The 1,015,452-nt window shown below is 57.3% G+C and overlaps 387 protein-coding genes and 5 non-coding genes across 392 annotated transcripts in view; 197 read left to right on the top strand and 195 right to left on the bottom strand.

The window, feature by feature from the left end:
- The window catches only part of MKK02DRAFT_28685 (uncharacterized protein), a gene marked incomplete at both ends in the record, with an annotated part of 3,162 nt that extends 1,390 nt beyond the window's left edge, over positions 1-1,772 (top strand). Inside the window, one exon of the mRNA XM_053087624.1 lies at positions 1-1,772. This exon is cut by the window's left edge and continues 679 nt beyond it. Coding sequence (XP_052943719.1) covers positions 1-1,772 — 1,772 coding nt within the window.
- Positions 1,773-2,550: 778 nt separating this feature from the next.
- Positions 2,551-3,444, top strand: MKK02DRAFT_38612 (ribonuclease H2, subunit B; the record flags this gene model as incomplete). Its single annotated transcript, XM_053090186.1, has 4 exons — positions 2,551-2,749; positions 2,810-3,040; positions 3,099-3,316; positions 3,370-3,444. The coding sequence occupies 4 exons, from the start codon at positions 2,551-2,553 to the stop codon at positions 3,442-3,444; spliced, it is 723 nt and encodes a 240-aa protein (XP_052943718.1).
- A 926-nt stretch (positions 3,445-4,370) lies between these two features.
- MKK02DRAFT_28683 (uncharacterized protein) lies at positions 4,371-5,997 on the bottom strand (the record flags this gene model as incomplete). Its single annotated transcript, XM_053087623.1, has 7 exons — positions 4,371-4,473; positions 4,525-5,212; positions 5,258-5,336; positions 5,381-5,482; positions 5,527-5,661; positions 5,712-5,885; positions 5,932-5,997. The coding sequence occupies 7 exons, from the start codon at positions 5,995-5,997 to the stop codon at positions 4,371-4,373; spliced, it is 1,347 nt and encodes a 448-aa protein (XP_052943717.1).
- Positions 5,998-7,436: 1,439 nt separating this feature from the next.
- On the bottom strand, positions 7,437-10,816 carry MKK02DRAFT_38609 (WD40-repeat-containing domain protein; the record flags this gene model as incomplete). The annotated part of the gene is made up of 12 exons (XM_053090185.1): positions 7,437-7,694; positions 7,744-7,827; positions 7,875-7,979; positions 8,042-8,184; positions 8,249-8,449; positions 8,505-8,561; positions 8,613-8,714; positions 8,779-8,938; positions 8,998-9,236; positions 9,324-9,419; positions 9,474-9,583; positions 9,645-10,816. The coding sequence occupies 12 exons, from the start codon at positions 10,814-10,816 to the stop codon at positions 7,437-7,439; spliced, it is 2,727 nt and encodes a 908-aa protein (XP_052943716.1).
- Positions 10,817-11,473: 657 nt separating this feature from the next.
- Positions 11,474-12,473, bottom strand: MKK02DRAFT_28681 (chaperone for protein-folding within the ER, fungal-domain-containing protein; the record flags this gene model as incomplete). The annotated part of the gene is made up of 6 exons (XM_053087622.1): positions 11,474-11,632; positions 11,701-11,760; positions 11,809-11,901; positions 11,959-12,175; positions 12,223-12,287; positions 12,339-12,473. 6 exons carry the CDS (start codon positions 12,471-12,473, stop codon positions 11,474-11,476), a joined length of 729 nt encoding a protein of 242 aa, XP_052943715.1.
- An 803-nt stretch (positions 12,474-13,276) lies between these two features.
- MKK02DRAFT_34657 (regulator of chromosome condensation 1/beta-lactamase-inhibitor protein II) lies at positions 13,277-14,629 on the top strand (the record flags this gene model as incomplete). The annotated part of the gene is made up of 1 exon (XM_053088988.1): positions 13,277-14,629. One exon carries the CDS (start codon positions 13,277-13,279, stop codon positions 14,627-14,629), a length of 1,353 nt encoding a protein of 450 aa, XP_052943714.1.
- A 640-nt stretch (positions 14,630-15,269) lies between these two features.
- MKK02DRAFT_38606 (uncharacterized protein) lies at positions 15,270-18,745 on the top strand (the record flags this gene model as incomplete). The annotated part of the gene is made up of 2 exons (XM_053090184.1): positions 15,270-16,787; positions 16,838-18,745. 2 exons carry the CDS (start codon positions 15,270-15,272, stop codon positions 18,743-18,745), a joined length of 3,426 nt encoding a protein of 1,141 aa, XP_052943713.1.
- Positions 18,746-19,448: 703 nt separating this feature from the next.
- MKK02DRAFT_28679 (uncharacterized protein) lies at positions 19,449-20,369 on the top strand (the record flags this gene model as incomplete). The annotated part of the gene is made up of 3 exons (XM_053087621.1): positions 19,449-19,836; positions 19,892-20,229; positions 20,274-20,369. 3 exons carry the CDS (start codon positions 19,449-19,451, stop codon positions 20,367-20,369), a joined length of 822 nt encoding a protein of 273 aa, XP_052943712.1.
- Positions 20,370-21,144: 775 nt separating this feature from the next.
- On the top strand, positions 21,145-22,359 carry MKK02DRAFT_28678 (uncharacterized protein; the record flags this gene model as incomplete). The annotated part of the gene is made up of 1 exon (XM_053087620.1): positions 21,145-22,359. One exon carries the CDS (start codon positions 21,145-21,147, stop codon positions 22,357-22,359), a length of 1,215 nt encoding a protein of 404 aa, XP_052943711.1.
- A 680-nt stretch (positions 22,360-23,039) lies between these two features.
- On the top strand, positions 23,040-23,985 carry MKK02DRAFT_34656 (cytoplasm protein; the record flags this gene model as incomplete). Its single annotated transcript, XM_053088987.1, has 5 exons — positions 23,040-23,062; positions 23,090-23,215; positions 23,265-23,560; positions 23,723-23,883; positions 23,938-23,985. The coding sequence occupies 5 exons, from the start codon at positions 23,040-23,042 to the stop codon at positions 23,983-23,985; spliced, it is 654 nt and encodes a 217-aa protein (XP_052943710.1).
- Positions 23,986-24,695: 710 nt separating this feature from the next.
- MKK02DRAFT_38604 (uncharacterized protein) lies at positions 24,696-26,190 on the top strand (the record flags this gene model as incomplete). Its single annotated transcript, XM_053090183.1, has 4 exons — positions 24,696-24,743; positions 24,791-24,825; positions 24,973-25,696; positions 25,741-26,190. The coding sequence occupies 4 exons, from the start codon at positions 24,696-24,698 to the stop codon at positions 26,188-26,190; spliced, it is 1,257 nt and encodes a 418-aa protein (XP_052943709.1).
- A 29-nt stretch (positions 26,191-26,219) lies between these two features.
- On the bottom strand, positions 26,220-29,367 carry MKK02DRAFT_38603 (uncharacterized protein; the record flags this gene model as incomplete). Its single annotated transcript, XM_053090182.1, has 3 exons — positions 26,220-28,239; positions 28,294-28,433; positions 28,480-29,367. The coding sequence occupies 3 exons, from the start codon at positions 29,365-29,367 to the stop codon at positions 26,220-26,222; spliced, it is 3,048 nt and encodes a 1,015-aa protein (XP_052943708.1).
- A 223-nt stretch (positions 29,368-29,590) lies between these two features.
- On the top strand, positions 29,591-31,677 carry MKK02DRAFT_38602 (uncharacterized protein; the record flags this gene model as incomplete). The annotated part of the gene is made up of 2 exons (XM_053090181.1): positions 29,591-30,002; positions 30,053-31,677. The coding sequence occupies 2 exons, from the start codon at positions 29,591-29,593 to the stop codon at positions 31,675-31,677; spliced, it is 2,037 nt and encodes a 678-aa protein (XP_052943707.1).
- Positions 31,678-32,027: 350 nt separating this feature from the next.
- MKK02DRAFT_38601 (uncharacterized protein) lies at positions 32,028-32,561 on the top strand (the record flags this gene model as incomplete). The annotated part of the gene is made up of 1 exon (XM_053090180.1): positions 32,028-32,561. The coding sequence occupies one exon, from the start codon at positions 32,028-32,030 to the stop codon at positions 32,559-32,561; it is 534 nt and encodes a 177-aa protein (XP_052943706.1).
- A 115-nt stretch (positions 32,562-32,676) lies between these two features.
- MKK02DRAFT_38600 (uncharacterized protein) lies at positions 32,677-37,125 on the bottom strand (the record flags this gene model as incomplete). The annotated part of the gene is made up of 8 exons (XM_053090179.1): positions 32,677-32,823; positions 32,946-33,975; positions 34,032-34,392; positions 34,447-34,968; positions 35,023-35,082; positions 35,131-35,352; positions 35,400-36,301; positions 36,347-37,125. The coding sequence occupies 8 exons, from the start codon at positions 37,123-37,125 to the stop codon at positions 32,677-32,679; spliced, it is 4,023 nt and encodes a 1,340-aa protein (XP_052943705.1).
- A 479-nt stretch (positions 37,126-37,604) lies between these two features.
- Positions 37,605-39,068, bottom strand: MKK02DRAFT_38599 (uncharacterized protein; the record flags this gene model as incomplete). Its single annotated transcript, XM_053090178.1, has 5 exons — positions 37,605-38,529; positions 38,620-38,672; positions 38,747-38,873; positions 38,927-39,015; positions 39,063-39,068. The coding sequence occupies 5 exons, from the start codon at positions 39,066-39,068 to the stop codon at positions 37,605-37,607; spliced, it is 1,200 nt and encodes a 399-aa protein (XP_052943704.1).
- Positions 39,069-39,980: 912 nt separating this feature from the next.
- Positions 39,981-41,582, top strand: MKK02DRAFT_38598 (lectin; the record flags this gene model as incomplete). Its single annotated transcript, XM_053090177.1, has 11 exons — positions 39,981-40,085; positions 40,148-40,212; positions 40,263-40,290; positions 40,362-40,566; positions 40,636-40,669; positions 40,728-40,845; positions 40,902-40,970; positions 41,017-41,138; positions 41,189-41,390; positions 41,448-41,492; positions 41,541-41,582. 11 exons carry the CDS (start codon positions 39,981-39,983, stop codon positions 41,580-41,582), a joined length of 1,035 nt encoding a protein of 344 aa, XP_052943703.1.
- A 513-nt stretch (positions 41,583-42,095) lies between these two features.
- On the bottom strand, positions 42,096-43,151 carry MKK02DRAFT_38597 (uncharacterized protein; the record flags this gene model as incomplete). Its single annotated transcript, XM_053090176.1, has 1 exon — positions 42,096-43,151. The coding sequence occupies one exon, from the start codon at positions 43,149-43,151 to the stop codon at positions 42,096-42,098; it is 1,056 nt and encodes a 351-aa protein (XP_052943702.1).
- A 575-nt stretch (positions 43,152-43,726) lies between these two features.
- Positions 43,727-45,757, bottom strand: MKK02DRAFT_38596 (uncharacterized protein; the record flags this gene model as incomplete). The annotated part of the gene is made up of 3 exons (XM_053090175.1): positions 43,727-44,793; positions 44,845-44,999; positions 45,051-45,757. The coding sequence occupies 3 exons, from the start codon at positions 45,755-45,757 to the stop codon at positions 43,727-43,729; spliced, it is 1,929 nt and encodes a 642-aa protein (XP_052943701.1).
- Positions 45,758-46,033: 276 nt separating this feature from the next.
- On the top strand, positions 46,034-48,310 carry MKK02DRAFT_17754 (putative iron hydrogenase; the record flags this gene model as incomplete). The annotated part of the gene is made up of 6 exons (XM_053085836.1): positions 46,034-46,054; positions 46,113-46,208; positions 46,288-46,436; positions 46,501-47,052; positions 47,107-47,854; positions 47,909-48,310. The coding sequence occupies 6 exons, from the start codon at positions 46,034-46,036 to the stop codon at positions 48,308-48,310; spliced, it is 1,968 nt and encodes a 655-aa protein (XP_052943700.1).
- Positions 48,311-48,621: 311 nt separating this feature from the next.
- MKK02DRAFT_38594 (uncharacterized protein) lies at positions 48,622-49,479 on the top strand (the record flags this gene model as incomplete). The annotated part of the gene is made up of 2 exons (XM_053090174.1): positions 48,622-48,850; positions 48,935-49,479. The coding sequence occupies 2 exons, from the start codon at positions 48,622-48,624 to the stop codon at positions 49,477-49,479; spliced, it is 774 nt and encodes a 257-aa protein (XP_052943699.1).
- A 2,959-nt stretch (positions 49,480-52,438) lies between these two features.
- MKK02DRAFT_28669 (uncharacterized protein) lies at positions 52,439-53,550 on the bottom strand (the record flags this gene model as incomplete). The annotated part of the gene is made up of 2 exons (XM_053087619.1): positions 52,439-52,812; positions 52,863-53,550. The coding sequence occupies 2 exons, from the start codon at positions 53,548-53,550 to the stop codon at positions 52,439-52,441; spliced, it is 1,062 nt and encodes a 353-aa protein (XP_052943698.1).
- An 850-nt stretch (positions 53,551-54,400) lies between these two features.
- Positions 54,401-56,277, bottom strand: MKK02DRAFT_28668 (uncharacterized protein; the record flags this gene model as incomplete). The annotated part of the gene is made up of 2 exons (XM_053087618.1): positions 54,401-54,708; positions 54,762-56,277. 2 exons carry the CDS (start codon positions 56,275-56,277, stop codon positions 54,401-54,403), a joined length of 1,824 nt encoding a protein of 607 aa, XP_052943697.1.
- A 525-nt stretch (positions 56,278-56,802) lies between these two features.
- Positions 56,803-57,615, top strand: MKK02DRAFT_13619 (uncharacterized protein; the record flags this gene model as incomplete). Its single annotated transcript, XM_053085532.1, has 4 exons — positions 56,803-56,966; positions 57,034-57,184; positions 57,256-57,391; positions 57,455-57,615. Coding segments are annotated over 4 exons (612 nt in total), but the record flags the coding sequence as incomplete, so codon positions are not given.
- Positions 57,616-58,180: 565 nt separating this feature from the next.
- MKK02DRAFT_28666 (ribosomal protein L18e/L15P) lies at positions 58,181-59,077 on the bottom strand (the record flags this gene model as incomplete). Its single annotated transcript, XM_053087617.1, has 4 exons — positions 58,181-58,263; positions 58,324-58,676; positions 58,734-58,897; positions 58,943-59,077. 4 exons carry the CDS (start codon positions 59,075-59,077, stop codon positions 58,181-58,183), a joined length of 735 nt encoding a protein of 244 aa, XP_052943695.1.
- A 213-nt stretch (positions 59,078-59,290) lies between these two features.
- Positions 59,291-61,486, top strand: MKK02DRAFT_17482 (uncharacterized protein; the record flags this gene model as incomplete). The annotated part of the gene is made up of 7 exons (XM_053085796.1): positions 59,291-59,481; positions 59,528-59,657; positions 59,710-59,877; positions 59,929-60,035; positions 60,081-60,390; positions 60,434-60,931; positions 60,980-61,486. The coding sequence occupies 7 exons, from the start codon at positions 59,291-59,293 to the stop codon at positions 61,484-61,486; spliced, it is 1,911 nt and encodes a 636-aa protein (XP_052943694.1).
- An 831-nt stretch (positions 61,487-62,317) lies between these two features.
- Positions 62,318-64,478, top strand: MKK02DRAFT_28664 (uncharacterized protein; the record flags this gene model as incomplete). Its single annotated transcript, XM_053087616.1, has 2 exons — positions 62,318-63,272; positions 63,922-64,478. The coding sequence occupies 2 exons, from the start codon at positions 62,318-62,320 to the stop codon at positions 64,476-64,478; spliced, it is 1,512 nt and encodes a 503-aa protein (XP_052943693.1).
- A 659-nt stretch (positions 64,479-65,137) lies between these two features.
- Positions 65,138-65,953, top strand: MKK02DRAFT_28663 (uncharacterized protein; the record flags this gene model as incomplete). Its single annotated transcript, XM_053087615.1, has 1 exon — positions 65,138-65,953. The coding sequence occupies one exon, from the start codon at positions 65,138-65,140 to the stop codon at positions 65,951-65,953; it is 816 nt and encodes a 271-aa protein (XP_052943692.1).
- Positions 65,954-66,167: 214 nt separating this feature from the next.
- On the bottom strand, positions 66,168-70,099 carry MKK02DRAFT_34652 (Oxysterol-binding protein-domain-containing protein; the record flags this gene model as incomplete). Its single annotated transcript, XM_053088986.1, has 14 exons — positions 66,168-66,500; positions 66,553-66,713; positions 66,748-66,876; positions 66,930-67,009; positions 67,057-67,268; positions 67,314-67,528; positions 67,562-67,657; positions 67,690-69,063; positions 69,095-69,235; positions 69,270-69,403; positions 69,437-69,620; positions 69,653-69,760; positions 69,793-69,909; positions 69,943-70,099. The coding sequence occupies 14 exons, from the start codon at positions 70,097-70,099 to the stop codon at positions 66,168-66,170; spliced, it is 3,441 nt and encodes a 1,146-aa protein (XP_052943691.1).
- A 253-nt stretch (positions 70,100-70,352) lies between these two features.
- Positions 70,353-73,513, top strand: MKK02DRAFT_38585 (uncharacterized protein; the record flags this gene model as incomplete). The annotated part of the gene is made up of 2 exons (XM_053090173.1): positions 70,353-71,353; positions 71,386-73,513. 2 exons carry the CDS (start codon positions 70,353-70,355, stop codon positions 73,511-73,513), a joined length of 3,129 nt encoding a protein of 1,042 aa, XP_052943690.1.
- A 1,472-nt stretch (positions 73,514-74,985) lies between these two features.
- MKK02DRAFT_28660 (uncharacterized protein) lies at positions 74,986-75,472 on the bottom strand (the record flags this gene model as incomplete). The annotated part of the gene is made up of 3 exons (XM_053087614.1): positions 74,986-75,218; positions 75,270-75,390; positions 75,425-75,472. 3 exons carry the CDS (start codon positions 75,470-75,472, stop codon positions 74,986-74,988), a joined length of 402 nt encoding a protein of 133 aa, XP_052943689.1.
- Positions 75,473-76,674: 1,202 nt separating this feature from the next.
- Positions 76,675-78,034, bottom strand: MKK02DRAFT_38583 (putative Methylthioribose-1-phosphate isomerase; the record flags this gene model as incomplete). Its single annotated transcript, XM_053090172.1, has 6 exons — positions 76,675-76,751; positions 76,797-76,969; positions 77,011-77,114; positions 77,147-77,788; positions 77,819-77,885; positions 77,928-78,034. The coding sequence occupies 6 exons, from the start codon at positions 78,032-78,034 to the stop codon at positions 76,675-76,677; spliced, it is 1,170 nt and encodes a 389-aa protein (XP_052943688.1).
- A 287-nt stretch (positions 78,035-78,321) lies between these two features.
- On the bottom strand, positions 78,322-78,423 carry MKK02DRAFT_t9. Its single transcript has one exon. It is a non-coding gene; the product is annotated as a tRNA-Leu (tRNA).
- Positions 78,424-78,760: 337 nt separating this feature from the next.
- Positions 78,761-79,562, bottom strand: MKK02DRAFT_38582 (uncharacterized protein; the record flags this gene model as incomplete). The annotated part of the gene is made up of 4 exons (XM_053090171.1): positions 78,761-78,959; positions 78,992-79,211; positions 79,246-79,307; positions 79,339-79,562. 4 exons carry the CDS (start codon positions 79,560-79,562, stop codon positions 78,761-78,763), a joined length of 705 nt encoding a protein of 234 aa, XP_052943687.1.
- Positions 79,563-79,900: 338 nt separating this feature from the next.
- MKK02DRAFT_38581 (uncharacterized protein) lies at positions 79,901-81,360 on the bottom strand (the record flags this gene model as incomplete). The annotated part of the gene is made up of 6 exons (XM_053090170.1): positions 79,901-79,957; positions 80,003-80,484; positions 80,532-80,616; positions 80,958-81,053; positions 81,087-81,140; positions 81,211-81,360. 6 exons carry the CDS (start codon positions 81,358-81,360, stop codon positions 79,901-79,903), a joined length of 924 nt encoding a protein of 307 aa, XP_052943686.1.
- Positions 81,361-81,564: 204 nt separating this feature from the next.
- Positions 81,565-83,107, bottom strand: MKK02DRAFT_38580 (uncharacterized protein; the record flags this gene model as incomplete). Its single annotated transcript, XM_053090169.1, has 4 exons — positions 81,565-82,152; positions 82,187-82,294; positions 82,334-82,569; positions 82,672-83,107. 4 exons carry the CDS (start codon positions 83,105-83,107, stop codon positions 81,565-81,567), a joined length of 1,368 nt encoding a protein of 455 aa, XP_052943685.1.
- Positions 83,108-83,352: 245 nt separating this feature from the next.
- Positions 83,353-84,914, bottom strand: MKK02DRAFT_38579 (WD40-repeat-containing domain protein; the record flags this gene model as incomplete). The annotated part of the gene is made up of 6 exons (XM_053090168.1): positions 83,353-83,769; positions 83,802-83,895; positions 83,929-84,005; positions 84,048-84,315; positions 84,347-84,804; positions 84,849-84,914. 6 exons carry the CDS (start codon positions 84,912-84,914, stop codon positions 83,353-83,355), a joined length of 1,380 nt encoding a protein of 459 aa, XP_052943684.1.
- A 282-nt stretch (positions 84,915-85,196) lies between these two features.
- On the top strand, positions 85,197-88,955 carry MKK02DRAFT_38578 (P-loop containing nucleoside triphosphate hydrolase protein; the record flags this gene model as incomplete). The annotated part of the gene is made up of 5 exons (XM_053090167.1): positions 85,197-85,508; positions 85,562-87,002; positions 87,081-87,268; positions 87,302-87,616; positions 87,651-88,955. 5 exons carry the CDS (start codon positions 85,197-85,199, stop codon positions 88,953-88,955), a joined length of 3,561 nt encoding a protein of 1,186 aa, XP_052943683.1.
- Positions 88,956-90,483: 1,528 nt separating this feature from the next.
- MKK02DRAFT_38576 (major facilitator superfamily domain-containing protein) lies at positions 90,484-92,590 on the top strand (the record flags this gene model as incomplete). Its single annotated transcript, XM_053090166.1, has 11 exons — positions 90,484-90,802; positions 90,848-90,919; positions 90,966-91,045; positions 91,093-91,325; positions 91,359-91,541; positions 91,570-91,601; positions 91,649-91,831; positions 91,882-92,072; positions 92,122-92,166; positions 92,220-92,486; positions 92,561-92,590. The coding sequence occupies 11 exons, from the start codon at positions 90,484-90,486 to the stop codon at positions 92,588-92,590; spliced, it is 1,635 nt and encodes a 544-aa protein (XP_052943682.1).
- A 322-nt stretch (positions 92,591-92,912) lies between these two features.
- MKK02DRAFT_17996 (Pkinase-domain-containing protein) lies at positions 92,913-94,174 on the bottom strand (the record flags this gene model as incomplete). Its single annotated transcript, XM_053085878.1, has 3 exons — positions 92,913-93,333; positions 93,400-93,748; positions 93,814-94,174. The coding sequence occupies 3 exons, from the start codon at positions 94,172-94,174 to the stop codon at positions 92,913-92,915; spliced, it is 1,131 nt and encodes a 376-aa protein (XP_052943681.1).
- A 2,541-nt stretch (positions 94,175-96,715) lies between these two features.
- On the top strand, positions 96,716-102,149 carry MKK02DRAFT_38574 (CNH domain-containing protein; the record flags this gene model as incomplete). The annotated part of the gene is made up of 12 exons (XM_053090165.1): positions 96,716-97,126; positions 97,172-97,721; positions 97,755-97,893; positions 97,941-99,030; positions 99,074-99,511; positions 99,610-99,879; positions 99,985-100,158; positions 100,205-100,586; positions 100,726-101,153; positions 101,206-101,425; positions 101,478-101,561; positions 101,614-102,149. The coding sequence occupies 12 exons, from the start codon at positions 96,716-96,718 to the stop codon at positions 102,147-102,149; spliced, it is 4,722 nt and encodes a 1,573-aa protein (XP_052943680.1).
- A 1,475-nt stretch (positions 102,150-103,624) lies between these two features.
- Positions 103,625-104,281, top strand: MKK02DRAFT_28651 (uncharacterized protein; the record flags this gene model as incomplete). The annotated part of the gene is made up of 3 exons (XM_053087613.1): positions 103,625-103,979; positions 104,047-104,175; positions 104,226-104,281. The coding sequence occupies 3 exons, from the start codon at positions 103,625-103,627 to the stop codon at positions 104,279-104,281; spliced, it is 540 nt and encodes a 179-aa protein (XP_052943679.1).
- A 332-nt stretch (positions 104,282-104,613) lies between these two features.
- Positions 104,614-107,254, top strand: MKK02DRAFT_18139 (WD40-repeat-containing domain protein; the record flags this gene model as incomplete). Its single annotated transcript, XM_053085899.1, has 10 exons — positions 104,614-104,765; positions 104,812-104,877; positions 104,930-105,190; positions 105,241-105,484; positions 105,539-105,745; positions 105,798-106,280; positions 106,394-106,653; positions 106,729-106,859; positions 106,950-106,975; positions 107,033-107,254. 10 exons carry the CDS (start codon positions 104,614-104,616, stop codon positions 107,252-107,254), a joined length of 2,052 nt encoding a protein of 683 aa, XP_052943678.1.
- A 1,869-nt stretch (positions 107,255-109,123) lies between these two features.
- MKK02DRAFT_38570 (uncharacterized protein) lies at positions 109,124-110,321 on the top strand (the record flags this gene model as incomplete). Its single annotated transcript, XM_053090164.1, has 7 exons — positions 109,124-109,231; positions 109,278-109,434; positions 109,481-109,637; positions 109,687-109,823; positions 109,873-109,997; positions 110,046-110,122; positions 110,171-110,321. The coding sequence occupies 7 exons, from the start codon at positions 109,124-109,126 to the stop codon at positions 110,319-110,321; spliced, it is 912 nt and encodes a 303-aa protein (XP_052943677.1).
- A 387-nt stretch (positions 110,322-110,708) lies between these two features.
- Positions 110,709-112,517, bottom strand: MKK02DRAFT_38569 (WD40-repeat-containing domain protein; the record flags this gene model as incomplete). Its single annotated transcript, XM_053090163.1, has 7 exons — positions 110,709-111,122; positions 111,164-111,257; positions 111,290-111,366; positions 111,399-111,663; positions 111,697-112,187; positions 112,231-112,426; positions 112,477-112,517. 7 exons carry the CDS (start codon positions 112,515-112,517, stop codon positions 110,709-110,711), a joined length of 1,578 nt encoding a protein of 525 aa, XP_052943676.1.
- A 310-nt stretch (positions 112,518-112,827) lies between these two features.
- MKK02DRAFT_17363 (uncharacterized protein) lies at positions 112,828-114,177 on the top strand (the record flags this gene model as incomplete). Its single annotated transcript, XM_053085776.1, has 3 exons — positions 112,828-113,853; positions 113,905-113,961; positions 113,995-114,177. 3 exons carry the CDS (start codon positions 112,828-112,830, stop codon positions 114,175-114,177), a joined length of 1,266 nt encoding a protein of 421 aa, XP_052943675.1.
- Positions 114,178-114,269: 92 nt separating this feature from the next.
- MKK02DRAFT_28646 (Aldo/keto reductase family-domain-containing protein) lies at positions 114,270-115,607 on the bottom strand (the record flags this gene model as incomplete). Its single annotated transcript, XM_053087612.1, has 3 exons — positions 114,270-114,997; positions 115,053-115,425; positions 115,485-115,607. 3 exons carry the CDS (start codon positions 115,605-115,607, stop codon positions 114,270-114,272), a joined length of 1,224 nt encoding a protein of 407 aa, XP_052943674.1.
- Positions 115,608-116,003: 396 nt separating this feature from the next.
- On the bottom strand, positions 116,004-116,606 carry MKK02DRAFT_38566 (uncharacterized protein; the record flags this gene model as incomplete). The annotated part of the gene is made up of 1 exon (XM_053090162.1): positions 116,004-116,606. One exon carries the CDS (start codon positions 116,604-116,606, stop codon positions 116,004-116,006), a length of 603 nt encoding a protein of 200 aa, XP_052943673.1.
- A 1,012-nt stretch (positions 116,607-117,618) lies between these two features.
- On the bottom strand, positions 117,619-118,322 carry MKK02DRAFT_38565 (uncharacterized protein; the record flags this gene model as incomplete). Its single annotated transcript, XM_053090161.1, has 3 exons — positions 117,619-117,789; positions 117,843-118,175; positions 118,230-118,322. The coding sequence occupies 3 exons, from the start codon at positions 118,320-118,322 to the stop codon at positions 117,619-117,621; spliced, it is 597 nt and encodes a 198-aa protein (XP_052943672.1).
- Positions 118,323-118,483: 161 nt separating this feature from the next.
- MKK02DRAFT_34646 (Nrap protein) lies at positions 118,484-122,363 on the top strand (the record flags this gene model as incomplete). Its single annotated transcript, XM_053088985.1, has 7 exons — positions 118,484-118,549; positions 118,596-119,216; positions 119,250-119,430; positions 119,463-120,171; positions 120,205-121,807; positions 121,860-122,066; positions 122,124-122,363. The coding sequence occupies 7 exons, from the start codon at positions 118,484-118,486 to the stop codon at positions 122,361-122,363; spliced, it is 3,627 nt and encodes a 1,208-aa protein (XP_052943671.1).
- Positions 122,364-123,817: 1,454 nt separating this feature from the next.
- Positions 123,818-125,163, top strand: MKK02DRAFT_38563 (Alpha/Beta hydrolase protein; the record flags this gene model as incomplete). The annotated part of the gene is made up of 3 exons (XM_053090160.1): positions 123,818-124,403; positions 124,486-125,024; positions 125,071-125,163. 3 exons carry the CDS (start codon positions 123,818-123,820, stop codon positions 125,161-125,163), a joined length of 1,218 nt encoding a protein of 405 aa, XP_052943670.1.
- Positions 125,164-125,390: 227 nt separating this feature from the next.
- MKK02DRAFT_38562 (uncharacterized protein) lies at positions 125,391-129,434 on the bottom strand (the record flags this gene model as incomplete). The annotated part of the gene is made up of 24 exons (XM_053090159.1): positions 125,391-125,460; positions 125,515-125,761; positions 125,815-125,899; positions 125,932-126,149; positions 126,199-126,292; positions 126,347-126,423; positions 126,477-126,551; positions 126,586-126,686; positions 126,741-126,927; positions 126,977-127,113; positions 127,149-127,212; positions 127,265-127,608; positions 127,650-127,899; positions 127,934-127,955; positions 127,988-128,152; positions 128,224-128,258; positions 128,292-128,346; positions 128,392-128,475; positions 128,536-128,585; positions 128,620-128,670; positions 128,733-128,801; positions 128,855-128,947; positions 129,009-129,209; positions 129,401-129,434. 24 exons carry the CDS (start codon positions 129,432-129,434, stop codon positions 125,391-125,393), a joined length of 2,808 nt encoding a protein of 935 aa, XP_052943669.1.
- A 338-nt stretch (positions 129,435-129,772) lies between these two features.
- Positions 129,773-131,816, bottom strand: MKK02DRAFT_28640 (uncharacterized protein; the record flags this gene model as incomplete). Its single annotated transcript, XM_053087611.1, has 2 exons — positions 129,773-130,485; positions 130,574-131,816. 2 exons carry the CDS (start codon positions 131,814-131,816, stop codon positions 129,773-129,775), a joined length of 1,956 nt encoding a protein of 651 aa, XP_052943668.1.
- Positions 131,817-132,184: 368 nt separating this feature from the next.
- MKK02DRAFT_38560 (uncharacterized protein) lies at positions 132,185-132,917 on the top strand (the record flags this gene model as incomplete). Its single annotated transcript, XM_053090158.1, has 3 exons — positions 132,185-132,372; positions 132,425-132,747; positions 132,802-132,917. The coding sequence occupies 3 exons, from the start codon at positions 132,185-132,187 to the stop codon at positions 132,915-132,917; spliced, it is 627 nt and encodes a 208-aa protein (XP_052943667.1).
- Positions 132,918-133,073: 156 nt separating this feature from the next.
- MKK02DRAFT_18098 (uncharacterized protein) lies at positions 133,074-134,122 on the bottom strand (the record flags this gene model as incomplete). Its single annotated transcript, XM_053085892.1, has 2 exons — positions 133,074-133,323; positions 133,398-134,122. The coding sequence occupies 2 exons, from the start codon at positions 134,120-134,122 to the stop codon at positions 133,074-133,076; spliced, it is 975 nt and encodes a 324-aa protein (XP_052943666.1).
- A 387-nt stretch (positions 134,123-134,509) lies between these two features.
- Positions 134,510-136,516, top strand: MKK02DRAFT_17098 (uncharacterized protein; the record flags this gene model as incomplete). The annotated part of the gene is made up of 6 exons (XM_053085733.1): positions 134,510-134,599; positions 134,681-134,903; positions 134,953-134,981; positions 135,249-135,389; positions 135,417-135,575; positions 135,626-136,516. The coding sequence occupies 6 exons, from the start codon at positions 134,510-134,512 to the stop codon at positions 136,514-136,516; spliced, it is 1,533 nt and encodes a 510-aa protein (XP_052943665.1).
- A 427-nt stretch (positions 136,517-136,943) lies between these two features.
- Positions 136,944-138,152, top strand: MKK02DRAFT_38557 (uncharacterized protein; the record flags this gene model as incomplete). Its single annotated transcript, XM_053090157.1, has 5 exons — positions 136,944-136,970; positions 137,014-137,244; positions 137,351-137,407; positions 137,549-137,743; positions 137,856-138,152. The coding sequence occupies 5 exons, from the start codon at positions 136,944-136,946 to the stop codon at positions 138,150-138,152; spliced, it is 807 nt and encodes a 268-aa protein (XP_052943664.1).
- Positions 138,153-138,355: 203 nt separating this feature from the next.
- Positions 138,356-139,374, bottom strand: MKK02DRAFT_38556 (putative GTPase inhibitor; the record flags this gene model as incomplete). Its single annotated transcript, XM_053090156.1, has 4 exons — positions 138,356-138,796; positions 138,888-138,963; positions 139,120-139,320; positions 139,370-139,374. 4 exons carry the CDS (start codon positions 139,372-139,374, stop codon positions 138,356-138,358), a joined length of 723 nt encoding a protein of 240 aa, XP_052943663.1.
- A 1,272-nt stretch (positions 139,375-140,646) lies between these two features.
- Positions 140,647-141,193, top strand: MKK02DRAFT_28635 (uncharacterized protein; the record flags this gene model as incomplete). Its single annotated transcript, XM_053087610.1, has 2 exons — positions 140,647-140,746; positions 140,814-141,193. 2 exons carry the CDS (start codon positions 140,647-140,649, stop codon positions 141,191-141,193), a joined length of 480 nt encoding a protein of 159 aa, XP_052943662.1.
- A 965-nt stretch (positions 141,194-142,158) lies between these two features.
- MKK02DRAFT_28634 (putative tartrate transporter) lies at positions 142,159-143,908 on the top strand (the record flags this gene model as incomplete). Its single annotated transcript, XM_053087609.1, has 6 exons — positions 142,159-142,336; positions 142,379-142,563; positions 142,607-142,738; positions 142,790-142,943; positions 142,993-143,515; positions 143,563-143,908. 6 exons carry the CDS (start codon positions 142,159-142,161, stop codon positions 143,906-143,908), a joined length of 1,518 nt encoding a protein of 505 aa, XP_052943661.1.
- A 932-nt stretch (positions 143,909-144,840) lies between these two features.
- On the bottom strand, positions 144,841-146,253 carry MKK02DRAFT_38553 (proteasome regulatory subunit 12; the record flags this gene model as incomplete). The annotated part of the gene is made up of 7 exons (XM_053090155.1): positions 144,841-145,004; positions 145,064-145,481; positions 145,544-145,734; positions 145,814-145,914; positions 145,973-146,101; positions 146,154-146,179; positions 146,230-146,253. The coding sequence occupies 7 exons, from the start codon at positions 146,251-146,253 to the stop codon at positions 144,841-144,843; spliced, it is 1,053 nt and encodes a 350-aa protein (XP_052943660.1).
- A 932-nt stretch (positions 146,254-147,185) lies between these two features.
- On the top strand, positions 147,186-148,936 carry MKK02DRAFT_28633 (uncharacterized protein; the record flags this gene model as incomplete). Its single annotated transcript, XM_053087608.1, has 5 exons — positions 147,186-147,802; positions 147,982-147,994; positions 148,078-148,166; positions 148,282-148,413; positions 148,477-148,936. 5 exons carry the CDS (start codon positions 147,186-147,188, stop codon positions 148,934-148,936), a joined length of 1,311 nt encoding a protein of 436 aa, XP_052943659.1.
- Positions 148,937-149,165: 229 nt separating this feature from the next.
- MKK02DRAFT_38550 (uncharacterized protein) lies at positions 149,166-150,209 on the bottom strand (the record flags this gene model as incomplete). The annotated part of the gene is made up of 4 exons (XM_053090154.1): positions 149,166-149,474; positions 149,542-149,864; positions 149,941-150,153; positions 150,203-150,209. 4 exons carry the CDS (start codon positions 150,207-150,209, stop codon positions 149,166-149,168), a joined length of 852 nt encoding a protein of 283 aa, XP_052943658.1.
- Positions 150,210-150,545: 336 nt separating this feature from the next.
- MKK02DRAFT_38549 (uncharacterized protein) lies at positions 150,546-151,865 on the top strand (the record flags this gene model as incomplete). The annotated part of the gene is made up of 4 exons (XM_053090153.1): positions 150,546-150,986; positions 151,091-151,414; positions 151,560-151,765; positions 151,823-151,865. The coding sequence occupies 4 exons, from the start codon at positions 150,546-150,548 to the stop codon at positions 151,863-151,865; spliced, it is 1,014 nt and encodes a 337-aa protein (XP_052943657.1).
- Positions 151,866-153,773: 1,908 nt separating this feature from the next.
- MKK02DRAFT_38547 (mitochondrial branched-chain alpha-ketoacid dehydrogenase kinase-domain-containing protein) lies at positions 153,774-155,774 on the top strand (the record flags this gene model as incomplete). Its single annotated transcript, XM_053090152.1, has 12 exons — positions 153,774-153,846; positions 153,900-154,093; positions 154,219-154,289; positions 154,348-154,506; positions 154,558-154,802; positions 154,858-154,919; positions 154,966-155,102; positions 155,153-155,338; positions 155,395-155,503; positions 155,562-155,619; positions 155,676-155,709; positions 155,756-155,774. The coding sequence occupies 12 exons, from the start codon at positions 153,774-153,776 to the stop codon at positions 155,772-155,774; spliced, it is 1,347 nt and encodes a 448-aa protein (XP_052943656.1).
- A 199-nt stretch (positions 155,775-155,973) lies between these two features.
- Positions 155,974-156,719, bottom strand: MKK02DRAFT_28628 (uncharacterized protein; the record flags this gene model as incomplete). The annotated part of the gene is made up of 2 exons (XM_053087607.1): positions 155,974-156,124; positions 156,148-156,719. 2 exons carry the CDS (start codon positions 156,717-156,719, stop codon positions 155,974-155,976), a joined length of 723 nt encoding a protein of 240 aa, XP_052943655.1.
- A 395-nt stretch (positions 156,720-157,114) lies between these two features.
- MKK02DRAFT_28627 (uncharacterized protein) lies at positions 157,115-157,645 on the bottom strand (the record flags this gene model as incomplete). The annotated part of the gene is made up of 1 exon (XM_053087606.1): positions 157,115-157,645. One exon carries the CDS (start codon positions 157,643-157,645, stop codon positions 157,115-157,117), a length of 531 nt encoding a protein of 176 aa, XP_052943654.1.
- A 466-nt stretch (positions 157,646-158,111) lies between these two features.
- MKK02DRAFT_28626 (uncharacterized protein) lies at positions 158,112-159,113 on the top strand (the record flags this gene model as incomplete). Its single annotated transcript, XM_053087605.1, has 4 exons — positions 158,112-158,226; positions 158,315-158,839; positions 158,880-158,961; positions 159,008-159,113. 4 exons carry the CDS (start codon positions 158,112-158,114, stop codon positions 159,111-159,113), a joined length of 828 nt encoding a protein of 275 aa, XP_052943653.1.
- Positions 159,114-159,522: 409 nt separating this feature from the next.
- On the bottom strand, positions 159,523-163,813 carry MKK02DRAFT_38543 (uncharacterized protein; the record flags this gene model as incomplete). Its single annotated transcript, XM_053090151.1, has 7 exons — positions 159,523-160,001; positions 160,056-160,462; positions 160,513-161,327; positions 161,379-161,459; positions 161,517-163,259; positions 163,309-163,562; positions 163,792-163,813. The coding sequence occupies 7 exons, from the start codon at positions 163,811-163,813 to the stop codon at positions 159,523-159,525; spliced, it is 3,801 nt and encodes a 1,266-aa protein (XP_052943652.1).
- Positions 163,814-164,300: 487 nt separating this feature from the next.
- MKK02DRAFT_17392 (putative Serine/threonine kinase) lies at positions 164,301-166,168 on the bottom strand (the record flags this gene model as incomplete). Its single annotated transcript, XM_053085780.1, has 4 exons — positions 164,301-164,461; positions 164,509-165,472; positions 165,539-165,744; positions 165,790-166,168. The coding sequence occupies 4 exons, from the start codon at positions 166,166-166,168 to the stop codon at positions 164,301-164,303; spliced, it is 1,710 nt and encodes a 569-aa protein (XP_052943651.1).
- Positions 166,169-167,609: 1,441 nt separating this feature from the next.
- On the bottom strand, positions 167,610-168,446 carry MKK02DRAFT_38541 (uncharacterized protein; the record flags this gene model as incomplete). The annotated part of the gene is made up of 3 exons (XM_053090150.1): positions 167,610-167,647; positions 167,703-167,904; positions 167,955-168,446. 3 exons carry the CDS (start codon positions 168,444-168,446, stop codon positions 167,610-167,612), a joined length of 732 nt encoding a protein of 243 aa, XP_052943650.1.
- A 1,276-nt stretch (positions 168,447-169,722) lies between these two features.
- On the bottom strand, positions 169,723-173,114 carry MKK02DRAFT_38540 (putative transcription corepressor; the record flags this gene model as incomplete). Its single annotated transcript, XM_053090149.1, has 14 exons — positions 169,723-169,793; positions 169,859-169,941; positions 169,999-170,598; positions 170,643-171,587; positions 171,644-171,819; positions 171,872-172,007; positions 172,053-172,162; positions 172,210-172,292; positions 172,346-172,438; positions 172,484-172,569; positions 172,625-172,715; positions 172,768-172,869; positions 172,941-173,021; positions 173,078-173,114. 14 exons carry the CDS (start codon positions 173,112-173,114, stop codon positions 169,723-169,725), a joined length of 2,694 nt encoding a protein of 897 aa, XP_052943649.1.
- Positions 173,115-173,497: 383 nt separating this feature from the next.
- MKK02DRAFT_38539 (uncharacterized protein) lies at positions 173,498-174,951 on the top strand (the record flags this gene model as incomplete). Its single annotated transcript, XM_053090148.1, has 6 exons — positions 173,498-173,719; positions 173,783-173,929; positions 174,028-174,144; positions 174,207-174,317; positions 174,401-174,521; positions 174,608-174,951. 6 exons carry the CDS (start codon positions 173,498-173,500, stop codon positions 174,949-174,951), a joined length of 1,062 nt encoding a protein of 353 aa, XP_052943648.1.
- A 293-nt stretch (positions 174,952-175,244) lies between these two features.
- MKK02DRAFT_38538 (uncharacterized protein) lies at positions 175,245-178,277 on the bottom strand (the record flags this gene model as incomplete). Its single annotated transcript, XM_053090147.1, has 7 exons — positions 175,245-176,398; positions 176,451-176,585; positions 176,632-176,685; positions 176,733-177,116; positions 177,169-177,495; positions 177,542-177,680; positions 177,723-178,277. 7 exons carry the CDS (start codon positions 178,275-178,277, stop codon positions 175,245-175,247), a joined length of 2,748 nt encoding a protein of 915 aa, XP_052943647.1.
- Positions 178,278-178,881: 604 nt separating this feature from the next.
- Positions 178,882-179,985, top strand: MKK02DRAFT_38537 (uncharacterized protein; the record flags this gene model as incomplete). Its single annotated transcript, XM_053090146.1, has 3 exons — positions 178,882-179,319; positions 179,374-179,584; positions 179,672-179,985. The coding sequence occupies 3 exons, from the start codon at positions 178,882-178,884 to the stop codon at positions 179,983-179,985; spliced, it is 963 nt and encodes a 320-aa protein (XP_052943646.1).
- Positions 179,986-180,426: 441 nt separating this feature from the next.
- MKK02DRAFT_38536 (uncharacterized protein) lies at positions 180,427-181,503 on the top strand (the record flags this gene model as incomplete). The annotated part of the gene is made up of 1 exon (XM_053090145.1): positions 180,427-181,503. One exon carries the CDS (start codon positions 180,427-180,429, stop codon positions 181,501-181,503), a length of 1,077 nt encoding a protein of 358 aa, XP_052943645.1.
- A 183-nt stretch (positions 181,504-181,686) lies between these two features.
- MKK02DRAFT_17908 (putative nuclear mRNA splicing, via spliceosome-related protein) lies at positions 181,687-183,114 on the bottom strand (the record flags this gene model as incomplete). Its single annotated transcript, XM_053085860.1, has 6 exons — positions 181,687-181,865; positions 181,944-182,167; positions 182,287-182,605; positions 182,696-182,853; positions 182,904-182,955; positions 183,003-183,114. 6 exons carry the CDS (start codon positions 183,112-183,114, stop codon positions 181,687-181,689), a joined length of 1,044 nt encoding a protein of 347 aa, XP_052943644.1.
- A 208-nt stretch (positions 183,115-183,322) lies between these two features.
- MKK02DRAFT_38534 (NUC185 domain-containing protein) lies at positions 183,323-188,223 on the top strand (the record flags this gene model as incomplete). The annotated part of the gene is made up of 20 exons (XM_053090144.1): positions 183,323-183,552; positions 183,599-184,127; positions 184,186-184,281; positions 184,332-184,364; positions 184,415-184,513; positions 184,647-184,739; positions 184,791-184,895; positions 184,948-185,054; positions 185,112-185,240; positions 185,295-185,815; positions 185,869-185,964; positions 186,018-186,259; positions 186,321-186,509; positions 186,566-186,751; positions 186,804-186,933; positions 186,979-187,343; positions 187,387-187,566; positions 187,610-187,897; positions 187,971-188,159; positions 188,215-188,223. 20 exons carry the CDS (start codon positions 183,323-183,325, stop codon positions 188,221-188,223), a joined length of 3,816 nt encoding a protein of 1,271 aa, XP_052943643.1.
- A 1,261-nt stretch (positions 188,224-189,484) lies between these two features.
- Positions 189,485-191,382, top strand: MKK02DRAFT_28617 (ribonuclease T2-like protein; the record flags this gene model as incomplete). The annotated part of the gene is made up of 7 exons (XM_053087604.1): positions 189,485-189,821; positions 189,879-189,957; positions 190,001-190,091; positions 190,200-190,268; positions 190,315-190,595; positions 190,643-190,806; positions 191,072-191,382. The coding sequence occupies 7 exons, from the start codon at positions 189,485-189,487 to the stop codon at positions 191,380-191,382; spliced, it is 1,332 nt and encodes a 443-aa protein (XP_052943642.1).
- Positions 191,383-191,993: 611 nt separating this feature from the next.
- On the bottom strand, positions 191,994-192,477 carry MKK02DRAFT_38532 (heat shock protein 9/12-domain-containing protein; the record flags this gene model as incomplete). The annotated part of the gene is made up of 4 exons (XM_053090143.1): positions 191,994-192,095; positions 192,151-192,245; positions 192,303-192,356; positions 192,444-192,477. The coding sequence occupies 4 exons, from the start codon at positions 192,475-192,477 to the stop codon at positions 191,994-191,996; spliced, it is 285 nt and encodes a 94-aa protein (XP_052943641.1).
- A 473-nt stretch (positions 192,478-192,950) lies between these two features.
- MKK02DRAFT_38531 (glycosyltransferase family 1 protein) lies at positions 192,951-196,551 on the top strand (the record flags this gene model as incomplete). The annotated part of the gene is made up of 15 exons (XM_053090142.1): positions 192,951-193,167; positions 193,246-193,458; positions 193,503-193,718; positions 193,763-193,984; positions 194,029-194,140; positions 194,190-194,362; positions 194,408-194,548; positions 194,616-194,723; positions 194,770-194,905; positions 194,961-195,176; positions 195,250-195,377; positions 195,423-195,581; positions 195,648-195,844; positions 195,891-195,927; positions 195,983-196,551. The coding sequence occupies 15 exons, from the start codon at positions 192,951-192,953 to the stop codon at positions 196,549-196,551; spliced, it is 2,844 nt and encodes a 947-aa protein (XP_052943640.1).
- A 1,274-nt stretch (positions 196,552-197,825) lies between these two features.
- Positions 197,826-199,842, top strand: MKK02DRAFT_38530 (uncharacterized protein; the record flags this gene model as incomplete). Its single annotated transcript, XM_053090141.1, has 4 exons — positions 197,826-198,317; positions 198,362-198,786; positions 198,829-199,164; positions 199,209-199,842. 4 exons carry the CDS (start codon positions 197,826-197,828, stop codon positions 199,840-199,842), a joined length of 1,887 nt encoding a protein of 628 aa, XP_052943639.1.
- A 1,042-nt stretch (positions 199,843-200,884) lies between these two features.
- Positions 200,885-206,161, bottom strand: MKK02DRAFT_28615 (uncharacterized protein; the record flags this gene model as incomplete). The annotated part of the gene is made up of 7 exons (XM_053087603.1): positions 200,885-201,822; positions 201,869-202,151; positions 202,330-203,193; positions 203,243-204,063; positions 204,113-204,388; positions 204,468-205,284; positions 205,343-206,161. The coding sequence occupies 7 exons, from the start codon at positions 206,159-206,161 to the stop codon at positions 200,885-200,887; spliced, it is 4,818 nt and encodes a 1,605-aa protein (XP_052943638.1).
- Positions 206,162-206,697: 536 nt separating this feature from the next.
- MKK02DRAFT_28614 (uncharacterized protein) lies at positions 206,698-209,075 on the bottom strand (the record flags this gene model as incomplete). The annotated part of the gene is made up of 5 exons (XM_053087602.1): positions 206,698-206,937; positions 206,966-207,293; positions 207,392-207,933; positions 207,980-208,830; positions 208,889-209,075. 5 exons carry the CDS (start codon positions 209,073-209,075, stop codon positions 206,698-206,700), a joined length of 2,148 nt encoding a protein of 715 aa, XP_052943637.1.
- A 491-nt stretch (positions 209,076-209,566) lies between these two features.
- Positions 209,567-211,616, top strand: MKK02DRAFT_17205 (MFS general substrate transporter; the record flags this gene model as incomplete). The annotated part of the gene is made up of 9 exons (XM_053085756.1): positions 209,567-209,807; positions 209,853-209,994; positions 210,069-210,203; positions 210,267-210,372; positions 210,429-210,462; positions 210,508-210,677; positions 210,722-211,280; positions 211,332-211,512; positions 211,559-211,616. 9 exons carry the CDS (start codon positions 209,567-209,569, stop codon positions 211,614-211,616), a joined length of 1,626 nt encoding a protein of 541 aa, XP_052943636.1.
- Positions 211,617-212,422: 806 nt separating this feature from the next.
- Positions 212,423-213,471, top strand: MKK02DRAFT_7059 (DHS-like NAD/FAD-binding domain-containing protein; the record flags this gene model as incomplete). Its single annotated transcript, XM_053093690.1, has 4 exons — positions 212,423-212,584; positions 212,632-212,676; positions 212,722-213,036; positions 213,091-213,471. Coding segments are annotated over 4 exons (903 nt in total), but the record flags the coding sequence as incomplete, so codon positions are not given.
- A 463-nt stretch (positions 213,472-213,934) lies between these two features.
- On the bottom strand, positions 213,935-214,767 carry MKK02DRAFT_17867 (P-loop containing nucleoside triphosphate hydrolase protein; the record flags this gene model as incomplete). The annotated part of the gene is made up of 4 exons (XM_053085852.1): positions 213,935-214,225; positions 214,337-214,543; positions 214,590-214,642; positions 214,692-214,767. 4 exons carry the CDS (start codon positions 214,765-214,767, stop codon positions 213,935-213,937), a joined length of 627 nt encoding a protein of 208 aa, XP_052943634.1.
- A 270-nt stretch (positions 214,768-215,037) lies between these two features.
- On the top strand, positions 215,038-216,656 carry MKK02DRAFT_38522 (uncharacterized protein; the record flags this gene model as incomplete). The annotated part of the gene is made up of 5 exons (XM_053090140.1): positions 215,038-215,355; positions 215,427-215,618; positions 215,666-215,831; positions 215,885-216,279; positions 216,324-216,656. The coding sequence occupies 5 exons, from the start codon at positions 215,038-215,040 to the stop codon at positions 216,654-216,656; spliced, it is 1,404 nt and encodes a 467-aa protein (XP_052943633.1).
- A 1,836-nt stretch (positions 216,657-218,492) lies between these two features.
- MKK02DRAFT_38520 (DHS-like NAD/FAD-binding domain-containing protein) lies at positions 218,493-220,076 on the bottom strand (the record flags this gene model as incomplete). The annotated part of the gene is made up of 9 exons (XM_053090139.1): positions 218,493-218,592; positions 218,641-218,856; positions 218,915-218,949; positions 219,005-219,112; positions 219,165-219,422; positions 219,478-219,573; positions 219,642-219,664; positions 219,727-219,788; positions 219,859-220,076. The coding sequence occupies 9 exons, from the start codon at positions 220,074-220,076 to the stop codon at positions 218,493-218,495; spliced, it is 1,116 nt and encodes a 371-aa protein (XP_052943632.1).
- Positions 220,077-220,442: 366 nt separating this feature from the next.
- MKK02DRAFT_38519 (inhibitor of apoptosis-promoting Bax1-domain-containing protein) lies at positions 220,443-221,739 on the bottom strand (the record flags this gene model as incomplete). The annotated part of the gene is made up of 5 exons (XM_053090138.1): positions 220,443-220,466; positions 220,524-220,569; positions 220,621-220,832; positions 220,881-220,949; positions 221,224-221,739. 5 exons carry the CDS (start codon positions 221,737-221,739, stop codon positions 220,443-220,445), a joined length of 867 nt encoding a protein of 288 aa, XP_052943631.1.
- Positions 221,740-222,068: 329 nt separating this feature from the next.
- Positions 222,069-223,257, top strand: MKK02DRAFT_38518 (ornithine decarboxylase antizyme-domain-containing protein; the record flags this gene model as incomplete). Its single annotated transcript, XM_053090137.1, has 3 exons — positions 222,069-222,115; positions 222,162-222,340; positions 222,440-223,257. The coding sequence occupies 3 exons, from the start codon at positions 222,069-222,071 to the stop codon at positions 223,255-223,257; spliced, it is 1,044 nt and encodes a 347-aa protein (XP_052943630.1).
- Positions 223,258-230,513: 7,256 nt separating this feature from the next.
- On the top strand, positions 230,514-231,853 carry MKK02DRAFT_17530 (aspartic peptidase domain-containing protein; the record flags this gene model as incomplete). Its single annotated transcript, XM_053085803.1, has 7 exons — positions 230,514-230,603; positions 230,671-230,754; positions 230,821-230,956; positions 231,000-231,154; positions 231,179-231,325; positions 231,420-231,643; positions 231,709-231,853. 7 exons carry the CDS (start codon positions 230,514-230,516, stop codon positions 231,851-231,853), a joined length of 981 nt encoding a protein of 326 aa, XP_052943629.1.
- Positions 231,854-232,714: 861 nt separating this feature from the next.
- MKK02DRAFT_28607 (uncharacterized protein) lies at positions 232,715-234,058 on the bottom strand (the record flags this gene model as incomplete). Its single annotated transcript, XM_053087601.1, has 1 exon — positions 232,715-234,058. One exon carries the CDS (start codon positions 234,056-234,058, stop codon positions 232,715-232,717), a length of 1,344 nt encoding a protein of 447 aa, XP_052943628.1.
- A 742-nt stretch (positions 234,059-234,800) lies between these two features.
- On the top strand, positions 234,801-235,906 carry MKK02DRAFT_38514 (S-adenosyl-L-methionine-dependent methyltransferase; the record flags this gene model as incomplete). Its single annotated transcript, XM_053090136.1, has 6 exons — positions 234,801-234,819; positions 234,875-234,893; positions 235,111-235,240; positions 235,290-235,375; positions 235,461-235,586; positions 235,636-235,906. 6 exons carry the CDS (start codon positions 234,801-234,803, stop codon positions 235,904-235,906), a joined length of 651 nt encoding a protein of 216 aa, XP_052943627.1.
- A 370-nt stretch (positions 235,907-236,276) lies between these two features.
- Positions 236,277-239,210, top strand: MKK02DRAFT_17630 (putative cytoplasm protein; the record flags this gene model as incomplete). The annotated part of the gene is made up of 13 exons (XM_053085815.1): positions 236,277-236,612; positions 236,662-236,775; positions 236,837-236,860; positions 236,913-236,989; positions 237,047-237,152; positions 237,206-237,350; positions 237,401-237,480; positions 237,531-237,600; positions 237,653-237,772; positions 237,821-237,969; positions 238,022-238,161; positions 238,236-238,591; positions 238,648-239,210. The coding sequence occupies 13 exons, from the start codon at positions 236,277-236,279 to the stop codon at positions 239,208-239,210; spliced, it is 2,280 nt and encodes a 759-aa protein (XP_052943626.1).
- Positions 239,211-240,147: 937 nt separating this feature from the next.
- On the top strand, positions 240,148-241,427 carry MKK02DRAFT_38512 (uncharacterized protein; the record flags this gene model as incomplete). The annotated part of the gene is made up of 4 exons (XM_053090135.1): positions 240,148-240,619; positions 240,769-240,989; positions 241,042-241,116; positions 241,173-241,427. 4 exons carry the CDS (start codon positions 240,148-240,150, stop codon positions 241,425-241,427), a joined length of 1,023 nt encoding a protein of 340 aa, XP_052943625.1.
- Positions 241,428-241,980: 553 nt separating this feature from the next.
- On the top strand, positions 241,981-242,879 carry MKK02DRAFT_17452 (uncharacterized protein; the record flags this gene model as incomplete). The annotated part of the gene is made up of 3 exons (XM_053085788.1): positions 241,981-242,219; positions 242,315-242,610; positions 242,758-242,879. The coding sequence occupies 3 exons, from the start codon at positions 241,981-241,983 to the stop codon at positions 242,877-242,879; spliced, it is 657 nt and encodes a 218-aa protein (XP_052943624.1).
- Positions 242,880-243,756: 877 nt separating this feature from the next.
- On the bottom strand, positions 243,757-244,499 carry MKK02DRAFT_34634 (40s ribosomal protein s23; the record flags this gene model as incomplete). The annotated part of the gene is made up of 4 exons (XM_053088984.1): positions 243,757-243,775; positions 243,825-243,991; positions 244,040-244,123; positions 244,332-244,499. 4 exons carry the CDS (start codon positions 244,497-244,499, stop codon positions 243,757-243,759), a joined length of 438 nt encoding a protein of 145 aa, XP_052943623.1.
- A 391-nt stretch (positions 244,500-244,890) lies between these two features.
- MKK02DRAFT_28603 (putative lincomycin-condensing protein lmbA) lies at positions 244,891-247,264 on the top strand (the record flags this gene model as incomplete). Its single annotated transcript, XM_053087600.1, has 14 exons — positions 244,891-245,017; positions 245,056-245,100; positions 245,153-245,221; positions 245,269-245,390; positions 245,439-245,606; positions 245,653-245,702; positions 245,755-245,773; positions 245,821-245,929; positions 245,977-246,116; positions 246,165-246,321; positions 246,368-246,580; positions 246,629-246,827; positions 246,875-247,062; positions 247,110-247,264. The coding sequence occupies 14 exons, from the start codon at positions 244,891-244,893 to the stop codon at positions 247,262-247,264; spliced, it is 1,761 nt and encodes a 586-aa protein (XP_052943622.1).
- A 140-nt stretch (positions 247,265-247,404) lies between these two features.
- MKK02DRAFT_17527 (protein kinase) lies at positions 247,405-251,566 on the bottom strand (the record flags this gene model as incomplete). The annotated part of the gene is made up of 7 exons (XM_053085802.1): positions 247,405-247,620; positions 247,669-248,982; positions 249,067-249,938; positions 249,982-250,402; positions 250,452-250,929; positions 250,975-251,229; positions 251,274-251,566. The coding sequence occupies 7 exons, from the start codon at positions 251,564-251,566 to the stop codon at positions 247,405-247,407; spliced, it is 3,849 nt and encodes a 1,282-aa protein (XP_052943621.1).
- Positions 251,567-252,146: 580 nt separating this feature from the next.
- MKK02DRAFT_28601 (uncharacterized protein) lies at positions 252,147-252,926 on the top strand (the record flags this gene model as incomplete). Its single annotated transcript, XM_053087599.1, has 1 exon — positions 252,147-252,926. One exon carries the CDS (start codon positions 252,147-252,149, stop codon positions 252,924-252,926), a length of 780 nt encoding a protein of 259 aa, XP_052943620.1.
- A 1,100-nt stretch (positions 252,927-254,026) lies between these two features.
- MKK02DRAFT_38506 (phospholipid methyltransferase-domain-containing protein) lies at positions 254,027-258,083 on the bottom strand (the record flags this gene model as incomplete). Its single annotated transcript, XM_053090134.1, has 14 exons — positions 254,027-254,580; positions 254,637-255,055; positions 255,112-255,187; positions 255,237-255,442; positions 255,503-255,710; positions 255,769-255,829; positions 255,883-255,971; positions 256,020-256,360; positions 256,419-256,671; positions 256,717-256,896; positions 256,948-257,031; positions 257,086-257,372; positions 257,432-257,882; positions 257,918-258,083. 14 exons carry the CDS (start codon positions 258,081-258,083, stop codon positions 254,027-254,029), a joined length of 3,375 nt encoding a protein of 1,124 aa, XP_052943619.1.
- Positions 258,084-258,429: 346 nt separating this feature from the next.
- MKK02DRAFT_38505 (putative ubiquitin-protein ligase) lies at positions 258,430-261,341 on the top strand (the record flags this gene model as incomplete). Its single annotated transcript, XM_053090133.1, has 10 exons — positions 258,430-258,586; positions 258,635-258,927; positions 258,977-259,481; positions 259,531-259,646; positions 259,696-260,017; positions 260,067-260,282; positions 260,335-260,395; positions 260,441-260,808; positions 260,860-261,242; positions 261,291-261,341. 10 exons carry the CDS (start codon positions 258,430-258,432, stop codon positions 261,339-261,341), a joined length of 2,472 nt encoding a protein of 823 aa, XP_052943618.1.
- Positions 261,342-261,763: 422 nt separating this feature from the next.
- MKK02DRAFT_38504 (uncharacterized protein) lies at positions 261,764-263,011 on the bottom strand (the record flags this gene model as incomplete). Its single annotated transcript, XM_053090132.1, has 2 exons — positions 261,764-262,801; positions 262,853-263,011. The coding sequence occupies 2 exons, from the start codon at positions 263,009-263,011 to the stop codon at positions 261,764-261,766; spliced, it is 1,197 nt and encodes a 398-aa protein (XP_052943617.1).
- Positions 263,012-263,368: 357 nt separating this feature from the next.
- MKK02DRAFT_38503 (uncharacterized protein) lies at positions 263,369-264,588 on the bottom strand (the record flags this gene model as incomplete). The annotated part of the gene is made up of 2 exons (XM_053090131.1): positions 263,369-264,376; positions 264,424-264,588. The coding sequence occupies 2 exons, from the start codon at positions 264,586-264,588 to the stop codon at positions 263,369-263,371; spliced, it is 1,173 nt and encodes a 390-aa protein (XP_052943616.1).
- Positions 264,589-266,447: 1,859 nt separating this feature from the next.
- On the bottom strand, positions 266,448-270,021 carry MKK02DRAFT_34629 (DIL domain-containing protein; the record flags this gene model as incomplete). The annotated part of the gene is made up of 9 exons (XM_053088983.1): positions 266,448-266,621; positions 266,843-268,047; positions 268,168-268,374; positions 268,420-268,570; positions 268,615-268,848; positions 268,893-269,386; positions 269,433-269,601; positions 269,648-269,867; positions 269,918-270,021. The coding sequence occupies 9 exons, from the start codon at positions 270,019-270,021 to the stop codon at positions 266,448-266,450; spliced, it is 2,958 nt and encodes a 985-aa protein (XP_052943615.1).
- A 1,007-nt stretch (positions 270,022-271,028) lies between these two features.
- Positions 271,029-273,167, top strand: MKK02DRAFT_38500 (uncharacterized protein; the record flags this gene model as incomplete). The annotated part of the gene is made up of 7 exons (XM_053090130.1): positions 271,029-271,241; positions 271,302-271,375; positions 271,424-271,654; positions 271,702-271,807; positions 271,857-272,160; positions 272,207-272,313; positions 272,361-273,167. 7 exons carry the CDS (start codon positions 271,029-271,031, stop codon positions 273,165-273,167), a joined length of 1,842 nt encoding a protein of 613 aa, XP_052943614.1.
- A 680-nt stretch (positions 273,168-273,847) lies between these two features.
- MKK02DRAFT_38499 (uncharacterized protein) lies at positions 273,848-275,894 on the top strand (the record flags this gene model as incomplete). The annotated part of the gene is made up of 8 exons (XM_053090129.1): positions 273,848-273,883; positions 273,936-274,130; positions 274,204-274,351; positions 274,397-274,516; positions 274,566-274,606; positions 274,654-274,704; positions 274,760-275,149; positions 275,214-275,894. 8 exons carry the CDS (start codon positions 273,848-273,850, stop codon positions 275,892-275,894), a joined length of 1,662 nt encoding a protein of 553 aa, XP_052943613.1.
- Positions 275,895-276,378: 484 nt separating this feature from the next.
- Positions 276,379-279,585, bottom strand: MKK02DRAFT_17480 (uncharacterized protein; the record flags this gene model as incomplete). The annotated part of the gene is made up of 3 exons (XM_053085795.1): positions 276,379-276,745; positions 276,796-277,302; positions 277,340-279,585. The coding sequence occupies 3 exons, from the start codon at positions 279,583-279,585 to the stop codon at positions 276,379-276,381; spliced, it is 3,120 nt and encodes a 1,039-aa protein (XP_052943612.1).
- A 913-nt stretch (positions 279,586-280,498) lies between these two features.
- MKK02DRAFT_38497 (uncharacterized protein) lies at positions 280,499-281,225 on the bottom strand (the record flags this gene model as incomplete). Its single annotated transcript, XM_053090128.1, has 3 exons — positions 280,499-280,563; positions 280,613-280,852; positions 281,069-281,225. 3 exons carry the CDS (start codon positions 281,223-281,225, stop codon positions 280,499-280,501), a joined length of 462 nt encoding a protein of 153 aa, XP_052943611.1.
- A 453-nt stretch (positions 281,226-281,678) lies between these two features.
- MKK02DRAFT_38496 (uncharacterized protein) lies at positions 281,679-282,422 on the top strand (the record flags this gene model as incomplete). Its single annotated transcript, XM_053090127.1, has 3 exons — positions 281,679-281,826; positions 281,908-282,062; positions 282,123-282,422. 3 exons carry the CDS (start codon positions 281,679-281,681, stop codon positions 282,420-282,422), a joined length of 603 nt encoding a protein of 200 aa, XP_052943610.1.
- Positions 282,423-285,414: 2,992 nt separating this feature from the next.
- Positions 285,415-287,294, top strand: MKK02DRAFT_28590 (uncharacterized protein; the record flags this gene model as incomplete). The annotated part of the gene is made up of 5 exons (XM_053087598.1): positions 285,415-285,621; positions 285,666-285,948; positions 286,165-286,593; positions 286,754-286,814; positions 286,955-287,294. 5 exons carry the CDS (start codon positions 285,415-285,417, stop codon positions 287,292-287,294), a joined length of 1,320 nt encoding a protein of 439 aa, XP_052943609.1.
- A 2,407-nt stretch (positions 287,295-289,701) lies between these two features.
- Positions 289,702-290,493, top strand: MKK02DRAFT_38492 (uncharacterized protein; the record flags this gene model as incomplete). The annotated part of the gene is made up of 1 exon (XM_053090126.1): positions 289,702-290,493. The coding sequence occupies one exon, from the start codon at positions 289,702-289,704 to the stop codon at positions 290,491-290,493; it is 792 nt and encodes a 263-aa protein (XP_052943608.1).
- A 731-nt stretch (positions 290,494-291,224) lies between these two features.
- Positions 291,225-294,395, top strand: MKK02DRAFT_17949 (putative histone-lysine N-methyltransferase; the record flags this gene model as incomplete). The annotated part of the gene is made up of 12 exons (XM_053085866.1): positions 291,225-291,471; positions 291,593-291,704; positions 291,754-291,840; positions 291,893-292,016; positions 292,068-292,243; positions 292,292-292,481; positions 292,534-292,641; positions 292,688-292,795; positions 292,842-292,967; positions 293,017-293,646; positions 293,700-294,074; positions 294,210-294,395. 12 exons carry the CDS (start codon positions 291,225-291,227, stop codon positions 294,393-294,395), a joined length of 2,469 nt encoding a protein of 822 aa, XP_052943607.1.
- A 900-nt stretch (positions 294,396-295,295) lies between these two features.
- Positions 295,296-299,361, bottom strand: MKK02DRAFT_17076 (uncharacterized protein; the record flags this gene model as incomplete). The annotated part of the gene is made up of 8 exons (XM_053085730.1): positions 295,296-295,412; positions 295,469-297,019; positions 297,061-297,258; positions 297,303-297,721; positions 297,769-298,544; positions 298,593-298,911; positions 298,959-299,169; positions 299,203-299,361. Coding segments are annotated over 8 exons (3,750 nt in total), but the record flags the coding sequence as incomplete, so codon positions are not given.
- Positions 299,362-299,909: 548 nt separating this feature from the next.
- Positions 299,910-301,482, top strand: MKK02DRAFT_38489 (phosphotransferase enzyme family-domain-containing protein; the record flags this gene model as incomplete). The annotated part of the gene is made up of 3 exons (XM_053090125.1): positions 299,910-300,218; positions 300,266-300,420; positions 300,471-301,482. 3 exons carry the CDS (start codon positions 299,910-299,912, stop codon positions 301,480-301,482), a joined length of 1,476 nt encoding a protein of 491 aa, XP_052943605.1.
- Positions 301,483-302,632: 1,150 nt separating this feature from the next.
- Positions 302,633-303,664, top strand: MKK02DRAFT_12434 (phosphatidylethanolamine-binding protein; the record flags this gene model as incomplete). Its single annotated transcript, XM_053085521.1, has 1 exon — positions 302,633-303,664. A coding segment is annotated over one exon (1,032 nt), but the record flags the coding sequence as incomplete, so codon positions are not given.
- Positions 303,665-303,925: 261 nt separating this feature from the next.
- On the bottom strand, positions 303,926-306,016 carry MKK02DRAFT_28586 (uncharacterized protein; the record flags this gene model as incomplete). The annotated part of the gene is made up of 1 exon (XM_053087597.1): positions 303,926-306,016. The coding sequence occupies one exon, from the start codon at positions 306,014-306,016 to the stop codon at positions 303,926-303,928; it is 2,091 nt and encodes a 696-aa protein (XP_052943603.1).
- A 203-nt stretch (positions 306,017-306,219) lies between these two features.
- MKK02DRAFT_17613 (Cullin) lies at positions 306,220-309,479 on the top strand (the record flags this gene model as incomplete). Its single annotated transcript, XM_053085813.1, has 13 exons — positions 306,220-306,264; positions 306,315-306,329; positions 306,402-306,537; positions 306,655-306,908; positions 306,959-307,321; positions 307,396-307,947; positions 307,994-308,083; positions 308,158-308,336; positions 308,394-308,493; positions 308,542-308,838; positions 308,885-309,148; positions 309,221-309,358; positions 309,426-309,479. The coding sequence occupies 13 exons, from the start codon at positions 306,220-306,222 to the stop codon at positions 309,477-309,479; spliced, it is 2,487 nt and encodes an 828-aa protein (XP_052943602.1).
- Positions 309,480-309,687: 208 nt separating this feature from the next.
- MKK02DRAFT_28584 (uncharacterized protein) lies at positions 309,688-310,500 on the bottom strand (the record flags this gene model as incomplete). Its single annotated transcript, XM_053087596.1, has 3 exons — positions 309,688-310,135; positions 310,196-310,324; positions 310,400-310,500. 3 exons carry the CDS (start codon positions 310,498-310,500, stop codon positions 309,688-309,690), a joined length of 678 nt encoding a protein of 225 aa, XP_052943601.1.
- A 276-nt stretch (positions 310,501-310,776) lies between these two features.
- On the top strand, positions 310,777-311,672 carry MKK02DRAFT_38484 (uncharacterized protein; the record flags this gene model as incomplete). Its single annotated transcript, XM_053090124.1, has 4 exons — positions 310,777-311,002; positions 311,061-311,303; positions 311,383-311,501; positions 311,559-311,672. 4 exons carry the CDS (start codon positions 310,777-310,779, stop codon positions 311,670-311,672), a joined length of 702 nt encoding a protein of 233 aa, XP_052943600.1.
- A 174-nt stretch (positions 311,673-311,846) lies between these two features.
- On the top strand, positions 311,847-313,727 carry MKK02DRAFT_38483 (uncharacterized protein; the record flags this gene model as incomplete). The annotated part of the gene is made up of 3 exons (XM_053090123.1): positions 311,847-311,997; positions 312,044-313,125; positions 313,170-313,727. The coding sequence occupies 3 exons, from the start codon at positions 311,847-311,849 to the stop codon at positions 313,725-313,727; spliced, it is 1,791 nt and encodes a 596-aa protein (XP_052943599.1).
- Positions 313,728-314,151: 424 nt separating this feature from the next.
- On the top strand, positions 314,152-316,022 carry MKK02DRAFT_38482 (uncharacterized protein; the record flags this gene model as incomplete). Its single annotated transcript, XM_053090122.1, has 4 exons — positions 314,152-314,356; positions 314,443-314,893; positions 314,948-315,296; positions 315,375-316,022. The coding sequence occupies 4 exons, from the start codon at positions 314,152-314,154 to the stop codon at positions 316,020-316,022; spliced, it is 1,653 nt and encodes a 550-aa protein (XP_052943598.1).
- Positions 316,023-316,429: 407 nt separating this feature from the next.
- MKK02DRAFT_38481 (uncharacterized protein) lies at positions 316,430-318,408 on the top strand (the record flags this gene model as incomplete). The annotated part of the gene is made up of 6 exons (XM_053090121.1): positions 316,430-316,601; positions 316,647-316,670; positions 316,727-316,888; positions 317,387-317,568; positions 317,619-318,321; positions 318,386-318,408. 6 exons carry the CDS (start codon positions 316,430-316,432, stop codon positions 318,406-318,408), a joined length of 1,266 nt encoding a protein of 421 aa, XP_052943597.1.
- Positions 318,409-318,508: 100 nt separating this feature from the next.
- Positions 318,509-319,821, bottom strand: MKK02DRAFT_38480 (uncharacterized protein; the record flags this gene model as incomplete). The annotated part of the gene is made up of 3 exons (XM_053090120.1): positions 318,509-318,649; positions 318,693-319,079; positions 319,126-319,821. 3 exons carry the CDS (start codon positions 319,819-319,821, stop codon positions 318,509-318,511), a joined length of 1,224 nt encoding a protein of 407 aa, XP_052943596.1.
- A 221-nt stretch (positions 319,822-320,042) lies between these two features.
- MKK02DRAFT_18061 (putative Protoporphyrinogen oxidase) lies at positions 320,043-321,716 on the top strand (the record flags this gene model as incomplete). The annotated part of the gene is made up of 3 exons (XM_053085884.1): positions 320,043-320,309; positions 320,353-320,959; positions 321,001-321,716. 3 exons carry the CDS (start codon positions 320,043-320,045, stop codon positions 321,714-321,716), a joined length of 1,590 nt encoding a protein of 529 aa, XP_052943595.1.
- Positions 321,717-322,894: 1,178 nt separating this feature from the next.
- MKK02DRAFT_28580 (uncharacterized protein) lies at positions 322,895-326,248 on the bottom strand (the record flags this gene model as incomplete). The annotated part of the gene is made up of 6 exons (XM_053087595.1): positions 322,895-323,689; positions 323,750-324,121; positions 324,338-324,761; positions 324,815-325,407; positions 325,707-325,910; positions 325,985-326,248. 6 exons carry the CDS (start codon positions 326,246-326,248, stop codon positions 322,895-322,897), a joined length of 2,652 nt encoding a protein of 883 aa, XP_052943594.1.
- A 209-nt stretch (positions 326,249-326,457) lies between these two features.
- On the bottom strand, positions 326,458-332,749 carry MKK02DRAFT_38475 (uncharacterized protein; the record flags this gene model as incomplete). Its single annotated transcript, XM_053090119.1, has 11 exons — positions 326,458-326,749; positions 326,891-326,974; positions 327,018-327,199; positions 327,255-327,384; positions 327,438-327,837; positions 328,764-328,864; positions 328,912-329,405; positions 329,460-329,702; positions 330,728-331,280; positions 331,331-332,430; positions 332,480-332,749. 11 exons carry the CDS (start codon positions 332,747-332,749, stop codon positions 326,458-326,460), a joined length of 3,849 nt encoding a protein of 1,282 aa, XP_052943593.1.
- A 254-nt stretch (positions 332,750-333,003) lies between these two features.
- Positions 333,004-334,788, bottom strand: MKK02DRAFT_28577 (uncharacterized protein; the record flags this gene model as incomplete). The annotated part of the gene is made up of 3 exons (XM_053087594.1): positions 333,004-333,406; positions 333,460-334,445; positions 334,501-334,788. The coding sequence occupies 3 exons, from the start codon at positions 334,786-334,788 to the stop codon at positions 333,004-333,006; spliced, it is 1,677 nt and encodes a 558-aa protein (XP_052943592.1).
- A 473-nt stretch (positions 334,789-335,261) lies between these two features.
- Positions 335,262-337,040, bottom strand: MKK02DRAFT_38473 (uncharacterized protein; the record flags this gene model as incomplete). The annotated part of the gene is made up of 3 exons (XM_053090118.1): positions 335,262-335,664; positions 335,717-336,690; positions 336,753-337,040. The coding sequence occupies 3 exons, from the start codon at positions 337,038-337,040 to the stop codon at positions 335,262-335,264; spliced, it is 1,665 nt and encodes a 554-aa protein (XP_052943591.1).
- A 463-nt stretch (positions 337,041-337,503) lies between these two features.
- Positions 337,504-339,286, bottom strand: MKK02DRAFT_38472 (uncharacterized protein; the record flags this gene model as incomplete). The annotated part of the gene is made up of 3 exons (XM_053090117.1): positions 337,504-337,906; positions 337,959-338,932; positions 338,996-339,286. The coding sequence occupies 3 exons, from the start codon at positions 339,284-339,286 to the stop codon at positions 337,504-337,506; spliced, it is 1,668 nt and encodes a 555-aa protein (XP_052943590.1).
- Positions 339,287-339,628: 342 nt separating this feature from the next.
- MKK02DRAFT_38471 (uncharacterized protein) lies at positions 339,629-343,991 on the bottom strand (the record flags this gene model as incomplete). Its single annotated transcript, XM_053090116.1, has 4 exons — positions 339,629-340,719; positions 340,767-343,231; positions 343,282-343,519; positions 343,577-343,991. 4 exons carry the CDS (start codon positions 343,989-343,991, stop codon positions 339,629-339,631), a joined length of 4,209 nt encoding a protein of 1,402 aa, XP_052943589.1.
- A 470-nt stretch (positions 343,992-344,461) lies between these two features.
- Positions 344,462-346,004, top strand: MKK02DRAFT_38470 (uncharacterized protein; the record flags this gene model as incomplete). Its single annotated transcript, XM_053090115.1, has 5 exons — positions 344,462-344,625; positions 344,657-344,762; positions 344,813-345,093; positions 345,138-345,682; positions 345,715-346,004. 5 exons carry the CDS (start codon positions 344,462-344,464, stop codon positions 346,002-346,004), a joined length of 1,386 nt encoding a protein of 461 aa, XP_052943588.1.
- A 213-nt stretch (positions 346,005-346,217) lies between these two features.
- MKK02DRAFT_28574 (Clavaminate synthase-like protein) lies at positions 346,218-347,509 on the bottom strand (the record flags this gene model as incomplete). The annotated part of the gene is made up of 7 exons (XM_053087593.1): positions 346,218-346,279; positions 346,313-346,600; positions 346,634-346,732; positions 346,764-346,869; positions 346,940-347,050; positions 347,084-347,388; positions 347,422-347,509. The coding sequence occupies 7 exons, from the start codon at positions 347,507-347,509 to the stop codon at positions 346,218-346,220; spliced, it is 1,059 nt and encodes a 352-aa protein (XP_052943587.1).
- Positions 347,510-347,964: 455 nt separating this feature from the next.
- On the top strand, positions 347,965-348,372 carry MKK02DRAFT_38467 (uncharacterized protein; the record flags this gene model as incomplete). The annotated part of the gene is made up of 4 exons (XM_053090114.1): positions 347,965-348,025; positions 348,058-348,172; positions 348,222-348,278; positions 348,312-348,372. The coding sequence occupies 4 exons, from the start codon at positions 347,965-347,967 to the stop codon at positions 348,370-348,372; spliced, it is 294 nt and encodes a 97-aa protein (XP_052943586.1).
- A 155-nt stretch (positions 348,373-348,527) lies between these two features.
- On the top strand, positions 348,528-349,900 carry MKK02DRAFT_38466 (major facilitator superfamily domain-containing protein; the record flags this gene model as incomplete). The annotated part of the gene is made up of 7 exons (XM_053090113.1): positions 348,528-348,713; positions 348,749-349,019; positions 349,050-349,122; positions 349,171-349,351; positions 349,472-349,550; positions 349,593-349,616; positions 349,650-349,900. 7 exons carry the CDS (start codon positions 348,528-348,530, stop codon positions 349,898-349,900), a joined length of 1,065 nt encoding a protein of 354 aa, XP_052943585.1.
- Positions 349,901-350,352: 452 nt separating this feature from the next.
- On the top strand, positions 350,353-352,311 carry MKK02DRAFT_38465 (uncharacterized protein; the record flags this gene model as incomplete). The annotated part of the gene is made up of 6 exons (XM_053090112.1): positions 350,353-350,433; positions 350,491-350,673; positions 350,752-350,827; positions 350,903-351,108; positions 351,179-351,804; positions 351,867-352,311. 6 exons carry the CDS (start codon positions 350,353-350,355, stop codon positions 352,309-352,311), a joined length of 1,617 nt encoding a protein of 538 aa, XP_052943584.1.
- A 371-nt stretch (positions 352,312-352,682) lies between these two features.
- On the top strand, positions 352,683-354,612 carry MKK02DRAFT_38464 (uncharacterized protein; the record flags this gene model as incomplete). Its single annotated transcript, XM_053090111.1, has 4 exons — positions 352,683-352,859; positions 352,993-353,496; positions 353,546-354,111; positions 354,165-354,612. The coding sequence occupies 4 exons, from the start codon at positions 352,683-352,685 to the stop codon at positions 354,610-354,612; spliced, it is 1,695 nt and encodes a 564-aa protein (XP_052943583.1).
- A 185-nt stretch (positions 354,613-354,797) lies between these two features.
- MKK02DRAFT_17099 (orotidine monophosphate pyrophosphorylase) lies at positions 354,798-355,509 on the bottom strand (the record flags this gene model as incomplete). Its single annotated transcript, XM_053085734.1, has 2 exons — positions 354,798-355,136; positions 355,183-355,509. 2 exons carry the CDS (start codon positions 355,507-355,509, stop codon positions 354,798-354,800), a joined length of 666 nt encoding a protein of 221 aa, XP_052943582.1.
- Positions 355,510-355,782: 273 nt separating this feature from the next.
- On the top strand, positions 355,783-357,021 carry MKK02DRAFT_28570 (uncharacterized protein; the record flags this gene model as incomplete). Its single annotated transcript, XM_053087592.1, has 1 exon — positions 355,783-357,021. One exon carries the CDS (start codon positions 355,783-355,785, stop codon positions 357,019-357,021), a length of 1,239 nt encoding a protein of 412 aa, XP_052943581.1.
- Positions 357,022-357,112: 91 nt separating this feature from the next.
- Positions 357,113-359,342, bottom strand: MKK02DRAFT_17894 (origin recognition complex subunit 4 C-terminus-domain-containing protein; the record flags this gene model as incomplete). The annotated part of the gene is made up of 9 exons (XM_053085856.1): positions 357,113-357,301; positions 357,365-357,652; positions 357,709-357,795; positions 357,859-358,092; positions 358,152-358,234; positions 358,292-358,424; positions 358,472-358,666; positions 358,719-358,933; positions 358,985-359,342. 9 exons carry the CDS (start codon positions 359,340-359,342, stop codon positions 357,113-357,115), a joined length of 1,782 nt encoding a protein of 593 aa, XP_052943580.1.
- Positions 359,343-360,105: 763 nt separating this feature from the next.
- On the top strand, positions 360,106-361,468 carry MKK02DRAFT_28568 (uncharacterized protein; the record flags this gene model as incomplete). The annotated part of the gene is made up of 7 exons (XM_053087591.1): positions 360,106-360,228; positions 360,275-360,478; positions 360,524-360,571; positions 360,884-360,986; positions 361,039-361,234; positions 361,284-361,392; positions 361,445-361,468. 7 exons carry the CDS (start codon positions 360,106-360,108, stop codon positions 361,466-361,468), a joined length of 807 nt encoding a protein of 268 aa, XP_052943579.1.
- Positions 361,469-362,096: 628 nt separating this feature from the next.
- Positions 362,097-364,488, top strand: MKK02DRAFT_28567 (WD40-repeat-containing domain protein; the record flags this gene model as incomplete). The annotated part of the gene is made up of 6 exons (XM_053087590.1): positions 362,097-362,323; positions 362,439-362,569; positions 362,641-363,350; positions 363,401-363,586; positions 363,643-364,125; positions 364,180-364,488. The coding sequence occupies 6 exons, from the start codon at positions 362,097-362,099 to the stop codon at positions 364,486-364,488; spliced, it is 2,046 nt and encodes a 681-aa protein (XP_052943578.1).
- Positions 364,489-365,303: 815 nt separating this feature from the next.
- MKK02DRAFT_28566 (uncharacterized protein) lies at positions 365,304-368,081 on the bottom strand (the record flags this gene model as incomplete). The annotated part of the gene is made up of 3 exons (XM_053087589.1): positions 365,304-367,388; positions 367,431-367,784; positions 367,836-368,081. The coding sequence occupies 3 exons, from the start codon at positions 368,079-368,081 to the stop codon at positions 365,304-365,306; spliced, it is 2,685 nt and encodes an 894-aa protein (XP_052943577.1).
- A 1,351-nt stretch (positions 368,082-369,432) lies between these two features.
- On the bottom strand, positions 369,433-370,659 carry MKK02DRAFT_28565 (uncharacterized protein; the record flags this gene model as incomplete). Its single annotated transcript, XM_053087588.1, has 7 exons — positions 369,433-369,548; positions 369,603-369,879; positions 369,932-370,168; positions 370,204-370,286; positions 370,342-370,398; positions 370,473-370,533; positions 370,582-370,659. The coding sequence occupies 7 exons, from the start codon at positions 370,657-370,659 to the stop codon at positions 369,433-369,435; spliced, it is 909 nt and encodes a 302-aa protein (XP_052943576.1).
- A 454-nt stretch (positions 370,660-371,113) lies between these two features.
- On the top strand, positions 371,114-372,812 carry MKK02DRAFT_28564 (Saccharopine dehydrogenase-domain-containing protein; the record flags this gene model as incomplete). Its single annotated transcript, XM_053087587.1, has 8 exons — positions 371,114-371,360; positions 371,413-371,449; positions 371,502-371,648; positions 371,708-371,898; positions 371,945-372,279; positions 372,331-372,386; positions 372,433-372,548; positions 372,610-372,812. 8 exons carry the CDS (start codon positions 371,114-371,116, stop codon positions 372,810-372,812), a joined length of 1,332 nt encoding a protein of 443 aa, XP_052943575.1.
- Positions 372,813-373,084: 272 nt separating this feature from the next.
- Positions 373,085-373,862, bottom strand: MKK02DRAFT_28563 (uncharacterized protein; the record flags this gene model as incomplete). Its single annotated transcript, XM_053087586.1, has 5 exons — positions 373,085-373,222; positions 373,254-373,261; positions 373,323-373,393; positions 373,417-373,592; positions 373,653-373,862. 5 exons carry the CDS (start codon positions 373,860-373,862, stop codon positions 373,085-373,087), a joined length of 603 nt encoding a protein of 200 aa, XP_052943574.1.
- A 1,024-nt stretch (positions 373,863-374,886) lies between these two features.
- Positions 374,887-375,749, top strand: MKK02DRAFT_18266 (putative 40S ribosomal protein S8; the record flags this gene model as incomplete). Its single annotated transcript, XM_053085918.1, has 4 exons — positions 374,887-374,948; positions 374,997-375,180; positions 375,323-375,427; positions 375,477-375,749. 4 exons carry the CDS (start codon positions 374,887-374,889, stop codon positions 375,747-375,749), a joined length of 624 nt encoding a protein of 207 aa, XP_052943573.1.
- A 333-nt stretch (positions 375,750-376,082) lies between these two features.
- Positions 376,083-376,921, bottom strand: MKK02DRAFT_38454 (uncharacterized protein; the record flags this gene model as incomplete). Its single annotated transcript, XM_053090110.1, has 5 exons — positions 376,083-376,218; positions 376,280-376,361; positions 376,417-376,557; positions 376,643-376,813; positions 376,873-376,921. The coding sequence occupies 5 exons, from the start codon at positions 376,919-376,921 to the stop codon at positions 376,083-376,085; spliced, it is 579 nt and encodes a 192-aa protein (XP_052943572.1).
- A 310-nt stretch (positions 376,922-377,231) lies between these two features.
- MKK02DRAFT_38453 (uncharacterized protein) lies at positions 377,232-379,185 on the bottom strand (the record flags this gene model as incomplete). Its single annotated transcript, XM_053090109.1, has 4 exons — positions 377,232-377,250; positions 377,344-377,739; positions 377,805-378,844; positions 378,904-379,185. The coding sequence occupies 4 exons, from the start codon at positions 379,183-379,185 to the stop codon at positions 377,232-377,234; spliced, it is 1,737 nt and encodes a 578-aa protein (XP_052943571.1).
- A 379-nt stretch (positions 379,186-379,564) lies between these two features.
- MKK02DRAFT_38452 (uncharacterized protein) lies at positions 379,565-381,451 on the bottom strand (the record flags this gene model as incomplete). The annotated part of the gene is made up of 3 exons (XM_053090108.1): positions 379,565-379,982; positions 380,044-381,128; positions 381,176-381,451. The coding sequence occupies 3 exons, from the start codon at positions 381,449-381,451 to the stop codon at positions 379,565-379,567; spliced, it is 1,779 nt and encodes a 592-aa protein (XP_052943570.1).
- A 502-nt stretch (positions 381,452-381,953) lies between these two features.
- MKK02DRAFT_38451 (uncharacterized protein) lies at positions 381,954-383,687 on the bottom strand (the record flags this gene model as incomplete). Its single annotated transcript, XM_053090107.1, has 3 exons — positions 381,954-382,203; positions 382,255-383,333; positions 383,388-383,687. 3 exons carry the CDS (start codon positions 383,685-383,687, stop codon positions 381,954-381,956), a joined length of 1,629 nt encoding a protein of 542 aa, XP_052943569.1.
- Positions 383,688-384,697: 1,010 nt separating this feature from the next.
- On the bottom strand, positions 384,698-387,242 carry MKK02DRAFT_28559 (uncharacterized protein; the record flags this gene model as incomplete). The annotated part of the gene is made up of 6 exons (XM_053087585.1): positions 384,698-384,947; positions 385,075-385,295; positions 385,339-385,552; positions 385,602-386,716; positions 386,774-386,923; positions 387,105-387,242. The coding sequence occupies 6 exons, from the start codon at positions 387,240-387,242 to the stop codon at positions 384,698-384,700; spliced, it is 2,088 nt and encodes a 695-aa protein (XP_052943568.1).
- A 229-nt stretch (positions 387,243-387,471) lies between these two features.
- Positions 387,472-390,397, top strand: MKK02DRAFT_34617 (putative WD repeat protein; the record flags this gene model as incomplete). Its single annotated transcript, XM_053088982.1, has 6 exons — positions 387,472-387,602; positions 387,677-387,771; positions 387,820-388,066; positions 388,120-388,255; positions 388,302-390,229; positions 390,283-390,397. 6 exons carry the CDS (start codon positions 387,472-387,474, stop codon positions 390,395-390,397), a joined length of 2,652 nt encoding a protein of 883 aa, XP_052943567.1.
- Positions 390,398-390,575: 178 nt separating this feature from the next.
- MKK02DRAFT_17893 (adenylate cyclase) lies at positions 390,576-397,433 on the bottom strand (the record flags this gene model as incomplete). Its single annotated transcript, XM_053085855.1, has 9 exons — positions 390,576-390,695; positions 390,743-390,896; positions 390,972-391,161; positions 391,203-393,082; positions 393,125-394,728; positions 394,772-394,935; positions 394,980-395,145; positions 395,191-396,470; positions 396,539-397,433. The coding sequence occupies 9 exons, from the start codon at positions 397,431-397,433 to the stop codon at positions 390,576-390,578; spliced, it is 6,453 nt and encodes a 2,150-aa protein (XP_052943566.1).
- Positions 397,434-398,561: 1,128 nt separating this feature from the next.
- Positions 398,562-401,126, bottom strand: MKK02DRAFT_28556 (magnesium transporter NIPA-domain-containing protein; the record flags this gene model as incomplete). The annotated part of the gene is made up of 13 exons (XM_053087584.1): positions 398,562-399,128; positions 399,178-399,311; positions 399,367-399,764; positions 399,808-399,877; positions 399,933-399,964; positions 400,011-400,032; positions 400,081-400,112; positions 400,168-400,182; positions 400,232-400,524; positions 400,578-400,680; positions 400,727-400,772; positions 400,823-400,923; positions 400,999-401,126. The coding sequence occupies 13 exons, from the start codon at positions 401,124-401,126 to the stop codon at positions 398,562-398,564; spliced, it is 1,941 nt and encodes a 646-aa protein (XP_052943565.1).
- A 553-nt stretch (positions 401,127-401,679) lies between these two features.
- On the top strand, positions 401,680-403,307 carry MKK02DRAFT_17785 (uncharacterized protein; the record flags this gene model as incomplete). The annotated part of the gene is made up of 3 exons (XM_053085841.1): positions 401,680-402,141; positions 402,195-402,648; positions 402,724-403,307. The coding sequence occupies 3 exons, from the start codon at positions 401,680-401,682 to the stop codon at positions 403,305-403,307; spliced, it is 1,500 nt and encodes a 499-aa protein (XP_052943564.1).
- A 107-nt stretch (positions 403,308-403,414) lies between these two features.
- Positions 403,415-405,254, bottom strand: MKK02DRAFT_38444 (uncharacterized protein; the record flags this gene model as incomplete). Its single annotated transcript, XM_053090106.1, has 5 exons — positions 403,415-403,629; positions 403,686-403,800; positions 403,852-404,481; positions 404,532-405,035; positions 405,096-405,254. 5 exons carry the CDS (start codon positions 405,252-405,254, stop codon positions 403,415-403,417), a joined length of 1,623 nt encoding a protein of 540 aa, XP_052943563.1.
- A 343-nt stretch (positions 405,255-405,597) lies between these two features.
- MKK02DRAFT_38443 (histone-fold-containing protein) lies at positions 405,598-407,134 on the top strand (the record flags this gene model as incomplete). Its single annotated transcript, XM_053090105.1, has 7 exons — positions 405,598-405,805; positions 405,877-406,046; positions 406,113-406,197; positions 406,263-406,304; positions 406,534-406,590; positions 406,672-406,919; positions 406,982-407,134. 7 exons carry the CDS (start codon positions 405,598-405,600, stop codon positions 407,132-407,134), a joined length of 963 nt encoding a protein of 320 aa, XP_052943562.1.
- A 289-nt stretch (positions 407,135-407,423) lies between these two features.
- Positions 407,424-409,328, bottom strand: MKK02DRAFT_38442 (SCA7, zinc-binding domain-containing protein; the record flags this gene model as incomplete). Its single annotated transcript, XM_053090104.1, has 4 exons — positions 407,424-408,532; positions 408,579-408,821; positions 408,892-408,999; positions 409,061-409,328. 4 exons carry the CDS (start codon positions 409,326-409,328, stop codon positions 407,424-407,426), a joined length of 1,728 nt encoding a protein of 575 aa, XP_052943561.1.
- Positions 409,329-410,749: 1,421 nt separating this feature from the next.
- MKK02DRAFT_28551 (uncharacterized protein) lies at positions 410,750-411,727 on the top strand (the record flags this gene model as incomplete). The annotated part of the gene is made up of 3 exons (XM_053087583.1): positions 410,750-410,931; positions 411,060-411,681; positions 411,719-411,727. The coding sequence occupies 3 exons, from the start codon at positions 410,750-410,752 to the stop codon at positions 411,725-411,727; spliced, it is 813 nt and encodes a 270-aa protein (XP_052943560.1).
- Positions 411,728-412,055: 328 nt separating this feature from the next.
- MKK02DRAFT_38440 (uncharacterized protein) lies at positions 412,056-413,287 on the bottom strand (the record flags this gene model as incomplete). The annotated part of the gene is made up of 2 exons (XM_053090103.1): positions 412,056-413,062; positions 413,161-413,287. The coding sequence occupies 2 exons, from the start codon at positions 413,285-413,287 to the stop codon at positions 412,056-412,058; spliced, it is 1,134 nt and encodes a 377-aa protein (XP_052943559.1).
- A 473-nt stretch (positions 413,288-413,760) lies between these two features.
- Positions 413,761-416,237, bottom strand: MKK02DRAFT_38439 (putative component of the CCR4-NOT transcriptional complex; the record flags this gene model as incomplete). Its single annotated transcript, XM_053090102.1, has 4 exons — positions 413,761-413,824; positions 413,873-414,559; positions 414,603-415,684; positions 415,731-416,237. 4 exons carry the CDS (start codon positions 416,235-416,237, stop codon positions 413,761-413,763), a joined length of 2,340 nt encoding a protein of 779 aa, XP_052943558.1.
- A 519-nt stretch (positions 416,238-416,756) lies between these two features.
- Positions 416,757-417,834, top strand: MKK02DRAFT_28549 (uncharacterized protein; the record flags this gene model as incomplete). The annotated part of the gene is made up of 4 exons (XM_053087582.1): positions 416,757-416,976; positions 417,136-417,365; positions 417,432-417,632; positions 417,676-417,834. 4 exons carry the CDS (start codon positions 416,757-416,759, stop codon positions 417,832-417,834), a joined length of 810 nt encoding a protein of 269 aa, XP_052943557.1.
- A 598-nt stretch (positions 417,835-418,432) lies between these two features.
- MKK02DRAFT_34614 (uncharacterized protein) lies at positions 418,433-421,594 on the bottom strand (the record flags this gene model as incomplete). Its single annotated transcript, XM_053088981.1, has 3 exons — positions 418,433-420,750; positions 420,798-421,483; positions 421,530-421,594. The coding sequence occupies 3 exons, from the start codon at positions 421,592-421,594 to the stop codon at positions 418,433-418,435; spliced, it is 3,069 nt and encodes a 1,022-aa protein (XP_052943556.1).
- A 418-nt stretch (positions 421,595-422,012) lies between these two features.
- MKK02DRAFT_17861 (Oligosaccharyl transferase STT3 subunit-domain-containing protein) lies at positions 422,013-424,957 on the top strand (the record flags this gene model as incomplete). The annotated part of the gene is made up of 9 exons (XM_053085850.1): positions 422,013-422,359; positions 422,473-422,509; positions 422,554-422,753; positions 422,809-423,062; positions 423,115-423,489; positions 423,538-424,348; positions 424,396-424,512; positions 424,573-424,709; positions 424,794-424,957. 9 exons carry the CDS (start codon positions 422,013-422,015, stop codon positions 424,955-424,957), a joined length of 2,442 nt encoding a protein of 813 aa, XP_052943555.1.
- Positions 424,958-425,190: 233 nt separating this feature from the next.
- MKK02DRAFT_38436 (uncharacterized protein) lies at positions 425,191-426,125 on the bottom strand (the record flags this gene model as incomplete). The annotated part of the gene is made up of 6 exons (XM_053090101.1): positions 425,191-425,297; positions 425,345-425,473; positions 425,523-425,561; positions 425,611-425,692; positions 425,765-425,915; positions 425,950-426,125. 6 exons carry the CDS (start codon positions 426,123-426,125, stop codon positions 425,191-425,193), a joined length of 684 nt encoding a protein of 227 aa, XP_052943554.1.
- Positions 426,126-426,424: 299 nt separating this feature from the next.
- On the top strand, positions 426,425-428,530 carry MKK02DRAFT_34612 (glycoside hydrolase superfamily; the record flags this gene model as incomplete). Its single annotated transcript, XM_053088980.1, has 2 exons — positions 426,425-426,470; positions 426,756-428,530. 2 exons carry the CDS (start codon positions 426,425-426,427, stop codon positions 428,528-428,530), a joined length of 1,821 nt encoding a protein of 606 aa, XP_052943553.1.
- Positions 428,531-428,658: 128 nt separating this feature from the next.
- MKK02DRAFT_38434 (uncharacterized protein) lies at positions 428,659-430,261 on the bottom strand (the record flags this gene model as incomplete). The annotated part of the gene is made up of 10 exons (XM_053090100.1): positions 428,659-428,901; positions 428,962-429,027; positions 429,082-429,306; positions 429,356-429,486; positions 429,538-429,683; positions 429,740-429,853; positions 429,909-430,010; positions 430,061-430,081; positions 430,130-430,182; positions 430,232-430,261. 10 exons carry the CDS (start codon positions 430,259-430,261, stop codon positions 428,659-428,661), a joined length of 1,131 nt encoding a protein of 376 aa, XP_052943552.1.
- Positions 430,262-430,776: 515 nt separating this feature from the next.
- Positions 430,777-431,367, top strand: MKK02DRAFT_38433 (vacuolar protein sorting 55; the record flags this gene model as incomplete). The annotated part of the gene is made up of 3 exons (XM_053090099.1): positions 430,777-430,912; positions 430,987-431,111; positions 431,215-431,367. The coding sequence occupies 3 exons, from the start codon at positions 430,777-430,779 to the stop codon at positions 431,365-431,367; spliced, it is 414 nt and encodes a 137-aa protein (XP_052943551.1).
- Positions 431,368-431,988: 621 nt separating this feature from the next.
- Positions 431,989-434,829, top strand: MKK02DRAFT_17870 (major facilitator superfamily domain-containing protein; the record flags this gene model as incomplete). Its single annotated transcript, XM_053085853.1, has 7 exons — positions 431,989-432,958; positions 433,008-433,125; positions 433,174-433,431; positions 433,477-433,951; positions 433,998-434,057; positions 434,104-434,171; positions 434,337-434,829. 7 exons carry the CDS (start codon positions 431,989-431,991, stop codon positions 434,827-434,829), a joined length of 2,442 nt encoding a protein of 813 aa, XP_052943550.1.
- An 880-nt stretch (positions 434,830-435,709) lies between these two features.
- MKK02DRAFT_17943 (putative alpha-1,3-glucan synthase) lies at positions 435,710-443,923 on the top strand (the record flags this gene model as incomplete). The annotated part of the gene is made up of 17 exons (XM_053085864.1): positions 435,710-435,863; positions 435,962-436,038; positions 436,098-436,329; positions 436,375-436,525; positions 436,571-436,683; positions 436,726-436,852; positions 436,895-440,795; positions 440,831-441,679; positions 441,726-441,879; positions 441,923-442,000; positions 442,088-442,281; positions 442,331-442,485; positions 442,533-442,750; positions 442,799-442,956; positions 443,004-443,226; positions 443,277-443,565; positions 443,614-443,923. 17 exons carry the CDS (start codon positions 435,710-435,712, stop codon positions 443,921-443,923), a joined length of 7,383 nt encoding a protein of 2,460 aa, XP_052943549.1.
- A 332-nt stretch (positions 443,924-444,255) lies between these two features.
- MKK02DRAFT_28542 (uncharacterized protein) lies at positions 444,256-447,125 on the bottom strand (the record flags this gene model as incomplete). Its single annotated transcript, XM_053087581.1, has 4 exons — positions 444,256-445,539; positions 445,593-446,606; positions 446,676-446,982; positions 447,058-447,125. The coding sequence occupies 4 exons, from the start codon at positions 447,123-447,125 to the stop codon at positions 444,256-444,258; spliced, it is 2,673 nt and encodes an 890-aa protein (XP_052943548.1).
- Positions 447,126-447,706: 581 nt separating this feature from the next.
- Positions 447,707-449,663, top strand: MKK02DRAFT_17700 (Bestrophin, RFP-TM, chloride channel-domain-containing protein; the record flags this gene model as incomplete). The annotated part of the gene is made up of 6 exons (XM_053085826.1): positions 447,707-447,889; positions 447,954-448,083; positions 448,271-448,421; positions 448,515-449,163; positions 449,211-449,272; positions 449,399-449,663. The coding sequence occupies 6 exons, from the start codon at positions 447,707-447,709 to the stop codon at positions 449,661-449,663; spliced, it is 1,440 nt and encodes a 479-aa protein (XP_052943547.1).
- A 1,614-nt stretch (positions 449,664-451,277) lies between these two features.
- On the bottom strand, positions 451,278-457,182 carry MKK02DRAFT_38428 (uncharacterized protein; the record flags this gene model as incomplete). The annotated part of the gene is made up of 12 exons (XM_053090098.1): positions 451,278-451,911; positions 451,966-452,244; positions 452,301-452,476; positions 452,527-453,477; positions 453,522-453,910; positions 453,963-454,153; positions 454,203-454,949; positions 455,008-455,645; positions 456,332-456,445; positions 456,499-456,757; positions 456,873-457,044; positions 457,137-457,182. 12 exons carry the CDS (start codon positions 457,180-457,182, stop codon positions 451,278-451,280), a joined length of 4,596 nt encoding a protein of 1,531 aa, XP_052943546.1.
- An 841-nt stretch (positions 457,183-458,023) lies between these two features.
- Positions 458,024-459,507, bottom strand: MKK02DRAFT_38427 (ADP-ribosylation factor family-domain-containing protein; the record flags this gene model as incomplete). The annotated part of the gene is made up of 7 exons (XM_053090097.1): positions 458,024-458,099; positions 458,159-458,234; positions 458,531-458,669; positions 458,729-458,788; positions 459,048-459,151; positions 459,340-459,405; positions 459,480-459,507. 7 exons carry the CDS (start codon positions 459,505-459,507, stop codon positions 458,024-458,026), a joined length of 549 nt encoding a protein of 182 aa, XP_052943545.1.
- Positions 459,508-460,101: 594 nt separating this feature from the next.
- On the top strand, positions 460,102-461,788 carry MKK02DRAFT_38426 (uncharacterized protein; the record flags this gene model as incomplete). The annotated part of the gene is made up of 4 exons (XM_053090096.1): positions 460,102-460,130; positions 460,182-460,363; positions 460,411-461,055; positions 461,112-461,788. The coding sequence occupies 4 exons, from the start codon at positions 460,102-460,104 to the stop codon at positions 461,786-461,788; spliced, it is 1,533 nt and encodes a 510-aa protein (XP_052943544.1).
- A 1,553-nt stretch (positions 461,789-463,341) lies between these two features.
- MKK02DRAFT_28536 (uncharacterized protein) lies at positions 463,342-463,962 on the top strand (the record flags this gene model as incomplete). The annotated part of the gene is made up of 1 exon (XM_053087580.1): positions 463,342-463,962. The coding sequence occupies one exon, from the start codon at positions 463,342-463,344 to the stop codon at positions 463,960-463,962; it is 621 nt and encodes a 206-aa protein (XP_052943543.1).
- Positions 463,963-466,873: 2,911 nt separating this feature from the next.
- On the top strand, positions 466,874-468,431 carry MKK02DRAFT_34607 (Six-hairpin glycosidase-like protein; the record flags this gene model as incomplete). The annotated part of the gene is made up of 5 exons (XM_053088979.1): positions 466,874-466,992; positions 467,049-467,400; positions 467,455-467,838; positions 467,889-467,977; positions 468,089-468,431. 5 exons carry the CDS (start codon positions 466,874-466,876, stop codon positions 468,429-468,431), a joined length of 1,287 nt encoding a protein of 428 aa, XP_052943542.1.
- Positions 468,432-468,561: 130 nt separating this feature from the next.
- On the bottom strand, positions 468,562-469,855 carry MKK02DRAFT_28534 (uncharacterized protein; the record flags this gene model as incomplete). Its single annotated transcript, XM_053087579.1, has 2 exons — positions 468,562-469,413; positions 469,463-469,855. 2 exons carry the CDS (start codon positions 469,853-469,855, stop codon positions 468,562-468,564), a joined length of 1,245 nt encoding a protein of 414 aa, XP_052943541.1.
- A 366-nt stretch (positions 469,856-470,221) lies between these two features.
- On the top strand, positions 470,222-471,066 carry MKK02DRAFT_17157 (uncharacterized protein; the record flags this gene model as incomplete). The annotated part of the gene is made up of 3 exons (XM_053085742.1): positions 470,222-470,448; positions 470,645-470,716; positions 470,769-471,066. 3 exons carry the CDS (start codon positions 470,222-470,224, stop codon positions 471,064-471,066), a joined length of 597 nt encoding a protein of 198 aa, XP_052943540.1.
- A 324-nt stretch (positions 471,067-471,390) lies between these two features.
- MKK02DRAFT_38421 (SCP2 sterol-binding domain-containing protein) lies at positions 471,391-472,420 on the top strand (the record flags this gene model as incomplete). The annotated part of the gene is made up of 9 exons (XM_053090095.1): positions 471,391-471,420; positions 471,488-471,505; positions 471,620-471,679; positions 471,726-471,784; positions 471,924-471,976; positions 472,063-472,086; positions 472,176-472,267; positions 472,322-472,345; positions 472,400-472,420. 9 exons carry the CDS (start codon positions 471,391-471,393, stop codon positions 472,418-472,420), a joined length of 381 nt encoding a protein of 126 aa, XP_052943539.1.
- Positions 472,421-472,858: 438 nt separating this feature from the next.
- MKK02DRAFT_38420 (uncharacterized protein) lies at positions 472,859-473,644 on the bottom strand (the record flags this gene model as incomplete). Its single annotated transcript, XM_053090094.1, has 4 exons — positions 472,859-472,899; positions 472,967-473,049; positions 473,224-473,467; positions 473,596-473,644. The coding sequence occupies 4 exons, from the start codon at positions 473,642-473,644 to the stop codon at positions 472,859-472,861; spliced, it is 417 nt and encodes a 138-aa protein (XP_052943538.1).
- Positions 473,645-474,044: 400 nt separating this feature from the next.
- Positions 474,045-475,703, top strand: MKK02DRAFT_38419 (apoptosis-antagonizing transcription factor; the record flags this gene model as incomplete). Its single annotated transcript, XM_053090093.1, has 4 exons — positions 474,045-474,608; positions 474,662-474,966; positions 475,014-475,182; positions 475,302-475,703. The coding sequence occupies 4 exons, from the start codon at positions 474,045-474,047 to the stop codon at positions 475,701-475,703; spliced, it is 1,440 nt and encodes a 479-aa protein (XP_052943537.1).
- Positions 475,704-475,791: 88 nt separating this feature from the next.
- MKK02DRAFT_38418 (putative 3-hydroxybutyryl-CoA dehydrogenase) lies at positions 475,792-477,074 on the bottom strand (the record flags this gene model as incomplete). The annotated part of the gene is made up of 6 exons (XM_053090092.1): positions 475,792-476,028; positions 476,093-476,181; positions 476,238-476,323; positions 476,380-476,600; positions 476,660-476,888; positions 477,007-477,074. 6 exons carry the CDS (start codon positions 477,072-477,074, stop codon positions 475,792-475,794), a joined length of 930 nt encoding a protein of 309 aa, XP_052943536.1.
- A 289-nt stretch (positions 477,075-477,363) lies between these two features.
- MKK02DRAFT_28530 (uncharacterized protein) lies at positions 477,364-482,840 on the top strand (the record flags this gene model as incomplete). Its single annotated transcript, XM_053087578.1, has 12 exons — positions 477,364-477,444; positions 477,597-478,549; positions 478,673-478,736; positions 478,971-479,038; positions 479,168-479,337; positions 479,472-479,837; positions 479,866-480,917; positions 480,981-481,111; positions 481,189-481,249; positions 481,355-481,438; positions 481,579-482,637; positions 482,697-482,840. 12 exons carry the CDS (start codon positions 477,364-477,366, stop codon positions 482,838-482,840), a joined length of 4,233 nt encoding a protein of 1,410 aa, XP_052943535.1.
- A 390-nt stretch (positions 482,841-483,230) lies between these two features.
- Positions 483,231-485,352, top strand: MKK02DRAFT_38413 (Tubulin/FtsZ, GTPase domain-containing protein; the record flags this gene model as incomplete). The annotated part of the gene is made up of 15 exons (XM_053090091.1): positions 483,231-483,258; positions 483,322-483,330; positions 483,415-483,458; positions 483,503-483,563; positions 483,617-483,889; positions 483,942-484,079; positions 484,126-484,184; positions 484,232-484,347; positions 484,398-484,444; positions 484,500-484,573; positions 484,625-484,757; positions 484,816-484,871; positions 484,925-485,042; positions 485,077-485,223; positions 485,270-485,352. 15 exons carry the CDS (start codon positions 483,231-483,233, stop codon positions 485,350-485,352), a joined length of 1,386 nt encoding a protein of 461 aa, XP_052943534.1.
- Positions 485,353-487,391: 2,039 nt separating this feature from the next.
- Positions 487,392-490,099, top strand: MKK02DRAFT_28528 (uncharacterized protein; the record flags this gene model as incomplete). Its single annotated transcript, XM_053087577.1, has 6 exons — positions 487,392-487,789; positions 487,838-488,764; positions 488,809-488,946; positions 488,992-489,369; positions 489,416-489,578; positions 489,626-490,099. The coding sequence occupies 6 exons, from the start codon at positions 487,392-487,394 to the stop codon at positions 490,097-490,099; spliced, it is 2,478 nt and encodes an 825-aa protein (XP_052943533.1).
- Positions 490,100-490,382: 283 nt separating this feature from the next.
- MKK02DRAFT_28527 (uncharacterized protein) lies at positions 490,383-491,634 on the bottom strand (the record flags this gene model as incomplete). Its single annotated transcript, XM_053087576.1, has 2 exons — positions 490,383-491,522; positions 491,569-491,634. The coding sequence occupies 2 exons, from the start codon at positions 491,632-491,634 to the stop codon at positions 490,383-490,385; spliced, it is 1,206 nt and encodes a 401-aa protein (XP_052943532.1).
- A 248-nt stretch (positions 491,635-491,882) lies between these two features.
- On the top strand, positions 491,883-497,717 carry MKK02DRAFT_38410 (RNA helicase; the record flags this gene model as incomplete). Its single annotated transcript, XM_053090090.1, has 13 exons — positions 491,883-491,998; positions 492,043-492,294; positions 492,338-492,524; positions 492,580-492,786; positions 492,836-492,952; positions 493,001-493,108; positions 493,152-493,244; positions 493,294-493,617; positions 493,662-494,267; positions 494,314-494,671; positions 494,719-494,943; positions 494,992-495,140; positions 495,189-497,717. 13 exons carry the CDS (start codon positions 491,883-491,885, stop codon positions 497,715-497,717), a joined length of 5,271 nt encoding a protein of 1,756 aa, XP_052943531.1.
- A 104-nt stretch (positions 497,718-497,821) lies between these two features.
- Positions 497,822-499,017, bottom strand: MKK02DRAFT_38409 (uncharacterized protein; the record flags this gene model as incomplete). Its single annotated transcript, XM_053090089.1, has 5 exons — positions 497,822-498,277; positions 498,325-498,450; positions 498,513-498,591; positions 498,800-498,892; positions 498,947-499,017. The coding sequence occupies 5 exons, from the start codon at positions 499,015-499,017 to the stop codon at positions 497,822-497,824; spliced, it is 825 nt and encodes a 274-aa protein (XP_052943530.1).
- Positions 499,018-499,656: 639 nt separating this feature from the next.
- Positions 499,657-501,473, top strand: MKK02DRAFT_38408 (putative MFS transporter; the record flags this gene model as incomplete). The annotated part of the gene is made up of 7 exons (XM_053090088.1): positions 499,657-499,769; positions 499,837-499,886; positions 499,941-500,086; positions 500,138-500,656; positions 500,699-500,895; positions 500,947-501,159; positions 501,206-501,473. 7 exons carry the CDS (start codon positions 499,657-499,659, stop codon positions 501,471-501,473), a joined length of 1,506 nt encoding a protein of 501 aa, XP_052943529.1.
- A 168-nt stretch (positions 501,474-501,641) lies between these two features.
- MKK02DRAFT_38407 (uncharacterized protein) lies at positions 501,642-502,255 on the bottom strand (the record flags this gene model as incomplete). Its single annotated transcript, XM_053090087.1, has 2 exons — positions 501,642-501,824; positions 501,899-502,255. The coding sequence occupies 2 exons, from the start codon at positions 502,253-502,255 to the stop codon at positions 501,642-501,644; spliced, it is 540 nt and encodes a 179-aa protein (XP_052943528.1).
- A 700-nt stretch (positions 502,256-502,955) lies between these two features.
- MKK02DRAFT_28523 (uncharacterized protein) lies at positions 502,956-505,804 on the bottom strand (the record flags this gene model as incomplete). The annotated part of the gene is made up of 6 exons (XM_053087575.1): positions 502,956-502,996; positions 503,112-503,958; positions 504,098-504,278; positions 504,489-504,619; positions 504,641-505,597; positions 505,724-505,804. 6 exons carry the CDS (start codon positions 505,802-505,804, stop codon positions 502,956-502,958), a joined length of 2,238 nt encoding a protein of 745 aa, XP_052943527.1.
- Positions 505,805-506,984: 1,180 nt separating this feature from the next.
- On the bottom strand, positions 506,985-507,985 carry MKK02DRAFT_34602 (putative ER to Golgi transport-related protein; the record flags this gene model as incomplete). The annotated part of the gene is made up of 7 exons (XM_053088978.1): positions 506,985-507,124; positions 507,215-507,286; positions 507,343-507,413; positions 507,525-507,598; positions 507,675-507,725; positions 507,807-507,845; positions 507,941-507,985. The coding sequence occupies 7 exons, from the start codon at positions 507,983-507,985 to the stop codon at positions 506,985-506,987; spliced, it is 492 nt and encodes a 163-aa protein (XP_052943526.1).
- A 245-nt stretch (positions 507,986-508,230) lies between these two features.
- MKK02DRAFT_38403 (uncharacterized protein) lies at positions 508,231-509,721 on the top strand (the record flags this gene model as incomplete). Its single annotated transcript, XM_053090086.1, has 2 exons — positions 508,231-508,466; positions 509,193-509,721. 2 exons carry the CDS (start codon positions 508,231-508,233, stop codon positions 509,719-509,721), a joined length of 765 nt encoding a protein of 254 aa, XP_052943525.1.
- A 209-nt stretch (positions 509,722-509,930) lies between these two features.
- MKK02DRAFT_28520 (uncharacterized protein) lies at positions 509,931-510,710 on the bottom strand (the record flags this gene model as incomplete). The annotated part of the gene is made up of 1 exon (XM_053087574.1): positions 509,931-510,710. One exon carries the CDS (start codon positions 510,708-510,710, stop codon positions 509,931-509,933), a length of 780 nt encoding a protein of 259 aa, XP_052943524.1.
- A 335-nt stretch (positions 510,711-511,045) lies between these two features.
- Positions 511,046-513,345, bottom strand: MKK02DRAFT_28519 (uncharacterized protein; the record flags this gene model as incomplete). Its single annotated transcript, XM_053087573.1, has 7 exons — positions 511,046-511,159; positions 511,208-512,095; positions 512,156-512,253; positions 512,306-512,391; positions 512,439-512,716; positions 512,752-512,907; positions 512,968-513,345. 7 exons carry the CDS (start codon positions 513,343-513,345, stop codon positions 511,046-511,048), a joined length of 1,998 nt encoding a protein of 665 aa, XP_052943523.1.
- A 631-nt stretch (positions 513,346-513,976) lies between these two features.
- Positions 513,977-516,680, top strand: MKK02DRAFT_38401 (uncharacterized protein; the record flags this gene model as incomplete). Its single annotated transcript, XM_053090085.1, has 7 exons — positions 513,977-515,206; positions 515,253-515,758; positions 515,808-515,908; positions 515,973-516,165; positions 516,215-516,280; positions 516,339-516,407; positions 516,464-516,680. The coding sequence occupies 7 exons, from the start codon at positions 513,977-513,979 to the stop codon at positions 516,678-516,680; spliced, it is 2,382 nt and encodes a 793-aa protein (XP_052943522.1).
- A 391-nt stretch (positions 516,681-517,071) lies between these two features.
- Positions 517,072-519,934, top strand: MKK02DRAFT_34601 (putative ATP-dependent RNA helicase; the record flags this gene model as incomplete). The annotated part of the gene is made up of 10 exons (XM_053088977.1): positions 517,072-517,256; positions 518,027-518,297; positions 518,347-518,420; positions 518,470-518,562; positions 518,607-518,709; positions 518,754-519,043; positions 519,088-519,325; positions 519,378-519,645; positions 519,697-519,851; positions 519,902-519,934. 10 exons carry the CDS (start codon positions 517,072-517,074, stop codon positions 519,932-519,934), a joined length of 1,710 nt encoding a protein of 569 aa, XP_052943521.1.
- A 460-nt stretch (positions 519,935-520,394) lies between these two features.
- Positions 520,395-521,885, top strand: MKK02DRAFT_28517 (uncharacterized protein; the record flags this gene model as incomplete). Its single annotated transcript, XM_053087572.1, has 1 exon — positions 520,395-521,885. The coding sequence occupies one exon, from the start codon at positions 520,395-520,397 to the stop codon at positions 521,883-521,885; it is 1,491 nt and encodes a 496-aa protein (XP_052943520.1).
- A 584-nt stretch (positions 521,886-522,469) lies between these two features.
- Positions 522,470-523,508, top strand: MKK02DRAFT_38399 (Manganese/iron superoxide dismutase; the record flags this gene model as incomplete). The annotated part of the gene is made up of 6 exons (XM_053090084.1): positions 522,470-522,589; positions 522,658-522,836; positions 522,888-522,897; positions 522,989-523,217; positions 523,310-523,383; positions 523,440-523,508. 6 exons carry the CDS (start codon positions 522,470-522,472, stop codon positions 523,506-523,508), a joined length of 681 nt encoding a protein of 226 aa, XP_052943519.1.
- A 389-nt stretch (positions 523,509-523,897) lies between these two features.
- Positions 523,898-524,856, top strand: MKK02DRAFT_38398 (thioredoxin-like U5 snRNP-specific pre-mRNA splicing factor; the record flags this gene model as incomplete). The annotated part of the gene is made up of 7 exons (XM_053090083.1): positions 523,898-523,917; positions 523,977-524,137; positions 524,388-524,463; positions 524,535-524,582; positions 524,633-524,660; positions 524,710-524,779; positions 524,831-524,856. 7 exons carry the CDS (start codon positions 523,898-523,900, stop codon positions 524,854-524,856), a joined length of 429 nt encoding a protein of 142 aa, XP_052943518.1.
- A 184-nt stretch (positions 524,857-525,040) lies between these two features.
- On the bottom strand, positions 525,041-526,866 carry MKK02DRAFT_34598 (Ssl1-like-domain-containing protein; the record flags this gene model as incomplete). Its single annotated transcript, XM_053088976.1, has 9 exons — positions 525,041-525,128; positions 525,175-525,245; positions 525,297-525,411; positions 525,462-526,001; positions 526,055-526,160; positions 526,215-526,339; positions 526,392-526,496; positions 526,550-526,668; positions 526,732-526,866. The coding sequence occupies 9 exons, from the start codon at positions 526,864-526,866 to the stop codon at positions 525,041-525,043; spliced, it is 1,404 nt and encodes a 467-aa protein (XP_052943517.1).
- Positions 526,867-527,330: 464 nt separating this feature from the next.
- Positions 527,331-528,499, bottom strand: MKK02DRAFT_38396 (acetyltransferase; the record flags this gene model as incomplete). Its single annotated transcript, XM_053090082.1, has 5 exons — positions 527,331-527,433; positions 527,530-527,772; positions 527,892-527,994; positions 528,110-528,215; positions 528,323-528,499. 5 exons carry the CDS (start codon positions 528,497-528,499, stop codon positions 527,331-527,333), a joined length of 732 nt encoding a protein of 243 aa, XP_052943516.1.
- Positions 528,500-528,669: 170 nt separating this feature from the next.
- MKK02DRAFT_38395 (peptidyl-tRNA hydrolase PTH2-domain-containing protein) lies at positions 528,670-529,573 on the top strand (the record flags this gene model as incomplete). Its single annotated transcript, XM_053090081.1, has 6 exons — positions 528,670-528,700; positions 528,748-529,139; positions 529,188-529,213; positions 529,267-529,368; positions 529,420-529,470; positions 529,522-529,573. 6 exons carry the CDS (start codon positions 528,670-528,672, stop codon positions 529,571-529,573), a joined length of 654 nt encoding a protein of 217 aa, XP_052943515.1.
- A 245-nt stretch (positions 529,574-529,818) lies between these two features.
- Positions 529,819-530,724, bottom strand: MKK02DRAFT_38394 (uncharacterized protein; the record flags this gene model as incomplete). Its single annotated transcript, XM_053090080.1, has 1 exon — positions 529,819-530,724. The coding sequence occupies one exon, from the start codon at positions 530,722-530,724 to the stop codon at positions 529,819-529,821; it is 906 nt and encodes a 301-aa protein (XP_052943514.1).
- Positions 530,725-531,501: 777 nt separating this feature from the next.
- Positions 531,502-533,100, bottom strand: MKK02DRAFT_38393 (uncharacterized protein; the record flags this gene model as incomplete). The annotated part of the gene is made up of 1 exon (XM_053090079.1): positions 531,502-533,100. One exon carries the CDS (start codon positions 533,098-533,100, stop codon positions 531,502-531,504), a length of 1,599 nt encoding a protein of 532 aa, XP_052943513.1.
- A 2,879-nt stretch (positions 533,101-535,979) lies between these two features.
- On the bottom strand, positions 535,980-541,092 carry MKK02DRAFT_17665 (uncharacterized protein; the record flags this gene model as incomplete). The annotated part of the gene is made up of 9 exons (XM_053085820.1): positions 535,980-536,572; positions 536,619-536,761; positions 536,809-536,899; positions 536,945-537,023; positions 537,068-537,295; positions 537,345-537,700; positions 537,746-538,844; positions 538,888-539,301; positions 539,431-541,092. 9 exons carry the CDS (start codon positions 541,090-541,092, stop codon positions 535,980-535,982), a joined length of 4,665 nt encoding a protein of 1,554 aa, XP_052943512.1.
- Positions 541,093-544,011: 2,919 nt separating this feature from the next.
- On the top strand, positions 544,012-548,121 carry MKK02DRAFT_38391 (uncharacterized protein; the record flags this gene model as incomplete). The annotated part of the gene is made up of 4 exons (XM_053090078.1): positions 544,012-544,867; positions 544,920-546,745; positions 546,798-547,907; positions 547,966-548,121. 4 exons carry the CDS (start codon positions 544,012-544,014, stop codon positions 548,119-548,121), a joined length of 3,948 nt encoding a protein of 1,315 aa, XP_052943511.1.
- A 308-nt stretch (positions 548,122-548,429) lies between these two features.
- Positions 548,430-549,278, bottom strand: MKK02DRAFT_38390 (putative 37S ribosomal protein S10, mitochondrial; the record flags this gene model as incomplete). Its single annotated transcript, XM_053090077.1, has 2 exons — positions 548,430-549,135; positions 549,187-549,278. 2 exons carry the CDS (start codon positions 549,276-549,278, stop codon positions 548,430-548,432), a joined length of 798 nt encoding a protein of 265 aa, XP_052943510.1.
- A 383-nt stretch (positions 549,279-549,661) lies between these two features.
- MKK02DRAFT_17105 (uncharacterized protein) lies at positions 549,662-553,684 on the top strand (the record flags this gene model as incomplete). Its single annotated transcript, XM_053085735.1, has 10 exons — positions 549,662-549,773; positions 549,827-549,911; positions 549,959-550,673; positions 550,721-551,080; positions 551,123-551,242; positions 551,378-551,975; positions 552,023-552,130; positions 552,188-552,499; positions 552,671-553,495; positions 553,557-553,684. The coding sequence occupies 10 exons, from the start codon at positions 549,662-549,664 to the stop codon at positions 553,682-553,684; spliced, it is 3,363 nt and encodes a 1,120-aa protein (XP_052943509.1).
- A 329-nt stretch (positions 553,685-554,013) lies between these two features.
- Positions 554,014-555,272, bottom strand: MKK02DRAFT_17814 (soluble NSF attachment protein; the record flags this gene model as incomplete). The annotated part of the gene is made up of 7 exons (XM_053085844.1): positions 554,014-554,253; positions 554,307-554,481; positions 554,534-554,631; positions 554,674-554,756; positions 554,838-554,932; positions 554,990-555,048; positions 555,153-555,272. 7 exons carry the CDS (start codon positions 555,270-555,272, stop codon positions 554,014-554,016), a joined length of 870 nt encoding a protein of 289 aa, XP_052943508.1.
- A 336-nt stretch (positions 555,273-555,608) lies between these two features.
- Positions 555,609-556,682, top strand: MKK02DRAFT_38387 (putative U2 snRNP auxiliary factor small subunit; the record flags this gene model as incomplete). The annotated part of the gene is made up of 4 exons (XM_053090076.1): positions 555,609-555,634; positions 555,755-556,010; positions 556,214-556,413; positions 556,499-556,682. The coding sequence occupies 4 exons, from the start codon at positions 555,609-555,611 to the stop codon at positions 556,680-556,682; spliced, it is 666 nt and encodes a 221-aa protein (XP_052943507.1).
- Positions 556,683-557,025: 343 nt separating this feature from the next.
- Positions 557,026-559,239, bottom strand: MKK02DRAFT_28507 (uncharacterized protein; the record flags this gene model as incomplete). Its single annotated transcript, XM_053087571.1, has 7 exons — positions 557,026-557,090; positions 557,195-557,914; positions 558,072-558,112; positions 558,166-558,271; positions 558,333-558,508; positions 558,572-559,022; positions 559,182-559,239. 7 exons carry the CDS (start codon positions 559,237-559,239, stop codon positions 557,026-557,028), a joined length of 1,617 nt encoding a protein of 538 aa, XP_052943506.1.
- A 425-nt stretch (positions 559,240-559,664) lies between these two features.
- On the top strand, positions 559,665-562,968 carry MKK02DRAFT_38385 (Rec8 like protein-domain-containing protein; the record flags this gene model as incomplete). Its single annotated transcript, XM_053090075.1, has 21 exons — positions 559,665-559,705; positions 559,780-559,794; positions 559,845-560,000; positions 560,058-560,091; positions 560,214-560,332; positions 560,389-560,461; positions 560,526-560,682; positions 560,739-560,961; positions 561,013-561,220; positions 561,273-561,429; positions 561,473-561,717; positions 561,768-561,782; positions 561,836-561,895; positions 561,953-562,009; positions 562,064-562,094; positions 562,147-562,222; positions 562,279-562,433; positions 562,490-562,610; positions 562,668-562,767; positions 562,825-562,837; positions 562,892-562,968. The coding sequence occupies 21 exons, from the start codon at positions 559,665-559,667 to the stop codon at positions 562,966-562,968; spliced, it is 2,133 nt and encodes a 710-aa protein (XP_052943505.1).
- A 325-nt stretch (positions 562,969-563,293) lies between these two features.
- Positions 563,294-564,898, bottom strand: MKK02DRAFT_17136 (cyclin-dependent protein kinase regulator; the record flags this gene model as incomplete). Its single annotated transcript, XM_053085738.1, has 6 exons — positions 563,294-563,414; positions 563,520-563,699; positions 563,756-564,126; positions 564,171-564,363; positions 564,416-564,642; positions 564,698-564,898. 6 exons carry the CDS (start codon positions 564,896-564,898, stop codon positions 563,294-563,296), a joined length of 1,293 nt encoding a protein of 430 aa, XP_052943504.1.
- A 548-nt stretch (positions 564,899-565,446) lies between these two features.
- On the bottom strand, positions 565,447-568,968 carry MKK02DRAFT_34592 (dynein intermediate chain; the record flags this gene model as incomplete). Its single annotated transcript, XM_053088975.1, has 11 exons — positions 565,447-565,512; positions 566,417-566,590; positions 566,632-567,189; positions 567,237-567,494; positions 567,553-567,675; positions 567,725-567,824; positions 567,874-568,018; positions 568,069-568,327; positions 568,377-568,455; positions 568,501-568,784; positions 568,840-568,968. The coding sequence occupies 11 exons, from the start codon at positions 568,966-568,968 to the stop codon at positions 565,447-565,449; spliced, it is 2,175 nt and encodes a 724-aa protein (XP_052943503.1).
- A 309-nt stretch (positions 568,969-569,277) lies between these two features.
- Positions 569,278-570,129, bottom strand: MKK02DRAFT_38381 (putative O-acetyl transferase; the record flags this gene model as incomplete). Its single annotated transcript, XM_053090074.1, has 5 exons — positions 569,278-569,393; positions 569,448-569,645; positions 569,695-569,764; positions 569,824-569,830; positions 569,876-570,129. The coding sequence occupies 5 exons, from the start codon at positions 570,127-570,129 to the stop codon at positions 569,278-569,280; spliced, it is 645 nt and encodes a 214-aa protein (XP_052943502.1).
- A 375-nt stretch (positions 570,130-570,504) lies between these two features.
- MKK02DRAFT_17474 (uncharacterized protein) lies at positions 570,505-572,787 on the top strand (the record flags this gene model as incomplete). The annotated part of the gene is made up of 3 exons (XM_053085793.1): positions 570,505-571,472; positions 571,505-571,961; positions 571,993-572,787. 3 exons carry the CDS (start codon positions 570,505-570,507, stop codon positions 572,785-572,787), a joined length of 2,220 nt encoding a protein of 739 aa, XP_052943501.1.
- A 56-nt stretch (positions 572,788-572,843) lies between these two features.
- Positions 572,844-573,701, bottom strand: MKK02DRAFT_17109 (uncharacterized protein; the record flags this gene model as incomplete). Its single annotated transcript, XM_053085736.1, has 1 exon — positions 572,844-573,701. A coding segment is annotated over one exon (858 nt), but the record flags the coding sequence as incomplete, so codon positions are not given.
- Positions 573,702-574,301: 600 nt separating this feature from the next.
- On the bottom strand, positions 574,302-576,225 carry MKK02DRAFT_34591 (transmembrane amino acid transporter protein-domain-containing protein; the record flags this gene model as incomplete). Its single annotated transcript, XM_053088974.1, has 12 exons — positions 574,302-574,338; positions 574,386-574,565; positions 574,611-574,803; positions 574,840-574,984; positions 575,022-575,148; positions 575,197-575,466; positions 575,514-575,563; positions 575,614-575,671; positions 575,718-575,778; positions 575,828-575,852; positions 575,896-575,967; positions 576,013-576,225. The coding sequence occupies 12 exons, from the start codon at positions 576,223-576,225 to the stop codon at positions 574,302-574,304; spliced, it is 1,431 nt and encodes a 476-aa protein (XP_052943499.1).
- Positions 576,226-576,679: 454 nt separating this feature from the next.
- MKK02DRAFT_38378 (vacuolar ATP synthase) lies at positions 576,680-579,297 on the bottom strand (the record flags this gene model as incomplete). Its single annotated transcript, XM_053090073.1, has 21 exons — positions 576,680-576,795; positions 576,844-577,045; positions 577,098-577,152; positions 577,216-577,287; positions 577,338-577,362; positions 577,422-577,443; positions 577,491-577,514; positions 577,560-577,635; positions 577,681-577,743; positions 577,790-577,897; positions 577,946-578,010; positions 578,057-578,188; positions 578,239-578,324; positions 578,370-578,413; positions 578,461-578,508; positions 578,555-578,594; positions 578,640-578,733; positions 578,785-578,805; positions 578,876-578,981; positions 579,131-579,146; positions 579,207-579,297. The coding sequence occupies 21 exons, from the start codon at positions 579,295-579,297 to the stop codon at positions 576,680-576,682; spliced, it is 1,506 nt and encodes a 501-aa protein (XP_052943498.1).
- A 228-nt stretch (positions 579,298-579,525) lies between these two features.
- MKK02DRAFT_38377 (uncharacterized protein) lies at positions 579,526-581,574 on the bottom strand (the record flags this gene model as incomplete). The annotated part of the gene is made up of 6 exons (XM_053090072.1): positions 579,526-579,764; positions 579,799-580,095; positions 580,140-580,886; positions 580,919-581,065; positions 581,110-581,403; positions 581,445-581,574. The coding sequence occupies 6 exons, from the start codon at positions 581,572-581,574 to the stop codon at positions 579,526-579,528; spliced, it is 1,854 nt and encodes a 617-aa protein (XP_052943497.1).
- Positions 581,575-581,765: 191 nt separating this feature from the next.
- Positions 581,766-592,217, top strand: MKK02DRAFT_38376 (uncharacterized protein; the record flags this gene model as incomplete). The annotated part of the gene is made up of 12 exons (XM_053090071.1): positions 581,766-582,101; positions 582,134-582,614; positions 582,648-584,495; positions 584,530-584,721; positions 584,755-587,302; positions 587,344-587,404; positions 587,446-587,556; positions 587,598-587,827; positions 587,861-591,198; positions 591,241-591,697; positions 591,742-592,027; positions 592,077-592,217. 12 exons carry the CDS (start codon positions 581,766-581,768, stop codon positions 592,215-592,217), a joined length of 10,029 nt encoding a protein of 3,342 aa, XP_052943496.1.
- A 344-nt stretch (positions 592,218-592,561) lies between these two features.
- Positions 592,562-593,251, top strand: MKK02DRAFT_38375 (uncharacterized protein; the record flags this gene model as incomplete). Its single annotated transcript, XM_053090070.1, has 3 exons — positions 592,562-592,921; positions 592,998-593,156; positions 593,207-593,251. 3 exons carry the CDS (start codon positions 592,562-592,564, stop codon positions 593,249-593,251), a joined length of 564 nt encoding a protein of 187 aa, XP_052943495.1.
- A 117-nt stretch (positions 593,252-593,368) lies between these two features.
- Positions 593,369-594,563, bottom strand: MKK02DRAFT_17805 (WD40-repeat-containing domain protein; the record flags this gene model as incomplete). Its single annotated transcript, XM_053085843.1, has 5 exons — positions 593,369-593,602; positions 593,666-594,054; positions 594,107-594,294; positions 594,342-594,460; positions 594,513-594,563. 5 exons carry the CDS (start codon positions 594,561-594,563, stop codon positions 593,369-593,371), a joined length of 981 nt encoding a protein of 326 aa, XP_052943494.1.
- Positions 594,564-594,891: 328 nt separating this feature from the next.
- MKK02DRAFT_38373 (uncharacterized protein) lies at positions 594,892-596,564 on the top strand (the record flags this gene model as incomplete). Its single annotated transcript, XM_053090069.1, has 4 exons — positions 594,892-594,949; positions 594,997-595,055; positions 595,103-595,272; positions 595,325-596,564. The coding sequence occupies 4 exons, from the start codon at positions 594,892-594,894 to the stop codon at positions 596,562-596,564; spliced, it is 1,527 nt and encodes a 508-aa protein (XP_052943493.1).
- A 970-nt stretch (positions 596,565-597,534) lies between these two features.
- On the bottom strand, positions 597,535-599,657 carry MKK02DRAFT_38372 (Alpha/Beta hydrolase protein; the record flags this gene model as incomplete). The annotated part of the gene is made up of 4 exons (XM_053090068.1): positions 597,535-598,871; positions 598,919-599,180; positions 599,231-599,482; positions 599,541-599,657. 4 exons carry the CDS (start codon positions 599,655-599,657, stop codon positions 597,535-597,537), a joined length of 1,968 nt encoding a protein of 655 aa, XP_052943492.1.
- Positions 599,658-600,023: 366 nt separating this feature from the next.
- Positions 600,024-601,245, bottom strand: MKK02DRAFT_38371 (uncharacterized protein; the record flags this gene model as incomplete). The annotated part of the gene is made up of 2 exons (XM_053090067.1): positions 600,024-600,421; positions 600,474-601,245. 2 exons carry the CDS (start codon positions 601,243-601,245, stop codon positions 600,024-600,026), a joined length of 1,170 nt encoding a protein of 389 aa, XP_052943491.1.
- Positions 601,246-602,236: 991 nt separating this feature from the next.
- Positions 602,237-603,967, top strand: MKK02DRAFT_17983 (choline kinase; the record flags this gene model as incomplete). Its single annotated transcript, XM_053085874.1, has 5 exons — positions 602,237-602,593; positions 602,638-603,307; positions 603,342-603,415; positions 603,458-603,835; positions 603,890-603,967. The coding sequence occupies 5 exons, from the start codon at positions 602,237-602,239 to the stop codon at positions 603,965-603,967; spliced, it is 1,557 nt and encodes a 518-aa protein (XP_052943490.1).
- A 496-nt stretch (positions 603,968-604,463) lies between these two features.
- MKK02DRAFT_17252 (specific RNA polymerase II transcription factor) lies at positions 604,464-607,826 on the top strand (the record flags this gene model as incomplete). The annotated part of the gene is made up of 13 exons (XM_053085760.1): positions 604,464-604,555; positions 604,606-604,642; positions 604,690-604,842; positions 605,017-605,595; positions 605,628-605,783; positions 605,827-606,077; positions 606,102-606,160; positions 606,193-606,475; positions 606,509-606,665; positions 606,710-607,038; positions 607,082-607,211; positions 607,242-607,757; positions 607,800-607,826. The coding sequence occupies 13 exons, from the start codon at positions 604,464-604,466 to the stop codon at positions 607,824-607,826; spliced, it is 2,769 nt and encodes a 922-aa protein (XP_052943489.1).
- A 30-nt stretch (positions 607,827-607,856) lies between these two features.
- On the bottom strand, positions 607,857-608,775 carry MKK02DRAFT_38369 (uncharacterized protein; the record flags this gene model as incomplete). Its single annotated transcript, XM_053090066.1, has 4 exons — positions 607,857-608,335; positions 608,369-608,435; positions 608,488-608,607; positions 608,656-608,775. 4 exons carry the CDS (start codon positions 608,773-608,775, stop codon positions 607,857-607,859), a joined length of 786 nt encoding a protein of 261 aa, XP_052943488.1.
- A 321-nt stretch (positions 608,776-609,096) lies between these two features.
- MKK02DRAFT_38368 (uncharacterized protein) lies at positions 609,097-610,039 on the top strand (the record flags this gene model as incomplete). Its single annotated transcript, XM_053090065.1, has 4 exons — positions 609,097-609,247; positions 609,292-609,510; positions 609,548-609,969; positions 610,016-610,039. The coding sequence occupies 4 exons, from the start codon at positions 609,097-609,099 to the stop codon at positions 610,037-610,039; spliced, it is 816 nt and encodes a 271-aa protein (XP_052943487.1).
- A 102-nt stretch (positions 610,040-610,141) lies between these two features.
- Positions 610,142-611,202, bottom strand: MKK02DRAFT_17968 (uncharacterized protein; the record flags this gene model as incomplete). Its single annotated transcript, XM_053085871.1, has 5 exons — positions 610,142-610,380; positions 610,425-610,521; positions 610,558-610,854; positions 610,906-611,002; positions 611,048-611,202. 5 exons carry the CDS (start codon positions 611,200-611,202, stop codon positions 610,142-610,144), a joined length of 885 nt encoding a protein of 294 aa, XP_052943486.1.
- Positions 611,203-611,237: 35 nt separating this feature from the next.
- MKK02DRAFT_17647 (WD40-repeat-containing domain protein) lies at positions 611,238-612,774 on the bottom strand (the record flags this gene model as incomplete). The annotated part of the gene is made up of 6 exons (XM_053085817.1): positions 611,238-611,442; positions 611,478-611,569; positions 611,604-612,123; positions 612,157-612,254; positions 612,287-612,368; positions 612,401-612,774. 6 exons carry the CDS (start codon positions 612,772-612,774, stop codon positions 611,238-611,240), a joined length of 1,371 nt encoding a protein of 456 aa, XP_052943485.1.
- A 118-nt stretch (positions 612,775-612,892) lies between these two features.
- On the top strand, positions 612,893-615,704 carry MKK02DRAFT_38365 (uncharacterized protein; the record flags this gene model as incomplete). Its single annotated transcript, XM_053090064.1, has 12 exons — positions 612,893-613,621; positions 613,654-613,830; positions 613,863-613,990; positions 614,024-614,514; positions 614,547-614,638; positions 614,687-614,783; positions 614,818-615,182; positions 615,215-615,299; positions 615,332-615,385; positions 615,433-615,443; positions 615,477-615,585; positions 615,619-615,704. The coding sequence occupies 12 exons, from the start codon at positions 612,893-612,895 to the stop codon at positions 615,702-615,704; spliced, it is 2,424 nt and encodes an 807-aa protein (XP_052943484.1).
- A 476-nt stretch (positions 615,705-616,180) lies between these two features.
- MKK02DRAFT_38364 (uncharacterized protein) lies at positions 616,181-617,585 on the top strand (the record flags this gene model as incomplete). The annotated part of the gene is made up of 4 exons (XM_053090063.1): positions 616,181-616,239; positions 616,283-616,505; positions 616,549-616,892; positions 616,934-617,585. The coding sequence occupies 4 exons, from the start codon at positions 616,181-616,183 to the stop codon at positions 617,583-617,585; spliced, it is 1,278 nt and encodes a 425-aa protein (XP_052943483.1).
- Positions 617,586-617,876: 291 nt separating this feature from the next.
- On the top strand, positions 617,877-619,160 carry MKK02DRAFT_17466 (uncharacterized protein; the record flags this gene model as incomplete). The annotated part of the gene is made up of 4 exons (XM_053085792.1): positions 617,877-617,939; positions 618,001-618,225; positions 618,273-618,400; positions 618,434-619,160. The coding sequence occupies 4 exons, from the start codon at positions 617,877-617,879 to the stop codon at positions 619,158-619,160; spliced, it is 1,143 nt and encodes a 380-aa protein (XP_052943482.1).
- Positions 619,161-619,580: 420 nt separating this feature from the next.
- Positions 619,581-620,487, bottom strand: MKK02DRAFT_18248 (putative ras-related protein ypt1; the record flags this gene model as incomplete). The annotated part of the gene is made up of 7 exons (XM_053085915.1): positions 619,581-619,680; positions 619,730-619,833; positions 619,878-620,008; positions 620,065-620,161; positions 620,197-620,253; positions 620,304-620,399; positions 620,452-620,487. The coding sequence occupies 7 exons, from the start codon at positions 620,485-620,487 to the stop codon at positions 619,581-619,583; spliced, it is 621 nt and encodes a 206-aa protein (XP_052943481.1).
- Positions 620,488-621,934: 1,447 nt separating this feature from the next.
- Positions 621,935-624,295, bottom strand: MKK02DRAFT_38361 (oligomeric golgi complex component, COG2-domain-containing protein; the record flags this gene model as incomplete). The annotated part of the gene is made up of 8 exons (XM_053090062.1): positions 621,935-622,461; positions 622,494-622,659; positions 622,703-623,011; positions 623,044-623,334; positions 623,369-623,545; positions 623,579-623,764; positions 623,798-623,878; positions 623,912-624,295. The coding sequence occupies 8 exons, from the start codon at positions 624,293-624,295 to the stop codon at positions 621,935-621,937; spliced, it is 2,121 nt and encodes a 706-aa protein (XP_052943480.1).
- Positions 624,296-625,159: 864 nt separating this feature from the next.
- MKK02DRAFT_18150 (uncharacterized protein) lies at positions 625,160-628,995 on the top strand (the record flags this gene model as incomplete). Its single annotated transcript, XM_053085902.1, has 5 exons — positions 625,160-626,406; positions 626,440-628,177; positions 628,218-628,321; positions 628,411-628,695; positions 628,746-628,995. 5 exons carry the CDS (start codon positions 625,160-625,162, stop codon positions 628,993-628,995), a joined length of 3,624 nt encoding a protein of 1,207 aa, XP_052943479.1.
- A 1,462-nt stretch (positions 628,996-630,457) lies between these two features.
- On the top strand, positions 630,458-633,449 carry MKK02DRAFT_17553 (uncharacterized protein; the record flags this gene model as incomplete). The annotated part of the gene is made up of 5 exons (XM_053085807.1): positions 630,458-630,722; positions 630,767-631,349; positions 631,390-632,858; positions 632,902-632,951; positions 633,075-633,449. 5 exons carry the CDS (start codon positions 630,458-630,460, stop codon positions 633,447-633,449), a joined length of 2,742 nt encoding a protein of 913 aa, XP_052943478.1.
- A 246-nt stretch (positions 633,450-633,695) lies between these two features.
- Positions 633,696-635,933, top strand: MKK02DRAFT_38358 (uncharacterized protein; the record flags this gene model as incomplete). The annotated part of the gene is made up of 7 exons (XM_053090061.1): positions 633,696-634,033; positions 634,078-634,355; positions 634,391-634,738; positions 634,827-635,004; positions 635,048-635,329; positions 635,369-635,700; positions 635,749-635,933. The coding sequence occupies 7 exons, from the start codon at positions 633,696-633,698 to the stop codon at positions 635,931-635,933; spliced, it is 1,941 nt and encodes a 646-aa protein (XP_052943477.1).
- A 319-nt stretch (positions 635,934-636,252) lies between these two features.
- On the bottom strand, positions 636,253-638,197 carry MKK02DRAFT_38357 (uncharacterized protein; the record flags this gene model as incomplete). Its single annotated transcript, XM_053090060.1, has 3 exons — positions 636,253-637,026; positions 637,079-637,728; positions 637,780-638,197. The coding sequence occupies 3 exons, from the start codon at positions 638,195-638,197 to the stop codon at positions 636,253-636,255; spliced, it is 1,842 nt and encodes a 613-aa protein (XP_052943476.1).
- Positions 638,198-638,610: 413 nt separating this feature from the next.
- On the bottom strand, positions 638,611-642,608 carry MKK02DRAFT_38356 (uncharacterized protein; the record flags this gene model as incomplete). The annotated part of the gene is made up of 10 exons (XM_053090059.1): positions 638,611-638,712; positions 638,777-638,843; positions 638,906-639,134; positions 639,320-639,446; positions 640,056-640,566; positions 640,618-640,759; positions 640,807-640,895; positions 640,993-641,169; positions 641,214-641,617; positions 641,664-642,608. The coding sequence occupies 10 exons, from the start codon at positions 642,606-642,608 to the stop codon at positions 638,611-638,613; spliced, it is 2,793 nt and encodes a 930-aa protein (XP_052943475.1).
- A 538-nt stretch (positions 642,609-643,146) lies between these two features.
- MKK02DRAFT_t8 lies at positions 643,147-643,235 on the bottom strand. The gene has a single exon. It is a non-coding gene; the product is annotated as a tRNA-Arg (tRNA).
- Positions 643,236-643,634: 399 nt separating this feature from the next.
- Positions 643,635-645,456, bottom strand: MKK02DRAFT_38355 (triose-phosphate transporter family-domain-containing protein; the record flags this gene model as incomplete). The annotated part of the gene is made up of 13 exons (XM_053090058.1): positions 643,635-643,732; positions 643,778-643,910; positions 643,954-644,057; positions 644,102-644,165; positions 644,207-644,395; positions 644,438-644,524; positions 644,566-644,684; positions 644,729-644,780; positions 644,823-644,936; positions 644,982-645,086; positions 645,121-645,186; positions 645,233-645,240; positions 645,285-645,456. The coding sequence occupies 13 exons, from the start codon at positions 645,454-645,456 to the stop codon at positions 643,635-643,637; spliced, it is 1,311 nt and encodes a 436-aa protein (XP_052943474.1).
- A 642-nt stretch (positions 645,457-646,098) lies between these two features.
- MKK02DRAFT_28482 (uncharacterized protein) lies at positions 646,099-650,313 on the top strand (the record flags this gene model as incomplete). The annotated part of the gene is made up of 4 exons (XM_053087570.1): positions 646,099-646,403; positions 646,445-646,678; positions 646,719-647,691; positions 647,725-650,313. 4 exons carry the CDS (start codon positions 646,099-646,101, stop codon positions 650,311-650,313), a joined length of 4,101 nt encoding a protein of 1,366 aa, XP_052943473.1.
- Positions 650,314-651,071: 758 nt separating this feature from the next.
- Positions 651,072-651,795, bottom strand: MKK02DRAFT_38353 (uncharacterized protein; the record flags this gene model as incomplete). Its single annotated transcript, XM_053090057.1, has 3 exons — positions 651,072-651,161; positions 651,210-651,353; positions 651,400-651,795. The coding sequence occupies 3 exons, from the start codon at positions 651,793-651,795 to the stop codon at positions 651,072-651,074; spliced, it is 630 nt and encodes a 209-aa protein (XP_052943472.1).
- Positions 651,796-652,661: 866 nt separating this feature from the next.
- MKK02DRAFT_38352 (60s ribosomal protein l34-b) lies at positions 652,662-653,542 on the top strand (the record flags this gene model as incomplete). Its single annotated transcript, XM_053090056.1, has 5 exons — positions 652,662-652,778; positions 653,092-653,133; positions 653,179-653,203; positions 653,258-653,336; positions 653,458-653,542. The coding sequence occupies 5 exons, from the start codon at positions 652,662-652,664 to the stop codon at positions 653,540-653,542; spliced, it is 348 nt and encodes a 115-aa protein (XP_052943471.1).
- A 1,241-nt stretch (positions 653,543-654,783) lies between these two features.
- MKK02DRAFT_28479 (uncharacterized protein) lies at positions 654,784-657,906 on the top strand (the record flags this gene model as incomplete). Its single annotated transcript, XM_053087569.1, has 7 exons — positions 654,784-654,967; positions 655,048-656,749; positions 656,799-656,896; positions 656,945-657,011; positions 657,072-657,213; positions 657,269-657,503; positions 657,596-657,906. 7 exons carry the CDS (start codon positions 654,784-654,786, stop codon positions 657,904-657,906), a joined length of 2,739 nt encoding a protein of 912 aa, XP_052943470.1.
- A 298-nt stretch (positions 657,907-658,204) lies between these two features.
- MKK02DRAFT_38350 (Prephenate dehydratase-domain-containing protein) lies at positions 658,205-659,424 on the bottom strand (the record flags this gene model as incomplete). The annotated part of the gene is made up of 5 exons (XM_053090055.1): positions 658,205-658,557; positions 658,630-658,840; positions 658,907-659,133; positions 659,185-659,260; positions 659,326-659,424. 5 exons carry the CDS (start codon positions 659,422-659,424, stop codon positions 658,205-658,207), a joined length of 966 nt encoding a protein of 321 aa, XP_052943469.1.
- A 241-nt stretch (positions 659,425-659,665) lies between these two features.
- MKK02DRAFT_38349 (ribosomal protein S30-domain-containing protein) lies at positions 659,666-661,081 on the top strand (the record flags this gene model as incomplete). Its single annotated transcript, XM_053090054.1, has 5 exons — positions 659,666-659,716; positions 659,880-659,931; positions 660,165-660,181; positions 660,261-660,310; positions 660,907-661,081. 5 exons carry the CDS (start codon positions 659,666-659,668, stop codon positions 661,079-661,081), a joined length of 345 nt encoding a protein of 114 aa, XP_052943468.1.
- A 99-nt stretch (positions 661,082-661,180) lies between these two features.
- MKK02DRAFT_38348 (uncharacterized protein) lies at positions 661,181-663,593 on the bottom strand (the record flags this gene model as incomplete). Its single annotated transcript, XM_053090053.1, has 7 exons — positions 661,181-661,393; positions 661,440-661,528; positions 661,586-661,662; positions 661,708-661,813; positions 661,863-662,447; positions 662,482-662,834; positions 662,878-663,593. 7 exons carry the CDS (start codon positions 663,591-663,593, stop codon positions 661,181-661,183), a joined length of 2,139 nt encoding a protein of 712 aa, XP_052943467.1.
- A 979-nt stretch (positions 663,594-664,572) lies between these two features.
- On the top strand, positions 664,573-666,006 carry MKK02DRAFT_28476 (uncharacterized protein; the record flags this gene model as incomplete). Its single annotated transcript, XM_053087568.1, has 7 exons — positions 664,573-664,657; positions 664,751-664,817; positions 664,864-664,931; positions 664,980-664,987; positions 665,032-665,346; positions 665,390-665,727; positions 665,772-666,006. The coding sequence occupies 7 exons, from the start codon at positions 664,573-664,575 to the stop codon at positions 666,004-666,006; spliced, it is 1,116 nt and encodes a 371-aa protein (XP_052943466.1).
- A 190-nt stretch (positions 666,007-666,196) lies between these two features.
- MKK02DRAFT_38346 (uncharacterized protein) lies at positions 666,197-668,144 on the bottom strand (the record flags this gene model as incomplete). Its single annotated transcript, XM_053090052.1, has 9 exons — positions 666,197-666,321; positions 666,366-666,436; positions 666,471-666,545; positions 666,591-666,732; positions 666,767-666,794; positions 666,836-667,200; positions 667,233-667,586; positions 667,619-667,650; positions 667,699-668,144. 9 exons carry the CDS (start codon positions 668,142-668,144, stop codon positions 666,197-666,199), a joined length of 1,638 nt encoding a protein of 545 aa, XP_052943465.1.
- A 312-nt stretch (positions 668,145-668,456) lies between these two features.
- Positions 668,457-669,614, bottom strand: MKK02DRAFT_38345 (uncharacterized protein; the record flags this gene model as incomplete). The annotated part of the gene is made up of 2 exons (XM_053090051.1): positions 668,457-668,779; positions 668,813-669,614. 2 exons carry the CDS (start codon positions 669,612-669,614, stop codon positions 668,457-668,459), a joined length of 1,125 nt encoding a protein of 374 aa, XP_052943464.1.
- Positions 669,615-670,342: 728 nt separating this feature from the next.
- MKK02DRAFT_38344 (uncharacterized protein) lies at positions 670,343-671,859 on the top strand (the record flags this gene model as incomplete). Its single annotated transcript, XM_053090050.1, has 9 exons — positions 670,343-670,449; positions 670,483-670,514; positions 670,547-670,846; positions 670,878-671,257; positions 671,291-671,318; positions 671,350-671,491; positions 671,527-671,601; positions 671,636-671,706; positions 671,741-671,859. The coding sequence occupies 9 exons, from the start codon at positions 670,343-670,345 to the stop codon at positions 671,857-671,859; spliced, it is 1,254 nt and encodes a 417-aa protein (XP_052943463.1).
- Positions 671,860-672,168: 309 nt separating this feature from the next.
- On the top strand, positions 672,169-673,618 carry MKK02DRAFT_18057 (putative phosphatidylserine decarboxylase; the record flags this gene model as incomplete). Its single annotated transcript, XM_053085883.1, has 5 exons — positions 672,169-672,219; positions 672,252-672,422; positions 672,452-672,682; positions 672,715-673,463; positions 673,495-673,618. The coding sequence occupies 5 exons, from the start codon at positions 672,169-672,171 to the stop codon at positions 673,616-673,618; spliced, it is 1,326 nt and encodes a 441-aa protein (XP_052943462.1).
- Positions 673,619-673,944: 326 nt separating this feature from the next.
- Positions 673,945-676,478, bottom strand: MKK02DRAFT_28473 (uncharacterized protein; the record flags this gene model as incomplete). The annotated part of the gene is made up of 11 exons (XM_053087567.1): positions 673,945-674,070; positions 674,105-674,132; positions 674,174-674,244; positions 674,279-674,455; positions 674,496-674,681; positions 674,773-674,844; positions 674,955-675,078; positions 675,128-675,209; positions 675,251-675,724; positions 675,758-676,208; positions 676,272-676,478. The coding sequence occupies 11 exons, from the start codon at positions 676,476-676,478 to the stop codon at positions 673,945-673,947; spliced, it is 1,998 nt and encodes a 665-aa protein (XP_052943461.1).
- A 527-nt stretch (positions 676,479-677,005) lies between these two features.
- MKK02DRAFT_28472 (uncharacterized protein) lies at positions 677,006-678,303 on the bottom strand (the record flags this gene model as incomplete). The annotated part of the gene is made up of 5 exons (XM_053087566.1): positions 677,006-677,520; positions 677,571-677,725; positions 677,889-677,989; positions 678,039-678,076; positions 678,147-678,303. The coding sequence occupies 5 exons, from the start codon at positions 678,301-678,303 to the stop codon at positions 677,006-677,008; spliced, it is 966 nt and encodes a 321-aa protein (XP_052943460.1).
- Positions 678,304-678,687: 384 nt separating this feature from the next.
- Positions 678,688-680,033, bottom strand: MKK02DRAFT_38339 (uncharacterized protein; the record flags this gene model as incomplete). Its single annotated transcript, XM_053090049.1, has 4 exons — positions 678,688-679,336; positions 679,387-679,496; positions 679,546-679,613; positions 679,850-680,033. 4 exons carry the CDS (start codon positions 680,031-680,033, stop codon positions 678,688-678,690), a joined length of 1,011 nt encoding a protein of 336 aa, XP_052943459.1.
- Positions 680,034-680,326: 293 nt separating this feature from the next.
- On the top strand, positions 680,327-684,841 carry MKK02DRAFT_28470 (uncharacterized protein; the record flags this gene model as incomplete). Its single annotated transcript, XM_053087565.1, has 13 exons — positions 680,327-680,423; positions 680,481-680,530; positions 680,578-680,782; positions 680,829-681,055; positions 681,090-681,529; positions 681,572-681,716; positions 681,758-682,465; positions 682,508-682,660; positions 682,707-683,093; positions 683,139-683,327; positions 683,373-683,559; positions 683,607-683,854; positions 683,897-684,841. 13 exons carry the CDS (start codon positions 680,327-680,329, stop codon positions 684,839-684,841), a joined length of 3,981 nt encoding a protein of 1,326 aa, XP_052943458.1.
- A 578-nt stretch (positions 684,842-685,419) lies between these two features.
- Positions 685,420-687,365, bottom strand: MKK02DRAFT_38337 (uncharacterized protein; the record flags this gene model as incomplete). Its single annotated transcript, XM_053090048.1, has 9 exons — positions 685,420-685,523; positions 685,572-685,642; positions 685,690-685,764; positions 685,814-685,955; positions 686,003-686,030; positions 686,074-686,450; positions 686,484-686,861; positions 686,894-686,925; positions 686,971-687,365. The coding sequence occupies 9 exons, from the start codon at positions 687,363-687,365 to the stop codon at positions 685,420-685,422; spliced, it is 1,602 nt and encodes a 533-aa protein (XP_052943457.1).
- Positions 687,366-689,179: 1,814 nt separating this feature from the next.
- MKK02DRAFT_28468 (uncharacterized protein) lies at positions 689,180-692,259 on the top strand (the record flags this gene model as incomplete). The annotated part of the gene is made up of 3 exons (XM_053087564.1): positions 689,180-691,143; positions 691,179-691,865; positions 691,890-692,259. The coding sequence occupies 3 exons, from the start codon at positions 689,180-689,182 to the stop codon at positions 692,257-692,259; spliced, it is 3,021 nt and encodes a 1,006-aa protein (XP_052943456.1).
- Positions 692,260-693,049: 790 nt separating this feature from the next.
- On the top strand, positions 693,050-693,664 carry MKK02DRAFT_17454 (ribosomal protein L31e-domain-containing protein; the record flags this gene model as incomplete). Its single annotated transcript, XM_053085790.1, has 3 exons — positions 693,050-693,182; positions 693,231-693,457; positions 693,629-693,664. The coding sequence occupies 3 exons, from the start codon at positions 693,050-693,052 to the stop codon at positions 693,662-693,664; spliced, it is 396 nt and encodes a 131-aa protein (XP_052943455.1).
- Positions 693,665-693,995: 331 nt separating this feature from the next.
- On the bottom strand, positions 693,996-695,576 carry MKK02DRAFT_28466 (uncharacterized protein; the record flags this gene model as incomplete). Its single annotated transcript, XM_053087563.1, has 4 exons — positions 693,996-694,802; positions 694,834-695,030; positions 695,065-695,494; positions 695,547-695,576. 4 exons carry the CDS (start codon positions 695,574-695,576, stop codon positions 693,996-693,998), a joined length of 1,464 nt encoding a protein of 487 aa, XP_052943454.1.
- Positions 695,577-696,079: 503 nt separating this feature from the next.
- Positions 696,080-700,052, bottom strand: MKK02DRAFT_28465 (uncharacterized protein; the record flags this gene model as incomplete). The annotated part of the gene is made up of 10 exons (XM_053087562.1): positions 696,080-696,231; positions 696,269-696,585; positions 696,619-696,745; positions 696,793-696,984; positions 697,017-697,206; positions 697,240-697,484; positions 697,517-697,780; positions 697,813-698,774; positions 698,944-699,223; positions 699,269-700,052. The coding sequence occupies 10 exons, from the start codon at positions 700,050-700,052 to the stop codon at positions 696,080-696,082; spliced, it is 3,513 nt and encodes a 1,170-aa protein (XP_052943453.1).
- A 711-nt stretch (positions 700,053-700,763) lies between these two features.
- On the top strand, positions 700,764-702,832 carry MKK02DRAFT_38333 (CAS3p; the record flags this gene model as incomplete). Its single annotated transcript, XM_053090047.1, has 14 exons — positions 700,764-701,026; positions 701,073-701,107; positions 701,141-701,221; positions 701,256-701,456; positions 701,490-701,561; positions 701,607-701,622; positions 701,662-701,745; positions 701,788-701,833; positions 701,877-702,035; positions 702,067-702,216; positions 702,250-702,362; positions 702,409-702,433; positions 702,478-702,668; positions 702,715-702,832. The coding sequence occupies 14 exons, from the start codon at positions 700,764-700,766 to the stop codon at positions 702,830-702,832; spliced, it is 1,554 nt and encodes a 517-aa protein (XP_052943452.1).
- A 293-nt stretch (positions 702,833-703,125) lies between these two features.
- Positions 703,126-704,447, top strand: MKK02DRAFT_38332 (uncharacterized protein; the record flags this gene model as incomplete). Its single annotated transcript, XM_053090046.1, has 9 exons — positions 703,126-703,135; positions 703,184-703,322; positions 703,357-703,415; positions 703,459-703,616; positions 703,659-703,835; positions 703,871-703,928; positions 703,962-704,173; positions 704,209-704,348; positions 704,393-704,447. 9 exons carry the CDS (start codon positions 703,126-703,128, stop codon positions 704,445-704,447), a joined length of 1,008 nt encoding a protein of 335 aa, XP_052943451.1.
- Positions 704,448-704,617: 170 nt separating this feature from the next.
- MKK02DRAFT_28463 (uncharacterized protein) lies at positions 704,618-706,405 on the bottom strand (the record flags this gene model as incomplete). Its single annotated transcript, XM_053087561.1, is given in 6 exon segments — positions 704,618-704,636; positions 704,656-704,739; positions 704,780-705,500; positions 705,532-706,035; positions 706,079-706,227; positions 706,263-706,405. 6 exon segments carry the CDS (start codon positions 706,403-706,405, stop codon positions 704,618-704,620), a joined length of 1,620 nt encoding a protein of 539 aa, XP_052943450.1.
- An 816-nt stretch (positions 706,406-707,221) lies between these two features.
- MKK02DRAFT_28462 (uncharacterized protein) lies at positions 707,222-708,886 on the top strand (the record flags this gene model as incomplete). Its single annotated transcript, XM_053087560.1, has 8 exons — positions 707,222-707,529; positions 707,574-707,586; positions 707,636-707,654; positions 707,697-708,080; positions 708,126-708,502; positions 708,550-708,577; positions 708,620-708,761; positions 708,805-708,886. 8 exons carry the CDS (start codon positions 707,222-707,224, stop codon positions 708,884-708,886), a joined length of 1,353 nt encoding a protein of 450 aa, XP_052943449.1.
- A 754-nt stretch (positions 708,887-709,640) lies between these two features.
- Positions 709,641-710,818, top strand: MKK02DRAFT_17531 (uncharacterized protein; the record flags this gene model as incomplete). The annotated part of the gene is made up of 5 exons (XM_053085804.1): positions 709,641-709,676; positions 709,723-710,126; positions 710,171-710,408; positions 710,472-710,614; positions 710,659-710,818. Coding segments are annotated over 5 exons (981 nt in total), but the record flags the coding sequence as incomplete, so codon positions are not given.
- A 264-nt stretch (positions 710,819-711,082) lies between these two features.
- MKK02DRAFT_17056 (uncharacterized protein) lies at positions 711,083-712,899 on the bottom strand (the record flags this gene model as incomplete). Its single annotated transcript, XM_053085726.1, has 4 exons — positions 711,083-711,194; positions 711,241-711,729; positions 711,774-712,592; positions 712,637-712,899. The coding sequence occupies 4 exons, from the start codon at positions 712,897-712,899 to the stop codon at positions 711,083-711,085; spliced, it is 1,683 nt and encodes a 560-aa protein (XP_052943447.1).
- Positions 712,900-713,849: 950 nt separating this feature from the next.
- MKK02DRAFT_38327 (uncharacterized protein) lies at positions 713,850-715,353 on the bottom strand (the record flags this gene model as incomplete). Its single annotated transcript, XM_053090045.1, has 2 exons — positions 713,850-714,797; positions 714,841-715,353. The coding sequence occupies 2 exons, from the start codon at positions 715,351-715,353 to the stop codon at positions 713,850-713,852; spliced, it is 1,461 nt and encodes a 486-aa protein (XP_052943446.1).
- A 565-nt stretch (positions 715,354-715,918) lies between these two features.
- MKK02DRAFT_17595 (N2227-like protein-domain-containing protein) lies at positions 715,919-717,632 on the bottom strand (the record flags this gene model as incomplete). The annotated part of the gene is made up of 9 exons (XM_053085810.1): positions 715,919-715,954; positions 716,007-716,072; positions 716,131-716,249; positions 716,312-716,384; positions 716,443-716,680; positions 716,724-716,790; positions 716,843-717,333; positions 717,386-717,504; positions 717,558-717,632. The coding sequence occupies 9 exons, from the start codon at positions 717,630-717,632 to the stop codon at positions 715,919-715,921; spliced, it is 1,284 nt and encodes a 427-aa protein (XP_052943445.1).
- Positions 717,633-717,843: 211 nt separating this feature from the next.
- On the top strand, positions 717,844-721,385 carry MKK02DRAFT_38325 (putative methyltransferase-domain-containing protein; the record flags this gene model as incomplete). The annotated part of the gene is made up of 9 exons (XM_053090044.1): positions 717,844-718,315; positions 718,379-718,495; positions 718,541-718,959; positions 719,005-719,384; positions 720,230-720,419; positions 720,537-720,688; positions 720,809-720,980; positions 721,038-721,145; positions 721,254-721,385. 9 exons carry the CDS (start codon positions 717,844-717,846, stop codon positions 721,383-721,385), a joined length of 2,142 nt encoding a protein of 713 aa, XP_052943444.1.
- A 257-nt stretch (positions 721,386-721,642) lies between these two features.
- On the bottom strand, positions 721,643-723,171 carry MKK02DRAFT_38324 (chitin synthase III catalytic subunit-domain-containing protein; the record flags this gene model as incomplete). The annotated part of the gene is made up of 10 exons (XM_053090043.1): positions 721,643-721,699; positions 721,759-721,842; positions 721,895-721,971; positions 722,020-722,090; positions 722,140-722,322; positions 722,367-722,469; positions 722,559-722,616; positions 722,663-722,772; positions 722,846-722,966; positions 723,019-723,171. The coding sequence occupies 10 exons, from the start codon at positions 723,169-723,171 to the stop codon at positions 721,643-721,645; spliced, it is 1,017 nt and encodes a 338-aa protein (XP_052943443.1).
- Positions 723,172-724,667: 1,496 nt separating this feature from the next.
- Positions 724,668-726,888, top strand: MKK02DRAFT_17266 (glycoside hydrolase superfamily; the record flags this gene model as incomplete). Its single annotated transcript, XM_053085765.1, has 6 exons — positions 724,668-724,975; positions 725,020-725,214; positions 725,265-726,025; positions 726,068-726,257; positions 726,300-726,373; positions 726,416-726,888. 6 exons carry the CDS (start codon positions 724,668-724,670, stop codon positions 726,886-726,888), a joined length of 2,001 nt encoding a protein of 666 aa, XP_052943442.1.
- A 1,252-nt stretch (positions 726,889-728,140) lies between these two features.
- Positions 728,141-728,641, bottom strand: MKK02DRAFT_28456 (uncharacterized protein; the record flags this gene model as incomplete). Its single annotated transcript, XM_053087559.1, has 1 exon — positions 728,141-728,641. The coding sequence occupies one exon, from the start codon at positions 728,639-728,641 to the stop codon at positions 728,141-728,143; it is 501 nt and encodes a 166-aa protein (XP_052943441.1).
- Positions 728,642-729,414: 773 nt separating this feature from the next.
- Positions 729,415-730,561, top strand: MKK02DRAFT_28455 (uncharacterized protein; the record flags this gene model as incomplete). Its single annotated transcript, XM_053087558.1, has 6 exons — positions 729,415-729,543; positions 729,591-729,941; positions 729,988-730,015; positions 730,061-730,110; positions 730,157-730,420; positions 730,472-730,561. 6 exons carry the CDS (start codon positions 729,415-729,417, stop codon positions 730,559-730,561), a joined length of 912 nt encoding a protein of 303 aa, XP_052943440.1.
- Positions 730,562-732,795: 2,234 nt separating this feature from the next.
- Positions 732,796-733,866, bottom strand: MKK02DRAFT_28454 (uncharacterized protein; the record flags this gene model as incomplete). The annotated part of the gene is made up of 1 exon (XM_053087557.1): positions 732,796-733,866. One exon carries the CDS (start codon positions 733,864-733,866, stop codon positions 732,796-732,798), a length of 1,071 nt encoding a protein of 356 aa, XP_052943439.1.
- Positions 733,867-736,400: 2,534 nt separating this feature from the next.
- Positions 736,401-738,280, top strand: MKK02DRAFT_17177 (kinase-like domain-containing protein; the record flags this gene model as incomplete). The annotated part of the gene is made up of 8 exons (XM_053085747.1): positions 736,401-736,742; positions 736,786-736,799; positions 736,846-737,436; positions 737,482-737,498; positions 737,553-737,618; positions 737,664-737,730; positions 737,787-738,037; positions 738,093-738,280. The coding sequence occupies 8 exons, from the start codon at positions 736,401-736,403 to the stop codon at positions 738,278-738,280; spliced, it is 1,536 nt and encodes a 511-aa protein (XP_052943438.1).
- A 643-nt stretch (positions 738,281-738,923) lies between these two features.
- Positions 738,924-740,421, bottom strand: MKK02DRAFT_6876 (uncharacterized protein; the record flags this gene model as incomplete). The annotated part of the gene is made up of 5 exons (XM_053093687.1): positions 738,924-738,967; positions 739,024-739,471; positions 739,533-739,826; positions 739,877-739,958; positions 740,039-740,421. Coding segments are annotated over 5 exons (1,251 nt in total), but the record flags the coding sequence as incomplete, so codon positions are not given.
- A 1,757-nt stretch (positions 740,422-742,178) lies between these two features.
- On the bottom strand, positions 742,179-743,527 carry MKK02DRAFT_28450 (uncharacterized protein; the record flags this gene model as incomplete). The annotated part of the gene is made up of 4 exons (XM_053087556.1): positions 742,179-742,270; positions 742,321-742,598; positions 742,650-742,917; positions 742,963-743,527. 4 exons carry the CDS (start codon positions 743,525-743,527, stop codon positions 742,179-742,181), a joined length of 1,203 nt encoding a protein of 400 aa, XP_052943436.1.
- Positions 743,528-743,829: 302 nt separating this feature from the next.
- On the top strand, positions 743,830-745,112 carry MKK02DRAFT_38317 (ribosomal protein S5 domain 2-type protein; the record flags this gene model as incomplete). Its single annotated transcript, XM_053090042.1, has 6 exons — positions 743,830-744,031; positions 744,091-744,210; positions 744,274-744,379; positions 744,471-744,613; positions 744,683-744,803; positions 744,896-745,112. The coding sequence occupies 6 exons, from the start codon at positions 743,830-743,832 to the stop codon at positions 745,110-745,112; spliced, it is 909 nt and encodes a 302-aa protein (XP_052943435.1).
- A 349-nt stretch (positions 745,113-745,461) lies between these two features.
- Positions 745,462-746,933, top strand: MKK02DRAFT_38316 (establishment of cell polarity protein; the record flags this gene model as incomplete). Its single annotated transcript, XM_053090041.1, has 5 exons — positions 745,462-745,581; positions 745,631-745,714; positions 745,765-746,241; positions 746,287-746,612; positions 746,660-746,933. The coding sequence occupies 5 exons, from the start codon at positions 745,462-745,464 to the stop codon at positions 746,931-746,933; spliced, it is 1,281 nt and encodes a 426-aa protein (XP_052943434.1).
- A 190-nt stretch (positions 746,934-747,123) lies between these two features.
- MKK02DRAFT_38315 (uncharacterized protein) lies at positions 747,124-749,061 on the bottom strand (the record flags this gene model as incomplete). The annotated part of the gene is made up of 1 exon (XM_053090040.1): positions 747,124-749,061. The coding sequence occupies one exon, from the start codon at positions 749,059-749,061 to the stop codon at positions 747,124-747,126; it is 1,938 nt and encodes a 645-aa protein (XP_052943433.1).
- A 651-nt stretch (positions 749,062-749,712) lies between these two features.
- On the top strand, positions 749,713-750,876 carry MKK02DRAFT_38314 (uncharacterized protein; the record flags this gene model as incomplete). Its single annotated transcript, XM_053090039.1, has 4 exons — positions 749,713-749,807; positions 749,855-750,064; positions 750,130-750,384; positions 750,420-750,876. 4 exons carry the CDS (start codon positions 749,713-749,715, stop codon positions 750,874-750,876), a joined length of 1,017 nt encoding a protein of 338 aa, XP_052943432.1.
- Positions 750,877-750,961: 85 nt separating this feature from the next.
- On the bottom strand, positions 750,962-752,244 carry MKK02DRAFT_38313 (putative GTPase activating protein for Arf-domain-containing protein; the record flags this gene model as incomplete). Its single annotated transcript, XM_053090038.1, has 3 exons — positions 750,962-751,979; positions 752,026-752,143; positions 752,190-752,244. The coding sequence occupies 3 exons, from the start codon at positions 752,242-752,244 to the stop codon at positions 750,962-750,964; spliced, it is 1,191 nt and encodes a 396-aa protein (XP_052943431.1).
- Positions 752,245-752,918: 674 nt separating this feature from the next.
- MKK02DRAFT_28446 (C-8 sterol isomerase) lies at positions 752,919-753,891 on the bottom strand (the record flags this gene model as incomplete). Its single annotated transcript, XM_053087555.1, has 4 exons — positions 752,919-753,052; positions 753,114-753,334; positions 753,409-753,665; positions 753,775-753,891. 4 exons carry the CDS (start codon positions 753,889-753,891, stop codon positions 752,919-752,921), a joined length of 729 nt encoding a protein of 242 aa, XP_052943430.1.
- A 358-nt stretch (positions 753,892-754,249) lies between these two features.
- On the bottom strand, positions 754,250-756,267 carry MKK02DRAFT_28445 (P-loop containing nucleoside triphosphate hydrolase protein; the record flags this gene model as incomplete). The annotated part of the gene is made up of 10 exons (XM_053087554.1): positions 754,250-754,260; positions 754,307-754,490; positions 754,544-754,652; positions 754,697-754,806; positions 754,852-754,983; positions 755,026-755,186; positions 755,515-755,816; positions 755,858-755,966; positions 756,010-756,077; positions 756,125-756,267. The coding sequence occupies 10 exons, from the start codon at positions 756,265-756,267 to the stop codon at positions 754,250-754,252; spliced, it is 1,329 nt and encodes a 442-aa protein (XP_052943429.1).
- Positions 756,268-757,038: 771 nt separating this feature from the next.
- MKK02DRAFT_38309 (uncharacterized protein) lies at positions 757,039-761,216 on the top strand (the record flags this gene model as incomplete). The annotated part of the gene is made up of 6 exons (XM_053090037.1): positions 757,039-758,996; positions 759,029-759,144; positions 759,177-759,637; positions 759,670-759,794; positions 759,836-761,062; positions 761,105-761,216. The coding sequence occupies 6 exons, from the start codon at positions 757,039-757,041 to the stop codon at positions 761,214-761,216; spliced, it is 3,999 nt and encodes a 1,332-aa protein (XP_052943428.1).
- Positions 761,217-761,442: 226 nt separating this feature from the next.
- Positions 761,443-762,732, top strand: MKK02DRAFT_38308 (uncharacterized protein; the record flags this gene model as incomplete). Its single annotated transcript, XM_053090036.1, has 3 exons — positions 761,443-762,090; positions 762,165-762,488; positions 762,535-762,732. 3 exons carry the CDS (start codon positions 761,443-761,445, stop codon positions 762,730-762,732), a joined length of 1,170 nt encoding a protein of 389 aa, XP_052943427.1.
- Positions 762,733-763,253: 521 nt separating this feature from the next.
- Positions 763,254-764,423, bottom strand: MKK02DRAFT_38307 (uncharacterized protein; the record flags this gene model as incomplete). Its single annotated transcript, XM_053090035.1, has 1 exon — positions 763,254-764,423. One exon carries the CDS (start codon positions 764,421-764,423, stop codon positions 763,254-763,256), a length of 1,170 nt encoding a protein of 389 aa, XP_052943426.1.
- A 377-nt stretch (positions 764,424-764,800) lies between these two features.
- Positions 764,801-766,204, bottom strand: MKK02DRAFT_38306 (uncharacterized protein; the record flags this gene model as incomplete). The annotated part of the gene is made up of 1 exon (XM_053090034.1): positions 764,801-766,204. One exon carries the CDS (start codon positions 766,202-766,204, stop codon positions 764,801-764,803), a length of 1,404 nt encoding a protein of 467 aa, XP_052943425.1.
- Positions 766,205-766,685: 481 nt separating this feature from the next.
- On the bottom strand, positions 766,686-768,118 carry MKK02DRAFT_38305 (putative galactose metabolism-related protein; the record flags this gene model as incomplete). Its single annotated transcript, XM_053090033.1, has 7 exons — positions 766,686-766,830; positions 766,863-767,093; positions 767,126-767,266; positions 767,308-767,528; positions 767,561-767,762; positions 767,862-768,019; positions 768,095-768,118. The coding sequence occupies 7 exons, from the start codon at positions 768,116-768,118 to the stop codon at positions 766,686-766,688; spliced, it is 1,122 nt and encodes a 373-aa protein (XP_052943424.1).
- A 437-nt stretch (positions 768,119-768,555) lies between these two features.
- MKK02DRAFT_34569 (mitochondrial carrier domain-containing protein) lies at positions 768,556-770,051 on the bottom strand (the record flags this gene model as incomplete). Its single annotated transcript, XM_053088973.1, has 12 exons — positions 768,556-768,637; positions 768,682-768,750; positions 768,794-768,881; positions 768,926-769,026; positions 769,071-769,099; positions 769,143-769,246; positions 769,291-769,332; positions 769,383-769,472; positions 769,645-769,752; positions 769,816-769,893; positions 769,926-769,967; positions 770,018-770,051. The coding sequence occupies 12 exons, from the start codon at positions 770,049-770,051 to the stop codon at positions 768,556-768,558; spliced, it is 867 nt and encodes a 288-aa protein (XP_052943423.1).
- A 2,091-nt stretch (positions 770,052-772,142) lies between these two features.
- Positions 772,143-773,489, top strand: MKK02DRAFT_28441 (uncharacterized protein; the record flags this gene model as incomplete). The annotated part of the gene is made up of 3 exons (XM_053087553.1): positions 772,143-772,245; positions 772,342-772,769; positions 772,797-773,489. The coding sequence occupies 3 exons, from the start codon at positions 772,143-772,145 to the stop codon at positions 773,487-773,489; spliced, it is 1,224 nt and encodes a 407-aa protein (XP_052943422.1).
- Positions 773,490-774,067: 578 nt separating this feature from the next.
- MKK02DRAFT_34568 (serine C-palmitoyltransferase) lies at positions 774,068-776,156 on the bottom strand (the record flags this gene model as incomplete). The annotated part of the gene is made up of 8 exons (XM_053088972.1): positions 774,068-774,078; positions 774,132-774,678; positions 774,733-774,828; positions 774,871-774,978; positions 775,022-775,368; positions 775,419-775,548; positions 775,600-775,743; positions 775,875-776,156. 8 exons carry the CDS (start codon positions 776,154-776,156, stop codon positions 774,068-774,070), a joined length of 1,665 nt encoding a protein of 554 aa, XP_052943421.1.
- A 354-nt stretch (positions 776,157-776,510) lies between these two features.
- Positions 776,511-778,918, bottom strand: MKK02DRAFT_38301 (putative capsular associated protein; the record flags this gene model as incomplete). The annotated part of the gene is made up of 9 exons (XM_053090032.1): positions 776,511-776,523; positions 776,572-776,633; positions 776,683-776,911; positions 776,960-777,478; positions 777,525-777,704; positions 777,747-777,966; positions 778,014-778,283; positions 778,335-778,406; positions 778,504-778,918. The coding sequence occupies 9 exons, from the start codon at positions 778,916-778,918 to the stop codon at positions 776,511-776,513; spliced, it is 1,980 nt and encodes a 659-aa protein (XP_052943420.1).
- A 300-nt stretch (positions 778,919-779,218) lies between these two features.
- On the bottom strand, positions 779,219-781,105 carry MKK02DRAFT_38300 (uncharacterized protein; the record flags this gene model as incomplete). The annotated part of the gene is made up of 10 exons (XM_053090031.1): positions 779,219-779,309; positions 779,368-779,488; positions 779,542-779,638; positions 779,688-779,804; positions 779,849-779,957; positions 780,005-780,442; positions 780,528-780,627; positions 780,697-780,769; positions 780,871-780,939; positions 781,067-781,105. 10 exons carry the CDS (start codon positions 781,103-781,105, stop codon positions 779,219-779,221), a joined length of 1,254 nt encoding a protein of 417 aa, XP_052943419.1.
- Positions 781,106-781,390: 285 nt separating this feature from the next.
- Positions 781,391-782,757, top strand: MKK02DRAFT_34565 (dihydroorotase; the record flags this gene model as incomplete). Its single annotated transcript, XM_053088971.1, has 6 exons — positions 781,391-781,422; positions 781,505-781,592; positions 781,670-781,829; positions 781,885-782,030; positions 782,073-782,192; positions 782,242-782,757. 6 exons carry the CDS (start codon positions 781,391-781,393, stop codon positions 782,755-782,757), a joined length of 1,062 nt encoding a protein of 353 aa, XP_052943418.1.
- Positions 782,758-783,565: 808 nt separating this feature from the next.
- MKK02DRAFT_18220 (uncharacterized protein) lies at positions 783,566-786,883 on the top strand (the record flags this gene model as incomplete). Its single annotated transcript, XM_053085912.1, has 3 exons — positions 783,566-783,883; positions 784,263-785,480; positions 785,513-786,883. The coding sequence occupies 3 exons, from the start codon at positions 783,566-783,568 to the stop codon at positions 786,881-786,883; spliced, it is 2,907 nt and encodes a 968-aa protein (XP_052943417.1).
- A 370-nt stretch (positions 786,884-787,253) lies between these two features.
- MKK02DRAFT_17950 (exocyst complex component Sec5-domain-containing protein) lies at positions 787,254-790,432 on the bottom strand (the record flags this gene model as incomplete). Its single annotated transcript, XM_053085867.1, has 14 exons — positions 787,254-787,502; positions 787,547-787,725; positions 787,769-788,027; positions 788,075-788,382; positions 788,418-788,873; positions 788,989-789,102; positions 789,144-789,262; positions 789,307-789,545; positions 789,581-789,726; positions 789,765-789,845; positions 789,893-790,090; positions 790,132-790,157; positions 790,207-790,360; positions 790,402-790,432. 14 exons carry the CDS (start codon positions 790,430-790,432, stop codon positions 787,254-787,256), a joined length of 2,559 nt encoding a protein of 852 aa, XP_052943416.1.
- Positions 790,433-790,599: 167 nt separating this feature from the next.
- On the bottom strand, positions 790,600-792,590 carry MKK02DRAFT_34562 (imidazoleglycerol phosphate synthase; the record flags this gene model as incomplete). The annotated part of the gene is made up of 3 exons (XM_053088970.1): positions 790,600-792,231; positions 792,272-792,347; positions 792,484-792,590. 3 exons carry the CDS (start codon positions 792,588-792,590, stop codon positions 790,600-790,602), a joined length of 1,815 nt encoding a protein of 604 aa, XP_052943415.1.
- Positions 792,591-792,823: 233 nt separating this feature from the next.
- On the bottom strand, positions 792,824-795,059 carry MKK02DRAFT_28436 (uncharacterized protein; the record flags this gene model as incomplete). Its single annotated transcript, XM_053087552.1, has 3 exons — positions 792,824-793,550; positions 793,583-794,756; positions 794,789-795,059. The coding sequence occupies 3 exons, from the start codon at positions 795,057-795,059 to the stop codon at positions 792,824-792,826; spliced, it is 2,172 nt and encodes a 723-aa protein (XP_052943414.1).
- A 766-nt stretch (positions 795,060-795,825) lies between these two features.
- On the bottom strand, positions 795,826-800,715 carry MKK02DRAFT_18118 (putative multidrug resistance protein 1; the record flags this gene model as incomplete). The annotated part of the gene is made up of 13 exons (XM_053085896.1): positions 795,826-795,867; positions 795,911-796,249; positions 796,283-796,390; positions 796,424-796,846; positions 797,124-797,271; positions 797,304-797,532; positions 797,564-797,699; positions 797,733-797,895; positions 797,927-798,815; positions 798,847-799,307; positions 799,339-799,381; positions 799,414-799,757; positions 799,790-800,715. 13 exons carry the CDS (start codon positions 800,713-800,715, stop codon positions 795,826-795,828), a joined length of 4,251 nt encoding a protein of 1,416 aa, XP_052943413.1.
- Positions 800,716-801,274: 559 nt separating this feature from the next.
- MKK02DRAFT_34560 (uncharacterized protein) lies at positions 801,275-803,543 on the bottom strand (the record flags this gene model as incomplete). The annotated part of the gene is made up of 8 exons (XM_053088969.1): positions 801,275-801,436; positions 801,474-801,721; positions 801,755-802,523; positions 802,555-802,736; positions 802,780-802,820; positions 802,856-803,002; positions 803,035-803,238; positions 803,281-803,543. The coding sequence occupies 8 exons, from the start codon at positions 803,541-803,543 to the stop codon at positions 801,275-801,277; spliced, it is 2,016 nt and encodes a 671-aa protein (XP_052943412.1).
- Positions 803,544-804,093: 550 nt separating this feature from the next.
- On the top strand, positions 804,094-806,029 carry MKK02DRAFT_34559 (uncharacterized protein; the record flags this gene model as incomplete). The annotated part of the gene is made up of 5 exons (XM_053088968.1): positions 804,094-804,207; positions 804,242-804,401; positions 804,435-805,294; positions 805,337-805,716; positions 805,759-806,029. The coding sequence occupies 5 exons, from the start codon at positions 804,094-804,096 to the stop codon at positions 806,027-806,029; spliced, it is 1,785 nt and encodes a 594-aa protein (XP_052943411.1).
- Positions 806,030-806,510: 481 nt separating this feature from the next.
- MKK02DRAFT_17386 (Aldehyde/histidinol dehydrogenase) lies at positions 806,511-808,780 on the top strand (the record flags this gene model as incomplete). Its single annotated transcript, XM_053085779.1, has 12 exons — positions 806,511-806,741; positions 806,785-806,985; positions 807,044-807,055; positions 807,178-807,259; positions 807,359-807,408; positions 807,455-807,671; positions 807,721-807,788; positions 807,837-807,937; positions 807,981-808,307; positions 808,353-808,409; positions 808,454-808,622; positions 808,664-808,780. 12 exons carry the CDS (start codon positions 806,511-806,513, stop codon positions 808,778-808,780), a joined length of 1,632 nt encoding a protein of 543 aa, XP_052943410.1.
- A 476-nt stretch (positions 808,781-809,256) lies between these two features.
- On the bottom strand, positions 809,257-809,342 carry MKK02DRAFT_t7. Its single transcript has one exon. It is a non-coding gene; the product is annotated as a tRNA-Asn (tRNA).
- Positions 809,343-811,778: 2,436 nt separating this feature from the next.
- Positions 811,779-814,762, top strand: MKK02DRAFT_17948 (ATP-dependent RNA helicase prh1; the record flags this gene model as incomplete). Its single annotated transcript, XM_053085865.1, has 12 exons — positions 811,779-812,094; positions 812,294-812,340; positions 812,392-812,654; positions 812,699-812,992; positions 813,037-813,194; positions 813,243-813,316; positions 813,370-813,565; positions 813,608-813,681; positions 813,727-813,898; positions 813,922-814,490; positions 814,527-814,595; positions 814,655-814,762. 12 exons carry the CDS (start codon positions 811,779-811,781, stop codon positions 814,760-814,762), a joined length of 2,340 nt encoding a protein of 779 aa, XP_052943409.1.
- A 49-nt stretch (positions 814,763-814,811) lies between these two features.
- MKK02DRAFT_38289 (uncharacterized protein) lies at positions 814,812-816,264 on the bottom strand (the record flags this gene model as incomplete). Its single annotated transcript, XM_053090030.1, has 3 exons — positions 814,812-815,042; positions 815,091-815,946; positions 815,993-816,264. The coding sequence occupies 3 exons, from the start codon at positions 816,262-816,264 to the stop codon at positions 814,812-814,814; spliced, it is 1,359 nt and encodes a 452-aa protein (XP_052943408.1).
- A 419-nt stretch (positions 816,265-816,683) lies between these two features.
- Positions 816,684-820,936, top strand: MKK02DRAFT_17181 (alpha-mannosidase; the record flags this gene model as incomplete). The annotated part of the gene is made up of 15 exons (XM_053085748.1): positions 816,684-816,759; positions 816,809-816,855; positions 816,900-817,206; positions 817,238-817,688; positions 817,720-818,063; positions 818,108-818,344; positions 818,551-818,912; positions 818,954-819,329; positions 819,362-819,458; positions 819,502-819,570; positions 819,606-819,744; positions 819,777-819,982; positions 820,025-820,285; positions 820,321-820,509; positions 820,720-820,936. 15 exons carry the CDS (start codon positions 816,684-816,686, stop codon positions 820,934-820,936), a joined length of 3,378 nt encoding a protein of 1,125 aa, XP_052943407.1.
- Positions 820,937-821,125: 189 nt separating this feature from the next.
- On the bottom strand, positions 821,126-822,787 carry MKK02DRAFT_17399 (ribosomal large subunit assembly and maintenance-related protein; the record flags this gene model as incomplete). Its single annotated transcript, XM_053085782.1, has 6 exons — positions 821,126-821,383; positions 821,430-821,914; positions 821,957-822,029; positions 822,078-822,451; positions 822,499-822,622; positions 822,656-822,787. 6 exons carry the CDS (start codon positions 822,785-822,787, stop codon positions 821,126-821,128), a joined length of 1,446 nt encoding a protein of 481 aa, XP_052943406.1.
- A 402-nt stretch (positions 822,788-823,189) lies between these two features.
- On the bottom strand, positions 823,190-829,601 carry MKK02DRAFT_18092 (ABC-2 type transporter-domain-containing protein; the record flags this gene model as incomplete). Its single annotated transcript, XM_053085889.1, has 33 exons — positions 823,190-823,261; positions 823,310-823,497; positions 823,546-823,645; positions 823,690-823,756; positions 823,814-823,830; positions 823,881-823,922; positions 823,967-824,014; positions 824,076-824,144; positions 824,190-824,273; positions 824,360-824,445; positions 824,567-824,623; positions 824,676-824,747; positions 824,792-824,864; positions 824,999-825,163; positions 825,211-825,535; positions 825,570-825,732; positions 825,766-825,900; positions 825,945-826,281; positions 826,314-826,502; positions 826,537-826,569; positions 826,619-826,716; positions 826,765-826,787; positions 826,825-826,905; positions 826,971-827,045; positions 827,098-827,191; positions 827,263-827,275; positions 827,352-827,403; positions 827,514-827,590; positions 827,638-827,766; positions 827,811-828,527; positions 828,558-828,597; positions 828,631-828,771; positions 828,814-829,601. The coding sequence occupies 33 exons, from the start codon at positions 829,599-829,601 to the stop codon at positions 823,190-823,192; spliced, it is 4,650 nt and encodes a 1,549-aa protein (XP_052943405.1).
- Positions 829,602-830,056: 455 nt separating this feature from the next.
- Positions 830,057-831,599, bottom strand: MKK02DRAFT_38285 (cation efflux family-domain-containing protein; the record flags this gene model as incomplete). Its single annotated transcript, XM_053090029.1, has 7 exons — positions 830,057-830,235; positions 830,270-830,544; positions 830,577-830,899; positions 830,932-830,969; positions 831,013-831,052; positions 831,095-831,169; positions 831,231-831,599. The coding sequence occupies 7 exons, from the start codon at positions 831,597-831,599 to the stop codon at positions 830,057-830,059; spliced, it is 1,299 nt and encodes a 432-aa protein (XP_052943404.1).
- Positions 831,600-831,948: 349 nt separating this feature from the next.
- Positions 831,949-833,978, bottom strand: MKK02DRAFT_17775 (major facilitator superfamily domain-containing protein; the record flags this gene model as incomplete). The annotated part of the gene is made up of 10 exons (XM_053085839.1): positions 831,949-832,326; positions 832,360-832,460; positions 832,503-832,534; positions 832,574-832,709; positions 832,747-832,860; positions 832,905-832,977; positions 833,022-833,061; positions 833,090-833,415; positions 833,459-833,817; positions 833,852-833,978. The coding sequence occupies 10 exons, from the start codon at positions 833,976-833,978 to the stop codon at positions 831,949-831,951; spliced, it is 1,686 nt and encodes a 561-aa protein (XP_052943403.1).
- A 2,545-nt stretch (positions 833,979-836,523) lies between these two features.
- On the top strand, positions 836,524-839,026 carry MKK02DRAFT_17987 (uncharacterized protein; the record flags this gene model as incomplete). Its single annotated transcript, XM_053085875.1, has 2 exons — positions 836,524-837,014; positions 837,046-839,026. The coding sequence occupies 2 exons, from the start codon at positions 836,524-836,526 to the stop codon at positions 839,024-839,026; spliced, it is 2,472 nt and encodes an 823-aa protein (XP_052943402.1).
- Positions 839,027-839,816: 790 nt separating this feature from the next.
- MKK02DRAFT_38282 (uncharacterized protein) lies at positions 839,817-846,411 on the top strand (the record flags this gene model as incomplete). The annotated part of the gene is made up of 12 exons (XM_053090028.1): positions 839,817-839,870; positions 840,057-840,124; positions 840,171-840,270; positions 840,325-840,356; positions 840,698-840,893; positions 840,938-840,950; positions 840,992-841,597; positions 841,640-844,596; positions 844,628-844,904; positions 845,199-845,951; positions 845,983-846,099; positions 846,311-846,411. The coding sequence occupies 12 exons, from the start codon at positions 839,817-839,819 to the stop codon at positions 846,409-846,411; spliced, it is 5,274 nt and encodes a 1,757-aa protein (XP_052943401.1).
- Positions 846,412-846,757: 346 nt separating this feature from the next.
- Positions 846,758-849,529, bottom strand: MKK02DRAFT_28426 (uncharacterized protein; the record flags this gene model as incomplete). Its single annotated transcript, XM_053087551.1, has 6 exons — positions 846,758-847,660; positions 847,693-848,702; positions 848,738-848,949; positions 848,981-849,209; positions 849,242-849,425; positions 849,458-849,529. The coding sequence occupies 6 exons, from the start codon at positions 849,527-849,529 to the stop codon at positions 846,758-846,760; spliced, it is 2,610 nt and encodes an 869-aa protein (XP_052943400.1).
- Positions 849,530-850,504: 975 nt separating this feature from the next.
- On the top strand, positions 850,505-851,575 carry MKK02DRAFT_28425 (uncharacterized protein; the record flags this gene model as incomplete). The annotated part of the gene is made up of 1 exon (XM_053087550.1): positions 850,505-851,575. One exon carries the CDS (start codon positions 850,505-850,507, stop codon positions 851,573-851,575), a length of 1,071 nt encoding a protein of 356 aa, XP_052943399.1.
- Positions 851,576-851,690: 115 nt separating this feature from the next.
- On the bottom strand, positions 851,691-855,309 carry MKK02DRAFT_38279 (uncharacterized protein; the record flags this gene model as incomplete). The annotated part of the gene is made up of 13 exons (XM_053090027.1): positions 851,691-851,715; positions 851,759-851,778; positions 851,819-851,901; positions 851,933-852,228; positions 852,260-852,387; positions 852,418-852,705; positions 852,737-852,870; positions 852,902-852,969; positions 853,000-853,509; positions 853,560-853,856; positions 853,888-854,886; positions 854,918-854,985; positions 855,016-855,309. 13 exons carry the CDS (start codon positions 855,307-855,309, stop codon positions 851,691-851,693), a joined length of 3,210 nt encoding a protein of 1,069 aa, XP_052943398.1.
- A 148-nt stretch (positions 855,310-855,457) lies between these two features.
- Positions 855,458-856,274, top strand: MKK02DRAFT_38278 (uncharacterized protein; the record flags this gene model as incomplete). The annotated part of the gene is made up of 5 exons (XM_053090026.1): positions 855,458-855,571; positions 855,603-855,707; positions 855,739-855,785; positions 855,816-855,927; positions 855,960-856,274. 5 exons carry the CDS (start codon positions 855,458-855,460, stop codon positions 856,272-856,274), a joined length of 693 nt encoding a protein of 230 aa, XP_052943397.1.
- A 170-nt stretch (positions 856,275-856,444) lies between these two features.
- On the bottom strand, positions 856,445-858,082 carry MKK02DRAFT_38277 (uncharacterized protein; the record flags this gene model as incomplete). The annotated part of the gene is made up of 4 exons (XM_053090025.1): positions 856,445-857,273; positions 857,302-857,541; positions 857,572-857,949; positions 857,982-858,082. The coding sequence occupies 4 exons, from the start codon at positions 858,080-858,082 to the stop codon at positions 856,445-856,447; spliced, it is 1,548 nt and encodes a 515-aa protein (XP_052943396.1).
- Positions 858,083-858,276: 194 nt separating this feature from the next.
- MKK02DRAFT_38276 (P-loop containing nucleoside triphosphate hydrolase protein) lies at positions 858,277-860,359 on the top strand (the record flags this gene model as incomplete). Its single annotated transcript, XM_053090024.1, has 7 exons — positions 858,277-858,467; positions 858,497-859,236; positions 859,266-859,658; positions 859,690-859,759; positions 859,854-860,111; positions 860,144-860,271; positions 860,325-860,359. 7 exons carry the CDS (start codon positions 858,277-858,279, stop codon positions 860,357-860,359), a joined length of 1,815 nt encoding a protein of 604 aa, XP_052943395.1.
- Positions 860,360-860,539: 180 nt separating this feature from the next.
- Positions 860,540-861,936, top strand: MKK02DRAFT_38275 (uncharacterized protein; the record flags this gene model as incomplete). The annotated part of the gene is made up of 4 exons (XM_053090023.1): positions 860,540-860,774; positions 860,837-861,072; positions 861,124-861,675; positions 861,727-861,936. The coding sequence occupies 4 exons, from the start codon at positions 860,540-860,542 to the stop codon at positions 861,934-861,936; spliced, it is 1,233 nt and encodes a 410-aa protein (XP_052943394.1).
- A 1,107-nt stretch (positions 861,937-863,043) lies between these two features.
- Positions 863,044-863,891, bottom strand: MKK02DRAFT_38274 (nicotinamidase; the record flags this gene model as incomplete). The annotated part of the gene is made up of 4 exons (XM_053090022.1): positions 863,044-863,233; positions 863,267-863,448; positions 863,480-863,692; positions 863,724-863,891. The coding sequence occupies 4 exons, from the start codon at positions 863,889-863,891 to the stop codon at positions 863,044-863,046; spliced, it is 753 nt and encodes a 250-aa protein (XP_052943393.1).
- Positions 863,892-864,020: 129 nt separating this feature from the next.
- On the top strand, positions 864,021-864,762 carry MKK02DRAFT_38273 (calcineurin-binding protein; the record flags this gene model as incomplete). The annotated part of the gene is made up of 2 exons (XM_053090021.1): positions 864,021-864,346; positions 864,378-864,762. The coding sequence occupies 2 exons, from the start codon at positions 864,021-864,023 to the stop codon at positions 864,760-864,762; spliced, it is 711 nt and encodes a 236-aa protein (XP_052943392.1).
- A 28-nt stretch (positions 864,763-864,790) lies between these two features.
- MKK02DRAFT_38272 (Sodium/calcium exchanger protein-domain-containing protein) lies at positions 864,791-867,165 on the bottom strand (the record flags this gene model as incomplete). The annotated part of the gene is made up of 6 exons (XM_053090020.1): positions 864,791-865,057; positions 865,089-865,177; positions 865,209-865,257; positions 865,288-866,675; positions 866,707-867,010; positions 867,040-867,165. The coding sequence occupies 6 exons, from the start codon at positions 867,163-867,165 to the stop codon at positions 864,791-864,793; spliced, it is 2,223 nt and encodes a 740-aa protein (XP_052943391.1).
- Positions 867,166-867,531: 366 nt separating this feature from the next.
- On the top strand, positions 867,532-870,270 carry MKK02DRAFT_34550 (P-loop containing nucleoside triphosphate hydrolase protein; the record flags this gene model as incomplete). The annotated part of the gene is made up of 5 exons (XM_053088967.1): positions 867,532-867,678; positions 867,711-868,179; positions 868,210-868,970; positions 869,261-869,623; positions 869,656-870,270. The coding sequence occupies 5 exons, from the start codon at positions 867,532-867,534 to the stop codon at positions 870,268-870,270; spliced, it is 2,355 nt and encodes a 784-aa protein (XP_052943390.1).
- Positions 870,271-871,455: 1,185 nt separating this feature from the next.
- Positions 871,456-871,538, top strand: MKK02DRAFT_t12. The gene has a single exon. It is a non-coding gene; the product is annotated as a tRNA-Lys (tRNA).
- Positions 871,539-874,591: 3,053 nt separating this feature from the next.
- Positions 874,592-876,798, top strand: MKK02DRAFT_17147 (putative anion transporter; the record flags this gene model as incomplete). The annotated part of the gene is made up of 11 exons (XM_053085739.1): positions 874,592-874,735; positions 874,780-874,833; positions 874,884-874,928; positions 874,971-875,034; positions 875,069-875,348; positions 875,384-875,539; positions 875,586-875,757; positions 875,790-876,347; positions 876,390-876,569; positions 876,603-876,731; positions 876,769-876,798. 11 exons carry the CDS (start codon positions 874,592-874,594, stop codon positions 876,796-876,798), a joined length of 1,812 nt encoding a protein of 603 aa, XP_052943389.1.
- A 505-nt stretch (positions 876,799-877,303) lies between these two features.
- On the top strand, positions 877,304-879,185 carry MKK02DRAFT_17905 (capsular associated protein; the record flags this gene model as incomplete). The annotated part of the gene is made up of 3 exons (XM_053085859.1): positions 877,304-878,241; positions 878,273-878,745; positions 878,812-879,185. The coding sequence occupies 3 exons, from the start codon at positions 877,304-877,306 to the stop codon at positions 879,183-879,185; spliced, it is 1,785 nt and encodes a 594-aa protein (XP_052943388.1).
- Positions 879,186-879,404: 219 nt separating this feature from the next.
- MKK02DRAFT_28418 (uncharacterized protein) lies at positions 879,405-879,906 on the bottom strand (the record flags this gene model as incomplete). Its single annotated transcript, XM_053087549.1, has 4 exons — positions 879,405-879,504; positions 879,561-879,621; positions 879,687-879,766; positions 879,818-879,906. 4 exons carry the CDS (start codon positions 879,904-879,906, stop codon positions 879,405-879,407), a joined length of 330 nt encoding a protein of 109 aa, XP_052943387.1.
- Positions 879,907-880,690: 784 nt separating this feature from the next.
- Positions 880,691-882,695, bottom strand: MKK02DRAFT_38268 (ATP-dependent RNA helicase DED1; the record flags this gene model as incomplete). The annotated part of the gene is made up of 4 exons (XM_053090019.1): positions 880,691-880,997; positions 881,042-882,216; positions 882,249-882,592; positions 882,626-882,695. The coding sequence occupies 4 exons, from the start codon at positions 882,693-882,695 to the stop codon at positions 880,691-880,693; spliced, it is 1,896 nt and encodes a 631-aa protein (XP_052943386.1).
- A 235-nt stretch (positions 882,696-882,930) lies between these two features.
- On the top strand, positions 882,931-883,895 carry MKK02DRAFT_28416 (uncharacterized protein; the record flags this gene model as incomplete). Its single annotated transcript, XM_053087548.1, has 7 exons — positions 882,931-882,942; positions 882,989-883,120; positions 883,166-883,178; positions 883,245-883,388; positions 883,511-883,591; positions 883,633-883,777; positions 883,844-883,895. The coding sequence occupies 7 exons, from the start codon at positions 882,931-882,933 to the stop codon at positions 883,893-883,895; spliced, it is 579 nt and encodes a 192-aa protein (XP_052943385.1).
- Positions 883,896-886,809: 2,914 nt separating this feature from the next.
- Positions 886,810-888,215, top strand: MKK02DRAFT_38266 (uncharacterized protein; the record flags this gene model as incomplete). The annotated part of the gene is made up of 2 exons (XM_053090018.1): positions 886,810-887,684; positions 887,726-888,215. 2 exons carry the CDS (start codon positions 886,810-886,812, stop codon positions 888,213-888,215), a joined length of 1,365 nt encoding a protein of 454 aa, XP_052943384.1.
- A 336-nt stretch (positions 888,216-888,551) lies between these two features.
- Positions 888,552-890,343, top strand: MKK02DRAFT_38265 (uncharacterized protein; the record flags this gene model as incomplete). Its single annotated transcript, XM_053090017.1, has 4 exons — positions 888,552-888,857; positions 888,900-888,955; positions 889,000-889,099; positions 889,147-890,343. The coding sequence occupies 4 exons, from the start codon at positions 888,552-888,554 to the stop codon at positions 890,341-890,343; spliced, it is 1,659 nt and encodes a 552-aa protein (XP_052943383.1).
- A 220-nt stretch (positions 890,344-890,563) lies between these two features.
- MKK02DRAFT_38264 (Gtr1/RagA G protein conserved region-domain-containing protein) lies at positions 890,564-892,097 on the bottom strand (the record flags this gene model as incomplete). The annotated part of the gene is made up of 8 exons (XM_053090016.1): positions 890,564-890,757; positions 890,811-890,926; positions 890,976-891,241; positions 891,303-891,710; positions 891,771-891,861; positions 891,914-891,947; positions 891,997-892,018; positions 892,071-892,097. 8 exons carry the CDS (start codon positions 892,095-892,097, stop codon positions 890,564-890,566), a joined length of 1,158 nt encoding a protein of 385 aa, XP_052943382.1.
- Positions 892,098-892,347: 250 nt separating this feature from the next.
- On the top strand, positions 892,348-893,977 carry MKK02DRAFT_28411 (uncharacterized protein; the record flags this gene model as incomplete). The annotated part of the gene is made up of 6 exons (XM_053087547.1): positions 892,348-893,020; positions 893,069-893,187; positions 893,237-893,323; positions 893,366-893,769; positions 893,815-893,898; positions 893,947-893,977. 6 exons carry the CDS (start codon positions 892,348-892,350, stop codon positions 893,975-893,977), a joined length of 1,398 nt encoding a protein of 465 aa, XP_052943381.1.
- Positions 893,978-894,130: 153 nt separating this feature from the next.
- MKK02DRAFT_28410 (phospholipid metabolism-related protein) lies at positions 894,131-895,637 on the bottom strand (the record flags this gene model as incomplete). The annotated part of the gene is made up of 8 exons (XM_053087546.1): positions 894,131-894,324; positions 894,377-894,527; positions 894,574-894,650; positions 894,704-894,728; positions 894,780-894,920; positions 895,009-895,159; positions 895,210-895,317; positions 895,372-895,637. The coding sequence occupies 8 exons, from the start codon at positions 895,635-895,637 to the stop codon at positions 894,131-894,133; spliced, it is 1,113 nt and encodes a 370-aa protein (XP_052943380.1).
- A 1,389-nt stretch (positions 895,638-897,026) lies between these two features.
- Positions 897,027-899,215, top strand: MKK02DRAFT_38261 (pyridine nucleotide-disulfide oxidoreductase-domain-containing protein; the record flags this gene model as incomplete). Its single annotated transcript, XM_053090015.1, has 10 exons — positions 897,027-897,045; positions 897,101-897,303; positions 897,358-897,451; positions 897,495-897,815; positions 897,862-898,032; positions 898,085-898,209; positions 898,256-898,855; positions 898,918-899,031; positions 899,080-899,150; positions 899,197-899,215. The coding sequence occupies 10 exons, from the start codon at positions 897,027-897,029 to the stop codon at positions 899,213-899,215; spliced, it is 1,737 nt and encodes a 578-aa protein (XP_052943379.1).
- Positions 899,216-899,430: 215 nt separating this feature from the next.
- On the bottom strand, positions 899,431-905,703 carry MKK02DRAFT_38260 (uncharacterized protein; the record flags this gene model as incomplete). The annotated part of the gene is made up of 28 exons (XM_053090014.1): positions 899,431-899,550; positions 899,601-900,133; positions 900,185-900,212; positions 900,260-900,772; positions 900,819-900,957; positions 901,007-901,023; positions 901,077-901,115; positions 901,165-901,328; positions 901,384-901,481; positions 901,530-901,652; positions 901,698-901,857; positions 901,906-901,962; positions 902,005-902,413; positions 902,461-902,628; positions 902,672-903,261; positions 903,310-903,376; positions 903,421-903,523; positions 903,567-903,642; positions 903,687-903,762; positions 903,812-903,980; positions 904,027-904,120; positions 904,178-904,337; positions 904,380-904,448; positions 904,493-904,577; positions 904,635-904,924; positions 904,970-905,230; positions 905,277-905,636; positions 905,683-905,703. 28 exons carry the CDS (start codon positions 905,701-905,703, stop codon positions 899,431-899,433), a joined length of 4,989 nt encoding a protein of 1,662 aa, XP_052943378.1.
- Positions 905,704-907,104: 1,401 nt separating this feature from the next.
- Positions 907,105-908,116, top strand: MKK02DRAFT_17464 (DNA-directed RNA polymerases ii 24 kda polypeptide; the record flags this gene model as incomplete). Its single annotated transcript, XM_053085791.1, has 7 exons — positions 907,105-907,179; positions 907,301-907,380; positions 907,433-907,540; positions 907,586-907,667; positions 907,720-907,859; positions 907,914-908,030; positions 908,089-908,116. 7 exons carry the CDS (start codon positions 907,105-907,107, stop codon positions 908,114-908,116), a joined length of 630 nt encoding a protein of 209 aa, XP_052943377.1.
- Positions 908,117-908,401: 285 nt separating this feature from the next.
- MKK02DRAFT_28406 (uncharacterized protein) lies at positions 908,402-909,687 on the bottom strand (the record flags this gene model as incomplete). Its single annotated transcript, XM_053087545.1, has 3 exons — positions 908,402-908,566; positions 908,699-908,894; positions 909,008-909,687. The coding sequence occupies 3 exons, from the start codon at positions 909,685-909,687 to the stop codon at positions 908,402-908,404; spliced, it is 1,041 nt and encodes a 346-aa protein (XP_052943376.1).
- A 347-nt stretch (positions 909,688-910,034) lies between these two features.
- MKK02DRAFT_28405 (uncharacterized protein) lies at positions 910,035-911,388 on the bottom strand (the record flags this gene model as incomplete). The annotated part of the gene is made up of 7 exons (XM_053087544.1): positions 910,035-910,090; positions 910,148-910,534; positions 910,583-910,627; positions 910,675-910,764; positions 910,812-910,897; positions 910,955-911,125; positions 911,177-911,388. 7 exons carry the CDS (start codon positions 911,386-911,388, stop codon positions 910,035-910,037), a joined length of 1,047 nt encoding a protein of 348 aa, XP_052943375.1.
- Positions 911,389-912,783: 1,395 nt separating this feature from the next.
- Positions 912,784-914,262, top strand: MKK02DRAFT_34542 (uncharacterized protein; the record flags this gene model as incomplete). The annotated part of the gene is made up of 9 exons (XM_053088966.1): positions 912,784-912,807; positions 912,862-912,896; positions 912,977-913,028; positions 913,084-913,238; positions 913,295-913,374; positions 913,430-913,631; positions 913,687-913,828; positions 913,881-914,004; positions 914,066-914,262. 9 exons carry the CDS (start codon positions 912,784-912,786, stop codon positions 914,260-914,262), a joined length of 1,011 nt encoding a protein of 336 aa, XP_052943374.1.
- Positions 914,263-914,358: 96 nt separating this feature from the next.
- Positions 914,359-915,987, bottom strand: MKK02DRAFT_38254 (putative uracil DNA N-glycosylase; the record flags this gene model as incomplete). The annotated part of the gene is made up of 8 exons (XM_053090013.1): positions 914,359-914,526; positions 914,582-914,749; positions 914,816-914,885; positions 914,936-915,042; positions 915,158-915,174; positions 915,222-915,336; positions 915,391-915,593; positions 915,645-915,987. 8 exons carry the CDS (start codon positions 915,985-915,987, stop codon positions 914,359-914,361), a joined length of 1,191 nt encoding a protein of 396 aa, XP_052943373.1.
- Positions 915,988-916,274: 287 nt separating this feature from the next.
- Positions 916,275-919,604, bottom strand: MKK02DRAFT_18132 (cation transport protein-domain-containing protein; the record flags this gene model as incomplete). Its single annotated transcript, XM_053085898.1, has 14 exons — positions 916,275-916,504; positions 916,554-916,657; positions 916,728-916,849; positions 916,895-916,964; positions 917,018-917,191; positions 917,240-917,356; positions 917,408-917,452; positions 917,500-917,663; positions 917,825-918,064; positions 918,120-918,524; positions 918,636-918,944; positions 919,003-919,206; positions 919,259-919,441; positions 919,506-919,604. The coding sequence occupies 14 exons, from the start codon at positions 919,602-919,604 to the stop codon at positions 916,275-916,277; spliced, it is 2,466 nt and encodes an 821-aa protein (XP_052943372.1).
- A 1,352-nt stretch (positions 919,605-920,956) lies between these two features.
- Positions 920,957-924,460, top strand: MKK02DRAFT_17253 (uncharacterized protein; the record flags this gene model as incomplete). The annotated part of the gene is made up of 10 exons (XM_053085761.1): positions 920,957-921,093; positions 921,147-921,226; positions 921,276-921,422; positions 921,476-921,576; positions 921,643-922,758; positions 922,840-923,011; positions 923,063-923,331; positions 923,374-923,489; positions 923,534-924,329; positions 924,377-924,460. The coding sequence occupies 10 exons, from the start codon at positions 920,957-920,959 to the stop codon at positions 924,458-924,460; spliced, it is 3,018 nt and encodes a 1,005-aa protein (XP_052943371.1).
- Positions 924,461-924,987: 527 nt separating this feature from the next.
- MKK02DRAFT_38251 (uncharacterized protein) lies at positions 924,988-928,392 on the top strand (the record flags this gene model as incomplete). The annotated part of the gene is made up of 9 exons (XM_053090012.1): positions 924,988-925,088; positions 925,141-925,220; positions 925,268-925,414; positions 925,459-925,559; positions 925,624-926,716; positions 926,761-927,257; positions 927,302-927,417; positions 927,461-928,262; positions 928,315-928,392. 9 exons carry the CDS (start codon positions 924,988-924,990, stop codon positions 928,390-928,392), a joined length of 3,015 nt encoding a protein of 1,004 aa, XP_052943370.1.
- Positions 928,393-928,510: 118 nt separating this feature from the next.
- MKK02DRAFT_17192 (hexose transporter) lies at positions 928,511-930,312 on the bottom strand (the record flags this gene model as incomplete). The annotated part of the gene is made up of 6 exons (XM_053085753.1): positions 928,511-928,706; positions 928,753-929,287; positions 929,332-929,639; positions 929,687-929,973; positions 930,020-930,198; positions 930,243-930,312. 6 exons carry the CDS (start codon positions 930,310-930,312, stop codon positions 928,511-928,513), a joined length of 1,575 nt encoding a protein of 524 aa, XP_052943369.1.
- Positions 930,313-931,031: 719 nt separating this feature from the next.
- Positions 931,032-932,900, bottom strand: MKK02DRAFT_17837 (putative diphthamide synthesis protein-domain-containing protein; the record flags this gene model as incomplete). The annotated part of the gene is made up of 7 exons (XM_053085846.1): positions 931,032-931,394; positions 931,439-931,511; positions 931,575-931,739; positions 931,785-932,283; positions 932,333-932,454; positions 932,513-932,648; positions 932,726-932,900. The coding sequence occupies 7 exons, from the start codon at positions 932,898-932,900 to the stop codon at positions 931,032-931,034; spliced, it is 1,533 nt and encodes a 510-aa protein (XP_052943368.1).
- Positions 932,901-933,120: 220 nt separating this feature from the next.
- MKK02DRAFT_38248 (cwf18 pre-mRNA splicing factor-domain-containing protein) lies at positions 933,121-934,004 on the top strand (the record flags this gene model as incomplete). The annotated part of the gene is made up of 4 exons (XM_053090011.1): positions 933,121-933,230; positions 933,284-933,443; positions 933,640-933,751; positions 933,871-934,004. The coding sequence occupies 4 exons, from the start codon at positions 933,121-933,123 to the stop codon at positions 934,002-934,004; spliced, it is 516 nt and encodes a 171-aa protein (XP_052943367.1).
- A 269-nt stretch (positions 934,005-934,273) lies between these two features.
- Positions 934,274-936,450, bottom strand: MKK02DRAFT_17377 (methylenetetrahydrofolate reductase-domain-containing protein; the record flags this gene model as incomplete). The annotated part of the gene is made up of 7 exons (XM_053085778.1): positions 934,274-934,558; positions 934,610-934,993; positions 935,036-935,296; positions 935,342-935,572; positions 935,620-935,744; positions 935,787-936,114; positions 936,160-936,450. The coding sequence occupies 7 exons, from the start codon at positions 936,448-936,450 to the stop codon at positions 934,274-934,276; spliced, it is 1,905 nt and encodes a 634-aa protein (XP_052943366.1).
- Positions 936,451-936,688: 238 nt separating this feature from the next.
- On the top strand, positions 936,689-938,744 carry MKK02DRAFT_34536 (uncharacterized protein; the record flags this gene model as incomplete). Its single annotated transcript, XM_053088965.1, has 12 exons — positions 936,689-936,776; positions 936,839-936,949; positions 937,001-937,254; positions 937,320-937,395; positions 937,449-937,547; positions 937,607-937,761; positions 937,812-937,828; positions 937,880-938,049; positions 938,107-938,162; positions 938,213-938,338; positions 938,382-938,655; positions 938,719-938,744. The coding sequence occupies 12 exons, from the start codon at positions 936,689-936,691 to the stop codon at positions 938,742-938,744; spliced, it is 1,452 nt and encodes a 483-aa protein (XP_052943365.1).
- Positions 938,745-939,210: 466 nt separating this feature from the next.
- MKK02DRAFT_38245 (uncharacterized protein) lies at positions 939,211-940,372 on the top strand (the record flags this gene model as incomplete). The annotated part of the gene is made up of 6 exons (XM_053090010.1): positions 939,211-939,285; positions 939,416-939,495; positions 939,654-939,805; positions 939,892-939,994; positions 940,069-940,099; positions 940,214-940,372. The coding sequence occupies 6 exons, from the start codon at positions 939,211-939,213 to the stop codon at positions 940,370-940,372; spliced, it is 600 nt and encodes a 199-aa protein (XP_052943364.1).
- A 557-nt stretch (positions 940,373-940,929) lies between these two features.
- MKK02DRAFT_28396 (uncharacterized protein) lies at positions 940,930-942,241 on the top strand (the record flags this gene model as incomplete). The annotated part of the gene is made up of 2 exons (XM_053087543.1): positions 940,930-941,639; positions 941,689-942,241. 2 exons carry the CDS (start codon positions 940,930-940,932, stop codon positions 942,239-942,241), a joined length of 1,263 nt encoding a protein of 420 aa, XP_052943363.1.
- A 230-nt stretch (positions 942,242-942,471) lies between these two features.
- On the bottom strand, positions 942,472-944,247 carry MKK02DRAFT_38243 (uncharacterized protein; the record flags this gene model as incomplete). The annotated part of the gene is made up of 5 exons (XM_053090009.1): positions 942,472-942,494; positions 942,549-943,584; positions 943,632-943,754; positions 943,798-944,128; positions 944,174-944,247. 5 exons carry the CDS (start codon positions 944,245-944,247, stop codon positions 942,472-942,474), a joined length of 1,587 nt encoding a protein of 528 aa, XP_052943362.1.
- Positions 944,248-944,530: 283 nt separating this feature from the next.
- Positions 944,531-946,265, top strand: MKK02DRAFT_34531 (57.7 kda trp-asp repeat-containing protein; the record flags this gene model as incomplete). Its single annotated transcript, XM_053088963.1, has 5 exons — positions 944,531-944,898; positions 944,932-945,466; positions 945,512-945,829; positions 945,874-946,054; positions 946,096-946,265. 5 exons carry the CDS (start codon positions 944,531-944,533, stop codon positions 946,263-946,265), a joined length of 1,572 nt encoding a protein of 523 aa, XP_052943361.1.
- Positions 946,266-946,643: 378 nt separating this feature from the next.
- Positions 946,644-950,558, bottom strand: MKK02DRAFT_28393 (uncharacterized protein; the record flags this gene model as incomplete). Its single annotated transcript, XM_053087542.1, has 9 exons — positions 946,644-946,669; positions 946,854-946,958; positions 946,979-947,091; positions 947,262-947,661; positions 947,832-947,960; positions 948,011-948,209; positions 948,416-949,268; positions 949,570-949,686; positions 949,840-950,558. The coding sequence occupies 9 exons, from the start codon at positions 950,556-950,558 to the stop codon at positions 946,644-946,646; spliced, it is 2,661 nt and encodes an 886-aa protein (XP_052943360.1).
- A 305-nt stretch (positions 950,559-950,863) lies between these two features.
- Positions 950,864-950,965, bottom strand: MKK02DRAFT_t6. Its single transcript has one exon. It is a non-coding gene; the product is annotated as a tRNA-Leu (tRNA).
- A 173-nt stretch (positions 950,966-951,138) lies between these two features.
- Positions 951,139-954,737, top strand: MKK02DRAFT_38239 (putative DNA mismatch repair protein MSH2; the record flags this gene model as incomplete). The annotated part of the gene is made up of 18 exons (XM_053090008.1): positions 951,139-951,193; positions 951,227-951,276; positions 951,311-951,346; positions 951,378-951,851; positions 951,883-952,012; positions 952,047-952,121; positions 952,164-952,460; positions 952,505-952,674; positions 952,718-952,810; positions 952,853-953,113; positions 953,158-953,393; positions 953,443-953,504; positions 953,550-953,645; positions 953,693-953,925; positions 953,969-954,060; positions 954,110-954,300; positions 954,344-954,451; positions 954,496-954,737. 18 exons carry the CDS (start codon positions 951,139-951,141, stop codon positions 954,735-954,737), a joined length of 2,901 nt encoding a protein of 966 aa, XP_052943359.1.
- A 36-nt stretch (positions 954,738-954,773) lies between these two features.
- MKK02DRAFT_38238 (complex I intermediate-associated protein 30-domain-containing protein) lies at positions 954,774-955,982 on the bottom strand (the record flags this gene model as incomplete). Its single annotated transcript, XM_053090007.1, has 3 exons — positions 954,774-955,383; positions 955,441-955,858; positions 955,913-955,982. The coding sequence occupies 3 exons, from the start codon at positions 955,980-955,982 to the stop codon at positions 954,774-954,776; spliced, it is 1,098 nt and encodes a 365-aa protein (XP_052943358.1).
- An 867-nt stretch (positions 955,983-956,849) lies between these two features.
- Positions 956,850-959,059, top strand: MKK02DRAFT_18141 (putative MAP kinase; the record flags this gene model as incomplete). Its single annotated transcript, XM_053085901.1, has 7 exons — positions 956,850-957,332; positions 957,380-957,780; positions 957,831-958,020; positions 958,066-958,390; positions 958,437-958,561; positions 958,609-958,835; positions 958,894-959,059. 7 exons carry the CDS (start codon positions 956,850-956,852, stop codon positions 959,057-959,059), a joined length of 1,917 nt encoding a protein of 638 aa, XP_052943357.1.
- Positions 959,060-959,596: 537 nt separating this feature from the next.
- On the bottom strand, positions 959,597-960,412 carry MKK02DRAFT_34528 (putative 60s ribosomal protein l27; the record flags this gene model as incomplete). Its single annotated transcript, XM_053088962.1, has 4 exons — positions 959,597-959,619; positions 959,670-959,914; positions 959,963-960,095; positions 960,403-960,412. 4 exons carry the CDS (start codon positions 960,410-960,412, stop codon positions 959,597-959,599), a joined length of 411 nt encoding a protein of 136 aa, XP_052943356.1.
- Positions 960,413-962,003: 1,591 nt separating this feature from the next.
- On the top strand, positions 962,004-965,318 carry MKK02DRAFT_17639 (autophagy-related protein 13-domain-containing protein; the record flags this gene model as incomplete). The annotated part of the gene is made up of 4 exons (XM_053085816.1): positions 962,004-962,174; positions 962,223-962,512; positions 962,555-964,871; positions 964,914-965,318. The coding sequence occupies 4 exons, from the start codon at positions 962,004-962,006 to the stop codon at positions 965,316-965,318; spliced, it is 3,183 nt and encodes a 1,060-aa protein (XP_052943355.1).
- Positions 965,319-966,397: 1,079 nt separating this feature from the next.
- Positions 966,398-967,084, top strand: MKK02DRAFT_38234 (uncharacterized protein; the record flags this gene model as incomplete). Its single annotated transcript, XM_053090006.1, has 4 exons — positions 966,398-966,653; positions 966,700-966,810; positions 966,859-966,989; positions 967,040-967,084. 4 exons carry the CDS (start codon positions 966,398-966,400, stop codon positions 967,082-967,084), a joined length of 543 nt encoding a protein of 180 aa, XP_052943354.1.
- Positions 967,085-967,173: 89 nt separating this feature from the next.
- Positions 967,174-972,807, bottom strand: MKK02DRAFT_38233 (guanine nucleotide exchange factor in Golgi transport N-terminal-domain-containing protein; the record flags this gene model as incomplete). Its single annotated transcript, XM_053090005.1, has 12 exons — positions 967,174-967,505; positions 967,553-967,638; positions 967,691-970,870; positions 970,913-971,227; positions 971,271-971,542; positions 971,587-971,961; positions 972,008-972,142; positions 972,232-972,350; positions 972,398-972,458; positions 972,512-972,586; positions 972,641-972,729; positions 972,801-972,807. The coding sequence occupies 12 exons, from the start codon at positions 972,805-972,807 to the stop codon at positions 967,174-967,176; spliced, it is 5,046 nt and encodes a 1,681-aa protein (XP_052943353.1).
- A 203-nt stretch (positions 972,808-973,010) lies between these two features.
- On the top strand, positions 973,011-975,011 carry MKK02DRAFT_38232 (kinase-like domain-containing protein; the record flags this gene model as incomplete). The annotated part of the gene is made up of 7 exons (XM_053090004.1): positions 973,011-973,062; positions 973,107-973,293; positions 973,347-973,623; positions 973,670-973,789; positions 973,843-973,927; positions 973,977-974,252; positions 974,296-975,011. The coding sequence occupies 7 exons, from the start codon at positions 973,011-973,013 to the stop codon at positions 975,009-975,011; spliced, it is 1,713 nt and encodes a 570-aa protein (XP_052943352.1).
- Positions 975,012-975,179: 168 nt separating this feature from the next.
- MKK02DRAFT_38231 (Sm-like protein) lies at positions 975,180-975,720 on the bottom strand (the record flags this gene model as incomplete). The annotated part of the gene is made up of 5 exons (XM_053090003.1): positions 975,180-975,197; positions 975,252-975,305; positions 975,376-975,471; positions 975,544-975,595; positions 975,656-975,720. The coding sequence occupies 5 exons, from the start codon at positions 975,718-975,720 to the stop codon at positions 975,180-975,182; spliced, it is 285 nt and encodes a 94-aa protein (XP_052943351.1).
- Positions 975,721-975,930: 210 nt separating this feature from the next.
- On the top strand, positions 975,931-977,416 carry MKK02DRAFT_38230 (uncharacterized protein; the record flags this gene model as incomplete). Its single annotated transcript, XM_053090002.1, has 5 exons — positions 975,931-975,983; positions 976,040-976,423; positions 976,475-976,688; positions 976,731-977,084; positions 977,135-977,416. 5 exons carry the CDS (start codon positions 975,931-975,933, stop codon positions 977,414-977,416), a joined length of 1,287 nt encoding a protein of 428 aa, XP_052943350.1.
- Positions 977,417-978,331: 915 nt separating this feature from the next.
- MKK02DRAFT_38228 (putative 60S ribosomal protein L35) lies at positions 978,332-979,298 on the bottom strand (the record flags this gene model as incomplete). The annotated part of the gene is made up of 5 exons (XM_053090001.1): positions 978,332-978,351; positions 978,412-978,531; positions 978,709-978,800; positions 979,081-979,185; positions 979,255-979,298. The coding sequence occupies 5 exons, from the start codon at positions 979,296-979,298 to the stop codon at positions 978,332-978,334; spliced, it is 381 nt and encodes a 126-aa protein (XP_052943349.1).
- Positions 979,299-979,759: 461 nt separating this feature from the next.
- MKK02DRAFT_38227 (putative uv excision repair protein rhp23) lies at positions 979,760-981,557 on the top strand (the record flags this gene model as incomplete). Its single annotated transcript, XM_053090000.1, has 11 exons — positions 979,760-979,795; positions 979,853-979,885; positions 979,947-980,019; positions 980,071-980,150; positions 980,200-980,422; positions 980,471-980,598; positions 980,656-980,733; positions 980,786-980,899; positions 980,951-981,118; positions 981,169-981,390; positions 981,444-981,557. 11 exons carry the CDS (start codon positions 979,760-979,762, stop codon positions 981,555-981,557), a joined length of 1,269 nt encoding a protein of 422 aa, XP_052943348.1.
- A 576-nt stretch (positions 981,558-982,133) lies between these two features.
- On the top strand, positions 982,134-984,731 carry MKK02DRAFT_38226 (uncharacterized protein; the record flags this gene model as incomplete). The annotated part of the gene is made up of 6 exons (XM_053089999.1): positions 982,134-982,236; positions 982,299-982,493; positions 982,555-982,749; positions 982,793-982,882; positions 982,938-983,392; positions 983,442-984,731. The coding sequence occupies 6 exons, from the start codon at positions 982,134-982,136 to the stop codon at positions 984,729-984,731; spliced, it is 2,328 nt and encodes a 775-aa protein (XP_052943347.1).
- Positions 984,732-984,840: 109 nt separating this feature from the next.
- On the bottom strand, positions 984,841-985,859 carry MKK02DRAFT_38225 (uncharacterized protein; the record flags this gene model as incomplete). Its single annotated transcript, XM_053089998.1, has 4 exons — positions 984,841-985,002; positions 985,055-985,441; positions 985,495-985,659; positions 985,710-985,859. The coding sequence occupies 4 exons, from the start codon at positions 985,857-985,859 to the stop codon at positions 984,841-984,843; spliced, it is 864 nt and encodes a 287-aa protein (XP_052943346.1).
- A 382-nt stretch (positions 985,860-986,241) lies between these two features.
- On the top strand, positions 986,242-987,917 carry MKK02DRAFT_28380 (P-loop containing nucleoside triphosphate hydrolase protein; the record flags this gene model as incomplete). The annotated part of the gene is made up of 7 exons (XM_053087541.1): positions 986,242-986,249; positions 986,486-986,563; positions 986,611-986,791; positions 986,846-987,311; positions 987,355-987,644; positions 987,689-987,822; positions 987,869-987,917. The coding sequence occupies 7 exons, from the start codon at positions 986,242-986,244 to the stop codon at positions 987,915-987,917; spliced, it is 1,206 nt and encodes a 401-aa protein (XP_052943345.1).
- Positions 987,918-988,382: 465 nt separating this feature from the next.
- Positions 988,383-989,077, bottom strand: MKK02DRAFT_38223 (uncharacterized protein; the record flags this gene model as incomplete). The annotated part of the gene is made up of 5 exons (XM_053089997.1): positions 988,383-988,688; positions 988,740-988,778; positions 988,852-988,873; positions 988,934-989,006; positions 989,062-989,077. 5 exons carry the CDS (start codon positions 989,075-989,077, stop codon positions 988,383-988,385), a joined length of 456 nt encoding a protein of 151 aa, XP_052943344.1.
- A 513-nt stretch (positions 989,078-989,590) lies between these two features.
- MKK02DRAFT_38222 (P-loop containing nucleoside triphosphate hydrolase protein) lies at positions 989,591-990,913 on the top strand (the record flags this gene model as incomplete). The annotated part of the gene is made up of 5 exons (XM_053089996.1): positions 989,591-989,761; positions 989,815-990,283; positions 990,332-990,621; positions 990,673-990,806; positions 990,862-990,913. The coding sequence occupies 5 exons, from the start codon at positions 989,591-989,593 to the stop codon at positions 990,911-990,913; spliced, it is 1,116 nt and encodes a 371-aa protein (XP_052943343.1).
- A 378-nt stretch (positions 990,914-991,291) lies between these two features.
- MKK02DRAFT_38221 (P-loop containing nucleoside triphosphate hydrolase protein) lies at positions 991,292-992,626 on the top strand (the record flags this gene model as incomplete). Its single annotated transcript, XM_053089995.1, has 5 exons — positions 991,292-991,462; positions 991,514-992,015; positions 992,063-992,358; positions 992,407-992,540; positions 992,587-992,626. The coding sequence occupies 5 exons, from the start codon at positions 991,292-991,294 to the stop codon at positions 992,624-992,626; spliced, it is 1,143 nt and encodes a 380-aa protein (XP_052943342.1).
- Positions 992,627-993,049: 423 nt separating this feature from the next.
- On the top strand, positions 993,050-995,688 carry MKK02DRAFT_38220 (uncharacterized protein; the record flags this gene model as incomplete). Its single annotated transcript, XM_053089994.1, has 4 exons — positions 993,050-993,057; positions 993,113-993,453; positions 993,508-995,367; positions 995,411-995,688. 4 exons carry the CDS (start codon positions 993,050-993,052, stop codon positions 995,686-995,688), a joined length of 2,487 nt encoding a protein of 828 aa, XP_052943341.1.
- A 387-nt stretch (positions 995,689-996,075) lies between these two features.
- MKK02DRAFT_38219 (uncharacterized protein) lies at positions 996,076-996,789 on the top strand (the record flags this gene model as incomplete). The annotated part of the gene is made up of 1 exon (XM_053089993.1): positions 996,076-996,789. The coding sequence occupies one exon, from the start codon at positions 996,076-996,078 to the stop codon at positions 996,787-996,789; it is 714 nt and encodes a 237-aa protein (XP_052943340.1).
- Positions 996,790-998,330: 1,541 nt separating this feature from the next.
- On the top strand, positions 998,331-998,818 carry MKK02DRAFT_17374 (uncharacterized protein; the record flags this gene model as incomplete). The annotated part of the gene is made up of 2 exons (XM_053085777.1): positions 998,331-998,579; positions 998,630-998,818. Coding segments are annotated over 2 exons (438 nt in total), but the record flags the coding sequence as incomplete, so codon positions are not given.
- Positions 998,819-998,900: 82 nt separating this feature from the next.
- Positions 998,901-999,630, bottom strand: MKK02DRAFT_38217 (uncharacterized protein; the record flags this gene model as incomplete). The annotated part of the gene is made up of 5 exons (XM_053089992.1): positions 998,901-998,930; positions 998,969-999,187; positions 999,244-999,356; positions 999,409-999,484; positions 999,556-999,630. The coding sequence occupies 5 exons, from the start codon at positions 999,628-999,630 to the stop codon at positions 998,901-998,903; spliced, it is 513 nt and encodes a 170-aa protein (XP_052943338.1).
- A 266-nt stretch (positions 999,631-999,896) lies between these two features.
- On the top strand, positions 999,897-1,001,735 carry MKK02DRAFT_17326 (uncharacterized protein; the record flags this gene model as incomplete). The annotated part of the gene is made up of 4 exons (XM_053085772.1): positions 999,897-1,000,050; positions 1,000,135-1,000,371; positions 1,000,418-1,000,564; positions 1,000,609-1,001,735. 4 exons carry the CDS (start codon positions 999,897-999,899, stop codon positions 1,001,733-1,001,735), a joined length of 1,665 nt encoding a protein of 554 aa, XP_052943337.1.
- Positions 1,001,736-1,001,773: 38 nt separating this feature from the next.
- On the bottom strand, positions 1,001,774-1,004,047 carry MKK02DRAFT_38215 (TAFII55 protein conserved region-domain-containing protein; the record flags this gene model as incomplete). Its single annotated transcript, XM_053089991.1, has 6 exons — positions 1,001,774-1,002,454; positions 1,002,506-1,002,758; positions 1,002,804-1,002,993; positions 1,003,029-1,003,248; positions 1,003,292-1,003,422; positions 1,003,474-1,004,047. 6 exons carry the CDS (start codon positions 1,004,045-1,004,047, stop codon positions 1,001,774-1,001,776), a joined length of 2,049 nt encoding a protein of 682 aa, XP_052943336.1.
- Positions 1,004,048-1,004,942: 895 nt separating this feature from the next.
- On the top strand, positions 1,004,943-1,008,221 carry MKK02DRAFT_34525 (uncharacterized protein; the record flags this gene model as incomplete). Its single annotated transcript, XM_053088961.1, has 6 exons — positions 1,004,943-1,005,212; positions 1,005,245-1,005,824; positions 1,005,869-1,007,270; positions 1,007,318-1,007,814; positions 1,007,858-1,007,950; positions 1,007,995-1,008,221. The coding sequence occupies 6 exons, from the start codon at positions 1,004,943-1,004,945 to the stop codon at positions 1,008,219-1,008,221; spliced, it is 3,069 nt and encodes a 1,022-aa protein (XP_052943335.1).
- A 1,604-nt stretch (positions 1,008,222-1,009,825) lies between these two features.
- Positions 1,009,826-1,011,201, bottom strand: MKK02DRAFT_28374 (uncharacterized protein; the record flags this gene model as incomplete). The annotated part of the gene is made up of 2 exons (XM_053087540.1): positions 1,009,826-1,010,936; positions 1,010,990-1,011,201. 2 exons carry the CDS (start codon positions 1,011,199-1,011,201, stop codon positions 1,009,826-1,009,828), a joined length of 1,323 nt encoding a protein of 440 aa, XP_052943334.1.
- Positions 1,011,202-1,011,521: 320 nt separating this feature from the next.
- Positions 1,011,522-1,012,645, top strand: MKK02DRAFT_34532 (ATP-binding protein; the record flags this gene model as incomplete). Its single annotated transcript, XM_053088964.1, has 4 exons — positions 1,011,522-1,011,561; positions 1,011,614-1,011,846; positions 1,011,881-1,012,507; positions 1,012,562-1,012,645. 4 exons carry the CDS (start codon positions 1,011,522-1,011,524, stop codon positions 1,012,643-1,012,645), a joined length of 984 nt encoding a protein of 327 aa, XP_052943333.1.
- Between the last annotated feature and the right edge of the window lie 2,807 nt (positions 1,012,646-1,015,452).

Below are 1,015,452 nucleotides of genomic sequence, written 5' to 3'. Positions count from 1 at the left end.
GCTCATCGTCTGGCTCAGGCTCGGCTGACTCGGGCTCAAACTCCGGCTCTGCCCCAGCTGCTGGCTCCTCCCCTCGTCCCGCCAACTCCATGCACGTCCCCATTGTCGTCATCCCTTCGTCGACCGACGCGGCATCATCAGCCCAACCGACCGCTTCTGGCAACCAGGAACCCACTGCGCCGAGCGCGTCTGCCGTACCGGTGGACTCGGGATCAGAGTCGGCCTCCTCTGCCGCCCCTACGGCTGCACCCGTTCCATCAGCTTTGGACAGCGGAAAAGCCGGTGACCCACCACGCATGACCTCCACGTCCGACTCCGTCCCCACTCCCTCGCAGACTGAGGGCGCAACGCACGACTACCCACCCTGGGCCAGCCACCCCGTCAGCAACGAGACCGTGTCATCTACGGTCTCGGCGGACGGAGCGGCGCCGACCAACGGGACTGACGGCGGGGCCACCCATGACTACCCCCCTTGGGCCAGTCACCCGGTCAGCAATGAGACGGTCTCGTCGACTATCTCCTCGGACATGCCTATGCCCACCAACGGCACGTCCGTCGGAAATGGAACGGCCGGAGACACGCACAACTACCCGCCTTGGGCGAGCCACCCGGTGTCTAACGAGACGGCGACCATGACCGCATCGGCTGTACTCCCGGGGGCGACCAACGTCACTCTCCCCGCAAACAGCACCCTGCCTGCCAACGCTACTCTCCCGGCGAACGCTACTTTGCCTGCCAACGCAACTCTGCCCGCCAATGAGACCGCGACGTCGTCCATCGCGGTAGGATCGGAAGCGGCTTCGACATTCGTCCCCTTTGAGCCTATCACCTCGTCCACCGCGGCTGCAGCCAACGCCACCGCGTCAGCCTCGGCTCCATCGGTTAACAGCACCGCCGTCGCCACTCCTACCCCTTCTTCCTCTGCTGAGGTCACCGCCGTCCCCACCGCGTCCGCATCGGCTAGCTCGGTCGAATCCTCCTCCTCGTCCGTCGCCGCCCCTTCCGCAAACGCCACGGAGACCATCTCCTCCGCCCCCGCCTCCTCGTCCGTCGTACCCACCTCGAGCTCCACTGTCATCAGCGAGAGCTCGGTGATTCCTGCTCCGCAGCCGACTACTGCTCCGGTAGTAGAAGGCGTCAGCACAAATGATAACGGGATCGCCACGGAGATGATGACCAGCACGGTGGTCTTCAATGTGACTATGACCCTCCCCCAGGCATCGGCTACCGCCAATGCAACGGTCAGCGCTTCGTCGGTAGTCCCCTCGGCTACGTCTACGTCGGTGGCCGCTGATGTCAGCTCGTCAGCTGTCTCCGCTAGCGCCGACGCCAGGTCTACCGCGGCAGCCAGCTCGGACATGGTCTCTGCGTCTGCCTCCGCGTCGGCCTCGGCCTCAGCCTCGGCCTCGTCCAGCACGGCCAGCATAGATCACACCAGCATCCTTGGCGGGAACTACCATGCGACCCCCGGTCTCGTCGCACCCTCCAGTACCTCCTCTTCCGCTGATTCATCGAGCGCCGCTCCCTCCCCCAGCGCCTCAACTGAGTCATCATCTTCTTCCTCTTCGTCCTCCTCCGCCACACCCATCGCGTCATCCACCTCAACCACCCCCTCTTCTACCGAAATACCCCTCCCTGCCCCGACGGGGGCAGACGAGGACTGCCTCGACGTCACAGCCCGTAGTCTCGGCCTAGACGAGGATGGGCAAGAATGGGAAGAGGTCTGGGTGGACGAGGCGGAGATTCAGCCGGGGTGGATCGTGTTGGAGTAGAACCTTTTCATGGACTTTTTAGTTTGGACATTATAGGTTGTTAGAGACGTATAATGCATCGCGCTGGTCGCTTACTTGTAGAGCTCACCTTACTGGCGGATGTGCGGTTGCGGGAGCGCTACTGCAACCCGCTCGCTTGCCCGCAGAACCAAAAGACGCACGGACATGGATGGACGCGACTTGCTTCGCTTCGAACGCGTCCGAGGACACCTCCTCTTCTCTTCTTCATCGATTCATCACCTAATCTTTTCTTATAGCTCACCATCATCATGCAGTACATCTCACTCATTAAAGGCGGTGAGCTTGCCGGCTTGCACCGAAGGTATGCGCTCGTAAGCTGACGGACCGACAGATCTTGACCTATCTACTCAACCGCACCGGTATCTCCGCCTGCCTCATCCTCGAACAGGTCAGCTTCTTCATGCTCATAGTCGGAAGCAGCCCAGCAGCTGACTGGCGTAGGCTTACCTCAACTGTATCTCACCTATATCTCCGAAGGCCGGGATCGCATACTCGAAGCTAGCAAGATTTCTTGCGGGTCCAGACGGACTTGGTTCGTTGGCGATTCCCAAATCGACAGTGAGTTGTCTGTCCACTTGTCGAGCTGGGCCATGCTGATATCTCTCTTCTCAGCTGGGACTATTTTGGTACATCATCCTGTTGATCCACTGTTTCTTGTCATACCTATAATAACTACTCTTCTTGATCAGGTCAGCTGTCTCACGCATCCAGGCGATTGAGCACGAGATCAAGCTGATCAAAGCAGACTTCTACCTCTATGGTACCTTTTCAACCGCTCTCTGACCTCATCACCAATGCCGCCTCCTTATCAGCTTTCGCCCTCCCCGAGGCGTTCTCGCGTGCCACAAACGGCAAGACTGAGCCCGCCAAATCGGAAGGGATGAACGAGGATATCGCTCGTCTTCTCGCGCTCAAGTCTGTGCGCAAAGTCTTTCGACTATGCTGCGAGCGCAAAGGTGAGCTTCCCATGGCTCGCTGGAGTTTCGGTCCAAAGGGCAAAAGCTCACTCGATGTAGTCATCCCGCTCGCTCCGCCCTCGCCGCCAGAAAACGGCGGGTCAGGCTCAGTACCCAAAGCAGCCAAACAGGTATACTATCGGCCAAGCCTGGAAAGGGTCGTCGCTCTTCTCCAGACCAAAGTGGACTACTTCTCCGCAGTAGAGCGATTCGAACAGTTCGATCATCTTGTCCGTGGGCTCAGCCGGGATGGGCTGCTCAGTAGCGACGGTGCCTCGGAACTGACTGAGGGTGAGCTGCGCGAGTACCTGATTCGCGAGAATCCAGTAAGGCGGAGCTGATTCAACAGCCGCCCGGCGCAAGATGACATGCGACCACCTCGGCCAGTGGCTCCCCGCACCTATCCTGGCCTCTCTCATCGCCTCTCACGACTTTGCTGCCCTATCGGAATATCTCGCCAATAGGACAGCGGCGACTCTGGCGGCTCAAGCTCCGGTTGTCACTGTCAAGAAGGACAATAAGGCGGATGCGAAGCGGAAAGCGCCAGCGGGGTCTAGGGGTGTCGAGGTGAGTTAGAGACTCCCTGGATTGGGTGCAGGAACTGAAAGCTCACCTGCTAGGCTCTCAAAAAGGTCAATACGGCTTCAATGAGCAAGTTGACCAATTTCTTCCGGCCAAAAGAGGGGAAGAAATGAGATTAGACGAGAGGCTGGACTGAGCCAGAACGTCGCGTCGGTCCGGATGGTCTCGAGCGCAGCTGGGTGTGCTTCATCGTAAGCTGTCCGCAGGTTTCGACGCTAAGCGCAGCGAGCTGATCTTTCAGATATGAGGCAGTAAGCGACATCCAGGACAAAAGATTGGGCCTATACAGGCTGCCATGGGGCTGCAGGTTGATCTCTGGGCTACTACGAGGACCCGCAAAGCCGTGATGATCCTATACATGCCATGTCAGATCGCCCGCCCGTCCAGCGAGCGCAACTCCTTCCTGCTATGCTACAATCGAGGACCAGTCCCATGGCTCCTCCTCCCTGCAGATCGTATACTGAGAAATCCATTCGATACCGCCCGGCTCAGTCCTGTACGATCAGCTATCAGCTACACACATGCGCTGCCAGCGCGAGATCTCGCCCAACTCACGGTTCATAGATCTTGCCCCTTGAGTCTGATCCATCGGATCGCCTCTTTCCTCTGGCGTCCTCGGCATCCCCATCGGCTCGCCCACGATCCCCCCTACACCACCTATCGTGTTCGCGTCCCTTCGTGCCCGTCTATGGCTGATATCATTCAACGCCCAAATATGCGTCCGGGAGCTGCTCGGCCCGAGGGAGACGCTGCTACCTGGGCCAGAATGCGGCGGGACGAGGCTATGGCCCCGGCCAGTAACGCTCGAGGAGACGGATCGCTGGGATATTGGGATTGCAGATACGGCTGTGCCAGATTGAGCTTGTGCGTCCGTTGTTTGTCCGCGAGCGCGGGAAGGGGCGGGCTCGGTCCGTATTTGCGAGGCAGAGCGGGGAATGGGGTTGGAGGTCGGGGCGGATGTCATGCCGAATGAGCGACGATGGCGTGGAGTGCCCGGTCGGTCGATCATCACCTCTTAATCAGTCGGCTTACTGCCCCTTCAATCGAAGAGGCAAAGCAACTCACGCAGTCGTATGGTGTTGACTATAGCTCGTAATGCGCCGACCTCCTCCAAGATGCGCAGCGACTCAGTCATGGTCCGCCTGGGATGGTCAGCTATCGCTCGAATCATCGATTAACACCAGCTAGCTCACACTTCATTACGCCGCTCCATAGTATCCAGGCCCGACGCGAGCTGCAGCACCACCCGCCTCAGCCTCGATACCGCCACTTCCAGCGCCGCCAAAGTCGATGGCATCGGATCGGAGAGGTGATGGAACGCCCAGTCCGCGTAGGACTGGCGCGAGCCGAATGAGGGAGAAAAGAGGGAACGAGGAGCGGCAAAGTCTGCGGCGGCGCGAGCTGTGATTCCGGCTGGAGGGGGACTTGCTGTATTCTGCGGTCCCGTAGTAGACGCTACAGTCTCCGACGGGTGATCCAGCGTGTCCGAGGGCGATAGTCCGGAGTCAGCGGCATCTCCAGGACGTGTAGCCCTAGCGTCGCTCCGAGCCGTCTCTCCAGCAAGCATCGGCTCGCCCCTCAGATCCAGGTACCGCCCCTCCGACACCCTCCATCCATTCGTCCCCGCCAATGCCCGTTCCGCCTGTAATCCCGACCGCAGCATCGCCACCTCTTTCACGAGTACCTCCTGCCGCTCCTCCATAGCCTGAAATCGCGCATCGTTGGCGATGAAGAAGGCTGGCATGGCTTCGAATGGACAGAGCTTGAGGTGGGCGTCGAGTTCGGAGCGGGGAATGATGGCGGGGCACCCGCGGGTTGTGTGTGTACAAGGAACTCGGGCGGAGGGGCAGGCCCATTGATGAAGCGTGGGGCTGGTATCGTCTGCTCCTTCAGCTGAGCCTAGTCACAGGGTTTGGGAAGACTTACACTTCTCTCCGCAGGCTTCGCAGGGGTTATGGTCGACATGGGGTCCGCTCCGAGATGCGCAAGGCTTCAGATGGCGAGGCTGGGGAGTCAGCCGGAACTTGAATGATGACTAGAGGCACTTACGGTTTGATCCTTGAAGGTGAGGAATACGCCGCACCGCTCGCACTCCATTTTGCGCTGAAAGCACTCGTACGCCCGGTGCTCCGAGACACGCTGCTTTGGCATCTGACGATGAGTGAATGACCTTATGAACATTCATCGAGACGTACCTTCAAACCGCACTCTCCATCCTCGCACATCGTGACAGCCATAGGACACGTTCTTAGATGCGCCAAGAGCAATCCCCGCTGCATGACCACCCCGCACCCATCTGCTGCGCATCGTACCTTCAGCTCATCCAGCATCTGGTCCATCAGTTGCTGGATGCTCCAAGAGGGAGAAGAGGTCCGCTCACCAGCTTTACGAGCTGTTCCGTCTCTCTCAGACTGTGCGTCGTGAGGGCAGATCGGTCGATAGGACACTGCGGATTGACCGCTATTGCTCGCTCGATGCAGTCTCTGCAGAACGTATGTTTGCACGAGGTGGTAGTGACCGGGTCGACTAAAGCTGATTGACATATCGCGCAGACCTTACTGATCAGCTTGTATATTCGCGAAGATCGTAGGGCAGCTCACCAAGTTCGCGTCGAGCTCTTCGACATAATCATACACCACCTCCGGCATGAATCTGTGAGGCGCCATTTCTTCGCGAGATGGGTCGTCTATCCGTTCGGTATAGTCTGCAGAAGCCGCAGAGGTAGATGATAAATGTCAAAGGTGGCCGTTACATGGAACATACGGGGTCAGAGTGGTGTTGCGAAGTGACAGACACAGCGCTTCCTCCTCCCTTTGCGTCAAAGCGCGACAGACAGGCCCGAGCGATCGGGTGCCTGAATGAGAACTGAGGAATGTGGAGCCCCGCTTGTTTCAGCTTAACATGGCTGAGAGCACTGAGGTAGTGGCGCCGAAGCGGGGGATGGGACCATGAGTAGGCTGGCCAGGTAGTCGAGCAGGTCTTGATACTGAGCCACTATTCTGTGATCGACCTGTGGGTGCAACTTACAACGCGTTCAGAAAGCAGCTCGTAATGGGTCGCTTAGCGACTCCGTGACAAATGTGCCACACTTGCGCAAGTAGGATTGCCAGCGCCACACTCGTCCCAAGTTCCACGTGTACAGTGCCACAGTGCACAAAGGGCGATGGTACTGGGGCTAGCAATGAAAGGTCGCGCGCTTCTACCTGCAGGCAAATGACCATTTTTTACTTTTTTGTGTCAGATATTGTAGCCCCGTCGCAGACCGCCCTCAAAAAGGCGATCCCCTCGCCACTTTGATCCAGACTCCATACTTCCTCCTCTGTTCCACGATCTGACTGAAGCATTCTCACACCCTAGGATCCCGCTTCTGTATCACAGCGCAGGTAAGTCACGCTTCAGAGCGCACTGACAACCCTTTAGCCCCCCCTCAATACACAAATCACATCATGTCTACGACTTTCGTATACTCCATCGAGCACGTCTCGGACACCTTCAAATGGTACACTCAGCTCCGAGGATACAGCGCAGCAAACTGCCAGGAGATACGCACCGGCACCGATCCCGCTTGGGATGGGACACGCAACGACATTGCGCTATTCAGAGACCGACTCAACGAGGTGCACATCAGGGAGGTATGCCTGACTGGCGACCCCGTTCTGAATGCTACGCAGAAACACAATTGGCGAGAGCAAGCAGTGGGGGTGATGATGAATGAGTACAGAGGGTGAGTTCGCGGTAGCATGAATGGAGCACCAGGCACCATCATCGCTAACGAGACTTCCCCCATGAGGACGGGCCCGGGCAGGTGCTGACCTGTGACATTTCAGCGCCTGTAACTATTACCAAGCCACCCCAGATCAGATCGATGAGAACGCTGCCTCCGCTACTGCGACGAATCTCATGGAGGAGGTCTACACCGATAATTCCGAGCCCGGTGTTGCGTAGAGCAGCTCTCGCTTCCACCCCTGCTAGACCCCTGCTCAGCGCACCGTCTGGACCCCAACGTTCCCTCCCCTTTGACGTGATGAACATGACCACTGATATCGATGCATACTTTGAATGAACTTCTCTCTTAAAATTTTTCCGTACATACCAAGTCAGCATACTATGCCCTAGCAACCATCCCCGCCCCATCCACCCCCTCCCTCCACCTCGGCTCCACCAGATACACAACTCCCAGCCCACTCGCCGTCCCCGCCGCCAACATCCCCGCCCGTGCTATTCCCGACCCCTCATTCCACGATACCCTATGTACCCCGACCTCCACATCCCAATTCCCCGCTTTCAGACCCTTGATGTCGTCGTCAACGGTCTTGACGCTCTTTTTGGGTCGACGGCCATTAGCTAGCTCCAGAGGTATCGTCTACTCTATCAGCTCCGCTGTAGCCCGACTGAAGAGAGAGGAGACGTACCTCCCCGCTGAAGTCGTCGGCGAGGCGATAGTGTCCGGTGACTTTATCATAGTCCATCTCGAGCATCCTCCAGACGAACATCGGCTGTCACGATCAGCTATGTCCTTTCGTGCAGAGCGACAACAACTGACAGCCCTCTTTGACTTGTAGTACCCGCTCTGCGCCGAACCGATGATGACGGACCCATCAGCACTCGCGGACGCCACCATCGTATGATACTCGCTCGTCGCGATATCCTATACCCTGTCAGCTCCTGCTTTTCATGAACTCAGAGAAGTGAGTATGTAGGGAGACTTACCCAGATAGGACCCCTGTGCGGCGTGATCTGCGCCTCCCGCTGCGTTGGTATACCCCGGACTTTGAATAGCTTGGCATTATAGTCGTTATCTGACATCATGGCGGATTGATTCTGAACGGACCAGCCGACAGTCAGGCTCGGCACTGATGGTCAGCCACTCCCTTCTTCGAATCGCCGCGCATCTCGCGTCGAGAGGCCAGTACGTACACCTTTGTCGTTGTAACAAGACGGGATGTCCCGGATCGCGCACATCCAACAACGTCGCCGTGCCGTCCCAAGACCCAACAACGAGGAAGCGGGGATCTTGGTCGTATACCGGCTCACCGGCCGAGTCGGCAGGCGGGACACGCCCTGTCGCTAGAGATGAGACGCAGGACTGGGCTATGCTTAGGTACATATGCGGCAGGACTGAAGCATTAGCTGCGCTCCGGGCCTGAGCGGAATAGCAGAGGTATTAACTTACGTTCTTCTTTCTGTTTGGTGAGGAGGGCGTCGGCGATGTCCCATACCCCTACTGACCCTTATGGATCAGCTGGGGCTCTCCACGATCTACACGAAAGTATGGACTCACCGTCAGAGAACCCTACAGCCAACTTCGAGCTCGTCATCCAGTCGACACAAGACGCAGCCGCATCAACCACCTCAATCCTTACTGAAGGCTCATGGCATTTCACTAGCTCATCAGCTCTCCACCAACATCAATATCAAAACCCGACTCTGACCACAAGGTCACTCACCAAACAATGGCTTTGCCGAGTCTTCCGCAGAATCTCCCTTCAGATGCCTCACAGCGAGCGGATGCGGCACAGCATGAACCCCAACCGAACCATCAAGCTGCACCACTGCTAATATACCCAATTTTGGTATCCTGCCCTGATCAAGCTTGCCCGGGTCGCACTGCTCTGTCAGCTACCATCTCCTCTATCTGAGCGGCAGGACCCGAGAACGAAGCTCACATCGTCCCATGCACCCAAAGGCATCCACTTGCACCCCATCCCCGCTCCGCCTTGAATACACAGAACCATCTCGCATCCCATTCCTCCTGCTTCGCCTGCGGAGGCGGAGGAGTTGGGAAGGGAAACGGACCAAATCTGAATGGCCGCCTTGTCGCCGCGGGGATGTTTGTGGCCGATGGTGGGGGAAGCGGTGAGGTCGGGAAGGGCAGTGATCGCCAGGAATTGGGAGTTGCCGTAGTCTGCCAAATCAGCTCTGGTCCCGTGAGAGCTCGCAATGATGCAGTCAAGGGAGATATTTCGGCGAGATGTATGGAGGAAGAACGTACGTGCTGCTTGAGATTCTGGGAGAGGACACCAATCCAGACCCCATATAGGTCCCCCAGCGGAAAAGATAAAGCCCTCTCTCAGGTCCGTATGTAGCGCTACTCGCGTCAGCTGCCATATCCCCTGTCCACTCAGGGGACGTGGATACGTACAGACATCGTACTGCTCAAACATCCGCATCTTGACGGGCTTCTGCTGGTCGTGCGGTCCAAGATGTACAGTGATACCTTCTTGTGGATTGGGCAAATACTTGGCCGCTTCCCTGTCTCATCAGCTCTTCTCCTCTCCTCCTCCCTGATAAATAGCGACCATGGCAGACCTACTTCTCATCCACAGATTCCAGCTCGTCCATCCCTCCCCGGGCCACATCGTCCAGCCCTATCCTCACTTCATGCCGCAACGTCCACCCCGTCAAGCGCTGCGATCCCCCACTTCCGCCAGCTTTTCGTTTCCCTGCCGCTTTCGACCCCTCGCCTACCTTCCCCAGTATCCCATCGCTAGCACCGTCACCGGTGTACATCTCAGGCCACCACCCCTCCCCCTCCCACGCCTCTCGCGGCACACCCCCCAGAATCCCCTTATCCACCGCCACAGCCCTCTTCCGCCTCGTCACCTGATCTTCCGCCTTCTCCACCACGACCTCCCACTTCCCACTCCCCTCCTCTCCATCCACCTCCATCCCTCCAGCCCCACCCCTCCTGACCAGGCGCGTCGTAAATGGCAATCCACTCCCAGCTGGGAACCCGTCCAGCTCCGCCCGTCTCGTCTTGTCCGCAACGAACGCCTTTGCCTGGGTCGGCTTCACCATGCCCTCCGCGGACGTCTTGATGAGCGCGCGGTAAGCCGGAGGAACGAGGTTGATGTCACTCTGCGCATAGACGGGAGGGGCAGCGAGGGGCTGGTGTGGATTCCGGTCGGATCGAGGTGGGACGCGCCGGGAGTTGGTCTTTGGACCTTTACCGGGTGTCTTGGACTTGGGTGGACCGGTGGCCTTGCCCGTTCCCTTGCCTTTACCTTTTCCTCTGGGAAGATCGTCCTCTTCCAAATCATCGTCCCCGTCAAGATCCATCCCCGACCCCTCTTCATCATCCTCATCACTCCCCAACTCCCTCAATTCGCTCTCACTTCCCGAACTCCCCATCCCCGCCCCCGCCCCTGCGCCTCTCTTCTTCATGTCCAGCCGACCTGTAGCAGGTCCCTTCCCCATCTTTTTCTTTCGTCCGCCCTCGGACGGTGCAAACTCGCTCGAATCCCCCGAGCTTACACCCTCATCATCTGAATCCTTTCCGACCGCGCCGACCGCTTTGGAAGGTCCGACCGAGACACTTCGCGCTGTGGATTCGGAGATCCGACGCCGTCTGATCTGCGAGACGGCCTTGGAGCCTGAACCAGACGCTTCGGGCTCAGCATCAGAGTGTGAGTCGGAGAGGTTCTCGAGCCCCTGGGGAATGTTGGAGTAGGACGGGCGGGCCGTTCGCTCGCGCAGCGAGACCATGCTCGGCAGCCTAGAGAATCAGCTACATTACTCCGTCCCGAGTCTACTAGCTCACTATTAGAGCAGGCCTGAGCCTGTGGTAAAGTGCAGGATGATCAAGATGAAGTGGAGTTACAAAGGTTTGGACGCCCTCCACCTTGTTCTTGTTGACTCCGCATTCCTCGACGCTGCTCTTCTAGCCCTACAGCCAGCTCCCCAAGCGATAAGGCGTCGATGACGCAAAGGTATAGTGTGCATGTACAGCCCAGTCTGTCGAAGGAGACTCAACCAGGTCTAAGCTCAAATGTCCATTGTGGGGGGTATAACGCGCGTGTAATGTAGTCGTGACGGTCTCCTGTTCTCTCCTCTCCTCTCCTCTCCTCTCCTCTCCTCTCCTCTCCTCTCCTCTCCTCTCCTCTCCTCTCCTCTCCTCTCCTCTCCTCTTCCTACGCCCCTCCTCTTCTCCTCCTGCGACCTCCACTCGACGCGAAACATAGGATACAGTACGCTCGTCCCGCCGACGCGTGTTTCTAGATCGTCCCCTCTGACCTTCCCCCATCCCCCTCGCTCTCATCTCTCCCTGCTCCCTTCACCTCATCTCCTCCCGCGCACATCCTCTGTCAACCCGACCCGCCCGACATGCCCGACCCGCAGATTCCCGCTCGCTCGATGGGTCCTTCATAACATCCCCAATCCCAATCCCGCGGCGCTGACCGCCAATCCTAGCAAACCCGCCAGCGCGCCGACATCCGAGCCGATATATGCCCGTGCGGGCGCTGAAGAGCGCTTGAACAGGTCGGCGACGTTTCGTCTTCTGGTGACGGTCTGGCCGGAGGCCTGAGGTGTCAGCTGGTCCCACAAAAACTGCGGCTATGCGCAAGGTCGAACTCGGGGGCAGAGCTTACGTTGGTACCGGTGAGGATCTGGGTGGGCATCATGTTTGGCGGCTTGGCCTGGAGGTACATCTGTCCCGTCAGCTTTGTCTTGACCTCTACGAGCACCGCACAACTCACATAGGGCATCTTGGCACCGTCGAATCGGTTCATCTTAAGCACATAACGTCCGCTGGTAATATCCACCGTGATTCCCCAATCAGCATAGATTGTCTGTCCATCAGCCCATACCCTTTTCGCCCCTTTTCCCCAGATGGGCCAAGGACGTACCTGCTGGTTGTAATACGTGATGATATTCGTCACTGCCGCGCACGGATCCTGCACCTGGATCCGCCCGTCCGGACCAAAGGGGTACATGGTGATCGAGCCATTGTTGTTGAGGCGGTACGTCCCATGTTGCCAGAAGATGGTGGCTTGGATACAGGCCGGGTTGGACGCGTTGGAATTGTAGCGGTATTGTGCTTCTTCGAAGTAGCCTGTGTTGGTGCTGGATATCAGCTAGTCTTCACTGATGAAAAGGGCGGAAGGACTGACAAGGAGTAAGAAATACCCGTGTTATTGGGGTATGTGAACCGCATTTCAGCAGGTACACAGAAATCCTGATCACGTCAATACAGTCAAACATGCCGCCCAGTATGGTAATCACTCACCCGTCCAGTCTGTACGGAAGGGTTACTGCTCCATGTCCCCTCCAGATCCGTCACGTTGTTTGCCGCTGACAGGTCGCCCTGCGCGCGGACGTTGGAAAGGAGGCATAGTGCCAGCGTGAGCGCGTATTTCAGCATCGTACTGATCTATACGTAGGAGAGGAGATTGACGGGAGTCGGCGAGTTGGATCGACAAGGGCCGGTAAAGATTGTTTTGGCAAGGTTGCGATACGTAGATATGGCGTGTATTGACGCGCCCGAGCGGAAAGGAAAGGAGCGGCGGCGATTCTTTTACGAGTCTAATTTGGTCGAAAGTCTAAGCGGAAGCTGGTGATACCGGATCGATAGGTGTCTGTGGAGTGGAGAAGTGTAGATTGTAGGTATTGCTAGACTTGATTGATGAAGGAAAGACAAAGACAACAAGGAGATACAAGGCGAGACAAGTGAAGCGGTGCGCGGTTTGGTTGGCTCAGCGGCGAACCAGGCCAGCCAGGAAAAAGGTTAAAATTACCTTACCACATTTCCTATTGGAATTGCCTGATCGGGAACATTTAAAGCTAGTGACCCCTATGTCATTAGGAAAGAGACCCTGAATTCAAAGGCAAAGCTGCACTTGGCTCGCGTCACTGACAAGATCCATCACGCACCTTTCTTCTGAAGTTCTGAGAGTCTTGACTCTTCGGTCCAGGCGTGCACCATAGCTTTCGACCGCTCGGCACTTATCTCATCGCAGGAGGTCCCGTCTCTCTGACTGCCTCTGCATGCTGATTGCATCGCTCGATGCTCTGAGTGGGATCTGTAGCGTGTGAGCGTAAACAAATCTAGGTCCGTGTATCATTGACGTAACATTCCTCACAGCTCTTCGATCCACTTCGTCATGCGAACAGCCTCACATTGTGCTTTCTTTGACTGAACCTCACTCCACTACGAGGCGAGACAGGATGAAGCTCTACGCAGCCGGATCGAATGGCTCCGGACAACTTGCTTTCGGCCACCTGGACGATGTCTCCACATTCACCCCCACCCGCTTCTCCTCATCCCTCGACTCCATCCTCCCCCACTCGACCATCATCGACTTGGTCTCGTCCTCAACCCACGCCCTCCTCCTCATACATTACAAGTCGGACACATCTGTTCCCGGGCGAAACATCCTGGTGGGTGCAGGAACAAACACCCTCGGTCAGCTCGGTCCGAAATGTCAGCTCTGGAGCGACGTCAAGCCGGACACCGAGTGGAAAGTCGTCAATGCCCTGCCTCGAGGACTGGGCGGGAACGACGAGTGGGAGGCAATGAAGGTAGCGGCGACATGGACGACTAGCTTTGTGGTCTATCGGCGGAATCCGGTCGGCGGCGTGGATCGGGAGAAGGAGATGGAGGAGATGGTGGTTTCGTTCGGCTCCAATGACTTTGGGGAGCTCGGCCGACAGGCGGGCGATGATGAAGAGGAAGAGGAGGATGATGTGGGACTTCCAGCGGTAGTTGAGTTGGGACTCGGTAAAGGCGACACGGTGGAAATGCTACGAGGGGGACAGAGGCATGTTCTGGCTGTCGTCAAGGGGAGAGAGGGCCAGAGGTTGATAGGATGGGGCGCGAACAGGAAAGGCGAGCTCGAAGTCTCGACCCTCGACAGAGCCACTGTCGGGCAGACAGAAGAGAGCTACCTCGGAGATACCGCCAAAGGAAAGGGCAAGGGGAAAGGGAAGAGCAACGCCCGACCGCCCTTCCTCCCTCCGACGACACTCGCCCTTCCCCTTCCTCCCGGCACACGTATCATCGATATTCGTCTTGGCGCATCTCACTCTCTCGCTCTGCTAGACACAGGCGCTATCCTGGCGTGGGGTTCCGACGCCAAAGGACAGATCGCCGGTCTATCCTCCATCGCCGGCGCGACAGGCATCGCCGCGACCTGGGGAGGGAACTATGTCCTCCAACGTACCTCTCGCGATACCGGGCTGCTCTCGCAAGGAGCGAACACGTACTCGCAGCTCCTCCGTCCTAGTACGGCTGGGCAGAGGGGGCCGCACAAGGTAGATAAGCCGGAAGCGAGGGAGATCAGGACGATAGTGGCGGGCTCAGAACATCTTCTGGTGCATCTCACTCGCCCAGATGGCGGAGAGAAGCTGGATGAGCTGTGGGTAGGAGGGTGGAACGAGCATGGGAATCTGGGACTAGGGGACCAGGTGGACAGAGCTGCCCTTACGAGGGTAGATCTGAGTGGAGAGGGGGCCCGGCTACGGATTGGTGGCATATGGGGCGGATGTGGGTCCAGCTGGGTTTGGGTATTGGAGGACTAGCCGATATCCAGGCTCTGATCGGTCCCTTCCGGAGAGGCATGAAGAGGGACCATGGACGAGGGCGGGGGAAGTGGGGTGTGGGGACCCCATGGACCAAAGGAGGGGTCACCGAGGAATGTGTGTGTGGAAGATCACTCAACCCGTTCCTCCCCTCGAACAATAGACCTTCGTCTCGTTTCAACATCTGGTATGTCCCCCTCTTGTTCCCTTATGGGCCTGACTGACGCCTCAGTGGCCCCCTCTTTTGGGCGAAAGAAGCCGACATGCACACCCTTTTCGACCTCGCGATCACCTTGGCTCATCCGATGCCCGCCCTTGCGTCCTTATATCTACACACACATCTCCACACGTCTCGCTTCGCATCGCTTCTTTCCGCAAAATCTTCCAACTCGGCCGGCACCACCCGGGACCCAGTCAGCCAGGCGTATTTCGGGACACCCACCTACCTTTACGACTTGCCCACACCGCTGCGCGTGCTGGAGGGGCGTTTGAGACGTGTCTGTTCAATAGAAAGAGGACGAGAGCGTAGAAGGTAGAAGATTGGATAGATAGTAAGCTATCATCCTCCCTTCACTTACTCACCTATTGAGCTGACCCTCAGACTAGACGATCAGCTAAGCATACACAAATACAAAATATCATGGCCCATCCCAGCGCGCCCGCTCGAGCTCCTGTACCCCTTCCCTCCTCCCAGACTCAGCCTTCAGCCTACATATACCCCCAAACGCATACGCCGACCCCATCTCAATCCCCTTCATCGTTCGAGGCGTGGCGGAACAGGCCAAAACGGACACAAAACTGGTCTCAGGCCCTCCCGCCGCCCAGAGACCCAGGCGAGCAGAGCTGGGGTAAGGGCGTAGGGGTCGGATCGGCTGAGTGGAGCGGGACGACAGCGGCGAGTAGTCAGCGGATAAGGGAGGCGGAGGTGCGGGCGAAGATGCAGCGGATGGCGGAGGAGCGGGATGCGCTAGCGCGAGCAGGACCTGATGTTGGGCCGGGATTGGATAAGACGGACGGAGGGACGGAACCTACCACTTTCAAGAATGGTCGGTTTGCGGCGGTGGAGAAGGAAGAGAGGGCGGGCGAGGTGGTCAGGGAACAGAGGAGGCTGGGGTCGCAAGGAAGCAATGCGAGTCGGAGTGTGGTCAATCTCCCTCAACAGCCAGGTCGAGCTTCTGCACTCGTTAAACCAAATCTTACAATACCGATCCGACCCCCCGGCGGTTCTGTCGTCCTCCCCGCTCGTATCGATCCTCGACCACCTCCTACTCCCTTCCTCGCGCTCCCGTCCCCCGACCCCGCCCGGCTCCCCTCACCTTCTCATACCCCAAAACGACAGCCCCCGGCATCACACCTCGGAACTCGTCCCGTTCCTATCCGCTCGATAGGCTCGGACCATTCTGCCCATTCTGGCACATCGGCCAGATCACAGCGAGACGCGTTCATCGAGTCGGCGCTGCATCTACCGATCGAGCTGCTTAGTGCTGTTCAGGCTGAGCAGCCCAATTCTCGGGCGCCTGCCGAGCCGGTACGTAAGTCCAAGTCGAATGTTAGTCAACGCAAGGGCAAGGAGGCGGAAGCGCGGAATGTGGGACGCGGAGATGGGGAGGCCGACACAGTAGGCGGGTCGGCGATTGCGAAGGGGAATAAGGGCGAGGGAAAAGGAAGAGCAGGAGGAGCGCCACTCGAGCCGGTCAAGACCTGGCCGAGGGAGACTCCGCGGTCTACTACTAAGGCGGAGATCGGTCATCTCCAGATCCCCTCGGCCCGTACACTCCGGTCAGCGCCAGCTCAGGCGCAGGGACAGTCTGGTCTACCGGCTCGGTCTTCGTCTATGAACGTCCCGCACCATGTCTACGCTCAGAGTGGTCCAATCGCCTCACCGCGACTCGCCGTCCCCGCCCTACCAGCCCCAAAACGTACTCCTTCACCCATCCATATCCCACCTCCCTCGGCATCTCACCTCCTCCTTCCCAAACACACGCCAAATCTGCGTCCTGCTCTTTCTCGCGGCGGGTCGGCCGATGCTCTCGGCCGGAGACAGCGGGATCCGAGCCTCACCAACTTGCTTCAGACGCGCTTTGAGCCGAGTACGTACCCGCTCCCGCCGAGCAGCGTGGAAATGAGTCCGGTGCGACCAGATCGGCATGACCAGCAGGTGAGCTTGCAGCTGCGGACAGTGTGAAAAGTGAGCTGACATAGAGATAGCCTCCAGTGCGAGCTTTGGGCAGTGCCGCTTCGCACAAGGCCATAATGCCGATTCGTGTCGAGGACGACCATTCGCTCACTCCCGGATCATCGTTCGACCACAATCACCGGAATCCCGGTTCGACCTCGCCACTGCCTCGCCCGGGCCATCGGTCCATCGTCATCGACCCTCCATCATCCGATGCCCATCTCAAGTTCTCCCAGCCACGGTCGTCCCAGTCATCACGTCCCGGCGCGCAAGATCCCACGGGGAATGAGGGAGACCGGATTTCCTTCGAGATTCCCTCCGGCACGCGCGGGAGGCTACGAGTCTCTCTCGCTTGGTTCCGAGATTCGCCGAGGAGGTGGAAAGACCGAGTCAGGTCGCCGAGGAGTGAAGAGCCGCCTCCGCTGCCAACGAAAGAGGGGCGATGGGCGAGAGAGGATCGGATACCGGTCTCACCACGACCCCGAACAAGGTCGCCCGGGGATGATCGCTCCCCGCCCCGCTCACGACCGCACTCGCCGCCCTACCCTCCCGCCAGGTCCAAGGAGCATCTCGCTCCTCCGGAACGAGACCGGGTCCGTTTCTCTCCTAATCCACCGGACGTCCGCTCGCCACCTCCTTGGCACGTTCTGCCCTCCAACCCATACCTTCATCCCGGAACGCCCTTCATTGGCTCGCCCGTCGCCTACCCGCCCCGTCCCGGTCCGCCGATTATGCCATACCCGCAGCCTGCCCCGGGCTGGCAAGGCATGCCGTACCCTACTCCCGGTCGTTTCCCGCCACCGGCGCCCCCGTCTCCCCGACCCAGCGTGGATCCGTCCTCGGATGGCTCGCCACCTGCTCTCAGGCGGCAATTCCCATTACCGCCTCCTTTAGCTGGATACCCGGGCGGTAGGAACGGTTTCGGAGCGCCGTCGCAATTCCCGTATGAACCCAGCATCGTCGGGCGTGGCCGTGGGCAAAGACAAGGACAGGGGCAGGGGCAAGAGGGTCTACCGTGGTCCGGAAGGCAGACTATGTGGCAGCGCATGTTTAGGCCGCAGAGGGATGACGAGCATTGGAGAAATGGGCAGAGGCAAGGCCGAGATGGGAAAGAGGGGTTGATACGGAACTGGAGAAGAGAGGTCCCGCCTGAGAAGGCCGGTACGACTTTCATCGGTGGAGAAAGCGGGTACGAGGGGAACAGACGGAGGCCGATCTGGCCATTCGGAACCGCCAGAGCCGGTCCATCTCAGACTCAGGCTGGATACCCCTCGACGTATCCACCACCGCCTCGAACTACCGCCGCGCGGACCAACATCTTCTCCCGCGCCCCTCGTCCCTTCAATCGCTCGGCCATACCCGGTCGAGCCGGCTCACCCATCCGCGTATCGGCGGAAGACGTTAAAGCTGCGCGTCGGGCCGAAAGGAAAGATCGTCGGGATCGTCGGAATGCGATGCAGGGGGTAGAGGATGGGCGGACGACACTGCATCCGTTTGACTCGGTCACGAGGGCAGGGGAAGGCAGGCGGTCGCCAGTCCTTCCTGCTCGAATGCGCCAGCAGCCTCCCCAACAGCAGGAGCAGCGGGGACAGAGGGGGCAGCAGCAAAGACAGCTGAACCCGATGGGGACGGGAAGGGCGGGCGGGATGGTCCGGGATTGGGTGAAGCGGGTCTCGATGCAGCCACAGCCTGGTGTGCGGACAGGAGGGTCCAATAGAGCGGGAGGGGCGTGGAAAGATCGCTTAAAAGCCCGAGGGGAAAGAGGAGGTATGGCTGGAGGTGGCGCTGGAGTCGGCATCGGAGCAGGAGCAGGAGCCAAGCTGCGCAGGGGAGACAGTGGACGTCAAAAGCAGACAGCTGGGAAAGGGAGTGGAGGGGTGAGAGGAGATAAGGGAGGGATGGGGAGGATGGGAGGGATCTTGCGGATGAAGAAGGTGTAGAGGGATCTCGAGAGTCGAAAGTGAAAAGGACGGTGGAGATGTATCTGTCGGTAATTGTCTGACGCACTGACGTTCCGACGATCAATTACGCAGGTATAGGTGCGTATGTACGCGTAGCCTCAACCACTGATGCATCTGACATTTCTCACCTGGTACATACGGCCTGAGTAAGGAGGTTATCGCATTCGGGTCCACATGATCCGAGTGCTTGCACCCCTGTGATGCCGACCACCACGTCCTCATGCTCGCTCAAATGATGTCCAGCAGAGAGACAGCCCTAGCGTATCGCCGCGGTCGCGACGCCAGGTGCGATTTCAAGCACGTGTGTCTACCGCGATCATACGTCTGCTGATAGAGGCTGCTCCTTTGGTTTCGGTGAAACGCAAGTCCTGCACAGCTTTTCCAGTGCATAGATCACAGAACAGAGGATCGCGTGCCGAGTTGGGGAGATCCCGGCCTGACTGCGATCGAGATCTGACTGGATAAAGTGCGATAGGGGTTCAAAGGAATGTTGTACAAACGCGTAGCATACACTCATTATAAGCTGATATCCTTATCTGCTTGCAGGGGGTACATAAGCGTCGCCAGCTCTACGGGGTTTTCTTATCGCTTCTCATCCTCCCCTGATCTTTCAGCTTCACTCGCTGGACGTCCCCATTTCCGACCTGCAGCCAATCCTCCCTACCGCGCCATGCACTCCACCATGCCACACCGTCATGACCACACTCTGCATGATCGAAGTCATCAGAACTCGAGCAACCCCGCCTCAGCTCGCACCAGTCGGCAACACACAGGCCGTTCGAGTCGTTCAAGCGCAAAGGATACGTCGGTGTCGGTTTCGTTCAACGTTGTGCCCGAAGGGGGTAACCGATGTCTCCTCGAAGAGGGCGCCCTGGCTTGGCACACTTTGGACGCACAATTGAGGTATGAGGACGAACAACGACGACGTGAATCACTGCAGGCGAGCGAGCGGCGGGGTCATCGCCGCAAGAACAAACGGCACAGTCGACATGGTCAGGCTCGGGAGAGAGGATCATCGCCTGATGGGCGGAACTACGGGTCAAAGAGCGGCGCATCTCGCGGGACACAAGGTGAGCGTCTGTCTTGAAGCAATGGTCCAAGCTGATGAGCTCGCTAATGAAGTAGCCGGACCGCACTCGAATACCGTTTCAACGGCTACGAGGACCCTATCTGCCCCCAGCACCCGCACTGAAGTTGACCCATCTATCGCGACAGGACAGCAGTACCTGACATACGGATACGAATCGCCGCAAAATGCTCAGCCGGAACCTTATCAGATGTCCATCGCTTGGCCTGGGAGTTACGGTCCTCCGCAAACCGCAACAGAGCAGCACGAGGGAGTGCCGATGTACGACCCCTCCCAGGATGGAGGCGGCCAGTCCATGCAGCTGCAGCCATACTGGCCGGCGGGCGCAATTCAGGGTGTCGGCGTGCCCATTGATGACGGGACCGAGGAGTATTGGGTGGAGTAGTGCATGATCTGTGCCATGCCAAGACTTCAGTGCAGGGCCGGAAATTCCCTGGTTCTGCCCCTGCGCGTATGATTCCGGCTGTGAATGCGAATGTGGCTGCCAGTCTGTCTATAAGAGGATCTGATGTATGAGTCCAGTGGATTGCTAGTATACCAGCGTGTACTGACCCAACGAGGAGGGGGTCTCAGGTCTTTCGAACATGACATGTCGGGCAGCGCCTGCTGTGCGTATGCTCTGACAAGCCTTCCAGTCTCCTGCAGCATCTCGGTCGAATTCTTTCGCGATCGCTGAGTGCACGTGGCCTTGAAGCTCATTGACGTCTTCGAAGGCGTTTTCCCGTCACGATAAGTGGCGTCAAAGTGGCAGACTGCTGTGCAAAAAGGCTGTGCAGGTTGAGCGCCGATGCTAGAGACACAGCGGTGGCCACAAAGGATACTTCATGACACTTTAGCTCATCCTTTGACTTTGAGCTACCCTGAGGATTCAGCACCCAGCTATCGGCACTGGGTACTGGGTACTGCACTGTCTGACTTCCACATGCAACACGCCTGCTGTATAGTCGGCGAATTCCTGTTCTACGTATATCTGAGCACCAGGTGTAGGTATCACGGCTATAGCCGGCGTGGCCAGAGGCGGAGGGTCCGCTTGACAGATGTGCAGTCAGTCAGGAGACTGATTGCCATGGCGTAAGGCGCCATATATCCCCAAGTGGCAATGAGTTCTGAAAGGATCGAGCAAGAAAGGTGGCCTGTAATTGCGCGTTTCACCTTGGGAAAGCACACCGCTGCAAGCGATACATAGGCACATCGCTCATCCCCCTCCCTCCCCCCTGTCCCACTACATGCCTCCTTCCTCTCTTCTTCTTCTCGCCTCATCCCCATTTTGATCTGTCCGAATTCACGCACGATGGCATACCCATACCAGTACTATGTTCCCAACGGGTTCTATTACCCTCCTATTCCCACGCCTACCCCCAATGCCACGTCGTATTTCTCCGCTCGTCACGGCCCCTCGACCCTACCGTCAGCTCGTCATTCAGGTCCCCCCCACCGGACGCCGAGAGACTCGCAAAAAGGTCGTGAACCTTCCATCCCGGCGGCGACGACCTACACCGGTACCACCATGCCATCGGCTCGCCATCTGGCAGTGGCGCCTTCTCGAAACCGAAGACCTCCTATGGCCCAAGGTGGCTATGCGTTCAAGCCGTCATCGCGTGATCCACAGACGCAGAACACGACGCGCAGGTCACGACGGCAGAGCGCAGCGGGTCAGTATCACCCGCAGCACGATTGGGAGCATGACGAGTGCCCTGCCCCCTCCGACGAGCTACCGATTGAGACCGAACACTACAGCATACCGGGACGCCGGGTCGGCCGATCCAAGACCACGGGGCCGGCCTCGCAACCACCGGGGAGCATGCCATCTGTTCGGGAACTTCTGTCACACGACCCATCATCGGATCCCCGTCGACGTCGTTTCTTGGCTCGACTCAACAAGGACATCGTCGAGCTCAGGGAGTCTCATTCCTGCCTTTTCGCAGAGTATCAAAGGCCTCAGAATGTGCGAAAACGTGTCGACCTTTTCACGGAACGCCTCATCGACTGGATGAGCGATACCATCAAAACAGCCGAGCTCAGTCCCCCTGTCCCATTCGACGCGTTGATAAACTGGGGACCCGAAGAGAACCGTCAGTTCTGCGAGTCAGTCGCCTTGACGCAGGAGAGTCGCCCGTTGCAGAAAGAGATCGTCGAGGCGTACACTGCCTTGGCGAACTTCGGCATGTCCGAGGATCAACGTCTGGACGCTACGAGTCCTTTCCACGTGATGGAGCTCGCAGCGAGGAGTGGCAAGCATGAGACCGAGCAGGCAATGAGCGCCTCCTCAAAGAAGAGAACTTCGAGAAGCGGGCCCAGCGGTGTTCCGCTTTCCAAGATCCTCTTCATGTGGGACGATCTGCTGGGCCAGATTGCGCGTGCCCGGGTCGCGCTGGATCTTCCATCCGCATCGCGAGAGTCTTACGTGTCCGAAGACGATGGGGATGAAGCGGAGGGAGGTGATTTCTGGGTTGACGGAGGCACTGATGACATTCCCGGAGAAGAGAGCGATTACGAAATTTGGTGAGCAGTCGCGCGAGCTTGCATGCGTCATGAGAACGCTGGGAGATTTGGTACGATTTCGTTACACGTGTGTATAAATACTCGACTGTGATCATGATCTTTGCATGCTACGTCTACACATGACTCGGATCACTTCTGAATCGAGGGGCTTTGCCCAATGCCTTATATGTCGTCAGATATAGGGTGATCAGGTGTTACTCCGAAGCCTAACGACGGCCAGCGACACATTCCTCAAAATGCGATGAATGCCGTCACAAGTTTCAGCCCCTCAAGTTTCAGCTGCTTTTAGTAGCTTTTAGTCAATATTGATGCCCCGTAAGCTCCCGTATGTTCACATCTCCTTGTCACAACCCTCGGCTGCTGCCTACCTTGCGGCCCAGCCAGACGCTATTGGCCGATAGAGGATTGTCCGGGAGCGTCAAAGGGACGCCTTCGGAGGCGCTACGCTGACTGATTCATCTGCGCTTAAACTGTTAAACAATTAACCTTAAAACCGTTTATCTCCGTCGGATGCTTTGTCATAACAGTCAGCAACGTGATCAATCAGCTAAGGTATTCAAGCGGAGAGTTCAGCAGCATGCGTGCATGAGGTATAAAGAGGCTGAGCAAGCCCCTTTTCCCCATTCCCACACCTACTTATAGCCTCTTTTGCAATAAGTATACGAAAAGCAACGAAGTCACACAATGTCAGTCCGGATCCCCTTCACGTCTCGTCCGTCGTGCTGACTCTGCAGGTCGACTTCCACCAAGCCCGTCATCGCCGTCGCGTTCTACTCCACCTATGGCCATATCGAGACTCTCGCCGAGGCCATCATCGAGGGCGCCAGGTCCGCCGGAGCAGAGGTCAGGCCGTACTTCATGTGAGTGGTCAGAACATCAAGCCCCACGCACGCAGCTGATGATGTCCAGCCGTGAGACCCTGCCCAAGGAGGTCCTCGATAAGATGTACGCCGGCTCCTCTCTTTCACCGAAGTACCCTGTCCTCACCCCCAACGACCTCAAGGAGGTAGACGGCCTCATCCTCGGCGCTCCGACTCGGTACGGCCGGGTACCCGCGCAAGTCTCGGCGTTCTTCGACGAGTGTGGTGGTCTTTGGGCATCGGGAGGGCTGGTCGGCAAGTTTGCTGCTACCTTTACTTCTTCAGGCGGTCAGCATGGTGGACAGGAGACTACTGCTTTGACGACCATGCCGTTCTTTACGCACCGTGAGTGTTGATCAGTTCGAGATTCGGGATGTAGCTGATAAGGACAGAGGGCAGTAAGTTTTCGTCTCTCCTCCAAGCCATACTCTTTGTCCTCTGGGCCGCTTCGGAGCTGGCCTTCGCGCTCTGCCTTTCTTCCAGACGGATCATCTGCTGACCCATCAGTGATGTACGTCCCCCTCGGCTATACCCACCCCTACGTCAACGACTACGCCAAGAATGAGATCCATGGTGGCTCTCCATGGGGCGTCTCGACCGTCGTCGGGTCCACCGGTGAACGTTCTGTGCTTCCCGAGGAGCTCGAGCTCGCGCGTCACCAGGGCAAGGTGGGCTCTCTCGTCTTGGACGGACCCCGATTTGATGATGAGCTGACATGCTAGTCCTTCGCCGAGACCGTCGGGACATTCGTCAGGGGTAAGACTGCGTGAGTATTGCTGGAAGCAGAATCAAGGGATCGGGCGGCTCGCCAGTACAAGTGAAGAGGCGGTATATAGCTCTTTTGCATCTTGTACGCGATGTCCCTGGTCCCCGAAAGTCTGCGTCCCTGCCTGGTAGCTACCTTCTCCCATGAGCCCAGGCTGATCTGGTCAGTATTGCTAGGGAGCGTACCCAAGGTCAAGGCAACGCCAGCGTCGCATCCCCTACTGCGGACGCTCACCGAGCCGTCCCGGCAAAGACCACCAGCAACACCGCGGTCAAGGGTGCGTACCTCAACCTCAACTTGAAGGCGGAGTCATCTTGCTGACGTCCAATAGATGAAGGTTTCGCGGTACCGCCGACCGCATCAGCCGAGCCGGCAGTGCCCAAGCCCGCTCAGAGTCCCACTCCCGCCGCCCCAACCGCTGGAGCACCTGTCAAGCCAACTCAGCCCAAAGCCAAGGGCGGGTTCTTCTCGTGCTGTGGGGCGAAGGGGATCGATCCTTAGATCTCATAGCTGGTGATAGTCGGCATATAGATGGACAGATACAAGATGTAAACAGCTATGCGTCTTCGGTATACCGGTGTCTCATGACGTCAGCGAGTCAATTCGAAGCTCGAAGTCGACGCGACCCAAAAGTGCACACCGGCTCTCACTCATCCATCTTCACCTCTATCACAACGTCTGCCCTCGGCCCCGAAGGAGTATGATCCGCCCAGCATGGGCTCTGCAGCAGATAGTGCCTCCTCTGGGTCTGACGTACTTTTTGTGAGCCTTAGATTGAGCGAGAGCCGCGGGATAGGGCTGATAGGCAGCACCGCCTGGAGAGTGTGCACCTTCGACCTAGGCCGTGAGCCTCACTTACCTTTGGCGGACTTGAATAGATACTGACTGGTCTGTAGCTCGCTATATCACCTCGCTCACAGGCCATAGTTATGCGGGTCGTAAGTCGTTTCGAACATTTTATGACCTTCCACGACACCGAGTTGATCATTAGCGTAGATGCCTACTCTGTTTTTGCTACTCTCTCCATCGGGTGCATCTCGATGCTCTACCTTCGACTATACTTCCTCCCTCGAGACCAGTCACGACCGCCCTTCAATCCACCCGCAGCTATACAGGCCAATGAGGTGATGTACGAATGTCTCTCTCCCGCCGAGGCTGCGGCGGTACGTCTCGCCCAGCGCAATTCCGCATCCGAACCCGCAACGGAGGTCACTCCGATGGTACCTGGTACTTCAGGGGAGGCGTTCTCAGCCCCGCTTGTCAATAGATGCTATCGCGATCAATGTGCTGGCCGGTGGAAACCCCCTCGGACGAGGCACTGCTCCCTCTGTAGAACATGCCGGAGCGGATTCGACCACCACTGTGCCATATTCGCCAACTGCCTTACTGCGCCACATATCCCCTCGTTCCTCTCGCTCCTCCTCTGTACACCGCCGACTGTCGGGCTCCTCATCTCGCCCATGATGTTGCCCTTGCTTCGGCGGACGAGGAAGGCATGGGCCATCGCATGCGTGGACGAGGGAATCCGGGTGAGGTGGTGGAATTGGAAGCCTAGCTGGGTGATTGCGGCCGGGCCGATGGGACGATGGGCAGGCGGACTGATACTGGGTTGGAAAGCCCTGGATAGGGTAGACGGTGGAGGGGCATATGGAGAGGTCAGGCTGAAGATTGGGGTGTTGGTATTCTTGGGCCTCCTCCTCTCCGCGGTTTGCCTGGTATGTCCTCTTCTTTCCAGGCAGACGCTTCCATTGACCATCAGGCGCTAGCATACGCGACGATCCAAGTCATCCTAGACGGCCACCTCACCGTCGACCGTGAACGCGCCCGGACTCATTCTCGCGCTCGAGCTTCGGTCCTCGCTCTACAGCAACAAGGACGTCCCGTCCCGTCTGGTCTCATGGAACAGATGGAGCGCTATGCGGAGCGGCGATGGTTCTTCGTCCCTGTCACACATGGTCCCAGTGACGGAGTGATCGTACCGACGTTACCTATAGACCGGGCCTACGATCTGGGCAGGAAAAGGAACTGGGCGCTCATTATGGGGAAGGGGTGGGGCTGGGTTTTGCCCTGGAATGCGGTGAGGCGGGGAATGGACATGCGGGCGGTGTGTCAGTGGCCGATCGCGGGGGGCACAGAGATATGGCTGCGTTTAAACGCAGAGAGGACAATCATAATCTCCGCCGCAGAATGGGCTTCAGAGAGTGAATGACATCTTCCGGGGTCTATGCATAGTTGATTCTACAAGTTGTCGAAGAATGATAGATCCTGCGCAGATAGTCCGCCTTTCCCTCCAGGCGCGCTATTTCCAGCAGGCCCACCAGTCCCTGGTTGAGCCGATCCTAGCCCAGAAGGCGTGGAGCTCCGTGGTGGCGTACTTGCCATCCCCGACATCCCCATACCCATCGCCATATCCATACCCATAAAGCCCTGCGGTGCCCTAGTGACATTTGCGGGACTCATCAGCCCCTGGGCTCCACCTTGTCCCTGCACGCTGGATCCGCTGACAGGCGAGTCCAGCGTCTCCTCTCCACCCAGAATGTCCACTCTGCCCGACCTAGAGCCTGGCCGCGGAGGCGGTGGCGGACTGAGGAACGGGAATCCCGCGCCAAATGACATGTTACTGCCACCTTGGCCCGATGGCGGTGGAGGTGGGAGGTTCGGGACGTCCGGCGAGGGCGGAGCAGGCCACCTCTTCCCCCGCGTTGCAGAAGCGTCATTGACAAGATTGAGGGTAGGCGTGTGATCCAGGCTCTGACGGGGTTTATGCGTCTGGATGGAGGGTGTGGAGAGGGATGATAGACGTGGGAAAGGTGCCGGCGAGAGGTGTGAGGAAGGTTGCGCAGGGGTGAAGAGGAACGGGATGCGCTGGGATGGGACAGCCACGGTACTGGGCGCAGGGGCAGTAGGAATGGGGGCGGGCGGGGTCGATTCGAATGCTGAGAAGTCACCGAAATCGTCGAATGTGCCCGAAGAGGTGAAGCTAGGCGTGGCGTTTTGAGGGTCTCCAAAGTCGTCAAAGTCGGAGGATGAGGAGGTGTGTTGCGGGATGGTGGGGCGGGTGGGTGCTGCCGGTGCAGGAGAGGGCGAAAGGAAAGATGCTGGATTTGGCTGCGGTGTAGGTGTCCTGAAAGTAGAACTGGACTTCGGAGGCGCAGGTGTGGGTCCTAAGAAGTCATCCCATCCGATGGGATCCCTGCTACTTCCTCCTGCCGCTATGGCACCCTCCGCTTGCCCTCCTGAATCCCCATCATCATCATACAGCCCCGACAACAAGTCCATGTCATTCCTCTTCTTCTGCACTCCTCGCCCAGCTCCACCCCCGCTGTTCTGGCGTGAATATACAGGCGCCGAGAATGCCGGCGGAGGAGCCAGGGGGGCAGGTAGCGGGGTCGGTCTGGACGCAATCATATTCTCCAGATTGGCCATCTCGTGCGTTCTTGGAACGTGCTGATCCAGCAGATCAGGGGGAGCGAGGGAGGGGACCTGATTGAGGAATGAAAAGTCGTCCTCGCCTAGTTCCAGGTCTTTGGCGTTATCTTCCGACTCGGGTAGAGGGCCGGAGGAGGGGTTCCGCCGCAGTCGGCCAAAGAAGCGTGAGACCGCCGAAGGAGCTGGCGCCGGTGCGAGCGCAGGTGCAGCCACGGGGGGTGCGGGATGTGCAGTAGCTGTCGGAAAGGCTGTAGTGGAGGACAGTGGGGAGGTAACGACGGAGACAGGGTTTGGACCTGTCACGTCCACCGGTGCTTCGAAGAGCGATGTCCGCCTCGACCCGCTTGGCGATTGCCCAAATGACGACCGAGCAGGAGTCATACCCGCCGACTGCTCACTCGCCGACTTGCGCAGGTCCGCCGAGCTCGGTCCAGCTGACAAACCTGCACTCATCCCTGCAGATCCTGGCGCTGCCTTCTCCAGCACCCCACCGCCGGATGTCGTCAACTGCCTCTCGGGCTGCGGTCTTCTGCCCCAGAACGCCCACCGACTCTTGCCCTCCTGCTCTGCTGGCGCAGCCTCGACGGCTACCGCCTCTGGCTCACCTAGTCTGGAGCGGCTGAGCCAGGCTGTATTTTGAGCTTGTTCGTCTTGTGTCTCGGTGCGCCGGGGCCGTTTCGTGCTGTTGATGAGCAGCGAGGTGGATGGTGCGGGGTTTGGCCGCGATAGGGAGGTGAGGTATGTGGTGTGGGTAGTCATCGAGGATAAGATTGGTGGGTAGGTATTGATGTCCGATGGGATGGACCCGAGGGATCGGAGGGTGTCGTCTCTGCTTGTCAGCGCTGCGATTGGATGTTCAAGCAGTCGCAAATCTGAGGCCTACCTGTCACTTTCCAGCTTCCTCATAGCCGTGCTGATACTCTCAATCTCTTCCTCACTCGGCATCGGCAGCTTGTGCAGTCCAATGACCGCATCGGCGACCTCCTTCCAGCCCGTCTTTAGTCTTTCCAGCTTATCGTGCGGCTGCGAGATCAGCTGAAGTCCCACACTTACCCATGAATGTACTCACCACCAGACTCTCCTGCATCTGGATCTTTCGCTGCGCCGCCTCCCAGTCCTGCTCCATTGCCCTCGGTTCCTGCACCTCGACGGAAGCAGGACGAGCGTATCCCCAACCCTCTCCGCTTTCCTCTTCCTCCCCATCAACCCTCTCCTCTGCCCTCAGCTCGGCGTGAGCATCGCCTCCCCATCCAGTCTCCACCTTTCCGCCCCAAGGATCCCCCAGACCGCTAGAGAACCCGCCAAAGTCGCCCTCGCCAAACGAGGGCGATTTAGGCATCTCGAACTTGGGCAAGTCTGATACGGACGTGTTCCGCGGTAAAGCAGCCGCAAAGGCCGCTTCTGGATCTTCCTCATCCGCGATGATGTTGGAGATGATGGGCGTCATCGACCGAGCTGGGGAGTGGTATGACAGAGGAGATCGAGGGGAGGAAAAGGACGGTAAGGCGGAAAAGGGTTTGGGCGGAGTGTGATGAGGCGAGCTGTGTGATGGGGCTGCCTCGAAAGACAGTCGAGGAGGAGGAGAGGTAGGCATGTCGAGGACTGTGCCTCCCCAGCTTGGCATGTCGTCTGCCTGTCCCAGAGCGGACGCGTTTGGTAAAGGGGAGGGAGATTCCGGTGGTCTGGGCACAGATGCCTTTGCACCTCCCCAGCCCGACTCTTGTCCCCATCCCGGGGTCTCTGGAGGCGCTTCCGACCTCTCCGGCGAACCTTGCGCAAAGCTAGGTCTGGACAAAGCGGTCGCGGCCGTAACTGCAGCCGGGGCACCCCATGGGTCCGACACGTCGAACGATCCCGGCTGTTCTGGCGGGGGCGTCATCCCCGTCCTTTTCGGTGGGGACGACGATGAAGGCTTGGCTGGAGTAGACCATGATGGAGCGGCCCATGGATCGTCCATATCGCTCCTTAGGTCGAGTGAATCTGAGCTGAGGGTGATCAAGGTGAAGTTGAGTGTCGTGTAAGGTATTTGGCTGTGAATCTGTGATCCGCAAAAGGCTTCCGTCGGAAGGACGTTTACGTTATTTCGGTGTCCAGGCACGGGGCAGCTGTCATGTCAACAGATGCAGGCGACCAACTTGAAACCATCATCCACCCATCATTGATCTATTATCGGGGTAAAGATGACGCAAGAGCGTGAGGCACCACCATTTTCCACACCGAATTCCGCTCGGATCAGGCATACTCCTGGATCCAGCTCGAAGACCCCACAACTCGCACAAGGGTCACCATCAAAGAGATCAACCCCCATCAAGCCCGAAAGCCCACCCTCGCGTACGCCAGGTAGCGCTCGGGCCGGGCCCGTCGACACGCCAGAGCAGAGCCGGCGAGCGCTCGCGATAGCCGCGTCTGAGGCATCACGTCGGCTGGCTCCAGCTCTCTTTCCACCGCGGTCGGAAAGTGCCCAGAGCACGACAGGGGAAAGGGAAGAAGGCGGGAAGAGTCTGAGAGCGAGGAAGGCGGTGAATTACAAGGAGATACCGCCGGAGCCATTTCCTCCTGCAGACAGGCTGCACTTGGTTCCTCGGGCGGAAAGTGAGTTTGACTACAGACACTAATAGACTATAACGAGCTGACTCTAGCAGAGACACCCGGTGCAGAAGCGAAGAAGAAAGCCCGACCCGCTGCTACAGCTACCTCCACAGACCTCACCTCTTTGACTGCCGATGACGCGCCTCCAAAGCGTCGGAGCGGGCCTAAGAGTACTTCGACCGACCCCAAGGTACTGGCGGCCAATAAGGTCAAGCGAGAGCGGTATGCTGCAGAAAAAGCAGCGAAAGCAGCAGCGGCGGCCGCATCCGGGACGGATACAGCGGAGCAGATGGCAGAAGGGAGTGCCAGTCGGGCGGGAAGCAGCTCTGGGGGAGGTGGCGGTGAAGGTCGTCCAGAGCTGGCTCAGGCGGGATCAAGCGAGACAAGCGCTGCGAAGGGACCAAAGTCGGCCCCGGCCCCTCGCCCTCGGCCGACAAAATCCAAATCTGCTGCATCGGCGGCCACGAGCCGGTCTGTCCCTCCCAGCGATGGACCGGCGGATACGACATCCCAGCTGCCGGTACCCGGCTCGGAGATGCAAGGGTCCCCCTCCTCCTTCGCCACGGCACGTACCAGCGCGACCATCCCCGCACCCAGCGACCCCAAGGGGAAGCGCAAAGCATCCGACTCTGCCTCAGCCGCACCCGCGGACGGAGAAGAGGCATCCCGGGCCTTTAAGCGGATGCGCTCCAACGGGCTTGCGTCCCCTGCTCTCGGACTGGAAAGCTCCATCCCATCCCTACCCGTTCTCACCCCTTCCTCTACCGCTGTGAGCCTCCCTCCACCGGTCCCGCCCTCTCCTCTCCCACGGCGTCAACCACCCGGCAGACAAGGCAGCTCTGCTCTCCCTGGCCGGACTGTGTCGCAGCAGCTCGAGGTATACTCTGCCTCGGCGCTGGGATACCAACCTCGGCATCCGCTCAGAAGCACCAGCGGAACGTCCGAGCCGAGCGCGACAACGGCGCCTGGCACTTCTCTGCATGTACACTCGGCCGGCGACGAGGGCAGATACAAGCCCATTCCCAATCCCATGACCCTCGCATTTGCCCGCGCGTCCCTCCTCGACCCCTCGTCGGCCGATCACCTCCCGCTGGACATGCAGCACTATAAACTCCTCGAGGACATGTTCACGTCAGACCAAGCGCGCTTCGCGGGCACGCATCAACTCGTGCAAGACTGGGCGGCGGAGTTTCTCCGGATCGTCGCTACGCGGCAACATGTGGCGAGCGGGGAAGAGGCGATGGCTCTCCGGATCATCGAGCTCGAGGCCGGAGATGCGGACAGGGAGGAACGGAAGGCTTTTACGACGCATCAGGCGAAGCAAGTGTCTGAGCTGTCTGAGCGGGTGAAGGCGATGGAGGCGAGGGCGGCCAAGCAACAAGCGGAGGAGAAGCAGAGGAGGGATGCGGAAGCCAGGAGAGGAACGGAATTGGCGGACCTGCGGAAAGAAGTGGAGAAGGCGCATAAGGATAGGGATGAGGTGCGGGATGCGGCCAAAGAGGTTGTGACGAGATTGGAGGAGAAGCAGGCAGAGTTGGAAGAAGCGAGGGAGATGTCAAGAGAGTATCTCAAGACGAGAGATGATGAGATTGATAAGAAAGAGGAGGTGGCTAGGGAGAGAGATGCGCTGAGAGCGAGGGTACAGGAGTTGGAGGGGACGGGGGCGAGGAAGCGGTAGACCGAGTTGCTGTGCATTCTTGGGCGTGGAGGAGACAGAATGGGGCAGTGTACATAGGGACATAGCTCTTATGATCTAGTATCTTGTATTGCATATATGCTCCTGCTCTTAGCTTGGTCAAGCGGCCATAGGTGGCAGGTCTCCAGCTAAGAGCGCACATCTGACGAGGACGACGCACGGACGAGGCATCTGCACCCACGAACTCCTGTGACCCTTGGGATGTGTGGTTGAGTCATTGACCTCTTGCACCTCAATCCCAGGCGGAAACATCTACTCCGACCACTCCCTTCAGGTCAGAAGTGGGAGGACCAGAGACCAGCCTATATTCCTCCCGAGAGATGCTCTCGCCAATGTCGAAATCCGCCCTAAAACTCCCCTCCCTCTCCTCCCCCTCCGAACCCCCCGTCTCGCCCCACACCCGCCAATCATCCCTCAATATCGCCCGCTCCCCACTCATCTCCCCCTCTACTTCACACTCATCCATAATGCCGCCCTCCGGACCCATCCTGTCCCCCGGTATAACAGGCACCCACTCGCGCAAGGGCTCCTACGTCCCGTCGAGCGGGATGGACCGGACATCCGAGGAGCTTCCCGGAATGCGGAAGGCGTACGCCTATGGATCGAGGGAAGAAGGTTTGGATGACAGTGTGGGAGATGGAGAAGCAGGGGAATTGATGAGAGATCCAGAGGCGTTCGATATGTTGCTGGATATGGATGGGAATGGGCAGGTCGAGAGACGGGGCGGCGCCAGTGAGGTGCGATATGAGGGACCCTTCCAGCCTCCGGTGGGGAAAGAGATGGTCGTGATTATTGCGAGTTTGGTCGGGGTGCTGGTATTGGCGGTAGCGGCGGGGTTTACGACGGTGTATGACTGGGTGCTGTAGTCAGTACGACGGTGGAACTGGAGGGTACGTCACGCATAGCTCATACGTGTATACTGTATGTATGGCATCGCTAATAATTCAGATTCAACACTTCCAAGATACACTACAGCTATAGCTACAATCTGGACTGGCCCTCCTGCTCGACATCCAAGTCCGCCCCTCGGATACGCCGATCCGTCGCCCGGGCATACAGCTTGGCTTCAATCTTGTCCTTGACGAATTTACCCGTCCGCGCGATTTTCAGCTGGAAGATGCCTTTATGCTGGGGTGTCAGCGGACTGAAGCGAGGTGTGGCGCTAGTCAGGGGCGGAAAGAGCAGAGATCATGATAGGGAGCATGGAGACTTAGACTGGGATAGCATACGATAGAGAGGACTCGACTCACGCGTTTATGCAGAGCCTTCTGGTGCGCTCGACTTTTACTCATGAATCCCTCATCGCTATCCTCATCGCCCACACTTCTCGCACTCATAGCACTCGCCCCAGCGACACTCCTCCCGCTCGGTGTCCTCTTGACCCTTCTCTCAGCTCCCTCATCCTCACCATCACTATCCGTCTCCTCCCCACTACTCCCCTCATCCTCTTCATCTATCCTCGCCGTATCTCGTCCCACACCCAGCTCTTTCCGGACATCCCTATCCGCCTCCCACGCTTCGTACACCTTATTGAACCGCATATCCTTCTTTGCCAACTTCCTGTGCGCCCTACTTACCCCTGGCCTCAGCGCCAGACCGAGCGAAACAAAGCCCAGAATGGGCACCTCTCTCGTTGGCGCCCTGACGAGCGGGACCCCATCCTTGTTGGCTTGGACCTCGGCGTACGCCTGTCCCGCTACGATCGCGTCCTTGACGGACGACGTCGCGAAGATGGGTACTGTCCGCATAAGGTCCGTATTGTCCTCCACCTCGTTCAAGCGGACACTGGCGAGCCCGACAACGCGCTTCTTGCGCATGACGCCATGCCGGGTGATGAATGACACGAGGACCGAGCAGGAATGGCGATACTCCACCGCCAAGCGGATGGGGCGGGTGATATCCCACTCCATCTCGCCATCTTCTGCTGCTGCGCCATCAATACCAGGCGAGGGTGGACCGGCAGATCCGGGTCCGAAACCAGGCGAGCGGGGAGAGGAGGTTGACGGGCGCGAAGGGGAAAGGGCGAGCGAGTTCCGATTACTGGTGGGCGTATCCGACGTATCTGACCCCAAGACGAACTTGTCTGCCTCCGTCTCGAGCAGGACCGAGATGCCCTTCTTGTCCGCTAGGTGCGACAGGTCCGTTGCGGCCAACGACTTGATCTCGAGGGTGGCAATCTCGAATGCGGAGACCCGGGGTGGTAGGTGGATGTCGATAGGTTTCCAGAGCAGGGAGATGCGGATTCGGCCCCACCCTAGTCCGCCCACGAGGGGGTACCACCTGCTCATCAGCTTCCTTCCCCTCCCCTCCGGTGGTTGCTCTATAGGTATACTCACCTGGTGAACTGGCTGCGCTCCTTGAAAGCCTCCTCCAGCCTCAACGTGACGATACCTAGAATAGGATCATGCTCCCGATCTCTCTCGTCCCTTACCACGAACACCAATTTCGCCGACCGCCAATCACGCAAGAACCGCTCGCTCACTGCATTAAAGTACGGGAGGGGCGTGACTTGTTTCGTTCGGGTACGGAAGACCATCCGGTCGTTGAGATGTACTTCGACGTACGAGGATGGCGGATCGGGGTTTTCGGCGGCAGTACGATCGGTGAGGTCCGCGAGAGCCGGTCGGCCCCCTGCAGCCGACTTTCGCGCCGAGGAAGAGGCCGAGTACGTCCCGTCTATACTTTCCACCTCCAGATCTGGTTAATGAGCTTCGTCATTTTTGTGTACCATATGTGAGAAGCTGAACTCACCGACACATTGATGTATATGGAACTGTAGCACCCCACTCCGATACCCCTCCGCCGGCTTATCCATGACCTCCATCTCATCCTTCTCCCTCTCGCCCAAAAACCACTTGGCCGTCTCTTTATTCCGCTCAGACCGCTCGCCGACCCATTCAGGCTTCTCTCCCACAACTCGCTCCACCCAGTCAAACCACCAGGGCGCCGCCTCATCGCAGTCTCCTTTTCTTTTGCCTAGCTTTCGATGCTCTTCGACGCGCCGCCGAGCCTCTTCTGGCGGGAGATGCCAGAGCGGCGCGAAGCGGACCGACCAGGTCAGGGAGCCAGAGACGCGCATACCGGGCTTGTCGGACTTGAGGGCGTCATTGCGACGGATGGGGTCGGAATGGGGCGAGGAAGAAGCGATATCGAGAAGGTCGGCGAGCTCGACCTCTACGATACCGACGGCATCATCGGCAGAGAAGCGGTCGGCGTCGCAAATGCGCAAACGGAGGCTCTCGCCTGACTCGACCTCGTCGGATGTGACCAGCACTGGAAGGTCAGGATGACATCATTACTCGTCGATACGCGAGCCGTTCAGCTCACCGAATGCAGGCTCTTCCCATGTTGGGTTCTGATTATCGATGATTGTCCGCGTGCTGAACACTGACCATCAGTATTCTGCGTATAACAAGTATACAGGCAAAAGCTTACTTGGCTTGTGGTACTTGGCAAACCCGACGGCGACATACGGATCGCACGTGCCCATTGTGTCCACCTTTGGCAACCCCTCCGCCGAGTGGATGATGATATGCAGGACCCCAATACTGGTCGTCCTGAATGCTGCTTCTCGACCGAGAAGTAGCCGATCCACGTCGAGCGTGTAGGACTCCGGCCGTACAAACGTGCGAGCGACATCCGCTATGGACGCTTGTACTGCATGGTCAGGTTCGCCGCCCCTCCAAGAATTTGAACAGACTCACCATAAGGCTTCATCCCCGGCAGACTCATCGCGTTAAACGTCGACCTTGTAAGCGGTTTCGCCGAGATATCGAACTCCGGCAATCTCGGGAAGCTGATCGTCGCCGTGCTCGCAAAGGGCGGAGTAGCGGATAGTAGGATCCGAACATTGATCGTCCCCTTGATCGCCAGCATATCGATATAGACTGGCAATTCCGTCCTCCCGAGGCCCTTGACGCCGATCCCAAAGTAGCCCAGGACGTGCAGACCATACCCCTTTCGGTGCTTGGTCGATTCGGGCCGAGCGTACGAGAAGCCGATTTGGAAGTTGACGTATTGGCCTGCTTCTTGCGGATCTTCCTCCTCGTCCGCGTCGATGTCATCGTCATGGTGCAAGGGAGATATGAGAGTGGGGGAGTCCGGACTATCGCCGGTGGGGTGGTCCTTGAACGTCCTCTTGACACGCCGCAGGACTCGATCCCGCCGCCTCCGCTTATCCGCCTCGTGCCGACCATCCCCTACATCCACTGCGCTCGTCAGACTGCTTCCAGATGCGCTCCTCGATCTCCCCATCCCTTCTGAAGGCCCAGCCGCAACCCCGTCGCTCTTCCCTCTCCTACTGCCCTTCAACATGTCCCCCAAATGCCGCCCGCTCACGCTCTTTCGGTGTGCTTTGACTTCCGGTGTACCGGCTGCAGTCTTGGAAGATGGGCCAGGCTTCGAGACGGATGCGAACCACTCCTCGTCGCTCATGGCTCGAAGAGAAGTGAGAAGGAGGGGCTGGCTGCCTAGTGCGGGAGCCTCGAGCCGGACTGAGGTGACGATAGGGGGAATCTGCTGGATAAGGGCATCTTCGAGGAGGTCGATAAAGGGAGTGAGGACGTCGGTGGAGATGAGCGGAAAGAGAGCGTAGAGAAGGTGATTTCTATTAGGTGTCAGGGGCGTTTCATGCAACGCTGAAGTCACTCACACCCATCCCACAGCATGCTTCATATCCGCCCTATCTTTCCCCAATACCCGCACATCCTCCTCATTCTCCACTTTCACTGTCGCAGCCTGAACCGTCGCCCCTGCCCCACCCACGCCCAGCAGGATCAGCCAGAGCGGCACTATCCTGAAGTAGGCCAGAATGACCACACCGACCGTGACCGCGATCCAGGTTGTCACGGGTGGCAGACTCTCGGGGATCGCCAGGGGGACCACGAGCGGAGAGTCGGCGGCTTTTGTAGGTCGGCGAGGGAGAGGCGGGGGTACGGAAGAAGCTGCGGGTGGTGGGGAAGAGGGGATTGTAAGATATGGGGGAGCGGTATGGGGAGGTTCGGGCAGCTCCTCCCGAATAGGCGGACCGGGCAGAGTGGCCGTAGCTGGTGGTTCGGGCACTGTATAGTCGATCTCTCGCGCTACCGTGACGGAAGCAGCTGTGACAGTGGTGGACGGAGGTGTCACCGGCGAAAGGATCTGTGGTGTCGCCGGGGTGATCTCCACCGATATTGGCCGTGGGGCGATGTGCGGTGCTGCCTTCGTCTCGGTCTGGAGTGGCAGCGCGGCTTGAAAAGCCAACGGTGGAGCGAGAGGCGAAGAGGCGATCTGCCTAGGCCCTCGAGGTGGGAGTGGAGGTGGTGTAGACATCGCCGAGTCCGAGTCCTCACCGTCGGATGGTAAGGTGCTGGAGATTGGCTCTTGTGGCTGCTGCAGTGCCGACGGCTTGCGTGGGGGCAGAGCTGGAGGGAGAACTTCGTTTGTCGACATTGTTGAGGATACAGGTAGATATGGAGGTCTGAACAAGAGGGGATGCCATAGGCGGAGCTGAGCAGCCAAGGAGACTAGCAGGGTGAAAGGAAGGTCGCCAAGAACCGAACAGCTCTGCTGAGGACAGCAGTCTTCCCTCCACTATCCCCTTTCTGTAAGGTTTTCCGAGGACGAGGTACTACCCGGATCCGATGTGAGGTGTAGTGGAGAGACTGAGAGGCGAGTATAGCAGACGGTAGATGTGCGCTAGACTTGGGCGCTGCACCGCTCACTGCAGCTGCGGCGGGCGGCCTTAATTTCAGGCACCGAAACGGATGACGCAATCGCCTATTCTGAAACCAGGTCCGTGTGTCACATTCCTCGTGTGTTCGGGCTGAGGTTGGGGCTTAGCCCTCGGACATCAACGTCGGAGTGTGTACAGCTACAGTCCATGCCATCGAGCGAGTCCTACTATACACTCTCGTCTATCATCTACATCATCACAGTAACGCCCACCCGCCAAGCATTACTGCTAATGTCACTACCACCGCCATTCCGCCACCCATGCCGGGTCCCGCCTCTACACCCCAAATCACCTTACTTCCATAACTCTCGCTCCCATTCCCAGTCCCATTCGTCCCATTCTTCACTCCGCCGGGCACCGTCATATTCCCGCCTCCCGCACCACTTCCTGAGGGCTTCGGAGCGGCCGATGCGCCCGAGACGCCGCTGACCGAGCCGGACGCGCTAGGGTTGGTGATGAGGTTGGTACCCGAGACGTTCACTGGCTGGACACCCGTCAATGCGCCGTTGGAGGGCGCTCCAGACGGCGCGACGGCCGAGGACGACGACGCAGTAGGACCAGCGCCACCTGGACCGCCAATTACGGTAGGTGTCCAGGTAGTGAAGCAGCACTGACCATTACTGGTGGTCGTCGTTTCGTCCCTCTTCAGTATCAAGCCGGCTCCGCCACCTCCGCCACCTCCGCCACCTCCACCACCACTTGAGCCGCTCGATGATGAGGAGGGCGGAGCGGAGATGGACGAGGGCTTGTCAACCTCGACAGCTGCGAGAGCCCCGCTACCGAGCTGCGTCATACCCTGCTGGATGGTCCCGCCCGCCGAAGCCGAGCTCGAAGGACACGGTATACAGGTGGGAAACCCGACCCAGCTAGTGGACGGCGATGCAGCCGGAGGAACGCTGGAAGCCGAACCTTGAGGCTGGGGTGGTGAGTGGTCCCCATCGTGACCGCCATTACTGGGAATGGAGCCGGTCTTGCAGTCTTTCCATTCGGGCGCCTTGTCGCCTTGTTGAGCCGGGGGGAGACCGTCATCCGATGTACATGATTGGAAAGTCCCGCTTGCTCCGACACCTTCTGACAGGAGGACGTAGCAGCCCTTGTCGGCGAAGTTGGTAGGACAGTATCTGGACATCAGGGCTGACTCCCATATCGTCGGCCCACCACCAAAGCAGACTGTACGCGAGGAGGAACAGGTCACGGGGACGGGCACTCACGCTTTGTCGCCAAAGCAAGCCCGGAAGCAGAACGTATCAGGCGATATCATAGTCTGTATCATCAGCTTGCCTCACAGCATAGGTATTGCTCGTCATGGTCTCATGGGAAAAAGGGAAGATTACGCACCACCCAGCTAGATGCCTCCTTCTTGTCCGCCCCGCCAAACACCTTCGCCCCATCCGGGTGATGTTCGGCCGAGTCAAATTGACCGCCCCAGTCCCCTGGCTTGACGTTGATCTTTGTGAGGTCACCCCTAGACTGATCAGCTCTGGGCCACCAAACAAAGCTGGCAGGGACTAAGCTCACATGCCCGAGACTTGAACCCAATTCTGCGCCTTCATATACGTCACCCCCGTCACCGCACCGTGTGGTATCACCCTCGTCCCGTGTCCTGCCTATGTAATATCAGCGTCGTGTCACCTAATATGATCAGAAGCGGGACTGACATTGCTGCACCAGCTGACCACGTCGTCGTCGCTCTGCCACAATGGGCTACCTGGCGACTTTGGGGCGTAAAGGCAAAAGTCCTCATGGCTGGCTATGAAGACTTCTCGACTATTGGAGTTCTGTGCCTACTGGTCAGATATTACTCCATAAAAAGTCTGGGAATGAACGCACGTCATCTCGCCTTGATGGTGCTCCAGTGGCAGGGATATACTGCGCACTAGCCGGTTGCAGCTGTGACAACAAGGGCAGTATGGCAATGAGGATTGAAAGAGATGTTGTCCAAGCATGTGATCTGAACATCGTGGAGGACTGAATCTGACAGCCTTGGCTGGACGTGTTGGTCAGCCTGTGAGTTACGGTCTCGCAGAGTGTCAGCGTAGGAAGTAGCCGTGTAGTCCGTCGCTATAGCTATCGTTGACAGTGGGGAGCGCAACAAAGCCCCCTCTGATGCATGTCTCGTCCGTTCCCTCGCCACTTTAGGGAGATCGACGAGAAAGGATATGATTGTCGCGAGTAAGGGGTTTCGAGGGGAAGATAAAGGAGCAAAAGGTCAGTGCTTTAGGGGCTGCGTTGGATCATGAGGAGCGCCCGAGCTCACTCGTTCGCCTAAATCTGGAGGACGACAGGAAGCTGGATCAGCAGCCATACACGTTGCTCCTGCCTCATTTTGAGGCGGCTGGCTGGCTTGAGGACATGCAGGGCGAGAAGGGAGGAGGTACGATTACAAGAAGAACAGAGGCCTCTGTCTGACGGTTGTCAGGCTAATCGATCGGCCGCAGTAGTCGGATAACGATTAGCGGGATCAAATAAACGCGTTTCTTTTGAGGAATGTGGAGCTGAGCGCTGCACCTACGCATCTGAGCTCTGAGCGATGTACTCATTGCCTTCCAGCCCTCGCATCTTTTAGACCAGCATGAGGCCATTCGCAACGCTTGCGCTGACGCTGGCACTCGTCCGCGATGTACTGGCGGGAGGTGACGATGCCTCGGCGGACAGCTTCTCGCACATGATCGAGAAGGTGCGTCTCGCCTCATGTGCCCCGGACCGCTCGGTTGGTGCGGCGACGAGGCTGACAGCCAGGTCAACAATCTGAGGACCCATTCGCTAGCTCCTCCTTATGTGGATAGTGATCTTCAGAACCGATGGTAAGCTGAGTGTGGTGTCGAGCACGACCGGGAGCGAGCTGACAGGCTAGGTGGGACTTTGGCGCAGACACCATCATAGTACGCCTATCCCTGGGTCGACATGGCGCCTGACCGATATGGTCTAGCATAAGATCAGACTGACTCTGTAGAATACCAACAAACACGTCCGACTGGTACAGGACAAACCCTCTCAAAATGGCTACCTCTGGTCCCGAATGCCTTTGTCGGTCATGAACTGGCAGATCGAGTTCGAGTTCAAGGTGGATGGGTCCGCTCACAACATATACGGGGATGGCTTTGCTTTATGGATATCGAAGGACAGAGCGAAAGTGGGCCCGGTATTTGGAAGCGTCGGTAGGTCTCCCTGGCGTCTTACAGCTCGTGAGAATGAGGCATTCGATCGAATCAGGAGCTAATGAGCAGACTATTTCACTGGACTGGGCATCTTCTTTGACACGTGCGTCATCCACTAGTCCTATCTTTCGCGATGGAAAGAGTGCCAGCTCATCAGATAGCTACGCAAATTCACGACATTCGTATTCTTGGCCCCGGATATCAGCTATGATGGGGGATGGGAAAACCAAGTATGACCACGACAACGATAATGCAGACAACGAGATCGGTGGATGCTCGGTTTGTCTTCCACATTTGTACCGTCCGGCAGGGTCTTGCAGATGCTGACAGATCAGGAACACTTCAGAAGACGAGACTTCCCGACTAAGGCTCGTTTGACTTACCTGAAGTCTAGCTTGCTGCAGGTCAGTGCGTGTGCAGCAAGTGAGTGGATTAGGCTGACCTCAACAGCTGCAGGTCATGACCCGGCATCACGACGAGTGGTCTACATGTTTCGAGATTGAGGCGAAATTGCCGGACCAGCCGTATATCGGCTTCACAGCCGCCACTGGGGACGTCTCAGATGATCACGAGTACGTCGCACCTTTTCCTACATTCAACGCGGCGATTGCTGAATTTGTAGTATCATCACCGTCACTACCAACTCCATCACGCTCACTCCCGAACACCGCCCCCACTCCAGCAACTCCGCCAGCGGCCAAAAAGTCGGCGGTGCAGTCCAGGCGCCAATGGCCGTTCCGACGGATGCTGCGGGTAAGAAGGTCAAGCGGAAGACGAAGTCTGGGAGTGGAGGAGCGGCAAATGCCTTCTTGTTTGTGTTGAAGGTGAGTAATGGCTCTTGAGTGCGGGGAAGGGAAAGAGGATGTGTGCTGAATTGATAGATGATCGGGGTATTGGCGTTTATCGCTTTTGCTTGGGCTGCACTGGTGAGTCCACTGCAAATGACCGGAAGGATAACGAGCTGAGATCCTCAGCGCACATATAACGCGCAGCAGAAGTCGAAGCGGACTTGGTAGTGATCTCTCCCGAAGCACTATGTGCCTGTTAATCAAAAAATTTCTCACTGTCGGTGAAACTCACAGCTGCTAACGAGCTTTTGTTCTGCTCACGATTTCACGTTCTCGTGTGGTTGAGTAACAAGCAAGTAAGCGTACTGGAGCACTGACGAACCCACTGAGCCAGATACGCGGGAAGAGACGTTACTGAAAGGGGAGAAGGTGTAGGTGGGAGGGGAGAGGGACATGGGATCTCACCGGGCAGGTGTGCAGTACAGCAGTAACATCCCCCTGCAGCGTTCGTCATGGTCGTACGCCTCTAGATGCGGTCATCGGTCATCGTGTTACGCCAGAATGTTTGCATGTGCACAGTCGTTCCTCACTTCTGACCCGATATTAAGCCCGAGAAGTACCTTGCCGCCTTTAAGCACCCAAAAACGCCCGACGGTCTCACAAAATGACGATATTCTCACAAACCCGGAAGGAGCCATCACAACCCCGCTGCCAGTGCCCGGTCAGATCGTGGTAGAGGAGCTATATTCTGAAACCAGTGGATACCAATGCTGGGATGACCTGCTCCGCGCGACCGCGGTCAGTCGCGTAGACCCCGCTGTAGATCGTTTCGCGGTTGAACGGGTCAAGAAGTGACCCTCCGCCTGGTTCCTCTGCGTCTAGGCTGGCCTTGAGAGGAGGAGTCAGGTGCTCGCGCAGTGATGCTAGGTCTGTCCGGATCACCTTGTCTTTGGCGGCGGCAATCATGCTGAAGTGTTCCGCATCATCTGACCGAACAATCAAGGGCTCATCGAAATTCGGCGTAGGCACGGGAGCTCGAGTGAGGGTCAGGAGGTAGTTTAGGCCAGCCTGGTGATGCTGATGCTGCGCAGTGCCGCCTGTAGGAGTCAAGGTAATGACTGGGAAGATGTTGTAGCTCTGGATCGGATGGTTCCTCTTTGTCTTGATTGACACATACCTCCCGAACCCCAGATAAGCCGTGGCCTGGGAAGGAAAGGCCCAGAGCACCGGCTCTTCGCAATGCGGATCATATTCGTCATCAATGGGCTTGGGTTCGTCGATGGCTCTCCATGCACCAGATGCACCCGAACTCCGGCTAACCTCAGCCCACCGCAAAGAGACGCTTTGGAGTGTATCGACGAAGCTAGCAAGAGGGTATTCAAGGCCCGGCTCAAAGCTCGTGCTCATTCGGCCAATCATGTCGGCGTCAGGGTGATCTCCCGGAAAGAGGCTGTTGATGGGTATGTTGATTTGCGTGTCGAGTGACTTTCTGACCTCTGGCGAGAGTCTCACCCCGTCAGAGCCGGCCCTGATCTTCGACCGGATCTCATTCCTCTCTGGGGCATAACGGGGCGGTATTCGAAGGCATGTTTGAGCGCGAAGCTGGGACTTGGACCGCTCCGATTGCAGCTGGTACGCTTGCGTGGTACTCAGGTAAAGTATGAGCGGCTCTGTGCCCGTTGCGGCGTCTGTGACTGTAGCAGTCGACCCGTACTCTGTGTTCTGGAGTGTTGTGGCTGAAAAGATCGACGCCGAGTCATCATTCTCAGTTGATATTTGTGGAGTGTAGGAAGACATATTCGCGCGGATTCTCAAGGTGTGAGTGGGTGAGGGAGACAGTGATCACGGTGAGCGAGTAAGTTATGTAGCAAGATGGTATGCTCGGAGGGCCCAAGTGCTGTTGCAATAGTTGAGGCAAAAAGCAAGGAGTTTCGGCTGGTACGGGCTGTAAGCTGTAGGTATGTGATATGTACGGACGGAGGGGATAGCCCACTCTGCACCGCTCTATATAGGCAGACAGGAGAGGCTCGGACACCTGTCCTCCTTTCTCCCCCTGTATGACGTGCGAGCACGATCGCATTCTAGCTATAAAATCCTTTGTCCCTTATCATCTACCGAAAAAGAACAGCGCACGTGCTTTAGTGATCCTACTTAGGCTGAGAACATTCTAGTGTCGGTCAGTCGCAAGCGCATGACCACCCGGAACGATTGAGGGATCTGTAAGTAGTATGTGTAAGAACCATTGCTATAATAGCTCAGCGCTCAGCCTCCAAGCCCGTAGTAAGTCGCATACCATCTACCTAGACCCAGAACCCCCAAACCACAACCCTCTGAGACCCCTCACAAACTGTGATAGTCATCAGCCCTCCCCACTAGTGCCGCCATGTCGACGTAATCTCATTCGCCAGCTTCTCCAGCTCCTCCGTCATCCTCGTAGTCTCCTCCTCGTCCATCATCCCCCCTTGCGCGTCCCCATGCAACATCGCCCCTTCCCCCTCACCTCCTCCTCCCTGATGCGCCCCGCCCGCATGCCCATGTCCATCACTATTGTCAAGAAGCAGCCTGGCAGTAGCCGTAGCCGCAACAGCGGCACGGAGCATATCGGCGTGGGAAGGCTCGATATGCGGGACAGGAAGCGAGGATGTGGGTGTACTGAGGCTGGGATCGATCATTGCCATATCAGAGCCGAGGAGGTCCGACGAGGTGCCAGCAGGGAGATGACCGACTTGGGATGCGGTGTCGACGGGACCGATGGAAGCCGAGGGACCGCCGAGGTGATGTAAGGAGTCGTCGAGATCCGCAAAGTTGAACTCTTCCGCGAGGTACAGTTGTTGATCCGTTCCCGCCTCCACGCCGCTTTGACCCTCATGTGCCGCCTCGGCGTCGGACATGAGATCACCCAAGACCACCTCCTCCCCTCCCGCCTCCTCTGCCTGAGCAGCCTTGCCCTTCCCCTTCGCCCGCTTAGGCCTCGATGCCTTCGCTCCTCCCGCCTTGCCATTTCCCGGTCCCTCCTCGGCCGCAAGCCCGTCCCCATCCTCGTCATCCTGCTGGACCTTCCTCTTCCTCCCCTTCTTCGTCGCCACCTTCTCCGCACCCTCGACTAATGGCGTCGACGCCCCGCTCCCACTCCCGCCCGCTTCCGCCTTCTTGCGCCGCAATGGCGGCCCGACCTTCCGATATCGGTTGTACAGGTCCGGGTACTTGATGTTTAGTCCGTAAGCCATGATCGGCGGGAGATCCTCGTCTTCGTCCGCGACCGGTTCGCCGGCTGCGAGTGCCTCGGCCCGTCGGATCCGCTCTGCCTTGACGTCCTCCTTGACGTTGAGGAGAGCGAGGATATCATGAGGTTCCTTGCCTTTGTTGAATTGAGTGACGAGCCAGTCGTTGACGGGTTGGGGAAGGCGATAGGTCTCAGCTTCGTTATCCGCGAATGGGTCTGTAGTATAAGCTTGGAGTCCTCCGTGAAAGTGAAGAGCTCGGAGCTCACCGTGCCCATTGTGCTTCCACCAGAACGCGACCTTGATCTCCCCATCTTCCATCTCGTTCATCACGACCCGGCTCATACAGCCACATTTGACCGATACCTTCGTGTTCATCCGCTGACGCTCTTGAGGCAAGTCGCTGTTGTGCTGGGACTCGTACCTGATGATCAGCTCGTCTCGGGCCAGGTATGACTGGAGGCCGAAGACCTACTTTCCAGCGTGATGGCATGTATAGGTGATCTTGTGCACCACAGCGGAAGTCCGACTTCGATTCCGTTTCTTCAGCGGGGGTTCTCGAGCTGCTTCTTCCGGGGTCATCGCTATCCTGATCAGCCGTAGTCCTCCAGGAAACTTGGATATGACCTCACCCGCTAGCTTCCGCTCATGCGCTCTATCCCTCGCCTTGGCACGCTCATCCGCCCTCTTTTCCGGATTAGTGATCCTCCGCTGGACATAATGACACCAGCTACTTTCGGCCGCCATCCACACGTCAAACTCCGCCTTCGTCGGGAACACGTGCTCCTCCGGATAAGGCGTATTGTCGTCTCTTTGAGGCCGCACCAGGGGGTAATGTAGATTCGGCTGGGGCGGCAGGGTGGAGGGTCCCGCTACTGGCTTGGCAGCCTCGTCCAGCTGCTCCGCGTCCCCTTCCGGCTCGGGATCCAGTAGCGACGGGTCAATGACGCTGTCCGAGTTGAGAGCAGCCTCGGCAACAGCCTCAGCTACAACTGCCTCTGCTGCCTGCGCCTCGGCTTCAGCTTCGGCCGCAGCGGCCGCGTGAGCCTGGGCAGCGTTCCGGATGGACGCATTGATGATTTCCGCGGTAGCCGCGTCGATATCTTCTTGTGCGAGTGCTGGGTCTAGGAAGGCTTGATGATTGTGGGCTGCTACTGCGCTTGCGAGGGTCGAGTGGTCCATGTTGGTGGAGGTTGATAGGGGGGAGGAAGAAGTAAGGGAGGGAGAAGAGAGAAGGATAGCCAGCTAAAAGGGGGGGATGTTTCCATTACATACGACGTCCGCGACTTCCGCTTCAAGTAATTTCCAGACAGCACGGAGTGTGGCCTATCTCCGAGGTTTAACCGAGATCACCAGTAGGCGAGTGGCGAGGGCCCGATTAGAAAAGTCCAAGACCACTTCTGCAGACTTCTCCATGAACATTTAAACCTATACTCTAAGTCGAAAGAAGAGCCCAGTATGGCGTTCTCGGGCGCTCTGGTGAGAGTCTGATGACTATCTGGCCTGCGCGCGAGAAAGAATCCAGCTGATAGGGCAGACGATCACTGATTTGGACGATTTCTTGACTCCCTCTCAGGCGTGTATCATCCCTGTACGCAATGGTAAGGCTCAGTCGGACATGACAGATGGCTCGGTATGTCGTTCTCAGCTACAGCGGAGGCTTCAGATGGCTCTTACCGCATCGCAAGTCTGAGCTTAGCTCATTCCCGCAGACCGAGATCCATATTGACAGCGATAACAACTACTATGAGGTATCGACCTATTCTACGGCCGTAGCTGGGCCGTCAAACCCCAAAGCAGCTCTAGAGAAGAAGGCCCTGGAAAGGGCAGAGATTAACCTGAATGACTGTCTAGCGTGCAGGTGAGCTTTCTGGTGCGCTTCACTCGTGCAGGAGGTCGTCGCGAAGCAGAGCTGACAAATCAAGCGGTTGTATCACCTCCACCGAGTCCCTCCTCATCACCCTTCAGTCCCATCTAGAAGTACTCACGTACATCAACTCTATCTCGTCTCCCTCCATCGACGAAGCTACCCCACCCGAGACTCGCCGGCCATTTCTCTCTATATCCCCTCAAACGCTCGCCTCGCTCTCAGCATACCACTCCGCCCTTACCTCTCGTCCCCCACTCCCTCTCGGTCTCCTTCTCCGCCGTATTCGGCACTTCCTTTCCGCAAAAGAGCGCGGAAGTTGGACAGTCGGCGATACGACATTCGCGCGGCACCTCTCACTCCGAGAAAGCGTACAGGAATTCGAGGAGCGTCGGGCGTACGCCAAGGGGAAATGGGTGGATCGGACAGGTGGCCAAGGGGGATATACGCCCGGCCCGTTCCCTGTTTTGGCGAGCGCATGTCCGGGATGGGTGTGCTATGCCGAGAAGGCGCAGGGGGATTTGTTGCCCCTGATGAGCTCGGTGAGGAGTAGTCAGGGCGTCGCGGGTGCGTTGGTCAAGCAGTACTGGGGTGAAAAGGCGGGACTGAAGTGAGTCATCTCGCTGGCTGGACACGCTCGTGTCGGCCTCTAGCTGACGTGTAGACCGAACGAGATCTATCACGTCACTGCCATGCCGTGCTACGATAAGAAGCTCGAGGCGTCCCGCTCAGACTTCTACTCTGAAGCACACACCACGCGGGATGTCGACTGCGTCCTCACCACAGGGGAGCTCGACCTGCTTCTCCAGGACCTCGGTTTCAATCCATACGCCCCTACGCCACTCGATCATTTCTCACCTTCCTCCTCGGCATCAGCCACAGCACCATGGCCAGACCTTCTCACTCCCGCTGGAACATCCTCTGGCTCATACCTCCACACCCTCCTCGCACACATTTCCGCCTCCCATCCACGACCTTCCGCGCTCCATACCCGAAAATTACGCGATTCGGCCGACAACGAAGAATACATCCTGTACGACCCAGACACCAACGAAGTCTTGTTCAAGGGAGCGAAGGTGTATGGATTCCGGAATTTGCAGAATCTGGTACGGCGAGTCGGGAAGGAGACTGGTTTAGGAAGAGGAAAGGGCGCAGGAAAGCTCGGTGCGGCTGTCGCCGCCCGGCGAAAGAAGGCTCGGGCGGGAGCCGAGAGCTCGGCGTCTACGCCAGGGACCGGAGCGACCACTCCTGCCAGCGGGACCGGAGCGGACGGCGTCGAGGTGGGCGCGGAGCTGGAGAGGCTAAAGAGATGGGAAGAGAAGAAAATGGACTATGTGGAGGTGATGGCGTGCCCGTCCGGATGTGTCAACGGCGGAGGTCAAATGAAGCCTGTCACCCCGGCGGCGGCGGCTGTGGCTGCTGCGGTGGCCAAGGAGGGGATTGAGCTGGTCGTTGTCGGGAACAAGGGAATGGAGGTGGATGAAGAGGGATACCCCCGACCCATGCCCGATCCGGGCACAGATACTGCCAAGCCCAAGCTGGGGAAAGAGGGCGGGGAGGATGGCGAAGAGGGATGGAGGTGGTCTACGAAGGAATGGGTGCAGAGGGTGGAGGAGCTGTATTGGGTCGGCGAGGGAGGGTTGTTGACGCCTCCGGGATCGCCGGGATTGACGGGTGGCGTGGAGAAGGCGAGAGAGGGGGAGGCGGAGGTGAAGGCAGATGAACTGGCGGAGAGGATATGTCGGGATGTGGAGGACACCTTGGGTCCGCAGGGGAGGTGGGAGTTCCTTCGGACACGCTTCAGGAAGGTTGAGGGGGACGTCCTAGGTGGGGAAGGTGGAGTGACCCTTGAGGCTGTCACGTGGTAGTACCCCATCTGTAGCTGCTGGATCTACGGGATGATGTACATGTAGCAATTCGTCCTGTCCAAGCTGTGCCACATGGAGCGCTGTACCAAGCACGATGCGGTGGATGCCACACTCAGACGGCGGGCGCCACTCTCGCTTCCAACACCTCATTCCTCGTTTTGCCACCCGCCCAGGTGGGTTCGTCTGCTACCGAAGTCTCGTTTGATTCCGTTACAACCTTGTTGTATCCTCCTTCTTCTGTCTCTATTATTCGACTCCACCCCACCCCACTCAACCCGCTACCAACGGGCCCCTCAGAGCAAATCTCGACCATGCCTCCCGCCCGCGCCGCAATATGGGACCACTTCCACAACATCCGGGAGGACATCCAATTGCCCGAGCTCGGCATCGCGCTCAAAGCAAAGAAGAACGCGTCGTATGATAATGCGTGGTGCAGGGCTTGCGTGGACAAGATGTTGGAGATGCCGGAGTATGGGCTGTGGATGCCTGGTGGGGGAGGGTATGAGGAGGGGGCAATAGAGACCATGAGGCAGTATCGAGGTGAGTACATTGTCAGAGCAGAGCATTAGGTCGTGCGGATGGGGAAGACGAGCAGAGGGGAAGGAAAGAGGCTGATGCGATTAGTCTTCGCAGCTACAGAAGCGATCAGGGGGCAGCCCAAGAACATGGAGCGCCATATCCGGCGATGTCAGTATACGACTGTCGTCCTTCCTCCATTACCGCCCCCGGTGTCCAACAGCAAGAAGAAGGCAGCATCGGCAGTCCCCCCCGAGCCTGTCGATCCGGCCTTATCAATTGCACGCGCAGGTCTGGCCGGTCCATCCACGTCAACCCTCACCTCCCTCCCCACCCTCGATTCCTCAGTACCAGCTCCGGCTCCAGGCACGTCCACATCCACGCCCACAACGCTGCCCATACTACCTGCCGCGACGTCCATACCTCCCGGTGCACCCGCCACTCCCTCCCACACCCAACAACGACCAACCTCTGGCTCCGGATCCGGCCCCACACCCCGTCTGACGAGAGAACGCCAGGCGGAGCTCGATGCGGATATCTATAATCTGTTTTTGAGCCTCGGGGTGCCGTTTGACGCGAGGACGTGTCTCGTCTTTGGGCAGTTTGTGGGGAGGTGGATACCGGGGACGAGCTGGGGGGAGGATCAGCAATAGGACATGAGGTGGAGGCTGTGAGGTCGATAACCAAGATGGCCAAGACCGCGAACATCTGGTACGTCGCGGTTCTCGTTTTTGCATCCTCCTCCTTGCTGGTTGCTACTACATCAACTGACGCTGAACAGAAGGGCTCAGCTGTGGTCTGATTGGGTCGGAAACTACAGTACTCTGACGGCACTCCTTTCCGATAACTGTCCCAGCCAAACGGTCTCCACTTCCTAGATGTGGCTCTCACTCGGTAGCCGGGCTGCAGCAGCACAGGGGCAGATAGCTATCTTATGTTTGGTATCAATCGTACGCGCACAATGCTGCGCTAGTCAAGGCTGATATTTCCCCATTCATTACTCATCAGTATTCTTTGACCGGCATTGATCTGACAGTATGTTCTGACTTATACTCTGGTGATCAGCTCGAAGTTGCCGCCGCTCCAGCTCGATAGGTGCATAGCCGCAGGCGAGTGCTTAGACCAGGATATGGCGAGTTCTGCTCACAATGTACTCGAAACCTCAGCCCCGCGAAGCCATCAGATGATCAGCGGCTGGGCACATCGATTTTGGTCATACCATATCAGGAGGTGCTGTGCTCGTGGCACGCGACACATCACTTCGCCCGTACACCACCCATTTGTGTCTCAAAACATCGCTTTAGGGGTGACTGTGGACTTACTTTACCTCATATCATTGCCTACGAAGAGTAACGAGTCCTATCGGATGGAATTCTCTTTGCAAGGGCCAAACAAGGCGCCGACTGAGGAAACCGAGGCCGGGTGTGCCCCTGACGGCTTGGCCTGCTGTAGACGCTGGAAGTGATCTCTATAACCACAATGGTCCGCCGCGCGGTTCTGGTGTCCATGAAGCCAGTCATCCAAGATAATGCACCCGAAGCTAGCTCTATACATATCATCAGCAACGAAATAGCAACTCCCCTACAGCCGACTACCGCGGACCTCACACTCCCGCCAAGTCGGAAACCCATGGAAGATCGGCTAATGCTGCTTGAAACCACGTCATGTCCACTAAGTCAACACCGGAAGGGTCGTCTTCGGCTGCCTGCTCGATGATCCAGTCGAAATGGCGCCGCACATATCGAGATTGTCCGTCAAGTCCTGATGCTCATCGTCGGACAGCCCCCGGATCGACTTCACGCTGTCCCGCTCAAGATACCACGGCAGCACCTTCCGCGGTCTGTCGCCTGGGCGACTAGTTGGAACTCTAGAGTCCGGTAGACCCCAGGGCCAAAGTTTGCCCGTTGTCCGACACGCCTCGATGCCAGCCTTCGACACTGCGTAGCACGCAGAGCCTGACTCCCTAGTCGCCGCCCTCTGTCTCAACGTCTTCGCGACTTTCTCTCCATCGGGGTAGCTCTGTGATATCTTCCCACGACGCTCGATATGATCTGCCTCCTCCTGCCCATGACTTGCGAGGTACGTATCTTGCCATGACTTATGAAAGTCCAAGTCCTGCGCACGCCAGGTCGCAATCGCCACAGCCTCCTCCGTCCTGTAACGCCACATTGCATCATGGCGTCGCCTGTGATTGTCGTGCGCATCCTGTATGATAGGGTGATCAGACTTGTAGACTGCCCTCAGGCGGTCCATGAGCTCATTCCTGTCATACGGAAACCTGCCGAGCTTCGCAATCGCCGCGCTGTCAGCAGAGGTTTGAGCGAGCTCGGTGATGTAGGATACTTGTTCCGGAGCCGTGCGCTTCAGCACCTCACGACTGATCGCCAGCAACCGCTCTGTGGGCTTTTTGACCATGTCTGACCGTGCGAAGACACTTGCGAGTTTGGCATTGCTGAGATCGGAGGCCGCCAGAGTTCGGTAATGCTCGGGGGCGGTAGAGGTGGTGGGCGTGGACATGTTTCACTGAATGGAAGTCAAGAGGATTTGAACAATGACCGATCAACAGGTGATCACTGACCTGATCTCGAAAGAGGTTGGGCGATTTGCGGATTGTAGAGCAGTATTGATTCGCGGCGAGACGAGGAAATACGTTTTCTAGAGGGAAGTATACTTGTAACGCGAGCGATCGCCGCGTTCCGATCAACGAATGTATGTATACCAGGGCCCCTATGGAGTTGAAGTGTCGGAGCTTGATTTTCGCCAACCCTTTCGAGTCAGCATATGTGCGAACAAGTCGAGGAGAGAGAGTGGTAGGCGCACCAACATCCTAGAAGGTGTCAGTCGACTGATAGAGATGAGCTTGACAAGAGGCTATGAGTAGCGAATACGGGTGGCGACCTCGGGTGGCAAGTTCGCCATTATACCACTCCTTCTTCACCTCGACCTTCGATACCTCCTGCCTGGAGACGGCAGCTGGCTCTGCCTTCTTGGGAACCGCCGCCAAGTCGTAGCGAGGACTAGAAAACAGGGCTAGAAAACGTCGCTAGCGGACGGCGCTGGCACGTTGCTGCGACGGCTCGACGGCGCATAGGGCGGCTGCGGGACGGGCAAGTATGGCCAAGGCCCCGTTGCCAAGCACATCTACCCGTAATATGCCTATGAGACGGAATCAGAGGACTCAGGATGCGCAGAGAAAGTGATGGGCCGCCAGTATCATAAAAAGAGGAGCCTTGCAGGGTCCAATTGCATGTGATACACAAGAATGACTGCAGGATACCATGCCCCGTCGTGTCAAGCTGGCTTTTGATACTCTATTGACCTCGCCAGCCTCTCGATCTCTTCCGCTGACGTACATTACTGACAGAATTTGGAATCTTATCAGTCGAAGCCTCCGGAATGAGACATTGCAAGCCGGGCTGCCTGTCTCCTGGGACGCTGGCGATCATAGATGACGATAACATATAAACACTGGTCAAGATCCCACCTCCCTACTTCACACGCGACGAACGAATATTGACAGACCCATGTATACCAAATTCATATTCTTTGTTCCTGAGCAACATTGCGGTTATGCACTTCCTTCTGCGGTCGCGACAAGGTCGCCTGCTGGCATCACGTTGATAAGTTCAAAAAGCTTCTCTCCAGGAACGCGTCGAAGTCGGAATCGGAATCGACATCGTCAATGTCAAAGGTGGCCTCGGCCTCCTCATCGCCGAGATCCACGCTGTCGTCCGCTGAGCGATTCGGCTGCCCGGCCAGTCCTTGATCCGGAAGAGGCACCAGGGAGCCGGATTGGTGAGATTGCTGATCGTATGCCAAGCCTCCGGTACCACGACTGTACTCAGGTGACGATGGACCTATCCCAGCCTCCCAGTCTTGCAACATTGCCCCTGAAATGAAACCCGTGGGAAGTCTCGGAACGTCAGGCGGACTCCACCCGGAAGTCTGCTGCGGAATGGAATTGTGCGAAGTAGGCTCATTTGGGTCTGCAAGTAGCTGTTAGCAACCTTCCCGTCCAGTAAAGCAATGCACTCACTCTCAAAGTCCTCGCTGGTGTCCATAGGTGAAGCAGAGCCATCAATGGCGCGCTGTTTTTGCTCCTGACGGTATACCTCGAGCTTGGCTTCGCATTCTTCCAGCAGATCAAGGATGGTTTTGCCGTCGTCTGTTATGCTCCTGATTCCCCGGCCTCTGCGCTTCATACCAGGCATCGTCATCACGACGTCACGCTTCATGAACCAGGGCCGCTTCTCTGCCCACGGCCACTCGGTGGTACCGTCCCGGTAGGCCATCAATCCCCAGAATGCAGTATTGGTAAAAATGGCCCGCTGGTAATCCCTCACTTGTCGGTTCCTTTTGGCATCACCTTCGGGATTTGCCTTTCCTGAAGTCTGCTCCTGCTCATCCTCATCGCCTGAAATTGTAGGACAATATTGCGCCAACCATTGATCGACTGTGCTGTCTTCCAGGAGCGACAGTGCCGCCACATTCGGGTTCATGAAGTGATGAACGATATCACGCAGCGCCACGCTTCTCGACTGACCATCCGTGTCTTCTGCAAACGCAGATGCAAACCTTGAATCCGCTGCTTGAAACAACCCCCTTACGAAGTCTTGGCGGCTTGCCTGATCCGGGAGGGATGTGACTTGCTGGCTGATATCTTTCCAAGCTTTGGGGATGTGAGGAGCTGCATTGCGCCGTTCCGCAAAGTTTGCGTCGACCATCGATGCGGCGCTTCGATCCCTCGATGAGGCGATGAGTCGTGATGATCGAGTGATAGGTATGGAAGAGGACGAGCCGGGTGGCAAAACCCCCCTTTTGTAGTCGAGAATGGGGGGTCCGGCATGTGACTCGAGCGCAATTCAGATCATCCCTTGTCCATACTGCACAGCTTTGGTTGATACGAAACTCGTAATCTTCGCTCCCTTTCAAGTCTATCCCCATCCACCACTCAGGCAAGGGAAAGTGGCAGGCCGTTGCCAGCCCTACTCGAGCGATGTGGCACTTTGGCAAGCCAATTTGCCACCCGATAGCAAGGAGGCGCCACCCCTAGCCACGTGGCTGGGCCCTGATATAGACCTCACGTCCCTGCTTCCAATGTCGCGACGAAGACAGAGGGTGCGCCGAAGATATAAAGAGTCGATACGAGCCAGGAATTGCGAGATGAGCAAAGCTCAGGGGCGCGACTGACCTGTAGCTTCTATCATCAACGCGAGATCCTCTTGAGTCAGCCAGCAGACTAGAGGTGATACAAGGGGAGAGGCCAGACGTAAGGCTAACTGCACCGGTACTCTAGAAAATACTGGGAGGCTTGAATCACAACGGTCAGTACGCCATCGATACGGATTGAGGTAGGAACGACGACATGACTTTTATACACATGGTATCCGCTCTGATCGATCTCTCTATGTGCACCTCGCTGCGAACGCATGTACAAATCGTATGCACTGCCTTGGGCCTCTACACCGCTACGTTCCACCCTGCCGTGAAGCCTCCGCATCCGTACCGTCGTTGCCAATAGGTTCCTCACAACAAAGGATCCTCCCTTCCGCGGAGTTTGTCTGGCATTCATTCTCATAGACCCGAGCTCGGAGGTGGGCCCAGGCCGAGTCCTGCGAAGGTACCCTCGGGAAAGTCATCCTCAGTGAATCCTCCGTAGAGGAGGCCAGTGTCGCTGCGGCATGCGCTGCCCCCTTCGCTGGCCCTGTCGGAAAACGCGGGCGACGTCCTCCCACTGTTGATGCTCGCTGATCCATACCCCTCTCCCTCAAGCAGTACACCGCTCCCTGGTATGGTGTCGGCCCATGATATGAGAATATTAGGGACCTCTTGCTGAACCGTGTCATGGGTGATCGGCAGGTCTTCGTTCGGGGGTATCGGGCCTGACATACATCAGCTATCTGCGCTTGGCCTGTGCACAGCACTTCAAACATACCTGATTCCCCGCTCGCTTGGTTCTGTTCAGTGGTATGGTAGCCAGGAAGAAGGTGACGCCCGGGTATCCTGCTGATCTCCTGGGGATCATTCCACCAATGACCCACACAGTCCCCCTGCGAACATGCCTCACAGTATGGAGCGCGATGTTGGTACTGCTCGCCGATAAGGGCAATACTTCGGGTGAGGATTGCGGCAAAGAGCCGCTCGTCCGAAGTTCTCTGAGCAGCCATTCTCTGTGCCTCCAAGTGAGCACGTGTTGCTCGCGGTGCCCGAACGCTGCGCCTCCCTTCCGTGTCACCTCTGGACGATCTACCGCGCTCCCTGGATCTGGCTCGAGAACGAGCCCTGGCTTGCAGTCCTCCACTGGTAGACTGGGTCGAGGATGCTGCCTCTTCCTGCTGCGTGTGTCGCCATTCGTCGATTCTCTCTCCAGATCCGGTGAGGATTCCGATAGCATAAAACCTCCGACGGTCCCACTCAGCTGCCAATACTGTATGGCTCCCCATTCCTCCTCTCTTTCTGTGCCAAGCGGCGTCCGACACGCGCAGATGCTCTCGCATGGTCTCGCCCCTCTCTTCCGCAGTGCTTGAATCGTATCTGATAGCCTCAGTAAGGTGGCCCAGTGGAATATGGGCACCTCCGTTTGCGCGACCGGCAAGCTCGATCTTGGCAGCGGCCAGTTCAAGACTTCGTTCGTCGGTATACTGCACTCCGTACAGTGGCGACTGTCTCGTGGCTGACTGTTCGTCTGCAGGGGGTCTGCCAGCGGCTGCGGATGCTATCAGCGCGGCGATCTGGCTTCTCTGTACTGCGCCGGTGCTCAACATCAAGGTGTACAATTCCGTCCACGTGGCTTCGTCGATGTCGCGTGCTCCGTACTTGCACCCTTTGGGATTGACGTACCAAGGGAGAACGTCCTCGTCGTACCCCGGGAGCCACCAAGGAAACTCCGAATCCTGTTTTTGTAACGCGGTATGGGCCAGGTTGATTGCCGTCTCCTGTATGTAGCCTTCTTCCACCCGTCTTCCCGCGAGCCTCCACTTCTCTTCCTGTGCCTGGTACTTCTTCTTCTCCTCTTTGGTTAAGCTACCGAAGTATTTCGGATGATCCTCTTCCCTCTGCTGCCGGTGAGCTGTCTCTTCGACAGAGACACGCGTCTTCCCCTGCCAGTCGCGATGAATGCGAGACCTGTGAGACCTGCCGCGACTTGCGATTCCTGTCGCCTGTCGCAGCCGTGCACGATACAACTTCTTGATATCTGCCTGGAGGGCCTCGCCCACTGTCGATGCCGTCATGGCTTCCGCAAGATCGACTTCGTGATTCAATCTCGCCATGAGCTCATCACAGCCCGCCTCGTCCAGCGTGTACATCTCGCGCGTGATCTCGACGAGATCAGGGTTGGCCTTCTTCACTCTCGTGTCGGGGTCCAGTTGCCTGATAATTTCGGTGGTCGAATATTCCTCGGGCGTACTCGACATGAGCTCATCATACCTTTCATCTGTGACGGTACTCATTCTGATGTTTGGGTGTCGATTCAGTAAGGGAACGGCTGGTATCCGGGATGGGCAAGTGACAAGTATGAAAGAGGATGAAATGGGTGGCGGATACCCCCTTTTGTAGTCGAAAAAATGGGGGCGTCTGCGTCTGTCTGCGTGTCTCTCGAGCGCAATTTGAACCATCCCTTGACCCAGGTGCACAGCTTTGCTTGAAATGAAACCCAAGGCTGTCGCTCCCTTTCATGCCCATACCCCGCGCCCACTCAGGCAAGGCAGTGTGGCAGGCTCACACTACTTGAAGACCAGCTCGAGCGGTGTGGCACAGCAGTGTGGCAAAGTGGCACACACATTCGCCACCCAGAGGCTCAGGCGCCACTTTCCTCTACGTGGTCGGCCCCGGGACAGAGTCCGTGCGTCCCATACCTCGCGTCCGCCCAGAACTCGCTTTGAGCCCTTTACTTTTGTCCATTGACCAGCGTAACAGCATGAAGTAAGCACGCCCACTTTTTACCCCTCGAGGTGGAGCCATCCAGAAGCTGACCTCTCAGCTCGATCCAAGAAATCAACCGGATCAACCAGCGCGAGCTAGAGCTCGGCCTCACAGGCAAGGGATCATGGCACCATCAGTACAGCGATTCGGCGTATGTCCACGTTGGTGGGCTGAGCTTTGAGATGACGGAGGGGGATGTGCTGGCGGTGATGTCTCAGTGAGTTTCTCTAGACTTCAAAGCGCTCCTCGAAGGGGTCAACTGAGGGAGTCGAGCTAATTCGTAGATGGGGTGAAATTATGGACATCAACATGCCCCGGGACAAGGAGACGGGCAAGCCCCGGGGTTTCGCTTTCATCATGTATGAAGACCAACGGAGTACTGTGCTGGCGGTGGATAATATGAATGGGGCGTTGGTATTGGGACGGATGTTGAAGGTGAGTCTGTTGCCTATGCGTGTTGCTGCTCGAGCAGACTGGAAGAATTTGGAGACGAGCTGATGCTGTAGGTGGACCATGTACACAAGTACGAGCAGCCAGGGAAGCGGGACGAGGAGGGCAAATATCAAAAACCGGAGGAACCGACGTATAACGCCGTGCCGCCAGAACTTTCCGGTGAGTCTTCTCGTCTACTTCGGAGAGAAGGTGTAGCTGGGCTAGAGCTGATGGATGTAGGCTCGGACGACTCATCCGGCTCGGAATCGGAAGAAGATCCCAACTTTGACGCCGACGACCCAATGGCCGCTTTCCTCCGAGAAGAGCGGAGGAAAAATAAGCCAAAGAAGCTCAAGGATGGGGATAGCAAGGAGGCGAAGCGGCGCCGGAAGGAGGAGCGGAGGCGGAAGCGGGAGGAGAAGGAGCGGAAGAGGCTAGTCAAAGAGTTGAGAGCGAAGGAGAAGGGCAAGGGAGTGAAGCGGGAGAGGGAGGATGAGGGGGAGGGAAGCAGGGCGAGGACGAAGAGTCCGAGGAGGGAAAGAGAGAGAAGTCCGGGGAGGCGGCGAGGTGGTGATGAGGCGGAAGGGCGGGATGTGAGAGAAGGAAGGAGAGAAGAAAGACCTCGGTCTAGAGATAGACGAGATGATGGAGGAGGAAGAAGCAGGGATCGGTCAGAGAGGCGGGAGGAGAAGGCGATGTCACCGCCCAGAGTCGCTAGGCAGCGTTTCATCCATCCAGATCGGATGGCTCAGCAGGCGCCAGCTCCCCGCAGCAATGGTGAGCGCTTCGAGCCAGGCGGAAGAGACAGCAGAGGCGGGCCACCCGAGAGAGCCGATGGGAGGAACGGACATGGATACAGGGAGGAAGGGAGAGATGGGAGAGATCGCGACGACAGGGAGGGGCGGTATGACGATCGAAGACGAAACGGAGACGAGTACGATAGACGAGATCGCAGATGAGTATATCGTCACATAGTGCAATATGTTATACATTGTATGCCTATGATGGTGGAGACTCGGCAGAAGCAGGCTGCGCAGCACCAGGTGCGAGATAGCCATGCTTCTTGGGGTTGGAGTAATATCCTGAGAGGGATCAGCTGAGTTCGCTTCTCTCAGACCGTCCGGTACAGCTACGACACTCACTGATATCCGCCTTTCTGACTGGCAGCGCATCCTTCCCCTCCACCTTCTCCGGCCATACCTCCTTCCGCAACGCCAGCCTGTTCTTGTACACCGCCAACACCTCCCCTCCTGCCGCCTTGACCACCTCGGCCGCCGATTTCGAGAACCGCGATAATTCCAGCTTTAATGGCGGGAGCGGTAATGCCGGGTCATGTGGACCGAGAAGCTTCACCCCTGAGAAGCCAGAGATACCGTGTATGATATTGGAGCGGACGATGGAGCCGATCGTTATTGTTTCGGAGGGGTCGAGCTTGCCTTCCATGAGGTAGGTCTGGAGGCGGGATAGAGGGAGGGGAGCGTATTCGCGAGCGGTACTACAATGTGTCAGCTAACGTGATCGGTTGCCAAGCGTCATCCGCCTGCCAGCTCACAAGTTGACGAAGCCCTTCTTGGGGACTAGACGGTGCATGGGAGTCTGACCTCCCTCGAATCCAGGTGTGGGCTTTCCATTCCCTGACCGAGCTTTCTGGCCCTTATGACCTCTTCCTGATGTTCCGCCCTTCGTCGTCCCTTGTCCACGACCATAACGAATAGCCTAGCAAGTCAGCTGAGCTCAGTCACAGCGAGTCAAGCAGCGCACATCTTTCGTGGACCCCTTGATTGGCGCGAGGTCCCCTAGCGATGCTCCGGCCGCTGAGTGCGCCGAGCGAGACGTCGATGGACCGGCAGCCATCACGCGCGACCATAGACGGGATGACGAGGCTGCGATGGACATTGTACTTGGAGTATGGTTGAAGTATAGAGCTTTGAGGCATAGCTTGAAATAGTTGGTGCTCAGCGAAGATCGTATCAATCCTGGTGCGGGGCGGGTGTTGTAACGGCCTGGAATGCCACGTCATGATTTCGCCCATAACCCCCGCCTCAGCCACCAATTTCCCCGCTATCTCGACTCGCTCTCATCAAGCTCAAACCTCTCTACATACATTGCATGCTCAGAGCCTTCAGTAGAGCTCTAGCCGTTTCAAGTACATCCAGATACGCTCCCAGCTCGCGTAGCTTTCCATCGATACCCAATTCTCCCGCACAGCGCCTACCGCTCGTCCGCACATTCAAGATGTCCGCTCCGGCCGAAGCCAATCTTCACAAGGATGAAGTCACCGGCGAGATGATCTCCAAGGGGTACGCAGAGATATTTCAGGAATGAAGGATCACTGCTGATGACTAGAGAGCTCAAGCGTCGGCAGAAGGACCGGGCAAAGGAGGCTGCCAAGGCTGAGAAGGCGGCCAAGCAGCCCGCTCCTGTCCAGAAGGCCAAGAAGGACGAGGCGGAGCCAGAGGCAGAGCTGGATGCCAATGTGAGCTATTGAGGTCTGTCATATCCACCCAGATCTGAGCTTATGCTTCCAGGCTTTCTACGACTGGCGGTACAACCAGATCAAGACGTTGAGGGAGACCAAGAAGCCGGACCCATACCCGCACAAATTCCATGTGTCGCAGAGCATCCCATCGTATGTTAGGGAATGGGGTGTCGAGGGGAAGGTGCCAAATGGGGAGACTATCAAGGACTCCAAGCCTGTGGGTGGCAGTCAACCTGAAGGCCACAAAGGAGGCAAGCTGAAGCTATAGATCTCGCTTGCTGGACGTGTGATGAGCATCCGCGAGTCGAGTGTCAAGCTCCGTTTCTACGACTTGAAGGCCGACGGGCAAAAGGTTCAGATCATGGCCAACGCTGCGTGAGATATCCAGCTCTCACCCACGATGATCTAGCTGACAATCAGAAACTCCGCATCACCCGAAGACTTCCAATCCACCCACACCCTCATCCGCCGTGGAGACATCATCGGTGTCACCGGCATCCCCAGCCGAACCAAGATGGGCGAGCTCTCCCTTCAAATCACCCACATCCAGCTCCTCTCGCCATGTCTGCACCAGCTTCCCGGTCGGGAGGGCGTGACGGACCAGGAGACACGATACAGAAAGCGATACCTCGACTTGATCGTCAACCCGTCAACCCGGGACATCTTCATCACTCGGAGTCGGGTCATCAACTACATTCGCAAGTTCCTCGACAATCAGGGATTCATCGAGGTGAGCAAGGTCTTGTGCACGTATAGACCAGTGCTGATTGCAGGTCGAAACACCCATGATGTCCATGATTGCCGGCGGAGCCACCGCCAAGCCCTTCGTCACACATCACAACGACCTCAAGCTCGACCTCTTCATGCGGATAGCGCCCGAGCTATACCTCAAGGAACTCGTCGTCGGCGGTCTCGACCGTGTCTTTGAAATCGGACGCGTATTCCGGAACGAGCAGATCGACATGACGCACAACCCCGAGTTCTCCATCTGCGAGTTCTATATGGCGTACGCGGACATGTACGATCTCATGGACCTCACCGAGTCGTTGGTGGAGGGGATGGTGCAGCACCTGTATGGCAAGACGGCCATCACGTTCCACCCGCAAGGGAAGGGAGAGGGCAAGCCATCCTACGAGATTGACTTCAAGGCGCCATGGAAGAAATTTGACATGATCGAGGAATTGGAGAAGCAGATGGGGTGCACGTTCCCACCAGGAGAGACGCTGCATGATGAGAATGCCAACAAGTTCTTGAGGGATTTGTGCACCAAGGTGAGCACCTAGCGTAATATGCGGACTAGACGCGAGCTGACATCTCAGCACAACGTCGATTGCAGCGAACCCAAGACCAACGCCCGGATGCTCGACAAGCTCGTCGGTGAATTCATCGAGAACCAATGTATCAACCCCTCCTTCATCGTTGGCCACCCCCAAGTCATGTCCCCCCTCGCCAAATACCACCGCTCCCGTCCCGGACTGTGCGAGCGGTTCGAGGCATTCGTCGCTACCAAGGAAATCTGCAATGCCTATACCGAGCTGAACGACCCGTTCGACCAGCGCGAGCGGTTCGAGGAGCAGACCAAGCAGAAGAATGCGGGAGACGACGAGGCGCAGGGCGTAGATGAGACGTTTATCAATGCGCTCGAGTATGGTCTGCCGCCGACGGGTGGGTGGGGTTTGGGGATTGATAGGCTCGTCATGTTCCTCACGGACTCGGCGAATATCAAGGAGGTGCTGCTCTTCCCGGCGATGAGGCCCGTGGTGGCGAATAGCGTGGAGGCGGTGGCGCCGGCGGTGACGGCGACGGAGGCGGCCAAGGCGGCTTAAGCCTGCTTACATGTAACGGTTCCAGGACGAGGGCCCGGTAGACGTTGACGAGATCTGCTATGGCATACTCTTTCTGCTTTCTGCTGATACCGCTGACACGTTGAACTTTGACACTGATGCGATGATCACTGTCCATACGATCCTCCCCGAGACTATAATTGGTTGCAGTGCGAAACCTCACATATATTACTGACGTGGTATTTTGACATCAAGTGCTATGTCAGCGAATGCTGTGCTCCGTTGTGGGGAAAGCGCAGGCTTGACACAATTCCGCCACACAACGAGGAATGAGGAGGTCCGTGCGCAGCACACTTGCGAGGCTGACGAGAGCCATGGATGGCTAAGCGTTGGATAGATCGTCAATCACCGTACATAGCACTAGCCACATACATGTTCATGTAGCTCTTGCTCTGTCTCACCTACAGCTTGGCCATTCGACACTCGGTGCTACTCCCATCGACATCTATACGGCTCGGCACACTCCTCGTATCCCTCTCATACCCCTCTCCTGTGCGCCAGTCCTCCCTGGTTCACCTCGATCTCCTCTCTTTCGCTTGCCATCGATCCGGCTACCACCCTTTTTCACCACACCGTCCATACGATCATTGGGCTGATACGCGAAACACCGTTGAGAGTCAGAAGAGTGAAAGGGGTGAAAGGGGATCAAAGGGACGGTACGACTGGTTAGTAGCGCGCCAGCACCGTGCTGTTGGATTTCTGCCAGTGGCTCTTTTCCCTCTCCTCCATTCATCATATATCTCATCAAGCCGGCCATCCCATTCACTCTGCCTCTCTCTCACACAAACACTCAGCCAATCTCTGCCAGACGCCATGTCATCGATCCCACAAGACACCGATGTATCCAGCGTGACCACGGGCTCCGACTTCATTTCGCCCCACTCGTGTCCAGCCCCGGACACCGACGACGACGGGGAAGTCTGGTACCATTGTACAGCTGGATGCCCTCAACAGCCGTCTGAACTCACGAACGACGGCCAATACACCAGAGGGATGGGCAGTTGCTACAGCCCCACAACACGCGCCGAGATGTTGGAGCAACGGTACCATCGAGTTCTTGACACTGTCTCGGCCCGGCTCGAGGTTGAAGGGAAAGGTCTCTTACTGCCCCGGCTACAGGCAGCTCTCACCGCACTCAAAGCCTCAGCGAAGGATCTGACATTCACCACCATCGGAGAGAAGCTGTCGGAAATGATCGAAGGTCGCATCGTTTCGTTGCAGGACCCCGGAACGCGGCCATGCCGTTCCGCCTACAAGTCGATCAGGTTCAGCGACGGCTGGGATGAGCTCCTCACCCGGGATCTCGCCAAGGCGATCATCGCCACAAAAGACACACTCAGCATCCAGCAGGTTCTCACCGACGCGTACTGTCTTCTCGCCGAACCGTACCGGTGTGCCGAGGAATACAAGGACGCTTGGCCATCACTGAAGTACGAGGTCGAGAGGCTTGTGAAGCTCCGAGGGACTCATGTCGACGAGGCCATGGAAGCCGAACGTCAGGCAGAGCGATGGGCTCCAGTCATCAGCACTGAACTGGAGGAATACTGTGACGTAGAAGGCTGCGACAGCGCTACGACTGCGATTGGGGCGGAAATGTCCGAGAATCAAGGCCTCGTCCAGGTCAAGCATCACGATGAGTGGTCGGCGTTGGGGAAAGAGCGCTGGGACTGTGTGCTGCACTTCTCAAAGATCATTGATCGGGTCAAGATGGCTATGAGTGCGCTCCCCGACCCCCCCTCGCAGGAGACGCAGGAGATGGACATGGGGCGTGGGTATGAGGAATCTGAAAGTCCGAGGTCCGACTGATCGATTGCATGTGGTCGCACGTACTGATAATCATATACACCTCTTACTGGATACCGACTGTACTGCATAATGATGTCTCATCTGCCTTGTTATCCTGTGGCTACTGACTTGTCCTGTCTAATCGAACAGGCTGATGATGGAGGGCAGCATTGTACTGATTCGACTCCGGCACGACGAGAGCGACGGTTGTGCCAGATAGCATGGCCTGTGACCGTGGTTGACCACCTGCCTCACGCGCATACCATCGCTCGTTGAGCGCGTCATGCTGAAGCGTTTCAGGGGACTGAGTCACTGAAAGGACCAGGCTCTGCAAAGGAGAGCTCTTGCGCACTGCCCTCCGACCGAGAGGGCCTTGGCGTCCCAGAGGGGCCTCCATGGTGATGGCCCCATCTTTCCTGCGTCTTTCTCATACTTTCGACCACACCTTCGAACACTCCTGAATATTGCTCTCTAGCATCCTCGGCTAATCAGACCTTCGCCAACCGGCCGACAACATACTCAGCACGATCGGTTTGCGATGCCTGCTTCACAAGGCGAGACGTTGTCCTTGAGAACGTCCTCACGGGCCCGGGGCTCTGTATTTATGTCTGAGTCTGATATTGATGAGGGAGGTTCTCAAGTCTCTCTCGACAGCGCAGCCTGCACAACTCGAAATTTGATCGAGGATACAGTGATACCTCTAGTGATCGCTCACGCCACATGCTTACACTCGCTACGAGACGAGTTGGGCCAACTCCGGTCTCATCCAACCCGCAGGACCCACGGCCACGACCCCGACGATCCCCGCGATCTCGCAATGGACAAGCTCTTGGACCTGCTGCAAGACAACATTGATATCATTAAGCGTGATGTCTTGGCTTATGCACGCGGAGGAATCTCCCTTGTCGACCTCGAGGATCCTGATGTGTGGTCCGAGGAAGACGCCTGTACCTTCGCGCGGGCTATCATTGAGACAGCCGGTACCGACGCGCACGGCTCGATTACGGCCGCATACTACCTCCTTCGCAATCCCTCGATATACGATGACAACGACAAAGACATCCTGCCCGGGCTGACTGCAGATAGCGCGCAGGTGAAACAACAAGCAGAGCCTCATGAGCCTTTGGAGACGCAGCATGTCGCGCCGACATCGGAGGCGTCTCAGAATATCGTGGAAGACGGAGCATAGGAAGTAGCGGCAAGGCAGGAGGGATGGGTCCACACGAGCGAATACCTGAACAGCATGGGGCTGTGCGAGCTGTTGGAGAAAGCGCCTTGATCACTCGCTGAGCGCAGCGGTATCTAGGGAGAGGATGAGAGGGTATGCACAGTGAATTGACGGGGTAGGTAGTCCTTCGGGCTCAATATTGTCCAATATACGATGTGCTGCTAAGATACTGGTTCGCCACACTGTAAAAGCCACGTTCTCCACTCAGAGTTACTGCGACACACAGGCCTGAGGGGTGAAGGGGCGCTCGTCCTATCGCTGTCGCGACTATCCATGATCAGCAGAGATAACAAATTGAAAGGAGGTGCGACAAGCCCGTGCCTCTCGTGATCGATAAGCGGGATCCCAAACCCCAAACACGTTTGAACGTCGCAATCAGTGACGATGAGCACGCAAGAGAGGCCTTCGCTGACTACACATCCCTTGACAAACGTCCACCCTGCGATAACGTGCATACTTGAGTCGGGCGGCGAATTCGAGGCGAGAGAGACTAGCTGCACTCTGTATCTCACCTGGAGACCTGTGTCCCGCTCAATTCCCCTTATCATCACCGCTTACCTTCCGACCTCGTCTTAGCCGTTTCTCACCTACACAAGTACGCATACACCCCCTCATCCACCATGAAGAATACGCGCGCGATGCAGTCGACCACCCTGGCTCTGGCGGGAACAACGATGCCCAGCATCAGGTCCAGTGCCAGCCGATCATCCATCGCGCTTAGGCGGGAAGCCCTGACCCCGTCCCTTCAGCCCTTCGCTTTTCCTGTCCACGAGGGCGGCAACAGGATCCAAGACACCTCTGTCAACATGAGCATCGGCGACACGCACATCACCTACCAGTATCCCAGCCGTGGGATCCCTGAGCTGAAGTACGGTACGTGTGACATCGCTGTCGAGCTCGACAAGCTACGCAGGAGTCAGGCAGTGCTCCAGAAGACCCGTCTCCAATCGACGGAGGACAGCGACAAAGGGACCAAGGAGAGGGCCGCACTCGATGGCATGCTTGAGTACTACGCGGATGCGATCTCGTCGGTACAGAAGACCTTCCTGCCATACAGCAAGTTCGCTGAGGAGGGATGGCAATTCATTGAGCTGCACGATGCCATCAAACAGGCGGAGCCGGACGTGCGAGACATCCTCACCCAAGCGATGGAGGTCTTGACCAACACCATGCGAGATGTGAAAGAGGCTCAGACGGCGTACAACATCCTGCAGGGTCATCACGCCAAGTGGAGCGCGGGCAGGACTGCTGCAGAGTGCAGCGATGAGAGTCTCGCATGTCCTCCGTCAAGCATGCAGCTTTCTACGTCTGACGATGCCAAGTCGAGGATGATCGCGCGCATCCAAACGAGGAGCAAACGATTGTCGTCCATGGCGATCGAAGACGAGTCGGCTGCTGGGGGGGTTCTCGCTGCTATCGCCAGCTTGTGTCCGTGATTGCAAGGCGGAGGATTGGGATCCCGTAGCATGAGGTGGAGTTGCGGGGGTGTGTCGTTCGGGACTTGTAGATAACATATGCATCAGTGGGTCAGGGCCAAGCTCTACGCCGCTCAAGGTCCGTCAGAATGTCAGTGAATACGGATCAACAGTATTATATTTGTGTATCTTCCTGTTAATAATCGGCCATGAGCTGCATCCCTCATTCCGCCGCCTAGTCCTCCACGAAGATATGATCGACCCCCTCCCAGCTCTCCGGCGCCCTCTCCCGCTCACTCCAAAACAACACCTCCCCATTCTGAGCCCTCCTCGGCTCCCACATCCGCTCCCCCGAATCCGGATCCACCGAACTGCTAAACCACCTCGGCTCATGCGGCGGCAACTTCCCTTGCGCACGTGCGGCCCGGGTAGAGCGCTGTCGTTCTTCGTTGGCCGTCTTGAGTTCCTGTGCGCGCTCATAGTTGGCGTTCTCGAAGGCGCGTTGGTCGGTCCGGAGACGGCAGTCGGTGGGTGCGAGATAGGGCTCAAGACCGAAGGGGATATCATTCTGATGATCAGTTAGAACCCTGATGACTTTGGTCGCAGGAGGGCAGACTCACAAGGGTGACAGCGAATGGAGTGAGGTTGAACGGCGCAACAGGCTTCTCGCTATTCCGCCAAAGCAAGAGGTACTCCTTCTGAGCCGGCTCAAAGTGTGTATCAACGTCAAGAGGAGCGGACCGGGCACTAGCAGCCCGAGCGATCAATTGTGTATCCCAACCTGAACATCAGCTATAAACAACGGCGAAACTCACGTCCTGCAATATCCCAAGCTGTCTTGCCGGCAGAATCCTGAACTTGTCCCTTGATCTCGAAAGCGTCTTTGCCGCGCCATGTGCGTGGCTTGAAAGTGAGGGTACATGTCTCGCCGGTACGGTGATTGGCTACGACATTAGCTAGATTCCACAACAGTGAAGTGGAGTGCCCAGCTACTCACTGACGACAAGATCTCCATAGTGGTCGATGATAGGGTTGCCCATGATGAAGTTCGACACGTTCGTCACCACCTTCTTCCACCTGCTCATCAGCTCAAGCCCCTCGATCAGAGCGAGAGCAAGACGCACGAGTAATGCTCCACGACATATCCCTCCTCATACTCCGGCCCAGCATCCGGATACTCAAGACCCGCCTTGACCCATTTCCGGGGAATGATGAGATCGGCATGTGCCACACCCGTAGGCTTGATCTCGAAGCTCCGTCCCTGGAACTTGTTCTGGGCGTCGACCTCGCCATAGTACTTCCATGTCGGAGCTTCGGAGTAGCAAGCAGAGATAGGCTATACGTCAGCTGCATCCCAGCCGGAAGATTGGGAACGACTGACGGGATGATGCGAGACCTGCTCCGAGATGTAGCGATACCTGTTCGGAATGGCGTATTCGAAGCTCTGGCTCAAGAGGGGGTTGAAGGGCTTGGCGATCCGCCCAATCGTTGAGCTGTAGTTGGACATGGCGAATGCTCCGACAAAGGCGATACGGCGGAGAGAGTCCTCTTCGGACGCAGCAACCGTCAAGCAGGCATCGTACTCCATGTCCTCGGCTGAAGATTAGCTATGTCCACGATTGAACTTACCCATTCGCTGAAGCATCGAGGTACACTCGTTGAAGCTGACGGGGAAGGAGATCTTGGTGAGATCTTTGCCAACCGAGCTCTTGAGGATACCCCACACTATCGTCAGCTTAGCCGAAAGTTCCACTCACAGCTGACGGAAGGACGCTTATCGTCATCGATAGGCAGCTTGTTCCGGACACCGTTGTACGGCTGCAAACTCTCCCGCCCGAGGTACTCCTTGATGGTACCTGCCGACTGCAATGAAGTCGCCGCTGCCTTTTGCTGCGGCAGCTCCAGCTTCTTCTCGACGTTGCCGACCGCAGATGGCGTCCCGGGCCTAGCTCCGTCGGGATTGGCGATCGACTCGTACTGCTTCATATTCGGAATGATGCCCGTCTCGATCGCGTCAAAGAACTCGTCCTCGTCCTCGTCATCTGAGTCCGCCTCGGCCAGAGCAGCCTTGACCTCCTCCAGATTACTGATGGACAGACTGGCCCCTCGCGTCCGAGCGGTATTGTACGAGTCGGCGGTGACGAAGCTGGCCGCGGTCGAAGCGGTAGGAGGAACCGGTAGGGGCTTGGCCGGAGCGGAATACGATTCGTCAAGACCAGGAGTTGGTGGCAGGCTCCCAGCTGATATTTCACCCAGCACGCCCCTGGCCTGCTTGAGCGCCCGCTTCTTGCGCTCATTCTGCCTCGACGCCTCGGTCAACTGCCGATCCATCTCCTCCTGCTGCTTTGCCACCGTCAACATGTTCTCCTCCCATAGCTTTCGCGCCTCGATCTCCCGGTCGATCCGGCCGAGCAGGTACCGTTCCCGATCCTGCGTCATGACCTGCAGCTGGCTGACCAGGGTGGCGAGAGTGGAGAGGGAAGATCTGAGTGCCTCCTTGATTGCCTGTTGGCGGGAAGGCGTGCGCTGCATAGCGACGCCCCGCTCGGGCGAGCCCGGTCCGAGGTAGAGCGAGTCGACGAGCTGCTGGGTCAACTCGAGCTGCGCCTTGATGTTGATAACACCCATGTCGAAGGTGGTCTCGTGGGGGATACCGGTCGCCTTGTCGTCGACCGTGAGGATACTCCGGTCATCCGCCGCTTCCAGTATGGAGATATTGTCCGCGTCAGCGGTAGCTTTGGTGGGCGAGCCCCGGCTGGCAGGGAGTTGAGCGATACTCGCCCCGCTGAGACCCGTCGTGGAGCGGATGAGACCGGGATTGAGGAAGTTGTCGGTAGGAGGTAGGGCGCCGAGGGTGCCGCTGATGCCCTCCGCGGTTCCGCTGCGGGGGAGAGCTCGGGACATGGAGGGCTGCCTGCCGGTCTTGGCATAGTATTCGATATTGAGCCGGATAACCTGGACCCAGCGAGCGATCTCACCGCGATGTGCGGATTTGACCATGATCTTGGGTACGGATGAGGAGGCCTTGGAGTGGAGCTCGAATCGAGAGTTGTCGGATGAAGGGGTGACGACAGCAACGGCCATAGCGATGGATCCACGGCAGGCGACAGGCTCGTCCTCTCTTTGACGGTCTACATCAGCTTGGCTGTAGGTAATACTCACAATAGCTTAGGACCCCATTCTCAAGGACAAACCACCTAGTCCGCCAGCCACTCTTGTAGTTGGTCCACTTGCTAAGGTACCCCTTGAGATCTGGCGGCGTACCGTCGCTCCTCGATTGCACAACGCCCTCCTGGTTTGAGACTGGCCATAAGCTATGTCCACTTCGATCACTCACACTGCCGCAAGAATGCCTTGATACGATCATCGGGTGATTTCTCGCCTTCCAAGACCCGTTTACCCTTCTTGTCCCGCAGAAACACGTCCGCACCCTTCTTGACGGCTTGCTCGACAAGGCGGATATCACGACGACTGAGGTCAGCATCGACTATCAACTTGACTTACCGAGCAGCTTCGTGCAGTAGACTGGTTCCGCTCTTCTCGTCCAAGGTATTGAGGTTAAGGATCTCGGCGCGCGGATTGTCAAGGAATGTGGACATGGTGTTGCTTTCATCGGGGTTGCTGAGCGGACTGGCAATGTATGCGGCCAAACGGTGAAGATAGAGGCCTTGGAGTCTGGTCCGAGATTCTGCAATTAGCACGGAACAGATGTCGGCGTACCTTCTACGAGTGTGGCGACCTCGGGCGTACCCGCAGCCTCCAGGACGGTCCGTCCGTGCTCATCTCGAATTGTGTCGTTGATCTTGGGCTGAGCAAGCAGAAGCAGGACTGGAATCAGCTCTGTTTCAGTCTTGGCCTACCTGCATCGGTCCGCCCGCTGTCTGCAGCTGTATGGAGCGCCGTGATCTTGGTCCCCTCGGAGATAGGCGCGTTGATATTGATGTTGGGCAACGCAAGAATGGACTGGATGATGGGTACTACCGTTAGGTGGTTCTCCGGTGTGGACTCACGAGTTCCTACTCTGACAGCCATGCCTAGTAGGGCACCTGTCTGAGCTGGACCGGCGCTCGCAGCTTCGTCCAAGAATGGCTGGACCTGCGCGGGATCGTCGGACCTGAGCGCCGCCAACAGGCGGAAGTTGTACAGAACGCTCGGTGTGGACGCCATCTCGGAAGTGAATCACTTGAAGGCTGATAAGTGCCCGTCTGAGCTGTATGGACGAGGTAGCTATCTGTATGTAGAGGACAAAGGAGATGTATGGTACACTGATAGCACCATATCATCGTGCATCAGCTGTAGCGCGCGCGCCAAACAGCTCCAGCCACCTCGTTACGTAACGAATTCGAGCCAAATACAAAATCCGCGGTCGATGACGTCGAGTTCAACTTTCAAGGTGCTTCGCAGCACTATACATCTACCCATGTCGCACCCAGCTCGCCTGTCCCTGCGAGCCCCGCCTCATCTCCCCTTCGTACAAGGTTTTCCAGGGATTCCCGGCGGAAAAGACCGGAAACAAGCGGCTCTCTGCGGAACCGTCGAAGTCCGGGTCGGTGCGCAGCCCATCAAGGCGAAATGGGTTCGGGTGGAATGTCGGAAACACGAGTCGCTCCCGGCTGGCTTCCCGGCGCAGGCGCAAACGGACAGCTGGGAGCTCGTCGGAGAGATAATCACGCTCTGGCAAGCGCAGGGGAAGGAATTCGATACTCTCCAAACGGCCGACTTCAAATTCTTCCTCCCCCTGCCAGAGACGCTGCCGCCAACGGTGGAGATGGCAAAGGGAACGGGTGTGTGGTATGAGCTGGTCGCGGCTCTGAGCTACAGGAAGAAGGGAGGGATCTTCAAGTCGGACTCGGCAACGATCATGAAGATTACGGAGCCTATCCGGGTCACCAAGCACGAGCTGCACGCGGTCTGGCCGGTCTACAACCACCCGGATCAAAAGTCGGTCGCGGGACAGGACCTCACCATGACGATACAACGGCCAGGCGTCGCTTTCGGTCCCGCCGACCGGATCCTCCTTACCGCTTCCCTCAAATCCGCGCGAGCTCTTCCCTTCAAGCTCCGCGGCTTTGAGTGCACCCTCCTCGAGGTCGTCTCCTACATCCCCGAACCTCTCATCCCGTCGAAAGATGGCAAGCGCAAGCCTAAGGGTTCTTCTCAGCCCGTCGTCAAATCTCGGCCAATATCCCAGGCGAGATGCGCGGTGGACGAGAGCGTATTCTCTGGCGGGGAGCGGTCGGCGAGGATAGATATGGCGGTCCCGGCGGATGTGCTGGTCACGGTGCGGGACGCCAAGACGCTGGAGGTGGGGTATGAGCTGCAGGTCAAGGCGGTCTGCGATGGGTTCGAGGGACCGGTCGTCCCGGGGATCAAGTATGTGGTGGGGCAGTATAGCAGGTCCTCGGCGCAGCAAGCCATGAGGTGAGTTTTGGTTCTGGCAGAGCTGACGGTAGTGATATTGGTCATATCGATCAACTATGTGGTGGACCGCCAAGATCCGCACGACCTCAATCGTCTATCTTCACAGTCAATACGCCACCCCTTAGCGCGAACGGCTCTCCTGCACCGCAGGGGTTCGTCGCTCCGGACCCCCGGCGCGTCTCCACTTCCACCATCACTACAGTCACCACCGCCGAGCGCGCCGGCGATTTCTCTCCCACTCCCTCCACTCGTCCCTACTCTACCGTCCCCAATCGCCAAACTCTCACCTTCCCCATCGCTCAACCCACCCCCATGCCACTGCCCGGCAGCCCCGCTCCGGGATCTATCAGCGAGTTCTCGCACTCCCAGATGGACGCGACAAGCGATACCGGACATACCAACCGCTACTCCACCATGACCACCGGAACTTTCGGAAAGTGGGATCAGACCCTCCGCAGCAACATGCAGGCGGCGCTCACACCGCCCATCACGCCGGATCTCAGCTCGGCTTCCAAACCCACCTGGGACTCGGCTGAGCGGGAGAAAATGGACCTTTACACTCGGGCAAGGCAGAGTGCAGCGTCTACTCAGCACTCCGGCGGAGCCGCGCTGGATCAACTCGGGCTGGCGGACATACCGGACATCGACGTGGCTCCGCCAGAGTACGCGCCACCCGTCCCTGCGCTGCCGGGCGGAAAGTATCAGCCTCCCGTACGGCCCGTCTCGGCCTACACGTCCCCGGATCCCAGCACGTCAAGTGCGGTGCCCTCGCCTGAGCTGGATGGGCCGTCATCTCCGATACTCTTCACGGCGGGACCAAATGGCTCAGGCGGTATTGCACGAACGGAGAATGCGGGGTCACCGAATGCGGCGGACGTCAGATCGACCCTACCAGCCGCCGTCGGAGCTGCAGGCGCGGCTGGGACTTCCGAGAGCCCGGCGCGTGCCGATCTGGCGTCTGGATTGAGCGAGAAGGAGCAGATGAGGCGGTATTATGAGGCGAAGGACAGGGTGAAGAATCGGGGCGAGGGATCATCGGCCTATGTGCCGGCAGGTCCATCGCCCGCGCCCACTCCGGTGCTGAGCGAAAGGGAGCAGATGAGGCGATACTACGAGGCAAAGGACAAGGTGGACAACAGGGGTGAGGGGTCGTCGGCGGCCGCGTCTACGTCCGCACCAGCTTTCGCCGGCTCTTCACCAGCACCAGTACCTACTCCCGTCCTCAGCGAGAAGGAGCAGATGCGGCGGTATTACGAGGCGAGAGAACGGGTGGAACAATCTCAGCAGGGAACAGCGTCGGGGTCAGGGATCGCGCCGTCAGGGTCAGCACCCCCAGCTGGACCGGTGGCATCCGGATCTGGCTCTGGCTTTGCACCAAACGGGTCACACGCCTATCCTTCAGCGACGGACGAGAAGGACGCGATGCGGAGGCGGTACGAGGACGCGACTACTCGGGTTTCGCGAGGCGGAACAGCCAGCCCGGCCATCATGGACTCGCCCACAACCTACTTCCCCCCAAGCACATCCACCCAACCACCGCCCTTCTCACCATCAACTACCACCGGCTCCTCCGACCGCGCACCTATTCCAACATCATCTTACCCCTCTGCGACGGACGAGAAAGAGCGCATGCGTCGTTTGTACGAAGATGCCAACCAGCGCGCTTCTCGAGCACGGGCTTCGCTTAGTCCCCCGCCAGAAGCCCCGCCTCGATTCTCTGCACCTCCTGCTGTCCCTCCATCACCCATTCCTGGTCCGAACGGCGTATCCAGCTCCATCATGCCGATCGCACCGCCCACCCCATCCTCCAACCCACTTGGCTTCTCGTCATCCTTGGACGCTGGGCCAAGCTCATCTGCCGCTCCGTCCACCACTCCGGCATACCCATCGGCGGAGCAGGAGAAGGAGAGTATGCGGAGGCGGTACGACGATGCCAGCTCGGCAGTCTCGCGCGCTAGGGTCGCGTCGGGAGGCGGAGGATCTGAAGGGATGGCGAGGGGGAAGATGGGGAGCGGAGAGAGCGCTAGGGAAGGATCAGGCGGGGCAGGAGAGGAAGATACTGGGGCGCCACCGCCGCCGTTGCCGTCTAGGCCGCCGGCGGAGTATATCAACCTTTTGAGTCCAGTGGGGGAGTCTGCGCCTTGGGGAAGGGATAGGTAGGACATCTAGGAGGTTCATCTTGTAAGTAGTGAAAATGTATACATCTACTGAGTACAGTCACTGACTGAACTGATCTAGGCTTTATTGTCTCCGGCGGAGTGCTGGCCCAGCTAAAGACCAGGCTTCCTGACTTCTCCCACCCAACGAGTTATCCCACTCATCCGTCAAAACATTCATCAAAAGATACAAGTATATACACACTTGGGCGAGACCTCCCAGATACCGCCACTTTAGCCCCCTTTTTCGCACCTGATCACGGATCCTCGTACTTGCCCTTAGGCGGGATGCATTGCACGCCAGGCTTACTGGTATCGTGCTGATAGGATTGGCGACCGAATCCCATGATAACGTTCCCAATACGAGTGTTGCACGGCCCAACCTCACATCGTCTGCACTTGCGATTCCCGCGGTAAACAAAATACCGAGTCCAAAAGATGATGATAGCTATGGCGAGGATCGCGCCGACGGCTAGTCCTTAACCGGGGTCAGCCTGTATCCCAAGTTCTCCACTTGACATTGAGGCACTTTCGCCAAGGCATGATTTGACTTACCGATACACGGACCCAACTTGGCACTTCCGTTCGCGTTGGTCCAAAATGATCCTTCATCCCCCGAGGCATCGCCCGCCGCAGCCTCCGCTCGCTGTTGGATATATGGCATCTTTCGGAGGGTATTTGAAAGTGTCGAGAACGTCTGATGCTACGCTGATGTTCGAGAGACAGTTTGCTGGTCACAAGGTAGTGGCGCGAATGTCAGTTAATAATCATTCCAAATGGCAGCAGGCCACCCATCATACTGTCAAAACCAGTCTCCTTTGAACCTCGTCCCTTTCCAGCTCCTGGACCTAGGGGAATCTTATGATAAGAAACCTCTTTTGACAGCTCGCTGACCCTTTCAGCTTTGACTCCTTCGTATAGATTCGCCCCCTTCGCAATTTAGGAGGCGGGAAAAGGTGTGAGTGACACGGACACCATGTTTGATCCCTGCCTTGAGTCAGCCGGGGTACGAGCATACGGACAGGTTATCAAGGCATCAAAATACAGTATGGGTTGATTCGTGATTCATATCCTGAATGATGTACATATTCGGAGATATCGCATGGAGATCGCATAGCTGACGGCTATGCGCGGCCGTAACATGGGATGTGCAGTGTCGAATGTAGAAACATGTAAGCCATCAGTCGTCGGGCGTTCACCGGACCGCAATGAACACCGTTCTCCGTTCTACTTGGGAAACTGAACGTCTGACATTTCACGGATCCACGGATCCACAGATCCACGGATCCACGGAGGCCCACCTCTCAGCCAAAAGACAGTCCTTGACTTTCTGCCGTATGCTTACCCGGTGTCCCGGACTTTGGATCGGACGTTAGGGACCTCTGGGCGACATAGCCAGGGCCCAGAGGCCTAGAGTCTCTCACTTTACACATGGCACAAGTGTGATTCACAAGTACAAGTCGCATTCCTACGTGATCACCTGACTGCCTTGGGAGCTTCGTCCGCCTCTGCCTTTGTAAGGCACTTCCCCCCGAGGTGCTGATAGATATTCCGCCCATACCCTGTGATGCGGCCGCGCACCAGCTCGAAGCCGCATCCCGAGTTTGACTTTACGCCGCAGAGTCTGCATTTCACTGTTCCGCGATAGTATTTCCAGCGTCCGATACAGATGATGAGAGATAGAGCGAAGATCCCGATGATGGTCAGGCCTACGTATCAGCACATGAAGCTCTAAGTAGCCTGCAGGGGCGGCCACTTACCAATAATCAGTCCCACATTGTAAGTACCGTTTGGGTTGCGCATGCCTCTTTTCACTACCACTTCGCCAGCCCAGACTTGCCGCTGCTGGAGGTAAGGCATGTTCAGTAGAGCTTGAGGGGGCTGATTTCGTGCTCTGTGCTGAATCTTGAAGCACGCAGAATGCTAATGCGTTGACACTTGACCGATACCGGATGATTGTCATGTCGGGACACTCGTGGTCAATGGCCGTACAATCCAGCGGCTCCAGGGTGATGCCTTGTCCACCCAGAGATCCTTTACCATGTCACCCTCACGATCCCCTGGAAGAGAACGGACACTTGATAATGGGATGTGCTTCTGAAATACTCCGGCGGACCTTTCATAGCCGACCCTTGGTGGTCTCAGCGGGCCCCTCGCAATCACACATAGTGAGACCAGATAGGCGTGAGTGATGTATGATACTCGTCTCCAGCTTTCCCCTCCGGGAAGCCTAGGCTAGGCAGGATGATGCTACTGATCAGATGTCATGACGAGCCTATCAGGTAAGTCTGTCAGGTACTGCACGCTCGACAAGGATTAAAGGTTCGGCTTCAGACATGAGCTATGCTAGCTGGATCTCTCGAGGCCGGCACTGAGTCTGCCTCTGCGTTCTGCCCCTTCATCCGGTCCTCATGATCTACACATCTCGCACAGTAATAGCCACGCCTTCCAAAGCCTCGCAACAGTCCCCTCGGCTGCCTCATCCCTTCGTAGAGCATCTCATACGATTTCTCTGGAGTCTCGCACCAAGCATGTGAGCAAGTGATTTGGTTGCGGTAGTGATGCCAGCGATAGGCGAAGACGAGGAGGAGAAGGATAACGATACCGCCCCTGATGATGCCTGAGATCAGGTCAGTATGTCAGTGACGTCGTCGCGGTGCTGGCAGAACGGCCTCGACTCGCCTGTAATCAGACCGATGTCGGTGCTGCGGCCGACTTTTTCGACTTGTAAGCCCTCTTCGGTGACATCGTCGTTCGGTTGCTCTTGTCGTCGTTGCAAAATATAGGTCATCGTGAGCCAGCGAGGTGAGTGTCTGAACCGTCGTCACTTGGTATAATGATCAGTGTCCCCATGCACCTGACCGTAGTTCACATCCTTTCTTCTGTTAGTGAACAAGGGAGGAGTCGAGGGGCGGCCAGTCAAAGGTGGAACATCGCGTGAATGAGCTGAGGCTGCGGACCTTTGTGTCAGGGCCTGATGTGGTTATGGAGGGCCCGTCAGCAGCGCCGTAGGCAGCCAGTCGCTTGGAGTTCTGCCCATTAGTATAAACACGCCTCGAGATATGAGCACATCAGGCTAGTCCCAGCATGGTCATCCAGAGCACCAGCACTACCTCGCCCACCGAGTATTCCCGATGTCCTTCGCTCATATTGCGATATCATCGATCAGCACACTGAGGCCACATCTATGCTGTCTTGTCCTTCCTTGCGCTCCGCCACGCCCTTCTCGGTCACCACGCAACCTGAGTCTCAGCTACAACCCTCGCCCAAAATAAGCTGAAACTCACTGATGAGGTCAGCCGGTGTTACGTCAAAGCTTGGATTGTATACACCCTGCCATCGCTCCTTCCCCGATCCGACCCCTTCTGGTGTTATGCGCACCACCGACATCTCGCCCGTCTCAATGTTACGTCCGCGGACGAGGGTGGCTTCTACGGGTGGTCGTTGTTCGATGTGGATTCTGGCTGTCAGCTGAGAAGCACAGGTGTAGATAGAGCTTACTCTGCGCCGGTGCTGAGAGATAGATCTACCGTGGTGACAGGGGCGACAACCATGAATGGGACATTATGCCGCTTTGCAAGAACAGCAGCCTGGTATGTCCCGATCTGACATCAGCCCAATCTATATAAGAACCGACCTTATTGGCGGTATCTCCATTCTTCACCACCCTATCGGCACCAACAATTACCCCGTCAATGTCTTCCAGCTGCATCAAGCTCCCCAGCATCGTGTCGCAAATCATCGTTGCGGGTATCTCCAGCGTCGTCAGCTCGAGCGATGTCAAGCGGGAACCTTGGTGATATGGTGTTGTCTGGGCATAGTAGGCGGTATCGAGGTGGTCGTGCTCGAATAGCGCAGTGATGACCCCGATGGCGGTACCGTAGCCGGAGGTAGCGAGTGATCCGGTGTTGCAGACAGTGATGACCTTGAGGCCCTTCTTGTCTGACCCCGCGCGCCGTTTGGACCATAGCCATTCAGCTCCGAGACGCCCCATCTCCATGTTCCGCTTGAGATCCTCTTCGTGTACCGCCCCGCAGAGGGTCTTGACCTTCTCGACCAGGTCCTCCGCGCTGACATCTGTAGAGCTCTTCAGGAGAGCACGGATACGATTCATGGCTTCGCTCAGGTTGACTGCGGTCGGGCGGGAGGATTGGAGGTGGTCGAGGATGGGGTTGAGGTGGGAGATTACATCGGAGGTGGAGGAGAAGGCGGATGCGGAGGATAGGTATGACCGGATGGAGAGGGCTGCAAGGGAGGCGATAGCGGGTGCGCCGCGAATCTATATCAGCTATGCAAGAGCTTGACTCACCTTCATCGACTTGATGGCATCATACGCCTCGTCAGGAGTGGACACCTTCTCCCAGGTCACAGTATGGCTGGAGGTCAGCTCCGAATTGATCATGGAGTGAGGAGCTCACGGAAGCAGCAGCTGGTCGATGATCTCCACCTGTCCGCTCTGGTCTATCCTGATGGAGGTCATCATGTCGGGCAGCGGCTTCTTGCCGGAGGGCGCTTGTGCTACCATAGTGGCTTGAGAATGCTGGAGGTGATGTGGTAGATGACGAACGTGGACCGAGCAAAATTCTGAAACCTGATTCCATATTGGAGATCAAACATTTTGCAGCATCTTAGGAGGCTCAGTTCAGAGCAATGTAGGCGGCTACATGTCAAGCTCGCGGTTGAGGGCTTCGCTCATCGGGCACCCATACATACGAGTACTGTTCGATTTGCTCGCCCATTTTAGGCGGTCACACGCGGGACGGAAGGGCCGGTGCAAAAAAGGACACGTCTGGTGACAAAAAGAAGTGCTTTTGATTGGAGTGGGATTCGAACCCACGCCCTTTCGGACTGCGGTTTTGGGGGGTTTTAATTCACCTCCTTAACACAGCACCTTAACCGCTCGGTCATCCAACCATGAACAGTCTCTAAAATCCCTTTGCAAACGCGGTATATCAGCACGAAATGACAATAAAACGGACATGAGCGAATGAAGCCTTCCGGACGCTTCCATCCCAGCGAGCACAGTCATTCGCGGTGGTGCATGCATGAACACAGCTCATTGCAGAGATGCAGAGTGACAGACCAGGATGGTTGATCAGACTCACTTGGCTATCTCCTACGAAGAGTTTGCGAGACCTCATTTGAGTGCTCAAGCATCGACCTGCATGCCACATGCGATCCTATCCGCCCTACCACGTCTGCCCCAGACATCTGGGTGAACGGTAGGATCGGCACCTCGTATCCCGCTTCCTCAGTTCCGGCTCCATGGGTTCCAGCTCATCATGAAACCTCCCTTCTTCACCTCTTCTTCCGGCTGTTCCTTTTTCGCCCTCTTGTTCTGCGTCACCTCCTTCTCCTCCTCCTCCGCCCGCCGTGTCTTCCGCTCCCGCCACATGACGTACTCCGCTACGATCACCCATATGACACTGAAGACACTTGCTACAGTGGACCTGCAATCAGCTGGGCAGGTGTCTTCACTCACAACCAGAATGACCCCTGCGTCTCGACCGTCTCGACATCATCCGCTGCGCCTATGCTCGCCCGGACTGCAAAGTCCGCTATGAGGGCGCTGAGCATGAACAGGAGGAGGAAAGCAGGCGGGAGGAGGAGAGTCAGATATGATACTGTCAGAGAGCTACGATCTTGTGGACGGAGGACAAGCACGGCTTGGGTCATGGCTGTAGCAAGGAAGATGACGGCCACTTCGTTGTCAGCAGCGCTACGCACGTAACGTACCTGCGAGATGCCAGATCAGACACCCCTGGACTGCTCTACCATGTGGTGCGACGGCTGTACAGCTACCGTCAGCGCGATCAAAGGTCCACTCACGTCTTGTTCTCATCGCAAGCTCCGAGTCCTCCTAGAGACCACTTCGCGCCAGCCTCACCAGGCTTGGCATCCGCTTTGAGGACGATCTTGAGCCAGTAGTACTTGGTTCCAGGACCAGATACCGCGCTAAAAATCAGGAAGATGAGTATGAGAAAGACGAGGAAAAAGTAGAAGCCGTGTAGGGCGAATCGAGGGTGAGCCATTAGGCCCTTCAGCTTTTCCATTTTTGGATACTGCGGAGGTCATATATACTGACTGCGGTATGATGTTGCAGCGCAAAAGCGAGACAGGCCTGAGCGAGCCGAGTGAGGAGCGTTAGCTGAAAGGATATCTCAAAGCTCGGGGAAAGCGGGATCAGATGACCTCGAGCAAACTCCTCATTCCTCGTGCATCGTGCCTGATGACGTGATGGGCTGTCGTCCTACGCGCTTCTGTGGCTGGTCTTAGTCCAGTCAACAGCGACCAGCCACTTCGACGCTCCTTCTCTATCAACCATAAAAGTTCATTTGTGCTGAATAGTGAGATGTGAGGTAATGATAGTATGGATAACCTAGCTAATAGATCACTTCTTCCCCTTCGCTCCCGGCACCGGCCGCCTGCCCGCCATCGTCTTTCTCGCCTGATCCAAGTCCTACTTTGCGAGCCATTCCGGCTTCTTGCTCACCATAATCGCCGCGTACACTCGTTCCGCATCCTCTAGATCCTTCAATACGTCTTTGTGCTGCCGTTTCTCCCTCTTCGCCTTCAGCCCAAACCAGCGGGGCTGCAGGGATATGACGTTCACCTCTTCTCGAGGATCCCCCTGCCTGCGGGGACAAAATCTCCGATCCTTCAGGGCATCCAGCTGTGACCTCGCTCTCCAACCGGCGGTGATCTCCGCGTATTGCTGATTTTGAGCCCGTTCTGGTCCCGACCAGCTTTGTATGCGGGCGTCGTTCCAATCAATGGGACCGACGTGCCGTTCGGTAATATTGACGAGCGGCGAGATCCCAGGGCTGCCGGCGGAAGAGGATGATGGGGAGATCCAGGAGGTGTAAAGCTGATCGAGCGCATCGGTTGGTATGGGGTAGGATGTCCGGTCGTCCTCGGTACCGATTTGGACGAACGGAACGTTGTGGTGCAAAAGGGTGGAAGCCGGATCGATGGCTAGCGAAAGAGAGGAGATCGAGGTGAACCAGGGAGGACTGGCGCACAGGAGAGGGGTATGAGAGGGATACGAGGAGTGTGCCGAGCCGTATAGATGTCGATGGGAATAGCACCGAGTGTCGATAGGTCAAGCTGCAGGTGGACAGAGCAAGAGCTACATGAACATGTATGTGGCTAGTGCTATGTACGGTGCTTGACGATCTCCCTACCAGCTAAGCCATCCTTGGCTCTAGTCAGCCTCGCCTGTGTGCTGCGCACGGACATCCGCATTCCTCACTCTGTGTGACTCCTTTGGTACTGAACCTGCGCTTTCCCCACAACGTTGAGCTGTTCTTCTGGTATGTATGACCCCGACTCCGTATAGTAGCTGCCAAAATGATGCTCTTGTGGTGACATGAAGCGAGGGAGGGAAATGCGACACCTCGATGCCTGTAGATAAGCGATTGCAAGACGGAGCAGAGGAACAGGCTGACCTTCTCGTCATGGGCCTCCATTATAGTCTCAAAGCGCCGATCACCGATAGTCATGACGCCAATGTATATGGGGAAGAAGATGGGGTAGCATGCGAGCTACAATCAGCTTGCCTTCTTGGCTGGACTCACCATAATCTCCTTCCACCGGCTTTCATCAACGTCCGTCACATCCCCGACATCTTCCTACTGGGCCGCTGTTTGGATGTCCGGAAATGAGGACAGCTTCAGCGTGCAGTCGGTGAGCGGCCCTGACGGGGACCAGGAGGAAAGGGGCGGCGGTGATTTTGGGTGATTGCGAAGGGGTGAAGGTAGACTTCGCACGCTTGACCGGATTGTGCAGTGGGAAGGGGGAGCGCTGTAGTCCCACTTGCGCTGAGCCAGTGATAGCTGCCGACCGTATCATAGTGGCTGATGAGATGAGGTGGAACAGACTTGCCGGCAACTGGTTTCAGGACAAGCTTATCTCGGACGCGACGAAGGGGGATTTCGTGTCAGCTTGTTTTATGCGCACGGACCATAATCTACCCTACAGGGCAGTACTCCTGAGGTGGCATTTTGTCTCCACATCACCATGTGCCCCTCCGGTTTTACCCTAGATGCATCCTGATCACTTCTTTCCCTCTTCCACTACCCGCTTCGCCTCTTCCCACTCGACCAACCACGTCGGCTTCAACCCGAGCAGCTCCGCCTTCGTCTTCTCCACATCCTCCTCCATCTTCTTCTTGATCTCACTCATCGGTCGCGGCTGTGCCCCAACGTCCCCTTCAATTTTGATTAGCGCCTGAGGGTCCGCGCCATCTCCCAGCTGCGACTTGAGCTGCGCAATCCCATCGAGTACGCCCAGGCTCTTCCATACTTCCTGCGCCTTGTCGTAGTATTCGTAATTCTGGTCTCGCTCGACGCCGGACCAGGATTGGATGCGTGGGTCATCCCAGTTGATGGGATCGGTGATGTCCACGAGGGGAGATGGGGCTATTGAGGTAGAGGAGGACGGAGCTGGGGAGAGCCAGGAGGTGTAGGCTCGATTGAGGGAATTGGGGGACATGGGGGGCCCGGCGACGGTGGGGCGGACGAAGGGCATGATGAGGTGCGCCTCAGGGATGAAGGGCGCGGGGTTGACAAAGTAATTGTTCATGAAGCGGCCAGTCTCCAAGACCTCTTCAGGAGGCGGCCATGATGCCCTGCATTGACTGATCTCTCCGTCAGCTATGATCCATACGCAGACTCACGTCACTGTCATGAGCATCCATGATGACGGGATAGCGCCTGTCTCCCTCTGGCCGCTTCTGCTCGAACTCGGCGACGTAGATCGGCATGTAGATGGGATAGCAAGCGATCTGAAATAAGCGATAATCCCATGCTTAGGGGGAACGCACCATATGCTCCTTCCACCTGGTCTCATCGATCGCCAGCTGTTCGAATGTCGCTCGCTTGCCCACGACACGCCTAAGCTTGTCTACGACCGCAAAGGGCGAGACTGCGAAAGGGACCGGGACGATCTCAAATCCCTCGCCCAGCTGCGTCAGGTGCTCTTTCGGGTCGTATTCCGGCAACCCATCCGGTAGTGGTGGGACCGCGAAAGAGAGGTACGATAATGGAGCCCACGCATTGCCTGCTCATCAGCATATGTGAGATGAATAGGGGAAGGCGCAGCTAGCTACTGCTGCAGATCAAGAAAGCGACCAGGCAGACAACCCGAATCGTCGCAACTCACCAGGTATATACGCCTCTTGTACCGCCATGTACGCCTTCAAGCCAGGCCCCTCCTTGCCCTTACTCTCCACCGATCCTTCAAGGAGCGCATCCACCCGCCAGACAGGCCAATATACCGCCTTCATATTCCGCATCTCTACACTATCACCCAATCCAAATTGCTTTGCAATGGCTCCGACACCCGGCCCGAACAGCTTCAACAGGGCGGCGAGGAAGAGATTCGACCCCTTGGCAGAAGCAATGAGGGCATTCATGTGCAGCTTGTGCGCCGCGGCGGCGGGATCGAGGAGGAATGGTGCGGCACAAATCTTGGGGGATTGAGATTGGGATGACGGGGATTGGCCGGTAGATTGATAGCGCCGTATTGGGCGGAGGTGGCGTAGCGGACACCGCAGCGCATGGCGCGAGGGACCTGCGAGGGCTTCGACTGCAAGCATCTTTTCTAGAGCTAGACTGAGGTTGAAAGAAAACGTCAGAGAGGCTTTCTGAACGAACGCCTTGAGCTTGCTGACGATTTAGAACGCACGGACGTCACTCTCTCTCTGCGCTCCTCAATTTAAGGCCTGTATCGCCAGCGCGATGGAGAGTCTGGTACCTGCGCCCTATACAAAAGCTAGATCCAGCAGTAGTGCTACATTAATCGATAGAGTATACAACTTATCCTCCTTGCGCTTTGCAACCTCTACCTCAGCCCTGCCAGCATTCGCGCCCGTTCGGCATCCCCCTTCCAATTGGTCTTCTTCTTCTTCGGCACCTCCCACAGCTTCCACAACCTCAGAGTCTCATCGCACGATATAGTTGCCACCGTGCACCCGTCCGGGCTGCTGACCGACGATAGTACACGCTCGCTGTGTGCCGGCTTGTCGTAGACCTTTCTCAGGCCGGGGTAGCTCCACATGGACAGGTAGTTGTGGGGCGAGCCGTGAGTCGACAGCAGCTCCTGCCTATGTGGCGAGAAGAGGAGGGAGGAGACTTGCGACCCAGCATAGACCGACTTGGTGAGGGCGCCGGTGGACGCAGACCATAGCTTGATCGTTCGGTCGGTGATTCCACCGCCAGAGGCTAGGAGGTTGTTTTGCCACGGACACCATGCCAGCGCCTGATATAAGCTGGAGCAAGCAGGAAACTAACCTTGACGGCGCTCTTGTGACCACGTGCCGCCCAATTTGCACTGGCTTTCGGTATTCCGTCCGTCGATTCCAGAACGGAAGCGCGCGCGCGTGCACTGCCGTCAGCTCTCATTCGGCTCGTTACTCACTCCCAGCATCGAACAACATCGTCGTTCCCTCCACTAGCCAGAAATCCGCCATCCGGCCGCCATTTGAGACCGCATACCTGATCATTAATACAGCGCCGCCAAGCATGAAAACGACGCACCTCAAGAGTATGTCCCTGCAATTCCATGACCTTGTGCTTCTCCATCCGCACGTCATGATGCCATATACTCCCGTCTTTACATCCCGACGACAAGGTATGCTTGGACCAGCTCAAGCTCGGTACTCGAGCAGAGTGACCGCCCATCGTTCGTATCCGCTTCCCCACGCAAATGTCCCAAACCTCGACATCGCCTGTATCCAGACCGACCGCGAGAGAGCTGTCCGCTGCGAATGAGACCGACGTGAAGGGTGTTCTCACCGTGCTCGGCCTGGTATCAGCGTAGCCGGAAAAGAACTCACATCAAGCTTGGCTGGGTCAAGGGGTTGACTTTTTTGGCGGTTGCATCATAAATGTAGATACCGTGGTAATCCAGAGCAATCGCAATGTGATTGCTCGGGCCCCAGTCGACAAGATTGAGGTAAAAGTCGTCCGGGATGCCTGGCGCATCAAGGACCCTATCGGCGTGATAGGGCGCTTTCCGCTTCTTTCTCTGCGCCTGAGTAGCAACATAAGGAGCGACGACAGATGTCGCAGCCTCGCTATTGCGCTGATACTCGAGATGATACGGTGCGTGACGAGGTGGAGGGGTGCGAAAGGTGAGCGACCGGCGCTTGGCGGGAGGGATACCGAGGGAGGTGGACAAATCGGCGTAAGGCGTAGTTGGCGTTGGCTGGTTCATGTTTCTGAGTGACAGGACTGGCGTAGAGCATGAAGCGTCCGTGTTGGGCCGAATGGGAATGAAGCGGTCCATCTCGACCTAGATGTCAGCCACTTCGCACACGGGAAACAAATCTGACCCACCTCCCTCGCCTTCCCCTTATCCACTCGCGGCGTTCCATGCTGAGCGATGAGATCAGTGGCGCCCATCTATCCCTCAGCCTCTTCGCGATGACCGAGTCAGCCTACAGCTCTTCTGTGTCTTTCTGTGTACGGTCCAAGAATAAACAGTCGGAAGCTTCGCCTGTGAACTGGTGTTGACAAGACACGCGCCGAGGAATGTTGCTGATGTCATCGTCATGACTCACGCGGCTGTACGTAAATTCCGGGCTCTTTTCCCCGGATTAACCGGAACCCACGAGCAGCTTCGAAGGGCCAAGCGCGAGAGGCTTTCCACTTGTACTCACTCTCATCATCACAGCACAGCGCAGGATGTACAGGATACAGCACAGCTTACGAGCTGTCGTCGAGCCTATCCCTCCGATACTCGCCAAGAGACTGGAGCAGCCTTCAAGCTCAAAGCGGCCGGCCGAACAAGCTGCGTACGCTTCGAAAGAGCTATACGCTGCGCTCGTCTCTGCGCGTCAGAAGCAGCGTAACACGGCTAAAAGAAACGGGCATGATGATACGGAGGAAGAGTATGTGGGCGTTGCTGTGAGCTGGCCGAGGGAGAGGAGGCTGGAAGGGAAAGGAAAAGGCAGGGAAGGGAGTTTGGTGATATGGGTGGTGCCTGTCTTTGACGACGTCAGTTTTCATACGCTTCATCCCACTCAGTAGTGCTCTAGCTGATAATCCAGGTCATCACGGAGGGAAGAGTTCTATATGTTCCGCAGCAATTGCTGCCACACTGCGCAACACCGCCCTTAACGGTCTCGATACACCTCCACCAACCAATCCCTCTCACCTCGGTCATCCTCCAGCCTGTCGCCGAGTCGCAAGCTACTGCAGCACTTTACTCGGATGGCGATGGGGACCTCGATACTATACGACATCACATGCTTGATGGTCCAGGACCCAAGCACCATATCAATGGCAATGGCAACGGTCACCATCCCCGGCCGAGCCGTATTATCCGGGAAGGCGAAATGCTGGACCCCTCAGATGGCCCGGGCTACCGCATCCTCATGCTGGAGCCTGTCCGCCAAGGCGTATTCTCGCCCGATACACGCCTAATCATCTCCACGACACCTTACGTCCGGTCGGCGCAAAGCAACGGCTATGACATCGACGACCATCATTCCGAATCATCCCACCCTCGTACCCATCTCTCGCTAGACGACTTTGATCCGGACGCCTTCCTATCTGCCTCTCTATCCCTTCCCCAACCCATCGATATCCCGGATGGCGAATCCCTCCCCTCGGCTTCGCTCGGCTCTCTGACAAACGGGTCAAATACCAGCGGGTCACTCACGCCTCGTCCAGGCGACCCCCAGAGTCCCGTCATCCCCGTCTTGGGGCCGCGAGACGAGGAGGATACGAACGGAAACGGCCTAGAGACCGGTATCCGCTTCTCTGCTGTGCGATCAGCAGGTCCAGGCGAAGGAGGGGACGAGGTCTGCTGGGTCGGCGTGGGCGGATTGGGCCGAGCTGGGATCTTCGAGGGAGACTGGGTGTATATGGCCGGTAAGGGGGAGGGGCGGCTGGTCAAGGTGCTAGCGTGGGAACGTCTCGACCTATACGACCCGGACCTACCTTCAGATCCCATCCTCATCCCACCTGACCTCTTCCGCTCGCTCTTCCCTGACCCGTCAAGCTCATCTACGGACATCACCATCTCGCCCACTCCATTCGGCGCGCGAACTCCCACTCTACCTACAGCAAAGACGATCACGCTCGCGCGGATAGCCACAACCGAGGGCGTCGATAAGCGGTATGAGCGGTCTTGGCTAAAAGGGCTCCGGAGGCATTTCGCCAAGGCGTCAGGGGAAGAGGGGAGACTGGTGAGGAGAGGGGATGTGCTGGCGGTGCCGACATGGCAAGATCGGCCCATGTCGGAGGAGGAAGGTGTGTCGGATGAAGAGTCAGACGAGGAGGGAGCAGCAGCGGTGAGAACGCTCGCGACTGCTGTTGCCTACTTCCAGGTCACGTCCCTGTCATTCGATCCGCTCGTCCCCCTCGACGAGGACTTCCGGTCCTCGCTCTCGTCAAAAGCTCGGGCCGGAGAACTAGGGGTATGGGCGGATGTGGGGGGAAATACTCGGATGGTGCTGACCGGTGTGGAAAGGGGCAGGGTTGTGGGTCGGTCGGGAGATCTGGCTTGGTGGAATATCGGCAAGTTCATCTCTGCAGAAGCATGGGACTTAAACTGATGGACAGCACCTCCGCCTACTCCAGCATCACTCGTCGCCACCGCCAAGCTGCGTGACCTACTATCATCCTGTATCTCTCGTCCAGGTATGGGCGCCCTCCTCCAGCTCTCGATATTGCTGCAAGGCGCGAGGGGATCCGGGAAGATCAGCCTGATACGGTCTCTTGCCGATGAGCTCGGCTTCAATGTCATACAAGTAAGCTCTATTGTCGGATACCGCTGACGCCAGGTTGACTGCTTTGACATCATTGGCGATACCCAACAGAATCTGCAAGGAACGCTCCAGGCTCGCGTCGACAAGGCCAAATCTACCGCCCCATCCATCATTGTCTTGCACCATATCGAGGCTCTCGCCAAAAAGTCCGACTCTGCCGCTACTGGTCGTCCACCTACTATCGTCAAGGTGGTTGAAGATGCGGTGGATGCGTTGAGGGCGGCAGCAAAGGAGACTGGCTGGCCGTGTGTCTTGATGGGGACCGTGGTGGATCCAGATGTCGTCCCTGGAGAGCTGTTGGGGGTGTTCAAGCAGGATATCGCCATTAGTGTGAGTGTCGAATTGTGGTCTCAGCTGATACCAGGCCCCAACCGAGGTCGAGCGAAGAAATATTGCAGAGAACATCTTGTCCGAGTCTCATCTCGCCCCGGACGTCACCTCATCTGTCATCTCGAGCCAGACCGCTGCGCTCCACGCGGGTGATCTGCGCGCCCTGATCGCGAAAGCGGAGAACCTTGCCATTGTCCGCGGCACCACTACCTCCTCCCGCCCCGCTCTGGACGTACGGCTCGCCGGCCTCAGTCTTACTTCCGCCGATATTACATCTGCTCTCTCATCCGCCCGCTCCGCCTACTCGGACAGTATCGGCGCCCCCAAGATCCCCAACGTCTCCTGGGACGATATCGGCGGTCTCGCCGGCGTCAAGGATGAGATCTTGGAAACCATTCAACTCCCCCTTGACCACCCTGAGCTCTTCGCTTCCGGTCTCAAAAAGCGGTCCGGTATCCTCCTCTACGGTCCGCCCGGAACAGGCAAGACCCTACTCGCCAAAGCAGTCGCTACCTCCTGCTCCCTCAACTTCTTCTCCGTCAAGGGCCCCGAATTGCTCAACATGTATATCGGCGAGTCCGAGGCGAACGTGCGTCGGGTGTTTCAGCGGGCTCGCGATGCGGCGCCCTGCGTGGTGTTTATGGATGAGCTGGACAGTGTCGCTCCGAAGAGAGGGAACCAGGGGGATTCGGGTGGAGTGATGGACCGGATCGTGTCCCAGCTGCTCGCGGAGCTGGATGGGATGGGATCGAGCGGAGGCGGAGACGTTTTCGTCATGGGCGCAACAAACCGGCCGGATCTGCTCGACAGCGCGCTCCTCCGGCCCGGTCGATTCGATCGGATGGTCTACCTCTCGCCACCCCAAACGAGGGGCGAGCAGCTGAGCATCCTCCGCGCTCTGACCAGGAAGTTTGCGCTGCACCCTGACCTGGATCTCGGGGCGGTGGTGGAGCGCTGCGGGTACAATCTGACCGGGGCGGACTTTTACGCGCTCGCGAGCGATGCGATGTTGGGCGCGATGACGGGGGCGGCGGAACGTGTGGACGGAAGGATACGGGAGTTGGAAGCGGGGAGGAAGGGGATGAATGGAGATGCCGCGGGGCATAATGGGGAGGGTATGGCTTGGCCGTCCCCCTTGACACCGCAGTACTACTTGGACAGGATGGCTACGCCGGAGGAGGTGCAGGTGGTGGTCGGCCAGGAGGACTTCTTCGGGGCGCTGGCGAGGCTGCGGCCGAGTGTGAGCGACGAGGAGATGAAGCATTACGAGAGGGTGCAGGGGGAGTTCAGGGGTATGAGTATGGGGAATGGGCTCAAGGCGGGGAGCGGGCATGATTAGAAGTTCTTGATCTTGATAAACTCTTAGGCTCGCCGTCGTCGGTGGTTGACGCAAGGAACGTGATGCTTACTGACATGACATTTGATCCAGCTGGCCTCACACGAGATCTCCTTAAGTATTCGGCTCACAGATACTGATCATCCAGTCGCCACTCGTGATCTGTTCGGATCAAAGCGACCGATCGCGGCCTGGATCAGCAGCTGTTAGGCTCGGCTCACTTGGCCTTTTCTTAGTGTGATAGCTGATCTGCTCCTGACAAGTACCCTCGTTTTGGTAACGGTAAACGTAGATATGCATACAGTGAAACAGTCGTATCCTTATCCCGCATGCGTCTAGAACCCCAAACGTCCCGCGAGAGCAGAAAGCCCGTCGATCAGGGGTTGGGCGACGGACCGCGTGGGGTCGTACTTGGCTCTCAACTTTACAGCCGTGGCAGGATCGTCATAGAAGAGTCGGCTCGCCTCCCCTTCGCAAATGTCGTGCTCTTTGTCGTGAGTCTCACATTGAGAGGAGTCGGTCCCATTGTTTCTCGCGTCCGAGCGGCACTGGAAGATTCTGGTGTGAGCAGTCCCTGACCTCATGAACCGCATCTCCTCGTCCTCGGAACCCTTCGTGCTTGACAATCGCTCGTCCTTCTGGATCAGTTTGACGAGTGCGCAGCGGCTTCGTTGGAGTGTGAGGTCCAGGCCCGTGAGGTTTCCGTTCTTCAAAGTCTCGTCAAACTCGCTGATGAGGTCTGCCAGATCGCCCTTGTTCGCCCTGATTCTTGCCAGATGGGTAATGAGGTCATGGAGTGGAACACATGGACTAAGGCTTGCCAGCTGCTTCTTGGAGTGCCCGCAGGTATCGATGAAGCAGGCAGAGTCTGCGTATGATCTCGCAGGATTGTTGGCGGCAGACGAGGTAGACATGTCGGGTCAGCTGTGAGTGCGGCTAGGAGGGGATGAGTGATGGGTTGAGTATTGATGACGGAGTGACGGAAGATGTTTGACTTCAGGATGTTGTATAAAGCCAAGAACGAGGGCAAGGCCGGTCCTTTATATAGGAAAATCGGATCGGTGGGGATGAGTGACCTGCGTCACTCTGCCCTCAAACGGTCTGCCCCGCCCAGCTCTACGATCAGCACAAAGGTTTGCGCTATAGTGCTGCTCTCGCTGGATTGAGGCAAGGAGCTCGTATGAAAGGATCTCTGCCCTGGCGCACGCAGTCGCGCGCAGTCCTCGAGGTTGACCTGGTCAACTGCTCTGTGCTCGGCTTAAGAGCAGGCGAGTGAGCCTTGCGGTGTCCGTCGGCCGAGGCTGCGAGCTGTGAGCAAGGTTACGTTCGGGTCCGAGGACCCGAAGTCCGATCCGAACTTCGGAGGCAAAAACGCTATCAGATAATGACCCTCTTATCCCCCTGCCTGTTAAAAAGCATCCTCTTGTCGCGCTTCTTCTCCCCATTCCCATTCCCCTTCAACTCTCCATCACCTCACAGAATGAGTCAGACTCATCCGCAGGATCGCGCATACTCGGCTCGAGACGCCGCCATGGCCTCCGACGAGAAGACCAGCCACACCCGAACCGCAAGCGGGAAAAGCAGCGAGGACGAAAACTACCAGGCGGACGTTACACCGATCTTACCTCGTCAAGCCGTCGTCAATGAGCACAGTGGCTTATCAGAAGAGAAAGACCTCGACAATCTCACCGATGAGGCTGGTCAGAGGGCGGTACCTCTGCGCCACATCCCTCGCAAGTACCAGATCATGGCGTTCTGCATGATCATTTTCTTCAATACTAGCTCGTCCTTCTCCGAGAGTACTTTGAGCCCGCTCAAGTCTACCATCAGGTCCGAGATGAAGATCACCAGTGAGTCAGAGGAGACCTTCAGGTAGCGCAACGCTGATGCAATAGATGCTCAGTACGGGGTCATCTCTTCCGCGTCCAGTCTCGCCAATACAATTTTACCCGTGCTCGGTGGGATCGGTAAGCACTTTTTGAATGACATAGAGATCAGTTTACTGAGCTACAGGTATTGACTACTGGGGATCCACCTATGCCGCCATCATCTGCTCGTCCTTCATCATGGTTGGCGCCATCATCTCTGCTGCGGTAAGTGATCCTGCTCTTACATCGCCGCGTGTGTAGCTGACAGGCAGGGCGCGAGCACCATGCAATTCGGTCTCATCGTCGCCGGTCGTATCATCCTCGGCTTCGGCTCGATGGTCATCGAGTCCGCCCAGATCAAGCTCTACGCCCACTGGTTCCAAGGCTCTCACTTAGCTTTGGTCATTGGTCTCGACTTGGCTTGGAGCCGAGTCATCAGCGTCATTGCTCGGACCTCGGCAGTACCCATGTCGATGGTCGATGGATGGTGGGGATGGGCGCTATGGTGAGCATCAGAGAGGATCCGACTGATGCTCAGGATACCTGCGTTCTCGACGGTCGCGAATCTGCTCATTTGCCTGGCTTACTGGGCTTTCGAGCGGCGTTTGCCCCAAGCGTACCGCCCACCTCTGGGTAAGAATGCGCACATCGTCGAGGGGACACTGAAGAAGTCTATCAACTTCAACACCCTTCGCAGGCTGCGAGTCCCGAATCATCAGACGTGTGCTCAGGCCTCAGCTGATAGTCAGGCCGGTCTTCTTCTGGATCTTTGCTGGAACCCGTGGGTCACTCTCACTTGCCCTTGACCCTATCACTGATCTGTCCAAGAGCTCTTCCAAACGTCGTGCATCGGAGTGTACAGCATCAACCTCGCCGATATCCAGACCCAGACAAGAGGCACATCGGCTCTCGCAGCAGGGTACAACTCGTCCCTTCAGAGCGTGGTGCCAATCGTCTTGATCCCGCTCATCGGGGCCGTCTTTGACCGATGGGGCATGAGGATGTTCTTCAGTGAGTCCAGCACATCGGATTTGCCCCATTCATACACCGCTGATGCATAGTCTCCTGGACTGCCCTCCTCTATGTTATCGTCTTCGCGCTCATCGGCCTGACCAAAGTCCACCCTATCGGACCGATCCTGCTCAGCTCGTTCGCCTTGTCGACCTACGCCATCCCGCTGTCGGCTTCGATACCTGTCATGATCGGCGATGATGCGCTTCTGGGAACAGCTATCGGGGTCTGGAAAGCTTTCGTGAGTGATTGCCTGGACGTGTAAAAAAGGGCCTAGGCTGATAGCCAAGGGTAACGGCGGCATCATCGTCTTCGACATCCTGGCTGGCGCTATCGTGAGTCTTCTCGCCCTCTGAGAGTAGGAACAGTGGTCAGCTGACCCCATCAGCAAGACCGGTCCGGCAACAATTCGTACACGAATGTCATCATCCTCTTGATGTGTTACAAGGGCCTGCAAATCTTCCTCCCATTCGGCTATGACTGGCTTGACGGCAAATGGCTCGGACACTCGCTCCGGAAGGGCGAGAAGGAGCGAGTTGCGCTACGCGATAAGGTACTGGCGGAAGGGATCGAGATGAGGGGGTGGAGGCCGTCCAAGTGGGGCATGATCATCGTCATGAGCGAGTTAACAGCGTTGACAGTGGCTGCCTGGGCGGTAAGTCTCACTTATCTAGCCCTAGTTGGCAGTAAACCATTTCAGCTTTGGTATTAGAAGCTGATGGATGTCAGGTGTACATTGTCTTCTCCCTGGGCAAGTAGCAGGAAGAGGGTGAGAGATCTACATATGCTCAACTAGGGATGGCTCGGGGAAGGCTCTGCTGTCGGATGCATTCAATAAGTGGTCCTTCACATAGAGTGGAGATATTCAAGTCATGCGTCTCAGGGTGAGAGTGGTAGTATGCAGGAGACGTGATTCACCGAGGGTAAAATCAGTGATCAGTACTCATCAAGGGTCTCAGTGTGCCATCGCGCCGCACTTTGGTCCGGCCTAACATACAGTGGTTGCAACAATACATACCTCCCTCCTTTATCCCAACATCTCCTTCGACATCGCCTGCACCCTGTCCTCACAGCTCGTCTCTCATCGCCCCGCACTTTCCCCCGCCGCCTCCCTCTTCTTCCTCCTCGTAGCTTTCGCATCCATCTCATGCCACTCCCCATGTTCCCCCAGATCCGGCTTCTCCATCCCTGGCTCCTCTTCCGTAAAATACCGGCTCTTTAGCGCATCCGCCGCACTGACCCGCTTGGCCGGATCATACGCCAAAAGCTGCTCCGCCAGGTCCAAACCCGCATCTGTAAGGTACTTCCCGCGGAAGCCTTCCCGGAACCGGTTAGGAAGGGTGGATTTGGGCCGGACGAGCTCGTACCATGGTAGTTCAACCATGGTGGGCCAGGCGGAGAGGGAAGGGGTACCAAAGATTTCGTATATGGTTTCCAGCTGGTGGATCTCGTCTCGGCCTTGAAAGATGGGTTTGCCGGTAGAGAGCTCGAGCATGATACAGCTGTAGAGTCAGCGTCTGTCTTGGGCATACCGGATAATACGACGCGGGGGGAAAGATGAGACTCACCCAGCAGACCAGATATCCACCTCCGGGCCATACACCGTCTCCCCCAACAACAGCTCCGGACCCCTATACCACAGCGTAATGACGCGATTTGTATAGTCGTCTTTCCGCCGTTTGCTGTAGAACCTGGCCAGCCCAAAGTCCGCGAGCTTCAGGGTACCTCGGCCGTCCAGGAGGATATTGGAGCCTTTGAGATCTCGATGCAGGATGGAGTGGGCGTGGAGGTATGCCAGTCCGTCGAGCATTTGGTAGTTGAGAGATTTCTTCTGGGCGGGGGAGAGCGTCAAGTCGGGCTTGGCGAGGAGACCGGTGAGGTCGTGCTCCATGTATTCGAATATCATATAGACGAAGCCTAGGGGTCAGCTATGGCCCATACTCAGTATCTGAAGGCGTAAGTAGGGGGAAGGTATAGCTCACCTTTCGAGACCATCATCTCGACCAGCCCAATAACATTCTCATGCTTCAACCCCTGCAACAGCTTGATCTCCCGCATGGCCGTGACCGGGAATCCGTCCTTCTCCCCTTCCATCCGTATTCGCTTCATTGCCACTACCGAACCATCCTCCGCATTCCGCGCCTTGTAGACTTTGCCGTATGTCCCCTCGCCGACGCACGCGAGGCGCTCGTATACCTCGCCCGGAGGTAGGGTCGGGCGGACCTCGACGACCGGAGGTGGCGCGGGCGGCGGAGACGCGGGAATAGCCACGTGCTTGACTGGAGCGATGGGGGAGGCGGAGCGACGAGGTATAGAGTTCCGCTCAGCGAGGAGCGATTGCATCTGCGCCACTTCATCCCCGTTGGGCGTACGCCGGAGGTGCATGCCGAGAAACTCGAGGAGACCGGGTGACATTCTGTCTTTGATCCACTCATTGAAGGCCGTACGGATGTACGGAGCGATGGAGGTCCGGTCATCGCTATATGAATTACGCTGATCCGGGCGTGCAGGAGAGGGAGATCGTTGTCGCGGGGGCTGGACATGGGGAAGTTGTGGTGGGAAAGGTGGAAGCTGTGGAGGGGGAGGAGGCTGGTGCGCCGGAGGGGGAGGAGGGGGAGGTCCCGGCCGTTGAGCATGACCATTGCTGTAGCCGTTGCCGTTCCCGTTCCAGTTCTGCCGAGGCGGAGAGGACCGGATGCTAGCTGTGGTAGGGGTGGAGGGGGTGGACTTGTCGTCAAAGAGGTGCTGAACGGCCGACTTCTGCACTGGGGCGCGAGCAATCGCGACGTCGATCTTGAGTCCGGACGAGCGAGAATCATGGGAGAGTCCAACATTCGACATGTACGCGGGAGCAGAGGGGGAAGGTACTGGAGGAGGGATGTAGTGCTGCTGGGGGTACTGTGATTGTGGCCTGTCTGGAGGGAGAGGGCGGTATGTCGATTCAGGTGATGGCGCAGCCGGACGTGAGATGGACTGGCGTTGGTCTTGGAAATCCGATGGTACCGGCTCTCCATTCCCACCCCGGCCTTTAGCCACCCCCTCGGCCCACCTATCCCGCGTTGGAGCTTGCCAAGCTTGCCTGTTGTCAACTGCTGGTCCTTGCGGCGGCGGCGGCGGTGGCGGCGGACCGTTGCTGAACACGGCACTCTGATCTGGCAGTGCCTGCCTCCCCCATCCTCTCGAAGGAGAGGTATGACGGGGACCCCTGGGAGCGGAGGGAGGGAAAGGTTGGCGTCCGGGACCTGGACCTGGACCCGGACCTGGGCCGGGCGGAGGTGGCTGCCTGGTATGTGAATCGGCAGAGGGGTGGTACTCGCGAGGTGGAGGTCGGGGCGATGGTGAGCGCCGGCGAGGAGGTCGGGCATCTGTCTGAGGGGGTTCGACAGGATGTGACCGGCTGGGATAGCTAGCGGATGCGGTTCGGGACTGGTGAGGCGAAGTGGACGGTGAGGATGACGCCGAGGAATGACGACGTCTTCGATGAGGTGAGGGAGAGCGGGAGGAGGATGGCGAGCGCTCGCGGGCCCGTTTTGCCGCAGGCAGAGAGGGAGGTGAGCGGTCTCGATGGCTAGAGCGGGTGTGCGACGAGTCTCGATGGGAAGAATGTTGCCTACGGATCAGCTATCATCTCCAGCTCAGACTAAAACACTCACTGTTCTTCCGCGTCCCTCGATCGTCCCCGACGATGGTCACTATCGGATCGTTCTGCCCTTCCGCCGACACCATAGTCTGGACTCGCCCTTCCATTCCGCTGGTCGTTCCTGGGTGGCATTCTCGTCCTGTCCGGTACTTGTTGTACCGGCTGAGCCGCTGCGCCCCACGACCTCCTCGGCTCTCCAGGTCTGAACGAGCTCGTCGTCTGCCCTCTCCCTACCATAGCCTCCGGTCCTCTGCTGGAGTCCGCCCAAACATCCTCTTCCCTCTCCGCCCTCCTTCTTCCGTTCCTGTCGACTCCTGCAGGTGGCGCGACCCCTCGCCCATCGCTCGACGGTTGCCCTTGCTGGCTCCGCGTCGCCCACGATCTGTCGTTCCCCCCGATTCCGCCGCCGGCACTCCGAGGCGCCTCCAGCCGGTTATACCGATTCCCACTCCCAATCTTGAAATTCCGCCTCTCCGTCTCCGCTGACGAAGGGGGACTTTGCCCCCTTGGTCCTCGAGACGATCCAGACGGCGTGTCCCAGCTTGGACCAGTCCGATCCCCTCCGCCCTGGTCACGAGGCGTCCAGCTGCTTTGAGCATTTCTCCCTTGGGGACCGCCAGCCGGACGCCAGCTCTCCTTCTTGATCGGTATAGCGCCGTGGCCTGTTCCCGTCTGGAAGTTCTGCCGGGCTGCCGAACCAGGTGGAGAAGGAGACATGGCCCATGGATTCTCGGCCCCGTTCGACCGGGACATTGTGTATGAGAGTGAGAGGAGGAAGGATGGAGAGGGTAGATGTATGCAGGCGGAGAGAGCTTCAAAGGCAAGCCAATAGAGGTCAACTATTTGATACCGCTAATGATCGCCGACGCGTGAAATTCACATTAGCAATCTTCCCCACCACTTGCCACTCGCTATGTATGCTGCTCTTCCTACGTAGAGGTGTCCATACAGTGCATGGTACCATAGGTGCTTCCTTGAGGTGAAAGTAAAGTGATATATGCATGCACGATCCCACCAGCTATGGGTTTGTGCGCGATTTGCGGTGGCCGAGGAACGCGTTTCGTTTGTCTCCTTGCGGGAGCAACTGCGTCCCTTTGGAGTTGCCTCGCAACATTCACTTCATCCACCTATCCCACCTCGCAGTAGCTGCCTCGCCTTCACACTGCACCTTACGCCAACTCGATGAGCACGATACAGCTCTTCACGCGCATAACGACCTAACGACCGAAATCTTCTTATCCACTATGCCGCCCTCAGGCCCCAGGTCGCGCGCCAATCAACCACCCGCGCCAGCTCGGACCGCCAACGTGCGGAATGAGGCCTTTGAGAGCATCTTTGGTCGGCCGGCGGGAGGCCATCATATGGCTGGCGCACCGCCTCCTCAACAGCAGCAGCAGCCTCAGCCGGGCTACCCTCCGCAGACGCAGCAGGGGCCGTACGGGTATCAGCCGCGTCCGGCTCCGCCGTCGGGATACCTTCATCCCGCGCAACCAGCATACCCACCTGCACAATACCGCGGGGCGCCGGGATTCCCACCACAGCCGCCTCAGCAGCAATATGCTCCCAGACCGGACTTTGGGGTCCCGCCTCCCCCGCCATCACAGCAGCAGCCTCTGCAGCAGGACGGATATAGGTCGTATTCTTCCCACCCAAATGTGAGCCTTCCCCTCCTGTGGGAAAGGGTGCCTGCTGACACCTAGTCTGACTATCTCGACCGGCGCGCATCACTAGCCCCATCGACATACTCCAACTCCTCCGCATCCTTCTATTCGCCTACACCCGACGCTGTCTCCCCACCCACCCAGACTGCTCGTCGAATGCCAAGCCAGACCTTCCCTGCCCCTTCACACCGCATAGATCCACCACCCCGATCTACAAATGGATCTCTCGCGCCAACTCCCGCGCAGGCATATCAGGCAGGCTACGCACCCTCGCCCACATCATCCGTCTTCCCCTCCCGACCCTTCCCGACCCCAGTCGCTGGCCCCTCCAGGGAATCGTCCATGTCCAGCTCGCGCGGCACGCCGGCCCCTGGAGCGAGCTCGCAGATGTCCAGACCAGTCTTGGATGTGGATACGAGGCATCAGTCACCGACGGCGGGGATGTATGAGGATTTCAAGGCGATGGGTTTTGATGGAGCTGGTGGCGGACCGTTGGATGTGGTTCCGGGGATACCGAAGAAGGGGACAGAATCGCCTGTAGCTGCGGAATTTGGGAAGCTCGCAGAGCGATATTCGGGAGATTATGATAGTGAGTACGTATAAGAGATTAGGCTGACGGTAGACCAATACACCCATCGGAGAACAGATACGAGCGCGTCGAGATCCAGCAATGGAGCGCCGGGAATGCACAGGCGGATGGCGTCGGATTCGAGCATGAGCAGTGGGGGATATACGTTGACGGGGATAGGAAGGTCTATGGCGTGAGTCAGAATCTCGCTTTATATTGAGGGCCAGCTGAGCAGCATAGACCCCTATCTCAGATCGACTCGCCCACTTCACCTGAAACACCCACGGACGGATACAGTTTCGCTGCACAAGCGAACGCTCGGAAATCAGTCGACTCGACGCGGTCAGACGGCCTTCCTCCTGGTGCTGGGGTGGGCTACGACCGCTCCACCTCCTTCTCTGGCTCCTCTACCACTCGAAAAGAGGCGACCGCCGCCACACGCTCAGGCTCGGTCGGACATGGCGCCACTACCCGCCGTCCTGTCCCCGGCCCTTCAGCTTACGCCTTTCCCACTCCCATCCCCTCCAACCGGTCCCTCCACGACACCCTTCAACGCTCAACATCTTCCCCACGCACCGTCGCCATCTCCTCTCTTACCATCCCCAACATCTACCCTGCGCTCCTCTCGCGCGTTGCCGAGGTGTTCAAGCAGCTCGTCTCCCTCACAGAGCACGTCAAGGACGGCATCACGTACAAAGACGCCTTTGACGGTCGTACCGCCGTCAGCATTATTGGCGATATCATCAAAACGCCAGATCGGAATCTCGCACTTTTGCTTGGTCGGGCGCTCGACGCGCAAAAGATGTTTCATGACGTCACGTATGACCATCGACTCCGGGACAATCCGCACGAGGTGTATCAGTTCAAAGAGCGGCTGTCCGCGCCGTTCATGCCTGGCGCGATGCCAGCGGATTCGCCCATGTCGCTGTCGGACCACCAGCAGGGGTTGGCGCGGACGACTAGTTCCGGATCCACGTCCATCATGCGCCGACCGGGACCGCATCCTACGCCCCAGACACCCGAGTCGTCCTCACTCCAGATGAGCGACAGTCAGGCTAGTCTGCCCACTACGGCGGCTACGAGCCAGGCGAGTCTTCAGACCCCACCCGTCGTCAAGGCTGGAGCGGGACCCGAGGATGAGGATGGAGAGGAGGACCTGCCAGTCGGAGTGTTTACGCTTCTCACGGATTGTTACTCCCCTACTTGTTCTCGAGAGAGTCTGTGTTACTCCATCAACTGTCCTCGGCGCCTGGAGCAAATGAAGCGGTTGAACATGAAGCCGACGGGGCTGAGTCGCAAGTTGTCGGAAGAGAGCATACACGATGTCAAGGTATGTCCTTTCCTCTCGCAGCTGTGGCCGAGCTGACGTCCAGGAAACCGGGACGCTCTGGGTCCACTCTGTCTCTCAAGAAATCCTCGATAGCGTCGACGACCGCGAAAAGTCGCGTCAGGAAGCCATCAACGAAGTCATCTACACGGAGCGTGATTTCGTCCGGGACCTCGAATACCTCAAAGAGAACTGGGTCAAGCCTCTCCTGTCAAACGACATTATCCCCGCGGCGCGCCGGGAAGACTTTGTGCGGCAAGTCTTCTGGAACGTCCATGATGTTTGGAATGTCAACCATATCCTCGCCGAACGGTTGACGAAGCGGCAGAAACAGCAGCCGGTGGTACAGAGCCTGGGTGATCTGTTTTTGGAGCGAGTGCCCCTGTTTGAGCCGTTTGTGGCGTACGGGGCGCATCAGCTGTTTGGGAAGTACGAGTTTGAGAAGGAGAAGGGGGCGAATCCGGCTTTTCAAAAGTTTGTGGATGTGAGTGCTTCTCCAGGCTTTGGCTGCTGTTCTCCTTTTGTCCGTACGATAGGAAGGCAGAGAAGATCCGGTACGAAAGGAACAGAGCTGACCCCCAGGAAACCGAACGCCGTCCCGAATCCCGTAAACTCGAATTGAACGGTTATCTCACAAAACCCACTACCCGTCTAGGTCGATATCCCCTCCTCCTCGCTGCCGTCCTCAAATACACGCCCGACGATCATCCAGATAAGGTCGACTTGGCGGAAGCGATCAAGCTCATCCGGGCTTTGTTGACCAAAGTGAACATCGAGAGTGGGAAGAGCGAGAATGTGTTTGAGCTGGCGCAGTTGGAGACGCAGCTGGTGTGGCGGCCGAGCGAGACCATTGTGAGTTCAATCCTTCTTTGTCGAAGAAGGAAAGGGCGGTAGTGATGGAGTGGCGATGAGGGCGTGGAGGCGATCAGAACGTCGGGGAACATAGCTGATAAACAGGACCTGAGACTGCGCGATAAGAGCAGAGAGATGGTACATAAAGGTCCGCTCAAGCGGAGAGGAGGTAACAGGGACGAGATTGCGGATCTGCTGGGGTTCTTGTTTGATCATGCGTTCCTTCTGGCCAAGCCAAAGCATGTCAACAAGGCGGAGCAGCTTCGAGTTTATCGACGAGTAAGCTTTATTTCAACCTTTCTGCTGGATTCTAGCTGACTCCTAGCCAATCCCCCTCGAGCTCCTAGTCGTCATCACCCCTGACGAGACCTACAACGCCAAGCTCTCGGGCGGGACCGCCGCCTCCGCCGCCGCGGGCGCGCGAGGCCGACTCGTACCCCGCCCGTCAGCCGGAAAGTCGGCTGCGGCACACGTCCCTCCCAAGCCTGAGAGCAAGCACGGCTACTCGATAACGATTGTCCATCTCGGCAAGAAGGGGTACTCGATGCAGTTGTGGGTGGATACGTATGTGAGCCGAAAGAAGTGGCTGGAGGCGATCGATAAGCAGCAGACGGTGCTGAGGGAGCGGAGCTGCGTTTTTGTGCCGGAGACGATTACGGAGGGGTGGTTTGTCGGGTTGAGGAGGATACACTGCGTTTCACCTTATGGTAAGTTCTGCTTTAATCTTGAAGAACGGAACGGAGCGAGGATGAGGAGGTGGTCAGAGTCGGGATAGCTGGGAGGCAGGGCATTCGCAGATGGGGAGGGCGAAGACCATACCTTCATCAAGCTTTGGCTGACCCGCAGACAACGGCAACCGAATGATCTACGGAACCGACGACGGCGTTTACTTTTCCAACCTCCGCGACCCCAAACTACGAGAACCCGTCAAAGTCATCAACCTCCTCGACGTGACACAAGTAGACGTCATCGAGGAGTTCCAGCTCCTCATCGTCCTGCACGAACGCAGCGTCACTACATTCCCTCTCGACTGCCTCGACCCCAACGATCCCAACGCGGCCATGAAGCGCGGCAAGCGGATAGCGAGCCATACCTCCTTTTTCAAATCGGGGTTGTGCCTCGGCAAGATGCTCGTCGCGGTAGTCAAGAGCTCGACGTTGAGTTCGACGATCAAGGTGCTGGAGCCGGTGGATCCGATGAGGGGTGGGAAGAAGGTGCAGGGGGGATTTATGAAGCGGTTGAATGGTGGGAATGAGGCTTTGAAGCTGTTCAAGGTGAGTCTGGCCTGATGACCGAAGAAGTGGGAGGGTGCAGCTGATACTTCAGGAATTCTATATTCCTACAGAATCGTCCTCGGTTCATTTCCTCAAGACCAAGCTCTGTGTCGGGTGCACGAAGGGATTCGAGATTGTCGATCTCGAGACGCTCGACATGCAGGGTCTGCTTGATCCCAGCGATCAGAGTCTGGACTTTGTGCTCAAGCGGGATAATGTGCGACCTATTGCTATTTACCGGATCGAGGAGGACTTCTTGCTGTGCTATGACGGTCGGTCTCCCGCTGCTCAGTTCACTGGGAGAATGCTGAGCTGATTAATCAGAATTCGCTTTCTATGTAAACAAGAACGGGTGGCGGAGTCGGCCAAAGTGGGCTATTATCTGGGAAGGCGTCCCTACCGCTTTTGGTGTGTCTTCTTTGGTTCGGAGAGGTAATCCGAGCGGCTGCTAACCTATCAGCCCTGCAGTTCCCCTACGTCATCGCGTTCGAGCCGACCTTTGTCGAAGTCCGCTCCGTCCACACAGGCGATCTCGTCCAAATCATTCCCGGCAACAACATCACCTGCCTCTTCGCCGATACCCCTCCTTCCCGTATCAATGCCGCTCCTGTCCAGCCCAATCGTCAAATGATGTTTCCCCCTTCCTCCCAATCCGGTCCACCTGGATCGTATCGACCGCCCAATGGGCCCCAGGGGTATCCCCAGGGTTTCCCCGCTCCTCAACCATATGCGAACGGCTTCCGCCCTCCACCGGGAGCAGGACAGCAGGGGTATATGCCCCCTCCGCCAGCGCCACCAGGGGGTCCGGGACGATTTGTCAGGGATCAGATCATCTTTACGAGCGAGGAGGGACATGTGCAGTTCCTGAAATTGCCGCCGCCGGGACAGAGGGGCAGCTTTGCGTCAAACACGTCGGCGGCGACGAGTACGACCACGCTAGTGAATTTGTCGGGTGCACCGAGTGGGCGGCTGGATTCGATCAGGGGGTCGAGGTAGGGATTATGAGGTTGGGCGAGAGGATTAACGAGCTGCGGATCGAGCTGCGGACGTATCATAACCTTATCAAACTTTAGCTGTACCTTCCCGGTCTCCCCTCACGCTAGACAGTCAGATATACACGCCATTAGTCATGTCTGATAGTTCTGTATAGCTTTCAGTGTTGTAGTTCTAGAGCTTCGATGATGGTCACGGGGATGTGATTACTGCATTAGATGTTGCCTGCCTGCCTGCCTGCTTGCGACCGTCTGTTCAAGCCTCGGTCCTGCTCGAAGTCCCCTGTTAACTCTTATGGTGTCGATGTCATCTGCCCCCTCCTCCGTTATATGACCTCACGCCGCCCCTTCCTATCAGTCTCGCGCCGCTCTTGTCGTCCAGCCCCGACAAGCCCATCTGAGGGGCCATGATTTTGATATTGCGCTGAAAGTCTGATAATGCAGAGTTCAGCTGGCCCTGTTAGGTCAGCTTTGATCCTAACAGCAGTCATGGTAGTGCAGCCTGATGGGATGCCGCCGATAGCCCGCGAGTGGAACTCACGATATCTGATACGAGGCGAAGACGATCTATGTCCGATCGGAGCCAATTCAAGGTCTCGCGTCTCGTCTGCGGATCCGGCAGAGCTACAAGAGAATCAGCTTGGCTTCTGATGGTGACTTCAATTGTATGGCTATTTCCAGTCTGTACTCACGCCTAGTGGCTCGGACCGCACCACGATATGCCTGCAAGAAGGAGGATTGGAGGACGAACTGCAGCTGTCAGCTGAGGCCTTCTCCCATCACGGCCCGCCCTGGCCCGCGATCGAACTGATCCTTCGAGGTGCGGATATCACTGACATGCTGCAGGCCTAGTACGGGGCCGGTCGGCAAGACTCTAGGCATGCTGAGAGCTACATGCAGTGAGATCGTCTTCCCCATGCAACTCTTGAGCGAGAGCGGTAGATCGGCAACATGGAGTTCCGCCAATGCCCGCTTTACCATAACGTAAGCGAGAAATCTCCCAAAGTAGCAGTGAAACCAGGTGAAACGTCCCCATATCACACACAAGGATTGCGGAGTGGAACTGGTTCCAGCGGGGTGGAACAAGATGAGCTGAGATAGAAGTCTGGGCAAAGAAGTCTCAACTCCCCTACCATACACGGCCACGATAACGACCTGTCCGAGTCTACTAGGATGAGACGGCTCTAAAGACACATCTCCGCTCCGCTCCGGGGTAAGAGGTCTCCCGGCTCCCAGCCAGTCAGGGGGGCGGTGAGTCATCAAGAGTTTTAGAGCTCTTATCGGTACATCTTGCGAAGCACATAAGCTGAGGCGAGTCCAAGGATTGAATCTTCCATCCTGCCTTTGAATTCCCTCACACTCTTGATCATCCTCTCCTCTCCTCCCTGTCCTATCCTCGCTCTTGCCTCGAACAACGCCGCCCGCGCCCTGACCCCACAACCCCTCCCTCACCCACCTCTTTCTCGCTCCACCCCCAAAATGCGGTTCTCGTCCTGCTTCCTCGCTCTCATCGGCACTATCTCCTCGGTCCAGGCCATCCCTCAACACATCTACGGCCGCTCTCTGGAGCGCGGGGCCGGTCCGGTCGCACCTCGGGGCTTCGCCCTCAAGCAGGCGACTCGGTCCCAGATCGTTGACTGGGCCGCTCACCCGCGCGACCTTCGTCCACGATCCAGTCCACTCCCAGTATTGACTTGCCCTGGGTTCGTCCAGACGGGCACCGTCCCCTACGCCCGGTTCAGCGGTGTCGACTACAATGCGCCCATGGATGCGGAGTTCTTCAGTATGGTCGACACGAGGGAGTTATGTACCAAGATGTGCGAGCTTGATAGCTGTAAGTCTGCCTTTCTTGTGCCTCGTCCTATGCAAGTGCACGATTGAGTGGCGGCTGATCAGATTAGCCTGTATCGGCTCTACCTACAATGCGGGCATTGACGGCTGCTTCAAGGTCAGGACCAGCGGGGTGTTCTTCGAAGCCGCATTCGACGTGACCCTCAAGGGGACCACATGCGAAGCCAGCGGGGCTGATCGTGAGTGCTTACTGCCTTTGACCAGTGGTATTTCAACGCTGATGTGACAGTATCTCAATTCCCTGGGTCGTCTTGCTGCACCGAATATCGAGCCGCCACTCCCTAGACTCTCCCTATCAGCTACATCGGGGCGTCCGCTGCGGTGTCTGGAATTCAGTTTTGGGTTACTGCAGGCGTTGGGTCAAGGAGGTCACTTTTTGGGATATTTGCGAGGTCAAGCTCGATCAAAGTACTTTTATGGACAATACTTTAGATGGACATACATAGCTACTCTTCTGCCGCATTGTGACGCGTCGGCCTGTCTGCTTCATCCCCGTCTCGCGGGACGCTTGCCTGTAGCTTGCAACTCCACATTCCTCAACTCGGCGACCCCCGATTACGGACCTGTACCAGATTCAGCCGTTGGCGATCGCTGACTATCCTCGGTGTCACCCCACTATGCCTCGGAGAACATTACAGCCCATACCTCGGTCACTTGCGTCCAACAGAGACTCCACGTTTAGGCGGCAGAACGTCCTTTTTGACCAAGGGGTCTGGGAGCGCTTGGATCAAGTCCAGGAACTCGGTACGGAGACCGAGGGACATGGAGGGTAGGCCTCTCCGTATCTCATTTGGAACCAGCTGACTCAGGCGAAGCTGTGTGAATGCCCTCAGCTGGTCCGATGATGGCTCGACCCTCCTCTCCGGCTCAGATGACAGGCGGTACGTATCCGTAGCCGCTCATCGACGAAGCTCATCACTAGCTGATGGGTAGAATCTGTATCTGGGGCCCAGACACCAACTCTTCCGCCTCTTCAATTTCAAGCCCTCATCCTCTGAAGCTCATCGAGACGATCGCCACCGGTCATCGCGCCAACATCTTCTCGGCAAGATACCTCCCCAACACATCGACACCAACGATCGTCACCTGCGCAGGGGACAAGCAGGTCCGGGTGTTCGATGTGGAACGGCTGTCGAGGCATGAGACCGGTGTAGCTGGCGGAAGCACTGATCTTTATGGCGTTACTGGACCGGGGTGAGCATTTTCCGACGTTGCGCTGGAGAGCTGGTAAGCTAACGAAGCAGAGTCACGGTCCTGCGATGCCATCACGATCGGACCAAACGGATCGCCACGGAGAACTCGCCTTTCCTCTTCCTTACCGTATCGGAAGATGGTACGGTCCGGCAACATGACCTTCGCCGACCACATCAGTGCAAGTCGGAGTGTCCAGAACCGCTCTTTCACGCGCCGAGGGGGGTGGACTTGTACTCGCTCAGCGTCAGTACGGTTACGCCTCATATCTTCGCGGTCGCAGGTCGGACTGATTGTGTGAGCTAGACATCTTGCTCGCTGTCTATTGGTGACTTTCAGCTGACATCTCAGGCGTTTATCTGCGATCGTCGTATGCCCGAACATCACTCCCCTTCATGGGGCAACAACATGAAGTCCTCTGGTCAAGTACATTGCGTCCGCCGACTGGGATTACCAAATTACGAGTGGGAGTCAGTCGAGCGGACTCCAGAGGGGAGGATGAGGCGGCAAGATAGGCATATTACCTGCGTCAAGATGAGTCAGGACAAGGCGGATGAAGTAAGTCTGATATTGCCTGCTGCGGGATACCGGACTCTAGCTGACTCGACAGGTGATCTGTGCGTTCGCCGGCCATTCGACCGCTCTGTTCTCGATACACGACGACCCCTCTTCCACTTGCGCACGAGTGCCGTCTCCATCTCCTATCGCTACCAGCTCCAGACCGAAAGTCTCGGGTCATACCGCTGCGGATTTTCTGCGCACGCCGCTGTCCCTCCCGCCGCCAAGCATGCCGACTATCGCTGAAGCTGGACCTTCCAGGCTGCCTGCGACCGCTGCACAGAGCTCGTCTAGCAGTCCGAGCAGGCGGAGACAGAGGAGCGCATCTTCAGATCCCGAGGATGGGTCAGGGAGGTCAAGCAGGCTCAGATTGGGGGGCGACGAAGAGGACGATCGGCGAGAGATGGCCATGGAGGCGGACAGTGAGTATCCCATCACAGACGACAGCTGTAAGAGAGCTGATTCCCAGACACGGACGACGAGCTTCAGCGGCTCATGGCTGGCTTCCATGACAACACGGCAAGTGATCCACCCGGTTCGACTCCGCCTGGTTCGGCTCCAACAGGTCGGCCACCATCAGCTTTGCTTCCGACACTAGAATCGCGGCATCGTCGGCCTGGCAGTGATGACGGGTCTGACGGACTCGAGATGTATGTGACAGGCGGACGCGGTCCCGAATATCTCGACCTGGATATGCCGATGGATGACGACTCTGACGACGTGAGCGAAGACGATGACGATGAAGACGACGATATGGACGAGGGTGTAGACGAGGAAGACGAAGATGAATACGGCGGGATGGACGTGGACCCCTTGAGCGATACGGGCGAGTTTGGGGATGTGGAGAAGATTATGCCGAGGCGCTGCTACAAGGGAGCGAGAAACGTCAGGACCGTCAAAGACTGTGAGTGATCTCTGTAGTGTTACTTGCCTTATTCAGCTGCAATTCCAGCTATGACCAGCAAGGGCAACCGAGCTGACAGTTCAGGCAACTTCCTCGGTGCCATGTCGGACAAGGTGGCTTCTGGGAGCGATGACGGGAACTTTTTCGTTTGGGACAAGATCAGCGGTAGGCTGGAGGGGATCTGGGAGGGAGATGGGGATACGGTGAATGGTGAGCCTCAATGTCTTGGTTCGCACGTGTTACGGACTGATGCTGACGGAGCAGTCATGGAGCAGCACCCTACCTTACCTCTCGTGGCAGTCAGCGGTATCGACAATACTATCAAGGTGAGATACCACGGTTTCGGTCTCAATCCTACGGAGATTTCGATCTAATCAACGCAGATGTTTGGTCCATTATCCACTCCACTCCCGGCCACCAGGTCCATGATCCGGACTTCCGACCAGGACGCCATCGTCCAGAGAAACCTCGAGCCGCGGCGCGCCGCTCAACCTATGTATAGCGCCGCGATGTTGCAGACGCTGGCGAATAGCGGGATCATGTTCCGGCATCGCGGAGGCGCAGACGCTGAGGAGGAAGGTGCGCCCCAGTGCGCGACGCAGTAAGAGATATGCTGTAGGCTATGCAGCCATTAGCGGTCAGCATGCTATACGGGACCCCGTCGAAAACAGAGCATCACCTTGCCGACCGTGTCAATGGCCATGCCAAATCATACACTGACGGCATTGCATCGTCAATATTGGTAGGCTTGCCCTGATGATATAGTGAAGCGCCCAGTGAGAATCGAACGGTGTATTGCATCGGTAAATTGCGCAGGTCCAACGGGCCAGCTAGCTTTTACCCCAAAGCGTCTTCCAGTTCCGCTTGAAGGAAGACTGATCGTACAGTGCAGCCATTTCCCGCTGCTTCTGATGGGCCTCTGCCCACGATTCGCAGCTGGAGACCGTGATCGGGCCCCAGTCCTCCATCTTGGTGCCCATGATGGTCCCAACCAGCTTCGGGAGCTTCGCCTCCCAGTCCTCCACCAAGGTCCGCAACAGGACTTCGCACATTGAAGGCTCCTCGGACCAGCTCGCTCCGACCGTCTCTTTCTCCATCTTCTCCTCGATATCCACAACCTGCTTCGCCGCCTCTGCCCGGCTCAGCTTGTCTTTGAATTTCGGCGGACCGCCAGTGGACATGGCTCGGTACACCTGTTCGGGTAGGCGGGACTTGGGATTGACTGTGCTGGGGTAGATGACGAGATCGAGCGACCCCTTTCGGGTGGCTGTGGATGTCGTAGTGTTCTGCGATCCGGACCGTTTCGAGAGGAACGCAGACCACCCAACTCCCACTCGTCACTGTAGGGCGTCGAGGCGGTAGATCTTCCGGGAACTTTGTGCTGGCCTGTGTGTTGTCAGATGTGCTCCGTGATTGCTTGTCCATGGTGAGGGTGTCGTGAAGGTGGTATATGAGTGGGCACAGGTGAGGTATGTATGACATGTACGTTCAAGATGTCGGGACTGCGTTTGACTCTCGTTTGCGGCTGTGCTGCACCTCAGTCTACCGACACCGCACTCTATTGGCCCCCAGGGCCGATTTTTCAAAGGATGAAGCAATTGTGACGCGTTCGGACCGGCCTCCCGGGAGGTGTGAATGCAGCATGTATGATGGTGGAGCAGTACAGGTCTACAGTGAAACTTCTATCATGTATGTTTTAGGGTTGTGGGGAATGGTCAGCTCGTGTCTGAAGGGTATGCAGTGCTAAGAGGCAACAAATCGTTTTGCCGGAATGCCTGCTTGCAGGCGAGCGTAGAGTACAATGATGGCCACTGCGGGGTACCGGATGAGCCGGCGGGCGGCTGAAACATCCTGAAACTCGCCTGAAACGCTATCAAGGATGTCATCATGTATTGGATGACACCGTGCCTGTGCCTGAACTTACCGGGAATTCTCCGAAGACGATGACTCATGACGAGCTTTTTTTCATCTGCTGCCTCTTCCACATTCGCTACCACTTTGATCACCCTCGCCATGCGACTGGCGTAATGCAGTCAAGGTACAGCCCAATGCGGCAGACAGAAGACTCGCCTTTGAACTAGAATTGACGCTTGTTCCTTGCGCAAACGCCGCAAGGAATGGATGAAGTGGATGAAGCTGAAGGCGCTCGCTGTATCGCTGTGGAGCCGTTGTCGGCGCCGGGAGGAGAGCGGCTTTGTACCCTTTAGCGCCTCCGAGCGATGCGGCGCGGTTTTATGGGAATCAAAGCTGACCTGGGCCCGCCGGATCGCCGAGGAATGGAACGCTACTCGCGCGTCATCATTGTCTTACAGTTTGTCTTGCCGCAAGGGCATCACAGCTGAATATGGAGAATTTTCGAAGTGGGCCAAGACAGACCGATTCTTATCATCACGACGATCTCTCTCGCCCGGTCCCTTATCGCACTTTGCTTCTCTACCTCACCTCTCGTTCCCACCTGTCACTCCAAGCACAACATGAGCGAAACCAACGTCAACACCAACATCAACTCGGTCGTCGACAACTTCAACGGCGGATCCGTTGGACGTGATGACCTGGCTCCAGCCATTGTCTTCGCTGTGGCGGTAGGTTCAGTCCTTCTCTCCTGCACTAGCTTCGCTGATCATGTAGCTCGCGCTCACTGTGCCCCTCATGATCTGGCGCTTCATTAGCAAGAAGCACTCGTCCAAGATCTTGATCAACGCGGTCGCATTCTTCGTCATCCGACTCGCCTCTCTTATCATCCGGGCGTACATGGCTCGTAGGGCCTACAACACAGGAACACTGAGTGAGCCAACCCGCCTGATGACAGGACCCTCCGCTGACTGTTCCAGTTGCCCAAGCCGTCCTCACCTCTATCGGTTACCTCCCTCTTCTCAACGCGTTGATCGACCTCTGGCAGGTCAGGGCGGAGAAGGGCGACCAGAACGACCAGTCCTTTGATGCAGTACACCGGGCGAAGAAGATCAAATGGGTCAAATACGTTGGATGGTCAGTCCCGCGCCGTCTTCATGGCTTTGGCGACAATGCTGACGCCCAGGTTCCTCCGCTTCCTCCTCCTTGCCTCGCTCGCTACCGCTATTGCTGCCGGTATTGTGCTCAGCCGCAATTATGACAATGAGCGTCAGGCCAACATCATCCGCAACTTGCTCAAGGCCAGCTATATCGTGTCTCTGGGTGAGTCTCGCAATTCCCTTGTGACAGAACAGTATACTGACTCCTGCAGCCGTCACCGTCATTGGCATGTTGCTCAAGGCTACCAGCACGATCATGAACCACGAGCCCAAGCGCAAGACTGCTTTGCTCTACGCCTACTCCATTCCCCTTCTCATTGTCAGCATTTACCGTGTCGTGAGTCATTCTATGCTCTCAACTCTTGGCACCTTGCTGAAATACCAGATTGAAGTCTTTTCCGGCTACCGCGCTACTCCAAATGCCCTTGTCGCCTTCTTCGTGGCGATGATCCTCTTCGAATTGTGAGCCCATTCTTCCGCCTCCAATGTGAAACGCAGCTGACCCGACAGTATTGCATACGCTGTCCTCCTCGCTATGAACATCAACAAGATGGTCAACAAGTTCCACCACCGTCACGACGATGACGCAGAGAAGAGGGGTATGCGATCAGCAGAGTCTGACGCTGCCACCCCTCGGGAGTCCATGGCGACCCGTCATTGAGCTCCTGGCTCGGGATGTTGAAGGGGAGTAGAGGCAGGGGGGAAGAGGGAGCAGCTCCAACGCGAAATGTGTACCTGGGTGCACGTAATTACTGTATCAATAGAACGTAGACTTAAGCTAGACCGACATGTATTTTTCTCAACCTGTTGCCGTCCCGACTTTCTGTTGATTAGCTCGGTGCCGCGGCGTCGCGCCCTCCCAGAATGTCAATCATAGTCCACAGACAAGGGGTCCCACTGCAGGCCAGCAGGCAATAGTCGTGCCTTGAAAGCAGGGTACAATACATGGTATACAAGCTCTCCGCAATGTCCATATCATCCCTTCGGCGGCACTCCGCGTCACCTCCCCTCCGACAACGTCTCGCCTCTCCGGCTCCATGCCAATCATCTACCTCAGACCCGCCGTCATCTTCCCCCGCCCCTCCCCACTATCCTGTCCCTTCTTGCCCTGCGGTACCTCCCATATCTTCCAGAATTTGAGATTCTCATCACTCGCCGCCGTCGCCACCGTACACCCATCCGGACTGATCGCCGAACACAGCACCCTCGCATCGTGCGCTGGCACATCATACACCCTCGCCAGGCCCGGATACGTCCACACGGTGATATTGTTATCGGGATACCCGTGCGTCGAGAGTAACTCCTTTGCGTGCGGGGAGAAGACGAGCGAGGTGACTTGCGAGCCGACCTTGAGGGAGTTGGTACGTGCTCCGGTCGTGCTGGACCAGAAGTGGATGTGCTGGTCTGCTGATCCACCACCGGTGGCGAGGAGGGAGTTTTGCCAGGGACACCATGCGAGAGCCTAATAGTCAGCGGGGCCAGAGGCTGGGAAGAGGGACAGACCTTGACAGCAGCGGTATGGTTCCGTTTTGTCCACTTTGCGGTGGCTTTGGGTACCCCATCATCCGTCTGCAATACTGACGCGCCGATACGACCACTATCGTCAGCTCCGCTTATGCCTTGACTCACTCCCAGCAATTGACGACATTGTCGTTCCCTCCACTGGCAAGCAACCCTCCATCCGCTCGCCATGTCAGGCCACATACCTGACGTCAGCTTCGTCCATGCTGAGACATACTTCTCCAGTATGACCCGACAGCTCCATGACCTTATGCCTCGCCACTCGGACATCATGGTGCCATATACTGCCATCCTTGCACCCACTCGACAAGGTATGTCCGAACCAGCTCATACTCGGTACTCTTGCAGAGTGACCCGTCATCGTCCGCATCTTCTTGCCTTCTTCCACATCCCAGATCTCCACGTCTCCCGTATCGAGTCCGACAGCGAGGTAGCACCCATCGGTAGACCACGAGACGGATGTTATTGGTATTTGAGCGGATCTGTATTTAGCTGTGCCCAGGGATAGGACTTACGTTCCCTCTCCGAGGGAGGTGACACTCCCGGTCTCCGCATCCCACACATACGCCATATCCCCCAGCGCGATCGCCACGCGATTGGCAGAGCTCCAATCGATGAGGTTGAGGTAGTAATCATCCTGGAAGCCAGGGGCATCGAGGACCCGGTCCGGAATATATGGTGGACTCCGCTTCTTTCCGCTCGCGCCTGGACCGGTGGTTGTTGTGCCGCGAGACGCGGACGCTGAGGAGTGGAGGAGGTAGTTGCGTTGATAGTCGAGGTGAGAGGTTGCGTGTGAGGCTCGAGGTGGAGCTGCGCGGAAAGAGAGGATCCGGCGCTGTCCGGTAGGGATACCGAGGGAGGCGGATATTGACGCGGATGAGACGTCGTGTGCTGATTGGTCGTTAATCGATACGTCAGGCGTGTCGAGCGCGAGAGTGGGGAGAGTGATCGAGGAGTGTGATGAGTGATGGATAGATGGTGGACGCGATGGGACAAATCGGTCCAGCTGCTCATCAGTTGGGCCGATGTTAATGGTGAACAGAACTCACATCCCGCCCGCGTCCGCCGTCTTTCCCCTTCTTATCCTCCCCAGCCATCCCACCTCCACTAGATGTCGCGATGTCCATCCGGCCCAGCCCCTCGCGCAGAGCAGCCATAGGATCATCGTGATTCTCTCTGTCCCTGTCCCGGCTCGCCGGACGAGACTTGGTCGGAGAGAGGCATTTCGCCATGAAGGGGTTCGTCCTGCTTGTCAGATCTCGCTCAACTCTGCGGAAAAAGGGGAATCAGCCTACATGTCGGCGGAGATGTTCTGCGTATCGCGGTCATTGAGCATTGTGTAGATCGTCCAGGGAGTACTTGTTGGATAGATGAAGAGGGTTGACTGACTTGTTATTGCTTGGGCGGGAAAGGAAAAGCAGCCGCGCGGAGATTTGATCCCGAAATTGAACCAAAGGCTGCTGCATGATAATGCCGCCATTCTCCGTCCCATACGTACACTTCGAGTCCGAGGCTCACCGGACTGCGAATGACGTCACGCGATCGACATGCAGCGCGCAGCTTGAACTCGATTGACTTTATCGTTCACCTGTTACAGCAGTGCTACAGCCCTACCCGCTACAGCCATCATGACCGCAGCCTCGCTCATGCTCAAGGCAGCGCAGCCACTACTGCCGCACTTACATCGCCTTCCAACCCCCCTGCTCACCCTCCCTCCAACTCTGCTGCTGCACCTGGGATCGACCACCTCCCCCTCGCCCCTCTCCCTCCTGCGTGACCCGCTCGCACATCCTCTACACCTCCCTCTCATCGCACTCGGAATCTGCATCCCCGTGACCTACCTCCTCGGACATCTCACCAACAAGGTATCATGGGTCGACAAGCCCTGGCCATTCTACCCGCCCTTCTTCGCCTCGCTCCTCTTCGCATGGGTTGCCTTGAACCCCCAGGCGGGTGTTTACGGGCACAACCTCCCGCGCCTGGTGCTCATGTTCACCATGCAAATGGTCTGGTGTATCCGTCTCTCGTCGCATGCTCTTCGGCGCGGCTTTTTTGAGCTGCACGAGGAGGACTACCGGTATACAGTCGTGCGTCGGCTTGCGCCATGGCCAGTCTGGGCAGCTATCCACCTCTTCGCTGTTGCGATCTTCCAGCCGGCCCTCCTCCTCGCGCTCACTCTACCCATGCACGCCGTCCTCGTCCTCCCTCCGGCGGAACTCTCATCCGGACCACTCAACCTCTCCATCCCCTTCAGCTGGGTCAAACCCCTCCTCCCCTCCTCCTTCCACTCCGCGGCGGACTCTACTCCCGTCCTCAACGCCGGCGACCTCTTCGTCACCCTCTTCGCCCTCGCTATGGTCTACCTCGAGTATCGTGCGGACAATGACCACTTTGCGTTCCAGCAGGCCAAGCACGACGCGCCCAAATCGGTCAAGGTGATCAAGCCGAGACATACCAATCCCCCCAACTACCCTCCGGCAGGAGAGTATCCGGAATCTCACCACCCTGGCTTCATCACGAGCGGGATGTGGCGGTGGTCGAGACATCCCAACTTTGCGGGGGAGCAGCTGTTCTGGGTCAGCCAGGCGCTGTTTGTGGCGGTGGCGGCGGAGACGAGCAAGGTGACGAGGAGCCGATGGGTCGGAGGGGATGTGTGGGGGCCACCGTTAGCTGTAAGCTCTGCATATCTCATCGGTTTTCCCTGGTCATAGCTGACAACTCAGCTGAGTTTGCTCTTTTGTGGAAGTACCCTTCTGACCGAGTGGATCACACAGCAAAAGGTAAGCTCGGGCTTTTATGTCAACTGATATCAGTACCCGCTCTACAAGGAGTACAAGAACCTGGTCGGACAGTTCCTTCCGCAAGAGACGGTGCTCGTCTATCTCTGGGGCACGATCCGAGGGACGCGCAAGGCATCGAATGAGAAAATTTACAAACCTTTGAAGGCGGCAGGGGCGGAATATGGGTCGACCGGGACTACCGCACCGCGGAGCTGAGTTTGTACACGATGTATCTGCTGTCGCAAGTCAGAGGATGTCCCACATATCCGAGTTTACATTTGGCTACAATGCCCTGAGCACGTCCGATCCTATGGGTTGTTCCAGCTCCAATTCCGTACCCCTCTCTCCTCCATCAAAGCCACTACCCTTTCTCCCACCTCCCTCTCCCTCTTCCCGTCTTCCCCATTCGCCCGTTTGAAGCTCCTCAAGTTCGCATGGATCTCCTCAAGAGTCTTGCACCCCACCACAGCGGGCACTTTCCGCCCGTCCCGCATCCTCAGCTCCTTATATCCAAAGTCCGTCGCCACATCTTCTATCGCCACGCCATCCTTATCGCACAGCTCTACCGCCTCCCTGGTCACGCCGAACAGATCCGTCTTCCTCGCAGGATGCCACTCTGGTCCCCCGCCTTTCGTCAACAGACCCATAGCGAGTGGTCCTGCATTGGTCACCGTCCCGACCTGAGCATCCTCGAAAGCAGCCAAGAACCCCTCGGATAGGATATGGTTCGCGAGTGTCTGATGCGCGTACGTCTGTACCACATCTATCGGCCTCCCAGTGGTATGAAGTACCAGCCGCGCAAAGCGGAGTAAGGTTGGCAAGGGGTATCCGGCGATCCCGACGTGTAGGACTTTCCCCTCGGCCTGGAGGAGGCGTAGTTCCTCGATCGCACCGAGGATCTCGAGGTCGCCGTCACCTTCGGGCGAGAGCTGATCTGGGGCAAGTCCGTACTCGCTCGCATGGGCGGGCTGGAGGGCGCGGAGATGCTTTCCGGCTGGACAGGGGAGGGAGGACCGGAACTCCACATCGTGAAGATCTGATATCAGCCTATCCCTCTCCACCTTTGCCTTATTCTTGCGTGAAGAGCTCACAAACGACATCCAGGTGATCTGTCCCAAGCCTCTTCAAGCTCCGTTCTACACACCGCCTCACTGACCCCCTCTCAAAAGTATGCATCCACCCCTCCGGCCCATACTTGCCCACCTTGGTGATAAGCTTATAGCCCTCCCTCGGCCATTCTTCCTTGAGCACCCTCAGACAATTGCCCAAGACTATCTCGGAAGGATGATAGTGTGGCGCCGTATCGAATGCGGTTATTCCGCTAGAGAGGGCGAGGCGGACTATCCGGAGTGGGAGGTCTGAACGGACAGAGGTAGGGGTGGTGTATATGTTATAGCCGAAAGTGGCGCAGCCGAGCATGAGGTCTGGGAGAACGAGGGAATCCGGGGATGGGGAAGGCGGGGCCTGAGTTGTCAGTATTGAGGATTGGAGTGAGAGTGAGTGGGGGGAGGCAAGGGACAAACAAGTAGTATTTCAGACGAGACGACCTGGTCCTCTGCCTCGAGAGGGGGAAGGGAATCGTACCCCGGGATATCCTCCTCGGGGCCGGCAGGATGGTTGGGCGGTAGCTTGGACGAGGTGTTCATGATCCTTGCAGGTGGGTCACCATGTATTCACAGTGCAAGTTGTAAGTCGTGCAGCGGCTGGAGTGGGGAGATCGATCGACACAGAGGAGCTTATTTCTCCGACATTCATCCGGGGTGGGGGTGCTGAAAGTGGCGAGATGGTCATTGGTGGAGAATGCCAGATCTGGGTAGGTGGGTTCTCGAAGCAAGGATACCGTATGCAATAATGACACGATGGATATACCCAGTGTGAGGTCTCGTTATTCGAAACCTGGCGCGTACTAGGGGGATATATACATGCATGAGAGCTGAAAGAAGTTATGGACAGCTTGAAGAGCCTGATGCCAATACGAGAAAGCGAGACGAGTACGAGTATGGAATGCAGCAAGGTCACGTGTAGAGATGAGGGTCGCCGCTTCAGTCTTTGGGCTTCTTCTTCCCGCCGAGAAGCCCAGCGAAGCTGAAGCGCGATTTCTTGGTGCCCTGGCTGGAAGTCGCGGAGGTGAAGGTTTGCCCATGAGTCGGAATGGGGCCGCGATATGCGGTGACTCGGAGCGCAGAGGGATCAGTGACGGGGGTCTCGCGGCTGGTCGATGTCTGTGTGGACTTGTGCTTGGCTTCCAGGTCGCATGTATGCTCATGCCACGCAAATGCGTGGGGGTAATCGGCAATGTCATCGAAGTTCCAATCGAGATTCAAGTGACCGTACGCGTTCCGGACTGCGGACTCGAAGATGCGCTTCCTGAACGCAGTCATCTGGTCGTCGTGTTCCTCCATGGCCGCAAGTCCAGCCTCACCGATGTGTTCCACCTCCTCGTCATGGCTGGCCTGGATGAAGTCCCAAAGGGTGGCGTCGGCCTTGGAAACCTCCTCTTCTGACACAGAAGGCTTGCAGATTGTCACTGACACACGGGTCTGAACCGTATCAGTCTTGTGGTCAAGCCACTGGCCCGCATGGAACAATGCGTGTGAGCAGTCGGGCTGAGGGATATGTTTGGGTTCAGAGTTGAGTGAGGACATGATGAGGACTGGTGGGATCAAAGGATGATATTGTGGTGCTCACTGCTCGTATAAGAGTATAAATATATGTGAGTGGCGAAAATGATGTTCGATATGGGAAAAAGAGGGGGAAGCTAGGAAAGAGCGCCCCCTTATATCGTCGAGCGTCTCGCGCAGATCTGGATGAGGCGGTGCAACCTCCATTGATACGATGTGTATCTGAGATCTCAAACGCGGATGTCCAAGGGGAGCTGAGATCAAAGGTATATATATTGCCCGATGGGGAATTTCCTGCTTTCTATCCCTTGTATTAGCGAGAGTCATGATCTTGATTGCGTTTGAAGAGGCGAACCCTTGTGGAGGATCCCCGCAATAATTGGACTGCGATCTCGATTGATGCTCTTGGTGGCGCTGCCGATGAACACACTGATCACTTTGGCCGTGGCGGCGCATAAGACGATAACAAATGAGCAAAGCTTGTGCACATAGCCAGCGTCACATCATGAGTCAGAACTCCTGGGCTAATTCAGACTCACTTCAACTGTAAATCAGCTGTGTGAGAAGCATGTCACGGCGAGGCATACCGGCCACATGGTCAATTGTACGTGGCCATGTACAGATTGAGCCGGCCGACCAGATCTCTCGGTCTTTCAGCTCCTCACGCAGCCAGACCCTGCATCCTCGCCCTGGAAGATCTGCGATGTTAGAAGCGGCGTTCAGGCCGAGTGTCAGGGGAGGCGTGAATCTTGCGCTCAGCGTGTGGGTAATTTTTGCGATGAAAGGACGGTTGTCTGGGAAGACAGCGGCGTGCGTTGCTCCTGAACCGCGTGTATTAGCACCTCCTACGGGATTGCAGCATTTAAGAGACAGTCGAGTGACCTTCGGTCATTAAATTCCGAGTGTCAGTCGACTGGACGCGCCAGCATTGACAGCTGTAACAGAGTGTTTGTACACTATATGACCTTCGATGGGTCAGAGCTTCGGGATCAGCGATTAGTAACGCTTGCAAGGTATATGAAACCGATCGGCCATCTTATACTTCCCGATCCTGATCTCCCTTATGCTCCTCGAACCGCTTGACCCAATCCTCCACGCCCGCCAGTTCCTCCTTCTCAACCGGATTCTCTCGCGGTTGCAGCGCTTCTGCCAAGACAGGCATCTTGACTTGCAGCTCTTCTCGCATCTTGCTCGTGAACTCGTTCATCTACTCTATCAGCTCCTATGATTACACTCATATATCCAGGCAAGATGACCCACATCCTTCACACCTAGCAGCTTGGCTACCACCCAAGCCCCCAGACCCGCACTCCCAAAGACCACCGCCGTAGCTATACCCAATGCCTGTGCTCCCAGCCAGGGCGACACCTGTTCCATCTCTCCCTCCAGAGATCCATAGAGCTCCCTCTCCTCTTTATCGTTGAACCTCTTTGCTCTCGCGGCTGCAGCAGGCATCTCCGATTGAGCCGGGAGAGCGTGCAGGTCTTTACGGGCGATATATCGATTCGAGAGGAATTGAGGGGCGGACGTCATTCTTGCCGCTTGACGGACGTAAGGGAGGATGAGGAGGGTGAGGCCGGTCGTTATGGCAAACTATAGCATCAGCCGGTTCTCGAGCAGAGAGCTGGCGGAAGGGGTGGAATGTACCGTAGCTCCGGCCACGTAGACCGCTACCTTGGGCAGCTTTTTCGGGTTCCCATTCTCATCTCTGGGCGGACCCCCCAGGAGCAATGAGGCCATGTCCTCTAGGTTGTACCGAGCATAGAAGATTGTATAGTGTCAGTTGAGTGGGGCAAAGTTGGACAGGCAAGGTGGAGGCGGAACCAAAATTTTGGCTCAGAAAGTGGAGGTCATGTTGATTTTGGGTGTACCTCTTACCTCTATACATCTATCATTCCACTATGGCAGGGACAAAGACAGCAAAGAGGAAGGCAGAAGGCTCAGGAGGGAGCTCGGTATCGAAAAAGGTCCGTTAAAATCGCGAGAATACGCGGTGTGGAGCTGATAGTCCAGGGGAAACAGCCAAGTTCGCCCGAGATGGACGCAGCTGCTGCACTGTACGAGGACCCTATGATCGACCCTACCGACTCTTCAGGTTCTGAGGAGGACGGCGAGGAAGAGGATGGGGATGATGTCGAGGACTTTGACGGAGAGGGACTGCTAGAAGAGGACGACGAGCCAAACGAGTTCGCTCCGTCCGCTCAGGCGGGCCCATCCCGACCTCGCCCAAAGAGCCTGTACGCTCCACCAACAGCCCAGGAAATGGATCGTCTCCGCTCTGCCGCTGAGAACGGGAACACCTTCACTCTCCAGCTCGAAGCCCTGCTTTCGTCCACGCTACTACCTACCACTCCCGCACCACGGCTCAAGGCAATCCTCTCCCGCATACACGACCTCATCCTCTCGCTACCCTCGTTACCGGCTCTGTCGGTGCGGGAAGCTGTCAAGCGCACCAAGGAGATACCCTTTCCTGGAGGAGATATTTGGTCGCCTTTGAAGCAGGATGTCAAATGGACATTAGGTTGGGAGAAGCCGGCGGAGGTGTTCGTGGGTGGGAGCTGGTCGGTGTGTGGAGGGTACAAGAAGGGGAAGGGCGTCATGGGAGATGTGGACTTGGTCGTTGTCATGCCAGAGGTGAGTCAGTCGATAGACTAAGGCTGATCTTAGGATATGTTCACCCCGAAAGATAGGATGAACTACCGTTACTTCCACAAACGGGCTCACTACCTCGCAGTGGTCAAGGCGGCAGTCGAGAAGGCTATGCTTGGGGATGAGGAGCTCAAGGATCTGGAGGTGATATGGGGAGGGGATGATAGGCGTCCGATCATACTGCTGAGGGCTGGAAAGGGTGAGCGAAAAGATGACTGGAGCTGAACCCAGGCCAAGGACTGAAGCACGCCGTCGAGATCAAGATTCACGCTTCTCTTCCACCCAATACCTTCCCTCCTAATACCATCTCTCCTGCCAAGACCCTTCTCCGAGTCAACGACGAAACCACCCCTACTCCTCTCTACGCCACATCCCTCGCGCACGACACCACTCAGAAAGCGCACCTTTTGCATCTGCACCACCTATCCCAGAGCTTGCCGGATCGCCAGGTCGACTTCTTCCTCGCTCTTTGGCGGATATGGGCATCTCGCCGAGGCATCTCGAAAGGTGCGAGCGGCTGGTTCGCCGGTATGCTGCTCGGCTGGGTGGTCGAAGGCGGGGAGCAAGGCGGACAAGGCGGCGTGAGGGAGCGAATTAAGGTCTCGCGCGGATTAGGGCGAGGGCTAGGGTATTGGGGAGCGTTGAGAGCTGCGTGGGAGTTTTTGGCACATACGGACTTCACCAAGACCCCTATCTTCATGGGGAGCGGGGATGAGGCAGTCATCACGCCGACGGAGTTCTGCCGGGCATCATCAAACGTCTTTGTCGACCCAACGCGCTCGGTCAATATTCTGGCCGACTGGGAGGCGGGTGAGGTGGACCTGCTTAGGCATCACGCGAGAGAGACGTTGGCAATGCTGGAGGACAGCAAGGTTGACCGATTCGCGGAGGTGTTCTTGCGGAATGTTGGCGGGATGAGCGTGTTTGACGAATTTATCAGGTGAGCTATTCTAGGCGGCTGTGCTGACTTCAGGTTGGATATGAGCCAGTCAAATCATACTGCTTCGGCGATGGAGCAATCGGAACAGCCATCTCGGATGCACCTCCTCGCCCACGCTGTTGCCCAGACTCTCCGGCGTGGTCTGGCCGACCGGGCCAAGCTGGTGCATCTTCAACCTCGGGGCGAGCACCTCGACATCGGTATCGTCTATGACTCGCAGTACGCTACCCGCGTCATGGACATGGGCCCTTCGCCCGACCAACCCACTGCGGGCGACGCGTTCCGGTCTTTATGGGGCGAAAAGGCAGAGCTCAGGCGGTTTAAGGACGGGAGCATAGCCGAGTCTGTCGTCTGGGACCTGTCACGACCAGAAGACGCCGCACTCATCCCGGGCTGGATCGTCGACTGGCTCTTACGCCGTCATTTCGGCGTTACCTCGGCGGACCACCTCTCTTCGGACCCCACTTGGCTATCCACTATCCAGACGCCTCCCTCCGCCCGGAACGCCATCGCAGTTGCTGGCTCAGAGAAGCTCGGCTTTTCACCCGTCATGAAGGCTTATGACGAGCTGTATAAGCTTCTCAAATCCATCGACCCGGAACTACCGCTCGCCATCCTCAACGTCACCCCATCTGACGAGATGCTGCGGTATTCCAGCACCTTCATTCCCCCCCCCATCGACACGCACCGATACCCCTCCGCCCCCGACTGCCTCAAGCACACACCCTCGGCGGAAGTCATCGTCCAATTCGAATCGTCCGCCAAGTGGCCAGATGACCTGTCTGCGATCCAGAAGGTCAAGCTCGCTCTGCTGGAGAAGCTGGCGCGGATTGTCAATCTCCAAATGAAAGGTGCGCGGGCGGAGATTATGTTTGATGGGGAGAAGAGCGAGATTGAGGATCAGTCGGGTCTGGAAATCCTCCTTCCTGCAGGAGTGGCGTTCACGCTTCGGATCCACCACGAGAAGGAGCGCGTACACCTCGAGCGGATCCTCACCGAGGACGCACCCGTCTTTGGAACATCCCTCCCTCGTCCGTCTCGGCGGCTCGCTCAGCCAGCGCTTGAATCGTACATGCGCCGCTTCGTCTATCGCCCAACACACCACGCGGCTCTTGCACCGATGCACCACCGATATCCTTCCTACTCATCCGCCACTCGGCTCTTGAAACGGTGGTTCGCAGCACATATGCTCTCCCTGCAAGTCCGCTCGGAAGCTATCGAGCTCCTCATGGCAGCGGTGTACCTCGACCCCCTCGCCCTCTCCACTGCGTCAAGCGCTACAGTCGGCTTCGTGCGCGCCATCGAGCGTCTGGCGAGCTGGGACTGGAAGGCGGAACCTATCTTTGTTCCCGTCTTTACTGCTTCGCGGGAAGCTGCAACGCGCTCGGAGCGGACCCGACTCAGGTTCCCAGCGGACGCAAGGGAGGAGGCGACTCGCCTGTTTGGGCAAATGAGGGCGAAAGATCCGGAAGTGAAGCATGGGGCATGGGGGATCGTGACGGAGGAAGATGTGGATGGGTGGAGGTGGACCCAGGAAGGGCCGAGTAGGGTTGTAGCGGGAAGAGTGACCGGTCTGGCAAGGGCGACCGCGGAGGCCATAACGCAGGCGAACGAGGGTGCAGGCCTGAATGTCAGGGTGAGCTAAACCTCCGGCATCGTTCCCGCTGGGTCGAAGCTGACAATAGCAGAGTCTGTTCAAGACGCCTCTACACCAATACGACATCCTGCTGCACCTTCGACCGGCCTTCCTCCCGCGCTACGCCCAGTCTGTCGATCCCTCATCGCGCGAATGGGACGACAAGCTCAAGTTCCGGAATCTGCAAGATGGGGGATTGTACGGCTCAGAGGTCAAGGTGGACTTTGACCCTGCCTGGTCATTCGCCACTGATATCCAAGTAAGCTACAGATTTCCCACTGCTCTCGCGGCTCATAGGATGCAGCTGACATTGTAGCGCCTGTATGGCGACGCCCTTCTGGTCTTCTATGATCGCCAAGGTGGACCCACCATCGGTCTTCTGTTCAACCCGACCCGCAAAGCGTCCAGAGGTTTCAAGCCTTTTTTGGGCTACTCGACGAAGCCGGTGCAGTCCGATTCGGCTTTGGTTGAGCTGAATACGGAAGGGGTGGTGGCGGAGATTACGAGGGTGGGCGAGGGGCTTGTTGAGAAGGTGGAGAGGGGAATGGGGATCTAGACTAACTCTTTCGGATGCAGTGGAATGCGACGGAACAGCTGACACTCGATACTGCCCCTCACGATCTAACTAGACTAACGGTACGGAAAAGCTGGCAGCTTGATGTCTTGCTCACTTAGTTGCACATGCTGGCATGTTCCAGATCTCACATGGACAATCGGGATCGGGAGACAATCCTTTGATCATGGTGCCCTTGCTAGCGTATTCCTGTGCACCCTGCCCCTGGAGATAGTGAAGGGAGGCTCGCTCTACGCCTCCTGCCTCGCTCGCCGAGACACTGATTTGGATATATGGTTTCTTCCCTCAATTCCTCCCCCACCTCTTCTTCCCTATCAATCCTCTTTATCCTCTTCGCCACCTCCTCGCTCAATCACAACAGTATCTACGGCTCAGCGAGATCGAACAAGCCTTCGTCCATGAGACACATCGCGAGCATGCAGATCAAGACCCCCTCGAGTGCCGACACCGATCCCTCCTGGAGTCGCGCTTCGTCCGGGCCGCAGCATGCTTTCAAGCTGCACATCGGCCTCGCGAGAGATCCCTCGTAAGATCCTACCGCCAGTCACAGGATCGATACGCTGGCGGTGAGTACATCCCTTACGGGACCCATGTCGGCTGAGGAGAACGCGAAACGAAGGGAAGACTTCCTATCCGCCTTTGAAGAGAACATCGCCGGCACAGCCAGGTCTACCGGGGTCTCCCCCACGACGCTCTCCCACCAACGGCCGGTGAACATTTTGGCTCTCCAGCTTGCCGCCCGTCAGGTTTACGGTGATCTGCCGGATATGCAATGGCTGCCACCCCACGTCGATGAGTACGGATCAGAAGCGGCCTGGCACAGCTATTTGAGGGATGAGGGGGTCATTACATCCATTCCTATACCCAGCCCGGACTCAACCAGATGGTCGGGGCCGCAGACAGCAGACGACGAGGGCAGCTACTATGATCAGGAGGATTGTGACTCCTATGACGACGACGACGACTGGGAATCTTTTCACTCATCCCCGGAGGGCACGGCATATTGGTAGGACTGAGGTGTCAGGACTATGAGGCAGAGGCATTGAGGATAGGACCTACTGTTCTGGCGAACACCGAATACATGCCTGAGCTCGGAAAATCATGACTGGGGTTTGGTAAGAGTGTTCATGGTGCGGTATGCAGTGTATGCCCAGCAGTTCCGCAGCTTTAGCCAAACTATACCCGTACTCGTTGGAAAGGTGAAACATGTCGCGCACGGACCAGTGTTTCAGCTCGGCAAGGTCCGGGCCGGAGCAAGGTCGGGAACCTTTGATGCAGCATTCCTTGGTTAACTCTCCGCCTATTTACCGAGCAGTAAGAAGGGAGAAGAGAGGGCCGCAGGGGCGCAGAGGGCTTCGATCCGCCTCGGCCATTATCTCTCTCACCTTCCTCACCATATCACTATCTACTCAGCGCGACCGAGAGGATCGATCAACATGACTTCAACGCCCCATCTGCGATCAGCACCCTCACCAGCTACCCCCGCCTCCACCTCACCACTGCTCTTCAGCATCCTCAATACCCTTACCTATCCCCACATCCTCTTCATCGGCGTGCCCTCTCTCGCCTACTCCACCCTCAAGTATCTGCTCTCCCCCCGACCCTTCGCCAGCTGGTCCCTCTCCGAAGCACTCTTCATCAGGTACAAGAAGGTCCAGAACGGTCCTTCATCCTTCGTCCTCCCTCCTCTCCCGCCCTACTCCGAAGAATGGACCGTACCCGCTACACAATTCAACACGGTGAGCCAAGATGAGCTGAAGCGGATCGACATCGAGGTGGTCAGCGTTCCGCCTGTCCCTGCGGGGATGCAGACGGGGATAGCGCTCTGTCCGGGGGTGGAATCGGTTCTCAGGCCGGGTTTTTGGTTGACACCTGATACCTCCAAAGGCCGGGCGGACGAGAAGGCCAAAGAGGGGGAGAAGGTGGTCCTGCACCTCCATGGCGGAGGATACGTTAGAGGACACCCGCTCTGGATCGATTGCCCGCACGGGATCGCCCTGACCCTGGACCAGCGTCTGTTCTGTGAGTCTCTTTAGCTCGCCCTCATCGCTGCGGTACCGGTGGGATTTGCTATCGAGCAGCTGTTCATAAGCTGACATTTCAGCGATGAACTACCGCAAGTGCCTATCTGACTCCACCGCCTTCCCCGCACCCCTCCTCGACGCCCTCGCAGGCTACATCTACCTCACACGCACCCTCTCCTTCCCACCCGAAGCCATCACACTCATCGGCGAGTCCGCTGGCGCCCACCTCTGCCTCATTCTCTCCCGCTATCTATCAGACCTCTCCCTCCCGCAGCCAGGCCGACTGGTCCTCATATCCCCTTGGGCGGACTTTATGATGAACCCTGCCGATCTACGAGGGACATATGCTTCTTACGCTGATTACGACTTTCTCCTCCCCGATCGGCTCGCGATGGGCGCACGGTCGGCGACGAGGCACTATACGCCGGAGATGGTTAGAGGGGCGTACTTTTCGCCTGCGCTTGCGAGGGCGGGAGAGTACACCTATCTCGGAGATTGGGACGATGCGAAGCGGACGAGGGTGATGTTGGTCTATGGGACGAAGGAGGTGTTTGAGGATGAGGACAAGGCGGTCGTGGCGGGTATGATTCGGGATAGGGTGGATGTGGCGGTGTACACCGTGAGCTGAAGACCACCTCATGGTGCTAGTAGAAGCTGACTAGCAGGATATCGACGGGTGGCATACCAAGGTCTCAGGCGAACCGGTCGCGAACAAGAAGTTCAGGCAGGGACTGCTTGAGTGGAGCAGTGCGGCCTGAAGGAGGGCACGGATGGTTTTGTACATATAGATTGCATGGCTACACAGGGCATATACACGGCTTAAACGCCTATCTACTGATCTATTGATAACGATTCGAGACAATTCTAGTATGAGATGATTCTTTGTGCACTGAGTCGTCAGCTGACACCCTCGCCGTTGGTATGACTGCGGGGAGGCAGGCAGCTCACCGGTACTACCCATTCGGTCTGAACCACTGCCGCTCGCTCATCTGCAGAGACTCTCGTACTGTTTCGCGAGCTCGGTATACAAGCCCCCAAACTCGAATTCCCTCTCACTGCTTTATCAGCTTGGACCCCTCGTGCTCATTCTGGGGGCAGCTTAGACTCACTTGAACAGCTCAATCCCCTTGTTGTGGCAGAAAGCATACAGCCACTGCACCTCATCCGGCGGATATCGCCTCCCGCTCTCGCGTACCACCTCCAGTGCCCGCTTGAGCGCCGTGTACTGCTCCGGAATCATCTCGGGCTGAGACTCGAGGAGATCGATCGAGAGATGAGCATGAGTGGCGTATCGGTCGACTGCGGCGGGATCGGCGGAGAGAAGACCAAGGGCAATTTCCACGAGGCGGATAAGGGCTAAAGACCTCAGCTTTGATCTCGATCACAGGGTCATGCAAAGGGGAGCTCACTTGGCACTGGAGTTCCGGGAACGGCATTGAGCCCATCGACTATAGCTTCGAGCATCCGGACATCGGCGTACTTCTGCCTCATACCCTGATCTCAGCTCCAGTATGGCCTGAACATACCTCGACGATCCGGTCCAGCTCGTGCCAATTCTCCATCTGACTCAACGCCTCAACTTTGGCAGCCTCCAGCGAGATCTGGATTCCCTGAACCATCTCCGCGGTCGCTTCGATCGCTTCGGCGGTGGCGACTCGGTCTTGACAGATCGGAATAAAGTCGTAAATCACGGCGAAGGCGTCAAACTTCTCCCTCGGATCGCTGACCTCCCGAGCGATGAAGACTATGTAACGGTCAGCTCGATGCAGGTAGAACAGCTCGCCGAAGCTCACGTTTGCAGCACAGGCAGGCGTACATCGCCGTGGCAATCCGGCCGGATAGAAGCGGGTCTGGGTCGGCCTCGTGTGGCAGGTAGAGCTGCATGAGCTTTTACATCAGCCCATAGCCTTAGCTATCTGAAGAGAGAATAGGAGAACGTACCGCACTAGCAGAATTGTACAAGTCTGCAAGGACAGTATTACCGAGGGTCTCCATCCCGCTATTGGCCGTGTTGAGCACTGAGCGGTCAGTTCTGGATCAAGCATTATCCGTGCCTCATCTGCGAGCTCACTGGTCTTCCACAGCCAAGCCACGATCTTCAGGTCTGCCATGACCAGCACCTCGTCACTGGAAAGAATGTCCACCACTGATATCAGCTTCCTCATCTGCAGCTGACCTACCCTTCCCGCAGTCGGCAGCCAAAGTAGAAGCGGCCTCGGTCCACTGCGGACTACCCTCATCAGACAGCTCTAGGAGCTTCACATCCGCCTGTATCAGGTATCTGCTTGAGTCAGCTTTGCCGGACGTCAACTCCGAAGCTGCTGCAGCTGCTCACCTCGACACAGGCAACACTGCCTTCCTGAGCCCTTCATCTCCCGCCATAACCAGAAACTCCATCATCCCCCTGACCGCATGCTGCACCACCGTATCACCCGCCTTCTCCAGCGCTAGCGACGCCATGAGCTGAAGAATCTGGCTCGAGACATCTGGACAATCAAGAATTGCTTTGATCGCGTTGATGGCTGAAGGATCAGCTTCTTTCACAAACTTTGATTCTGCCAAAACACGTACCGCCAGTTTCCCGCTTCTGCTCGACGGCAACGAGAAAGAGGAGGTACTGCGTCGCAGCTTCGGTGGGGTTGCAACCATCGAGCATATCTTGCGCTTTGAGGAAGTCACCGCCTGTGATGTATGCCAAGGCAGCTTTTCTAGCTATCAGCTGAGGAGTGCTCTGCAAACGCACCTTCTGCAGATACTAAAGCTGGGACCGGCGGGTGGAGACAGGACTGTATGGGTAGCAAGGTGAACTAAGTTGTCAGCTTGTGATACGCTAGAAGGGTCAACGGAAGCTGGATATACAGATCTGCCCCGCGAGATTCCACTCTGCCAGCTTCTGCTGCGCCTCGGCTAGCTGCCATAGCATACTCCCGCATGCTGCGATCCCGTCGACTTCGGTCGGAGCGTATGCGGGGCAGGAAGCTACGATCTCTAGCGCCTGCGTCACTTCCTTCAGCATGATCTCGACGGTTGACCCGGTCTTCTTGATCATACTGAAAAGAATCGAAGGGATGTGCGAATGACCGGCAGGTTCGGCGAGAGCGGTATCGAGGAGGTGCCTATACGCATCAAGTCTTGAGGTAGATCTGATCAGCTCATCCGTGCGGACAACGCACTCCTTCATCCCATTGATAAGGTTTAGAACCCTCAAGTCAGCTCAACTTCTCCACCAGACGGCAGTACTCACTCGTGCACTCCCTCTTCCGTCCAGTCCATCGAGCCTATCAGCTCCTCGACGAGGACCTCCATCCGCTCTTGATCCCCAGCGGGCATACACCTGATCTGAAGAATCTTGATTTGCCGCAATTCTTGAGGTGTGGGCGCGTACGTAGCATCGTCAGGGTCCGCGTGAGGGGTGATCATCTCGATGAGTTGATTTAGGACTTCGCTCGCGCTCGCTTGGAGAACTGGGTCGGGGCTTGAGAGATATGCATGGGCTGGATTCAGTCTTGGGTGGGGGAGGGAACATACCGAGATCTTGAAGCAGCGCGCTCTATCATTAGCTCTGCCACTCCAGGAACTCACCCTCAGCGCTCGTTTGCCTGCATCCCCGACGACGGGGAACCGGCGTGAGCAACGGTCAAGTACCTGTAGTCCAGCTTCGAACCAGGCTGTACCGTCTCCAGAGGCGTCAGGAAGGCAGTCGAGGAGGCGACCGGTCTGGCGGCACTGGGAAGCGAGCGAAAGAAGCTGAGACATCAGCTCAGTTGCTGAAAACTCCTTGATGGCCGTCATGATGAAGCGAGGAATTTAAGATGTACATCATGGTACCCGACACCTTCTTGTCCGCCAAGGTCTGGCCATGAGCACTGACACAGCCATGCCTTACCGAGCGCCTTTGAGAGATGCATCTTTGCCAGCAGCCCATTCTTGTCCTCCATAGACTGCTGTCAGCTCACTTCTCGCCTTATGAGAGTGGAGAAACGTACAATATCGATCTGGGCAGTGTAGTACCGCAAAAGGGCGTCGGTAGCCTTGGGGTCATCCTGGAGCGTTTTGACACGATGCTCAAACTATGAAATCAGCTTTATCCCATGCATGAGCTGAAAATGATAGCCAGCCGGGAAGCTCACCTCAACAGCTTCTCCGAGTACAGTAACGGCGATATCGTTCTTCCCCGCTTCTTCCAGTTAGTTGTGAGGCCAAGCTAGACCTACTGATCATGTAGAGAGCCGTCTCTGAGCTGAGAACGAGCATTCTCGTCACCCCTGCGTATCAGCTTTACTCTGTCCAGTCCGGCTCACAGCAAGTAGGAAATACAAGAACTTACATCTTGGACGGAGCTCGGGAGAGATTGCTGGCTCAGTAGCTTGGATGATACGGGTAGCAGCCAGACGAACTACCAGTAAGCTCTAGATACAAATAGCGGGTGGTCATGGCATCACAACTTACGCATAGCAGCCAAAAGAGGGTCCTCCTTCTGATCATCTACGCCGTCCACTGTCGCCCTCGTTGAGTGTGACGCCACATTCCAGAGACTCGTGCCTTTCGGTCAGCTCTGCAACATGTCCGAGGATCCCACCTGAGGAAGGACGAAGCAGCTCACCCTGCGCGTCCAGCCATGCTGCCTCAGCCAACACGTCTTCCTTCCTCCCTCTCAACCCCGCTCGGCGAAGATCAGTGATGTACACTTGTGTGGTTTTCCGAAGGACTTCGACAGCTCGCTTGAGCTTCGAGCGGGACTCGGGCGGATCCGCGAGTCTGATTGGGAGGGTGGCGAGGCGAGGGAGGAGATCGGTATGCGCCGCTGCAATCTCAGCTGGATCCCGAGGGCGAATGGAGCTTGATCTGTACGGTGCCGAGCTGAAGGTAGTCATCCAGGAAGAGAAGCGCCCACATTGCCTGGGTACCGCACTCTACGGGATACCATTCGTACACTGCTAGGAAGAAGAGAGAGAAGGGCAAAGCCGCCGGAGAAGGAAGGACCGATAGACATACCCTTTAGCGCGAGAAACTGCTTCCTCTCGCTCATCTCGTCTCAAGGTTCTCAGGTGGGCGCTGCCTCTTGTTGGGAGGCAGACGGATAGGATAACAGCGCTGATCGGTGCCGTAGGCAAGGATGATGTTGTTGTTGAATAAAATGTACGAAACGAAGAGGGTCGTCAACCGACCCAAGGCGAAGCGAACCTCCACCCCGCACGTCCACCATCCATTCCGGGGGCGATTACCGAAAGAGGAAATTCGGCCATGTTTCATGCTCGATACGATATCAAGTGCCTTGCAAAAGGCTCGGCCATTGGGGCAACCAGGCAGCGACTCTAGCCACCGGCCATACCTATCATGTCTCAGGAGTAAGCGCTACAAATCCTCTCATTTCCTCGCCCTCATCCTGTCGGTCCATTTATTACCGCCTCCACCTCCACTCCCCATCGACCCACTAGCAACACTATCCACCCTTCCCCCTGTGCCCCTCAGAGAACCCGCATTCCCACCTATCGGAGGCCGCGCAGTCGGCCACCCATGATCTATCCCCAGATCCTTGCTCACCACAGCGGGGACCACCATTCCCCATCCATGCGTTATCCCACCGCCACTTGCCTTTGTCACTACTGGCGAGGCGGTCTTCTTCTTGCCTGGCGGTGCGGGCGCCAAACCGCCTTTAGGGATCGTAGGCCGATCTTTCGTTGCCTTGACGGGAACGCTTTGAGGCTGGGCGCCTCCTGACCCATCTGCGCCCTTACTTCCGCCAGTACCGCCCAGTAGTCCTCCGATCCCAGTGGCATGCCGGACAGGCTTCGGCTTCGTGCCCAACAGCCCATGTATCTCCGTCCCTAGTTCGCCCTTCCCTTCGTGCGCTCCATAGGTGGAAGACGAAGGAGGGGGCCAAACGGCATCGACCGTCTTGCCTCGGGCGGGCATGCGGACTCTTGCTGGTGGGGGGATTTGCAGTCCGCCCTGGGAGCTGGCGGAGCCTTGGCGCCGGGGTGTGGGGAGGGGGTAGGAGGATTGGCGAGCGGGAGTGTGTCGAGAAGAGGAGGAAGTGGACGAGGGCGGGCGGTTCGAGGGGGGTATGAGGAGTTGTTCTGCCAGTCAGCTCTGCACTGCTCTACATTCCCTATCCCGTACGTCTACTTGGCTTGGATGCACCAAGCGATACCGAAGAGGACTCACGACTATCTCCCGACCCCATCCTCCCTTTCCCCCTCCGCTCCTCTTCCAACTCCCTCTTCAACCTCTCCAACTCCCGTTCCTTCTCCAGCGCCAACCACGCCACCTCCTTCTCAATCTCCCGATTCGCCTCTTTCACTTTCGCCTGCCTAATCGCTTCGATCCGCTCCTCATCCTCCAATTGCTTTTTGAGCTTTTCAGTCATCTCGGCCTGTTTTAAGCGCACAGCCGCCGATTTCATACTTTGATATGTCGAAAAGACGCTGTCTCGGAATGACTTTCTTTTGCCCGTAGCGTCCCGGGCTCGAGGTGTTGGTGACGGCGAGGGCGAGGGAGAGCGGGGTCGTCGATCTCGATCTCGATCTCGATTCCGGCGGGATGACCGAGCACGCGACTCCCCATGATACGAGAAATCGCTCTCGTCCGAAGAGTAATAGTCCCTCTCCCTATCCCTTCCTCGACGGCGCTTCCACCTCCCCCTTTCTCTCCGTCTCGGTCTTCTCCTGGGCCGGATCGTCCCACCGTCCGAAAAAGAATCATAATCGTCCTCGCTATCCCACTCACTATCCTCTGCACTCTCGCCTCCGCCCCCCTTTCTGCCCTTCCCCATCCCTGTCGCGGCCTTATCCACGTCACCCTCGGTGGCCTTCCCGGCAGTACTGGCGCCAAGCTCGGCCTTCTCCTCCTTTTCTAGCGCCTCGACCTCTTTCCTCCTCTCCTCATCTTCCCGCTTCTTCCGCCTCTGCCTGAAAACCGCCCATACCCCTACTCCAATACACAGTAGCCCCGCGATAGCCACACAGATGAGCTGCCACCATGACAAGTTTGAATTCGCCACTGCCCGACTCAAGATGTTTCCGTCATCTTGGCCTGCGGCCGCTTTACCGGTAGACGTAGACTTGGGTACAGTGCTCGACGAGGGCCGACGTGTCGTTATGTAGATAGTTCCCGGTGCTTCTGATGCGTCGGCGGCCGCTGGGGACTCGGACGCCACGACGGGAATCTCGCCAGGCGGTGCGTTCATAGGCTTGACATTCGGTGTTGAGGCTTTCGGGGCGGTGGTGCCCATGGATGGTGTGATGGCTGATGCTGCTGTCGCTCCGCCACCTCCTGCGCCCGAAGCGGTAGCGGCGGGGGTGGGAGCGGCACCAGCGGGCGTGCCGATGTCCAGCAAGAGCTGTCTTCGCCAGGCCATGGCTGGATCGTGTTGTCGTTGATTGTCATCGGGGCGGATGGGGAGGATCATGCCATCCTTCCTGTCTTTAGCACGGGTGATTGCTCCAACGAGCTGTCAGTATTGTGAGGTAGGGTGAGCAAGCAATGATCTGATGATAGTGCTTCGTACAGCGATGAAGAGAAGTGGATCGATGCGGCCTCGTGCCCTCGTGCTCAACGCTACGCTGCCCTCAACAAGAGCAAGGGGCGATACATCAGCTGAAACACGCACGAGGTCGAGCAGAAAGGAGGCGATCAGACGAAGGACGTCCCGACCCCTCCCGTGTACCAGCGATAAAGACCAGACAGCACTGTCACCCCGATGTCCATCCGCCACCTGCCTTGCTATCGACGACCCATCTCCGCCTCAGACCCGCAGCAGCAGCGGCGTCCCGCACGATGCTCATAACGCAGCGACCTCACGGGCCAGCGCATCAGTCCCCCTTCTCCCCCCTCTCCCCCTCCCTCCTCATCTCCAACCTTCCCCCACACGTCCAGCCCAAACATCTCACCCACATCCTCTCTTCTCGTCCCAGGCTGCAGAGACAAGTCGGGGACACGACCCGAGGGGAGCATGGGATCTGCTTGTGAGTCATCGGTCGGGTACGAGATCCCGGTTGAGTGAGTACTGATGAGCAGTATCCGGATCTATACCAAGCCGAAACGAAAGCCAAGGCCGGCATTCTTCACTCGGCTCTTCTCGGACCTGTCCATCAGTCCCCGCGCTAATGTCGCTCTTGCTGAAAAGCCCGCTCTGCCCGCCCGAAAGACCTCGTCTACTTCGGACGCCGAGCCTGCGCCACCCACTCTTCCCTCTGACGCAGCCGCTCTGCGGACAAGAAGCAGAGTCGAAGAAGTCGTCCCTGATTCTCCTCGGCCCATATCGACGAGACACAATCCTAAGCAGGAAGACGAAGACGAAGTAACCATCGCCGAGTTACGCTTCAGTACCGAGTACCACCGTACGTATCGCTCCTGCCAAACATTCCGGAATGGCTCGAGTGGCTGATCCCCAGGATACGCCGCCGCGCAGCTACTAAACCGATCGACGATTGACGGGCGGAAGGTCGGACTGAAAATGAAAGAGTGGGATGGCGCGGCTTTGAGACGGCTGTGGCGGCGGATGACCTGATCTATGATTGTTGCTGATGACTGTGATAGACAACCTAGACATTGGATGTTAGACGTTAGTTGGCAGGACGGGTATGATACAACAACCTATATATGAGCTATCGACTGATATGGCTTACAAATAACAAGCTCCTCTATATGCCGCGCCCCGTGCCTGCTATTCGTCGTCACTCCCCTCCTCTTGTGCCCCTCCCTCCTCATCGCTCCCATCCCCGCCTTCACCGCCGAAAACGATTCCCCCATCTCCCTCTCCGCCTTCCTCCCCGCTTCCCTCCCTCGCTTCCCTCTTCCTCTTATTCTTCGCCTCCATCTTCGCCAGAATCTTCTCGGCCTTGGAGAAGGTACCGTTCGTGGCTGCCCCACATGCGTAGCATTTAGGGGATTTGATGAACCGCGTGACTGCGCAACTGTCTTTGTCAGCCTGATTCCTATGTGAATCTCCCTTACGCCCAGGCCCCAGGCAGACAGGCATATCACTCACTTCATGCAAAAGTAGTGCCCACACTTGGTGACCACCGGCTCCGTGAACGGCTTTCTGCAAATCAAGCACGCAAACGGTACCTCCTCCTCTTCATCCTCTACCGCCTGCTGTTGCTGCCCCATATCCACCTTATCCATCTGCCATCCCGCCAAATAATCCCCTCTGTCATGCATAAACTTGCACGAATCCCCATACCCACAGAACCCCGTCTCCTTGTAATCCTTGCACACATCCGGCTGGTAATCTACCAGCGTGATGGTCCGGATATTCGCCGTAGCCCGTATTGGCGCCGTCTTCATCTTAGAATCGGTCTGTTCCCGCGTTTTGTTGATGGTGGGGAGATAGCCGTTCAGACCGCGATATAGCCCATCGTCTATATCGCCATCTTCGTTCAGCCGGACCCGGTCTGTCGTGGAACGCTTTTCGGGCGGAGGGGCCGATTCCAGGTCCCAGTCGCTTGCACGCGTGGCGTAGGTGTCCCCTTTTGAGAGAGACGAGTCGTCCGCCCGGTAGTCGAGCTCTTCGAGTCCACCGGGACCTTCCGAGTCATCCACGTCCCGCCGACGCTTGGTGCCTTGGATGAGGGGGTTGATGAGGGACTTTTTGGTGGGACGGACGACGGAGGTGGAGGGGCCTTCAGTATCGAGGGAGGGGGATGTGGAGCGTTTGCGAGTGGTATTTGGCCGACGGGGCGCCTTCTTGAAGGATACGAGGGGAGCGGACATGTTGTCTGATGTAGGTGAGTGATTGGTAAGGGAGCTGTAGAGAGCTTATAGGTCGGTGTGCTTGAGCTTGATCGTTGCCACCAACAGTCAAGAGCGCACGGACTGCTGTTTTCCCACGATTGCCCGTCTCTTTCCGGAGCTCGCCGCCTCCCGCCCCAACAAGCCAAAGTTGCCCCAAGCAGCAATTCCCCTGGTGACCCTCCAGCGCCACAGCGGACTTTTGGCCTCGGCGGTATAAAGGGTGAGCAGAATAGCCACTCTTCCCCTCCTTCTTGTCAACTCCGCTTTCTCCGCCTGCGCTCCTACTGCCACAACGGCGTTACCTCCTACTTCTCCAGCTACACAGACCTCCACCTCCAAGGTCCACCCTCGGCTACTCGGTCAAGCATGGATACCCTCAACACACAAGCTCAACAACAAGCAGATAATGACGCACTCGCTACTGCAGTCGGCGTCGCAGCTCAGGAACTCGGCATGGTCGATGAGGATATCAATCTCAATCTCGACGGCAGCGTCGGGCTCGGTGATGGCGATGGCGACGGCGACGGGGTAGATGAGGCGACACTCAATGTGTTCCATCATGAGCTTCAACAGCCAGACTTTGGGCAGCATACTCACGAGTCGGAGAATGGCGAGAAGGAAGAAGGGGAAGAGGTGGATGTTAGTGCCCTGAACCTCCCGGGGGATGAGGATATGGGAAGTGACCTGGGGCTCAACCTGGATGATATCGACGGTGGGGAGGATAGGCCATTGTTCTCGAGGCCGCCCAGTATCCGCAAGGGTGAGTCCAAGTGTGGTCAGAAGCGTAAGATCAACAGCTGATACTATAGCATGCGACCTTTGTCATGCGGCCAAGCAGGTAAGTTGTACCCCAAGCATACCTTGTCATCTATGTCGACCATATTCCTTTTAATCACTTCACCTTCAACATCCATTACTCTTCTTCCCCTCCCCTGTGTCTCCTCTGTCATTCGCAATCAATCATCCCCCGAGACAATCATCCTTCGCCGCTTCTGTGCAGCCCCTTCTGTCACCTTCACACATCCACACCGCTACCTCCCACTTACCACCTCTGTCCTACCTCTGTCCTACTCCGTCATCACCATCGGACTTGGCTGACCTCCAGAAATGCAGTGGCGACCGCCCCACCTGCACCCGCTGCGCCGCCGGCGGCTGGCAATGCAACTACGCGCCCCGTCAACGCCGACGTACCGTCCCAAAGTCTGAGCGTACCGCATCGGTCCCAGCGCCGGTGGGGCAGGAGATCGTCCGTGTGCCCGAGGTCCCCCGCGAGCTCCCACCGCCACCACCTGCCAAGAAGCGCAAGATCGAAGCGCGCCAGTCGGTCGCGTTTGAGAGCACGATCGATCTCAAGGCGGCGATGGCGGCGCTGGATATGGGCTTCGGGGAGGAGGAGGGGGAAGAGATGTTGGGGTTGTCGGACGACCAGATGGTGAGTCTTCTCCAAAGGTGATGGGGTCGGACCAAATGCTGACTGTCCAGCTGGAATCTATCGCTATTGACGGGTACCTCGCGGACCTGCCTCTTTCGACGTTCGTCAATAACCTCCCATACACTGGACCGGATGGCAACCACTTCAACGGGGACGATCTTAACGGTGACGGTTTCCCGGCGGATATCGACCAGCATACCACCTCGGCCCTTCGGGATGCCATCTTCTCGCTCAACGAGAGCACCAAGCATGCGCACACGGACGCGGACGAGAGTACCGAGGAGGTCGACCCTCACGTCGCTCTCCTGGACCTGTCTCACCCGGAGCAGCACGACCCTTCCCACCCCCATCATCAGCACACCAACCAGCACGACCCGCACGACCTCCTCGAGCTCAACTTGGGGTGCAGTCACCCTCCCCTCGTCCCCCACATCCTCGCCCTGCTTACGCAACACGGCCTCGAGCCCAAAGCGGGCTTCTCCACTCCTCTGACTCTATCCGTCTTCGCACCCCTCGCCCGATCTTTGCGGTTATTCCAACTCATCACCGACTGCCCTACCTGCTCTACCTCCCCACAACAGACACTCCCCCAACTCGCCCTCCTCAGTCGAACCACCACCATCCTCACCTTCCCGTTCCCCCCGTGCAACTCGTCCGCCATCGGCGGGTCCGCCCAGATTACCATCCATGGTGCCCGGCTCGCCGGGACGGGCATCAGCGAGGCGATCGAGCAGCACATCGTGGGTGTGGTGTGGGACAGTTGGCGCGCGAGTATCAGGGAGATCTTTGCGCTGTTGGATCGCAAGGCGCAGGATGTGATTCAGGCGAGTAGTACGGGTGAGGGGTTGCCGACTACGAGTGCGGAGACGCAGAGGGCGGGGCTCTTCTTCCAGGCCATGGGGAGGTTGGTTACTGCTATGGATGAGGTGGAGGGGGCGTAGGCGGATAGGGAGCGGGGTGACTGGGCGAGTCGGGCGGAGGATATGGTGGAGAAAATGTATAGGAAGGTGAAATGATTGACGCGAAGGACAGGGGGAGGGTGTACAAATAAAAACAGGCGACCGCTTCTTCTTTTGGGTACATCAAGTTTGTATCAGTCTCCATGTAGAGCAGAGCTGGGTAGAGCTGGTAGTAAGAGAAAAGCGTATGTGATTGTTAGTAGCTCGCTAGCGGCTTGTGGCTTCCCGCTCTAGTCTCGCCCAGGAAAGCTGGAAGGGCAAGGGGAGGTCTTATCTTTGGCCGGATCCGAGCTCCGAAGCGACCTCGCTTCGTGTCCGGCGCACCCTTTGACGTCGTCTATAGCTTCGTCGTCTCTCCCTTCCTCTGACGGCCACGCTGCATCGTCATGCCAACCTCGATCTCATTATCATGGACGCGATCAATCAGATAGAACTTGTGCGCTCGCGTCCTCATCTCATCGGTGGAAGCTAATGAGCAGACCCTCCCAATCGACCAAATCAAGCCCGTGCTCTCCGCCCTCATCCTCTCGATCCTCTTCCAGCGCACCCTGGACCCGTCCGAGCCGCAGACGATAGAGGTCCTGGGTCGACATGTGGCCATACCTGGTACGACCGGCACGGGTGCTGCAGGGGTAGAGGGGGAGGTAAGCGGGAGGGTGGAGGAGTTTATGGGGAGGTATTATGCTAGTGGGAGGCAGGAGAGCGGGCAGGTGAGAGCTTCTCTCTGACCAGAAGGTGGAAGGGATAGGTCTGGGATTCTCCGGGGTCGAAGTGGATAGGGAGAGAAAGGGTACCACAGACTGGGCTGATAGGCAGATCGCGGTGATTTTTACGCAGAAGAAATCTAGGAAGGGTTGGTTTGGGATAACAGAGGTGAGCGCTCCCCCTCCTTCCCCCGCCGCCGTTCAAAGCTACAGCTGGCTGGGCCATATCCAGCTCACTCGCCTGGGCCTGGGCATATCTCTGGCCTTTTTGTCCATCAGCCGGAGCAAGATCACGAACTAACAGGCGTAGGAGATCGTCCCGTGGGAAGCCCACTTTATAACCATCCATCCCGACTCTACAGCGCGCCATTCCGCCCGATCTCCAAATTCAGCGGCTACGTCAGGCCTGTACGACGCATTGATGCGGACCATCACGTTCTGCGCGGCCCGGGCGGACGCTATGCCGTCTGCTACGCCCGGAGAGGCTGATCGGCTCGCTCATCAGGTATGTCCCTTCCTCCCAGCCTTACTTCTCACCTATCGCATCACCTATCGCAAAGAGCTGCCTAGCTACATCCGCGCCGAAAGGGTACATGACACACAGCTGACTCCCACAGATCATAGTATCCCCTCCACCCCCATCAGACCTCTTCGCCCCCTCCCCACCGACCGCCCGATCCCCGCTCACTCCGCGCGTCCCACTCGCCCTCCCCGCCGCTCTGACACTGGGCACCGCATCCTCCTCCCCTTCTTCCAGAGCTCGGCGGGGGAGCTCGCCCGGGCGCGCGCCGGGTAATGAGCAGAGGGAAGTCCAGGTGGGGTATTTGGAGCAGGCGAAGGATGTGTTACGGGCGACGGGGGCGAGGGCGGGTGCTGTTGCTGGATGGACGGCGGGAAGGGGAAGGGGGACTTGACCCGGAAGGGGCGCAGGGGCGCGAGAAGGCCCGGAGGTTTCTGGCATCAGAACTTGGTCGTCAGTCGTCAGTAGAGATTTGGTAGAAGAGAAAGTTCAGTTGTACAACAGGGTTTACTGATATGGATCCCCATGTATCCAGATCTAGCGCCGATACCTACCGAGAGCAGTAGCGACCGCGCCTCGGCGTCGTCTTTCCGCCCTTCAGTCCCACTCATCCGCATCTCTCGTCCCACTGGCCAACCCATCCCTTATCCCCGTCTTCCCCCTTCTCAATCCGTTCCCTCTCGAATTCCCCGCCCGTCCCCCTTCTTCCCCGTCATCATCTTCCTCGTCCTCCCCCTCGTTTCCACCACCCCTACTCCCAGCTCCGCCGCCCAACAGCTTCTGGTCCAAATGCCCAGCTAGCGTAATCTTCCCACTAACCAAAGCCCCACTCTCCTTCAGGCGCACCTCTAATGCCCGGGCCGAGAACCCATCATCGTGTCCTAGATCCTCGAAGCCTATTAATCTGTCGACACACCGGCCGTCGACGAAGATGAGGACGCAGGGAAGGACCTGAATGGAGAATTTGGAGACGAGGAAGGGGGCCGAGGAGACGGAGGTGGAGAGGAAGAGGGTGTGGGGGTATTTGGGGGCGAGTTCCTACAGGGTCAGCTTGGTGGGACGGGCATATGGCCAGAGGGCCCGGCCGGATGAAGGAGAAGGAGCGGGTTTGTAGACTCAGTTGACATACGTCTAGTCTTTTGTCCATGATCCGACAGCGGTGAAAGTCTGGATGTATGAAGTTCAGGAGGCAGTATTTCTCCTTTCTGAAGTATCAGCTCAAAGTCCATACTGGAGCATTTCACGACCTCGCTAAAGCTGCCATGACTGCAGCTCATATCTCAGGTGAGGCGCTGTAGCCAGCCGGATATATGAGGTACAGCCATGCGGCAAGGACCCCGGAAAACCGGGACATCACTCACGCCATCCGCTCAATCAACTTCTTCTCCTCCCCATACGTCACCACCCGCCCATACTCGCTCGTCTGCAACGTCTGCACCTTCTTGATCTCTCTCTGGAGCTCTTCGAGTCGCCGTTCGCGGTGCGCAGAAAGGTCGAATCGGGGGTCGTCCTCTAATGAATCGAGGAGAGCCGAGTCGGAGAGGGTGGGTGAAGGGGGTGCGCTGCCAATTAGCTCTAAGAATCAGGTTGGTCAACAGGGAAAAGATATACCTCATGGTCAGCCGGCTGGCTGCAGGTGGGCTAGACGAGGGAAAATGACCTGGCTTGTGGAGAAGGACGACGTTGGTTGGACGCGATTTGCGCTTGGACGCGAAATTCCGAAACTTGGCTTGGCTTGAGGAATGTGGAGTTGGCCGGAGAGTGGCGCCGCAGGGTCCCAGTCGAGACAAGAGGTGGCGAGTGACCGCCACACGGCCGCATGCGGGCCTTGGGCAGTCTACGCCGGATCACAGTGGTATTGACCGCAATATGACCCAGCCAAGCTCGCCTACCTTTGAGTCTAGGCCCCGAACGCAGCCTGTCTCAGGGTTTCTACCTCCCTTCACCTTCAGCTCCGGGTGCGCGGGTAAGGGAGGGCGAGGCAATAGGTAGGGATGGATGATAGGCAGGGACTGCAGCTATCATAACTAGGTATCATCAGATGACGGAACGAACCGGAAACACACCTCCCAGCGAACCAGCCCAGAACCCCATTTTTGGGAAATATACCTGGCTGCCTCTCGTGCTGTGTGCGTATATCATATCTCTTGCATCTCATGGTACTGCTACAACTACAAAGAGAAGGCTGATGCTAGGTAGACGCGGTCATTGCCATATTAGCTATCGGCGTCATACTCTGGCTGTTCAAGCTTTGGAGGCAGGGGCGATGGTGGCACCAAGACCGTTGTGATAAATGCTATCACGTGTACAAGAAGAGTGAGATGGATGCGGAAAGTGGGAATGTGCGCAAGAGTGCCGAGCATCCTGAGGACTGCCAGCGGACGCCAAAGGTGTGGCATGGGGGCGCGTGGTGTGGCGGCCAGATGTCAGCTAGCAAGCAGGACAGAAGCGAGCATAGTTGATAAATACATTGATAATGATCTTGTGCACCATCTGGCTGGCTTGGGTACTTTAGGACCTCTCTATCTCGCAAGAGGTACAGGGGTCCCAGCTGGGAGCTTGTATGAAGACACTTACCCCTGATACGCTGCTGTGAATCATTTCCTTGACTTACCCCTCGACGCCGGCTCGCGGTACTTAGACTGCATTATGGTCTCCTTTCATTCGCCTCCCCCTGTGGCTGAGCAGACCATTTGCCCCGTCTTGATCCCTGATAACTGCATCCGATGACGCTCCTCTCCGCTTCCAGCCCCTTCAAACAGGAGCGAGGCCTGTCTGACAATGGGAACAAGGAGTAGATGGCAATAAGAGGCAGTGTGAACGCAACTCTTCCAGCTGTATCTGTACCTCATTGTGCAATCAGCGTATCGTGATGACACACTACAAAGATGGACAACACCAAGGTATCAGGCTCAGACACGGCGGATGCGGGCATAGTAGACCGGGCGAAAGACTTCTGGCATGGTCTCAGCGTGGGTGGCCAAGTCGGTAAGTACTGGTGATCGTCTCTGTCTGGTCTATATAGCTGGAGCGCGGAGCTGCACTGACAACCCAGGTGTCCTAGTCGGCTCTGTCGCAGCAGCAATCATCCTCATCTTCTTGATCGTCGTCATGTACATATACGGCTACTACCCCTTCGCTCACAAGTGCTGGAACTGCAGGAAGCGAGTCCGCAGCAAGGACACGGTCTGGGTACCTCGAGTGGTACCGAAACAGACTGGAGCTTTAAAGAAGGACGATCCCAAGAGGGTTTGGGATTGGACTAAGAGGGCCATTGAGACGGACAATGAGGGCAACAGCAAGATCTACATGTGCTCGCCGGCGAAGGGGTGCGATGGTAGAAATCTCCTAGGCATGTTGTTCGGCCGAAAGAGTAAGATGCCAGAGGACCCTGACGAGAGGTTCATCAGGGATAGGGTCATACCCCATAGATAGGAGGCTCAAAGTACGCTCGTATCGTCGAGGAACAACCTGCGGCAGGCAGACCCTCGCAGCAGGCAGATGTAGGTAGTCTATATCCGAGTAGAAGTATCTAGTGTGTAGGCGATGTAACAGTGGTGACCTAAATAGGGCATTTGCGCAGCAGTACTCAAGCGAAGGACGCCTCGCAGATAACACTGCTGACGCCGGCGGAGTCCTGTACTTGACATCAATTCTCGCCTTCTCCTCCGATGGAGCTGGTCGAGGCCGGCAGTGGTGCTGACGGCTGCAAGCTCGTGTACACCTGGGATCCCTAGGCTTGTTCCTCCACCGGGTTCGGCCCTGACGTACGCGCCGTACGCGCCCATAGCGTACGTCAGGGTGGGATTAGTCAGTCAGAGGACATCTTTAACCACAGGCCATAGCCAGGTACCACGTGTAGCTTATGAGACACCGCACAGCGGCCGTGGACGCTCCGACTTACCAGTAGTCTGCCCGAATGGTCTGCCTGGGGCATTCTAGTAGGCTTGAATCAAGGTTCATTTGGCAGTTCGCCACCCGCTGCCACACTGCCACGTTCACATCACACATGCAAGCTGCACGCGCCTTGCCGTCATTTCAGGGACGGAACACCTCGCTTGACCCGAAACCGCACTTGCCGCCGGCCTAATCAAAGTCCGAAATTTCGAATCTCCCCACACGACTCGTCTTCTTTTTTCGAACTCTGCACCTAAACACTGTGGAGAACCGCATATCTCTCACGAAATCTCCACTCTCTCCACCACCTCCAGTCCGACATCACCCGCGTCGCCCCTTCCACAGGGTCAAGCCAGTTCTAAAAGAGGGGCAACAGAGGGGCTTGGCTTCGGGCGTCCGGGACGATGTGAAAAAGCTCGTCCGAGAGAGAGGGGGTCCGAGGGGCATATAAGGGGGAGACAGCGCCCCCTTCTCTTCCCCCATTTCCCCCCTCTCCCCTCAACATGTCGAATCTGCAAGACGACCGCGCGTCGATCAAAGCGCCCTCGACGATGGCCGCGGAGGCGGACCCCAAGCTTGAGATGGCCGCGGTCCAGGATGAGCGCCGAGCGGTCGTGGAGAAGAGCTTGAAGCGCAAGCTGGATCTGCGGTGCTCACTCTTCGTCCTGATCTACATCATGAGTGAGTACTGCCGCAGGAAGGTAGGACGATGCTGATAGACAGACTACCTTGACCGCAACAACATCTCGGCGGCGCGTCTCCGAGGTCTCCAGGAGGATCTCAAGCTCAACGACCAAGAGTACTCGACCTGCCTCTCTATCCTCTACGTCGGTTACATTCTCATGCAGGTCCCATCCAACATGATCATCAACAAGATCTCCCGGCCTAGTATCTATATCGGTGTCGCCGTAAGTCTAGCCTCTCAGTTGAAATGGCCGAGCTGACCCACAGATGCTCATTTGGGGCGCTATCTCCGTTCTGTCCGGTATCACCACCAACTTTGGCGGTATGGTCGCCACCCGCTTCTTCCTCGGTTTCGTCGAGGCCGCATTCCTTCCCGGAGCTCTCCTCATCCTCTCCAAGGTCAGTCGCAGTCTATATCCCTGCAGCTTGAAATCACAGCTGATATGGCAGTGGTACACCCGTCGCGAGCTCACCACCCGTAACGCCATTCTCTTTGGCGGTAACCTCATCTCGAACGCTTTCGCTTCGCTCATCGCCGCTGGGATTCTGTCAAACATGCAGGGTGTGCTCGGTCACGCTGCTTGGCGTTGGATGTTCTTCATCGGTACGTTTCTCGTCCTTTCCATCCCTCAGGATCTTAGCTGATCAGACAGAGGGAGCAGCCACCATGCTCATCGCCCTTATCGCGATGGTCATGCTTCCCGACCTGCCCACCAACTCTCGCGGCTTCACCGCCGAGGAGCTCCAGGTCGCACAGCTCCGTCTCGTCGAGGACGTCGGAGAGGCAGACGAGGACGACGTCAACGCCGGCGCATTCGACGGTCTCAAGATGGCCGTCAAGGACACCAAGATCTACCTCATGATGTTCACCCTCACCGCCTATGTCGTTGGGCTCAGCTTCAACGCCTTCTTCCCCTCCCTCACCGGTACCCTCGGTTTCGGATACGTTCCGACTCTCCTCATGTCCGCCCCGCCATGGGTCTTCGCCGTCATCGTCTCGCTCGCGAACGCTTGGCACGCCGACCGGACGCAAGAGAAGTTCTGGCACATTGTCGTGCCAATCTGCTTTGGACTGGTCGGGTTCATCATTTCCATGTCGACTCTCAACACGGCTGGTCGATATGTCGCCTTGTTCCTCCAGGCTGGATCGTATGCCGGCTTCATCGTCTTCTTCAGGTAAGCTCTCTCTTCTCAAGCCCGAAGCATCATCGCTAACGATACAGTTGGATCTCCTCCTCCTTCCCCCGTCCGCCGGCAAAGCGCGCAGTCGCCATCGCAATGATCAACGCTTTCTCCCAACTCGGCAACATTGCCGGATCCTACGTCTGGAACCTCAAGGATAACGGCTACCGCTCGTCCTACGGGATCGTCACTGCCATGTTTGGGATCACCATCGTCGGCGTCATCGCGTTCCGTCAGATTCTAGTGGGGCTCAACAAGCGGCTGGATGCGGGCGAGGCGGCGTGGGAGCCTACGCAGGCAGCGCAGGACAAGACCAAGGCGGTGCAGCATCTGGAGAGCGATGATGAGGCCCTCAGGATGCGCAAGGGGTTCAGGTATCTCGTTTAGAGGGTTCCAGCTAGATTTGGGTAGACTATAATGCATAAGGTATCTGCATCAAGACGCCACTTCCCCAGGCGTTTGGGCCCTCGACCGCTTGATGATTCTGCGCATTCAGCTGATCCTATGGTATGAGACCGAAAGACTCACGGTGACCTAGAAGAAGAAGGGGATGAGGAGGCTCACAGCACACTGAGCCATGCACGTCCCCTGAGACGCAGAGCACAGTGGAGCTGCGGCTGACGTGATCAGCTATAGCGCGGCTTGAATCGCAGAGGAGGACTCACCGACGGCTACTGGTCCCATAGGCATACCTGCTGCCGCCCTAACACAGGTAACGAAGCCGGTGTTGCATGCGGTCTGACATGCGCTGTAAGTCGATGTATCGGCTGATCTGACGGCGGCGAGCGAAAGGAGAGCCAGGGCAGTGAAGAGCTTCATGATGAGGTGATGAGGCGATGAGTTGGGAGTTTGACGTGTAGACTGGCTGAGTAGTGGCTTGGTATGGCTGACGGGATGTGGTGAGATCGTAGATATTGACTGGAGGGGGAAGAAGAGGATCCGCGAAGTTTATATACCCCTCATCCCGACGGGCAAGTGACATCGTACTGTGAGGCTCTTGGATGCCCGCGTCAGAGATGCGCCGTCCCAGAAGTTAGCTGTTCCTGGGTCACACGCCCCCGTTCCTTGTTCCTGTACCAGCGCGTCCTTGCTGCTCAAACCATCCCCGGCAATTTAGGCACGACCGGCATGAGGGGCGATAGGAGGGTGTTACCGAAACTGACGATTGATGAGCAGAGGAGATTTCATCTAAGCACGATCAGAAGTCAGCTGCGCGCCTGAGCGGACCACGGCATCACGCCACCGCATCATGAGCCGATACAGACTGCATAAATGCCAGTCCGACCCTCCACGCTTACAATCCTTCCATATCGACCCCCTTACTTCTTTGCCTTCTTCTCATCCTCGTCCTTCTTCTCCTTCCTTGCCTTCTCTACATCCTCCGCCTTGACTCCCGCCGCCTCCGCCGCAGCTTCGGCCTTTTTCTGTTCTGGCGTCTTGGCATCGTCCAGCTCCTGCTGTGCCATCGAGATTCGGTTGTCGACTATACGTATCAGCTTTTCTGCATCTAGCACATCGGCGGGAGAGATGCGGATAACTCACTCAATTCGTGCAGGGCTAACACGGTCCTCACCAGCGCGCTCAGATAGACCACCATACTGCTATCATTCACACCCACTCTGAACGCCTTGCCCAACTCCGCATCTCCGCCCAATTGCGGCAACAGCCCCACCACCTCCTGCACCTGACTGATCACCTGATGATTGATAGGCATCTTGCCAGCACGGACGCGGTCGAGGTACTCGCCGATATCGGCAAGGCGGGCGTGCAGACCCCGGAGGGCCGAGAGCTGGGTGGTGACTCGCGTAGAGAGGGATTGAGTGGTGAGGAGCGAAGAGGAGGGTGCGCCAGAAGAGGATGAGACGTCTCGCAGGAGATGCTCGACACCGATCTCCTCGGCTTCTTCGGCTTCGATGGTGGTGGGCACATGGGTGAAGGTGCGCTGTGTGGCGGTTCCGTCCTTGGTCATCAGCTGCAAGCCCGGTCATGGAGAATTTGCCAGCTGAGGGCAGGTGGACATACGTCTCTAATCTCCTCGACGGCAAAGTACGCGTCTGTTGGTATACCCGTCTCTCCCCTTCCACCCGTACTCCGCACATCCACGATCACCATCACTGGCCGATCGCAGAATCGGCGGATTAGATCGCTGATTTCGAGGTCGGATGACCGGAGCCGAGGTCCAGAGTGATAGAAGCCTACAGGCCGTTCCTTAGCTATGAAGTCAGCTATTATCCGAACAGCCAAGTGGGCGTCGAAAGGGTAGGCAATCAAGGTAGTGGGGGAGAGACCTACCGTTAACTTTCCGGAACATCCTCCACATCTCCTCAACATAGTCCAGATCCAGGAAGAACGTCTTGGGATCCCGGTCATCCTCCTCGAATGGAACAGCGAACCTACCTTTGTCAGCTACGCTCTATATACATCCCGGTGGTTGCAGCAGGAGGAGCTTACGAATTCGCGACATTGATTATTCCGCCATTGTCCTGTCCGAGAAGTATGCCTAGCACACGTTTATTGCGTGAGAGAGGGACTCGAGAGGCGTGGTCGACGACCGAGAGGAGGACGAGAGGGTGAATCACCCTACCTGAGTCAGCCCGAGCTCGGGGAAGAGGGAAGGGTTAGGGGCTCTTACACGTTGGTCGAGGAAAGAGCGGTGACCTGACTTATTAGCTCAGCTATCGGGGATATACAGGATCTCGGTAGCTCACCTGAGCTGTGGTGAGTCCGGGCATCGTGCTGTATGGCTGTATGGAGTACTGGACTTCTGGTGATAAAGGTGAGAGCTTGGGTGATAGAGGTGATGCAGGTTGAGGCCTAAGGAATGTGGTGTTCACCGCGCAAGCGCAAGCGGGCCCATAGCGGCGATCGCCGCCAGCAAGGCATCCTATGAGGAAGCGCGCGTCTTCTTCATCTCATCTGTGTGTTCTACCTAAGCTAGCCTACAAGCTGGAAGCGACCACTTCGGCTCCGGCCGTATAGCCGAGGAGTTTCCATCGACAGACGCCTCAAGCGGGAGAACCGTTCTCCTCCAAACGGCCGAGTGACGGCTGGTTGGCCTGACCAACTCCAATGATCTGGGCATGTGTCAGCCTTGTTCTATTGGGATGAGCGGGGCGCAAAGACTTGATCTCCTTTCATGTAGTAATACGCGTATGAGCTAATAGCCGTACTCCAGTCCTTCCTGTCAAGCCACTTACTCCGAATTGTCACTCCGGTCGCACGTCCTCAGAGTCAGCGGACATCTTCAACTGCCAACGCGAAAAGCGCCCTCTTCCGCTTGGCTTCTGGCGCTGCCCTGCTATTGCGACGCAAGAGCCCGTGTTGTCACGGCGCAAGAGCCGGCCGTTACTTACACATACTCACTCCATGACCATTCGTGCTTCTCATCTGCAGTTGAAAGATCGCGTCTCATGATGGAGTGAAAGGAGGTATAGGCGCCGTCAATCCAGCGCGGGCTGAATACTGAGACACGCAGAGTAGGCATCCTTACACGTTCTCACCCATTACTGATGGACTGGTCGACTTAACAACCTTTATAGACTCCGCTTATTGCGCCTCATTAGGTATAAGAGTGGACTGCGATCTGCTGTTAGCTCTAGGCCCCACTTTCCCAGCTTCACCGGCACCCCATTCCATCTACTCTCAGAAGCACATCGACAGCAGAATGCCTTGCGATATTGGCATTGCGGAAGTTCCTGACAGTGTCAAGACCTCAGAGTACAGGAAGACGGTTGTGGCGAGTATCTGGAACACCGGTCTCTTCCCCGCGCTAACGGACCTGATGGAACATACAAGGTCGACCTTGCGCCCATCGAACACGACGTACGACTCCACCGGCAAGGAAGAAGATTTCACCGATGCTGAGGTGATCGAAGAACTCCTGGGCCGAGGACGGGTTACCAAGGGTGATGTCTCTGGAGTCAGGATGCTCGTTGCAATTCAGAATGGCGATCTCACCGCAGACCCACGGGGAGTCGTGCTGTTTGACGACGTTGCTCCGGGCGGGAACATCCACAGGGCCGTCAGCATGCTCCACGTCGAAAATACAGATCGGGATCTGTTCCGAAGGCTGCTGAGGAGGGTCTCAGGACTCGAGAGTGGAGACGAGGAGAAGACCAACGTTGTGCCCAAGCCTGCGACGGTTCTGGTCACGTTCGGGTCTCTGGCAGACGCCTCCTACTCCCAGTGTCTGACTCAGGCAGGCTTCACCGTTCTCTCGTCTTCGGGCGCAGATTCCGACGGCACGCCTGGTCGGACGATATGGAGCCTGGGTGTCGAACAGTGAAACCTTACGATACGTGTTCAAGGACGATACTTGTTCAAGGTGGCGGCGAGGGGATAGCTTGTGCCAGTATATGAGCGATCTTGGTGGTGGGAGGGGTCTGCGTGTCTGGCGCCGAATGGATTATATGCCCCGATCAGCCATGCCGATTCTACTGATGTCCAAGCTGATCAGGCAGGCCGTTCCAGAGCGTCAGCAGGAAGACTGCCACATGGCACGCCAAGTGGCGAATATTTGGCGTAACCATCCATTCAAGTGCCACACTTGCCTTTAGCTCACAATCCTTTGCAGTGCACGGGACGCGCACATGACCGTGCGGTGCCTCTCCAGGGCGTGGAGCCTTAGATTCGTCAGGACTCGTCTGTCAGTCTTGCTATTATACCTCAACATCAGCAATTCAGTGCAGACAGCAATCTCCCAGCCCATCCTATCAGGATCCAGCCACATCAACGAGAATGTCTGTCGCGACTGACCCAAGTGGTCTCAGCACAGGGGACGACTCTGGAACCCAGTCAACCGCCTCCAACGCCATCATCATCGAAGAGATCACTCACGGTTCCAGCTTCATCTCGAAGCTGAAGCAGATCGACGAGATCTTCGCGGCGAACAAGTAGCGATTCCCCGTTCTCAGCGAGCGAAAGGAAATGTGCGGCCGGAAGTTGTTCCTTCACAGATGTTTCACGGGAAGCTTCAATTCTTTCTGGGATGTCCAGATCGATTTCAACCCCAGCATGGCGGCTGTGCTCGCAACTGAGGATCCCAAGAAAAATCCTATCCGTGTGCTGTTTGCCAGCACACCATCGACAGTCCACGCGGAAGAGATTGAACCGGAGGGCACTGTGGCTTTCTACGACATGGAGACGGCGAACGGCAGCGGGAGGACGGTGTTATTCCTTCATGCGCGGAACAGCAATGCCGAAGATTGGCTCGTGAGAGCGATGATTGGGCAAGCGGACGACGCCTACAAGGTCAAGCCGTACCCCTCATCGGTGGATTTCAGGTACGACTGGAGCGCGAACGAGGAGGACGGCGATTCCCCGAGTGAGGAGGAGGACGAAGAAGGCTCGGACATGGACGTTGATCTCGATCCCAAGTCCTCTGGATCGGGTGATGCTAAGGGTGATGATGAGTGATGCATGAGGGCGATGACGAGGGCGATATTGAGGGCAACAGCAACGAGGCGTGTCAGTGTGATATCAAAACGTTACGGTTTTATGCTCTATCTCTCATGCTTCTCAGACGCAAGTCAGGTGATCAAGTGTCTCGGATCACAGGATGGATCTGTTCAGCGATCAGTATTCCTGAGACTTCACGTCAGCTATCGGGCCGTACCCAGCAGGAGCTATACATATGCGTGCCCGCTCATAATACCCTCCCACCCCATTGAACCAGCCCCTCTGCCATATCCGCCAGCCCCTCCCCCAATCTCTTTACAGTCCCCTCCAGCGTTTCCTGTCTCCTCACCTCCAGGACCATATCCTTCCCGTTCCTTCCTCGTCCATACGGCATCGCCCATCTCCAGAGCTGACACCATGACGGCGTAAGCGTTACGCTAAGATGTGTATGCGGAAGAGGGAGAGTGGTCGTAGGTGCGTCAGGTGCGGTATGCCTGGGCTTGACGAGAGTAATGGGAATGTAAACCGGTAGGAGGTCTTCGATTCGGGCAACGGGCTGTATCGTCAGCTTGCGCTCGTGTTGATTCTGGCACTAGAGACACGTCGCGCTAGCTGAGACTCACCTGGAAGCGGGAGAAGATCTCCTGCGCTGCTCCACTTTCCTCACTGAGCGAGCTCTCGACCGACCGCAGTTCCTCGCCGACCCTAATGGCGATCCATCGATCAAAGACCGCCGTTTCTCGGGACCGACCAGCAAGTACCGACCCAGTCTTCCCGGTCGATGCCGGAGTTACTGGACCATCTTCTTTACTGTCAGACGCAGGAGTAATTGCAGAGTCAAAGTACGACGGGTGGGAGTCGTGGGGATACGCGTCGGAGGAGTAGCCCGGCTGGATTAGGTTGAGGTACGGCGGGTGATACGTCGTACGGAGGATTGATGTCGATACTAGTACCATCAGCAAGGTCTACAGACGTCACCTATAGGCCATAGTACTGTTCAGACGTTCCGCAGGAAGGCTCACCTAGCCAGAAACTCCGGCAGACTCCTCTGAGTGCGATAAATAGTCCCCATATCCGCCTCACCTTCTCCTCCTCCAGGTCCGTGATCCACCTATTTGGTGTAGCGCGTGGGTCCAGCGTGTAGCTGATGATCTTGAAGATAATCGGCAGAGGTAGAGCTGAAAGGTCCGAGGGCTTGATTAGAGGTTGCGATGGGGTATAAGGTGGGGGCGGGACTGGAATCAGCGGGAGGAGTTGGCGAGATTGGTTTCGAGGAGAACTCACGAGGCATTTCGGCCGAGAAAAGCGGACGCTTCGGGGGCCAATCAGTATAGTTAGCAATAGATATGCTCGGATGAAGATGAGATACAGTCAGTAGAGTCTGTGCATGAGGGACAACAAAGTATATCACCTGCTTCTGCTGCTGCTGCACCGCTTAAGCTTGGCTTCTTATAGGTGGACGGGCAGAGGATCAATCTCCGTGCGACGGTGACGTCATGATGGATGACCCCGGCTCGACCTTGCCGATCCTCGCCCATGGCCTGGACCATGCACCTCTCATCTATCCATCACCCACAGTACCACTCACAAACTCCTCTTCCATCAAAGCACAACCAAGCACAGCACAATGTTCACACGCATCACACCCACTCTCCGCGCGCTTCCCCTCCGTTCGGCCTCGCGCCCGATCTCCACCTCCCTCCCCCGATTTTCGGGCAACCACCCCCTCTCCCCCGGGCCTACCACCCCGCCCCAGAACCCCGCGACTACCCAAGGTCACGCGTCCGACAAGAAGGTCCAGAAGGACATCCAGAGCCAGGCTGTCCAGGAAGGCAAGAACCAGCATGCTCAGGGCGATAAGAGCGCAGCGGGCGAGGGCGAGTCTCAGCCGTTCGACGCGGCGAGGATGAGCGGGGGAGAGAGCAAGTCGGCAGAGGGGACTGGACCGTGGAAGGACCAAGTGGGCGGTCAGGCGGGTGGCAAGCAGGGAGGAGGAAGTATGGGGGAGAAGGTGGATGCGAGCGGGGAGAGTAACACTGCCAAGGTCACCAAGGCTTTGGGCTTGAAGGTGAGTCGGTGGTCCCCATCCATACACTGTATACGATGTGGTTTCCCCTCCCTCCTTGACTTCACTATTTTAGTCCGTCTCTTAGGTGCTCAGCTGACCTCCAGTCCTCCCGCAAATTCTCCACATCCGCCCGCGCCTTCCTCCCCGCCTCCCCCGGCGGATCAGGCAACACCATCCCCGGCGCGCGCGACACGCACGAGGACGCTTCCAAGCTCCACGGCGAGCAGAACGAGCACCTCAAGCACCAGTCTGGCGGCAAGGACCACGCCGACCGCAAGGGGAACGCAGCGGACGAGCCGCACCTCCCGAGCAAGTCCAAGTCGGCCAGCCCGTCGGGAACGAAGCGGTTCCACACTTCGGCGAGGGTCGGTGTGGAGGGCAAGAAGTATGCCGGGACGCAGGAGGGTGAGGCGAAGAAGGCGGGGTATGTAAGTTAGGTTTCCTTATTGTATGAACGAGAGAAGAAGTACATGTCGATTCAACCTGGAAGCGATGGAGACGATCGAGGCGCAGACGGACATAACGTCCCCCTGATATAACTCACTTGCTGTGGACACCATACTGACTCTCCAGAGCGTCCCCTCCGAGGCCCTCCCACAAGGCATCTCCTCCGCCTACGCGCCATCCGAGGCCGCGCCAACCGCGCCAGCAGGAATGAAGCCTAGCTCAGAGGTTGAATTCTCGAGCTCGGCTCAGGACCCGCCGAATGATGTGCTCAAGCAGAAGGTGCTTAGTGGGGATATGCCGACGAAGAACCCGCAGCCGAGTGGGGAAGTTGGGTGAGTTATGCCGAGGCGCAGTCTATCGAGAGAAAGGGGTTGAGCTGATGTGGATAGTAAGCAGGGATTGAAGGAGGGGTGGAAGAACCGCAAAGCATGAGAAACGAACAGAAGAACCGCAGCAGTGTGAGACGTATGTGTACCTTATGTGACTAATGAACCTGCCGGAAGAGAAGCAGTCGCCATTCCTGCATGACGCCGGACAGAGCACTAGCGCTGACTATGCTAATATGATGGAAACGGCACTTCAAGACGAGCAGGACCCTACATTTTGGATGCTCTCAGAGATACCTGCGCCGCGTGCCAAATGCTAACTCAATATCAGATCTGGCAATTCTCCTGGGCAGTGATCGCGAAACACGTTCCAGCTCAGTGTTCCTTTGGGCAACCCCAGCTCATTTACGCCTTTAGGCACAACGCCTGCAGGTGGCTGTACTGAAAGGATCCGGTGCGAGACGAGTGCGAGATTGAGTGATATATACTAGCGCCTGCCAGGACTCCCCTTCTGTGACACATCCACCTCATTCAACCAGGTCTCGTCCCTCTCCATCGATGCGCGCGTACGCGTCACTCACCATGTCGGACACATGCACAGAGCGGATCGTCGACAAGGCGTACGCGAACCTCGACATCCTCTGGGCTGACTCGACAGACCTGCCCGATTTGCCACTCGATCAGCGTCTTTTCATCATTGTCACCAGCCCAGATTCCACACCATCCGAGATCAAGACAGAGCTGACCGGGGACGGCAGCGTCGCCAGGGTCCAAAAGCTGGACGCCTACCTCTCCACCGTGATCGCCGACATTGTGACCAAATACCCCGAGTACCTCTTAGATTCAGACGCATTGGTTGAAAGATGCTTGAGCGATGGCATCGTTAAGGCCGGTGGTACGGACGCCTTTGGCGGGCTTGAGGTCAGGTGGTATCCGGAGGTCTGGTCTAAGATGGACATGGACACTGCTCGGCAGCACGCGGTGGAGTTGAGGGCCGCTGGATGGGTGGCAAAATCAACATACAACGGGTCCAGGAGCGAAAGCCGGATGCCCTTCTTTTCTGCCGCTCGAACCTTCCTTCAGCGAACCATCTTGTGCGGTTGGACCGTTGATCGCGCCTAGACCTGTCTTTCTCATGCATTTCTGTTTCTTTACCTCTCAGCTGGGCAGACTGCCTGTTCAGCTTGATTGCATTCGATCGGAAAGTCGATATGCCGGTCCAGCGTGCGAGGGAGCGATAGATGTCGCTGCTTTGTCGTTCCTCTTTCAACTAGACACGCAGATCAGCATTAGTCATTCCGGGCCGAAGGGGTAGGTCATGCAGCCCCCTCAACATAGTTGAGAATTGACATGTTTCGATCCCCGTAAGCGACGCGGAACTCAGAGCCCTTCCCGAGCAGACTTGGACAAGAATACCACTCAGTCCATGCTAATAATGCTGTTTGATAACACTCCATATATAGGCCATGTCTATCGCGAATGAAGGTCGAGCTTGAAGCTTCAAAGCAGTCCATCCAGACTTTGTCCAGACTCATCGCCCAGACCTGCCTCACCTGTACACTTCGCGTATGACGATAGCCGGGCTAGTAAGCGGTTTACCGGTGCTCCAGGCGGGAGTTGCCGGCGGAATGAGTCGGATCTCGATCAGCTCGAAATTGGCAGCATACAACCAGCTATAGACACTCTGCGTTATACATCTACCTATATCATACACACCTTGACACTACCTTGCATCGGCAGCTCCTCGAGCGAAAGACAGAACATCCAATCACCAGGAGAGATCTCAAAGGAATCAGCGCTCTACGTCCGCCACAAAGTCAAATACACCTCGCGGAAGGCTGGTCCAGGTCGTTCTGCAACCGCTTACACAGGGGTATTCTTGCCCAACAAACCTCTCGGATCTGCTGCCAACATTGCGGACCTTCATTTCGCCATTGGATCCTATACGGCAAATCACCTTACCCGCCAGCGGGCCCTGCCGGTCGCTCATCGTCTGCGTTAGATTGGACGCGCCATGTCCCGCTTCAAGATCTCCTCGGCCCTGTGGGACCGTATAAACCACTTCGCCTCCTTCCCACAGACAGGTGGTATGTCTCAATAGCCTTCCGAAGCGCCTATACAGCCGGAGCTAACGCCTCAGTCTCCCTCCAGCAAATGGTGCTCTTTGGCCAACATCCCTCACAAGGCACCCTCCTCAAAGCCTCCCAGTTCCTCTCCGAAGAGCTTCCTATACGGCTCAGTCATCGCGTGGTCGAGCTGGAGAGTCTGCCTGATGGACTGAGCAAGATGCCAAGCATAGAGAAGGTCAAGGAGTGGTATGCGCAGAGCTTCGAGGTCAGTCTTGAACAGATTTGCAGGCGAGGATGGGCACGGGGCAGAGCATTGGCGTGGACGAAGAGCCTTCCAGGTGGAACGGGGAAGATGGCACCCATTGCTGGTAGCAATTAGCTGACAGTCAGGAACTGATCACCTTCCCAAAACCCAAGCTGTCCAAAGAGGTGGAAGAGCTTCTCCGCGCCCGCGCACCAGAGTGAGTTTCGCTTACCGTTACTTTCTTGCTGGACGATGCATCCGCTGACGCCTGGTAGACATTTCCCACCTGCAACACCCAATCCCTCTCTCGATCCGCGGATGCACGAAGGACCGGCCGGCAGTGGACTGGCTTCGGACAGGGCCATATGGGCGGGTAGAGAAACGGTGATTGCGAACGGATCGGCCCCTAGGCTCAGGATACCGATTGAGCGGAGGTGAGCATTTAAGCCTTTCCCTTTGGACTCGCGTTCCAAGCTGATCTTCAGATACTTCTCACCACCTCCCGCCTCCACCCTCTATCCACCCGACGTCCACACCTACAACGAATCCTTCACCGGTCTCCTCCAAAACATTAAAAAGCGGCACGATCCCACCGTGACCAGCGTGGCGCAGGGTGTGCTTGAGTGGAAGCGGAAGAACAAGCAGGCGGGGCCGGTGGGGCAGAACATTCAAGAATGGCTGGATAGGTTTTATCTGAGTCGGATAGGGATCAGATTCTTGATTGGACAGCGTGAGTTATGATTCAGCTTTCCGTGTGGTTGAAGGGTAAGCCGCTGACGCCTCAGATGTCGCTCTGAATACGCTAGCGCCACATCCAGACTATGTGGGGATCATATGCACGAGAGCGGTAAGTCCAGCTGGCAGGCTCTGGGGCGGCCAAGCTGATCGTCCAGAACGTGCACGACATTTGCCACGAGGCCATCGAGAACGCCCGATTCGTCTGCGAGGACCATTATGCCCTATTCAAGGGCCCGCCTATTCAGCTCCTTTGCCCGAAAGATCTCACTTTCGCCTACGTACCCGGACACTTGTAAGCTTCATTGGACCCTGCCTCAGCAGAGCCATAAGCTGACCTTTCAGGTCACACATCCTCTTTGAGTTGCTCAAGAACTCCCTCCGAGCGGTAGTCGAGCGCTTTGGCGTCGACAATGAGGACTCGTTCCCGCCTATCAAGGTGGTAGTTGTCGAGGGGAGTGAGGATATCACAATCAAGATTAGTGATGAGGGAGGAGGGATTCCAAGATCGGCCATCCCGCTCATTTGGACGTGAGTCGTCTTGAAAGGCCTGGGTGTCACCAAGTCGAACTCAAGCTGACGTCCAGATATCTCTATACCACGATGAGTGATGAAGGGCTCGAAGCGAACATTGAGAGCTCGGACTTCAAGGCACCGATGGCTGGATTCGGGTATGGGTTACCACTGTCGAGGCTTGTGGGTTCCTGATGCAATGATTGGGGTCAGATGAGCCAGTATGAGCTGACATTAGTAGTATGCTCGATTCTTCGGCGGAGATCTGCGGTTGATATCGATGGATGGTTATGGGACAGGTATGTGCACTGCTCGCTATCGCCGTAACTCGGTCAGACAAAGGCTTATGCGGCAGATGTGTATATTTCGCTGAATAAGCTGTCTTCGAGGTGAGTTCTCCCTTCCCCGGTTTGAATCAAGTTACTCATGATACAGTCGGGAACCACTGCAATGAAAGCTGGAATGCTGTGGTGGAAGTGCCGCCTCCAGTCTTGGCGCGGACGTTTGTATCTGCCGTACTAAGGCTTGTACTGATGTATCCGCATGAGCTTCCGTTCGCTTGGTGCAGTCTGGGCCGGAAGCGACCAATGGTTTCATTAATCCACACTGAATAATCGGCACATGCTGAAACCATTCATACCCGGTCTGCGATCTCACAACGCATCAACCCTGACTCCACGCTTCAACGTCGTCATCCCGTCACCGACGTATCTCGTATCGTTACCATCATATCGCACTCCAAAGCCTTCCGCTGACTCCGGTTCCGGCCTGAACCACGTCAAGATGAGACTCTGTTGCGCGTCCCTGACCACGTGCTGATGACCGACCCGTTCTCTTCGATGACCTCTCTAGTCTTAAGGAAGCCCATCTTCTCGAAGAGCTCTGCAGCACCCTCCGCTTTGCTCGACACACCTTCAACGTCAAGGGTGTCACCAGTGTCCCCCATGTGAACAGCGCCCAGGACCTCCTCACCGAGGAAGAGCCCAATGTATTGCCGCCTGGCGCTCTCTGAGACAAAAAACGAGTTGAGCATGCACGCGGTGGATCCTGGCTTGTCAATCTGACTTCGAGGTGCAATCGTGTAGGTGACGAAGCCGATTGGCGCGCGGCTTGTACCCGTCTTCGCGACGAATCCCCGCAGGTTTCTGGCTTGGATTCTGCTCGCGATAGCGGTCTTCTCAATGGACTTGCGCCTGCTCATGGAGGCCAAAGTCTCCTCGGCTCGTGTTTCATGGGTCTCAGCATGCTGAGGAGCCACTCCGGGGAAGAGTACCGTGTCTGTCGCGATGGTGTCGATTATCCACTGGACATCGTCTTCGTTTGTCAGCGGGTAAAAGTACACCTTGGAGCCATCGGCAAGGGTAGGCGAGAAGTCGATCGAGGGCAGTGAATGTGACATAGAGTAGTGCTCGGATCGGCAGGAGTTCGGTCACTCGGAAAGCTTGAAGGCGACCGGGATGATGTGTGATGGATGAGTAGAATGGGCTTCATCGAGCTTTATGTGTAGGGCGAAGCGGGGTCTCACCGTGCTGCGCGCTGAAGCAGAGGAGAATGGTGTCAAAGGGAAGTGCTCAGACTGGACTGCATGGCTCGGCTTTACTCGGCATATGCAGCCACTTCATGAGGGTACTGATTTCGTGCTACAATAAGCAATTGGTCTGCACCGATCATGTCCAGCTGCGTACAACGCGTTAACTGCCTCTATCATCCAGTTCGATGCGTGCACCTGACCCTGGTCAACTGTCAACCGTCCATCGTCAGTCGCCAATCGTCAATCTCGGCTCCTACAGTCTTTCAGAACGTCCGAGACCACTGCGTCGCCATCGCCGCACCCGTATACAGACTCGTACCTGTCACGACGAAGCCCAGCCGCTCCAGCCACTTCGCACTTCCCCGCGTATGGTCGGTCCTGCCGATGACATGAAGATTGAGCCGGCCTTCCGGGATCGATTGCCTGGCATGATTGAGCACCTGATTTATCAAGGCGGTTCCGATCCCCTGACCGAATGCGGATATGGGGACAGCCACAGAGTTGACCGTACATGCGGTCACATCTGCTGCAGTCTTGTGAGTTCTGTAAGTCAGCGAGCCGAGAACTTCGGTGCCGACTGCTTCTCTCGCCACGATGGCGTGGATGTTCTTGGACTCGCAAGCGGCCTGGACAGTCCCGCCTTCAAGACACGCGTACAGATCGGGGAAGATCTCGGAGTGAGGGTACACCTCGTTGCTGATCCAGTCAAAGTCTTCGCCTGTCGCGGTCTTGAAGTTGACTGTGATTCCGTTCGGTAGGACAGTAGTGAGCACGGTAGGGGTGATCTCGGTCATAGTGAACTGACTGGAAGCGGTTCCTTTGAGCGATACGGGTAACGGTGAGGTGTATGAGGGCCTCTCGCATCCAAAACCGTCTCAGCTATATAACAAGACCGTGAGTGCTCCCCTCGTGAAAGGGAGGTCAGCGACGAGAAGAAGGCAGCAATGACGACACCCCGAAGGCCTATGGTGTGACGACGGGAGGCTCACGTCATGACCGAGTAGTAATGGAACGAAGGGGGCGCCATCGAGCCCTGCAAGGCGTATCTCGAGAGGAAGACCCGAGTGTCCCTGGGCTGTGGCGACCCCGAATCTTGCTCGACTGGGCGTTTCTCGCCGTGCTGACCTTACTCAAAAGCTCGTAGTGCCGCCGAAGTTTGCTATTGCCCCCGACCAGAAATCTTGATATATCGTGGTGACCCAATCAGCACGGTATCTGTAGCTCTCGTTGAAGAGGGGAGTCCTCCACGGATCCACGTCCATGGTGCACCACAAAGCGGCAACGTCCGCTACGAGGAATGAGGAGTTGCAAATCTGGTCGACCAAAGCAGCACAGGAGTCAGCGGGGGAGACGACCACTGGACCGTACCTCACTTGTGTCCACTAGGTAGAATAGTGGGCACTGGTGACTGGAACGCAAACACCATACATGCCCGATCGCTGCACCAGCGCCTCAACGGACAGTCACCTCATACGAGAAGATCCGTTTACTGTCTCTGCCACCCGCTGACCATCACCCCATCAACTCCCTTCCTCGGCGGCAACACTTCCTCAAGCCCACAGTCGAACAAAACACCCCTGCTCAGCATATCGCCCTCCATGCTCATCCCCCACAGACTCGCAGTCACTACCGGTCCCTGCTCAGAGCGTCGGACGATGTCGTTCACCAGTCTGACACCGAGCTGCCGGCTCTGGGCCGCGTTCGCGCCCGGAACGAAGATCGAGTTGATGATGCGCCTGAGCACACCCTGCGTCTCTTGTGCGATCGTCACCGTCACCGAGCCGACGATGGTACCCGCTGGGTTGGTGGCGATCAGCGCGAAGAATCGACCGTTTCGCGCGTGGATCTTGGTTGTGGCAGAGAGGGTGTGGATGTCCCCGTTGGACTCAGTGAGGCAGGTCTTGAGGTCTGGGTAGCGGGAGGCATCGGTACTGGAGAGGACGTTGGAGCTGATCCAGTCAAGAGCCGGGCCAGTGGCGACGCTGATTGTGGGCTGTACGATGGATGTGGGAGCTGATGATGGGGCAGTGTTGATGGAGATGGACATGTTGAAGATGATTGAGATCTTCTGGCGACACGATGAGCGGCGAGCGGGTCGCAGAATTGTCTGGTGAGTGTATGTGGAAAGTAGCTAGTGCGTCCTGATTGAACACCAGCTTATATGCCGCTCGTCGCCTCACTAGTCTCGTGACGACATGCAGCATCCGGCCCTCCAGAAGGCCATCGACACACGTTCGTGCTAGCATTACTAGTCAGGTCTAGGACAACACGCCGCACTCCTTTCGCCCATAAGTATGCGACCTGTCCTGTATAGTGGCGCAGAAACTCCGGTCAACCTTCGTATGACTCATCAGCGCGCGATGGACCTTCCATCGAAGGCCAGCAATGTCCACCATTCAGGCACGTTGTCGTAAAAGAATACATAGAGGGGTATACAGACTCGCAAAGATACACACAGAAAGTTGTCGATTGAGGTGGGGTATATACAATGATGGTGTTTAGAAAGGTACAAACTGGGAAGGAGACAGAAGCAATATACACAACACAATCCCTGAAGCAAGAACCTCGCAAACCCCCCTTATCCCTAACTTCGCCAGCCGCATGATATCCCCTTCACTTTCTTCTCTGCGTCCCTTGAACCTCTCGACGTCCGGGCCGGTGGTGCCTCCGCCTACTCCGCCAGCTGCATGAGACCCGCAATGGTCCCCACACTCCCCAGCGCCGCGCCGAGGACAATCAGCCCCAGCGCCGAGCCGACCGCCTTGAACCGCTTCGCCGCCGGAAGAGGAGAGACCGGCTTGGCCACGACGGCGTTGTACTTGGGCGGCGAGTCGGACCCAACCGCGGTCGTACTACTGCCGCTAGGCGACATGTTGAGGATAGTGATAGGCTCGTCCAGACCTGCCTGGTCGAAAGACCGCTTGAGAGGTCGGAGGCGGTACTTGGGGGTGACGGGTCCATCGGACGAGTCGCTAGCGCTTCCAGAGGCAACGACGTGGCTGCGCTCAATCTCAGGGATGGGAGCCGGTGGAGGGACCGAGGAGGGGCCGGTGCCGGAAGTGTTGGAGGGACCGGCGACACCGGTGATGAAGCGCGAGATGGACGTCATGTTCTGCCATCGGGCCTGGCGGTCGTTGATGGTCATTCGTTCTACTTGATCAGCTTCTGTTCTCCACTAAGAGACATCGACGAAATGGAACTCACTGATGACAGCCCGGTCCACCGCTGGCTTCTCGCTCTGATCCTTCCGCTTCCTGTCCCTCCTCTTCTTGTGCTTGTTCTGATTCTTGAGCGAGCCTTGCCCGGGGGCCTTCTCCTTGCCCTTGCCTTTGTCATTACTGAGGTATTCGCGCGAGACTTCGTCCGCGTCGGCCTCTGCGTCGATCTCAGCGACGGCGTTGGCGATGTAGGCCATCTCTGCGTTGTCGGATGAAGGCTGAGAGGTGACAGAGGCGGGACCGAGCGAGCCGGCAGCTCCGGCGGTCTGTCCCAGAGTGAGGCCGAGGGAAGAAGGCTCGACCGACGCGGGGACGACGGGCTTCTCGGCGATGCTGCTGGATACCATACTGGCTGGCTGAACTTCTTGATCGACAGCGGGAACATCGCTAGATCTATGAGAGTCAGCTTCATCCATCTCGAACACGGCAAAAGAAGAACTTACGCATCAGCGGCTTCCTGCTCGTCTCGTACATCCCCGTCTTCCTCGTCTTCTTCCGCCTCCGAAGCATACTGCACGATCGGCATAGCTGGAGCCCTCTCATGGGCTGGCCATTGCTCCTTCTCCTCCTCGGCCGGTCCATCCTCCTGCATAGCCCACCGCTCCGCAAGGACTGACTGGGCGATGCTAAGTGTCCGGCTTCGCTCTTCCACTGCGGTGTCTGGCTCGGGCACCGGCTGAGCCTCGAGGTCGCCGTCGCGCTCGACATGTTCGATGGGCGTGATGCCGGCCTCGACAGGGGCTACCGCCTCGTCCTCGTCGGCCTCGACATGACCGTCCTCCCCCACCTCACCCTCTTCCAGCTCCTCCACCTCCACTTCCGCCTCCTGGTCCAGCTCAACGCCCTGATCCTGGAAGCCCTCATCATCATCCTTCTCATCCTCATAGTACACCTCCTCCCCAACCTCTCCCATCCCATCATCCTCCTCGACATCCTCATCTTCTCCATCGAGGAACTCGTCGTCGATCCAGTTCGAAGCAGGCTGGTCTTGGTTTCCCTCTCCCCCCTCACTCTCCTCCTCGTCCTCCTCATTGTCTTCCTGCTCCTGCTGGACGTGAGCCGCCTGCTCGGCCTCCTCGCCCATGTCGATCTCTTCCGAGGACGGGACGGGGATATAGTGTCGCCTGGGCGAGCTGTCCGGGAAGCTCGACTCGCGGAGGATATCCCGGGTGTTCGTCCACGCGGTCATGGCGGCCCGACAAAGTCGGCGAGCCTTGAGGGATTCGAGGGTCGCGCGGCGGAGCTGGAGCTCAGTCATCTGATCGCAAGTCAGCTCTCAATCTCGTGCCCAAAGTAGAAGGTAGCTCACCTCATCCTTGAGGTACTCTCGTCGCTCATCTTCCTCCACGTGGACCGGAGCGTAATCGCTTGACTCGGGGAACCGCTCCTCCTGATAAGTCAGCCCAAATCCAAGCACTCGTGGATAGGCGGGGCTTACATGACTCACGGTCTCGGTAGAAGCACGAGCATCCCGCTGCTTACCCTGCATCCGCCCAATCCCGCCCTCAACATCCGCGGCCTCGTCCTCGGCCCACACAAGGTCGGAAGTGAATTTCCCCTTCTTCTGCTCCACCTTCTCCTCCGCCTCTTCTCCACCTCGAATGTAGTCCCGCCAGTGCCCAGGAAACGCGTACATCTTGGGCGACTCGACAGGGCTAGCTGGCTGATAGGCCGGCGAAGACGGCTGGACCCGGACTTCAGGCTCAGGCGAGCCGGAGGGAGAAGAGTTGATCTCCCTGGGGTCGATCTCGCCGTGCTCGAGGGGCTCAAGGTCTGGATCGTCGGCGTCTTCGTCCTCGTTCTGAACCTGGACTTCCGGGGCGATCCAGCGGTCCGGCACGTAATCGACTCCCCCGTCCGAGTGCGTGCCTTCCGACTCGGCGTACGAATACCAAACTCGGTGATAGGCGTCCTGCCTGCCGGCTTCGGGCTCGAGCTCCGCCAGCAGGTCGTGCGGGTCCGAGGAGGCGAAGGGGTCGACGGGAGCGGCGGGTGGAGAGGGCGGGTAGTAATCCTCCTCGTGGCGCTCGTCCTCAATCCATGCCCCCTCGGGGAGGACGACCGCCTCCTCCTTGTCCTCCTCGTGATCCGCCGCCTCATCGGCATCCTCGTCCTCCGACCCGGGATAGTAGCCGAGCTCCATCCCGGAAGGACGCTCGTTCGAGCCGTCGTCCGACCCGTGGACTGAAGTGGCGAGCTCGTCCTCCTCGTCCGGATACACCCGAGCGTTTTCTACCGCGCCCTCGTCTTCTTCCTCCTCGCCGTACAGCTGGTCCAGCGGCGAAGCCTCCCTTCGAGCCGCCGCCACCCTCTGTGCCACCACCTCATCCTGGAATGCCTGCCAGTCCTCCCGACCCGCATCCGAATCGGAGGGGATGAGCATGATGTCGTTAGGCGGAATGCGGCCCTTGTGGAGAGGAGGAATGCCAGGCGAGGCGGACGATGAGCGAGGGAGGGGCTCATCGTCATCATCCGTCTGGTATAGGATGGACGTGGGGACGCCGTATTTCCCGCTGGAGGAAGGCTGGGGTCGAGCAGGGGAATCGCCATCGGAGGACACCGAGACCGCGCGCACGGGGCGACTGGGGCGGGTAGGGCGCGACATGGGTACGTTAAGAAGGGAGTCGTCGTCCGAATCGTCGATTTCGATGGGTCGCTCCTGCCTTCGGACGGGGTAGACTTCCGGCATGTCATCGTCATCATCCCCGTCCGAAATCTCGATGAGTTCGCCCGCTGACACTCTGAGACGAGCTGCCAACATATCCGCCGCCGTACACGTCTTGATTATCTGCAGGACCTGGTCCAAATCCTGACCGCGAACCATGTCCGCCTTGATCCGGTACGCCGGCAGCGCTATGGCCTGGCCTGAGGCGCTAGGCTGACCGAAAGAGGGGTACCGGAACCGGACGGTGAGGCTTAGCGGCTCATGCTGCTCGTCCCCGGTAGCGACGTGCTTGCCAAAGGTGATGACGTCGCAGTCGAAAAGGCGGACGGGAACTTGGGGCTTGAGGGTGATGAACAGGGGACCAGTGGGTGTTGTGGTCCTGAGCCGAGCGGCGGGGGAGGTGAAGAATGGGCCCGAGCTGACGGTGGTACCGTGGGACGAGCCGAGGTCGGTGATGTAGAGATGACCCTGGACGGTGACATTTAACGCGCAGTGGACCTTGGAAACGACGGCGTTATTGAGTCGCTGGAAATCAGCGGTAACTTTGACTCCTGTAGCAGGAAAGATGGCTTACGTTGACTGGCTTATCGTCCTTCCCGCGACCGAGGACCAACCCGTAGTCCACAAACAACTCGGGCCGATCATCCCCCTCGATGTAGTCGGCATACTTGGAGGAGGGCTGACGAATCCTTTCGAGGTGCTCGAGGACGGCCGGATCGATGGGCCCCATCAAGTTCGAAAGGGTGACGAGTTTCACTTTCCGGTCTTGGGTGAGGGGGAGATAGCGGGATTGGGCAGGGACAGGGTAGTCGAGGGAGATATACCAGTCTGAGGGGTCAGTCATGGTTCGTAATGAACTGTAGGGGATATGAGGATAAGAGAAGCAAAGGAAGAGGAATGTAGGCAGAGGGAAAGAAAGAGAAACGGCAAACAACGGGGCTATGCGCGCCACCCCAGGCAGTACACACCGCGGAAGTGAAGGTGGATAGGAGAACTTGAGCAGTGAAAGAGGGCGATAATGCGATAGAGAGGGATGGAAGATGAGATGTGAACATACCATCATCAAGAGGGTCGGGCATGATGGGCAAAGGAAGCTGCCTGAGCCTCCTTATCAGGCTCGCTGAAGGCGACGGCGGAGTGGCGATACTTCCGCTATGGGTGTTGTCCAGCTCTTCTATCTGATGCGCAACTACAGTACTTGGTACAGTATATAAGGACTACTGGCAGAGTTTGTAGTATGAGGTATGAGATGTATAGATGATGGAGAAAGAGAGAGAGAAAGGAAGGTGTGAATGGGCAGGAAAGGAGGCTGGGTCCGAGTGGACATCCTAACCGGACTTCCCCGCGACCGAAGCTGCGGGGTCTCCAGACAGAGGAATGTGTGGCAGGTGGCAGTGTGGCACCAATTGACGTTCATCGTATGGCGAGAAGAATAGACATGAACATGTTACAAGATGAAATACTCTCAGCCTGGATCAGATGATCAATCGCCGACTCAACCGCTCTTCCCACCACAAACTCGCCCTGAAACTTGCCGCTCGCATCCCCTTGCCCGCGTCCCCGCACCTATAAATCCCCCTCATTCCCATCCCGTCCTCCTCCCGGGAACTCAAACTCTGTGAATGCCGCCGCATACTGATCATTCTCCGGCTCATAGTGCTGCCCGAATATCCCGGGGAGCTCGTGAGGTCTTGGAGGGGGATATCGCTGGAAATTTTGGGAGTCGCCTGGGAGTCAGCATAGAAAAGAGCCGAGTAACCAGGCCTGGACTAACCGGTACTCGTGACCCTCGGTACGATCGGCGCGCCAATCTCTTTCCGCTCCAAACTCCCCCAATCCACACCCGCAAACCACGCATGCCCCATCACGTCCTTCGCCCCACCTCTCAGATTTCCCAACCGCTTACTCCTATCCGCCGTCAACAGCCCCCTGATCAAATCCTTCGCATACGGATCAATATGGCTCGGGAAGGCAATCTCATTCCGGAGAATCTTCTCGTATATCCCCAGGGTATGATCATCAAAGAATGGCGGGTACCCCGCTAGCATCTCGAATGCCAAGATACCGAGCGCCCACCAGTCCACGGCTTTTCCGTGCCCCTGCGACTGGATGATTTCCGGTGCGAGGTACTCGGGCGTACCGCACAGAGTGTACGTCCGGTCCTCGATGAGTTTGGCGAACCCGAAATCCGCGATCCGGAGGTACCCCTGCCGATCTAGGAGGAGATTCTCGGGTTTGAGGTCCCGGTAGATGATATTGCTGCCGTGCAGGTACTCGATGGCTAGGACGATACTGGCAAGGTAGAACCGAGTGACGTCCGCCGAGAACCGGCCGGCTCGACGGAGGTGCGAGAAGAGCTCTCCGCCGGGAATGTAGGAGAGGAGCATATATACGTTCAGGGAGTCCTGATATGTCGCGTATAGCTCCACGACGAACGGATGACGGACGCGATCGAGGATGGCGCGTTCCGAGTTGATATGCTCCACTTGCTTAAGGCGGACGATTTCGGACTTTTTCAGCACCTTCATGGCGAAGTGGGGGAGCTGACCGTCTGCCGCTTGTGTGGAGGAGGGGGATGGGGAGAGGGGGTCAAGGGATTGAAAGAGGTGTGGGAAGATGGGGTGGTAGGATGTCGGCCGGTAGTTTGGGCGTTGACGGACGAGGAGGACGCGTCCGAATGTCCCTGTGCCTAGAGTTTCGACAATCTCCCAGTCCTCCAGACGCGCTTTCCCGCCCGACTGGTGTGCCTGAGCCGAGCCGCCGCCTGTACCGAAGGTATAACCCCCAGATTGTGGGGGAGGGACGTGCTGATGAGACTGTTGTCGACGTGCCCATTCCCGAGCAGCAGTGACGGACGATGGCTCGGTCGGCTGGCCAGAGGATGACGAGACCGACATGGCGTCCCATGATGCCGGTGGGGTAGAGACAATGGATGGAGGAGGGGAGAGGGGGAGATTTTGGCTGATTGTCACAGGAGGAGGTGGAGGTGGCATATAATGATGTTGTTGCGCTATCCATCAGCCAACATCCCCACCGGTCTCGATGAAAAACTCACTCTCAGACCGCTGTCTTCCGCTCTGATCGCCCATACTGCTCGTCTGCCGCGTACTCTTCCCCACCGCCGGGCCAGTATTCGTATTCCGCACACTTGCCTCCCACGCCTGATGTCCCGAGCCCGAGTAGAATCCAGCGCCCTCCCCTTCCCCACCCTGCTGCTGCCTGTGCTGCTGTTGCTCCTGAGCGCGCTGCTGCTGCTTCTGCTGCTCCCTCAATGCCCGCTGCTGCTCTTTTTGCTGCTGCTGATACGCCTCGCGCTCGTGTGGGAGGAGCAAAGACATGGGGTCGAGCTTGAATTTGCTGGTGGATGGTTTCGGGGTGGATGAGGCGGAGGTTGAAGAGGAGGCAGAGGAAGGAACGAGGTGATCGATGTCCATTTTGGCTGGAGGATGGGTGAGAGAAGGAGGGCGAAGATGATAATCGTTGTTGTTGCAAGGGGAGAGGGGTGTTGAGGAAGGGGAACCAAGGGGTATTAAGCGCAGGAGGGGTACCTCGACGATCGACGACCGTAACCGCAGTGACCGAGCTCACGGGCTGTCCTTTGGCCTCACCGTGGTTGTGTCCGAGCGAGCGAGCGAGCGAGTGTGGAGCTCGTGCAAGCTAGGAGCTGCGAGGGGATGTTGTCGAGTCGTCAACGTTCCCCGCGCGCAATCTATGCGTGAAGGGAGAGATGCGCCAAGGGGTTCGATGAATAGAGCGAGAGGGGGAGCGGGGCGAAACCGACGGAGGGAGGTTGATACAGGGCTGTCAAAGGGGGAGGAAGGGGAGGGAGTATAAGGGTGCGTGCGGTATGTTTCACCTTGGCCCCCTTCCTTTGATTGATCGCTGCTTGGGTGATCTGTGATCGCCAGTGCCGCCGCTCTGGGTATGGACTGTGGACGCGGCTCCTCCCCGAGATGAAGCCAGAAGTGTCGATCTATCGAGATCTATTGCGCTAACCCCGCTAACCTCTGGTCTAGTGCAGCTGGTGTCGATCGTAGAGTAATAATAATCGCAAAGACAGTAAAGTCAAAAGCGGTGGCCGAGTAATGACGGGAAGGTGACGAGATGGGGCCCTCTGAAGGCTCTTGATATGGCTCTCGGCTCTCGTCTGGCCTTCTTGGGTGCAGAGACAGCTTGTGAGGATGGTGGGTGAATGGCAGAGCTAGCTGAATGTGAATGAGCTGTTTCTATGCATACTTGCTGCTGTTCCTGCTGGCTGTTGTTGTTCTTTGTGCTTCCGAGCGCAGCGGCCGAGAGAAGAATCTGAGATCGAGGCAGAAATTACCCAATCCGGTGAGTGCCTGAACCGGCCCCACACGTGTACGGCATCCCTGCTGATGTGGCACCTGGTTACCTGCCTCCGAGGAGTCGCGCTCTCTTCGCCGCCGTACATCGTTGAATGGCCTTATGCAACAGACATCGGTCGCCGTCGCCCAAAGTTCGTATATAGGTGAATGGCGCAAAAGTGATAAGCTCGTGCACCGACCTGCCGGAACGCTATAAGAAGAATTTGCCTGGTCATGGCCGTGCTTGTGGCCGTGTCGCCGGCCAGCACTGACGACTGTCTGTGTACCGGCGGCGGTCAAAGCTCTGTCAAGTGCTCCCGGAACGACACTGGAGCACCGAAAGGACTACTCACGCCTCTCTGACGTGCTGAGCCCTTATTGAGCACCCTGACTTTACAAACAGGCCAGAAACTTGAAAAGGCAGATAGCTAGATGACAGAGCAGAAATACATTCATCGCGGCTCATCTACTGTATACGGTGTCCTTGAATTTTTATTACTACAATACTTTAAACTCTGCGCAACTTCTATATCCCCGCTTCAATTCCAACCTAGAGAGACTGGGTAGTGCAGGAGCTGGGGGCGATACCTGATACGATCAGCTCGATCTCCGGATCTCCCAGTAGACAAGTAATACTACTCACCGTACTGCGCACACGTGCCGAGGACGGCCGACTGATAGTCCGTCTGACTCTGACTCCCGTCCACGATGGCGTTGAAAAGGTAGCATGTCCTGGGAGGGCGCTGAGTCGCACCGGCCAGGTCGAACTGGTTGCAGTCCCTGGTCCGGTCGCAGGCGGCGCCGCACTGAGCCAGAGTCTGGTTGGCAATGCTACCAAGAGCGACCTGAACTGTCAGCGTACTCCTGAGACCGAAATCTGAAAAGGTAGACATACGATGTTGATGCCGAGACCTGTGTACACCCTGCCAGTGAGGACGGCGTAACTGCGACGAGCGACAGTCTGCCGCTCCGTCAAGCCCCGCTCCATCTCCAGCTTTGCCCTGCGCTCCGCCCGGCGGGCCTTGCGCGCCTCGCTCCGAGAGAGGATCTCCGTCCGAGATGTTTGACGGAGCGGGGCCGGCTGAGCGTCCCAAACCTCCGCCTTGAGGTCCGCCTTGGCCGCCTCGGCGTCGTCCAGCGTCTCGGAGTTGAGTTGGCGCTTGGACCAGGGGAGGACCTCGACGTTCCGACGGGAGTTGGGGGTGCCGGCGAACATAGCCGCCACCGAGTCGGCGACGGCGGCGTCGGAGCCGCTGGGGGATGACGCGGAAGAAGAGGAGGAAGGGGTGGCGTCGTACGGGCTCGTGCCGTCAGAGGGGACAGCAGCTCGAGTGGGGTAGATGGAGGAAAGGAGGAGGAAGGTAGCGAGGAGGGTGGGGCGCATCATCTTGACGACTCTTGGTTGTTTTTGTTGGGTAGTTGTTGTGGGGGAGGTGAAGTGGCTTGTCAGTGAAAGAGATGCGAGAGGTTGGAGAAGTGTGAGATGTCGACTCCCAAGCCTCCTCGGCCCCCCTTATATCCTCTCTGCTGTCCATCGCTCTCCACATCCACCTATCGTCAGCTGAGACCTATCGCATCACCGCCCACAGCGCTTGGCGACGCTAGCACCACCAATATCCTCTGAAGCCGAGTCAGCAACGCCCTCGACAGGTGGGACACCGCCCTGCGGGAGACCTAAGTCAACCACCGCGTCCTAGGTGAACAGATGGATGAGACGACTCAACATGCTTACCAGGGATGGCAATAGCGACTGAGCGTAGGCTCGATGTTTCTCCATCCCTGGCGAGGGATGAGTAGCGGGATGTGCCGCGTCCCGCAGGAGCGGGCAGAAGCCTGGTTTTGGAGTCGGATATCAGGTCGTTGATGCGAAGGGGAGCAGCAAGGTGCGTAAACACGCGTGTCTCACCTCATTCATCAGCTGAAACATGCGCCGGTCCCGTCTCTTCTGGACCAGCTGTTCCAGGCGCAACGTCCCTGAGGTGAGACATCCGAGACATCAGGTCATCAGCTTATCAGGGCCTTCAGAAAATTCTAGCGCCGGGACCTGTGCTCCAGCCAGTCGAGGTGGAGGTGGAGGTGCGAGATCGTGCCGCCGGCGACAGAGGTGTTTCAGGTAAGAGTAAACACGTCATCCTTAATCCGATCATCCGGCCGAGCAGCTAAGGGTCAGTCAGTTTCGGTGATGCATGCACAATCCTAGCACTTGACAAGTTGACAGCAGGACTGGGCGCGCGATGCGGTGCTGAGCATGACGGATCGATCGAAGGTCCTTCAAGTGACGAGGATCCCCTCTGTGTTCGTACTCTGATCGACTGCATCGACGCGCACCAGAACGCAGCGAATCGCAAAAGAGGACAGACGTACAGCACACCTGCCGTACGCCAGCGCTAGCATGTACAGATGCTGCATCTCATTAGATTGCTCAGTCCACTGGATCTTCGTCTCCATTCCCATCCGCCGCGCCTCTTTCCCCGGTCCTCCTACCCGCCCGCCGAGCTTGAGGTTTGAGATCTCGCAATCGTTTCTTGTAGTAGTAAGACGGATGACCCGATTAGACGGTTAGGCGATCAGTCGATCAGTCGAGCATCTCGTGCTTGAGCTGGATCTTCATATCGACCTGCACCATCCGATGCCATCGGGAAGTATCAGCTCAACTTGTTCCTTCATCCTGATTGAACCAAGCGGATGATAGAATCGTACTTGGCCGCCAGACTCGCGAGATTTTCACTTTGCGCTGTTCCGTTAGCTCCATCAAGTTGGGCCTGCGCTGCATTCTCCACTGGTCATACGAAAACTTACCCAGAATATCCACAACTTGTCTCGCTGCGCTTCTCTTCGTCACCCCGTCCACTTCTGACCTCCATTCGTTCGTCGCCGCACTTCTGCTCGATCAGCTATGTTCTTCACCACATAAGGTCAGAGAGGATCGAATAACATACATTCCCAGCGGCCCCATCAACTCTTTGATCATCTCTTCCGCCCGTCCCTCGAAGCCTTCTTTACCCACATATCGGGCGTATTCTTTCACCCAATGCACCCACTCTTCCCCGCTTCCCAGGGCTTCAGCGCCCTTGATACGCATCTCCAAATGACCGAGCGTCAAAGCTTCATCCCACCATTCCGGCCGTTCAGTGCGGGGAACACTGGCCAGCTGGGCTGCATCCCGAAGATTCTTCTCGATCCGCGCGAGAGGTCCACGTGGGCCTAGCGGGCCGGCTGAGCCGGAGATGGGTGAGCCGGTAACTTGGAAGGGGGTGATAAGGGGGATCCAGGACGTGGAGAAGGGGTCGAGCGCGTACGCGGCTGGCTCAGATGTCTGGATGACGACCGCGCCGGTAGGATGGACATCGAAGTGTATGATCTCGAAGGGAGTGGCGGTGGAGCTGTCGAGGAGGTGTCCGCATGATGTAGGCGTGCAGAGGGTCTTGCCAGTCTTGGCCGAATAGACGCGAACATTGCAGTCGTCCGTGAGAATCGCGACATGGTGGCCCGAAATGGAGATTTCGACGGGCATATGAGGTATCCGGAGGTTGAGAAGACTAAGAGATCAGCTTGATTCAGCTTGTAGACCAGATCAACCTACTGTCGTCCCGCTGAAGAGTATACCACAACCTGCCCGTTCTCACACCCTACCGCGGCACACCGCCCTCCTACCGCGAGCGCCACCGCCGGACTCGGCAGATAATCGACCCAAACATCCTCCTCGCCCACCGTATACGATAGCATATTCTTCTCTCCCGCCCGGCCCGCATTTCTCGCCTCCAACATCATAGCGCCGTCTGCAGCCGCGCCTCCTTTGCCCTCTCTGGGCTTTGCCCGCAGCGTCGCCTGGATGACCGGAGTTGGTAATCTCTGCTGGGTCCCGCCCGCACCTTCTGCCTGAGGTATCCTCGCCGCCCGGATCTCCCTGACATCCGCCTCCCGCCTGACCCCTCCGCCCATCATCCTCCCCTTGGGCGCGCGGTCATCATACAACGCATCGGCCCTCCTCTTGCCACCTGTCTTGCTGGGCGACACAGCTCGGCCTTGCCCAAACGCCGACCCTGCATCCCGGAACATCCGCGCCGTGGACGCCTGGGCCTGGGAGGGGCTCGCAAATTGTTCGATCGGTGCGTCAAACACGGAAGGCTCATTATCTTGCCCTTCGCCGTGGGACGGTCCGTTAAGTCTCGGTCGCGCCAGCGGGGCTCGGGATGGTCCGGCAAGGGCGTTGGACGTGACATTGGGGTCGGCGCTAGAAGAGGAATTGGGGAGATTGATGCGACGACGCTGATCCCCTGGCTTGGCCTTTCGCGCTTGAATGACGTTGACCACACCAGATGCAGCGGCGGAGGCGCCTCCGAAACCATTAGAGACAACCGAAGGAGGAGGGGCGATCCTCCGCTGCTGAGGGACATAATCGTACTCCGCGAGGATCAATTCCGTTTGTGCGGGCGTACCGAGGTCCGGGATCTCTTCGTCGTCGAAGGAAATGGCGCAGACCGTGCCGTCCTCGGAGCAGCCGTAGAGATGGTGACCGTCATTTGACCTAACGAGTCAGCTTGACTTGTACATGCTTCAGCGCAGGACATGACATGAGCTCACCAGCATAGATCGAGCAGGGAATGTTCGAACAGGTTGTTCAGAACGACCAGTGGCACATGCGCGGTATTCCTCCAGATGGAGATACTGAAGTCGTCCGCGCCCAACGCGAGCATGCACGAGGCGGTCCCTCGAGTCGCCGCTTGGCCTGGTGGGAAGAACAGCCTGGGATTGAAGGACTGATCCCGTCAGCACATTGCCCCACGACGCAAGAGGCAGATTGCTACTCACGGCAACCTGTATGGTGTTGGCGTGCCCGACAAACGAGATAGGGTGGGTCCATTCGTCCCTGAAAATGCATGTTGCGACGAAGACGGGCCCGTTCTTGGCGTTCGAAGCGGCGATGAAGGCGCCATCAGGCGACCAGCTGGCAAGTCAGCGCTGGACTTCGTACGAAAGGGTGATAGCATACCTCAGCCGTCGGAAGAAGGTAGCATGGCCGGAGCCGGCGAAGGGCTCAGCGACGCTCTGGACCAGCTCCCAAGTGTCGGTATTCCAGATCTTGACGGTCTTATCGTCGGACTTCTCGTCAGCTACCGCTAGCGCACTATCCATGACGTGAAGCTCACCTGGGTAGCGAGGAAGTTCCCGACCGGATCCCAGCAGACTCCCTTGACGAAGCCCTCGTGCTTGTCCAGCTTCTTGATCCGATCTGAAGCGTAAGCTGCGGTCACATGCGGCAAATCCGTCGTTTATACAACTCACCAAAAGTCCGCCCATCCCAGATCCACACGGTGCTGTCCAGACCGACTGAAGCAAGCATGGAGTCATCTCTTGACCACGCCATGTCGATGATATCTGAAAGTGAGCTTGACACCTGTTAATGAGCATGGTCTAGCTCACCAGCAACATGGGCGACAAGCCTTGTAAGCGGCTTCCACTTTTCGACGTTGACTTCGTCCGATCCCCAAAGCCTTCCTCCTCCGTCTCTGAGTTGAGTCAGCTTCTGTCAAGCAAGTTCACCATCAGTGAAGCTTGGCTTACGGGTCTAGTCCCCAGATCATCCCTACTTGATCATCAGACCCACTGGCCAGAAACCGACCATGATGCGCCCATCTCACAGCCAGAACAGAGCCTGGAGAGTCAGCGTGTCTATATACGATGCGGTACTGCTCGCGAAGACTGACCTGTATGCTCTGACATCGTGCAGAGGAGTTTGTGGTTCTCCTCAACCTTCTCCGCCTCCGGGTCCAGGATAGGCAAAGTCGACCAGATCTTGATCTTCCGGTCTGATTGATTCAGCTCGCAGCCCAAGCAAAGCCGGCGGATCATGTCCGCAGCTATACGAGATCAAACTCACCCATCCCTCCAGTAGCCAGCCGCGTTCCGTCCGGGTGGACCGACATGGAGTATACGGGACATTTCGCCTTCTTCTCCCCGCCTGACATGTGTCAGCTTCGGCATCTGCGTAGATCCAACGTGTAACACATAGCCCACCAGTATGCTCGACCCAGTTGGGCTTGATGACCCTCATTGTATGTCTGCTTGCTGCAGCTATGCGCTGTAAGCGGGAGGGGACAACCGCCGGATTGTTCGCTTGAGCGCGGACCTCCGCTTCCCGAGCCCAGTTGAGCTTCTACTCTGGAGCTGGTACTTTGAGTCAAAGGCACAGGGAACGAGATGTCCTATGGGCGAAGAAGGAAAGGCCTGCGTAGCGTAAGCAGGATAAAGTGCGAAGGCAGAAGAGCATCTGGCGCCTGGCTTCGGTCGACAGTCGCGCGCAGCGCGGGGTGTATATTGTATGCCGTAAGGCACGTGATCAAATCTACTTGTCAACAACACCTCAGCTCGAAAGCTCAACGCTGGTGTGCATCGTGCATCTTCTACCCTTCACCATATAACTACTCTCCTTCTAGTATGCCGCCCCGCAAATCACTGTCGCGCGCCTCGGCTCGAGCCGAATCATCTACAGCTGGATTCTCCAAATCCGCACAGCCACAGCCGCACGCCGGTCCAAGCCGCCCCTTGAAGCGTCTACCCCCGCTGTCCATGCCCGAAAGCGTCACGCCCGCATTCAAGCGACAACGTACGGAAGGAAGAGAGCTGGACGATGAAGAAAGGGGGATACTGATACATGAGGTCAGCTTGCATCGGGTCTTGCGGCTCAAAGAGCGACAAGAAAGGCGTTAGCTGATTGTGTAGTTGGTCGGATTCTATCCCCGGAAGTTGTGTGATCTAATCATGGAGGCCGCTCGGCAGAACGTGTACGATACGGTCGGGCTCATTGAGGCGTGGGGACAGAGTAAGACGGGAGGAATGGGGGACGAGTATAGGATGGAGCTGGATATAGTGAGTGAGAGTCATCATATCGCTCGGGAGAGGGAATGCAACGGTGGAGACAGGAGTGAAGGCGGACTGGACTTTGGGTGGCAGCTGACATCCTGTAGGGTCTGCACTCACTCGAAACACTACTCGAGCAACATGTCGACAAAGCCTTTGACAAGTTTACCGCTTGGGCGTTGCGGAACCCGTTCGACGCGCCTCCAGATCTTGAGCTCGTACTCGTAAGTCCCTTTTAGCAGGTCATATCCCATACCACTTGCTCGATACGTACTGACATATTCAGCCATGGCACAAAGACCTCGACTTTGAGCGCGGGCAACATATAGCCTCTCTCCCACAAGGCGAAGCCTCGATCCTGTCCGAGCTAGACGACCTCCGTCGTAAAGTTGAGCAGGTCAATGGCTTTCTTCTTCCTCCGCCCAAGCGCCTTTTTGGCGGCTGGTCGACGTGAGATGTGCACCTTGCTGACGCTCTCAGTCGCGCTATCTCTCTCAACAACTCGAACGCGCCGAAAAAGCCCTGGACCGTCGACTCGAAATAGCGTCGCAGCGAAAAGCAGAAGTGGGGTTCATATCGGATACTATAACAGCTGCAAAATGTACGTGCCCAATCACCTGTCAACGTCCATCTCCTTTACACTTTTCGCCTCCTCGAGGTTAACGGGAGACACGCGCTGATCTCCAGTACATCCCCTCGCACCCAAATCCGACTCTTACCGCACCTCCCTCCTCGCACTCAACTCACTCCTCGCACCGATGGAAGATCCGCACCCATCGCTTCCTCCCGCCACTGGCTCTGGTGCTAGCAATCTCAAGGCGTGGGAGTTGGGCCGTCAGGCGTACTTGTCATGGGCGGTAGGTAGGGCTGTGGGGCAACATCAGCTCGAAGTTGGGTCTTCGACCGGCGGAGGAGTGCCCGGTGCAGTCGGGGCGGCCGGGGCGGAGGAACTGGATGTTGTGGAAAGGGAAGCAGGGGAAGTCGGGGGTACTGAAGGAGTAGAGGGGCTGTTGAAGGCGATAGCGAGATGAGGTTTTGAGATCAGCTAGCTCGACTGGAGTTGGACCCATATCCGGATCCCATGTTTTCACAGACGGCCCGTGTCACACGCAGGTGCTTGTCCAGGCTTTCAAGCTTCCGACAAATTCATTTCCTTCTGATCGTTCTAATTAGGCAACAAACGCTATCTGTCATTTTGGATATCTCATGTCCTCCCTGCTCTCTCTCCCTCTTCACCTTTCCTCCCTTCCCGCCTGATAGAGATGGTCTCCGAGCCTTATGCTTCTACCCAATCAGCTCTGAGCCCGCCTCATTCAGCGCTCTATCACTTACCCCCATGCTTCATCTTCTCCCCAGCCTTCACTTTGGCATCATCATGGCTCATCTTCCCACTCAAAATCTTCACCTCTCCCTTCAACTTCTTCATGAACCCAACCTTCTTGCCGGGCGTTCCGGAGCCCGTGCTTCCCGTCCGACCGTGAGCTGGGCTCTGGCCCTGAGTCTCCATACTCTTCCGGGCGGGGGTAGTGGGTGTGGCAGCAGTGGAGGACTTGGTGGGTGTCGCGGTGGGAACCGCCTTGGCTGCCGAGGGCGAAGAAGCGGCTGCGGCTCCGACTACCGGCGTGCTCGACGTCTCCGTAGCGTGACCAGAAGTGGACGTGGCGCCGGTCTCGGCCGTCGAAGCGGGTGCGGTACTGCTAGCGACCGACTCGGACGCATAGCTCTCTTCCCTCCCGTGGGAGCCGTGCCCCGCAGCAGCAGCGGCGCCAACAGCAGCAGCACCTGCCGCTGCGGCAGGGTATGTGCCCGGCGTGCGGCTCGTACCTTCCTTATCCCTCGAGCTGGGGTGTCCAACACCATCCTCCTCCGCACCCGGAGAAAGGCTGGAGGTGTGGTTCGGTCCTGTGCCCCGGGTGGTGCTCTTCAGTCCCTCATCGCCATTGACCCCAACAATGGAGGACGCAGACTCGGGCTGAGCAGCGAGAGGCGAGACATCCGCCGAGTGATCCCGGTCACCGGCGGTGCCGTGCCGGATCGCAGTGACCGAGGCCAAGCTGGCCGTCCGGTCGTTGGGCTGCCGACCGGGCGCCACAGCGGGGAGGAGCGAGTCGGTAGGGCTGGACTGCGCAGCAGAGGCGGCAGAGCTAGGTGCGGTAGTAGCGGGAGCAGACGAGGTCTGGACGCCCGGGGTGGCTTCGAGGTTGGTCGCACCGTGAGCGGCACCGGTACCGAGGACCGTGGCGGGAAGGGCGGGTGCGAGACCGCCATACGAGCTGCCGGTGGTGCCAGCGGTCTTGCTGAGATCAGGCAGAGCGGAACGGGATGCGTCGGAAGCGTTGGCCGAGTGAGCGTTGATGTCGGAGGCGCCACCTTGCTTGGAATCACCAACAAGCGCGGCGACCATGGCGCCTGCACCAGCGCCGACGCCAGCTCCGGTGAGGGCGGCCTTACTCGAATCGTGTGAAGCAGATGGGGCGGCTGGATAATTAGCGCTTGGTCAAAAGATCCCTCGAGAAGGGTGGAAACCTACACTTCGAAGCCACAGACTCGTCGACGGGGATTCCCGCTGCGCTCAGCTTGCGGAGCAAGTTGTCCGCACCCGCAACCTCTCCCGGACGGGCTCCCTGGTTTTCTATGGAAGTGACAGAAGGACCGGAAACCGAAGCTAGTCATTAGCTATTGTCCTCATCGCTTGACGGCGGGAGACATACCTCGAGGTCCACCAGCAGCGATACCTGTTCCGAAAGCATAGCGACCGGCAGGAGCTATCTCATCAGCTTGATCCAACCTGAGAATGAACCTGCAAGCTTACCAGCAAAAGTGGTGTTCTCGGGCGAATCACCGGGAGCTTGGAAAGCATCGTGAATGAATCCCTTGACTTGGTTGATCACACCGCCCTCGGTGTTGGCACTGGAGTTGAGCGTCTGCTGCACATCCGTGCTCAGTCGCTTGGCCTGCTGCGTCACGCTGTCGATAATGGAGGGCCTCCGAGCGGCCGCCGAGTTTGGCTCGAGAGCCGCTCCTTGCGCCGACAAGTGAGGAACGCGCGGATCCTTCAGTCCTGAGGTGGTTCCGCCAGGAGCGGCGGCCGTTCCAGGCTGTGCGGGGTTCTCGAAGTCCGCGACGATGGCGTGCTGGATGTTTTGGACTGTTGTCGCCAGGCTCGCGGCCTGGGCCTTGACGGTGTCAATGAGGCCTGGAGGTCAGCACCAAGTCAAATGTTGACTTCGGGAGAAGTAGTAGCTTACCAGCGGCAGAGCCTCGGCGAGCGCTGATGGTACTGCTCGGCTGGGCTGAGAATCCCTGGGGCTCCCCAACAACCACAGGGACCGCGACCACGACCGGGACGGCCTTGACAGGGGACGAGCTTGGCTCAGCCAGAGCGCCCTGGACCGAAAGAGGCGGTACGCGCGGGTCCTTGAGGCCGGAGGTGGAGGGCGCGGTTGTAGCGGTCCCGGCAGCACGGTTCGCCTCAACAGGGCCAGGCGAGTTGAAGTCTTCGACGATAGCGTGCTGGATAGACTGAACTGTAGTCGCCAGATTGGCGGCCTGGGCTTTGACGTTGTCGAAAAGAGCTACCAATCAGCTCAGTCTTTGAAGGTAGCAATTGATCTCGCTCACCAGCAGCAGAACCACGACGGGGCTTGATAGCGCTCCCCTCGACGCCCTTGCCCTTTGGCTCAGCAAAGAGATCCTTGACGGCTACGGGGACAGCTTCATAGGCCTTTTGTCCGAGACGCGTGACATTCTTTTCAATGTCCTGCCAATCAGCTCGGCTCCGTATTCAAAAGGGAATGCTTACCTCGACGATGGAGCCCTTCAGGGGGTTGGGCGAAGCGGGCACACCTAGTCCTCCACCAACGAGCTGAGCAGCCGCCTGCTGCCTGCCTGAAAGATCATGGACATCTCCGCTCCCACCTTCCAGCAACCCTGCGCCCCTCGACTTGATAGAGTCGAGCTCCGCGCGAGTGAGGCCAGCCGTATGGGGCAGACCGGTCGTCGCATCGATAGAAGAGCCCGGAGCAGGCACATTCGGCGCCGTCCCCAGACCGCTCATGAGACCGGAAGACTGCGCGCCGCCTGCCGAGGCAGCTTTGCGAGCTTCGAGCTCAGCCCGAGTGATTCCGGCCGTATGAGGGAGACCGGTGCTGGGGTCGATACTTGATCCCGGAGCGGGTACGTTGGGAGAGGAAGCGAGCCCTCCACCGTAGCCACCGAAGCCGGAGGAGAGGGAAGGGTTGGATACTGCGGACGGGGCGGAAGAGGAGGAAGTTGCGCCTGGGACGGCGCCGGTGCCGATTCGACCGGAAGGGTTGAGGTCGGCCAGGACGGCGTTGACGGAAGCTACGGGTAGCATCTTGTTGTGCGGTTCTTATTGGTGTGCAGTATAGGGAAGGGGCGATAGCTCTAGTGGATCTAGGAGGGAATATGACCTGTAGATACTTGAAAATAGATGTAGTTACAAACCAATACATTCTCAGCTGCCCAGCAGAGCCATGGGTCTTTCTGGGGCCGAAGTTACGGTAAGGATCTCCCCCTGACGTCATCCCAGTCCTTAGCGCCCTTTTTAGCTTGTTTCGGCAATATCCGGCTGCAGATCTGCCAAAGTGGCAAGAAGTGGCACCTTGCCAGAGGGTGCCACCTGGTGCCACACTCAGAAGTGAAGGCTAGCCAGTATATAGGCAGCATAGCAGGATGATAGAGGTAGACTTAGTAGGGATGGGATGGAGGCTAAACAAGCGGAGCGGACGACCCCTTTGAAGATAACCTTTTTGCTGGAGCTCCGCCGCCGGCCCCTATCCCCTTAGCCGCCGAGGGCTCCTTCCTTTGGTACCTGCAAGGGTGAATTACAAAGCAGGGCGAGCCTGAGTGGGCTTGGAAAGGCGGGGTGTGGCTATACAAGCAGCGTCTAGGCTCAGCACGAGAGCCACTTTCTCGAGACAGAGTGCATCATCGCCAATATGTCAAAAACCGTACGTCCCACTTCGATGCTGTACCGCCGCCCCTCGCAAGAAGCCCTCCTCCCCCGACCGCTATCGACATCAGCGGCTCCAGGATGGGGATCGAGCAGTACGGTAGACACCATCCACCTTGAAGACAGTATGGAGACGCTTGTCTCGGCCCCGCTAAAGTCGAATGAGGAGTCTCGTCAGTCGTACGAGCAGGACCAGCTAGACTTCAGCAGAGCCCGGAACAGCGTCGGCGGAGAGGTGTATGGTCGACCGTACTCCGCTGCAGTGGGGTGGAACTCAAGCACGACTCTTCGAGCGAGCTCATCTTTCGGATCCTTGAAAGCAAAGGTGGAGCAGTCGGACTATCCAGGGGGCGGTCTGGCGGAAGGTGGCGGACCGTACAAACAGCCAGACACGAGAGCCATACGGATCAGGTATGCCTTGATGGTGAGCATCGTATCACTATGGTCTCTACGACATGAGCCGCTGACCCACCGCTAGTTCTGGCACGCCACAATCTTGGTCGCCAAGCTCACTCTGACCATCTATATCCGCGATTCTCTCATGGTGATCCTGCTCGCGATGGTTACTGTCGCGTTCATCATCTACATTCCTACAGCCTTCGGACTCAGTCTCGGAAGAAAGGGAAGCCATTTCGATCATGCAGGCGGTGAAGTGGCGTACCTTGTCGTTCAGGCTGTTCTTTGGCTTGGTGAGTTACCTGCTTCTTCTGATATCCACCACATCATATTGTAGCTTCAGCTTGACTCGTCATTTTCTGGGAAGAACTGACAGCCAGCATCGGCTTACTGGGCATTCGACTATATCGCCGGTACAGACTGCCATCAGACCCGAGACTGGTTTCAAGGAGGCGAGTACGCCGGGACATGGGACGATATGGCGATGTGCAAGTGCCAGGGCGCATCTGGCGTCTTGTCGCTCGTGCATACGATGCTGATGTTGGGATGGGCGGGCTGGGTGGTGTTCATTGTTGTGAAGAGGGGAAAGGCTGAACCGGGACACCACGGGGTGAGGAGGTGTTTCCAAATATCGACCCATTGGTTGATGCGAGGATGGGCGGTGACGGGTGGCGTATCTGGCCCTCCATATTGATTGCATCTGTACTATTCAACACTGCGATATAAGATCTGTCGGTCCCCCTGGAAGACCCACAAGCAAGGACATCCTTATGTCGACCCACCTCATTACTCTGTCTGCCTCTCAAAGCTCAGAGCTAGCCTCTTACAGGATTGTAGAATCCCATTGATTACCAGACCCCCGACAGATGTCCGTGTGTCAAGTCCGAAGAAATGTGTCTTAGGTCGACACACCTTTCGCGTCTCCCGCCCTCGCTACGACATAGAGGTGTATCATTACGTCAAAGGATGCAGCACAGCCCCGCCAAGCGGCTGTCTCTTGCGTCTCCATATAAGTCTGAGCAGCTGCCACTCCCCCCCTCCACCCCAGTCTCCACCCGCTTATCCCCTTTCAACGATCCTGCTTACATTCCCATTCCCTTACATCTTCCTTCCACCTCCCCCTCAGTTCCTCGCGATGTCCAGCCAGCACCAAGGTCGGGCATACTTCAGACTGAACGCCCCCATCGACGCCTCCTCAGAACCCACCATCGGGATCGTCGCGACGCGTCTACTCGATCCCATCGGGTCCTTCGGCCAGACTGAAGACACACACAGAAAACAGCTCCAGTCCCTCATACAGAATCACCTTCACACACTGACTCACAATTCTGCTGACCAGGACCGCACACTTGTGGCAGTTGCCAAATCCCTCATGAGGATGACATGTGCCGCGACGATAAGTGTTCCCACCGGTACCTGCCCTGATGATACCGAGACGGTGAACTGGGAGCTCGCCGCTATTGACCTGAGCGTGGGAGGCGAGACATACGCGACCGTTCATCGTGTCCCTGAGTCTCCTTCGATCCTGCAGACAACATACAAGCCGCTTTCCGGAGACCAACCTGCATCTGCTCTTCAGACCCCTTCGTCCACGCACACAAGCCCCCAGCCGGCCCCGCAGACCTCGGCCCCAATCAACGTCGCTCTCCACATCGGCGTGATCAAGCCTGGTATCATTGACGGAGTCGTTCAAGACATGTACCGTATCCAGTCTGAGAGATATACGGTGAGAGGGACAGAGGGGGACGACGAATCGAGGCTCAGTGTCCTCAATGGATCTCTCGCAAAAAGTGTTCAGCGAGCGAATGGATCGCGCACGAAGGATCTCACGATATCCTGCGACGCGGCCAAGAAGATGTGCTACGCTGCAGGGATGCGCGCGTTATGGAAGGGATATGGCGATCTGACTGAGGATAGGAACGTCGTCGTCCAAGTGTGCGACACCGCGGAGGATTGGGAGACTCACAAGCAGCACGCCCTCAGCGTGTACCAGGAGGCATGGGGTTCCGCTGCCACCGGAGAGACCCCTTCTCCTTCCAATCAGATTGATGAAGCTGGTGGGGGAACCGCCGCGGCCGAATGTCAAAACGATGAGTCCGTCAGAACCAGCGGGTGCAGCCGTCTGACCAAGGTCGCTGGCATTGTGGCGGTGACTGGCGCCGTTGCTTCGGCTTTGTACTACAGTCTGCGCGATACTTTGAGTGATGAGTAGTTGAGCTGGGCTGAATGTATCAGTATGACATACACGAGGTCTCATCAGCTTGTGATGATGACGTGGATCGAGAATGCTGTAGAGTCGCTGTCAATTGACCATCGCACAGTGAGGCTTAAAAGGGACGACGATTAGAAGCGAGTAAGACCGTCAGTCCAGATCTCATGACCATACATTTCCTACCTAGTCGCTATCATCTCCACTCCCATACCCGCCCAACAACGCCATCCCCACCGGCGCTGCCTTCTTCTTCTTCGCCGCACCCGCCGCACTCGCCCGACTCTCCTCTGCCTGCTTTTTCGCCATCTCGGCATAGTACCGCAGGTTCTCCATCGCTTCTCCGCTCAGTAAACCCCCTCCTCCTCCGCCACCGCCACCATTCGTTATCCGCCTCTTCTCCCTGCCGTCTACTCCATCATCCTCATTGCCATTCCGTGGACGTTTTGAATTTGCCGAGGGACGAGGAGGGGAAGGCGGTGGGGATGGCGCGGACGCCTCGATAGGGTAGAAGTCCTCCTCGTCCCCATCTTCCAGCGCACGGATGGTCTGCGCGGCCTCGACGAGTCCCTCGTCCAGCATGCCTTTGATGGCTTCTTGGCCGAGGACTTTGATGCGTTGGGCTTCGGAGCGGATGGCTTCAGGATTGGGGTCGTCGGTCGCCCATCTGTCAAGTCAGCGCTGGCCCCCATGACGAGGTCCCCTGTCCTACTCATACCATACCAGACACCACCCTTCTCTCTGCACTAGTCCCCCAACCGAGACCCTAATCTTCTGCTGACTCACCTAACATTCAGAATCTCCTCCAAGTCCATACTCTGATTCGCCATCGCCTCCTTCGCAAACTGCGCCGCCAGCTCGCTTTCATATGTCACGAACGCGATCCCCCTATTATACAGGATGTTCCACTTGGCAATTTTCCCCCACTCGCCGAAATGCCGCAGGAGCGTCTCCTCCGTTTGCTTCTTGTCGGGACTTTCGGCCATACGGGCGATATAGAGTGTTCGGTTGACGCGGTTGAAAGAGCCGACACCGCCCATGTCGTCTCTGTACTCGCCGTGCTTTTCGCGTCCGAAGCAGTCGCGCGAGTTGTCGGGGAGTTGGTCTGAAAGTTCAGCCAAGGCTCAGTCCTACGGGATATCGGCGTGACCTGTCTCCACGCGTATACCCCGGTCAGAGACTCCGGCAGACGTACGATTTGGCAGTGGCAGCCGATGCAGGAAGTTGCACTCATGTCCATATGGACAGCATCCCCTTGCAAAGAACAGGCAGCAATACTTGTTGTTGGTCATATCCGCGCGAGTGTACCCCGCATCCCGGATAATCACACAGCGGGACTGGGATAGTGTCTTGCTGCACCGGATCAGCTAATTCCCTTCTTTGAGCTCTGCAGCTGTACTCACTTTGACAGAGGGTCCTCTTTATCTCCTCCCGCCCATTTGTTATACCAGACGTCTATAGCTATCAGCGATATCTCGGGGCAAGAGCCGAGAAGGACGCACTGTATTCCTTGCCAGCTTGCGGTCCTTCCGTCTTGTCAATCTCGCCCGGCGCTACTTGCTTTCGGGCAGGCCGAAGCTTGCGCTTTGCAGGTACTACTGAGCTCTCCGACATGCTGCTTGAGTGGTCCTTCCGGTCAAAGTTGATACAGGTAAGATGGCGAGATGATTTGGGTGGTGCGACGCCGCGGGTGATTTGGTGCGGGCGGTCTCGTTACGTAATACACCCATCGATGATGCAGCGAAAGCGAGATTTCTGGGCAAGTTGACGATACTCTACACTTCACACCTCATCTTTCTATATCATATAGAGCTTGGACATCATGACCGGCTCGATGGTCAACGGAAGCGGAGCTAGCGGACAGTTGGACAAAAAGCTGCTGCGGACGATCAGCGACCCATCCTCCAGTGATGCCATACCTCCGGCGGACCTCGCTCGATCGATGGGTATAGGCGGACTGCCCTCCAAAGAAGAGGCTATCAAAGCTTTGGAAGCCGAAGTTCTGGCACCGGTGAAGGATCTGAGTGGCCCAGAGCTCTGGAGGTGGCAGACGTGAGTCTTCCCTTCTCCGCTGACGAGCGTTGGCTGACGGGACCAGCCAAGCGCCGATCGAGCTCCCTCTTCCCCGCATGACCCTCACTCCCCTACCTCCGACACATCAGATCCTCCCTACCACTCGCGGCATTAACGGCGTCTTTACACACTGGCGTTCGGCTCTCGCTCCTCGTCCGCCCGCTCATCCTGCACTATCGAGCTCAACGAACCGAGCCTTTGGAGACAGCAAGAACTTTGTTCGGGGGAAGGGGTCGTACGCGCCTTTCCTGCCTGGCGGTCTCGAGCCAGAGACGATCACCCACGACGAAGATGAGAAGGAGGAAGAGGACGAGGAGGAGGGCTGGAAGACCCGAGCCCCAGCGTTGAGGAGGGGTGCGAAGTTGGAAGGAGCGGATGAGTTCTTGGCGGAGATGCTTGGCCAGCAGGGTTTGGGCGGGAAAGCAAAGCGAAGACGGACGGACGGGAAAGAGGAAGCGGTGCTGGAGATTAAGAGGATGGGTGATGAAGACGGGGAGAAGAAGGAGAATGGGTTTGGAGGGGTGAGGAAGGTGGATGATCTGCTGCCGATCGGGGTACGCTTTCTGGTCCCTCTGCTCACGCGCAGTACAGGGTCAGAGCTGATGATGGTAGCGTCTCCCTGCTCCACCTACCTCCAGGAAGCAATACCGAGCTCCGACGAGGAAAGAGTGGGCCCATGTTGTCGATGTCGGACAAGAACTCACGAACGTGAGCCGCACCTCAGTGTACGTGTCACGGGGCAGATACTGATGATGCAGTTCGACGAGCTCGTGCCTGAAATGGCGAGGGAGGTAAGTCAGAAAGCCCCGTTCTGGGCCGAACTGCAGCTGATAACGTCCAGTACCCCTTCACTTTGGACAACTTCCAAAAAGAAGCAGTCTACCGACTCGAGATGGGCGATTCTGTCTTCGTCGCTGCGCACACTTCGGCCGGAAAGACTGTCGTTGCCGAATACGCTATCGCGCTCGCCGCGAAACACATGACGAGGCGAGCTGAGCTTCACTCCTAGCACGGGGTCGAGCTGACAACCCAGGGCGATTTACACCTCGCCTATTAAAGCGCTCTCGAACCAGAAGTTCCGGGACTTTAAGCAATCATTCGATCCTTCGACCGTTGGTATCCTGACGGGAGATGTCCAGATCAACCCAGAAGGGAGCTGCCTGATTGTGAGCAACCCAGGGCTCGTGCGTCTGCAGGACATAGAGCTGACAAGACAGATGACGACAGAGATCTTGCGGAGTATGCTTTACAAAGGTGCTGATCTTATTCGAGATGTCGAATTTGTAATCTTCGATGAAGTACACTATGTCAACGACGCCGAGGTGAGCTCTCCGAATAGGGCGAATAGTATCTAGCGCAAAGCTGACATGTCAGCGAGGTGTTGTCTGGGAGGAAGTTATCATTATGCTTCCCGAGCACGTCAATATCATCCTCTTGTCCGCTACCGTGCCGAATACCAGGGAGTTTGCAGATTGGGTTGGGTGAGCTCTCAGCTTCGCATTTTCCGGTTGTCCAGCAGAGCCCAGCTCACACTTCAGTCGAACGAAGAAGAAGGACATCTACGTTATCTCAACTCCCATGCGTCCAGTACCGCTTGAGCATTTCTTGTGGGCCGGAAAGGAGCTGCACAAAATTGTCGATTCCAAGTCCCGCTTCGTGGGTGAAGGGTGAGCTCACATCCCCTCAAATGTGTCAAGCGAGAACGGCAGCTGACCAAGCAGATACAAAGCTGCCACAGAGTCTACCCGTCGAAAGCAGGACAAGGAGCGAGAAGCGGCCGGCCTTCCCCCTGTCCAGCGTACAGGCGGGCGCGGGATGCCACCCACTCGAGCCAAAGACCTCCCTACCGGTCGAGGGGCGCCTTTTACACACATCGGCGCAGGTCGAGCTCACGTCAACCGGAATGGAGGGAATGGAGCTCCCGGTGGTGCACCTCCACGCGGAGGCGGGGGTGGTCGAGGTGGCGGGGGTGGAGGTGGAGGCGGTTTCCGCGGCGGTGGTGGTGGCGGTGGAGGAGGAAGAGGTGGCGCACCCCGACCTGGACATATTCTCGATACGAACGTCTGGACACATCTCATTAATCACCTCAAAAAGGCACACCTCCTTCCGGTTGTTAACTTCGTCTTCAGCAAGAAGCGGTGCGAGGAGTATGCGAACAATTTGGGGAAGATGGATCTATGTGATGCCAAGGAGAAGAGCGAGGTGCATGTGACGTGGGAGAGGGCTCTGAATCGCTTGAAGGGTGAGCTGTTTGGATCTTCGGGCAAGTATAGGTGACAAAAGCTGACATCGCAGCGGAGGACAGGCAGCTGCCGCAGATCACGCGGATGAGGGAGCTTCTCGGTCGAGGTATCGGGATCCATCACGGTGGTCTTCTCCCCCTCGTCAAAGGTAAGCTATACAGCGCGTATGTGTCCCTCGAGCTATAGCTAACGTCCTCATAGAAGTCGTCGAGATCCTGTTCTCCCGCGGAGTCGTCAAGGTTCTATTCGCCACCGAGACCTTCGCCATGGGTGTCAACATGCCCGCCAAGTGTGTAGTCTTCTCTGGAATCAGGAAGCATGACGGGACGTCCTTCCGGAACCTGTTGCCCGGAGAGTATACCCAGATGGCGGGACGAGCGGGAAGAAGAGGTCTGGATACGACGGGTACGGTCATCATTCTCAGTGGAGACGAGTTGCCGACTGTAAGTTCCCGTTTCTGGGGATTTGCCGAGCCTGAGCAAAGACAAAGAGCTGACAAGATAGCAAATTGAGCTACAAGAGATGATGCTCGGCGTCCCGAATCGCCTTTCCTCCCAATTCCGCCTGACGTACAATATGATTCTCAACTTGCTCCGTGTCGAAGCGCTTCGAGTGGAGGAGATGATCAAGCGGTCATTCTCGGAGAACGCGACTCAGAAGATGGCGCCGGAGCAACAACGCCAGATTGCGCATGTACGTCCCTCAGCTGAGGGAATCGTGGAAAAGATGCGCGACAGCTGATCTTCTAGACCGAGAAGCAACTCGCCAAACTCCCCAAAGTCAGCTGTGACCTCTGCAATACCGACATTCAACCTTTTTACGACCTCTCGGCCGAAGTCGTACGGCTGAACCGGGAATTGTTGAAGGTTGCGAGCTGGACGGCTGCAGCTTCGAAGATCTTCTCGCCAGGTCGAGTCGTGATATTGCGGAATGGGGTGAGCTCATATTTTGCCAGGTTTGTGCTAGTGGACTAAGCTGACAAAGCAGCACTATCCTGGAAACCTGGCTATACTGCTCCGGAATGCGCCTGCTTTGATCAGCGGGACCGAGAAGAGCGATGGCAAAGCATTCCACGTGCTTGTTTTGCTCACTCCGGACCAAAAATCTGGTGAAGACGGTGAGTTCCACGACCGATATGACTTGATCATCAGCTGACACGTAGACGTCAAAGCGTCCGAGCTCCCTCCTCTTTGGCCCGCTAGACTCCCCTCCGGCTCCCTGCCCAACGCGACATACGAGCTCGCCGCTGTCGACACTACCTCCTTCTCTCTTATCCTCAACCGCAGCATCAAGACAGACCCTTCCGGTATTCTCGACAAAAAGTCGACCGAGGTGGCCGAGAAGGCCGCCCATGATCTGTCGATTATGCATGAGGAGTATGGTGGACTGGGCTGGGGCGAGATGCCCGAGGTGGACTGGGCGCGAGTCAAGCAGTTCGAGTTCCAGGATCAGCTCAGGCAGCGGGCGGTGTTGATGGATCGGGTGGTCAAGTTTGGGTGTCAGCTTTGCCCTGACTTTGACGATCATGTAAGTCGATTTGTGCTTGACAGGAGCATAACTGACGGAGTAGTACGCGATCATGCACCAGACCAAGGTGGTCGAAGCCAGCTTGACTCAACTCAAGCTCAAATTGTCGGACCAAAACCTCGAGCTGTTACCGGACTACGAGAGTCGGGTAGAGGTGCTCAAGCAGCTCAAGTTTATCGATGACAACTCGACTGTCCTTCTCAAGGGCCGAGTCGCGTGCGAGGTGAGATACATTCTGAAAACCCCCGAATCAAGCTGACACATAGATCAACTCGGCACATGAGCTTATCCTCACCGAGCTTATCCTGGACAACATCCTTGCGGACTATACCGCCCAAGAAGCCGTCGCCCTCCTCTCCGTCTTTGTCTTTGTCGAGAAGACCGACTCGCAGCCTCAGATCCCCAGCAAGCTCGCCGATGGCTTGGACGTCATCTATAAGATTGCCGAAGATGTCGAGGCGGTCCAGATCAGGTGCTCGGTGGCGCATGATGAGTTTAGGGAAAAGTTCAAGCCGGGGCTGGTAGAGGTTGTGTTTGAGTGGGCTGGGGGAATGGTGAGTCCTTTGCATGATCTTGCTCGGGCGAGGGGAACGCAGCATGGCAGAGGATGGGAGCTGACCTGATCAGCCATTCCAGCAGATCACGGAAATCACCGATATTCAAGAGGGTACTATCGTGCGCGTCATCACTCGTCTGGATGAGACGTGTAGGGAAGTCCGGGACGCGGCACGGGTTATTGGTGATACTGAGCTGTTCAACAAGATGGAAGAGGCGCAGTCGCTCATTCGGAGGGACATTGTGTTTGCTGCTAGCTTGGTGAGTCGACGCATTTGCTTCGAGCCACTGATGGGAGCAACGCTGATAGACACAGTATCTATAGTCTCGTCATCGTACAAAAGGGAAGGAAGGCATGAGGAGGCGCTTCGCCTACGGGAAGTAGTGCTTCCTTCTGCACAAACTCATGCATTGAAGGCAGCATGTCATCGTCATCCTCCCAGGTCATTCCCGGGTGGAAGTGCTCACCAGTGATACGGCAAGGCGCCAAGTCCGGCGAGGGGGCTCTGCACGGCAACTTTCTCTCCATGCTGCCAGGAATCGGCCCAATCCTGCCGAGTCCGAACAGGTCCGAACGGCAGAGGATCTTCGGCGCCGTGTCTGAGTGCCTATAGTCACAGGCACGCTGGACGATCGACATGCTTTGTCATGCCAAGCTACTGCATTTGGCACCACATGTTGGGTGTAACACGTGCGTACGGCCAGCTGAAACCGGAGTAACTGCTCGCTTGCGACTGATAGTCTATACGGTCCGTTGAGCAGCTATTCTGAAGCCTTCCTTGGGGCTCCATATACTCGAATGTCTGCTCGTTGCGCGAGGTCTCCCTGCACCAGACCGGGAGCTGTAGCAGCCTGGCACTGGTTCTGCCACTCTCTCAAGCTCTGCCACAATGAGAGGCTCCAACCTGAAACCGACGCACGGGCATGGAAGATTGCTCGCCTGGCACGTTCCTTCGGCCCCTCCCCTGATCGACGTTTTATCTTATCTTTGCCAGAACGTGTAGCTCAACTCTCCCTTCCATGCGGACCTCTTTCACATCCTAGTCCAGGGCTGGTCGGCCAGCGGGAAGGGATGACCGAACGGCGGCCAGGAAAAGGGAGAGGAAGACCCTCACCGCTCGGCGGAGGAATGGGCCGTCCGCTAACCACCTCCTCACCGTTCCTCACTGCGCCCTTAGGTCTCTCCACCTTCCCTCGTCAGCCCTCATCTCAAGCTGCCTGACCCTGCCCCGGACTTCGGCATCGGCCTTCGGAACGGCGCGCTCTCGTCAGTCTCGGAGGTAAGGCCAGGTCCAATGACACGGCCTGCCGGGCCTTGGCAGTGTTCTCTCGTCAGTATCTACTCCACCGAGGCACGGCCACCATTTCTATGGTTCGAGGGGTGCACGAGATGGGAAAGAGGGTCAGAGCTAGAGGAGCTGGAAGGGAGATGTCTCACAGCATGAACGTGGGTGCATGGGGGTGCTAGCGGAAGACAGGGCGGAGGAGCTATAAGAACGGTCGTCGTGAGTCCCATTTCCCACCATCTCTTCCCGCTCATCTTCCCGCCTCTCCCCTAATCTACCGCTCACAAATCCCAGTCCACCATGCTCGCTCTCACCCTCCTCTCCCTCCTCCCTCTTCTTGTCCCCGCCTCGGCGCTCACCGTGAGGACCCGCGCCGCCGACCCGGTCCCGGCCGACCTTACGCACCTCTCCAATGGCGCCCGTATGGCTCGTGGTCTTCCCCTTCGCAAGCCTATCGCCCGTGACGAAGGTGCTCGTCTCCGCGCTCGTCAAGCCACTCCGTCTGGTACCGTCGGCACCCTCTCCGTCTGCGGCAATTACCAGGCCAGCGACTTTGGACAGAGCTGCACAGCTGCCGCCAACCCCGCCGGTCCCGGTGGGACCTGCTGCACGGACTCGCCAGGTGGTCTCATGCTGCGTAAGTCTTCTCTAGTCCAGGCAAATAGGCGTGGCGAGGGGCTATACTGACGACCAGTCACCCAGTTTTGGGACGCTGGAGCTGCATCGGCCGGCCCCGCCAACTCGTGGACCCTCCACGGTCTCTGGCCCGACAAGTGAGTCTGGGTCCAACACTGTGGGTTCGTGCTGATCAAACAGCTGTGACTCCACTTACGAGGAGTACTGTGACCCCAGCAGGGAGCGCTCTGCCATCCGCTCGATCCTGACCAACAACGGCCAGACCGCTCTCGTGAGCTACATGGACACCTACTGGAAGAGCAACAACAACAACGACGAGTCCTTCTGGGCACATGTGAGATTATTCTTCCCGTCTGTGATGAACCTCGCTGATGATCAGGAATGGAACAAGCACGGAACGTGCATCTCTTCGCTCGACAAGGCATGCTACACTGCCCCTCGCGAGAACGTATGTCCCTCTTTCTCCTCCACTCAAGGTCCCAACTAATGCTCAGGGGGAGCTCATCACCTACTTCCAGCGCTCCGTCTCCACCTTCCAGTCCCTCCCATCGTACGACTGGCTCGCAGCGGACGGCATCATCCCTACCAACAACGCCACATACACCAGCGCCCAAATCCTCTCGGCCCTCACAAAGTCGTATGGCTTCACTCCTGTCATCAGGTGCCAGTCTGGCTCGCTCAGCGAGGTTTGGTACTTTTACAACTCCAAGGGTGGTATCGTCGACGGGTCTTTGGTCAAGACTGGTGCCGTCGGGGACTCTAGCAACTGCCCTGCGTGAGTCCGCACCCACCTCGATGCTCGGAACCAAGCTGATCATACAGTACCGGCATCCGCTACCTGCCCAAGTACACGGTCAACCCCAACCCACCTTCCACCGTCCCGGCGATCATCGGCGCTCCTCCCTCTGCCGCCGGTGTTCGAGGCTTTGTCTACCCTACTTACAGCGATGGCAGTCGGGAGGACCGAGCTTGTCTCATCCGAGTCGGTACGTGCTGTCCCCTGCCGATCCACTTCTGTTCCCCTTCATCTTCCCCTCCCCACTTCTGTATCTTCCCCACTCCACGCATAGTACCCTATTTATCCCCTCTGCCCCCTTCCCTCCCGTCTACTTTCGAACTACCCCTCCCTCCGTTGCCCCTTTACAAGTCACGGACCTCACCACTTCACTCTATTTTTGTTTGGCTCACCACTCTCCGCGCTCTCATCGTTTCCGTATGGTCCCTCACGATGCGACTCAGCTGACATCATAGGCGTCTGGTTCAAGGGCACCTGTGCTGGCTACACCTCCGTCACCCCTCCCGCTGGCTCCCCCGCTGGATCCTTCCAGCTCCAAACCGGCGGTGGTCTCTGCGGGATTCTCGCCGCCGACAACCGCTTCAGCTGTGCCGCTAGCTTCACCGCGGCCACCGCCGCCGTCTTCCAATTCAACGCGGAGGGCGAGATGAGCATCATGGGCCAGGAGGCATTCGGCAGTACCAAGGTACCGGGGACGGACCAGGTGCCTGTGTATCTGGGCCCGGCTCAGGCCGTGGACTATTCTCTGGTCTTTGTGCCGCAGTGATCAGCTTGGGTCGTTGTGGAATAGGATGCTTAGTCTTGTTTACTTTGGGACTCATATTGGGAGTGGACTGCTTATAATGCATCGCAGTCCTTGTACCACAGCTTGCAACATCCACCTGCCTACAGACCCAGCCGTCCATATTACAGACCATTGGCGCCTGGACGTGGAGCTCACTAGCGTCCCCAGCGCCTCAACAGCTGCGCCGGGTGGCAGGGAAGAGCACTGTAGATCCCAGCTTCCTGCAAGCCTCTTGAGTCGGAGAAGAGGAGGTACGAGTAATGTAGGCGCCTTGCAAGACGGAAGAGAGTTACATGTACAGCTGAGCGTAGAAAGCAGAGGAATCGCGATTGCGAACAAGAACGCGTGCCCTTCTTTCAGGCACTCCGCTCAACGCGTTGGTGCAGTACTGGAAGTGAATCACACAGGATGCCAATCGTAGGCGATGTTCACCGTATCGACGCGAAGGCGAGGTGAAGGAAATGGCAGAGAGGGAGACATACACCTTGAGGGCACCTGCCAATTTGATGTAGACTTCTTCATCTGTTTGCATGCTTCTTTCGTTCGCTACAAAAACTAAAATACTCGCCAACCATCAAGCGCTGTTAGGCAACTCAAAGGTTCTTGGTGTTGGAGCCGGCGGCGTTGTTGTTGTTCATGCCGAGGGCGTTCTTGGCAGAGTCGAGGAGCGAGCCGGAGTTCTCGTTCTGGTTGCCCTGAGAAGTCAGCTCGCGTCCACTGGAGCATGGAGGGGCAGATGGGAGAACTTACCGAGATGGCGTCACCAGCCTGCTGGGTGAAGGACTTCTGGGACTCGGGCTGGCCGGAAGAGGCGGCGGAGTCGGCCTTGCCCTTGATGGTGTCGGCTGAGGGAGTCAGCGAGGTGTGTGGAAATGAGATGAGATGGGGAGAGGGGCACTTACTGGCCTGCTCGAGGTACGACTTCTGCGAGTCGGGCTTGAGGGCGGCTCCGGCCTCTGGGTGATGTCAGCCATGTTCACGTCAACGAGGTATGAAGTGGCGACGAGGAACGCGAAGGGGAGGTATGGGAAGCAAACACTCACTGTCCCCAAGCGATTGACGGCCCATGTCAGACATTGTTGATGATTTGTTTGTTTGGTGGTAGGTTGGTAGATGGTAGAGTGTGGTGTGTGTTGGATTGATGTGGATGGAGGAAAGAGAAAGAGATTGGGGTCCGGTTCTCACACTATATAGCTGCGAGTTGGGTGCGGTATCGACGTGGCATGATATGATGTCATGCCCGGCAAGGCCTCGTCACATTGCCGACTAGTTTGCTACTTGCAGTAATTTCACAAGTACCTATGACGCGTACATTCAGTAGATCTGGGGCTCCTCAGCTGGTGGCGCAAGAGGAATGACAGCTGCAGGAGGCCCGAACTCGGTGTGGAAGCCAGGCGCGAAAGAGGCTGAAAGACGGCAAGCTAAGGACAGACCAAAGGACGCGTACTAGCTATATAGCAACCGTTTCATCAGGTGGCAAAGAGCAATATCAATTATTCAAGCGCCACTCATCCGCCACGCCGCACCAAATCCCCTCGCAGTCGGCCACCATGACCGCCGCAGACAAGCCCGTGCCCTACCATATGCGAGATGACTCGGACGTTGAGGACGCGAATGAAGCTGCCACTGCCGACGACAAGCAGTCGACCAGTCAGAATGCAAAGGAGAAGCGGCAGAAGGACGTCGCGGAAATTACAGGCGGGCTGAAGCAGCTGTTCGGAGGCAAGAAGCCACGGTTGGGCAATGTCGAGGTGGATCCAAATATCGGTATGTCCCCTGTGCTCTCCAAAGCCCGACCGGGACCTCTTGGTCCGAGAGGACTGATGAACGTAAGCTAACCCCTAGACTATGCGGACTGGACGAAGGAGGGACCTACCCTCACTTCCCGCGCCAAGATGGAGGCGGACGGGATGATCAATATCTGGGTAGACCTCAAGAAGGCCCTTCCTGATCTACCCAAAGACTACGCTCGGCCAGTCAAGGAATGGGCGGTGGATCCAGTGGGAGCGAAGGATTGTCCGCCTATGAACATTGTCATCTTCATTGTCGGATCAAGAGGTGAGCTGTTCCACCATTGAAGGGGGAGGGAAGCTGATCTACAGGGGACGTCCAGCCATACCTCTCCCTCGCGCTCCGGCTCATCATCTCCCATGCGCACCGAATCCGAATAGCCACCCACCCCGACTTCAAGGACTTTGTTCTTTCCGCCAATAAGCGGCTCAAGGGGAAGAAGACGAGGGGTATCGACCTGGAGGGGAGGCTGGAGTACTATGATGTCGGTGGGGACCCGAAGGAGCTCATGGCGTACATGGTGAAGAGTGCGTACATCACCCTCGCTATCCGGCACCACACTGACTCGCAGACCCCGGCCTCCTTCCCGCCTGGGAGACAATCAAGTCCGGCGAGATCGGCAAGAAGCGCGAGATGACCCAGAACCTCCTCCAGGGGTTCTATCACTCGTGCTTTGAGCCAGACGGACCAACGGGCAAGGCATTCGGCGCAGACGCGATCATCAGTAACCCGCCTGCATTCGCGCATGTCCATGTGGCGGAAGCTTTGGGCTTGCCGCTGTTGATGAGCTTCAGTAAGCTGCCTCAATCCGATGTCAGAGATGAAGCTGACAATCAGCCATGCCCTGGACATCAACAACGGCGTTCAAGCACCCACTTGTCAATATCGCGTCGTCTAACGCTCAGGCGGGACTGACCAACTACTTCAGTTACGGTATGGCCGAGATGCTGTATGTCCACCTCCTTCTCACTGGCTTGAGCTGTTCGCTGACGAAGCAGCCAATGGCAAGGTCTCGGGGACGTCATCAACCACTTCCGGACCGCTACGCTCGGTATTGAACCCCTCATCTCCCGTCATGGCGCCGGAGCGGTCGAGCGGCTCAAGGTGCCCTGGACGTACTGCTGGAGTGAGGGACTCATCGAGAAGCCTGAAGATTGGAAAGAGCATATCGGTGAGTCCTCTCTACTTTCACCACCATATTGTGCTGACAAGGCAGACATCTCCGGATTCTACTTCTACGAGGCCGACTCTGACTTCGAACCCGATGCGGACCTATCGGCGTTCCTCGAAGCTGGCGAGCCGCCAATCTATGTCGGATTCGGTTCGGTCGTCGTGGAGGACGCTGCGGCGATGACGAGTGAGCCCCTTCTTGAAGATGCCTCGTCCACATTCCTCCGGGAAGGAGAAATAGCTGATCCAGACAGAGACTATCTTTGACGCGGTAGAGAAGGCAGGCGCGAGGGCTTTGGTCAGCGCCGGCTGGGGCGGGTTGGGCGGAGCCGATATCCCGGAGAGCGTCTTCATTTTGAAGGGTAGGTCTGCTTGGCCGTACACAGCGAGTGGGGAACTGATCGAAAGGAAACATCCCGCACGACTGGCTCTTCGCCGACGGCCGAGTCTCCGCAGTTTGTCACCACGGTGGAGCGGGTACAACCGCTATCGGACTACGAAACGGGCTACCGACCATTGTGGTCCCTTTCTTTGGTGATCAGAAGTAAGTCTCGACCCGAGCCCCTTTACTCGTGCGCGGAGGATGAGCTGATCCCGAGGTTCTGGGGAGATATGATCCACCGCGCCAATGCCGGACCCGCACCCATCCCCCAAAAGAAGCTGAACCCCGACAATCTCGCCGAGGCCATCAAGGTCGCGCTTAGTCCAGAAGCCAAGACGGCAGCCGGGAAGATGGGGGAGCAAATCCGGAAAGAGAAGGGAGAGGAGAAGGGGGTGGAGAGTTTCCATCGGCACTTGCCTTTGAAGAATATGAGGTGGGTCGGGTCTCGAGGAATGCGGCGAGGGAGAAGAAGGGGTGGTCAGATAAGAGTTAGAGCTGATGGGCAGGTGCGATATCGACCCGACCAAAGTGGCGGTGTGGTACTCCGAGGAGCTCTTCTTGAGACTTTCTGGCGAGGCCGCGGGTGTACTGGCCGCCGAGGCCAAGTTGGACTTGCGAAAGCTCAAGCCGTTGCGTGAGTCCGGCGAGCCGCTCAGGAAGGTGTGAAGCTGACTTCTAGGCGCAAGGGAATACGCCACTCGTCTCAAGGCTCGCGACCCCATCTCGGGCGGCTCACTGGCCGTGATGCACATTGTGCAAAACCACTATGCCTCCGTCGCTCAGATCTTCTATGATCCACCCAAGGGGGTTCTCAACACCATGTTCAGCGTACCGCAGGGTGAGTCTCATCTACGGCCTCTTCACTGCGCCGGCGCCGGAGGGGATGGCGGGAGCTGACGATCAGGTATCCTCGACCTGGTCATTGCGATGTATGAAGGCTTTGATGCTCTGCCTAAAGCGATGGGATCGGAGATCCGGCAGAAGGGACCAGTGGACGATTTCCAGTCTGGGATGCGGGAGGGCGGGAAGGGGCTGTTCTTTGGGTGGTGGGATGGGATTACGGGGCTGGTGACTGAGCCAGTAGCGGGTGGGAAGAAGGAGGTAGGTCTCGCTACTTTGTGTCAGGTCGGGCTGTGCTGATGCACAGGGCGCATTGGGAGTTATCAAGGGCATGGGACGGAGCTGTGAGTCTAGGAGTTGAGACGAAGTCAAGGGGCAGGAATAGTTGCTGACAGACAGACGTGAATGTCACCGCCCGACCCGCTGCGGGGATCCTCGGCGTAATGGCCCTTCCCATCTCTGGCGCCTGGAAGTCCATCCGCCGCGCCGTCGGCGGCGCACCGACCAAGGCACTCGCGACTGCCCGTCGGGGCATGAGCGAGGATATGGCCTCCAAGGTCTCTCCGGAAGGGAAGAAGGAGATCCTGGCGAAGTTTAGGGAGTTGGAGAAGGGGACGGCGGAACGAAAGGAGAAGATGCAGCGGAAGGCCAAGTTGTTCATGACGGGCGACGAGAAGGCGTTTGAGGAGGAGATGGGGGAAGAGGGTGGGTTGGGTACGACGAGTAAGGATGAGGAGGGGGCGGCAGGCAAGGGGATGGAGGGGAAGCAAGGAGAGAAGGGGGAGAAGGATAAGGTGATACAGTCCAACTCGGAGATGATGCGCGGGGAGATCATGCAAGGGGTGCAGGCGCAGATCGCGGCGGAGCCGGAGAAGGGGGATGAGCTGGAGGAGGCTGAGAAGAGGGGATATGAACGGGCGCTGGCGGAGTTTAAGAAGCAGCAGCAGGCGGAGGGGCAGGGTAAGTAGGCTCACGAGGATCTGTCTGTATTACGGCTGTAGTATACTATCATGACGGCTTGTACTTGTATTTAGGCGTACCGGTGGTGCTGGACACATGCGAATGCGACTGTACAATGATCAGCATTCCGGGGGGAATCGTACTTGTGCGCCTTGCTGGGCGGTGGAACGAGTACTGGCTATGAATGATATCAGTTGTCAGTTTGGACTCCGACAATCGTGCACAGTCATAGCTCCATCCAATGCATCTGGATGTCCCATGAAAGTGGAGCGGCGGAGTTACTGCAAGATCCATGCACCAGCACGTGCCTGTCGTGCCGATCATTCGACGCCCACTTGCCGGATCCAGCCTGTACCGAGTCCTCGGATGGCGCCGAGAAGAAGACCGAGAGCGCAGGCGCACGAGCAGAGGCCGCGCCGCCGACCCCGCGGAATACCTTACTCGCACCGCCCGAAAGATCCGAAGATGGCCACTTTGGCTCGAGATGGCGGCCGAGCAGCTGTGCATGTCAGGTGTCGAGGGGGACATCGGATAGCTTGCAGGAGTCCATGCAACCTCCCAGCTGCGTCTGTGCTACATACCTCCCACCCTATAGCATAGCTCTGCCCGAAGCAAAGCGACAACGACAAGGTTAACATCCCCGATCACCTTACTCCGCGTTACATACAGCTTGCCCTGAATGTGAAACCGCCCGTGACAGCAGAGTCAGACGCAGCTTCATCTATCTATCCACTTCAGTCACTAGTCAACGCTCTCAGCATACACACCTACAGCAATAGCTGGGCCTTCAGCCGACAAGCACGACTTCGCAGGCAGCTCCGCATACCCCTTATCGCCATCGCTATCCCTTTCACCGATACCCCTGCCCCGCCTGTCCCATCGCCTCCACCCTCGAATAACGGTCTCGCCGGAGAGCGGTTTCAAAGGAGTGATTCACCTCACTTCGCGTGGCTGGAGAGTTTGCGCGGGAAGGGGGAGGCGCTAGCTTGGGTACTGGGATATACCTTCACTAGCCACCACCATCGCTATAGGCTTTCAAAGCACAAGGTTGCCTGTACTCGGACCCTTGGCACTCCGACGATCTATCCTCGCATCGCCCGCCACCTTTCGGCGCTCGGTCCATATCGTCCCTTGGGCACACACAACAGAAGACGCATCACTCCTTCAATTGGCGCTAGTCTCACATCGCCCTCCCGCCCCCTCACATCCACTCATCTCTTGCAACTTCCCTTCTTCCCTTCCTCATTCCTACCTACATCTACCTTCAACCATACCATCGACCATGTCGACTACTACTCTCCGCCCAGCAGCGACCGCCTCGCCGGCGTACCAACCTCGTACCTTCCGCCCAGTCTCCCCCTTCCCTCCGACAAGCACAACAGTGGGCGGCAATGCGGCGCCCATCCCAGCCCCTCGCAACCCCACTGTCGTTCCCAAGCTCGACTACCCTCTTCCTTCCCGCCCTATCACCCCTATGCCTCCTTCCCAGCCCGCTCGGCTGGGCGCTGACCGAATCGGTGCCGTCGCGCCTGCCGGTCTGCCCATGCCAGCCCCCACAGATGAGCGGCTACACCACCATCGGAGCGGCAGTTCGCTCCGGAATGAAGTCAAGCCAGGCGCATCGGCAGAGAAGCGGCGACACCAGCCATGGGGCCGGCCATCATCGACCGAGAGGCGGGATGGAGACAGGGCAAAGGCATCTCAGGAAGTGGAAGATGGAGAAGTGCGCGAGGTGACGGCGGCGATGGAGAAGAATGCACACCAAGTCCTCCAGGTGAGCCTCCTTCCTCTGCTACTTGGACAATGCTGACCTCTCAGATGCTCGCGGCGCTTCCAGCTCCCCTGCCCGAGATGCTTCCTCCTACCTTCCTGCCTACGCCGAGCTCTACTCCATCGCCTCCATCCGGCTCGTTCACCAGCTTTGCTCGAATGATGTCCGCGTCAACCTCTCCCCGCTCATCCGCCGGCTCATCTAGCCTGGGCAAACGACGCCGGTCCTCGTCGGGCGGCCCGCCCCTTGTCGGTCTGGGTCTGAGCGGCGCCGAGTCATCCACAAGTAAGAAGGCTCGAGGAAAGGGTGGGGTCTCGATGACGCCCACAACATCGACTTTCGGGTTCGGCGGAAAGACCATATCCCCCGAGATGCGCCGAGCTTTGTCAGGCGGTGCGACGGGTATCAAGGCGCCGTTCATCGAAGGCAAGGATACCTGGACGAAAGGCAAATGGACCTCAGCTTCCTCCTCGTATGTCCTTTCTACTCAAGCGTGAACTCGGCTAATGAACAGTTATAAAGCTCGAGCGATACTCCTCAAGCGGCACGGTGATGCCCATCTCCGACTCGCTGGCGCCAAGCCTCAATTCCTCCATCTCGCCGCGGACACCCTCATGGGCCTGCTGTCCTTGACAGATGCTGTCCTCCTCTGGCTTTATGCCTATTGGTGTGACGAGCAAGCCGAAGGCCGAGTCTCAACGAAGCCATACAAAGAGTCGCAGGCGCTGCGGGATTACGTTAAGGTCGAGTGGGAGAAATGGGTCAGGAAAGGATGGAGCGAGTATGCCGGTGTGGAGGAGCATGAGCGAGAAGGGTTGAGGGAGATGGGGAAGGGGATGATTGGGTTGATGTGAGTTCTGTCCTCGTGTTTCGGGGACAATAGCTGATTGGCAGGTACCTCATCGAAGCTGTAGTGTATTACCATCTTTCCGCAGAGCAGCTGCACCATCTGAATCGCCGATCAGCGCAGATCAACGCCCTCGCGCCGTCCGCTATGGCCCCGACCACCTCCATCCCAGGGATCGCCGGTCCCACACCAACTCTTTCATCCAGCTCCACTCTCCCATTACAGAACGCACCCGGCGCCCATACCTCCCCAAACTCCGAGTCCCCATCACAGTCTGTGGGGCCTTCGCCCCACTCGGCGTCGTCCTCTAGCCACCCCGAGATCCCAACCGAGATCATGGGCCTCATCGCTACGTCGACTACCCAGTCTTCGCGCGCGGCCTCCAACCTTCTGCACTCGCGACACCACCTTCCGCTCTCCCTTCTCCGATCGCGCTTCCCCGGGACATATGACCTCGCTGTCAACTCGGAGCTGGCGGACGAGAGCTTGCCGCCCCCTAACGATCCCCTCGGGGCGGCGCGGAAGGTGGATATCGATACCCTCGAGCGCTTCGTCTGGCCCATCGAGCTGGGTATGTGTGCGCCCATGGCGCACATGACGATTTTTGGGCGGGCGCTCGTACGGGAGATGGCGGAAACGGCTGGGAGGGAGTGGGATACCGAGATCGGGGTCGTGCCATAGCGAAGGCGGAAGAGAGGGAGAAGAAGGGCGAGAGGCAAGGCCTGAAGATGCGGTGAAAAGATTAGCGAAACGCTGAGGGGATAAGGGGCGCTGTGTGCTATGTGGGATTTGGGTTGCTCTGCGTCATCATCGTTTTGTACATACTTCTCTTTCTTTCACCCATCCCCGCATTCATTATGTTGTCGCTATCTGCTAGTATAATTTGTATTTCTCTGTACGGTCTGGTATGCACGTCGTTGCGTTCCCCCTCCAGCTGTAGTAGGCATACAGCATGCATAGGTGACCAGCTCACAACTAATCATAGTCCGGCCCCGAGGCGATGCCCAGCCCATAGTGATCGTACATCTCCTGCGCATACTCGGTGTTCCCATCGCCCATGGGATCATCGCTGTCGTAGTCATCGTAGCCGTCTGCCTCGTTCCCATACGGATCATAATAATCATCGTCGTCCTCATCTTCTGGTTCCTCCTCAGACTCGTCTGCCGAATCCGGCAAACTGCCCTCGTCCGCGCTTGCGTCGCTGACCGCGTCTTCTTCCTCCGCCTCTCTCCCTGCATGGGCTCGCCACTCCCTCAGAATGGCCCAGGGTTCGTTCCCCTCGCCCAACGATAAGGCCCGCCCGCCCTCGAGGAAGTCTGGCGATTCCCCGATTGCTTCATACACCGCCGATAATACCTCACGGGGCACGGTCATTCCATCGAATTGGGTCCAGTCCTGCCATTGACGCCGGATTCCCACGTAAGAGGAAATGTAAGAATGGGGTATCGTCCGCGATAACGTGCGCAAGTGCCATAACGTCGGTTCTCCGGTCCGCGTGTATTCCCGGATCACCGCGCCGCGCAGTCCGTCCTGGACCCAGGAGTGGGGCAGCACGAAGAAGTCGTGGGCGACGTGGTGCGAGTCGAACAGGGAGGGACAAATGTCTTCGGCGAACATGAGCTGTATGGTGGACAGGGAGGGTGTGCGGTCGAAGTGACGAAGAGCAGCGGGATGAATACGACGGATAGGTTCGGGAGTGTGGCCGACAGGGAGAGCCGCGTACTCAGCCATCGAGGGGCTCCGGCCGGTGATGATTGTGAGATGGGTCAGATCGGTCGAACGAGGCAGGTATAGTCGCTGCATCATCAGGTTGATGCTCTGGCATATGAACAGAGCTGAAAGTCACCTCAAAACGGAGCTCGTACACCTCTCTCCAGTCCGGTATCTCCACCACCGCTTGTTTGACCTTGAGCGGCAAGCGCCTCGTGCCAAACTCCGAAAAGTCTATACCACCCTCGTTAGGCGGCTCCCTATAAGCGAACAGCTGCAACGAATCCAGCTTTCCTTCTCTTCTCAACAAGCGTAGCGCCGCATCCTCGCTCTGTGGGATCCAGCCGCCTCGGAGCCGTAGTTCCGCCAGATTTGGAGCCAGCCGCAGCAGAATTGCGAGCAAGCGAAGGCTTTGGTCGTTCTCCTCGTGCGATAGATGATCAAAGGTGAGCCGATTGAGAAGGGGGAATGGGCGCCTCATGGCACGCGGGCCGAGGCTCCAAGGGTCGCCCTCGAAAGAGCCGCAGGAGGACCCAAACTCGAGCGATTGCAGCATCGGTAAGTCCATCTTCCAGGGCAGGATCACCTCTGCGATGTCGTAGTCCGCCCCGACAGCGAGCTTGAGATGGGTGAGACGAGGAAGACGGACCGAGTGGCAGGCGGCGGTGAATTTTGAGTGAGCATATGTACGACTTTCCGTGGCGCCTGGTAGGGGTATGATGTCGAGCCGCCTGAGACGGGGAGCGACCCAGCGCAGGAGCCTGGCGAGCGAAGCCAACATTGCCGCGGGGACTCCGTCCGAAGGCTCGACCCGGAGTTCCTTGACGTACTGTTTCCGAACGGGGTATGCCTTCAACGCCTCGAATACGCGCGAGAGCTTCCGCTCGACTATGGCGGTCCGTTCGCGACGCGACATGATGCCTTCATCGCTATAAGCTTTGACTGCTTCGTCTGATGTCATCAGAGAAGCTCCCTGCCTGGAATGCAGATCACTCACCATTCCAGCCGCTGGTCACATCGACATGCTCCCACACCTTGACTTCTCCCGCATCCCGCAAAGATTTGCAGGTCCGGCTGAGATTCCGTGCCGAGCCGAGATCGAGGTGTTGGGCGAGCTCGATCAGGACGTCTTGAGGGATATGGATCATCTCCCGCGGAGTGATGCAGGCCGTACTGCCGTTCTTGCTGATATCGACGCGATATGACAACGGCAAAACGAAGGAAAGGGCAGGGATTTGAGGCGTCTCGCGCAGCCAACTCCACATTCCTCGTAGGATCGTCTCACACAGTGCAAAGCTCTCCTCCTGCCGACCCTGTCACCGACGACTAGCCTTCAACATCGCCCTACTTCTTGATATAAGCAAACCAAGATCCATCGCTCTAAGTACTCATCTGCACCCAGACCAAGAAATCTCGCTCTCAAAACCCATCGTCGCTATCTAGCTGTCCCCCAGGTACCCCCAGCCCGAAGTAGGCATACATGTCCTGCGAGTGCTCATCCATCCCGCTCCCCATGTTTGCCCACGGATCATCCTCGTCGTATCCATCGTACTCATCCTCGTACGCGTACGCGTCGCAACCCGGCTCGGGATCCTCCTCCTCCTCCTCCTCCTCCTCCTCCTCCTCCGCCTCCTCCTCCTCGAGTTCCTCGTCCTCCGCGCTCGGCTCATCCGCCGACTCGTCTCCTGATTCCGCCGAAATTGACTCTTCCGCGCTCGCCACGCTAACATCGTCCGCAATTTCCGTCTCGGCCTCCGCACCGGTCCGCCACAGCCGCAGGATGGACCAAGCCGCATCCCCCTCGCCTAGAGGCAACTCCCGACCTCCCTCGATGAAGTCCGCCGCTTCGCCTATCGCTTCATACACCGCCGACAGCACCTCGCGCGGTACAGTCATGCCGTCGAACTGTGTGAAATCTTGATAGTGCCGCTGTACGCTGACCAACGCATTGATGTAGTCATGGTGGAGGGTCCTCGATAGCGTACGTATGTGCCATAACTCCCTCTCGCCTCCAGCTTCGGTATATTGTCTGATGACTGCACCGCGTAGACCCTCGGTTACCCACCGCTGAGGCGGCACGAAGAAGTTTGGTATTGCGGGATCGACGGAGTATATGGAGGGGACGAGGTCGTCGGAATGCATGAGCTGTATGGCAGCCAGCGAAGGGGTGCGACGAAGGTGGCGGATTAATTGGGGATGGATGCGACAAGTGTCGATTGGGGTGGGGCCGATCGACAACGCTCGATATTGCTCCGGGGTCACTCTACGGCTGGTACAGATCGTGAGGTGTTGAAGATCAGGTGCTCGAGGCAATTTGATTTTCTATCAAGTCAGCTTGCCCAACACGCAATAGGCAAGGCAAACGGCTCACCTCGAATCGCAATTCGGTTGGCTCCGTCCAAGTTCTCATCTCCACTACCGCCTCCTTGACCTTCAATCCACTCTTTCCGAACTTGTCAAATTCCATACCCAATACCCAACTCATATCAGGACATTCCAGCAGCTGCAACGATCTGAGACCATCTGCTCTCCCGATCAAACGCAGCGCTGCATCCTTGATCTGAGGGCGCCATTCGCCCCGCAGACTTAGCTCCGCGAGGTTCGGAGCCAGCCGGAGAAGGACCGCCAGCAGTCGAAGGCTTAGATCATCCTCTTGGTGCGATACACCGTCGAAAGTGAGCCGCTTGAGGTGGGGGAATAGACGCCGCTCCGATCGGGGACCGAGGTGGTGTTGAGATCCCATGAAGGTCCCATCGTTGGATGCGATTTCCAGCCTCTCCAGCAGGGGTAGATCCATTTTCCAAGGGAGGATGATATCCTTACTCTTACACTCGTTGCCGAAGCCGATTTTGAGATGGACGAGCCGAGGGAAGTGCAATTTCGTGTGACATTGCGCCGCAAAGTCCGAGAGCGAGTCATGGGCGGAAGGAGGATATGAATATGGCAAGGGGAGGATATCGAGTCGGTGGAGTTGGGGTCCAATTTCCCGAAGCAGTCTGACGAAAGAAGAGCATCGGACAGAGCGCTCTCCATCCGACGGCTCGATCCTGACGCCGACGATGTACCGCTGCCTGGGACTGTAGGTCCGTATGGCAGCGAAGACGCGCGATAGCTTGGCATCGACGATCCGGCCGCGTTCCGCGCGTGAGGGGGCACTAGGCTTGCAAGCCTCGGATTCCAGACGAGCTACCTCTGAGCACGTCAGCGATGTTCGCTATCCCAAGGAAGTGACACCACTCACCGTCCCAGCCACTGGTGATATCCACCAAACGCCATACCCTCATCTCGCCCGCATCCCGTAAAGATTTGCAGCTCCTACTGAGATTTTGCGCTGATGGCAGATCCAAGTACTCTGCGATCTCGGCTAGCACCTCATGAGGTATATGAGGCAGAGGCCGCGGGCTGAGTGCTGCTGCGTGGTGGATTTGGCTCATACTGATGTGGTAGGACAAAAGCAAGCAAAAGAGATGAGTCAACCAAAGCTCCGCAGCCACCAGCACCACATTCCTCGCCACATCTGTCATTGGAAATTGCCATATGCGTCGATATCCCAAGCTCCATCATCCGAAGCTGCATAGGGTGCCCTCAGTACAGACCGTACTCCTCCTCGTCATCATCCACCCCATATGTATCGTACCCATAGTACGGCTCGTGCGCCTCGTACTCGTCCTCATCATCATATACCCCATCGTCGTCCGCGTACGTCCCGTCTGCTGTGAGATGTGGCCCCATCATGAACAGTCCGTCCGGGTCTCCTCCCTCCTCACTGACGATGCTAGCGTCGTCCTGATCCTCCGCTATCAGATCATCATCCTCGTCTTTGCCGCCCACGCTCACCCACCAATCCCTCAATAACGTCCATCCGGCATCGTCTTCTCCGAGCTGTAGATTCCTCCCGCCGTCCAGGAACTCCATTTCACAGCCTGACGCCTCGTAAACCTGCTGTAGGGTCGCCTGAGGAACCGCCAAGCCCCTATACCGGGTCACGTCCTGCCAGGTCCGCCGAAGGGAGACGTAGGCGTGCCCCGAAGGGTGGATGAGGGATCTCGAGAGCGTACGGACATGCCATAGCTCCTCCTCCGTCTCGTCGTATCCCATCGACCGACGGTAGTGCCGAATGACAGCGCCCCGGTGCCCCTCCTCGACCCAACGATGAGGAGGCACGAAGTACTCGGGATCGGAGTCGTGATATTCCTGGTATGGGTCCGGCTGGAATGGATGCTCGATGTAAAGGAGGATGAAGGTGATGAGGGCAGGGACGCGGCGTAGGGTGTAGATGGAAGCGGCCACCAAGAGCGCTCGGTCTGATGTGTTTTGACCGATTGACAGGGACATGTAGTCGGCGTTGCTTGGGCGAGGGGGTGTAATGATGGCGAGGCGTTGAAGCGTGACTGAGCGCGGGAGCTCCGTGTTCTGCTGTATCAGCGTTCGCCATCATTATCGCGCGTAAGCCAGGAAGATGTCAACTCACATGTAGGTATAGTTCGTTCGTCTCATCCCATCCTGGCGGCTGTATGATAGCTTCCTCATACTTCATCTCCAGCCGCCCAAAGTTCCGAAATCGAAGCGTGTCCTCAATCATGACCTGGGGCTCCTCGTACATCCATTCCGCCTGAGACACCATGATAGTCCGAAGTCGCTTTGCCCGGCTGATCGCCTGCAATGCTGCATCAGACCGCCTGGCGCTCCACGTCCCCTTGATACGAAGGGTAGTCAGGTTTGGCGCGTTGTTGATCAAAGCCGAAAGGACGTTGGTCCGGGTACCCCCACGATGGACGTTGAGGTCGCCGACGGTGATGGTCTGGAGTAGGGGAAAGTGATCTGCTCGCTGTAGATTGACTACCGCGGAGCCCGTTTCCTGCAGCGTGAAGACCTCGAGCTCCCGTAAGCTTGCCATACGCTCCAGCCAGTTGTCCAACCAGCTGATGTCCAGTTCCACACCGCATCCGTATTTGAGGTTGGACAGGTTGGAAAAGCTGAGATTGCTCTCGTTCAGCTTCTCCAAGAAGTGCTCGGACGAGTAATTGTGCCGTTCGCCTTCGTTCAATAGGCGACTGAGAGGGCGCGGGAGGATCTCGAGCCGGCGGACCTGCGGTTCGAGGGTGATGAGGAGCTCGATGAGGGATTGCGCCCGGTGGCACTTGGGTCCGTCCGAGGGCTCCAATCGGATAGCAGTGATGCAGCTACGACGGAAAGGGTACGACGCCAGGGCGTTCTGCGCATGGGATAGCTTTGAGTCCACCCGATCTGCGCAGAGCTTGAAATCTGAACGCTCCATGACCGGGGACATGGACCGCCCTGCAATAGATCAGCCACGACTCGGAAAGCCCGAAGGTCGTCAGACATCATTGACTAGCTCACCAGATGTCAAGTCCAGTGTACACCATACACCTAGTTCCCCAGTATTTCTCAAAGCCTTGCATGTCAGGGCAAGATTGCGAGCTGACTGCAAATCGAGAAATGGCCGAATGGCATAGCTGATCTCGAGCGGGATGTACGGGAAGGCCTTGGTTGTCTTCGAGGCGCAGCTGCTTGCCTCTCGACTCCGCACAGGTGAGAGTTGAGGCGAAACAACCATGTTCGAGTAGGTCACTCATATGAGAGAGAAAGTGCAACTGAGAGAGCTTTCCAGGCGGCGAGCACTCGATAGTGGTCGGCAATCCGTGCGGTCAGATCGCATGATTTGTGCGCCATGCCCAGGGCCGATAGGTAGGCCTCTAATCATGAATACCATTTGGTGGGGCGGCTGACTAGCGCCGACTGGATGAGCCGGGGACATGGCCATCACATTACGGTGCATAGCGGTAGCCTCAATCTACCCTTGTATCACTCATCGTCAGACAGGAGGTCATCATCTTCCGTCCCGTCCAGCACGAAGTTGTCCTCCTCATCCGTCTCGTCCCCTACAGTCCCTCTCCACTCCCTAAAAATCTCCCACGCCCCGACCCCATCCCCCAGCCGCAGCCCTCTACCGCCTTCTTCGAAGCTTGACGCCATACCCGCCTCCTTGTATACCGCCTCCAGAACATGCCGAGGAACCCGCCGACCCTGGTAATGGGTCTGGTCCTGCCAGTATCGCTGTATTCCGACGTACGATACTCCCCGCTTTGACCGCCTCGCCCGGGACAGGATGCGTATATGCCAAAATTCCTCTGGCGGTTCCATGCCTCGTGGGCTTTCGTACTCGCGGATGACGTGACCTTGATGGCCCTCGCGAGCCCAACGGAGGGAGTTGATGAAGTATGTCTGTTCGGTGGGGTTGGCACAATATACTGAAGGGAACGGCTCTTCGATGTGGAGATAGAGGATGGAAGCAAGAAGGGGCGATCGACGTAGTTGATGCATGGATCTGCGCGGTAGATGCGTTGTGGCGAGTGGAGTTGGTGCGACACCGTCCCCATGGCCCTAGGGCTCCTGCTCGTCTATCAGATCGTCATCTTCGGCCCCGTTCAGGAAGAAGTGATCTTCCGCATCTGTATCGTCCGCCACCTCTCCTCTCCATGCCTCCAGTACGTCCCACGCCGCATGACCAGGCCCCAACTCCATATCCCTGCCACCCTCATCAAAGTCCGATTCCATCCCCGCCGCCCTATACACCGTCTGGAGCACATCCCGCGGTACTCGGCGACCCTGGTACTCCGTCATATCCCTCCAGCATCTCTGAGTCCCGACATACGCCACTCCCCGCTTCGACTCCCTCGCTCGCGATAGTATCCGGACGTGCCAGAAGTCCTTCTGTCCTTGAACGCCTGCCGGACTTTGATACGACCGGATGACGCAGCCTCGATGTCCCTCGCTGACCCATCTAGAGGAGTCGACAAAGTATGCCTGTTCGGCCGGACGTGGATTGTAGGTGGAGGGGAAGGGCGTCTCGAGGTACAGGTAGAGGATAGATGCGAGGTGAGGGGTACGACGTAGTTGATGGAGGAACCTTCTGGGGATATGCGATGTTGCTGCAGGCGTGGGCGCCAAGCCGAGAGCGACGTACTCGGACAGCGAGGGTCGCGGTGACGAGAAGAGTGTCATACGCCGAAGCGCGGGGGCTTGTGGAAGTCTCAAGTCCTGCCTTATGAGCTCGACGACGTGCAAGCATAAATGTGACGCTTACATATAGATGACCATCTCTGCGCTCGTCTAGTTCGTCAAACTTGGCCGCCAGCTCCTCGACGACCAAGTCGCCCTCCCCCATCCCTAATCTGGACATTGTAATGCCCATGAGTTCGTCGTCAGATGGGTCCGCCTCCGCCGCCTCGAAATCCACCAGGATTATCGTCTTCAGCTTGTGCAGTGTCTCCATGCTCTGCAACGCGTAATCACGACGTTGAGGGTCCCATTCTCCTCTCACACGTAGGACCTCCAGCTCTGGCGCGATCTCAAGGAGGGAGTGGAGTACCCCGTCGTTGGGCGCGTATAGTCTATCATCCTGGTGATCGACCGATATCCGCCGAAGATTGGGTAGATCGACCTGGGTCCCGACGAACGGTCTGCTAATCCGGTAGCTGCCGATCGAGGAGCAGAAGTCTATCTCCTCGAGGCTCGACATCCGCATCAACCAGTCACCGACCGGTATGGCCGCTTGGGGTGGATAGGCGTATTTGAGGTGTTTGATACGGGGGAATGCCAATACCGGTCCGGTAGTGGCCGCCATGAAGCGAAAGAAGAGGGTACATCCGGTCTTGTCGTACCCGACCACGGTCCTGGCTGGATCCATGGGCTGCGGTAGGATGTCGAGGCGCCGGACTCGGTGTGAGACCTGCGTTAAGACCTCGATGAGCTGGTGCGCAGTCTCGCCGATTGCGCCATCGAAAGGCTCAAGCCTGACAGTGGAAACGTATTCCACGCGATGGGGAGATGCCGCGAGGGAGACCATTAACCGGTCGACCTTGGTGGTGACGATGGCTAATCGCGCCTCCAAAGTTGTGAGATCAAGGGGAGAGTATGGATTGGGTTCCGCTTCCTCTGCATTGTTAGCGGAATGCTGGCGGATGAAGGCGTCCTTCATTCAGACTGGACTGACCACCCCATGAACCTGTCATGTCCAGTGTCTCGTAGACCCTCATCTCACCCGCCTCCCTCAAAGCCTTGCAGACGCGTGCCAATCTCAGAGCGGATTGTAGGTCGAGATGGGAGGCAATCTCTCTCGACAACTCTTCGGGGATGTACTCCATGGTGCGAGACTCTGGGGGAGGCTGAGACTCAGACATGATGTGCCAAACTAGTGTGTGGGGTCGACGAGTACAGGAGTAGAAGAACGGCTTGGACGCGACGCGTCTGGAGGAAGCAAACAAGGAAAGGCGGACCAATTGATTTGAAGGGTGAGCTCGGGAAAAACTTTGCTCAACTCCGCATTCCTTATTACGTTGTTCTTGCTGCACGTTCCATGATTCAAAGACTTGCATGTGCAATTGACCCCGAGTGTGCGCCGCTCCGTATGCGCGTCACTCAACGATTAATATGCCTCTCATGCGACTTCAAGACGCTCGTGGAGCTCAGTCATGTTCTCCCACGCGGAAAATCTGCAAAGATCGTGGCAGAATGGTTGAGCTGCGCTCATATGAACGACGCACGTGCGCCGCCCTTACACCCGGATTTCCTCCGCCCAGCATGGTTTTCGCGACTCACATGGATCGACGCGCTCTCAGTTCCGCTTCTCCCGTCCGCTCAGCTTCCTTTCATCTCGCACGCGATCTCGACCATGTCAGACGACCACAAGACCGATCTTCAAGAGAAGCCAACCTCGCTCGTTCCGCGTCAACAAGATGATAGCGAGTCGCTCCGCTCGGAAATGTACACCCAGGCCAAGCGGGAGGGAGTCAAGCCTGCCTTCCTGGCCAAGGTGCATCTGATCAACGAGGCGATAGCTGAGACTGGGATGGGGAGGTATCAGTGGGAGCTGTTCTTTACGAGCGGCTTTGGGTGGATGGCGGATAACCTTTGTGAGTCCATCAGTCCCGCGCACGGTCCATAGCTGACTCTGCGAGGGCTACAGTCTATTGCCATCGTCATGCCGGCTGTGGCCAACGAGTTCAAGCCGTACCCATATGTGCGGCTCTCTACGCTCGCTCTCTACGCGGGAATGATCGTTGGGGCTACGTTCTGGGGAATGAGCTGCGACGTTATTGGGTCAGTCCACCCCCCTGTGACAATACTACCTCCCGGCACTTCTCCGGCTATCTGAGGTGGGCTGATCAAGTCAGCCGGAGACTAGCATTCAACTCCACTTTGTTCCTCTCCGCAATATTCGGTATTGCAGTCGGCGCCTCTCCAGACTACGTAACCTTCAACGTCCTCATCGCACTACTTGGCTTCGCTGCTGGTGGGAATCTGCCGGTGTGAGTGTTCTTCAGGCTTTGTAGATGCTATGTAGAGATCGAGGACAGCATTCACCAGATCAGCGACGGTACCATGTTCCTCGAATTCATTCCCGGAAGCAAGCAGTACCTTCTCACTTTCCTCTCGGTGTGGTGGGCTATCGGGCAGGCAGTCGGCTCGCTGATTTCGGTGAGCCTCCAATTCCTCATACCTTCGCGAGTGAGGGATTGCAGCTGACATGACAGTGGGGGTTCCTCGCCAACTACGGGTGTCAGACGCGTACGTATCACTGCACGTGCCATTGATCCCCAGCTGAAGTCGCAGCTGCGGCGGGAACATTCTGCTCCAAGGAATCCAATATGGGCTGGCGATACACCTACTACACCCTCGGCGCCTTCATACTCTTCCTCTGGGTCGTTCGGTTCTTTGTGTTCCCGGTGCACGAAAGCCCCAAATTCCTCGCGAGCATTGGTCGCGATGATGAAGCGGTGGAGGTGAGCTATCACTCACGCGGAGGAGTGTCCGAGCTGACGTTCAGGTCATCCATAAAGTGGCCAAGCGGAACGGCATCACCATCAACCTCACAGCAGACGATCTCCGCCGAGCAGCCGCACCCTACCTCTCCAAAGAAGAGACCGCCGCCATCGCTGACGCCGACCAAAGCACCAAGATGACTACACTCGAGCTCATCAAGCACTCCTTCTCTCAATGGTCCTTCGTCCACATCACCGCCCTGTTCTCCACCCCACGCCTCGCCTACTCCTCCTCACTCATCATCTTCTGCTATGCCGCGCTCGGACTCGGCTATCCCCTCTTCAACGGCTTCCTCGGCGGATACCTCGCGACCAAGAATGCTAGCCTGGGGGTCATGGATCTCGACGCGACATACGCGGCGTACACGTACCAGGCGGCATGCGGTATCCCGGGCTCGTTGGCGGCGGCTTTGCTTGTCAATTGGAGCAGGGGCGGAAGGAAGTTTGCGATGGCCTTCTTTACGGTCGTATCAGGCGTGGTGCTCTTTGGATTGACGCAATCAAAGACAACGATTCAGGTTAACGCTCTGATCAGTATCGCCAGCTTTTTCCAAAACGCTTTCTGTGAGTAACACTATCTACCTCTTCGCTTTGGGGATCGAGCTGACAAGTCAGACGGTTGCCTATACGGCTACGCCCCGGAAGTCTTCCCGGCCCCGCACAGAGGGACAGGCGACGCCCTCGTCTCAGCCGCTTCACGTATCACCGGTATCTTCGCACCCGTCATTGCAGTCTACAGTCCAGCTGCCAACTCGCCCGAAGCGCCCGTCTTTGCCGCAGCTTCAATATTCGTCGTGTGGGTCTGTTAGTGCTATATATCAAGAAGCGAAGCTGATTACCAGGACTGGGCTCGTCATGCTGTTGCTGCCAATCGAGACGTACGGCAAGACTGCGATCTAGGCGGGTGCCGACAATGACAGCGTAGGCGGCGAGGGAGGGGTCTCTTGGTATGAGGGCAAGCTCAACCAGTCGTAATTACGTATGGTTAGCGTTACGTATCGTCCCCTTTGGACCCTTATAGAAGTTTTTAGCCATACCTTGTAGTCTTCTCTTTGTACCTCTAGAACATAGATAGATGTGCTGAGTAGACTCCAGGTACGTATGCATACCTCTAAAACATAGATAGATGTGCTGAGTAGACTCCAGCACTCTAGAGAGTACCCATATCAGACACTACAATCTGTCTCAACCTTGTCCGCTTTGTTATCGTTGGGTCTAGTGATTTATAGTGGTATCTTTGTCTTGGGTGACCGGAGCGTTACATTTAGGTAGTGTCGGGCGCATAGCTTACAGCTGATGTCAACTCTGCAAATAGCTGGTTCGGCTGGATCCTGCAGGCTCGTCCCAAGGGCCATGGCCACACCGCATTCCTCAGGTCGGCTTTGTGGTGCCCCGCACTGGCAGCTGGATCGGGTTCGTGCTTCTTTTTGGTGATGTGTAGTCACCGCTTCTCATTCACCCATACTCTTGCTTGCACTGACTTCGAGCACACTGGCTTGACTCTTACACCTCTGCAGCTCGCCTTCGCCATCTTACCATGTCATCGTCACCCGCTCCAAAACCTGCGGGCTCGGTCGCCGAGCGGGGGACGAGGAGAGATTTGCCGCTCAAGCTTATCGCTGAGCGAATCAAGTCCAACAAGGGTGAGCTACCTCACCTACTCTGAGGTCGCACAAGGAGACAAGGAGAAGCTGAGCCGAAGGGCAGCCAAGAACATCGTCGTCCTCACAGGAGCGGGTATTTCCACCTCAGCCGGAATACCAGACTTCCGATCGCCCGAGACTGGGCTGTATGCCAACCTTGAGAGGTTGAACTTGCCTTTCCCAGAAGCCGTATTCGAGCTTGGATATTTCAAGAAGAACCCTGTGGTAAGCTATTCGACCCAGCTTTGCCGAGAACGAGGCTGATAGGATAGCCGTTTTGGACGCTGGCGAAGGACCTATACCCTGGCAAATATCTGGTATGTCAATCCTGAACGACCTGTGACCAAGCTGATATCTCACAGCCTACGCCTACACATTACTTTCTCACTCTTTTACACCGCCGCTCCGTCCTCCTCCGCACTTTCACCCAGAACATCGATACGCTCGAGACACTGGCCAGCCTACCTCCCGAGAAGATCATTGAGGCGCACGGGTCTTTCGCTTCTGCGCATTGCCTCTCATGCGAGAAGGAAGTGTCCCGAGAGTATGTCCTGGAGGCGGGAGTGAGGGATGGCAAGGTGGTCAAGTGCGATGAGGAGGGTTGTCGGGGACTAGTCAAGCCGGATATTGTCTTCTTTGGGGAGGGTCTACCAGAGCGTTTCTTCGAGCATATGGGAGTGAGTTGAATGGCCTACTCGGACCGGATAGTTTCCATCAGCTGATCATCTCAGGACCTAAAGAAAGCCGACCTCGTCATCGTCATCGGCACCTCCCTGCAGGTCCAGCCCTTCGCCTCTCTCGCACAGTATTGCCGTCCAGGTACCCCTCGGCTCCTGATCAACCGCGAAGCTGTCGGACCATTCGCACCGCCCCGACGCAAGACGGGCAAAGAGAGCCTCGGGACGCTGCTCAGCCAGCTTGGCATCAGCGAGAGCGACGTCCCTGAGCTGGAGAGTAGCGACGACGAGGCGGCTGGCGGGTACGATTACAGCTTTTGGAAGGGTGATTCGGATGAGGGGATCAGGAGGTTGGCGAAGGAGCTGGGGTGGGAGGAGGAACTGGATGAGATGATCAAAGAGGGACATGAGGCGCTGAGAGCCAAGTGGAGGGAGGCGGATCCGGTCGGACAGATTGAGGACGGGAGGGGCGAGAATAGGGATTTTGCAGCAGAGGCGGAGAAGCTGGCCAAGGATGTGGAGGCATCGAGTGAGCAGAGGGATGATGTTGACCCAGAGCTTGATAAGGCGAACGGCAGAAGCAGTGACGAGGACGATGAGGACGACAGCAAGGTGCCAGACGACGAGATCAAGGATATGGGTAGGATGCTTGCGGAGTACATGAAGAAGGGGGCGGAAGCGAGAGGGCGTGAATGAGCGAGATCAGGATGCCGATAGGACGAAGATATCTGTAGCATAATGTCCAAATTCGAAAGGGTATATGATTGCGAAAGTCTCGCTACTGCACAACTGCGACGCCGTCCGCTACTGGCGCGAATATGATCCCCAAACCCTTATCCCTCCCTTGTCCCCACCCTACCTCCCATCTCACTCTTCTTGAACATGATCGCCTTCACTTTCACAACACCACGCATTTCTTCCCGCGGACCCCCCTCCCCTTCTTCCGCAGACTCTCCCTGACCGCCCCGTCGAATACCTCCCGGACTCCCCTACCCATCTTGGCCGAGCATTCCAGATACCGCCTTGCGCCTATCTCTTTCGCGACCTTCTCGCCTTCCAGTGCGGTGATAGGGCTTGTACCCTGAGCGGCCATGAGAGAGGTGGTGGTGGGGTCGTCGCGGAGGTCGATCTTGGTACAGATAAGGAGGAGGGGGACGGATTCGCAGAAATGTGCCATTTCGGGATACCACTGGCAGATCAGCATAGCTCAGAGCTGCATCATTCATCTAAGGTCGCCAGGACGCGCAGAATGTCAACTCATGACGTGCGCGCGCCGCTCTCGCTTGGAAGCGGGACTAACCTTATCTTGAACGTTCATCAAGCTTGGTCGGTGGTTGCACGCAAACACCACCAGTATGACGTCCGTATCGTTGTATGATAATGGTCTCAGCCGATCAAAGTCCTCCTGGCCGGCCGTATCCCATAACGCGAGCTCGATGATTTTGGTAGGATCCGTAGGTGAAGGTATGCGCGTAACCAGGTTCTCGAATACTGTTGGTACGTATTCCTGTCAGATAAGCTATTGCAGGGCGAGGCAGAATCGCTGGACGTACCTCTGGGAAGCGATTCTCCGCATAGACTGTCAACAGGCATGTCTTCCCACAACCTGGTCATCAGCACACCATTCAGAGAAAGGAATGGCGGACCAAGCGTACCTCCGTCCCCAACTACCACCAGTTTCCGGTTCATATCTGGCCTTCTGGCCGGTCCTGACGGTTCGAAGCCTGACATCCTGGGCTATATGCGCTGTGTGAGAGGTGCACGGAGTGAGTGATAGAGCTGTGAAGTGCAAAGTATGATAAGTGGTTCCCGCTCGAAAGGCAGTCAGAGATCAAACGCGTCTCAGCTCCACGTGGGAATGAATATCCGGGCGGAATTCTGGACTTTCCGGAAATGGTTTGTTTGGTCCCGGACACATTACAGCCCGAACAGCTAATTAATCCGACCACCAACCAAGATTTTCACTTTGATACATCTATCTCGCGCAATACCTTGATCGTCATGCTCACCCTACAACGCTCAGCGACGGCTGGACCGTCAGCTATAGCGGGTCCGTCCCGCCTTCCTACTCAGCCGCCAATATTGGCGCCGACGCCCAAGCGGGCAAGGTCTAAAATCCGGTCGCCATCTTTCTCACCCTTCGAATCGAGCTCTTGCTCAGTACCTCCTGCGACGCCAGTCCGTCCCCGTGCGACCACTACGCCGTCCAGACCACCCTCGAGGACGGAACGGAGATATCAATGTATTCATGCGGGGTGCGATAAGGCGTACTTCAAGCCGTCCAGGCTGAAGGAGCACGAGCTGACCCATACTGGCGAGGTGAGCTGACTCTTCTGGTCGACTCGTGCGACTTGGCGGCCTGGGTGTAGAGACGCAGCTGACATATTTAGCGACCGCACGCATGTCCACATTGCGATCAGACCTACCTTCGAGCCTCCCACCTCACCGCGCACATGCGGACGCATCTACCGTCCTCCGCTCGAAGCTTTGAGTGCAGCTACGATGGCTGTGACAAGGCGTTCTGGACCGCTACGCATCTCAAGCGGCACCAGGAGATGCACGAGAAGGTGGAAGTATACCCAGTGAGTCCCGGTCTGGACTGAAGCTCTCAACTTGGCTGACGTGATAGTGTCCGCATTGTTCGGCTTCCTTTCACAAGGCCAATCAGCTGCGTGATCATCACGCTATGGCACACATGCCAGCCGGGACAAGGTCGTTCATATGCCCACATGAAGATTGCTCAGCATCTTTCGCGATGCGCCAACAGCTCAAAGCGCACGAGAAGACCCATGATGGTGAGTTTTGTCCCTGTCAAATTCTGCGCAAGGGTGTGCAACTAACGGTATAGCCTCGCGCTATACCTGCTCCCATCCATCACACCAGTCCCACCCTACCTTCCCTACCTGGTCCGCTCTCCAAACACACCTCCATACCGATCACCCCCCGCAATGCCCCCATCCGGAATGCGGTGGCAAGATCTTCAAAAGCGCTCAACGGCTGAAGGATCATCTGAAGGTGCATGCTCTGCGAGCGGAGGACGCGGTATTACGGATGGAGTCGGGCGAGGAGGATGATAGGGCCGACGCGGCAGTGCTTGCTGCGGGGCGGAAGAGGCGGCGGAGCTCAGCAGCTGGGCTTGACGGTGATAAGGGGAAGAAGAGGGTCAGGCTTGCGAAGGTCGACGAGGCTATCGAGAAGGAGTTTGGGTGCGAGGAGGAAGATTGCGACCGCATTCTCGCCTCAGTACGTACTGTTCTAGTTACTCTGAGCACAAGCTGATCTACCAGAAATCCTCACTTAAGAAACACCGGCAATCCGTTCATGCTCAGGCCTCGCGAAGCGTTCCTCAGCAATTTTCCACGTCGGCCACCAAGCCTGCCTCGGGCAACGTCGACATCCTGACAGGACCAGTCTCCGCCAAATCTCTGGGAGATACGAGGCGATACGGCTGCCCTATCAATCGTCTTCCCGATGCCGCATCGGATATCGGTGTGCCCACTCGCCTGCACTGCTACTCTCGGTTCTGGCGGGTGTACGATGTTAGGCGGCATTTGAAGGCGGAGCATGGGCTTGAGTTGGATGATGAGGAAGTACGGGAACTGCTTGTGGAGAAGCCATGAGCTCTGGACCGGATTGCCCGATCTTTTCTGGCAGGCCTCGCTTGTGCGTCCTTCAACGTCTTCGCTTAAGAATGCATCTCTCAATCTCTCATTCTCTGCCAGAGCGGTCAAGTTGAGAGAATCTCAGCGAGCAGGATAAGGGCGTGGCCAATAGAGGATTGTCCCATATAACGCTCAAGGTAGCCTGGACAAGGTTGAGGACCGGCTTCTTGATCAGGCCAAGGACGAGGTCGGCAAGGTGAAGCTCAGCGACTTGGTCGAGGTAGAGGCCGGGATAAGTCAGGGACATAGTTAGCTCGTAATTGAAGCTGGAAGAGAGAGGTCGAACGGCTTGAGCCTATATTTCTGCTTTCTTCATGTCCGACTTCTACTTCCTTTGTTTCCTTATGCTGTGCCATGATAAGTCATGCGTACTGAGGCGGAGAGTGAAATATTCCCTATGGCCCACTGCCTGTATGCTAGCAAGACATATCATATTACAGCCGACCAGGATTCTTTTGCGCGAACTTCCTGATGATCTGATCTGACGAATTTGGGGATGTTCCCTGTTCCCGGGTGACCTCACCTACAAACACCCTCTGCATGAGACAGCACAAGAGTAAGACCAAGGTGTTCTTCACCGCACTACTAGATCGTAGCCCGCAACTCTCTTTACATCTGTCAATTCAGTGCTACGTAGCTCCCGTGACTGTGTCTTGCGACTCGTCCGAGTCGTTCCCGGAATTATCCTCGTACCTCAGAAAGGCACTGTACTCCGGCGGGGCGTAGACGCGCCAGGTCGGACGCTCCTGAGCCGAGGGCTTCGTATAGGTATCTGCCTTTGCGATGAGGCTGAGCGCCGCCAGGCGCGTGTCGTCACCCTCCTCCCTCGTGATTGAGTCATCACGCTGCTCGAAGTCGAACGATATCCTGACATCCAGGTTGTCGCTGGCGTCAACTTCGACATCTCGGAGGTTCAGAGTGGTGATGATCGCGTAGTCAATGCCCGACAAGGCAGCTGTCCAGACTGGTACCAGCTCGCTGAGAGCATCTTGGACTTGCGAATGGAGCCACTGCGCCGCAGCCTCCGCGGCTGCTTCAGTCGGGACGTCTGGGTGAGCTGCGTCCTGGAGCGCACCTGCAACGATGTTGAAGAAAAAGCCGTCCTTGCCGCTCTGCTTGTCGATCGCGTTGAAGACTAGGTCGATGAGTAGTTCGCGCAGGACAGGAGACGCAGATGTCGGGACGGCCATGGGGACTGTTGTGGTCTTGCAGGGTTGGGATTCTTTTCTGTCGTGGTCGGTGAAGCGAGCTGCGAAAGTCGTGATAAGTACAAAACATACTCTATGTATCCATTTTGTAGGAGTTCCCGACCGTCGAGAGGCATGGCCGGACGGAGAAAGGATGGGCGTGGGCCGGACGCCTGAGTTTCAAATTCAGGCTCCTCCTTAAATTCGGTTGTATGCTGCATAAATGCTCTCGAGACTGGTGAGCGTCCGTCCGGTCCTAACCCGCAAGTTTGAAACCACACTCTACCTTCACTCTCAGTTACTGTCAGTGAGCTGGCATGTTGAAGGCGGGGGGCCGATCGATGATGAGTCCACGTATCGTCGACGCTTTCAAGTGGTGATCAGCTGTCGAAACTCTGCCCCTGGCCAACCTGTACTCGACGGGTTGACCCTCTACTCCAGGTTTAGCTTGCTTCCAGTCTAGATAGCTTCGAACTGTGAGGAACCCATCGACACGACGATCCGAACGAGGAGGACAGGTACAAGTCCGTCTTAGTCTCCTGCAATGAGTAGTGGCTCAAGGATGCAGAGTGTATCCTTTACTCTCTGTTGCCCTCCGCTTCATGTACTATCCCTCTGCTCGTGGACCTTCGACTTCAGGTGGAGGCGTCACAATCCCCATATCCAAACACCGCCTGATCGCCTCGACCTCAGGTCCCGTATTTGTCCTGCTCCATCAGCCGTGCGCCCAATGGACTTTCAGCACATTCACTCACTTGACCAGCTCGTCAAGATATGCCCTCAAAACATCCCCTGCCCGCTTATCCATCTTGTCCACCTTGTCCAGCTTATCCGCCCGGGTGGGACCAGTGGTGATCATCAGGACAGGCTTTTCTTCCTCCACGGCTTGTTTCACGAGCCGGTAGGCGGAGTAGGTGGCGAGGGAAGTACCGAGGACGAGAAGCTGAGAGGCATTGGCAATAAGGTCGAGGCTGGACGTCAGCTATACCCTACCGGTTGTAGCCAAGTCGACGGGGGATCATGGCTCACGATTCATCCTTGACTTTCGGATTGAGTGTCTCTCCCTGACATACGGTCAGCCATTTTCAGAAGGCCTGATGATACTGATACGGCACGTACGAAGAACACCACATTTGGCTTGACGACTCGCTCCTTCCGCCCCTCACCCTCGCAAATCGTACAAGGCGGAACAGTAAAGCTCGAGAAGTCTACCCCGGAAAGCTCCACCTGAATACATCAGCTCGGCTCCTCTGAAGACTGTAGAATGAGGCTAGCTCACATCACCATCCGGGTTCGTCCTTGGCCTCACGCCCGTCCGTTCCGCCTCGAGCGCCATCTCCTCCCATACTGGATTCATCTTGGCCAACTGCGCCTGATACTCGTCTCGCGGCTGCTCGTGCTTGGCGTGCAGGCAGTGCACTTTGGCTAGCGTGCCGTGCAGCTCAACGATGGGGGGCACTGTATGTGGGCGCCGGCCGCCGTTGCGGGGAATCGACTCAAGAAGGAGTGAGCGGGCTTTGGGGTGGAGATTATCGACCTGTGATCGTGAGCTCAGGATCACTCTTCAAACGAGAACAGTCCAAAAGACTTACATTCTGAGTGATTAAGTTGGGAGCGAGTCCGAGCAGCTGGAGTGCGGCGACGTAGACATGAGTCGGATTTGGTCTAGCATCTCGTACAGGCGGATACTACAGTATCAGCACGGTACCTAGGCTGCCGGTCTATAGTCCCTGCTGAGGGGTCCAGCTGGACTTACACCTAAGAAAGATCTTGCCCAATCTATACAGCTTGTATCAGTAAGCTGGCGCCGATACCAGAAGTTGCACAAGCAATAGACGTACATCTCTTCCTGAACATCTCGCCGCGAGGTGTCTCCTCGACTAGCTCATGGTACAGGATTGGTCTGCCCGTCAGCTCCATAGCTTGACCTCTCTCCCAGCCCCCGCCAAGTCGCAGTGACTGATGATACTCACTTGTAATTGGGATTACTATAGTGCCCCTCTTTACCTCGGTAGGCCCTAATTCCACTATCCACGCTGACTCCCGCTCCAGACAGAATCACCGTCTTCCCCTTGCCCTTAACGAGGAAGGTGTTGAGGTACGCTGCTGCCTCTTTGAGCGGGAGCTTGGTCAAGGCCGATGGAGGTAGCGGAGGCGTCAGAGGTAGTGTGGGGATGGATATCCTGACCATGGCGAGAGGAGTGAAGCAGGATAGATACAGTAGCTGGAGACAGCGAGCAAAAGTTGGCAGTAGCGATCGCGAGGATCGGCGCACGAGCAACGAGTTCCGTTGGAAGCGATATAAGGAATGCTGACGTCACAGACGTCTATAGAGTTCTGCCTCTCGCACTCACCTTACCAGCTCTGAAGACAGAAGACAAGAGTTGTGCGATGGCTTCTCATACACCCTGAAACAATGCCCCGGATATTCCTAGCTTGGACGTACATCATACATAGCGTCTACAGGTATCACAACTAGAGATACTTCACACCAAACTAGACAGCGCAGCACTCGAGAAGTGCTGCCTGCCGTCCTGCTACTTCCCCCTTCCGTCTATTAACGGTCATTCGTGTTGTTTAGCTGTCCAGTCAGCATATAATTCTGTGTACAGCAGAAGTCAGGTCATGCTCGACTCACAACGCGAAGCACGCTCAGGAACAGGTTGATGGCGTCGAGGTAAAGACTGAGGAGTTAGCCAGATCCTCCAGCGCATTCAAAATCTTGGGCTACTCACCTCAGCGCGCCCAGCACGTACTCGTCCACCGACAAACGCTTCATGATCTGCTGGGTGTCGTAGAGCACGAAAGCGGAGAAGAGGAGGACCGAACCACCGGCGAGAACTAGGTCAAAGTTTGCGTTGAAGGGGAGGAAGATGGAAACGACGGAGGCGGTGATAAGGCCCCAGATGCCCGCGAAGAGGAAGGGTGCAAAGGAGGAGAAGTCGTACTGCGCCATCAGCTCAGTATCTCGCATGAGAGCGGCAGACGAACTCACCTTGGTTTGGAAAGTAAACAGGGTCAGGCCTGTAAAGACCCCGAGAGTAATAAAGAGGGCTTGGAGGACCTGCCTGTCAGCTCCCAGCTATTGTCTCTCGTTTATTCCGCATCATCTTCCGTCCTCTCCCAAGCCCGATCCCCTTCGGACACATCTCTCTGTAGGCCCTTTTGGATCTATGTCCCTTCGGAGCTCCCTTCATTTCCCTCGATGCCCCTTTTCTTCATCACTACCATCCCTTCCGCTGCATTCAGGCCCGAGATAGCCAGCACCTTCGGGCGTCACGGCGGCCGGAAGGTGCAGCTCGGAACGGTAGCATGATCAAACATGGGAGCACACTCACTATTCTGCTCTCGTAGTAGCTCGTCACCGACCCAATCATCACCGCCTCCAGGAGCGTGAACAGCCCCACAAGAACGAGGTTGAGCGGGTGCTCATGCCTCTTCCAGTACACCCCAAAGAGCGCCACCAGACTCCCGAGCATCGGAACCCACATGGTCCATGGGTTCGCGTGCGTAAACTCGATCGCCGCCGGTAGACTCATGGCGAGCGCCACAAGCGACGTAGCGAGGAGCTGGACAAAGAGGATCGAGTAGACCTTGCGGATGAAGGCAACGCGAATCTCGACATCGCAGTCAATGACGGTGACGCCGACTTTGAAGTCATCAGGCAGGTCATCGTCGGCTGCTTGGTCCATCCAGGCGTTCCGGCTTGCTCCGGCCGCCATGGATGATTGAGCGAGGAGGGGCGCGGTGGACGGGACATCGCTGGGTGCGGTGGCGCCGTATTTAGACTTGGAGCCCTTGGAGGAAGGAGGAGAAGCGGGTGCTTGGTCGCTGTACTGGGGTGGGGCGGACATGCTGTCCATGACTAGTGAGATGTAAAGATTGAATGACGATGATATAAAGGAGATGGAGATCTCTTCTTCGCTCGTACTCAAGGCGCTGCAGCTGCAGTCAAGGTGAGTGGCGAATATTACGTCACACGGCCAAATTTGATTCCGGGTGACGACAGCGAGGCCTGGAACGTCCCAGAGCACTCTTTCGACGTTCATCTCCATCTATCACTCGATCTCACAGCACATTCAGCCAATCTCACGCTACAGCCAACGCACAACAGTGCTACTCCAGCCCGCTTCATACAGCACCCCTCTTGCCACTGGGCTAGAACGACCATACTCCAGCGATCATGTACGCCTCCCAGATGACCATGTTCTCGAGAAATATACAGCCCGTGTAGGTCTATGAACGCTCCACAATAGAGTCCCAGCTGACAGTCTAGCGGTACCCTGGGCAGTGCCGACGCGGGGCCACCCCTCCCATTCGCTCAGCACCATCATGATGTTGAGAATCCCTTCTCGCCTGTTCTCGCTATCGCGAGGGTCGGCGGCGAGGGCGGACCGGTGTACGTCTACTCGGAGGAGCAGGGATCTGGGTCTGGAGCTACGTGGGCGGGCGGTGGTAGGCGGTGGTTTTGAGGAAGGCAGGAGGGGGTTTGTCGTGAGTCTGTCCTTCATCTGCACAAGGACCCATAGGCTGATCACCAGAATCATGACGCAGAGAGCCAGAGAGCCTCTCCGACCCCCTACCTGTTCGACTCATCTCTCCCGGCCCTCTCCCGGTCTTTCTCCCCCGGCTCAGATACTTCAGTCACGGCTACCGGCTCTATCGCTATCGGCAATAATCACCTCCGCAGTGCGCTCCTCACCCCCTCCTCGTCCATTTCGGGCGACACCTACATTGCGCAGTCTTCCTCTACCACTTCCTCGTCCACCCTGTACGGCTCTATGCCCAGTTGGTCGAATGGCTCTACCATTCCCAAACCCTCTTTTACGACCACACCTGTATCAATAACACCTCGGAACCAGCCGGCGGCGCTCACCATCCTCCTCTCCTCCCTCTTCCCGCACAACCACCAAGCGATTCTCGCAGCTTGCCACGCGCTCGAGATCGTCACGCCTCCCTCGCACACTCTACATGGGTTCCTCATCGACACCTCATCCGCTCGCACAGCCTTCATTCACCTCCCTCCCCCGCACTCGTCTTCGTCTCGCCCAGAACACCTCTCGGCCAACTTCTCCGAGGTGCTCCGTCCACACGATCCACAAAGGCTGCCCAGACCTTCCGCTCTGTCGTCACTGGCGGATGGTCTGGACATCCGGGAAAGTCTGACAGCTCTGCTGGACCTGGCCGCGGACAGCCTGGAGGCGAGCAGGATGGTGCTGATCTTGGACAAGAGGGAGCGCGGGGAGGAGGGCGTTCGGGAACTGGTCCACAGCCTGATGTACGCTGGAGGACAGGTCATCAGGCCGGGTGGGATAGAGGAGGGCTGGGTCTGGGATCCGGCGAGGTGGGCTATGGTGGGGATGGAAGTCTAGGCATAGTCTGAAGCCGTTTGTAAAACAAGTAGTGTACCAGTATTTGCCCCGCTTATGACAATTGATTTGAACTGCGCGAAGACACACGCGCCGCATTCCCAGAGCTGCATCCGACTAGTCTACTGGCCCTGGCTCATAATGAGCAGGGCCGCAACGGCAACCTGCTCCTTGTCCTCCACGCTCTCGGCCACCTCCTCCAAGCACACGGAGAGGGCGTCTGCATCTTGTCAGATTGATTTCACCCTCGTTCTGTCAGACATTCCTGGACATACCATCTTCATCCTCGAGCCCCTGCTCTCCTTCCTCCCGGACCAGGACCCAGTGGAGCCGGCCGAGCTTTCCCGGGTTGGGCTGTTCATCGACCGTACAGGTCGACGAGGAGGGGGCCCTGTTTCGTCAGCACCCGGCAGAAACGTAGAGTGAGTCCACTTGCATGACCATACTGGATGAGGCGGAGGACATGTTGATTTATTTTTTTTTCGTTTTTTTGTTTTCTGGGAGGGTTGCGGGGACGGTGGTGGCGAGGCCGAGGATGTTCTGAGAGGTTGTGATGAGAGGAGAAGAGGAGAACAGGACGTACCGTCTTATATGGCTGCCATCTGAGACGACCTCAAGAGACCTCTCCACGTCAGTCGATGCGGGCCATTCAAGCAAGCGAGTAGTCGCCCGTGAATCAGTTACATCGCCCGTAGGATACCTCAAAGACCGATGAAACGATGATTGAAGGGCCTAGATCGACTCGAGAGCGCGAGTTGTTGGGACGAGGAGTTTAGAGCGTGACCGGAGGTATAGCGGGGAGATTCATTTTCGTATCTATCTTCTCGAGTACTGCTCGTTCGTCCACGAATCAAATTCGTACATGTTGCCACGGCTCGTCGGAGTCGAGAGGTACCGGCAGGTGCATAGGTCGCTTGTACGGTCGTGCCGCTGTCGAAGAAAACGGTATCCAGAGCGTGACGAGCGAGGGGGGTCTCACTTATCGCGTCGGTTCCGCGGGTATCCACCTTGCCGGAGATTCGCCCGCATAGGTTTCACTATGCCTGGCGATAGTCCTTCGTACGATGGAGGGTCGTTAGACATGCTGACCGATGACTCGAAGGTGGCCTAGGCCATGTATGACGTCTTCGGCTGCTTGCCAGCTCTCGATATGGTGCGTCATTCGCGACAGCGCAGCGAGCAGGAGCTGCTAAGGCCAGACTCGCTGGTGTTGTTTTGCTTTCGCCCGTATTGACGGTATTGACCGGTCATACCCGGACGGTCTCCCATGTAATCGATGATACATCCGTATACATGTGCCGGACAGCTCGATCGATGTCCGGATGAGCGGCGTAGATGCTGCCATGAGCAAGAGCCGGTGCTATCTGCCCCGAGCATGCCGATGCTATCGCATCGTGCATCGTCATCGCTGCGGCGCTGCGGACGTAATCGACGTTTCGGATCCGACAAGTCCGCTCTGGTTTCGTACGCGCTGTTCGCCTTGGATTTGACTTGATAGGTGAAGCGATACCAGCGGATGTAGATGGTGGTCGCCCAATGGAGACATAGCCGTCGTACCAGTAAAGAGCGTAGCGATATCCTTTGCTGATATGCGTGCCTTATGAAGAAGCGGAGGTTTGCGTCGGTGCGCTCGGAGAGGTCCACCTCGGTGAGCTGGGGCTGTGGTCGGCCCAAGCGAGTTGCTGTTGCTGACTGGTATGATGGCGCAAGCGGCGTGGCTGTTGCAGAGGCTGCTTGGATGATGTAAAAGAGATCAGTCTTGAGTAAGCATCAGCTGGGCGTTATCGTGCTCAGCGGTGGACGTGCAGGAGACCCGAGCGGGGCCAGGAAGAAGCTTTCACGTGTCCGTGCCTGAGTCACGATATGGCTGTCTTCTTGAGTCTGTGTGGCTGCGTTGTGGCATCGGAGTACCTGTCTCCGAGGCGTACCGGCGTGACATATACATGAGTCAGTCGCCCAGCATTAGCATCTCCTGTGCGGGTGGTATCAAGTGATTCACAAGGGCCTCGTACCTAGCGAACAGATGAAGTGTGAGCAGTACAGGATCAGTGGATCAGCGCTTCTTGAGCATCAGTAGCACAGCTGCGACAAGTGCGTCGCGGTGACATGTCAGCGAGGGTAGCAGCACCTAGGCGATGGAGAGAGGCGTCCTGAGCTGCATCAACCTGATGCATACCCAGGCCTGGGACATGCATCCCTGTTTTCTTGTCCTGGGATATCTAAAGTCGGATATCGAGACCGCTGCGCACCAGCTCACAAGGACATGGCCTTTACCTCGTCGGCAACCTCGAAGTGGCACACCCGCCGTGATGAAACGCCTCCGCCACATTCCTCGCACAGCACTGGAACCTGCCGTCATCCCATCCCTTCGACCCTCCTTTGCCGATATACATCGAATCAGGCAGCTAAGGGGGTACTTACTAATGGGCTGACGCGAGTCGTCAAGCGTAGAGAGGAGTGAGGGCGGTGCTCAGTGGGCAGGCGGGGTGCGGGGGCCAGTTGAGGAAAGGGTTGGGTGATGTTCTACGCCGTCAGCGCATCTCGAGGCGGACATCAAGGTTATCGATTCCCAACTCATGAAGGTTACCGATTTTACTCACTCCACGTTGAAGTCACGACGGAGGATAGCATGTACGAAGAGGTTGTCCAGCAGGCCTTGTGGTAGCCCGGATAGAGGTAAGGTTGATTGATCGCATATGGGCGGCTACGCCTTTGCGGGTCTGGCGCATGGTGCCGGCCTAGTGATAAGACTGATCAGGCTACTTGGCGATCAGCACTGACAGGAAGTGGATGACTGAGCAGTAGCAACGCTAGGCGGATAGCAGGGACAAGCTGTGAAATAAAATCAGCGATCTTGTCAGCCAGGAAGTTTTCGGTATTTAATCAGTAAGGGTGAGTACTGGCCGCGCAGGCTACCCTGTTACTCCACTTATACCTGTGCCGAAACTCATGATACCCAGGCGGGTCATCCAGGCAGCTGACGTCCTCATCTCACCGACCCTCGACTGAAATACCCACCAGGATTTGAGGTCCGTGCGTGAGTATACGATTACTTGACGCGCAGGGCGAGCTGGCAGGACTCGGCCGTCCCTCCGAGATGCGAGGACGAGGCAGAGGGAGTATAAAGTGATGCCCGACGAGGGGTCCAGATGCGAGGTTCGTCCGTTCAGGGGTTCGAAGGTCGCCGCGCGGTCCGATGCCCTTCCGTATCTCTGACCCCACTGACCCCTGCGCTCATGCTCGCCTACCGGTTCCCGCCCCGCAGTACTACCACGTTCGCCCGACCCCTCGAGAGGCCTTGCTAGCCGACCCATGCAAGCCTTGACCTTTCCCGCAGCCGCAAGCAAGCAGCGAGCAACTCATCCCAGAACTTCGTCTCCCGCCCAATGTCGTCCGTCTCCCTTCTGTGGCGCCAATGTGGCTTCAACTTCTACACCCTGCCACCGCCACGGCCTCTATACCCAGCCACAATGACCTCACTGCCAGCAGCAACGCGCTCGGTCTGAAGAAGACGCCCTCGCGTGTCTCATCCGCCCTTTCCCCTCTCGCTCTCTCCCCCTAAGTCCGGCATAGCTCCAGTGTCCCCACCTACTGATGAGGCACTGCATCGATACCTTTGCTCATGTGGGGCTCGGCCTCGCCTGCCTGGAGATCGGGTGTCGGTCGTAGTGTGGAGAGCGAAGGAGGCTGTCGGATCAGAGGGGTGGAGAGGAAGGGGAGACGACTTTGGGCGCTCGATGATGGGTACGCTCGATCGGGCGCCACTGGTACCTGCAATGATCAGCTGCTGCGCTCCTGACCCTCACCAACCTCCCGAGACATGCTGACGAGTCACGGCTCCGCCTGAATGAAGGGCTTCTCCCGCCCCCTTTATCTCGACTCCAGCTGTGTCCTCGACCTCCTATCGACTCCTGGCTGATCTATACGCACATAGTTTGCTCGTGAAGAGCTATGATATAGGTATAAGGTGCATACTGATCAAGCCAGGATGTTTACTGCTTGTAGCACAGCCACCTGATACGTGGGTATCGACTCAGCATGCGGCGATGCCCGCAGCCGGATATGAATTGGGCCGAGGTGGAGGTGGTCCACCTGTAAAACTGTTGCGGCATGAGACATTCACTCGTCACCAAGGCTCAAGACCTCCAACTCGGGGTCCAGATTGTGTCTAAGCGAGTCATACCAGACCCGACTGGCGCAAAAGAACCCAGCTTCATGGATATAAGAGTGCCGGACGACGGGAGTGACCGGCAAAGATCCGGGATGAAAATCCATAGAGAAGGCTCCCGGACAAGCTCAATGTATGACTCAGCGGACCGACCCGAGGCTGAGTGCTTGAGCTCCGGCAGATCTGATTCTCCGGAATATGTAGAGTTGTCCAAAGCTGTGATGGCGGATCCCCCAGGTGTAGGGGCCGTTGGCCAGAGATGAGCAAGAACAAGATCACAGTGGACGATAAAGCGCCGATCCTCCGTGATGCACTTGGACCACTCAAGGCACTAAATAACAAGCTGCGGCAGGTCGTTCTACTGGAGACCTGTCCGGACCTTACAAAAAAGCTGGAAGCCGTGTCCGATCAATCGAGTGGCGAGGGGGCACATGTACAACTGGGGAATCGCTGCCTGAACCAAAACGTCATTGATGAGTCGATAGCGGGGTTTCCTGCAGACCGAGACAGCTATGGGGACCGTGATTCCGGCCCTCTTTCCGGTAGAGTTCATACCCGCGTCAGTCACAGGGTCATTCGCGGGGCTGTGCAGAACGCGGGGCAGTGCACGCGGAGCAAAGCGTCATAGTGAGACAGCACCAATATACCCTGATATTAGCCGCGGGAGTTCAAAACATGATGAAAGGTGTCCGAATCAATGGCGATTTGAATTGCCATCACTCATGAGCGCTTTCGGCCCTTGTCAGTCTGGCGGATGGGTGTGCGCTGCCCAGCTGCAGCTGTTCGCTATCCTCAGCAGCACCTCTGATGGGTGGCGAAACGATGCCGTAAACGTCGCGAACCCGCCTCGCCGTCGCGGGCTCGTACTGTAGCATGGAGAAACGCTGAAGTGTGTATGCTATAGTCGTTGACATGTACTCGAGAGCTGGACACGATATGGCTGAAGGGAGGTTTGTGGCCCAACGAGGGTTGAGAAGCGTTTCCTCCTCTTTGACCCGAGGCTGCCACACTCTCCGTGTTCGGCTTTTGCCGAGTAACGCCGAGCTCTGCCAATAGCAGCAGCAAGGATCATCTTGCTTCCCCTCCAGGTATCTTCCATTATGAGCAGAGACGAACTTGAAGGCATAGCTTCTGACCCTCCCTTGGAGACTGATCTCAGCCTAGCCCTGTCCGGCACGAGCTGCCGAAACTCACGCGACTCAAACTAACGCTTGCATTCCTCACTACTGTTTCAGACTGCGATCCCCCATCAAACACGACCGGATGCGCCGCGGTACACCTGAGGGCCAGCCAGAAACCTGGTCACATGCCTGTCGAGGCCTCTGGGCCCCGGCGCTTTGGATGCTATCTCCATCTAGTCTCTCGCATGCGCTATCCTTCTTTCCCCCCTTCCTCTCCTTTTCTCGGACCCCCTCTTTTGTTTTTACGTTAGGTCAAGCTGGTCTTGCCCGTTCCGCTCCTTCTCCCCTTCCCTCCCTTACCACAGCCCTGCGGGCCCAACTCCTCGTCCGGTACGATGCGTCTCTCCTCCCTCTTCGCCCTCCTCCCTCTCCTTCCGGCCTTTATCGCCTCGCCCCTCCCTCGACCGGTATGCAACGGACGACCGCTCGCTGCCAACCCCGACTTGCAGCCTCCGTCGGACGTTCCAAAGCTGCTGGATATCAGCCTCGACCTCAACATTGGTCTCAACCCAGGAGCGGATCGATACCAAGGGCTCGACGTCCTTCACCCAGACTACGACATTGCGTCCTACAACACTACGGCGGAACAGGCACCCTTCAGCCTGCTCAACATTCGAGCGCGGCCGCTGAGGCGGCACTTGGCGATTGAGGAGCTGGGGGCTGAGATGAAGGCGACAGTCGGCAAAGTTGGCGGGGGCGAAGGAGCATGGAGCAAGCGGCAGGAGGAGGAGACGGCGCCACCGCCATGGACGGAACCACCGGCGGAAACGGCGCCAGCGGAGGATGCACCACCTCCAGAGCCAGAGCCCACGCCCGAGACCACTCCGGAGCCCGCGCCGGAACCTGCACCCGAGCCAATCCCAGAACCCGCTCCAGAACCCGCGCCGGAACCCGCTCCAGAACCGGAGGCACCCCCCTCACCTCCACCCTCTCCCGATGCGCCGTCCCCGGAAGCTCCCACGGCGTCGACCGAGACGCCCGAACCTCCCGCCGCAACCCCTGACACACCCTCCACCTCTACTCAGACGCCAGACACCCCATCTACATCCACCGAGGCGCCAGCGGCGCCATCTACCCAAGCGCCAGACGCGCCCGCCCCATCCACTGAGGCTCCAGCCGCTCCTTCGACGCAAGCACCCGAGGCGCCGACTTCTACGCAAGCACCTGATGCACCCTCCACGCAAGCTCCGGATGCGCCCAGTACCGCCGCTCCTTCCGCTCCATCCACCGAAGCTCCATCTGCCCCATCCACTGCCGCTCCCGACACCCCTACAGCCTCTACCCAAGCACCCGACGCACCATCCACTCCCACAGCTCCCTCGGCTCCTTCATCTACTCCGCGACACAAGGGTGTACCGGTCTTTTCGGAATCTGCCGCCCAGCTCATCCAGGCCGAGCTGCAGTACGTCCGCACAAAGTACGCCAACGCAATGAAGGTGCTGTACAATGCGCCTCTCGCCGCGGTGGACGTTGTGGTCGATGGAGGGCAGCCGGTGGAGGGTGTAGACGGCGGAGAGGTGGGAGCGAGGGTGACGCTCGTACCGGGGAAGGAGGTGCTCGAGCCACAGGCGACAAGCACGCAGCGACTCGAGGGCGGGGAAGAGCAGCCAGCACAGACCGCTACGACTAAGTCGGGGGAGGTCAAGGAAACGGGCATCCCAGGAGGGGAGGCCGGCGCGAGGACGGGCTTGGTGGAGGCTGGGGACGCGGTGGAGGCAGCCGCGGCGCACGCGATGCAGGTCGCTTGGTCTAGCCGCAAGACTAGGCGTGGAGCGCCTCCTATCAAGCCCGCTCGGAGAGCGATTCCGCCTCAAGCTCAGCGGAAACGGCTACACCAGCAAACTCCAGCGGCGAGGAAGCGGACAGTCAACTCGCCGGCTGTACCTCTTACCGATTACATCCAGGGGAGTATGGACGTGCTGTACTATGGGGAGGTCGGGATCGGGTCACCAGAGCAGACAATGACGGTGGACTTTGACACTGGTTCCGCGGATCTCTGGGTGAGCTACTATCCTGCCGCTTTTGGCCAGTGATGTTCGAGGGCTGATATTGCAGATACCCTCGCAGTGCAGCTCGTGCAAGTCTAGTCAATTCAACAGCCCGCGGAGTAGTACCTACCGGGATACCGGCAAGCCTTTCAGCGTGGAATATGTGAGCTACCCTGCCCCTTTCATTCTCCCCGCTGGAGGAGCAATGTCCGCAAAGCTGACAAACCAGGGGTCCGGATCCGTCTCTGGCCATCTCGCCCAGGATGTCGTCCGCCTTGGTAATACCGCCGTCAAGTCCCAGTACTTTGGCGCAGTCAACGAAGAGTCCGAGGACTTTACAGACAGTCCCCATTCTGGCGTCATGGGTGAGTTGCTCTCCTTCCCCCTCGGGTTTTCAACGCTGACCAGCAGGGATGGCCTTCTCCAGCATAGCCTCTTCTGGCCAGAAAACCTACTTTGAGAACCTGATCGACCAAGGTTCCGTCAAGGTCCCTATTTTCAGCTTCCACCTTGCCCGACACCAAGAGCATGGATCTCAGGTACGTTCCTCCTTCGGGCTTCCCGTTGTATTTGTGCTGATTCTTTAGCTCTGTATTGGCTGCTATGACTCGTCCAAGTTCACCGGCGCCTTCACCTGGCTTCCCCTCGTCAGTAAGACCTACTGGTCGGTCAGTATGACCGGTTTCTCCGCCAAAGGAGCGAGCATGAACGCTCTGTCCCAGACTCTTATCGGCGTGAGTAGCATCTCAGCTCAACTCCTCCTTTCCCCTCCTTCCCTCTCTTCCCTGTTCCTGTTCTTGCCAGACTGGACTGGAGTTGACACCGCAGGCAATCGACACAGGTACAACCCTCATCTACGTTCCCCCCCGGATCGCCTCGCAATTCTACGCCCAAATTCCCGGTTCCGAGCCCGCATCGCAATACGGCGAAGGCTTCTTCCAATACCCTTGCAAAGCAGATGCGGAGCTGAAATTGCGGATTGGGTTCAACAATAAAGGGTTTGATTGGAATGTCAAGGATTTCAATTTGGGCCGGACGGGGAAGGGGAGCCAGTGAGTCTAGTCCCAGCTCTGACAGTGTGGAGGCGCATTAGGGAAGAACAGAGCTGATCTGCTAGCATGTGCGTTGGTGCGATTCTGGGCGTGAATGATGGGTTCCCGGATGATCTTGCTATCATCGGGGATGTCTTCCTCAAGTCTTGTGAGCTCCATCATCCCCTCCCTTCATTTGGTACGAGAGAGAATGTTGAGCTGACGATCTAGGGTACTCGGTGTATGACCAGTCTCAGCGCGCCCGCGTTGGTTTCGCATCGAGTAGCAATAACGCGCCTCCCCCCAAAAGATGATCCGAGGGAGCTAGTCCGGCGCGATCCTCTCGGCGTGATCTTCAGAGGATGCGCCAGGTCGAGGTAGTACGTACTCGTAGTAAAAGCGCTAGCCATGCATTGGCGAATGGAGCAATGAGCCAATAAGTGCGTATAGTCATACGGTATACATCATCAACGTGACTACTTGACTGACAAGGGACCGAGTGGGCCGAGATTACGATAGATCAAAGCCCCATACAAATTATAGAAAAACATGGACTGGGAAGGACTAGACAACAGTGAGATCCAAAACATGAAAAGAAGGAGAACTAGGGCTCGGCTTACAGCCCTGTTTACAATGATGATGAAGACGAAATGTGAAGGTGAAGGGGATGAATATGGTGATGATCAATGATCGGATCCGGGGCGCGCGGGGTGGCTGTAGCGAGGATAGTAGATGCTCGACCCGCGGGTCATGAATGCTGGCTGATGCGAATGGCGGGGAGCCTCCGGGGATGGGCAGAAGTGATGTGTGGGATGGACGGGTCATCGTCGTCCGATGCGTAATCGCGCCGATGGCCGGTAGGGGTGAATGAAGAGTAGATGGGTAACCGGGGCAAGGGAGATGGGGTCGGGGGCGATTGCGGAGTTGATGGGATTGGTGAGGATGGTTGAGGAGATGATCGATTATGGCGAGACCTTGGTGTCCGGGATCTCCTCGTGGTGTTCTTGTCGTGAGCGCTTTCATTTATCTGACGTATCAGCTTGATCAGACACGCAGGGATTGAACAATGACTTACCGTATATATGCTGCTGATCATACCATTGTGCTCGTCCGTGTCTCGTAGTCCCTCAGCGCCCTAGGAAGGTTGACCTCGCGTCTACTTCTCATCGTGACACCGCCCTCGCTTCCCTGGCTCCCCGTACTATCCCTCCTATTCCCAGCTGGCTCGCCCGCCGCTGATACCACCCTGCGCATACTTGTAGCGCCCGTACTAGAAGGCTCTAGCCCTGCCGAGGCGGTAGCAAGAGCGACACTGGATGCTCTGTTGCTCTGCCGAGTGGGAGCGACTCCGGGGGCAAGACGACTGGTAGCAAGGGGATGGGGCTTGGCGTCCGGGAGTGGCTTGTTCTTATTGTTATTGGGCGAAGTAGACTTCTTCCGACCTCCAGCCTTGGACGGACCCGCCTTGTCAACGGGTGGCTCGTGTGTCCTGGACCGCTTGACTCGGCGGTCAGCCCCGTCCTCGATATCGGCCGCGTCGTCATTAGGACCCGTGACTGCCTTGAGTGGCGATCCGACTCCCAGATTGCCCGTCCCGAGCGCGTTGGCGAGCGTGGTACCGACGGCCGAGATCCCGGCGGACCGAGTCCGCTTCAGCGAGCGCGCCGCGGGTGTGATAAGGGGGCTGGACTCGGCCGACGCCGGCTGATGGACGATCGTGGGGAGTACCTCCCTGCTGAGCCCACTTCCGCCGAGCCCGAGCAGGCCACGAACCTCATTGGAAGGGCTGGGACTCCGACCGGCCGCGTCCTTCTTGTACGCCTTTGGACCCGGACGCTTGTTTTTCCGCTTGGCGGCTATGGCCGCACGGGCCACCGCGATCGAGTCCTTCTTGACCTGCGCCTTCTCGTGGCTGGTGCGCTGGGCACGGAGGAGCTCGCGGGGGGATGGATTGGGAGAGCGGTCGTTACCGAGGTCGGTGCGGCGGGAGTAGGGGTGAATGTGGGATTGTGGGGGGGCTGACTGGGATTTGGAGCTGGTAGCCTTCCGAGGGGAGATGGTCACGGTGGTAGCGGGGTTCGAGGCGAGTACGCACCGCTCGATGATGGCCGAGACGAGGGGAGTGAGGGTGACGAATCGCCCAGAATTGTCATTGGCGGCAGGGGAGCGGTGGGCGACTCCCTTGCGCCGCGCCGAGGCGGAGGGGCCGGATGATGAAGAGGAAGAGCCGGATGATGCGCCTGGTAGGGGTGCGGCGGGGATAGTGGACATGGGAGGAGGGGAAGGAGGATCGAGTTGAGCAGGAGCGTCCTCGGACGATGTATGCGGTTTAGGCTCAGCGATAGAGTAGTACATGGGCTTCTTGCCGCCAGTATAGCCGATTGGGGGATTATGATGGGAGACCCGGCTGGAGAACTTGAGCGGGATGGGAGGCATGATGGCAGTGTGTGATGCTGTAGGGTATGCAGGAATGGAGGATGGGAGTGATGGGTGGATGGATGTCTGGCGAGTCAGCTCATACCCCGCGCAGCCTGATAGACCCCTCCCCGCCTTTCAGTCTCGGTAAAACCTGCTCCTTTCTGATACGACCCCACGTCGCCCCCGGGTGATGCCGACAGCGCGTCCACAAGATCCATAGAGCCAGTAAGAGAGAATCAGGACTTACAAGCTCTCTGGGCTGGGTGCTCACGTAGCCACTGCTAAAAGAAGCCGGGCCCAAGCTGATAGGAGGGGTGATTATTTTTGATCCAGCGAAAAGTGTGAGGGGGTTGAAGCTGTAGCTGAGGGAAAAGGGCAAGATACCGTCTGCTATAGCAGATAATGGTGTAGTATAGCAAGATGGTGACTGAGGGATAAGTAGGGAGGATGAGTTGAAGCTGTTGGATGCTGACAAGAGGTGAGAAGACTGAGGGGAAGCTCGGTGGACCATATCGGCTGTGTCGGAGTTGGCTGCACGGGAGAACGGTCATCGCTCGCGGCTGCCATGCCGGCATCTCGACACGTGGTTGGTCCTGCTTTCTTCCGGAGTTCTGCCGAGACGCGTCGAGATCTTGACGTCAGCGGCAGAGACGCGTCGCTGAAGGCAGGATCGCTGGACCCAAGGCTGGACCTGCGATGAATCTCACAGCCTCATCTCTCTGCTACAGTCAGCAGCCTATAGCACTCAAGGCAGGCCAGGATGTCATCAGGAGCTTCAGGTAGGCTAACCTGTTGAGTGGAATCCCGATCTGAGGAAACGCAGCTCACGAGCAGAACCATGGGAGGAGAAATGGTACGTGCAGTCTCGCCAGTACTGTACACCATCCCACATGGCCTGTTTCGTCAAGACCCGCACCCAATGCGGATCAAGGGCAAGCAACGAAGTCTTGGTCCAGATGATCTCGGACCATTTCTCCCGACAAGTCCACAACGGACAGCGCTGGACGGCTGATCCACCGGACTGTTCCAACTGATGATCGTTAACACTCACCCCAAGCTGACGAATGCAGGGCCGCGGGCCGCACGGGGTGGGACCAGGGTCAGCCGCATACTCCCCTCGTCCGCTTCCTCAAATCGGAGAAAGCGGCCGAGTTGGAAATCCCAAAGGAAGGCAGAGCGCTTGTACCTGGATGCGGCTTGGTAGGTTTGCCTATATTGGACTGTTATATGGTTCTCGGCTGAAGCCCAGGGATACGATGTGCTCTTATTCGCTCAGAGAGGACTAGATGCGACTGGCCTGGACATCTCGCCGACTGGCGCGGCAGCAGCGAGGAAGTAGGTATACATGTCAAGCACTCCCGGGGTCGGGGGAATGTCTAAGTCGCACGACCGATTCCGGGTCTTAGGCTGACTCTGGCAGATGGCTGGAAGGCCAGAGTTCTGATGACTCCGCTGTGCGAAGTCGTGTCCGCGTCACACTGGCCAACTTCTTCGAGTACCATCCCAAAACACCAGAAGAGCAGTTTGACCTGATATACGACTACACGTACGACCTTCCTCGCACCTCCGTTCTGAAGCCAAGCTGACCAGTCCAGATTCCTATGCGCCCTAGACCCATCACTAAGAGAAGGATGGGCCAAGCAAATGACCGCCCTTGCCAGACCCGGCCCATCATCCCGCCTCATCACCCTAATGTTCCCCTTGAATGGCAAAGACGGTGGTCCGCCTTACAGCCTTTCGGAGGAGATCTACCACCAGCTTCTGGATGGCAGGTGGGAGCTGATGTGGAGCGAGGATGTCCCTCAAAGGGAAAGGCGGCCTGGGATGCTGGGTGGGGAGAAGCTGGCGGTGTGGCGGTTGAGGTAGCGACGGCGAGACTGAGGGGGTCTGATGGGTTCTGGGGCGGAGAGTGGATCGGTCTTGGCTATGCAGAGAAATCAGTCTCTTCTGGACCCTCTTCAGCTGTAGTACCTCGTCCGCCGGCCGTGCAGCACTCAGAGATGCATGATGACTGGGCCAGCAACTCTGCCACAACAGAGTTTCGGACTTATCGCGCGCGATCCGAGCGCAGAAGCTTGTTGTGATTCCCCTCGACCTCTCACAACCACACTACAGCCCAGCACTTCTGCCCTTGACTCTGCACATCCTCCCTACTTAAATGGCCTCCATGCAGCCCGCCGATCCCCTGTCTGGCTCATTGAGGCCCTTCAATGGCTTGAGCACGCGGCCTCTCTCCATGTCCAGCGAGAACGGCTTCGACGACCTCTCCCTCTCCGACAATGACGAGCCCGTGGCACCAGCTCCGAAGACCAAGCTCGCCCCCCTCGCAGCTGTACCTACCGTCGAGGACGACGAGGAGCCAGTTTACGTCCCAGACGAGCCCAGTCCGGACCCATGGCGCTCCCCAGACCCGTACCCTGCCGCCTCTCTGACAAGCCGACAGCCTTCCGACGAGAAAGAAGCAGCTGCAAGCCCGCTCGGGGCGCCTTCGAGGGGGAAGCAGAGGGCAGAAGCCAGGACAGGGGACGTGCCTATCATACTGGGCGTAGCTGTAGTGGACTTCAACCACCTGGTGAGCTGAAAGCTGCTTGTGTCGAAAGCAGACTGAGCTGATATGGCAGATCGGCCCAACAGTCGAATTTGCGTACCCTCCCTCCCTGGAAGCAGCTATCGAGGATGATCAAGACTTGTCGAGGCTGCTACCCTTCCTCGCTTTACCTGATGGTGCCCACTTGGTATGTTCCTCCTTCTGAGCTCGGACGAGGCAGACCGCAGAGGCCCAAGCTGATGTCCCAGAGCGAAGAAGACTACTCTTATTTCGTACGTCTGCTTACAAATGACCTCTCGCTTCCGGGACGCTCTGACGTCTCAGCACTGCCTTTACTCACCTTCTACCGGCGCGTCCAGCTCGAGCACCGTACCCTCAAATACCACACTCTTTGGCATATCGTACGTCCAGCTACCATCGCCGCAACGGCTCATTGACACATAGCTGATCCCACTCAGATGTAATCGCCAACTCGCCTCCAAAGAGCTCCTATACCGTCCCGAAGACGTCACGCGAACGACAGTCCAGAAGGCTGTGGTCGTCATGGCCTCCCAGCCGGTCTTTGTATGTCCTTTGTTCAGCTAGCGCGCGATCCGGAGCGGTAGCTGACCCCTCAGGGCCCGATACGGGACAAGCTCGGCGTGGTTACTCGGGCATTCTTCGCTCAGCGGGACTTCTCACAGACGGGGATCTTGAAGGAGTTTTACGACAGCTTGGAGGAGGGATTGATAGGGAAAGATAACGAAACGTTCATTGCTATGGGTGAGCTGAGCCGCTCCTTCCCGTGAGCGGAGTATAGCTAACATCGCCAGGGACGAGCTTGAGAGAGCTCATACATAAGTTCAGACATCGGACCTTGATCATGCTCAAGATGCTCATGCTGCAAAAGCGGGTGAGTTCTCATTTCCCCTATGGCGAGGGGACATCAGCTGACCGGTATAGATCATGCTGTTTGGGTATCCGGTGGAGAAGCTGTGTACATATCAGTACTCGTTGCTATCGCTCATGCCCGGTAAGCTTCGGCTTCAAAATTGCTCTCCCGACCTTGTCAGCTGACCCCTCAGGACTGCTGCTCGAGCTCCAAGATTCAGGCTCACCGGACCTGGACATCCGGCCTCGCAGACCCAGACCGACCTCTTTCAAGTCTAGCGATCGCAGAAGCTTGCTGCGGTATATGGGTCTTCGTAAGCTTCCCTTTCAAGATACACCAGGGTATAGCTTACCCTACGCAGCTCTCCACCTCTTCGGCAAAGATGCCTTTTTTCAGCCTTACCTACCCCTTCAGCAGGTCGACATGCTATACGCCAAAACCTGGTTGACGGGCACGACGAATCAGATCGTCACGCAGCAAAAGGACTGCAAGTATGATTTGCTCGTCAATGTCAGTTGCCCAATCCTCAGTGTACCCCAGAGGAGGCGGAACTGACGGTCAGATCGATACGATGACGTTTGAGTTTGCGGATCCAAAGTTGGAGCGGATCGTAGCATTGACAGCGGCGGACAGGAGGTGGATGGACGATGTGGTCAGGACGGTGGAGGAGACGTGGGACCTGCCGGATGTGGAGAGATCGTCGTGAGTGGATTTCTCAGCTAGGATAATGCGCCTGACGACGGCTCGTCGTGCGATGCCACAGCTGAGACCAGCAGGTTCCGGGGAAGCGACGATGACCTCCGAGCTCGATTCGAAGAGTACATCTGCGCCGCTTTGGCTTCTCTGAAGCTGGAAGACTTTGTCCGGAAGGGCAAGCAGGGAGATACGGCTATCGTCGGTATCGGTCAGTTTATGTCCCACCATTTTTTGAGACCACGACCTGACAAGACAGGAGCAGAACAAAACGTCCTCGCGCCATTCTCGGAAGCATGGCTCAAGGAGTTCAAGCTTACTTCGGCATACGAGACATGGGATGCTTGTACCGATCCAGTCTTATTCGATATCTGCGAACCCAAGCATCCGTGCGAGGTGCCAGTGAATGTGGTGTCGGATCTGGGGTTACGCTTGACCGGTGCGTAGCTACCAACCGCCCTCCTGACATCTGGACGCCGTCGCTAACAAGTATAGAGGGCATGCACGACCTCAAACTCGACCAACATCTCGCTACAGGCCGAGATGCCGTCGCATCAGCCTTTGTCGCTGGTTCTTCATCCCTCTTCAAAGCCTTCGACGGGGTCCGTACAGAAGTCTCCTCCCGCCTCAAGGAACGCGAAGCAGCTGCGGCCGCCCTGGCTGCCGCCTCCCCACCTCCATCCGCCGCCCATGACGCTGGTCGTCGGGGCAGCCAAAGCACCCTCGCATCCTCCGATACAGCCATCTCATCCTCCACCCTCCCCGTACAGCACATCTCCAAAATCACTTCGTCCTCTTCTTCGTCCACTCCTGCCGCGTCGAGGATACCGATCCAGGCGCCGCAGATTGCGGATGTGCGAGCGACGTTGGGGAATATAGGAAGTGGGATAGGAAGCTTCTTTGGGAGTCGAGTAGCGAGCTTCCGGGCACCAGCTGTAGGGGCGACGCCACCGGCGGGAGGGGTGGAGGCGGTCAAGCAGAATGGACTGAGGCCGATGAGTCTGTCAGGGAGGAGTCTGAGTGATAGAGCGAGACAGGGCGGAGTAGACAAGGGCTGATGCTGACATGCGATATAGACATCTTTGGGAAGGGTGATCCTGCCTCCGGGATGTTGCGATTCGACTGAGACGGGGTGTCAAGCCCAGTCGCTTTCCGCATCTTGCTCACACATGCTGATTGTGATCTTCCTCTCGATCTGCAAGTCTTCCTTCTATGAAGTGCTGATTCTGGCCGCGTCCCCAAGGCGGATGGACAGCTGTTCTCTCGTCGATCTTCGTTTGGGTGGCAGACCGGAACAGTCTCGCTACGCTATCAGATGATCTGCAGTCTTCAGAGGTAGAACTCCTTGCTCCGAGCACGCGAGGGGCGGCACCTCGCCCACGACTCGCCCAAGCTCAGAGCTCAGGGCGAATTGCCCGCGGTGACGGAGCAAGACGGAGCGGGAGGTCATCTGAGACCTTCTGGGACACATGAGGACGATGGCGAATCGCCGGAAGTAGCGAATTTCGACAGGCACATCCATAGTGAGTAAGCACTTGCGAAATTGTCCTTGCCGGCTGCTTATAACAGGGGTGTCTTTTGCCCGCTGCTTATACCAGGGGTGATGAAAGCTGATGTGGCAGATCTGACCCACACTCGACCCACTCATCTGCTTCCTTGGGCGAACAGGGGCTTCTGTAGCCACTCATTCCTCACCCCGTGATGCCGTGATTGTCAAACCTTGATCTAACCTACCCATGTCTACACAGATCTACACACTGTTCACACACACAACGACTCCCCGAGCCCCTCGCTCCGTGTCCGCCAGATGCGTGCTTTACACACTGATGTCGGCGTGGGGGCTTCGGTCGCGCCCGCTCATTGTCCGAGCGCAGAGGATCGCGTACGTTAGGGGTAGCAGCCGGGCGACATCCCCACAGCGCCCCTTCTCCTGTCACGATATGTGTGACTTTTGGGCTCTCTCACTTGTACCTATCCCCAGTACTTCATCGCAGCATGCTGGCCTTCCTCCGACTCACCACCCTGGTACTGACCGCACTCGGCCTACTTCTTGCTGCAGATGCAACGAAGAAACGTACTCCCTCGGACTCCTCCTGCAAAACCAACGCCGAATGCATCCGCGCTGGTCAGCCTCTCCTCCGTCCTCGAGTCCGATTCGCCGACACCATCCTTCACGAAAGGCGCCAGAACACAGGCCAGGCCTTTGTACCAGTACAGACCTCGTCCTGCGGTACCGCTCAAGAGGTCTTTCTGCCGACCGGGACGTACCAGGTGCAGCTGAACGGCGCTGCAGGGGGTGGAGATGGAAGCGGGATATACAAGAATCGAGGAGGTCTGGGAGCGACAAGTCCGGCGGAGTTCTTCGTCAGTCGCAACATCACGATCGGATACTTTGTGGGATGCGCAGGCAGACAGAACGCTGGATCGGGAGGTGGGGGTGGTTCCTTCGTGTACTATCTTGGTCCAGGTGAGTGGCAACCCCACGGATCCCGACCAATCACTTTATACCTCTTATTCTTCTTGCTCGATCATGGCGACGAGACCGGTTCAATAGATCATCTCCGCCAGTGCGGGCCTTTGTTTAGTTGCGTGCGGTGCAGTCGCTGACTCCCTCAGAGCAAGCCTACATCATGATTGCAGGGGGTGGAGGTGGTGCCGGCTACAACCCGAACTCACCAGGTGCCGACGCCGGTTTCTACGAAGGGCAAGCGACCGTTCCCCCCGGTCAGAGCGGCTACGGTGCCCAGGGCGGAAGGGGCGGACTGGCTGGCGGTGTAAAAGGTGGAGCTGGTGGGGGTGGCTTCGTCTCCGCCGGGGGCAATGTGGGAACCACCGCGGTAAGTCGTTCCCTCGTAAACGCATATCTGGCACAGTCATTGATGTATCCAGTATGGAGGTAGCCAGTCAATCAACTACGGCGGGACTTTTGCAGGCGGTGTATGGAATTCGCAGTATGTATCCAACGTGAGCCTTAATGTCCAGCTTTCTCGTTGCTTGTTTTCACGAGCTTACACTTACAGCAAGCAAGCGGTGGAGCAGGGGGCGGAGGTTCAGGAGCGGGCTTTGCCGGCGGAACGGGCGGTGGCGGTGGTGGTGGATACTCAGGAGGCCAAGGAGGGATAGCCACCTCTTACGAGAGAGGAGGAGAGGGTGGCGGAGGGGGCGGCTCCAACGTCCAGATCAACCCATATGAGGGCGCCATAAAGGTGTCGTCCGATCTGAGGAACCCGGCAAGCGCAGGCATGGGGTCTCTGACCATAATCAAGGTGGCATAGGTATCGCGGAGTTGGTAAAGGTGTCTTGGGTGGGACTGTAATGTGCTTGTCGGACGTTGGGTTTTACGGTTGCGTGTGACTAAGATTGTCATGCATGATACTTCCGAGATGAGACCTCTTCCGAGTGGCCGAAAGGTTCCCCAGCCCAGATGCCTCATGCGACATTTATGTGAGTCAGTAAACCGCTGCCCCACCTTGCCACCTCGAGGTGCCACAACCGTGCCTGACGCGTTTCATCTTGTCGATCGATATCTCGATGCCGTAATGAGCAAACTCTCCCTTTCGGCGCATCGCCTTGCATCAATTCTGCTTATAACCTCTTAAGTTCTCCTCAATCCTGTTAAATCCTCTAGCCTCTCGTCCCTTCCTCTCTTCGCGCCGCCGCAGTCGATCCGTACGGCTGGAATCACCCTCCACGAATCAACGAAACAAGCCACAACGCTTCTTAAACCCTACGCGTCCTCCCTTCCTTCTAACCCCCTCACGGCCGACCATCCCTCTTCCCCCTCGAAAAGTCACGCTCTGACACGCTTCCATCGCCTGACATCTCATCATGTCCTCCTCAGCATCCGCTTCCGCTTCGGCATCCGCCTCGGGGTCTCAATCAGGCTCTCAATCGGGCTCCCAATCAGGCTCAGCGTCGGGAAACGCCACTCGTTCGGTCTCTATCCCAGCTACCGCGGCTGCTGGGGGTATCACCATCACCCAACCCCCATCGACAGCTTCCGCGAGCTATTACAAGATCGCGGAGCACGAGTATATCACTTTTGGGTGGAATTTGACTTCGCTATAGTGAGTGCTCCTCCTCCTCGGTGCCTTGTCAGCATCGGCTTCATGGACGACACCCGTTTGTGGTCAAGTCAAAATCGACTTTGGCTGATTCCCAGCGTCCAACCCCAATCCCTCACCGTCATCGCCTCCTGCGCCGCCAACGGCAACACCTACGCCGTCGGCCCTACAAACGGAACCCGCAATACCATCTCTGGTAATGCGACCCAGGTCGTCTGGAACCCCTGGCAATGGGAACAGTCGCCCGGCGCGACACCGTTCGCACAAGCGACGTATGTGCTGAAGGTGTGGGATGAGCGAGGGCCGACGGCGACTGTCAGAGGAGGGTATCTGAGCCCGTATGCCGGAGGGCAGTTTGCTATGTATCGGCCGGCATCGTATACGCCATTGAGTGGTGAGTCTGAGCTCTTTGCATCGCGTCTGCAAGGTGGGGAGAGGCGCTGGTCAAAGAGTGGAGGAAGGGGCAAGGGCTTAAAGGCGAGGCAGAGAACGGCATAAGGGATGGAGGAAGCGGTCGCAGGAAGAACCTAGACTGACCCAGCAGACTGGAAATGTACCACCTGCTCAGCGGCCATGTCGACACTAGGCGAACCAGCGGGTATCGCAATCTTCACGAGTCTCATGATTACGCTCTTTACGATGTGGAACGTCCTGCGGCGGTGATGAGGGGCAGGCGGGAGATAATGGTAATGAGCACGACATGCGGGGGCAGTGAGGAAGGCGTAGAGGCGATTTGACATGGACATTATACGTAGCTTTTGCTAGACGACTTGTTTGACGTAGATTCTTCACGCTGTACAGATCCTTTTAGACTTCTGCGAGAGATGATCGGCACCGGTATTGATAGATATCTAAATATCGTCTACCCCGCTTCCCCCTCGATGGCCAGACAGGCTCAGACCTCCGTGTCGCATACGCTACCACTGATCTTTCGTCCTGTTCAGGTAGAGATGCGGCATGGGAGAGGACTAGTGATCGATCCTGCCTATGATGTACCTGCGCGAGTCTGTAGTCAGAGCAGGACAGAGAACGTTCAGTGCTGAGTTGAGTCTGTCGAGCCCGAGGTAGCAGTCGCACGCGATGGTCACTTGACACGCTCAGGCACTGGGAGCAGCTGGGAAAGACACGACGACCCTGGCAGGGTATGCGCACGTCTCCCTCCGCTTTCTGTTCCGCCATCATCCGCCGCCCCTCAGGCGACCGACCCAAAACATTGCTCCTCGTCCCGTCCACCCAAACATCCCCATCTCAAGACGACGTGGGTCCGCAACCCCCGCATCTCCCTGCGCACGATCGCGATGCACCGACATCCCGAGTTTCCTCGATGCCGTATCCTCCAGCCCTTGCTGCGAAGCCCGCGCCCACTTCGCCCTTCAAAAGTCAACGAGATCTGCTCGTGGACCACCTATTCCATCACCCCGTCACCCATGTCAGCTCGTCAGTCGTTACTACTCGGTGGCCCATAGCAGACGCCATCCCGACCGATCCTCCTTCCCGAGTGCGCATGAAGGAATCGAAGAATACATGCAGTATCCAATCTCTACGACCGAGGCTTCTCCCTAATTTTGTCAGCAACTACCCTTTGACAACTCGAACAGCACGACTCACTTCTTCTCCTTCCAGAGAGCCAAAAGACCGACACCCGAAACCTTGACCACCTTGAACCGCACACCTGGGATATCTCCCTTTGCCTTTCCTCGACGACCGAAACCGGAAATCAGGACCTCGTCGTTCTCGTCGGTGAAGTTGAGACAACCGTCATTGGGGACGAAGGCCTGTATGTCAGCTTTGTATAGAGGGTGCGCGCAGACGTATACACTTACAGTGACCTTCTTGCCGTTCTTGATCAACTGGACACGGACACACTTCCGGATGGCAGAGTTGGGCTGCTTGGCCTCAACACCGACCTGTCTGTCAGCGATTGCCCTCCTGAATCGTCCGCACCACCAGCCGCTGCGCGCCTCCTCTTGTATCCTGTGCTCATGCCGCCTATCCGCCATATCGTCGATAGTCCCTTGCGCGCGTCCTCATCCTCCATCCCGCAACGCCCCTGACATTTCCCCTTCTCTCATCTCCACATCCCCCGTCCTGACCGCATACGCCATCACAACTCACCTTCTCCAGCACAATCCCCTTGGCGTGCGAAGATCCACCAGTAGGCGAAGTCTTGTAGAACTTGCCGAGCGCCCTCTTCTTGTAGTTCTTGTCGGCCCATCGGTTTGCTCGACGGTCGGTTCGGAGCTTACGCGCGGCCTGGAGACCTCTGGGCTTGCAGGAACCCATGATGTATGTCGATTGTCGAAATTAGGATTAGGTGGATAGAAAAGCAGCTAGCTAGCCTTGACTTGACCTTGGTGCGCAAAGATCCCACCAGCCAAAACGGCAGCACCAAGCGAGAGCGGAAGCAAAAGAAAGGCGGCGCTCGCCGATCAGCCGGGATTAAGACGCTTGGCTGAGGGAAAGAAGCGTGTGGCGCATCGAATCGGCGTTATTCTTACGACCGATGTTGCCGCTGATGTATCGGCCAAGTCCGATACCGGCAAGAATAGCCGAGATCTGTTTGGTCGGCCTCCACTCCGCCTTTATCGTGGGCCGTGGTCAACAGCAGATAAGAGCAGAGCTACATGATCTCGTGTGTCCTCTACAGCTTGTAACATATCGTACCGCGTATACAATGTCTCCCATCGACCACAGCCGGCTGCACCCTTCTTACGACCCAAAATATGCCCACTTTGCGTCAAGGCGGTCGACCGTCTTCTCCGCAAAGGGAGCGGTTGTGACCTCACAACCTCTTGGCAAGTGTCTGCCCCATCTTGGACTTTATTTGCTGACGTCTCAGCGTGCAATGCAGGGATAGAGATTCTCAACAAGGGAGGGAATGCTGGTGAGATCAATAGAGGCCCAACTTGGCCAGACGGCCAGCTGACGCTGCGTAGCCGACGCCGCTATCGCTGTTGCGGCAGCTATGAACGTGACTGAGCCGGTCATGACTGGACTTGGAGGCGGTGTGCTCTTTTCTCGCCTGGAAACAAGGCTATAGCTGAGGTTGCAGACATCTTCTGCTTGTTCTGGGATGCCAAGGCAAAGAAGGTCCGTGGGATCAACGGGTCCGGACGCGCCCCCAAAGCCTTGAACCTGGAGCTCCTCCGCTCGCAAGGCGTGCAGGGCGATGAGGTGAGTAGTATTGGTCGATGGCCACGACGAGTTGAGCTGAAGTTACAGATCCCCTTGAACAACCTCAACTCAGTAACGGTGCCTTGCGCGGCGGCAGGCTGGATCAAGACGGTCGAGGAGTTCGGGTCTGGCAAGTTGACCATGGCCGAGATCCTCGAGCCGGCTATCCGGATGGCGAGGGAGGGCGTGCCTGTGCATGAGATCACTAGTGATGCTGTGAGTACACTTCCCTCGATGACCGAGCTGAGACTGACGGTCTCAGTGGCAGGGCGCCGAGGCATTGCTGAAGCGAGCTTCGCCCAACTCCGCCGAGTACGTGTATACCCCCTGTCAGAATTGCCAGAGGCTGGCTGACGACCATCAGGATGCTGATGCCGAATGGAGTAAGCCTTGCTCTTCTCACGCTGGCCAGCAGATGCTGACATGACAGAAAGCACCGCTGCCCTCGCACATCATGACCCACCCAGAACTAGCCGATTCGCTCGAAGCGATCGCTAAGGACGGTCACAAGGGGTACTACACTGGCCGTATCGCTCAAGGTGAGTTTTCCACCTTGGCAATGGAGAGCGCAAGCTGACAATGTCAGCTATTGTCGACCTGGTCAAATCTGGTGGAGGGGTTATGACTATGGAGGATGTCGCAGAGTGTGATGCGGAAGTGATCCAGCCTATCAAATACGACTTCAAGGTCGGCGAGGGCGGAGATAAGGGTGTTTCGCTGTGGGAGGTACGTCTCCAAAACCCCTCACGGCTTAGGGCAGAGCTGATCCAACAGTGCCCCCCGAATGGACAGGGTCTGACTGCGCTGGTCGCGCTGGGTATCGTCGAAGCCGTAGAGACGCAACACGGCGTCGACGTGCTTGACCTGGAGCACAACTCGGCGACGTATCTTCACATCCTGATCGAGGCTATGCGTCTAGCATTTGCTGACAGTGCGTTAGCCTATGTCTGCGATGTGGGTAAAGCTGATCCCTATAGCTCGATACTATGTTGCTGATCCCAAATCCGGCAATGTCCCCGTCGATGAGCTACTCAGCAAGTCCTACCTCGCCTCCCGCGCCGCCCTCATCAACCTCAAAAAGGCCACTCCGGTCCAGCGGGGTCAGCCCGTCAAGTCAAGCGACACCATCTATCTGGCGACATCCGATAAGGACGGGAACTCTTGCTCGTTCATTGCGTCCAACTATGCGGGTGCGCAGACCCTCGTCTACATATGCAGTCCAAGCTGACACGAGGCAGGCTTCGGAACTGGCGCCATCCCGAAAGGTTGCGGCTTCACCCTTCAAAACCGTGGGACCGGCTTCACCCTAGCAGAGGGCCACCCCAATTGCGTCCAAGGCGGCAAGAGGCCATATCACACCATCATCCCCGCCATGGCTACGATTGGAGACGAGCTCCTGATGAGCTTCGGAGTGATGGGCGGGTTCATGCAGCCCCAGTAGGTGTACCTATTGGCCAGCAGCAGAGTGAAGCTGACAGTATTAGGGGACACGTCCAAGTCCTACTCAATAAGCTCCGAGGCTTCTCAGCTCAGGCATGCCTTGACGCACCTCGATTCTGTATCTCCGCTGGTCTGCCAGAAACAGGTGCCGCACCCAGTACGGCCGGGAATATGGACTCGGAAATCTGGTTCGAGGAGGGTATCCCTACAGAGGTCATCGAGGAACTGCGAGGTCAGTAGACTCGGCAATTTAGCGGAATTCAGGGCTGACGAGATCAGGAATGGGACACAACTGCGAGGTGGCCACCGGCTTCAAGCGCGGAACGCTCGGCAAGGGGCAGATCATGCAGCAGATCAACGACCCGTCTGGTCGGCGCGTCTGGGCGTGTGGATCCGACTTGCGTGGAGATGGAGCGGCGATGGGTCAGATCTGAGCTTGTGTCAGCGTTGTCAGATGAGAGCCGCAAGGTGTCAGATAGTAGCAGCAAACCCTCTAGAAAATGCATCAGAATGTCCATCCCTAGCCCGGCGTAAGATCCCCAACGACCCACGACCTCATATCCACACTCCACTGCTATACCCTCCGACCCGCCAACGCCGCACTCTCAATCTTTTTCAACATCGCCTTGAGATTCTTGCCGTTCTTCTGGCAATTCTCCTCCAGCCACGTCTCGAATTTGGTCCGGATAGCGCCGAGTTCCGACGTGATAGGGAGAGATCGGTCCGAGCGGACAGTGGTCGAGTTGAGCAAGGTATCGAACAGCTCCGTCCATATCTCAGTCTGCCAGTACTAAAGCGTCAGCTATATTCTCTGGCTCTTTACAGATGATTAACTTACCCGCTTGAGCGGAGTGGTGATCTTGCATCGATCTCCAACAACCTCCGTCTGGATATACTTCCCAAACAAGAGGCAATACGCCACACTCGCCAGACCCGCATAGTCCGTCTGGTAGCTCCATGCCTTGCCCTCCCTCATCTCCCTACAGTCCCTCTGGTCATGCGGCCAGTCCGCAACGAAGGTCTGCTTCTCGCCCGCTGGGAAAAGGGTCATGTCCACCCCTCTTCCAAAGTCAATGAGCTTCACCCCCTTCTTGCTCCACCCGCTCTCCCCGCTCGCAGAGTACTGCATGGACCACGTCTCTCCGGGGGCGGTCGCGTCGAGCCGGACGAGGCAGTTGTCGATTTTGAGATCGCCGTGGATGAAGCCGGAGGAGTGGAGGGACTCGACGAGCCGCAGGAGCTCAATTATGAAGAAGATAGCGAGGAGCTCATCCACTGCCGCTGGGGCGCCCGCGGTGGCTGGGGCGATAGACAGCTGGGTCGCCTTGTTGACGAGGTCAAGTAGTGTGCCCTGGGACGAGTACTCGAGGAGGAGGTAAGACTCGTCCGCGAAAGCGTAGAGCTCCTTGGTGCGGACGATACCGGCGCGCAGGGAGGGTGGTAGGCGAGTGTGGATCCGGTCAACGATGACGGCTTCCCAGATGGAGGGGGGCGATTCGACCTTGATCGCGAGCATGAATCCCTCTTCATCCTCTTCGTCCTCGTCATCTGACCTAGCGTCTGCCTCTTCTCGCTTCGCCAGGTCGATAGCGAGGAAGACCGCCCCGAATCCGCCCTCTCCTATTTTATCGACAACCTCGAAGCTCCGACCCGCGAGCTCCAGGTCGAGGCAGTCGTCTCCTCCCGCCGTGGACGACCGGCTCGTCTGGCTCGCGCGACGCAGCTTGGCCTTGCTGTGCTTCTGAAGCAGTGCGAGCTTCCCGAAGGTCTCCGAGCGCCGATCGACGAAACCCGGTAGTGATGCCAGAGGCGGCTCAATCCGGGCAAGGAGGGTCTTGACAACCTGCTCGTCACCCGGATTGCAGGGATTCGGGAGGTCGCCGGCATTGCCGATATCAGGCAGACCAGCTGTGGCGGTGACGAAGGGGCCCGTCTCCTCGCTATCCGCCTCCTCAGCCAGGACGGCAGGAGACAGACCGCGCGAGAGCCTCCCGGTCTCTGGCCGGTCGGTGATGGCCATGGACCGATCAAAGTTCTCGGTCGCCCCGTGGATAGTGAAGCCTTCCGGCATCTTGAACGGTGGGTCGACCGAGACCGACCGGTCAAACTCGTTCTGCACCGGCGAGGTGGTATCGACGTAGCCCATCGTTGGCTCGTATGATGCCGAAGAGCTCCGATCTGGCCGTCCCTCCTCGGCTACCTCATCCACCATATGGAGAGCGGCGATCTCTGCCACGGGTGGCGCATTCTCGTCCTGCTCCGAGATGGGCTGGTCGAGCGCGGTACTGGTCCGACGAGTAGACTGACCTAGGACGCTACCGGAGAGAGAGGAGAACTGGGTATGTGAGGTATACTCGCACGTCCGTTCCGTAATGGGCGTCATGAGTGCGAAGTTCGGTATCCGCCCTCCTCTCCGCCTTGGCACGTCTTCTTCAGCCTCCTCCTCCTCTCCTATCCGCTCCTGGGTGTACTCCTCCTCTGCTGCAGGTAGCACCTGCTCCTCCTCCGCTACCTCCGCCTCTTCCGCCTCATCAGCCTCGTGGATCGTCGAAACCAGCATCTGCCTCGCTGGACCAGGCCGGCCCGTAGCGGGCGTGGCGAACGGGTTGGAGTGCTGACGGCTAGCTGAAGGCGTCTCAGTGACACCCCCAGCATCCTCATCCGAGAAGATCCCGAATCCCCCTCGTTTCGCCGACCCCTCGGGAGCCGGACGAGCAGAAAGAGGGGTCCGGGCTGGTGTCTCGGCAAAGACGTTGATCTTGCCCGGCTTGATAGCTGAACCAGGGACGTTGTTCTCGTCCGCAAAGATATTGAGACGGCCGTTTGTGGGTGCGTGCGAGGCGGGAGTAGGTGTTGGAGGTACGGCCGAGTGTAGGGGGGTAGGCATAGAGACCGGCCGACTTGGCGGGAGAGGCGTAGGCCCTACGGCAACGGGCTGAGCCCCCTCCTCGTCCGAGTCAGAATCGCTTGACTCGGAGTCAGAGTCGCGTACTTTCCCGCCATGGATGGTCTGGTCGAACATGGCTGCAATTTCCCGATTCGCCAGCTTCGTGTTGACGGTCGGAGACGGTGGTCTGGCCTTCTTTTCTGCCTTTTTCGGTGTAGTTGCTAATCGTTAGCTGGTCCAGAGGGTGTTGGATTACGAGCTCACCTCCAGGCGCATGCCAAGTGCGCTCCCAAGCCTGTACCTCCCCCCTCCACTCCTTGCCCAATACACCCCTCTGCCTCGCCCGTACCTCCTCAAAGCTCCACTCCTCCCCATTCTTATACACCTGATCCCAGTCAAACACCCTGCGCTCCTTCACCCTGCCCTTTGAGTCCTTGGTTTCTGGCCCGTCCGTTGGAAACTCCCAGGTGGTAGGTCGGAACCCGGAACCTGATGGTTTTGGGCGAGGTGCTTTGCGAGCGGAGGGAGGTGGGGGCATGGATGGCGCGGGAGTATCGGCAGGGACGGAAGCGAGATTATAGTACCGCAGCGGATCGGACTTGATGAGCTCGGCTTCGGTCGGTGGTTGTCGAGACCGGCTGAAGATGTTGTGTGCGGGTCGGATGGCTGCGTTATCCACATCAGTCTGCCTAGTCAGCTTCGTGCCTAAGAGAGCGCGGGTCTCAGCTCACCACTTCCTTGAAGACCTCAATCTTTGGTGTCCTCGGCGCTATTCGCAGCTTCGCCGCACTCTGAGGCATCGTCTCTCCCTTCCATGGCGTCGCCTCCACAACATTCTCTTTCCGCCTACTATCCCTCGTTCCAAAGTCCGCCCATTCTCCCGAATCAGCAGGCTCAGCCGGCCGACCATCATCCGAAAAGATGGCCATCCTCGAGCCGTTGTTCTTGGTAGACTCCCGTAGACTGGGGGCAAGCTGCACCGCACCGGCGATACTGCTAGACGGTCCGCCGGTTGCTGATTGCCCAAGGATGGCTCGACCGGGAGTGCGGGAAGCTGCTGATGCTGAGAGCTGAACGGGTTCGTCCTCTGGTATGACGCCGTTGACGGCCATGATGCGCTCGAGGAAGGATGCATGACGCGCTTTGAGCTTCTCGAGTGGTTGAGCTTTCCGGGCTATACCGAGCTTGAACACCTCGTCGGCCTTCTTCTTCCTGCCTGATCAGCTCGCCCCAATCAGCGAATGAGCCCCGACCTACCTGCCCAATGACTCCAGAGCCATCGCCCACTCTTCATAGAACAGCGAGTGCTTAGTCCCAATGTCCCGCGACTCGAGAAACGCCCAAACCTCCTCCCTTCGCTCAATCAGGCGAACATACTGTACCCATAGCTTCAGATGTCGTAGGTCCTGGTTGTACCGGTCATCCGCTACAAACTTCCTCGTCGTATTCTCCAGTAGCGGTATGAGATGATTAGAGGATGTCGGATGATGTTCGACATTGAAGGCGACATATCTAGCTCATCAGCCCAAGCTCAGACTCCAAGGTGGGAAGCTCACCGATTGTGCACGTCCAGCACGTCCAGTACTCCATCCTCCATATCCTCTCCTTCCAGCTCCCTTCTTTCCGCCTCAGCTATTTGTCGTCGGAAGCGCTCATGCCCTTCTTGTATGCGCTGATCCGCTACCGCATCCTTGTCCAACAGGGTGGAGAGGGTCGCAGCGGACCTACCTGCCGGTGTTGGGCGGATGTTCTCCTTTTGCGCTTCGATCACGTCAAAGTCTGTGGTGGGAGCGTTTGGAGGTGTCGTGGAGCGTAGTGCTGTTGGGAGGGGGGAGAAGAGGGACTCCATGCTAGGTAGATGTTGCTCATGCACAGAGGTTTGTTGTTGCAAAAGAAGTCGCGTGGATCGCGTGTTTACCATGCCATAGGAGCAAGCGGGGTCAGTTACGTAATGAACTTTTAGAGTGGCGGTTTTACCATGCAAGTGCTGGTTCCCGCCACATGCAGCTGGCTGAGCTGTACAGGCTGCCACATTCATGGTCTGTCTTTCCCTCATCTGAACAGATGGCGAGGCGGTGTACCTTTCGATTCGCACACGTTTGAGCGCCTCCAACCCTTCATGTGACGATCATAACACGCTAGAAAATGCCAGGGAACACCGCTCCCTTCCCGATTGCTCTGTCACAAGCTCATACAAGTTGCATCGCTTCATCCTTTCACGACCACATGTCTTGGCGTTTCAGCAGATGTAAGGAGCTTGGAGCGCAGCAGATTGGTGGACCTATAAGACAGGTTATCCAATACCCCCCTGTCTCTCGACTCACACATATCCCCGCAAGACATCCCCTCCGCCTACTTCTCACCAGTCACATCTTATTCTCGAGCATCTCTTCACAAGTCCCTCACCCGTCTCTCACGAATCACACGCAATGGCTCGCCGGAACCAGCCATCAAGCGCCAGTGGCACGAAGTCCACGACGGGCCGGTCGACTATGGGCCTCCTCGGCAAGGTCGCTCTCGCCACCGGTGCCGGTGTAGGCGGTTATCTCCTCTACAACGCTTATGAGCAGGATCCCGCGGCGTACAACGAGGCAGCTTACCAGGCTTACACCTCCGCCTGGGATGGTGCGAACGCCGCCCGGGACACAGTCCAGCCGTACCTCTCCACTGCCCAGCCCTACCTCTCCACTGCCCAGTCGTACCTCTCCACTGCCGCCAACACCGCACGCGAGTACGGAACGTCTGTCTGGTCACGCGTCTCTGAGTACGCTCCCATATCCAAATACGCCTCTTCCGTCGGGCAGAGTGTGGCTTCCGGATGGTGCCCTGAAGCTACCTTGGGTGCGGTCGGATTGGGCGGTGCGGGTGTGTTGTATTCCCTGTGGCCGACCGGGGGTGGCCATTCTGGAAAGGCGAGCTCTCAAGGCCAGTATTCCGGGTCGGAGACGGATACTCAATCAGCACTCGCCGCTCACTCAGCTCAGAGTACGGGGACCTTCCGGTTGCGGACGAAGCCGGAGGGGGATCAACAAGTCGAGAGGACGAGGGACCAGCGTCAGAGCCGCGCGGGAAGACTACCAGGGACAAGAAGCCACCAGACGGGGAGGACGGCAACGGCCCGGGCAGCTGCTGTCAGGGGTTACCCGGTCCCCTTGGGCAAGTCGGCGCACATACAGTACTGTCGCCCGCGCAGAGAGGGAGCGAGGTGAAGGGGGAAGCGAGCAAGACTACGTGTTGTAGAAATCCAGATCGACATGTACGGTACGCGTATGAGCTGACGGGTGGCGGATGAATCATCACCCCGGCCGGTGTTCAATTTAGTAGTCAGGATCCCACTCGGCACCAAGTCCAACAGGATCATGAGCTGCTGAGAAGGTGACACATTGACTGCGAACAACAGTATCCTCATACGCTCTCTGATCCCAGCACTGCCACAGATGATGACTCATGGCAGGTCGAAGCCTACTACTTCTCATGCTGTGCTCGGACGATGGTAGCGCGTTCTAATACAGTCAGTCATGCCCTCGTCTGTTCCGTCTGCTCTGACTGGACGTCGAATGATATTCCTTCCAGGCCTTGGATGCAATCACCAATCCTCCTTTCCTTTCATCCAGATGTCCTTGCCTCAGAGGCTTGGAGTTTCACAGTACTGTAGCAGTGTAGGTGTTGGCCTAGAAAGTCCGCTTAGTCATGGCCGATCCGAAGCCGAAGCCCGCTCTTCCTTTCCCCATCATACTAAGTTACCCCCACTGTGCCCTTCCGGGCCCCAGCCAACGGCACAAGCACCCTCCCCCCTCACATTTGGACGATTGCCATATATCTCACCATATCTGAAATGGACATATCATTCACCGAAGCCTTGCGCACCAAATGTCAGTCATTTTTGACTTGACCACATCCAATAAATGTCCATGCGTCAAGTGGACCGTCCAGGTCGACGCCACCAGGGTGCTGAGCGCTGACTGCGGTGTGTGTCCGAATCGCAGCGAACAGGATCGCCTCGCCTTACATCCTTGAGATGAGGCTCTGTACAACCCTCAGCGCCTGTCGGTAAACGCGTCCGATACGTCAGTCACCGTAAACGGACCGGCCCGCGCGTCTCCACAATTAACGGCTGCAGAGTGCTTGAGAAGGGGGCCAAGAGCGCTAAATGTCCAGAGACCGCTAGCAGGACTGTATTAGTATCCAGCCGATCACCGCGTTCCACTTCATGCATTTCTTCTACTCCGCCCCTCAGTGATTCAGATAAATCAGTTCGACTGAGCCTTCCCCGCCCTTCCGCTCACCCGTTCTCATCTATCGGCCTTGGTCAGCACTCCGCGCGCACCCCTTTCCCCGCCAAGCTCCTCGCCCCCAAGATCCTCTGCACCAACGCCCCCACATTCGCATCCGCCACCACCACGTCCGCGCTCAGCTCCACCCCAAACGCGTGTTCGCATAGCCCCACGATCCGCCTGGCTTGCTGTTCGTCCATGATGATAAAGTCATCTGGGTCGCCTTCGGGGGACGAGCTTGGGCTCGGGGACTCGTCTTCGTCGGGTTCAACGCCGAGGGTTGCCTCAGGTGGGACTTGAGAGGACGCCGAGCCGGCCTTGTCACTAAAAGGGGCAGCCTTGTTGCTCATCCCGCCGTTGGCAGCGTCGATCCCATTCGACTCGATCGGACTGGCCGAGATGACGCTTGAGGCGATGACGCCCAGTCTCGGCCCCGGAACTGTGCCTCCTGTGTCCTCCCGACAGATAGTCGATACCCGGCGCTTGGTACAGTGGGGCACGAGCTTAGGGTCTGAGTCGAGCGAGAGGGTAACGATATCGAGGAGGGTCTCCCTGACTGCGCGATACGAGTCATTCTCCGGTTTGTTGACTGCTTCATCAGCTTTTGTCCTCCCAAAACCGCGCAGGGGGCTCCATTAAGCTCACCATAGATATCCACCGGCGCAACACGGGACATCACATTATGTTTCCCATCATGGTGATACCGCACCTCGTACTTTCCCGGAGCCCAGGGCAGCTGGTTCCCCTTGAAAACAACCGTCCCCGCATCCTTCTTCTCCGTCTGCTCGGTCGCCGGCGGGCTGATCTGCGTGTCCCCATCGTACTCTTCCTCGTATATCGGCATCCACTTGCCGACGGACGAGAGGCGAGTGACAAGCTGAGACTTGCACGAGCCGAGACGATAGATCCCGATCCAGTCTTTCCGGGAGTGGTTGGACGGGGCGGTCCAGGAGAGCCGGATGGGCTGGCCGACGTGGTAGCGTGGGGTCTGGGTACTGGAGGAGGTGGCGAGGTGGAGAGAGTAGCGGGAGGTATCGTAGGAGGAGATGTCGTGGGCAACTCGCCTGGAGTATGAGCTTTGTGACCTTGTCATGCTTTAGCCAGTCTATAACCAGCTCACGTGATGATCATGCGCTCTCGGGACTGCTGCAACAAGATCTTGGTGTCGTTTACCATATCCGAGAACATGGGTCGGGCTGGACCATCAGCTCCCTTCCACACGCTTGAGCATGGACTATAACTGACCATGCTCCAAAAAGTCCTCGACAGCCTCAGTGACCTTCTCTTCGACCTTCTCAATACTCCCCTTGACCTCCTTGACCATCCTCTGGATATCGGGCGCATGACGCGCAGCCTTTGACCCGAGCGTCTTGCCAGCGACCGACTTGAGCGTTTTGGTCAGGCCGCCGTCTTTCCTGAGCCGGTCGCCATAGAGGCGGTTCATGTGAGGTCTGCTTAGTCAGCTCTTATACCTTATCTCATCAAGCTCGAAAGAGGGGCTGGCACCTCACCGTTCAACGCAAGAGAGAAACCACCAGTGACTGAGATGACTGATGATCGCAAGCGCTAGAACGAGCTTCGAATAGCTGATGAGCCAAAGTCCAAAGAAGGCCGCTCCGCCCATAGATCGCTCGGGGTTGTTGAGGAAGCGGTAGATCCCGGTATAGGCCAGTCGGGCGGGGATTTGCTCAATGAGGAAGAAGTCCGAGTAGAGCCATCCTAAGTGGTCAGCTTTCATCCTTGGGCAGCTTCCGCTGGCGCGATAGTGTAAACTCACCGAAGTCGCCAAGGGCTTCGTACGTGGATGAAGCAGCCCAGACGTGTAGAGCAATCAGGAGCTGAGGGTCAGCTGTTTGATCCCCGTGCATAAGCAGCGGATAGCTGAACATACCGAGCCGAGCACATGCCGCAGGATCGTACCGCTAACAGTCCAATCCGAGGGCAGATGATACGTCTTCCAGACAAGACCAGCAAAGGACACTAAAAGTCAGCTACAGACCCAGTCATCAATAAGGCCGATCAGCTCACCGTATGTCATGACAAGACTGATGTTATAGCCGACCTGCCAGTTCCCGAACGCCTCCTCCGTCGCCCTTTTGACCACACTCTCCCTCTCCTCGGTCTCTTCCCCAGCGACGTTCCCCGCTGCAGATGAGCTGCCATGATAATGGTAGTGCTTGAGGTAGTGCCGAACGAGCCATTTCGACTTGCTCTGAGCCCGAAGAAGGAGACCGAGCCCGTACGAGTGGAACAGGCGCCAAGAGAGGGCGTGGAGGAAGTGGGCGGTCAGTGCAAGTCGGGGTGGCAGCGGCGGTACCAGGGTGGTCAGGGCGTATAGGACGAGAACGACTAGAGCAAAGTCGGTCGCTCTTGGACGGTCAGCTTTTACGGTCCCAAACCGACTTGGAACCTTGTACTGAAGCTCACCGGAAAACGTCGATCCGCGAGAAAACAATCACCGGCTTCCGGAAGAACCGGTTCGTCAGGTCGTGCATGGTGAGCGTCCTCGCGCGCTTCCGCTGCGGCCTGGCCTGTCCTTTCGGGAGGTCGAGCACCTCTCCGGGCGAATCAGAGATCATGCTGTAGGACGAGTCGGACCGGGGCTTTTGACCCCGCAGCTCGATGACGGGCTCGTCCAGGTCGGGCGTCTCCGGCAGGTCGCCCTCAGTCTCGGTTTCGCCTGACGCGTCAGCAGAGTTCGAAGTAGGTTGTCAGGCAGACTCACCATCGGTCACTGCTGGAGTCGCAGTGTATGTGGTCGGGACATCTTCAAGTGGAGATGAGAGCTGCTCGACGGGGGTCTCAGCGGCCGGCGCGCGTGCCGTCCGACCGACCGCCTCTCCCCAGTCGAGAGGGACTCGCGAGGCCAGAGGCTTCTTGGCTCCGCCGTATGTGCGTTCGATATCTACGGTATCAGCTTCTTCGCCCGGCGTTATCTCCGCTCGCGGGAGCTCACGAGGGTTCTCGAACCAGAGCAAGAAGGCAAATTGGGCAGCATGAGCAGCAAGGGAGACGAAGAGCACCGAGTAGCTTCCGACAACTAGGACTGTCAGCTGAGGGCTCACGTACAGTTTTCGCGCGTTTGTAAGCTCACCCATTGACAATCCGTAATATCCGGCATACCCCACACTGTACATCGGGTGCGGCGCAATCTCATACACCCCATCAAACACCAAGTCATTCTGCATGACCAACATCCAGAAGGCATCTCCCCAGTACCACGCATAGTCCTTGACGACGCGGTGGGCGTCCATCTTCACCCAAAGGTTGAAGAAGATGAGGGTCCATCCGCCTATCCACCGGGCGATGTGGAGGGCGACCGAGTAGTTAGGGGGGAAGTGGAGGTTGGACCAGGCGAAGCAGGTATAAGAGACAAAGTCGCTATACCATTAGCTCAGGGTTCCAACAGCCTAGCCTGGTGATGGGTTTCGACAGCTCACTTGAGAAGTACGATATCGACGAGCTGTCGGAACATCAACCACGAGTTGAACTCGGCGGGGACGTCCTCCCACTTGTATCCCTCGCCCATTTTCATCTCCAGCTCCTTCTTCCACCACTTGGCCCATTCCTTGCCTTCCTGGTTCTCCTTTTCCTTCTGGCCAAGATTATCGCCGCTACCCTGCAGCCATCCCCACTCCCGGAGGAGCCGGACAACCCAGCGCCGCTCGCTCTGCTGCCGCAGGACCCAGGCGAAACCAAAGTCGTACGCGCCGCGCCAGAAGATGAAGTAGATCAGGAAAAAGGTTGACCGCAGTGTGGGAGAGTTTCGAAGATACCAGAACAGCATAGGCTGCGCGATGAGCGAGAGGAAGGTCCAGCGGGTGAGAGATGACCGGTGCAGGGTGGACAGCAGGGTAGTGACGAAAGAAGTGGTCTGCGGGACTTTGAAGACTGCCTGTCAGCTCCTTTGTCGACCATGGACGTACCTAAGCCAGCTGGTGTCTTTCCGAAGCTTGCCTCCTCTTTGATCAAATCATCGCTGTCCTGAGCGGGGACAGGCTCGACAGGCTCGGACTTGAGCACGGGCCTCCGCTGCCGAAGCAAAGAGTCGCTACCGAGATTCGCTAGAGTCGGTGTCACGCTCGGAGACATCGGAGCAGATTGACCAGTGATCAGATCAGGCTCCGGTATGGGCTGTGTAGTCATGCCAGAGCTATATGAGCTCGATAAGGAGCAGGGAGAACGTCAAAGAAGTTCCAGCGATACGGCGAGCTTTGGGGAGCTAATGCAATTAACGCGGAGCTCCTAGCTTAGCGGGCAATACGCACGGGCATGCGGAGGTTCCGAGCGATCTCCGTGGCCATATCGGCGATGTCCGAGCGGGGTCTCCAGCGGCGTCGCGGATGGTGCTAACAAGACTTGCTGACATCGACTGTACTTCAGCTATAGTCTTCTACACTACCCGCGCGCACTATACAACCTCGCTTATACGCCTGGAATGTCGCTCGTATTCCCTCCTGGAACCACACAGGACCTTTTCACCAACTACAAACCGTCCACAAACGCCCATGTCGACTTCTTATCGGAGGGGTCCGCGAGTGGATCGGGCTCGAGCCAGAAGGAAGGAGTCAAGACTGTCAAGCTTGCGCTGAGAGGTGAGCTTTCCAGTACCGATACTGCGGAATTACGAGCTAACCCTGCAGTGCGGCCAGTGCAGCCAACATCAAAGGAGCTGCTTGACACTCTCCTACCGGCGATCCCTCTGATCCTATCCGGAAAGCCGACAGCGTCTTCCTTCCATGCTCTCTCGTCAGCATGCCACCGGCTCGTCCTTCCACCGCACAATCTGGGTCCCACGATTTATACGAAGGTCACAGAGGAGCTGGAGAAGAGCGTACAAGGTCTGGCGAGGGAATGGAGAGGATCGATCATGGGTCGTGAGGCTGGATGGCTGGACCGACTCAGCCAGGGGTGGAGGGAATGGGAGAGCAAAGTAGTGAGCTGTCATAAGCCTTGTGGAAGGAACCACCAGCTGACGAGGATAGGGGATGCTTTCGGCTGTATTTGTCTACCTCGACAGGGTCTACTCGAACGGGACGACCGGAATCGCATCGATCCGAGAGCTGGCGATCTCCACCTTCCAGAAGGGGATCTGGGGAAATGAGCTTCTCTTCCAGAAGACTCGGGATGACTTTTTGGCCTGGGCAGCTGCGGAGAGGGAGGAAGGTAAGCCGGACGAAGGCGCTCGACCGACCATCATCGCCATCACTGCTCTCTCGAAGCTTCTTGATCGATACACCTCCATCCTCACCCCGTATCAGAACGACGCTATCGGATACTACACTGCTCAGGCCGAGGTCAACATCGGGGCCGCAGCTTCGAAAGACCAAAGCATGTCCCCGACACGATACGTCGAGTGGGCGATGGAGAAGGTCGAAGAAGAGCGGGAACGGGTGGCGACCTGTCTCGGTCCCGACTCGACAGACAGGCTGGTACTGGGACTGAGGGTGGTCTTAGGCGGTCAAGTCAAGGACAAGATCGTCGGACGAGGTAAGTCTACTCAGATCTGAAGCGAACGCCTCCGCTGATTCTGCTCTAGCTCTCGACGAGGCCATGAATCTAGCAGACGCGCAAGCCCTGGCTCGACTGTACAAGTTTAGCGTGGACGCCTTGTTCTTTCCCGACTTCTCACTTGCTTTGCGTGCCTACATCGAAGTAAGCTGATTGTCGCATAGCGTTCAGCGGTCAATAGCTGACACTTCAGAACCGCCTTCGGACGCTCATCCAAGACCCCAACAACGACCCGCACATGATCGAGGAAACGCTCAAGCTCAAGCGCTTCACAGACAAGTCCATTGCTGCGCTCTTCGCCTCGCCCAAAGCCGCCCCTGCCGAGAAGCTGCCCTCAGCGGCTGACCAGGACGAAGAGATGGACCTGGACGAAGACGAGGCGGAGGAAGCAGAGGATGACGCAGTGATCGTCTCGGGTCCGATGCGGGAGAAGCAGCTGGATCTACAAGATGCTGTCAGGACTGGATTCAAGGCCGGGATGGGGTCCAGGCAGAATGCTCCGGCAGAATGGATCGGTGAGCTTATTCAGCTCGTCCTTTCCTGTGGCAATAGCTCAAAATCTAGCCAAGCATCTTGACCAGGTCATGCGCCGCGGACAAGGATCCGGGACGGAGGCTGCCTTCAACGCTCAGCTCGACGAGATCATCGCTCTCATCGGATTCACTCGGGACAAGGACGTCTTCAAGGCATTCTACTCGTCCCAGCTGGCGAAGCGATTACTGTTGAACAAGAGCGCGAGTGATGATATGGAGCGAAACATGATCATCAAGTTGCAGAAGGGTGAGCAGCTTGTCCAAGACGCGCTGCGTATCGATCAAAGCTGATTCATCAGAGATGGGGGAGGAGTTTACTACAGGAGACGTCATGATGAAGGATCTTGCCCTCTCCGAGACGTGAGGCAGCTCCTCCAAATGATCCGGATTGAAGCTGACTCCTAGCCTCGTCAAGACTTACCTGACCCACCTCGCCAAGTCCGCCGACGCCTCTGCGGACCCCACCGCCCTCTCCGCCAACGTCCTCACCGAGTCCGCCTGGCCTGCCTACCCTCTGCTCAAGGACGGCTGGGCCTTCAAGCTTACGCCCGAACTGCAGAGCTCCGTCGACGAGTTCACAAAGTGGTATGCCACCCAACACAAGAACCGGCAACTGTCTTGGCGATGGCAGCTGGCGACGGTGACGCTTACTGGACGATTCGGGACGGGGCGGTACGAGATTGGCGTGAGCTTGTTCCAGGCGGTGGTTCTCATGGGATTCAATGAGGAGGATGAGCTGGATTTCAAGACGATCAAGGACCGGACGGGTATCGGTCAGTTCTCAACTTGTTCGTGTTGTCAACGAGATAGCTGACGGGAGTCAGAATCTACCGAGCTCGTCCGGACCCTCCAGTCCCTCTCTCTCGGCCGGAAAGGTACCCGCGTGCTCCTCAAGAAGCCAGCCACGAAAGAAGTCAATCCGACCGATACGTTCCGGTACAACAAAGCCTTCACGTCCGACCGGATCAAGTTTAGGATCAACCAGATCCAGCAGGACATGTCCGCCGAAGAGAGCAAGAAGACGAATGAGCAAGTAGCGGTGGATAGGGTGTCGGTGCTCGAGGCGACAATTGTACGGATTATGAAGGGGCGTAAGAAGGCTTTGATGGGGCAGTTGATTGATGGGGTGGTGGGCGATGTGAGCAAGCGGTTCCCGCCCGATGTGAAGGAGATCAAGAAGAGGGTGGAGAGTCTGATTGAGAGAGAGGTGAGTTGACTCTGGTGCTTGGTGTGGGGAGCGAAGCTGATAATGCAGTTTTTGATGCGAGATGAAGGGGACAGGAATCTGCTTCATTATCTCGCCTGAAACTGTATTTGCAGCAGAGTCCTTTCCAGCGCATACAATGTATACCATACTCAAGCTCAAGCTTAAGCTCGGCATCCGCCTCGCAGCATCGTGCCATACGCGCCGTTCAGTCCAGGCTGACTAGCACTGCACCACCCCTGACGGAACAGTCATACATACGCGACTGACACACGGGGGAACCCGACCTTGCTATACACACTGCTCCCTCTCGACAGCTGAAGGGGTCCCATCCCTCCCCGATCTTCACTCTGAACACCCCGCCCTTCTCGTATCCACCCCCTTGTAGGATCCACCTCCTTATCACATCCACCTCCTTTTCATATCCACCTCCTCCCAGGCAATTGCTCATCCCTTATGGCCCTCCATATACGCCGCCTCATTTCTCCTACGCGAACAAAGCGGGCCGGAGCGGGCCGGAGCAGCTAAGCTGGTACCCCCGACCCGCATGCTGGGCAAAGGGGAGTGTCCGCCGAGGGAAAGAAGCGGACCGAATTTCCTATCAACGGCTGAAGTCCGTCCCGCCCGACGTACGCTTTTTCCAGCACTGGCCCGAGCGCTGTCGCCATGCTCCTCTGCTTTTCGACGGATTGATGTTGGCCGCTGGGGATGCTGTCATGATGGGAGCAGAGGTCGAGGCTGCGAAGATAGAATGGAAAAACGGGGCCCCTTGCCCATCCGCTCGAGGAGCAGTAGATCTCCATGTCCACTGCGTCCGACCTGGTCGCAGTCCCTCCAGTCTGTTCGTGGAGGATACGTGCGAGTATCTGCCTGGCCAGAGACGTGCTCAGGGTCGCCAAGGTGCTTGCCCAATTCTCCGTTGACGAGATGTCGCTGACGTATCGCATCGGCGAGCCGAATATGATGGGAAGCTGATCGATGTCCTTGTTGAAATGGACGATTGAGAGGATGCCGCGGTGAAGTGAGCCGGCGGAAGAGGCCAATTGGAGAGGGGATGTTGAAAGAGGACCGTGGACCTCCCGATTACAATAGTGCTTGGCTCCAGTATTGGAGAGGAACGCCTCGCATTCCGCCGCACAAAGATCGAGGATAGTCTTGTCATCCCCGAGGTACTTGGCGAACCGGCGCCAGAGGTCCGACTCGGTCCCGTATATCGATCCGATGGCGACCGTTTCCAGCTTTGGAAACACCTCCTTTGCGCCCGCCTTATTCAGCTGTTGGAGGAGCCATCCGAGATGATCCGCCTCCACTTCACAACTCTGCATGGCCAAGGCCTCCGGTACCTTGTCCATACCGATGTACGACCATGCGATGTGTCCTCCGTGCCTCAATAGGTCGTACAGCGGGAGGTCGCCACGCTGTACGGAGTACTCGATCTTGAGGCTTTTGGTGTAAGAGAAGCGGGGATGCATAGCTGGATCGATGATGTCTTCGAGGAGGAGGTGAAGGGCATCGGTCACGATATGGGTATAGAGGAGGGGATATCCGATATTTGCAAAGTCCTGCCTATGTCAGCTTCCAGACCACCGCAAGTGAAGTCACCTTGTGCTCACCTTGCATACCAGCATAAAAAGGCAAATATCTCCCTGACCAAAGACTGATCGAGAGGGTTTGGAGAGGGGAAGGGGCGCTGGCCTTTGGAGATGAGGGGCGATCAATGACCAGATCAGGAAGGGTAGGGTGCTTGGGGCGGGCGTCGAAGGTGTGTTCATTGCTGTGTGAGAAGCAAGCGATGTCACTTAGAGGTAGGTCAGGTGGAAAGGAGGGAAATGTGAAGAAGGAAGGACGATGTGGAGAAGGAAGTTGGATCAGCCGGCAAGGGATAGAATTCGATGGCGTTTCAGTTTGGTTCCGAGGCCAATCAAGGCGAACGCACAACCTGTCCATCCTCTATCCATAGCAGCACCTCCCTCGACAGCACGTGGCAAGCGCCTGACCATCCTAATCAGGCCTCTGTGTTAATCCGCGCCATCGCCTCCCTTCCCGAAGTCCTATGATCGCCTCCTCTCCGCAGCTTCATCGACTCCTCCCCTACTTCCCTAGCGCCACCCCACGAGAGTGACCTGTGCCTACTCCGGAGGCCCCATCCCGCATGCGGGACAGATAGGAGTGTCGACCGAGGGATGACACCGAATGCTGTCCGCCAGCCGGCTTTCCTCCTTGAACGTCTTGGTGATCGCCTGACTCATCTTATCCGTCATCCGCCGTTGCTCCGCCACCGTGAGAGCGGTCTTCTTGGATCCGCCGCCGGTGAGCTGCGAGGCCCACTGCCGAGCGATGGGATTGGCAGTCTGAGAGGGATAGGTCGCCGTCGAGCAGTAAAGGTCGATATCGGCAGTATCCGGGCAGAACCCATGCCTCTCCCTACTCTCCTGCCGACTACTAGCCGTACTCAGAACTTGCTTCCCCAACGCCCCGAGTACGTCCACCCACGGCGTCGTGGTTGGGGCGTCGCACGCCCAGACCATGGGTCTGCCGCACACGATGACGAGCTGATGGACCGCCGCCGAAAAGTGGCACGTGAGCCCGAAATTGACGCTCATTGGGTCCCGTTCCGACTCGTTGAGGATAGGAGAGATTGACAGTGGCCCTTCCGAGTTTCGAAGGCCTACGTGCCGAAGTTTACCGGCCGCGATGAATGTATTGAACTGGACCATCCCGTACATACCAGCCGTGACGGTCTCCCGGCCGTACGCGTAGCGATGCCAGAGGTCCGGTTCCCGGCCATAGACGGACGCGACGGCGATCGTTTCGAGCCGAGGGAAGATCCGCCCGACACCCATCCGGCTGATGGGAGATAGGACGGCGAGGATTGCCTGTGCCTCCGTCTCGCATTCCTCCATCTCGACCTTTTCCACCTGCTTTGCGTCCATCCCCACCTTCAGCCATCCCTTCCCCGTCTCCACTAGCTTTTGGTAACTGGTATCGAGACCCTTTGGGCAGTACTCGATGTACAGGCTTTTAGTCTTCGCGAATCGCCGATACATCGCGGGTCTGCGTGCCTCGTGGAGGAGAAGGGGGAGTTGATCCGTGTAGATCCGGGAGTACAGGAGCGGCTCGCATAGTGATGCGAAAAGCTGCAATGTCAGTAAGACTGTACCATCAGGCCTCAGTACGAATGCACCTTGCACGTCCTCGAGACTGCTACCAGATCTGGCTGTTGGAGGGCAGACCTCGGCGGGCTCGAGAGGGGCTTGGGAAAGGGTCTCTGGAGATGGCGGAAGATGAGGCTCCACACGTCGCCGGGCGCTTTCCGACTGCCAGAGGCAGCCTCGGGTTGCGACTCCATTTCTGTTGATTGGTTTGTGGCGGAGAGGGTATTGGTGACCGTATAGTAGAGGAGTAGCGCGTCAACTCTGTCAACAGTTTGGCTGAGATGGCATCAGATGGCGGTCAATCATCATGGTTGCATGGCCCTGGATTACGGCAGACGTTTCAGATTGATCCTGTTGGGTGTGGCAGCAGCGGTATGGCGGAGTGTGGCAGAGTCTTGAGCAGAGCTCGGCGAGCTCGGCGCTTGTTGGTGAGATCACTTGAGCCAGGGAGTCCCAGCGGAAATTCTTGCTCGTTAGTGGACGTCGTATAACATCGGGAGGAGGATGTTCAGACGGGTCTCCTTAGAGCCACCCTTTGCACTGATGAGGCCTGTACTCCTTTCACTTGTCGACCCTCCTCCATACACGTCGTGAACAAGGTCAACCTTTCACGATACACAGCCCAGCTATGCTCTGGCTCTCGACGGTATCTTCTAGTGCACCCGTCCTCCTCGCTATCGTATTTCGCACTTCTTATCCCTCCCAACTGCTAAGAACCACAACTCTATAGATCCTTCCAAATCCCACTTTCGCCTCGCCCTTCTTACTACACTACCCAAATTCCTCGTCCAGCTGAGTCGCTACTCAGCTCATTGTGTGACTTCCTCACATCCCATCATGGTCAATCAGGATCATTCGATCTCGCAGGAGTTGTCCTTCTTTCGGCATCCCGATTATTTGGGGTACCCCTCCTATCTTGACTCGACAATTGTGTACGAGAACGACGAATTTCACACACCTTACTTCGCACATTCCTTCGATGCAGGAGGAGGCAGTATAGCCACAGAATACGAACGTGTCCCCTCTGCCCCGGCGACCACCGAAGGCAGCGGATGGGTGCAGCCTTTCCTCATTGGGGCCGCACTCGCCGCTGGGGGGTTGTACTTCTCGACCAGAGGGAGTACGGCTGCTTTCACCGCTGCCTCAGAAGCCCTTCCTGGAGGAGCCACCTTCTCGCCCACTGCCTTGGGCGGGTCGAGCTGGTGGCCGTCCATGGGGGTAGGAACGGTCATCAAGGGCGGCTTGGGCTTGGCCTTCTTCAACGAAGTGGGGAAGCAAGTCCAGGAGGGTCTGGCCGGGAAGTCGACTGTGGGGGAGACGGCGGAGGAGAGTACAACAGTAACAGGGCGAGGCAAGCTGCTGAAGAGACGCAAGGCCAAGTAGCAGCGATTCTGATTCGGGTTCTGTACTATTTGTTCCATACTGTAGATGCATCGGCTGCGTTCACTTGTACTTGCTGACCACTCAAAGACTTTGCCTCGAACGCTTTGGGCTTATAAACGCCCTCACTAGTCACCGAGCTCAATTCGATCGGGTGTATAGAAGACAGGAGCGAGACTGAGAGCTCTGAGGATCTTCGCCGTGTACGTCCTCGGGGAAAGCAACCCTGGCTAACAGCCCCTTTTGTGAAGAGGGTCGAGGAAGAAACACAGCGCCAGCTGTTCGGTGGAGCTGCCCCATCATCGATAACGCACCTGCTGGCTGGTCGCTTCAGTGGGCGACAGTGATTAAGTAAAGGCGACTGGCGTCTCATCTCTTCCTGTCTCAATCCCAACACGGGCATCGTCGCTGTTCTGTCTGCCATCAAACCCGAAACCCAATCAGGTCTTAGCTAGCTAGCTGTAACACAATATGTCCTTGCATATATACGGCCAGAAGCTCCATATAGCTACAGAGCAATGCTACAAGATGAGCTTTCCCCCTCCACAAGATCTAAAAGATCCCCGACCGCTTCAATGTTTCTGGGCTCTTCGGCCCCAAGATCCCCTTCCCTCCCAGCGTAATCGCACTCGCCTTCCTCCTCAATATCCCCTTCACACTCCCGCCTCCTTCCTCACTCCCATCTCTGTCGGAATTCCCGGACCCCTCTTTCCTGTTCACCTTCCACCACTTCTTCTTGCCACTCTCGGACGCCGGGGAGGCGATACTCGAGGGGCTCATGAGCGGAGCGGAGCGCTTCGAGTCTGTCGGCGACGGTGGTGTCTCCGAGCGTGCGCCGTTCTCCCCGCTGCCGGTATCCACCGACTCTGATCGGCTCTCAGGGTACAGCGGCCGAGAGGGATGACGGGATGGGACACGCGGAGACCCGGGCGGAGATACGAGGCGGGAGGTAGAATTCGACGCCGTCGATCTGGTCTCGTCCGATGCCTCATGGACGGAGTGGACGGCGCGCCGGAGTCGTATCTCATACGAGTCGGACCGGAACTGCGGGGCCGGCTGAGATGGGACTTGCGCCTGATCCGGAAGCTGGTTGACCAACGGCGAGGTGCGGATACCGGGGGAGGGGAGAAGGGACGAATGGAGAGTGGAAGAGATTGATACCGGCCGGATGGGAGGAGGCCCGAAGGATCCATTCTCTTGCACAGAGGGGAGCTTCGGACTCGCCATCGACGAGCGGGACGAGTGTATAGCCACCTGATCGCTCTGCCCCAGAGGTAGGTCCAGCGCCGCCGGCATGACCGCGGACGACATCGACGCCGGTGTCCTGACCGATTGAGCCGGGTGACGTCTCCCCGCCTCTTGCGCCTTGAGCCAGGCGAAAAAGTCATCTGGAATCCGCCTGAGCTTGTCCCGCGAAGGGAGGGTGTACTCGAACCGACGGGTCGAGGAGAAGCTCGTCCGGCTCGCTGACCTGTCATCCGAGAGGAAAGGGGAGGACGCGGTAAAGTTGGTGTATATCGCCTCCTGCGCTGGCGTGGCGATGAGGTAATTTGGATCGTCCGGGAGCTGGAAGGGCAGCATGAACCGGCTATCGAGAAGCTCGCCGTAGCTCTCCGGCCCGGACGACGGAACAAAGTCCGCTAGGCTGACCGACCCGTCAAAGAGCGCATCGACTGACGTTCCGGGTCGGCCGACCTCCTTCCCACCCTCCTGCTCCGCCTTCAACGCCTTGACGCTCGTCTGGACCCGCCTATTCTCCCAGTCCTTCTGGATCTGCCCCATATACGCCACGCACTCGTCATCCATCCTTCCCTCCGACACCTCAAACTTGTAGTCCCGCACCGCCCGGCGCATCTGCAGCGGGTTCAGCCGGCGCAGACCTTGCACCGTCCCGATGAGGTCATCGAATGCGTGGATATTCGACTGGGTCTGTAGCCATTGCAGCAGCTGCAGCACCGGCTCAAAGTGCTGTACCGCTGTCTTGGCGGGAAGACCATGTAGCCGTACCCAGTCGTCCAGCGCCGTGATGTTCATCCGGATCTGGACGGCTTTCGAGCGGCAGAGATACTTTTTACGACTGAGGATACGGTTGAAGAGCTCCGCCGCGATCCAGAAGAAGACTTGCGAAAAGGCCTGAGCGGTGATGGCGGGGTTGACGTCGTATAGGTGGAGGACAACGAGTACGCTGGTGAGGATATCGGTGACTTGGGTAGGGGAGTTGGGATTGGGTTTCGAAAGGCCGGGGGAAGAGGGAGGGGGCATGGATATGGAGTCTGTGGATGCCCTTGCGAGTTCCTGGACGGACTGCTGTCGCTGGGGTGTGGTAGGCGCCTTGAATGGTGATTTGCCTCGAAGCGAGTTGAAGATGGCGCCCGGTGTACCGTGCTCCCCGCCATTGGTTGCCGCGCTGACCGCGTCGTTGAAGACTTGGCTAGCTTTGGGGAGGATAGATGCCCGCTGCTTCTTGGTCCCAAATGTCCGGAAGAGTGTCCACTCGCCCTCGAAGCGAACGTCGTCAAAGTCTTCGAGGGTCTCAAAGTCGAGTATGGCTCCATCAAGGACTTGGTCGATCCGGCGCTCAGCAACACGAATGACGAAGACTGCTGGTCAGTCTCTACTCTTTGAAGCACGATCATCCCACTCACCATGTATGGCATTGATCAGCTCCTCCACCATCCCCAGCAGCCCTAGCTCATCGCACGGCGTCCGTAGCTCATCGTCCGAGACCAGCAGATACAGCAGTAGAGTTGTGTTGTACGCCCAGAATGCGAGATACGCCAGATCCTCTATGCTTCCCTGACCGTCAGCTGGACCCTAATCGTTGCTCAACCCTGACTCACATAAACGCCCTTCTCAATCCTGTCTACTGCTCCTTCGAGCAGTTCCTCCAGCCAGGTCACACTACACTGCTTGACCGCGAAGCGGGCGTAAAGATAGATCATATTGGCCGGTAATGCTCGGCGGGAGAGCGGCTGGCATACGGGCTGATAGGAGGTGATAATCGTGTCAAAGATGGCGGGTAGATTGGCAGGTGCAAATACGAGCTCATCGGTTGGGTCTGCGCTTGGACGGCCCTGCGCTATCAGCCAGTCCCCAAGCTCGTGATGAAGGCACGTACAGATGAAGCAGGTGTGCCGCTCTCTTCCGCATCCGAGTCATCCGAGTCCGCAGTCATATCTATGCCCGAATCTCGCGAACTCGCCGACGTGTTCTCTGGTCCTGGTGGGAACAAGATTCCAGGGTCGATTCCGATGATTTCCACCTTTTCCCGCACCCATCTTTCCCTCTCGGCCTCTCGCTTCTTACGCCTTTCTCTCTCTTCCTGTCTGGATGACTCCCTCCCCGCTCTATCCCTTCGACGACGCAGGAGCCGCTGCCGGCCCTCACTCAGCTTGGCGTACGCCGGGACCAGCGCTGAGGCTGACGTACCCTGGTTGGACGCCTGCTCGAGTAGGGCGGAGATATGCATCCGGTCGGGCATGCCCGCGACGAGGTCGAGAGGGGTGAGGCCACGATTGGTCATGTCGTTGGGAGATGCGCCGCGAGTGAGCAGGAAGGAGATGAGGGGTGGTGTCGAGATGAGCGCGGATAGGTGAAGAGGGGTCCAGCCAGCTATACCATCAGTTCTGTGCTCCTCCTCAATCCAGAGAATACTCACTTCGATCTCTGCCTCCTCTCGGTCCGCATTGTATACCCCATCTCCCGACAGCAACACGGACTAGCTCCTCCTTGTCCTGACGACCGCAACTGGCCTGAACAGCCATCCCAATCAAACCCCAGCCTTCCTCATCCTCCATGATCGCTACCTCCGCGTCCAGTACAGAGCCCTGACTGTCAGCTTGCATCTAATCACAGCATGTAGGATATACATACCCATCGTCCAGTCAGCTCCGCAAGCCAATCAACGAGCTCCACATCTCCATGCTCGATGCCCCATTGAAGAGCATGTCGGAGCACCAAGGGTCCTCGCGAGGACTTGTCCGTCGGTGCTTCCCGTTGATCTCGCTCCTCTTCTTCCTGCAGAAGCGATAGGATAATCTCTGGCGAGGGCCGACCTGCAATTGTCGGCAGGAAAGTAGGAGGAGTCAGAGCGCTGCCACCGTTAGCTGATTATTCGTCGCGCTTAGTTGAGCTAAATCTCACTGGGCGAGAGATGAGCTTGATGCTTCTCCCCGGAGCTCTGGGCTGACGAAAGTGTCGACGATGAGGGGAGAGTCCGGAAAGTCGTGGTGATTGAGGTGAGCCATGTTTGTTCGTCGGGACGACGAAAACACGGGCCTGGGGCGCTCAACTGCCTGACGGCCGTCTCCCGCTTGGCGACTTTGCTAAGGGCGCTGGTGAGGCCGCTGCTGCCCCTCCGTACAGGTACAGGCGGCACAAGGAGCAGCACAGATGGACGACGAAGTATTGAGTATGTGTGAGGAACGCAACCAGTTGTTGTCTTGATCAAGCGCTCGTGTGATTTCTGATTACAGTACAAGCACAATTGCCTCTTTCGGACGATTTGAGTAGGTTAAGGGTTACGGCATCACCGGTTTCATCGACAGCTTCTGCGCTTCTGCTTCACTGACAGTCCTTGAACATGAAAGGAGGGAAGCGGTTATCTCAGCGCAGATCGGGGACCAGTATACGAAGAGGACATAGCACTTGTATTATATGGTCATGCAGCTTCATGCAGGATCCAAACTCGCTCCGTACAGCGCTGAGTTTGAGTTCTTGAAGATGAAACCGGCGGTTCCGAGGAATTGCCGGCATGAGTGATCGACGTTTTCTTGTGCAGTGGCGCAAGTGGCTGATCCGCCTTGTCTCACTCATCGAGCTGGACCAGTTGATGCAGTTTCCATTTATCCCAATCCGGCCTTCCTGCGATACCATCAGCCAGCATCACGCTCAAAGAGTCTAGACAAACGCTGTAATTTCGGACTAATTGTTAACAAGCTTGCTAGAAGAAGGTCGTCGTATCTTCGATGGGAATCTCCGAAATTTCGCTTCGGCGCTTCGGCGACGCCGCCTGACTCACATGCTGGAAGAAGACGGCTTTGCGGAGAATAGGCGACACGAAGGGCGTCATTGCCTGACAGCCTGTTCGCGTTAGGTATCCCTTTGCTGTCGAGAGGTCGACAAGTAGATCTCAACTATCGACTTCAACTCCACCAGACTCGATGTCGCGCTCATAGCAGGTCTATCTACTCAAAGGCACTCCATACCTCGACGCAGTCCCTACTCACAACATATACACACAGCACCACTCGCAATGCAGACGACACAAGAGATGGTCCGGCGGGCCTGCACGGGCATCGAAGCCGTCTCACTGGCCGTCAATGTTTTCATCCTCGGCACGAGCTTATGGGTTCGGACAGTCCCAACGGCGAAGCACCATACGCAACGGGTGTCCTACACCATCATTATGTGGGCAGTAGCGATGCAAATGGGGTACGATATAGATCGCCTCATACTATATTCTGGCGTAAGTCTTCCCTCTCGGACAGTGCGTGCGGAATCTGAGCAATTGCTGACAGCCTTATAGGACGATAGCCGCTTCAATGTCCGCCCCGCCTCCTGCGCGACTGGGATGTACTTCTTCCTCTCCCAACTTCATATGTGAGTCATAGTCCGCGTGGCCTGCAGACGACTACTCTGATAGCCCAGTACCAATTTTTTGATCACATGTATTGCCGTCAACCTGATGCTCATCGTGTGCTTCGGAGTCAACCCCATCGAGAAGAGTGAGTACCACTCTGGCCACACTGTAGGCCTCTCCTTACGCTTCGCAGAGCTACTGAGGTGGTATGTTGGGGTATCTATCGCTCTAGGCGCCTTCATCCCTATTATCCCAGCCGCTTTGGGTCACTTCGGTCCGGACCCGCTTTATCGTCTATGGTGAGTCTGATTTCTTTTCGACTCGTCAGCTCAAACTGACCAAGCAGCTACCTCACACCTCTGGAACCGACCGAGCGAATGAGGGTGGTCGTACTGGATGTGGTATTATGGGAACTGCTCGCCATTGTGGTCGCCAGCCTGTCAATGATCGCCGTACGTCAGCCCCGTCTTTGCCCTTGTTCGAACTGAACTGAATCTGCAGGTGCTCATCACATTGTTCCGGTCCGGCCGCTCTACCGCGCGAGCCCTCATCCGAGGCAATCCCATGAACGCCCAACTCAGTACCTCGTCCGGATCTGCCCCCAGCGGCAAGAGCGTGCGGCGCGGATCCAGCTCAACGTGGCGAAGCCTGGGCGTCTGCTTTGGTCGATCCCGCAAGGAAGAGACAGAGAGTGGGCTGCAGCCGCTGCAGTCGATGCACACGCTTCAAGACCAGTTCTTGGGCATCGCGCTCAAGATCAGCCTCTATCCCATCTTCCTCATCATCGCCAACGTCATCATCTCTGGTGAGCCTGGAGTCCAGGTGCTGCAAGGATTAGGCTGATGCGATAGTTGCCGATCTCTACTTCAACTATACACTCCGGAACGGCGTGACCTCAGTAGCGTTCTTGGCTGTGTATCAGATCCTCTACGCAGGGCGGGGATTCTGCTTTGCAATCGTACGTCCCTTTCTCAGCCTGATGAAAGATCGCACCTGACATCCCAGCTGTGCATCTTTGTCGACCCCTCATTCCAAGCAGGTGTCAAAGCCGCCTGGTATGCTCAGCGCGACGAGCGGATGCACGCGCTTGGGCGACCACCAATGGCCGTCCTCGGCGGAGCTGTCCCGGACCACATGTCGTTCGGCCAATTCCTCAGCTCGGTGCCTGAAACATCCAGCGATGCGCTCAATCCACCCGCAGACGGTAGCCGGCGCGGATCCGCAGCGACCGTCGATCTCTCCTCCGCTCTGGCCTCTCTACCCTACACCGCCGAGCACGGCGTGCCTCCACTCGACACACCCCCAGATGAGTCCGTCTCGGCCTACCTCCGGATGCCTAAATCTCCCACACGGTCCCAGCACTTCACACGGTCTTTTGCCGGCGTAACGAGCGGATCGCTCCCCACTGGCCTATCGGACGACGTGGACGTGGATCTCAGATTGTCGTACGCCCCCTCGCCGACGCGGTCTACGTTCTCGCCCACAAGGTCGACGTTCTCGCCGACGAGGTCTACCTTCTCGCGGGATACTGGGCCCCTGGCGGAAGGCGTGAGCGAGCTGGACGAGAGCATGCTGGATGAGAAGACGGATGCGGAGGTGGCGACCGAGGCGGCGACCGAGGCGGAGGTGCAGGCACAGGGACACGCAGCGCATGCTCTTTTGCAGGCAAGGCGGTCCAGTGAGATGCTGCAACCTGGGAGGAGGGGGGAAGTACGGGCTAGCGCGGAGGTACGGCCAGCGAGACACAGGGAGGGCTGGTCATCGGGCGTCGATGCGAAGAGGCGGTTTGAAGAGCTCGGCAGACAATTGTAACGGATTATATAGGTCAGGTTCACGAGTCGTTCAGACATGTATTTCGGGTCACGAGTCAGCGTCTTGCGTGGTGCTTCGCTTGAGCACTGAGCGTTACCCTGTCTCGCTGTGTGGCTCTTGACTTCCCCGCAGACCACTTCGTACACGGCGGGTATGAAGCGATGACGACCTCCACCGAAAGCGGAATTGTGCCTGCCGACCGAGCCTAATCCGCTCAAATAGCTCACCTTGGCGACCCACCTTGCCTTTTCCATTCACTCCGTCTGGTCCAGTGGTCGAGACCTTCTCGCTGATCAAGTTCGCGGTGGCAGACCAGGCCCGTCGATCGTACGGACCCCTTTGACATGTGCTGATCGTACTGACAGATTGGCTTGCCTGACCCCGGCTTTCGGTACTGGTAGGATGTCTCATTCGCTTGTCCTTCGATCTGAGACATGCACGGGTACCTGGCCGCTACAAGCGGAGATCACGAGCACAGATTTAGGCACTTGAGTACTATCAGCCGCGCCCTGGCCCATCAGAGTCATGGTCACAAGCACAGGTCACAGCAGGCAGCCGACCCACCGCACGACCTTATCTACAGGTACTACGCCGCGCCCACCCCCTCGCTTTGGACTCTTAGCGAGCTTCAGCGAGCTCCTCATCCGACATCTCCTCATACGGTCTACTAGTACCGACAAATGGGTACCTTCGTCTTCACCGATGAGCTGGACTATGTGAGTCTTTCACCAGCTCCCAGCCCGGGCTAAGAGCTGATCCCATCCTCAGGCAGCTCAGATGGCCTCGGTAGCAGCCGCATCCGTCTCGCTAGCTATCAGCCTCTTTGTCTGTCTCGCCTCACTATGGATCTACGCAACCCCTTCAGCGCGACATCATCTCGATCGAGTCTCTTTCCGACTACTGCTATGTTCGATGATCGTCGAGGTGGTTTATGACACCGTGTACATCTTTCTCTATAGCGATGTGAGTCTATCTACAGAGCTATCCTCTCCTCCCTTGCCTCCCTTGCCCTTTGTAGGGTGCAGCTGACAAACAGCCTGTCCCGCGCACTGCAAACTCCGTGTCGTGCAGTACGGCGGTCTACCTCCTCCTGGCGACGATGGGCGTCGCGAACTGGCTCTGTACCTTTATTGGGGTCAATCTCATGCTTGCCATCTGCTTTGGTATCAATCCTGTCCGAGCGCGTAAGTTCCCCGTTGACAGGACTATAAGCTAGCCTGACGTGAAAGGTCTGGAACGGTGGTACATCCTCATATCGCTTTTCATGGGCTTTGGGATTGCACTCGTCCCGGCCGGTCTCGGACATTTCGGGGTAGACGAGGTATATCAGGCGTGCTATTTCACTCAGAGTGCGCTCGGCCTGTTCATGCCTTGGGTCGGAGAGCGCTGACAGGGTAGCGGACCCAGCATTGCGGATCCGGGACTTTATGACCGACCTAGTGAGCTTGCTCGCTCTTCATCTGACGGAACCTAGCTGATGGTGCAGTACGCCTGGCAGATTCTCTCCAGCCTCGTCGCGGCCGCTAGTGTTCTAGCTGTATGTGCCTTCCACTCCTTGGTCACCCAATACAAGCCCTCTGTCTGACATACAGGTACTCGTCACCCTCCTCCGTCAATCCCGAGCGACCCAACGGGCTCTATATCGGGGCAACGACCTGAACATAACCTCCCACGACCTTCATACCATCGCCTCCACATCCATGTCCCACTCCCCCTCAGATGCGCCTCGACCGTGGTTTGCCCGGCTCATCCGCTCGAGGCCTAGGCAGGGTACTTCAAGCCTCCACCGGCTCGAAGACAAATTCATCACTATCGCTCTCAAGATCTCACTCTATCCTCTCGCGCTGATCGTCATCAACGCCTTCATCACCGGCGAAGACCTGGCATATACGGGCAGGGGCGGGGTGGAGTCGCAAGGCGAGTATGCGGTGTACTGTATCTACTACTTCCTGTATGGAGGACGGGGTTTGTTCTTTGGTCTGGTCAGTCCCCCCGCTATTATTGGTCACCATAGACAGTCCATAGGAGTACAAGCTGACGGAGAAGATCGGGATACTGGTCGATCCATGCATCCGCAGAGGCCTCCCAGCGGCTTATCAAGCGACATTTCGGCCTTCCCGCCTGGGCGACACACCCATCACCACCCTTGCGTCCGGCTACGACGTCGAGAAGGGTGCCACTGTCTCGCACGACGTTGAAGCCGAGGCAGCCGCAGAGACTATCACCGACTTCTTGGCCTCTGCGCCTGGACCTGAGCCGTCTCTGTCCGATCTGCCAGCGGGACGGCAAGGCCTCCTGGGGCTCTTCGAGAAGCGCCAAGACCTTGCAGGGGCGGAAGAGAGGAGGAGGCCGAGCTTGCAGGTCGTGTATACTCGTCCTTCCACACCGGTGACCGTACTCAATCCGCCGTCCGATCCCCTCACACCAGCTGCACCTACTCCGACAGACGTCATAACCCCTTTATCCCCGGCCCATATCGTCCTGGCCTCTCCCAAGACCCCCTCTCATACCGAACATCCACCCCTCACCCCCGTTGCTCCATCCACCCCGCGCAGATCCCGCCAGAGCTGGCTCGAACCACTCGCCACCGCCGTCCTGGCGCGGCATGACTCACCACTTGGTCCTCGCCGGTCCTCTGATCCTGCTCTGGGCGATACAGCTCGGCGGCGGAGGGAGCTCCGGGTCGCCGCAGAAAAGATGTACGCAGAGGTACAGGCGCAGATGTAAACGATCCAGATCATCAGCACGTCAGGATCAAGTTGTATCAGTATATCAGGATCAGTAGACACCTATGTCAGATGTCGTCAGTACCAGAGCGACTCGACCGATCAGCACCGCGCATGACAAGCCGATCCTCAGACCGCGCCAAGACTACATACACATAGTACACACAAGAAAAGACATAATACAGCTATATAGCAAACTAGGAAATCTATAAGCAGGTCAGGCAATACAGCCAAGAAGCGGAGCCACCCCTTCCTCCAATCCGTCACGTTCCCTCTCCTCCATTTTCGTCGAGATGGCGCCGAACCCGCTGATGTACACGTCTTGTTGGGGCGAAGGGGGCAAGATACAAGCGCGGTAGTGTTTCGGCGGGTCGTCGAATTGTCGTGTCGTTTGTCGTTATGCGTGATCGTCCCCTCCCCTCTTCCCCTTAGTGTATACACAAAACACCCATCTCCCCCGCCCCCTTCCTCAGGCACAAGCACCCTCATCCCTCCAACATCTCCACGTCCCCTTCCTCGCCTACCGTCCCCATCCCCATCCCCATCCCCGCCTCCGTATTGATCGCATACCCAAAGCCACCCAATACACCGCTCAACCACCCCTTACTCTCCGGCGCGAGGGCCGCCCCGCCCGTCCTCGCCCTTCCGATCACCGGGTGATCCACGACATTCTGGCTCGTCGGTCTCCGATGCGGATCAGCGGCCATACAGCTCGTAATAAGGTCCGCGAGCGCCGGGGAGAGGGGGGAGAGATCGACGACGGTAAAGTCGTCTGTGCGTAACGAGTGCCATGCGGGTCCGCCATCGGGGACGCAGATATTGGTGGAGACTTCGAGGACGACCAGGCCAAAGCTAATTATCAGCTATGTTCTCCAGGCAATGCCAAGGTGGGGGAAGCTCACCTGAAGATATCCGCAGGCATGTCAAACACCCCCCTCAGCATCTCTGGAGGCATATACACCCTATCCCCCTCCCTCTCAATCTTCTCCCATCCCCCACCCGACGCTGCACTCTCACCCGCCATCCCGCCCAACCCCGACCCCTTGAGGATCTCATCAGGCGTGACTCTCAGGACGCGGGACGCCATCCCAAAGTCCCCAATCTTGAGCGTTCCCGCATCTGAAATGAGGATATTGGCGGGTTTGAGGTCAAAGTGCACGACGCCGGCAGAGTGGATATGGTGGATCCCGTCCGAGAGCTCGCGGATGATCTTCCAGACCCGGGCTTCGTCGAGCCGTTCGACGACTTGTCCGTATTCTTCTAGGAAGAAGGCGAGGGTACCGAGGCAGAGCTCGGTTTGGATGAATAGTTGCCGGTTTTGTTCCCAGGCGGAGGCGAAGCGGATGACATGGGGTGAAGGGGGGAGGGAGAGGTGCCGGAGGATATCAACTTCTTCGAGGTGTCGAAGTCTGGTCGTCAGCTTTCACTCGGCAGAATCCCGCTCACCTGTCGCGAACACCATCAAACACTCCTCGCGCCTTCTTGACCGCATACAGCCCGTCCCCATGCCTGTCCTGTACTTTGAACACCGTACTGAACGCCCCTTTCCCGAGCGTCTCGAGCGTGATGAACCGGGTCTCAAAGATATCCTCCTCCTCCTGGACATCTTGCGGTTTGGTGGCGGGGTGAGACTGGCGGTGATGGAGTGTACGGTGGATCTTGGGGTTGGGGAATGCGGGAAGGGACATGCGCGGGTAGATCCCGCTCGAGGATGATGTGTGAAGCGGGACGGGGTGGGCGTGTGCGGGCGGTTTCGAGGGTGTAAGGCTGAGGTCTGGTCGGCCGGCTGGAATGTCAGCGGAAAACCTATGCGTTGTGCCATAAAAGGGCTCACCTGCTAAAGCGACCTTCTCTCCTCCGCCCTTGGTCGGCGTTCCATCACTCTCGCTCCCGCTATTGGTCCGTAACAATCCCACCCTTGTCTTCTCCGCCGTCATCATGACCCCCTCGCGCTGAGCAACCCTGACGGTCGGACTCGAGCATTCCGCCTCTGGACTACTCGATCCCGGTCCCGCCCCATTCAGCGTCAGATGAGGGACCATGCCCATCATCGTCCCCATCGTCCCCGACTTCTTCCTCATCGTCGGCGGCGGGACCTTCCCCTTTCCTTTCCCTTCTCCGACCAGGACCGGCGCAGGCTCCCCCATCATGACATCCTCTACCGCCCCTCCTGATCTTGAGCCGCTCCCCAGACTTGGCTGACTGGAGCTGTGGCCCATGCCCCGCCTCCCACCCCCATTGAAGTGATTCCGCTTGACTGGCGTTCCTGGCATTTCAGGCTTCTCCTCCTCCTTCTCCCGGAGCATGACGGGTAACCCGGCTGCACCGAGAAAGTTGAACGCGGCGACGCCAGGCCAGCCACTGTGCTGCGCGGGCTCGATGGGAGTTTCGAGAGGCCGATCCCTCTCGCGCTCGTCCCCCATGGACGACGTCCGCTTGAGCATGGGTGGGCGCCTGGGTCGAGACGCCGCCGACGGCCGGAGAACCGACATGGGCGGGATCTTGAGCCGGTCATCCTCGCCATTTCCCACGCTGACGCCTGAATCTCTTGGCTTGAACTTTCGGAGCGCGGTCGATGGCTGCTCGAATGCCTCTTGGAGAGGCTTGACGTCCTCGAATATGGGCGGTTCGGCGGGTGAAAAGGTGGATGCGGGGGGTGTCATGTTGGTGGTGGAAAGGGAGGAAAGGGAAGAGTTGGAGTGGCTGAAATCAGGGAGACCGCCGAGGGAGAGGGCGAGTCCCGACTTGTGTCCTGTCGACCGAGACATGGACGCCTGGACTGTATTGCTTTGGTCGCCCGAGTTGATCCGCTTGTGCCGATTGGCCCCGACTTGACCTTTGGACATCCGCCTGGCATGGCCTAGGGCAGCAGCAGGCGCAGCGATAGACCCAAACGCCTCGTCCTTGTCCACCATGGCCGCCTGGATCCGGTCCAGCGAGATTGCCTTTTTCTGACCCAGGATGCTCTTCTCGTGGTCCATCTGACTCCCGGTCGACGCGCGCGCACGCAGGGGGTGCGACGCGGACAATCGGGGAATCTTGGACTCCTCGGCGCCGACTCGCATGGATTTGGAGGGCGCAAAGATGGACCCGCTAGCTCGAGACCGGAGTTCTTGAGAGTGGGACCGAGGAAGGGGGAAGAGGGGTTGAGGGGGTGGTCGGCCGTCCCCCATCATAGGCGTCGAGGGGGATGCTTCGCCGTCAGAAAGCGGGATATTGTTGAGGTTGTTTGTAGCGAATTTGAGTGGGCTTGGTGGTGGCATCCCCATTCTCCCTTCTGACGCTCGCGCCATCCCCATCCCGCTTGTCCGCCTGATGGGACTATCATCATCCGCCAGCTTCAGCCTCGCCGCCGCGTTCGCCATCCCGCACGCCGGAGTAGGACTGTCCTCGATGGGGCTGGACGACATGTCTGTCATGCGGCGTGATTTGGGCGATACCTGAGGATGGGACGGGTGGACGGGGGAGATCATGACAAAGTCCTCGTCCCCGCCTTTACTGGGTGAAGGCGAGGGGGAGAGCCGATGTTTGGGGTTCCGAGCGACCGAGAATGGCGCTGCGAATGGGTTTCCTGGCGATGCGGCAAATTGGCCAGTCCCGCCGAGCGTGGAGTGAGAGTGGATGCTCGAGATGGATTGATTGGAGCCGGACGAGGAGGATGAGGAGGTGAGGCCGAGGGGAGTATGGCGCATCTGCATATTGTCGGCGGGAGGGGCAGTAGATGGTCCGGCCGAGAAACAGGTGGTGGGGCGCGGGAGTGCCTTGGTGCGAGGCATCTTGAACCCGTTGGCGGTTCCGTCGTGCGCTGATGATTTGGCGGGATGAACGGCAGAAGAGGGCATGGTGGATGAGATGGGAGTAGAGATGTTCGTTTGGGAAGGGGGCGAGTCGAGACGATGTGGCAAGATGTTCCGGCCGAGTCGAGTCGGGTCCGGTGGACCTTGGCGATAGGTAGAGATCGTGCTTGGTGCTCGCTCTTTCCGACAGAGCACGTAAATACAGGTACACAGATGTATGTGGGTCCCTTCGCGTCGACTAGGGGAGCGACACGTTGGTAGATATTCTACGATCAGCACGGCCTATCCTTGTTAGAAGAAACGCACAAGGTCGAGTGGAGTCCAGCGTCAGAGCACCAGGCAGAGAGGCAAGAGAGAGTGTACCCGCTGGGGGTAGTTGTTGTTTGGTAGTATGAGAGACAAGGAGAGACAATGCACAGAGGACGCGTTTGACTTCTCTTTCCCCCCTCGAGCGCCCACATCCCCGCCACCCGTTTCATAAACAAAGCCTGCAGCTTAAATTGCTTCCGGTGGAGCGTCCAGCCCGAGATGCCGTAAGCGATCGAGAACTACAGGCGGCAAAGGCCGCTTGCCTCGCCTGGTCACTGGACCATCATACGCCTTGCACCATGCGATATACACTCGATAATGGTATATATTGACGCACGCAGTTGCCTCTGGAGCAGATCGGTGACAGGTCCGCCGTCTCGCTGAGACGACTGAGCCGAAAATCGCAGTTGAAACGTCGAAAACACCCCCAACCGCGTTTTTTTCGTTATTTTTATAACTGCATGCTGTTCTCTTCTTCCCCAAGTCCCCCAATGACCGCCTAGTGCTTCTTGGCAGCAGCGGACTGCGCTTTTGCTTCGTCCATCTTCGCAATTATGTCTGCCTCTGATGACCCGTTAGCTCGGCTCAGAGGCTTGTGAAGGTGGACACTCACCCTCGTCAACGATCTTCTTGTCGACCTTGGCACCCCTGGACGGCTCGTTACCGTGCGACCGAGCGATGGCGGTAGGGTCCTCCTTGGCCTCGGCCGCCTCCTCCTCAGCCTTCTTCTCGAGCTTCTCTACGCGGGCGGCATCGGTGATGTTCTCTTTGAACGAGCGCTCGTCCTTGCCGTCGAGACGCTTGTGGGCATCCTGGGGGGCGTGCTCGTGGGCCTCACCGGTCTGGGGGTTGCCTAAGAGTCATCAGTATTTCTGCGGCGTCAAGGGGGGGCGTAAGATGAAGGGAACGTCTGATGAGGTGTGAAGCGGGTAAGTGTGGGCCGAAAGGGAAAGGGGAAGAAAGAAGGGCGACCTTGTCCAGCTGAGTCGCCCAGCTGAGGCAAAGGCCAGCGAGCATGTCCCGGCTGTCTTGACACGGGGTCGAAGGTAAGACCAGAGTCATGACTTACCGGAAGTACCAGTGGCGGGGTTGATAGCACCGTCGTTTGCCTCGGACATTTTGGTTTTGGTTGGTAGGTTGGGTTTGGTGGTGAGAGGGGTAGAGGGGTCTTGAGAAGTCAGTTTCTTGCCCTCCTCTTGCTGGTTCTTGACTTCTTGCTTGGTCATGTTGGGCATCAGTTGGCTTACTTGTTTGTTGGCTGATGCGGGATGTAGAGAGGAAACAGAGAGATGAAGCAGTTTCGCGCTATAAGGGGGTTGGGGTTGCTAGGCGGGGTTAGTGACGTCATGATGGACAGCGGAGTAGCCGGCATTTGTTTTATAGAGGTTTCTGGACTTTATCCGGTAGTCCGTGCGTCGCGGCAGAGGTCGGGCGAGATTTCGGTCCAGCAGCACCAGCGACGATGTGCTGCACTCTCTCTCCGTGATATCTCTAATACGACCCTCTCATCAACGCCCAAGAAGGCGACATTGAGCTACAGCATCGCAGCAGACAATCCTGACTTTTATCCACCGACGTTCGAGCTACATCGACAGAATAGACCGGTCTATTGCCTCCCAGATCTGATCCAGCTCTGACCATCTTGAATTCGCCTCCAGTCCAGATCTCGTCTCGGTGCCATGGTCAGTACCGATTTCAGCTTATGCGGTCAGAGAAGCAAGCTGATATGGTGGCAGTCTATCACACGAGTCATCGCCGAGCTGGTTCTCACCGGCGCAAGGGTATTCGGAAAGGCGACTGCTGCTGCCGGCGCACAAGCTGTACGGAGTGAGTCTGCCTTCGGTCAAGCTAGCACCCTCGCGAAAGACTATCAGAGGCAAAGGCGTGGGCATCAGCTGATACACCCAGACTTCAAGCACAAGCCTGATGGAGCACCCTCCAACGCACCAATAGGGACCGGCGGCTCCAAATCGCAAATAACAAATCAGCTCAACATGTCGCTGGACGAGGCACATTTGATCTTGAATGTGAAGAAGGAAGATCCATTAGAGGTCATTGAAAAGGTCAGCTACTCGTTTCCCTGCGACCACTTGTAGTCTCAGAGGCAAAACTGACTCTAGCAGAGTTATGACCGAATCTTCGCCGCCAACTCCCCTCCCGCTCCCCCATCGACCACCCCACCCGCAGCCGGTGCACCTGGCGCCGCAGGAGCTCGTCCAACTCCAACACTCACACCGGCGCAAGCGGCAGCAGCGAGAAGAGCGGCAAAGGTGCCGACACATTCACATTACTTGCAGAGTAAGGTGTATAGGGCGTTGGAGCGGATAAAGGCGGAGAGGGAGACTGGGGCCACACCACCAGCAGGACCAGCGGCGGGCGAGGCTGGGGCGGCAGGAAAGGGAGAAGCTGGGTCATCATCATGAGGGAGTAGGGGTGATGTTGGCCGATTTGGGCTCTGAAACGGATACGGACTGGCAGGCGTGCGGTGGGCCTGGAGACTATAATGTCGGATATCACATCTCCACCACCGCTGCTGATCCCATCTCGATCTCACGCCTTGATCTGACCGGCTGGAGGGCATCGGGTGATGTTCACGCTCACGCCCCTGACGTCCTCTTGTCGACTTTCGTCGGGATGCCCACCAACCAGTACAGGGAAACCACCAGAATGCACGACCGTGAGGCTGGCTCATCCTTTCTGTTCGCCCTCCTTCCTTCCGGATGATCCTACACGTGACCGCATTCAATCCTTTATATCACCTTTTCGTTCGACATGATCGCTGGGAGCTGTGCAAGAGTCGGTACATACATAATTCTAGGCCTTTCCAGACTGCTCGCTCTCTTCCCCACCTCCATCCCGCACTTCAAGTCCCCTCCTTTACCAAAGCACACTCTACCCTGTCCTCAGCGACCACCACTCATACGCCGCAGACACCCCTCACATCTCACACATATCTCACTCTCATACCTCTCACAAGCCACTCACTCCAACACAACCACCATGGGCAGCTCCAAAACCACCAACGAGTCGGGCTATACGGTGACTGCGGTGAATGCGGTCTGGGACAAATTGTCATCCTACTGTGCCTCTGACGCCACCGGCACCCCTGATGCGTCAAGCTGGTGGCCCAGCAGCCACGCCGAGCCGTCGTCCGGCGGCGATTGGGGCAGTACGCTATCGGCCTATGCGGCCGGGGCGGCGGTCGCAGTCGCCTCTGCGGCTTTCTTTGCTGCCTGTTCATATGTCTCGGGGGCGAGCGCGCTGGACCTGGAGGGTACACCGAGTGATGAAGATGACGAGTCTCGGAAGTTTTACAATGAGGACCGGACGATGCGGCTCGGTCGCGTTCTTCCCGAGAACATTCCAGATCCGGACAATCCAGGGCGTACGGTTGTGGAGATTGAGTGGCAGTGGGACGCTGACTTGGCGAGAAAGGGATATCCCGGATACGATCGCTACGACCCGGTGTGGAGAGCTTGACCTCGTCGGCTTATCCGATTGCTCCGTACCCCGCTGGTATATTCATGTGCGAGCTTACACTGTTACTCGGCCACACCACGGGGCTGCGATACATGAACATTATCTTACCGGAGTCCCTGACCATGGACCACGTCGACACGGTGCCCAGCAGTCTGACACGGCTAATTACATCATACCGACGCCCTGTCTGACCGCAGCATCGAGTGACAGTGTGATCACAACCTCCAAGATTCAGCTGCAATCTGATTGCATATACTAGCGGGAGATCAAACTTCAGTCTCAGATTATCCTCGCTCAAAGCGCCACATCGGAGCTCGCAAACTATTCATGCTTCAGCGAGGATAGGTAGTGAGGCTAGTGAGGTGCTAGGGCGGAACGTGTCGGGTTACGGCTGCCCTCACCCGGCCCGTACGTGGGCAACCCATCCTTTGTGACCGTTCATCCTCATGCCAGACCGACGCGACACGTCTGAACGAATGATCCTTTACATTGAGATCCCCGGATGTCGGGCTTCAGCTCGTTTGCTGTGCACTCGCTCCTGGATACCTGTCACATTGAGAAACCCTCACCACCAATCAATCCATCCTGACCACCACGTACTGGCTGTCTCCCATACCCCCTCGCCAATATCTACATGGGTTCACCGCTTTCTCCCAGCAGGTCCGACAAACGTACCCACTCCATTGGTCATTCCATCAATATGGGCGAAACAATAGACCTTCCTCCCGCCTAGGAGAGCGTTGCCGAAACAGCAGGAGCCAGCACGATAATGCAAAGCCCCACAACTCCGCTGCTCTCCCTCAGGCCTCGTCCGACCCTCACTCTGCTCAGCAATCCCGGGGATGGGCATTACCCATCGGCCTCGGCTTCGCAATCGGCGTCGGGATGTCTTAAGCTTTCCACTCGTTATACTGCTCCGCGAAGGAGTCTGCCATCGCTTCCGCATCCACTTACTGGATCAGTCACCCTCCGTCCTCCTCTGCCAGGTTTGTTGGGGGTACAGTCTTAGCCTGCGCCATCTTGGCTTTGGCGGCGGGTGCAGTACTCGAGATTCGCCACAAGGTCAGGGATGTCTGCGAGAACACTACTGGGGGTATTGCGTGGCATGGCTGCAACACCAGTTACACATACACCGACCGGAGGGGGAAGAGAACAGAGGTGACTGCGTGGCACCTTCCAGGCGTTTCTACAAGGAGCGGGTATCAGAGCAGACGTTGATCGATCATGTAGGGCGGACTATGTGAGACAAGTGGGGTCATTGACACGAGCTTGGCTTCGAATCATGCAATTATTTGCGTCCCTGATCGCGATGGTAAACCCTGGCATCAGTTTGTGACAGCACACTGAGCACCTATATGTTCGTATCATACTATCTGGCGCGCCAAACGTGAGCAGCGTAACCGAAACACGTCAATTCACGTTTGCTGCGCCGTTGCTACAGAGTGTCATTTGCTTGACCTTGTTGGTCATTGGACGTCTTTCGCCTCAGAATGTAGGGCGGACCTGTGGGAGTCAGTAAGGAGCCATACCAGTGAGTGTTGCACGAGTACCCTCAATATACACAGTGCCCTCATCCTGGCTCACACGGACTCCTGCATCGCCAGGGTAAACGCCACGTCACCTTCACTGCCACACCAAAGTATGTACGGCACCCACAGAGCTAGTGCAACTCATTCCTCATCTCGGAGGCAAAGTTTTGGCCAGTTAGTTTTCCCTGTGACCCTGTCGTCCCTGTCCCTGCGTAGACGCTCACAACTCACTACTGTATCCGCCGCTAGTGATTCGTCAATCGCCTTCGGTCACTTATCGTCTCCCACATCATCTCACCTATCACTACATCTTAAGGTCAGTAGCTGGTCACGACTCAGTCGCCACAGGAAAGACACCGCCGGTCCGCCGCTCCTCCATCGCTCCGCACGTACGGGCAGAGCAAGCATGCCTCCTAAGCGCCGCCCTCCTCCCAAGGCGAAAGTTCCTCCCAAGGAGAAAGCTCGGCGAAAGCCTCCGACTCAAAGCGTACCCTCGGACATCTGGCATCTCATCTTGCCGTATCTCAGAAACCCTACTCCAGCTCCTCTGTCCCGGCCGCCGCGGTCCCAGATGTGTCAACCAGACCTCTGTTCTGCTTCCCTCACATGCCGCGTGAGTCGAGATCTAGGCTACAATCTGCCTCAGCTGATAAGTAGCTATTCGCAGAGATTGTGAACCCTCTCCTCTACACCCATATCACGACCGACCAATTCGCCCTCCTCTTCCGCGACATCAATAACCCCACCTTTTACCGGCGGTTCAGGCAAACAAGAAGTCTTCTGATCGAGTATATGCCGACGGGTGAGGACGCCGACTATGGTGATTTGATGGCGGACGAGGGGCGAAGGTGGTCAAAGCTGGGCCGAACGGAGGAGGAGATGGATGCGGCGACATTCAAGGAATGCGGGGATGAGGCGGAGGGGATCATTGCCGCTCTGGGTACGGCCAATCGCATCGGCATGGCGAGGGCTCTCCCTCGGCTCGAGAGAATCGCTATCGGATCCATCTACGGAAAGCAACACAGCGCCTTTTTGAAATGAGAGGACACGATCCAGAGGGCGGGGGATGAGACCACTCAGACCCCGTCGTATCTCGGAGCGCTCGCGTTTCGGAAGTTCCTCTCGTCGGGTGGCCTTAAACATCTCTGCCAGAGAGGCGACTTCCATCCCCTCGGAGTCTTCCCCTTCTCGTCCGCCAAGGACCCAAGGACACCCACCGTCAACTACACTCGGACCTGTCACATGGCGCCCAAGACCAGCAATCTCTCTATCTCACTCGGCCTCCCCATGAGGTGGGCTAGCGACTACGCAGGCGAAGAGCACTGGGACGAGATGGCAAAAATCGCTTCGGATTGCGTCGGCCAAGTCGCCGGTGCGCGGGCGAGGTTCAAGGACGTGCCGGATTACAAGGCGGAAGTGGTGGATCTCGAAGTCTGTTGCACGACAAGACCGCCAGCGGATGGTTGGGGTGTAAAGCCTATCGGGGAACGCCTGCAAGCGCGATTGAGAGCGACGGGACATCCGGAAGATAGAGTGCGGTGGTACCCATCAAGCGAGACGCCCATCTGCGAGGCGTGCGGGTCGGGTGTGCCGCTTGAGTAGGGAGGCGTACTGGCGTGAGACGGGGTAGGCCATAAAGGGGGAGAGAGAATCTGTCGTTGTCGGAGAAGGGGCGAGGCGATGATATCAGGAGGTACGAGTAGGTGCAGAGATCCGCCTAAATCGAGGCTGTGCTGACCGTTCAGTCATACGAGCCATCTCTCAGATGTATAGGTCCTATGCGGCGCATTGCGCCGAGGCTATGAGGTGCGCGCAAAAGACCTCTTCGCATTCTGTCGGCGAGCTTTCAAGAGCTTGCTGTTAGATCCACGTGAAAATTCTCGTTTGCGCTCAGGTGTAGGCTGTAGGCTCGGAGCCAGTATAGACCGGCTCAGGCAGATGGACAGCTCAATGCGCGTATATGAACGCAAGCTTGAGCGCTTGAGCAGTGTTGGCCAAAGAGTGCCACCTAATAACGGACGGTCGCGAACTCCCGTCATGGCCAGGGTCAGGGGACTATGTATCGGTTCCGGCGGAAGCAGGTCTTCCGCGCCCGATGCTGAGAGCTCAAAGTGGCGCTCTGAGTCCGTTTGGCTGCAGGCCATGATTCTTAGGTCGATGAAAGGAGGAACTCTAGCTATAAAACAGGCTGCCTTGTCCAAGCCCGAGATAAATTGTCCCTTGACGCCTCATCCACTGATCAGCGTTGATCAAGCCGCTATCGACCCACCTCTGCCTTGCCTGTGACTTGCGTCTAAAGCGGCGGCTGACGGATTGACCGGCCTCTGGTCGTCCGCCTCGACACGCCTCACGCCTGACCAGCCCAGATCACATGCTGTGTGCGAGGAGTATGTCATGACGAGATCGCTTGAGGGGGGTCACGGACATGTAGCGACTATTATTAATCGGTTGCAGAGCTCATGATGAGATGGGTGGCGACAACCTCGCTACAGGCGGTCTGTGTAACATGTTTCATAGTTGACGGAATGGTGTGTTTGCCTCTTATCTTCTGTCTTCGAGGGCTGGATGCCGCTGCAAAGACCTTGCTTGTATGCGCGAACATGCCAAGCGTGGCTGGCGAATAGTCTACTCGCGTCAGCCTTTTCTCTCTTGTCTTTCGTCTCTGTAACCACTAGCCTGGTCGAGTAGCCTAGCGATCTACATTGCCCCTGGACAGATAGCCACTTGATACGTTCGCCCTTTGACTCGCTATTCCTCTTCTTGCACATCGCTCGCACTCTCGTCCCTCGTTCCTCGACGCCATGTCAGGACCCAGATCACCACCTCCCCATTAGGTCCTGTCATCCCTCGCACGCCAATCCCAGCGAGGACCATTCAGGACCCACTCCATTCTCGTACGATCCAGTCAACCTCGTATGATCCCATACTGCCTCGTACGATCTCATACTGCCTCGGACGATCCCATACGGTCCTATACGGTCCTATACGGCTCCCAGGCGGTACTATGGGAGTGAGGTTGCCCAGGGGTATAAAAGGCGGGATATTTCGCCTTGGATTGCTTCTTCTCTTAGAATTGATCTTTCATAAGCTACCTAGTCAAGATCTACCTAGCTCTTACCTTAGCTCAATATATGTCTTGCCTTGCACACCTTCAAAGCCTCGAAATACCTCAGAATCCTCCTCATCCCCATTCGCCGATACTCGCATACCTCCCCGTCTAATACAAGTCCAGAGACTAGACTCCTACCCCCTCCGTCTAGTTCAAGCTAGCCTCCCTACGACCCGCCACCGTCCGCGCCGTTTCCGGTCCCAGATCTCTGGGTACGGGTCGTAAGACGCCATCCTCGCTTCGCCTTCTTTCCCCACACACCTCCGTCCCCGTCCCCATCTCATATGCTGCACGTCTCTTCTCCTCGCCACAATCTCCCGCACGACAATTTCTGATACTCCGGGATATTCGGTCAGGCACAGCATTCACGCATCTAGTTCTCATGTTTTTCAGATCTTGTGATTCTAGGCGTTCTGAATGCATGGAGTGGTCCTACTGCAGGATTATCAATCTACCACTCCTCAGAATAAGGTGAAAAGCGCAAGTGTTAGTTTCTCGCCTCATCGCCGTAGCCGTAAACACTCCCGTCCGCGTAAGACCAGCCGAGAACAGCCAGGTAGGATTGCGACGCAGTCATGTGCCTGCAGTGAGCGGCAGACTAGATTGACGTGGTGTCGGTCAGATCATCAACGTGCCCCTGAATCTTCATACAGTTCTACATGAGGTCCTACCGAGCATGCTAGCTCGCGGTGAGGGGAGTATGCAGTTAGCCGTACTTGTGAGATTGGCCGGGTTGACCGGTGGAGGCCGGCTGAAACGCATGCATGCAAATGTGAAACACGCGCACGGACTTTTTCGAACCGCGTCATCGCGTTTTCAACCTCACCTGGCCAAAACGCATTCCCTACATCTCGACATTCTACTATGCACAAGAGATCCCTGAAAAACCTGGAAGGTGGTTATGAATCTATCGAGTCCATAGGCACCTTAACATCGAAATTTCGAGCGATATTGGGCAAGCAAGGTGCGATCATAGTTTGAAATATCAGCAGCAAGGTACCAGGGTAAACCCTGGCCATGTGCGCACGGGCATCGCTTGGCTCGAGCTAAGCTACAAGTATACAAACTCCTAATCTGAGCTCGATTCGTCCATCATCGTTGATATCATCTTACACTACTCTTCCTCTCAACCTCCTAGAGCTCAGCTCGCAGTCAGGCTAGTATGCCTTCGAAAGCGCTCGAGAAACTCGGACCTGAGATATGGTATCTCGTCCTTCCCTACCTTCGCAACCCAGTTCCCCTCCCCTTATCGCATCCCCCTCGAACACAGATGCGCCAGCAGGATCTTTGTTCTGCTGCTTTGACTTGCCGAGTAGGTCCACTGAAATCACGAGCCAGTACAAGGCTCACGATTCAGCTATTCGCAGATATCTGCTCCCCTCTGCTCTACACACACATCACGACCGACTCGTCCCCGCCCTTTTCATACATATCAACAAACCTGAGTTTCATCGGCGATTTCGTCGCACCAAGAGCCTGCGTATCGAATACGCAGAGCAAGGCAACGAAGCGACGTACGCGCAGCTTATCGGACTAGGCGGTCGGATGTGGAGGTTGGCGGGACGCTCCGCGGATGAGCAGGAGATGGACGCGGGCAGCATCCTGGGGTTCGAGATGGAGATGGAGGCCATCAACCATGCTTTGACAACGGTCAATCGGGTCGGTATGGCGAGGACGCTACCTTGCCTCGAGACAATCGCTGTCGCATCCGTTTACGGCGGGAATCATTCCGCTGCATGGTCCCGGAGGGTACGCGAGATGCAGGAGAATAGAGAACATCTTCTCTTCATCAACGGGATGTTTGAGTTTGATGTCTTTCTCGCCTCTGGCAATCTCAAACATCTCTGCGTGCGAGGTGAACTTCATCCGTTGGGGATCTCACCCGTCTCGTCGACCAGCGACGAAAATATACCGGACGTCCGTTATTCGCGCACCATTCACTTCGTACCAGGCGTTGACAATCTCGCGATTCCCGTCGGACCTCCCATCAGATGGGTGGGGGATTCTCCCGCTAGGGAGAATTGGGCGGACTCGATGGTGCCAGTGTCGGAGTCAATAAAGAGATACATCAGGATGCGGTCGAGTTCTGTGCGCGAGGAGCTAGACTATCGCCTGGAGCCGGTCGGGGTCGAAATCTACTCGTCCACTCGGACCTTTTCGCCGCCCAGCATCGGAATCGGTTCTGAGACATCGGGGACGCCCGATCAACAGGATATTTCGGTGGCGTCGCAGAGGGGGAGATGTGCCATCATGGGCGAGAACTCCCAGGCCGAGCTCAGGAGGACTGGCCGCCCGGACGATTGGGTGAGGTGGTATCCCTCGGTCGATACGCCTGTTTGTATGGCGTGCGGGTCAGGCGTGCCGGACCAGTCGTAGCAGATGTCGAGGGCTGGGGAGCTGCTTGCGAGAATGGGATGAGGGCGGGTAATCGGGACGGAGGGGATGGCTGGCCAATCGTCGAGCGAACTTATCAGAGTATGTCACGTTCCCTGGATGCCCATGCCTACTTCTATCCCACGCAATCGAGATCATGCTGATTTTGACAGTCGTGATATTCTCAGACCTGCGAGGCACCGGTCTAGCGCGTCGCCCCACCCAGTCGTCCCTGACAATGCAGGCCGAGGTCATTTGTTCCAACATCTCAGCATCTCTGACCGCGTACTGACCCGTTCCGTCCAGCTCTGCGCATGCCAGGGTCGCTATACGCTGCGCTTGATGAGCAGGCCCGGTTACTGAGGTCCTTGCTGAGGTCGGGTGCCACTTTAACCTTTTGCCACCCAATTAGCGGGATCAATATTTGTGTGTTGTGTTATGGCCGTGCAAAGAGTATCTTTCGTTTGTACATCCTCTTATACCATAGCTATACCTCTCGTGTAGCACCCCAGAGAGCACCCTCAGCATAGCTGTGATGCCTATATAGCATGTCCGACGCGAAAACCGAAGTGGACTCGTCCAGTTCCCGCTCGGCGGAGCTCGCTACCCCCGAGCTGCCCGGTACTTCCACTGCGATGGACACGGGATTCTGGGATGCGCTGCACGCCGAGGCCGATGCGGACGAGAGCGGACCATCAACACCTCGGCCAGATACCCCGCCATTGTCTGCCGGGATGACCTCTCGCAGCCAGTCGGTCGGTAGAGGCGGAAAGGACGACGAGGAGACGCCGCGCAGAAACGGCAAGGCCAAGAAGGAGAAGGAGATCTTCGCACCGCCGCTCATTGCGGACCTGCCTAGCGCATGGGATGAGGCGCACGAGAGCTTTGCGGTGCTGGAGAAGTGTGTGTACGAGTCAAAGAGGATGGGAGCGAGCAAGGAGCAGGATGAGATGATGGTTTGCGATTGTGTATATGACCGGAGTAAGCTCTCTTCCTGGCTAGACTCGTATAAGGCTCGGACGGCTTGCCAGAAGGAGGTTGTACAGACCGGAGGGAGATGCGGTCCTCCGGACTTGTTGCGGGAAGAGGCTGACGCGAGCAGGAAATCCGGACAGTGAGCAGTGCGGATCTCACTCGGACTGTGTCAATCGGGCTATCTTCATCGAATGCATCGCAGACCAGTGCAGGGCGAAGGGGCAATGTAGGAATCAACGGTGAGCATACGCTACCCTGACAGCATGGAGGGAAGAGCTGATTTGTCAGCTTTAACAAGCGGGAGTTTGCCGACCTCGAGATCGTCAAGACGGAGTTGAAGGGATTTGGCTTACGAGCTGGTTCGGACATCCCAGCGTGAGCCCATCTTAGCCCACAGATTCATCGATGATCAGCACTGAGCACGTAGTGGTGACCTCATCTACGAGTATATAGGAGAAGTCGTCGGCGAGACTACCTTTCGAAAGCGGATGGCGAGCTATGGGGAGGAAGGGATTAAGCACTTCTACTTTATGATGCTGCAGAAGGAGGAGGTGAGCTTAGCATATGCCTGCAGTCGCAGCAACGCAAGCTGACTTGTTCAGTACATCGATGCCACGAAGAAGGGTGGGATCGGCCGATTTGCAAATCACTCGTGTAACCCCAACTGTGAAGTCCAGAAATGGGTTGTAGGGCGGCGGCTGCGGATGGGTATCTTCGCCAAGAGGGATATACATCACAATGAGGAGATCACCTTTAACTACAACGTGGATCGATATGGGTGAGTTCAGAAAGCTATCTTTGGCCCGAATTGAGCTGACTAATCCAGCCACGAAGCACAGATATGCTACTGTGGCGAGCCAGGCTGCGTTGGCTATATCGGCGGCAAGACTCAGACGGACATTGGTGGTATCAATGATCTTTTCCTGGATGCTCTGGGTATCACGGATCAGGTCGAGGCGGAGGGGATGAAAGGGTCCAAGAAGAAGAAGGCTAGACATCTGGATGAGGACTTTACCGTCAGTCGACATGGCTATCTGATATCCGGATGGCTAAAGCTGACACTCTCAGCCTGTGCTGAATCCGATCATCGAGCCCGAGGTGCAGAAGGTCGCCGCGGCAATACGGCAGAGTATGGAAAATCAGCGGATGATGCGGATGCTGCTCGAGCGGGTTGCGGTGAGTATTCCAGCAAGCCTTCCATGATCTCCCGCTGACCCGATAGATGACAGAGGATTACGCCATACATCGACAACTCGTTCGGATGCACGGTCTCAGTTTGATGTTCATGATCCTGACGGAGCTAGGGGAAAATCGAGAGCTGGTCCTATTGGTGAGTCATCGAGATCGGTAACAGCGCCAGCTACGCTGACAGCCAGGCACTGCAAAGTATGACGAGGTGGAAGCTACAATTGCGGAACAAGATCGAGGACTCGAACATTGAGGAGCCGGTCAAGCGCTTGCAGGGGGGAAATGACGCGGAGCTGAGCACTCTGGCGCAATTTGTGAGTCATCAGGCCTATCGATATGACTTGGTCAAAGCTGACTAAGTAGCTCCTGGATCAGTGGGCCACTCTTGAGCTTTCCTACAAGATCGCTCGGGTGTCCAAGATCGCCTCTCTGGACGCCGAGGACGATGCCAATACCCAGACGTTGGCCGAGGCTCAGCCCTTCACCTACAGTACCGAGCATCGCAAACCACACGCGTGGGAGAACACGAACACCGTCGAGTTCACCGTCGCGCCTATCAAGTATCGCCCACCTCCACCATCCTTCGCTCGTCCACCCCTTCCCCCTAGCACGCCGTCAAACACAAAGCCCAATCCAACCGTCGCCCGAGACCGCTCAAAGCTTGACGCCATCATCGCGCTGGCACAGCAGCAAGCGGCTGCAGCTGCCGCGGCTACTCCAGCCCCTCAATCCGCTGGCGTCGACAGCCCAGCGGAGAGCTCGCGCTCCTCTGCTCGTCGCGATGAGGATACGCCGGATCGAGCCAAGCGGGCCAAGATCAGTCATGCGGATGATGATCTTGGCTCGTACGGCGGCGAGGCCGACATCAAGCAGAAGGCGGAGGAGCGCAAGGAGAAGCGAATGGCCAAGCTCATTGGCGAGGTGGTGGTGAGTAGCATGAGCAAGTATAGGGATGTCTTTGAGAAGGAAACGTTCAAGAAGTACGCCCGTGATGTGAGTCTTCTTATTCAGCTGGATGGCCTGGAAAATCTGAGCTGATCTTGCAGTGCGCAAACGTCCTCCTCGAAAAGGAGAAGCGGCATACCAGCTATATCAACCACCGCAAACCTACCCTTTCAGATGACAAGAAGGCCAAGATCAAAGCCTTTACCAAAGAGTTCACCCATAAACTCATGAAGCGCTTGAAGGAGAAGGGCAAATTGAAGCCCGTCCCATCTGCTTCGGAATCGCGGCACCGCTCGAAACACGCCTCATCCTCTGTCGCTTCAACTCCTTCCGCTATGGCAGCCACACCGTCCACCTCGGCGGGTACGGTGCTGGAGACGCCACGGACGAGTGCCGAGGCGGATGAGCTGGACGACATCTTCGGCGTGGACGATCCAGAGGAGGCTGGCGATGATGCGGAGGAGAGCATGATGGATGTTGACGTCGATGCGGAGCTGGCGGGGATGGATATGGCGCCATTGAAGCCAGCGGGAGATGCGGCGGGAGGACCAAAGGGGCGGCTAAAATTCCTGCAAGAGGCACGGCAGCGGCGGGAGGATGCGGATGACGAGGAGGATCAACCTGTCAAGGCGGTCCGGCCCATAACACCACCCTTACCCCCGTCCATCTCGATGACCAAGGTGGATACGTGGACGGTGGGCGCGGCGAAGAAGCAGAACGGAGCGAGCAAGGTATATGTCCCACCCAAGCAGGATGAGGGGAAGGACACTCCGATCAGAACGCCAAATAGCACATGATAACATAGCTCAACGTGTACAATAGATGCGACAATGCATGTTGTTGTCTTGGTCTTTTCTTCCGCGCGATGGGATTGCCAGAAGACTGCATGAACTATATACAAGACTGATGTGAGGCATAAGATACCTTTCCACTGGACCGGATGGTCTTTTACTCCCTGCCGCAGGATACTATACTAGATACACTCCTCCCTACTGGGCTTACTCCTTCTTCTCCCCTCCCGCCGACAAGTCCTCTCCCGCATCCACCTCCGTTCCATCGACCTGCATCCCCTCATCCTCCTTCTCCGGTGCGATCACACCGTACTCCTCTCCCAATCCACTCTCAACCTTCTCCCCGGTCTTCTTTCCCATCATGACTTCCAGCGAGTCCACCTCGGACACAGTGTCTGTCACATCCGCCGCAGCAAGCGCCTCGGTCGCCGGATGCTCCGCGACCGGTCCACGGAACTGCGCCTGAGTGGCCGCCCGCAGATTGTCGTAATTCATCCCGTCATCGGACGCTGGCGGACTGGGGAGACTGCTGTTGAGATCTGTACCGAACGAGAAGCGTGCAGGCCCCGCCTGGCTCGAAGATACGCCCCACTGAGTTTCGCCGTATGGCATGCCCGAGGTGACAAAGTTTTGAGTGGTGAACTTTTTGTTGGTCTGGAGCTCCTCGTCGCTCGAGTCGACGTTGAGATGCAACGTCGTATTGTCTCCAGAGCGGTTGAAAGACGTGGGCGGACTGTGCGTCCCTCGCTGAGAGTAGCTGGGAAGCCGGCCGTCGTCGGAGGTCATGGGGGACGAAGACCCCCGAGAGTCGGCGGGTGATGAAGAGGACTGGGCAGGCTCAAAGCTGCTTCGAAGATTGGAGGGGAAGGGGTGCGGCGGCCGCGCCATGACAGGCGATGAAGGTGCTGGCGAGACGGCGCGGGATGGGTTGCGTGAGAGTGCCTCTTCGGCTTTGATGCGAGAGATACCGCCGATGGGGCGGACGGTCCGCCGACGGTAGAACAGCAAGTAGGCCGCGCGCGTCTATATGATCAGCTGCGATCCTACTTTGCTTGGCTTTTGCGCATGACCCAGCTCACCTGTATTCCGCTCACGCTCGCCGGGGACACTCGCGAGTCGTCATAGTTGTACCACTCGCCATCCTCCTTATTCTTGCAGAACGCAGTGTAGTGACCCCCGCCCAGACCACCAAAGTGATTATCCACTCCGTAGAGATCATACACCCAACTCTCCTCGTCATCCCCCTCCATCCCAAACTCCTTCGCCTCCGCCGCAGACAGCTTCATCTCCTTGGCAATCTTCCGCTCGCCGATCCGCTCCTCCAAATCCAGACCCTCAATGGGGAAGTTGACCAGATTATCCAGCTTGTCCGAGAGTCGACGGGACGATCCAAACCGCTTGATGCAGATGACGAGAATGTCGGGCGCCTTGTAGATCTCGAGCCGCTTGGTCGCCGCCTGGTGCTTCTTGCAGACGGGGCAGAACCAGAGATCGTCCGCGCCGAGTGTCTCCTGCTTGGAGAACTCATCCAGGCAGTCCTCGATCGAGATCGACTTGCCCTCCTTCTTCTTTGCCCGCTCCTTCTCGATCGCCGGATCGACGAACTCCTCTTCCGGCCGGAGGCCACCCTGGAGATACTCCTGGTATGCTGGGATGGACCACTCGCAAAAGATCGCCTCGCCGGGACGAACGACGAGAGCGGACGACGCGCCTTCCTTCTCCTTCTCCTTCTCCTTGGTACCGTTTGCAGCAGACGCTTCGGCGTCCTCGCCCGAGCTCCCTCCCACGATGGACGAGATCCCGCTCGTGAACCTCCCCAGGAGATTCTTCTTTGCCTTCCGCCTAGCTTCGAGCAACGACCAGCTGTTGGATGCCTGCCTGGGACTACCGCCTTTGTAGACGGGGACGACGGTGTCTTTGGACTTGAACAGCCCCAGGCTGGAACCACCCTCGCCAGTCGACGCGTCGGCGACGTGTACCTTGTACAGATCACCTCGAGGGACAATCTTGCCGGATTTGACGGACGCGAGGGTGGAGAGCGAAGCCGAGGACGCGTTGTTCCGGATCAACGTGGTGTGGATTTCGTTGAGCGGTGAGGCCGGCCGAGAGCCAAGCTCGGATCCTTCGCTTGGTACGGGGATCTCGGCAACCTTGGTCTCGTCACCGTTTCCGTTGACGTGTTCTTCCGGTCCCGCTGCGACCCCGTTCGATGCACCCTCCCCTTCTTCCTGCACGGATGGCACGCCAGCATGCTTGGACCCGCTCGGTACCCACATACCAGCGTACGCCTCCTCCTCGATGAAGCGCGCATACCCCTTGGCGATGGCCTCACGGACAGCGCTAGCGTCGGCCGCCTCGGCGCGTGAGAGCGTGATGAAGAATGGCATGATATCGCCCTGGTCGGGTATGTCGCCAGCTCGGCCGCGGTATCCCTCCTGGATCCGGAAGGTGAAGACGGGGACAGTGATCGAGCCGTCTGTAGGAAGGATCCCGGTGGACTTGCGCGTAGTGGATGTGGGGACGCCAACGTCCTGGAAGACGGGAACATCGTGATCTTTCGCCTCACCGTTATGGTCGGAGTCGTTGTACCAGGCATATATGCCGTTTTTCCACAGGTCGAAGCCGAGGAGCTGGTGGTCAGCGATATTCCTGGGATGTGGGAAGGACGTACATGATTGGGGTTGCATTTCATCAGGACAGAAAGCTTCTCCTTGACCTGAGAGAAGGAGGCGTTGGCGGGGATGAGGAGCTTGCCCTTGACGATCGGCTTTTCCGGGTCCCGGGAGAGGTATTCGTACTTGAGCTCGCGATGTTGAGCGATCGGCAGAGGGACAGTGAGGTACATGAACGGGTCCATCGTGATCGATTCCTGCCAAGTCAGCCTGTCCGACCTCCCGCCGCGGGTAAACTGACCTTGTGGCATTCTGGGCAAACTAGTGTGCTCATCAACTGCCCCTGGAACAGATCGACAATGACCGAGTCATTCCGCTTCTTGTACCCGCCCCAGCACTCCTTGCCCAGCTCCGCCAACTCTTTATTGCCTCCACCCGCCTTCCAGTCCGGCTTCTCGACATACGGCTTCTTCTGGATCCGGTTGAGATCCTCGTGCAGACCATCCAGGAGGAAAGCGATGAATTCTTGGGTGTCGTGTTGGCCGTACCCGGCGAATTGGGGTGCAAATCGGGATGTCGTCCCCTTGAGCTGACGGGGCGAGAAGGAGGATGAAGGGTTTGGCGACCAGAGGGACTCGACGACGCCGCCAAAGGCTTCGGCGACTTGACCGTGCATCCCAAGAGGGTTGTCCCGGTTGAGCTCTTCGCGGTAGACTCCGGCTGAGATGTCAGCTATGTCCCTTCCGTACAGGAAGTGCACAACTCACAAAGGAAGTAGTCACAGAGTTCGACGGTGTTGCTCAAACACTGAGTCGCCGAGTTCATAAAGCAGGTATTACCCAGATTGACCAGTCCCACCAGACCCCTGGTCTTGGCCACCTTCTTCGTCTGCGCCCGGGTCGTCATCCCAAACATCCCCGTTGACGAGCTCTCGCCGGCCGTGGATGTGGTGGGAGCACTACCGGGGAATTTGGCAGGCTGCGAGAAGAGTGGCGATGGAGCGGTAGGAACAGGCGGCATGCTGATGGTAGGCTTTACGACCGCCTCTCCCTTCATACTGACGTCCATGACCCAGTCTGTCTGGTCTCCGCCGAGCTTCTTGCCGAACTCGAGGATGAACGAATCACCGTCCTCAAAGTTACGGCTGGCACAGGTTTCCGCCGAGTCCGTCTCGCCCGAGGAAGCGACCATTTTGCCCGCCAGTCCTGGAATGAGCGCCGGCGCGATCGTGCTAGACTTCAACGCGGCCTTGGCGGCGGGGTCGTTGTTGTCGAACGCCATGAGCGTCTCGAATGCCCAGACACGGTAGGCGGCGCTCTTGTCGACTGTGGCTGTCTCGGCGACGAGGGAGCGGAGGAGGCGGACAAAGATAGGGATGAGGGTTTCGGTGGGGCAGGTAAAGCGGATAGGCGCAGCCGTAGGAATGGGTGCGGGACCGCCGGGAGCTTGTACCTGGTAGAGGGTGTAAATGGGGAGAGTAAGCTGGATGCGGTTGCCGGATATAGCGAAGCGCGACAGAGAAGGGCCACTCTCGGCTCCCAGCCTATATAGTCAGCTTCTGCGGCAATAAATCATGCACATCTGAACTCACGCCGTAGCAAGCGTCTTCCAGCCCGATGTACTGATGTACACAAAGTCCTCGTCCTCCTGCAGACCCATCTTCAAGCTCCATATCCTTTCCTTTGTGCCCTTCGGCGCCAATGAGGTCGTCCCGTCCGAGTTCTTCTGGTTGTCGATAACATAGACCTCTTCCCCCTCGAGGTCGGCCAGCAGGGGCGCCATGTCCAGCTTGACCGCGCTGCTAGCGGACTCGGCCTCATCGCTGAAGGCGGCGGATTTGAGGTCGTCTCGGAGCTTGGCGGGGATGATGTAGTACCGGTTGAATGCGTAGAAAGGCGGGGGCGATGATCCTGGCCATAAGCCAAGGTCACAAAAATATCGATAGGGAAAAACTCACCTAGCAGCTCGTTGTACAGCTCAACGTACTTCTCCTTTCCCAGCCGCTTAGCTCTTTCCCCGCCGTCGGCACCTTCCCCTTTGCTGCCACCATCCAGATGAACATCTTCCGTCATTTTCACCCACTCTCCTCCATCCCCATCCACGTCCGTGCGCGCTGCATCCTTCCCCACAGCCTCGCCCGCGTGATCCTCAATGCCTGTCATGGATTCCTCCACCAGCGTCGAGTTTGCCAGCGGGGAGACCTCGAGCCGTACCGAGCCTTCCAGTGCGGGTACGGGAGAGCCGTTCGTGTCCTCCGACGCGGCCTTTTTGGAGCTGGAAGAGCCGGTAGGCGAGGGTGGGTTGGAGGAGGAGCGAGGTCGCTTAAGGGTCGGGAGGACGGGGAGGGTGGGGTCGGGCATTCCGACGCCCGGCAACCGGGTACGTGGGCTGTATGAGCGTTATAAGGACTGGCTGAGCTAGCTTTGGCGTGTGTTGTAGCTGTATTTTGGGTGTTGTTGATGGTGGGTGTAAGAGGAGAGTGAAGGAGAGAGGTGGTTGGGTGAAAGATTCGCGTCGTAAGCGATTACGGCATAAATAGTGTGGCGGGACGGAATGTGGCACCAAGCTGTAAGCCGGCTCCGCCAGAGCGGAGAGAGAGGGAGTTGGAGCGAGCGAGAAGGGGGAGAGGCGGGTAGAGGGTCTTAAAGGATGGAGGTATAGTGAATGGGGCGAAGTGGGATCGCGTCATTGATCACGGCTCGTACACGAATCATGAACAGGCTATGGCCGGATCCGACCGCAAACGGGGCTGGTACAACCGACTCGTACCGCGTTGACGAGCTATAAAGAGGGCCGGAGTTGCCTTCTCCCTCCTGTCATCATCCCTACCCATACCTCCTTCCCTTACCTCCACAAATCTACCCACAGCCTCACATCATCACAGCAAATATCCTCCGGCTCGCACAGAATGGCCGATTCCACATCCCCTTCGATAGCTCCAACCTCCGGCCTCAAGTGGGTAAAGAGATTCAGCTACGGATACGACCCGCAGTGGTCCATCGAGCCGGAACACTCCGCCATTGAGCTCATAGCCCGCAAGACCTTCCCCATCCCTCCGGACGCCGACCTCTCGGTCACATTCTTCAAGGAAGGCGCGCTAAACAAGCTATACAAGGTGAATGTCGGTGAGGCCAGCTACATCATTCGTGTAGCTCTGCCCTTCGATCCCGCCAGGACGATGAGCGAGGTGACTACTATGCGGCTCATCCGAGACAAGGTAAGCTCCCCTTTATTGATTGGGTTGTGCCGTCGCTGACCACCTAGACGAGTATACCCATTCCTCGCGTTCTCTCCTACGACGCCACGAGCCACAACGAGCTCCGGCTCTCATGGGTATCGATGGAGATCGTCCCAGGTCGACGACTATCTGAGGCTTGGCGAAAGATGCCGATGGTGGCCAAGAGGGCCATGACAGAGCAGTATGTTTATATGCCAGTTTTGATGCTTGCTGCCTCGCGCTAAAAAACAGACTTGCGGGATATCAAGCCCAGCTCCTCACTCTCGGCTTGCATGCCATCGGCTCGGTCGTCCCTATCAAAGAAGCGGAAGACCATCATCACACAGTCCTCACCTGCGTCATCCTCCCCTTCGCTTTCGCCTACGCGGTCATCGCTGTCCTCATCCACCGCATCATCCTCCTGTACACCGGCTTCGACTACATCACAACCCATAATCTCGGCCGGCCGACCACGCCATTGCACCTTCTCGGCGCCAACGCGGGTCTCCCGCTCGGTCCGTACTTGTCCACTCGGGACTGGCTGAGTCACAGACTGGCAGTGCTCCAAGCTCGCACTGAGCAGTCATTACACTTCTACCGAACGGCCAAGTTGGCATCCGGGCTCAGCGCGAAGGATCTGGAATCCCTCGAGGACAATTCGGTCCTTTGCGAGGGAGATCTCGGCATCATCTCCCTCCTTATCCAGCACCTCCCTCGGGTCTTCCCTAGACATCGATCCGAGCGGACCATGCTCTTCCACCACAACCTCAGCGAGCGCAACATTATGGTCGATTCGGACGGCGTCATCATGGCCGTTCTCGACTGGGAGCATGTGTGTGCTGTGCCATTCTGGTACTGCACCCAGTTCCCGGGTGTCCTCATGACCATGAAACAGAAACTCAGGCCCCGCCGGAGCGAGTACGGACCCGCCGAGAGCTTCTACTTGGATGATCCGGAGGAGCACGGGGATCTCGACGGAGTATCACTTTTGTACTGGGAGTCGAGGGAACGTTTCGAGAAGACGATACTCCGGAAGGTATACATGGCGGAGATGGACCGGCTGGTACCTGGCTGGGCGGCAGAGTACAAAAGGAGCAAAGGTCAGAGGGAGTTTGAGGACTGTATTGCCCATCTTGAGTGGGGAGGTCACTATGGCTTGAAGGGATTCGAAGACTGGCTGGAGGCGTATGATCCTGTGACCGGTGAGGGGTCGCCGGAAGCATGCGAGGACCGCTGGCCGATCTTTGGCGAGGGACTCGAGTGAGTTTGCATTTGTTGTCATTTATCAAGCAGTGGGGACACCCACACCCATGGATGCGTCTGTCTGTCATCTTGGCCTGAGCTGACGGTTTTAGTTTCTACACAGATGGAGTCGAGTACGACACAGATGACGAAGAGGATGATGAAGGCTACGACAGTGATGTGACTGCTGTAATGTATGAGAGAGAAGAGAGAGAATAGGAGGACAAAGCGGCGGCGATGATGAAGCTAGCATTGCGCCTTCTTTGCTTCGAATTCACTGTAGTCCCTGTGCCGATCCATGATGTACGTACTGAGTAAGCCTCGCTGTTTCTTGCTATCTTGCTAGCCCAACCCTATTGACTTTTCGACCCTAGACCAAGAGGCAATATACTGTTCCGACAGCAATGTCTCAGATCACAGAGGAAGCAAATCCGCCATGGATGGGTGGCAATATGCCACATCTCAGAACGCCGGAAACAGCGCAAGTCGCAAGGATAGAGGTCACCATCTCGGCTGCGCAAGCATAGCTTTCACCGGGCTCCGCTGCCCATCGACCATCGATTGCCTCGAAAAACCGAAACTTGTTTAACTTGACTTACGACTAGGAACCTGAGCGGCCGCGAATGTCCGAATACATAATGGTCACTTTCTCGTTGGCTTGGAACAGTGTTGCCTAGGCACGCAAGTCATTCCCGCTTCGACAACCCCTCCAACCGTCATCAACCTTCTAACACAAGCAAACAAAGCCTCACTCGGTCACGACTCACCTCATCGTGGGACGTGGCCGGGCGTGGGGTTGGGTTTAGATCCTAGCTGGTAGTCCTCAGAGACCCTAAGCGAGAGCTGTACAGGGAGTGGCTTAGGCAGAGAGAACCCCGGGTTTGGCCAATGAGGTGCATGTGATGAAGCACCTTGAGCCCCCCATATCTTTTTGCCACCCTCGACCACCACAACAGAAGGAAGGGTTCCGGCGGAATGAGGAGTTGGATGGGTGCCACGTGTCGGGGATAGAGCAGGCAATTAAAAGTTGGCGGCGTTTCTGCTCTGCTCTATGCCTTGCATACATATCATCACCAATACAGCCCAGTATGAGAGCAAGATCATCCGCACGTATAGCCACAGCTAGCCTGCCTAGGTCGACCTACCCAGCCACTCTCCCCCGTTTCAACTCCAACTCCACGTCCTCGTCCGAACCCGGCCCATCCTCCTCCTTCCAGCCCGTCCTCCCTCCAGGCCAGAATCCAGCATACGATGCCGCCCTCTCCTACCTCTCCTCTCACTGCTCTTCCCTCCTCTCTCAAATCACACACCTCCGATCGACCAACGCCCCAGCGGCGCAAATCGAACATCTGGAAATAGCGGCGGATGTGAACGATCCACTCACACGGCGGACGTTCCGCGAGACGGGCGGCAAAGGGATGATGGGACAGGCGGTGATGCGTCATCTGGCGGAGCGGGCGTGGAAGAAGGAGGGAGGGCTCGATCTGCTCATGCAGCGGATACATCAGATGGGAGTCGTGCCGGATCTGGTGCCGGAATTGAAGGGGACGGCGCCGTTGACGATAAGGCTGGAAGGGGAGGAGGTGGAGCCGGGGAGTATGCAGTCGGCGGCGAAGTGGGGGGATGCACCAAATATGTCGTTGCAGCTGTTCCACCACCCAGAGGAGGGGAAGGAGGAGGGCTTGTATACGTTGCTCGTGGTAAACACGGACCACCCCTCGCCGGAAACCCAATCTTTCGTCCAGCGGGTCCTATACGCCAAATCGGACATCCCCCTATCGGTCCAATCGGGCGAGACGGACCTCTTCACTGCTCCCGGTACTACACACCTCGAGTGGGAACCTCCCCTCCCCGCAAAAGGCACCGGGAAGCACCGATACGCATTCATCGTCCTCCGCCAGCCATCCTCCTCTTCCCCTCTCACTGACCGATCCCCCTTCAACCTCCGTACCCACCTGTCATCCGCTTCCCTCTCCTCGGCGGACATCGTGGGCATCTCCCTCATCCGGTCAGAATGGACCAAGGCGGACGAAACGTATCTGGCGGACAAGTATCGCGAGGTGCACGGAGGGGAGATGGTGGAATTTGGGAAGCCACCCAAGGAGATGCGGTTTGGGTACCCTATGAGCGCGAATCAGAAGCGGGCGGAGGCGATCAGGGAGGAGGCGTGGGATAGGGCCGTGGGTGGGTTGGCAGAGGGATTGGAGGGGGAGGGAGTTGAGGTGAGACAGGAGAAGTAGTGTAGAGAGGTGGAGGAGTGGGTAGACCGGCAGGACTTAGTTAGCGCAGAGCGTAGACCCAGAGTAGTTAGCAAGCAGAGCAGTAATGGCACGAGGGATCTAAATTGGTAGAAGTCATAGCCATATAGCCTAATGCAAGTAGATCTACAACTCTATCCCAGTCTACCAGTTACACTATAAGCTACAAAGCACCCATCGCCTGTTCTAGTCTACATTCTACCTCGCCTACGCTACTTCTACTTCTAATTCTACAGCCCGAGCCAAGCTCCCCGCTTTCACCCCGATCACCCCCATCCTGTCCGCCTTCGCCACTGTCTTAGATCGCCAGGTTGTCCGCCTCACCCTCTCCCCGCCCTCTTTGCCGCCCCTCCCTGCTTTGACTGCTCCCACCACTCTTTCACCCTCCGCAGCAGCCACCTCCACTACCGGCTCCACCAAGCGCTTGGGATGCTTCCTGCGCAAGGCTGGCTCTGCCGCCCCTGGTATCACTCTCTCGCCCGCCTGCCCTTCGCCCACTCCCTGCAACTTGAACCCCCTCGCGCCCGCTCGCTCTACAACTTCGTGTACCTCTTCCCACCGCTCCGCCTTGAGCAAGATCCCCTTGATAGCCTCATACGTCTCCTTTCGGGGCTCCGCCATCTTGACGCCGGGCGCAATCTCTACGCCAGCTTCCATGCCGCCCAATATCCCTTGTAGACCTGCCCACTCGCCCCGGCCCGCCATGGAGAAGAGGATCGCCTCATACACCCCCAAGCTCGGGAGGATGCCCGCATCGACCATATTGCGCAGACCGAGCAGGCCGGCCGATGGACCCTGGAGGAACGTGATCTCCCGAAGGAGGACGATGTGGGTGACGGTCGTCGGGCGGAGCCGGGGGGACAGAGTCGACGAAAGGGAGAGGTAGGATTTGTGGAATTCGAGCGGGGAGGGAAGGAGTGGGAGAAGCGCCCGGAAGACCGTACTGAGGATATGAGGGGATGCGGTGAGTTTTGTATCCGAATAAGACTTAGATGTGGCGGGATCGATGATACCGAAGGCTAGATTGGTAGGTGGGAACCCGACCCAGAGGAAGTGTTGGTCGAATAATTTGATGATGTCTTGGTTGGACCATCCCCGCCGCCGACCGAGGAGCATCTTGGCGTGCCACCATGTTTCCCGCCGACTATCGTCCACACCCCCCGTGACCCGCCTCTCTAGTATCTCCAGCAGGCGCGGGCGTTGATTGATCTCCAGCGCTTCGATGAGGTTCGCGAGATTGCTCGGCGATGTCTTGCCCGCTTTGGCCCGGAGGACCCGCTCGGCCAGAGAGACCGCTGCGTCTGAGGCCGGCTCCGCCTTGGCCTCACCTACCGCCTTTCTCTCCTCCACGTACGCCCGAGTGAAGTCTGTCCACCCTTGACCGTCCTGTAGCATATGCTCTGCCTGGTATTTCCACCCTGCCGCCGCCACGGCCCGCAAGAACGAGTTCCGCATCTCCTGCACCCTCAACTGGGCATACGCCGCATGTGCAGCCGCCCTCGTCGACAGGGACCGCCTCGACGTTGTCCCCGCCAGGTATACCTCTTCCAGCCTGCTCATCATCTCCTGCAGCTCCCTCACCGGGGTAATATACGCCAGATGCCGCATGATGGGGCCGAGGACAGTAGGTAGAATTCCCTTCCTTGCCGCTAGGAAGAGGAAATCCGAGAGGAATGACTTGTCCGCCGAGTACTCGTTGATAAGCCTATCGACGACGGGTTTCCAGACGCCCTTGATTCCAGGATGAGACCGGACGGCTGGCCGATTAGGGACGAGCTCGAGCCAGAAGAGAAAGGCCGCCTTGCCTTTGTCCGACGGCCGGAGTACCGCGACCGCCGCGGTGAGGTATATCGCCCGGCGCTGGATTCCAACGTGGAGCTCGGAGAGCTCGTAGTGCATGCACCGGGCGGCGCGGATGTCGCCGTCATGGACTAGACGAGCGAGGGCGTCGCATCGCCGAGTGAGGGGGCGGGGGCGGATGGCAGGGGTGGAGGAAAGGGGGTAGAGGGTCGCCCATTCCGGAGTGAGGGTGGGCTCCCGGGCGGTGAGGGAGAGTGCCGCGGATGAGTATTCGTCAGAGGATGGCTCGAGGAAGTCTGAGGTGGGGACATCCGAGGAGGCGTGTCGCGGGTCCCAAGAATTGACGCTTGGACGAGCGGGGAGAGTGGGTTGTTGCGGGAAATAAGGGTGGACGGCTACTGAGAAGTGCCTTTTTGGTGTTTGGCTGGGACTAGGCATGTCCCGAAGCACGAGCCTGACGGCGTGTAGTGCCCTCTGCGATGTCTGGGCGATGTTCATGGTGATGTATGAAAGCAGGAGATGGTCGAGGCGAGAAGGACTTTTTCGACATGCTGAGTCAAAAACTTTATGCCGCATCAACTCGTGCGTGCCTGGAACCGTTTACTCTGCTCATGCACCATCACCATCTATATAGCTATCCAGCACTGCAAGTACGACCGAGACTCATAGCCTGAGATTCAGAGGCAGCTCACGAGGCCGCTATGAGCATGTCGAATAGCCCAGCACGGCGGGGGAAGCCCAAGATCGTATGTTCATCAGCTCGCTCCCATCGAGGATCATTCGCTGACGATGACAGAGACCGCCCAAGAAGGTGAGCTATACCGCCCTCCAAATCTCAGGAGATGTCAAGGGTGAGATTGTGGAGCGAGAGCTGATCCACTAGATCGGCCCAGAAACGTCCATGAAGGACACCTGGACCAAGCTGTCTTACGCGATCAAGGAGATTCAGAACCATAACGTGTCCAAGTTGAGCTATGAGGAGCACTATCGCTATGCCTACAATATGGTGCTGTACAAGTGTAAGTGACTAGCTTACAGCCGAGCTGGAGACCAGGGCTGGCGGTCCTATCTGTGTTTCTTGCCCAGCTATGATTGGCTCTGGAGCTGCTAGACCAAGACCAAGCTGATCAAGACAGCCGGTGACCAGCTCTATAACGGCGTTCGCGAGCTCATCACCGAGCACCTCAACCATCTTGCCGAAGAACTCATTGTTCCAGCCTTTCCACGGTCGGGGGGTACGGCGGGTCTAGGGCGCTCAAGCGGAGGTGGTGGCGGCGCCGAGGCGGTCGAGCGGGCATTGGAGGGGGAGCGATTCTTGAAGAGCGTGAAAGGCGTATGGGAGGACCATACAGGAAGTATGAGGAAAGTGAAGGACGTCCTACGCTACATGGTGAGTCCCGTTTTGCGCTTGCGGACATACAGGGTGAGGCTAAGCTCCAGGACAAAGTCTACACCCAAGCACACTCCGTTCCGATCATATACGAAGTCGGGCTCCACCTCTTCCTCTACACCATCATCCGCTCCACCTCCCCGCCTATACATACCCACCTCATCGGCTCGCTCCTTTCGCAGGTCCAATTAGAGCGTGACGGGGAGACCATCACGCGCACGACGGTGCGCGATTGCGTGGATATATTGCTGCGCCTCCAGGATCCAGCGGCGCCGGGTGCGGGCACGCAGCGGGCGTTGTCAGTGTATCAGACGGACTTTGAGCCGGAGTTTCTAAGAAGGAGTGGGGAGTTTTATGAGGCTGAGGCGGGGGAGGTATTGGAGAGAGGGGATGCGAGTGTGTATCTGAAGAATGTGAGGCTATCTCTGTTTTGCAAGTCATGTCAAGGATGACCTGCTCTCTCGTGTAGACTCCAGCTGATGCCCAGGTCGAAAAACGCCTATCTCAAGAATCAGATCGAACAGCGCACTACCTATCCCCCTTGACCTCTCCCGCCCTGCTCGCCTTGGTAGTCTCCAAGCTTCTGACCCCTCACCTGACCGCTATCCTCTCCATGCCCGGAACAGGTCTCCGGCCTATGCTGGACGCGGACCGCCTGCCTGATCTTCGGCGTCTATACACCCTCTTCATCCGCGTTCCGGATGATGTGGGGCGGAATGCCCTGCGCACGGCTTTGAAGGGCGATATCGAGGAGAGGGGGAAGCTTATCAATGAGGGTGGCGTTATACCTGCTGGCGCTGGGCCAAGCCAGGATGGCGCGGCCGCGGAGGGTGGCGCGGAGGACGAGGAGATGGAGGGGAAAGGAAAGGGGAAGGCGAAAGAGAAGGGCGGTGGTAGTGAGAAGGCTGTGGGTGGAGCGGGCGCATTATCGCTTGCGCTGGGATGGGTGCAGGGGGTGTTGGATCTGAAGGACAAGTTCGATAGGGTGCTAGATGAGGCGTTTGGGGGAGATAAGGCGATACAAACGAGTATCAACGAGGTGAGTTTGTATCCTCGAGACATGAGGTGCAGGAGCTGATCTCAAGGCCTTCCAAACCTTCATCAACGCCAACCCTCGAGCACCCGAGTATCTTTCCTTGTTCATCGACGAACACCTCAAGAAGGGCACGAAAGCGGTACGTCTTACACCTGTTACACTTATTGCGGCCTGTCCGCGCCAATCCCGTTTGGAGTTAAGCTGAACTCGCAGAAATCAGAAGACGAGATCGAGATCGCCCTCGAAAAGACAATCATCCTCTTCCGCTTCTTGTCTGATAAAGACAAGTTTGAGCGATATTACAAGACACATCTCGCAAAGCGGCTATTGTATGCTCGGAGCGCGAGCGATGATTCTGAAAAGGGGATGGTGGCTAAGCTCAAGATTGAGATGTAAGTCAAGCTGGGTGCGATGCCGACGAGAGAAGAGGAACGTCCGCTGATCGCTAGGGGATTCCAATTCACTCAAAAGCTGGAAGGTATGTTTACAGATATGCGAATATCGGCCGAAGGGGCGAACACATTCCGGAACTACCTTAATCGACATGGGGTATGCCATCTGATTTCCTCCCCCGAAAGCTGATTCGCTAATCTCTAGGCCCTCCCCCTCGACCTCCAAGTCTCAGTCCTCACGACGTCCCACTGGCCCCCATCCGTCATCGCCACCTCACCCCTCATCTTCCCCGCCCCGCTCACCAATACCACCTCCGTTTTCCAGGCATACTACGACTCGCGCCATTCCGGCCGACGCCTAACGTGGCAAGGGAACCTCGGGACGGCTGATGTCAAAGTCAGGTTCAAGAATCGGAGCCATGATGTGAATTGCTCGACGCAGGCTTTGGTGGTCATGCTGGCTTTTGAGGATGTGAGGGGGGAAGAGACGCTGGGATATTCGGTAAGTCATCCTTTCGCAAGGATCAGAGTTTAGGCTGATATGGTAGGACCTGAAAACTATCACGGCACTCCCCGACGCAGACCTTGTTCGCACGCTCCAATCCCTCGCTTGTGGCAAATATCGTATTCTCTTGAAAACGCCCAAAGGCCGCGAAGTGTCTCCGTCCGATACATTCGCATTCAACGAGGCGTTTACGTGTCCGCTGGCGAGAATAAAGATTATGCAGGTCGCGGCGGCGAGGGTGGAGACGGGGAAAGAGAGGGAAGAGACGGAGGGGATGGTGGAGGAAGAACGCAAGTTCCAGATTGAGGTGAGTTTGCCCGTGGACAAGATGGGGAAGGTCGGAGACTCGGGATGAAGGATGCCGTGCTGATAACCCTAGGCGTGTATTGTCCGGGTCATGAAGAATCGGCAGACGATGGGGCACAATGACCTCGTTTCGGAGGTGGCACACCAGCTATCCAGTCGGTTCATACCGACTACTTCGCTCATCAAGAAACGGATAGAGGGGTTGATCGATGTGAGTACTTGGCTTACATTTGCGCCGGGCAGATGGCTGGATGAGTGACCACGCTGACGTGTCGCAGCGAGAGTACCTGGAGCGGGGAACAGATATCGGGACTTACAGATACCTAGCATAGCTCTCAGCAAGTAGCATATTTGACATTACATCCATGTAGCCTAACCTTAGTTCTGTATTACTACTTTTCTGCTAGCTCTTTCGCCCGGCCAGCACAGGAGACCGTGCTGATCCCATATCGCTAGCCCAATGTTCGGCACGCGACATCTTGCAGACCTCGTACCAGCCTGCTTCATACTTTGATCGAGTCTTGCTCTAGACACATCCACCTAGTCCTCGCAGTCCCCAAACAGCCCCCAATCCGCTATTCTAAACCCCCTCGCCGCCTCTTGGAACCACCCGTCCACTTTCCTTCTCTCGTCTTCGCCCTGCCCGCCCTCCGCGCTGAGGTTGACATTCACACTCATCACCACGTCAGCCTTCTTCCTCCCGCTCCCTCCGCTTCCACTGGCCATTCCAGAGGGTTCAAGCCAACACCGCCATAATGCCAGCCCGATCCAGACGGTATCCGGGTCGTCCTCTTCCCTGCCTGGTCGAGGTGCGCCAGTAGGGTTATGTGAGAATTTATGGATGACCTGCGTTCCTTGCAAGATGATCGGAGTGGGTGTTGAGGAGGCGTCGGAAGAAGGCCGGGAGGGGATGGAGGGGGATGGAGGGGAAGTGAGGATGGAGGTGGATAGGGCGGAGTTGTCGTGTGCTAATGAGGAAAAGTGGAACCTGGTCGGATCAGCTCAAACTCACTCTTCTTCGGAGAAGATTCGGGGGTATGTAGCTCACTTGGCAGCTTCCCATAGATCCTTCCCTGCTTCGCCCTCCTCTACCATCGCCAGCACCTCGACGACTACGCTCGTTTCGGACACGGGCGAAAGGAAGACCTCTTGGTTATCAGGGATCTGGCGCAGTTCACTGCACACATCAGCCCTCCGAGAGATACAATTTCAGTAAATGAGATCCCGATGTAGCTGCAGGACAGCCACGCACCTCGCGTCGAGGTAGTCGAAAGGTAGGGAGAGTTGGATGGCTCCGCCGAAGAGGTCTCGCTGTGCGAGGCGCACGGGCCCTGCTGTTGCTGTATTCGGCATGTCTTTTTGCTGAGTGTCCAGGAAGTACACCTAGAGGTGGTCTTTGAGCTGCAGGTGTACCGACCGTGGTGTCAGTCTAACAGGTAGATGGCAACGTAGCAACTCTGAAATCTGCTGCCAGTAAGCAAGTTGCGGTGCGGATAAACGTTTCTCCGCGTTTCAGAATCGCGAACTCAACGTTCTGCGCGTTGCGCGAGCCGCGACCGTCTCGCCTTCACTTTCAGCAACATCCCCTGCCCTTTACCTACTCCTTTAGCTCGCTAATTATCAGCCACTATGGCACTCCAGACTGAGTCCATACTGCCATTCACGCTCCGCCTCAATGCGTTGGAAGCAAAAGTCATCGGCGCGTCGAGCTATCCCAGCTCGGACCCGCGCGATACCGCCCCTCCCAAGCTGGGCGAGTCGAGCAAGACTGCCCTGAGGCGTGTGAGGGAGATACATGAGGCTTTGGAGAGAATAGGGGGCGATAATGAAGGCTTGAGGCGATTTATTGGGAATTGTGAGCTCAGCAACTGCGCTCTATGTGAACGCGAGGAGGAGCGAGCTTATCCGTTTAGATGAGGCGTATCTACCATTTCTGTCCCTTCCGGATCCTTCCAGCGCATCAGGAGCACAAGGAGATCCGTCAGACCCGTCGAGACCAGCGACAGGCCCGATAGCGGAGTACGACCTCGTACCTGATAAAGTCAAGGTGACGATGCTGCTTGAAGCAGCGGCGGATATCAAGGGGGTTGAGCGGGATTTGAGGGAGGTCGAGCTACTGAAGGGAAGAGGAGTGGAGGGTGCCGGAGAGCTTGAGAGTGAGTCATCTCAGACTGGACTATAGGCTCCATGTCCAGACAGAATGGGAGGAATGTCGAAGGAGCGCTGACTTTGCAGAGCTACTACCTTTGCGGCCACAGCTTCTGGATCGGACGCGAGAGTCACAAAACCAGTCACAAGCTTTATCGGCAGCGAGGCAGCAGACGACTAATCTACTTGTACAGTATAACGAATACGTGAGCTCTTTACACCTTCCGCAAGCCCCGCTGAGGGGACGCTCGCTGACTTCTGAGACGAGCGCGCTATCCGAGCTGTTCCTAGACATACATCGGAGGTTGGAGTACATGGAGGAGGCTGTCAGTCGAGTCGAGCGGAAGAAGCGCAGAGAGCTGGCAGAGCGATACTAGGCAAGCTCTGGAAAGAGTGTGATGGTATATCTGAAACACGACGCACGGTTGAGGGGAGCTGACTGGACCACACCAAAGTATAAAAGCGCTCGACTTCTACTTTTTCTCTCTCTTCCTTACATATCAATCCTCTCACCCTATTTTTCTTTCGATATCATCTAATCCATCACAAACATGAAGCAGATTCCCCTCGAGGTCAAAGCTCGCATCGCGGCGCAACTCGACCTCCCTTCCGCCCGAAACTTGACCGTGAGCTGCAAGGCGTGGAGGAATGCGGGAGAGATGGCGGTCTGGAATGAGGTGGATCTGACCACGGGATGGTATGGTGAGCTGCTCACTTACTCTATATCGGCCCCAGCTGACCCAAGCAGATAAGCCGGCGTGTACCGAAGACTTCATCGACGAAACGGAACACGACATCCGGAACGGCAAGGTCGACACCAAGCTCGAGCGCATCCGCGACTCTCTCAAGGCGTACCCCTTCCGCTGGAAATGTATCCAGTCGATCCGCATCGAGCCCTCGGACGGTGGTGAAGACGACGGGATGTGTAGCGCCCCCCAAGCCAAAGCGCTCATCTCCTTCATCACACGCGTCGCTCCCCGCCTCACTCGGATCAGCATCCTTCCCCTTCCTCTCGCTGAGGACCTCTTGGATGAACAAAGCTGCGAGATGTTCACGTCGATGCTCGGCTCGCTCAAGCTCAACTTCCCAAAAGTCACCCACGTGCAATTTGCGCGGGGCTTCGCATCAGAGGCGGCGATCCCGACCTGGATCTTGCGGATCAAGACCCTTCAGCACCTCGAAGTCGCCCGGCCGGACGTCTCCTTCGTCGCCGATCTCGGTCACATCAGTACTACCATCTTAAGCGGTATGTTCCCGCACCTCACGACCGTCACCGTCCATCGCATCGGCAAGAATCACGATCAGCACGCTCGCGAGATCATCACTGCTCTGCTCGAGGTGGCGCCCAAGCTTGCAACCGTCCGCATCACCGGTCTCTGGGAGCGGATCGAGAGGGACAGTCGGGGATATCTCCCGGAAGTCTGGCGGCAGACGAAGCGGTCTCGCACAATCTCGATCATTCGGCCAGACAAGCTCGGCAACGGCGGATCGGCGTTCGTGCACGAGACGAGGGAATCTACACCTTCTTCTACGCCGGTCTATCGCGATTCAGACGACGAGGATAGCGATGATGCAAGCGAGAGCTACGGTTATGGCGGAAGCGAGGGTGGGTACGGGGACGGATTTGGCGGGGGAACAGGAAGGCGGCTGTACAGCGACTCGTGCGCCAGTGACGATAGCGAGCGGCTCGCATGGAAGGACAGCAACCTTCCAACAGAAGACCTATTGACCGAGAAGGAAGTGTTTGCGGGCGGGATCAAGGTCAAGTTTCTGGAGGAGGCGGTCATCACGATGGATCTGGCAAAGGGGTGCGAGGAGTTTCCTTACGACGTGAGTTGTTGGCTTTGATTTGATCGATCGTGCTGATGATACAGACCATCATCGTGGAGAATGACAAGACCGTCTCTCGCCTCACCGTCGTTACCACTCCTCGCCTCACCGGGGCCACCAAGCACACCTCCCAGTCCCCCGACCATACCGCCGCCATCCTCGGCCCTCTCCTCACCACTCTGCGCCGCGTCCCCGAGCTATCTGTCATCTACATTCCCTCGGCTCCTGGTCTCTTTTCCTCTGACTTTGTCTCCCCCGCTCGGGACGCCGGCCGCTTCGTACACCCCAATTTCTGGACGGACGGTCAGCGAGGCGCCATCATTCGCCACTACGTATCAGGGAACGACGTCCTTTGGCATATACGAATCCGGGACGGCTGTTCGGCGGCGGACTCAGGCGGTGCGGTCAAGCCGGACGACGACTGCAGGACTGACCTGGCATGCTATAAGGACCGCGTGCTGCCCCGCAGCGTTCTTCAGGCGGTCTACGAGAAGGCGGCACTCGATATCGACAGTACGGAAGGCGGACGGCGGCTATCACTCGGAGATGGGTCGGCATGGGACATCCTGCGGAATTGGGCAGAGAAGACGGAGGAGATGTAGGTCGGAGCTATGTGATGTATGGGAGCAGAAAGTTGGATCTGAGTCGGTCGCTTGCAGGTGGAGATGGGCTTGATACTATCGAGGTGGCTGGAACCGGAGTCTTTTGTACAGTACAGCGGGTTTGTGAGTACTCAATCGTTACATGCAAGTCTGTCCATGTTTCCTGATTGCAAACGAGCGGTCTACCGCGGAGCCAAGCATAGGTGAAACTCTCGATCTGGGCACTGGGGTGCTGTCTGCTTTGGGCCTGCTGAGGCTGAGAAGCAGGAGAGGCGGGATAAGTTGGCAGATCTGAAACGCCTCGTAAGGAATGCTGACTTCGATCCTTCGCGCTTACACCTGCCTTCACCAACCCAATCAGCCTCTGTTGTTGCCTTTCTGCCTCATACAACTCTTCCCAGGTCATTACCCGCAGAGAGCCAGTATGAGCATATCTACCGATATGGCAGTTTCGGGCGAGTCGGAGCCAAAGCGGACGATCCCCTATATCCCCCTCAAAGTTCAGATCAAAATCGCCCAGTGGCTCGACCTCGAGTCCGCTCGGAGCCTCAGCACGACCTGCAAAGCGCTCAGAGACGCGGGAGAGATCAAGGTGTGGGAGATGCTGGATCTGACTAGCGGATGGTGCTGTAAGTCCGCGGTGGCCACTCATGCAGCTTTTGGCGATATAGTAGGGTGGACAAGAGCTAGGTGGCGAGGTTGGCTGACGATATAGCGCCTCACTCGACCAAGTATCAATCGGAGATGGTCATTAACGACCACGAGGCTCGAGCCGCCGTGGTCTCCTCCAAGCTCCAGCATGCTCTGGATGCCCTTGATGCCTACCCTTTCCGCTGGGAATGCATCAAGGGCATCCGCATCGAGCCGTCTGACGGACCAAGCGGGGATCGCGCTCGGTCCCTCTTTGACCTCCTCGTCCGGCTCTCCCCTCGCTTGGCTTACGTCGCCATCCTCGCTCTACCTTCTCGGACCGACTGGTCGGACGCCCACAAAGCTGAGCTCGGCTGCCAGAACTTCCTATCCCTACTCGACTCGGACACTCTTTGCATCCCCAAGGTCACACACGTGCAGATCAGGCGGGGCACCAAGACGAGGAGTCCAGTCCCTAGCTGGATCCTTCGTATCAAGCGCTTGCAAAAGCTCGAGTGCGACCACGGAGACATCTCGTTCGATTGCTACACCGGTAGCGCCCCCTAAACCAAGTTCCACCCCGAACTCAGCTGGGTCAAGGTCAATCAGGTCAACGACCGTATCGCCGAGGGGGACTGGATCCTCGACAATGTCCTCGGCCTCGTACCCGAGCTGGAACACTTTCAGGCGACCGGCGGCTTCTACTTCTTTGGCGACAGCCCAAAGCTGGAGGCGGTCGGGAGGACGGTGAGGCAGAAGATCAGCGGAATCCTCCACCTCAACAGGCGGTATGAGGACGAAGAGGATTTCGAGGATGATGAGGAAGAGGATGAGTTCAGGATGCAGGATTTCGGACTTGGGGCTGGCTTGATGCCCCTCACGTTTGACAGCGCGGTGATGGAGTTCAAGATGGGGGATAAGCCCGTGTTTGACTATGAGGTGAGCCTTGTGCATACTATCTCTGCAGCATAGGCTTTCATCACTGCTCGATTGAGGTCCAGGCTGATGACCGAGTAGGATCTCGTTCTTCAATGGGACCGGACCCTCTCTCGGCTCATCATCCTCACCGATCCTCGCCCATCCTTTACCCATATGCCAGTCATCCCGTCCACCGGGGAGACTCAGCACCTATCCACCAACTTCATCCGACAACTCCGCCGCATACCAGCCCTCACATCCATCTGCATCCCCTGCACCAACAAGGCCTTCCCCACAGACTACACCCCGCCCTCTATCGAGACCGCTCACTACGTCGGCCCACACTCGTGGGACACGGATAATACCCAGGGGGCCATCATCCGGCGATTCAAGACCGATATCGTCCCGGGGCAGATGGAGCCCGCGGACGAGTTTTGGCATATCCGGATCCTGGCCCAGGTCCAGTCGGATCAAAGCAGCAGCGGCAGCGCGGACAGCGGAGAGCGGGTCTGGCGAGATCTGGTCCGCTTCGAGGGCAAGACTGTCCCTTGGAATGTACTGGAGGCGGTCTACGCGACGTCGATGTATACTGTCGATGACAGTAGGGGTTTGAGGCGCCAGGGTTTCGGGAAGGATGAATCGGGGTGGGATATTTTGAGGAAATGGCGGCAGACGGCGGGGGAGGATAGCGATGATGAGACGTTCAGCGAGTGCAGTGGGGACTATGACGAGCACTCGGACCACTAGGCGGGAACATGACGGGATACCGGCGAGGTCTAAGTGGGGGCATCATAGCAAGGCGAGGAGGACACATACTATTTTAGGAAGGAACGATTCGGGAGCTGGAGAAGCCGGAACACATGCGGATTACTATTATGGCAGTAGAGTAGGGGAGACACAATATCATCACATGCAGAACAGAAATCCATCATGCGCACACTCTCGGTAGTCCTGTAGTTATTTCTGCCTCACCGCCTCACCTGGGGCCGCCACAGCCACACGTCACACCGCTGAGGAATGAGGAGTTAGCGGTTCCGACGGAACTTCCAACCTTGCGCTTGCGCGTTGCGACCGCGCGATCAGTGAGAAGGATACAGTCAACTTGCAACTACGCTTGTTGATATTTCATACATTCTGAACCTAGAAGCTTGATCATGACAGAAGACAATGATGCGCCTGAAGCGGGAGCCACCCGCCAGATGCCATATCTACCTCGCGAGGTGCAGGCGCAGATCTCACCGCATCTCGACCTATCCTCTGCTCGCTGTCTCGCAAGGACTTGCAAAGCGCTCAGAGACGTCGGTGAAGCGAAAGTATGGGAGACTCGTAAGTCTTCTCGTCCCAGCGACGGGGATGCGTGCTGACCAACAGTCGATCTGACTAGTGGGTACGACTGTAAGTCGCGCTCAGAGATAAATCTGGAGTGTGATTGTTTGACTGACATAGAACAGCGGACGAATATGCCACCTCTATACCTCTTCGGGAGTACACAGCCCGATCCAGAATCGTCAACATCAAGCTTTCGCACGCCCTCGCAGGACTCAGATCTCATCCTTTCCGCTGGGACTGTATCGACAGTCTCCGGATCGAGCCGTACGACGCGGGCGACGAGGGTGAGCGTCTGATTGGCCTCATCCGGGGCCTCTCCAGCCAACTCACACACCTGGCTATTCTGCCCTTACCATTCGGTCGTCAGTCAACATCCAAACTCGTTCCTCTCATTGGCCATGGCGGTTTCTTCCGGAACTTCGGACGCGGAAAATGGTCTTTCCCCCGGTTGACCCACCTCTAGTACGTCAACGACAGCGGACCGGTGGAACGATGGATGTGCGGGATGCCCAACCTCACGGTGCTCGTCATCTGCGTCGGTCGGCTTGACCGTTCGTTCGCGTATCCCCCCGACGCCGAAGACGTCGTCCTCCATAACCTCAAACATCTGACTATCACCGGTATCGGCGGCGAGCCCGCCCACCGGCTCCCGCGTTTTCCCTATATATTGGAAGACACTCCCAATGTCGAGGTCCTTCGACTCGACGGCCACTGGAGACCTCATGATCAAGACTCGGCGCTCGACACGATTTAGCGTCTTCCCCTAAAATCGATAATCCTAGCGGGGAAAGCGCCGTCGCGAGACGTTGATGACTCCGATACCGATTCGGATGACGACGAGGACGAGGACGATGACGAGGGCGTATATGGGATCCATCTCCCGTATGACACAGAGCTGCAGGTGAGAGAGGCAGCGTTACAGGCGACCTTGAAATACAGCGAGCTGGTCGAAGTGGACTTCCACGTGAGTTGGCGGCACAGGTCATCTTGATGGAGGCGCGGCTGATGATGCAGAATGTCGATGTATATTACATGTCCATCCTTCAGCGCCTGACAATCTTGACATCCGCTCGGCTGCCTCTCGAGGCCTACGCGTCTTTGGGGGTCGACACCTCCCCCTCCTCCACCGTCGCCGTATCGACCAAAATGAGGCGGTATCTTTGCCGATATCCCTGTCTCGACATCATCCTCTTCTACTTCCCGGAAGACGGACTCCCCATCGTATACGGCACGCATCTCCAGCCCTCTTTGTTCGTCGACCCATCCCAATGGGAGTCTCTCGGTCATCGCGGAGCCATCGTCAGGCAATACAGACCGCCAGACGACCCAGGCGTCTCGACCGGGGACCCGACGGAAGTTTTCTGGCACGTGCGCGTGTTGACGCGAGTGGCCATCCACCACACGGGCCGGAAATTTGTCGGGGCGAAACGACACTGGCTGGACATGGCGTACTTCCGGGGCAGGACCGTTCCTCGCGACGTCCTCCAGGCGGCTTACGCGGCGCATGGCGAAGATCCAGAGTTCTTGCAAGGCGGTAGAAGTCTGAGGATGAAGGAGAGGGCGTGGGATATTTTGAGGAGCTGGCGGGCTGCTCAGACAGAACCTACTGGTGGCGATGAGGGGGAGGACTCTGCGTCTGGTGACGACGAGGCGCATGAAGGCGGAGACGAGGATGAGCAAGCAAGTGACGATGAGGAGGAGGACGGCCTCGGCGACAGTGACCAGCAGGCGCTGGACATGTACAGCTTTGGGATGCAGTATGGGATCCCAGAGATGACTAGTACTTGGGTATCTGGGGGAGTAGGCATAGGCTGTAAAGGAGGCAAGGAGGATGAAACGTCGCTGGTAGACCATGGTATGCAAGAAAGTTTCATGTCTCGCCGGTGCGCATCTCTGGTCGTGATTCAATGATCGTCCTCCTCCGTACCCGGACATCCACCTGCGCCCTCCATCTCCTCATAGCTGCCATATTTGTATCCACACCAGAAGCAGAACAGGTGCTCGTGCCTCAGCTGGGACAGTAGAAACGTGAAGTACGATTCGGTCTGAGAAATCAGCTATACCCACCACACCGGTGTGAACACTCACATCCATCGACAAGACCTTCTTCGTCCCCGACACCTCATCCTGCCACATCACACCCTTCCAGTCCCCCTTATCTGCCTGCCCATCCTCGACTTTCTCGCCACCATCCAGCAACCCCAGCTCTCGCTTCCGCTTCATGATCGGGTCTTCCTCCCCTTCGTCCAAGCTCGACAGCATGTCACGCCGCATCTGCTCGCGCACCTTTTCGGCTGCGGTAAGAGGCTTTTCTCGCGATGCGAAGAGAGGAGGTGGGCTGGGCGATCGTTCCGGTCCGGCAGCGGGAGGCGGTGAGGGCGATAACGCGAGAGCTTGGGCTGGGTAGATGAGGATGAGGAGGGGACGAGGTAGGGTAGATAAGGGGTCGAAGGGGAGTACGTGTAGCGGATGGAACTGCTTGTCAGCGCTATGTACCCGTGATATTGTCAGAAGAACTTACTTTCACTTCCGTCTCCTTGTCAAAGCCAACCAGCAGATCCCTAGCCTTGGCCGCCTTCCGCTGCATGTCCTTACTCCCAAATTGCCGCCTGTTAAACTCCCGAAAGCTATCCGTCTCCTTTCCTAGTCTTGCCAGCTTCTCCGGGTCTAGATGATCGACGTTCCGACCCGAAGACGGCGGAAGCGGAGGCGGTGAGGGCGATCGCGCTGAAAGACCCTTCCGTCCGGCCCAGAGCGAGACTCGTATCGGCTCTATACGCGGCTGCTTGGCTTGTGCCGGTCGAGCTGCTCCGATCCCTCTTCTTGGCGCCTCGTCCTCTTCCTCCGCCTCATCGTGTCCCCTCTTCTGCCCATGCGGGGGCGATGAGGATCGCTGCCGTCCCAGCCCTTCCCCAACTTTCCATCCCATCTTCTGCATCATCGCCATCGCCTTATTGCCGCCTGCACTCAATCCCGCGCCAGATTCAGAAGCCGAGCCCGATGCCTCAGCGGACGCGCTGTCGAACAGGCTTCGACTCAGCCCCTCGGTCCGCCGTTCCTTCTCTAGCTGGACGAGTTTGGGCTGATTCTTCGCCTGGCCTCGTCGTTGCGCTTTGAGTTGATCTGCAGCTCGCTGCTGAGTGTGCGTTTTCGTGGGGGCAGTGGGAGCGTCGACGAGGAACTTGTCCGACATGAAGTCATCCTCCGAGTCTGACATATTGCCGCCGGCTTGTATGGAGGAAGATGTAGGGATGCAACAGCTCTGAATCACCCTCGTTGCCGCTGATTGCTCGACCGTCAGCGGATGGAGTTTGAGCTGATCTCCATCCAACTCCTCATTCCTCAGGTCAGCCTTCGCGATCCAGCAAGCGATCCAGCGATCTCCCCCTCTTGACATTGTCATTCAACAAGCTGCAACAAGACAGCCACCACCGACTCATGGCCTCTCCCAAGCATGTGACGATCCTAGGAGCCGGCCTCACCGGGCTTGTCACCGCTTTTCGCTTATCGCAAGCTCTCCCCGCGACCAAAATCACCATCCTCGACAAGAGCTCCCGAGCTGGAGGGTGGGTGGGGTCATCGCGACATCCCGTGGCTTTCAAGGATGAAGACGGCGAGGATGTAAAAGGAGAGGTCACGCTAGAGAGTGGTCCGAGGAGTATCAGACCGAGAGGTAGTGCCGGCGCTGCTGGCATGCTGAAATTGGTTAGTCAATCCAGGCCTGGCCCGCGCTCTGCTGACCATCCAGATTAGAGATCTAGACTTAGAGGACGCTATCATACCGGTATCACTATCATCACCGGCAGCAAAGAACCGTTTCCTGCTCGATCCTACCACCAAAACCCTGACGAAGCTCCCCTCGTCCCTCCTATCCATCGGAGGCCGACAACCGCCCCTTCTGCGCGGTCTCCTCCCGTCCGCTCTGGCCGAGCCCTTTAAATCTCGTCCACCACCGTCAGTCCATGATGAGTCGGTCGACTCGTTCATCCGCCGCCGTCTCGGCCCGGGCATTGCAGAAAATATGATCTCGGCGATGGTACACGGTATCTACGCCACAGACTCGAGGAGGCTGTCCGTGCGGGCCGCTTTCCCCAGTATGTGGGACGCGGAGAGCAAGGCGGGGAGTCTAATCCTGGGAATGCTAAGAGGGACGAAGAGCAAAGCGGACAAGGAGGAGGAGAAGCGGGAGTGGGCGGATCTGGGGGTTTTGGGCAAGAGTAGGGAGAAGTGGAGTCTGTACGGACTCCAGGGTGGGCTGGGGACTTTGACAGCGAGGCTGGACCGGGAAGTTCGGAGAAGAGGGGTCGAGATGCGGATGGGCGAGGTCGCGACGGACGTGGAACCAAGTCGCGAGGGTTTAAAGGTACGTGACTGAAAGGATACCCAAGGTTCGCAGCTGACCTGCAGATGATCACCCCCACGTCAAGCTTCCACACCTCACACCTCATCTCAGCTCTCGCTCCCCCTACCCTCTCGACTCTCCTCCCATATCTCCCCCACCTACTCTACAACACATACACTACCGTCGGGGTTCTCAACCTCGTCTATCCCCTTCCACCCGCCCGCATCCACCCAGCCGGCTTTGGCTACCTCGTCCCCCGCTCCCCTACATCGCTCAACCCCGAAGGTATCCTGGGCGTCATCTTCGACTCGACAGCCGTACCTGGGAATGACGACCTGGCGGTCGAAGGCAAAGTCACCAAGTTGACCATGATGATGGGCGGACCGTGGTGGTCTAGCTATCCCGTATCGGAGGGACGGACGGTCTCGCCGCCTGCTAGCGCAGAGGAGTTGGTCCAGCCGGCACTCGAGCACCTACACCGGGTCTTTCCGGTACTCAAGGACGCCAAGCCGCTCATCGCCATCCCACAGATCCAGAAAGACTGTATCCCGACGTATCTTACAGGTCATGGTGGGAGGCTGAGGGAGCTGCACCACTACCTGTCGGATGCTGGAGATGGGAGCGGAGTGCAGGGCAGGGTGAGCCTGGTGGGGAATGGATATGGCGGAGTCGGGGTAAATGACTGTGTCTTGTCGGCAGAAGAGGTGGTCAGGGGTCTAGCAGCGGGAGGCAGACCGACGGGGCTGGAGAGATGGGCGCACTGGGAATGAGGTCATGCGTTATAGGGCGCGGGGAGAGGCTGGGAATCCACACCAGTCTCTGTCGGATACTAGAGACGGAGGCGGGACCCAGGCCACGTTAAGCCTCGTGGGCAGCGCGTATTGAGAGGTCTGAAGGACTGGGTTCTGTCTCTGTAGGAAGTGGTGAGGGGTCGGCTTCGGGAGGGAAGCCGACGGGTCTAAAGAGGCAAGGCGCAATGTAATAAGGACGTGCCGGAATATTGACATAGCAACGCTGCATGCACCTCCTAAGGTACCTGATGTGTACTGACTAGTCCATCGGATTGTCTATCACAAATAGATCTTGAGCCTGAGTAGACACTGATCTACTTTTCCTTTTCCGGTCCACAATCAGCAGAAATTTCGGTCTCTTCCCCTCGTCCTCAGTCTCCCTCTCGACCACCTCCCCTTCCTGTCAAACCTCGTTCTCGTCCGAATCATTCCCACCTCCTTCACCGGGCGTCAGCCGCTTCTGAAAATCCTCAATCGCCGAATGTACCGTCGCCATAGTATTAAACACCTGCTCCAGCCGCTCTGCAACCATCGCCGCCTTGTAGACCGCCGCCCGTAGATCGAAAAGTCCGCTCAGCATCTCAGCGGGCCGGGCGGTAGTCGAGACGCCTTGGAAATGGGTGGTCGCTTCGAGGAAGTCGGCCACTATGACCTCGAGATTGGGAAGAAGGTCATCGCGCGTCGTCTCGTCGAGATCCGCCGCCATATTCACCCATTCTACCGCCTGCGTCACGAGCCGACGCTCTGGACGTCCCCTATCATCATACCCCACCTCCATCACCTCTTCCGCCGAGGTCGCCTGTAAAGATTGGACAAAGTCGACGGTGGATAAGTATCTGCGGCGAGACCGAGATTGCCTACCAGCATCAGCCCGTACTGATGAGAAGGATGGAGGCGACTTACCTTCGAAGATGAAGAAGCAGGTTTGAGAGATCATCGCCATACAAAGACGAAGAGTCCCAACGGTTGACGAGGCGGATCTTGGCGCCCTTCCGCGTGAGATTGCACAGGTACCGCAATGTGTTGAATGGTACCGGAGTCCGAAAGGTGAACTGGCCGCTGATGATGGTGAGATCCCTGACTGGACCCCTCTGTTCCAGCGTATCCCTCTTCAACCACCCTTTGCACAACTCCTCTGCGTCCCCCACGTCCTGGTGCTAGTCCAGCATTGTTATCACCAAGACATGTAGGTTTGGCAGATTGCCGCGAATCGAATCGATGAGCGAAGGTAGATCACTAGCCGACAGCGCCGACGCCTGATATCCCTCGTGCCCCGCCAGGGTGAGATTGCGTAGGGTCGCCGGCGCGATGCTGGCGAAAGCGGTAAACGCGTCGATAGCCCAGGGAGCGCAATGCGTTGCGATGATGGCGCAGAGGCGATCCGGCTCGCCCGACGACCGCAGTCGAGAGCAGATGGAAGTGATGCTTTCGAGAGACACCGGAGCGCCCTCGATGACCAGCCGTGTGTCAAGATTGACGAGGGACGGACTGTCCCGTAGTAACACGTTCCACCGTTCTGCAATGGCGTTATTGTACCAGCCTTCGTCCGACTTGATCCGCAAGTTGAACCGGAACCGAAGGATGTTGTACCTCTTGTGGATGATGGGGCACGTGATCGCTTCCGGCAATTCCTCATCATAGAAGGACAGCGGTAGCACGACGTCTAGATCGAGCTGCCTCTGGTCGAGATCGGCTTCGGTGACCCCTTTGACGTGTACGAGTATGCATCCCGGCTCCTGATCCTTGGCCTGGGGTTGGACGATCCGCACTCTGCGCAGGTTTGGGCAGTCCCGCAGGAATGGCCGAATGCGTTTCTCCCGGATTTCGTCCGCTGCTGCTCCTTCCTCCGTGACGAGCGGTTTCCCGCGAAGGAAGACTGCGGCGCGAATGTAGTCTCCGACCGAGGTGTGATGGACTTCGGCAACTGCAGCGAGGTATAGCTTGCGCCTTGCCTGTGTGTTTCAGCGTGATGTCGCTTCCGCGCAGGACGGCGGCCGTCGTGCATGACTCACCTCCGGAAGCTCCTTTAAAGACTCATTTCGCGCCGCCGGTACAACATCATACAGCACCCTGATAGCGTCATACATCCCCGCCTTATCCACCCTCGCACATCGTGCTAGTCCAGCCTGCCCGACGTATTGCAGGATCCGATACCGCACGTAGCCGTTCTGGTATGCCTCCCGCGCGGCCGAGCGGATCATCTGCGGTGCGGAAAGAGGCGACCCGGCGGGCGCTTTGACCCCTTCACGCGTGTCATCCGCTCCGTATGATGACATATGGAAAGAGGTACGACCTGTCTGTGGGCGGGGAGTCGAAGCGGGCAATAAGCTCGAGGAGCAGATGGCAGAGCAAAAAGAGGTGTGCACTGCGCGATGATGGACGCGCTTCCGTCGGAAGTGACTCCGAGAGGTGGTATGGTGTTGATGCAGCATGATGTGTGCTCATTGAAGTCACTGCACCTGCCTGCCCAGGGTAATCTACAACGGAGTATACCTATGAGATTGCGACACAGCTAGCTCAGTACAAGATAAATACCAAGCAGATAATGACAACGTCTGACTACACGAGCTTTTTCAATCATCCTCCAGCATCTCGTCCACCTCGTCATCGTCCCCCAAAAGCATCTTCATCTCCTCAGCCTCAGCCCTGATCCTCGTAACCACAGTCTCGACTAGCGTCATCCTCCGCGTCATTCTCTCCGCCCTTTCCGTCGCAGCCAGCAACTCCTTGATGCCCGCCAAGAGATCAGACGCTGAGCTCCGATCTCCAACGACCCCTTGAAAGGTCCTCGCTGCATCAATAAATTCCGCCACACCGTCCTGCAGATCGTTGACGAGATTATCCCGCGTATGAGCATTGAGCTCAGTCGTGAGCCTCCCCCAGCCTGCCGCCTGAGTACCGAGTCTGCGCGTCGGTCGGCCATCCTCGCGGTATGTGAGGGTCAGGACTTGCTCAGGGGCGGTTATGTCGAGCTCGTCGCGGAAGTTGACAGTGGCAAGGTAGCGACGCCGTTCAGCCGGCTGTCTGTGGTATATCAGCTCGGTACCCATCGATCGAACAGAAGCCTTATAACACACCTGCGAAGGTAGCGAAGATAAGCATTTAGGATTTTAAAGCCCCACATCGTCTGCCCCTCCCCGTCATACCACTCCCCAGAGCCATCGTCATACCATCCCCCAGAGCCGACATGCTCCTCCTTAGGAGTCACCTTGATCCCCGCGTCCCGACGTGTACACCTCGCGAGGAAGCGGAGGGTGCTATATAGCGGAGTCGCCTTTGCCCGGGTGAAGATCTCTAGCTGTAAGATACTGCCTTCCAGCTCGAGCGCGTCCGCCTCCAGCCACCCCCCGCAAACAGCTTCCGCCGCCTCGACATCGTGCATAGCGAAGGACAGTGTGGTGAGATTGGGTAGCGAAGACTTGATGATGTCGCTCAAACCAAGGAGGTCCATCGCAGAGATGCGGACACCCATCTGGTACTCCCGGCCGAGCATGAGGTGGACCAAAGATGTGGACGCAATCTTGCTGAAGCTGCGGAACGCCTCCAGATCGTAGGGAATGATCTTGGGCGCCTCGATAGTCTGTAGCCGATCCGTATGACCCGCGGCGGTTTGAGCCTCGTATATGGAGACGAGGTCCTCGAGCGCGACGGGCACAGTGTCGAAATTGAGCTGCGATGAAGATTGGCGAGGGAGGGGTAGTCCGCGAGCAGGGGAATCCATCTGTGCCGCTCGAAGCCGTCCCGATCATCAATCACCAGATTGCACCGATAGCGTATGATCATGGTGTCTGACGAGACGAAGGGATTGACGATCCGTTTTGTTACGCGGCTCAAGCCGTAGCGGTATGGTGTGTCGACGACGTCGATGTGGAGGGGGTGACGGTCAACGCCAGGTGAGACCGAGGACGGCGTTGCGGGGTCGAGATGGAAGAGGATGAAGTTCCCGTCCGTCGCTTGGTCCTATGATACCCGTAGGGACCGGAGGTTGGGGCAGCTCTTCTGTATAGGAGCCAAGAGTTTGGTCCGGACGTCCGCCTCGGTGAAAGGCGAGGCTTCCTCCTGGGCTGGCTCGGGATCCTCCCTCTCGCCAAGAGCATCCATGCAGCGGACCAGAGTGTGGCTGTGGTCGATGTAGAGATTCCGAACAGACGATAGATACATCTTGTATCGGTCCTGCTGGATTCAGCGAGATCACCAAACAGGAGGCAAGGAGAACTCTGCCACTCCGCTCTAGGCGACAGACTCACATTTGCCGAGTCTTTGAAAGTTCCAAGATTCTTCGCCCGTGCATCTCGATAGATGAGCGTCGAGACATCAAACATCCCCATCCGCGCGACGGTCATACACCGCGCCTGATCATCCTGGTCCAGCAAGCGAAGGATTTGCTGCCGGACATACGGGTTTCCCCATAGCTTCGCGCCGGCTGAGCGGGGAGCGGGCGTAGCCGCTGAGCCGACCACAAGGGGTTGAACGGATGGAGGGGGTTCGTCGCGATGGCTGAAGAATGACATGACGACTGCTAGCTGCTCGGTCTATAGGCAACGCAAAGGCAAGAAGGGCGGAAAGGAGTGCCGAGGATCCAGTAGCGGCCGTCCGAAGCCAAGACGTCCGCAGTGGTCAGGTGGGTAACGTGTAACACGTCATCATGGATCGAAAGTATTAAATAGGGTCACACGATGCATTATTCAATTCCCCACTTCAAGCTGTCTAGCCACTACAACTAGATCGCCTTGTGCTTCTTGGGAGTAGCCACCGCCTCGGACGAACCGCCACCAGCGGAGTATCCAATCAGGAAGTGAGAGATAAGGCCGTACGACACGCTCCACCCCTCCGGGCTACCACCGCGGTGAGTCCGGCCGCCTTTGAACGGTGTGATCCCATCCCCCTTCCAGACCTTGGCGGAAAAGACCACGGCGACGTCGGGACCATTTTGAAGGAGCGCGCGGTTGGTGAGGAGGGGCGAACCGTTGAGACTAGTGAGGCCCGTGGCGTCGTAGACATTCGGGAAGGTCCTGATTCGTCAGCGGGGTGCTAGCGAGATGTAGTAATGGTGGAAGGACAAGATAGAAGAGGGATAGCGTATGATCGAGGGAGGAGGGTGTAGATCAAGGGGAGCACGGGTGTGGAAAGGGATGAGGGGAATATAGACTCACAAATTTTCCCCCGCCATCTTGGCCGCCTCGACATCCCCCTTAGGGACATCAGCCTTGAAGAATATATCACCATGGGTGCTCTTACTGACAGATCAGCGCATACGATAGAAGCACAGGAACAACTCACGGATGAATAGGCCGCTCTCCGTTGTCGATACCTTCGACACCGCCTTGGAGCGCCTCAAGACCCGGTGAGTGATCGGCGACGTTGACACCGGACCCAGTACCCGTAAGAGACCATGTGGCGTATTGCGAGGTTGGGCGGTGAACGAGGAACGACTGGAGGAGCTTGAGACTCAAGACAAATTGCTGATGATATTAGCTTGTGCCCCAGACCACACTATCACAGATCGATAAGACCTACAGCGGCCTCTCCATCCTCCATGACCATCCCGAAGCCGTACCCCGGCCCCTTACCCGCCTTCTCGAAGCTCAAGGACCGGGCACCCATGTTGGCTGGGTGGAGAGGACTGGCACGAACGGTTTGCATAAGACTGAGGGTCAGCATGTGTATAATGGACTACAAGTGAGTGGGAGTGGGACTTACTGGCTGATCTGGGCTACGTCGGTGGGGATGGGTATGCCTCCGACGGCGGGGCTGGCACCTTGACTGGCATGACCGAGGAACAACCCCGAGTTGTTGGTGGGGGAAGTGATGACTGCGGCGGTTTGGAGGGCGGGAGGGGTTGCAGTTGAGGCGTTCCCGGGGCCGGTAGCGTTGGCGGTGGACGAAGGAGCAGTAGCTGGACCAGCTGCGGCGGGAGGAGATGATGTGGGGGCATCAGCGGCGGGAGCGGCGGCGGCGACCTCGGAGGCGTTGATGTCGGCGTCGATGGCCGCATCAGTGGAGACGTCCTCGATGCCCTCGAAGGAGGTAGCGGAGAAGGCGAGCGACGGCGCGGGGACGCAGCGCGTTTCTGGGGGATGGATCTGGCGGTGGACTTGGACTTGGCCATTTTGAGCAAGGGGGTTGTGGATGTGGATGTGGATGTGGGAGGTGTGGTGGGTGTGGAGAGTGAGATGAGAGAGATGGGGGAAAGTTGAACGCTTCTTGCCCCACCTTATATCTTTTTCTCATGAGTCTTGGTATTCGAGGACATACCCTTGAAAAACTGACTCCCTGACGGATCTCGCTTACGGGACGAGTACTACGCTTGTAGCACAATCCCCGTCCACCCCAAAATGACCGATCCCCCTGACGATTGCTAAGACAGGTTGACCTTCTCATGCCCAATTCGGCAGATCAAACTGACGACCTCCACGTATGATGTCAATCTGACGGTAGGCGGGAATACTATGACATCTCGGGGAGAGCCTCTGTCGGTATGCCACTGTGCTATCAGCTTGCGCCTGTGCTCTCGACACGGACTGAGTCTGTCTCACTGCACAATTCCCCTCAGTCTGACTCGGACGCCGAGTCCTAGTCTGGACCCGAATCTGACTCTGACTCTGACTCCGACTCCGACTCTGACTCTGACTCTGAATCCGAAGAGGCAGAGGACGACGAAGCGTCCTCATCGGACGAGGATTCCTCATACACCGTATCACCTTCCGCTTCGATCTCCTCCGCGACCTCCACCGCGTTGATGAATTCCTCCATGTCCCAAGCCACGTCGCTAATCGCCCAAACGGCTTTTTCCGCCCTGCGTTTGGCCGCCTCCGCTTTGCAAGACAATTCGTGAGCAGCCCTCATCATCTCCTGCCTAGTTGACGCAGTGCGGCAGACGTCTTTGAAGTGTTGACATTTCTTTGGCAACGTCGAAGAGCCGGGAATCCAAGGTTGGTTCGTTGATGTTTGATATGTCCCTCCGGGCCGTCCCGATTTGCGCTTGCCAAGCCTCGGCTTTAGCCTCCCGACGACGCTTCGGCTGACCATCGCGGTCATAGATGAGCTCATTGACGTGACCCGGCTGGAAGACATCGAGGTCTCCGAAGTCGACCTTACCGAGGTGGAGACGTGAAGACCGAGATGCTCTGCAGGCCTGTAAGCAACGTCCACCTTAGCCAGCGATCGGACTCACGATTGTAGATAACGGACAAATTTATGCTGAGCCTTGCGGTCCCAATCAGACGAGCGATGCCTGGAGATGTGTATTGATGCCCCCGCTTGGCAGAACGATGACAAGTAACGCAATGTGTTGAATGGAGGGGAGCGGTGGCGGGCGGTATGGATGGTAAATTTCCGGAGAGGACCGTGGTTGATGAGGGTATTGGACGAGAGGAGGTTTCCGCAGACCTCTTCAACAGTCTCGCCGCCCTTGAGATAGACTGCGAGGTTGAGCAGGGAGGTGAGGGAAGACGAGATGACCGCCTTGATGAAGGGTAGATCGCCGAACGAAAGCCTGAAGTCCGCTTGCTGCCGTCTTGTAGAACGACCGGACACGATGGTCTGTACTGCGGCCGCCCCGGGGCCCGCAGCAGCAGCAAAGCTTTGCAGGTCCCAGACCGACCATGGTAGAAGAGCAGGAGCAATGATGTGCCCTATGCTGTCCTCGAGTCCAGCGTCGCGCTGACGCTGGATGATCAGAGCACAGTCCGCGAGACTGATCGGGAGATCAGCTGTGCTGACAGTGCGGTGCAGGTGACAGGGCAGATCGTTCCGCAGGGCTGCGAGCCATTCGTCGGCTTTCGCCGCGCCGGAGGAGGGAAAAGCAGGCTCAAGCTTGAGATTGACAAGCAGTCGCATGGTGTAGCCCGGGACGGGCGATTGCGGGCGTTGAAAAGAGGAGGAGGTGGGTGGCAGCTGAGATAGGGAGAAGGCGCGCGTGCGATGAAAGTCGATATGACCAAGGATCCCGGCCGCATCCGCCGGCTGGCAGTACACAACCGGGAGTCGGGCCCGAACGCTTGGTCGCCAAGATCGGTCCCGAAGCGGATAACGCGTAGCCGAGGGCAGTGTGTCCGTAGGTAGGGGACCAGAGCGCTGAAGACCTCCGGCCGCCAGACTTTTAGCCAGGCCTGGACATCGTGGCCCTTCAGCCGGCGAGTGAGGTCGAGCGCCGTCCAGATTCCAATTGGTAGGTCGAGTCTAGGGCGACAGTCAATAGCTGTGATGCTCGAAAGGTAGGCCTCCCGCCTGGTCTGAGGTAGGTCAGCTACAAATCGCAAAGGCTATCGGCGACCGTCCGCTTACATTGTCCCTTGTCCTCCACAAGCAATTGAACCCCTCATAACTGACGCTTGCGTATAGCACTCGAGCGACGTGTTCCACCACACCACGCTCCATCCTCATGACTTTGAACAACTCCGCGTCGTCCAGCAGTCGCAATATGCGATCTCTGATCTCCACCACCCCAAAAACGACTTGGCCCGCCGAGCGCGAGGGGGATGGCGGAGCCGCGGCCACCTCCAAAGTCTGCTCACTCACCGACGCGTCATCCGCGACGACGCGTCGCCTGCTGCTCCTTGTGATGGGCATAATGAGAGCCAGTGAGGGTGGGGAAGAGATAGAGGGGAAAGACAGCATCAAAAGCGGCCAAATCGCGTCGCACGAGCAAGCTGGGTCTACGGAGTTCGCGTTGAACTCCACGAGTGGCTCTCATCATGGCGCAGCAGTTTGCCAGCTGCAGTCTCTCGAGTTCCCAGCCAGTGCGCACGCAGAGGGTCATGCTGAGATGGGGTTGTTCGCGCGTAGTACACGATGAGCCCTTGGGAGGCAAACCCGCCCAGGCCGTAACCCCTACCAAAAGTGGGACACAGCCCGTATGCCGCCGCTCATCACCGATATCACCCTTTGAACCACGCTCCCATCTAATGTTGCATGCTTAGCAGATACCACTGTCACGCCTCTTATACAGATCCACCAAAAAAGGATTCGCCATACTAGTCCATGGATACCTCCTCTTCCGCCTCAGACTCGGCGTCCGCAGCCGACTCCCCCGATTCCGAGTCCTGCTCCGAGTGTGTAGATGATGATGACGCAGAGGCATGCGCAGCGCCGGTCGAGGTATCCGCGAGGGTTCCGAGTAGAAGGGGTTCATCCTGCGCATCCTCTGGCATTGCCGGTATGACCGAGTCCATAAAGTGTTGTATGTCCGCCCGAACCTGCTGGGCCAAGGAGGCTGCTTGAACCGCTTTGAACTCGGCATACGACGCGAATTCCCGGAGCTGCCGAGCTTCTCGATACAGGACGTTCCGCCCAGCCGGCAGGCGCGACGACTCTTGGAATGTCTTGCTCCCCTCGGTAAATTGGGTCAATCCTGCCAGAGCCTCGATGCTCGCCTGCTTGATCGCCGCGGCTTGCTCTGTCCACTTGTCCGCCTTGACTTCTCGTAGCCGATTTGGTCGGCCCTCTTGGTCATAGGTAAGATCGGGGAGGTTTGCTGGATCGAAGATATCTAGGCGGGCGAAGTTGACATTCCCGAGGTGCCGACGCCTATGCTCGTCCTGTCTGCAGCTGTCAGCGATGTGCTCTAAATGGACACAAGCTGCAAGACCCACAATTGGAGGTATGCCTGGTAGGCATACTGCGCCTCGCGGGACCAGGTGTCTGAGCCTAGACGGGATATGGTGACAGTTCCGTCCCGTCTGCAAAACGAAGAGAGGTAGCGTAAAGTATCGGAAAGCGGGGTAGGGAGTGGCATCGAGGTGATGGTGAGGTCGCTGAGCGAGCCGTGCGTGATGAGGGTGGTTGAAGATAAGAGGCCGCCGCAGACCGTTTCCGCGTTTTCGATGCCAATGAGATGGAACCGGAGGGTAGCCAGGCTGGGTAGAGACGTGGTGACCGTTGCCATGATTTGGGGTAGATCGTCAAATGATGAGCCAGCGGCTTCGCCGCCGAATACGTCCGTCTGGCCAAGAATGAGCGTCCGAAGAGTTCCCGGCGCGACCGCTGCAAAGCTTTGTAGGTCACGTACCGCCCAGGGACGGAGAGCTGGGGCGATCACGTGCCCCAGCTGGAATTCCAGGCGAGCGTCCTTTTGGCCCTGGGCAAGCCGAGTGAGATCGGCGAGACCGATGGGGAGGTCTGATGTATCCACGAGACGATAGAGGTGCTCCGCGAACTGTGGGTCCTCGCGCAAAGCCTTCAGCCATTGGTTGTACAACGGAACGTCTGGAGGTAGAGCAGGTGTGAGCCGGAGGTTGAAGTGGAGTGTGGTGGTGTAGCCTTCCGAGGGGGGCGGGGGTGCACTGATAGTAGCAGGAGGGCTGCGCGCCAAAGTGAAGGTGAGGGTCCGATAAATGTCGATATGGCCGTGAGTGTCGTCTGTGAAAAACACGGCAGATCCCGAGCCCGGTGTCGCAGCTAATCGCGGTTTCTGACAGCGCACCGTCCATGCCTCCCGGTCCACGTAGCCCCGGACGTGCTGGCCAAAGTAGATGACCCGGAGCCTTGGGCAGCTGCTCCGGAGATATGGCACGATCACCTTCATTGCGGATGGATGGTAGACCTTGAGCCAGTCTCGAAGGAGCTCCTTCTTATCCGGCCCGTCCGGAATGTGATGATGGCGATCGAGCGCTGGCCATAGCCGCTTGGGAGGTACCATATTGGAGCCGGCTTTGATTTCCAAGATGGATGACAGATATACGTTCCGCCTGTCCTGACAAGATATAAGCGAGAGGTTCAGTAAGGGGCTGGATACGACTCACCTTCGATGCTACCCTTCGGACAAGATCATACACCCTATAGCTGATCTTCTCGTACAGCACCCTCGAGGCGTGCTCCATAGCTTCCTTGCTTGCCCTCATAAAGCTGACCAGCTCCCGCTTCTCCAGCAGCCGCAAGATGCGGTCCGATATCTCCACCACCCCGTAGACGACGGCCGATGAGGTGAGTGATTTCGGGATCGCGTCTCCCTCGGTCGGTTCGCCCGCCAGCTCGGGGTCCGTTCGCTGCTTCTTTTCTTGTACCTCAGACATCTTGCGAGTCAGGATGATGAGCGGAAGAGTATACAGGCTGAAGGTAGAGGAGATAACAGGAGATAACAAGGCCTTCTATCTCTGAGTTGCCTGCCACCTGTGCACGGGCCGGGCCGGCCGGCGCGGAGCGGAGTACAGACAAACTCCGAAAGTGGCACTTTGTCGTTAGTTCTGGGTGGCAAATGGCGGATAGGTGGTGTGCTGACGATGCTATATTCACATGTAGGACCTCTAATACTACTGCTCCCGATACCCTACGCCTCCGCCATCGCCACCAACGAGTTAATGTATCGCTGCACCTCCCCCTCCTGCTTCTGCACCGCGTCCACCATCTCCTGCGCCTTGATCCTCGCCTCCTGTAACGTGTCCAGCAGAAGCAACGACATTTGCAGCATCTCTGGCTGCGACGCCGTGGGTGAGATGCCCTCCAGCTGAGATGCCGCCTCACCGATGTTGCCGATGCAGGGTACGACGTCGGTGAATGTACGATACTGAATGCTTTCCGCTGATTCCGCCCATTTCGCCGCTTTGCCTTGACCACGGCGGTAGGGGTAACCCCTGGCGTCGAAGGTGAGTTTGGATACCGATTGGGGGAATGTGACATCGAGGGAAGTGAATGAGACGGTAGATAAGTGGGTGCGCTGGTAGGGAGGTAGGCTAGATGGTCAGCGTTAGACCAAAGGGGTAAGGGCAGAAGCGCTGTTACTCACACCCGGAGATGTCGCATGTAATCGGTCTGCTGCTTCTCTCCCCATACACTTGGCTGCGTGTGTGAGATATTGATTGCCGCCCGCAGACGATATAGCACCGGAGCGAGACTGCGGATGGTATCGAAGAGTGGACCAGAATACGGCGCGCAGTAGATAGTAAGCCGCTTGATGCTGCCGCTCTCCGAGAGGATTTCTGGGTGCAGGGCCGTCCGAGCTACCGTCTCGGCGTGCTCAACCCCGGCGAGGGAGATGATCAGCTCGCTGAGGTTTGGCAGATGCTCCTTTACAATGACGATGAGCGTCTGCAGGTCGTCAAAGCCGAGTCCGTCTTTGTCGCCCCGATATTTGCTAGCGAACTTTGCGCAGACCAGGGAGGCGCCCGCCACGGTGGCGAATGACCGAAATTGTGGGATGGTGTACGAGTCAATGTACCGGGCGCTGATGGTCTGCAACCGATCGCTCCTGTGATACCCGATGGCGTCCTGGTGCCCGTAGAGAGATACCAGGTCGCCGAGGGTAACCTTGAGCTTCCCTAAACTCGCCCAATTGTGCAGATATCCTAGGGACGCATTGTCCCCGAGGTTCCGCACCCAGGCAAGAGCAGCGGGCGCTTTCGGGTCAAGATCACGCGGGATTATGAGGTCGAAGCGATGACGGAGGGAGTAGTTCTTGGGCGGACTGTGAGGGAATGTGATGGGTTCTAGGCGGTCGGGGAACGCGGTCAGGGTATGGGTGAGAGAGAAGTTGACGATGGTTTTGGTCTTGATATCACCGCTTCTGTGGCTGGCCCGGTCGAGAGATACGGTTACCGTATCATCACCACCCATTTGGCGACGGTCTCCGAAAACGATCCACCGAGCATTGGCGAAATGCTGTTGTACATGAGGAATCACCGTGTCGAGTTGGACGAGGTGGTCGGAGATAGGCTCTTTGTGATTGTCGACCCGAACGACCGAGACTGCGCTGTGGTACATCTTGTCTCGCTCCTGAATTATCAGGACCAGGCGTACTTCATCGACATCATCAAGCAGATGCGCTCACCTCGTTCTCACTCAGTACGCCTTCAAATTTGCTCACTTTGACCGAGTAGTAGATCACCCTCGCCACATCCCTCATGCACCCCTTCTCCGCCCGCATGAACCCTATGAGGTCGCCAGCGCCACAGAAGGAGAGGATCCGCCTCCTCAGCTCTCCTATTTGATATACATCTTGAGCTGCGCTTCGCTCTGAGCCGGGGAGGGGTGGGATTGGATCGTTGAAGGCAGCGAGAGCCCTTTCCGCCCGCTCGGCCGCCCGCTTGATGTTCCTGTGCACGTGTCCACGAGCCATGCCGATGAAGGAAGGAGCGATGATGTTGAGTATGTATACAGGCGGAGTGAGGAATGGCATCAGAGGTGTGGCAAGAAGGCCAACATCAGGAAAGAATAGAAAAGAGGGGGCTGGTCCCAGGCCAGCGGCGTTTCAGCTGAGCTTAAATGTTAAATGCCGTCAACCGCGAGGAATGTGTAGCTGGCACGTGAGATTCAGGTCAAGGCAGCTAATGAGGCACATCGTGGATGAGACCACTAGGATGTAGACCAAAGGCCAAGGGGAAGCACCATTCCCATCAGCTGAAACCAGCTCTGTATCTGGGTAGGGTCCATGTCTTCTCATACACGGGAACTTTAACGATGCCCGCGCCCGTCCTCTGACGGTTGAATAGGTCTCGCCTCATGCTCCTCGAGGCTACAATCGAGGTCAAGCGCATGATACGGAACATGATACGTATTCATCTAGTACACTTCACTACAAAGACTCCCCATCTACGCTCCGCCCCCCGCAACCAGCGAATCGATGAAACGCTGGACAGCCTTCTCCCTCCCCCGCAACGCACTCTCCACAGCCCGCGCCTGCTTCCGCGCATCCCTAAAACCCTCGAGCAGATTGAGAGACGTCTCAAGAATAGCTTCAGCGTCCACCGTCGGGGCCAGCCGCTTGAATGCCGCCGTTGAATAATAGACGCGCCGCACGGCCGGTCCGAGGTCAAATTGAACCTGCTGCTGGATCATGACCGCCCGATCAGCCCACTTGATGGCTTTAGAGTGTCCCCGACGAAGAGGTCGTCCGTCTATATCGAAGGCTAGTCCGGTCACCGAGCGAGGATTGACGATGTCGAGGTCGAGGAATGGGATAGTCGAAAGGTGCTTGCGTTGGTGAACAGGTGTTCTGAGCCTGATCAGCGCTACTTGTGTGTAAGAGTCAGGTCAGGGTAACTGACTTGCGGAGATTGTCCAAGCATGTACTCTGCGCCCGTGACCCCCACACCGTGATGTCTGAATGGGCAATATCGATGACGGTGTCCAGCTGGCGGAGAGCTGGAGCAAGACTGCGCAGAGTATCAAAGAGGGGTCCCGAGTATGGCGCGCAGAAAATGGTAAACCGCCCGATACTTCCGCTTTCCGATAGGATATCTGGATGTAGAGATTGGCGAGAAGCGGTCTCGGTGTGCTCGATGCCCGTAACGGATAGCTGAAGGGTGGTGAGGTTGGGAAGACTTTCGCGGACTAACGCGAGGAAGGGATGTAGATCGTCGATGCCGAGGCCAGCCTGTTCGCCGCGGTATCCTGCCGCCAGGGACAGGTAAGTCAAGGAGGCGCGCGCGACGGCGGCGGATGACTTGAACCGGGGCAACGTGAATTGGGTAGCGTGATTGGCGTGAATCGTAACGATGCGGTCGTTCCGACGGTACCCGAGCGCCGCTTGCTTATCGTACAAGCCAGCGAGATCTTCGATGCTGACCTCTAATTGACCCAGACTGGCCAAATGGTGGATGTTACCGAGGGACGCGTTGTCCCTCAGATTCTTCAGCCAAGCCAGCCCCGCTGCGCTTTTCGCCCCGACCGCTTCACCGATGACGAGGTCGAAGCGGTACCGAAGCGTCCAGCCAGGCGGCGCGGCGATGGGCCGGATGAATGCGGGGGGAAGTTCGGTGGATAAGGAGACGGTGTGGGTGAAAAGATAATCCGCGGTATGCGCAGCCGAGATGATCGCATGCGGCTCGAGGTGGACCACTAGGGAGTCTTGCCCTTGGGCCGTACGATGACAGCCGAAGATGACCCTGCGCGCGTTGCGGAAGCGGATACGCAGAGAGGGGATGAGAGTGTCGAGTTGACCGAGATACGACGCCAGGGTCTGGACCGGACGAAACACTGTGATTTCGGTGATACAGGCACGATACAGCTGGTCCCGCTCCTGGTCGTATCAGCTACGTTCCGGTACAGCACATCATATTCTTCACCGGATGCTATACGTACCGTGCTTTCACTTAGCGCCCCCTCGACTTTATCCCTCTCCATACTGTAATACATGACCCCCGCCACGTCCCCCATACATCCCTTTTCCGCCCGAATGAAGCTCGTCAAATGTTTCGCTTCGCAAAAGGATAGGATCCGCCTCCGCAGCTCGCCTATCTGATAGACATCCTGCGCCGCCGTCCGGGGGGTGCCGGGAAGGGGCGGAAGCGGGTTATAGAAGGCGGCCTCGCGTTTGGCGTCCCTCCGTTTGGCAGCGCGTTTAAGTGTTCGGCGGGCTTGCCCGGACATGTCGAAGAAAGCTGTTTATATGCTGCGCAGATAACGGCGGTGGGGTGAGAGGTTCTCGCTGAGGTTGGCTTTATATGGTATAGGAGGAAATGGGAAGAGAAGCGATCGCTACAAGATGGAAGATTGGTTGACTGCCGTAAAGTCGCGTCAACCGATGAGGAATGTGTAGCTGGCGTGGCGACTGGGCGGAAGCTGTAAAGGACAGAAGCGTGTGGCAGCCCATGTAACTGTGACTAAGGATTCCTCTGAGAGGGGAGACCCGCTGAAGCCCGCTCTGTGTCTGACCGCAGTCCGCAGTGTCCGGAACCCGAAGGCATGTGCAGAAGTTATGAGCTGTGCTACAGGCTGGCTCAGTCGACCGGGATCGGGCCGACGGGGACGCCTCTCTCTGAGTATACACAGACATAAGCATACTGTACAAACGAAGCCGCATATGTATCCGAAACATGTCGACCATTCCTTCCTACATCCCGGCCATCTCCAGCAGAGAATCCACAAAGTTCTTGACCTGCTGCTGCCGCGGCTGCAACGCCGCCAGTATCGCCTGCGCATGTCCCGTCGCCTCTCTGAAGGCATCGAGTAGCGCCAAGGAGTGCGCGAGCGTCTCGGATGCGTCCGCCGTTTCCGCGATGCCCTCGAATCTGAGTGCAGCGTCGTAGAGGTTGCCGACGGCGGGTACGAGGGAGGGGAGGACTTGCACATTGATGCGGTTGGTCCGATCAGCCCAGCGTACGGCTTTACCGTGTCCCCGGCGATAAGGTCGGCCGTCATCGCGAAAGTGAAGGGAGTGTACCGAGTGTGGTTGCATGACGTCGATATCGGGGAAGGAAATCGTCGCGAGGTGCCTGCGCTGATGCGGAGGCTGACTATGGGAGTATCAGCCACGGTACAGTCAGAGCAGGGCAGGGAGACACTCACGCTCGGATGAAGGCAAGGTAACTATTTTGCACCGGCTTTCCCCACAAGGACTGATCCGAGTGGGCGATATCGATCGTAGCCTCCAGCCCAAATAGCACTGAAGCGAGACTCCGAACGGTATCGAAGAGGTGACCGGAGTAGGGCGCGCAGTAGATGAACAGCCGCTTGATACTTCCGCCTTCCGAAAGGATATCTGGGTAGAGTATCTGACGAGACACAGCTTCGGCGCGCTCAATGCCGGCCAGAGAGAGATGGAGCTCGTCGAGATTGGGGAGGTGTTCGCGGATGATCGTGATGATGGGATGGAATGCGTCGATGCCGATGCCGCCCTTTTCGCCTTGGTACTGCTCAGCCAGCTTGAGGTAAGTCAAGGACCGGCCCGCCACGCTGGCGAACGAGCTGAATTGGGCGTTCGAGAAGGGCTTGATGCGGTCCGCATGAATGACTCGGATCCGGTCGTCCGAGCTGTATCCGAGCGCTGCTTGACTCTGGTACAGGCCAGTCAGGTCGTCGAGATCGACCTTGAGTTTGCCCAGACTGACCGAGCGATGAAGGTTTCCGAGGGACGCATTGTCCTTCAGATCCTTGAGCCAGATCTGGGCGTCCGGGATGTTCGCCTCGAGGTTAGTTGGGATGACGAGGTCGAAGCGAGACGTAAGGGACCAGCCCTGTGGAGCAGTGACAGGGCATGTGATTGTCGAGGGAAGGTCGGAGAAGGACTGGAGGGTGTGGGTGAAGCGATAGTCGGCGGTTTTCAGGATAGCGTCAGGCTCATCCGCCCCGAGATTGACCGAGAGAGACTCTTTGCCGTTATCCTCGCGGAGGCAGCCGAAGACCACCGAGCGCGCATTATGGAATAGGTTGCGCATTGGGGGAACCACGGTGTCGAGCCGAGTGAGGTGCGACGCCATCGACTGAGCCTGGTTAAAAGCAGTGATCTCTGTGACGGCGGCGCGGTAGATGCGATCTCGGGTCTGATGGCGTCAGCTATAGCCACGGCCACAAAGACCATATCAGTCTCTCAGGAACGGACTCACGCTATCCTCGCTCAAAGAATAATTCACCTTCCCCTCGTCCATGCTGCAGTAAAGCACCCTCGCCACATCCCTCATACAGCCCTTTTCCGCCCGGATAAAGCACGTAAGGGATTTGATGTCGACGAATGATAAGATCAATCTCCTGAGCATCCGTATCTGGTAAACATTCTGAGCTGCGGTCCGCTGTCCGCCGAGGAGGGGTGCGATTGGATCGGTGAAGGAACCGAGGGCGGATTCGGTGAGCTCGGCATCCTCCGCGGTCTTTTGGCGCTTGGCGTCTGAAGTATCCATATTGACGTGCTGAGGGTTTTTTTTGTTCGATGAGCGGTCGAGACGCTGTGATGTCAGAGGTCACTGGAGTAAAGTAGAAAAGCAAAGCAACGCGAGGGAAGGACGCAGTTGCGGTAGCTAGGTATCGGCTGATGGGGCTGCCGTAAAGTCGCGTCACCCGCTGAGGAATGAGTCGCAGGCTGCTCGCCACTGATACTGTAGCACTTGAGCAGTTGCTGACCGGCCGCTGCGAGCGCGGGTTGTCCTCGAGCAGACAAGCAGGGCGTCGGATAGCATACTTCAGGAATGCACCAATAGCCCATAATACAACACCAATTCTCACAAATGACTGTCCCACCCCCCTCAATCCCCTGACTGGGACGCAAGATCTCCCAAAATCTTCCCCACCGCCTCCACAGCAGCCACATGCACCCCCATCGCACTGTCCATAAACCCAAACCGCTCCCTTCCCAGATATACCATCCGCTGGAACTCCCTCGACAGCACCTCATCCAGCTTCTCCTCCTCCTTCCCCGGCGCCGGCTTGTGCGAGATAACGTGGTAGGTTGCGGTAGCCGTCGTGGACGGGCTGGTAGCGATGGTGAGGGTGAAGCTGAGGGTGGGGTAGACCGTAGCTGTTCCACCTGCTCCTTCTCCGGTGAGAATGAGTGGAATGCGATGAGGGAAGGTAGACGTATGTGCAGCGAGGGTGTTGTCCGAGATCCGGGTATTTGGGTCGGAGATGACTGGAGCGGGCACCGGAACGGTATTGATCGAGTGTGGAGTCGTTTCCGTAGTTGAGGCGACCGGATCATGGACCAAGAGCGTGACGTGCGCACCGCCAATAATCCTGCCCCAACTGTCCATCTCGTCCTTCTTCGCTGAGCCTACCCGCGTCATAGTCATTCGCCACTCGATAGCAGCGATCTCTGCAAACCCCACACAGAACTTCCAGATCTTTCCCAGCCGCTCCGACATCTTCATCCCTTCCGCCCTGAACGTCTTGACCTCGTAATTCTCCCCTTCGGCGTCAATAATGAACATGGCCACCAGCCCGGACTCCTGATCGTAGGTGTATGCCCCGTGTACGTACCGCCACCGGTTGAGGATATCGTATGAACGCAAAGGCCATTGCAGGGTGAGCTCCGGCTTGGGTGGCTGGTCCGGGGCGAGGGTAAAAGAGGGATATTGTAGGTATGTCGGGGAAGCGAGGCCAGCATGAGAGGCGGAGGGGAGCTGATGGAGAAGACGTGGAATACGATTGTAGACGTCGAAAGCCAAATCCGGCAGCTGGCGAGGTTGAATAGCCGAAGCGAGGACAGTGTGGATGATGACCGTCTGCGGCAGGGTTTGGCCAAGGACTTGCAGGACAAGTGGGGTCATGGCAGTCTCGTGGTCCAGTAGAAGGTAGATGACAACATTGGTGTCTGCATTGATGCCACGGGTGATCTCACCTGTAGTATCAGCTCAGATCTCCTATGGTAACACGGTCTCGACTTACGGATCTTGGCATCCAAAACTGACGCCTGGACCTGCAGGACTCCCCCTTCCCCTGCTTCTCCGCTGACGATGTGCTTCCCGAGCCGATGCTGCTCCCATACCGCGCTCATCCCCGCCATGAACCGCGCCGCAGCTCGCTCCAACCCCGTTCCGGATATGGTGATGACTATCGCTTCCACCTCCTTCTCGCCACCAACTGGCGACAGACCAAGCTGGCGCCAGTATTTGGTACCGGCTATCGACAGACGCATGACATTGCCGGCGAACCCAGCGTGGACATTGCAGGGCAGCAATATGGTGCTGGAGTTGGTGCTCAGCTGGCCGACCGAATCCGTCCCACCTTGCGAAGGAGTGATGATGTCCGATAACGATTGTGCAGCGCCAAGAAGGCCGGAGGCGGTGTCCGAGCGGGTAGTTCGCGTCCTTGCCCGGGCACGATAGTATCGATTGGCGATGATTTCCCGAGCGATCCGGTCCAGATCGACATCATCGCCCAGCGCCTTGGTCTTACCGGCAGGCGAAGTAGGCGGCGACGGCAACCTAGACAGACCAGGGATTAAGGCGCCCATCCCAGCCGCCCATTCCTCGTTCCATGGCCTGCTGACCGCCTCCCAGACTTTCGGATCAGCCGCCATCCAGAGCATCTCCGCTCCCAGGCATCTGAGTCCCTTCCACTCTACCACCACCTTCCCAGTCTCCCCATCCTCAGCTCTGCGTGCCAGTCCACCTCGTTCCGAGATCTCATCTTCCACCGTGCCGCTCTCAGACATCGGAGTCGGCGGCGCTCCGGAATCATCATACTCCTCCTCCGCTTCCGTCTGATCATCGTCGACGTGCCATGCCAGAGCGTAGTCGGTATCTCCCTTTTGCCGCTTGGCTTGCCGTAGCCGCTCGATCAGGTCGTCTCGGAGGTTATGCGCCTCGGGTGTCGGCGCGGGAGTGGGGAAGGTATAGATGGGATTGGGGAGGGTGGAGGGACGCGCGATGTCGAGAGGGGATACGATGGAGGGCACCAGATCATCGGGCGGGAAAGCGGGTCCAGGTAGTGGACGGAGGTTGTGCCCTGATGATGGCTCCGCTGAAGCAGCGGTCTTCTCCCCTTCCGGCTGGGGTGGACTCGGAGCTCCGGTGACCGCGCTTGATCTTCGAGGTGGCGCCTGCACGGGCGATCCCGGAGGTTTCGACAATGTAGAGGCAACAGCGTCGCCGCCGGCAGTGTCTACGCCAGCCAGATGGTCGCCATCGATTACCTCGCCCGCCTCGGTGGTCAACCCCTCACCGCTATCCCCAGCTGGAAGAATCGGAGGGGCAGCGGGAGCCTCTACGGTCTCGACCAGCTCCGGCACCTCCAGACTTTGGTCATCATTCACCTCCTCCCGATCCCCTTCCCCCTCGTCATCCTCATCCGCCGGGGAATCCAGGAACGCGAAATCATCATCCGTGATCATCGTCGCGTTCGCCTCATCCGCTCCAGCATACGCATCGTATCGCTGCGCATATCCTCCCCGAGGCTCTGGAATCGCCTCGGGCTTCGGCGACTCCATGTCAACATCTTTGTCCAGCTCCACCGCGGGCGCGCCCTCAGGGGAAGCCGACGCTCCGAAGAGGTCGTCAAAGTCGTCCGCTGTTCCCGCCAGCGGCTCATCTGACGGCCGTGATAAGAGATCAGGACGAAGCACAGGGGAGTTCGGCTTGGACGCAAAGAGATCATCATCTTCGTCCATCCCGATGTCACCCGCTTGTACGCCGACGCCCGGTGCCGCGATGTCTGGGTCGAAGGGGATCTTGGGTGTAGACTCCGAGCCAGACGGACCGGTCTGAGGGGTAGGAAGATCGGTATTGACCAATGCGACGGGCTCGTCCGAGTCGGGACTGGGCTCTTTTGGCGGAGAAGGCTCTTTGTACGCCGAGAGGAAGTCGAAAACGCCAGAAGCGATACCCATCAGGTCGCTTGCCTCGGGAAAGGCGGTGACAGCGGCGATTGGGCGTTTCCGGGGTCTGGAGGCAGATGACGCGCCGCTGCCAGAGGAACCGGGCGAGACGAGGGTGTTTGGCCAGACGACCAGAACGCCTTGATATGTCGAGGGTCTCGCTGCATCGATAGCTGTTGGAGATGCGGTCCCGTCCGCTGCGGGCTGGATAGTGGCACGCGTGGCACCGACCCAGTAGACTGCCCACTCCACCTTTGCCTCTCCGTTTCCATGACTCAGGATAGACTCGCCGCCTTGACGACTCTTCCATCTCGGTCCGAACGATTGGGTGAAAGAGCGCTCGAGATCCTCCAACTGGGCTGAGGACGGGTCAAAAGTGGCAACACGCAGAGCGCTCGTATATGAGGGATAGAGCGTGACGGATTGGGGTGGTGGGGACCGTATCCGGCGAGATGGACGGTATGTGAGGTCCAGCGACAGGAGGAGGTGTTGGGTTGCGAGTGGACGGAGATTAAGTCCTGGGGCTGAACTACTTCTGTTTCATCAGCCTCTGCACATGGTGTTGAGAACTTAAAGGACACTCACGGAGTTGCTGTATCTCTCCTGTCCCCCGCGCAGACCCTTTGGCCATTCCTCCAGGCGAGCTTCTCCAGTACCGCGCCTTCGAACAGCTTCCAAGCTCTGGCCAGCCGTCCAGGCTGCCAGGTCACCGCGCAGGCAGATGTAGGGTCCTCCTTGGCAGCCAGGCACGAGATGGTACGACCATGCGAGCTACACGACAGCAGATCCGAGATTTTGAAGGTATCTGTTCCACCTTGAACAGCTACAGGTATGTATCAGCGGAATGCTTGGTGCTCACCAGTCGGAGATAATGACTCACGGGTCAAGCCCTCGAGCGCCTCGTTGTGATACTGATCCGAAGCGGACCCGTTTGGCCCTCGTATCTCGAAGAGCCAAAGTTCTCGCTTCCCCGCCAGCGGTCCCTCTCCAGCGGTGACCACTGCACACGGGGAACGCAGGACTCCCATGACTCCCTTCCCAGCTTCATTTGCGCCTATACCGTTTACGGCTCTCCATGCCTTTTCGAGCGCATCATTCCCATCGTGTGCTGAAACTGCCTCGAACGCTGCGCGACGTATAGCATCCGCTGAGGATTCCGCGGGCGGGATGGGGAGGACGAAGGGCGAAGTGAACCGCCGTACCTTGACCGACGAAGGGGAGAAGGGGAGGTCGACAAGCCATTGTACAGGTTTGTCGCCAGTCCCGTAGTGTTCCATGTCGCTTGAGAGGGCCATAGTGGTGGCGTCGGCGCTTACATGCTACAAGGGTAGCCTCGATCAAGATAAGATAACTGGCTTGAGAGTTGAGACCGGTCAGATCTCAGATCCTCAGATGCCCAGTTGGACCAAAATCGCCCCCGGAACCGCGGCGAGGCGTTACGGCATCAGGCACCGCCCAAAATTGGACACAGCAGCGCTGCGAGAGGTAGAACTTGAATTGACCTTGTACATATGGTGCCCTGGCAGTGAGCCTACTGCCTGTCCATAGGCAGAGTGCAGTGTGAACTTGTGGACTCACAGAGCGCCTCGAGACGTCCGAAGTCCGAGCCAGTTTCCATGAGGAATGGCGCTTTGATATGTGATATCGGCCAAGCCGATGCTGGCCGATGGCGCGATTTGGCCTCCACAATGCGCAACCGCCCCTTCCTGACTTGCCTACCATACTGACACGCTCCATTCCAGCAAGGTCACGATGGACACTCACTATGGCAGGAACTACCAGACCTATCGTACGCATCGCGGTCATCGGCGCCGGCTCTGCTGGCTTGGCCCAAATCAAGCAGATTCTGGACGCCTTCAGTCGCCCCGGAGTAGAAGAGCAGCTTGAGCGAGTTGCTTTCGAGACACGAGACGATGTGGGAGGCCTATGGTGAGTATCAAATCAACCAAGCTGATCTCAGGAACTACGATGATGCTCCAAAGCCCTTTGCTAGCGTGATCATTGGTGATACACTCCACACCTATCCTCAGAAGGATGACGATCCGACGCCGCTGTACGAGGGGCTTGTAGCTACGCTGCCATAGGTGAGTGCTGCGCAAGAGAGAGCTGATCTAAGCAACTCATGGCATATCGCGATCACACCTTTCCAGACGGGACCAACCCCATCCCCACGTCGGCGCAGATCACCGACTATCTCCACACCTACGCTACTCGCTTTGGGCTCCGGCCATACATCCGCTTCCGCACTCGCGTCGAGCGGCTACGGCGAGGTTCGTCTCGGCGGTGGAGGACAGATTCCCGAGGTCCAGCTGGAGCTGTATCCGAGGAGTACGACTATGTGTCCATTAGCAACGGTCACTACTCGGACCCCTGGGTCCCCTCCATGTCCGGCATTTCGTGGTCCTCGGGCACAACGGCGAGGGGGCCTCCGCTGATTATAGCTCCTTCCCTGGCCGTCTGATCCACTCCCGCGAGTTTCGGCGCGCGAGCGATTTTGCCGGTCAAACGGTACTCGTAGTCGGGTCCTTTTCGTCCGGATCCGACATGTCCCGTCTTCTCGGCTCGCTAAACATCCGCGGTATCCCCACCAAGGTCTACCAGTCATCCACTGGTATTGGCAACTCTTCCACCGCAGACGATCCCAACGAGCCCTGGCGTCCTTATATCAACAAAGTCCCCCTTATCGATCGCTTCGAGGCGGACGGAGCCAAAGGCCGTATCCACTTCAAGTCCATCCCCTTCATCCACGAGCCTATCGACGACGTCGATGTGGTCATCTTTGCTACCGGCTACTACAATCCGCTTCCCTTCTGCAAGAAGGAGGATGAGCCCTGGCGGTCCACCCGCCTGCTGGAGGAGGAGATCACGATCAAGGATGGCGGGGATGAGAGGGACTTGGGCGGTATGAGAGGCTTGCATGTCGAAGGACTGGACGAGATGCTGCTGTTCCTGGCGGATGATAGGAGTCTGGCGTTTCCTGGTCTTCGTGAGTACGCCCTCCGACAACGCTTATAGTAGCCTATCAAATCGTTCCCTTCCCGTTCGCCGAAGTCCAGTCCCGCCTCGTTGCCCTCATCTGGGCCGGTCTCGTCGATATGCCTCCTGGCCACACCCCGCCCGTCAACGCCGCGAACCGCTTCGTATCTCTAGCCTCGGGCCAATCGGTCGATGCGGACGGACCGATTCGATATAGCGTCAAATCCCGCAAAGTGTTCATCTTTCCGAACCCCTATGAATGGGACTACACGGAGGACATCTTTGCTCTGCTAAGGGAGGTGGATAAAGGTGAAGAGGTACCGCAATACTAGAGAGAGGTGGAGCCGTGGCGCAAGGAACTGAGGGCGGATGTAGGTATGCGCAAGCGGCCTTGGGTTATTAGATGAGCGATGTATCAATAGTCAAGCCTGACGATCCCGTCACGACGTCTCATCTGCAGCTGCCTGTCTGAAGAGGTTGTCCAATCCAGGCTGGGGTGCAAGACAGCGTGTGCCGGAAACGGTGCATCTTCTATACGTAGTACTCTACTTTGTGACCCATGATGTCCTCCACCACCTTGCCGTTCTTCTGCTTCGCGTTTGATCGTCTACAGTCAGTGCTGCGCGGTCAAGGGACTTACAAAGCTCGTTCCCGGTCCGCTTGATGCGCTCGCGGAGCCACTCATCCTGCGTCGGAGCTTGACCCCCGGCATCGATGCGGTCTTGGAAAGCGTTCTTGCCGAGCTTCGCGACAAGGGGTGAGTCCCAGATAGGGTTGAGAGGGAGGTCTCGGTGCACACGGGCAAAGTACATGAGGATGTACCGGATGATGTCGGCTTGGTCATTCGGCGGGCGCATGACGCGGTGTCGAGTGGCTTTGAAGAGACCGCAGGTAAGGAACTGGAGTGCATCGGCGGTGTTGACCACGACTAGAATCAGCACCGGCCGACCATAGGACTCACCTGCACCTTGAACATGCTTGACCCAGCGCCACTCGTCGTCGTTGGTCAAAATCTGCAGGGCCGTGATGGGCTGCGAATAAAGCAGGGAGATGCTGTTGTCTATCATTAGCCTAGCCTGATGCGCACCTACAGTCTGTATGTCCCTTGCTCCAGATCCCCTCAGTAGCCGCCTCATCCTCCTTCGTACGGGGGAAGTACCCCATAAACCGCTGACACGCCGCGCCGAGAGCTCCAGTCTGATCATGGAGGCCCCAGAGCAGGTAGCTCGAGCGCGAGGGAGATGAGCTTGAGGATGCGGTAGACGACATGATAGTAGGTGTGCTCGGCAAAGGCTCGGATCTCGGGGAGGTAAGGGAGGAGTTGAGGAGGATGTTGTCCCTCGGGCGACTCGAAAGAGGATGATTCCAGGTTGTAGTGCTATGATCAGCTCTATCAATAAGAGACACTCACCTCGAGATTGTCCGGTACGCCGCCCTCCTTCTTGCAGATTCCTCGCAGCTTGTACCCCTTGTACGACCCATCTTCCAGCTTGGCGGCGAACGGGGCCTTGTCACCGCTAGGAATGCCCGAAATGGCATATTGGGCGATAGCGAGATTGCGCCGAAGGGTCTCGTCCGTGACGCCGGTACCAGTGACAAAGAGGAAGCCGTCAACTGTGAGGGCCTTCTTGGCGCTGGCGACGAGCTGGGCTCGAACCGCGGGATCCTGGCGGTCGAGCAGGCGGAGGTCGATGGATTCCAGGTCAGCCCACGGGACTGCCTATCAGCTTATCAAAGACTGAAACTCACGATTCTCGGCAGTCACGGGAGGCTCTACCCATGGCGCCAGCTTGGCTGGTACGCGGTGGTCAGTCTCTGTGAGTGCGATGGGGCTCATGATGTAGATGTTGGTGACTGGGCTGTGACCGGTCGCATCTCGACCTCCAGCTTCCTATATGGTGCGGAACTCCGCGGGTAGCGGACTAGCGGTTGCGCGTGATCTCATGTGACTATGGCGTTCTTCCGGCTCTTTGCCCGCTGGGCGGCTGCGAGGGGCCGATGAGAGTCCGCCAAATCACATTTCAGCGTTAGAGTATGGAAGGTATGCATATGGCGACAGTATGGCGTTTCAGCACGCTTTTGTCCGAAACACGCTAGTGGAGCTTCGGGCGGCACTGAAGCGAATCGGCGATGGTGTTTCGGGTTTCGGCTGTCGTCATTGCTATCAGGAGTGGCGCCATCTGAGGTATGGCGAATCCGGCTCGGATAGCTGGGCGAGCTGCATACAGCAGAGTATATAGCAGGTAACACATGCATCACGTTTAAGCTCACTACCACCGTGGACCCCTGACGATGTCTGTATCGAAGCCATGGTACTACTACCTCTGGGACTCCTTCGGGAAGCCCAAAGAAGGTGAGCCCAGCAATGGGCGGCGCTGACAGCAGAACGACGGCTGCTCCGCAAGCTGGACGCCTCTTTACTGATCTTCTCGGTGGTAGGTCTGATCATGCGCTACGTGGATCAGACGAATCTCGCGACTGCCTTCGTATCCGGCATGAAGTGGGTCAAGTTCCGCCCACGTTCCACCACAGGATGAGCTGATCTATAGGGAGGATTTGCAGATGTATGGGCTGGAATATAATTACTGTGTCACGGCTTGGTCTGTGTGAGTGCGATGCTGTATTCTGCTGATCGACAGAGGCTATGTCATTGGGCAGATACCCGGCAACGTCCTTCTCAACCGCTTCTCACCACACTAGTATGTCGCACTCTGACCGAGCTGACGCCTGTATCGTCTTTATACTCGAGTTTGGCTGGTCGATCATGACCCTCTGCACAACTTGGGTCAAGGACTACAAGCAACTGGTAAGTCGCTCTAGTACCTTAGCTGATGAGGCCGGTCTTCATCCGCTTCATGGTCGGGCTCTTTGAGTCTGCCTACTACCCCGGCCTTCTCTTCCTCATCGGGTCATGGTACACGAAGGACGAGCTCGGCAAACGCTCCAACATCTTCCAAGCTGCTACAGCTGGTGGAACTCTGCTTTCCGGCGTCCTTCAAGCGGGCGTCCATACCACCCTCAATGGCAAGCAGGGGATGCCGGTGAGCACCTGCCCAGGCCCAGGCGCTGACGTCAGGGTTGGCGCTGGATCTTCATCATCGACGCGGTCATCAGTATTCCGGTAGCCGTTGGCGCGTTCTTCTTCATTCCCGTTCTCCCCTGGTCCATCAAGCCGAACTGGATCTTCCATCAGTGCGATATCGACCTCGCTCGTAGACGCGTATCCAGCCTCGGACGCGTGGGACCCGCCAAGAACGGACTCGGTAAGAAGGCTCTCTGGAATGTCATCTCAACGTGGCACATCTGGATCTTCACCGCCACGTATTGCCTATACATCTTCTCGCAAAGTGAGTGCGACCGTGATGGAGCTGATACAGACCCGCAACAATCCATGTCGTTCTGGCTCAAGTACTCGACCGATCCGGTCTACTCCATCGAGCAGATCAACTAGTCAGTATCCGGTCAGCAGAGGAAGAGAGGCTATCAGCTGATCAGCAGCTACCCAAGTGGCATCTGGTTAACCCAGATAGTCTCGGCGCTGGCATTTGCCTGGATCAGCGACCATCTCCTCCAAGGGCGGCGCTGGCCGCCACTCGTCTTTGTGGCGCTTTGGCATGCACTCGACTGTGCCTTGCTTGCCGGCCTGCCAGTCTATGCGGACAACCGAGCAACGCGATGGGTGAGTCGTATGTATGGTCAAGCTGATGTCGGGTCTTGTACTACATGTCCGGCGTTGTCAACTGCACCCCTGGCTTGCTCTATGCTTGTGAGTAATGGTCGTAGCCGAGGCTGAACTCAGGCCCCGGGGTGCACTGAGATCATCGGTGGCTCGTCCGAGAAGAGGGGTATCGTCATGGCCACTTTCAACTCCATAGCATGTGAGTGTTATCAGTGACTGTACAGGTCAAGCTGACCTTCAGTCTCCTTTAACGCTTGGCTGCCTTGTAAGTCCCACATTGGTCCTTGTTGACGTACAGTGCTACTCTTCAAGCAGACCGACCAGCCTGCCGTCCGCTCTGGCAACATCGCCGCCTCCGTGGCCAGCTCGGTCCAGGCCGGCTTCATCATCCTCATCCTCTACCTGTCGACGCGAGACGGAAGTGTCTTGCCCTCAGCGCAGGAGCTCGAGGAAGATCAGTCGGCTGTGCCCTCTTTGACCGGTGAGGAGAAGACCGAAGGAGGCGGACCACCATCGCGGGGAGAGTGGGATGGAAAGGGCAAAGTTTGATCTAACTCAGTATGATTAGACTCAAGATTAGACTGCCGGGATCAAGCAGGTACATGCTGTGGATGACGGATCGAGGGGTGAATCCTACAAATCAGCGAAGTCCATCGAGATAGTACGACGCCAGATGCAGTTCGGCTACGTACTGTACATCAGTGAGCGCTTCAGAGCAGCGAGACGAGTCTATCGATCGCATCGTATGTGAGTGGACGCTTGCCCCACTTGTGAGTGACCATGCCATGGTCCATGCCGAGCCTTCATTCGCCTCGAGTCGGCACCACCAGAGTGTACTCACCTAGGCCACATTGTTTCCGGGGATGATCAGGCTGCTGGGTATATACATATAGCATCTATGTCAGTGTATTGTACGAAGTATAACAGAGCCGAGACTTTGGCTCAATTGAGCGGCCAAGCCAAATCCGTGCAAAGGTCTCAGGCTGAAAAAGGTCAGATCCATGTCAACCTCCTCATACATCTTGACGTTGCCTCCCATCTCCATCAATCTTCGTCCTCCCCTCCAGGCACTATGCCCCCTCGTACGCCCGATAAATACCGTGCCAGACTGCTAGCAGCGAGACAGCAGCACTCACCAGCCAGCCGGGGAGGAGGTCTGGAAGGAATACCCGGAATTGCGCCAACTCATCCTCGGCTTCGTACCGCTTCGGAGGCTGCCTAGATTCATGCTACTGGGAAAGGAGTATATGGCGGACGTAGCGGCGGTGATGTATCATACCGTGGGATGGAAGCAGGTCCGGAACAACATGACTGTCGCGACGGTATGTCTATCTCGTTTTGACAAGTGATGTAGGGCCTGGAGTACCGTCAGACTAGCACGGACAACAGCTGATCAGCAGGCTCGCCAACGTTTATACTGCGCCGCCGTTCACACTATCGACGCCCGGAAGCTGGAGCCTACCCCTGCCATGCTGCGTGACCTCGGCCTGAACAAAAACATCCCACGAGACCGGATGTGCATCCGGCGGATTTAACGCTACTACGATGCAGACCTACACGACCTCATCGTAACGCAGCTTCGGCGGAAGTTTACGCGGCTTCGCTGCACCCTATTCGGTACCACGCATCATACGTTCGGAGGGGACGAGTGGACCGTCCACTTTGATGAACCTGCCGATGGGGACCAAGGAGATGAGGGCGTATTTACCGTCTACCATACGCTCGCTTACAACGTCTCGGCGCCCCCTCCATCAGCGGTCCACCTCCATCGCGCACCTCCTCCAGATCTTATCGAAACGGCGCTCTTTGATCTAAACCTCGCCGCAGGGCCCGGACGACGCAGGCTCCCAGGACGACGCAGGGCAGTGGCTGCATGCCCTACGCGGTCCTCGCTTCGCTGGTCTCTGTGCGGGGATTGATCTCGCCAATCTACCAGTATCTCTCAAGGACCTCGTCAAACTATATCAAAATCAAACGGCGGCGGGATTGGACGGGCGATTGTCTCAAATCGTCGCGAAATCGCTCATCGGCTTCACCGTCCCCCTCTTTCGGTCATTCGCGGCGGAGGCGGGCTCGGCGCTGACCTGCCTGAGACTGTCGTCTGAGCGGACCGGCGCTGCGTCCGGAGTTGCCTTCCAGGATTTGCCGCAATTCGTGGGCATCGTCCGCGAACACCTACCTTCGCTCGTCCAACTCTCCTTCCACCTCCAGATCCAGGAGGAGGAGGAGGCAAATTGCGTCCTCCCATACGACACCCTTCGGTCCGGCGGAAAGGTCAGAATACTACGCATCACCACGGACAATTACAAGGGGTCCATGTTCAATCTGCTCCGACTTCTGGTCCCTATGTGCACCGAAAATCTGTCGAGATTCGCGGTGGATGTCCAGACTGAGTATGACAACCGGGACTGGCGCTCATACCAACAGTCAGAGTACATCAAAGAGCTACGACGGTGAGTCTGAGATCCTAGTCGTCGCGCATGATATTTCGGCAAAGACAAGGCTGATGGCGTAGCCAGCCCGCGATCCGGCGAACCCACTTGGCGACAATCGACTGGGCTACTCTCGGTGTCACAAAGCCTTTGGAAGTCGCGCATATTGAATACTCTGCGGATGGACGTCCTCAACATCTTCAGGAAGGCGCGGCAGTGTTGCGGTTCAGCGCGGCCAATGATCTACGGGACAAGCTCGCGAGGGACATCGTCCCTGGGTTACGGCGGGCTGCGATGCGCCAGACCGAGACGGCCCAGGCATTTCGAACTGCCGCATCCAGCGCAGTCGAGCCAATCGGGACCGTCAAAGAGCTGGAAAAACTGGTGGTATCCATCAAGGATTTCCAGAACGTGGTGGGACAGGCCCGCGAGAGGTTCGAGACGATCGACCGCGTGAGGACGGCGTTGAGGCGGGATAGGTGGAAGTTGGAGTACGAATTGGGTAGGGGAATGACGGAGGAGGAGTAGAGACGGTTGCAGGACGGGACAGGTTGCGTCCACTGAGCCTGGGAGGGTGGGACCGGTGGATCAGGGCGAGAATTCGAGGTGGAACTGGTATGGGGAATCAACTGCAGGTGGAGCCTGGGATCTGCGTTCAAGGACGGATTGGAATTTGCATAGCCCCTATCCTATACTATCTTTGTCATCATGGATGTGAACAGCGTGATCCCTCCCAGGCCCAGGAGGTTTGGTGACCTGTTGCGGAGAAACATTATTCCGATACCTGAGTCAGACTGAACTGAAAGCCTGAAAGAGAACACCTTCGTCTTTAACCTCTATCCACCATCTACCCTCTACCAGGCTCTCGCTCTACGCTGTGCACCTCATCCCACGCTCAGATGCCCCCTCGTCGCACTGGGCGTCGCTCGCGCGTCGATGCCGCCGAGCCCGCTGAGCCCCGCTCGGCAGCCCGCGAGTTCTATCTCGTGCCCGAATTAAGGGAGAGACTGTTGGCCAACCTGGACCAGGACTCCCTGGCGCAGTTTATGAGAGTGGAGAAGAAGTGTAGCTTTGATGTGGCGAAGGAGCTGTATAGGGAGATCTCTTATGATCACGCGAGGCGGATGAGCTCTGCAACAATGAGTCTCCCGCAAATATTCGGATGTCAAATTACACCACCTAAATTCTACTCTGAGGCTGATGCTGCAGGCCAGACAACGCGTCTCGTGCGCTGCTGTACAAGCCATCGATGCTACCGGCATGAATCTCGTCCAGAGCTTTCAGCGGCAGCTCGGTCTCGAGGAGCTCTTCGCTGGCGAAGGCAAGAAGGATCGCCTGGAAGAGTATTTGGGTCGCTACAACCCAGAGCTCACGCGGCTGGTGATCCCTCCTCTGCGGAAGAAGTTCCCCAATCTCCAGGGCGTACACTTCGGGACGTACTACACGCAACTCGGCGCCCCAGTCTGGCGGATCAACTTCAATCGGCCGGTCCCCTCGGCGAATCCTCCACCTCGAGGCGTCCCGACAACGTACAAGGACGGTCTCGATCTCGGCGGCAATCTCTTCATCGTCCACTGCTACATCCCCAAACTCTCCGACTTCCCCTATTCCGTCGGAGCAGAGCCGCTGGAGGCGCCCTGGCGGCACTTTGGCGGGGACCTTTTCTTTGATGTCCAGTTCCAGTCGGCGGATCCGGAACTCGGACCGGGGACAGTACGCGGGCTGGCTCGGCTATCTACGGACGGATCCCAGGTACGGTCAGCTCTACGAAGCTATCGATTTAGCAGAGCTGCCGGTCCTGATGGAGGATCTGACGCGCCTATACCAAAGGCAGATCGACTACGGCTCGCCGTATCGGCTCAAATCCATCCAAGCTATGTTCTGCTCGCCATGTCGTCTGGAGGACTTTCAGCTCTTTGCGCACGTTGCGTCACACTCCCTGGTCCAGCTTCAATTGGCTGGCGGGTTCCGTGACGACGTGCTCCTCTCCTTCAAGGACTTGCCGGTCATGATCGAGACGATCACAACGCTTCCTCCTCAGCTGGAGCAGCTCTGGATCGCCCTCAAAGGTATCGACACGGCCGAGGAGGACTGCAAAGGCCTACTGAACGCCCAGACGCTTCGGGACGGCGGAACGCTCAAAATCCTCTACATCTTCACCGATACCATACCCGGTCCGCTCTGGAACCTCATTCGGGCCGTCTCGCCCATGTGTGCAGCGAACGCCCAGGTGGATATCTCGGATCGTTACGGGATTCGCGCGGATCAGCAGAATAAGGATGCATGGAGCGAGGAAACGCAGTCGGCGTACCTCCAATGTCTCAGAAGGTGGGTCTCGCATCCTCTCTCAATTTCACACCGCGCTTCGGCTGACATGGCAGTCAACCTGAGCACGCCCGAGCTCATCTTGCCACGGCGGACTTCCCAAGCCTGGGCTTCGACACGCCTGACAAGCTTCCGGGGCTGCAAGTTGGCGCGGACGGAAAACCCCTATCGCGTTTCTTCAGTAAGGCGGAGGATTGGCTGGATAAGTCCGAAAAGAGGGCGGAACTTCTGAACGGGACGATCCTCCCCAATATTGACCTGGGGATGCGCCAGTATGCTGAGGCATGCGAGGCGTTCGCTCGGACAGCGGTTACGGATACCCCGGCGGAGAGGCTGGCGCAAATGAAGATCATGCTGGCGACGTTGGATCAGGTGGAGACCGCGGAAAGGCAGCTGTTCAGTATTTCGGAGGAGCAGGACACCACGGAGGCGCAGGTAAAGCAGTATATCAGGGAGCTGAAGGGAGAGCCAGAGCCGTCGACCTCGCGTCGATGGGGAAGCTAGCGTGTTTCTGATTCCATACCCGTAGGAGAGGGTATCTGTATTTTCTGCTGTCGGAACTAAGCATGGTCGTCTCGGTTAGGTACAGTGCTGGGGTCTGCTCGGATTGCGAAGGATCGAGCGTCACCTGGCATTGGCTGGCTCCGCGATTATCGACCTACACATCCGCCGCTCGTACAAGCCCCATCTCATGCCCTTGCCCCGTAGTCCTGCCTGTACTTCTCCATCCTTCCCAGCTCCTCATCCATGCCCTTGACCCGCATATACGCCATGATATCCTCCATCCTCAACATGGCCTCCACCGGCACGCCAAACTCCTCCTCCACCTCCATGACTGTCGACCGCTCTCCCACTTGGCCCCTCTCCTGCCTATCCACAAGCTGAGCAATTCCGACGAGCTCGGCGCCTGGGTTGGCGCGGATAATGGCGATAGCCTCCCGGATGGCTTTACCGGACGTGAGGACGTCATCAATGATGACGATTCGGCCTTTCAGGGGTGCGCCGACCATCGATCCACCTTCTCCGTGCTATCCATCAGCTCCACTCCGCACTTCTTCTCAGAGTCAAACTCACATCCTTGGCTTCTTTCCGGTTATACGCGTAGCTCACATCCCGCCCGCTATCCCTATACAGACTGACCGCAGTAATAGCAGCGAGCGAGATGCCCTTGTACGCCGGCCCAAAGAGGACGTCAAACTCTGGTATTCTGCCGCCGGTGAGGATGGCCGAGAATGCCGAGGCGGTCGTGGAGAGGAGGGAGGAGGTGTAGAGGAGACCGGCGTTGAAAAAGTAAGGGGATTGACGGCCGGATTTGAGCTTGAAATCGCCAAAGAGGAGGACGCCGTGCGTGATTGCGGCTTCGATGAAGGCTTGCTTGGTAGGGTCGAGAGAGGCGCTCATGGTGCTGGCTTGGTCGTGGTGATGCTGATGAGGAGAAGGTGAGAGGCAGCTTTTCCAACTTTTTTTCAGCTGCAGATCAGGCAACGGACGCGACGTCCGTGCGTACGTTTCAGATGACGTCGACGCTTGTGGAGGCGACAAAGGAGAGGTGGGACGCGACGAGCTATGCTGGTGAGGACAAAGAGAGGTGCGGTGCGATGCTGGGCTCATGCAGGATAACATAGGATAAAGAGCCTCAAGAAAGCCCAGGTGCGAGCCCCACGAATCTCAGAAATGGTCCAAACCATAGACGTCTACCTGGACTCTGGGCTCATCCCGTCCCTGTCTGGCGGGTCCGCCGGCGGGGTCGACCACCACGCGCTCATGGGTCGGCCGATCCTACCTAGAGCCACGCCTATGGTGAATATAGCGGCGAAGAAGAAGGGCACGAAGCCGCTGGCGATCCCGCCAGGCCGATCGGATAGTAGCGCCAAGGCCAGGGGAGGACCGGTGGGAAGAAGCATGGAGATGAGCGATGAGGAGATCACGCCGAGGGCGAAGAGGCCCAGCGAGGGCAGAGGTGAAGATATGGATAAGGGTGGGGGACTTAAGGGATTGATGCGTATACGGCCGCCGGTACATCGCCGCACGTCGAGTCTGGACGGACGGACCGGCGCGCCCACCGTTGGCGATATAGTCGGTCAAAAGCTGGGCGGGAGCAAGCTCCACCGAGAGGCGTCGACAAAGCAGCCTTCCCAACCTCGATTACTTGGCATCTTCCCTTCTGCTACATCAGCTCCTCAACCCGGTCAGATCCTCTCCCTCCCTCAAACCCCCAAATACACGCAGAAAAGCTCGCCACCGATTCGGAGCTCGCATCACCTCTCGCCACCACCTCAGACGGCCCGACATGCCCGCTCCAGCTCATGGGCTGCCCCTCCTACGGCCCGGAACAGCTGTATACCGCTATTCCCCTCTTCCCCATCCCCCCCCTCCCGCCGGACGCAGGACCCCATCGAACTACTCACCAAGCTACACCACCTCGTCCCTCCCTCACGACTCGACCCGCTCGCCCCTCCACCCTCTTCGTCTACTCTGCACCCTCCGACCCTCCTCGCTGGCCTAGCCTTCATCCTCGAAGCACTCGTAAGCGAGCGCCAGATCCTCTCTTCCTCGTCGACTTCGCACCCCGCCTCTCCACTTCCCCTCCTTCGGAATAGGACCGCTATCCAGTCCAAGTCGAGGGATCTAGACTGGGCCGCTACGCACGCGTACCTCCTCTCGTTCGGCCGGGTCCTGGAGGGCTTGATGGGTATGATTATGGCGACGGAGGTGTGCGAGGCGACGCTGGGGCTGGTAGAGATGATCAAGACTCATGTCGACAAGATGCGTAAAGTGTTCGGCGAGGTGGCGGGGATGTATATGGAGGGGTACAGCTTCGTCAGTGGATGGTGGGATGAAGCAGGGATGAGAGGGAGTGCGAAGGAAGTGGGAAGGTGGGGCGAGCTGGTAGGGGTAGCGTCGAAGCCGTGATGCTTTGCCCTTGTGATCTGTATCAATAGTTAATAATCAGCACGGGCATACCTGATATACCTTTGCGTGTCCCGGTCGAGATCGTCACGCATCATGCATGTCCACCCATCATCCGGCCCCAGTTGGCCAGCTCCGTAGATAGCAGATTCGCCCCTTCGCCCTTGAACCAAGCGACAATTTCATGCGGCGTAAGCGTACACCGTACCTTCGCGAACTGCGCGCTAAGCGACGAGTGGCCAGTCGGTACAAGCAGACCCAGATGTAAAAGATCATCGAACGCCTACGGTGTCAGCTTCTGCTCCATGCGGCTCTATGCCCCAGGCTTCAGCGGTCAGCAGCTCACCACTCTCAACACCCCAATAGGCCACCGGACCTTCCCACTACCCACCAGCCTCGTCCTCGCAAACCTCAGATACTCCTCCTCGACCTGCGCAAAGTTGAACTCTTCCCTGCCCGCATAGGCGAGATGCTTCGAAATGACCAGTATGGCCTGTTCGGGCTGCGCAAGCCCTTTGAGCTTGGTATGCGCCAGACCCCAGCCGGCGAGCTCGATCTGGGAGAGGACGGAGGCGGTGAGTGTGCGGACGCCGATGGTATTGAGGGAGGCTGCGTATTGGACGAGTGGGATGATCTGTGGGTCAACTTGGCGCACGCGAGAGCTCCGTCCGCGAGCAAATGTCAGCTTACGAATGGCCGATACAGATTCCGAACGTCTGTCGTCAGCCCCGTCAAGCGGTCAAGGTATCGCGCCATGTCTTCGTCGTCGAGCATGATCTGCAAGTATTAGCAACAAATCGCATTGCTCTCCACGAAGCAGACACAGGCATCCTAGCTCACGTCGACTAGATCCCTCCAATCCCTAAACCAGCGCTCCTCTTCCGTTTCTACCGGCTTGACCCGCCCATTCTTCTTGGCTGGAGTAGAAGCTTGGGGTGGCACGATACTAGGGCACAGGGTGGACTTGAGGAGGACCTTCCAGCCTGGTCCGCCTGGAGCGAGCGGCGAGTTGACGCGCCAGACTCGATGGGAAAAGCGGGATTTGACGCGTTTTTCGAGAAGAAGCAGGGTGTCCTGGCGTCATAAGCTGCAGGTCCTAATTTGCACAGAGAGATGTGTGCCGGACAACTTACTATCCGGGAGGTGAGACCTATGACGGCCACTCCTCGGCCGGTAGACTCGACTGGGCCCGTCTTTACGCTTTGCACGACGTCGACTACACATATCAGCTTTGATGACCTCTCAGCAGAAGATGCAGCCTTAATGAGCTCACGTAGGCAGTACAGTAGAGCCTGACGAGCATGCTCAGTGAAAAGATCAAACTCCTCCATCACGATGATAATCGCTCGGGGTGAAGGCACAGTAAGCAGTGCGAGCAGATGCGACGGCAGAGTGGTAGGCGCGTACTGTGGGTCAGCTCCTGCGCAGCCAGAATGAGAGCGTATGAGCTCACTTCCTGATCCTCTCCTTCTGCTTCTTCCTCCTCCACCTCATCCCCGCCCGCCTTCTCGCCCTCGGCCTCAGCGATCTGTTTCCCCATCTCCCGGATCGCGAGCCGGTCGTTCGTCTGCGCATGCCCCGAGAGGCGGACAATGATAGGTGCCGAGGTAGAAGTCGAGGGAAGAAGCTGAAGAGCACGCACCATTGTCTACCGCATCAGCGTGGTTACTCCTCAAGTCACGGAGAACGCTTTAGCGCACCCTGGTCTTCCCAGTCCCTCTCGGCCCAACGAGCATCGCAGAATTTCCCTCTCCGCGCTCTACTGTTCCCTTGAGGAGATTCGCCAGCCCTTGCAGCGCCTCGTTTGTATCTTCGTCAGCGAACGGAGGTGGATCTCGGGCGATGCCGTTCCCCGTGAGAGTCGAGAGGATACGGAGGATATGTTGCCGAGCAGCGGGGAGGAGTGGTTTGAGCGCTCCCGGGTCCGGTGGAGCTGGTGTATCGGGCGTAGCGTGTGCCACGCGACCGGAAGGGCTGTCGACTGCTGGAGCAGAAATATCGACATCCATGTCGATGTCGGGCCGTTCCTCCTGTCGTTCCATGCCGAGCATGTCATCGTCCTCCCCCTCTCCATTCCCAGCACCATAGGCATCCGCCTCGGCCCCGGCCCCATCCCGTTCCCCTTCCTCCGTATCCACCTCCATCTCTCTCCGCCTAACGATCTTCCCGCTTCTAGTCAACTTCGGCGCGTCCGCATCCCCCTCATACCGGAAATTCCTCGCCTCCCGCTGCTTTCTGAGCGACTCATTCGCCCTAAACACCTCGGTCGAGATCGCTTCTCCTCCGCCGAAGGGATCTCCGAACGCCTCGTCAAAGTGACGCATTGGAGGTGTAGCCTCTGCCCTAGCTTTGGACAGTGTCGGCGAAGGAGTTGGGAGGGGCTTCATGGCCGACCCGAGGGTTGAGCGGGAGGGACGAACGGGTGTGGGCGTTGCGGCTGATTTCGAGCCCGGCGTGGCCTGTGATCGCCTGGTAGAAGGAGCCGAAGGTGTAGCGGCGCTGTCATCCTGGTTCAGAGCCTTCTCTTTGCCTTTCCTACTCGACCGGGTGGTGCTCGGAGCGGGCATCTCGTCCTCCTTCCGCGTCGACGCCGGGGCCTTCACCTTCTTGGCCAGTGAGGCGCGGGGATCAGGCGAAGCCGCAACATCCTCTGTAGACCCCTGAGTGGACTTTCGCTTCCCAGTAGCGAGTACAGAGGGCTTGGTGCCCGTGCGAGGTGTAGGCGTGGGCGGACCTGACCGAGGCGTTCCCCGAGTCGCTCTTCGGCTGGAGGAAGGGCCGCTCTCTGCTTCCGGCGCTGGTGATGCGACTATACAGTCTTCTAGTGGCGCAGCGAGTGGGTCTGGGGAGGATGAGCGGCGCTTCTTACCTGCTCTAGGATGCATAGCTAGGGTTGTTATTGTATAGTTGACTGAGGACATGGCTCTTTTGAGTGGAGGAGGGTGGAGGTCAAAGTGGGGGGACCGACTACATCTGGTACCGGCCTATTGTTCCTGCCAGCGCCAGCCATCCTCGACTTCCTCATTTGTACTTCTACCTCCTTCATTATAGTCGCCTGTATCTAACCCCATCTTCACCTATATCAACATGGATCTCGACAAGCCTCTCGATGCGCTCATCGCTGATAAGCGTCAGCCCGCTCAGACTGCCCGGCCTGCCGCGAGAGGCGGCAGAGTCAGCAGGGATCGAAAGGATGCTGTCCCTTACTCTGTATGTCTGCATCCACCCTATTGCACATCTCTTTGCTGACCGATAGCGTCCACCACCGAGGTCGACGGGCGATGCGTGGGTCCACGATGCGTATAATGGTCCGAACCGCCCGCAGCGGGGTGGAGGTGCCCGAATGGGCGGACCGCCAAGGGTCGGCTATAATCCTAATTCGGGAGAAGGATTTACTGGGATCAGCCCCAGGATCGAGGTATTGGGTTTGCACTATGAAGTGATGCCTGGAGATCTCAAGGTGAGCTACAATGGCCGGATGGAATGGCGGAAAGCTGACAAATAGTCTATCTTCAGCCAGGCGGGAAACCTTGTGCAGGGTCCAGATATCCGTGTAAGCGTCTAATTCAGCCTTCAGCTTCAGCCTCTCAATGGCGCCTCCGCCTCATCTTGGTCGACTCCTGGTCAGCTCGGTACCAGGATCCAGGGCGGTAGGCCGAAATCTGCCGGACATGGGGGATCAGGGGCCTGACCGGTGGATCCGGCGGTGATATTTGGAGATCTCGGTAATGGAATGGGAACGAATGCTTATCATTGTCTTCTCTCTATCATCACCTTGTGAGTCCTGCTCGTTCCACGGTACAATCGCAAGCTGACCAGTCAGTTATCACTTCTTCGCCTTTTCTCATAACGCTCGCCCGTGCAGTACGACGTATCCGGCCGTTCTACCGGGGAAGCCACTATGGAATACTCTTCAGTCCAAGAGGCCAAGATTGCGATCAACAAGTTCGATGGCGCCATGACCAAGGGTGAGTTGACGAACGCCTCTTGACCGCAAGAGATCGGAAACTGACGCTAAAGGCCAAACCATTTCGATCCGCTTCCTCCCGCCCGTCCAAATCCGCCCCCCTCCTGCTCGTGCTTCAAGCTACAACGCGCCTCCCGCTGGCCGTCAACAGACCGGCGCGTCTTTGCTCGCTCGGATCGCTCCTCCGCCGAGGGGTGCGCCAGCCGGTCCGCCGAGGGGTCAAGGTGGTCCCGTCCGGGGACGTGGCGGGTGAGTTCCCTTGTTTACTCTGTTCCGAGACGAGAAGCTGATCCTATAGACCTGCGCGAGGTCGAGGTGGTGCTGCAAGTGCACGCCCCGCGAAGTCGGGACCGCCGGACGCTGGCAACCTCGATGCCGAATTGGACTCGTTCATGAAGGGCGATGCTGTAAGTGTCCTTTGTCGCCTTGAAATTTGCGGGAAAGGCGCTGACCTGTCAGGCCGGCGATGTGGCGATGGCTTAGAAGACTCAGTATCTTGGATGTGCTCTACTATAAGCTAGCTGTTCGTGTAACAAGAAGATGCAAGCTCGAATACCTGTTGACACCCACTTGATCAAAATTGCTGAAAGGAGTAATAATTATATGCAACCCGTCGTCAGCCGCGTGTCTGTTCCTCAACCTCTTTCATCTCCTTCCTTCTCTTGCATCCACTCTCTACACTATACATCCATTCTCTACCGGCACATATCGATCTCGCCAACCCCCACACCGACATCGACCACTCCCATCGACATATACCGCCCGCTTTCCCCCTCATGCCCCGCGAATAATCTCAACGTCCCCTGTCAAAAATTCCGGAAACAACAACAACCCCCTTCGTCGACTGTCTCTTTTGAAACAAGGGCCCCCCTCCTGGGCCCAAACATAACCTTCTTCCTTCTTCCGGGAAGGGCAATTGCTCGAGCAAAGAAGGCTCGCCGTATCGTCATCGTCATCGGCTGCACAGCCCGCCGTGCGCCGTCTACGGAGTCCGCTCGGTCATCCCTTCACCTGAGCACAAGGTCAAGGCGAAACGAAACACGGGGTACAGGTATCCTCACCTCCACCCCCACCGTCCCTCACTGGCCGCCCCTCATATACTCTCTTCGCAATGTCACTGTACACGCCCGAATCGCTTCGCGCGCCGGCTCGGACCCCTCACTCCCCTTCATCCGGAACGCGCTATACGCCCACAACGACCACAAAGGGAGCCGACGTTTTTGGGGATATCACGGTGCCTAATATGATTAGGAGCAGTCCGGTCTTGACGCCCGGGAGAGATAGCCCGGGGTGGGGAGGCAAGGGGAGGATGCGGCAGGCAGGGGGATATGGGGATCGGTGAGTTGTCATCCATTGGGCATAGGGCGGGAAGACTATGGTGGGGAGAGGCGGGCTAGTGGACGATAGGTCGGAGCACAAGTCGGTCCAGTGAAGGAAGGTGCTGATGGTGCAGCTTCATCCCTACTCGAGATGGGTCGGACATGCACGCCGCATATCAAATAGCGTCAGGCTCGGCGGATGGGAAGCCAAAAGGGCGGAGAAGGAGCCCAATCGGACAGTCTACCGATGTCGAGACGAGAAAGGGTGTGTCTTTCCTTCTCACTCATTTTCTCGTCATATCTCCTACCAGTAGACCTCGTGCTAACTCAGAACAGAAGAAGTGAACGCCACCTTCACCCAACTCCTCAAAGAAGAGCTCTTCCCTCCTTCCCACTCGCCTTCCCGCAAAACCCCCTCCGCCAATCCGTCCACTTCACGCCATAACCAGCTCCGCCGGCCCATGACCTTCGATAACTCCAACATCCCTAATCTCCCTTCCGCCAACTACCCCATCTCCTCCGCTGGTACCACACCCCTGCACCACCACCCTCCGCCCGCTATTTCCGGTATGGTCGATCGGGAGCGGGGCGAGCGTGAACTCTCCCCAGCCTCCACATTACCTCCTCTTCCCCTACACGCGCCCGCTACGCCCACATCAGGACACGCTCGAGCACCCGGAGCAGGCCCCAGCGGGACCCATCACCGAGCCCATCAGTCCCAGCTCGCCCTAACGTCTTCGTTGGGGCGGAGCGGCACCACTCCTCCGAATTCCAACGAGCGCCGATCAGCCTTCTCCCCTCCTCCTTCCAACACAAATAATCCAGGATCGCCCTCCACACCCAGCAAGAAACGGCTTCTCAACTTCTCGTCCCCCGCCGGTACGCGGATGACGCAGTTCACGGCCGGGCTGGACAGTATGGAGCATGAAAAGTACAGTCTGAGTCCGGTGGGCAAGAGGAGCCAGGAGGTGTTGCTTAGTCCGAGGAAAAGTGTTAGGCAGATAAGTAGGACGCCGTTCAAGGTGCTGGATGCGCCAGAACTTGCCGTGAGTTGTTGAAATCCGAGCGAACTCGAGGGGAGAAGCTGACCAAACAGGACGACTTCTACCTCAACCTCGTCTCGTGGTCTTCGTCCAATGTCCTCGGTGTTGGTCTGAACACTTGCGTCTACCTCTGGTCGGCGCAGACTAGCAAAGTGACCAAGCTTTGCGAGATGCCAGTGACGCTAGTGGGCGGGGAGGAAGTCAGCGATGTGGTGACGGGTCTGGAATGGACAAATAAAGTGAGCTGGCAGCCTCGCGTCTCAGCGGCCGATAAGGGCTTCAGCTGATAATCCAGGGATCCACACTCGCCATCGGAACCAACCGCGGAACCGTCGAGATCTGGGACGCCGAGTACTGCAAGCGCATACGAACCATGACGGGCCATACCGCCCGCGTCGGCTCTCTGGCATGGAACGGCCATATCCTCTCTTCCGGCTCTCGCGATCGCACCATCCTCCATCGAGACGTACGCGTTCCGGACCAGTACATCCGCCGGCTTGCCGGGCACCACAAGCAGGAAGTGTGCGGGCTGAAATGGAACCCGGATACCGACCAGCTCGCGTCGGGCGGGAACGACAATAAGCTGTTTGTATGGGGCGGAACGGATACTCGGCCGACGTGGCGGTTTGGGGAGCATCGTGCGGCTGTCAAAGCAATAGCGTGGAGTCCGCACCAGCGGGGCGTACTGGCCAGTGGAGGAGGGACGGCGGATAAGAAGATTAGATTCTGGAACAGTCTCACGGGCGGTCTGGTCTCAGAGTGGGATACAGGATCTCAGGTGAGCTACTCAATCTACATTACGTTGAAGTCGGGAAGTATAGCTGACGCTCAGGTCTGTAATCTCATGTGGTCACTCAACTCTAATGAGATTGTATCGACACACGGCTATTCCGGCGGACCCGTATCGAACCAAATCCATATCTGGCGGTACCCATCCATGACCCAAGTCGCCACGCTCACCGGCCACACCTTTCGGGTGCTGTACCTAGCCATGTCCCCGGATGGGCAGACGATCGTCACCGGTGCAGGGGACGAGACGCTGCGGTTTTGGAATGCGTTTCAGAAGGGGAAGGGGAAAGCGTCGGTCGGTGGGGGAGAGGCCAAGGTTGGGTTTGGGTCGGGGTTGGGGAAGATCCGCTAGGCCCGCGATAGCGGGTTCAGGGCCGGAGAGAGGCGAAGAGAGGGACGGAGGTTGTATTAGCTGAAAGTGGACATCGCGGAGTCTGAGTAGCATTAGTAGACCTTTCCTTTCCCCTTTTCTTTCCTCGCTTCCCCTTTCCCTTTTCTGGGTATATGGGTACCGAATCTATATGTCTCCTGTATCATATCTACTACGTTAGGGCACCATCTGTAGTACCTCCTCATGCACTTCCTTTCCCGGTCCTCGGCGCTTCGAACTCGCTAGATGACGTTCCCATTGCATGATGTTCATGATCCTTGAGCTAGGTCCGCCGCCTGCTATCTACTGGTTATCTGGCTGTTATACTTGACAGCATGTATATGAATCTATTCTATAAGTACAGATGACTTGTTCCCGCCCAAAGGGTATCCCAAAGGGTATCAAGAGACCGCTTCGTATCAAACCAAATCTCCCCCGCGCCGGCTCAGGTCTACACATACGTCCGCCCGTCCACCTCGTGCCCCTTCCGGCCCATAGCGACCCCGAACGTATGCGCACTCTGCACCGAGTCCCTCGCTGGGCCCAGCGTCACACCGAGCGTCTGTTCTTCCATCGGCGTAGATAGTACCGAGCCCATCGAGACTGTCGGCGGAGGGAAACTCCGGCGAGGCTTGTGAGCGGGCGTAGCGAGGAACCTGTTCGTCGACGTGGAGGTGGATGTCGAAGTGGACGAAGCGAGGGAGGTACGGCTGGACATGGAGTTGGGAGAGTGACGCTCGAGATACTGGATTTGTTGGTGGATCGGGTATTGGAGGTCTGGGTTTGGCATCTGATTATCAGCTTGAGTTTGTGAGTAAAGGAAGAGACGATGAACGTACCAGAGCCGCAATCTGCCTAAGAAGCCAGATGACCCTTCGCTGATCCTCCGCGTCCCACCCCGATCCCAGCTCGTCAGCATACTGCATCTCCCCATAGACGAACGCCGTCGCCGCACGAGCGACATCTGCTGGGGTCGTGCCCTCCCTGGCTCCCCCGACCGCCCCCGTCTGACCAGTGAACAGCGCGAGCAGCTGCGCAAGGGGCAGGTCTCCGGGCTGGGTAGGTACCGACTCGTCGATGGAGTTTAGGGTGGAGACGCTCGCGCCAGGAGCGGAGGTGTATCGCCGCCGAGTGGGCTCGAGAGTGGGCGTGGCCACTTCCTCGGGAAAGTCTTGGTAGTGCCTATCTGGCGACAGCTCGAGGTTGTCCACGACGACGCACTGGCGGTTCTGCTTCCGCCTGGCTCGGTCGCTGGCGGGCGTAGCCGTGTCGGGAGGGGTAGTAGGTGGGGAGAGCGTCGAGGGGTCCGGGAATCTGTCGAGCAGGTCGGCGGGGATCCGGGTCTCGAGGTCGAGCGCGGAGAGGAGGCTGTGGAAGGAGCCGGCAGGGGAGGATGAGCGGGGAATACCGAGATGGCCGCCCGAGGATGACTGCATACGGTCGATACGGTACCGCGCACCGGGAGAGGGAAGGGCGTACGCGTCATGAGGGGACGACTCGGAGCGAGAGGGGAAGAACATCCCGAGTGGGGATGTCTGGGAGGGGGAGGCGAGGGAATCGTCCGATTGGGAAGCGTGGAGGTGACCCTGATCGATCGTGCCGATCTTGGCCTCCCGGATGGAGAAGGTGTAGGTGGAGAAGAGGGATGAGCGGTTATCGGTCGCCGGAATGGTGAGGGCGTCGGTATTGGTGGAGAGGTTGCTGCTGAGGGAGAACTGGGATGATGCGCCGGTGCTCTTCCGCCGTGCCTTGACCGTCTCGGACGACGACCCCCTCGACTCGACCGTCCGCTCCTCCCTCTCAAGCTCCAGCTCAAACTCGTCCTCCTCCGTGATGTGACGATGGTAGTACGAGTCGATATCGAACGAGACGCCCCGACTCTCAACGATATCTTGCGGGACGTCCTGGTGGTACATTTGACGGGTAGTGTCAACGAAGGGAGGGTTGATCAATTTCCGCCTCTCCCTGATACCGATACGGATTGGGGATCCGGGAGGAGGGATATCGAACTGGGTTCGGATCTCGCCAAAGACCGCCGCGAGGTCCATGACGTCCCGCTTGCCGACGAGCCTACCCTCGAGGGTGTCGAGGGTGGACGCGGCCGATTCCCGCCCGGAGCCAAAGTACCAGTCGGCCCCGCCTCCGCTGTGCAGGCGGTACCGTGACTCGACGATATAGTCGAGGAGGATGAGCCGAACGTCCGACGCCTCCGAGAAGGTCATAATTTGCGACAAGAGCTCGGCGACGTGAGGCTGGCTCTGAGCGATGATCAGGTCAAAGCTGTCGGAAGATTGGAAGCTGGTCAGGCTACTCGAGGTGAGTGGGCTGGAGATGACGAGGCGATGCGGGACCTGCGAGGGGGTGACGGGGAGGGAGGGGCGGCGGTCCGGGTTGAAGCCGGCGGGGAAGAGGAAGCCGGAGGGACCCTTCCTGGGTGGTTCCATGGTCTTGCGCGCAGCCTTCTTGCTCGAAAAGAAGCCGAACACCTTGCTTGGGGTGGGCGGGGAGACGCGGGGGAAGCTGAAGGAGGGAGAACCGGGAGAGTCGTCCTGGTCCTGGGTGTCCTTCTTCTCCAGCCCGAGTTGCTTCGATACCGCCTCGACGACGTCCTGGATGGCCTCGTCCCTGACGCGCTCGCGGATGAAGACGAGCTCGTCATAGACCTTCTGAGGGGACATGCCCGAGTTGAGCCGGCGGAGCGCCCAGGCTTCGATGAGATGGTGCGGGGCGTGGCGGCTGGGCATCTGGTTGAATCGGCCGATAAGGGACTTCAGCCGCGAGACGAGCTGGAATGAGGTGACGAAACCGATACTGAAGCGGATCCGGCGGACGATGGGGAAGATGAGGGTGCGGAGGATGGAGTGGGTGCCTTGGCATTGCATCTGGTCGTCAGCGTAGTTCGCCCAGAGGAGAGGATGGCTCACCTCAAATTCCAGCTCGACCAGCGCCTTGGCAACGCCATCGGCTGCACTGAGACCCGTGATCTCATCGCTCGCCATCTGCCGCCATACCGCACCAATGTACTCGAGGACGAGCTCGGTGACCGGCGCGGCGAGATCATCTGGCGAGACAATCTCGCTCCCCTCCAGCAGGCTGAGAACGGTGTCGACGAGGGTATCGCTATCGAGGGACGTGAGCTGGTCGGCGGGGAGTGTAGGTGGGGGGTAGATGAAGTGGGCTTCGCAGCCATTAGGGCCGGTGATGAGGGAGAGGAATGGGAAGAGGGTCGCGAAAGCGGGTGTCTGCAGAGCAATGTGGAGTTCCTCGACGATGTGAAGCTGAAAGTCAGCCCATGTTCATACATCGGCTAGAGGAAGACTGTCGCTCACCTCATCCAAAAGAGTCCTGAGGCCTTCGCACCAGTCCCGCACCCTCGTACCCCGCAGGACACCCCTCCACGCGTACTCCTCGAACGCGCCGGCAATAACATGGGTGGTAAGATCTCTTGTCGCGAGGAGACGATGAAGGCCGTCCGTATCCGCCGATAGGGTGTGTACAGAGGACGCGTTGGTGTAGATCGAGCCCCGGGATCGCGCCGACATGGGGAGACTGTCGCTGGATGGGGAATGCGGCATGTTGACGGAGGGATGTATGAAGGAGGGAAATGATGAGGGATGAGGGATGAGGGAAATTTGGTAAGGCGGCGGGTATGTTGTATACGCTCGACGTGGATGCGAGTCAGTACGCGTAAGGCCTAGACCGGGAGCCGAGTGGTGAAGGGGGATTTGGGGGTGTTTCGAGGTGGACCAATGGATCTGGTGCTAGCCGATCCGAATGGCGTGAGGATGTCTCACTTTGGGTGTGATCGACGAGATATGGCAGGAATCGAGGGAGGTGGGGCCCGGTGCGTGTCTGGGTGTGTGAGACAGTGTGAAGGATGTAGTCAAGGAGGTGAAGAGGGAGGGACCTACTTATAGCTACGATCTGAAGCGTTCTCCCTCCGATCTTGTGTGCACCTCATACCTCGGCTCCAGCTTCGGTCGTCAGGCTCGTCCGCTGACTTGATACCTCAAACACCGCTCCCCCTCCTCGCTTCCCCCTCGCCGCTTCATCATCAGCGTGTCAGGTGAGAGAGTAAGCCGTACTCCACTGCGCCCAGGTCAAATTTTCGCCCCAAAGGACGCTCGACGCGCAGATGAAACGGGTCGGATCCGTCAATACCCGTCCACACAACACACATCATTTGTGCCTGGTCGTGCGGCAGACAGAAGGGGGTAGTACTGACAGACCCCGCGGAGCTACCATCCTTTCTAACAGTAACTTCTAGCGGAGATGAAGAAGAGGCTGACCGAGAGGTGCCGAGCGGGTCCGGATCGATTCGATGACCCCCGATCGCTCTTTCTTCCGCAAGGGCGTGATCTAGTCAGGATCGCGTCCGTGTGTGCTTGCTGACATCCAGTCAGCACACATAGTGAGGTCCAGGCTACATAGCAATCGTAAGTATAGCAGTTGAGCTGATGTATGATGGACACAGTATTCACATTTCCCCTTGGCTCGACATTCCTCCTCTTGCCCGGACGAAACTCCTCATACCGAGGCAACGCTGCGCTGGAGGCTGAAGCATCGAGCATATCCAGGCGCCTCTACGCTCAAACGCTGTGGCGATCGAGTTGCATCGCTCCCAGATGGAGATCGCCTGCTATACCCTGGAACCTTGCTGATGAAACGTCCCTCGTTTAGCCCTCCTTTGGCCTTTTGCGTTTCATCTACCCCTTGATCCCGCAGTTGCCGCAAGGCATGCCTTTGAGACGTCAGCCTACCAAGACGCCGAGATCTGGTGACATACGCTGGAGGCTGACGGAGATTTCACTTTACTCTGACTTGACATAGACACTGCCAAGGCCGTTCGGAGCTGTCGTGTACAGCTTTCCACTTGGAACCCTGAGGCCTGTGCGCCTGTAGCTCATTGGCATATTTGGGAGGCTCCTAGTCCACCTTGACCACGACCGCGCACATCTCGCCCGTCCTCAAGTCCCGCCGAAGCGACCCCAGGACCCCCATCATCTCGCGCAACAAGGAGCAATGGCTCGTCACGCTCTTACCTATCGATCAGTTTACACCCTTCCATCAGGCAGGCCCAGGCCGACTATGCTCACATGCTGACTCCCCACTATCGTCCATGATCCGGTTCAAAGCCTTCTCGGCGCGCAAAGCCATCTCCCGCCCGTTCTCCATACCCCGCATAGGCCGCTCTAGTAGCTGTGGTGGTAGCGGCGCGTCCGCTCGGTCATACCTGCAGTCTGAGCTTGGCTGCCAGAGGGGGTCGACCTCGGACGTATCGGCAGGTATCACCAGTTGTGACAACTCTGCTTGCAGGAGTGAGACATTGCGCCGGGCATTACAAAGGTGGACATGCAGCTCTTCGCGGAGCTCCTATCCGTCTTAGCGGATGACCTACGCGAGGGACATTGAAGACCTAGCTCACTTCAATGACGGTCGCTGATACCTCTCCTTCTCCTACATTCGACCAAACCCCCGCCCAAGTCTGCACGGCTCGCCTCGCTGGACTGACGTAGTGCTTCGGTACAGGCATACCGCGCTCCACTTGCTGGCGCACTGTAACTCCGAGCTGATTGACTTGTTTAGTTCCGGCGGCAGACAGACTGGGATCGAAGAGAGGCCACTCTCGGCCGACCTGGTTCGATCGGCTATTTGTTGTACTCTATCTATCCAGGATCGTCATTCCAGCGCACTTACTCTTCTTGATCGTTCGAGATGGTCTGCTGCCGACAAACCTAGCGTGGCTGGAACCAGCTTCTCACACAGCGCATTATGCTCGCCTGCTGCCATCAGTGACCGCCTTCCCGTCTGTATACAGATGTGATTTGCCTTGACCATGTCGAGTGAGTAGCAGCAGCTTGATCTGCGACCGGGGATGCTCAATTCGCAAAGCTGCTCATCAGCTCAGGGCATCAGGGATCGCGTGGGGTATGCGCGGTAGAAGAGCTCAGTATTGGGAGGCTCACCTTTTAGCTGGTTCTTCAGTACAGTCCATGAGCCGCACACTGGCATCACCGCTTGGGATTGCTACGCCAGTCAGTCTTGCACTTCTGGTGGGTCAATGCGGAAACACACCTCTGGCGTCGTTGGACCTTCGTGAAAGAACCCGGGTAGGATTGCATATCGGTACCCCTCCATGACGTGCAGGTCCATGTGATCACTTGATCAGCTGGTGATGCGTAACACGTACAATGAGTATGCCGGCCGAGGTCAAAGTCTCGATGATGAAGCAGCTCAGGGCTGTGAGTTCTGACGCTCCTTTGTCTCGCTGAGCGCGGTGATATCCGCAAAGCGAGTTCTTTCCGAGCGAACATCGGTTACTGACACAGGTCGTATGATCATACCCCGGTATGTCAGCCATCAGACCCAAGGCTGAGTCGTCCATGAACAGTGTTGGATGCGCGAACGAGCGGGTCAATCAGCTGCCAAAGTACCAAGTACTCGAGTAAGCACAGAGCGAGGCGCGAGGAATGCGGACCTTCTGACGTCATTGTCATTCAGCATTCCTCAGCTGCAGAGCTATTCCAGACCCTTTCAAAGCGACGACTCTCCTGTTGCATCTCCATAAAGAGATACTTCATCATACCCCCCAAGGCCTACTTACACGATGCGCAATCCTACACTGATAGTCCACGGAGCTTCGTCATTCACAGCCAAAGAGCTGCTCCGATACCTCGACACTCATCCCGATGGCGGATCGTTCGAGTTCATTCTGGCCGGCCGAACGAAGGCCAGGCTGGATAAGGCGAACGAGCCGTTGAAGCGGAAGAGGGAGGTGATCGTTGTGGACCTGGAAGACCGGGAGAGTGTCAAGAAGCTGGTAGCCAAGGGGGATGTGGTGATCAATCTGGCTGGTAAGCTCGCTGACTAGCACTTGTTTAGTGGAGGGGCAGAGCTGATGTTTAGGGCCTTTCAGGTGGTACAATGCCGAAGCGCTCATCCGGTGAGTTATTCAGCTGTGATAGTATGCCGTCGACCAAAGCTGACTATATTAGAGAATGCGCAGAGTCCGGCAAGCACTATATCGATCTCACGGGCGAGTCGACCTGGCTCGCAAGGGACATTATTCCCAAGTACAACTACCTCGCCTCCAAGACAGGCGCTTGCATTGTCCCCAGCTGCGGCGTCGACTCGATTCCATCGTCAGCTTTATCTCCGCCCACTCCAGCATGTGAGATAGGCCGTGTAGCTGATACAGCAGTGATATGGCGCTCTACTCTGCGTTATCGCTCCTCAAGACCTCCCACCCCGATCTGAGCATCACAAAGTCCACCGCGCTCTTCAAAGCCGCAGGTACCGTCTCTGGCGGGACAGCAGCCTCGCTCTACGCGGAGATCGAGATCCCTGAGGAGTACAAGGCCCGGCAATATCAAGGCGAATGGTGCCAAACACGTGCGCCCCTCCCTCTTTACTTCTCGCTGCTCTTGCTCATGATCAGCCACATTCCGCAAGGCATCATCCATCAAGCCCATCGTATCCCTTTCGCACCCCCTTCTTCCCTTCCCTGAGCGCATCGGCGCCTTCTTCGTTATGTACCCGTACAACTGCACCGTTGTCAGGCGATCGTGGTACCTATCCCAGCTCCCCGACAACAAGCGCGACCCGTTTGCGGACCCGTCCGCCAACTCGTCTAGCGGGGAGAAGGAGGAGCCGGCACATGGAGATGAGCTGGTCTACGAGGAAGGCATGGAGGTGGGGAGCAGTAAGCTCCTCGCTGGGGTGGCGAGCTTTGCGCTGTTTGGCTTCTTTGCGCTGTTCAAGTTCTCGGGTCTGGTACGTTCCGCTAATTGGAATGATGAGAGGAGTCAATCGCTGATGAACCAGTTCAGGAAGCTGTTCAAGTATGTCATCCCGGCCCAAGGAACTGGATCATCAGACAAGTGAGCACCCCTTTATAAGCAAACTCGGATCAAGCTGATCGTTCAGGACGCTTCAGAAGGGCAATCTCAAAGTGACTAGCTTGTCCACTACGACCGACCCCAACGTCGCGGTCTTGACGACCTACACGGGCAAGGGCGATCCTGGTTATATCCACACTTGCCGTATGTCTCCCAATACCCATCCATGACTCGCACACCTGGGGAGGCATAGCTCACACCACAGACTTGTTGGCTGAATCCGCTCTGTCCCTCGTCCTACCCCCACCGAAGGGTACCACCCTGCCTCCGCTGTCCAAGCGTGGCGGGTGCCTTACCCCTTCGACCGCGATGGGTCAGGTGCTCATTGCTCGGCTGAACAACACGGACCATACTGCCATCAAGAGCGAGTTGTTGGTTGGCGGTCAAGAATCAAGAAAGAGGCGATGAGGCGGGATATCATAGCCTAGATGATCAGTTGTGTTTATGTTCTTAACGTTGTGTCTCAAAGGAATCCGCCGGACTTCGAAGGCACTCTGATCGTACCCCTTTTCTGACTCTTTGCGACAATGCTCTGTCGACTAAAACAACTGGAGGAGGATTGACTCTTCATGGGCTCCTGATAGGCTGACCCGGTATCATCTTATTCATCACCTGAGTGAGAAGACCCGAGCTTGTTTCGATCACTGTACCCGCTCCCCTCGTCATACGATGGCTCACGTTCAGGCTCTCTCGGCCTCTTGGGTTGTGCCTTCCACGACAGTCCAGTCCTCGTCGACCTTGTCTTTGGACTGGAAACCATTCAGCTGACTGATCTGCGATCTCTCGTACCACCGCAGCAAAGCCTCCACGTCCGTCACCTTGTCATCATCTGTCAGCTCCTTCGCGTACGCGCTTGGCTTCTCATCAGCATCTTATATACACTCATTAAGGCGGCAACGCTGATCGTACGAGACTCACGAACGACAGTCGGTGCAGCTTCTCCTGCAGGAGCTAAGTGAGAGGCCGGGTATCCTCGTTCGCCGAGAGACCTCCGTCAGTCTGGCTTGTCAACTTTGAGAGCCTTTCCCAGTATTGCGGATAGCTCCCGAGGCCGGTCCAACCCTGGGAGCAGAGTCCCGAGACGAAGATACTTCGCTGGCGATCCTGAGATTTGGCTGCCCTCGTCAACAGCCCTTGCAGAGCGATCTGCCGCTCTGATTCGGTCATACCCTTGATGCTATCCTCAGACTGGTTATCAGCGAGTTGTCCAGTCAGCTAGTCAGATATGAGGCGTCCCTAATGACATACTGCATCAGTGACGCGCGCGAGCTCCTCGAAGATCGCCAGCGACTCGCGTGCACTGCTTTCGGCCGCTTCGCAGAGGAACCGTCCCCGCATTCTGTAGCCCCTGCTTGGATTGAGGGCGAGCCCTGCGATCTGAGCATGCGGAAGGCTGACGGTCTCCATCCCCTTGAGCACGACACGGTGGGGGCAGTATGTGGCTGCAGTGGAGCTCATCATGAGTAGAGAGTATGGAGGGAAAGGTGACTGAGCCGAATGATGAGTAAGCCAGTGTGCAGTGTCAGTGAATTTGTAAGTGGCAAACGGGACAGGAGGCCTCGAGCAGCAAGAGCCATAGTCCAAGCTCAAAGGGCGGCTCGTAAACGGCCACGAGGTGCGAAAGGATTATCCCGCATCAAGGGAAGTCCGATAAGGTGGGGGATCATGCTAGAAGTCACGACTGACGTGATGGCGCTGTCCGGCCGCTGTGCTGCCTGAAGACGTACTGGCTACAACCGGCAGTGTCTGATGAAGCAAAGACGCAAAAGGTGATGCACGAAGAGAAGCTTTGTCCTGCGGACAAGTCGCCAGCTTTTAGCATCAGAGATCAGTCAGACACGACAGATTCCGTGCCCAGGTCTTGAGCGGTCAGGATCCTCAGTACGTCTCGTAGGAACTGCCACCCGTCTTAGCAGCCAAGTTGGCGGTCGTAGCGCACCTGGACCTGCAATAGTCCTCATCTCATGACACGAGAGTGGAGCCGAAGTATAGACCTACTATGATGCCTGGTCCGAGCCAGCTGACAGGCATGACCGACATGCATGGGCGAAAGTGCATGCGATGCAGCGTGGAATATACGCGGCGGCATCGTCGGCGTTACGCGAAGGTGTTTAACGGCGATGAGGTGACGTGCCACACGGGGTTTCGGCGATACCAGCCGGGGATGCCGGCATTTCTGTTGGCTGGCTGTCGCGCTGAGTGAGGATTTTGATTCCGCTTTGGTGCTGGGCGCAATTGTATGCTCTGGTTGTGAGCGGTCCATAGTCTTCCTCTTCATCCATACAAGTGAGTAACAACTTTCACCTACAGCGGACATTCACAGCAGGGCAACAGGCGAGTGCGACGGACAAGCGGTGGATAAGCGAGGGACCGGAAGGTTGGGGGGGAAGGATAAGACGGAGAAAGGGAGATGGAATTGGCGGACAGGGAGGAGGGATTGCTGGAGCCACACCATCGCAGGAGCCTATGCTGATCCTACAGAATGGGTATCGCACGAGACACGCGCCACAAGCGCTCCGCATCGGGTGCCAGGCGGGCACACTAGTACGTCTGGTCTTTTGGTCAACATGAAACCCGCGCTGATATACCTAGCCGTAAGAAGAGAAAGTTCGAGCTTGGGCGTCAACCTGCCATGACCAAGCTGGACTCGTCGAAGCGTGTTCACGAGGTGCGCGTACGTGGTGGTAACACCAAGTACCGTGCGCTCAGGCTCGACACTGGAAACTTTGCCTGGGGATCCGAGACGGTTACGAGGAAGACGAGGTTGATTCAGGTGGTGAGTGGGATATCTGCTTTGGCGCTCGGGACTAGGGGCGGACATGCTCTGGGCGGATGGTGTCAGGGATGGAGTAGCACAGGAGGATGTAGACATGGGGAGGCTCTGCCGAAATTTTGCGAGAATATTCGCTGACTCTCAGCGATACAACGCATCCAACAACGAGCTTCTCCGTACCCAGACCCTTGTCAAGTCGGCCATCGTCGACATTGACGCTACCCCTTTCAGGCAGTGGTACGAGTCCCACGTAAGCTTTCACCTCCGCTTTGTAGTACGGACCAAGCTGATTATGCTAGTACGCCCAGCCCGCCGCCCGAGGTGGAAAGCTTGCCGAGGCCGACCCCGAGGCCAAGCAGTCCAACCACGTCAAGCGGATCCTCGACGAGCGCAAAAAGACTGCCAAGCTCGACCCCCTCCTCGAACAGCAATTCAAGGCTGGTCGTCTCCTCGCCGTCATCACCTCCCGCCCTGGTCAGTCCGGACGCGCCGACGGCTACATCCTCGAAGGAAAGGAGCTCGAGTTCTACAACAGGAAGCTCCAGGCGAGGAAGAGCAAGCACGCCGCTTAAGAGTGGGGTGTGGTTTGTAGAGATATGGATTGGGCTATTTATGCTTTTGGGCAGAAGGGAGATCAGGTCGGATATCAACGGAGCCTTGGCAAAGTGGACTTCCCGCACCTCGTACTCATCGCCAGGCACTGGCTGACACATCACCACTCCTCCGACGACATGAGACTCATCATGGTGTGTTTGCTTTCTAAATTGGCGAAGCGGACAAGGGAAAGCATTACCGGTAGCATTAATGCATTATAGGGGTCACATTACGGGTCGTATGAGGTCGTACAATATGAGAGAAATGTCCATGAGGCTGGCTCGGCAGAGTGCGCCCTTATCATACAGCCTCTACACCAGCATGCCCACTCCTGCGCCTACACACAGCATCACCGCCGCACCCTGTGCGAGCAGGGAAGAGAGCGAATCGTAATTCGGCTTGAGGCCCATGGCTGCTGCGCGGGAGGATGAGGCGAAGGGGTTGGCACTGCTCAAGTCAGCTCAGCGCTGATCGATGATCATGAACACGGCCATCCGATGTGACGTACGTGTTGGACTGAGCATTAGGGATATTGTTATTGGAAGAAGGGCTGGCGGTCTGCGAGCTGGGCGGGGTGGTGGATGTTGCAACTACCATGGTGAGCCGTAAGTCCGGCTGGCCGACGAGCTGCTGACAAAAGCTCACCTATGCCATCCTCGATCCTGAACGGCTGACTAGTCGCGAATACTTGCGATTCGTTCGTAGAGTTGACAAAGTACACGACGTAGCCGCCACCCGATGGTACACCGGGAAGGAGGACGCGGACGTAGCTGGCTGTAGCGTTCGCTGTCGGATCAGCTATATGCCACCTGGGACGGTTCCACCGGGTCAGACAGCTGGAAGCACCTAGGCGCAAAGCCACAGGACTCACTCTGATCAGCCAAGCTCTGATTGGTCGCCAACAACCCCGAATCCGAGTTCCCCAAGAAGGTTCGGAAGAAGTACGTGTCCGTCGATGGGTTCGTGGCTGTCCAGTTCAGAGCGACCGTGTTGTTCTTGTACCACACAGTGTTGGTGTTTGGATAGAGGATGCTGAGGGCAGCTGGACGCGTCAGCATCAGCATTTGCTTTCGACGCGGTGGGGCAGTCGGAAGGACGGACCGTGCGCTGAGGTGGCGAGGAAGAGGAGGGGGAGGACGGCGAACAACATCTTGATTGATCAAAAAGGCGAGGGATGTATGGAGAGAGAGAGAGAGGGGAGGGTGTCACAGGTGAGGGTGATGTATGGAGGTGAAGTCGAAGCCAGATGTCTGAGACCAAACAACCTTTGCAGGGTGGACTTGCGAGATCGGACGCACGGATCACGCAGGTTTCAGATTATGATCAGATTTCACCTCCTCTACAGCTCTCGGCGAGCTAGGCGACAGTGGACAGGGTAGGCAGAGGAGACAGAATACACCTATCACGACCATGACAGATGAGCACTACAGTCCTCCATCTGATATCAATGATACCAAAGATTACGCCAAAGTCCCCATCCTCAGTCTCAGCTAAACCCCCCATTTCCCAGATATCCCCGATTACGGCCGTCATCTGGCAGAATGTGTGAACAAAGACTGAGAGCCTGCGTACCGAGTAATTCCCAGCCCAAGGCGATCCGTAGCCTTCAACACGCCCTTCAGCGGCTCCGACGAGCGGCCCATATCGACCGCCGCCACCCAAAGCATCTCCGCCCCGGCCTCGATTTCCGCCTGAGTCGCTGTCTCTGATCTCTCCTTGAACCGCTCCGCCTCCGCCGCCAATCTGCGCAGGCTCGCTTCGAGATGGGGTAGGATGGTATCTGAGACGAGCCCAACAGCCTGCTGGGCCTGTAGCGCCTGCTCGGCAAATCTGGCGGCATAAGACTCGCACCGCCGGAGAGGCTCGCCATTAGGGTGAAACTCCAGAGCGAGGGCCTCTTTGTAACTGGTGACGCCGAGATGGACGAGATCTGCGACTGCCAGGTGACGCCGTCGATAGATGCCCTGACTAATGATCAGCGCTGAGCACACATACTCTAGGTCGTCATGGATGAACAGCAATGGATGACGTACGAAAGAAGGAACCTGAGGTATCCGGTCTGCTCCTCCCCGTCATCGCGCGGCCGCCCACGAACAGACCTGCCGATATGAAGGTCGGCGTCTGGGTGGCAGATCCGAGCCAGAAACCGGATGACGCGAAGCAAGCGCTTGGGCTCGACGGTGGTCCGGATAGAGAGCTCTTTGACAGAACCGGGAGAGTCAAGGTGATGCCGCCGCATCTTCTTCTGGCACGCCGATGCCGCCCGCGAGATGACATCGGTAGATATGGCGAGGAGCTGAAGATTGGGTAGGTATTTGCTGGTCTTTGACACCAGGAAGGTAAGGTCTTTCGCCGAGACCGTGATCATGCGTTCGCCGGATCCGCCCGCTAGGTCCAGGTGTGTCAACGAGGCCGACGCAGCTCGTGCGAACTTGCCGAAGTCGACCCGACTGATTGTTGGGACGTTGATGGCAATGATGATTCCGAGCCTATCCATGTGCTCGGCGGACGATTGCCATTTGTATAGCGCGGTGATGGTGGGGAGGCTGACCTCAACCTCGCCAAAGTCGATGGAGCGGCACAAAGACGAGCACGATTTCCCGTTGGAAAAGGCGCCCGTCCAGCTCTCATGAATGGGACCATGAGCGGAAGAGAGCTTGAGGTCGAAGCGGGACCGCACCGCATACTCGGGCGAGGGAGCAGCCGGTACGGTCGGACTCCACCGAGAAGGGACCGGTCGGGATGTGTCATACCTGATGGCGTAGATGTGCTCTACATGCCATGGCTTGTCCGATTTCTGGGCGGGCCGAAAGTGTACCTCCCACGAGTCGTGACCGAAGGGCTCGTAGGCGCTCCCGAGCCTAATGGTGCGCAGACTGTTACATTTGGCCCGGAGGTGGGGGACGATGAGGTTGATAACCTCGGGACGATACGTGCGGAGCCACGCATGGACTTGCTCCGGCTCTGCGTTCTCCAGCACGGGGGCGCCGAGGTCGTGCAGCATGGCTGATGAGAGTGTCATGGAGGTAGCGTCGATGATTCGGACTGCTGAGCAGTACATACGCTGTCGCGGCTGCATGATCAGCTGATAATCAAGCTCGACAGAGCTCAACCAAACAAGGAGGAACTCACGGTTTGGATAGACATCCTCAATCGCACCTGATTATACGGGACCGTATGGTACAATATCGAGGCTACATCGTACATGTAGCCCTGCCTCACCCGCATGGAGATCGCTAGGTCATGAGGAGAGAGTAGACTGAGCAGGTGTTGCCGAAGCTCGGGGACTTGTATGAACCGCCGCGCTGCACAATCGGGGTCGGACGTGGAGGAGGTAGATACGAGATTTGGGGGAGGTATACTTTGACTCGCCCGCTTCCGGGCCGGCGGGGAGAAGGTTCCGCAGGAGAACATGATGGAGGGCCGGTGATCGGAGTCGTGCTGACGGTAGTGGAGATGAAAGCTCTCGCTGAAGCAGGGTGAAAAGCGAAGAGAGAAGGCAAAGTGAGATCTGCATCTGCATTTTGCTCTTGTCCAGCTCGTCCGGTAGATATCAGATCCGGATCCGGTGAGGCCGGGCGGGGGAACGAGTTGCGTGCTGATGGACGATGCTACGAAAGCTGGGACTTTGACGAGCATGCGTATGTGAGTGTTTATACGATTTATATAAACATCTACAGAGTACGAAGCGAGACCTGAGCCTGAGCTATTCGCTATACCTGCTTGATTTGCTCGTCCTAAATGTACAGTTCGCCTACCTCACGGTCAACCTTCCCACTCTGCCCTGCAACCCCTACACCTCCCGTCCCGCCTGCATCAATCCCTGACAATGAGCGATCCCGTCCTGCATCCCCTTCGCCTGGTCCGCTATCGCCCCGATTTGCGTAGAGATTGGACCGAAAGCCTTGACAGCTTCGAGCAGCGCCGCCGTCTCCGCGCTGATGTCGTCCTTTTCGACGGATTTCGAAGCCAAGGCTGCTGCAGCTCGCGCGAGCTGTGAAGTGGCCTCTTGGACGCCGGAGATGATAGTCGACGTAGCGAGCATCGCGGATGCTTTAGCCTGCGCTAACCATTCCGCCGTAAGTCGAGCTGCCGGGCTGATCGGACGGCCGCTGCGGTGATACTCGAGTTCGTAGACTTGTTGAGGGGTAGTGATGCCCATTGACACAAGGTCCGCTGCCGCCAGATAGTACCGTTGCGTCGCTGGACGACTATGTTGATCAGCAACGGGCTTACTATGCGCATCAAGGGGCCAAGTGAATCGAGTCTCACCTTCGAAGATATGCCAGTAACGCAGTTTGCTGAGACCAGCTCCACTCCCCACCGACAGAATCACCGATAGCGATCTCAGCCCCCTGAGCGCAGGCCTTGTATAGTAAGCGGATGATATTGAAGCGTCGGCCGGAATACGGCTCGGTGAAGATGCTGAGCTTGACGATGGGGCCAGGTCGTGAACTTGAGAGCTTCCCGTTCCGAAGCTTCTGCTTCAGCGAATCTTCGGCGCCGGCGATCCCGCGCAGTGCGATGCGAAGAACTTTTAGATTGGGCAGTCGACAGCGGATGGTGTTGATCAACTCCGGAAGCTCTGCGAAATCGATCGAGGCGCGGGAGGAATCGTAGCGATCCACCAGCGATAGATGCGTTAAGGACGAGGAAGCGATCAGAGCGAGCAACCGGAAGTCACTGGAGCTGTATGACTTGACCCGATCCGCCGTGATGTCATGCAGGAGTTTTTTATGTCCAGCGTATTTCTGGAATACGTACAAGAAGGACAACGTGTCGACGTCAACCGGTAGATTGCCGAGATTGATGGCACCAAAGACGTCACTGAAGCAGGTAAGCCCACGCCTGCCGACGTAGGTCTGCCAGTCTTCATGTATCGCCGGCCCACCCGATGTCAAGACAAGGTCGAACCGAGGACGGATAGCGTATGCGGTGGACGGAGCTTTCGGGTTGGGAAAGGTGGTGAGAGAAGGCAGAGGGAGCGATATGTCGAACTTGATAGTGGAGACGTAGACGATATGCCATTTGGCGGTGACGGGCGTGCCTGGCTCGTCCCAGCGCGTATCCGTGGCCGGCCGAAAGTAGACAGTCCAGGAAGGACTGCCGAACGCCTCGTACTTATTGCCGAACTGGATGCTCTGCAGCCCGGGGCATTTGAACAAGAGCTGAGGAACGATGATATTGATGAGCTGAGAACGAAAGTTGGTTCGAAGCCATTGGGCGATGCGTCGCTTCCGCCCCGATCCGCTTTCGGGGAGATTCCGGATGTTGAGCTGCGAGATGACCGTAGGTGAGAGGGTCATGGTGGTCGCATCGATGTTTCTCACGCAATAGCAGTACATCTTTTGGCGGGGCTGCGGAAGTCAGCTTCAGCCGTCAGCGAGTCGTGGCAAAAGCTCACCGTCGACGAGCTGCTCATGCGAAGTCTGACCTGGTCATACCCCACACTGGCATACAGCAGACTTGCCGCATCTTCCTGAAAGCTCTCCTTCACTCGCATGAGCCTTGCCAGGTCGTCACCGGGAAGGAAGCGGAGCAAGCGCTGGCGCAGCTCCCGATTGGCGACAAGTTCGGCGCCGAATAACTGCACTTGAGTCACCGCGGTTGTAGGCCCGGTCTGAGGCGCGGCCGTGGTGGTCCTACGCTTCTTGGACGGGCGGTCGGCCGAGGACGACATGATGGAGGGAGAGGCGGTCGGTCAGGGCGATGGTACTACTTGCTCTTGTGCGAGAAGGAAGAGCAAACGCAAGGTCCGTCTGGCTTGCTTGCTGCCTTCAGGCGTCCGGAAATTCCGGTCCGGAATCGGAATTCCGGACTTTGCGTGCTCCGCATTCCTCGGATGCTGCGGAGTGAGGAGGCTTGATGAAGCGACAAACATGATAGCTCTGGTGGACCAAGCCGTACCACGACCTCTGCAGAGTGGCTACATGAGTATTATGGTGAAGTATCATACGCATTGTACAGTACCTGTGTTGCTTGGGACTGCAGAATTGACCCCGGGCCCATATACACATCTCGCTTAGTCCCACGCCCTTCTCCGTCTCAGTGCCCGCCGTGACCCTTACAATCTCCATCACAAACCTGGCTCATGATGCGGCCCCTGCCGACTTCCCAAACTCCGTCTTCATTTGAATCTCCTGACACTCCCGTGCGGAACCCGTCCCCCGCTAGCGCCGAAGCTAAGTCGTGTTGCCGTTGCTGGGATAGAGGATGGCGCCTGGGGCACCGAGTCGTCCGGGAAGTAGGTTGACCGTAGAGGATGCAGCAGCTGTCTGAGCGGTAGTCGATGGTGCTGACGCAGGCCTGTCGCGAGGGGAGATGGGTCGACCATCCGGATAGTAGCTGAGGCCAAAGATACTGTGGGGCATGGAGATGCCCATGCGTCCGAAATCCGCAATCGCCAGGTGATATCGCCTTTGCTGTGTGCTACTAGGATATGATCAGCATCTGCAATAATACTTGGCAATGAATAGCGCTCACCTTTGGAGGTATCTCAGTAAATCAGACTGAATCGTACTGCCCCATACCTGCTTGAAAGAGTTACTGATATCCAGCTCGGCTCCTTTTCCACAGAGACGCGCCAGTATCCGGATTGTATTGAACAGCCCGCCGGCATAGGAAGGCTCCGCGAAGATCTTGAGAGTGCGAATTGAACCGGGTGAATCGAGAAGCTCTGGAACTAGCTTGTCCTTGAGGAGCCTTTCGGATTGGGCAATTCCGCTCAACGCAATGCGAAGAACGCTGAGATTGGGCAGGTGGGATTGAACGAGAAGGATGATATCGGGGAGTTGTGCAAAGGATAGGCATACTCCTGATGCATCGTAGCGATCCGCCAAAGCGAGATGTGTTATGGATGTACCGGCGACCCGAGCGAAGATTTGGAACGCCGCGAAGTTGTATGGCGCGAAGTACTCGGCGACGACCCGCTGCAGGCGTTCGGGATGACCGGCGGACCTTTGACGCTTGAAGAGCGAAGTGATTAGGCCAAGCTCGACCGGTAGCTTGCCAAAGTTGACGGCGCGCCAGATGTCACTGAGAGGCTTCCGGCCTTTCAGACCACGGACAGTCAGCCAGTCGGCGTGTACTGTGGGCCCGCTAGCGCCCAACATCAGGTCGAACCGAGGGCGCATTACGAAGGCCTCCGAGGGAGACCGAGGACGACTGGGTTGGAACCTCTTTGGGGGAGGCAGAGAGAGGTCGAGGGTACGCGTGACCGCGTACGTGATATGCCAGTCGGCAGTGACTGCCTCGTCTGGCATGTCCCAGCGTTTGCCCATGGCGCGGCGAAAGTGCACGGTCCACGACCGTTTACCGAAAGGTTTGTACGGGCTGCCGAAGTGGATACTCTGGAGGCCAGAGCACTTTGCCCGGAGCTGAGGAACGAGGACGTTGATGAGTTGAGGCCGATATTGTGAGACCCACTTCGCGATGTGGGTCTTGCGCGCCGTCCCGCTTGCCGGAAGGTTCTCGATGTTGAGCTCGCGCAACACCGTGGGCGAGAGGGTCATGGTGGTCGCATCGATGGTGTGAACGGCGTCGCAGTACATCTTCTGACGAGCCTGTGCATCATCAGCGTTGCTCCTAAGCCATCGTATGACACAGAGCAGGCTTACACTTCCCGACTGGCTCATGCGCAGCCTCACATGATTATACGGCATGGTGTGATACAGCACCTTGGCTGTGTCATACATGAACTCCCTCTTGACCCTCATGAAGCTTGTGAGCTCAAGGGGGGAGAGGAAGCCCAGCATACGCTGACGAAGCTCGGGGATGCCGATGAACTCCTCAGCTACCGGACCGGCGAGGGGAGTCGAGGGAGATTCGTGCGACGATGATACGGACGTCAGATCCGGTTCCGATTCGAGCTTGCGCCGCTTCGGGGTCGAAGGGGGGAATGTGCCGCCGGAGGGCATGATGAAAAGGGAGGTCGCCGAGACGGGTAGAAGGATGGCGAGGTGTGAGGTCTACTTTGGTAGAATGAAGGAAGAAGGCAAGATGCTTTGGGAGACTTTGGGTTGAGTTCCCGCTCCACATTCCTCAAATTGGACTGGCTGGTCGCGCCCTTTGAGCTTCTTTGAGTCTTCGATACCACCCTCTCTTTTTGCCACTCCGGTCCCATCCCTTTACATCGGCTGAGGATCTCCCGCCAGACAGCAATGGCACGTCCTCCTTCTCCTGCCTCCAAGTCAGAGCAGTATGACTTCCCCGGCCTCGGCGACCGTCTGACCGGCCACCTCAACATCACCCTCCACCCCCTTGAACGCACCTTCCACCCCTTACTCCGCATCACGGTGCGCCCGTCCCCCACCACACCTCCTCCACGAACCAAAGGATGCTACGCCCTCATTTCGGTCGCTCTTCCAGACGCGGTCTTTATCGACCGGGACGAGCTGGCGGATCGATGGGGCATGATACCAAGCATCCTCCGCCCGGCTCGGTGCGGTACGGTCGGATCCTTCCCACCGCGTCTGGCGGCAGGCGGTGATGATGACAGAGCTATGAAGGCCTGGATGCTCAAGCCTGATATCATTGATATTGAGCGCCCGGTCCGCACTGTACCGGTGATGATCACGAACCGGCTGGGGGAGGAGGTGGAGGAGATGACGAGGCTTAGTGTCGCGCTGGAGCTGAGGGCGGAAGCTCTGGAGCTCGAGATTCCGCTTCATGGGCGATATCTCGCCCCAGGACTGGGCGGAGAAGGGGAGAGGGAGGTGATAGTGTTTGGAGAAGGAGGAGGAGAGGTCAGGGGGAGTTGGTTATGTGCCATGTCGGAGGATCCTGACCAGAGTACGTCTCGCTCACTCCGTCCTCTCCCGCCGGTATCCCGGCTGACGATTATAGTCTTTGCTATTCCACCTGCACCTCACTCTACCGGTTCAGAAAGCAAAAATTCCAGACACTTCCACGGCGAGATCCCGGTGGCTCAACCTCCGGTCATCCAGTTCGACCCTAGCGGAGCGCCCATGACGCTTACTCTGCCGGTTGGGCATGCGGAACACCAAATCCCGGTCGAGATAATTACCGCTGTGGCTATCTGGCTAGGATGGGCGTATCTCGTCAGGAAGATCTGGCGCTTCAGCCGGAGAGCAGCCGCGCCGGTACAACGGGGCGAGCTGGCGCCAGGGGAGACGAGGCAGAAGGTGGATTGAGGTCGGGGAGATAGTGCGCGGCAGCTCCGGTCGCGTACGCAGAGGAGGTCAACACGTCAATTCGTCACATTTACACCTACAACCGGACCCCGATACAGATGTCTTCCCAAATCGCCCTCCCGAAATACCAAGCTCCGTGCCCCCGGCTCACCACCGTCCCGCAGTCGGCCCAGAGGTCGAGACGCTCCTCCTCGCCAGACTCGCACCCAGTACCTCTCCTCCCTCAGGTTGCCGCCTCACCACCCGCAACCTCCCCACTCCCATCGAAGCGAGCAAAGACGGCGCTATAGACTTGTACGAGTCAATCTCGGCGGTCAAGGCGGATATCTGGGCGGTAGATGCGTTAAGGTGATGACGAGCAGTGGCGAGTTCCTTTTCGTCAGCTCCTAGTACCAGTCATGCCCTATGCACTCACGTGCTTGACCATAGCCATCTCCCTCCGCAGACCCTCGACGTAAGAGATCTTTTGGCCACCATTCCCATGCCCGATCAACTCCGCGTTCTGCATTCCTAGCCGATCTGCATCTTCCAGCGCCATAGCTTCGCGCGATCGGAGTATATCCGCTTCTTCTACGAGGGCGTCGTATCGCTCCTGTACGTCTTCCGCATCTTCCAGAGCTTGTCGCAGCCTGATAGTCAGCTTCCTGCTGCCCGGATGTGAAGCGGATCTGAGCTCACATCTGCGCCTCGTCTTCGAGCGCGACCTTTGCCGCCCCCCACCTCGCCGTCCCCTCGTTTGCCCGTCTCAGCATCTCCCTCTCCTCCGACGTCCGCATCTCCAGCTTTTCCAGCTTGACACGCATATCACATAACTCGCTCTCTAACCGACACTCCTGCGCACTCGCCCTACTGGCTTCTGTACGCCACTCGAAGACCTGGTCCGCACAATTGGCATGCACGAGGCGTGCTTCTTCCAGATCGGCCGACGCCGTTGATGTCCTAGCCTGAAGGTCTGCTAGGGCGGTACGAGCTGCCGAGAGGGAGTATAGGGCCCGGCTGAGGTCGTGAGATAGTGATGAGATGGACGTGAGGTGATAGTCGGAGGTGTTCTGGTGGTGGGAAGTGATGATTGCGATGTGGATACTAGCCAGGTCAAGGAGCTGGAGGGTGTCGGCGGTATCGGAGGGGAGGGGCGCTTGGCTGGCGTATGGCGGCCCGACGTATGTTGTGCGGAGCTCGCGGTCGGCTTTCCGCTCTGCAAGGAGAGTAGCGAAATCGCGATGCAGGACATCCTGCTCGCTTTCCATCTCGGTCACCCTCGTTCTCAGCTGGCCGTTCTCTTCCTCGAGCAAGCGGCACCTTCTTCGACTCGCCCGCCATGCCAGCTGGGTCCCGACTCGAAGCGACCGCTCGATCGCCAGTTCGTCCCTCGCCTGCTCACACAGCCGACGCTCCACCTTCCCCTCTAGCACCCCAGCGCACGCCTGTGCAGCGTCCCGCAGAGCTACCTCCCGCCTTGCCACGTCCGCCTCCAGCTCTTCCACCCTGATCCTCAGCGTTTCCATGTCTTCATGACCGTGTTTCAGATGCTTCACCCTGGCCTCCAAAGCAAGCTTCTCCTCCCTCCACGCCCGCCGCTCAGCCTTGAAGCGATCCATCTCGCCTGCCTTGTCGGCTGGCGGTGGACCCACCGGTTTGGAGCGGATGATCTCAAGCTCCTTCTTGAGGATAGCGCGTTCGCCGCGGAGGTCGGTAATGGTCTGCTTGTCCGCAGCTTTGGCTGTCTCGAGAGCCGAGATGAATGATTGTAGAGTGGTGTTGGATGATTGAAGTTCCTGCACTTCTGCGTGATGCTGTATTGAGTCAGTCTCACAATTCCCTCGGCAAGGAGGACAGAGAAGCCAACGCACCTTCGCCTTGTACTGGTTGTGCTTATGGACCAGATCCTGCAGCTTGGCCTCGATACTGCTGGTCGCGCTGGCAGAAGATGTGGCTGAAGCCGCGGATAGTCGCATAATCGTGGTCTTTTGCGCCTTGATCTCGGCTTGGGCGTATTCGAGCTGAACATCAGCGATCCATAGCACGATAAGTGGCATTGTAAGACGGACTTCTTGCTTGATGAGAGTCATGCCGGCGCCCGCAGACTCTTTGTATCGTTAGCTCCATATCTTATGAGCACCAAGCTATAGCAAGTCTAGACTTGCCTCTGTCCCGCCTGAGAACCTCCAGCACTCCCTCAACCTCGGCCCGCTTCCGCCTCTCCCCAGCTAGACTGGCGAGGGCTTTGTTAAGCTTGGCTTCCAGATCCACCGCATCGTGAGCTCCCTTCATCGCCGTATTCTCTCTTCTTGAGGTCGACAAGGGTGGCCGAGAAGCCATAGCGCTGACTACAACGAGGTTGGTTGACGATGTCAACAAAGGTCGGCGGGCCTGGGCGGGTGGCAAAATCAAAAGAAGAGAGGCGCGTGATCGGCTCACAGGGACACTGTGGGAAAGCTGAAATTTCAATGTGGATCAGGTCCAGGTCCACCTCGCTCAAAGCACTGATCTCTATACTTCCAGCTTCTGCCTATATACATCTAGCTACAGTCAGCCCGGAAGAGCTCAAATGAAGTCCAACTTCGCCTTCCAGAACCTGTGCGGGACGGTTTATCGGCAGGGGAACGTGGTGTTCACTCCGGACGGAAACTCGGTCCTCAGTCCTGTGGGGAATCGGGTATCTGTGTTCGACCTTGTCAAGTGAGCTTCTCCGGCTGGCGACTTCTAGCGTTATGTCTACAGGCCGGAAGGTCCAAGAGCTGACAAAGTCTCAGCAACAAATCTCGCACATTAGCCTTCGAGAACCGAAAGAATATCGCTTGTATCGCTCTTTCACCGGACGGGCAGCTCCTGCTCTCTATCGACCAAGGTCAGTCGACCTCGGCCCGCCTGATTCAGCAAAAGCTGACAGAGGCAGATGGAAGAGCACTCCTCGTCCACTTCCGAAAAGGCACAACCCTCCATCATATCACCTTCAAAGCGCCTGTCTCGCACGCCGCCTTCTCTCCGGATGGGAAATACTTCGCCATCACCCACGGGCAGCAGGTGCAGGTGTGGGAGACGCCCTCGGCGATCGCAAGAGAGTTTGCGCCATTTGTGCTGCATCGGACATATACTGGGCATGCGGGGGATGTGGTCAGCATTTGCTGGAGCAAGACGTCAAGGTCAGCTGGCAGATGAGCCTTATACATGGATAGCCGAAAGCTGACGATAACAGATATTTTATCACCACGTCGAAAGATATGACTGCTCGGCTATATACTCTGCATCCTGTTGAGGGATTCCAGCCGAAGAAGTTTGGTGGACACCGGGATGTGGTCATTGCTGCGTTCTTTTCGGACGACGAGAAGACTGTGAGCTAGCACGTTTGCCGCCAGGGCGCCCCCAGCTGACCCGCAGATATACACTGTCTCTAGAGACGGCGCAGTCTTCACCTGGGCGGCCAAGAAAGCCATCGACGAGGATGACTCGGACGTCGAGATGGACATCCTCGACGCTCCCTCCACTTCCGCTTCTGGTCTCAACAACAGTATCGACCATACCGTTGCGTACACCCGCTGGGGTATCCATGGACGCCACTTCTTCAACCAGCCAGGTACCAAGACCGTCTGCGCTACATTCCATCCACGCACCTCCCTCCTCATCGTCGGCTTCTCCACCGGTGTCTTCGGGCTATGGGAGATGCCGGACTTCACCCCCATCCACACCCTCTCCATCTCCAACGAGAAGATCTCCTCCGTTGCCGTCAACCCCTCGGGCGAGTGGCTGGCTTTCGGCGCGTCCAAGCTCGGGCAGCTTCTCGTATGGGAATGGCAGTCCGAGTCATACGTCCTCAAGCAGCAAGGGCATTACTACGACATGAACACCCTGGCGTACTCGGCGGACGGGCAGAATATTGCAACAGGGGGAGAAGACGGCAAGGTGAAGCTCTGGAATGCCACCTCGGGCTTCTGCTTCGTCACCTTTCCCGAGCACTCGGCGGGGATATCAGCCGTCGAGTTTGCCAAAGGGGGCCAGGTGCTCTTCTCGGCGAGTCTGGACGGAACCGTCCGCGCATTCGATCTCGTGCGGTATCGGAACTTCCGGACATTTACCTCACCCACACCGGTACAATTCAGCTCCCTCGCCGTCGACCCTAGCGGAGACGTCGTTTGCGCCGGCAGTCTGGACACCTTTGAGATCTACATGTGGTCTGTCCAGACCGGTAAACTCCTCGATATCCTGTCTGGTCACACGGCGCCGGTGTCCGGTCTCGCCTTTTCGCCTACGGGGAACCAGCTCGCCTCGTCCTCATGGGACCGCTCGGTACGGCTGTGGTCCGTCTTCGGCAGGTCGCGAGCCACCGATCCGGTCACTGTCTCGTCGGAAGCAACCGCTATTGCTTTCCGGCCGGACGGGAAGGAGGTCTGCGCCTCCACGCTGGATGGCCAGCTCACATTCATCTCCATCCCGGAAGGCGAGATCACCTCGGTCGTCGAGGGCCGGAAAGACATCTCGGGTGGACGGAAGATCGATGATCGGCGGTCAGCGGCCAACAATGCTGCATCGAAATACTTCAACTCCATCACCTATACGGCGGACGGGGCGTGCATCATTGCGGGCGGAAGCAGCAAGTATGTCGTCATCTACGACGTGCGTGAAGGGGTCATGGTGAAGAAGTTCCAGATCTCGGAGAATCTGAGTCTGGACGGGACGCAGGAGCTGCTGGATTCGAGGAAGATGACCTCGGCTGGTCCGATCGACGGAATCGATACCACCGGGGACGCGTCGGATCTGGAGGACAGGCTAGACGTCTCTCTTCCGGGGGCGCAGAGGGGAGATTTGAGCAAGCGGCGGTACAGGCGAGAGGCGCGTACTATGTGCGTGCGCTTCTCGGCAACCGGTCGAAGCTGGGCGGCAGCGAGCACGGAGGGACTTCTCATCTACTCGCTAGATGAGAGCGCCACCTTTGACCCCTTTGACCTCTCCCTTGACCTCACACCCGAGACCATCCTCCAGACGCTAGCGGACGGCGACCACCTCGTTGCGTTCATCATGGCGCTCCGGCTGTCGGAACTTCCTCTTATTCAACGGACCTACGAGTCTACCCCACCTACAGATATCCGCCTGGTCGCGCAGCAATTACCGCAGATCTACGTACCGCAGGTTCTCCGTTTCATTGCGCACCATATCGAGCGGAGCCCGCACGTCGAGTTCGATCTACTCTGGGTCGCGGCGATATTGACGTGCCATGGGCGGTATCTGAGGGAAAGGAGGCAGGAGATGGGTGCGGCGTTTAGGGGGTTGATGAAGGGCTTGATGGGCTTTGAGAGCAGTGTCACCAAATTGTAAGTTTCCTCGGATCCCTCTCTTGATGGAAATCGGCAGCTGATGTGAATAGGACGGAAGAGAATAACTTCTCACTTGACTACATATTGGCGCAGGCGGAGTTGGCCAAGAAGCTGAATGGTGTCAATGGGGATGAGATGAACGGCGGGATGGAGATCTCGATTTGAGAGCTTGTATAGTGAACGTCATCTGTAGCTATCATCCAATGCATTGATCTATCCGTAGGCACTCAACAAATACAAGATCCTATATACTGGTACTCAACAACCGGAAAATGAGCCTGATATCGTTATATTATAGCTTGACACTCTGCACCTTTCCATGGTTTCCGCCACCTCATCTCTCCTATGTTCCCCGCATCCCGCTCATCATCGCCAGGGCCTGTATGAGGCGTTGCTTGTCTATAGTCGAAGAGCCTTCCAGTGCCTCGAGGATAGCGGAGAACCCTCCGAGCTGTTTCAAGAACTGGGCAAGTCAGCTCATGACCTTGACTTGCGAAATGACAAACTCACCAAGCTAGATATGCTATTCTCCATCCTTGTCGTCAAGCTCTCAATGATCAACCCCAACTCCTCATCCGTCATATCATCCCGCACAGCCGGCCCCAGATATGCCGGCGGATTCTGCCTGGCGAGTGCCATACCAAACACGCTGCTGACTTCCTGACTAGGCGAGCCGAGCAACAATGGTGAATTGAGCGGCTGGATCGGTCTGGCCGCCTCGATCATACTCGCTGCCGACGGCGACGTAAGAACCTCGAGGCGAAGGCAGACCGAAATGAGCTGGCGAACTTGGTCCACGTCGATCTGATTGGGTTCGCGGATCATGAGAGGGAGCGCCTTGGCTTCGACTGCCTTGTTGATGTTGGACGAGATTTCGAAGCGACCCGCGAGGAGCTTGGGGTACAAGAGATGCAACTTTTCAGGTACTGCTCATCAGCGCCACCACTCGCAGCAAGACATGTAGAATCACCTTCGAGACCCTTCAACTTTCGCTCTCCCATATCCTTCACCTCCAGCCCGATCCGTCTCAGCTCCTGCACCTCCCTCTTCATCTCTGGCGGGAGATCGCTCAAACCCTCTTCATCCATCCCGTCGAGATACTCCCTAATCGCCGTGATCTCCCCAATGACATCTTGACTCGCCATCAATTGCCCTCCGTCCGCCGAGGCATTGATCCTCGCCGCTCGATTCACCATTGGCCCGTAGTAGTCCATCCTCCTGGTGATAGGATCTCGCTCGCACGCCGGTGCGCCCCAGTGCACGCCCATCCTGACACGCAGACCCCGCTGCACGATGTTGCCCTCGGAGTCAAGGACGACCTTCCCGTCGTGCGCATCCAGCAGCTCCCGTGGCCATTCTTGCTGGAGCAAGAGGATCTGGCAATTGAAGCACCAGAGCAGAGCGGACAGGACGTTTTGGAAGGAGACCATAAACGAGTCGCCTTCCGTCTTGACCTCGTATCCGCCATCGAGCCGAAGTTGCCGACGGAAAAGATTGTGGTGGATCTTGATACTGCTCGGCATCCCGGGGTTGGTATCCCAGAGATGCGTCGAGTTGACGATATCCGTGAAGACGATAGCGATCTGGCCTTGAGGTGGCTCAATCTCCTGCTGTAGCCGATTGAGTGTCCGGTCCCCGACCTCCTCGTATCGCCTCCGCATATTCCGCCGCACACCCATAATTTGATCTCCTTCCTGATCGATCGGACCGCCCGCGCTCGTCAACGCACGAGACCGGTGATGCCGCGCAAAGAAGAGGTCCGAGACATTGATGACCATGACCATGACGCTCCCGTCCGCGCCGTACGAGATGGCAAAGTCTCGAAGCTTCTGAGCGGCCATCATAGGGTCGTCCCGTTCCGTCCGCGCGATATCGACCGCGGTCTGGTAAGAACAGCAGTTCCAGAGCGACCGGTTTCCGATGATGAGGAATTCGTCCGATTCCGCGAGGTGACGAACCGCCACGTCCGCCGAGGCATTGACAGCTGGGAACTGATGCCAGTACCCAAATGCCCGCGAGACATCCAGCTCCTTGTCCTCGTTGATCAGCCCCTTTGGACTGACCCACGCCTCGGCTCGCCGGATCCGAGCCGTCTCCTCCCGCTCCGTTGGGTCATGCAGCTTGGTCAAAAGCTCCGCCTCTCCCTTTCGCGAGATGACCACGAGGTTGGCGCCGACGTTCCCGATATACAGCGTCTTCCCTTTGAGGTAGATGACAGCCGCGGACGATCCGGTGCGCAGAGGCGAGTTTTGCGCGGGCTGCCAGTTCTTGAACATGCTGTCCGGCCCCGCCGACCCGTTGACTGAGCGCTTCCGATGAAGCTGCTCGTTCATAAAGAACTCGAACGTCTTTCGGTTGGACAGCAAGAAACTGCGCCGAAGGGCCTCAACAGGCGTTTCGTCCGGTCCGAGAATTTCCAGCTGGTTGACAAGCGCATCCGCGAAGGTTTCCTGGAGGAACTTGGCGATCCGGCCGCAGGGATTGATTGGCTGAGACCGGCCAAACATCCCAAAGAGGCACTCGTCGTCCCGACCCCGGAAGTTTGGGTTGACCATGTCGAACAGTGCGAGATGGTCATTCGTACCGAGGATGTCCGAGATACCGTACCGCATCTCGTTGACCTCGGCGAAACTGGTCCGGACCCGCTTGGATTCAGTCTCGTCCGGAAGCGCCGAGATACGGAGGGTGACGTCCATGAGACCGAGGACGCGGAGATGAGTGAGTGCGGTAAAGTCCGAGAGCTCTTTGCGGAGCGCAGGGGTATGAGACATCTCCTGCGCGCTTGTTGGCTTGATCTCGAGCCGCTTGTTCCCGGAAAGATTGAGGTATCGCAAAGCGGTATTCCAATTCCTGCTCATCAGCTGGTTCCTGAGGAAAATCTGAGCAACTCACCAGTTCCAGTCATAGGGCCAATTCGCAATGTTGTACTTCAACACATTGCTCCCCACATCCAGATGCTGCAGTGTCTTGATCGCCCCCAATTCCGACGGCAACGTCTGCAGCTTGTTGCCGTTGAGATGCAGGATCGTCAACCGCTGCAGCTTCTCCAGATCCTCGCTCGGCAGACTGGTCAACTTGTTTCCCGACAAGTAGAGCGCCTCGAGCCGATTGACACTCGCCAATGTCCCCGGCGGAATCTCGTAAATGTCATTGAAGGAAAGGTTGAGAACCTGGAGATTGGGCATCTCGGCGATCTGGTGGAAAACATCGTCGTTCAGGCGATTGTCGGCGAGGAAGAGTTTGAGCAGGGATTGACCGGCGGGCGGAAGGGGCATGACGATTTTGGCGCCCGGTTCCGAGATGATGGACATCTTTCGCGCGGCCACCTCGGCCGCTTCCGGTCCCATCATCCCCACCAGATCCTCCGGCGGCTCTTCAAACTGCTGCAGCAGATTTGAAGACGCATTGAGCTTCTCGAGCGATCCGCACCCCCAGATATCAGATGGGAGGCTCCGCAGGTTGTTGTTGTGCACGTTGAGCACCCGCAGCTTTTGCATCTTGCCGAAACCCACCGGGAGATCATTCAGCATATTGTCGGTACAGCTGAAAATCTCCAGGTTGGTCAGGCGATCGAGAGTCGCCGGGAGCCGCGTGAACTGGTTGAAGTTCAAGTTGAGATCGACGAGGTTTGTCAGGCCCGAGAACGCCTCGTCCGCCAGCGTGGAGATTTTGGCATGGGAGAGGTTGAGGTTGGTCAGGCTGTACGTGACGGCCGTGGCGCCGACGATAGGGGCGAGCGTGAACCGAGTGATGGAGTTGTGGGGAACCGAGAAGGTCTTGACCTTTGCCCCGAGTTGCGCGTCCAGCGTGACGATATTGTTCCAGTCCGCCTGCAGCCGAGTGAGGTTGGGCAGGGCGTAGACCGCCGTCAAGTCTGTCAATCGGTTCCGCCGTACGTCGAGATCCCGGAGGTTCGCCAAAGTGGAGAATGACTCGGGGAATTGGGAGAGCTCGTTACCGAAGACCGCCAGCTTCTCCAGCGACTGAAGGTTGGACATTTCCGACGGGAGCTCCGTAATGTTGTTGAAGGACACGTCGAGATCGACGAGCGTGTCCATCCCGCAAACGACCGCCGGGAACGTGACGAATTTGTTGTTGGAGATGTTGAGGTACTTGAGCGCCTTCATCTGCGCAAAGTACGTCGGGATCGAGGTGAGGATATTGTTTTGCACCTTGAGCGATAGGAGGGTACCGATCTCGTGCAAATTGACACTCTCGAGATCGGCGATCCTGTTACTCGAGACGTCCAGCCGGGAGAGACTGGTGCTGGCCCGAATGGATGCGGGAATACGCTTGAGAGCATTATTGGTCATCCGCAATTCCTTGAGCGCCGTGCAGGCCTGAATGAAGTCGAGCGGGATGTCGGTCATGGGGTTCCGCGAGAGGTTGAGGATAATGATATTGTGGGCGTGGAGGTGGAGGAAGATGGGGATGGTCTGGAGGTCACGGCCGCCGATATCGATGAACTCGAACGAGTCGTACTGGTTCTCCTCGTCCTGATGATCAGCTCCTGTCCATATCTTGAATTCTGAGACTTACCGGGTCCATGACTGGTAAGACTGGCGTTTGGAAGATGAACTTGCACAGAATCATCAAGTCGTCCTTGCCCAATTCCTCCGGCCGCTCCGCATCGGTATACCCAGCCTGTCGAAGTCGTAGGTCTTGGATGACCAACGGTTTCTCCAGTGGTGACAGCATACGATCTAGCTCATGAGCTTTGCTTCCTACAGAAGCTCGACAAACATACCTTGTCCCCTTTCTCGCACAAACAGCTTCATACTCGTCGTCACCTTCTTTCCCGCCGGCGCATCATTAGCACCCGATAGGGTATTGATGATATCCGCAGTAGGTGTTTGTAGGGGGAACGACATGACCGCGAAGGTCCCGTCCGCGCGGTAGATCCGGACCCAATGCTAAGTTATTAGCGCCGTCTCCAGCATTGACGTCAGTGGACTTACTGGTACATTGCTAGCAGCTATACTGCCACTTGTCCCAGGTCGACCCCTGTCGACCTTGTTGGTCGTACTGGGTCTGCCTGTACCCGTTCTTGGTCTTCCCCTATTTGATCCGGTCTGGCCCGACGTTCTGCCAAGCGAACCATGCCCGAACGGCGGAGGCTTGCGCGAGATAGTTTGGATGTCCTCCGCCGTTTCATCCCCTGATCCGCCCACCCCATCGGCCATGTCCCACTCGTCCTCGTCGCCGTGGGATGAGCCAGACTCTTCTTTCTGCTCTTCCTCCTCTTCCTCCTCGTCCGCTTCAACACCCCATGACTCTGGAGCTGCCCAAGCCGCGGCATCCGCACCAGCTCCAGCAGGCGCCGATGCGTCCGCAGCTATGGGTGCAGCAGGGAATGTGCCGTCAAATATAGCTTGGGGAGTGGTGAAGGTGGACCCGGCGTGGGTCGAGGCAGGCGAAGAGCCATCCGCCGTGCGCGGTCGACCCGAGGCACCGAGGAACGGATCGTTGAAGACCGTCTGAGTCGCCGGACCCGCTGCCGCCCAGGCGGGCGCAAGGGGCTGGAGACCCATTTCCGGTAAGTCCGACGATCCGTCCGAGTCGAATGACCCGATTTTGACATTCCGGAGCTGACTTGGCCGACGAGGCTGGTTGTGCATTGATATCATCGGATGGATACCCTTCGGCGACAGGTTCTGCGGAGACGGGGGCGTCCCCAGCCGAAAGTCAATGGAGCCGGTGGGCGAGCCGGAGAATGGGTTGGTCCGCATGAACTGCTGCCCATTCCTCTCCGCCTCGCCGACGACCTGTCTGCCTGGCGCAACAGCACCCGCGCTGCCCGACGAGCCGCCGCTCGAATCGGTTCCCGCCGTAGTCGCAAAGCTATCGCTTGTCGGTGCGCTCTGCAACCCCAACGAGCTGAAGTAGGTGCTGTTTTGGGTGCTTGATATGGATGATGCAGCACCTTGCTGAGCCTGGGGAATGCTCCGGCTCGTATCGACGATGCCAGACATATCCTCCAGGTTCATATCGAGGTATAAGCCTGTGTCCATCCGCGCCTCGTCCGCCCGCGCCTCGGGGATAGTCCCAAAGTCCATTCCCTTGCGCTCGTCCGTAGGCGAGGCCATATCTTCCATGAAGTAGGACTGCTGTCTCGAACGGAGGTCCATGGGGGACACTGGCGACATGTCGGGATGAGACCGCTTGTACGCTAAGGAGGAGGTCGATCCCCTAGACGAGGTAGAGCCGCGTTGCGAGCCATCTGACGGTCCAAAGTCGGCTAGCAAGTCAGCTGCGCGCCTCCTTCAGCAGTACACGGCTGGAACTGACCGATGTTTGTAGGCACACCAGTAGGCTTGCGCTTGAGAAAGCCCCCAAACAATCCCTTGCGCTGCTTCCCACTGTCGGCGCTTCCTGTGCTCCCAAAGTCCGAAGCCTTGCTGCCCAATCGCAGTTTGCTCCCAGCAACGCTCCCTCTGCCTCCGCCAGGCGCCACAAACTGATCTCCGAAGGGTTGAGGCATCTTTTTCAGTGATGCCGGTTGCTGGCCGCCCGGGAGGGTCTGTACCGAGTCTGTCGAGCCGTGACGCGCATGCTGGTCATTTATAGACGATGCCGACGAGTCTGGGGGAGGTACCGGGAAGATCTCGGGATGACTACCCGACCGCGACGTCGAAGAGGAAGCCGCCCCGTCCGCCAGATTCTGCTCCGTCCCGTTCCGTCTGACCTGGGGCAGCGACGCCTGCGAGCCGTACTGCGAAGCCGCAAAGTCTCCGGGTGTATGTGTACCGCTCCGATCCGCCGAGCTCGAGCGCGACTCGTTTGCCTTGTCCTCCGCCAGCCACGGGGCGATATTCGGAGCGGGGCCCGAAGCACTATCGTGCCGTCCGTCCTGCCTCGGCTGAGAGAAATCAAGGATGCCATCCATTTCGCCGATCCCGACCGAGTGCTCCCCAAACCCAAAGCCTGGTCCGCCAATACCGCCCGCAAACGATCCCAGCACGACGCCGGGGTACTGCTCGCTCGTCGCCTTCTGTCGATCAGGATGGTCGAGGATGAAGGGAGGTTTCTCGCCGAAGCGCTTGGCGAAGACGCGAGCCTTGTCCTGCTCCACCCTAGAGCGCCGCCGGGGATCCTGCTCCACATCCGCTTCGCCGCCATCTGCAGCAAAGGAGCTGCTCCCTCCACTCCCGCTCCGAGCTAGCCCATCGTACAGCCTCCGAGCAGACTCATCTGGCGTCATACCGCTATGACGACTCCGAGGACTCGCGGGAGATTGAGACCGAGGACTCCGGTTGCCATCGTACCGATGACCAGCATTGTCCTCCGGGCTGCTCCCCTTGTATCCTCCCTGGCTACTCTGGCCGACCTTGTACGTGTACTCCGACCTGCTATCGTCGGACATCTCTCGATTAGGGTTCCCGCCCATCGAAACGGGACTTGCGCTGGGCTGGCGCACGTCCGCGTGCGGTGGACCGAGGTACGTCTCGAAATGGTGGTGCTTGGCGTGGGGTGTGGCGAATTGGGGGAGGGCTGGGGGTAAGGCGATAGAGGTAGGCTTTGTGCGGGACCGCGACGAGCTGGATTGCATGCCGCCGGAGCCTGAGGCGGAGGGCGGCAAGTGCGGAATGGGGTTGTCGTCAGGATGGACCTGACCGTGGGACGTTCCGGGCTGGGCGGAATGCTGTCCTGCGCGCGCGCCATCCGATTTCGAGCCATCCTCATGAGGCCGTCGGAGGAAGTTGGGGACGTGGTGCATGCGCGACATGGCAGGCGTAGGTGCAGGGCGATGCCGGCGATGTCGTCAAGGTAGTGTAGCCGTCGATGCGCCTGCTTCTATGCGAGCGCGCAAAGGACGCGGCAGGTCCGCCTAAACAAAGCAGCTGGACGAAGCGTTCTGGCTGTCAGCAAGCTGCTGCACCGCACCGAAAGGACCTTCGATCTACCTGGCCGATCCGTGAGCAGCAGCAGTCGCTCCCTCTCTGAGCTCCTTGACTTGTATTCGCTGCTAGTTACCAGCCCTCTTGTGGGATGTATTTTAGTGTGCTTGACTGAGCGAGCTGGATCTCTGGCTCGGAAGTCGCACCAAACTCTAAACGTCGCGATCGGGCAAGATTACGGCAGTGTATCTATAACCCCCACTTATCCCCACCATGGACGCCACGTCGATCTCCCGGTATGCCATGGAGATCGCCCTCTCGTCATGCGAGGGGCATGCGAGGCAGCGAGGGGCTGAGGCGCTGAGGTGAGAGCAGAGCAAAGACAGTTCTATACGCGTGCAGTACCGTAGATACTCCTGAGATCGACACTAGCCAGATGGATAACTACAACCTACACTCCCTCCTGCCCCGCTTCCCCTGATCCCGGACCCCTACAGCCTCTGCGTATATCTGACCGGACTGTTCTCTGGCGAACTCTCCCCATCTCCCCCTCGTCCCGGTGGACTCCGATACAAATCTTCGCTTGGCCGTCCATCAAATAGCCTATCTCTTTCCTCCCCCTCATCGTCGTGCTTCTTTGCTTTGGGGTACTCGTGCAGGTCCGAGCGGGATCCCTTTGGTGATGGCCCGTTACTGCCACCGCCCAGATGAAACAGTGACGCCAGACCGCGCGGGCGCCGCGGCTCGTCTGCGTCTGTGTCTGGTAGGGGCCGGTGCTGATGTTGAGACGATGCCGGTGTGAGGGTCTGATACGGATCAGGGTAGTCCCATGGGGATGTTTCCGCAGCGGCGAGGTATTGCGCCTGAGGCTGAGCAGGGCTCGTCAGTGCCCGAGGACGGTTGAGATCATTGGGCGAGTCGGCCTCCTCGTCCATCGATTCCAGGATTGGGGGATCGGTATGAGTCCGCCGATGAGGCGGAGGGTGGGGCTGATGGGTGGAGATGGCAAAGTGGGGTCGATTTGGGTCGTACTGGTGCACCACGTCTTCTTCCTCAAACTGACACGTCAGCGTCAATGTCCAACCAACCGTAGAAGTCCTGGCTGACCTTGAGATGTGACTTGGACCGCGGAGGAGGGAACTCATGACTATGGCCCTGACTAGCCAAGCTGGGTGAAGACAGCGGTGATCGATGCTGCGCTATCTTGTCCATCGCATCATGCGGCAACGGCGTATCAGAAACTGCACGTTAGCCTTGCAGTACTCTCCCAACTTCGCCAAGCCCGAAATAACTCACGCTGGTATCTCCGCAGGTTCTCCATCCCGTGCGTACTGAGATTACTATCGCTCGGACTGATCTCATACCACCTCTTCCCACCGCTCAATCCCGCCTGACTCAGACTCATCCGCCTCGACACACTCCGAGCCCGGATGATACTTCCCACGGCGCCGAAGCCTCCACGAAGGGCGTCCATACCCGGGTCCTCGAAATGTGTGACTTCCTCCTTCTCGCTTTGCGCCTCAACGGGCTCGCGCGCGGCTTGCATGAGAATGGTGGTGCGCCGGCCGAGACCCTTGAACTTGGTCGGGTCGACTTTGGACATCTGGAGGAGGGTGATACCGAGGCAGATGGTGATGAAGCCGAGGACCATGGTGATGAGGGAGACGGCCGAGGCTTTGAGGCCTTGATAAAGACTGCTGGTCAGTAGAGGTCAAGCTCAGATGTATTGAAGCTTACATGAAGGAGGTGATCATGACTGCGGTGGTGAAGGTGCAGAAGTAGACTGGGACGACCATCGACGTGTTGACTGGGGTTTCAGCGCCGTTTCCTGCGCAAGGGGCATGATGATAGCTGAGACTCACATAGCTCGAGGGCCTTGTTGAGGTAGTTGATCCTGCCGAGTCAGCGAGATTGCGGCTTCCGTCTACTTGTCAACTCACTCGACCAGCAGAGTGACAACCACTGAAGACGTCAGCTCATGACCCACACATCGTGTCAGAACAAGCTTACCGAACACAAACAAGAACCAGAAGAACCAGTTTCTACGCCATCAGCACTGCACAATCTTCACCCGGTCCCCCCAGCTATCCTACTCACTTGACCTGATTATTCCTATCTTCGTCAGCCTTCACACCACCTTCTTCTGAAATCCAAGACTCACCCTCCGATACTCGTAACGATACTCGCCCCTAGTCCCTGCGTACAGCTCACGCTGACGCCCCCAATCAACGAGCAGATCGTCACATACACCATCATGTGCGTTTTGCCCCACTTCTTGGCGCCCCAAAAGGCGAGCACGAGACTGACGATGATGCACAGCGAGCCCCATACGAGGAAGCCCGGATGGAGGAAGAGGTGCTTGAACCCTTCGATGGTGGTTACGCTTTGTTGTTCGGGGGCGTTGAGGGCGAGGATGGTGGCTCCGATTATACAGAGGATGCAGCCTATCCAGCCCTGGCGGTTAGCGAGCGGCCTGGATGGATATGAACCGAGGAAAAGGAGCTTACGAAAAGGGTCAAGCTCTCTTTCAGGAAGAAGTGCGAGAGGATGGCGGATATGACGACGGATAAGGCGCCCATAGGCGTTACGAGGATAGCTTCGGTGAAAGCGCTACGAGTCAACTCTGCGTCCCGACTCCGACAAGCAGTGAGCTTACTAGGCCACAAAATTGAGAACTTCCCCAACGATCATCATTATCATTCCTGTGATCATCAGCTCTTCACCCTGCCCTTTCGACATGGCCAGAACGTACCAGTCCACCAGATCCAGTTCTTCAAATACGCATGCCCCTCCCCTGCTACATTCCCCGACTTGGTCGTAGCGTTCAACAGACCCTTCTTCTTGATTACAAAACTATCTTATCAGCTTCCTTTCTCGCCTTTTTCATCATAAGCAGCCTGTAACAGACAATAAGGAGACTCTACTCACCTCGATCCAATGAACACCCCACTGCCTATAGCCAGGCAAATACCCACGATCTTGAACGTAGGATTCGCCTTATCGCCTACTAATGACGCAGCCGAGGCCGACGCCGAAGCAGACGCTGATTCCGCCATCGTGTCGAGCGAAGAGCGGTTGCGGGAGAAGAGCGACGACCGAAGGTGCTGATGTTGCAAAGATCGCGTCAAGCTGTTCTCGCTTGCTTTTGTTTTGGTTGTCGACCTCCTTTTCCGCCCCTAGTGTTGAGTGTGTGTGCAAAGCCCAGATCTATACGCTATACAGCGCAGAACGCAGCAATGCGGTCCCTGTCGAGCTTCCGCAGCACCGGTCGAGAGGACGAAGCGGAAAGATCACCGCTTTGACCGCGCGACTTCACAGCTGTGTCACTCTTTCTTTCGCCGCGAGGGTTTCGACTTTTCTTCCCTGTCGAACGAGCGGAGATGGCAGCTGTCTAGAAGGTGTACCAGTGGCAAGGTGAGGTATGAAAGCATCAACCCATTCCACCACTTCTCTCTGTCTATCGAAAAGGGGGATCTCGCTGGTGCATGGGGCTCTGGGCGGTGATCAACGCGTTACGACATCTCTATTTTGGCGCCAGCCAGGCACGGTCCAGGTCCTCTTACTCGTACGCTCTGCTTCACCATCACTTGGGCTTGAGCTTGACTGCCAATGCCAGATGCCTTGCCCACTATACCTCCCTCCACCATAGCTCAACTCACATTACGGTCGTACGCGGCTTTACCCAAAAACCTCAAGCCCACGGTCCGTTCTAACGGTATACCCGAATGGACCATCCTCGCGTCTATCGTCCTCTCCCTTCCTATCCTCCCGGTTCCTGCCGCCGTCTCTACGCTTACGCCTCAACATGACCTCCGCCTGATCTCGCTCGGATCAGGCGTCAAATGCCTCCCGACGAACAGACTCCCGCCGTGTGGCGATACCTTACATGACTCGCATGCCGAGGTATTGGCCAAAAGGGGGTTGGGGCGATATCTCGCCGAAGAGGCTATTGCGCTAAGTAAAGGCGGAGGCAGCGAAGTATTAGAGGCTGTAGAAGAGCATCGGGAAAATGCGTTCCGGTTCAGGATGCGCAAGGGGGTAGGGGTGCACCTATACGTCTCGGCTTTACCTGTATGTTCGTCCTCAATACGCCGAAACAGGATGAGAAGAGGCTGAGGAAGCAGTGCGGAAACGCCTCTACGCTATACACAGCCGCTCACCAGCCCAAAGCCATGGCTGTGTTGAAAGAATCTACTTCATCTTCCCGTCCTCCAGCCGAGATCGAGGGCCCGCCAGCAAGCGCAACATCTCGCGGTCGAAACGGCTACACCAACACCTCCTCCCTCCGAACCAAACCCGGCCGTCCCGATTCTTTCCCTTCAATCAGCATGTCCTGCTCTGACAAGATCGCAAGCTGGAACGTCCTGGGTCTGCAGGGCGGGCTGTTAGGCAGATGGATCGAGCCGGTATATCTCGACAGTGTGGTCATTGGGGGCGTGGGGGATGCTCCGGCCGGACAGGGAGAATTTGAAGGAGGGGATGTGGTAGGCTGGAAGAGCGCGGATGGGGAAACCTGGGAGGAGGCTATCAAGGCTGAGGTCGAAGAGGCTTTGTATGGCCGCTTGGAGACCCTAGAACGTAAGTGATATCTCTCAACTATAATTCTCCCTTCTTGTCAGCATAGTACTTGGAGAACCGAGACTGATCAGACAGCCCACTTGCACGCGCCGTTCCGTCTCGCCCGACCTGCAATCCACCTCACTCCCCTCCTGTTCCCATTCGACAAGCCCACCATCTCCTCCCTCCATCCCGGATCCGAGCCCTCCCCCCAGCCCACTTCTGTCCTACACTACCTCTCCCCACAGGGATACACCACCGAACACCTCTTCAACGGGTGTGATCGGCGCGTATCGTGGAAGCCGCCGGGTCTGGTCCCGATTGAAGAAAGGCGGCGGAGTGGGGTGTGTAAGTTGGAGATGATGCGCGCCGGGGCCAGATTGGAAGACTGCATGTCTGGCGGAACAACGGTGGAGGTAGACGGAGAGAGGAGGAAGGCGAGGGGGTCGTACTATGATAAAAAGCAGGGGACAGCATACCAGTCGGTCAAGGCGCTCTTGAGGGGAGTGGCAGGGCCGCCGAGGTTGATACCCGGCTTTGAAAAGTGCGGACCATTGTCATCAACTGAGGCTCCGCAGCTCGAGGAGATAGGAGGCGAAGTCAAACCGCCTTTTACGGGCTGGATCGTGAGCGGTGCCAAGTGGGAGTCGTTCGACGAGGAAGGTGAAATAAAAACATAGACCCCATAAATATGAGCTACAACATGCATGAGTACAGATCATGACTCGCGATAAAAGTACACAACTAGCTAGCTACCATCGACCTCCTGAGCTTTGCCCCTTGCTTTCTACGCCGCTCCGCCTTCCTTGGCCGCCGCAGCGCTGGCGTCTCGGGTACCACTAGCTTTTGCCCCCGCTACCGCCGGCGCCTCCTCCTCCGCCTTCTTCATTGTACGCGGAATGACAGCCCTGAGCCGCTTTCGCTCCTCCGTATCCACAGGTAGATGTAGGGGTTTGGGTACATGCGCGTCAAAGCCGGGGACAGTCATATGATATTGCTTATCTGTCATATCAGCTGATGCGCGCCTTGACCTGATCTGGGTTGCACGAGGGACTTACCGACATAAAAGGCTAGATCCTTCAATTCGACCTTGTCTGACTTTCGATGCTTTGACAGTCTGATCCCCGCGCGCGTGACATCCAAGATGAACTTATCAACCACCTCATTCAGAATCTGATCATATCAGCCTATATCCCGCCGGATCTGACAACCATAGGGACTTACCTCGTCCAGCCCCAACTCGACCTCCAGTCCAGCACCCATCTCCGCCGTCCACTCCCTATACTTCCTCTTTCGCCTATCTGCCTCGGGCTCCTCTGGGATCCGCCGCGGCGCAGGCGGCATCGGCGGCGGAGGGACATACGCCCCCGCCAGCGCTGGATCGAGGTGGTGGTCTCGCAGTGGTGGAGGTGGGTGAGATGGGCCCGCTGATCCCGATCCCGCGTTCGCGCCGGACGGGCCGAAATTAGACGAGGATTGCAAAGTCGATGTAGACGAGCCTTGGCCCTGAAGAGCATTGTTGGAACGGGGAGGAGGAGGCTGTGCGAGCGTAAATCCGGGATTGCCTAGGACAGGCGTAGGGTTGGAGCTCTGGAGCGTAGGGGGAAGAGTGGGGATCGCGATTGTAGAAGCGGAAGTGTTGGTGGGTGGGGGACGGGCGGGTGTGGTCGTGGTGTTGGGCTTGGCGAGTGTGGCGGATGGTTGCGAGTTGGAAGGTCCGGCTTGATTTTGTCCGGCTGAGTGGCCCGCTTGAGCTTGAGAAGCCTGAGCCTGCGCAGCGGCCATCTCCTTTGCCCTCGCTTGGCCCCGATACCAATTCACCGATTGTTCGAACCTCCGCTTCAACTCGGGTTCCTGGTTCGTCAGCTCACATATCTGGACAATGACTACTCCCGGCCACTCACATTTCGCATATGCTCGACCCGCTCGGCAGCTGGCATGCTAGCCCATCGCTTCAGCTCATCCCCCTTCATCACCCCCGGCGGCGGTGCCTGCCTAATGATCGCCGGCGCGAGGAGTGGCGTACCTGCAGGGGATGGCGCAGCAGATGGAGCTGGCGAGCCCGCCCCCGTTGCTCCTGCTGGCCGGACCTGTGGCCTGCCCGCCATGGATGGCGGCCGGACACCTATAGTCGTCGACGCGGGGCTAGAAGCTGGCGTGGACGCAGTCGAGGCCGAAGGCTCCAGCTTGGGAGCTGTGAGGGTTCCCTCTGCAAGTTTTTGCCTCGCTTCGGCCTCAGCGGCAGTGATCAACTGCGTCCACTTGGCCGGAGGGATGAGGCTCGGCTGGCCCATTGGCATCAGACTCGGGTCGAGCGATTCGGGGATATCGAGCAGGGGGTTGGACTTGCCACCCTTGATAGCGTGGAAGATGATATATCGGTGATGTTCCAGAATAGCGCCTCGCAGCTAGGTCGTCAGCTACCAGAGCCTAAAGATAGCCAAGAAAGGATGGCCCCGCAAACGTACATAGGTCGAACTGCCGATGTTCAAAGCCCCCTTTCGCGCGGTGATGAAAAGCTGATCAACATTGCTGAGTATAGAGCTCATGTTGCCCTTCTGCGTGGCGGCTTTGGTGGCTTGCGAGCCTGGCGTCCCAGCTGGGGGCCGGGCGGGAGTGGGCGCCATCCTTCCTCTGAGGAAGGGGTCGATACGGGGTTACGTGGTGGCGAGCGTGGTTGAAGCTGTCCCACCATACACCTTTCGGACGGCCTATCAGTCTCTCTGGAGCAGTGGCCAGGATGTTGTATAGCTGTCTGATCTGGCAACTGCTATAGCGAGTGGGATGGAGGAAGACGATGTTGCTCACAGACTAGAGGCTGGCTTGCAGCAGCGAGTTATGCGGAGACACGGGGATCCCGCTGAACTCCGTCATCTGACGTAATCCTTCCCACTCTACGCGTTTCTCCCACCCAAAACGCGAAACTCTTTCTCTTTCTCTCTCTTCCCGCACTCGCTTCTATGCCGCAACATGGAGGTGGAGTATGAGCCCGCTCCTATGCCAGCCGAGAGCCGCCTGGCTGGCCCATCGTCATACTCTGACGACGAGGACGACGCGGATGTAGACGCTGAGGCTGAGGCTGAGGCTGAAGTAGAGGCAGAGGAGGCGCCTGGGGCCGGTGCGGAGGACGATGCCGAGGCTGAGGAAGAAGAGGAGGAGGATGGAGGAGAGGCACAGGGTGAGTCCTGCTCTCCGCTGTATGATTTGTGATTGCTTCTTTTGCAGCAGAGCTTCAGCTGATCTTCCCAGCTGCCCCAAAAGCAAAAGCTAAACGAGTCATCAAGTCCCGCCAATCCCTCGCTGAGAAACAACCCGGAACCACCCTCTTCCCCATCGCTCGCGTCAAGAAGATCATCAAGGCCGACAAGGACGTGGACACCATGAGCGCCGAGGCGACTTTTCTGATTGCTGCTGCTACTGTGAGTCGCGCTTTCTCGCCGACACTGGCGTTCGGGAAATGGGAGAGGATTTGGCTGATGAGCTAGGAATATTTCATCAAGCACTTTATGGAGGAAGGATACACCAAAGCTCGGCTTGACAAGCGGAAGATTGTCAATTATCGCGACATGGGTATGTGGTTTCCTCCAGCGACCCCTACCGTTGCTAGTCTTTGCGCAGGTGTGCTGACGCGTCAGCTTCCGTCGTTGCCCGTTCAGACGAGTTCAGCTTCTTGCAAGGTAAGCTGTTCTTCTGCCCACTCTCTTGCCAAATCACCTCCCTACCCGCCCACCCCGAAATGATGAATACAAAGTATCAGAATCGCTTGGAGGTCTCCGGACCGCAGGACCCAAAAATCTTCTTACTGATCAACCTCCCTCCCTCCCTCCCTCCCTCCCTCCCTCCCACCCTCCTTCCTCCCTTTCGACCTACCAATCTTGTGGTAAGGTCATGAGCTGACGGAACAAGATGTCATCCCTATGCCTATGCAGATATCGGAAGCTCTCGAGAAGCGGAAACAGAAAAGTAAGTTTCCACCCATCCCCATCCCCTATACCTGTCCTTCCAGCCAGTCGCGGATGAGTCCCGATCCAAGCTGACTGCCAGAACTCCGCGACGAAAACCCTACGATCCACGATGAAGACCCCTCCTCGGTCGACGCAAACGACACTCTCCCCGCTCTGACCGGCTCCAAGAATCCCCTATTCCCCAATGCAGTCATCAGGCGTCCAACCAATACCCACGCCAAAGGTTCAACCAAAGGTGGTGCTGGTCCCTCTGCCGCCGGGCCATCTTCTGACTTGTCGGATGAGGATGAGCTATTGACGGGCGGGGTCAAGCCGACGGGTACAAATGTAAGTGCAGCTGTCGAGATCCTTCCGAGTTCCGGGTCGAGGAATTTTAGCTGACTCTATAGGGAACACCGAGTCATCAGCACGGGACGAGACGAGCGAGGCAGAGCGCAGCTGCAACAGAGATGGTGGCCGATTCGGATGAGGAGAGCGGGGCGCAGGGGACGATACGCGCTGAACCTTTTGATGACGAGGTCGAGCCTATGGATGAGGATTAGGCTCGATGGCAGTAAGGTAGAAGTTGTAAATTGTATCGCTATCTAAACAATGAAGATGACTAAACTCATAAAGTGGACCAGTCACAGAGTGCAAGCCAAGATAGCGAATCAGTATAGCATGCGAAGACGAAATGAAGCTACAACGGTTCCATAAAGTACAAGTACCCAGCCTAGCCACCACTACTCCCCCTCTTGTACCCTCCTTCCCCCGACCTCCGCCTCTTTCCCGCCCTCCTGCCCTTGGGCTTCTTCCCCCTGCCTCTATCCCCGTCTCGCCTCATCTCTCCAACTAGCTCTGCCCATATCCCGCCATGCCCGCCTGCATCATCCCCTGCTGGATCATCCCCTGCTGCTGTTGCTGCTGTTGCTGCTGCATCATCTGTTGATACTGCTGCTGCTGCTGCTGCTGCTGTTGTTGTTGCTGCTGCTGCCCATTCATCATTCCGCCCTGGAATCCCTGGAGTCCCATCTGCGCCGCAGCCGCCGCAGCCGCAATCATCGCCTGGGCGTTCATCGCCTGCGCAGGATTATAGATCGGTGCCGGGGTACCTGGCGGCATGCCCTGTCCCTGTATATGGCCATTTCCGATGGGGCCGCCGTATCCTTGCGCCGGCTGTACTTGCGCCTGCCCGGCGGTACCTCCCGCTCGTTTCTTGGGTGGCCCTGAAGCCTGCGCGGGGTCGTCGTTCCGGCCAATGCCCGCCGCCGCTCCAGCTGGTATGGTGATACGGATAGGCTGGGGCTGTTCCATCCTGGGCGGCTCGATCCGAGGCGGCCGGGCGGATAGCGCTTGGATAAGCATATCCCCGACATCCGCAAAACCAATATTCGCGCCCCATGAGGTAGACCCGCCAAAGTTGCCGCCGCCGCCGCCATACGTCCGACTCGCGACGTTCCGCTGACGATTCCTCGCCGCGGCTTGCGCTTGTGCTTTCGCCTTTGCGCCCGAGGACCCCGGCGCCGGATAGTGTAGTCGCCCGGTGTTCCCGCTTGGTGTCGCCCCTATCGATCTGACGATGATGGCACACCGTTCCCCTGCCATCCGCGTGAATTGTACCAACTCCCTCCCTTCCGCCTCTCCCATCATGCGCCCACCCGTCCCATCGTCCTCGTCCCCTCGGGACCGCCCGTGTCCCTTGTTGCCTCCCCCTCCAGCGCCTGTTCCGACCGCGCCGGTCCCGCCCGCCTTCTTGCCCGGAACGTACTTTGTCGGCTCCTTAAACTTGGGGTTATTGATCCGCTGCCACTCGAGATAGAGCTCGTCGTAACCCCTCGTACGGCCAAGAACGGCTCGTTTAGCCCCAACAGTATGGGTCTTGCACGTGAGGGATCGCGCACACGGGTGGCCTTTGTCGTTGATCACACCGCACTGCTTGTCGAGGTTGATAGGACCAGATACTAGATGTCAGCATGACCGGCGCACACCTTAGAACGCTGAACTCACCCCGCATCCGTTTTCGCTCCGCTGCCTCTGCCTTCTCCTTGTCCTTGATCTCCTTCTTCTCCAATCGTTCCTGCTCCTTCTTGATCTTCTTGATCTCGTTCTTCTTCAGCTTGGCAGCCTTTGCAGGCTCATCTCCGCCAGCTACAGCCTTGCCGGAGGTGTTAGCACCAGCAAGAGGAACATTGATAGATCGGTCGGTCGGCTGCTTGGACGGTTTCTTTCGGGATGGGCCGTCTTCCGAATCTAGGCGTCGTTAGTAGTGATTCTTCATAGCGAGGCGAAGACATCCATGTCTGAGGAAAGCGAGACCTACCATCCGACGCCCTCCGCTTCTTGCTCTCACTCGTCTTGATACTCTTGCCAGACGTTGCTCTCTTGTTCGCAACCAGCGGAATGCCCTCAATGACATGCTTGCAGTTCCCTATCCGGGTCAATCACTTGCGCTTGCGTCTGCTCTCGCATTCGTGGGTCTCACAACTCACGCTGATGCTCTCCGAAGCTCGCCTCCATCGTAGACCTCCCACACTCTGGGCACCTGACCAGCCCCCTCCCCAGTTCCTGTCGACTGCCAACAGGGTGTGCGCCGAACATCTGCATATCGCGCTCGGGGAGGAAGTCAGCGGGTGGCCGAGATGCAGAGGTGGATGAGCCGGCTGCAATGCTGTTTCGAATGGCGGGTTGGGGCGGCTGAGATAGGGAGGGGTAGGTGAAGGGAGGGAGCGGCGGGCGGGGGGTGAGATTGAGCGGCATCTTGAGGGTTTGTCGAAGCGGTGAGAGGTGCAAATAAGGGGTTGATATGTACGGCGAGCGATAATCTTCGGAAGGGTGTGGATGGTTGCTGATATGATCAATGTACTGTGCCTGATATGTGTAGAGGCTGAGGACATCCTTCAGTGGCCTGCTTCCTCTGCACCAACTCGCTGCAGGTCCGATGAAACCCGAGTCCGTGCGTAGGCTTTGGTGGGGGAGGCCTAGGGGTTCTTGTGCATGACATACATTGCCTTGCCATGCAAACGTGCAAGTAACGCCTGCCCGCACGGAGCTGTGTGGCACGAGACAGTAGCTGGAGCTACCAGCAATCACACAAACCCGGAGAAGAACAATATCATGTCATTCTGAGGCGGATATACCATTACGATCCGCCAAGTCCAAGACCCCCTCCATGTATGCTGGACTATTGGAGACGGCTCTGATTACGTGTCCCCACTTCGCATCTTGCTAGCAAATATGCTGAACGAAGAGCCCATATGCCGATCGCATACAAGCTCACGCTACCAAGCTGTACGAGTAGAGGTGAATAAGACGACACGCGACGCGTCTAACCTGCTGTAGCTCAAGTAAAGGCGGTGTAGGGTTCCCGCATCCGGTTACAGACCGGATATATGTACTCTCCTTATCAGAGTCACGGAAGAATCTAGGCGATCTGTCGCGGAGTAGACTGGTGTCACAGGGGAAACGTCGCCAATTGAGGCCATTTACCGCCTGATTTCCAACACGATCTGACCTACATAAGGGATGTTCCAATCCATGTGGACCCCCTTGATTCTCCTTCTCGATTCCATTCTGCCCCTATTCCACCAAGTCCCACTGCCCGTTGTCCGGTTATTCGAGTACTCATACCTCACCGATAGCTCCATGTCCACGACTGCTTCGTGGTATCAAAATTGGGTGTGGCGCCACCAACTCCGCCAACTCCTCATTCCTCATCTGTCCGCGCCCTGTACTCCTCATGCACGTCGTCTACGCCCTTCGCAGTGAGCTTCGTACTGACTTCTAAACGGACAAGTTGATGTATGATACTCTACTCTTTTTTGGAACGAGCTCACCGCTGACTCGAAGCTAACATCGGGATTAAATATATCCCTCACTAACCCCTCGGCGATCTGACACCGTTGACTCGCCACCTTACTTGTTGACATCCCACCGGGTCTCACCGTTCTGAACGGTCTAATCCCACAGACCGGCAAGTCCCGCACTATCAATAGTGTCTCCGCAAATGCCACGCCATGGGAGGCGTGCACGCATGCTGTGCTGAGGGTGGCAAATGACACGTAACGAGTGCTGATGTCACTGGCCCTGTCTGTCACTTCCTCTTTCTCACGCATACCTGGAACCCTGCTCGGAGGCATCACCAACATCGACGCACTCTTCAGTCCTGACACATTCGTACGATGGGTCCTGATAAGACAAGCAAAAAGGATCGCCGCCCTCGACGTACTGGTGGGGGTGACGGCTACATCACCTCTATGTGTACCCGGAAGGAGGCCCTGGAGAAGGCCAGGCAGGTACGAGAGCAAGCGGAGTACTGGAGTTCAGTGTCTGTGGTTCTTGATGGCACGGAGTACATTTCCTCGTGAGTAGCATGTATGGGAGCAGCAAAGTCCTAGCATACTTGCCAGAACTGAGCGCGGTTGTCTGCCTTGTCTCCATGCCGAAGGCTGATGGGAGCTGCCTATTCCTCGCCCGCGCTGACGATATCAGGCAGTCCACACCGTCATCGCTGGAGCACCAGGAGCTTGACCTCTCATACCTGAACTATCTTGACTATGCGGCCCTAGCGGAGGAGAAGATGTGGTATGACCCGTCGACCCTCGAGGACCTCGACCCGGACTCCCACAACCAGACTTTCGGCCCTTCCCACTACGCTTCACCTTCCTCTGCCTATTCGACCAGTTCCTTATCCTCTTCCGCATCCTCCCCAGCTTCCGCTTCCTCATCACCCTCATCATCATCATCGTCCTCTTCGTCCGCAACCTCCCTCACTTCGGACCATCAGTCGGACCCTTCCGCCAATCGTAAAGGCACGCCTCCCACTCCAAATCCGTCGAATCAAGGATTCTTCGGCCCAGCAGGCGAGCCCAGGATCATGCATCAGAAGGAATGGACGGAGGTATTGGAGGCTCATAGGATGTTGGTGCCTTGGGTCAAGGGCAAAGTGTATCGGCCAGAAGAACTGGAGCCGATCCAGACAGGTCCTCTGGAAGGCGAGCAGCAGATTGAGGAGCAGGAAGTGCAAGATCAGCCGGAAGATCTGGATGCGGAAGGAGAGGTACTGGGGATTGAGGAGTGGGATGACCTTTTAGCGAACGAAGAGGTATGGCGGGTAAGTCGATCTCTCTTTTACAGTACTCTAGATTCAGGTGGCCTAGAGATTAAAGCTGATGACTCAGTCCTCTAGCACATTCGTCTGAGGGTTGGAGCAGCTGGGTGTATGAGCGTGGAAAGTGAGAGATCTTCCTCATGTCGGGCGCGCGTGTGACGACTGACCAAGCAGACAGCTCTTGATCAGAGAGAAGCAGGGGACGCGTACGGTTGGGCAGGTCAGGGGTCTGAAGGGAGGAGAGTGCTGTATTGGTGGATGCCCAAAAAGAAACACTGTATCATGCTCAATTTGTACTCTATAGCGTATCTTGTTACCTTCTTTTCGCTGCTATACATTCGCATGGTCGTCTTATGCTCTCTACGTATGTGCATCTCCTATATTGCTAGTGACGGAGCTCTGACTTTCTCCCGCAGATCCCGTTCAAATGATGCTAGAGTGCCCTCGAAGCCCGCTACCAGCCTGGCCAACCTCTCGCCCACTCCCTCGCCCTTCAAACCCTCCTGTACCCTACCGATCTCCCATGCCTCTATACCTCTCCGCGCAGCCTCTTCCGCCTCGTCCCGCTCCTTGGCCCCTTGGATGGCTCCCCGTATCTGCCGAAATTGCCGCTGTGTTGCGAGGCTATGGGACGAGTGGGCGTGGAGCGTCTCGCGAAGGATCAGCAAGGTTGGGAGGAGGGGGTCGGGGTGAACATCCTGAACCAGCCGCGATACGGGTGTCTCCTCTGCCAACAAGCCATCACCCTCCACTTCTAGTGCGCCGCCATACCCCACCCTTTCCCACCGCTCCGCCAATCCCTCCAGCTCTCTCATCCGCTCGTCCAATCTTCTTTCCCGCTTCTGCATCCCCACCGCATACCCCGTCAAGCGATCCACGATGTCCATCCCCGCATACCCCGCCGAGTTGTCCGTGATGGTCCCTCTGGACGAGACCGACGATATAGACCGCGCCGACGTGGAAGTGGACAGCGAGAGTGTTGTCTCCGAGGTATGATGAATCCCCTTCAGCCCGCTAATCAGCCTCGAGGTGCTCGCTATGCACTCTTCCAGCTCGACTAGCGGGTCTCGTTCGAGCGCGGGGGTGTAGCGGGATGAGGAGTCAGGTGGACGTGGAGGAGGTGACCGAGTGGACTTGGGAGAGGTGGGTCCTCGAGCGGGAGGCGTATGTGGGGATTCGAGAGGCGGAAGATCGAGCGAGTCCTCCAGCAGGGGATCCTCGCCAAGTAGGTCGCTCATCCCGCCTGATCGGCTTGATGAGTAGGATCCCCGTCGCTTGGATGAGAGACGACCGGTGGGCGTGGGAGGGGTGCCGAGGTGGGGTGTGAGGAGGATAGGCGGATTGGGGGAGGTATCTAGGGCATTGTCGACCTCGTCCAGCGAGCCTAAACAGTCAGCATGATCTACTGTACGGTCCTATCCGATGATGCCGGTGGGTGTCGAAGTGGGCTGAAGAGTCTTCAGTCCGCTATGAGCCACTCACCGTCCCCCTGTACGTCCTCGTCCAAGCCAAAGTCCAGCCCAAACTCATCAGCCAAGCTCCGCCCACCCGTCCCTTCGCCTTGATCAAACACATCCGCCAGCTCGTCTGCGAGGCTCGAGAACCCCATCCTTGCTGATGGTGTGGATAGTCTGCAATGATGATATGAGTAGTCTGCAAGTATGGTATCAGCGAGATATGGTAGATGAGTAGACGTGATGGCGAGGACAACGGACCTTCACGCACATCGGACCGTGCACTCGTTGAGCTTGTTTCCCCGTGTTTCAGATAAGGTTTGCTCCCGCTTGTTTCATCCATTGTCCTCCCGCTGCGGCCAATGGACCAGTAACCAAGCTCATACATCGCTATTCTGACTATTGGAGGTAGATAACACATTAGAGAAAAAGTCACACAAAGAACACCTCGTTGGCCCTTGCCCGCCTCGCCCCCTCCGTTTTTTCCTACTACATACCCTACACCGCCACCGCCTTCCGCCTCGCCATCGCCGCCGCTGGTAGTACAAGTTGATAGGATAGGTTGATCGGATGAAGGGAGTGGTGGAGAGGTCGGAGATGAGGATAGGAGATGATGTGGGGGACTCGATCAATCGTACTTCTTGATGGAGGGATGACCGCGCACGCGGAACTGCGCATATACCGGGATATGACTGGATAGTCAGCTTCGTTCACGTCTGTGGCGTGTGGATATAACTCACTCGGATGGGAAGTGAGCATTCGGGAACCCGACCACCTTGTCCAGATACGTCTGATCCACATCCCCCAGCACGCTCGTCACCTTGAGGTTCCGAGGCGTGTAGAAGATATAGTCGATCGTAGCCGTAAAGGCGGGAGTAAAGTTGGTCATCTTCATCTCCCCAAAGCTCGCACACGCGCTCTTCAGATCCGCCTTGTGCTCCAGACCCTTGGCAGTGTACGGACCGTACCGATGGGTCATAAAGTCCTCGTGGTCTGGCGGGATATCTCCGTTGGATAAGAAGTCATATACCGCCGACCCCGAAAGCGAGTTGAGATCCACGCAGAGGATGAAGGGCATGTCTCGGCCTTCCTCCGCCTTTTCGTACGCGGGCGGTCCCATCCCGTTGGCATATTCCGAGTCGAAGGATTTGGTAGGGCCGAGGAGAGCGAATTGCGCCGTAAGCTTTTCGAGCTCCTCCATGAGCATCCCGATCTGGACGAGCTTGACGTCCCGGAACCGGTGATCCCAGTAGATATGCGAGTTGGCGACCAAGATCCGAGCACCAGAGGCTTTGAACTCGAGCATGGCGACGACCGCGATGTTGTCTCGAGACATGACCCGGTTGAACATGTCGTCTGTCCGCATGTCCATCTTTTGGATGGCGACCCGAGCGAATTCGACGACCTGATGTTCGATCAGACGGAACCTGCACATTAGCCCAGAGCTGCCAAGCTGTTCGGAGCACTCACTTCTCGGCCTTCCAGAAGATACAGCATCCATCCACCTTGGCCTGCTCCTCCGGCGTCATGGTCTTTGCCCTACTCCTGGGATAGTGCGTTCCCTCATACCCGTGCTCCTGCAACGCAGGGAGCAGGTACTCCGAGTAGGTCGCCACGTCCACTTCCTGCAGACAGACAACATCTGCTGACGCGTTTGTCAACTCGTTGAGGATCGTCTGTTTCCGGTAGTTCCAGTCGAGCGCCCAGTTGGGTGTGTACTTGTACATCGCCGTTGTGGCAAAGTGGGAGCAGAGGATATTGTAGGTGAGGACTGTGAAGGATTCCTGCTTTCCGGAGGAGGGCGAGTCGATGTCCGCGTCGACATCCACCCACTGCCGTTCAGGGGGAGACGTCGTGACCGGCGAGTTGTCCCGGAAGTGTGCGACCAACGCCTCCGTTCCGTCATCCGCAATCATCTTGCGCAGCCTCTCCTCGATCGGGTTCCCCTCAATTCCCAACGTCACCAGCTTGAACAACATGCCCACCTCGGACGGCAAGGTTGTGATGTGGTTGTCGAAGAGCAGCAGCTCTGTAAGGTTGAAGAGGCAACCGATCTCCGCCGGGATGGCCGTGAGCTCGTTGGCCGTAGCATCGAGGATAGTGAGGTGCCTTAGCCGGCCGATACCGGGAGGGAGGGCGGTGAGGTTGTTGTGATTGACGTAGAGGGCGGTGATGTGGGCGAAAGCAAAGATGGCGGGGCTGAGGGTCTTGAGATGGATACCCCCTAGATCCAGACCGTACCATGGCTCCGATGGTCCCTCATTCTCCGTTGGTGCTGGTGCTACTCCGGGATTGGAGGGATCTACCACCGAGACACCGGGAGTGGTGGCCGTATCTGAGAGGTCGGGGGTGACTGAGCGATCGGGAAGGGGAGCGATAGAGAGGGAGCCGTTCTTCTTGTGGACGCCGTTGGTCTGGAGGTTAACGACCGAGGCTGGACGGCCGCTATCGGATGGGTTGGCAATGGTGACCGTGGAGGGCTTGTTGGTCATTCTCGATGCCATCGCCGCTGTCCTTGCTCGGTGATGAGGCGAGTTGGCAGCTCGGGATGACTGAATGTCAGCTAGAATTCCATGGATAGGTCATCATACTGCTCACCTCTGCTCTCAGCAATTGCTGCTGCCACAACGCCGTCATCGGCATATCCCTCTCATTCCTTGGCGGACTCCCCTGCCCATTCCCTACAGCTCCAAAAGCGCCCATACCACCGAATCCGCCTGCTCCATTCTGCCCAAACATGCCCCCTCCCTGTCCTCCGCCGAGATGCAACCCATTCCCGCTCCCAAAGCTCGGATGGCTCGGGTGCGACCCATTCACGTGGTGACCGACGTGAGGATGGTTGCTGTGTTGCTGATGATGATTGAATTGGTTGTGATTCGAGTGATGAGGTTGATGGGAATGGTTGGCGTGATGGGGTGGGGGAAAGCCGAGCATGCGGGGGTCGTTGGGAGGGAAGCCGGAGGATGAGGGGAGAGGGAGGGGATTAGACGGTTGGAAGGGATGTCGACCCCATCCCGACTGGCCGTTCACGCCGGGAGGTCCATCGTGGAGCTTGCCTGCTCCGCCGGCCACCGATTGGCCGGTCGAGCCGTGGTGGTAGTACATTCAGTGGTGGGGGTATCGGTGAGTCTGTAGATCAGCCAATGTACAGATATATGGGCAAAGGGGAGGCGAAGGAGTTGAGCGGGCCGGCGATAGGATGACGTGTCGACAGTCACTTACAGTCTCTGGTTGAAAGGAGCGGTTGAGGCTCAGGAAGGGGTTGTATGCGAGGGATGGGAGGAGGCGGAGTATCTGATCGATCCAGCATGAGAGGTTGCTATACGCCTCCCTTCAAATAGCGACGGCCCGTGTGTAGTCGATCACTTGGCTTGACTCTAGCGAGCGAGTAGGCCAAAGGTGGACCGAAAGCGGGGTGGACGGTATGTAGCGGAACGAGATGTGTGAACGACAGATCGTCCTCCCGGGATGTCGGAATTGTGAGGGGCAAGATCGCGGCTCAAGAAGCTTCTGATAGTTGGCGACAAAGGGGGCGCTGTTCGGCTGCTTGACTGCTGTTGGGTATGATATGGTATTGTTCTAGGGGGTCAAGTGTGTCAGGACTAGGAGAAGAATAGGCCCTCTATGCTGCAGTGCTGCCTGCTGCGTGACAGCGACGAGCGAGCTCCCTCCCAATCTGATTCCGTCGGATCCCGCGAGTGGCGGCAGCTGAAAGTGGCACTCAGGGTCACATGCCACAAAGGCCAGTTTACGGCGTTTCAGCAGCCGAGAGTGGCAAGTGTGGCACTGCATCGGCTCAAAGGTGCGCAGGATAGCGGTTATGCCTCGGCTTTAGAGTGGTGCGGTGCGTGCATGGCCAAGGACATCCTTTCGTCCCCTGCCCCTCCGCGAGACTCCTCTGGGTGCAACATTGGACTGTTGGACACTGCTCTCCCCGTCAGACCGATCCTACCTGCTCCTCAGTCTTGATCGTCATCCATCAGCACATTGATGCACCGACCAGTACTGACGCTCTCTGTTTACCTTCCAATGCCAGGCAAAGCGGTCTCTAATTCCTCTGAGACTTCAACAGCTGGGCCTAACACGCCCGACGAAGACATCGACGCTGCTGAGGACCTGCTTTGGCGCATGCGGGCAGCCCATACCACAAATGACACTCTCTCTCGACTCTCTGAGAACCCTAACTTCGCACGCCGATATCATCCCGCAGAAGCCATCGATTCTCTTACTTGTGTAAGTAGGGCGCTTATCAATAAGCCAAACACTAGCCTCAATGCCTTGCATTGGCTGACTATGCAGCTCCTTGAGGGCTTCACCCCCGATGGTAGTTCGGCCCTGCCGTTTGGCATCGATTTCGCTGCCGAGCATGGAGTACAACTGCGGAGCAGCGAGCAGAATTATCGAAATGTCGATCGCGCGGTTGTATGTCACATCATGGATCTGACGCATATCTACACCGCGTTCTCCCTACTGGAATATCCGGAGCTGTGGAGAGGACCGGTAAGTCAATGTCTGCATTCTCAAATGATATACGCACGCCTAGGGAGTCTGTGACCCATTGCTGACCTTTTCGGAAACCGTCGGACTCGCCACGTACGCCTACTACCGATGTACGACTCAGCGAGCTCACAGGGTGGTACCTCGATCCGTTTGCGCATACAACCAAGGAGGAGAAGAGGACAGCTATTCATCGGATGATTGACGGCTATCTTTCGCGGGACATCGACCGCGAGCTCGCGGCCGACATGGGGATCCGGAGATGGCCAGAAAGTGGGTCCTGGAGGGATCTGAGGAGAAGTGACTATTCGAGACTGTCAGCCGTTGCCGCTGATGCTTGGAATATCAGCCGGCGGATGGTGGAGTTGAGCGGACTGATTGAGCGACGGGATGCGGCGTGGCAGGAGTCGCGGTTGAGGGAGGAATCACGAAGTTCAAGGCTGCCAAGGTCCCTTGGGAGGCGGAGGCCGAGGCACTGATGAGCTGGTCAGACGTCCCACTTGGGGGAGCTGATCTCGTGCGGGGGCGGGATACACTCCATGGGTGCAGAGGTAGCGATGATCATGTTCAAGCTCCATTTAAAGTCCTGTACAGCAAGCTGTCTGAAGCCTGACCGAGCGAGCTTTTCTTACAGCCTACCCAGAGTCAACATTATACGTGTATCCATCACACTACTTTTCCGCTACGAGCTATTTCAAGGATATCAACCACTAACTACCTCAACATTTGTCTACACTTCCCTCGAAAATTAGGTCATAGATCCCCCTTTTCCCATTTTGACCCCCCACCCCCCCCACCACTGCCTACTTCTTACTCTTCACGCTCCCCGCCCTGCTTCCAGCCTTACTCCCCGCCTTACCAGTCGTCGTCTTCTTGTTGTCCTTGCCCGCCTCCCCCTTGAACTCCCCATTGTTCCGACTCAATCCCTTCCTCGCACGGGTATACTCCTCATCCCCATCCTCCTCGTCCGAGGTATCATCCCTCATCCGCCCTATCCTTGTGTTCCACTTTGGCCCATCCGCGGACTTAGCTCCGGGCTCCGGGCTGTCCTCGCGGTTGACGTCTGGCTTGTCCGGATAGCCCTGCGTAAGAGGCGCAGGGGCATGGACCGTGTCCATCGGCGAGTCGGGTGCGGTGATACGTACGGATTTGGGCCGGCGGGACGCGCGGGACTGACGGTCGTCCTCGATTTGGTTGTGCGGAGCATTCCCAGCAAGGGCGGTATCGACGCTCTCATCCTCCGAGAACTCTTCCTCGTCCTCGTGGCCCCTAGAGCTCATCTTCTCTACGGCGGGCGGACCGACATTGATCCCCAACCGCTTCACCCGCTCATTGTCAACATACTTGTACTTCTTGGCATTGTCCTCCTCCTCGCTGCTGCTCTCCTCGGCGTGGTCACGCCCACTGTCGCCATCGACAGCAGACTCGTACACGCTCGCCCCCTCCTCGGTGTTCATCGAGGTGTAGGACGCGCGGGTGCTTGGCCGGGGCCGATCCGACTGGGACGGAGCGATAGGGAAGGACGACGGGACCGGCTTGTCTTCCCTGGGCAGGTCGACTCGGCCGGGAGCAGTGACCGAGATGAGCGTCTTGGGCATCTCAAGCGGAGGCGCCAACGGCTGCGGGGACGACGGCCGCAGCGCCGACTTGAGCGGGGCCGGCTGGAACCGGGATGGCAGAGGGGTAGTGGACCGGTTGTCCTTCTCCACCTGCGGGACCTTCTTGAGCGAGTTGGAACGCGAGATGGATTGGTGCGGGTACAGCTCATCCTTGTTGACGACCTCGCGCGGCGCGTCGCCCGGTCGGACGATGGACGATCCGGGGGCTTTGGGGAGCTCCATCTGGGGGTTAACGTGGCTGCGGGGAGCCTTGGGGACGTCAGGCATGATGGGGGCGGACGGGTTCTTGGGGTCCGACTTGGACACGAGCGACATCATGTTGTTTTGGCTCGTAGCGGGCTGAGCACCCAGTCCGGCTCCGCGCGAGATGGACCCGTTCGGCCGGGTCTTCCTAACCGAGCCGGGAGACGACTTGACCGTGTTGGTGGTCTTGGTCGTACCCACCGATGCGGTCGACTTGGCCACCGACGCAGTAGACCGGACGGTGTTGCTGCGTGCCATAGCAGGAGACTTGGCGCCGGTCGCAGCCCGGCCGGAGGGATTACGAGCCGTGATGGTGCTCGTACTGCCTGGAGCGCGAGAGCCGGCACCGAGGTCCGACCGGGTAGGCTTGGCGGGGATGAGACCGCTCGCGACGGGAAGCTTGGAGTTGCGCTTCGAGCCCGTTCCGCGGCCGATGGTGTCGACCGAGAAGGTGCTGTTACGGTTGTTTGAGACGCTGACGAGGTTGCCATTGTCCTCGTCAGACGAGCTGTCATCGTTGTTGCGCCCCCGGGACCGACCGGCGAAACCTGAGCCCGCGCGCTTCAGGTTGGTGTCGGTCCTAGTGGACCATCCGCCGCCCTTGGAGTTGGAGCCGTAGGGCGGAGAGTCCCGCCCAGACCCCTCCCTCTTCTTGTTACTCTTGAAGAGCCGCCCGATAGACGCAAAGAAGCCCTTCTTCTTGACGGGTACGCCACCGCGAGAAGAAGCGTTGGAGTTGTTGGAGTTGGTCCGGTTGAGTGCGGCGCCGGGCTGGCGGTCGTCAGACTGCGCGCGGCGGAGGGACCGACGCTTGGTGATGGGCGTGTAGGACATCCCGCCGACATCGCTGGCGGCGCGCCTGCGAGGAGGTGCGTCGCTGTCCGAATCGTCACCGCCACGGCCGTACGCCTGCGAGCTTGGCCTGGGGCGGTAGTTGGTAACGCTGGGCACGCCGAGTGGGGCGGCCTTGAATCCACTGCCACCGTTGGTGCGGGTAGCCTGGGCGCTGGATGGGCGGGGTGTAGCTGCGCCGGCCCTGTTCTCGTGTACCGTCAAGTTGCGCGGTGCGTCGTCGTCCGAAGACCCCTCCTCCTCCTCGGCGATACTGCCGGTGATCGAGCCGGGACCGTGGGGACCGTGAAGACCCTTGGGGAATCGACGGTGGGTTGATCCAGCGTCGTCAAAGCCGATCTGGGAGGCGGATTGCGAGGGGGCAATCGAACCGTTCGAGTCGAGCTCGAAAGCGTTGGGAGGGAGGTCTGATCGTCAGTTGCGTCACTGCAGTGTCAAGGTATGGGTAGCTTACCGTGCGCCTTGTCGAGATCCGCAAGACCCTTCTTGGCCTGACTGACCCACATCCGCCCTACCGCATCCATTGCCCTGAAACGCTCCTCCAGTCCCCTGAGCATGACCTTGTTCCTCTCCTTCTCGATCCTCACCTCCAATCCTCTCAGGTGCTCCTCGCACCCAAGCAGCTCCGCCTGGGCATCCGCAAGCTTTCCGGCCCGCTTGCCCTCCTTGGTAGCCGCTGACCCGTCGCTAGTAACCGAGATGGACGAGGCACGGGACGACATGTTGCTCTGGCTGTAGCTTGAGCCCATGGCCGCGAGCTCCGACTTGGTCGGGCGGGACTTGGACGACTTGATCAAGCGAGTGACGAGAATCTCTCGGTCCCGCCTGACTCTCGACATTTCCTCCTCGAGATGGTGGATCTGCTTGAGGTCCTTCCGGAAGGCGTCCATGCTGGACATGAAGGCCGCCCAGCCCATGGTCTCGTCCACGCCCCCGCCGACATTGCTGCCGATTTGCGAGCCGTGGGCCTCGAGCAAAGCGCCCGAGAGAGGCCCCTCGAAACCAGAGTGTCGGACCGCTTTGCGGACGGGCTGAACGACGCCGGGAGAGGAGGTTACGTAGGCGAGCAATGACGAGGTTGAGGGGTGTGCGTGGGACAGAAGAGTGAGGAGAGCGTCTTTGAGCTGCTTCTGCGAGTCCCTTGCGAGTCAGCAAGGTTCGTAGTGGGATGAGATTTGCAGCTCACATGTAGTTGGACAAGAGTCTGTCGGAGCTGCTCCGGTGAGCATGGCCTGGGCGAAGGACGTCCATCATGTCTCTTTCGCTGCCGGATTATTGGTTGTTGATGGAAGGGAAAGAACAATAGAAGGGGACACTCTCTCGCTGCAATATAAGCGGGGAGGTGTATGAGTATAGGCAGAGGCCGAGTATAGCAGAGTCGCCAGAGTGGCTGGCAACAGCAGACGGCCTCGAGGGGGAGGGATGGCCGGGATGGTCGAATATCCGACGTCATGGCCGCCGCGTTTGGATAAAATACCGGATCGGCACACATGGAGAGATCTTCCCTGAATCAATAACGGCAGCGGGAATGGCCCATATCAAGCAGAAATGAGAATGCCACGTCACAGTCTCTGACCGCGTCCGCTGGCGCTGCAGCGACCACCATCTATGAGGTATGCAACCTTGACACCTATCCCTCATAGACCATCTCAAAAGGCTTATAGGCAATATGGCCCCAAAGGCCAGAACGCCAGCAAAGGCTCAGCCTCAAGCGGCGACCGCAAAATCAGATCCAACGCAGCATCTCCTCGTTGACGATCTGCCTGCAGCTGCGACCGAGCAGCAGGTCCCGACCGCTTCAGCTTCGACCTCGACACCTTCAGCATCGTCCAGTAAAGACTCAGCTGCAGTGCCGTCGCGGAATCTCGCCTATCCTATACCGAAACATATCAGCCATGCGACGATAGTCAATACAGAGTCGCTGCTGCGCTTTGTGATCCTTGGCCTGATCAGCGCTGCGGCCGTAGCGAGCCGGCTCTTTGCGGTGATACGGTTTGAGAGTGTGATCCACGAGTTGTGAGTTGATTTTCCATCGCCGAAGCGAGGATAGGCTGACCCAGTAGCGATCCATGGTTCAACTTGTCAGTTCCGTCCATCTAATGCAACCACAGCAGCAACTGACGTTCCAGCCGGGCATCCAAAGTACTCGTCAACCAAGGCTTCTACGTGAGCTTATAGCTTGTGAGAGCGTGAGCGTAGCTGACCTTCAGGAATTCTGGAACTGGTTCGACCCAGCAGCATGGTACCCCCTCGGCCGGACCGTCGGCGGAACCGTCTACCCCGGTCTCATGGTCACTTCCGGCCTGATCTGGCATCTCCTCCGCCTGATCAACATGCCGGTCGATATCCGCAACGTCTGCGTCATGCTCGCTCCTGGCTTCTCAGGTCTGACTGTCATTGCAACCTACCTGTGAGCTTTCTTGTGCTTTCTGGCCTTAGCTCCAAGCGCATCAGCTGAGGATCAGCTTCACCACCGAAATGGCTCCTCCAGCGGCCGGTCTGCTAGCTGCCGCTTTCATGGGTATCGCTCCCGGCTACATCTCCCGGTCGGTCGCTGGATCTTACGATAACGAAGCTATTGCCATCTTCCTGCTCATGACCACGTTCTACGTCTGGATCAAGGCGCTGCGGCTGGGAAGCGCCATGTGGGGTGTCGTGGCGGCGCTATTCTATGGGTGGATGGTGGCAGCATGGGGAGGATACGTCTTCATCACAAACAGTGAGCTAGCTGGTGCAGGATAGCTGCGTCGATGCCATCAGCTGACATGCAGTGATCCCTCTCCACGCCTTTGTCCTCATCCTCATGGGCCGCTTCACCAACCGGCTCTACACCTCCTACTCGGCCTGGTACGTCATCGGCACCATCGCGTCCATGCAGGTGCCCTTCGTCGAGTTCCTCCCCATTCGAACATCCGAGCACATGGCCGCTCTCGGTGTGTTCGGTCTGCTCCAGCTCGTCGCGTTCGTCGAGACCGTCCGGAAGCTCGTGCCCGGCAGGCAGTTCCAGCTGCTCCTGCGTGCCTTCGTGGTCGTCACGTTCGTGGTCAGCTTTACGGTGCTGGTCATGTTGACCTTCTCGGGGTGGATTGCACCGTGGACGGGACGGTTCTACAGTCTGTGGGATACAGGATACGCAAAGGTGCACAGTGAGTTGGATGCCTCTCGGTCGAGAATGGCAGAGCTGACTCCTGTAGTGCCCATTATCGCCTCGGTATCCGAACATCAACCCACCGCCTGGCCATCCTTCTTCTTTGACCTCGAAATGCTCATCTTCTTCTTCCCCGCCGGTGTCTTTTGGTGCTTCCGCGAGCTGCGGGACGAGCACGTCTTTGTCATCATCTACGCGGTCCTCTCGTCGTACTTTGCCGGCGTTATGGTCCGGCTTATCCTCGTCATCACCCCCGTCGTCTGCGTCTGCGCCGCCATTGCCATCTCGCGGCTCCTCGAGGCGTACATTGACCCCGCTACCCCCGTCGCCACACCCGACGACTCTACCGTCACCAAAAAGGGCAAAAAATCCGCCGCTGCCGCCTCGGCGCCCAAAGACCCATGGACCGGGATACTGGGCACCCAGTCCACGCGCGGGATCTGGGGGCTCGATACCCGGTTCGCAGTCATCTCGACGATGACCCTGTTCCTCTTTGTGTTTGTGTACCACTGTACATGGGTCACCCAGTCGGCATACTCGTCCCCGTCCGTCGTCCTTTCCTCGCGGAACCAAGATGGTTCGCAGAACATCATTGATGATTTCCGAGAGGCGTACTATTGGTTACGGCAAAACACGGCGGAAGATGCGGTAGTCATGAGCTGGTGGGACTATGGATATCAGATCGCGGGCATGGCGGACCGCCCGACCCTTGTCGACAACAACACCTGGAACAACACGCATATCGCCACGGTCGGCAAGGCGATGGCGAGTAGTGAAGAGGTGGCGTATCCGATCTTGAGGCGGCATGATGTCGAGTATGTGCTGGTCATCTTTGGGGGTCTGCTTGGGTACTCAGGGTGAGTCATTAGCTTTGGGTAGTGATAGGAGACAGCTGATGAGATAGGGACGACATCAACAAGTTCTTGTGGATGGTACGGATCGCGCAGGGAGAATGGCCAGATGAGGTCCAGGAGGCCAATTACTTTACCCAGCGGGGCGAGTATGCTGTCGACGCCAGAGCGTGAGTGCACCCCTTGACTGTTCGCTGCACATTATGCGCGGGCACCCGCTGATCCTACAGCACGCCCACAATGAAGAACTCGCTCATGTACAAAATGTCCTACTACCGCTTCCACGAGCTCTTTGGTGGTCAGCCCGCCCAGGACCGTGTCCGAGGGCAGACCATGCCTCAGCAGGGTCCGGTTCTTGATACTCTCGGTACGTCCTTCCTTCTTCCTCTTCTGATCCACCCCTTCACTGCGCCCTTCCAAGCAGACTGGACGGTGGCTGACATCATCGCAGAGGAGGCATTCACATCCGAAAACTGGATCGTGCGGATATATCAAGTCAAAAAGGAAGATCCCTTCGGGCGGGAACATAGCGCTGTGAATGCGTTTGATGCGGGGAAGAGGTTGACGAGAAGTAAGAGCCAAGGGCCGGTCAAGAAGGGGAGGCCGAGCATGTAGAGTAGGACAAGTAGAAAATGCATAGAACTGTCGAGGCGCTATTAATCTGATTGTCGTGCGCAATCTTGATATCTTCCCGAATATCAGAATATCAGCGCGTTCGTTTCTGTGATCCGCTTCCAGTGTCTAGCGGGTCATGCGGCCGAGGAGTGAAAGGAGCCTCAAGCTATATCAGTAGCATCAATACGTGCGACAGGACGACAGGGACCTCTGTATCATCGCCACAGCGCTCATCACCAGCCTGGACCATCCTTGAGCAGCTCTATCTCCTCAGCGGTGCTTTTCCTGCCTAGCGCCTCGTTCCGGCTCGGATATCGGCCATACTTCTCGAGCACCGCGCCTGAGCCACATCAGCTCATCGTCTCTGCCCGTTTTTGAAAGATATACGGTGTTTCCCCTCAAAACTCGATATGTTGTCCAATGCGGCCCGCTCTGCTTCGGTCTGGACCTCTGCACTCCGTTTTTCCAGTAAGGAGGCGAAGAGGTCGTGGTCAGAGATATTCTCGCTGTGCATTACTGGGTCTCAGCCAGCGCAGCTAGGCATGAGGAATGAGGGAGGACTCACAAGGCATGTAGAGCCACATGGACCGCGCGAAATGCGGGACTGAACTGTCAATCCTGCTTTCACGCATGGATACGATGAGTGTACCCACAGGCGTCTCTACGGCTGTAGTCTTTATCCACTAGGTAGTATTTGGCGAGATGGACACCTTTCGGATCGTACAGCTCGTACACCTTCAGTACGTCAGCTATCCCACTCCATAACCCTAAAGCAGACTGTACGCCCTCAGGAGGGCTGCAACTCACCTTAGCCGCCTCTGTCCCCCTAAAGATATTCCGCGGAATCTGGTCCAGTAGCAGAACAGCTCCAACAGCCTCTTCTGGAGTCTGCACGATCCGCCCCACTTCCTCCGGACTCAGCCCCTCAGCCTCTTTTACGGCGGAAGCGTACTTCTCCCTCTTCGTTAGCCCGTCCTCTACCAGAAACGCACCTGCACAGCCCATCTAGCTCGGCGTCGCTAGTGAACCACCGCTTGAAAGTCTCCATACCTACAGGCTGATCATGCGCTGTCGGTACGCCCTGCAGCCACCAGTCATATAGCTCGTTCAAGAGCGGCCGGGAGAGGGTTCGCGATCGGGAAGATGCCGAGGAGGTTTGGGTGGACATCCTTCGGATGAGGGTGGAGAGCATTAGGGGGTCGGGAGTGGTGAGTAAGTAGGCGATTATCAAGACAGGGAGTGTGAGTAGAAGAAGTCGCTGGGCCATGTGAGGTAGGGTAACTAACCAACGCTGCCGACTTGCTCGTCACAGCATCGCTCAGCGCTCATCATCCGTGGGGACATCCTACCTCTCGTAAGGCCGGATATACGCGGACCGCAGCGGCGCATGGACCGGACTGTGTGTACTGGCGAGGTCATGCACTACATGCTACGGCTTTGGCAGGCCTTCCCACCAGCGGTTTCATGATGCCCAGTAGCTCTGTGGCCGTCGACACCGAATTGGATACGGTACGTTCAGAGCGTGGACTTTATAGCATGATATCCTATGTGGATATACACCTGAAACGCGACGGATATACTCCGCCAAGCTGAGCCGAAGTTTCTCCTCGGCTCGGGCGGATATGGACAGCCGGACCGGACCACCTCCACCGTACAAGGTGAGTGTGGGCAGCAGAACGATCTTACCATCGTCAACCATCCCAATACCCCTCCCCTTCTGCCCAACCATCCTACTCAGCTTCACAAACGACAGCTTCTGCCAAAAGTGAGTTCTCCTGACGCTCAGCGCTGACAATAGTGCTCAAACCCATCGATTCCTCCACTCGCGAGATCAAGTCGCTTGACGGTCTCTGGCGCTTCGCCCCCGCGTCCGACAATCTCGCGGAGCCCTGGAAGTCTGTCCTCCCCGGCGACCTCGAATGCCCCGTTCCCGCTTCCTACAACGACATCTTCCTCCTCCCTTCCCTTCGCAACCATGTCGGCAAGGTCTGGTACCAGCGCACCGTCCACATCCCGCGGGGCTGGAAAGACCAGCGGATCTTCCTCCGTCTCGACGCGGCAACGCACGAGGGCGAGGTGTACGTAGGGGACAAGAAGATCGCTAGTCATGTCGGCGGGTACACGCCGTTCGAGGCGGATCTGACGGAGCATGTCAAGCCGGGAGAGGCGGTCCGGGTGACGGTCGGCGTGGACAATATCCTCACGCATGAGACGGTGCCGCCTGGCGAGGTGGTGACCAACGCAGTGGGCAAGAAGGAGCAAAAGTACTTTCACGACTTCTTCAACTATGCCGGTCTGGCGAGGAGCGTACGGCTCTGCTGCGCCCCCAAGAACCGGGTGGAGGATATCACGGTGACGACGGATGTGCGGGGATCGGCGGGGGCGGTGGAGTACAAGCTGGAGCTGGAGGGCAAGGGGCGAGCGGAAGCGGAGCTGTTGGACGCAGAGGATAAGGTGGTGGGCAAGGCGTCGGGCCTGGAGGGGTTGATCGACGTTGCCAACGCCAAGCTTTGGCAACCCGGAGCGGCGTACCTCTACTCCCTCCGTATTCGGCTTTACGCCAGCGATACCTCGGACGAGCTCGTCGACGAGTACTCTATCCCCGTCGGTATCCGTACCGTCAAGGTCTCGGGCAAGAAATTCCTCATCAACGACAAGCCCTTCTACTTCCGCGGGTTCGGCAAGCACGAGGACACCCCGGTCAAGGGGAAAGGCCACGATGACGCGTGGATGGTCCACGACTTTGAACTCATGCGGTGGATCGGCGCCAACTCGTTCCGGACCTCGCACTACCCCTACGCCGAGGACGTGATGGACTATGCGGACAAGCATGGGTGGGTGGTGATTGGGGAGACGGCGGCGGTCGGGTTGAACCTGGGTATCATCAGCGGTATCACGGGCGGGCCGAAGCGCAAGACGTTCGCGCCCGACTTTGCCAATGACAACACCCAGGCGGCGTTGAGGAAGGGGATCGAGGAGTTGCTCCAGCGGGACAAGAACCATCCCTCGGTCGTCATGTGGTCCATCACCAACGAGCCCGATTCATCGGAAGAGGGCTCTCGCCCATTCTTTGAACCCCTCGTCAAGCGGGCGCGCGAGCTCGATCCCACCCGTCCCCTCACCTACGCCAACGTCACCTTCTGCACCCTCGAAAAGGACATCCTCGCCGACTTGTTTGACGTCATCGGACTCAACAGGTACTACGGCTGGTACGAGTTTACGGGCAATCTCGAGATTGCAGAGCAAAAGCTCGAGGCGGAGCTGCTTGCGTGGGAGGCAAAGCACCAAAAGCCGATGATCATGTTTGAGTATGGGGTGGATACGGTGACCGGCTTGCACTCGGTGCATGCGCAGCCGTGGTCAGAGGAGTACCAGGTCGAGTACTATGAGATGTACCACCGCGTGTTTGATAGGGTGGACGCGGTGATTGGGGAGCAGGCGTGGAACTTTGCCGACTTTGGGACGGGGGTAGGGATCTTTAGGGTCGACGGGAACAGGAAGGGGGTGTTTACCAGGGATAGGCGGCCAAAGGCGGCGGCGCATACGTTCAGGAAGAGGTGGACGGGCAAGTAGGGGTGGTCAAATAGGATCTGCAGGAATCATGTTAAAAATGTCAGTATGTACATTAGCTATTTCTTGGGAGTCGTCACCTGATGATCGTGTCAAGATTAGTCGCATCCGTTATATACCCATCCCTATCCCTAATTCCCATTCACATGCTTCGCCTTGACATTCTCCCTCCTCTTCCTGACACCCTCCCTCAGCTCATCCAAGAGGGGTACAGTCTGGTCGAACGAGATGCACGCGTCCGTGATGGATACACCGTACTTGAGAGCAGAGGGTCCTTCGGCGGGGATGGACTGCTTGCCTTCGTTCAGATTGGATTCGATCATGACTCCGAGGAGGGAGGAGGCGGAGGGGCCGCCGGATGCCATCTGTTGCGCCTGATGGGTCAGCTTGCGTGCTAGAGTCAAAAGACTGAGGCACAGCAAGCTGAGACTTACAACGTCCCGGCCAACCTCTATCTGCTTCTGGTGCTGTTTTGACGAGTTACCATGCGAGCAGTCAATCTGAGATGTAAGCTCTCTCCCCAGTCCAAGGACCTGTTACTCGGGATAGCTCACCATCAATCTGGGGCTCAAGCCCGCCTTCTTCAGCTTCTCACCAGCCGCCACAACGTGCTCCTCGGCAAAGTTCGGCCCCTTGCTGCTTCCGCGCAGGATAACATGTGTCGAGTTGTTTCCTGATGTCTCGACGATAGCGGACAGACCCTGCTTCGTGACCGAGAGGAAGGTGTGGCCGGATCCTGCGGCCTTGATGGCGTCGACGGCGATGTCGATTGAACCGTCCTACGACTGTCAGCTGTGGGAAGATAGTATCCCGATCCGACGAGCTCACTGTTCCGTTCTTGAACCCCACGCTCATCGACAGAGCGCTGGCAAGTTCTCGGTGTACTTGAGATTCGGTTGTTCGAGCGCCGATAGCTCCCCAGGAGTTGCAGTCGGCGAGGTACTGTGGTGAGATGACATCTTGGTTGGTGAGCTTCATTTCAACCTCGGCAAAGGCAGTCGTTAGCTCACCCAGGAACTCTCCAGCAGCGGGCAGACCCATCTCCGTCAGATCAAGAAGGAGCTTCCGAGCAATCTTGAGACCTCGGTTGATCTGGTACGATCCGTTCATGTCCGGGTCGTTGATAAGACCCTTCCAGCCGACTGTCGTTCTTGGCCTGATTTGTAAGCTATAGACCGAGGTGGGAGACTCCTCTGGATAATGTAAGCTTACTTCTCGAAGTAGACACGCATGACAATCATCAAGTCATCCTTCGACTCCTGAGCGTACTCATACAGCTTCTTGGCGTAGGTGATAGCCTGTTCGGGGTCGTGGACTGAGCATGGGCTGCCTAGTCAGCTCGCGCTCGCAATCCACAAGCTATATGCCTCTGCTAGCTCACCCGACAATGACAAGCAGTCTGTCGTCGTCACCCTTGATGACGGCCTCTACCTGTCTTCTGCCTTCGAGGACGGTCTGAGCTCCGCGCAAGGAGAGGGGCAGCCTATAGGTAAGCTTAGCCTCGGCAGACTCGACGTGAACCAGACAGCTTACTCCTCGTGAAGGATCTGTGGCCTGAAAATCAGCTGCGGTCCCTGCGGCCACGGCTCTCAGACAACTCACGGGATGAGGGGCCTGACGGACTTGACCCGCCTGTCATCGAGGAGTTCCATGGCCTAAATCGTCAGCTATCCTGAGCGCCTTAATGCTACCTGCTTGACTGACGTCTCTGATAGTGTGGGTGTAGTTGGACATGTGCGCTATAGGTTGTTATTGGAGAGTGGAGCAGAGAAGTGTCAAGTCGAGGGAAAAGTTGGGAAGCCGAGTCGGAGTGGAGGTCCCGGCTTGAGATAGGCGCGTCAGAGTGGCGATGACGACAAGCTGTCCTCAGATAGGCGCGCCTGTTACCCCGTCAACTCTGGCTGCTCTACCATCCTGTATCTACTCTACTCGTACTACACCCCTTTACAGATCACCAAGGCCCCGAACTTACACTCCTGCAGGACGCTCAGTCGCATATTCCAAGAGATTTCTTAATCATGGTCGGCGGTCTGAAGAGTAAGTCTTGCTTCATGGCAATGCGCCTCTCTCGTCAAAGCGGACACCGCATTCCTCCTTTGTCAACGGTACTACCTTCCTTCCGGCTTAAGGCAAGGGGGCTGCCTTGGTCGCACAGAGATCACACGTTCTCTCAATCCCAAGAATAGTCCAATTCACAATCTGACATTCCTAACTACACGTCTCGACAGTCCCTTCATCCCGCGGCAACGATGCCGCTTACCAACTCGCCGGGTCACACGCTGACCTTCCCAGCGGTCATACTCCTCGCTTTCGTCCTAGCGGCAGGCTTCTTACTGGTAATACTGTCGTGTGCGCTCTGGGCCAATTGGTTGCCATTATTCGTCGGTGAGCTTAGACGTCGCTTACTATGCCTCTGACTGTGACTATCTCCATAGTTAGCAACAAAGCTGATAGTGTAGCTCTCACCTTCATCCTCGCTCCTGTTCCAAATGCGATCTGCGCCCGGAGAGCTGGGATGGATGACTTCTCCGAGGGGAACTCAGCATATATAGATTTCGGACGATTCGTGACCGGCATGCTGGTTGTAAGTCACACCTTCTCTGGCTCCTCCCCTATCCTCGCACAATCGGTCTACATTGCGCTACATCCACTCTTCACTATTAAGATAGCTCCTGCTGATATATCAGACGACCGGCCTTTCCCTCCCCCTCCTCCTCGCTCATTCCGAGCTCATTCAGCCCGCAGCATGCTGGATGTCCATAGCCGGCGGCGGCTTGGTTTATGGCACGATATTGGTATACTCAGGATGGTTCGGCGGGGGCGGAGACGACGAGTTCTAGCGAGTGGTCCGGAGACGCGAGGTCGATTGTAGACTGTACCATGGCTAGTGGTGCGCGATAAGAGGGGATCCCAGATGTATAGAACTGCAGATCTGCCCCGACATCCCTTTCGAGCGAAACCAATTCTCGTTCACTACTTTGTCGAGGACTCAGCGCTGGCGACACAGGAGGTCCGCCGTCACCGCAATTCGCGCGCCCGCTGTGTCCGTCGAAGCTGGGGGTCCTGCAAGCTATCTGCCGCGAAAGGCGAAAGGCACCATGCGGATCGGTCATCGGGCATGTCCGACCGGTCCGAGCCAAAGAGAGCGCTGACTGATCGCCCCATATCCCTCGAGATCGATAGTGTCCCCCATCTACCTCTCATCTCTTCTGCGCAGATAGCTGACACTACACCTACTGCGTGAGCGTACTCGCCACACGGGAACCACTCTCAGAAAGCGGCTCTGCCCAAACCCATCGCCAATCATCCCAAAGCGGCTCCCTCGGCGGCAGGGCGCCCTTATCTGCGGGGGTCCTAGCGATACTCCTCATCGCTGTGCATAGCCCTCTACTCGTGTACCATACGAATCCTATCCGATCTGAGCATCCAGCTCAGCTGATCTGCTCCCCATCGACACCAACATGTCCCACAAACGCGGATCCGCTTCGGGTCCCTCCCCCTCCCCTATTCCCCCTCACATCCGTCCTCCTGTATCCCGCCATCACTCCTCCTCTTCTACCGGCTCTTCGCGTCACCCTCATCCCCAACAACGGGAGTACGTCCCCTCAACCCTCGAAGGCGGATTCTCAGCCGAGCCGGGAACATCCGGGCTAGGGGAGCGATGGGCGTTCGAGCACGCAGAGCACCCTGGGCATGCGCCGCATGCGCATCGTCATGTCGAGGGGCAGGGCCAAGGCGAAGACGACTTGGACGAGGAGGAAGAGGATACCGGGTCCGAGGCGGATTGGAATGCCGCCAAGGAGCAGGCGGACGCCCGGCGGCCGAAATGGCGCAGAGCGAGCCCGAGGTGGCTGTACCCTTTCGTCTCGGGTGCGACGCTCGCCTTGGGCATGGGCATGGCGCCGAGGAGCGAGCTATATGTCAATCTGGCATGTCTGGCCCATCCGCCTCAAATGCCCAGCACGCTCACGGCGGAGGCGGTAGCGGAGCCCCCGGTGGCAAGAGGGTTTGGGATGTACTCGTTCCATTCGCTCTATATGGACTCGCTCTTCAGGGCGACAACGGAGATCGGGATCGGGGAGGGGAACCTCACTGATACAATCGGCATACCTTCCGTTCCGGAGGACGTCTCGCCCGCGGACCGGTGGTTCTACAAGCTTCAGAGGGATATCTACGAGTACGAGGCGAAGCACCAGCATCGTGACAAACAGCCGGCCTGGAGCACGTCCGTCGTCTCTACTCCGACGGATCACTCGTCTCGGGTGCCGAAACCAACGGAGACTGTTCCTGCTAGGGAGCAGCCGAGTACGCCCTCCGGCGGAAGGGAAGCAGGAGAGCCAGGCACGGCCGGACCGCCGTACAGGCAGATCGACCCCAAGATCTGCAAGCGGGATCCGAAAGTGCAAGCGGCAGCAGCGAGACTGGTGATGAGTGAGTAACCCGGTAAAGCAGAGGCAGTAGGGAGAGACGCTGATAACAGTGATGACCCTCACCATGGGCATCTTGGCCGCCTTGACTACTGGCTACTGGGGACAGATGTCAGACAGGATCGGCCGGACCAAGATTATGGCCATCATGGAGACTGGGCTGCTACTCAAGTAAGTTCTGCCAATGGCTCTGCTTGAACTAGGCGCTCACGGTCCCAGCGAGGCCTGCTTTATCATTGTCGCTACCTTCCCGTACCGCGTCCCTGGCGGATATCGGGCACTGCTCGTTGGGCCCATTCTCGAAGGCTGCCTCGGCGGAATCTCGACTCTCACTGCGACGGTCAACGCGTATGTCTCTGATACGACGCCCGATGGATCCCGGGCGTCCATCTTTGCCAGGCTAGGCGGGATCTTCATGGTCGGCTTTGCATGTGGGCCGGTCTTAGGAAGTGCGGTCATCAAGGCGACTGGCAACATGTAGGTCTTCTGATCCATGGATCCGGCTCAGAGCTGACCACTTAGCATGACACCGTTCTACCTAAACATCTGCGTCCATCTCTTCTACATCACGATGATCATCCTCGTCCTTCCCGAATCGCTCTCGAAAGAAGCGCGGACCATCCTCAAAAAGACCGCCAAGATCGCCTCGGACGCGCAGAAGCGACAAGACACCCTCGCTCGCGAATGGGAGAACGAGACGCCCGCGGCTGGTCCCGAGATCGCAGACCCGTTCTTGACCGCTACGCCTGGCTCGACTAGCGGCGTATCCGAGTCAGAGAGGCCCGGCTGGTCCAGGCGGTTCTCGATGTCTGCGCCGAATGCGCAGAGCTCGAAGCGACACAAGAAGTTTGCGGGGCTGCTGAGGCGGACATTCAGAACGGCGACCGCTTTCTTGCAGCCGCTGGCGGTGTTTTTGCCTACGGAGAAGGAGGATGGAGGGAAGGATTGGAATATGACGGTCACGGGGGCTGCGCTGTTTGCCATGTCGTTCATGATGGTGAGAATCAGCTGGACAGAATTGAAGCTCAAAGCTAATCGCAAAGGGTGTGTATCAGATCAAGGCGTCGTATACCATTTATACTTTCGGATGGACATCGGCGCAGGTACGTTTACTGCTCGTGCGACGAGTGGCATAAGCTGACTGTCAAGCTAGGCCCATTTATGTCGCTCCTTGGCTTCTCGAGAGGATTTGTCATGCTTGTATTGCTACCTCGTGAGTCCTTTCGAAGAGATCGGAGACAGTAGGTACCAGACTGACGTACAGTTTGCATTCGCTTGGCCAAGCCGTATTTCATGCCACCACCGCGAACCGCATCCCCCGACGCTGGAACATCCGGCTTCAGCGTTCTTTCCGACGCTACCGCCCGACCCTCGTCCGAGAGCTCCCCTCTTCTCGCATCTCCACCGGTCAAGCCGCGCCGCCCGGCGACCCTCGACCTCTGGACCGCCCGTATCTCTCTCGCATGGGAAGCGATCCTGTACCTCATTCTCGCTCTAAACCTGCCCGAGATCCCCTTCATCATCGTTTCGACGCTCATCACCCTCTCATCCGGATCCAATCCCGCTGCCAACTCCCTTGCCCTCTCTTTCATCCCAAACAGCCGAGAAGTCGGCAAGCTCTTTGGCGGTGTAGCCGTTCTGCACGCGCTCGGATCGACACTGCTCGGCCCGCTGGCTTTCGGGACGTTGTTCTCCGTGACAGTTGGGAACTTTACACCGGCTGTATGGGCCCTCGGAGGCGTTGTGCAGCTTGTGAGCTTGGGATTCATGTGCTTTGTGAGGATACCGGTGGATCGGGGGCCAGAGGGTGGGGCGGAACGGGGGAGGAGTAAGCGGGTCAAGACGGTGAGGAGTAGCTCGGGGTTGAGAAAGTGAGAGAAGCGTTCTCAAGAGCTTATGCGCGATCAGAGGATATTATAGTATTGTATTATCATACACGTATACAAGACTATGGGTTCATAGGGGAGTCGGTCTCCATCATCTTCTGGCAGCATCTTTGGTGGGGGCAAGAGCTTTGTAATCTTCGAAGTGCTCTCTCTCTTCCACGCGTCTCCTGGACGTACTCTGATAAATCCCCCATGGGTTCAACGGGACTTGGTGAACAGCGGCAGCGCCGGTATCATTGAGCAGAAGTGAGACTGCTCCACCCCGAATGAAGCAGGATGAAGCTGCTTATGCTGCGTCATTGAGGCAGTGTTTCAACGCGTTTCAGAAGCAAAGATCGATTGATCGAGCGCTAAGGATTATACTCCCGTTAATGCTTATTTGAAGGCCTATTCCTAATCCCTGAGACGCGTCTAGAAAGAAACTGCCCAAAGGGGTAACCGCCACACTCGCACGCTCCTTACCCCGCCCAAATCCTCCTTTGACCTGTGCACGACTTTTCCCCGACCAATCTCCTCTTCTTCTGTCACCTACACCCAAGCGGTGCATCCATCTCCCCCTCTTCCTCACTCGACATCCACAGCGCGTCGATACATCGCCCACGACAGACGCGTCACAGAGATCTCGGTCGATTACCAGGCAGAAAAAAGTCAATTCCCGCAGGGCACAGCTCCCTGAATCTGAACCGCATTCTCGCCCGCGTGGCAGAGGCTTTGGTGTGCATCTCAGCACCTAGGCCGATATATTTCCTCCTCCACTTCTGTCCATCGACACTCCTCACACCGACAGAGAGTGAACAACGAACCCATCTCCTCCTGCCGCCCCCCTCACCCCCACTCCCCCCTCGACCATCCGTACCATCGCGTCCACAATGCGGGCAGGACCCAGCTCGCGATCGCGTTCGGCGGCATTTCCCCTCCTATCCCCACTCGCGCTCCTCTCTGCGCTCCTATTCTCCGCACTCGGCGCTGTCGCGCTCAAATATAACGCGACGCTGGACCCGTGGAATATCAACAAGAACACTGGTGAGTCGGCCTTAGAGCTCCTGGGGGGATGCAAGCTGTGCAGACTACCATCTGCCGCTCTGCCAATCTTCTCCGCTTGAATGGTGCTGATATCGCAGACCCCAACGCCGCTATCCAAGACTACACCACCACCCGCGCCAACACCACCTACACCAAATCCCCGACAAATTGGCGCGTAAGTTGTCTGCCAAGCCACTAGAACCCTCCGGTCTGGCTCAATCGCTAACTCGTCAGTCTCTACCATGTTACACTCTTTTGCTCGACAAGTGGATGGACGGCAAGCCCGACAATAACGACTTTTTCAAGACCCTGCACGAGTATGACTGGAGAGAAACGCAGATGCGGGCGGGTGGTGACGCGACGGGATTGATGAGCGCCCGGAGTCTGGATTATTTGCAGGGAATAGGGTATCAGTGTATCTATATCGCCGGAACACACTTCCTCAACATGCCCTGGCAATCGGACGGTGAGCTTAGTCATGCTACGAAAGCGGGATGGAGCTGATGGACAGGATACTCTGCCATCGATTTCACACTGATCGACCCGCACTACGGAACGGTCGAGGACTGGCGGAAGATGATTGACGAGATGCACAGGCGAGGCATGTACATCATCATGGATTTCACGGTCGGGACTATGGGAGATTTCATCGGTTTCAAGGGGTGAGGTGGTACCTTCTCAAACGCTGGGCCAAAGCTGATTCCTAGCCATCTCAATTCGTCCACTCCCTGGCGGCTCGACGAATACGAGGTTCAGTGGAAGCGTCCTCCTTACGCGCCATGGGGCTTTGATTACTACCCGGACTTTGACTTCAACAACGGTACGTCGATCTGCCGTAACGAAGACCTTGGCTGATTTGCAGAATACAACTCGTCCTGCCAGTACCCCACCTTCTGGCTCGAAGACGGTACGATCTACGACCCGGGAAAGACTGGATGCTACGCCAGTAACTTTGACCAGTATGGAGATATCGAAGCTTTCGGTGTTTTGTAAGTCAACTCGACTCTTAAATAGACCACACTGACGATCAGCCCCGATTGGCAGCGTCAATTGGCTAAATTCGCCTCCGTCCAGGACCGTCTCCGAGAATGGCAGGTCCGGGTCTCGGACAAGATCAAGATGTTCGGGTGCTTGACTATTCAAGCGCTCGACATTGACGGTATTCGTATCGACAAGGCCACCCAGGTCACGGTCGACTTCATGGCGGACTGGTCGCACCATACGCGTGAATGCGCCAAGAACAACTTCGGCAAGGACAACTTCTTCATTCCAGGAGAAATCACCGGTGGAGACACCTTTGGCGCCCTCTACATCGGTCGAGGCCGTAGTCCTACCCTTCGTCCTTCGGATTTCAACACCGCCGTCAACCTTACCCAAGCCCAAGGCCAGTATTTCCTCCGGGATGCCGGTTACTCGGGTCTTGACGCTTCCGCGTTCCATTACTCGGTATATCGAAATCTGGCGAGATTCCTCGGGATGGACGGAAATCTGAACGTCGCGTACGATATCTCGGTCAACTTTGCCACTGCGTGGTCAGAGATGGCGGTCAGTAACGAATTCCTCAACGTCATGACCGGCGAGTTCGACCCGCGGCACCAATATGGAACGACCAACCAGGACGTGTTCCGCTGGCCCGGTCTCGTCAACGGTACACAGCGTCAGCAGCTCGGTCAATTCGTCTGCAACCTCGTTCTCCCCGGTCAGCCGCTCGCGTGGTACGGAGAGGAGCAGGGCATGTACGCGCTGGACAACGGCGCTGCCAACTATATCTATGGACGTCAATCCATGGTGTCGAACCAGGCTTGGCAGCGTCACGCTTGCTACAAGCTCGGATCGGAGCAGTACTACAACATGCCCTACGCCCGCACCTTGACCGGTTGCGACGACCCCTGGAACTCGCTCGACCACTTTGACCCCACCGCGGAACCCCTCCGCAGCACCCGGAACCAGCTCTACCTCCGCTCGCGGTATCCCTCCCTCCAGGACGGGTTCGGTCTGGTCCAGCTGGGCAACTGGACTCACTTTATCCAGCTGCCCGGTTCCAATACCACAAAGACCGAGCTCGGACTGTGGTCAATCAACCGTCAGCCCCTCAGCTCCCAGCAGGGCAAGAACGGTTTCCGGTCGAACGGAACTATCGGGCAGTCGGTCTGGATGCTCTACACCAACGAGAACCACACCATCACCCACACCTTCGACTGCAAGCAGCCCGACTGGATCTCTTCTCCCTTCCAGTCCGGCACTCGGGTCAAGAACTTGTTCTACCCGTTCGAGGAGTACACCCTGCAGGACTCGCAGGACTCGTACTTCAAGAACCAGATCGCGCCCTGGACTGGCTGTCTCGGCCAGGTCACCATGCAGCCGTTCGAGTACAAGGCGCTCGTCCCCATCGCGGAATATCAGCCGCAGCGGCCGAGTATGACCAAATTCACTCCCGGTCATGACGCTCGTATCCTCCTCAGCGGTACCACCCTCGACGTCACCATCGAGTACGACTCGGAGATGGAATGCTCCTCGCTCCAGGGCGCCATGACCTTGTCGTACTCGCTCGGCGGATCGGACGCCAAGCCCGTCATCAGCGCCGGCTCGTGCGCGGCCATCCCTGCCGCCCAGCGACCGATCCCGACTTTGGTCGCCACCGCCCCCTCTGCGTGGCGGTGGACGGGTCAGATCACCGGCGTCGTCGAGGGTATCTACGACCTTCGGATCGGGAGCGTCAACGCCTACCAGAGCACGCTCAACACCGGGCGCACGGATCACCTCATGTTCCGAGTCGGTCAGGCAGGCAATCCCATGGTCTTCCCCCTCGGCGCCGACTACAGCTCCACCCTCCTCTCGCACAACGGCGGCGTCTACTCGCTCAACCACTCGGCGCCTGGTGCGGACCAGTTCAGATACTCGGGGAACTTTGGTCAGGACTGGTCAGACTGGCAGGCGTACTCTCCCCAGACCAATTTGAACGACTCGACGTTCAAGAACAACTGGTGGAAGGGAAGCCACGTCATTGTCCAGTACTACTCGGAAATTGCCCACTCGGGTCAGCACATCCAGCACGCGGACGCCGAGTACAGCGGCTTCCAGCGGCGGTTCCCTCAGCTCCTCGCTCGCGGTCAATTCAACAACTGGGGTTATGACCTCGGAGCGTCAGCTTCATTCAAGCTCCAGGAGTCGTCCAAATGGGTCATGCCACTCTCGTCCTCGTGGCCGTCCTACATCCAGCTCAACGTCTGGGCGTACGACGACTACTTCTACGGTGACACGGACGGAGATGGAGTCATCGACCGTCTCCCGCCCAACGCGCTCTCGCCCAACTTTATGAACATGTCGCAACCCCCGGCTCCCTTCCTCGCCTGGAACGTCTTTGTCGATGACCACACCGGTGCCTGGTCCGTCGAGCCCATCGGAAACGAGCGGGTCAGCATCATCGCCTTTGCCCTCCTCCTCTCCATCCCCATCATCACTGCCTTTATCGCCGCTGCCATCTTCCGGTACTCGTTCTACTCGATCAAGGTCAACAAGTGGGGTCTCAAGCCCAAGGGCAAGGAGACCAGCTACTTCCCGATCATTGGCGGAGGCGAGAAGAAGGAGAAGCACATGGATGAGAAGGGCGCTATGGTGCTAGCGGACAAGCCGCACAAGGGATCGGACAAGATCATCGGGTGGCCGGAGGACCCCAACAAGCGGAGGAAGGTGCTTATCGCTACTCTCGAGTACGAGATCATCGACTGGAAGCTCAAGGTCAAGATCGGTGGTCTCGGTGTCATGTCGACCCTGATGGGCAAGGCGATGACGGATGTCGACCTGATCTGGGTTATTCCCAAGGTCCAGGACCTGGAGTACCCTCAGGGAGACTACGCCGAGCCGATCGAGGTCATCATCTTTGGCGAGCCGTACCTCATCGAGGTGGAAACCCATCAGCTCGATAACATTACCTACATCATCCTCGACTCCCCCGTCTTCCGCGCCCAGACCAAGTCGGACCCGTACCCCCAGCGAATGGACGATCTGTCCTCGGCCATCTTCTACTCTACCTGGAACCAGGCTATCGCCGAGACGGTCCGCCGATTCCCGGATATCGACATTTACCACGTCAACGACTACCACGGTGCCCTCGCTCCCCTCTACCTCCTCCCCAAGGTCCTCCCCATCTGTCTCTCCCTACACAATGCCGAGTTCCAGGGTCTTTGGCCATTGCGGACCAAGGACGAGATGAAGGAGGTTTGCGCAGCATTCAACATCCCCAAGGAGGTCTGCAGCAAATACGTCCAATTCGGAAACACCTTCAACTTGCTCCACGCCGCCGCCAGCTTCATCTCGATCCATCAAAAATCGGTCGGTGTCGCCGGTGTCTCGGACAAGTACGGAAAGCGGTCCTGGGCGCGATACCCCGCACTCTGGACGCTCAAGAACATCGACTCCCTCCCCAATCCCGATCCCACGGATATCGCGGCTCTTGATGAGCAGCCCATGGCGGTCGAGCGGATCGAGGTGGATACCGAGGCGGAGTCTAAGCGGCCTGAGTTCAAGCGACAGGCGCAGGAATGGGCGGGAATCAAGCAGGACCCCACTGCGGACCTGTTTGTCTTCGTCGGTCGTTGGTCTAAGCAAAAGGGTGTCGACCTTATCGCCGACGTCATGCCCTCTTTGCTTGACAAGAAGCCAAAGATCCAGCTCATCTGTGTCGGACCGGTCATTGACCTGTACGGTCGATTCGCCGCCGAGAAGCTCTCGCGGCTTATGGAAATGTACCCGGACCGGGTCTTCTCCAAGCCGGAATTCACCAGCTTGCCACCCTACCTTTTCTCGGGCGCCGACTTTGCCCTCATTCCGTCGCGAGATGAGCCGTTCGGTTTGGTGGCTGTCGAGTTTGGAAGGAAGGGTGCTTTGGGTGTCGGAGCGAGGTTGGGTGGTTTGGGTCTTATGCCGGGATGGGTGAGTCTTAGCGAGAGGGCTTTGCTGATATCTAGTGGTTCCCTGTCGAGTCGTCCGCAACGGTCCACATGCTGTCGCAGTTGACCAAGACGATCAAGCTGGCCTTGAAGTCGACAGAGCATGAGCGTGCCATTCTTCGTGCACGATCTGCCGTCCAGCGTTTCCCGGTCGTCGAATGGCGTCAGCGTCTCGAGGACTTCCAGAAGCGGTCGATCAACGCGTCTCGAGGCATTGCTAGCGAGCATGCCTGGGGTTACGACCTCGTCGGCCAGGGTGCACCTCTCGGCGGACGGACTGGCTTCTACGCTCACGAGATGGGGTCCACTACCTCGCTCGCCGGTGGAGAAATGCCGCCTGGAAACCGTCCTATGTCTGGCGCCCCGCACCTCGACGGTCAATTCGATAACAATCAACTTTCAGCCAACGGTCCCGCTTACCACGACCGGTTCAAGCAGTCTCAGCGGAATCAGAACCGCCAGTCTGCCGAATCCTTCTACGACGAGGACCCGAACGCGGAGCCCTTGTACTATGGCGACAAGCGCCGGTCCAAGAAGTTCTTTGCTGGCGGGCAGGACGACGATGCCTCTTCGAGGGGATCCTCGGATCACGGCGAGTCGACCGCGGCTGCCTCCATGCGCTCAGGAGCGGGCGCAGGTGGTGCCCCATACGACTCGTTCTTGGCTGCTGCCAACAAGCAGTTCTCCAAGACGTCTGGGAACCGGAACGCGCCCGACCCGCTCTTTGACAGCCGTCAAAGCGTGGATGCCAACTTCATGCCTTCTCGGCCGTTCTCCATCCACTCGCGCGTGTCGAGCTTCGACTCGATCAGCAGTATTGTGGAGGACAAGGGTGCCAGTTCGCCATTGAACAAGGCTATGGACTCTGTGAGTGAATCCGGCGGTCAGCAAAGAGGGCAACGCTGACTTTCAGTTCACTGACTCTGATGGTGAAGTTGCCCAAAGCTTCGTTCAGAAGCTGAGGGATCTGTCGGCGGACAACTCGAAGGGCGATCTGTGTATCGAGAAGTTCTTGATCAAGTCTGAGAAGGCGTTCTTCACCGAGATCAAGAAGGAGAAGATATCAGGTGCGTCTTGCTTGCCTCGTATAGGATCCAAGCTAATCATCAGCCATGTCAATACGCTCAAGCCGAGACTCGTTCGCCCAATCTCGCGCACCAAGTATGATTGACGGTTTCCGACCAGAATGTGAGTATTTCTCTCTTGAGTATCCGCGAAAGATCGGTCTCTTATCTCCTTTTCCCCGTGTAGACTCGCGCCAATCATCTTATACAGCTCCATACCAACATTCGGCTTCCGGACACGGTCACGATGACGGCTACATCGACAACTACGGCGGCGGCGAGATGTATGATGATGGACCGAGCAACGAGGCGCGCATGACCCGACTCCAGGTCTTCATGCAGCACAGCGTCGCTGGCTGGCCATTATACACCATCATCATCGCTCTGGGACAACTTCTTTCAGCTGTGAGTAGGAGCCAGGTCAACGTACGAAGATCATTGTGCTGATATGCAGACTTCGTTCCAGCTGAGTCTACTCGGCGGTTCAAATACCCTGAAAGAGGTCGACCTGTACATCGTCTGCGCCATCTTCGTCGTCGCCACCGTATTCTGGTACACCATCTTCAGGATGTTGCCGTCCGTCTGGGTCTTGTCGCTACCATGGCTTGCGTAAGCTTAGTCGTCGCGGAGAGTAGACGCCCCAAGCTGACGTCCAGCTTCACTGTTGCCTTCCTGCTCATCGGCTTCCCTTCACTGCACGGTCCCTTCATCGGTCCTCGGCTCATCATCACCCGGGTTGCCACTTGGGCCTACGCCATCGCTTCGGCTGCTGGTTTCCTCCAGTTCGGTCTCAACTTCGGAGAAGAGGCTGGAGCCGCGACCGAGGTCTGGATCACTAGGGCTTGTGTCGTCCAGGGTCTGCAGCAGATCTGGGGTAGGTCTACTCATATCCTCGCTAGAAGTGCTTTTGCTGACTTGCCAGTCTCCGTGCTCTGGTACTGGGGATACACGCTCAACGGGACTGACCCTGCCAAGTACGAACCGCCACAGTTGATCCTCTACATCGTCTGGCCTTTGGCTGTCATGTCGCTGGCATTCTCGTGGTTGCTCTTTGCAGGTCTGCCAGAGTACTACCGACAGGTAAGTCTCCTGGTCCAGTGATGACCCGAGGTGGAGCTGATTTCCAGATCCCGCCTTACGTGCCCAACTTTTTCAAGACCCTCGTCCGGCGGAAGTTGGTCGTCTGGTTCCTCATCTCGGAGGTTCTGCGGTCGTACTGGCTGTCTGGACCTTATGGGCGGAACTGGCAATTCTTGTGGTCGGCCGTCGGCGTCCCGTCGTGGGCGGTGGTCATCATGATCACCGTCTTCTTCATCGGTATCTGGGGTCTGCTTATGGGTATTCTTATCAGTGAGTTGATGTGCACATCGATAAGACTGGACACCAGCTGACGTGCGTAGAATACGCCAAGATTCACTCGTGGTTGCTTCCCGTCTTTGCAGTCGGTCTCGGTGCACCTCGATGGTGCCAGATGTGGTGGGGTACCTCAGGCCTGGGGCTGTACGTTCCCTGGGCTGGTGTTGCCGGACCATACGTCTCGACCTGTCTCTGGCTTTGGCTCGGTGTGCTCGACGCACTCCAGGGTGTCGGTCTGGGAATGATTCTCCTCCAGACCCTCTCGCGTCTCCATGTCTGCGCTACCCTCGCGGGCGCGCAGCTCTTGGGTTCCATCGTCGTCATGGTTGCTAGGTAAGCTGGCTTATTACCACAATTTCGAACCCAAGCTGACATTAACAGGGCCACATCGCCATCAAAGGTCGGACCTGGAAACGTCTTCCCCAATCCGGCAATCTGGAACCCGTCGACCGGCGAGAACAACCCCTTCGTCCACTGGGAGTTCTGGCTCGCATTGATATGTCAAATCGTCATTGTCATTGGCTACTTTGTCTTCTTCCGAAAGGAACAACTGGTATGTTTCGCCGCTCTGCTGCCCTGTTCGAAGCTCGAGCTGACTCCTTGCAGAGCAAGCCATAGTTGCCGAATGAGGTCGAGGAGGTGGAAGTGGAAGAGAAGAAGGAGAGGGGAGAGAAGGGGGATCGGGGGATGATCCTTCCTATGATGTTGAAACGAGAGGATGAGGGAACGAAAGTACCGATTCTTATGATATTGATGGACACTTTGAAAGGTATCTGGCCTGCTGTACTCCGTGTATCTCACGCTCGTTTATGATTGCTTTGATTAGAGTAACATGCATATACAGTTCTGTGGACTGGACGTGGGCGCGCTACGCCGCTGACCGAGAGGAGCGGGTTTATGAGCATGATGGTGCATGAATACTACCTCTCGATCCAGCTTGATATATACAACCCCTACTTTCTGCACAATTGGCTGTCCCACTGATACTCGTCCGCCGATCCCTATACAATTGACCACTCAGTACTAATCCCTCCACACTGTGAAACCCGTCTCCCCGCCGCCTACCGTATCGAAAAACCCCTCACCAAAGTACCCGCCTCTCCCCTCTTCGCCCCCGCCGCCGGTACTCCGCGCTTGCTCCGAATCGGCCCCGCCGCCTGTAGCTCCTGGCGCTGTCTGCTCAGAGCCTTTGCTACCCTCCACCCCCTTGTCCACGACCTGCGTCCCGCCCCGACTCCAGCTTGCGGGCACCCTGTCAACCCCCTTCTTGTTCTCCGCCCCACGTCGAACTGGCCCCTCTTGATCCTTCCACCTGACAGTCTTCTTTCTGCCTGACCCCTGTGCGCCAGCCTCTACCGCCACCGCCTCCTCCTCTTCCTCATCCTCCTCGATGACGGGTGAAAGCCCCTGTCTCCCCTGTCCACCTCCCCACCGATCCTCCTGACTAGGCGACGAGAAATTCTCAATCTCCTCCCCTGGCTCTTGATCCCCCTCTTCCTCCTCTCCCCCCGAATCATTCGGGCTTTCCGACCGAGTAGTAGCGTACGGTAAGAACTTGCCGTGCTGGTCCCGTGGACGCAGTTCGATTGGGAGAGGGACCGATTTCGTCCGGTGCGATCGTCTACGAGCGATGGGGATCCGCCGGCCGCGATCCTCGTACTGGACGAGATGATCGGGAACGTCGTATCCTGCCCAAGCGCCCTCCGTGACCCGGATTTGACGCTCAGGAGCTGGGCTGGGTGACTCGGAGGTATCGGATGGGGAGGTGAAGCTGTCTCGTTCGGTCTCAGAACCGGAGGAGAAGTCGGTCTCGGTTGAGGAAGGTGGATAAGGGGGAAGAGTCCCATATTGACGAGGATCGGTATGATGGGGGCGCCGCCTATCTCTTGCACGTGCATTGGCGATTCTTGAGTCTTGAAGCCGATCATGGGAACGCCGACGGGTCTGACGGGCGGGGGGATCATAAGTAGAGAGCTGGTCGAGCTGGTCCAAGGAGGAGTGACGAGGAGACCGATGGTGGGGCTGACTCCGCCTCTTCTTGCGAAGCGGTTCTTGATGATCTCGTCGGCGAGTGTGACCGCCGTTGCTCCGCTCACCACGGTGCGCCGGCTGGACGTACGACTCCGATTCACCGTGCTCTTCATCGCCCATCTCGTAGACGATAGGTTTCTCGAGCTCATATGAGTCGTCGCGATGCTGACGGTCCCGCTTGGAGGCGCTCAGGATGGACTTTGGCTGGACGCTCCTGGCAGCTCGACTGGGCGGAGAGTGGACGGGCTGACCACCGTCGACGAGGGGTCTGCCCAGCTATGGTATGAGCTCAAGCTTCGCAGAAAGTCAGGAAGAGGATGTTAGCTCACCTCATCTGCCATCTCATAGTTACCATTCAGCTCCTCGTCCCCCGATCTTAGATTCAACTCATCCGCAGACGAACTGAAATCTTCCACCTCCACCTGATCCTCCAGGGACTGTACAAGTTCCCTTCCCGTCTTTGCCTGCCGATCATCGGAGCGTGATGGCGCCCGACGAGGGCGAGTAGGAGTCTCTAGCGTCTGGAAGGCCTTGGTGAGGGAGGAAGGTATGCCTGACGAAGATGGGGAGGAGGACTCGTGAGGGCGCTTTGACTGGCGCAGGCTGTGGTCGGGCGGTGTGTGGGCCTCTGGGATCCCGCCTGGGAGCAGATGAGAGGGTGGGAGAGGTTGAGGAACGAGCACCCATTGACCGGAGCGGGGATCGAACATGGGTACCGGTGGGGATAACGGGTCGAAGAGGGGGGGCGCTGGCAGAGAGGGAGCAAGAGCGGGATACTGCCAGGGACCCCCGAATGTCGGGATAGAATAGGATGGAGGGGCGACAGGATGGAATTGTTGTCGAAAGTCCTCCATGAAGCTGTCCGCAGTCCTAGGCACCGGAGTCGGTGCAGCGTGGCCCTGATGTGCGCTGGGGAGAGGAAGGTAGGGATGACGGCGTTGAGCGAAAGCGGCTTGCGCGAGAGGGTGCGGCGGCGGAGGCATGTGGCTGTTGAGATTGCTCGCTCCGCCGGGATATTGCTGAGATGGTTGGTGATCCGGTCCGGGCAGATAGAGAGAAGGCGAAAGACTGTGGGAACCATTTGGGAGGTAGGGGACGGAGGGTTGCTGGAAGGGGGTTCCTTGCTGGTGATGCGCTGTCGATGATCCCTGATGATGCTGGCCAGCTACACCCGGCGAAGCGATGGGTCGGATAGTGCTTCCTGGGTAATAGAGCGGCGGAGGAGGAGCTCTTGCAGGTGCCTGCTCGGAATACGCCGAGGGCTGTCTGGAAGGAGGAGGAAGCTGTTGTCCAGCTGTTGGCTTGGGGTAGAGGATATTCTCGAGGTCGGAAGGAAGAGCTTTCTGTCGAATGAGCTCGTTATACTGGGGTCCCTAGCGGAGCTCGATCTCTTATGTGATATGGAGACTTACCGCTTGCACTGGAACTTTGATCTTCCGCCAGATATCTCCCTGATTCCCCTCACCTCCCTCTCTTCCCTCAATGCTCTGCTCGCCTTCAGCACCCCAGCCGCCAGATCCACCCGGCCTATAGCGGAAGCTGTCGAGGTTCCTGCTCACTGGAGCCTGAAGGGCAGATGTTTCGCTTCGCATAGCGAAGGAAGGCTTGGGAGGAGCTCTATCGAAGCTCGCGATGTTGCCGAGATCGCGATCGTACCGAGAATTCTGCGAGTTCCGTGCTGTCTTTCGTACTGGCGCCTGAGGGGGAGGGGCATCCCATCTGGAAGTTGATCAGCTCATATAGCTCATCGAGGATCACCCGAGTAGCAAATAGACGCAGGACGACGGCACTTACCCGCTCTCGGACTCTGCTTCCCGTCGTGCCCGAGCCGCTATGGCCTCTTGTGCCAAGCCGAGAAGCATACTGGAGAGCCACGATACCTAAGATTGATATCTATAGGAGAGCATGCGTCCGGAGGGAGACGCAGGAGTCATACGCAGAGAAGGAAGAGGGAAGAAGGAAGAGGAGAAGGGTTGCGCTGGCCTTAAGCTCAGGGGGTTACGTTACCCAAGCTACACATTCCTTAGTTTCCCCGCGTTTCGGAAACCGGAATTCCGGGTGTCCGGGAAAAATCAATCCGTGTACGCTGAAAAATCCCCACCCATCTATGCGGCAATGCGATTCCATACTATTGGACGATCGACGACCCCAAACAGGACGCAACGATGTAGCAGATACGTGCCAGCTGTTGGATGTGTGATTTGTGTTGGTGGTAAGGCTGTGAGGGGTGAGAGAAAGTGGATATATACGGGGTCAGGTATGCAGCTGCTGGTACGTACCGCTCCGGTTATCCCTTGTCCAGTGAGATAGCCGTTTCCTTTGAAACATCCCTGAGACTGGAAGACAACACCCTGTATGCCCATGTATCGCATCTACTTCATCCAGATATATAGCTTCCAAGCCAGTCTTCCGTGGAGTCAATCCATCCGCCATGTCGCCTGTTATGCCCGATCATCAGGCGCCTCACCGCTCTGTGCGCGTCTTCGTCCGCGCTATCACCGCAACGGCTCTCTTTCGTATATGGCCCACCCTGATCTTCATGGGAGGATGGTCATTGATGGTCGTCATGGTGAACAGGAACACCGATGTGGAGTTCACGTTTCCTGCAACTATGGTGACAGTCCTGGTTAGTGAGCATGCCACTCGCTTCTTCCGTGGTCGATAGTGAAGAAGATGTGCTAAGTCTACAGGGTGTCTTGCTGGGTCTGACACTCAGCTACCGTACCTCGTCTGCATATGACCGCTACTGGGAAGGACGAAGACTTTGGTCGCAGATTATCCTTGCATCGAGGTCATGGGCCAGAATTGTCTGGATACACTGTACGTGTCTGTGCGCGATCGTCATCCGCCCGTGCCTCTCCACTGTGTTCTTTGCCTGGTCTTTGCTGCGCTCGTACCTGCTACCCTGTCATACTCACACCCGTCGACCTCGATCTTCCCATATACCCTTCCTGCAATACCTCTCACACAAATCACCCGGAAATGGCGGACGTAAACTGATAGCCAGGTCCTGATAGCCTATCCGCTGTCCCCATAGACGATGTCGACGGGAAGGCACTGGACGAGACCCGGGCGGTGATGGAGAAGGCGACAATGGTGCATATGGCTCTGGCATTTGCGGTGGCCGTGAAGCATTACTTGCGCGGAGAAGAGGGCATGTGAGTTAGCGTTCCGACCTCACCATCGTTACATACAAGGACTCCCAGCTCTGCAGCGCTACGACCTCAGCTTGGGACTCAGCTGATCCACAGCTTCTACGAAGATCTGTACCACCTGGTCCGCTTCATCCCCTCCCTGAATCTCCCCTCCGGGATCCCCTCTGGCATCGAGGCCAATATCGGGTCAGACCCCGCTCGGCGCCAGGTTCACAAGCAAGGTTCCGCTTCCTCCTCGCACATCTTCGACTACCCCTTGTCCGACCGATCCACCTCTCCCTCTGTCCACAAGCCCGACGATGGCTGTCCTCCCCTCGACCCGGCACATAATCCCCCAAAGTTCAGATGGGCCGATGTGTTCCCCGTCAAGTTCTTCCTCTCTCGCCGTCACCGCCAGCGAGCCGCTCAGCGTCGTCAGGACCTGAAGTCTCGCGCGCGAGCTGTCGCCTCGAGAGAAGGAGGCGGCGTCGGCCATAACGTGCCGCTCGAAATCAGCATGTTCATGTCCGTCTGGGTCGCCCAGATGCAACGCCGCAAGACTATCGACGTGCCGACTATCAACTCGCTACTGGCGCCTATCCAGCAGATGGCCGAGGCCCTCGTGGGTTTGGAGCGGATCTTGACAACACCGATTCCATGGAGCTACAATGCGCATATCTGGGAGGTGACGTGGGTATATTGCTTGCTGTTACCGTTCCAGCTGTACGGGGCAGGGTTCAAGTGGTTGACCATCCCAGGTACCATAGTAAGCCATGACGTATCTGGTCAGATCTGACGATGCTGACGTATTAGATCGTCGCCTACATCGTCATCGGCTTCGCCGAGATAGGGGAAGAGATTGAAAATCCGTTTGGGTGAGTCTGCGGACCTGTCTCACAGAGATCTGGAATAAATGACCGAGGCGCGCGGGGGTTTTTGGGAATTTCTGCCCATCTGTCTCAACTTCGAACTCGTCGCACTAACTTGATCTGACGAGACAGGTACGACCCGAACGATCTCGCCCTCGACACATTCACCCAGAACATCATTGCTCGCGAGCTAGCGGCGATCGTTGCCCGTCCGTTTGCTCCGCCCGAAACGTGGATTTTTTCTGCCGAGAACAAGGGGTTCGGTCCGACCGGTGCGGGTGACATGCAATATCAAGGCGTCAGCGAGGTGAGGCGGTGCCTGGCTAGATCTCTTGTGAATGGGGGGGTGAGCGAGGGACCGGCAGTAAGCAGGGGAAGTGGGGAAGAGACGGTCTGACAGACGGGACCTTTGTTTATCGTGCGGCGAGGAGCGCCTTACCATGCATGCCCTTCTACATGGTATGCATGGCTTCCTTGTGCAGACCTGGGGACGCGTCGAGGTGCGGGTGAGCTGAGGCCAGCGAGGACATGAGCCTCAGTCGCCTTCGCGCCGGCATGTTCTACAAATCTACATGCCGCGATGACGCCAGAAATTTCCCATTCTGGCAATTTGGGCACTTGCTAGCCATGTTTCAGGTTTACCGCCCTCCACCCATATGGTCCACCGTCGGCATCTACCCTGAGGAGGCTGCAGAGAGCGTTGTTTGGCGTCCCAGGGGTATAAGTAGGCCCGGAAAGAGTGGCAAATGATGCATCCCCCTGCCCATCTTACCGCATCCACCCACCCAGACGAAGCCCCACCGCCAAAATGGTCTTGACGAAAGTCTACGAGTTGCGCTGCGCCGCCTATCCACCCCTCCTCTATTCCTTCATCGACGGACATTTAAGGACTGCCCAGCAGACAGTATTCAACGGTCACGCCTATATCCTCGTCACTGAGTATCCTGCTTCTTCCGTACCCTTGTCGATGTCGATCGGTCTACCCACTGCCGGGGCCGTAATGGGGCGGCTTCCGCGAGAAAATGGTTCCGAGCGGACCTTCAAAGTCTTCGAGGCCTACCCGCCTATATTCCTGTGAGTTACAGCCCATACTACTCGATATTACTGCAACGAGCGACGCTTATTTGTAGTGGGTCGGCGAACGAGGTGGCGAGCATGAGAGTCATGGCGAGTCAAGAGACAAAAGAGCAGAAGGTCTGTACTCTCAAACATCCTGATTGACGGCATTCTGGGACGAGAGCTGATGTCTCTTAGGCCGAGAGTCTGCGGGTAAAGGGGACACTGTTCTCGAAGACGTTGGAGATGGAGCCCGAGGACCCAAACTCGGTCTACGCTCTTGCCGCTAGGTCTGCCGGGCAGCCGGTTGCGGTCAGGACTGCTAAGGTGACCTTGAGCTCAACTTCCCAGCCGCTGGTAAGTTCCAGACAGTACACCCTGTTTCCATCACTCACACTCCAGTCCTTGAAGTCCTCGACGTCTAGCTCCGAGCTCGACTCCTCTCCCACCCAGCCGTCGACTCCACTTCCTGAGCAGCCAACAACCTCCTGCGCCAAACGCCGACGAGCGGACGACGACACGGATATTGCCAGCCCAAGCAAGCGGCAGCGGGGCGACGAGAAGTAGGAGGGGCGATATCGTGGGCACGAGGCGTCTCGGAAGAGGACAGAGCAGGAGATGTCGTCGGGGTTTTTTGTCTGTTGCGCAAGCTTTTGCCCTTCGAAAAGTGGGCCTGAGCCACATTTTGTTATAGCTTTCTTCCTCTTCTTCACTCATATGTATTGCCTTTCTCTTATCAAAGATCATGATCTACTCATTCGTACAGGCATCGCAATCTTCAAGTCGGATCTTGTACACCCACTTCCCCTCCCTCTATCCCTTTTGAGCTACCACTCTCAGGATCTCCATCAACGCCTTCCTCAGCCCGGACGGCACAGATCATGTTCTACTCATTCATTCAGGTATCGCGGTATTCAAGCCCGATCTCCTACGCCCGCTCTCTTTCTCTTTCTCTTTATCCCTTCTGCGCGACGACATCCAGGATCTCCATCAACGCCCTGCCCAGGCCGGACGGCTCATTCCCCACACGCTGAATCACCCCGCCCAGCACGTTGCTCACCACGGCGACGACCCTCGGGTAGTAGCTCGCCATCTCGGGCACCCTGGGATCAATCAAGCTTGCAACGCGCCGCTCCCACTGCATCGCCCGGACAAAGGTGATGTCGTTGGTTGGGAGCTCGGCGAGGGCGAGGGCGAGCCGATGGTACAGCGTCAACATGACCGCCGAGGAGAGGGGAGGGGGATGGGAAGGCGATGGGTTGATGGGAAGGAGGTAGTCGGTGATGTTATAGTGGGCATTGAGGAGGTTGATGGTAGCCGAGACGTGCGGGCTGGCTAGGGCGGCAAGGAAGGCGTCTTCGAGCTGCCGCGGGTCAGGCATAGGGGGTGCGTGAGGTGGGGCCGGGGCCGGAATGGCAGCCGCTGGAGGTGCGGGAGGTGAGGCTAGGGCGGGAGGAGCTGGAGGAGCAGCTCGGACTTGCTCGGAAAGGGTCGAAACCTGACGACGAAGTTCCGCCATCGCCTCAACCATATCTCTGAGGCTCTGATTCTGCGCATCGGTCGAGGCCGGAGCGAGATCTTTCCTCATTCTATGAAGTCAGCTTTGCCTACTTGTGATCGGCCGAAGGCAGTATTAAGCTTACTGAGTCATCTCTGACCTCAACTCGACCGCAAGTCCCTCAAACATCTTCCCCGTCGCCGTCGTCACAGCCGGCACCACGACCCGCTTGATCGAGTCCTGCACCGCCCGGTCCACCGTCTGCTGCACGATCTTGCTGATACTGGCCTGAACGACGGGAACGAGGATACGCTCCAAGTCGGCAGGGACGGTCTTGAGCGAGTCCTTGATGGACGTGGAGACCAACGTAGGAAGCGAGGATGTCAACTGAGACTGGACGGTGGTGGTGATAACGGGCGTGATACTGAGTTGTCAGCTATGCTAGCCTCATGGGGAATCCCGGCATCAAAGCTAACGCACCTCTTCTTGACCTCATCTCGGATCAGAGTCGTCATCATACCCTTCAACTCCTTCTCCACCCTGACAGTGATATCCGTAGCAAGCTTGTCCCCGCCCATCGAGTCGATGCGGCTATTGATACCGCCAATCTGACCAGAAAGAGCCTGGCGGAATTGAGTGACGATCCGGTCCTCCATCTATCGTATCAGCTCGATGGTTGCACAAAGGAAGGGTATGCTCAGCTCACCTTCTTCATCTGCTTGTTCGTCTCCTCTGCCAGAGCCTTCGGACTCGTCTTCTCTACAATGACCGGCTCGTCGTCCGACTCCTCCTCAGCAGTAGCGGAAGCGACAGGTGCTGTCTGCTTCTCGACGGCTCGAGGGGTCGGAGCAGCCTGCTTGGGCGTGGAGATGGTCTGCTTGGGCGTCTCCTTGTGCTCGACGATTGGTGCCGGTTGTGGCTGAGCTGGGATCGATGGTCTGGGCTGGGCCTCTTCGACGTTCGCCTCCTTTGACGACGCCAGCTCCGGCTCGTTCTTCTCCTCGGCCAAAATAGACGCTTCCTTCTCCTGGTTGACCTCAACTTCTCCATCCTCGGTCGGGGGTGCCGCCAGAGCATCCATAATTCCCTCCCCAACAACAGCCATACTGATCCCCTTCGGATGCACATAGATGATCTCTTGCGCCTCTTCCGCCTCCCTCGCCTGCGCAAGACTCAATACCGCATCCAGCGGAACATCCACCATCTTTGTGAATGGTATGACCGACTCGCCTTCGGCGGTATTGACCGGCGGGCGGCCCTTGAGGGCGTACTGGAAGCCATAGAGCGTCCCGCGGGCCTCGGGCGCCGTCACCCACAGGACGGACCGAGTGGTGTCGTATACAGCTTGGCAGAAGCCGAGAGGTGTGCCCGTGGAGGAGGTGAGATGGAGGGTACCGAGGACGGAGATGGAAAGTGTGATCTGAACGACGTCGAGGATCGTGTTGTTCTGCCGGCCGATGAGGAGGTTGGTTTCGCAGAATTGGATGGAGGAGGGGTAGTCGGAAGTCTGAGCGGATCCGGTCGGGGAGGAAGAACGGGGGAGTTCCTTGTGGAAGGCACGCTTACGAGTAGCGACAGAGTAAATGGTGAGGTAGTTCGAGTGGGAGATGATAGCGAGAGCTTGCTGAGTGGCATTGAAGCAGAAGGCGGCCGAGGGCTACTTGGTCAGCTGTGCACTTTCTTCAAGACTTCAAAGCTTACCCCTTCGCTCTCCATGATAGTATTCCTGCGCACTATTTCCTCCATCGCAACATTCCCCCTCTCCTTCCTAGGGTCTAGCAAGACCACACCCTCACTTCCCCCAATAGCCAACAAGCTCTCCTCGCCCCTGTCCACCCATTCGACCTGACTGATCGTGCCAAGCGCACCGTCCGCGTCTTCCCCGGCGATATGCAGGACCTGGTCACATGGCGGGTCATCCTGACTCCAGGACGTCGGAACGCGGAAGACAGTCACGGACTGGTCGGCGCCGAGAGCGGCAATGTACGTCGGAGCGACAGCGAGGTCGAGGACTGTTCCGGTTTGAGCGGCTTCGGGGAGCTGGAGGACTAGTCGGGAGCCGGTATCTCGGTCGATGAGGCGGAGTCTCCCTGTCGTATGAGCTCATGCCTGTGAATGCCGTCATCACCGCAGACAACTCACCAGCAGATAGCGCATAGACCATCCAGCCTCGCGTGAGACCGACGACCCGACCAGCCTGGGATCGTCGGATAGGTGCGTGCTTGAGCATAGTAGTCGGGATGATGTTGACTGCACCAGTCTTGGGGCCGAGGAAGGCGTGGGGGTCTTGAGTATGAACATCGACCGTAGTGTCCTTGTTGACAAGGTCCAGTCTACTCGGTAAGCTAGAATCCGCAGTAGGAAGAGCGTAGCTGAACTAACCCCATGCCCTTCTTGCCTTGGCTGGCCTGACCACCTCGCGCACGCGGGACCGACTTCTCGCTAATGACCGACGCAGGAGCCGTGGAGGACACTGCGTTCTTGGCCGACGCTGTGCGTTTGTGTCCGCTCTGAGCGCTGCTAGCAGGGCTAGCGGCTCGGGAGGACGACGACTTGGCGTTCCCGTTCTTGAGTAGCGTACTAGCCGGGGCTGGTGCAACAGCAGCAGCGGCAGTAGGAGCTGTAGTCGCAGTCACAGGCGCAGAGACTTTAGCGTCCACAGCAGCCAGCTCCTCCTTGCTCGGCTTTACGTCCGCCACCTCTGCCTTCTCCTCCTGAACCGCCGGTGCAGGGTTCGATGCCTTCTTCTGAACGGCAGGGGGAGCAGAAGGAGGAGGGAAATCAAGCGAGACAGCCGGGATCCCCGCCTTGCTCTTGTCCAAAGCCGACCCGGGCCGCTTGACGCCATGCGGGACCGTCATTACCATCGGCAGCGCCGGAGCTGGCTTGGGAGGGGGACTGAAGGCATCAAAGGGGGAGACGAAGTGGAATGGGGATCGAGCGGGCGGAGGGGGAGTAGGCGCCGAGGGGTTGGGTATACCGGTGTTGGTAGAGTGATCGCCGTTGGCCTCTCTCTTGATTTGAGAAATAGCAGGGTCGACCGGCTCGGCCTGTCTCTCGACGATAGGGGCAGACTCGGGCTGCTTCGGCTCGGGAATGGCGAGCTGGGAAGCTTGCTGTGCTGTCGCGCTACATCGATCAGCTTGCTCCACGCTCCACGCTCCACGCGCCTCTCAGATGAACCCACCTCGAAGCACTCTTAAGACCGGCCAATAGCTCCGTCACCTTCCGATGCGCCTCCGCCTCCGACGTTGTCGCAGAGGCAGACCCATTCGCCTGCGCATTGACGGTCTGCGCGATGGGCTGAGCCGGAGCGGGCGCAGGAGCGCCAATCTTGCTCAACATCCCTAGCAATCTGTTCTGCTGGTCCTCCTTCCCCTCTGTAGGCTGTGGGGATCTGGCCGACGGGGCACCAGTAGCAGTGACCGAGCTCGCTGCGGATCCGGACCTCTGTGGAGCCGGTGCGGGCACTGTGGTACCGTTAAGACCGGGTGCCGGGACGGGACCTCCAGGGGCAGGAGCGATACTCTTGAACAGATCCTGGAGCGAGATCGACTGGAAGCTCGGACCAGGGGGCGCCGGGGTGGGCTCACGGGGCGATAATTGACCAGAAGGGGGCTGGGGTTGAGCGACGGAGGTGGGGTTCTGAGCGGTGGTTGAGGGAGAGGAAGAAGGGGAGGGAGAAGCGGTAGCGTTGAGCATGGCGAGAAGGCGGTTGGGGGTAGCGGATGACATGACGCGTAGTGCGAAGGCCTCCAGGCTGGTGCGTGGAGAAGGTGCGGTATCCTTTGCTTGAGAAAAGAAGAAGTAAGAAGGTGAGGAGTACTGGGATACGTCAGTTGAGTTCGCCCACTTCGCCCGAGCGATCCACGGCGCTTTACAACTCACACGCTGCTGCTCGAGGGGACGTACAGAGTAGGCTTGAGTATGCTCCGACGCGGTAGCAAAGGGTATACTCGGTTGTGAGGTATAGGAAGATGCAGAGGTAGAAGGAGGAAGGGGATAGGTGTGTGCCTCGAGGTCGTCGGTTGAGATTTCGAACCTTCGATCGGCCTCCACTCGCAAGAACCCAGCTGGGACCGACACCGTCAGCCCGTGTCTGTGCACAGCGATCACAGCGCAGCTTCTTTGGCCAAGCCTCTGCTGTTCATCCCACAGCCGGTTCTTAAAGCACAGACCGCAGCTCCCATGCTTCTCCAGGTAATTAGTAGCTGAAGCCTCAAAACCACAAGCAGGAAAAGATTATAGCTATATATCAGACAAATACGGGCACTATATGTATGGCTGCCGACTGTTCTCTCTTCCCCCTTCTCCCACCCTCCTCTTCCTCCTCTCTACGCTGTCTCCCGCTCCAAAAAGTGTTCTAGGGTGAATGGTCGGGTTTAAGGATATTGGAAAGTCGGATCCCCGGGGAAGAATGAGTGGGGGGAGGGATGAACAGGTCAACGAGTAGCTTAGTACTGCGAATGTCAGCTGGGCTCTCTCATCCAAGCCGGCAAAAGCTAGCTCACCTTCTCGCCGGCCGCACGACCGCTAGCGAACCGCCCGAAAGCGCCGCAGAACGAAGTGCAGGTGGCGAGGAAGAGCGCGACGACTGCTCCGACGGTGAACCAGTTACAGTTCCCCTGTCCTGTCAGCTCATGTCCTAACCCCCAGTAATCTGAAGCGCAGAACTCACGAGCTCAGCCACGTTGCCCGAGTCCCTGACCCTGTTGCGGACGAGGATCCAGAGGACCATGTCGATAACGAAAATGACGAGGGCGGCAACGGCAGCGATGGCCGAGAAGAGGGCCATGAGGATGGTGGCTATCCGGCTGGCGGCGAAGATGCCGATCAGGCCAAAGATGAAGGCGAGGAGGGCGACACCGCCGGCGATGGGGTGGATGATGAGGGCGTTGGTCAGGCGCTGGAGGGCGACTTCGTTCGAGAGGTTAGGGCTGGGAGTCAGCTCTGGCCGACAGGTATGAATTTGGGGAGAAGAGGAAGCAGGTACGGGCCTCCCCATGAAACTGCGAATGCCTCCCTCTCCTCTATGCCAGAGGAAAAACTCACCCTCCGGGGATCTGCAAGTCATACCCAATGCTCCTGGCGGTGCACGCCGCGCCCGAGACACACCGGCCAAAGACACCCCAGTATGTGGTCTGTCCGCCAGCCGTGGTGGTCAGGAAGTTGACAACGTTCCACGCGGGCGGCGAGATGGACGCGAAGAGGAGGAGGACCATGCCTGACTATCAGCGATCCATCCCGGTGCACCGAAAAAGAAGGTTTGAACTGGGCCCGAAAGCCCAGCCCATGTCAACAAAAAGCAAGACTTACCGGCAAAGGCGAAGAAGAGACCGGGGAAGGCAGGAGAGAGACCCATCGTAGCTGTCGAGTATCGGTCGAGGTTGGTCGAGTGAGTTGAACGAGTATTGATGGATGAGAGAAGAGGATCTTCCCGCACAGACGCTTGGCCTAAAAAAAGGGGGTTGTTGACGGACGCAAAAAGGTGTCGACAGGTGTCAAACACTAGTTTCTTCCGGAGGTTTCAGTTGGAGACGGTACTGGAAAAACACACTGGGTTGAGTGGGTAGCTGGTATTATATGGGGGATGATGTATGTACAGTCGCAAGAGCAGAGAGCAGGGGGCAGGGGCAATGGGAGGGAGGTATGAGGGGGTGAGGGTGCAGCTGTCCGTCATTCTCGCTGCAAGTGGAAATCCGGGTAAAAATCGCCGAATTGAGTAACAATTACGGGCCGTTCCCGCATCCGCTACGTCATTGCCGGGTCCAAATTCGGCTAATTTCTGACGGCTTTACGTGATTCGGCTTCGTGGCGTTCAACGCTACCGATAAAACTGCTCGAATCGAAGAAGACGGGCTCTGCAGCTATTACCCTGCGTCATAGTCATGGCTGGTAGCCTGGTACACCACGCTTTAGGCAGAAGAGACCCAGGAGACGAATGCATACGGTCGACGGAAGAGCGACCTTCACCAAAAGGGTATATCCAGCAGCATAGACCAATAAGAACAGGGGCGTATAGCGTATAGCACAGACAACGGACGGAAGCAGGGTATAGGCGAGGCGAGGCCAGGCGGGGACAGGTGCAAGTGCAAGGGGCGCAGAGCAGCGCAGAGAGATCCGATCTGATGGAAGGCGATGATGGGTGGAGGTAAATTAGGCGGAATGAGGAGTAAGGGCGGAGACGGCGAATTGAAGTGGAATCATGATTTCGTGCCCTTGACGTTCTGAGAAAGCCATTGGAGACCCTCAAACAAACCCTCTCCTGTGGTAGCGCAACTGAAGAGTCAGCTCGAGCTCACGGTGCTGGTGTAAGGACACTTCTGAGCTTGACTTACCTTGGGTGCACATACCACGACCGGTCCCGCATCTTGTGCAGCCCCAGCTTCTCGGTGACCTCGGCAGGGGACATGGCTGAACGTCAGCATTACCCAAGCATGACCTGAAGATCGCCACAGCCGAGCTGGAGCGTATGCGCAGAGTCTCTCCTCTCAGCTCATCTCTGCCTCTCTTGCGCACGTCGCTGGAATCTCCACCGAGATCTGGGATCACACCCTCGTCACGCAGACAGCGCACCAACCACCTCCAACCATGACCTTCGACTTCCTGCCCTCAATCCCTCCCAACTGTGTATCTCGCGGTTTTCCCAGATCTCTCTCCCAAACCCATCCAATCCCAAGCTAGCCCGCTGTGACAGATCCAAAACTCACCTCCAGGTAAATCCTGCTTGTTTGAAAACACCATCAACAGACAATCCTTCATCTCCCTATCCGACAAGATCCTGTCCAGTTCTTGCCGCGCTTCGTCTATCCGGTCCCGGTCCGCCGAGTCGATAACGAAGATGAGACCCTGGGCGGTGTCAGCTCTACCGTCTCTCTTGCCAAGGGCGACGCGGAGGTGGAGCTCACCTGCGTTCCGGTGTAGTAATGTCTCCATAGTGGACGGATCTTGTCTTGTCCTCCTACGTCCTAAGAGGTCAGCTTCTGCCGAACTCGATTGCGCTGGAGTCCCGACTCTATGCCCCACTCCTTGTCCGTTCCATTCTCCTGCCTGTGATGACCCTCTTGCATCCCCTCTGTTCTAGCATCGAAGGTCCCTCCCGCGGACTTTTTGATCCCCGCCAGTTCTCTTCCCTCAACCTGCTCCTCTTCGCAGAAACCCCCTCACAGCGTTAATGTTGCAGGGGCACAGGCCAGGATACGGTAAAGCCTTAGGTGCCAGACTTACCCATACGTTGAACTTGACGTTCTTATACGTGACCGTCTCAACGTTGAACCCAACCGTAGGGATGGTGGTGACCGATTGGTTGAGCTTGAGCTTATACAGGATGGCTACAGATTATCAGCTTCTCGGAGCCAGTAGCTCAGATCCCTTCGATCCCAGTGAAGCTCTCTTCCCTTGGACGACCGCTTGTGCTTGACCAGCACCGCCCCTTGCCCCTGCCGTTGTTGACACCATCCACACCATACGACTCCGGTCTCTTGTGCACGCCCAGCACAACCATAGAGACATCACTTACTAGTCTTCCCCGCAGCATCCAGACCCAACATCAAAATCCGCATCTCCTTATTCCCAAACAGCTTGCCTATACAGGATCAGCATTCCACCCCTTCACATTCCTGCTTCGCTTTCCAATTTGTCAGAAAGGGTTGGACCTACCGAGCGCTTTACTAAGCTGACCACCCATCGCTTCTTTACGCCTTCGCGAGTATTATATATGCAGTGTAGATTGCCTATTGGGCAAAGCGCGATCGATGTACAAAGCGCGCGATGGGAAGGGGTCCGAGCGTTGAGACTCCTTTTGATTGTTGACAGATCGTCCAACGCGATTCTGCTGGACGTATATTTCAGGTAGATGGTGGTAGCTGACTCCTCGTTGAGTGTGGTGTAAAGAGCGTGATAGTAAGCGGTGAGAAGACCCTTCTACTTTGAATATGTATGAGGTGAATAGATGTTTGAATGCGAAAATAGGAACCAGCGCGGGCGGGGGACGAGCCAAAGCTCGTTTCAGAACCGCGAGGAACGCGGGAGAGCGCGCGGGAGAGGCGAGTAACGTAACTCTCCGCCACGTGGTGTAAGCGATGGGGCTCCACACCAGCTAGGAGCATCGGAACCGCGATCGACACCAAGGACACCGGTGACGACTCGAAGGCTCTCTACGTCGACTTGAAGTCCTCAAATGGTAACGCCAGTAGCCTAGACATCCTCGAGCTCGCTGTCTTCGCGGTCCGCCATTCGCCTTTAGCTTATCTCATCCGCGCAGCTTCGTAGCTAGCTCACTATGGCAACCCCGACTGATGCACCCGCACCGTGAGCTGTTCGCCGGGCATGTCTTCCTGCACGCGCAAAGCTGACCCTCAGGCTTCGTCTCCCTGCGATCCTCCAGAACCCAATCAGCTCTTCGCAGCGGCAGATCGAAGCGCACAATGCTCAACAACGCGAGAAGCTCGCCGCGCGACGAGAAGCCAAGTCTAGAACTGGATCGACGGGCGGAGGTCGAGCCCCAGGTATAGGCAAGCGGGTCGTCAGGCGGTCAGACAATGGTGAGTCCTCGCAAAAGCACAAGAAGAATATGAGCCTGACCAGTCAGCGGCCTTTCTTGACAACCCCCATATTGTCGCTCCACGCCGGACCGATCTCTACCCCTCCGTCCCTCTTCACCCACGGCCCACACGCGCCTCTTTCCCCCCTCAAGCGCTCGACCGGTCCACACCCATCCCTGGTGTGCCTCCACGCGATAGCGACCCATTCTCAGACTCGAGCGTCAACGGGGCATTCACCACCTCCCTTAAAGGTACCCGCGCGCTCCTGCGGAAACGGGGTCAGCGGGCTGAGGGCGTTGTCGGGCGCGTAGAGGCCGTTGTTCGGGGTTGGCTGGGCGGGGACTGGGGGACCGGACAGCAAGGGTGGAAGGTCGTCGATGAGATGTTGGTGGACCTGGAGGATGGGGCGGTGGATCAGAGTGGGCAAGCTGGGCAAGGCGGAATGCCGAGCTCAACCACCCCGTTCACTGGGCAGTTAATGGTTTCTGCCCAGTCGAGGAGACTGCCGCCTCAGCATAGGGTCACGGGAGTCTTACCGGCTCTACCGACTGTGCAGGGTCTAGCGGGGCTGCAGGTGGCAGCGGTACTCGAGCTGTCGAGGAGCGTCGCGCATTTGACTCTGGCGGCGATGGACCCGTTTGACCGGTTGGTCATACATCTCCTGGCGAGATACTACGAGTGCCTCTCATGGAGTGAGTACTCCCCCTTCTGAAACCCTCTTTGTTCTCCGGCGTAGCTGACACCTCAGGCGAAGAACACCTCACGTCCCCCTCCCGCCCTATCCGCCTCACCCATCTCATCATCCCCTCCATCGCCCGTCCACGCCCCACGGCCGCCTCTGGCCTGCTCACACCCGACACTACGGACATTTCGGACCTTTCTGGTCTCTCCAGCTCAGATGCGTCCAGCTCCGACCGCGCATCCGATACAGACGGGTCCGAAACGGAGACCGAGACAGAGCGGGGAACCGAAGTTGATCCGGACGAGACGTACCGCGTCGATCATGACCATGGCCACGCCGACGACATCTCGGAGGACGGCTCGGTCGGCTACTCTCTAGTCCCGGGATCGGACGGACGGGGACCTGGACTGGCTTCCCGGCTTGATCAGCTGCATCTTCACCGGGTGGATTCGGCCAGCTCGTCCGCTTATGCCTCGTCCGAGGCGGAGTCGGAGAATAGTAGTGCGAGCGTCGGGGCTATGGGGGATAGCATGACGCTCTTCCCGCCGATCCCGCCGGCCGGGTCGGGGAGGGCGGTGTGGCTTGAAGGGGACGATGAGGGGTCGGAAGCGGGGTACGGCGCGTCGGCGCAGAGGATGGGCGCGGGTAATGGGCTGAGGAGGGCGGAGGCGCTGGTGCCGAGGAGAGAAGTGCTGGGGTGGGCGGATAAGCCGACATTCTTCGAATATCTGTATGGTGCTTGAATATGCAAGGTCAGGGCAGGAGTCCGTTCGGGGGGAGAGCTTGCAGAGGCGGACGAGAGCCCGGTTCCGACTTATACTGATCTTACTACAACAGCTTGATCGGTCAAATCTGATAGTGCTGACAATCATGCGGTACCTCATACAAGTGCGGGCCAGGCGCCGTAGCCGCCACAGTCCCTATCGGTATCTTGCTGGGTGTAGAGGTATGTAGCTCCTTTCACGCGTCCGGATGGGTGGGCTACTGAAACACCAAACATGCATGGTGAGCCTTCGTCAGGCCGGCCATGACGTGCTCGATCTATCGGACAGCGTGACGTACCTTTGAATAAGGCTCTCCCTCTCTTTTCGCCACCCCGTGCCGCTGTACTGATACGCTTTATACATATCGCTCACAGACGACGGCTACCTTCCTCACGATGCCTGAACAGACAAATGCCACTGTGTCCACTACAGGTTCCACATCCCACACTCTTGACATCGACACTGCCAAGCTCACACTGTACCTGAACCAGCTGAAGACAGTCCTCGCTCACGCTGACAAGGCTGCGCGTGCCAGCGTCCGACCGCTGCCCGCCAGGGAGCTGGAGAGCCTACGAGGCTTGCTTCAAGCTGCAGCGGTGTCAACCGAGCTGTCATACATCGAAGTCCTCTCATTCGAGCCGACCGGCAAGGCTGAGACGATCAGCGAAGATGCCGCGAGTGAAGTCGCTGCAGCCGCCTCTGAGACCGAGGGGGACCTCAGTATCATCAGGGCAGCGCATCCCGATGCACTTCACGCCCTTTGCACAGCTTTGCAGAAGGCAAGCACCCAGTGCGGTTTGGCCCTCAACAAGGTCCGGGCTGAGGATGGGACGATCGATTCGGGGCATGCCTCCTTCCAGGACACGGTCTCGATCTTCCCTGGCCTCGAGGACCAGCGAAAGAAGGTGAAGACGGCGTTTGGCGGCTACACGACTACCTTGGCTGCCGTTGAGAAGAGCGAGGGCAAGGGCAAAGCGTAACGCGTAACAATGGGGACGAGGGCAACTTTATGACGCTTACCGGGACTTGCAGCCTCTGTTCATTTTCCCCCTTATGCATCATATTGACACCTGGCTGAGCCAGAAGGAGCGAGGGTCGCACAGGCCTACTCTTCTTCAGCACTCATCTACCTAATGCATAAATATGCTACCGTTCAGACTTGATGGGTGGCAATATTCTCACCCACTCACAAGTTGGCCAGTGGTCGGCAGGCGAAAGCTGGTCTTCGCGCAGCTGAGCTCCAACGATCTGAGATCTGACAATTTAGCTCCCACGAAGCCCATACATGCAGTACGCCTCACCGTGCCTTCTTGCTGACCATGGCGTACGATGGCGCCATACTGACCAGCTCCTTTCAGATCCAGGCACAATGTCCGGTCAACACCAGTCCCCGCCTTCCCCGACTGATCACGCCAGATCACGCTGACGAAGCCCCATCGCCCGTACGCCAACTATAAATTCCCTCCCTCCTTCCTCGTTTTTCCTCACCCATTCCCACATCGATCCTGAGGGTTCCCCAATCATCTTTCACCATGACTCACGCCCCTCTCCAACCCTCATCGACCAAGACCACGTGCTCCGCGTCCGCCTCGCAGCCCACTCTCGATGCTCTCGATGCCCTCGACACCCAGCTTGACGCTACCCTCAAAGACATCGAGACATGGCGTCGGGTGCGTACGCCTTTGGAGTGCTGTGCGTTGGCGGATGAAGTCGCGTCGAAGGCCCGAAATCTCGATGGCGTCTTTGACAGCGTCATTGTCGTGTCTGACGACCTCAAAACTGCGTTCGAGAACGCAGCAGCACTCGCCCCGCATTTCTATGCACGCCCGAAGGCATCGACCAGGCTCGGAGGTACTGATCCCAATGCGACCTCATTCCCCACCACAGTCCCCATGACCGGATCTGGTCCGTCCCTCAGTCTGGAAGAGCAGGTGGTCGCTGGACTGAAGGGGATGTGGGCGACGGTCTTCCTCGCGAGCGTTCAGACGAAGGCGGCCAAGACGACCCTTGAGGCGGAGGACGATTCGGCTGATGACATCAAGTCGAGGCTGCCCCAGGTGATGCGAGTGCAGAAGCGGAAGGTGGCGGAGACGTTTCAGGAGCTCTTGACTGCTGTGGGGGCCAATTGCGATGCGGAGACAGCTATGGAATGACTGCTGAACACTTCCACATACCTGCATTCGTACATATCCATGCAGCATATTGAGTTACATGGCAAATGTGATGCGCTACTGACCGATGACTTCCAGGTGACATATGAGGACTTCGAATCTCGCCACAAGCAGCCGAGGAGGGCATTATCCATTCCCAGCGGACGAGTTGCATCTCGCACACTCTGTCCCGGCGCTTGAACGACAGTACATTAGTGAGTGTGGCTCTGGGGGTCGGAGCGCATATAGCCTAAGTTTGCCACCTTCCCTTATATAAGGGGAGACTGAGCGGTTAAGTGGAAGGAGGTGCAGACCACCGGTCCCCGAGTCCGCGAGCGAGGGTCAAGAAGCCCGGTCCGCCGTGGTCTATTAGCACTCCAGGAGTTCCTGCAGGGTCGCAAACGATGCAGGGTGAATGTGTGAGCCAGATTATCGCTGATCAGACTGGCTCGTGTCATAGCTAGCTTTGGGACTGATCATGAAGAGACTAGGACGACTCTACGGACTGTCAACCCCGCGCCAGTCAGCACTCCCGCCGCTCGCCGTACTTCTTCACATATAGATCAGTAGGATCGCGTTCCAACGATCGATGGATAGCTGTGTTGTACTCCTCGCGCCATCTCAAACCATCAGCCTTCAAGTCTCGCAAGACCTCGAAGACGTGATCATCGCACCAGCGACTGATCTTCTTGACGCCCCTCGTGGCCCAATTCGTTCCGATCTTTGACGCACCCGATCGGAAGGCGGCGCCGCTTGTCGCACTTTTCGAGGTGTGGCCCTGACTGGTACACACACTGCGACGAAACGATGGAAAGTGAGACCAGCGCGACGGCAATCGCGTAGCCTTTGTAGTGGAATGGCCGGACCCATAGGTGCTGGATGGTGCGAGGGAATTTGTGTCGGTGACATCGGTGGGCTCAGCCGAAGATGAGTCCGAGGTGACGACGGCGTTGGGGTCAATAGTTCTCGACATGAGACAGTCATGCAGGCGCTCGCGGGGCTCATGGCCATACCGTCCGCTTACAAGGACGGGCTAAGCACACCGGTACCTCTTCCGCTTCGAGAGCCGGGCCGTTGGAAACGATGGTACGATAGACCCCAGCTGCTTGTAAGCCCACCATTGGGTACCAGACATCCAAGAAGCGTCATGTATGGTGTTGAGTTCAGATCTCTGTTCACCGTCTCTGCTGCTCATTGTTCGCCCACAAGAGACCGACACTCGGGATACTGGCGCAGCACCTCTCCTCGCTGGTCAGAGACCGGGCATGTTTCGTCCGGGCCAAACCTTTGTTGCAGCTGAGGTCAGACCGTTTCGTTTTCCTTTGTGCAGTGGGCAACTGGGCGATCGCTCACCTTTTGCCACCCACCTTTTGCCACCCTGTCTTCATACATTATCCACCCACCTTTTGCCACCCTGTCTTCATAAGATATCCCAGCCACATCTTCAGTATCGCCACCAGACAAACCCCATTGGCCCCGTATACACATCCGATGGACTCGACAAACCCAAGTGGTGGCTCAGCTACCTCGGCCGGGACCTCTTCGGCGCCCATGAGCAAAGCTGAGTTGGACGGTGTCTCGGACAACACGAAGTTCCTTCTCGGGCTTTGGCAAGATGGAAAGATCCACACGAAGGAAGAGGTACATGCCAAGGCTTACGAGCCTTCCCTCCAACACCTGCATAGCAGACTTGTTACCGCCAGGGAAGACGTGAACAAGATGCTCAGACTCTTTGACACTGTATCGAGTGCCTGGCAGAGCTTACTGATCCTTTGCAATCATCGTACAGGTGTCAATGATGCCTTTCGTATCGCAAGCCTCCTCGCCTCGAAAGTCCAAAAAAGCGATACCAACGGCCCTTTACCCTCGATGACCTCCGCCATGGGGACTGTTCGCGGTACACAGTCCGAGACGGAGCCCGCGCGGCGGAAGCAGACTCTCAAAGACCTGTCGGCCCAGCTCTCTGCGGTGATATTGCAGACCCTGGTACTGATCGCTGATGCTGGGATGAGTCAATCATGGGAGCTTGGGACGTGGGATGCTCAGCCCCACATCAAGAGCCTGGAGTCAGATGCAGATGGTTCATTCGCGGGGGCCATTGCAGCGCAGGAGGCCCATTGGGAGGAGGACAGTGTCAGGGACGAGGGAGCCAGTGGGGACAAAGCCTGAAGGCCTGATGCCCGCAGAAGGTCTTCATCTTGTTGTCTCCCGTATCATATGACCTATCAGTGAGAGGCGAAATGTGCACCCCTTACAGAGTGTTCATAGTATTCATACCCAGCTTGAGGGAGCCACTTGAATCGGAATGGAGCTCCCTGCTGCCTCCGTCTTGATTGGGCGAGAGAGCGGTGTGAGCCTCGCTGCGAGTCTTCCCTATCAAGTACTATACTCTGGATGGGATAGACCCACCCCTTCGCCGAATGACACGCCCGCTGCCCAGTCGCTGCAGCACTGACCTGCCCGTTGTCTGCCTCAGGCCGGGGCATGTTTCATCTTTGCCTCACTCATGGAAGATGTCAATCAGGTACGGTTTCGTCGCCAAGCTAAGGTTTGGCTCACGGAGATATTTCGCCAAGGGTCACTCCCTCACGTCGAGCTCCGTGTTTGCACAGTTACCTTACCTTTCACCTGGGTCTGTCCTTTGTACATACTCCGTCGCTGGGCATATCTCGCAGCTATAGCTACAACTCCACGCTCTTTTATACATACATATACCATCCCGAGAAAAATCACGGAAACGGACACGGACAAGAGGAACGTGGACGACGTCACCATCAATTATCAACTATATTTCGAGATCGACCTTCTCAGCTTCTTGACGACCTCCGATCTCCGAGCTCAACGCTGCGCTCAACGACGACCCCGATACTCCTCTTCATCTAGTCTATACCCGCAGAAGCGACACTGCCGCACGATGAGGCTCCAGGTCCTTATCGCGGTGCTCACGCTCGCTGGAGTATGCGACGCGACGCACCTCTCCAGTGCCCGCTTGTCCCAGGTGTACGACAAGATGAACTCTTTCGCCAAGTACTCGTACGTCCCTTGTGCTCTATCTCCTTCTTCGCCTTAAGAACGAGCTGACCTGATAGGTGGGAGAACGGAACGAAAGCCCAGGCGATCCTCGAATGGACCTACCCGGACTTATCAGTCTTTTCCACTGCATCCTCCTCAAATCCCTTTCCCGCCTCCTTGTCGTCCAACCAGATCCCCCAAATCGTGGATATTGCCCGAACGACCATGAACAACCGACCGGCAACGAATGCGTCGGGCATCATGGGTGGGAGCCCATTACTTGAGGACGGAGCAGCGGCGGATCCGGCGAGTCTGGGCGGAGCGATATTGCTCGCGAATGTCAGCACGGGCAATGCGGCGGTGAAGAATGTGGGGTATGGGGATGCTGCGCGGATGGAGGTTGCGTATCTTCTGTACGGAGTCCCAAGGGTGAGCTTGTCTCTATCACATACTCACCGCTATGCGAGCTCGGCTGACCCATAGTCAAATACAGGCGCTATCTCCCACCGGACCGAACAAGCCCAATACTGGTCCGACTTCACATTCATGGTCCCTCCCTTCCTCGCCACCTACGCCGGGTTCAGCAATAACCAGACATACCTCCAAATAGCATACGACCAGTGCAGGCTGTATCGCGATCGCCTAAGGCGGCCGATGAGCTCCGGCGCGCTCTGGGCGCATATCCAGGGCGGGACGGGGAATCTCGATCCGGGGCTGTGGGCGACAGGAAACGGGTGGGCGGCGTATGGCATGCTGAGGGTCATGGCGACCATTCAGAAGAGTCAGTGGGCGGGGCAGATGGGTAGTCAGCGGGGGGATCTGGCGAGTTGGGTGGGGGAGATCATGGACGGATGCAAGGGATACGTCGTGAGTTAGCGATGGACTTGTGTTGTCCCTTCACAGGCTGACTCGTCCAGACTCCGAATGGCCTGTTGCGCAACTACGTGAATGACACAAGCTCTTTCGAGGAGACCTCAGCCTCCGCTTTGATTGCAGCTACCGGACTGTAAGCTATCTTTCACTACCAGAATCCTTCTTCCTGGAGACCAAATGTTGGCAGTCGAGCTTCCGATGAGACTCTGTCCAGTCTGCGCCCGCGCCCTTGCTGACTCCCTAGCCGCCTCTCCACTCTCGGCGTAACAGACTCCTACGTTCCCATGGCGCTCAACCTCCTCTCCTCCGCCTCGCGCTACGTCTCCAACTCAACCGGTGTCCTCGAGCAAGTCGTCGACCCCTTGGACTGGAGCAAGCAGGGACAAGACTCGCCAGAGGGGCAGAGTTTCATGATTATGGCTTATGCGGCTCATGGAGATTGGGACAGAGCGGGCAGGAAGGGCGCGACGGGCGTAGATGGGGATGGGCTGGGTGGGTACACTTCGGGCGCGGTGGCGAGGTGGGGCGCCGGGATGGGCGCGACGGCGGTGGCAGCGCTGGTGGCTGGTCTGGCGGTGCTTGCTTGAACGAGAGACGCGATGTCTGCAGTATCGGACTTTCTACTTCCATTGTTGATCATCACTTTTATCTAGATGCTGTATGAAAAACCTCTGCTTGCTCATTCGTCGATGTATTGTTTATACTGGTCACATCGCGCTATGACTGCTGTCGCTGGCTCTTCTCTCGCCTTCTCCTCTTCCCGCGTTTCTCTCCCTCAGCAGTAGTCCGCGCTTGTCCGCCTACAATGACCTCGTACTTCCCTTCGACCCACTTTTCTTCTGCTCCAACTTCACCATTTCCTGCCTCTACCCCTACCCACCGCAACTTATCCCATAAGCGCCCATACGTCCTCCTTATCAGCCTCGGCCGAAACTCCCTCGGTGGGCCCCAAGTACTAGGGTTCATCCGCGTCTCACCGGGCCGTGGGCGGGGGTAGGTGTCTTCCGGCGCGCGAGAGGGGGGCCGGACCGGGCGACGGGGTATGAGGAGGCGGATATGTAGGGGTAGGTGAGCGTATGTTGGGAGAAGGCGGGGAAGGTGTCGGGGTGGATAGATTGCTTGAAGGCGGAGGAGGTTTGCCTCGGCTGATAAGACGGGCGTCGTGGTGGTGGCTGTCGGCGGGGGAGGAGGAGAGCTTTGTGCTACTGGGGCAGAAGATGATGCGGGATCATCGCTGGGCGAGATTGCTAGATGATCCGGGCGAGACGGAACGGAGTCCAGACCGGCGAGCATTCTCAAGCCTGCGAGGACACCCAAGTCCTCCCAGCCAGTCCTCCATCCCGAAGAATTGGGAGGCAGGACGAGCGGCACACCAACAAGGCGCCAGTCCCGCTCCGAAGCTTTCTGGGCGGCCTTGCGGACCGCGACGTCCGGTACAGGCCGCAGTCGAGCTGGTTTATCTCGATGAGGTGCGGTCGGCGGAGGCTTGAGAGGCGCAAGCGGTGCTGGAAGGGGTATGCCGGGGGCGATAGGCAACCGAAACCCAGATGGGCTGGATTTGATCACATTCTGCCTGTCAATCACAGTTTCACAGCTTGTAAGGATGGGAGGAATTTACATTGATGAGTTCCCATCTGACTCTACCGCATTGTCCGTATGACTCCTCGAGAAGCCGCTTGAGTGCGTGGGGATGGCACGCTACCGCCGCTCGAAGCTTGTTCAGCTCCTGCTTTGTCAGTACAGGGTCAATGGTATCAGGTCGGACTTGTCGCACCTTGTGGGCGCGAGCTAGACCTCTCGATCTCTTGAGATCATAGCCATCCTTGGGCGCTGCTTCCAGGTACCCGTTGATCTTGAGTTCGTCCCTGGGCTGCTTGGAAGGGCCACCGGGCCTATCTACCAAAGACCGAAAATACGGCTGATGTGTTCGCCATACGTGCGGATCTGATATATACCGCAGGTTCTTGAGGTATGCGCGGTACAAGATGCGCGGCGCGGGTGGGCTTACCATCCCATGCTGCCTGTATAGAGCTGATAAGGTATTAGAGATGTAACGCGTTTGGGCGTGGACGTGCGAAATCTGGCGCGAGTGGAGGTCTGCATACGTAATTCACAGCCACTGCACGTGGTGAATGAGCGGGCTCGATGACATCATCGTCTTCCCCTGCACTGCGCTGGCGCACTCTAGATCGATGAAAGCCGACCCAATCCCATCTTCATACCTATAACACCCAACACCGTACGTCCCTCCATCTCTCCTTGACTCACACTCAGCATGTCTCGCACATTCACCCTCGCACGCGCGCTCACCCGCCCAGCCACACGTACAACACCCAAACCCACACCCACCCTTCGACTCTTTTCAACCACACCCATCATGTCTGACTCATACTCCAAGACGGCGTCCGAGGAGCCCGGACTCACCCAGAAGCTCACCGACGCGCGGACGTTCTTGGGTAACCACAAGACGGTGCTACTTACTACAAGGGCACCGAATGGCGCGCTCCACGCCAGGACGATGGCTGTCGCGGAGATCACGCCGGACTGGAAGTTCAGGTTCATCTATGACAATGAGAGCTACAAGGAGAAGGAGGTCGACAATGAGTGAGTGTTGGTCGCTGAATCTACTTCGGCGCGATCTTAGGCAGGGGAGGAGATGGACACCTTCCGAGCAGCTTGATCAATCACGCAGCCGGAGGGAGTGGTCCTGCACGTCCTTATCGATCTCATTCTCCCTCATCCCCGACCTATCTCCATCTAGTAGCCGTTCCGCGCAGTCGCTTCAGTGCTGACTATTCAGCAACCACTGCAACATCGCTGTTGACGGCACCGAGAAGAACGACGGCTGGATCTCCATCTCCGGCAAGGCCTCGTAAGCCCTCCTGTACCCCCACTCACAGCTCGATCTATCGCTAATCTGCTAGTCGCACCAACGACGAGAAGATCGTCGAGAAGCTCTTCAATCCCACCACAAAGGCATGGTTCGGTGACAAGGGCGACGGAGTGCACAATGGGACCCCCTCCGACCCGCGCGTCGCGGTGATGGAGATCCAGGTGGACGAGATCCGTCACTTCCACCAGGTCAAGACGCTTGTGGGCATGGCGGTGGATGTTGTGTCGTCGGCCGTGGGCGGTTCGACTGCCAAGCCCGGAGAGATCAGGACGATCACGGGCGAGGAGATTAAGGCTGCGTGGAGCAAGGGGGAGCTGAAGGAGGCGTAAATGTCCAGCAAAGCGAAAAGGTTGAGCAGTACGAACATGCATCAAAGTCATCATGATGAGGCATGAGTCCAGGACGAGATGCCAGGGTGCTATCGCGTGACAGGCGCATCAGGGAGCCCAGCACTGCATCGTGGGAGCTTCATGGGCGGAGACGCGTTATTCGGCTATCGCCACCCCGATTACCGGAGTGACCACCCAAGCAACGCATTCCTCGCTCCTTTCTCGGCCCTCCTCTCATTCACAACTAGCCATACTATAGAAGCTCAGCTTGTAACATCGCACACTCCATCAACCCTACTGCATAGAATCACAATCATCAATAGCATGTCCGACATCAAGGAGCCTGGATTCAAGGTGCGCTACGACCGTTACCACCTTGCAGCTTTTGCTTGTTTGGGACAGAAGCTGATAAGATGTGTAGACTAGCGAGGTCCTCGCTGTGAGTCCTTTGCAGCCTAGGCCAGAATGATGTAGCGTCTCGGCCTCATGACTTATGGGCCGGCTGCTACAGCGCGGGGCTGTGACGCTTGAACAGTAGCTGACACCTCCGCAGACTCTCGCACAGGTGTTTGAGAAGATGCCAGAGGCAGAGAAGAAGAAGCAGATCAAGACGGTCAGTCAGCTAGTCCTGCTTTCACGGAGCTGCACTGATCCTGCAGACGAACGGGATCTTCCAGCTTAATGTTAAGAATTCTGAAGGCAAAGAGGCTATCTGGGTGTGAGTTTCTGTTCACCGCCCTCGGTGGACCATGGGGCGGACGGGCGGGAGAAAGGAGCTGCTTCCAGGCAACGGAAGAGCTGGGGTGCTCGATGCTTGTGGACCAGAGCGATTCAGACCCAGAAGCTGACTTTGGCAGAATTGACCTGAAGAATGAGGGCAAGGTCACGAAGGGCGCAGCCAAGAAAGCCGGTATGTTGCGCTCATGACCACCCATCCATGTGCCCCCCTCGGTCCCTTCTCCGACAATAGTGGAAGAGCTCAGCTGACTCGCATAGACGTCACAATGAACCTGACAGACGGTAAGCTATCCCCTATGTGCGAACAAACCCCTTTGCCGCACCACGGATCTATCCCCGACACCACTGCGCCGGGCCGAGCTGACCCTCAGACACTTTCATGGGCCTCGCAGATGGCAAAGTAAACGGTCAGAAGGCATTCATGACCGGTGCTCTCAAAGTCAAGGGGAATGTCATGCTTGCGGTGAGTTCACTTCTCTTCGCTACGACCCGGAGAGACACGAACTGACTGTCCCAGACCAAGCTGGACGGTGTTCTGAAGGTATGCTGGCTCCCCCGTAACCGCGCATCGAACGGAGCACGCTGACATTCACAGGGTGCCAAGGCCAAGCTATAATCAGCTCATTGCGGTCCTCCACTTCTTGCCTGTCCTGTATTATACGCTCTTTATGTCTACTCGCCAGGCCGTCCGTCCACGATTGGACTTGTAACGTTTCGTTGTTCACCTATGCAAGTCTTACACCTTACACTCTCTTCCCATCTGGCGGACTGGACTCCCTACCCTATCCTCACGAGAGGTGAGGCGACCAGTCGGCCTCGAGGTCTGCTCATGATCAGCAAAGATGCATCGCGAATTCTTCCGCTTGATAGACTATTTACAAAGATCTCCCTGCTCCTAGATAGACCCTGATCCCTCTCGCGCTCTTCTGTCCTGACTATATCGTCCCTATACCATCCCCTCCATTCTCCGCTCTACAACAAGATGTCAAACCCGCACGGGTTCTTCCTACCGCCTCTTTCCGAGCTAGGCCGCCGAGTGTCTGGACAACGGGGACTATGAGAGCCTAGTGATAGCTTTCCGATCCATGGGAGTGCCTAACGATATCAGCTGGATGATCTTCACGTCTGTCGCCGTGACGGAGATTTCGCTAGCTGGACTCACCGTCAGGGGCGATACCATTCTTGGCGAGAATGCGATTATGCCTGATAAGACGGGCTTGGTCGAATGTACACCGCTCAATTGCCCTGGGAGATCAGCGCCAACCCAACAGTACCTGCTCGGTCCCATATCCCTCCAACAGGCCCAAAGCTCCTCCCATTGGGTCTTTCGCCCACCCTCCAGTCTCGCACAGCGATCACCCCTTCTTACGGGATCGCTTCTGACAGACCTCCCAACCCAATCGTCGACGTTATACTCACATGATCTTCCTCACCTCCTCCACACCCGCCTCATCAAGCCCCACTCTCCCCTCCCCACTCCCCTCCGCCATATTCTCCTCCAGATCAAAGTTCCCACTCGACATACCCGCCGCCGCCTGGTCCGCGAAGGCCGAAGAGCGCAGCGGGGTGTAGTTGCTCATTCGGGCAGAGAGCTGGGTGGGGAGCACGCGGGCGAGGAAGTGTGTGAGGAGGGGAAGGAGGCGGGCGCGATGATACACCAGGACTGGCGGTCAGCTTCTGTATGCAGCATCGAGCATCGGTCGGACGGATAGGCTTGGCGCGCTGCGCAACCGTGATGTGAGGAAGTCCAGGGATTGGGCTAATGGTAGCAATAAGTGGGACGGCACTCACCAGCCGCGATGACCAGGAATACAGACGCGGCGGACAGATGGAAGAGCATGACTGCTTAGGTCGACCGAGTTGAGTGCAAAGCGGCGAGGAAAGCGAAGGGTGAACGTGCGGGACACGCGTGTCTCGGGTTGGATGATTTCCCCTTGCCGGATTCCCTGGCAGTCTCCACGGATTTTCGTGAGGCTAGTGCGACTGAGATGATTCAGCTTCTGCTGAGAGACCCGGAGCTGCAGTATGAATCAGACAGAGTGAGTATAGCAAGGATGAGAGGTGGATGGACGTGTTGCTCGTTGCCTTGGCTTGAGTTGGACAAAAGAAGGTTCAGGCACAGGCACATCGGCGCAGTCCGAAAGGAGATCAGCTTCCAACGGAAAGCAAATTTCTACAATAGCACCAGCTTGCTGCTCACTCTAGTACATCACCTTCCATCTATCTAAAACACCAACAGCATGTCCCGCCGCTCCGTCCTCTCAGCGCAGCTCGCACAGCTCACCTCCTCTGGGCCCTCATACGATCCCGACGCGTCAGACAACCTCGATGGCCTGACTCGCGGCGCAGCAGGAGAAGGGGAGGAAGAGGAGGATAGGAGGGGTCATTATGTGGATGTGGGACCGAGTCGGCTGAGAGGACAGATGGGGGCCATGGCGGATCCGGAGGGGAAATATGGAGGGGCGGTCAGGGGACGGCAGAAGATCTTTGATGATGATGACGACGACGAGGATGAGGAGGAGGAGGAGGAGGTGGGTGATGATGAGGAGGGAGAGTCAGGGGATGATGATGATGCGGACGATGATGAGGAGCGGGGGAGTGACGATGAGGATGATGAGGGAGAGGAGGACGATGATGAGGAAGAGGGAAGTGAGGATGACGCGGAGGAGGATGAAGAGGAAGAGGCAGAGGATCAACCGATACACTCCGCTCCAACCTCCTCCCGCCCTCTGGACCCAATTGCGGCTTTGCGCGATTCTCGCCAGAAAGACGTCCTCAAGGGCCAGGCTATCCGTCGACAAAAAGTGAGCTCGGGTGTCCCTTCGCTCCTCGGCGGCCCACACAGCTCACACCTTAGGCACTATTCGAATCCCTTCTCACCATCCGCATCACCTTTCAAAAAGCCCTCACGGCGCTCTCCAAGCTCCCCGCCACCCTCCCGTCTGCTACCGACTCACCCGAAGAGCTCGTCGATGCGCGCTCGGACGTCCTTGCCGGCCTGGCGGAACTGAGCGAGGGGATGTTTGAGCTGCGCCAGGAGATCGCGCTGCCGGGGATGGAAGTGCCGGAGAGCTTGGGGCTGGGCAAGCGGAAGCGGGATGATAGTGCGGATGTGGGATATTGGGTTGGCACAGCGGAGGATTCGTTGAGCCTCAATAATGCGTGGGTCACACCGTCGATGTCATGAGAGTTGCAGCTGATTGGTGCAGAATGAAAGAGCAGATGATCCCGATTCTGAACAAGTGGTCTACCAAGATCCAGGCGGCGACGCTGTCGGTCGGCGGGAAGGCTGCGGGGAGCAGCAAGTTCTTGCAGGGGACCAAGGGGCAGGGGCAGATGGGCGTTGTGGAGGCGATAGAGGCGGGATTGTCGAACAGGGTGAGCTAGCGTCTATTCGCAGTAAGGGCGGGAGTCTTCTAGAACGCACGGTCTGCGGCGCTGTGACCTGCCCCGAACAACTCCGGCATGCCCACTTGAAGTCTCCGCTGACTCTACAGCGCAATCCCGGCCCCCAATCCCTCCTCGCCCTCGAAGAACCGCACTACCGCGCTCTCCTCCGCGAGATCATCGATTCGCGTACCACAGGCTCCTCGCACCTTCCCGACACGTCCTACCGCCTCGAAAAGAAGAAGAAGCGCGATGCCGAGCGGGGCGCAAGTAAAGGCCGGAAGATCAGGTATACGGTACATGAAAAGGCGGCGAACTTTGCCGTGCCGATGGAGATCATGGGTGGGTGGGGGGAGGGACAGGTGGATGAGCTGTTTAGTAGCTTGTTGGGCGGTGCGGGGATGGGCGGTGGGAGGAGTGAGGGACAGGGGGCGGGGATGGAGGGGATGGCGGCGGCGGATATTGGGGAAGGAGGGGGATTGAGTGGACTTGGAGGACTGAGGGTGTTCTAGATGTAAGGAGACATGTATCTCAAGCTGGAACTGGAGAGTTTCTTCGACTCATAAAGGCGCAGTCTGAACGATCGTGCCAATCGATACATCATGCTGGGTACTCGTAAAACCCCTTACCGCCCTTCCGTCCAACCCAGCCCGCATCCACCATACGTACCAAGAGCGTCGCGGGTCGATACTTGGTATCCCCAGACTCAGTATGTAGCACACGTTGAATAGCGAGGCAAGTGTCCAGGCCGATCAAGTCGGCCAACGCGAGTGGCCCCATGGGGTGACCCATTCCCAGGCGGAAGGTCTTGTCGATGTCTTCTGGTGAGGCGATGCCCTTCTTTGTCAGCTTCGACATCCTTCACGCCGAAGGTGACTGTGAGGTCGGACTTAGGACATACCTTCTCGAGAGTGAGGATGGCCTCGTTGATCATGGGCATCAAGATGGCATTGGCGATGAATCCAGGAGAGTCCTTGGAGACAGCGATCTCTGCGCCGTGTTAGCTGTGTATCCACCTCGATGTGTATGCCCTGTGACCAGCTCACCCTTCTTACATGCCAGTCCAAAGGCTCTGGCGCGCTCGAGCGTCGCGTCAGAAGTCTGCAAGGCAGGTATGATCTCGACCAGCTTCCTGCATGATCAGCCGAATATCCAGTCCTTCAGCCTGGACCGAGCGTCATCACTCACATCTGAGGCACTGGATTGAAGAAATGTATCCCCACAACCCTCGACGCACTCTCCAAGCTCTCCGCATCTGCAGGTCCCTTCCCACTGGCCAATCCAGCAGCAGCCGCCAGCTTCGTCAGGGATATCGAGCTGGTATTGCTCCCCAGAATAGCTGGGGCTGGGAGGATGGAAGCGAGATTGCGGAAGAGAGCGAGCTTGAGGTCTGGTATCTCCGGGATAGCCTGCCTCGTCAGCTTCCGCTCCACTCTGCCGAGGGGAGTCGGGGTGGTTGCTAACTGACCTCGATGACTAGGTCGGTATCCCCTTCTAGTCCTGCACCTCCGCCTACAAGGCTCCCTTCTACGCCCTTGATGCGTGACATGGCCGCCTCCCCATCTTCAGAAGAGATCCGCTTCTTCTCGACGTCTCGTGTGAAGAGGGTTTGGAGCTTCTTCAGGGAAGCAGCGAGGACGCGAGGAGAGGGGTCGTGCAGTGTGAGTGGGACGCGCGCGTGAAGAGCTGTCACGTAGCTGTGGTGTCAGCATGAAACTGTGAGAGCTTTGGTGTGAGTTTGAAAGAGAGGTGAAGCTCTCATGAGGCGAAGAGAGACGAGAGGTCTGGGGAAGAAGACAGCTGGACTGGACATACGCGATACCCATGCCCATTTGGCCTGCTCCGACGATCGCCGCGCGCTTCATCGGTTGTAGCCCGGCCATTCTGATCGTATCTTGAAGCTTGAAGACTGTATCTCCTTTCTCGGAGACGGTGATGGGTAGGGGTAAAGTAGCCCTAGTCTTGATATGGGGAGAGTGATGGTGAAATGCAAGTATTACTACCCGGCATACCAATGCGCAAGGTCCGGCCGGTAACGTAGAGTCCGGAATCCGAAAGTCACGTGGCCACCTGCGACAAGTCAAGCCATGTTTCAGAATTCGCCACTCACCTTCATCCCTCCATCACCTCTCTTCTTCCTATACGAGCTGAAAATACCTCGTATCAGCAACGATGCCATTCAAGAAACATTACGGGAAGGACTATAAGCGTAGAGGACGGGATATACGTTCGGGGAGGGCCGAGAAGCGTTCAGTAGGTACCTATTCCTGTTCCAGCGAGTTCTGGCTGCCTTCCTTCCTTCCTGCCTTCTCTCTTGCGACCTTCTGCAGGACCCATTACACAATCAGACTCATCTATAATCTTCTATTTTAAAGATTCCGGACGAATGATGGGCTGACCTGCAGACCCATTCAAAGACACTCTCTCCATCCAAGACCGTCGGCCGGGACGAGTCAATGCTGCTCTTCGACGTCGGCACTTATCCCCATCTCTTCGACATCATCTTCGCATCGTCTACCAGGCCCACACTCGCCACACTCCTTCGTTGCAGCAAGGCGCTCTTCACTGCGGTCTCGCCACTGATCTACCGAGATCTCTCGGTCGATGATAATCAACTCAAAGCCCTCACGCTTTCGAGAGGACCGCAGGCTGGAACACCCTCGGGGGCAGAAAACGGATTCAATGCCGCCTTCCGTAGTACGGTGCAGCAAGTCCGGGCGATGCGGCTGCGGCAGTCCAGCGAACGTGATATCCGCTCGCCGGGCGAACAGTGGCCGGTCTCACGAGTGGCGGAGTGCTTGACGGACGTGTCGATTATCGTCCTCAGCCCCGTTCCGTGGGTCAAGGTCCGGAATGACGAGCTCGCTTTGCTGGCAAGGATATCCAGCGCCTCCCAGCTCGTCATCCAGTATCGCGAGGACTGGAAGTCCTACGAACCCCCTTTTCCCCGTCCCACCGCTTTCCACCTCACCGTTCTTCTCCCCTTCACCCGTCTTCTCAGGCCATACGATCTGTACTCGTCGACCCTCAGCTCCGGATCGGACCGGGAAAAGGTCGTCACCGTCGTCCTCCAACCCCCGACACCGCAACAGTATCGCCAGATCCAGCAAGCCCCGAATCAAGAGGATATTGTTCCTTCGCTCTACTATCAGATGCTGCTTGACTCGAGGCTCAATCAATTCCACTTTATCGGTAGCGAATTCCTCGGCCTTACATCCATCGCGCTCCAACGCGTAGAAACCGATATGCGGAGAAGGGCTAGCATCTACCGGCCGAAAGAAGGGGAATGGCGCCGCCGCATCACGCTTCGGACATTTGCGTCATGGCTGGAGGAGCAGGAGAAGGGATTCCTTTCGCAGTATTCGTTGCACTAATTGGTCTAGAAATCGCGGTTTCTCTAATCCAAGCATACGTATTCTGTGTTCTGACATGTAGCTACATCAAAGATGCGATCGAACTGATATTCACACTGGACGAAGAGGCCGGAGCACAGACGGGCGAATGACGCGATCCTGGAGTATCTCAAGGCGGAGGCGGAGGCGGAGGTGAGTCCCCTTCCTCTTTGAGGCGATTGTGGCTATGGCTGATCAGCTGCAGGGCGTCTAGGGCAGCTGGTGTCATCGGGAGTGTATATGATCGGCGAGAAGAAGGCGGTGGCCGGGAGAGGAAGCAGACGTGTGGAAGTAAAACATCGAGGGCAAGGGGTGGCGGAGAGCGGCTGTGAATTGTGTACTTGAGGGGAGTCAGCTAGAGTATGTAGAAATCACACATGTACATAGATACGATCCGCTGAGAGTATCTTCGAGCAGTGCCGTCCCATGTCGTCACGTCCCACTATGTCCGCGAGGTGGGTACCTCCGTCCGCCTCACATGGCTGACAGGCCAAGAGACCAGATCAGAAAGTGCCACTTTCGCAAAACTTTGTGCAATGAGGAATGAGGAGCTGGAAGCAATTCGTTCTCGATGTGACCAACAGCTCTCTCGGTCCTTTCACCTTCCACCGCATGTCTACAAGTATGCCACCCAAGATCAAAGGAAGAGCAGGGAGGCGGAAGCCTGCAGAGAAAGGGGCGAAGCCGGCGAAAGTTTCTGAGGGAAGTGCTACCTCGGTGAGCCTTCAATTTGCGGTGGACTTGTCCCCTTCGCGTCTACGCTCCGCTTCACATTCTTTTCATCAGTCAGACGCGAGCGTTGCACTCTCTGCTCCTCCACCTCACCCTGCTATATTATCTACTGTGTGGCTGCCCTTTAATCTTCTCCGAGCAGCAGCTGATTTCAAGCAGACATCACAACAACCGGAACCCACGGCGTCCATCGACATCGCGTCATTCCCCTCCCTGTTCTCCCTCATCATTCGCTATTCCTGCACTTCGACACTCGCTACCCTCCTCCAATGCTCCCAAGCTACGTTCAAGCAGGCATCACACATGCTCTACCGGGAGCTTCGCATCACGCTCCCGCAGCTGGCGGCCATGATCGAAACGGGACGGGGACCGCTGAAGAAGGGCGTCATCTCCGGGGCCCTCGGGCGCTCATTCAGCCCATACTGCCGGCAGTGACTGGACTACGTACGGACACTCCACCTTACCGACTTCGACAACTGGTTGGACGATATCCCCACCCTACCCAGAGGTATCTTGTCCAATGTCGGTTCCATCGTAATCCATCACCCAGCCCACTGGCACGGCTATCTCACGCAACTCCCTACGGCACTCAAATTACTGCCAGCCACTCAAATGTACATCCACTACTCGGAGGCCGTCATCCGCGAGGTGTTCGCGGGGGTACTGCACAGGCCTTACTTCGAGGCGACACTCGATCGAGCGCCGCTCAAGACACGGAGCATCACGTTGCTGGTTCCCTCCGCATATCATCTGACTAGCGCTGCATTCTTCGACCGGTGGATCAATGAGCATGATGGTGGAAGGATCTCACGGCGGCTCTCACGGCGTCTTACGGTGGTAATTCTCCCCTGGCGCACGATTCCCGGCGAGAAGCTCGACCGCAAGGTGACGGCTTCAAAATGGTCCGCTGCCCGGTCGCAACAGTCACTTTCAAATGTGACTCGATATGTCGGTGCGGAGTACATTAGGACGGACCCTCTTGACGTTCGGCTCCCTGGCGTCCCAGCAGAGCGGTACAGCGAAACGGGTGGACTGGGAGCGCCCAATCTATACATCCATCTGGCGGACTCGTACATCCGGTCACATCCCCAAGGCGATGAGGAAGTCTCGCTCTACGTCCCCCACCTCCCCAAATCGATCCGGGCCGTTACCCTCCTCGTTCCCCTGGCGTATCTCCTGCACACCGCCCCGTCGTGCAGTCTCCACAAAATCGATGCTGGTCGCGGCGTCACCATGACAATCGTACTACTGCCTTGGAAGCAGACGGACGAGACAAGGTCTTTCCAGGCGGGGACGGAGGAGCTCTGGGCTGTGGAGCCGGGCAGCCTGTCCTTTGACTCTTACTTTCACCCCATCCAACTCGTCGGAATCGAGCATACGGGAGTCGCAGGCGATCCATCGAGTCTGATTCCCTTTTTTGAGGGCGGCGCGGATCTATCGGGCAACCCAAGCCAGCAGCTGTCCTACACTGCCTTCTCCGAATGGGTCACATCTCTTCCGCCGGAGCATCCCTTCACTCCGGCCGAGAGAGCAATCCTGCTGGTCAGACATGCGCTATTGAACATGAAAATCGCAAAGGACGGCGCTCGAGAAAGACGCGATGTACGTCTAACGCAACTTGTCTACCCCGCGTACCCCGCGTAGACTATGCTGATAGACAAACAGGCGGGGGTGCAAGAACCAGCCGACCTTGCTTTACTTGCCACGCTCGAGGCGGCTGCGGACAAAGAGGCGGATTTGCTTAGGAAATTCGGGGAGGAGTCTGACGAGCCCGGGATCCGCGAGCTGCTTGACGAGTTCAATGCAGAGACGAGTTAGATGCGCCGGATATGATGACACGTTCCAAGACCTATGCTCTCTGTAATACCTACAGTGCCCCACGGCCCGCGCTGAGCAGCTCGCGAGGGCAGATCTGCAGCAAGACCGAAGCTCCGGTATGTATATACGCACGACATCGATCCGCAGGTCGAGATCTGACGAGATCACATGCTTCACGAAACTTGCGTTTACGCTTTTACAAGCTTCCTACATCATCCTAGTCATCCGCCATGTCAGGAAAGGACAGAAATAGCAAGCGGCGGCAGGGCGAGGAGACTGCAGCACTGGGACAGCAGGCAGACACAGTGAGTGCACACAGTAGCAGCCGCTCCCTGCTCCATCCTCCAACCCTTTTCTCTTGGCTCGTCATGACCTTCTTCGAGCTCATTGTGACCTTGCCATAGCTGCAGCCTGTTGACAATTGGAATGAGCTGATCATCTTCAGATTCCACTCGATACCACTTGCCCCATCCCCACCGCATCGCTCAACATCTCTCTCTACCCGTACATCTTCTCCCTCATCCTCGATAACTCAACCTCGGGCACTCAAGCCACCCTCCTCCGCTGCTCCAAGACGACATTTGAGGCCGTCGCCCCCCATCTCTACAGGAGCTTACGCGTCACTCCAGCTCAGTTGGCCACCATGGTCGAGACGGGCTGGGAACCAAAGAAGCGCGGCATCACCGCGGGGATCCTCGGTCGGTCATTTAGCCCGTACCTTCGCGAAGCGCTGTCTCACGTTCGGACCCTCCATCTCATAAACTACTCTCGGGAAGTATCGCTCCCTCAGCTCCCTCGGGGCTGCATGGCTGCTGTCCACAGCGTCGTCCTCCACTGTAACGGCTATCTGGGCAGGAAATGGGCGCCGGCTCTTCCCAGGCTGCTACGCTCGGTCGGTGTGGTCGACCTGTACATCCGCTTGTCGTACAACTACATCGTACGCACCCGTTGGCAGGAGGTTCGGGACACTGAGACCATCGCGGTCAAACTCCCTCCACTACCAAGATCCGTCCGGGCGGTCACCCTCCTCGTGGCCCAAGCGTATCTCCTCGACTGCGCGCCATCGTGCGGCCTGCACGCTGCGGACGTCGGGAGGGGCATCATCGTCACGGTGGTGCTGCTTCCTTGGCAGCCCACTGATCGCAACATGGCCCAGCAAGCAGGAATGGTGTCGAGATGGACCAGCAATCAAAGCGGTCTAGCGGTCGACTCTGTTCGACACCTCGTCCGACTCGTAGGTGCCGAGTATACCGGCGTGCGTTACATTCGTGGACGGAAGAATCTCGACCTCATCCCTGCGCTCCCACAAGGCGGACCTGCTGGGTCATCCGGCCGACAGCTCCTCTTTCTCACTTTTGACCTCTGGCTGGGCTCGCTGCAGCCCGGTCTTCTCTTCACACCGTGGGAACACGCCGGTATCTACCTCGCTCACATGCTATTGGGAGCACGGATGATGGAGGACCGCCTCAAGAAGTTGCGAGTCATGTATGAGGAGGTGACACAGGTAAGCTGCGTTCCCCATCCGCTCACCACATCTGAAATGAACGCGTACTGATTATCCAGGCTGGGGGGACCGTACAGATGGGTCTTTGTGATTTGAATACGTTAGAGGCGGATGTTAGGAGTGCTCATGCGTCGGTCAAGAGTATCGAGGCTATGCTACCCTTTGGCAATTTGGAGGAGATATTGGTTGAACGTGTGATCTAGAGTGAGGACCTCAGTAGAATAAGTATTATCCTGCTCTCCGAGCAGGCTCGAGTTCGAGCCGATCTGTGAGGAGATCTGTTTGTTCAAGGGCTCATGAATCACCTTGTGAGCATGCTCCTCAGTGCGGGTTCACATATCAATAATCGAGCCTCTACTGGCCGGGAAGCTCCCTCCAACTCGAAGACGCGATCCAGGACCGGTCGACCGATGCCGGCATCCCCCACGCGTCCCAGCGCGCTGAGGGATTTATTGACAACCTCCTTCCTTGTTCTTGTATCTATACCTTGTTGCGCTCTGATCTGTACAGTTCAGATATATCCCTCGCTGCTTACCAGGAGCAGCTCTGACGAATCATCACATCGCAAAGTAAAACCAGCGAAATAGTGCAAAATGGGGAGGGAAATCATCAGTATCTCCGGTATGTTTTTGTCATTTCGCGCACTGTCCTCTTGCATCTGAAGGACGGTCGCTGATACTACAGTCGGTCAAGGTCAGTCTTGAGCTATATCACAGGCAGTAGCGGGGATCACATAGCGATCGGTGCTGGCGCAAGGAGGGTATACTGACAGTATAGCCGGAAACCAAATAGGATCGGCGTTCTGGGATAACATCCTGCAGGTCCGCTCCTTTCCTTGCTTTCGTAGGGTTGACTGACGTACTAGGAACATGGTCTGGACAACACCGGGAAGTACATCGGCTCGGACAGACAACAGCTAGACAAAGGTGCGGTTCCCGACCAGGCGTTCAGGCGTCGGAGGATTGAGTTGACCTTTCAGTCGATGTTTACTTCAACGAAGCCGGCAATGGGAAGTACGTCCCCCGGTCCGTCCAGGTCGATCTCGAACCTGGAGTGCTCGATATCATGCGTTCAGGACCCATGTCCAAGCTTTTCCGACCCGACACATTCGTACACGCCGAGAGCGGCGCCGGGAACAACTGGGCGAAGGGGTACTACACCGAAGGCGCAGAGCTGGTGGACAGCGTGATGGATGTGGTTCGGAACCAGGCGGAAGGCGCGGATAGCCTCCAGGGGTTCCAGTTTCAGCACTGTACGTCCAGGATGGGAGGATGGGAGCCTTTGGGCGAGAGCTGACCGTGCAGCGCTGGGAGGAGGAACTGGTTCTGGCTTGGGCGTACTGCTGCTCAACAAGGTCAGGGAGGAGTACCCCGACCGGATGCTGGCGACGTTCTCGGTCTACCCGTCGCCCAAGGTCTCGGAGACTGTTGTCGAGCCTTACAGTAAGTACCTCCGCTGTGTCGGCCAGGATATCAGCTGATCCGCTAGACATGTGCTTGGCCACACATCAGCTCATCGAGTCGAGCGACATCACGACTTGTCTGGACGTAAGTCGTCGTCCGCAACAACGAGATCAATATGTTGATACCTCTAGAACGAAGCTCTGTACGATATCTGCGTAACAGGCTTGAAGCAGAAGGAGCCGTCATACAAGGACTTGAACTTGCTCATCGCTCGCGTCATGTCCGGCTTCACCTCCACCCTACGGTTGTAAGTCAAGTCTGACCTTGACTCAGGCAGTTTGCTGAGCTGACGAATAGCCCCGGACAACTGAACTCTGATCTCCGGAAGTTGGCCGTGAACATGAGTGAGTTGCGGACGCTGAGAAAGGATAGTCCCATGGCGAAAAGCTTATCATCCAGTCCCCTTCACTCGTCTCCACTTCTTCACTGCCGGGTACGCTCCGCTCGTCGCCAACGCCAGTCGGCAATACACCGTAAGCTTGCTTGCTCCCTTGGACCTGGGTCTCTAGTTGATGCATTGTTAGGGAACCTCCGTTGCGGACCTTACCGCTGCCGTCTTCCAGAAGAAGTCACTCTTGGCTGCTATCGATCCAGCGCTCGGCAAGTACCTGACTGTATCTGTCGCGTACAGAGGCAAGCACTTGAGCATGCGAGACAGTGAGTATGCGGAAGCTCAGGGCTCGGCGCCTGTAACCACCGAAACTGACACCTTCAGTCGAAACTGCGGTATACGACTTCCACAACAAGAATTCCGCCTACTTTGTGCCCTGGGTGAGCTTGCCTGCTTCCAGGTGCAAGTCAGAACAGCAAGCTGAATAATGTAGATCCCCAACTCCTCGCTCACTTCGTTGTGCTCTGTACCACCTGTTGGGCAAACTTCCGCTTGTACTCTAGTTGCCAACACGACTGCTATCTCCGGCGAGCTAAGAGATGGAAACTATGGTCTCGAGTAGAATCAGCAGCTGACGTGGAACAGAGGTGTTCAAGCGGTCTCACGCCCAGTTCCGGTCGCTCTTCCGCCGCAAGGCCTTCTTGCACTGGTACACCGGCGAAGGGATGGACGAGATGGAGTTCACCGAGGCCGAGGGCAACTTGGCGGATCTCTGCAACGAGTACGACTCATGTGAGTTGAATTGATCGGACGGGATGAGGCATAGCTGATGCTATAGACGCTTCTGCGGACATCGACGACGGGGAGGAGTATGCCGAGGAGGTCGGTGTGGCCGAGGGCGAGTCTTACACCGAAGAATGAGAAGAGGGGGATGAGTAGGTTTTGAGTTTCGGTTGCGAGTCGGACTTTCGCTCTTCGAGGTCGTGTCAGGGCTACGGCGGGAAATGGGCGATGAAAAGGTGGGGTGGGCATGTGTGATATCTGAAAGGAGGTTGTGACGCATCTAGAATGCATCGGAAATAATGCTCGACTGATCTCGACTTCACCACTGACGATCCTCTTGTGTCTCGGATTGACGGACTGATAAGCTGATACGGCACGAAAGAGGTCGGTGGTGGCCCCAGCGATCATGGTGATGTGAGTGGCGGACACGTTGGCGCCACTGTCTGTCCGATCGCCCAAGAAGATCTGAGACACTTGTGAAACATCCGGTGCCCCTGTTGCCACTTTCGGATGGCGTTGACGCCCCGCGCCATTCCCGACGCCCAGGTATGCTCATTCCATTCTGCGCTAATGGACAGCTGCTTACCCGCCATGTCGTCGATTGTCAGGGACAGGAACAAAAGGCACGGTGGGACAGATCATTGTAGGAAGAGGCAGGTGTGTGCCCTGCGTACCCCAGGAGCGGGTAAGCGGACCTTCACCGTCCACCTCTGAGTCTTAAAGCAGTCCCCTCCAATTGCCCCTTGTATGAGATGATTCTATCATACCCCTGGCGGCACCAGTAGGAATCACCGATGAGTCCCGCTTTCTCAAGCATCGATTTTGCCCGAGTAGATCCTGCCTCTTTGATTCATGCGGACCACCTCCACTTCTAGTAGATAAGTTACATGTCGTCATCTTAAGGTCAACTCCACCACATTCCCCGGCCAGCTCCCCTCAGCGGCCGCGAGTGGTCCAGCGGAGCGACTGCACAAAGCGGCCCGAAAATGGCGCTAGTGATGGAGTATGCGTAAATCTGCGGCGGCAACTCTATTCGAGGGTGGGCTGCTGATCATGCCATAAGCATTGCATCCTCCCTCGCCATAATTCAGCGACAAAACGCCGGTGGTGCAGTATGAATAAGGAGGCGCTTTCGAGTGACACATGGCCGATATGGACTTCCCGTCGTCATCTCGCGGACGATGAGGCCCGAGAGGCCCGAGAGCTGCTCAATTACCTCCCCGCCGGCGATGCATCCAACCCATTCTCGGAACCGAATTGTATACGGGATGCACGCACTCCATACTAGAAGGGACGTGCTCCTCTCTTCTTGCCAGGGTCAATGCGTATGCAACTGAGCCGGGAAGCAGACGTAAGGGAAGGCGACTACCCGCTGTTCCCACTTTGCCACCCTCGTACCTTGTTTATGCCGGCATGTTCAGGTCTCGGCTCAATCACGCAGCCGTAAGAGATCTCGTACCGAACTTCCCGCCCGATCCTCCCTTTCCCTCTCACCCGCAGCCAGTATAGGGGGGCCACCCGGCACTTGCTGCGATCACTGGCAGAGTCAGTGGGAGAGGCAGAGGAGAGTATCACACCGAAGCTTTTTGTACTGCTGAATCAGAGTTGTAAATCCACAAGCTCGGTGGGGACGCCTGATCGTTGTAGCTCTCTCTCAAGCTGTACCTATATATCTTTCCGCATACCTCGCTTCACACACCTGTTGTCACCTGTACAGCATCATAACGACACGCTATCTCGACGCGTCCGGTGACGCCGAACCCGAGCCGGAATACGGAACGGAGAAGGGAGGACCAGCAGGAGGCTCAGCGGAACACTTGAGAGAAGGAGGGATCATCCAGGACGGACGGGGCCACTGGCGTGTGGCTCTGTTTCAGGATTTCGAGGGGGTCCTTTGGACACCGCCGCTCCGAAGCGAAGTCCGCATCGATACAGTCAATAAAGAGCGATTCTTATCCACTCATCCCCTCATCAGTCATACTTCAACCTCAACATAAGGGCCAGATGCTTGGTCGACAGCGGAACCGATAAGCCCTGGCTCCATTGAGCCGCACCACCAGGCAGTCAGGCGGGAGACTACCCGCATCTGATTCGAAGAAGCGACACATCCGTGTTTCAGCGGTACGGTCCCCCTCGCTTCGCAGGAATGCTACCCCTGTACTGATCCTTCAGTCAAGATGGATCCCACGCCACCTTCCAAGCGCCGGCGGTCGAGCTCGCCTTCGGCCGCCGCCGCTCCCCGGCCATCTGGCTCCCCCTCTCGACCACTCCTCCCCCCTCCCACACCGTCGGCGCATGCTCAACCTGGACTATATCCTACGTTTGCACCGCCGCCACAAGGTGCCGCTGCTGGCCCATCATGGGCAGGCTGGCCGGCCGAGCGGGATGCGGAAGCGGGGAGGGCGCGAGCAGAACAGAGGCGGTCAATGGATGCGAGGAGTCCAGTGAGCGACGTGGAGAGCACGAGGATGGAGTTCATTGACGAGGGGAGTGAAGGCGGGATGCTGTTCGCCAGGCACGATGGAAGCAGGGCACCGAGGAGTATGATGGCGTGTACAAGGTGTCGTCGGCAAAAGTGAGCTTGTCTGTGTTACTGTGTAGCGACTTCCGAGCTGATCCTCAGGATGAAATGTGACGGACCAGGCAATCTACCATGTCGCGGCTGTCGGCAGTCCGGCCAGCCTTGCATCTTCGAAGCTCGGTCCCGCCCAAAATCCATATCCGCCTTACCCTCCCGCGCTCCGCCATTTCATCCCACATCCAGCTCTCTCGCTCGGCCCGGCTCGCCTACCCCAGTGCCGCAGCCAGGTCCTTCCATGTCGTCCGGCTTCTACCCTTCACATTCTCAACCCGCACCGCCCGTCACTTCTCGCAATCATCCCCCACCTAGCGACTCGTACATCATGCGCTCAGCTCGCGAGCCTCTTCCACCCGCCCCTCCCTCCTCCCTCTCCGCCATGGCGTCCTCAACCTACGTCGCACGAGGTCATGCCTCATCCGCCTCGACCAGCGCAATCCCCACCGGTCCCGTTCCCCCGCAATACTATAACCATCCTTCCCACATGCCACCGGTCATGGCTCGTCCAATATCACCGACCGAATCCAGGTGGCGGAACGTCGAAGGCAGCTTGCGGTCACTGCAGGGCTTGCCTTCGACCGTGGGCGCGATACAGTCCAGCTTGAATTATATTCAACGCTCGACCGAGTCGGTCCTATCTGTAGTCTCGGCTCGTCCGGCCACAGGTCAATCATCAGGACGGCAGGAGGTCCGCGCACGCGAAGCAGCCCCAGACATATCAGATATGGCATGGAACAGCTATCGCTCGAGTGCGTGGCCTCTGACACCCTGGCTCGTCGGTCTGCGCGAAGCGGGAGGTCTGCCGGGCCTCGTTGTTGCCTTCCTGGGCAAGCGGACGTTGATGGATCGCACGGATCAGAGTAGGCAGGATTGCGGAGACGCAACAGCGGCGGTGTATGCGGAGATCGCTAGGTTGATGGTGGCGCGGCTGGACTGGACCAAGGAGGAGATCAGGGCATTGGGTGTCTTTGGGTAGGTCCATCGAAGAAGTCAGTGAAGGTGGAGCTGACCATCAGGACTTGGCTCAATGACACCTCGCTGTCGTGCTTTGCACTGGGTCAAGCCAGGATGCAAGGCCTCGATCGCATCATGATGCCTCGCCGGTCTCATGATGACTGGAGAGAGTGGATCTACCTCTCCTTGATGGACAAGCTGTCAGTACCTTCTTGCTTTATTCTGGCCCACCTGCTGACCCCCAGATCACACGTCCCAGACTTCATTATGCCCCTCTCCATCGACATCCTCTCACATGCCTGGCGTGAGCGGCTCAACACCACAACATCCATAGACCCCGCAGTCCGGGATCGAGATCTCAAGCTGCTCGCTTGGCTCGAGTACTCGGAGTACCTCGTCGAGATCCTCAAGGCGCAACAGACGACGCGTTTGGTTGCCGCGAATGAGGCCGCGGTGTCGCCGAGGATGGAGGGAAGACCGTCCAGTACACGGCCGGAATCAAGTGCCCAGCGAGCGACGGGGGAGGGAACTAGTAGTCAGAGCAGCAAGGCGATGGAGTTGTGGAAAAGATGGGGAGGGCAGTGGGAGAATTGGGCGATGGCTTGGAATGTCAGGGCAGATCCGTGAGTGCCTGTTCTGCATTGAGGAGAGCTGTCAGCTGACAGACAGTATTCTGTCCCTTCATTACAACTATGCTCTGCTGTTTACACTCTCGCCTGTCTTCTTGTGTAGTCCGAGTGTGTGGACAGAACTGGCCTCGAGCCATGAGGGATCGCAACATCTGGACAGAACGAGAGATGCCGCTTTCGCAGTCATCAAGGCTATCTGCTCGGTACGTCTACTCTCCCTGTTTGCTCCATTGCAAAGCTCATCCCACAGCCGGAAGTGTCACGTACCCTGCCCTTTTCATTCGCCCTCTTCCGCCCCCTACTCGGCCTCGCCGTCCATACCCTTGTCTCCCTACACATCGCCCTGCCCAACTCACCCATTATCTCCCCCGCATACCTCGTCTCCGTCCTCCGCTCGACACACGAGACTCTCTATGCCGCGCACCCCCTCGATGCCTTCTCGGCCCCAGCGGCCACTATCGTCCGCTCGCCTGTGGCTACGACGACTGGCTTGGCAAGGCCGTCATCTGTCCGTCCGAGCTCGAGGGCCAGTCGGATCAGTACGGCTGACCGAGGGTCCACTGGAGGCACGACCGCGGGCGCGCCAATGGGAGGGGGAAGTATACCGGAAGAACCTGGAGAAGGGGGTTTGTTGAGAGAGATGGTGGAGGGCGGGATCGGAAGAGGGAGGGATGTCTGGGGGCAAGAACCAGGAAGGGAGGTGTGGAGGCGGCTGGTGGGATGAGGAAGTCAAAGAGAGCATCCGGCCGATTGGCATCAACGAGTGGCATCGTCTACTTGGGGATCATGCGTAACGACAAATTTACGATGTCCGGGACGGGGAAGAAGGATCTATACAAGCGATCATTACATGCATTTCCTTATATTTAGTGTTCCTGTCTGTTTGGGTATTTGGGTATAGAGGGGGGTGGGCATCTGGTATGCATCATCTGTAGGCCTGCTTTATGGAAGCTCTATTTAGGGAACGGTACTGATGAGGCGATCTTCTTTTGCTGTAGTATACTAGCTTACTCTACATCCTCTGCACACAGTGCCGGATCGACCCAGTAAGAGGGCCCCTTCGATTCATCTCCCAAGCGCCCCTCTGCCACGCACTTATTCATGGCAGCCCTTCTTCTCATCTCCCTCTCCTCCTTTGCCGCAAGTATGACCCCCGCTTCCTGTTCGTCAAGCCATTCGTCGAAGCGCCTGAACGTGATGTATGGGGGGTTGTGACCCGCTGGCATTCCCGCCATGAAGAGCTCCGGAGTCAGGAGCTTCCCGCCCGGACCAGGAGCGTTTTCGATACCGACAATCTCGATATCCGCTGAGGTGAGCAAGGCCCACCGATTGATACCGCGGATCATGCCATCGACGACCCGCGCAGGATCCGATTCGATACGGAGGAAGGCTTGGGACGATTGGTCGCGCCTTTCCAACGGCAGGAAAACGAATGAGGTGGTTCCGCCTACGCTTCCGAGGCCGCCGAGTGTTGCAGGACTGAGGGCGGCCGGTAGCTCGTAGAAGTTGTGTCCCACCACCGTGATATGGTGGAGACCGCGGGAGTCATCGACCCCGGAGGAGAGGGTATCCAGTCCGGGGGATAGTAAATGGTGCGCCAGGCTGGCCGCCAGAGACATACTAGGGCCGAGGGGCTTCAGGGCCGGATCCGAAGTCGGAGTTATCACCGCCGCATAGACCGAGGGGATAAGTCGTTCGATCAGCGCAGGGCCCCGTGAGTCCGACTCTGGACCCCGCTCGACGAAAGAGAGATGTAGGATGCGGCTGTCCCCCGAAGTGGAGCCGAACTCTATGAACCTGGTAGGGAGCTTGTGGCCGATCAAGCTGCCCTTGAGGTCACCGAGCCTGAGTGACCGGATGTGACGAAGCGCCAGCGACATTGAGTAGTGTCCGGGGGTTGTGTCTGCGGTGGTTGAGCTCGCCGTGCTTCCCGAGCTATCGGGCGTGACGGTCTGAAAGTGCTCGAATCGCCTGTTGGCGGATTTCAGATGACGATACAACAGCGGGATCGCTTGCTGAAAGCATGATTGAGAGCACCGGAGGATGGTATCGAGTGTGTTGTCCGACGAGTAGGTGAGTATACTCTGAAAGATGTGGGGGAAAGCTTCGACGTCGAGTGACGGGGTGGAGGAAGGAAGGGGGATCGCCTAGAGCTATCAGCTTGATTCGGCTCGCGACAAGCTTATAATTCACCGCTTGAGCAAATTGTGACTTAAGCTCTGCACTTGTCTGCGGGGTGGCGGGATCCAGGCCTGACATACTGGCTGATAGCGATGTCGATGTGCGAAGTGGGGGGGTGGGCGGTGTGGAGGGCGAGTTGGGCGTTCTTCCGGACGCGTCGTTGGGTGACATGAGCCACGTGGCATTCCTCGGATCCGCCGGAAAGGAGTCAGAGCTGAGATTTCAATGACCTTCAGCTTCAAGCTGCCTACATACATCTCTCTCTCTCTTCTCCCTTCCTCTTATACCCAGCTTCAGGCACTTCCAGCAGCCGAAGGATAGGTACGATGCCGCTTCAAGGCTATCTCAAGGATCTCTTCGACGGGGCTGGGCCGAGTAGCGGGCCAAAGTACGCTGAGCTCGAGTCTGCGTGGCTCAAGGTCGTCGATCAGGAAGGGGGCGAGTAAGTCTGCCTCTTGGACCGATGGGGTTGAGCTGAACGGATAGCTATGAGCCGTCGTCAGATTATCTACGGTCTCTGGGTATCCCAGATGAGGACATGGCACAGGTGGCCGTGCCACATCTGCTCGACAACCTCGGCATCGACAGCATCGAGGACGGCCAGTCGCGAGACGCTTCTGCGCTTACCCCCTCGATAGCTCAATCGCCCCACCTTGGACAAGGATCATCTTCCTCACCTGTCATCAGGCAGGCGTCGCATATGAAGGGAGGATACTCGCTGCATGACCGGATAAAGATGTAAGTTGACCCAGAGACAAGTTGAACGCGGCTGACGAGAAAGGCACCTCCCCATATCGTCCACATTTAGCGCGCTCATTGGACTTCTCGCTGGAAAGCGAGTCAATGAGGATATCCAGAGCGAGCTGGTCGAGATTCTTGGGTTTGAAGGGAACGGCCTGAGCCTGGTGGAGGAGCTGTTGCGCCCGGGGGCAAGAGATAGAGTTGTGGAAGACAGTGGACTGCTCGGGGTGAGCTACAACCTCAGATGCCTTTGCGGTCGAGTTATCACAGCTGATACTTTAGAACAAGAAGGGCGGCGCAAATGGCCAATCCCAGTCATCAGGCAACACCTACCTCCCCTCCTCCCGGCTGAATGTTAACGCTACGAAGGGCAAGCAAAAGAAGCAAGCCATCGACCTTTCAGAGATGATTGGCTCTAGCGAAGATATTGCTAGGAGGATACATGCGCAGCTGGATAGACCAAAAGCCTTGTTCTCTGATGATGGACCGGTACGTCCCGCTATGCCAGCGACCACGTACTCGGTAATTGACGTGTCAGCGCGTCTTCGAGCAGGAGATCTTGCCTCACGTATATACCACATCGTCCGCTACCTCTGGCATGTCGATGGGAGGGAAGCTTGCCATGCCTGCTGGGACAACGAGGGAAATCTTTGAGGTGGGTTCTTCAAGGCTTGATTGGGGACTACCGCTGATGGTGATCTAGACGCACGAATCGGTGGTCATCCCACCTGTCATGGCTGTTCCGCCACGAGTCACAGAGCGCCCAGTCCGGATACATGATCTGCCTCCAATGGCCAAGGGATGTTTCCCCGTAAGTGTCCCTTCCACTCTCTCGAGCCAGAGCTGACTGGCAGAACTACGTCACCCTCAACCGCATGCAGAGTATCGTGCAGCCAACAGCCATGAACACGAATGAGAATCTCTTGATCTGTGCCCCCACTGGTGCTGTAAGGGATTTTGCTTGAAAGTAGGCGAACGTCAAGCTGATGGGATTAGGGTAAAACGGATGTAGCACTCATGGCAATCCTCCGCGTTCTCAGTCAGAACATTCGAGAAGGCCCAACCTCCCACGGATCCGGTTTCAACATCGACAGGGACGCGTTCAAGGTCATCTACGTTGCTCCGATGAAGGCGCTCGCGGCGGAAATCACCCGGAAGTTTGGGAAGCGGCTGGCATGGCTTGGGATCAAGGTCCGGGAATTGACGGGAGACATGCAGTTGACGAGGCAAGAGATCGCGGAGACACAAATTATCGTGACGACGCCGGAGAAGTGGGATGTGGTGACGCGGAAGCCAACGGGTGAAGGCGAACTTGCATCGGTAGGTCGGACCTATCTCAAGCGCGGATACAGCTGATCTGGCAGAAAGTACGACTTCTCATCATCGACGAGGTACATCTTCTCAACGAAGAGCGAGGAGCCGTCATCGAGACCATCGTCGCCCGCACCCTGCGTCAAGTCGAGTCCAGTCAATCCCTTATCCGTATCGTCGGTCTTTCCGCTACCCTTCCCAACTATATCGACGTCTCCGACTTCCTCCGCGTCAACCGATATCAGGGTCTCTTCTTCTTTGACGCCTCGTTCCGTCCTGTCCCGCTCGAACAACACTTCCTCGGTATCCAAGGTAAGGCGCGATCTCAGCGTCAAGCCCAAAACATGGACCGCGTCGTCTTTGACAAGGTGTCTGAGCTCGTCCAGGAGGGACACCAGGTCATGGTGTTCGTCCATGCCCGCAAGGAGACTGTCAAGTCGGCGACGAAGTTGAAGGAGATGGCGCTGGATGAAGGGGTAGCGACGTTCTTTGAGAACATTGAACATCCGAAATACCACCAATATAGGCGGGACATCGCGACGAGTCGGAATAAGGAGATGAAGGATCTGTTTGAGGCGGGGTTTGGTATACATCATGCGGGGATGTTGAGGTCGGATAGGAACATGATGGAGAAGATGTTTGAGGATCAGGCTATCAAGGTGCGCTCTGGCTGTCGGCTCTGACAGAGCTTAGCTGATAATTTAGGTGCTATGCTGTACCTCGACCCTGGCGTGGGGTGTCAACTTGCCCGCTCATGCTGTCATTATCAAAGGCACGCAAGTGTACGATTCGTCCAAGGGTGCTTTCATGGATCTCTCCATCCTCGACGTACTGCAAATCTTCGGTCGTGCCGGTCGGCCGGGATACGAAACCAGCGGTGTCGGTTACATTTGTACCGCTCACGATAAGCTTGATCATTATCTTTACAGCATCATGTCGCAGCATGCTATCGAAAGCAAGTTTATACCGGGTATGGTGGATAGTCTGAATGCGGAGATCGCGCTGGGGACGATTGCGAATGTGCAAGAAGGGATCCAGTGGTTGGGCTATACGTATCTCTTCGGTAAGTCGTGCCAAGTTTGAGCCTTGGGAATGGAGCTGATCGTGCAGTGCGTATGCGCAAAGAACCGATGATCTACGGAATGTCGCACGAGGAACCCAGAGACGACCCGCAGCTCGGCAACCAGCGGAACAAGCTCATCATCCAAGCTGCTCGGCAACTCTCAACGGCCAAGATGATCCGGTACGACGAGGTACACAACGCCTTTGTCATCTCGGATCTCGGTCGGATCGCTGCAAAGTATTACCTCAAGTACCAGACTATCGAGATTTTCAGTAGGTCCAGCTTCGCAACAAGGAGACGGCGCAAGCTGACACCCTCAGATGAGCTGTTCCACCCCAAGATGAAGAACGCAGACATGTTCGCCATGCTCTCACAGTCGACCGAGTTCGACCAGATCCAGGTCCGCGACAACGAGATCGAGGAGCTCACAGCGATCTTGAAGAGTGACCATTGTCCGATGGAAGTCAAGGTAAGCTGCCGTGACCAGCATCGTGACATCACAATAGCTGACCTGTAGGGGGGCGTCACCAACAAACACGGAAAGGTCAACATCCTGCTCCAAGCGCACATCTCCCGCGTCTTTCTGGAAGACTTCGCCCTGGTCTCGGACATGGCCTACGTCGCGCAGAACGCTGCCCGTATCATCCGCGCTCTTCTCGAGATTGCGCTCAGCCGGAACTGGGCCAATAACGCCATCCTCCTCATCGACCTGTCCAAAGCTATCGAGAAGCGGATGTGGCCGTACGAGCACCCTCTCGCCCAGATCACCACTATCCAGCGGGATACTCTCTTCAACCTGAAGAAGTGGCAGGACGATACCGAAATTTCCGAGCTCAGGCTTCTTACTCCCACTGAGCTCGGAGACCGGATCCACATGAATGAGCGGCATGGCGGGGCTATACGGGACGCGGCGCTCATGTTCCCGACGGTTTCGGTCGAACATGCGCTCAAGCCACTCAGCCATGAGCTCCTGCAGCTCTCGGTCACGGTCACACCGGAGTTCAAGTGGAACGCCAAGCTCTCGTCCACGGCGGAGCCATTCTACGTCTGGGTGCAGGAGGAGGGAGGCGTCAATATCCTCCAGTGGCGGAGCATCCTCATTCGGCCGGAAACATCTTCAATCAGCATCGACTTCCTCATCCCTTCCGGCGATAACCCACCCGAATCGGTCACCATCGTGTCCGCTTCGGACAGATGGCTTGGCTCGGATACCAACACCGTCGTCCCCCTTACGGACTTGGTCGTTCCCCAACCTCCTCCTGAAGCGACCGAGCTCCTCGATATCCCCTTCCTCCATATCTCGGCGCTAGACGATCCCCTCCTCGTCAAGTCCTACTCTCGGATCATCACCGCTATGAATAGCTTCCAGTCCCAGGTGTTCTGGCCGGCATACCATACCCAGGCGAACCTCCTCCTCTCCGCTCCCGTCGGAAGCGGGAAGAGCTTCATCGGCGAGATGGCTATCTGGCATGCTTTCAGGCACGAGCCAGAAGGGAGCGTCATGGTGGTGATGCCCACCTTGGGCGCGATGCTGGAGATGGCGGCCAAGCTTCGGCACATCTGTCCCGTCCCAAAGCGGCTGGAGGTGGTTATCCTCAGTCGCCATTCGGACTTTACGCTCGCCCTCAGCCGAAAGGGTCAGATCGCTGTCACGTACCCCGGTGCTATCATGAACGAGGAGGATGAGACTATTCTCCGCTTCCTTCCTAACTTCGGATTATATGTCTTTGAGGATCTTCACCTCCTCGACGACCTATACGAGCTGGCTATCGCTCGGATCCTCGTCGTCGCTCGTCCTATCCGATCCCGGATCGTCGGTCTCACGGCGAGCCTGAACGACCCGACCGACCTCGGGGAATGGCTAGGCGTAGACGAGGTCAACCGCTTCAGCTTCTACCCTTCGGACCGGAGCAGCCCCGTCGCCGTTTCAGTCAAATCCTTCACGATCCCCCACTCGGCATCGCTGATCAAGGCTATGATCAAGCCGGCATATGACGTCCTCAAGGCGTCTCCGGGAGGGGCCATTGTCTTTGTCCCCTCTCGCGCGGCTTGCCGGACTGTGGCGGCTGATCTAGTCACACAGTCCGGAACCGAAATGGACCTGAACGGCTTCCTCGGCGCGCCCAGACTGGACGTCGAGCCGTTGCTGGAGCGTCTTCGGGATCAGGCGCTGTACGAGCCCATTCTTCGCGGGATTGGCTACGTCCTCCCCACAATGTCAGCGGCGGATACGTCAATTGTCCTCGAGCTCTTCGCCTCGGGTATCATCCGCGCACTCATCGTACCTCGCGAAGCCGCCTGGTCATTGCCGCTCCGGAGCGATGTCGTCCTTCTTCTCGGAGCGCAATACGTCAAGTCGGACGCTACCAAGCAAGACCGGCAGATCACCAGCTACTCGCGCGTCGAGCTTGTCCGAATGCAAGGGTTCGCCATCTCCTCGGCCAATCCTCAGAGCGGCGGAGGGCGGATGTTCGTCATGTGCCAGGCGGAACAGGTCGTCTCTATACAATCTACGTTATCAGACGGTCTCCCACTCGAATCCTCATTCCCAGAAATCCTATCCAAATCGTCCTCGTCCGGTCGATGGGCGGGATCAGGCCTCAACCGGATGTTGAGGGAACGTGACGCCCCTCCTCGACCGCAGCTCCACCGGCCCCGTATACCCGATATGCGCAAGAGGGACCTTATGGACCTTATCGGCTGGACATTCTTTGCCAAGCGGGCTCGGTCGAACCCAACTTATTACGGTCTGTATCCTGATAATGAGGCCGAGGGGATTTCGAGAATACTGGACAAGTGGTTTGAGGGGAGGGAGTGGGCACAGGTCAATTGGCCCGTCGCGAATGGCGAGAAGAAGGCTGCGGGGAAGAAGGGAGTAGATGGCGTCAAGGAGGAGAAGATTGAAGGGGAACATAGCACTATCATTGGGGCGGAGAAGGTGGGAGGTGATGGAGCAGCGGGAGTGGAAGGGGAGGTTGCCGCTGACGAGGTGCTACCGGAAGCCGGTGTGGGGGAGAGAGATGGAGAGACGGTAGAGAAGCCATAATCCATAGCATCATCACAGCATCTAAACATGTGCATTCATCGTGAGAACATCTGCTAAACAACTTGTATATTTCCTACTATAGCTACAACCGCAAGCCCGACCGATCAATCCAGGCCTTCCTGGACGGGTACCTGGCCCGCTCGCTGACTCCCTCTCGGCTCGCTTGGCCCGGCCCTACTTGGCTCACCCGGCATCCCCTCAGCCGGCACAGCGACCGGCGTCGCTCCCCATTCCTCCCCTTCATCCCTCCGCATCCGCCTTGTCCGCTCCGGTCTCCCTCTCGCCCTCTCTCTATCCCGCTCCTCTTCCTCCTCCCCGCGGTTCGTACTCCCAAACCAGCCCTTGCTCCACTTATCCTTGTGTTGCTTCTTTGGCGGAGGCAAGAAATCACCCCCGTCAGGCATGAGCAGTATGTGGTACTTCGCCGTGGCGGATTTGCCGGTAAGTAGCCAGTCTTCGAGGAGAGCGAGATTGCGGAGGTTACTTTTGAAGAGGTTGTCGAGGAAGTCTCCGAGGATGGGGATGATGCCTACGAAGACGTCGATGAGGACATTGAGGATCTGGTCGTCAGCGATGCACTGGGTATTGCGGGAGCAAGTAGGCTGACCATGAGGCCGAGGATGTTTCGAGGTACACCAAAGACGAAGGACAGCCAGACTTGATACAGCTGCAATACTCCGGCCACGATGTCGCCATAGATGGGAACGAGGGAGATCACATCGTCCAGACCAGCCTATTTTGTCAGCTTTGCCCTCGATACGCCTTGTCGACAGGGTGTGATGGGGAGAAACTCACCTTGAAAGGGAGGCCAAGATCAGCCAGGACAGGAGCAGCGTCAAGCCAATATGCGACCGTTCGGACGTGATTGTACAGTCTAGATTCGTCGGCTGCGATCCTCTGTTGGAGAGACTTAGAAGAAAGCAGGAGAGAGATAGCGGATCAGGGGTTGTAAGAGCTGTCGCTCGTATCCTCACACGCTCAAAATTGAGAGAATCGGAGTTGGATTGTTCATTAACATCATATAAAGTGAAGGAGGGGGGACCGGAGACGATCAGGATTGTAAGATAGGGAGCACGACATACCTCTGAGCTTCGGCATCCGTCCTTGGACGCTTCACGGCCCAACCTGGCGGTCGATAAGTCGCAGCAAAGGCCCCAAATCTGAGAGGTTTCGCCCTGGATCCATGTCAGCTGGTCTTCACCGACATACAAGTTACTCGGCTGACTCACTGCCTGTCTCTTGTAGCGTTGGGCTTGTAGGCAGTACCTATTGCCCATAGGGAGCTGAGTATACCCGGCATGATGAGCAATGTGAGTATGGGGAGAAGGCGAAATTATGGTTCATGACGATTTTGCGCTGATCCACATTCCTTAAGATGACGTGGTTACATTCACCTCGCACTGCGCCATATCGGTCTCCTTCCTCGTTGGTGACTCTGCGTTGCCTGTCTCTGTCTCCAGAAGCCCAAGAATCGGCAAGCAGCTCTCTCCTCATATGGTTACGCTCACGAGTCCACTGATCTGGCGGCACTGAAACCGTAGCGTCGACTGTGCCTGATCTTCAAGCTCGGGCGATCGGCATGGCCTGATATGGCGTGATCCTGCAACATCTCTTGGCGGCCCATACCTCTTCGTGTCCACTCAGCCAGCTCGCACGTCGCCAAGCAGATCTCCACGTCCTGCTGATACATCTTCACCGGGGTCCAAGACTCTGCGCTGACGAGGAAAGGCGGTTATCGCCTCGACTATTCGATCTTGCGTCAATGAGCGCCATATATTGGACATATAGCATCTTTTGAGGTATCTGACGCTCGCACTTGCTCATCTACCTTCTCGGTTGCATTCTCGGATCTCACAACTTATAAAAGAAAGAGGCTGAGCAGTGCCGAACACCCACAGCCCTTCCCCCACGCCGTTCAAAGTATCAAGAGCAACTCATCATGTCCGTTTCCGAAAAAGACTTGGACCGCTTCTCGGCCCCAGCGACGGAGGAGGAGGCCGTGATGCTCAAGTCGGACTGGACGCCAGCAGAGGAACTGAAGGCGAAGCGAAAGTGAGTGATCCCGAACTTACCATATCATCCGGCGTCCCCTCAGAATATCAGCATGCTGATCTGCCAGGATGGATATGATTATCATGCCGATTCTCACTCTCGGCTTCTTCTGTCTCCGTGAGTGGTTATACTTTCATCCGCTAAATCACGGATCCCAGCTGACACAAACAGAGCTCGACAGAGGCAATATCGCCAACGCCATCACGGACAGGATGATGCCGGATATCGGGATCAACCAGGATCAATTCAACGTCGGGCAACAGATGCTCTCCCTGGGTATCGTGCTGTTCGAGGTGCCTGCCAATATGTGCCTCTACGTGAGTACAATTGACACATAAATCCCGCAGGTGACCACGCTGACAAGGTAGCGCTTCGGACCTGGTAGATGGCTCACCCTCCAACTCTTCCTCTTCGGCATCGTTTCCACCTTCCAGGCCTTCCAGACCGACTACGGATCCTTCATCGCCACTCGTCTCCTCCTCGGAATCACCGAGTCCGGCTTCATCCCCGGCGGTCTCTGGACTTTGTCGACCTGGTACACTCGAGAAGAGACAGCGAAGCGGGTCATGTTTTTCTACTTCGGCAATCAATTCGGCCAGGCGTCGTCCAAGCTCATCGCCTACGGTGTACTACACATGCGCGGCGTCGGCGGCAAACCAGGATGGTTCTGGCTCTTTGCACTCATGGGAGCCTTCACCATCCTCAGCGGTTTTGTCTTCGGCTTCTTCCTCCCAGACTCGTTCAAGAACCCTACCAGCACCTTCCTACCTCGGCGCAGACTCTTCACGGAGCGGGAGCTTCACATCCTGCAGACGAGGGTATTGATTGATGATCCGATGAAGGGGAAGAAGAAGTCGCACATCGGCTTGGGCGCGTTCAAAAAGGCTGTGAGTTATATCCTCGATAGCCATATTCGAGCTGACGACCAGTTTGGCTACTGGAGACTCTGGGTCCACCTCCTCATCAGCTTTGCCAACAATGGTCCTCAGCGAGCTTTCGACACCTATTCCCCAACCATCGTCGGCTCATTCGGATTCGGTGATCTTCAGTCCAACGCTCTGGCGTCGGTCGGGTTCTTCCTCCAGATCCCGGTATCCTACGTCTTCAGCTACGTGTCAGACCATTTGTAGGTCATGTTTCTTTACTGGGCTGGGGCTAGGGCTGATTCAGCTCGTAGCAACCTCCGCGGCCCCACCGTCATGGTCGGTCTCACTTGCCATCTAATCGGCTACGTTTTCAACCTCGGCTTCACAGCTCTCTCCGATCGTAATGTCCGGTACTTTGGTGTCGTCTGGACTCAGGTCTTCGGCACCTTCTCCCATCCACTCAATATCGCCTGGATGTCCCTGACTGCTCGAGACTCGGAAGAGCGTGCTCTCGCCATGGCTATGTAAGTGATACCGCCGAGTTTATGATTCCTCAGGCTGACCGGCTAGGGTCATCATGGGAGCCAACACAGCCGGCATATACGGTGCTCAGATTTTCCGCGCCGACGACAGACCGCTCTACCGGCGCGGATTTAGCATAAACATCGCCATCCTAGCAGTTGCAATTGGACTCGCAGCTGTTCGCTTCGTCGATGATCTCAGGCGACGCCGGAAGCAGAAAGGACTGAATGAGCTGAGTGAGGAGGCGAGCAATGAGGCTGGAGATGTAGTCGGGGCTGAGGCGTTGTCGAGATTCAGGGAGGATCCGAAGGCGTGATGGATGAGGCCGGTTCTGGTTGTTCTGAGGATGTCCCGACAGAGACACTGACGCATATGTGTTGCACACTTGAGCGTGTACGCCTTCGACTGACTGGTACAAGTACATGCCTTTCCACATCATATCCTCACTGACACAAGGACACGCTCACTCTACCTAAGCATTCTGCTAATACGATCGCTCGCAGGAGAAGCTGATGTCTGCATCCTCCACGCGATGACCGCCACGTCCCGCCTGTCCGGCGGCCTCCGCAGCCCGTATCGCCTCAGCGGTCGGTACCGTGAATTCGACCGAGCGGGTCATCGCTCCATGATGACCAGGAGGAGCGCGATGAGCAAACTTTTTGAAGCACTACTGGGGTCAGTCATATCTCTCAAAATCCATTCTACGGCTCGGGGGCGATTGCGGAGAGAAAGTTGACTCACCACACCTTTGAATGGCTCCGCTTTCTGCTTGACACCATCCGCTTCAAACGCCTCCTCATACCGGAAACTCTGTTCCTGAATCCATGACCCGGCAATGCTGTCGAACTGCTCGCCCAGACCTCCGACGATGATCTTGCGTGAAACATGGCCTAGAACGTCTCCGCCCCAATCGTGCTTCTCCTCGGTGCCGGACGCGGTGCCAATGGAAGCCCTGCCATCCTTGATCACAAACTGCGGCCCGATGTTGATACCGATGTTGTATACCGTGTCTGCGCGAGCGACGAGGCCTGAGGGAGCAGCGAGCGCCAGGTGGCTGGCGTAGGCGGTGAAGAGAGCTAGCAGGGTGAGGAATCGCATCTTGGGCTGAAAAGACTGACGTAGGTTGGTTTTATACGACGATAATCGATCTTTGAATCAAAGTGCGATATCAACATCGGCGTGGCGATGGAGGGAAGAGGGTCGAGGAGACCTGGAGACGTAGCACACTTATGAATAACGCACCTCGACAGACTGGCTGCTTGTACGTGCAATAGCCCGGGCTGAAGTGAAAGGACCGGCAAGGGGTCAAGGAGGGGTCAACCAGCTCATATGCCAAAGGTACCTCTGGTGATACAGGAGTCGATATCATTACAAGAGTAGCATACTGTCTGTGACATGCAGTACTTTGGGGGCGCACGGGGCTGCAACTGCTCAAGGGATGCTCCATTGCGCTACGAGTCACAGATATTGGGGGGTCCTGGCAGATGGTCCACGTGGGTCAGGTGGTTCACTTGACGTCCCTCGTGAGAGGCATGTGGTGTCTCCTTTGCACGCCAGGACGTGGTAGGGCACCACATTCTCAGACAGACCCAATCACATAAATGTCATAACGCTCACATACAGTAAACGGTGTTTACACTACAACCACCTTGCACCCATATACTCCTCTCCCCCCCGGATCCTCAATTCCCCACGACATTTGTGTGCAGTAGCCCGCCAGAAGACGTTCTGGTGTGATCGGATCTTCAGTCGTCCATCTGAGATATGAGCGTTTTTTTTTGTGCGTGATACGCAGAGCTCACAATCTTGAACCAGTACCTGCTCTGCCCGAGCAAATCCCTATCGTCCAATCGCAGCCCCTCCCTCTCCTCCTCCGAGAATGCTTCCTTCCCCTGTGGGCTATCCAGCCATTCGATGAATGGATGGTGGGTATGGGGCGGCAAGTCGCCGTTACGCCTTTGGGTGCCCAGCCAGGCGCGCCCGTCTGACGTCTCGCGGTAGTATTCCGCACCGTATATAATCAGTGGGGCTGTAGTCGACTTGGTGATGTGGTAGGTGAGGAGGGAGTATCGATTCAGGAATTGCTTGGCCCATCCGCTATGGGTGTCCGGTCGCGGAAGTTCACTAGGGAGAAAAATGACCGTAAGCGCCTTTGCTGCCGCGAGGCCGGTATCCGTTGGTCCTGCAGGGCTCCAGCCGGTAAATGTGACGGCCGTTGTACACGGGATGAGGAGAGTGGCTTGATTGGTTGTGGCAGAGAGCTGATGCTTGATTAAGCGGGCTAGCGCTAGGGGCTCGTTCTCTGAATTTTGACCTTCTTCGGGAAGGTGGAAGAATAGGTTGGCGTTGGGGAAGAGGGCAGGAGGGAAGATGTGGTCTGGCCAGTGCACCCACGCATCCGTAGCGTGGATGACCAACGTCTCGACCCCTTCATATCTGCTTTCCGGGAGAGCAGGTAGAGCCGAGGTCGAGTCGTAGTCCGTGATACGAAGGGACTTGATGCAGTCCAAAGCGAGCTCCAGGGCTGGCGAGAAGCCTGAAACCCACTTCTCCTTGGTCGAATCCGTTCCGACCGCGACCATATTCACGAATTGACGATGGGTGACGCGCACATGGCGGTAGACGAAAGGATTGACCGCTTCGTGCAGCTTCTTGGAAGTGAGTGAGAGGGCATGGCGGGTAGCGTGAGGGAGGTCGTTGATGATGACGAGCTTGACGTAGGGATGAGCCAGGACGTCGATTAGGGAGGGACCGCGAGGACGACCGGTTCCGTCAGTGAGGTGGGGGTGGGAGAGGAAGGCCTTAAAGTCAGCAAGACCTCCTCTCCTTTCGGACATAGCTTCCCCACACCCCCGCCCAGTCTCCGACCTGTTTTCGAGCTCCTCTCTAGCGGAGCTTCTATCTCAGTAGGGTGCTACCCCCACTCTCCCCTCAACTCACCGACTGTGAAGGCTCCGGCATACAATTGGGAGCCATTGTAGCTGAGGTATCAAGGATAGCGGGATGAAGTAGATATCCACCTGACGTGCTGAAGAGGAGAAGAAGTAGACAGCGGACAGGAGGGCCGCGACGCTCTTTGTTCTCGAAACCAAGGAATGTGGTCTTGGAGAGTCCCACTCCACTGTCCATAGTGTACAATCTTATTGTCCTGAGCCGGTGGGAGCTGGCATGACCTTGCGGAATCGCAAGGAGCTTGCTGCTCAATAGTGCAACATGATAGGCCAGGACGCAGATGCGGAAACATGACTCGGCATGCAGTCAGAGCTGATCGATTGATCTCACCGCCTCGGTCCCTCCTGCGTCTGCGATGAACTAGTCCACCTCCTACTACTCGCCTCCCTGCTCAGGTATTCTCTGATGTATACCTTCCAGCCTGTCACGTCCGGTCCTATGTTCATGTGGTATCTCATCCTTGCGCAGCAGTACTCGCCTCCTGAGGCGATCAGTATCGTACAAGCAAGTCTGGTATCGAGGGCGACTCACGGTTACTTCCAAGCTCGCCAAAAGATCGACGTCCGCTTCCCTCAGCGCCACCTCCTCCTCCTGAGAGAAAATAGCGCCATGCTCCTGCTCGTCCAGCCAGTCTGTAAATCGAGCAAATGAGATCACCTTCCTGCTGCCTCCCCATGTAGGTCGGCCTTCCGGGTACACGCCGTAGTACTCTGCGCCAACGAACCGGATCGGGTGCGTGATCGAGGACCGGATGACTCTTGACCAGAAATTTCCTGGTAATGATCTAGGTGACGGAGGGACGATGGCTTCCGCTTCTGATGTCCGCGGAAGGAGAACGATTGTGACCGTCATTTTTGTTGGCTTCCATGTAGACTGCTCCACCGCCGGGGCTTGGGGGTGATCCCAGCTGAAAGGAAGGAGCACGGTGGTCCTTTCCACACTAGCAGCGGGTATGTACAAGCCGAAGCCGAATCGACCGGGATTCTGAAAGCCCTTATCCGGAAGCCGAATCACCAGATCAGGAGGGTGGACCGAGAGTAATCTCGGTGGTACCGCTGCGGTTGACGCCCAAGTCGAATGTAGCGACGCATGAATGATGATGGTGGAGAGATTAGGTAGGGCGTGCCGCGGAATGATCGGCAGTTCGAGCTTGGGATCGATGTCGCGCAGGTGCAGGTACTTGGTGTATTTCCAAGCCTCCTTAAGCAAGGGCGAGTATCCCCTTCCGAGCATGCCCGCCGTCGATCCCTGTTTGGACGCGTACCCAGCACCGATCATGCCAGCGAACTTAACGTACGGAACATCGATGTTGCGATAGAGGACCGGTGCGGCGAGCTGGAAGAGGTGCTTTGAGCAGCGGAGGAAAGTTGCAAGTGTGGATGGGGAGCATTCGAGGAGGACTTGTTGGAGGATGCCGGGGTGTGGAGTGATGTCGAGGGGTGTGGAGGGTTCCGGCTGAGGGGGAAGGGTAGTCGATGAGACCGAGCTCTTCCTGTCAGCTTGAGCTCATCTTCGGTGCTACGGACACCGTCACTATTCCGGCCTCTGGCTTGGACCTTCGTCCCCGCCACATGAGAACATCCCCGGCTCTTCGCGGAGCAGACTTGAACTCACGAGGATTGGAGCTTGCGTATACGCCCTCTGCACCTTTTTCGCCCGTCCACCGTCATCCTTTGACCGCTTTCTGGGAGGCATACTGACACCACCTGATCTGTGCCAGGTATCGGTAGCTGCTTCTCGGATATATGTAGACAGTCAGCATGAGCGAGGAAGTCCGCATCCAATCCGCATCCCTACCGGTTTAAGGGTAGATCATGCAGCACACGTGGCGCCGAAGCCCGTGCGTATGATGTTTCAAGTTGCATTCCTCGTGTTTCGGGTGACGAGCCTTGAGTGAGAATGAGTGCTTTACGCAGCCCTATGTGGACGGACATTATACGTGTCCGTTAGGTTGTATAACACCTGCCACCTGACGCCTCGGGCTCATCATGACGCGGGGAACGACGAGAGCTGATCGTGAACTCGGTCTACAGCGGTGCAAGGCCACAAAGGGCGAAGGTTACATACGACAAGGGGTTCAGGCGGACTCAGAAGGGATGCCGGGCTCGATACGCGTCGCAGACCAAGAAAGTCCGCCAATGAGCGTCAGATCTGAAAGAGAGGAAATATACATGGGCTACGCACTGGATCCCTCCTTCAATCCTTCGTTCAACCCGTTCCTACTTCACTACACGAGACCCGCTAGACAACCATACTCTGTAAGACGATTTTTTCTGGATGGGCTGCGCCATAATCTGCTGCTGACACTGCGCTAGCGACTGAGACCAAACCCACATACCAGTCTGAACGCAAGCAATGACCGACTCCGACTCCGGCCGGGCTGATCTCGACACTCACATGACGGGGACGGAAGCGCATGATGGCAACGCCACAGGGAACTCCACCTCGGAGCCGCAGAGCCCTCCATCGACCCAGACCAGACGCTCGAAATTCAAGGGATGGTGGATTGGCATACACCCGGACTCCCTGGGCGGACAGGGCCCGATGCGATACACCGACCCAACAGCCTCGGTGAACCCTGCTGTTTCGGACGGCAGTACTTCTGCCAAGACCGAAGATATTCTGGAGATTGGCTATGACAGTCAGCAGGAGACCGGATGCAAGCTGGAAGAGGCGCCCGAAACCTGCCAGGTCGTCACAAACTCAAAAACGACCGCAGCGTCCTCCGGCAAGGGTGGCGGAAAACCATACTGCGATGCATTCTGGACTTGACCCTTGACCCTTTACAGCTCGATTCCTCACGCCAGACCAGCAGCATCATGGCATGATACAAAATCTATATATGTATCACCTCCATCTACTACATAGCCCGGCATTATACAGTCTCGACGTTACCGTACTCGCTCTCGAGTCCCGGCTCCATGAGGCAGGCGTGACCCAGGATCAGGATTGCAGAGGAGCCGACCAGCCAGAAAAAGGTTGAGACTGGAGATCCGAGGTACAGTAGCGGCAGGCCTGCATCATGAGCTACTTCCCCATACGCCAACGTTTCCCACCTCGCTGGTGACCGAACGGGGCGCAAGGGTATAGATAGTCGCAACGTACCGATGACGAAAAGGGTGATGTAGAGCGACTTCTGGGTGATGACCATGCTTCCTATTTGTATAGGTTCGGAAGCTGACCCGTCAGCCCGAATCTCCACAGCAACAGCGAGTATAGTTGATATCACTCACCAAATCGGTTGATAGCAGCGAAACCGCCAGCAAGGAAACCCAAGGAGATGAGAAGCAGGGGGTTGGTGAGCCTAAATAGTGTCAGCTGTGTCCCGCTCCACCGTGCGGCCTGCTTGCACGCCCCCTAGACGTACTCCAACGGCCCCATACCGTTCCCCGGCAGAGGGACTGACTCCACTCACATAGCATAGATGGCGAGAAGTGCGATGATGAGCAGATAGTTTCCAGAGAAGTAACGCGTATTGTGCGTAATGCGCTGTGCTATCAGCTGTCACATCCTCGGCAAGTATGACTGAAGATCAATCAAGATTAAGATGGTAGTCAGGACTTACAGATGTAGCTTCAGTCAGATCTTTCGGTCTAGACACCTGTCTGTGATCGAACTAGCGGGGAGTCAGCCCACATCCCGCGCTCCGGCCTGACAGGCAGGTCCGCCTCTTCCCAAGCGAGGGAGAGAAGCTCACAAAGTCCATTGGCGACTTGAGCGTCGACAGCCTTTGTTCCTGTGCGTGTCAGCTACCCGTCCTATAGGTCATCAAGTGCAGCGAGATATTGGGAACGAGGATGCGGAATGAAGCATTCCTCAGCTGATACTTACTCTGAAACCGCGAACAAAGTCGCCGACTTTCATGAGCTGCTCCATTTTTGCGATCTGTTGACTGATAAAGTGAGACCAGTGAGTAATCTGAGTAAGAGCTCAACGGGATGACTAGCTGATAGAGATGAGAAAGGAGAAGAAAGCGAGCGGTTCGCTGCGAGATGTGGCTGAGCCAGCACCGCCTGCCGTAATTCCGAAATTTCCGGATAAGGCAATTCTACCTCGTCGCGTCGTGGACGTCCGCGACAATGACATCTCTACATCGTCCATCCACCCCCTAATACACCGCCATGATCCGCTCCAACCCCACCGCTATCCCTCTCCGCGCGTCGGACCTCAAACATCTCCAAGGCGAGCTCGAGAAACGCAAAGCCCTCGCCGCCGGAACAGCGCCTACCAATCAGTCACAGACCGGTGGAGCGGGCGGGAAGCCGGGTGCTGGAGGGCCGATATTGGCTCCGAGAAGCGCAGACGACGTGGTGCAGGCTGGAAGGTCGGGGAAGAGCGTAGCAGAGAGGATAGGGCTGTGAGGAAAGGGGGAATACAGCGAAGGGCAGCTGGCAAGAGCCGTGGATATGCGGAGCCGCTTTGCAGTGTGAGCTCGTCTCTCGTTGGTGTGTCAAACATAACCGGACTGATAGCGTCAGATCATGGGGCAAATCACTCAGTGTGACTCGGACACCAGGCCTCTGTTCGCCTCGAAGCACTCGGAGAGGGACCTGCCGCGACCAGAGTGGTTGAAAGTTGGGTCAGCAGGAGGGCGGTATGCTTGATGTGATCAGCGTCTAGCGGAGCGGGTGCCGGTGATATCAAGTCAACTGCTCGCTGCTACATAGCTTCTTGTGATATCAGAGATTCGGCGTGTACAGTCCATTCCAGCAGACCAAAGAGCTTTGCAAAGCAGTCCTAGAGCCCGTCCAAACATCCGGGCCGGCGAGACTATAAGACAACCCAAATGCAGGTAATTTGGCTCCGACTTGATCCACCTCGCACTCGTTATACTTCTTACTCCTTCTGGTCCATTGTTGACACTATGAGCGCTAGCCCCCATACATCCGAATACTCTGAATATGTGGCGCAGTTCTACACAGATGCGATAGGCGCGCAGTACGAGCTTCGACGCTGATTCATTGGAGGCGACATCACGTTGATATCGGACGGCTGTGCGTTCCAGACAAGAAAGGCACTTCTGGCGGCTGTCAGGTACGCCCATATGCAACCTTTACTCCTCTCGCATGTACTGAATGTGTAGCCCAGTTTTCCGCGACATGTTCGCCGGCGACGCCTACCAGGGAACCGAGATCCACCTCGAACAACCGGTATTTGAAGTCGGATACTTCCTATCTTGTATCAATCCCGCGACGCGCCCAAGCTCTCAGCCATACTGGCGCATCATGGCCCTTGTGCCTCTCGCTCGGTTGTACGAATGTGACGACCTCTTAAGCAACGCCCTCTTCGCAAGTACCCAACAGGACGCGGGCGACGATCGCTTCGATGCGTTCGTTCTCGCCTGCCAAATGAATCACGTCCTCGCCGCATGCCGGATACTTCATCACGGCGGCGAAGGGGAGGAGAAGGAAGCCATCGGCCCGTCATTGCTTCCATCCAGATGGACGCCGGCAATGGCTGCCCAGCTGTCCATCAAGTGGGTCTGGGCGCTGTCGGTGGCGGTACAATGGGCGGACAGTACTGTACGGGCTGTCTGCCCGGGGGGCGCGGCGGATCAGAATTACTGGAAAGCCGTGATCGGGGAGTTTGTTGTGAGGTTTACAACAGAATAGGTGAGTTCTTCCCCTCCGACCGAGATGGCTTCAGCTGATCTGTTAGGGTGTAAAAACGAGATCAGGGCGGAGGAAACAATTCGAGAGATTGCATAGAGCATATCAATCAACGACCTGAACGACTAGATATAACACAAGCGGTCTGAACGTTGTCTGAGAGGATCTACTGACTGGCTAATTAAGCGCTAATCTCCTTCCCTGCAGACAACCTACGCAGGCCACCAATCCTTCCCCCACCACCACAGAGGCGGACACAACGACGCCAGCAGATTCGGCAGCAAGTACCTCAACAGCGCCAATGGGTTCCCCTGTATCTTCTTCCCCTTATTCACCTTCATCGCCACGTACTTGCCCTCCCAGTTGCCCTTGCTCTGCGCCATCTGAATCATGCCCCTCGCCAGATCCGCATACGACAGCAGTGGCGACGCCTCATTGATATCTCCCGACAGCTCCACCTCGTGCACCTGATCATGCACGATTCCGCCGGGGCAGGCGATGATGAGGGGGACCCAGGGAGCCTGTTGGAGAAGCTTGATAGCGGCCTCGAGGTCGTCATACACGTGATGCAGGACCCAGTGTATGAATCGGAAACCAAGCTGGTCTCTCGCTGGATTCCGAGGGTCGACCGAGCCCGACGCGAGGAAGACGAGGGATGGGATGTCTTTGCCGGCTTTACGAAGTGGCTCGAGTGCCTGAATGACGGCTAGGGCAGCCCGCTGGGCGACGGAGCAGCCCGGCTCATTTTGGTTCTGGGCCACCGTGGAGAGGATGACGTCCGCATTGGAGAGGCAGGAGGAGAGGAGGGAGGTGTCGGATAGATCACCAATGAACAGGGTGACGCTGGGGGAGGAGGAGATGGAGGGAAATTTGGCTTCCAAGCGGGCGCGAGATCGGCAGTACAGGTTGAGGTGGTTGGAGGTGGGGAGGAGGGCTTTGACGATTTCCGAGCCGGTCTGACCGGTGGCTCCGAGGATGGCGTAGGTCGGCATGACTGTTAGAGCAGTGTGGGTGTGCGCGCTGATGAGAGGACATGGCGAAGTCCCTTATATAGCTAGTGAAGCAAGATCGGAGCAGAGATGGTGCGTGGAAAACTCCCCGCGGACATCCGCGGCGCACGTCATTGTCGTCGTTCCTCGCCGCGGCGCCTCGGGCCTCGGCGTCGGGCCCGGTGATGCAGGTTGGAGTTTGGAGCGCTTCGCTGTACTAGTTCTGCTGCGGTGGGATCCGTAGTACCAGTGCATACATGACAATACAACTACCTTCTCCGGTAAAGATCATCGATCACACCTCTCGCATTGATTTGGCCCTGTGGAATTCTCCCTGGCTAGCACGCCCCTCGGCATCGTAGCCGATCGATCTCCCTCTGTTGCATACCCAGCAACTCCCGCTGCCCGTCCAGCTTCTTAGATAATGGCAGCACCGCCAACTTGATTTGTTCCTGGACATCAGCTCACATCCCCTGCATCTCAATCAAGACGCAACTGACCTTGAGATCCCGGTTCATCCTCAGCATATCCAGCTGCATCCTCGCCATTTCCCTTCTGAGATACACCACCTCCTCACTCGACCCTGACCCTATCGCTGCACCCAGACTCTCATGCTGTGGCCGAGGGGCTCTGATCCCTGCTGAACCAGCCATCGCCCATTCCAGATGCAAGTCCTCGTCCTCTCCCTCAAAGTCGTCCTGCTCCTGCTCCTGCCCCTGCCCAGCCTGCTCAGCCTCCACAGCTTCCGCCACTTCCTCATCATCTTCCTCTCGTATTGCATCCGCTGCCATGAGCGCGTGCATGTCGTACGCTGTGTGGGTAGGAGGAGGGCCGGTACTCTCTCTCGACCGAGTGTGACCAAAGGAGACGGATCTCGAGCTGGACGCAGCTGCTGATCGGGTGGGAAGGGACGACGTGGAGGGGGCCGAGACGACTCGGGTCGAAGAGGAAGTAGTGATCGGAGGTTTTGTCACTGGCGACGCGGAACGGAGAGGTGGAAGGGTAGTGGGCGAGGTTGACCTGGATGTAGCGCCTGGGCGATCGAGCAATGGCGTCACCGAGACCGACCTCCCACCATCCGCCTTTGGCGCTTCCGCTGCCTTCTCTTCCCAGTCTCGGATCTTCGACCCAGATGACGCCCGACCCATCTCCCCGCGCAGATTCGCCAGGCTGCTCGATGCTGGTACCGCCGCTTTCTTGCTGACGACCACCTCGGAGCGTGATCTGGGCATGGCGTCGGACGTCCGGACGGCCTGCTTGCCCTTGCCGGCTGACAAAGCGATGGCGATGGGTGGGGTCGGCGCGTTGGAGAGGTGGCGAGATTCGCCGAGGATGCTACGGCGCGAGGAGGAGAGGGAGGGTGCGACGGAAGAACGAGGGGCTTTGGACTAGGCTGTCAGCGCCTTCTTACAGGATTTGATGACACTCGCTATTAGAGAATGACTGACAATCTGTGGGAGGACATGGACAGCAAGTACCGGCTCGTTCAGCGGTATCGCGGCCGCAGATGCCTGCGGATTTCTGATATCCATGGTAACCATACCCCCTTTAAATTAGCTTCAAGTCCGTTTGGTCCACCTAGGTGATATACAGCTCACCGCTGGATGTAGCTCCGACTAGCGTAATATCATTTAGGAACGTCAGACCCGTCAAGCCTTGCTCGAGATTGATGAGTGTCGTCTCTCTAGGCTTGTCAGTTGTGGTCGCACTTCCTGTCCGCGAGCAACTCACATTTCTGGTTCGTCAAGATGTATCAGAGCTAATCTGCCTTCTTGGCCGAGCACCGCACATATTGGTGAGTTGGCCTGTCCGCGGGCGTTAGACGACGGAGAGACGGCTAGGCTGAGGACGGCCGACTGTCCTGCGCAGAAGGACGTGATGGTGCGAGTGGCATTTGCAGATGCAGAGGAGCCGTCAGATCGAAGCGAGTGGATGTGCAGCTTATCTGCGGTGGCGATGACGAGGGTGCGAGGGGACGAGGAGGGGAAGACCATATCGACGATATCAGCCTAGTCTGTCAGTCTCGGCTTGCATCCACTATCACCGTGCAAATACGACGCGCCTGCTGAGTCACCGAGAGACCGACGTCTTCGCTGGTGCCCATTTCAAGGTTGTACGATGTGACTAGACCGCCCCTGACAGCTACAGCGACATATCGCCCGTCTTGGGAGGCGGCCAGTCGTTCAACCCTTCCTTCAACCTATCAGCGTCAGCTTTGGCGTGAAGGTGCTAACTTGCCGATACACACTCCGCAGCTTACCTGATAATCCTTCACACTCGTCCACTTCCCCTCACTGCCCTTCTCCATAACCTTCCATACCCCTTCTCCCCCCACGGCCACCCTCTGCTTCCCCTCATCATGACCCGACTTTCCAATCGCCACCACCGACCGTACGCCTTTTCCCACTTGCATCTCCCCTATCCTCCTCCCGCGTGCATCGTACTCCCACACCAACGATGATGACTTGGCCCATAAGAACGAGTGACCTGAGGATGGGGAGACCGTAACCTGCGGTGTAGTCTGAGCGGGGAATCGAGAGGGCAGGGCGAGGTGTTCTTGTTTCACCTCGAATCCGGTCGGGGTCGAGGGAAGGGTGACGAGCGAGAGACCGCGTGGGTGCGTCAATATGGCCGACATGACTGCAGCTGCTATCCGTTCCGCCTGATCTTGTACGTGCAGATTGAGTGAGGGAGAAGGGCAAAGTCAAAGTCAGTCGCGCCTTTGTGAGCGTAAACAAACCACCATCCAGATTTGCTTCCGTTCTTCCACTCAGCAAGCGAAGCCTTTTGAACTCGAAACACCTCGACCTCTTCTCCGCATGTTTCATGATTCTATACATCTTCTCTTTGTCGTTGGAGCTCATGGCGGTGCCAGCAGTAGCGGGAAGGGAAGGGAATTCTTGTTCCTCTGACTGGAAGCGGCTAGGATCAGGGGCCAGGAAGGGAGATCGGCGGGCAGACAAAGAGGGATGCGGCATGGCCCCCGTCGCGCATCGACCCCTTGATCGGAGATGGGATATATGACGGGCTCTGGGTACTGGCACTAATCAGAGCTTTACATCTCATTTGCTTACTGATCATCTACATCATTCATCACAGAACAGAAGCAACACCATCGCGTCGCACCTGCCGTTCAGTCGAGGACGCCGCCGCAGACACCCAGTCTTTCCGGTTGAGCGATCTTCTACGCCGATTATCAGCAGTATTTTCGACGACTTGCTCTTTCGCCAAAGATCCTGCTCTCTTCGACACATTCATCTCAGCCAGGCATGCCTCCCTCCCAGCCCACCAACGGTCAACCCGGCTTCAAATCCCGCTTCTCCCTCCTCACGCTCCTCCCCTCCCGACATCCCCCTCTCCACATCTCTCAGCCCCAGCCGCTCCTCCCTTCCGAACTCCAACTCCGTTCGGTTCCGCGGTACGACACCCACCTGTCCTCACGGCATACTAGCGCGGGCCCCTCGGGCAACGGCCGGATAATCAGCCAATACGCCAGCCCGCTTACAAGCTATCCGGAGACACCTATGCTCCCCTCGGAGGAGCGTGGCGGGTCACCTGCCAAGTGCAGACGGCCGCCCCCTATCGACCTCACTCGGGTTCGCGCGGCTTATCCTACCGAGCAAGCCATCAACGGTGCTCCGGCCTCGAGGGAGATCGACCTCGGTACCCCTTCTACCCCATCCCCTATCTCGCCATTCGCCAGGTCACGTCCGCCCGTCTCGCCTCCTATCCTTCCTCCTCTCCCACCGGCTCTAAAGAAGAGCAAGGCGAAACGGGAGGCCAAAGCGGTCGTTGACGACCCGTTCGAAATAGCCGTCGTCGAGTCGGGACACCGGTACGCCTCGTGGCAAGGCGGCAAGGTGGACATCCGGCCGGGGCAGGTGATACCCCGGGGCCTGGTGGAATCGCATGACTCGCGGCAAGGGCAAGGGGAGAGGCGGAACACGATCCAAGGCGAGAACCCAGAGGAAGAAGGGGAGGTCTACGACTCGGTCCTCCAGCACGTATTGCTCACGCCGACGTACCTCCGCTCCTCGCCCTCTTCGACTCATCATACCATATCGGGCAGACGCGGCCAGCGCGAGACGATGCTCGAGAAGGCAAAGCGGCTGTCTCGCTTCGTTCCGCTCTTACCGAGGCGGGACGACCCTACGGCGCGGGCCGTGCGTGATATGCGCGAGCGAGAAGGGGCAGAGATGGACCGGTTCAGGCGGGTAGGGCTGCAGTTGGGGTCGCGGTCGGCGCTTGATCTAGGAAGTCCGGTCCCGAAGGGAGGGAGATCGCCGGGGCATATCGGGGAGAAGGAGGAAATGGTCGGAGGGGCCGAAAGGAGGCAGTATGAGCGATACGATGTCAAGGATCTGCGTGACGTCAAGGGTGGTGCGCTGAGGAAGTATGCAAAGGCTGAACGGAGGAGGGAGTGCTGGGGATGGGGAAGGACGAGGAGGAGCAAGGAGGAGGTAGCGGAGTTGCCATTCATGAAGAGGATGTTCCATAAAGTGAGTCGATCCGCTATTGCCTGAATGACCTTTGCTGACGCGACAGTTCCGCCTGCTCTTACTCATCCTTCTCCTCGTCATTGCCGCCATCGTTCTCGCGGCGATTTTCCTCACTCGCAAACCAGCGTCCTCAACCGGGTCCACGCCTTCTCCCTTGGACAACTCTACCAACTCCGCTAACCCCGCTCCGACCCAGTCTGGCAGCGCTTCAGCCTCCATCCCTCCCTCTGGATCAGCTACAACCGCCGCTCCAGCCCCAAGCTCCACATCACGTACCCTCCAGACATGCCTCGACCTCTACACTTCCTCCTCTACCGCTCCGTACCCATGCTCAGACTGCACACCTCTCCTCCTCGGCACGACCAACGACTTTACCACCCCGCTCGTCAATGGGAACTCGACCGGCATTGGCGCAGCGCTCCAGTACTGCACGCTGATGGATGTGGTGGCAGCGGGGAATCGGAGTGGATTTGAGGCGCTGGGATGGACTGGGAAGGGGGCGTGTGGGTGGAAGGGCATAAATTGCGATCCGAGGGGAAGGGTGACGGACATGTAAGCTGTCGTTATAAGCTGGGTGAATGAGAAAGCTGACACGCTGCAGAAGCTTGACATACCCGAATGTCCCGTACCGCTTCCCGACGACTATTGGGCAGATACCCACCCTCACCACATTTCGCATCAAGGGTAACTCTTCGATTCCTTGTATGTGTTCTCTCGCCTGAGATCTGATACTCGTCATACAAGAGATCGCAGCTGACGCCACCAGCCGGTCCCTTCCCTGCATCTATCATCTCCCCGACACTCGTCACGCTCGACATCAGCGATACCGCTCTCCAAGGCCCAATCGCCTCGATAGACTTCAAGCCTGCTCAGAGCTTGAATACGCTGTACTTAGCCAACAATCCTATCTTGGGTAGTGGAGTACCGGATCTGCGGACTAACGGGAAGCTTTTGACACTGTAAGCTGCACATCGCAAAGGTGACTGGAGGGAAGCTGACACGATATAGAGCCATGACCGGTCAGCTGCTCAGCAATGTGACAGAAGCGAATCTACCCAGTAGCTTGACCTATTTGTGAGTCGACTGTACTCATACCGCGCCGGCAAAGTGAAAATATAGGCTGATCAGCTAGAGATCTTTCGTACAACTCTCTCTCTGGCCAGATCCCCTCCTTCCTCAGTCTATCGGGCTTGAAGACTCTGTAAGTCCTCCATCAGCTACCGTTCCCCGAACCGGATTTGCGAACTGATGAACCAGATACCTCGAATCCAACCAATACTCGACCTCCCCCTCCGCTCTGCCTTCCGCCCTATCCGACTTAAAGCTAAACAACAACCCCTCGTCACGCGGCGAGATGCCTATGGGAGTATGCGGGAGCACTCTTTTGGGGAATTGCGACCTAAGGAATACGGGTCTAGGCGGTGCGGCGGGGAGTGCGAATGGGACGAGGAGCTGTGGAAAGTGTTTGTTCTAGGGCCAAGGTATATCTCTGGTAGGTGATGGTATATATACACGCGCTCTTTGGCTCTGAATGTCCGGGAGTTGCTCTCACCGCGACGATCATGGGCTTCCTCGGAGGACGGGGTGTAAGGAGACGGGAACAAGGTTTGGGCGATCTGATCCCGCACAACTGGCTGGCCAGCCCCCTTGATGCGAGCTTGTTGGGCTAGCCGGCTTCGCCTTGTTGATCTATCCGCAATCAGTATCTTCTCGGTCTGTATCCTGTACATACGCGCCCCTGTTCCTCAAGCTATTCTTGTGTCGGTTTCTCTACCCATCCGCTTGTCGCTCGGACCACAGCCGCGCCTACAGCTCCACATTCCTCAGAACAGTCGTTCCGCTTCACCGCACCGTCCGTGTATAAGATGTCCGGCCACACACGTAATAAGCCCTCGCAGTCTTGGGCGGACGACAACGATGATGAGGACGAGACGGAGTTCCAAGCGAAGATGGCCATTCCAGCCCCAGCCCCAGCCAGCAGGGGCGCACAATCCGGCGGGAACGACGGTGAGCTTTACCTTCATACACTCCTGCGAACTCGTGGGACGAGGTATGAAAGCAAGATCAGTCGCGGTGCTCGGCGTCGGAGATGGAGCTTCTGTGTGTCCGAGGTCGCCGGGGGAAGGGTGCCTTTGAGCTTTGGCCCTGGACCAGGTGGGCCCCCACCTGCAGGCCGCACCCAAAACACGCTACAGTATTTTACGCACGGACCGCTTGACCAACCACAATATATTAATCCGCGCCCTCGAGCTTATATCAACCTTCCTCCTCTAAATTTCTACCTTGTCTACCATCATCTTCCTTCCTTACACCTCCTCGTCTTATATAGCTCACTTAGATCAGCCTCAGCTCTAGCTACTGGCATATCTGAATTATCGACAAAAGACGATCAGCGTCAGTCTTTGACCTCTCATCAAAATCCTCTCGATAGAGCTGACCCGTCAGCTCAGATTGAACGCGCCGCTTCTCCAGCAGGACGGGCATCTACCTCGGTCGAGGCAAACTCGGCTTCAACAACTTCACGACAAGAACAAGAACCAAAAATGGCGAACGGTACGTGGCTACGGGCGATCTCTGCGTTCCATCAAATCTCGGCAAAATCAGGGTTTGAAGGAGGTTGATGGAGGATACGGAGAGGTGTGCCGACACTCCACATGACGAGGGTCATGAGCTATGGGCGGACCTACATTCCCGGAATGCTGTCGAGCTCCATAGATAGCTCCTCCGATCTGCCGGCGTGTACCATCTGACCTCCGACTGTGACAGATGAGCTGACGCTTCTGTAGACGACGGCGGATGGGGCAATGGCGGCGGAGACAGCGGCAATAACGGTGGCGGTGGTGGGGCGGACGACGGATGGGGCGCGCCTCCGAGCGGCGGAGGTGGGGGTGGGGGTGGTGACTCCGGATGGGGAGCGCCCCTTGGATCTGGCGAAGCCCAGTCCGAGTATGGAGGCGGTGGTGGCTACGGCGACTATGGTGGAGGTGGAGGCGGAGGCGGAGGTCGGCGAGGGCGTAACGAGGACTACCAGGCAGCTCTGGCTGAGGAAGTCGAGGACGCTGGGTTGACTTTCAACGATTTCACCGTTGAGGTGAGTAGATACGGTCAGGTGGGCAACTTTTTATTGGCTGACGACATAGGTCAAATTGGCAGACATGCAGGAGAACCCGGACTCACCCCTTTACTCTATCAAAACCTTCGAGGAGCTCAACCTGTAAGACTTGCCCTCTTACCGTTCGACCGGATCATAGCTGACGGCGCAGCCACCCTGATCTCCAGAAGGGTATCTACGGTGTCGGCTTCAAGAAGCCCTCCAAGATCCAAGAGCGCGCTCTTCCTCTGTTACTGAACAACCCGTTAGTCTCGGTCTACATTACCAGGAATGTGACTGACGAGTTAGTCCCCGCAACCTTATCGGCCAGAGTCAGTCTGGTACCGGAAAGACTGCCGCCTTCGCCCTCAATATGCTCTCCCGTATCAGCCAGGACATCCAGACTCCCCAGGTACGTCTGATCAGGGCTGTCACGTGATGAGTACTGATTAACAGGCCATCTGCCTGGCTCCATCCCGAGAGCTGGCGCGGCAGATCCAAAAGGTCGTCGACGACCTCTGCAAGTTCACCGACGCCAAAACCTTCCTCGCCGTTCCCCGAAGCTGGCGCCGAGGACATGCAATCACCGCCCAAATCCTCATCGGTACTCCCGGTTCCATCCTTGACATGCTCAGTCGGGGCGTCGAGATCTTCGACCCGGAGATGATCCGCATGCTCGTGCTCGACGAAGCGGATGAGATGATTGCGATGCAGGGGCTCGGTGACCAGACTACCCGGATCAAGCGGTATGTTTTTTAGCAATGCGAGCTGGGCTTGGGCTGATGTCCAGATTCCTTCCGCCCGGAACCCAGAACGTCCTGTTTTCGGCTACCTTCACCGATGAAGTCCGAGAATTCGCCCAGGAGTTCGCGCCGGAAGCCAACCAGATCTTCTTGCAGAAGGAGGAAGTTACGGTGGGCTCGATCACCCAGCTTTACATTCTCTGCGATGGCGAGGAGGCCAAGTACGAGGCGCTCAGCAACCTGTACGACGTCATGAGTATCGGTCAGAGTATCGTCTTCTGCAAGGTAAGCTACAGAACTCCCTCCAAGTGGTTGGAACCGCGAGCTCATCTGATAGAAACGTGACACCGCCGACGAGATTGCTGAGCGGCTCACCGCGGACGGTCACGCCGTCGCCTCGCTGCACGGTGAAAAGGCGTCGGACGATCGAGACCGCATCCTCGACGGCTTCCGTGATGGCAAGACCAAGGTCCTCATTACGACCAACGTCGTAGCACGCGGTATCGACATTCAGCAGGTCAACATGGTCGTCAACTATGATGTCCCCAACCTCGGTCCCGAGGGCGGGTTCCAGCCGGATGTCGAGACCTACATCCACCGGATTGGTACGTGCAGTCTCTACTACAGTAGTGGTCGGGATCATGCTGATATCTCAGGGCGGACTGGTCGATTCGGACGCAAGGGCTGCGCCGTCACCTTCGCGCACGACGGTCGGAGCAAGGGCGAGATCGACACCATCATGGAGTCGACTGGTCGACCCATGAAGCGGATCGACGCGACCCGGACGACCGACATTGAGCACCTCGAGAAGGTGAGTTCCACACATGACTGTGCTAGGTGGCGATAGCTGATGCTGTGCAGGCTCTCAAGGCGGCCATGCGCGGCCCGGCGTAATCGCCAAGAACTGCGAAGAGGGCGCGTGGCGTGTGCATAGAAGAAAATCAGAAATCTGCATTTCTATGGCGATACAGTAACGAAGCGATCGAGGGGGAGAGGAGAAGAGGTGATCGATGATCGACATAAATATGCAAGCCATGACATACGCTCACCACTGCCTTGATTGACCTGGGACTTTGCTCACGAGGGCTCTGGCGTGTGGTAACTAGTCGCCAGCGGGCGGACCATGTGCTGAAACTCCACCTGAGCGACTTTCTTTGCGCGAGACAAGGGATCACAAAGCTCAAACCTGCCCCGCGCGCGGAGTTCTGATGTGAGCAGTCAGCAACTGTACTTGTGCGGCACCGAGGGATCCACAGAAGGAGCCTTCTACTCATCACTTGATCCGTTTCCCCTCCCTCCGCAACACCATATCTGGTCCTCATTCCGCAGACAAGCAACCCAGCCAGTCGGGATCATGCGCAACTCGACACCATCATCACAGCCTTCTCTCGGTGAAGCAGAGGATCGCCCTGCGTCTCAATTTGTCGACTTGGCATATTCAGGCAGCACGGTCGCTCCCGTACACACAACACAAGACGAGCTCAAGCTCGCACTTCACAAGGGGCCCAAGGAGGTCGGCGAAGCAAAATTTACGAGGCGAAAGACGAACGCGGAGACGAAGAGACAGCAACGCCTCAGAGAAACGAAGGAGCTTAGCGACCTCACGCAGCAGCTGGCATGGTGGAAGGAGAGGTCAAGGACGCATCCCGATTGGAAGCTGTACGATGGTTGTGGTACGTGTGTCAGGGGGGCTACCACGCAGATTCGACCGGGCTGGCCCATTCGAATTCAAGCGTCCTGCGATCAGTCACAATGGCACCCAGTCATAGGGGGCTATGTCTTTGATCCGAGCGCAATACTCGTCTGGTCAGTCTGCAGCAAGGCCGACGAGATGGAGAGGAGCGCAGCCTCCACCACAGATGCGCGGCCATTATGGGGAGCGATAGGAAGGTCTCAGTCGCTGCACGCAGGCACTTCTGCGGTCGTGCAGAGCCGAGGCGGTCCCGCATCCTTCGTCCCGCCGCAAGTCACCTACAACACGATGACTAGAGAGCAAAAAAAGGTCTACGATCAGGAAGCCCAAGCGAGATGCACGCAGAAGAAAACAAGAAAATTGAACGAGCTCAAGGAGGAGCTGAGGTCATACGAACAGAAGGATGCGCGCTGCAAGCTGTTCTCTTCAGAATGGAGAAACTGGATCGAGTCTGAGTTGGGACCGGTGGCGCACGGAGTACCATTACAGATCGATGTCATGGAGGGTGCTGTGCCAAACAGCTTGAGCACTCTTTATCCCTACCGCTCCTTCGACCTCGTCGTATCCCCGGTCGAACATGATCTGCTAGATCATAGAAACTATCAGCCACAGAGAGAGCCCGACACGAAGTCAACACCATTAATCTCTGAGGGAGGACAGTCGATTTGGACCGCCCCAGGACCGACCTTGGACAATGCTGACAGGGATCTCGCTCGCAAGATGAAGCAGCGACAGTACACCGAGACCCATCTTTCTCGACAAGGGGTCATGTGTGGCTTCTACCAGAGGTTGCAGGAATGTGCTCTGCGGTACGACTCAGCGATTGTGACTGATACCATTGTCCCGGTTCCTTTCGCCGCCAAGACTCATATGGCTGACGACATCGAGCAAGACCGGTACAGCATAGCGCCCGGGCAGGGCCCAAATCCTCGAGTGACCGGTGCTACGTCGCCTGGACAAAAGATCAATTTCAAGAAGCATGGCGTCAAGCAAATGGCGACCAAGTTCTGCGAGGAGCTCCGTCTCGGTCTCGCTAGTCACGGATCAATGCTGGTGCATTGTGACACGGCGGGCCGTTTGACATCTACGCACCCCATGGAGGGCGCAGATTCGGCTGTTGACCATTCTCTGCAGCTTGCAACGCCGTTGTAGCACCTCGATCGTGGGACAAGCGGCGAGAGTGTCAAGACTCAGCATACTACTGCGAAGCGTCTCTGGGAGATGGGAGAGGTCTAGAGCGACTTGTTAGATAATTCCGGGAAGAACGTGATACCAATGGTTAATGCTGAGGGGCTGCTATGGGAGTCCTGGGCTGGATTGTCATACAATTGTATATGACAGCGGAATACCGGTCTGGACCGGGGGTCTTGTTCAGGATTCACAGTCACAGTCCGCGTATCTCCTCACATCTGCGGTACCCATCTATCTTCTATCTGCTATCTCAGAGTCCTTAAGCACGGTAGGCTGCGGAGACGCCATGGCATCAACCCTCTCATCATGCGCGGCGACACTCTGTCACGCCGCCACACGCTCCGCCGGCCGCCACACTGGCGGACATTTTTACGTCATAACCATGAGTCATCGCCGCCGCCCCGCTGCAGCTGCTATGGCTGACCGTCGGGTCCACTTTTAAAGACTCATTCTTTTGCGACCTTTCTTGTCCTCCCCACAGCTCAACAATAGCGCATACACGCTCCTTTCGCACAGCTTCCCTCACCACGCAGAAATCACCCATCATGGTCGCTCTCATCCGTACTTCTCTTCGCGCATCCTCCGGCTCGCTCAAACGGAACATTGTCAATATGTCCTCGGTCCGCGCAAAGCACTCCCTGCCTGACTTGCCGTACGGCTACGATGTGAGTAGATAGCTACAGCGACCAACGAGAATCTCTCCGACGAAGCAAGGCAGCGGCTGACTCCACAGGCGCTCGAGCCGTCTATCTCCAAGGAGATCATGACTCTTCACCACACCAAGCACCACCAGACCTATGTCAATGGCCTGAACGCCGCTGAGGAGAGTCTGGCCAAGTTCCAGTCGAGTGGAGATGTCAAGGGACAGCTCGGTCTTCAGGCTGCCCTCAAATTCAACGGTGGTGGGCACATGTAAGTCTCTTCCTTTCGGGATTTCTCACAGGGTATCTGCTGACTGAGCAGCAACCACTCGGTATGTCAATGTCCCTTATGATATCTACCGCCCTCCCATACCCTGTTCTGAGCGAACATGGCAGCAGGAAAGCATGTCGCTGACATTCCAGCTGTTCTGGAAGAACCTCGCTCCCTCCTCTTCCTCTTCCGCCAAGCCGGACGCCGCGCCCACGTTCGTCAAGCAGGTCGAGAAGGACTTTGGATCGCTCGAGGACCTCAAGACCGAGATGAACACCAAGACTGCCGCTGTGCAGGGTTCCGGATGGGGATGGCTCGGGTACGATAAGGGAAAGAAGAGGTTGGAGGTTGTTACGACTGCCAACCAGGACCCGCTGCTCAGTAAGTTTCGCTTACTCCACGACAGCCCCATCACCACGATACCTTCAGACCTCCCGCCTCGTCCGACGACGTGAATCAAGCTGAGAACATAGCCCACGTCCCGATTATCGGCATCGATGTCTGGGAGCACGCCTTCTACCTGCAGTACAAGAACGTCAAGCCTGATGTGAGCCTAGATTTCCTCTATGCTGTCTCGAGTCGGATCATTATGCTGATCGCCAGTACCTCAAGGCTATCTGGGATGTCATCAACTTCGAAGAGGCTGAGAAGCGGTTCACCGCTGTCCAGTGAGGGGTGTAGGGTATGTGACCAATCCGCAAGAAGTAAATAGAAATTTCCCGATCATGCAGTTCTCGCGTGCTAGATTCTGTTGATGTGCTACTTACATCCGGTCTGGGTTTACCATGCCATCCTCTTCTCCAGCTCATCGTTATCATGTTCGCAGAGATCTCGATCAGGCCCGGGACGCAACTCCTCATTCCTCGTGAGCGGGACCAATTTTGCCACCCAAACAGAGATGTTCTAGCTATTGCTCGTTACCTTTAGACATATACCTACACAGTAATAGCCTCATCAGCGTCTCCCCTGAGCAGTCACAAAGACAAAACAAGCCCATTCTAAGCTATCCCGGCTCAGTAAAGGTCTCTCAGCTAGCCTAACAACGATAGAAATCAGCCGAGATGTCGTACTTTATGACTCAGTATGTCTTCCCCTCCCCTCCTTCAGGCTCGCTACCTTCGAGCTAGAGCTGATGGACAGTCTCCACTCGGGATGGCACGTCGACCAAGCGATCATGGTGGAAGAAGACCGCGTTGTGTGCATGCGCTTCGGGCACGATTACGATAAAGACTGTATGGCGATGGATGAGTCTCTGTACTCGGTTAGCGAGAAGGTGCAGAACTTCTGTGTGATCTACTTGGGTGAGTCTTCTTGAGATATGGAGGTGAGGAACACCTCAATGGGAATGTTCTCTGAGTGTGTGACAGGTGCAGTGGCTAGAGTCGGATGAGAGAGCAGCGACGGGCGGAGACGAAAGGCGCCGCGCCGGTGTCGACCTCGCTCAGACAGACTGAAGAGGGAAGGGCACTGGCCGGGAGGCCGAGAAAGGCAGAGTGGCGGACATCGCAGGAGACTGGACCTTTGCCAGAGAGTGCCCTGCTTACCATACAGTTGACATAACCGAGGTACCAGATTTCAACAAAATGTACGAGCTGTACGATAATACCACTCTGATGTTCTTCTTCCGGTAAGTTGCCCAACCCACTTCAGGCCCAAGATCTGGGCAGATAGTGAGAGATCATCAGCTGACATTGGTAGTAACAAACACATCATGATCGATCTGGGGACTGGTAACAACAACAAAATGTCAGTTTCACGCCCGATCCGCCCCTTCTAGAGACCAGCTAACCTCTCAGAAATTGGCCCATTACAGATAAACAGGAGGTGAGCTTCTCGGCCCTTTTGCTCCGCGGGTCCATGCTGATTAGCGCAGATGGTGGATATTATCGAGACGGTATATCGAGGTGCATCGAAGGGTCGTGGTTTGGTGGTGGCACCAAAAGGTGAGCTGGAAGCTTCGTCAGTAGCCGCATGCCCTCAGCTGACGTTCATAGACTACTCCACACGGCACAAGTACTAGACTCAGTCTGTCTACCCGGTTCATCAGATCCGTCACCCTCTGTCTTATCCCCGCCTGGCTCGTCACGCAATGGCTTGCGGGACCGAGCAGCCTCTTCCTTCCGCCATTGTACAGTTCAACTCATATAGATGTATGCATTATAGTCCTTCCCACTATCGGCAGCTCTACTCTCAGCCGGCAAAGCTCATTGTGAGCATCCTGGACATGTATGTAGCGTGTCGTGGATGTACAGGTCGCAATCCCCGCAGAAGTCGCTCTTGCACTTTGCGCATCTAATCATGAGCATTGCATCCACCAACATTATGCAGAAGGATTTACCTATATCTACCTGTAGGGCTCACACCATCCGCTTGCGCCGCGACGCCCATGTTCAAGCCTAACTCGTCCACCTACGATGGTCAGCTGGCAACCCCGCTCTGAGATTTGCAGAGTAGACTTACGGTCGGGAAGTCGACATCGCAACCGGAGCAGGTCGGCGATAGCGAGCCAAATTCTTGCATGCCCACATCATAGGGTAGCGTGTCGTAGTTGGCGACGGGGAAGAGGAACCAGAAACTAGTGTGTCAGCTTGGTCAATGCAATGAGGCCATGCACTGTAAACTGACCTTCTAGCCAGATGTGGACTACTGACGACCATTAACCCGCACACCTCGCAGTCCGTCGGCACGTCACATAGCTTGCTCCCGCACCGGGGACACATGTACCCTCCCTTCTTCAACAGCCCGTGACACACGCACATCGTCTCTCCGCCAGTAGGCAATCGCGTCGGAAAGCCCATGATCATCAGATCTCCAGCGGGAGGTGGCTTCCCCTTCCCGACAGCTCCTTTGGAGCCGCCTGCAGCCAGAGCGGACCGTACGCCCATCGTGCTCGCCGCGACCGTCTGTGCCGGCGGGGGTATACTCTCCCACATGAGCTCCCGGAGATGATCTTCGTCCATCGCCACGCCGAACTTCCCGCCTGTCCGCTCAGCGATTTGGCGGCAGATCTTGATCTCGCCCGAGAGACTGATGATGCTGCTCCGGACACGGGCTTGGACGAGGTCGTTCAGGAGTTGATGGATGCTGTAGGAGCCGTCTGGGTCCGAGGTGGAGATGGAGGAGAAGAGGGTGAGGGTCTCGAGGGAGGAAGAGGAGGGTAGATGGCTACGTTGTGAGCAGGACGCCCTCTGCCTGTAAGAAGTTGTCTCAGCACTCACGCCATTCCGCCTTTGGCCATCAGGAGACCATTTTGTAAGGACGCTTCGCCAGATGGCTCAAGTTTACGCTTATCTGACAGAGCCGCAAGGATATCCTGAGGATTACCTAGAGCGTCAGCTTGCGCTCCGGCTGAGAACAGAGTATAGAGACGAAGCTCACCTCCCATTGGCACCAGCGTCTCCGCCAGTCTATCTCGAATGAGTACCACCCCGACCTGGCCTAGTGGATTCTGGTCGAACCATTCGACAATATACGTCCGCAGATATGTGAGGAGGAGATCAAACCTGCGAAGGGTCAGCTTCCACTCGTGTACCACAACAGGAACCATAAGCTCACCTAGTAGGTCTGAAGTCTTTATCCCTTACTGATTCTGACAGGTCTAGGATGATGAACAGATGCCGGATGATAGATCTTCGCAGTGGAGTCTCCGATACAAGGGCTCTAGACGATCAGCTACGCGACTTTAAGGGGCATGTATAACATGGGCAGCTTACCGTTTCCTTCTTCCCCTCGCTATCAAGCTATCCACAGCGGCCTGCAACCCGCCTTCTGCGTCCTCCTGTACTACGTCCCACGACCGCTTATACATCCCCTCCCACGCCTGCCTACCCGACTGTACATATCAGCGCTGACGTGATCGCCGCCATAGGCTCAATGGCGGGAGTGTCGAGCTCACCTCGTCCGCGCCATGTTCCCTCGATCTGACGGTCTTGCTCTTTCGCTTTGAGGGTCCGGGGCGGTCATCCTCTGAGATAGCGTCTACATCGTCGGAGCCTGGAGATGGAGGTTGGTACGCCGTATCTACCGCCATTGTAAGTGAAGAAGCTGGGGTATGTCAAGGTAGAGATGCAAGAGCCGAGAGCGTTGCTGTTGCTGCTGCAGCTGCTTTGTCGGTGACAAGATGTTTGGTTCCGGGGGATCCTGAATGTGAGGAATGCGGAGCTGGGAGCTAGCTGCTGACAAGGTGGGATAGGATGCCGAATCTGGCTCTTGTCGCATGATCGCGAACACTGCGCCACGAGCCAGGGGACAACGCAGTGGGAACAGATCCAAGGCTATGTGGCATAATATTAGATGCATGATGTTGTTGATAGGCAAGCAGGCGCCATGCGACACGCCGTGGCCATGATTGGACGTGTCCCTCCTAGATGAATGTCCGGCATAGATCCGACCCGAGGATCCCACCTGATTTCTTTGCTAGCCACCTCGTCCCTCAAATGCAGCGCATCTCTTGATTTTCTCTCCGTGCGAAGATCCTTCAGGGCCGAAAAATCTCTAGGCCGTCCCATTCGCGGTCTCGCCCAGTGCCGCCGCGATGTCGTCGCAAACCATCAGGACCGCCCCGCTTGGTTGCATTTTCGAGTAGAAGTTCTTGATGCTACCAGGTCAGCCTCAATTCGCACAGATGCCTCTTCGTCTCCTATGTTCGCGATGTCGTCTACCTCGCGCGGCTTTTACAGTATGGGAAACTCACGTTTCTGTTTCCCTGAATCCCATTCTCTCGTAGAATCGCTTCGCCGAGTCATTCCCGACCTGAACATGGGCAATAGCCCGCTTGACCACCTTCCGTGGTGCAGCGACGGTAAGCGAGCCGCGGGTGTTGGCCTTGTCTGCCGAGGGAATGGGTGGGGCGGGGGTCGCGGGGTGGAGGCAGGCAGTGAGGGCGTTTCGGAGGAGGGCTGTGCCTAATGACAGGGAGCGATACGGGGCAAGAACACTATAATGTCAGCTGAGAACCTGAATGAAGGAAGGGCGTCCCCCAGATGGGAGCTGTCTTCTCCTTTCTGATCAAGAGAGGAGTCAACAGCAAACCGCGTCCAGATTGTGATGACTTACGATAATGTCAGGATGACCAGTGTTGGTGGCTTCTCCTTCGCAGTTGATGTGAGGCTTTCAAAACGACAGCAGATAGCACCGACAGGTATATCGGCGTAATAGACTGTGATGTCAGCATCATTCCACATTGACAGCGATAGCCAGATCATAGCAATCCTCCATTTCCCTTGGCCCCTTCGAGCTGCCGCGGCCAGCACTGGAGACAGAGTATGACTCACTGAGCTTGTTCACATCGTCAAGCGTAGCATCCAGTATCTCCTTGTAGAATTTGTCTGAGTAGACCAAGGGGAGGACAACCGAGTTGAGTTTACGTAGAGTTCCAGCCTAAAGAAGGTCAGCTGATATGCTTGATCGCCGTAGCTGCCTCGCAAGGCCTTCTGCCCTGTACAGCCGCATCCCTATAGCCTTCTGTACAGGCAGATGAGACTCACGTTGTTGGTAGTCAAGCTCGTCAAGGTCACCTTGACCTTCGGCCTGACCGTCTTCCTTTGGCTCTTCCCCACTGCGAGGTCGACCGATACGTGCTCTCCCTGCGGCGCCAGATCCAGCGGGTTTGACACTGTCCCCTGCGTGGCGAAGGTAGCTCTTGAGGTGGTCGCTGCTGCCATGTTGTATATAGTGAAATGAAGGAGAGAGGGAGCTTCGACTTCCTTGATCGACTTTCGTTCGGTGGGCCAAGTCCGCTTACGTACATCCGATTTTGGTGCAGCGAGAACGCCAACTTCTTTTAGCTGGACTCCTTCATGCTTTGACCTTATACGTCAGTGAAGTAAGCACCATGAGCATAGCCAGGAACATCAGGATGGATAGTGAGCCTCTCTGTCTCCGAGCCGTGGGACTCTCTCTGACGTTCCAGACCTCGTACAGCCCATAATCATCTCCCTGATTGCCTTCGCCCTCGGCTACCAGGCCAACTCATACCTTCGCTCCGCCTCGCCCGTCCTCTCCTCCGGTAGCGCCAGCTCCAACAAGAAGCGCAAGCTTGGCGCGTCCGCCGCTCCCAGCGTGGCCAACTCGGACTCCGGGAGCGACAGCGAGGGAGCAACCAACCCTGAATCAGACAGCGAGGATGAGTCGGCCGCGGTGTCTTCGTCGGATATAGCGAGTGTCAAGGCGGGGATGGGAGAGGAGGTCAAGCTGGTGCTGGTTGTCAATGACAGCTTGAAGATGCAGAAGGGGAAGGTGGCTGCTCAGGCGGGTCATGCGACGCTGGCGTGTGCTTTGACGCTACAGGCGCAAAACCCAAGGGTGAGCTCAAATTGCTGTGATCTTGCTGGGTCGAGGCTGATTATTTAGCTGTATAAGAAGTGGCAAGCTCAAGGGTGAGCTATTGTTCTACCTCTCGTGTAAGAGGGACTGAAGCTGACGTTGAAAGCCAACCCAAAATCGCCCTCAGATGTGCGACCACCGAGGAGCTCGAATCGCTCGCGGCTCAGGCGAGGAGACTGAACCTTTGCGCCAGGACCATACAGGACGCGTAAGCATCCACACAAAGTGCAGCACAGGGATATAGCTGATTGCGCGACAGAGGTCGGACCCAGGTTGCCCCCGGTTCGAAGACGATATTGGGCATTGGACCGTGAGTGACGTGCGGCTTGCTCAGCGATCTGAACCAGCTGATGATGCACAGCGGTCCGGCAAGACTCATCAACACCGTCACGGGCAAGCTCAAGCTATTGTGATTGGACCCATCACGTGTGATGCACAGTATTTTTCGTGACGGCTCCGGCTGTTCGACTGATACGGGGTCCATCCTCGCTCGAATAACCGCGTTGATCCGGAGAAGGAGAGGGGATGATGAGTCCAGTCTGCTAATACAGAGTGTATGCATCTGGCCCTCTAGTCTGTCCAGGTACTGATCTCGGGCTACAAGCTACAAGTTGACTACTCAAACCCAGAAACAGCATTGACCGAACTCCATTCAGCCTCAGATCTCCCACCACTTCCTCCGTCGTCCGAAGCGGTCCAAGCTTGCCCATTGTCCGCCAAAGTCAGGAGGGAAGGTGTGGCGACTACCGATGGGGAGGGGGTCGTTCGGCCTGTTGGATGCCGGCGACGCACCGCGATCGTCCCTCTGATATGGGTGGTGTCGCAGTGGGTGGCTGGCAGTAGGCGTAAGAGTAAGTGAGGATCGTGGGGATGGGGTGGATATCGACAGCAGCAGGTTTACATCGATCATCTTAGCGTCGTCCGTCGTAGCCGTAGACGCCGGTGGAGCCGTCGGTGGAGCCGTCGGTATCGGCAGGATGGTTTGGGGCAGGGATGCTGCGGGCATCTCTACCGGGACGATGACTACGCCTTGTCGGCGTCGGTTCGCTTCCCAGTGTTGTCGCCTCGTGGGGTGAGTGGGAGGGAGCGGGACTGCCGGGAGGATCCGGTCGGGTTTGTATGCGGGGAAGGGAATGACGGGTCGAGTGCCGGAGATGGGCTGAGTCGCAGTGAGAGACACGTTCGGCGCCGCGAGTAAGGGAGAGTGAGGTACCACCGCTGGTAAAGGGGTCTCGCGCGCTGAAGAGTAGGCGAATGACGCAGTCCAGTCGGTCGCTCGCCTGCCAGCGGACTGCTTCCCTTCCTTGGTCTCGCCTAGTCCGTACTCGCCCTTCCCCGCGTCGGTACCTCCTCCCTCTGTATCCTCGTCCTCGTCCTCGAACAGGTAGTCTATACTGGTCGAGGGAGATACCGGCCTCTCCATCGCCTCGTCGAACATCTTGTCCCATTCTTCGTCGACGTCGATCGTGGAGATGGTGATGGAGCATGGGGAGTCGGGGGGTGTGTATGGCGGAGAGGAGGTGTCGGAGGTGAGAGGCGGGGTGGGAGATGATGATTCGTGCATTGTGAAATGGTCGAGGGGGATCTGACGGAACGCTGACGCGTAAGAATGAGACTCGATTATGGCTGACAAAGGCTTACCCAACGAATCAACCGCTTTCCAATAGGTGCGCAGTCGCTGAGGCCGGAGTCTGCGGCCGTCTCAGAGACAAGATGATGCTATCACGCTGCGGCTACGGGTCAGCTCGATGCAAGTACACTTTGGTCTGGAATGTTACCTTCAGATACTCTGTGTCTTGAGTGATCACCTGATCAACGCGCAGCTGATCTACTGGCTCGACCTTGACACAGCAGCGTCTCGCTCGGGTATGGAGGGCGAGGCAGTGGATGGGGCTGGATGCAGCGACGATGCTGGGTGAGCGATGTGGGTAGGTGGGGTATCGCAGGTAGAGGATGAGTAGAGGGGTAGATGGAGGGATGAGGAACACCGAGCGAGCGAAAGCGAAATCAGTCGCTTCTTTATGACGTAACCGCATGGGAAGTTGCCCTTTTGAGCAATTCCGCCATGTTTCACCTGCACCTGCGGTATGCCGCGGTGGGTCAATGGCTCAACGCAGACTACATGCACTACATTGGGGCGAACAACTACAACTACACCTACAAGCACAACAGCTAGCCAACGTCTACAAGAGCCGAGAATGTAAAGAGAGTCGAGGTGTAAGACCGAAAGAGTGTGCCGGACTGAGCGGGAACTGTGAGATTATCACAGGCGGCGTGCGAGTGGTGGCAGATCTATACGTTAGCGCACAGCCATTTCAACGGTCGAGACAGTGGCCTACCCTTATGGATCATCTCCATCCTCTGACTCAGGGTAGACTTCGGGTAAATAGCGAGCGAACCCAGTTCTGTTCCCGAGGGCGTCGTGGACATTGCGCGTCCAGACTTGGATGCCGAGCTGAGCGGTCGATGAGTACGAAGGGGTTCCGACCGGCGATGTCTCTTCCACCTGAGCTATAGTCCTCTGAGTGCGCCGGGCGGCGATGGGTAGGGCGGGCGATGATACGATAGGCTGCCAGATGTGCTTCCAGGCGTGAACAAGCGAAGGGATCCGGCCCGCCGGTACCGGGTGGTCGTGTCGAGCCTTGTCGGTGTACTCTGGCGCCGGGCCGGTAACGAGGGCGGCAGTCTTCACGTAGGATGTGACGCGTGTAAGGGGATTCGCGCTGGTCTCAGCCGTCGGGATGAGGGTTTGGATGGCAGCTGAGCTGGGGTAAGTCGTGACAGTAGTAGCGCCAGCTGTTTGAACGACGGGCGAGGTATCAGATGGAGGGGAAGGAATTGAGCCTGGCTTGACGGTGGGAATGCTTGCCAAGAAGGCTCGATTGCGATCGTTGAGACCGTCCGCGCCTGGAGGGGAGTCTGAGGACTGGGTAGGGGCGACGGGGCTGTCAGCCTTGGGTGGCGGCTCCAGGCTGTAACCGACGACGGGAGCGGACGCTTGTGGTGCAATGCCAGGATGATGATCGCCCACGGTGAGGATGGGGTCGACTCGAGGGCGCCGATTCCGTCGCGTTGCCGCCATCATTGCCGCCGCCGCTCTTACAGCCCTTCTCTCTGCCGCCTCCTTCTCCGCCGCCTCCCTCTCCACCGCGCCCGTCTCTGCCTGGCCCCGCTCGGCCCCGTCCCTCTCTGCCACCTCCCTCTTTGCGGCGTCCCGCTCATCAGCCACCTCCCTCTCCACCTCTGGACTCCCACTTACTTGTTTCCCTCCCCCATCCTGAAGGAAGTGTGATATCTCGAGACGGACAGCCTCGAGACGGAGAGCGAGATCGTCGGAGACCAGCGGACGCCGCCTTTCCCCGTTTCCGTGCGACTCGTCTGAACAGGTTTGGCTGCCACGACGAAGCACACGACGCCTCGCTTGGCGGGAACCGGGCCTCTCGGCATCTTCGTTGGGCGCAAGAGGCGAGGGGCGTCCGAACATGCTGGCGAAAGCATCTGCCATGGTCTGATCCCTTCCGGGAGCGACGATCGCCGAGGTGACCTGGTCGGCACTGCGTGCGCTGATCCTCGCCAGAGTGCGGCTGAGCGGGGTAGGTCTAACGGAGGTGTTGAGATACGGGGGATGATAGGCGACGACTGCAGGCTCTCGGCGTTCCAGGGCACGCAGGATGGTCCCTACGTCCCGATACCCATCGACCCGGCTCCTTGTCCGCCCGAGCGCCGCCGATACGGATCCGAAATCGAGGTATGTGAGCTGGCTCCTCACCTCTCGCCAATTGTCTGCAGGGATGAAGTGTACATCGTCGCATCCGGGGGAGTAGAAGACGAGGATGTCCCCCTTGAGTTCCTTGGTGCGGTCGAGAACGTAATCGTAGGCCCGGCATGCGCGTTTGAATCCATCTTCCTCGGTGATGGTGCCAACTTTCCGCGCCGGCATCGTCCTTATCTTGTCTGCTCCTGTGTGACCCCAGCTGCGGCCGGGGCCGACCTCGCCATCAGATCTACAGTGCTGTCAGCACTAGTCACGGCTCGTGACTTCTAGGTACTTACAAGAGATACGATTCTCGCGCGGGTCTGTTCAGGTACGTATCCTGTCCCATGTTCTCGTCGAGGTGAGTAGTCGAGAAGAGAGACAAAGTTGATGGAGGAGACTCCTCTCGAGGACCTGAGTAGACCAGGGTGCGAGTCGAAAGCGAGGTAGGGGATGGGCAAAGAGCTGGGGGGATGAGGAGGAGAAGAGCGAGGTGAGGGCCGGGAGAGGTAGGGCTGGGTGTGGTCCAAGCTCGTGAACAGGGAAGGATAGCACCGCGATCCCAACGAGTAAAGGGAGCGGATTTGATCTGTAGACTGGTCAGTCTGTGCCCAGGCGCTGTAAAGAGAGATATCACCAAACCGCAAATCACTTCGGTTGACCTGAACGCCCAAGACAGGAAGAGCCCGACCTTTGGGGCTGTTGCGCTTGGCTCGGGAATCGCTGGGTACGGGAGGAGGGATCGTACGAGGTGATAGGGGAATGCCTGGAGTATGTGTGGAGTACGGCAAATAGGGGATGGGATGAAAGACAGATGGAGACTCAGCGACGCCAAATCGAGCGAGAAAGCGAAATCAGTCGCTTCTTTATGACGTAACCCGTAAGATTTGCCTCTTGGGGTAATATTGCTCTGTTTCACATGCTACTGGTACCACAAACGAGACGGCGGCATACATGCACTACAGATGGGTACACAGGTACAATTACAGATACAAAGGCCTACGGAAGTGTACAGCTTTGCGAGGGTTTAACGAGTGTGGAGGTGTAAGACCTAGAGAATGTGTCGGACTGAGCGGGGTATCAAGCAGGTGAGGAAGGAGCTAGGGTATATCATCGAATCGTGGCGGTTTGAATCTGATAGTAAGCGATCGGCCGCGGAACTATAGCATAGACTGGACCTACTGGATCTCTCTCTATTGGTCCTCCTGGCTGCTGGGCGAGGAATGAGACGACGATGTGCCCGGGTCGCTGCCGCCCTGAGCTTGCTGGACGTCGTGGCTCCAGGCTTGTACAGCGGCTTCCCCGGGTGTTGGGGAGGGAGGAGCCGAACAATCTCGCGGGTCTACTGATGGACGAGTCTGAGAGACAGGCACCGGATCGGTATCGGTGCAGTTGGGGGCTTGATCCGACCGGGATAGACCGTCTGGACGCGAGGTGGTCGTGACACAGGGGGTCCGTTTCCGCCGAGACGGGGTGAAGTGCAGCCCATCATCTTCCTCCGCCGACTCCGGTGTGTCACCCACCGGTGGATATGTAGTGGCCGGTTCCGCCTTATGCTCCGATCCGTCTGCATCCGCGAGGGTGTTCGTGCTGTTGACAGGGGAGAAGAGGGTCTGCTCGGCGAAGCTGGAGTGACTCGTGAGGATGGCGCCTTCGTCATGGGGGACGACTAAGAGCGGGAGTGGGACGAAGATGCCTTCTGCCTGTGCGACAGTAGGTAGGCTCTCCGGAAAGGGATCGGTGCCGGTTTCGGTGTCGAGTACGTTGCGGGCGCACTCGGGCGGGGAAGACGATGCTGTCCCCTCGGTGGCCTGGTGTCCAGTCGAGGTAGAGTGACGGGTACTGTTCACTTCATGGTAGTGCACGACGACCGGCCGTAGGCTCTCCAACTCCCTCCGTATCACGTCTGTGTCTTTCCGCATGTCTGCTTCCGTCCGCCGCAACGCCGCCGAGACCGACGCAGACTCGGGGTACTTGCCCTGCCTCCGCCCCTCCTCCCACTCATCTGCAGGGCACATGAAGTGCATGGAGGCGCAGCTGCGGCAGTAGAAGGCGAGTACGTCCCGTGCGCGGAGGATCGATAAGTCTACGGCGTAGCCGAATGCCCGGTCGGCAAGATCGAAGTCATCGTCCATGGTGTAGTACTGCTCGGTACGATTCAGCCAGGCAGCATGTTGGACCTCGGGTCCAGGAGGGGGGCGACCAAAGATGCACCGAGGGCCGAGGGGGTCGTAGGATCTACATCATCAGCGATCGTAAGCTTGTCGGATGGTACGAAGCTTACAGGTGATCCGACATCACGTCGGAGGTGGTGAGCAACATCGCTACTTCCGCCCGGTCGTCAAGGTTGGGAGATCGCGCGAGAGGAGGGGTGTCACGATGTGAAGCCGCGGACTGATCCCAGACGGATCAGCGAGGAGGAATGTGTGAGGTAGCCGGGACGGGGTATACGGCGCGAGAGGCAAAAGATAGGGGGAACCCAAGCTCTCGCTCGCGGGTTTCTCGTAGGCTGCATCTCGTCAGCCATAGTGCTCATGTCGAGATGCGCGACAGATGGTACTTACAGTAGCTGCTGGAGGAGGACGGCTGTGATCTATCGAGGCCTAGAGAGAGCAGCTGCCCTGCCTGCGGTCGTTGATGGGAAGGTTGAGTGATGAGGAGCGGGAAAGGGGAGGGAGCGGGGGTGGGTCGACGTGGAGGGAAGTAGGGGACTATACACGTTGTATGAGGAGGGGTATGCTCGCCTACAGGATATGCACAGTACGGCTGGCGATCACAAGAGGACGATGTACGGATGAGAGTGAATCCGGGATTGAAGGTTGGAGCAAGAAGCGAGAAGAAGCAGGAAATGAGGATCTGAAACAAGGAACTGGAGACCGAATCAGGCACCTCCCGATGACGGGTGGCGAATATCTAGGACATGCAGCCTCCCAAGCAAGACATCCCTACTTTAGCGTGCTGACGACATGTAGCTGACAATCCGGGATGATACATGCGATGTATACAGGCACAAGCCGGCGGAGTTTTGAAGACGTGTAGCTCGTAATCCTATTTTGGGTTGGTCGTTAATAAGCCGTATGATTATAGACATCTCCCCCTCTCTCCCTTCTCCTTGCAACATTTCCGAGAGAGACCCTAATACCCAACCTTAGTAGAGCTCTGCTTCTATCAGCTTCGCCATCCCGCAATACTCCGAAGAAGCTCACCATGTACGCGCTATTCCTATGCGAGACGGACTGTGGCAACCTCGAGCTGCTCGGCGCACCTCCCGCGCGGGGTGCCGAAGCAGGCACCTGTGCTACCCGAGCCACCAGCGGCGTAGGCGGCGAGATCACGAGCTGTTTCTTCTCGTTCGATTTGGTCTGCGAGGTCGCAAGTGTAGTCCGAGGTGGCGCTGGGTAGTTGCTCGACTCCGATCCGCGACTCGGCATCGTGACGGGTGGGGCAGGAGCGTACCTGCGTTTCCCCTGCAAGATCCAAGGATGACGCATGGCGGGCTGAGGCTTGAGTCGGCGATCCGGGTCCCAGGTGAGGCACTTTGAGATGAAGTCGACAAAGAGCTCGTCTTTGCTCTTGAGGACTTGGGCGAGGGTGCGAGAGGAAGGACGGCGGCGCTTGCCCTTGGCACTGACGAAGGGACGAGGCGCGCCAGTAGCATCTAGGTGATCAGCGCAAGGTACCTTTATGTGAGAAGCGAGACCTACCGAAGAAGAGCTTCTTCCTCTGGGCGCGATTGACGATATCCTTGTCTGGAACGCCGAGCACCTCCATGATGCACGCCAGCTGCTCATGCTCATTCTCGCCCGGGAAGATGGGAACGCCAGTGTAGAGCTCGGCAAGGATACAGCTGTAGCGTCAGCTCTGGTGCTGCTGGATCAGCTCAAAATAGCTCACCCTAGACTCCACATATCAATTGCCATAGCGTAATTCATCCCCAGAATGACTTCCGGACTTCGGTAGAACCGAGACTGGATATAGGTGTACACTACCTCGTCAGCTTCTCGTCCCTCTCGATGTGGCTGGTACTCACCCTTTTCAGTCTCGTGACAACTACTACCAAAGTCAATGACCTTGATCCCAGCCTTGCATGGGTGCATGAGCAGGATATTCTGCCAGATCAGCCACGCCTCCATTACACTGCTATAGAACTCACCTCTGGCTTCAGGTCACAATGTACGATCCGATGACTCCGCATCAATTGCATACTCGCCAGCATCTGTGTCGTAAATCGCCTGATGACCGTCGTCGAGAACCCAGCGAATTGATTTGCCTTGATGAGCTCGTACAGATTGATACTGAGGAGTTCGGTGACAATGCAGAGATGAGAGCGGAAGTAGAAGTGGTCGGTCATCCGGACCATGTGATGTTTGTCTTCAGGATCCTGTATCATCAGCTTGGCCTTCTTACTGTTCACGATAGAGGAAGCGTACCCAATCCACAAGCTGCCCAAGGATCTTGACCTCCACCAAAGCTTGCGAGTGGAACCGCTTCTTGTTCCTGATGATCTTCACCGCGACACTTCCGCCCGTCATGTGATCTCGGCACTGCGCAACCTGTCCAAAGCTCCCCTTCCCGAGAATCTTGATCACTTCGTATCGATAACACATGTGATCGCCGTCCACGACGAGGTAGTCGCCCCGCTCGTCGTCGTACCCGTGATTGTAGATCGCGCCATTCTGAGGTTCTCGGACGATCCGCTTGGAGGGAGCGTAATAGATCCGGTCGTAGTCGAGTACCTCTTTCCGCTCAAAGTCTGACAATGAAGAAAGGTTCTTCGAGATGAACGCTGAGGAGTCAGTCTGAACCCATCCCGGAGCAATCGCTTGCTTACCTCGTTGGGATTGAGGCTCCGCTGGCTGTATGTCATCCGGGAACTCTTCGACATCTGCCAGATCATCCTTCTTGCTCCCAGCCGCCACTCTCGCCTTCCTCCGTTCGACATACGCCATCATCTCCGCGTCCGCCAAGGTCTCCTCATCATCCGCAGGACTGTCCGCCGGGCTATCACTGACGAGACTTGTTTTCCGGTAGCTCAGGCCCGGAGCGCCGACGGATGAGCTGGATGGGATCCGCGTTCCGAGCGGCGGAGGCACGGCAACGAGGTTGGAATGCAGGGATTTGCTGGGTTTGATGAGGTTTGGGTTGGAGTTGTCTGAGCTGGATTCTCGACCAGACTCTTTCGAGCTGGTGCGCGACATCCCGGGGACGACGTCTCGAGAGGACCGCTTGTTCTGGGCCGAGATCGTCATGCCCGTAGCGGTCGGCCGAGGCGCTGCAAGGGGCATGTTCCGGCGAGAAGGAGGGATGTTGGAGGGTCGATCGTTCCGGACAGCCGTCTCGATGGGCTTGGCAAACATGCGCTGCTTCGGCTCGTGACGCATAGACATGGGAGCTAGGAGGCGAGACCGCTGAGGATCGTTCGAGGGGACTGGGCGCATGCCGCCAACCGCTCCAAACTCGGAGACGCCGCTCCGCTCCATCGTAGCAGTACTGCTCATAGTCTTGCTATGCGCAACAGGACCAGCTTGCGGCATGCGCGAGATAGATTGGGAATGAGGCATGACGGGCGGACCCATCGAGGTCCGTCCGGCTGGACTATCCGAGTCCCGGTTGACCAGCCGGGGGATCTTGGTCGGGGTGGAGCTGGGAGGTGCGCGATTTTCCCCAGCCCGCAGAGAGCCCGAAGATGGAACGGCGCGGATGGAGGGAGTATTGGACGTGGTGGGATAGCCAGAGCGGCTGGGTCGGAGGGTCTGCGAGCCATACTGAGTGGCCTCGCTAGGCGTGGTGGAGCTGCCTTGACGTTGACCGAGCGAGCCATCGATAGAAGCCTGATTCTTGGAAAACGAATTCTTGTCGTTCGACGTCTGGTAGTGGTCCGGTGCGAGCGAAGTCTTCCTTGGCTGGAGAGGTCCGGAGATTGACATGGTCTACACTATCAGCTCGACTCCTCTTATTCATAACCGCACTCACATTTCCCCGATGCCTTCCTTTCCACCCTGTCGTTGCCGCCTTCTCAGGTAGCTCCGCCCTGATCTCCACCACCTCCTTGTTCTCCGGCTGAGTCTCCAGCTGCTGAGACAAGTGCCGCTTGCTCGTTGAACCTCGCAGCATACTTGGAAGGTGCATACCCAGCATGCTCTTCCTCGTGTTCGAGGCCGGAGCAGTCGGAATTTTGCTAGGAGGCGGCATTGACGTCTTTGGCGCATCAGGCACAGCACTGGTAGACGCCGACGGCTGGAGGGAGGAAGATGAGGTTCGGCGGAAGAATGGGATACCGGAGGGAGTGAGGCGTTTGTTGGAAGATGTGCTGGGGTATCGTGGTAGGGCCGATAGAGGAGGAGCGAGTGTCCCGACGGAGGTGTTGCTAGATTTTGACCGTGTGTCCTGTCGAGCAGTAGCATAGCTGGACGTGTCCGAGTCGAGCCGGGAGAGAACAGGGCCAGTAGGCGGTGGGGCGAAGTCCGCGTAGTTGACCTCTGACCAGCCAGCATCGGGCGAGTCATCCGATCGAACAGGAGGGGAAGGAGTAGCTTGCGATGGACTACCAGCGTCCTTGTTGAGCTTTAGCGACATGGCCGAGGAGAATGACCACTTTTTGTTTGGTTTTGGCCGAGCGGGGTCTGAAGGCGGTGTACCGACCGGTGAGACCTGGTCGGTCTGCGCGTCCTGCAGCGGGACGTAGCTGGGCGCGGGGGCTGCAGCTGCCTGAGCCAGACCCTGCCGCATCGAGAAGTACCCCTTGGGCAATGGCGGGACGGGCGGCACCGTCACCTCCCCAACCTTTTCATATGACCCGTTCGCGCCCGGCCCATTGTCCATTGACGCCTCGCTCCCTCCGCTAGCACGTCTCCCTTTGCCTTCACGAACGCCTGCTGTCGATGGGGGAGTCGTGACTGAGGTCTGCAGCGAGTCGCGCGATGTTGGCGTCCCGACAAAGCTCGGCGAGGATGAAGATTCCCTTGGTTCGACAGGGACATGCGGTCGTTCGAGCTGACTGACCGGAGCGCCATTGACGGTTTTGCTCCGGCTGCCAAACGAGCTAGGCGCAGCTTCTTCCGCGCCAAGCTGAGCCCAGTCGGTCAGAGGTGAACCGGCATCACTGAGCGCGGCTCCCCTCAGACTCCCATAGCTCGACTTCTCTGTCAAGCGCCTGTCCTGCGGCGGCATCATCGTCCCCTTGCCCTTTTCTTCCTTCCGCACCGTCGGCGGCGTCGCAGGTCTCGGCGGGCCGCTCGACAACTTGCTTTTCCCCGCGCTCTTGCTCCGCCCTGGCGTCCCGCCCAGCCCATCAAGCTTCCGCATCGCCTCCGCAGTCTCTGCATCCATCTCCCACCCCTCCTTCTGGCCTCGACCAGCCGCCAGATTCTTCAGCTTCTGGCTCCGCTGGCTATCGGACCGCTGGACCCCACCCTTCTGCGGCGTGGGCTGAGCGACCGGCATAGGCATAGGCGGACCGCCAGGTGAAGTAGGAAAGTATCCGCCCGACATGGACGTTGCCGGTGGCGTCTTCACTCCCGGAGAGGTGACGGAGGAAAAGTTGTTGATGGACGAAGAGGCTTTGAGGAATTGGTTGATACTGGCGCTACTGGGGGACGGGGGTAGATGTGAAAAGTCGCGCGGAGCAAAGTGTTTGAGGATATCGTGGGAGGAAGAGGGGGAGTGTTTGGCGCGGGGCGCAGTATCTCGGGCTGCACCGGCAGGCGGTGTCTTTCGAGCATCGCGAGTACTGCGCGGTCCATACCCTTGCCCCTCGCTCGAATGAGCAGAGTTGGGCGGGGTGTACTTTGACGAGGACCGCTGAGGAATGGCGCCCGCCTGGAGTGGGGCTGGGGGTAGTGGAGGTTGGTATTGTGATGAATTCGCCTGGCTGAGCATAGAGGCCCGCTTCTCCCGCTCATTTCTCCGCGCGTAGATCCTGGCGCGGGCGGAGCCGGGAGAGATCGGTATACCAGGCTGCAGATTCTGCTGCTGTGACTGCTGCTGATATTGTGGCTGATACGACTGCGAAAAGTCGGTATCGTTCCGCTGAACCGGGGCCGGAGGTGATGGCGCAGACCGAAGTCCATCAGGGAACCGGTAGTCCCCCTGTGACTCGGTCTCCTGCTCCGCTTGTGGTTGCTCCTGTGCTCCCGACGCATCCGGTATCGAGAGAGACGCCGCGATCGCAGCCGCCATAGACGAGTCGAACTGAAAGTCGCCAAAGTCGCCCAGATCGAGTAGATTTGAGGCTTCCGCGCCCTTGCTCCGGCTCAGAGTGGAAGATCCGGTCGGATACCGATCGGTAGAAGTTTCCGGGACGCGATGTGGTGGTGCCTGCTGCGACATTGACCGGGCCCGAGCACCCGACGCCATCTTTCGCTGCGGTGACTCCTCCTTGACACCCTCCATAACGCCTACACCCAACCCGTACCCACTCGCCCCTTGACTCCAGTTCTTCTGGGATGAGGGATTAGCAGTGTTTGGCAGAGGCACCGTGGGCTCGTTGCCTACGCCAAACACGCTCGGCATAGACGGTGTTCGCATATGTTGGTGCGAAGTGGTGGTTGTCCACCGAGGGGTGGCGAGCTCGCCAGTGCCGACCAGCCCGCGGCGGTCCAGCGTGCGGGGATCCGGAACGCCGGGTGTGACGGGCCCGAAGGAGGTGCTGGGCATAGTCGGAGTCAAGGGTTCACCTTGCGGGCTCTGGGGGTATGTTCCGAGATAGTAGCTATCTATCCGAGTAGTATCGATACTGCCTGTCAGCTCCAGCTCCTGCAGCCCATTGTCGCGACTTACGATGGTCTGCTCTGGCCCACTCTTGTCCCCAATGTCGAGTTACTCTGCCTCCTCTCCAACTCTCTCCTGTCCATTTGCCCCACCGCTGACAAAGGCACATTCAGAGGCATTGATGGCGAAGCCGGAATACTCTGCCGCCCCTGGCCCGTTCCACTGTCTTGTCTCCTATGCTGTCCGTAACTCTGGGTTGGACGGTACGGGTTGGCGACAGGCGGGAAGGAGGGAGAGTAGGGCATTGACGTGGAGCGCATCGATTCGTCCTGCCGTCGTGAAGGATTTGAAGGCGGCTGAGGAAGCGGTCTCGAGCGATGTTGGGAGTCCTGTAAACGTCAGCTTGCTCTACCGAGAACTGAAATTCGACACACCTTTATTGATGAGTCTGTGACTACGCGTCTTCCCTGTCCCTCCAACACCTGAGGCATTCCCAACCCCAGATTCGAATACCCCTCTTCCCCTTGCGAGACTGCTGACTCTTTCCTGCGGTCCGCCTTCGGACTGAGATCGAGGGCGGCAGGTGCTGGGGCCCTCTTGCCCCGTAGACTGGCCGACATTGAGGTCTGAGAAGAGGAGTGCGGAAGCCGGTCTCGGACGGGTTCGCCATAACCCTGCTGCTGCAAGTACTGGCTCTGCGCATCAAGCGCATGCGGGAAGCTGTAAGAGGGCGACAGGGAGTGTGAGGGTGGTGTAGCTTCCGCCGAGTATTTGCGCGAAGGGGTAGCGGACTGTGAAGGGCGAGTCTGGGATGAGGAAGCTTGTTGGGAATAGCCGCGCGAAGTTGATGAGGGGAGGGTGGCAGGTTGTGCGTATTGGTCGGGGCGGCCAGGCTGGGTTTGGGTGTACCGCGTCCGAGAGCTGCCGGCTCCAAAGTCGTCCATTGGATCGTCCATCCTCATCCCTGACTGCGAGCTGTAGCCGGAATCCCCTCCCGAAGGGGCAGCAGGAGGGCGCCCCGCCTGCCGAATGGTTGACTCCCCATGCTCCCCTGACGCCTGCGAGTAGTCCATCGTCTCGTCGCCCGCCGCGTCCGAGAACCGCCCAGAATCGCGCTGGCCATGTCTTGTACCAATGGGCGGCAGGAGATCTTGCTCGCCATACCCCGAGGACGTCCGCCTGTCCCGGCTAGCTTGGCCTGATTGGGCTTGCGATTGGGACGTGGACGAAGAGGAAGAAGCGAAGGGGTGCCTGATTGACCACGAGGGCGACATCGCTGCTCTTCAGTATGTATGCACGACGCGTAGAGACGTAGCGGTAAACTCACTACCCGATCTCTCCTGGCCTGGGCCGATCAATCAAGATGAGACCTGTCTTTGGCGGGACATGTGCGCGCGCACGAACGCGCTACCATCTGCGAGCTGTCGCCGGGGTATCGAGCAGAGGAGCTGAGGGCTTGTGTATGATGCTGATAGGTAGAGATGGCTGATTGACTTTTATTTGGTGATGTTGTGAAATGCTAACCGTCCTTTACGCGGAGGAAGCTCGGTTACGCCAAAGGGAGGGGGTGGATGAAACGCGGTGGTCCAAGCGGGTAACGGTCCAAGCAGCTTCGATTCCGTCGGTTCTGTGAGACACTGATGCGAAGCCGTACCTACACTGTAGGTGTTTGGTGTGGGCTTGAGCCTACTGTGTTGTCTGTCAGCAGCGATGTGTATGATCTTGCACCTTTCATCTCTCTCTCTGGCGCGCAAGCTCAAGATGGAATGGAGTTTCAGGGTTCTCGGCATCGCCTCAGAGCGTCACTGCTTAAGGCACGTGGCAAAAGAGAGGTATGCAAGGTAGTAACGCTTAGCGGCGTGATTCCATCGCACCTCGACTCATTTACCATTACAGCGTACCGCCGGCTCTATGAGGTAGCCCTCAGTCGAAATTGCAGCCCCGAAACTTATGATCTTGGGGGGCAACCGAGTGAGCGGCACGCGTCGCGAAGCTTGCAGTCCACCCGGTACCCATCTTGTCTCCCAAATCTGTACATCTCGCGGGCCGACTTTCCCGACCAGAAAGTACTAGACCAGAAGAGCTACTCGAATCAAGACCGAGTGTGATGTACACTGATGGGAGTTGAGCGCTGAGCGCTCTTGCCGCGAAGTCAGGTCGATGAAGCGGGGCTCCAACAAATGGGTCAGATAGCTAGCCTCCACGTGACCAAAATCCGGCTTGTTACGTAATTAGTCACGCTTGAGCCAAACAACTGACTTCTCTTTGCTCCAAAGGCCAGCCCTTCCTCTCTGCTTCGTATCCATCGTCCCTGTCAACCTATCTCCCGGACTTCACTTGCTCATACTCACCGACACCTGCTTCGGAGGGCCATCCAGCAGCGACGACATGTCCTCCCAAGCAATATCGCCAATACCTCAATCTTCGCCGAGCAAGGTCCGCTTCACCCTCCCCATCGCCTCCTCTTCAACTTCCTTCCATACCGACGCGGACGATGACTATGACTACTCGGACTCGGACTCGGATGATCGGGTCTTCTTCGGGTCGCCGAAACATGGCGAAGAGGAGCTAGTCGCCAGGCTGTCGAGGGCGGTTCCGGCGACGCCGAGGAGTCGGTTGAAGAAGCGGGATTCGAGGGAGTTTTTGAGGAGACAGACTATATTGGTGACTCCTCCGCGCCGCATGATGCATTCGGAAGCTGAGGCAGAGGCTGCTGAGGTGGATGACCCGGCCGAGGACGGAGAACAGGCAGGGAAGGGGAAGATATGGCCAGGCGGCTTTCATGAACGGAGAGAAACGGGCGGGTCTAGCGATATCGACTCTTCTCCCTCCTCCTCGCGGTCGTCCTCCCCTACACCGGCCGTCTACTTCGAGACTCCCGGTCACAAAGCCGAGGAGGACCATTGCGACCTCACCCTCGACTTTTCCCGCTTCCGGGTATCCGAATCCCCGCTGTTAAACACCCGCTCGCCAGTCCGCCCCACACCTATACGGCGGCCATCACTCCTCTCCGGCCCGAGCGCGCAAGCGGAAGATACAAAGTCGGACGCAGAATCATCTGCGAGTGAAGGGGAGGAGGAGGACTGGTCAGAGGATGAAGGGGACGACGATAGCGATAAGGAGAATGCGCCTGCGCCGATGGATGGGGCTGCTGTGTCGGAGGAGGAAGAGGTGGTGGAGTATCCGTTGTTCGAGGGACCGTTGACGGGAGGGAGAGCAGTCGCTATGGACAGTGAGGAAGAAGGTGAGCTAAGTACCACCTCTCCACGATGAAGCGCTTGTAGCTGACATTTCAGATGATCTTCGCGAGCTGGATATGGGCGGTCTGCGGCTGGGCGACTTTGCAGATCCCGAGCTGGATATGGGGGATCTGCTCGGTACCGCGTACAACAGCGACTTCGGCTTCTCGAGCCGGGAGCCAAGCGAGGACGGGTTTGGCTCGGAAGGCGGGTCGGCCAGCGCGGATATCTCGATACATGAGGATGCGGACGCGGAGACCATCAAGCTCGTTGCGGACCTTGCTGTGCTGTGCGAGCATTCCTCTGAGGCGGTCATTCTCGTAGCTGCGGTCTCAGACGAAGTCGACATTCCTTCAGCTGTCACCGACAGCCCACCGTCTGACAAGACCATCCATAGCCCGCCTACACATGTAGCTGCTCTCGACACTCCACCATCCCCCTCACCCTCCTCAGCCAGTCTCGACTCCCCCCTCCCCATCGCACGCGGTGGGATAGTCGTCATCCCAGCCTACCACAGCCCGATTCGCGCCGAGTCGGCCTCTCCCTTCCGCTCCTTCCCCTCTCCCCGCTCGATGGAAACCTCCACCCCACCGACACTCGCAATGGAGACGACCGGTCCATCTCGCCTTCTCGCGTCAACTATGCAATTCTCTCCTCCCTTCTCCTCCTCCACTCTGCCGGACACGTCCATGACCCCCACGGCCCGCCCATACAACCCGTTCGACCCCCTACAGCACCAGGCGAAACAAGCCCTCAAATCGTCCAGCCTCGCCGGATCGACCGGGACCGGGCCCCCTTCGCTCGCTCTGCCCTCGCCGCTACCTCTACCGGTAGTCGCGTCGACTCGGGAATTGCCGGAGGAGGAAGCGGCCAAGCGAAGTGAGGCGATCAAGAAGAACCTGGCGAGCGTATTTGCGGGCAAGTCGCTCGGACTTGGGGCGCCACAGAGGAGCGTATCGTCCAGCTCCAGTCAGGGCAGCTCGGCTTCCGCGTCGAGCTCGATGGGGATGGGGCGGCCGCCGAGTCGGACTGGCGGGGCTTTCTTGGGGTCAGAAGCGGCGAAGGGAAAGAACAAGGTCACTTTTGCTTCTACCTCTGCTTCAACGGGTCAAGCAGGCCGGTCAGAAATGGACGGCAAGCGGAAACGACCCATGCCTACCTCAAGCCTGACCATGGCCAAGCCGGGTGCCCCAACCGCCGCTTCAGCTCCGCTATCATTCGCAGCTATGCGTCCGGTAAGCGCCTCTATCGGCGCCCCTAAGCGTCCTCCCACCGCCGCGGCTCCCCCTGCTCGACCCGCGCTCGCTCCACGAGCTTTACCATCGACTCAGATTACCGCCCCAACTCGCTCAGTCCCCAAAGGCGCGATCGCGCGACCCCCTCCACCCGCTATGGCCGCCCAGCCCGCTAGGGCAGGCCCCCGCCGATCCCTTCTCGTCAACATGCCAATCTACACCTCGACCCTGCCCTCCCCCCCATCTCCCGACTCCGCTTCGGGCTCTGCACCGAGCTACCCTTCTCACCCAAATCCACTCAAACGGCCGCTCCCATTTTCCTCCCATCCCATCGCTGCTTCTCGATCTGCCATATCAACCGGTCCTGGTGCGACACGACCCACACTGGGCCTTCCGTCCCGCGTGGTCGGTGATCAGGTCTTCACGCTGAGCAGCTCGCGTATGGCGTCTCTCCGCGAGACGTCACCGACTGCGCCTGAAGCAACGGAGTGCGGGGTCGGGTCATCCTTTGGACCTGCGCCTGCGTTCTTGGTGGGGACCACCGGAGGCGGCGGAGCGAGGTTCCGCTCTCCGGAACGGATGACGGGGAGGTTATTGGTTGGTGGTGGAGCCGTGAGGGGTACACCTATGTCTGTGCGTACCAGCAAGGTCAGTTCCCTTGCTCATTACCTCCTGTCCGGGGCACAAGCTGACATGCCAGTTCGGAACCCCGTCGCGGATGAAGCTGGGCACGCCATCGCGGCCTCATCTCGGTACGCCTAGCCGGCCGTTCCGTAAAGGCAATGGCCCCACGATCCATGTCTACTCGACCAGGCCTGCGGGGTCTGCCCCTGCTCCTGCCCCAAAAGACGTGGGTGGCGTTTCTGCTTCACCTACCGCTGGCCCTCCCTCCACCAATACCCGTTACTCCGAGTCTTCAACCAGCGGCCTAAACGGCGTCGGCTCCTCTTCGCTCGGACACCGCGGCTCGAGCGAGGACCACGAGGACGTCTCGTTTCTCCTCCCCAATATGGGTGCTGGGTCGAGCGATACCGCCTCGTCGCCCATCAAGACGCCCGCAGACGCCAAGGTCAAGTGTTCGGGTACGGACCATGTCGAGATCGCCCATGACAGCCCGGCGGCCCACACTCGCGCTCACGGACGAGACGTCCATCCTTCCAAACTCGCCTCCTCGCCTCCTCCCATCCCTTTCCCCTCCAAGGCCCGTCCTAAGCGCACTATCAAGCCCCCTGCGCCCCCTCGTCCGCTTACAAAACCCACGCCAGCCACGACCCTGTCCATCGCGCCAAATCTGTCCGAAAAGGAGCTGAAGGCAAAGACGTTACTCAACACGGCCAAGAATGAAAAGTACGCCTGTGCGATCGATAAGCAGGTGGTTAGGATCGGTACGGCCCGCCCGCCGAGTCCGACGAGCACCATCCCGACCACGGAGCAAAGGGAGGAGGAGGCCAAGAAGCGGGATAGGGAGATGCGGGCCAAGCGGCGCAAGGGACAGGGCAAAGGTAAAGGGAAGGAAGGGGAGGAGGAGGATGAAGAGGAAGAGGAAATAGAAGAGGTGATGCCGCTTATAAAGAGGCTGGAGGGGGTGGAGGTGGATTGGAAAGGGGATGAAGAAGGGTGGGATCTGGATGAAGGGGAGCAGCGGCCGGCAAAGAAGGCGAGAGTGGGAAGTTTGGGTAAGGAGAGGGAGGGGAAGGGGGTAAAGTGGGACAAGGGGTTGGTGGTCATTCGGGATTATGGACTGCCATATCCTGAGCGGAAGAAAGGGGATGCTAAGGGGCCGAGAAGTGTTTTGAAGGTTGGCAAGCAGGTGGGTTCAGCTGTTCATGCTTCTCCCTCCGGAGTTGACCTCAAGCTGACTCTATCAGGTCGAGCTGGATGCTCACGGCAACGTCCTTGCTTCCCGGCCGAAAGAGACCATCAAGCCGCACAAGGTCTTCGTTTCTATCCGTGTTTTCGAAGGTGAAGAGCCCAATCTGCCGATCAGCCAAGCGACAAGGGCGAAGAAGAAGGGGTCGGCGTAACATCAAGGGAGAGGGGGCAGTATCTGTGTCTATCATTGCATCTTTCATGTTTTGCCAAGTCGGGGTCGTTTGTATGGTGAGTAGGGTATATAGAGGGGTCACTGCCCTGTATGGACACCCATTCGAATCCGACGATCCGTTGCAGAGGCAGAGCCCAGTCCGTGGCCCGTGGGAATGGTGTTTCAAGAGTGTCGAAAGGTACCGTTCTTCCAGTACCGCTCCACATACAAATGGCGAACTCTGCGACAAAGCTGAAAGCTGCACTGAGATGTGCCGCAGCCAGCGAAGACCCAAGATATCGGATATCATCATGCCCCATCAACTGTCTCCTCCACCTTCTTCACATTCTCCCGTTCTTCCTGCTTCACCTCCGCCTCTTTCTCCCCCCCACTCTGCTCCTCGGTCTCCTTTTCCCCACTCTGCTCCTCCGCCTTTTCGCTGAACTCCTTTTTCAGCTGTTCCGCCTTCTCCTCCACCTCCCTCCCCATCCCCTCTGCCGCCTTCTGCATCTTCTCCCCTAATGCCCCCAACTCCTTCCCGACCTCCCCTACTTCCACCCACTCAAAGACCTCCGCACGCATCCCCACTCCCCCAACTCCATTCCGCCTCAGGTACCTCAACCACAGATCTATCGCCCCCCTATCTGCATCCCACACCTTGATCACTCGGCGGTGATTCCGGCGCTCAAAGTTCTCTTGCGACTTCTTGTGGACGAACGGCGATTTGGGAACGGTATACAGGGAAGTGACGGTAGGGAGGGAGGCGGGGTTGGAGGTGGGTATACCGAGCGAGTGGGCGGCATGGAGGGAGAAGGAGGTGTATAGGTCGAGAGGGTAGGGGTGGTGTGCTGCCAAATGAAGCGAGGCGACGTGGATACCATGTGGGCGAGGGAGGGGGGTGAGTTTGGGGAAAGAGAGGAGCTGGACTCGGGATTGGGTGAGGGCGGCCGCGGCGGGAGGTTCGACGGAGTTTGTTCCCGCTGGAGCGAGGTCAAGATGAGCCGAGGGTGTCGTACTGTCCGAGTCAGCTTGAAGACTCGGAGTAGGAAGCTTCGAGCAAGCTCACGAGATGCCCTTGGAAATCACTCCTGATGGCCGTACTGAAGCGATTCGTCTTCTGGAAGAAGACGCGATACTAGAAGCGATGAAGCCCGACATATCTGGTTCTGTTCCGGAGTTGGCTTGATGCTCTAGGCTGTTGTTGTATGGTCAGAAGCGATGTATAGTCGCTGGACGCTGCTGCAGCGCGAAATTCCGATCAGCTTCTCAATTGGACGCACGGGCTAATTAGCTACCGCTAATCAAATTCAAGCTAATCATCTCCCAATTTCCTAATCGCCCTAACATATCTATTTTGGTCTCAGATCTCAAGTTCCGTTGGAAGGCGGCGATGTTACCGGCTCTGCTGAGCCTGGCACAGCCAAAGCACAGCAAGCCAGTCGCCTCGCGAACACCTCTAGACTTTTCGAAACACGCCATATAGAAGAGCTCGCGACAGCACAGTCCGCCAGCGGCTGCTCCGAGCGAAAAGACAGTCCGACATGACCGTCTTTGGAGCGACTACAGCCGTCGTGGCGGCGACGCCGTACACCCCGCCCTACAAGTATGTGACGAGCTATGCGCCAGCTCCTAGCGTGACGGGGAGTATAACGAGTGAGATTGTCTCTCGAGCGACCACGAAAGGAAGCAATAGACTGATGAGTTAGAGCCGATATCGAACAATCCTACTGTACCGGACGGTACGAGCTCGGCTGACTATGCCTGGGCTTACCTGTCAGCTCACATGATGAGGTGGGTCGTAGCTGTAGAGAGTAACTCGAGCAGGGTTGACACAATAGCTGGCCGTCTTACCGGTACATATATCTCCTCTGGATAGTCCTTGCGGTCATTGCGGTCCTCTACATCATCTCGCACCAGGCCCGGCTCGGCGCCTCATCTACCGGAGCTGTCCTCTCGAAATGGGCCATCCGGCGTCAACCTATCGGCAAGCGGCGCTCTGGAGGCGCTCGAGGTCGCGCACTAGCCAGCAACGGTATTCTCCTCATATCGGCTATTCTACTGCTCATCGCACTCATCCTCACCTTTGTTGGACCAGACTACATCGCCCCGACGCTCGGCGTCCTCTCTTTCCGGAAGCGCCAATTCCTATCGCCTGGCCAGATCCAGTACGCCTCGCCAAGCTACACTATCCACAAGTCCATCTGGACCATCGCGTCCCGGCTTGGCGACACCGCTTTCGCCCTTACCCCACTGACTGTCCTCCTCGCGATGAAATCGCCGCCCGTGGCCATCCTCGCGTGGAGGGGTCTGGCGCACCTCTATTCGGACAAACTGGCGACGTTTCACAAGGTCACGGCGTGGATGGTCTGGGGAGCGACGACGGCGCATGTGGCGTTATGGACGGTGCAGCTGTTTCTGGATAGGCGGAATGGGTCGGCAACGTGGTTTGCGATGTGGACGAATTATCGGTTCATTGCGGGTGTGGTGGCGTATACGGCTTTGACGGGTGTCATGGTGGCTAGCTTCAGGATAGTCAGGCAGAAGCAGTACGAGGTAAGCTTTGATCAAGAGATCTTCTCCCTTTACAAGCTGACAGGCAGTTCTTCTATGTTGTCCACGTCGTGCTGGTCTTCCTCACTATAGCTCTCTCAGCGCTACACCACCCGGTTCTCTGGTTCTGGATGGCCGCGGCCCTCGGGATCTGGGCTCTCGAGCGACTGTTCCGCCTCTTCCGCTTTTGGCGAATCAACAGCGGATCCTCCAAGTCCTCTTCTCGGCGGGCCAACAACTCCACCCTCCTCGCGAGCCAATACGAGGACCTCCCCCAGTCCGACTCGTACGCCATGGCTGACCTCCCCTCGCGTACCTCTTACGTCGACAAGACACTCCCTCGCCCGCCTGGGCTGTCTGGTCTTGATTCGCCCGGCGAGTGGTCGCCTGCCAGTACGCCCCGCGGGAGCGTGGATGGGGGATACGGCGGGCGGAAAGATGACTTCGGGCAGCACAGCCGGGGCGCAAGTGGCGGGTATGCCGAGGGGAGTCTACAGCCCCTCGGTGCATTCGATGGGCGGTATAGCACCGCTGGATCTACTGCGGGGTCTACAGGCCTAAATGGTGGATTTGTGGATCCGTACGATAAGCCTTCGGGAGGATACGATTCGCCCCAGAACCGCCGGTCGGGCGAGATGGATCGGTCAGTCAGCGGTCCTCGGCAGACCGAGGGTCGACGCCCTCCAAAGCTGAATCTGGCCCCTCAGAACCGGATCACTCACCCGCCAGCATCATCCACCCCCGCTCTTGCTCCCATCCCGGTTGGCCTGGCGCTCGCTCAACTTCTCCCCTCCCGGACTATCCGCCTGACGATTCACGCGGGCCGTCTAACGAAATGGGCGCCGGGGCAGAATATCCTGCTCTACCTGCCTGATTTGTCCGCTATACAATCCCACCCTTTTACGATCACCAACCCGCCAAATTCCGATGGCGAGATCATCGTACTCGTCAAAGCTCGCAAGGGGCTCACGCGGCAGCTGTACAATATCATTCGAGAGCGATATCAGTACAATATGTCCGTTGGGGCTGGGTCTGCCGGGCTGAGGGGAAGAGACGAGAAGGGTCGGGGGCAAGGTAAGGAGGGCGTGGACGTGCCGCCCGTGTTAATCAGAGCGAAGGTGGATGGGCCCTTCGGGTCTGCTGTACGGGTAAGGTGGGGAGATCACGCAACGGTGGTCATCATCTGCGGAGGGAGTGGGGTGAGCTTTGGTGTGGCGGTGCTGGAGGGAGTATGCAAGAGTATCAGGGAAAGGAAAGGCGGTAAGACGAGGAGAATCCGATTCTGCTGGATCGCGAGGGAGTATGGTAAGTCGGGCTGCCTTTCATGTGGAGGGAGCTCGCTCATTAGGCAGCCGAGATTGCATGGGTCGCGCATCAGCTTCAACGATGCCAAACCCTCCTTCCGCCCGCCCAGCTGCAGATCGAGATATACATCACCAACTCCGTTCCACTCCCCTCTCGTTCTCGCCAAGCTCTGTCAACCCGGCAAGGCAAAGCAGCATACGGTCAACCAGCAGACGACCTCGCACCTCCTCGTGCGGCATTCGCTAAATCGACCCCTCGTGCCTCTTCACCCGGAAGCGACCACACCCTCGGTCGACGTTCCGCTTCGATGGACTCGATCGCTTCCGTCGCGTCAGATATGTCCATCGACTCGCCCATGGGTATGGGCTATTCGGACCATTTGGAAGTGGACGAGCACCTGTCGGAGAACTACGCGGACGTCATCGATTTGACGAATTATGAAGATGAGGAGGATGTGGCCGATCCGAGGGAAGAAGCGCTCAGTAGCAGTGTGAGGGAACAGGGGAAGATTCGGCGCGCACGTAGTCGGCGTGCAGCGAGCGGGCGGGGTCAGCCCGGTCAAGGCGGAGAGATGGGTGGAAGAAGGGGGAGTGCGCTCGTACCGCCCGTGCCGGATGGGTATGGGGGAATACCGTCCCGCCTTTCAGGGCTGAGTCAGGATGGGGACAGAGACAGAGACAAGGAGAGGGAAAGAGGGAGGGGTATGGCTCAATCCAGGAGTGCGCCGATGGGGTTCTCGGGCAGTCAGGATCAGGGAATACACCATCCCCCTCTCAGGTCGGGACGGTCGAATCTGGCCTTGTCGGCTTATGATCAGCTTGAACCTGCTGGATCGCCCGGTCAGGGTCGTCGTTCCTTCGACCATCAACCATCGCCTTCGCCCGACGCCCGCCAACCCCGTCCTTCTACCTCATACGACGCTTCTCCCCGCCCTTCCTCTTCGAACCCGTACGCCCAGCCCCGACCGAGCTCGTCTCTCGCGCCCCCGCCCGCCACCCTCCCCGTACACCAACCCCAGCACAGCAAGCGCAATTCCTACGCTTCGTCGTATGCTGATTCTTATGCCGCGTACGACCCCTTCTCCGGTGGGCACGGAGGAATCCGCGCCAATTCGCCCGGATCGAGCATGCACGGCGGGTATTTCGGGGACGACGACCGCGGGTCTATAGCGGGGGACAGCATGCGCCCTATCCACCCGAACGGACCCGGGGGATATGGGAGCGGGGCGGAGTCGCCTGGTATAGGCGGGTTCAGGGCGAGTCGGACGGGCAGTATGGTATTGCTTGATGAAGCGGCCTTTGGGTCTAATCGGCTCAGTCAAGCTGCGGGCGCAGAAGCGGGCGGTGGAGGAGGTTCGAAGGGGTTTAAGGCCGCCGCATTGGGTGAGGGGCTGTGGGTCGATCAGGCGGACTATGAGGCCATGGCTACTCTCAGCGAGTATGCGATTGCGGGCAAGCCAGCGCTGGGGACGATGCTAGAGGAGGAGATTGCGAGTGCTGTGGGGAGTCTGATCGTTACGAGTGAGTCGGCATCTTCTACAAATGTGCGGCACGCTAGCTAGCAGCGGTGCTGACTTTATAGCTTGTGGACCTACCACGCTCAATACGGTTGTCCGGAACTTGGTGTCAAAACACATCAGCCCGTCCAAGATCCGGAATGGGGACAAGAGTGGGCATATCGCCATTTACAGCGAGGACTACGACGCATGACGAATAGCTACGCTTGTGCCTTACTACACTGTATCTCATGTCGGATGTGTGTACCAGTAAGATCATCTTGGCGAGACCGGACCTTGTGGACATTCAGCCTTAAGCTCACATATGATAATGCTTCACACCCCTACCCATATGAAACCATAATGCCCATCGTGTCCCTGCTGACATCTGCATCACTGACCGTATCAATCACTATGACTATTCGTGATCGTACAATCCCACCTTGCCGTCTCCCCCTTTGAAACCGCGCTCCTCCGTAGCACATCTAACCCATCTGCGCCCGCCCCCCCCCCCCCCCCCCCCCTCCCCCTCTATCTACTCATCTACGTCAACCCTCCCTCATCCTCCTCGAGCGCCTTCTTGATCCGGAGCAATACCCCCGTCTTCCAATTATCCAACTTGGTGACCTGATCGTACCCAAACACTGCGCCCGTGAACCGCTCGACATCCGCCTCTTCGCACGCCTGCATAAGCTCGTACGCGAATTTGGCCTCGCGGGTGGAGGGGAATGTAACGTCTTTACGGGCGAAATCGTCTAGGAGGCGTTGGGTCGTTACTAGGTCCTAGTCCGTCAGCTCTATGTCCTAATCCAAAAGAAACGGAAATGTGAACTCACACCCATGGCCATACTGCACATGGCAGCCCGTAACCAGTACTCCTTGACCGAGTACTTTGTCAGTGCCGAGCTCAGACTCCAGTCCGCCACGGTGGTATACAGCTCCATCGAGCGTTGGTACTCGCCCATATCGCCTGATAGTTCTGCGGCCTGCTGATAGCATTGGTTTGCGGTACTACCATATCAGCTGCGTTTCTGGGGTACGAATTGAGCGCAAGCAAGCTCACGCATTGGCATCCTCTTGCTTGTACCAATCTCCAGCACGAACAAAGCTGTCTCGGGCTTTAGCAATGTCGAGGCCGTCCTGCGCGTAGATACCCGCAATCTAAGATCAGCGCCGCCTCTTGGTACACAGCAAAAGACACACCTCCTTCTCCCTATCGGCCGCCTGCCGGAAGTTGCCGGCCTGGATGAGAAGCTTGATAGCTTGGTGCAGCGCAGAGACAGCAGCTAGGCCATCAGCTAGGGCTCACTATGACATAGCATCCGACCGTTCAAATAGACAGGCCACAAAGGATGTCCCGGACGTACCCTCGGGATTAGTCTTCTTGTACGCATTCGCGGCGTTCTTGTAGGCATTCATAGCGTCGTTCGCCTCGTTGGCGTGCTGCCGACATGATGCTTCCCTATTTTTTGTGAGCTGCAGTCCCCCTCACTGGCGTGAGCAGTGTGGGTCAGCTTACCGCTCGAATGCCGCCCCCGCTTCATTCCACCGTTTCTCGACTTTGAAGGCATTGGCAGCCTGGCGGTTATCAGTTTGTGATCGTCGCCTTGGCCTCCACCCGTGTCAGGCCATAGCTCAGATAGGCGACTCTGTCGGTAAAGGCCAGGCGAGACGAGACCCACCTGGGTAAACAGATCTCCTGCTTCTTCCCATTTCGAGCTTGAACTGCCAAACCAGCCGACGCTGGATCCTGCTTTCTTTTCGGCCTTGGCGAGGAATTCTTCTCCGTTTGATTTGGGCATTGCGGATGTGCGTAGCTGGTCTAGGTAGGGTTAGATACTGAGTGATAGAGATGAGAAGGGTGGAGCTAGAAGCTTGGCTTGCAGCTGCGGTGACGCAAGGCAGAGGTCCACGTGGCGTTCTCGGCTCTACGCGGGCAAGGGGTCCAATCTCCGCTTACTAAGCTCATCATCAAGAGAGCTCGAGCTCAATTGAGTTGTTGCTGCCTTTATTCTCTCTTGTCTTCTCTCCGCCCGCTACCTGACATCCATTTGCTGTATCTACCTTTACCGCTCACCGTACCGTTCTGACAGCATTGAACCTGAACCCGGGAATTTATCGTCAGAAAATACAGCAAAATGGCTTCACATCTCGCTAGCATCTTGTAAGTCCCCCTTCGACCTCCACTTCCCACCTGCAGCTGGCTTCCCCTCCTCCACTTCCACTTACAAACATCACCGTGACTCTTGATTTCGGCTCGCAAGACACACGCTGACACCTCCAGCGGCACAGAGCAAGACCGCGTCAACTGCTCCTTCTACCTCAAAATCGGCGCCTGTCGACACGGCGACCGCTGTTCGCGCAAACACATCAAGCCCCAATTCTCGCAGACGATCCTTCTGCCGAACGTCTACAACAACCCCGCGCACACGCCCGAGGGGGCCAAGATGGGCCAGGCGGAATTGCAGAGGAACTTTGATGCGTTTTATGAGGACTTTTGGGTCGAGTTGTGCAAGTATGGGAATCTGGTGGAATTGCATGTAAGTGGGGCCTTCGTCCGGGGCCTGTGAGGAGTCGGGTGTCGGAGGCGGTGTTCTAGTGATGGGTTGCAGGAGGCTCTGGAGACAGTGGATGCGGTATGAGCAGGATGGCGAGTGGGACCGGCGGAAAGCTCGTTAGAGGAAAAAGGAACTTTCCAGAATATCGCACGCCGGATTCTCGTGTGAGCCCAGCTGACCCGCAGGTATGCGACAACGTAGGAGATCACCTCATGGGCAACGTCTACGCGCGCTACGAATGGGAAGCGGAAGCTGGACGGGCAACGAACGAGCTGAATGACCGGTGGTATGCTATGCGACCGCTGCATTGTGAACTCAGCCCGGTATCGGATTTCAAGGAGGCTTGTTGTCGCCAGAACGAGCTGGGCACGTGTACACGTGAAGGGTGAGTCTCTCTCTTGCCGGGTCCATACTGGGGGGCGGGAGGTAGTCGAGGGCAACGATGAGGGAAAGATAGGCTGACTCCGCAGATTCTGCAACTTTATGCACCTGTGCCATCCGACCAAATCACTCGTCACCTCCCTTCAATCAAGTCAACGCATGTCGCGTCGGAAAGCAGCAGCCGCGGGGCTGGAAGATAAAGACGCTGGAGGGCATATGGGGTGGACACCGGGCGCGGCCAAGGCGAGGCAAGGGGGCGGAAGGAGGGATTGATCATTAGGCCCGGGGCGGGGGAGATGATCTGTGTAGAGTATTCTGTATTGGAGAAGTATTCGAGATGGTATGAAGTCATCAAAGTAATCTCAGAGCTCGCGATTATGCAGTAGCCTACTGTGGATGTATGTCATGCATACATCATGGTCACCTTGGAGGTACACCGTCTGATAGTGAATATGAACAAGTTAAAACAAGTGAAGCCTAGCTAGGTTACACAAAAGATACAACATGGCCCGATGGCGAGAGCGAGGCGAATGGAAGAGAGACGAGTCGGTACTCGAGTCTCAATGCGTCGATATCGGTGCGGATCCAGCGCGAGACCGCTAGCATTGCGGTCGGATCAGACGACGACACCCAGCACCGCCTCCACGTCGTCCTCGGTATCGGTACCTGTTTCCATCTCGCCTAAATCGTCAAGCTTGTCCATGCGGTTCCGCTCCTGATCTGGCAGCTCGCAGTCGGAGCGGCAAGTGAAGCGATAAGAAGAAGTGAAGGGGATGGGTGCTTACCGTCACTCGACGCTTCCGATACTGCCTCTTCTCCGCCAGTCCCAGTGATCAGAGCCGCTTCGTCTCCCTCGTCCTCATCATCGTCATCGTCATCATCCTCATCTTCATCCTCCGCGACCTCGCTCGACCCCTCCCCATCTTCACTGACCTCCCCCGGCGCCCCTTGCTCCATATCCCACTCCCCTGCGCTCCCCCCCAACCCGATCCAATTCGCCCCATCATCAAACCCTACTCCCTTCCCGCTTTCCTCTGGTAGATCCCCCCTCAAATCCACCTCTACAGCACTCATGACCTGTTCCCCCTCCAGCCCATCCTTCTTGGCCGCAGCCTTGCCCGCGCCCGAATCCGCCCGGAGAACATGCTGCAGCCCACACGCTTTACCGCGGGAACACCGCCCGTGCTCGCGCCATTCCTGGCACTCCCAGACATGGAGATTGGGGCATGTCCCAGCCGGAGCGGGACACCATCGCTCGCGCGCAAACGCCTCGCAAACAGGTGCGGTGGGCGAGACGCGGATGTGCGGGTACAGGCAGGTCGGGTAGTGGCATGTCGACGTCGCCTGGAAGCGGACGCAGGAGGGCGTGTTGTGCGAGGAGGGCGTGTGCGAGAGGGTGCATGGGACACCGTCGTGCGGTCCGCGGTTTCGCAGGAAAAGCGGGCAGATGGCGAGCCGCTCAGGGTCGTGCTTGTACGGGCAGACATTGGCTCGCGTGCATTTGCCTGTAGGGTCGAAGATTAGCATGAGAGTTAGTAGCATCATCAGGCGGGAGCGGAGAAAAGGCACAGATGAGGTGAACCGGACGAGGATGCGGAGAAGGAAGCGAGAAGAAGGGAGAAGCAAGTGTCAGTCTCGCTCGATACCCTTCGATGGACATACCCGTCTTGGTGAAGGTGGGGCAGTATTCTCGGACAGGCCGACTGATGAGTCAGCTCAGTCCGAACATAACTCGCGGATATATTTTCCAACTGACCTTGGCGTGGACACAAGATTGCCGAGATTGGTGCGCCTGAAAGAACCACCCTGAAAGTCCAGCTTTCTTCTCGTCGGTGTCGAGTTGGCCGCGGATGCAGCAACCTCTGCAGTGAATGAGCTCTCGAGTACGCCGAGCGAACGAAGTTCCTCTCTTCTTTAGCTCACCGCCTATCCGCGTCAACTTCTTGCCTCCTGGCTCGAATTGGAAGATGACGCCATCCACCACGACCTGCTGAGATCCATTCGGCGTAGATGTCGAATTTAACATCTGGATCTGGGCAGGCGCTGCTCGTTTGCGTGGACGATATACCGGGGGGACGTAAGTCGAGTTGAGCTGTTGTCTGCACGGAGTCAGCTTGACTCCCTAACAAAGTCCAAAGCACATGGGGATCGAAGAAGCTCACCGTTTCTCCTTGGTCATAAGGCTCATATTCGCGCCATTCGACTTGATCCATGATGAGGCCTTTCCAGCAGCCTTCGCCGGCGGTGCAGGTACCGCGGGCACTTTGGTCGAACCTGGAAGATCGGGAGAAGGCGTTGGAGAGACTTCGCCATCCTCCTTTTCTTTTGCGCTCAATCCTGTATTGCTAGTCGGTGGCCCTGCTTCCGATGTAGCGGCTGGTATATTGGTCGACGGGCCAGCCGAAGCATTCGCAGAAGTCGCCTTGGCGCGATTGATTTCTCTCAAATCGAGCCGGGTCGAGCTGTAGGTACTGCCGCCTCTGCTTGACCCTCGACCTCGGCTGGAGCTGCCTCCGCGGTAGGTGCTACCCCGTGGAGGGCGATAGGGGTGGTAGGCGGTATGTGAGCGGGGTTGGTATGTTGATGACGAAGCGGTTGAAGCGGAAATGCGGCCTGCCAAGTTAGCTGTCTTACTCCTCCAAGTGTTTCCAATCTGAGCGGGCAGAGTGGTATCCGTAGAATAGCGAGAGCTAGGAATGCCTCGTGCACCGTCTTCTGCTTTGTTTGAAGAAGCAGAATCTCAGAGGAAATGGGAGAAGGAGGGAGACGTACCAGACAGTTTTGCGATTTCCTGCTGCAACAGCAGCTTCTGCCTCTCTGCTGAAGTCATTGCGGTCAAGAGGAGGACTAAGTGACTCTTCTGGATGATCCTCCTAAGGATGAAGGTTATGGCAAACAAGGGTGAAGGGGAAGAAAGGAGTAGTGGTTGGAATTGATTGATCAGTTGATCAGAGAGGCTGGGCTGACTGGACCAAGACAATTCCATTAGGATTATTTGATCCCGCTAATACCCACCCCCCAATCTCCCGCTTTAGGCAATTTGGCCAGTTTCATGTTTATGATCCGTGCGCTGAAGTGGGGGAAAGGAAGGGGAGGAGTGGGGGAAGAGCCTCGAGGTTGAGCTAGGGGCGTGTGTGTGTGTGTGCGGTCGCCGCTTGGAGACGCGTCTGTTCCCCTCCCTCTCTCTATCTCTTTCCTCTTTCTCTTGACTTTCTACATACACCTCTTTCCTATACTTTCTTCGGCGCTCATAAGATGTTCTTCGAGGACGCCAACTTTACAAAGAAGGACAGCCCGTGAGTACCGGATGCAGCTCTGGACCCCTAACGCCTGCTTGAAAAAGAGGGAAGGTAGTCGGCTGACGCTTCAGAATCGGTATAGCCTGGTAAGCTACCCGGTACCCCCTACCTCATGCGGCCTAAGCTTACTCTACAGGCTCCTCGCAACCCTCGGACCCAAGAATCAAGCCCGCAAGATCTCCAGGAAGGAACTCATCGCGTTCAACCTCGAGAAGGCATGCGAGTACATTTCTCAGCCGCCCGAGCCCCTTGCGCTGAGGACGAGTGCTACTCTGCTCTATGGTGTCGCCAAGTAAGCTAGCCTCTTCTTCGCGATCAGACAAGCAGAGAGGGAAAGCTGACGTATCAGGGTGTACAATCAGCACTTTGAGGAGTTCTACACGGTGGGTACCCGCTTTAGGTTCTCGTCTTCCTTCCTTCAGTTCCCCTTTCCTTCTCCCAGCTCTCTTCCTCAGCTTGTCGGATGTCTGTTCTATGCACTTCCCAGAGCTGAGCCAATCTGTAGAACGTCAATACCTTCCACACCACCCTCACCCGCAGCATCATCACCGACTTCACGACCGGCGGGAATGGAGGTACAGGCGGAACGAGGGGTATTGACCTAAACGACGACGGTAAGAGCAGGTAAGCTCTTTACCGACCCCGCATTGTCGGTGGAGAATCAGCAGCTGATATTTCAGGATCGACCAGATCACGTTCGGCGGTATCGACCTCGGATGGCAGTCAGGTCTTGACTTCAACTTTGGTCTTATTGTAAGTTGCCCGGCGCTCGGAGAATCGCACCTAGCCTTGCGCAAAGCATCAGCTCACGCTCCAGGACTGGTCAAACCCCCTTGGGCCTGCCCGACAACGCCGCGCCAGTTCCAAGCTCGACTCGCAGCCGTCTCAGCAGTCCGCCAACGGCGAAGAAGAAAACGAGGAGGACGAATATGCGTCAGACGATGAAGCAGGCGTTGCGCGAAAGCGAGCGAGAAGTAAGCTACTGCTGTCTGTCATGTACGCTGTTTGATGGCTCAAGCTGACCTTACAGGCGACTCCACTCCAGGCGTCCACGACCACACCCGCCGGATCACCTCCATCCACCACCGCTCCGACCGCATCACGCCCCAGCTGGACGACTTCCAGCCTCCCATCGACCTCGACCTCGGTCTAGATGACTTCGCCGACAACCCCGACACGAGCTTCTCCATGCCTGGCGAGGCGTTTGGGGACAACATGGGGGACTTTCAGTTTGATGCGGGTGCGGCGGACTAGTAAGCTGGGTTTGTTCGATGGGTGTCGGTCACATATAGCTGACTTATCAGCAATATCGACCGCATGACTCCCCAGCAAGACGACCGTCAATCCTCTGTCGATCCCGAGGGCAACATCATCGCCGCCTCTGGGACCAAGAGCGCTCTCAAGAAGCGCCGTCGGGGGTCTGACGAGTCTGGCGAAGACGAGGAAGAGGAGGCGGAGCCGCTCGAGCGGAAGAAGAGGGTCAAGAAGCAGCGCAAAGTCAAGTGGGATCAGGTACGTCTTGTCTGCTTCCAAGTCACCATTTGGCCTTCAGCTGACCAACTAGAGCCTGGAGATGTCTGATGAGGACGAGCGGAATGCGCGTCAGAAGTATGCAGAGAACATGGAGGCTCAAAGAAGGGAGATGTTGGCGAAGGAGCACGAGAAGGCTGTACAGGGCAAAGCAGACCAGGTGGTCGATAGTGCCGGTGGATGGCTTGAGTGTGAGTTAACGCGAACCCTTTATCTGCAAAGCTGACGATGTAGTCTTCGATCCCGGCATGAAGGCCATGTTCGCGACCATCACCAAAGCCGGGAAGTGGAAATGGGAGCTCGACGTCGCTGCGCAGCGAGCAGGCAAGAAGTTTGTCCCTGAGGAAGAGGAGGAACAGCGGGATGGGCCTGTCCATGATCAGGCTCAGGGTCAAGATGGGAATGACAACCTTTACAATGATGAGTTCGATATGGGGCAAGGTCAGCAGGGGGATGGGCCGGATATGACGCAGTTTGAGGTGAGCTTTGTCGGCGCCTCCCAGGCGAGGTCCACAGCTGATTCCTATAGAGCGGATACGAGGACGTGAGCTATCTCCTGGGCGAGGATCGTTAGGAGACCAAGCTGACGCTCATTAGGTCTTCCACGACACCATGCAAGAGATCGTCGATCCCAATAGCAAGCCGCGTCGGAGTCAGGTCAGTTGTCACCTTGTGGGGGAATTATTCCAGAAGGATATGAGCTGACCAGCCTAGTCGACCGATGTCGAGTTAGGCCGAAGGGCAAGTCAAGCTAGTCAGGTCGTTCTGCCTGTAAGCTCAGTCTTGTGCCTCCCTGGTCTGGCAGAGCACAGCTGACATAGGCAGTGGCACGACAGCCGATATGAAGACGACAACGGTCAGTACATTTCATACCGAGTACTCTGCGATAGACCGGGGTTGATCACCAGACTTCGCCGCTGCTCCCGACTCTGGCTTCTCACCTGGCAGTCTCCACTTCAGCGCCATGACCCCTCAAGAAGCTAGGTGAGCTGTGTTATGCGGATAGTCTTTCATTGTCTGGACTCGTAGCTAACAGACAGACTTCGACTCTACTCGCGCAGCAAGTCCGGTACCGGCTCGCGTATCCCTACTGGCCCGCTCGGCCGTCGGGGCAGGTCTCGGTCTGGGTCGGTATTGCAGGACAGGGCAGGTGGGCCGGGCGCGATGCTTGTGGATGGACCAGAAGATGAGAGCTGTGAGCTAGAATGTGGCGTCCACTTGCTCGAAGGCTCACAAGCTCACGACTCTCAGTGCCGGCGCAGGAAGTCCTGGACCTAGCAGAAGAGCCCAGTCAGCTCATCAGCGACGTTCCCGACGCGTTCAGGCCCGAAAGTCTTGCTACTATCGAAACGCAGTGCCGAAACTTCTTGACGTGAATCAGCTGTACCGGTCGCGTTGCACTTAAGGCCTGTCAGCTGATAATTATCAGCTACGTTGAGAAGAAGATGATCAGCAATAAGACGGACGAGGTCGACTTTGACGATGTTGTGGACTATAAGACACCCCGCCGGGTCGCTGCTACTGCTTTCGTGAGTGCTTCTCGACAATCTTGAATCCTGCGAGGTATGGGCGCTGACCCCTCGCAGTACAATTGCCTGAGTACGCTGCGTAGCGCTGTCTATTCCCGAATAAGCGCATCAGCTGATGTCACAGCACTCGCCACCAAGAACCTGCTCAAGGTCGATCAGGCCGAGGCATTCGACTCCTTCTCCATCCGCTTCACCGCCTAGACGGCATCTCTCATTCCCTCCTCCAGCCCAGCAACGCATTATCTGCCTCCATCAGTACCATCATCGTCATTCCTCACTTTGAGCTTCCGGTCTCGACCGCCTTTGTATAAGTATCGTAGATCACAAATCATGCCAGAACCAGAATTGTAGGCAGCGCCTGCCTCACCCATGCATTAAAGTACAACTAGACAGTCAGCTTCTACTCTCAGCCTCCCTTGAAAGGGAGGGGAAGTGGGAGGGAAGGGGGAGGGGGAGGGGAAGGGAAGAGCTGACCATAAAGAATCTTCCTGAAGGTGTTCCCTGGCTCACCCTTGCCTGAACCCCATCACTCCTCCTCCTCCAAACTCCTCCCCACCTCCTTCAACCCCTTTCCCCCAATAATCATCCCCATCGCCTCATCCCGTATCCCCATACCCCCCTCTTCCAATCTCGCCCCCTTATCCGCCCTTCCCGGCCCATCCTCCTCCACCTCCTTCTTCTTACCCCCAATCGTGAACTTCAACCGCTTTGCGCTTCCTCCACCGACAGCGCCGGTGCCGGTAGGTGCAAACGGATTCGGTGAAGGAATAGTAATCATCGGGCTGAGCGGTTTGCGTTTGTTATTATTGTCCGTCTGGATGACATCGCCAAAGACCATATCCCGATCGGCGAGCTCTTTGTTTGCTTTGAGGGATTTGGATGCGCGGAGGGAGGCTTCTTGTGCTTCTTGACGCTGTTTTCGCTGCAGGTACCTGTTACTCAGCTCAGTATCGCGCGCATCACAAACTACTTGCCAGATGTGACTCACAAAGCAGTCCCGGGCGTCTTTTCGGGATTGGTACACCCCCTCAAACGTTTATCCACCCCCTTCACCCCCTTGACATCCACTTCCGCCTCCCCCGCTCCATCTACGCCCACACTTTCGATCGCCGACTTCACATCCTCTAGTATCTCCAGCAACCTCTCTTGCGACATGTTATACGCCGTTGGAAGGGTGGAATAGCGCCAGTCCAGGAAGTTCCGCACGATCGATGGGGCAGAGAGTGACCAGCACCCAAGGGCGATCTGGGAGGGCGTATGGGTGAATTCGAGGTCAGTCAGGCGGGATCGAGAGAGCGCGAGAAGGGTACTCGGGAGAGCGGCTTGGAGGGCGGAGATAGGAGGAGAGGGTTGTTCCTGCTGATCAGCAAGACTTAACCATGTCATGCCGGAGAGACGCATACTTGGAACTCGAGGAACCATCCCCGTACGCCTTTATCCGCACCTCGGACCCAAAATTCAAACGCCAGACTCTGAGCGACGAGGAACTCGGTATCGATAATATCCGACGCCTGGAGCTTGGCGAACTTGGGGATAAAGGCGTCTATGAGAACGGGGTAGTTGGTTGTCTTCGCGGCGAGGAAGAGGCAGGTCGGCCTGACTGTCAACTTGGACTTCATGGGGCGATGAGAAAGTACGAGCAGCTCACATGATGGTCTTTGGATGCCACTCCATCACGCTATTCTTGAGGTAAAACCTCTTCAGATAGCTGATTGCCGTCGCCTCAACCACCTCTGGTAACCCAAAACCATGTCGACAGATCTTGGAGACCTGGATACAGTAGAAGCGAAGCAGGAGGAGCTCATCATCGACCGAGAGATATGCTGCTGCCGGAGCGGGCTCTGTTGGATTGTGGTTGAGCTCTATTTGCGCTTTCTGACGGGTCAGCTGACAATCCTCCTAGCACAGAGAAGCGATACGACTAGCTTACTCGCTCAAGGTCCTGATTCCTAGCTACCACCTCGACGGACTTTCTGTTCAGTTCCGACCGGATCTGAGCGAGCTGTTCGGGCGAGTATCGCCAGTGTCGGAATTGCGAAGACTCGTGGTATGTTGACGGGCCGGGCTGGAAGCGGGCTGTCGAGGGGCCCGCTTCTGCGTTGGCTGACTCAGAGATGATGGCTGTAGTCATTGCTGGCAGGGTCCTTTGTAGAGTCGTGCTATATGTAAGATAAAGTAGACAGAGGAGCTTTGCTCAAGCTTTGCTTTGCTGCTCTTGGCTGCGCGCAAAGGTGGTAGCGATCTGTGTTGGTTCCGGGGGCGATTTAAGCGGCGAGAACGACTGGAGCGGTGACGCCGAGCTGACTTTGTCCATCATCGACCTATCTACAAAGCTATACCTATCCCCCTCTTCGCTCCTCTAACTTCGCCCGCACATCTCACTCGCGATCCGGCGCAAAAGGCACGATCAGCAATGCGTCTCCACGCCCTTCCACTCCTCCCTCTCGGACTCCTCCCCCTCTCGTCCGCCTTCAAATGCCTCCTCACAGCTTCCGACATCACCTACGATATTTCCCCACTAGGGAACTTGCGGACGACAGATAGCGAGACGGATACGCCGCCGACAAGGAGTGCGGCCAGGGTCAGGATGGATCTCTGTGGGAAGGGTGTAGGAGAGGAGGATGGGGTGGAGGATGAGGATCAGGTGAGCTGAGGAAAGAGCAAAGGGAAGCTGCAGACCTACAGCAGGGGATTTGCCCCATCCCTTTGGCCTATAGCTGGCTCTATGCCCCTAGCTGACCTTTGCTGACGCCCAGTGCCCATCAAAAGCCCGAGTCTGCCTCAAACTCACCAATATGAAACCACCACACGCCGAGCGGGTCACCTCGGTCGTCCCCTTCTGGCTCACAGATACGTCCGACGACGACGTCTGGACCACACCAATGGGGAAGACAGGGCAGGACGGGCTCAAGATATGGGTCGAAGGACCAGAGTATGCTGGGTGAGCTCAACGGTCGTCATTCTTGCCTTAGCCCCTCGCAGCTTATACCACAGCGCCCCACAAAACCTAAACCTTACCCTCCTATGCGACAAATCAGCGAAATCGACTGAACCTCAATTCGTTTCATACACTGCCGGATGTCTTTCGCTGGAATGGGCCTCACCGGACGCATGTCCTCGAGACGGGGACTACGAGAAGCCGCCAGGTACAGGCGGGGGCGGAGAGGACGGGGATGAGGAAGGCGGTGGAGGGTCGAGTAGCGGAGGTTGGGGGTTCTGGGGGTTGATGAAGTTCTTGTTCTGGATGGCCATTGTCGGGCTGATGGGGTACTTTGCTATCGGTAAGTCAGCGCTCATGCGATACTATCGATACTCGAAATGCCGCAGAAAATAACCCGCAGGAATTTTCTACAACCGCCAACAATATTCGGCAAGCGGATGGGACATGATACCTCATCGCGATTTCTGGCGTGAAGTCCCGACAATAGCGCAAGACCTGGTCGGGTACGTCTTTACCAATGTGCGGAATAGCGGGCCGGGCGGAAGAGGGGGGTATAGCAGTCTGGGCTGAGACTGGGGATCGGATCTAATCATTATAGATAGCCTAGTGTATATACGATCTACGTGATACATCATTAAAGAGATCGATTCGAGATATTCCTCCGGCCGCAACCATACTCTACGCCCTCGCCTTCATCCCCGCCAGTACCCGCTGCATATCCACCCACTCGCTATCCCGCGGCTGCACCAGCTTCTCCGCCAACTCGTACACGTAGACCTTGCCATCCGCTCCGCCAACTGCTGCTTTTCGAGATAATGGTGTCCGGTCCCACGCGAGTTTGTTGAGCGCACGAGGGGAGACCGTAGTGGAGATGTGTGGGACCTGGAAATCAGCCAAGTTTCGATGAAACGACAAGCACATACCTCTGTATCCTGGTTCAGATTCCACAAATCGAACTTGCCCGACCCATCTACCGCGCCGAACATGGCCGGGTGGTGCGGGTGCCACTTGACATCAAAGACATAGTCATCCGCCGATTCGAAGGAATGCAATGACTGCTGCCCGACCGCGGCTTCTTTCGACGTACTGACGACCCGTTCGCTCGCCGACCTACTGTATGCCGGAGCCGCGGGCTGCGAGGCTGCTTTCTGAGCCGCGCCCTTCCCGCCCGCCCCGGCCCGCCAGAGCTTGACGCTCCAGTCGACCGAGGACGTGAGGAAGAGGTCTCCAAAGTCGATACTGCCCGTCGAGGGGTGGAAGTGCAGGCCCGTCACAGGTCCCGCGTGGCCCCGGTAGATATCCCCTGCGGAGGTGGAGATCCCGGCTTTGCGCGAGGGCTGGTCGTATCGGTTTGCTTGGTATATCGAGCCTTCTTCGGTCCCGACCCAAAAGGTGCTGGTTTCGGAGTGCGGGAAGTCTAGGGCGGTGATGGAGACCTCGTCCGTCTTGCTGTGATTTGGTACGGTCAGGGGTAAGGCTTCCTGCATAGGTCAGCTTTGTCCACCAGCTGTGACTGAGGATGACCTACCTGGGGCTGCGCCAGCATGTCCGCCAGCCAGCTGCACACCAGACCATCCGTACTTGCCGATACCAAGCTGTTGGCGTTCTGCGTACCGACCATCTTCATCGAGTAGATTGGGTACGTATGTCCCGAGGCAGATAATGGGGTCTTGAGGACGGGGAGGTGCTTGGCGCGAGTGTCCCAGAGGAGTACCTGGCCGGAATAAGAGCCGCCAAAGACGAGAGTGGGGTGGAATGGGGAGAACGAGATGGAGAGGATATCCGACTGGTATTGTAAGCTTGTCTGCTTCGGCCAAAGGTCGAGTAGGATGAGCAGAGCTTACCGGTGAGTGAAAGATAAATTCTGGTCTTTCCAGAAGATGCAAATTCCATATAGCTACGATCCCGTCTGGATCGTTCGGTGCTGCTGGATTTTTGTTGTATGATGCGGCAAGCAGCTCTGGGAACTGGCGCAGTCAGCACAACATCCGCGATTGGAGGCGATAGGTGGCGTACCTTCGAAGACCAGTCCAGACCTGTGACTGATCTCCCAGCCGTCCACCGCTCGTCCGAAAAGGTGCAGACTAGTTTGACTTTCTGCCCGTCGGCGTCATCACTGTGCAATTAGCTATGTGACTTATCTCTTCTGCATCATTCGGACTCACAACGCCCCATCCAAGCCTATTGTGTAGTCCTTGACATAGTCATAACCATCACTCAACGCCCTTTGCGCTATTCTCGTAGACGCCTCAATGAATGCTGAAAAGTCTGGAGCAGTGAAAATCGCCTGCTTCTGCTCAGATGTAAGATCTGCATGCATGAGCTCATGACCAAGGCGCATACCAAGGGGAGTGGCTCACCTCCCAGCTTCTCTTCTCTCTCCTTCAACTCCTTAATCTCTTTTTCTACCTCCCCCCGTTCCTTCTCTATCTCCTCCAATATCCTCCGCCGCATCTCATCCTCCGTTTCCCGCCCGCTCCCTCCGTCTCGTCTTTCCCGACGTGCACCATCTCCTGCTCGCCCATCTTCTCCATCCGACTCGATATCTGAGGTCGATGTGCCTGTCGACATACTGGCCGTCTGCGTCGACTTTGAGTATAGTACTGGCGCCGGTTTTGCCTGTGTGTCAGCTATTTCCACTGAGAGACAGGAAGGGTGCGAGACATACCTTTGTAGGCAGTTCGTACAGCTCAGCCGAATGATCCACATAGTCCACTCCAGATGATAACGGAGACGCCGCTCTTTCCCTCGTCCCATCAGCTTTCATCCTCTAAGGCAAATCAAAGACTTACCGTATCACATCAGCAGGATTAGCTAAACCAGAATCCAATCTCTCCCTCCCCTGTCCCCCACTCCCGTTACTGAGTCGACTGATCCTCCCGCTCGGTGTGGGCGGAACACTTCCGGGTGGTGTAGAGACACCATTGACGGCCTGGCCGAGCGAGCTGGACGCACGAGCGGGATTAGGGAATTGAAGGGGTGTGGACCGGCCTGGAGTCGATGCGTAGGGCGATGCGGGGCGTTGGAGGAGAGAGTCGACGAGGTCGTTCACGTCTTTGCGGGATGTAGTCAGAGGCTGTCCCTGTCAGCCTAGGAGCCAGGCTCCTCTACGGAGGGGGGATGTAGCTCACGGTGGACTGAGAAGGTCCGGGCGCAGATTCCGCCTGGGCGAGCAGAGCTTTCCGCTCGTCTCTTGCGCGACGCAGCTCAGCTAATTTGGCCCGCTTTTCGTCGATCTCTTGTCGTCTCCTGTCTGCCATAGTGTGCTCAAGATAGTGGGCATGAGATAAGGGGATGCAGGAGTGTCAAGCAAGGCATCGTGCATCAACATCGACCTCAAAGCGCGTCCGACAGGCGCGTGTTTCAAAGCCACGTGGGACGAGGAATGTGTATCCTCGATGATGAGACTAGATGCCTGATCATGATCAGATGGCCCTGAGCCTGGCTCCAGGCTCGGTGGGCTGCATGTCGCAGCGGACTGACATTGAGGGAGCGGCTGATCATGATGCCTGAGTGACCTGCATAGAACCACTCAATCTAAGGGACGAACATGACTGCACGATCGCATATCAAGCCCTAGCTACCCGCTCCGCGGTCCCATCGGCATTAATCTTCTTCACGACTCGTGCAGGATTCCCGACTGCCACAACCCGATCTGGAATATCCTTAGTGACCACTGAGCCAGCTGTGACCGTCAGTACAGCCTCTATACTTTGGGCAGAAGGAGTGATACACTCACCCCCGATAGTTGTGCCGTTCCCGATTCGGCACGGTCCGACGATGACCACGCTGCCACCGATCCAGACATCATCGCCGATGATGATCTCCTTGGCCCACTCGGGACCTTGCAGGCCGTTCCGAGCTTCGGGCGAGATGGGATGGGCAGGGGTGTAAAAGGAACAGTTTGCGCCGACCATCGTCCGGTCGCCGAGCGAGACTGTCTCCTCAGTATGTTTGGGCTATACAGACGGGCCGGCCGGACTTACTTCGAGTCACGTCGATAAAGGTACAGCCTGGCCCGATATAGACTTCGTTCCCGAAAGACAGATTGAAGCCCTGTCAAGGTCAGTTGCTCTTCCGGTTGCCCCGTCACAAAGGACAAGCTGTTCACTCACATACTCGCTAGGCTAGTCAGCTGCATTCATCCTTATAGTATATCGCACCTACAACATGAACGGCGTCATGATATATACCTTCCTCTCGCCTTTTGGGGGCATACCCACCACGCCATCCAGCACGTCCATGCGCTTGTCGGTATCTCTGATCGAGTTGAACTCGTACACCTTATCTTGAGCGACGTCTCTCAGGCGCATGATGTAGGGGTCTACCGCAATGTAGGGCTCGCCGCGCTGCATGACTTCGAGCATATGGGTGGTCTCGTCGCCTTGTGGAGGGGGAGCGTTGACTGTGATGGCGGGCATCTTAGCGGGCTGTGAGGGATGTCAGAGTTCGGGTTGTGGATGGAGCAGAGAGGAGTATGCGCAGATGCAGGCTCCTGTCCTTATGGTCTAAGAAAAGGCTCTACATATGAGTTTTACATGGTCTCTTGGCTCGAGTACGCGTGGAAGATATGGTCCGCATCACATCTCCGCACGATCGGTCCGACCTTCGGAGGCTGTGGGGCACCGCGGGACTCCACAGATCTAGCCGGCTAATCCCTGGGCCGGGACGACCATGACATTCCCAGCAAGCTAGTGAGTGGCACCTTGTAGACACTCGATCACGGTAGCGTCTTCTGTATTGGGGCATGGGGAGCCGGCTATTCCCATCTAGACATCGTACTTCACACTCGGAAAATGACTACCCAAGCAAGAATCACACCGACATCCGTGGCGGACGTTCTGTCTGACCATCAATGGAACACCCTCCTCGCGATCGCAGACGCCTTCGTCGGGACCTCCACAGCATCTACCAACCCCCTCGAGGTAAATCCATCGGAATGCCCTGCCTTCATCGAGCTCCTGTCGGAAGCTCTGACCATCCGCCTCCCGCCCTCGTCGGTAAAAGAGATGGCGCTCTTCCTCTCCCTCGTTTCGGGCTACACCGGGTATGCCTTCAACGGGACCTCGACATATCTGTACGATCTCCCTCGTGACCAGGTCGAGGCGATCATCCAGGGCTGGATGCAGTCCAGACTCGCTCCGATCCGGACCGGCGCAAAGGCAGTCGGGAGCATCATTCGTAGCATGTGGATCAGGACTTGTCCAGATCTGCTGCCAGCGATCGGTCACCCCGGGCACATTGTACCCGCCCCCAAAGATCAAGGCGGCGAGGACCTGCTGGGTAGCGCTCGCTCGGCAGAGTTCCAAGGGGAGCAGGTCCAAGAGCTGATCACCGGCGTGCTCGTCATCGGCTCCGGATCGGGCGCTTCATCATTCACCCACTCGCTCGTCCGCAACCTCAAATCGCAGAATTGGCAGTCGCTCATCTCCTCCCCCTCCAACATCTCCGACGTCCTACTGTTGGAGAAGGGATCAAAGCGGACTCCTCATCCCAATGGAACGCCGCTCACGGGCGACGAGAACGAGGCGTTTGACAGCATGATGGAGAATGGCGGTGTCCTGATCTCGGACGAGGGGGCGATCCAGGTTGTGGCTGGCTCGACCTGGGGCGGCGGGTCGCGCGTCAACTGGAGCGCTTGTCTTCAGACCGACCGGATCGTGCGGGAGGAGTGGACCAAGCACATCATGAATGATATGGGCAAGACAGGGGAGCCGCACGGGAGGATGTTCCTCGGGAGGGAGTGGCAGGATTGCATGGAGCAGTGAGTCACTGCTGGGATTGAGCTGATGACAGTGTGGAAGACCAACTTGGTGTCCAGACGCCTGGGCCTGACGACCACAACGCCGCCAATCGGACCCTCATCGACGGCTCGCGCAAGCTCGGCTATACCGTCAAGGCTGTCCCGCAGAACATTTCAGGCTCGTTTGCCGATCATGCCAAGTGTGGCGCGAGCTGTACCATCGGGTGCCGGGGTCACGCCGAGGTCGCCGAGAAGAAGGGCAAGATGTCGGGGTGCAGGGCGTTCCTCAACCCGCTGCTGGCCGAGGGGGATGGACCGGTCGTGAAAGGGCTGGACGGGTTTGAGGTGGAGCGGGTGCTTTTGGAAGGAACGCCGAAGCGGGCGGTGGGCGTCGTGGGATGGGCCCAGCGCGGTCCGTCAAGGGTCAAGGTGGTAGTCAGGGCGAGGGTTGTAGTCGTCAGTGCGGGGACACTGAACAGTCCGGCCGTGCTTTTGCGAAGCGGAGTCAAGGTGAGTCATAGTCCGACCTAGCTGACGGTAGAACCCCCATCTCGGATACCATTTACACCTCCACCCCACCGTCATCGTCCAGTCGCTCTGGCCTCAGCCGGTCAATCCGTGGGAGGGCACGATTCTTACCACCGTCATCAACGAGTTCGCCAATCAAGATGGCAAGGGGCACGGCGTCAAGCTCGAGGCGATGTGCATGCTGCCGGCTCTAGCGCAGACTTACGTCCCGTGGACTGGGTCGGACGCCTGGCGGAAGCGGATGCAAGACTTCCCGCGCACGATGGGGCACATCGTGCTTTGTCGTGAGGAGGCTACTGGCCGGGTCTATGTGGACGGCAAGGGCAGGGAGCGGATCAGCTACGTCACAGGGAAGAAGGAGCGGGAGTGGATCCGGCATGGCTTTGAGGGGATAGCCAAGCTACTTCATGCTCAGGGAGCAGAGGAAATCTATACCAGCGGAGCGGGGCTGCCGATCTGGCGCAGGAACGGCAAGCATGGGGATTGGGCGGACGATCAGTCATTCCTTGACTTCCTCGAGGCGTACCGCAAGTCCGGATTCGACATTGATCGGATCAGCTTTGGCTCAGCGCACCAGATGGGGACGTGTCGGATGAGCGGAGCTCCCAGGTCAGGGGTGGTAGATGTCAGAGGCAAGGTATGGGGCATTGAGGGGTTGTATGTGGCGGATGCGAGCGTGTTCCCGAGCGCCAGCGGGGTCAACCCGATGATCACCACCATGGCGTTCGGAGAGTGGATCGGAAGGCGGGTCGTTGAGGGCTTGGTCAAGGGAGTTGAGGCGGAGGGGGTCACCCAGGCCAGGTTGTAATCAGTAGGATCAGTCAAATTTGTCGGAATCTAAGATTTGTAGTGATGTTGTGCCTGTTATATGTCCCGCTCAAACTCGTCCAGGAGCTTTCCTACCCTAATCCTTTCTCGCTCATCGAACATCCCCCCTACACCCCTTTTGACCAGCTGCACCATCTCCCTCTTCTTCAATCCAAAATGCTGCCCGACCAGCGCATACTCGTCCGACACCCACGCCCCAAAGACGCCCACATCGTCAGTCCCGATACTCATACCCCCTTGTTGGGCATACCACCAGCCAAAATGATGTCCGCCTGGATCCTTCGATGCGTCCGGCAACATCCCAGCGAGGATGTTACAAGTCAAGAGGAGCTCGACGGGGATGTTGCGGTCGAGGATGGTCTGGCGGATGTTTGGGGGGACGTGAATGACATGACCGAGGCGGGAGGGATGATAACCGAGTAGTTGGGTCAGTTCGGCGTCGGATGCGCGGGGCACCTCGGCAAAGTGAAGGGAGATGGGTAGGTTGGAGGTGTGTGCGAGGTCAAAAGCGGCTTGATAGTCCGGCAGGGGTCCGTGCGGGTCGCCCGAGAGGTCTACGCCAACGACGGGTAGGCCTTCCGCTCGCAGCCTTAAAGCGAGCTGGACGATCTCGGTGGCTTGATGAGGGGAGTGCTTGGACCGGTCGATTGACAGTATGAGGCGCGCCTTCAGAGCGTGCTCCGAGGCGTTCCAGGCGGTCATCACGTCCAGCACGACCCGTACAGCGTCCTCGGCAGACAAAGTCTCCGTCATTCGCCGAGGCGTAGTGCGTATTTCGAGGTAGACGACTCCATCGTTGGCGAAGTCTTCGAGTACGCCTTTAGTGGTATATGCGAGGGACTCGGTCGAAGAGATGAGGTGGTAGATGTAGGTGTTGAAGTGGGAAAAGAAGCTGCTACTTCAGCCCTGCCTTGACAACCGAAGCACTTGCCAACTATTCTCACTCCTTGATGCTCTGTCCTCTATCGCTCTTCGCATACCATACCTCAGGAGGTTCAAGGCCCTGGCCGAAACTTGGATCTGCCACTATGCGCTGGTTCCAGACCTCCTGCAGGCGCTGCGGCGTGACAGAGCCGGACAGGTGCGCGTGGAGCTACCGGTCTCGTCAGCCAAGTCACGGGAGATCAGCCGTTAGTAGCGAGACGCTGTCTCGACTCACTTCGATCTTGGGAAGGGCACGACAGAAGTTCAGACTTGGCTGTGCCGATTCACCCATCTTCAGGCAAGGGCAGAGTATGTCAAGACGCAACAGTGGTGCTGGGCCGAGGTTTGGCTCCACATTCCTCGGAGGAAATTGAGCTTCGCACAGATATCAGATACGCGCACAGACCTCTGCGTTGCCTCTGCGCTCTATCATGCTGGACCTTATAATGGACTACGGGGCGCCCCGCAATGTGTTAAATGAAGGCCGAGAGTATAAGGGTACACTCCAAACCGTCTCAACGAGATGCATACTACTTCTGATCTGAGCACAACCCGCCACGCCCGGCAAGCTCACACCGAGTTGGAATTATCCGCGCAAGAGAACGGTCTACGGGGTTAAGCTCAGCGCATAAATCTGAGCGCTAAACGACTTACGATGTGGTATTCCCGCTCTTCAGACTGTCGTTGATCGTAACACATGCTGCGTACGTCCCGGCCACCATGATGTAGAAGCCGGCGGCAATCATCAAGCTGTTGAGAACGACGAGGACTTTCCATCTTGTGGTGCGTTCGGCATCTTTGTAAAGCCAGATCCACATGTACCCTTCCAGGATACTACAACATCAGCTAGAGTCTCGCGATCCCGAAGATTGGACTCACATGCAAATGAAAGTGCCGAGTAAGGCACCGATCAAACTGAGCAAATCGCCGAAGAACGGGATGGCCTCTGCGATGATGAAGCTGATGGCGCAATTTCCAATCACGCAGCAGAGCCAGATCGTCCAGTGTTGCCATGTGGGAGTGGAGAGGTGCTTGCTACCGCGGAGGATGCGGACAAAGATGCCTTTCGCCGCTGAGGGATCAGCGTGGATCTGCAAATTGGACTCACGGAGATGGGTGTAGATGATGCAGCCGACAAGCAGTCCGGGGATGGCGATTCCGTAGCATACTCGCTTCATGAGAGGCCCTGCAGATCCAAGAGCGGGGGATGCAATGTATTGTCCGACGTAATGATAAACGACACAGCCGATGATCTGACCAGTCAGCGCCTGGACAATCGAGACCACTCACCAAGTAGACAGCAGTGACGAAAGCCTGGCATGTGACGACACTCTTGGTGTAGTCTCGCTGGTGCTTCATCTCGCCGACCACACTGACAAAAGTCGGCCCGCCTGCGTAAGCGAAGACGACAGTGTTACTGCCAGGTCAGCCAAAATTCGGGCGGGACAGGGCTGAGATAACCTACACGGCGTTCATAGCCTGGACGAAAGAGGTCTGACTGAAGGCGTTGACTTCCTTGGACCATGGTCCCGTCTGCGGAGCACTGGCCGGTCGGTCTTGTACCCCAACGGACACGGCCAGAGTAATGACCGCTGCGATGATGGATACGAGACCGACCCAACCGACCCAGGATATCCGGTCCAGTGTCCGGAGCGAGGACACCAGTGCGGTGGCTACGGCAGCGACAACGACGAATACCACGGTACATGTTCCGTGCAGCGAGACGGCGTTCAGACTGGTCTGATCAATAATGTCTCGATGTGCTGAGAACAGAACACTCACGCTGTTGCTACTCCCACGAAACCAGCCCCCGCGATGGCAGTCATTTCGAGCTGCTCATCAGCATGACCACTTCTTCTCATCAAGCAAGGATATACCCTACCCAGTAGAAGAAGAAGACGACCTCGCGTCCGATTGGTCCTGCCATGTGGTAACCAACACTGATATGTCAGCCTGAGCCCGATTGGGACGCGGCGTGAAACTCACTCTGCCAGCGTGTAGACATCTGGATGTCTCCGCTTGAACACCCCAATAATGTAGTCTGCCCCTGCGCATGGGTCAGCTCTGGCTCAATACCTTCAGGATACTGGATGTACATGTTGTAATGACAGCTATGACAAGCTGATGAATAAGCGCGAGTCGCAATGAAGAGCTAGGAACTCACGATGATTATGATTCCTGGTACCAGTCCGACATTGTCCATCACTAGCGGCAAGCCCAGTATACCCAGCCCGATCTGTACTCAGCTTGCATTCATGCGCTTCGGCTGGGCCTGACTCACTTGAGATTTGATCATAATGATGGCCGCGCGTACCCATGACAAGCTCTTATAATTTGGGCTGTTCCCATCCAGCTTGCCCCAGACGGCATCCACCTCCTCCGCACCCTCGTTCGATGCTGGCCGGGACGCAGCATTCGTAGTATCCCCCTTCTTGTCGTGCAGGTTCCTAGGCGAAGGGGGGCCATTTATCGTTGGCGAGGGTGAAGACTCCATCCTGAACGAGATGTACAAAAGGCAGATGAGTGTCCGGAGCGACTAGTTTTCGACGGCCAGCACTTTTTTGGGCAGAGACAGATGTGAGACAAGATAAGACCTGGACGCGAGAGTTAGAGATAGAGATGTAACGCAGAGAAAGGCATAGATACGCCTCGACCCTCTCCCCCTTAGATACCCCACTACCCCTCGCGTTTAGACTGCCTGGGCCCCATGGTCGACGGCACTGCCGCCCATACTTTGGTCCAGTGAAGGATTTACCTCCACCTTTGACGTGTGTCGATGCTGTCATCGGCTCCGCTAGATCTCCGCGGCCGGAGCTTAAATCTAACTCCGACTCCACGTGTCGGTGCCACTGCCGCAAAAGGCTTTGGTCGGGGGCAGTCGCAAGTGTTCCCGAAGCCTGGAGAAAGCAATCACATACGCGAGACAAAGGTATACTCTACAGCCACATCTAGGCATCAATCAAATTCTCCTCCTTCTTCTCCGCCTTCTCGGCTGGCTTCTGTGCCTTGCCTTTCCGAGCGTAGAACTCGTTCAGGATCTTGGGGTTGATACGGTTCAAAGACTCTGCGATCGCGTCAGCTAGTCATTCAACATTGTATAGACCCCACATACCCTTGGGGAAGATCCGGAGCAGGTCCCAGGCGATATCGAGCGAGTCAAAGATACTCCTCTGTTCGAAAGAGCCCTGGTTGACAAACTCAAGCTCAAAGCGGGTGAGGAATTCGAGGGCGAGCTTGTCCTCCGCGCTCAGGGCTTCTTCACCGACAACACTCATCATCGAGGCGGCGTCTCGGCCCATGGCGTACTTGGCATACTGAGTTTGTCAGCTTCGGTGCCTCAAGAATGAGGGCTGATAGTCAGCTCACCAGCTGGTTGGACACGTCACCGTGATCCTTCCGTGTCAGTCCCTCTCCGATAGCACTGTACGTCAGCAAATTCCTTTATATCGGTAGGGAATCCGCATACCTCTTCATCAGCCGGGACAAACTGGGCAACACGTTGATAGGGGGCATGACGCCCTTGTTGTTGAGTTGACGGTCAATGAAGATTTGTCCCCTGTACCAGTCAGCTGCTTCCTTACTTGCTGTCCTGTCGGGCAGACTGACTCTGTGATGTAGCCGGTCAAATCAGCTAGATAAGTCAGTAGCCATTCATACAATAGGGACGTCAGGACGAGATGATCAGCTCACGGATAGGGTGGGTGATATCGTCCTGTCTTGTCAGCATAACCGCACAGTCAACCCGAGAGGTAAACGTACATTTGGCATGGTCAAGATTGGAATCTGCTTTGTCAGCGCTCATCCCTGAACAGCAACGGATCTACACACCTGGGTAATCGATCCTGGCTTCCCCTCTACACGTCCGGCTCGCTCGTAAAGAGTTGCCAAATCGGTGTACAAGTAACTAGGCAGGTCAGCTGAAATGCCGTTCGAACGGCGCGCAGCTTACCCTGGGTAACCACGACGACCGGGCACTTCCTCTCGCGCCGCTGAGACTTCACGCAAAGCGTCGCTGATTCCATTAGCGTCATGTCTGTCATCAAGATGGGGGGACTTACGCGTATGAACTCATATCAGTGATGACGACCAGAACCTGCTTGCCGAGGGTGTACGCCATGTATTCGGCGGCAGTCAAAGCGAGACGGGGTGTAATGATACGTTCGATGCTACATGATCAGCTTCGCACGCAGGCGGGGACGCAGGAGCCAGCTTACGTAGGGTCTGAAGCCAAGTTGATGAACAGGGTGGCATTGGCGATAGCGCCAGACTCCTGGAATTCCTGCAGAGTCAGCTTGGCTCGAGGAAGGGGTCGATAGTTGACTGACCCGCATGAAGAATCGAGCAGTCTCCTGGTTGACACCCAAAGCAGCGAAAATCAGGTAGAACTCTTCCTTCTCACCGCCCTCTTGTCCTGGCTGTTCGACCAGGCCGGCCTGTCGACAAATTTGGGCTGCGATCTAAATAATCAGCTGCTAGATCACCAATGGATCTTAGATACCGAGCTCACCTCGTTGTGGGGCAGACCGGCAGCACTGAAGATTGGAATCTTCTGCCCTCGGGCGATAGAGTTCATCACGTCGATGGTGGAGATACCTTGAACGTCAGCTGAGAATCTGGGCCTAGGTCATGCTAACTGACCTGTCTGGACCATCTGAGTAGGATATGACCGGGAGTAAGGGTTGCTGCGAGGTCAGTCGAATGTTGACTTTGCCTGAAGACCAGCACATACATGGGCATGCCCTGGATGTCAAGGAACTCAGTGCAGAAGACAGGGGGACTACATGATCAGCAGAGTCCCACAATTGCTATCTGATTGGGCTCACCCCTTGTCAATCGGCTTTCCAGAACCATTGAAGACACGACCTGGATGATCAGCGGAGGCCAAAGATGTAACGAGCAGGGACGTACCAGCAATTTCCGGAGAGACTCCGAGCGTCATTGGCGAGCCAGAGAAGGTGATCTTGGTGTCTTTGGTGTCGACACCGGTAGTTCCCTCGAAGACCTGCAGACATCAGTCTAGCCCCCAGGTCCTCCATCACAGACGTGTAATCACCTGTACGACGGCCTTGTCACCCTAGATAGTCAGCTTTGTCCACGCCAAGCCCGAGCGCCAATTCAGAGTTCTTCCTCAAAGATGCACTCACTGATACTTCCAGAACTTGACCAGTCCGGACCTCTCCGTTTGGCAGCTGGATGCTGACGATCTCGTTGTACTGCGCCATGGAGACGTGGTCGAGGATGACCAGCGGACTGCGGGCATTCAGCTATCGGGTCCACGTTCGACCTTTCCTCCCCTTTCCTCGTTCACCCCACCATGCGCAGGGTCACTTCTGTTGACGTGTGACTTTTCGCATCTCTGTTCTCTCCACCTCTCTCGCGTCCGGACTAAGAGGACATACCCGTTTACAGCAGCCACTAAATATCATCAGCGGCCGTTCCTCCTTTCATCCCATTCCGCCGAACCTTCTCACTCACCCGTCTGGTAAGACTTGCGCGGCTCGGCCGTGACGGCCTGAACGTGAATCTCCGCCATCTCCTTGTCGGTCATGCTCTTGGAGTCGGTCATCGTGAGGATGCGTTGTCTGGGTGGGAGTAAGAGTGTGAAGATGGTGCGTCAATGGGTTGCAGAGCTTGGTTCAGCCAAATGACGCTCGTCGTCAGGCACAACCGGGACCTTATTCGATCCCCCACTTACTGACCCAGCCAGCCCTGCAGATGGAGCAGATTCAAATGCGAGGGCTGCTGCTATATAGGGCCGACTCGAGAGCAGGCATGCATAGGAATATACAAGCGACTACAGGGTGACTGCCTCATCTACAGCGAGTAATATATCCGGGTCCTTGCCATCTGTCAGCGAGAGTTTGAGCTTCCGAACCAGCGACTCCTCCGGCCCCGCCTGGCTGTCCACCTGCTTCAAGAGCGTGACCATGTTCGCCTTCACCTCCCTGCTCGACACTTCCTGCCCCTCTCCCGGCGCCACGATCTCGCAAACTCTCTGCAGATGCGCAGTGAGCCCAGTGCGTATTGACGAACCTGGTCGTTAGCACCTCTCAGCCTGCAAACTCACTTGTCTCGGCCGAACCGAAGGTGACCGATATTGCAAGCGCAATGATGGACTCGTTCGCTAGCATGGGATATGGGCCGCTCTCCTTGAACATGTCGAGGAGGGCCGATAGGATCCGTGGATCCTCGAACTCGGGGACCACGTTCTTCTCGGCTGCTCCGGCGGAGGTGACGGACCGGATGGCGTTGACAAAGACCCGGGTGGCTTCGAAACGGATGGCAGGATCGTCTGCACGTTTGTACAGGCCAAGTATCTGATCTATGGCCTTGGGGTGCTCTGCCAACATAACAGAATTTGACACTACATGTCAGCGGAATCCATGATCTCATCTGAGACGAGCTCACCATTCCCTCTGCACAGATTCTTGACAATCCCCACTGCGCCACCCTGCACAGACCCCAATAGATCCCTCTCCTCAGTCCATACACCCAGCTCGACGAGCTTATCCAAAAGGTCCGTCCCGCCGAGAACCACCTTATTCGCCTCCGGAATGGAGAGATTGCGGATGAGGCCAATGATGGAGTGTAAGACTTGGGCGGTTATGCCGGGTTGTAGGATGTGGCGAATCGACGGTAAGAGAGATTCTTCTCCCTGGAGGAGTGCTGTTGCGCTGGCGTCTTCCCGGACGCGGTTACCGAAGGACAGGAGGGCGCAGCAGAGGAGATCATCCCGAGCGCTGGAGTTGAGCCAGAGGCGCATCCTAGACCAAAAGATGGCGTCGGTGGCTGGTATGGAGGAGCTGAGACCGACGAGGACGTTGATGACGTTGCCTTTAACCTTGGCGAAGGCCTTCTCGCCGGCCGCGGTCGCAGCCTCCCCTTCTACCGCCTCGTCTTCGTCATCCTCATCGACTTGATCACCCCGGGGCTGAGCGCATTCCACGAAGTCGAGGAGGGTCGACAATGGTACAGTAGACTCCGACGAGCTGGATCGCAGGTATGGCTCCGCGCTGACGGTCTCGGCGCCACACCAAGCGTCCAGTATGTCGGCCGCGGAGGACAACACCGCGATAGCAGGGGGTGTCCTTGTCTCATCCTGATGGGTGATGAAGGGAAGTATGATACCAGGGATGAGGTTGTCGTTCGGATTGTCTACCGTCAGCTCCAGCCGACCCTTGACGCACCTTCTAGAACATGCAGAAGTATTGCCCATGTCCAGCCCAAGACCTGCTCCCCGTCGTCCTCGGCTACTGCCCTCCCTAGCAGCTTGGCCGATACTTTCAGCACCGCTCGACTGTGCTCCTCCCGAGCGAGCTCCTTAACGGCCCGTTCTGTAGATCAGCTTAGAATACGCCAGCTAAAAAAAGAGACATACCATGCCCCTCCACGACCAAGTTCAACAAGCTAACCGTCAGTGCCTTGACGGCCGCCAGTGATTGGTCAATATCGGCACAGCACTGGGCTAGGATCTGGCAGCAGCTGTCGATGTAGCCTGAGTCGACTAGTCCATCCCGCCCGGGGTCATTGTTTGCGGCCAAGTTGGCTGCGACTCGACCGGCTTGCTCGATGAGAGCGAGGGGCGAAGCACATCCATGGCTTTTGGCAGCTTTGAGGACTGTAGTGAGCTGTCGAGGAAGGGCGGATGAAGTGAGAGCGCTGCGTGTCTCGCCTGAAAGTCAGCACGACAGGTCGTTTAGAATGCGAACCTACTTGACCGCAGCTGGACAGCGAGCTCGCTGAGAATTCCTGATGCTCCTTGGTGTGGTGATACCTCTTCTGTGCTGATGTTGAGCCCTTCCAGCTTCTCTACCAAGGCTAAGGCCTCGCTTGAGTTGGACATCTCGCTGATAGAGTCAAGTCATAGATGGTGGGCATCTGGGTGTCTGGTCCAAGCTTAACTCCACATTCCTTGCAGCGGTGATCGCCGAATAACTTCTCAACGCGCCTGTGGCCAACTTGGCCTCAACGTTCCTTCGCTCACCTTCTTTCTACCTTTAATCATCAGCGAGCAGCCAATGCTTGCACACGATCATGAAGGTCAAACCATCTAGAAAGACATACGCCAAACCCTCAGAAGATGTCGTCAAGTACGTCGACGAAATCGCAAAGGCGACAGACGATCAGCTCGTCGGACTTTTGGCGAGCTTGGACGTCTGGCGCTTCGCTCGTGGCGACCTTCACGCCTGGATACCTGCCCTCGACCGGTTCGATACCACGCTAGAGGTCATCGTGAAGAACTATGAACTCGACAGACCTCAACTCAATCCCTTCACCCCCCTGGATCAACGGCTCCTGCTCGAAGTCCTTCGGGTCTACCGCCTCTTGCTGGAAAATTGTACCAGCAGGAAATTGTTCGCCTCCTACGATGTAAGCACAAGTCAGAACATGGCTGACGGAAGCGATGCTTTGACCTTCTCTGCACCACCGATCTCGCCGTACTCCAAGCAACCCTCTTTGTCCTCCTCCGTCCTGCTCAGCAATACCTCTCCGACACCCCAATGGACGCAAGTCTAAAGATCAGACTTCGCCACCGTCTACTATCCCTCTCGCGCGGATGGGACAAGCTCAAGACACACGGGTGGGACGTGGTGTCTCTGGCGTCCAAGGAGGACTTTGAGTCTCCCGGGGACCCTGTCACCATTTCATTCTACCCCAAGAACGCCGCTAGCTCTTCCAAGGGCGATGCGTCGGTGACGATGGACCTCTCGGGTCTGTCTCAGCATATGTATGCGGACGAACTGGCGGAAAAAGCAAGGGATAGCGGGATGCCAGTGGAGGAGCACTTTTCGGCCTCTATCGCGCTTCGGATATCGTTCATGCAGGACCGGACGGAGAGGAGGGGGCTTCTCGCCGCTCGGCTCATGGCCATGGCTGCCTTTGGTGAGTTGATGTGACGACCATTGCTAACTCCAGTCTGCCTGACCCGAGAAGAAGCCGTCAACAATACCCTCTGCCTATACGAGCCGGACGTCGTTGCGGAAATCAGCGAACTCCTCCTCCCCTCCCGCGATGTCAGCGATCCGGTCCGCTGCAGTGCCCTCCTCGCCCTTGACGGTTTCGCTCACCACAAGACCCGTCTCGTCGAGGTCCTCACCTCACTCAACATCAGCGCAAACTACGGAGTCTTCATCACCCTCCTTCGCTCCATTGCCAAGAATGAGCACTCGCTGGATCTTGCTGACGCAATGTTGGGGTTCCTCGGGTTCCTCATCAGCAGTCCGGCGCACAATGCCGTCCTCGTCGGTGCAGGGGGACTCACCACCCTCCTGGACTTCCTCAATATCGAGGATGACAAGCGGGTCAACTATATTCCTCGGGTTTGCGGGATCATCGACAATATCGTCCTCACAAACCAGCAGGCGCTATCCACCTTCACCGGGATCGACGGTGTAAATACCATCGTTTCACGGATCAAGGCGGAGATTGATCGGCCGATCGAGATGCCGGTCCAGAAACGGGTGCTGGTCTCGGAAGACTGCATGGTCAGCTGGGTGATGGCGCCGCTCAAGGCGCTGTTGCGCACGGTGCAGCGCCTGATGCAGGCGTCAGGCGGGACGGACGGATTGCGGAATTTGGTGGACGGGGATCTGCCCAAGGCAATCAAGCGGATCTTTGAGGAGCATGCCAAGTACGGCCCGAGAGCCTACTCGATCGCCATCAACGTCATGGCCACCTTCATCAACAACGAGCCCACCTCATTGAGCATCCTCCAGGAGCTCAAACTCCCCCAGACTCTTTACGAGCAGCTCGAAAAATCTATTCCCACCTCCACCGACGTCCTCAATTCGGTCCCCAACGCCATCAGCGCCATCTGCCTGAACGCAAGCGGTCTCACCCTTACAACGGAGCACTCGGGGATCATCGTCAAGCTCGTCAACTCGTGCGTCGCGCCGGCGGCCACCGATCACGTCTCACAGCAGACCGGCGGAGCGCTAGAGGAATTGGCACGGCATCAGCCGCCTTTGCGGGATGTGATCGTCAAGGCGGCGCTGGACCTGCTCCTGGCGACCCTGAAGGAAGGACAGGACTTCCAGATCCCAGAGGACAAGCAGCATCTCTACATGCTGGACAAACTCCCTAAGGATGGCAAGATCCCCAAAGAGGCGCCATCCAACCCGGCTCTCGAGAAACTCAGCAAAGTCATCCAATTCTTTGAGGGATTCCTCCGAAACGCGATGATCTGCAAGGAGCTCGTCAATGATAACAACATCCTCGAGCTGTTTCTATCGGTCTCGAGCCTCCCGTGTGTACCGACTCGGTGGGGAACGACCGATGCGGCTCACCACCTATCGCATGTCTTCCGCATCATAGGCGAGCATGATCACCTCGCCCTCGCCGAGCATGTCATGGATGGAGTCGACGCGGGGCTCAAGGCTTCAGATCAGCTCTTTGCGCCGGAATCCCACCATATATGGATGGCGTTCCACAAGGGCGAGGCGACACCGGAACAGCTGCAATCCTTCAAGCAGCTCCGGTCGGCCGTCATTCGCCTGACCTACCTCGGCGAGTCGTTCACAGGTCAATCCTTCTCCCATGCTCGTACCGCCACGTCCCTCGCCAAGATCCTTCGCAAAGCGCCAACATTCGTTCGGAATCTCGGCTACCTGCACCGAGCGGCGGTCCGCGTCCACGCCATCCTGCGTGAGGATGGCCCGATCAACGAGGTGGACTTGGTGGAAGCGGACAAGGAGAATGGCAAGGAGAGCGGAGCCAAGTTTATGGCGACACGGATATTTGCCGTTTCGGACATGTTCTTCAGGGGTGAGCCAAGGTTGACGACATAGCTGACAATCAGCCTCTATTCGACTCCTCTTTGTCAAGCGCAACCCGGATGGCAGTCATGCCCATGAAGCCCGGAAGCTCTCTGACCTCATCGCGGATGTCCTCGTTGCCGATGTCGACGTACAAGACTACCAGCTGGTAGAGGGGAAGGAAACGGCGATCCGGACTTTTGCTCTTGGCTCTGCGGTGTCTCTTCTGTTTGATGGTAAGTCTAGCAAATGGACGGAGCTGACCTCAGAACGCGGATACGAGGGCTACTTCAATACCATCCTCTTGGTCGCTTTCGTCAAGAAGGGCGGGCTGAAAGCAATGGAGAAGCTCTGCCGGGACCTCCTGCAGGGCATCACGACCGGTACGGAAACGCGGAACGGAATCGACAGCAACCTCCTCGTCGTCACCATTCTATCCGGCTTTGTCAACCCCCGGTCCATCATCGAATCGCCTCAAAGCGCATCCCTCCAAGCTTCCACCCATGTCCCGCTATTCTCCCCCAGCGAGCTCCTCGTCCGTATCCGGGCCAAGCTCTTCCCGGTCATCCGCGAGGTATGGAACGCAGAATGGCTGCTTTCTGCCAAGCAGGAAACTGTCAAGCTCGCCATCAAGGCGTTCTTATCCGTCATCGAAGCCAAGGCGGAGACGGACATGGCCGCGCCAGTACCCCTCCAAGTACCAGCGGCGGCTATACCCGTCCCTCGCGTCCGCCCCGCCGCAACTCCCGCTCTCGTCGACCAGCTCGTCGACATGGGCTTCGGTCGAGGTGCTGCTGTCTCTGCCTTGATGCGTGCGCACAACAATATCGCAGCAGCTGCGGAGCTCATCCTCAGCGCTCCGCACATCTACGCCGATATGCCCGAGCCTGCTGCACCGGCCGCAGCTGCCGCGCCCGCCGCTGCGGATGCCGCTCCTGCTCAACCAGAGGCTGAGGGGTCGGCCGCCCAGTCTCCAGCTGCCGAGGTGGACGACCCGATGGGAGCCGCCCCAGCGGCCAAAGACGACGTCGCTGCTCTCAGAGCCACACTGGACTCGGAGAGGCAGGCGAGTAAGGAGGGAATCGCGATGCGGGGAATGAGCATCATGGATCACTCGGAAGACCTGATCTTCCAACTGCTCCCCGCCTTCCCCGCCGGCCAGGACGGAGTCCGCTTTGTTCTGGACCGACTGGAAGAGGTCTCGAAGGACGACGAAAGCTCTAAAGCACTCTCTGCTCGGCTTCGACTCGGCGTCATCACTCTCAACACCTTCAGCGCGGAGGTCACTCCTCAGCTCCAAAGCCGAGCTCAGGACGCCATGGGCTCGATCAAAATCAACTCCGGTTCAGCCCGCCCAGCCTGGACGGCCGGCTATCTCCTCTTTGGCGAGACCCTACTTCGGCTTTCGTCCACCATCAAGGAGGCCAAGCTCGGCGGAGACGGTACGGCGGCGATTGTCTCGGAGAATGACTTTGTCGAGCTCCGGGAGACCCTCTTCACGCTCAGCATTTCGCTGGTCGAGGACCCGGAGAGCTCTCGTCCAGACTTGCTGGCCGCTATGCGCATGCTCGTAATCCTCTCCAGGAAGGACGCCGGTATCATCCAGAAACTCCCGGTCATCCTCGCTGCTTTTGCCAAGCCGTCGGCCCGGCTGCGGGACTGCCACCCGCTCCTCGCCCTCATCATACGGCACGCCTTTGAGGACACCGCTACGCTCACGGCTGTCATTCGTCGGGAGATCCAAGCGTGGACCTCGCCAGCCCGAAACAAGGTCACGGACATCACCCACTTTGTTCGACAGCTTCGGCAATCAGCCTTCCGGGCACCAGACATCTTTGCCAGCTTGGTCGAGGCGGAGTGTACCCTTGTAGATCCCACTCCCCTTACGTCGGTCTACCATATCCGGAGCAAAAACGCCGATAAGCCTGCCGAGGCTTCCGACCCGTTCAAAGACAAGCCGACCAACGAGTCGGGTAAGGCGGTCTTTGAGACCTTGCTTTCCGAGCTCAACAAGGCGGTCGCTATCGTCCGGGCCGGGGAGGGAGAGCAAAAGGACAAGGAGAGTACGCTCAACTATGTCGGCCTCCTCGTTTCCCTCATCACCGAGGTGCTGGGGTCGTACGTCCCAGCCAAGCAATCCTTTTTGACTGTCCTTCGATCGACCGGCGAAAAGTCCAAAGGGATCAGCGGACTCCTCGCGGACCTCGTCGGCGACATCTCGCTCAAGGACACTGGGGATGCCGTACGCACGCCGGAGTCCGAGACGCGCGTAACCCTCTCCCGGTGGGGCTCGTCTATGGTCATCGCACTCTGCTCGGACATTGCCACTACCCACGACATCAAGGATCTTCCGGAAGATCTCATCTCGGTCCGCAAGCAGGTTCTCGATGCCATCTCCAAGGCTATCAAGGAGAGCGGCAGCATCGCCGACCTTGACGCTCGGTACGGTCGACTCCACGCTCTCGGTGAGCTCACCTACCGACTGCTCGTGTCCCGCCCGGCGGTCGCAGCCAAGCAGGACGAGTCCGGCACACACATCGCCAAGACCATGATTGAGAAGAACTTTGTCGGGACTCTCACTACCGCTGCGGGCGAGGTGGATCTCAACTTCCCAGAAGTCAAGGGAGTCCTTGGCTCGCTCCTCAAGGCACTGGAGTACCTGTCCAAGATGTCCATCAAGTGGAGCAAGTCGGATAAGCGCAAGGTGGAGCAGCGGAATGAAGAGGGCACAGATACCGAGTCTGAAGAGTCTGGTATGGACTATGATGAGGAGGAAGAAGAGGCGCCGGATCTTTACCGCAATTCTGCGCTTGGAAGGTGAGTCTAATGTTATAGCTATGGGCTACAGCTGATGATAGACTGAACGGTGGCGTGGAAGAGGAAGAGGACGGGGACGACGATGAGGAGGACGAAGATATGGTATGTCTTTTTGCCACGTGCGGCTTCGGCTGACGGTGTAGTATGGGGACGAAGGGATGGACGACATGGACGATGGTACTGGGAGCCAACCCTTGACGGACGAAGATGACGATGATGAGGACGAAGATATGGGCGAGGGGGAGGATGACTGGGTATGTCCGTCCTATCATGACAAGGCGAAGCTGACGTATAGTCTGACGAAGACGAAGAAGATGAGCTCGAATCGATGGGCGGAGACGCGCCTATCTTTGAGGCGGGCGCCATCATGGCTGGAGGCGATCCGGAGAATCCCGACGACCAGTGGGACGTCGACGATCAAGCCGATAACGAGGACTTGCTCACCGATGAGGAGGGCGAGGGGCCATTCCCGGAAGATGAAATGTATGACGAAGAAGGCGAGGAGATTATGGATGACGAGGAGGGGTAAGTCATGGTCTCTGGCAGAGCTGACATCAGGTATGACGACTTTGATCTCATGGACAATTACCCCGAAGAGGCGGACGTCTGGGGGGACGCCCCGCCAGAGCCGATGGGACCTTGGGGCTGGGAACAGCCTGGAGCAGCCCGAGGTGGCTCTCGACCAGGTCGCAGCGAGGAGGACGTTATGTCTGCCTTGTACGGCGGTCCGCCTCGGCCAGCGCCTTCGGCTGCGATCGCGGCTCATCCGCTCGTCGCACCACCTGCAGCACCCGCTGCGTCTCGGCGTCTTCCGCGCGGTCTCGGCGGCGCTATCGGTCTCGATGCGTTGCTCCGGCACATCCAAAGCAGCGGAGCAACGGAGGCCATGGCAGCTATCGACTCAATCACCAACCAGCACCGCTACTCCGGCGGCGAGCCGGTCCGGATCGACCTCACCCAGGAACCAGACGGGGCTATCAACCTTCGGATCGGTCCTCGGAATTACCGCGTACCAGCTGCTGGTGCGCCACGCGTCGAGACGGAAGTTTCGTCCGAGTTTATCCCCCGGCCTACCACCCAAAGGTGGCAGGAAGAATACTCCATCATCCCCGGCCGAGATCTGTCAGCTAGTCTAGTGATTCACCTCATCAACCGTATGATGCCCGAGGCGAGGCGTATCGCGGCGGAAGAAGCGGCAAAGCAGGAGAAGGAGAACGAGGAGGCCGAAAAGGTCCGGCAAGCGGAGGAGAAGGAGCGATTGGAGAAGGCGACCAGGGAAGAAGCTGAGGCGGAGGCGAAGCGACAAGCCGAGGCGAAGAAGTTGGCGGAAGATTTGGCTGCGGCCGCGGCGGTTGCTCTCCCACAGTCTCGTCCTGCGACTGTGCCCCCCCTTCTGTCGGACGATATCGAGATGGGGTCAGCCGAGGCTGGTCCGTCAGGCTCGACCGCAGAGGTGGCCGCACCCGCCGCTCCCGTTGCTTCCTCTGAAGCGGGACCATCATCAGCTGCCGGACCGTCCGATGCGATGGTTATTGACGGCGAAGCACCTGCGGCGGAAGCAGCGCCCGCGGAGAGCCTGGCTCGAACCGTCATCCAGGTCCACGGCCGGGACATCGACATCACGGACACCGGTATCGATCTCGAGTTCCTCCAAGCTCTTCCGGATGACATGCGCGCCGAAGTCATCGACCAGCACATGCGGGAGCAAGCTCGGCACCAACGCCCCGCTGCAAGTGCTGCTGCGCCCAACGCCCCCGCTGCGTCCTCGCAGATCAATCACGAGTTCCTGCAGGCTCTCCCGCCTAGTATCCGGGCGGAGGTGCTCATGCAAGAAGCGGTCGAGAATGCTCGGCGGAATCGTCCTGCTCCCGCTGCTGCCCCAGCTGCAGCGCCGGCGGCAGCTGCCAATCCGCCCCCGATCCCCGATCTTTTGGGCATGGCCGGCTTCGATGCCGGGCTGCTTGCCGGCTTTGACGAGCTGCTCATGCAGGGATTGGCTGGCTTGCCAGCTGGTCTCGGCGGACCGCGTCTAGGCGGCCATCGACCGCCAGCCATTGGCCGTCTTGGCGGGCCGGCGCAAGGCGTGCCGGATGATGCACCGGTACCTTCCAAACGGCCTCATCGGGAATCACTCCAACTACTCGACAAGAACGGGATCGCCGCGCTCGTCCGGCTCCTCTTCTTCCCCGAAGCTTTCCGCAAGGCGAATCTCTTCCGCATTCTCGTCAATCTCTGCGAGAACTCGACCACCCGGGCGGACCTGCTCAACCTTCTCATCTCGGTGGTTCAGGATGGGTCGGGCGACCTCCCTGCTGTAGATCGGAGCTTCCAGCAAATGTCGCTTCGCGGTGTCGCCACGCCCAAGATGACGCCCAAGGTCAAGGCACCGGAGACCCCCGGCCCCATTGCGCTCCCCATCTTTGCGCATCTTCAACCGGAAAATATCCCCACCTTCATCGCGCAACGGTGCTTCGAGGCGTTGACGTACATTGTCAGCGCGAACCAGCAGGCCGTGACCTACTTCCTCACGGAGCATGAGCAGGCGATCGGACTGCGCAAAGCCCCGTCCAGGAAAGGCAAGGGCAAGGAGAAGCTCCTTCCGCAGACCAAATACCCGATCGTCATCCTGTTGGGTCTGCTTGACCGGCCGGTCTTGCTCAAGACCAACACGATGATGGAGTACATTACTCAGCTATTGTCGGCCATCACGCGGCCGTTGACGGCGCTCAAGCAGGACAAGAAGGAAGAGGAGAAGGCGGAGGAAGTAATGGAGACGGACGCGCCAGCGGCTGCCTCTGCAACGGTCGCTACACCCGCTGCAGCCGCGCCCGAGACACCCGCTGTCGCTGCTGCTGTCCCAGCTCCTGACACTGCCGGTCCATCCACCGCCCCCGTCGTCGCTTCGCCCACCACCCTCACAAAACCCCCTATTATTCCCGCCAACATACTCCGGCTCGTCGTCAACTGCATGACCACCGGGGAATGCTCGAGCCGGACTTTCGGGCACAGCCTGATGCTCATGCAGAACCTCTGCTACGTACCGGACGGCAAGGAGATCATCGTCCAGGAGATCCGCGCCAAGTGCAAGGAGCTCGGCCAGCATATCCAGGCTGGCTTGCTAGACCTCGCAGCGGAGCTCGAGACGGCCTCGGAAACCGGCAAGACCGATATGGTCAGCAAATTTTCGGCGGCGTCATCCCACCAGGCCCAACTCCTTCGTCTGCTCAAAACGGTAGACTTTTTGCACACGCACAAGGCGGCCGACGTTGACGTGGCGGCCGAGACGTTGTCGGAGAATGAGCAAAAGGTGGCGGATATCTTTGCGTCGTTCCAGTTTGAGGGGATGTGGGAGCGGTTGGGGACGTGTCTCAAGGTGGTCGAAAAGACGGAGAGCACCGGGTCGGTCGCGGTCGTCTTGTTGCCGCTCATTGAGGCGTTGATGGTCATCTGCAAATACCGACCCAAACGCGCCGGCCGATCACCGTCCGTCCCACTCCCAGGGACTATCGAGCCCAATGACCTCTTTGTGGCATTCACCACGGCCCATCGGAAAGTCCTCAATGCGATCGTCCGGAACCACCCATCCCTCCTCTCCGGCTCATTCTCGCTCCTCGTCCGCAACTCGCGAGTCCTCGAATTTGACAACAAGCGGAATTGGTTCTTCCAAAAGCTCAAGCGGAAGAAGGACCACCACGCTGGAAGTGCCCTACACCTCAACATCCGGAGGCAATATGTCTTTGAAGACAGTTTCCACGCGCTACAGAGGCGGACAGGGGATGAGATCAAGTATGGGAAACTCAACATCAAGTTTTACCATGAGGACGGTGTGGATGCGGGTGGTGTGACGAGGGAATGGTACTCTGTGCTCGCGAGGCAGATCTTTGATCCCAACTTTGGTAAGTCTTGCCCTTACAATGGTGGAACCAACTAATCCGTAGCCCTCTTTGAGCCTTGTGCTGCGGACGCGCAGACCTACCAACCCAACAAGGCCTCGGCGGTCAACGGCGAACATCTCGCCTACTTCAAATTCGTCGGCCGAGTCATCGGTAAATCCATCTACGACGGCCGTCTCCTCGACGCCTACTTTAGCCGAGCATTCTACAAGCAGATCCTCGGCCGGGACGTCGATATCCGCGACCTGGAGTCTATCGACCCAGAGTACCACAAATCCCTCACGTGGATGCTGGAGAATGATATCACGGGCGTCATCGAGTCGGAGTTTACGATTGAGGATGACCAGTTTGGGGAGAAGAAGATTGTCGAGTTGAAGGAAGGGGGAGCCAAGATTCCGGTCACGGAGGAGAACAAGGCGGAGTACGTCAGGCTGCAGGTGTCGTACCGCCTTGACAACTCTATCAAGGAGCAAAACAAGGCGTTCCTCGAAGGCTTCTACGAGTAGGTTTGGCGGCTCCAGACAAGGGGATGTGGCTGACAGGTAGTGTGATCCCTCGACACCTTATCGAGATCTTCGAGCCGGACCAGCTCGAGCTACTCATTTCGGGTATCACCACGGTGGACGTCGACGAGCTCAAGAATGCCACGCAGATGAGCGGATGGAAATCGACCGATCCGGAGATCGCTTGGTTCTGGCGCGCACTACGGTCATTCTCGCAAGAAGAACGCTCGCGCTTCTTGATGTTTGTCACGTCGTCCTCGCGGGTTCCGCTCGGAGGGTTCACGCAGCTCCAGGGGGCGTCGGGGATCCAGCCATTCCAGATTCAAAAGGTGAGTCATGAGATCCACGATCAAGGAAGGCTCGAGCTGATAGGTTTAGCTTTACGCCAAGGATGGAAGTCTACCCCAAGCGAGTACATGCTTCAACCTCCTCCTTTTGCCGAAATACGAGTCGTATGAGCATCTCAAGGATAGGTTGATGTTTGCCGTGACGGAGACGGGCGGGTTCGGGAAGGCGTAGGCGTAGGTTAAGGTTAAGGGAAGAGCAGGGGGAGGGGGGAATTCAGGGATGACAGAGGTCAGAAGTAGATAGGGAGGTGTGGTAGTCAGTGCATACGAGTATGATTTGCATATATGTATCGTGATAGTGATAGCGAGGGTGTCAGGTATTGGTGAAGGACCGGTCCCTCAGCTGGACAATTGCCTACCGGGAGGCTTGGACTGGTTCATATGGCTGGAACCAAATACAACCGGCGAACTTTGCTCCGCATTCCGCACCAACTTGACCATCCTTTGGCCAACCTACAATCCACCTTGTCACTTGCCGAACTCGTCCTACATTCACGCTACTGCACGTCCTCCACGATGCTCATATCACCCTTGCGTCTCCATCACGACCTCACCTCCATTCTCTCCCCAACAATAGACGCCGGACCCCACACCGCCCTCCTCATCCTACCCGAAGGCCGACTATTGTCTTCCGCAACGAGATATGACGAGTTGTACGCGGAGGAAGCAGAAGGGGAAGCGGAAGAGGCGGACAACGCGCCGGATATGAATGGATTGTCTGTTAGCGGGGGAATTTCGGGCGGCGCGGCAGATGGAGGGGAAGAGGGCGAGGGAGAAGAGGAGGAGCCATACCTTGATGAGCCGGAGAGAATACGGCTGCTTTGTGGATTGGCGAGTCAGTGGGAAGAGGATGAATCGCCTAGAGTGGAATGTGAAGTAAGTCTGCTCTTTCAAATGGATCGGTCGTGCAAGCTAGTTCAGGATCAGGCGACTGGAGATGCTGATCATATAGCTCGGCCGACTGCTTCTCGTTCCCATCCCCCTCCCTTCAGCTGGCGCACCGAGCACGATGCCTCAGAATTTACCGGCTGCGAAGGGGTTGCAGCCGAGGATGTTTGTGCTCGTGCTGAATGGGACGAAAGGGACTGCGTGGAGTGATATGACGAGCAAGGTGAGTCGAGGTCTGGAGCGTTGAAGGCAAGATAAACGCTGAGCTAGCAGGCTGAGGAGTTCAAGAGAGTATGGGAGAACGGATGTGGGGCCTAAGCGCTATAATGGAGTCACGGGCGCAAGGTGTAGCGCCGATCCCATGGGGGCGAAGCGCGGTACATAGCATCATCTCAGACATCATCAGGCAGACATAACATCCTTACATCCTTCGCTCTAGCTTGAGAAATCACTAACGCACTCCCACCCCTTCCCGACCCCTTCTTTCCACAGACTGACCTTCCCATCTCCACACGAGACCGCCAAGATGTTGCCGGCAAGACTCCACGAGACGCGCCAGACCGCGTCGGGGAAGTGGGGGTCTTTTGATTCGGGCGCGCCGGGGAGGAGGGGGGTGGAAGTCCATGGTGAGCCGGGCGAAGGGCGGGAGTGGATCAATACTGTTCGGTCCTGCCTGTCAGTACTTGCCCGGAAGGAGTGTGAGGGGACAACCGCAGAGTGTCTCAGACTTACCTGACTGGCAGAAGCAATGTACATCCCTGGCAGACCGATATTCGGTGCCCAGGCCGTATCCCTCACCCAGTCTTCATGACCCTTGATCACCTCCTCCTCTCCCCACTTTTTGGCCTCTTCATCATATAGCCAGATCCGGACCATATTGTCCGATCCACCCGATACGAACCGTTTCTGGCTGACGGGCGCGGTCTGACCCTGGCTTTGCTTGGAAGCGGGAAGGACGGACGGTGCCCATGAGATGGCATTGGCGCCGGTACCATGTGCGGGGAAGACGGACGCGTCGGTCGAGCCGTCATTTTGAAAGTTGATGACGGAGATCTTGCCGTCCGAGGAGGCGCAAGCGAGGATCGGGCCGAGCTCGTATGGTGCCCAAGCGAGCGAGTTGACTGAGGGTGAGCTATACTGACTGCGACCTACGTGGAGTTCGGCTTAGCTCACCACTGGCAGTATGCAGGTTGTGCTCCTTGATCCGCTCCCATCCATCCTGGACTTCTCCGCCTGTCCCCTTCCCTTGCCCAGGCCCGACCTCTTTCCAGATAAACACACGGCCATCGTAGGAGCACGAAGCGAGAATGGAGCCGAATGATGGGTGTGCCCATGCGACCGCCCAGACCGGTGCAGTGTGTCTGGCAGATAAGTCTAGGTCTTCCTTTAGCACGATAGCTAGACCTACCCCTTCAGGATGACGGGGTCGCCCTTGGCCTGCCCATTCTCCACCTTGAATATCCGGATAGTCTTGTCCGAGGAGCTAGTAGCGAGACGCTTGGAATAGTAGTCGAGCTGCGCGTCATGCTAATACGTCAGCTGAGATGCTTCTTAGCTCGTGGCGAAGCTGATAGCTCACGATAGCATCCTCGTGCTGCGTCTCAACTGGGACGGGAGCTGCGGGCGCCATGTTGCAGGTTTGGCTTGGATTAGGCTTTCAGGCTGCGCTATTGCTTCTTTATCGAGCAATTCAGGATTCGTGGGGAGCCTGGGTGTCCATGTAGCTGTGAGAGGGGAAAGTATGGAGTCTAGGGGGTAAGCAGTGAGAGGTATACAATGTAGAGATATACTCTATGGTATACTTGGGTGGGGTTCCACATCGTCAACGAGCGAGTGAGGAATGCTGCCATATATATCCAATCCTCCCATTTAATTACCTCCACTCTGTCGACGCGACAAAGACGCGTCTGCCTTCTGATCGCTTTCAACTTTTCCCTCATCCACTTACTACAGCAGCTATGCTCGATATCAAAGACATCATAAGGACAGCGCTCCAAGAGCACGATGGAGAGACAGGTAAAGCTTTTCAGTTCCGATACCGGTGGCAAAAGCTGACGATGTAGGGCTTGAGCTGGAAGACTTCATCGGAAGCATCAGCGCACGCTTGGATGATGTAGCATCAGTGAGCTGAGCCGGACTAATCCGAGGCAGCGAGCTGACAGGGTGCAGATACCAGCGTACGACCATACGTCGAAGCCGCTCTCGCTGGTCTCGTTCAGGTGTATGCTGCAGGACACGGGGTATCCCATGGAGGTGTACCTGCCCGGCGAGCAGCCACAGGAGGGGCAGGAAGTGGACTGGAGCAAGCTAAGAGAGCGCTGGGTCGGCTGGGGCGTAGAGTGAGCCTCGCAACATCCCTGTTTCCAAGCGGGAAATAAGTTGACACCCCAGGATCCCAGGCGAGAATGACTGGGTCAAGAACCCCTCTTCCGACAGTTTGAGCAACGGCCTCGCCTCGCTACACATGAACGGCTCGACTGCATCTCATCCTCCTGCGCTACAGAGCAAGTTCCACCTCTCATCGCAATCGGCCAACTACCTCGGCGCTCTCGTCAAGGTATACGACGACGTCTCCTTCCGGCCCGCCAGCACGCACACCTTTGTCGGACTGCTATCCACCGCGGCGCTCCCATCGCCGATTTCTGCGTCGGGGAACGAAGCGGACGAGGCTGTCATCGTGCCGACCATACATGTCCTGCGTGGACCATTACCTCCTCCTGTTGAAGAGTCAATTAGGGATGTTGAAGCGACCCGATCGGCTCTGCTGCAATACCTCGCTAGCGAACTCCCAGTGGACGCACTATCGGCGGAATACATCCTACTCGCTCTGCTCGCATCCCCCTCAGTCCGTCCACCCGCTTTACAACCCCTTGGTACTCTTTCTCTCAACCTCATTGGCGCCATCCCTTCCCTCTCCGCCACTCTCCGGCGCCTGGTGCCCGCCACGGTCGATCTCCCGCTCACACTCCAAACCCTCCACTCCACTTCCTTCACCCCATCATCCACCACCTCTTCCGCGTCCGATTCGTCATCCCTCTCATCCGGCCTGCTACAGCTCGCAGAAGGCACCGTGCTCGTCATTGACGAAACAGCCATGGGGGACGGCGGCAAGCTGCTCGAAAAAGCAGTCCGGAACCTCCAGGCATTGACGGAAACGATGGCGGAGCAAAAGGTGCGGTACGAGTATCCCTACATGGATGGGTTGAAGATGGATGCGTGGATACGCCCAATCGTATTGAGCGATGGCAAGTCGCTCGTCCCCGTCGATATCCACCTCCCTCTCCTTCCTTCCACCTCCACTCCCTCCCCATCTTCCTCGACTACACCCGACCTCCCAGCCTTTAGATCCTATCTCCGGAAATACGGCTCCCTCGCACACGCACGCAAGCTCGTCATTCCCGAATCGACAGCCGCCAAGATCCAGGATGACTTTGTGACATACCGGAGAGCTCAAGGGGTAGGGGGCGACGCGGAAGAGGTGCTCAAGCGGCGGATGAAGATTGCGAGGCTGGTGGCTGTTTCATATGAGGATGCGGTGCTGAGTGAGGAGAGGTGGGCGAGGGTGATTGAGATGGACGAGGAGGCGGAGAAGAGGATGAAGGATAGGAAGAAGTGTGGGGCAGGGAAGTAGGGATGTTGATCTAGGGGAATGCATTGTATATAGTCTTATCCTGACGTGCTGACTAGAAAATGCTGATGCTGTCGCATGTGACATGACTATCTTTCTTTCGTCAACCTGACGGGCTGAGCTAGAGTAGTGGATTCGGAGGCCCGATCTGTGCTGTATATGTACTGACCATATGCAGAACGATCGTCATTGAACACCAGACTTCGCGTTTGGGGCTTGAGCGGGCTTGTCCCAAACTCAACTCCGGGTCTTGGTATCTGACGGGCCATCCTAGTCGATTCGACTCATGAGCTGACGGAAAGCGCCGGCCGTCAGACTTCAACCGCGTTCGTACTAGGCGAAGGGCGTGTCCTCAGAGGGGCCGGTAAGCTGTTGGTGCTATATATACGCCGGATATCCAAGGTTTTCACCGGGCGAGGCATCGTCTGGGGGGGCTGAAAAGGAGGGGACTGCTCATAGGTCCTGTTCATCGGCTTTTTGCTACTAGCGACAGGGCCGAAGCAGCCATGTTCGAGACCGACCGCGGTCAAAGGAGGTACCCGGTAAGATTGCTTTTTGCACCGTTTCGCGAGCGCCAATCAGACAGCCTGATCACCGTGAGCTGTTTTGGCAGGCGGCAGTCATCGATCTTCACTGACGCTCTGGACAGGTCGGATATCTAACGTCGTGCATCTCGACTAGATGCAACCCAGGGACGATAGCAAGCGGCTATCGACGCACGGTCAAGTTCCTGGGAGGAGACCAGCTGGCGCTCCACAATCATTGACTACCGCTCCGCACCCGCTTGGCCGCTAACGATTCGGGTAGGGTAAGCGCGTAGAATATGGGCAGGACATGGCTTGAGGGGAAGGAGCCAAGGTATCGTCCGTGCATGGTCATCTGTGGTCTACAATGCAGGGTATCAAATGCTACTCAAGTGCTACAAACCGAAACATAGCTGAAAAGGTGACTACAAGCTGTCCTTTCTGGGATCTCACCGTTCTTTCCTACTCTCCCCCTGCACCTTCTCACCTTCCCGGTGACCCCCTTCCCCATCTTCCTCATGCACATCATACCATCCTCTCTCGCCTGTTCCCTTCCGTGCCCCTTCTTCTCCACTCTCATTCTCCCCCACTCCCTCTCCCGCCCCCCAATCCCACTCCCCACCCTCTACCTGCCCGACCAAGGGACTGATCAGATCCAGATCCAGGCTCGGGAGGTTCATATATCCCCACGCCTCACTCCTCATATCGCCCATCATGCTCCCCACGCCTGGGTGCGTCGGGCCCATACTCGGACTCCGGAGTGATTTGAGGCTTTGCCTCGAGGCGCGGCGTTCCCTCTTGGACCACGGATGAGGAGCTACTGTATGCGAAGAGAGGAGGGGTGATCGGGTCGGATCCCATCTTGGACTACCTGCCTTGAGGTCCGGACTCATCGCGAGTATTTCGGGCGATAGAGTGATAGCGTCCGCGCTATCAGTAGGTGTCACGCTGCCCGAGCTGCCCGCGTCGTCCGACAGCAAGTCTCGGAGCCAGACGTCCATATCCGCATACACCTCGGCGGCCTCCTCGGACTGCCACGGAAAGATCATGAAATCATGTACGCAATCCACGCCCTCGGTGTGCTTATCCGGGGTGGACGCGGGTCGGCCCTTCCTCGCCTCGTCCGCCTTGCGCGAGAGTTGCAGGCGCGACCAGAATGTCTCGATGGATGTAGACAGCCGCTCCGCCGTGCCGTGGACGACGTAGCACGGGGGGAAGTCTGCGAATGTCCGGGGGTGTGAAGGGATAAGCAGCGAGGCGGGGGAGAGGTACTCCGATGTGTGCATGAGGGATGGCGGGAGCGCTCGAAGGAGGAGCGAAGTAGCGAATGGGCCAAATGAATCGTCGATCAGGTCCGAAGAGGCGTTATGGTATTTCCCTTCTCCCCAGGCGGTTGTGAAGCCTACGTCGACCCATGGAGAAAGCAAGACCAGGCCTTTCGGGCCAGAGTAGCCGAGCTGGGCGCCGGAATCCCGAAGCCAGCGCGTGAGGGCGAGGGCGAGATGTCCGCCTGCGGAGTCTCCGATGAGTATGATATCCCCCTCGGGGACCCCTTCGACGTGGACGAGGTAGTGGTATGAGGATATCGCGTCGAGCAGGGGGAGGGGCCATGGGGAAGTGGGTGCGAGCCGATAGTCGACCGCAAGGATATGATGGATGGGTGAGTGCGCGACGAGGGCTTTGGCGATGGAAGAGGTGAGATCCGTTTCGGCCGCTGTACCGCAGAGGTAGCCACCACCGTGGAAATGGATACCGACGGGATCGCCGGGTTGGCGGGGTGGTAGCGCTAGCCTATCAGCTTGATTGGTTCACCTCGTACCGGGGAAGACGTACAGCTGGTAGGTCTCTCTTTGGTTCCAGCGAACCAGAACCCCTTGACCGCCTCAAACCCATACTCCTTCTGCCTATCGCCGACGTCATTCCATCGTCCCCACGCCGCCTCAGCATCGGGGTTAGAACGATGTACCATCTTTGGGATCCAGGCACCTCGGGTCCGATGTAGCTCGGCCAGAGTCTCGGCGGGGTGTCCAACCAGGTGAGTAGGGGGTGCAGGAGGGATGTCGAGTGGGTGGGAGTGGGACAGTCGGAGGGGGTCCTTCTTCTTTAGCTTGATTCTATACATCTCGCACACAAGAGCACACTCACCAGGTCTAGATTCAAGTCCCGACCGAGGTAGTCCACCTCGCATCGCGCTACCAAAGCACATAGAGCCCTAGACCATCTCACCCTCAGACACCGCTGAAGCGTCCATGATGCGCGCGGACGGTTCGCGGGGGACAGGTAAAGAAGGGTCCAGTAAGGGAGGTAGAAGAAGAGCGCAAAGAGGACATAGGCTATCAAGTAGGGTTTGCGAAGGAGAGGATGTCGGAGGAGGGCATTTCGAGGGGCAGAGGCAAGCTGCTGGGTCAGCTTGTTATTGGCACATGGAGGGACAAGCTAGGCGTCGAGGACTTACCGCTTCAGCAATGATGGCCTCGGAAGTCATTTCTCCCAAATCCTCCCTGACCTCCTTCTCTGTCTCCTTGGAAGAGCCCATGGGCTCTTGACCCTCTATGGAGGCGGTATATGTCATCTTAACGCCGCGGCTGTGTTGCTCAATCGGACCATGAGGTATCGAGGCGGGTCGGAGAGTGAAGATTTTGTCCGTTGTGACTTTGACAGGTGCGGCTAGGGTCCTTGCTACAAAGGAGCTTCGAGCTGCGGCGGTATGATCAGGATCAGTATGCTACGAAGCGGAATGCAAGCTGCTTGGTGGACTATGTAGACCACAGATGGGTGATGACTGCTTTAAAAGTCGAGCCTGTCGACTATCGACTGTCTGATGGCTGGGCACACGACCTCGTGGCTGATTTTGAAACGCGCCATGACGTAGCCCCTGCACGTTCGACCTTACTGGCTACTACTATATACAACCATGTTCGCTGACTATGTACGCCCGCTACATATCGATATCCATATCCCCCGCCTCCTGTCCCTCCATCTCTGCATCGCCCAGCGTCAAATCTTCATCCTCATCAACCACCTCGAACCGCCCGCTATCCCCTTCCTTCCCCGCCCACTCCCTCACGATGCCCCGTACGTCCCCTTGATTCAGATGCTGGCCCGCCTGGATACCCAATGGACGGTACAGTACGAGGCCCATCTCCCGCTGTTGTGGGAACTGCGTCGGGAAGGGGATGGAGGAATCTTTCGTCGCAGCCAGGAGGCGCGTAAGCATCGAGGGGGAGATGGTGAAGCCATTCGTCCCCGGCTGGGATAGTTGGACCGGTGGGGAGGAAGAGCGCTCCCTCTCGGACGAGCGAGAAGGGGACTCGCTTAGTCGTGTATATATTATACCTACCATGTCAGCTTCGGTCCATAACGAGATGTAACGATGAAGATGACTTACGATCTTTTTCTGGCTCATACCACTCTGAACCCCTCCGCCCTCTCGGTATCTCCTCGATCTCTGTCCCCATATCTATATCCATCCCCTCCCTCATCCGCTTACTCCCTCCCTGACGCTCATCATCCGCATCCACCGACGTGGATCTCCTTTTCCTCGATCGAGGCGTGACATCCTCGACCCCCAGATCCTGATCCACCTCTACCGCCTGAGGCTCCGGCTCATCCATTGGCTGCTCGACCGCATCCGCCTGCTGCGTCCTCCGTCGCCGTAAGCGAGGGAATGTGGCAGTCGCATCAGAGTCCTCGGTACCTTCGGACGAGGATGAAGTGGAGGCGGTCCGGTGCGGGTGTCGCATACGGTAGGGTAGCTCCTCCACCTCGACGTCGTTCCGCGCAAAGAGGGAGTCCAGGCCGGAGCTGCCTAGATCTTCGTCGGTGTCTTCTGTACTGAAGGGGAAATCAAAGTCTTCCCGTTGGGATTGGGAGTAGCTCGGGAGGGAGGAAGGTCCGGGCGCGTTGGGATCGTGTGTAGGTACATGGGAGAGGGAGAGGCCGGAGAAGCCATTGGTGAGATTAGGGCGGCGCCGCTTGGCTGGAAGAGGAGCGACGGAAGGGTTGTCCCATCCTCCCGTAGCGTATTGAGGATCAGAAGGAGGTGGGGACGCTGCGCGCCGTTTGCGGATGCCCGAGGGAGACGGAGTGAAGAGGGGAGACGAAGTGGTGGTTTGGGGGAAGACGCCGCTCGGCGAGCGGGCGGGCAAGGTAGCAGCCATATTTGAGTAGGCTGTGGTTGGCGAAGTTTGAGTGTGCGCGTGTGATGATGAGTCCATGAGTGAGGGATAGCTCCCCTTGTTATATAGGAGTGAGGGGTGAGTGTAAGGTGGACCGGGAAACGTCTAGAACTTGGCCGAACACAAAGGATACTTAAACAGCCGGGTTTAGCCGAGATGCCGGCAGTCAGGGCAAAAGGGGGGACCAGATAAGTACAGGCTTATCAGTCCACTTTTTCTGCTCTTGTCCTCTTCACTCTCTGCCATATCATCTCATTGATATGGACCTAGACGTGGTGCCGCACCGCGCCTTAGGCCTTAGGCACAATACTCCCTAACTGGGCATGCTGCATCATCTGACTTCCCTGCTTTGCGACACTGACCACCGTCCAGGATCTCTCTTAAGCTCTGAGGTCCGTCGGAACCCCGACCGCGTTCCGCCCAAGACGAGCGACCGCAAGGGGACCATACAGAAGCTCCGGTCTCTTCAAGACCTTCCTGCCGGCGATGGATCGTGATCACATCTCCGCGAGGAGAGCGTGCGGCGTTTAGGAGGTCTTCCTGACAGATGATCTCTATCGATTGCAATATCTCGAGTTCCGCTGGAATGCGGCAATGTCAAGTCGCCCTGCGTCGACCCTCGTCGAGTCGTCGGCATGTCGCAGCACAGCTCGTCTTGGTAGATCTTACTGCACCGTGTCGTCAGAGCAAGGGCAGTTGATCCCATGCATACTTGGAGGAACGAGGGTGGGTGGCATCAGAAGCCGATACAGGAGAGATCTTGCTGTTCCGTCGGAAGAGACAGGACCCCTTCCCCACCGCTGGCTGCAGATGAGCCTACCTCATATATCATATAAGCTCAGCTCTGCCCATATAATACCTCTTCCTCACAAGTCACCGAAAGAGCCCTTGAGGTCCCCCATATCCCACGCTCGGCAACATGTCGACCCCTCAGACCAACCCCACCGACCACAGTTGGCGCCCCTCCCCGCTCATGCTGCCCACACGACCAGGCCCGGTCCCTTTAGCAGGCGCCTCTCCCAATCTCACTCCTGCGTCCGCAAGCGGCCACCCGCCTATCCGGCGCTTCAGCACCAGCAGCTTCTCCAAGCTCTCCGACTTCCACCTGGACAGCCCGCTCGAGGACCTCGACCTCTCAGCGGGCATATCGCCCGTTCCCACCCGCCAGGACAGCTATTCGGGAGGTCCGAGCCGCCAGAACAGCAGTCTGAGCCTGAACGGGGAACGGAGCGGCGTCAAGGGCGTGCGATATGTCGACCTTAGCCTGGACGCGGGGGAATGGAGACATCCAGTCTTCAAGCAGAAGGTGTTGGCTATCCTACGGAAGCTCGTAAGTCAACCTGATAAGGAAGGAGGGGTCATGCTGATGTGTAGCGAGTCCCTCTTTGGAACGCTCCGAATCTCCTCCCATCCTATATCCACCTTCAAAAGGTGTCTGGAGCACTCACGAATGCCGTCTTCTTTCTATCGTTCAACCCGTCCCGAAAACCCACATCCCCCAGCATGAGCCCCATGCTCACTCCCACCATGCCCCCCTCGGACCCCGACCTCCCCCTCCTTCCGGAACATTACCCCCCTACACTCCTTCTCCGTATCTATGGTCCCTCCTCCGACGCTCTCATCTCGCGCACTGAAGAGCTCCGGATCCTGCACGTCCTATCTACGCAATACGGCCTCGGTCCCAAAGTATTCGGAACGTTCGAGAACGGTCGAGTCGAGCAATTCTTCCCTTCCCAAGCGCTCACTGCCGACGAGCTGCGAATGCCGCTCGTATCCCGCGGGATCGCCCGGCGCATGCGGGAGCTTCACCATGTCGACCTCAAGGCGCTTGGGTATGAAGATGGGGTAGAGGGGGATCCAATCGTGTGGAAGTGCTTGACGGACTGGGCGCCTATAGCGAGTGAGGTCCTGACCACTCTGGGAGGGTATGGAGGAAGGTGGGAGGTCTGGGTAGAGACGTTCGGCCTGCACAGGCTGGGCGAGGAGATCAGGGTGTATAAGGAATGGGTGGAGAAGAACACTACCAAAGGATTGGTCTTTTCTCGTAAGTACATCCTCAATTGCAGTGCTGAGGACAGATAACGACACGCAATATGGAAATCTGCTCAAGCTGGATGCGGTCCTTCCCAAGGGAATGCCAGACCACCACCGCGTAAGTATTTCCTCCCCTCAATGCGCATCCGCTGACCCTCAGTACATCGTCATCGACTTTGAATACGCCGCGCCCAATCCAAGAGGCTACGACCTCGCCAACCACTTTCACGAATGGCGCGCCAACTACCACCACCCCACTCTCTCCCACTCACTCCAGCCGCACTTCCCATACCCCTCCATGGCCGAGCGCGAGAACTTTTATCGCGCCTACCTGTCCATCGCACTCGAAGGGAAAGAGGAGACGATCCAGAAACGTAAAGATGTGGATGCGGACAAGGTGGAGAGGCTCGAGAGGGAGGTGAGGGTCTGGAGTCCGGCGTGCTCGGTGTTTTGGGCGCTGTGGGGGATTATCCAGGCGGAGGAGCATGTGGGCAAGATGGTGGATGATAAAGAATGGGCGCCGGACTTTGATTACTTGGTGAGTCTTCTGTCCCGTGGGAGAGATCTGCGTGGACGCCAGCTGATGAGGTAGTCGTACGCCATGGAGCGTCTGGAGATGTTTAGGAAGGAAGCACTGGAGCTTGGCGTGCCCCTCCCGCAACCGAAGTAGGGGCGGAGATGAAAGCGGCCGCCAACCTCAGCTGGACCAACTCCCTCCCAGGAGTGATCAGTCGGAAGACGAAGGACGGGGTCACCTTCAGGACTTCCACGAGAGGGAAGGGCAGGAGGTTCAGTTGCAAAAGGTGATGGGTAATTAGGAATCTTGGCCTTTGGAAGATCCTGCATGCATATGCGTATCTGAAGTGAAATAGCGCAACTGCCCTTGGAGGAAGGGCAGGGAGCTTGCGAGGCAGTGGACAGCATGGACAGCCTGAGAACCTGCGCATACACACTCTACGCACTGACTGCTTAGCGCTTACGGAGCTACGGAGAATAGAGGCCATTCAGGCACGGAAGACTATTTAGCCGACGAGATCCGCCAACCAGATCTGGTGCTTGCAGCAGCTCGCTCCACCGCCAGCAGAGTCAAGCTATCTTGCTGTTGTATACCCAACTGTGGATATCTATTACTTCAATATAGCTACTACCCGACCACCACTTCCATCATGGACGAGTCTTACACCTCTCAGTACGACGAAGGGGGCACACCTCCAGCAGGAGCAGGGAGGGACAAGATAAAACGGTCTTATCGTGCTTGGTATGTCTGGTTGGTGGCCGCCTGCCTTGTGGCCCTAGCTGATAGTACAGTCTCCACTGTCGCAGTCGGAAAGCCAAGTGTGACCTGGTCAGCTGGTCACCGCTCAGGCCCTACGGACTTATGCTAACAAACAGGGCGATATCGACGCTCCCTCCGAACCCCCCTGCGGCCGCTGTCGTCGCGAATCCCGGGAATGCGTATTCGCCCCTTCCAGGCGAGGCGGTAACAATGCCAAGCGCAAGCAGAAGGATGAGTCCCAGGAAGGCTCAGAAGCGGCACCTGATAGTGTCCGCCCTCAGAGCGCTACGCTGCCATCAATCGGTGCTGAGCCGAGTCCTGCTGGTCCAAGCCGGAACGCCGGTGAGGGCGGCGGTGGGAGTCGACCCTTCACCGCCTCCTCGCTGGACTACTCGAAGATGATCAGGGATCCGCCTCAGCAGCAGCAGCAGCAACAGCAGCAGCCACAACCTTTCGGCAATCGACCTCACTTCGACCCCAACATGCCCATGGACCCGCGGCTACAACGGCGGTTCGGTGCGCCTCTCAACGACATACTCCAGTCTCCCACTCAAAACCCCTATTCTCTGGCTCTGGGAGTAGGCCAAGACCCATCTCCCGCACACACCGTCTCCCCCGCGCACTCGACAAACCAACCCCCTACTCCCCACAATCAGAATCACCAGGCCGGGGCTGGGCGTCACCTTCCTCCTCCTGGCGAAGGGTCGACCAGTCCCAAACGGCGACGCCTGCACCTCAATCCCCCACTTCACGCGGCCGACCCAAGCAGCATCGTCGTTGCGGACATGCAGAACGAGTCGGACGCGCTGCATATCCTCGCGATGGCTTCGGATGCCGGACGGGGAAAGGGGAAAGGGCAGCAGCGGCGCAGCCGGAGTCCGTCCAAAGCGGCTTCCATCTCAAGGGGGCCTCGACCCATCAAACCGCTTACCGAGTTCCCGTTGATCAAGCTGGGGATAGTCAGGGAGGATCAGGTTGTGATGCTCAGCGAGGTCTTCTTCCGGTGTCATCACCATCTATACGTGAGTCCTGCGCAAGGCATGGCTGATGATAGCCTATGGTACCCTCGGCTATCATACCCAGGACCCCAGAGCAAGTCGCGGTCTTTGCGCAGAATGAGCGATATCTGCTCACTGCCATCATCATCATTGCGAGCCGAAACGACCTGTCCTTGCGTGACGTACACGACAAGTCCTGGGCCGTCTTCAGAGTGAGCACTCTCAGGTCGTCGTAGACTGCTAGCTGATAGATAGGGCTGGCTATCGGACATCCAATGTCTCGGCGCTCCTCCCACGATAGGTCTGGTCGAGGGCTTACTATTACTGGCGGAAAACCTCCCTCGGGATCCCGCGCGAGCGAGAAAGTCCGACCCCGACCTCCACGCTATAGGCTACGGAGATGACGTACATGGTGCAGAGAACCGGCAGGCGTGGATGCTTATCGGGGCGGCTATCCGAAACGCGTATGGCCTGGGACTTGAAAAGGCAAGTCTAAAGACTACTATGTGCTGATAACAGATCGCTGCCAGGCTCATCACCGACTCGGAGCGGACGCTAGAGGGGGAACGAGCCAGACTGGCGTGGACTTGTGAGTCTCCTCGCGAGCGAGACTGACCGTAGATTGTTACCTTTTCGACAGGCACGTATCGCTCCGCCTCGGCTTGGCCTTCTGGTGCCGCGGTCCGACCCTCTGTTTCCAGGGCTTCTCCTCTTCCGCCCAGACCGGTCCACCCGCTGGCGCCCGCAACTTTCCCTTCCTCCGCGAGATCCGGCCAAACGAGGGGGACTACCCGCAAGAAGACCTTGCGGGTCTTCTCCAGGCTCACGTCGAGTTGACTCAGTTGATGAGTAACGCACACGACGTGCTGTACCCTAATGCGGCACGGACAAGGAGTCTCGTCTTGTGAGTCCATAGGCTATATGGAGCTGACGAAAGGTATGGCGAATACTTCAAGTACCTTGATGAGCTCTCCCGATCGCTTGACGGGTTCAAGATCCTCTGGCGGGACAAGAAGTGGAATATCTTCCCGCTGAATGATACGGTCTGGACCATGTTTTACTATGTCCAGCTGTATATCTGTGCCTTCTCATTCGTACGTACTTAAATCGGTTTGAAAGAGTCCTGCTGACGTGTCAGCAAGCACACGTGGAACGGGCAGCGATGCGAGCCGAGGAGGAATATCGCGTATTGGACGAACAGCACCATGCCGGTGGAGCATCCAACGACCTGCCTCGTCCCCCACTCAGTCTCTTCCCCCGGGGAGCGGCGGCCAGCCCCGATGCGCGGTATATCTTCCAATCATGCGAGGCGGCTCGGACTCTGCTGCATATCTGCGTCAACAGCCTTTCGCCTGGAGGAGCACTGCCATTCCTGCCGAGCCGGTATCTGCTTTGGTTCACCTACGCAGCGATTGTGCTACTGAAGGCGCTGTATTCTGGAGCGATGCTCCGGGCGGACCATGCCGAGTTAGTACATGATCATGACGGAGTGGACGGTGCTGATGGGCAGGACACTGAAGCTGGTGGATCGGCTTTGTGGCTGCTTGGCTGCTGCCTCGACGGACGAGGAGCATCCCGCGGTTCGTTATGGGCGGCAACTGGAAGAGCTGAGCAAGAAGCTAGCGGGCCAGGGCGATACTGTGAGTATCTTCTTTGAGCAGAGCTGATAGAAGACGACTGGATCTCCAACGGGCGGCCATACAGTCCCCCTTCCGCCCATGCAACGCTCACGAAATGGGGACCATCCCTCTTCCCATCCGTCCATGTCCTCCTCCTCGCTCCCATGGCTCAATCCTAATCACCCCACACCGCAAATGCCATTCTACCCCCCGTCCTCCTCTCCCAGCTGGACCTTGCCTGTCGCCCCAGCCGACAATCCTCAAATGAACTTTGCGTACCCCTCGACTCCGCTTCCCCTGCAGTCCTCGTATATCCCACCGCCGGGTCAGCAGCCCATGTCGGACCTGCATGGACTGCCACATCCGCATTCGGATGCGCTGGGGCTTGGCGCGGGGCAGAACCACCTTGGATTCGTGCAGCTGGACGACTGGTTTGGGACGGGTAATCTTGGCGGTGGCGGCGCAGGCGGTCCGGCAAACGGTGCGGTCGGAGGAGATGATGATGGGAATGGCGGGTTTGGGGCGCTGGATTTGCAAGATTTCTGGATGAAGGTGGGACCAGGAGAGGTGAGTATGTCTTTTGCTGGCTCGACAAAACTGATCAGATAGGCACAAGGCGGATTCCCCTTCCGTTAAGACAACAAATCTTGGTGCGCTATGCATATTTTACTGCTTCTTTGGCCTCTCCCCAAAGATCTTGGTGCCCACCCGTACACTACTGCTTCCCTCCTTGATCGCCTTGGCGTAATCCGCGCTCATGCCCATACTCAGCTCCAGCTCATCCTTAGACTCGTGTCCCTCGTCCTTCAATATCCGCGCGAGCTGGTCGCGCGTCTCTGTCAAGCACGAAAAGTCAGGGTTGGGCTTTGACATGTCCTCGTGGCTATGATCCCAGCTTCCGATGGTCATCAACCCGAGCAGGTGCAGGCGGTCACAGTTCCGAATGACGTGAAGTGCGAGTTCGGGTAAAGGGTCCGAGGGAGACGAAGAGGAAGTGAGGGGTGGGAGACCGGACTTGGCATCTTCGCCAGAGGTGTTTACTTGGATGTACACGTTGAGGGTTTGTTCGGCGGAAAGGTTCTTTTGGAGGAGGTCGGCGACTTTGATACTGGAGAGGGTCTCGAGGAGGTGCAGGTTGGGGATGGCTACTGTCAGCTAAGCTCGGAGTAGAGACTTACAAGCTGCAAGTTTTGCTTTGTTGGACTGAAGTGCGCCGACAAAGTGCCACTTGATATCATTTGGCAGCTGCAGATCAGCTCATGGTCCTTTCAGGCTGCACTGAGTGGGGTAGACGTACCACAGGTGCCTTGTCCGCTAGCTCTTGAATGTAGTTCTCGCCAAAGTGCCGATGTCCCGCATCGTACAACGCCTTGATATCACTCGCCGGCTTGATCTTTGATATGGGCACTAAGCGAGCCTGAACGTCAGCTGCTGCTCTGGAATCCACACTTGATGGAGGACATACAGGCTTGAAGGGCGTAATATCCTGCGAGGCAGCCTTGATCTCCGCCAGAACCTCGGCGACATTCTCTTCGAGCTCCGCGCGGCGCTCCGGGGTGTAGTCGAGGGACAGGTCGGTCTCCATTTTCTTGGATGCGTAGGTTCTGATGGCTGATGTACGAGGAGAGAGACGAGGTATCAGACGTGCGAGGGGGCGGGTGAACATGCAGTATTATGTAGGTGGATGTAGAGGAGAGAGACTACTGAAAGTTGGAATTGCATCGCGGTCGATCTGGCTGCGGTACGTCATCAGGCTTCAACACGTGGCGAGTAACGGCATGAGGAATGCGGAGCAAGCTGTCTGCAGCCAAAGAAGGAGCAAGGGACTAAAGCGTCTTCGACTCAATCGTGTACAGACTGGCCGCTAGCGATAATTACTCTACCCTCCAGAGCTTGGGCCATTCAGATGTCTCGATATCTGGCATGGGGCAGTAACATCACCGGCTCGCTTGATCCGCTCAGTGGAGATCAAACCATCCGCGAACCTCGGGATGTGACCGGCTCTATTGGCTCTTCTGGAATCGTCTGGACAGGTTGGGCCAGCACTGTCGCGAGGAGTAAGCTCTGATGCTGAACAGCAAGGTGGTTACTGACGTGCCAGCTGCGGACGGACTGAAGATGTGGGGAGGCTCCCCACTGAATGATCCAGGACCTTTCACTGATCTGGCTCTCGGTGCGGTCAAGCGGGTCCTGGGCTTTGACAGTGTGCTAGCCTATCTTGACGGAGAGGGATACGTGCGGAACTTTGAAGGCCAGAAATCAGCTCAAGCCTGGAATGATGTGACCATTTCAGGGCTTGGTGTAGTATTCGCGTTCAAACGTGAGTTGACTCTATCCGGCTTCTGCTGATCATATAGATGATGCTGGAGTCTGTTTCTTCCCCACTCTAGACGACCTCTTCTCCCCCACTTCCAGATCCGAAACACCGCTCTCCTATCCCACCCTCAACCCCTCCCATCCCGCCTCTCTATACAGCATGGAATCCCGCGCCTTCCTCCATTCGGCCGGACCCATGCATCAGCTCTTCGAGATCATCTCGGACGACCGGGGCAAGCCTTGCCCACCTCGTCTAGAACTCATTGAGGACCTCGAAGGGATGGAGTTCCATATCGTGCCGGGAGCAAGAAACCGCTTAGGAATCGTGACAACTGCGGGGGAGGCGTATGTGCTGGACAAGCGGTCGGTCGAGGTGGAACTTGTCGAAGCACCGGGGGATGTGAGGCTACTGGGCCTTGGATCGGACTTTGAGGTGGTAGTGACGGAGCAAGAGGAGGTCTTTGTCAGGGGAAGTAGTGAGTTGTGGTGTAGAAAAACGCTGACGGTAGACCAGTTTGGCCAGCTCGGATTAGGCGATACCGAGTCGGAAGCGGATTTTGTCCAGCTCAAGGTGGACGGCAAAGTAGCGTCGATCAATTGCTCAAGATGGGCCACGATCCTGACTATGCAACCTACTACATGACCCGTCCCTTCCCAGCTCTCAGCGCCGCTATCATGGCTTCGCAGCTCGCTTCAAAAGCTCGAGTCATCTCTGCCTCACCGTCACCCGGGGTCAGCGCGAGGAGATTTTCTTCCGGCTTCACCTGTCCTTCGTCGACATCGCCGTCGGAGAAGAGGTGCTCGTGAGCCTTGATGTAGGCTGGCCACACTATGTGCTCAAAGTACTGTGGGGGATCGGTCCATACGTCACCATCTTATCGTCAGATTTAGCGGGCATGTAGTATGGGAGAAACGTACCATGCAGGTGATATGTCCGCCGATCTTCCCGTCTCTGCTTCAGTACGTCATACGGTACTCGCAAGAAGACGTTCACGTCCAGCTGCGACACCACCTCCTACTACATCAGCCATCATCCCATCTCAGGACATACCTTGTCCCAATACAAGATGAACCCGTCGACGATGAACCAAACGATCTCCTCTCCCCTCTTCGCCGCCTCAGCTGCGGCCTGCGTAAATTTCTCTTTCCACCTCCTACCGACTTCCGGATCTATTCCGACCGAGGCCTGAGTATTGAGCTGGTCGTGTCCGGTATGACCAGGAGGAAGTTCGCCGGTCTTGCGGGCATGTTGTAGTGCAGCCCGAAATGCAGGCCATAGTATCGCTGTGGAGGGATCATCCCAATCACGTACGCCGTATTTGGGTGAGTAAGGGATGTCTTCTTCGCGCTACCACTGTCAGCTACTGATGGCCACATACTCTTGGGGAGCGTGACGGACGGGCGCAAAGTCGTCCTGATGCAAGATATGGGAGTGGGTGGGGAGGGCGCGTTGGATGTGCTTCGCGAGCAGGGTTTTGCCGGAGCAGCTGGCGCCACTACATCGTTCAGCTCCACTATGGTCAAATGGGCAAGCTCCTCACCCGATGCCGACGATGATGAGACGCTTGTTTGCCATGATGAGCGCGGTTGTACACGGAGGGTTACTAGAGCGAGGTGGACATGTGTCTCGGCGCCTGATTGACTTTCTAGCTAAGGAATGTGGAGGTAAGCGGATGTGATGCTCGCCGAGAGGCATGATAGACGATACAAAAACAAAGAAGACTCCAATGACTATCGCGATATCCTGACAACCCTGTCGTAGCCCACACTAACCACCTCCCACTCGGTGTCCCCGAGGTTCACCACTGCGCAGTCCCTGATGATCCCACTTGTCGCCGCGCCCGCCGCCTCCTCTGGCAGCCCATGTACCCGCAGACTCGTCCGGATCTCGCCTGATATGGATAAGAGATGGAGCAAGCCGTTCGGCGAGGTCGTTCTAGCATCAGCATGAACTTTAGCCTATATGCTTACATTAGGCCCGTTCCGTCAGGCAACCAGCTCATTCTCGGAAGGACATAGTCATCTGTATCTGATCCGGTCCATATACATCCTAGTCGCTCGGTCTGATATCAGCCCCCGTGCTGATGATGAACTCACATCTTCGGCGTCTACGCCGTATAGTAATATCCGCTCGCCCGCATTCCCCGCATGATCCCCCGTCTGGCAAGCAATGATTTTGCCGCTGGGGTGTAACGCCATGTTGAGCACCGAGAAGCTGACGTGCGTATCGTAAGCGTGATGATTGAACGACTTGGTGCGTATGGAATCGGTAGCGCTTCCGAGGAGGACGTAGTATAGCTGATGACTCGACCGGGTGGTGTACATGAGCCACTGAGAATTTGGGTGGAAGAGCAAGGCTTCGGGATTATGGTCCACTTTAATCCGGCGATACTCGGTATAGCGGACACTGGGCTCGCAGGCGAGGTATGGGTCGTCCGTATCGTCCAAGACCTCCTCGGGCTGGTCATCGGATGTCAGACGATAGATGACGACATGCTTGTCGTATGAAGCTGTCGCTAGCCACTGACCGCATGGGCTGAAAGCGACACGGACGACAAATTTGGTGGACCGGAAAGTCTGGACGGGTTGCTGGGTGATCAAGTCGGTAAGGACGGTCCTGGGATCAGCGTTATAGGAGAGGCAGACTCACGTTCCGTCCATGGAGCCAGTGATGAGATAGCGCGGCCGCACAGGATGTTGAGCCATGCTCAGGACTGCTGCCTTATGGGGCTCAAGGATGTTAGTGACCTGTCGTCAGCTGGGATAGCTCGTCAACCTACTTCTCCTGTCTCATAGTCCAAGATGGACACCGTCTTGTCCACCGAAGCTATCAGTACGCTGAGGGTGGAGCTACATATGTATCTACCGTCAGCTTTGCTCCCAGCTCAACTTACGCTGCCGTAGACGTATCAAATCGTCTCTTCGGAACCCTTGCGACAATCACAGCGAGCAGATTCGCCGCGCTGATGCCTTCTACATTCCGCCTGACCTTCTCCAGCCGCACCTCTGGCTTGAGCTGAAGCCCAGATATGTCCCTGCCCGTCCATCTGTCCCAGCTCCCATCTGTCGCCTTGTCATCGATCGTGACCGCCTGGACAGACTTGGCTAGCTGGCTCGAGAGATAGTCATGCGCGAGCGTCCTTAGATCTGGGTTGGGCGGCCTCGAGAGATCCGGAGGGGCCAGACCTGTAGCATGGAGGAAGGACGGGAGGGCGGAAGGGTAAGACACAGCGAGATAGTGAGCGATAAGGGGTTGTAAGGTGGACATGGTAGATGGACAACGTGGAGTGGAGGTTGTCCACCTCAGCAGCTTTCGTCACTCAACATCACCCCCTTCACTCTATCAATCATACAACCTTCTGCCTCAATTCCACAATTGCTGTGCAATGCAGCTACTGACCTACGGGCAGACCATATGGGACGTGCTCGATGACCTCGACTCGGAGGGGTACTTTGATACCACGGAAGACGCCATTCGGTTCGCCGACCAGGTCAAAGCGGAAATCAGACACAAACTCGCCCTCCCCCTTCCATCCCTTCCAGCGGCCCGCTCGCCCCCTCTCTTCCTTCCAGACGTCTCGACCGAAGCTGGCCCGTCAGCTAGATGCGCCAGCCCTACCTCGTACGACTTTGACGCCCCGACTATCAGTACACCTGGGGACCGCTCGGCCGTGATCCGTCCCCCTCCTCCTGCTCCTCCCACCGTTCGAGCGTCCCCTCGTCGGCTCATCTCCACCTTCGCTCCAGAGGTCGCGTCGCCGATCGATACGCCGACCACCAGGAACACCCCCTCGCGGTCATCTTCGATTGGCGAGGGACAGGGGAAACGGGATGACCCCGCTACGCCCGTACCCCTCGGCGAAGCAACCTTTGCCAAGCTACGCCGGAGAAAGGACTTCATCGCCGTCTCGGGGCACTTCGCAGCCTTCACGGAAGGGCTGATGAAGAGCAAGGAGCCCATTGCGCAGAAGGGCGCGAAAGGGCGGAAGGGCAAGCAGCCGGAACGGGACGCGACGCCAGGCGGGATACTGGACGGCTGTATAATCTGCCTACCCATCGAGAAGGGGCCGGTACCGGTGTCTAAGCACAAGCTGTTCAAGTTCAGATGGGACTTGGTGAGTCAGCTCGACGGGTACAGCTGATACAGATCGACCAAATGGGCGGTCAAGTCGTCCTCCAGCCCAACACCGCTATCACGCATGTCATATATGACGGGTCGTCGGCGTCCACACTGTGTCAGATGCTCGGCATCGACGCATTGAGTGATTTACCGGAGGGTACCGTATGCGTCAGCTGGAACTGGATTGGGAAGTGCAAGCTGGAGGTACGTCAACGGAAGGGCTAGCCTGATGACAGCGCACTCGCCTAGACCCATCCACATGGCTCGCCTTCAAGCAATTCCCCTCTCGCCCCCCGGCGAAATCCCGCACCTCCAGTAAGCTGAGGGAGGAGATCACCGTGACTGAAACCGTGTCGCATAGAAAGTGAGCATCCGCCTTGTTCTGTGCTGACAGAAGACGCCGCGAGCACACTGCCTCCGACTCCGAGACCGAGTCCTCCAAGCGGCAGCGGCCATACACCACTCGCTCTGCCCCAAACGTCAAGGCCTTCTTTGTCTCCTCCCCCGAACCAGAGTCTGAAACTCTCGGCGAGCGGAAGCGGCACTCCTCTCCCGCCAAAATGACCTCGCCGGCCAAGGACAACAGGACAGTCCACGATGCGCCGAGAGGGCCGGGGTGGATCGAAGGGACCTCGGGAGACCGAGATGGGCTGGACGACCTGATCTCGGGGATCCAAAGTGGGGAGGTGGAGGCTGAAGATGAGGACCCGGTGGAGATTGAGGGGAACCCGAATCCTTGGGCCAACAAGTTTAAGTGCGGGCAGGCGCACGATGGAACCGCGGCGGAAGGGCCGAACGAGTGGCTCGCGTCCAAGTTCGACGAGATGTACAATATGTACACGGGTGCGAAGCACAAAAACCACTTTCAGCTCCGAGGATATATGCTTGGTGAGTGCTGCTTTGTATCGAGCTGACGATAGCTGCTGCTGCAATCCGGCGGACTACTTGGCTCATTAAGTCTGGCGATGAGGCGGCCAAGATCAAGGGAATCGGAGAAGGCTTCAAGACTCGAGTGAGTGGTATCCTGGTCGTTGGAGTCGGCGTCCGTACTGAACGACAGATCGATGAGTTTCTGCAGGGTCGACCCGGCCGCCTGTTTTACGATATGGACGAGCAGATGCAGGCGACCCAGGCATTCGCCAAGATCTACGGTGTTGGTACGTCAGCAGCACAGGCAGGACTGACAAGTAGGCAAGAACCTGGCCTACGACCTGTATCAGAAAGGCGCTCGGACCATTGCCGACCTCGGTGCTCCCTCAAACCCGTACAACCTCAGCGGAGGCCAACAGATTGGTATCCAGCTTTACGACGATCTCAATACCCGCATCCCCCGCGCCGAAGGCAAGTCGATACACGACCTCGTCCGAGCCGAAGCGATCCGAATTGAGCCTAAACTCTGGATTGAGATCATGGGCTCCTACCGCCGCGGGCAAGAGAACAGCGGGGATGTTGATTTCCTGATCACTCGTGATCCGAGTGTCGATGGGATCACGCACGCTGGTGTACTGCGGAAGCTCGTACAGAACCTGATGGATCAGGGATTCATCACGCATGAAGTGAGTCCTGGGCTTAGCTTAGCTGAGAGAAGCTGAGCCAACCCCACGATTGGTCAGAGCTGGAGGCAAAGTGGATGGGGATATGCCGGCTCGAGAATGGGTTATACCGACGGATAGGTGAGTCTGAAAGCAGAGCTGAGCTGAGGTAGACATCCTCTGCATACCATTCGAGAGCTGGGGCGCCTCCCTCATCTACTTTACCGGTAAGTTCCGACCCCCGACATCGCTCAGAGCCGAAGCTGACCATCAGGAAACGATATCGTGCGTCACTGTCGACGTCCCAGCTGATGACAGTTTAACCGATCCATGAGACTCTATGCCCGCAAGCAGGGTCTCTCGCTGAACCAGCGTGGCCTATATAAAGGCGTCATCAGAGGCAAGGATGGGTTGAAGATGACGGAAGGTGAGTATACTGCCGGCGCTTGCTGATGATCAGGCGAGATTGTGGCAAGTCGGACGGAGCAGGATATCTTTGAATACCTTGGGTTGCGGTGGCGGCCGCCTCATCAGCGACGACCGTAGCGCGATTCATGAGCAGGTAGATGGGCGTTCGACAAGGGCGTTGAAGGGTTCCGGCCGAAATTGAGGATGGGGTCATGAGGGACCAGCGGTTGCACATATTTGCCCTATTCTTCTTTGTAGCTATACAATCAGACATGCCTTCCTGCTATTCTCTTCTAGACTCGCAGCGCTCTCTCGCGCATGGCATCAACGCATACCGCCCTGCAGTCGATTTGTGCAGCTGCTGAGCGAATCGCCACCTGCGCCACCTCGTCATGCCGGTCAGGCACGCGACGGCGAGACGCGAACTTTTTGCGGGGGAACGCGTCCTGAATCTGGGGCAAAGGGGGACGCGTCTGAAACTGGCAAAGGGGTAGCAAGCTCAATCTATGGCCTATGGCTGACAGTCGCGTGCTCATCTAGTCTCCATACTGTATATCTAGGTCATCTATCACTCCCCGCCTGTCCGCAGAACGTACAGCAGAGCCAGTCACACGATGCGTCTTGCCGCTCCGACCCATATTTCTCTCCCACCGCGCGTGATGTCCTTGTCTGGGTAGGTCCCTTATTGCGCCGCCTCTGCTATAGCTAATCCATAGATGTCTCTCTGCAAATGATCTGGCATCTTCCAGCGGGCCTTTTACGCCCAATCCCCACACACCGCTACCGTACGAGGGGTCCGCGCTGGACTTCGATACCGACCGGATAAGAGACGCTATTCAGCTGGACGAGGGGTCGAGCTCTGCCGGAAAGCGGAGTAGGGAAGAGGAGGCGCCTCAGGACACGGAATGGACAGAAGAAGAGATGGAGGTGATACAGGCTGTGCGTTTCCCAACTCCCACTTGAGACGGTACTGATCAGTCAGACAGTTAGACATCCTTTCCGACCCTTATCGAGCGCGTTCCCGCCTGGCGAATTACCGCCACCTAGGCTCATTGACGAACTCACCAACCAAATCCTCTCGCATGGTCTGCGCGGGTCACCCAGCGGGAAGACAGTAGGGGACGGCTGGGTACACGGCTGGGACGCTACGCGGAAGAGGGTGTATACTGCTGCGCTGGATGCCAGCCGGGTGGCGCATGGGATCGAGAAGGAGAAGCCGTCCCGGGTTGAGCGGGCGAGTCGGCCGGGATTGCGCAGGGTGGACAGCATGGACTTTCTGGATCAGGAGCGAGAGACCGAGTGTTCTAGTGTGGGCGCGGCGATCAGGTGAGTCTGTCACTCTGCAAGAGAGGCCATGCTGATGGAAGATTATCCACGTCCCTGCAGAATAGTGCAAAGGCGGCCGCACCGGCACCGGTCATGGCTTCCGAACTGGCTACATCGCCACTGAATGAAGCAGGTCCGTCCGCCACCTCGTCTTCATCATCATCTTCGTCATCTCTACCGCTCGGCTTCCCCTCCGCCCCAGCGGCTGCTCCTCCACGCAAGAAGAGCACCCAGCGCGCCTCGCTCACTCGTGCTGCCCGACCCGCGTCCCTCCTACAGCGCGGAAAGAGCTACACGGCTATCGAGCTCCTAGCTGAAGGCAGCATCTCCCCACAATCCCCTCAATCCCCCGCTATGCCCGTCCTCCCCCACGCTCCTGCCCCTCCACAACGGCCTGTCCGCATCACCCGCTCCCAATCCTCCATCATGGCCTCCAAGCCCGCGCCGCACGCTGCGCGCGACTCGTTCATGCACCAGCCGCAGCCAAAGGCGCTCGAGCAGTCATTCACATTGGATGTGCGCACGTCCAGCTCGCCCAGCTGGAGCGACTCGGAGGACGACGACGAGGTCAAGCCAAAGCGGACGCGTCCGATCGCTCGGAAGCCGGTACGTCCGAAGGAGACGGGGAGGGGATCGGAGGGGTCGGATGGGTCACTTCAGAGTCCTTTTGAGGAGCAGAGTAGCTTCCTGTAGCATATAGCCCCGTATCGCGTTCCATATTGTCTGCATGCCATCAATACCGTATCTTCGGGACCGATCTGCATGGCGTTTTAGAGTTTGGAGGCACACGCCCATTACGCCTCTTTACGTACCGCACTCGTACCTTAATTTCAAGCTCCGCACGCGGGTGTTTTCAAGGCAACTTCACAAGTCGGATATGACTCGCATACCTCACATCTGTGTATAAGTCCAGCGCCTGCTTCGGTCCTTGCCTCGCCCCGCTGTCATCCCCAGAACTGCTGAGGGAGCGGTGTGAGGACGTCCATGTCTTCCTCGAATCCATATCCCGTCGAACCACCTGGATTCTTTTTGGGATCTTTGCTGGCTGTACGTCCTGAGGTCTTCGGGAAGACTTGAGTCTGCGGAAAGCTTAGTAGCTGACTTCCAGTGCGTGCTATATGGCGTCCATGTCGCACAGGTCTACTCGTTCTTAGACAGCCTGAGCCGTCGTGCATCGACATATCACCGGTACCTCGTCTGCTGGGTGCTCGCCCTGTCGACCGCGCACATGCTGGTAGTATGGTCGGCATCTTATCGGTACTTTGTAGTCGGGACGAGCGATCTGAGCATCTGGGGCGAGTTCTGGTGGGTACTCAGCGTACAGGACGGCCTGGTGAGACCTCTGGCTGGGCTGCATGGCAAAGGCAGAGCTGAGAGCAGGTACCCCTCATGGCTGCGACTGCTCAGTACTACTTTGGCCGTCGGGCTTGGATACTATCAGGGCGGAAACGGTGGATCATGATATTTACTGGAGTCATGCCTACCATCACGCTTGGTCTTGGTGCTGCGTAAGTCTCTACCCAAATTGTCGCTGACGGCAGTCTCGCTATTACTGCTCGAGCATGGTCTGTCGACCCTTGGATCAGCCCCGCCGAGATGGCATCCCGACCGATCGGCGTCCCCTCTCAAATCGTCGCTATCGCCTGGATGGGCTGTTCTGCATTCACAGACGGCCTCCTCTCCTCCATCCTCATCTACTACTTCTTTCAAGCCCGACGCGGAACAACCCGATGGACCACCCGTCGAATCGCCAAGCGTTTCATCGCACTGACGCTCGAAACGGTCCTCCTCACGCACGTCGTCGGCGCCATCATGTGCATCATCTTCCTCGCGTCCCCCGCGGCGCATCGGACCAAGAACAATCTCTTCTGGGTCTTATTGGAAATCATTACGGAGCTGTATGCGCTTTCCATCCTGTTTACGATCATTCATCACGAGTCGGTCCGGGTGGCATTGAAGGACGAGGTATATCCGGTGGTGCAGATCGGAGGGAATTGGACGGAGGGACAGGCGAGGGCGATGCGCCAGACAGAGTTGGACTGGCGCGTCGAGGGGCATCGGGCGAGCTCCTTTGTCGTGGAAGTCAGTGGGGAGCAGCAGGACTCGTCGCAGCCGTCCGGTGGAATAGGGTCGTCGACGATAGCGGGAGATAGTCCGTGGACACCAGCAGAGCAGGTCGTCCTGGCTGAGGTTAGCTATTTCGGCCGCATGGATGAGGCCTCGAGCGGGAGCGAGGACCGTAAGAAGTCAAATGGTAGCCCTGGTTAATTCTTCTCATTTGTAGCCTTGTAGTATTTGTATGCGCATGATCCCAAAACCCATTGCAAGCTCACAGCACCCACCGGTCGGCGCAATACTAAGAAAAGCCATGATGAAAAACCTGCCCTCTTGCGATTGGTCGATGTCATGTGTAGCCTTGTAGCACTTTATATAGCGCATAATCCATAGAGTATCGGTACGACTTCACCTACCTAGGGGTCGAAGCAACTCTGAGAGCAGTCACTTTAATCCCCCTGCCCTATCCACATCGCTGCCTTGCCCCCCACCGTTTGTAGTCTAGTAGCATTTGTATAGCGCATGATCCATAAAATATCATTACAAGTTCACAGCTACCTACCGGTCGAAGCAACCCTGAGAACAGCCATGATAAACCCCCTCCATTCCCTGCCTATCGCCTCCACCTCACATCTAGCAGCACCCTCCCGCAGCCTTCTGCTCGACATTCTGTCCCAGACCCTTGATGGTCGACTTGCCGCCCGGTCCAGCAGCCATAGAGTTTGAGCCCATCCTGATGGTCAGCCAAACCTCCTGCATTGGGAACGGGACTTGAGACTTACCGGTCCTTGATCTGCTTCGACATGGTCAAGAATGCTTGTTCGACGTTGGTAGCGTTCTTGGCCGAGGTCTCAAGGAAAGGAATGCCGAGCTCATCAGCAAAGGCCTGTAAAGTCAGCTACATCCTTTTTGTTTAGACTCGCAACCCACCTTGGCCGCTGCGTAATCCACAACCTTCTTGGTGGCAAGATCCGACTTGTTACCGACAAGAAGCTTGTTGACGCCCTCGACGGCGTATCGGTCAATCTCCTGGAGCCACTGCTTGACGTTCGAGTAGGTGTCTGAGCTGTCAGTCCTGAAACAAGGTTCGCGCTCAGGGCAAAAGTCATAAACTTACCGCTGTCAGTCACATCGTAGACCACGATGATACCGTGTGCTCCACGGTAGTATGACGAGGTGATGGTCCTGAACCGCTCTTGTCCGGCTGTGTCCCACTGGATGTCAGTTGGAGCTTATCGCATAAACGCACGATTTGCAGCTTGACAGTCTTCCCCTCGAGCTCAATCGTGCGGATCTTGAAGTCGACCTGATCAGTCAGCTCAGCCTTTATTCCTATTCGTGGGGCCGCGAACTCACGCCGATGGTGGAGATGTAGCTCTCGGTGTAGGTATCGTCCGCGAATCGGAGGAGGAGACACGACTTGCCCACTCCAGAATCTCCGATCAACAACAGCTATCGGATCAGCCCAGCTTCATCCTTTGACAAAAGTCCTCGATTGACGCACCTTGAAGAGGTAATCATACTCGGCGGCGTGCGACATGATGGTGGATGTATAGAAAGATAAGAGGTGATTACTGCCGAGGTCAGCGTGGATGGCGCGGGCGCGGTGCACGGTGACGTGATACGCCAGGAATGGGGCCTACGGGAAGGGCTGTGCGGAATGCTGCTGTTCGAAGGCACCTATACGGATTTGCTGACTGATGGACGATGCGGTAGCGGTGTCTAGCCAACTGTGGATAGCTGTGTATGATAGCCAAAGAGAGTGTATATAGATGGATATCGGGTGAAGTGAATGGGTTTGTTGCTGGCAGCAGCAGCTTGCTTGTTGCTTTGAGTGGCGCGGACAGTGCTCAGATGACGCAAATCTAATTACGCGACCCACTTAAGCCGTATTTGGTCCCGCTGAAGCACCTCTGACACTGAATGTGCTGAGCACAGCAGTCGTGGTTGGTACTAGTCCCCCACGAGGGACCGTGAGGCCACGATCGCCCCTCGAAGAGCGAGATACGATGCGCGTGCATGCCTGCCTGTCGAAAAGCCGCCTCTCGCCGGTCCTGTCCCACCCGAATTCCCCTAGCGCCGCCCTCTTCCAGAATCTAGAATGGCTTGTCCGAGTCCGGTGTCTTGTCTGTTGTGGTGGAGTGGGAGGTACGAGTAGACACGATGAATAAGTAGGAAAGAGTGGCGGCGATATCAAGAAAGAATCTACGTCAGCGCGTTCCACAAGGAGTGAGAGAGGTGAAAGGCTCACCTGTGAAGTAGCTCGAGACCTGGAATATGGCAATGTAGGGGATATAGCATGAGTGGTAAGTAGAGATGATGAGATTTGTGGTGAGAGCCAGACAAGAAGAGCATGGTCAGCCATGTCACCTCCATGATCCAAGAACAACACTCACAGCTGGGATCTTCCTCAACACATCCTTCTGGAAAAGAGGCACATCGCTCAGGAAGAGTGATACGGCAATACCGATACCGCCTCCCCAGAGCATCAGGGGTGCACGCCATCTCATCAGGCGCCTAGCCATATCAGCTCGAGCTCACAAAAACCAGCAGCTCCGGCTCCGGGTGGAGGTCGGGCGGGGCGAATTCGGACCTACTCGACATTCAGTCCGCCCATGCTCTGCAGGTGTCAGTTCTTTCTCCCGGTTCTACAGGTTGTGAATGGCGGGTAGCTCACTGGTTGAGGTTTTCTTGTGAAGGCGGGCATGATGGTTGATATGGGAAGGGAGGATATGGAGCGTTATTGAAAGTGGTTGTGTGGTGGTCGTTTCCGAAAAGGACGAATCGCGCAGAGCGGAACTGTCCGATCGACGCCACGTGGCGTTTTAGCAGCCAGGCTTGCCTCGCCTTGCCTAGTCCTTGCCTCTTGCAGTCATATCGCATCGCCAGTGCATCGCCCCCGCTGCAGTACTGCTCGACGCGGCAAGGTATCGCAGGCTGTCATATTGTCACTGTTACAGATGCATCTACCTGTAGATATCTACCCACTACTCCGCGAGCGGCCGGTCCATTGCACCAACCAGTCCCCTCCACTCCTCCAGCTGCTCGACCGGTACGCCCAGCTCCCTCGCTTCCTTACTCAGCGCCGCAATATCCACTCGCATCTGCTCATCAAATCGTCTCTCCTCCTCCCCTGCTTCATCCGCATCGCCCCCCTGGCCTCCTGATCCGAACAGCGAGAATCCCGTTTTTCTGCCTTTCCGATGCCGCCTCAGCAGATCTTCCGTCTTGCGCACAGACAGCAGCATGGCGTTGAATTGGGTGAAGACCTCGATGGCGACTGTCCGAGTGAGTTCTTGTTTTGGGGCGGAGGGCAGAGAAGGGAAGTCGGAGAAGGCGGTACGGAGGGGGCGGAAGACGAGGGAGATGTAGGGACTGGGCTGGACGGAGCGGTTTGTGGTGGTCCGGAGCTGCGAGGCGACGGCTCGGATAGGCTTGAGTTGCTCCAGACATCGTGCGGAGAGCGTCGATGATGCGATCTCGCTGTACTCTGTGCTTGACAGGAGGTCCGATACTACTGTCAGCGGAGTAAATGGGATGACTCACAAGACTGCGATATCCCAGCAGTAGCGAGGACAGCTTGCACCTTGACATCCAGGCAGGAGAGGTCGATCATTGCTCTCAGCGCAGTCCGTAGTTGCGTATCGTCCGTCAGAGGGTCGACAGTAACGTCTGCAGACTGATGCAGCCAATTCCGATATCTCGACAGGATCTGATGATCAGCCGAGACTTTGTGCTTGTAAAGCAGTACTCACTTGCAAAGTCAACTTCCAGAAGCGGTCCGCTAAATCCTGGATGTAGACCTCATCCGACCAGCACGTTTCTACCGCCTCATACACTCCCGCCGTCTGCGGGATAGCCCAGTCTTTGTTCTGCGTTGGATCCTCCAGCGCTCTTTCGAGCCGAGTGACAATGTCTTTCCACCTCAGCTGGAAGTAGACAGGTAGTTGCCATTGACGATGCAGAGCCGCCAGGTCGGAACTGGCCCTGATCGTAGCTACGACCGAGGCGGAAGGGGCGAGTGATTCGAGGCTCGCGAGGAAGTGGGATGTGGTAGTGTAGTTCTACTATCAGCCTCGTACAACTCCAGACTCACTTTATGCAGCTCGTCTGGCCGTCCCGCCGAGAAGATGGTCCGGCCTAGATTGGTCCGTATTGAGGTGGTGATGCAGGGTATGACGACCTTTTCGACGAAAGCGAACCGAGGTGAAACGTCCTCAGCGAGATCGAATAGCAGTGAGAGGTCGTACAGCTCCTCTAGGAGTCGGTTGTACATGTCTGCAAGTGCAGAATGACCCGCGACCCTCTCGAACGGATTTGAGGCTGAATGAGGCGTCTGTGGTGCCTTTGGCGTTGCCGGAACTGCCAATGTGCTTGGCTGGATGATCTGTCGTCAGGCCGACTCCAGCAGGGGAACATACCTGATCACACAGCTTCCGGACTATCGACTGCACAGTCGCTTGCACCTCCTCCCATCCCTCGATGATGTCGTATACACTGAGGCAGTCCAGTATGCCCTGCGTCGACCGGTCCTGAATGGCGCCAACGAGCACGCCGGCCAGCTTGCTCTGGATTCGTATTCTGATTTGCTGTAGTCGCTGCTGTCAGTCCGAATAAATCAGTATACTCACTGGTCCAAAAGCAGTGACCATGGCGCATCCCTCCGTCTCGAGCTTCCGTAGCAGGTAGATGATCTGCGAATACTCGTTTCCTACGCGCAGGATATCCTTGACATCCACAGAACGCTCGAGATCGTTCAGAAGCGCCTCTGTTCGCGTGATCGATTCGGACAGCTTGTGCATCGACTCTAGTAGCGCCTGGAATCAGTACGACCAGCATGTAGAGCTCACAGTTTCATCTCGCAGTTCCGACCTCCGAGTCAGGTTGGACTGAAGCAAAAGCTCATGGGCCCTCAGCGCATCATTGACGAGCTACAGTCAGCACCTTACCGCACTGAATCTCACCTTGACCTCCTGCTGTAGCTCATCCAGCGGACCCTCTAGCCGCTGCAATCTTCCTACCTCCCCTCGCAGGCCCACACCGAGCGAGATGAACTCCTCATAGTCTTCGTTGATGAGCTGTACAAGCTCTTCGCGGAGTACAGTGAGATATGACCGCAGCTCCCCCCGAAGCTCTTCCAGCGGTACGTGTGATCTACTCTGTAGGAGGTCGTCCGGATTGAAGGTGTCCTGGGAGAGCAGGGGATGATCATGCGAGAAGGGTTCGAGGGCGGGGAGGTCCAGGGATGGCTTCGAGGTGGAGGAGGAGCGGGGCGAGGCTGGGTGTCTCGAGCTCGACGCGATGTTCTCCTCCTGTCTGTAGTCCCCGTTGGTAGTGGGGCCGCTCATGGCTGCCAAGGCTAGCTGTACTATAGCATGTAGATAGTCGTGGATGCGAAGCTGTCTCAGTTGCGGAGTGAGCCAGAGACCTTTACGGCATGCAACTTGCCTCGGCAAAGGCAAAGGCAGCTCAAAGATATACCTCTTCATCTCATCCTCATAACACTAATCCCCCCTCACCCGAGAACACTACAAGCATCGCTATACCCTTACCATGCCCGGCACCTTGAGCAGCCCCCACTCCCCTACCCATCCCACACAATCGCCCGCGGCGGGTACACCAGGAAGCTCTTCGCTATCCGCGGGAGCGAGCGGTGTCCGCTCAAGGCGTGCTGTTCGCATCGTTTCTTCATACCCGCGCGAAGGGGATTCCAGCTCTGACGATGAGGGTCCCAGGTCGATAGAGGGACTCCCGAATGATGGTGCGTCCGTGCCGGTCGCAACAGAGGTTGAGCTAAATTATCAGGAAGCCAATCTCACAGCCGTCATCCTTCCGGTCCTGGACACACTACCACCTCCCCCACCTCACGACTGTCCTCCATCGTCGGCTCGGAGGTCTTTGTCAACAAGTCCAACCTATCCAGCGGGCAAGCCATGCGAAACGCTGGCTCCTCCTCTTCCTCCCTCGCACGCTTACCTACGGCGGCGTCCGAAACTCGCGAAGCCTCTACTGCGCCTCCACCTCGCGCACAGGCCGGTCTGGTCGGTATAGAACGGCACAACTCGTACCCTACTACATCGGCCGTAGCTGGAACTGGCGAAAACCCTTATACCTTTGCGAGAAGGGAGTCAGATCAGGTGACGGACGAGGAAGAGGCGGAAGATGATGATCTACTCCATCAAGCTACGATGTCGGAGTCTCTGCGACCGACTATGCGCACCCCGCCCAACTCGACGGATAGCAGGGAGAGGCTGGAGTGGCGGAGCATGTTGTCGTCCGTTCTCAGCGGGGATATATTGCGCGGGGAGAGCTCAAGGATCGGGTTGGACAAGCCGGGCGATGTCGTTTTTCGGAAGCGGATCGGGCAGAGTTTGTGGTGGCAGATCCGGGCCAAGATGAGGGGGCGGTCTGAGATTGAAGAGAAGCGGAGAGTAGAGGAAAGGCGGGGACGCGTGGTGGATGCGGTACTGGAGGAGGTGGAGGGGTTTACGGTCAAAAAGACCCCTCCGCCCCCGCCGACAGAGGATGGGGAACCGGTCTCGGCGGAAGACAGCACACTCCAGCAGGTGGCATACATGCTGCAGAAGCTGGCGCTCGTCGAGGCGCTGTACCCCACACAAGCAGCCTTCCGGGCTGCCAAGCCGCTTTACGACTCGCCGGCAATGCAGACCCGCATCCAAGCGCTGTCCGCTTGGTACAGCATCGTCACGTCCCTACAGGCGCAGCTCGCCGTCCTTCAGCGTTGGACCGGTACCGACGACCTCGACATCCTGCGTCCAAACACCACCAAAGAAAAGGCGCTGGTCGGTAAGAATCGGTACCATCCACTTGACGGAAAGGCCAAGAACGCGGCGGAGGGAGCGGCCGATCAAGCGGCGGATGACTCGACCTTTCTCGAACGTATCTCCAAAGAGGAGAATATCAAAAAGACGTTTGAAAAGCGCGTCTTTCGCGACCTCATCAGCATCATCCTCGCGGCCAAAGAGACCGTCATTGCCTTTCAGTCCGTCTTTGACGAGATGCAACTCCCGGACTTTCGGTTTGCCACCCTACGCCTCATCACCTTCCCCGGTCGGCTCGTCATGGAGTCGCTGAAATCCCGGCTGGAAAAGAGCGTCAACCTCAATGACGGGACAACGCTCACGGCCATCATCGAATCGCTGGATGGGTTCCGGCTCACCCTCAGCTTGGCGGTCCTCATCAAGCGGCAGTATGAGAGCATCATCTCGCCTGACAAGGACGGTCGGTGGAACGTCCCTCCGTGCCTACCGGCAGAGTACGATCAGACTCTGCTGAACGGTATCCGGAAGTTCTTCCATGTCCTCCATCTGAGGTTGAAGGATGGGGATCGGACAATCTACTTCCGGGAGACAGAGATCTTGGAAGATGAGTGGGAGTTCTTGGGCGAGGTAGCGGAGGCGGTACATGGGGGTGATCTTGTTGTCGCAGAACAGTTCTGGTGAGTTAGCCCTCGAGGTTTGGCTGACTTTAGTTCCCTCACCAACAAGCTGCTCGTCCGGGTTGGCAAGAGCTTCCAAATGCAGATGCAGGCAACACCTGCCGAGATCCTCAGTCAGCACGAGCACCACACCGAGGCGACCGTCCAGGAGGACCAAATCGCGCACTTTGTCAAGATGCTGGACATTGCGAGAATGAGATATCGGAAATTGCAGCGGTTTGCAAGGTACGTCGAGCCAGAGTGCAGAGCTAAATGCAGGCGTCTCGCATCCCGATTCGACAACTCGGCCGAGTATCTCTTTGATGATGAAGATCTCGACCTCCTCATCGAGCGTCTTCTCGCCACTGGGCACTTCCTCGTCTACACTACCGTTTTCGAGGAATCGGGTACCTACATCATTGCGTCCGAAGAGCTTTGGAACGAGCCAGCTGCGGTCCGCCGTCTACTCCATCGGGCGTTCTCCACCGGCGTGATGAGTCTAGGCTACACCGGCCGGTCGCCCGTCTACCACCCGGATACCTACGTCGATGGTCAGCCCGATCCGGGTGTGGACGAGGATGAAGCACCGCCGGAGTTTGTGCCATACCTCGTCCTCCTCTCCCCTCGGCAGAGCTTTGCCTGGACGGGCGGGGTCATGACCCTCGACCTGGACTTTATCGACTTTGCGGTCCCGGACAACCGAGCGCGGCTCATCGCGGACGGACCGGCCGCTCGGCTCGCGCTGTGCAAGCGGATCTTTCAAGATTCCTGGCTTGGCGCAGAGGACGACGATCGGGTGCTGGACCTGCACTGCGTGGCGGAGCAGCAAGCGCACCTGCCTCGTGTGCAGCGGGAGCTCCTCCGGATCGGGCGGTCCACTTATCGGTTGTCCGAATCCTTCATCCAGTCGGCATCACACGTCTGCTCCTCGGTTGCGGGTGCACCGGGCAGCCAGGACCTCGTCGAGAACTGGTACCTCTTTGCGTCGGACCACGGACGGCGCGTGACCCCGCTCATCGAGGCGTCCATGCTGGAGCGCTTCTCCCGCCTCCTCATGCGCCTCGCCATTAGCTGGGTCAAATTCATCTCGGACACCTGCGATCCTACCGACCGTAAAACCTTCCGGTGGACTGTCCAGGCGCTCGACTATGCTCTTAACGTCACGAGCGACGGCAACATCCTCTTTCTCGATACGGCCGAATTCGACCACCTACGGAAAAGCGTCGCCGCGCTCGTCTCGCTCCTCATCTCACACTTTGATATCCTCGGCGCGCGGTCCAGCATCGAGGCCAAGAAGGAGGCTGAGCGCTTAGCGGCCATGCGGCGTCTGCAGCGGCTCCAGGAGAACTTTGACGACGACTTTATTCCCCGCACACCGTCCCCTGGCGGACAGACCCAGCAGAACTTTGATCGGAGTATCCGCTTGGTCAGGGAGGAGCGACTCCGGATGATTGCTGAATTGGAGCAAAGGCGGCTGGGACTGAGCAATGACCAGCACCTCGTCGGACAAGTGCTGGATGAGCAGGTATCGGAGGATCGGGCGCTGGTATTCCTCGCTGCGTCGGCGTCGAATATTGCGCTTCGCTGGACCCAGGGTGGATTCATCGGTGGCGGTGCGAATGGGAATGTCTACATCGGGGTCAATACCGATAGTCAGAGTGTCATGGCGGTCAAGGAGATTCGGGTGCAGGATCTCAACAACTCGCCGGCGCTGTACAAGCAGATCAAGGACGAGTCGGACGTCATGAGTATGCTGTCGCACGAGAACATCGTTGAGTACTATGGTATCGAGGTGAGTCTCAGACTGGCTATATGGCGGGGCTGACGGGTAGGTACATCGAGACCGAGTGTATATCTTCGAAGAGTACTGTTCGGGTGGTAGCTTGGGCAAGTTTATCGAGCTGGGCCGGATCGAAGATGAGGATATTACGCGGGTGTACGCTTCCGAGATACTTGCGGGGCTGGAGTATCTCCACTCCAAGGGCGTCGAACATCGGGATATCAAGCCAGACAGTGAGTGTCCAGTCGGGCTAAGCTGACACCAGATATCCTCCTCACCGACAAGGCACACCTCAAACTCGTCGATTTCGGAGCGGCCAAGATCATCGCCAAAGGGAACAAGACGATGGCACGGACGCGCGCCGCCAAGCAGACGCGTACAAATGCTGCTGATCCCCTCGCGGCGGTTAATTCGCTCGCGGGTACGCCGATGTACATGGCGCCAGAGGTTATCAAGAGCGAAAAGAGGGGCAATCTGGGGTCGTCGGATATTTGGTCTATGGGTTGCGTGATTTTGGAGATTGCCACCGGGTGCGCACAATGGTCCTTGTCTGGCGTGATCATTATAGCTGACCCTTCAGCCGCAAGCCATGGAGCAACTTGGACAATGAATGGGCGATCATGTTCCATATCGGTATCGCCACTCAACATCCCCCACTGCCCGAACCAGACCAACTCTCAGAGCTCGGTATCGACTTTATCGAGCGTTGTCTTACCCTCGAGGCAAACGAGCGGCCGTCAGCTGCCGAGTTGCGTCAACATCCATGGATACAGATGTTGTCCGAGCACAATGTGAGTACGAGGGGTCTGGTGCCAGGCTGTCAGGGCTGATCCACTAGTGGGAGGAAGGAGAAGAGTATTACGAGGGGGATCCAAATGCCGAAGGTGTTGAGCAGGATGGGTACGTATACAACGAGGACGGTGGGGAAGGATATCAGGAGGGCGTCGAGGGATCTTATTACGAAGAGGGGGGAGAGGCGGGAAGAGTGGCGGAGGAAGGGGAGGCGCAGTAAGAGCTGGGGATACTCATTCCTTTCTGGGGTATCTGCTCGGTACGTGTTGTACAAATCAGTTAGGTGCATCTTTCGGGTGGTCACGAGCTTGTTCTGACAATGCTGATGTCATGTGGCTGACGTCTATATTGATCGGCTCGGAGCTCATCTGTCGGACCAAAGGTATGGTTCCGCGGACTCCGCTCCGAGATCTTGCGGCGATCGGCGGGCTGTCATCAGAAGCCCGCCTCATTCTAACCTTATGCGGAGGCGTCCTGCTTCGAGATCGCCTTTGCTAACACTCCGTGAACTGTCTCTGACTAGTTCCGATCAAAGCTGGTGAAAAGTCTACGGGCTTTACCACAAGATGGAGAAATTTGCCACTTCCGGCCTGTTTCGGTGTGCTAGCTTACTCCGTCTTCAAACTCCGTTGTCCTCCCCATTCCTCTCTTCTCTCGCCGTCTCGGCATGGGCTTTGCTGGAATCTCGTACCATCGCTGATCAGATGCCCACCAACTCCGCGGCTTGATCACACTTGCCTCGAAGTCTATTATGGTACCTCATGGTGGGTGGCAAATCCAGCTGTAATTGCTGCTTTGGGAAATAATCGTTGTTCTACTCGTAAACGAATACGATGGAGCTTTGGCTGGAGATCGATGATCGTACCCAGCGGCTGCGATACTCGCGCTGCTTCCAAGAGAGCAGTGATGAAGCGTTCGCATTGGAGGGCAAGGATGCACACTGTCGCTGACCATCGAGCCCACCACGTAACGACGCGTCTGGAACGAGCGCGCCCCGCCGTGAAATCAGTCGCGTAGAGGCCTCTCCACTCATGCGATCCCATGGCTCTGTGCCTTTCCTTGCGATTTCCAGTCATCTCTACGAGCGATCGCCATGCACTGCCACACTGCCACTCCACTCCACTCGGCAAGCATGCATGTGTTAGCGGCAGAGCGGCATGGAGTATCTCCACATTCGGTGGCTTGAACCTTGTTGTCCACCCGGTGGACCAGGATGCCGTCATTACTCAAAAGTAGCTTCCCCGAAGCTCCGAGACGCGATTGCTGCAGAACAGAGCGGTTTTTGTCCCATCTCTCCTCCTTCTATCTTTATCCTCCTTATATAATCTCCCCCGATCTCAAAGAACGCTGGCCGTTTGCGAGTGCTGCTGTACATATCCCTCTTCTTCTGTTCATATCCTGGCTCGACGCCCTCACCCACCCGTACGTCTGACCATGAGCTGTTTATGTGAACGCGCTGATCCTCTTCTCAGTCTACCTCCTTTCCGAGCCAGCCTCACGATGCTCCACTCCCTCTTCACCCTCGCCACTTTCTCTTCCCTCCTCTCTGCCGTCTCTGCGCTGGACGCATGGCATCTGGATGAGGTTGCTATCCTCGCCAATGAGCAGCTCGACCCGGTCGTCAACCCCAACGCCCAGAGCAGCCATATGCACAAGATCATCGGCGGATCGGGTATGGGCGCCAGCTACAACTATGCCACCTACTCCAAGGCAAAGTGTACGAGTCTCAAGTTGTCCGTGGACAAGTCTAATTACTGGATGCCTAGTGAGTCTTTTCCGCAGTCAGCGTCAATTTGAGCTGACCGTCAGACCTGTACATCAAGGTTCCGTCAACCGGCAAATACACCTCCGTCCCCGTCAATGCTCGGTTCTACTACTTCCTCGGTCGTAACTCTCAATCGGAGCCGGTCCAGGCCTTCCCAGAGGGTCTGCGCATGCTCACCGGGAACCCGATGGCCAAGTCAAAGACTGCCGAAGCAGAGTTCTACTGCCAAATCAAGGGCGATTTCTCGGACTCGCTCGAGGCCGACAACTTCAACTTCAATCGGGACTGTCCCCTCGGGATGAAGACGGATACTTACTTCCCTCCATGCTGGGACGGTGTCAACCTTTACAAGGATGACAACTCGCACATGGCCTATCCTCGCGGCTCGGTCAATGCCAACGCCTGCCCCATCTCCCACCCCGTCCGTCTCCCGGCCATCATGCTCGAATACACCTTCCTCACCAGTCTTGTCGCGCCAGGCATCCCACTTGCCGGCAATACCTATTGGGCGAACGGTGACTCGACCGGTTACGGTATCCACGCGGACTTTGTCAACGGCTGGGATCGTGCCATTCTCAGCAAGGCTCTGGTCAGTCCGGGATGCGCAATCGGTACCAACGAGGCAATGTAAGTGTCTCTCATAAGCAATGACGTCGCTGACAAGTAGTCCCATCACTGAATGTGATGTCTTCCAGCCCTACTTTCAGAGCACGCAAGCCATGAAGGATTGCAAGCCGGACGCGGGCATCCTCGCCGAGCCTACCGGCAACGACGACATGATCGGCCTCACCGCCCTTCCCGGTTGCAACCCTCCATGGGGCAACACGCCCAACAAGCCAACCTGCGCGTCCCCCGCCCCACAGCTCGACATGCGCGGCCTGACCGGTACGGACGGTGCTCGGGTCGCCGCCACCAGCGCGCAATACCAATTCCCCGAGCCGACGACCCCGGGTTGGCAGGAGATCATGTGCATCCAGGAGAGCAAGTCCATCCAGGGCGGCGTATCTTACGTCGACTCCAAGCTTACCCCTCAATCCTGTCAGGCATCCTGCCTCAAGGAGGGATATCTCTACGCTGCCGTCGGGCAGATCGGATCGGGCAACTGGAACTGCATCTGTGGGAGCTCGCTCGACCCGGATGCAGGGAATGTCCCGGGCTCGTGCACCAACGCTTGCCCGGGCGACTCATCCCAAAAGTGCGGCGGGACCTACATCTTTTCGGTATACAAGGCCGGACCCGGTACTACCCCCACCTATTCCAAGACGTCGGACGGGTCCAACATCATGGGCTGCTACAATCTCCCCGACGACAAGACCAAGGGTCTGCAGGCCTCGGCAACCTACACCTTCACCTCTGGCTCCATGACTCGCGACCTCTGCATCCAGGCATGCAAGCAGTTTGGGGCCAAATGGGCGTACACCAAGTCATTCGACACGTGCGCCTGTGGGTCCGACTGGAACTACGGCCCCGGCTCATTCGTCCCGGACAGCTACTGCCCGATCAAGTGCAACGGCAACAGCGGGCAGATATGCGGTGACTACTACCGGGCGATCGTCTACGACATCTCCAACTCCAACAGCGGGTCCACTCCGGTCGCCAAGCCAGAGGGAATGCAGGGATGCTACACCTCGGGCAACTTTGCCAAGAACAACGGGTTCTTCTACAACTCGGACCAGATGACCACCAGTCTCTGTCGGCGGAGCTGCAGAGCGCGCGGTTTCGGTTACGCCGGTCTCGGGGCTGGACAACAGTGTTACTGTTCGGCCAATGCTCCGGCATCTACGGACCTCGTTGCCGACGCCATCTGCAATGTGGCGTGTTCAGGCGATTCCAAGACCACATGCGGGTCGGAGGGTACCCGTGCGCTGTCCATCTATGACACCACGGGCGCGGGTGCCCAGACCCCATCGGGCTACCCGGTCAACTACGTCGGATGCTCGGCGGACGGAAACCCTCGGACGCTCGGAAACTACACCTTCAACAGTAACTCGCTCACTTCCACCCAATGCAGAGACGTCTGCGGAAGTTACGGGTACACGGTATACGGAACGCAGTACTCGTTCCAGTGCTACTGTGGTGTGGATTTGGGACCTAGGGGATTGTTGCCGGACTCGGTGTGTAACACTGGATGTGGAGGTGAGCTGAATCTCTCTCTGTATAGGCTTAGCTGACATTCCAGGAAACAGTAACGAAAGATGCGGAGCGGCGTACATCCTTTCTATCTACTCGGTCAACCAAGGCGGGTCGCCTGTGCCCTCCGCATCCGCATCTGCCACGGTCTCGGCCACGTCCAAATCCTCGGCTGCCGCCTCACCATCATCTACCTCTGCGGCCGCAGCATCTTCATCTAAGGCATCTACAACTTCCTCACCCGCCGCTTCTGCCTCCTCGGGCGCGGATGCTACTGGCTGCTATACCTCGTCCACCGAGGGTATCGCCCAGGTGCTCATCACCTCAACTGCCATGACGCCCGCCACTTGTCGATTGTGGTGTGGCGTCTCAGGATACACCTATTCCCTTCTCACTGCCGGTAACTCTTGCGGATGCCGGAACAACCTCCTCACCCTGAACAAGGTCGCCGATTCGCAGTGCGCGTCGCCATGTTCTGGCGCAGGCAAATCGATGTGCGGAGGAACGTCCGCGTGGGCATTAACGGCGTCTTTGGCAAAGAGCGGGTTCTGCGCTAGGAGTATGCCCAGGCGGTTGGACGAGGTGGACGGTATCTAAGACAGCGGAGCGGGTCTCTTCTATCTTGGGCTTTGTAGATCATATAATATCTAGCATCTTATGAACGGACTATCCCTCTGGCTGCGAGCTGCATAGCGTCGGATGGCCGGGTATCGGAGCAGGAATTGCCGATGTTACGTACAGGCTGGAACAAGGATATACGTTGCGCTCGCGACTACCCCCTTCATCTATTGCCTTTTAGTCCAGATACTGCTGCCATAGATAAGATAGCGACCCCGGGGCACCATGTCAGCCTTGGCAAACATACTCAGTCCCTATCAGTCACGGTCCGACCTCGCCACCTCTTTGCCTGGCAAAGTCTTGACCGGTCCACCGTATCCGTCTCCCAACTCCCTGGACCGCCCTTACGCATATGCGGATACTTCCGACCCGCAAGCTGAAGCCAGCTCCCAGCTGGATGCTGGAGGTGGCCCCTCTGATCCTAATCGAAAGAGGATCGCCAAGGCATGCGAGAGCTGCAGGCTCAGGCGGATCAAGTGTACGGGCGAAATACCATGCCAGAATTGTGCCGACAAGGGCACGCCCGAGGAGTGCGTGGTGCGAGTCAAGGCGAGGCCAAACCGGTCAGCGAGTCTTCCTTGGCGCAGAAAATTGGGCTAACGCGCAGACCTGCTACTACTCGTCCGCGGAGGCCGAGCTCTGTGTCCAGCCAGGCTACGCCGAATCGCCCGCCGCCAGCACGCATTGCTGCACCGGCCCGAGAGGTCCGGCCTCAGCCATCACAACCCCCACCCCTTCCGGGGTACTTGTCCTCGATGTCTCCTCTTCTCGCACTCTCCAACGCATCTCTGATGCCGGCCGCCCAGGCTGACAGGAGTGATCCTGCTCGGATGACACCTATCAAGCAGATTGAAGCGCATTTGGCCACTTGGTGCTCGATACATGGTGGGTTACAGGTTGGACGTAAGCTGATCCTCCAGATATACCCGTCTCAGCCTTGATGTTCCAAGATGAGACCCGCCTGTCCGCCCTGCACGGTAGCCCTCTCCCGCCCGACAAGGACATTGAGGCGTTCGAGGATGAGCTCATGCGCCAACTCATCATCACCAATGATCTCGAGCAGGCCTCATCGCTGGATCGCCTCCAAATCGTCACCCTCTACAATCGCTACCGGATCTTTCCCACGGCATTGACAGCGGACCAAAAGGCGATGGTGTACGCCGCGCTTTGTCTGGCCAAGCATGCCATGATGAAGTCCTACGTCTCGTCCGGGACGCCGGACGTAGCCGGTCAGACTAGGGAGGACGTCACCTACTTTCGCATGGCTTGTGAATGCCTGGCTCAATGGTCATTCCCGTCTGTATATGCTTTGTGTGAGTGACACTGCAGTATGGACTGGCATAGCTGACAGAGCAGGGGCGCTGGTCTGCCTTGTACCCTACTCGCAAGCTCACGGCGGTCTGGCGGAGAACCGAGAGCTGCTCCGTATGATGGCTTGGCAAGTCCGTGAGCTAGGACTACATCGGTCTGACATGGGTAAACTATACCTTTCTGGCGAGATGGCTCTGTTCCCGCTGTTCCGATACATGGATACGTGAGTTTTCCTCTGTTGTCAAAGCGCCCATGCTGATTGTCAGCTTCCTGGCCGGCTTGGACGACCTCAATCCCTACTTCACCCTCGCCGAAAGCGATGTCGACCTCTCCGCCTTCACTCAGCTGCTATCCCCCTGCCAGCAGGTCGTATCCGACCACGCCTCGCGCTTCCACGACGACTTCAATGACCCCAACATCGACGTCACGGCGGACGAGTACGTCTTTCTCGCCGAGTCTCGGTGGATCCCGACGCTGGCGCAACTGCAGTCGGGGCTGGAGAACACCCCAAGGGTAAAGAGAGGCTGGTGTGAGATCAGATACTACTGGTAAGCCTCCCCTTCCCCAACAAGCTGAGCTTATTACAGGCTCCGCATCATGCTGTATTTCCAGCGTACAGGCTTCGATACCGTCCGCTCGACCCATGCCTGGATCATCGTCTCACACTGCCTCGCACAGATTGTATACATCCACTATGAGCTCGCCCTGATCGGTCACCTCAACCCCTCTTGGCCTCAGCTTCGTCGCTTCTCGATATGCGGCCAACTGCTCGTCCTGTGCACCGCCCGGCACTTGTACCAGCCACAACAAGCTACCGAGCTGTTTGAGAAGCTCTTTTTCCTGCTGGAGGCGCACAAGGAGACGTGGACGAACGCCGGCGACTTGCTCAGAGGATTCCAGCGGACCACCGTAGCGTTGGGTAGGTCGAGGATGTCTGAGCTAGGTGCCTGCCTGAGCTGACAATCAGGCCTATCGATATCCAGCATGTCTCCGTCCACCGTCATCAATATGTCGTTGCCTCCTGCGCGGAACGGCATGAATCCGTTCAGCTTGGAAGACTTCTCGTTCCCGTTCGACCCAACCATCTTTTTCTTGTCGGAGGCGGAGGAGACGGGAGGCGCAGGCCCGAGTGGCGCTCTGGCGCGAATCTGAATTGAGAGGAAGGTCATATTAATCTAACTGGACTTTGTTCGATGCAAGTTGTATGTGGCTGGCGGCGATTGAGCGATGAGCGATGAGCACCAATCGCAAAGCATAGGGTTCTGCTCTGCTGGAGAAGCAGTAATTCCGAACGACAGGACGAGGTGACTTCAAAGTCTTCTGGTCGGTTTCGATCCTTCAGCCGTGGTATCGGCATCATTTCCCAGGTCAAATCGACCTATCGAATGGGTCTTTACTTTTTCGCCCAAAAGACATTGGGCGGCTTGCCATTCGTATTTCCTTTCAGTATGATTCATCGAGCCTACAAGAATCAAGCTACAACTAGCGCTTCGCCCCTTTCCCCGACCAGAATCAACCTGACCTTGTTGAAAAGAGCCAATCCCTTCCGCTTCCTCCCCCTCGGCGCTTGCGTGTCCACCACCATACTTGACTCTACAGGCCTGTCACCGCTAGCCGTTGGGTTCATCCAATGATCGCCTAGGTCCGAGAGCGGGATTTCCACGTTATGCAGCCAGGTCCGGAAACCCAGCGCATACTTGGCATCGACGTACACCCGTATGTGGTCACCACACTCTGGCCTGACTGGAGCGCTAGGCGAGGTACCGATTGCTGATGGTAGGTGAGCGTGAGTGGCGAGCGGAGCCGGAATAGGGAGGTCGAGGAACGGGTCGGGCTTGGGTCCGCTGAGCGATATGCTGAGCGAGCCATATGGTCGGCTGGAATCTTGGTAGATCCCCACGAGCTTTTCCATGAACTGAAGTAGTAGGGGCGGGGTCCAAGCGAGGGGGAATGGGCGTGTTGTGGGATCCACCAAGGGCTGATATTCCGATAGCGAGGCGATTGATGGTGATAGAGCGTGTGGAGCTGATGGTGTGGGGATGTTGATGCCCGGGACACAGACGGGTCCATTGATGGGGATTATCCAATGCAGGCGGGCATTCGGATGACTCGAGAGGTGGTGGGGCAAGGAAGGGTGGTATGGGTGCGGAATGGAGGATAGTTTGGTGGGTAGGATGTAGTCTGCCGCCGCAACGCCTCTCTTGACTCGCTTAGCTGGGGCGGATACCGCAGGATAGGGATGATGCTGCTTATCAGCTCCCTTCCTACTGCAGATCCCATATGTTTGCAGCACTCACCCGCTTGATAACAGTCCACATTTTCTCATATCCCGAATCAGACCGGATCATCTCCCGCCAAACTTGCTTTCTCCGCTTGCTCTCCGCCTGCCAGTCTCCCTGTTCGCCAGCCAATTCTATGTTCGACCCGTCTGCCAAGATAGGTCGACGTATATCGAACGATGGAGTCCGACTGGCTTGTCCCCCGCGCTCCCGTCGAGAGAGTAGTGACGGTATCCGAAAGACGCCCGACTCCGCCTTCTCCCTCTCCTTCCCCCTCCCGCGGTTTGTCTGAGGAGACGGTAGCGCTATGGCAGCGGGTCCGCGAAGGGGGTCTTCGATGATGTCGCCGGCGCTATCCCGCCTGACTCCGCTCGGGCCCGCCTGCGCACCCTCCTCTACGTCGTCCAACTCCTCACACACCCAGACTCGTCCCCAGCCACCGTCTGCCGTCTTCCACGCCGGCTCAAAGTCTTTGAGCTCGTCAAGTGACGGCTCGAGGTCTGTCGTAGACTCTTCCGCGCCAGATACGAAGGGCTCCCACTCGGGCAGGAGATTGGTAGGAATAGGCCGCTCCGGAACAGTATCGTGAGGTGGAAGAGCAAGTAGGGATCCGGATCTCGGGGCGGGGTAGCGGGGCTGGTAGGCGTGATGCCATGCGGCGAGCTGACCTGGAGAGTCAGTTCAAAGCCTGAGTTGTGCAGTTCCAAGACAACACTCACAAGAGCAAGGAAAGGATAGTCCAGCCGTATACCATAGCGGCATATCCTCCCCAGACAGTTGCTCTCCCTTCCCGTCGTCTGATCCACCTGCACCCAATCTCCGTCGCTTCACACCCGAAGATGCCCAGGCGACCTGCAGCTGTCCCTCCACATCGCCATCCCTCCGCCAGGCATCGCTGAGCGCCTCCTCCCCATTGATCTGCTCCTGGCGCTCCCTTTCCTCAGAAAGAGGTATATCTTTCGGCTGGAGCGCAACAGTGATGGTGTACTCGGCGGGAAGAGAGGCGGCTTCGTATCCCTGCGACTGTGACAGCGATTGAGTGCCTGCACCGGGAGATGAAGGTGGGTATGCCGGCCCTAGGGATTGTTGTGAGGCCTGGGACCCGGTTTTGCGACCGCCTCGACTTTTGGGCGCCATCTCTGAAAGTTGCGTGTCGTCATAACATCTTTGTGATCGAAGTTGATAGGGGGAGGCGCGTAGAGGGCCGTTCCAGACGGCTTGGAAGCGAAGTCAAGAGATATGAAGGCTAATGTCGACCTGTGAAATGGGTAGAGGTTTCAAAATACGGTCGGTCACCGGTCACCTCTGACATCCTCCTCCACCTCGGGATCTCGGATATAGGCAACTTCCCCGTTAAGTGCTGTATCATCTCCCGATAGACACCAATCTCAGCTGAAGAAGATGGATGCGGCGCAGATGATACATGATGAACAACGTAGGATGAGTATGAAAGCCATAGAATACAAATTAACAGATAATAACCGGGCGGTAAGAGGGAAGTCGGAGATGGGAGACGGTATGGGCAGGAGAGACTCGTGACAGCCGCCCAATCATGCAGGTACCATGGAGTTCTGCACCGCGTCCTCAGGCCCCGAAGCCTCGATCTCCTCCATGTTGTCCGAGCTGTCGAGCCAAGATGCCTCCACCGTCGCCTAAATTTATTCAGCTGAGTCCACAGGTGTATCTCTAGAGAGGGACCAGGCAGCATGAATTCACCTTTACTCTCCGCTCATACTCCTTCAGATTCTCTTTGAACAGGGTAGCCGCTTCTACGTTTGCAGGACTTGACAGTCAGCACGTCGCTCAATACCCGCTAATCAGAGGGAGAGGATATAGGGTACTCACCTGCCGGGGTTGGGATCGTTCAGTAGACTCTGCACACTCGTCAAGATGGCCGCGACATCGTATGTAGGCGACCACCTGTTCTGGAGGATATCGAGACACAGCTCCCCGTTCATATAGATGTTGGGGTGAAACATCTTGGAGACGAAACGGACGGTAGGGGGTTTATTGGGGTACGAGTCGGTGAATGTCAGAGTGAGCCGGAAGGATCCGTCTTCGAAGGGAGTGTCGGCTAGAGAGTCAGCTCGAGGCTCATGTATAGGAATGAGCATTCGGGGTGGGTAGAGTTTGGTATATACATTCCAGGGTGACCGAGCATCCTGGTCAGACGACCATTCGTTGCGCCCTTTGCCGCCGACTCGGTCCTTCCGCCTTGTGCCCGGACGACACAGGCAGCCATATGAGAAGAAGACTCACGAGGTCCGAATATTACTGCGTTCCAAACCATGATGTTGTCGGGATTTGGACTGCCAGATATACCGATGGGAGGGTCGGAGGCGAGACGCTTGAAGTCGCGAATCAGCCTGCGCTTTGCGGTGGTGGACTAATTTGTCAGCTATCGCACTGATGTCGAGATCCGCATTTTGAATAGCCGACGGGAGTGCACCAGACTCACCATGTTGTTGTAGTCGTGTCTAGATAGACGGAGAAAGAGGGACGAGTGAAGGAAGCGAGTGTCGCTAAGTTCGTGCGCGGTCAAAGGGCGTCGAAGGAATGGCTCGATTCGGCGTGAGATTATGGGAAGGAGTGCTCCTTCGACTGTGCGCTGTTTAGGGAGTACAGAGAACGACTTGGTATGTATAGTAGAGAGATAACACTTCGCAGCTTAGAGCTGAATAAGGAGGTGAGTGTTGCGTCCAAGTGGACCTGCCGGAACCTATTCGAAAACTACCCCATTCGGCTCATTGGTGGCGTTTGAGGTTTGCTGAAACCGTCATTAGGCCGTTGCCTGTCGTCGCACATCAAGGGGCGGGCCAGGCGCAGGAGCAGGGCGCGCAGTCCGCAAGCTGATATTCGTATATAGGCTACAACACATGCGAGATCGCCCAGGAGCCCCCTTGAGATGACCCAACCCAAAGCATCATCCCCTCTTTGCTCGCTTTACGCCTACGCTGACCTCCCCTACTCCCTTCTTGTTCCCCGCTCGGCATACCTTGCCCAGCTTTGTATACACTGCCCGCGTGACGTCCAGCACCTCCCTATCACCCAGGTCCTCGTCCACCTCAAGCTCCATCGTGAGCACAAGCGGGGCATCGGACTCGCTCTTTAACAATGACGGGTACTGGGACGGGTGAATACCGCCGAACTCGCCGACCGTGGGCGAGGACGAAGGGGAATGCCATGCGGTTGGCGAAGCGTGGTGAAGATTTCCGCTAGACGATGAGACGACGTGGGGAGTGGAAGGCGGAGAATAGTCTGGCGGGGGCGGGGGCGCTGAACCGGCCGTTATCGCCCAGCATCGTGTATGTGTGATGGAGCGAACTCTAGGATCCGAGGTGATGTCCTTGATGGCGCGTTGGAGGTGTTTCATCTGAGAGGTGGACGCAGGTGGTGCAGTCTGAAGAAGGACCTGGCCAAAGGCTTTCGAGGGTGGTAGGGAGAGCGCAGTGGTGAGGACCGTCAGAAGCAGAGCGGCGAGCGCGTCGAAAGTGTGCAGAGAGGTACTGAAGCGTCAGCTCACAGTCTTGAATAAGTATATGTCATGGTGTACTTACACAGGCACAACTAGTGTTCCGACCAGGACGGCAGCCGAAGACCCCATGACCGTAACGCTGAATGGGTTGGCGAGAAGGTGAGGAAATCGACGAACAATCGACGACGAGAGGTACTTTGGGGAGAGGAAGAGAGACCCCACAGCTGCAAAGTCAGCTGAGTCAACATACTGTCGATTTTAGCTGACATACCATCAACAAGCTTGGCGTGAGTGTGCATGACTCCGCCACCCAGTGCGCTAGCCAGAGTCGCACATAGCAAGAGGAAGGTTGGGAATGGTCTGATAGACGTCAGCTTTGGGCGTAGACGTAAAGGAGGGAAGAGAACATCTCCAACAAGCGAGGAAACACCCCGACAGGCGAAGAAGCCAAACGTACCGATCTTCCCCGTCCAGGTCCGAGCTTCCATGTCCGTGCCCGTGTCCGTGCCCACCGTGCTCATTCCCACTTGCGCCCAGTACCACCTGCTCGATCGACTCCTTTGCGATGTATACTGCAGCAAAGACCAAGAAGAGGCTTTGGGAGAAGTACAGCAGAGACAAGAAGCGGGTCGTGCTGATCGTTAACTGGTGCTTCACGAACGATCGGAAAAAGCTCACCCGTACGACCGCCTAATACTCCTCCATCCTTCTCCACCTCGCGCGAATACTCCTACCGCGACACCGAGCGCGTCAAATACCACGAGATACCCAACTCCAGCCAAACATCGCCATCCGCCCATTTGACCCTCCACCCACAGCGCCGCGCCAATCAGAAATTCCAGGAATGCAAAGCTGGCCAGCAGCTGCGACATTGGATCCGACGACCGGGGGAGGGGAGAGAGCGAGGGCGATGCCAGAGAGAGGGTAGAGTTCATGGGCATAGGGACGGATTGAGGCGCATCGGCAGGTTTGGGAGTATGAGGGGCGGGTATAGAAGGGGCCGAGGTGGACGAGGAGAGGGCGGGATTCGTTTGGGTCGGATCCAGGAAAGAAAAGAAGTTGTGTGATAGGGAATGCTTGTGCTGGGCTATCAGCTATTGTCTAGCCGAGCTGGAGGGCAAGACGTACATGATGACCTCTCCGCTTGCTCTTGGCTTGTGGACTGGCGAGTCCTTCCGCACTAGCGCCTGCGCCCGCACCGAAGCTCCACTCCCCTTGCCCGCCGAATGGCTTCTTCCCCGCATTGTGCTCCGGAATGACCTGCACGCCCGCCTCCTCGCCCATACTGAGACTCGCAGGGAGACCCAGCCCATGCCCCTCCCCTCCCGCTCCCGGCTGAGGGAAGAAGAGCGACATGTTCCGCGCGTGAATCCCGTGCGTGGGCGTAGGGTCGAAGCGCTTGGCTTGCTGCCGCTGAGGTGACCCGCCCATCATTGGCGAAAGCCGATTTGCGCTTCCTGGATTTGGCGAGTGCCCGACGAGTGGAGAGGGCGGAACGAGTCCGCTTGAACCGAAGAGGCGCGCCGATGAAGAGGGGCCGGGCGACTCCATAGACTGCCACGCCGGGCTCATGGGTGGTCCATCGCCACTCCTAAGCTGCGCGCCAAATGCAGCCCTTCTTGGCGAAGGCACAAGATCTGGCACCCCGTCCAGCTCTTCCGCCTCATCCTGCGCATGCTCCTCTGCAAGGTGAACGGGCGAATTTAGGCTAATATTCAAACCCTTGGCGCTGACTCCGCCGTTCTTGTCGGTCGGCCGGCGGAGCATGATGGGTGGAGGAGCCGCCGCGCGCGATGATGACCGGGACCGACTGAATGTCCGCAGCATGGGTGGGGGAGCGGGCACAGCGATGGCCGGGCTGGACAGGCTTGGAGAGGCCATGTTGGACGAGGTGGACAGAGTGGGCGAGAAGATGTCTGGCTTGGGATCATACCCGCCCAGCCCCACAGACGAGTCATCGGCCATCTCGCCAGAGCCTAGATGGGGTGTGGGAAGGATGGAGTCAACGTCGTCCGAGGCCGTGCTGGACGATGAGGGGGAGTCGGACATGGGCGAGGCGCGAGAGGGAGTCATGGATGTCGGCAGTATCGGTATTGCCTACTCTGCGAAGAGGATGTAGGTGAAGGTATAGTACGCCTGTCTGCTACAGTAGTATCAGCGTCTGCATCTGACTATCTGGCAAGCTCGTCGAGCAGGCCCGAGCGGGTTTGGCCATCGAGATGAAACTCACAACGCGTCCTTTGGGTCGACAAAATCGACCCTTCCAATATGGTTCAAGTCCTGTGCAGTCGACTAGCGAGCTGGTATGCGGGCTGCAGTGTGCTTGCCAGGTCCCTCTTGCTGTCTCGGCGATATCAAGCAGGTGCGCAGTACGAGTGACGGTGGAACAATAAGAAGACCAGTCGCGTTGCACGTGCGTGAATAGGAAACGCGGTTCGCGACCGCAAAGTCCCCCGGCTACCCGACCGTTTTCGCTCCTATGCAAACTCATTCAAATCGCACGCTAAAAATCCAAATAAAGTACCAGGCGGTAGATCAGATGCCAGGCTACAAGATGATATAAGATTCATGGCAAAAAGATGAGTGATGCGGGCGCATCAAAAAGAAACAAAATCCACTACGGGGATCGAACCCGTGACGTCCAGATTCACACGAATACCGAAGTAGAAGTCTGACACCATACCACTAGGTCAAGCGGACTTGGAGCTTTTTGTCGGCGATTTTAGTATATAACCGTCAATTTTTCGTATTGCCAGAAGCGGTAACTACGAGTAAGCCTCATGGCCTCATCCGCCACTCCTCTGCATTCGCACTACACACTCGGTGCCTCATCACAGTACACACAACTGGCCTAAGATCACGCCCATGCATCCTATACCCAAGACTCATCTATAACACATCATATGCTAAAACATACGCAGTCGCCCTGAAAGATAGCCCAAGATTACACAAAGCTTCCCCTCCGCTCTGCCCCTCCACCGTTGCTCTCCATCCTCTCTGCTTATCGCCCCAAACATCGGCTGCCCGCTGCTTATTGATGCCGTCCTCCCAATAACCTCGGTCCACCCCACAACTCATCTCGCACGGATTCCGGGCTGATCACGTTCCTGGTTCTGGGGAGATCGGCGCTTCTGCGATAGTCGGTGCGTAGTGGAATCGGAATGTGGGTGCGACGTGGGGATGGGTGAGGTAGTACACTGCAGCGTCAGCAGACTTCGCGATGCTTATCATGCACAACTCACAGCTACCAAGCACAAGCATGACCATACTCGCGCCCAGAAGCGCCAAGTATCGCGAGCTCAGACTGCCCGTTCCTCTTGGGCCTGAGCGGGCCGAGGCGGGGAGGACAGCTTGAAGCGCAGTAACAGGGAGTGCCTGACTGATGAGCTCCGTAGATACCAAGCGGAGGCTAACTCACGACTACAGACTGGGCGAAGCGGACAAGACGCTGGCCGTTTGGCGTATTGGGCGACCCGCCTGTGAGGCGGAAAGTCATCAGACCCGAGATGGCTATTGAGTAGCCTGCGAAGTCAGTCAGATCCCAGCTGAAAGAACATCGAGCGTACCGATAGTCTGAACAAAGGTGATCGAGGACCCCATCAGCCACGCCAAGCAGATGAGCAGTACGTCCTGCCTGATCAGCTCGGGTTCGCAATATGAGGAAGACGCACCTTTCCAACACCAGACAAGGTCAAAACCAGACTACCCGCCGAGTCGATCAAGAATACGCCTGCGACGTTGAGACAGAACGCAATCATGCCGTTCACGATCAAGATGGGCGCGCCAACGCGGTGCAGATTGTGGAACGGAGCAGCGCCCTCCATGAACGGCAGGCAGATGCTGATGAGTCCGAGGCAGACCTGTACGTCAGCTGTGTCGGTGAGCAGGGTGGGAGGACTGACCGGAGCATACATGGCGATACTACTGAGCGGGTCGAGTTTGTGGTCTTTGAGGATGACCTGTACGAGGACAAGGCGGATGGACTCGACCTGGAGATCAGCTACCGTCTTTCAGGCTATAGGGGACTTACGACGACAGCTGCGACCTGGCAGACGAAGCCAATGAACGCAAACTTGATTTCGCCGGCCGCGGCGATGATACAGCCAAACGCAGTGACCACTACGACAGCAAAGAGAATGTGGTTGTACTCTACCGCCGTAAGCTTCGATCCTGTCAATAGATACCCAACTCACCTTGAATGCCAGCTGCTAGTTGCACAATCAGCGTGAAGATTGGAATGAACGCCTGGAATCAGCAGAGCTTCTGGTCAGAAACAAAGAGACCAACCTTGAGCATTTGCACGAAGCTGACGCTGAGGTAGACATAGGCCATGTTGCTCAGAATGAGCGAGGCGGAGAAGAGCAGACTGAGCGGGAGGATCGTTCTTGACCATAGGGTCCACTGAGTCATCAGCTCTTAAACGAGTCACAGGATGAACATGCTCACGTCCATCTGTATCCGCTTGGCCTTCAGACGCTCGAAAGGCAGCTTCTGCAGTATCCTGGTGCCGATAGTAGCGACAAGCATATGGTAGGCTGTCATAAAGACCGGCTAACTGATCAGCGACGATGAGCGAATGACTCACGTAGGGAAAATTGAGGTTGGTGAAGATGTATTTGTTGAGCAGGATGACACCACCGCTCAAGCCGATCTGCCCATCAGCTCCTCGTCGAGCTCAGCTCAGCTCCACGACCTACCCAGACAGCTGAAAAGTCAGCTCCGTACCCGCGCGCCTTGGGTAGAACTCACGAATCATGATCACAGCGGGTATCACAACTCTCTGAGGCCCCGCAGACACAGGTATAGCAGCTGCTTCCCTCTGTCCACCCTTTTCACCTTGTCCCATCAATCGCGCCGCCTCCCTCAGCTCGTGTTCCTCGTCCAGATCTTCCTCATAGCTATTCCGAAGCGTTTCAGTCATGTTGTCATCCAAGCGTCCTTGGGATTGATGCAGAGGCGATGGGCGAAGCATGGCATCCTCGCCTCCACTGGGATCAAGTGAAGGTATGCTGGGCCGGCGCGTGTGGAGGGATTGGGTGAACGGGGAAGCCGACATTTGACGACGACGAGGACGATTGCTCTGCGGTCGTGACTTGGGCGCTTGTGGATCTAGATTGTGATGTCAAGACCCCAGATGTAGTCTCCGCTCTCCCTCCTATATACGATGTGTATTGTTCGGTCAATCAACAGATGTTAATCTTTGCTCGCGTCTCGCTCGACTTTATCTGCGTGCCTGAGATCAAATTCTTGGGCCGCTTCAAGCCGGCGCCTCGGATTCACTGCATATTGCTGAGCAGGAGTGACATCTCGACATGCATTGCGGAGTAACAGGGAGCAGAGAATCCGATACTGTATGCATGGCACAGCAGAGGTGATGGGCAATTGATGCTTCAAATGCAACTCTTTTGGCTGTGAACCTTATCCGCGGTTGACTATTGCTGGGACCCTGGATTCGGCAGGGACAACCCAATCCACCATCACCACCACATCCAGATTCCTCGTTCGCCCATCTACTTACTCTTTTTACACCTTCCCTAAATACTCACAGCTGCCAGCAACCACCATGCCTCCCAGGCCCTGGTCTCCCCAGAGAGCCCGCTCTCCGGATCGATACTCGCGCGATTATCGCCGGTCACCATCCCCTCCTCGCGGTCCTCGCCAAGGCCTGCGGGATGTTCGTCCCACCTGGGACCAGTACGGCGACACAAGAGCCGGGTCTGCTTCTCGCCAGTCCCGTGACGTCGTACCTCGAGGGTACGACCGAGCGCCGGCAGCAGGACCGGCGAGGCAAGAAGCTAGGCCGTACTCGGACCGTAGGGGTCCCAGTCCGCCCCCACGCGCGGGTGGGGGCGGTCGGAAGCGCGCGTTGTGAGTCATCTCTCGAGAGCGGCGACAAAGCTGATCGTTAGCGATGCTGTCGAATCTCGCGGTCCTTATGATCGCGAACCAGGCGAACTCGAGCACGGGTTACCACGGCGGTCATCCCGCGAGGTCAGCGTGGATCAACTTCGCCACCGCTCCAGACCATCGCTCAACGGTACACTGAACTCATCTCGGGCCTCATCCCCCGAGAGACAGCGTCGGGCATCTCCAAACGCCCAGGAAACGGTTCCGGCGCTCGAAGATCTGGAGAAATTCCTTCAGTGCGTCTTTTGCCGTCCAGGCCGAGCCAGCTGACTTTAGGTTATTGATCACCGCAATATCCGCCACCTCCCAGAAGGCGGTTACCTCCAATCACCTCGACCGTCTGTTGACATTTCCTGGAACCGTTCACGACTCCACCGTCATCGCCGACGTCCGCCGGGAGCTCCGGGATGCTCAGGATGACGCCCGAAGGAAAACGCGTGACCTGAATGAAGCGTGGGCGGGTCTCTTCGGTCGGTACCCGAAGCGCCTACCGAGCGCGGCGGAGGTGGAAGGGGTGTTGCTACAGGCTCTGATGGATCGCGTCAAGGCGCTTGAAGGGGGAGGGATCGCCGGAGAAGGCAAGGGTAAGGGACGCGCTATCGAGCCATCCCTTCCCACGCCAACTTCGGCGTTCCCCCGTGCCAGTCCTCAGCCCCACAATGTTGACGACTCAGAAAGTCGCAAGCGGCAAAAGCAGAACCCATCCGACCTCGCCGAGTACATGAACCGCGTCGATGCTCTGGAAGCGCTTGTCCAGGGCTTTGACACGCGGTTCAACGAGCTCGAGAACTGGAGCTACCAGACCGAAGCGGCGGAAGCTGAAGCCCGGGCGCAAGCAAAGCCGGTGGGCAGCTGGGAAGAGCTGGAGAACGAGAGGGACCCGCTCGGTCGGCTTCGAGGTCAGCAACGCGCAGCCGCTGGCGCTCCAGTGGCCGCGTTCGATGAGGACTCGGAGGTTGGACAAGCGCTCAAAGAGATCGAGACGGCGCTGGAAGATGCGTCGAAGGAGTCGACGACACAGGGAAAGCAGCTGGAGGAGCAGAGCCGTCTCATCGAGGTGCTTCGAGGCAAGGTCAGGAAGCTCAGCACCGAGGTGCAGACGGCCAAGGCGGAGAGGGAGGAAAGGGATAAGGCGGCAGAGAAGGCGGCGGAGAAGGAGCGGGAGGACTTGGAAGAGAGGTTGAAGGGGTTGGAGAACACGATCAAGGACGAGTGCCAGACGCAAACTGTGAAGGTGGGTCAGGCCAAGGTGGGTTCCTACTGGTCGTCGAGCTGATATTAGGCAATCGGAAAAGTCCTCAAAACCCTTCGAAAGGACAAGTCATCCACCGGCTCGACAGCGTCCACCTCGAGCGGTAGAACCGCATCGCCGACTCCTGGCCCATCCGCAATGACGGGTACCAATGCGGAACAGTCCCTTGCTGCCGACGCTCCTGTCTCGGCTCCTACGGGCAGTGCTGGCGCCGGTCAATCTGCTCCAGCTCAGCCAAGCAGGCAGGTGCCAAGTACTGACGCGTCCACTTTGCGGACCAATACAGGTAGCACTGTTCCCGCTCCCGCTTCGACCGGTCTCGCCTCCAAGCCGAGGACCTCGAATGTAAACCCACAGGTGGCGACCAATGCGGCCAGCTCGGCCAAACAGGAGACACCCTTGAGCCAGACTCCAGTCAAATCGGCCACATCTGGCCCGGGCCAAGCTCGGCCGCCAACACCATCCGGGCCGCCACCACCGCCACCTCCAGGCTCATCGCCACTCGCACCATCCCAGCAGGCAGTGCGCCCGACTGCTACTGCCGGGTTTGGTGGTGCTGGTCTAGCAGCTGAAAGCGCATCTCGAGCGGCGCAGCCCAGCTCTGGATCTACGGCTCGACCGGCTGCAGCTTCGTCCGCTTCATCGATCGCACAGACCGTCCAATCTTTCCCCGCGACCACACAGCGCCCAGCGGCAGCTGCGCCAAACTCAGCGGCCGGTTCTGGTACCAGCGCGAGCACCCCGCTGGTGCGCCATTCTGATTCTGCTGGCCAGCTCGCGTCGCAGAAGGCCCTGACTGCCAATAAGCCGGTACCTCCGGCCGCTGCACCTGAACCTCCGGCGCCCAGGCCCACTGGAACGGTGTTCAATCCTTACATCGCCGGAGCACAACCCGGTCTTGCCGGGCAAGCCGCAATTCCCCCGTCTAGCGCCTCAGCTGTCGCTCAACAAGGCGGCGGACCGCGTGGCGTGCCTGCGCCTGCGTTCAAGCTGGCCAATCTGCCCGCTCGACCACCTCCCCAAGCAGGCATGTCGACAAGCAACGCATCCAACACTACGCCTACCGCTCCGCCCCCCACTAAACTCCTACCCTCCAATAGCACCGACAATCGCCAACGCCCACCTCATCTCCCCGAATCTCGCCCCTCCCACACATCCAAACCCCTCCCTGTACCTACCGCTCCCCACTCCCGCTCTCCCTCCCCTCACGTCTCTCAGAATCAACCACCTCTCCCTCCGAGCTCGAACATGCCCCGCGCCACTTCGTCGGAGGCAATGAAAGCTCCCATGCCGGTCCGGCCCCAACAACAGCTGCCGGGGAGTGCTGGGTCCACCTCACGCCCATCCAACCCTTCCCTCCCAACTCAACCCCATTCCGCAACATCTACCCTCCCTCCCGGCGGTCCCGCAACGGCAAATACACAACCCGCCCAGAAGCAGCCAGCATCGTCGGTCAGGCAAGGTCATATCGGCTCATCCACGAACGCTCCTGCGGCGGGGCCGACCGGCTCAGCCCAAAACGCGTCACGGGCCCCAGCACAGGTGGTAGGCGCCACCGGCAGAGGACACGCGGCTGAGGGTAATACCGCCACTGCGGTGAGATATCCCTGGCCTGCTGCTTCTGCCAGACCCGCTCCAGCCGCAACTCCTGCATCGACCGTATCAGCGGCCCCGTCGGCTCCCACATCTCCCCTCAACCAATCCTCCACTCCTGCTCCTAGATCGACCCAAGCTGCCCCAGCAGGGCCTGCACCACCCACGCTTACCTCCACCACTATCCCCAATGTCCCTATACCTCATATGGACGTCCACACAGGAGCCAATCTCATAGCCCTCTCGCGCCGCTATCGTAACGACATCGACGACGGAAAGACTGAGGCCGAAGCTTTCAACAAGCTGCCCTCCGCAGCCCACAAGACGCTTCAGGTTCTCACCGATGCCGAACGGGCAACAGTCTTTGCGTATGACCCATCCGAATGGACCTGGTCCGATCCCCCGGGAAGCGCCGCCAATGCGGCGCAGGCCAGTGCGGGAAAGGGTCCCGGATCTGCTCCAACTGGCCAGGGCGCTGAGCAGCGGAATTTAGGCGGCAATGCGGCGGATCCTCCTTCAACGCTGCAAGCTCGGCTAGGCGGGTCCACCGGGACTCCCGCCGCTGTCAGCTCCGCGCCCATCACTTCCGCTCGCATCTCCCCGCCGGTCGCCACCAGTCCGGCTTCATCCCTCTCGGCTCGCCTCGGTTCCAACAACAAGCCTCCCCTCGCAGCTCGCATCGGCGGCAGCGGGGTTGGTGGCGCATCCAGCGACCCGCGTCCTCCACCTTCTCTATCCAACCACGGGCTGCCAGCGCGGCCTGCGGCGGACATGTATGGCACGTACCAGTACTCGGATCAGTACGTGCCCGCGTTCGAGGATGTCGAGATGGGCGGAACATATAGACGCTCTCCAGCACCCAGGGAGTCTGGATCGGGATCGGGGTCGGGATTGGGATCGAATGGGTTAGGAGGGTCAGCATCGCAGCAGCGGGAGGACGAATTGAAGCAGCGCTTGCATGCGAAGAAGGGCAAGACAGGTGGGTTCGGCGGACAGGGGCACGACGGAGATGTGGAGATGGACTGAAGTCGCGGGGTCGAACGGAGTATATGGGGAAAGAGGGGGAAGTTGTGATGCGGCGGAACGGTAGCGGGACAGGGGCGCTGGGGACTCTATGCGGAACGGGCGGCGATCAAAGAGGAGCGAACGGACAAGGCTGAGAAGGACGATGCGGGCAGAGACAGGCTATGGGGATGGTCAAGAGTGAAATGGGCGATGGCGCAGGAAGATGCGAGAAGAGAAGCGGAGAAAGGCGGTTGAATTGTGCGGGCATCTTGTCGACATTCCAAGCGGATCGGAAGCGACGTCGAGAGCTTGTCGGCAACTCATGCCGCCATAAGAGGCGATTCGGACGGCTCGGTCGAGAAAGGCGGTGGATTGGAGAAGGCGGTATGGAGGGCAAGGAAGAAGAAGCGGCGGCGATACTAAGGACATCGGGACAGGGTAAGCGGGCAGTGTGGGCTCGGGCCCAGCTGTCGCGCGTGGGGGCATATCCGGCGAGGGCGTCTAGGAAGCACAATGGGGTGTAGGGGAACAGGGCGAGGGACAAATGAGGAGAGGGGATTTTTGGGTGTTCTAGGGCAGATCTTTGGGGATATCTGGTTTGGTTACTTTGGTCAGGCAGACGATCAGATGTAAATGTAGTATCTTATTCACTTCACTGCTGATCCCGTCGAGGCTGATCTTCCTTGCTCTCTCAATTGCTACCTCATCGAGAAGCTGAAAGCCTATTATACTTGGTTACTAACTCTGGTCTCGCCCCTTACTCCGCCACCATCCTCGAATCAAACACCAAGAGGCGATGGTGGAGGAAGGATCGCCTGTAGACCAAAGTACTCCAGCGAGTTTGAGTTTCCACTGTCTTCGAGCTCGGTCTGCACGGTCAGTCTCACGAAAGCACTGAAGTTAGAGATAGTGCTCACGTTCTCTTCGATCAAAGCGTTGGCGTCCTGATCTGCAGCATACGAGATGCGCTGACAGAGACCCTCGTCCTGCGCCTCCTGGTCGTCTGCGGGTTGGAGGCAGAGGGTGCGCAGCCCTTGGTCGATCTGCTGCATGTTGTTGGCCTGCGGGATCAGCCAGACGGGCAGAAGGCACAGGCAAAATACTCACACCGAGAGACTGAGCGACAAACTCAAACGTCCATCCGTTTTGCTGTGCGACATACCAAGCATGCGCATAAGCTAGGAGCTCATTGCACGTGCTGCCTTGGTTGGCCCCAGCGATACACAGGCGATCCGCAAGGATGTCGATCTGGGTAGTGTGGTCGGCGCCGATGACCTGCTTGACCGTGTCGGCGAAGGGAAGCTTGCTGTTGATGTAGTCGCCAATGACGGCTTTACGACCGCGGTACTGGACGCCGAACACCTCGTCGATGCGCTGGTGGATCATGTCCCTGATCTCTGGGATACCGAGAGCGGGGAGGGTAGGGATGATCTGTTGGCGGGGAGTAAGGAGGGGCGCGGCGAGGGCGAGGGGGAGGGCGATGATGTAGCTGGTGAAGTGCATGGTGTTTGAGGAAGTCTGTTCAGTAGTAGCGAGTAGGGTTCGTAGTCGTGGAGAGAGGTCAGTGTGGGCGGACAAGGCTGCTGGGGAGAGACTTATATGCCTTCTTTGGTACCTCTACTGGTCAGCGGCCCCGTACCGATCACAGCTCCACCCTGGCAGTCACCAGCCGATTCATTGCATGTCTAGAGTATCTCCACTCTGGGTGCAGCGGGAGGACCCATGTGATACCTTATTGCCGCGGATATTCTGGTAGTACACCTTATGGACGGCTCTTCTGTGCGGCGCAAGTAGTAGACAGATCAACGGCGCAATCAACAGGTGGTGTGGGGAGTGGAGCAGTAGTGGAGCGACCAAAAGGGGAACTTGAGGTGATCATCATACCAGCTGCCGCCATGCCGGTGCCTGAGTCAAATCCCGATCGACACTTGGTGCGCGGATGTACCAGTCACTCGGGCGAGGTGGAGCATATAAGCAGTAAGTCGGGTACCAGAGAAAGCCTCAGATACTCTCAAGCCGAAGGAGCTGTAGACAGCGGGATGGAGGCACCGGAGCTTTTTACGGCAAGGATGTCACGCCGAGATCTGCATCGTCACGCCGAAGACAGATCCAGCCGAAAAGACTTCCGACGGGACGTGCTGCTTGCCACGTTTCAGGCAAAATGATCGGTTGAGGTGTTATCGCCGATCCACGTGTGCCACATCCACGGAAATGCAGGTTTGGCTGGGCGGCAATATGACATAACGCCTTTTTTTACTTCCGCTGGGCAGAGGAGCGCTGGCTGGCTGGCCGTCTTTTGGCGGTGAGCGCAAGGAGAGCAAGGCCGAGCTAGAGATTGTAATCCATACATCAAGATCATCCTCGACAAAATGGCGCAGCGTGTTACCCTCCGAAAGCGTCAGCCTTACAACACCACCTCCAACCGCCGGAGGGTGGTCAAGACCCCAGGTGGAAAGCTCGTCGTGCACCACATCAGGAAGCTCGCCGTGAGTTGACGAGATGGATCGTCTGGTGGATAGAGAGGGAATGAAGGGATGGATAAGAGGAGACGGACTAGGGCAAACGCTCGTACTGGCCGGATGCCAGCGTTGGAGGTGGAACGGAGTAGCCTTTGGCTGCATGGATGGCGCAAGGAGGAAAGGCATGGGGAAACAGTCGGGGCGGAAGATTTGCCTTCAACGTTGGATGTGGCGGATTCGTAAGGTCTTGCGAAAGTCTTGCGAGGCGGTAGCATGGGCGCTGCTGGGAATGGGAACGGGGATGCTCTGTTACAATCATGGATAGTAGCTGATCGTTTAGTCTGCTCCCAAGTGCGGTGACTGCGGTATCGCTCTTCCCGGTGTAAGCTATCATCCCTTTTTGTACTGGAGCCTTGCTGATCAATAGATCCCCGCTCTCCGCCCCCGTCAATGTTAGTCGAGCGGTAGCTTCCCGGAAGGGTTATCGAGGGAGTGCTGACAAATAGACGCTACCCTCTCCAAACGCCAAAAGACCGTCAACCGGGCATACGGTGGATCCTGCTGCGCCCCCTGTGTCAAGCAACGGTGAGCCTGCTGCTTCTACGCGCACATGGACATGGCTGATCATTGCTTTTCTTTCTTTCGACTTCACCACTCTGATTACTCTCATCCTACATCTGCTCCTCCCCATCGCTCTCGCCAACAGCATCACCCGTGCGTTCTTGATCGAGGAGGCCACTATCGTCAAGCGGGTGCTCAAGGGCAAGGCCACCGTCGGCGGGAAGAAGTAGAGAGGCGGAGATAGAAGAGGGGACGGGCAGTCTGGATTGGGAGGGGGGATTTCAGCCGTTCTCTTTCTCGGTCGGGCGCATGTATGACCACTGCATGATTGGATCTCCCTGGATGTTGAGGGTAGGTTGTCTGACTACCTTGACGGCAGCCAACTGCTCGACACGCATCGTCAAGACTTCGCGATCGGACCGGCTCGGCCAAACATAGCGGACGATATCGACGGCCGTGTTCCGACCGACCATTGCCCAATACGCTTAGCGGCAGTTCTGGGGTCGGCCCTGACTGGAGCTTCTTTCTATTGGCGTGCTTTGTGTGTCTACCCTGTGTGGGCATGCGGACGCTTCGACGCACTGATCAAAAGAATACTGCCTCGAGGCTGATGTGTGCTACATGACGGCATTGATTGAACATGCCTCGAGGCTCTTTGTTGATGGCGTTCTCATTGTCCCTCAGGTTGACTGACGGCTACCAAAGTGACTGACGATGCAGGGCAGCTATGCTGTAGCGAATGCTTCTCGCCTCCCGGACTAGCAGCCTCATCGCCCATCACCCAAGTCAGCTGTTCCTTTGGACCGATATCGACAATCCAGCCCATCCCGCCCGCATCCGGCTTAGCACCATCGAAGTCGCATCAACCCCACACACGCACACACGCTCTCCCCACACACAAGAGCGAGCTTCTGCGCCCTTATCTGATCGGGAAGTCGCGCCCCCAGCGGCACGCGTGCCTGATTAGCTCTGCAGCTGACGCGCCGGTCCGTCATTTTATGGAAATTCCGGGGTGGCTTCTGTGGAAAGAGCTGGAACGCGATCCAACCGGCGGCGAGCGCGCCGAAGGCTCCGCCGGCTGTTAATCAAGCGGGAGGGAGGACGGACGCGATGTGTGCCCCGGATATGACTGAGAGGGTGGGACGATGGATATTAGACCTAGCGAGGCGGGAAGAGGGCAGGGAGGTTGACTTTTGACTTCTTCCTTCTTCCCTCATCCTTCATTGTCCTCCTATCATCGACAGAGACTCCTCCCCTCTCATTCTACTATCAGCGACGATCAAGCCCCAACGGACCGGCCCGGCACCACCGCTTCCTTCTCCTCCTCCCCTCTACACACAAGAACAACCTCTTTCCTTCTTCCTTCCTCCCCCTTCCTCGCTCCTTCTAGGCGAAACCAAGCCCCTCCCTCGCCTTGTACGCCTCATTGACCTGGCCCTGCCTTGTCCTCCCTTGCGGACAACACCACACAATGTTCCCTCCCTCTCTCGAGTCCTCCTCGGCGCCGGCGTCGGGATACACCGGCTCACCCGAGCCGACTCGCTTTACTCAGGCGTATGAGGGCGATGCTCTAAAGCTGGAGCTCGGGGCAGCTATGGGCATGGAAGACGTGCAGTATGATGGAGCATCCAGCAACGAGTATGCTGAGAGCAGTGGTATGTCCATGGCCTCCCTCGATCCGCCTCCCCTCCCCCTTCCTTCTCTGCCCTCTCTTAGCTTACAGCTGACTCTGCAGGCTCGCAGCCCACTCCTCCCCTCCTATCCTCCTACCAAACCAGCTACGGCTTCCAGGCTGGCTCCTACGATGCTTACTCGGCCATCGACCAGTCCGGAACCGCGTACGGCGCTCCTTACCCCCTCGCCCCTGCTCCTCCCTTCCGCCCCTTCTTTCCTTCCTCGCACCTCGCAGCCCCTTCCCGCCTGATCAGCACCTCGGACATCCCATACAACCAGCTGCCCAGCACCGCTGCGCCTGCTCACGTCCACGACGCGCATACCGCCCTCCGCGGCGCGGTCTCCCACCCCAACTTCTCCACCTCTTCGGACCGCAAGCATCACCCCTATGCGCGTGCTTCCATCGGCCTCCCCTCCAATGGCGAACACCTCGGCAGGTCTGTCAGTACCACCGCTCTGAGACCTTACGGTCCCTCGCGCTACGCGTCCGGCTCGACTGCGAGATTCACGGCAGGCTCTGACTGTGCGCTATCGGTCGGAGCTGGCTACTCGTCCATCTTCGGCTCTGCCGCCACGCAGAACGGCGTCCTCTCCTCGGCCGGATCGTACCACTCCTCCCTCGGCAGCTCTACCTCCTACGCCCCGCACCAGCTTGCCCCCACCGGCGCCAATGCCGGTATGCCGCCTCACCTGTTCATGTCTGGTCTTGGGGGTCAAGCAGGCGGCCAAGCGGTGGACGACGAGGAGACCTGGCGGAACATCAAGGGCAATGGCCTCTGGGGTGAGCGATACATCGACGAGGAGGTGGATGAGCTGGACGAGGACGATGAGGAGGTAGAGGCGGAAGACGACGAGCTGGACTCGATCAAGGGCGACAACGAGCACAACCGCTCTTCGCCCGCTTCCTTCCCTACGGCCGATATCGCCGAGGTGGACGAGGACCTCGAAGCGGACAGTGATGACGATATCCCCCTCGCCCAGACCCAGCGCGGTCACGCCGCCTGGAACCGCCAGCTCTCCGTCACCCCGACTCCCGCCCCCACCCTCATCCCCACTCCCGCGGCGGCACCGGTACCGGCCGAGACGTCCGCGCACGGATCTGGCGTTTCAGGTTTGGATCTCGACGTGGAGGAGGAGGTGGAGAGCACGCCTGTCATCCCGGCGAAGAAGCTGGATGAGGAGGAGGCGATTGGTGCTCCTGCTCGGCATCAGGGGCAAGACGAAGAGGAAGGGGAGGAAGAGGAGGAGCTTCGTACCATGACATCCTCCACTCGTACTGGCTTCCCCAACACCAGAACCAGGTCCACCCAGCGCAAGACCTCTTCCCTCTCCACCTCGGCTGTCCGGACCGACGTCATCGACGACACCTCGTCCATAATCTTCCACCCCTCCGGTCGGGCCATGCGCAACAGCACCGCCGCCACCATTAAGACGGAGCCGGTCTCATTTATCCCCCTCAGCTCCACGCAGCGATCGAGCCAGTCCTCGGCGGTCGAGGAAGATGAGTGGTCGGATGCCAACTCGGACGACGACGACTCGGACGCTTATCCCTCTCGCAGCGGGACGCCACTCTTCGAGGTCGGTCGGAACGACACGGTCGCTCGTCGCGTCGGTAAAAAGGGGCAAAAGTCCCGGGCGCCCAAGGATGATGACGAGGAAAGGCGCAGGCTCAACCCTGATCTGTACAACAAGGTCGATACCCTTAGGAACAGGATGATGGGTATAGACACGAGGCTTATGGTCTTTGATGAGAAGCTTTGTCTGTGAGTCATCTTCTCGCAGCACCGGATGGCGATCAGAGCTGACGGTCAGGTTATTGGTGGATGATCGCTTCTCTCCGGAGTTTATCAGGTGGGACGAGACGGGGACGCACGTTGTCATTCCAGACTTTGCGGCATTCTGGCCAGTCGGTAGGCTATCTTCCTGGACCAGTATTCCGGATCGTACTGATATCGCAGCCTCTGCCTATGTCACCCTTAGCGTCAAGCAGGTCCAGTGGAGCGCGTTCGACAAGCAGCTCAGCAAGTGAGTTTTCCGCCAGCTCATCAAACGTGTCTTGCACCAGGCCGCAACTGATCACTACAGCTTTGGGTTCCGTCGTACCTCGCACAACAGCCACGACAAGAAAAGCAAGATCTTCCGACACGCCAATCTCCGTCGAGACGATAAAGAGCTCTGGGATCATGTCAGGGCTCTGCCCCGGCTGTTGAAGCATCAAACGGCTCTGGTATGTCTAACAACTCAGTATCTCTTTCTTGAAGATCGAGTGCTAACGAAGGCAGAAGAACACCCACTCTGGATCTTCCTCGAGCAGTCCCGGCGATCGCAAGACCCCTTCGGCCCTTCGCGCCATCATCAAGACCCAGGCGTCAGAGCTGTCCGCGAAGGACGCCCGGATATCTGATCTCGAGTCCACCATGGCCGGCTTGTCGATTAAGGCGGACAAGGCAGACCAGTATGAGAGGTTCTTGGTCGAGCACAGGAAGCTGTATCCGGAGCTATGGACTGAGGAAGACGGTGTGTTTCTCTTCCTCAATCCCCCCCCTTCTCAGCTAGTTGCTCGATGGTGCCCTCTCATCCGGTGCATGCAATCTAGCTGATCGTGTCAGCCAAAAAGCTCGGTCTTGACCTCTCCGGCCTCCCCGACTACTCGACCGACTCTCCCGCTCCATCTTCTTCCTCCAGCGGGAAACGCCTCCTCAGCCTCGCTGCTGTCGCCGAAGTCCGCAAACCCGTCAAGATCACCAGGAAGCGCAGTCGGGCGATCATGGCGCCCCAGGCGGAGGACGGCGTCAGCGAAGCGGAGCACAAGGATGAGGCGGTCGTCAGTCCGGAGTCAGGCGGGGCAGCGCAGAAGGGCAAGACGGGAAAGACGGTCAGTCGGAAGCGGTCCAAGTTGGTCTTGGGGGTGAAGCAGTAGGGTGCGGGGGTGGAAAAGGCACGGACGACAAAACTGGCTTCTCATGGACGATGGACGGGGCGGGCGCGAGACAAGGGAGGGAGGAGGAGTTGCGTCTAGGATCAGAAAACATTATGTGCGGGGAGGGGAGGGGGCAGGGGAGATCTTCACTGGTTGAATCTGTACGGTATCTCTTCTGGCTGCTCTGTCGATAGAGAAGTTGGATTTGTAAATAGAATAGGTGAGTAGTCGTTGTAGCTCCAGAGTTTTCGATAGAGCGTTTCCACATCATCATCACATCATGCATTCTCATACCATGTCATCTCGCACTGACCTCGGCCGAGGATAATCCCCTCGTTGACCCGAGATAGACCAACCCCTCCATATCTGCTGCTCTACCTGAATCTGGATTTGGTGTATGCTCCACCTCCACGAGATACACGGACGGATATCTCTCCACCGGGGATGCGCTATCGCCCGAAGTGGTGTCAGAGCTGGAAATGGCTCGAGATGGGTCTGGACGAGTGTGGATAGCGCGAAGAGATGCAGAAGGGAATTGAGCAAGGAGAGATGGATGCGTGAGGGCGTAGAAGCTGGATGGGGGTCGCGAGCGAGGTATTGGAATGTCACCAGGCGGAAGACGAGTGAGTAGTACGAAGCGGGTGAAGTTGTCTAGGTGTTCAGCATGAACCTGGAGATAGATAGGCCTCTCGCGCTTGCTATTCTACTGAGCGCAAGACTCACCGTTGATGGCCTGTGTGCCTTCATACAGCACTTCCAGCTCAGACTGATCCGCTACTGCAGAAGCCGAGCATATTGCCGCTCCTGCTCCTTCCACATCTGTGTCCAGCGTTTCATCCAGTAGGGACATGGCTGCACCGGCCGTGGATGGCCACGGTATCCTCTTTGCGGTCGGGAGATGTTGGTCCAGAAAAGCCGAGGATTGACCTATTGCCTGACACACCGTCAGCTAGTCCTAGTATTGCGATAGGAACGCATCCTATTCGGCACGGCAGCTGACCTGTTCATGGCTCCTGACCCAGCGGATATCCTCCATCCTTGTGCCCCGCCGAGCGACCAGACTGTGCTTGATAGGCAAGTCCAGATCCGCTATGATCCTTGGATAAGCAGACTGACGCGAGGGTCCCGCGATAGGCGATAGAAGTGAATCGATCGTATCTGTCACGCCGCCGTGTATGATATTCTGCAGAGGCATGACGAGGTAGTCGGCTTCATTGCGGTAGATATCTAGCGGTCAGCTATGCCTGCTCGGCCGGTTCGAGTCGGCGATTAGCGTACCAAGTATGGTTGGACAAGGGACTAGATCGAGGTCGATTTGCTGTATACCAAGGCCTGAAGCGAATTGCTTCGCCGCCTGTAATCAGTCAGCGCGGATCTCAAGGGCTGTAAAACAAGCCAAGAGGGAGTTGACGTACATACCTGATGCCCATAAGTCCCCGCTGGGCCTAGATAGGCCATCTTTTTCCTGCTAGAGCTGGAAGTAGCAGAGGATCCCTCTGCGCCATTGCTGCCTGACATCATGAGCAAGCTGAGTGACCTGGGTGATGGCTCAAAAGACGTATAGAAGCCAAACCCAGCCGGAGCTGTTTTGGCGGAGACGAGTGGAGGTTACGCACGGATCCCTTGAAACCGGGAGCAGAAACCGCCACATCCTTCTTTCCGCCAAATTCACCGGATATCGCCGATCCCCGCGAAATCTGACCCACCCGCTCACGCTTAGAAGGGCATCCTCCACCATCGACAATCGACAACATTCATCATGGGAAAAGTCCACGGATCCCTCGCTCGTGCCGGTAAGGTCAAGCAGCAGGTGAGTTGCACGGACCAAGGAGGGAGGAGGCGAATAGGAGGAAGGGAGGGGGGAGTGAACGACGTCAAGGTGGACGAGGTGGCAAAGAGCGATGACTTGGAATGGGAGAGGTGGATATGGAAGAAGGGGAGAGGTAGTCTGGGAGCGAGAGCTAATTAGACAGTGCCCCAAAGTCGAGAAGCAGGAGAAGAAGAAGCAGCCTAAGGGTCGCGCAAGTAAGTTGACGTTCACCTGGTGGTTTGGAGTGTTACGGACAGATCTCGTCGCGGGGAGGGAATAAAGGAGGAAACAGCGTCGAAGGATGGGCGTACGAAAGGGCAGATAAGGCAGGGGATGTCAATGGGGTAGACGCGAATGGGATGTGGACGCTGCGGAGGGATACAGGTTACGGAGGGACGAGATCTGCCGCGAGATCGAGCTGTCTTGGGACTTGTGCTGACTCTAACAGAGAAGAGGATGCAATACGTGAGCTTTCCGCTATCATCGACTACCCTCCGACATCGCCACTCGGATCGGTCCTTCCGACCCTATGCTGACTATGCAGAACCGCCGATTCGTCAACGTCGTTCTCACACCAGGAGGCAAGCGGAAGATGTGCGTATATCTTTCTTACGATCTCTACATCCTCACCTCACTCCCCCCCAATTCTCATTTCAATGATGATCCACAAATCAAGCATAGTTCAATCAGATTAAATCATGATCGATATCGCGACCATCTATATAGTCTTTCGCTCCTATCTGATACCTACCTCCTACTTTTTTCTGTTGCATATTACAAGGGAGCAAGCTGATATCTTTCAGGAACGCACAGCCCGCCGGCAAGTCTGGATAGAGAGGCGTGCCAGATGGGGTTGTTGTAGCCGTTCGGGGTTCTTTCGCATGCAGACCAGGATTCGAAACAACCTACCGGCTGGAGTGCGCGGTCTCGCTGGGGTGTACCAGCTCATTACAGGCTGAGGCCTAAGGTGCTGAGCCACTTGCTTATTCGTCCTGCATACTCACGATCGACGTTGGCTGGGCGCTTGACGCGACCGGTCTGAGAAGCTCTGGGGGAGGAGCACCGTTCATCACCTTCACCACGCAGCACGAAACCCGGGGCGCCTGGACATACGAGCGGTACGCGCAGTACAAGGCGGACAAGCGGTCTTACGCTCTCACCGAGCGTTAAGCCCGAGCTGACCGGGCCAGATTGTCGGCAACCCAGGCGGCTCGCAAGATTACGAGTCAGTATCTCAGTGGGGATTGGGACGTGATCAATGCGAATGTAGTGCGGGGGACTGCTATTTCCGGAGCGACGCCGTTGGGACAGGACCGAGAGGAGGTGGGTGAGGCATTAGGCGCCTCAATCACGGAAAATGAGTGAGGGTCGGAGGTCCCTGACTTCGTTGCTATCCCAACCTGCTGCCCGATTGACTGAGTTGATGCGCAATGCGAAGTCACATCTATTACGACTACTGCGCACCTACGCCCGACTGATCTCCATGCTCTCATCATAGACAAAGTCCGCCCCCTGCTTGCTGGGCGCCAACAACCTCGCCCACTCGAGGTACAGCCTAAAGACATAGGCCGTCATGTCCTCTTCACGCCAGTACGTGTCGACCCATTCTTTCCCCTCGGACGCGATTTGCTTAGCGAGCAGCGGCTCGCCGTGCTGCCCATCCAGGCCTCCTTGGAACTGATCGTCAGCACAACTCGCGGATGGACAGGAGGGAGCAGCTCACGAATGCGAATGCGTCGTGAAGGTCAGAATAGTCGAGCTTGATGGGGACGTAGTGCACCCAGGGCTGGATACGGTCTGTCCACCATTCCGCTACGAGCGTCAGCGAACGGACAGGGCCAGAAAGAGAGATAGGAAAGGGCGACTAACGAGTGATTGTGGTCTTAAAGATCAAGCTGCCAGAAGCGAGGAGGCGCTGGAATCGAGCCGACCAGGCGTTACCATCTCTGCAGTTATCAGTTCTGTACATCCGCCACAGCGAAGCTACTCACACGTCCAGGACGTATTTGTAATGCAGGGCATCATCATGCGTCATCCGATCGATAAAGTCAAACATCCGCCCGAGCTCGGCGCATGTCCTGTCCTCGACGTCGCATTCTGGTGATCAGCTTCTCATCACTCGGATCTCCTGTTACTGGTGACTTACGAATAGCCGACCCTGTAAAGTGTATGTCCAGGTACTTGTCATTGCCCACGCTCTTCTCCATCTCCCACACCCCATCTCCGAGAGTCGGCAAGCTGCCCCTCCCATTCGCCTTCTTGGGCAGTGGAAGCATGGTCTTCCCACCCTCCGTCTCCGTCGCCAGCTGTACCAGCCTTACACGATGACTCTCCCGCCATGGCGTCTGCGTCGAGAACAGACTGCCCGTGTTGCTTCCCCGCCACAAGAGCTTCTCCTTGTTCTTGTCCTCCCAAGGGATGTACGGGACGTCGCCTGACCACTGTTCGGTCGGGACGCCGAGAATGTCCGAGTGGAGGTTGGTCTTGGACAGACAGAAGAGAGGGGTGAGGTCGAGGTGATGAGGGTTCTTTCCGGCCAGTAGACCGTGCTGGGGGATCTGGTCGGGATGAGCGCAGAGGTCCATAGCGGCGCGATGGTCCGAGATGAAGCTGTGTGAAGGAGGAGGCGTATCGTAAAGCCCGGAATCGTAGCGCCTGATTTTCGAGTGGGACGGGCAGGCGAACGCCCATCCTCGATGCGTAATGTCGAGCTCTTCACCGTCGTCAAGGTCTGCAAGTCAGCCGAAACCACAGACTGGACTTACATTCTCCATCCTGAACATGGTCTTCCAGCTCGGCGCGATGTTCCCAGCTGATACTCCCTGCAGCGGTATCATGCACCGTGTATACCGCCGTAAAGTCCGGGATGTCCTTTGCGATACTACGGAGCAGCTCGACCTGGCCGTCCACCCGCATCCGCGCGCCTTGGATTTCAACATCGTTGTTGAAGGTGACCGAAGTGCGGATGGAGCCGGACTTGACGCGGATGGTGTAAGTGTCCGGCAGTCGAGAGGTGGTCTCGATGCGCTTTTGAAGCTGGCGTGGGGAGAGGGCGCGGAAGGGGCGCAGATCGCGGTTGACCTGGTCGTACTCGTCAGGAAGGGGGACGTTGTTCTCACTGGTCGTCAGCGCAGTATGGGAACTAGCAGGAGACGACTTACACGACGTATGCCCACCACTTATCGAACCCCTTTGGCGGCGATCTCCCCTGATTACGCTTCTTGTACTCGGCCACCGCACCCTTCAGGGTCGTGCTCTGCCTCGCCACCTTCTCATCCCAGTCTTCCCTCGCATCCCGGATGAGCTGATACAGCGGGTGCACCTTGCTTGTCATATCCACCTCGAGCAGCCCATCCTTGACCTCATGCTCCGAGCGGGACTGCAGCACCACGCTGGCAGGTACTGGCGCACGAGACGGTGAGGACGTGCGGACGTGTAGTGGTCGAGTCTTCCGCCTGCTTTGGCCTGAGGGGCGAGAGTCGCCGGGGGTAGCGGTTTTTGATTGTCGAGGGCGAATGAGAAGGTAGACGGCGATGAGGCCAAAGAGGAAGAGGAGGTATCGCTGCCATCGGCGTCTTCTGCCGAGGATGGCAGTAAGGCGCCAAGGGTGTGAGAGTGATGGTGTTGTTCGACCCGCCGCCTCCGTGCCCTTCGAAGCAGAGTTCTGCCCAGCCAGGCCCTTCTCGGATGCCCGCCGTTGCCCCACGAGGGTACGAGGGGCGATCGGCTGACCATTCTCCTGCTGAGACGGCCGCCTCCTAGGCACAGGTCGACTGAGCGAGCCATCAGCCTGCAGATCGGCGTCGGGGATGGGTTCGAGGCCGCGGACAGCCGGTAACGAAGGGGAACCGTGAGGATAGGTTGCTCGTTGGGACATCTTGCGAGAGGCGAGAGGTGAAAAGGAGGGGGAAGGGTGATGGGTGAAGGGGGAGTCCAGCTCTCCCTAATACTCTGGCTGGGGTGCTTGTATATGTAGGTGGACGAAGGCTAGAGATAAAAAGGACAGCCCCATTCGGCGAAGCAAGCTTGAGGCGGAGATCGTCGCCGTGGCCGGGTATCCCGTGCGTTCCTCGTGCCGAGATGTCTCAGAGATGCATTTGTGGCTGAAGCAGGGTGATGGCTCCAGTGCTGCTAGTCATCCGAAAGGGCCTGCAGCTATGTCAGGCACTGTGACTGGCACCGATGTGCAGCGATCATGATTGTACCTGGCGGCGAGGGGTGAGACGGTCTGTAGCGACCACACAAGCCTCCAGTGACGTCCGGAACGGGGTCATATACATGATGTCTGGCTTACTCTGCTCACGCTTACCAGTAGTGTAGTGATCTCTGATACACTCCCATCCTTCCCGGCGGTACTTGCAGTCCCGACATCTGTGATTACTCTCTGTGCAGGGCGATCTGCAGCATACCTCCCTTCGGAACGGATAGGGCGTTTCAGGAATTTCCCGTGATACATGACGGCATCTATCAGGGAGCCGAACAAGATTGGTAACGCAAGGGGTAAAAAGTCGCGTCCTTGTCACGCTCTTTCCGGCACTTTTTACGCGCTACCCTGCGATCCTTGCCTGCTGCGCCATTCAAATCAAAGCTGTCGTACTCTCTCCCGCCCTGCAGTCGTTTAGCTTTTTTAGCCCGTCGCGTCGCTCCTCTCTAGCACACGCGCGTTCAAGGTAGAATTCAGGGACACCCCAAACAGAAACAGAGCCAGCGGAGTGAAAATCCAAATCTCGTATCAGTGGTTCAAAAGATTAGATCGGCTACCATCCATCTCTTTGTTTCATACCTCATCCTCCCTCTGTTTATACACCCTCACACACTCCTTTCCCCCCCACCCATCCCACTAAAACACACACAAAATGGAGGCCGCCAACCCTATCATGTCCCGCAACAACATCGGGACACCCGAGGAGTACCGCAAGCGCAAGGTCGCGTTGATCTCTGGTATGTTTTATCAGTCTTTGGCTTGAGCAAGTCCGATCGACGTGACCGATCACGGTCAGGACAGACTGTAGTAGAGCCAAGCTGATGAGATAGGTATCTCCGGTCAGGACGGTTCCTACCTCTGCGAGTTCCTCCTCGCCAAGGGGTACTTTGTTCACGGGTAGGTCCTATACCTGGTGATATCGTAACTATTGCTGACGATCCAGTATCATCCGGCGTAGTTCCTCGTTCAACACTGGCCGTCTCGAGCACCTTTACAAGGACCAGCACCAGAGTGAGTGCCTTGGCATCGTGACCGCAAAGGACTGAGCTGACTTTTCAGAGCCTAACGTGAGCTATAGCCTTCTTCATCCAGACCATGACTGACTCTCCAGATGATCCTCCACTACGGTGACTTGACCGACGCGACCAACTTGGCCTACATCATCTCCCAGGTCCAGCCTACCGAGATCTACAACTTGGGCGCCCAGTCCCACGTCAAGGTCTCCTTCGAGATGTCCGAGTACACTGGCGATGTCGACGGTCTCGGCACCCTCCGTATCCTCGACGCTATCCGTACCGCCGGGCTCGAGAAGCACGTCCGGTTCTACCAGGCCTCCACCTCGGAGCTCTACGGTAAGGTCCTCGAGACCCCCCAGAGGGAGACCACCCCCTTCTACCCCCGATCCCCCTACGGTGTTGCCAAGCTTGTAAGTTTTTCCCTACGATACAGGGGACTACGCTGACTGGTAGTACGCTTACTGGATCACTGTCAACTACCGTGAAGCCTACGGCATGTACGCCTGCAACGGTATCCTTTTCAACCACGAATCCCCTCGTCGTGGTCGCACCTTCGTCACCCGCAAGATCTCGCGCGCCGTTGCCGAGATCCACCTCGGTCTCTCGGACTGCATCTACCTCGGTAACATCGACGCCAAGCGCGACTGGGGACACGCCAACGACTACATCGAGGGCATGTGGCTCATGCTGCAGCAGGACGAGCCTGAGGACTTTGTCCTCGCGTCCGGCGAGACCCACCCCGTCCGCGAGTTTGTCGAGAAGGCTTTCAGCCACGTTGACATCCAGCTCAGGTGAGTCTCGTGCCAATCCTGATGCGGATGTAGCTGACCATCAGGTGGGAGGGCAAGGAGGACAACGAGGTCGGAATCTGCACCAAGACTGGCCGCACTCTCGTCCGCGTCGACCCTCGGTACTACCGACCCACCGAGGTCGAGCTCCTCCACGGTGACCCCACCAAGGCGCAGACCAAGCTCGGCTGGAAGCGCAAGGTCGACTTCCCGTCCCTCGTCGAGGAGATGGTCAAGGCCGATATCCAGATCCTCCAGACTCCCGGTGTCAACCAGAACTAGAGGGTTATAGGGGTTTGAAATTATAGAGTTTGATGTCTGGCTTTCATCCATAGCAACTAGGTTCTTATTTTGGTCTCTTCTGGGCTGCATGCATATCTGCGCAATGTACTTGACAGGCGAGAAATCCCAAATCTGGATGCATCTTCCTTATATCCCAAATAACCAAAATGACAATCATACTCCTTCAGAGCTACCCCGTGATAAAGTCGTTCAGATGCCACGTCCAGTCTTCTGGTACGCGGTGGTCATGGTCGTAAAACATGTGACCTATGCCAGAGTGCCAGTCGATCACTCTCCGCATCGCGAGGATGCTCACTGCCGTGTCAGCAGGGGCGCATCACGGGAAGCCTGATACTCACTCGTGCTGGCTCCGACGCCAAGGAAAGCTTTGCCAGACGAGAGAAGTACAGTGTCGATGATAGTTGGGAACCTTCCTTGTCAGCTCGCACAACAAGGCGGCTCACCATTGATCCAGCCGCTCGACTGTTTTGCTAGACTTGTGCTCGATGATCTTGAACCCATAGTTGCGCAGTGGGCCTCTGCACGATATCAGCTTAGGTCAAATATCGACCGATCCCACTCACAGCCAAGCCTCATCATCCTCATCTGTGGTGATGAGAACGTGCTCTATAGTCACGCCCATCGTATCCCTAGCATCTTGTAACACTTGTGAGATCCGATGCGCCCATTGCCGCTGAGTGATGTCTTTATACCAGTTGTTGAAGTCTGGATGATCAGCTGACTCATGCGCAAGACTCACCTCCTCGCCTGATGTGAACGCCCATATACTGCTTGTCAGCGAGCCCTCATCCCTGAGAGACCGACTTACCAGAGGTACTGGCTGATCCCAAGCCACACCCAGAGTATGCCGCACAAAGTCCTCCACCACCTTGATCAGTCCCGGCTGGAATCGCATGTACTGGCCGACATGGTGCCATACCCCTTCGCCTGAGCGCCACTCATCGTGCAAACCGCCACCCTTTGGCTTGGTCTGCAAGAAATAGCTAAAATCCAGGCATGAGACCTGCTGGTCTGGGGGTACGGCCGCGGGGACGCCGCCGAGCTGATCGAGGGAGTCTTCGGGAATTTTGCCGGTATGATATGTTCGGAGCAGGTCGGCGACACCGTAGATGGATGGGTGCTCTAGGCTGTTCTTGTAGGAGATCTCGCGGGGGACAGGAGTATATTTTACCGCTGAGGATCAGCCGAGCCATGGCGGGACTCACTCATAGATTTGAAAGGAAGGTAAGGCCATGTCCCTGCGTTCTTGAACCTCCAGCATCCTAGCGTCTCTGGCACAATGTCTTGCTCCGCATGTATCAGATCCGCCTCCTCCTCCCTGAACCGCCCTGTCCCAGGCTTGGACCGCTTGACAGACTGCAGTCGTGGTGATTGTCTCTCGCCGATCTTGAGCTCGTGCGCTTCGATGATAGGCTGGTTGCGGAGTGCGCTCGAGAGGAATGAGAGGTCAAAAATCTCTCCTACAGCGACGGTGGTAACGTGCCCACCGAGGTGCTCGTGATGGGGCTCGAAAGCGGGGAGGATGGGGATCCGACGTGCGAGCACAGACACGTAGATGGCTGCTATCAGCAACGCACACCACACGACTCACAGTTACAGGTGTCCATAACTTGATTATTCCATCTAAGCTTTCAGCTGAGAACACACACACACCTTTGAAACGTCACTCACCCTGAAGTTAAAAATCCCATGTGATACTGCTTGTCCGGCCGCAGATTCGTCCTAAAGGACGCTTTGGCTCCCTGGTCCGACAGACCCCCTGCGCTCGGCGCCCTGGTGTGCCGCTCTGCTGCTATCCACTCCCAAGCACCGTTCGTAGCAAGACTGGCACGACCCCCCATCGTCTCCACCTCCTCGTCCGCCCGTTTATGCAGTTCCTCATGCGCCGCCGCATATTCGCTGATATAGGACCACAGCTGCTGAGGCGCTGGCTTGCTAAGTGGAGTCGGTTTGGCTAGCTGCGAAAAGTCGGGGCTATCGGATGAGAAGAGTGAGGGAGCGAAGGGGTAGGTGATGAGCCCAAAGAGGCACAAGGCGATGACAATCCGCCAGTACCGGAATTGGTTGATGGCCCGGCGAAAGCGAAAGACGGCCACCTGGAAGGAGACCATGGGCATGGCGCTTCTGTGCCCGGCGGAGGCTGTGGAATGAAGAGGAGTGGAGAGAGGATACTGCATACCGCTGGCGGGCTGATGAAACGGAGCTAGTAAACATGAATCCTCCGAGACCGGATAGGCAAAATATGGTAAGGCCGGGCCTGAAACCAGGGACGCTTATGGCTAATCTATGCGGGTCCGCCCGCAGATCCCGACCCGATCATGGATAGCTGAGCACCCTACAGCTCCTGGCTAGTCTCTGACTACTAACCAAGATCCCAGCTCGCATACGATATCTATAAGCGCCTCGCCGGGCTCTAGCAGACCTACAGACTACAAGAAAGGGAACTCTGGTTCTACCATAGGACAGGCATTTCCTCTGAACTTCTCTGTTTCCGCCAACTCCGCCGCCGACGCCAGCCATTGATGATAGTAGTACCATGTATCGCCGCATGGGTTTGCGCCCCAATTGGCGACGTCGTTGTGTTCTCTAGGGATGGGGCCAAAGAAATTGGTAGGATTGAGGGACATGACGAGGTTGAAGACGGTCTGGTCCTTGCCGACAAAGAAGCCCTTGGCAAGGAGCCGGTCAAACAGGGCATAAAAGGTTGATTCGAACCAGAGGACCGAGGATGGGGTTCCGCCGAAGAATGAGCCTGTCATCAGCTCTATGCAGCAGTGATACTCACCCTCGACGATATCCGAGCCCAGAGGTCCCTTCTCCTCTCCCCACGCCTTTTCCTGTGCTTGCGGCTTCCGCCAGAGCGGGAACATGACGAGTGGTGCGGGCGCAGAAGGATCAGACCCGACCGTCGCTGCGCCCTGGCTGAAGATGGAGTCAAGCCGGTCCATATCCGGCCACGCCTGCAGGAGGTGGTCCGCCCGCATCGCTCCCGCGTCTTCCCAGAAGACGTACTTGTACGTTGGCGCCCTCTTGTCATACGCCTTGAGATCCGCCATCGCCCGTACCGCCTCGCCGACAAAGTACGCCTTGGAGTCCCATACAGCGTACAGGTCCGGGTTGTGGTATGCCTTCTCCCCATCCTTGTCCCATTGCTCCTGCGCTACCTTGGCGAACTCGGCCAGAGGCGGAGTCTCCAGAGGCCCGCTGTACCGCGTGTCATAGTACACTTTGCGTTGAGCAAAGACGCCTGTGTGATTTCGCCGACGAGTGAGGTCCGAATCGACTGCCCGAGCGATAAGCCCTTGCAGGTGGGCTTCGTAGCTGGACGAGGTGAAGATGTACATGTCGGTTGAGAGCTGGCCCATAAGATTGGTGAGCCAGTGGTCATAGTCGCTCTGGGGATGTTTGGACTTTTTAAGGGGGTAGTAGGCGGTGACAAGGAGGACGCGCGGGGGGGCGGCGGAGCCACGGAGGGAGGGGACCCATGTGGGCGAGGAGGCGGTGCTAAGGGTGTAGAGGAGGTACAGCGCGATGATCCCACCGAGGATGAGCGGCGCGCTTAATCGCTGGGGTACCCGGAACGACATTGTGACCGAGGATGTGTAGCGAGGCGATGGCGATAAAGTCGGTATGGTCGATGTGTACCTCCTTTGGCTTTGGATGAGGGTACGTAAAGCTGCCCTGAAAGGCGGACGCGTAAAAAGGTAAAAGCGGAGAGCTTCAACTGTACATGCATGGAGGCGACTCCATCTAAGAGCGCGTGCAGGGGATGCTGCGTTGCTGACCCTGTATCGCTCGCCGTGAGGGAGGGAACTCGATGCAAGAAGGAGAGCCGCTGGCGAAGCGTACAAGCAGAGGCATATATAGCGCCCCCTCGGAGCTGTCGTAAATCAGGCACGGTGCACAACCTTATCCAATCTTTGTCGCAGATCGCGCACGCGTTCGCTAGTTCGCTCTTGACACCTCTCTTAAGCTTCATCTGCGACCTGTACATAGTCACCTAGTCACCACCGCCCCCTCCACAATGGCTCAGTCCGCTTTCTCAGCGCTGGCGAAGAGGAAAGGCTTGTTGCCTGTCCTTGCCTTGCTCATCGGGGTCGTCTACTACTTTGCCGCGGACCATACAGACAACGGCTATGCGGCATCGCTCTACCCCTACGTCTGGCCGGAACAGTCGTCCAAGGTCGCAGCGGCACCGTCACTGTGTCCCGAGGTAGTACATGCCCCAATGCCGCCGAGCGCCCCACCAACAGACTGGTCCACATTTCACCAGATATCGAGCATTCGGCACTCGGGATGGTCAAACCCAGATACCATGCCCGCCTCTAGCGACGGAGTGTTGTCAGGCAAGGGCCACCGCGCAAGCTTCCGTACCAATCTCAGGCCGGACAAGCACTACTTTACGACGTTTCCAGCGTTTGGGTGAGCTTGTGCTTGGTCCATGCTGATGACTAGCTTGACCAACCAGTTCATCTGCATCTACACTTGTGAGTCAGCGTCTGGGGCGGACTGACAGCAGCAATCTACATGGCTTTGCTATCGGATAGAATCCCCATCTTACAACCCTTCATCCCTCACTATTCGCATTTGGGCGGACATGGAACTTTCCTCCCTATCGGCGAGGTATACGACCTGAACCGACTCCGCGCGGTTCTCGACTTACCCATTGTCGAGATGTGGGAGCTGAAGGCTTCTACCATACTCAACACGACCGACCCTGCTATCGAGGAGACGCCAGTCATTGACGAAATTGGATGCTGGAGCATGTGGATGACGTCGTATGGCGGAAAGTATGGTATCAGTGACACCTATAGGTTCCGTGAGTTTTGCCGATGATGGAGCTGATGCAGAACCGGAATGGACTCCTATACCTCAGGAACACGTCCGGGCTGGTGGCCTTCAGCCAAACTTGCGGGACACGACATCCTTACTCCGGATCAGACCGCCCGGTCAGGACTTCACATTGCCCCCTGGGTCGCAAACGGTATTGACTAGACTCAACGTCACCCAGCCCGAGATGGTCCCTGACAATCATGTCGCTTGCTTGGACGTCACCATGTTTATGATGGTCGAGCCGGAGAGGTGGGACGTCACGGGCGAGTGGGTGGCGGGAGACGGGGCATGGCAGGCGGTAGGGAGGCATATGCGATTCCAGCCGTTCTGGTTGAATCTGGCGGAGGTATACCTGCGGCGGACGTTTGGGGTGGCCGAGGGCGATGCAATTCCACCTGTAAGTGCGGGTCAAGGCAGGACTGACTTTTAGTATATCGGAGTGCACATCAGGCGGACGGGTGAGTCAGGGTGCGTCCGGAGCTGATCCAGATTTCTCTGATACTTTGAAAGCCGTCTCTCTTCGGCACTATGCCCATGCGGCTTCTATCGTCCAAAACAACATCCGCACCTATCTCGGTGTCGATGTGAAGCGCATCCTGGTTCTGACCGACGAAACGGACCCCGAGTGGCTGTAAGTCCGCATGAAAACAGCAGCTGATCTTCCAGTAAGCAGATAGACAGCTTCGAGGGGTGGTCCTACGTCAATCACGAGGCGGCCAAGACGAAGGAGCTCGGATTATGGTGAGTATGTGGTGAGGCGCAACTGATCTAGCAGGTATCCCACTTTATTGGATACTGTCATGATGTCGGGCGGGATCGGTCTTGTTGGGCTGTACAAAAGTACAAGTGAGTCCCACACATTCTCAAGGCTGATTTTCAGTGGCCATCATGGCATCACATCGAGTGACCGAGTGGAATGCGGGAGTGGCAAAGTTGTTGCAACACGATTATGGCCTTCAGGTGCCGGATGGGTGGGAATGGGCGAATTCAAGAGGATAGAGGGCGCTTTGGGTTTTCTTATTTTAGACGTTTTGGTGTATTCTGTTGCGCATCTCGGAGATAGGGCAGGCAGGCTGGTCATGAGTGCTGCCAGGGGACGAGCCACGGCTCAGTCGGCCAGCTTCCACATTCCTCGCTGGATCTCCGTTGACGTCACGGTCAGCAAGCTGAATCTATTCGCGTACACTCGCGCTCACCGACATCTATTCTGCGTTCCAACAGGTCTGGCACCGCCTTTCTATATAGCAGTACCAAGTTACGAGGGATCCCCCGCAGTTCCCTTCCTTTGCCATCTCTCCACCACCCATCATGCCCGACGCCCGCGACAAATCAGTCCCCAACGAGCACCATGTCCACAGGGTACGTCCAGATTTCTACCCAGCTGACGACAGACTGGTCACTGGCTCTCCCAGGACAAGCGACACCACCACAAGTTTCTGAGCAGCACCATCGATACTGTCGACCAGAACCCAAAACCCCTCCACCCCGTTCTCAAAGAGTTCAAAGAGATGGTGGACAAGGACACCCGGTTGACCATGCTCTTCGCCCTCATGTTTGATCAAGTGAGTCCCGCCTAGACTGTGCTGATCAGATCCCATACGCCAAAAAGTACCTCACCGATGCGGTAGGCGAGCAAAAGCAAGTCCGAGACTTTGACCACATGCTCGCCTGTCTCAACCACGTCTTGACGACCGCGCCGCAGTGGACCGACGCTGGACACAAGGCGGGACTGGTCGGCGTCCCCATCAATGCCCTGCTCGACTGGCCTATGGGCACTAAGGGTGGCTTTGCCGTCTTCCAGGACCCTCAGGTCAACGCCCAAGTAAGTCCCTGGGTCGATTCCGCTGACTCCAGTTCAAAAAGATCCTCAACGTCTGGGGCGAATTCCTCTCCTCTCCATCCTCCTCCTATGTCCTCGGCTCTGACGACATCTCCTGGTTCTCTCCCCACGGCCTCGCCGCTTTGGAAGAGGTCGCCAACAATGGCGGTACCACCTCGGCCAAATTCCCGGAAATGTACCACTGCGACCCGTCGGCGGAGCACTATGGCTACAAGTCATGGGATGACTTCTTCACTCGCGAGCTCCACCCCGAATTCCGCCCCATCGCCTCCCCGGATGATGACAACGTCATCGCCAACGCCTGCGAGTCTACCCTATATAAGGTCGCCCGGAACGTCCACGCACGCGACAAGTTCTGGATCAAGGGCCAGCCCTACTCTGTCCTCGACATGCTCGCGTTCGACCAGCTCGCGGACCAGTTCGTCGGCGGTACCATCTACCAGGCGTTCCTCTCTGCCCTCTCCTATCACCGCTGGCATTCGCCCATCACCGGTACGATCAAGAAGGCCTTCGTCGTGGACGGTACCTACTACTCGGAACCCTTGTTTGAGGACTTTGTCCAGGACAAGTCGGCTGACCCGCATGGCGAGACCACCAGTCAAGAGTACATCTCGGCCGTCGCTACCAGGGCGATCATCTTCATCGAGGCGGACAACCCAAAGATCGGGCTCATGGCGTTTATCGGGATAGGAATGACGGAAGTGTCTACTTGCGACATTACCGTCAAGGAGGGGCAGAAGGTCAAGAAGGGAGAGCAGCTAGGGTGAGTAGGGGTGTGACTGAGCTGATGATAGTATGTTCCACTTTGGTGGCTCGAGTCACGCCCAACTCTATCGCAAAGGCGTCAAGCTGTCGGGCTTCCCAGAGGAGACCGGGCACAATGTTGCGGTCAGAAGCAAGCTCTGCGTAGTAGAGTAGATATGTAGCTGCCCTTCTATTGTATACGAGCTAGAATGCTTCCCTACGTACGGGTATCAAACGCCGGACATGACGCCAAGGATAGCTATGGTGAGGATACCCCAACCCATCAACCTGGTTGTCAGCTACGTTTGACGGCCCAAGATATCGCCCTTGACTCACCCACAAGTTGACTTGCTTGCCACCTGCAACGAGCCGGCGGACGTGGTCGACAAGGTAAAGTTGGGACTGAACGAGAAGGACGCGATCTGTGCAGCGGTGTTATTGTTTGCAGCGATCTCCACAGCAGCCCAAGTCCTGAAGATCAGCCTGTACTAGCGGATGACTTACAGTGAAGTCGTTCCGTCGACAAACAATGTGCTCGGCTGATCCGTCGTATTCACCTCATTCTTGAAGGGGGCCACAGTCCAGTTGTAGGCGCTGCCCGTGAGGTTTACCGAGACCAAGCCACACTGCAGGTCAGCTCTCGCCCTCGAACAAACTTACCCAGCACCTGCTTTTGTTGTCACAAATACTGTCCGTCAGCTGGAATCGCGTATCCTGCGAGCGACTCACTTCTGGGTCAAGGTGAAGGGAGGTACGCCAGGAAAAGTGAGTTGAACAGTTTCGTTCATCCGCACGTTACTCTATCCGTCAGCTTGGCCGAGGAAGAGACTTCACCTGCTCGAATGTAATACCGGGCCAGCCGGAAGAAGCACAAGGAACCGTCGCGGCTTTGATTGTGCCGCCAGCTTGCCCGTTGATGGTTCGGATTGACATGTTGAATTGAGGCCTATGTGCTGAGACTTGGTTGAGGATGATTGAGGAAAGAGATGACAGAAGATGACTAGTCGGGAGCTATCTATCATAGACTGTATCTAGGCCCGGACGATCGGACTCGTGCAGAGCTCAGGTGACTTTCCGCATGGGCACCACTAGCAGCTGATAAGGTTTCGGTGGAGCGAATCTCGCGCGTGGGGTGTCCTTTCGTGTCCTTTCGTGTCTTTTGCGCCTGAGGCGACTTCCTGGTAGTGAGCCATCCTGTGACTAGGTCGGGATCGGGATCGATGAGCCCCGGATTGATCTGTGCATGCAGAAGAGCGCATGGAAGCAGATGGAAGAAGCATTTTGCGTAGGCTTTTCCGGCCGATCCAAGACCATGCGGGAACACTTACGGCATGATCGAGGAATGTGTTGCAGCCGGTACTCGGCGCCGGGGGCGGGACCGGGAAGCACCCCTTTTTGCCCTGATGAGGAGCAGCAAGGAGCTCGGTCTGGCCCCCGCGAGGATCGGTATGGATCAAAGGATCACAGCAATGTGGGCCCAGTGGCGAGATGCCAAACGCGACTACCTCACATTATGCATAGCCCCCAGGACCGACCCGGCCTGATGGTATCTACACCTCGTCCTACCATTCATTGCTGTCCCAGAATCAACTTGCGCGCCAGGGGCAAAAGATCCCGGAACGTATCTCTGACGACTGTATCTCATCAGCGCCGATCTTACCCAGCCATAGACGCAGCACCCACTTGTGCGGACCTCGAGAATATACCCTGTCGTGGCAGGCGGTGTCTGCGACGGCTCTGCTCGATTCAGCCTCTACCGCCGTGTCTCTTGCCATAGCCCTCTCACGATCGCACACGTGGACTCACTGGAAGATGCCCGCTTCCACCCGCACGCCTCACAGTCCGGTGCCTCCCACAAGCCATAGAAATTCCAGATATCCTTTGCGTGACGTGTTGGCGGAATCCCCAGTGCCTTGTACATCCCCCTAATCTCGGTTGTAACGACCGTCCTGAGAACCTCTACCGCCCGTTCCTCTCCGCCAGGACCCGGAATGTAGACGTCGACGTGGAGGGGAGGATCTAGTGAGGCGGTGCTTTGTTGAAGCTGTTTCCACGCGGTGATCCGTTCCAACGCGTGTGACACAACGGTGATGAGAAGGCTCCGGAGTACCCCTTCCAGTGTGGTAATGTATGCTTTGGGACGGACGCAATAATACCACCGAGAGTGGCCGCCGAGAGTGACCGGTACCCTGACGCTGGCATAGGCGATGTGGGCCCGAAACTGAAGCCCTTGAGGGAGAATCTGCGTGATCTCCGGGCCGCTATCAAGGTACTGGCACCCTATCTTCATCGCGGTACTGTCAGGCAACGTACCGACCAACGTGGCGACGATAGGGGCGAGGTAGTTCCGGTCCGCCGCGTGATCAGATTGCGCCAAACGGTCAGTGAGGAGCTTATGGCGCTCCCCATGCTCCGCGGCGTAGGGACCCGTCGAGAGACTGGCCACTCTCTTCAGCGCGCCTGATACCCACAAATCTCTCAGGCTCTCCATCATCCAGCCCCGCTCATGCGCCGCGAATGTGGTGATGTCCTGGCGCGTAGCTTGGACGAGGTAGAAATAGGCGCCGCCGTATTTGAGCAGGTCGAGGTACGCGGGCTCATTTTTGTTGACATATTGAGTGTATAGGCGTTGCGTATAGCCAAGAAGACTCCGCTTGGAGGGAGTGCCGGGGACGGGAGAGATATCGAGGCCGTATGAGAGGGAAGAGAGGTGGCTCGTGCGAATGGAGGAGTAGAGGTAGGGAGAGGCGATATTGTTGAATAGCTATCGCGTCAGCGCGTCAGCGCGGACCGAGGCTAAGAGATGAACATTGCGCACCTTGCTCACTCTCATAACACTTGCCAGATGAGGCTGAGGAATTGGTGTCTCCCAGATCTTTGCAGGCCGAGGAGGAAGGGAAGGGTCGTTATAGAGATACGAAAATACTACGGCCCAGAGCTCAGGGTGCAGGCGTAGAGGGGCTGTTGGCATCTCTGCCGGCGCCTTCGTCTTTATGGCGACTGCTGCCGCACCTCCTGGTCTGTCGATGGTCATGACAGGCGTACATATAGAGGTAATAGAGCTCTGAATTATACTCGGCTTTCATGCGCGCAACATTCTCCTGGAGCCGGCGATTCCCCCGACCCCCGCGAGGTATGCACAGGTGGAGAGTGGCACAAGGCTGACAATTGCTCAAGTGATAGGTGCACGTACACATGCTGTACTCCCCATTGTCTTCGCCCCACCATCAGTGTCGGCGCGCTCGCTTCCTGTATATATAGACCGCCAGATTTCCAGGTATCGGCAATCAACACTGATCCCCGCTGGTATTTGGCGCACCGAGCGATGAGCTCAAATGCCTTGCACCTCAGATCCAGCACTCATACACCAGCTTGCGAACTTGGTGTCCTCGTCAGGAGGCAATCCGCCTGCTCGCTTTCTCATCCTCTCAGGTTCCACTCCAGCTGCTCCATTGGCCTCTGACAAAGTGACATCGGATGCATTCGGGATCTTTTCCGGACAGTAGTAATGGGTCAGGATAGTAACATGTATCAGCAGACTTGGAACGTTACGAGCCTGGATCAGGTGGAGTCAGCATGCTGCGAGCCGGTGTACGGCTTGTACGTCACGTTCCTGCTCCCCATGTAAAGCGACGCAACTGCCCGAGCTCCACCGAAGTGCGTGACCTTCGAGAGCTTCTTGATCTCGTCGAGGAGTGCGTAGCAGCCGTCGAGCGTCGCTGGCGAGGGGATGCTCCCATCGCTCGAGAGGTCCCGGAGCTCCGAGAGTTTGGGGAGCGCTGACACCTTGGGATACAAATCGTTCTTTGAGTCGGGCGCCAGCTTCTTCGGAAGGTCTCGCAGCGTATCCTTGATGATGTCGTCGAGCACCTCTCTGTCCTGAAGCCATTTCCTGGTGTCCTCGATGGGATTCATCGATGTGTCGGGACCACCGCGGCTGAGGAAGCCTGGGAAATGTGTATTGGCGAGATGGGCCTCCCAGGTCATCTTGTTTCCCTCCTCCGCCAAGAAGCGCCATTGGAGCTCGCGTCCGAACGCCGTACCGATGCGAGAGAGCAGGTCGTCGTCGACGCTGTCTGCAGACGTCAGTCGAGGGCTACAAGGGGAAGAAAGCGAGTAGACAGACCGAGCGCGGAGAGCTTCTTCAGAGCCCCTTTGATCAGGCTCAAAACCATGATGTCTGGGGCTTCGGCGACCTGGACCGTGGCCTCTGCCCATTCGTCATGGTAGACAGTGACCTTCTTGTCCTTGGGGTCAGTTGCCCATTCGAGCCTGAGCGGCCTGGGCGTATCGCCGGTCTCAGCGCTGCGCCTGTCGATGAGGACAGACGGGTGTGAACTCATTGTAGGGGATGGCGATGTGAGGTAGCTCGAGCGTATTGGCAACTGTGAAACTCATGAGATCAGTACCGCGAGAGAGGGAGACTGAGAGGAGGAAGACTTACGAGGTCAGAACGTTGAAGATAGAATGAGCGCGAGCTTGACAAACGTCAGAAGGGGTGGAGGCGTATTTATATATGTCATGAGCGTATCGATGTGCAGTGACCTGCTGCTCAGACCACAAGGGATCACAAGTCTTTGATTCTCATACTCACAAGTATGGCCGGAGTCTCGGCGCATTCGCACGCACGTGCTATCGGCCAGCAGTGACCTTCCCAGTCCTGTCACAAAGGATCTCATGACTATCGTTTTCGAGCACTCACGCAGGAGCGGAGTTTCGGCGTCCTGATAGGCACGTGTGTGATAGTGGATGCGCACGTTGGACCTGAGTCGATAAGTGTAGAGAAATGAGCCATCGGTGGCAGTGATCAAGCAGCGACTGATACAAGCAGTGGATGCTACGAGTGGAGGGCATTCCATGCTGACACCACAGACAGTCCCTGCTGATCAGCTGAGACAACCTCAAGAAACCCAGTACAGTTCCCCTTTTTCGACGGTGGAGCTGAACGGCACGACACGGCCGTCTCAATCAGTTTTTGGTATCACAGTCAGTAGTAAATGGTCAGAAGACTTTGTCGCATGAGCGGCACCGCTATCCCTCGTCCTAATCCATCCCTTTCTTCCCTTCCACACGACCGTTGGAGAGAGACCGTATCCCTCGCCCCCGTCCATACAAACGAACAGCTCTCCGCTCTTTCCCTTCCTCACGGCGTCTTATCCTCAAATTAGACAGTCAGTAGTAGCTGGTCAGAAGACTTTGATATGTGAGCCGAGACCACTGTTCCCTATCCAGATCCATCCCCTTCATGGCGCCCGTTTGAGCGGGCCCGTATCCCTCGTCCCCGTCCAGACGAACGAGTAGCTCTCTGCTCTTTCCCTCCCTCCTCCCGGCGCCTTATCCTCAAACCGCAGACTGCTAGGGCTCGGCGTCCTCGTCCGCCCCTTTCCTAATCCACCCGCTGATGTCGAAGAGATAGATGAGACTGTGATGGGTATTGGCGGTGTTCCCCTCCTAGAGATTGGCGGCGTGGGCGCGACCTTCCCCTTCTCCCCTCCGCCCAATACGGCCACCACAGCTTCTGGCGCCTTTCTCCGCCAAAGCCTCCACCAACCCGCTCGCTCCTTTCTCTCCTTCTCTTCCCGCCTCCGCTCGAACGCAGAACGGTATCGCTCGTACCCTTCCCTAAACCCCCGATCGACCCGCGAGGAGAAGATGAGCTCGCCTCGCGGATTCGAGGAAGGCGGGATGGAGGGCATGACCCCGCTGCCGCTCGCGCGCCGGACTTGCTTGGTCTGTGGTGGAGGAACAGTCGGTGTGGAAGTTGACGTGGCGGGTAGGTGGGGCCGAACGAATGAGGGGAGGAAGGAGAGGAGGAGGTGGTGTAGCGGTGGGCGACGGGTATTGAGGTGCATATTGAGCGGGCGGAGGGCTTTGTTGGAGTAGGTGAGATAGCTACTGTATCAGCGCCAGGAACGCTCCCGCTGGGCAAACTTCTGACTCACCTACGGGCATACCGTATCTTCTCATCGTACATACCACTGGCGAAGAAGAGGATCAAGGTGATGAGGACGACCGCTAGTAAGCCTTGGAGAGCTCGTAATGAGACGTATGTCTGGAGCATTGTCAGCGCCTAATCTTTCAGAGGGACGAAGCTTGCGCACCGTAGGTGTCTTCAGCAGGAGCTGATGGGCCATGACAAGTGTGGCCGACAGGAAGGTGTATAGAAAGACTGAGGGTTAGCCAGGTTCAAGAACGGCGACTGTCTATATCGACCCTTCACAGAACTCTTCACCCAGCAGTATCCACGCCTAGCCTCTTTCGTGACACCTTCACAGCATCTTCCAACCAAGCCTCATGCCTGCCATTGATCAAAGGATGCTGTCGACCTCTCCAGCTTCTCGACGAGCTCGTCCCCATCATCCTCAATACAGCTCGAGCTGGCGCATGGCAAGTATGCTGACTCACTATTGTATCTTCTCCTCCTTTTCCTCAGCATCTCGGCGTTCATCTTGAGCCTCTCCTCGAAGAGCAGCAGATCTCGATAGGTGGCTGTATCCCCATGCGGATGGAAGGGGGCCGTTGGGTGAGGCCTGACTGGCCCCGGAGTAGGGGTAGGCGAGCGAGAGGAGCTCGCAGCCGATGCCTCCATTCTTGGCTATCGTGTTGCTCGTAGCTGGGACGCTGTACCTATCTACGGTGATGAGCTGTGATGCTATAAGCACGGGGAGATCTACGCTATAGAGTGGGCTGGCTGGTCTGCGTGGGGACCCCAAATTCCCCACTCACTCACTCGTATGTTTACCGGCGATCGCCGCTTAGATTTCTTGACGCGTCGGTGGCCGATCCAGTCACGTCACGTCCACCTTGACTTCTTCCCTTGCGATTGACTTTCAACTTCTCTTACAGCTATCTAGCTTCTATACCCTCAGCCTATTCACACATATGTCTCGAGAGGTCATGGAAGACGCAGCAGCTGAACCAAGAAGAGGTGGCCGGTCTAGGAAGGCCACGCAGCGCTTCGAGCCGCAGCAGGCGAAGGGTGAGTTCAGCAGGGAAGGAAGGGAAGGAAATCGAGGAGGAAAGCTGATGTGGGCAGGTGTAGCAGGGAAGAAGCGCAGACTGGATGATGAGGACGCTCGGTCCGACGTGAGCTAGCGATTGCTTGATACTCACCAGCGAGCTGACCTCAACAGCCATCGGAAGAAGAGGACTCGGACGACTCTGACGCAGCTCCGGCTGCGTCCTCTCGGAAGAAGAAGGCCGCCGGCGGGTCACAGAAGAAGGCTGCTGCGGCCAAGGGGAAAGGCAAGAAGCCAGCCAAGCGGGCTGCATCGCCCGATGCCCCGGCAGAGGGTGTCGTCGAGCTCGATGGCCTCAAGGACGATTCTTCCCTCTTCAGTAAGGTCGAACCGCCCGCTCAGCTTCAGCTTCAGCTGACAAGCAGACGCCCTCCTCAACGCCGATATCGCTCTCAGTACCGTCGTCGAAGGCTGGGTCGAATCATATCAGAGCTCCGCAGGCGATGAAGAAGGCGAGAAGGAAGCTGTCCATCAGCTTGTCTTGTTCGTCATTCGATGCTGCGGCTTGATGGCGGATGTCGATGAGGACGAGACGATGGACATGGACGGTATTGCAGACGCAGTAGAGCGGATCGAAGAAGAGAGCGCCAAGGTAGGCTCCTGCCTCGTCCCGCGCTGACAATCAGAGTACCGCCGCTATATACCCCTTGATATCCAAATCCAAAAACTTGAAACCCTTCAAGACCAACCTCAACCTCTTCCTCTCCCTGCTCGTCAAGACTCTCTCGCAGACGCCTCTCCTCTACCACACATCCGACACCACCACCCACTCAGCACCCCTCCTCCCCTTGCTCCAATCATGGCTGCACAACCTCTCAACCTCGGCGCTCCGCCCACTCCGACACACGGCCACCTACATGTCCATGAAGCTCACTTCGGCGCTCTGCGATGTCGCATCGGACGTCAGTAAGGATCTTAGCATGAAGCAGCGACAGAGGGAGGCGGAGGCGAAGAAGGCGGGAACGGCTGCGGGTCAGAAGAGGGTCAAGGAGGCGGAGAAGAAGGTCAAGGAGGCGCACGAGATGAAGGTGACCCTCGAGGGGTTGATGCAGGAGACCGTGGATGTGTGAGTAGCCAGTCACAGGTACAGGACGGAGCTGACGACCAGTGTGTTTGTTCACCGAGTACGCGATTCCGACGCCGCTATCCGGACAGACTGCCTCAAGGAGCTCGGGGTATGGGTCAAGGGGTACGCCGAGAAGTTTGTCGACAGGCAATACCTCAACTACTTCTCGCGAGGCTGCAACGATCCGGTAGGTCTATCTGATCCATGATGGTCTCCGCTGATCATCAGGACTCCCACGCCCGAAGCGAGACCGTCAAGGCTCTCTCCACCCTGTACACTCGCGACTCCTTCGTCAACAACGCCCGCACCGTTACCCTTCGGCTTGCCCCTCGGCTCATCGAGATGGCGCTGCGCGACATCGACATCACCGTCCGCGTCCGAGCCCTCGACGTTATCGCTCAGATCGACAAGACCGGTATCCTGCAGGATGAAGACTCGAACGAGCGGGAACAAATCGCTCGTTTGGTATTCGACCATGAACCTCGGATCCGCAAGGCCATCGGCGGGTTCTTTAGCGGTCTCTGGGAGGAGCGGGTCGAGAAGCTTCAGGGCGAGTGGAAGGGTGCGGTCGGAAACAAGAAGAAGCGGGGGAAGGGTATCAACGAGGAGGATATGGACAAGTACCTCAGCTGGAAGGCTCTGGCGGATCTCCTGGTGGAGACGAGCCGGACGATCGACCAGCCCGAGGCGGAGGAGGATGAGGAAGCAGGGGAGTCGAGCACCGCCAAGACCGTCTCGGTCAACACGCTCATGAGCCGGGCGGCGGCCGCTGTCGAGTCGCTGTCAACGGCGATATCGCTCATGCAGGACTGGGAGGGTCTGGTGGATTACCTTCTGCTGGATCACTCGACGCACGAAGATGATGCGTGGTTGCTGGATGAGGAGGAGGAGGGGTTCATGATGCACGTCTTCATCGCCTCGGTGCGAGCTGACCCGGTAAGTCTTGATTCATTAAGGGGGGCAGAGCTGACTTTACAGGAGGACAACGAAGAAGAGCGGACCAAGACCCTCATGACTGCTCTGCCTCGTCTTCTCACCAAGAACCAGTCGGACGCGGGCAGGATGACGGGTATCTTGGGCTTGCCGGGCTTGATGAAGCTGGAGATGTACCTGGACATGCGGAAGAGCACGGTGAGCTATCCGCAGTCCTCGTAAGAAGGCCCAAGCTCATGGATAGGCCTACGACAGCCTCTGGGACGACATCTCCAAGCAATTCCTCACGCAGACCGACCCTCTCCTCCTCACATCCGCGATCACCGCCATCAACACCCTCATCGCCAACACTTCCCTTTCCACCAACAACGCCGCCAAGCTCATCGAGCTCACCGAGGCACTCTTCAACTCTTTACGAGACGCGCTGGACGGCGAAGATGTCAGCGATCTGCAATTGAGCGATGAGCAGGTGGCCAGTCTAGAAGCTATAATGCTACGCTTGAGTCTGCTGGAGCGGAGCAAGGACCTGGTGGATGTCATGGAGGATACGGAGGGTGGACAGAGCGCGGGCTGGGATATCGTCTGCGAGTTTGTTCAGCGGGGCGAAGTCGGGTACAAGGAGGAACGCAAGGTAAGTCTTCCCGCATGGGATCATTGCGCAGAGCTGACAGGACAGCTCGTCGAGTACGCGATGCAGGTGGTCTTCCTCCATCTTACATGGTTGTTCCAGCGCTTCGTCCCGGAGGACGCTAATGACGAGGCCAAGGTGGAAGCGCTGGTCGAGAAGCGGGATCGGGCAATGAAGGTGTTCAAGGGGTTGGCGTTGACGGACCGGAGCAACGCGGCCGAGTCGGTCAGACGACAGGTGAGCTATTTGAAGCGCGCACTTCTACCTCGGCTGATGGATCAGGCCTTCGTATGCTATCTCAACACCTATGTCCTCTTCTCACCCAAATCATCCGCACCCGCTGCCAAGGCTGCGACACTCAAGATGGAGGACGAGACGCAGCATCGGTTGGGCGGATCTTTCCAGGCGGCAGTAGAGCGCTACGCGTCGGACCTGGAGGAGGTGCAAGCTAGTCAGAGCGATGAGAACAGTGAGCTAGATTCGGGTTTTCGTCGGAGCCTCAAGCTGACTTTGTAGCCGAAACCACCACCCAAACTCCCGAGCAAACATTCGAGTTCTTCCAGCTCACCTCTGTCTTTGTCGCTGCCATCCGCACCGGTGTGCTCGAGGTTGAACACGCCAAAGAGCCCCTTGCGCACTACGGGCGCTTCGGCTCGACCTACGATGCAATCGTCAAGAAGCTCGTGGATGTGCTCCGGGACGAGGGAATCTACAACCGGGAAGCGGACACTGTGCAGCACGTCGCTGGTTCAGCACTTCAAGCTGTGAGTGCCATGTCGTCCCCGCTTGACTTAGCTGACACTCAGTCCTTCAGCACCTACCTCGAGTCCGACGTGAATTCGGACCCCACCGCCACCCTTGCTCTCGCCAAGCTCATCTCTTCCGCATTCATCATCCACGGCACCCACTTCACTGTCCTCAAACAGCTCTCACCCTCGGACGTCTACGACTTTCACCTCGGCGCAATCGACTATATCGCCAGACGGGTCAGCAATCTCGTCAAGCAGGAAAAGGCCAACAAGTCCAAGGATGTTCGGACCCGTCTGGCGGCCAAGCGCGCTCGGGCGCTCGTCGGGTGGTTCAAGGTGGTCATACTGCTCCTGGGGCCTATCGGCGGGCGGGATGCCCTCAAGCTTAAGAGCCACATGGAGGAGGCAATGAGCGGGACGGGCGCGCCCCTACTCAGTGGGAGAGGCTGGGAGGGGTATCGGGCGTACGAGAAGCGTCTGGTCAGTATTGCCGGCAAGGATAAGGAGGTCAAGGAGGCGAGCAAGAAGGTGGTCAATGGCGGGAGGAAAGGAAAGGCGGCGGTCAGGGAGCGGACCGAAACTGCATCGCCTGCTCCCGAGGAGGAAGAGGGGGAGGGGTCGCCATCGCCTACACCGAAAAGCCGCGGGCTGAAGCGGACCCCATCTACCGGCTCGGCAAAGCAAAAGTCACCGGAGCAGGAGGTTGATGACGAGGACGAGGAGGCGGGTGCGGGTGAGCCGGAAGGTGGCGAAGGGGACGCCGATGTCAACGGGGACGTCGATATGGACGCCGAACCCAAACCGGAACCCGTCGATATCAATGACCTCATCCTCGACCTAGACCAAGACATGGACTTTGCCGGTGCGGACTTTACCGACCTCAACAGCAGTCAGGGTGGCGCACCGGGGTCGAGTCAGCGCGGACGGGAGAGGAGCGAGAGTGTACCGGTGGAGCGGCCGGCGGCGGGGGCTAAGCGGCGCAAGACGGGGCGGGTGATCTGATCGCTGTGCGCATGAGGGAGGGAAAGAGGGTAGCAGGACATCCATCATTTGCCGATCACGAGGGGAGTGGACAGTGTGCGAGTCAGGGATCTATACTTAGGGGCGCAATTGTGTATCGCAGAGAGTGAGCGGGATCATTAATACATCATGCAGCAGGTCAAGGTATCCGGGCGTCAGACATATAGCTTGAGTCCAGAACAGGTTCTTGGATGCTGGTGAGCGTCTGGGCCCTGTTCATGCAGCTAAAGACCTGTTAATCCATCCTTCGGTCCATCGAGTCCTTCCGGGTGTCGAGCACAGCGCCCGTACTGCGTACAGTCTTTACGGCTGTAGAAAAGGCGCGAGTCGCGCGGGACCAGAGGCGACTGAGCTCTTGCCGTCTTTGTCATGATGAGGAGAAGATGCGCGGGAAAGTTTGGATATAAGGAATGAGGAGTTGGGTTTGAGACCGCGGTGCCAGTAAGGTTTGGCCGGCTCAGGAGGATCCCCGTCGCTATCCTAACCATGCATATGTATACCTGTAGATGATGCGTAAACCCAAGAGAAATGTATGCAGCTCCTTGCTCCCTCCCCTCAGATCATATCTCCCACGCCCAATCCTCTGGGACCTTGTACTGACTATGCCAGAAGAGCTCTACCATGCCGCCCGCATCTAATACTCTTCTGGATGGTAATATGCTCACTGCATGTCAGTGCTGCGATACTGGGGCAAGGACGCTTGTTGACTCACTTGTACTGGAAGATACACCCATAAATGCCGCTGAAGATGAGAGGATACACGAATCGATGAGCGTTGGCCACCTGCTGATCAGCCTGGTTGAGGGACCACAATTGCCAAAAGCGCATACCAGAATCCCAACCTATTTCCAGTCTGAGTTTTCATGTGGTCGACGTGGTACCATCCCGGTAATCTCATCTCCTTTCTGTAGCTCATCAGTACAGTCTCGTCTCGATCAAGGTGGTTGCACTCACAACCATTCTTCGTCCGTCTCGTCCGAGGTCCAGATGATGTGCTTTATATCCACCTGCCTTTCTTCCCGGTACCTGGTCAGGAGCAGGAAGGCACGGTGAGCCCATTGCCGCTGGGTGATGGCTTTGAGAGCGGGATAAAAGTCTGCCTGCATCAGCTGGACCGGCATGATGCCTTGTCTCCACACTCACCTCCGCGCCGAATATGTACAGCCATATACTGCGATATCAGCTTTGAGCCTCGCTTAGAGCGTCGGACTTACTGGAGGTATCTCCGCATCCCAGCTCAGACCCATCAGATCCCGTAAGAAATCATCGGCGATTTGGTGGATTCCCGGCTGAAACTTGAGGTGGCGACCGACCGCTGCCCACGCACCGACTCCGTTTCGCCACTGATGATGCAGGTCCTCGTTGTGTGGCGCGTCAACCATCCAGTAAGTCCTGTCGAGGCAGGTATACTGATCGTCGGGGCTGATACCGGTAACTTCTCCGAGCTCGTGGAGCCGAGCGACAGTAGACTCGGGAAGTCTCGCTCCGGGAACCGAGTAATTGCGGATGGCTTCGGCAGTAAGTGGGATGGAGAAGCGATCCCATCTCTTGTCTGGGTTGACATTGATGGGTAACGGTGCGTAGGAACGGGCTATCATCAGCTTGGTCGTGCCTCCAAACTTACTGACTGGCTCATGTACATTATCATGATAGAAGTCCAGTTTCCCAAGCACCATGTTTGTGGACCAGCAGTCCATGTAATCGGGTTCTGGTTCCTCCGCCGCGATCAGATCTCCGCTGACGAGTCGCCGTCCGTCTGCGCCCCGCTGCCGATGCTCCCCGTCATATACCACCGTGCGATGCCGTGGGGCCACTTTGTCATCGACCTTGAGCTCGGCAGCATCGACAAGAGGCCTTCCGTTCCACGCTTTGATAAGGCCAGAGACGTCAAATACCTCGGTGAACGACAGAGGATGTTCACCTCGTGCGCCCAGGTGGCCGTGGTGGGCGAAGAAGGCGTTGACGACTGGTATCCGGTCCGCGAGCAGAGAGACGTGAATGGCTACACTCAGCTAGAGAGCTATTGATACTCACCATTGACAGCTTCTATTATTTGATTATTCCACCTGTATTGTGAGCTAAGGCTCGAATTGGCCTTGCTGAAAGCTCACCCATTGATCGGTGAAGCAACCAAGTACTTCATATTAGGCTTGAGATTGGTTCTAAAGCTCGCTTTTGGCCCCACCTCCCTTAGCGCACCCCAGCTCGGCCGCCGATACCCTTTCCGCCGCATGGTATTTGACCATTCCCACGTCAGCGGCACCTCGACCGGCTCCTCGACCGAGTCCTCCCCATCGGCCGTTGTCGGTACATACGACCACAAGGAGCTGCTCTCTACCCGCCTAGGACCGTGCCAATATCCGTTCGCGTCCCATTGCGTATGTACGCTGTCCGAAGTCACGATAGTTCGTCCGTATACGAGCCAGATTAGGGTTGAGAGCGTTCCAAAAGCAGCGATACGGAGGTACAGCCTCAATCGATTCCGACTGGGACGCCAAGGGACCATGGCGGCGAAGGCCAAGCAGCCAGCAAAAGATCAAGGGGACAAAGTGGACAAGTATGGGCGAACGAGAGAGTGGGGAACACAGTGAGACACATTATGAGACCATTCCAGACCGGCCCCATCCGCGGACGCGCCGGCGGAAAGCGGCGCTCCTTGGCGGTCCCAAAATGCGGGCTCAAATGCGGCTTTGCACTCCCAGTAAAGCACGCTGTCTCTTGCAGATTCGTCGGTCTGGCCGCACATCTTCCTCAACCTGAAGCGTCCCCACCATACACCTGAGAGCCTGCTCTGGCGGAAAAACAACAAGCGGCAAGGTGGCTGTTTGCCTTCGACGATCTTTTTTCGGGCAGATCCTTTCTGCTTTGCGTTCCGAACGGGATCGTGCTGTGCCGTAATGCATACAGCGCCAGGCACCTAAGCTTAATATTCTCAACCCATGCCAATGGTACTGGTTGCCTCCGCCCGGCTCCTAGTCTGACATCGCTGTTACTCGTCATCAAAGCCCCCTGATAGCTGAGGGACACCAGCCTTGGAAGATATGGTCGCACCAGATCTCTGAATGAAGGCCGAAATTCGAGCCGGGGAGCACACAGAGCTATTCTGCTTTAGCGCCTCTCTCGATCGAGCGAGACCTGCCTTGAAGCAAACGACTCCATTGTATACCCGGCAGCGGTAGGTCCGGTCCGTAAAGTAGCTCATCTGTAGCTAGCCCGGCCCGGCTCACCGCAGACAGTTTTGAGCACCTGACAGTCAGATAGTTCCATCACCGCACCCGATCTTGCCGACGACGTACAGGCGGACGAGGCTCTGCTCATGAGCTTCGGTTTATACTACACTTACGGTCTTGAACACCAGGAGGAGTCCAATGCGTTCTCGGGCTGGCTGAGCGCTCCCCATTCGCCGTCTCCTTGACTGGGCTTGGGTGATCTGAGGCAACGTTGTATAACGACTGGAATTCACAGGATAAAAGCGAAGAGGATTTGTAGCGGTGATGTGAGTAGTCGAGTCCATATCATCAGCCGGAGTCATCAGTATACTCTACATCAGCTTGTCAGGTCGCGGCGAGAGAACGTCTGTGCCCAAAGCCGAAACCACTCTCTTTCGTAGCTGCTGTCCGTCCGGGGATCGCAATGGAAGGTTGATCGCTTCATCTTAGGGAGGAGCTACTGAGTAAAGAGTCAGTAGGAAGGGAATCAGTACTAAGACCTGCATGCAGTACAGATCCCTGGAGCCTGGAGCACAAAAGGGTCCGCCAGGCACGCTTCACGGGGCTCGAACAGCTTGTAGCCCCGCATGTCGGGTTGTTTATCGTCCGAATCGACGAGCTTCGAGGGATCCCCAGCGCACGCTATTAAAAATCTTCTCAAGCCGTCCTGATGAGCATGAGGCCATGAGGAGCCAGACATAGACTACGTGTAAGCCACTGTAAAGAGAGGTGTGATGCAAGAGAGCGATGGCATGGCAGGGTCTCGGTTAATGGTTGCCGATATTTCCCGATTGGGCGAAATCAAAGTCAAAACTCAAGATTGAGTTTCGCCCTGAAAATCAAGTCGGGCACAACACAACATCAAAGGGGGCTGTTACCTCGGTCGCAACTGAAATCATAGAGCTACCATCCATAGTCCATCTACACCAGCCATCTACAGCATACCTATACCATAGCTACACGTAGCACACTAGGCGATTACACTGCCACCCCACACTCCTTTCGTGTCCCGTACCGACCCTCCCAAATCCACCATGATCTCTAATATCGATCAATCATAATCTCGTATGTCCGTCCAGCCTTCACTTTGCCACTCGCTGACCATCAGACCATGTCGAGCATACAGACGCCACCGCAGACTCCCAGGCGGGTCTCGTCTCATCGCCGAGCAAAGACCCTCGCTCCGAGCCCGGTGCGAACTCCCCTCGGCCCCCGTCCCACTCTCCAGCACTCCCGCTCTAGCGGAACTCTCGCTCGACAATTTGTCGACACACATTCTACCACCTATGCCCACCTATACGAGCACGAGGATGATGGGATCACCCGTGAGAAGCTCGAGGCGGAGCAGCGGCGGCTAGAGGAGGAGAGGAGAAGAGGGCGCGAGATGCGCGAGCGGATGATGCGGATGAAGCTCGGTGGAGAAAAGGAGAATGTCGCGACTGGATCGGGGGAGACCAAGACGCGAGCTGCGAGCTGGAGACCGCTCAGTCTGGTGGCGAAGAGACAGGGAGGGGGAGCGGGCCATGTTCGATCGGCATCGCACCAATTACCGTCTTCACTGCTTGCCGGCCCAAGTCTGCGGTCAGTCTCCGATACACCCACCTCCCTCTGCATCACCCATATGGCACATGCTCCCTCTCCTTCTCGATCTCCCGCCCACTCCACGCACAGCCAACCCCTGCGCGTCGTTATCGAGCGGTCAGACTCGCCGTACCACTCAGAGGAAGGGCAAATCGGCAACACCTCGGTATCGTCGGACCCTAAATCCACCTACTCGTGGGCGTCATCCTTCTCCGGTGAGACCGCCGAGCTGCGCGCAACAGCCACCTATCTGCGACAATCGTTGGACAACTCTCGCCGAGTCAGTGCCAATATCCCTGAAGGCGATGAGGCGGAGCACAACGGGGCGACGGAGACGGAAGCGCAAGAGACGCTTGATACACCAGACAAGGTCAAGCGGCGGCGGAAGCGGATCGTGGCTATCGCGCATACCGTGCGCCAGCTGGAGGGCGTAGGGAGCAGGGAAGCGGAGGATCCCAACTTCTATGGCCAGCTCGTCAAGGCCTGGAACGACCGACCTGGGTTCGCGCCAGTCGCGGCGCCACCACTTCACGGACCTCCCGCCCTCCTTCCACCACCAAATCTTCCTCCTCCACCTCCAGCCGACCCATATCAGTACCCACCACCCATGTCTCCCGCATTTGAGCGTCACTTTGGCTCTCCCGCGGATCCGCAACTCTACACCCCTGCCATGGGCTACGCGGGCCCATCCACTGCCGAAGAGGTCTACGAGTACGACGACCAGGCGTCAGACTTTTCAGGCGAATTCCGCTCGAGGTCGTTCCGGAACTCGTACGCCTCTGCGCTACATGATCTAGCGCTGGAGGGGGGAGAGGGAAGCGGCCAGAGGATGACGGAGAAGGCATGGCTCAAATCGCCGATGCGGTGGAGCGGAGCGTGGGAGGGCTGGGGAGCAAAGCCGCCTACTCCTGCTGCAAAGGAGGAGGAGAGCACGATCGACTGGACCCAGACCCCGCAGCGGCCTCGCCCAAATTCATCACGGATCCCCCGGAGCGCCCCAAACTTCTCCAAACCCCTTCAACCAATCCCTGTAGCTGCCGGCACGCCCGACAAGGAAGGCTGGGGCTTAGGCTTCATGTCGGCTTGGTGGACCGAGCCACCGGCGTCGTCTCGCAACCTCGCAGCAGCCAGTAGCCGTCCTCCGTCCGGGACCGAAGATAGGCGGCAGGATTTTCAGATGGGGGAGGGCGAGACTCGCTGGATATCAACCTCGCCGACCTCACTGTCGGGCGACGCGGGGGCGGTCGGCGAGAGCAGCACTCCGGGTCACACCAACACGTCCATGACGCTCAGCGGGGTGAGCACGCCCAGCTTTGGGATGCGCATACACGCGTCGGCGGAACGGAAATGGGCGAGGGCGGAAATCGTCCGCCGTCCAGCAGCCACCGACACCGCGGCTCCACCCACCTGGCTGGCGTCCATCCCGATGGAGACCGGCTCGTCGGGGGTATCCATCGAATCACACCGGCCCATGGCGACGGCCGACAGCAACGCGTCCAATTTGACCTCGTCGAGCGGCGGAGAAAGAGAATTTCCGTTCTCGAGCCATTGCCGACCGCCCAGCTGCTCGATCCCCTCGACATCATCGTCCCTCGTATCGGTACCGTCCGAGATCCAGCACCTGCGCGAGGCAAGAGGTCCCTCCTCGGGTGGCTTGGGGAATGGGTCGTTCCCCTCGGATCGGACACTGCATCCCCGGATGCTTCACCCCCAAGCTCGCCAGGACGCTGTGGAGACTCTGACGGAGGAGAGGGAGGGGGCGAAGGCGATGATGGAGGAGAGGCCAGAGAAGGGCGTCGGACTCCTGCAGAGACGCCACGTCCGGCCATTGATGCTCGGCGAGATGCTGAACCCGTTCCCCGCCGTCACGCAGACCACCGAGCAACGGTCATCCACTTTCCATCTGGCTACGCATACGATCAACCCCAGTCCTACCAGCCAAAGCCCGACCTCGGCTTCCTCCCAAACCCACTTTTTTCCCCCGCCTACTACCCCCCTCACACCGAGCGATACCTCGCGCCCGGCCGAGACGCTCCACGACCATGCGGACGTCGAGGCGCAAGACCAGATGAAAAGGCAGTACCTGGCGTCGACACTTCGCCGGCAGCCAAGCTTCGCCCGCTCTTCCTCCCCATGCGACTTGAGCGGGCTAGATGGCGATATTCAACTGCCAGTACCGTCGGGTCCAACGGCACCGCTCTACCCGTCTACCAGCCGTGAGCACGCGGAGGTGGAGACAGGGAGGTACAGGGATGCGACGCCATCGGTCCACACGGCGGTCATGCCAAAGCAGAGGAAGGCGCCCACGGCGCTGCTATTTTGGCTGGGATTCATCATGCCTTGGTGCTGGATATTTGGGGGATGGCCAGTGGCGTCAGAGGGGTCAGTCAGGGATGTAGAGAAGGGGGAGGTGGAGTCGAAGCAAAGTTGGCTGGCACGGTGGCTGCATCACCCAGATCCATGGGCGACGCGGAGCAGGATAGCAACGGTCACGGTGTTGCCGGCGGTAGCGGTAGCGGGGGTTGCAGGGGTGATTGTTCTGGCGATACTGAGGGGGAGATGATACATTTTGGGACATTAGGACATTTATCCATAGGACAGTATCTGTAGTTAACGATACATACGATAATCTAGCTAGCTATCTACTTGGGAGATCTATGCAGCTTGTAGCATCTTTGCTTTGAGGACTGGCGTCGGCACAGGTTAAACTGGGGGAAGCTTTGGGTGGACTCGATCGCGGACGGAATCGCATGTATCGGTCGACAGCTTAAGTCCGAAACGCGGCGCCACATCCCAAATGTGCTGGCTCTCAGCCATAATTAATCCCGCTGATCCGGCTGTATCGCCGATTTTACTTCCGCTATTCCCCCTTTCCGCTGGCTGTGAGTGTGGCTGAGTGGTTGGGTGAATTTGAGTGCCAGGTAGCGCGTAAGAGTGATCATCCATCAACAAGGAAGGGTTATATAGGTCGAAATGGTCAGTACAGCTTCTTTGCAGACGGCAGCAAGGGGAGAGGGGTCTAGGCCAGAGGGAGCTGTGGGCTTGCCGGTCGGAGGAGGGTTAAGCAGGGTCGAATTGAGCAATTCGAGGGAGATGTCTGCAACATTGTAAGGGCTTATGCTGATTCTTCAGGCGCCCACTACCAAGGAAAAGAAGGTTAGTGTCGACGTCTATACGAAGCTCCCTCCTGTCTTGCGGAACGGACTCGGCGCTCTGGACGAATGGATGGACATGTGACGGAAAAGGGGACATAAAAGGGACAGCGTGAGGGAGGTGGATAGGCGGACACGGACAAGGAGGATTGGGCAGCTTAGGGCGGGGAGGAGACAGGAGGGGATGAAGCCACAGCAGGAGTTGCTGCGATCAAGCGGACGCAAGGGCGAAGCTACGACTGGCGGAAATGGACACCGCGTACATCGAGGGCTTAGCTGACCCTCAGGCTCCCCGTCAACGGTCTGCCCTGCAGGACGTGGTCACCCGGGAATACACCATCCACCTCCACACCCGGATCCACGACCTCGCCTTCAAGAAGAGTGCGTCTTACCCCCATGGTCAACCTGGACCCAGCTGACGTTCTGCAGAGGCACCCAAGGCCATCAAGGCCGTCGTCATCTTTGCGCAGAAGACCATGGGCGTCAAGGACGTTCGCATATCCCCCGGACTCAACCAGGCCATCTGGTCGCGTGGTGTCAAGTCCCCACCCCGCCGTGTCCGCGTCAGGCTCGAGAGGAAGCGTAACGACGACGAGGGAGCAAAGGAGAAGCTGTACGTGGTGGCGAGCGTGGTTGAGGGCGTGACGAACTTCAAGGTGAGTCTGCGTGTCATGGTCGGGGTACGGGCAGGACGCTGCGTGATGTGAGACTGTAGGCGGTAGCGGGAGGGTTTAATCGGTTGTCGGGGAGGGTGGTAGGGCCCACCGGTCGCCTCCGGAGCGGAGGATGTGCTGCGGGTAATCATGAGAATTCCGCTAACGTTGCAGGGTCTCCAGACCGTTGTCGTTGAGGGCGACGAGTAGATGTTCACCCCCACTGTAATACATAGGTAGCATGGGCATGGATTTCTCCTCGAGGCGATTCGTGACGGGTATCCGACTTGTTGGGATCGACAAGGAGAAGCAGCTGGACTAATCACAGCTTGACACAGTCGCATCTACGTCTCTCTTCCAGCCAACGACTAAGCCCCCTCCGCCCTAATCTATTGGAGTTGGACAGCCTTGACCATCGCTGGACCATTTCCTGCGGCGGGTACGCGTTGTCTTCACCGGCAAGCAAGCCCAAGAGGAATGGTTACTGCAAGGTGAAACATGACTACAGATAATGCCCAAGATAACGAAACGATACGACCTGTCACACGTTCGGTCCTCCCTCGACCGCGACTTCCTCTCTTGTTTCCCCCTCCGGCGCCGATCCTTCCATGACTTCCTCCTTGGCCAAATCCTCTGCACTGGTCACCGACCCGCCATACCGCAACAAAAGCGCCTCTGTCACCGCGTCCGCCACCTCCCTCAGGTCTACCCGCAACTGCTCCCCGTCATTCTCAAAGATATGGTCGCTCATGTGCATGAGCCACAGCCCCGTCGCTGGGTCTTGCACATTCACCGACCCCTTCCCGACCGACGCAAAGTGGATCGCCATCACCTGGGTCTGCTCCGGCCGTACAAAGATCTTGGACCGATAGCTGTAGTTGTGACACCTGACGAAGCGGTACATGGGGGTGGGGACGAGGTCGAGGATGCCGATCCCGGGGACGGATAGTACTGAGGGAGACGATTCCGCCCGCGCAGCCGGTCGGTCTGGGACAGGGACCACGTATGGCTCGGCGGTGGCGAAGCAATTGGGCATTGCCAACTCCCGGATGTCTGGAGCTGCCGATTCCGCTGCGATGAGGTGATCCCGATACTGGAAGTTGACGGCGGTACTGGCCGTGTCCGTGGCGTTCGGCGAAAAGCTGGGCAACTCGTCGATATCGGTAAGGAGCACCCAGCGAGCGTAGCCTTCCATGGAGCGTACGATGTGATTCGTGGCAAAGTGCTGCTGACCGCTCCAGTCGTACCCGCCTTCAAAGAGGGACCGGTGCCATGGGATGATATGGACCTGGCCAGTGGAGGTGTACGGCTCGAGATTGGCGCGGAAGGTGGAGTTGTTGTTGAAGGACTAGATTAGATCTGTCTTACCAGCAACTCACATTGTCGTAGATGTACACCTCTTCGACGCCGTGTAGGAGTTGATATTCGATCCAGCGAGCAAGCTGAGTCGACCATCCACTGACCATGGTCATGGCGACGAGGTATGGTCCGGGATGGCTCGCGCTGACCGTCCGCGGTCGTATGGTGTCGAGAGGGACGATGATGGTCTTTGTACTGGCGTTGGGAGTGCGCATTTCTACCATCAGCCTCATCTTGCGATGTGAACTTACGGATAGTCGCGAAATCGCCTCGAGCTTGACATTGTAGCCTGAATATCCGCCTCTCCGGATCCACCTTGTCCTGAGCGAGGAACGCGAGCGACCACTCGCTGTCCAAGTTGCCCCTACACCAGATCTCCGCCTCGGGCTGCAGTGGCCATGTTTGTTGCGTATGGAAGGAGGTGATGAGATTGAGCGTCTCGTCGTCCGTACCGCGGATGGGGAAGAAGTAGTAGTCGTGACGGAGACCATAAGGACCATAGGGCGCTTCGCTATGCGCAGTGAAGGGGGCAGGTCGAGCATGAGATGCGAGCTGGGTGAGGAGGGACTGGTCCTGCCCCAGCAGGTCCGATACCGTGGCGTGATGGAATTCGAGGTGGAGGACGACGACGAAGACGCAGGCGAGGATGAAGATGGGGGAGCGAATGACCGAGCGGACAGGCTGAGGTATTAGCTTTTCAGATCAAGCAGGTAGCATCGGCGGAGCTGCTCACCAGAGGAAGGGCGAAGCTTGTGGGGAGCATGTCTATGGTTGGGACAAAGCTGATCGCCTGATCCAGCTGCGAGCGCGTCCAGCGGAACGAGTAGGACTCCTTTGTGTAGGCGTAGCAGGGCTACCCATAGACCGAACGAGGTGCTTCGGGTGCTCAATGTCCGACTTGTGATAGCGTGTTCGCGACTTTGGGTGAAATCTAATCTATGAAACCTTCGTGTGCGAGTTTGCTAGTATATCTCAGACACAAGGTGGGACAATGCGGTCACCTTTGCTGACTGCGCTGGGGCGAGTATCGCGCACTCGGGAGAGCACGACTTTTAGTGCTGGCGAGCAAGCAGGACTAGTTGACAGTATGAAGCAGACGCCTTGAGCGGAGACGGCAAGCGGAAGACGCGACAATATTTAGCTCATCCGGACGCCTGATTTCCGGTCGGATTTTCGCTTAAACCTGCCAATCTGGGTGAGCCAGCGACGAAGCCGCCGGGTACATGTAGAGGTAGCGCTGAGACCGATGGAAGCAAGTGAGGCCTGCTACATGACCATTTCCTGTGCACAGATGTACATGAACAGATAGTATACAACAGATATGCGGCGTCCGCAGGATATCTTCGGGACGTCCGATGCTGATGGATCGCATGTGGCTACAGTGGGGGTAATGAGCGCTTGCACAGTGGGCAGATTGTCTGACAGTCAGCGCCTGCCATCCCAGAGGCGCAAGACATACTTTGACAGCCAACCACTGCGCCAAACAAGCCGTATGGAACAGATGACCACATGGCGCCAGGGCGTACGCCCGACGCTGGTGCCCTGCTGCCCAACCGCTTGCCTTGATACCCTTCAACAGGGCATCTCCAGGCGCCATACTCGTCGGTTGCGTATCGACCTCCTCCATGCAGATACTGCAGGTGCGCTCGTCAGACAGCGCTACCCCTGCAGGATTGAGCGGAGTGGAGTCGAGATCGGCTTTCGGGTCGGAGGACGAGGGCAGGAGGGGGTGGTAGTTGTACCCATCCGCAGCAGCGAAGCGGTTTGGCAAGCTATGGTAAGCTTTTGCCTTGGCTGAGACTTACAAGAAGGCAGGACCGAATCTCTCCTGGGCGAGCAGTACCGAGACTTGGAAGATCTGCCAGATGACCATTCCCCAAACCCAATTGGTCCCAGAGAAGAAGAAGACGTTATCGGGGCAGCCCAGCGCGTCTGATGATCAGCCAGGGCTAAGGCTAAGTCAAGGAGAGAAGACGTACAGATGGGTATAGCAAGTCGGCCAATGGTTGTCCCGATCACGAAGGTCTTGTCCACTCCAAGGGATCGCCGAGTCGCATTTCGCCAGATCTGTGGGACCCAGAACGAGTACATTCCGAATAGCGTGACTGGCGCGAGTGAGGGGACCATAACGAGCTGGAAGGCGATGAAGACGAGAAGACCAATGACAAGCCCTGAGATCAGCCGAGCTCGAGCGAATACGTACACTTTATTCTGGGATGAGAAGCGAGTCCCTCCCGCACGCCAAACAGCGGAGACGGCGGTACCTCAGCCGCAACGCCACCTGCTTCCGCCGACTCGATGTCCGCTGCCGGCGCAGGAGCGACCGGAGGTGTGGGAGTAGGTTCAAAAGTCCGCTCAGGAGCTTGGACGCGATACAGCAGGATCACATATCGCTGTCGTCAGCACATGTTGAGGCAATGACTCACCGGTCCAAACACGATGGCCGTACACAACGCCAAAAACGCCGGGACAAGCAGCGGAAGGCTTGTCTTATTGTCGCTGGCGGTGCCGACCGCGAGGTGGGCTGAGAACATGAATGAGTCGGTGCTGACCATGCTGATGGCCGACAGTAGGGAGACTTGGGCTAGGGTGGAAGGTGTCCGAGTGAGTTCCATTTGGCGGACCAGCAGGTACAGGGTGAGCAGCATGAAGAACGAGGCGTAGGCGGCATCTATGATCAGCTCCGCCATGGGTGATACGTACAGTTGCACGTCTTCCGCCAAAAATCTTCCAGTTTCATCCCTTGTCCAGCGTCCAGCCCTATCGCAAAGCCACACTGGTCCGCAATGACTACACCGCCCAATCCGCCCCGTTGCCAGTATCCAGGAGGACGCCGAAGACTGGTGCGCAGACCGGTTGGGTTCCGAAGTTCCTCATCATACCGCTTGACGTCGGCCATATCGATACCGGCAGGAACGGGAGGCAGAGCGAGGTGTACGAGCAGGGGGCATCTCGTTCTTGTCACGTCTAGGATCAGCAGATGCCTCTTCGATACACACCTTCAGGCCGGATATCCGTCAAGAGCAGGCTCCGCTCTTGCGCGTCCAACTCCTTCTCCAGCTCGCGCATGATGATCCTCCGCGTTGTATTGTGATGTTGAGGGTAAAGTCGGGGTATGTTGCGTATATCCAGGTATAACCCGTCTGGGACAGCGTACAGCTCGTACGTCCCGTTGGGCAGGTAGTGTAGACCGATGAAGTCGTAGTCCGTCACCCGAGGTTTGATCTCCGTGTTTCCAAAGCTGATTGTCCCTCTCACCCATGACCAGTCCTCGTCCTTCACCCCACTCGTCAGGTTCGACCTCTCCTCGAGAATCGACCGCTCCTTCACGTTCATCTCCCAGCTATCCACCAGTGTCCAGTCCCAATCTCCCTTCAGCTCCTCCGCCAACGTCGCGTTCCATTCCGAGCTGGAGTTCAGCGCAGGCAGGGTGTGGTCGAAGAAGGTAACGTTTGGCCCTGGCTGGAGAAGGTTGACCGGGTGCGCCTTTCCATCACGGTGGAATCCGGTAATGTTCGAGTAGAATCGCCCTGCTCCGACCGCCGAGTGCTCAAAGCGCCCAGGTAGCAAAGCTGCCGGCTGGACTTGCGGCGTGCCACCCTCCGTCCAGTTCCCCACCACCGTCCCGTTCAATAGCCCTTTGTACTCATCCATCTGCGTCCGAGCCCGGTCCAGCTCGGTTACGCGCTGCTGGATCTGCCCATCCGGCCCGACGATAACGATCTGAGGCTGATTGTTGCTGGACGACATGAAGAAGAAGAAGGCGGTAAGGAAGAGCATAGAGCCGATGTTAGGACGTTGCTGGGGTTGACCATCGAGGAAGGCCGCCTGACCGACGAAGGGGGCAGGTGTAGTCGGCGTGACAGCTGGCGCGCCTCCTGCTGCTGCAGGAGCGACCTCCTCAGGCGGAGAACGAGGAGACCGTGGGTCCGGCGGCTCGGAGGACATCGCGTAGGGATAGCTTCAGTGACAAAGATAATGTCAAGATGACAAAGGTGTTGTCGTAGCGTGGTATGCTGCTTGCTGTGTTCGATGTTTCGGGCCCCGCAATCGACCCCTTGTCGTCTTGAAACTTGCTGCAGCTCCCACCTCTCTATAAGAAGGGATAGTCTACAGGTACAAGAGGACACTGCCAGCCATACGTCGTCTCCATCGCTTGTCTCTCCGCCGCATCCGCTATCCACTGAATGTAATAGTACCATCGATCCCCGCACTTGCCCCAGTCCCCCATGTCATTATGCGCGTCCGGAACCGGACCAAAGAAGTTGGAAGCATGCTGGGCGATGAGGGTGTTGAAGACGTCTTGATCTCGACCGACGAAGTGTCCCGTGGCGAGGAGCTTATCGAAGAGTCTGTAAAAGGCAGTCTCGAACCAGAGGACTGAAGCCTTGGTTCCGCCAAAGAACGACCCTACATGTCAGCCTTGTCGCAAATGAGCCCTCGAGTTATACTCACCTTCAGTCAGCAGCGTGGCTATCCCTCCCTGATCCTCCGTCCAAGCCTTCTCATGCCCGTGTGCCATACGCCAAAAAGGAAACATGATCAACGGCTGCTCCGTCACATTGTCGCTTTCCCTGACGTCTTCCGCCTCCCGAAACACCTCCTGCACCCGGCCCATGTCCGGCCAATAGCGCAGCGTATTGGCGGTCCGCATCGCCCCGGCGTCCTGCCAGAAGTAGTATTGGTACGCCCGCCGGCCGTCCGATGTGGTCTCCCGCACCGCCTCCCCGACGAAGTACGCCTTGGAGTTCCAAATCGCGTAGAGATCAGGATTATTGATGTGCTTTTCGACGTCTTTGGCCCATTGGTCATCCGCCTGCTGGACAAAGGAGGAAAGGACCGGTGTTTCGAGGGAGGTAGTGAAGCGGGTGTCAAAGTACACCTTGCGCCCGATGGCAACCCCACCCGCTGCGTGATTGCCCGATGACAATGCCGCCTTGCCGACCAGGTCCCGAAGATGTGCTTCTTCGGCGGGCGGGCAGAAGATGTACATGTCGGTGTGGAGCCGACCCATGAAGTTGGTCAGCCAATAGTCGTATTCCGCATGTGAGTGCTTTGCGGCCTTGAGGGGGAAGTAGGCCGTGATGAGAAGGAGCCGGTCGGCCTGGAAATCCCCTGCGGACTTGCGAGAGAGACCGAAGGACGAGAGACCGAGCTCGAAGAAGCGGGTGATACCGATGATGAGCACGGCGGCGAGACCAAAGGCCAGGGCGAGCTGTCTCGCCGCAAGCAAGCGCATGCCGTGCTGAAGGTCTTGGTCGCAAGGGTAAGGCAATCGACGTAGAGGCCAGTCCCTCCCAGAACATCGGTCGCGGGAAGCTGGCCGGCAACCGGTCCCGCGGAGCCAAATCGGCCGTAACGGCGTAAGTGGCAAAAGGCTGGCAAAAGTCCACCTCTCTCTGCATTCTCCCGCTTCGCCTCCAGCCTCTTCCAGCAAGAGGCGTACACTACTCGGCTCGATCCAGGATCCAGGATATGAGGGCGAGATGTCGCAAATTGAAGGGACATGCACTGGATGGAAAGTAAAGTTTATGCCGTTTACTTCAGAGCCAGGCTGGCTGATTACGGCACATCACGCCGGGGACCGTGCCTGAAAGAACGAGGAATGCTGGCGGCGCGCTGGTGAAGAAATTTCCCGATCCCAGTGCTTGCTTGGATGGTAACAACGCCGAGACATCACAGCAGGAGTCTACGTCCTAGGGTGTCTCGGCCGCGGTGGGGGCTCCAGTACCGTATCCAAAAGGCATGACGAAGTCCCGGCTTTGCTTCCCCAATATGGAGTATGCAACGAGTGACGCCTGTGACGCGCTGCGCGCCGTAAACGGCATGCGTCAAGCCAAAAATCACAGCTTGTCTTGCGCAACTGTACAGCTTCATCCTTCTTTCTTGTGTATAACTTGTCCGGACCCTCTCCTCTCGATCCGATCTGCCGACAACGGAGGATTCGATGATGAGAGTCAATCGCCAATCCCCAGCGGGTCGAGCCAATTTTCGGTTTCTTATCTCCCTACTTCTCAATCTCGCGGTCGCAGTTTTCGTCTTGAGCGATCTCAAGGGCGCGCGAGACCTGATACTGGGCGCGGAATCGGAGGACTTGACAGCTGAAGTGGCCTCCCCGGGGCGGCCTGATCGTTCAGAGACTGCTGTCTCAGTTCTGAAACCGCGCGCCTGCAAGCCATGCGAATTTACACCGGCGCTTTGTGCCGAGATCGGGTGAGCTCGACTTTGTCAGCCTGATAGGCTAGGCTTACCTTCTTAGAGATTATAATGTCGCCAGGGCTATAGATAGTATCAGTATGTCAGCGCTCAGCCGGGTCTGACCTGCAGGCGCAAATAATCGACTACGACGCGTTCTGGCGAAGATTCGCGCGGGTCAACCGTTCGACTTCGCCGTTCTGGGGGGATCAGGTGAGCTTGTATGCCTGCTATCAGCTGATCGTAGCTTCTCTGGGCCATGGTATACCATACGGAAAGGAGCATAGTGACCCAGATTTTGACCCAGCGAATAGCAGGGCGAATCTGCACCGAATCATCTTTGACTATCTCGCAGGTTTGGCCCCTCAGCCCAAGGAGGTGGTTATAGGCGCGAGCGGGAAGAAGGAGGGCAAGAACGGCTACATTAACGGATCAAAGGCTGGTACAGGTAAGTCTTGGTCAGGAAGGAGCTGACCAGCAGGTTCCGGATACTTTGCGTACTGCTTTCCAGAACATATACCGGAGGATGTCGACGTTGTCGTCATAGAGCTGGGTGAGTAGTCTCATCCTGATAGAACGGACTGTGCTCATATTGCAGGCATCAACGATGAGCTGTGAGTGACACGCGAACGCGAATGCGCTAATGGTGACAGGCTTCTTCAGAACTTGGACACATACGAGTTCATGGTCCGGGGCGTTTTGGATCTTCCAAATAAGCCCGCCGTCATCTACGCACAGTAAGTCAATCTTGTCGTTCATGTTCATCGCTGACGAGGTAGCATATTCAATCTGCTGTTCAACACGATGTCTTCCGGGGGAGATCTAGTAAGTTGCGTTCTACGCACGAGAAGCTGCGCTGATCCTGCAGCACCGCGGTCTGAACCGATACTACAATATCCCCATGATCAGCTCGCGGGACGCCATGCTGAGCACCATTCTGCAGGACAACACCTTGGTGGAGAAGGTCTTTACTCGAGAGCGGGGTACGCCTGGAGATGGCGACTACAGTGCTCTGGACCTTCGACACGTGAGTCGCGTCAATGGCAAGGCTGATTTAGATTTCCACATACGGGCACCATATCACTGGCGGACTGGTCAGCGCGTACATTGGCATGCAGCTGTGCGACATGGAGTCGGAAAGCGAGATGCGAGGCGATGCGACTGTAGCGGACGTCAACGTCCTGTATCCCATCGAGCCTATCCCTCGGGTGAGTACCCACTATGACTGAGCTGACTTGCAGATGCGGTTGGGAACGAAGTGGGACCCCGACACCAAACTTGAAACGCTACATCCCAGTTGCTTCTCAATGGACTCGAAGAAGCATCCTCTTGTACCAAAGGCGCAGAAGGGATGGTAAGTCTCCAAGCGATAGCTGTGAGGAGTCCGCTGATTCTTCCAGGCGCAAATGGAACTGGAAGGAGAAGGTGAGCCAGTCTTGTTGTCCAGGGGTACCGAGCTGAAGGCGCAGTACTACTGGATATCAACCGACCCCGGATCTACCATCTCTTTTGACTTCAGGACAATCGTTGGCGAGGTATCTATCCACTACCTTCGATCCCAGACATTCGGGCTCGGCGATCTTTACTGCTGGGTGGACAACGACCGTAGCAAAGACACGCGTATGGAGGGCTGGTGGCCGCTGGAGTTCAACATCGCGCAGTAGGTCCCGACTTCCAGTCCTTCGGGGCGCTCCGCTTACCTCCAGGCACATGGAAATCCAGGGTCTCTCCCCTGGAGCTCACGTTTTGAACTGCGAATTGACTCCAGACACGCATGACCCGAACGGTGGCCACGAGTTCCGTCTGATTGGGTTGACAAGGTGAGTAGCTCAAGACCGGATTAGGCCTGAGCTGACGAAATAGCGTATAGGGACCGAGGTATCATCATCTTACTATTAGAGCTATGCATCTGTCATATAGAGCCAGCCGTGTGATTTATATGAGGCCCTGGGAGTGCGTTATCTAGGCTACTGAGAGTACGACGCAGCCAGGATCAAGCAAGATTGAGCGTGACAGGCATTACGAGAAGACGCGTTCCTTCCGCAAGCGGCACACCATCTAAAAAACCTTACATGCTTCTTCCCATCGCTCTTCATCTTTTCTTAGGTATAGCCATCATGTCTGGAAGTGAGCGCATCATCTCATGCTAAGGATTGAGCGGCACTGACGATATAGCTATTCTCGTCACCGGTGGAACAGGTCTGGTTGGAAAGGGGATTCAGTATATCATCGAGAACGAGCCCGAAGGGAGCCGATTTGGCAAGAAGGCAGGCGCGAAATGGGTATTCCTGGGCAGCAAGGACGGAGACCTCAGGTGAGCTCTCACCATGAGCTGGACTCATCATCAGGGACTTCGAGGCGACCAAAGCCATCTTTGAGAAGCATCAGCCTACCGAGGTTATCCACTGTATGTTCCCATCATCAACGTTGCGAGCTCAGCTAACAAGCAGTGGCGGCGCTCGTCGGTGGTCTCTTCAGCAACATGAAGTACAAGTCGACTTTCCTCCGTGATAACCTCCTTATCAACGACAACATCCTCGAGCTCTCGCATCGCTTCAAGTGCAAGAAGGTTGTCAGCTGCTTGTCGACCTGTGTCTTCCCCGATAAGGTACGTCGCGTTTCAGAAGGGCTCGATGAAGCTGACAACCAGGTGGAATACCCCCTTACCGAGGAGAAGGTTCATCTCGGCCCTCCCCACGGCTCCAACTTTGGTTACGCACACGGCAAGCGATTGGTAGATGTTCAGAACCACGCCTACAACGACCAGTACGGAGACATGTTCACCAGCGTGATCCCTACCAACATTTTCGGAGAACACGACAACTACGTGAGTACAGATGGTACGCACGAGCTGATAACCAGGACTTGTCGGACTCGCACGTCATTCCGGGTCTTGTGCACAAATGCATCCTTGCAAAGAGTGCGTCCCGTCCCGCACAGCGCTGATTGGCAGAAAACAACACCCCTTTCATCGTCTCCGGTACCGGCAAACCCCTCCGCCAATTCGTTTACTCTCGCGACTTGGCCAAGCTCATGATCTGGACCCTTTACGAGTACAACGAGATCGACCCTATCATTCTCTCCACTGGCGAGGACGAGGAGATCAGCATCAAGGATGTCGCGGATGCGATCGTCAAGGCTGTTGGCTTTGAGGGAGACTATCAGGTACGTCTAGCTATTGGGACTGGGCTGATGTCTAGTTTGATACATCCAAGGCGGACGGACAATACCGCAAGCCCGCGTCAAATGCCAAGCTTCAAAGACTCACCGGTGGTTTCAAGTTCACCCCTTTCCAGGAGGCTCTGCAGCAGAGTGTCACCTGGTTCATGGAGAACTACGAGTGAGTGTTCTGGATGCGTGATCTGGGTAATAGCTGACAGCCAGTTCCGCGCGTACTGGGGGTAACGGCAAGCTGAACAATGTGGAGACCAAGCAGTGATGCTTTCGATCCTGGGCCTTATATAGATGCGGGCACTATCTCTTTGATCCTTCTGGTGTATGTTGCCGGTTACCCCTGGCTTCTGTTTGGCGGCATCTGCATTGACGTTCAAGATTCCATGATGCTACCCTGACCTATACTGATTTACCCTAATAAAATTTATGATTCCCCTATGCTGTGACGATAATCCTCCAACCAAGCCGCCCACATATTGTCGTGCACAGCATCATCTCCCCTACCCACCAGTGGCCTCCGCTTGATATCCGGCAGAGGACCTTCCCGAACATAATGTCTGTTTGTCAGCAAGCCCAACCCCTTGACGGAAAACTCACCTGCCGTCCGAAGCAGATTCTGGCCTAGAATCCAGGATGGCGAAAGCGTCTATCGCTCTTATTGACAGCATAGGGTACCAATCGCGCATCTCGTCGATGACGGTATTGGCATAGCTGCTGAAGTGGCGCAACCGCTCCCGCTTCATCTGGTTCCAGCACATGATTCCGGGTACGCTGGCTGCGGTGTGCAGCCAGGTGATGTGGACGTCGGGACCGAGGATCTCGATGATTAGCCGCAGGACGACATGTACAGCTCCTGCGTACTGTTCGGGCGAGTTGCGGCCGAACCACATCCCGATATTGGCGACGACATGGGAGACCGGTGGCTGAGCCGCAGCGAGCGCTTCGAGATGGCCCCGCGCGACCTGTGGATTGTCTGCGACGAAGCGCTGGCTGAAGCGGATGGACTCGGAAGCACCAGAGCCCCCGGTTTCTCGCCTCGGCCAGTCAAAGGAGTGGTCGGCGAAGTGGTAGTCTGTGGTGCTGTCCGAGTAGACGCACTGCATCGTCTCCGGTTTGGACGGATCCGGGACGAGACCCTCGTTGAAAGTAGGCCAGAGATGACCGCAGAAGTGGGAGCGCTGGATAGAGTCGCCGATATAGAGGACGTGTTTGAGCGCTTTGTTGGCGTCGGCCATGGCCCGAAAGTCGAGAGCGGGACGTTTGCACTGGTACGGGAGGTAGACGTAGTCGGGCATTTCGCCATATGGAATGAGGGAATCTGATTAGCACATCTCACAACGGGCACTCACTACTTCGATTCACATGACTCGCAAGCCAAGCCTGCTCTTTGTATTGTGGCCGTATGTGCTCAAGGCTGAACCATGCGCTCTCCATCGGGGTGCGGTAGTCCTCGTAAGTGCAGTGGCGGGTATGGTGGGATGGGGGAGGCACCTCCTCCTCGACGTTGACGATGAGTTGGCCGCTACCAGCGATAGCTGGGATGGGGGGAGTGTTCTGATCCCAGTGGTTCATTTCCGAAGGGCACTTGTCCGGTACAGGCCATTCGGGGTAGCCCCAGAGCTCGTATATCCCCGGATGTGTGAGTGTGGCTGTGACGACTGTCCGACCGGTGGTAGCGTTGTGCTTGAAAGCATCATACCGAGGAGGGACTGAATATGCGACGGGACCGCGAAAGTGCAGGTAGTACATGGGCGGGCAGTGGGTGTCGCCGATGATCTCCGCACCACACTGGACCGCTATCTCGAACGGACGGCCGCTGCGTGGTACCGAGAGGACCTCCATCGTGTATGGGCCTGAAGCCTCAGCTCGATAGTCTATCGCGATCGATCAACTCACCGGTACTAGTTGCCAGCTGATCCAACAGATCCTCCCCGGGCGTCTTGACCGCCAGCGTGGGGTCCAGGAGGGCACGTATCGTCATGTCTCCACCGCCAATGCTGTGTCGAGCTATTTCGGTCCATAGCTGCCGCGAGTACGACGATTCACTACGAATCAGTCCGTGACAAAGGAAGATACGCACTGCTCCAGAGCGAGATCGAGCGTCAACAACAGAGTGACCACGCAGATGAACGCCTTGATGCCCAAGTGCCTCCTCAGCAGGGTGTAAAGTTCTGACGCTCTGCCCAATGTCGCGTTCGAGCGAATAGAGCGACCGGCGCTCATTTAGCGATGAAGGTTGCTCTAGTAATGCGCGAGGAGGTGCAGCAAGAACATGGAAAGACACGTAGGGACTTTGATTTTGATCTCTGCGCGACAGGACCGGTGGCCGGATTCTGAGACCATCACGGCATCGCCGACGGCCAAGGAAACCTTAAATTTTAGGCCCAATCTAGCAGCTGCAAGGGCCATGCACTGCGATGCATTCACCTTAGCTTTGCCAGCAGGGACATCAGCCCGGGACATCGCGCTGGCAACCACTTGTCCTGGTACAGCATCATTGGTACAGCGCACTCGACTCATCCTCCCTTCAAGAGCGCTCGTGCCAATCGCGTTCCCTTCTGTTTCACATGTCTTCTGTTATCACATCAGAAGAAGGCCATCGCCGAGTGCTCATGCAGCATCGCGCTGCTGCGACCTGTACCAGCTGATGTCCGCCATCTGCTTGAGGTGCGCTTCGTCGTGGGTCGGGGTCGCCAGCGGTCCGAGATCTTCTCGATGGGGCTAAATGCGGTCCCTTGGGGTCCGTCAACTTGATTTATCCTGGGTTACTTTGGGTCATTTGCGACAGCGCGAGCGTTTTGTCTGTATCTCTGTGCAAGGTATAGTCGCAGAGATCGCAGGCGAGACTCCTTTTGCTTCGTGGGTGGCACACTTTAGCGCTTCAGCCGCCCACTCGTTTGGGAACGCCACATTGACTTTGAACTTCCGCACTCCACATTCCTCAAATCGCAACTCACTGGTTCGGGCGCGCTGTGCTACGGTTACTGCATTCATCATTGCGGCTGCAGAGATAATCACTTACTGGTTGCCTCAAATCTGATGGCCCGGATGGCCGGTCTGTCAACACGGTCCTTCCGACCACCTCGCCAACGTCGATATCTGCTGCCATCTATCCTTGCTCTCACCGTTCTCTGGCTCTACTACCACTTCAGCAGTGCGGCGGATGACAGTCTCCCACAAATCTCGACACCGAAGATCGGTACGTATGTCTGGTCGGGATGGCCCGCGCAGCAGGTCGGCGATCAGCGGGCCAGCTGGGGCGCATTGCGCCAAGTTGGAGCGAAAGCACGGATCAAGCAGAACCTGCGGGCGGATAAGAGATACTTGATCTCGTTCTCGCTTTCTGGGTGAGTCGCGCCAGCTTGGCTTTGGGCAACGAGCTGATAAGTAGGTGGAACAACCAGGTAGGTCGGCTCTTACATGCCTGATGGCTGGCTCCAGCTGAGATATTAGGTCATAGATATGCTCAATCGTAAGTGACGATACCTAACCATGGTCGGCGCTGACTCGACAGACGTACATCTGGCCGTCAACTCCGGTCGAATCCCTGTCGTGACACCCTTCTATCCACACTACGTCCACTATGATGAGGCCATCACTCGTGACCTGCCCGTCGGACGCGTCTTTGATCTCAAGCGCCTAGCCGTGGCCTTGGCGGACACGCCAATCGTCGAAGCACACGAGCTCAAGCGGATCTGGGGAATGGAGAAGGAGCACGCTGCGGTGGTCTATGACGGGGAAGTGAAGCAGTCGGCGGGGAAATGGGGGAAGAAGCTGAAGAAGGGCGTGCGCATTCCGCCAGAGGACTGGGAGAAGCGAGACGAAACGCTGGGATGCTGGAGCTTCTACGGCAACTTTGGCGGCGAGGGGTCCGCACCGATGGACAGAATCGGCTTGAGTCAGTATCTCGTACTCTTATGAGCGACTGGTGCTGACATTTCAGACCTCGACTATACACCTCTGCCCTCCACACTTTACCCGGGCGGTTTCAACACCTATCCTGTCCCCCTGAAAGCCGCCGCCGAGCACTTCCGCCAGACCCACACATCCGTCCCCGCCGCTTCCCTCCTTACGCTTCACCATTTCCCGGAGCTCGCACGTCCTACTGTCCTACCAGACGATCACCTGGCCTGCGTCGACTCGTCCTACTGGATGCAGGAGACACCGGCGAAATGGGATCTGCATGGGGAATGGCGGAACGCAGCTGGAGTGTGGCTGACAGTCGGGAGACATGCCTACTTCCGGGAGGAGCTGCAGGACCTTGCGGGTGCAGCGCTAAGGGGGCTGTTTGGGTTGACGGGGGCCGAGGAAATACCGCCGGTCAGTTCTGTCTGGCAGGTGCACCTGGACTTCAGCTGAGATCGCAGTTCATTGGTGTGCATATTCGGCGAGGAGGTGCGTATCGTCTGCAGATGCTGAAGACACGCTAATCCTTAGACTTTGGGCCGGAGTGGATGCACCTCACTCCAAGACACTATGCTTACGTCGCGGATGCAGTGAGGCGGTCGATACAGAAGGACTTGGGCGTGGGGCTGGTTCGCGTCCTTGTCGCTACGGACGAGGAAGATCCCGACTGGTTGTGAGTTACAATTGCCTCAAGCTGTCCGAGCTGACTGTGTCAGGCAGCAGCTGCGTGACTTTGGCTGGTACCTGACGCAAGACTATGATGCCTGGATGGAGACTGCAGCGGACGATCAATGGTAGGTGTCTAGATCCTCCATCTCGCACCACAACTTATAGCAAAGGTTACCCATCGTGCTCGACTCCTTGATCCTGTCGCGGGGCATCGGCTTTGTCGGTCCAGCTTCAAGTACAAGTGAGCCCATCCCCTCGTATCCCTCAGCAGGTATCTTTGCTGACAAGTAGTGAGTATCCTTTCATATCTGCGCGTCAAGGAGTGGAATAAAGGCGTCGCCCGCTTCATCCAGCCGCACGACAAGGTGCCAGATGGGTGGACTTGGGCGAGGGGATCAAGGGATGCATCTTCAATATGACTCCAGCAGGACTTGGTCCAGCCTTTACTGGTCGTTTCCCTCGCTTCTGTCAAAACTCTCGAGCTGACCCAATCTGTGGGTCTAGAGAGGTCATTCCGAACACTGTTGAGCCCATTGATAGCAAGCAGGCTGCAGGCTGAAAGCGGCTGAAGGATCCTCTGCCGTAATTGTGTATTTATGGTGCGTGCCTGACAGGCTACCGACGGAACAGCAGACGGAACTCAAAGTCAAAGGGAAAAGAGGAGCAAAAGTCGTACTTGTCTTCCCCTAACAACTTACTCTGTATATACCACGCTTCAGCTAGGAAGAGCACTCGAGGAGCGGAAAGCGTGGCTATCTCGCGTAGACTCTCATAATCATGGCTCCTTCCCAATCGCCTGAAGCTCCAGCTTCAAACGCCAAAATCGTGTGTCCGGTCGCGTCCTAAGCGTCTCCCGCCCTTGCACGAGCTGACGCTGCAGGCTGGAGTAGTCTCCTTCTACATCGTTGCTGCCATCCTCGTGAGCCATAGCGCTATTCACGCTCGGGATCCTACTAACGAACTAGATGGTGACAGTCAACAAATGGGTCCTCCTCACCACCTCCATCCCAATCTTCTTCCTCTTCGTCCAGCTCTCCATCGCTGTCATCCTGCTCCTCCTGTGCCAGGCTCTGAAACTCATCACGCTGCCGCACTGGGACCCAAAGACCGCCAAGGCACTCTTACCACTCATCGGGATCAACGTGTCGGGCCTGATCTTCAACAACCTCTGCCTCCAATACGTCGATGCGAGCTTTTACCAGATCGCTCGCGGCTTGGTCCTCCCTATTACGGTCTCGCTCGCATTCGCGCTGCAGCAAAGCCCGCCTAGTCTTCGGGCGACGGCGTGCTGCGTGGGGGTGACCGCTGGGTTCTCGGTTGGTGTGCTGTTCGACTCGTACTCGACCCGCGGAGCCAAGGCAACCAGCATGTGGGTGTCAGCGTTTTCTGGTGTTTTCGGCGCTGATCACTTAGTATCGGCGTCATCTTTGGGGTACTCTCATCCTGCACTACCGCGCTGCACTCGATCGTCATCAAGTCTTCCCTTCCCCATGTCAACAACTCGGCCGTACAGCTCGCATGGTACACCAATCTACTGTCGACTATCGCGATTCTCCCGATATTTATCCTCATGGGAGAGGTTCAGGGTGTCTTTGACATGCTGGCTGACCCGGTTGAGCTCGGCAGGTTCGCTTGGGGTGGGGCCATCACCGTGCGTTACCGCCTGGAAGACTATGCCAGATAAGTCAAAGGCGCTCCAGCTAACACGTGCTAGGGTGTCGTCGGCTTCCTCATCTGCATCGCTGGCTTCCTCTCCATCAAAGTCACATCCCCCGTCACACATATGGTCTCGTCCGCTGCGCGCGGAGTGGTGCAAACGCTGCTGAGCGTTTGGTTCTTCGGGGATCTGATTACAGGGTAGGTACCCAGCCCAGCCCCGCGTGCATATAGCTGATGAGCAGTGCCCGCGCTACTTCCATCTTTCTCATCACCCTGGCGTCCATGGGATACGTATGGGTCAAGCACAGCGAGCAAAATCCGGCACCAGCGCGGAAGCATGTTATCTTCGACCAGGAGCGGGAAGATCAAGTGCCGCTCACAAGCAGGAGGGAGGAGGTCTGAGCGCTTGGTGCACGATTCGTGGGGGAGGGAGGCGATCTGAAGACGGTCATCTGGGGAGCCGGTTAGAGTAGCTCGAGTTCTCGTCGGGGTTTTGGTTTCCGGGATTGTCGATAGAACGTTTCTTGTCTGTCCCTCAGCTGACTACATACTGATCTGAACGGGCGTACGGTACTTGTGACATGGACAACCAAGACGGGTAAAGCATCATTGAGCTACAGATATTGTCCATTATGCTGCCAACTTACAGACAGATATATACACTACTCAATCCAGTATAGCTTCCGATACCAAGCCCTGCAGCCCCGTCCAAAAGCCCGCAATTACACCCGGTGCAAATCCATTCTCATCGTACCCCAGTGAAAGCCACAATTGACCACTGATCACATCAGCTGAGCCTCGCAGCTGACAAGAGGCAGACATACCGGAATGTATAGGCAAAGAGCAGCAGGCCCGCCGAGCGTTGCCTTGATCCCGTCATTAGACTCTCCAGTTTGATGCTGGGGAAAGCAGCGTGCTTGTACATCCCGTCGAGATTGCCCAGCATCGAAACACCCATTAGCGCCTTCTGGGGCGCTGCATCTGCCAGCCACCGGGGAGAGATGACCTCCGAAGCCGCGGTCGGCTCGACGACCCCATCGTCCATCTTGGCCCATCTGACCGCTCGTTCCCGCCGCTCAAGCCCATCTCGCCGAGCTCGAGGGACCACAAAGGGGGACCGGGTGGCAGCCATCATCTGCGCACGGACGGATCGCGCACGATGCCATAGGAGATCGGAGGTGGCGATGGGGACATGGAGTGATGGGAGGGACACGTTGAAGTAGCCGATAGCGAGGTGGAAGAAGGATTCGGGGGAAGAGGGGACAGAAGGAGTTTGGATGTGGGGTCGGAGGTTGGCGGCAGAGTAGATGATACTGATTGTCAGCGTGAGTTTAATCTTGAGCGGGAAAGCACTTACCAAGGGTCCCGAGAGGACGGAGCCAACCTCGCCCAAGCCATGTTGCAGAGCGCAAAGACGGCATGAGCGACCGTTACCCCATTCGCCTTGCAGCTGCTCAAGATGCGCTTGGTCTCGTCTGAGGAGTAGGCTACGGTGGGGACGACGGTCTGACGGGGCTTACGCTGCGATGCTGGGATGAGGGGGAAGCTCTGATTGCCGGTGAGCCTGGTCTGGTTGAGCCTGGAGTCGACCGCACCGACGATTGTCCGCCATGCTGACGCCGCAGGAAGCTGACTTTCGAGGCCCTGGGGGATGGGTTGGGGCTCCTCAAGGTAGAGCTTCGCCAGAATCATCTCGCGGAGATCGGCGACCGAGCTTGAAGACCCGAGAAGAGTATAAAACTCATTCATGAAGGTGTGGAGGGCCATACCGTCACCGATGGCGTGGGTGGCGCAGAGCATGAGCTCGCAATCGTACGCCTCGCTCTCGGCTCGGGCATTGGGGGAGGAGGGAGGAGTGGCAAGGCCAAAGGCAGGAGCGGTGGGATGGGCGAATACGAGGCAGGCTAGCCGGTCTGATGACAATGTCCTCGGTCCGTTGAGGTAGGTGTCGATGATAGAGCCGTTGGTTGGTACAGCGTGGAAGCGGCTCGCTGCTTGCTGCAGGGCTTCCTCCAGGGTGGACGGGACAGAGCGGACAAAGCGGACGTCCTCATACGTATGGGCTGAGATTGATGAGGCGAGCAAGGGGTGACGGAGGAGTTGGTATGCCCAGACATACAGGACTCGGGACTCGGAGAGGCAGTCGGAAGCCCCACTGAGCCGGTGGTGTACGTACCTGCTACGTCAGCTTCGGCAAGGCGGAGGAATGCTGGGGCTCACATATCATTGACGCCGTCGGCTCGGGAGGGCAGGTAGTACGAGAGCTCATTATCGGTGAGCTGGCGGGACTGCCAGTGCGCTACGTTGACCCCGGGCTGGTTCTGGAAGCGGTCGGTAGAAGTCGCCGGGGGAGTGAGTGGCAGACTGGGAGGGAGGACGGGCTGAGGTCGTGCCGCTGGTGGAGCGTAGGGGCGGGAGGTGTGGTCGACCTTGCTGAATCGAGCTATGTTGTTGCCAGTAGGGGTGGTAGGGGGCGTCAGCATGTCCATGATTGCGTCAAGAATAGTCAGAATTGCGGAAGAGGAGGGGGGTTGGCGTCGGCGTATGGCGTGCGGGAGTGGTCTTATGTAGCCTGTACATCATGGCTGTGTTACTGCTACGCATCCCATAGCTGAAAGCGGGAAGGATAGCCTTCCACACTGCTATGGCCACACGCGCGCTGGGGTACATTCCCTTCGTCCGGCTCTCCAGATCTTCGGCAGCTTTGAGACATTCCCTCTGCCACCGGGCCCGAGACAGGAAGTACGACGACCTCCGGCAGAGCGGCACTGACATCAGCGGGGAGGTAGGTTGAGCACAGGTGATCATTGGCGTAAAGATGAGCAGGTGATGTCAGAGGCTAGCGAGGGCGAAAGACAGAAGCGCAGCGGGTACGTCGACCCTGGCACCCGCCAGCTTCCCACAGTCCTTGGCTGTTTCGAGAAATCTCCGCATGCTTTCGGGACAGGCACAGGATTAATTGCACACCCAGCGTCGTACTTCTCGTCCTCCTTCGGATAAGGCGCACGAGCAGAGGTTCGGAGTAATGCAGAAAGTCCTGAAACGGGTAAGGATGTCGGCAGACGTACGTAAAATGGAACATGGCGAAGCCACGATGACTCATGGGCTTGCAGCATGCAGGCGCTTCCGGTGCCAGATCTTGTGCTTCGGAACCGGGAAGCATGAGACGTCCCGGCGGATGTCCGTTGCAGTGGAAGAAGTGTGACGACCTGTCCCGTCGGACTCGATCCACCAGTTAACATGCTGACAATCGAGGACTCCGCTCCCGATCTTGAAACACGTCCCTCCCTCCCTGCTCGTTTCAGCGTGCTGCCGCGCCACGACTTGGCGTCGACACGGATGTGTGCTAGGAGAGGAACTTGGGACCGATATCTACATTCATTTGCCTCATCGCTGATACGGGAAGCAGACACTTCTAATCTAGACCCCTGCCTCACATCCGCAGTATGTCCCTCGCCGTTTTGCCTCTAACTTCGCCTTGAGTCCTCCTGTCGGTTCCACTCATACCCCTGCTCGCGACACCCCCATCCAGCACAAAGTCCTCGCTGTCCAGAGTGCCCCGCCGTTCCCTGACTCCGGACGCCTCGGCCGGTGCGACCAGCGGGGTCATGTAACCCATTGGCCGCATCACGTCCGGTGATGAGAACGCCAAGAGGACATTGGCGGCATCTTCCTGCTCCTTGCTCGTATCTCCACCTTTCCCTGCTCGTCCTCCCGCGCTGACTGGATTATGGGTGACGAAAGCATCGGCGGGGGAGGGATTGTCGAGGGAGAGCGCACCGCCAAAGAGTGCGATGCCCTGGAGCGGAGCGATGAATGGACTGGGCTCGGGTGGACCAGATGACGCCGCAGAGCTGGAATGCGAGTGGCTGCCGTAGCTGAGGAAGGGGGATGTCGGGGAGGGGGTCGGGAATGGGAGGTACAGCGTAGGGTTGTATGCCTGGGATGATGCGGGCTGAGGGCGCGAGGACGGGACGGGTTGCTGACGGTCCGGGAGGGATGCCAGGAGGGAGGTGATGGACGGTGCCTCCATGGTATGGCGAGCAGGTGATGACGGTGACGAGTGAGTGGAAGATGGGAGCTGGGGAGGGGAGGGTCGCGCTGCGAGCGTGTACGCGGGAGGGAGGTTTGGCTCGGCGTCGGTTTCGTTGGGGTCGGGGCTTTGTGATGGAGTAGGTGGGGAGGCCGAGTGGCGCGGAGCGGGAGACGGCTTTTTGCCGGTGGTGGTGGAGCTCGAAGTGGAGGTGGATGACTTGGCCTTGACTTGGCTAGAGTTGGCGAAGGATGATCCTCCGGCTGACGGTGATTTGGCTAGACGTGCCTCCAGGTCCTGGATATGCGCCTTGAGATCCTTCATATGATCGACCGTCCTCTCCAGTACCTGACTGTCAGCTTTGATCATAGCAGCATGTTCTAGAACTCACTTCAAGCTTGAACTCTCCTCCTTTCCCACCTTCAGCATCGCCTAGACCGGGCACCATATCTCTCAGCTCGCCCAGCGCGTGATTAATTTTCTCCCTCCGTCTCCGCTCGATCAGACTGTGATTCTGCTTACGCAGCGCCTCCCTACTCATTCCCTTTCCAGACGACCCGCCGCGAGCAGCCCCGCCCGAGCTACTACCAGCTGCGGCTTGACTCGCTCCAGCCTTGGTCCGCTTGGTTCCGCCTCGGCCTGTCGCCTGTACCGGGGTGTACGCCCCATCTTGCGCGTCTGCAGAGGAGCTGGAGGGTGAGGAAGGCATAGGCGAGGCTGCCGTCGGGGCAAGCTTGCGCTTCCGGGAAGGCTGCGTGCTGCTGGGCGGAGGCATCTCGCCTGATTGGTGGTGTGGGAAGGGGAGAGGTGCGGGCAGGCGGGATGGACCGGCGGAGCTGGAGGTGTATCGAGCTTCGTTGATGGAGGGAGGAGGATGGATGTGCGTCGAGGTGGCGATGGACATAGCTATAGCCTGCTCGTGTGAGCTCGTGTCGGGATATAAGCACGGGCGCGGATCTAACCTTTCTGAGTGAACGTGCGTTGTCGCTTGGTGCTCGGTATTGAGTTGCAGCGATGACGGCAAAGAGGGCAGCCAGAGGTATGACTTGAAAGGTCCTGCAGGCAGCTTTCTATCGCTCTTACACTCTGGCGATGGAGAATAAAGGATGATAAGGAGGAGTATTGAGTGTTTGGTCGTCAAAGGCAGGGTCCGTTTCCAGGTCTTCGCGTTGATGGAGGGTCGTCTGAGTGAACTCGAGAGGGCAGTATGTGTCGCGTGCGCTATCCGTCTATTGGATCTACATCCTTGTCCTCCATGCTCCGGCGCAGTACTATACTAGGGTCAAACGTGTACAAAGCATAGCGGTCGTGCGACCAATCCAGCTGCTGGCAGATCCACGCACGTTCGCGACGTCGACCGAGGTGTGTCATATGTCCGTGCGTCACGTTTCAGGTATGCTTTCCGTCTGGGGATGGGACAGCAGCGCCAGCAGCCTCCAGCGAAACGCAGCACTGCCAGCTGGGCGAGATCATGAACTGCGCTTGGTGGCTGTCCAGAAGGCCGCCTGTTGGTATCAGACCAGATCCCTCGGCGAAATCAGATGGGGAGGGGCTCACCTGGTACTCGTGTCTCAGCATGGTATCCGGCATGCCCGTGTAGCTGCTGCTGACCATCCGCTCGTCCTGCTTGATCAGCACACCGTCTTGCTAGACTCAAGAGACCTCGGTGTAGGCGACACACCTGGATATCAAAGCCTACAGCTCGCGCTAGGGCCTTGACCTCGTTCAGGCTCAGCTCGATAGAGCCCTCTCCATTCGATGAGGATGTGGGGGAGTTCTCAAAGTGCCAGAGAAGCGGGCCTGCGATATGAGATATGTACCCAGAATTTATCCGACCCATCGCAGTACCCCGAATGACTGACCGATGTTGATCCAGACCCCGCCCTCTTCCAGTAGGTTATGGATGATCCGCAAGAATCGCAGAATGTTTCTTGCCTACTTATTAGCTCACTATGCCAGACGGACTTAGGCGGATGAAAGAAGAGGGGCTCACACAGTCGATGAAGAAACACGTGACGACTGCGCCCCATTGCCCCTTCTGCTCGTCCTGGCCGTATATCTCCTCAAAGTCGCCAGCGACCAGACTGAATGGCCCGCCCTGCCCTTCGCCAAGGATATCAGCCGGACAAATATCCGGTAAGCGGACGCTACGCAGCAGGTTCCTAGTGGAAAGATGATTCGAGAATGAATGGAGGTAAGGGTGGATAAAGTGGGATTTAGGATGCGTCGTTCTGTCTGTCAGCTGTCTGTCTTCTGGCAGAAGATCGTACGTACTGATTCAAGACCCAATGAGATGCCAAGAGCATGTATGTGCTGAATTCATTACCCTGCGAAGCGAAATCTATCCGAAGGATCAGCTATCACTTCCAAGCCAAGCGGTGACACAGACTCACCCCTCGCAGCGATCTCCATGGTCAGTCTACCCAGTCCGCAGCCAGGGACAAGCACTTTGACATCCCCTCTCGCTCGCCGCCCTTCCTCATCACTGCCCCCTACATCCATCCCAGTCTGCGCCGGAAAATGCCGCTCCAATGCCTCCAAGCATGGGGCATAACACGCCTCCCTTTCTGGCGCTCCCTCTTCAGACCAATCCCGAACGAAAGACCGTAACGTCGATCGAACCTTGTCCTGCGCCGAGTGTCTGCTAGGACCCGATGCGCTAGGAGTTGGCTGTCTCGAGCTGGCGGTAGGGTCCGGACGACCGGGGTCGGACTCGATATCATCATGGGTATGGCCGTGTTCGTCCCCATCGTGTCCGTGCTTGTCGTGGCTGTGCCCGTGCATGTGAGAGTGTGAGTGTGTCTCCTCGGACGTAGCATCGCCTCCGACCATCATCTCCGCAAAGACCGGATCGGCGATCATCTCCTCCAAAAACTCCGCGTTTCTGATCTATCAGCTCTCGCCCTTCTGGACTCGTGATAGACCGCTATGCTGACCGTCTTATTCCCTCATCGACGGCTTCAAGCTTCTCTCTATACCCTATGCCCTCTAGCACAACCCTGCTCTCCTTGGGCAACGCGAGGAAGGCCATTCGACGAGCATGATTCGCGGACAGCTGAGACGGTCAGCTCTGGTTCCTCGCTTGCAGGAGGTGAGAGAAAGACTGACGTGGTACTGCATATATTCATCGAAAGCTTTGATGACTGAGCGCCAGTGCGCCTTCTCTTCGGGCGACTCGGCCATGGTAGCAGCTGGAGAGGGGGATGGTCGCTTGTGGTGAGGCAAATGAGGAATGAGGAGCAAAAAGCAAGAACCCCCGGAACCCTTTGCAAACCTTGATCGTGAACCTCTTCTCGCTCATCTCCTTCCATTTTTACGTCACCTGCTACTTTTGAGAGTAGACAATCCCCTCAACTGAGAACAGCCGCGCTCAAGCAAGTAAGCTCAGCGTGTGATGGCGAACCTACCCGCTCGCGACCCTCTAGCCATCCTCGGCTCCTCCCTCTTCCTCGACGTCCTCAGCTATCTCCCTTACCAGACCGTCGGAATCATACCGTCCGTCTGCCGCTCATGGCGCGACTTTGAGAGCTCCGAAAGCTCGGCTATCTGGCGGCCGGTATGCAAGCGCGTCAATGGGGACCCTCGGCGATTGCAGGAGCTCGCTGAAGCGGAGCGGGTGCGATTCGATACCGGGCCGCACGGGAAGGAAACCGGGCAGGCGGGCGGGAGTAGTGCGCCGTGCAGATCCAGCACATCTGGTGCGGACTGGAAGGGACTGTTGAAAGAGCACGTCTTGCCCATCCGGAATTTCCTGCGGGGAAGGTGTACGAATCGCTTCATAACGGAGCCCGGGAGCCCTGAGGAATTTGGCCAGTATGAGGTGAACGAGGAAGAAGAGACGTGTATAGCTACCCGTGGCGACTGTCGTAAGTCGTAGAGATTCTGAGACGCTGTGCGATCGAAGTAGTGCACTTGAGCTGACGACACAGGCGGGTTGCAAGTGCTCGACCTCCGTACCCTCGAGCTTTTGTTTTGGGTACCGGATTTGGACCAGGCAACGCACTTCGAGGCTTGTGGGGGTTTTGTTGTCGCAGGCTGCATAGTTTGTAAGTATCATGCCTTCGATCGCGAAGGCATAAGCTAATCACAAGCCTACCAGCCATGGACGCTCATGCTGCGAGTCTTCCGCACGCAATCGGCCATTACACGATCCCCTCGCCCTTGTCCACCTTACGCCGAGATCCCGGAGTCTGTGCGGACCTCTGTCGCGCCCTTGGAACCATCTTGGTCGGTCGCATCGACAACGGCGCCAAAGGGCAAGACTAATACTACCGCCCAGCATGCCGCAAAGACATACCTTCCGCGAGGGGGTCTCGCCTACTATAGGGACATCCCCATGGCATCGGTCTTCAACCGCTTCTGCGTCAAGGTGGAACACGAGGGGACGCGGCTGGAACGTGTGGTGTTAGCTTTGATGGGGGAACAACAGGTGGCGTTGTGGGATTTGGACGATGTAGACGCGCCTGCCGAGGTGATCGACTTTCCGCACGAACATCCATGTCGCATTGAAGTTAGTACCTTGTGATGCCCCCCAAAGACACAGCTGACGTGCTAGGGTATCGACTTTGACAACGACTACGTCTTTATTCTCTACGCCGACTACATACAAATCATGTCCCGCTCAACGCAAGAATGCGTCTTCGTCACCCCGTCCAGCCCCGATGACTCGTTCACTACTCCCCAAACAAGCGCGGTCGTATACGAACTTCACCTCGAGGCGGATCACGATCCGGGCTACAACCCAGTGATTGTCATCGACAGTGATGACGAGGATGACACTTCAGAAGCATCAGAGGAGCCTGAAACACCCAGGCCCCCTTTTTTGAGCAAACAGAGGGATGTGAAGGGTTACCGTGGCGGCGCAGAGGTGGCAGAGTACGATGACGCAGAGCTCTCGCCTGAGACAGAAGAGGCGCGGTATGATTATGCTAGGTCGTAAGTCCGTTGGAAACGTTGTCGTCCTCGCACTTTACATCACATACAGGGGTAGGCTGACTTGTTGAAGGTGCGGACCTGCAGGTCGCGACCTGGTCTCTAGTACCAGCTGCGGGTATCTGCTCATCATCCGCGACTACGCAGATGTTCTAGCGATACTTGACGAGAATGAACTCGCGTCAAGATGGGCCGAGTCGACGGTAGCCATCGGGCTGGGCGGAAAGCTCACTGGGTATCAATACACGATACGCGCGTCGCAGTGTCCACCCAGAGAGACATGGTCTTTTTCGATACTGCAACCTTGCCTCGCATACCCCTGGAAGGCGACACCGTCCCGCTTATCCGCGTTCATTCGGTGCTGCCTATCGTCCGCGCATGGCAGAGAGACTAAGGGGTCCTCAGCTCTATCGCACAGCCCTATATACCAGGTACTATGCTTACGATCCGAAGAGGCGGCGGCCGGCGGTCAAGCCCTGCCTGAGAAAGCTGGACTTTAGCGGGGCGGGCTCGGGCGCAGAGTAGATGACAGAATGATATGTATTTCTAGCTCCACAGTGCTTCTCATATACTGATCACTTGCCCCTTGTGTCCCTCTCCCCTAAAGCGCTTGCAAGTGAGGCATGGAAGCGGTCTGAAATCTCGACCTCCACCTGCACCCGGACCGATCGGCCGTGCCTGAATTGTCCGAGCCAAGCTAGACTTCAGCATCTCCATCTGATTCCCTCCTCTCTGCTCTTCCACACTTACACTTTTAACAATATCAAGACCTCCCCCCTCTTCTCTTCCGCCAGTCATCAGATGGAAAGCCCCTCCCGGGCAGCAAGCAGGCGCAACAGCATATCTAGTACCGACTCCGCTTCCTCCTCCTCAGCTCAGGCCTTGCCCCGATTCACGGACCTCACGCCCGCTCGACCACCTACGACCGTGCCCGGCGAAGAGGCGTACGTAGAGGTATCGGGAGCGAAGAATGGAGGGGTCCGTCTCAAGGTGGATGCGGGTACGGGCTGCGGGGGTATAACGTGGGCTTCGGGTGAGGTGAGTTGGGGGGTTTAGTCTGTGCGTCTGAGCATGGTGTGGACAGAGTGATGGGTTACATGGAGAGCTTTATGCGCGTTCGAAGAAGATCAAAGAGACTTGGAGCTGACACCTTAGGTCTTGGCTAGATATCTCGCCTATAGGCATGAGGTCGATCCGGCGTACCTGCACCAAAGGAACATTCTGGAGCTGGGCTCGGGCACTGGGCTCGTCGGTATAGCGGCGGGGCTGCTGCAGCCTGAGACGAGCGTATGGGTGACAGATCAAGCGTGAGCATCTGTCTCGCGTGTTTTCATTCGGCGTGAGGTCTCTCAAGGTTCGCGCTTCAGCGTCCAGGTCGTGGCGGGGGAAGACGGGGGCAAGCCAGAAAGGAATAGCTGACAAGCTAGATGTCTCTCGGAGCTTATGAAGTCCAACATCACCCATAACTTCCCTTCCGGCTCCAGCTCCTCCGTACCTCCCGTCCGCGCCGCAGAGTATAACTGGGGCGAAGCCATCCCCGAGGAGATAGCGGCAAGCGAGATAGATATGGTGCTTGCCGCAGATTGCGTCTACTTCGAGGTACGTCCCTTTGCCCTTGACCTGCTTGACGTCGCTAGACGGCAGCTGATAGATCAGCCGACCTTTCCTCTGCTCGTACAGACACTATGCGACCTCGTTCCCCGCAAGCCGACTGTGGAGGGCAAGCCGGTGGAGGTGTTGTTCTGCTGGAAGAAGCGAAGAAAGGTGCGTTCCATGACAGTCCCCTCGGCGGATCTTATCAGGTGTACCGTTGCGTTTGCTCGTGTTGCGCTGAGGATGGGCTGCTGCTCAGGCTACCGAGCTGATCAACAGGCTGACCGGCATTTCTTCTCGATGCTCAAGAAGAAGTTCGACTCTGTCCCTGTGGACGACGACAGGCCGGGCGAGCGGGAACGATACACCAGAGAAGGGATCTCGCTCTTGCGCTTGACGAGGAGGAAGTAGGGTATACCGCACGACACTTCATGCTGGACATGAGCGGCGCGGAATGGTCGATAGAGATAGATTTGTTGTATATACATGCAAAGACAATGGAATTAGATATCAAGAGTGTCGGTCGCTGTGCACACAGTGCATGCTCTATCTAGGTTACTACTCCCCCTGCCGTCCACTACACAAGCAGCCCCTCTCCCATCCCGCTGTTCGTTCGGTTCATCTTCTAGTTCTGGCGTTTCGTGTCGTATTGTATCGTCCCGGAAACCCTAGTAGGTATACCCATATTCGTACTCTCCCTCTTTCCAAGTATCCTCCGTTATGACCTATCGAGTCAGCTTATTCCCCTTTGACAACCTGGAGGGGCGAGGAGCGTTGAACTCACCATCCATGCCCAGTATAGCACTCCTACTGCTCCAGAGTTGAGTAATGTCGCTAAGAACGCCGAGTTGATTTTAGATCCGGATGCCTGCGGGATCAGCTACTGGCCTGCCGAGTCAAGTGATCAGTTGTGGACATACCTTGCAGAGAGGCTGCGAAGCGAGGAAGAAGACCACTTGCGCGGCAGCGAAGAGGGCGAAAGCGGCGATGTAGAGCACTGCCCAGTCAGCTGAGATCCCGAGGAGGGATGGAGGAGGTCACTCACTAGCCGGCTTGGTTTCCCTCAGCTTGCTCAGCGTGATCCAGAGCATAATCGCCAGGTACAGCACGATAGCCCTGCTAAATCAGCTTCTGGTCCATGGCACTGAGACGCTGGACGACTTACGCAGCAGGCCATATCAGCGTCAAGACGAACAGCGTGATCGCCTGCAGATACTCGACATCGCCGTTCGAGAATGTGAATGCGGAAGTGAGGGACAAGCCCGTATCGAGCGCGACGTATAGCGTTCCGCCAAAGAAGAGGAGGGCGATGATGGATAGGGGGATGAGTGCTGCCGGTGTGCCGTCCCTGTGGATCAGCTGAGTGCGTGTTGTGAGCGCTGGACAGCTCACTCGACGATCTGGGTAGCGATGATGCCGTTGCCTAGCAGTATCCAGAAGAGGGCGACGAAGAGGGCGAGGTGTATGGCGGAGACGACGGCGAGGGCTGTGGATGCTGCATGGTCAGCTCTAAGCCGGAGTCATCGTCTGCTTTGGAGCTGGGAACGAAGGAGTATGAGCGCCAAAGGCTATACAGGCACGTACATTGCCGGAGTAGGGACGACATCGTTACTATCTGGAAGACCGAATGCAGACCATACACCTAGACATCAGCCTAGGTACGCAGGTCGGAGAGAGAAAGGACATACCCCCAAGAACATCGTTATCTCTGATCTCCCTACAGCAGCCTTTCTCCTTGATGCGTGCACGATCAATCCCACCGCCAGAACGAATGACAGCGCCGAGAGCACGACCAGCGCTGAGGTATCAGCTACTTCGCCCTGTGTCCAGGCGAAAAGGCACTGCTGGTTTTACGAGGACAGCGAGCTCACCGATATCCCCCAGACTCCCTCTTTGTCCCGCTCGAGCAATCTCGCAGCTCGCCCCTAATCCCGCTCCGGCCTGCCGTACCGCCGCGTCGATGTTTGGATCGCCTCGTGCTGATGTGGAGCTCTATCAGACATCAGCCAAGCTCCTACTAGGACTCTGGGAAGAAAGGACATACGACATCATAGATGCTGAAGAAGTCTGACGAGGACGGGAAGAGGCGCGATAGCCTTGCGGGCGTGTGATCGTACAGCTGCTTGAAGAACAGGTTGCACTGCGGTAAAGGAGTGTGGGCGCATATCCAGCCGAAAGCGCCGAATGGTTCGGGCATGGTCGGCGATGGATCAAAGGGTTGAGTAAAGGCTGATATGAGTAAGTACGGCGTAGACGTGTAGGTTTCGGTCTGGACTGCTGCCGCAGAAGCTGATGTATGAGTATGGGTATGAAGGTGGAGTAGAGGGAAGGAGGGGAACCAAACATGCGCCTAAAAGACTGACTTACCGTTGAATTGAGAAGGATAAGCTGGTCGTCAAAGGATAGGGGAGGGCCGTGCGAGGTCGTCACGCGCTTGGCGACGAGCGGTCGTAGCAGTGTCGTCAAAGCAAGCTAGGCTTGTAAAAGCTGGGCCGGTTCGTGTGCTGCTCGCGCTGCGAATGCTGGTTTCTTTCGTGGTTTGCAGTCAAAGAAGTAGTAGGTGAAGATCAGGCGAGTTGTCAACAATACTAGTGAGAGTGGGTGGCGAAGGGGAATTAGAGTTTAGTGCTGTGTGGGTGGTTGAACGACGTTGGGATACCTCTCCAGATCGCACCGAGGCGAGGTGAGAGGCGTGGAATCGTCGACCAAAGGCTTTGCAGCATGTCAGCGGCCTCCTGCCCCCTCCATAGCCCTTCTGCCACTCTCATCTCGGTACGACAGCTTGGGGCTTGGGTCGAGCGCGAAAGGACAAGGATCTCGAGGTTGGGTACTTGAAACAACGATGAAACACAGCAGCAGCAGGCACAGCACGGCGGAATGTGAGCGGAAGCGAGTGAGGAGCGAGAGATTTCGCGCGCCTATCCTGTCAAATCCGGCGAAATGGTGGCGCTGCTGCCCGGTTTTCATCCGGAAATGGTTAAATCGGCGCAGTCTTCTGCGCGCCTAAGTGGACTTTTTGGTGGCTTGGCGGGCGCGGAGGACGGAGCAGCCGGAAATAATTCCGAAACCGGACGCGACTTTGTTGACGCGACTGATGGGCCATGTCACACTGTTGCTTGGCATGTGCGAAACGCCTGAGGGGGAGAAGAGCGCGTCATGCTGTCATTAGTAAATTCCTAATGGATAATACCGCTTGGACGTTGATGTTCTTGTATGAAACCCTGAAAGGGGTAAGAAATGGCTGGCGATCAAAGGAACAAAGGAGCAAAGGCACAGCAAGGAAGCTTTGGCTCAAACACGTCCTCCCTTCCCCCAATTCACATCCCCCTTCCTCTTCTCTCTTTTATCCTTATCCTCACCCTCTCTCACCTCTCTCTCTCTCTCTCTCTCATACCCGACACCCACACAGCCTCAACGCGAGCATCCCCCCATCTCCTCTCCGCTCTTTGTCCTTCATCCCCTCCTTACAAAGAACCCAAGCAGTCAGCTTTGACAGCACTGCTCCTTTGAAGGTTGATCGACTAGCAGCGCCTCTCCCCATCTCCTTTCATCTCCTATATATCCTCACACACCGCATCTCTCGGAACCACCCACCTCTTAACTCTCTCTCAACAACAGATAGCATCACTGCCGGCCAGTGATCCTTCTACACTCTCCTAAATCCTCTACACCCGACCAAACACAATCACTACGATGTTCTCCCTTGCTACCACCACCCTCTTCGCCCTCCTCGCCCTCGCGGCACCTTCTCTCGCCGCCACCCCCTCGGCCGACAAGAAGTACACCATCTCCCCAAAGTCCCACCCCGAACTCTGCGTCGCCCCAGAGTACGAGCACGAAGGCGCGCTTCTTGTTCTCAAGAAGTGCGACGACAACTCGGACATTGTCTGGCAATGGCAAGGCGGGAACCAGTGGAAGAACACCGCCGCCAACATGGTGATGGATGTCAAGGACGGAGGCGCGTGGAACGGGAACAAGATCCAGGTCTGGACCGGTTACGGGTGAGTCTTGATTAGCTTGGGGAAAGGGATCAGCTGACATTCAGGTACAACACCAACCAGCAATTCATCCTCCCCAACGAGCAGATGGAATGGGCCGGCCACAACCTCTGCCTCGACCTCACGGACGGGCGCGGAGAGGCCGGCACCACCCTCCAGCTCTGGCAGTGCCTCAGCTACAACGACAACCAGAAGTGGGAGTTTGTCGACGCCGAGGAAATTGAGGAATGCGCGGATGGTCAGTAGATCTCGCCTTTTGCGAACGGACTTTAATGGCGCATGCATCAAATAGTGACTCTGCAGGTTACGTCCCCGTCTCATCCGCCAAGGCATCGGCCACCCTCTCTGCATCCGCCTCGGCACCTACCGTCAGCACCAACGGCACCGCCAGCACCAACGGAACTGCCAACGCTACCGCCACCGACCTCGCATCGCCCGCTGGCGCCAGCGAAATCGGAAACGGCTTCCTGGCCGGCGGTGGCACTCGCAAGTCCAAGTCTGCCTCGGCCACCGGGTCTGCGTCTTCCGCTTGGTCCGCTTCCACCACCGCCTGGTCCGCCTCAGCTTCGGCCGCTGCCACCTCGGCTGCTGCCTACCCCGGCAGCAATTCGGGCTTCCTCAAGACCAAGGGCACCAAGGTCGTCGACTCCAGCGGCAAGGAGATCGTCCTCAAGGGCGTCAACCTCGGTGGCTGGCTCGTCTTTGAGGACTGGATGTGCGGTATCACCGACTACTCGGGCAACGCGGACCGGTTCCCCCAGTGGACACTCGAGCAGCGTTTCGGCGAGAAGCAGACCAAGGAGCTCATGAACATGTGGATGGACAACTGGCTCGTCGCGGCCGACTTTGACAAGGTCAAGTCGCTCGGCTTCAACGTTGTCCGTCTGCCGTTCTCGTACCGCAACTTCCAGAACATGGACGGGAGCTGGTCGGACGATGGGTTTACCCGTCTCGACTGGGCTTTCAACCAGGCCAAGCGCGTCGGCGTCTACGTCATCCCCGTCTTCCACATCTGGGACACGCAGAAGCAGCGCTACAGCATGATCTCCGAGGGTGAGTCTCTTGGTTTGCAGTGTGGGCTTGGCTGATCTATAGACAACTGGGATGGACAGCAGTCCCGCCAGCGCGCCGGCGAGCTCTGGAAGAAGATTGCCTCGCGCTACGCCAACGAGGGTGTCATTGCCGCTTGGGACCTCATCAACGAGCCCACTGGCAGTGCCAACGACAACTTGCAGAAGGACCTGTACAACGCTGTCCGCTCTGTTGACAACAACCACATCCTCATGTACGTCGCTCCTTTCTCTATCAGACCCCGCTGACCCTCTAGCCAAGCTTCCATCGGTACCAACCCCTCGCAGTACGGCTGGACCAACATCATGTACACCATGCACGAGTACCTCAGTAAGTCTGGCCAGTCTGATTTAAGGGCGAGCTGACTCTCAGTGATGGGCGGTGACTACAACAACAACGTCGGCGCGTACGCCAACGGCCCCCAGGCCTCGATCAACCAGTTCAACGGCTTCAACATCCCCACCTACGTCGGCGAGTTCATGGCCGACAGCGCGACCCTCGACTACATGCTCCAGAACCTCAACAACGCCGGCGTCTGGTGGTCCTCCTGGACACTCAAGACTGTCCAGATGGACCGCTGGGGACTGTTCAACTTTGGCACCGGGATGAGCGTCGACGTCAGCAACGACTCGTACGACACCATCAAGGGCAAATGGTCCAACATGGGCGGTCTTACCCGTCAGGGCGTGGCGGACCAGTACCAAAAGTACGCCCAGATGTGGAAGAGGGATACCGTCCCCAGCCCTCGGGTTGGGTCGGAAGCGGCGTCGTTGAAGCGGAGTAGCGGGCACCACGCCGGTCGCTCAAGGCGGGCGTTGGCGCACGGCGGGATTGGCAAATTCTAGGCGGGAGAAGCAAGGGGAAGGGGAGGAGGGAAGGCGTAACGACAAGGGACGAACATCAACGTGACGACGGCGGTCTATCTACAGCATCATAATCTTTCCAACAACTCGGCTAGTTCCTCCGCGAGGAATCGGTCACCATCTCTACGCGCCCGGTGCGCACATACTCGATCTGGTATCGACGTATAATCAACCTTCATTTGGGCATCGGGCATCTCTTCTTTTCGTTTCGGTTCGTTTCGGTTTACGGTTTTCGGCTATCTTTTCGGTCTACTACGGCTCGACGTCCGGTCACGTCGGGCCTGTTACCCCTCTACTCCTACTCGACCTCCACCCTCGGCGCGTCCCTAGCGGACATATCGGCGGCGGCGGGCGGGAAAGGGGCGGAGGGCATTGGTGATCCCTGGCGGAACATCTATAGGTGGGGTCACTCTCGGTATGCGCCGTTCAGTGGGATCACAGGCGGTGGTCAGCTTTGACTTGGGAGGGCGTCTTGATGGCGTCCAAGCAGGGCATGGAGGGGCGCAGTCGGGCCGCGCGGGAAGAGAAGGGATGGATTTGTAATCCGTCTTCTTATTGGACTGGCGGGGCTCCTGGTGTAGTCTAGCAGGATGAGGTGTGGCGAGGGGTTGTTGATCTTGTCGATAGATGCATACGCCTTGAATCTCTCTTCCATGCCTACAGAGCGAAAGGCACCTGAGCATCTTTCGCTGACGTCTGCTCATCCCCTCCGTATGAGGCCTCGACATTCTTAGTATCCCTAAGTTTGGATCATGATGGGTCTCGACTGATTCGGGCGCGACCTCTGGTGGCCTATGGGTAATGGAGTCAACCTCTATCTGAATGGCGTCGATGCTGAAACGCTGAAGCATTCCTTGGTGACTAACCCCCCTTTAGCGTGACTCATGCGTGACAGCAGATGACAGCATGGAGCAGATGGAACATTGGGAACTCGGAACCGAAGTGAAAGCGTGGAACCTCTCTCGTCAATTCTCGTCAAGGTTACGAAACGGTCAGAGATAAGAAGCGGCAGTGGCTGCTCATTGTTACGGCTACCGCCATGTAGACAGATCTCCATTGCATGGAATATTCTTGTCAGAAGGAGTCGCAGTGGCAGATCACTAGCACTTTGCGTGGGCAATAGACCATGCTGCCCCGAGGTGCTTCAAGCCCGTCCCGAGAACAAGGATCTACCGCGTCTCACCTTCCGGTTAGCTAGGTTTCCGACAGCGTCTCTGAGCGCTGAGCGCTGTAGCTAGGTTCCGGACAGCGTCTCTGAGCGCTGAGCGCTGAGCTTTGACCACGAGGCACCCTCTCGCCCGCCAGCTCGCCCGCCCATAGCTCCAGCTAGCGTCTGCCATGCTTCCATCCAGTGCCACACTCGTACATCACCTTTATTACGGGGCCCGAATGACTCCCTTTTCGCAGCAATTCCCACCCCCCCTCTTCGCGTCCTTGGCGAATGCATATGGAGGGGAGAGGTGAATGCGGGATGCTCGTGCTCCGTCAGCGGGCCTCGATCACTCCAGCGGAATAGCGAGGCCCAAGGCGAGTACGACGCCGAGACGGAAGCAAAGAATAAGGAGGAGCAAGGAGGAGCGGCGCCGATATCGGGCCAAACACCGCCCGGAGAAAATTTCAGGGTAACGCCGAGACGCGTCCAGGTGCTTGAGTCAGAGGGGGGAGGAGTGGCGAATAAGGTATATCCGAGTGTGGCGAAAAAGAAATGCAGGTTCCGCAGCAGCTCGCAGCACATGCAGAGGGAATCAGTGAGGTGTCTGGAGCGGGTCGTATGCATGGGGACGCGAAAGCTGCATGCATGGAGGGCTGGCTTGACTCTGAGAAGGAGGGATGACAGCATGAACACGTTTGCAGCGGCCGTAACGTTAATGCCGATATTTCGATTAGCGCGATTCCTTCGATTACCCCACAGTTGCCGGCAATTTGCGTGATTGACTGATCCTTGTTTTCCCTCTCTCTCCCCTCTGCTCTTACCTCTTACCTCTGACTACAGCTCCACTCTTGGTACTCTTACTGCTATAGCTCTTGCTTAGCTTGACCTCATATCACATCAGCCTACAACACGTAACACCGACGATCACGAGCTAAGCTTAGCTCCAGCTCGGACCCGCAAAGAACAATCAACACCGCCGCGCCCGACGCGCTAAGCCTCCCCTCCCCTCCCCTCCTTCTCTTGATCTCACCCCTACCCTTCGGCCCCCGACTGCTCGTCCTCTCTCCAACGGCATCGACGATCTCGGGCAACCAACCGATATTCCAGTGCATTCCCGCCACTCGCGGACCCCGATCTACTCTTGGCTGCCAGACACGGCGCCCGCCCTCGCTAAACACTTCATACCTCAACTCCGTCTCCCCACCTCCCTTATCTATTACCAGACGGCCAAGACTCGGGCCAAATCTCGATCATCTCTCGTCGGCAGAACGGCATCCCACTAGCCTCTTTACGTCCTCCTGTACATAAGCGATCACCCCCCTTCCCACTCTTTCATCCTTCTTTCACATTCCCAAATGGCTGCTGGAGCCGCTTTCGACAGTACCAAATCCATCAACGGCATCATGGACGACGATGATGGAAGGACAAGGAACGCAAAGGCCCAGAGGAGGCATCGCGAGAAGCGCAAGGCTCACCTCAAGACTGTGAGTACAATCGCCTTTGAACGCGTAGGATTGTGCTGACGGGCCAGCTCGAAGAGACGGTGTCACTCCTCACAAACCAGTTGGAAGACTCACGTCGCCAGCTCTCGTCTGCCGCCTACTCCAACCGCATGGGCGTAGGATCCAACGGCGCGCCACTTTCCCCAAGCTCAAAAGACTTTGCAGGGCTCCAGCAGGAAAACGCGTATCTCCGCGAGGAGAATGCCGAGCTTAGGCGGCAACTCTACAACTACTCGGTCGGGCGGCACTACCAGGCTCCTGCGGGAGACACGAAGCCAGAGGGGTATGCGGGGTATGAGGGCGGTGCGCAAGCCGGAAATGGGAATGGGCAGGCGCAAGGACCCTTGGCCAGTCCTAGGGAGGGTAGCAGTGGCGGACGAGTGAGTGCCTACTAGGGGATAAATACTGGGCATCGCTGACCATCAGGAGGGACAGCCCGCCGGCAACACTGCTGGTAAGTCCATTCGACATGTATCGTCGAGACACTACTGACCGACAGATGGCTTCACCCCACGCGGTACCCGAAGCAGGGTGATGTCTTCATCATCTGTGAGTATATCTGCATTTGTCTTTACTTGCTTTCGCTGAGTCACAGGCTCCCACTGCTTCCCCTTACCCTCCACCTACTTCTACCTTCCCCACTGATCCCCGTGCCCACGCCCTCAACCAGTCTCAACCCGGCGCGGACCGCTACCCCATCCGATACGAGCCTCACCTTTACGCCGGCTCTTCGGCCAACCACAGCCCCACCACGGCCAACGCGCCGGCACCTCACAACCTCCCGCGCAGCGGATTGGGGTATGACCACATCGGCGACATGTACAGCGGACGCGAGGGGGATGCGAGCTGGGGTCCCGATGTGAGCCAGAGCCAGGCTCTAGTAGATTTCGGGGATGGCGCTGATGGTCAGGCTGGACCACCTCCGTTCCAAGGATCGGTGTACCCCGTCCCGTACGGTGATGGACCGCAAGACGAGTGGAGGCAGGGACAGGAGCATTAGTAGGCGCTCACGGAGGACGTTCGGGCGGAGATACTTTACGACTAGATCGGGCGGACTGGGTGAGCTAGAGGAGGGGAATTCGGGTTCAGGTTCAGGTTACAGTCCATGAGGCGTGTAATATGTTCGTTCGGGCTTTCAGGTGTGATTTAGATTTGTGGAGCAAGTGGACGCAGAAGGGAAAGTGGAGGGTCGATTGTAGATATGAACCAGCGTACTGTGAACCGAATCTCTTCAAACGGCACAACTGTCTCTCGCTCATTCACTTCTCGCGTCCCTCTCAAGATACCGAGCCCAGATCTAATCTTGATACGGCACTGCTGTCATTATGATGCTGTTTCGGATGGTCATAGCAGGACGCAACTCAAGTTGCGTCATCCTGGTCGTCATCGCTCACGACGTGCGCTGAAGCGGGCTGAAACCTGTAGAGTAACGCTATCTTATCGGCATGGAGGTATGGCTCTGCTGGTAGCGGGAGAGCCCCACGGTGCGGCCAAGGACTGGACAGATGGGTATGCATGGGATGTACGAAGGCCTATGAAGATGGCAGCACGCGACAGTCAGACAGGGTTGTTCCAGCCGCCGTCCACCGGGTTTGGCACAGGTTCTCCTATGCTGATGTTGATCCATGTAGCGTTTCTCACGAAATAACAGACGCGTTGCCCCATTGAGCCATATGATCCTCGCCAGCGAACGTCACTGGAGTTGGCGCCCTCCAGAGCCTGCGACTCCATGCCCGTGATGTGTCTCAAGTTGATGTTCGTCATCAGTACGGGGAGGGTCTCGCCTGTGATGTCATGATGGCTCAAACCCACTCGCGCGGTCAGTATATATGGGCGGGGGTTCTCGGTGGAAGTGTGGGTCTCTTCAGGGTTGTCTCGGGCATTTGGGATCTGCGTTGCACTGGTAGTGTGAGGGCCGGTCGCATCGGCCGGCATGAGAGGATCAAGCCAGGGGGGATTTGAAGGAGCCATGGTGTGGTCAGGAGTGGGGAAGCCACCGGAATCGAAAGGGGGAGGAGTCAAACCCCGAGCTGAATTGTACTTTTGGAAAGTAGAGAGGCCTGGTGCATCAGGGTCAGCAAAGGGAGGAAAGGAGAGGTCGACGTTGTCGAGGTCCGAACTGGGCAGAGTTGCTCCAGCATCACTGGCGGCCCACAATTCGCGATCTTGCTCGCTGGAACCCATTTCTGGTGGAGGCACAACTGGGCACGCCAATCCCAGAGCGCTGGCGATGGACAAGTGGCGGTTGATTTCGGCGAGACGCCTCTGCAGGTTGCTGACATATTCTGGTCGACTTTCGCTCAGGTCAGCATCCCTCAAGGCATCGCATGCGGCGTACAGTGAAGCAGCGGCTCCTGCGAGTTCGTTGTAAGACATGGTGCTTTATCAGGAGGACGAAGGTGCAAAGCGCCGGAGGGTTGTGGAAGGGCAGAAAGAGAAAGTGGCGAGACTAGATCGCAAAGGCACATATTCGCACCCCCTCTCACGATCAAGCTTGAGAATGGATGTCGTTCGATCGTACCCGAGAGAGTCCAGACTATCATAGCAGGCTGACGGAATCGGTAAGGCATGCACAGCGGGGTTGCAAGGCGGAACAAAGGACAAAGTCCGATTCGTCCCGGGTCACGGCGCTGTCAGGCTGTCCGAGCTAGCTGCTGGGGCCGCTCATCAAGGGGCTGATCACTCCAATGTGCGCCCATCGCGTCAGTACATAAGCATACATATAGTACTCGGCTGCGCAGCTGATCGGCTGGGGAAGGTGCATGAGTCGCTGACGAGGCGCTTCCGATCCCACGCTGGTATGACAGAGAGAGTTCATGGACCCGACGAAACCCTTGGCGGCATTTGCCACCCAAGCGACCTTAGACGATCATGTAGTGGTACGTTGTCTCATCGCTCTGTCCAAAGGGGCGGACGACGGGAAGCCCTAAGATTGGGACGTGTGCGGTCGCTGCTGCTTCAGTTTCGGTCTCCTGGCCGGACCAACTACTACCGTCACGAAGCGCGTGATTGCCCTGCTGTCAGATCTCGAATGAGGCCACGAGCGCCCTCAGTAGCCTACTCGTATTTGTCGCTCGTCCCGTATCTAAAGCGGGCTGAAGACATGTGATTAGAGGCAAGGGCTATACCAAACGGCGCCATCGGCACAGAGACCGGACCTCGAGGCGCTGGACTGAAGCGGAGTGTCTACATAGGCCTTGTGAGTGGAAGTCAAGTGAATGGCGGGCAATCGGGTCAGACGGAGGGCACCCCCCGACCATCCATCGAGCTCGGCACGCCTATACCAGCTGGTATGGTACGGTATCTTATCTGCGCCACCGCTCTTGCCTGCCATACGCAAACTAGACGCCCATTGCTCCACATCTGTCCCTGGCGGACACCGGACTGGTGAGTGGTGACATGACTGTGGTCTGGCAGATGGCAGAGACCGGACGTTGGAAAGACCATCGTCACGTTTGTCATCAGTGCGCTCTTTCCAATCTGGCCTGTGGCGGGATCGACTTGCTCCATCTTTCTGACCGATATGTTGTCCGATTTGCCGGTCAGTAGTACCGTGCTGGGGAGAGCGGCTCGAGTCTCTGGGTTCGTGTCGAAGGCGTGTTGGGTGTTCTGAGGGAGGACGTTGTAGGTATCAGGCATGATATACCCCCGTGCGAGATCGCTTCCGCTGAACTCACTTAGGGCCGAATTCGGGTCAAAGCCTTGGGAGGTGGGTTGCTGTAGTGTATCAGGGGTAGGTATTGTAGGCACTTCATACCCGAGGTCAGGGAAGCCTCTCCCGTCGTATGCTTCCGGTCTTGGGGTTTCCTCGAAGCCATGAGGGATGCCTGGCTGCCAGGACATATCCGAGGAGGGAGGGAAGGACATGATATTCCCGGACCCGGACCCGGAGTTGAAGCCGTTGTCAATGTCCGGCCCCCACGTTGCGTCGAAGCCGGCTTGGAAGACAGGATCTGGGTACTGGAACGGGGTCACCACTGCAGGCGTGTGGTGCCCCTCGGGCATGTCGCTCACATCCACGGCAGACTGCGTAGCCGCCCTCGATCCGAAGTGAGCATTCTCGTGGTCAGTTGGCGGATATGAATGAGGGGGCGGACCCGAGCACGCCAGTCGCAGAGCCTTGAGCCTAGCTGCCTGATCGATGATGGCGTCGATGCGATCCGGAAGCTCCATGAAGTAACCCTTCGCAGGGTCACATGTGCGATCGAGCTTCCAAGCGTCTATGCTGTCAAAGAATGCGTTGGTAGCATCGTCGAGGCGGTGACAGTGGAATCCGACGTCTCCAGAGTCATCGCGAGTAGACATTGTGGAACTGTGTAGCCAAACTGACGGGAAGGTAGCACGAGGCGATTGTATACAAGACGGAGTGGCGAGGAACGGGCGCAGCGTCACCAAATGGCCTCTGCAGAGTACAATATGACCTTTACAAGATTCGTGAAGGGACATCGCCCGAATCTTTCCGAGCGGGACGCCCTTGCTGCAGTTTCAAGGGGCAAAGATGGCGTGATGGGCCGCCTCAAAAGTTCAATCAAAGGACATCGCCCGGTTTCTCCCGAGAGGATGGGCGAGTTGGTGGTCCTTTAGGAGGCTGGCCTGCTACCTCGAGCCCCTTGGCATGCATTAGTGATAGCTACCCCTTGCGCCACCCATGTTCTAGTTCTTCTCCCACGAAACGTGTGATGCCAGCTTGGAGGCGCCAGCTACGAAAATATGGATCCTTGGTGGGGCACTTGTTCATCACCACTGTCGGGCATGTAAGCCGATGTACAGTCTCAGGAATCTCGCCGTGAGCCTGAGTGAGGCAGATTCGCCACTTACTTCCCGCCACACGCGTTTCTGCCACATTCCTCTTGTTCCTGCGGGGCTCCAAGCTGGGGACGCGCTTTGCCAGCTTTGCCTGGACTTGCTTGTGGTAGTGTCCGACGTCGACGACCTTGCATGTACGATCGCTTCTACGTCACCTGCGCTATGTCCGAGCATCATATGCCTCGACCTCTGCCCCGCCAGCGAGCATAGACATATAGTGTCGCATACACATTTCCTGCTTCAGTCACCCCGCTCTCCCGACGATGACGAACCTGAAACGACCCCTCGTTTCGACTGATCGCGCTGATCGCTTCACCTGCTGCGGCCCCTCAAGCCCTCACGCTCGGACCTTCACAAATCCCTCTCCCTCGTAGATCGTCGTATCGGCAAAATATCGGAGATCATGTATCAGCGAGGGGAAGGTTTGGCGGAAAGGAGGGGGTGTGACCGGATGTTCCCTGGCCAAAGCTTATTCTACCTCCCTTTCCAATGTGTGGATGCACACAGCGTCATGGCAGACAAAGGCGGTGGCAACGGTATCTCCGGTAGCTGTCTCTTGTCTATCTATACTCACTTCTCTCTGATCTACATATCCACTGAACAGCGGGGCGAGCTGATTTCGTGTTTCTGAGACAAGGTGAGCTATAACAATCCACCTCGAGACACCCGCTCTTCCCCCTCATGATCGCCCGTCCCGGTCTGACTCTTCTGCAGATCCTCCTCTCCCTGCACTATGGCATCCATAGCCAGTCCCAACATTGCCCACTCTGGCTTCAACGACCTTATCGATCTCGTCTCGAGCACGACAACCCGGCTCGGCGTTGCGCTCTACAATTCCCGCTTTTACCCCGAGCAAGAGAGCGATCCGGGTGATATGGGCAAACGACTACCGGAGGTGGATAAGGGGAAGGGCAAAGCCCCGGCAGTTGCTGGGTTACGGTACGAGCAAACCAAAGCAAGGGCGAATGTCGACCCGGCCGATGTCAAAGCGACGGGGAGGCGGGTGGGTCCAGGAGGGGGACAAGGCATGAGGCAGAGAGCTGGAGATGTAAAGGGGAAAGGGCCGAGACGAGAAGAGGCAGCGGCAGGCGTGCAAAATGGGCTGAGGTATCGGAAGGTGGACAAGCGAAGTATCGGTGCACCGACCGACTTTAGGTGAGCAGTCTCTGTTCCTGCCTAGACTGACGACTAGACACATCTTCCACGCATCCACATTCGAGGAGGCGACCGAGCTGCTACTTCGCTGGTCTGTGGAAGGCGTCGGAGATAAGCTTGGTGGTGAGTCAGAGCACAAGCGCTGTAGCCCCAAGCTGATCCGCAGAGCCGTCCTGGGCAAACCCAATCAAGGAGCTCGTCAAATCTCGCGCAAAGGAGCAGCAGGCGAGGGCTGTCGCAGCGGTGGTCGAAGCGACAGCATGGAGCAAGACCGTCGGGAGGAACACCAAAGTCCCGTGAGTCCTCTGCTTCTTAGTAAAGCCATAGCTCATGGCAGAATCCCCGCTGGTCAGCTACACGTTGTTAACGGACTCCCCTCATCCATCTACTCTTCCGTCAACACTCCCCTTCCGCAGACCATGCGTAATCACCCCTCCATCTCGGCTTCACTCGCAGGGGCCGAGACGCCCAACCTCATCGCCCGCTTCGCTGCCACCGGCTACTTTGACGTTGTCCCCTCGCATGATCGCCCGGAGGCGCAGCGCTTACCGAACCCGTTCGAAGCCGCACCCACAACAGTCAGCATCGCGCCTCTGTCGGCTGTCTCACCTCCATTACGGTCAAGCCGGAAGCGCTCGGACCCGCCCTTCCAGATCCGTAAGAAGGCCCTCCCTGCTCGACCCCAACCTAGTGACGAACTCGAGGCGATCGCGGCGGAGATATCAGGACTGCCGGCGCACTTCTCCTCGACCACCTTTACTCCTGCGATGCAGCCGCTCGCTCCTCCCGCTCCCATGCCTCCAGTCAGGCCTCCTTCACCCACCTTCTCGCAGCCCTTCCGGATCATCGAGCCATCCCTGCCCACTCTCGAAAAGGCAATGTCTATCGCCCTCTTCTTTGAGCAGTACTACCACGCCCTCCTCAAGCCCGCTACTGCCTCCAAGCCCGCCCATCCTGGCAATTATCTCTTGAACCGCGCAAGACGGCTCGCGAATCTCGAAACGGAGTTCGCTCAGCCTGAGAACCGGTTCATGTCGGAGGCGGAGAAGGAGGAGCGGCGGGACGGCATGGTCAGGGAGGAGAATCGGATCCTGCGGGAGAGGAGACGTAGAGTTGGGGCACAGGCGTTCGAGATGGGACGAGTGATTGGACATGGGGCATTCGGAGTGGTGCGCATCGCACGGGAGCGGAAGACCGGCAGATTGGTCGCGATGAAGCAGGTAAGCAATTTCTTATTGCAGATTGAGTTGTACTGACATTCAGCTTCGAAAATCAGAGTAAGCTCGAGGTGTCAGCGTTCCGACGTGACAGCTGACATCTCAGTATGCTTCGCAAATCGCAAGAAGGCCATGTCAAAGCGGAAAAGGATCTCCTCGCTGCCGCCTCGTCTCGGTCTGCTCCCGCGCAAGGCGACAAGCCCAGCTGGATCGTTCAGCTTCACTACGCCTTCCAGGACAAGGACCACCTCTTCCTCGTCCTTGAATTTATGGGCGGCGGGGACCTCCTCAACCTGCTCGTCGAGCGCGACACCTTCCCAGAAGACATGACCCGATTCTACATTGCCGAGATGATTCTCGCCCTCGAAGAAACGCACACTCTAGGGTACATCCATCGCGATATCAAACCCGACAACTTTCTCTTTACGCCGGAGGGACATATTCGGGTGTCCGACTTTGGGCTCGCCACCGACCTCCATTGGGCGCACGACACCAACTACTATGAACATCAGAGGCAGGCGCTGCTCAAGAAGCATGGGATCGACTTGGAGTATCCAGCCCCGGCGGGGACGGCCAAGAAGCGCATGAAGAGGCAGGATGTGGAGAGGATCATGGGGAAAGAGTGGATGGAGGAGGGGAAGGGGGTGTTGACCTGGCGGGATAAGAACAGGAAGAAGCTGGCGTACTCGGTATGCGGGTGAGTCGATTCGTGGGATTTGCGGGGTTGGAGCTGACGATGTAGGACCAACTCGTATATGGGTATGTGCTGAGAGCAGCCATCGCGTCCGGAAGTGAACACAGCTGACATAGCAGCTCCTGAGGTCATTCGAGGACAAGGCTACGGCTTTGGCTGTGACTGGTGGAGTCTGGGCGTGATCAGTGAGTCGCATGCTCTGATGAAGGGTATACAGGCTGACTTGTCAGTGTATGAATCGCTCTACGGCTACCCTCCCTTCGTCAGCTCCTCCCGGCACGTCACCCGGCAGAAGATGTAAGCTTCAGTTCTCAGTATCGGCCCGAACCAGGAAGACATAGCTCATGATACAGCCTGAACTGGCGTACCGCGCTGAAGTTCCCTACGACACCGCGTCTCTCTCCAGATTGTATCGATCTGCTCACTCGACTCCTGTGCGAGCCAGAAGACAGGATCGGCGCTTCGGCTCAGAACGCTCCTTCGGTTTTGACGGTCCGAGGTGCTTCAAGCCTGACTTCCCGGAGCGGGTTTGGGGCGGGTCTAGGCAGCGACGGAGCGGGCGAGATCAAGGGGCACAAATGGTTCGCAGGGCTTGACTGGGACAGTGCGTATCTACCATCTCCATCCAGGCGAGTATGTAGGCTCTAGCTGATCTTCAGACATGCACAAGATGGACCCGCCGTACAACCCCGGCCTGTCGACCGATGACGATACCCGCCACTTCGACACGGACATCCCGGATGAACCGCTAGCAGCTGCCAACGGCGCCGCCGCCGATGCCACTCGGGACCCTCTGCTTGGGCATCGAAAGCTAGGGAAGGACCTCTTGGAGATCAGGAAAGAGTGAGCTTAGTGACGCTCCCCCTTCGGTTTGAACAGAAGCTGATCTATCAGGCTGGCGTTCAAGGGATGGACCTTCAAGGCGCCATATCAGGACAAACGATATGGTCACCTGTCCTTCATCTCCGGCTCGGACGCGTCAGGATCTGATAGAGGCTCGGACGACTCGCCGAGACTAGACAGGCTACATCTGCGGGAGGAGTCCGAGGAGACTGTGCTTGCGGACGATGCGGGAATGGACTGGGATAGGATGGGAACGGTGAGATTGAGGGACCCGGGGACGGTCAAGGGACGGCCGCTATCGGTATGACCCCGCGAAAGGGAGGGGGATCTGTAGGGAGATCTAGAGCGGACAATATACACGGATAGGGGCTTGTAGGCGATCTAATATCTGCTTGACTGTAGTCGTACGAGTAATTACGACTGCTGGACTATGAACCGCGGTTCATGGTTGCTTTATGCCTCCTTACTGCGTCTTGATGGGCCTAAACAGTACTGGCATTACAATCCAAATGATACAAGATGTCCTATCAAGTTTATAGCTACAACGGCCAGCAGTGTCCAGCCGACCCGTCTAGGATGTCTATTATCCATCTATTATCTATAAGGCTTCCGGAGCGGCGCAGTCCCCGGTGACTTGTGTATCAGCCCTTCCAGGATCCCCTAAAGTGATGCTCAACCATTGCCTCCGCACCTACGGTATCAGCTGTGACTCCCGACCTGAATCAAAACCAGTCATAGCGGACTTACTCCATATATCTCCCGCTCCAAAATTGCCCACGCCCGGACTGAAACCCGTCACTGGCAAGACCAGCACATCCCCCACTCTCAATGGCCGCTGCAACCCCCTCAGATCCCGCCATGTTATCCCATACCGCGCGAGCAGATAGCTCAGGACAGCATCCGTAAAGACCGAGGGGCCTGTCCAGTTGATGACGCCTAGTGGACCGCCATTGCGGGGCTCGGTGAGGACGTTGATTTTCCCAAAGTGGGCAAGTTGGGCTTCGAGCTCTGTCCGAAGGTCGGACGGGGGATAGACGGGAAGAGAGGACAGCTGAGTGCGGAGGGAGGTGTAGTTTGAGTAGTGATCCTGAGCAAAGGTGACGGCGGTGGCGGTATTATGCAGGACGCGGAGGACGGCCGATAGTGCAATAGGGTGATATGGCGCCATCGCCATTGTCCACTGGACGATCTGCAACTGATATTGTCAGCTATTTTCGGCTAGCGGGTACACCCACGCAATGACGGAGTTAGCTTACCGGCCTAGGCCACCACTCTGCCCAATCTTCCCGCTCCCCGACGTCCGCCTCAATACCAACGACAACCCTCGCTCTGCCCAACAGGCGATCCATCTCTCGGTCCCGCTCTTCCTCACTTGCACCGCTGAGCAGCTCCATGCGTGCTATATCCGCCTCGCTCATCCACCCTTTCCCGCCTCGCCAGAGGTCGGCGCCTGCGCCCCAGCGAGAAGGCGGCTTGAGGAGGAGGGTGTCGGTATCCGAGTAGATCCCGCCGCGGAGGGCGAGGAGGAGATAGCGGATGAGATCGGCGTTCTGAAATCAGCATAAGCCACGGAAGACGCTGGAGTGGAAGGGAAGCGTACGAGTATACCGCTCGGCAGGTTGGCCCATAACTTCTCTAGTCGGGTCCCGGCTAGGTGTTGCTTTATCCAAGTGGTCGCGGTACTAACAGTCAGCTCTGCCTTGACATTGGTACTCCAAGCAGAGGTCCCGATAGTATCGTGAGCTGGAAGTATGGGACTCACTCATCTAGCATCAACTTCCACTCCCACCCCTCACTCAACGCCGATCCCTCCCTCCAGCTCCGCACATCCGTCCCATCCACCCTCTCCTCATCTTTATCCGTCTGCCAAACAACCCGCCGCTCGTCCACTGCATCCCATCCATGTACCGATCCCACCATCCCGTCCATCTCCTTCTCTGTCTGATACTCCAGCTGAAGCCGAGGGGGGAGGACGACCGAGACGAATTCGTCGATTGCGGCTGTATAGGCAGGGTAGGTTATTGGATGAAGGTTGTATACCGAGTCTGGGTCGACGGGGTCAGCTCCGGAGGCGACGGGTGGGCTGTGTGATGGGAAGGGGGAGAGTCCCGACGTGAAGTCGGAGGAAGAGAGGTTTTGACCCCAGGATACAAGACGCGGAAGGGGCGGTGCAGACGAGAGTGGGAGCCAGGCCCATTCGAGGCCGTCCACCTTGAGAATTGTTTCGCCGGCATACCAATTCCAACCTATACCGCCTAGGCAGAAAAGGAAGACGGTAAAGACGATTTGGCGGAGGGCGAGGCGGAAACGACGCGGTATACGATGTGGAGGAGACGGTGATTGGGGCGGTGAATTGGGCGGCTGCAGCGTTGGGGTGATGAGTCCCGAACCGAGCGCTTGTTTCTCCAGGTCCGGAGTGTCCATCTTGGCCTTGGATACGAATTGATGATGTACGAAAGTGGACGAAGGGGTCGCTCAGCGACTGACTTGTACTGCACGGGGATCAGCTTTCTTTGTTCTATTTTTGTGGACAAAGAGATCTCGTTGCTGCGGACTGACCGGTATCGATAAGCCACAGATTATCAGTCCTTGCGGCTGCGGCTGGAGAGTGTACCAACAGGGGGCAGCGGAGAGACTGAGCCCATCGTGCCCTAAGCGTAAATATGCTTGTGACAGGACAAGAGATACATCACAAATTGCGCAGCTAGAGCTGTCCGTATGAGGAATGTTGATCGATGACGTCAGGGGCGTATCATGCAGTTCTGCAGCTTCAGAGCTGCGAGGTGCGCTGGCAACGTTACGCCATATAATGCACGAGGGAAAGCCGCTGGGACACGATCGGATCTCTTCGAATCCGACGCCGGAATTTGAGCCCGTTGCAGATGGCACGCCTCGAGGGACAGCTGAAAAGTGGAAGGTCGTTGTATCCGCCACCCACTTCTGCACCGCATTCCTCGTGAGCGTCAGAGACCAACCTGCCGGTACTGCCAGTATCGAATGCTTGTCTCAAGCGGTCTGCGCCTGGGCGCCCTTCCTGACAGGCCATACTAACAAAATGAACACGCGTTCGTCGATCCTCGCGTTGTTTGGCGATGCAGTACCTCACGTGAGACCTCCCACCATTCAACATGTCTCACCTGCCCTGTCTCACGCGGGAACCACTGGCCGCTCAGTACTCATCTCCACCCCGAGTCTAGCCTCCACTGCCACACCACCGGTGTTATCGTTTCGTCCCGCTCATACGCAAGTGAGGGTGTCATGAGCGCGTGTTGTTGTGGTAGGTTGTCGGGGGTCCCTCCCCACCCCCACCCCCACTCACACGCACACTCCAGGGACCCCCACTCCCCCTCCGCCTCCACCACCTTCGCCTCCACCTTCAATCAAATATCAGCTTCCTCGTACTCAGCGATCGACCAACAAGTTTATAACAACCGACCACCAATCAGTAACAACCAACATCAGCCACCACACCATGAACCTCCACCAGAAACTGCCAACCTCCACATCACCATGATTAAAAACGCTTCGATCCGAGGCAAACAAAAGACCCTGAGTAAACACGACCGCCGCCACCCAAATAGAGTTAGAGAGGGCGACGAGGGGCGGGGCGGTCGTGGGGGTCATAGACTGGGCCGGCGAGCCATGACCAATATATTTTTACTGGCGGACTTTAGCAGTGAGCAGTCTCTTACTGTCAGTGGGCCGCAGGTGAGTATGGCGCGCAAGTGAGTATAGGCCGGGTCAGGCAAGACAAACAAGCATGCATCTGTCGGTGAGATACAGTCTAGGGTGACAACTAAATATATGGTTGAAGATATGTTGTGAAGTCTTCGAGATTGCTCAGGTCGTTCGAAAAGACGTAGAAAAGGATCTGGTGGAGACGAGTGTCGAGCCGGATCTGATCATCCGAGGAACACCTGAGTGACGGAGAGCCATGCCCAGATGATCGCTCCCGAGATGATTGGCAAAGTGAGATTATCGTCCAGTCCCAGATCTGCCAAGTCAGCTCTGCTCACCCGGTGTACTAATGGACGCTAAGCTCACCCAGTGCCTCTGCGATAGCTCCTCCCACCCCTACCACACCTGCAGTCACAATTACCCCTATTCTACCACTCAGCACCGCCCACTGGTCCGCCGACCCGTTCCACCAGAAACCGGTACAGATGGCTGCACCGGTGATGGTTGCCGCGAGGAAGCCGGCGAGGGATTTGCGAGGAGCGAACCTGATAGCCGGGACGAGGGGGAGGTGTGCGGGGAGAGGAGGGGTGTAGCGTCCCCAGAGACGGCCGATGGTGGAGGCGGTGGTATCTGACCAAGAGAGTCTGAGGGTCAGCTACAGGCCCGGCCAATTCGCTCGGAACGATTCAACTGACGTCAAGACCGAGACAACGGCGACTTCTCGTGGATACAGCGTCAAGACGGTGATGACGCCGACGAGATAGTACACCACCCCGTTGACCTTGTCCCGCTCCGACTCGCGCATGAGGAAACCAAGGTTGGCCTCCCACAGCTCCCGGAAGGCGGGGAAGTTGAAGCGGAGGTAGTCGGCAATGGTGACAGTGACGAGACTGGCGGAGAGAATGATGACGAGGGGCTTGACGGAGGGTGGTTCGAGGAAGTAGAGGAAGAGAGCAAGGAAGCCTGAATGTCAGCTACGTCTTGGGATATGCATGAAGATTAGCTCACCTATACTACTATGCAGGGTTTTGCGGGGTATCTCCCAATCTACCGCCTTTGCCGGTCTGACTCCCGGACTCAACTTCCGCTTGATACTACTACTCCGCCTCGGTCTCGTCAACGGCCGTCCCTCCGTCCCCATCGCCGAGGATGGCGCGGGAGGGGGCGGCCTAAAGTCCTTCTCCGACATGGGCGAGTCCGTCACCGCGATATCCGGATCTTGGTCGTCCGATATAGACGCCAGAGTCGGGCGGCCATTGTAGTAGCTGGAACCGGAGGTGGAGGCAGTTTTGCTATGGGCTGGGGAAGAGGGGGATGATTTGGGCCGAGAGGATGTGTTTCGCTTCCGGACGTCCGAGACGTCCTGCTCGAGAGGATAGGTGGACCCACTCATTGTGCTGATGGGCTCGTTCTCCTTGGATACAGAGCTCAGGCGACGCCTGGAAGAGGAGCTGCTAGAGCCACTGCGAGGACGAGGAGGTCCTGCGCTGGGGGACGGAGTCCGGAGGCTCGAGCTTTGCGCTGGGCGTGGGATGGAGTTTGAAAGTCGCGTCGGATCTCGGAGATGGGACATGGATCTGGGGCGAGATTTGGCTGGTGGGTGCGCGAGAAGAGTGGGGTTGGGCGAGACCGGCAATGAGTCCTTTGGGCTGATTGAGGTATAGGCTGATGTGATTAGCAAAGTGGAGAAGAGATAGTGAGGGTGAGGTGAGTTTTGAGTTTACGACTTGATTGCTCCGTGCCTGACCCGGAAAATAAACAAATCCGGGGTTGTTTGATTATTTCCCGGAACTGCCAGCAGCTGCTTCAGAGGTGGAGGGCGACCAAAGCTTCCCTTGCTCGATCAACTATACTCCAACTCAGTCCATAGCGATAATGGCCGCAACAGCAGCTCTTCCCAGCGCCAGTACCAACGCAGAGGCCGGTCCTTCAGCACCTCCAGCTCCAAGTGCCGCCGCAGCTGCAGCCGTCTTCAAGCGCTTGCACCCCGCGTCATACCTCGCTCGATACCTTGCCGAAGGGTATCGCGCTGATGGGCGCAAGGTGGGGGAATGGCGGGACGTCAGTGTCAACGCTGGTACGTGATCAGCTGGCAGGAGCTCCCGTAGCTCTGGAAGAGCACAGCTGAGACATCAGGCTCAGTCTCGACAGCAGACGGATCAGCGCTGGTGCGAATGGGCGATACGACCATGGTCTGCGGGATCAAGGCTGAGATTGCCGAGCCTAGCTCTGCCGCACCGACTCACGGCTATATAGGTGTGTACCTTGCTTATCGTTTAGAAAAGCCCTACCGTTATGGAATGCAGCTCATCGCTACAGTACCAAATATCGACCTCCCCGCTCTCGCTTCGTCCCGCTTCAAACCTGGACCTCCCGGGGACGAGGCCCAGGTGTACTCGAATTGCCTGAATGATGTGATCGTCTCGTGAGTATCCGGGGACCTCGTTTGAACAGAAAACTTAGACCCACATCTGCGCTCCACAAGCGTGATAGCTTGATCGAACCTGACCTCCTAGCTCACAAGTCCTCAATCCCGCTTCTCTGTGCATATCCGCCGGTCACGCCGTATGGGCACTGTATATCGACGTGGTCTGCATCAACTATGACGGGAATGCGTTCGACGCGGCGGTTCTGGCTGTCATGGCTGCTTTGCGAAATAGTAGGTCACCGTCCAGCTAACCGAAGCTCTGTGTTCTCGAATGTCAAGAGCAGGTAGCTAACGTTATAGCGAGACTGCCCAAAGCTGTTTACGACCCAAATACCAACAAGACCACCTGTGTCCGAGGCGAGACTTACCCTCTGAGCCTTGGTCGTACACTATTAGCTTGTACATTCGGGATATTCCAATCGTAGGTTTTCCGATCTGCCCATTCTATTTGAGCTTTTTCGGTTGTCATGGTCCCTGATCATAAATACTGGAGCACCAAGCTGACATTGACAGCAAAACCCTTCTGCCCGATCCATCCTCCTTCGAGACACCCCTCCTGCCCACAACCATTACCATAGCGCTCGATGAGGAAGGGACAGCATGTTTGGTGCGACAGGAGGGGTTGGGCGGGGTGGTAGGGAAGACGGGCAAGGAGGTATTGGGCGACGCGTGGGGAGCAGCTGAAGACCGGTGCAGGGCACTGAGAGAAGTACTGAAGGAGAGCACATAGCCAGGTATGGAGATGAGCTTCTCTACGTGATCTTCCTTTGGGCGGAGAGGGGCGTGCGGGCTTTCCATGTCGGTCGATCCTGTCTCCTCCTGCTTCTCCTGCATAGCCCCGGGTCCGTCATCCCTCGATAGCGAGCTACAGCATCAAGGAACGCTGGAGCACCCAGCCAAACAATATCCACCTTTGTCAATTTCCTTAATTTATCCTTACCTTTCGCTGCTGCTCAGATTTCAGATTAGATCTCACCTTGCTCTGCTTCACCTTAGCTGCTTCCTTGAAGATTTGTACTGCAATACCTAGCGCGACGACACTCAACAGCAGCCAAGCCACTGCACAGATGGCCAGCGCAATGACACTCGAAACTCCCAGAGCGGACCTGATGGCCTCGCTCGAGAAGCACAATGCGAGCTTCACTACCCTGCTCAGCTTGATTCCCGCCCAGTACTACATTCAGCCCACACAGGAAGAGGTCAGCTAGGCTACCTTCTCCCATCTGAGGAACACAACTGACATTGTAGGCGGACTCAAAGTGGATGAAGAATAAGAAGCGGAAAACTGGAGAGGAGCTCAAAGAGCACAAACGTATCACCAAGGCGTCCAAGGTGAGTTGGAACTGCCCTGACGAGGCTAGACTTCACAGCTGACATTGCAGCTCGACCCCGAGAATAACAAGACTACGGTCGACATCCTCTTTCCTTCCGGTCCCTCGACATCCGCCGCGCCCGCCTCAGAGCCCACCCCGGACGGCCCACACCCAGGATTCGCCCGCCCCCTGCCTCCACCCGCGAGCATTTCCACCCTCCGCACCAAGCTTGCCAACAAGCTCGCTGCGTTCCGCTCACACCGTGCCCCATATCCCGGAGAGGATCAGGCCATGTCTGCCACAGGGAGCAATGGGGCCGCGTTGGGCGTCAAGGGGGGTGCGAAGGCGGATGCGGGCGAGGCCGGGCCAAGTAGCCGGGATGCGCTCGAGGAGGAGAGCCGGAGACGAAGGGGTGAGATGAGAGATAACAGGCGGAGAGATAGGAAGGAGACGCGGAGGAAAGAAGAGAGCGGGCAGAAGAAGGGAGAGGCCAAGGGGAAGGGGAAGGCGGTACCCAAGGAAGAGCGGAGTGTGCCTACTGCCAAGGTGAATTGATCGTTATGGGTGTATGCTCCTGTACCTGACAGACAGACGCAACTGCTTGTGCCCGACCGCCCATCCGACTCCCTCTCCTACCCCGCCCTCGCCCTTCCTTCCGGATCCAAACCCACCGCCGACCGCCCGTCCACTACCTTCAAACCCCTCTCGAACCCCGCTCAAGCGCTCGCGCAGCTCCAAAAGCACAACCGCCACATGGAAGGGATGGACGATGGGAAGCGCGCGGAGGCGGTGGAGAGCGAGCGATGGGCCAAGGCGCTTCATCGCGCCGAGGGGGGTAAAGTGGCGGATGATGAAAAGGTGCTCAAGAAGGCGGTAAAGAGGTTGGAGAAGACCAAGGGGAAGTCTGGGAAGGAATGGTATGTCTGTTTTCTTACTGACTTTGGGGTCTGAGCTGATCGGACAGGGCGGAACGTAAGCGTGAAATCACCAATACTCAGAGTATAGCCATCAAGAAGCGGAACGACAATATCGCGTCCAAGCTGCAAGCGAGGAAGGACAAGAAGATGGGCGTCAAGAAGAAGGATGCGCCAAAGGGTGGCAAGAAGGGTACGGGGGGATACAAGGGGAAGAACAGGGACGATAATCGGGATGCGGGACCGAGTGCTAGTGCAGGAAAGGGAGGGAAGGGAGGGAAGGGACGACCGGGGTTCGAGGGGAAGGGGAAGGGGAAGAAGTAGGTTGTGGGTGGAGGGGGATGTGTTGTCTGATGGGCATCTATCTGTATCTGACTCGTGTATCTGGTGCTGGCGGAGAAGCGCAACCACATCTCAGAGCACGACTCGGAGGAGACTGACAACAAGACAAAGCTACTGACTACTACTGCTCTAGTATCAGAAGACTAGGTGATCCTTCGCCGTACCTCAATCTTCAAGCATCGCCCGCTTCCTCCGTCGTCGGCCAGTATTTCCACAAGGCCAAACTGGCCGCTGCTGCTGCTCCCAGTCCGAGACCGGCCATCCAGGGAGGCAAGGATGTGAAGGTACTTGCTATCGATGGGCCAGGATCGTTCCTGCCCATCTGTGAATCGTCGGAACCGCCTGATTCTCCTCGTTCCTCAAAGTCAGCCTCAGATTCCTCTTGAAGGATGCCCGTTTGGAGAGGGTCTCCATTCCGCGGGTCTGCGTGCGATCGAGGGGAGCCTGTAAAGACAGATCCCTCAGTCCGCTGTGTTGTAGTGTGCTCCGCTGGCCTCTTTGCTCCGCCCTGCTCTTCATGCTGATCAGCCATTCGAGGCGCTGGATTGGGATCCTGCTCTGTCTCGCCGGTTTCCTGCGCGAAGTCCGCGTTCAGCTCCTGCAACATCTCTCCTGTGGTCTCCAAACACTGCTCGGTCGACCGGCAAGCTGCACACCCTTCAGGCGCCCAACCGGCCTCATTGACCTGAGCTAGCATGTCCCCCAGGCGATCGGCAGGGCTTTGTCTCTCGTCCCTGCGAGCCGACTCAGTCAGTTGAGCGCTGGCCCACATGTCTTTGCCGATTAGTTCAGTGAGATGGTACGCAGCGCACGTCCGTTTCGCCATCGAAGCAGTACCGAAAGAGGAGAGCCAGTCTCTCATTTGCGCACTGGCGTCTTTGCGGTACCGCGTTTCGATGAGCCAGGCTAGATCGAATTCGTTCTTGGTTGCCAGCGCCATGAGGTGGGGGTCTTCGGCCGGAACGGGGTCGAAACATGAGTCGCTGCGGCCAGTAGCCAGCTCGGCGACGTCGGGCTCGGACGGAGAGTGCCGGAAGTGCGAGGGAACCGTGGCACCGCGATCGATAGAGCTGGTCTTCGTCCTGAGTGTTCGACCAGATGGTAACGAAGGACAACATACCGGCTCATCTGTCGCTCGGCTGGGAGGTGGCTGGCCCCCCTTGATCCTCCTCAGCACATCTGCTGTCCGATGGAGGCTCGCCTTCAGGGCCTCAACCCATACCAAGTCATCGGCGACTGATGTGACTCCCCACGGTACGGGCTTGTCTGCAGTGAGGGTTCCCTCTCTGTTGTCGACTTCACCGATTTCATCGGCACTCGCGTCACCTCCACTGTCACAGTCATCCCGCGAGCTTTCCTGCCTGACGCGGTGCTCCACAAAGCCTGTTTCCCCAGCGGCTCCCTCGCTCCCGACATAGCCAGTGGGATATTCTGCTTTGATGTCCTCTCTCCCGACGTCTTTCTCGCCGATCACGTCTTCACCGGACTCAGCTACGTCTGTCACCCGGATAATCGGATCATCGCCTGTCCGCATCCGATTGTACTCCGTCATGATCTGCTCCAGCATTGGTGCGCCATGCTTCTTCAAGATGGATGTGGCGAGACTCTGCATCATCATCGACATGAGTAGTTCCAAGCGGCGCTCTTCCTGGGGGTGCATCACTGGAGGTTCCTTGTCGCGATATAAGTCAATCTTGCTTCCCCAGCTTTCAAGGATAGCTTCGATTCCCGAGTGGCGCGTGCTCAGTTCACTGGTGAGCTCTTTACGGTTCTTGCGAAAGAGCTCGGCGAGCTCGGGGCATTCAGTAGGTGGTGCGAATTTGCCGAATATTGAACCGGGGTTGATTTTTGGCTCGCCGGGGATAGTGGATTCTCCGGTATTGAGATCGATCGGTGCTGAAGGGGAGTAGAAGCCAGAGTGAACTTGCTCATTCGGGCAACCCGTCGTTGGTATGTACGTTTCGAGATGCATCATGTCGGACGGTGTTGAAGGTGGCAGGGCTAGCTCTGTTCCAGAGAGGGAGCGAGCTTGGAGGTTGTTAAGCGAGCTCGTTTGTGCGCGGATGGCGGGCTGAGCGATGGGTGAGTATGTTATGAGGTGATTGTGCATAGGATGAGGTGGTGACTGTAAGAGAGGATATGAGCGGGAAGAGGTATGACGGGAGCCTATGTCTGGATCCTACCCCTGCTCAAGGGCCTCTCGCCGGCTAATCCCTTCATCCTCGACCCTTGCTACCTCTCGCATGCCCGCCACGTTTAGAGGTCATCGCTCCTTTCGCTCACCTGGTCTCAAACGCGCGCCAGATAGCGTCACAGGTGACTTGGAGTCAGCATGTAAGGATCTACACGGAGATCTGTAACGTCAACGCGAAGGATCAGTAGGGGTACAGTCTCCGAAGTTGGGACTTGGACGCGCAGCGCAAAGGGATCATGTGTCTGTGGACTTGGCAACTGCCCGACGCAGACAGAGAGCGGGCGGCCATCGTGAGCTCTAGATGTCAGACCGCGGTCAGTACCACCCTTGTCACCGTCTCAGTCCATATGCTGTGAGGGGACTGAGAAGAATGTGCACGTCGAGAGACTCGCATAGGCCAAGGCTTCTTGACACAAGCTTGCAGCTTGACGCTGTGTTAATGACGTCATCAGCATCGCGTCAAAGCTAGCAAAGTCAACAGCGCTGGTTCAAAATCTCATCCGAGGAAACCGCTCTCATCACTTGCCCGTCCCCACGCAAACCATCACTCAGTCAGAGCTCGGCACAATGTCAGACGGTAGCGAGAATGAGCTTATCAATCTGGACGAGGACAACATGGAGGACGATGACGACTATGAGCGGCAGCGACAGGAGAACATGAGGTGAGCCACCTTCTTGATGCGCGCACATCTAGGCTGACGCTATGTAGGAACAATGCCGCTCTGCTCGACTCGCTCGGTCTTCAAGGCGCGAAGCCCCCGCGTCCACGTAACAGCGATAAGAAGCCTCAGTTGTCAGCGGAGGACCGACGTGCTCGCAAAGATGCGCAGATCCGTTCGGCTGCGTTGAAGGAGAATATTCAGCCTACGAGGCGGTCCGGACGAGTCGCTGCCATCCAACAGAGACCAGTACCTGTCAAGTGAGTAACGATGATCAGACGCGACTGCAGACCGCAGCTAGGAAAGTCTGCGGCTGACGTGACAGGGACGACGGGTCCGATCCGGACTATACCCCACCCCCACCCCAATTCCGCTACTCCACCATACCAAAGCAGCGGGCGCTCGCTGTACCTTCCGGACCAGAGTACGAGACGTCAGAGTCCCTGGAGCCGCAGCCGCGTCCTAAACGAGGGGAGGATGGGGTGCTGATATTCGAGGGGAGGTGGAAGGGTGTCTTTACGCCGAATCTGACGCCGGAGGAGATGTTCCGGCAGGGAGCGTTCGGAGGCGCATTCTTCTGGTAAGTCTGACGACTAAGCTCTCGGCTGATGATAGCGATACCTACTCAAAGGTCCTGAAGACACCTCTCTCCGCCGCTAACGATATCGCCTCACTCCCCTTCACCCTTCCCGATTCCCTCACCAGCACCCACCTGTCCCGCTCCGACCCCGAAGCGAGCGTCAATCGCTTCGGACTCAGAGCCGGCCAATCCCTGCAAGAATGGGAAAAGGCTGGATGGATCTGGGCTGGCGATCCACGAGGATGGGCACAGTGGTATACCCGTTTCTGGGCCGGCAGGCGGACAGAGGACGATGAGCGGCAGGTCCGGCGGTGGTTGAAGGTAGCGGGTCCGACCGGGAGGTTCAAGAATCAGTTGATCAAGAAGATTGCGGGAGCGGGCGGGAGGGAGGCAATACATGATGAGGTATTGGGTGCGGTGGTCAGGCAGTGTCTTTGGCAGTGGGGTTATGAGCTGAACGAGATTGAGTGGGACAAGGTGATGGGCGCGTAGCTAGAGTTGTAGACACGGTTGTATATATCTATCGACTATTGGTACAGTATAACAACAAGCACAAGGCACACTCCAAAATATCTCCTCATCTCATTCCTTGTCCGTACACCATACCCCCGTTCATCGCCATCCCTCCCTGCCAGCTGCCACCCCCTTGGAACGCGCCCCGCCCAGGACTAGAGCCTTGCTGCCCACCGTAGCTCATCCCCATGCCGCCTGGGGATGTGCCCATCCCGCCATACTGCTGTTGCTGCTGGGGCACAGGGAGGAACGACTGCTGCTGGTACGTCTGTTGCTGCATTTGCGCGGGGAACGCCGATTGTTGAGAGATGTAGGAAGAGCCGAAGGGGTTGGTAGACTGTAGTGGGTACTGCGAGTATGCGGGGTATTGTTGAGGAGCTGAAAAGGCTTGTTGTGGGTATTGCTGATATTGCGGTTGCTGAAACGGTGACGAAGAACCAGCGAATGTTGGTTGGTTTCCCCAGCTCTGCCCGCCTGTCCCCATCTGTCCTCCTTGACCCATCTGCCCCGCCCCTCCATACCCCGTCATCTGCAGGGGCATCGTCGCGCTCGTTCCCTCGCTCATATCGATGAGGCTCCCCGTCCCGCTTGTGCCCGTTGGCTGCGGTGTATTGCCCCTGCTCGGTACCGGTCGCTGTCGGGGAGGCTGGCTGGGACCCGCGTTCTGGGCAGGCACAGCCATCGGCGCTGGTTGGGGCAGCCGAGGAAGATCCTTCTCTTTGCCGATGAGCACATCGCTGAGCTCCGGATTGCGCGGATTCGGATCCTTCCACGACGTGGACCGGACCATCCCGCTCCGCACCCCAGCACCCGCTCCGGCTGCCCCTGCCGCCCTCGCCCGGTTCATACTCGTCGGCGCCGCCAGCCCCGCAGTATTCACGCCCGCCTTGAACGCCCCTTGCTCATATTTCCGCCGAATGAACTTTTCGAGCTCGCCGTCCCGGTCGTCTGAGCCGGATTGGGAGGTAGGAGGGGGATTACGCCGTTCGTCGGGATTCCAGATGAGGTTGGAGGCGGTATTGCCCATTTGACGCATACCCGTGAGTTGTTCGCGGGTCCAGGTGTCGAGAGTGACAGATTTTCTGGGGGTCAGCGGAGTCTGCCAGGCGTTAGGAAGTATTGGCTCACACTCTGGACTTGTGCGTGCCGAGTTTACGGTGGACCGATGCGCATGGAACGCAGAGGAAGATCCCGAGGTTGACGGAGGCCCATCTTGGTGCGTTGGCTCGACAGTCTGCACAGCGGTCTGAGAGTCAGCTTGAACTCTTATGAGGGGCGTGAGGGTGCCTCACCATTTCCGGGCATCTTCAGGATATCCTCCAGCATCCGCTCGGACCGCTTATCCATTTTGAGTGAGAGAGGGTGGGGTAGGTCAGGCTATATTTCGGCACGGGCGCCGTACAATAACACTCAGAGTCTGTAACGTTGTCCACCTTGCGCCTAGACGACCGTGTAAGCTGAGTATGATGTCGATTGTGAGATGAGGATGCAAGTCAAGGTGAAGCGCGATCATGGTTCAAAACACGTCCTTTTGGATTTCGCGCTAGTGCCTTTCCCCTTACGTTTCAGATTTGAGTGTGGCACTTCGCTCCACGGACACAGGCAGGGCAGGTGCAGCAGCGCCTGGCACTGACTCCCTGACTTATCACCGTCATGGAGGACATCCCGTCTACAAGATCGGGGGTGTATAAGCAAGAAGCAGGTCAAATTTGTCCTGCTAGCCCTGCTCAACTGGAGCGAATTCATCTTGTAGCTTGAGCTGTGCCATCAGGACCGTCTCTGCAGACCTCAAAAACTCAGGTCCCTGACATCTCGAGCGCGAGACCCGCCCAGGAGAAAGAGACAGGCAGAAGACTCTCAAAGTCCCAGATGTATGCATCTCCCGTTGCCCTTCGCGCTTTTTTAGCTGGGTTCCTCCCTCCACCTCCGCCCCCTCACCCACTGCATACTGCCCTACCCCCCTGTCCTATCCTCTTGACCCCCGCTTATTAATGTCCCATTGTGTTGCCTAGCCAAAGCAATCAGATCTTGCCATTGAGCAGGTTTAAGATCATCTCGCGACCCGTGATCCGGATGGTGTGGTAGAGCGTGATAAAGTCGAGCGTGGAGAAGAACGTGTCGGCGAATCCGAATGGGAGCATGAGGGGGATCCAGCCTGCCGAGTCAGCTCTAGCCCTTCCCTCCGCACATCGCGTCTAGTAGAAGAGGGAGCTCACCTCGTGCGTACTCCAAAGCCCATGACTCGGGCTCCATCACGTACTGCTTCACCACGCCGCGGACGAGGTGGTGGCAGTCTCCCGGGAGGTAGACCTCGCGCGTGAGGGCGCCAGCCTCATATGCCGTCTGCTGGCCAGTAAGGATGTGAAAGTAGTCGTCTGCGGTGTGACGGCCGGTGTGGCCCTCGATACCGACCGCCGAGCCGAAGATGAGGAGATACCTGCTGGTCAGTGCTCGCCTCTTCCGGCACCCCAATGAACACCCGCATAATACAGCCTGGAGAGAGAGACTCACTCGGTGATACTAGCGTGCACGACATACATGCTCCCCATGGCTCCGCCCGCATTGTTGAACAACCATTCATTCTTGTTTGTAAAGTCCGTGTTGAGGCGCACGCCCGGGTTCTCGCGCTTGAGCGTGTTGAGCAGCGTCTCGACCACGGCGGTTGCGTTGGGGTTGGAGGCAGAGTGAATGTTGGCCGACTCGAGGTCGGCGAGGGTGCGGAGGACGGCGGAGTGGAGTGAGGGGGGAGTGAGGAGGTAGAATTTGTCCTGGAGATATCAGCTCTTGGTCGTTTCTACGCTCAAGGTGGTCTGCACCTGAGTACGGGGGGAGATGTTGCAGCGCTTGACGAGCTGGCCCCAGGTAGGATTTACTCACGTTGATTGAGTTGGCCAAGGTGTACAGAACGCCCAGAACCACCACCACAATCGCCCTGATCCCCCATTTCCGCCCGATAGAAGCTGGGGGAGGCGCCTGGCGCTTGCTTGCTGTCATGGACGCCATTCAATATAAGCTGCTCCGGGAGTCAAAGCTGGAAGGAGGTGAGATCAAAGTTGATATAAGAAGGATGAGACGATATAGATTAGCAAGGAAGGTGGTGGTCCGAGCTCCCTAGTCGCGGTCGCGCGTCGCCCCTGAATCCAAAAATCACTCTCGTCACACCTTAACTTGGCGCATGGCCCGGTCCCGGCCTTGGCCAATCATGCCTTGAGCGACGAGCCTGCTCCTGACTACACGCACTGCTGAACAGTCTGCAGAGTAGGTCTTCTCGCACATGCATACGGGTATAGATTTACAAAGCCATATCACCTCTCCCTCTTTTCACACCCACCAAATTACGCCTTTATTTTGTTTACGAGGTCACTAACAAGTCAGCTGTATTCGGTACTCCCGACAGACCCAAACTTACTGTAGGTGGAAGGGTCGACAGTCTCGGGCAAGGTCGGGATAGCGACCGTGAACCTGTCCTGGATCTTCTGGAGCACCTCCTTGTCGGCGTCGCTAGACACAAACGAGATGGCGAGACCTTTTGTACCGAAACGGCCTGCACGACCCACTCGGTGGAGATACGAGTCGGCGTCTCCGGGTGCGTCCTATATTGTCAGCTTCGAGATTGCAGCCGGTCATACAACTGTCGCTAGCTTACGTAGTTGATGACCACGTTGACACGCTCAACATCGATACCACGGCCGAAAATGTCGGTGGCGACCAAGATACGCTTCTCGAACGCCTTGAACTGCTGGAACCGGGAGATACTACAAAGTCAGCGACCGGACCTGGTATCGAGATAGAGACTTACCGTTCCGGCTGAGGAAGAGCAGAGTGAATGCAGATAGACGGGAAGTTGCACTCCTGGAGGAGAGCGTCGAGCTGGGTCGCCCGAGCGACCGACTTGACAAAGATGCAGACCTGCAGGTCAGCTTAGATCGGACGGAACCATATACTTTAACTGACCTGGTTGAACTCGAGATTGTCGAGGAGGTCGTTGAGCTTCCTGTTCTTCTCCTTCTCTTCGAGCTGGAGGAAGTACTGCTGGAGACCGTGGAGGGTGAGCTTGGTCTCGTCGTCGACGTAGATCTCGAGGGGCTGCACGTCAGCATGGACCTCAAGCGAGAAGAAAGGACATACACTCTGCATGAACTTTTTGCAAGTCGTGCGGATCTCCTTGGAGAGGGTAGCCGAGAACATCATGACCTGCTTGTGGTGGGGAGTGGCGCGGAAGATTTCCTGGACGTCGCGGCGCATGTCTGTTGGCGTGGATAGGGTTGAAGAGAAAGAAACGAGGTAAGCTAATGTCCACTTCGGATGATGATCGCCAAAACAGAAGCCAAAGGCGAGAGTGACGAAGGGACGGCGCGGCGGAGAGGGCGTGAAGGAGCATCTTGAAGTGTAGCCGGGTCCGAATGCCGCCCTAGGCCAGCGAAGATGATTTCCCATCTATCCCATCCTCCCCCTGCGCGCCTTTTCCATTCCCGCTGTCCGCCGCCGATCGATCCACGCAGCGTGAAGCGACCGAAACGCTCCACGCCGGTGGATATGCCGCGATGTCGCTTGCAAATAAATCGAGAGAAGAAAATGGTTTCCGCCCGAGGTTTAGGTGAAGGTGTCCAAACTAACCAAGCTGTTCCAGCATCTTGTCGCACTCGTCCAACACAAAGTGCTTAACCTTGTCCGCCTTGAGCTTCTTGTCGCGGACGAGGGCCATCATGCGGCCGGGGGTACCGACGACAATGTGCGGGCACTTGTCCTTGGCCGCGAGCTTTTCGGCGTCGGCCGAGACGGGGGTTCCACCGTAGAATACGTCGGTCCGGACATTGGTCATAAACTTGGAGAAACGGGCGAATTCGTTTCGGATCTGGTAGGCGAGTTCTCGAGTGTGGCAAAGAATGACAATTCCGACTTCGCCGTCGACGGGTTCGCTGAAGGTCAGCCTAGTCCAGGCGGGAGGGGAGTGACTCACATTTGCTGAAGGCAGGCAAGGACAAAGACGGCGGTCTTACCCATACCAGACTTGGCCTGACAGAGGACGTCGGTACCGAGAATAGCCTGAGGGATACATTCCTGCTGGACTGAGGGGTCAGCCATGTCGTTGCGATGAATATCAAGACTTACCCTCAGACGGGTGCTCGAAACCAAGGTCAGAGATAGCTCGGAGGAGCTCGGGCTTGAGCAAAAAGTCCCTGCTTGTCAGCTAGGCCGTAAGTGTCCTACGATGGTGCTAGCTGACCTGAACCCGGTCGAGTGAATTCCAACATAAGATCCCTTCTTGTCACCCTCTCCCTTGACACCGTTGGTCGCTACGGAGGGCGCAAAGGTCTCCTCTGCGGCCTCGTCGTAGTCTACGAGTTCTTCCTCGTCGGGGCGGGACATTGTAGGTATGTGTTTAGGCTGCTATTGGAAGGATGGGAATGAGAGGAATTCGCCAATGACAAAGGAAGAAGCGCGTAAGCCCGGTGTCCATTTTCTTTGATCGCAAATGTGCGGCGAATTGTACGCACTGGGTGAGGTAGGGTGCGGTTTAGTAGCTCTTAATTGAGCTATAGGGTATGTATAGAGGTATAGAATATGATAGATCAACACAAAGAAAGGCAATGCAAAGGGTGTGGGCGTGCCTTGGAGCGGCGATATGGTTTGAGTGAGAAGCGGCGATATCCGATTGTGGCACTTGCCCCAAGCGGGTGATGACGTAACACCTTCGGAGCTATATCCACCTTTGTTGCGAAGGGCGTTTGATTGACAGCAGCGCACTGACGCGATTCTCCCCCGCCCGCACCCGCAGCTTCCCTTATTCCCGCCTCCACTCAGCAAGATCTACACACCCAAGACCGCGAAAGGTCTAGAACGCGTAGACGACGCGTTTCAGATAATAGCATCAGCTGCTCTCCAAAGGAAGGCAGACAGACGGGTTGATTGCCGATTGAGCTCAGACCCCAGAAACAGGGTGAGACAGACAGAACCACTCTATCCCTCCCCTGCTAAGCCAATACCTCGTTATCTAATCTAAGGATATCAGACAGGAATGCTAGGTCAGCAGCTGACATGGACAGAGTTCGCCTTGGTAGGACCTAGTCAGTAGTGATGGAGGATACGACTGCCTGAAACGTGAGCCACCCGCCACCACCCTCGCTCATGTCAGGTACCATGTCCACTTCCCAGTCACATCCTTCCCCTGCCACCCAGCAATCGCCTCACCCTCAACAACAGGGCATCTACCAATATGGCAACCCGATGCTCTACCCCACCCAGCAGGGGCAGCAGTATAACCAAGGCGGACCCGGCCCGAGCACGATGCAGCAAATGCAGCAGCAGATGATGCAGGCCAACCCTGCTTTCCAGCAGCAGGGTTTGGGACCTCATCAGATGGCGGCTTTGCAGAGCATCCAAAGGGGACCGTCGCAGCAGCAGCAGCTCCAGATGTTGCAGCAGGCGGCTAGCGGACCACAGGGAGCGCAAGCACAGGCCTTTCTCAACGCCATGCGGAACCAGCACTTTCAAGTACGACCAGGACCGCCACCTCAATCGAATGGACCTCTGCAGCCGACGAGGATGCAGCAATTCCAGCAACAGCCGGACGTCGCAAGGGTGCAGATGCAGCAGGCGATACCCAGGCAAGGATCGCCAGTCAACCCTCCGTCGGCCTCCCCAAGACAACCCTCATACGGCAGTCAAAACAACATGCCCCCTCCTCCCCTTCCCACCACGACGCCTACCCAGCCAGGACACGCTCGGTTCACCCCCTCCCCCACCCAGCTCCAGCATATCGCTTTGGCTCAGCAAAAGATCATCGCCGACCCAGGGTTCCAGAGCATGCCCTCGGCGCAGCAGCAGATCCAGCTCAACATGGTCAATCATCGCATGATGTCCATGTTTGCTCAGCAGACTGCCGCGCCGAGTCCGAGCCACCTTCAGCAATCCCTACCTAATGGTCAGCCTCCTTTCTCGTCTCTGCCATCGCATATGGCTCCGCGTCCAACCTCGGCGGCAAGTCAGCGGGCTCCATCGCCCAGGCAAAGCACTCCGGGTCCGGCTCGGCCGCAATCGCCAGCGGTCCATACCTCCACTCCGCCGCCAAATCAGCAGTACCCCATCACTGCTAGTCCAGCGGGATCGCATCAGTCGATCCATCATACCCCTAATCACCAGCCCGCGGCGTCCCCTCAGCAACCTCCCCCTTCATCCCAATCTGGCAATCAGGCTGGCCAAAACCATAATCCGGCACCGCCTGGGTCGGTCCCTCCCCCCTTCGACATGTCCGGCTTTCCGTTCGACCCTCGTATTCTCGGCCAGATCGGCAATCTGCAAGATCCCGCTTGGCGACAAGGCATGCAGCTGAGGAATCCGGCCGCGCTGCAGACCGTCATGAACGCGAGTATGATGATACAGCAGGGAAAGATAGCGCCGGAAACGCTGTCTAGAATGCACAAAGTGCTTGCTTGGATGAAGGCGGAGGCTGAGAGGGTGCGAATGGCGGCGCAGGGTCCGGGGACGAGCGGGGCGGCATCCCAAGCGCCCGCCCCGAGCGGTCCTCGGTCGTCTATGGATGGCAACGCACCACCTTCCGCCGGGCCTATGCCGCCTCCAGCCTGGATCCCAGGCTCGGCCGCCACGGCCACCACTGCTCTTCCCGTCCAAGCGCCGCCGGCCGCTCAACCTACCGCTCGCAAAGTCTCGGTACCGCTCAGTATCCCGGTCAAGAGCTGGGAAGCTGCTCTCCGACCCTCACTCCCCTTCACGCAAATCACCCCTCTCCCATCCGACCCCGTCGCTCCCCTCGCGCCCGCCCCTCCCTCCTTCGACCCTACCTTCTCTGGCGCCCTCCCAACCCTCACGCCCACCGAAGTCACCGACGTCCGCCGGTGGATCGATACCGACCTTGCCTATCTCGGCAACTTTGAAGCGCGAAAGAAGCAGGTTCAGGGCAAGATGATGAATTGGGCCAAGGAGAGCGATATGGGGACGCCATGGTGGATGGTCCGCAAGGGCGAGAGCCAGAGTACCACTGGACCCGGGATCAAGGTGATCTGGCCGGATGAAAAGGCTCGTGAGCGATCCAGGGGGATGGCGCGGGCGTCGGGCAGAAGTAGGCGGGAAATCAGATTGTGAGTTCTGGAAAAGACAGAGCTGATGGTAGTACCCCGAAACAGCTCAAGGCAATGGCGAATGTCGAAGATCATGTTATTCCCATCCGCCTTGATATGGAGGAGGGGCAGTACAAGCTCAAGGATACATTCATGTGGAATTGTTCAGGTGGGTTGTAAGCAGGAGAGAGCTAATGGCAGATACTGTTGTTCTGCCAGACCTATTCGCCCAGTCCCTTTGCGACGACTTCAACCTTCCTCCGGCAGTCTTTATCCCCAAAATTGTCGCGACCATCAACGAAAAGATCCGCGAGTACAAGGATCAGGTTATGCCGCTGGAACCGCGCCTGCCATCGTCGCCTATCGGTGGCAAGTTGGAAGAATCGGGAGAAGAGTGGGATGCCTGGCGGAGGTTACGGGAAGATGCGATGCGGGATGATGACGATAGCGGGGAAGAAGAAGAGGTGCGGACGGACGAGGGAGGAAAGGTCGATCATGGCGTCATCATTGTGAATGGAGACGAGGATGAGGATATCAAGCCAGAGATGGAGGATGGGAAGATGGAGCAGAGGGTGGATCTGCCAGTGACGGTGGATGAGGCGATGCAAAAGTGGGCGATTAGGGACGAGGCGATGGGAGAGGATATGCGGATCTTGATCAAGGTGAGTTGACGGTTGAGCGGAGCTGATCCCAGGTCGACATTATTATTGGAACGCAAAATCTTTCGGATACGTTCGAGTGGGATCTATGCTCGCCTGTAACACCGGAAGACTTTGCCATTATGTATACGCAGGAGCTCGGTCTGAACGGGGAATTCGCGTAAGTTTCTTCTGATAAAGATGGACCTGGCTGACTCCTAGAACCGCACTTGCACACGACATCCACGAGCAGATCCTCGTACACAAGCGCTGTCTCTTCCTCGTCGGCCACACGATCGGTTCGGGCCACGTGCAAGATGACGAAGTCCGCTCGTCCTTCCTCCCTGCCCTATCCAACGTGCTTCGCAGGGAAGATATCGCCATGTCGACCTATACCCCCATCTTTACCACCCATACCGAAGAGGACGTTGCCATGATCGAGCGGGAACGCGAAAAGGATTCCAAGCGCAAGAAGCGAGCCACGCGGGCTCGGCGCGGGATCATTCTTCCGGATCGGGAACCGGTCAAGACGCATCGGACACTGCTCAACCCGCTCGCGGCGAACGGACTCGCAGCGCCCAAGTTTGAGGACATGACGCCGACTCTTCAGCCGGCACATACGTCCCGCCGAGCTGCGGCTATTGCTGCGCAGGCGAATATCAACCTCCTCGCGCAGGACTTGCCTATCCCCGACAAGCCACCACAGTCGCCCTTGCCCCCTTTCGCTAGCAAGCGAGGCGGGAAGGGCTGGAAGATCGGTCGAGGTCTCTCCCGCGCGAGTCCAGCGGGAGGGAGGGAGGGATCGCTTCTTCCTGGTCCGGAGAGCCATGCGGGTACGCCTACAGCCGCGTCGGCGGCGGCACTCCCTCCGCACCACCCGTTGTCCGGCCTCAAGCGGGCGTATCGGGATGAGGAGGAGGAGTCGCCCGGTGCACGCAAGCGTACCCAAGCTCGATCTCCCGAGGGCGCGGAGGACGTCAAGCCAGTACTCGCCCCCGTGGCTATCCCTTCCAGGCTCAACGGCAGCCGGAGTCGGAGCACTACGAGCCGGAGTCGGACCCCCGAAAAGCCGCGGGAACCCACGCCCAAAGTCCTCCTCCAGCGTAAACGCGTGCTGGATGATGACGACTCGGACTCGGACTCGTCCGACTCGTCCGACGACTTTGACGAGCGTGGGCGGAGTAAGAGCAAGGCGTCCAAGAAGGGTCGGACGTCCTCGGTGCATACCGCTCGACGACCCTCTGCCGCCTCGTCCAAATCCCCGACCAAGGCGCCTACCCCCGCGCCTGTAGCAGCTGCGGGCCCACCCGCGCCTACCCCGCCAGAATGGTGCGAGGCCGCAGAGGCCGACACGAAGAGCCGGTACCCCCGAGACCACTTTTTCGTTGTTCCCAAGGGCAAGACGGAGCCTGGTCAGCCGGTCGAGTGGAGGTTGAGGTGTCTGGATTGGTACGTTTGTCTCTGTTGCTGAGGATCTAGCTGATAAGTCAGTCCTGGGAAGATATATAACATGGGACCAGGCGAATCCTTCACTGGCTACGAGGTGCATCTGCGTAATCGGGTCCATATAGCGAACAGGGAGAAGAGGGAGGCGGGCGAGTAGTTGGGATTGTAGGCATCTGTTTTGGGCTCATCGGTAATATTTGTAGGCGTGCCGTGTCGTGCCTTATGCACTGCTATATCGTGCTTCGGAGTGACAGTCCAGTTCAGGAAGAGGGGATGACGTCGGGGAACTCCGCCTCCACCAAAGCGGTCCGAGGTTCTCAAGCTCCGAAGCACCGCCATCCTTCCAGCTTTTGCCATCACCATCATTCTCCTCCACTGTGATAATGTCAAGCTATAGCTCTCACGGCGCGGCTCAAGCCGGTCCCTCCCGTACCCCCGCCCACGCCCACCTATCCCCCTCGTTCAACCCCACCCCCCTCTCTCCCCACGCGCCCCGCTCCATCCCCAACTCGCCTATCCTCGTCCAGCCCCTTCCATCCACTTCGGCGCTACACGAAGAATCCCTCCGCTCCTCCGAGGCAGAGTATCACCGCCAGATCGCCCAAGCCAAGCGGGAACGCGAGCTTGCCGAAGCGCTCCAAGAGCAACAATGGGAGGTCGAGCGCGCTGCCGTCCGGGACTCGCAAGGCTCCTGGGGCCCTTCCAAGCGCCGAGCGGCCAACACATCTTCGGGGTCCAGCGGCGGTTCGACGGCAGGCTTTGTACGTCCTCCACAGGCGTATGAGCTGTATCAAGCGATCGACCGGAAAGATATCGAATTTATAATGCGGGTACGGGATCATGCGTTCCACCTGCTGCTGCAGAAGAATGCGGGACAGTTTCCGATCCTGTATGCGGCGAGGATAGGGCCGGGACATCGAGATATTGTTATTCTGCTGATTGGGGCGCTGTCGCGCTTTGTCAATCAGCTGGAGGATGACGAGTTTGAAAAGAAGGAGACGAGGAATACGCTCAAGGCGTTGAGGTCTAATGTGAGTTCAGACAGTGAAGGCTCGGCTACGCGACTGGCACCTGAAGATGAGTGGGACTATAGCTGACTCTATAGCTCAAGCTGGCCATCGATAATGCCCTCCTCCCTGGCGACTCGCCCCACCTCCTCTCCTCCTACCTCCAAGTCCTCATCATGTCGGAAGGCGACGCCTGGGTTCTCAAAGCGGTATACGAAATCTCTCTCCTCCTGCGCGACCCACAGTCGGCCCCCGTCGCCGCCGCAGAAGAGATGGTCAGAGGGTTTTGCACCAAGGAGCTCCGGGGCGTGAGTGGCGGAGTAGGCGATGTGGAAGAGTACATTGCGAATGCTGCGCTCGACCTGATTATCATGGCGACGTGGAGTTTGGTGGCGGGGCAGATTGACGTGGAGCCTCTTCCGGTTAGCTCTCCACTCCAGCACATCTGAGGAAGAGCTGACGGGGCAGACATATACGTTCGCGAGGGATCTCAGGACGTGGACAATGCTGTGTGAGGCGATGGATGAGAATCATGACAAGATGGGCAAGGTGTCTGCAAGGCTGAGGAAGCTGTCAGGACAGCTGAGAGAGCTCGGCGGGGATAGCAAGAAGGGGGTCAGAGGGAGATTGCGGGATGTGGCGGCGGTGGTGGATGTAGCTGAATGAGAGCGATAGCTAAGACGGAGGGTCAACGACTCGAGATGTAACGCTTACCTTTCTCCAGTCTACTGATGATGATAGGATCCACGCTTGTCTTTTACTGCTCCTGAAGGGGTGTCGAACTTGACTGGTGGTCGGACTGCAGCAGAGCATCAAGATGGGCATACGCTGCGTCCAGCAGACGACAAGGGGGGAGACCTTTCAATCTCGCGAAACAGAGTGAGTCTCTCAATATCATGTGAAGCTCTCCGCAAGTTGGCCGGGGAGCTGTGGAAGAGTACACGGGGCAGAGTGCTCAATTAGAGGCTGTCTACTCTAATTTCAGCACACCGGCTATCTGCTCTCTTCTGATCAACAACCGCAGCTGCACGTAATCTGATCCAGCTGGATCGACAGGGGATGCACTTCGGTCTCACACGCCTGTGAAAAGTTGTTGACCGATCCAGAACTTCGAGACCAAAAGTGATTCATATGCACATCACTCGTCATCCTGTCCTCCCCAATCCGCTTCCTCTCCGCAATCTAACTCACTGATCGAAAGCTGAACACCACTCACTGAATCTCTTGTCGCCATATTGCTCCGCCTCCTCTGAAGACGTCGGTTCCGGCACCGAGGCCTGGCTGTTGCTGATGTGATGGTAGCTGGCATCTGTAACCAGCTCGGCCTTTTGTTGGGGAGCAGGGGAGGCGAGATTGAACGACATGAGGGCGGAGATATCAGGATCGGACATGAGGGGGCTTGTCGAGTTATTGGGGCCGCCTGGTCCAGGGCTGCTAGCCATTCCATCGAGGAAGTAGGATGGAACGTCAATCAGGGTGCCCGAGGCGTCCGAGTACATTGATGGCGAGCGAGGATAAGTTGGACCGAGGGACGGCGGAACCCACGGTGAGAGCATCTCATTGAAGTCACCACGATCGCCGAACTCGTCCAGATACTCAGGCGGCTCAAGGGTGGGCGGAGCTGGGTCCACTGTCAAGACTGGTGTCTGCGTATCATTCGAGGGGTCTGCAGATGTTGGGTGATCATCCAGCGGACCCTGCTGCGACAGTGGTGACGGGGCATTTGTAAGCTGGGTATCCTTAGTGTCCGAACTTGCGCGGCTCGTGCGTCTGGGCTTTGCTGGACCTGGGTTGGCATTGCGGGACCTAGCTCTGGTCACCCTCGGTGCAGTGGAGCTCCCACCGGTCGGCGGTGTGGCAGTGTAGAGTATTCCGGAATACTGGCGTGTTCGCTTGAGGGAGCCAGCTAGATAGTCCGAGGTATCCTTGAGCTCCATTCCTTGTATCGCTACAAATGTCTTGCGCCCATTATGGCTCGTGCGAATTTTTAGTCCCGATGGATATAATGTAAGTCCGTCCCGGTCCTTGTCGCCGATTTCTTCTCTCCAGTCGTATACGAAGCTATCAGCAAGATCTGCGCCTCCCAATGCTGCGTCCGACTTGCCGAGTGGGATTGTCCACTTTTTCCCTTTGATGTCGTTCGCATCGTAGTTAAATGGCGTAGGAAAGGAGCGGGCAGCGGAGGGAGTACGGAACTCGATCTCAAACGTAGCGCTGCACTTGCCTTGCGCGTACAGCACTGGCTCGCCAGGTAGTTCTATGCGGGGTTTCGGTGCGCGCGTCGACTCCCTGAGTTCCGTGCCTAACATCAACTCATACCAGTTCAGTGAGCGAGAGTCGGTATTGGAGGAGCGCATCGGACTGCGAACGGTAGTCGGGGGGGCCGGGGAAGAGGAATATCGCGATATCGGCAGAGTGACGGCTTCAGGGTGAGTATGCAAGAAAGAGAGTTAGTGACGTCGACCGCTCCTGAGGTCTATTGGACGTCGTCATTGGCGACATCAAAGGAGGGCGGATGGAACAGAACACGGGCAGGGTGAGCGCTACAAGGGATGGAGGGGATGTGGCACAACGTGGCCGGTAGAAAGTTCGCGTGAACATCAGCGTTGGGGATGGGTGGTATTGATGCAGAAGCAGGGGCAAAATACAGCAAAACTACAAGGTACGAAAGTGGTCCCTGGCTATCAGCGTAGTCCCGTAAGAAGTATTGCCAACTCACGTATACTATGCTCGATCACCGCCCATCCGTCCCTCTCAGTCCCGTACTCCTCTTGTGTATCGAGTGCAAGAGTCCGTCCATCCTCTTCCTGTGTCCCTCTGTCGCCTGCTTTTCTGCCGCCCTTAGAGCCGCCTCTTCGCTCTTCAGTCCCCCCAACGCCGCGCCCTTGATTCTGTCCTTTTTGGAACTCCCAAGCGGTTCCCCTCTCCTCCCCAGCTCATCCCCCCGCGACAGAGACGCCCGCCTCCCAGGTTCTCGCGCGACCCACTCGGGAGAACCAGGAATCAGCGACTGCTTGCCCTGATTTGGTCTGGTAGCGGCGCTAGCGAGCTCCAGCTCAATGTTGAACTGGAACGTTTCCATAGGGGAAGCGCGCTTGGCTTTGCTGACGGGGTTGTTGCCGTATCTCCGCGACAAGTCGCTCGACTGGAGGTTGACAACGGTGGGGAGGGATTCGAGCCTGGCCGTACGCATGGTGAACCGGCCGACGCCGCGTTCGGGCTCTGTCCGTGTATAGTCCGTCTCCGAGATGGACGACGTGTCCGCGGTCTGAATGCTGTTCGTCGACGATTGAGCGGTCAGACCGCCAATGCTCACAACGAGCGGAGCATTGTTCGCGACTGGGGCGTTGAATCCCGCCTGTAGCCCGTCCTGGCGGTGCTGGGAGATGTTCTTTTTGTTGACCGCTCGTCCGGGATAGGTTGTGCGGGGATCGACATAGGTTATGCCGTGAGTGGGGTGATGGGGGGTGGAGGAGATGTGCTGGGAATAGTAGAGTCCGCCGAGGGGATGGGGGTTGGCTTGGAGGGCTTTGGAGCCGGACCGAGTGATGTTGTCGTGTACGAGCGACGCCTGCATGTTGGCTCCGTGCGTGTCGACCGAGTGACCGCTGACGCCGAGGTTGACGAGGGTAAAGTCTCCCTCGTCCTCTCTCCATCCCGCCTGATCCTTGGCCGCCAGCTGGTTCAGCCGCACCGGCAAGAACTCTTTGCGCTTCTCTCTTATCCTCTCCAGATACCGCTCAAACTCCCCTGGCGTCATGGCCTCCAGATCCGGCAGGAGATGCGGTCCCTGCTTCTCCTCTCCAGCTCCGTCATTCAAAAAGTCGTAAGAGTTCCGCGCAGTGGTTCGCATCGCCTGCCGCACATCTGTACTATGCCTCTGCCACCGCACTCGTCCCGTCCCCCATGTTTCTGTAAACCTCGCCTCCGTCTCGCCTGACCGCCAGTCCGCGCCTACCGCTGCGCCAGCATCGAGATTTGAGACCTTGATGTATTTGGGGTTTTTGCGATGAATGGGGTATTTGAGGCCCCAGTCGCCGGTTTGTGATATGGAAGAAGGGGTGGAGGTGTATATGCGAGTGATGAGGGGGTCGTGTTGGGCGAACGATGAGCGTCTTAGCAGCTGTGGGAAGGACATGGTGGATGGGTAAAGGAGAGATGGAGAGCTGAATCTGACTTTTGGGTGCGGGGTGAATAAACGCCACGTCACCAGTCTGTATCAATCCTGCCTCCCTTGATCGCCAAATTCACCCTCTCTTCTCTTTCAACCATATCACGACCACAATTCCCCGTTGTCAATCGAGAGCTCCGTCTTAGACGTGAAAGCTCACCACGATCGTCGGGGCCAGACAGGACGTGTCGATCAGCACTGATCCTCTGTCTGCCTTTTCTGACTCTTTCGGGAGGAGGGGAAGGTGGGCAGAGGGGAGGGTGTCCAGTAAAACAACCGCGCGGAGTATATACGTTGAGGCGAGGTCACCTATGGGCATGTACACTTTGTAAGCGAGAGATGTATCATTTGGTCACAGCTGTGCGGCGAGACCGGTCGACCAAGTCAACCACCAACAAGCATTTATTCAACCCAAGATGTAAAATTCACGACCTATCTAGATCTAGCTCTATTGCTTGGAGTATCCGTCCCCATTCTTGGTCTGGAAGTTCCACAGGTCCCGGCACATCTCGTCCAAGTTCTTCTCGGCAACGAAGCCGAGCTCCTTCTCGGCGAGCGTAGGGTCGGCAGTAAGATCAGGAACGTCTCCGAGTCTGTTGTCAGCGACGCCACATCTAGTACTCACCTCCTCCCCACAATCTCGTACTTGTACTCGAACCCGCTCGCCTTCTTCATCGCCGCAATCATGTTTAAGACGCTCATGCCCTTACCCTTGCCCAGGTTGAAGGCGCGGTACATGCCCTCGGCCGAGGTGCACGAGGCAAAGATGGATTTGGAGGCGATAGCGTCAAGCGCGAGGACGTGGCCCTTGGCGAGATCCATGACGTGGAGGTAGTCTCGGACGCAGGTGCCGTCGCTATCGTCAGCGAGTACAGTATTACAACTTACGGGGTGGGGTAGTCATCGCCGAACACCTTGAGATCCGACTTTTGCCTTCCGACAGCAATCTGCGCCAAGAGCGGCAGCAAGTTTCCGGGCTTGCCCATGGGCTCCTCTCCGAGCTTGCCGGATGGGTGGGCGCCAGCGGGGCTGCTGTCAGCGCCATCATACCTATAGCAGACTATACTCACTTGAAGTACCTGACGCTGACAGCGTGGACTGCCTTGTCTCCCTTGTCCGCGGAAGCACGGCAGACATCCTGGAGGATGACCTCCACCATCTGCTTGGTCCTGCCATACGCCGATTCAGCCTGGAGCGGCGAGGACTCGGGGATAGGGACGGTCTTGGGTGTCCCATAGACGGTAGCCGAGGAGGAAAAGACAAAGTTGGAGCAGTTGTACTTTTCCATTGCCTGCTGTCAGCTCGTCCCAGATCGTGACTCACCTCCAAAAGAGCGATGGACCCGCCAACGTTCACTTTGTAGTACTGGAGAGGGATCTCTCCGCTTTCGCCGACCGCCTTGAGGGCAGCGAGGTGGACGACCGCCCAGATACCGCCCTCGCCGGCGTACTTGGCGAAGACTTCATCGACGGCGGATGAGTCGCGGAGATCGACCTGGTGGAAGATGGGCTGCGGTGCGTCGGCACTGCCAGTCAGCCGGTACACTCGAGCAGCGGATCGCGACAGCATTCGATCGTGATCCCGGCTGATCCTTGCTCCCCCTTGTGACGGCGCCGTGACTTACCCCATCTCGTCACGTGCGATCTCAGCGCATCGCTTGATAGCCTCTGGGTAGGCGTTGTGGCAGTTGTCAATGACGATGGGGAGGTATTTGCCAGTAAGGAGGAGCGAGACGACCACGTGCGAGCCAATGTAGCCGAGACCGCCAGTGACGAGGACTTTCTGGGTTGGTCAGCGGTAGATTCTAGTGAGAGGAGCTTATGAGCAACTGGCAACAATCCAGAGCTGTGGACATACCTTGAGGGAGGATGAGTTGGACATCTTGCGATATTTGTTTACGCGAGGGCGGGACGCGTGAAGGGGACGGTGGTGGCTAGCGAGCTGTGATTTCGGGCCTGTGTGTCTCGCGGGTATGTGAAGGCTCAGTCCAGAACTACGCGTCTATGATGAGGCGAGTTGTCTGAAGGCTAGCTAAGGGAGATAGATAGGTAGTTGAAGCGAAAATTCCAACTCGAGAAAGAGCTGAGCGCGTCCCGAGCAGCTGCGCAAAATTACGGCACCGATCTCCCCGGCCGGGGCCATTCCGAGTCCCGGTCCGCGACAGCGATGCGAGCTCCTCGAAGGCTTTGTGGAGTGCTACTCTGTAGCGTCAAGGCGCAGGTTATGAGCAGACGCGAAAGAACGCATACTCCTCTCTAAACCCAATTTCATATTCACATAGATCTTCCTTCAGTATTACAACTTCACCTTCTTTTGCCCTACATCAAAGTCCCGCCCGTTTTGCGGTACCTGTCCACGCCACCCTTGAGCTGCTCCAGAACCAAGAAGGTTATGATGGTACTGCCTATCAGCCAATGTCTTTCCACTGAGTCGAGTGGACTCACGTCGGCTGCAACCTTATCCAGGCTGGGGTCCATCCGCGGAAGAAGAACTTGACACCGTGGTTGGCGTATCTGACAGTCAGCCCCGGCCATACGCACAGAAGCGCCTACTCACGCGTCCTTGATGAGTGTAAAGACGCCCGGTCCAGCGCCCTGAGAGCTCATGACCAGACTTTTCATCACGTCTGCGGGTGCACAAGCAGCTGCACCATCAGTCCTGCTCTGCGTCAATACGAGCTGAACTCACTTGCAGCAGCAGTGGCAGCTGCGAAACTAGCCATAAAGTGGCAGACTGGCCCGTCGGCAAGGAGGTTGTTCTTGATGATCTCGGCTTTGAAGACGTCGTATCTAGTGGTTTAGCTCAGACCTCGGCGTAATCAATGGCAACCTACCCTCCGATTTGGAAGACGTTCATGGTGAGCTACGCTGTCAGCTTAGTCCCCCAGAAAGAAGGCTAAACTCACTCCTCTGACCACGTTCGGCCCAACACCCTTGTACCAAGTCGCGAGACCCTCTTCCCTGGCCATCCTGTAGAGACCCTGGATAGAGTTCCGGTAGCCGTACCGTTCTGCCAAGTCAGCCATCATCTCCACAGCTGTGATCAAGACGTACTCTCGACTGGCTTCGCCTTATCTCCTTGCATTCGTACCATGACTGTAGGGTCAGCTACTAGCATCTCGACACTTTGGGAGATTATCACATACTGATCTCTCCGGGGTTGCAGATACCTGCACTAACGGATCCAGCGACCGAGCCAGCAGCGACGAGTTTCCATACTGGCATAGGCGACGAGTCTGGAGGTCAGCACAATCAGCACCAGACGATCTTCAGGTCTGTCCGCCTTCACGCGACTCCTTAGTCCCGCCTGGCCAGTTCCACCGTCTCCTTCCCATCTCCCTTCCCAGGCGCGCACAGAATCCCCATGCAGTAGCTTATGTGATGGCTCCTTGGTAGACGAAGACTCACCGGTATGTATCTTGGCTTTGACAGTATCGTATATGGCGAAACGCATCATAGAGTAAGTCATTTGTCGGAGAAGTGTCCCGGTCCCTCCACCCCACAGCCCAAGAATACCTGTGATTGTCAGCTACCACTGGTCGCGTCACCACGACAGATGGTACAGGAGCTGGGACCCACCTTCATTCGCTACCGTCTTGCGCATAGACAGCAACAGTCCCTTGTCTCCAGCTACCTGCATACGGACCTTGGTCAGATCTGCACATTAGCTGGATAGCCGATGCGCTTACCCAGCGGGTGTGTGCACAACCCCGCAACGGAAGCGGCGATACCTTGACGTCAGCCTGGCGGCTCTCTGAGATAAGTGTGGATCATGACCTACCACCGAGCCACAGAGGGTATGGCTTCTTCTTCATAGCGGACGGATTGACGACCGAAGTGGGCATGGACCCCGCACCAGGTTTGGCTGTGATGGACATGGCTGAAACGCAGCAACGCTCTTGCGTATTGTCGGGGAGGGCTCGTAGGAGGCGTTGGGTACGGCCTGCAAGAGCGTACTTGGAGATGATATAGAGCAGGAAGAAGAGCAATATGAGCGGGGTCGGGTTTGGGGAAGCGGACTTGGAGCTAGCTTGGGCGCGGACGGCGCGGCGGAAATAGCCGAGAGTGCGGGCCCCCGGCGACTCGACCGGTCCTACTGCAGCGTGATAGGCGTTTAGCATCTGCTGTTGATGGCAGGATCACCTGTAGTGTCTAGCATTTCGATAGATCGAGAGTGTTCACTGACATCCACGATCTACCGATATGCATGCCAAAAAAGAACACAAAAGACATTCCACTGCCACACCCGCCTCGCTACTCCGGCCCGCCCATGCCCTTGCCCGTTTGATAATACGCCTGCTCACGATACTCATATGGAGCCGCCTCAGCACGAAGGGGATTACCATGATGATTTCCCGCGCTGGTAGAGTCGTACTGTGAGAATGAAGACATGTTTGAAGGTGGTGCTTTGGTGGTAATCTGATGAGCGGAGTTTGGATAAAGGAGGGGAAGAGAGAAAGGACCGCCGGCGGTAGCTGGCAAAGTCAGCTTACCCTTTCAAACAAGCTTGGGTAAGAGTACTGACCTCCTCTTCCTCCTCATCCGCCTGCATCCGAGGAGACGGGTGGCGGAGGGTCGGACCAGCGTCTTCCTCGAGCTCCTCGGCGTCCAGGAGCGAGAACGTGTCAAGGTTTTCAAAGTCCTCGGCAGTCTAAGGTGTCAGCTGAGCTCGACGCCAAAGCATGATGGAGACTTACTGTGACAGGAAAGTCGACCACCGGGACCTGAACTCGGTCAGCCTCCCAAGAAGAAGGACCCTGATCGGTCAGCTGACATATCAAGTAGAGTAGCGTTCGATCAACTCACGGCTTCTCCGAGGGCGGGACGGGGGTAGGTGGGAAGAGGAAGGACGACACCGTCGGGACCGGTGATAGCGAGGTCGGTCGGCGGGGAGGTTGTACTGGACTTGTCAGCTTCTTCCAATGGGAGCGTGATGGACGTCAGAAGCGAAGGGGTACGAGTGTGGAAGTGGCAAAGTAGTACGACAAATAATTGATTTTGAGTAGAGGCAGAGATGTAAATGAAGGAAGGACGAAGATGAGAGAAGGAAGATGAGGAAAGTGGTTCTGGCGGAAAAACAGAAATATGTATGAGCGGGGAGAGGAAGGGACGAGAGAGGGGAGAATGGGGAAGCGGGTTAGGGGAAAGACACTCACGGTGGGCATAGAGCCCTCTTCGTAACGCCTTTCGGCGTCACGGAGAAGGCCTAGCGTCTCGGCGAGGTAAGCCTCCCGGTCAAACACCCAGGGCGCGTGCTCGGTCCGCCTCACCTCGGCCTCGAGGATGTCTCGGTACAGGACTACCTGAACATTAGCTCAATCTCGCACTTTCAAAGATCAATAACTTACCAGTCGAGGATTTGACAGGACGAGGTTGAGGAACCTGGACCGCCTGGTCCGGTCGTATCCCTCCCCTCCCATGACCTTCCATTTGCCGTCCTCCGGCCGCTTGGCGTGTGAGGAATACCCGAAGGCTCTCTCAAGCCAGAGGGAAAAGTCTTCGGGAGAGGTTCCCCATCGGTGCGCCTTCTGCAGCTGGAGGTAGGGGCGGAGGCCCCTATTGGGCGAACCGACTCACCGTCTTGAAGCTCGGGTCAGCTTGTGAGAGGGGTAATGCAAGATGAAGAATGGGAAGCGAATGGAGAAGGACAGCTGTGATGTAGCGTTCATATATAGGTAGGTCGAGGCGGGCGAGAAGGGGCCTGAACAACTTCGCCCGCTTTGGCGCGCGCGAAAAGAGGGTACCGGGGCGGGCAGGGAGGACACGGAGGGCACGGTGGCGTGAGGTTGAGCTTATCGAGAATAGGAAAGCGGCGTATATAAGCTTTGGTCTGAAACAGGGTGGGACGGCCGTGCTTACGAGGAATGTGTATGCGGTGAGGAAGGTGGGGACTGCTCATTGAAACCATGGTGCGGACTGCATTAGCAGTGCAAGATCATTCGACCACCCCGTCAGTATGCCAGGGTAAGATGCTGTCGCAGACACATTATCGACGATGTGTAGAGAGGAGTCAGTCTTCGCTCCCCTAGGTCGCCGTGCCAGATCGAAGCGGACACCATCAGGAGGGCTTTCCACTTAGGCCTGACTAATGCTCGATACGGTCAGCAGAGGACTTGGCGGGTGGAGTGATCAGTCAATCGCCTGAAGTGAGGGACAAAGCCAAGCCTCCGGAGGGCCGGGACGCGGGTTGGCGAGGTGAAGGACGGGACAGGACCCAATCTGGCCAGACCAGAAACCCTTATGGACCGCGCCGATCCGGTCCCAACATCGGATCTAGCTCAGTCGCTGCCTGTTCCTCAGCATCGTTTTGTAGAGCATTCGACTGTTATTCACTAGCATTCATCGAAAGGTCGAGGGTTAACATTCGGCGGCGGATCGCTTACGGGCACCCTTCTGGATCCTTTGGGCAGCCATTGCCTTGCCCACCCAATCCTTCAGGATTTCTTGCACGGTGTCTAGCCAGTAAGGTCAAAATGGTCGAGCGCGAGGACAACGAGATGAATGACACAAGCGACCCAGGAGAGATGATGACAGTACCGCCACGCTGATGAAATGCCGAGGCCGGCTACACCGGTGCAAACGCTCCGCATTCCTCTTTTTCCAGCTCCCAACCGCCCATCATGCTCGCCATCATTGTCTCCCACAGCATCACTACCAGTCCACTATGGCACCTCTCAAGCTTCAGCCGCACCCACTCCAAAGGGCTCATCCCCGTTCCTACCTCTCCGGAGGATGTCGCCGCAGCTACCAAACTCCTCTCTGCAGCACAGGCGCTCGAAGCTATTCCCGTCGACATCCAAGACCAAATCGCCGGCCTCCACTCCGAGGTACTCTACTACATGTCACCGGAGGAGACGAATATCTCCAGTGTACCTGATACGCCGTCGCCTCTGGCCGCGGTCGAGATGGATGTGCAAGCATCGAATCTGATCGTGGCCGAGGCGGTGACGGGTACGGCGGAACCTCACTCCGCGGCGGCTGCAACCGACACGGACGGGGCGGCATCCGCAGCAGTGGTCGAGACGGGCGGGAACATATCATATCAAATCGCGGCGGGAACCGGGATCGGCGGGCACTCTCCGGAGGCATTGTCCCCCGCAGCGGCCCACCAAGAGCCAGATGAGCAGGTAGCACCTCTTCGAGTGGCAGAGAACGAGGCGGAAGCCGAGGGGCGGAGGCGGACAAAGAACCAGGCGAGACGTGACAGGAGGAAGCGCGCGATGGAACATCGAGGGAGGCAGGCGCACACGTAAGACGAGGCGGAGAGGAAGCAGAGCCGCCGAGATCCCGCACAATTCGGCTCCGGCCCTACCTCTCACACACCACTGCCCAATATCGCTGCCCCAATACACTGGCCCCAGCCATATCATCCATACCCTGTCCCACACCAACACGCTCAAGCAGAGCCGCACTCGCCCGTTCATTCCCACCCTTACACGCACTCGCACTCCTACTTTGACCCCACGCTTCCCTCATACTCGGCCAAGGCAGGCCTCATCTCGTCCCTACCCTCTAGACCCGCTCCGTACCAATCTCACCGCCGAGCTCGGTCACCCGAGCCGCGGTTATACCGTCGGTCTCGCTCGCCTGAATGCGCTGTGCCTCGTCAAAGACTATGAGACCGCCATTCACCGCCTGCGTCACCCGTAGTACTGAGAATCTCCCCTTTCCTCTCCTCACCTTTGATCCATACCATACTTGCTTTCGCTCGATGCTTACGAGCAATGGGCCGTGATGTCGCCCAGTCCGTTCAGGCTCATCAGGACCGTCGCGGGTAGCACGAGTATTTGTAGCATATTATATGATAGGAATAAATAAATCGACCAAATACTCAGCGCTTCTCTGATATCGTTAGCCGCCTCGCCCATTCTCATCAGATGGAGATATCCACTCACTTCCGCACACCTTGATCAGCGCCTCCTTCAACCCCTTGGCAGCCTTCTCCGTTTCCTTGCGGCTCAGCGCCCCGCTCAAGCACACCTTCAAGCTCGGTTCCGGTTCAAACGCTTCTTGTCCCCTTAGCCGCCGCGCCCTCGTCACGATCACGTCTGATTTTGCCAGAAGCTCATCTACGACATCCTGGAGGATGCGCTCTTCTTCCTCCATTGTCCCTGGAGCGTTCAGCAGGAATATGTGGATGAGGGCTGAAGAGGGGTGCGAGGGGATATGGATGATGGCGTCCTTGTTGGGCGTTTTCGAGGGCGATGAGCCGGTAAGAGGTGTTGCGGCAGAAGCGGTGAGGCCGGTGGCGCTGGTGGCGGGTGTATCTGACATCGGGATCGGCTCAATCTTGGACAGGATTTGACGGAAGAGGAGGATGTTGGCTTGAAGCGAGGTGAATAGTGCAGGTTGGGTCTGGATTGTCGCGAGTGCAGAAGAAGCGGTCGTGGCAAGCATGGCGGGGAGAGCGGCGGAGAATACTGAGGCGGACGAGTTGATTTTCTGCCCGTCAGCTGCAGCTTACAATCGATCACGGAGCCCTGCCAGCTGACTTACCTGATGCTTGCAGACGTGATAAGATCCAGCGCAGAAACCACCTCCAGCGCCGAGACCGTTCCCCATAGATCCGATCAGGATGTCCACTTCAGCAGCCTGACCGTCAGTGCAGTTCATGCTGCTGACTGAAAGGCTTACAGGGATGCTATAGTACTCTGTCACACCCCTTCCATGCGCGCCGATCATCCCAAAGGAGTAGCTCTCATCCAAGATGAGTCTGTACTTGTACTTGCGCTTCAGTTCCATCTGTACATCAGCTCCGTCCCTCATGCACATGCCAATGACTTACGACTTTCGGCAGGTCCACCATCATCCCATCATTCTCAAACACACCCTCCGAGATGATAAACCGCCGGGTCAATCGACCGCCTTTGCGTTTCTGCTCCTTCTCGACATTCTGCAGTACCCGCTCCAGATCCTTCATGTCGTTGTGGGCATACCACTTGATGGTTGACCGCGAGATCTCGAGCCCCTTGTGAATGGCGAAATTGACGCCCTTATCAGCGACAATGATATCGCCTCGCTTGGCGAAAGAGGGGATGGCCGAGGAGATGGTGGCGTAGGCTTGAGAGTAGATGATTGCTGATTCGGTACCGAGGAAGGATGATACTTCTTCTTCGAATTTGGTATGGACGTCTAGGGCTGTCAGCTGTTGTGCGCACAGTTTCATTGTCCGGCTAGCTCACCGATAGTCCCGTAGAACCCGGAAGGCCCACACGACCCCACGCCATACAGCTTCAACGTGTCGATGGCGACCTGCTTCATCTTGTCACTCTCAATCATACCCGTCCAATCCACCGTTGCAAGATTCGTGACCTGCAATTAGCATACCTCCCGCAGCGACCATACTGCCTTGGCGGAACGTACCATCTTTCCACTAGATGCCAGCTTGACCCGAAGACCGTTCGGACCGTTGATGACGGGTACAGAAGCCAGGGTGAACTTGTCTACATCGCTGGGCTCGTCGACCAGCGGCTGAGGAACCCATTCGTCCACCAGTTCATCGATCTCCTGGAGCAGGATCAGCAACTTCTCTCCCGCCTCCTGTCCTCGAGCAGGCCATGCTCCCCGCATCCTCCGTGCTCCTTCTTCGCAAAGCCTGGAGCTGAGAGCCGCGCCCGGATAGGATGGCCAAAACTCACTTCTTCCCTCAATTTGACCCAATTTTTGCTTGACGCATCCCCACGCGTCCGACCTTTCAGCAAAGTCCGCACTGCGAACGCCACGAGCAGCACCTCAAGTATCGACCGCCATGGGTCATTCTGATACGAAGATTCGATGTACCGGATGACAATCGGACTCCCCGGGATTCGGGTCAATGCGGACGCGAAGGATCGATAAGCAGACGCGAGGATAGCGAGGATAGGAACGAGGGGCGCGGGGATATCTTGCCCGCTGGATGAAGGGGCGGCAGCGGCCGCCATGGCTGTTGATGTGTGGCTCGATGTAAGAGGGGATGTAGGAAAAGAAGGGGTGAGAGATAAAGTTGCTTGCATGGAGATCAACATCGGCAGCTCGCAACGATTAATATATATATCGCTTATTTGCGCACGGACCGCGTCTGCTCTGGAATTGCTTTGTATGGAGCTTGTATGGAACAGCCATGGGTCCATAACCAGCACTGCTCCGTTGACTCGAGGCCTACAGCATCTATAGCAGCCGGTGCATGTATACCAACATGGTATGCGAGCCTATAACCCAAAGACAAGCTAGGATACGAAGATCTTTGATGCGCCTGCGGTAAGGCCTGTCGATATCCGCCCCCCCAACTCTGCTCTCTATGTCGTAAATCTGGACTTCAGCACCCGCACAGACCCATCGACAGCTGCAAAAACTCACACTCCCAAGATCTTGAAAGGCGGTGATGATCCCCCTGCCTCTCCTAGCAACTGACACTCGACCTGAATCGTCAGCTTGAGCCCTGACTATATACCCCAATCCGGAACTTACGAAATGTGATCCCCTTGATACACCCCGATCAATCATGAATAGCGTCGCAATGACCTCCTCTACATCCGCCGTCCCGTGCAGCTCCTTGCCTCCCGCAAAGTTATCGTCGACCCAGCACTTGGCGACTCCGAGCGGCTTGTCTGGTGGGGATTGGAGGAAGTAAATCCCGACGTCACCGGCGCCGAGTTTGAGCGGGATACGAAGTCGAGCGGTGGGTTGCTCGGCGTACCTGATATGTCAGCTGGAACCCTCGGCAGGTATTGGCACGGAAGCTCACCAGTAATGCCTGTCCTCGGTGATTGCCTTCATTGGCGGGTGGTACGTATGCCACCCACTCCCGTAGAACAGACTTGGCGGGAGAGGATTGATCAGATCGCTCGCGCTGACGCAGAACGGCTCAATTTCTCTGAACTTCTCCACGTCGTTCGGAAGATCGTTCAGGCGCATATTCGGGACCCTCATCCCGTCGTAGAGGAGCTTGAGGGCGGATCCGGCCGAGTCGCCATCTCCTGGATCTTGGCCTGGTATGCCCTTTCGCAGACCGACACCGCCGAGAAGGGACGGTCCGCCGGATGAGGACCCCTCGCCTTCTGCTCCGCTGCCCATGGCGGGGACAGAGAACTCGTGGCCCTGAAGAGTGGACCAGCCGGAGCAGATCTGCGACATCATGTACGAGATGAGCACATCGGCGATGAGGTCGTGTCCGTCTGCGTTGGCATGAAGGGGGCCGTTGTAGAAGGACGAGAGGGCGTGCTCGGGTGTGCGGAGGTATGAGTCGTACAGTAGGCCTTTGACGCTGGAATGTCAGCTTATCGCACCTCAGTATAGACGAGAAAGCTGACCTGATGTGTGGGACGTCATAAAACTGAGCGACGACATTATGAAGCAGCTCTGGCCCAGCGAACCCATTCTGCGCCTGGACCTGGGGCGAGAAGTGACCCAGCACGATCACAGCCGGCATCTCCGGGCGAACTAGTACGGAGCGCACCAAAAGCTCAAAGTGGGACAACCATTCCGGATCGCTGTCGGTCAGCTGGTCCTTCTTGCAGGGAGTTTCAACCTACTTTGGGTCCGCGGCGTCAAATTCGAGCAAGACGAGATCACTCTTGTCCGGCATGTGGTGGCTGTTGCAGTACGCATAGTACGCCGAGTCCGTCTTCCTTGTTGCACCATTGGTGAGCTCGTTGGCAGGATGCGGAAAGACCGAGTTCCACCAATTGAAGAATTTATAGGGGTAGCAGGACGACGAGATCGGATCGTCTCCTGCGCCATAGCACGCCGACACTGCATTGTCAGCTTCATACCCCGTCTCGTTGGCTTGGCGAGCTCACCTGACCCGCCCAACACGCTCATGGTGATAGCGCCTCCACTCATCGCCTTTTGCAATACCCTCTGTACTCTCGCGCCCGTCCCGAGATGCAGCCTGCTCCTGAGCAGCTCAAACTGTCCTCGGCGCGCAGCGATCGCATCTCCGGGACCGAAGATGGGGCAAAAGTCGAATGGGGCGGGATCTGTGCGAGAGGCGTTGAGGTAGTCCCGGGGTGTGAGGATCTGCGCGTGGGTATCGGTCTGGGAAGGAAGGGAGCGGGAGGGATCTGAGGCTGGAAAGTCAGCTTTTGGATTGCGGTCTGCCAAAATCAGTCGAAGCTCACGGAAGGCGAATTTCGATATCATGATGAGCGAGGCGAGAACAAAGAGGACCAGCCAAGCTCTCTGCGGTAATCCTACTGGGTCAGCTCATGATCTTCTCAGCCTCTATCGACGGACTCGAAGCTATCTCTAAAGAGTGCTCGCACATATTCCATGGAATCGATAACTCACCTAAACGCTTCTTCTTCCCCTTGCCCCAAAGCCCTAATCCCGACCCACCCGCCCCACTCCCTGCTCTCCTACTCAGTGGCTTTCCCCCACTGTCCATCCCCATCTTCGGCGTCATGCCTCCGACGCTGCTCTCCTCATACTCATGGGCATACCCCTTATCTGTCCATTCCCTGTCCATATCGAAAGACGGTGACGCCGAGGTCGACGCGGATGGCGTGGCGGAAGCGGGTCCTGACGCTATACTTGCGCGCAAAAGGGAGTTGGGGACGGTGGGTGCCGGATGAAGTTTGGAAGAGTAGTGTGAAGTGGGCGTGTCGGCCTCGTAGGTGTCGTAGTCGTACTCGTGGGGCGAAGGTAAGAGGTCGTTATTGGACGAGGAGGGAGAGGCGGGAACTCGGCCACGCAGCATCGCCATGCGGGTTTGTGCCAGCGAAAAGAGTCTTAGTCGAGCGCAGGAGAAGGTGGCCCAATCTATAGCCCCAAGTGAGAGCTAGGTGCGGTCCTGCTAGTGGTTTCAGCGGTATACAGGCTGTGAGATGCAGATCAGAGGAGGAGGAATTCTCGACGCGTCCTTTTGGCTGGTGTGCCTGAAATCCCGCCGGGAGTAAAATCTCCGATAGAGATGCTGCTGTCCCTCTGATAGCTGGACCTTACCGATGTAATGGAACAAGCACGTAGCAGGCTCATATGGTAGTCATGCATAGCCCGACAATATCTACTGCCCCTTGGCCATCTCGACCGCCTTGGCCGCAGCCTCATCAAGACCATCGAAGGGGAAAATAGCAAGACCGGATTCTGAAATCATCCTGGATGGTCAGCTCAGATCCTGATACAGAAGACTAAAACGGGAGCGAGTAAGCTCACTTCTTCGCCTCGGCCTCCTTAGTACCCTGCAGCCGGACAACAAGGGGGACGGTGAGGTGCAATTCCTTGGTCGCCTTGATGATACCCTCGGCGATAACGTCGCATCTCATGATACCTCCGACTACACTTGTCAGCCTTCCAACTTTTCAGAATCAAGTTCAGTTGACAGCTCACAGATGTTGACGAAGATCGACTTGACGTTACTGCTCGACAACAAAAGCTCGAATGCTTTCTTGACGGCATCGGCGGTAGCTCCTCCTCCAACGTCCAACTACAAGCGTCAGCTGATATGCCCCCTAATCCGGGTCCTGGCAGCTTACGAAGTTGGCGGGTGATCCGCCGTGCAGGTTGAGCACGTCCATAGTGGCCATGGCGAGACCGGCACCGTTCACGAGACAGCCAATGTTACCGTCCAGCTTGATGAAGTTCAGGCCGTACTGCTGGATCAGCTTTACTCCTCGCAATCACACGCTAGACCTACCTCGGCAGCCTCCACCTCCTGAGCGTCCTCCTGGGTGGTGTCACGCAACTTGAAGATGTCCTTCTGTCTGAAGTCGGCATTGTCATCGAAACCAAACTTGGCGTCCATGCTAGCCGGTGAGCTTTTGTACACGCTCAACTGCTAAGCGAAACTCACCAGAGCACCTGTCCATCGCTCATCTCGGACAACGGGTTGATCTCAATCTGAGTCGCGTCCTTCTCCCGGAAAATCTTGTACAGCTTGCCGAACACGTCCGCCGCGTTCTTTTGCGCGCCATCCTTGAAGCCCAGCTTCTTGGCGAGGTCAACCGCGTCCGCGTTCGAGATACCGTTGTCAAAGTCGAGGGGAGTGGTGATGATCGCTTCCGGGGTGTCGTGGGCGACGTCCTCAATGTTCATACCGCCCTGGTTGGAGGTGACGAGCACGGGCGAGCCGGACGCACGGTCATTCAGGATGGCGGCGTAGTACTCCTTCTGTGGGGGAAGACGCTCGGCGATCATGATGGCGTTGCAGATGCGTCCGCCGGCGCCGGTCTGCTTGGTGATCAGGTTGGCGCCGAGCATCTTGCCGGCGTATTCCTTTGCCTGGGCGGGACTGGAGATTAGCGATAGGTCGAAGCGGGGAGAGCTGTGCCCGACACGTGCTCCCCAATGCTCTCGTGCGGGCAGAGTCGACTTACGAGTCAATCATGTGCACACCACCCTTGAACCCAGAATCAAAGTGACCCTTTCCACGACCACCAGCGAGGACCTGCGCCTTGATGACGAGCTCATTCGTTCCTGTCCGAGTCAGTGAAACACCTCCGACATGGGCCGAGCCGGCTCGTTCGAATCAGAGCGCAGACCTACCAAAGTCCTTTGCGACCTGCTCGGCCTCGCTCGCTGTGAACGCGGGTACGGCCTTTGGTGTAGGGATACCGTACTGGACCGTCAGCCCCCTCCAGCTTCGCTAGTCCTAGGCATATAGACGAGGAATGCCATGTGCGATGCCAGCATGACCAGCCCAGAAGCGTCAGGACTTACAGAGTTGAGGAGCTCGACGGACTGGTATTCGTGGATGGAGAGATTTCGACGTTGGCTCACACCAACGGTCTGCGGGATCAGCTTCGGCCTTTGATAGCGCCCGGTTCGAAGTGCTCCTGCTGGACGAGTTCCCGCGCTGAGGATGAGTCCAGTAGAGCAGCGTCCGCTGGGTAAGGTCGAAGACCCGGCTACATACCTTTGCGACTCCGCGGGCGGCTCTGAAGTTTCGCAGCATTCTGGGTCGGGCTTGTGATATGTGAAGGAGAGTTTTCGAGGACGCTTGGCAGCTAGTTGGAAGGCTGTGAGTTAGAGGTATTCAAACAGAAGATGATATAGAGAGTAAAGTATGCGCTGTATGTGCTGGCTGCACCAAAAGGAAGAGCGCGGCTATGAGGTGTATCGGCGATCGCCGCTTTGGCTTGGGCGGTCGGATCTCACGCCGATCAAAGCCGCCCAGCCAAAGTAAGCCCAGGAGATTTCAGTGCGGGGAATCAGACATCCCTACGCGTACCTCAACAATATGGACGAGATCACCATCACAGCACCAGCAGAGTGAGTCGCGGCTTCATAACCTTCGTGTATATTGACGGGTGATTGCGCTACTCATCACGCTCTGACCGCTGACTTTATGCAGCTTCCACGTTCATGTCCGCCAGGGCAAGATGTGCGAGCTCGTCACGCCGCACGTACACCAGGGCGGTATACGGACCGCATACGTGATGGTACGTAGGTAGATCGTTTAGCCCCAAGGACTGCCCTTCCAGGAATGGCGTCTGAAGCTTGTAGCTGACCCTTTCAGCCCAACCTTGTACCCCCAATCTCTTCGGCGGAGCGGGCACTCGAATACCGGGAAGAGCTGAGACGACTTGCTCCTGATGTCGAATGGCTCATGACGCTGTATCTGGGGCCGGACATTACGCCGGAGGAGATCCGGAAAGCTGCCAAAGTTGGGATTAGCGGCATGTCCCTATCGTCAGCTTGATGCCCAGCTGGAACTCTGGCTGATAAGGTTAGGAGTCAAGTCATACCCTCGCGGAGTCACAACCAATTCGTCGGCCGGTATCGAGGACTACGGGGTGTACTACCCAGTCTTCAAGGCGATGGAGGAGGAGGGACTGGTTCTGAATCTGCATGGAGAGGTGCCGAGTGACCCAGAAAAGGTAGATCCACGACGACAGAAGGGATTCATAGCTGACTTGCAGAACATCTCGGTACTCAATGCAGAGAAGCTCTTCCTGACGCATCTACGCAAGCTCGCTGCGGACTTTCCCAAGCTCCGTGTAGTGCTTGAGCACGCTACTACCGCGGAAGCCATCGAATGCGTGAGCTAGGTACCACCGGAAGTTGAGAAGTGGCACAGCTGACGTTCAGGTCACCTCCCTCCCATCGAACGTCGCCTGCACCATTACCGCACACCACCTTTCTCTCACGGTAGACGCGGTCGTCGGGCAGCCGTACCACTTTTGCAAACCTATCGCCAAGGAGCCTCGCGATCGACAAGCTCTCCAATCCGCTGTCCTCTCCGGCAACCCCAAATTCTTCCTTGGATCAGACTCTGCCCCACATCCGTCCGGGTCCAAACACCCACATATTCAGGAAAACGCGGCGCCAACGGCATGCGCCGCGGGAGTGTATACCAGCCCGTTCCTGGTGCCGCTTGTCGCGCACTTGCTGGAGGGTTTCGGGGCCCTGGACAAGCTCGAGGGGTTTGTCAGTTCTCATGGGAGGACTTTCTACGGTGTGCCAGCGGAGAAGGGGAAGCGGGATGTGAGGCTGAGGAGGACTGGGAAGGAAGGGGGAATGGTGCCTGGCCTGATTAGGGGGGAGGGTGCGGAGGTAGTACCGTTCTGGGCAGGGAAGCAATTGGGCTGGGAGATCATCTCATGATGGGCAGGGTTGCGGAGGGCATGCATTACCAATGCGACAGAAGCTTCTCTTCACGTCGCCTGCTCATCGCACGCTGACCTAAGACCAGATTCGCAGCTCAAGCCCTCCGCCACACTGCTGCCACACCGACCAAAATGCCGCAACGTGGCGCCGCGCCGATCCTTTCGGTCAAATCCGATGGAGCCGTGCATTGCCGAGGCCGAAGCAAGTGAGCCCGAGGCCGAATAGCGGCCGTACGGGGCTGACGCTCGCTCTGTACCACCTCCGCTCTGGCTCAAGCCATGCATGCACGAGGCACCGCACAGCACTCGTCAACCGCTCTCGCCCGAGTATGGTCGGACGCATACGGCGCATACTCGCGAGGAATACGGAGTTGTGGAGTGGCAGCAACGTCACCGCTTTCGAGTGGAGGTAAATCTAGTTGATCCGCCCTCGTATGGGTTAGAAAGGGGTTACTCAGCATGCAGCTCTGCTATGGAAGCAGCCTTCTCAAGCACATCTCTTACTGTACATAGACCGTCACTGCCCTCTCTATATCATCGCTCGACGCATATTTGATTACAACTCTTGCCGCAAAAGACAGATTGACGAATCGTATTCAGCCATTAGAGTTTCGCACGCCCGCGGGGTTTCCCTTTCACTCGCCTTTCCTATTGCCTTTATCCCCTCGGCTCATATTACCCCACGTTCTATACTATCTCTACACAGAGGTAGCCTATTGTGCATGGACAGACCACCCCTCGGACCCCATCTCATATAGCCCCACCCCTCACCTCAACTCCCTCCATACGTCCGAGCTACTCGCACCATGCTGTCATCCTCCCCGGCGGTCCCGATCCACCGGTTCGATTTCTCGGGGGACAAACGGCGGCTGTCTATCCACACCGCTCACGGTCAGACACTGACCTCGAACGAGGGTCTGCCGTCCCCCGAGCACCTCACGCCCATCACAGGCAACACACCCGCCATGACGCCCCACGGCGGAAGTCCCGACGGGAGCGAAAGCGGTTCCGCGGATGTATCGCGGAGGCCGAGCCAGGTGGATTTTCGAGCACCGCGATGGGAGGGGCAGGACGGCGGAGAGTTGACAAAGGCCAATAGTCGTGGTGGATTGTGGCATGAAGATGTGAGTACTGGTTATCCACCGGAATATCCGGGCCGTATGGTGCCAAGGCGATGTCACCGGGTCTGAATACAATCTTGGCCTTGGTATCCCATCCTCTCCGCTCCTACCGGTCTTGGTTGAGACCTCGTGATCTACAAGCGAGGTTTGGTCTCTCCATTGGTCTGGCTTGGCTTCGGCCATGCTATATTACCTTTGTCAGCAACCCACCTTTATCCCCACTCCACCATGTCGGTTTTCATGCAGCCCCCCACTCATCATTCCCCACACTCTCGCTCAGTATCATGGGACCCTCCTCGCCCCTCGACCCCTTCCCAGAAGCGGCGGTTCCTGCACCCTGATGATATAGTGCGAATCTTTATGAGCCGAGCTGATTCATCAGGGGAATCTACCCCCACCCGCACCGCGCATGATGCCGCGTCAAATCTCTCCAGGCTCGACAGACAGAGTCTCCCCTCCCCTCCACAAACCACGCCCCGTCCCGTCGGGTCTCGCCTTCACTCCCGCCGCTCAGCCCAGTCCAGCACACACGCCCACCGAAGAGCGTGATCGCGGACGGTCTCAGCTCGGTCATGATCCGCACTCGGACCCGCTCACGGCGCCGACCGCTCCCAACTCTCCCGGGGCAAGTCCCGGTGCATCCCGTCAGCCTACCAAAAATCACGGACGGCTGCACGACCTCAGGCGGTTCCTGAACCACCATATCGGACATGACAAGCACGACAAGCACCACGGTGACCGGTCACATGCGCCGTCTGCGCTCGTCACGCCTGCCATGTCGCACGTCAATGACTCTGTGCCGTCTACACCTTCAGGGGTGGCTACGCCCGGCGTACAGAGGCGGGGCGACGGGTTCTTTGGTGTCGGTGGAGGTGATCACGGATTGAGCGGGAACGCTACGCCCGCTGGGGAGTCTCACCCCTCCAGCCAGGTCCCTACTCCCCGTGGAAAGCACGATGATCACGGAGCCAACACCAATCACCTCATCGGCTTTATGCGTCATCACCACAAGGACAATGATGGCGAAAAGTCCCACTCGTCCCTGGCGAGCTTTTTCGGTCATCACCGGGATGAGAAGAAGAAGGAGAAGCGGGCGGGGCACAAGACGCCGACGGACAGTCTGGCCTCGTCGAGGGTGCCAAGTCGGACCACCACGCTGAACACCGAGGCGGACTCGCACAGTACCGTCCATGCCCCAACCCCTTTGACCAGCAACGCGTTCGTCGCGTCCCCTACCGCCACACCCGGGAACGCTACTCCCAAAAACGCCTCGGACTACCCCGGCGTGCCCAACCCGGTCATCGCATTGACCCATCCGTCTCTGCACGAGGCGACGCATGCGCACTTGTCCAAAAAGTACGGCAAGTGGGGCAAGGTGCTCGGATCTGGGGCGGGCGGAACGGTGCGGCTCATCAAGGGCGCGACCAAGCAGGGCGGGTCGACCTATGCGGTCAAGGAGTTTAGGCCCAGGCGGCAGGGCGAGTCGGAGAAGGAATATCAGCGCAAGGTCACTGCCGAGTTTTGCGTTGGTGTAACGCTGAGGCATACCAATGTCATTGAGACGGTGGACATTGTTTGCGATCACGGACATTACTACGAGGTGGGTTTTGCGCTTGACTGAGCTGACCCTAGATTATGGAGTATGCCCCGTACGATCTCTTTTCGGTCGTCATGTCTGGCAAAATGGCCCGCCCGGAAATCTACTGCGTCTTCCGCCAGATCATTGACGGTGTCAACTACCTTCACTCAATGGGTCTCGCCCACCGTGATCTCAAATTGGACAATTGCGTCATGACCCCGGACAACATTGTCAAGTTGATCGATTTCGGAACGGCGACCGTCTTCCACTATCCTGGAAAGCACCAGATTCCGGCGTCCGGCGTGGTCGGTTCGGACCCGTACCTCGCACCCGAGGTGCTCCAGAAGGACTCGTACGACCCCCGCTTGACGGACGTCTGGTCGGTCGCCATCATCTTTATGTGTATGATCCTGCGTCGCTTCCCCTGGAAGATTCCCGACTACAAGTCAGACATGAGCTTCCGGCTCTACGTCAACACCCACCCGGAGCTCTGCAAGCGGCCACCCACCAAGACGCCCGCGCCGAGCATCATGGCGCCTCCATCGTCCAATGGTCAGGGTCACGGGCAGGGTGCACGGGACGGGCTGGCGTCGGACGGGTCTTCGGCCGTGCCGTACCGCACAACCACTGCGGGACAGCCTACCACCCTCGGACCCAACCGGGGCAACTCGGTCTCCACGTCCGACTCATCGGAGCACAGCGGGTCGACCGACGACGACGACCGGGCGTCCATCGCGCCAAGTATGGCCACGCTCCGTCTTCAGGAGTCGCCCGGCGACATGAAGGACCGCTCAGACAAGTACTTTCCTCGCGCAGGAGATAGCGTGTCGTCTCTCCCTGCTTCACGCTATCCGACTGGCGCCCATGCGCCAGCGGCTAGCGGGGCACTCCGCCAGGGCACCCTCCCCGTTCCCGAGACGGAGGGTCTGCTCAGCCCTGATCGCACCCCCAACCGCAATCGCTCGGCTACCAACCCCAATCCCCCGCTCGAGATGCCTACCCGTACGGCCAGTCAGCACGAGCAGCAGCTCCGTCGAGAGCGCGCCGCGTCCATCTCGTCCACCCGGACCTTCACCTCTGGCGGCGCAGAATCCATCTTCCGGCTCCTCCCGCGCGAGTCGAGATCGGCAGTCATGCGCATGCTGGCTGTCGAACCTAGCATCAGGTGTACGCTTTCGGACCTATTGGTCGGGAGAGGCAAGGACGATATGATGTGCTCGTGTGGAAGTGCAGAGTGCGGTGGAAACTTGGGGCTGCCGCCGTCAGAGGTGACGGGGATCACAGATGGGGAGGAGGATGAGGGAGACGAGTGGGTGCAGCGGATCGAGTGCTGTAGTCACGCGAGGGCGAAGGGGGAGAAGGTGACGCATAGCCATATCAAGGTGGTTCAGGATGAGCCAAAGAAGAAGAAGCTGTTCCACTAGGCGAGAAGGGGAAGGGTTTTGTATCGGAGTAGGAAGGTGGCGAGGAGGGATTGTTGGAAGTAGTCTAGGCTCGCAGCTAGCAGTAGATTGGTTCGTCAGTAGGTAGCAGTAGGCGGTTCGTTAGTATCCACGGATCAGCTAAATCAATGTATTGCCTTGTACTGGTAGCCGCGGGAATCTGATTCAATACATTAGTCTAGCCCTCCAGTCCCCTACTTGATGAAGAGTTGGAGGGAGAGAGGGGGCAACATCGAAAGGGGACTGCGACTGTCTTCCCTTCTCGGAGCTGTACGGTAGCGGTACTGGATCGAGACTATCATTACATATTCAGGAGATACAATACTACGATATAACGATCCACGAACAACTCCTACTTTCCCTCCGCCTTCCTCTCCCCCTTCTTTGCCCCCTTGAAACACAACGTCTCCATCCCCGTCGCCTTCCTGCTGTCGCTCAACAGCTTCCGCAACCCCTCCAGCTCCTTTTGGAAATCATCCGTGTTCTTCTGCCGCTTGTACGCCTGGGAGATGGTATCGTAGATCTTGGACAATGTGTCGTTGGCTTTGGGCGTAACGTATGGATTGACGGATTGATGCAGAAACTCGATCTCCAGTGTCGCCTAGGAGTAAGCTGGGACAAATCTCAGCTAGGAGAAGCACTCACAGTCAACATGCCTCCAGTTCCAAACTTTGGGATCTGCTGGAAGCCCTGTAGAGCCACGTCCGTGATGCCTTCGACCAGCGCCTCGAGTACACGGCTGACTAGCGAAGGCGCCACATCCGCGACCTTGACGTGCGACTCGACAAGCTGTATAATTGCCTTGTGCATGTACGAGCGGACCTCTGACTTGTCAGCTGATCGATCCGGTTCAGAAAGGAAACGCACCAGTCGGTTTGCCGGTATTGAGCCAGTCTATCCCACTCCGCAATACCCCATCCTGGACGATCTGCCGCAGTGGCTCCTGTTTCCGCTTGATCAACTCTCGGAAGACCATCCCGTCCATGTTGTCTAGGACTTCGACCAGGGTCGCCTGATCTCGGAACATCTCAGTCTCGAGGACTTTGGCGGTGCGCGTGATGATCACTGGCAGGAGGGTCTGCTTCAGGACTTCGAATTGGGCAAGCGTCGTCAGAAGTCTGGTGTCCTGTACAGTCAGCTGTGGTCCTGTGCGAGTCTACGACTTTGACCGACCATATCCTTCACTACAGCCTTCACGACTGAGACCCTGCTCGGTCGCCGCCCGTTATCCGCCTCTGATGGAGCCATAGCACTGGTGAGGAGCCCATCGAAGAGGAAACACAGCGTATCGACAAAACTGTCCTTGATCCGCCTTTTGTAGTTGTTCGCCAGGGCCTCCTTTTCGCGATGCAGTACAGCGATCCGCTTGGCAGCGACGGACACGCGGTCCTGGAAGGCGTCCACGGTGTTGAGGTAGACCGTACTACCCTTTCGCGACGGCGATGGAGTCCAGTCCTCCAGCGAGTGAAGGGCTTTGGCGTCTGGAATCAGCTTCAGCTTCCACCAAAAGACGTACCCTTCGCCCAAGTGGCACAGATCACCTCCTCCATCCTCCACCTGACATTCTCGACCAGCTGCCTCGAGCTGTTCAGGGCGTCGCTTCCGATATCGACCACGCCCAGCTCGGCCACGCACTCCGCGACCTCGTCGACTAGACGTTCTGCGAAGAAGCAAGCCGTGAGGACGGTAGTTCCAGCTGGAACAAAAGGCGGCACACGCAGTTCTGCTCCGTCTTTGCGGGGTACGTCGGCGAGGCCGGCATCCGACAGGGTGAAGAAGGATGACAGTGAGGAGATGTAGAGGCGGACGATCTCCATTGCCATTGTCCGGCACGCGGATGAGGGGCGAGAGGTAGCAGAAAGGGTACCGGAGGCTTCGCGCTGGACATTAGCCCAAGTAGATAGGCAAGAGGATGCTCGACCTACCTTGCGATACTTGCCATCCATGCAAGCTTTGGCTATACGCCAGAAACCTGGTAAAGAGCGGGTGATATGGTCTGATAGCTGTTTGACGAGGTTCTGTATTGCCAGCCAAGCGGATTCAACCGGAGTAGCTGGAAGTCAGCTGATTCTAGGACTCTGCGGCACAAAACTCACGCTGCTGATCGTTCAGGATGTACTGCGGCTGTGCGAGTTGACGCTTGATGAGGTCGGTGTAGGCAGTCGAGGTGGACGGCATGTGCGCCATCTTCTCCGTCACAGCTGCGGGTCAGCTGACTCTTCGCATCCAGCAGCAAACATACACTTCACGGCCTGCTGGGCCTTTTGCGAGATCACCTTCATCCTGTCGATAATATGCGCATGTTGGTACTCCAGCCAAGCCCAAGCCGGCTCATCCGAGCCTTCCAATTCGATAAGAATCCTGGAGGTCAGCTTTGTCCGCTTTGCGAGCCCTCCTTCACTCACTCAATGACCTTCTCCTGCTCCTCTACACTCTTATTCGAGTCCTTGAGCCCCTCGTCCAGTCTCTTCCGCATATCATCCATGATACCCTCGACCGAGTCCCAGACCTTGTCAAAGACGCGCTTTTGCTGCGCCTTTTGCTCGGCCGTATTGGCTTGAACGCCGGGGATAAGTTGGCCAGTTTTGGAGGTTTTGAGGAAGAGGCCTTTCTTGTAATCACGCAGAGCTTGGTCATATTTGCCCTGGGATCAGCGGCTGTTTTCGGATATAGACTCACTGCGTTGATAGACTCCAAAAGCGACCCCGGGAGGTTAAAGAGGAACTTGGACCGTTCAAATACGCCCAACGTCGACCGAAGCTTCTGCGCCTTGACAGCATTCTCCAGGACGGGCAGGAATACCTGATCGGCTCGGTGTGCAGCCACTGCCTATCAGCTGTGTATCGTATAGTGTTTAGCTCACCTTTGAAGATCTCCCTGACTTCCCGAGTTCCGTGATCCGTGTCCCCAGCCAAGAATCCAAGCTTCATATCCTTGTATACGACTTCCATATCAGCTTTGAGCCGCATAACTTGAGTGGTATTCACTGACCGTCGCTAGAAGCCTTGACAGCGACGAAGCGGTCAAAGTTCTCCTCGACAAGAATACGAACAGCTTCCGACCGCGATTCAATTGCTCGCTCAAGATTTGCTATTCCCCTCCGAAGGTCGGTGTGGGTCGCGTCGGGGTGGTGAGCTGACAAGAACGTCTTTGCATCGAAAGCTTTCGAGCCAAGTGAGGTCGCAGTACCTGATGTAAGCATAGTCCCGATATGGTAAGGTAGGACGAACGAGTCCTGATATCCAGATCCTTGGCACTGCAAAGTCAGCTGTGGCCACAGATGGTAAAGGCACTGGGAAGCTCACCCTGATAGCCTCCCCCTCAAGCCTAGCGGATCCAGTTCTTCGGCCATCTTGCCGTCCTCGCCGGTCATGGTCCCCGCGAGCGGTCCCTCCTTGTCGTGGTCGACCGACTCCCAGCTCTCGGGGTTGAGCGAGGAGATGCCATACAGCTTGAGCACTGCCAGTTAGCGAGTCCGGATACGTGAGTGTTGATCCCACCTGCGGCCTCGTCTACATCATGTCTGCTCATTGTGCCTAGGTCGAATGATGTATAGTTGCGGAATGAGGAGTTGTTGCGCGGCAGCTTGAGCGCGCGCGTCATGTTGTGACTCCACGTGGCTCTCATTGTTCCTGCAGCATGGAGCTCATGAGGCGGCCTGAGCAGGCCTTTGCACCTGGCCAAAACACATTATGCATCTATAGATCTACTCCTTCTACGTCTTTCCTAACAGGCATCCCCCTCTTTGCCAATCCATCCTTGACCTGCCCGATCTGCACCTCCCCTCTGTGGAATATCCCCGCTGCGAGCGCCGCCTCTGTCCCCGTCTTTTCAAACACCTCCTCAAAGTCCGCCACCGACCCCGCCCCACTACTCGTCACCACCGGGATCGACACCGCGCCCTTGACCAGCCTGACCAGATCGAGGTCAAAGCCAAGACCCGACCCGTCCCTATCCACCGAGTTGAGCAGAAGCTCGCCTGCGCCCAGCTTTTCTACTCCCCGCGCCAACTGGATCACGTCTATATCCCGTACGGCCCGCCCGCCTGAAATGGTACATTGGTACCACCACGCCTTGCCCTTTTCTTGGTCTTTCGTACGTGTTGTGGACGTCTCGCCGGTAATGACACAGTCGCGGTGTTTTGGGTCAAACTTGTCCAGCCAGTCCGGGTCCGAGGTGTCGATATAAACTCGCTTGGGGTCTATCGAGACGACGACCGCCTGGGCGCCGTACCCAGCCGAGATGGTCTCAATGGCGGTCTTTCCCGTCAGGCCCAGACCCTGCGCCTCCCGCTCCAGCAGCTCTTCCACCGCAAAGACCGCCTCCGAGCCGATCGACACCTTGTCCGCCCCGCTTCGGAAGTATGCGCCCGCTACTTCCAGCGCTGACCGCTTGGTTCCATCCGGGTCAACGGTATCCTTGATACCACCGCCGACCGTGAGAGGGACGAAGACCGTCTCTGCCGCCGCACGGACAACCTCCAGCATAGGCTGATCGAGGAGCGCCGAGGACCGGAACGAGGTGATGTTGAGGAAACACACCTCGTCCGCTCCTTGCTTGTAGTACTTTTGCGCCAACTCGACAGGTTTGCCGAGATTCCGTACGCCCCGGTCTGATGACTTTTCACGGACGTCGTATTGGTCGCCTTTGGTGACCACGAGGTCCCCATTGTCATTGGAGCGGACGTCCAGGCAAGCGACGATACGGTTGGTGAGGCCAGTGCCGGACGAGCGGGCGGATTGAGGCGGGCTGGGGACCCAGCTACCGATAGGAGGAGAAGGCGAAGAGACGAGGGATGTGGGAGCTTCCAGCCAGCGACGGAGGAGGTCGAGCCCGGCCGGACCTGACTTCTCGGGGTGGTACTGTGTCCCGTAGACGTTTCCGTATCTGACCGACGAGATGAATGTTTCCGAGCCGTACCGGGTAAGCGAGTAGACGTACTTGCTCACTTCCGTCTCTTCTTTGGGGACGATTCCCGCGAAAGAGTGGACAAAGTAGTAATCCTCGTCCAGCATCAATCGCTCTTCCCCCTGATCTCCCCACGCCAGCCAGGTATCGTTCCACCCAATGTGCGGCACGGTCTTGCCCCGCCCATCCCTCGTACCGTGCGTGTCTGAAGAGTCGAACCTGGTGATTCCGTACGGGACAACGCCGAGACCTTTGAGATCCGGGGATTCGGTAGAGGAGGCAAAGAGGACCTGGAGCCCGATACAGATACCAAAGTAGGGTCGGCCGGAGGCAATGTAGGCTTTGAGCGGTTCAAAGAAGCCAGACTTTTGGAGGGAGGTGATCGCTTGTCCGAAGGCGCCGACGCCAGGGAAGAGGAGTTTCTAACAGTAAGCTAAATCGTAGACTACGGGGTGAACTCACCTCGGCCTTGTCGAAATCCTCGACCGACTTGATCCACTCGAATTCCCATCCCAGCTTTTTTATCGAATTGGCAAGACTGCAAGTCAGCACAAGGGATGTATGAGAGGCTAGAGGAGCAGCCTGATGAGGTCGATGTAGGGTGTTGAACACCTGAATGACACCGAGCAGTCGGGATAGGTGGACATGCCAAATTTCGACAGGTCGCAACTCACCTTCTGACGTTGCCTGCCCCATAGTCCAGTATGTACAGCTTTGGCCGCGTGGATGCAGAGTGACCGCTCGGCTGAGGGACTTCAGGTGTGGGAAGTACAGGATCCATGTTGAGGTAGGTAAGGTAGAAAGGAGGAAGTCAAATGTACAATGTCGAGTTCGGCGACTTTTCAATCTTGGATCTTCTCCATAATCGAGTCGGCCTAAGCTCAGCACAAGCCACAAGCCCAAGTCAGCCTTCGCTAGTTACGGTGGCTTCGCTGTGGCTTCACCGTGACAGCTAGGGCAACCTGAGGCGCCAATACGCCATCTATCTACCAATGGCTACATGCAATCACCAAGCTAATCCTTATCCTTCTTGTCCTTTGATGCTTTGCTCTGCGCCCTCTGCCTCATCCTCCCCCATACCGTTCCTGGCTTGCCCTCCTGCCCCTCGTCCGCATCTGCACCTGGACTTTCCCCTTCCACTTCTCCCGCATCTTCCGCTGGTCTGTCTCTCGCTGGGAGATGGCTTTTTTGCGACACCTTTGGCTCCTCCCATACCGGCCTCGGATTAAAAATCGCCTCGATGATCACGTCAGCCGGTTGCTCGTTGACGCCCATGAAGGTTTGATGCTGGGCCAGTCCTCGCCGGCCATGATGCCGAACATACAAGGAATGCCTGTGATGAGGGGAGACCTTGCGGAGGTGATAGGGATTCAGGAGGTGGTCCGTGTTTTGCGTAGGAGTGGGATGGTCGTCTGGCTCGCCTGAGGCTGGTCGGCCCTGCACTGACACGCCGAGGGTAGATGGATGACGGGGCATGGGAGTTGGAGGTCCACGATTGGCGTCGGAGGGTTTGAGATGGTGGTCGTAGCTCGTCTTGGCCGGAGCTAGGGAGGTCTTGGATGGACCGGGAATGGAACCGACCAGCGAGGTGGCCGAGCGAGCGGGAGCGGGTACGTTTGCGGATGCTGACGAGCCCGACGAAGAGCCGGACGAGTTGCGGACGAGCTCGTGTAGTGCCGGTTGGTCGTCACCGACCAAGTCTCGAACGCCGGTAACATGATGTCCGTCCTCCAGCGGGGGGCTACCATTAGCTCTGCCTGGAGTGAGACTTACGCTGCCCAATGTGTATCGCCCCCGATCTGCTTGACCTCAATCATAACCCTGATCCGCGCATTCGTCTTGCACCCCGCCAGCAAAAACATGCGGTGCACCTTGCCCCTCCCTGCGAACTGCGCAAAGTCCGAGTGCACTGTCCCATACAAGGTCTTGCCCTTGTGCTTCTCCCTGCCTTCGCTCGCCTGCCTGTCGGGGTGGCGCTTTGCAACGTGCACCCCGTGCATGACCGACAAGGCATCCTTGTTCATGCCGTTCGGCCCGTCGCTCAAAGTCGACCCCTGGACCTCGTAGATGCTGAGTTTGAACCCCGACTCCGAGTCCCGTCCTCCGCCGAGGAGCGGCGCCTGCTCGCTCTTGCCCGGCGTCGATACGCCAGACGCAGAGACGGGCTTGCCGAGAGGGATTTTGATGGTGTGATGGATGGTGAATTCCTTCCAGTTGACCGTGTACTGGTGGAGGCTGCTAGGGGGAGTGCTGCCTTTCCGATGGGGGCTGGACGTAGCGTCCGAAGCGGTGCGACGGGCAGAGGACGTGGAGAGGATGCGTGAGCGTTTTGGCTCGGGAATGGTCTCTACTGAGCGAGCGGTGGCGGAGCGGGTGATGGTGGGTGGTCGCATGAGGGGGAAGTCGCCTCGACCGGGCACGGGGTCGAGCAGGGTTGCGGCGGAGGGAGTGGTACCTGACCGGGTCGCAGGGAGATTGGACCTAGGAACTACCGCTTCGTCGTACAGCTTTCGGCTCGGACGTGGAGCTGTCTCGCCAAAGTAGACGACGCTCGAGGCAGCTGGACTGCTCTTGTCCGAGCTCCCGGTTTCTCCACTGTCCAGGCTGTTTTGCCGCTTTCGTCCACCAAAGATTTCGGGCGGAGGGAGTAGCTCTGGGCTCTCGGTCACGGGGTGCTCGGTGGAGGGTGTGACGGGGCTAGAGTCCGGGCCGATACTCTGACGGAGAGGCGTAGGGTCGGTGGGCTTTTTGATTGCACGGGGCGAGGGCGGATTGGAAGCCGCGGGAGAGATGGTGAGGGGAGAGAGGGTGATGCCGAGCCCGCTGATGCTGCTGCTGGAAGAGCCGGCGGATGACGGGAGAGAGTGCAGGGAGGCAGAGGAGGCGCTCGCCGCGGGGCCTTCAGTTGTCTTCATATTGGGTAGACTCGGCTGTGTGCGTAGAGCAACTAAGGTCAGCTCTCTCCAGCCACCGACTCACGAGCATCCTTCCCATGCGGTCTCCTCCCGTTGATCTGCCACTCGGTCATAAACTCCCCCTGCATCTGCGGCACCTGCTGCAGCTCCTCGATGGTCATCTTGACCTGGAAGATGGCATGTTTGGGCTTGTCGACCAGCCCCCGCACCCAGCCACGGAGAGACTCGGTGCTCATCTCCTTGGGCACGGTGTGAGCGACAAGGGGTTGGCGAGGGCGAGAGGGGCCGGCATCGGCTGAGCCGTGAGAAACGAGGGATAGGGAAGAGGATGCCATTGTGCTGGGAGGATGGCGGAGGGGGTTGAGTCGAGAGATGAAAATTATAGTTGGCTCGCAACCCGCCACGCCGGCTTAAGTCTCTGAAGCAACGGCACCTCCGTCGATATTACCGAGTGACGGACATGATTATGTGCAAGAGCTGTCTGTCTGGGGTGGATATCCCCAAAACCTGCACTCCTCGTGGGGTAGTGTGTGTGTGCGTGTGGGTCAAAGGAAGGCCTGGCGGACCCGTGTTTCAGCTGCACGTGCTGATCAGGCACGAGCTGCAGTGCAGCAGAGCGGACGGGAGGATGCCGATGAGTTGAGGGCAGGGAGAGGCAGGGAGCGGATGAGGGAGCAAGAGCGAGAGGGGAGGATGGCGTGGTAGTGCAACACGAAAGGTCGATGTCAGCTCTGTAAGAGGGGGCCGAGGATGGAGACGATTTTGGCCGAAGACCGAAGTGACGTCGTGGTCCGAAACCTTACCACATGCCTCCAGCAGCCGAATTTAGACATCGCCTACATCACCCATCATCTCAGCAGCTAGCCGCTTATAGAAGCCATGGAGCATCGCTTCACCGACCGACAAACTAGTATAAAACAACATCTGCGGGTATCAAGCACAACGATGGGGTTATAGGAGAATAGGGACGAAGATGGCAGACTCTTTAGGAACTTCTTTGCCCGTCGGCCCCGGTCATAAAAGCGCGATCCATAATCATCTATCTAGTACAGACATCCTGCAGACCCTTCCGACTATATTATATAATAGCTCCCCCACTCTCTACTCCTGCCTACTAAGATTCTGCATCTGTACCAATTCGAACTGAGGCGTCAGCTGCATTCCGCCAAACTCGGGGCCAACTCACATAAGCTCCCCTCTTCGCCAATAACTCCGCGTGCGTTCCCTTCTCTGCGACCCGTCCCTCGGCAAAGCAGTAGATGATATCCGCCTTCTGGATAGTCGATAGTCTGTGCGCAATAGCGATCGTCGTTCGTCCCTTGGCCGCCCGGTCGAGGGCATCCTGTACCACCCGCTCGGACTGCGAGTCCAATGCCGAGGTAGCTTCGTCCAGGAGCAAGACCTTGGGGTTTCGGATGAGTGCACGGGCAATGGCAATTCTCTGTTTTTGGCCGCCGGAGAGCTGGGAGCCCTTGCCTCCGACCTCGGTGTCAAAGCCATCAGGTAAGGAGACGATAAAGTCGTACTGAAAGTCAGCTTGTTCAGATGACATGCTTACAATGTTGGCATCCTTGCAGGCCTTGATGATCTCCTCTTCGGTCACCTCCTGCATCGGCTTGTTGGCTCCGAGAAGGATGTTGAAGCGGACACTGCCAGCATAGAGGGTCTGGTATCAGCCAAGCTTTTAGTGCGAACTCACAGGCTCCTGCGAGACCAGTGCCATCTGACTTCGGTAACTCGACACGTTCAAATCCTTGATATCCTGACCGTCGAGTGTAACCTTGCCGACCAGAGGATCGTAGAAGCGCTCGAGCATCTGGACCGTGGTGGACTTGCCGCATCCACTCGGTCCGACGAGCGCGACGTACGTCCCCGGCGGAACGTCGATGGTGAGGTCGCGCAATACTCGGACGGACGGACGGGAAGGGTATCGGAAGTGGATGCCTTCCATGCGGATATGGCCTTTGACGTCGACGGGGTTGAGGTGGATACCGTCAGTGGTGAGCGAGTCGACCTCAGGGGCGTAGTCGTGCATCTGGAAGATGGAAGCGGCGGAGCCGTTGGCCTTGGACGCGTCGGGGACAAAGGTGAAGACATTTCCGGCTTGGAGTGCGGCGAAGACCTGGAGTCAGCTCGACCCAATATAGTAGACTGTTGTGGACAACGGGGATGTGTCGGACAAGAGGGTCGCTTGTCTCATCCGGCGTATTTCACATCCCGCTCTCTTCTCTCTTGTCGCCTTTTGTCCCTCATCGCTTTTCTCTCCCGACGAGGAGCGAGGTTCTACCTCACCCCCGCTCATGGCCACCTAGCCATATGTACTGAAGACTTCCTCTTCTCTTTTCCTCCAGCCCTGCTTTCGCACTCGCGTCGGTCCAAGATTAAGGGACTGTACTTACGACTGAAGTCAGGACGGTAAAGAAGGCGGCGGTGGTGATGCGCCCCTCGATGATCCAGAGCGAGCCGATATAGAATACCAGCGCGATGATGAGGAACGAGACACCCTGACTGGCAGCGTAGAGGGCTTGCGACTTGAGAGCACCGTTACTGCCATCAGCCCTATCTCAAAAAGTACTCACAAGCTGACCCGCATCGGCTCTTCCAATGCCTTGGAGTAGATCCGGTCCATATCGTCCTCCCTCGTCAGCGCAGCGACGGTCCTGACCGCTCCAGCAGCTTCAGAAGCGAGATGAGCCGACGCGGCGTGGATCTTCTTCATACGTTGATCCTTGAGGACGACGACCTTGAGCCGGATATAACCGCCGGAAATGAGGAGGGGAATGCACGCGATACCAATCAAGGCGAGGACTGGGGTCAGCCAAACCCAAGACGAACTTACGTGGAGAGTAGATCAAGCCAATAATGCACCCGCCAACTACGGTGGAGATGGACTGGATGATCGTGCCGAGCGTAGGACCAAAGAGACCTTGCACCTTTTGCGGCCAGTCCGCAATGTTACTGGTGACAGCTCCGGTCTATCGTCAGCCTAGCCTACCAGGTGAACCTACAGAGTTCTTTTCCTCGTCAAACCACTCGATATCGTGCTTTAGCGTGGACGAGAAGGCCAAACTCCTGAGCTTGGCGGTCAAGTCCCATCCGGTACGGGAGAAGCAGAGGATCTGTACAAAGCCGACGATGGCCGCTGCGATCGACGCGATAAAGTACCAGCGACTATTGTCAGCTAGTCCCGGATTTGACTTACGCTTTGACAGTGAGATTCTCCCTGAGCTGATTGGTGTCGGTCGTTGCAAAGTCCTGCAAGGCCTGACCAAAGAGAATGGCAAGAGCGGGATAGACGAGACCGTTGAGGATAGCGCCGATGATACCAAAGATGTAGAGCCACTTGCCGGTCCGGTTGAGCTTGATGAGGCGAGCGTAAAGCTTGGTGGCGGATGGGATCCGGTCTGCCGATTCCTCCTCCTCGATCCGCTTGGCCTGGACGGCCTCCATCGCCGCCGAGGCGACGGACCGGCCGGTAGTGGCTCGACCGAGACCGGGAAAGTTGACCTTTTCAGACATGGGCGATCCGACGACCTGCTCGTCGGCCTCCATCTCGGCCGTCATGTCCGCCACCTGCGCCAGCTTCTGGGTTGACACGAGCATGGCATAGGGTCCCGTCTCGTCCGCGAGGAGGTCATTGTGGGTGCCCTGCTCGAGGATCTCACCTGACCCCATGACGATGATGTTGTCGGCGTCCTTGATGGTAGAGAGACGATGCGCGATAGTGATGGTGGTCCGACCGCGGGACGCCTTGTCCAAGGCATCTTGAACGATACCTTCAGACTGCGTGTCGAGCGCTGAGGTGGCTTCGTCGAGGAGCAGGATGCGCGGGTCCGAGACGATCGCCCTTGCAATCGCTACGCGCTGCTTCTGACCGCCAGAGAGCAGCATCCCCCTCTCCCCGACGTTGGTCTCGTAACCATTGGGTAGTTTGGTGATAAAGTCGTGAGCATTGGCGTCGATACATGCCTGCTGAACGAGTTTGAACTTTTCCTCGTCGCTGGCATTCTCCCATTTCGATCCGATGAGACCGTGCTCAACGTTGCCGCGGACCGAAGTGGCGAAGAGAGTGGGTTCTTGAGAGACCAGGCCTGAGGTCAGCAGGGCCAAAAGTAAACGTACCAATTTGCTGCCGTAACCACTTGATATTGAGGTTCTTGACATCCCGCCCGTCCAGCATGACCCTACCCTCAATAGGATCGTAGAATCGCTCGACCAGGCTGACGACAGTACTCTTCCCCGACCCACTAGCACCCACCAACGCCACCGACGCGCCAGCGGGGAATTCGGCCGAGAAGCCTTTGAGGATGGGAACGTTGGTCCGCGAGGGGTAGTGGAATTTGACGCCCTCAAACGTGATGACTCCCTCGACCGAGTCGGGCTTGAGACCGTCTGTACGCGAAGAGTCGATGAGGGATTGACGGTCGATGGTGTCGTAGAGCTTGGCAGCGGCAGCCTTGCCCTTGGAGATGGAGGTCATTTCGGGAGCGAGCAGGGCGATGGAGAAGGAGCCGATGAGGATGGACATGAAGACGTTGATGACGATCCCGACGTCTGCCAGGCCTTGCGAGACGAGTATACCACTGACATTAGCGGTGTTTTAGGAGGACTTACCCAAAGAAAAAGGCCAGCGCATAGGCCGAGTAGATGGACCAGACTAAAGTCAGCTCGACCTGTGCTTGAACTTACACATGATGCTCAGACCCGTAGCCTCGATGATGCTTCCCTTCCTCCCCATGACACGAGCCTTTTCAATCATTCCATCGAAGCGCTTGCCAATGACCAAGCTGGTCCCGAATGCGTGGATGGTCCGGACACTGCCAATGACCTCCTCGGCGAGCGTTCCCGCGTTGGCGACGTACTCGAGCGAGCCGACGGTGTACTTGGAGATGGCCGTAAACATGATGAACCCAGCGACCATGATGACCGGCAGGATGGCCGAAAGCGCAAGGGCGAGACGCCAAGACCGGGCGTAAGCAAGGGCGAAACCAGTGACAAAAGTGGCGGCAAACATGGTCGCGTTGGCTACTTTTCTAGGGGTCAGCCATGCCAAATAATGACCTACTCTGAAGTTCCCTCTTGGACCAAATGACAATCCGTCTGGATCCTTGTCGCCACCTCACCCGCACCGAGATCATCAAAGTAGGCAATCTCCTGCCTCAACACCGCCCGCAAGTACGCCTCGCGTAAGCGCTTCGCGTTGAGCTCTCCCGTATAGTTCCAGATGAACATGTACAGGTAGGTACAGACAAACATCCCGAGACCGATCGCGACGAGGTAGAGGGCATTCTTGCCCGAGTCCGATCGAAGCTCCGCCTGAGCGTCCGAGAGTGCCTGTAGGGTGCGGGCGTTGATCCCCTCGGCGGCGATTTCCTGCGCGATGATTGAGAATTGGGTGAATGAATTGGTGAGCCGGCCAAAGATGAGGGTCATGAGCGGTTGGGTAGCGCCGGCTGCTGCTGCTAGGAAGAGACCGATGATGTCAAGCATTATCTCGAATTTGGTTGCAAAGCGGAAGAGGGCAAAGAGCGAGACGGGAGGGAGCGTATTGAGCTCGTCTTCCTTGTCCTTGCCCTTCTTTGCCGCTGCATCCTTGTCCTTTTTGCGAGCGAAAAAGCCCCTCTTCTTGGGCTTTTCGCTCACCGACGCGGCGTGCTTCTCCGAAAGATCCGTGGAAGATGGCGACTCCTTCTTCTGGGACGCCAACTGAGCGGCGACCTGAGCATCCTCTCCTTTGAGGTTGGGGTGATCATCGGACGAAGCAGATGAGGTGGCGTGGAGGGTAGGAGCGGTTGATGTGGATGTGGAGGTGACAGGGGGAGGGGCGTGGAGACTGCCGATCGCGCCAGGGAGGGGGATACCGACCGGAGGGACGGTCAGCTCGGACTGAGCGAGCTGACGCTCATCCTCGGCGAGGTGTTCTTCCCGCCTTTCCGCATCGGCGTGGGATGAGGGATGCCCGGATGGGTTGGGAGGGGCGATATCAGCCATAGTGTAGGGTGTATCGAAGGTGTGCTTGAGGTTTGTGAGAGGCGATAAGCGCGTGTTCGGGCTCAGATCGATGCCCGAGTTGCGACTTTCGGTGGCGATACCCAGCTCCTTTATACCGCGAGTGCTGCGTGTGAGCTGCGGACTGTTCGCAGCTGGCCAAGACGGATGTGTTCACAGACAAGATGCAGTATCAAACAAGGTCCTATTCCAAACTTCTCATGCACTGACGAGGCGTATCGGCCGATGCCAAGTTGCTCCGCGTGAGCCAAAAGCGGGCGCCGGTTTCGGATCCGCAAAAACAGCCCGCGGACCGCCGCGGAAGGGGTGAGAGCTGTAGATCGCAGCTGTGGCGGTGTCGCAGTGGTAGGTCGACCCCTGCCTGTCGCAGTTCCGCAAGCTGACAGCTGGGGTGCGCTACATAGTCTCGACGCAGCGAACTACATCCGCATATTGCTAATCGCGTATCACTATGCAACTAGCTGCAACACCGTTCTGATGACAAGCCTGTACATTGGACGATCTGCTTCTGACGTGACCCTTCGTATACCCTGCTAACTCCCTACTTTGACGCCTTGACCTTGGCGATAATGTCGTCAATCACGCTTGGCTCAGCCACTGATGACAAGTCTCCCAGCTGGTCCGCCTCTCCCGCCACAATCTTCCTCAATACTCGGCGGACGATCTTTCCGGACCGAGTCTTGGGCAGGTCGTTGACGAGGTACTACAAGTCAGCGGCCGCTCAGCATACTACAACTTACAATCTTCTTTGGCGCGGCAAATGGCCCAATACTCTTCCTGACCTGAATCGCCATCTCCTTGTTGAGCGCCGCGGGGTCGATATTGTCCTGGTCGAATTCGGGCTTCATGCAGACAAAGGCGTAGACGGCCTGACCAGTGATGTCATCGTGTGATCCGACGACGGCGGTCTCGGCGACACCCTTGTGAAGGATCAGAGCGGACTCGACCTCGGCTGTGGATAGACGATGACCGGAAACGTTGATCACATCTGAGATCAGCTCAGCCCAACTGGTAAACTCACCGTCCACACGTCCCTTGATCCAGATGTACCCGTCGGAATCCCTCGCCGCACCGTCTCCAAAGAAGAAGTACCCAGGGTAGGGCTTCATGTACGTCTCGAGATACCGCTTGTGGTCCTTGTAGACTGTACGAGCCAAACTCGGCCAGTGGTCCCGAGCGACCAATACACCCTCGACATCATTCCCCTTGAGCACCTCACCGGATTGGGGGTCGATGATTTCCAGGTCGTACCCAAAGCATGGGAAGGTGGCGGATCCGGGCTTGGTGCTGATGGCTCCGGGAAGAGGAGCGACCGCGTGCGAGCCGGTCTCGGTCATCCAGTACGTGTCGACAATAGCGCACTTGTTTTTCCCGGCAATGTCGTTGTACCAGTGCCATGCTTCCGGGTTGATGGGTTCACCGACCGTACCGAGGACGCGGAGGGAGGAGAGGTCGTGCTTCTTGACGTGCTCCTCGCCGAGACGCCGGAGAAGACGGATGGCAGTGGGCGCAGTGTACAGCTGGGTAGCCTTCCACTTGTCGACGAACTCCCAGTAGCGCGATGGGGTAGGGTAGACGGGGGTAGATTCGAACACGGTCGTAGCGACACCGTTGGCGAGGGGACCGTATACAATGTAGGTGTGACCGGTGATCCATCCCACATCAGCCATGCAGGCGAAGCGGTCTCCGGGGTGAACGTCAAAGACGTACTTGACAGAGAGGAGGGCTTGGAGGATGTAGCCGCCGGTAGAGTGGACAACACCCTTGGGTTTGCCGGTAGAGCCAGAGGTCTGGGTAAGCTCAGTCAGCAGTCGGACTTACGTAGAGGATAAAGAGGGGGTCTTCCGAGTTCATAGGCTCGCATGGGCAGAATGGCTGGACCTTGTCGCACTCGTCGTGCCACCACGCGTCCCTGCCCTCCTTCATGTTGACCTTGCCGCCAGTGCGGCGGAGCACAAGGACGTGCTCGACGAGGGGGCAGCTTTCGAGCGCATTGTCGACGACTATAGTGTGAGCTTGCGCGCGCGGGATGGAGGGTTGACTTACTGGCTTTGGTGGCGATGGACTTGCCGCCTCGCCTTCCCTCACTACTGGTCAGCGCTGCTGCAACGTCTGGACCTACTCGGTGGTGATCAAAACTCGGCAGTCACAGTCATTCACTCGGTCGCGAAGACTCTCCGCACTGAATCCAGCAAAGACGGCCGAGTGGACCGCTCCGATACGCGCGCAGGCCAAGAATGCAGCCGCTGCTTGCCAGGTCATGGGAAGGCTAATGTCAGCCCTGAATTTGCTCAGACCTACTAAATGCTGACAGTGTCGCCCTTCTTGACGCCCCACTCCTTGAGCACGTTGGCGACTCGGCATGTCTCCTGCATGAGCTCCTCCCAGCTAATCTCGCGCCCCTCGGAAGGCTCGTCCGCCTCGTAGATGATGGCAGTGCCTTTGGGGTCCTTGTAAAAGTGCCTGTCGAGACAATTGTAGGCGGCATTGAGCGTTCCTTCCGGGCTGCGGGTCAGCTCGCGTTGCCACCGGCAACAGCACACTCACAACCACTGTACATCTCCCGCCTCAAAGCCACCCGCTCGCACCGTCTTGAATGGCGTAAACCAGCTCAGCTCCTTCTCCGCCGTCTCCTTCCACCACTTGTCGCTGTCCGGACCGACCGTCTTCTCGTACTCGCTGAGGTAGGCCTTGTAGTCGGGGCCAATGTGGGGCTTTGGGTATTCACCATCGCCCTGGAGACGAGGGGGAGGGGGAAAGACGTCGTTTGCCTCGTCAACCGAGTCGGGGAGACCGTGTACTTTGCCCATTGTTGATGTTGTCTGTGGATAGGTGTATGGTTGATGCTAAAGAGGGTAGTCGTGTAGGTGAGCTATATAGTGAGCGGAGAAGCTGACCTCGGCGTCGGTGACTCCGCCTTCCCCACTTTTGGCTAACCCTGAACCTAAGCTTCGGTTACTACAAGTATCCGGCCGCAATGGCCCGGCCTTCGATCATTCAGCCGCTACTGTAAATCCGGAATCAGATCGGCGGACAAGAGATCCGGACAATTACGGCCGGATTGCCGTAAGCCCTCATGAGGGAGCGATTATAACGGAGAGCGTCGAGCTGCGTTGCTCACACCATATCGCCTGCTGCGCATGTAAGAGTACCACTCCAAGAGCCCAGCAAGCTCTGGGGTGGACAGAATGAATGTCTTTGACCAGCTCTTTGCAGGAAGCCGAGCATGGGCTCGATGTCGAACCTAGATTTGAGTCCGTGCGACCGTTGACGAGGAATGTTCGCCCGCGTCCCGCGGCCTGGAATTTTGCCCTTACCTCTCCTCATTCATCTCCCCTGCTCATTTGGGTCCCAGCATCCATGCCTGTCAGCGCTGATCGGAGACGCGTAGCGGTCATAGGCTCTGGTCTGGCAGGCCTGACCACCGCGTACCTGCTCAAAAGAGAGGGAGTCGAGGTCTGGATCATCGAGAAGGTGAGTTGATGAAATTCTCCGAGCTGATGTCTAGTCTGATCGCCTCGGATTTCACTCTGCTTCTGTCGAGATCCCACTCGGCCTCGATGAGGCTGTCCAAGTGATAGGACCCTCTGCTGGCAAGAAGCAGTCGAAGGGCCGAAAAGGCGGGCCTAGATGGATTGTTGACGTGCCAATGCGGAGCTTTCAAGGAGGTTCGTACGCTTCACGACCTGGGCTGATGACAGGCTATTATCCTCTTCTGATAGCGCTGTATCGTCACCTCAACATACCTATGATACCGACGTACTGGACATTCTCCTTCTCCCATCTCACCTCCACGCCGAAACCCGATACCAAGCCTTACTTTATCCATACCGGAGCGTCGGGATCAGCTATACCCTCCTTACCATCCAAGTCCTACGCGTCGCCCCGAGCACTCACTCGAGCGATCGCCAGCTTCCTGGGAACTGCCTGTGCCTACCTTCTCTGGGTAGTCATCGCCGCCTTGGGATGGCATGATCTCCTACCTCTCCGCCACGGTCGCCAAACGACACTGCGGCATATGACCGCACGGGTCTCTCATCACCTCACCTATCCCCTGTCCTACTTCTCCCACTCCTTGCCACGAGCGTCGGCTCTGGCTTCGCCCCTCGGCAATGTCTTCGAAGCCTTTGTATACGACATCATATTACCCCTCTTCTCCGCCGTCGGTACAATGACCACTTCGGACGTGCTCGACACCTCAATCGGCAGTCTGCTCGATTACGTCCACTCGACCGTCGGGACTTCTCATTTCACCCTGGCTCCTGGGATCTCTGCTGGGACGGTCGCGATGAGGCTGGCGGAGGAGGTAGGGGCGCAAGGAGAGGGATATCTGAGGGTTGGCGAAGAGGTTTTGGATTTGGTGTACTCGGCAGGAGAGGGGAACATCACGGTGAAATGTCGAGGCGGGGATATCGAGGTGGATCAGGTGGTTCTGGCTACGCAGGCCAGCGCAGCGGCTGTGCTTTTGGGAATGCTAGAGAAGACTTTGAAAGCTGGAGCAGAGGCGGAAAGGAGTAGGGTGTCAGGAATGAGGGACGCTTTGAGTGAGGTTGAATATAGAGTGAGTTATACGTCTTCGTATAGGTCTCTAGCTGACGAGCAGGAAACAATCGTTGTCACACACAGGGACCGGTCAATCCTGCCTGGCAAGGCAGATCAACGCGAAATCAACCTCTCCACTCCGCTCAGCACAACACCGCGCGGATTCACCCAAGACGAGGACGTAGCAATGACACCGGCGCTCTCCACTTCTTCTTCGGTGTCCTCTCCCGGACCCTCCAGCCCTGGTTCACCCTCGCCCTACGGGCAAATCCCATTTTTCGCTCCTCGCGATGGCTGCGTCTATACGATGGGGACCCATATCGTACCGCCGCCTGCGTCCCTTCGTCAGCAAGGAATAGACGTGGCGGAAGTGCTGCAGACTACAAATCCGGTCTGCCCTATCGATGCAGAGACGGTGTTGGCTGTGTCTAGGATGGAAAGGTGGGACTCTCCTACATGGTTGATCCTCGAGCTGATGATCAGAGCACTTCCATTGCGCGACCCGACCATTTTCAAGCGCCTTCACCCCTCGTCATCGCCCACGTCGCATCCCGCCCTGATCCACCTTGCTGGCTCGTACGCGTACCCCGGAATACCCCTACTCGAAGGCTGCGTAGGAAGCGCCATCAACGCCACAAGTGTAATTCTCGGGAAGCCGCGACAGGAAATAGGCGGTCTGGACTGGAGTACAGGGAGAGGAGGTCGGCTGGGGAGGATATGGAGGTGGAGGCGATCGGGGATTGTAGATCGCTGAGCAGACTGGGTAGGGGAGTGTGTAATCTGTGTATACATATCATTGGGCACCTCCGCCATCGCTCAAGTAAAGCTTACACCTCACCAGTCATGACTCTGTCCCGGGCAAAGGCCCGCAGCGTTCAGAGGTATCTAGGCGGTAGCGCTATCAAATCTCGTTGGCCTTGATTCTTGGAGAGGGATCGGGTCTCTGTTCTCGATCTTCACCTCTCTTACCTCGATGGGGAGTACGGAGGGAAGGGGCGGCCGTCACTAAAGGGGACCGTTCATTTCGTGCTGTCTTCCCTTCAGTAGCAAGTCTATCGGATCTCGCCGATGTCCGAAGAGCGGCTCCGAGTCAAGGTCCGTCCGGACTCAAGCGAAGGTATGTACCTCCCTTGTCTTGAGCATTCAGGAGATGATGTATATGCCTTTATACCTATCACACGCACACATTGTACAGCGTACATTGCTTCTTCCCGCCAGGCATAGCAGTCATCAAGATGTACGCTCTTCGCCTCCTCCCTCTCGCTCGACCCGCCCATCGCGTCCTCTCACCGCACCATGCAACCCGGTCCTTGTCCGCGCGAGCAAGCAGAGTCCTCTCTGCTCTGGACTTGCCGACTGATGGTTCTCTAATCCCCGGAATGTACGATGGGCAGTGGGGAGGTAGCGGAGCCGTCCAGAAGAGTATATGCCCCGCGACCGGAGAGGTCATAGGCCAGGTCCAGACTGTATGTCCCCTGCTCAGCGATAATGGATTGAGCTAATCCTCAGGCCAATGTAGAGGAAACCCAGCGAGCTATACAAGCTACGAAAGGAGCTTCCATTCTCCTGCGGAGGATGCCTGGACCGCAGCGCGGGGAGGTGATGCGTCAGATCAGGGAGGCACTGGGGGCCAAGACCGCGGCTTTGGGGGATCTTGTCAGTCTGGAGATGGGCAAGATTAGGAGTGAGGGCAAGGGCGAGGTGCAAGAGGTAAGTGCTTGTACCTTTACCTGCTGTAATGGGTGGGAGATGATGCTGATCACCACAGTTTGTCGATATTGTATGTCCTATTCCCCCTACCCTACCTTTCCCATACTCCTCCTGTGGTACCGCGAGCCAGAGATAGCCTCGTCCTCCTACGCCCATGTACTATCTGGACGATTTTGAGCTCATAGGTTGTAGTGCGACTACGCTACTGGGCTCTCGCGGAGTATGGCTGGACGGGTACTTCCCTCCGAGCGGCCAGAGCACGTGATCTACGAGAGTAAGTCCCGCTTTACTATCTGTGTAGACGGACCATCGTCATTGCGAGGGAGTGCTCTGGCTGCAAGGTTGTGACCCATGCGCAATGCTGATCCTAAAGTCCCAAATCCTCTCGGAGTGGTCGGCATTCTATCCGCCTTCAATTTCCCCGTATGCTCCGTCTTCTCCCCTATAGCCCCATGAAGCTGACTAGCAGGTCGCGGTGTATGGCTGGAACTTGGCCATAGCCATGATAACAGGCAACAGCACGATCTGGAAACCATCACCCACGACTCCGCTTTGCGCTATCGCCGTCACGCGCCTGATACAGCCGGTCCTGGAGCGGAATGGGCTACCGGGAGCAGTGGCAGCGCTGGTATGCGGAGACGTGGCGGTGGGGAAGGAGATTGTGGGTAGCTCTGACGTGGACATGGGTGGGTCCTAGCCTGCCATGAGACATTGGAGCGGGCTAATGCGCATCAGTCAGCTTCACGGGAAGCGAGAAGATTGGCAAGGAAGTAGGCAAGGTCGTACAGGACAGATTTGGCAAGGTAGGCTCTATTCCGAAGCGGACATATTGCCTTGCAGCTAAGCAGCAGGCGCTACTAGAATTGGGAGGGAACAACGCCGTTATCGTCGACAAGGACGCCGATCTCCAAATGGCCCTGCAGGCTGTGATCTTTGCTGCGGTCGGAACGGCGTGAGTGATATCTACCTTAGACATGCGTCGAGCTGACAAGCAGTGGCCAGCGGTGCACCTCCACCCGCCGACTATACCTCCACCGGTCCATCTCCGCCCAGTTCATCTCCATGCTGCTCAAATACTACGACTCCGCCTCATCCCAGACAACCCTGAAAGCTGGAGATCCGCTCGATGATGCCTCACTTATTGGACCACTGCACACTTCGGGCGCTGTAAAGCTCTATGAGGATGCCCTCGCAGGCATCCAGAAGCGGGGCGGGAAGGTCCTGACGAAGAGGTCAGGGAAGATGGATGTGGGTATGGGCGGGAACTTTGTATGGCCGACGATCGTTCGACCGACAAATGACGATCCGTGCTGGACCACCGAGTAAGTCAGAACGCTGGTAGACTGTGACTGAAGCTGATGTCACAGGACGTTTGCGCCTATCCTGTCCGTTGCGGAGTTCGATACGCTTGAAGAGGCCATTCAGTAAGATCTTCCCTTGACAGTCTGGTCATCGGCTTATACGATAGCCTAAACAACGCCGTTCCGCAAGGCCTTTCCGCTTCGCTCTTTACGACCAACATCCAGTCAATGGGCAAGTGGCTTGGACCGGAAGGTGCAGACTGCGGGATCGTCAATATCAACGTCGGTACCAGTGGTGCGGAGATTGGTGCTGGATTTGGGGGCAACAAATCTACCGTGAGTGTATCTTTCATCCGGAGAGTCACGCTAATCGTTAGGGATGGGGTCGCGAGTCTGGGGGCGATGCTTGGAAGCAATATGTTAGATGGAGCGCCGCGACTGTCAATTACTCTAGCAAGATGCCACTCGCGCAGGGGGTGAGCTTTGGGGTATGAGCATGCAGTCAAGTGAGGCGGATGGAACACGATCTGTAATTTGTCTCATTGAAAATCGCGGGCAATTATTCTAGCAAGGCCACCGCTTGCTCAGGCGCTCAAGGCGGAATCTTTGCATTGCTGCAGTGTAGAGATGTGAATGGAACATACTCTGCGGATCGCCTCACGAGGGTCGCAGGCACATCTAGTGCGGGCAATGGCGGGCAGAGCATATAGGGGAGGACATACAGGCCCGCCCCGCCCCGATCAGCCCTCCCGGCTTCATCCCCCTTGCCCACCCCTTGCACAAGCCTCCTCCAGACTGCCAACAACTGGGTCCGGGAGGCACACGACCGCCCCTAATCAACGTGATGGCGAGCACTGGCCGTCCAAGCGCGCACAGTCAAGGTAAGGACAGTTGACTTCAGTCGCCGCGCGGGGGAAAAAAAGACTTCGAGACAGGGAAAAAGATGGACACCCTCGGGCAAAAGAGAAATCTGTTCCTGGGGGGGTCGAACCCTCGACCTTTCGATGAATGCTAGTGAATAACAGTCGAATGCTCTACCAACTGAGCTAAGGAACAGGCAGCTGTTGAGCTAGAACCGATGTTGGAGGTCGCTCAGCGCAATACATAAAGGTTTTGGGCCTGATCAGATTGGGTCCTGTCCGATCTCACTCCTCGCCAACCCGCGTCCGGGCCCTTCCGAGGCTTTGCTTTGTCCCTCAGTTAAGGCGATTGAACGATCACTCCACCCATCAAGTCCTCTGCTGAGCGTGTCGACCATCAGTCAGGCCTGAGTGGGAAGCCTTCCAGACGGTGTCCGCTTCGATCCGGCACGGCGAACTAAGGGAGCGAAAACTGACTCCTCTCCACATCGTCTGGTAATGTGTCTGCGACAGCATCTTACCCAGGCATACTGACGGGGTGGTCGAATGATCTTGCACTGCTAATGCAGTCCGCACCATGGTTTGAATGAGCAGGCCCCACCGCATACACATTCCTCTGCCTCATGAGCACGGCTGTCTCACTCTGTTTCAGCCCAAAGCTTATATGCCGCTTTCCTATTCTCGATAAGCTCTTCCGACATCCCTCTCCAGAACACTCCCGATCATCCTTTCAGCCTCTCAGCACACAACCTATCAGCATGGGACCAGCTCAGGCCCCTATAATCGACATCCCGACAGAGCTGCACGATCAGATCGTCAAGTCATGCGACGAGCTCTCCAGCAACCGGATGATGGCGACCAATCGGGCTTTAGGACACGATAGATGCCTGACATGAAGCAATATGGAGGGGATGGTGGTGCCTCAGTGGTACAGGTCCTTCCCTGCCGATAGTAAGCTCAACCCAGCTGGCTGACACGCTTCATCGAGCTGACCTTGGCGTAGTCTACACGCCTATCCACCGAAACGTCGCGCGGTACGACTGCTCCCGGTGGCATGAGCGTCGGCTTGTCCTTCGCGCGCCATCTCGACCTCTTTCCTCCGGATGAACACTTGCGCAAATTCGTGGTCGAGCTTCTAGGCGGACCACGAGGCTGGATGGTGTATCTCAGACGGGTCCGTCGCTGCCCAGAGCTCCAGCTCAACATCGTCGACGAGCTCTTCGTCATCGCAACCAAGGGCCAGCCGGAGGATCTCCAGGTCTACCGCAAAGACTACGCCAGGATATGGCCTCGGAAAATCGTTCACTCGCGGCCGGACTCGCCCTCCTCGGCGGGCACAAATCTCGTCCTGCAGATATCGTCGAACGCGGCGGAGCACCTGCTCGGAATACTGGCCTTCTCCATACCGCAACTCTGCTCTTCAATGGTCACGCAGAACTGGTCGATCCGATACCTAGCGGAATATCGGGAGCCCATCGGTGATGCGGTCGAGTCGGTCCCTTCACTCGGCAGGCTGGAGTACCTCTCGATCTGCGGGGATGATTGGTCTGTCGCCCAAATCCTCGAAGCCCTCGGTGGCAGAACCCCACACCTACGGGGGCTTCTTGATCACCTCTCCGCGCGCCCTCTGTCGGCACTCCAGCTCATTTGACGAGGATGCGCCCAGCCCCAGCCACATCTCCATGGCTTTCAGCATCCTTGACGCCCGGTACCGGATGTCGGGTGTCGCTGTATATGGCATCGCCGCCGCCTCCATCTCATCAAGGTTGAATAGCAGTCAGGCGTGCAGTGCAATGGGCGGGATCGAAGATACCACTCACTTGATCCTGGATCAAGCTTCAAGGCGGGTACTTTCCAGACGAGAGTTAATCGACGGCACGTTCTCATGGGTGAGTACACAGCCATAGTCAGATGTAGAATACTCGCTGATGATCACTTAGGATCTGAAGTCCCTGCCCGACCTGCCCCTCATGGGAATCCATACTGCAACACAGTACCCTTCATCCCGTCACACGCTCCACCGCTCCTGCGGCTCGATTTTGCGCCGCCTCCTCTCAATGCTCGGACAGCGAGAGCGGGAGCGAATATCTCGAAGGTACCGGCTGATGTAGCGGTGCCGGGGGCTTCACGGGCTATGGGAAAAGAAGAAGGGAAAGATGTGGGGTTCTGGACGTGAGGAGTGGGATGGGGATGCTGGAGAAGCGGGCAAGAAGGCAGACACGGAGGAGGCGGAAGAAATCAAGGGGGACAGGGAAGACACTGGGAAGCGTAGTGCATTAAAGCCTACCGTGGAGAGGAAGACGGAGAACGAAGGGCGGGCCGGAGTGTGTGTAGGCGAGGCGGATGTGACAGCTAGAATATGGTTTGTGTTCTTTTTTGGCATACATATCGGCCGACTGTGAATGTCAGTAGACTCTCTGGGTAGCTCTGGGTCTTTCGAAACACAAGACACCACTCCAAATACGATCTTGTCTCTTCCATCCGCTTCATACACTCGTAGCTCCGCAAGGAGGACAAGGAATGTGGGGACCCGAACGATCTTCTCTGCGCCAAAAGTTTCTCTTGACAAGTTTTGTTGACAACCTCTTTGTAGCTCCACGTCGTCGTTGTACAGCGCTTTCTCAGAGTCATCATGCCCCCAATCCCAGCATCCCCGCTGGCTCCAGGATCCCAGCAGAAATCTGGTCCAGGCAAGAAGCGGGTCGTCAATTACGACTCCGACTCTGACTCGTCAGAAGCTGCCTCGCCGGCGAAGCCGAAATCTCAAGCTCCTCGAGCGAACGGTCTGAGCTCGGAGACGCCCAATGGATTCTCCGCTTCTTCTCCGTCGCGGAAGCGGTCAAAGGTCCAAGCAAAGAACGGGAGCGGGAAGGACAAGGATGGAGAGAAGCGGCTTAAAGAAGCGGATAGGTTGTGGGAGACGAGGAGAGAATTGCCATTCTACCAAGGTACGTCAAGCTGTGCTCGCGAGCTTGTCTTTGCACATGTACCGAGCGGGACATTGAGGACCCGAGGCGTGCCGAGGCCTTGAGCTGGGCTCGCTCCGCTCCCACTTCCTTTCCGACGTGACCAGACAAGGCGCAGGAGCGCGATTCGAGCGATCGACTGCTGCGTATTTAAGTGGGGTCCGGTCGCTAACAAGACTAGGTCGAAAGACTGTATTGGAAGAGATCTTGGCAAATGAGACCACCATAGTAAGCCACATGCATATCTGTCCGCTCAGGAAGCAGACGCTCACTTCCCAGATCCTCGGCGAGACAGGCTGCGGCAAGTCCACGCAACTACCCCAGCTTCTCCGGCGCAATGCTCTCTCATTAGATCACTACAAGCGAGCGCCAAAAATAGCCATCACACAGCCGAGACGGCTCCCCGCTATCGCTCTGGCAACACGGGTATCGGCCGAGATGGGCGTAGCCGTTGGCGAGGAGGTCGGGTATACTGTGCGATTTGAGGATTCGACGAGCAAGGCGACAGGTGTGAGATTCATGACTGAGGGGGTACTGATGCGGTGAGCTTCACGCGTCAGATTGAAATTCCAGACTGACGTCCCAGAGAACTGGCAAACAACTCTCGAGAAGCCTCGACCTCGGAGCAACAAGGCCTTAATCTGCTACTGCAGTACGACGTGGTGGTCATCGATGAAGCCCACGAGCGGACCCTCAACACCGACTTTCTTTGCGGCGCTCTGAAGACGATCCAACGGATACGAAAGGGCCTAGCGGGGAAAAACGGGAACGGCGCAGGATCGAGCGGAAAGGGAAAGGGCAAAGAAGCGGTGACCAAGCTCAAAATCGTGGTCATGAGTGCTACCCTCGACCCGAGCAAGTTTGTGCGGTTCTTTGAAACGTCAGCCTTCTCTTCGTACCGACTGAGCTGGCGCTGATGGGCAGGGAACGCCCAGCCCTGATCGTAAAAGGTCGGATGTATGACGTGACGACTCGACACCTGCTCGAGCCAGCAGAAGACTTTATCGAGACGGCGGCAAAGCAGGTCATGCAAATACACTGCTCGGGTGACGGCGAGGGGGACGTGTTGGTCTTCATGCCTGGTAAGTTTGGATAGCTGAGTAATCCATGCTTCAAAGCTAATCATCCAGGTGCCGAAGAGATCGAGACCTGCGCCGATACGTTACGACGTGCTTCCAAGGACCTGCCCGATAGCTCAGATAAGGTGCGTCAGCTGGCAGGTACTTGTGTCTATTCGGCGTGGCTGACCCTTCGCAGCTCGCCATTCTGCCCTTATACGCCCAACTCGCACCCGCTGCCCAAGCAAAGATCTTCTCTAAACCCGCTGAAAACACTCGACGGGTGGTGATCGCGACCAATATCGCCGAGACGAGTATCACCATCCCCGGTGTGAGCTACGTGGTTGACACGGGGTTCAAAAAGGAGAAGGAGTACATCTATCGATCATCTGGAGGTGAATTCTTCGATGAGCTGTATGGTCTCAGCTAACGAGCAGCTCTTGAGCACCTGAAATTGAAGTCTGTCAGCAAGGCTGCTGCATGGCAACGGACAGGTCGTGCAGGTCGCGAGGTGAGCAGAACCTGAGGGTTGCTACGGAATCGAGCTGACCCTCAGCGCGCTGGACACTGTTATCGCCTATTCACCGAAGCGGCCTTTGGGGACCTGATCGATTTCGATGCGCCTGAAATACAGCGTTGCGATCTCGCGGCTGCCGTGCTCCAGCTCATAGCGATGGGTCAAAATCCGTTCGAGTTTGAGTATATTGACGATCCCGGCCGAGAATCTAGTAAGCCCTCACTCTTTTGTAAGCGCTGGGGCTGATTCCAGTCCTGGCTGCCTTCCAAACCCTCTCCGGCCTGGAGGCCATCTCTGGACCGACGACCATCACCCCCCTCGGCCGACGGATGCTTCACTTCCCCCTCGACCCCTCACACGCCCGCATCCTTCTCTCCTCCTTCACCCACTCATGCCCTTCCGAGATCATCGACATTCTGTCCCTCGTCGTCTCCGGTCCCGTCTGGATCGACCGCTCCTCCGAGCGCGACGCTACCGCAGCGGCACGGCAAAAGTTCCTAGCACGTGAGGGCGACCACTTGACAAATATGAACGTCTTTCGAGCATACTTGGCCATCAAAGACGACAAGTCGGAGTCGCCGGCCAAGTGGGCCAAAGAGAACTTTGTCAATACAAAGACGCTCCAGGCGGCGATAAGAGTACGGGATCAGCTGCGCGAGCTGGTCAGAAGGGAAGGTGTAGATCCGGCGCTGAGCTGTGGAGGGGACAAGGATAGTGTGGGAAGGTGTTTGTTAAGTGGGCTGTACATGAACACGGCGGTGGTGCAGAGTGACGGGACATATCGACAGACTACGGGCAGCTTGGTAAGTACAGTCCAGGGATGCGAGCTAATCATGTAGCAAGTCAAGATCCACCCGAGCTCGGTCTTGATGAGCAAGAAGGTCCCGGCTATCCTGTATGACGAGCTGGTGAGTGCTTGTGTGAAGCGATGTGTGACCCTCACTGCACGCCAATGCTGATCTTTCAGACCATCACCACCGCCATGTACGCGCGAAACGTCTCCCAATTTGAGCAGAGCTGGCTCACTGACCTGCCGCCGTTCAAACAAGCTGCCAAGGCAAATGGGTCTACCTGAGACTACATCTAGTAATAGCATAAATACATCTACGCCTTGCATTTGCCTGTCATTCAAGAATCACTTCTACCCATCGCTTCCGCTGTGGACTTCGCAGGCTAGATAGGATGGTTCGGTATGAGAATGCCAGGCCGACGGTATCGGCGGTTGATCCTGCCTGAGGTATGACGCCTCGTAGTCCGAGGGCGACCAGGGACGGAAGACGGGCGTTGCCAGGGTGAATGAGGCCGGAGAGGGCGGCAGGGAGGATAGGCATGGAAGGAAAGGACAGGTCCAACACCTGATAGGGTCAGCTCCTGGTTATTGATGGCTCGTGGTTGTGACTCACTCGAAGGACGATCATCCTTCTCCCCATCGCCGCCAGCCCTCTGCGCCATGGATCATCTTCACTCGCTTTCCCCTCCGACCCCGCCAGTCTAATACCCACCATTCCCAGCTCGCGCAGGCCCGCAGGCAAGACGCCGACAAGCTTTTCCAATTCCTTGATGGTCGAGTAGGCCAGGTTGAGTGAAGACAATGATAGTGCGGGGAATGATGATAGTTCGCGAAGGATAGGAAGGGGATTTGGTTGGAGTACGAGGGGAAGATAGTGGAGATCCGGCGGCGCAGATGTGCTGTCTGCCCAATCCTCGGGATCAGAGATTGCGCCCGAGATCTGTTCCTCCATACCGTCTGGCTCGTCCCATTCAAAGGTTGGACGATGGACAATTGCCCGAATGGAGCGATCGCTGAGCCTTGGTCCGCTAGACTCCGGGCGGATAGAAGCGAGATCCAGAAGGGCGATCTTGAGGTGAGGCTCGAGGTAGCCGACCTGCTCGCGCATCGCTTCCCCGATTGTCATCCCTCTCGACTCCGTGCCCGCCTTAGTGCCTTCGCCGACCTCCTCGTATATCACTTCCGTACTTTCCAGGTGACGAAGCACAGCGGTCAAGCAGTGCTCGACCAGCCGGGATGATCCCAGCCCCGGACTCTGTGTGGGTGTCCTCTCGAACATCGCCTGGGCAGCAATGAGATCGCCCTTGGTCACCGCTGAACAGCTCGGCGCAGATGAAGCCGTGCTAGTTGACTGTGGTTTGGAGGATGATGCGACTGCGTTGGCACGCCAGGATGGAGGGGGGACCGGACCCGCAACAGAACGTGCAGCTTGCCGACGTGCGAGCTCAGACCGCCTCAGCAATTCAGCACTGCAGGTCAGCTCGAGACACGATAAATTGTAACGGCGAGACTGACGGGTGGACAGGCGCTTCCCCGCTCATACCACAAGCCACCATCACCAGCAGCTCATCCGCATCTGGAACCACCCTCGGAGAACCTCGCGAGACCGAGCTAGGGCCTACAGCGACATGAGGATGAGGTGGGAGATCACGACCTCCTGTCTGGTGCTCGCCCGATCGAGAGGCAGCTATCAGCTGATTGACCGATTTCTCGGGCTTTCCCGATGACCGCTGGTTGGAGTTGGAGGATGATAGAAGGTGCTTGAAGGCGGGAAGGTGTTTGGGCATGAGGGCGGTGGGCTGTATGATGTGGACAAGGGGAACGGATGCGAAGCTGAACAACGCCGAAGCTTTGGCTGGAGCAAGTGGAGGTGGCGACGGCGGAGATTGCTCAATCTCCAGGGGCTCGTAGCACGATCTAGAGCTCTGGGAAGCTGTCTGGTGGCTATGTATCCTCAATGTGTGTCATTGTAGGGGCAGGATCCGTCTGCACGTACACTCTCTGGATGTCAGGAAGGCTGCCTGAAGAGGGATATAGGGGCCTGGCGCCGATCCGCCACACTCCCCCACCTTACTCCCCCACTTACCCGAAGGGGGAGTTCGGAGGACGCCGTGCCGATGTTACTTGATGCCTTTCAGTCCCCTTGGCCTGTCTGTACTGCCCTTCGTTTGTGTACCACTCGGTCATTATCTAGACGACCATTAGTATGGCAGCCCGGAACTCACCCGCTCAATCCGACGGGGCGAAGAAAGAGAGATATCCGCAGCTGAATCACGAAGCGCGTAAGTAGGCCCGGATGACAGCTTCCCGACACCGATCGCTGACGGCCAGGACCTCGCCATCTAGGCTCTGTAGAAGGTCGCCTGAATCAATTCATAGTAGGTCACGAGCCGCGCCAGTCTGGTACCGTACTGATGCGTAGGGCGGCCACTATGCTGGAGTAAATCTCTCGGCACTCCACTTTGCCGACCGCAAAGACGACCCTTCGCACGTGTCGCTCTCAGTCTGGTCAGCGCCCGGTCGCTCCAAGCCCTCCTTTGCAGAGGCAAAGAGGCAAACCTACAAGGCGACGAAGAAGGGCGAGCAATTTGGACCTAGCTGGACCAACCACTGGTTCAAGATCGCACTGCACATACCCAAGGAATGGGAGGGGTATGAGCGGGTTCAATTCGAGTTTGACTGCTCCGGCGAGGCTATGGTGTTTACGACCGATGGGGATCCTATCCATGGTGAGTCTGGCTCAGAACATAGCTGATGTAGGCCTTACCGGTGGATGGGGCGAAGACCGTCGCGTCGAGTTTATTATTCCTCCGTCGGCACGCAAAGCCGGTGTCGCCCATTTCTACATTGAAGCTTCCTGCAACGGCATGTTCGGTATCGACAACATGGCCCCACCTGACCAGAATCGGTACTACAAGCTCAACTCGGCGGATCTCGTCGTTCCCAACATGGAGGCCTGGCATCTCATGTGGGACTTCCAAACGCTTCACCAGACCATGCGGGAATTACCGGACGACACACCGCTCCGGAACCGATGTCTGCATGTGGCGAATGAGATCATGAATGTCTTTCAGGAGGGATCGCTAGAGTCGGTGACGAAGTGTCGCAAGGTGGCCGAGGAAATCCTGGGCGAGGCGTGGGAAAAGGAGATTGGCAAGGAGAGCAAGAAGGCGGCAAAGGAGCGGGGCGCACTATGGGGTGTTGGGCATTGGTGAGTCTGAGTCTGGGCTAGCTGATCATAGCCACATCGATACTGCCTGGCTATGGCCCTTCTCAGTCACCCAGCAAAAGTCCGCCAGATCCTGGTCGACTCAAATCGACCTGATGGACCGATATCCCGAGCACCGCTTCTCCGCGACCCAAGCTCAGCAATTCAAGTGGACGGAGCAGCTCTACCCGTCTCTTTTCGCTCGAATCAAAGAGCGCGTGGCGGAAGGCTCGTTCCAGCCTACTGGAGCAACCTGGGTCGAAATGGACTGCAACATGCCCAGCGGGGAGGCGCTCGTCAGGCAGTTCCTGTACGGTCAGAGGTACTATCACAGCCGATTTGGGTTCAAGTGCAAGACCTTTGTCCTGCCTGATACATGTGAGTGTCGGTCTAACTTGTTCAGCGCTGAGCTTACTCTGCAGTCGGCTACTCGAGTCAGCTCCCGCAGATCGCCCGCCTCGCTGGCTGTGACAACTTCTTCACCCAAAAGCTGTCTTGGAACAATGATAACGACTTTCCCAACTCCACCTTCAACTGGGTCGGTCTCGACAGCTCGCAGATCCTCACGCACATGACACCGGTCAACAACTACAACAGCCAGTGCAATATGGAGGATATCAGAAGGGGTATGACCGGGAACAAGAACATGGAGGTGACCTGTGAGTCGAGGCTCGCTATCATCGCTGTACACCAAGCACATTCACCGCCCACTGCGTATACCTTGATGTTCTACATCCGTTCTGACTCCCTGTTCACGCCCAACTTTCCTGGCCCTCTTCTCGTGATCAGCAGTCCGCGACCGCCCAACAGCTTACCGAAACCCGCATTCGTAATGATCCTACCTAGAACTGTGGCTGATATGCAGCACAAGCCCTTCTCCTCTACGGCAACGGCGATGGTGGCGGCGGTCCCACTCCGCCCATGCTCGAGAAGCTTCGCCGAGCTCGCGCTATCGGCAAACACCCCTCAGCGGGCGGCCAGATCCCCCTCGTTCACATGGGCGGATCGATGGACGAGTTTTACGCAGCAATCAGGGACGAGACTAAAGATGCTCGACTCCTGCCCAACTGGCGGGGCGAGCTATACGCCGAGTTCCACCGCGGTACCTACACCACCCACGCAAGCATCAAGAAGGGGAACCGGAAGGGCGAGATCCTGCTTAGGGAGGCGGAGCATGCCGCTACGATGGCCAGCATCGCTTCGGCTCCGTACCACTATCCGCAGAAGGTGAGTTTGGTACTTTGGGTATGGGTGGAGCTGACGCTTAGAAACTCGACGCCGCTTGGGAGGATCTCTTGCTCTGTCAATTCCACGATGTTCTACCTGGGAGCGGTATCGGCATGATCTACGAGGATGCCGAGGAGCGGTACGCCAACGTACAAAAGATCGGCGCGGAGGTGTTGAAATCGGCTTATGACGTTCTCTACCCGGGCTCAAAGGCCATCGAGGAGGGAATCTCGGGGATGGATCTTTTCGCTATCAACACCCTACCTGGCGTGCCTCGACTCGAGGTAATGGAGGTTGCCGGAAAGGCGGGAGTAGTCGCTCAGCGGGGCGCGAGCGGGAAGGGATATGTTCTGGTCCAGGCGCAGGACGGGTTGGGGAATGTCAAGGCGCTTGATGGGTCGGTGCAGGGGGTCAAAGGTTAGTCTACACAAGGTCTAGCTGATGATCAGTACAGCAGATTGGAGAGTCCCTCATCATGAGCAACGGTACCCTCAAGATGGAGATGAAGGAGGGGCGGATCGTCTCCGTCTACGACGCCCAGGCAGAGTATGTGGTTTCTGCTTGTTCGTGGGCTAAGCTGACAGGACAGCAAGGAGATCATTCCGGAGGGCCAGAGCGGCGGTCTCGTCATCATGGAAGACCATCCTAATGCTTGGGAGTGAGTCGTTCGCATCGCTCCCAGCTGACATGCAGTGCCTGGGATGTTGATCAGTTCCATCTCGAAAAGCAGACCCATCTCAGCTTTGGCTCGGCCAGCATCGTCGAAAGCGGTCCGCTACGAGGCGTCATCGGCACTTCCCTCCGAATCGGTCAAAGCAGCATCGAAGTACAAGTAAGTGAGAAGGAGGGCCTGGCTAATGTCAGATCATCATGGACGCGGTCCCGGCATCGCTCAAGGCCGATGCCCGAAGCATGATTCGCTTCGACGCCGTTGTGGACTGGCGAGAGAAACACAAGTTCCTCAAGTTTGAGCTGCCAATGACTATCTCGGCCGAGAATGCTACCTACGACACACAATTCGGAGTCGTGTCTAGGCCTACACACCGAAACACCTCCTGGGACAATGCCAAGTGAGCGATTATATTAGATTGTTGAGCTGAGCTAATTCCTAGATTCGAGGTGTGCGGTCACAAGTTTGCCGACCTTTCCGAGTACGGATACGGTGTCGCCATCCTCAACGACTGCAAGTACGGCTACGCGACCGAGGGGAATGTCATGCGCTTGTCGCTGCTCCGAGCTCCGACCGAGCCAGACGCCAATTGCGACATGGGTACCCACGCCTTTTCTTTCGCCATCTACCCGCACAAAGGGACGTTTGCAGAGAGCGATGTGCCGATCGTGGCTGCTGCCTTCAATATGCCTATGCAATGTAAGTCCGTGTTGAGATGGAGCTGACTATAGTGCGGAGTATCTCGGACGCCGACCGGCAAGACATTGCCTCAGTCGCCAAGCGCCCGCCCATCACACTGGAGGGGGCGCCAAACGTTATCCTCGAGACGATCAAGCGGGGCGAGGACGATGAGGCGGACGGGACGTTCTGCATCGTCCTGAGGATGTTTGAGCAGTATGGCGGGCATGCCAGGCCTACCCTCAAGTTGTAAGTGCATCCCTTTCACTGTCTCTCTTCGAAGCTTGATATCGATACTTGAGAGAAGGGGGATGAGATGTAAGTGGAGTTGAAGGAGACCTGGAGATATAGGTTGGGGTTTTGTGTCGGGTTTCTACGTCCTCTTCCTTTTACCTCTTGCCTCGGGTCACCCATATGTCTGCGGTCCGTCGATATCTACAAGGGTGGGCTGACTTGTAGGCGCGATCTGGCGATTAAGAAGATCCAGCTGGTCAATCTGCTCGAAGAGCCGGTACACGAAATCGAGGTAAAATCTACTACTTTCGCGGGCGAGACGGTGCACGATGTGCAACTGTGCTTCCGCGGGTTCGAAATCAAGACAGTCAGAGTGTGCCTTGAGCGGAGGAGGAAGGAGAAAGAGAGGAGAGGGTCAAGCGGGTCTTGGGTCAAAGTATAGTTGTATCGCCCTGCCCGATTTTCCTATTATTCTACTTCGTTGCTCCCCATTTATCAGTGCCAAGTATGCGAGTATATGACCATTCCCTGCTTCAACAGGCTGGTCTACACTCCAGATCAGTGTGAAACGTGCACGGTACAAGTGGGGAAGGCTGTATGCTGAAGTGCATGCATCTAGTTTACCAGAGAACTATAATTTCCAGATCAAGCTCACACCCTCATCCCCGGCACTGACCACTACCTGCTGCAATGGCTTCTCGGCCCCTTCGAATGCCTCCTTCGGTCCCGGCGCCACCGCTACACCGTTGACGAGACCAGCATGCCCCTGGTGTGTAGCAATCAGGGTACCAGTGCGGACGTCCCATGTCTTGAGGTTGCCGTCGGCAGAAGCGGAGGTAACGAGGTGGTGCGAAGGAGATGGGTGTGCGGCGAGTGATGTGATGGGCTCCTGAGCAACGTCAGCTTGGTCACAGATCTGGACGGGAGGGGCTCACGTCGTGCTTGATCTCGGCCCTCACTCGGCCAGTAGCGACATCCCAAACGAACCCCTTTCCGTCTGTCCCGCCGCTGACGAGTACGACTCCCTTCCCGCCGCCGGCCGCACCGCCCAGGACATCAATAAAGACCAGCGCCTCGACACTCTCTCCCTCGGTGTGGCCAGTGAAGGTGCTGACGACATTGCCTGCGGGCAGATTAACGATCTTGACGAGACCGTTCGCTCCCCCGGCAGCGGCAAGCTGGCCGTTAGGCGAGACAGCGAGAGCGGTGATGCCGTGGTGTGAGGGGTCCATGTGCGGGCTGTTGGCGGCGCAGAAGACGGACGTCTTGAAGACGGGAGCGGAGGTACGGGGATCCCAGAGGATGAGGGACGAGTCGAGCGAGGCTGTCAGAAGCTGACGGCCGAGAGGGGGAGGGAAGAGACCGGCTGTGCTGCTGAAAGTGTGAGAGGAAAGGACACCCATGGTGTTTCCAGATGGCACTAGAAATTAGCGGAAGATCATACGAGAAGACTTGAGCTCACATTGCCACATCCAGACTTGCGCATCCTCACATCCAGCGGCGAGGACGTTGCCTTTTGGGTGCCATTGAAGCCACTGATTGGTTAGCACCAGCTCACAGAGCTGTCGCTGAGCTGTACTCACGATGATCTCGCTGCTCGTATCCAGACTGGTCAGGAACTCCCAGTCCTTCCAGGAAGCAACACCGCCCTCCGCTTTCAATCCCTCTTGAGACTTTCTCCGCTGAACTCGCCTCCAAACGCGAACCTTGCCGTCCATCCCGCCTGTAGCTATCATTTCACCGTCGAATGACCAGCCCGCAGCGACAACTGAGTCGGTGTGACCCGTCAGGCGAACGGGAGGGAACGTCTCGGACGACCAAGCGGCGTTCTCGGAGGCGGGCAAGGGGCAAAATATGAAGGCGATATCATCCTCGCCGCCTGAAACGGCCAGAGGTGGGTTGGGGAAGGCGGGGTGGAGGGCGAGAGAGAAGATAGATTGCTGTGCGGCGTGAAGGGCTACAGCATGAGCGGATGCGCTTGCAATCCCTCCATCCTAGACTTACCGCTGACACCCCAACTATTGTCCGTCCCGGCCGGCTCTCCCTGTTCGTCGCCATCCATCTCCATGTCCTCGTCCTCTTCCCCGGGTCCCGGACCGCCGATGACGATTTCTCCGTCGTATGGTCCCTCTCCATCGTCCGGGACGAAGCCACCCTGCACGTCGTCCTCATCATCGTCTGACATGGGCTCGCCAGCATCTCCCTCATCCTCATGGACCTCAACGATATCCTCATCATTGATTTGAAGGTCGTCCTCTTCCTCGACATGCTGGTTGGATTTGCTCGTAGACATCTTTCAGAGCTGCTATCGCCTTCTGTACTTGTGCTAGGGAGAACAAGAAGGGTAAATGTATGATGGGAAGAAGAGGTCTGTCAAATCGCTTACCAAGAGGCAGATGGTTGCTGAAAAATCACCTCCACCGCTCGGACCCGAAAATCTCAAGTCCGTGCCCACCCTTCTATCTTACCAGCTCCCAGAAGCTCTCAAGTAGCTCAAGCCCTCAGGGGATGGTTTCTGGAAGGCTGCGATCCTCCCTCTCCTTATGATACCAAACACCGTACAGGAAGGCTACCAAGTAATGCACGCGGAAACCGGTACCTATTCGGACATGGCGCCGATTCGCCTACGAAACAGGGTGCATTAATATGGATAAGGATAATCTAGGGAGAGATGAATGACACCGCTAGGTGTCATCTACCGCTTGGTATAAGACAAGAAGCGAGCCGCGAGGAGAAGCACAGCAACGTTGAAGACACAGTAGGCAATCTAAATGATTCAGCATGGCATCTGGTCGCTATACCCGTCAAAACTCACGAAAATGCCCAAGTCTCTCCATCGCGTGTCGAAGCTGATAGCGAGTGGCGTATAGAAGCTCTGGCCGACTCGGTACTGACAGAACTCGCAGGTGGCGGGGGCAATAGCCGAGGGGTTGTTGATGTAGCCTCCGACGGCGGTAGCGAACGCGCTGGCGTAAGCGCCGCAGGTCTGGCCGTTGGGTGGGGCTACCACATGAGCTGTGTTCGGGTTGTTTGGATATATATCAAACTCACTGAACCGATTGAACTCGGTAGACTGGCAGACGACCTCTACTTGGTAGAGCACGCTAGATACGAGCCCCGAGATCAACCTGGTGAACGGATCGAGTTGGTACTGGAGGATTCAGCTGGACCCAATCTCAAGACCTGTCTACTTACCATCCAGGAGCTCCAGAAGTAGGGCATGCCGCTGGGACCACCGGTCAGAACTCCGCAGAAGAGACTGCTAAGAGGGGGTCAGCAGCCATAGATGCCATGAAACACATGCGTTGTGCAGACTTACAAGGTCACCAGAAGGAACTGCGATGTCAGCTGGGTTTACTTGTGAATCGGGTAAGCATGAAACTGACAGGGTTGAAGAGCGCCGCAACTGTAATTGAAGGAGAGAGGGCCTAGAGGATCAGTATGAGGAAGCTAGATGAGGTGGAAGACTTACCGCAACAGCTTGGCCAAGGGTGACAGCATAAATTTCGGTGATCAAGATCTGCAGCGGTCAGCCACGGTGTTTTTGCCTGGCTTTTGGGTAGACTCGCCATAAAGAAGACATAGCCTGCTCTTGAGGACTCGTACGGTAGGCCAACCAGGTAGTATAGCAGGACGAAGAAGAGAGTTGCCTGTATTCGGTGAGCTGGGATCGAAGTAGGGCTGACGGGACTCACGCAGAGCAAAGAGTACGGCTGCTCGGCGAGGAACTGAGTGAATGCAAAGATGGTAGAGCTGTACATCTTGGAGCTGGACTCTCTCTGTACAATCAGTATCATTATCATGCACGTAAAGCTCACGGCGCAACATGAAGATTTTTGAGGAATGTGAAGAATGTGTGACTTACCGCGAAAGTCATCCTGGACATGATGTACTGCGGCTCAATCTGAGCCAGCACGAGCGCTGGGAGAATGGTAGCAAAGAATACAGCGACTGAGGCCACATTAGCAAGCTGATACAACAGTGAGAGGCATGGAGAAAGATGCAAGGGGCTTACAGACACGCTAAAATTTGTCAGCTCCTCATTCCTCAAATCCGTGCGCAGAAGTGAAACTTACGTATTGCAAACTCTGCAAACTGGTGTCGAGCTGCAAGAAGGTAAGGCCGACGACTAAGAGGGTCAGTCATAGGGCCGCCGGTCGTCATCATCGTATGTGACTGACCCAGAGCAATGGCGATATGGGCGAAAGCACGAGTCCACTGGTAATCGGCATTTCGCCACAAGGCGACGTTGGCTGCTTTGTCAGCTTCACCCGGTCTACTGTCCGCTAGGACTCACTCCGCGTCAACACAGTCCTGAATTGGAACCAAACGCTGGTAGCATACTCCGAGCCCTTGTGATTCGTGTTGTCCTAGGAAGTCAGCTCATGTTCGCCCTGAAGCCCCTCTCTTCGGAAGCATGAAAACCCCTTGACAGAGTTCTGCGCGTATTCCTCGCCACTCTCGCGAGCAAAGTGCACTCCAGAGGGCGGGAAAATGTACTCACCTCATGGTTGTTTGCAAGAGCTTCCTCGTTGAGCTGCCGAACGGTCTCCTTGACTTCCTGGAGCTCAGGCGAGTTGCGCCACTTCTCTCCCCAGTCGCCACCAATCCTCTTCTGGGAACCAGCACCAATCGCCTCCAACATGAACTCGGCGGGGTTGATGTCTTTCTAATTTCATCAGTTGTGCTCGGGACACAAAGGTAGAGCGGACGTACCGGAACCTCCGCGCCGTTCCTCTCGAGGTACCCGATCAGATCCTTAGAATCCTCGCCAATGGGACCGAAGTAGACGGTCTCGCCACCACGCTGGAGGAGAAGGAGCCGCTCGAAGGATTGGAACAGAAGAGCGTTCGGCTGATGAATGGTGCAGAGAATCTTCTGGCCAGCAGCGGTGAGCTTGCGGAGGAATCGAACGATGTTGTAGGCACTCTGGCCATCGAGACCGGAGGTCGGCTCGTCCAGGAAGAGGAGGAGTTCTGGCTTGGCTGCAAGCTCGACACCGATGGTAAGACGCTTGCGAGCTTCGACGGTGAGACCGAAACTATCGGTCAGCTCTGCACAAGTCGTGGACCTACCCAGGGAATCCGACCATTCCATCCGCCAAATCCTGAAGCTCGAGTAGCTCGATGATATCCTCGACGTATGCGTTCTTCTCCTCGACGGGCACGCTCTGGGGCTGGCGAAGGTAGGCAGAGAAGCGCAAGGCCTCCCGGACGGTCGCAGTCCATTCGTGTACGTCTGAGGTCAGCGCAAGTCAGAACCCGAGCTCACCTTGCTGCTCAGCATAGGCGCATCCCCGCTGGAAAGAAGCATCGATCTTGCGTCCGTCCATTTGAATGTCCCCTGTAATGGTACCCGTGGTCTTACGGTCCGCCAAGACATCCAGAAGGGTGGTCTTGCCGGCGCCTGACGGTCAGCGAAAGCCCAAATGAGCTGAAATTGTCACATACCTGAAGCGCCCATCAACGCTGTGAGCGATCCCGGCTTTACGTATCCCCAGATATCGTTCAGTAGCTGCTTCTCACCGCCCTTGATTGGTACCGTGTAGTTGAGACCCGCCCAGGTGAAAGCCTTGGGGGCCATGCCGAGTCCGGAAACGTCCTGGTCGAGCTTGCCCGCCCTGAAGTCGAGCTTGCGGTCTTCCAGCCTCTTGTTCCTCTCCTTCGAGTCCTTGTCCTCCTTCTTGAAGACTACAACTGCGGCCTTTGCGTCACCTTGCTTCAATGTCTCGATGAAGAACATCTGCAGGCACAGGAAGGCGATGAAGAATCCGATCAAAATGCCAAACTGCGGTCAGCGGCGCCATTGTTCAGACTTACGTTACGCCAAATGTGGGACGAGTAGTAGGTAAACGCCGCGTTCATATAGGCGGTACCAGAGACGACGTTGGAGCCCGGAGTGGATCCAGGGAGAGCGCAAAGCTGGTTGGCTCCTACGGTGTCGGGGAATCCGGTGATGCCGGCAGCAGGAATGTTGCGCGGAAGGATGTAGTTGGTGTCGCAGGTGAGCTACATGTCAGCTTTGATGCGTAGCAAGACTCACGTCGATGCGGCCAAACTCGTTCGCGAAGAGGGCCTAGCTAATCAGCCTGAAGTCCGGTGTATGTAGAAGCGTTGGTGCTCACTTCGTAGGCGTAAGAAAGCGGGTTGAGGTAGAAGAGCCAGAACAGCCACCGCTTCATCGCGAAGACGGGGATCATGTATCCTGCGTATGTGACCATGACTAGAGCGCGTCAGCGAGATCCATCGTCAGTGACAAGGGACGACATACTTGAGATCAAGACACTCGCCAGTCTGAGACGGGTCAGCCTATTCCAATTGCCTGACTTACCTAGCAGCAACGTTGTAGTCCTTAGTGGCTACCCCGAGCGTCCTGAAGAACCCAGCCATCACCATGAAGCCGAGGAAGACACTGGCTGTCAGTATAGTTCCCTGAGCGATAGGTACGGGATGGAGGGGGCGATGGGGTGGACTTACAAGAGGTAGAAAGCAAAGTATGCGCCGGCGGATGTGTAGAGCCCACTGAGGAAGTACGTGATGATAGTGAACAAGCTTGACGTGTCAGCATAGCCCAAGTACAGTGTGTCAAGCAGGTGGGACCTACAAGATGTTGGACGCGTTGTAGGGGATGTCAGCCAAGACGGCAGCGACGGCGAACGCCGCCGGCCTGTAGAAGCGGTAGCCGTTTTGTCTGTAGACTGTATATATCAGCCTTCTCCGCTGTCTGACACTGCCTGCACATTGGCAGGAAGCAAGGCGTGACACTGACGGATAGGTCGACCCTGCAAAGTTAGTCACGTGATTTTTTCGATTTAAGGAATGAGGAGTTGTTGATGCGGTCTATCTGCTGCTACTCACCATCATTTGCCCGGGCAGTTCAGAGAATGACGTAAGAGCGTTAAATAGGAGACTCAAGCCACGCGAGATCAGCACGCGCAACGCATCAGAAGAGCCTGAGGAAGACTCACAACCTGCAGCAGTCAGCGATTAATCACGAAATTGAGCAAAAGTCGAACTTACAAGACACCGCCGCGAGTGAAAGCTCCGGAGACCGAGGTAGGTTGCTGGAAGAAGGTGCTTCCTACGATGAAGGCGACCTGCATGATCAATAAGGCCCAAGCTAGCATAGCCAAAGGAAACTCACAATGACGGAGGTGGCGTAACCGGTGTAGATTCCAAAAGTGTCCTGGAAACGGAGGATGGTCTGCCTCTTTGCCAAAGCCCAAACCTGCGAGGCGAAGGGAACAGTGTATGGGGACTTCTTGCCGACACCCTGCATGATCAGCTGAAGATCTAGTCCGGCAGAAAGAAACATACTCTGTGCTTCTGATCCTGGACAGCCTGCCTAAACTCATCCCTCGCCTCGGACGTCTCTGCGTGTAGCTTCTGGTACTCCTCCTTCTCGGCAATCTCTCGGCGGCAGATCTCGCTCTCCTTGTACGCCTTCTCCATGGCCGCAGGAGTAGACGGAACGGACTCGGCGTCCTTGCCATCGGCGAACTGCCGCTCGTTGAGGTCCGTGCACCCGGTGAGGTAGTCGGCGGTGGTCTGACGGGGAAGATCCTTGTAGCCGAGACCGATCATGTACTGGCGGGCTTCCTTGGCGGGACCGTAGTAGACGACGTGCCCCTCGTTGAGGACCATGACCTTGTCGAATTGCTGGTAGATACCCTCGCCGGCCTGGTATAGCGAGACAAAGGTGGTCTGCTTCATAATGTCGGTCAGGAGCCGCAGCGACTTGGCATAGTCGAGAGCGGTAGATGCGTCGAGACCACGGGTAGAGTTGTCCCAAGATCCGAGAACACCGCCTCCGCACCACATCTCGGCGATTGAGACACGCTTCCGCTCTCCGCCCGAGACACCGCGCATGAAGGCGTTACCGACGATGGTGTTGGCGGTGTGTTTGATGTTGAGCATGGAGAGGAGGAGCTCGAGCACTTCCTCGCGGAACTGCTTGTCGGTGACGCCGGGGATCTTGCGCTTGGGGTTCTTGGTTGAGAGCGCAAATCGGATGGTTTGAGCGACGGTGAGGGTCTGGGTCAGCGCGTCCAAAGTGGTACTCACGGGAAGATGGTCGTCGTCCTCTTGGTTGTAGACTACTTCCCTGAACGTCAGCGAGCACCACCGTCAGACTTACCCTCCGAAACGCTTGCCCATTTCTTTGGACCCGACTCCTGCGTAAGAGACATCCCCCTCGACCGATAGGAACCCATCGCGCTGGTTGGAGATGGACTTGAGGAAGGTAGAGCACCCGGCACCGGGACGACCGAGGACAAGGCTGAGAGTCAGTTAGGCACTCTCCTAAAGAAAGCAGACTCACCACATCTGCCCTGGCTTGAGCACACCCGAGTTCTTGTGCAGAATGGTGTTTGGCTTGGGAGCGAGGGGATTGTAGCCAAAGAGACCGAGGAGGGAGATGACCGGCATGATGAACTGCTCGGCGATAGCGTTGGGGAAGGCGCGAATGTTGATCTTCATCCCACCACCCCCAATGACCTCGAGGTCGTCCCAGGCCACTCCGACCTGCTTGTGCCGGATTCCCGCCTCGTCCTGCTTCTCGCGCCCCGACCTGAGCGTCCCCGCCAGATCAAACTCCTCCTCGTCCTGCTTGCCCTTCTCGACGTCCTTGGTTTCGGCCACGCGCGAGGGCTTGCGACCGAGAACGGATCGCCGGGTGTTGGACCGCTGAAGATCGCCCGATTGCTGCGACATGTTGGAATACCGCCGCTCTAGCGCAGCAAACTCCTCTTTGCCCCGCCTGACCGAGACGCCCTTGGGCTTCTCCATCTCGCCGACAAAGTCGAGCGAGGACGAGGCGGACGGGTGCTGGCCGATGGCGCCGGGTTTGAGGTTGGCATTGTCCCCAGCAACAGTGTGACCGGAGGAGCCAGACGACCCGCGTGGCGACGCGTCGACGGCGTTCTGGTAAGAGGTGTTTCTTTGGGTGGGTATGACCTGGGGCTCGGTCCCAGAGACCGCAGGCTCGTCCGCGCCAAAGAGCTGAGATCGGCGCACAATGTGCTCCCTCTTCTCGCCATCGGCAGGGGTAGCCGCGACGTCCCGCTCGAGCCGCTCCTGGTGGTTTCCGTCCTGGTCGCTGGCACCCATTTGATCGGTGACTTGCGAGTTTGGCACTGTAGTGCCTGTGAATAGGCCAGCAGCTCTATCCGCCATATTTGCTGGATGTATCGAGATGAGTGTTGACGCAGGGTATGCGGAAACCTCTGAAATCTGCTGACTTTGCTCTGAGACCTCGGTCTTCGGCCTTGCTTGTTTGCTGAGTCAGAAGTTTGTTAGCTGAATCAGTCAGGAACTACTCTAATTGGGAGGATTCCCTGGGTCGGACCCGCAGAAGGACCGATTGCAGACGTGTCCCTTCTAACAGCGCCAAGGCTTCCTTTAAAATGGCGTCGGCGGCGTATTTGCGGCGCCCGACTGCCGTTATCGGCCGGCGGCAGCGGCATCAAGGCACTGCAGGATATGGTCGCACTGAGCACTGAGCGGCTGTGGCGCCTCTGGTAGGCCTGCGAGATGCATAGCAGATGGAGCAACAACATCATACCCTACTGGCATGGGCCTGACTCCCCCAGCGCCTCCTCCTCTCCATGCACGTGGATCTGCACCTCCAGCACATCCCTCCGCTTGCTCTTGATCAGATCCCGCACCCTCTGCTCGATAGCGTGCGAGTCTCGGACTGTCATCTCTGGCTTGACCGAAATGGTGAGGTCGAGATGTAGCTGGCCTGGACTGTCAGCTTGAGCGATGCGACGACATACCTCCAGATTTGACACCCCTGACATCCCTCACGCCGAGCAACTCCACGCCGTCGACCGCTTCGCGCACGATATCCTCAATCTTCTGCTTGGTCCCCTTGTCCATACCAGCGTCCACCAGCTCGTAGAGCGCCACCTTGGAAAGCGACAAGCCTTGCTGAAGGATGACCAGGGAGACTGCGAGCCCGCCAACGGGATCGAGGAATGTCCATCCGCCCAGCGACGAGCCCAGTATCGAGGCGAGTGCTACGCCTGAGGTCAAAGCATCCGCTCGATGACTGCTATTAGGGACGAGCTACATATCACTCACTGTAGAGCATTCGCCTTTAGCACCGGGCTGTGCTCCGCCTTGGCGACCCTGTTGGTCACCCGGTATAGCCACTCCTTGACAATGACCGAAGCGAGAGCGATCCAGGCGGCGTGAGGATTGAGAACCGCCGCGGGAGCGTCGTACGTATGCGCAATGGCCGTACCGACATGATCATGATCATGAGGTATGGCAGATGGACCGTGGGAGTGGAACATCTCCAGAAGGGGTGACGGTACGCCTTGGGGTAGGTAATGAGCCAGAGTGTGGAGGGAGGATGATGGGGGCATGGACTCGATAAAGGGCAGAAGGGTCTGGAGGAGTAGCTGGTATCAGCCATGATTCCTGCGTCGCTCACGTGGTATGAATGCAGCCCAATGCCGACCGCTCCGCCCACTGTAATGTCAGCTAGGTCTAACGTTGGGGCAGACGGTCTCACCCAGGATGACGCTCACGCTCAGCGTGCCAAACGTTTCAAACTTTACGATCAGCATAGTCCATGTGGAGGGCAAATGCCTTACTTTACTGTACCCCCATGGAAACGTTTCCGAAGGGGGGCGCCTAGATATCCTCCAGGTAGCCAGAGTGACAAAGTCCTGCCAGTGTCAGCTCCGGGTCACAACTCAGGACGTTGTCCCTTGTAACGCCAAGACTTACCCCGAGGAGATCACTCAAGCTATGCCCCGCTTCAGCTAGCAGACTCGCCGAGTTCATCGCCAGCCCGGCTACCCCTTTACCCGCTGTCAATGCCACATTGCTGGCCAGACCCAGCAGTGTAATCCTCGTCCCTCTGTCCAGCTTGCCCGAACTTATCGCGCTGATAAGCTGTTCAGCCCCTTCAGAGTGGTCGTGAGAGTGAGAGTGGAAGATGGAGTGCGAGTGACCGTCATGATTGTGGCCATCGTGCGAATGGGAGTGGGCGTGAGAGGTTTCCGGCCCAGCCGGTGGAGATGAGATCCGCGTAATCGGCGACGAGGGCCTGCCCTTATCATGCTGCGGCTGGGATGCGCTTCCACGCTTGGACATGATGAGGCGAGGGGATGTTCCGAGAGAAGATGGTGGTGAATTCGGGGCGAGGCGATGTTGCGTTAATAACCCGGTCGGCCGGATGAGGCGCGTGGTATTACAGCCTCTTCGAGAGATGAAGGGTGAGAACATAGAAGAAGTCGCCGGCAGTGTAGTGTCAGGATGAGCGACGCGCTGTCTACATCATCTCCAGTGAGATGAGAAACGCAAGGGGGACAAGGAGTGTAGCTCGGTGAGAACGCCTTCCCCGGCGGCGATGCCACGCTTTGACGCACGGACTGCCTCCCCACTCCCCCACCTTTCTAGGGAGCCGTTCGAGGTCATGATCATAGGTAGTACAAGATACAAGCTATCCTCCACCGTGCACCGACGCAGTCACAGACGCAGTCCTATGTAGCACTTCCCGCACATCTGGCAAACTCCCTGCCGACCGCTGTCTCGACAACTTGCCACTTGCCACCCGCTCCAGTCCCTTGCCGCCTCGCATTGTTGGCGCCCGCGGACGCTGGGGAAGATCCGTATGTGTGTCGTCCTCGTCTACCACTACTCTCTCGCCAGCCTCCGCCTCCGCCTTGACAATGTCGATATCGACACCTTCTTCCCCGCGTATTGAAGGCGGATGTTTTTCGTCCTCGGAGATGGTATCGTAACCGTATCGCTTGTTTGCTCGTTCTCGCCAATGATGACCGTAGCGGATGGTCAGGAGGAGTATGCCAAAGGATATCCACTGAATATAAGCGGGCGCGGATTCGATACTCACCATGAGAGCAGCAGCCACTGTCGAGGTCCAGCCCCATCCGATCGCGTGCGACATGGGCAGGACGAACGCAGACGCAGCAGCGGAGAAGAGGTACCGAACCCCTACTCAATCAGCTAGTTCCAGACTACAAGGAAGCGACTCACAATTGTTCACGGCTATGACACTGGCCGATCTGCTTGTAAGCGCGATCCTCGCCAGTGAGATGACTACTCACCGATCCTGCATAGAATCGACGGCATAAGTATTGAGTGGCGCGAGGATGAGCATGAGCCCAACGTTCTGCAGAAAGAGGAACACGATAGGGGGTGCTACTCCTCCAGCGGACGTTTGCAGCAGCCAGCCATAGATCACTGTGATGTCAGCAAAGCGCGAGCAGTATGAGCTTACAGTGGCAAACAGGCATGACTATGCCAAGTCCGATGACCGCTGCACGCAGGCGATCTTCAGGTCGGCGATATCCCCTCTTCTTGATGTATTTGCGTACTGTCGCATCTGCCATCGCTGCAAGGTGAGCGCTGAGAATGGTACCTGAAAACCAAACTCACGACCCGCTATTCTTGATCCAACGATGTTACCGATACCGGACGAGATGAAGATACAGCCGATCAAGATGGGGTCCTTCTGATCAGCCAAAGATCCTAGCCCATGCTCTGAATGCTCACTGTGATCCCGTACTGGTCTCCCTGTACTATCAGCCAGATCCTCATGCTCTAGCGGGCCACTCACAAACGCTGACGAAATAGGGACAAGCGCGATATAAGCCATCAACATGGTAGCTGAGGAGACAAAGGTGATGGCGCAGATATTTGGCCAGCAGAAAAGACCGAGAATGGCGAGCGGGTTGAAGACGTAAGGGACAAACTTCTTGCCTCTTTCCTGCTTGAGCGTATCGTGTGGGATTGGCGCGTGCATTGTCTCCGGTAGGACAAAGTAGGTGAGACCCATGGCGAGGGCGGCCATCCCAGCGACAAAGTATTGGGCCGCTCGCCAGCCAGGTGAGGTGAATTGTGTGAAGGCGGCGCCGATGAGAGGTGCGAAGGAAGATCCAATCAGTGCCTGCTGGATCAGCATCTTATCTTCCGAGTAGCGGAGGACTTACCCCGCTGTAAAACCAGCCCATGGCGTTACTTCTTTCTGTAGGCCGGTAGATGTCGCCTATACTACCCGCTCCGACAGCGAGCGACGAGCTACTCCCCATACCCTGGAGTATTCGAGTGCCGATGAGCTGGGGTACGGTGCGGGAAAAGGCGACACCGATCGTTCCCACCACCATGATTGGCAGGGAAGCAAGATAGATAGGACGTCTGCCGTAGAAGCCCGACAAAGGCGACCAGATCAATGGTGCTGTGCCCATAGAGACGATGAAGATGGCGATGGTGACGCTGATGATGGTGGCAGTGGAGCCCAGATCGGCCGCGATTTGCGGTACCGAGGGTAGAAAGATGGATGCGGTGAATGCTGTGGGTCAGCCAGACCATCGAGGAGGACTCACGTGATATGAAGGCATTATAGCTTATCAAAGCCGTGAGCAGCTTCTTCCTCCTGCCAGAGAACCTGTCGTAAACGTCAGGAGGCTGCTGTTGATCTCCCTTTTCCGCTTGAGACCCCGATATTTCCATGCTGGACTTCGACGGTAGCGGTGTTGTTGATGCAGCCTTCGGAGCTGACTCCACAGCGAAATCTTTTCGTGCGACCGCATGGCGGCCATCTTCTGGGGCTGACATGAGGGGCTGGAGGGCAGGAGAGGCGTCATGGAAAGGCAAGAGAGGGGAAGGTGGCGCCGCTTATAGCTCGTCAAAATAGACATCGGGTTTGGCCGAGATTGAGTCAGGGCATGCCGGCATGTCTCGGTCGTCCCCGAAGCGATCCACTTCGGGTCGTGATGCGTCCCACCATGCTGCCTGTGAGGACTGGATGGCTGAAGCTCTGCATCCAAGGTCCTCGACGCAGATCACCAGAAAGAAATCAAAACCTGATGCATGACTGCCACGATCTTTGAGAAACTGGCGAACTAAAGCTAATCGCCCATAAAGATCCCCAGTTCGCCACCCAAATTGATTGCAGCTTCCTTCCCGTGGCTGGTCCGGATACGCGGCCAGGTACGACAGACTGAGTGGATCCAGGTTGCCTGTGGTTATACTCTATACGTGTTAGCGTCGTCTCAGAGAAGGCTGCCTTGAGAGATGCTCACTGGGCTGATGGTTCCACCGTATCTACCGCTTCGCACCCTTGAACAGCTTGGCCCAGGCCCACTTGCCAGCCTTTGCAGCAGACTTCTCCTCCATTGGTAGCTTCTCGACGGTGTGAGAAAGATCCGATGCCCCAGATGGAGATCGCAAGACTCGGGAGGTAGGTCGAGAGGGGGCGGAGGGGGTATGGTAGAATGGGTGGTCAAAGCAAGACGCAGCTGCCTGAGAGACGCCGAAGTGGAAGTGTTCGGACATTGTTGAAGGTGAATATGAGTTGTCTAGTGATGTATGGGAGTGAGACTGAGGTGTGGAAGACAAAGGTGTTGCTGTAGCTAGCTCACTCAGCTGGAGCTCGCCTAATATAGCTGGCCAACCAGGTTCATCCGGATCCGGAGTAGCTATTGACGCTCTCTACCATGCGGCGGCATTTCTCTCGACTCGACACGATCGTGTATGAGTCGTGATACCACCGCATGCCGTCGTGCATCTCCAAGACTCACCGTCGGCAGCTGGCCGAGTCAATAAGTCCGGCCGGACCCGAAATGCCACATCGTCGTCACCTTGCAGATCTCGTTTCGGACTCGAGCGGTTTTTTTCCGGCTCCGAAGATCCGAAGCTGGACTGGCAGAGTCGACGGTCCGGCAGAGTGGCACCGCAAACGAGAGGGAGTGACAGGGCAGTCAGTAATTGTTCTGAGCGGAACATGATGCCTGCGATGACTGGAATATACTGTGGATATCATTGTAGGGAATCATCACACCGCGGCAGCGACAAGACGCTTCCCACCTCCGGATGCCCATTCCCGAATTCTGATTAGAAACCGCGAGATGCTGCATCGTCCTGTGATCCTCGTTGCATGTATGGCCTACTCAAAGCTACCTCCTACACGACATGCCATTGCAGCTCTACCCAGCGTCCACTGCCCTGACTCGAGGAGACGAAGTTTGGCACGGCACGTAGAACCAGACACCTGGCAGATCAGTCACTGTGCTGTCGGACTTGGAATCAGACACTCACGCTACTTGCCTGGGCGACCACGCAGCGCCGATCTACTGCTTTCCTCCCTTGAAGAACTTCGTCCAGCTCCAGAGCGACCCATGAGACGTCGCGGGAGCTGCTTGAATGATGGGAGGAGTGGGAGATGTGGGTGATGCCGGCGTGGACTCGGGGGACGCGCGGCCTTCGTCGGCTGAAGGAGGGGTCTGTGCGGTGGGTGGGGCGGCGACTGTTTGATGGGATGGCTTGCAGTCGACGGGATGGGCAAACCCAGCCTGGGTCGCTGTCTGTGAGACGCCAAAGTGGAAGGGTTCTGACATTGTGAGATGGATAGTTGTACTGTTCCTAGGGGGCTGGTCTTGCTTTGAAGTACTTATATACGTCCATCGGATATACCGGAAGGGGAGGTCCCAATGACACGCAAGCCATGCTGAGTCGTATCGACGCGCGTCTCCGCGTCCTGACGCAAAGGATCCAAAGAGCAACGCTTGATAAGCGTTGGACGGACCCGAAGAAGCGCCACATCGGCCGTTTCGGATTTGACAGATCTGTTTCGGCATTGACTCGATTCCGGCTGCCAGGAAGAAGGGGTCTGCGGGCGCTTCAGCACCTCTTGGAGTGTCGAGAGATGATGGACCCCGCTATGCGCAGCTCTTAGTCTCCACAGGTAGCAGGCAAGCTTGACCGAGGTTTCGCCTTTCTATCTGCCTTGTTTCACTTCCCAAAGAGGTAATTTTCATCATGTCAGCTAAATCTAGGAAGCCTCTCAGCTCGCCTCCAGGTGCGCTGCATGCATGTGAAATCTGCAGCGCGGATCAAAGAGAGCAGGCGTGCGCTGGGCAGACCAGTGAAGTGATGACGAGTGGTCGTTGACCACACGATGACAGGAACAATCACATCCGCTTCCTCAGCCATCAACAGCTCGGCGCGTCGCGCTTGATTTTTGCATCACCTCTTGTCTCACCCAGTCTCTGACGCCATGGCGCCTTCGTCCCTCCCCATCTCCCACCCACTCATCCTCGAGCTCACCTCCCTCCGCAGTCAGCTATCGCAATATCAACACTCATCCCACGCCTCCGGTATCCAGCTCCAGGGATCACGCCTGGAACTCTCCCTTGTCAAGGACCAGAATGCTTCTCTCGCCTCCACCTTTGCGGCACTCCAAGCGGAGCTGGAAGTCCTCCGCGCGCACCCCGAGCCTCCGCTTCTCAAGCCAGACTCTACCGCTTTGTCAGAGCTGACTCTGGCGCATCGCCGACTATCAGCCAAACTCGACATCACGGAGGAAAGCTTAGCTGGTTGCAAGCTGGAGCTGGCGGCTGCTAGACAGGAGATTGGACGGCTAGGCAAGGAGCGAGAGAGGGATCGCGCCCAGATCAACGAGTGTAGACGGTCAGAGGAGGAGCGGGAAGAGGAGCTGGTGTGGGAACGGGGGGAACGGAAAAAGGCCGAGCAGCAGAAACAGCTATGGTGAGTGGGAAGAAGGCGGAGCTGATAGCAGCGATCTCGCCTTGAAGGAATACTCTACCCTGGTCCACTCTCTAGACCCGTCGGCGGTCCCTCCATCCGCTCCCGCCACCACTAAAACCGTCCTATCCTCCCCCAAACTTTCCGACGCACAAACCCTATCTTCCCCCACCGACCCAATCTCAAATCCCACTGAGGCCATCTCAAACCTCCTCCAAGGCCAGCAAGGCGTCCATCAACTCGTCGATGACTTTGTCTCCCACATGACGGCCAAAGAAAAGGAGATCACTCGCCTGGCAGCCAGAGTGGACGAGCTCGAGCTCTCCCTGTCGAGCGTGACAAAACAGCTCGAGGAGGAGACGGCGCTTCGTGTAGAATGCGTAGAAGAGAAGGAGAGGGTGGTGCGGAACGACCAATCTGCTTCCAAGGTGGTCGAGCGGTACATGACGTTCACGCAAAAGACGCACGCGACCATTCATATGCACCTCGACAATCTACGGGCGAGATCGACGGCGACGCAGGCGTCATTGCGGAAAGAAAACACAGAGTACCAGGCGAGGCTCGCGCTGGAGACGGAGAGGGGGACGAGGCTCAGGGGAGCGGTGGAGGAGATGGCTGAAGGGCTATCACGAGAGACGGCCGGACGTAGGAGAGAGGTTGCACTACGGCTGAAGATGATCGCCGCGGAAGAGAAGCGAGAGCGCAAGGTGGAGATATGGCTGGATCGGGTGAGAAGAGCCAGGGAAGGAGCGGAAGGCGCAGTACTGGAGCCAGACGCGCTCGAGGGGCTGGTGGATGAGGGAGTCGAGGCGGTGGCGGAGGACCGGATGGACGTCGGACGGGAAAAGCGGCAAGCCTGGCGAGGCCTGCTCGGTCGGAAACGGGCGGCGAGCTATGTCGCGGTCGACCAGGAAAGCTCGGTTGCTAGGGTGTTGCTGGCGGAAGAGCTCGTCAATACGCTCGTGCAAGATCTGCAGGTGGAAACGGAGAGGCGGATTGAGCTTGAAAAGCAGCGGATGCTTCTGCTGGCCAAGGAGGCGGCAGGCGGAGAGGTGGTCAAGGAGGACGGAGATGATCTACTGGTGTTTGATGCGGACAAGGAGGAAACGGAGGAGGATCACGCAGCCCCACCCGCCACCGCGCCACTTCCTTCGCCAGATCCCACACCCCAAATCGACGGTCTCAAACGTCTCTTCCAGCCTATGCGAGATCGCTACATTCCCCTACAATCGTCGCTGCACTCCCTGGGACATTCCCTCACAACCATACGCCAATCCCTTCCTCAGCCTTCTGTACCCGTCTCACCCATTTTGCCTCCCCCACGGTCGTCGCGCAAGCCCTTCTCCACCCTCAACCTCCGCCGACCTACCCCACTCGCCGATCCTGTCCTCGTGACTATCCTCGATAGCCTGCACGAGGTTCTGGAGGACGCCCGCGTCGACGTCGAGATCGCCCTCGCGGATGAGGAGCGCGTGTACCGCGGCTTCGAGGCGCTGCTGAACGTCGGACAAGGCGGTATGGCACATGCTGGCGAGGTGATTGCCGATGCGGAGGAGTATGTCTCGGACCGCTCCGCGGCGGGGCCGTTCGACAAGCTCCAAGCGAGGGTGGCGGATATTGAGGCGGACCTGTCCACGCTCAAGGAGCGGATCATGGAGTATCAGGGAGCTGGCGCACCAGACGACGAGCCCAATCAGGAGACTGAGAAGGGGCGGAGCAAATTCTTGGCCAAGTCGGTCTGGTCTGACGTACCCCTCAAAACGGTCTCGTCGGTCCGTATCCGCTCAGCCTCTCCCCTCAACTCGCCAAAGCTCGACTCGCCGTCCTCTTCACCTCGGCCCAATCCCATCGCCGTGATGGGGAGTATGGGGCGGTCATTCTCAAGTAGCATCGTCGGGGCGCCACGAAAGGTCAGCGGGTTTGCTGGTGGATTATACAGGCCCAGGAAGAAGGAGGGGGAGGTGGCGTCGGAGAGGGAGGGGCTGGTCAGGAACGCGGAGGATGATGTGGAGTGATGCGGGTTTGTTCAGAAGAGCGGTCGTGACCAGGGACATTTTTGCTCATTTGTAGATGATCAATCTGGTATTCAGGGGCTATCGTGCCCACGCTCCTACCTCATTCGCTGACACAACTCATGACATCTGGACAAGGATGCTCACCAAGACAAGGCCATCCCAGCCTGACGCCGCTCGATGTCTCTTTTGTCTAAAGCGGCTATCCCTGACACAATTAATACCTGGGTAAGGATCGCGAGAGCGCTGCTTGAGTAACGGCAATACATCAGCTGAATGCCCGATGATCAGCCACCGAGGTATCATGAGCGATCAGAGGCGCCTCCAATTGGTCAACACCAATATTAACCATTCGGGACAGCTCAGATCTGAAATGCATCGTCGATCAACCATGTTCATGCTGCAGTTCGACCGACCTGCCACGCCAACATGTGTCTCACATACCTCGCCTGGAGCCACTCGCGGCCAGAAGTCGCGGTTTTACGGCGTTAGGCCCAGCATTTCGGGATCAAACGGAACAATGCCGCGACAGTCGTGGTCTTGCGGTACGGAAATTGGCGGGGTTAAGAAAGACCCTTGACGAGCACTTCGGGATCAAACCTGTCAGAACACCGCAGGATAAACCGTGGTCCCGCCCGCTACGGAGATTGACGGCGTTATGAGCGGCTATGAATTCGGTAAGCGTCATCGCTCCGAGCTCAACATCAGATCCAGAGCCAGACAGTACACATAACACTCACCTTCACTCGACCAAGACCACCACCTCTGCCACCGTCAACGCATCCCAAACGAAATGATCGCCGCTCGCTCCATCGCAGTCCGCCGGATCGCTCTTCGAGCTCCTATGGTGCGTTTTGACCTGGTAAAGGCTGTCCTCCTCCAAGTACAAGGAACGGATCTCATGTTCGTGCCGGGAGACCCATGGTTCTACTGGTACTTGGGACTGGTCTCAAACGGGCCCGAGCCGAGCGGGGACCAAGGCCGGGATGCTGACAGTATGACTAGGCATGCTGATAGATGCTGATATCTCAAGGTCATCTCTAGGAGCTACGCTCCCGACTCCAGGCAGGAGGGTGCTACCGGCTCATCCAAGGGCTTCTCGTGAGTCGCTCTACGACCTGATCATTGGGTATAGCTGATTCCTCAGCCAGCGCGAACAGGCTGAGGAAGGGCAATACATCCGCAAGCGGGAGCAGGAGCAGCTCAAGAAGGCCCAGGAGGAGGCCAAGGCGGCTCAGGCGAAGGCAGTGAGTTGACATCCTTGGTCGGGTTTTGGCAAATGGGCGTTGCTGACCTCCAAGGACGACCTCCAGAAGAAGTTCGACGCGTCGAAGTAGGCGACATGCTGAGTTGCCGGATTGCAGGGGAACGGGAACGGCAGAAGTCAGAAGCTTGATGCAACAATTCGAATAGGGCTCAATGGTGCATCCTCCGGCTACTCATACATACCGATCAGCGTCTCAGCTTCTCTTGTGGGAGCATGCTGCGGCCACCAGTTTACAAGGCGACATGGTACACCGCTCTCGGTTGCACTGAGGGGCACCGACAAAGGATCGCCTAAACGGGAAAGAGCGATGACGCAAAATGTCTCAGTCGTTTCGCAGTCTACCTTGCCCCTCTCAAGCCATGCAGCGCCTTTCCACTTTTGCATCTACAGCTATAGCCTGCTCATAGCACTTCACCGGAGAACGAGACAGCAGCTGCGATACATCTCGCAAGCGAGCTCGATGGATCGACATTCAAGTCGAGCAAGTCGATCGTCTCCGCCGCCAAGACAGCTTTCAACCCATTGCATATAGGAGGTCTAGTTATGAACGCTGGGCGAGGGGGTGGAGGAGGTGGGGAAGCCGGGCCATCCAAGCGTTCAGGTGTAAGTCCGACTGGGATCGATGTGAATTTAAGCTGACAGCGCAGAATACCACCGGAGGTAAGTTAAGCAGCTGGATTGATGACATGGCTAATGAGCAGAGCGCAAGCCCAAGAAGAAGAAAGCCAAGGATATATCCAGACCTTCCGGCTCGGGACCCATCCCTGCACCTTACCTCGCCATCGCTCCCTCTCCGGTATCCTCACTGGGCCGCAATGCCCTTCATGACCTCGTACTACCCGCCGCCAACCACCTCGTCCTCCCCTCTACCTTTGTCCGAGCGAGATCATCCGCAAATGTTCCAGAGGCACCGGCCCCAGGACCCGTCCCCGCGTCGAGTCGCCGAGGATATGCAGCAAATCTGGCGGCTCCACCGCTCATCATGCCAGGCGGTACGAGCGCGACACCTCGAATACAAGAGTTGCCGGCAGCTCCGACAAGAAGAAGGGGAGATGGTCGGCGGAGGAGTGAAGAGGGGCTGAGAGTATTGGCGCAGGCGAATCAAAGCATGGCATCTTTGGGCGCATTGGGACGCATCATGGAGAGCGATCCCACGACACAAGGGGAGCCTGTGCAGAGAAGACGGCGGAGGGTCGTTAGGGCAGATGGAGGGGTGAGGGAGCAGCCAACGGTGTCTACCAGGGAAGAGGGACGAGCGATTGGTTTGGCTCGAGGAGCGAGCATGCGCAGATTGAGTGTATGGGATGGTGAGCCTACCTATCCCGATCACTACTTCAGCTAAAGTTCAGGCCTACCCGATTCCGGTGAAGCACCTCCGCCCTTCGTCGTACCTCTCCCAAGACCACCAGGGCCGGCAGCTTCGCCACCGCTCATCGATGAGGATGATCCGCCACCTCCTTTCGAAGCGCGCGGTAGATCACCCCCGCCGACGTGGGAACAGGCTACCGGAATAGCCCCTCTCGGACCGGCGGTCCCTGTGGCCTCAGCAGCTGCTACGCCTCAGGTCACGATCGAAACAGCGTCTCGCCCAACCTCGATTCGTTCTATACCGTCCTCTCCTGGCACACAGTATGCGTCGGCTCAAGAGAGTCAAGCCAGCGGCAGCGAGGACGAGCCGAGTGAGCAGGAAAGGGAAGATAGGCGGCTGTGGAACGCGGATATCTCGTCAGGATATTCGCTGGTCCAGCGAGTGCAGAGGGAGGAGGCTAGGAAGCGCAGCAGGGAAGTCAAGGAGGTCGGGGATACGGAAGGGGAGACAGAAGATGTCGGATCTGCCGCTTCAGGAGACGTGGCTGCGACAGCCCCTGCACGAGCGTCACCCGTCCTCCCGGGAACGTCACCAGCAGCACCCACCGAGGTAGCTGGCCCGTCACCAACCCCGGGAACGCCCTCCGCTCCCATTATGGCCATACCAGAGAGGGAAGTCATCGCCCCAACAAGTCCAGCGCCCGCGCCGAATCCGCCCGCGGCCGAGGAAACGTCCAACACCACAGCGGAGCCATCATCAGCCGAGAGCGCCTCAACATCACCTGCTGCAGTCATCATATTGGCCCCAGCGCCCCGGACCACCGCACCATCGGTTACTTCCTACCCTTCCGCTCCTGCATCTAGCGTGAGCGCGGCGCCCTCGCGATCTTCATCAATCATGAGGAAATCCCGGCGATCGACCGGACTAGCTGCTCTGTCCGCTGCTCCAGTTTCCGCACCTGACTCGGTCAACTCCACTGCTGGCGCGACACCTATCGCTGGCCCATCCTCAAATGTGGCGGTTGAGAGACCCGAATCGGTAATTCGGACGCGTAAGCGCTCCGCAAAGGGCAAATCACCTAGCGTCGCTATAGCTACTGCGCAGACATCCGCAGTGCACACGGTCCCAGCAACCGCGTCTACATCGCCGGCGGACGTACAGGAGTCCCAGGCGGAGACGGAGAGCTCATCAGCGGGCCGGGTAGCTGTCGATCCTGTGGCTGCTTCGGCCTCTTTACCGCCAGTCTCAGCGGCTGAGCAGTCCCAGGCGGACACGGAGAGCCCACTGGTGGGTCGGCCAACTGTAGAGACTGCTGCCGTTTCCGCCTCTCAGCCGGCACTGTCAGCGGCTGAACAGTCCCAAGCGGACACCTATCGCACCCTCACGGGCCGGCCGGCTGCTGTACCCGTTATCGGATCGCCATCTTCGTCCCCGAAGCTATCGCCGGCGGAGCAATCTCAAGCGGACACGTATCGCGCGCTCACGGGTACATCAGGTCCCGGTCAGTCCAGCCCGCGCGCTCCAGCCACACCCGACCCATCAGAGTCTCCTCGTCCTCCGTCAAGACCGTCACCGGACGCGCTCGCCTCTGTCAGGGAGGGGACCGAGGAATCGTCCTCTCAGGTTGGGAGTGATGTCGCCATCGCTCCTGTACCTAAGCGGAAGCTCACACGCGGAAAGGCGATTCGGCGGTCATCCTCTGGGTTCGGACTGCCGGGTGCCGAGGCGGTCACGAGCCCCGAGTCGCCTCGTCGGCCACTCTTTGCGGATAAGCGGTCAGACTGGAGGTCCACGGAGGATGTACACACCACGCAGGGCCATACGGCATCGCCGAGGGTCAGGCCGGGACACAAAAAGTCGTCCTCGTCTATCGCTATACTACGGTCGCCACCCCAAAGTGCGCCGGATCCATCACCCTCGGTGCTTCCGCCCGGCCGAGCGTTAGGCAGCTCTCACACGACGTTCGAGGTGTTGCCAGCTCCGGAGTCGCCGATCTCGCCTGTGCTACTGCCCCACCGGGAAGCTGCTCTGAAGAGGAGGGAGCTGGTGACTCGGTCGCCAGAGATCACCATGTCTGCACCAAGCCCGACCGTGGAGGTGCCTGCACCCCTCGTCGACCTCTCTGACGCACATCGTCATCCCCCATACCGATCCCCTCCCCCTACCATCTCTCGCGACCTTTATCAGCTCTTCGACGAGCCAGTGGCGGAGTCCTCCGCCCAAGCTGCGGCGAGGATGGAGCAGGAGCAGATCTTGCGAACAATCAAGCGGGACAGGCGGGAATGGGCGGTCGAGGAGGTGCGTGCGGATGATCTGGAGGAGGACAGGGCGCCCACACCCTCAGCCAAAGGCAAGCGGATACCGCCGCCGCCGCCTCCACTTCGGCGCAATCTCATCAGCACCACGGTCGGGGCGAATCTCACCCCTCGCCGCTCCATCATTCGGTCTGCAGACTCGCCGGTGACGCCAAGACCGATTCGGCAGCTGAGTGTCGGAAGCCAGGATAGACCACCTGCGCTGCCGACTCGGCGGCCAGCACCTCCCCCTCCACAATTCGGGGATGCCCAGGAACAGGAGGCACCACCACTCCCGCCTCGCCCCGCCCCAATCTACCGGCCTTTGAATGACCGACGCGAGTCGGGCTTTTCAGTAGACACTGGGTCTTCCTTGTCGGACTCTCGGACCACACCCATCCTCCACTCCACATCAGCATCGCCGCGTCGACCTAAGGGTCCGAGGCCGCCTCCACCTCCGCCTAGGTGGGCAAGGATCATCATGCCCCTGAATGACGTCAAGGCACCGCTTCGGCCGTCGAGCGAACGATCACAGTCGGATCGTGCGGGATCACCGGTCACTCCGGCTCGGATGGGCAGGCGGTCTACCTCGGAGCAGGACATGCGTTCCTCAAGCGGGGGAACGCCTGTCAGGAGCCCGATAGAGTATACCGATCTGGATGTGCTGGTATCGCGCTTGGAAGGATCTGGGCGGGAGTACGAGGTGAGTCTAGTGCAGAATGAGCTGATTTCAGGGCTTTTCCCAAATCACCGCCTTCCTTGGTCCCGGCAAGTCTCTTGCGGCAACTCCAGAGGCACTTTCCACTCTCCTCCCTGGACTCATCTCGGTCGATTCTCGTCGCGTCACTGGTCAGGGCAAAGTCAAGCTCAAGCTCTCTCTACTCGGCGTCCGCGTCACCAAATGCCCCATCTGCCTCGGTCAGTTCAAGAAGGACGAGCAGGGTGTGCTTTTGCCCGAGTGCGGACATGTGTCGCATGAGGAGTGCGCGACCAAGTGGTTCAGGGAAGACTGTAGATGTTTTGTTTGTCGAGTGCCACTTTTGAGGGATGACGCTGGATGGGGGGTGGGGGAGAGTGGGGAAAGACGGGGTGAAGGGGTGGTTTGATCTGTACGTGCAGTTTGTAGCTCTTACCTGAGATGTAGCGTCGTAAGGGGTCAGGGATGCGACGCGGAGTGGAGCGTTTCGCCACTCATCCTTTGACACGACAGATGGACGGAGGGTGAGTTGCTCCTCAACTCGCTTGGACAGATTGGTGACTGGCGTTTATACCTCACCTGCCCACCATTACCTTGACTACTCACAGCCAAACTAGCAAAGACGTCCCCCTACATTCTCCTTCTCAACCTCCTGCTCGTCCTTCTCGCTACACTAGGCTTCGCTTCGACACTTTACACAACCCCGTTCTTCTTTACCACGATGCCATCCGATCCTGCCGCAAAAACCTCCTCTTCCAGCTCCCGCCCCTCCTCTTCCAGCTCTGCCCCTAAAACATCCTCGTCCTCATCGTCCAGCTCAGCACCTAAAACATCCTCGTCCTCGTCCAGCTCATCCGCCAAGCCCTCTTCATCGTCTTCCTCGAAGCCCGCCCCTAACGGGGATGCCAAGCCACCGCAGCCGACCCCCGTCATCTCCGCAAACGCATGGATGAGCTTCTTCCTCTTTTGCTGCCTCGTACTCATCATCCTCCAGGCTCCTCTTGGACTGGGCGGCGCCGGCGGGGCAAGTACCATATTCGGTCTGCCCGCTCTTCCCTGGGGAACCGCCGCCGCTCCATTCGGCGGGATGACAATGGGCGGGATGCCAGGATGTACGGGCATGGTTGCGGGGTTGGTACCTTGGTGTCCGGCGCCGATGACGCCCGGACCAATGATGGCTTACGCGCAGCCCATGCCGGTCGCACAGCCTGTACAGTATGCTCCCCCGCCCATCATCATCGAGGCGCAGCCCCAGATACAGCGTCAGCGGGAACATCAGATGGGCGGACAAGGGCAAATCGCAACTGCGGGCGGAGGAGCGGGATGGAGCTGGTACGCCAACCCCGACGGCAGCAATGGCGGTAAGTCTTATGTCGTTCGAGCTGACGGTAGAGTATCGCCGGGACAGGGACAGTCAGTACAGGCAAGTCCAGTATCAGCGACCTGGGGTGCAGCTGCAAGTCACCCACGGTCGCCCGTACCCGCAGCAGCCGCAGTATCAACAGCAAGGTAGGCCACCATACCCCTCCTACCCTTACTACCTTTGTTCTTATTTCCCCTATACCCCTTATTATTGCTCTTCGCTCACTTTCTTTGCTTACGCCCACCCCACCCCACCTCCTGATGTCATGTACCAGAGCCAGGGGCAAATGCCCTCTGCGCCAATCCCGCAGCAAGCCATGCCGACGGGTAGGTCGTCACACAAACCCGCTGACTACAGTGCCCCCTGCCGCGGTCGGCCTAGCCAACCTCGAGAACGCCTTCTATCCCCTCCTTATCGGCGCCATAGCCTTATTGGTGATATTCGACTATGCCTCGTAGCTACCATATACATCGTAAGGTCGTCAAAGGCTATGATATTCTAGATGATTCCCACACATAACCCAAAAAATCCCCTAAAACATGGTCGAGTTCTTGCCTCCCTCAGGGAACAAGACCGCCTCGCCCAATTTTTGCCCCAACCGCCCAAACTTACTCTTTGGCTTTTCCTTCTTGACGATCGGCTTGGCCGCTTCTATTTCCGCCTCGCGCTGCGCCATGGCCCGTGACAATGCCATCTTGCGCTGTTGCTCCGCCCGCAGAGCGACAAACTTGGCCTGTGCCTCGGCCTTCTTGGCGTCCTTCTCGGCTTGCATGATTCTGTCGTCAGCCCCGTTCATAGGGTCACTTACAATTTCCTCTCCAGATTGGCCATCTTCTTACTGCTCGTCCCCGTCGACCCGCTCGAGATGCTCATGTGCGAGCTGAGAGCTGTGCCTGTCCGACTCAGGTTCACCGTGGAGGTCTGGGCCGAGTAGCTGGGCGAGTCGAAGTCGATCGTAAAGTCGGAGTAGCGATTGGGTTCGGCATACGCCGGCTTGTCATTCGAGTAGACGGAGGAGGCAGAGGAATGTGTTTGGAGGGAAAAGTGGCGGACGTCGGCGACGGACGGGCTGGTCGACGCCGATGTGAGGGAGGGGCATGCGGACGAGTACGAGTAGTGGCTCGCAGCGTCGTGGTGGGTATAAGCCGAGGGAGGACCGCGACCGGGATAGAGACCAGCGGAAGAGAGGGTGGTGGGCGATAGCTGATGGCTGCGGCCAGTAGCGTCCTCCTGCAAAGTCTCCAGGGCGTGCTGAGAGCCGTAGCTGCGGTTGACTACGGGCTCACGCTGAGGGGTCCGAGGCATGGTCGATGGGGGAGGGGTGTAGTCTCGCGACATGTCGGGTGTGTAGGGGAGAGCCGAAGTTGGAGGTGGCCGAGAGTGTACAGGGGTGAGACGAGCGGTATGATGGCGCAAGCGAGGAATGGTGCGCTCGGTCGGACTCTCGCACCGCGCCGGCTCAGACACGTCCAGCGCCGCGAGAAGAGCCGTGACTTGGGTGTCTTCCGGGACGAGGGTGAGGGAGTCGGCGCGAGCGCGGCGGAAGTTGCTATCGTCTACCCAGCCCCGAGTGGGTGTGGCCTCGGACCCACCAGGAGTGGGGGCGGAGGGTATGGAGGGAGGGGCAGGGGCGACTTGAGGGTCTGGAACGACCGATCCGGGTGGTCCTTGACGGTGTGACCGATTTGCAGATCCAGCCCGAGCAGCCTATCATCAGCCCAGTCTGGACCCCTACTCACATGGACCATATTCAACGCCCTGACTTGAAGATTCTGCTCCCCACTCAACGTCGCAATCTCATACACCCCCACCGCGACGTTCGGATCCAGCCGCTCATGCAGAGCATGCACGACGAGCTTGGCGAGGCGGTCGATTCGGTACTGCTTCGCCAGGAAGAGGAGCGCGGATAAGACCGGGGCGCGATTCTGGAGGGGAGTCGATAGGGAAAGGGTGTAAAAGTATTGGACGAGGGCGACGCAGACGGAGAAGGGCTCCGGGATGGTCAAAGTCGAGGGGGCGAGTCGAGCAACGTCGAACGAGCCGTGGAGGGTATCGTTGATGTCGACGCCTGGAGACTCCGCCATGATCCCGTGCGCCAGCTCCGACAGCTTGCGCTCTTCCTCTGCAAACCACGCCCACCGCTCCGCTAGCAACCTTCGGGAACACCTGATCTTTCGCCCATCATCACAGATGACGTCAAAGTCCGAGGCGAGCTTTTCGTCCAGCATCGACAGCCCGACCTCTTGGATCTTGGCGGGGATCTCGAGGCGAGGAGGCTGGTAGATCCCGTACGTTTCCAGCGAGATGATGGCGACGTGCTCGTGATTGTTGGCGCGCCGACCGTAGTCCGCCGATAGATCATTGTGGATATTGCCAAAGACGATGAGCTTGGCATTGTCTGGCGACACGATAGCCTTGTTCCAGCTCCCGGTAGAGAGTGCGAGCGGCTCAATATGGCGCCAGATCATGGTGTGGAGGTCGAGCGCCCAGACGGAAAAGGCGCCGGAGGTGGTGGCGAGGTAGAGACCGCAGAGGATGAGGTGATGCCCGACGATACCGCCGGTAGGGAAGCGGAGACCGGGAGGCTGAGCCGTACCGCGCATGGACCGTGACTCGTCGCGGATGGAGAAGGCGGGAGGCGAGTTGAACTTGGGTGAAGGCATGATTTCAGTGTCGAGGTCGACAGGAGCGGTGACGTCGAGCTCGCGCCGGACCTTGGCAAAGTCATAGTTGGAGTAGCACCAGATTTCTAGATCAGCCACGTCTAGCTTGGACTCAACTCACCTCCACCTTCTCCGTCTTCGTCGATGACATAGCTGTGCGCCGCGCTCGCCTTGATCTCTCCACTGGACATGGGGACCACCATCCTCGTTTTGGACGAGATGGCGACGGACCGGTAGGCGCCCTTGGAGTGGAGACCCTGCAGCTCGGGCTGGAGCGTTTTGGATGTCCAGACGCTGCGCCGAAGGTCGAACACGTTGATCTCGAAGAGAAACCTAGAGTCAGCTATGTATAACAGAAACTTACGAGTTGTCCGAGTGCTGACCGCCCGAGATGATCATTTTGCCCCGACTGATTGCGCTGAGATGGGCATAGCGAGCGGAAGGGAGCATGCTGGGATCTTGAGTGACACCAGGCGCCGGTGACGGCTGCGGAAGCCATCTTCGGGAATGACAATCAAAGATCCAAAGGTCGGCGTGGACCGACATGGGCTCGGTGTCCGACATTCCGCCAAAGCATACCAGCTTGTCCTCCCCTGCCGTCAGCATTGTCCCACTGCCAACTCACAAATCTCCATGGAGTGAAAATACCGCGCGCCAGGCGCAGTACCCGCGTCTAGCTTGCTCCATACTCTCGACCCCAGATCCAGCGCCCACATCTCGCTGGTGAGGCGTTTGCTTTGAACATGCTTGCCGCCGAAAAGGAAGATGGTGGGTGGGTGGGATAGTGGCGAAAGGGTGACAGACGGGCCCTGCTATCAGCTTGGCGACGGAGAATACGTACGGTAAGAGGTGGTGGAATGTCGCCCGTGGTGGTTTCTGTCCAACCCATCAAATGAGCGAGAGAGTTGTCCATGATGGCTCGGAGAGGTCGGAGACGAAGATGGAAGACGGATGGCGGGGAATGCAGTGGTAGTCACTATATGGAACAAGGCTGGACAGACTAGAAGATGAGCTCGCGGAGACTAGTGGATGATGAGATAGCAGCTAGTGGGGATAGATGAGTAATAAATTAAAACTCAACGACTAAGTAGCCAGCTGGGACCGTCCTTTGATGGCTCTTCGGCCGGTCGGCAGGGGCGCGGCGGTGTGGGCGGGGTCGAGCTATGGGCGGATCCGTGTGTGTGGCTGATACGCTCAGGTGTCGGCACCCAATTCCGCCTCTTTGCCCGCGTGCTACAAATGACTGGGCACGAGCCTCCTTTCCCCTCGATCAGACACACTACTCCCCGACGCCAACTGTAATATCGCCACTGGCTGCGAAGCAAAGGTGATGGCGTGATACAGTGGCGACTTAGCAGGTCTCTAGGCTATAACGTTTACAACCCTGCTTCTCCTGTGCACTGCAGAGGCGGTTGGGAAAGGGGTGGTAACCATGGTAGCGCCGGACTCAATTCAACGTCAACCCCCGTGCCTGAATTATAGGAGGGACCCCGAACAGGGCCCAGGCTGTACGTAAAGGAGCGGCCCGTGCGTGTTTCAGAATATTGAGGAATGTAACGGTGGTCACCTGCAGAAGTGGCAAAACGCTTCTTCGCCTTGAGGTGGCCCCCTGTCGTAGGCCGAGGGTCTAGACAATCCGCCGAGGGGATCTCGTTCCTAGGATCTCTTCTTGCGTTTCATCTCGATCCTTTGTCTACGACGAACCTTTGTCTGCAAATCGCAATCTAGGCAGTCGCACCAGCATTTTCGCCGTTTCTCATGCTCGAGGGGCGCAAGTTGCCTTTAACTCAACCTTTCATGTCGACCCTTTGTTCAACTTCTACAGCTGACAAGATGACTGGACTCATAAGCGTCCCCTCGTGGCCACCCTTGCTCACACTTATACATCATGTCCTCGCCTGAACCCATCTCCCAGCACGTCACGCAAGTCACGACGACGGCAACGGGATCCGCTCCTCCCATCACGGAGGATTGCGTTCTCATGCCAATCTTGTGTCCCTGCGAGATGCACAAAGACGACCCTGCCACCGCTTCTATTCGCTTGGGCTTCCTGGCGGTACGCACCGCCGATGGTCGTACTTGGCATTGGGGCTGCCTTGCCTCCAACGTGAAGCATGCCTTATTTGGCAGCGAAGGTGACTACCTCACGGATCTCGAGGCAAGCAAATTGGCTCTCACTACTCCATACCAACTGGGACGCTTTTTCGCCAGGGGCCTTGAGAATGCCATATACTCGCACAGTAGCAAGGATCTGGCCGAGACGACATCGCGCGCGCGCGAGAAAGCGATCAAGAAGGAGTTGCGGTATTTTCCGCCGAAGTGGCATGAGAAGATCACTGCGTTGCCTTCTTTAGGGTACCAGATCCCGATCGACGGCGTTCCCTTCGAAGGCAGTCCTCCCACGGGATCGAATAAGCCTCCAAGGGATGAGCTGGGCCGGCCGATCGCCCTTCCCCTGTGGGAGCCGTGTGGCGTGTCCCTTCATGATCTTCCTACGGTCACCACGCACGACGACGCGAAGACGTTCCACCGCTGTCTGCAAGCCTGGGATTGGTCACACCGAGGTTACAACCCTTCGACCATCGTGAGGTTCGTCTTCATGGGCGATCTACGAAGAGAGAAGGCGGCAGAATACAGGGCTCAAGAGACTCAAGCAACCGAGAGCACGCAGGAAGTGGAGGCGGACAAAGAAGAGAGCGGAGAGAATGAGGATGACACAGCAGAAGACTGGAGGGAGGATCAGATGAGCCAGGCGAGCTGGGAGGATGAGAAGACGGAGGAGGCGATGGCGCTTGAAGAAAAGGAGGCGGAGGAGGCGATGGCGCTAGCGGCCTGGAACTCCGAGGACTACCAGCCGATGAAGGAGGCCATTCTCTCATCTCTCAGGCCTTTCTTTGATGGGCAGTACACGAAAGGCTTCAAGTTCCCGCTACCCCCTCTTCTCTCCGCGACTCAGTAGATTGATCAGCTTTGTGATGTATGTGGCGCTTATGACTTGATCCTGTATGCTATGCTGCATATCTACAACAGCCAGTCCAACATGTGATGATGATAGATGTAGCCCGGAGCAGGGGTCATGCGCGAACTCGCTTATAAAATCTGCACATCAGCGCACTTCGATACCTCGAATCAATGTACTCACAAGATATACGCCGGTTTAGTCTGTCATCAGCTTCTTCCATAGGGGTAACAGGCGACTCACGACAACATCCTTATCCTGCGCCGGCGAGATCTTGCTGTCTTCGCAGTAATACCACCCCTTTGCACTCTTGACAAATGCCGTGTCTACATCAGCTCCACCCTGCCTAGCACTCACAGTGCCCACTCGACAACGTCCCCATATGATTGCTGACACCATACAAGTCATACCTGAACGGCCCGACTTGCGTCCTCGGATCATCCAGATCCTCCCGTCCCGTCGCATGCCGTACCGGGACGTATCTCGACAAGTCGAGCGACTTGACCGGAAAGATGACGGGCGTTTCCGACTTATCCCAAAAGACGCCATTCTTGGTGGAGAATCGTTTGAGCTGGATGAGGAGGACAGGGGGGAGGCGCGAGATGGTGAGGGTTTTACTGGCTGTTCGGGGGACTTTACATCTTGGGCAGTGCCTATCGTCAGCGCGATCGCGTGGTTACTCACCAGGCGTCCTCCTTCTCCATAATTTCTGCCTTGACAAACTCATCCACCAGTTCCTGGATCACCACCGCCTTCTTTCCAGCGGGAACGGGTAGGCTCATGTACATGAACGTGTCGTATGTTGTCGAGGTCTACGTTAGCTCCATTGAAAGACGACTCACCTTGTGACATGTCAAACACTCGAGTCTGTTCCGGTACTGCCCCTGGAAGAGATCGACGATAAAGCTGTCGTTCCGCTGCCGATATATCTCCCATTCCTGCTCGGAAGCAATCTCTGGCGGGAGCGTCTCCAGCCGTGATTCGCGATCAGGTGTCATCTCCACCGGCGCGGGCTTGACCTTGACCCGGTTCAGATCCTCATGCAGGCCGTCCAGGACAAACGAGAGGAACTCTTGCGAGTCGTGCTGGTCCGTACCAGAGAATTGCGAGGCAAAGGTGATGATGTTTTTCTAGAGTCAGCAGAGCCAAAAGTAGGCTTACTCTAAAGGTGACTGGCGACAGAAAGGTGTACTCTTCCGCCCATAGCGCTTTGAGCAGCTCGGCAAACGCCCCAGCGAGGTTCCCTTTTGTTCCAAGCGGGTTGGTGTAGTTGATTGCCTTTTTGAAGCTCCCATCTGGGGTCAGCTGGGAACACCCGCTACTCACCCAAGAAGTAAGAGGTAAAGGGATATGTCGAGCTCAGACATTGCAGCGTCGAGTTCATGTAACAGGTACTACATCAGCTCCATCATACCTTGACTCACTTTCCAAGATTCTTTAACCCCGTCATCCCCAACGCCACATCGTTCCAGTATCGCACCTCGCCTTCTTCCCTCGCCATGAGATCCAGCGCACGTATACTCTGACTCCGAACTACGCCATGCCGTTCGAGACCGTGGCCCTGCGCCGGTGGTGGAGGCTTGGGTATACTGAGGGAATGCGGCGAAGGATAATCGATCTGGCCATGTCCGTGTTGTCTCGGCGAGGTGGTCAGACCGGCGGGATTATAGCCAGAATACGCTTGGGTGGAGTGCTCGACATAGTCGGAGCGCCGGCGTGTTCCGGGTCCGGGGTGAGTTTGGGGTGGTGGCGCGATAGCGGGGGAGGGGTAAGACAATGAGTTGGAAGGGGCGTGGCGAGAAGAGGTGGCTGCGGAAGGGAGGTAGGAGCGGGATGGCTGACCCGAGTAGTAGTCCGAGTGGGTATAGGTATCGGGCGCCTTGGTGTACGGTGCGGATTGGTAGACGCCCACATCCCGGTTGGCTTTTCTTGGACTGAGCACGTCTCGTGATGATCTAGTCAGCTCGGCTGAGAGTAAACGTACGATCCGTTGGGTTTGTTCTCCGATACAGGCGTATAGGAGGCATGGCGCCGCCGGATGTACTCGCTCCAGTGCTCCTGGCCACCTACGAGCAGGACCGGCGTCCTTTGCAGCTTTTTGCTAAATTCGTGCTCGTAGATGATGTCCCAGACTCGCGAGAGCGGGCTCGACCCTTTTGGCCAAGACGTGGATGTCGAGTCGTACACGACGACAATGTCGGCCTTGTCCCTATATTCGAATGCCCGGCGCTGATGTTCCGGTGAGAGCGAGAGCGAGTCTTCCAGCTTGACCGAGTTCATACTGCCATCAGCCAGGAATTGGGGTCACTCACTCATTCCGCATCAACACCGTTGGATCGATCCAGACCACATCCGTAATGTACCCTTTTGGCTCGTACTCCTGGCCAATGTACCCCTTCTTGTACTCTGCTTCTGGCCGGATATCCAGTATGAGCAGATTGACGTTGGGGTGGATGATGTAGGTGCGGAGGAGATCAGGAACAATCGAGTTGGTGAGGGGGAACTTTGGCTTGGGAGGAAGGGGGCGGACGGACTTGTCCTCGGTTTGGGCTGGAGGTGGACCTGGCCGGAGGGAGGGCGGCGGCTCTGTCGATAGTGAGGACACTTCTGGTGATGACGCGGGCCGATTGATATCTTTCGGCCCAGCATCAGGTGGGGATGGGTGGAGGCGATCCGGTCGGGACGGCGGCGGAGGCAGCTCCGAGCTGGGCAGCGATGACGGTACCGAAGGGAGATTGAACGAGGGGACCTCCGGAAACTTGACCTCGTCGACCTTTTCGAACGGTCCCACCAGCCCATCCGCCTTGGGCTTGAGATCCTGTATCTCGTCCTCTTCAAACTGTTTGCCAAAGTCCGCCAGAGATGGGAACGCCTTCTCAAAGTCGTCCTCGCTTGGTTTGGGCAGGGACTGCGATGCGGATGGGCTATGCAGGGAGAGACCGTTTGGTTTGGGCGCGGGAGGTGGGGGTTGTTTGGCAGGTACCGGGACGGCCGGAGGGGATTCCTCGACGGCTTTGCTGTTGGAGCGGGACCGGCCCTGGGTAGGCGGGGATGGGAGGCCATCGGTGACGGTTGGAAGGCTGTGCGGGGGGAGTTTTGGCTGGACAGCCGGACCTTTTGGGCGTGGCTTTTCGCCTGTACTGGCCGAGCTCGCACTGGATGCTGCGCGATTCCGACTCGATACGGGTGGCTTCTTGGGCCCGACGTCCAGCCCTCGCCCCGATAGCGCCTTCATGCGATCGGCGATACTCCCCATGGACGCTATTTCCGGTCCGCCAGTGGAAGGAGCGCGAGATGGGGTCGGACGGCCACTGAATCAGCTCCGATAGAGGCATCACTCACTCCTTTTCTTCCCTCTGCCTCAAGACCTCCTTGATCTCCTTTGCTTTGGCGATATACGCATCGTAGGTCTGTATCAGCTCTATCAGCACCCGACGCACCTCTTGAAAGTCCTTGACCCGCTGCGTCCAGTGCGCATCCCCCTTCTTGGCCTCCTTAAAGCCCGGATGCAGTTTGACATTCGCATAGGCAGTACAGCATCTCGAGTACGCCACAAAGACCTCCTCCTTCTTGCCCTTGCGCTCAGCCAGGACGGCGAGGTCAGCTTCGTGCTTTGCCCTATCGAACCATTCTCGGGGCGTCCGGTCGGTCGGGGACTCGGCAAAGCTCGCCTGCGCCACCAGCGCCGACAGTGGGAGAGACGATAGCGGTGGCTGAGGCAGCGCGCGAGACATGTGGCCCTCCGCTAGATGGTGTCAAGATGGGTAGATGCAAGCTGAGCTGCGGAGGTGACCAACCGGTAAGAGCTATGACGGCGATGCCCGAGATCCCTTTGTTGACGCCAACATCAAGTCTTTCATCATCCACCCATGTCTTTCTAGTATGCCCATCAACTATCCACAGCCCACAGTGGCCCTGCAAGGCATATCGACGCGGGTCAGCGAGTACATGGCTCGCTCCTACCCGATTCGAGATGTCCCGTTGAACGTCCGGCCCGTGCGTCCAGGTCAAGCTCTGCTGATGTCAGGCCATGGTGTTCATCACAGCGGCGTGGATACTGCTTCTGGGTGTATTGGGGATGGCCCCGCTGCCAGAGCTGCCCGTCAATGACAAGGCGCTGCACTTCTTTGGGGTATGTCAGGCGCTGATCCAGCTGATGTCAGATGGGATTCGCCACCTTTCTCGTCTACTTTATCATCGAGGTGCCAGAGTAGGTCGACCCCAAGCGTAGCTGAGGCAGAACCACATCTCGACGGATATGGTATATACGACGTGCCCCGCTGATCCTCACCCTGACCACCACCTTCTTGGTCGGGGGGATCATGAGCGAATTTGTTCAATCCATGCTACCTGTAGGTCCTCCATCAACCCCGCTGACATCTAGTGGAAGACCTTTCAAACAGGCGACATTCTCTCCAATCTCCTCGGATCTACCCTCTTCCTCTACCTCGCCCATCTCCTCCATCAACGCCACCGCCGCAAGAGCGAGATATCCTCCCTGTACCAGCCGCTTTCCTCGGCGTCGTACCGGGATGCCCAGGGCAGAGAGCACCTCTTTTCGCCGTCAGGGTCGTCGCCGGCGCAGGCGCAGAAAAGTCGGCCGGGGAGACAGGGTAGTAATGTGTGGGATGATGAGGATTCGGATGGAGAGGGGAGGGCGGGTGCCTTCGAGATAGGCGATGAGGAGGATATGAGATAGCGTATGGATAGGGTTGGCAGGCTATCCGAATCCGTTGTTCCGAGGGGAGAACAGGTGAAGGGAGACCATCTCGCCGCAGCTCGGAACGGCCGTCCTATCTCTCGCGGGAGTGCCAACGAGTACACGCCTGTGATCAGCTTAATTTCGACACTCATAGATCAGACTTACAGCTATCGAGCTGGAGTATCCGTCACGCGTCCACCCCTGTCATCCTCGTCCTCCTCATCCGTCATCACCATCAGCTCCGCCAGCGGATCATCGCTCTCATTCTCCCAGTCTTCCATGATGCCATCCTCGACCGGTACGCCTCGGGCAGCAAATGTGGCAGGCGCGTCCGCGACGCGAGATGCTGGCGTTGCTGCCACCCGAGACGCCGGTGTATCCGAAATGTGCGATGTCCGGCTCGCATGTGGCGTCTCGCCGATCCAGCTGGGCCGAGGCGTCTCCTCTTGTATCGGCGTCGGCTGATACTTGGCAAACATGCCCTTTGGCTTGGCTGGGGTGGCCAAGACGAGCGTGTTGTTGTCCTCTTCTGCCGGTTTGGACTTGTCGCTGATCTTTCGGCCGAGGAGACCGCTCCTTGCTAGACTCGGCGCGGGCGGGGGCGGCAACTCTGCCTTTTCCTTTCTGAGTATCGCCGACGCCGTCCTCCGCATCAATCCCACCTCCCTCCCTTTGAACATGCTGTTCCCGCTCGGCGCACGCATGAGCGTCTTTTTCGCCCCGGTACTTTCCGTACGGACGAGGGGATCGATCGAAGCGGACCGAGAGCGTGGACGCTCGCTGTTGGACGTGCGCGAGATGGAGTGGCGCATCAGCTCGTTCTCTTCCGGCGGGATGGATCCGGATGGTCGGCGAGTGGGCAAGGGTGCGTCCGAGGAAGGACGGGCACGCGTGAGCTTGGGCTTGCGCGGCTTCTTGGTCGACGGCTCGTCGTATGGCCCGCCAAAGACTTTGAGGTGGAACGATCGGCAAAGCTCTGACTGGGTAGGGAGAAAACTATCAGCAGAGCTTTTTGTAAACTTACTGTTTGCGGATGACTCCGTTCCAGAATCCATTGAGCATCTCGCCCACTTCGCCTGTCGACACGCTGAGCTCGGCTACCGCCTGCCAGACCCCCAGTCTGTCAAAGAGGAGCTCCAGCGCTTCCTTTGGCTGCGCCTCGGGCGATATCGTCGGTTCTTCATCCCGCCGCCGTTTGCGCTTCTTGGGTGGCGGAGGGGCATGTGGGAGGTAAAAGAACAAGAGAATGATCTGAATCAGAGTTCTATATCAGCAAAGCCTAGCTGAGACTCACTCTCTACGCTCCAGCTCTTCCACCAGCTTCCGCGGATTGACGATCCCATCCCCTTCGACGACCTGTCTGCACCCCTGCCTCAACCCCACCGCCGCGGTCAACACCAGCGACTCGTGCGATTTCATTCCCACCGTCGCCTCTTGCAGCTTTGCCTCCCGGACATCTTTCGTATGCGCGCTGGTCAGAACGCCGATGAGTGGCGCAAAGACCTTGCGATGGCGGTGCTCGATGTCCGCGAGTGAGAGCAGCAGGGTCGCGATCTCACTGATCCGGTTGGGACCGATAGGAGCTAGATCATCCGCGAGCTGACTCAAAGGAGAGAGAGTCTCTGGCAGGAAGAGCGTTTCGATATAGCGGGAGCTTGTCAGAGTGTCGGTACTGCAGTCAGCGACGGCCGGGACACGACTTACACATTGGAAACAGGCCAAGCTTCTTCCAGAGGAGCTTTGCTCGGGACTGCTATGGGGCACGTCGTGTCAATCGAGAAGGGTAGCCAGCTCTGTAGCGACATCGCGTCCAACACATAGAAGCAAAGCTGAAGCAAGAGCTGAAGTGGAAGGAAGTCGCGTCCCCCGCGCCTATCGCCACAGCTTTACTGTCATGCCTAGAAAGATAGGCTCGATGCGGAAATTTGGCTGTGGCTTGCTGACCCTTGTCTGTCCTCTTACTCGTTGCTCCTTTCTACACCCTACAAGCACCTTCATCATGAGCGACAAACTCACCCGTATCGCCATCGTCAGCAACGACAGGTGCAAGCCAAAAAAGTGCAAGCAGGAATGCAAGCGCTCTTGCCCCGTCGTCAAGATGGGAAAACTCTGTATCGAGGTCAATCCAACAGACAAAAAGGCCGTCATCTCGGAAGAGCTCTGTATTGGATGTGGTATCTGTGTCAAGAAGTGAGTCTACCTACGAGCAACGCTGAAAGGTGCCCGTTCGAAGCCATCCAAATCCTCAACCTCCCCACCAACCTCGACTCACACGTGACCCACCGGTACTCTGCCAACGCCTTCAAACTCCATCGTCTCCCCACCCCTCGTCCAGGCCAGGTCCTCGGTCTCGTCGGAACCAACGGTATCGGCAAATCCACTGCGCTCAAAATCCTCAGCGGCAAGCTCAAGCCCAATCTGGGTCGTTTCGACAATCCTCCAGAATGGGCCGAGCTGCTCAAACACTTTCGCGGATCGGAACTCCAAAACTTCTTTATGAAGGTGCTCGAGGATGAGATCAAGGCGGTCACCAAGCCGCAGTACGTCGACCAAATACCTCGGTCGATCAAAGTCCCCAATATGACGGTGGGCAAGATGTTTGACCGGCAGACGGAGCTGCCGAATAGGGATCAGCTCGAGACGGATCTCGAGTTGAAGGGATTGCAGGAAAGAGAGGTGGGACAGTTGTCGGGAGGGGAGCTGCAGCGGTTCGCCATCGCCATTGCGTCGGTGCGGAATGCGGACATTTACATGTTTGACGAGCCGTCGTCGTATCTCGACATTCGGCAACGTCTGGCGGCGGCCAGGGTGATTCGGGGGTTGGTGACGCCTACCAACTATGTCATTGTCGTCGAGCACGACTTGGCCACGTTGGACTATTTGTCAGACTTTATCTGCGTGCTGTATGGTGTTCCAGGAACGTATGGAGTGGTGACCATGCCCTACTCGGTCAGAGAAGGTGAGTTTGACCTTGGCGTTGCTCATCAGGTATCAACATCTTCCTCGACGGCATGATTCCCACCGAAAACCTCCGATTCCGCGAGGAATCTCTCACCTTCCGTATATCCGAATCCGCCTCGGACGACCTCATCGTCCAAAAGCCCCAAAAAACCAACTACCCCTCCATGACCAAGACCCTCGGCGGATTCAAGCTTCACGTCGACCCAGGAGAGTTTTCCGCCTCGGAGATTATCGTTCTGCTCGGCGAGAATGGAATGGGCAAGACGACGTTGGTGCAATTGCTCGGTGGAAAGCTGGAGGCAGACGAGGCAGACAAGGCGATGGGGTTGAGGGTGTCGATGAAGCCGCAGACCATCAGTCCAAAGTTCCCAGGAACGGTCAGGATGTTGTTGTTGAAGCGGATCAAGGCGGCCTTCATGCGTAAGTTTGAGAAGAGGCGTGGCTGATGTAGACCCGCAATTCAACTCGGACGTCATCAAGCCAATGCAGATTGAGGCGATTATTGACCAGGACGTGCAGACGTGAGTGCTCTTCTCCAGGGGTGGAGCATGGGGATGGGGAATACGGAGGGGAAGATATTGGACACAGACTGCCTCTGGACTTTGCTGATTCCAGTCTATCCGGAGGAGAGCTTCAACGAGTTGCCATCGTCCTTGTCCTCGGTGTCCCCGCCGACGTGCTTCTCATCGACGAACCCTCTGCCTACCTCGACTCTGAGCAGCGTATCATCGCCAGCAAGGTCATCAAAAAGTTCATTATGGGATCGAAGCGTACCGCCTTTGTCGTCGAGCACGATTTCATCATGGCGACTTATTTGGCCGACAAGGTTATTGTGTTTGACGGAAAGCCGGCGGTCGAGTCGTATGCGAGAAAGTAAGTTTGGGCATGGGCATAGCTGACGCCAGACCCGAGGGACTCTTGACGGGAATGAACAAGTTCTTGAGGTCGCTGGATATCACGTTCAGACGAGACCCTACCAACTATAGGCCGCGTATCAACAAGATGAACTCGCTCAAGGACAATGAGCAGAAGGGTGAGTTGCCTTGGACTTATTGAATGGACATAAGACTCCAGCTCATCATTCAGCGTCGGGATCTTTCTTCTTTGTGGATACCGACTAGAGTAGATATGCATCATCTGAAGAGTAGGCAGATCAGTGCGAGTCTGGTAGTCTTTACCCAACTAAGGTTTGAGACGCACGGATATCCGCGTGCCTGAGTTTAGGCCGCCCACCGTCAGCTTCAGCTCGGTCCTCGTCTACCTCGTTCATTCGCCCATCGCACAGCATTACAACAATCACAATGGATCAGCTCACCATACCTGCTCACCTCGACACCGACGCTGAGCCCAAGGCGAAGCCCACACTCCTCTCCCTCCCTGAACACGTCCTCTACCAGATCGCGACCTACGGCGATGAGAAATCGGTCTGGCGGGTGATGGCGACTTGCCGGGCGTGGCGGGCGGCGGCGGAGAGGGCGCTGGACCCGCATCTGGGGGAGCTGGAAGTAGTGGTACTCCCTAGGCTCTTTGAGGACAGTGAGTTCTGCCTGGCTTGCTCAGACTCACGGAATGAGGAGGCCAAAGGCTGACTAGACCAGTCTATACCCCACCGAGCGTGCCCGAAGAAGCTGATGAAGAGCGATGCCACGGTCTTCAGACCAGATCAGAACACATCATCGCATTCCACCGCGACTATCCGCGAGCTCTCGAGCTCCTCCGTCGTTGCACCGTCGAGCTGTACTACGACACCATCAATGACCTCTACATGCCCTCTGACTTCTGCGGAGCGGATCTTGAACAGCTCACGGTCCACTATCGCGACCGGGCCGTCTACGTATCGGAATCGGACGAGGACGACGATCCACTCGACGACCTCGTCGCCTAGTTCTACAATTGCGGTAATGATCTCGCCCCCTGGTTCAGCCACATCTTATTCCCAAACCTCACGCACCTCACAATTGCTGCTACAACGCGCACACACGCGTACTTCGACTCGTACGCCAACTCGGTCCCGGCTCTCCGGGAGCTTACGCTCGTCGCTCATAATCGGGACGGCCTCGAACCTTACTGGGGCGCAGAGGACGCGCTCCGGCCGATCAAGCGTTTCGAACACCTCGAGCGGATCACTCTCAGCGGGGACGACGTCATGGTCCTAGCGATGCTCTCCACCTTCGCCGCCAACTTCTCCACCCTCCTCTACGTCACCCTCTACACTCCCGACGCCTCCTCCGAGTCCATCGGGGTCACTATCACTCACTACCTATCCCAGTGCCCTCGCCTCAAGGGTCTCGCGCTTATCACACCCAACAGAGACAATGTTCTGTCCACCCTTGCTTTTATGCATACCCAAGATATCGACGACGATCACGTCGATGTCAGTCATGACGACTTGGAGATGTTGGTTTTGGAGGGAAGTGACTTGAGCTGGCTTAGTAAGGTAAGTACGCGTGGTCCAGATTGTGGAAGGCTACAGGAGCTGATGTGGCAGGACTCGGGATTCTGGGTGGAATTCCCCTGCCTCGAGCGCATTACCTTCGTCGATCCCGCCGCGGGCGCCTCTATCCGGAAACAAGACGTTCTTCCCCTCTTCGAATGCTACGATACCCTCAAGCGGATCGAGTGGACGGCTGAACGGCCGGTCGACCCCTTCGGACCCGTCGAGACGAAGGGAAGGGGGAAGGCTCACGATCGGCCTTGAATGGGTGGGGCGGAGACGGGGCCTGAGCTGGTGAGGGATTGAGGAAGGGAGGGTACTGTGTGCATAGGGAGAGGCTGGGGCTTTGTGTAGGCTGAATGCGTACGCGCTGGATACGGCACTATGCATTAGATGAGTCAGTATAAGAGTTGGGCTGTTAGACGTCAACGCGGCCGGAGGACCATTTTTTGCTGACCATTACAGATCACCCGAGGAATGAGGAGTGGAATTCAGAGCATATGGGACGAAATCGGCGGCTCAGGCATGCTGTTCTGTTGGGAGTGTATACCTTGCCACCCCATGCATCTTGACTTGGTGCTTGCTGCGCCGTCCTGTTTGAACGCCAATCATCTGCCATAGACGATGTTCCAAAGAACGCTGCGCGGAGTTGATAGGCTGATAAGAAAAGTCAACACCTTTGACCGGCAAATTCGCCGATCTGATCTAACTCTATGCTTTTTTCTTGGAACGTATCTTCGCACCGCTCAATATCATAGAGATATTTGTTCTGTATACTATGTGGGATTCTCATCTCGATACATGCAGATTCCACGTCTTAAAAGCTCTCAGAAGTTGCTGATCCAGGATATCTTGAGATTTTGGCAAAACCAAAGGCCGTTTCACTTTTGCCGCAGACCTCTACATCGCAGGTGCAAGAAAGTCAAGCGGTTGCTGCAAAAGAGATTACCGTACTGCTGGCCCTTTTCTCGCCTCCCTATCTCTCCATACAGTTACGTGAATGCGAAAATATGGTGATCAAAGCAGGGTAACCCCGACCTATATATTATAAGCCCGAGCCGAGCGGGGTGCCAAGATATCAGCATACTTCTGCCCTATGGTCGTCAGCTCCCCGTCACATCCGAATCCTCGAAAAGTACATATTATGCGCACAGTGTGATGAAACAGCATACAGCGAGTCAGAGAATCCACCCTAGGCCACGCAAACTGCCTCAATGGGTCATCCCCCTCCGGACATCGATCTGCCACTCTGCCCCTACTCATCCCAGCATATTTCCATCCATCCTAGAGGTTGCGTAAGTATACACTCAGTCGCACCATACGGCATGTGAGTATACGGCGATTCAGGATCCGCACCAGATGCAGACTGCCTCACTTTGCCATCCATCTCTGCACATCTCCTTGCCACTCTGTCCCCGCTCGCCCCAACACCGTCCCACCCCTCTTCACTAGCTCGTCGAACACTCCTTCCACCCTATCAGCAAACACTGCTCGTGTCGTTGGAGCTACCAGTACCGTGTCAAAACCAGCCGAGATGGAATCTTTGGCGGTGCTATCGATGCTGATCGTCAGCGCGGTTCACCGATCGACTCACCAAAAGTCTGCTGCCAAGCCAGTGACTACGACCTTCTCCACTCCTTGCTGCCTGAGGTACTTGGTGAAGTCCGAGTCGGCCAGAACCCTCGCTCCGGGATCTGGGAGAGGATCTTGAGGAGCGGCAGCTTCGGTCAGGTACCCCTCGAAAGCGGAGTAAGCCTCCACATCAGGATAGCAGGCCTGGAGTTAGTACAGTCAGACCACGCCTCACCTTCCGTGCAATCATGAGTCTATCCTTCCACCCATCCAGACTCTGCTTGAGATTCTGCTCAATCTCCACCCCCTCGCTCCCCTGCACACAATGATCCGGCCATAGCGTCTGCTGATACGTCTTGCCGTGCCCGTCTGTGACTTCCAGCTCGGTAAAGGGCTGATGTGGAGGATGACGAGAGGCGAAGGAGATGTGCCGTGGCGGGTGGTAGTCCTGCTGTCAGCTAGGCCAAGAGCAGGCATACCTGGGTAGCAATGACCACGTCCCAATCCCACTTGGTCCGATCGAGCAGGTCAATGATGATGGGTAGGATGTCGTTTCCTTCTGGCACGGCTAGGGCGCCATCTTTTCGGTCATTTTGGGCGGGGAGGAAGTCGTTCTGAACGTCTACGATCACCAGTGCTGTCTTCATAGTGTATGTATGGTGCTTACTGCAGATCAAGCAACCCGCCATGACGTTTCAGCGCATGCCGTAACGAGGAACGCAAGCAAGTCACACGCGCGTCGACCTCCTTTGCATTTACCTCTCTTCCAAGTCAACATGGCATCTCCACCAGCGCTCGAGGCAGACACCGCAGCAGCAGAGACGACCAATACGCTCGCGCTCCTCATCCCTCACCAATCACTTTTCGCCCCAGCCATCCTCGCGCTCCTGAAGGACCACTACACAACATACGGCCCCCTCGCACACTGGGCGCCGGTGAAGGGCTTTGGCCGGGTGATTATGGTATATGAAGTAGACGAGGATGCTGCGAAGGCAAAGAGGGACGGCGACTGGTTGAAGCTGGATGTCAATATTCCGGGCGAGGGGACAGACAGTCAAGGAGAGTACTTTGGGCGAAAGAGGCGAAAGTCGGGTCATAATGGGTAAGTCCAACGCTGATCTAGCTCATCTCAGGCTTGTACTCCGGCTTCATCCCCTCCCACCTACTCCCCTCGCTATAGATCCGGATGATCTCCACCTCAAACCCCCAGAGCACGCCAAAAACTTTCTCATATCGCCGCCGGGCTCGCCACCGGAGGGCTGGGAACCCATCAGCGAGGATGGACCCAACACGTCGACCCTGGCGGATGACTTGCAGAAAGCGCTGGAACGGATACAGCTAAACGGAAGGCGGAGGGGAAGTAAGGAGATCATCCTCGAAGAAGGGGGCGTTAGGGTGGAGGTGGAGGATACGGAGGAACGGACGGATGAGGGGGTTGAGGAAACGGTGGCGGGTGATGTGTGGAAGATTCCGGGACAAGGACGCATGCTGCACACTGCCAGACCACCCATTGAGTGACAATCATGTATATGCCTAAAATGTACAGTTAAGATCTTCCCGTCTTCATTTCCACCCCTATATTCGCGCACATCAACACCACATACCCCGCTATCAGGCAGCACGCCCACCGCCGATCTATCAGATACCCATTGAGAGGGACAAAGATCATTGTCGCCACGAGCATGATGACCAGTCCCGCCGCGGATACCCAAAGTGTAGGCGAAAACGCGAGGGTGACTGTTTGATGCGAGATGAGGATACCGTAGGTACCCGACCCGCCGATCCCAAGGAGGAGATTGAGCATGGGACCGCCCTGGTGTCAGCGGTGATGAGGCGAGACTTACAAAGCACGCAGCGTAAGCCATGGTAGGGGCGAATTGAGCGACCGTGACGTTGGCGACTAGATCGGCAAGACTGTTTCCTACGGCGAAGACTGGGATTAGCGGGGACAGGGTCAGACTCACTTGTCAAACCGATAATGGCTTCGCTTAGGCCCAAGATCTCGCCGACAGCCTACATCAGCTACGTCCTGGCTAGACTCACTAGTAGAACCCCAACAACTTCATTGGCGATAGCAGCGATCCAGACCATGCTGCAGATGAAACCGCCGAAACAACGCGCTATACGCCAGGTCCCGCTGGATCCGTCGGTCGCGATCATCATGACTGCTACGGCGCCCACTATGCCGCCCGCGCCAACGCCGAGCATGATCCACGGAAAGCTTTCCAAGTCGTCTGATTGAGCAAAGTCAAGGGCGGACTCACTAAATATAAGAGCGGCGCAAATGACCGGTCCAAAGAACGCTTGAGCCGCCGTCAACTCTTTGGAGAAGCAACCGATACCGCCTTCATCATGCGGCGCCTCTCCTCCCTGCGGATGTGGAGAGTGAAGCGGGTGGAACCCATTCTCCACCATATGATGTAATTCCTCCCCGATGTCTGGTGTCACCCTGCCTCTCTCCTCGTCGAGAGGCTCCTCTGCCCCGATGGGCAATTGAATACCTCCGTCCCCGCTCGCATCGTCGACGACAGGTAGCGTCAGGGTCAGAGCTAGGATAGCCGGCACCGATACCAGAGCCATGACCATCCCGATAATGCTCTTATGCCGGAATTCGCGGAGGGAGGGGAAGAGGGTCCAAAAGATGGCGCGGGTATGATGCCGTATCCTGAAGCGGGACTCGTTGGGCGTGGAGGGCTGAGTGGGGGAGGCAGATTGACCGGACGGGTCGATAAGGGCGATTGTGGGAACGGAGGGAATTTCGAGGTGCAGACTGGGTTTGGGCTGAACGTCGGCAGGGTGGTGTCTGGAATGAGGGAGGAGACTGGCTGAGCGACGACGATTGTCCTTGACCACAACGGTGGGAGTGAGACTACTGGCGATGTTGACAGATGCCCCAAGAGCAGCCGCGGGGGAGTACTGCGGCCACTCGTGGGGACTGGAGATGCTCCGACGATGCCCGAGGACAGCGCCAAAGTAGTCTTCCCGTTCGTGACCCGAGACAGGGGAGCGACCGCCGGGTGTCCGAAGCGAATTGACGACATCACGGAACTCGATAGCGCTGAGGAGGGAGAAGTTGGCTCGGCGAGCAAACTCGTCCTCCTCGGTGTTGAGCCGGTACAGCGAGGGCCGCTGTGACAGTGTGGGGCGGACGGTAGGTGAGGCGGATGCCGAGGACTCTGGAGATGGGCGGATGGTGGATGTTTCCGACTCCTCCTTATGATGCCAGTATGTTGAGCCGATGACGACCGCGACGTAGGCGAGGTAGAGCATGACCATTCCGCCCGACTCGACGATGCTGAGGTGGCCATCCTTCAATACCACCACCAGCACGAGGACGGCGGCTGTGAAGAAGATGGTATCCCGGAGGAATGCGAAGCGAGGAACGTGAAAGGGGCGTATGAGCGCTATCGAGCCGACAACCACCGAGACGACTGAGGTCAGCAGTGTCTTTACGGTACTCACTGAACGTAGCGGCACCCAGCAATTCCCCTACGGCCAGCCCTAACGTCCCCCCATTCAACGCAGCAAATGTCGAAAAGACATCTGGACTGCCATTTCCAAACGCCAAAAAGGTCACCCCAGCGGTCGACTCGCTAAGTCCCAGCACCGACGCAATAGTCGCCAGGTTTGGGCAGAAAAAGTCGGACGCGCAGATACCGATAAAGGAGAAGAGGAAGCCTAGGATGAGGACGATGGCAAAGGCGATGAAGGGCTTGGCGGTGGGGGATGCGGAAAAGTACCAGTCATTGTAGGGGAGTGTGAGGGTCTCATCAGCGCAGCCTAGACTTCGCTCACCTTGACGTCTAGAGAGCGCCGCTGAAGCCCATCGTGTGACTGCCAGGTCTGGCTGCGGTGGACGAGGATTTGGAGGGTGATGCTCGCTGCGAGGAATAGCCAAGCGCGATGTCTAAGTTTGTTCATTCCGCCGAGTGATGTTGAGAACACCAGTCGAGCGGATGTGCTCGTATAAGAGTTGTGAAAGGAGAGCGATGATCATCGTGATGCGTGCAGTGCGAGGTGTTGCCGCGCATAACGTCATTGTTGTTGATGGAGATCTGCAGCAGGTATTAATTAGCTGGCTGATGACTGCTGCGCATAGCTCAGCTTGTTCTTGGTCCCAGCCGCGGCTGATCTGGCGTCACACGTAGCTGATCATCCAACTGGGTAGAGCTCGATCGATGCATATGCAGAGTAGACAGCCCGGAGGCCTCGAACCACCAAGAGATGATCTCCTTCATCCATTACGAGATGAAAATTTCCGCTGTCCACTCTTCATCATCCATTATCATGGCCTTCGTAGAGCGCCAGGCGTCAAGCTCACAGCCCAAGCCCAAGCGCAGGGGAAAGTCAGCGCCAAAGGTCAAGACCAATGTTGCCAAGCGGGAAAAGTTCAACGATGAAATCAAGGAACTGCAGCGGAGGATTGACGAACTTGTAAGTGTGCTCGAAGGCATCGCTGATGTCAGGACTCGCGAGATATCACCACCTTCGACCAGCTCCCTTTATCCTCGCGTACGCTCAAAGGATTAAAGTCGAGTCACTTTACCGCTCCCACTCCCATCCAGTCCGAAGGTATTCCCCCATCGCTGCGCGGTCGCGATGTCCTCGGAAGCGCCAAAACCGGCTCCGGCAAGACGCTCGCCTTCCTCATCCCGCTGCTAGAGAGGCTGTACCTGCTCAAATGGGGACCGATGGACGGACTCGGTGCGGTGGTCATATCTCCCACGAGGGAGTTGGCGGTGCAGACTTTTACCGCCTTGAGGGATATCGGAAAGTATCACAACTTTTCTGCTGGGCTGGTCATCGGTGGCAAGCCGCTCAAGGAGGAGAAGGATAGGCTCGGGAGGATGAACATCTTGGTGGCGACACCGGGGAGGCTTCTGCAGCACCTGGACAGTACGGTCGGGTTTGAATCAGCGGGACTCAAGATACTAGGTGAGCCAGGCTTTGGCATAGCTGATGTAGTCCTGGACGAAGCGGACCGACTGCTCGACCTCGGTTTCCTCCCTGCTCTCCGGGCCATCGTCACCCACTTTGGCTCCCACGAGCGTCAGACGCTCCTCTTTTCCGCTACCCAATCCGCGGACCTCGCCTCTCTGGCCAAGCTCTCCCTCCGCGATCCGCTATACATCAACTGCAACAAGGCTGGCGAGGAGGGTGTCACGCCTGCCTCACTCGAGCAGTTCTACTCGGTCATTCCCCTTCCGCGCAAGCTTGACGCCCTATGGGGTTTCGTCAAGTCTCATCTCAAGATGAAGGGCGTCGTCTTTGTCACCTCCGGCAAGCAGGTCCGGTTCATATTCGAAACATTCCGCAAACTCCACCCCGGTCTCCCGGTCATGCACCTGCACGGCAAGCAAAAGCAGGTTCAGCGCTTGACCATCTTCCAGCGTTTCTCGACGGCACCGACGGCATTGCTGGTGACGACCGACGTGTCAGCGCGGGGCTTGGACTTTCCCTCGGTGGACTGGGTAGTCCAGCTCGACTGCCCCGAGGACGTCGATACGTATATCCACCGGGTGGGGAGGACGGCGCGGTACAAGGCGGAAGGCAAGGGGTTGATATTCCTCTGCCCCAGCGAGGAGGAGGGAATGAAGAAGAGGTGGGAGGAGAAGGGAGTGGTGGTTAAGGGGATCAAGATTAAGGAGGCAAAGATGGGGAACTTGAAGCAGAGTCTGCAGAACTTTTCGTTCAGGGAGCCAGAGATCAAGTATCTGGGGCAAAGGGTGAGTCTTCTCACTGTTGACTGAGTTCAGTCTGGAGAGGCAAGGGGTCGTCGCTGCTTCTGGGTGGTGTCACGGATGTTCTCGCTGGAGCCGGTGGACAGCGACACATATCTAAGGTTGCCCAAATTGGCTTCAGATTTACTGCACCTCGTCATCGCCATGATGTTACGTTGTCCGTACCCCTTGCTCCTTATCTCTCGCAGTCTCTGCCTTCGTCCCTCTTCCCAAGTCTCCCTTCTCATTTTCTACCCGGTCTTGTCTAAATTGGGATGTACCAGGCTGACAAGCAGGCCTTCATTTCTTACATGCGCTCTCTGCATATCCAAAAAGACAAGACCATCTTCGACTTTTCGCAGTACCCCGCCGAGGAGTTCGCCGCCAGCCTGGGTCTGCCTGGTGCGCCACAGATCACGCTAAATGAGGGCAAGGGTAAGGGCCGAGTCAGGGGCGGAAAGGAGAAGCCGGCAGAGGTCAAGGCGGATCTGGAAGTGGTGGCGAGCAGCGATGAAGAGGAGGACGAGGAGGATGTCGAAAATGAGGCGGAAGACGCTGAGGACCACGAGGAGGCTGCCGCAGAAGATGAGGAGGACGTCGAAGAGTCAGAGGACGAGTCTGCCGAGTCCGAGGCATCTGAAGAGGATCGCCCGATCAAAGTAAGTTCATCACTGGTTCACGCTGACCCCAGGCGCAACCCGTTCGGACCAAGTACGACCGCATGTTTGAACGCACCAATCAGTCCATCCTCACTCCCCACTACTCTGCTCTCATCACCCACGACGATAACGAGGATGACGACATCTTCACCCTCGCTCGCAAGAATCACACCCTCGAGGAGCATACCGCACCCGCCTCGGACGACCTGTCCAAGCGCAAGCTCAAAGCGGCCGCCAGCAAGAAAGGGCAGGTCAAGAACCGACCTGGACCTGAAAAGGTGCTATTCGACGAGGAGGGCGAGCAGACCGACTTTTACAAGTCGGGTGTGGATGTCGAGGCGGGCGCGGCGGCGGAGAGGGAGGAGTTCTTGCTGAGTGAAAAGGAGAGGATGAAGCTCGCGGATAAGGTGGATAGAGAGGTGGCGAGGGAGAAGAAGAGGGAGAAGAAGCGGAAGCGCAAGGAGAGGGAGCGAGAGGTCCGGGAGGGTCTGGAGGGGTCCGATGAGGAGGGCATTGCGGTCATTGGGGGAGGTAGTGGGGACGAGTCGGAAGAGGATGTGCCGAGGGTGGATAAGCGGAGACGGGAGGCGAGTGTGGACGATGAGGAGGAGTTGGCGTTGCGCCTGCTCGGTCATTGTGAGTCTTGAGCTTCGGGTTTCAGCCTAAGCTGACAAGAAGAAATCGATCATAACATATATGCGTTGATGGAATTGGGTACAAATTGACGGTTTGGTTCAGCCCATATGTGATCATTCCCCTTCCCCACCCCCTTGTCCCATTATTGATCCCACGTGAGAGCAGAAAAGCTCATCTCATAAGAGCAATCGTGCAGAAACAAGAGGTCGTGGTTGGATGGAGGTGAAATGTCGTCGTAATTGCGCTTACAAAATTCCCAAGACCCCCCAGCTATAATTAAAACCCCAACTTGGAAGAGGCAGCCCACGATGATTTCCTATAGATCTGAAGCTGGGGAGGGTATATAGATCTTGAGGAGTTATGACGGAGGGTAGACTGCGGCAGCGATAGCAAGGCAGAGCAAGATTGAGGAGATGCGCCGACAGAGGAGAAAGCATCACTCACAGTCAATATCCGTGTACTGATCTCCGGGAAGAGTCTCCCGACGTCTCCCGAGGTGGCCTTCTATAGATGCTTGGGATGAAGCTCGGTCACTGTCGAGCCACCACTCGGTCGTCTTGCGTTTGAGATGTCCAGGGGAGGAAGGACAGCAATCGCTCTAGTCGACGCAGCGGTAGCGTACGATGTGGAGCTGGAGCAAGTCTGTAAAATCTAAGTATTTCTCGGCAAGCAAGATTATGTCAATGTCGAGGACGGATAGGAGCTATGTCTTCTACAGCGTAGAGATTGTTTGTGACATGCTCACGATGCGTGACTGGAGGCCGTTTCCCAGAGCAGAGGCGAGCAGAGACCGCCATGATCTACTCCTCTGCCGTGTCCCAGTCCTGCATGCCTCCTGCAGTGAAGCGGCAGGTCTTGTTCATCGATGTCCATCTGCGCGACTGAGCACAGCGTGATCATGCAGCCTCGGCCTCAGTCACTGGACAAGCGAAACGAGCAGCGAAGACGGCTTGGCGATGGAGATGAAAGGTCCGGGGCGAGTGAGGGATAAGACCTGTCCTGGCTGAGGTGGGGGTTGGTAAGGCGAGTAGCTTTCATCCCCGTCGTACCTCAAGGCTAGTCAAAGGGGGGTTGCTTTCATCGGTACATGCGAAAGAGAGTCGCGTTCTATCGGCCAGCACGCGGCCTCACACTGTGAAAATCGAGCCAGACAATACCCCAAACGCGCCATCGTCGTTCAGCCATTTTTAGAGGTCGCCCCGTTAGCTCAGTTGGTAGAGCACGTGACTTTTAGCCTTGTGCGATCACGCGGTCGCGGGTTCGAGCCCCGCGCGGGGCTGCAGACGTACCCATGAGTCCTCCAGAGGTCCATGGGCGAATTTTTTGCCGGGGGAGAGAGAGTGGCGATTCTGGTCGAGTGAGAGACGAAACTCCTCCGCCATCGCGGCTGTGCCACCCTGGAGGGCAGCGCAGTCCACATACCGAAGCCCCGCTGGTACTGCACCCATGCTCGGAGCTGCAGAACGCATGATCGACGACGAACGGCATAGGGTGGCAAGGGAATGAAGGAGAAGGAGTGGCGCTGCCACAAATGACCTAATCTGGCAATTACGTTACCCGATGAGACACGCCCGGGTTTCCCTGAAATGAACATTCGAATCTTGCCTTGGCCTTTGGCTTGCTTTGATGCATCCAACATCTCTCTGATCATCTGTATACATCGGTAGGTATATCGTGTGCGGCTGTAGCGCCGAATCAGTCGGACTCGCCACGCGAAGAAATCAGGCTCCTTCTTGCGACATCGGTCGACATCACCCACGCGTCTATCCAAAGGCGTCTTTGACTATGCCAGTCCCGTCTCTATGGCGTGCGGCGGTAGTAGCGGCGGTATTGGCTGAGCAGGCTCTCGCTGGATTCATGACTGTCACGGTCTCGCCGTAAGCTATTGCCTTTTCTAGGTCCAGCAGAGCTGACTCCTTAGTACGGTGCAATGTCAAAATGCGACCGTCACGTACGTCGACTCGTCAGACCTAGCTGATAAATAGGTGGACTGGCGATGACGGACCATGGCATTTGTTGCTTACGCCGACCGACTTTGCTCAGCACAGCTACAATGTACGTCCTCATCAAGTCCGAGCTGACGGCAAGTTGTGGGTACCAGAAATTCCCGTTACTGCGACAAATTGGACGATCCCGATTAACCAACCTGCGGGCGTGACCTTCATGGTTACCATGTGGGGAGCGAGTGGGATTCGATTTGCGGGAACGACAGACATACTCAGTAAGTCTAGGTCGCGATCCCGCTGACGATAGGCGTCGCAAAACCCACCAATGCCACCAATGCAACCTGCTTCCTCTCCGATGACCAAATCCTCTCCCTCTACACTTTCAGCTTCAACATTTCCGATACCAGCGGAATGTACCCTCCCGAATGCTCCAACCTGTCCATGACTTGGCCGTCGTCGTTAGAGAATGGTGTACAATCGGGTCGGCGCGACTTTACCCTTCCCGAACACGTCCTCCAGGCCCGGCAGAGCGGCCCAGTCGCCGACAACCCTTCGTCCTCTGACCGCAAGCACGGCAATACCACCAACCCTCCCTCCATGTTTGGAATCATTCCCATGGGCAATTCCTTCAGCATTCCCGTCACCTATTCGAGCTCGTATGCGGATCGTCTACCCTCATCGGCCATATCGGATAAGCCGACCACATGGACGCAGCAAGGCGTGACGCATCTGAACTGGACAATTGGGCTGTCCAAGGGGACGAGATTCATTCTCGTGGCGGGGATTGGAGACGAAAAGCAGTGGGCGAGCGGCGGGTCCAGCAAGATGTTGACTGTCGGACAAGGCGGGACGGGATGTTATGGCTTTAGCGATAACGGGGGAGTGACGACGGATGTGCCGAGTATAACGGGGTCATCGTGAGTTTTGGTATAAGCAGAGCTGATTCAGAACTGCCACCACCACGCTCAGTCTCCCAAGCGACGAGGCTTCGGCGGGGTCGAGTACGACCAAGCTCAATGCGGTCGGCACTACAGTCGTCTCGGTATTATCCGTGCTCGTCACTCTTGCCCTCGTCGGTATCTGCTTCTGCTGTTATCGGATTCGTCGGCGGCGGCGCAAGGCAGCTCAGCTCACGGCGTTCCACGACGCCAAGCCGCTCGGATCGTACAAGCGTCGCTCAGATGACGACTCGGACGGAACTCCCTTGGACATCTTATCCCCGTCCGCGTCGTCGTTGGACAATCAACACCTTCCTCCACTCGACACGAGCCCAGCCGCACTCGCTCGCACACCTGTCCGAGGGGATCCATTCCGGGATTCGCCAGCTCGTACCCCAATCGAATCCTACACCGCATCCACCATGTCCCCGATCGAGCGCGTTCGAGCGACGTCGGGTATGGGCCGGCACGCCTCCCAGGATCACCTCATGTCTGGTCCATCTTCCCCAACACAATCATCCTACCCCTCGCTATCGACCAATCGTGCATTGGCACACGCGGAGCCGCCCGTCGATGACGGAGACGTCACGGATCTCAAGCTGGAGACGCTGGCGCAGTTCGATCGGGAGGCAGCTGGGCCAAGCAGAAGAAGGAGGGAAGAGGAAGAGGAGCTGGAGTATGTGGTGCATAGAGATGCGGGACGGGTGAGGGAGTTGCCACCGCGGTATGAGGAGCTCAAGTGGGAGGAGGAAGAGCGCAGGGAATAGATCATACACGTGAGATCTGAGTGTTGTATCCATTGTATCCATTGGTGACCCGCTGTCGGTCCATCTATCCGATAGCACGGCGTTCCTCCTGCAGATCGACCCCTCCTCGGCCTCGTGCCTGCCTTTGCTGCGGATGTTCCTGGTTGCAATGTGCCAAGTCTGCCCTTTATAGCTAGATCCCTGCGCGGCTACGCTCGACTCCCTGTAGCAGTGCCGCCCTTAGCTCTGTTAGCTCTGCTCGATTTTAAACCTTTGCCGACGCAGCTGCACTCCACATGCTCAAATCTCGTAATTCCGCCGGAAATGGCCCGGATCCGGCCGGCGGCTGTTGACGGTCAAGCGTCATCGCGCTCTACTCGTTGCGTTTTTCCTCCATCCCACTGACTGTACCCTCTACCTGTGTCTACCTTGGAAGCTGTATGGCGTACGGACAACCAGCAGGGTCCATAAGCACTCAAACACATACTTGGCGATATCCCAGCGACTCACCGTTGAGACCGCCTCGACACTGAGACCGAGACATCTGTCAACAAGCATTTTACCTCTCGTCCACGGACGCTCACTTCCAATCGGACACACCTGCACTTGGTATACTAGCCTATGATGCCCGGCAGACATACAGAGACGCCGGAGCGCGACATCGAGTCGGGCGCAGCGACGCCAGTGGGCAGTCAGTCCCGCATGAATGGTGCCGGTGCTGGCGGAAAGAAACAGTGGTATAAGAAGATTGGATGGGGGATCTGGAAGGACATCAAGGCCAGAGCACCCTACTATGGGAGCGACTGGACGGATGCTTGGAACTATCGGGTCGTGCCTGCTACATGGGTATGTGGCTCATAACACTGGTAAACTAAACGCTGATGAGATAGTTCATCTTCTTTGCGAATGTCTTCCCTGGGATTGCCTTTTCGCTCGATCTTATTGTGAGCTTGCCTCAGTGTTACGGTGTCTACAGCCAGAGCTCATGAGATAGGAAACTACTGGCCAGTACGGTGTGCAGGAAGTTCTACTATCATCTGTAAGTTTGGCATTTACCGAAAAGGGTTATGCTGACGGGCAGTTCATGGCCGCCTTCTTTGCTGCCTTCTTTGGCGGACAGCCTCTCCTCATATCCGGTGTAACAGGTACGTTCTCGCTCGACACTCATACTGATCACAGGTCCAATTACCGTCTTCAACAAGGTCATCTACGACATCATGGAGAGTCGCGCCAACCCACCGGTCTACCTCCACTTTATCGGCTGGGTCTATCTCTGGGGCGCCATCTTCCACTGGATCGTCGCACTAGTCAACGGCGTATCGCTACTCAAATACGTCACCCGCTTCTCATGCGAGACGTTCGGATTTTACGTTGCGGCTGTGTACATCCAGTATGGGATCCAGGTGGTGGAGCGGCAATTCACAGAGAGCAGCGTTGGAGCCGGGTTCTTGGGCATCTTGTAAGTCACCAGTATAAGCATAAGGCTGACAGTAGACTCGCCATACTCATGCTGGTCACCCCGCACTACTTTACCGCGGTCGCCGAGTCGGGATACGTTTCAAAAGGCTTCAGGCGTTTCTGCGGGGACTATGGTATGCCCATTACCGTCATCGCCACCAGTGGATTGGCATATTGGGGGTACTTCAACGGGTCAGTTGGCAGAGGCACATGTAGCATCCACGAGCTGACAACGTAGCGCTGTCCGCGAAATGAACATGACTCTTCCGGTAATAGAAGAAAGCTTTGTCCCCGCCAACAATCGCGCGTGGCTCGTGCGTTTCTGGGAGCTTCCAGCGGAATACGTCGGCATCGCCTGCCCGTTCGGCCTCGTCCTGTTCATCCTGTTCTACTTTGACGCCAACGTTTCAGTAAGTCCACCACTAGTCCGCGCTAATTTCAGTCTCTCATCGCGCAAGGAACCGAGTTTCCGCTTCAAAAGCCACCAGGGTTCCACTGGGACTTCTTCCTCCTCGGTATCACCACCTTCATCGCTGGTTTACTCGGTCTCCCAGCGCCAAACGGTCTCATCCCTCAAGCACCTCTGCACACTGCAAGTCTTGTGATCATGGGGTATGAGGACGAGGATCGCACAGCGGTTAGCACACCCACAACCGGATCACGCTTCCGCGAGGAGGGTGTGGAACCGACCCAATCGTTCGAGATGGACCAGGCTCAGCTTGGCGCTTCGAGCAGAGGCGGAAAATCAGATCGCAGCGGGCTCAAGCGAAGATCGAGCCGCGGCGTGCAAGAGTCGGCAAAGATGAGTGAGAAAGAGGTCGAAGAGCCAAGGAAAGAGGTACCTGTTGCGGTGGTGGAGCAGCGGGTGTCAAATCTCGCGCAGGGCGTGCTTTGTAAGTCCTCGCTGAGATCAAGGCTGATGACAGGTCTCGTTTTGATGACGAAGCCGTTCCAGCATGTCCTAGGCTTGATTCCCAAGGGGGTGATGGCGGGGCTTTTCGTAAGTTGAGCAGACTCACATGAATGCTAGCTGACATGTCAGTGGTACATGGGAACGGCTGCTCTGCTCAGCTCTGGCGTGACCAAGCTCATGCTCTACCTCATCCGAGATCGACAAAAGACATCGCCCAGTGAACCCCTCAACAAGGTCCGCCGGTCCCGCATCCTCATATTCCTCTTCATCGAACTGATCGGCTTTGCCGCGACCTTCGCCATCACGCAAGTAAGTTCAAAGGGCTACCGGAGCTGACAACAGACCATCGCGGCGATTGGGTTCCCGGTCATCATCTCACTCTTGGTCCCAGTCCGATTATACATCGTCCCTCGTCTCGGATTTACTAAGGAGGAGCTTGACATCTTGGATGGACCTGTTGCGAGTGAATTTGTGAGTATTCCATTCGGTCAGGACTGACGTGCACCAGACTCTTGAATCTGTTGGAGGCAGCATATAGTGAAAGTGAGATCTTGAGGCACACTCTGTCGAGCTGGCGTAAAATCCTCGGGATCTCAATACCTGGATCCCAAATCTTGAATCTACAACTAGTATGCTCTGAGTAGACCACATGTAGCCATAGATGCCTTTGCCACAGATGACCTTAGAAGACCTTGAACACTGAAAGAAGCGGGACGGGAGTCGCACGGGTCTGCTCATCAAGGCAAATTCAGGGAAGTTTGCTGTCGGACGCGCTGCCGTTCTAGATTTCGTGACTTTGCCTATATCTGCATACCTTAACGACCTTACGCCCTTGCTAGACATCCTGCAGAGTAGACAGAGCCCCCACCTAGACGCCTGAGCTACCCAGCGTAGCTCGCCAACCCGGCAAAATTTCCGTCTCCTGTAAGCCTTCGCCCAGTCTTTCGCTAATCCCAGCCCAATCCATCTTCCCCAGCAAGGGGTTCAACGAATCCCGTCGACGCCATCCCCGACCCACCACCCCTCGTCCCACCTCCCCCAGCATGGCTCCTCCGCCTTCGGGCGGGCTCCCTATTCGGCACTCGGCGCAGCGCGTCGTCGTCCGCCTCGCCTTGGTCGTTATCGGCTTTCTCCTCTTTCGATCCTTTTTCTTCCCCTCCCACACCGACTCTGAGGAGATCATCTCGCATGGTGTTCTCGAGCGCGTCCTCCTCACCGACAAGTACCTCGATACGGCGAAGTACCCTTTCCTGCAGGCGCGGATAGGAAGGGATGAGCGGCCAGACCTGTTTGACGACGAGGTCGGGGATGGGATCATGGACTTTTGGACGCGCTTCCAAAAGCCCTTCATTACCGGGAGGGATACGGCGCACCTGGACACGCAGGTGATGCGGACGGTGGTCGATGATCTGCTGCAATTCAACGGGTGGGTAGCGGCGGCATGCCCCACGTTGATCCGGCCGTTTGGTCAAAACAGCCGGGACGACAAGTATGAGGATTTGGCGGCGCAGGACAATCTCTATTATATCGCTATCACCATCCACTCTGCGGATCACTTCCTCGTCGATCAACTTGCCATCATCATCCAGGTCGCTCGGCGGCTGGGGACGCGGAACCTCTTTGTCTCCATGCTCGATATGGACTCGGCGGATGCTACTCCTACCCTGGCGGATCTATGCGAATCTATCCTCACTATCCTCGGTATCGCCTTCCGTATCCGGCGCGTTCCGCCCATGACGGTCGACCCCTCGGCGTCGTACTATCCCCTCGAGGAGGCGTATGCGCGGAATCTGGCGCTGGAGCCGCTGCATGAGCTTTGGAAGAAGCGGAGCATCAAGTTCCACCGGGTGATTTGGTTGAAGGGGTTCACTTGCCCCAACGACGTGCTGGAGAGTCTGCGGGTGAGCGAGGTGAACGGGGCGGCGTTGGTTTGTGGGATGGATTGGGCAGAGCACAATGGATTCTTCATCTTCTCCGATCGGTAAGTCAACGCAAGGCTGGGCTGATAATAGATGGCGTACCCGTGATATCGAAGGCAACCTCTTCCGGCAGGCCAAGTCCAACTCCAAACCCGAAGCTGGACCGCCCAGAGATACTGCCGGGACGGAGCGGTACAAGGGCCACCTGCCATTCCAGGTGTTCTGCTGCGAATCCGGTACGCACGTCGTCGATCCGGAACAATCCTACTATCGCGATATCGCCTACCGCGCATCCCCACTCTCCCACAACCTCTCTACCACTCAGGAACAGCCCGACTGGGACCCCGAAACCCAGTGCATGGACTCGACGCAGATGTGGTTCTGCCGCGATCTGTGGTCGGATGCGGCGAATGGCGGTCTGAAGGATGGGAAGCGGGCGGGGCATGTCAAGTTGACGGGCGGGCACAAGCGGGGGCTGGACAATGCCCCGAGGAAGAGGGAATTGGGTGTGGTGGAGAAAGCGTATGACCCAGAGCCAAAGGTCAAGATTGAAGAGACGGAGGCGGGTCCCAAGGCGGTCGCTCAGGAAGAAGCGGGAGTTCAGAAGCGGCAGATGGGCGGGAAAAACCAAGAACCCACAACGGCGGATGATGAGCAAGGGACAGATGTCGATGCGATCGACGAGGAGATACAGGAAGCGCCCGCACCCCTCGACGCCCTCCCCGCTTCGGCCTACCTCGTCCCCAATTCCGCCTACACTCCCGCTCGGATCCTCGTCAACCCCCGCTGCGTCACCACATACGGCGGTGTATCCCACACCCAACTGGCGCTGGATCTGTTTGGGAATAGGGACGAGCCGCAACATACCGGCGGAAACTACGTGCTGGATGACTGGGCGGGACCGCCAGATAGCTTTGTGTGTCAGGAGATGCGGACGACGGGAGGAAGGACGGCGGCAAAGTCGCAGCGGAGAGTTGGGTTCTTGTTGCAGAATGAGGTGAGCTAGTTCGAGAATATGAAGGGACGATCAGCTGACGATCAGGTTGAACCTTAGGGTAGATAGCTTGGGCATCTATAGAAACGATATATCAATACAGCATGTGTCTTATGGGTCGAGATCTTGGCTTTTCTCTGAGCTGTAGCCGACCCGATCATGATCGACTTATGGCTTCACACGTTTGTTCATTCTGCTTGTCTACTGCACCTTCACTCCCTATCCCCTCCACTAGACGGGAGGCACGCCAACCTTCAACCCTGCCTTGCCGACGTAGAAAGCCACCCTCCCGGAAAGGTGCTCGGCGCCCTTCTTGGGGGTAGGGTAGAACCTGAAAAATCAGCCCTTGCTGTTCTAAATGACATGTATGGACAAGGCTCGACCTACCATGCGATATCCTTGATCTCCTTGCCGTCCTCGCCCTTGTAGTTGAAATAGCTGGCCTCGCCTGATGTGTCAGCTCAGTCCTGTTCATGCTGACCAAAAACCCAGGAATGCGGTAGCTGCACATACCTTTCCAGCCGCATGTAGTGTGAGTTCCAGACTCGGAGTACCGTCCCCGATCGATCAAGGCCGACTCCTTGAAGTACCAGCTACGATCATCAGCTGTCTGTCTCGACGCTTCCGAAGCGCTGCCAACTCACTTGCCCTCGACCTTCTCCAGGTCGCTCGTCATTGCCTGCGCGAGCACCTTGTCGCCCATCAGGATAGCGGTCATATTGTCTGCGCTCATTTTGATTGGGTTGTACGGATGTGGGTGTGGTAGAGGTGGAGTCTATAATGTGGGATTGTTGAACGGAGGTCGAGAAGTCCAGGATGATCGCAGCTGGCGCGATCGTGAAGCTGGCTGATTGCGTCATCGCTGTTTCACTTTCAGCCTTTCCATCTTGTCCAGGTGCAGATCTGTCCCACCTCCCGGCATCTCGACCCTACGACAAGTACTCCCCGCCAGCCTTATCCCTAGCGGACCATACACGGAATGCATAATCTACACTTGATAAGGAGAATCGCTAACCCCTTGATTCCAGCGCCTGCGTGATTTGGATTGCCTTCCTTCAGACCCCATCTATGATATCTAAGGTCTATGTGAAAAGCCGTCTTGTTTGCGCCCGCGCCAAAAGCCGTTAAAAGGTCGTATTTGCTTCTCCGCTTGGAAGTGTCCAAAGTCGGGATAGGGCGGTTGTGGGTAATTACTATAATGACGACGTCAACGTGGGTGCGGTGGAGAGGGGTAGGGGAGGGGGATAGACCGAGGTCGAGGCTCGATTTGAGCTGTCTCTTGTCGAGATGGAGAGAGAAAGCCCGAAAAGCCCAAAAGTGTTGTAGTCTAGGGTGAGGTCGTTAAACGTCGTCGTGAAGGTCGTGGCCGCCGAATTTGGATGTTCCGGGTGTATAGATTGTGCTGGGTATCGATGGGAATGGGGATAAAGGTACAGGGCGATGTAAGAGGCGAGACCGAGGAGAGAGGGGCGGCCGAGACGAGGCGGTTAGGAGGTACGACTCGACCGAGTGGGCATTTACCACCAGCTCGAGCCGCCGCCCGAGGCAGCAGGGAAGCCGCCACCACCGCCGCCGTAACCTCCACCATAGCCACCACCGCCCGACCGGGGCGCGCCAAAGCCGCCACCACCGCTGCTACGAGTGTCGCGACCCGCACCAGAGCGTCCGCCACCACCGCCACGTCCTCCACCCCGGCCCCTCGAGCCGTACGACGATCCGCCGCCAAAGCTGCGCTCCGACGCGATGGACGGGAGGAACGCCGGGATCTCCTGGTGAGACTCGGTAAGAAGCTCAATGAGGTCCTTGGCGAGACCGATGTTGTTTCTGCTTATCAGCTGAGCCTATACTTTCACAAGCTAAATACTCACCGGTTGAAGAACGCAGTCGAGTTACCAGTGTTACCCGCTCGACCGGTACGACCGATTCGGTGGGTGTACTCTGCGACGTCCGAGGGGAGATCGTACAGAATGACGTGGGTGACGTTGGGGATATCGAGACCTCGCGCAGCGACGGCGGTAGCGACGAGGATGGGAGCGCGACCAGTCTTGAACGCGTGGAGAGCAGCCTCTCGCTCGCGCTGGGTCCGGTCGCCGTGGATGGAAGTGGCGGGATGACGCTGAGCACAGAGGAAGTCGCAGAGCGAGTCGGCCATGCGCTTTGTCTCGACGAAAACAAGGATCAACCCGCCCGACTGCTCCGCGAGAAGCAGATCCAAGAGCAGGGACCGCTTGTCCTGGTCGTCGACATACTCGATGCGCTGAGTAATGTTCTCCGAGGTGGAACCGACCCGACCGACCGAGAGGAAGACGTACTCCTTGAGGAAGACCCGGGCGAGACCCTGGATCTCCCTGGGGAAGGTGGCTGAAAACATGAGGGTTTGACGCTCCTGAACGCCCGGCATGTCCTCGCCGTCGACGATCCGCCTGATCTGGGGCTCGAAACCCATGTCCAACATCCGGTCGGCCTCGTCAAGGACGAGGTACTTGATGTTGGCGAGCGAGATCCGGCCGCGCTCGATGAGGTCGACGAGACGACCGGGGGTGGCGGAGAGCAGGTCGCACCCGCGGTCCAGAGCGCGGATCTGCGAGCCGATATCGGCACCACCGTAGACGACGGCGGGCCGAGCCCAGGATCGGTAGGCAAACTTGCGCGCCTCATCGTGGATCTGGCTGACCAGCTCACGAGTAGGAGCAAGGATGAGGGCGGTGGGGTATGCCTTGCGGCTGCGACCGTAGGACCCACCGTGCTCCTGGGGAGAGGCACGCGGTCCAGTGCTGAACATGGAGGAGAGGATGGGGAAGAGGAAACCGCCAGTCTTTCCGGAACCGGTCTGGGCGCAGGCCATCAGGTCTCGGCCCTGGTGGACGATGGGGATAGAGTATTTCTGGACTGGGGTGGGGGTCTTGTACCGCGCCATCTCGATGTTCTCGAGGAGGACAGGGTCGAGGTGGTCCTCGGTGAAGGTGGTGACAGGCTCGGGGACGCCCTCGCCGGTGGCCTCGACGGGGATGTCGGCGTAGCGGTCAAAGTTGATACCAGTAGCCTGAAATCAGCTTTGCTGGCGAGTATGCTCACCTGGTGGACACCATCACCCTCCTCACCAAAGAGCTCGTGCTCCATGCGCTGGTTGCGGGAGCCAGCGACATGCTTGCCGTTCTTCCAGGTACCGTAGCCAGGGGGAGCGCCGTTCGAGCCCATGGTACGGACAACGGGAGGGGGAGGACCCCAGCCGCCATCCTCGGCAGCGCGAGCGGCTTGAGGCGGAGTAGGCGCCGGGGTGGGCAAGTTGCCAAAGCCGTTGGTGTGGGCGGCGGGAGCACGAGCAGCCATAGTCTCGAGCTTGACAGGGGCGGCATCGGGGCGGTTGCGAAGGTGGGGAGGGACGTAGGCAGGGCGAGTGGGGTTGAGCGAGATTCCGCCTGGGGTCAGCTATCTTCGAGATTATAACTTACTCATCTTCTTCTCGATAGCAGCGGTACCGTTGGCACCCTCATGGTTGGCAGCGAGGTGGGCAGTAGTCATAGTTGTTTGAGCAAGGTGGCGAGTGGCGATTTGATCCGTCTAGGATTGTTTCTTGAAGTTGCTTTCTGGTGCTTGTTCAGCAGTAGGGTGCACAGTGCGGGACTGCTGTGTGTGAGTGCGGGGTGTGGGATGATAATCTCTTGATAAGAGGATAGGAGGAGAAAGGAGACTTCGAGCTTTGCTGGGTGAAAAATCTTTTACAGCGGAGAGTTTCAAGGGGAAAAGGGCCCCACTGATGGATGGCAAAGTGAGTCTAGTGAGACGCGTCAGAATGGAACGGGAGATAATAAAAGAATGATTATTTCGCGGAATTCCTCATCAAGTCGCGTTTGAGCTCGGACGCGTCGAGACACATTCAAACTCTGCACAGGCACTCGGACAGCATCAGCAGTACAGCTCAAGCAAGATATCCCACAGTCAGCATGGTGAGTCATGCTGCATCCCCACAGAGGGCTACGCTGATGGGATAGTCCGGAAACGCAGGTAAATCTCGAGCTCGGCCCACCCCTCACCTAGCTCGCCACCCAACTCATCTGAACTGACAACTAGAATACAAAGAGGCTTTCGCACTCTTCGACAAGCGGGGAAACGGGCAGGTACCCCGGGAATCCCTTGGCGCACTGTTGCGGTCACTGGGGCAGAACCCTACTCAGGCCGAGGTGGCTCAGCTGGAGCAGAATGTATCGACAAATTGTGAGTCCGTGCACCGAGGGACACAGTGCAGCTGGAGTGGATGGGACTGCTGGAAGACGGGCGCATCATTCAGCCCTGCTTATGTTTATGCGAAGCGCTGCTGAAGCCCCGCTAACAGACAGTCTCGTATGACCAATTCCTCCAGATCTTGAACCGTCAAGACGGCTGGAAGCCCGCCGGAACAGCAGGCAAGTTGCTTTCAGGTTGATAGACCCTATTCTCTTGTGTCTCGCTGACGATACAGACGAGTTCATCAAAGGCTTCCAGGTCTTCGACAAGGCCGGGAACGGCTTTATTGGCGCCGGAGAGCTGCGATACGTCTTGACGCAGCTGGGGGAGAAGATGACGGATGAGGAGGTCGATGAGCTGTTGAAGGGGTTCCCAGTGCAGTGCGTATGCTCTCATCGTTGAAGGATTCGGGTGCTCGAGGAGGGAGAGATTTGCTGACACCGCAGGGACGGGCAGATCAATTACCACTCTTTCGTCCGCTCTATCTTGGCTCAATAGGCGGAGCGGTGCGAGCCCAGAATGGGCCGGGAGGGCCCTGTAGCAGCGGAGGGAAGGGAGATCCCTGTTGGGCGGGCTGCACTAGTTCAATGTAATGACACTTATGACGACTCGTACCTGAGGCGACTGCTCAGGAGGGTATGGCGCTTACCCCGCTAATGATGATGTACTACCATTTGGCGCATCCGTTCTGACGCACTTATCCTCGCGTTTACGCCTTGTAGGATGCGTATCGCTCTCACGAGTACCATGCTCAAAGGGTCAAGGGGGACTAATATTGTGCGGAGAAGTGAACTGCGCGACCAGAGTGCTCCTCGGCAGGATGGTCTGTACCTTCCAGCGTGATGATGGTCCTCCCGGCGTAAGACGATGTACATACTCCCTGACACGCTCTGCGTCTTCGTCCGCCTTGGGCCGCAATCGCGTTGGCATCAGCTCCGACGAGTATAGCCTCGCCACACGGAAGCAAGCATGCCAATGATGGAAGGCAGCAGATGTGTCGCTTGGGGATCGGCGCATGCCATTTGCACTCAACGTTCTGCCCTAGCCGCCATCACGATGGCACCAGAGCCGACTGACCGGGATCTACCCAAGTAGGCATGCTAGTGATGGACCGGAACACATGCGTTGCTGAGGTGATCTGCACACGCCATCTATATATATGTACTCGCAGCATCCTTCGTAAGCTCGTCAAGCATAAGTCTAGCGGTGCAGATGCAATGGTCGGACCGCCTGTCCAAGGAGGCCGGTACAACCAGGGCGTTGATCCGAGCAGCTGCAGGCCAAGTAGGAGTCTCGTCCAATTGCCAGTAGAGACGGTCCTGCTGCATACTCTCTGCTACTGTTCGTCGATGTTATCTCGCGCCGCGGTCAGCTGATGGTCATGGCGGGCTGTCGTAGACGGCAGGCGCAGGGATCTCTAGACATCGCTGCGCCTCCGCCTGCCACCGGTATTCCGGACACTGGTCAACAGCAGGAGTGGACTCTCGGCTGTCAGCGCTGTCAGCTCGCAGTATCAATAAAAAGCAACCGCTCCTAACTTAGCGTTGGTGAGACCGTCAGCTGCTGTCAGCTGCTGCTGCAGCCCTGGCAGTTGTCCGCATCCAGCCGCATCCGAAGCATACTCCCGCGGAAGACGCTGAACACGGGGGAAGAGAAGCATACGGCAACGGTGATCACTTTGGTAATCCGTCGATCCTTTACGATCGATGGCGTTGATGATTCACGGCAGGATTTTAATCTCCTCGGAACCCGGCTTTGCTGTCTTCACCATGAGACCTTCACGCTCGCAGCGTGCGAAACAGCTGCGGAAGAGTCTTATCGCGGCAATTGACAGCGCGCAAGGCGACCGGCTTCACCTGGACGTACTCGTGCAGTATGGGGTACGCTTGACCGTCTTCACTTAACTCCGCCCCTCGGCCGAACCGCTCAGCCGAGGTCCGGCCGCTCTCGCTTAAGCTTACCGGACTGCGGCTTGTTGGGCCGAGCACTGCTCCGTGAACCATAAAAGTTAATTTGACGGCATGCTGATCAGCTGCGCTTCGGTCGTGATCAGCCGCCAAATCATCTGCCTCTGGCCGGGAAGAAGTCTGGCCATGCCGATCGGAATTGAGGCATCATGACGGTGGCGCCGACGCCTTCTAGGGAATCCGCCGTCCGGAGCATCGCGGGGCATAGGGTTAGCGATTATGGAAGTTAATCTTGCCCAGTGCTGCCCATCGCATGTGCACGATGCTCGATATCGGGTCGATGAAGGCGGGGAAGTCGTGCGGATCCGAGCTGAGGCGCTATACGCTGTTAGCCGCAAAGGCAAAAGTTCTTGGCTTGAGGAGATCTTCAGGGACGCCCAATGCAATAATATCATGCGGCTACATCATCACGCAGTGCTCGACTGGGAAGCTAGCGTTGTTGCATCTTCTTCTCTTTCTTCTAGCACCGAACACCTTACTCCATCATCGCTGAGCAGAGATTCGCAACTGTTGCGTTTCTCCTGCGTCCAACGGTACTGTTCGCGCGAGGTCAGCTCATTCATTCCCGCAGAGATTGGATTCAGGTGAGTGTCTTGATTGAACCATGCTCGGCCCATTCTTATGCTCAGACAATCAGACGTTTCATCTTGTTCCTCGATCTCGCGCACACACCCACACACGCACACACGGGGTCATCACGCCCCCCTTCGTTACTGCTTCTCGGTAATCTTCCGCCGTTACCGACCCTCCTTTGACATCCCTTCCTTTCCGCCCTTCCGCTGTCCCTCCCCTTCGCCCTGCGCCCTGTTCCTGGTTCCTTTGTTCCACGCCGGCGGCAGAAGCCAGGGGAGACCATCAAACAAAGCCTCAACGGACACGGACACGCGGATCACGCGCAACCGCCGAGCTACGCTTGACTCGGACCCATCTCATCTAGACAACCAACGGGGTCCCCTTGCAGAAGCAAAAGCTTAGCTCGGGTCAGCAAGGAGTGTCCCCCCTTTTGCGATCCACTGCGTGTGCTTTAGCGCAATATAACGGCTCACAGCCGATCAAAAGGACCCATACTCGTCGGACAGCTCGAGCGCACCGTCATCCCCCTACGCCCCCTCACTTCTCCATCTCCACCGCCATCTCCTCCGTCGTCCTCATCGGAGACGCCTGCCCGGTCGTCAAGCGGAGTCACGCCGTTCAGGTCCCAGAGGCGTAAAATCGGGCCAGAATAGGGGATGACCCCTCCTTCAACAGCCCATCACGAGCGAGATCAACTCCGGGGTGCTCCATCTCAACAAGGACAAGGACACGAGGAAAAGACTAGGCTGGACTCTCCATCAGCTTCTCATTTATCACAGCCTCACCGCCCACCTCCCATCACATCCCATCCATATAACCCCTACGGCATTCCCCATTCTTCTCCCCTCCCGGCGCTATCTACATCCGTCAGTATGGCGTCCGCGGCTACCCTACCTCCTACCGATATCCTGACTCCCCGCCTGCCCGCTCATCCCATGTCGGGTATGTACCACCCGGCGTCCACATCGCGATCCCCCTCCATGCAATACGACCACAGGCCCTACACCGACTACTCCAAGCCCAGGGAGAATGTGCGGTACGAGCCGTACGCGGACCGTCGCAGAGTCAGCGGGCGGCCCGAGGAGAAGATCACTCTCCCAAGTCTGGCGGGATTGGCGCACGACCCATACGCACCAAGACAAGTCCTTCCGTCCATCCAGCCGTACCAGCCGGCCTGGGGCGCAGAGACACGGCTACCATCGCGCGGTCAAATCCAGCTCCCCTCCCTTCGGTCCATATCGGGCGAATCATCACCCACAACCTCCCGGCCCCCACCTCACAGCTATGGTCCCCCTCGGGACCCCTACCTCCCCCCACCCCTCAGCCCATCGATGACACGGCCGGCCGTCTACTCGCAGCCATCTCCGCTCCCCTCGCAGCAACATCCCCTATCCCAGCAGCCCCTTCGGCCTCACACCTACCCCTATCATCCCCCAGCCCTCCCTCCACCCCCTCCACGCAAAACCCATCCACCGCCACATGACCCTCGCAATCCCTCTCCGCCTGTCCGAGTCAAGCACGAGCCGGACAGCTCCCCGCCACTACGTTCTGCGCCTTTATCGCAAAGGACGGACGAGCGGTACTTTCCAGCCCCGGTGGCGCAGAGCTACTCGCCCACCGGTCCAAGGGTAGATTATGCCGATACCAGGCGGGGTTCGGTGGTCAGCCTAGCAGGAGAAGGCAAGGAGCAGGTCGTTGGTCAGACGCGCCGTCTCGCACATCTCATGTCGGAGCAGAAGCGCAGAGAGTGAGTTGATCCGTCTGGTATTTGGATCTCGCTAATAACAGGTCTATCAATACCGGCTTCCATGCTCTGCGGTCAGCCCTCCCCCTCGCCCTACCTACCGACTCGAAAGCCATCATCCTCCGTAAAGCCCTCGCTCGGATCGAAGAACTCGAGGCTCGGGCGGGTATCGCATCGGCTTCTTCTCATCGTCGTTCCGCTCGGCAGACCTACGAGAGCGAGACCTCGTCCACTGCTACTCGGCCAGACTGGCGGACGGGTGGCGGACTACACCCGCAGCGTATGGACGAGCGGGTCCCATCGGGCACATCACAGTCTTCATCGTCGTCAAGACCGCAAGAGGCGGAGGGGAGGTATAATGACGAGTGGGCAGAGGCTCGTCGTGGGGAATATGAGGAGAGTCCGGGGAGCGAGATGGGAGATGGGGAGTATGATGGGGTGCAGCCAGACGGGGAGGCGAGGGAATGGGCGGATGAGGAGATGCAAGGCAGGGGGGCTTACAGTCAGGAGAGGCGAGGCTCGATCGTCAGGTAGCCGGGAGTGAAATGAGTGAGCTTGTAGTATAGATAGACATGGTTTTTGGCATATGAGATAGTTACGAAGAGCCGACATCACCGCACTACAGTGCTACCCGCCTCTAGCTGAGACCTCTGCACTATTTGAAGATTGAAGCCCTGGAGCTGCCTGGTGCGGGTGTCGATGCCGTAACGTCCGGCCCTGCTTCGACCGAGTCATTTCCAAAGGATCTCGGTTGTTGGCCATATCGAAGTGATTCGCCCGACCTGAACCAGCCCCTCCCCCGCTCGCCTCATATATAAGCCGACCACAGCGGCGGCTTCATGACACCCCTCTCCTCAAGATATAGTTCCCATGTCCGCCCCTCGAATCCCCGCTAAGCGCCCCGCTGGGTCAACGCCGAAGCTCCCCAACTCCCCCTCGGTAGCGCTCACGCCAAAGTCCTATCCTGCGCCGGGACGAACACCCACCTCTCAAGCTGGCACATCGCCCGAGCGCTCAGCCAAGCGCGCGCGCCTTAGTCAAGGGAGCGGGCAAGGCGAAATCCAGAATGGCGGACTCGTACCTCCCTCGCTGGCGCAAGTCGGTCGAGGAGTCAGTACAAGGGGAGGCGTAGCGTGGGTACAGGAGAAGGTCGCTGAGCTTGGGAGCATGTACAAGGTGACTCTTCGAGTTTTGCAGAGGGTAACAGCTCATGTTCAGGAATGCCTCGTGGCGGCTACCCTCCTGCTCCAGTACAGGACGTACTCGCGTGACTTGTGGGTCGGCCCCCTTGACAGCAATTCTGTGGCTGATATAATAGTGGGATAGGCACAAAGCGTACACCGGTACATCTGTCACAAAGGCTCGAGCTCGCTTGGACTCAATACGAATCCTTGCGGTCACATATCGAGTCATATCTCGTCAGTCCATCCCTTGTTCGCTTCATACAACGGCAGCTGATCTCCAGCTGCAATGCGCTCAAGCAGCCACTCCTAACTCCACCGCCAAGCCACTCCCTACACCGTCCTCACTCGTACCCGGTCTCCCACCTCTCCCATCTATCCCCTCGATCCCTCTTACCGCTCTCACCCTCCTCCAGGCCGACCCGCACCCAGGCCGTCTAGGCCGCGTATCGCTCGATAAACTCCTCGCTGCGGACCCTGCCAAGGGTCTCGTCGGGTACACGTCAGGCGAGGTGGTCTTTCCCGGTGTACCATCGGACGTTGCCATGCCGGTCGAGGAGATTCGGGTCGCAGAGCAGCCCAACCCGGAGCCAGTCGCTATGTCTATATCCCTACCCGGGGTGGATTATAGCGCTCAAGCGGGTATGGGCGGAGATGACGGGATGGACCTGACTGGCATGGGCATCGAGGAGCTATCAGCGCTCATCAACGGGGATGCGCTCATGTCCGGTCTAAGCAGTGGGATGGGTCAGCAGGGGCAAGGGGCGGAAGCGGCGGGCATGCTGGACGACCTGAACCGGTTCGCTCAGAGCCAGGCACCAGTGCCGCTTCCACTACCGGTACAAGCCCAGCCTGTCCAGCAGCAGGCCGTACAGAACATGAGCGGGTCTGCTCCAGGACTGCCAAACCGGGAAGCGGCCAACGCTTTGCTCGCCGAGATGCAGCAAAACCAGGCGCCAGCACGACAAGTCCAACAACCACCGGCTGTCGCTCCAGCTCCAATCTCATCCTCTCAGCCTCTGCAGCAAGCCCAACAACCTTACCCTCCCGCTCCCCCTCCGGTGCAAAGCTTAGACTTTGCCTTTCCCACCATGGACACCGCGGACAGCTTGGACCCCCTGGACGGGCTGGGCGATATCGACTTCAACGAGCTTGCTGGGATGTTCACCAACGCCAGCGGGCGGACCACACGGCAAGCCAGTCCCGATGCTGCATCCCAGCCACTCGCGCCTATCACGCAGTCGGACCTGTCGGTCGCTCAACTTCCCGTCAATCCGGCTCAACAACAGCCAGACCAGCTCGGTCTGGACATGTCAAGCCTATACCCCGTCCAAGATAGCGCGCGGATGCGGGCGGCGGACTTTGATGGGACATTAGGCGGGATCGATCTGAATGATTTCAATTTTGGTGGGGATGGCGAGGGGAGTCTGCCAGGTGTGGATGGAGATGAGTTTGAGAGCATGTTTGCCGAGTTCAAGTAGGGGCTTGAGGAAGAGGGGGCGGATATGTGTCCTGTTACATTTCATAGGCAGATCATTAATTAGCGGTATATTTCACGGTCTTGACGGTTATCAGTTGTAGGTCTGCATAAGCTTGGATGCTCATGTGGCACTGTGGTCCGGAGGAGATGTCCTGCATGGGACTTTTACACATATACAACATGACGGTTCTACTTGCTCCCGCTTACCCCAGCTCCGGTAATCATCCGAGCAGTTGCAACCCCCTGCCACAATCATCCCACGCCATCACGCTCGGATCATCGTCCCCCTCCGCCTCATACTTGAGCTCTTTGGATCCCCTGCACAACCCGCACTTGCGATCCAGGCTTGGCTTTTGTGAGAATTCTGAAAAGTGGTTTCGAGCCATGTTGAGATTGTACTGCAGCATTGCCGTTTCTGCTTTGGTCAGCTCGATCCACCTAAACATTTCGGCAGTACAGGGAACCGACCTATTCTGGAGTCGTTGGAGACGACGAGGACGAAGGAGTTGCGAGTCATCGGCTCGACAATCACGCTACACTGGTCAAAGGTGCTCTCAAAGCCTAGCCATTGCTCGCCTGTTCGCCTGCTATATCAGCTTTCAATCAAACGGCTTTACCACCTCCTAAGCTCACTGGCAAGTCTTCCTGAAACCCTTGACGATCTCGCTGATCTTCTCAAAGCGCTGCCTGTCCAGCTTGCCTATTCCCGACTCCGTCTCCGCTACGTCCAGCTCGGACGGGTCCGTATCCAGCGGCGTTCCAGATTTGGCTATTACCAAGAAGGTCTCGGTCTCGAAGACGACGACCTCGGCGGCGAGGCAGAGATCCCGCAGGAATGTGAGGTGGGAGGTGATCAGGCCGATATTTGGAATGAGCGTGTGCACTATGGATGACCAAGCCTCTCTTGTCAGCTTCTGAGCTCGAAAGACCGTCCTCTTCTTTATGCGCCCAACAACCTACCTTGTACAGGCTCTCATCCCATATACTGGTCGCAAAGCACCGTATACTCCCTCCCTCTTCTCCTTCAGGTATCTTCTTCCCGCTCTTCTCTGCCTTTTCTTTCCGCTCCCTCCGTATTCTTTCCTCCACAGCGATAACGTCCGCCTTGCGCTCCTCATACTTCTTTCTCGCCGGATCCTCCTTGTCCGCCAGATCCATCTTGTTGATGAGCACCCAAACTCCCGCATCGCCGCTATTTTCCCGAAGGGCAGTCAGGATCTCGTCAAAGTATTTCAGGTCGGCTTCCCATTCGGTGGACGTGATGTCAAAGACGTAGATCAGGACGGCGACGTTGGCAAAGATGGTGCTTTGTTGGGCGGTGAGGTAGTTGTCGACAAAGGCATTCTGGCCGCCGCAGTCCCAAAGATTCTACGGATCAGCTGAAGTTACTCTCCGCTCATTGAAGGTAGAGTCGATAGCTGAGCTTACCAAGACCAGAGAGCCGAGGAAGCGGACCGTGGACTGGTCGACATCAATAGTGGCGCCCAGTCTCCGAGTATCCTTTGCGCTGTAATTCGAGCTATATCATGAGCTTTGGAGTCCACCTGGAGCTTGCAGGGAGAGCAGCTCACAATATAACAGAGCGCATAGACGTCTTGCCGCTTCCTTAGACAGTCAGCTTGTATAGCGAGCATTGACTCGCGACCCAGCTAACCTGATTTCCCCATCAATAGGAGCTATCGAGGTCAGTAGCCGCTCTCTCCTCCGTTCAGTAAACGGTCAGCTCACCTTGCTCCGTCTGGCTGCTGCTGACATTGCGTTCAGCTGCTTTTGTATGACGCAGTATACAGGCTGATGATGTGTTGAGCAGAAAGAAGTTGGAACTCTGGCTAGCGGAGCGGACCAGCGGAGGTCGTATTTGCTTGGTTCCGGGGGCGACTCGATCGATGACATCAGCAGCTGAGCAGATCCGATCAGAGCAGAGCAGACGCGAAGGATATCGTCTACGCGACTTGCATCTCCACCTCTGCCTTCACTGACATCACCTCACTCACCCCGCTCAAATATGGCCCCCTCAAAGTCTCCACGTACGCCACGAGCGTCTCGCGGCAGCGCCCCAGCTGCAGGCTCTTCCAATCGACCATCGCGCAAGTCGACTTCTGCTGCTGGATCTCCGCTCACGCCGGTCAAAACGCCCGACACCCTCAAGGGCAAGTCTTCGCCCTACTTCAAGGGCAGGGCTACCGCTTCGCCTTCGAAAGGACGAGTCTCCGCCAAGGTGCAGGCAAATGGGAATGGCAAGGCCGCCGCCAAGAGGGGCAAGGCGAAGAAGGATCCGGCGGACGTCACTGGTTTGACTTCCACGGAGGAAGAGGACTCGTCCGATTCGGACGCTGCGTCAGAGGATGACTTTGCTCCATCCTCAGCGGGAGGAAACGCCGGAGGGGAGGAGGACGAGGACGAAGACATGGATGAGGACGAAGAGGACGAGGATGAATCGGATGTTGACTCGGATGATCTTGACGGGGGAGGAAGCAAGTCCAAGCGGAAGCGAGGAACACCAAAGAAGGGGTCTGCGACGAAAAAGGTCAAGGTGGAGTCTGGCAAGAAGGGGAAAGTAGCTGGAAAGACCAGAGTGGACGGGTTCGAGGATGATGAGGAGGACGATATGGAGGTTGAGCTTGAAGAGGGGCAAGAAGTTGCAGGGAGGATATACCCAGCGCCAAAGACTGGTCAGGGTAAGCTCAGTGCCGCCCGGAGTAGAGACAGCCAGGCTGACAAAGTAGTACCACCTGGACGAATATCGCAAAACACCCTCAACTTCCTGAAGAACATGCAGATACCAGAGCGCAACGACCGGGACTGGTTCAGGTCACATGAGCCAGCGTTTCGGCAAGCGGAGAAGGTTAGCTCACATCATCAAGGCACCTGGCCACTCCGCTGACAGCTTACAGGAATGGCAGGCATTCGTCGGGCTTGTACAGCTCAAGATGCACGAGGCGGACAGTCAGGTCCCAATATTGCCACCAAAAGACCTCATCGTAAGCTATCCACAGCAGCTTGTTTCCATCACTGACAGCCAGCACCGAATTTACCGTGACGTCCGCTTCTCATCCGACAAAACACCGTACAAGCGCTCCTTCTCCCTCTCGACCTCCCGCTCCGGCCGTAAAGGCGTCTTTGCGGGCTACCACCTCTCCCTGTGTCCCAACGACAAGTCAATACTCGCCGCGGGTGTCTGGTGTCCCGCCAAAACCGAGATGCAGACGATCCGGCATCATCTCTTGAACACGCCTGAACGGTTCCGGGACGTGATTGGAAGTGAGGCGTTTGTGGACATGTTTGGTCCAGCCAGTCCGGGTAAGAAGGGGGAGAGGCGGAATGTGTTTGGGCATGAGGATGCGCTCAAAGTCGCACCGAAGGGAGTGGATAAGGGACACAAGGATATCGATCTGTTGAAGCTGCGGAGTGTGGCGGTCGTCAAGCAGTGAGCTTTGATTGCATGGGTTTTTGGTCGAAGCTAACCATAAAGCTTCACTGATGAAGAGGTCCTCGACCTAGATTTCCAAGAAACAGTCAAGAACGTCGTCAATGTCATGACTCCCTTTGTGCACCTGTGAGCTTTCGGTTGCGCTCAGAGATATCACACATACTGATCGCGTAGTCTTAACGACTTCATCTCCCTACCACCATAGGCCACGCTCGGGGACTCCGCTGTGTCCACCGCTTGTACCATGCTTCTCTTGCGCCTTCTAACTATTTAATAACATCATGCAACATGCCAGCAAACGCGATCATAGATGCTATGTGTAATGTCTGGTGATATGTCTCTATGCGCAGAGAACATGCTATCCCCGTCTGGCGCCGCCTGAACCTCTCCACGCCTGCTCCTCCTCGCTCGGCCGCGGGTTGGCCTCGTCCACGAGCCGCGTCGTCCGCCTCGGCAAAAGCCCCTCCTCGTCCTCATCCCCGTCCTCCGCTTCCATCGCATTCTGTGCTCGAGGAGCGAGCGGTAGGTGACTATGTCTGTGTCGGAACGAGGCTGTCTACGTTAGCTACTATTTCCACTGGCGTCGAGTCGAGAGTAAGCTTACGGTAGTATGACCGGTATGAGACCCAGGCGATGAACATCCCCAGCAGCGACCCAACGAGCACATCCTGCCAGTGATGCCTGTTATCTTCGGTCCGGGAAATGGCGACCATGATACCGCCGAGGAGAGGGGACATTGCCCACCATGCGCGGGTCTGCAAGTCAGCGGCCATGTACTTCCGCGCAGACACTCTTACTCACGCGGTGCCCGCGCTTGTCCCAGAGGTGCATCTTGCCGGCGAGGTAGCAAGCGAGGAAGCCGAGTCCAGCGAATGATACTACGAGTTGTAAGTCATTGAGCCTTCGCGAGCAAAGAGACATTACAACGTACGGGATGAATGACCACTTGGGAAGCTCTGGTCGTTGTCAGCTAGGCTTTCCAAGCTCTGGGGAAATGATAAGCTGACCTTGAAGCCGTCATCCAAGAGAAGGGTATTTTGAGTAGTGCAGATCTTGTATGTCGATAGGCCGAACATTGCATGATCGACCGCTCCGGCACGAGGCATGCAGCGTGCGATCAGATCTGGTCTAGGTCGTCCCACGCTCATCTTCGGGTATCAGCTGGTGAACCTCTTTGATGGGCTGTAAAAGGTTGGCCAGCTAGCGGATCTGACCAGCCGTCTAGGCGAAACGCACCTTGATGAGCTGAGTCACAACACCGGTCATAGTGTAGCTCATAAAGAGACCGATGAAGGCATTGTGAATGTCCCATTTTGAGCGAGCTACGAGGGTCGAGATGGGGAGGAGGATGAGAGCTGGGATACCGACCGAGATCGCTGCAAGCATACTGAGATATCAGCCCCGTAATGTCCATAAACGGTATGTGAGCAGACTGACTAGGGAGGCACGCGCTCGTGCACGGCGAAAGTGTGTTGTATGGAGATATCTGTCAATGAGAACTCCCTCTTGTGGCCGGGCGAGCGATTTAGCAAAGCCAGCGAACCCCTACAAGTCAGCTCGACAGGCCCTGGGTGCGACGATAACAGATGACTAGCTCACCACAGGAAAGCCGCCAGCGCCCAGTCCGCCAGATAACTCCTCACGGCGTGCTTGAATGAGAACGCCAGCACGCCTCGATTCAGATCATCCTCCTCAGGCTGGAGAAAGCGAGACGAGTTGCGACCGCCAAGCTTGGGCCGACCGCCGGTGGAGAGGGCATTGGGCGATCCTTCCCGGTCCCGGTGCTGATTGTCCTCTGGGAAGAGGTTGTCGTCGCTGCTGTTAGAGGGGAAACAGAAGCGGACTGTGTCCGTGAAGGATGTCATCCTGCTTGATACTATGCAGGGCGATATGTGAGAGAACGATCGACAAAGAGGGGTAGGGCAGGAATGGGTCGCTAAGGTCGAATTAAGGTCCAGCGACACGTGGTTTAAGCGCAGTGTGGCATGTGGCGGCCGTGCCTGTCCCGGTCAAGCGGCGAGAACAAGGGAGAATGGCAGTCGTGAGGCATCTCAAGACTCTATGTCGCTGAGGAGACTACCATCTCGGGCGTGACAGATATCATACGATACAGTAGCGCCGCGGCGAAGTCCATACGACGACATCAACCGCATGGTCAGCCTGCCGGATCTGGTGCTTAATGTGTGCAGCCTCTCCTCTGCTCCGCGTTGCAAACCATGTGCTCAAAGCGCGAAGACGGATCTTCGCGCTTTGATCTCCTGATGGCTTCACGAATCTTCTCCAGGCTGAGTATCATGGCTGCAAGACAGCAGGTCAACTCCCTAGCGAGATGGCGAAAGTTGAGGAAGTTCAGCTTATCATCGGCGTCTTTTATCGTCTAGACGACGAGGACCTTCGGAACAACAAACCAGAGCCTGACACCCAGTCGAAAGGGATACGGACCGGGTGAACGAGTCCGACACCGGATTGGTTCTGACCTGCGAATGGACCACTGAGCCATAAACAAGGAAGCTTTTGTGGCACATGACCTAGGGGGCGGGAAAGGATTGCTTGGAGCGTTCCACATGTAACTCTGTGAGACCCACTATTGATTCGCCCGGAATGAGAGGTGAGCATCTTATCAAGCCATCGCAATGGGTCTGTCTGTTGGACTCCGACGGCTCAGTCAGGTCCTGGTGAGTAGCTAATCAGAGCTGGACTAGCGGGTGGCAAAAGTTCGATAGGTTGTCTGTGTTCAGTCTGATTCAGCCGTCAGCATCGTAGCTTATAGCCTCCTCCTGCGGCGCTTCCTCCGACCTGATTGACCACATCAGACAGACGGGACTGGAGTATCCTCATTCCTCGGCGACTTCTCTTGCACCCACAACCATATCGCCATCTTATATACCCCGAGAATGCCCCGTTGTTTTTGCTTGTTAAATCCACGTCATACATTCCTTATCGACCCGAGTCGTCGCTGGACTTTTTGAGCCGGCGGGGCTGCATCATCAATCTATCGTTCCGCTCAATACACAACACAACAGGACAGAGCAGACAGCCATACCAGCTGCTTAGAGACAGCTGTAAGGCTCTCATCCAAAGAGGCTAGACACAGACTGGTGCGTGTCGATCACTAGCGAGGTCGATCAGGGCATAGGCGGCTCGAGCGGCAGTTGCAGCGCACCCCGCGGCGCGATGTTTTGATGTCGAGCTTATATCCCAGACCTGCAGTCCTCAGGTTTTTCATCGGCTAGAAATCTGATATTCCTCCCATCATGGCGTTCAGGCAAATAGGTACGTTTCCACCACGCGAGCAGGGTCATCGTAAGCTCGATGCTGATACCGCTAGTCACACGCAGTCCTCTGCTCCTCGCACGACCAGCGCTCTCCCTCCGCACCCCCCTCCGCATCGCCCGTACCCTCCCCACCACCTCATCCCTCGCCACATCGCCCTTCTCGACGAGCTCGCGGCGATTCCAGCTGCCTCCCGTCGTACCTCCCCCTGGGCAGTCTCAACCGCTGCCTAACGGAGATAAGGTGATTAATCCTAAAGTGCGCTTCTAGCGCCTACCTGTCTTCACTCGTCGATTGGGCTGATATGTCCAGCCCTACGTGCTTACTCGGTGGAGACGGTTCCTTCAGAACTTCGGTCGAGTAACGCTCGTCCTGCTCTTGACCGCCACCGGAGCTTTCATCTACGGTACGTCCCTCGATCTTATCCCTCGTTCTAAGCTGACCATCAGTGACCCAAGTCCAGGCTCACCCGGGAGAACAGCTCCCCGCAGACAAGACCAAGCCCACCCTCGTCGTCCTTGGTTCAGGATGGGGAGCCACCTCATTCCTCAAATCCCTCGATACCGAGGAATACAACGTCGTCGTCATTTCACCCCGAAATTACTTCCTCTTCTCGCCATTGCTTCCGTCAGTAACAGTCGGTACACTCGAGCCAAGGTCGATCATCCAGCCGACCAGGTACATTACGAGGCACAAGAAGCGGGCGGTCCAGGTGTATGAGGCGGAGGCGAGGGATGTTGACCCGATCAACAAGACGGTCACTTTCCAGGGTGAGTCTAGACTGCGGGAATCGGGAGATCGGTGGCTGATGTGCAGATCTCTCCGATATCCGGGGTGAAGCTGGTTCCGTCACCATCAACTACGACTACCTCGTCTACGCCGTAGGCTGTGAGAACCAGACATTCGGTATCAAGGGTGTCAAGGAGCACGCTTGTTTCCTAAAGGAGCTCAGCGATGCCGACAAGATCAGGCAGAGGCTGCTGGACTGTGAGTTGGAAGGCGCGTTGAGCCTGTCAAAAAGCATCAGCTGACGTATGAGGTGTTGAGACAGCCGCGTTCAGAGATCAGGACGAGAAGGAGATTGACCGATTGATGCACATGGTGGTCGTCGGTGGTGGACCTACCGGTGTCGAGTACGCCGGCGAGCTGCACGACTTCTTGATCGTAAGTAGACAGACTTTACGGCGCGGAAACCATACTGACATGCTAGGACGATCTTCGCAAGTGGTACCCCGAAATCGCCGACCGTCTCCGGATCACCCTGATCGAAGCGCTCCCGAACGTCCTTCCCGCCTTCTCCAAGCAGCTTATCCAATACACCGAGTCCACCTTCAAGGAGAACAAGATCGACGTCCTCACCCGCACCATGGTCAAGGATGTCCAAGCCGACCGGGTCGTCGTCCAGGATGCCAACAAGGAGATGCGCGAGATCCCCTACGGTCTCCTCGTCTGGGCGACCGGTAACACCTCTCGCGAGATTACGCGCAACCTCATGGCCAAGCTGCCGCGCACGCAGACGCAGCGACGGGGTATCGAGGTGGACGACTACCTCCAGATGAATGGTGCGCCGGGTATCTACGCTGTCGGTGACTGTACGGCGACGGCGTATGCGCCGACAGCGCAGGTCGCTAGTCAGCAAGGCATGTTCCTTGCCAACATGTTTGGCAAGATGGGGCAGAAGATGAGGGCCGAAAGGCAGCTGCAGGAGCTCAAGGCGGAGGGTGGCGCTGCGGCGGTCGAGGCGGTCGAGGGGCTGGAGAAGAAGGTCACGAGGTACAGCAAGTTGACCCCGTTTCACTACTCGCACCAGGTAAGTCTTCAGCTAGGCCATGTCTTGCGCCGATGAGGCGACATGACCTGATCAATCTTCAGGGCTCGCTCGCGTACATTGGTTCCGAGAAGGCTATTGCCGATCTCCCACTCTTCAACGGAAACGTAGCGAGCGGTGGTGGTGCTGCCATGATCTTCTGGCGGTCGGCTTATGTGGTAAGTCCCCACGCCCGCGACTGCGCAGATGACAGCTTACAAGATCAGTCCACCCTCTACTCGGTCAGAAATAGGACCCTCGTCCTGGCGGACTGGATGAAAGTCAAGATCTTCGGACGGTGAGTTGATCATGCTGTTTCTACCGAATGGCAACTGACGATGCAGTGATGTCTCCCGCGAGTAAAAGCTTGGGCTGCCAGCTTGCTCCTCGATCCGATCGTGCCTTCCCTTGATGCCTCTGCTGTTCGCAGGATCAACTCTTATCATATCTAGGCCGCCTCTTGATCCAACTTAGCCCATGTATCAGACCCATTATAGATGCGCTCAAATTCTGTTCTTTCAAACCTGCGCACAATCAATATATCCTGCATGTCGCCCGCCCACTCATCGTATACCTGATTATACATCCACCAGCAGTTCTCCCTTCTCCTTCTTCTCCGCCGCCTTGTACAGATCCTTGTACTTGCCAGACTTTTCGCACAGATTCTTGAATAGTGATCCGTCCTTCCGCAGGAGATTCTGCCACCATCAGCTTGATTTCATCCCGGATAGTCTGAAATCGAGCTCACTATTGGTGTATCAAACTCGGCCACTTTGCCATCCGCCAAGACCAACAGTCTATCATAATCAATCACGCTGCTCAATCTGTGCGCAATGGTGATCAAAGTGGACCCGCCAAATTCGGACCGAATGGCCCGCTGGATAGCTTCATCGGTGGCGAAGTCTACGCTCGCTGTCGCTTCGTCCATGATGATAAGGTTGGACCGGCGGAGCAACGCTCGTGCCATCGCTATTAATTGACGTTGGCCCTGGGAGAAGTTGGCGCCGCCCGCAGAGATATCAGATTGAAGGGTAATGCCCGGGGTCTTCCGGGTGGCGGTGACGGACGTGGTGGATAGGTTGGAGGAGGATGGGCCATCATCTTCAGCCGCGAGAGCGGCAAGACGGTGGGCGGAGGGGACGCGACTAGGGATGCGCGAAGCGGTGGGGGAGGAGTCGGTACCGAGGTTGACCCGCGCGAGGGCGTCCATGAGTTCTTCGTCGGTGTGCTCATCGAAGGGGTCGAGGTTGAGCCGGACGCTGCCTGAGAAGAGGACAGCATCTGAATGATCAGCTTCACTGCCAGCATTTTAGAGCGGCTTGGGCAACTGACCTTGTGGGATGTATGTAATCCTCGACCGCTACAGAGTCAGCTGTGAGCATTGCATCAATCTACGCTAGGACTTACCAAATCGTCCACCCCCATCGAGGTGATATCCAGCCCATCCAGCCATATCCCACCCTTGTACGGCTCACAGAACCTCAAAAAGCTCATCGCCAAAGTCGACTTGCCACTTCCCGTCCGTCCAATCAACCCAATCTTCTCCCCCGCCTTAATCTCAAAGCTCCCACTGAAGACCGTCGGCAGATCGGGCGCATACCGGATCTCGAGGTCCCGAACGCTAAGGAACCCCTCGGGCGAGGCGGGATTACTACTCGGCCAATATGCGGGCGGGCGGGATGATGGGATGATGGCGGGTGGTTCTTGTGGGATGTGGAGGTATTCTTGGACCCGCTCGACCGAGTTGAAGTCCATCTCGAGCTGGCCCCAGAATCGCGAGACCCAGTAGCAGCCCATGACGAAGGATTGGGAGGAGAGGATCGCCATACCGGCGGATCCGGGATCAATGGCGCCTGTGAGGGCGAAGAGTGTGGTCAGGCAGACGGAGACACCGCCGAGGACATCGAACCTGATAAGAAGCTATATGTCAACTTTGCCATTCAGAAGGAAAGGGGACGTAGCTCACCCATCGGTTCATCATCCAGTAGTAATAGTGCGCGGCTTGCATCTTGTCGACCTGCTCGCAGAGCTGCGCCAGGAAGCGCGACTCTGCTGAGAAGGCTCGGACCGAAACCACTCCGTCGAGCAGTTCAGCGAATCCAGAGCTTCAGTTGTCAGCTAGTTCTGCGGAGATACGCGATAGACGCAGCGCACTATATGGGTGATCGAGACTGCTCGTATCAGCATAGGTTCATCGTTTAATCTACCAAGGCACTTGACTCACGATAGCTTCGAGTCGCCTCAGACTCCGTCCGACCCTCAACTGCATTGATCAATTTTGCGCTCCGGTCGCTGCGGCAATTGCGGCTCACGTATAAGATCGAGTACTGCAGATACAGCCAGCTGATAATGGCCGCAGGCAGCAGGAACCAAGGGACAATAACAGCCACCACCGCCAGCGCTCCAAATAGGTTCGCGACGTAGATAATGACCGTCCGAAGCCCTGAGTTGAGAGACGAGTCGATCGTTTCGATATCTGCCCGTGTCAGCTGGGTGCCCGCTCGCAGTTAGGAAGGTGTATATAAGCTCACCCTTCGAGAACCGGTTCAGAATCCGACCGACAGGTGTGACGTTAAAAAAGCGGATAGTACCGCTCATGACCGTATCGAGTAGCTTATCATGTAAGTTTCTGCCTGATCAGCTCTCTTGCTCCGCCTCAGCGCAAGGCGCAGCTTACATGGCTGCACGATACTGCCCCCAAGACCCAACGATATTCGAGAAGACCCCAAGCATGGCTGTACCTATGACGATGCCCGAGTACATGATGAGATAGAAGAGCGGGTGAGTGCGCGCAGGCGGTCTATGGGTCAATTTCTGCGACAAATTCCTAGCAAGTCCGGCTTACAAGTCATGGAACGGCCAACTTGAGAATGTCTCGTTCGCCGCGGACATCGTGGAGTTGGCGATGTGGAGGATGTGCTGATGAGCGTTGAGGTCGTGGTGGTACCCCAGCGTCGAAGGCTGAGCGAACGAGAAGAATGATGGAGCGGAGCGGACGAGGTAGGCTATGGTATGTCAGCATTCCTCGCTTGTCGGGATTCAGTGTAGCTTACCCTGTCCCCAGATCTTCAGCCAGTATCGTTCTCCCACCGAAAAGAACTGCGAGATGACTGCCCGTCAGCTTGTGCTCTTCGTCTATAAGCAGGACTTACGGAGAATAAGCAAAGCCCACGCCCAGGTGATATACGTGGCAGCGACGATGTACAGCTTGTACGTCTCCCACTTGACATTCCCGACGGGCCTCTCCTCATCCTGAACATACTTCTTCCCTGGCGCCTTCTTCCTGCCTTTCCGCTCCTCCCCCTTCGTCGAGCCAGCATCATCACTGACGGCTGTACTCGCCACCTCATCGACGACCTTGATCTCATCGTCGATGGCCTTGTCGGCAGTGACTGGCTCTTCCTTGGCGATCTCGGCTTCTTCCATGGCGACGAGGCCGTCGAGCTCGCCCCGTGCCCGAAGGTCCGCGGGGGTGCCTTGCGCGTCGATCCGGCCGTCCAGGATTCGAACGATGTAGTTCGCCGAGGGGAGGAGGAGCTCGACATGGTGCGACACCAAGAGCTGATCGTGTCAGCTAGCGTCTGCATACTGTAATCGGAATAGCTCACAATCGTTCGACCCTTCAGAATTGGACCATTTAGGCACCGGTCCGTCAGGTGCTTGGCGGTATGCGAGTCCACAGCCGCCAGCGGGTCGTCCAGCAGCACATGCTGCGTATACGAGTATACAGCTCTCGCTAGGGCTACCCTCGCCTTCTGACCCCCGCTGAGCGATACCTACACGATCAGCTTACCCCTTGAACCAGTATCGACAGCTCACACCCTTGGCCCCGATCTCCGTCTGATCCCCGTCCTCCAACACCTCCAGATCCGGTAAAAGCGCACACGCCTCCAGAACACTCTCATATCGCTCTTCGTCCATCTTTTCGCCAAATAGGATATTCTCCCTGATCGACTTTTGCTGCAACCACGCCGTCTGGCTCGCGTACGCCACGCTATTCCTCAGAGCCCGCTTGTCCACCTGCTGCGTGAACTTGGGGAGATGAGAGGAGCCGGAGAGCAGCTCCATCTCGCCGAGCAAAGCAGTTAGGATGGCGGTCTTGCCTGATCCAGTGGGTCCTGTGATGACCGTGAGCTTGCCGAGGGGGAAGACAACGGACAGGTCGGAGAGCTGGAACCGCGAGTCGGCGTCGTCTGTCTTGACCACGGCGGTGGCGTCGATTGAGGTGTTGGGCACAGCAGCTTGGGTTGTGGGGACAGCGGAAGCGGTGGTAGGGTCGACAGTGACGGTTGGATCTGCCTCGTCCTGTTTTCCAGAATTCCAGGCGAAGGAGGCGTTCTCAAAGCTGATCTTGGTCTTGACGAGCGGTGGCTCTGACGACCGCTTTAGGCTTGAGACCCACTCGGGCACTACATCGTCAGGCCCTGCGCTGATTTCTCGCTGTGCACTGAGCTCACCTTCATCCTCGCCCAGGAAGTCCTCGATACGCTTGACCGATACGTGTGCTTGCAGAATCATGACGACCTGGCGATCAGCGTCTGACAGTCCGCACTTCAGTTCCGACTCACAAAGACAGGGATGAAGTTGAGCGGCATGCGCAACATGCCGAAGAGAGAAATCGCAGTAAAGGCGACGGACACCGTAAGGTCTTGCTTGGCAACCAAGACGTAGCTGTCTATCAGCGCCGATCACAGCACTCCGGTACGGCACATACCAGAAGAAAGCCATCAGGGTGACGAATATAGGAACCAGTGCCCACAGGAGCGAGAAGTAGACCGAATTGATCAAGGCTGCAATGTCAGCTGCATCCCCTGAAGCGGCAATGTCGACTCACATCTGACCATCTGCTTCATCTCGTTCGCTCGTGCCTTTGTCGCCCTCTCTTTCCATTGCGAGCTCCAAGCAAAGAACTATACATCAGCTCTGCACGCCACTGCCCACGCGAGCCGCCCAACTTACCTTGATAAACGTAATCGCTCCAATCAGCTCGTTCATCACGCTGATCCTCCCATCTCTGGCTTTCAGCAGATCCTGCGTGATCTTGACGCTGCGTTTCGAGACCATCGAGTTGAGAGGCATAGCGATAGCAAGGACGGCCATGCCAACAAAGGCGGACCAGCCGAGGATGCTGAGTCAATCAGCCGGGGTCCGTATTGACTATGATCTGCACACACTTATACAGGAATACCGAAGCGACAATCAGTTCAAGTGGAGCTGAGTAGATATAGTATGCTCCAGCCACGGTATTAGCAATCCGGTTGGTATCGCCTGCCGCGGTCAGCTCACTCCGCGACCATTGCCGTAAATGAAAACAGCACAGCTCACCCGCCATGAGATTGACGACCTTGCCTGCGTCCGCATTGGTCTTCTTTTCCTCTTTCGGTTTGCCCTCGGCATCCTTGCTATCGCTTTCGCCTTCTGCATCCTTCTTGGTGATCACGCCTGAGGCGTCTTTTCTCCTCAGAGACTTGTCGTATATAGCGGCCTGACGATCAGCGATGTCCTGATCTGCATTCGAGCGACTGACAATGAGCTCGGTCTTGATTCTGACAGTCGCACGCCGACTGTGCCAGAGATGCAGTAGATCAGTGACAGCCTAAGTTTCAGCTACAGTAGGCTGCACCAAACATGGGTGCGTACCTTGATTGTCGTAGCAGCGAGAGCCAACATGGCATAAACGTATGCCTGGCTCATAGCTCTTGCAGTCCGGTCGGTCAACCCATCCCTACACATATCAGCTGTCTTTCTTCACTTTGATTCCCCGCAGCAAAAAGCAGCTCACAGGATCTGCTTCAGGAAATACGGTCCCGCATAGTTCAGCACGACACTGACCAGCGTCAATACCGCATCCAGTATAATATCCATCCGATTCGCCAGCAGGATCTTCCACAGCAGGTTTCGCGCCTTCGTATCGTTAAAGCTGCGGAACACGTGCGCACACTGCTGCGTGGGCGAGAGGTTCGGGATGTCTTCCGATTGGAGTTCTTTCTCGTTTCCAAGGCGGATGAAGGAGTCGACCCAGGAGAAGGAGAGCCAGGTGAAGGGAGTGACAAGGTCGTCGGGTGCGGTTTCCTGCGGGATCAGCTAGCTCCAGGTCCTTCCATAGCTGGGACATACGACTCTGACGAGAGCTTCTGGAGTAGCAAGTGGAAGCCCGCCGACCACGTAAAGCTGAAGCGAGGTGATGACTACGCTGACGATTTCGAAGGACAGCCAGAATGGACTGGCCCATTTTGGAAAGTGACCATTTGCTGCTCTGAGGAAGCCTGCCAGCGCCAGAGCGCCGAGAGAGGAGAGCCAGAGCAACGAGTAGACAATCGTGGCTGACCATGGTGGAGTCGACGGTGGGCGGAAGAGCGGCTGAGAGAAGAGGTATATCTGAACACCGTCAGCCCCGCCTGAGCCTCTCTCAACGTTGACATACCCAGACGATCATCATCCCAGCTGCGGCTAGCACGTCCCGCACGCCTTCCTCTCCCTGAATGGCAGCCACAAGGCTCATCCCGAACACCACTGTCCACCCGACCAACCCCGCCAGACCTCCTCCAACAAGGATGAGCTGTCTCCATAACCGCAGCCCGTGCCCTTCTATCCGCTTCGCCTCATCTCGGGTTGGCAGCTCTGGCGATATGAATGAGTCGAGGGTCAAGATGTCAGAGAAGAGGTACCGAACTGGCGAGAGGAGCCGGGGGATAGGCGGTATAGATGTCAGGACGGGGAAGAGGAGGATCGAGAGTGAGATGAGGGGTCGGAGGTGTGCAATGAGCTCGGGCGAGATGGGCTCCTGATAGTGTGAGCTGAGAGTGAAGTTGCCAAGGTTTGTGGCTCACATGGACATCATGATGCTTCATCTTGGATGAAGCAAAGAGGCATAGGCGCTCAGAGACGTGCGGAATGCGGTGCGAAAGGGCAGAGCGAGCTGAAATTTCCGAGAGGGTCTAGATGTTGCGCTTTGACGGTCTGCGGGCGTGGATCTGTGCCTGGCCGAGCGAGTGAACGCTATTCGTCCGAGCGCAATGTCTGAAACGTCTGCACACAGAGGACAAGAGCGGTCTGTGATATAAGGCGAGAGATAGCCCTGCCGCAGCAGCAAGAGCAAGTGCTCAAAGATAGATCGGACACACGCGGTGCACGCGTCCAGTCGCAGCCAAAATGACGTGTTTCAGATAAGAATGCCCCCGGAACTCTCAGGACCACAATAACTTTTGCACGAGCTGCATCAGATAGTGCCGTTGCGCTCGCGATCATCGGCGGTCTGGCGGTGCGGTCCTGGATGGGGAGATGTACGAACAGGGGCAGCAGACGCATAGTCTACGAGGGAACTCTACTCAAGCGAGACCACGTCTGCCGGGGCCGACTGAGATATGAGCTTCTGACGAGGTAGAGACGAGGGTGAGATTGACCTCCTCCTTGCGGGAGCGAGCCGAGACACGAGTGGGAGCAGCACCCGGGACCTTCTTGCGACGGACGACCTTGGGCCGAATCGGCTGGCCGTCCTCTCGAGGGGGAATGGGGCGGGCGGCTTGACGATCGAGGACGCTTTGGTAAAGCGGGCGGAGATATACCGGACATGGACGCGGCATTTCTGGCCGAGGCAGCATCGGCGGCCTTTAATCTGCGCCTTGTTACCGTGTGACCAGTCGATATCCGCTCTGACGAGATGGCAGGACCGCTAGAAAGTTGCGACCGGTGCTGCAGGCGTCCGTGATGATGATGACAAACGCATCCGTCGGTTCCCAGACCTTATGCTCGTTGTCGAGCCCCTCGCTGCTCAGAGGGAGGCGGCGCAGAGGGAGGGCGGGCAGCGGAAAAGGAGGGAGGAAGACGGCTAGCTTGATAACCGTCCTCCCTCCGAGCTGCCTATCCTCCCCTTGGGCAGATCCTCCACCTCTGAGCTGCTCGCCCTCCCTCTGCGCCGCGAGGGGCCTGGTATGGCCCCTTCTAGCTGCAGCTACGAGGGGCCTGATAAGCGTAAACAGATCATGTATGGGTTTGTCCAAGCCATGGCTGGTTTTTGGGTGTGAATTTATTCAGTCCCTCCGATAAGATGTGATTTGAGGTTTTCGACGACAGCAGCAACCTCTTCTCTACAACTTGTATCTTCACCTCGCCTTCAGATCCTAGTATCATCAGCCGCATCAGCCTCCGTCGCCACGTCTCTAGCCTTCATCGCTCGCCTAAGCAAATTGGAAAGCGAACTCTCGGAAACGCGGGACTTGCGCAAACTCCACACCTAGCCAATCTATTTCAGCATGTCGGAAATCGACAGAGAGCTCGCGAGATTATGGCGGGTGTCTAGGACAGTGCACGAGATGTGCAAGGATAGGGTGAGTAGTGGATACGGGGGAGGATTGGGGTCCGCGAAGAACATGGCGCAACCTGAGCTGGAGAAGCAGCGGCGCAGGAAACACAAACGGTCAGCGAGAAGTCTGAGGCTGACGTTGATAGGGGTATGCTGTAGCCGAGTACGAGATCAACGAGACCCTTGATGACTTTCGGGATCGATATGGTGGATCAGGTGTACCAGAGTACGTCTGCTCGGTAGTACTCTTCCTCTCGAAGGAAAAGAGCTGACTCTAGCAGTCGAGGTGGAATGTCGTTTCCGTGTGACCACGAGAATGCCCAGGGAGACCGGATATACGTCTACTTCTGTCCAGAAAAGAACGTCAGCAAGGCGGCGATGAAAACGTGAGCTGACTATTGCCCATCGTGGTCCAAGAGCTGATAGAGTAGGATGTACGGTGCGCTGGAGAAGCATTCGGCCAAGAAGGGGATCATCATCTATGCGGAGAAGCTGTCGAGTGTGGCTCGCAAGGTCAGCTGATCCGCGCTTTCGGCGGAGAGCGGAGCCGCAGCTGACCCTTCAGACAATGCAGGAAATGGCGAGCGAGTACCATGTCGAAGAGTTCCCCGAAGCCGAGCTGCTCGTCAATATCACAAAACACTTCTTGGTACCAAAACACCAGATCATGGCGCCGTCCGAGAAGGCTGAATTGATAAAGAAGTAGTGAGCTTACCGTTTCTCAAGTTCTGACACCCTGGGCACAGCTGACTTGCTCAGTCGGCTGAAGGAGACGCAGTTGCCCCGAATCATGGTGACCGACCCAGTAGCCAAATACTACGGGATGCGGAGGGGCCAGGTGATGAAGATTGAACGTGCGAGTGAGACGGCCGGAAGGTGAGCTCGACCCGCTCTAGCGCCCTCGTGGATGTTAGACACTTAGCTGACTCTGCAGGTATATCACCTACCGGATCTGCATGTAATGCAGTCCCCCTAAAACGCAGGTCGGCGAGCCAGCGAGCAGAGTAGTCAGGTTTACGTTTTGGGTCAGAGTTCCGTTCTCCTGGAGTCGCCTGTGTACAGTATTAGCATCATGAGAAGACCAGACTATGCATTATAGATACCATGCCCATGTTACTCGTCAACTATACACATTACGCCCAAAAGATAAACAGATTTTTGTATGGGTACAACTGCACAATTCCCTTGTATCCCCTAATCCCCTATGATTCCAATATTCCATCTTGTATCCTGTCCTCTCCCCATCACTATTCGGCCGCCCGCTCTGCCTCCGCCTCGCGGATCGCCGGGTCGATGGGTGCCGGTCTGTCCTGGACGGCAGTGTGGACGGCTTGGGGTTCGTCCTCGGCGGTCGTCTGAGCCTGGACTCTGCGACGTGCCCCGTCATCTCGGCCCTTCTTCATCCACGCGCCCTATATGATCAGCCTCGCCCAAAGTCCATCTTCTCAACTGTCAGAGCGTACGACTCCCAGTCTCCAGTTTGACGTTCCGATCCAGCGTCCCCCATACCCACGCCGTCATTTCATACCGTAGCCCAGACTCACATCTTTCGGCCGCTTCATCTTTCCCCACAACTCCTCCATCTTCCTCCGTTCCGCCATAATCTCCGCCTCGCTCCTTCGCTCCACAGGCTCATGGACCGGCTTGCCGAGCTCGAAGCCTGCTGCAGAGGTTGAGGGGACGTCAGGTGGTGGGTGGTAGCCTAGCCCCGCTAGGGCGGACCCAAAGATGAAGAGGCATCTGGAAGTCAGCTCTACTCCCTTACATGTATGCTGAGTAGACAGCCAGACCAGGTAGGGTGGAAGACAGAGATTTCTGAGATGCCTGAAGAAGAAAGCCGAAGCTGTACTCACGCGATGAACACGATCAAAAATGGCCAATTCCCCTTCTCCACCCCCCTCACCCTCTTCTCTACCGCTCTCCCCACCTTACCCAGCCTTCCCTCCCCCTCTCCATCTCTCCTCCCTTCCCCACTCAGCCGCCTCACACCCCCCACACCGCTCATCCGCCGCTTGACCATCCCTACCATTCCTCCCCCCACTTCGCCTATCCTCGCACTCAGGCTGCCCTGCCGCCCATGCCTCAGCCTTTTCGTAGGCTCGTTCATGGGCGTCTCGAATGTCTCTTCCGAGCTCAGATCGCGATGATGTGTCTTGAGTCCGGCGGTGTGTGGTTGTGGCTTTGGGCTTGACCGACCTCGACCCCCGCTGGAGCCAGAGCCGGACCGGGCCCAAGTGGGTGATGTGAGGCCTGACCAGCTCCATGTCCACCCATTGCCTTCTCCGCCGGCTTTCTGACCGCTTCCCCCTCCACCGCCGCTTTCCTCCAGATCCGAATAGTGGTCCGAGGCATATGAGGACGTTTGTCGGGGATGCCCAGGCCGAGTCGGATCAGTCAACGCCAACAGCGCCTGATGCGTGCTATTGCCGCTTCCGCCGGGCGAGGTCGGGGGTGTTACTTTGACATGCGGTAGGCGCGAGATGACGGGCGATTCTGGTGACTCGGGGATGTATGGGGCTGACGTTGCCGCCATGTTGCCATACCGAGGGGTGGTGATGAGGAGAGTGAAGGCAAAGTTGGATGCAATTCACGTTCCGCTCGTTTGGCTCAGGGCAGCGGCAGCGTGACAGATCTTTACGAGAGTCTCTGCCGGACCTGGCTTGGCGCAGAGCAAGTGGCTGTCAAGTCAAGCAATGCGGGTGAGGCCGGTGGGGGCTGCAGTATCTGGCCCACCAAGTCAAGCCGGCCTTGTATCCGATACATAGTCCATGTCTTTTTTGTCTATATACGTGAAAGAAATGGAAAATCTAAGCTATAACTATAGAAAGAGGCAACTGTCCATTCACAATCGCAGTGCACTACTTTGTCCAGAAATACCTATCAAGGAGTGACGCAAGATGTACCGTTCGCGACGAAGCCTTGCTGGCATGTGTTGACTGGACGTCAGCTCATTGTCTCGGCAGCGAAAGAAAGTTGACCAAAAGACAACTCACCGATGCAGGTACCAAAGTCGCATCCAACCGAGATCGCATGCGGGATCTTGGTGCAGTCCTGCCCATCCCCGGTCGATGCGCACCCGCCACATGACTCGAGCTCGGTCGCAAAGTCGATGCACTCGTAGGCCCACTCGCCGCCGACGACGGTGTTGATGGAGCAGGCGTGGAGGACGTCGGGGCAGTACATCTCGTCGATCTCGGATTTGGGGAAGGCGATCTGGGTGCGGCGGGCGTGGGTGTTGCGCTTGGGGTGACCGGGGGCGGCGGGAGGTCCAGCCGGCTGGGGTCCACCGGCGGGAGGTCCGGCTGGCTTGGGTCCAGGTCCAGCGGGGTTCTTGGGACCGCCAGCGTGAGGAGGAGTAGGTGGCGCAGGGATGGGGTGGACTTGAACGTCAGCTTGATCCAAGGATGCAGTGTATGAGCGGAATTTACCGGGCTTGGGGGAAGGACCGGGGGGAGGAGGGCCACCGCAGCATCCTATCTTGTCAGCTCCGAAGCAAGACTAGAGAAGCACCTGTACTCACCGTTGTGGTCGTTCCAGTCGTCACAGTCGGGCTCGGGTGTGCGGGGAGTGTCGGGCTTGCACCGGTTGTACTTCTTGGACCAGTGCCATTCTGCAAGTCAGCGCGGCAAAGAGATATCGGAAGGAGGGTAGACTCACTGGTAGGGCACTTCTTGCCCTTGGGGCAGGTTCCGCGGTCCCATGACCAGTCAAAGTCGCAACACTCCTTGTTACGGTCGTGCCACCTAGACGTCAGCTCAGACCTGGAGGCGAAGCAGTAGAGAAGAGGAAGGATTGCTCACCATTGACCCTTGCCGCACTTGTTGACCTCCTTGCGGTCGCACCTCATCGTGACCTTGTTGAAGACGTAGCCCTCACCGCAGTCCTTCTCGCAGACGGGCTTGGGTGGGATACAGCACTTGACACGCTTATTCCATGCCCAGTTGTGGGGGCAGTCGTCATCCTTGGGTGGTCTGGCCGTCAGCTTATAGTCATGTCGGAGGAGGAAGAGAGGAGAGACTCACGGAACTCGTGTCTTGTCACTGCAGCAGACGGCCTTGCCGAGGAAGTGGGTAAAGAAGTCGCCACGGCCGGAACAGTCGTTCTTGACGGGTTGAGGAGCCTTATCGCGCGTGTCCTTGTCGCATTCCCAGGAGAATTTTATGCCGTGGCCGAAGGTGGCGGATGCGAGGGATGCGGAGGCGAGGAAGGCGAGGAGGGTGGAAGAGAAGTGCATGGTGGAGGGTGGAGGGTGGCTGAAGTTGTCAGTGAGAGAGCCTAGGAGGCTGTGTGAGAAAAGAGAGGGGGAAGGAGGTAGGGGGACGTGCGAGAAGGCGAGGGAGGACGGATGAGGCAGAGCGGAACATCTAAAGCTCCCGCTGAGAGTAATAAGGCTCATCTTTGAAAGGATCGACGGTGGGAGTGGGACATTGGAAGGGGTCGAAGGATGTCTGGGAGGTGGAAGAGAGCGGCACCGCTTCTGCCGATCAAAGGAGAAGATACGCACTGATGGGGAGTGAAAGGAGATTCTGTTGGCTAATGAGCGAGTATGGTGTTGGTTTCCGGTGATCTGTCGATGCTGGATGAGGGCGAGTATCAGTCACTAGAGGAGTTGAGAGAGAGAAGAAGTGGTAGTTGACAGAGGGAGGATGATGAAGTGGATGAAGAGAAGAAAGCAAAGGAGGGGATGAGCTCTGTCTTTATATCTGCCGCGGTGGAAAACGAGGGTTGTCAGCGTGGGCTGCCTGTAGTCAACATCGAGGCATCTAGTCCAGGGCATAGAGTATCATTAGTCCAAAGGAGGTAGCAGTCGCCCTTGTAGCTGTGTGGAAACAAGGGGGTCAGTGCAGACCGGACGTTACAGAGTCAGAGGTCCAAGCTTAGTCTCTTCTTACCCGCCCGGCGTCTTTACCCCAGAGCGCAAAGCAAGGTGTAAGCATGGGCTGACGCGCCAAAGGTATTGATCGTGAGCTTCGTCCCCCTTCCTTTCCTTACCGATAGGTACAAGGTTGAGAGCAGGCTTGCGTCGTTCGGTCAGTAAAGTTACTCTGAAACATGCTCGCCTCCTCCGGAAACACAGGCATCGGCGAGGATGACGGCATGACCCCCCCACTCCACAGCACGCACGGTGCGCTTTCGATCGGATACCGACTAACGCAATGTCTCGGGAGGCAAGGGTCGGTTTAATCAACCGAAACACAGATCAGAATATGAAACCTTCAGCGAGGATACCGGTCGGTACAGTATAGGCTTAGCCATAGGGGTTGGCGGAAGGCCTCAAATCTCGGCCGGGCGCGTCGAGCTTGGGCCTCCCGAGTCGAGCGGTGCCTTTCGGCCGGAGTGAGCGCCGAGAAGTCCCGGATCGGATGATGCCTGGTCCGATAGTCGAGTATCATTCGGCGGCGAGGCATCATATATCTGGCTATAACCTATACATGAGAAGAGAGGAGTGGCCGTCGTGCGAAGGCAGAGCAGCTTTTGGCCCAGCTGGGTCTTATCAAAGTCAGGTTGTTTCAGATTTTATGCCACGTCATGCCTTCCTCGCGGCTCTCACAGGTTGAAGCTCGCCCAGCTAGCTGCGTCCAGCTTCTACCTTGTCACTCGTATCTGATAGCAATAGCATAGAGTCATCATGCCTGCCAAGCACGACATCAACGTGAGCTATGAGCCTACGTGATTTCTGCGCGAAAACAGGAAGCTGACAAAGCAGAAAGTCGGCGAGGAGTCGTCAGATTTCCCGATATTGTAAGTCCGCCTTCTGTCAACATGGAGTCAGCTGACCAAGCAGATGCGAAACATGTAAGCTATACCGCATGGAGTGACAGGACACTTGCTGACGGACTTACAGGCCTCGGCTCCAACCCTTACCTACGGATGGTCAGTTTCCCGGATCATTGCTTACCACTAACCGAATCAGTGCTGACCCTGGCAGAGCAAGCAAGAGTTCGGCTCGGAATGCAAGATCTGTAATCGACCCTTCACGGTCTTCAGGTGGAACCCCGGAGAGGGCTCGCGATGGAAGAAGACTGAGGTGTGCACGACATGTTCCAAGATTAAGGGAGTTTGTCAGACGTGTTTGCTGGATCTGTAAGTTGATATTTGTGCTCGAACCTCCTGGGTGGAACAAACAGCTTACAGATCAGGGAGTTTGGACTGCCTGTACAAGTCAGAGATGCTGCTCTCGGGCGGAAGAACGGAGCCCCATCATCCGATATCAACAAACGTGAGTTGCCGTGCCTCCACCGCTTGCATGGTGAGAGCCTCAGCTGATGTCCCAGAATTCTACATCCAAAATCTAGAAAAGCAGATGGAGAACTCGCCAGATGGGATGACATTCGACAGCGAACAAGCCAACCGGGCCGGTCGGGAACTGCTGAAAGGGATGGCGAGGACAGATCCGCATTATAAGCGGAACAGGCCACATATCTGCTCGTTCTTCGTCAAGGGGGATTGTAAGCGGGGTGCCGAGTGTCCTTTCCGGTGAGCTACCCGCCTCGGAACGAGCAGGATCAGAGGGCCAAAGCTGACTTGCAAGGCACGAAATACCAGAAGAGAATGGACTACAAAAGCAAAACATCCAGGATCGGTATTATGGGAAAAACGACCCGGTGGCCAAGAAGATCTTGGGCAAGGTCGCGGCGGAGAAGGGGATGGTGGCGCCGGCGGACAAGTCGGTCGTAAGTTTTGATTAATACAGAGCTCGCGGTGAAACAGAGCTGACACTGGCAGACGACACTGGTACTCCTTGGCTTACCAGAATGTACCGATGCGGACGTCCGGACAGCTATGATTTTCTCTTGTCCGTTTGTCAGTCCAAACGAGATCAAGAGCATCTCGATGATCGCTGCGAGCCGTATGTCTGCTTTTGCTCAACCTGTTCTTGACTAAGAGGTGGGCGAAAGCTGATACAGTAGATTGCGCCTTTGTCAACCTTATCAACAGGCCATTAGCGGAACGCGCCGCAGAGGCACTTTCGGCCCAGAGCGGGATCGAAGTACAAGGAAAGAAGGTTCGGGTGGTATGGGGCAAGAGTAGGCCAGGTAAGGGCAAGGGCAAGGCGGCGGCCACAGAGGGAGAAGGAGCAGGCGGCGCGGAAGCCGTCGAGGCGTAATCTGTGGAATGTGTTTGGGATCTGTGTCTGTAGGAGTATGCATATGTAGTGGCCAAGCAATGATTAGTCCGCACGATTGTTCTGGGAGATCACAGATCATGCCTTGTCTCCCCCTGCGCCGAGACTCGCCCAGTCTATCCCGCCGTCTGGGCCGTACCGCTCCCGCAGCCACTCGTTTGCCCTGACGAAATTACCATTCCCAAAGAAGCCTCTCGACGCCGAGAGCGGACTAGGATGTACAGACTTCAAGACCAGGTGTTTCTTCTGCCTCGAGTCAGCATAAATTCACTCTAGAGCCATCCAGGATGCGCGGACTCACCGTATCCACCCCGGCGCACATTTTTTGCGCGTGCGCCCCCCACGCCATAAAGCAGACCCCGTTCGCGCCTGCCAGGTGCTCCCCGCCTACGGGCGAAAGTCGGGAGGTGACGACACGAAGGACAGCCGCGGTGAACTCTTCCCAGCCTTTCTTGCTGTGTGAGCCGGCCTAAAGAGTCAGCTGGAACCGTTTATCCAGCCCATCGAGAGCGGGGGACAGGGAAGGACAGCTGACCTCGTGTGCGCGGACGGTGAGCGAGGTGTTGAGCAGCAAGACGCCATGCTTTGCCCATTCTGTCAGGTCGCTGGACCGTCAGCCCTATCTTGACTAATATCTCAGAATCGCAAAACGCACCCATGCTTTGGTATCACGAACCCTGGGATCGCATCTCCCAGCTCCTTGTAGATGTTTCGAAGAGAAGGAGGGATTCTGACGCCTTTGCGGACTGAGAAAGCTAAGCCCTGTCCTTGTCAGCTTGGCAGCTTGTGCAGATCAGTAAAGCACTCGCATGTGCTTGACCGTCGTCCTACATGAGATCAGCGCGGATAACCGAATGCAGAGTCAAACTCAGCTCACATGATACGGATCCTGGCCTGGCTCATCAGCTAGGCCGCTCCGGGACAGCTACAGGCACACATACCGATGATGACCACCTTGACGTCCTTGAGTGGACACAAGGTCGACCAAGAGTATATCTCGTCCGCGGGCGGGAAGACCTTCTTCTTTGCTTGTTCAGCGGTGACAAACTCTTTCAACTGCTAGATCAGCAGCCGTACCGTCCTGCGCACAATAGGCAAGCCAGGGCATACCGAGGTGAAGTAAGGCTTGATCAGCTCCTCCTGGAGCGCAAGCAGCCAGTCCTCGCCCATCGTATCCAGCTCTGTAATTAATAGAGCAAGCTTATCCGGGTGTTCTGCCAGCGCCTTCCGGAGCTCCTCTCTGGACTCTGCGCGCGGTAGGTGGACCTTGGCGGACTTGAGGCTGGCGGCTTTGGTGAAGACATCTGCGGTTTCTGCCAGTGATCAGCTCCACTACACCACCACCCCAAGAGCTTGACGCGTACTCAACGTTGTAGGTTTCGGATCCAGCTTGATCCGCTTGCTAGCTGGTTCAGCTTCCGGATCGGCTGGAGCAGCCTGCTTCAGTCCATCCCGGATAGCCTGGCGTGCCGCGTCCGAAAGCAGGCCTCGCTTCGTACCAGCTGATCCCGGAACGGAAGGCGAAGACTTGACATCTGTCAATGGCGACGAGGGGGCCGCAGCGGCCGATACTGAGAAGGACGCGAGAGGAGGTGGAGGTGATGAGGCTTTGGCGGTTCCTGAAGATGCTGCCGCGGTAGTTGCGGCTACTTTGGAGGGCGTCTTGTTAAAGTAAGAAGTAATGCTGCGGGCTGCTTGGGGCGGCATGGCGGTAGGGCGCTTCGTTGGGCCTGTAACGAGGTGGAAGGCAAAAAGAGCAAAGATGGACGCGTCGATCTCCCTTTAATGCGCACTTGAAACGCCATAACGTCATCGATCGGGGTTGATGAGGCTGGGGTACCAGCACATGGGCGGTCAGGCAGAGAGCAACAGACATCATGCGTCATGTACCGGTCTCTAACTACACGGTCCGGCCTTATGGGCGCCTTGCCTTGAGCCCAAGCTGCTCGCACCAATCCTAGACTTCCGCACCCGATCCTCCTGACGTCACATGACTAGCTGGTCGCAGTGCTACTAATCATGGTAGTCTCCCTGCTATACGCATTCTCGCCAATGGTGCGCATGGTCCCCGGCCCCGCTTTCGCATTCCCCCTGGCCTGCTCGGAGAGACTTTGGCCAGCGCGATCCTGCGAGGAAGAACGGGCGATGGCCGATCCGCGTCGAGATCGTCGATCGCGTTCCTCCTCCAGCGCTTCCTCTTCCTCGACCGTATAGTCATTCGGCACTAGTGCGTCAGCTTCGTTCCGAGAGGAGACCAGCGCAGGATGACTCACGCATGATGGCTCGGTCGATGGCGATCGGAAGACCACGATGACGGCCTCGGATCATGACGAGTATGACGACCAGCTTGCTGAGTGTAGACCAGGAGCCGCAGAATCTTTGAGGTCAGCTTGGGCTCCCTGTTTCGCTCATTGGGCACTGCGTGCCGCTGCGTGAAGAGAACTTACGAGTAGTTATCAGTCGGTATGCCCAGACTAAGACCGACCGTCCCGTATGCGCTGACAAGCTCGAAGATGACGTTGAAAATATTGAACCAGCCAGAGTTCTCGGGGTTGACCAAGTTTCCGCGCTGAAATCGTGAGCCTTGCACATTTTGAGCTCAGCTATAGCTCACCTCGATGATGCAGACCAGCCAGAGTGCCAAGGCGAGCCACCACATATCGAATGCGAGTTGTCGTCTGGCGCTAAGGTCTGTCAGCTTGTGGCCTATGAATCGGAACAGGGCGGAAAGACTCACTGCCACCCAACATATTTAGCCACAGCCTGGACACCCTTCTCGTTGTATCCCTTGTGCTCGACATTGTCCTCCTCGCCATACACACCCAGACTCCTCTCCTCGTAGACATTCGTAGCGCGGACAGAGATGGCGATGGGGAAGGCGGCGATGTACATCATGATGACATACATCAACCTGTGATGGTCAGCGAGGCAAGCTCCAAGGTGCAATAGCAAGACGTACTTGACAGCTGGAGCCAAAGCGGCGAGCGGGACGATAGCAAAGCCGGCTGTTCGGACTGCGGCGGACTGGACGAGTGCTGCTGAGATTCTGGTTCCGACCGGGATGTCGTCGATCGCACTGTAGATGTCAGCCACTGGCCTCGGAGGGCTGGGCGCAGGAACGGCTTACGGGGTACCGATATCCAGTACCAAGAAGAAGAAGAAATCGAAGAAGCTGGGCATGATCAGCCTGGATGCCCGAAGGACTACGTATAAACTTACTACAAGCTTGCCATCACCATAGCCAGAACATAGGTCTGCGTGGACGGGAACATGTAGACAAAGCATCGTCTCGGGTGATCCAGCAAGAACTTAAGCGACTCGCGGGTGCGAGAGTTCTTGGGCACCATCTTGTAGAACGTCCACACTGTCAAGCGAAGGCTGAACTGTCAGCTGGTCGCGCAGTTAGCCAGTAAGAACGAGGCGCACAAGACGGGCTAAAATCGTCAGCTTCGAGCGACACTTTTCTACCGCGCGTCGTACTCACGTAGGAGGTGTTTCCCAATATGATCAGGAATGCTACCACTGTACTAATCAGCTCTAATACGATGAGAAAGTAGCGCGTACACTCACAGAGATTCATAAGATGAGCGTCCTGGAAGGGGATCAGACTGAGGTCGGCCATACTCATACCGGTATTGGTGAACGCCGAAACGGACTGGAAGATGGAGAAGAACCAGATGTTCATCGTGTTGGGTTGCGCGTCAAAGACATATTGATACCGATCTCCGGCCGAAATGTAAGGAGCGATGATGATAAAGGCTGAGAGCTGGAGGAAAGCCCAGTACTGGTGAGATCAGCAAGTCGTCTTCAACCTGAACTCAGAATCCCTAACCACTCACGCAGATGACGATGCGGAGGAGAAGCTTCAGCGCCCTGTACTCTACCCCTCCGAGCTCCTCGATCTGCTCAGAGGTGAGACCCTGGAACCTCGAGTTCCTCCCGATCCTCGCAGTGAAGGTGAGGTAGTCCACCTCCTTGTCAACGCCCCGGCTCGACTCAGCGCCCGCCGCTCCCCTACTTCCGACAGTAGTCGTCCGGGGCATCGTCATGCTCCGCTCCAGCGCCTCGGCTCGCCGGGGGAAAGCCTTGTAGAAGATGCGCTTGCCGATTTCGTATGGAGTGGGGAACCCACCGAATCCGGTCGTCTTGTAGTCCGGCTCACTTCCACTGGTGTCGCGGCGAAGTGAGTGGGTTCGAGCAAGAGCAGAGGCGTGCGAGCGACCTGTGGCCGTCCGTTGAAGATCCTCGCCGCCGTTGCGAGCCGAGGTGAAGCCGGTAGAACCGTTATCCACATCGTCCTCATCGTCTTGCTCAAAGGCGATGGTCCGAGTACGCGGGAATTTGTCATCGTCGACCGTCTGACCAGTGTAAGAGGCTTTGTTCGAGGTAGCGGTGGACGGATCAAGGTCGGTCATGGCCGCGGGCGTCTCCCCGGGGATGTCGTTCGAGCTGGATCCGTATTCGCCCATGTGGTTGAGTACGCCGGACCCCCCTCCATCGACCCGCCTGATCATGACCTTTTCAATCTTTCCGCTAGCCATGGTCTTCTTGGATGACGAGGGTTGGACGGACTTGAGCTCGACAGATGAGTGCGTGGAAGAGCCATCTCCGGCGGGCGTGTAGCCGATGCTGGTACTCGGTCCTTCGCCCGTCGGGGAGTCGACCTTGCCCTGTCCGCATCAGCGTGTGCTCAGACAGCATGCCAATCTCTAAGCGGCTCACCTTGTTTCCCATCCTAAGGCTTGAGCTCATCCTCCGCTTGACCTCCTTCATCCCCTCAGTCGGATTGACGCGGGACAGTGTTCGGGATAGGTTGAAGCCTGTTCCTCGTTTGGAGTCCCTCCGCCGTTGCTCCTCGATGACGTGCCTGAACTTCTGGCGGAAGAAGTGCAGACGCGCGACAATCATCAGGATTGACACAAACGCCTAGAGAGATTAGCCCCAACTCTGTCCACTGCTGTCATGGGGATTGACTCACCAGGCCGCCAATGTTCATCAGGAAGAACAGAAACACCTGCTGTAGGGTCGATAGGGTGCTCAGATTGATGGTGACCAGTCCGGTGACGGTCATAGCCGAAACGCAGACGAAAAGGCAGTCAATGAACGCGATGGGGTAGGCGGTCGAGATGCCATACACGATCCCGGACAGGATGAGGGGTATCTGGCGCTATCAGCTCATTGTCACCCCGCTCGCCGGTTCCCGCCTTGACACAGAGCCTACTCACGAAGGTGAAGCATAGCAAATGAATACGATAGAAATTGAGACTATCCAGTATATAGTTGTACACTGTTGACAACTTTGAGCGAAGTTGCAGTCGAGGCATCTTCGGGCTTCGGGCGAGACAGATATAGATTTCGGCTGGTTCCGGGGGATGTTGAGGCGTTCCTTTGACAGGTGTCTAAGAGATCTTGACCTGGGTGTGGCTGTGCTGCACAAGGATCAGTCGGGAGGTAGGAATATGCGTAGAGGCGATGCGTATCATGTGAAAAAGCTATATGCACAGTGTAAAGGGGATGTTGCGAATGTTTACGGTTTGCTGTAGCTGCAGGGGAACAGCTCATGTCATTCCCTCCTCTCATAACTTTTTCCCTTCGCGATTTTCGGCAACGGTCTCATTGGAGCCGGAGTAATTGGTTTAAGGTAGAGTCCGACGCGTGCCGGTGTATTGAGCTGGTACAGGGTACCGGGCAGCACATTGGTGCATGGACACTGAGAAATCCCGCAAATAGATGACGGAGGGAGTGGGTGGCAAAAGAAATACCGCACTTGAGGGATTTCTGCCAACCCAGGCGGGCTGGCCCTAATTTTGGCTCGTTGATACCTGTAAGGCAGCAGTGCGAAGATGTGAGCTAGCTAGAATGTGCTGTCGATGTAACGGTCCAGCATCTGGACGGATTTGAGTGACCGGCCAGGATCATGAACAGTCGAGCTCAGTATGTCAATGATCCTTGGTTCGCGGCCTTGCGCACGAATCCGCCTCTCCCAATGATGCCCTTGCTCTGCGAGATCCATGAGGCAGGCCGGCGCCACTGGACAGTAGAGGCGTCTCATCGTCTCTGCGATCCCGCTATACAGTGGCCATCGCATGGTACATGAGCGAGCCAGCCTGTAGACTACGGTATAGTACTGTACCACTGATGGGACATGGCCGGTTCCCGAGAGCCATCTTATGCGATAAGCCGATTTCTGATTGGATCCGTACTTAGAGCTGGTAGTCGTTCGCCCTCATCAGTCCAGTAGAGACAGACTCCACATCTTGATCCGAACGCGTCAGAACAACCGACAGAGTCTTTAGGGTAAGTTGTCGTTTTCTCCCGCGCCGAGGAAAGGATCAGGCGCTTGCCAGAAAGATCGCAGGACAGCCGCTTACATCAAATAGAATCATCAGTCGATACGAAAGGCGCCTGGTGGGGCTTTGAGCCCTCTCTGGGCGTGCATGGGGCGCGCATGATCAGACATGAGAGGTGGACCTTGGCCTACCTTTGCCGGCGCAGGTGAAACGCGATAACGTAATCGATCTCAAACCAGATTTTGGCAGCTGCAGCAGCTCGATCGCGAGCTTACATGTCAGCCAGCGACACCACCTCTAGTCCACTATCAATGATAGCTTTTTGTGTATGAGAGACCTGGTCGGCTCTGCCATGTTGGCGTACAGCTGATTCTGCCGACCAGTTTATGGTGCGCCCACTAGGCCTGCCGGGACCCGGCGTGATCTGGCGAGAAAAGATCCGACGTCTTCTCCCGCCTGTCATCTCGTCGTTTCTCTGCTTCGTGTTCGTCGTGGTCAAGCCATTGAGCAGCTTGGGGGGACAGTAAGCTATCTTATACAGCTTAGATTGAGCCAAAGAGCCGGCTGACATGGTAGATATGCCTTCTTGTGCTATACATCCCTACTACTCTTCTGCTTTCCGGGCGGCACTATTGGCGGGCAGCTCGAGGCTACCAGTAAGGTGTTTCAAGTACTCCCTTGGGTACCAAAACTGAGGCTCTGTAGTTCTCGGCATACTCTTCACGGTCGCTGGCCTCGCATGGGCAATAGTCACTTTGGCTATAGCTGCCTACTGCGGCCGAACGTACAGCTCCGACGGAGCGGAGGCAAGGACCGTCCTTGGCCTGGGATTGGCGACACTTGCCTTCATTGGTAAGCTGCTCACAGCTTGTCTCTGCGCCAGGCGAGTCGGGCTGATAATTCAGCCGGATTCATCCGGAGCTATGCCCCTCGTCTGACTCTGGCTAGCCGAATCGGACTCTTCTTCCCGGTGTTCCTTCTCACGAGCGAACAAGCAATTACTCAGGTACGCTCCCAACTCAAAGTCGCTGGACTAATTGAAAAAGTCTCAAGGGCCAGGCTGAAAGTATAGGTCACTGCTCGACTCTTCCTCGAGCAGTTCTACATTGCCCTCTTCGCAGCCGCGTTCGGTCTCGTACCTATCGTCCTGCTCGGTCACCGCTCGTCCGGGCCGGCCCTCGGATGCGCCCTCCTCGGATCGCTCTCCTCGGTCCAAGAAGTACTACCTATCTCCCTCACTGTGTTCCTCGAGGACGAGGGACCTACTGCTACACCGCCAGCATGGCACAAAGCTGTCTCGCCAGACCCTACTTCGTCTCCCTCCCAGCACGCAGAGCAAGCCAAAGAGCTCAAATCCCGTACCGCCCGAATCAGCCCCCTCCTCAAAGCCTACTCGAATGAGATGCTTTATGCCCGTTCTCCGCCCACACATCTCCAACCCATCGTTACCGCTCTCAAAGCCGTCTCGCGCAACCCCCTGCTCGGTTCGTCGAACCACACACCCGGCGAGCGGATCCAAGCGGCCCTCCTCCGCGTCAGGCATCACTCTTCCTCTCGCCCCACGAGCGCCCTCGGTACGCCCAGAAGAGGCTCGTCAAATCCTCGACATAGCGACGGGGGCCGGTTCGCGCATGAGCTGGAGAAACGGTTGGATGCGGTGCCGTCTTACCTCCGGAGTGAGGTACCGATGGCGAGGCAGGCGCATACGCCCACGGTGACAGCAACTCCGGATACGAGGCTAGCGGAGCGGTGGACTGAGCTCTCACGCTGTGTCTGCGCGGCGGTACGGATATCCGGAGATCGTATAGCGGGAGTCTGGGCCTGGATCAATCCTTTCTCTTCCTCTCAGCTGCCCGAATCCGCGGTCCGCTCGGACCTCGTTAGCGCCATCAAAGCCTTCGAGACCGACCTAGAGCTAGCGCTCGATCCCGAAGAGAGCTTTTCTCGGGCTCTCAGCGGCTCTCGGACACCTGCGCGGACTCAGGAATGGCGGCACTCGCTCGAGACCCACACCGAAAGGGACAACTTCCGGCTCGCGTTCCACATGATATCGCTCCTGGATCTAGGGCGGGACGTGCTAAAGCTGTACGATGTGGTCGAGAGAGTCACCGCGGCGGCGCCAAAGGAGAAGAGGCGGTACATCCCCTACCTACATCGGTGGATCCGGTCGAGGGCGGACGTGCAGCCTGTGAATGTGCTGGATGATTCGGATATCGCCGGTATGTCTCCTTCACATCCTCAGGTACGAAGCTGATAAATAGGCGAAGAGACCGCCTCGGGTGCTGCAGACGAGACCAGCCCGCCAGACCCAACGGGCGGCCTCGACTTCATCCAGGCTGCTCTGCGGCGAGAGCACCATGCTCAGCTGGAATCAAGGGGCCGGCTCGACGCACTACGTCTGCTCTGGCGTTCTGTGTGGGACAGCCACAAAATACTACTGGGTAAGCTGTTCCCTCAGATCTTCGACCTGCTCGCCGAGGCTGACCAAGTAGCCCGCATCGGCGTATCCCGATTCCTCCACTTGTCTCGACACTCTCGACACAGCCGCTTCGCCCTCAAGCTCACACTGGGCATCTCGCTCCTTTCCCTTCCTGCCTTTCTTCCGCCCGGCTCTCTCGGCAGGATGTGGTTCGAGGACGTTCGGGGCGGCTGGGTCTTGGCGAGCTACCTCTACGTGCTGGAAGTCCATACTGGGGCGATCTTTCGAGTTGGATTCTTCCGGATTGTTGGGACCTTCTCGGGCGCGCTGTTTGCTTACATTGTGAGTCTCCTTCTGGTCAATCTTAATGAAGCTTATGCTTAGTTCGCACTGATTGCGCGGGACAATCCATATGCACTCGTCACTCTAGCAACTGTTATGTCCATACCGATCTCTTATATCATCCTCTTTACTACCTTCCCTGGTGTTGGTACCGTCGCGTGAGTCTTTGCTCTGCGCATCAGCATTTTAGCTGACTCAGTAGCGGCATCACCCTTCCTCCGCTACTCTTCCTAAACTACCTTGACCTGTCAATGGGTCGTGATCCTTTCTTTCTCGCCTGGACTCGCTTTATCGACATCACAATCGGGATCGTTGCTGCTGTCCTCGTCGGCTCGCTCATCTGGCCAGATCACGCACGCGTCCGCTACTTCTCGGCTGTCCATACCACCCTCGAACGGCTGACAGATTACTACCTCCAACTCTCTCGCGACAATCTCCGTTCCACGCTACTATACCAGTCCGACCAAAAGATCTACTCCGACCTGGACCGGTCGGTGCGGCGCGAGATTGCCTCGGCGCGCACACTTGTCTCTGTTCAGCGGAACGAGGTATCTCTCCTCCCGCGTCCTATCCGGCTGTATGGCGAGGTCCTCGATGCCGCTGAGCGAATCATCGAAACCCTCACTGAGATTCGGTTACTCCGGTTCAGCGTGCCAAGAAAGGAGACAGTCCTCGATGTCTTGCCGATCCGGAGCGAATTCGTCTCGGCCGTCCTGATTAATCTGTGGGCATGCGGCCAGGCGTTTCGATCAAGATCGCCACTTCCGCAATTCCTCCCTATGCCCCGCGTTGCGCTGGAAGAGCTGACGCAGGCGGTAGACGAGCAGCGGAGAGAGGGGCGGAGGCGGACCAGATCAAGCCGACAGGCGGGCGCGTCGGGGTCTTCATCGCCGTCTGCGCCGGCTGCAGGAGGAAAGGGGAGCAGGGAACAGCTGGCGATGCTGTATGCGATGGCGGAGCACGAGGCTTTGGGGGAGCTGTGCGATCTGATAGATGAGGTGAGTCTGAAATTTCTCTCATTGTGGGCGTGAGCTGATCATCACAGCTTATCGCGGCTGCGAGGACACTTTTTGGGAGCCAAACCTTTCTCGACACAGCAATCAGACAGCCCTTCACTGAGGGAATATGACAGTGTGATCATGGTTGCAACATCGAAGCGAGCGATACTGGTCTTGGAGCTGCACGTGGCCTACATTTCTGAACTTTCTACGAGATAATAGATAGTCCGTAAGGATTGGCATTTAGGGGGCTTTGCTGTCTCGCATCTATACCCTACTTCATGGAGAGATAGAAGACAAAGAAGGGGGCAGCACCAAAGAAATCTCTCCATTCCGTAAGCTGTCTTACCTTCTTGGAGCTGTAGAGGTTTGCGGTCGAGACTAGGGGCTTTGACCCAAAGACCACACAGGCCACGACTGGCCATGAGTGCATGAGCGGCCAGCGGTGAGATGAAACGCGATGACGTCATCTGCCGATCAATGATCTCAGCCTATAGACTCGCGAAAGCGGGTAGCCGGTAAACACCACCCCCAACACTTACTCCAAGTTATACTATGTATAAGGGGCTCGCTCAGCTGCACGTTGTATCGTGTGGGCGCAGCTGAGTCCTACTTTCCGTACACGTCTCGTCCATCTCGACCGCCGCGGCGAGGCGTTATGTGTCGAGAGAAGATCCGACGTCTTCTCCCGCCCGTCATCTCGTCGTTTCTGTGCTTTGTATTTGTGGTTGTCAAGCCATTGAGCAACTTAGGTGGACGGTGAGTCTCCTCAGTCACGAGAGACAAGTCAGACGTTCGGCTAATATCGCAGCTATGCCTTCCTGTGCTATACCTCACTGCTATTATTCTGCTTTCCAGGCGGGACGATTGGCGGACAGCTTGAAGCTACCCGTAAGCTGACCGCATTGATTATATGAATGACCCGCTGATGCCTCCAGTCCTGGGCATACTCTTCGCCGCCTCTGGTCTGGCATGGGCGATCGTCACCCTGGCAATCGCTGCATACTGCGGGCGGACGTATGGCGCCGACGGACCAGAAGCAAGGACCGTTCTCGGCCTCGGATTGGCGATACTTGCCTTTATCTGTTAGCTTCTCGTGCCAGCAATGTGGATAGGGCTGACCAGATAGCTGGGTTCATTCGAAGTTACACTCCTCGACTGACCCTAGCCAGCCGGATTGGACTGTTCTTCCCGGTATTCCTCTTTACGAGTGAACAAGCAATCACTCGGGTAAGCTGTTATCCCAAGAGTCGTCCTCATTCCGGAACCTAGGTGGGCCAGGCTGATGCTATAGGTCACATCTCGCATGTTCTTGGAGCAATTCTATACTGCCCTCTTCGCAGCTGCTTTCGGCCTCGTCCCAATCCTACTGCTCGGTCATCGTTCATCCGGTCCCGCACTGGGCGAGGCCATCATCGGGACTGTCACTTCAGTGTACGATCTACTACCTATCGCGCTCGCTGCCTTCCGAGACGGAGAAGAGAATGCTTCCACCCCGCCGGGCTGGGACAATTCTGACCTACCGGACAGGCATTCTACTCGGTCCCGACACGACGTGCTGGCCAAGACACTCAAGAGCCACACCGGTCAAATCAGCCCCTTACTCAAATCCTATTCGAATGAGATCATCCACGCTCGTCTCCCATCCACACAACTTCGACCCATCATCGCAGCGCTCAAAGCGGTGTCGCGTAATCCGCTTCTCGGCTCGTCCTCCCAGACCCCGGGCGAGCGGGTACAGGCTGCTCTCCTGCGCGCCCGGCAACACTCGTTCTCCCGTCCTACCAGCTCCATGGATAGGCAGAGCAGAGGATCGTCCACTCCGCTGCATATTGATGGGCAATTCGCCGTCGAGCTGGATAAGCGTTCAGGTGCTGCGCCGTTTAGTCTCCAGAGTGACACATCCGTTCCCAAGCCGGATCCGAGACTGGTAGACCGGTCGACCGAGCTCTCCGGTTGGATCTGCGCAGTCCTGACGCTCACCGGAGATCGCATAGCGGGTGTTTGGTGCTGGACCAACCCGCTTTCGGCTGTTACATCCCCGGACCCGTCCGCGCCCGTACACCTCAACAGATCCATCGGTGCTTTCGAGATCGACCTGGAAGTCGCCCTCGACTCCGGAGAAGGCATCTCAACAACGCTCGGGGACTCGCGCATCGGTACCACAAACAGAACTCACGGGGAGTCGGAGAGCTTCCGGCTCGCATTTCATATGGTCACTTTGCTCGACCTCGGGCGAGACGTTTTGAAGCTTCACGACGTGGTCGCGAGGGTCACAGAGGCGGCGCCGGTGCAGAAGAGGTGGTATGTCCCCTATCTGCATAGGTGGATCCGGTCAAGGGCGGATGCGCAACCTGTGGATGTACTGGATCATTCCGACATCGCTGGTACGTTCTGTCCGTGTTCGCCGTGGGGGGAAGCTGATGTCCAGTCGAGCAGACCGCGCCCGTTGCTGCTGGGGAGGCATGTGCACCGGGGCCAACGGAAGGGCTCGATTTTGTCCAGGCTGCATTGCGTCGCGAGCACCATGCCCAGCTTGAATCGAAAGGCCGACTGCAGACTCTGCGCTTGCTCTGGCGGTCCCTCTGGGACTGTCACACGATATTGCTCGGCAAGTTCCCGCAAAGCTCCATCATGAGGCGGACGTTGATGCTGCTAGTCCGTATCACGGTATCTCGCTTCCTCCACTCCTCCCGACACTCGCGACACAGTCGCTTCGCTTTCAAGCTCAGCCTCGGTATATCGCTCCTGGCGCTCCCTGCCTTCCTCCCACCTGGTACCCCAGGCAGGATATATTTCAGAGACTTTCGGGGCAGTTGGATCCTTGCGAGCTATCTGAGCGTCCTGGAGGTTCATACTGGGGCGATATTCCGGGTCGGCTGCTTCCGAATCGTGGGAACATTTGTGGGCGCTCTGGCCGCTTACATCGTGAGTTCCCACTCATAATCAGGCATGACAGAGCTCATTTATAGTTTGTATTGATTGCGCGCGACAATCCATATGCGCTGGTCACATTGGCCACAGCCTTCTCGATACCAGTATCTTACATCATCCTGTTCACCACCTTTCAGGGGGCCGGAACTGTGGCGTGAGTCGTTCTCACCTCGAGTGCACCGAACCTGACTGGTCAGCGGCATCACCCTTCCCCCTCTGCTCTTCCTGAACTACCTCGGACTCTCACCAGGTCGTGACGCCTTCTTCCTCGCCTGGACTCGTTTCGTCGACATAGCCATCGGCATCGTCGCTGCCGTCCTTGTCGGCTGCGTCGTTTGGCCAAACCATGCGCGCGTCCGCTATTTCTCGGCGGTATACACCACCATCGAGCGGCTGACAGCGTACCATCTCCAGCTCTCGCGTGACAACCTTCGGTCCACCCTGCTGTATCAACCTGATCAGAAGATCTACGCCACTCTCGATCGATCCGCGCGGCGCGATATTGCCTGGGCGCGCACACTCGTCGCTGTGCAGCGGAACGAGTTGTCTCTCCTACCTCGTCCGATTCGGCTCTATGGCGAAGTCCTCGATGCGGCCGAAAAGACTCTCAACATCCTCGTTGAGATCCGCCTCTTGCGCTTTAGCGTCCCGAGGAAGGAGGTAGTCCTCGACGTCTTACCGCTCCGGCGTCAATTCGTGTCGGCGGTTCTCAATAACTTATGGGCGTGCGGACAGGCGTTCAAGTCAAGATCGCCGTTACCGCAGTTCCTCCCTTCGCCACGGGTGGCGCTAGACGAGTTGACGCAGGCCGTAGATGTGCCGCTGACCGAGGGACGACGGCGGACAACATCGACCAGACAAGCGGGCCCGTCACGCTCGCGATCACCTTCCCAGTCTGATTTGGGCAAAGGAGGCAACGGCAGTAAGCAGGAACTATCGATGCTGTATGCGATGGCGGAGTATGAGGCGTTAGGGGAGCTGTGCGATCTGATAGATGAGGTGAGGTAACCACTCTTCCCAGAAAGTGCAAGCCTGGAGCTGATCTCGACAGCTTGTAGCGGCTGCTCGCATACTCTTTGGAACCCAGACTTTCCTCGACACGGCGATGGAACAGCCCTACATTGACTGAATTCGATTATGTATCCATAGCTGCTGGCACTGGACGGAGCGACACTGATCTAGGAGCTGCATGTGGTCTAAGTTCTAGGTTTTCTATTATCTAATTCGGATACTACTGATGTCGCTAACTATACGTCCATACTGGGTCGGGCACTGGTCATAGCGCTGCTCGGCTGACTGTCCTTGGGGACCTGAGCTCCACCCTCACGATGCGTCGAGCGGGCATAGTGCTTCTCGTGCGACTTGATGGCCTGCTCTTCCTGCTGACGCTTGAACGAGCCCGAGCGCCAGGCGGGGGTACCGGAGAGGTAGAGCGCATCAACCCTGATTATCAGCTGCCGGCCTAGATTGGATCATGAGCTAGACTCACTCTTCGATAGACATGCCCTTGGTCTCGGGAATACAGAAGAAGGCGAACGCGAATGCCAAGGCGAGACATCCGGCCCAGACAAAGCAGATTCCGGTACCGATCCGCGCCTGGATCTGAGGGGCCGCAAAGGCGATGATGAGGTTGAAGAGCCAGTTGGCGCCCGTGCCGAGGGTGACGCAGAGGCTGCTGAGACGGATAGGGAAGGTCTCGCCGCATACGACCCAAGCGACGGGACCCCAGGACGAGGCAAAGGCAGCGACGAAAAGGCAGGTGAAGGCGATGAGGACGTCTCCGGCGATAGGGTTGTCGGGGTATGCCTTGGAGACGGAGCCGACGACGATCTGGCCGATGAACATGGTGGCTGCCCCAGTGAGCAACACTGGACGACGCCCTGCCCGGTCAACGGCAATGACACCGGGGAAGGAGGCAGCGACGTTGACGGATGCGAGGATGATTTGGAAGACGTAGGTGTTGGCGAGACCGGCAGCTTGGGCGAATTGCACACCGTACGAGAAGAAGAAGTTGATACCGGTCACTGAAGGTCAGCGCCGACCATCAACACTCGAGTGCTGGACTCACCCTGCTGTCCGATCTGAACCAAGATCCCGATCATAGTCCTCCAAGCGATCCGGTCCTGGGTCGAGAAACACTCGCTGTACTTGGCACTTCCCCTCTCCTTGTCCTTCTCGGCCGCAGCGCGTACCTCATCCATCTCGACGTCAATGTTGGCGTCGTCCTCGGGGAGACCACGGAGATTGGCGAGGTTCTTGCGACACTCTTCCCACCGTTCTTGCTTGGCGAGGAAGCGCGGTGATTCGGGGGATAGGATGAAGCCGACAAGGAGACAAGCGGAGAAGACCATCTGGAGCGCGACGGGGATGCGCCAGCTAGCTATATCAGCTGCGGTCTCTCTATGATCTTATGGACGACGTACCTGATGTCCGAATTATCGTATCTGCTCATACCCCAGTTGGTCATGCTGACACCCCAGATACCGAGCGTGACACAGAGCTGGAAGCTGCCAGTGACGAGACCACGGTACTTGGGCGGCGAGGCTTCGGCCTGGAAGACGGGGACGAGACCGGATGTGGCGCCGATACCGAGACCGGTGAGGAGACGGGCGACGAGAATCTGGGCGTAGGTATTCATAGCGGATGTTTCGATGGCGGCGCCGATAAGGTGGATGAGGATAAAAGCGATGCAGGTTTTACGCAAACCGAACTGGCGGGTCAGTTTGCGCTCCTTGGCCGGGGTAGGCAGCACTCACGCGAGCTGCGATGCTTCCCGATCCTACTGCCCCGATGACGGCTCCTACACTCAAAAGACCAGTGATGGCACTCTGACGAGTCGTGCTGAGGGCACAGATACCCGCAGCGTCACACTCTCCAAATCTGCGCTGATACGATGTCATGCTGAAGAGACCGCTTCCTTCCGAGTTTCCCCATCCTATAGAGTCAGCTATTGCCTCAAGACGATGGCGGACGACCCACCGAAGATGATACCGGCGGCTGACTGAGCGAGCGCCAGGGTCAGCGCCTTCGAGCTACTGCGTTGCGACATGGTGGTGGATGCGCTCAATAAGGGTTGGCAAGGTGTCGTTGAGCGAGGGATTGCTGAGGGGGAAGATCTGCTGTGGCAAAACCTCGAAGAGAGCAAAGATACAAGGTGGTGGTAGTAGTGAGGATGTCAAGATGTGTTTAGAGATGTCGTGCCAACACGATAGCATGGCCAGAGCAAAATCTCTCCTCGCGTGGTCATCTTCGTCATGCTCATTGCCACCGCCCGGCTCGGCGCGCCGCTATGGGTGAAACTGCGTCTAAGACCGCATCTCCGGCTGACTCCGTTACCCGCGCGGCGAGATCAGCCTGAACACGTACGCGGGCTCGACACAATCATCGAGTCATCCCCATGACCTAAATCCTGATTGACAAGCTGTGGTACTATCGGTAAAGCCGAGCTAGGAGCGGCGTCGGAGATCATCAAGTGGAGGTGAAATTCTTCTTTCGGGATTTTTCTGAAACTGCCGATGCCGCCGGCAATGGCAGGACCGATGACGTTTGCTATAGGAATTGCCTCAAACGGACCCTGAAACAAGGGGGCTTAGCAAGGGGCTACCAGAGTTTAGCAGATCAGGCTCAGCTTGTCGGCCGAGATGCGGTCCACTGGTGGAGGGGCGGAGTGGCATACTGGGAGTTGGTGACTGTCACCATATACTCTCATGTCTTGTCCTCTGTGTTCCAGATCTCGAGGACGACAGACCTGCATCAGATACCATCTACTCATGCCTTGACCTCCGCCCGATGTCTAGGCGTCCAAGGTCCCAAGCTCTTATCCGAATAGAAGTCCATCGGATAGCCTCCTTCCCCATTCTCCAGCCCCATCCCGCCTTCGCCCAGATCCAGCCCGCCCCACCCGCGTATCCTCCCAACAGTGACAGACGCCTCGTACGGACTCAAGAGGGGCCGGTCGAAGGCGTATCCCCAGTCTATACTGAGTCTGGGACAGGAAGTCTGGACGAATACCGATAGCTGGGGAAGGAGGGCGAGTTTGGCAGGCGAGAGTTCCGAGAGAAGAAGCATGTAGGGTGGGGAGGAAGTGGGGGAGGAAGTGGGGGAGGATGTTGGGAGCGAGGTTTGGATGGTCTACAGGATCAGCTTGGCACTGTTGCAAAGAGCATAGAGCTCACCTTGAGAACGCTCAGACTGCCCTGCCTGCCTAATGTACCCAATATGACACCCCATGATCCGCTACCGTTCTCTCTCTCCACTCCTAGTACTCCTTGATCGCCGCTCCCTAAGCTCCGCTCCGGCGCCGGCATCAACGTCTTCCTCGCCTTCCGTACCGCATCTCCCCGCACCATCCGCATCTCCTTGTGCTCGTAGGTCTCTCGTGTGAATTTCTTCGAGTACGGGTCGTAGCGGAATGCAGGGACAGTTGGATTGGCGATCATGATGGACTCGAGGTGGAATCTGCCGTCTCCGACATATCTATACGTCAGCTCCGTCGCACGTACCACTAGAGATCGGACTTACATGAGAGCGTCCATGGCTTCCAGCTTCGGCGCCGTACACCCCAGAACCTCTCCCGGGCTGAGCGGTCTGCTTTGCGGTACCGTGATGTCGTACTTTCCCCTCCATACCCCCACATCCCTTTTCTTGACGTTCATGACCGCTGCATCGCCCTCGAGCTCCCCTTGCTCCTTCTCCAGCGGCGGCAGCGCTTCCGACAAACCCTCCTTTAGCGACTGGACGGCAGCCACGAACTGTATCGTCGATACCAGCGCCAGTCTCGTCGGTAGGTTCCCTTCGGCAGGGTCAGACTCGCCCTCGTCTCGCCGAGTAGCGTCTGACGGGTCGAGAGCGATAGGTACGGCCGCACCGGGCTCGGCTGTAGAGGCGCCAAGGACGACCCGGTGGAATGCTGCGCGAGATGAAGGGAAGTTGCGGCGAACGGAGAGAGCGAGATGGGGTGTGTCGATCGCTATTTCAACAAAAATGTATAGTGTCTTGATGGATGTTTGGGAGACAGGTACTGAGCTGTAAGCTGAGCCATCCGATTCCATCAAGACCTGCTAGCTTACTGAGACATGAGTGACCATAATGCACAATCATCTCCGCGCCCATCTCTTTGGCTGTAAAGTCGTCGATACAGCATGCGCCATACGTGACATCTGCCAGCAAAAGCGGGAGAGCCCCTGTAAATCTAGATTGTCAGCTATCGCCCGGTGCACCTTTCCCAGGGTCAGACCTATCAGACTCACTCCTCGACGATATCCGCTATTGCACAGCCATACACCATCAACCCCTCGGGCATCTGCAAAGCCACCGTCTTGACCCCATCTCGCCGTATATGATGGACAGTCTTGTGAATCTCGAACTTGTAGTTGCTCGGGAGAGCTATGGGCTTCAGTCCCGGGCTCTGAATGTGCTGATAGCACTTCTCGTGTCTCTGTGGAACGGAGGGCGCAGCTCACCCGCGATAGCAGCGTTCAGCTCGGGATCATGCAAGATATCATCCGGGATCTGGTTCGCGACCCGCCTGATCGGCGTGGACCTGGGCTTCGGATTGGATGTCCCGACGAACCGTTTCCGGGGCTTCGACGGGCCCGCTACAGGTGGAGTGTCGATACCTTCTGCTGCACTATTCATGCTGACTGGATTGAGATGCTTGAGGGGTGATATGGCGAGCTTTTTAGACGATCACAGCTGCCTGCTACAACAGGCTGACAGCTGTATCAACATTTTGGGTGGCGCAGGGTCGTTACGTAAACAGCCTGACCTGGCTAGCTGCATATATATATATGCATCTCGGAGCTGGAATTCGCTCTCTCTCTACCTACAGTATCTCATCAGTATAAACACCGCCAATATGGAGACCAACCTCGCAGCCACCTCAGCAGCGCGCAAAGAGCGCCTCATAGCGCTTCGAAAGCGGAAAGAGCAGGTCGATGGGGGAAACGGAACGAACGGAGCTGGACCGTCAGCTGCCCATCAGTTGTCTCGTGTATGAAGCGGGAAGCTGACAATGTCAGATCACATTTCACATTCAAGCAGCGGAACTTTGATCCGGAGACACGGCAGAACCGGAGGCGGGAAGCAGGAGAGGATGCGGAAGATACGGTGGAGAAGGCGGTAGAAGGATTGGCAGAGCAGATTATACAAGAGGATGAGGCCAAGCGGGCGGAGGAGCTGGTGAGTGTTTCTTACAGCTCATGGGCAGACTATGTCGTTTGCTGGATTATCTCTATCGGCGGGAGAGCGCTTCCCGCGGCAGGCTGAAGGAGAGGAGTCCAGGGCGGATTTCAAGAGCCGCCAACAATCCCTTGAATCCCTCACCCGATACGAAGGAGAAGATGTCCTCGCAAGATCACAGAGCTGAGATCTATAGGACCTCTTCAACATCCAACCCAAACGCGCAAATTGGGACCTCAAGCGGGACATGACAAATAGGATGTCAAAGTTAGAAAGGAAGACGAATGAGGCTATCGCGACGATATTCCGTATGTCCTCTACTCCCTCTGGCCCTTGCGATGGTCCCCTCATACCCTCTATCACTGTCACACCGAGAGCTGATGGCTGTCATTCTCTAAGGGTAGGAACGCCTTGCTGACTACTGTAGGGCAAAGACTACAAGCTGCCAAGAAGCAAAATCCACAGGCGGTCACAGCGGACGAGGTGAATCTGGTAGCTGCCATGAACGCAGAACGGACGGAGCGGGAGGGCGGAGCGGGCGAGGACAGCGAAGAGGATTAGCAGTATCAGGTCACAACATGGAGATGTACAAGTACGATTATCGCCAGATCCGGCTCTCCGGCCATTGTCAAGATGGCCAGCTGACCCTGTAATTGAGGCAGACCAGAACACGAGTTTGATGCGATGTTGGAATCATGCGATGCTAACTACTAGATATGTAGTGTAGATACAAGTTGAATTGCCGATAAACGGTTGATTTGATATGACAACAGCCTCCCCTGCCCCCCCACGCCCGCGCTTCCGGCCCAGTACACTCCTGCGCCTCCCTCCTACTCGCTCAACAAGAACTCCCAGAGCCCCTCCTTGTCCTTATAGTCGTGATGTATCAAACTGACCAACCACCACTGCTCCCCCACCCCATCGAGCAGCGTCCGCGATTCCGATCCTCGGGGATACAGCCTAGCCCACTCTGACCAGATCTCAAACGCCTCTTCCTTCCATGCAAGGAATGAGGTCTCCTCGATGATGGTCGACTGGACAATCTCTTGACCGGGAAAGACACCCCACGTGACGGCATTCACGGCGTCGCTGAGGGTGTTGGTACGGAAGTCGCCCTGCGAATCAGCTCACGTCCGACAAAGCCATCCCAGATCAGAAATACTCACAGCCTTGTTCGCAGCGTACATGCTCACAGCCTCCCCTCCTGCCCGCTTCAATCGCTCCTCGATCCGGTCCATCTCCTTGGTCGGCACAAAGAACTCCACGAAGGCCTTCTGGAACACATATCCCCCTTTTGGTCCCCATCCATGGATAGGGTCGTCCGAGTACGCGGCGTCCACGGCGGGCTGGGAGCCTACCGTCCAGTACTGCTTATCTGGCGAATTGAGGGCGATGAGCCGCGGAAGAATCGTCTGCGATTCGGGCGAGAGGGGGAGGTCGCAGAAGGGGGTGGTAGGTGCCGAGGGGAGGGAGTTGAGGTATGCGCAGAAAAGAGCGGATAGGTCGGCAGACGTGGTGGGTGTTCCCCATTCTAAGAGCGCTTGGTTCGCCTATCCATCAGCCCAGCTCATGGGTGGTATATTAAGACTCACATTGGTTTTGAGTCCAGAACCCCATCCGTCAATCTCTCCATAGGCCGGAGACCTGATATCCGTGAACCGCCCGTTCGGGTACTCGTCCCAGCTATCTTCTGCCTTTGCATTCTTCTCCACCTGCCCGCCCATCCCCACGCCTTGCGTCCCCAGCCCCTTCTTCGGTGCAGGTTGCAGCGCCCGGTTCGTCAAGCCCCACTGTGCGAGCTGGCTCGCCTCGCTAGGACTGATCGACATGCCACTGACGGAGCTGGTACGTCGCTTGGGAGCGGGGATGGTGAGACCGCTACCGTTTGCCGTGGGGACGGAGGTATCATCCTCGTCCTCGATGATGAGTTTGTTATGTCTCAACAAGGGGGACGAGTGCTCGGAAGCGGGCGTCTTGACCCAGTCGAGGGATTCGAGGATGGTCCGGACGGACTTTTCGAGGTTGAGTGTGCAGAAGTGCACACCGGGGACGAGCTTGGAGCTGATTAGGCGATTGACCATGCGTGTAGCGAGCTGGGCACCGTATTGCTTGACGGCGGAATCATCGGTCTGGCTGTCAATTATAGGCTCGCTAATCCGAGATTTTCCTAACTGACCTTGATAGGCTCCAGATCGGCCATGATCGAGTCCGGCACGGGACATTGAGTGAGCTTGACCAGCCGGCGGAATGAGGCAAAGTTTTGAATTGGCATGATACCGGGTATAATCGGTAGTGTTATACCTTTCCGTCAGCCTTCTCCCGCTCCGTTTGTAACCGACATACCTGATTCCCGGACACTCCCTACCCACTTCTCAAACCCCTCCACATCGTAAAACAGCTGCGTCAAGATAAAGTCCGCCCCTGCATCGCATTTCGCCTTCAACCACTTGAGATCATCCGCCTCATTCGCCGAGTCCACATGCGGCGTTGGATAACCCGCTACGCCGACGCAGAAGAAATCGCCGTGCGTCTGCCGAATATACCGGACGAGATCGTCGGCGTGTTGGAAGAAGTCGGGGAGGGGGGCTTCGGTAGGGAGCGAGTACTCTTCGGGACGAGGAGGGTCGCCTCGGAGTGCGAGTATGTTATGTATACCGAGAGCGCGGGCATTCTGTAGCTATCAGCAATCATCGATTGGGGATTTCAGCCGACGCACCGTCAAAGCATCATCGACCTTCTCTTTAGGCATATTCGTACACGTCAAGTGAAGCACCACGTCCAGACCGAGCTTGACGACCTCCTCCGCCAGCTCTAGAGATTTCTCGGCGGTTGCTCCGCCCGCGCCCCATGTCACCGAGACTGCCAGCGGCGCTGGAAGGGGCGGTTGTGCGAGTCGCCTGACACGGTCGAGGAGGTTCACGAAACCCGCTTCGGTTCGAGGTGGGAAGAATTCGAATGTGTGGAAAGGGGCCGGATGAGCTGTGATGAGATCGGTGAGGCGCGGCATGGTCGCTAGGTGTATATCAAACAGAGATATAGAGGCTCGAGCGACTTTTGGATCGTGAGACGCAGCTTGAGCTTGGGGTGGGGTGATCGCTGGCGAATTAGCCGAGAATTACCCGAAGAGGCAGTTTTGACAGAGGGGAGGTATGACGCACAAGAGAAGGTCCACCCAAACCAAAAGATAAGAGGCTCCCTCGCAGCGTTGTACATCCCGCCTCTACACCTCAAGACTACCTATCAAGATGGGCCCCTCACCTACCAAAGACGCACCCAGCACGATGGAAGAGCTCAAGACGCTGCTCAAGGACGACAATAAGGTCAAAGTAGCAGGTACGTCCTATCTTTCCCCGTTGTCCACTCTCTCCCGCCGAGGACTCAGCTGATATCGTCAGGCGTGGACATTGACGGTGTCCTCCGAGGGAAGATCATGTCCAAGGACAAGTTCCTCTCGGCTGCCAAGTCGGACGGCTTTGGCTTCTGCTCCGTCATTTTCGGCTGGGACAGTGAGCTCGCTCGTTTCCTCCCGCGGGCCGTGACGATAGCTAAATAGCAAGTCCACGACGTGACGTACTCCAAGGAGCTTATGGTCTCCAATCGAGCGAACGGGTATCGCGACCTCCTAGCTTCTATCGATCTGTCGACATTCAGGCGGTTACCGTGGGAGCGTAATATCCCATTCTTCCTCTTGAGGTTTATCACGCCCGAGACGGGCAAGCATCTCGAGGTGGACCCCAGAGGGGTTCTGGCGGATGTGGTACAGCGGGCAGAGGAGAGTGGGTGGAAGTGTATGGCTGGGGCAGAGTTTGAGGTGCGTACAGCTGCATAACCCGGATCTACCTGCTGATGGTTATCGACGCGCGGCTGATGGTGCAGTACTTCCAATTCAAGGAGACTCCGGACTCGGTCAAAGCCAAGGGCTTCACCAACCTCCAAGCGTTGACTCCAGGAAGTAAGCTACATTCTCCTCGTCGCTTCTGATTTGGCCGCCAGCTCACACCACAGTGCACGGCTACTCGCTCCTCCGGCCCACACTCAACACCGACTACTTCCATGACCTGTACGACCAGGCCGAGCAATTCGGCATCGAAGTGGAAGGGCACCGTGAGTTCGGGCATCCACTCGTATCTTATGACGAGGCCGATGTTGAGCTCATACACCAGATACGGAGACTGGACCTGGTGTATTCGAGTCTGCTTTGGCCTATACCGACTGTTTACGGATGGCAGATAACGCCTGCCTGTTCAAGCTGCTCGCCAAAAGCGTAGGGATGGGGTATGGGATCATCCCGACATTCATGGCAAAGCCATACACCGATGTGAGCTACACGGGTCTCGAGTTGCGGAGCGACTGAAGCTGATCATACAGATGCCAGGATGTTCAGGGTAAGCTAACATTCGCGCGAAGTCTTCCGCGCCCAAGCTGACGGACGGTAGACATATTCATGTCTCTCTTCGTGACAAGAGCGGGCGGAATAAATTTGCGCTCAACAAGGAAGATAAGGATGGCGGAAAGGGGCGGGCGAGCGCAAAGTATGATGATCTGAAGTATATCTCGCAAGAGGCTGAATGGTTCTTGGGCGGCTTGTTGGAGGGATTGCCTTCAGGTGAGCTTTCAGATGCGTATCTATTCCAAACCGGAACGCTGCAGCTGACCAAGATAGTGATCCCTCTGATGTGCCCGAATATCAACTCCTACAAGCGATTATTAGGCGGAGAGGTGAGCTATCGTGTGACAACCATCCAGGACATGCCAAGCTTATACATCAGGCAATGTGGGCCCCCGATACCGCCTCGTACGGATACGAGTCTCGCGCGGCCTCTATCCGATTGATAGGGCCTCCCGGCGCCCCGGCAGAAGCAACCCGCTTCGAGGTCCGCGTACCAGGAGCCGACGTACGTTTCCCCATACCTACCTCTTCCACCCGCTGACCACCAGATGAACCCCTACTATGCCCTATCGGCCATCTTCGCCCTCGGCCTGCGCGGAATAGCCAACAAGACCGCCGTAACGTACGGCCCAATCGGCTCGGAGGGTGCCAAGCACGACGACCTCCCGCAATTACCCACCAGCCTCGATATGGCCACCAAGGTGTTCAAGGCGTCTGGAAGTATTGCGCGCGAGGTGCTGGGCGATTACTTTGTGGATCATGTGGCGGGTGCAAAGGAACATGAGCTGGATGTCCACCGGAGGGCGGTGACGAACTGGGAAGGTGAGTCTATCTCGATCTCGGGGATGGCCGGTTTCGAGCGAGGATAGAGAGCTGACATGGCAGTGGAGCGATATCTTGAGTTGGTTTAGGCTTCAAGTGGGCATTCGGGGCAGGTTCCGGGCTTGTCAGGCGGAAGATCCGGCGCAGCGGGGATGGCTGTGTACCCGTAAATTCGGGGAGTGACTATGGCAAATCGACACATTTCTTGGTGCACTTTGGTATGCACCGTAGATGATTCTGCGCGTATTGTCACGGCCTGGCTCGTCCCCTCCTGTCCCTGGCCGCTGTCCAGCCCCGTCATCTTGAGAATCCAGATCTGAAACACCAAATTTTCCCCACATTCCTCCTGAGCTGAGATAATTCCGGTGCGGGGTGAAGCTCACAGATCGAAGGGAGGTTGAAAGTTGGCCCCACGCCTTCAGCTGTCCAATCATCATCATCTCAGCTGATAGACCCATCTTCACGCGCCGCGCTCGCTCTTTACCTCGTGGACCTCGACCCGTCTCTCTTTACGCATCACTCCGCGAAGCCTTCTTCACAGCAAATCTTCTCAGCATGGCCGGTATCTTCAAGGCATACACCTCTCTCCTGGCCAGACGGCCGCTGGCCGCTAATGTCGGAACGGCAGCTGTAAGTGTTATCATTACTGCGCGATGATATCGAACTACCCATACTGCCCTATCGCGGAAGACGTTGCTCCGTTGCCAGATCATACATCACTCGTCGAGCAACTTTGGCGAACGTTGGCTGATCCGAGCAGGTCCTTTTCGCGACTGGAGATGTGATCGCGCAGCAGCTCGTCGAAAAGCGAGGGAGCAATCATGATCTCGCACGAACGGGGTAGGTCTACCTTTCCTCCTTCAAGCTTCAAGCCCGAACAGCTAGAACACCGCTGACAAACTTCTTTCCCCTTCATCCAACCTACCACTTCAATCTAACTAAACATCCTGCTGCTCGCGCCGGCTGCTTGTACCCTTTTCTCACTCTTCTTACAACAGCCGGATAGTCCTCTGGGGTGGTGGACTATACGCTCCCTTCGTCACCGGATGGTTCAACGTGCTTCAGCGCGTACAACTCGGGAACAAGTACGCGACCACGGCAGCTAGGGTGGGGTTGGACCAGTTCCTCATTGCCCCTACTGTGCTGAGCGGTGAGTCTCTCACTGGTGTCTCGGAGTTTGCCTCAAGACTGCTGTGACTACGCTCGGTGTAATACAAGGAGGAGCTGACGGTTCAGCCTTCTTCACCGTCATGACCCTCCTCGAAGGGAAGGACATGAATGCCGTCAAGGAGAAGTGGAATGCGGACTTTGTGCCTACGTTGAAGACCAACTGGACAGTGTGAGCTGCATCGTTTCCGACTGGTGGTAGAGTCGACGCCAGGATAGGTTGGGACTCGAGCTGACACCGCTCAGCTGGATACCGTTCCAAGCTATCAACCTGGGTGTAAGTAATGTCTTGCTACTCTACACACGCCGGCCTCGTCCGCGCAACCGTCGTTCTCTCACATCCCCACCATCAGATGAGCCTTGACCCCCTTCTCCACTGCTGATCCAGCAGATCATCCCGCCCCACCTCCGCGTCCTCGCCGTAAACGCAGTCAACGTCCCATGGAACACCTTCCTCTCCCTCCAAGCCGCCAAGGGCAAGGGCGACGAAGTCGAGGTCAAAGTCGGAGACAAGGTCAAGGTGGACGTCAAGAAGCCGCTGAGCGTCTAGAAAAGGGTCTCCGAGGGGGTGCTCAGCTGCCAGGAGTCGGAGGTTGGCGGAATGCGAAAATATGGGTGGAAAGGAGTCATATCTCGGACATTGTATATAGATTGGGAGATCGCTGCGCTGAATGAAAAGCAGGCAGCGTAGCTGGATGTGATGCTCCCTATGGCCGGGGAAAGCTTGCTTCAGGTCAGCAGCAGCATCCACAGGCCCGGCGCAGGCACACCACCCAAATCCACGCACGGATCAGGAGGAATGACGCCGACGACGGACGACGGACAAGGGTATATAAGAGAGGTCCGCCTAAGCTGTCCACTTCGACACTGTACCTCCATAACCTATATAAATCCAGCCCCACCGGCCCTGACAGCCCCTCATCACCACAAAGCTCCAGCTGCATCAACGCCGGACCACTGCACGTCCCATCCACCACTCTACACCAGCATTCCTCACCCTCGCAAGTTGACACCATAAGCATATTGCTACAACTCTCCTATTCGCATAGCAAAGCACCATCGCCTCTTCGGATCATACTCAGATCAGACTCTGGCCAGACACTCACCATGTACCACTCTCGCCGGCCCCGACCCAACATCACGTCCCCTCCACCGACCTCCTCCACCTCTTCCTTCCCTTCCCCCACCGCCTCTCCCGTCCCCGCAGGCGCCGACGACATTCTCTCCCTCTCCCTCCCGCAAGTCCAAGAACGTCTCGCCCGAAACTCCCGCGTACTCAATATCGGTCTCTTTGCCTCTACGCCGGTAGCCCACGTTAGTCCTTCCGCCTCGCCCGTGCCCCCCTCGTCCGGCTCGGTCGGTATACCCACTACGTCGTCGGCTACGAACGCGCAGAGACAGCGGGGCATTCAGTCAGCAGGGACCTCACCGACGGACACGGTCCGTGATCGTCTTCTGGTGGTCCGGCGGCAATTGTTGGAGAGGGAGCGAGAGCTGTTGATGGCGAAGGCGGCGGAAGGGATGGGGGGTCTTCAGCTCAACAATGGGGCGCAGCAGGAACAGGAACGGCAGGCTTCTCCCGTGAGGCAGGTGATGCCGCCTGCTGGACTAAGGGGAGGGGAGGAGGACAGCGAAGAGGATGCAGAGAGCAGCGCTATGGCTGGCAGAAGACGGTCTTCTGCTTCTGCTGCTCGGGCGGCAGCGGCAGCGGCACAGACGAACGGCGGTAGTCTGGCGGGCAAGGCAAGTGGGAAGCGCGCGGCGATGATGAATATCCGGGAGAGGGAGAAGGGGTATGCGCCTAATGGCTTGATCCTGTGAGTCTGCCTTTCTTCTACTTTACAGGAGGAAGATGCTGATTCCCAGACCTGTATCAGAGAGCATAGCCCTCGCTTCCCGGGACTTTGATCATAAAACCGCCTCACGCTTATCCGCACTCTCGCTCAACCCCGCTTCGGCCCAAGCCCAGGCTCACGGTCTCGACATGGGCAACATCCCGCGCGGCTCCTCGTCTCCCAAATCCCGCAGACATCGCGCGCTCGCGTATCCCGATACGTCCCCTCTCCAGTCCACCCGAAACACGGCGGATCCGAACGACGAGATTGCGCGCGCCGAGGCAATGGCGAGGGTCAATGCGTTCATGTCGTACAAGTCTCGCGAAGAGTATGAGGATGGCGATGGGGATGAGGACGGAGAAGGGTTTGATGGGGTAGATGGGGATGGCGTGGATGGGATGTTTGACTTTGAGGAGTTGGATTACCCGGACTCGTCCGCGCTGGATGGGAGGCATGAGAAGGGGAAGAGGCGGGAAAGGGGGACGGGGGAAACGGTGGATGTGTATGGGGAGGATGATGAGCGGTTTGCGGAAGGGAATGGGGATTTTGATAATGATGATGCCGAGGATGGGATGGACTTGTAGCGGGAAGGGAATTACATTGGTCCATAGCATAGCATTAGCATCATCGCCGATATCATTGTGTAGCGACATGCACACAATCAGGTACATTAGATGGTGTATAGCACAAGGACGGGACCATCGAGTCGGTTTGCGCTCTAGTTCGCTCCAGGCTAGTGGTCAAGCAGTGCATCTCACGTCTATACTATCCGTCCGTAACAACTATTTGATCGCAACATATCCTCGTCTGCCCATCAATCCGCTCGCCACTTTGCGACTAGTCTAAAATCGTCAGCTGATAGTGCAACCTCAATCAGACCTGACAACTCACATAGCAGCCTCGTAAGGATATTCGCCTGGGTCGCGCCGATCCGCTTGTACAACTCTGACACCTCCTCCTGCCCAACACCCGAAATATCCGCCATGAGGTACGCAATATCGCCCCTCGAGTCGGAGAATTGCTTCTCAATATTGTGATCCGCCAGGATATTGTTGATGGCACGCAGCACACCCGGCTCATTCCTGTGCAGGTAGCACAAGCGAATATGGCGTTCGTCCGCCGTGGTGATGGCGCGCAAGTCGACCTCTGGGAAGTTGACCGACCCGATAGACGTGCCGTATTGGATATACCGGGAGAGGGCGAGCGAGACCTCGGAGCCGATGGCGCGCTGGGCCTCTTCGGTTGATCCCCCGATATGCGGGGTGAGGATGAGGTTGGGGACTTTCCGAAGCCGAGGGATGAAGCCGCCGAGGGTATCGTCGAATCCGGGACCGTTGGATCCGGGCTCTTTGGGGAAGACGTCGACGGCCGCACCGGCGATCCGTTTCTCTTCGAGCGCGGTAGCGAGCGCGTCAAGGTCGACGACCTTGCCTCGGGCATTGTTGAGGAAGTACGCGCCCGTCTTCATCGCTGCGAATTGCTCCGCGCCCATCATCCCGATAGTATCCGGGATTTCGGGTACGTGGAGTGTGACAAAGTCCGCCCGCCCGAGCAGCTCCTCGAGCGTCTCGACCTGCCGTGCCGAACCGAGGGGCATGATGGGGATGACGTCAAAGTAGATGACGGTCATACCGAATGCCTCGGCGAGGACCGAGAGTTGAGACCCAATGTGCCCATACCCGACGATACCGAGGGTTTTGCCTCGGATCTCCCAGCATCCCTTGGACACCTTGTTCCAGATCCCTTGCCGCATCTCGGAGCTGCGGTCCAGGAGCTGACGGGAGAGGGAGATGATTTCGCCAATGACGAGCTCGGCGACCGAGCGGGAGTTGGAGAAGGGGGAGTTGAAGACCGCGATACCGTGCTTGGCGGCATGGACGAGGTCGACTTGGTTCGTGCCGATACAGAAGCAGCCGATGGCGCGGAGCTACAGGTCAGCTCCGCACAGGAATCACTCCTGGTTTCCTAGCTTACTTGGGGGTTCGCGTCAATGACCCGAGCGGTAATTTTGGTCTTGCTTCGGATACCAACAGCATCGTACTTGGTCAAGCCCTTGATGAGCTCTTCCTCCGACCAAGCCTTGACGACATGGTCGACCTGGACATCAGCTGCGCCCTTTTTCCCAAAACAGCTAGCTCACTTCGTAGCCCGACTTCTTCAAGAACTCGGCAGCATCCAAATTGATATTCTCCAACAACAGCATCCTGGTCTTGCCCTGCCTCTTTGAAGGCGTGTTGGGCCGCTCGCTCTCCTCCTCCCTCAAAGGATAGTCGGCAGGGAGGAATGCCGTCAGTTGCCTCGCAATAGCGGGCATCGCACCCGATGCCGATCTGGCCCGTTGCGAGAAAGGTGAGCCCTGCTTGGGCGATGTCGAGTAGGCATGGTGAGGGGAGGTACCAAGGGTCTGGAGTGGGGAGGCGGGACCGAACGAGGATGGGTGCATGCCGCGGGTGTTGGCGGGGATGGGGATGCTGCGCTGTCAGTTTACGCCAAGGTGGCATGCTGGGTGAGCTTACTGGTTAGGCGGGTCCGAGGCGGACACGGACGGTCTTCGGCCATTTGGGGTGGGGATATTCTGCGCTGCAGACATTTTGTTTTGTGGATGAGTGGGAGTAGACACTTGTTGAGATGACTGCTATATAAGCTGCAAGATGGATGTGTATCGAGTCGATGTTTTGAAGTGAGGTTATAGGAGGTATGAGGTGCTTGCTGCATCATCGACATCGGCGAGATTTCCGAATACCGGCATCTTGATTAGTTTTTGGCATTTACTAATGGAGTATTAATCCGAGAATGTTGATGGATGGTCTGCAAGGTCCAAGAGGGGTGGAGGTCGCTCTATTCATCTACACTTTTGATCAGACACAGTCAGGATGGACTTCCTCCCCCTCCCACAGCTCCCGGCAGCGCCTCGACAACAATCAAGCCTCACTCCTCACTCTCGCCATTTCCACTCCTTCCGCCACCCCCTCTTTATTAAGCATCCCTCGCCCATCACCCATATCCATTTCTGCCCTACACGGCCACACCGCTACGCAGTCAGCTCAGCTACGAGAGTTCTCGTCTATGCGCCAAAAACAGGCAAGGTCGTCAAGACCATCTCGAGGTTCAAGGATACGGCTCGCGGGGCAGAGTTCAGGAAGGATGGAAAGCTTGTGGTAGCGGGAGGGGACGACGGTGTCGTGCAGGTGTTTGACGTATCGAGTAGAGCTATCCTGAGGACAATGAGCGAGCATAATCAGTGAGTAGCTTTAACTGTAAAAGCTGATCTCAGATCCGTTCACGTCACCCACTTCTCCCCACATTCACCACAAATCGTCTCTGCCTCGGACGACCAAAGCATCAAGCTATGGGACCTCTCGACTCAAGCCTGCCTTACTACCCTCACATCACATACGGACTATGTCCGCTCCGCTCTCTTCCACCCTACCAATCCATCACTCCTCCTTTCCGGCGGGTACGACTCGACGTTCCGGGTACACGATGTCCGCCTGCCCCCAGATACCGCCAATACCATCACCATGCGGCATGGCGGTGCACCTATAGAGGACATCCTGGCGTTCCCGAGCGGAGGCGTCGGTATCTCGGTCGGAGGGCCAATACTGAGAGTCTGGGATCTGAACATGGGCAAGTGCGTGCGGGCACTGAGCAATCATCAAAAGACGGTCACCTGCGCTGCGTTTGACGGGAGCAAGGGGCGGGTCTTGACGGGTGGCTTGGATATGATGGTCAAGGTGTATGATGTGGAGGAGTGGAAGGTGGTCCACACTATGCGGTACCCGGCGCCAATCCTCAGCTTGGCGGTATCGGTGAGTTGACCCAAGCATATCATCGGATGAAAGCTCATACTTTAGCCCGACGACACCCACATCGCCGCAGGAATGACCGACGGGACCCTTGCCGTCCGGCGCCGCGACCCCAAAGCAAACGAAGAGGCCGCAGCCGAGGCAAAACAAGCAGCCCTCGCTGGCGGAGCATACGAGTACTTTGCAGAGATGGAGACGGTATTCGGGACGGGGCACGTCAAGGCCAAGGGGAAGGACCTACCGGTGGCGCAAGGACCAGCAGACGAATTTAGGGTGGAGAGTAAGCGCAAAGTCAAGCTCAGGGAGTTTGACCGGTTCTTGAAGGCGTTCAAGTATGGTGCCGCGCTCGATGCGGGGTTGAAGAAGGTATGTCTCTGTATCCATCTACGGAGGACAGGGCTGACTGGTAGACCGTCCGACCGAGCACGACCTTTGCTCTGATTCAAGAGCTGGTCTTCCGGGATGCGCTCAGAGTGGCTCTGTCGAGCCGAGACGAAACCTCGCTTGAGCCCATCCTCTCGTTCTTGGTGAAGTACGTGACGGATCCACGGTTCGGCGAGATTGCCTCCAATGTCGTCAGCGTCATAATAGGTGCGTGCCCTCAACTGGCGAGTACGAAGCTGATATTGCAGATCTGTATACGCCGATACTGGGCCAGACACCCGGGGTCGACGAGCTCCTCGGCAAGATGCAGACGAGGATAGAGAGGGAGTTGGCGTTTGAGAGGGAGTTGGTCAAGCTGCGGGGGGCGCTGGATATGACGTTGTCGCAGGCGGCAATGACGCAGGTGATGGCGGCTTGATCCAGCGAGACGGGTGCAGAGGTGAGTTGAATTAGTTCAGAAACTTTCTACTGGCCTGTCGGCTGATGTCGGCAGTCGCTTCTTGGGTATCTTCTGTTGTATCGAGTAAGGCATGCACGGGCCATGACGCAAAATTTCAGTCGGATCCATCTTCGAAGGCTGGGGCTGCGGCAATCTGACTAAAGCTGAATCTCGTGCGAGCCTCAAGGTACTAATTGAACACGACATCTTTCGCTTTCATACTGAACATGCTGCGGGATCTCCTGACTTGTCGGGAATTGCTGAGCCTTTCAGCAATATGCCTTGATGCCAACAAGGTTGTGACGTGAGACCCGCTCCTGGACCATCTATGACCCCGGGAACAACGCACGTAAATTTTTAGGTAGTAAACGCAGCAGGAGGTCCTAGCCCGTGAGCTCTCATGTCAATGTGTAGGTACTCAGCGTCCTACTGATAGGGCTCGTCAGACCCTGTCACTCCTGGGCGCCAGAGGCATTCGTGCCAGGTTCAATCGAAAATGACCGTCCTCCCGCGAAGTCATTGTCAGCACTGATGCGCCGCAGGAGACCAGTAGCCCTTGCCACTCACGAGAGACATTGGGTGGCTGCGCATTGGGACCCAGACCATCGTCTGGCCAAGACATGTGGTCAAGAAATCGCATTCCAGGTTCACCACACAAAATGGCAGGGCATGCTGACTATAAGACTACTTACAAAGCTGCAACAAGGTGAATACTTTGCGGTCAGTCAACCAAGCCATGATCCAAATCAGGGTTAATCCGGTGAACGCTATCGATGTGGGTCGAAGCAGTATTTCATTGTGAAAGCTGATCATCCGCGACAGTCTGGTCGAGTCCCACTGATAGCGCGCTATGTCAATCTACCATGACGCTCGTGAGCGGCAGATTGACGAGGATGGGAATGCATGGCACAAGGGGTCGCATCAACTGTCTACTCCGCCCCGCCATCTCCGGTCTCCTCCTAAGGTGTCCGCCACGCCTCCACTTCGTGCCACATGGGTACAAGCTCCTTCGGAAGATTCTTGTGCGACTTGACCTCGAACCCCCCCTGGTCGAGCTGTACTCGGGTGATGTCACTGCCGTTCTCGTTGGACCAAAGGTTGCTAACCATGCTGCAGATGTAGTTCCGCAAGTTTGTGGCCTCCGGCCCCCTTGTGTCCTTCAGTCTCGCATCAATCTCATCATCGGCGTAGACAGTCCGGGCGGTAGGTACTCCGTTCCAGGTGATCACGAGTACGTGCTCGCCGATGGAATGGGTGAAGGAGGCGTCAATCAGGGCTTGAGAGGGGTGTGATCGAGTAGAAGAATTGTCGATCTCGGTGCCTTCCGACCGGGACTGACATTGTGTTGTATTGGAAATCGAGGGGAAGAGAGCAGCTTTCTATGATATATGTGTCTGGCGGTCTACTACTCGGCCAACAACGTCCCGACTCCGATCACCGTAAGCTGTGCTAGCTCGCTAAAGACTCCGCTCCCTCGCGGAGTAGTATCCTTTCTGAAAGACAGCGCACACGCGTGTCATCGTCCTGGAACGTGTCTCAGCTGACCTTGGATCGGACTGCCCAGACCTGGCAAGCCAGGCCATTGGAAGCCCTCGCTGACTAACAAAGTCCAGAGCGGAGTTGTCATCACAGCCTGCGACACGTAGCAGGCCGCAGGGGCAACAGAGGCCGTGGCTGCTTTCTCCGCCACTCAGGTGCGCTGTAAGACGGTGCGTGTACTGTACCACGTTCTTTCGCCTGCGAAGCAGCTGGGAAGCTGACATGGTCGGTGTCGCCACCGGGTGGCAGATTTACTAAGATGAGATGCGCCGCTTCGGACAAGTGATAGGTACTGATACGACTAGCGGTGTGAGAGACGCAGTATCCACTTCCGGGCGTACAGCTCAGGGCATTGGTCGCTGAGCTCAAAAGTCCGAGCACCGTCTGAAGTTCATTATGTATCGAGGCTGAGAGAGGAAGAGCAGGATATACATGAATCATACCCAAGTTCCGACCCGCACCAATCGTAGATCCCTAGAGTACTGCGGTCTGCTCTGTTGCCGCTGGTCGGCCTACAGGTCGTGCAGTAGCGGCTGGAGTGCGTCAGGAAGGTCTGAGTGGTATCTGGTTTCGATCTCAATCTGGCGTACTTTGGCGAGTTGCTCAGCGGTAAAGTACTTGTCGATACCGAGGGCATCTTCTTTGAGCCTTTTGCAAATGTAGGTCTTCAAAGAGCGCACAGCATCGATGACGTCCTGCGTGTGCGCAACGCCAACTTCATTTCCCAGCGCCGAGGCTGCCTTGTCGTCGGCGTAGATGGTCAGGGGAATGATGTTGCCCCTGTCAGCGCTTTCGGTCACGTCTCCCGTCAAGTCCACCGCGGAATCTTTGTCCGAAGGATCGGTGGGCTCACCGCACGAGCCGGTCCACCTGACAATGAAGTTGTGGCCCTTCGCCGAGTGTGTGAATGAAGCGTTCAACAAGGCGCGATCCTCAAGCGCCCGGTCCAGCCAAGCTTGGAGGTCGTTGTCAGAGTGGAATGACCAACTTTGAAGGCCCTCGTCTGGCACAGACAACGCTTGGAACGACAGCACGAAATCCTGGAATACGTCGTTCAGCACGCACCGATCGGCCACCGTCGGACCCCTCCTTCTGACGGAACTTATGTCGTCTGATGTCTTCAGCGTATCAGCGCCCGCGACTTGGCTTGGGAATCTGACACCGGTACGACGGCTGAACTCCTCGAGGAGGTCTGAGTAGATGCTGACGTGCCCACCGCGGCGGTCACCGTGGTCTTTCGACCAGATGGCCGCCACGGTGTGCAGGGTCCCATCTCGCGTTTTGAGTGTGAGCGACTGGGGTGGGATGTCGTTGGGAATGGACATTGCTGACAGTATGATGAGCGTAAAAAATGTAGGATGGTGTTGTGAGTAAAGTATCAGACAGTGAGCGCGATTATATGTATACACTGCAAGGCTGTGCTCGGTGTAGACTCCGCCATTCCTACTGTCTCACAGAGACACGTATCATGCTGTCGCTCGTCAGACTTCCTTTGGATCTGCGCGGTCGAGGGTGCGAGCAACTGTTTACGACGCAAGCGGCATTGCAAGTGATACGACAGGTAGCAGCACAGCGGTGAGAGAAAGGATATGCACCCGCCGCCACTTTGTATAACTAGCTTGTGGTCCCCAATAATCGTCGATTCTGCTTGGCATGTATACGCCGGAAGCGAGCGATCAGGTAGCTGCTGCTTCCACTGGTGTGATCGAAAGCGTACATGTGCCGCATAGCACCTGCTACTTACAGACCGCCACATCTTGGCATGCAAATTTGCCACCGCCGAGTCCGAAGACCGGAATCCCAGCAATGTGCCAGAGCAAGACCCATGACATAAGCCATGCTCGATAGTCCATCGCGATACCTTCTTGAAGTGCGCTTCAGGAGGATCTCTAGGATATCCGATGTAAGTTGCCAAAAGATACAGCCTCGCTTCGTAAACTAGACGATGCATTTCCGCCTCTGACCGCTCTATCGCGCCACCCTGTCCCGCGCCACCCTGTCCCGTACTCATCACATCTCATCTTCGGTTGCCGTATCTTCCAGCAGTGTGTCGCACATCCCCTCATACATCTTCTTGAGCGTCGCGGGAAGATTGGCGATGAGCTTCGTCTCGAACCCATTCTCGATGATTCGAGTATTGACCTGGCGTTTCGAGTCTTTGACGTCGTACGGGAGGAAGTGATGAGCCACCATCCCGCTGATGTAGCATATCAATCTGCGCCTGTATCCCTCATCGTCCGATAGTCGGCTCCTCACAGTCTCATCGCGCACGTAGACCGTAGGCTTGGCACCAAGGCCATTCCACGTGATGACGTGGTACTCACGGCCGACTGTGTGTAGAACCGTAGAGCGCCGCAGCCTCATGTCTTGCAGATTTTGTAGGTCCTGGTCCGAATGGAGTGACCAGGAGAGAATGTTCAGCGCATACACTCCTTGACGAGCGAGTGATTCGGTGAACGTTCGGACCGTAGCGCTGATCAGCCTCTCTTGCGCAGACGTGTCACTGGCAAAAGTGTGGAGGTGCGAGAGTATGACCCCGTCGTCTTGGATGGGGTTCACAAGCTGGGCAGTCTGAGTTCCCGAGAGGTGATAGCAGTCGCCAAGAAGCACGCTCGAGTAAACGTTCACATGTCCAGTGAGACTGTTCCAGATCGGCGTCACCACGTGAGGGACTCCTCGAGCAGTCGTGAGGCGGTAGGGAGCTTGCACTTCGTTAGTCGCTGTAGGGTCCATGTTCCTCGAAATCGCCTGACTTTGGGTGATGTGATATGTACAAAGCCCGAAGGAGGGCGTCACTCTTGCGGGCGCCTCGTCAATTGCAGGAACAGCGCTGGGAGATCCTTTGTATCATTCAACAAAGGCGAGCGCCCATTCTAGTTGTGGCAGCGAGCACGTCGTTGACAAAGGTTTACATGTCACTGGCCTGGTGTCGCGCAGGCTCCCGGATGGACACTGGGTCGTCTGATGTTTCAGAATGGGACGGTGAACTCCTCATTCCTTCCGCTCAGACCACTCGATGCAAAAGGCAAAAAACAAAATGATTGGAGTGGGATTCGAACCCACGCCCTTTCGGACTGCGGTTTGGGGGGGTTTTTATTCACCTCCTTAACACAGCACCTTAACCGCTCGGTCATCCAACCGTCGCAATTTGATGCTGAAAATTGGCTCGAAATTACCACATATATTCCACCATGAGCAAAAAACGTCGCGTCGCAGAGGGTCGCGTCTCACGTCCACCGAATTTCCGTCCACCTACACCTATAATCAACAGCCAAGATGGTAAGCCCAAGCAAGACCAACCTGACAGCAGGTGATGTATGGCAACGAATCTACTGCCGCTCCGGCGGCGAGGCAGCAGTTCGAGATGGGTACGTCCAGAGCTTCAGCTACGCTGACGCCAGACTCCGAGTCCGAGGATAGATTCTGCCGCTTCGTCATGAAGATGCCACCGGTGCGTGCGTCGCCTAGCCTAGCTGATCTAGCAGAAAGCTGAAGGCATGGTCCGACTATTCGATCGAGGCGTAAGTGACCCGTCGACCCAGCTGATAGCAGGACTACTTCTCTGCCCACGGCGCCGATGCCCTCCTCGTGGCTCACCAAGTCTACAAAACCACCAATGTCATCAAGTACCTCGGCTCCGGCTCCGCTTCGACCCAAGCAGGCCCCTCATCAGGGCGCGGTCTTCCCTCCGTCCTGATCTCCATGACGCTCACGAAAGCTTTCCTCCGGGAATGCCTCACGACCAAGCAGATGCGGGTGGAGATTTACGAAGCGGAGGAAGGTGCTGCTGGACGCCGCAACAATACTCGCTGGACTCTCGCTCGCTCCGCCAGCCCGGGCAACATCAGTCAGCTGGAGGATCTGCTGTTCAGCCATACCGATCTCGTCGCCAATGCGGTCAGTATGGCAATCAAGCTGCATATGAAGGAGGGGATAAGGACGGTCGGCGTGGCGTTTGTGGACGTGCAGGAGAAGCTGGTGGGCGTGGCGGAGTTTGTCGAGGATGAGAACTTTGGCAATACCGAGGTGAGCGTACCGAAAGCGGAGCTGATAGCAGTCTATGTTGATTCAGCTCGGCGTCAAGGAGTGCATCATGCAGGGGGATGACAAGCGGGCGGACCACGAGTTGACAAAGTTGCGGACGCTTGTCGAGCGGTGCGGCGTCATTGTGACTGAGCGAAAGTCCGGTGAGTCTAAGCTCTGCTCAGAGCTGACCCCTAGCCGACTTCATCCCACGCAGTGTCGAGCAGGACCTGAACCGTCTCCTTGATGAGCGCTACCGCGGTGTCACCCTTCGTATGTCCTTCCTGTACACATTGGCATTTGCTGACCCTTCAGCCGAATTTGAACTCAAACTCGCCATGGCCTCACTCGCCGCACTCATCATCTACCTCTCCCTACTCTCCGACCTCTCCCTCCACGGCAACTTCCGCCTCCACAAGCACGACCTCTCCCAATTCATGAAGCTCGACGCATCGGCTCTGAAGGCGCTCAACCTGATGCCGAACCCGCAGGATGTCGGAGGAGGAAAGAACATGAGTTTGTTCGGACTGCTGGACAAGTGCAAGACGAGTCAGGGGAAAAGACTGCTGCAGAGGTGGTTGAAGCAGCCTCTCGTCAACCTGCACGAGATCAGTAAGCTCCTGAGATCCCAAGTCGTTCACTTAGCTGATGCTTAGCTACTCGCCAGCAAGTCGTCGAGGCATTCTTCGACGACGCGGGAACTCGACGAACGATGCAGGATAGCCACCTCAAGGCCATGCCCGACTTCCACCGGATATCCAAGAAGTTCCACCGCCGGGTCGCATCGCTGGAGGATGTCGTGCGAGTCTACCAGGCGATAGCAGCCGTGAGCTGAAAGACTGCTGTAATGGAGCTTAGCTGACTACCAGCTTTCGCGGATGATAACCAGCCTGGAGGCCATCCGACCCCTCGACCCCGCCGCAACCATTTTGATAGAGGAGAAATACCTCGTTCCCCTCCGAGTACGTCCTGCAACCAGTACCGAGTCCGTTGCTGATATATAGGAACACGCCGAGAAGCTGCAAACCTACACCGACATGGTGGAAGAAACGGTCGACCTTGACGCCATGTCTCGCCACGACTTTATCCTCAAGCCCGAGCTGGATACTGAATTGCAACGTCTCCGGGACGAGCTCTTGGACGTCAAGGATGGTCTGGATGCTGAGCACGACCGGGTGGCGAGTGACCTGAATGTGGAGAAGGACAAGAAGCTGCATTTGGAGAATCACCAGGTGTACAAGTATTCATTTCGGATCACCAAGGCGGTAAGCTTACGCCTTCTCCGCATTGGACCGAGCTGATAAGGCAGGAGGCCGGCTCGATCCGCGGCAAGAAAGGCTACTCGGATCTGGCGACCCAGAAGAGCGGGACGATCTTTACAACGTCCAAGCTGCGCGACCTGAGCGAGAACTATACCCGCTTATCAAAAGAGTACGACGATAAGCAGAGACACCTAGTGAAGGAGGTGGTCAGTATCGCTGCGAGCTATACGCCGGTGTTGGAGGCGCTGGACGACTTGATTGCGGCGGTCGACGTCACAGTCAGGTGAGCTGCGCCTTCACCTGTCTCGACGGTGGCCATAGCTGACGTGCAGCTTCGCTCATGTGGCGGCATCTGCGCCGACAGCGTACGTCAAGCCAAAGTTGTCAGAAAAAGGTGAGCCAGCCTCATGAAGTTGACCCGCTCTAGGCTGACGAGCAGGGACTGGAGACGTGGTGGTCACCGGAGCGAGGCATCCCTGCCTCGAGGTCCAGGAAGATATCGACTTCATCTCGAACGACCATGAGATGCGAAAAGGTCAGCTAGCACCTTTGAGCAATCTGTACAGATGCTGACTTGCCTAGATGCGAGCGAGTTCATTATCCTCACAGGACCAAACATGGGCGGCAAGTCTACCTACATTCGCCAGATCGGCGTCATTGCACTCATGGCCCAAATCGGCAGCTTTGTACCCGCGGACCAGGCTGAACTGCCCATCTTTGACTGTATCCTCGCTCGAGTTGGGGCTGGCGATAGTCAATTGAAGGGAGTCAGTACGTTCATGGCGGAGATGCTGGAGACTGCTACCATCTTGAAGGTGAGTTCTTCGATTTTGGTGGAGGATGAAGCTGATAGTCCAGTCCGCAACGAAAGACTCGTTGATCATCATCGACGAGCTTGGACGCGGGACTTCGACCTACGATGGATTCGGCCTAGCTTGGGCTATCTCAGAGTGAGCCGAGATCTGCGCCCAGAGATACTCTACAGAGCTGAGGCAGCAGACACATCGCTACCAAAATCCGCGCCTTCTGCCTCTTTGCAACCCACTTCCACGAACTCACCACCCTCGACCAGAATCTCGGATACGTCAAGAACCTGCACGTCGAGGCTTTGGTCCAGCAGCGGAAAGGTGAAGACGGAACGATTAGCAAGCAGGAACGGGACATCACACTACTGTACAAGGTCAAAGATGGTGAGTTCCGGCCTGTACATGGCGAAGTAAGCTGATTAAACAGGTATCTGCGACCAAAGTTTCGGTATCCACGTTGCGGAGCTTGCCAACTTCCCGGAGAGCGTGGTCAAGCTTGCCAAGCGGAAAGCGGAAGAGCTCGAGGACTTTGGTGGTGAGCTAACAGTACCACTTTCAAGACCAAAGCTGACTGTGCAGACGGCACATCGGACGACATATTTGCCAAGCATAGCAAGACGGAGACCGACGAGGGGACCGCGCTCATCAAAGAGTTCCTTCACGAGTGGAAGGCCGGCGTGGACGCCACAACAGACGATGGGGACGCCAAAATGGAACTGAGCGAAGAGGAGCAAGTCGAGCAGCTGAGAAGAGTGGCAGAAAAGTACAAGGAGCGGTTTGAAGCGAGCACCTGGATCAGCGATGTGCTTGCCGGTTTCTAAGCATTGTCAAGCTGTACTATAGGCTATAGCCATGCATCAGTCGAGATCTTCCCCATCGTCCATCTCTGGATCCCACTTGACCGCCTCGACCGACTTGATACAGAGCTCGTAGTACCCCTCGACACCCGATGGACTGCCATCCGCCTCAACTGGTCGAGCAATCGGTTGTTCTGCCGCTGAAGGAGCGACCGCTGCTCCGACCCTATGATACCCGCTCCCGTCATTTGGCGCTGGCCGGGCCGGTATGTCCCTCGGTGCCGCCCGTGCCTCTTGTGGCATATCGCTCTTCATCAACTCCTCTAGCTCCGCATCCACCTCGACATCGCCTGCGTCCTTGCCGCCTCGCCACCCGCCCGCACCCATCATCTTAATCTGCGCAGTGAGTGCCTCGCTAGTCGGGGCTGAGGCGTCCTCTGTCGATCGTCCGCCGCCGAGCAGCGCAAAGCCAAGGGTGCGAACCTTGGTGCGCATCATGGGAATCTGCTGCGATGCGGTTTGGCCGGAGTTTGTGAGGACGAACGAGGCGAGAGGAAGGTGTAGTATCGAGAACTTCGGTGGAGGCGGTGATGATGGGTCGAGAGGGGAGGGGGACGAAGTAGCATCAGATGAGGATGGAAGGGGAAGGCGATACTGATACAGGTCAGATCTAATGTGTCAGCTGTGCTCCGCCTGGCGGTCCTCGACCTGATACCACTCAGCTTACCTCACTGGCCCGTCCGTCTGCAGATTGACCACCCATCGATCCCTCCACCCCTCCCATCCCCTATACCCGACGACCACCTTCAAGTGGGTATACAGGCTCATATCCCATGTCTCCTCGCCGAATAGCGTTGGCCGTGTTTTGGTGCGGAACGCCGCATAACCCGTCCGAATCTTCCCTTGATACTGAGGCGGCACAGCAAGTGAGAGGTTGCCATGGAAAGCAGCGTGCGATGTGGTCGTTGAAGAGGGATCAGAGATGGGAGTGAGAGCTGAGGTAGAGAGCCCGCCGATGTCTGCGTCGGAACCGAGCGCGAAGGAGCCAGGATCACTCAGACCACCTGAGGAGGAGGAGCCGGAGGGAGAAGCAAAGGATAAGATGGGGAGAGCCTGAGGATTGCTAGAGATGTCCATGCGCATGACTGCTCGGGTCAGCTCTTGCTCGATCTGCCGGTGTAGTAGAGTCTGGAGCCCACCCTTGGCAGTGTTTTTGCGCAGAATGCCCATGGACCTGTCCATGTATTGCTTGAGTGATGAGGCTGCCATGTTAGTCGTCGTGTTCAAAGGAGCGGGTGGCAGACTGATACGAGTAAGGAGAATGTATAGAGTCAAGCTGCAGCTGAATCGGCCGACATCGACTTCTTAATCGGAAATACACACGGACTTCAATTCCTTACCACTTGGATTACGAGACGATTACAAATTGGTTGTAATCAAGCTTACTGACCATTAGGAAACGCCGACTCCTACCTTTAATGGTATTACCTCGTCATCGGTTAATTGGATTAGCCCTATTTCCTAATGAACGGCCGTATCGCTTGGTTGCAGATCTTGGCTCGGCATCGAAGAAGCTCGAATCTGCAAGTTCCCTGGAATTCCTGGGCGCAACCACGACTCTCCTCTTTATCAGCAACTACTCCATTGCGCTGACCACATCTCTCCCCTCACTACCCGCATCTTCTCCACACCGCCCTCGCGCTCATCGCTATCTCGCAAGCGCGCAATTCGCAGGCGCGCAAAGTCCGAGCAAACGTGTACGGTCGTCTGTCGCGTTACAGTCAACGCGAAGCAAACGCAATCTCCCCTCGATAATCTCGCCGTTTCAACACCTCGGTACTCGTTCCGCTCGAGCCATCGTTTCATATTGACGCCGAATAGTGTCATCCTAGTGTCATCGCTCCACACCCCGCAGTAATCTTTTCGCATTACTGCCGCATCAACGAGAACTCTTCCATCCTCCTTAAACGCAGCAGTAAAACGTCCTATTTGCGGCATTCACAGCGCTCCTTCACAGTCTATCTTCGCGTCTGCTGCAAGGCCATCGGTTGGCGGGCACACGCGGATCTACCCTGGACTGATTGATCCCTCGAACGGAAATCGAAAATCCCTCATCCACCGCTCACTTCCCGCAAAATGTCCTCCCCTCCCTCCATCGAATCCCTCAAACTCTCCTCTTCCTCCCCTACCAAGGCAGACCGCCCGTCCTCTCCCTCTGCCGATGAGGCACCCAACGGTGATGCTCCCACCGAAGCTACCGCCCCATCCTCGGAGAAGCCAACAGAAAATGGAACACCCAATGGCCATTCCGATATTTCCTCCCCTACATCCCTCGTTAACGGCGCTAGTGACGCCAACGGTACAACCACTTCGAAAGATTTCGCAGCCGTTCCGGCCAAATCAAACGGCGCTGCTCCTCCCCCTACCCTCACCACTGCGTCCCGGCCCGCGCCAACAGCTACTGCCTCAACACCAGCGGTACCTGCAGCGCGGGCGCCCATGGCACGACCCGGCGTTGGAGGTGGGAGGGGCGGGATGCAGGCGCCGATGGGAATGAGGGGCCGAGGCGGTCAGCCTATGCAGGCTAGACTGCCACCATCGTTGCAGGCCAAGATGGAGGTGAGCTTACATCTTCGCGTCATCGTCGAGTCTAGCTAATATTATAGGCTGCTGCAGCACGAGGCGGACCCGCTCCTTCTCCTCAGACAGGTATCGCCCCGAATCCTAGCGCAACATCTATGGCCGCCCTTCTCCGCTCGCAAGCGCTCGGGGGCGGAACAGGCGGAGGAGGCGGCGCAGCGGCAGGTCCAGCGGGGATGGCGAATGCTTTGAACCGACCTGGACCCGCATCTGGACCATTGGGTCTGGCTGCTCGGCGGGGACCAGGAGGGATGGCGCGCCCGACGCTGGGGTCAATGGCTACTGCTCCAGGCGGTATGCAGCGGGGACCAGGCGTGGCTGGGCGGAGGATGGGTCCGCCTGGTGGTTTGAACTTGTCGAGTATGGGCGGAGGAGCGGGAGGGGGTGCCAAGGCGGACAACAAGTTCACCGACTTCAACAAGATTATGTGAGTTCAAAGATACGCCGACAATGGTGATAGCCGAGCTCATTCGGTAGGGACCCCTCAGGCTCGCTCAAGTTCTCATCCAAAGCGGTTCTTACCGCCAAGGGAGTGGAGTTCGAGGATGGTGCATCTTTCAAGATCAATATGGACGAGATGGAAATTGTCGGCGAGCTGGGCAAGGGAAATTACGGAAGTGTACAGCAGGTGTACCATCGGCCAAGCGAGATCAACATGGCCATGAAGGTGAGAATTTCTCTCAGTCCGGTATAGGTCCCGGCTAATTTGCAGGAAATCCGTCTCGAACTAGACGAGTCCAAGCTCAACGGTATCATCATGGAGCTCGACGTCCTCCACCGTGCGGTCGCGCCCGAGATTGTTGAGTTCTACGGCGCGTTCACGATCGAGTCCTGCGTCTACTATTGTATGGAGTACATGGACGCGGGATCGCTCGACACGCTTACGGGTGGAGGTGTTCCTCTTGCAGACGCGAAAGCGGAGGAGGGCGAAGAGGGGTGTGCGCTCAGAGTGCCGGAGCCAGTTTTGAGGAGAATCACGGCGGCGATGGTGAGGGGGCTGAAGTTCTTGAAGGATGAGCTGCAGATCATGCACCGAGGTAAGTCCCTTGGCTACAAAAGTGGGAACACTGCTGACGGAGGCAGATGTCAAGCCGACGAACGTGCTAATCAACAAGAAGGGCGAAGTCAAGTTGGTGGACTTCGGTGTATCAGGACAGCTGGAGAAGAGTCTGGCAAAGACAAATATAGGTTGTCAATCCTACATGGCTGTGAGTACTTCTCTCTTCCTCTGCCAGGGCTAGCGCTGATGATGTAGCCCGAGCGTATCAAGGGCGAATCGCAAAACCAACCGTCAACCTATACCGTCTCTTCCGATGTCTGGTCGGTCGGACTGTCCATCATCGAGCTCGCCAAGGGCTGCTACCCCTTCCCCCCTGAAACCTTCGCCAATGTCTTTGCGCAACTACAGGCTATCGTCTATGGTCCTGCACCAACACTGCCACCTGGATACTCGGCCGACGCTCAGGATTTCGTGGCCAAGTGGTGAGCTTTTTTTCCTATTGACGCTTTTTAGATTGGGGAATGAGCTGATTCCCGCCAGTCTCATCAAAGATGCAAATGGCAGACCGACGTACGCGCAGCTCCTGGAGCATCCCTTCCTTGCCGCAGACAAGGATGCCGAGGTGGATATGGCTGGTTGGGTCGCGGAGGCGCTCGAGCGGAGAGCAGCAAGGGGTGTCAAACCACTAGCGATGGTGGAGGCATGATTGGAGGCGTATGAGGGCGACAGGCGGGAAGGATGCGAGGGGGTCGTGCTGGGCAAGATCTGATCTGGGCGCTTTGGGCTTAGTGGTCGACGAGCGAAGTTTGAGGTTATAGAAACTGCTTATAACTGTGTACAAAGACTACGCTATGTGATACACAAATATACGAGTATGAATCAACTTCGAATATGGTCAGAAATGGGATACCGGGCCGAGAGCCTCCTGGCATCCGAGGCTGAAGAGAGTCCGCCGAATGCGCTTGACCCCAGTGGCGACGGCGCCCGTTCGCCCGTTCGATCGTCCCAAAATCCCCGTGTCGACAGGGAACCCCAATCCTCGCCCCAGATCCTGGAAACCAAGCATTATGAGCCTAGCGTTAATGTTGAGTCCATCAGCAAATCTATCATCCCGCTTCGTGCTCGATTCCCCACAATTCTAGTCATGCAACAGATTCATATGGTGTGTATGAACCTGGGTGTACAGCTGCTCGCCCCGTCCAGCCTCCCCAAATATCCCAATAGTCGATATCCGAGTAACCGTCTAGAACCTAAGCTTGGAGAAGACTGATGGGTCAGCTTTGTCTCACAGCAACGCGCTGGACTCGTCAACTCACACCACCTGTTCTGTCCCTTTGCGTACCGCTCCTCCAATGCCTTCTTGATCGCCTTCTTGCTCTCCTCGCGCTGTGTGGGCTCCTTGAAAGTGTCGTTGGTGACCGATCCCTTCAGGGACTCGAGCTCGAGCTGGTAACGGGTGGGGAGGAGGTGGGCGTAGTTGATGACTTTGATGAAAGGCTTGACCTTTGACCGGCGGGCCACCTTCTTCTTGCCCATCGACTTGGTCACTTTCAGGGGGTATCTGCGGATCAGCTTGAACACGAGGGGAACGAAAATGGGCATAACCTACCGCTCAATGCCAGCGACGATGGCGTGGGGGTAGGGACGCTCCTTGGTTCCCTCATCACGCTGCTGGATGACAACCACCTTCTTCCCTGCCTGACGGCCAGAGAGAACCACCGCGACCTTTCCGGGCTTGTAGACTGGCCGAGTCAGCACTTTGCCCCGCCTCGACCGTTCCGCCTCATCCTCCCGCCCGTCTCAATCCATCCATCCTGTCCGCTTCATCCACCCGCTGGTGCGCGCCGTATCCTCCCTCCCTTCCTCCTTCCATATTCCACATGCCACATGACCTTGCTTCCGCCTGCCCCAGTAATCCCCAACGATCCCACAGCTCCAGCATTCGGCTCCCACATAATTTCCGCATTCGCGCGATAAGAGACTATAAACTTACCTGTAGATGTCAGCTACAAATCCCTTACACGTATAAGACTAAAGCTATCCACTCACTTTTGACCATCTGAGAAGGAGAAGCAATTGACAAGTGAGAGTCGAGAGAGAAGGGCTAGATCAGCGATTTGTCCAGTATTTCCCTCGGGTAGTGTCGGCGTAGTGTCGGTATAGAGCAGCTACTCACTGTGCTACCCTAAGAAAAAGTTAGTCTAGACGATGAAAAGAGAGTGAGCGTTGGCTATACTGCACCAGGTCGACACGCAGAGACCACCCAAAACGAGAGCGGAAGCATTTTTGGCTGGGCGAAGGAGCAAAGGTGCCACGAATTTGACGGAGTTTCGGGGTTTTGACGGCGTTATCAGACAGTCCGTGCGTTGGTTTCAGGTTGGTTTCGCTAGGTTTGAGCTTTCCGCATGCGATGCCATTGCTGTATACTACATCATGACACTCAAGCAGGGTAGGATACGTGCACGCCGCGTATATGGCCCACAATAATGCCACTGAAGGTCGCATGATCTATCAAAGGCACCATGTCGATCGCCTACGGCTCACCATCCATCGTAGCGTTCTTGAGTCATATCCCTCACTGGTCCGCTCTGACTCCTGTACATCATGATCGTACTCAAGGAGTCCCTGTGAGGTTCGATTACTGACAGGCGCTGATAGTATACTGCACGGCTGGGTGCATGCCTGTCCTGCGTCATAGAGGCAGAGCTTGAGCCGCTGAAGCGCTCAGCGCGACGCTCTTCATGATCACAGTGACACCCATACCGAGTGCTCAACCCCCTTTACTTTTGCTACTGATCAGAGCTTATAGCCCTCATCACAAAAACGGCCGCACACCTTTACAGGGGCGATGTCGCGCAAAACGCAGGATTCCACTGTCTTGGCATGGAAGGATCCCATACCCCGGCTCTTCCAGGTGTCGAGCAGGCGGGAGGATGCCAGCTGGAATGGCGTTCTGCGAGGGGTGGCTCGCCGACCGGGCCTGAGGGTACAAGGGTACAAGGATGTCGCTGCCATCATGGGAGGAAACCGTTAGAGACACCCGCGAGGCAAATTCTATATGTGCAAGGTAAGCTTGTAGCAGCAGTAGCTCCAGGAGTGTTTCCTCTCCTCCTACAACAGCTTGGGGTCTCGCATACCTAGTCCGTTCGCTCAGCTTGTACGATCCTCCTGCTGCACGATTGCTTCATGCTCTCTTCCTCATCTCGGCCGGGTGGCGATCCGGTGTCGTAATCCGGGGCGGAGGTGCCGAGAAGGGGTGACGCGCGATAAGACCACCTTCGCGCCCCATCATCAGCGCGCATCATACCTTCTACATTATAGTCAGAGATAGCATTAGCTAGCCAGCCCGTCGTCTTCTCTACGCATATATCTGTTCGGCCTAGCTCGACTGAAAGCTCTTATCCAGGCACAGTATCCTCTCGAAACCGCCACCTCCAGCACCGACGCGACTCCGGCCCGTCCGCAGCTGCCAACCTAAACGTCCTAAACCTCGATCGCAATCTCGCTATTTACAAAGCTGTCGTCCCCTTCGACCTCATCATCGCGTCTGATTCAGCATGATCACTAGGATATCTCGGTAGCCTGATCTTGCGTCAGTACAGACCTCTATCGCGGTCGCTCGTAGACCTTCCTCACCCGTTATGTCCGCCATGGACCCGCGCCCGGTCTCATCGGCCTCGAGCAGCATGGTCCAAACACCCTCAAGTAAAGCCGATCAGGTAGTACATCGGGTCTACCTGAAGACGGTGGGCGTGCTGGCGGAATCGCGGTTGACTCAGTCCGCTGGGGAGAAGGCGGGGGAGAGAAAGAAGGACAAATGGGTCGGTCCGGCTTCGCCCCGCTGGTTGATACTTGAGCTTATCTGCTAGTTCAACTTGATCATGCCAGAGTTTGACCTTCATCGACAGGATCTCCGCACGTACCAATCCATCTCGAGCTATCCCTCCCCTCCTGAAGGATCCTCCTCGGCTATACCACCACTCCTTATCGCCTTCATACTCGATACGAGCGAGCTACCGAGCGGACAAGCGCTTCTGTGGAACCGAGCGAGTGGAAGAGTGACGCTGAATGCGGGACTGAACGGGAGTGGGAAAGCCAAGGAGAGGGAGACAGATCTGAAGTCGGGCATCGTACTCGAGCGATGGACATTCAAGGCATCGTAAGTAGTTTGACTGCGCAGAGGAGTCAAGCTAATCATCAGACTACCTACCTTCTCCGACCCATCGTCTTCACAGCAGCCCGCGCCGCAGGCTTATCGTCTCGGTATCATTCACTTTCGCGCCCTGTACGCCCTCGTCCGCCTCCTTCCCGCATACCGCCTCTTCCGCCGGTTACGGCGGACCAATACTGGCCTGAAGCTTGGCCTCAAGCTCTGGAGTCCAGATGGCACGGGCGACGATTCAGAGTCAATCAGACAAGCATGGGAGGTGATGGAGCGGGGCCTAGTAGGGATCGACGACGGCCTGGAAGATCTGGCGTCCACACAAGCGTCAAGAGAGGAGGAGCGCAGATCCTACACGCTTCCGCCGCTCGAGATGTTCGGGCTGGAGTACTCCTTGGAGGTGGACTATCGCTCCGAGGTGGACTTCCATGTAGAGGACCTCGAGGCGGTCTTGAGCGGGAAGCTTGCTGGGATGGAGGATGACTTTCCGCCTACGGTCGGCAAACATCGGGCGGATGATGAGACTCGCTCCCCGGCATCCGCGTCGACCGGCTCGAGTATCCCAACTGGACATGATCTCGAAATGAGCGGTCTCGAGCGGCCAGAGCGGCGGCTCAGCGGTCCGGTCCCTGTACAAAGCGCTTCTTCCAATCCCAGTCCGATTCCCCTTCGGCAGGGTCCGGCTAGCGTCGGATCATTCAAGGGGACCTTAGGGAGACCGGCGAGCACGCGTGTACCCTCTGGGCTGGGCGCGGGCAAAGAGGGGAATACGCCGGGTAGTATCGGGAGATGGGGAGCGTTGGGAGAGGGTCTGCCGTTTGCGCAGGGCGCTGTCTCAAGGAGTCCGGGCTACGTCGGTACTCCTGACCCTCAACCCATTGCCACTGATACTGCCCGGCGCCTCTCCGGCCACTCCATTCACACCCCCTCGCAACCCTCATGCCTACTCCGCCCAGGGATCTCGTCACAGGCATCTCTGCCCATGCGTCCCTCGCTGAGTGGCTCCAAACCGTCTTCCATTGGGCGCACCTCGTCCTTCTTGTCCCAGGCAGGCCGGTCGCATACCCATGCACAGCTAGCCACTATCGGCCAGCGTATCGCTCAACCTGTTCCCATCTCCAGCTCCACGTCACCCCCCATCCCCGGAACGACCTCCAAGATGTCTATACTATCGAATGACCCCGGCGCGGGATCGGTGTCGCCCACAGGCTTCAGCTTCAGCAAGCAGCCCATCCCCCGCAGCTTGACCGGCCGACCTCCCTTCGCTAGTCACACCTCCAGCCCCTTCGCACCGGGCAGCCTGGAGCGGAGCGCGGATCCGAGCCAATCAAGCTCCGTCCTTCCCGGCACGTCGATGCCTCGGTACTCGTCCTACTCAGCACGCCGGGATCGCCTGGCGGGCAGCCCTTCGGCTGTCGTCGGCTCCCAGGGCTCAAGCGGGGAGGGTACGAGCCAGCAATCCAACCCGAGCATGCTACGCCGATCGTCCATGCGGACATCGTATGAGGCGGGTCTCAAGCGTAGCCTGGAGAATAGCGGGAGCGGCAGTGGAAGCGGAGGTGGAAGCGGATTGGCGAGAATTGTTGCGGAAGATTCAGAGGACATCCAGGCGTTCCTCAAAACGCTAGATGCGCTACCTCAACCGCCAAGTATGGCGGCGCAGGCGGTACATACCAGTCGATCCCACCTGCCCGGTACACCATCTTCCCTATCCAGTCCAACTCGTCCGGCAGTCTCCCCGCCACCAGCTGCAGGCAGCTCCGCGCGGGTCACCCCTCCGCCAGCGCGGACACCCACAACGAGAGCGCAAATCGATGCTCAACTACGTCAAATGGCCGGCAACTTCCAGCAGAGCTCTGTCATCGCCGAAATTCCTGCTTCTATCCGGCCTGCCCCAGTTGCGGTCGGCAGCACCAACTCGATCGGTCTGCTCTCTGCCAGTCGTCCCTCCACTGCTTCTCGCGGTATGTCTCAGCCCATTCCTCCGAATCCGGGTTTGTATCGTCGGACCCCTTCCACTCCCGGTCCCAGTGCTGTCCACGGCGGCTCTCCCCTTGCCCGCGATGCAAGCCAAGGGCCGGGCCTGCCGGTCAGAGTACTCGATCCGCTACCGCACTCGGTCGTCCGGAAGCCATCCGCCCGGTCACTGCCTGGCCCCAATGCGATCCAGCAACAACAGGAAGAAGATGCATCGCAACTACGCTCAGCCGGCATCACTATCCCTAGCAGTAACCTCAACCTCCTCTCTCCCCAAACTACGGGCGGAACAAACGATACCGTCTCCACATCTACTTCGGGTCGGTCTCGACGAGGTCGCGGACCCGTCCTCCTGCGTGGCGGCTTTGGCGAGCCCAAGGTGGACCGGGACCGCACTCCAGGCTCATACGCATACGCAAAGTCCAGCGTATCGAGCAGCCCCAGCCATTCGCCCGTGCGCGACTTTGGCCGCCTGACTCTCGTCCAGCGCGAGAGGGAGCAGAGGGCCGTCCCCGGCGCTGGGGTAGGATATGGGGAGCGGCAGGCGGAAGAAGAGCTGGACTCGTGGAGTCGATCAGCGGCTGGGATGGGCATGACAGCTGTTGGCGTGAGACATGGGTATACAGGCTATACGGGACCTGGCGTAGTGCCGCAGGGGAAGACGGAGCAGGACAAGTCAAGGGCGAGAGTTGGATTGGGCACGGCGCCGAGTAGCTATGTCGGGGCTCGAGAGGAGGATGGGGAAGACGCAAAGGCGAGGGATGGTAGAGGGCGGCAGGGAAGGGTGAAGAGTGATGGGGAGGAGGAGTATCTGAGGGAGAGGTGATACAGGATCGTAGTGGGATTTCGGGCTTTTGGAGTGTGTATAATGGTTGAGAGACATAGAATTGGTCGATGTAATATCTACCATGCTGACGTGCCTCGTACGGATGACTGGTTGGAGGCTTCAATCTCCTAGCATACTTAGCGCTATCACCCCGAGGCCATCATACCGCGCGCGGGCGGACTCCAAACCCGATGACGTAATGTGTTTCAAAGTGTTTCAGGTATTCGCAGTGGCGCAAAATGGCGTGATCCACTCCGTTGATATCACCTTTGAACCGCCGAATTGTCATCCCGCTGATGGCGGCATGACGGCGTGCTCGCACATTCCTCGAACCCCTCGGCGTCAAGTATCTGGAATGATTGTGTTTGTTATCTATTCCAGATTCTCCCTCCTCTTCGTATTCTTTGATCGCCTCCACCTCTCACGTCCAAGTCCGAAACTCAAAGCGCTATCTTATCGGTGGATCTTGGAAGGGTGATATGCCGCTAGGTCGACCTGGTCATGCTGCTGCAGAAGAAACAGCGCGGAGGGCTACAGGGTCGGCGAGTCGAGGTCGACCAGGCGCTGCTGTAGATGCCGGTCAGGCGGGTGGTAGTGCTGAGGGACAAAGGGAAGCGCCGGTGTCGGCGGCGCAGAACGCGGAGGTGGACTGGGACGCTATATTTCGGACCATAGGGGATCAGTCGGTGCCAACAAATGAGGCTGGGCAGGGACATAGATACTCGGAGGGAACGGTCTCCCGGGCATACGATTTGCCTGAGCATTTGGGTCCAGGGGGCTCGTCCCTCCTGCCGCGGCGAGGTCCAGAACGCGGGCAAGGTGGACTAAGCCGCGCATCTGGAGCCTGGCCTGCCGACTTTCTCTCATCAGATCCGAGCGGCAACGGACTGATGAGCCCATTTGCCACAGGCGCGGCCCAAGGACCCGTCCCTTCCTCCCGAGGCGGCACCCCTCCCCGCGGCCCGTTACATCGGAGCTCTTCCTACCCCTTCCATCAAGACCCCTTCAGCTTCGACCAGCCTAATGATCATCTATCCCGATCCCGCGGCTTTCCCTCGGAGCCATCGGGTAGCTTCGACATGCCGCCTCCTCCGCCACCACTACAGCATCTTGCCGGCTATTCCGAGCCCATGTCTTTCGCCTCGTCCTCATCCTCCGCTGCTTCCTCCCAGCACAACCTCCATACTCAGCTGGCGGCGTATACGTCCACACCCCTCGCTTCCCCCGCCCAGGAAGCTTGGGACTATATGTCTCGGTGGGGTGGCGGCGGACATGCCAATCAGGCGGAAGCTGAACCAAGCGGGCGACGGCATACGCTGTCTCATGCGCAATCGGGTAAGTATTACCTGACAAAAAGGACGACCTTGACTGAACTCTACAGCTCAACCAGGCGGACAAGTGTCACAAACCGTCTCTCCCGCAGCAACGCCGCTCTCAAATCCTGCGTCCGGCGAAGACTCGGAGGACAAGCGAGTCCGTAATACCGTCGCTTGTGAGTACCCGCCTCAACGTCTCGAAACATGATGATCTAACAGTCTAGCGGCGAAGTTCCGGGCAAAGAAGAAAGCACAGGTGGCGAATGTACAACGTACTATCACCGACCTTGAGTCGCAGCAGGCGAGTCTCGAGGCGGATGTGGCGAGTCTCAAGCGGGAAAATGGGCTGCTAAGGGTCAGTCATCGTGTTAGTCTGTATCACCGAGCCTGCAGCTGATCAAGCAGGAGATGGTACAGCTCAAGTTTGGGACGAAGATATCGGACAATTGAGGGTCAGAAGGGCAGCATCAGTAACGAACCTAGAGAATAGAAATAGATGAGTTCAACAGAGATATACCTGCAAGATTTCCACAGATGTTCTAAATAGATAAGCCCAATTCCGTGCCCACCAGCTCCAGGCATCGCCTCGCTAGATCCCTTCCCGTAACCTCCAGCAGATCTCCCCCGTCCCCAGCGCTCGTTGCCGCCTCTTCCGCTACATTCAGATAACCGTCGCCTACAGCTTCCCCATTGACCATGTCCACGGGGCCTCCATCCGCCGGTGTACAGAACAAGTGCCTATGCTCGTCGGGCAGTAGCCACATGCTCGGCATAGGTCCAGTAGAGAAGGACAGCTCGAGGAGTAAAGGGTACAGAACGAAGAGATGAGCCCGAGCGGATGTGGTAGTGGCAGAACGTAGTAGTGGGGAAGCTAAAGACGTCAGCTTGAATGGTCTGTTGAGACTTCCGGAATCTCACCAGTCTCGACGGGGTCCAGAGTACCTGGCGCTATGCGCAGCGTAACCAGATGTCGCAAGATATACATGAGCTCCTCCTCGCGTACCCTGTACAATCAGCGTCGAGAGTCTCAGTCAAACCCACTTCTTGGTGACTCACCTGGGAAATGGCAGGTTGCCCCTCAACTTCGCATCCTCCAAGAACTCCCTGAGAGCCAATCCGACCCGCTTCATCAATGCCGCCAAACACGCCCTCGCCACCGACGCCCCCGTCTCCTTCGCTTTCCCCTTGCCGTGCCCTCCGCTTCCTGACGATCCCGCTATGAGCGCCTCGAAAGCCCAGTATCGCATTGCCTCCTGCTCATACGCCACGACAGGCGCCGTCGTACCCCTCCCTACCCCACGTCGTTCATGATGATATAGCAGACTAGCCTTCCTTAGTGTCTCGGCGAAGTGGTTCCGTATCCTGGCGGGAACCGCCTCATTCCCCAGTCTAGGGTTGATGGCTGCGAACAGTCTTTTGAGTAGGGGGAGAATGAACTGCTCGTCCTCGTCCAATGTCCCGGTCATATCGGAGGCTTCCGCGAGTAGAGTACCCGCAAAGAGTTCCATGACCAAAGTCCATATCGTTTCAGTCTGCTCCGCGGGGACGGCCGAGGTGTCGAGAGTACGTAAAGCCGCCTCGACGATGGGCGTAATGGTGGATAGCGCGGTACGCCACAAGGGAGGGTCGTTACCGAACTTGCTAGGCGCAGGACAGTCGTATTTGAGCTTGACAGGGATGAGGAGCGCGCCGAGTACCGCCTGGACCGTCCCGTCCTCGTATATCCGCCTATCCCCTGTTGCCCTCGCAAATACCTCGCCGGTCTTTGGCATGCAGTACTTTGCCAGCGCGACATACGTCAAGCGCCCACTGGTCGACCCCTCGGCGGCAAAAGCGAGCGAGGCGAACTCCGCCAGATCCGAGAGGATAAGGCTGTTCCCTAGCTTCGACGAGGATGCGACCAGCTCAGCAATGATCTGCTGCAGCGGAGACATCATGTCCACGTCGAGACGATACTCGGGGGATCGCGAGTAGCTCATGATCCCTCGGAGTATGTCGGAGAATCGCGCTAGACGCTGCGCCTCCCATGTCATCTGCTGATGCAGCGAGGTGGCGACTTTGCCAAAGACGACGAGCGTTTCCTGGGTGAATGGCTCGGCCGAATCGAGAGCGGCCGACATGTCCGCAAAGCAGGACCAGGTGGCGTCGAGAACGCCAGACACCGCAGATGGACGCTGGGAGCGCAAAGAGTCGATAGCGAGGAGGATCCGATCAAGAGCTTTGAGCGCGGCGGTACAGCATGCTCGATGCTCGACCGTAAATGACCGAAGGAAGACGGAGAGGAGTTGGCGATATGACTTCTCAAAGTCCGGCAGGTCGGCCAGCTGCGGCAAGAAGGAGCTGAAGATGGTGCCCACCGACGTGAGGGCGAGGTCTTGCGACTCGTCCGGGCGGACCGTTTCCAGAAGCGGAAAGACGATCTTTCCCAGCACCTCGGCCCACATCTCCGCATCCAGCGCCGTCCCGTATATCTCCAGACACCTAAACAGCGTCTGCATCGCCCCACTCCGCACCTCCAGCCGATCATCCCTGCTGAGCTCGAGCAGCTCGCAGAAGAGGTACAGCCAGAGCTCCTTGGACGTCGCCTGGACCGCATCCGATACGTTCCACATCAGCCCAATCGAGGCTAGCGAGATGTTGACCGCTTCCTTTTGCGAGCCGAACCGTCCGAGGCAGGCTATACAGCTCCGCATGGCATCTGGGTCGAGGGAAGAGAGGAAGTCGGTGCAGATGAGGTTGATGGCGGGGAAGGCGATTCGGACGAGGTTCGCATCGCCTTTGGAAAAGATCGAGGGACGGGTGGTTTGAGAGGTATGGACCGATAGGACTGAAAGCTTGGAGTCGGACCGCTTCATAGCTGCATTTGGTTCCTTGCATACCGAATTGAGCATGTCGAAGATGGTCTGCCACCCGACCTCAAGTGAATGGCCGGACGACTCGAGGATCTGGTTGAGGGTTTGGAAACCGGCCGACCGCACCTCATAGTCGGTTGACGGGGCATGGCTGACGGGATGGACAGCCACCTGCTGCTCCAGCACTTGGAACACCTGGTGCTGAACCCTCCCCTCCCTTGCTGTACGCATCGCCGCCGTCAACAGCTCGCCTAGGGCATCTGTCGCTTGCAGCCGGATATTGGACGGAGCGGTGGCATGGCGAGAGATGAGGATAAGATGCCGAGTGATGATGTCCCATCCGATAGCGGGATCGCTAGTGATGAGCCGGGATAGGTTGGCGGTCGCGACCGCCCGAAGCTTTGTCAAGCTGAATGACCGCTCGTTGGACTTCATGCTGTTTGACACCTGCAGCCCGCTGGCTCGGCGCCGATTATTGTCCGCCGGGGAGAGCATGAAGGACGGGCTCTTTGGCGTCGATGGAACGGAGGACTCGTTGTACTCCACCGACGCCACCGATGCCTCTGTGCCCATCATCTCCGAGCCCAGCTTGCAGAGGGCCGTGACGAACGTCGAGAACGCCTCATCGTCCAGGTCCCGCGTCCCGTCAAAGAGCGCACTGATGTTGGTCTGCAGTGACTCCGTGTCTAGATCGGTAAAGGCGTCTGGCCGATCTCCGACTTCTGCTGAAGGCCGAGCTTTCGATGGAGATCCGCCGATGATCGGAGAGGACATGATGGGTCGCCGGGCCGGAGCCGACTTCCGCCCCATGAGGAAGTTGGCGTTCTGGAGTACCTCGAGGACGTCATGCCATGCCTCGCTCAGCGAAGAGGACAGCGTGCGGGCGATGGTGACCACGCTCTTGAAGCAGGCGAGGTTCCGCTCTGATAGGCTGGGAGGACCAGCCGGACCGCCCCCGCCCAGCGCAGTCAAACCGAGCGCCTCGGCGCCCGTCACACTGCCGTTCCGACCCGATCCTTCCGCGTAGGATTGCATAGCCGATACGACCGGTGCGGGAACCGCATACTTGCCGAGCGTGGACAGAAAGGCGTCCCGTGGGGAGTTGAGACCGAGGAGGCCGCAAGCGATGGTGAAGTTTTGAAAGGAGGAGATGAGCTCGGCAAAGACGGTGTCCGAGAGGTTGGTGGCGACGCAGAATGACAGAGCGGCGAGGAGGGCAGGCCACGCTGAGTCAGCCATGGAGCGGACCGAGTCGAGGGATCCGGTATCCTGAGCAACAGTGTGATAGATGCCTTCCGCGATCGACATGAGGGATTGTAGGGCGAGGAGATAGGGGTATGTTTCGGGTGTGGGGGGAGCTTCTGCCTTGTCGTGTTGCTCGATCCTGCGAGTCAGCCTTGATCGGAGCTCCTGATGTAATGCTCACAATCGCTGCTTTACGCCCGAATGCTGACCCAGCCCGCTCCCGGCTGATCCCATCATTGAGCTGACCGTCGACACCCCTACACTTGCAGCCGCCGACACCATTCCCAGCCCCATATCAAAATAGCCGGAGCTGTTGGATGCCTCGCTGGGTATGTCCAGCCCGTGTATGTCCGCCGAGACACCCATGAGAGCCGGCTTCTCGTTGACGAGGTGTGACAAGGCAGCGATGAGGCGAGCGAAGATCATGGGTTTGCCGACGTCGCGGGTGTCGTACAGCTCAAACAGCTTTTGAAGAAGGGATGGATCGCCGCAGATGCTGAAATGTCAGCTGATAGTTCGGCCTCATGAGGTCAACGTACCCTCGAAGAACCTCCAATGATAGCACCCGCTGATACGAGACCGCCACCTCCTTCTTGACCGGTTCTTCGCCGTCCATGTCCCCTGCCCCAACCCGTAAGAGCAGGATCAAGAACGCCTCAACTTCGGGTTGCAGTTGTTCGGCATAGTAACGGAGGAGGAGGAAGATGAGTCGGAACACCCTCAGAGCGACTGGGAAAGTCGGCTTTTCCGCTTGGAGCTTGAGCAGTAACGGGGAGAGGGAATTCTGTAAGAGGAAGATGAGCTCCGGATGCTGCTTCGTTAGCCCAATCCCTTCGAGACAAGTGAGACACGCACTTCTTTGATCTCCTTCTCGTATCCTCCCAGTATACTTTCAATCAACTCCAGCCCGAACGTCCGCTGCAGACTCCCCAGCTTCAATATCCTTGGCTTTTCCTTCTCGCCGCCGCCCCAAAGACTCATACCTCCCGCCGAAGTGGCAGTATGCAGACAGAGGTCCGAGAGAACATTGTAAGCGTCGAGCGCCGAAGCCGAGACGGCGTATTCGGTGGGCGGATCTGTCGGCAGCGATAGGGGTGTATCGTCCAGCTCCTGCGAGTCGGCGGAGATACGATCAAAGACGAGCATGACAGCTTGGCGAAGGGTCGCTGCAGCAGTCGAGGAAACAACCGAGACTCGAGATTCTTGCAGCTTGAAGCAAAGAAGCAGAGCCTGTTGGTCAGTATATGCCAACAAGTGGGATAGGGAGAAGGTTCACAATGCCAAGCACGTCATCGTGAATATCCTTGTTGTAGGTCAAGATACTCAAGAGAGCTTGTAGGATCTTGAGCTGGATGTCGACCGCTTGATTCGAGACGCTAGCGAGAGTTTGCAAAACAGGCGGGAGATCAGGCTATCTTGATCAGCTTGCCCGCCGAAAATGAATCTTGCCGGCGTTGATATTATGGCGCCCACCTTGCTACCTCCAGGACAGGCACTCACCGTTGGTACACCACCCAGTGAGACCAGCCTCTGAAGCGCCGCTATACTTATTCCCACTATCTTTGCAACCTTCGTCTTGCATCCGAGCGTAATCGGCTTGAGCAGCTCCTCCGCATGACCTGGGTATCAGCCATGCCCTTGGCTTCACACAGCGGATTCGACTGACTGATGAGTGTCTCCCTTGGGACAGGACCGCTCTTCAGTAGCTCCAGGGCATTCTCTCCAGCCTGAGATCTGTCAGCTCCTGCTGCGCCAGCGTCAAGCCCTCGCCAAGACTCACATCCTTGACATCAGGATACCTCCGCTTGCTCTCGACAATCAACGCCTGCAGCTCCGAAACCAGCAGATTGTGGTCCTAACAAATTAGCTCTACGCCTCCCCGACCCTTTTCCTGAGGCGTGAGGCTCACCATGATTGGGCCGGGCGCTATTCTACACCCATCTAGAGTCAGATAGAGAGGTACTTGGTCAAAGACGGAGATGTTGAAGCTGAAACCGACTGCCAGATCTCAAACGCGTCCTCTCGTAAAGGGGGTTGGGGACGTGTCCATGATCAGTCCGCGTCTGAACCCCTCATTACCGCAGGAGTCGGACATCTATGCACATCATACACAACGACAGAGCCTACACCCAGCACAGCTCCGCCGGTGGAAGACACACAGGGACACTGCTTACCGCGCACGTTGTCTCCATCAAGACAACATGTCTTGATCGGAGAAGAGAAGGATAAAGGAGTAGACTGAGCCTTGCTTCGTCTCACCTTGCCACTCCGCCGTCAAGATGGACTACTTCAGCTCTCAGTACGACGACTATCGGCTTGAGGGAGCCATTGGTGAGATACCAGCGCCATGTCAAGGACGGAGAGCTGATTTCCAGGATTCGGAGCGGCGTCCATCGTTTACGCTGCTGTCCATCTCCGTTCTGCTCCCCTCGACGAACACCGCAGTCTTTCCCGACAACAGTCGCTCTGCGCCATCAAGATATCCAGTCGGCATCCTGATCTAGAACAATGGCTGGAAGAGATCCGGATTCTTAGCTCCTGCAGGCACCCAAACGTTCTCCAGTGAGGCGGATCACCGAGAATGCGATGAACCGTGCCTGTGAGCTGACGGCCAGGATTCATGCGGCTTTCAGTCTACCGCCCGACCACGCCAAGGTCGCCATCGTCACCCCATACATCGCCGGTGGCTCCCTCTGGAGCTTGATGGCATGGCGAGCGGGTCTCCCGTCCGCTGATCAGCCGACCGGGCTGTTCCGAGCCCTATCCAGGCGAGACACAGCAGGCGCGGTCTCGTCGAGCTCAAGGGGCAGACTCGACGAGGAAGAGGTCAAAGCTGTGCTCAAGCAGGTACTAAGCGGCTTGAGGTACCTACACGGACAGGGGATTGTTCACGTACGTTCTCCTGGACCATTCTTGGGAGATTTGCTTATACGCCCAGCGGGACGTCAAGGCTGGTAATATCCTGGTTGATGCGGATGGGACGGTCCTGCTAGCCGATCTGGGAGTCGGAACGCGAATCAGTCAGGACAAAGGGTCACCCGTCGGCCTGGCAGGTAGTGTGAGTTCAGGGGACATTATGGCCACGCTGCAGCATGCAGCTGACACCGACAGCCTTGCTGGATGGCTCCAGAAGTTATCATCGGTAGCGCTTGGAACCAGAACCCCGATATCTGGAGTCTGGGGATCACACTCATCGGTACATCTTTCCGCCTCAGCATTTGTATGTCATCCCGCTGATCGTCCAGAGCTATCGACAGGCTCAGCCCCGCATTCGCATCTCCCGCCAGCGAAGGTTCTTACCCAAATTGTGATAAGCGCAGCTCCTGCCTTATCTTCGTCCGCCGACACCAGCAGGCTCTACCAGTCCTTCTTGAGCAGCTGTCTCGTCAAGGACCCCAGAGAACGGTGGGACGCGACTCAGCTGGAGCAGCACGCCTTTCTGCGAAATGCTAGGAAACCTGCGTGGCTCGCCGAGGCGTTGTTGAAGGGCGTCCCATCCTTAGTACACCGGCAAGAGATCCGTGAGTAACAGCTGGACACGCCTTGTCCTCCGCTGATTACCAGGTCGTAAGCCATCCTCCCAGTCACTTGTTAGCCTCGCTTCATCCTGGGACTTCAATGCCACTCCTCGCGGCTCGGCGTTTCCATCCCCTGTCACCAAACCCCATCGCCTCCCTCGTTCTCCGTCAGCATCAACATCGCTGTCTGAGCGATCTCAACTATTCACGGTCCCGCGCCGACGAAGGAGGTCACCATCCAGGTCGTCTATCGGCTACTCGGTCCCCCCGTCGCCTGACGCCTCGCTTTCGGTATCCCGCGCAAGCTGGGCTGTGGCAGATGAACCTGGAGGCGGCATGGAAGGGATGAGAGCCAGGAGCACGCCGGGGCGAAAGCGGACAACCAGCCTGACTGCTTCCCCGAGGCGCTCAATGCGGGGCGGACGTTTGCCGTTGCCGACATCATATCTCTCCAACCACCAACAACGTCCCGGAGATGACCCCTTCAATTTGCCGCCGGCCGACCTCGACATGAGTCTGGCAATGTCGATACCCATGGCGCCATCTATCAGCTCCATTTCGGCAGACACCGATCCCCGACCTGTCACTCCGCCTCCAGCCAGAGACGCCAAGCCAGACGTGATAGTCCAAGCGGTCGCCATGTCCTCGTCACCCGAGAAGGAGCGGAAGGGGTTGTTTCGGAGGAGATGGAGCGTCAAGGGCGGGAAGGACGAGGACGAGTCACGGATCGTGCGGACGCTGAGAGGTATTCGGGGCCGATAGATGTAAGAGAACCAGTATAAAAACAGTGTAGCTGTCGGATCTGGCTGTTCGCATTTAGCTATTAGAACCCAGCGATATATCGCGCGCCGATACTGGTCAGTCCACGCGAGCCGTGACAGTGAGATGCAGTATCTGCGAGCATGATATGGTACATGTAGGGAACATCTACTAGGGCGCAGGAGCAATCTATGATCATTAGCAGGGGTTCCGGTATAGTCACTGTGCAGATCGCAGACCCACCATAATCACACCGTCGCCTCGAACGAACAGCATCTCCACTTCCCTCTTTTCCACCTGCATCGAGTCAGCTACGGACCAGCCTCGGATAGGTACACAGTCCCCGCTGAACCTCTGTGTAACTCACTCTTGGTGGTAACGCCTGTCCATCATCCGTCACATCCACAATATGTATCGATTCTTCCGCTTGGGACATGACGAGGTTCATGTGCGCGTCGTATGCCTGTCTTGTCAGCTTTGGCGTTGTCACTCACTCCGTCATCTCAAGCTGAGTTATGGAGAGACTCAAACTTACATGTAGGATACCAGTGACTGTGCGTTCGCCTCGAAGCTTGATGAACACCCTCCTGAACCTATCAGCGTCGCCCTTTCTGGCATACAGGGTCAGCCACGACGGGGACACATACTCTCCAAGCGCAAGCTTAACGAGGTCGAGCGGTTCTGCCAGTGTTGAGTTGGCGAGTTGGTCCATCTTGTAGCGTCTGAGTAGAGAGGGACGGGAAAGAGGAAGAAGCTGAAGCAAGTCGGTCGCTGGCGAGCAAGCATGGTGATTTCTTTCCAACGGAAGAAGCGTTGAGGAATGTGTATCAAAAGTCACAAGTCTCGGACGATCTGCTCTTGAACGTTGACTTCTGACCTCACCTAGCCAGTATCCTCCCGCGGCACACTCATCGTCTAGAAAATGGTAGCTTCCGACGATAACCGAATGATAGTCGTTGTGACAGGTGCCAATACGTGAGCTCTCCCAGCGACACTCGTCCCATGTGCCTGGATTCAGCTGATCCCCTCAGCGGTATCGGCCTAGGCATCTGTCATCGGCTCCTCTCCTCCCTCTCCCTCCCGCTCGACCAAGCCATCACTGAGGCTACACCCCAAAGCTCCGCTTTTGCGCCTTCTCACCAGCGATCAGCTGGGCTCAGCTCGAGCAGCAGCAGCCAGAGGACCGAGCTCACACTCACGCTCATCCTGGCCTGTCGATCGCTCAAGAAGGCGGAGGTTGCCAAGGAGGCTTTACTGGAGAGGCATTTGAGAGTGTTGGAGAAGAGGAGAGGGAAGGGGCTAGTCGTTCCGAAAGGGTGGAAGGAGGGATTGCGGATCGAGATTGAGCTGTTGGATGTGGATTCGCCAAATGGGGAGAATGGGATCCTGGACTTTTGCCAGCGGCTGCGAGGAAAGTGAGCTAGGGTATTCGCACGCTTCGTATAAGCATCCGAGCTGACGGACAGGTATCCATACATTACATCCCTGTATTCCAATGCCGGTGTCCACGGTGCGATCAGTCAACGGTGGGGCGCAATGGTCCTGGAGGTCTTCCGGAAAGGACTGCTGTACGCCTGCTCGCACGACAAGGCGTACATGGACGAAGAGGTTGGGCGGCTCAGCAGAGATAAGCAAAGAGGGGCAATATGGGGCATCAACACCTTTGCGCCTTACCTACTCGTGCGTCCCCCCAGATCCTCCATGCATGGCTGATCAGGGCAGTCCACAGAGCTCATCGGCCTTCTTCAACAATCGCCCTCCTCACTCCCCTTTTCGCCCCGGATCATCTACACCACCTCCTCCACGACTGAACTTTCAGACTTTGACGGCCTCGACCCCGCCGCCGACCCGCAGCTCCTCCGAATGTCCAAGGTGTACGCGCCAAGCAAGTACGCCGGGGATCTGCTCATCGATGATCTGGATCGGCGGTATGGCCGGCCGTCGGCAGATAGGCGGGCTGTGAGGGCTCTCTGCGGCGAGCCAGGGTGTGTAGCTACGAACGCGGCGAAGGACTGGATGATGGAGTCGCCGTTGTATGGGTTCCTGCAAGCGGCGAATTTGATTGTCTTTCTCCTTGTATGTCCACATCTTTCACTTGCACAAAAGACTTCACTGACAACCAATAGCTCCGATTGATTGGCTCGCCATATCATCCGAGAGATACAGAAGACGCGACCGCCGGGCTTCTGTACGCTGCTTTGGTCCCGGACGAGCATCTGCCTCCAGCAGGCGGGAACGAGCGGTTCAGATTTGGGGCGCACGCCCATCCATTGCGGGACGCGACGGTGGACTATATCCCGCTGGACGGCGGGAAGTCGGAGCAGGCAGATCGGATTTTCAAGGTGCAGTTGGCGGAGTGTGAAAGGGTGAGGGAAGAGTGTAAGCGGTTGGAGAAGGATGGGAGATGAAACACAAGGCGCCCGTGATACACTACTTTGTGCATCTTCCGTTTATCTATTACTGCTTCTATTTGTCCTTCCTGTTCCGCCAGATACCCATCCGCTGCGCCGCGAGACAGACGACGCCCACCTCATATCGTAAGGGCATCCTCGAAGAGGGGTGCGCACCGTACCCTCGGCGCTCCTGGGCAGACGGCGTCGAAGGGGAGTGGTTCCTGATCGTCTGGGGGGAATGAAGACGCCTCCGGCGTAGTGCTCGCCTGGCGTACGATATCTCTGGTGGCAGCGGTGGAGGTGGGTGACGTCTCGCTAGCAGTAGAGCCAAGACTGGCGAGGGATGAAGAGGGCGTGAGGGTGGGAGTGAGGATGGGAGGGGTGGGATTTGGCTTGGTGGACGCAGCGGAGGAGTACTGGAAGCGGAGGTGCAACGTGTAGGAGATCCTTCGACCATCTGTGCCGGTAGTCGTGATTTGAGCAAGCTATGGATCAGCTGAGGCCACGACGCAAAGGACCAAAGGTAAACTTACGACGGGCGGCAAAAGTCCAGCCTCCGCTACCGCCAAACATTCCTGCTTGTTTATCCGGACCATCGGGGGCGGTGATTGACGCGTTGGTTTTCGTTGGTTTTCGGACGGTTGGGAGGGGCAGGGAGGCGGAGGACGATCTGCTATTGAGTATATATTTGGATCGGGCGGACCACCTCCACTGTTCAGTCCAGGTGCCAGGTGACCCCGACGTCACGCCTGAGTCAACTCTTTTAGCGCGGGGTGGCTAGAGTGCGCAGTACTGAAACCTGTTTACCATTGACTGAACCCCCGCCCGATCCCGCACAGAATGCGAGATGCGAGATGAGATGGAGATGAGATCAACAAGCTCGTGATACACTCATGCATGCCCTAGCCTAGAATGATCCCAGAAAAGAGCTCATGCCTTGAGGGCGTATTCTGCAGGGGATCAGCGAATTCGTCCCCTTGATTCCGCGCAAGTAGACAGCAAAGACTTACTCCGCTGGGGGAAGTGGATATCCCTCTTGCGCTGCTTCTCGGTCACGGCGTGCTCCTCCTTGAAAGTCAATCGGCGACGGATGGCTCGGGTCTTCTTGTGGCGGAGGTCGAGGGGGAGGTCTGGAATGTCAGCTGGGGTACGTGGGATGTGGTGGTACGCCTGCAAATCCCATATCTAGTCCGCACCCCATCCGCCGCTCATATCCTGATTTCCGTGTACGCTCCGTCACTTCTCGAACCAGCTCCCGTCTATTCCCCTCGCTGACTGCAGGTACATGTAAGGAGAGATCAACTCACACTTCTTGTTCTTGTAGAACTCGCGGAGGTTTTGCCTTTGCTTCGAGTTGATGACGGTGAGGACACGAGCGATACCCTTGCGGACGCCGTTGCTGCTAGATCAGCGCCAGATCTATGCTCGGATCGAGACCGCCCAACGCGCTGTCCGCCCCCCCGCTTCGACCCCGTCCCTTCACCGTCCCGCCCGACCATCCCTTATTCCAGCGGACGATTCCCTCGTCCAGCATTTCTCTCCATAACCACTGAGATACCGCCAGCTGTCCCTTCATCCACGCCTCCTGGGTATCCCCCCTTGCCCTCATGTGCCCAAGCATTCCCTTCCTCCCATCCCATTTTCATCCCACATCCCTGACTCCGGCCAAAGATACCCACATCTTGTTCAACTTGGCCGCATTCCCGCCCGCAATCTTCTGCACCCTCAAGCTCGCCAGCTCCGTCTTCAGCTCGTTGAGCTGAGTAAGCAGGTCCTGCTTGTTCCTGTAAATCCATCAGCATCCTATCCCTTCTTGTCGATCCTTCGCCCGGTGTATTGGTAGATTGACGCACTTCGACTGAAGCTCGAACGCCCTGATCTTGGTGGAGGTCGACATCTCTCTAAGAGGGGATCAGCGATCTGTGCTGCTTGGTCGTCGGCGGGTGGGCAGATGTAGACGCACGCTATATCTCTTGATGGATGAAACTAGCCGTTGGCGGATTGGAGGTTTTGCGCAAGTGAGTGCCAGGGCAGAGGAGGGGAGGGTAAAGGGGGGGAGCGCAAATACATGGGTTGAGAGTGGCACTTCTTGCCTTAATAGGGCGAAATCGGAGTGATTCTTATCGCCGAACTCAACGGAACAAGCAGGAAGTCAGCTTTGGTTCCGCATTCCTCCAGTCGACACGTGGCGAAGTGGAGGCCGACGGAAGCGTGGTCATCGTCAACGCTCCACCAAGCAAGTCCAACCGTCCTTCTCCATCATACATCCCTCCTCACAGCAGATACACCAATCATACAGCTCTGCAGACCAGAGGATACCATACAGATCAATCCACAATCCCCCAGGAATCAGCCACAATGGTCAAGATTACGTTCAAGACGGTCCAGAACAAGGTATGTGATGAGGCGATGTTGTCAACACCGCGATGCGACCACGCTGATCGTGCTTAGCTGTTCACCATCGACGCAGAAGATAGCGAGACTGTGAGCTAGCGAGATCTGACCTCTTCATATCAGGGTGGAATCGGGAAGCTGACCTGACCAGGTCACCGACCTGAAGAAGAAGATCCAGGAGTCACAGACCTTCCCCGTCGAGAACCAGAAGTTGATTTATTCTGGTCAGTTGACTAGGCGGGCCAACAGGTGGGCCGGAAGCTGACTCAAGCCAGGTAAGATCCTCCAGGATGGAGCTACCGTCGCGTCTCTCAAGATCAAGGAGAAGGACTTCCTCGTGGTGATGGTATCAAAGGTCAGTCAGCTTCTCGATCCGTGATGTCAGGGCGAAGCTGATAGACCAGCCAAAAGCTGCTCCAGCCCCTGCACCCGCAGCCGCAGCCGCTGCTCCTGCCCCTGCCGCCCCCTCCGCACCCGCACCAGCCGCGTCCGAGGCACCAGCCGCCGCCGCACCAGCAGCTTCTGCCCCATCAACCGAGGCCGCCGCACCCGCCGCACCCGCTGCGCCCGCCGCTGCTGATGCAGCTCCTGCTGCAGGTGGAGGCGCCAGCCAGGGCGGATCGTTCGGTAAGCTCCGATTCACGCATCGGTGAAGTGCATGAGCTGATCCAGTAGTCACTGGTGATGTTCTGCAGCAAGCTATTGCTAGCATGGTGGAGATGGGCTTTGAGCGGGATCAGGTCCAGCGGGCATTACGCGCGAGCTTCAACAACCCCGACCGAGCTGTAGAGTATCTCATGAATGTGAGCTCCTCTGGGTCACGATGAGGCTTGAATCTGGACACGAGCTGACACATTTAGGGCAACATCCCCGACGTTGCTGGAGGTGGATTCGGCGGTGGCGGAGGTGGTGGTGCTCAGGCTGCTCCTGCCCCTGCTGTAAGTTGAAGGGTACTGAGCCATCTGGGCGAGATCAAAAGCTGACCATTAGGCCCCGGCTGCTGCACCAAGCAGTATACTTCCTCAACCACCCGCTGCCGCCGCTCCCGCCCCTGCAGCAGCAGCGCCATCTGGTGCCGCAGGCAGCGCCGAGAACCTTTTCGCAGTGAGCTGACAGCCTCTGTCCCGGTCTGAGAACTCCAGCTGATATAACAAGGCCGCTGAAGCCGCGATGAACCGTGATCGGGGAGGTGGAGCTGTTCCCGCCGGTGCGGCTGCCGGCGCTGCTGCTGCTGCGGGACGTGGCGGTGCCGCTCCGGGCGGTATGGACCCTGCTGCTTTCGCTGCACTGGCAGCCAACCCGCAGATGGCCGCTATCCGAAATGTGAGCTGAACTGTTCACGAAGGTTTGTAGAACGCAAGCTGAACCCCCAGGCCGTCCAGGAGAACCCCGCCCTCATCCAGCCCCTCTTGCAACATCTCGCTTCTGCCAACCCTCAGCTGGCCGCCATGATCGCGCAACATCCCGAGGCGCTGTACGAACTCCTCGGTGGTGGTGATATGGGAGACGACGACGAGGAGTACCCAGGTGGCGCAGGTGGGAACCAGGTGATGCAGGTGGATCTGTCGCCTGATGAGGTGGCTGCGGTCGAACGGGTGAGCTGCGCTCTGTATTTCGATGGTATATGGGCATGTAGCTGACGATCCAGTTGGAAGGCCTCGGGTTCCCAAGACAAGCGGTGCTCCAGGCGTATCTCCTCTGCGACAAGAACGAGGAGTTGGCGGCCAACTTTTTGTTTGATGCGGGAGATGAGGACATGTAGAGAGGGATGAAGCAGTGGGCATGGGATGTGTATTGTATCATGACGAAATGAACATCATGCGTGGCTTCGTACGTAGTCGTTGTGAGTGCGTGCAGCTTGAACCTGGATGAACCACAAGAGGGAGCAACTTGAAACGTCAGGGGAAAGGAGCTTGAAACCGCTCCCGAAACTCAATCTGTTCCGAAGGTTTTTCGGATCGAGCTTTGATCGTCGTCAAGTCACGCTTTGCTCGCTCCCATCAGTCACGCTGAGCTCGGACCTGCTGCTGCTTGCCTGGCGGGCGCGGGAGCTAAGCTACCCGTTGTTGACGACTGAGATCTCAGCGCCTCGGCAGATGAACTTGCTCGTCACCTCATACGGACAGTCCTCCGAGCCGCCTGCTTGCTCCATGACTTCCTTGGTAGATCGAACTCCTTGACTTACTCAATCAGACTGCCATATTACACTTTCGACTAGGACCACCCTCGAAGAGCTACCGACTCATCATGCGACAGCAGGCGCGTCGAAGTAGCGACCAGACTGCGATCACGTACTCGCTCTAGGACAAGTGTCGACAAGGGACGTTGGAACATCGCGATGAGCAACTCAGGCGTAATAGCTCAGCTCGACTTGCCAGTCAGGTGTTTCTCCCAGCTGGTGAACGTGCGCTGTCAGGGCCTCTCCAGTTCACAGCATATCGGTATGTCCACTGGTTGTCCTTGACGCGGACTAGGTGGTCGACGACATAGCTGTTACCATCAGTCGCCTCCATCCCCTTCGCCCTCCTCATCGTCATCCTTCCCTTCCTTCTCATCTCAACATGGAAGATCCCTCGCGCCTCTCTCCTCCTACTAGGCATAGAGATCATCCTCCACCTCGGCGTACACGCCTGGGACCTCGGATACTTCCTTCTTCGCCCGAGCTTCTCCAACTTCCGGTCGACCGATACCGCCCTTGGTGAGTCTTACCTTGACTACGCGTACCTCTGCCTGCGTATCGATAGAGCTGACCTGGGCAGCAATCGCCTCAGCCACGCCGATACTGGTATACCTCCTCGCGCTCACTTCGCACCTCCTCAGCGATATCAGGGGGTACCTGCCATTCTCCCTGCAGGGCAAGGGATCCAGTATCGTGTATGCTGTATTGATCGCGCCGCTCATTCCTCTCGCTTATGCTGCGAGCCTGCTAGGAGGGTTTGCGTTTGTACAGCATCGTAAGCCCTGACTCGCTGCTTAGAGTATAGCTGATCGGCGCAGGCCAAGTGCGAGGTGCCATCTTCCTCTCCTTCGCCAACATCCAGGAAGACTGGGTCAACGCTGTATTGACCAACATCGGAACGATAGCCGGTATGTTCGCCCATCCCCTGCGTAAATGTCTCCCCACTTCCAGCTGATCAGCTAGCACTCGCCTACATCCTCTTTGTCGTCCTCCTCGCGCTCATCCCCCTCCTCCACCCACCCTCAACCTACGCCTACCTATCCTCCTTCCCCACCCTCCGCCCCCTCCTCATCTGCACCCTCTCCATCCTCCTCTCCGGCGCCGAGACCGCCCTTGGTTTCGTCCCGCTCGACGCCCTCGCGCCCACCGTGACCTTCATCGTCATCCTCCTGCGGGGTTGTTTACTCCTCCTCAGTCGAGCTGGCGTGATAGGGAGCCTGATCTGGGCGTACAGTATCAAAGAAGAACGGCGGAAGAGGCGGAGTGGGCTCTTCGTGGGTGGACCTATACAGGGCACGTTCCGCAAGCTCGATGCGGGCGGGACGACGGACTTTTACGTCGTCCACGCAGAGCAGCATGGATTGGGCTCGGGCAGGGCAGCGATACCGACAGCACCGGATAAGGTCGTACTGCGCACAGTGAGTTTGCCCACATCGACGTCCCTGGATGTATAACTGACATTGTCAGCCAAGAGCGCATGCGCCGAAGCTCAGCTTTACCTCTTCGGCGTTTGCAGCCTTCTCTCCGCCCACGCCACTTCGAGAACAACCATCCCGTACCGACATGCATGGACGATCGCGGGCAATAGGCGAGAATAGACCGGACAGGAAGACGAGGAAGAACCTCGGGTCGATATATGCGCCAAAGAGAGTGACGGTCGATCCCCTCACGCTGGCGCAGTGGCCGCCGACGCCGGTCCCGCCCGATACTCGACCAGAGAGCGGGACATTACCCAGTATAGCGGGTGATAATCCAGGCGCGGAGAGATTGTGGATTGGCGGAGCGAGGGACGGAGAGGCGAGGCGTGTAGAGAGTAGCCAAGGTACGGCCGACCCGTTCGACGCGTCGAACTCGGACGATGCGGTCGTCGGGTCGACAAACACTCGACTCGCCTCGTTCGCTTCTTCCTTCTCGCCAGGTCCGTCTCCTACTTCTTCCCGCGGAGAGATGGGTCTGGCTCGGCTCGGACAAACCCCATCCCGCCAAACACCCATCGCGACCGCCATCACTCCCCCTTCCCCCGGTGCTTCCATAATCGCCATCCCCTCCGCTCCAGTACGCACCAACTCGTATCGGCGCAAACCTGTCCCGCAAGTGGCCGAGGTATCCTCCGCACAAGGGTCATACAGCCCATCCTCCACCTCACGCCCTGTGCCGGGGCGCAACGACCTAACTCAGCGCAAAAGCACCGCCCCCTCCCCCGTGTCCTCCTACACCCCCTCAGTCTCGGACCACCGCCGGACCCTCTTCTACGCTACGCCCATGTCCTCCCCTACGACCAGCCCAACAAAGGAAGAATACCTCTTCCCTCTCCCATCCAGCCGAGCCGACGGTCGCGGACCGCCAAGCCGCCAACAGTCTTGGCGTCAAGCTCCAGAGTCCGCCACGTTGCCTCAATACAGCGCGGATCGGGGCGTTTCACTGAGCGGATACCAGCGAGACAGCGAGGTGGGCGTCAGAGCGATGGCGAGCCTGGCGCGCTTAAGGCGGGAGACGGGGATGGCGCTCGATGTGGAAAGGCTAGGGAAGCGGAGTCCGGGCGGAGGAAGGGAGAGCGTGATGACGGGCTTGAGTGTGTTGAGCGCCTCGAGTAGCCCGGGGCAGCTGGGGAAGGAGAGGTATAGTGGGATTAGCGGGATCAGCGGCGTGAGCGACGTGGGTGAGGTCGCGACGCCAACAGCGAGAGCGGGGGATCTGGAAGAAGAGGAGAAGGGGGCAGGTGCGTGGTGGGCTTATCCGGGCGATAGAAGGGTATAAATAGCAAACTGTAGGATGTGGGTATCTGTGAAATGTATGATCTTGACATATAGGTTTATACTCCGGCCTGTGATCGATATAAGATGCAAAAAGCGGTCGAAAGAGGGTTCTAGTCGGAATCGTACTGGTCGATGGGGTCCCCCAGGTCGTCAGACTCAGAGTCCGGGTGAAGCATGCTGTACAGCGAGGGTTGTGCCGGCGGGACGCGGTCGTCGTCGTCATCGTCATCGTCCGATAAGTCGGCTCCTGTACCGTTTGTCGCAGAATCGATCTGGTGTGTGAGTGACACCCTTATTTGATACTGAGGACGAACTCCAACTTACAATCCGTACGAACTCGGCTGCTACCTCGTCCCGCCCTATATCCTGCGCCTTGACGAACCACACCCTCGCCTGTCGTACCAGACTGACATCCGCGACCCGGACTGTCCCGCTGGCCGCCCGCGGCGGGGGCGATGAGCTAGCCGACCCGCCATCCCCCCTCCCTGCGACCGCAACTCCGCCCGGTCCCTCGGCAACGGCCCCGAGCCCCTCGCCCCGTAGATCCGGGGGCTGGGCGAGGTAGAAAGCCAGCATGCCCGCATAGGTATGTAGCGGTCCCGAGAGGAGGTAAGGGTAGGAGGTGAGGTATGTCTCGAGCTCGTCGAGCGCTTCGCGGTATTGCTTCTGCCGGATCAGGTGGAGGATCAGGGCGTGCATGATGGCGGGTTTCTGGATGGGTCAGCTGGTGATCTCACGCATTCGATACGAAGCAGATAGCGTACCTCATCCTGGTGGACCGAAACACGGAGACCGCGGAGCCACTTCGAGATATCCCCACCTTCCCTGTCCTGAGGCTGGGGGTCCAGGTCATCTTTAGCTTGAGACGCTGTGAGCAGCGCGAGGCCCCAGCGCCATCGCGACCGCCAGTCGACTTCACGGCATCGTATCTTATAGTCAGCTCCTGGCAGCTTGAAGCAAGATCTGACGCAGAGCTCACCAGGATGGACCATGCGCGAGTTGCACGCTCAATCTCGCCTCTCAGTAGACAGGCGTTGAGCAGATCCACAAGGTTTTGTATGTGGATTTTCCGGATGCCTAGAGGCGTACGTGCTGCGTTTGGGTGCAGGGGCTGGTGTATAGGGGCCATGCGGCATGGTCATAGCTTTATAGGTCGATGGACGGAAAGCATGTCTTGAAACCGCAACCTTTTGGCTCGCGTCTCCCCGTGACGATGCCCGTGCGTCCCCCTATATGAGCCACATTGGCTTAATACCGGCTAACTCCGGCCCGTTCCTTTGTCCGGCGATCTCCGCCACTACAAAGGGGCGACGCACCAGGTGGATGCGATTACGAGAGGGTTTGGCTGAAATTTGCATGCCCCCCTCGCGCTCTCCTCCCTTGTATTTCTCTATATCTCCTTAGGGATCACATCTACACCTTACTACCCACCCAAGCACCACTCAAACGCATACCGATTCGCTCTGTCTGAACGATAGAGCCAATCAGTGAAAGAACAACACTAACACATCATGTCTGAGTGAGTTGAGCGAGGGTCAGGTCGAGGAGGTCGCTTTTGACAAAGGAGAGACAAGGGAGGAATGGGTGTGGAATGGCTGGGTGGCGAGTGGCTGGATGTCACGTCTGTTTGAGATGGGCTTGGGAGGAGGTTGGAGAGATGCTCCTAGAGCTGTCAGCGGCGATGTGAAGGAGAAGAGACAGCAATACCGACGCGACAAGCATCGCCAGCCACCTAGATCAACAGCTGACAAACAGCTCCAAAGCTCCCGAGGGCAATGACCTCGAACTCGCCGGCGAGACCATCGAGTCTAACTGGGACCAAGTTGTCGACAAGTACGTTTGCCGATCTAGCAGTCAAGGGGAGCGCAGCTGATTCCTAGCTTCGACAACATGGAACTCAAGTCGGACCTCCTCCGTGGTGTCTACGCCTACGGTTTCGAGCGCCCCTCGGCCATTCAACAGCGTGCTATCATGCCCATCATCACTGGCCGTGACTGTATCGCCCAGGCTCAGTCCGGTACCGGCAAGACCGCTACCTTCTCGATCTCGATCCTTCAGAGGGTATGTCGTCAGCCCCTTTGACTTTGATCGAGGAGGTCTCGGCTGACTGGTCAGATCGACACCACCGTCAAGAAGACCCAGGCCTTGATTCTTGCCCCCACCCGAGAGCTCGCGCAGCAGATCCAGAAGGTCGTCGTCGCCCTCGGTGACTATCTGAACGTCGACTGCCACGCCTGTGTCGGTGGTACCGCTGTCCGTGAGGACATGGCCAAGCTCAACGACGGCCCTCACGTCGTTGTCGGTACCCCCGGTCGTGTCTTTGACATGATCAACCGTGGTGCCCTCAAGACGGACGGCGTCAAGATGTTCTGCCTCGACGAGGCCGACGAGATGCTGTCCACCGGGTTCAAGGACTCAATCTACGACATCTTCCAGCTCCTCCCCGCCGACACCCAGGTCGTCCTCCTTTCCGCCACCATGCCCGTCGAGGTCCTCGAGGTCACCAAGAAGTTCATGCGTGACCCCATCCGTATTCTCGTCAAGCGTGACGAGCTCACCCTTGAGGGTATTAGGCAGTTCTGTAAGTCTGACCGGTTTCGGTATTGGGCTGGGCTGATGGCCAGACATTGCCGTAGAGAAGGAGGACTGGAAGCTCGACACCCTCTGCGACCTGTACGAGACCGTCACTATCACCCAGGCCGTCATCTTCTGCTCCACCCGTCGCAAGGTCGACTGGCTCACCTCCAAGCTCCACGAGCGCGAGTTCACCGTCTCGGCCATGCACGGCGACATGGACCAGACCCAGCGTGAGGTCATTATGAAGGAGTTCCGATCGGGTTCGTCGCGTGTGCTTATCGCCACCGACCTCCTTGCCCGTGGTATCGATGTCCAGCAGGTGTCGTTGGTCATCAACGTGAGTTTATGCGCAGACTATGCTTGATCTCGACTGACCATCAGTACGACTTGCCCGCTTCCAAGGAAAACTACATCCACCGAATTGGTCGAGGAGGACGTTTCGGCCGGAAGGGTGTCGCGATCAACTTTGTTAACGCCGAGGACGTTAAGATGCTCCGCGAGATTGAGCAGTTCTAGTGAGTTCGGGTCTATTTCTCCGAAAAGCAATAGCTGACTCCGCAGCAACACACACGTCGACGAGATGCCCCTCAACGTGGCCGACCTCATCTAAGCCAAATCCCCCTCCACCAACCCATCAACGCAAACTCTCTTCCTCTTGGCTTTTCCCCGGTGATACCTTACGAACCCCTTTCCCCATAATTCCCACTCTCCCCTAAAATGCCCGCATGGGCAAGTCGCCATCGGGGTCGTCGTCCACTTCGCTTGTCGGGTGGACGGTTGACCTCATTCATGGACGCTGTTTCGGCTGGATCGTTTCGATTCGGTTTGAGATATCCGTCCGTTCCCCCCTTCCCTTTCTTTTTCTGATTAGATAGTTGCTAGGAGTACGTTAGAGATCATGCGGGATGGTATAGCATATTACAACTGTGGGGTTCCACTTGCCCAAAGCCTTGGATCAGCAGCACAGCGCCGCCGATGAGGCAGGACAAGGAATGACTTAAGTGTTGCACCGAGCTGTAGAAGCCATCCCTTGTGGAATGAGGCATTATAAATACATCTCCGATCCTCGCAGAAGCTACACCAATCGTTCAGACGAAGACCCCCCACCCGATCCCCACCCCCATCTCCTCCCCTGCGACGGCTGTTGCTGCTCCCCAACAGCCCCCGGTCCACTCCCCAGATCCCCTGAAACGCCCTGATCCCGCTTCATCGCCTGATCCGTCGCCAGCGCCTCTAGCGTCCGTGATGGCGCAGGCGGCTGAGAAGAGGCTGACACTGACAGATCTGAAGCGTCGGCTGAAGTTGAAGTGTATTTGGCTTTCCGGGCGGCCTTGAGACGGGCTAGTTCTTCGTGCAGCCCCGCGGCTGTCTTGGGGGGTTTCTAGGATGTCAGCTGGGACCAACCGGAGAAGAAGGGTGGTGGGAAGCTTACGAGGGAGTCTTCGTACGAGGGGAGTAGGTAGTCTTTGTACTAGGAAAGCGTCAGTATGTCGTATTCCTTTGTATACACTGCGGAGACGAATAAAGGCAGGGAAATAGCGTACGGGCTGCACATAGGTCTCGAACCTGATAAAGTCAGCTTGTACATCGACTACGGCTCAATCGCTGGAGACGATGTTAGCTCACCAGACTGGATCTCCGAATTTGTACATGGCGAAAATAGGGAAGAAGAGGTAGAAACCGAATCGGAATACTTCCACTGCAACGGCTGTCAGCGGCTCCTCGCTCTTGATCGGACGGGTGTCAGAACGTACTGTTAGGACCCGCCATGATTGCTGAGGAGTGCTGAGTTCAACTGTTCAGAGCTGTGTAGGTTGGAAAAGTGAAGTTGATCGAGGATATCGCTGAGCCTGCAAGCGACCGGGCAAGATCGCTTGAAGATCGCTGTCCACGTGGCGAAAGTAACGCACGGACTCGAAGATGAAACACACGGGGTAGTCAACCGGTCGGCACTCAGTCTGCTGGAAATTCTCTTTGTGTCAGGACGAGGCGCCGGGGCTGCCGCCAGCGGTTCTTGGGGCACGATAGCGGACAGATTCGTAGCATGCACCGTGAACGCCTTCGAGATGCTGATGCCGCCGGTTCCGAGAGTCTTACGGCATCGACTCGCGTACCTCACCTTTGGATCCAACCTGACGACTCGACCCTTTCGCCATCATCATCCTCACACACACACACGTCCACGCTTTTGTTCATGATGCTCGGATCCCTTTCGACTCCGACCAAAAAGCTTTCTTTCCACCATGCTCGCTGCCTTCATCAGCGATACAAAGTCCCGCAAGGATGCACGTCAAGCGACAGCTCGGCTGCTTTAGCCGGAACAACGGTATAAGTTCCCTTTCGACGAACCGTCAGAAGGTCATATACGCCCTAGCAACCGGGCGGGACTGTCTCATCCAGTCGTCCCTTCAGGACGATGCGGATGATCACTGGATGATGTCCATCATGCAGACCGTGAGTTACCTCGACAAGTATAAAGTCTATCTATCCTCTTACTCATCACCCAGATCAACTCCTCCGTCCGGACCACGCAGGTGCTCATCATCGTCTCCTCTCCCGAGCGCGCCAAGCAGCTTCACACGACGCTGATCGACCTCGGGAAGACCCTCGGCGTCTTCTGTCACTTCTGCGTATCGGAGAATCCCATCGTCCGGGACACGGCTCGGGCGACAAGCAATCCCCACTTCCTCGTCGGCACGCCAGAGCGGGTTCACGAGCTCATCAAGAGCAACAAGATCAATCTATCTACCGTCAGGATGCTCCTCCTGCCTGATGCCGACGACTTCGCTTCATCACCCGGCTTGAGGACCGTGATTCCCAAACTCCTCCTCGCCCTGCCAGCCGACTGTCACCTCGTCATGCTCTCGGTCGACACGCCCGACGAGGTCATGTATGCTGCAGAAGGGTATATGCGGGAACCCTTGCTGTTGATGGAGGACGAGATCGAGGAACTACTGCGACGCATGAGGCACTTCTGTGAGCATGCAACACCAATATGGGTGGAGGACCGGGCTGACGCAGCAGACATCATGGAGATTCCAGGATCGTGGCAGCTCGACACGCTATGGAATCTTTGCGAGTCCAAATTATTCGACCACGCCATTGTATTCTGCGCCACGATCAAGCGGGTCGACTGGCTCGTCAGCAAACTTGAAAAGCGCGGCCTTATCGCTATCGGGATTGGTCGGGCTACGGAGGACGCCCAGCTCAAGGTGGCTCTGGACGACTTCAGAACCGGGGCTTATCGTCTCTTGATATCTACCGATTTCCACGCAAGGGCGCTAGGTGACCAGCCTGCCGATATGATCATCAACGTGAGTTTTGCTTGGGGATCACATGTACAGCATTCAGGGCTGACGCTATAGTATGACATGCCACATGACAAGTTCAGCTACTTGCGTCGACTGGCCGGCCATGGTACGTCCACAAGTAGAAGCAAAGCCATCACCTTTGTGCGCGAGCAGGACTGCATCATGCTCGGACACATCGCGAGATCGCAGTGAGTTGCATCTGCACCAGCTTTGCGATTGAAGGCTCGAAGCTGACTCTGACAGTGATATCCTAGTGCACGAGGTACCGCGCAACGTCACGGACCTGATCTTCTGAATGGGCGGGTCCTGATCTTCGCGCTGGGCCTATATCTAGGGGGAGGGGTGATGTGTACATCATGTGACAGATGTGAGGGCCCTCTTGTACTTACATTGATCCAAGCAGAACTCAAGAGGTATGCTTCAGTACGCCGACGAGGAAGGCATGAGCTTCAGGATAAGCTCGAGATGGTGCGATTCAGATCGGCGATTTGAAGGGATCTCGCACTCATGCTTTGGTCAGCTCGGACCCCGCACACACACACACCGTGTCCTTCCGTTCTTCCAGGTACAGGCACACCCGCAGCAACAGACTTTGGGGTATTGACGACTGATCATCACTTGTAGGCTGACGATATCCATTGACACTATTCATCGAGACATCCAGATCTTGACAATGTCGCTCAAGCCAGAACTCGTCAGAGGTATCCACGAATACTGCCTCCCACCGCCCGCCGCCGCCCAGAAGGAGGCGATGCAGTACATCCTGGCAAGGCGGGACTGTGTCATTCAGGTCAAGTCGCATGTCAACGAGAGCTGCGTCTACCTGATCCCGATGCTGCAGGCCGTGAGTCTCTCTCTGCTCTCACTGTTGAGATTACGCATAGCTGACTGCCAGATCGACACGTCAGCCAGGCAAACCCAAGCTATAGTCATCGCCTCCACTCGAGAGATAGCGCAGGCTATCTGGACGACCGTCCGCGCCCTCAGCAAGCATCTCGGCGTCTACTGCTACTCCTTCGTCGGAGGCGGCACCTTTCCAGAGGACTGCCATCGAGCGAGACACAGGCCACAGGTCGTCGTGGGTACCGTCGGGCGGATCTGCGGTCTCGTCAAACGAAATGCGCTCGAGCTCGACCACGTCCGGTCAATATGCCTCAGCGAGGCTGATATGAGCATGCTGCCGTGGTCAGGGAATTCCCCTAACCCGATGGACTATCCGGAATCACCGGACGCCATCAAAGATCTCCTTCGTCGTCTACCGGTCAATAAACAGTTCGTCATGCTGTCAGCCAACCTTCCGGCAGTGGTTCTCGAGGCGGCAGATGAGTATATGCGCAATCACGTCAGAGTTCCACTGGAGGGGAAAGGGCACGATCTGGACGGGGTCAAGCAGTATTGTAAGTGCAGGTGGTGGGAGGCAACCCGGTTAGCGCTAAAGAGTCAGATATCTCTGCAGATTATGAGCGGGAGTTTTGTAAGCTCGAGATAGTACACCGTCTCCATCAGATCGGCATGCTCAATCGCGCGGTCATCTTCTGCTCGAAGAAGGAGAGGGTTGACTGGCTTACGGAGAAGCTGCGAGAGCGAAGAATTCCCACGATGAGCGTGCATTCTGGCGTCGACTACGAGGAGCGGAAGAGAAGAATCAGGAAGTTCTCCCTCGGTTCGGTCGGTATTTTGATCACCACCGATCTTCTCGCTCGATCTCTCGATGGACTCCGGGTTCCCGTGATCATCAATGTAAGCACTGCCCCACCTAACAATCCAAGCTATAGCTGATGTCCATAGCACGACATGCCATGGAGCAAAGCAGATTACATTCTCCGGGTGGACGATGGTGGGCGGTGTGGAGGAAAGCGGACTGCGATCACGCTCTTACGCCCGAGGGATCTCGAGCTTCTTCAAGAGATTGAGCAGTTCTGGTTAGCATCTCTTTTATGAATGAAATCGAGCTGACGCTGACCTTAGCGATATCGAGATCGAAGAAATGATCGTGAGATTGGATTAGGCGCCAGACGGGCGGAGGCTTAGGGGATACAGTAGTCGCGGACCAGAAGGGCGGATTCGAGGGATCAGGGGCGTATGAGAGTCTGGCGATGTGTTGTGATGTTCTGAACTCACGGCCGAGCTTTCCACTGCGTGTAATACGGGGTCTATGTGCTCTCAGGGCAGACATGGCGGGATACCATGCAGCTAGCTCCTGCCTTGAGAAAGAGCGCCACACTCGGAGACCACGTGGCGAATTTGCCACCCAGCCAATCCGCGTGTTGACGCGCCCCTGATTTCTTTCTCGTTTCCACCATCATCATCGCGTACACTGTACCTCTATCATCTCTCTATCAGCACCATACAAGCACCCCATACAGTCGATTACAAGGTATCGGAACCATCAGCACCAACGCCAATCGCTTCTCATCCCTGCGAACCGTGAATGTCAAGGTGAGTTCGGCCTTCTCGCTAAACAGTCACACGGACCCCCGTGCTGACAGTACAGACGCCGCGAAGCCGCGGAACTCGCTCGAGTTCTCCACCTCTCGACGCAACAAGCGCGCGTCGTTGCCGAAACAGGTCCACACACCCTGTCCAGCCCACACGGTACTGGCAAAGGCGGAAGCACGATGGATTCGCGCGAGATGGAGATCCGCGCATTGGAGCCGGGGATGATGGTGGATCAGGGAATGGGAGTGGATCCGAGGATGATCATGCGTCCTCCTGGGAGCTCGGCGAATGCTGCAGGGAGCAAGGAGGCGAGCTCCAGTCAGAGTGGGAACGGCACTGGCAGTGGGGAGGCGGGGAGGTCGACTATTGATCAGGCGGTGTCGACGGTACCGATGAGTAAGCTTTCTTCGATTCCTGGCTACGGTCGCCAGTCATGAGCTGATGAAGCAGGCGATACGAGCAACATTCAGGCCTTTACCCCTTCCGAATCCACCTCAGCCCCAAACAACAATCTCATTCCGGAAAGCAGCGATATGCAGCTCCCACCTCCCGGCCAACCCGCCGTGCAAACGCCAGCATCGACCGGCCCGGCGGATGCTAGCTCAGCCGCGAAAGGCGATTCTGCAGGATCCACCAGCCAGTCCCGCCCGCTCTTCTCGCCCACCCAAGGGTCCAGAAAGAATGCCGAGCCCACACCTCAGCGCAATCCCGCAGACGTCGAGGTATCTCCCCCTCGGCCCATCGTGAAGCATCAGTACTCCCGTATCGCTCCTCCCGTCGACGAAACCATCACGCCGGCTCCGCTTGCCAACGCTGGATCATCATCACGTCCTTATCAACTCTCCTCTTCCCCTGATCACCCCCCGGTTCCGGCGCCCGTCGTGGCGAAACCCCCTCGGCGGTCTCGTGCACTCCTCGAGGACTCGGAGGATGACGTGTATGACCCAAGTGAATCGGTCCGGCCCAAAAAGGTGGCCAAGAAGACTCCCGCGGCACCCAAGCAGAGCAAGAAGGCGAGCAAGAGTGCGGTAGCAACTCCGGTCGTGCAGGCGGTCGGGGCGGCGGCTGGCATCAATGTGCCAAGGGAGAACAGGGGAGACTCGCCGGATCCCCTTCTGATTGGGCCTTCCAAGTCAAGCGCAAACGTTGCCTCCCGCCAGATGTCATCCGCTTCCAACCCCTCCGCGGACACGCCCGCGGGAGGCAAGAAGGTATCCACCTCGAAAGCGAAGCCAAAGGCGGCTAGTACGGTATCAAAAGGCAAGGGCAAGGAGAAGGAGAAGGAGTTGCTACCAGACACACAGGAAGAGATGGGACCGGAGGGGTCGAAGCGCGTTTCCAGCAGGGTCAGGGAGAAGGAGCTGAAAGACGAAGCGGAAAAGCTTGAGAGGAGGCGAAAGCGTGCCGAGGAGAAGGCGCGGCTAGCAAAGGAAGCTGCTGCGAGCGTGGCGGCGGGGGAGCAGCCCGGTAGTGCTGGAAAGCTTGCTTCCAGCGAGGAAGGGGAAGGGTCGAAGGCGGATGAGCTGGAGAAGTCAGTCGAGGCATCAGCTGGACCGGTCGACACCCCATCGACAACCACGTCCCCAACGGTGAAGGCTGCCCGCCCGGTCAATCGCAAGCGTATTCTCTCGTCCTCACCCGCCCCGGAAGACAACGTCGTCGCCATCATGCCAGGTGCGGAGGCGGTACCGGTCAAGTCGGCGGCCCCCGCCGCTGATACTCATGTCCCTCCCGCTCGCGCGATATCAGTGGAATCGGTCCTTACCGACAAATCAGCCGAGGCAGGGCCCAGCAAGGTGACCTCTACCGCCAAGCGGCCTCCACCCAAAAAGTCGGCAACGCAAACGAAGAAGGCGGCTGCAGCGGCCAAGAAGGCAGCGGGCAAAGCCAAGGCTGCTGCGAAGGCACCGGCGCCAAAGAGCCGGGAGTTCATCGGGAGTGATGATGAGGAAGACGGGACGGAGAAAGGCAGGGCAGCGGCAGTGGAGGCTGAGCCCGAGATGGAGAAGGAGGAGGATGCGGCGCAAGCTGGACCGTCGAATAGCAAAGCACCAACAGAGGCGGAGAAGGTCGCGCCGGTCCCGCGAGAACCCTCGCCACAGCCAGGCAGGAGAGCAATGCCTGCCATGTCGGCTTCTCCCGAACCTCCTCATTCGCCTTACAGACCAGCTGGGACATCCCGTCCTCCGCTGACTGCGGTTCCGGCTCGAGTGACCAACATCGCCTCGTCCAGCTCACCACGGCATTCTCCGGGACCAATGAGCGAGAAGGGAACGCCTCTGCGCCCTGATGGAATCAAGTTCAAAACAGGTAAGTCTGCCTCACACATACTGACCGTGTGCTGACCATGCAGAACGAAACGATCTCGCGTCTGTCCTTTCCAAGTTCCCCAAATCTCGCTTCGCAGGCATGTCGCGCCGTCTCAAAATTGCCCCTCTGCACAGCAAGATCGGTCCCCCAAAGAAGGAACTACCGCCCGCACCCAAAAAGGCAGAAAAGAGGAAGAAGGGAGACAGTGACGATGATGAGGATGACGAAGAGGATGAAGAGGACGATGAGGACGGAGAGGGCGGTGTGAAGAAGAAGAAGTCAAAGGAGAAGGGGATTGAGTGGTACATGATGGAGGACTGAGCGAAGAGTGGTCTGGATAAGGGTGTTGGCAACGAGTTTGGTGGGATGTATCTTGATCAACTTGTATACACTGCAGACGACTTGCTGGCGTTATCAAAGGTCTGATATCCCGGTCGGTCCGACCTTTCTGCCTGAGCCCCCCTCTTTCGGAATACGGGAAATATATCCCATCTACGGAGCGGGTGGCTGCTCGCTATGCACGTGGCGAAGGTGAAACGCCTGGGCATCCAAGCCTCGAGCACGCCATTCGTACTAAATCTGGTCATCCTTTCATACTCGGGGCCCGGCACGCTCCGACGTAGACTCGGTCCCCCTCCGCCGCAGACCCCAGAAATCCAGCCACGTACCTCTACCATTTGCCACTCATCCCAATTCGCCGACTTCGCAATGAGCCCACCCCCGACAGTCCTCCAGGCGGAGAGCTCTACACCCAGAACCTTCCGGTCTCACTTCCAGCGTCTGCTCAGCCACATGCCGCCACCCGACGCAGAGTTCTGGAAGGATCTCGACTCCGGAGTTTTTCTCTGGCCTGTTGTGGACGTTCCGCTGCCCGAGAAACCGACGCTCCTGGCTCGGGAGCTTCTGCTGTGGACAGCCCGAGACGACCGGTATCTTCCGTCAGTCCAGCCCGTCGAAGGGTTGTCCGCTACTTTGCACCCGCCGCCAGGCTTCGCGTACAACCTTCACGGATGCCAGGCATGGGACAAGGATTCCACACCGACAGAGACGGGCAGCCGGGTCATCACCTATCTGCTCAGCGAGACTCCTGTGACCTTCCGCAGCGCCGATGGCAAGCAATCATCGATCGACAGCAATTCAGTTGTGAAAAGCAGACTTTCCTCCACTGCAGACCTTATTGGGACCATGAAGGGCGTTTTTGGCAGGCTCTTGTCAGACCGCGCGAATCAGGAAATCCTCGATCTCCAGGTGCAGACCGATCCGTTGGCTGCTACCCACTACTACATCTTCAAGGGCACTGAGATCCTGGGCGTCAGCACGGACCTCTTGACTCGGATCTCCGCGACTGGTGCCACCCGACTGAAAATGGACGTGATGGTCGTCTGCTGCCAGCCGAGCGTTGTTGAGCGTCTTGGTCCGTAGCGCTATCGATATGTATTCTCTTGCTTCTGTTACCTCGAGAGGGTATCGCATAACATCCTGCATCAGTATGAGCCGCACCTTACATGTATCTATGCAGGAGGGAATCGTGCAGCGTATCGACCTTGTCAGTGGCCGTGGCTCAGTGCCACATTCGCAGAAGCGAAGCGCCACATTCCTCAGTGGGCTCAACGACGCAGCTCGCGGTCAAGCCAAACGACATAGCCATTCTCAACTCCAGCTTCACCAATCGCCATGGCCGGATTGTCAATCAAGGGCGCCGCTCGAGCTCGACACGACGCAAATATTACCCCACTCGCTGCGGGACCGCTCCCGGCCCCGTCCACCGTTCCTCCGAGCGAGGACCGAGACCGCCGGAAACTCGTCCGACCTACCGCTCCTGCGCGCGCAGAGATCAGCGCAAGTACCTCCGAAGGTAGTCCAGCCAGGGCAGCGAAGCAAATACAGATCAAGGGGGTACCAAGGGAAGAGCGGCGGGATGGCAGCCCCCAGCGGAGTCAGGCTGGAAACGGCAACGGGGATGTCTCGCCCAGCTCCCGGGGGAGAAGACCCTCATCTTCTTTAAAGATAGAGCACAAGTGAGTCTCACACTGAGGCGATGGAGAAAGAGTAGCTGTCGCTGATCAGAGCCTACATCTACTGCCTCGCTCTACACTACTCGCCTTTCACCCAAACCGGAACCACTGGCCTTAATCTACAGGACCGAGCCAGCTCCTAGGCGGAGACAAGAAGAACCAGCGAGGACCGAGCGCACGAGCGTGAAGGGTCAGGAGAGCAGGTCTCGCCGAGACACTACGCGAGAAGCCCAGCCGGCCAAGCGGACCGAGGGGAGACGGGACTACAGTCGGGATCGCGAGCGGGACCACCCGCCCTCTTCACGCGACCGACCTGCGGAACGTACTCGGGACAGCCGGCGAAGATCTAGGTCTCGCTCGGACTCAAGGGACAGGTCGAGACGTGAGAGACCTAGGGAGCGAGAAAGGCCGGATTCTTCGAGACGGGACAAGGAGCGCAGCCGGAAATCTGAGGGCGATTCTTACCGGCCCAGAGAGTCAAGCGGCAAGCGATCAAGTCGAAGAAGGAGCAGGTCTTCCTCCTCAAGCGATAGCTACGACTCGGAGGAGGAAGAGCGGAGGAGACGTAAGCGAAGGAAGCAGAAGGAGCGCGAACGCGAGGAGGAAGAGCGAGAGGTGAGTTATAGACTCTGTCGTGTAGGGTGAGAGACATAGCTGATCGTCCAAGGAAAGGAGACGGCGGAGAAAAGAGAAGGAGAAGCGGGAAGAAGGCAAAGATAAGGAAAAGGTGAATCTTGCTGCTCTACTGTCAAGCAAGGCCGGAGCTGAACGTGCTAGAAAAAGATCACAGCCGCTTCCACGGGCACCTGGGGTCAGTATGGGGTGATATCGGAAAGAGAGTGAGTGATCAGTCTTTGTGGTCACTGTTCAACGCTGACAAAGCAGTCACGGACGTATGACCTATGTGCGTCTATCATCCTGTACATCGAAGACAAAAGCTGATCGAAGCAGGAGTTCCGCGCTTGGCTGGTAGAGCAGCGCCGCCTAGACCCGGACGCCATTCCTCGCGATAAGGTCAAGCGGGAGTTTGCAACCTTCGTCGAGGACTTCAATACCGCCACGCTGCCTCACGAGAAGTACTACAATATGGCGCAGCATCAGGCTCGGCAGGCTGCGATGAGGAACGGGGAGACGGCTGTTGAGCCGCTGAAGTACGATCCAAGGGCTGATGAGAAGGCTCACGTCGCGCGACTCAGGGTGAGCTACACAGCTTGCACAGATTCCAGTGCAGTTGAGCTGACATGCAGGCCACACATGTGCCCGATGAGGCCGATCTAACGCGAGAAGAGATCGTCGAGCTCAGGCGGCTGGAAAGGGAGCGGGTCGAGGCGTCCAAGCGCCGTCAGCTTGGCCTGGAAATACCCAAGAATCTCGGCGTGCGGACCGTAGAAGTACCCATCGAGACCTGGCAGGATCCCAATCTCTTCCATTCCTAGATCATCATGCATCTCCTATTCCTCCAACCGCGTCACTTCAATACCCAACACGATCGAGTCCTCTCCCGCCTTTGGAGCAACCTCAACTTCCCATCGTCCCAATTCCTTCATTCTTGCCAGGTCATCTTCCTCTCGCCAGAACACGTCCACTACGCCTGATGGAATCTTGTAGTCGTCCTCTAACCGCTTGACGACGTCTGCGAGCGTGACGGATCCGTATATCGTCTTTGCTTTTGGCGAGATGGTGCGGTGTGGGAAATGGAACGAGACGGGGAGGGATTGGATGGCTTCGAGGACGGCGGCAGAGGTGGGTGGGACAGCGGCAGGCTCGGATGCTGATGGAGCGCTGGCTGTTGGTGGGGGGGCACGCTAGCAGCTTGAGCTCCGAGCTCCGCAGCCCTCAGTATAGCGAGGATCGGACATACCTCTGTTCGCTGCTGGACCCGGTCGGACGGCCGCTTCCATGGTACGAATCTAGCCTGACCGGTAGGTAAGAGCTGATTTCTTGCTCTCCCGGGATTGACCAGGACTCGGTCATCTACTCAATCAGTGCCGTAGCTCTTGCCCTGGCGAGATACATCCTGACGCACTTGTGAAGCCTAGACCGTCGACATCTTCTAATAATTGGATGAGCACCTGCCGGCGGGATGAGCTGGGCGCGCTAGACTTTTCAATCAGCATTTATCTTACAGGCTCAGAGCTCGATCAACATGAATCACTGGAGCTCGAAGACTCACACTGAAAGCTGCGATGCCGCAGGGAAGAGATGGACGTCCGGTCCGAAGGGCAGATCTCAGTGAGACGAAGGCCATTTTGGGCGAGATTTTCGAGCGGGTCCACGCTAGTATCTGCAGAGATACTATACGCCGTCCTGTACAGTGCCGTTGTCTACTTTTATCAAGAGAGTAGAGTGGATGTGAGCTGCTGATGATCTGGCTGCAGCATGTCTTCCGGTTTGAACTTTCTGAGTGAGAATGACGTTACGTAAGCAGGTTGCTGGTGTAGCAAAAAAGTTGTGAGCCGCAGCGCTGCCCATATGCCATCTTGCCATCTTACCTCAATCAAGCACGATTACAACATGGACAGAGGCGCAGCACGCAGCCGCAAGAGGTCACAGATCCAGAACGGGCCCGCAGCACCGCAACATGCCGAATCCAGCGGCGCTCCCCATCGGCCCCGACCCGAGGGGAACGACCGGTTCCGTCAGCCTCACGCCGAAGGCGCTTCAGGTGGTGGTCCATCTCGTCCCCGCCCAGACGCCCGCCCAGCACGTCCTCCACGGCTCGAGAAGAAGCCCAAGCAGCTTCTGGACGAAGCGACGCGGTACAAGCCTAAAGCGATCCGCTCGTCCGCCGCGCTTATTTGGTCCCAGGCGGCATTCGCTATCCCGCCGCCAAAGGATGTGCTAGAGGGCGTGAGGAGGGTAGATCTGGCGGGGAGCGGATTGACGGATGTGAGCTGGTTGAAGGGGACGGGGGTGACGTGGTTGAATCTGGCGGGGTGTCAGATCAGTGAAGGGTGGGAGGCGGTCGGAAGTCTGACGGAATTGTCTGGTGAGTCTGCGTTGAAGCGTGCAAGAGGGTCAAGCTGACATGGCAGTGCTCAATATCAGCAATTGCGGGCTGAAGCAGCTCCCGGACAGTCTGAAGGGGCTGGTCAATCTCAAGGCGCTGGTGGCTATGGGGAATGAGTGGACGAGCATCGACGGAGAGGTGCTGTCCAGCTGGAAAGAGCTCAACTCTCTCAGTGCGTCTCTGTCTCCTCCGAGCCTATTCAAGCTGACGTTCCAGTCGTTTCGCACTCTCCTTCGCTCTCGTCCCTCCCCAAGGCGCTCGCACAGGTCGTCCACCTCTCCAAACTCACCTTCTCCCATTGCCCAAAACTCTCCGCTACATCACTGCCCGACCTCTACCCCCTCCCCCTCCTCCGCGATGTTAAGATGAATAATCTTCCACTCCTCACTTCCCTTCCCTCCCATATCTCCGCATGGGGTACCGGCGACCTCAGCCTGACTCGCAAGCCACGAGCGAACGACGCCGACTCGGACTCGGACCAGCCCGGCGAGAGCTCCACCGTGCGGCGCGGCGAGGGCTTGGAAGTTCTCGACCTCGGGAACTGCTCTTTGCCGTACGGCGCTATCGAGGGGGTGTTCCTCAAGCCCAAGTCGGCCAAATGGGCACATCTTCGTTCATTGACCCTTCACTCGAATCCCCTCGGTACGACCCACCCAAACTATTCGGAACTCCTTCAGGCGTCGGCCCTTCTCCCGAATCTACAGATTGTTGATGCGAAGCGGGTCGTCGAGCGGAAACGGAAAGGAGAGGTCTCCGAGTCCAAGAAGGAGAGGATGGCTAGGGAGCGAAGGGAGAACAAGATGAAGCCTAGTGGGGCGAATGTGGGCGGGACAGGGGCGATGCGGAAGTGGGGTGGTGAAGCGGATGAGAGGGAAGAGGTGGTCGAGCCTGTACCGGCGGAAGAGAAGAAGGTGAAGAAGCGCAAGGCGGAGGACGGTGAGAAGATCAAGGTGAAGAAGGCGAGGGTGGACGGGGAGCCACGAAAGTTGAAGAGCGACAAGACTGGGAAGGCCGACGACCACAAGGCAAAGCCAGCACCAGCGGCCCCACCAGCTGCAGAGGCTGCACTGGACCCGTCCCTGTCCGTCGCGCCGGCCAAAAAGCCTACGAAACCTGCGGCGAAGGAACCGGTATTCGAGGTGATTGACGTGGCCAAGGCAGCCAAGGCGGCGAAGGGAGAGAAGGTCGGCCGGCTGGAGCGGAGGCTGAAGGAGAGGAAGGATAAGAAGCAGGGTATCGAGCCAGTTAAGGACGTGGCACCGGTGGATCTGAAGAGTCTCTTTGGGGCAGGGGCAAAGACAGATGATAATGAGGACTCTGGACTGGGTGTAGGAGGCTGGTAACAGGACATATGTATACAATGTATCGTAGCTACTATCATCTAGTCGTCGCTATCGTCACTGTCTCCACTATCATCCTCCTCTGCTCCTTCTACTAATCGGCGCATCCCTACTCCGCCCTCCCGTGTCGAGAAGTCGGGCGCGAACTGATCCATCGCCGGCGAGCTAGGCATCATCCCGTCTCCGCCTTGCAGCTTCTCCAGGTCATCCTCCAGGACCATGGCATCGATGGCCTCCATCGCGTCCGTCTGGTCTTGCACCTCGGCCTGCCCACCCAGCTCAGCAGCCAGCATCGCCGCCATCTCGTCGTTCTCATCTGCTTCGTCCTCGTCATCGTCTTCTCCTTCCCCGTACTCCTCTGTGCCCTCTGCGAGCTGTTCCTCTCCGTCCGTCTGGACGTCCTCCTCGGCACCCGGGCCCATGATGGCCGGACTGTCTGGCTCCATATCGACGTATTGGCTCCTGGGCGTGTCCGGTCCAGTCGCTTCCTCCTCTGCACTCACATCGTCCTCTTCCTCCTCCCCGAACAGGTCATCCTCCTCGTCCGAGAATGGCGCGGGTTCCGCTGCGGCTCCACCGGGTGCAGCAGGCATCTCGACATCCTCGTTGACAGCTTCGGCGACAGGTTTTGCCCGTTCGACTTCATCGACGAGGACTTGCCTCGCGACAGCCTTGTTGTTGATATCGTTCATCATACCCGCGATGGTCTCTTCGAAACGTTTCTACACATTAGCCCAGCCCGCTGTATATTGTATGAAGCCGACAATACATACGACCATGATGATATTCCCACCCTGGAATCCTGCCCGCTTCTTCTCAATAGCCGCCTCGAGCTGCTTGATCTCACTAGCGAACTGCCTGATCTTGGCCTTCTTGGCCGCAGTCTCCTCGTCGTCCTCTTCCCCATCTTCATCCTCATCTTCCCCAGCTTCGTCTGCATCGTCTGCATCTCCCTCTTCAAAGCCATCTTCGTCCTCTGATTGTTCGGAACGAGATATTTCCTCCCGCATAGCATTTACCAAATCCCTGGTCATCAGCTTGAGCCCGCATCTCGGAGGAGGCTTTACTCACTCGTCCAGTCCATCGTCTTCTCCCTCTGCATCTTCGTCCTCGCCTTCCTCCCACGGTGCTTCAGACGGCATGACGCTTCCTGGATCGCCATACGACCCTTCGCTGGGGTTATAGCCTTGCCATGGGACATTCGGATCATAATCGGCATAGTATGAGTCTGGGATATCGGGGTCCAGCGCATCTATCAGATCTGGACGTCAGCCGGTGACAGAGACGCAGGCGTACCGTACGAAGAGCTCTCGGCCTCATTGTCTTTCGCAATCAACTCCTCCACTTGCTCCTCTACTACCTCGATCATCCGCCGACTGAGACGCTTCCTGAAACGGCGTTTCCGGACGTGCCGGAGAGGAGGGGTGATGCCGTGTGGCCAGATATAGTCATCTTGATTGATAGCGCCTGATGGGATGTTGGCTTCCGAGGCTACTTGGGGACCAAGGACGAGCATCTGAAGTCTCAGCCAGATTCTTCTCTTAGACAAAGCAGCATACCTGTGAGATGTCCGCAACTTTGAAGAGATGTCTCGAGTCGTGCGTCTTTTGAGACTCGATGATACAGGGCAGGTCCACGAGCTTGGACGAGTAGGTTGCTCCGCCAATCTTGACTGCCGCCCTCCTTGAGTCTAGATTATCAGCTCTTCCCGCGGCGGGCCTCCCAGCGGTAATCAACCCACCAAGAAACTTCATTTCGAGCGCCTCCAGTCCCTTCCCCTTGATCATCTCCCTCAGTCCCATACCGCCCTTCTTCCCATCCGCCACCTCCTTCGGCACCCGCAGAATGAACTGCTCCTCAAACTCGAGCGGTTCCTCTGGATTCTCATCCAGCTCTCGATCGTATTCTCCCAGAAAGCTGTCCATCGTCCCACCTGCCGCCTCTCCTATTCCCTGCCCGTTCATCTTGAGCGACAGCTTGAGACGACCGGTGCCCCCATCCCCGCCCGACCGAGTGGATATTCGAGTCCGGCCAGACTGTCGACCGGGACCCGCACCTCCTGGCTGAGCGCCTCTTCCCCGACCCCTGCCGCGACCGACACCACGTAGTCCACGTCCTCTGCCTCGACTACCGCGTCCCCGGCTCGAGGATGAGGGGTCCGAGGAGGGTAATTGGGGGACGGCGAATTGAGGAGAGTTGAGTGTCACGCTCGAAGGGCCAGTGATAGGCGCTGGGGCAGCCAGACCCATCGGCGCAGGTACTTGGGCCATCAGTGCTGATGACGGCCCTGCTTCTGGCCAGTTTATGCCGTCCATCGCAGGCAGATCGTGGAGCTAGTGTGAAGGGTGACCGGTGTAAGGTGGAAGGTGGGAGGTGGGGGGCAGTACGGGTGGCTCTTAATAGCTCTCTCGATGCTGAGGCAATCTGGCGCACGGACAGGTACGTGCTGCAGTCATTCCGCGGAGACGTTTCTGTATCTGCATTTTGCATCTCATATGCATCCTTCCCTACGCCCAGTGCTGTTCACAACCTCCCTTCAGCATGTATTGATACACTACTCGTATGTACGCCTCAGCACTGGTCTTCGTGACGCATGGACCCGACTTCGGCCCGAGGACTCAGCGCTCAGCTCGGCCACAGCGCGCAGCGGCCCGCCGCGCCGCACCGCCAGTGCAGCCATTGACTCCTCTCTTCACTCTATCCTGTTGGATCAGGCGTGCCGCTCGCTCACGCGGCTGGCACATCAGACATACTGCCGCATACGCCACCACCACTCATAGGCGCCGTGAGCTTCGGCACGGAGGCATAGGCCACATCAGAGGGCGGAGAAAAATGCCGAGCGCGATTTTCTCGCGGCGGGGACGGTAAACCGATCTGCCAGACCATCGAGACAGCTGTGCAGCTTGGTATACTGACGAGAGCGCCTTGGCGCGGCAGGCGGTCCGTAAATCGCTCACGCTCCAGTCGCTACTCAACCATATACAGCTTCTAACCGGTCAGCAGATCATCTCAATCCCCATCCTATCATTGGAATATCGAATCCTGTTCGTCCACGATATGTCCCCTGCCGCATCAGAAGTCGTCAAGGTCGGCCTCTCCCCTGCAGTCCACCTAGAGAAGGCGACCGCGTCCGAGCCGGCACGAGCTAGCGACACCGATGTCGCCTACGTCAATCCCGCCCCCTTCCGGGAGCTGCCCACCCGCCTGGCGATGATGGTGGATCCCAAGTCGCTCGAGGAGCTGGAGCAGATCGGAGGCGCGGCGGGCCTCCTGGAGGGTCTTGGGGTAGACCGGAAGACCGGCTTGATCGAAGCTGGTGGAGGGGCGGACAGGGCAGGAGATGCCATGCGTCCTGTCGGCGCACAGTGGCAGGCGAGCATCGAGATGAGGCAGCAGGTTTATGGTGTCAACGAGCTCCCAAGACAGCCGGTCAAGAGCTTGTTGCAGCTCATGCTGCTGGCGTTCAAGGACAAGATTCTAGTAGGTCAGTCACCGTATCAAGCTAATCTCAGATCCTCCTTACAGCTGCGGCGGTCGTATCCCTAGTCCTCGGTATCTACCAAGCCACCGGCGGCGAGCCCCACATCGTCCGAGATGCCGACTGCCCGGACGGCTGTGTTGCACCTTCTCTTGAGTGGGTCGAAGGTGTCGCCATCGTCGTCGCCATCGTCATAATCGTCCTCGTCAGCTCCCTTACCGACTGGCAGAAGAAGCGCCAATTTCAAAAGCTCAACGACCAGCGCGACGACCGGACCGTCAAGGTCTTGCGGAACGGTCAGGAGCAAGTCATCAACACTAAGCTCCTGGTCGTCGGCGATGTTGCCCTCATCGAGCCGGGAGAAATCATCCCCGTCGACGGCGTCTTCCTATCCGGTTACAACGTTCGTGTCGACGAGTCGGGCGCGACCGGCGAGTCAGATGCAATCCGGAAAGGGACCTATGAGGAGTGTATGGCGGAGCGAGATGCCAGTGGCGGTCAGGGGCGCAAGCTGGATTGCTTTATGGTATCTGGAGGGAAGGTGACGGAGGGGGTGGGGCAGTATATTGTCATCTCGACTGGTACCAACACCTTTCACGGACGGATCATGATGTGTGAGTGAATCTTGTCTGTCGAGACGATTCGAGCTGACCGGCAGCCATGCTGGGCGAGGCCCAAGCCACTCCTCTCCAAGTCAAACTCAACAAGCTCGCGGAGCTCATCGTCAAAGTCGGTCTCTGGTCCGGCGGCCTACTCTTCCTCGCCCTCATGATTCGATACTTTGTCGCCCTCAAAGTCGAGGCGGACCGCACGCCTGGTCAGAAGGGGCAGGACTTCATCCAACAACTCATCATCGCCGTCGTCCTCATCGTCGCTGCCGTCCCGGAGGGTTTGCCCCTTGCAGTCACCCTCTCCCTCGCATTCGCCACCAACCGCATGACCCGCCAGAATCTACTCGTCCGGGTATTGGGGTCATGCGAAACCATGGCCAATGCTACCGTCGTCTGCACAGACAAGACCGGGACCCTTACCCAGAACGAGATGACGGTCGTCGCCGGTACTCTCGGTCTCGACACTCGGTTCGCGCGGGACTTGGCATCGTACCCTGCTCGGACCAATACGAGCGCGGCCTCCTCACTCGATGCCTCCGACCTCGGTCGAGCTGTCTCTGCGGAGCTTCAGCGTACTCTCAATGAAGCTATCTGCATCAACTCGACCGCTTTCCGCGCGGACAACGAGGAGGGCGCTACCTTCGTGGGCAGCAAGACAGAGACCGCTCTGCTGCGCCTCGCATACGACCTCGGCTGGGCGGATTACCGTCAGACTCGCGAGAGCCAGCCAGTCGTTCAGATGATCCCCTTTTCGTCCGAGCTCAAGGCGATGGGCGTCGTTGTCAATCTCGGCGACAAGTATCGGCTGTACATCAAAGGGGCCTCCGAGGTCCTAATCAGGATGTGCAGTCGGTACGTCGCGGTCCAAGGCGCCGAGGATCAGGGTACTCCGACCGAGCTTACGGACGGGGCCATGTCTCAGTACATGTCTACGATCGGGTTCTACGCCGATCAGTCCCTTCGTACCCTTGCCCTCAGCTATCGGGACTTCGCCTCTTGGCCGCCGGCGGGCGCTGAGATGGTCGACGAGCACACCGTCTCGTTTCAGTCGCTCGCGGGCGATCTCACCCTCCTCACCATCGTCGGCATCCAGGACCCGCTGCGCCCCGGCGTTCCGGAAGCTGTATCTCAGTGCTTCCGAGCGGGTGTAGGAGTGAAGATGTGCACTGGCGACAACGTCATCACCGCTCGGGCAATCGCCAAGGAGTGTGGGATCCTCACAGGGGACGGGCTCGTCATGGAGGGACCCTACTTTCGCGCGTTGAGCGACTCGGAGCGACACCGGGCGGTGCCAAAGCTGCAGGTGCTTGCTAGGTCTTCGCCAGAGGACAAGAAGTTGCTGGTGCAGACTTTGCGGGATCAGGGCGAGGTGGTTGGGGTTACCGGAGATGGGACGAACGATGGTCCCGCTTTGGTTCTAGCTCACGTTGGATTTGCTATGGGTATCAGGTGAGTACTCGCTCAGGCGTGCGCTGGTACACAGCTGACTTGGGCAGCGGCACCGAGGTCGCCAAGACCGCTTCGGACATCATCTTGATGGACGACTCCTTCTCCAACATCATCGTCGCCATCAAGACTGGTCGGTGCGTCAACGACTCGGTCCGAAAGTTCATCCAATTTCAACTCTCGGTCAACATAGCCGCCATCATCTTGACCTTCGTCTCTGCCATCGAGTCGCGGGCGAAACAGTCCATTCTATCGGCAGTGCAGCTCTTGTGGGTCAACCTCATCATGGACACATTCGCAGCGCTCGCACTTGCCACCGATCCGCCTACCGACTCGTCGCTGGATCGTAAACCCTCGCGCTCATCCGAACCCCTCATCACCCCCGACATGGGCAAGATGATCCTCTTCCAGGCGATTTATCAGTGCATCGTCTGCTTCGTCCTCCACTTTGCTGGGCACCGGTTGCTCGGCACGAACGCGGACAGCGTCGCTGCGCAGGCGGAATTGCGGACCCTGGTCTTCAACGTGTTTGTCTTTTGTCAGATATGTGAGTCTTTCCTCCTTGCATCGAGTCCGAGCTAACTCTTCAGTCAACCAAATCAACTGCCGCCGCCTTGACCGCCAGTTCAACATCTTTGAGGGTTTCTTCCGCAACTACTGGTTCATGGGGATCTTCATCATCAGCAAGTTGATCGTGGTCGTGCTAGAGGCGGTGCTGACGTATCAGTGTGTGGTGGCCAAGTCATCATTGTCGAGGTCGGCGGGGCAGCCTTCCAAGTCACACGTATCTCTGGCCGAGACTGGGCCATCAGCATCGTCGCTGGGCTCTTATCCTTCCCTATCGGCGTCCTCATCCGTCTCTTGCCCACAGACCCGTTCTATGAGCTGTGCGTACGGTGCAAATTCTACAAGAAGGAGGATGGCGGCGTGCTGGCGGAGGGATCAGAGGTGTGAGATGCAAGGAAAGTAGGGCTGGAGGGCGTGAATATTGGTTGGGGAGGTGTTGTCGAGCGATCGAATGAGATAGGGTTCTGAAGTTGGGGATCTGGTTCGGTATACCTGGCGCGAGCATATACCCATGGATGCAGTCCGTTATCTGTCGTGCCCTGCTGGAACGACGTCTGCGGAGTCGCCTAAAAGCGTGAGCGATCAGCTGAATGTCACGCCTCCTAGCCAAGCCGATCGCCGAGGGCACCAAGGACTTAGGGCTGCAGGGGGAGAGGCTATGCATTACTGGATGAAACGATCAGCGGCATCTCACTGAAGGGCTTCGGACAGACAGACGGGAGCACAAGCTCGCAAGAAGATAGCAGCTTCGACATCGCGCAATAGAGGATCGACATCGACTAAGCAGAATAAACCAATTGAGCATTTGTCCATGCGTCTCCGTCCATCTGGTCTGCAATCCCCACCCCTATCCTTCGCCCCAAGCCGCTTGCAAAGATCGCCCCCACCAATATCGCCGCTCGGCGATCGAGCCTGCCGTTGATGAATGATGAAGTCCTCGATTGAGGAGGATAATAAAAGCGGGTGGACACAGCGCGCGCTGGAGTCGTGTGTACATGCGAGCTGTTGTCGCGTGGATGGTGTGGATGGAACCTGCCGCCGGTGAGTCGAGGTGTGGTCGCCGGTCCGCGGAAACCTTGATGGTAGTAGCTGTGTCGCAGAGCAGAGAAGCAGCGGTGGGGACGCAGTGAGGGGCGGGTCGAGGTAGTCTCCGCAGACCATGGCATTGTAGAGGCCGTCGAGTCATATGGAGGGCGTGTTCTTGGCGAAAAAGGGTGGAAGCCGGATAGATGGCAAGCGAAAGAGAGGAGATCGAGGTGAACCAGGAAGATGGATACGAGGAGTGTGCCGAACCGAGTAGCATCGAGTGTCGAATGGTCAAGCTGCAGGTGAACAAAGTAAGATCTACATGAACATATATGTGGCTAGTGCTATGTACGGTGCTTGACGATCTCCCTACCATCTAAAAGCCATCTTTGGCTCTAGTCAGCCTAGGCCTCGCCTGTCTGCTACATGCTACGCACGGACCTCCACATTCCTCGCTGTGTGTGGCTCCTTTGGGATCTAGAAGTGAGCATGCGCTTTCCCTACTGCGTGAAGCTATTTCGTCAGTGACTTGTCCATCCGTGTTACTTCAGATCACTCACCGCTTGGATGTGAAGGGGCCTTTGCCAGACCGAACCCACTCCGCCGACCCGCATGCTTTTCAGAGCAAAATGAGGCGCCGATCTTCTAATCAGCCACTCCCAAGAGGACTAGAAAAGCCAAATTATCCGAGAAACTCACAGTTCCGGAACCGTCTGCACTTGTTGCAGCGGCTAAGCTCTTGTGCTGGTCAATATCGCGCAGGGTGGAAGTCTGCGTGATCAGCATGGGGTGTACTTAAGACGCTGCGAGCTTAGGGTGAACGGGCTCCGCTTGACAAGTGAACCAGAAAAGCCAACATACCTTGGTCGTTACAGGCAGCTCCTCCAGCACTTATCAACCTCAGCTATGACCACCCCACCTAGCCGCCATCTCCGGACGTCTCGACCTGGCTGTACTGGTATCTCTCACTGTAAAAGCGCGAGGAGAGCCGGATCCAGGTCCGCCGCCCGGATGACCCGCGGCCGTTGCTTGGCAGTCGAGATACGGGTATCGAGCCGATAAGCCGCCCGCAGACAGTCAGAATACCGCTTGCTCCGGGGGTCCGGCTGGTCCTGACTCTGAGGAGAGAGTTGCAGGGGTTCGTGACCGGCCAGATAGCCATTGGTCAGGCCGAGGTCGATGCAGCGCGCAATGATCCGAGACATCCGAAGCCACAGGTTTGGGGGGTGGCGTTCGGAGGAGCGCCTGATCGCTGACGACATGGGCACGTCCGCCTCGTCTATGAACGTGCTCGTCTCCTCATGGAAGCGGTAGCACGCGTTCCACAAGGCGCATTCCAGGCCATCAATGTCGTCCCAGAGGTCTGGGATAGGGAGGGATTCCGCCATGATGACGTAGGTGGAGGACTTTTGGCGCGATTTGTGGTGATGAAGCGCGCCGATCGCAGCGGCGAATAACCGAGTGTAGATATCGGCCATGTTTGGAGATCCGATCCAGTGCCGAGGGACGGGGAGAGAGCTCATGGGGTGGTCGGGATGTTCCGCGAGGACGCCGAGGTAGAACACGACGCCGGCGGAGTTGACGAAGCTATCGATGGAGGTGGAGGGGGAGGAGATGGGCTGGACGGTCTCGGGTAGGCGACCGATCTCGCTAGGAAGGTAGAGGCTCTGTGAAGCGGGAAGACCGAGCTCCCCAGGATCTCCGCCTCCCTCTGCACCCTGTGGCCCGTCCATCTCTCGAGGGCTGAAACCCAGCACCGGCCACCAAGGACTCTGCCCCATCGCCGTAACCGCCGTACCCGCCGCCAATCCCGCTTGCTGAGCTGATACGGACGAGGATCCAGTGAACACAGCACTCTCGGTCGCTGCGGGGATCTCCCCTTGGCTGGGTAGCCACGGGAGATGGGGGGTATCCCAGGGGAAAATGCCGGCTAGCATGTCGCCCGGCGATTTGGAGCCTCCTACCTGCTGGCTCAGCGGTAGAGGCGGAGGGGGAGGACCGGCGCTGGACGTCGCTCCATCTGGCGATTGTGAAGCGGTAAGCTTTTCGAGTTGTTCGATCCGAAGCAGTAGCTGTCTACCGGGCTCAGCGATGCTCTATCTTTCACTGAGAATCGATGACAAACGTACTGCTGCTCGCGCTCCTTTTTGTCCTTGGGTAGTACACATTCATAACCGTGCTGCGTGCAATTGCGGCAGGGACCAGGCATGCCTGAGCACTTGATCTTGCGGTTGCGGCATCGCTCGCAAGCGAGATGGCCAGCGACTCGATGCGAGCTTCCACTTCTGCCGGGCGGAGGGGGACTTGATGCTGGCGCCGGAAGGACAAGTTGCTCGGTCATGGTGTGGGGTCTGGCCTAAGCTGGCGCGTACAGGCAGTAGAGCTCCCAGCTGCTTAAGCGCTTAAGATGATGGCAAGTTGCACTCTACTTTACACAGCTGGCAGAAAGTGGAGGCAGCTTGGGTTGGGATATTTACGCAAGTTTCAGGTGCATGCTCGGGCCGCAACTCCGCCTATGATCGAGCAATTGCGGTCCTCTCTCCGCTTGTATCGCTTGCAGACAGGCATGCAGGCCCCCAAGCTCAATAGGTACAATGTCTGCCTGCAGACTGGTGGAGTCATTGTCACCATACTGAATTGACCGATTCACTGACTATCGCAATGAGTCGCTCGCAGCGATGTCTTGTTCTCGGCTCTATCAGTGAGTGCCGACCGCCCTATCCTCAAGGCCCTAGGAGTTTACTGATTCGCAGACTGCGACGAGGTCTTCCATCTTCCGCACACCATCAGACCCGGCGAGACTCTTTCGTCGACCGGCATATCCAGATGTCCGGGCGGCAAGGGCGCCAATCAGGCATATGCTGTAGCTATGGCAGGGGGAGGTGTTGATATGCACGGCTGCATCGGCGTGGATGGAGTCTGGCTTCGAGATTTCCTGGGGAAAGCTCAGATAGGAGTTGAGGGTATTCGCACTGTGGAGAATGAGGTATGTCGAAGTGGAAGAGACCTGCTGATTACAGGTGACTGGACGTGCCATCATCCTGCTCGCCGACGATGGAGAAAACAGCATTGGTAAGTCTCTTGTGGTCCACCGGCTGACGACTGTGCTTTCAAGCGGTGCCAATGCTCAATGTGCCTCTCCGTCATCGCTCGAGGGCTATTCGCATGCCCTGTTCCAGAACGAAATCCCCCTCTCGTCCACTATCGCTTGCTTGCACGTCGCCGCACCTCAGCACCTCGTCACAGTCTTCAACCCCTCACCGGTGCCCGCGCCAGAAGAGCTCCGGACCTTCCCCTGGCACTGCATCTCCTGGCTCATCGTCAACGAGGGCGAGCTGTTCGATCTCGTATCCGCGTGTGCTGAAACGAATACCCCCGCGTATGACGGCGACGGACACTCGAGCATACTCGACTTGCATCACGCCGAGGGCTTTGACGACATCGGCATCATCTGCACGCAAGGTGCTAGGGGTATCCTCTACTTTCATCCAACTCTCACTGCCGGTAAAGTCTTGGCCTTACCAGCTGCCGCGCTCGAGATGGCTCTCGTGGACACGACGGGTGCGGGAGATTGCTTTGCGGGGACGTTCGTTGCTGGCCTTATGCGGGGTGAGGGACTGGAAGATGTGCTCAAGGTCTGCTTGGCTGTCAGTTCATTCAACCTGTGCCGAGCGAATCTAAATATGGCGGCTGACAATCAGGCCTGCGCCGCGTGTGTCGAGGCACCCGGAGCAATGGCGAGCTATGCGAGCTGGGAGGATATCAAGCGCCGGTCTGGGCTTTGAGCGTGCGCGTAGAGGCAGCTGTCTAAGTATGGTAAACTATGTCCTGCGCTGAAGTGGCAAGGCTATCGACGTGGCGTCAGATGCATCTTTGAGACTGAGCCGCTTCCCGAGGGTCTGCACTGATAGCCTACAGGGATACAAAAAATGCTAATGCTAATCGCAATGCAAGGTAATGAAAATGCCTGGTATTGATATTTGCGATTTCATTAGCTATCCTCAACGCAACTTCAAGTTTCGCAAGTCGCAACCCTCTTCTTCGTCGCTCGGCTTTGCAATAACCTTCGGTCTCACCTATATCGTGTCGCACAGCATCCGCCGCTTCAAGGCAAGCTAGTAGAAGCCACATGAAGCTTCTGAGGTGAGCCATCTCGCTCACAGACTGTAGGATGTCATGCGTCCGTTGATCTCCAAGTCATCAAAACAGCGCGGGTTATCCCTGGCTTTGGCGGCCTGGTGTCTTCGTGACCTCGAACGCGCCAGGAGTCGACCCGATCAGAGAGCCTCTTCTGAGTCTCCCCTGGCCTGTGAGTCAGCTCCGGTTGTGGCAGCCAGGGTGGCACCGCTGAGCCTCACAGCGAGATCGGTTATGCGCCCGCCGTGTCATCAATCGAAACCCAAAGTCGGTAATCCCGTGCTTGAAGACTAGCTTTGGCTTGGACGTCCTCATGAGCGAGCTCCTGCTCATGTCCTATGCCGCGAGGAGAAGAGCCCTGATGCTCAGCTCATCGCGTGGGAGCAATGTTGCTGTCTCCCGGCTCTCGCCCGCAACTCCAGCTCTCAAGTGGGCCTCGCCCTTTTCCTGATGACTAGCTGATATGCATCCTTCTTCATGTGTGAGATTCCAGTCATATCCCGGACTGCGAGATGAAGGCGCTAATGACTAGCTCGACTCGCTCTACAGGTCCGGCTTGACCATCGCCCGTCTCGAACGCTGATTAGTCAAGCACTAAAGTCGGCTTGCCCTTTTGTCCAGGTTTCACTGTCGTGTGATCGTTACTGTTTGTGAGTGCTTATCTCGATCCCGGAGCGCGTGGTCAAGCGCTGATGGCTAGCGCATCCCGCTCTCGAGATCGGCATCGCCACCCCCCTGCTCAGACCCAGACTACAAGTTGGCTCCGCCCTCCTTTTCCGGGGACTAGCTGCCGTTACTGCATCTTCACCTGTGGGGCTTCATCCCAGTATATGTGTGCATAGAGAAAGGCGCTAATGGCTAGTTATTCCTGATCTCAAGATCGATGCCGCTGCCTCCCGGCTCATATCCAGAATCTCGACAAGTCGACTGCGCCCCCAGGTCTAGCTGCCGTCTTCTCGTCTTCCATTCGGGACCGTCGTCCTGTCATCGAGAGCGAGGAGAGAGGCGCGAATGCCCAGCCCTCCTTGATCTCGGGATGCGCCGCCTCCTGGCTCCTACTCGTATTGTAATATACGATGGGCTGCGCCCTATGCACGCGTTGTTGCCTGGGTATTCTCTCTGTGAATGGTGAGGCTACAGTCTCTTCCCAGACCGCTTGCAGAAAGGCGCTAATACCCAGTTTCCTCGCCACCGAGATCGATACCGCCACCGTCCTGCCCATACTCCAATCAAGTCCGCTCCGCCCTTTTGCGAAGCCTTAGCTGCTGTGTTATCATCTCCGCTCTTGACTTCCTTTTCGCTTCCCGAAGTTAGTGAAGGAGGCCGCTAACGTCTATAGCTCATCTTGTTCCCGATACCGATCACACAAGGTGCCGGCTTATACCTGACGATCAGCCCCAGGAGCGTGCAAATCGAGCAGGTAAGCGAGCAGTTCGACTCGCGCTTCACAAGCTCGCCGGCGCCGCCGCCCGAAGTGCAGCCGGTTGAGGTGAGGCTGACCGAGCGGGAGCAGAGAGTCTGTCGGTCTCGAGTTTGCGGCGGCAACGAGGGGGTGGATGCAGTGCGGAAGAGACGCTTGCGAGCGGGCCTTCGAAGAAGCGGGACAGGGGGCAGAGCGAGAGGGAGAGTGAACTACTGATCTGCGCTCTGATAGCCAGTCAGACTGTAGGCTGACAGGGCAGGTCTTCCAGGCTCGAAACATCCCCTCATTCCCCCTCTCATCACTCCCGCTCATTAGTCTCAAAATCTCTCATATCTCTCGATCGGATCCTGCCCGGTCGCTACATCCTTTTACCCCGCAAGAATCCCTCAGCTGGCGGGCTTGAGGGGCATTGCTAGCCGGCGGGAGTTTCAAACGGAGGATATGATGCGTGATGGTCGCTGGGATGTGCTGGAACGGCAAGGTCAAGGGGGGAAATGCTGGCCAATTTGCGGGTATCTGCAGCTGATCTGGTCGACCCTCAAACCAAGTGAGTTCTCCTATGATCCTTCCGTCCTCATATTGCCCCTGATAGTCCCTCCCAGCTCATTAGTATCTACTAGTAATTTGACGTTCGCCGATCAATAGCATGCAGCACTATCCGCTGTAGGCGTCACTCAAGCCCTACTCCTCGTCAGCCAGTCCTCGTTCTTGCCTTTGTGATGGAGCTCTATCACGCTACTAACTCTAAACTGATCCCTTGGCCCAGATTCGCTCGATTGTAGAACAAGGCAAGGTCCAGGCCGCACTCCTGGTCTCCTGGATCCTCACCAACTTAATCCCTCTCAAGGGGTTCCGCTGAGCTATAACGAATCACTGAATCGTCGCTGAGTAACAATTGCTGCCGGAATTGCCCTTCGGCGAATATTAGCGCAGTGAGTGGAGTAGGAGCAGCTGTCCAGCACCGAAGCTGAAGGCGTGCAAGGGACTGTCTGCATTGGTCTTGCCTTTCTGACTCAGCAAAGCCTTTCGACA

The sequence above is a fragment of the Dioszegia hungarica genome (assembly GCF_025882075.1).
Source record: "Dioszegia hungarica strain PDD-24b-2 chromosome Unknown MKK02contig_16, whole genome shotgun sequence".
NCBI lineage: Eukaryota > Fungi > Basidiomycota > Tremellomycetes > Tremellales > Bulleribasidiaceae > Dioszegia > Dioszegia hungarica.
The sequence above is the reverse complement of the archived record's forward strand: the minus strand, read 5'-3'. Positions and strand labels throughout refer to the sequence as shown.